The 1,152,000-nt window shown below is 42.6% G+C and overlaps 4 protein-coding genes, 2 non-coding genes and 2 pseudogenes across 24 annotated transcripts; 5 read left to right on the forward strand and 3 right to left on the reverse strand.

The window, feature by feature from the left end:
• The first annotated feature begins 48,862 nt into the window (after positions 1–48,862).
• Positions 48,863–778,614, forward strand: LOC126364640 (tyrosine-protein phosphatase non-receptor type 13-like). Of its 5 annotated transcripts, none has more exons than XM_050008074.1 (11): positions 48,863–49,008; positions 547,857–548,276; positions 736,811–737,019; positions 741,879–742,067; positions 755,009–755,161; positions 757,512–757,681; positions 758,503–758,681; positions 762,005–762,371; positions 766,703–767,051; positions 771,465–771,614; positions 776,787–778,614. In XM_050008074.1, the coding sequence occupies exons 1-11, from the start codon at positions 48,966–48,968 to the stop codon at positions 776,913–776,915; spliced, it is 2,358 nt and encodes a 785-aa protein (XP_049864031.1). In that variant the 5' UTR covers positions 48,863–48,965; the 3' UTR covers positions 776,916–778,614. The 5 variants fall into 5 exon arrangements, with proteins under 5 accessions (XP_049864031.1, XP_049864029.1, XP_049864030.1 ...); XM_050008072.1 differs by lacking the exon at positions 48,863–49,008 and adding an exon at positions 101,435–101,655; XM_050008073.1 differs by lacking the exon at positions 48,863–49,008 and adding an exon at positions 101,435–101,655 and having other exon boundaries at positions 766,706–767,051.
• Trnat-ugu (transfer RNA threonine (anticodon UGU)) lies at positions 271,055–271,128 on the forward strand. The gene has a single exon. It is a non-coding gene; the product is annotated as a tRNA-Thr (tRNA).
• Positions 666,172–666,245, forward strand: Trnat-ugu (transfer RNA threonine (anticodon UGU)). The gene has a single exon. It is a non-coding gene; the product is annotated as a tRNA-Thr (tRNA).
• Positions 723,896–724,030, reverse strand: LOC126291871 (U1 spliceosomal RNA; annotated as a pseudogene).
• A 5,179-nt stretch (positions 778,615–783,793) lies between the features above and the next one.
• Positions 783,794–902,148, reverse strand: LOC126364697 (E3 ubiquitin-protein ligase RAD18-like). 13 transcript variants are annotated; one of them, XM_050008088.1, is made up of 10 exons: positions 901,674–902,139; positions 898,835–898,926; positions 881,744–881,844; positions 881,587–881,665; positions 864,190–864,802; positions 821,201–821,338; positions 800,894–801,017; positions 790,309–790,357; positions 789,466–790,161; positions 783,794–784,446 (listed from the first exon to the last, which is right to left on the reverse strand). In XM_050008088.1, exons 3-10 carry the CDS (start codon positions 881,783–881,785, stop codon positions 784,205–784,207), a joined length of 1,983 nt encoding a protein of 660 aa, XP_049864045.1. In that variant the 5' UTR covers positions 881,786–881,844; positions 898,835–898,926; positions 901,674–902,139; the 3' UTR covers positions 783,794–784,204. The 13 variants fall into 13 exon arrangements, with proteins under 13 accessions (XP_049864045.1, XP_049864044.1, XP_049864043.1 ...); XM_050008087.1 differs by lacking the exons at positions 898,835–898,926; positions 901,674–902,139 and adding an exon at positions 892,756–892,777 and having other exon boundaries at positions 783,797–784,446; XM_050008086.1 differs by lacking the exon at positions 898,835–898,926 and having other exon boundaries at positions 783,952–784,446; positions 901,674–902,148.
• A 45,024-nt stretch (positions 902,149–947,172) lies between these two features.
• On the forward strand, positions 947,173–948,066 carry LOC126268213 (craniofacial development protein 2-like; annotated as a pseudogene).
• Positions 948,067–1,013,376: 65,310 nt separating this feature from the next.
• LOC126364885 (40S ribosomal protein S27) lies at positions 1,013,377–1,018,393 on the reverse strand. Its single transcript, XM_050008094.1, has 4 exons — positions 1,018,288–1,018,393; positions 1,017,499–1,017,607; positions 1,013,602–1,013,712; positions 1,013,377–1,013,524 (listed from the first exon to the last, which is right to left on the reverse strand). Exons 1-4 carry the CDS (start codon positions 1,018,291–1,018,293, stop codon positions 1,013,496–1,013,498), a joined length of 255 nt encoding a protein of 84 aa, XP_049864051.1. The 5' UTR covers positions 1,018,294–1,018,393; the 3' UTR covers positions 1,013,377–1,013,495.
• Positions 1,018,394–1,018,710: 317 nt separating this feature from the next.
• LOC126364849 (chromatin target of PRMT1 protein-like) lies at positions 1,018,711–1,062,086 on the forward strand. 3 transcript variants are annotated; one of them, XM_050008092.1, is made up of 7 exons: positions 1,018,711–1,018,805; positions 1,019,508–1,019,581; positions 1,035,791–1,035,941; positions 1,036,114–1,036,246; positions 1,043,950–1,044,081; positions 1,045,735–1,045,816; positions 1,060,790–1,062,086. In XM_050008092.1, exons 2-7 carry the CDS (start codon positions 1,019,526–1,019,528, stop codon positions 1,061,001–1,061,003), a joined length of 768 nt encoding a protein of 255 aa, XP_049864049.1. In that variant the 5' UTR covers positions 1,018,711–1,018,805; positions 1,019,508–1,019,525; the 3' UTR covers positions 1,061,004–1,062,086. The 3 variants fall into 3 exon arrangements, with proteins under 3 accessions (XP_049864049.1, XP_049864050.1, XP_049864048.1); XM_050008093.1 differs by lacking the exon at positions 1,018,711–1,018,805 and adding an exon at positions 1,019,041–1,019,065; XM_050008091.1 differs by lacking the exon at positions 1,018,711–1,018,805 and adding an exon at positions 1,019,063–1,019,197.
• Positions 1,062,087–1,152,000: the final 89,914 nt, after the last annotated feature.

The raw sequence follows: 1,152,000 nt of genomic DNA on the forward strand, positions 1-1,152,000 counted from the left end.
TCACTCACGGCCGAATTCACCAACGCGATTAAAATTTACCGCATCTTAAAATAATAGTGGCTCTGTAAGTATTTTTCTTTATTACTGAGCAAGAAAAATACAACGCCGGCAGCGGTGGTCTAGCGGTTCAGGCGCTCAGTCCGGAACCGCGGGACTGCTACGGTCGCAGGTTCGAATCCTGCCTCGGGCATGGATGTGTGTGATGTCCTTAGGTTAGTTAGGTTTAAGTAGTTCTAAGTTCTAGGGAACTGATGACCACAGATGTTAAGTCCCATAGTGCTCAGAGCCATTTTTTTGAAGAAAAATACAACGTTCAAAAGTTCTTGACGTTAACTGTCGCCTTTCGATTTAGTTGTCAGTTCCTAGAATCGTTTTCTTATAAAATAAGACTGAAAACCGCGGGCCGCACTAACACATGATTCGAGCCGCATTAAGGTTTGACGATCACTGGTATAGAGCAATAGATCCAATCAGAAATTTGGTCTACTTTGAAGATGCCATTCAAATGGCTCCAAGCACTATGAGACTTAACATCTGAGGTCATCATTCCCCGAGACTTAGAACCACTTAAACCTAACTAACCTAAGGACATCACACCCATCCATGTCCGCGGCAGGATTCGAACCTGTGATCGTAGCAGCAATGCGGTTCCGGACTGGAGCTCTAAACATTCATGGTGGTGTGTGTTTGTTCTATATCGTGTCTCCCTACCACTTTCGTGCAACGACGCTCTGAGCACGTTTTTTAGAGAATTGACTAGTTTGAAACTGGGACCTGTTGCTGGTAAGGAAACGCCAGACCGTACATGACATGTAGAATTCAGAAGAGTTCAGTGAGACTAGCCATGATATAACCAAATACTTAATGATTTCAGCTTCAGCTCGACTGCACTCCCTGTAAAAGAATCTTAATACTAACTAAATGTAGTGGAAGGGGTTCAAGGAATTCCTATTTTTAATTAGCTGGTAAAATAACGTCGAAAAAGCAGTTAAGTTTACCATTGGAAATTTTATTCTACTCACATCGTTTATAAATTGCACTATTGATGAAAGGAAATGTTTTAATACAGGATGGTAAAAACCAACTGCGTTCAACAAAAATGTGAACGAATATTCCCTGAATGGGTTTCCAAGTTATACAATGGATCGAAGGATGACCTATGCCATATCACATCTATAATCTAGGTTTAAATTAAGTTTCACAAAAGAGAAAACTATCAAAATTGTCTACAGTGACCCTCAATTATCTTTAATTACTTATCTAACTTGTCGTAAATTACAGTGGCTGAAGTGGCTTCTCAAAAACTACGTAACAGAAAAATCATCGCGTTTCAGATGTTTACTTCATGTGGCAAATGTGAACACCATGAGCTTTAATTGACGATCGACACTAGTATTACGCAAAAAGGGGGTGTAACAGATGAGACTTCTGCAGTTCTAAGTGAAGCCTTATGCGCTCAAAAATGCGGCATCGCGTGCGTTCATTACCTTGTCGGTGTTTAGGCAGCGTCAGGGCGACAGCGGCCGGCGCAGCTGCCATCCAGCTCGCCGTCTCGGAACTAACCCTCTCCTAACTTCTCCTTACTGCAATTTACCGAAGTAGATTTAAAAGAGCTATCTGGCTGTGTTTTCATCTGACCAATCAGGGTCTCAATGTTAACCTTAAGCTCCGCCTACAAAAATTCTGTCTGTCAATGAGAAACGTTATACTTTTCGTGGGGGGGGGGGGGGGCAATGTTTTTAAAGTTTGCAACGTAACAGAGACGCGAAAAAGTCTCTCGCTAAAACTTGCAGCTGGCGTTGTCCTAGTGGTTAGCTGGCGACGTGGGTGTCCAGTCCGTCCCTTATCGAAGGGCCTTCTAGCTTAACACGGTTCTGCTCTCGGCTTCTGTTCTCATTTCTCCCCTCGGAACTGCGTCGGTCTCACGGTGGTAAGGTGCGACATGCATTTAGGCATTCTTGTGTTAGTCTGTGGTATTCCACTTGCTCACTCGTTACTCGTATTACTTTGGTTAATTTAATGTCACGATTTATTCGGAGCTATGTGACATACTACTGGATTTGCTTATCATGTCAGGATTTTCATGGAAGGTGTTGGATTTGCCTGACACCTTACAAAGCTCCTAGAACCGCTCGGCCACAGCAGCCGACGAAGACGCTTTCCATGCTGTATATGAAGTTTCCACAGCAGCAGAACTATTTTTTAGTTAAGAAAACATCCGACGAGGTCAACCCATCCCGGCAAAAGCAACCACTTTGATACCAACAACTGTGCTGCTTTTGCACTATCCCAATATATCTGTACTGACATTCCATATTATCACTCCAAATTCGTAGCTTGCCCATGTTTTCAGTACAGTAAATGCTTATTGAAACATAGTGTACACTAGATACTGCAGCTTTACTTCCTTGATATGGAGGACAGCATATAGCTGTCCAGAAACTCGGGTTTTTCGGCTGACGTTTGTTTGATGTTTTTTTTCTGATGTTTCGCTAGCACGAGTGGCTGGCACTGTCAAAGCTTCTCCCTCCACTGCTGATAGTGGACTGGAGGCTCAAGCTTTGACAATATCATGCACTCATGCTGGCAAAACGTTAGAAAAATCATCAAACAAACGTCGGCCGAAGAAGCCGAGAGAGGAGCCAATAGTTATTTTGTCAATAAGTGGCCACGAAAGTCGTAACATTCTTGTGTCAGAAAGTAACTTGATACGGAGGCCATTAACTTCCCTTCGGTAGCCTTTACAGGCTAGCACATAAAAAATAATAGGACTGACTTTTAAGTCACCTGAAACGATAATAGTTTACTTTTCACATTAGTGCTAGTATTTAATGGGGAAACTTTTTAGTGATATGCTCAGCAAGTTGCTTATATCAGAAAATTGAAATATTATCTATATTATTTATAATTTCTCGAAACAAAAGTGACGTTGAGGTAAGACACTGGACTGCCACGCCCGGGATTCAATTTCTCATCTGAAGACCTCCGACTTACACTTTTCGCGATTTCTCTAAATTTCTTATTGGAAAACCGGGGTGGTATCATTTGACATGGACAGCCAAGTTTCCTATGCTTCCCAAAACCCAAGCTTTGCTGTGTCTCTGATAACTTTGGCATCGACGGATCGGTAAACCCTGATTTCCTTCTTGTTTCCTAACTTCTTCAAACATTTCTTTTAGCAAATATTACGACAAACTGTAACACGAAGGAAGGAAGTATCTTATATTTAAAAAAAGCTTATATAATAATGACATCATAGTGAAAACAAGTTGTGAACTATGAACAACGACACTTATTGGTTTACAGGCTGCGAGCACATTAATATTCCATAAACAACCTAGCATTTATAGTGTCTATAATAAATTTATTGAGTATATAGTGTGAAGCTATAAACACGAAACGCGAGGAATAGTATCAAAACAACTGTGCTCTGTACGACTAACTTAAGACATTTAGCAAACAATGGATTGTGTTAGGTAACTGTTCTGTTGCCCAAGCGGTTAACACTTAAACTGTCACAAAAATCAAAACTCCCTTCTCGTTAACTTGTAGTCGCTGTTTAGTTAGCGCACAACACAGCGTTCGCAGGACGTCACTGGTGACGTACGGGCAGCTTACGAGCGATAATGGGACTTCGTAGTGCTTCAAAGACGTCGTCATGCTATTTGTTCGCTGTCACATTCAATAGATGCTGGTGTCCTGGACTAAAGAAGCTTTAGACATCCATTTTAATGTTAGCAGATATGCTTTTGGGACACTAATAAAGGAAATGTCGTTTTTCCTCAGTCATACGTGAGTCATTATGCTCAAGGGATTAATGGCAAGTCACTGTCAACTGCGATTCAAATCTCTCCGTTTTCACTTCAGGAGACATAGTTCTCTTGCAGCCGTTTCTCTGGAAAAATTTGGACCTTTGTGTGGTCCTTTTCTCGAGTGCTGGGAGGGAAGAAAAATCTTCATATTAAGATGACAACTGTGCAGTTATAAAAAAAAGAAAAAGAAAACATTATATTTCAACATAATAATGGATAATAGGTTAGATGCCATCCTACAATACAAGCGCTAAATGTTAAAAAGTGCAAAAGCTTGTCAACGAGATGAGTAGCGCCAGTATGTTTCTTTTTCTTATCACTCTGCTTGTTCCAACAGCTCCGTTTCGTTTTTGAGCGCCTAATAACAACGGTGTTAACGGAGATGAGGTTCATTTGATGTAATTATGAGCAACATGTTACTGCACTTAATATTAGCACAAAATAAACTCTCCGCTTGCTCTCACCTTTTTAACACCGCTATACTGCATCGTCTGTTATTTGCTATCTGCAGTATATCACGGGACATTCAAGTTTTTCCCCGTAAACGACTGGTTTACACTCAGTGAATGCAGAGTAATACGGCACCTTATAATGTTGACACTTTTCTGTATTCGCTGACCTAAATGGTGTGCAAATAGAGCGTAGGTTTCTTAATTCTTCAGACTGTTTTTTAGTAGAACGAAACACACAGCGCTTGGTAATTTGTAAATCATACAGTCAAACTGCACATGTATTTAGGCTCCTCTATAATTAAGTATACTATTTTTAAAGCGTGCAAGGCAAACAGCACTGTCTCTGAGTTTTCTCTACTGAAGATGTACTGAGTTATCGAAATGTTGAAATTGACACGTCATACAAAGAATGTTCTGTTGTTTAGCGTGAAAGAGAAATGAATACTGAAAAATTATTATCGGTTGCCAAAATGCACGGAATATTTTAATTAAATTATATAAATGAACGATAAGAGGAGATGAAATATCTTGAGATGTGTTATACATAAGCGACTCAGTTCTACGTTGAACTGTTTGTGTAGAATAATTCTCGGAGTAATTATTTGAGTGAGTGGGTGCATGTCGGGCCCATTTAGACTCCCCTCAGTGAAATAACGCCTCTCTAAAAGTCTGAATAGCTTGGATACACAGAATAGGTGGCTTAGACATAATTTGGGTTTGTTTTCCACATCTGCCTCAGATACAGTTTAAAAATGAAGAAATGTACAACTGGGGGAAGACAAGTCACGGGCAGTTGGTGCAAACGAAATTTTTTCCCGCTCTAAGTGAAGTTGGCGTTTCGGCGGTTGGATGGACATCCTTAGAAAGGAGTGTATGTCGCCGGCGACCACTATCGCCGATTCACAGTGTCAGCAGCCCAGTACGTGGATAATGTCTTGACGTCATAGGGCTAGCGCCAGAGACGGGTTCTGCAAACACGTAGGGGGTAGGCTAGAGAACACCCTCGCCTCAGTTAAGAATGGACACCTTGTGAACAGCCCTTCAGACAGTGCGAAATGTGCAAGTAATTGAGGGTCCGCCTGCAGACTCGGGGATAGGGCTTGGACGCAAAGCACCAGGAATTCGCACAGTAAGTCGTGTGGAAGAAGTCAGCGTGCTTAAAAAAGTGTTTTCTCTACAGTAAGGATGCTGCTTATAAATAACGGGTGTCAATCGATTCTGTAATGAAGCGCAAACGTAAAACTCTCCAGGTCTCAAGCATAGATAGTCGTTACGAAGAAGTAGTGTCTCGCCCCTTTCGCAGAAACTTAGGGATGCAGAAATGCATCGGAACATTGTGCCACCAACATTGGGAACAGTCTTGACAGTGAAAACGTGAGAAAAACGCAGATTCACGCACGACAGAAAAATTCCACCCTTTACTGGCTATCAGTCGTTGGATGGCATTGCAAATTTAGCCCGCCTATGACAACTCCGAGAGAAGCATTAAGTCGAGGAGCCGTGTAGCTTAGGAGAATGAGGAGAAGCGAAGGTACAGTCGGTGAGGCAGCGCAGAAGCAAGAGGACATGTGATCTCTTCCATCCACCGCCTACTTCCCCCTCCCGACACTGTGATATCGCTGCATCGGATTGTTAATTTTGTAAATTTCATGTGACTAGGGCCTCCAATCGGGTAGACCGTTCGCCAGGTGCAAGTCTTCGATTTGACGCCACTTCGGCGACTTGCGCGTCCATCGAGATTAATTGATGATGATTAGGACAACATAACACCCACTCCCTGAGGGGAGAAAATCTCCGACCCAGCCGGGAATCGAACCCGGGCCCTTAGGATTGACAGTCCGTCGCGCTGACCACTCAGCTACTGGGGGCGGACACGGAGAGTGGTGAGGTGATTCATTCCCCCTCATTCTCCTTAGTAACTGACTCCTGTCCACACACAGTCGAATCGGCCTTGAGATAAATACTTCTTCGTGTAAGAAGGTACTGAAATAAATTCAATCATTTCATGTTTTAATCATCTAAACAATCTGTTCCTTTCGCCTGTCCATCCATTAATCTTGTAATCTCTTCCTCTTTGGTTTCAAACAAACCTGTCAGAGGAACATCCGCAATTGAGCTTATACCAGAGGTTGAAAATACCGCAACAACTGTAAGGCTCTTTTATTTAGAACACCACAGGTTTCGGACTCTTATACGCCCATCTTCAGGTGTCATAACTTGGTGCTGTGGCCCCAGAGCGCCGCGTTGGACGAGTACAAGAAGCGGTCTGCTGCCGGCGAGCGATCTGCACACAGCGTCTTGTACTTGTATATGAGACCCCTGATACGGTTAGAAACGACTCTGACATGTGACACGTACACAAGCATCCTGTCTGATCACCTGCACCCATTCAAGTCCATTGTGCATTCCTGTGGACTTGGGCAATTCCAACAGGACAATGCGACACCCCACACGCTCAGAATTGCTACAGAGTGGCTCCAGGAACACTCTTCTGAGTTTGAACACTTTCACTGGCCGCGAAACCCCCCAGACATGAACATTATTGAGCATATCTGCCACGTGCTGTTCAGCACTACTTCAAACATTAGTCGAGTTTTTGCCTCGTCATGTAGCGACACTTCAGCGTGATCGCGGGCGCCCTACACGATATTAGGCAAATGTACCAGTTTCTTTGGCTCTTCAGTGTATATCATTAGCAGTGTGTTACAGTCTTACCATCTTTTTACGATCACTGTTATTACGAAGTGTTACATGGCTTGGAGTGGGATAAGGGGATGGCGGTGGTTTGTGACTCAGGTCCACTGTCCCAGTATCTGTATCTAAGCGGGCAACGGCGCAGTATCTAAAGCCCACTCCCACCCTCTCCCCTTTCCTATTCTCACTGGAGAGGTCCGCTCTTGAAGACCTGGTATTAGGAGGGTCTGGGTTCGAAACCCGTCATGTTTATTTTTCTTAAATTTCCCAGATAGCGCAGCGCGATTCTTATTGTAGACGCTACAATGTTTATAAGCAGTAACTTACGCAGTTATAATACAGTAGTGGGAGGGTGTCCCGACAGCTTGGCAGAGGTTGAGCAGGACATATGTCGCGATGTATGATGCTTACAGCAGGTCGCTGTTGTGAGGAGATGGTCGGTAAGCCACGAGATATTATGCATGCTGGCATATTGATATCAGGAAGAACCCGGAGAATTGAAGTCAAATATTCATAACTTTACTGCTAACCATTAATAGCAATAATTAATTTGTATACAAAATATTTCAAGGGTAGTCCCTCATTCAAGGACCATAGTTGACGCATTATTACAAAGAAGTTAACTTCTAGTTTTGCTAAATACATGACGGGAACAGGGTCACCAGAGATTACAGAAGAAGATTATCAATAACAAAACTGCACATTTGAGCCACTTGTAAAACAGAAAATTATTTCGTTTCTTTCACCTTGCGCTGAAGTAAGAGCTCTTGTGTTTTGCATTACATCTGGGAGGAGAGCAACTGTTTTTGCTCTCATCTCAGGACAGCTTTCGCTGACGTATCGCATGCATTCGACTTCGTTACGCACACCCCTATGGATAAAAAGAAATTGTATTGTATTTTATTCAATCTTTTTCATATTCCATATACATATTTGTACTGGTAACACAACTATACAGTAAAAATCTCAGTTCAGTATCTTTAATACTTTTCGAAATATAAACTTTTACCTAAAATACATAATAACTTTTCTGGTACTATAAAACAGGGTTAAAGGTTGTAAAGTATTAATTTATAATATTGTCTGAGATTATAATCAAGAAGATTCAGTTCACAGAAATTGTTTAACCAAAATTATCCTTGGTCCATTTAACAGCTGCTGATATAGCAACAAGCACTTAAAAATTGCTGTTTACCTATGTTTTGTTGTGTGGGTGTTCTGAGGACACAGAGAGTATATGGTTGACAAACGTAAAATCTGGTTGTTTTATTTAACTAAAACTCTGGAAATGCATGCGTGGGAAAATTGTTGTGCAGTCCTGAATCGTGTGACGTATGTCCAAGTGTGCATGCTTTTGTATAAAAGCAGACAGAATCAAGTAGTAATTCATTTCTGATGATAACCCGTATCTTTTATTTAAATTGAATTTGGGTTTGTAAATATATTTGTTACAAATTGCTGCGTCCAATATAATTGGGTGACTTAGGAATTACTGTGAGAACAGTAGTGCTGGAGCGTATCTGATTGGCTGCCAGCCAATAGGGATGAAGTACAGCAGTTTCCGCGTTTTGTGTCGTGCAAAAGTTCTGCGTCTGCAGGAGTCGTTCGGGAAACGTCTTACTGTGCATACCAATGTGGATCCTCACCACATATATTGTTGTCAATATGAATAACATTTTGCATTCTGTCGGTTCTTTGATCATTTTATAAAGCGACTGTAGTATTAAACTTGTTAGTGAGAGTTTGGACATTTCAGTAGATTTGTTTTTCGAGAAAGTCCCTGAACATTTGGGCGACCGCTTCTTTCTAAGAAGTCCACGGAGAAACTTGATGTAGAATTCACGAGTAGCTGTGGGTCAATGACTTCGGGGAACGCAAAAATTATTCAGACCGGACTGAAAAATTTCTGGCTGCTTTTGTGTGGAGAAAATGTAGTAATTATATCCATTAACTTACATCAGTATATAGTTTGACAATAGATACTGACTTGATAGCCATTTACAACATTTTTGGAGGTAATAAAGCCTAATCAATCGAACTTTAAAAACTATCCATGGAAGTTACTTAGAAATCCAAACGCTCGGTTATTTTACGAACTTTTGAGACGCTGCATCCAAGCTTGAGTTATGTGGCCTTTGTTTCGTAGATATTCAGTCGATATTTCTTGAACGCTGCTTTTGTCAACTGGGCCAGTACCTAACAGCGCAGAGTGAAGGGGCAGACAACAACAAACCGACTGCGGTAGGTGGACAAAACGTTAGAGATAATAACTTAAAACCCACGCCGCCGCACACCTTCGGCAATGTTCAGACCTTCAGTCTCACAGCAGTCTGAGTAGAAGTTCAGTTACATTACGGTGACAATGTGACACGTTGACCAGCTGTAATACTGGGGATGGCTCAAAGCGACTGAAGTCAGCAGTTTGTTACTGATTGTCTAACATTATGTTTGCGCCAATAATTCCCCATAGAGATATCTTTGAATCGTGTGATCTTCATTATGAAGAGAAACGTTTGTTGTTCACTCACGTAACCTCCCACTACGGTACTGTAGTTCTATAAGCTACTGCTCGTAAAACATTGTAATGCCTACTGTGATAGCTCAAATGAGTTGCTTCTGAAATTTAAGAAAACAAAGATGGCGAAGCTCGAACCAGAGGCTTGCGACACCAGAGCTCTCTAGACGGGATGCCAAGAGGTAGGAGGAGGAGCTACGCCAGTAACCGTTTACGAGAGGAACACGGCAAGTGCCATCACCCAATTTCTCAGAAACTTCGCTTAGTGAAAGCTTTGTCAAAAGAACGAACACGGTTGTCGGCTTATCTGTAAATAATCAATCGTTCTTCAGAAAACTACGATCAAAATTATCAAGTTAGTTTATGTGCCTTTTGGCCTGCAATAAGCTCAGCTAGAGCGGTGACACAATGGCTAACGTCTCGGCAACACACTTTTGCGACCGGTTTTCGAAATCCGATTATTGTTTTTACTTTGATTTTTTTTATTTGTCTATCCATGTCTGTAGAAGATGTTTTCTAATGTATGCTGAAATAACGTTGTCCTTATATGTCTACTACATATCTGTCTGCTGAATGAATTTAAAAAAAAAAAAATAAATAAATAAATGAGAAAAATATTTAAAATTGTTTACTATGAAATTTCAGTAGCCTTTCTTGATTTATAATCAGTTTCAAGCACCAGCTTTTGAGAAAAATGATCCGTTGTGCGTGGTTTGCCGCGAAATTACTGCCAACGCGTGACATCTTCAGCACTGTCAACGACGTTTCGTTCCCGAGTGATATTTATACGAAGAACTAACACTGTGATAAAGCTGGCTTTAGGCAGTGCTCGTGCTGTTCGGAATTTCTATGTTTGGAACGTATCAACGATTAGTATCATCCAGAGAATGCACTAAATCTTCCTGAATAATAAACGTAGGAATAAACATAAGAAATTAATACAAGAATTTACACAAGAATGAAATGTAAGAATATGAGGATTTTAAAAGACTTTCACCACTGAAAATACCATACGCACACACATTATATAATAAATATAAGCTAGTTGTGAAACACCGTCGTAATTTACAATTAATATAACGTTTTAGTATAGCTTAACTTATTCAGAAATATTGATCTGGTTACCCTCTATGTACGTGGGTAAGTAAATGAACAAAAAGGAAAACAAAAATAGTTATTGAGTTTAGATCACTGGGCATAAAAGTATGATCTGTGCCACCACTTTTCATGAATTTATAGTGCGCTAAAAAGTATCTACGGTGCGCCAAAAACCTTGACCCTCGCTTTTTCAGAAATAGTCGAATACCTACGGAGAAGCGGAGCCACTTGTTCGCTTATTTTGACTCCTCTTACACTGAGGGAAGTATCTGGAAAATCGGATCATGACACCCATCGTGTTCTCCATATCTAAAAAATTATAGTATATAAACTAAAATTTTTAATTTGTAAGTAAAATCACATAGACAGACCAGAAAAATAAAAAAACTTCCTCTGGGGGTGCCACATTTGCTTTCTTCATGCTGTTTCCATTGTTCTTTTGATTTACCATTTGTGCACCACCTGTATCCCAAAATCGTAACTCAATAAGCTCCATTCCTTACGCATGTGTGAACACATAAAGTCCACGCCTGTCTTTTACTTACATCTCCTAAAGCCTCTTAACCGCCGATCTGTCCTCACCATACATTTAATAATACGACAAATCATGTCAGTACCGACACATTTTTAGGATATCCTCAATATTTGAAACAGTACACATTCGTAGGATAAAGGTTTTAATGTAAAACCCCATCAAACGAACGCTTCATCTGGTTCAAATGGCTCTGAGCACTATGGGACTTAACATCTATGGTCATCAGTCCCCTAGGACTTAGAACTACTTAAACCTAACTAACCTAAGGACATCATACAACACCCAGCCATCACGAGGCAGAGAAAATCCCTGATCCCGCCGGGAATCGAACCCGGGAACCCGGGCGTGGGAAGCGAGAACGCTACCGCACGACCACGAGATGCGGGCGAATGCTTCATCTAAAACAACGAAATCGAATATGATGTCTCTTCAGAACTCGATTCGATAATGACAGTTAATAAAGATCGCGAACTGTAAAAACTCGGCATGTACACGTCATAGTGCTTTCATGGACAGGCATCACAGCCGTAAGCCTAACGTATGTACATTGGACATCACTGCTGTCAGCTCCAGTAGGACATTAAGCGGAATCAGCGGCTACGAGCGTAAATGTGTACCGGACCGGGATTCGAACCCGGAGTCTGCTGTTTACTAGGCAGGTGCGGTAACTACTACCCCATTCGAGACACAGTGTTACCGCACCTGCACGGCCCATCTCGGTACGCCTCGCGGTCGATCCACACTCCGACCGAGCGCCACTTACCCGCAGTCGCTGCCCATTTATACTCCCGTTCGCTACTTGAAGATTCCCATAGGAGGTCGAACGTATTAATGCATTCGCAGTAAACGCATTAACGTCTCCCCACAAAAGGAAAAGCGAATCGATTGATCTGAACAGAGAGTGACAGTCAGTGAATATCTAGAAAACTAAGTACATATTTGTTTTGTAAATATAAACCGCCTATACTTGCTGCACAGTGTTTTGTTTCTCCCAGACGCCTTTCGCCTTTCTTTTTTTTTTACTTTAAGGTATCTTCAGTGCGATTCCATTTTTTTACATGTGTTATTTTTATTCGTGGAGGTATGTACCGTGTACTCAACTAAATGAAGGCAGTTTTGTTTATTGCCATACGCATTTCGCTTCTTTTATTTGGGAAGCATCATCAGTGCCCTGAAATTTATGTTTCCTTTTATACTTACAATAAACGTATTATGTGGTAGATATAGTATGCCGCTATATTACATTTTGTCATCCTGAATGAGATTTTCACTCTGCAGCGGAGTGTACGCTGATATGAAATTTACTGGGAGATTAAAACCGTGTGCCGGACCAAGACTCGAACTCTACCATCTGAGCTACCCAAGCACGACTCACGACCCGTCCTCATAGCTTCAATTTTGCCAGTACCACGACTCCTACTTTCCAAACTTCACAGAAGCTCTTCTGCGAATCTTGCAAAACTAGCACTCCTGAAAGAAAGGACATTGAAGAGACATGGCTTCGCCACTGCCTGGGGAATGTTTCTAGAATGAAATTTTCACTCTGCAGCGGGTTGTAGGCTGATATCCCCGAGGTTGTGGTTAAGCTATGTCTCCGCAATATCCTTTCTTCCAGGAGTGCTAGTTCTGCGAAGTTCGCAGGAGAGCTTCTGTGAATTGTGGAAAGTAGGAAACGAGGTACTGGTAGAATTGAAACTGTGAGGACGGGTCGTGAGTCGTGCTTGGGTAGCTCAGATGGTAGAGCACTTGCTCACGAAAGGCAAAGGTCCCGAGTTCGAGTCTCCGTCCGGCACACAGTTTTAATCTGCCAGGAAGTTTCACATTTTGTCATGTTTTTCTCTTGTTTATTAGGTTAGAATTAACTTTTGTAGCACAAGTTCCGTAATGTGAACTTATCGTTCGGTGTTACTTACATTTTCCAGCGCTGTTAACTCATGTGTGCGGTCTTGGACATGTATTTGTTAGTTTCCATACTCCAGGCGACCAAATTTGCCCAATCTAAATCCTATGGAACGCAAGGGGTGACTATCCGGCACCACCACCGCGAACGCAAATTAGTGGCCAGTTTCCAGAATGAGATTTTCACTTTGCAGCGGAGTGTGCGCTGATAAGAAACTTCCTGGTAGAGCACTTTCCCGCGAAATGCAAAGCTCCCGAGTTCGAGTCTCGGTCCGGCACACAGTTTTAATCTGCCAGGAAATTTCAGTGGCTCGTTATTCACGCAAATTACATGACCCGTGCGCAGGCATCTAACGCCACATACCTCTACCTAGCTACCAATAATCTGTCGGATCCCTGATACGCAGAATCAGTTATGTTTCGTCCCAAAGGCGGACAAACACGCTATTGAGATGTATTCATAATGTTATGGCTCATCAGTGTAGTCTCTTTCATATGTGAGCTCGGCCAAATCCTTACGAAACGATAACGCCTTAGAAGAAGACGTTGCGTAAGAAGAGAGCACGGCAGGTGGGCCGCGCCTCTCCGTGGTGTATCTGGCAGACCGCGTTCTGGGAAGCGCGCCCGCTGCCGAGGCTGCCCACGCAGCAACGCAAACTGTGCCTACCTGGCGGCTCCCCGGCGCCGACAGTCTGCCTCGCCGCGGCCGCAGATAACGCACAGCACTCACTATCTCTCTCGCACACGGCAAGCTGAGCGAACTTCCTGCCGAGATAGCAAGCCGCGCCATTATTGTTTCAGGAGCGGTTCCTTCCTTTGTGCTTGCACTGCGTACGCCAGTTCTGTTTCCGTGGCAGTGTTTGGTTCACTCTCGGCAAGAATAAACTTGCACGGAGGTCACGGCGCTACACGTCGGCGACTATATACTGCTGTGAAATGCTTGACAGAGGGTACTGTTTGCTGTACCACACACGCGGACGAGTCACATTTGTGTAACCACCGCCTATATTCGACGTCAACTTACAATAACCACTCACAGACGGCAGGTGGCAGCACCAGCAGAGGAGGGTATATGAAGCGTGTTGGGGGATGGAGATCGGAATGGCGGGGAGGGGGGGGGGGGGGGGAAGGGCGGACGCGGAAAACAATGCAGTCGTTGTCGTAATTGAGAAAAGGAGCGATTTATCTGACGTCCAACGGCCCTAATCATTGAGTTCTCGGCCAAGGGTGGAAGCATTTCCGAAACAACTAAGTTTGTAAACTGGTCGCGTACCGCCGTGGTTAAAATATACCGTGGATAGCAAAATGGCGTTATCCAGTACAGCACCGAGGCAGTTTCGATGCACCATGCCAGCCTTTGTGGCTGAGTGGTTCTAGGCGCTTCAGTCTGGAACAGCGTTGCTGCGGTCGCAGGTTCGAATGCTGCCTTGGGCATGGATGTGTGTGATGTCCTGAGGTTAGTTAGGTTTAAGTAGTTTCAAGTCTAGGGGACTGATGACCTCAGATGCCCTCGGTTCTCGATTTTTCAGCGGCTGACTCTACTGATCAGAAATTTTCTAAGTCCGAAGTTCGGTTGCAATCCCGTACGCATGCTGTAGCAGCACTAGCAGCACGCTTGTCATGTTTTGATGCACCACGGTCCATAGATGACAAGGAAAAACAACGGCTGCCGACGTGGCCCACTCAAATGGTAGTTCTCCCGTCACAAAATTGCGGAAGTTTTTTTCTCAGCAGTTCTACGGGCGTTTTGCGTGTTGAATACGAATTTCATGTTTGCTGTCTTGTAACAGAAGGGCTTCACAACGACTAAAGAATAAAACTTCAATATTTTTGCACTTTGTTTCATTTTTTCGCTTACACAGGGTGTCACCTAACGTTACCGCTGGATATATTTCGTAAACCACATCAAATACTGACGAACCGATTTCACAGACCGAACGTGAGGAGAAGGGCTAGTGTAATTGGTTAATACAAACCATAAAAAATGCATGGAAGTACGTCTTTTTAACACAAACCTATGGTTTTTTTAAATGGAACGACGTTAGTTTTGTTAGCACATCTGAACATGTAAACAAATACGTAATCAGTGCCGTTTGTTGCATTGTAAAATGTTAATTACATCCGGAGATATTGTAACCTAAAGTTGACGCTTGAAACCTCCGACGTTCAGTTGCATGTTGCAACAAACACGGGCCACGGTCGGAGAGCAGCATCTGCATGGACTTGTTAACGATGACGACCGTGTTTACGAGTGTGGCTGTAGTGCACTGTTGTCGTTGGTCTAGCTGTCGCAGTGTCCACATGTAGCGCTTGCTGCTATTGTTATTCTGCATTTCTCTCCGCACGCAGACCAACTGTAGTACACCGTGTTACCAGACGTCTGTGACAGTGTAGTGTTGTAGGAACTGTGACCACGGCGTATTCGAGCTCTGAAAAGGCGGAATGATACTCATCTATGGCGAGTGTCGACGAAATGCAGCTGAAGCCTGCAGGGTGTATGCAGAACGGTACAAGGACAGAGAGCATCCAACGTGCCGCACATTGCAAAACATCTATCGCCAACTGTATGCAACAGGTCCGTAACAGGCCCGTCACAGGAGAAGCGGGTGCAGTTGGTGTGTTAGCTGCCGTTGCCATGAACCCACACATGAGTACACGGGATATTGCGAGAGCCGGTGGACTTAGTCAAAGTAGTGTCATGCTCATACTGCATCGTCACCGCTTTCACCCGTTTCATGTGCCGCTACATCAACAATTACATGGAGGAGGAGATAAGTCTTTAACGTCCCGTCGACAACGAGGTCATTAGAGACGGAGCCCAAGCTCGGCTGAGGGAAGGATGGGGAAGGAAATCGGCCGTGCCCTTTCAAAGGAACCTTCCCGGCATTTGCCTGAAGCGATTTAGGGAATTCACGGAAAACCTAAATGAGGATGGCCGGAGACGGGATTGAACCGTCGTCCTGCCGAATGCGAGTCCAGTGCGCTAACCACTGCGCCACCTCGTTCAGTGCCCAGCAATTACATGGTGATGACTTTAATCACCGAGTGCAATTCTGTCAATGGGCATTAACAGAGAATGCGTTGCAGTTCTACCTGTTTACCGATGAAGCGGGTTTCACAAACCACGGGGCAGTGAATCTACGGAACATGCATTACTGCTCCGTGGACAATCCTCGCTGGCTCAGACAGGTAGAGCGACAGCGACCGTGGACTGTAAATGTATGGTGCGGAATCATTGGCGACCACCTCATTGGTCCTCACTTAATTGCAGGGGCCCAAACAGCTGCAACATACATCGCGTTTCTACAGAATGATCTGCCAGCGTTGCTTGAAAATGTCCCACTGAAACGCGTCGACGTATACGGTATCAGCATGATGGTGCACCTGCAAATTCCGCAATTAACACTAGGTTGACCCTTGACAGGATGTTCGACGGACGTTTCATAGGACGTGGAGGACGCATAAATTGGCCAGCCCGTTCTACTGATCTTACACCTCTGGACTTCTTTCTGTGGGGTACATTAAAGGAGAATGCGTACCGTGATGTGCCTACAACCCCAGAGGATATGAAACAACGTATTGTGGCAGCCTGCGGTGACATTACACCAGATGTACTGCGGCGTGTACGCCATTCATTACGCCAGAGATTGCAATTGTGTGCAGCAAATGATGGCCACCACATTGAACATCTATTGGCCTGACATGTCGGGACTCACTCTATTCCACTCGGTAATTGAAAACGGAAACCACGTGTGTGCCTGTACCTCACCCCTCATGGTAATGTACATGTGCGTCAGTGAAAAAGACCAATAAAAAGGTGTTAGCATGTGGACGTAATGTGCTATTCCAGTCTCTTCTGTACCTAAGGTCCATCACCGTTCCCTTTGGATCCCTACGTAATTCGGTGCTCTCCGATACACACGATCGAACAGCGGAGGAGTGGTACTCAAGCGTCAACTTTAGGTTACAATATCTCCGGTTGTAATTAACATTTTACAATGCAACAAACGGCACTGTTACGTATTTGTTTATATGTTCAGATGTGCTAACAAAACTAACGGCGTTCCATTAAAAAAAAGGTAGGTTTGTGTCAAAAAACATACTTCCATGCATTTTTTTATGGTTTGTATTAACCAGTTACACTAGCCCCTCTCCTCACGTTCGGTCTTTGGAATCGATTCGTCCGTATTTGATGTGGTTTACGAAATATATCCAGCGCTAATGTTAGGTGACTCACCCTGCATATCGAAAACTATGCGATTTTCGAAGAAGCCCTATGAAAAATTGAAGTAGACAAGATTTCCTATAAAATTCACTAATCGGTTTTGATTTCCTGACAAGCTGCATCGGCGTGAAAACGTGCTGAAAAGTATCGATTTTTGGCGATTCTGTGAAAATGTGAAAAATACAATTTCAAAAATGTACAGAACAGTCCTGCTCGCCTACAGTCACCTAAGCAATCTGTTTGGCATTTGCAAGATACAGCCTGAAGAATCTTATCTGTTTTCGGAGGTTCCAGAGTGGAAAATGGGAGTCAACCTATTTTTTGTTAGCTTCCACCCGAACAGCTCTGGATCCTCGTAGATTTCGACTCACTGCTACACATGACAGGAAACTCTGAGGGTGTGTTATTGAGATGCAGCATCAGTGGAAGTTTCTGCGTTGATGTCTTGTAGGTTAATGTCACGTATAGTTTACGTCAGGTTGAGTCTTGTGTTGTGTGGTTACCACCATAAATGCTGTTATTTACTTTGAATGGCCTGAAGCATCGATGACTGTATTAACATATGACTCGAGATCCGGGTTTTTTGGGAGGCTCTTGTGAAATTTCACTTAACCTTGGCTGAATAACGAGGACGTAGATTCGCAGCCACTCACTGCATGGTGGAAGAGAATGTGATTGGCAACACTCCTATTCATTACTCTCCATGGGTGCTAGACGGGCTGAAGGGATGTACACCTCCCTGGCTTGAGGAAAGATACATTGGGAGCAGTTCGGAGACCAACATTATGACCACAATGTCAACATCTTCCCCCATAATTGCGACGCTCTTGTGGACCGAAGCCAGGAATCCTGCGGTGGGTGTACCTGTCCTGCACGAAACTGTGATAGTAAAGTCAAGGGTCATACTTCAACGTCGGCAACAATTTTTATATAGAAAAAGAAGACGATCTGGACGAGTCCCTCGCATTACCACTGCCAGAATAAGCTGAGAAAACATTACTCATTCAGTTCCAGTTTTTTCACTGGATAACTGCAACAGTTTACTGTTCAGCCTGGACTTGCCACAGTCCCTGCCTCTTTGCCTGCAGCTTCCATTGCCAAAGTGCGAATATTTTGAGGTTTTTTGCGTTTTTAGTTGTGAAATCGACCTCCTAAAAGGCAGAAAATGTGAAACTCGGATTCCGTATCCCCCCCGCCTATCAGGAAATTTTCGATCCAGTGGCAATAGTGATAAGATAGCCGACAGGAGCGTAATTTCCTTATAACGCGTCGGTGTGATAGTTAGTCGAAAGTCTAGAAAGATCTGCTTATTTTATTCCACAGCGGCCATGCTTTGCATATCAGTGGCAATCCCACTAACTGAGACGTAACATCTTTGCTTTGCTTGCAAGCGAAATCGGACTAAGTAACTAAATGGTCTTATACATTAAGCTGAAATCCAAACGAATGTGATTGTTGGTAATTCTCGCACATACAAAGCATTGTCAAAGGAAAAAATCATACTAAATTCCAGAAATAAATATTTACACTTATGGGGGAATCGAATCAGAGCCTTTGGATTTATGCCGCACTCAGTCATCAGTTATGTGGCGTGAAATAAAACGAAAATAGAAGTTGTTGCCGCCAATATCCAGCGCATATTGTCTTAAATGTACTAGTACTCATGTACTATACAAATCTGGGCTGTTTAGCTCACTGAGGAAGCCTTATCCGGCCTAAGAAAGGGCCAGAAGGCTCTTCCCAGGTGAAATAAATGCAGAAATAAATATTCATACAGCAAAATAGGGGTATGTTATTGATGGGAGAGTGCCACGATGCTACCAATAGAACTTATACTGAAGTAAGCAATATTTGAGAGTGAACCCAAAAAGTGAAATCGTGCTGAAGGCAATCTTTTTTCTCAGAGTAATATCGCCAATCACGCTCAACAATGGCCTGGGTATCTAAAAGTTGACAAAGCACCGACTCCACTTGTAACAACAGCTCAGGTGCCCTACACATCGATTCGTGTGCAGAAATCAACAGTTGACAGTGATTCCTACGTTTCAGTGAGTTTGCTAAATGGAGTGAACAACCACGAGAAAAACAGTTTATTTCCGTCGAGTCTATTTCTGTATCACAGAAGGTGGGAAAGGAGTTCTTGGGAGGGCAAACAATACCTCGTCGCGCTTTAATTAGCTTTTATTCTTCAGTCACGATTGCTTACAGTAGGAAACTGCTTCGTCACGACGAGGAGGTCATCTGCTATCTCGAGTCGGCAGCCGAGAGTCGTTTCATTTCTTACCATTAAGTTTGTCATCTGTAGGCACGTAAACAAGCTACTTGTCTCGCGACGCAATAGTCTTCCAAATAAACCACAACTTTTAATTGTTTACAAAAGTATTCTTCGTTACAATTGGTATGTATACTGCAAGTGGGGAGTTTACATCTACTGTCTCTAAAGAAAATACGAAAGTGATGGTTCCACAGTAACCAAGGCGGCATAGTGAAAGATTATTATTGAAAACAGAATTACTAAATGTTCAGTATTTTTACTGTCAAGTATCGCTCCAGACGGAACATTTCTTAGTCAAAGAAGTGCAAAGTCCGGTCTCTACTTGCGTTGAAAAGTTTTCACTGTGTTTATTAATGCGCCATTATTCTCTTAAAACTCTTGAAATCAGCCGTACTAAAACGATTGCAGCTTCTTCCTAGTATTTACAACGAACATCGAACTCAAAATCGGGTGCGTACGTTGTATTCGGAATGAAAGAAGCGATTCATTGTTTGTCCTATCAAAATACAGTATCTGCTGCAGTGACTTCGTAACTGTTTCTATTGGTAATTACATCGAATCGGAGAATTTCCTCCTAACCTATTGTACGCTACAACTATCAGCCTTGACAAGCCCGCAGCGAATATTTTATTTTAGTTTCCGTATGGCCCATACGTTTGTGACAGCCTTTTGACTGGATACCTTATTGAATCACCGAGAACGTGCGTTTCCATCTACAGTGATTCAAACATATATCCGACGACGTTGATATGAGTTTTCGTATTCAGATGAATACCTGACAGATTCTTTCTAAAAAGCCACGGACTACCCGTCTGATTTTATGCAACGCCCCATCCCTGTAGTACAAGCTCAAGTTACAGTCAGTTCCAGGAGAAAGTGTACGCCACAATGTTAAATGTAACGTTCCCCAGTGGCATTTCTGGTAGTGGTCTCGAATCTGTACTCAAGGCGTTTTTGCACATTGCGTAGGTAAACAGTGTGAGAGTTGAATGTTTTGTTGTATTGGTTGCAGTTTTGGCAATTTTCACTTATTTACGGCCAGTTTAAACGCTGTAAAAATGCTTAGTATTCATCAAGAATCCCGTATGAGGTCTGTTAAGAAACGAGCCAAACTGGGTGCTTCAAGAGGATAATGATCCGAAACATAGCAGCCGTGCCGGCCGGGGTTGACCGAGCGGTTCTAGGCGCTACAGTCTGGAACCGCGCGACCGCTACGGTCGCAGGTTCGAATCCTGTCTCGGGCATGGGTGTGTGTGATGTCCTTAGGTTAGTTAGGTTTAAGTAGTTCTAAGTTCTAGGGGACTGATGACCTCAGAAGTGATGTCCCATAGTGCTCAGAGCTATTTGAACCATAGCAGCCGTCTCTGTACAGCGTGGAAACAAGACAATGGAGTGTCCACGATTGATTGGCATGCAGTGTCTCCGGATGCAGATCCGATTGCAAATGTTTGGTCGTATGATAACATGAAGCTTAAAGGAAAGTCAGTATACGCTTTGAAGCAACTGTTATTGTAAAATCAGGACGATATGGAGATCTTTACCGAGGAAGTATGCAAAAAGTCTCATGAAAAGCATGCCAAAAAGGTGCCAACCTATAACCGATAATGGCGGCGATTGGATTCACTTTAGGTAATTGTGCAGTTAGTAATAACATGTAATTTCATGTAAAGATATATTTATAACAGTGTCTTTTATTTCATATAGATAATAGTATACACTTTATTCTGCAACTATCTGTATATGCTAGAGGACTGCTTCGAGACAAACGAGATTTCGAGACTGGAACGCGTGTATAGGATTACTTTTACTGAGCCTGGAGTTCTTGTGTAAGATGCAGATTTAAACGGGTGCGCACATGCCAAGAACACTTGCAGTTTAGCAAGTAGTCTCCGACACGTCTTCAGATGGCGAGTGAATGGATGGATGTAAGTGCACGTCATTTGGCTCCGTTTCGACTGCAACGATTTCGTATTCGCTGCCCACCCATACAGATTTTGATTCTAAGAATCTCTCAAGGGAACCGCTGCGGTGATTTCCTGTAAGAGGAATGGCCTTTGATGTTGTCTTGTCCGTCTTCATTAGCGAATATTTTACAAATTTCAAGAGACATTTAGCTGACTTTATGTCGTTTCCAAGGAAAACCACGAGCGGGTAATGTTATTTCATCCTCCATTAAACGTATTTACAACATGTACAAGATTAACAACGAGTATGACGCGCACTAAACCACTTTCTGATATTTACATGATGGCTATCTTTGTGACGTATTCTTCTTCACTGTAACTTTTGTGCGTAGGTCACTCAAGTCAGTTAATTTGGGGGCTTTTTGAAGCCATTTTAGTAGTCTCATCAGTCTTAGTTGCTGACTTCTTTCTTCTTTTCCCCTAAAAATTTGAGATTAATCGTCAAACCGTTGGCAGCAGTACTCTGCGCCTTCGCGAAGGCCTTTTTTTTACTAATGAGTAAAGATTTGGATGCACTTGTGATATTGATGTGCTTACCTGCCTTTCCATCCTTCAGAGGCGATGCTAGTGCGATGGTGCCTTCTCCTGCAACGCCACATGCCTCTTGGCGGATGCTCGTATTCGAGCCACTGGTTCACAAATACTCCCATAGTTACTGAAGCTTTTGGATTTCAGATGCGCTCCCCTGCATAGGCAGTCAACCGTCATCCAACATTTTGAGGGGAACATGTGCTAGAGCTGAACACATTCATGTACAACAGAGTATTTCTTCGTTTTCCTTATATGCAGGAACAAGGTCACAACCCTGATGCTTATTTCCAAGAACACTGATAAAAAATGGAAATTGACAATTCACAGTCTGTGCTTCAGTAAACAAACTTCTAGCTGATTGAATGATAACAGTTTCGAAGTCGATAACAAGAGAGGCAGAATTCCATCTAAGAACGTTCATTTTAATAGGTAAAAAAATGATATAGTTATCGTTTTTGTTCAGTAGCAAAACAAAGACACATGGAATAACGTTGTTTCCTCGTAAGAACTTGTAAGGTCAGCGTGAAGTACACACATCAAAAAAAGTTTTGCATCACCCAAGTTCCCAGAACTGCTGAAGATAGACATTGCCTGTGAATATTCTATCACAGAGACAGTCCCTTTAACTAATCATAGAAGTCACTAAACCCGGCCAAAGATGTAAACAATCATGCATGATCAACGCATATTAGACGGAGGGGGTCCGACAACCAATCAGTTCCAGTCATTTCACCAGGATGGAGGTACACGACTCGTGTTGTCTGTAATTCAGCCGTGCCTAGACGTTCAATACCGCGGTTCGATCGCGTCCGCATTGTTACTTTGTGCCGGGAAGGGCTCTCAACAAGGAGAGTGTCCAGGCGTCTCGGAGCGAACCAAAGCCATGTTGTTCGGACGTGGAGGAGGTACAGAGAGACAGGAACTGTCGATGGCATGCCTCGCTCAGGCCGTCCACAGGCTACTACTGCAGTGGATGACCGCTACCTACGGATTATGGCTCGGAGAACCCCTGACAGCAACGCCACAATGTTGAATAATGCTTTTCGTGCGGCCACAGGGCGTCGTGTTATGACACAAATTGTGCGCAATAAGCCTCACGATGCGCAACTTCACTCCCGACGTTCATTGCGAGGTCCACCTTTGCAACCACGACACCATGCAGCGCAGCACAGATGTACCCAACAACATGCCAAATGGACCGCTCAGGATTGCCATCGCGTTCTCTTCACCGATGATTGTCGCATATACCTTCAACCAGACAATCGTCGGAGACGTGTTTGGAGGCAACCCGGCCAGGCTGAAAGCCTAGAGACACTGTCGAGCGAGTGCAGCAATGTTAATTGCCCTGCTGTTTAGGTGTGGCATTATGTAGAGCCGACGTACGCAGCTGGTGGCCATGGAAGGCGCCGTAACAGCTGTACGATACGTGAACGCCAACCTCCGACCGATAGTGCAACAATGTCGGGAGCATATTGGAGAGGCATTCGACTTCGTGGACGACAATTCGCTCCCCATCATGCACATCTTGTGAGTGACTTCCTTCAGGATAACGATATCGCTCGTCTAAGTCGCTAGCGTGTCCTCCAGACATGAACCTTATCGAACATGCCTGGGATAAATTGAAAAGGGCTGTTTATGGACAACGTGACCGACAAACCACTCTGAGGGATCTACGCCGAATCGCCGTTGAGGATTGGGACAATCTGGACCAACAGTGCCTTGATGAACTTGTGGATAGTATTCCACGACGAATACAGACATGCGTCAGTGCAAGAGGACGTGCTACTGGATATTACAGGCACCAGTGTATACAGCAATCTGGACCACCACCTCCGAAGAGGTCGCTGTTTGGTGGTACAACATGCTGTGTGTGGTTTTCACGAGCAATAAAAAGGATGGAAACGATATTTACGTTGATCTCTATTCCAGTTTTCTGTACAGGTTCCGGAACCGAGGTGATGAAAAATGTTTTTTTTGTGTGTGTATATTAACAGGAACAGTAAAACGCGAAGAATAACCATTAATCCAGCAGCGACCGAGTAGAGCTGCCCACGAGGCAGGGCAAGAACACGCGGAGAACAGATCTTTATCGATATGATGAGTGCTACAAGATATTGCAGATGGCAGTGGGCGCATTTGTTTTTCCACCACACCGCACTGCAGAATGCAACATATACACGCCTTCAGAACTAATAGAAGTGATTTTGATAATGTGTAAGTGATTTTAAGGTTTTGTTGTACAATTATCGTGTTTAGTTGTAGTTCCTGTTGTGGATCTTTCTGACAAGATTCCATACTACGAATTTTACATATTTAGACAGGTGTAATGAGGTTGCCAGAGAGGCACTCTGGTGTACGCTCAAAAGTATCCGGAAGGAAAAGGGAGGCATTCGGCCGCGGACACGTTTCCTGCTGTAGTATAACGAGCTCGAGACGCTGGGGATTTGCAGCTTGTGTGAAATTGAAAGTGTCACTGCGTTGGATCCACACAACGATTTAAGAACGAGGCAAGTGATGTGGATGCAACAGAATGGTCCACCGGGCCACTGCTCTGCGTCTGTGCGCGAAGCAATGTGAAAACAGCGACGAAATGGAAAATCGCACCAGGCAGCTCTTATCTGCACTTGATGTCATATAATGTACTGTGTGTTACAGCTAGCATCCGTTCTAGACTGGAACGGTGTCGGAAAACCGTTTGTTTAAACACCTGCGGTAAGGTTTCTCTGTCTCTCCGTGTTTTGCTATAAACATTTGTTGGCAACTTTACTTGAGAAGGCTTTATAACTACTCCTTGTAATGTGCTCTGTTGATGGACGTCCACTACAAAGAATCAATGATAAAGTAACACAATAAGCTCATTTTTGATCATGAGAATGCAAAACAGTTACAGAAAATTGTTTTGGTAGCAACTAATAATTTATTGACGGTTAGGTTGACCAGGATTTGCTTTGTAAATATGTAGACTTGCCACACATCAAATGCAATAGGTAAGGTAAATTGAAAGTGTTTCGTCTACTTTCTAGTTTGTTTTATTAATCTCAGACCTTCGTAAAAATCAGACGGTATTATCGTGTTAAGTATATGGAAACTGTAACACTTGGCCGTTCCGTGAATTGAATGTGATAATGCAATGGGCTTTATTACTACAGTGGCCATATGGACTGCTGTCATCCGTTTATAATGCAGTTGATACCCGCAACAGACACTGAAAGATAGGTAAACTTCTGTTCGCCACGTCTTCCTTTGCCCGACTTTCCCCGGCACTACTCAGCCGCTGCTAGAGTACTGGTTATTCTTCATGTTTTACTGTCCGTACTAATGCATACCGATAAGCAAAATATAACACTAGTTTAAAAAATAATTTTGTTTCTAACGGGAAACAAACTGACGTTTTCGTTGACAGTAGACGTCTCAGGAATATGGTGATGATAGCAGTTGTTTTGGGCTGACCCCAGCTACAGATTGCAAAATGAAACCGCAAATATCTGCTGAAGCACCACAAAAATATGTCTGACAACCCGCAGGAGACGACATCTGTATACTGATGCCCATTGTAAATCAATAAAGGATTCTCCATCTTCACAACACTTAGAACACGGTTCACTACTCGCTAGTAAATTATCAACTGTATTACTGGACCCTGGGAGAAAGCAAGTAACCCATCTGCCTGTCAACGACTCGGTGTGCAGCCAGGGCTTTTAGTCTAGGAAGTGATCTTTCCTAGTAGTACGACGCAGGTAGCAGTTAGTTAGACCTGTGTATCCTACTTCTGGAACAGCATGTTCCGAGGTCCACTACAGTACTTACGCTGTGCTCTTCTGCACAACATTAATCCGGACAAGTGTCACAAACTCCAACATTTGTGAGGTAGCAGACAGTGGCAATTTGCAACAGCGTCAATCTACGATGGTAGTTTGTTTTACTAAAATTATACTGAGCCCGGCGTTCGTGTGGTATGCGGTCTTGAATGCAGCCAGGATCATTACTGTCGCCATAGAGTAGCGAGATGCATCTGCGGCCGTCGCAATAGCCCAGGTTTCCAGTGGCAGCGAATTGCATCTGCTGTCATCGCTGTACCCCGTGTTTCCAGCGGCACTCGTCTGGAAACAAGACTCGATCCCATTCGGCTTTCAGCACCTACATTCTACCCATCCACGCTAACTGAAATCACTGGACATTAACTGGCCCAGGAGTATAGGAGTTTGCACCACTTACCTCCGTTACACAGCCTGCACAACGAAGCGAATAAGACTATGCAGGCTGAACGAAAACACCGACAATAATTCAGAGATGTTTCAGGGATATTTTGGTCTTGTGGTCTGCATCGACCCACTACGGAGTAATTGCTTTGAGTTTCACTTCTTACTCCCATTGATGTCTGTATCTTTGAACTGAAGAGATCTTTACAATAGTGCAAATGTGTACGCTATGCGCCGTGTGTCTTGTTTGCAAACAATCTTTCTCTATTTACTCGCGGTACTCCCAACAGCAATGCTTACTTTTGTTCTCGCCCACAAGGTTGTACTGAGTACTGCTCTGTTCTGTCTCGAGTTTGTTTTTCCCAGCTGTGTTAGTTGTACATTAAAAGCGAAACATAGCAGTATCGATACGTGTACTGATGAAGAGTTGGTCAATACGCACCTCGTGTTCGATTTGTGCACTGTACTGTATTGGTACCCTAGCAAAACAGGTTGAACGCATAGTAATGAAGGTTTACGTGTTTCGCCATGGGGTTACTGCATATTCTGTGTTCTGTGTTGCACATAGAATGCACGGTACAAATAAGGCTTTGTCGATGCGTTCGCACGCATCACAGTACTTTACCATCTGAAGAGTGTTGTTTTACTCTGTTGTGTAGCTATCGGTGACAGAGCATTACATGTCTTTTTTCATTTTTTTAGTTATTTTCGCATAAATAAACATAACTCGGGAAACAAAAACAATAAATAATAATCGCAGTATCACTATGTATCTAGCCACTGGCCACTTCTTATAGCAAAACGCGCAGAAAACACCGTAAACAATGTCCGAAATTTTGTCATTGGAGTTCAGGTTCATCCTGTATACGTCCCAAGTTTTAGTCAGGTAGGTTCATGATTTCATTACTCCGTAGGAAGATGCTTTGGCGACTCTACAAGAGGCCGGCCGGTGTGGCCATGCGGCTCTAGGCGCTTCGGTCTGGAACCGCATGACCGCTACGGTCGCAGGTTCGAATCCTGCCTCGGGCATGGATGTGTGTGATGTCCTTAGGTTAATTAGGTTTAAGTCGTTCTAAGTTCTAGGGGACTGATGACCACAGATGTTAAGTCCCATAGCGCTCAGAGTCATTTGAACCATTTGACTCTACAAGATAGAGAAACAATGTGGAAGTTGCCGTTCAGTTTGTAATCTAGAGAAGGGAGGTCTAAAGATATCGTGACGTAATGGAGCCACTGCTTGTTTTAGACAGGAATGTACTGGTTCCAGCGAACGGTAGTTTAAATAACATGCAATCTGCAGCATAACATTTAATACTTCTCAAATTTTTAAATGATTGCACCTGAATTTAAGCTTGCCGTGGTTTCTCTAAACCAATCAGGCGCTCCTCGGATGGCTCCTTTGAGAAGCATGGCCGATGTCCTGCCCTGTCCTTATCCTGTCCGAGGTTTCGCTCCAACTCTAATATCCTCGTTTTCGAATGGACGCCAGAACCTAATCTTCAATCTTTCTTTTAAAGTGTGACAGATTCTCTCTATCTACTACAAAAGGAGCCTCTACTGAGTACTCGACGACGATTTGCTGTCTCACTGTCGTCGACGCACTCTTTAAGTTGTGCGGCGCGCGAGACAAATAAATGCGCGACGTGCCGCTCCGCGGATTTAAGTGGAAACTTTTATTGGCGTACCTGATGTAACTCTCTGTACTACTACAATTATAAAATCAATTTCAATATGGGTGGGTAGCCTTGCTTTGAGCCGCGATGAGGGATTAAAATTGCCACAATTCCTATTCCGCTAATAAATTCCCCGTAATAATCTAACTACTTTTCAGAAAGATCCGAGCACTGAACTGGAACATGAGCACCGTTAACTGTTTGTACGCCTCCTCCACTTCGTCCCTAGCGACTTCCTCCCATAATCATCACCGATACAAAAGAGAATAATAGTTCAAAGGGAAAAAAAGCCCCAGAAAATCACCACATTTAAAGTTTCCAGGAAAACAATTCCAATAAACCTGGTCAAGTCCACTGGCTCTACAACCTAATCTCAGGCATCTCGATACTGAGCACGTGGGCCTTCGTTATATGGCATCACTCTCCTACAAAAAACGTTAATGACTGAATCACAGTTCCATGCCCACCCACGGGAACATACGTGACTTGCGGATTCTTGTAGGATTTTGATACAGTATCTGATCAAAAGTATCCGGACACCTGTTACTGCACGTTAATATGAAATGTGTCCCCCCTTCGCCTTTGTGGCAGCTTAAGCTCTTTTGGGGACGCTTTCAAAAAATGGTTCAAATGGCTCTGAGCATTATGGGACTTAACATCTATGGTCATCAGTCCCCTAGAACTTAGAACTACTTATACCTAACTAACCTAAGGACATCACACACATCCATGCCCGAGGCAGGATTCGAACCTGCGACCGTCGCGGTCGCGCGGTTCCAGACTGTAGCGCCTAGAACCGCTCGGTCACTCTGGCGGGACGCTTTCACCGACGTGCCTGAATAATGCCTGTGGAGGAATCGCAGCCTATTCTTTCTCAAGAGCCGAAACCAGAGCAGGTAGTGATACTCCCTGCAAAATGTCTGGAAGAAAGCAAGGGAGACTAGTCTTCAACGTCCTGTGCATAGGGCGGTCACTGGAGGCTGAGCACGAGCTCGGGTGGGGAAGGTAATCGTCCGTGCCTTTTGCAAAGGAACAATCTCGACATTTGCCAGCTGCGATTTAGGGAAATCACGAGAAACCTCAACCTGGACGGCCGGGCGCGGGTTTGAAAAGTCGTCCTCCCGAATGCGAGTCCAGTGTGCTGAGCGTGTCCAGCGCCACCTCGCTCGGTTTGTTGATATGGAGCGAAATCGCCATCTGGAGCAACACTCGAACTCATCCCAAACATATTCCATTGGGTTCAGGTCGTGATTCTGGGCAGGCCAGTTCATTTCAGGAATGTTATTTTCAACAAACTGCTTCCTCGCAGATGCTGCTTTATGACAGCGTGCCAGCGTGCGTTGTCGTCTTGTTACAAACAACAGAAACAATCGTCGTCTCCGAACTGTTACTCTACTGTACGCAGTGCACGGTTTAGTAAAGTGTGAAGGATTTCACGACCGGATGAGATAGCTGCTGGTAAATCTTTCGGGATGTGAGGTCGTGGTCCAAGAAACTCTTCTGTTCCTGACGTTTCGTCCAGGACTGCTTTGAGCGTCCTCAGAGGCGCTCCTTGCCGACTGACCGGTTGGGCGCCCTAGAGCGACATAAGTAGTATAGGAAAGGGAGCGTGATCAAGGTAACACGTGATGGGCAGAGATAATCCTTGTCAGTGATTAAACTTAACTATCGATTGTCGTCTTGTCAAAGATAACACTGTCTAGCGATTCTTTAAAGCTACTATCCATTTATCGCTAAGTGTCATTGCCTCCTCTTTCCTATTAAAATTATCCTGATACTTATCAATTTCAATGGCTTCTCTACATAGTCGTGGATAATAATTTGACGCTGTAAATATAATGTCTGTTTCAGGAAACTTCACTTCGTGGCTTCCTGACTGAAGAGCATGCTCTGCTACAGCTGATTTCTCTATTTTTCCTAGTCGGCGAAGACTATTGTGCTCTTTTAACAGTGTGTTTACGCTGCTCTCGGTAGTGTGTGTTTATCTTTCACAGATCAGAGTAACCAGCTCTGGTGTCCAGAACAGAACTGACGGGTTCGACCGAAGGCGATGCGGTATAGTACAAACGGTGATTTAAACTTCCCACCTCTTGAATACGAAACCAGTGTTTTAATCCCTCTTCAACGATTCTCATATAGGAATCGTTCACGTATTTTTGTGTGCAGTGTACATTACCGAATTACAGATGCATGAAATTCTGTATCCAAAAAGAAAAAATGGTTCAAATGGCTCTGAGAACTATGGGACTTAACATCTGAGGTCATCAGTCCCCTAGAACTTTGAACTACTTAAACCTAACTAACCTAAGGATATCACACACATCCATGCCCGAGGCAGGATTCAAACCTGCAACCGTAGCGGCCGCGCGGTACCACACTGAAGCGCCTAGAACCGCTCGGCCACACCGGCCAGCGTATCCAAAAAGAAGCGCCAGTGTTGCGAAACAGCAAGAGGAAAGAGAAGATCCGTCGCAGGCGGGCAGGTGAAATGTCCGTTATCCTGTGAGGTCGTCACTTTCGCATTTCACAGCCGGAATTTTGGCTGTTCCAGTTTGCGAACCACAGCAAACAATGCCGTCTGACAAGCGCAGAATTACTTCCTGTAAGAGAAAAGTGTTGCATCTCCCTTCACTGCGGCCAGACTACTTCTCTCAGCGTAGTTAGCAATATTGGACATTGTCCAGTCAATGTCACTGTAGACAATGTGTCTGCAAGTTGCCTGTAATAGTGACCTCTTCTCCCGGTCTTCGACGAGTCTGTGTCGATGTGAAACCGAGAGTACGCCTTTGTGGCAGGTTCGCTTCACGTTATCTCTGTGCTGTATTTCCTTGTTGGAAGGATTAGAGCGTAATCCACTAAGCCTTGTGAAGATAAAGAGTAATACCAGTTATTGTTTCGTAAGCTAATAATAATGGTCGGAATACGTCCATTAGTGCTGTGCTATCAAGCCTTAGGCAGTTTCAGTTCCCGGTCATGTTTTTAGACTTTTCACAAAAGTTCAGAAAGTGAAAACCTGTTTAACTTTGGGTTATTGTTATTTGTATTCTATCATACTTCGTATTTTACGAAATTTTTGTTTTGCCGCGCCGTGAATTATTCATGTCAAAGCGATGACGCAAACTTCATCGTCCTTAAGGCGAATAGTTTTGTTTTCAGAATGGCTGTTTTGAAACATGTAATTTGGATAGGAATATATTTTCTGTACTTGTTCTGCATGGGTTTCTGTTTTCATTTAATACATCAACTACAGTTCCGTTAGATCAGACTGAGTGAGCGTGTAAACTACGCCAGACTACGCTTTGCGATACTGACACCTGAAACTAGGAGCTGTTAAAGAGCTGTGCAGACTGTTACGATCGTTTTTGATGGATCGGAAACTCGAAATCAGTGCAAGTATCCGTAAGTACGCTGTTCGTAGTTCTGGCTCCGCGTGGAGGCTTACTTTTCAGTTAGGGGAAGGCGGGGCAAGATGGGGAAGCTAACTTTAAACCCTTACAAAAGGGACAAAAATAAACAAATTCATCGCTTCCCACGCCCGGGTTCCCGGGTTCGATTCCCGGCGGGGTCTGGGATTTTCTCTGCGTCGTGATGACTGGGTGTTGTGTGCTGTGTTAGGTTGGTTAGGTTTAAGTAGTTCTAAGTTCTAGGGGACTGATGACCATAGCTGTTAAGTCCCATAGCGCTCAGAGCCATTTTTTAAAGAAATTATCATTTGTATACGTAACCATTGAATAACGATAGCATGCAAAGAAACCTGCAAACTTGTTACATTTAGTTAGAAATATCACGATTTGAAACATAAACTACCAATTCTTCGTCTTGCCCCATATGCGGGGTAAGATGGGGAACTAGTATTAATTCATCTCTAAAGCTTAAATAAGGACTGGAATAACGAAATCATGTGACGATAAGGTTTCGAAACATGGTTCTGCTAATTGTAGAATTAGGTATTACGTTTTATTTAGGTCTCTTACATTCACATAGCACACAAGTGTGGACAGCCTCGTCATCATCACTTTCTGTCCCTGCACAAGTGTCGTGGGCACCCCGACGCTGAAACACAGATTTTGGTGGCACGTTGAACTGTCGAACAGACATGAAAGAACCCATATGACCTCCTATAACAGCATTTACAGCGCCTTCCATTGACTCCAATGACCAATCTTGCCTAGACGTTTGTCGCCGATACTTGCGAACCATCTGAAATAAAACACGTGGAACGTACTATTGAGTCAGATCATTCCTGGTAATCTATATTATATAGTAAATACCATATTTCCAATAGTCAGTCGTTAAAGCATAGCAAGAATACTGACTTTGCACGTTTTGTGTATTTTTATTGTCAGCCGCGGCGGTCTCGCGGTTCTAGGCACGCAGCCCGGAACCGCGCGACTGCTACGGTCGCAGGTTGGAATCCTGCCTCGGGCATGGATGTGTGTGATGTCTTTAGGTTAGTTAGGTTTAACTAGTTCTAAGTTCCAGGGGACTGATGACCTAAGATGTTAAGTCCCATAGTGCTCAGAGCCATTTGAACCATTTTTCTTTTTTTTTGTATTTTTATTCACCATATAGCATAAGGCATACTTTGTAGTTAATTAGGAAACGTTGGAATAACGAATACGATTCTAGTTACAGTTGTATTCAACGTATAACGTACATGTTCAAAACCCGCAGCTAGACGATAAGAACGTAATGGTTGGACAAATAGTAGGGGCAAGACGGGAAAGCTCCCCATCTTGCCCCACCCCGTCTTCCCCCTACCATGCTGTCAGGTTATATTACGCCTACATGAACACTAAGTAGTGAACATTGACTACTGACACAGCAGTTTTCTGTTAATAAGACGTACTATTCAGTGCTATATATACAGTCTGGACAAATGTTCACGAAACACATGTTTTAGGACCTCGAAAGGTGTAAAACATTGCAAATCAGTATAACAATTGTACTTACCTCGCAAAGCTCACAGAAACCGCCGCGAAACTAAGGTTCAGCAATGGCAACACACTGGGACCTGTGTACTGATGATGCTGACTTAAATATCCACAGCTGGCAGCACTCTAACTGTAGCTTACAGCCCTTCCCCGTCTTACCTCCCGCCTTCCCCTATATCATTTTGATCACTTTTCATCATTTGTTTACCTTTATTTCGTTTCGTGTAGTGGCCTTTGAAATTTAGCAGTTACCCATTTAGTTCCCCCTTGGGATTATTCATCAATGCTACGGTTGGCTTATAGTGTAATGACCTAACTCCTCGTTTCGATTCGAAGAGCGGTGTCGTCGACAGCCGAGGGCGGCCGACACGTGTTCAGAGATGCTATCATCAAACGGGAGCGAAAATCAATGAGGTGCTCAGCAGACAGAAGCTCTATCTGAAAAGCTCGAGTGCCGCTAGATTAACTGTCACTGCTGGGAAAAATCTTTACGATGCATTAAGAAGATCATGCTCCGGATAGTGCCACGATTCTCCGATGCGTCAGAACCGTCATACGCAATTAGTTCCCAGTGCCGTGGAAGGTGAAACACGGCGTCTGAAAAGACAGAAAAGGTTTTGAGGCCAGGAATGTAAAATATTCAAGAAATTTTCAATTACAGCTAAATTTGCCTCTGACAGCTCACCTTAAGATGAACCTTGTATGTTCCAGGTTGTTATTTTTTCGGGATTAGTGCTGACTGCCATCACCGATCAGCAATGCATGCGAGACCCATGTCCACTGAAAATGGCAGCTCAGCAATTGACAGCAGGCTACGTACCCCCGAAAAAATAGTATCTAACATCGATCAGATGTACATCAAGAATAGCAGACCAGTCAACTGTGTGGTTTTGCAAGCTTATCGGTCGTACAGAACGAGCTTCTGCCTTTCGATAAGCTTTAGTTTAAAACGATGAGTTCATAGCCTGTATCAATGCTATTCACGTAGGGAGATGCATTTTTATCACTTCATTGACCACTTGCTTGTTCCACGACGAACTGCGGACTTTTCTGTCAAGGAGTGCCTTCCGGGCGCAGAACATAGCTTAGTCTTTTCAAGTTGATATTTAAGAACGCTGTGGACTTCCAGGGAACCCTAAGTTATTGTACAACGCTTACTGGTCTCACTATCGCAGCAACATGCAATCTTCTCATTAGCCAATGGAGCAGGTCGATCTACGGTGAGAGCATCTTATAAGCTTTCACCTTCCTGGAACCCTCGAAACCGACTTAATTTGTCAGTTTGAAGAAATCAGTTAAGGTTAAGATTTCAGTGCTCTGCAGGAAAAAAACGTAATTGAAAATGTAGGTTCAACTTAGTCGCAGAAATGTAAGTAAATAAATCGGCCGTGGTATTGCCTGAGTAATTCTAAGTCGTCGCTGTGGCATTCGCCTGGAATGACTCAGAAAGCAGTGGAAAACCTGAATCAGGACGACCAGATGGGGATTTTAGAACCACCCCTGCTGAGTACTGACTTGTTGTCTCAGCCTACTAGCCACTTTTCTCGGCCCAGAGACATTTCCTCGAAGGACGATGCGACGGTATTGCCCTTTTTGTTCTACGTATAAAACACTATGCAACTCTGAAATTCACAGAAGGTGAACTTTTATCGTTCGCTAATATACACCGATCAGTCAAAACATTATGACCACTTACCTAATAGGCGGTATGTGCACCTTTTGCATGGATAAGGCAGCGAAGCTTCGTTGTATGGAAGAAATGAGGCTTTGGTAGTTCACTGAAGGGAGTTGGCACCACATCTGTATACATAAATTAACTAATTCGCGTACGTTCCAGGGAGTAGGGCGACGAGCTCTCATGTCACATTCGATCACATCCGAGATATGTTGTATGGGGTTCTGCTCTGGCGAATTAGGAAGCCAGCACATCAGTTAGAACTCCCCACTGTGTTCTTAGAACCACTTCATCACGCTTCTCGACATATGACACGGCGCATTGTCTTATTGAAAAATGCCACTGCCGTCGGGAAACATGATCTTCATGAAGGGGTGTACGTGGTGTGCAACCGGTCTGTGATGCTCCTTGGCCGTCAAGCTGCCATGCTCGAGCTCCACTGGATCCATGGCTGACCACGTATGGTTCAAATGGCTCTAAGCACTATGGGATCTAACATCGAAGGTCGTCAGTCCCCTAGAACTTAGAACTACTTAAGCCTAACTAACCTAAGGACATCACATACATCCATGCCCTAGGCAGGAGTCGAACCTGCGACCGTAGCAGCAGCGCGGTTCCGGACTGAAGCGCCTAGAAACTCTTGGCCACAGAGACCGGCTTAATGACCACGTAAATGTTCCCCAGAGTGTAATGGAGCCGTCCCTAGCTTATCTCCGTCCCGCACTACAGCTGTTCCCCTGGAAGATGACGGATTCGCGCCCTCCCATGAAGAAGGTATCGGAATTCATCAGACCACGCAATATTCTGCCACTGCGCCAACGTCCAGTGTGACGGCCACGTGCCCATTTCAGTCGTAGTTGCCGACCTCGTGGTGTTAACATCGGCACATGCATGGGTCGTCGGCTGCGGAGGCCCATCGTAAGGAGTGTCTGATGCACAGTGTGTTCAAATACACTTGTACTCTGCTCATCTACATCTACTAGACACTCCACAAGCCACCGTACGATGCGTGGCGCAAGGTAGTCTGTCGCAATACTTGTCATTTCCTTTCCTGTTCCACTCACGAATAGAGCGAGGGAAAATCGACTGTCTACATGCCTCCACATTAGCCCTCTTCCTCGTGGTCGTCGCGCGCAGTGTATGTTGGCGGCAGTACAATCTTTGGCAGTCAGCTTCAAATGGCGGTTCTTAAAAGTCTGATGTTAGCTCCGTCGCCTGTCCTGTTTTACCAGTCTGCTCAGCCTAAGTCGTTCGACATCTGTAATTAAGGTTGGCCGCCCAATCACACGACGACTGAGCGTGGTTTCACCTCGGTTTCGCCTCGCGTTGAGGCACTCACCACAGCGCTCTTCGAATACCCGCTAAGACGTGCAACTTCCGAAGTTCTCGTACCGAGCCTACGGGCCACCACAATCTGCCCTCGGGCAAACTCATATAGATCGTGCGCCTTCCCCGTTCTACACAAAGGCAGCAAGCTCACTGATACTGCATGCACTGTGTGTGTGTGTGTGTGTGTGTGTGTGTGTGTGACTAGCAGACGTTCCCTGCCAGGTGCCGCTGCTATCGTCTGCTATCGATAGTAGGTCGGTGGTCGTAATGTTCTAGCTGTTCAGTGCTTAATTGTAAAAAGAAAATAACCATTATACTTTTATAATATCTGTAGATGTAGTCAAATAACATAGTTGATTTAAAAGAGTTATTGATAACTGTCTGATCTGCAAACTGTCCGCATAACTGGAAAAAAACTGTATAAAAATTACTCGATGTTTACTGAGATCAACGTGCCGTTAGAGATCATCACCACTTGTCTCTCTTAATAAAATTTTATTTTATCTGTAGAGCAATCGCACACGTTACCGTTAATCGATAATTCTGGAGGTACCAGGGATAAAATACATGGACCGAAAAGTTATTTACAATTTGTACAGAAACCAGACTGCAATTACAAAGAGTCGAAGGACCTGAAAAGGAAGCAGTGATTAAGAATACAATGAAACAGAGTTGTACACTATCACCGATGTTATTCAGTCTGTACGTAGAACACGCAGTAAAGGAAGCCAAGGAATAACTTAGAGGGGCAGTTGTAGATCAGCGAGAAGAAACGAAGACTTTGAGATTTCCATATGACATTGTAATTCTGTCACTTGACGAAGAGTGAACCTGAGTATCCTGACGTTAGAAGATGAGCATCAAGAAAATAAAAATGGCTCTGAGCACTATGGGACTTAACATCGATGGTCATCAGTCCCCTAGAACTTAGAACTACTTAAACCTAACTAACCTAAGGACATCACACAACACCCAGTCATCACGAGGCAGAGAAAATCCCTGACCCCGCCGGGAATCGAACCCGGGAACCCGGGCGCGGGAACGCTACCGCACGACCACGAGCTGCGGACATCAAGAAAATAACAGTGACGGAATGTAATCAAATCGAATTAGATTATGCTGAAGGAATTCGATTAGGAAACGAAATGCTAATGGAACTAGATCAGTTCTGCTATTCGGGTAGCAAAATAAACTATGATGGCCGAAGTAGAGAGGATACAAAACAGAGACCGTCTTAGCACGAAAGGTATTTCTGAAAAACGGAAATTTGTTAACATATAACACAAATCATAGTTTCACGAAGTGTTTTCTGAAGATACTTGTCAGCAAAGTAGCCTTGTACGGATGTGGACTACAAGGAATTCAGACAAGGAGAGAACAGAAGCTTTTGAAATGTGGCGCTACAGAAGAATGCTGAAGATTAGATAAGTAGATCACATAACTAATGCGGAGGTACTGAACAGACCTGGGAGAAAATAAATGTGTGGAATATCACAACAAAAAGAAGGGAATAACAATAACGATAGTCAACATTCAGTAACCCCTGAATTAACATAAAAATTATAACAACTAACGCCGCGTAGGTGTATGAAGGTGCTTTATTCGAAACTACCGGTTTCACGACAGTACAAACATATCTACAGGCCTATAACAGTTCTATTTCCTTAACGTAATGGACGATTGCGGAGTCTCAGCTTTCGGGAAGCTATTCACGTAAAGAGTCAGACCACAATGGTGGGCTGTCATTATAAAATTGAGTACGCCCAAAAGACGCTTTTCAAAGTGTAAAAACCATGACTGTTGAATAAGCCAGGCTGGATAACACCCCGTGGGATATATTATAAGATCCGGTAGACACCACCTGTATAAAACCAATGAAGTGAAACTTAAAATCCCTTGTAATGTGCGCACTTCCGCCGCATTACTAACCGGCGGATGTGTTATAACAATACAGTGTGTACTGCTAGACTCCTCGGATAGGCGGGAGCTGTGGTTGCTCGACCCACTCTCCCACGCGTTTTTGAGTCATCAGTCTTCTTACTGGTTTGATGCGGCCCGCAAAGAATTCTTCTCCTGCGCCAACCTCTTCATTCCAGAGTAGCACTTGCAACCTACGTCCTGAATTATTTGCTGGATGTATTCCAGACTCTGTCTTCCTCTAAAGTTTTTGCCCTCTACAGCAGCCTCTACTACCATGGAAGTCATTCCCTGATGTCTTAATAGGTATCCTATCATCCTGTCCCTTCTTCTTGTCAAGGTTTTCCAAATTTTCCTTTCTCATTCCTTACCTTATCAGTCCACCTAATTTTCAACATTAATCTGTAGCACCACGTCTCAACTGCTTCGATTCTCTTCTGTTTCGGTTTTCCCATAGTCCATGTTTCACTACCATACAATGCTGTACTCCAAACGTACATTCCCAGAATATTCTTCCTCAAATTAAGGCCTATGCTTGATACTAGCAGACTTGTCTTGGCCAGGAATGTCCTTTTTGCCAGTGATAGTCTGCTTTTGATGCCCTCCTTGTTCCGTCCGACATTCGTTATTTTGCTGTCTAGGTAGCAGAATTCCTTAACTTTATCTGCTTCGTGACCATCAATACTGGTGTTAAGTTTCTCGCTGTTCTCAATTCTGCTACTTCTCATTACTTCCACTTTTCTTCCATTTACTCTGAATCCATATTCGGTACTCATTAGACTGTTCATTCCATTCAACAGATTCTGCAATTCTTCTTCTCTTTCACTAAGGATGGCAATGCCATCAGCAAATCGTGTCATTGATATTCTTTCACCTTGAATTTTAATCCTACTCCTGAACCTTTCTTTTATTTCCATCATCGCTTCTTCGATATATAGGCTGAACAGCAGGGTTGAAAGACTGCATCCCTCTCTTACACCCTTTTTAATCCGAGCACTTCGTTCTTGATTCAAAAATGGCTCTGAGCACTATGGGACTCAACTGCTGTGGTTATCAGTCCCCTAGAACTTAGAACTACTTAAACCTAACTAACCTAAGGACATCACACACATCCATGCCCAAGGCATGATTCGAACCTGCGACCGTAGCAGTCGCACAGTTCCGGACTGCGCGCCTAGAACCGCGAGACCACCGCGGCCGGCTCGTTCTTGGTAGTCCAGTCTTATTAGTACCTCTTCGTTCTTGTGCATATTGTATGTATGTACCTCTTCCTATAATTTACCCCTATTTTTCTCAGAATATCGAACATCTTGCACCATTATCCAGGTCGACAAATATTATGAACGTGTCTTGATTATTCTTTAGTCTTGCCTCCATTATCAAACGCGACGTTAGAATCGCCTCTCTGGTACCTTTATCTTTCCTAAAGCCGAACTGATCGTCATCTAACACATCCCCAATTTTCTTTTCCATTCTTCCGTATATTATTCTTGTTAGCAACTTGACTAAATGAGCGCTTAAGCTTATTGTGCGATAATTCTCGAACTTGTCAGCTCTTGCAGTCTTCAACTATGTGGATGACATTTTTTCCGAAAATCAGATGGTATGTCGCCAGACTCATACATTCTACACACCAATGTCAATAGTCGTTTTGTTGCAACTTCCCCCAATGATTCTGGAAATTCTGATGGAAAGTAGTCCATCTCTTCTGAGTCATTTTGTTCCCACTTCCCCTAATAATTTTAGAAATTCTGATGGAATGTTGTCTGTCCCTCATTTGTTCTTAAGTCCTCCAAAGTTATTTTAAATTCTGATTCTATTACTGGATCTCCCATCTCTTCTAAATCGATTCCTATTTCTTCTTCTAACACATCAGACAAATCTTTCCCCTCATTTAACGGTGGAATCCCCGATGCACTCTTGATGTTAACACCCTTGCTTTTAATTTCAGTGAAGGCAGCTTTGACTTCCCTATATGCTGAGTCAGTCCTTCCAACAGCCATTTCTTTTTCGATGTCTTCACAGTTTTCATGCAGCCATTCGTCGTAGCTTCCTTACACCTCCTGTTTATTTAATTTCTCAGTGACTTGTATTTCTGTATCCTGAATTTCCCCTGAACACTTTTGTACTCCCTTCTTTCATCGATCAACTGAAGTATTTCTTCTGTTACCCACGGTTTCTTCACAGTCACCTTCTTTGTACCTATGTTTTTCTTTCCAACTTTTCTGATTGCCATTTTAGAGATGTCCATTTCTCTTCAATGTACTGCCTACAGAGCTATTCCTTACTGCTGTATCTGTAGTCTTATAGAACTTCAAGCGTATCTCGTCATTCCTTAGTACTTCTGTATCCCACTTCTTTGCGTATTGATTGTTCCTGACTAATCTCTTGAACTTCAGCCTACTCTTCATCACTACCACATTGTGATCTGAGTGCATATCTGCTCCTGGGTACGTTTTACAATCCAGTATATGATTTCTGAATCTCTGTCCGTCCATGATGTAATACGAAATCTTCCCGTATCACCCGGCCTTTTCCAAGTATATCTCCTCCTGTTGTGGTTGTTAAACGGAAATTTGTTACAGAACTCAGTTAGTCTTTCTCCTCTCCCATTCCTACTCGAAAGCCCATATTCTCCTGTAGTCATTTCTTTTGCTCCTTACTATACAACTGCTCTCCAGTCCCTTATGAGTATTAGACTTTCATTTCCTTTTATGTACTGTGTTAACCTTACAATACCCCCGTATACTTTCTCTTTCTCTTTATATTCAGCAAGCGACGTCGGCATGTATACCTGAACTATACTTGTCGGTATTGATTTGCTGTCGATTCTGATAAGAACAACCCCATCACTGAACTGTTTATAGTAACTCCCTCTCTGCCCTACCTTCCTATTCATAACGAATCCTACTCCCGTTATACCATTTTCTGCAGCTGTTGATATTACCCGATACTCATCTGACCAGAAATCGTTGTATTCTTTCCATTTCACTTCAATGACCGCTACTATATCTTGATTGAGCCTTTGCATTTCCCTTTTCAGATTTTCTAGCTTCACTAACACGTTCATGCTGCTGACATTCCACGCCTCGTCTCGTAGAACGTTATTCTTTCGTTGGTTATTCAATTTCTTCCACATGGTCACCTTCCCATTGGCAGTCCCCTCCTAGAGATCCGAATGGGGGACTATTTCGAATCTTTTGCCAACGAAGAGATCATCATGACACTTTTTCAATTACAGGCACTGTGTCCTGTGGATACACGTTATGTGTCTTTAATGAAGTGGTTCCCATTGCCTTCTACATTCTCAAACCGTTGATCATTACTGACTTTTCCGCCTTTAGGGGCAGCTTCCCACACTAAGGACGAAAAAGTGCCCTGAACCTTTGTCCGCTCCTCCGACCTCTTTGACGAGTCCGTTGGCAGAATGAGCGTGACTTCTTATGCGGAAAGCTTTCGCCCGCCAGTGCTGATTATTAATGAAAATGTAAGCTGTGACGAATTTCAAAGCAGGGACCGAGAACGTTTCGATTACCAATCAAAGACGCTACTCCTAGACCGCGGATGCAGGACACATTCAGGTTCCCAAAATTATTTAATGACACATGAAGATTAAACTGTATGCTTCGAAACAGATCGTACAGTAAATTAAGAAAATTTCTGGTAACTGAAGTTGATTGTTTATTCTATTCGACGTTCACTTGATCAAATATTTTGATACCTATAAATCTTCTTCGTTTACGTGTAAATCTGGATGTGGTGTTTTCGTGTGATCTTTTCCCGACTGAGATGGAGGTGTATTTCTGTTTTACCGTTGTGGTAGTTATCGACGGAAGTTGCTAGGAGTCAGTGCATGAACTGTTAGAGGTGTGTATATTCCAGTTCAGTGGTCAGCCCTCGGAATCTTTCTGACAGTAGTTGGATTGCTACAGGGCTTTTAATTACTGACTGGAGTAGTGAATAATTCAACCCCGTCTTGCGGATCGAAGCGAGGGTGGCGTCTCTTATTTAATGTGGCTCGACGGTATAGCCGAGTTAACAGTTACTCCGTGTCTGCCATTAAATCTCTGGAAGAATGCTTCTCGTAATTTGTATCTAGATCACTGCACATCGCTATGTCTTCGTGGGTTCTCACCGCAGGCGCGAATGTTTCCGCGCGTGACGTCACAGAAGCTCCGAGAAGTGGACGGAAGAAGAGTTTCAACATTCAAAATGGACACAGATCGACATCGTCTTATTGCCGAAACATTGTAGTGATGAAGTCGCAGTCGATGCTCCCAGTCACGGAATTATGGGCGTACCTGCACTAATACACGTCATCGTCTCCAAGCGTTTGGATTTCTTCCTCATAGAAATCAGCTATTCTGTGTCAGACCATTCAGCTATTCAGGATACCCACAGCAGCATATTGTGCAAACTAAGAGAACTGCAGGCGCTAAGACACTGCTTTCCAACCACGAGTATTCCGTTTCGACTCGAACGAGGTTTACTTACAATGACTTAAATCGACAATATTTCTTGGTCATTCCCACAGATATGACAAATTTACACTGGTTTTGTCTTTTTACAGTTCTACATTAGCAAAAGATTGTGAAAAATGTTAAGAGTCCATCTTCTGCAAACAGCTTCTTAATAACAACCCAAATAATGTTAAGTAGAATAAGGGAAGTCTACCTAATTCCAAGAACATATTATGTATGAGAAATTGTAACAGTTTACTCAATACGAGAGGGTGCTGGAAAATAATGCCTCCGAATTTTTTACGTGAAAATTCTTAAAGCAATGTAGATAAAACAAACGTTATCAGCATTGTACATCTTCACCCTTCATGTATACATATTTATTTCTCGACGTAGACTGGCGAGAAACACATTAACCCAACGAGTGACCATTTTGCTGATACTGTCACTGCGGAATGTTTGAGTTTGTTGATAGAGCCACCTCACCTCTGACCCCACCGCATCATCACTATGAATGTGAAGTCCTTGAAGGTGCTCTTTAAGTTTTGGAAACAGGTGAAAATCGGATGTAGCGAAGTCGGGATTGTACGAAGAATTATTCACGTCAGTGTATCCAAGGCGTCTGATTGTTGAAGATGTCGCAGCGCTAGTGTGTGGTCAGGCAGTGTCATGTAAAAGGAAAGGGTGCTCTGTGTGTGGACGAACTGTTAGAACTCGAAACTCGATAACAGCACCCTGTTCCTCACGCACCGACATACAGTGAGGTGACAAAAGTCGTTGATATCTGCTAACATCGTGTCGGACCACCTTTTGCATGGTGTAGTGCAGCAATCAACAAGGCCTGAACTCAACAAGTCGATGGAAGTCCCCTGCAGGAATGTTGAGCGATGCTGCCTATACAGCTGTCCATAATTGCGAATGTTTTGCAGGTGCAGGATGTTTTGCACGAACTGAATCCTCGACTACGTCCCATAAATTTTCGATGGGATTCATATCGAGCGATATGGGTGGCCAAATCATTCGCTCTAATTTTCCAGAATTTTCACGTCAAGAATAATTCCCCAGTGACAAGGCGTAGTTGTCTGGGCAAATGAAGTTCATGAATGCATGCAAATGGTCTCCAGGTAGTCGAACATAACCATCTCCAGTCAATGATCGGTTCAGTTGGACCACGGGACTCAGTCCATTCCATGTAAACACAGCCCATTAAGGAGCCACCTCCAGGTTGCACAGTGCCTTGTGGACAACTTGGGTCCATGGCGTCGTTGGGTCTGCGCCACACTCGAAACCTACCATGGGCTCTTACCAAGTGAAATCGGGACTCATGTGACAAGGCCACGGTTTTCCAGTCATCTGTGGTCCAACCGACGTTGTCATGAGCCTAGGAGAGGCGCTGCAGGCGATGTTGTGCTGTTGGCAAAGGAACTCCCGTCGGTCCTCTCCTGCCATAGCCCATTAACGCCAAATTTCGCAGCACTGTCCTAACGGTTACGTTCGGCTTATGTCCTACACTGATTTCTGCGGTTATTTCACTCACAAAGGGAGGCCGCCAATTGTGAAATTCAGATTCGATTCATACTGCCCATAATAAAAGATCATGGCCAGAGGTGTAATGTGGCAAAGCACCAAGATGCACTTCTCAGCCGTTGTCGAGAAAATCGACAGTTAAAAGAAACCGTTGCGGTGAAATACTCTCTACGATTAATAGTTATCTACAGCGTCGTGGCGCAGCGGTAAGCGCATGGGTTCATAATCCGAACGTCGCCGGATCGAATCTCGCGCCATGCAATTTTTTTATTATTAGTATATATATATATATATATATATATATATATATATATATATATATATATATATACAATTAACGAATTGCATATGCATGTTGGTGAGGCCGGATCGCTCTCCAATTGTACCGCCTCCATTTTTCCGTTTTTTTAACAGGGTGTACCAAAGCTCTCCCGTCCGCACTGATTTTCGACGATGTTATAAGTTGCGCTAGGGACCGCATCTGCCTTCTTTAGAAGTTACCAGGCAACTACGCTGTTATGCGCCAGCTCGTTTCGGCCCATTCATCATCTGTCCTTCAAATGTAACCAGCGAGTAACAGAGTTTATATTTCATACCTGCCACAGCAAATTTGTGTTCGTGGGGTCTCTAGTCTAATTCGAACGTTTGACTTACGCTATACGTATTCGTTTCGGAATATCGTTACCACGTCTTCCGTTAACTATACGTGGTTAACATTATGAATAGAATTAATAAAATTTGTGAAATACAACTTTGTTTGCGGAAAACATAATGATGTTCGAAGTCGCCAGTTTTTCCACGCCAAACCACTTTCAACAACTTATTATATGCATAATTGTTGCAACTGATTGCCGGGAATTGAATTACAAAAAACAAATACTAAAAAAAAGGTTGACTGGGGCGAGATTCGATCCGGCGACCTTCGGATTACGAACCCCAGCGCTTACCGCTGCGCCACGTCGCTGCAGAAAAATATTAATCGGAGAGAGTATTTCACCGCAAGGGTTTCTTTTAACTGTCGATTTTCTCGACAACGGCTGAGAAGTGCATCTTGGTGCTTTGCCACGTTACACCTCTGGCCATGAGCTTTTATTATGCGCAATATGAATCGAATCTGAATTTCACAATTGGCGGCCTCCCCCTGTCAGTGTTGCTTGTATGTTAGCACTAGCAACTCTGCGCAAACGCCGCTGCTCTCAGTCGCTAAATGATGGCTGTCGGTATGAAATTACAATGAAATGAGTACCCCTAGCTGCATACAGGCGTTGATATAAGTCAACTGGGACAGCTGAAAAATGTGTGCCGCGACCGGGACTCGAACCTGGGATTTCCTGCTTACATGGCAGACGCTCTATCCATCTGAGCCACTGAGGACACAGAGGATAGTGCGACTGCAGGGACTTATCTCTGACACACCTCCCGTCAGGCCGTGAGGCCCACATTCCCAACTTATTGTCCAGCACTGTATTCATAGTGTCCCTGCCCATTATACTCATTACTCGCGTTTTTTTTTATTTTTTTTTTATTTTTTTTTTTTTTTTTTTTTTTTTTTTGCCGATTTCCGTAAGAGTTAGGGCACTTTTGCGCATCCGCACAGAAGAATATGGTCAAATGGCCCTTGAGCTTTAACTATATATGTATACACTCCTGGAAATGGAAAAAAGAACACATTGACTCCGGTGTGTCAGACCCACCATACTTGCTCCGGACACTGCGAGAGGGCTGTACAAGTAATGATCACACGCACGGCACAGCGGAAACACCAGGAACCGCGGTGTTGGCCGTCGAATGGCGCTAGCTGCGCAGCATTTGTCCACCGCCGCCGTCAGTGTCAGCCAGTTTGCCGTGGCATACGGAGCTCCATCGCAGTCTTTAACACTGGTAGCATGCCGCGACAGCATGGACGTGAACCGTATGTGCAGTTGACGGACTTTGAGCGAGGGCGTATAGTGGGCATGCGTGAGGCCGGGTGGACGTACCGCCGAATTGCTCAACACGTGGGGCAGTACATCGATGTTGTCGCCAATGGTCGGCGGAAGGTGCACGTGCCCGTCGACCTGGGACCGGACCGCAGCGACGCACGGATGCACGCCAAGACCGTAGGATCCTACGCAGTGCCATAGGGGACCGCACCGCCACTTCCCAGCAAATTAGGGACACTGTTGCTCCTGGGGTATCGGTGAGGACCATTCGCAAAGGTCTCCATGAAGCTGGGCTACGGTCCCGCACACCGTTAGGCCGTCTTCCGCTCACGCCCCAAAATCATGCAGCCCGCCTCCAGTGGTGTCGCGACAGGCGTGAATGGAGGGACGAATGGAGATGTGTCGTCTTCAGCGATGAGAGTCGCTGCTGCCTTGGTGCCAATGATGGTCGTATGCGTGTTTGGCGCCGTGCAGGTGAGCGCTACAATCAGGACTGCATATGACCGAGGCACACAGGGCCAACACCCGGCATCATGGTGTGGGGAGCGATCTCCTACACTGGCCGTACACCTCTGGTGATCGTCGAGGGGACACTGAATAGTGCACGGTACATCCAAACCGTCATCGAATTCATCGTTCTACCATTCCTAGACCAGCAAGGGAACTTGCTGTTCCAACAGGACAATGCACGTCCGCATGTATCCCGTGCCACCCAACGTGCTCTAGAAGTTGTAAGTCAACGACCCTGGCCAGCAAGATCTCCGGATCTGTCCCCCATTGAGCATGTTTGGGACTGGATGAAGCGTCGTCTCACGCGGTCTGCACGTCCAGCACGAACGCTGGTCCAACTGAGGCGCCAGGTGGAAATGGCATGGCAAGCCATTCCACAGGATTACATCCAGCATCTTTACGATCGTCTCCATGGGAGAATAGCAGCCTGCATTGCTGCGAAAGGTGGATATACACTGTACTAGTTGCTACGGTCGCAGGTTCGAATCCTGCCTCGGGCATGGATGTGTGTGATGTCCTTAGGTTAGTTAGGTTTAAGTAGTTCTAAGTTCTAGGGGACTAATGACCACAGCAGTTGAGTCCCATAGTGCTCAGATCCATTTGAACCATTTGAACTGTACTAGTGCCGACATTGTGCATGCTGTGTTGCCTGTGTCTATGTGCCTGTGGTTCTGTCAGTGTGATCATGTGATGTATCTGACCCCAGGAATGTGTCAATAAAGTTTCCCCTTCCTGGGACAATGAATTCACGGTGTTCTTATTTCAATTTCCAGGAGTATATATATATATATATATATATGGCTGTCGGTCACTGCGTTGTCCGTGGTGAAAGGTAACGCCTGAAATTTCACATTTTCGGCACATTCTTGGCACTGTGGATCTCTCAATAATAGCTTCCCTAATGATTTCCGAAATGGAATGCCCTATGCGTCTAGCTCCAACTACCATTCTACTTTCAAAGTCTTTTAATTTCCGTCGTGCGGTCACAATTAACTCGGAAACCTTTTCACACAAACTACCAAAGTACAAATGATAGATCTGCCAGTGCACTGCCGTTTTATACCTTGTATATGCGATACCATCGCAAGTTTCGTATGTGCAAATCGCTATCCGATGACTTTTGTCACCTCAGTGTAGTTACGTTACAAACCGTCATGTAACACGCTACAATTCGGAGACATCAGGCGGCGAAGGGCTGCAAATATATAGACATGCAGAATAAAGATGTAGAGTGTTAGTAACGCTCGTTTTATTAAAGAAAAGAAGGTTTAAGAGTTTTCACATACAAAAATACGGAGGTATTACTTTTCAGCACGCCTTAATTGTACTAGTACTATTTTATAACCATGATCAGACTAATATGAAGTCTGCACGAGGAACCAATTCGCGGTGCCGCTTATTATCTAGTGGTACTGATACCGACTTCTCAGATACCTCTTTATAATAACACAGCGGCCCTGTGCACTTGCTCCACATCCGGAGTTGGAATTGGTCTGACGTTGCTTAATATATTACCGAAACCGGTAGCCATCATTTGAATTGAAATGTATTGACTGGTAATTTTTATTTTTATAAGGTACATTCGTGTACAGTCCAGCCTCGACAAAGATAAATATAAGTTTATTTCAGTAGCTGGCATATTGCAGACTGACCCCGTGTTAGCTCATTAGGTAAAAAATAGGTAACGGGGCGCTGTTTGATCGTCCTCTCCGTTTCGATGCGACATTTCTGAATGTTAAGTGATCAACAGCAGAGTGCCGAGTTCTGGCTTCAAAATGGTTCAAATGGCTCTGAGCACTATGGGACTTAGCATCTAAAGTCATCAGTCCCCTAAAACTTAGAACTACTTAAACCTAAGTAACCTAAGAACATCACACAAATCCATGCCCGAGGCAGGATTCGAACCTGCGACCCTAGCGGTCGCGCGGTTCCAGATTGAAGCGCTTAGAACCGCTTGGCCGCAATGGCCGGCGTTCTGGCTTTAGTGAATGAGTGAGCATCCCTTGTTGTGATTTGTCGAGACAGTCTCTTACATTTTGAAATTTTCCTACCGTCCTTTGTATTTGCCAGAGTCCGCAGCTCGTGGTCTCGTGGTAGCGTTCTCGCTTCACGAGCACGGGGTCCCGGGATCGATTCCCGGCGGGTTCAGGGATTTTCACCTGCCTCGAGATGACTGGGTGTTGTTGTGTCGTCTTCATCATCATCGTCATTCATCCCCATTACTGTCGGAGGAAGGCAACGGCAAACCGCCTCCTCTAGGACCTTGCCTAGTACAGCGGTGCGGGTCTCCCGCATCGTCTCCTCCGCTCTGTCAAGGAGTATGGGACTTCATTGTATTTACCAGAGCTCGCTCTTGTTTCTTCTGATAAATATTACTTCAGGCACAGTGCAGAATCCAGCACGATCGCTGGAAAGCGCCGCAGGAGTGCGCAAATTAGGTACTTAAACAATATCACCCTTTCATATTCAACTGCAGCTGTGATTCGCAATCTGAAGAGACGGTGCCAGATTGCAACGCGCGCGAGATAAAAACAGATGAAGAAGCTGCCCGTGGTCTCAGGAGTAAATAGCGGAGATGCAGTGCTCCAAAGTCCACCGTTTTTAATCACCTAAAGTGATAGCGGAAACCGATAATCGTAACCGTACAGCTGTTGCGAAACCGAGACAGCGTGGCAGTCAGTTCTGCGAAGACAACACACGTGGCGGCGCCGGTGGTGCCCAGCAGGCAGAGGCGAGCGCTGTGAGAGGACTGCCTGCCGCTTCGTGGCCCTTCTGCGGCCCGGCGTGCCTCCAGCAGCCGGAACTAATGCCGTTTCGGAATGGAGATCAAGAAAGCAGGGGCCGTGTCTCCTGAAGAGGAAGGTACGTTGACTCAAAAAAGCCTGCGAGGTTCTGTGCCGCTGCCGTCGGCAGCAGTAGCCGAGATCCCAGCCACGTGACCACCGTCAACAAACAAACTACAGGCTGCTGCCATAGCATCTGGCATCAAGCGGTCAAAGGCCGCCGTCACATTCGTACTGACATCGGGGGTTCCACCGACGACCGACGTCGGCCAAAGACCGTCGACCCTCTGAAAGCAGTATGCCAGTACGTGTTCTTCTGTGACAAGGAGAGAACACAGAAAGGTGGTAGAGGGGTCCAAATAGGCGAACATATGTATCGGCTTACGTAGATATTCGATAGTTTCTGAGAAACCGATGGTCAAAGTTTTCGAGGTACTTTATGTGCCTTTTACTCGGTAAATAGTCCAGCAGAAACGGTAGCAAGGTGGCTAGCGTCGCGGCTTCACGCTTTAGCGCCCTGTGTTCGAAACCCGATTATTATCTTTATTTTTTATTTATCTATCCATGTCCTTAGAACGTTACTACACCAATGTTTTGCAATGTATATTGGAATAATTTCAATGTATTTTGAAATAATTTTGTCATAAGATTTCACACACTTTTGAACATTTTTGAACAATACTCGAAATCATCCTGAAAAATAAAGAGAAGAATGAAATATAAGAATCAAGAATGGATGTAAGTGTAAAGTAGAAGAATATGAGAATTTAAAAAAAACTGTAATCCCTGAAAATGCCATACGCATATAGAATATAATAAATGTAAGAAACCCAGTTGTAATTTTACAAATAATACAACGCCACTTGTACCCCTTAACTCGATAAGAAACATTCGTGTAGTAACCTTCTACGGACATGTGTAAATAAGTGAAAAAATAAAATAAAAAACAACAATCGAATTTCGAAAAGGAACGCGAAATTGGGAAACCACGACGCTAGCCACTAAGCCACCATTTGGGCTGAACTTAAAGTTCGCTAAAAGGCATGTTAATTACGTCGAAAACTTCGACGGTCGTTTTCTCTGAAACGATCGAGTATCTACGGATAAGCTGAGACACGTGTTCGCATAATTTGGTTCCACTTCCACTTTGAGAAGTTTCTGGGAAATGGCGTTATGGCACTTGGCATGTTCTCCTTGCCACTACAAAAGAAGCCAGTACCAGAAGGTACAGACTTGGGTCGACGGTCGGCGGAATCCAAATCAGTTTGTTTATATCGGTGGAATCGGGTGACGTTCCCACACGTAGAACACGGATTGTAGAACTTGTAAGCTTAATGCAAGAAAGAAGGAGTATGTGGCATCCGGAGGATGAAAAATGTCATAATAGGCACATGCCTCGGAATCTAGGATCGCAGATCGCTACGTTATGAGAAACTACAGGTTTCAACAAGCTAATAATTTAATAATAATTAATTTTACGTTACTTTGTTATATGTTGTGCATGTTCTGTTTTTGTCTAGCTATTTCATCCTCTTCTCTATATTTAATATAGCACGTCATCTGCAATACAGAAAAATCCATGCCGCAAAATTTAGACATAAATTATAATCTCAAAAAATTGCATATTCAAATTATAAGGGTGCCATATATCAATTTTGACTATTAGGTACAGTAGCGGCTCTTTTCGGATTATGATAGATGGGCATTAACTATCTATGAAGTGTTATTACTGTTTATTGGTGTCTCTACAAGGTGTACCAGAAACATTGTGACAAACTTCTAGGAAAAATGGAGCACTTCATGAGGACTGAGAATTGCGTAGCATACCATGGCTGCAAACGTCATAGGTAAGTGGTAGCAGATATCGAAGACAGGAAAGGAAGCAAGAGAGCGTTTCATTTGAAACGTTTATTGGAGACACATAGTGTACGACGTAAATACTGTTCTAATGTTACAACACATGCTCGAAGGCTGTACTATCAGACGCAACACATTCCTGACACGGTGGAGTACTGAGTGCCGGACACTCACGAACATACCGGGAGTTTCTTTGATCCAAGCAGCTGGACAAACGATACTTGCGATGTGGATCATTTCAGACTGCACAGGATCTCGATACAAGAAAGATTTCACAGCTGCTTACAGAAACAAATCAACCAAGGCTCGATAAATCCTGTAAGCGTGGAGGACAGGGAACTGGTCCACCACGCACAATTCATAGATAACTAGAGGCGTATGACGACATTTGTGACCATGAGTTGCTATGCAAGTCTCGATCCTTTTAAGGTGTCCCATCTGTCCTAGAAACCTGTCGCAACATTTCTGAGACAGTAGCCTCGCGATTATTTTGTGTGGGGTGGTATGTAAATGTGGAGAACGTGTTTCCACTTTTCAATCCTTTAGGTGTTCACACTATTTTATTCTAAATTTTATGTTTCTCTTGCACACATAGACATAACGGGTGGTGGTGGGTAGTGTTTAACGTCCCGTCGACAACGAGGTCATTAGAGACGGAGCTCAAGTTCGGATTAGGGAAGGATTGGGAAGGAAGTCGGCCGTGCCCTTTCAAAGGAACCATCCCGGCATTTGCCTGAAACGATTTAGGGAAAACACTGAAAACCTAAATCAGGATGCCCTGAGACGGTATTGAACCGTCGTCCTCCCGAATGCGAGTCCAGTGTGCTAACCACTGCGCCACCTCGCTCGGTAGCCATAACGCTTTAGGGTAACTGACGTATGACTGTTTTGTTGAATTTATATGAAGTTCTTTTAATACCAATACCTTCAATGCAGCTGTTGCTGTTATACTGCCAAAAACTGGCGTAGGAGATCGGACGCGCTATGACCAGCCCGTTTGCCGATGTGACCTCTGACGCCGGCGTCTGGCAACCGTTGTCAGTGCCGCAGCCTTAGGGCAGCGGCGAAGCCTGGTAGTGGGCAGCTCTCGGGTTCGAGTGTCGCCATCGGAATGTGCGTAGATTTAAAATGGACCATTACTTTTTGTTTCGTGCATAGCAGTACAAATAAATAACTAATTTAAATGCATCGGCTGTATCGTAAGAACCGCGAATATAACTGTGCTGGACGTGTAGCTCTAGAAAATATTATTTGTGTGAGTTAAAATATACGAAAGTTGGAGTCAGACCTCAAATATCTTAGCCAGCGGAATGTGTGATGTCCGAAGGGTAATAAAATTAAAACATAAAATAAAAGTACTTTCATCTTTTATTGTATTAAAAACACGGGTTGCTCCGTATGAGCAACGTAAAGTTCCATTTGCTTGTTAAAAAACAGTCTTCGTGCCTATGGTCGTCCGGTAGCGTTCTCGCTTCCCACGCCCGGGTTCCCGGGTTCGATTCCCGGCGGGGTCAGGGATTTTCTCTGCCTCGTGATGGCTGGGTGTTGTCTGATGTCCTTAGGTTAGTTAGGTTTAAGTAGTTCTAAGTTCGAGGGGACTGATGACCATAGATGTTAAGTCCCATAGTGCTCAGAGCCATTTGAACCATTTTTTTTTTTTTTTTTTAAATCTTCGTGCCTGATAATGTGCGAAGATGCCACTTCGCATTGCTGAGCTTTGGTGTAAGATTTTCCTTAAAAAATAAAATAAATAAATCAACATCATTACAGTGCAAAATTGAATTGTGCAGTGTCAGAGGCATTTTGGTATTGTTTATTTCCATTATTAACGTAATTGTTCATATCAAATGGCTCTGAGCACTATGGGACTCAACTGCTGTGGTCATCAGTCCCCTAGAACTAAGAACTACTTAAACCTAACTAACCTAAGGACATCACACACATCCATGCCTAAGGCAGGATTCGAACCTGCGACCGTAGCAGTCGCACGGTTCCGGACTGCGCGCCTAGAACCGCGAAACCACCGCGCCGGCCAACGTAATTGTTCACTGTAGAGAATGTATTGCATAACACGTACTTTCTAACTGCCTTTTGTAAGTCAGTTTGTTGTGGTAATTTATTTGTTGTTGTTGTGGAAGATTATGGAGTTGTTTTCGGCTAATCATAGCCAGTATGCGCTTAACGTAAGCGAAAGAGGCAAATAAGAGGGAAAGACTGGTGTCGGCGTCTCGTCCACAGCGATACCATTATGGGTGGAGGTCGAAATAACATTGGACAAAGAACTGTAGTCTTCATAATAAGCCTGGTAGGTCTTAACCAAATTTTCCTGAGATCGAAAAAGTTGAAAACATATTTTCTCCAATCTTGTAAGTGTCTACGAACTGCCGCCCAACGCGTGTTTTCTTTTAGAATCAAGTTCTTTGGCTTGTCGTCCGCTTTGGAAACATAACGAGATCCTCATCAGCCTGTAATACTGAATCTTATCTGCAGCAATATAAGTCGAACTTCTGTTTACAGAGTCATCTACTGAGCTCAGTTTATGACAAGCGATATCATTTCCAATGAAGCCATCAATTAGCTGGGACAGTTAAGTGCCCAAAAGATATGAATGTTGCAAAGAAATACAAGCAGTTTGTACAGCTTGTGTACCGGCTGGTTATAATTAAAGTGCAGGTACTCACGGAGCTCAGAGTGAGCTGTAATTATCATATGGCAGCGAAATTTGTTAGACATGCTAATGCGTCAATGCGGAACCGATTTACGCTGGAAAAACAATCAGTTCCAATTGTGGCCAACAGTTGCAAACCTGGCGTTGTAGACATGGCGATATGACATCCATGCAGATATTTAACAAGCCATAACGTGAGTGAACAATATGACTGTAGCGAAGAGACGCCCTGCGCCGTTATTCAAACACTTTTAAGTGAGCGGCGGCAGTTTAGAATTGCATTGAGAGAGTATCGTCCACTGAAAGATCAAACGGTTCAAATGGCTCTGAGCACTAAGGGACTTAACATCTGAGGTCATCAGTCCCCTAGACTTAGAACTACTTAAACCTAACTAAATTACGGACATCACACACATCCATGCCCGAGACATGATTCGAACCTGCGACCGTAGCAGCAGCGAGGCTCCGGATTGAAGCGCCTAGAACCGCTCGGCCTCAGCGACCGGCCACTGAAAGATCCGAGGAGCTTGGTGTGACACCTGGAAGAGGAAAGCGTCCTATCACTGGGGAAGTTATTATCTTATTCTGATGATTCCTATGAAAGACACATGATAACTGACACGCAGTTTTGGTCAAATTCTCTAAATTTATAATTCAGTCACATCACGACCGACAACGAAGGCATCTCGTGATGTAGATGGAGATAACAGTAGCGCAATCATGCAAAACGCCAGATATTATTCATAAATATGTAACAAACAAGGTTTATTTCAACGAAGGAAGTTAATGTGTACAATCCTATTTTAAAACAAGTTAATTCTAGAAATAATTTTAAAATCAAGTGTACTGCAGAAGGGGAACATGTTCAACACCTACAAAGTCATCCCCCTCTTTTTGTTGGTGTCATACTTAACTTTTCCATGTATGTAATAAGCCTCATCAAGAAACCAGAAATACATGTAAAGAGACAAACTGCATAAAAGCAGTGTTATTTAGTCTTTTTGTCTCGGCTGTGAAAGTAGGAAATGTCGTCGTGTTGCCTTTCTGCAGTGAGCAGTTCATTTCTGCCCATGGCTCTTAGGCTCCGCATTGTAGAGAGCATACTTACTAGCCATTTTTTGGTTTGGCCAATGCTTCCACCTCTTTAAAGTCGCCTGTACTACAATCTTAGCAACAACAGTGTCGCTACTTGTATTCCACTGTGGGAGGTTGTAACAATGTAAAATTGTACTGAAATGCAGGAAAATCTGCAGCGAATTGACGCATGGTGCAGGGAATGTCAATTGAATCTCAATGTAGACAAGTATAATGTGCTGCGAATACAAATAAAGAAAGATCCCTTGTCATTTAGCTACAATATAACAGTTCAGCAACTGGAAGCAGTTAATTCCATAAATTATCTGGGAGTACGTATTACGAGTGATTTAAAATGGAATGATCATATAAAGTTGATCGTCGGTAAAGCAGATGCCAGACTGAGATTCATTGGAAGAATACTAAGGAAATCCAGTCCGAAAACAAAGGAAGTAGGTTACAGTAAGCTTGTTCGCCCACTGCTTGAATACTGCTCAGCAGTGTGGGATCCGTACCAGATAGGATTGATAGAAAAGATAGAGAAGATCCAACGGAGAGCTGCGCGCTTCGTTACTGGATCATTTAGTAATCGCGAAAGCGTAACGGAGATGATAGATAAACTCCAGTGAAAGACTCTGCAGGAGAGATGCTTGGCAGCTCGGTACGGGCTTTTGTTGAAGTTTCGAGAATATACCTTCACCGAGGAGTCAAGCATTATATTGCTCCCTCCTACGTATATATCGCGAAGAGACCATGAGGATAAAATCGGTGAGATTAGAGCCCACACAGAGGCATACCGACAATCCCTCTTGCCACGAACAATACGAGACTGGAATAGAAGGGACAACCGATACAGGTACTCAAGATACCCTCCGCCACACACCGTCAGGTGGCTTGCGGAGTATAGATGTAGATGTAGATGTAGATGTAGACGAGGTTGGTGTTGCTGTAAGTGACCATGCAAGGAGTGCCCCAGGTAGTGCTATTGCTCGTGCACTATCTCGAGAATTGTCAGTCTCATGTTCAACAGTACGGAAATGTTTGTTGTCTATTTTACACTGGGATCTGTACCAGATCCAGATGGTGCAGTAACTGAAACCTCATAATCCACAACAAAGTTCTGAAATTGCTTTTCGGTTTCTGGCACGGACCGAAGTTGATGACATGTGGCCGAGCAACAATCTGTGGAGTAACGAGGCACATTTTATGCTATAGGGCGCAGTAAATACGTAGAAATACCTAATTTGGGGTACTGTTAAACGACGTGTTCTACACGAAGAGCCACTGCACAGTTGTCCCGTTCCTAATCCACTGTATATGGAAACATTTCTACTATACGTCTTACATTCCACTTACAACGTTAGATTTGCACTAAGTTACGCTGCCATATGATAATTACAGACCACAATCGACTTCTGTGGGTAACTCTCTCTCCCCGTCCGAACAGCCCTTGGAAGGCCCAACGGCACCGAGCAGCCGCCGTGTCATCCTGAGCCCACAGGCGTCACTTGATGCGGACATGGAAGGGCATGTGGTCAGCACACTGCTCTCCCGACCGTATGTAAGTTTACGAGACCGGAGCCGCTACTTCTCAGTCAAATAGCCCCTCAGTTTGCCTCACAACGGCTGAGTGCAGCCCGCTTACCAACAGCGTTCGACAGACCGAATGGTTACCCATCCAAGTGCTAGCCCAGCCCGACAGCGCTTAACTTCGGTGATCTGACGGAAACCGGTGCTAGCACTGCGGCAAGGCCGTTGGTACTTCTGTAGGTAACTGCACTTTAATTATAGCCATCCGGTGTATATCTTATTTAATCGGAAGTATGAATTAAATGACTTTCCACACGCCTTAGCTGCGCCTACTTTATGGATTAAGGTTATTTTTACCCTTGTTTTGTTTCTGACTGCTGAGATGGTCTTCAGTGTTAAGAAAGACTAGGTTCGATGAAAAAAAAAAAAAACCATCCTCATCATTAGATACGATCGACAACAATCAGAGGGGACTAGATATTATCTCCCCTCTTAATGTATTTATATAGTCTCCCTTTTTAAAAGCGTATTGCTTTATCTGTATTCGCTACGCTTTGGTGAAAAAGTACTCAATCGTACACACATTCGTCGTACGTACCAAATCTGGTTATGGAGTGCAACAGCTGGCGTCAAACTACGAATAGTAAAATTTTGGATTATTTGAAACTTTATCGTCTTTCAAGAAAATTTGCATTTTTTCTGTTTATCAGGTTTTTTTTCAGCTGCAGCGTCTATATTATCGACATTAGGTTCTCTATAATTCTGTAACGTGATTATCAGATCAAGTATTCTATAAAAAGTGTTTTTGGAAATTTGTGGTATGGCTTATGGGACCAAACTGCTGACGTCATCGGTCCCTAAGCTTACACACTACTTAATCTAATTTAAACTAACTTACGCTAAGGACGACACACACAATCATGCTCAAGGGAGAACTCGAACCTCCGACGGGGTGAGCCACGAGGACCGTGACAAGACGTCCGAAACCTCGCGATAAGAAAATGGTTCTCACAGAATAAAATGAAGATGTAAGATACTTTATTTCCGCAGAAAACCTGGTTTTCTATAGAGTTGCACTGATTTACATACAAATTTAAATATGTCCTCCGTCTACCATTTTGAGAAAGGGCTCTACCAGTCCGTAATAGTGATTTGTCCTCCGTCTATTATTATGAGAAAGATCTCTATCAGTCCGTAGTAGTTCACAGAGTCGAGAAACTCTTGTCAACATCCATGCTCGTCACAACAGTGGCTGACGACACTAAGATGTTCATCAGTGAGAATCAGCACTTCTCTCGTATATGGCGTCAACTGTGTTTCCCAAATTACATTTGTTAGTGCTTGTGGCCAAACGTGCTTAAGAGGCTAAAAATAATCAAATCCCATGCTTTACCTGAGAATCTGATAGTTATTCGATTTCTGAATGCACAAAACGTGACAGAAACTGTCATTAAGCATTTTTGATCTCTGCTTAGGGGACTGGCGATATTTTTAAATTCAGGACTTGATGCCGATTGCGATGATCAGGGTCGCTGTCTGTCAAACGACAGTGAGAAAATACTGTAGAAGAAAGAATTGATGCAGTTGTTACAAAAAACATTAGTTTTCAGTCACAACCCTGTTTCTCGAAAAACAGCAAACAATTCCGCAGGAAACAGATATAGGAGCCACACTTGCCTATGGAACGAACAGCACGTCACGGGTTGAGGGCACTGGCAGTGATTGCTCATTGACCGAGAGAAAGGAAAGTCTGCTGCGAGAAGCCACGTCGCGCATAGGCTCAGCCACTATCACCACCGTTAGCCTGCCGTTACCATCTCGAACTTCGCCACAAGTGTCCAAATTCATCATAATTTAGCGAAGACTTCACATAAAGTACACTGTTCCTGCGTAACGACCTCCGTTAACACGATATCGTACTTTAACTTCCACCAAGCCATTTCGCTGTCTACACTTTTATCGTATTTATCCACTTCAAAATTCTCGTTATTGTGCCTTAGATTTAGAGAAAGCTTTTGATAATGTTGAGTGGAATACTCTCTTTCAAATTCTGAAGGTGGCAGGGGTAAAATACAGGGAGCGAGAGCCTATTTACAATTTGTACAGAAACCAGATGGCAGTTAAAAGAGTCGAGGGGCATGAAAAGGATGCAGTGGTTGGGAAGGGAGTGAGACAGGGTTGTAGCCTATCACCGATGTTATTCAATCTGTATATTGAGCAAACAGTGAAGGAAACAAAACAAAAATTCGGAGTAGGTATTAAAATCCATGGAGAAGAAATAAAACTTTGAGGTTCGCCGATGACATTGTCATTCTGTCAGAGACAGCAAAGGACTTGGAAGAGCAGTTGAACGGAATGGACAGTGTCATGAAAGGAGGGTATAAGATGAACATCAACAAAAGCAAAACGAGAATCACGGAATGTAGTCGAATTAAATCGGGTGACGCTGAGAGAATTAGATTAGGAAATGAGACACTTAAAGTAGTAAAGAGAAAATAACTGATGATGGTCGAAGTAGAGAGGATATAAAATGTAGACTGGCAACGGAAAGGAAAGCGTTTCTGAAGAAGAGAAATTTGTTAACATCAAGTATAGATTTAAGTGTCAGAAAGTCGTTTCTGAAAGTACTTGTATTGAGTGTAGCCATGTATGGAAGTGAAACATGGACGATAAATAGTTTGTACGAGAAGAGAATAGAAGCTTTCGAAATGTGGTGCTACAGAAGAATGATGAAGATTAGATGGGTAGATCACATAACTAATGAGGAGGTATTGAACAGGATTGGGGAGAAGGGAAGTTTGTGGCACAACTTGACTAGAAGAAGGGATCGGTTGATAGGACACGTTCTGAGGCATCAAGGCATCACCAATTTAGTATTGGAGGGCAGCGCGGAGGGTAAGAATCGTCGAGGGAGACCAAGAGATGAATACACTAAACAGATTCAGAAGGATGTAGGTTGCAGTAGGTACTGGGAGATGAAGAAGGTTGCACAGGATAGAGTAGCATGGAGAGCTGCATCAAACCAGTCTCAGGAGTGCCTTACCCTGTTTCGTCAGACAGAAACTTCTTTAAAAATTGTATCTCTTGTTCTCGTAGCCTTTATTCCGCTCGGCGTTTTTGATATTTATAAGAACAGTAAGATACGATCTTCGTTTTGAAAAAGAGGTCTATTAGTTTCGAGATTTCACATGACTAGTTGTCACAGGTGATAAATTTTTATAACTGTTTAAAACACAGCGCAACAGGTATCTTTCTAGGTTTGTTTTGAAAAGGAAAGAATGAAACTTACCTGCATGTACTGGGAGGTTATTGCTACCTACATTCTTTCCATGCATAGCATCTGCACGTGCTTGCGTATGGTGCTCGCAGTATGTGCGTTGCATGCCTTTGTATTGTGCACTCAGGTTATACCCATAGAGTAAATATCTCTGGAGTGAGCATTCACATGCGCAGAACAGATTTTGTGTTGTCAACATACATTGCCGGCCTGGTCACGTGATCTCGGGACGTCTTGTGTCACCACATCCGTAGTACAGACGGATTCTTTTCGTACGTATCGTGGATTATTTATATATGTTGCGCAGACATTTTAACAGTATCCATTTGATACCGGGAATAAACCAGCTAAGCCGGCCGTAGTGGCCGAGCGGTTCTAGGCGCTACGGTCGCATGTTCGAATCCTGCCTCGGGCATGTATGTGTGTGATGTCCTTAGGTTAGTTATATTTAAGTATTTGTAAGTTCTAGGGACTGATGACCTCTGAAGTTGAGTCCCATAGTGCTCAGAGCCATTTGAACCATAAACCAGCTACGTAACTTTTAAGGGCAAGTGATATTACATTCTGCTTCTTTGCGATAGGTGTCACAGTACGCCAGTACTTTTGCGAGTGTCCGAAAAACACAGAATTTGCCACACATTAGCGATTATATCCCTGCTAATACGTCCTTTTTTTCTTGCATTTCTGCGTATTTATTTTCTCGTTTTTGCGACCTAAAGCACAATTTTTCTTACTGGTGGAACTTTGAGGTATTTATTCAACGCATTTTAAGTACTTGATTCCAGTTTATTAAATAAATAGTAGTCTGAGTAATCTATATACATAATCGACAAGTCACTGATAAATGCATGGAGGATAGTATTTACTGAAACAACTAACCATTCCCTTTCCTGTTCCACTAGCAAATTTACGAGAGGAAGCGACTGTTTGTAAGCTTTTGTACGAGCCATAATATCTGTTATGTAGTCATAAAATCGTAGAAAAATAGGTCTGCATAATCAAGCCTTCATTATAAGTGTGTCTCTTACTAATATGATAACTATAATTAGAGCTACATGGAATGTACCCATGAAAAGTTACTATCCCTCCGTTCACATATTTTTCTTTGCATCCGTAGCAACAGCAGTAATTCACTCTCGCTATTGCACTATCAACAAACGGTGAAACACAACAAAAACTCTTGATATTATAAACTTCAAACGCTGCAAAAAGCACACACGCACAGCGAAGTCCCGAAAACACGTGACAATCCTGGTTTAATGTTGATAACATGCGCAGAATGCAATGCTCACTCATGAGATATTTACTCTATGGTTATACCTGCGTGGCTACGGACTGACGTCATGTCATCCTGCCCTGTCTAATGGCGGCGCCTACTCAGACATTACAGGTCGTGGGCACTTGGGACAGGTTACAACGGCGTTCTAGTTGTTGTTGCTGCTGATGCTAATAACGACGAAATACTGCCTGTTTTGTCTAAAAGAAGATTCGGTGCAAAACTGCTATACCAACGATTTTTAAATAGATTTTGTACAGGCTGCTACCAGTCACAATTCTTTGCTACATTGCTTAAATAATTTTAACATTGCAGCGTGTTTCGAGACTCGCCTCACCATCACACAAAAATGAATACGGATATATCTATATACGTCACTGGAAAACATTCATTATGTTTTCCAGGCTACTGTGTATGCCAACCAACATCCAACCAATGGAGATTAATCCCTGTGGGTAAAATAACAAAATCTATCTCACGCTGTCAATAATTCTGGCCACACTCAATGCTTATATGTCTCGTTTATACATCTTGCCACAGCTACGTGACTCCCACGCTGCTACGGACAATTAATATGTGTACCATCTAAGGATGAATCGCTAGGTGGTTCGAAAACATTGAAGAACAAAACCAAAAGCGACTGGCTGTAGTAGTTTCAAGAAACTTTTTTATTACAGTCGCAGTGCTACTCATCCATAATGGATATATATCGATGATTCAGCTGCCCCTACTGCTGGGTTTTACGCAACCCACAATGTCCAAATTTTTTTTTTTTTTTTTTTTTTTTGCAAAATTTTCATATTATCTTGCTCGCTATACGCAAACTATTAAACCTACAGAAGAAAATGGAACAAGACATTTTTGTAGCAAATTTAATGTAGTTAGTAGGTCGCGTTTTCGCTATAGGCTATAGTTTTCGCATTATTCAAGAAAAACGTACAAAAGTGACCCTCAAACTTTTTTCTAACAGCTCGAAAACCGTGGCCTCCAGTGACAACGGACCAAATGGTTCAAATGGCTCTGAGCACTATGCGACTTAACTTCTGAAGTCATCAGTCACCTAGAACTCAGAAATAATTAAACTTAACTAACCTAAGGACATCGCACACATCCATGCCCGAGGCAGGATTCGAACCTGCGACCGTAGCGGTCGCTCGGTTCCAGACTGTAGCGCCTAGGCAACAGATCCCAGTATAAAATTTAATTAATAGATTTCTACAAAAACTTTCTGTTCATTGTTTCCGTAGGACTAAGAACTAGAAAACAAAGAATTGTGACTAATAGCAGTCTGTATGAAACATGTTTCTATACTTAAAGAAACAGTCACGGGGGAATAACAGCCAATATGGGCAGAATTTGTTATCAACGATATGTTTTTATCAGTCCTTTAAATCAGATAGTGATGTGTGTAAAGCTGCTCGACGTGTAGTTAATAGAGCAATAAGCAATATATATGCAGAGAAATGTTCTGGCGTCCACCATTGACTTCACGGTGCGCAAAACACAGATCCCTGCGTCACAGCTGAACATTTGTATCTTTAACAGCTTGCGGGAGAGCGCTCCAAGCTATTATCGTGTGAGTGCAGGTTTTTATTTTTACACATGTGTTTGCTCCCCACGTACACCGTTTTAACCGATGTTTCATTCTGATGAACAGTGTTTCCCCCCCACCGCAGATTGTTTTCAGCTGATAAAAAGCGTCCACAAATGCGTCATAACTCTTGAACGAACCAAGATAACGGAACGCTGTGTAGCAAGCACGCATACTCGTCGTGATACCATGATTTAGGGTCTATAACATTCTTTAATGTGTCCTAAGCTGCCTGACCGTTTGAGTTTCTTCTTTAAATTTTCGCAGTTCGTGACAATAGAGATGTATGATAGGATAAGACTTCTCGAAGGCCGTTGACGTATGTTTCATACGCTGATTAACGCAAGACTCTGAGCGCTGGGATAACTTAGCTTGTTAACGAGGTAATGTTCCTGCCGCACTACGAGCTTTGCCACGACGTGAGGCAATCAACAAGTAATGCAACACTTTTTTTCTGAAAGCAGGTTGGTTTTAGTCAGGATTCCAATACACAGTACTAGCCTCCACTCTTTTGTCTACAAAACCTTATAATCTCCGTTCAATGAGGTGGCTTTACGCCACTTTACTTGGGGTGGGAGGGGGGAAGGGGGCACGTGGTGAGGGGGCCTGTATGGCGAAATGGTAGCACGCTACTGGTTGACGTCGGAGCCAACATCTTACTGCATCAGTAACTTCCTCATCGTCCACGTACTGCTTCTCACGGAGTGAAATCTTCATTGGACCAAACAGATGAGTCTCAACGTGCGAGATCCAGGATGTTGGGTGGGTGAGGAAGAACAATGCGGTGACGTGTGGAAGCTCCTATCGGCAGACTTGTAGGAGGCCTTGCGTTGTCATGGAGAAGGAGACGTTTGTATGCATTTTTTGAGGAGACGAACGCGCTGAAGTAGCTTCCTCAATTTCTCGAGAATGCCAGCATATATTCCGTGGTTTGCCGTTGCATCATGAAGGAGGACATCGAACAGAGTAACTCCTTCAGACCCCAAGATGACTGTCTCCTTGACTTTGCCAGCTAAGGGAGAGCCTTTGAACTTTTTCTTCGGAAGAGATGTGGCGTGGCGCCACTCCATAGATTTCCAAGTGATGAAACCATGTTTCATTGCCTGTTACGATTTTCGACAAAAAAAATTGTCACGATCAGCCTCTAAATGCACAAGAAATTCCACACAGGTGATCCTTAGTTGCTCTTTATGGCCTTCTGTGAGGCGACGAGGAAAGCAGCGGGCACACACTTTGAGTTCACAAACAGGAGGACGAGTGTGTCAGAACTACCAACAGAGACGTCCAGCTGTGCACCGAGATGTTTGATTGCGATCCGTCCATCACCTCGAATGGGAGCGTCCGCACTCTCCAATATTGCAGAAGTCACAGCTGTGTGCCGCCAGTCGACACGCGAAAGATCGGACAGGTTTGCGCGACCTTGTTGCGATGAAGAAAGACGCCTCGCCCAAGGACTCATCGTGGTTTTGTTCACTGACGATCTCCGTAGACGCTCAGAAAGCGCGTATGACTGTCAGCGATACTCTGATTTTCCACCATAAGAAACTCACTGACAACTCTTTACTTGAAACGTACCTGCGTTACAGCCGTCGTTTTGAAGACTACGTATAGCGCCAACACCTATCGGAACTTCATGAAACTGTAGGGGCTGAAGCGGGAACATTTCACGATGTCCCAGAACAAATTGCGCATGTTTTTCAATCGAAATCGGCCGAGGAAGAAAAATGTGACTGAACACCCCTCATTTTATGTAAATCACATCGTAAACTCAAATAACTTACGGGACTTAACAGCTATGGTCATCAGTCCCCTAGAACGTAGTAAACCAAACTAACATAAGGACATCACACAACACCCAGTCATCACGAGGCAGAGAAAATCCCTGACCCTTTTTTTTGTAACCATACGTATTTATTTAAATATATTAACAACGATACACTAAAAAAAGACATTTTATTCTATTAACCTATTTTATTCCTAGTGTTGGTTAATATTACTGTCATTTTATATGTTTTCGTTTTTATATTTTCCTTTTTCGTTTTTCTCTTATTGTTGTACCTTAAGCCTACTCATTTTTTTGGAAGAAACTTTTTTTTATATATACTACAGAATATACCTAAATTGAAGAAGAGAGAAAATTTTGTCATATTACATAACAGAAGCAGAAAGGAGAGTATGAGTAATCAATAGAATTTTATAGGCACAAAGTAAAGGAAATCATTTAAAAATATCTAATAATAAGAATGAGTAGTTGGCGCTTTCCACTAAGTAATGCTTCTTTTCTAGTCAGTATAGTACAAATAATGGAAGAAAAGTTAAAAAACTGATTTCACTAAGAAGAAACACTTTAAACTACTATACTTCACTATCTGATGCGAGAAGAGAAAGCACTTTATCTTTTGTGTTGCACTTACTCACTATCACTGCACACGTTATTCTTGTGGTGAGTGTGGTGAGGTGGCTGGTAGGGGCGCTGAGGGTTGCAGGCTGGGAAGGACTCTGGCGATTGCTGTCTGCAGTGGAATCTGCAGGAAGTTTTTGAAGTTCTCGCGGTAGCGCCTGTGCTGCTGGGCCGTCTTGTTCTCCTCCCAGAGGTCCGTCAGGGAGGCCAGCTGGTCGGTCTGCCTCCACGCTACGATGGCGTGTGCCGTCATGGCGGGGATCCAGAGAGTCGCCAGTCGCTTGTGCCGTGGAAATGCGTTGCAGTCTGGGGCGGTGATTGCTTCCACTGTGATGCTTCCCGGCGCCGTTCTGTTGATGTGGGCCACCATCTGCTGGCACGCTTTCCAGATGTTGATGGCATTCCCTTACGTGAATCGGTGTTCGAGGGTGTCGGTCATGCCACATACGTCACACTTGTCACTTGCGACGTGTTTTATCTCCGCCAGTCTTTCTTTGGTTGGTTGGTTCCGTTCTGTTAATTATTTTGTACCATGTCTCCTTCGCATGTTTAGGCAACACGTTTTCCGAGACGTTCCCCCATATTTGTTTCCAATTGTATTGCGGTAGTTTGTGTTCACTTTTGTTTTTTGCCGGCTTCCCCCTGAGGACCCAGTATATTCTCTTGGCTGTTCTGGGGCTGGGGTTCGACACGGTGTCCAGAGCGTAACTTTTGTTGGCGTAGTGCAGCCTGACGTGTCGCATTCTGAAGGGAGAGAACCCGGGCGTGGGAAGCAAGAACGCTACCGCACGACAACGAGCTGCGGACAGTTCACAAATACAACAGACGTACATATTAAAATCACATTGACACCTTTGGCGAGCGTCGCACACACCTGCGGCCGAACGTGTTACCTACCCAACAGTGAGCTGGATACGCAACTTATTTATGGGCGTTTGTACTACTGATAAAATCGTTGTAATACAGATAAGTGTTTTGAATAGTTCACTAAAGAATAAAAATAATTCCAATTTCTAAAAATTCAAAAATTTAAGAGCGGGATTGTGACTAAAATGCACACTGACAGGCATAAAAAATTATCCATCAGAAAGGAGAGGACGAAACGAAGTGAAACTTGGCGTTTTTGAGGGGTAATGCAGTATAATTTCAATGATTAAAAAAGTCAAATTACATGTACCGTAGATTTGGCAATATGAACACACGGCTGGTAAATTGTCAACGGGATGTTACTCCCTCTCATGCGTCCAAGGATACAATGACTTGTTTGAGAATAGTATCATGCAGCCGTTCTATTCCATCTTTAGGCTACCTGTCGGAAAACTGTATTTGTTAGTTGTTGAATGGAGATACAACATCGTTGTTGCAGGTATTCTGCACAAACTGGTTCACAGATGTTGGCCACTGATGGAATCGTGTATAGGATTTGTGTTAACCCCGTCAGCGTCAGTTAAGACCTGAAGATCGTGTACTGAAGCACCGAAACTGGTAACTACATAATAAATAACATCGTGAGGACAGGTGTAGTTGTTACATTTTATTACATAGGAAGTTGTAACTTTCCCTCGATATCCAGGATTTTAGTAACGGGACTGTGTTGGCGTCCAATGTTTGTCACGAATGTTTTATTGGGGACATTCTGGGGTATCTTGCTGGCCAAGGAAGTAACCCAAAATTATGGAAGCAGTTCATAGGAACACCTAATGTGCGTGAATCAGTGTTAGTTCGATAAAAGATGGTGCCAAGATTCTGTCTTTGAGAGGTAACACTTGATGACACAGATGTCTCTGACGTAGTGTTGCGCCGTCAGAGCTCCCTGTGTCAATATCAAAGGTAACTTGAAGCCAAACTCGATGGTTTCCCACATGTTAACATTAGTAGTGAAAATCTGTGGTACTCGGAACATGCAAGAATGCACCGTCTCACCTCGGCAGCACTATCCTCTCAGTGAGAACTGAGATCCATCGCAGAAAATGATGTAACGCCACTCGCAGCAGTCTGTGCATCCGGCTACGGCAGGCACCACCCCAAAAGCAACCATTTTTGACTTGGTGTTACCAGCAGAATACGCATGGCACGGTGTTCCAGCAGTCTAGCAGTTGTTCGTCTCCGACGAATGATGGTGACTTAGGGTGTTGAAGTTACTCCATTACCTGTACCCACATGGCAGACAGAAAAGTATTCGCGTAAGCCATGTTTCACATACAATACATCGATCCTTCCTTGGTTTTATCAGACTTCTCTGTCACAACCTCGACAATGACTGCGGCTTCCAAGCTCCCGTCCAGACCAGCGTTCAGTCACTACAGCTGAATGGTTGACAAGAGTGCATATTGCATGATCGACCAGCTGGTCAATGTTCCTCTCGGAATCGATTTTGTACAAGTAACGTAGTCTCGCACTACATTGTGCCATTCTCTGCAGTTTTTCGCAGTTCTTAGAAAACACCTGACACTGCTCACGACCTTTTTATGTACAGTAATAGCTGATAACACGATGAAAACAGTAATTCACTCTGCATATCATAGATAAATGCAATAAATCATTTACATGCTCTTCGAAGGTATGAAGTGGTACGAAATTACAAAAAATGGTTCAAACGGCCCTGAGCACTATGGGACTCAACTGCTGTGGTCATCAGTCCCCTAGAACTTAGAACTACTTAAACCTAACTAACCTAAGGACATCACACACATCCATGCCCGAGGCAGGACTCGAACATGCGACCGTAGCAGTCGCACGGTTCCGGACTGCGCGCCCAGAACCGCGAGAGCACCGCGGCCGGCTACGAAATTACAAATAACTTAAATATGAGCCTATCTGTTTCAGGTACTTAACACTATTTTTTTTTTTTGATAAACGGTGTATGCACACATAGGTAGTAATTCATTATTTTTATAGGGAAAGGGAGTCAAATGACATGGATTAGCAGTTACAAAGGTTGTCGATGTCTGCCGCCGAACAATACGGCACACCAGGTCGGACAAGAATTCAAATTTTGGCCGACCATCCTGGGTTAGTTTTCTCGTAGACGAACTCGTACAGTCCTGGAAAATGTCGATATAATTCTTTTACTTAGGCTACAGCCCATTTTTTTCAGTACCGTTGTACAAATGAGGTATCGCTTCGCTTTAGATGAACCTTCCTTCGGTTTTCGGGGAAACCCGGATCCAATTTGCCTGCCTTAAGATAAACTCATTAATGCTGTTCCGTTGCCATTTCATGACAGCCTGTGTTAGACACAACCTCCTTTCAAAACTCCGCAGAAGTTCTTCTGCACACATAAAGTATTTCGGAGCCTAGACAGAAATGGTTTGGTCGAGCACTGAATTCCCTTCAGCCTATACTCAAAAGCAGAGTGAAATTAATTTTGGAATAAACAGGAGGCTGTGGCGAGGGCGTGTTCCAGCATATACTTCTGCTGCTGTGTTTTCATCCAGCAAGGTATACTATTACGGAGTTCGAAGAGCAGAAAAAATACTGGATTAGAAACGTTCTCAGACAGCTCAGTTGGTGAAACAGTCGTCTGTGAAAGCTAAGTACTGTTGTCAGGCCTAGTATGGTATATAAGTGGCTTGAACAGCGCCAGATGTTGAGTGATCACTGTGAAGGGCACAGAGATGTCACTTACTCGTGTGAGACAGCGTTATCAGCACCTGATAGAAGTTTGAAAGCGGCGCAATATCGGACTGTATTGAAACGTGAGGGCAGACACACTCACCGTCAAGATTCCAGTCGGCGACGTCCAACCATCATAACGGAGGGACGCCATATTGCGCACCAAACACACCGTAACACTTTGCACCTGCGTCTGCCATCTGAGAACAAGTAATTGACTCGCCACAACATCTCGCACCGTTGGTGTAGTAGCAGCAGGTCTAGAAAATTACCGTTCCATGTGTAGGCTGTCGTTAACACCACAACACAAACGGCATCGTTTCCAGTGGTGCCTCGACCGGGAAGCATTGACTGCTGATTAATAGCGTCGCATTGTGTTAATCAATGAATCGATGTGCTACACTACCTTGTATGACAATCGTCGGCCACCTTGGCGACGACCAGGGAGAAGCGCCATTATTCCAGTGCGTTTGACGTGCGTACCCCTGGTGTCGTGGCGTGGGAAGCCGTCCTTTATGACTTCAGGTCTCGGCTGGTAGTAACTAAGGGAAATCTGAAAAGGCAATGATAAGTCGCGGAAGTCCCGCTTTCTCACATGTTACCTTTCATGCGACAGTGTGTGATGCAGCTTTAAAATACCATAATGCTCTTCTACACATAGTACATGTCTCTGTGAACTATCTGCGTGGTACTGAGGTGCTCCTGTGGACAGCAAGATCTCCAGCTGGCTCCATGATAAACGCGCGCGATTAGCCGAGCGGTCTGGGGCGCTGCAGTCATGGACTGTGCGGTTGGTCCCGGCGGAGGTTCGAGTCCTCCCTCGGGCATGGGTGTGTGTGTTTGTTCTTAGGATAATTTAGGTTACGTAGTGTGTAAGCTTAGGGACTCATGACCTTAGCAGTTAAGTCCCATAAGATTTCACACACATTTGACCTCCATTATAAACAATATGGACCTACTCAGACGTCAGTGTCAGTGTGGAGAATATCACAGATTAGTTACAACAGCTGTGGTCCAGCTTACCACAGGGGACAATCCAACGGCTTCATGACACATTTCTCAACCGAACTAGTACATACATCCAAAAATGTCTCTAAGCACTATGGGACTTAACATCTGAGGTCGTCAGTCCCCTACACTTAGAGCTGAATCTAACTAACCTAAGGACATCACACACATCCATGACCGAGGCAGGATTCGAACCTGCGACCGCAGCAGCAGCTCGGTTCCGGACTACATACATGCAGGCCACAGGAATTGCCATCTCACCTTGGTAAGTGGACCCACATAAAAAGTTTTTGTGAATTCGACAACATTTTGTAATCCTTGAAATACAGTCACATACCACCTCAACCCATCTGAGCGCTGTAAGTTTCATTGCATTTCCTCCTCTCCATCTGAGTGTTTTTTTTTTCAGCCAGTAAACATACATTCTGCTTCTGACGTTGTTTGGCTGAATGGCAAGGATGTTAAAATCCTGGTGGGTAGCCACTCAAGGGGTGGGGAAGGGGAGTGGTAGGAAAGGAGTCGTGGACCGCGTGTGGCTGAGATGAGTTTTCAAGATTGTTGATTAGAGCAATTCGGTAGTCAGTGAGTGGTCAATAAAGGTGGCAGAAAGCTTTGAGAGAGCTTGTATATGCGTTCTCGTGCGCATCCGTGGATTTCGACTTGTGAATTTGGCGTGTGTTACACTTTACTGACTGCGCACATGCTTGATAAGAGGAGCCAGCATGGCAGAAGGTGGAGGCTTTACCTAGCCGGAGGTAGTTTGCCACAGGGTATTTATTAGTGCGCCGGCCGCGGTGGCCGTGCGGTTCTAGGCTCTCCAGTCCGGAGCCGCGCTGCTGCTACGGTCGCAGGTTCGAATCCTGCCTCGGGCATGGGTGTGTGTGATGTCCTTAGGTTAGTTAGGTTTAAGTAGTTCTAAGTTCTAGGGGACTGATGACCACAGCAGTTGAGTCCCATGGTGCGCAGAGCCATTTGAACCATTATTTATTAGTGCCTTGCAAGTCGAAGCGTGCCTGCCAACCCCTCCTTATTTTGGTCTAATATTGTAGTAGTGGTGAGGAATAATCTAGCTCCGTCAGTAAACATTTCCAGGTACATCTGATGAGCAACACGTCGCGTAATGTGTATCGCACGCCGAACTGTGCTAAGAGTGCGTGGTTCTCTCCGCGATCGCGAGTGAATTTACGCAACGCTCCGAACACGGACAAAATGAACGTCTCGTGATGAATAAGCAACGAACTGTGTCTCGATTCTGTTGTGAAGGCATGTTTATGGATTCGCGTTGCTCGTTGTCAAGCATCTGTCAACATTGAAAGTAGTCCCGGCTTGTGTAGTGAGCCGCTGATTGGATGGGTATTGCAACGTGTAGGCGTTCGACAAAAATATGTAAACACCGCGAGAAGTGCATACTAGATCAGAAATGTATATTACAGCCAAGCCTTCAAGTTGTGCTGTTGTATTTCACCACGAGTGGCGCCTGTGCAATGTCCTAAATAATGCTGCAAGTGTCAGTTGCCAGAGCAGTGCTCTGTGTAGTTACAAGTATTATGCCGGAGCTAAGCGGATTCGAATGTGGGAAAATTGTTGGTGCTCGTACAGTGGGAGTTTCAGTAATCAAGCCAGCTATAGTGTTTGGTGTTACAAGAGGCCCCGTATCGTAGATTAATGCCGCATACAAGGAAAGCGGAAAAACATCGTCCGCTACGTCACAACGCCAATGAAAATATGTGCTGAGTGATCGTGACAGACGATAATTGAAGAGTGTTGTGAAGAAAAATCAGAGGACAACCGCTACAAAGATCACAGCAGAAGCGAATGTCTCACTAGCGAGCTCTGTTCAGAAAAACAAAAAACAAAAATCAGGAAGGGAGCAGCATAAGCAGGCAATTGGAGGGTGAGCTGAAATTACAAAACCACTCAACAGCAATGCAAATGCCTGTATCAGGAAAACGTGGTGCTGAAGCTATAAAATCTGTGCTACGGAGAAATGAAAGACCGTCCTTTTGTCGTACGAGTCTTGTTGCATATTGTTTCCAACTTTTGGCCAAGTGTACGTCCAAAGAATGAAACCTGGTGGAGGTTTGGTGACGATTTGGGTAGCCATAACGTGGTATTCCGTGGGCGCCACGGTTACTCTGCAAGGTTGCATTACTGCCACGGATTATGTGGCCATTTTTGCTAATCAGCTTCATCCCATGGTGCAATATATGTTTCCCAATGGTGGTACTGTGTACCATCGTCCAGGATTGGTTTTGTGAGCACGAGGATGGATTGTCACATTTTCTCTGGCCTCCACAGTCACCAGATCTCAATATTCTTGAGCCTTTGTGGTCTGATTTTAAGAGAAGAGTGATTGACCACTATCCATCTCCATCGTCGTAACCTGAACTTGCCACAATTTTGCAAGAAGAACGGTATGAGAGTTCCTTGAAAACCATACAAGACCTGTATTTATCCATTACAAGACAAGTGGATGCTGTTTTGAATGCCAGCTGGATTCCTACACTCTATTAGGCATGGTAGTGTATGGTGCTTTTGGTGTTTCCATATTTTTGTAAGCCTCATATAGCCTCAGCCCCTGTCGCCTACTCTGTGGTGGTGTGTGGCGGCCTATACGACCCTGGGCCGCAGGTGCGCGTGCGGGCGGTCTGCACACAGCCCCCCCCCCCCCCTCCTTCCCTACCGCTTCCGGAGGAGCTGCTCTGTAAACACACGGCTCATGTCTACAGAGCTGCTCGCCTTGCCAGTTGATGCCCGGCAATTCCTCGTACTGCCTCACTAACGTCCCGATTTCTCCAGGGCCTAAAACATATTTCCAAACGCACAAGAGAAAGAAAGGAACGAGACTCATGACGTCACTAAGAAGGGAAACTCACCATCATACCCCCCTCAGATTCAGTGGTCAGCTGGCCCATTGGATATCCCGTCAAAAACTGAACACAAATCAAGCATGAAAACAGGAAGAAGGTGCACTGAACTATGGAAAAAAATCAAAATAGAAACATTGAACGATCCAAGTTTAACAACTAAAACATCGGGGAACACGGAAGAGCCATGGCGTTGTGATTACGTGGGCACTGGGGTAGACTGCAAAGTGGACGAGCTGGGTTCAAACCTACCTTGTGTATTTCTTTTTTCACAAAATTATGAAGTATCCGTTTGGTCATTGACAAGTTTACTCTCTTTCAGTAATCCTGGCTGTTGTCATACTATACATAGTTTAGAGAATATGAATCATGTGGTAAGAATACATTATCGTCGCAAGTAAATGTGATGATTAGTGAGGGTAAGCGAGATACCACACAGGTGTCTCACTGAAAGGAAATCAACAAATAAATGGGTGTGAACTATATTACAATGAAGGATATCAAGAGTCAAAACTTCCAAACGGAACGCAACTTTACAAATACTAAAAACATGTGTTTTGACACAGTACGGAGAAACTGTGTGATTGTGAAACTGCTTCACTCATTTGTTGCAGTTGATGTGACAAACTATTATGTTTTCATCATTTCCTTAGGAGTGATCACATTCACATTCATACGAACACCTAAATCAAGCAAGGAGGCACATCTCACTCACCCAACCCGGCAAACAAATTGGGCGCTTCGGTAGGAGATTCATATCATAAGGCACACGTACTGTCACCAATGCCATATATGACTCACCAGGCGTGTTTTCCTAATGGGGATTCGGTTGACTTGTCACCTTGTTATCAAACGTTTGCAGTTCTTGTTCAAAAGCCACTCCGCAACCTCTGCTACTTGTGTAGAACAAATACGAGGTACGTACAGGGTGACAAGTAGTGGACTTTATGAAATAAAATCGTCATAACATGTGAACTGTTAGCGTTAGCACGTTCAAACTGCACGTTTGGTCGCGGAGCATGATGGGGATTAGTTTGTGCATGCATGGTTTAATTTACCGACGAAGCCTGCTTTCATTTGGATGGGTTGGTTAACAAGCAAAATTGTACATTCTCAGCTGCCTTTTTCAACGAGTCAACCAATTTTAAATCAAAGCACTTGACTTCCTCTACCTTCTTTTGCTGCACATCAGCTAAACTAATCTCTACTTCTGAGTAACTGCATCCCTGCGCAATATTGCTATCTATAGTACTGTCGTCGGTGTTTACTGTTAGTAGCAAATCAATATAGCTAATGCGTTCCTTGGCCTCATTATTAATGCTACCCCCCTTCATCCATCATCTCCTCCTCTTCAAAACTTTGCAAAATCGAATCTATCTCTTCTACCGAAACTTTAGCTCTCAGATTGCCTTTATTTCATCTTCGTCCCTATCAGATTCAAACCCATTAATTTCTTCCTATCTATTACCTATAACGTTGTGTTTCTCTCCCCCTTGACCCATTTTTCTAAACTGTCCAAAATGCTGTCAGCTATACAATGAGAGTGGTTTAGCATACCACTGATACTGCCTGTTCCCATTTCATCATCCTTGTTATCGGTTTGCTTTTGTTATTGGCTGTGTTACTGTTTCCGCCTTGTGGATTCCAGTTTTTTCGTAGACGGAAGTTATTTTGCCACGGTCTGTCGTGTACATTTGATACAGAATCAAATAGGGTAGCATCTGGCTCTCCGTCTTGTCTCAACGGCACAGTATTTACATTTCTGCTTTCGGCGTAAAATTGTTGCGAAGGAGTGATGATTGTCTACCCTCTCTTCCTCTACCACGGACTTGATTACGATAATTAAACCTTGTATTCTAAACCTCCGTACTTCTAACATTGGGGGCTGAGATTCCGCATTTCGCGATCGAGAAGTCTCTTCACTGTCAACAGGCGACTGTGTGGCGCGCAGTGCTCAGTCATGGAATAATCGGTGGGATATTCCTTGATGGCACGGTGACTGCCGAACGGTACGTGAAGGTTTTGGAAGATGATTTCATACCCATTATCCAAAGTGACCCTGATTTCGACAAGATGTTGTTCATGCAAGACGGAGCTCGACCCCATCGACGCAGGAGAGTGTTTGATGTCCTGGAGGAGCTCTTTGGGGGCCGCATTCTGGTTCTGGAGTACCCAGAGGCCACTGGCATGGCCCTCGATGGGCCGCCATGTTCTCCAGATCTGAACACATGCGACTCCTTTTTGCGGGACTATGTTAAAGACTAGGTGTACGGCAATAACCCCAAAACCAGTTCTGAGCTGAAAAAAGCCATTCAGGAGGTCATCGACAGCATCGATGTTCCGACACTTCAGCGGGTCATGCAGAATTTTCCTATTCGTCTGCGCCACATCGTCGCCAATGATGGCAGAGTTATCGAACATGTCATAACGTAAATTCGGATACCTGTAGTGACGTTTACATGCTGAATAAAATGTCTGCACGCCTGTACGTCTAGAGGTCCTTTCCTCACACCTCGCTGTTGCAAACGGAAGTTACACCACGACATAGACACAAATTTGAACATAACAAGACCAAAAAAAAAAAGGAGGAGGGAGATTTAAACACAACTCGCCCCCTTTGCAGTCCAACACCGTGACCGCTTTAACCACGATGCCGTGTTTTTTCTAACTCGCTCTGTGTTGTACTTGTGCTTTGACAGTTCCCTGTTTCTATTTCGCTTTTTTTTACAGTCCAGTACAAATTTTTCCTGTTTTCATGCTTGATCTGTGTTCAGTTTTTGAAGGGCTGTCCACTGGGCCATCTTACCACTAAATCTAAGGGGGGTTGGGGGGGGGGGGGAGGTGGGGCTGCAATGGGGAGTTTCCCTTGTAAGAAACTATTCGTTGTGGCGAATTAGTTACATTCTGTTATTCAACCTTCAGGTGAATCCATGCATTGTTCAAATGGTTCAAATGGCTCTGAGCACCATGGGACTTAACTTCTGAGGTCATCGGTCCCCTAAAACTTAGAACTACTTAAACCTAACCAACCTAAGGACATCACACACATCCATGCCCGAGGCAGGATTCGAACCTGCGACCGTAGAGGTCGCGCGGTTCCAGACTGTAGCTCTTAGAACCGCTCGGCCACCACGGCCGGCCCATGCATTGTGAATGTAGTCACATAAAATGATGTACTTCATTACTGCCAGCAGTAAAAAGGATGTCCAAAGAATTCATTACTGGCGTTGTGACTATTAATGAATTACACGCCTCTTCTATTGCACAACGACAGGTGTCAACAATGAACGTAGGATGGTCACAGCTGCCACTATAGACTAAAGTCACACTTTACATGCAGTAGATGAAGAATCAGTAAAGGAAGCCCATGGCTTTAATACAAATAGAAAAATTATGTAGAGACAATTTTAAAACTAAGAATTCTACGTTCAGTCTAATAAACTAAAATTGGAAACAGAAAAGCTCTTACAGAACCGTGCACAGTAGACGCAGGGGGACATTTACGGAATATTCAGTCGGAACGTGGAAGAACATAGACATATTAAAAACTTCAGTACACAGTACTGACGTTCCACAATAATATTTATTTAAAGTTCGTTATGAATCGGCTTTGGGAAACCGAATGCCTGTTCAAAACGAACTGTTAAATACATATTACTGTCGAACATTATACTGTGTATTCAAGTTTCTGATAGGAAGCAGTGTGACTGTATAAACAAAGAAACCTAAACCTACCGAAAAATTATAGAAGAAGCAGTACTGTAAACACAGCACTTAAACTACAGAGATAAAACATCAACAATTACTAATACATTTCTCTTACAAGGCCTAAACGGTTTTGAAACAGGCTGTTCGTGTAACGGCATCACTGCACAGGATGAACATTAATAAAATCGACAAACTGCAGGGATGGATTTCAGACTCGAAACGGAGGAAAAAAAGTCCTATGAACATGTGTCTGGAAATGCATCGTTGCCACAGTAGGTGGCGCTGAGGAATGACAGTTCCTCGGACCACGTGCTTTGTGTTCCTTGTGTGCTGCAGGCCATATGATTGACGCAGTGTATTGTAAGCAGCAGAATAGTCCGGTATTCAATTTGGGAACAAGCCGAGATAGCGTCTGTATACGGTCAAGTAGATGGGAACGGTCGAGAGGCAGCACAGCTATGCCAAAAAACACATGACATTTCAAGCGCTTTTTGGGCGTTTGTCTGGTCATGTATCCTTTCCGACAGACGAACGTGCAGGGAGCCGGCGGACTTTGCCAACACCATATTTGGAGGACCGGGTTCTACATGATATTGAGACGAACCCTAGCACAAGCTCCAGAGACAACTATCCCGCCAACATGGTGTAAGCAAAAGTACGATTATGTGTATTCTGCATGACAACCGCTGCTATACCCATCACCTGCAATCCCATGGAGACCACTCTGAACATCTCTTGTGACGTGAATGCGATGCAGCTCTGTATTCTGTTCCGGGACAATTTGTTATGGTCACACGCACACCGTCCTTTTCTGGACACAAATTCATACACTCTTCTTTCCTCCATTTCTAGTCAGGAATCCGTCCCTGCAGTTTATCGATTGTATTAATGTTCGTGATGTATATTAAGACTACAGTTCTAACGATGTAATGTTGTTACTGCAATTCTTGTATAACTAATTCATTTCACCATTTTTTAATGTTTGTTCTGAGGCTTAGGGATTGCCTATTAATGTTTGTGACCATGTAAATGTGATTTTTTCCCTTTTTATTTGTGTAGCGGTTTTATTTTTGTATATTTTAATCTGACTGCAAGGGTAGTGTCAGAGAAAGAATCTGCGGCGTGCAATACGTATCTAGTCTTAAGCACTGGCTTCCATACTCTTTATATTAAAATGTGTCTCGATCTCTCTTCTAAGCTTGAAATAATGGTTTCTAGAGCGTGCTAATAATGTGCTCTGCTGTACCTGCATCTTGGCTGGTTGGGTGCGTCGCTCCTTTCATGATGTCATTGCAATTTTCGATGCAGTAATTTTTGTGACAAGGTGGTTAAATCAAAGAAGAAACCCACATAAGTCCTTTCTTTCCAGTTTTAAATTATTATTGTTCAGGTTGCTTCTCGTCGCCGACTGCCAACATACAACGCTAGTACCGATAGCACAGCCTTGATCAATCATGTTAGACACTTCTTTGAACATTGTTATACCACTTGAACTTGTTTCGTTATTTTACTTGGAGTCATCTCGTCTTTCTTGCACCCTCGACATCCCATCACAAATGATAATTTTATCAGTACTTCAGATGTACTCCCACGAATTCCATACCCATCTTTGTCCTCTGTTGTGGTCTGACTCTACTGGCCTGGCATTCCTACAGTCCGGTGCCTCTAACATACCTGTGCTGCACGTTACACTTTGTCATCACGTGAACAGCACCGTCTGAGCAGCGCAAAACACTGTGTACAATTACCTCTCTTCTTTCTTTGTTTTTAACAATCCAACATTACATCAAACGAGCATTGAGTACTGAGGCGAATTGAAATATTCATTTACATGTAAAGAATTTAAAATTGCTACGCATTAATAAAAATCTAAGCTGACTTCTGAGGTATTGGCTAAATGCCTATCACATAGATATTCATTACACAAGGGCCTTAGATCACTTATCTTCATAGGAAATTATTAGAATATCATAAGAATAGAAAAGAGGCCATTAAACTGAACTAAACTAAACTAAGTTCTGTCCGAACAAGCCATTAAGGTCCAACGGCACCGACCGGCCGTCGTGTCATCCTCAGCCCACAGGCATCACTGGATTAGGATGTGGAGGGGCATGTGGTCATCACACCGCACTCCCGGCCGTTGTCAGTTTTCGTGAACGGAGTCGCTACTTCTCAATCAAATAGCCTCAGCCTCACAAGGGCTGAGTGCACCCCGCTTGCTAACAGCGTTGGACAGACCGGATGGTTACCCAACCAAGTGTTAGCCCTGCCCGACAGCGTTTAACTTCGGTGATCTGAAACGGACTCGTGTTACCACTACGGCAAGGCCGTTGGCAACAGAGGCCATTATAAGGTTATAATGAGAATAGAAAATTATTATAACAGACCAGTACAATTTAAGAAATAATACAAGAGTTAATTCATTAACACATGACAACTTTGAACATAACTACTCAGTTATACTATCTCCAGTAAATAATTATACAAATAAAATGCTGGTAGCTTGCAGGTGAATAAATAATACTAGAAAAGGCGAATGTTGAACTATTCGTGCATAATCTATAAATTTTCTTAGAAGTGAAAAGGGAAGTTGCGGCATCTATTATACGACACTATAAGAGGAATATTGATAAACAAACCAATGTGAGGGATAAAAACAAAATTAGGTAAAGAAATGACTACTTCAGTACCGACGCACGGAAGCGCGTCAAGAACAATGAGTAAGCAATACAGATAAAGAATAAAGCCAACACAGTTAAATTTTTAAGAATAACTAAAGATCGTAATTTGAAAGATCAAATAACTGATGGGTCGCATTAGAGTTTTGTATTGGTTCCTTGACGTATGTATAACACTGTCCCAGAATGTTCCCAAAGAAACCAAAGTGTCTCGTTCATCTCGCCTATTACTTGTTTTATGCGTCCGCGTCTCGTAGTATTATCATTAGTTTACTTTCCAAGTTTGAGACACACTCTAGAAGTCCATCACTAATGCATGAGTATTGTTGTGTTGGATTCTTTCTCATCACTAATCCATTAAGCCAGTGAAACCGAAGTTTTACGCGAATAAGCTAATGCATTACATCGAAGCTCTATAGAAATATTTACTGTGAAAAACAGTCTTAATCACGATTTATTTATCAAGGTGACCGGTTTCGATCACTACTGTGGTCATCTTCAGACCATTGAGTAGGAACCTCTTTCTGTTGAAGAATCACTAGTGATGGTGATAGTGATTCTTCAACAAAAAGAGGTTCCTACTCAATGGTCTGAAGATGACCACAGTAGTGATCGAAACCGGTCACCTTGATAAATAAATCGTGATCAAGACTGTTTTTAATAGTAAATATTTGTAAGACATTGATCACTGACACTCCCATAATGTATTCAAAAGTAATCCATTGAAATAAGAGAGAAATACTCACTGTTGTCTAACACAGCAACGGGTACACATAAACATGACGCAGATATTTGGATATCTTTCCATATTGACTGGTGCTGGAATGATACTATGTCCAATAATCTTTGTTACTTCTATTTGAATTCACGTGAAAGTCACTGCTGTGTTGCTGGAAAGCGCAAACGTGCAGTGTACGGATGAAAAGATGAAATGAGCTCAGCAAAGCTACAGCATTAAAAATTCTAAAGTTCACTGTTGAGAACCTTATTCAGCAACAGCACTGCCGAAGAATCATGTGGTTCTTATCTCCAAATATGTGAAAGCGAATGTAATTAAATCTTACTGAGCTGAGACTTTCAAGCTAAGCAAGATATATCACAGTTTGCTTCTGACGACCAGGTGCCTCATGAAAATCATTTGTCTTGTCAGCTGTTTGTACCGCTGTAATTTTTCAGATGAAGTTAACAACTGCTTCCCGCAACAGTTATTTCCACATTATGCATTAATGCTACTGGTGGTTCTCTAATTAATCACTATTAAATGTGATCACCGACCGCATTTTGTAATTGGGCGTTCCCAGCAGTGATTTCCCTGATTGGTAAATTGTTTTGTGATTAAAACGGCAGCGGGGTCAATTGATTTCACCAAGTGTTGCGTTCAACGCTCCGCTGAGTTCATGAGAGGGAACGCACGTGTGGCCTAGGCTGCCCGTTACCAACGCAATCCACTGCAAATCGGAATGCTTTTATTTCTTTAGCTGTGTGATTGTGTGACGCAGTCTGTCTTTTCATTTTGTGTTCGACAGCTGTCTGCTGCAAAGCTGTTAAATTGTGAAACTAGCACTCATTCGAGATGCAGTGGACGTGGTAAAATTGCACCATTATCACGCTCTCTAAATTCCTCCGCTGTAAATGTTGATTCTCAGTTTCAAAGTAAAATAAGAAATTATTTTTAAAGATTAATTTCACCTCATTATAAAAGCATGTTCGTTACGATTAACCTACGAACTGCGGCGTTAATTACGGTTCTTCCACTACTGTGTTGACGCAGTCTGGTAATCTAAGCAAAATTTTCCATAGCAGTGTTCCATAACTGCAAATCTGCTTCAAAAATGAGATACTCGGCCATACACTTATTTTTGGCAAATAGGATAAAGCAAATCCTAATACATTAAAATTTACAGATATTATTTACATGCTCATAAAAAACAAAATAAGACTTGGTTCACAACGTTACACCAAATCTCAAACTAACTACAATTTTTTTAAAAAAATTATGTGACACTTGGCCATTTCACTTGCATATCTGGGTCAGATGGCCAGACATGGAAAGGGTATATGGCCAGCTGACAAATAAAAAACAAAAAAGAAATTGTATTAAAAAACAGTATCCAATTATGTTAAAACGTTTTCCTTGAACTATTTGGTTTATGTGGCAAAAAATGATCCTTTAGCCATTGGAAACAGATCTCATCATTTACGCAGACAGATTTTCTTGAAATTCCTGTTTTACTACACGACAACATGCTGTCCACCCACTCTTCTTCTTCATGACAACATAAGGACGAGGAACATCCCTTCAGCATTGCAGTATGCCAGCACGGTAATAGTTTCTCCCTTTTCGGACGGTGTAACTACAGTAACTACCTTCGATCCTTTCTTGGCCGTGTAAGGCACCTGCTCGGACGTGTAACAGAAGTCCCTTCTCATATACATTAAATATACTTCCCGCTTTTGCAAGGAAGTCGTTCTCTTCAATCAGGCTAAAAAGTAGAACAAGATATTCCTTGATCTCATTACGACTGATTCCCTGTACTCTCGCATGGGATACACCTTCAAATTTCCGCACGTATAAATCAGGATGTCTACTCAAGAAAAGCTGTAAGCAAGTATTTCCCGCTTTTTCTTTTTCAACTTTCAATTTATGTTTCGGGTGAAGCTGCACTGCAAAATCATAAGCTAAACTCTGTAGGCTGTCTCTTGTGAAATGAAACCTGTGGGATTACACATATTTAATGACAAACAAGTCGTTCCTCATTCTCTAGACACCAACGGAAGTCTGGATTCATTGTAGTTTTTTGAATCACAACTGGCTTTAATTTTTCACTCTAGAATTTTCCTGGCAATATTGAACTCTGTACAAGCTTTTTGAGTGAATAACTATCATTTTTTTACTTTATTAGTAGCAATCTGAAGGTTTTCTCCTCTCCATATGCCTCTAGTACTGTCAATCTTGTTTAACGTACATAGTTGGCATCTGTAAAAAGAAATAAATTCCGGTCGAAACTATCTCAAGGAGCCTACCGCTGGTAGCCGAGCGGTTCTAGGCGCTTCAGTCTGGAACCGCGCGACCGCTACGGTCGCAGGTTCGAATCCTGCCTTGGGCATGGATGTGTGTGATATCCTTAGGTTAGTTAGGTTTAAGTAGTTCTACGTTCTAGGGGACTGATGACCTGAGATGTTAAGTCCCATAGTGCTCAGAGCCATTTGAACCATTTATCTCAAGGATGTATGGCCATCTCTCCCAGCCAGCAGGGAGAGATGGCCTTCGCGCGTCATCAAATATGGTAAAACGAGAAGACAGGGATACACAACATGCAGCTAGACCGACACAGCCCTGAAATGTAAGTTTCCATAATTACTCACAGACTAACATACGTAAAAATGAAAAAGTACTGATATCATATGATGGCATAATAAAAATTAAAAACATGAAAAATGCTTAGTTTTTGTTGAAATAAAGAGTCAGAGATGCATCATCTCGCCGCTCGCACCTACACTCGCTATCGACTGACGACAGCGCTATAAAGAGGGCTAGCTGGAGAACTACAGCCGTTGACATGTCTCCTATATGGCCATCTGTCCCTGTTTTAGCCTGTATGTGACTTCTTATAAAGAAAAATCAACCGCTTGGTATCATATGTAGAGATTTTTGTAGCCAATCTAATAGTAAAGAGCCAGCTAGCAAATCTCCCTCGTAGCAAACACATTATTTCTGTCAGTCTGTGACAAATAATGTGAGAGTGTTACACAAATGTTAAGAAATACATCAAGTATTTGGAAAGCTCTGAGATTCGTCTATCGGCGTAGAAACCACCAATGTTCTTTGGCCCCCTATGTGTCTACCCCATGGAGAAGGTGCGGATGAAAGTGTGGAAATAACTCGCACAGAGGCACAGAAGCTTTCACTCATCCCACGCTCCATCCGCGAATGGAAGAGCATTAATGTATGACTCAGTAAAAGTATCTTCTCCCACGCAGTTTACAGCGTACTTTGCTACTTACTGTTGATAGCATTTCCAAATCGGATAACCATTCCTGACTCATTGTAGTATGTAACTATTTCTGTTAAATATTTTTAGTGTGGAAAGGAACGCTTAGGTTTTGCAATAACTGAGAGTTTTCTTAGATATGCCAGGAAGACATTAATGAAGGTTCTTTCTAGCGGTCTGTACTGGAAGTGAAAAGGATAAGATTATGTATTGCTACAGTTTCTACGTTGTATTTCTTACTCTTAAGAATAATATTTCTCAGAGCCTTAAGAACATCAATGAATCTTTAAGTTTGTACATGGTTTCTAACGTGCTAATGCAACGAATTGGGTTTGGTGTCTTTAGCGTCACCTTGGATGTATTGACGGATCAAGTTTTTAAATCCTACCTTCGTAGCATCCTCTCTGCTGTTTGAAGTACACAGATCTTTCTTAATTAACCTCTTAGCCTCTACAGCGTTTTAAGGACAAATTTAAATTGTAACGTGATTATTTTGTACGCACCACTGCATACGTCACTTACAATGAATCCCTCGTCATAGACTTGGCCGAAACACTTACTCACATCTAGTGCCTTTCGTTCTATGTATTCAATGAACTGACGTTCGTATCACAGAGCAGACTGATCTTTGACCTAGGTAAAAGAGATAAGTGAGTCGCATATCTTTACATCAGAATGATTTCTAAGACAATCTTTTGTTATTTTAACATAGGGAAAAACTTTTCTTGACTAAATGACTTTATAAAATTTTCCACTTTTCCTTCCCATTTAAATTTTTATTAATTTTTTCAATTTTATTTCTTTCGCCTCAGTCTAATTACGCTCTTACTAATGTCGCTGGATACTTTCGCTAATTCTGCGGTGATTATTTTCCGCGTACAGCAGCATATCGCAACGTGACTCAATTCCCAACAATACAAGGCATCTCTGCAGAGGCCCACGCCGTTGCTTAGAATCAGTTTGAGACGAGGCGACAGGCGAGCAACATGAATGTTTGCGACCACATTCGGCAAAATCCCAAGGAAACCGTGAAATGCAGGAAGATCACGAAGCAACGACAGCAGTGAGAAGGTAATCCATTAACATACATCTGAGTTACGCCAATCCGTGGCAACCAAAGCATAGCCCTCAAAACAAGTCGGTGAACATAAAACATGGATTGTAAGGGTCAATTGTAGTGTCCGACTCCATTCGTCAGCTTTGACCAATGACGTTATGTGTGGTTTTATTTTGTTTGTGCCGCAGATTGGTGTTAATGAACGGTAAATTATTTCTCTGGATCTCCTCGTTACGCGCGTGTATTAAAAATTCAATGTAGATTGTTTTGTTTTCATATCGTAATTTGTTTTCGGCATCTTTTGTTAATGAAAGTATTCCTGATTTATGAGATCATGATTTCTCGTGCAATTGTTTTTCGTTATTGATGAGTCAGTTGTATTTACAGCGAAGATTCTCCTTCAGAAAATGACTGACCGTAGATCAACTATAAGATTTTTGCAATCATTGGTTTTTTTTGTAGAATTTTGCAAGCACAGTGTTTGTGGAAATTATATGCTGTTGACTAAGGCTCCATTATCGCGAACTTCCGACTAATGAATGTGGAGATGCAGAGAAAATAATATATGGATATCGATACGCAGGGAGGCGTGGTTCGAAAGATCGAGGCTGAATTTAGAAGTAATAGTCATGTTAACCATGTTAACCTACTATTTTTGCTATCAAATGGCTCTGAGCACTATGCGACGGAACTTCTCAGGTCATCAGTCCCCTAGAACTTAGAACTACTGAAACCTAACTAACCTAAGGACATCACACACATCCACGCCCGAGGCAGGCGGTCGCGCGGTTCCAGACTGTAGCGCCTAGAACCGCTCGGCCACCCCGGCCAGCTTTTGCTATCAATATTCCTGCAAACCTGTCATGCACGATGCAGGGGTTTCGTGTGCCACTTTAGCTGACTGGATTTGACTTTGTAGAGAAGTCTACGGCGAATTTATAAACTATAGGGGAGCATTGGCGCGTGGGGGCGGTGGGGGTTGGGGAGGGTCTCAGGGGTTGCAGTTGAAGTAGACGAGTCACATTTTGGAAAGAGAAAGTACGAAACGGGCATGAGGGTGTTGGGCTTTGGGGATTTGGAGTAGTAGTTTCTGGAGGGGATTGTGCTGATGTTGTATTTAGGGTCGTAACAAATCATATACGGGAAGTGTTGGCATCTGTAATAGAAGAATATGTTGAAGAAGGTTCCTTAGTCATGTCGGAAGGGTTTGCTTCGTACAAGGGATTGGGTGAAAGGGGTTATCATCATTTGGTCGTGAATCACAATATTCAGTTTAAAGATTACAAGACGGGGGCATGTACCAGTACTATCGGGGGGTATTGGGGAGCTGTAAAAACGAAGGATTTCTGTGCTGCAAGGCCATTAAGATGAATACTATTGGAGGAAGGGTATTCCTAAAGGTTTTTTGTATTTGTTGCATTTATGAAAATAGACAGCAAAATGTACAAGCCTCTTTTTGTTAGTTAGGTGTTGGAGGGTCTGATACTTTTTTCTAGTTTTACTTTGCGTTTTTTTACGTTACTGTACTGCGCGATTGCCACTTTTTTGCTTCCTCTGGGGGAGGTTTTTCTGTCGTTTTAATATTTTTCGATCACAATGGTGGGCCTAGGAGGGTTTTTGTGTCTCTGGCGGTGGGTTTATGTGATTGACTCGTGGTATCAAATTTTTGTAATTTTGCGTCTGGGCCGGCCGCGTTGGTCTCGCGGTTCTAGGCGCGCAGTCCGGAACCGTGAGACTGCTACGGTCGCAGGTTCGAATCCTGCCTCGGGCATGGCTGTGTGTGATGTTCTTAGGTTAGTTAGGTTTAAGTAGTTCTAAGTTATAGGGGACTGATGACCACAACAGTTGAGTCCCATAGTGCTCAGAGCCTTTTTTTTTTTTTTTCTTTTTCTTTTTTTTTTTTTTTTTTTGCGTCTGGTAGAGGGCGGGAGGTAGGGAGCTACTGATTTTGGTGGTACCTCTTTCCTGCCTGGCAGTTTGTGTTTCTTATTAATTTGTTCATTAGTTATTCTGGCCGGGCGCGGTGGCCCAGCGGTTCTAGGTGCTTCAGTGTGGAACAGAGCGACTGCTACGGTCGCAGGTTCGAATCCTGCCTCGGGCATTGATGTGTGTGATGTCCTTAGGTTAGTTATGTTTAAGTAGTTCTAAGTTCTAGGGGGCTGATGACCTCAGATGTTAAGTCCCATAGTGCTCAGAGCCATGTGAACCATTCTTTTCATTAGTTATTCTGGATTTTGCGTATTTTGTGTTATGTCTTTATTTTGTTGTTCTTGTCAGGCTCGATCTTTCATTCCTTTGGAAGTTAATATGTGGTAAGTTCCTTTTCATGTAGCCACTGTTATGTTTTCCTTTTCGATGTTTGTACTATACTTCTGTTAATTTTACTTTCATTCCTGATGTATCAATTTTACTGAGTGTTATTTTGGAGCTACTGTAGCTGATGTCACTTTCGTGTAGTATAGTTCTCGGTTCCAAGGTTTGGTCATTTTTACGTTTTATTTTTTTTAGGATGCAGTAATGTGTGTAAAGATTTTCAATTTTTTGAAAGTCTAGTCGTATTCCTTAGTTCACTAACAAGATCGTTTTTTAAACACGTTTCTTTTATGTTATAAGAATTTTGCACTTGTAATTGCTCTTTACACTACCCCGAAACAACAATATTGCATTCGGCAACTAGAAATGACCTCCGCTTGTATTGTACTTTATTGTATGGAACTGGTGAACTAGAAACGACGGAGAGGCTTCGTCCCCGCCGTAGCCCTCAGTGGTTCAGAACCCCACAACAGGCCACAGCGGTCCACTCACCCCACCGCCGCCCCACACTGAACCTAGGGTTATTGTGCGGTTCGGCCCCTAGTGGATCCCCCGGAAACGTCTCACACCAGACGAGTGTAGCCCCATTGTTCGCGTGGTAGAGGAATTATTGTGGACGCGTACGTGGAGAAAGTGTTCGCGCAGCAATCGCCGACATAGTGTAACTGAGGCAGAATAAGGAGAACCAGCCCGCATTCGCCAAGGCAGATGGAAAACCGCCTTAAAAACCATCCTCAGACTGGCCGGCACATCGGACCTCGACATTAATCCGCCGCCTGGAAATCAGTGCGATAGACCGCACGGCTAATCGGGCGAGCTCCTATATAGGTTACTTCTTGTTACCGATTCCAAATTGCCGCCCACAGTGGCCGAGCGGTTCTAGGCGCTACAGTCTGGAACCGCGTGACCGCTACGGTCGCAGGTTCGAATCCTGCCTCGGGCATGGATGTGTGTGATGTCCTTAGGTTAGTTATGTTTAAGTAGTTCTAAGTTCTATGGGACTGATGACCTCAGAAGTTAAGTCCCATAATGCTCAGAGCCATTTGAACCATTTGAACCGATTCCAAATATTCGGGGGTTCATTACTTACATCGCTTTTGCAGTACATGTGGACTATCTCCACTCGTAATTCCTCTGTGAAGTTTTGCGAAAACGTTAGTAATATTGGAACTGGTAACTAGAATTGACCTATATATAAGGTCAATTCTAGTTACCAATTCCATCTATTCAAAAGTTCATTACTTGGATCTTTATTTTTCCAATAGTTATCTCAAACGTAATAACATTCTTGCGCTCGTAATTGCTCTCTGAATTACCGCGAAACAGCTACAAGCATTGGAATCGGTAACTATAATTGACCTCTTATATTGGTCAATTCTAGTTACGGATTCAAATATTTGTTAATTTTTAATGGATTTCCGTTACTTGAGTTCCTGCGTAGTTTAGGATTTATGGAGTTCGTTTCTCCATATTTTATGTTAGTAACTCTTATTCCTTATAATTCGCTTTATTTTTCAGTTGTTCTGTTTTAACTTATTTTGTCCTCGACCAAAACTCCAAATATCCTGCGCTTCTTTCGTTTAAATGAACTCGTTTACATGTAATTAGTGCGTAAATAGTACTCGCGTTAAATGTATTATTTTATCGCATGCTATATTCGTTTATTTACAAGTATGATTCGTTCCCTTCGTAGACTGCCGATATTTAGCATCTTTGCTTTACGTATGACGTCATTGGTCAAAGCCGAAGGGTGAAATCAGACACTACAATTTATTCGATTGTCAACGACGTTTGTATTTAAGGAATATGGAGATCTTCGACATAGCAGTTATATTCCGGCTAAATCGATGTTGCAAACCAGTTTTTCAGACTGTTTGTTAATGTTTGTCTGTGGTAGTTTGTGTTGGGGGAGGACGAGCTTTGTAAATCATGTAATTGCAGGAAATTTGGAATACTACGAGTTTCTGCGCCAAGTGATCACAAAATTCCCTCGCACAATTCTTCTTCGACAAGTCGAATGTGTCACCGCGGTATCTTGAACCACGGTTTACCATGCATATGTCGTAATAAATTACACATTTTGAAAGAATTTCTAACGATTATAGATGAATTTAAATCATTGAGCTGTATTTTTGTCATAAATCGTAAGTCCCTCAAAACCGAAATAAAATGCGACTTGAAATCGTTGTTTCTGCCTAAGGCTGGCGGGAGCAGCTGTTTCGACAGCAGTAGGAAGACTGTATATGACTTAGGACTGTTATTCACTTGTTTATGTACGCTGCCGATCAAAGGTGTCAATATTGTGTGTAAAGAGTATCGTCACTGAACATATCAATAAATTTAAACTATTTACAATTCAATAACATATAACATTTCTATGATCTTTAATTCCGCGTTTTACGTACGCTGTAACGTATTACTATGTTTACGACGTTTCTCATCGAGCCATATACGATAACTCGCATTTTTAGCTGCTTGTCTCACACAAATAATGATAAAAATTCAGAAATTCAGGTTCGCCATCAGCCCAAGCCCTTCCTAAACATTTAGAGGAAAACGGAGCTGGAAAATTATTAGTTTAATTACTTTAATAATTTAATTACAAGTATGAAAATTTCTTTAAGTAGCCAGATAAATAGCACTCCATGTCGTACATGAAGCAAGTTGATTAATTCAGGATTGGAAATCGGAGTAAGGCGGTAAGATCGACACCAAAGAATTTATCTTTCACGTAGATTATTTATTGTAATTAAATATTTGGTTGAATATCGTAACTACACATAACTGGTGCCTGACTAGAAATATTTAAGAAAGAATTAATGAGAATGAAACAGAGCACAATTTAACAACAGCAAGAAGATACAGAAGACGGAGGTGGGAGACAATTATACTATCATCTCTTTGCATTAATACCAAAAAATATCTCAGTGAGATTTGCATTACGATTCTACGCATGCACTATTCTGGACAGAAGTTTAACCAACCCACGAGGCTGTGCGATAATTATTTAACATACTAACTGCATCTGTTGCTTGCAAACGGCCGAACTAGAGCACGTGGTGCATTACGGATCAAACTGTTGTGCTGCTTTGTAGAAAGCGCACAAAAGAACAGGTATTCTTGCAGAAATTATAGCTCATTAAGCAAGCAAACTGTTAAAATAAAGCCTATTGTGGTGCCGTGGTGGACCAGAAGGGTCATTGATTACCAAACAGGTGGCACAAAATCGACACACAAAGACAAAAGCAACTTCCACAAAATATAAGATTAAAAACATTAAAAATCATACTCGCTTCACACGCTTCAGTTAAGCTGAAGTTCTTAAGTATTTCACCAGTTGAACATAACGAAGTCCTAACTCAACCTGATTCCTATCACCTGAAACCCCCCTTAAGAGCTACGATCCGTACTCAGCGTTCACCGAACAGTGCCGCTTCCTCTTTCTAGATTAGCTAGCTCCCCGTTCAGCGGAAGCTACCAGAGGGTTAGCCCTCTGTCACCAACCTCACACACAAAAACAGCCTTCGACTAAGATGGTAAACCTCTCTGTTTAGGTATTGGGAAGGTAAGTTGGTCATCCTGTGCTCCCCTTCGAACGAGAAGCAACATCGTCTGCTCCCAGCAGAGGATGACCAACTCAGCGTTTCCCACAAAACAAAACCGAAACCCCACATTAAAACACACATATAATAATCAATTGGTCTTATTTCAGTGCTCAGTCTTTCTGGAAGAGTTCATGAATTGAGCTAAAACCAGGTAGTAAAGTGAATAAGTTGTAACGAATTCGACAAGCGTCTAATGAAACGACTTCACAGAGACGTTTCAACGCTTTCATTCACAAGTAGATGGCGACCTCTGCTGTCTCCTCTTGGCTAAATATATCATACATCTTTATGTCGGAGTAACTTTCAAAACATCTCTGATTATTTTAGTATAGGGAGAGACTTCACTTGACTGGGCGGTTTCACTAATTTATCCGTTTTAATGTTTTCGCTGTTTTCTTTTTTTCGGACGCCAGATGCTTCTCATCCTCTTGGGCCCATAGGCAAAACCTGGGTGGTCCTTCCAGCCGTGGTGTTTGCGACCTTTTTGTAGATGCTGCATGTATCTTGGGACCTCCAACCAACCAGTTTTGCACCGAGGGGTTTTCCACACACAGGAGCCCCCCCCCCCCCCCCCCCCCTCCTGCCGCCCCCCTCCTAGTGCCTTTCACAAGCAGTGAATCTGTTGTTTTCCCCGACAGTCAGGCAGTGTCCTCGTCTACAACCGTTGTTTCGTAGTTTCGTGGGCCTACGATACTTGGTTCTACACAATGTGAGCATGGAAATGATTACAGCAACGAAAGGGAAGCCGTGTCTTCTCAAGAACTGTCATCGCTACCGATGTGAAAGATGAAGTTTTAGATTTCATCGGAAATACGCCAGATTATGTGAACTCGAAGATGACTTTGTATAAAGAAAGAAGGGATACTATTTGGACGACCCAGAACCCTGGCATTAGTTTGGAAATTCAGCTGAACGCAGACAATTTGCAACTAACGGAAGGTAACCTTTTTTTTTTTTTAATGATTGATGGTGGCTCTGTTTCTGACAAAATAATCCTGGTGTTCGGTTGTGAAGAAATGGAGAAAATCATATGTGAAAATGGAACTGTGCTTATGGATGGGATATTTGGCAGCTGTTCCAAACAATTCAGACAACTGTATAACACACACGTTGACAACGGAGGCGCAGAAGAAGAGACGATAGGATTTCCTATGTCATTTGCTGTGCTCTCAGATAAGCGTCAAAATAAATGTCGGTTGAAAAATAAGATGCCTGGGTGGTCACCGAAAACAATAGTGCTGCATTTTGAAATGGCTGCAATTAAAGATATGAAAACAGTAGCCTCCAAGACATCTCTTTCCGGTTACACTTTTCACTTAAAATGACTAGAAGAAAATTCAAGAGTTGGGATTAATACAGAAATACAGGGGGATGGAGAAGAATTTCGAATTTTTTGCCCCGTGTGTGCTGCAGTGGCACATCATTCACCAAATAGTGTTGATGAAGCGTGGTTTTCCAGCTGGAGTGGCCGAGCGGTTCTAGGCGCTACAGTCTGGAACCACGCGCCCGCTACGGTCGCACGTTCGAATCCTGCCTCGGGCATGGATGTGTGTGATGTCCTTAGGTAAGTTACGTTTAAGTAGTTCTAAGTTCTAAGGGACTGATGACGTCAGAAGTCAAGTCTCATAGTGCTCAGAGCCATTTAAATCATTTTTCAAGCGTGTTTTGTAGTGATGGATGAATGTCCGGTGGAGAAAGGACTATGATATTCTCAGACTATATGGTCGAGCAGTTGTTCGAGTACCCTAGTATACCAGTTGCACGTGGAATGTTTTTAACCAGCGGCAGAGGGTTCACGAATGCTGTTGAAGGCTGCCGTAGGAAACTAAACTCCTCAAAAAAAATCAGAAACACCCGAATGTATGTTTTCTGACAAATAAGCAGATGGGGGAAGCAGCAAATGCTGTATTTGAAATTAAAACAAACAAAACGTTTCATTGGCCTGCCCCTTCGAGAAAGAGGTAAATGGTACCCAGATATTGGCAAAAGGTTAAAGGCCATTATAAGAACGTATAATGACTCTGGGGATTTAAGATGTTTTTTTTAATCTTTGGCTTACTTAAAAAGCACTGAGTGGGAAATTAAAATTCGTAGAATAAGACATGAAGCTTAATCATTTGCTGTAGCAATGATGTAGAAAGAACAGAAGTTAAAAATAAGAAATGAAAAATAAAATTGGAAGATAAAAAATATTTAACAATGCGTATACACTATGTGCACAGCCAGTCGTACGCCTAGATAAAATGTGAAGGGATGTTCTTACTAGAAAACGGTTGGCAGAGGCTATCCCACTGCTCCGGCTTCCTTTGCCGGTCGGAAAACCTACGGCTAATATATTTGTTCTCTGAAACACGACGTTGACGTCACGAGGTGCAAAGCCTACGGTCGGAAACCCCACGACACCAGACACTGCCCCAACTCACCCGGCCAGGTTACGACCCTGCGAGTTTAGCCTGTACTGATTGTTTCTGAATCATCCAGTTTTTCGAAACTTCACGTAGTCCTTTGCCTTTAGGCGATATGTATCGATCGTCGGCGTAGCTTTTCCCTCGCACAGTCAGCCGCGACAGTAATGTTTTCGCAATGTCAACAACTACGAAGACAGCCGAAAGGAGGCATAAGAGAAAAAATGTTCTTGACTGAGCGATGAGTGGATTCGTACGGACGAATCTGTGGCATCTATAGCAAAAGCAGGCAGTTAATATTCTATTTGTGGTACGAACAGTGTGATGAAGTTAGGCTTCTTTTCTGCCGCGTGGAGTGGCCGCGTGGTTTGAGGCGCCATATCACGGATTGCGTGGCCTCTCCCGCCGGAGATTCAAATGGCTCTGAGCACTATGGGACTCAACATCTGAGGTCATCAGTCCCCTAGAACTTAGAACTACTTAAACCTAACCAACCTAAGGACATCACACACATACGTGCCCGAGGCAGGATTCGAACCTGCGACCTGAAGAGTCTAGAACCGCTCGGCCACACCGGCTGGCCCCGCCGCAGGTTCGAGTCCTTCCTCGGGCATGGGTGTGAGTGTGGTTCTTAGCATAAGTTATTTTAAGTAGTGTGTAAGTCTAGGGACCGATGACCGCAGCAGTTTGGTTCCTTAGGAATTCACACGCATTTGGACATCTTCTTTTCTAGTACGGTATTGCACTGTCAGACAAAAGAACAATATTCCTCCGTGAGGTAGTCAAAATTGGAGCTTTACCTCTCAGCAATAAAGAAAATTTCAGTGTCAATAAAAGAAATTAAGTGTGCGCCAATTGGGTCCGTGCCGTAGAGCTTTCGTGAAAGCTTTGGGATAAAATAACAACAAGTGTTTGTAACTACCATTCTATTTAATACGGTGGCTACATGGAGTAATACAATGGTTACGGGACAAATGAAACATGAGTTTATCGTATGTACCAAGGATGTGTAGGCTGCTGAAGTCGAACAAGTGTGTCAAAGGATGTTTAACGGTCCACATAGCATCTTCGTCGATTAGGTCAGCACGATCAGCAGTGGCTTATTTCATAAAACAGCCAGAACAGAAGCAGATCGCAGGCGGACATAGCATGAGACTCAGTGGGCTCAATATAATATCGTTCGAGCCAGCTACGTAATTGCTTCTTTTGACGTGACCGCTGGTCGATCGAACGTTATTCTCTGCCGTGGCGTCATCGTTCGATTGCAGGCGCATGCTCATGATAGTTCTGGATTAGCTTTCTGTAAAGTTATAAATTGATGTAGCTGGAAACGCGTTTAGCTGGGACATTGATCCTGTAGGGATTGCGAAGCATTACTAGGGCCAAAGCGAGACAACAAAAATATTCGCCGGAGTACACGGTCCAGTTGCGGCTGCGCGGTTCTTTCCGTCCCTTTTACGACGGACCTGCACCTACCTGTGAACATTGTCTCAGCAGATCATCAGTAGGAAGGCCGAGCAAAACCTACTGTACTTCGACGTCTACCAGGCTTGCAATTGAAGTCACTAATCCACGTTTCGGGAGAAAGTTTTCACATGAAATGAAAGGTTGGAAATTTTGTCCTCAATTAATATATTCTGAAACTAAGGTGAACAAGTATCACTGCCAAGCCCGTGCTAGTCTGAACACAGTCACTCACAATCCCGTTCACTCACGTTAGCAAGTTTATGGTGTTGCATTTCCCGAAAACCTAATAGCTACAAAAATACTGATTGTTTTTGATTGATAACGCTCGCCAAATATTAAGCATGTCGGTACCAAATGCAGTCACAGTTTTTAGCCACCCACCTGCTCAATATCCTACGCGGAATATATGTATTTTCTCGTCACAATATTCACTTAAAAATCCCGAAATTTCTACACGCCCATAGGAATAATTATGCCGTCACTTTACCTCAATTTAGATGTATGTAACACTGCTAGATCCGGCAACTTATCATTTCCATCGGAACTAATACTACAACACACGTCCGAACTGTTTCATGGCTAGGCTCCGACTCCGACTCTAGAACACTCTAAGTCTTCTTTTCCAGCACAGAAAGGCGCGCGAAGAATATTGCTTTACCATTGGTCAGTTTACTCAACAGCCAATAGCAAAACAACACTTTCCCGTGTCAGTCCGCGCTTTTCATCAATAACCAATCGCAAAATAGTAAACCTCACGACTGCTCTTTTTACCGACGTAATTATCTAATATACTGAAGTTTTGCTTATGGTAAAGTTATTTACTATCGTTATTTATACCTGAATTAACTTTCCCTCTACCATAAGCTTATTTTCCAAATCTATTCCTCAAAAATCCCCTTTGTCCACATCCATACTTCTTCGAAATGTTCCCACACTAAATCCCACTACATATCTCGTTATCTTCATATTAACCTTAAAACACACTCGCGCATCATTCATACTGCTAAAACACATTTATAACATTTTACATACACAAAAAGATATAATCACACTTTATGAAAATACTGGAACAGTTTATGGAAAACATTCTATTACTTTAGCGCACTCTAGTGGGCACAATCGAAAGCAAAATCACAGTCCCCCTATCCAACATTGTCCTCTATCGGCTGATAAATAAACTACGTGCGCGTCCAATCTCGCCCCTGTCCATATTGGGCAGGGGAATGAAATCACAATAAAGGAAAAAAAAAAAAAAACAATCTCGCGTCACCATCTGTCACTGTCCAGCTCTGAGACACATCTCCCACTTGACCGCCTCCAAGGCAGGATCGTTATAAGGCGCTACGCCTCACAGTCACATCAATGCGACCACCGCCTATGTTCGACGTCACTGTATAATTACCACTCACAGACGGCAGATGGCAGCACTGCGTGTTGGTGAGGGCGCGAGAAAACAGTGCACGCGACGTAATGCGGAAATGGCGCGATTCATCTGCCGTCCACAAGGAGATGATCTTTCGCCTTCGGGACAAGGGTGGAAATATTTCAGAAACGACTAAGTTTGCAAACTGTTAGCGTTCCGCCGTGTCAAACATACCGTGTGTGGCAAAATGGCGCTATCCAAAACTGGCGCTGAGGCAACGGTGGTGGACCACAGGCCATAGATGACAGTGACGAGTAACGGCTGCGGCAATGTGTGCGGGCAAATAGACGCGCAACAGTTGACGAACGGATCAACCAAGGAATACCAACATTGTCTCCTCAACGACCGTTCAGCGAAAATTGCTGCGCGTGGGCCTCCGCAGAAGGACCTGGTTCATGCACCCATGCCGACTGCTGTTCACCGGCGACGAGGGCTGGAATTTGCACGCCGATACCGCAATTGGACATCCAGTGAGTGGCGACAGATGTCCTTTCCAGATGAATCACGTTTTATGCTTCGTTGGAGAGATGTTCGGCCTTGCAGCAATCTTCAGAGGGGTACAGGCTGGAGGAGGGAGCGTTCCTGTGGCATCCTTTGTGTAATCTCGTCATTCTGGGATGCACAATGGACCAACACAAGCATGCATCTATCTGTAAGAACCGTGTTCACCTCTACTTTGCAGTTTATTTTCCCTAGGCACGATGTCAGCCAACAACAGAATAATGCAACGTGTCACAGAGCGTGGATCGCAGAGCACCAGGATGAGTTTATCGCTCACGTGGCCACCAAACTTCCCGGAATGTGTGATACCATCTCGGTCTGTCTGTACCCGCCACGGGCCCTCAGTCGAGAAACCTAGTGAAGCTGGAGTCGGCGTGGCTCCACACCCCTGTCGGTACCTTCCAGAAGCCCGCCCAGTTAGCCGATCGATCTAACGCATGGCTTTTCGGGGTGGGAAGGACCACCTGGTTCCCGGCACGAATCTGCCCGGCGGAATGGTGTCGAGGTCTGGTGAGCCGGCCAGTCTGTGCATGGTTTTAGGCGGTTTTCCATCTGCCTCGTCGAAAGGGGGCTGGTTCCCCTTATTCCGCATCAGCTACACTATGTCGGAAATTGCTGCACAAACAAGTTCGCCGGCCGCTGTGGTCTAGCGGTTCTAGGCGCGCAGTCCGGAACCGCGCGACTGCTACGGTCGCAGGTTCGAATCCTGCCCCGGGCATGGATGTGTGTGGTGTCCTTAGGTTAGTTAGGTTTAATTAGTTCTAAGTTCTAGGTGACTGATGTCCTCAGATGTTAAGTCGCATAGTGCTCAGAGCCATTTGAACCATTTGAGCCAAACAAGTTCTCCCCGTATGCGTACACGATCATTACTCTACCACGCAAACATAGGGGTTACACTCGTCTGGTGTGAGACGTTCCCTGGGGGTCCACCGGGGGCCGAACCGCATAATAATCCTGGGTTCGGTGTGGGGCGACGGAGGGGTGAAGTGGACTGCGGTAGTCGTCATTGGGCTGTGTACCACTGCGGCTGCGTCAGGGACGGAGCCTCTCCGTCGTTTCTAGGTCCCCGGTTAACATATAATACAATACCTTCCAGAACCTCATTCGACTCACTTCAGCCCGTCCACTCTGCAATAGGTGGTTATTCAGGCTTCTGACAGATGCTCACATTAATGTGCGTGGACCATGTATGAGTGAAAAACGGTATTAAAGTAAAAATTATAAGATAATCAAAGATATCGTCTCATGTGATTCGTAAAAATGACCGGAATTATAATAAATGTAAGTAAGAGAACAGGTCGCTTCGAAAGAAATCGTAAAAGCCTTAAAAACCCAGTGCTGAGCGAATGTGAAAACTGTGGCAGTGTAGAAAGGAAAATGACTTGCTCTGTGCGTTTATGGAAAGTACCAAGTTGGAAGTGTCTAAGCAGTGTCAGTTCGAAAAGGTTGACGATCAACGCGCGAAAGTACCGAATCCACAGCACATGCAAGTATTCGCACGTCTTTCGCAAATTTATCTACGATAATCTCCTATCCAGTACTAGGAGTTTCAGTTGTTAAGACAGCCATTCAGGATAAAATAGCTTCATTGATCACCAGGGCAGAGGAAACAGCTTCTGGATTTTTCCCAGCCTCTTGAAGTAGTCTTTCACAAGATAGTAGAGTACTCTCTTTGTTGCTTTCGCTTTGTGTTATTTCAATTTTTGCAGAAGGTATTGTTATGTCGTCATGAGAAACTGTCTTGAGACTTTAGGGAGATGTTTTGAACGCCAGGACACGACGTAAGCAGAGAGCCGGACTCTGGTACATATTTTCGCCATAGTCAAGTGTTTCCTGACTTTAGCCTCTCCATTTTCTTTGTTCCTCTCAGATAAACTAACTCGCCAATGTTTTACCCATCGTACTACCGGTTAGTGAGGAGCGGTCCGCACTTGCTCATCGCCATAGCTTTTTACTTACACGTGCTGGACACCCAATAGGACCAAAATCAGTAAACTACCTAAGCACAAGCCGCGTCTCCATTAGTAACAAATGCCATACGAGTTTATGTTATTTACTGTAAATATGTTTGTAAGTGCTATGTGAAGTTTTAGCTTTGTTGATAACTATACGATTCTATCTTTATCCATTGTGTATAATTTAATTAAAAACAACTTAAATAACGCTTTAGGTGGATTGTAAAACCTAGGACTCACAAACTAAAAATGTTAGAGACGGCATTATGATTATTACTGTTTGTCAATAGCACATCTGTCTAGTCGGCCGTGGTGGCCGAGCGTTTCTAGGCGCTTCAGTCCGGAACCGCGCTGCAGCTATGGTCGCCGGTTCGAATCCTGCCTCGGGCATGGATGTGTGTGATGTCCTTAGGTTAGTTAGGTTTAGGTAGTTCTAAGTCTAGGGGCCTGATGACCTCAGTTGTTATGTCCAATAGTGCTCAGAGCCATTTGAACCATTTTTAAACACCTGTCTAAACTAACAAGGCGTTGATTCAGTGAGACAATAAGAGCTAAAATGTTCGATACTGTGCATAGAACAACGATTGACCAGTCTCTAGTGATCTCCCTAGGTAATCCTTGTTCTTATGCACGGTTCTGGGAGTCGAGGGAGCACTCACAGCACTGCGCACCCATGAGTTTAAATAAATAAACTCTAATGACCTTTTTGTCTGGAGATTCCGAAGAGCGGGTTCAACTATCTAACTGGAAAGCTGTTCTTTCAATGGTTCCTTTCATACGCGAAATGCGAGTGTTGCTTATACATGTTGTGTAAGTAGCCGCGATGAGCGTGTGTGGAGTTTCGGTGTAGTGTTTGTGTTGTTGATGACGCCGGGGAAGAAGAGAGAGCGTGAGATACAGAACGGTACATAGTACACTTCTGGCGAATGACTCAAGGCGGACCGCTGAGGTTAAGGTTCCTATCAGACGGCGGACCTCATCAACAGCGTTACAGGCCGTCATTCCATGAGACGCTGCGAAATGCTTGGGGGGTCGAAAGCTGCGCCGAATGTGGTGGCATGCAGGTAAGACACTGCACCCACATTTGATACTACGTCGGTACAAGTACTCGCTCCTTTTCCCTATTTTCACTCTTCAAAAGATCCGTACCTGAAAAGCTGCACAGGTCACACCAACACCCAAGACAGGATATAGGAGTAATCTGCTGAATTACAGACTCATATCACTAAAGTCGATTTGCATGAAGATTTTGGAACATATACGTCATTAGGACATTTGAATTACTTCGAAGAGAACGATTTCAGGACGAATTCACAAAATATCGTTCTTGTTAAACATAACTAGCTCCCTTTTCTCGCCCGCATCTCGTGGTCTTGCGGTAGCTTTCTCGCTTCTCACGCCCGGGTTCCCGGGTACGATTCCCGGCGGGGTCAGGGATTTTCTTTGCCTCGTGATGGTTGGGTGTTGTGTGATATCCTTAGGTTAGTTAGGTTTAAGTAGTTCTCAGTTCTAGGGGACTGATGACCATAGATGTTAAGTCCCATAGTGCTCCGAGCCATTTGAACCATCTCTTTTCTCACGAAATAAGATATCAAAATAGATTCTATAGTTTTAGATTTCCAGAAGGCTTTCGACAACGTTTCTCACAAGCGTCTTCCAATCAAATCCCGTACCTCAGTTGTGTGATTATAGTTGTGACTTCCTGTCGGAAAAATCACAGTTCGTAGTAACTGACGGAAGGTAGTCGAGTAAATTAGAAGTAATATCTGGCGTTCCCCAAGGAAGACATCGGAGACAATTCGGAGACAATTCGAGTAGCCCTCTTAGATCGTATGTAGATGATGCAGTCATTTACCGTATTGTACAGTCATCAGATGATCACAACCAATTGCAAAATGATTTATACAAGATGTGAAAAGTGGCAATTGACACTAAAGAATGAGAAGTGTGAATTCATCCACGTTGGTACTAGAAGAAATCCACTAAATTTCAGTTACACGATAAATCACACAAATGTAAAGGCTGTAATTTCAACTACATACTTAGGGATTACAATTACTAACAACTTGTATCTAAAGTTGGAACCATCGCATAGATATGTTGTGGGCAAAGCAAACCAAAGACTGCGATTTATTAGCAGAACACTAAGAAAGTGCAACAGTTCCACAAGAGACTGCCTACGTTGCGCTTGTTCATCCTCTTCTACAATAATGCTGTGCTGTATGGGATCCATATCAGGTGGGACTGACGGATGACATTGAAGAAGTTCGAAAGACAGCTCCTTTCGTATAAACGTGAAAGGGGAGAAAGTGTCACGAATATGATAGGTGAGAACGCAATCATTAAAATAAGGGTACTTTTCGTTGCGGAAGTATTGTGTTGGCGCCTACGTACATAGGCACGCCATTCGGGTGTAGAACGGTAGAGAAATAACTTTACGGTGGTTCGATAAATCCTCTGCCAGGCACTTAATCGTGCATTGCAAAGTAATTAGAAAGCATCGCTCCTGCGAAACGCAACTCGCCCTTTTTTCACATGATATATTGCGAACCATGGATGAAGGGTATCAGACGGATGCCATATTCCTAGACTTCCGGAAAGCGTTCGACTCGGTGCCCCACTACAGACTCCTAACTAAGGTACGAGCATATGGGATTGGTTCCCAAGTATGTGAGTGGCTCGAAGACTTCTTAAGTAATAGAACCCAGTACGTTGTCCTCGATGGTAAGTGTTCATCGGAGATGAGGGTATCATCTGGAGTGCCCTACGGAAGTGTGGTAGATCCGCTGTTGTTTTCTATCTACATAAATGATCTTTTGGATAGGCTGGGTAGCAAATTGCGGCTGTTTGCTGATAAGGCTGTGGTGTACGGGAAGGTGTAGTCGTTGAGTGACTGTAGTAGGATACAAGGTAACTTGGACAGGATTTGTGATTAGTGTAAAGAATGGCAGCTAACTCTAAATATAGATAAATGTAAATTAATGCAGATGAATAGGAGAAAGAACCCCGTAATGTCTGAATACTCCATTAGTAATGTAGCGCTTGACACAGTCACGTCGACTAAATATTTGGGCGTAACATTGCAGAGCGGTGTGAATGAGACAAGCATGTAATGGCAGTTGTGGGGAAGGCAGATAGTCGCCTTCGGTTCACCGGTAGAATTTTGGAAAGATGTGGTTCATCTGTAAAGGAGACAGCTTATAAAACACTAATACGACCTATTCTCGAGTACTGCTCGAGCGTTTGGGGTCCCTGTCAGGTCGGATTGAGGAAGGACATAGAAGCAATTCAGAGGCGGGCTGCTAGATTTGTTACTGGTAGGTTTGATCATTACGCGAGTGTTACGAAAATGCTTCAGGAACTCGGGTGGGAGTCTCTAGAGGAGAGGAGGCGTTCTTTTCGTGAATCGCTACTAAGAGCTATTTAGAGAACCGGCATTTGAGGCTGGCTGCAGTACAATTTCACTGCCGCCAACTTACATTTCGCGGAAAAACTACAAAGATAAGATAAGAGAGATAGGGCTCGTACAGAGACATATAGGCAGTCATTTTTCCCTCGTTCATTTTGGGAGTGGAACAGGGAGAGAAGATGCTAGTTGTGGTACGAGGTACCCTCCGCCACGCACCGTATGGTGGATTGCGGAGTATGTATGTAGATGTAGAGAAGGACACAGTCGATGTAGTTCCCCAGTCCGTGCTCCGCCTCTAATTACTTCGTCGTCGACGGAACGCTAAATTCTTTCTTTATTTTTACTACTCCCCACCTTTCCAGTCAGATATTGACCACCAGTACTCCAATTGGCTAGCCCAGAGAAGAGCATCAACCTAGAAGCTTGCGTTTACCTCAGCTACAGAGCCCTGTGTTCAGTAGAGTTGGCAGCTGAATGTGTCAGCCCGTTCGCCATCACAAGGGCTAATTGAAGGACACGAAACTTCGAGGCGCTACGCATCCTGGAGATGAGCTCGTAATATTGATAACGGAGTTAACGGGGTGGCGATGTGCGGTGGGGAGTCGGCAGGTAGAGGAACATAGGCGCGCGAGCACGACCTGGCGGAAGTAGCGGCGCTGGACCAGAAGAGCGGCTGCAGAGTCTGAGGCTGAGGCTGGTCTGGCGGCGTGCCGGGCCGGGACAGGACTGGCCGCGGAGTGGGGGAGGGGGGGGAGGGGGGGCCGCGTGGCGGGAGAAGGGCCGCCGCCTGGCTGCTGCACTCGGCCGTGGCTGGACGCCGCGCGGCTCTGTGCCACTTCAGTCGGCCGCCGGCCGCGCCATCCGTAGTGCGCGTGTGTTCCGTGTAACCGTCTGTGCGAGTGCCGCTCCAGTGTTCCGCAGCGAGCGAGCTGACGCCTCGCGTGTGTTTGTGTGTGCTGCTTGCCGAGGAGTCGCGGCCATGCTGGTGCAGTCGCCGCGGTGGACCGACCACAGCCTGGGGCCCAAGGCGCCGCCCGCGCACGCCAACGGTACGTTCTGCATCAGTGCCAGGGGACGCCGACAACAGGTGCCGGCAGCCAGTGTGACTGCCGGAGCGATGTGCTCGACAAATGACGGTGCGCCCAACAGGTGTCGTGTTGAGACGCGTTCAATTGACGATAAATTCTAGGGCTGGCAGCAGAGCTTCGTCTTCATACTGAAGTAGCGTTTCAATGATTTTGTAGTCTAGTCAGTTATCTTCGCCTGGAGATAACTGGTAGGAAACTCGTTGAAATGTTGATCAACCGAAAAGATTTCCTAGGCGTCGTGTTTTCACCTCACTTACAGTCCATTATTACATCTCTTAGGAATTATTTTCTGGGTCTTTTTTATCGATATGTTAGCATTACTTAAGTCCATTAGTCGAGCGACACGGTATGGTATAAAATGGCCTTATCGTTTCTTTCTGTTATTATTACACGAAGCTCAAATAAACCTTGCACTCCCTAGCGTCTCTTACATACATTAAGAACTGCAGTATGCAATGCACAGCTGTAACGCTGCATTTATGCGACCACACAAATACGTTTATGAGGTTAAATGGAAAGAATGGTACGTATCTTCAGCTAATATTAACGATGTAACAATGTTCAGTTGGTAACTGTTGTGCCAATTATGCAAATGCATAGCTGAGATGGTTTCCAGACCCCGATGATAGTCTGGTTCTCTAGATGTTCTAGGCGCTTCAGTCTGGAACCACGCAACCGCTACGGTCGCAGGTTCGAATCTTTCCTCGGGCATGGATGTGTGTGATGTCCTTAGGTTAGTTAGGTGTAAGTAGTTGTAAGTTCTAGGGGACTGATGACCTCAGCAGTTAAGTCCCACAGTGCTCAGAACCATTTTTTATAGTCTGATTCTAGATCGAAATCCATCCTATGTCACATAACTCAGTTCTTTACATTCATTGAAGCTGTGTAATACCACCTTCATAAAACATCACTCGCACAGTTTATAAACAATCTAGAACTTCGCGTTCTCTCGCCAAAAGTGATTCCATTTCGCTCCGAACAGTGAAAACTTTAGTAAAGGAAACGACGTGGACTATTGTCAGTAACGCAGGCATTGTAACGACTATGCCTCATTCTTTGGTCGTAATGGGTTCCCAATGTGATTAAACTAACTCATATATATTTTATAATATACAACAGCGTAACAATATCTAACCCATATATCGTTGTTGCTATTAACACCATATATCGACGTGCGGCAGTGTAGGATTTAGTTGTCCTCCTCGTTATTTGTAACATTGTTTACTTAGTTGACAAAAAATGTACTGGATCAACAACACACATTTTCACTTTCGCTTCATAGACAGTGCGAGAGTCCAGAACAGAATTTTGAATTTGAACTGATTATTTTCCTGGGCAAGCAACAAAGACTTTTCATAACTGATCAGCTACGATCTATCTTCAGGTGACAGTCTTACACTTCTATCTACGTCTACATGACTACTCTGCAATTCACATTTAAGTGCTTGGCCGAGGGTTCATCGAACCACAATCATACTATCTCTCTACTATTCCACTCCCGAACAGCGCGCGGGGAAAACGAACACCTAAACCTTTCTGTTCGAGCTCTGATTTCTCTTATTTTATTTTGATGATCATTCCTACCTATGTAGGTTGGGCTCAACAAAATATTTTCGCATTCGGAAGAGAAAGTTGGTGACTGAAATTTCGTAAAAAGGTCGCACCGCGACGAAAAACGTCTTTGCTGTAATGACTTCCATCCCAACTCGTGTATCATATGTGCCACACTCTCTCCCCTATTACGTGATAATACAAAACGAGCTGCCCTTTTTTGCACCCTTTCGATGTCCTCCGTCAATCCCACCTGGTAAGGATCCCACACCGCGCAGCAACGATCTAACAGAGGACGAACGAGTGTAGTGTAAGCTGTCTCTTTAGTGGACTTGTTGCATCTTCTAAGTGTCCTGCCAATGAAATGCAACCTTTGGCTCGCCTTCCCCACAATATTATCTATGTGGTCCTTCCAACTGAAGTTGTTCGTAATTTTAACACCCAGGTACTTAGTTGAATTGACAGCCTTGAGAATTTTACTATCGAGTAATCGAATTCCAACGGATTTTTTTTGGAACTCATGTGGATCATCTCACACTTTTCGTTATTTAGCGTCAACTGCCACCTGACACACCATACAGCAATCTTTTCTAAATCGCTTTGCAACTGATACTGGTCTTCGGATGACCTTACTAGACGGTAAATTACAGCATCATCTGCGAACAATCTAAGAGAACTGCTCAGAACTTGTAGCTCATGAACACAATTCTCAGGAACACAAATGTGTTACACGCTCTAAAATGTATAGCGACGTTGGGTTCACGAGGGACGAGCCGAAACAACAACGTCACCTAAAGATGGAGCAAAGCAGCCAACAGTTCGTAACCATACATTTTAGTGACTGGTTGCAAGGCTTTTTTTCTTTCTTACGCAGTTTGGCGTATAGTCAGCAAAACAGCCTGCTTAGATCGAAACTTCATTTCCTGTAAGAAATGTGGCTCCCAGCAGTTGCTAAACACTCGTGCCATAGGGGAAAGGTAAAATGGAAGACACGGAAAGAAGAATATAGGAAACACTAATACACAATCTCACTGATTTATCAGGAAAATTCATTCTTGTAGAACCCTGAATCTCCATTTTCGCTTTCTCGTTGTAACATCTTGTTGGATACTTTAACTTGCTGAATACGTAGCTGTAAATTATGAAAGTTCAGGAGCACCTAATACGCAAACATCTGTTCTTTTTTAATGTTCGAATACGTTTCAACGCCTTTATGCTATCATCAGTGGGTACTTTTAATTGGTTCTTATTTTCTGGAATGTTAGGTTCTGCAAAGCTTTCTTTATATTATAACATTTTTCGTTGTTACCTTCGTTGAATCTGACATCAGCTACATGCTCATCTGTTATAGGAATACAGAAAAAGAGTACATCTTTTTGGCGAATTACACTCGCTACTTAAAATTTATAACGTTAAAAAAAAGACGATGTTTATGTAGCCTTACTCTCCTGAAAACGGATGCTGCTCTTTAGACTTCTACATATCAAATACCTCAGTTCTATTGAGAAAAAAATATTTATGTTGTACTATACTTTCTTCTGCCGGTCCCAAGCAATTTTATAAATCATACAACAGTTTCTAAACATCTAAGAATGTCGTCTACTGTAATACGTAAGAAACACAGAATGTGATTCTGAAGAGCTATTTCATCATTTCAGGGACCTGCATTAGCTGTCGACGTTGAGCGACTGTAGTGTTAGACTCTGAGGCGAGTGAGAGCTTAAACTTTCGTCGAATCTGGGAAGGTCGGGGCAAGGTAGCGGCAGTGTCTTGTAACGAACCGTCCCACCGTTCGGTTGACAACCAAAATGACTGCTGTCGGACGGACGTTTAGGCCCCGCTCCTTTTGCGCTCGGATCGTCGGTCATAAAAGTGCGTCCGCCAGGACGCTGAAATTGCACCTGTAACCACGGCTTTAGGTCTTTCGCTGCATTTCGACAGGAGGTGAGGTGGTGCTCAGAATAGTTCATCACTGACAGATTCTGGACTGTCTTGAAGTTGTCTTACCAACATTTGAGTAATTCATACTTTCCGCGGCGAAGTCCATATTTCACAAATATCCTAACGCTTATCTGTTCGCCGACATGTCGTTATGTAACCCAGCCTAATCGTAAAACGAAGTGGCCTTGATACGCTATCATCGGTGTCCGAGAGCCCAATTGAAATGAGACAGAGCCCGTCTTCTTTCATAAAGTCTATTGTTCGGATGAAACTGATGAGTGTTAATGCAGTTTTTTGTTGTCATGGATGAGTCTGAGAACGAAAGAGGAACCTGGTGTCAGGACTGGCTTACTCAACTTTAATGGCTACGAGGACGACTCTTATCTTATTGCCTGTTCACCAAGAGTTATGGCGGAAATCGGTGACGGGATTAGCTGTTTAAATAGGTGTATGAAAAAAATGGGTCTGAGCACTATGGGACTTAACATCTGTGGTCATCAGTCCCCTAGAACTTAGAACTACTTAAACCTAAGTAACCTAAGGACATCACACACATCCATGCCCGAGGCGCCATTCGAACCTGCGACCGTAGCGGTAGCGCGGTTCCAGACTGAAGCGCCTAGAACCGCTCGGCCACTCCAGTCGGCTAGGTGTATGACTTACGATAGATATTCACTTGTTTGTGGTCGCTACCAATCTTAGGCTTCAGTACTATGTGCAAAGAGAATCTTCGCTGAACATATGAGCATTTTTAAACGTCAATCACATACAGTACCACGTTTCTGTAATGCTTAACTCCATATGTTACGATTGTTTTGTTTACGATTATGTAGACGTGTTGGACACATTGTCAGCTGCCAATTGCGGTTGAGTAAGTTGGCTGTGCCAAAAAAGCTGTCAGCGCCGGCCGATACCACCCGAAACAGCTACTCCCGCCTATCACCACACCGTAACTCTTTCTTTGAGTAAACAGAAGTGCCTCCAACTTACGAACGAATCAGCGATGTTAAAATGCCGTCACTCCGTGAGCCATTGCGGTAAGATTTAGTATTTAATCCATAATATTGGCACACGGGTGTGAAGAACGTTTCACTGTAAATGGCTCGGTGTGTCTTAGTTTATGTAACATTCATTATCACGCCAATGTGTTACGTTCTTTTTTCTTTGCAATTCAGAAACTGATGTCGCTGTCCCATTCGTATTTTTTGCCCAAAAAAACTGCGAAATTATTCTTTCCACAAGCATAGTTTCTGAATAAATGTCAGTTCACAAGGGACATCATGGAAACGCTGGAAAATCAAAGTATTCGACAAGGCTCATTAGACGGTGCCAGTCACACAGATCGCCAATGGAACTGAACAGAACGGACCCTTCCCCATTAAGAGTTCTCGGGAATAAAGTTTTGAGGTTGGTGTTATTGATTGCATCGTCTGCCACAATTGCAAGGTAGGCAGTTTTCGTCGCGTTCACCCATGTGATACAGTAAATGAAATGACAGAGTTTCAGAGACTTTACTGGTCTCGTACTGATATGATTTTATGTATATAGACTAAAGCGACGAGTTAACATTTGTGGCAGCACAATGCGCGCTTGTGTGAACCGCTGTGCCAAAGTGGCTTAGTGGTTAACGCACCTGCCTTCGAAGCAGGAATCCGGAGTTAGATTTCCGACCTTGGTACAAATTTTCACTCGCCGCTCCAGTTTATATACATAAAATTTTATTTGTATGAGACTAGTAAATTCTTTAAAATTGCCATTTCATTTGTATAAGTACCTGCGCCTGCGTTTCAGGTTGGATCCCCTTACGTTCGATGCTGAGATGCTATTCCAGAACATGGAGAGCCTCGGCAATTCTGTTCGTATTCAAGGGGGAATTTAAAGTAGACTGGGACAGAGTGAGAATTTGGATCGAGGAGGGAGTCGTTCCAGGGTAATCCGTGCAGTTACGTGAATCAATGGACCAAGGTGGCTTAGTGGCTAACGGATTTTTCTAGTAGGCAAGAGACGCGAGTTCAGTTCCCAGCCATGGTACAAATTTTCACTCACCGCTTCAATCTGTACGCATAAAAAGTGAATTTTATACTTTGGTGCCTCATAATTCTTTTTTTTTTTTCTACCTTTACGTTTCCGCGATTCATTGCGCAGGTTGTTGGGCTTTCCTACCAGTTTCTCCCTTTAAAAAGCTGAAGTATATGAAAGCAGAAAAACTATTGCACAATACGTGGTCAAAGAAAAGTCCGTAGTCTGTATCAATAAGAACATAATTTACTGAATAAGCAAGTTAGGCAGTATGATATGAAGTATCCCAGAACATAACTATTTTTCGTTTCATAAACAGTTTGATAGCTTATGCCTGAGTTTCCGATCTTCCGACAGCATGACGACTCTGTCGTCAGCGAGCGAGGTGGCGTCAACGTCAGCGCACTGGCCTCGCTTTCGGAGGACGGCGGTTCAAATCCACTTCCGGCGATCGTGATTTAGCTTTCTGTGATTCCCCTAAATCGTTACAGGCATGTGCCGGGATGGTTCCTTTTAAAGGGCGTGGAAGATTTCCTTCCCCATCCTTGACACAATCAGACCTTTAGCTCCGTCTCTACTGACCCTCGTCGTCCTTCTTTCCTTCCTTCCTTCCGACTCTAGCGATCAGCTGCACATGATCCAGAAAATAATATTATTATAAAACCTCCACCGAATGATGTGCCTGCAATGGCTCGAAAACTAGTTAATGGTACAGTATATCGTACCAAATTCAAAAAGCCACTAGATGGATATTATAGCTACATAAACCGCCAAGATCACAGATGAAACTGGTTTTTTTTAATGAAAGTTTTTTTTTTTTTCAAAAATGAAAAGCAAATTCTATCGAAGCAGAAAAGTAGTTTTGACGTTATTTCACAATTTTAAACAAAACAAGACGTAGAAATAAATTATAAATGCTCTTCGTGCTGTCTATCTTCCTAATGCTTCGTGTGTATGTATACATTTTCTAGTACAAATAGATATTGTTTTGAAAAGTTTGGACGACGATTTCCCTATTTCAACGCCCGGCGGTGCCGTAAATTTACCGTACGATGTTTCCCAATACATACGTTTTGAATTGGGCATTGGCCGTGAATAAATTTTACTATCATTACGGGTCTCTTGCTATATTCAGACAGCCGTAAGACAAACATAACCTCACTACCGTTTCGGTACCGGGTGAGCAACGAGATGTTACGTCAGAGTTCCGTCTAGTGTAGGTGTGGGAAAACTGACTGGTTAAAGCCGAGATCGATATATTAGTTCCGAGTAATCAGTGTTTTACGGTATTTATTTGGTCTCTGTTATAACAGGTTGTTTTTATTTTTTTACTAATAATTGGATAAAAATCGAAATAAAAATGATCCATAGCACCAGTGCTGAAATGCTTCGTTTGTTTATAGATCTTTTTTAAAATAACAGTAATTTTTATTCGTAAAATTTTCATTGTTTTGAAATACTGCGTTATTATTGAAAATGGGGGAAAAGTGATCATTGCTGTTTGAGTAACACCGACAGAAACGAGCAGCAAACACATGGCATAGGAATCGATACAGAATTGCTGAGACAAATGGCTCTGAGCACTAAGGGACTCAACATCTGAGGTCATCAGTCTCCTAGACTTAGAACTAATTAAACATAACTAACCTAAGGACATCACACACATCTATGCCCAAAGATGGATTCTAACCTACGACTGCTGCAGCGCGGTTCCAGACTGAAGCGGCTAGAACCGCTCGGCCACAGCGGCCAGCATTGCTGAGACAATAATGAATATTTTACCATATGGCACTGTCTAATGGATGATATGCGAGTACAGGCAGTGTGTGAGACTTGTCTCCATCTGCTCTATGCAGTGGTTTCATGCTGTCATCGCCCGATGTTAGTTGTATTCCGGAATGGCACCATCCATAGTCTGGAAGTATTTTACTAAATGTGCTACTAGTCAAGTACAACGCTCCGTTTACTTTAAAAGACTAAGAACAAAAGGAGCAACAACAAACTTGCGACATAATAGAAGGAGAAAGCTCAGAACGCACAGTTTAGAATAAAAATTGAAATTAGCTGATCTGTTGCCTGGGTCAACGTACTGAAACTTAAACTATTTGTAGCCCTTGAAAACTGACAAATTGACGCAAAAATATATCTTCAGCCACAGTTCTGTCCTTTAGCATTTATTGTTCCTAATGCGCAAATGATGGTATGAACCTCGATTACAGGATGATTTTTTAGAAGAGTTTCAAAAAATTAGAATCCATAGGACAACAATCATGATTTTTTGCAGTATTCAACAACTTATCACTTTTAGTGAAAAGCAGCGAACGGTGGATGAACTAGGTCTTCTTTTATTTGCCTATTTAACTGAGTATTTTCAATTTATGTATACTGAAACTGAAGGAGTCAAAATTTTCCAATCTTCGTATGATTTCTACGTGTATTACACAATATAATAGGAATGAAAAACAGAAATTTGGTTATTTCAGAAACTGGCATTTTGAGCGGTTTTAACACTCAGCTTAAACTGGCGTTATAATGAATATAATAATTTTTCAACGACAGTTTCACCTGAGCGTTGAAACACACACACACACTGAATAGCCAAAGTTAATAGTACACCTGCCTAATATCATGTAGGGTCCATACGAGCACCCAGAAGCGGCCGGCCGCGGTGGTCTCGCGGTTCTAGGCGCGCAGTCCGGAACCGTGCGACTGCTACGGTCGCAAGTTCGAATCCTGCCTCGGGCATGGATGTGTGTGATGTCCTTAGGTTAGTTAGGTTTAAGTAGTTCTAAGTTCTAGGGGACTAATGACCAAAGCAGTTGAGTCCCATAGTGCTCAGAGCCATTTGAACCATTTGAACCCAGAAGTGCCGCAACACGATGTGGCATATACTGAAGTAGTGCTGGAGGGAACTGACACCATGAATTCTGCAGGGCTGTCCATACATCCGTAAGAATACGACAGGTGGCGATTTCTTCTGAGCAGCACATTGCAAGGCATCCCATATATGCACAATAATGTTCATGTCTGGAGAGTCTGGTGGGAGGCGGAAGTGTTTAAACTCAGAAGATTGTTCCTAGAGCCACTCTAGAAATTCTGGACGTGTGGGGTGTCGCACTGTCCTGCTGGAATTGTCCAAGTCCGTCGGAATGCACAATGGACATTAATGGATGCAGGTGGTCAGACAGGATGCTTACGAACGTGTCACCTGTCAGCGTCGTATCTAGACGTATCATTCCACCTGCACACGCCCCATACCATTACAGAGCCTCCACCAGTTTGAACAGTCCTCTGCTGGCATGCAAAGTCCATGGATTAATGAGGTTGTCTCCATACCCGTACACGTCCATCTGCTCGATAGAATTAGAAACAAGACTAGTCCGACTAGCCAACATGTTTCCAGTCACCAACAGTCCAATGTCGGTGTTGACGAGCCCAGGCGAGGCGTAAAGCTTTTGTCTCGTGGAGTCATCCAGGGTACGCTAGTGGGCTTTGGTCTCCGAAAGCCCAAAACGACAATAATTTGTTGAATCCTTCGCGCGCTGACACTTGTTGATCGTTCTGCATTGAAATGTGCAGCAATTTGCGGAAGGGCTGCACTTCCGTCACTTTGAACGATTCACTTGAGTCGTCGTTGATCCCGTTCTTGCAGTATCTTTTTCCGGCCGCGGCGATGTCGGAGATTTGATTTTTTTTTCCGAATTCCTGATGTTCACGGCTCTCTCGTGAAATGGTCTTACGGGGAAATCCCCACTTCGTTGCTACCTCGGAGATATGGTGACCCATCGCTCTTGCGCCGACTACAACACCACGTTCAGACTCACTTAAATCTTGATAAGCTGTCATTGCACCAGCATTAACCGATCTAACAACTGCGCCTTTTTTTAAACAAAGGATGAGGCCCCTCCACGCTCACACCAACGTGGTGACCAAACGAAAACTTCTACTGTCACCTCCGTATAACAAGTTAGTTTTTGAATCAGGAGTCACAGGATGCGGGCTGTGATGTTATCCATGCGTCTGGGTAAGATTACTCATTAACATGGTCCATCAGGAGATAGAAAGTGGACGAAAGTGATCGAAGGGTAGTGGTTGTAAGGGCAGAGGAAAAAAGTGCAAAGGCAAGCGCCAAGGGAAAAAAAACCTCTGCGACAGTAGGACGGGTAGTAAGGGCAGTAGCGGCTTGCTATCTGCGACAGTGCATGCAAGGTGTGATTATGTTAGTGCGAGGTATCGTGCATCGTTACCTTTGTCGTTGCTCGAGCTCGTTGCGGGGCTTGCTGCAGTTGCTACGTCCCTGCAACAGTTAAAGGTCGTTGTACATTAGAGGGCGATCGGTCATAGATCGGCTCACAGACAGTGTAGGGGGTGTGTGTGGTTGGTTTGCGTGCTGTGTACAGTACGGTTTCCCTCCAGTTGCCTGTTTTTCGGCTGGTCGAACATCTGGGGTTACCAGTAGTAGCTATGTTGCAGGGGCTCGCCAGTACTGTCGTGTTAGCGTGCTATGGTCCATAGATGTTTCGTTCCTAGCCAGTAGTGTTTTTGGTCTGTTATGCTTCCATCTATGGTTGTGTACAACTGCGCCAGACACTTGTTGCTTATATAGGCGTTGCCGACTGCAGCGCCGTATTCTACCAGTTTACACATATCTGTATTTGAATACGCATACCAGTTTCCTTGGCGCTTCAGTGTATATCCGAAAACCGGTTGTTTCAGCGATAACAACCATCGCTAGCCTAGTGTGGCCACACCACCGTACGACAGTGCCGCTCCGCTACGCTTTCCGTCGGTCTGTTGAGGTGCAGTGTGAATGGTGCTGAATTGCTGTCGCGCGTCGAGTGCTGTTTGGGCAGCCGGCGAGTGGCTGCTGCGCGGCGCGGGCCCGTCTATTCGGGGAACAGGAAGTCCCGGCTTCGGCGCACAGGGGAGCCGCGTCCTCACTCAACAAGCGGGGCCGCTTCCTCCCGCACCTGCGCTGTCGCATTGCCGTCTGAACGACCCAGCCCTCACGTCAACACGTAACCTTCCGCAAAAGGGCTCAGTAAGGGAACACCGATGTCCCGTTTCGTGTTTGTCAAAATAGTTCTTTACATGCTCCGTAGATCATTTGAACGGTACCTTCTATCGCGATGGATGTGGAATGAGTCAGTTTACAGGATGTATGTATCTACATTTACAGCTACATGCATACTCCGCAATCCACCATACGGTGCGTAGTGGAGGGTACCTCGTACCACAACTAGCATCTTCTCTCCCCGTTCCTTTCCCAAACAGAACGAAGGAAAAATGATTGCCTATATGCCTCTGTACGAGCCCTAATCTCTCTTATCTTTGTGGTCTTTCCGCGAAATATAAATTGGCAGCAGGAAAATCGTACTGCAGTCAGCCTCAAATGCTGGTTCTCTAAATTTCCTCAGTAGCGATTCACGAAAAGAACACCACCTTTCCTCCACAGATTCCCACCCGAGTTCCTGAAGCTTTTCCGTAACACTCACGTGATGATCAAACCTAGCAGTAACAAATCTAGCAGCCCGCCTCTGAATTGCTTCTATGTCCTCCCTCAATCCGACCTGATAGGGATCCCAAACGCTCGAGCAGTACTCAAGAATAGGTCGTATTAGTGTTTTATAAGCGGTCTCCGTTACAGATGAACCATATCTTCCCAAAATTCTACCGATGAACCGAAGACGACTATCCGCCTTCCCCACAACTGCCATTACATGCTTGTCCCACTTCATATCGCTCTGCAATGTTACGCCCAAATATTTAATCGACGTGACTGTGTCAAGCGCTACACTACTAATGGAGTATTCAGACATTACGGGATTCTTTTTCCTATTCATCTGCATTAATTTACATTTATCTATACTTAGATTTAGCTGCCGTTCTTTACACAAATAACAAATCCTGTCCAAGTCATCTTGTATCTTCCTACAGTCACTCAACGATGACACCTTCCCGTATGCCACAGCATCATCAGCAAACAGCCGCACATTGCTATCCACCCTATCCAAAAGATCATTTATGTAGATAGAAAACAACAGCGGACCTACCACACTTCCCTGGGGCACTCCAGATGATACCCACACTTCATAAGCGTGAACGTTACTTTTTAGTCTTGTTACACTTCAAAACTATTGTTTTACGGGCTGCCAGTTTTTAAGTAAAAGCTTGCACATGGAACAGAGGGATATGTCCAAGAGAAATGGTTTGGGGTTGGATCTGTAATTTGTTTTGGTATCAGTCAAACGTTTTGTATTATTGGGCAATCTGTGAAAAAAAAAGTTGTTGTTACATATTGAACTCCTTTCTAAGCCAATGAAAGTTTTAATTATGGAAAATAAAGATCGTTTTTAGTGCGCTGTACGTCAGTCGGTAAAAATATAACACTTAAACGGTCACAGTGTCTGTCTGTCTGACTGACTGACTGTTCAAAACACTTTTTCTCAGGAACGGGTGGACGTATCAAGTTGGTCACATTTTGAGGTCTACGGTTACTTCGCCATGTAAAGAAGTGAAGCATCTAAGTCAGTGCTATCAAAGGATGTCGCCATTTATCGCACATAATTTGATACTCCCAAACTCACTCATCAAAACCTAGAGGGTACTTCCTCTGGACGTAGAACCATGAAATTTGACAAGAAGAAAGGTTTCGCAGTATAAATAAAGGAAGAAAATCAGAAAATGTTAATTTATATCACACAAAAAAATATTTAAAATTTGTTATCCAACTTCAGACTTGAAATTGAAAGATTCGTGAATATAATGGAATCCGTGGGACCGATATCTTGCCAGTATCAATGTCGATGACAGGCAAAAGTCGTAGAGATCCTAGATTCCTGGAGTCGACAAACTGTCAATATACATAATTAAGCTTGTACGGAAGCTTAATTGCGTGAGTTCTAATCGAAACTGGCCAATTTTTTCATGTAATATTGTAGGTATGGATATTATTATTATTATTGTCAAATTGTGGTGGATTATTTATTACGAATTTCGTTTGCGAGTGTAAGTATTGTGATGGTGCAGCTTTATCTAGTACCTCTGGGAGAGGTACTAAATAAAGACCGTGGGTGAACACCACATATTATTATTCTTACTGTTCTCTTCTGTGCGATCAATTGGGATACCCCCCCCCCCCCCCCCCCGAGAATTATTTCATAACACATTATTGAGTGGAAATGGCAGGACATTGATTCGTTTGTTTCAAAGACTAGCAGTCATACGAACAGCAAAAGCAGCTGACCTTAATTGATTGAGCAGCCCATTAATATGCTTCTTCCAGTTAAAGTTTTCTTCAGTTCGTGCACCCAAAACAACCTATCGGCCGCTTCCGAACAGTTCAGTACTGACACACAAAAATTTTGTTTTGCGTTTTTGTTGCCATGGGCATATCTTCAGTTGTCTACTGTATAGCGGCTAGTTTTAATTTTCAAATCTGCAACTACAAGGGTCACCCAGAATGTAGCCTTCATAATTTTCAGTGGTTAACGGACGATAAATACTTTTTAATGTTGTTGACCAATTTGTCTGAAATCGTCCATCATGATGTTACATAAAGATCAGACAAGCTTTGCTGACCTCTACATGTTCAGTGGTACTTTAGTATGAATCGAAATGTTCAAATAGTTGATCACGTATCTGAGTAGCATTTAACAACGTAATTAACAAAATGTTGCTTTTTATTCGAAGCTCTCTCTTCCCTCCCTGGTGTCCTCTGCGGTCTTCAGGCGGCGGAAGCTCGGAGCAGCTAATTGTCCAGAACCATCGTTACAACTCTCCGAAGTGTTGTTTGCAAGCTACAAATGCGCTGCGTGAGAAACGGCAGGCGAAAACACGAAACTGACAGATTCGACGCGACTTCTGGAGCTAAGATTTTCTACACGACTGCAGTACGTCTTGCGAAGAAATGCGGGCGGTAATCCTAACAACTCGCCAGTGACGTTGCAAGAAACAAACCGAGCTTCCAGTCACGCTGGCAAGACCTGTCATTTCGCCTGAGAGATTCCGAGTCTTACGACAGCTCGTGTGCCGGGCTCTTTCTCCTGATGTAGGTCTGCCATCCAAAGGGATTGTACCAGCTGAGCGCAACTGACCGCGCATGTCGGCGCTAAGCCAGCAGACTCACTACGCGCTGTTGCAAAAAGATTCGCCCGATTTCATAAGACTGGTATCTTTCTTCTGCTTCAACGGAGATAAAAACTTAGGATGCATTTTAATTTTCGCATCGACACTGTAAGTTTACCTCGACGCCGTTTGTAAGTAAACGGTAGGGCTATCTCTAGTGTAACTCGCTCGCTAGCTCACTCATTACCCAGCGTACGCCGAATCGAGAACATGTCAAAAATTTCATTTTTCAAGTGGACGGAGCACCAACGCAGTGTAAGCTGGATATAACAGCTTTCCTTAGTAATGAATTGCATCAAAGATGGATTTACCGTAAGAGGCGCACGGATTTCGCATTGCACCATTGACCTCCAATGTCACCTGATCTGGCGGTTTGCATTTGTTTTTAAAGAATACGTGAAAGACTCCTCCTATGTGGCTGCCCTTCCTACAGTATTGGGTAAACTTGACGCCTCTCAGAAAATGTAGTATATTATGCAGTAGTTCCAGACATTCTCGAAAAAGTATCGATCGAGAGTAGTAGAGAGCGTACTGGACATTCGCGAAACATAAATGAAAACTTGGTCCCAAACGAAAGTGAAAATAGTGCCACTAGCCTGGAACTGCATGCGTTTACAAGGTACAGCGCAGTAAAATCGGATAGTTCTTTCGAAAAAAAAATCTCTGTAATCCTAATTCATCCACAGCTTTTTTCTTTTTTTCATTTATGTAGATAGTATCGTCCAGTGAAATAAGATGAATTTTCCTGAACCACTTGGCATTTTGCGGGGCGCGATGAATACTTTCGGTGGTCTGGACTTTGAGGATGAAGCATTCATGCATACTATTGAAATGTGAAGCGCAGAACAGTTCTTTTACAGCTCTGCGGTTACAACTTCCGGTAGCCTTAAAGTAGCCTAATACGTGCTCTTGGTAGACCCTTCTTCTTTCTTCTGTGTATTTACGCTCTTCTTCATGCTGCCCGGGAACCTTAGGCTACGCCGAGCGGTTCTAGACGCTACAGTCTGGAACCGCGCTACCGCTACGGTCGCAGGTTCGATTCCTGCCTCGGGCATGGATGTTTGTGATAACCTTAGGTTAGTTAGGTTTAAGTAGTTCTTAGTTCTAGTGGACTGATGACCTCAGAAGTTAAGTCCCATAGTGCTCAGAGCCTTTTTGAACCTTAGGCTAAGATAAGCGAGTGTATTCCGTGTTTCTATAATTACGAAAAGACGTCTGTTATTTGAAAACATATTAATAAAATTTGTATCTACACTCGAAAATGAATTTGTCCTCTGTGTAGCTGTAGTTTGGCTCTGAGCACTATTGGACTTAACATCTGTGGTCATCAGTCCCCTAGAACTTAGAACTACTTAAATCTAACTAACCTAAGGACATCACACACATCTATGCCCGAGGCAGGATTCGAACCTGCGACCGTAGCAGTCGCGCGGTTCCGGACTGCGCGCCTAGAACCGCTAGACCACCGCGGCCGGCAGCTGTAGTTTCGTGGTAGTACAAAAACGGTATTTTGCGATTTTCCCTTGAGAAATCAGACGATACCTCTACCGGTGAAGTGTTACTTGTTTAGACAACGATGTCAGTTATTTTGGAAATAATCTCAAGGTAGTCGTAAATTAAATTTCACGTGAAAGCAGTCAGCAGTACCCAGTCGCTTTTTGACGAGATTGCGGCCTTATTCAAAGATTGGTAAATTGCTCCAAATATACACAGGTGTAAGGGAGGAAGGAAGGAAGGAAGGAAGTTAGTTTATGGTGTAACATGCCGTCGGCGAAGGGAACATTAGATACGGAGCCCAATCGCGGATTGGGAAAAGTTGGGGAAGGAAATGAGCCGTGTCCTTTCGGAGGAACAAGCGCCGGGAAACCAAATCCAGACAGCTAAACAAAAGTGTTCACACAACACAATAAAAAAAGTTGTGAGAGCTGTTAAATGAAGTATTAATAATAACTTCCGACGACAGATAACTGCGCCATTTAAATATTTGTAAGCAGTAATCCGTAGGAATAAACATGGAACATTCTGCAGGGGTGTTTGTAACTGAAGTAAGCAAGATGGTTTTCTTCACTGTTAAGATTGTCATTGTCAGTTTGTTACTGAAAGAAATTTGCTATTTAAACTGTAGTACGATCCGTACTGTACCATTGCTTGCATCTGTTTGCAGTACACGTGCAACTACACTGGCAGGAGACGTGGAAAAGGCACACGGCAGCACTGCTGGGATATCTAACGCGAATGCGCAGTGTTTCATTCACGGGAAATCGCCACAGACATGTCGAAACATTTGTAATGGTGGAAACTAGAAGGAAGGCGTCTATTGTCTAAAGGAAAAGAGCTTACGAAATTGCATAAGCCAATTTCAGGAAGTAATTTAAGAATGCTCTTCAGTTCCCTACATAAATTTCTTGTAGGATCTGAAGATTCTACTGCGCTAGTAGCTGTCTGCGCTGCTCCGTATTAACTATCATGCTTCACATGTGTAACAGTGAAGAACACCCGCTGCCAAGCGCCTGCAGTGATTTACAGCATACAGAATAGAAGATAGTCCCATCCGAACGGTCCTGTACTTTTAGTGTAGTTCAGTAGTGCCGTTTGGCACGGGCGCTGTGGATGTGGTTGGAAAGTGTGCCGTTGTTCCAGCGGTCAGGGTCCGTTACAGAGACGGCTATTTCAATTCCGGACACTCTGCTGCCTCCCAAGGCTCAAGTGTGGCAACCTTGTAACGAGAAACCCCTCAACTCTTCTCTAAGACTTTCGCATTTGCGCCGCGCTGTATTAGCCGAGCGGTCTGGGGCGCTACAGTTATGGACTGAGCGGCTGGTCCCGGTGGAGGTTCGAGTCCTCCCTCGGGCAAGGGTGTTTGTGTTTGTCGTTAGGATAATTTAGGTTAAGTAGTGTGTAACCTTAGGGACTGATGACCTTAGCTGTTAAGTCCCATAAGATTTCACACACATTGGAACATTTTTCTTTTTTTTCCGAATTTTCGAAGGAATCCTCACATTGAGGTCAGTTCTTGCAGTTACTGCAGGAAGATGAACTTTCAAAAAGCATTTAGTGGGAAGCAAAACTGGCATATACAAGAGGAAATGAGAATATGCATTGACTTTGGAACACTGTAGTTTGAGGGACGTGTATATCTATTGGTTTAGACTCCTCCAAGGCCATAGAAATCTTACTAGGTGTGCTGGGCCGTGGGTATGACACTGGGGAACAGATTTAAACTACTTTCAGCCTGGCCAGTGTCCTAATTTTCAAGGGGGCGCTAAATCGTTGTAGGTCAATGCATGAAGATTTCACCCATTATGCCCTTGTTAATTGTCCATATGAGCTAGTGCTGTTCCAGGAATCTTTCTAGATCTCCGTTTCATTTTAAGCTCTAAAATTGAATTGAACATCAGTTGAGGTGCCGAGGTACATTTTGTTCTACACCTCGCTGAAAGCAGGGGCTGCCCAGACGCTACCGTTTACTCCAGTGGTTCCGATCTCATCTGAGATACCTGACCGCCATCAGATACTGACGCCACGAACAGGGTTTAGTCCAAACTTTAGAAGGTTTTCTTTTTCGAACACTGATTTTTATAATAAGGAAAGTTGGGCTGTATTGAGCTAATGTTCAAACAAGTGTCGAATTTTTCGCTGTACTATTAGAACTACTGACGGCCTTGGGAGAGCCAGTCATGACAAAACTCTACCAGCTGGTGAGCAAGATGTATGAGACAGGCCAAATACCCTCAGACTTCAAGAAGAATATAATAATTCCAATCCCAAAGAAAGCTGGTGCTGACAGATGTGAAAATTACCGAACTATCAGTCTAATAAGTCACAGCTGCAAAATACTAACGCGAATTCTTTACAGACGAATGGAAAAACTGATAGATGCGGACCTCGGGGAGGATCAGTTTGGATTCCGTCGAAATGTTGGAACACGTGAGGCAATACTGACCTTACGACTTATCTTAGAAGAAAGATTAAGAAAAGGCAAACCTACGTTTCTAGCATTTGTAGACTTAGAGAAAGCTTTTGACAATGTTGACTGGAATACTCTTTTTCAAATTCTAAAGGTGGCAGGGGTGAAATACAGGGAGCGAAAGGCTATTTATAATTTGTACAGAAACCAGATGGCAGTAATAAGAGTCGAGGGGCATGAAAGGGAAGCAGTGGTTGGGAAAGGAGTGAGACAGGGTTGTAGCCTCTCCCCGATGTTATTCAATCTGTATATTGAGCAAGCAGTAAAGGAAACAAAAGAAAAATTTGGAGTAGGTATTAAAATTCATGGAGACGAAGTAAAAACTTTGAGGTTCGCCGATGACATTGTAATTCTGTCACAGACGGCAAAGGACTTGGAAGAGCAGTTGAACGGAATGGACAGTGTCTTGAAAGGAGGATATAAGATGAACATCAACAAAAGCAAAACGAGGATAATGCAATGTAGTCCAATTAAATCGGGTGATGCTGAGGGAATTAGATTAGGAAATGAGACACTTAAAGTAGTAAAGGAGTTTTGCTATTTAGGAAGTAAAATAACTGATGATGGTCGAAGTAGAGAGGATATAAAATGTAGACTGGCAATGGCAAGGAAAGCGTTTCTGAAGAAGAGAAGTTTGTTAACATCGAATATAGATTTATGTATCAGGAAGTCGTTTCTGAAAGTATTTGTTTGGAGTGTAGCCATGTATGGAAGTGAAACATGGACGATAACTAGTTTGGACAAGAAGAGAATAGAAGCTTTCGAAATGTGGTGCTACAGAAGAATACTGAAGATAAGGTGGATAGATCACGTAACTAATGAGGAGGTATTGAATAGGATGGGGGAGAAGAGAAGTTTGTGGCATAACTTGACTAGAAGAAGGGATCGGTTGGTAGGACATGTTTTGAGGCATCAAGGGATCACAAATTTAGCATTGGAGGGCAGTGTGGAGGGTAAAAATCGTAGAGGGAGACCGAGAGATGAGTACACTAAGCAGATTCAGAAGGATGTAGGTTGCAGTAGGTACTGGGAGATGAAGAAGCTTGCACAGGATAGAGTAGCATGGAGAGCTGCATCAAACCAGTCTCAGGACTGAAGACCACAACAACAACAACTATTAAACCAAGAAATAATGAGTCAATGAGACAACAGGCTGTGTTCATTTGAAATAACGTTTTGTTACATCTACTTTGGCCAATAGTCCCCGTAATTCATGCTCCACGTTCATTCCTTCGTTTCTGTTCCCGTTTCTATCGCAGTTTAAAATATATTTTGAAGCCACGAGTCTTGGACGTCGTATTTCTGTCACAGTGGTGAGGTCAAGCTGTATATCCACATAGAATTAGTGATATAGTAGTTCTGGACCCATGGCCTGCAATGAAAGTTCACTGTCTACAATGAAGGTGGATGATTATTACATAACCTGCTTCCTCTGTTTCAATCCTTTAACTTACAACTACTTCTTCTTCTTCTCCCCGCATTACCCTCAAAAATCTTTTTTAAGTTAGGTCCGCACGCTGGACTTTTTGTAAAAGCATCATTACTAGACTGACTGTCTTCTTACGAACGCGTAGAAGCTGGAATACTTCAGTCCGCTACTCTTTTATGTCCATCCACTGCCAATCTTGGAAACAGATCCATAATAGTATATAAATAGCCCCTTGTTGGAAATACCTCCAATTGCCTATTTCGCTCAAAACTGAACATAACTTTCACCTTATCATTCGCCAGCCGCGGTGGTCTCGCGGTTAAGGCGCTCAGTCCGGAACCGCGTGACTGGTACGGTCGCAGGTTCAAATCCTGCCTCGGGCATGGATGTGTGTGATGTCCTTAGGTTAGTTAGGTTTAAGTAGTTCTACGTTCTAGGGCACTGATGACCACAGATGTTAAGTCCCATAGTGCTCAGAACCATTTGAACCTTATCATTCGTAAGCGTAAACAACAATGTGCTTGAACTTATCGTATAAGGAGAGTTACAACCAAACGAGATGGCGCAGTGGTAAAATATTGGGCTCGCATTCGGAAGGACAGCGGTTCAAATCCCTGTCCAACCATCCAGATACAGACTGTTGAGGCAAGACATAATGACCTCCTCCTTACTAGCGCTTTTATGGACTACTGCAACGCAGTACAGAAGCGATTCTGGGTGGCTTTGGTTCGACAAGTCCTTGGTAGGTTTTTAGAGCATTGTCGAAGCATGTGTCTACACACCGGTCAAGCAGTTCCCGTAAATTACGGGCCGTTGGTTAACGAGCGCGGGGCTTGTTCCCTCCAGCGTTCGGGATGTGTTCCATCAGGTTCAGATCAGGCTGTTTCAGTTGTCAAGAAACCAACGTGAGTTTATTATCAAGTTTCCAGAACCGTTGTCGGAAGATAACTCACTCACCGTTTGCAATGGCCATGCGAGTTATCCGTTTCGACCAGTGAGTCAGCAGCGAAACCAGATAAGTAGCTGCTCCTTATGAGTCCTGTGGAGATAGCTTCAGAATGTCAAACTGTGCAAACAGGCGTGAGATAACGGCCCGGCTAAATCAGCCGACTGCCTTACGAAGGCTTTGAAAACGCGAAACACAAGTGCTCACTTTCCCTGTGTTACTCGTGAAACCTTAATGTGAGTGAGATTCTCATCCTCGTTGTCAGTAATTGTTAGTACTCTGGAGGAAGTAGTTAAGAAGGAAACAACGTCTTTCGCACGTCATTGGGCGAGCACTGCTGTGGATGCGGTGTTCTGGGAACCGAAATGAGAGGAGCTACCGTAGATCTCAGCGGCTTCTCCATTGACGTGTGGCTCGTATCCCATGGGAAGACGCGCCAGATTACTTGCCCATCTGCTCGTGGGAATCCGGCAACTGAGAAATTGAAAGTGGGTCGCGGATGTTCACAGGATAAGTGGATTTCTTCCCCGTGTACTGCTGTTTCTACGTGTTAATATGTAGGTTGTATGGTTGCCAAGCATCCGTCAGACCCTCCAAGTGCTGCGCCGGTAGAGCATGTACGACTCTGGCAACCGTTCATTCATAATATTTATTTATCGATATCATTAGCAAAGAAACTTGGCAGATAGTGCTCGAATCGACTATTCCATTGCAGTGATGAACTTTGAACGCGGCGTGTCATGTTGTCAATCTTTGCGTACCATCCTAAGCGTGCTAGTATACCATTTGATAATCAAACGCTCTTGGAGTATAAGGCATATACACTCTTCCCCTCTTTCTAGATGTTGTCGTGCCACTGCTTCGTTTTGGATATTTTTCAACAGTTTATAGTAGAAGAAAAAGAAATTTTTCATGCATGGATCTCTAAGAACTCATACACACCTAAATACTTTCCTGGATGAAAACATTCTGCTAGGGTCAAGCAAAAAGGAAGCAAAATGTTACGTAGAACTTACACAGAAACCAGATTGCAGTTACAAGAGACGAAGGATAGGAAAGGGCCACATTAGTTAAGAGGAGAGCGAGACAGATTCGTAGCTTATTTCCTATGTTACTCAAGCTGTACATCGAGCAAACTGTGAACGGAACCAAAAAGAAATTTTGAAAGGGAATTATAGTTCAGGGAGAAAAAATAAAAGCTTCTAGCTCTGCAGATGGTAAGACTTGGAAGATCATTTGAACATCAGAGGTAGTTTCTTTAAACGAAGTTGTAATATGAACATCAACAAAAGTAAAACGCTCGTAATGGAATGTAGTCGAATTAAATCAGGCGATAGTGAAGGAATTAGATTAGGAAACGAGACGTTGGACACAATAGATAAATTTTATTATTTGTGAAGCAAATTAAGTTACTATGGCGGAATTTGAAAGGATATTAAATACTGACTGGCAATCATAAGAAAAGCATTTCCGAAAAAAGGAATTTTGTTACCATCAAATATAGATTTAAATGATAGAAAATCTTTTCAAAAGGTGTTTGCTACGAGTATAGCCGTGTACGAAAGTGAAACGTGAACGATAAGCAGTTCAGGCAAGCAGGGAATGGAAGCTTTTGAAATGTGATGTGATCTGGGAAAATGCAGACGGTTAGATGGGTAGATAGCATGATTAATGAGTAAGTACAGAATCGAATTGGGCAGAAAATAAATTTAAGACACAACTTGACTAAAATACGGGATCGGTTGATACGACACATCTCGAGATGTCAAGGAATCGTCAATTTGCTGATGAAGGGAAGAGCGGGGGAGCAGAAACTGCAGAAGGAGACAAAGGCTTGACTACAGTTAGTAGATTCAGATGGATGTACTCACGCTTGCTTGCACGAGAGGGACTACCTTGGAAAGCTCTATCAAAGCAGTTTTCGAACTGAAAGCGACGGCAAAAACAAGAACAACATTTTGCCTCATTGGCTCTCACTGCTTGGATTATAATATCCTTTATTTTCCATTCACTGCCGCGTAGGAACTAGCAATGACAAAATATTCTAGTGGTCAAAGCAAACTTCATAACAGATTTTCTTGATAAAAATTTAGACGTTAAACATGTGAGAAGTGAAACGACATGCAAAGTGTCGTCGAAAAAAAATGGTTCAAATGGCTCTCAGCACTATGGGACTTAACGTCTGAGGTCATCAGTCCCCTAGAACTTAGAACTACTTAAACCTAACTAACCTAAGGACATCACACACATCCATGCCCGAGGCAGGATTCGTCCTGCGACCGTAGCAGTCGCGCGGTTTCGGACTGGGCGCCTAGAACCGCGAGACCACCGCGGCCGGCCAAAGTGTCGTCAAAACATATAAAACAATCGAGACTGAATTTGCAGTGAAAATATATTCGTACAGTCGTATGAGACAACTGAGTACCAAATGAAGTAAAAAAAAATATTTTTTCCACACAGCCGACTTCTTCACTACTAAAAATGGTTATTTAATTAAAATTACCTAATAAGTTTGTGATATTATTCACATAAGGTGTAGGCTCTTGCTCTGTCGAGGTGCTGTAAACTTCTAATCACTCTTTGTCTTCATATATCTGGACGCTCTTACGGACGAATACGCGTCAGGCAGATCTCATTGTGGCACGAATCCGAAGCGAAATTGTAAAATAAATATCAATAAGAAGCAAAAGGACAAAATACACAACAACTAGTAAATCCGCGATTCTGTACAAAATGGAACTCCCTTGTATGAAACATCTTCAAACTTCTGATTGCTTTACGTATGAGTAAATGTGTAAAATATTTGTCGTTAATCATGTGAGCGAGAAAATGGTTAGAAAAGATTTGAAAATATGTTTGAAGGTTGTTGTAAGTCGCTGATTGCTCTCATAAACAAACACTGGATAAGTATAGTACAATTCTGCAAGTACATTCAGTGGTATATGTCTACACAGTGTGCAAAATGTTTTACGAATCTAGTTAGTAGTAAAGGAGTGAGAAATTGTAAAGTCATTCCTGATGAAGCAGTTTTTCTGCGTGAACAGCAGAATGTAATGAGATATACTTTTTTTCCTTTCGTAATTTTGTGGTGGGTACCGGTGAGAAGAACTTTCATAAAGATCTAAAACCGTGTGTAAAGTTTTTTGCAATTCACTAAGTCCTCTAATTCTTAGATGGTGGGTGAATGTAGTGGTATTTCTGTTTCGTGCGCAGTGCCATCTTAAGGTACATACAGTGTTTATGTCTATAATATTCTCTTACCGCTTAAAACCTTGAATATAAGATTGTACCTCATAAAGAGTAGATTATTTCAACATTTCAAATTTTTAAATGTGGTCTGCAACTACGCAGAATATAGAAAACAAAATGTCGTTGCCCATGAAAATTGTTAGATAGGCACCCTGCAAATGGGGTAGTGCACTATGGACGTTGAACGGGATTAGCCATTTAGTAATAGACACTGAAGAGTCAAAGAAACTAGTACACATGCCTAATATCATGAAGGGCCCCCACCAGCACGCAGAAGTGCCGCAACACGACGTGGCATGCACTCGACTAATGTCTGAAGTAGTGCTGGAGAGAACTGACACCATGAATCCTACAAGGCTGTCCGTAAATCCGTAAGAGTACGAGGGAGTGGAGATCTCTTCTGAACAGCATGTTGCAAGGCATCCCAGATACGCTCACTAATTTTCATGTCTGGGCAGTTTGGCGGCCAGTGGAAGTGTTTAAACTCAGAAGAGTGCCCCTGGAGCCGCTCTCTGGCAATTCTGAACGTATAGGGTGTCGCATTATCCTGCTGGAATTACCCAAGTCCGTCGGAATGCACAATCAACATTAATGGATGCAAGTGAGCAGACAGGATGCCTACGTACTTGCCATCTACATCTACATTTATACTCCGCAAGCCACCCAACGGTGTGTAGCGGAGGGCACTTTACGTGCCAGTGTCATTACCTCCCTTTTCTGTTCCAGTCGCGTATGGTTCGCGGGAAGAACGACTGTCTGAAAGCCTCCGTGCGCGCTCGAATCTCTCTAATTTTTCATTCGTGATCTCCTCGGGAGGTATAAGTAGGGGGAAGCAATATATTCGATACCTCATCTCGAAACCTGGCGAGCAAGCTACACCGCGATGCAGAGCGCCTCTCTTGCAGAGTCTGCCACTTGAGTTTGCTAAACGTCTCCGTAACGCTATCGCGGTTACCAAATAGCCCTGTGACGAAACGCGCCGCTCTTCTTTGGATCTTCTGTATCTCCTCCGTCAACCCGATCTGGTACGGATCCCACACTGATGAGCAATACTCAAGTATAGGTCGAACGAGTGTTTTGTAGGCCACCTCATTTGTTGATGGACTACATTTTCTAAGGACTCTCCCAATGAATCTCAACCTGGTACCCGCCTTACCAACAATTAATTTTATATGACCATTCCATTTCATATCGTTCCGCACGCATACTCCCAGATATTTTACAGAAGTAACTGCTACCAGTGTTTGTTTCGCTATCATATAATCATACAATAAAGGTTCAAATGGCTCTGAGGACTATGGGACTTAACATCTATGGTCATCAGTTCCCTAGAACTTAGAACTACTTAAACCTAACTAACCTAAGGACATAACACAACACCCAGTCATCACGAGGCAGAGAAAATCCCTGACCCGCCGGGAATCGAACCCGGGAACCCGGGCGCGGGAAGCGAGAACACTACCGCACTACTGCGGACATACATACAATAAAGGATCCTTCTTTCTATGTATTCGCAATACATTACATTTATCTATGTTAAGGGCCACTTGCCACTCCCTGCACCAAGTGCCTATCCGCTGCAGATCTTTCTCCATTTCGCTACAATTTTCTAATGCTGCAACTTCTCTGTATACTACAGCATCATCCGCGAAAAGCGGCATGGAACTTCCGACACTATAAACTAGGTCATGTATATATATTGTGAAAAGCAATGGTCCCATAACATTCCCCTGTGGCACGCCAGCGGTTACTTTAACGTCTATAGACGTCTCTCCATTGATAACAACATGCTGTGTTCTGTTTGCTAAAAACTCTTCAATCCAGCCACACAGCTGGTCTGACATTCCATAGGCTCTTACTTTGTTTATCAGGCGACAGTGCGGAACTGTATTGAACGCCTTCCGGAAGTCAAGGAAAATAGCGTCTATCTGGAAGCCTGTATCTAATATTTTCTGGGTCTCATGAACAAATAAAGCTAGTTTGGTCTCACACGATCGCTGTTTCCGGAATTCATGTTGATTCCTATAGAGTAGATTCTGGGTTTCCAATAACGACATGCTACTCGAGCAAAAAACATGTTCTAAAATTCTACAACAGATCGACGTCAGAGATATAGGTCTATAGTTTTGCGCATCTGCTCGACGACCCTTCTTGAAGACTGGGTCTACCTGTGCTCTTTTCCGATCATTTGTAACCTTCCGTTCCTCTAGACACTTGCGGTACACGGCTGTTAGAAGGGCGGCAAGTTCTTTCGCGTACTCTGTGTAGAATCGAATTGGTATCCCGTCAGGTCCAGTGGTCTTTCGTCTGTTGAGTGATTCCAGTTGCTTTGTCAAGAGCCGTATCTAGACGTATCAGGGGTCTCATATCACTCCAACTGCATACGCCCCACACCATTCCAGAGCCTCCACCAGCTTGCACAGTGCCTTGCTGACACGTAGGGTCCATGGATTCATGAGGCTGTCTCCATACCCGTACACGTCCATCCCCTCGATAAATTCGAAACGAGGCTCGTCCGTCGGTGTTGACGGGCCCAGGCGAGGCGCAAAGCTTCGTGTCGTACCGCCATCAAGGGTACACGAGTGGGCCGTCGGCTCCGATAGCCCATATCGATGATGTTTCGTTGAATGGTTCGCACGCTGAGTTTTGTTGACGGTCCAGCATTGAAATCTGCAGCAATTTGCGGAAGGGTTGCACTTCTGTCAAGTTGGAAGATTCTCTTCAGTCGTCGTTTATCCCATTCTTGCAGGATCTTTTTGCGGCCGCAGCGATGAGGATCTTTTTGCGGCCGCAGCGATGACGGAGATGCCTGATATTCACAATACACTCGTGAAATGCTCGTACGGGAAAATCCCCGCTTCATCGCTACCTCAGACATGCTGTGTCCCATCGCTCGTGCGCCGACTGTAAAATCACGTTCAAACTCACTTAGATAACTTCCCACTGTAGCATCAGTAACCGATCTAAATGCGCCAGACACTTGTCTTATTTGAGCGTTGTCGACCGCAGCGCCGTACTCTGCCTGTCTGTATATCTCTGTATTTGAATACGCACGCCTATGCCAGTTTCTTTGTCGCTTCAATGTATATAAGCGAGCGCCGCGAAAATAAGTTTACTTTCGGCGTTAGCACACGACGACGACGACGACGCCCCACCATCAACGTCAACGTCCCAGCTTCTTCCCGAAACACTGACTTAGACATCCGGCTGACGGCCTGCACAAATGCTATCATTTGGACTGCATCGGGTAATGTTTTAACATTTCGTTCCATCCTGTTACGTTCGATCAAGTGTGAACAGCCCTATAAACGAGTCCACGACGGTAAGAAACACAGGAGTTTAGCCCTATGTTACGATTTAGATGGACTTTTAGCAATGTTTACCCTGTAGTTGCCACAGCAGCAAAACATCTTTTTATAGCGTTAAGATACGGTTGCTCTATCTGCGATGCACGGACTAGACCAGCACGATGAAAGTATTCGGCCGTTGCTATGAGAAAGGAACCAACCCGACTTTCGCTCCTAGTGCTCCAGGGACAACATTACAAGCCAAAATCTAAATCGATGGATGGATATCAGAAATTATCTTCTCGTGAGTATCGTGCTCAGAAAAAGCGAGACAGAAATTTGCGTTCGATTACCTTGATTTGGGGTTTCTCGTCATCCTACGCGCCTATGTAAATGCGGTACGGCTATGCTTCCCTCTCCACCTTCGTTTTCCCCATGAGTTTATTGACATTACTAACGACGAAAAACTATAAAAGGATTATGAGAATATTTTGATGTTTTTGGTGTGTACGTGACTGTGCTGGTAATATATTAGAAGATGACCAAAAACAAGTAGTGATTTTTATGTAAAGATTTACTTCTTTATTCAAACCCTAATTAGTTTAACGTATTTGTGCTACATATATCATGCAACGTGACGAGGATTTCAGAATTAAAAACCTGAATACACGTAAGGAGGCATTTAGCATTAAATTATCATGGCTGCTAGGACAAGCAGTAACAAGTGGACCATGAATTTGGTCTATCTGACTAATTGATTCGGTAGCACAAACAAACGTAGCTTCAACGACAAATTAATTATTCCTCACTCAGTGCAGAAGGAGACGACACCGTCATAAAAATGCAGAATGTGAATTCAACCATCAGAAGAGCGTTGCATATTTCTGAATCCCATTAAAGCTTTCATGAACTAAACCTTTGTAAAATAATGGCCGTAGGATTTCAATTTTCTGTCGTTGCATGGTTTATCATGATGATACATTACCCAACTGTGTTATATTAGAGTACTTTCCATGTAAATGTACGCTTCTTCGCTCTTGACTTGGTGCCCTTCCACTCCTCTTCCTTCCAGATCCAGTTTCACTTGAGTGATCCACCGTTTCCTGTGCCGGCCTTCAGGTGCTTGTCTTCAAGTTCGTTTTCAAGCCATTTTTCGCTCTTCTTTGATTCGCCCGTTTTACATGTCGAAAAGCATTTCAGCCATGATAATCGTATGGTTGGTTCGCTTGTGTTTCTTTACAGATTATTTCGTATTTTTTATTTTCTTAATTTTTGGATCATTGACTTCAGGAAGTTCATTTCTGAAGTCAGGAGACTACTGCTGTTGATGGTACAGGTTTCAAGCCAATACACGGTGCAGATATTTCTGTTGGTGATTGAGGGCGGTATACTGAATAACATTACAGCAACGTTTACGTCACTAGCAGCAAATAATTATAGTCATCACAAGTCGTGTATTTTTAGGTTGGTCAGTACATACAAGAATATTTGGCAAGAACAAGCCAGTAATGTTTATTTTCCCCTGGGTAACAGATCAGGTGTTGATGTGTGGACTCGTGGACACAAAACTGTTAGCCTGACAGGAGTAGTACACTTAGTGGTGCATTACTACTGTGCAGAAAATATTAGGCCGTAAAGTTTGTGACGTGTTTGTAGGAAGACTGTTCGATGCACAGAAGAAACAACCAACACACTGGTGTTTGTATATATTAAGGCAGCAAATTAAAAAAAAATCGCTTATACCTGTTACACCCTGAACAGTAAAATACCGGGTGATCAAAAAGTCAGTATCAATTTGAAAACTGAATAAACCACGGAATAATGTAGATAAAGAGGTACAAATTGACACACATGCTTGGAATGACATGGGGTATTATTAGAACCAAAACAATGCAAAATTTCAAAAAAAGTTCGACAGATGGCGTTTCTTCTGATCAGAAAAGCAATAATTAGCATAACAAAATTAAGACAAAGCAAAGATGATGTTCTGTGCGGGAAATGCTCAATATGTCCACCATCATTCCTCAACAATAGCTGTAGTCGAGGAATAATGTTGTGAACAGCACTGTGAAGCATGTCCGGAGTTATGGTGAGGCATTGGCGTCGGATGTTGTCTTTCAGCATCCCTAGAGATGTCGGTCGGTCACGATACACTTGCGACTTCAGGTAACCCCAAAGCTAATAATCATCGCACGCACTGAGGTCTGGGGACCTGGGAGACCAAGCATGACGAAAGTGGCGGCTGAGCACACGATCATCACCAAACGACGCGCGCAAGAGATCTTTCACGCGTCTAGCACTATGGGGTGGTTCTAATAAAACCCCATGTCATTGCAAGCATGTGTGTCAGTTTTTACCTCTCCATCTACATTATTCCGTGGTTTATTAAGTTTTCAAATTTATACTGACTTTTTGATCACCCGGTATATTAGTTCTTAAAGGTCGAACCATAGGATCAGTTGAGGAAGGATAGAGAAATGAAATGACCGTATTTTTTTTCTTTCTTTCTTTCTTTTTAGCAACCCCTGGGCATTTGCCTTAACGCAACCACAGAAATCATAGATAGGAATGGCAGGACTGAGATCTCAATCTTTGCCCCCCGAATAATAAACTAGATACGACTCTCGTGTTTGTGTGTGTGTGTGTGTGTGTGTGTGTGTGAGAGAGAGAGAGAGAGAGAGAGAGAGAGAGAGAGAGAGAGAGAGAGAGAGAAACGTTCTGGAAATTTGGAGGAATAGGTACATGATCTTTGGCTGTGACTTGGCACAGCCATCGATTCGTACTACTTCCACAGCGCACCTGCGATTCACTCCTGACCACAGACAAAGATACGTTACACTGTGTCTTGACACGTCTGGCCGCCACGGCTGTGCGGGGGATACCGGAAGGCGTGGGCGGCGGCCATCCATCAGAAGCCTCCCTTCCTCCTCCCTCCCCACCCCCATTTCGGTGTGGGCGGGGTCCTAACAACTTCCGACGCTGCGACGGAGCTGTCGGCTGGCTTTGGCCGCCCGCGCCCTGTGCAGCCAGAGGCGGCTCACTTGCTGGCTGATGGGCTGGCGACGGACGCGCTGCAAAGCAGCGCCACGCCCCTCTTCCGCCAGCTGCCTATCATTAGCCCTGCGATGGCGCTGCTGCCTGTGGCACGCTTTTCAAAGGAATCGCTGATAACAGGCCGGCTCGCGTATGGATCACTGTGCGCTCGCGTTGTCGTTAATGTAATGGAAAATGTGCCGTAATCTCTCCATTTACCACCATACAGTCAGGGATGCAGTGCTTAAGGAAACTCGTACGTCGGAAAGTTCGTTAAACTGCTTTTCATTGATTTCGAATATTAACTCTTTATTTGATACTTTTTTAAAGTTGGAGAAAATAAATTATTATTTTTACCCATCATAACGCTTCTTGGATCACAAATTTACCATTGGAGGGCAGCGTGGAGGGTAAAAATCGTAGAGGGAGACCAAGAGATGAATACAGTAAGCAGATTCAGAAGGATGTAGGTTGCAGTAGGTACTGGGAGATGAAGAAGCTTGCACAAGATAGAGTAGCATGGAGAACTGCATCAAACCAGTCTCAGGACTGAAGACCACAACAACAACAACGCTTCTCGGATGAAAATAAGTATTCACATCAATTTATTTTAATATATCATATCTCTCGTAAGCAATTAAGTCCATCCGCTGTACAAAATAATCCTTTACTTTTTACATAAAAAATGAAATAAAATGAGCGTTAGGCATCATTGGCCGGGAGGCCCCATACGGGGCAGGTCCGGCCGCCTTGGTGCAGGTCTCACTACATTCGACGCCACATTGGGAGACCTGCGCGCCGGATGGGGATGGAATGATGATGATGATGACAACACAACACCCAGTCCCTGAGCGGAGAAAATCTCCGACCCAGCCGAAAATCGAACCCGGGCCCCTTCATATGGCAGTCCGTCGCGCTGACCATTCAGCTATGTAAATCACTGTAAACGTACCTGTTTTATGTTTTGTAAAAGTAAGTTTCTTCGGGCATTTGGATTGCTCCGGCGCAACTGCAATATTTCTGCATCTGATGAAAACAAATTGACGACACTCCCCTTTATCAATAGGCTGTGCCATTTTCTTTTAGCTCTTCTATCCACATGCTGCTGCAAACAAGATGAAAAATCAGTAACTTTCTTTTTTCGAGGCGATAGTCAAAACTCCGTAACTACCACTCCGAAATATAAAGTTGTTCTGCTAAGCAAAAAATGGTACACATGGCTCTGAGCACTATGGGAATTAACATCGGAGGTCATCAGTCCCTTAGAACTTAGAACTACTTAAACCTAACCAATCTAAGAACATCATACACATCCATGCCCGAGGCGGTTCGAGACGGAAGCGCCTAGAACCGCTCGGCCATACAGGCCGGCTTCTGCTAAGCAGCGACGGAAGAAGCAATTGAAATTTTCAATGATTATTGCGATTATTAACATGCCGTTTTCTCGAGTTCGATTATCATCATAGGTCATACCAACCTTCCGTGACCTTCAAAAGTCTAGTATTTGATGACTGAGAACATGCCGTTTTCGTTGTAAAATAGGGTTCCTCCTTAAAAAAGGAAAGCACCCCTGGCATATCATTTTCGGTCAGATCATTGTGAAGGCTCCATCCATTTGACACTATCTTTTCTTGAGAGCACATGCTTAGTGTCGAGTGGATATCTGAGCTTGAGGTCTTAAGCAGTTTTCAGTGATACAGAATTTCCTATGCTTCCGGGAGTATGGGCTTCTCGTTAACTGTATTATAAATTCTGGAATGTCTTCTGCACATTGCAGACTCAAGAATGAAACAGAAGAAAGCTAGAATTGAACACCGTTCGGTGTTTATGCTGAATAACTGAAACAGTGTTGGAAGGGTAGAAAATTTTAGTGACTGGACAGAATTACAAAGGGTCTGCCGTAGGGTTTAATTTTGGGTCTACTCCTATTCCTTATACATGTGAATAATCTTCCTTTTAACGTTCAACAATTTACTTACTTACTTACTTACTTACTTACTTACTCTGTTGGCCACACGAACCGCAGGCCTCACCACTCATTCTCTTCCAGCGTCCTCAGTCCATATATTCTTCTTCAGACCGCCCCAGCGTACTCATGTCTTCTCTGACCCGATCAATCCATCGGAGTTGTGGTCTTTTGTCTCTAATATCTTCCTCCACTACCTGCCTGTTGATCTGGCTCTCTCGACGCATTACGTGTCCATACCACTTCAGTCTTTTTTCTTTGTTCACTGACACAACGTCCATCGACTTTTATAGCTCCTGCAATTAACAGTTCTTTCTTTTCCTCCATTCATCTCCATCCTTCACTGGCCCAAAAATCTGTCTGAGGATAGCATTCTCAAATGTCAGGAGTTTTATTTCCCTCTTTCGGATGATGGTCCAGGTCTCTGCTCCATATAAGACTACAGGTTGTATTATTGTCTTGTAGATCTTGGCCTTTGAGGATCTCGCTAGAAGCGGGACTCTAACAGCTTTCCCAGAGCAAACCTTGACCTGTTTCTGCTTGTATTCGTGCGGTAATTTCCTGCTCTGTCCCGTTCCTTTCGTTGAGTATAGCTCCAAAATATTTAAAGTCTTTTACCCTTTCAAAGACTTTGTCCTCCACCTTCAGGAGTCTGTCATCATTTTCTCTGCTAACTACGAGGTATTTTGTCTTATCCATTTTCAACTTCAGGCCTGCCCTCATTGCCCCTTCCATTAATGTTCTTGTCATCTGAATCAGGTCTTACTCTTTCTCTGCTATTAAAACTACATCATCCGCATAGGCCAGAGTGTTGATCCTTCTCTCCAGCTGTATTCCTATCACTAGGCTTGCTACCTTTCTCATGGCTCTCTCCAGTACCAGGTTAAACAGGAGAGGCAGTCTCCTTGTCGCACTCCATTCCTCAGCTTTAACTTCTTTGATATGTATACTTTCACCATGCATGTTGTCACCTGGGTAAATATCTGTGTCAGTTTTATGAGTTTTGTGGGAACTTGAGTCCTTTCTAGTTCTTGCCATATTGCTTGTCTATTCACACTATCATATGCTTTTTGGAAATCCACAAAAAGGTAGTAAACATTTTTGCGGAATTCTCAGCTCTTTGCTAGCACTTGCCATATTGTAAGTGTCTTGTAATTGTGCCTGTCTGCTATTTGGCGTGTCTCCTTTAGGGTAAGCAGCAATCTGTCTTTTCCCACATTGTTGAAATGCCTTCTTGGCGTTACAAATGTGTGTTTATGAAATGACTTTGTATCCTATTATTTTCTGCTATGTGAACTGTCTTTTTCACTGTCATCTTTATCTTCAGTAGGTACATGGAATGAAACCAGAGTTAGGTTTTAGAATTTTCCTTTTATTCTTATCCAGCATATTCTTTCATTAACAGCCTTGAAGTCCATGACATTTCCCCTTACACTGTTGGTTACTGCAAAGCCTACCCCAAACTGATATTTATCTTCTTTGTTTCCACTGTAGAAGGAGCTATACCACTTTTCTTAATGCATTCCTTCTCCAGGCCATCTCATTTCTTGCAGTGCCACTGTGTCTAACCTGAACCCAGTCAGTTCAACAAAGAGAATGTTACTTTTTGCAGACGATACTAGCAATATAACACATCTGTTTGGAGAGAAGGCAACGAACGGATCGTTAACGGTGTTTTTCACAGAATCGTTAAGTGTTTCTCTGAAAATACTCTCCCACAATTTTGAAAAAAAAAAAAGCACATAGTATACTTAGCGCTCGGCAACAAATAGTCATACCAGCAACTGATGTATCACATAAATAGGAGCCAATAAAAAGGGTAGGCTGTTCCAGATTTTTCGGACTATATATTGATGATCACTTGGACTGGAATATAGATGTTACTCAGCTTCTCCGTCAATTAAAGTTAGCTACTTTTGTTCTTCGATAATTGCTAGTCTTGGAAACAAACGAATTAACCTCTTAACATATTTTGCATGTTACCACCAAGTAATGTCTTGTGGAATAATTTTCTGGGGCGAGTCACCACTTATAAAGAAAGTACTGACTACACAAAAGTGAGCAGTAAGAGTAATTTGTGGCGTTCACCCACGGACGTCATGTAGATACCTCTTCAAGGAGCAGGCATTTTTCACTGCGCCGTAATAATGCTTATTCACTAATGAAATTCGTCATAAATAGTCTATCGCAATTTGAAAATGCCAGTGATGCGCATACCTACAAAAATAGAGGGAAAAATGACCTTCATTTCCACGCGGGATTAGCCGAGCGGTCTAAGGCGCTGCAGTCATGGACTGTGAGTCTGGGCCCGGCGGAAATTCAAGTCTTCCCTCGGGCGTGTGTGTGTGTGTGTGTGTGTGTGTGTGTGTGTGTGTGTGTGTGTGTGTGAGGGGGGGGGGTGAGTGTGTGAGTGTGTGGGTGGGTGGGTGTGTTTTTGTCCTTAGGATAATTTAGGTTAAGTAGTGTGTAAGCTTAGGGACTGATGACCTTTGCAATTACCCATCATTAAAGCTGTATGTGGTTGAGAAAGGAGTGAATGATGCAGCAACCCAATAGCGTAAGATGAGTGACAGGTATCAAAGCATGTTCTAAATTTAATCAAAACAAAATTTCTCTTTAACAATTCCTTCTGCTCCATAGACTAATTTCTATTTAAAAACTAGAAGCCTATCAAAAAAACGCTTCTTCTTAACTGTTGTTGTTTGAGTAGAACTAAAAAAGAATGTTGAAGTGGCTCTGAGCACTACGGGACTTAACATCTATGATCATCAGTCCCCTAGAACTTAGAACTACTTAAACCTAACTAACCCAAGGACATCACACAACACCCAGTCATCACGAGGCAGAGAAAATCCCTGACCCCGCCGGGAATCGAACCCGGGCGTGGGAAGCGAGGACGCTACCGCACGACCAAGAGCTGCGGACAAAAAAGAATGTCATTGATATTAAAGCTAATCATGTATACATATCCTGTATCATGTATCATTTCGATAAGACAATCGTGGTCTATGGAACATGTAACTAACTAACGTCTTAGTCATTACGGATGGACTGCTGACTCAGTAGAAGGAAAAATCAATTACAGAAACAATCACTGCCTTCTTCTCAAGTGATTTATGGAGGACACTGAAAACCTAAGTTACTGTGATTGAATGGCGATTTGAACTTTGCTCTTCCTTTATAGGAGTGCAGAGGCTCGCCCTTCACACCGTTCCGCTCTACTATATCTGTTGCCGTCTGAATACTGTCATGTAACAACTGAAATATGTAACCCAAGTAGGTTTCACTCATAATATAAGCTTGAAAGACTATAATGTAATTTCTTGTTGAAACCAATCGTACAGCCTGTGTGTGCATTAATTAACAGTGTCAGTACATAACAAAAGGTTTGCTTAGAAACCACAGAGTATAACCATACGTTTAAAGTTGACTGACAATGTTGCTATAAGATGTGAAACGAACGAAATTTGAAATAGTGTAGTATATGTTTAGTTCTACCATCTCGATAATTGATTGTTACCTAATTTGAGAAGATAGTTCATTTCAGAAAACGGCGGAATTATTGACTGTTCCGATCCACTGAAGAGAGAACTTTCTTGAAAAATAGAATGACGAATAAGATCTTCAGCCGAGTTTGGAAATAAGAATAAAGCATGTCACGGTGATTCGGCTGTTTCTCAAGAGCGAGCAAGTGAAAATGTTGACGCAATCACCGCTAGCCGAAGCAGCCTGACATAAGACTTCACTATCCCCATGCGTCATCTTTTTCATTCTTTATGCAACACACTGTGCACTGAAATCACAGTCGGGATTCCTCAGTCAGAGAACTTGTTCTGCTGTGGTTGTGCAAAAGGCTGGCTTTGTTGGTTAGGCGACGTGGGCTAACCCAGAAAACACTTAACTAGGTGACTGTGGTCTGGGCATCAGGTCCAACGACCAGTTTTTATGTGATCATGTTTCGCTTCAGTTGATCAGGTAGCCGGGAGACTGGCCACAAGAGAAGGGGTGAGGGTCAGAAACATTAAGGCGGTGGCTCAAAAACTTTCTTAGAGGGGCACTTCTGTTAACCGCACCTCACCTACCAATCCGCATTTATTTATTGAAATTAAACGTAGATGAAGGAATTCGTTTGTTTACACCTTCCACTCTCTCTCTCTCTCTCTCTCTCTCTCTCTCTCTCTCTCTCTGAAACTAGAGGGGACATTAGAATGTAAACAATAAAACTCACTGGAAAACTGGTTCGCAGATTGATAGATATATTGCGAAAAGACTACAGGCTATCAATAACCTCAATAGAGCTCATTCTGTGTACTTACTTCTATAACAAAGAAAAAACGATCATGTCTTGGCGCGTCACCTGACTCAAGTGTCAGCTTAGGACATATGCAATCGGACATTTCATCAGGGACGAAGTAATTCTTGTTTTCAAATCGACGAGAATACGTGGAAGTCAGTTCAGCAAGTGTTCTTTATGTACTGCGCAATAATTGTACAAACCCACAACGACACACGACAGTGGCGGAGCAACGTCCGGCAAGCACAAACGTGCGACGAGGGCGTGAGTCTGGTGTAAACTACGAGCGACAAGCGAGCTGTTAGTAAACAGGTTGCAGATCGCGGCGAGGCGGATGGTTGTGCGTTTCTGCTCGTGGGCATTGTTGTGCAGGCAGACACGGAACTATAATGTTTACCAACTACACCACTCACAGTGCACACCCTATGAAACTCCGTAGGAGAACGCCTCTTTGTTTCATTAGTCTGATATAATAAATTCAGACGAGAGTCCCCAACAGACCACTAATTATACGAAAAGTATATGCTTAACATGAGCACATACCTTACATACATTGCACGTCATTGTCGATGTATAGAATATGCAATAGGAATACAAAAGCTAAATATGCTCCACACAGACATTCCAGTTTCGCTACCCTATTCAAATACTTTTTTTCACTTTTTAGTGGTGCCCTTCTTATAGAAATTTTCAGACATGAAATACGCGTTTTCTTTTTGTTAATTCGCTGGAGATTTTTGTTGAACGCCACCCTAACATGTTCCCACTTCATGCACAGAGTGGTCAGAAACACCCTGGAAAGCTTGTAACGCTGTTGCAGGGTAGGCTTCAAAAAATGGCTCTGAGCACTATGGCACTCAATATCTGAGTTCATCACTCCCCTAGAACTAAGCACTACTTAAACCTAACTAACCTAAGGACATCACACACATCCATGCCCAAGGTAAGATTCTAACCTGCAACCGTAGCGCAGGTTAGGCTATGCTGAGAAATAATTATTAAGACAAAGAATTCGACACGTTCGCCGTTTCCAAATTAATTTGCATTTAAGTTAGCCGATCAGGCCGTACGCACACAGAAAATCCAATCGGCCTGCCAGAGACAGTGTCACCAAAAGCGTTCTTCATTTGGATTCCTAAACCTGAACAGCAGAGCGATGCAAAATCTGGGCAAGGGGCGGCAGTAAGGATCGAACCCGAGCCAAAGAATGAGTAGTCTCGTGTGCTATCATCTGCGCAACTGACGCACTATTTGCATCTGATGGGCCGCTTGAATTTGCGCCAATAACCACCTGTTTGGCTAACTTCGATGCTAATTAACCCCGAACGGTGTAACGTACCAGTTTTTTTTTCTTTAAACAATTATTTCATTGGACAATCTACTCTGCCACACCCTTGAAAGTTAGACTGTTTCTAACGCCAATGTACGAGTATATAATTATATACGCTATGAGAGTCAAATAGTGGGCGAAAGTTTTTGAAAATAAATCATTATTAAAGAACTATTAAAGCAGTTTTAAAACTACATCTTTGAAAATCGGCAAGAAAAAAAATTGTGTTTTTTGGAAGTTCAAACACTAAGGAGGTGAACTAGGGATGAAAGATTTTAGGGAAACATTTCGTTGTACTAAAACATTTTTTAATCGAAATCTGTGGAAACTGGTATTTGACTTCTAAAGAAATGTGCTTTAGAAGTTGAAAGTTTCTATGGAAATATTAGTACAAGAACTCATAAGGCAGGATAAATAAAGACCTCAGACACCAGCTACCGGAATCTCTATTCGCCAGAAGTACATTCTGAAAAGATCATGCTTTTTTGGCCTTAATTAGAGTTACAAGCGAAGATGATGTTGCATTTTATGGACAACATAAAAAGTCGAGTAAAAGAAAAAAAAATATAAAAGTCTGTGTAGACCAGACAGTCTACGCGAGCAAAGCAGTGCACTCTAAGCCAGTTGATAATAAATCTGCTCGAAGACTGTTCAATCTTACACCATCTGTTCTCTTACGATCCGACTGAGATAGCTACTGAAATGGTCTCCCACTCTTTCGTTGAGCCCTCTGTGGACTAGAGGGTAGAGGTATATAAAGGTGACCTCCACTGGTAAACACGCAACAAAAGTAGATCCGAGAGATGAGCCAGGGCTCCGCGGTGCGGTGTGGCGCGCAGATGGATTCCTAGGAACGTCAAGAATGCCTCATTGTTAGCCACAGGTCGCGTCTGTCTGCGGCCGAGCCTGCTTGTTTATTCCGGGGCCCGGCGGGACAAACGGTTATTTACACATGAATTTCAGATGAGGGCGAGGCTTATTCATGCCGGATAATAAAGCACTTGCGATGCGGCCGCGGCGGGCGGGGGCGGTCGGCTGGCCGCGCCGCTGTCGGCACGCCGCTCACGTCCAGGAGGGGACAAAAAGGGACGCACAGTGTCCGGGGACCGGCGGGCTGCGGAAGGCCTGTCCAACCGAAGCCGCAGAAATACACTGCAACCAGCGTCTTATGCACGGCGTAGCGTAATTAATTGCGGAAACTGAGACCGGTGAAAGTACATGGGAGGTCTAATAGGAGCAAAAATCTCCCACCAGAGGTAGTGAAACGTCCCCTTTTGAAAATTTATGAATTACTGTGCTGATAAACCTCTTACATTATTTGATTTTTAAACAGCTGAGCAGAACTGAGCGTACTCAGACATTTCGCTCTTTACCTATTCTGATCAGCACTAAACTCACATACAATATTTTTAGCTCAACGCAATCTGACTTTCAATAATCTCTACAAATGAATGGCCCTGACTAACAATAACCTATATCTTTCATGAATCACTTACCTCACAAAAATCTTCGTTACTCGAACTACTGCAGTACAGCGAGCGCCAATACTGCCAGCTAAATAAAAGATTCCAACTACTGAAGGCACTATCTAGTGATAGGCATACTTAGCAAATGAAAGATTTTGATAGAGAACAAACAATGTATTTACCTCAATAGTATTCATATATATATATATATATATATATATATATATATATATATATATATATATATATGTTGTTGTTGTCTTCAGTCCTGAGACTGGTTTGATCTAGCTCTCCATGCTACTCTATCCTGTGCAAGCTGCTTCATCTCCCAGTACCTACTGCAACCTACATCCTTCTGAATCTGCTTAGTGTACTCATCTCTCGGTCTCCCTCTACGATTTTTACCCTCCACGCTGCCCTCCAATGCTAAATTTGTGATCCCTTGATGCCTCAAAACATGTCCTACCAACCGATCCCTTCTTCTAATCAAGTTGTGCCACAAACTTCTCTTCTCCCCAATCCTATTCAATACCTCCTCATTAGTTACGTGCTCTATCCACCTTATCTTCAGTATTCTTCTGTAGCACCACATTTCGAAAGCTTCTATTCTCTTCTTGTCCAAACTAGTTATCGTCCATGTTTCACTTCCATACATGGCTACACTCCAAACACATACTTTCAGAAACGACTTCCTGATACATAAATCTATATTCGATGTTAACAAATTTCTCTTCTTCAGAAACGCTTTCCTTGCCATTGCCAGTCTACATTTTATATCCTCTCTACTTCGACCATCATCAGTTATTTTACTTCCTAAATAGCAAAACTCCTTTACTACTTTAAGTGTCTCATTTCCTAATCTAATTCCCTCAGCATCACCCGATTTAATTTGACTACATTCCATTATCCTCGTTTTGCTTTTGTTAATGTTCATCTTATATCCTCCTTTCAAGACACTGTCCATTCCGTTCAACTGCACTTCCAAGTCCTTTGCCGTCTCTGACAGAATTACAATGTCATCGGCGAACCTCAAAGTTTTTACTTCGTCTCCATGAATTTTAATACCTACTCCAAATTTTTCTTTTGTTTCCTTTACTGCTTGCTCAATATACAGATTGAATAACATCGGGGAGAGGCTACAACCCTGTCTCACTCCTTTCCCAACCACTGCTTCCCTTTCATGCCCCTCGACTCTTATGACTGCCATCTGGTTTCTGTACAAATTATAAATAGCCTTTCGCTCCCTGTATCTTACCCCTGCCACCTTTAGAATTTGAAAAAGAGTATTCCAGTCAACATTGTCAAAAGCTTTCTCTAAGTCTACAAATGCTAGAAACGTAGGTTTGCCTTTTCTTAATCTTTCTTCTAAGATAAGTCGTAAGGTCAGTATTGCCTCACGTGTCCCAACATTTCGACGGAATCCAAACTGATCCTCCCCGAGGTCCGCATCTACCAGTTTTTCCATTTGTCTGTAAAGAATTCGCGTTAGTATTTTGCAGCCGTGGCTTATTAAACTGATAGTTCGGTAATTTTCACATCTGTCAGCACCTGCTTTCTTTGGGATTGGAATTATTATATTCTTCTTGAAGTCTGAGGGTATTTCGCCTGTCTCATACATCTTGCTCACCAGCTGGTAGAATTTTGTCAGGACTGGTTGTCCCAAGGCTGTCAGTAGTTCTAATGGAATGTTGTCTACTCCGGGGGCCTTGTTTCGACTCAGGTCTTTCAGTGCTCTGTCAAACTCTTCACGCAGTATCGTATCTCCCATTTCGTCTTCATCTACATCCTCTTCCATTTGCATAATATTGTCCTCAAGTACATCGCCCTTGTATAAACCTTCTATATACTCCTTCCACCTTTCTGCCTTCCCTTCTTTGCTTAGAACTGGGCTGCCATCTGAGCTCTTGATATTCATACACGTGGTTCTCTTCTCTCCAAAGGTCTCTTTAATTTTCCTGTAGGCAGTATCTATCTTACCCCTAGTGAGATAAGCTTCTACATCCTTACATTTGTCCTCTAGCCATCCCTGTTCAGCCATTTTGCACTTCCTGTCGATCTCATTTTTGAGACGTTTGTATTCCTTTTTGCCTGCTTCATTTACTGCATTTTTATATTTTCTCCTTTCATCAATTAAATTCAATATTTCTTCTGTTACCCAAGGATTTCTAGCAGCCCTCGTCTTTGTACCTACTTTATCCTCTGCTGCCTTCACTACTACATCCCTCAGAGCTACCCATTCTTCTTCTACTGTATTTCTTTCCCCTATTCCTGTCAATTGTTCCCTTATGCTCTCCCTGAAACTCTGTACAACCTCTGGTTCTTTCAGTTTATCCAGGTCCCATCTCCTTAATTTCCCACATTTTTGCAGTTTCTTCAGTTTTAATCTACAGGTCATAACCAATAGATTGTGGTCGGAGTCCACATCTGCCCCTGGAAATGTCTTACAACTTAAAACCTGGTTCCTAAATCTCTGTCTTACCATTATATAATCTATCTGATACCTTTTGGTATCTCCAGGGCTCTTCCACGTATACAACCTTCTTTCATGATTCTTAAACCAAGTGTTAGCTATGATTAAGTTGTGCTCTGTGCAATATTCTACTAGGCGGCTTCCTCTTTCATTTCTTAGCCCCAATCCATATTCACCTACTATGTTTCCTTCTCTCCCTTTTCCTACACTCGAATTCCAGTCACCCATTACTATTAAATTTTCGTCTCCCTTCACTATCTGAATAATTTCTTTTATATATATATATATATATATATATATATATATATATATATATATATATATATATATATATATATATAAGTTCATGACATCCATCTTTACAAATTTACTCTTTCTGATGGACACGCGTCCAGATCGTCCGCTCTCAAAACTCCGCCATCTCTCTCACTACATCCACCACTGCTGGCGGCTCACCTCCAACTGCGCAACGCTTGCGCTGTTCACATCCAACTACCCAACACTACAATAGCGAATATTACAACAATGCCAACCAGCCACAGACTGCACACAGGACAGTCACTGATTTTTATACAGAGCGCTACGTGGCGTTACCAATATAAAAACCTTAACAGCCTACTTACAATAGGTCCGCAAGCGACTTTTGCGAGATAAATTCGAATACGTGGTTGCGAACGGCCACTGACTCTAGTATGTAATGTTGCCCTGCAGAATGAATTTTAACTCTTGTGGAGTGTGAGCTGATACGGAAATTCCTGGCAGATTAAAACTGTGTGCCGGACGGAGATCCGAACTCGGAACCTTTGCCTTTGACGAGAAAGTCCTCTACCGACTAAGCTACCCAAGGTCTTAGTCAAAATTCATTCCGAAAGCATCGCCATGTCTCCTCAGTATCCTTTATTCCAGGGGTGCTAGTCCTGCAAGTTCCGCAGGAGAACTTCTGTGAAGTCTGGAGAGTGCGAGACGAGGTTTTGGCGGTGTGAGCACGGGGCGTGAGTCGTGCTAGGGTAGCTCAGTTGGTAGAGCACTTGCGCCCGAAAGGCAAAGATGCCGAGTTCGAGTCTCTGCCCGGCACACAGTCTTAATCTGCTAGGGAATTTAATGTTGTGTCCTGGTTGGTACAAAAGTATATGAAATCTCACAACTTTTTCGATCAATTCCCCAATTAAACGAGCTCACATTTCAGCGACAGAATATTTCAGCAAAAATACTATCTAGCATGTTACATTTTACTATTTGCTATACAGGGAATTAGATAAAAATACGGAAACACTGCGAGAAATACATGCTTAAGCGTAAACGCAGATGCTAGCCAAGCGCCGGCCGAAGTGGCCGTGCGGTTCTAGGCGCTACAGTCTGGAACCAAGCGACCGCTACGGTCGTAGGTTCGAATCCTACCTCGGGCATGGATATGTGTGATGTCCTTAGGTTGGTTAGGTTTAATTAGTTCTAAGTTCTAGGCGACTGATGACCTCAGAAGTTAAGTCCCATAGTGCTCAGAGCCGAGCTAGCCAAGCCTGCAGGCTGTGCTGTTCTATTTCAGCATGAAGAGAAATGTACTCAGTACGTAGCAAGTGTCTGTCGTGATCAGGGCAGCGAGTGCATTTTGTAGGAGTTAAGTGAATTGTATTGTGGACATATTCTGGTGGTCGTATTGTAAGTGCTTCCGTAACCAAGGTAGCCGAAGTGTTTGGTGTTTCAAGAGACGCCGTGGCGAAGATTTATACTGGATACGGTGAAATCGGAAAAACGGCATTCGGCAAGTCACAACGGGGACGAAAGTGTCTACTGAGCGATCGTGTCAGACGCCTGTTGAAAAGGATTGTGACGATAAGCAAGAGGACGGCATTTACAAAAGTCATTGCATATCTTAATGTCGCACTCGCGCACCGTGTGAGCACCGTAAGAGCACGAAGGTAGGTTCAGAAGGAGGGAATTTGCAGGGCGAGCTGCAATTCCAGAACCACTCATCAGTGATTTAAATACCTGTTACCAGGGAAACGTTATACGGAACCCATAAAAACTTGATTATGGAGCAGTGGAAGAAACTAGTTTGGTCAGATAACTTTGTTTCAGACAGCCTCCAACTTTTTTGGCGAGTTTACGTCCCAAGAGTGAAATATGGCGAGGGTTCGGTGGTTATTTTGGCAGACATATCATGGTGTTCCAAGGCCCCAATGATTACTCTGCACTTTAGCATTATTGCCAATGATTATGCGACTATTTTGGCTGATCAGTTCGATCCATGGTTCAATCTTAGTTTCCCATTTGTAACGCAGAATACTAAGAAGACAGGACCCCTGTTCACACAGCCCACATAGTGCAGGATTGGTTTTGTGAACGCGAGGATGAATTCACCCATCTCCCTTGGCCACCACAGTTACCATATCTTAATATCATTGATCCTTTGTCGTCCGCTGTGAAGAGAAGGGTGCATGATCGCTATTCATCTGCATCATCTTTTTCTGAGCTTGACACTTTTTTCGCGGAAATAATAGTATAACATTTCCATTAAAACCATACAGGACCTGTATTCATCCATTCCGAGGCGACTGTTTTGAATGCCAAAGGCTTTCATGCAGCCATTAGGCGTGATAATGTGTTTGCTTTTTATTATAAATTAACAACGGCCTCAGTTGCAATGTTTACCTTGATTTACCTAGGTATCAGTTGGGATAATCCAACCTTCTTCAGAATAAAAGGAACTACGATTTGTCCATAATGGACGACGTCAAAAACTAAAAACTATAATACTGTAATACATCGTCATATTGCAATAACTTATGTGGTAAACAACCTCGGACCCACTTCGCGACCGCAGTACGGCAGCAACGGATGAGTACAACATCCCAACTGAAACCTAGGTAAATCTAGTTAAACAATGCAACTGAGGCTGTTGTTAGTTTAAAATTAATATTTATACAGTTTCGACAGGGCCGCGAAATGCTGAAAATATTAAAATTCCTGCCTGCCGAAGTGTTTGTTTTTAGTCTTCCCATATTTTTGTCCAAAACTTGTACCCTCATACTCCTAGAGAGAGATTAACCACGTGTCGTTCTTTCATTTGGATGCAATGCTGCACTCATCTCGCCACAAGTTCTTTCAGATACTCCCATACCAGCTTTTAAATCTTGACAGGACTGTGCACCTGATTATCCACTTCTTCAAACTCGTCAGTGGGAGTACTATACACATCACAACTCAGATGCCTCCAGACAGAAAAATCAGAGGATTGAGATCATGCGAGCCTGAAGGTCAAGGTATGTCCCTTGCTCAACCTAACTTATCCATGATGCATAACATTGGCCCGTTGCAAGTTTTACACCAGCAACAAAACTACCGCTGTCCCATCATGCATGTTACACGTTCCACGAGCCAGGGGCGAAATTCTATCCTGGCTAGATGGTAACCCAATCCCAAATATGACATTTCAAATACATCATTACTACCTAGGATAATAATTCGTACTGAAATCAGTGGCATCCCATAACCACACGTTCGTATTGTTTACTGGAACGTTTTTGCTTCACTGTCTTATGCTGCCGTCCTCGTCAATTTTCACTATTAAGTATGATACACCTAGTATATTACCAAGGTTAGCTAACAGTGACGAATTTAATTGAAGCGGGGGGAGGGGGAGCGTAGTTTGAATCCTCCACGACTATCAAGACCGATACCTATCATCTACCATTCTAGGTCATGAACCGCCTGAATGTTCTTGACTGGACAACATCTTTCGCTCACAACAGTCTGAGTACCAGCTCCTCTTTCAGCTTGTACAGCTGCTACCTCTATCGCAATCTCCGTTTTATACTCGAAGCTGGTTTACAAGCAGTACAGAAACCAAACAGCATTTATGTCAGTTATAGGAAATGAAAGGGTAGTTGAGAAGAGAATGAGGCAATGCCGCAGCCGATATTTTTACATAGAACAAGCAAAGGAAACCGAAAACAAAATTAGAAAGGGAAATAAATAAAAACAGCAAGGTTTGTCGATGACTTTGCAATCCTGTAAGGGACGACAAAGGGAGAGCAGTTGAACGGAATGGATTATGTCTTAAGTGGTTATTAGCTGAACATCAACAAAATTAAAACAACGGTAATGTAAAGTAGCCGAATTAAATCAGGTGATGCAGAGGGAATCAGATTAGGAAATGATAGACTAATAGTAATGGAAGAGGTCTGCTATTTTGGCAGAAAAATAATGGAGCATGACAGTAATTAACGGGACATAAAATGCAGACTGGAAGTAGCAAGAAAAGCTTTCGTTACAAAAAAAATTCATTAACATCGAATATAAATCTGTTAGGAAGTCGGTTTTGAAAATAGATGAGTAGTTCAAATAACTAATGAGAAGGTACTGATTCGCCTTGAGGAGAGAAACTATGATATCACTTCAAACGGAAAGGAGCTACGTTTGTAGGGTACATCTTGAGACGTAAAGGAAAATTTTTCTTCTTAGTGGAGTACGTATGGAGAGAGACAAAAAATTGTAGAGGGAGATCAAGGTTTGGCTACAGTTAACAGATTCACACAGATATAGGTTTGAGGCGTTATGCAGCTACAAAGACAGCTGCACAGGCTAGACTAGCGTGGAGAGCTGCATCAATAGTTGTTCGGACTGAAAATCACAGTAACATCATTGCAGTCATTGACCTCTAGAATTCTTCTCATTTATAGTTTTCTTCATTACATCATTAACAGGTCCTCCGTACGCTAACGTCACAGTTCATGATCAAACAACCGTTGCACTCATGTTATATTGAACCATGCACTCAAAATATATAGCGCTCGCTTTGCACATGATGTCTGTAAGGATGATTTCGACTGCGATTCATGCTGTAACCGAAGAACTTGGATATATAGTAGAGGCTGGATGGACGGATAAACCGAGGATAAGAAAGCGCGCCTGGTAACCTCATTCAGTGACGATGCAGCTTCAGAAATATGAGGAACAAATTTAACCTTTCGGACTATTTTCCTTGGAGTATCTGGCGATTATAATTACGAAACCCAAGAGGGTTCGTACAAAGACTTCTTCGGTAGGTATACGCAGCGTGTGAAGTAGTTCACAGTGCATTACTTTCAACAAATACCTAACTAGGTGGTACAAAGATATTAGAGACAAGCGTTGCGAAAATTACCGGTGCTTTTGTTAGTCCCTAAATGACAGTGCCTTTTTCTTCAGAAATCTATTGTTTCTTTCTTGCTGCGGAAGGTAACTCGTTTCCTTTCATTTTAGTTTCATGTTTACGATTGCGATTCTTTGCGTTAAAGAAAACTGTATGAGTTCACACTGAATATCGTAGGTGTCAATCAGTACGTATGTCGTGGCCAGCCTTAACACACAAAGATTTTTGAGAAGTAAAAGCAGTGATTATGAGAAGTGATAATACACAAGCTGCAAGTATTTTGCTGGCATACATTATAGTCTTAACTTTATCGCCCATTGAGATAGTGAAACCACTTGTGTACTTAATGGGACTGTTGCCTTCTTAAGGACATTCGAGATCTTACGAAGAGTGATGTAACTGTCATTAATGTTTCCACTAAAGCTTTTCGAAAGAACTCATGAGAAAATTGCTGGACTTGACGACCAAGGCTAGCGCAGTTTTACGTCCACTGACACAACTTGCAACGGGGTTCAAACGCCACTGTCCTCATATGTAGCGCGCTTACCGGCTATTTTTACTGGGTTTTGCTGCAAATACAACAGTAGCTACATAATTGTTCATCTATTCAGTACAGCTCTCCCATGAACATATTTGCTTTAGTATTTCCCGTAAATAATTTTTTTTTGTTTTTAAGCAGCGTTTTCGCACCACACATTGCCGTTTAATTGTCGAAAACCTTGCTGAAACATCTCAAGCCGCTTGTCAAGTATTTCAGTCTTTGACGTCTCCCCTGCAAAATTAACGATTCCTAAAATCTTTCAACAGTATGTCCTGAGAGCGATTACGTTACTTAATCTGTGTATTGGACTTTGATTTCATTCATACTAAATGCGTTACTTTTGCACATAAAGGCTACGTTTAATTTTTTGTAGTCTCTTACTGAACAGAGAAAAAAGTTTCTTCCCTCTCCTAGAGTCGCGAGATACAGCATTTTTACGCACTGTAGTCACATCCAGAAGGATGAAAGTTCAAACCTCCGATCGACTATCCTGATTTACGCTTCCCACGGGGAAAACCATATAAAGTGCTGATCGATAGTACCGAAATTCTGGTCATTGTGCTTATAATAAAAACAGAAGATGGCTCGAGGACGAGTAAATTGAGAAGGGCAGCAGAAAATCTGCTCGGCTAAGGCCTCCGGACAACAGTTTGGGTTCCAATCAAGATCACTGGGAGCTATGATACGCACAACACAGTGAATACATGAATAATTCATAATAATAAAAGCATACTTATATATTCTGTGTATACTGATTTTGAAATATTTATTTCTGTTGTATTATGATGACAAAGCTTACATGATTGTAAGACGATACGTGGGTGAATTACAGATTAATAAAGAATGCCTTTTGCAGAAGAGGTTGTGGCCTTAGGTATAAAACAATTACAAAATGGTAAATCCTTAGGACTGGATAACATGACGAAAGTCATGAGATAGCTATATGGACGTATACAGTTGGCGGTAGTATCGGGAACACAAAGTATAAAAGGGAAGTTCATGGGCGGAGCTGAGGTGATTCATTTGAAAAGGTGTGCTACGTGATTATGGCCGCGCGACGGGAATTAAGACTTTGAACGCGGAATGGTAGTTGTAGATACACATGGGACATTCCATTTCGGAAATAGTTAGGAAATTCAATATTCCGAGATCCACAGTGTCAATAGTAAGCCGGGAATACCAAATTTCAGGCATTACCTCTCACCATGGAAAACGCAGTAACCTATGAACTTCACCGAGAACTGCGGCGTTTGCATACAATTGTCAGTACTAACAGACAAACAACACTGCAGAAATCAATGTGGAACGTATGACGAACGTATCAGTTAAGACAGTACGGCTATGGCAGCAGACGACCGACGCGAGTGCCTATGGCAACAGCACGACATCGCCTGTAGCGCCTCTCTTATGCTCCTGGCGATATCGCTTGGACCCTAGATGACTGGAAAACCTTTGCTTCATTAGATGAGTCTCGATTTTTGTTGGTAAGATTGTAGGGTTCGAGTGTGGCGCAGACCCCACGAAGCCATGCACCCAGATTGTTCACAGGACACTGCGCAAATTGTTCAAATGGCTCAGAGCACTATGGGACTCAACATCTGACGTCATCAGTCCCCTAGGATTTAGAACCACTAAAACCTAACAAACCTAAGGACGTCACACACATCCATGACCGAGGCAGGATTCGAACCTGCGACCACCGTAGCAACCGTGCGGTTCCGTATCAAGCGCCTAGAATCGCTCGGCCACCGCGGCCGGCTGCAAGATGGTGGTGGCTCCGTATTGGTGTGGGTTGTGTTATATGGAATGGAGTGGGTCCTCTGGTCCAACTGAACCGAGTATTGACTGGAAGTGGTTACGTTAGACTACTTAGACACTATTTGCAGCCATCCATGGACTTCATGTTCCCAAACAACTATGGAATTTTTATAGCCAACAGTGCGCCATGGTACCGGGTCAGGATTGTCCGTGATTAGTTTGAAGAACGTTTTGCACAATTAGAGCAAATGATTTGGCCACCCAGATCGCCCGACATGAACCCTATCGAACGTTTATGGGGCATAATCGAGAGGTCACTTCGTGCGCTATATCATGCACCGTGAACACTTTCGCAGTTATGGATAGCTCTAGAGGCAGGCGCTTCCAACGACTTGTTGACTCCGTGTCACGTCGAGTTGCTGCACTACGCTAGGCAAAAGGAGGTCTGGCACGATCTTACGAGGTACACAAAATTCCGATTCCTCCTTAATGAAAAGGAAATTAAAATGAACAAGCATATGCAAGTAATGTTATCTATGGGGAGAATGTGAATGCGAATGTTCTGTACGAAACTCTTCACGTGCAACCATTATCACATTCTCGCAGGCATAACATACTGGTCGTTAGTAGCCGCAGCAGCAGTGAGGGGTAGATTTAATGCGACAGAACACTTGAGGTCTCCACCATGCTGCATCGACTGGGGGGCCCAAATATCAGCACACGTGCTAGGCATTTAACTCGAGACACCTCAGACAAATACACAGTATTTACACGAAATACGTTAGACGTAATACAAAACTCTGTAACCACAGATGTAATTAAACAGGGTAGCAGTAAACGCACGTCGCATTCCCCTGTTAGCAGATGCCGTCGTGCCGATGGAAAACAAACTGAATGTAGCGGTGGGCATTCTCCTCACGGATACACGAGTAATTTTGTTGGTCCATTGTGCCTTCCAGAATGACCTGGTCTCCCAGGGAATGCCACGAAAACATTCCTCAAGCCATAACGCTCTCTCCTCCCGCCTTGACCCTCCCGACGATTGTTGGCGTGCAAATTTCAGCCTTCGTCACCGACTAACAGCACCATGGCGGCACGAGGACAGTTTACAAACTCAGCCGTATCGGAAATGGTTCCATCTTTGGCCCCAAGGCCAATGACCATGCGTTTCTCGACGTCAAATAAACCATTCCGTTTCTGCATTACGACGTCGACTGCAATGTTTCTCCCTCCACTACCTCCGCCCCACGCCTCCCGCCAACGGCCCGTTGTATATCCTCTACACCGCTAGTGTTGCCACCTGTCATTTGTGAGTGGTTATTGCACTTAGACGCCGAACAGAGGCGGTGGTCGCGTTAATGCGACTGGGCTGTGTATAAAGCCAAGAGGTATATATCACTAGACACTGTTGATGATCGGTTACGATGGAAACAGACAAATCAAGCGCCTCCCAACCTAAATTCATTTTAGGTGAAATTAAATAAATTAAGAGGATCTGCAAGGTTTCGCACCCTGTGACCACTTACACCCAGACATAGACAGCAGTACATATATTTCAATGGTTACCTTGCATCACTCAAGGGAGAAACTGTTTCCTGCAGCTGACCACGGCTGCTTCCTTTCCTATCCGTCACCAAATGCGGTAGTGCCCCATCTTCTGCTGCCAACGAGACATTGTAACTCTAACTTTCCTTGCGATGTTTTCTGCTGTAGCGGACGAAAAACTAGTGACGAAAGATGCTTTGTAGGTCAGTGGTTATGAGTTTGAGTACCTGCGTTTCTGTCGCAATTCGTGGCACTTAGCAGCGATGCCATGTTGGCTATTGAAATGGTAGCTTCAAATTATACACAAAATACACCGATGAGCGAAAACATTATGACCACCTGGTTAATAGCTTGTTTGTCCATCTTCGGAACGAAATAGATCACTTACTCTGTGTATGAGGGATCCGAAAGTTTGTTGTTCGCTTTGTAGAGGTGTGTATCATTAGACGTCCGCTCACAGGTCACGTAATTCGCGTAAATAACGCACCGCTGATTTGCGTACGCCTTGATCGCACCCGATAGCGACCCTAAAGGGCCCCATTGGATTTAAATCAGGTGCATTTGGTCACCAGGATATCAACGGGAGTTCATTATAATTCTACTCCAGATCACTGTAGGGAAAGATGACATCACCGCCGCGGAAATCATCAAGCATGAAGGGACGTGCATGGTTCGTAGCTGTCAGCATGTCTTCGATTACAACCACAGGTGCCATGCAAGCGAAGGAGAATGTCTCCCACAGCATAATACTGCTCCCACCAGCCTGCATCCGTGGCGCGCTGCACGTTTCGATCTGCCGTTGGCCTCGATAACGGCGGTTGTGGAGATGACCATCGGCCTAGTGTAGCAAAAATATGCTTCACCCGAAGAGCCGACACGTTTACATTGATCGACTGTCGAATCCCGATTGTCCCGTGTCCTCTGCAATTGTAATTGACGATGTCGTTGCTCAATAAGTAAAAACGTAGGGGAGCTCTGCTGCGGAACTCCATGTTCAACAATGAGCGGTGGGCTCCGAAACATGTGTGTACACCAGCATTATGCTCTTTCGGCAGAGATGCCACATATCATCACCTATCCTATTTTACAGAGCAGACAAGCCTCCGAAGACTATCCCCTATGAAGAGTCGTCCAACCATTTAGCTCCTAGTGGTAGTTTCACTGTCCTTCGACCTCTTTCACTAGATGCTCACGACAGTAGCACGTAAACATTCGACCAGCTTCGCAGTTTCCAATACAGTCGTTCACAGGCTCCGTGTAATAATAATCTGGCCTTTGCCAAAGTCGCCTATCTCAATGGATTTCCCCATCTGCAGCTCATATCTTTTCTAGGGTGATTCCCCATCCGTGTTTGCTCCGCTTACCTACTTTGGTTACCCCTTCAGTTGCCCGCAGTACCACCAGGCGGCAGTGAGCATCGCGGTGGGTAGTGGTCATAATGTTCTGGCTGATCAGTGTATTATTGACGACACATTTCGAATCTTGTGCTGGAAAGATGAAAGCAACGTGATCGATCACCGGTAATGGCCACACCTCCCACCTCACCGTTCGCCCTACTCACACTCCCACCCCGCCGCTTCATCGACCACCTCTCTCTCTCTCTCTCTCTCTCTCTCTCTCTCTCTCTCTCTCTCTCTCTCTCTCCCCTCTTTCTTTCTTTCTGTCTCTGTCTCCCACTGTAGCGCGGGCTGGTGATGAATGAAGATTTGCCGTCTGTCAGGGCAGCCGCCGTATGGAGGGAAAGTCCCCGTGATGAATCTGACAGGATGAAACGCGGCCCTTGTTGGCTGCTGAGCTTGAAAAATGATCATCATGCTCTGATACCAACAGCAGCGTCATATTACAGCCCAGTTGTACACTTCAGTCCATCTTCTTTTAAAGCGTCCACGCTCTTCCGTCCAGATGACATCACTCGGGTGAAATGACGATATTACTTGTACGCGCAAGTAAATACAATGCAACGTGAAAATAGATAAAATTGTTAAAGTTCCAGCATTCTGTTGACAATGCTTTATTAAGGAGCTTGCACATATTTGTTATATAGACTTTTTAATCATTTCATTGCGTGAAATTCGGGTGATACAGATGACATAGATCCCAATCGATTCATTTTTCAAATTATCGTTTGTCGCCTTCTTTTACAAACATCCATATAGTACAGTGAAGTGCATTGAATACCACTGATTCTAATGTTCTTGAATTTTGAATGTAGACTGCCTATTCATATATTATTTAAAATATTTAGTACTGGATTAGATATGTTCTATCACGGAACGCCTATAGCGGCAGATCGTGTCTTTTTTGGCTCTGCCACGAAAAGAAGGGCAAAAAAAATTCCTTAGACATTTAAGGTATGCGAAGTTCCTTCGAAGACCAAGTGCGAAGCTACGTCGTTTCATCAGATGCAGATAGGCATAATAAATAGAAGATGTTAGCTTTGAAAATAAAGTGTTTTCATTGTGAAATCAGTAAACTGACATGTCAGTGAAATTCGGTTAGCTGTTATTAATATAAATTTATTTTTCAAGATTCCTCACACAGTGATTTAAAAATTAAACAGTCCGACATCGTTTCTGATATCCTTAGACTGACACTGGGTAGCTGTTAATTAGTTCGCAAACTGATATCAATCACACAAGTTTCATTCGTAGTTCTCATTAAATTGATATGCAAATATTTAAAAAACTCATTGCGAATGGTGATAATTCTTATAGCTGCTATATTGCATTAGGAATTGAATCTGTGACGTAATAAATTCAAATAAAAATTTATTTGTCCAGTGTGCAAAGCTACAGTAACTGACGACTTGTCTGTGAGAATTTAATTCTATATTTTGTCGCTCTGCTATGCAGTAATTCCACTGTTTTTCATTTAACAATATCCTTAGCTCTTATAAATCCTTTGAACAATTCCAACTTGTGTAAGATCGGCATATCAAGCAGTGTTGCTTTTGTGTGTTCTTATGTAAGGATATATGACAAAACCACATTATGAGTAGCACAGATTAACATAAAGTTCAAAAGACAAAATGAAGATAATTACTTTCGAATAAAAGTGGAGAAAAAATGCCTCTGCTCCACGCCAAAATAAACGTAGATAAATTCAGAAAAACAGAAACATACCAATTCAGACACTCGCAGAAAAATTGGTAGTAGTCACATGCTAATCTACAAACAATAATGAGCTATTCAACGTTCAGTAAGCAGCTAAATCACTAAGAGATATATGAGAAACTAATCGTTACTGTACACTTATTCTCAGCATACGAGCACGCATTGTGAAAATAAAAATGAGACGCGTGGTCCGATAAAAAGATTCGTTGTTTACACTATCATTCCACTAGATGACAAAAAAATCTAAGATATTAGTTTGTTTCACAAGAGTGTATACAGCTATTTGCCTTACCCTGTTTAATATGCAGCAACAATTACTGCAGTAATGCTATAAGACGCTTATCGAAGAATTCGCTAGGATCTGTTATTGACTGTCACTTTTTCATATGCGACCTCTCTCCTAGAGTTACAATAATTCCGCTGTAGATTATCTGTTTATAGAAAGTATTAAGATTAATCCATGCAGGTCTCGTACCTCATCTGAAATCCATTTGCCGTTTACAATTACAATGGAGACACGCCAACTGTACAATTATCTCAATGAAGTCTGCATTTACCACCTTCACCCCAAGATTTTCATTTCTGACTATTCAGGTTTAACGTTTCTTGCTATTAATCAATGTTAAAAAACTATTTGTTTGGATGCCATAAATTAAAAAGCAGGCGTCTTTTGCGTCACTGTCTATTTCAAGAATACCCCTTACTATCGACGGCGCAAAAGAGAAAGATTACCCTGACATTTCATGATTTGCCACGTGTTCAAATGGTTCAAATGGCTCTGAGTACTATGGGACTTAACATCGTTGGTCATCAGTCCCCTAGAACTTAGGACTACTTAAACCTAACTAACCTAAGGACGTCCCACAACACCCAGTCATCACGAGGCAGAGAAAACTCCTGACGCCCGCCGGGAATCGAACCCAGGAACCCGCGCTTGCCACGTGTTCCCAGATACACAAACGCTGGTTGGGTTTTCTTGAGTATACAGAAATGTTGCACGCAACGTCGATAAGTTTATACTAGGACGGCAAAATATTGCTCGCTTGTGTGTAGTAGACGCCATTTTTCTGTTCATAAACAACTGTCACTGCAGTTTCTAAAAATTATTGACGTAGGACATGCATTGGACTGTACGTGAATTACGTTTACAATCTGTAACTATGTATAAGTTTCAAACATGTTGATATATTAAAACTGTAACCAGGCCAGAGGTCGAACGCCGACCACTGGAGAAGGTTCATTGACATGACCGTACAACGTTTCTTGTCTGTTCAGACTCGTTTAGGCACTGCAAGCACTTCACCAAATGTATCCAGTAGACCAACTGATTCAGCGCATCCGTGACTCCTTACAGCAGCTCCAGCACGGCGGGACGGAGCCTGGCCACAACGGTACACAAGGAAACGACGTGGCCGACAAAGCCGCCAAGGAAGCATGTCGGGATGGTGCTGTCCATCAAGTCCTATCCCGTTGTACGCCATCATCTTATTTTCTGACAGACGCATCATGCGTCAGTGGGAGACTGAATGGTTGCAGGTAACCGAAAACAAACTGCGGTCGCTGAAATCGACCACAAAGGCATGGCGGACTTCATGTCAGTCTCACGGCCGGAAGGTGGTTCTGCTTACCAGGCTTCACATCGGACATAGTCCTTTAACACATGACTTCCTCCTCCGGCGGCTGGATCCACCACTCTGAAGTTTGTGACGGGCCACTTCCAGTTCAGCACTTTGCTGCAACGTGTGTCCTATATATGGTCCTCAGTCTCGCTGGAGATCTGTCCACCATCCTCGCTGATACTGATTCTAGGGTGGTGAAAGATTGTGAACTGTCAGGCCTCATCCTTTAATTGGTGGGAAATGGAGGCGGACCTTAACACATTATAAACTGCTGCGCATGTAGGGACAGCCTTAGTCCCCACCCATGATATCAGGAAGCTGGCTTTTTTGTCAGGGCGCTAATGACCACGATGTCGAGCAACCTCACCTCAAATCATCATAATCATCATCATCGACTACGCTGCAGAAGTTTCGTTGAGAAGCTCTTACACGTCCTCTACATAGTTTTGATTTTTCCCTATGCGATTTTCGTTTTTTGGAGCCTCTAAGGTGTAGATTTGTGGTTGTCGATCTCCTTGAACGGAGAAGTCCACACCTGGGTGCAATCGTGGCTGAATTGGCCTACGACCATTCACCGTCCAAATGGGAACGATTAAATGATGGCTCTTTGAATGATTCGAAATCGATGATGCTGGGAAAGCTGAAATTATTCATAGTGAAATATATGTTATTAAATGGGCTGCATAGAGGCTAATGTGCCTAACTAGCGACCATATCTATGAAGATAGTTACGAAGGAATAAAAAGATCCATCGCTAGATATTTCCCATCACCATCAACCATCTGGAACCCTCCCCTGGACTTCCCCACGTGTCACAGTCTTCACCGACAAGCATCCTTGCTGCTCCTGCATGTCATTTATCCAGCTTCTATAAGGCTGTCATGGCGGTCTTCTCTTACTTTGGTGGAATCCAAGAAAGAAATTCCTTCGTCCGTCTGCCATCCATTCGCCAGTCTGTACGTCCTTCCCATGTCCCTTTCGTGACAGTCGTAACTGAATCTTCCACTCAGTTTGTTCTCTGATCCGTTGGTTTGTTTTCTTGTGTTTCCCACAGTTTTCCCAATATTTATCTCTACGTTGCTCGCTGAGAAACTATCAATTTTTAAATGTTTTTTTGCGTAAAATGTCCATTTACCACAGCCATAATTAATAGTTGGTCAAAATGAGATTTTCACTCTGCAGTGGAGTGTGCGCTGATATGAAACTTCCTGGAAGATTAAAACTGTGTGCCAGACCGAGACTCGAACTCGGGACCTTTGCCTTTCGCGGGCATGTGCTCCACCAACTGAGCTATCCAAGCACGACTCACGCCCCGTCCTCACAGCTTTGGCTCTGAGCACTGTGGGACTGAGTCCTCACAGCTTTACTGGCAGAAGTAAAGCTGTGAGGACGGGGCGTGAGTCGTGCTTGGGTAGCTCAGTTGGTGGAGCACTTGCCCGCGAAAGGCAAAGGTCCCGAGTTCGAGTCTCGGTCCGGCACACAGTTTTGATCTGCCAGGAAGTTACAATAATTGGTCAATATCAAACTTTGTTTCAGGCACATTGAAAGCTAAATTTAGAAAACACGCTTTAGTTTACCAGAAGCCCTACAGGCTAGCTGCACTGTTCTGCTCACACAGTCGTATTCTCCAACAAGCTCAAAAACAGAAACTCACCAGTTGTCGTTGCTAATACGTGGTTAATTACGACACTTTTGTTTCTGATTCATTGGCTATGCAATAAATTATTTTAATCGTATTGTAATTAATGTCTAGACCTACTTGCACTATTAAGTTCGTCTAGTCGCTGTCGACTTTCACGTCACAGAAACGACTGTGGTTGGCGTGGTTCCATTAATACGTGTCGGTGATTCATTTCCCCAACTTAAGTAGGTTTGCTGGGAATAGCTTTAGTTATATGGGATCTCCTATCTCACTTTTAAATTTTCCACAATCTTGGGGATGTACAGAAAGTAAGTTACACATGTCTTCCCCACGGTAAGACCATTGCGTAACAATAGTGGCGCATTGTCAGGAAAGAGTACACGTTCCCGGTGTCCTGCAGATCAGTTCTATTGAAGTACGGATAACAGATGCACCACAGTGCGCGAGTGAGAGGGTCTGGTAACTGGATATGCACTCCAGAGTTGAAGTACATGAGACAGTAAGATTCTTGTGGATAACACGTCTAAATTACACACAGGATCACCGTGAAATTCTAGTGGTGTATGGACCAATGCTGTGTCGCGTCCAGTCTTAGTAAAATGGTGCCAACAGTTCGGCCAAGGCCTCACAGACGTAGCTCATGCTGGTGGGGAAGGCACGCTATCCACGTCGACCATAGACGATAGCGTCCAGCCATTAGGGGAACTAATTCGACGCAATCGCAGATTTTCCGACGGTGAGCATGTAGACATAGTCGTTCTCGAATGCTTCGTGACCAAGGAGCGGGTTTATATGGGTGAGGAACTGAACGATTAGTAGACCGTTCAGATCGTTGTTTGTACTCGGCGACTGTGTTGAAGACTAGTGTAATGTATCTGTGTCAGTTTGAAGTGCAGTTCAACATTCAATAAAAGTACTTGGCCTGCTATTATACTGTGTACCTTATACTTTTTGATGTTCCGTCGTACTAAATAACCTAAGTTGAATCAGTTCCTTGTTTTTTCAAGGGCCGTTTGTACATAGTGTATTGGAACAGAGGTGAAAGTTCTCACAGAATCAACGGGTCACAGGAAAAGTCGAAATCCTTACTAACGACGAAACAGCAGTGGTAGTGTTATTAAGAAGTACGATGCAATGTTCCTTCAGACATGAATGCATCGTACTTCTTAATAACACTGCCACTGCGGTAATATACGTAAACCTACGAGTGCAGGTTGTCACACGTCGACGACGACCTATGGTTGTTTCTGCCTGGCCGTGATTCGTGTACGGATAGCCGAAGCGGTTAAGGCGACCGCTCACGTAAATTGGGAATCTGGGGTGTAGTTCCGGACCGGCACAAATTTTCACTGTCGCAGTTCCAATATACAACCGATGGTAGCTCATATTCGCAACTGCCAACACATTCCTGTAATTCATATTCATTAGTCATTTCTACAACTTCCTTCGCGACCTGCAGGTACTCTGTTGCGCAGCATCCGCTTCTACAGCCAGCTTGTACCTCTGCTTCATAAAAAATCCAGTATTTTCGATTTGCCCTTAAGAAACGAGGTGCGATATTTCCTGTCGTCGAAATTGAATCTCTACCTTGAGGCGATATTCCAATTACGATCTCGTTGATATTTATCGCAACACGGTACCAATGAACATCAAAGCGATGAGCCAGAAGCACTGGGGCTAGTGATCTGGGCAAGAGCTGGAGATGGCGATAGTCGGCTTATGTATGACGCGGCTCCTTTAATTAATCATGCCGAGCAGCTAATGGAGTGCGGTGCAACAAATCACGAACGGAGGGCGGAATTTTCTGAGGCCCCCGGCTCCGTGGCGCCTCGCCAGGAAACAAGGGCGGCCGGAAGTCGATCGTAATCTGTCGGCGGAGGCGGGCTACCTGCCGGAGCGGAGAAAGTGCGGGCGAACGCACCGGTAGCGGCCGGCTGCTCTGCGCACGCGTCGTAGTGCGAGCGCGCGCTCCTCTGGGAAAGGCCGAGCCTCGGCTGCGCGCTTGTTTGCGGGTCCAGCCGCAGCTCCGTGGCCGGCTTCCCACACCGGCCGGCTCGTGGGAGCGCCTATGTGCACTGCGACTCGTGTTCCTAATGACTGCCACCACATTCGCTCCCTTCATCTACTCGCGTTAAACACCACATACACTGCACTACGTATTATTATTTTCCTGTCACGGACAAGTATTCTGAGGTGAAAAAGTCGTGGGATACCTCCTAAATATCGTGTCGGACCTCCTTAGGCAACAACTCGACATTGCATGGACTCCACGAGTCGGTGGAATTCCCGTGCAGAAATATTGTGCTGTACTGCCTCTATAGCTGTCCGTAATTGCGAAAATGTTTTCGGCGCTGGATCTCTTGACCATGCTCCATGTCGGGCGATCTAGGTGGTCAAATCATTTGCTGGAATTATCCAGAATGTTCTTCAAATCAATCGCGAACAGTTATGGTCCGGTGACATGGCACATCGTCACCCACAAAAATTTCATCGTTGTTTGGGAACATGAAGTCCATGAATGGCTGCGAATGGTCTCAAAGCAGCCGAACATCCAGAGCAATCAGTCTATTCCGTGTAAATACAGCCGACACCATTATGAACCCACCCCGAGCTTGCAAAGTGCCTTATTGGTAACTTTGGTATATGGCTTCGCGGGGTATGTGCCACACTCGAACCCTACCAACTGAAGTCGGGACTCATCTGACCAGCTCACGATTTTCTAGTAGTGTCGGGGCTGCAAGCGATGTCGTGCTGTTAGCAAATTGCACTCACGTCGATCGTGTGCTGCCATAGCCCATTAACACCAAATTACTTCCAATAACACTGCATTCTCTGAGGTGACATATGTTATACATATTCTTTCCAGTCCTACTTCCGTTGGATTACTCTTTTATTTAAGGGCTGTACCCCCAATTCTTTTCCTTACTTCGGATTTTGTATTTCCTTGTGCAGTCTTTTACTGATCTAAGAAACTTCATTTCTAATCTTAGGGGGACATCGGTTAATTAACGTGGGATCAAACTGGGAGGAGTGTGGTGGGGAGGGAAGGTGAGGGGGCGGAGGGATGTTGAAAATCTCACCATATCTCATTTAAAGTGGTGTAAGGGCAGTGGAAACCTTGCGTCAACTGTTCAGTCAGAGAATTACGTTATTATAACGGATAATATGTTACTTTATGCAATTAATCACGTGCATAGATAATATTTAAGTGCCCACCGTTCTCGTAGGCCTCTCTGAACTGAACTGAAAGCTTTACAAGTGTGGATATATGGGATTCCCCGATTTGAAACAAGTGCTGCGTAAGTGTTCTCTACCGCACCGGTCGTAGTTACTGGAACGGGAATAAAGCCGTTGTTGTTGCGTTGAACATGAATTTGTTTGAAAATTTTACAATGTGTGTGTCAAGTGGCATGCGGACAAGTCGAAACACATGTGGCTAATACTGCTTTCGTGGTCTCTCTCTCTCTCTCTCTCTCTCTCTCTCTCTCTCTCTCTCTCTCTGTGTGTGTGTGTGTGTGTGTGTGTGTGTGTGTGTGTGTGTGTGTGTGTGTGTGAAACTACTCAGTGTTGGCTAGTTTAAAATAAAGTACTTTTAATCACGCGTTAAAAGCACTGTATAATAAGCTTTGTAAATAAAACATCGTCCTTTTTTAAAAAAAAAGTGTTCAAATCAATGTTTGAAGCAAATATGAAAATACTCATTTTTACCCGACTACAGGTTAGACTTCACGTGGGGGAGTCCACAGCTCGTGGTCGTGCGGTAGCGTTCTCGCTTCCCGCGCCCGGGATCCCGGGTTCGATTCCCGGCGGGGTCAGGGATTTTCTCTGCCTCGTCATGACTGGGTGTTGTGTGATGTCCTTAGGTTAGTTAGGTTTAAGTAGTTCTAAGTTCTAGGGGACTGATGACCATAGCTGTTAAGTCCCACAGTGCTCAGAGGCATTTGAACCAATTTTTTGAACGTGGGGGAGGAGGGCAGGTGACCATATTGTAAACAAACGCCCTCATGTATTTGATGAACGTCACCAGAAGGTCTTTTGATCGCAATGGCTAGCTCTATGCTGTGTACAGTGCCAAAGCGTTATAAAATTTAAATTAACCCTTTAATATTGTTATCGTGACATATATATTGATAAGGGTTAATGGTCTTATTTATATCTCTCTTTTCCTGAAAATTAATGTCACATCGTACATATTGAAAATGGAACACCTGTTATTACCTTACTGCTGATTATCTTAGTTCTTATGCGGTATTTTGATAGAGAGGCGACTGTTTTCTGTTATTGATATCTTCAGTCTATAATTTAGGAGAAGTAAAACTTCACAGAATGATTATTAGCAACACAGAGCACCATCAAAGACATTTAATCATTCCTCCAATTTAGCTATTATCAGTGGTGCCACCACACTACTAGAAAACTACTTGTCGCTCCGACTACTCTGTTTATCGTTTCCGATTCTCTGCCTATAGCGGTCCGCCTTCAGCCGAGGCAAACTTTGTAATGGTATCTAGTGTTGTCATTGTTACGGTGTGAGCTGAGCCATACGCACTAATTACAAAGTTTATTGTATTTCAAATTATCTTCTATACAGTGTGGGCAAATTTTATGCAAGATTCAGTGCATTCAAATTAATACAGTTCCTCGCAGATCATCCGTTCTGTTCCATGTAGATGGATAATATATGGACTGAACTGGGTAGGACTGCAGAATGCAAAAAGAAAGTCACGACGAAAGATAAAAGACGAATAGAATGTTTCTTTGTGTACAAAATGAGAGCACTTGATTAGAATAGTACAAGTGTGATATCGGCTTTTGTCAAGGCAAACTACACTGAAGAGCCAAAGAAACTGGCACCCGGCCTAATATCGTTTAGGGCCCCCGCAAGAACGCCGAAGTGCCGCAAAACTAATGTCTGAAGTAGTGCTGGGGAGAACTGACACCATGAATCCTGCAGAACTGTCCGTAAATCGGTAAGAGTACAAGAGGTGGAGATCTCTTCTGAACAGCATGTTACAAGGCATCCCAGACAGGCACACTAACTACGGTGTTCACGTCTGGGGAGTTTGGTGGCCAGCGGAAGTGTTTAAGCTGAGAAGAGTATTCCTGGAGCCACTCTGTAGCAATTCTAGACACGTGGCGTGTCGCACTGTCCTGTTGCAGTTACGAAAGTCCGTCGGAATCCACAATGGACATGAGAGTATACAGATGATCAGATAGGATGCTTACGTACGTGTCACCTGTGAGTCGTATCCAGACGTATCAGAGGTCCCATATCACTCCCATTGCACGTGTCCTACACCATTATAGAGCCTCCGCCTGCTTGAACAGTCCCCTGCTGACATGCAGGGTCCGTGGATTCGTGAAGTTGTCTCCATACCCGTACACATCAACCCGCTCGATACAATTTGAAACGAGATTCGTCCGACCAGCGACATGTTAAGAGTCATGAACAGTCCAGTGTCGGTGTTGACGGGCCCAGGCGAGGCGTAAAGCTCTGTGTCGTGCATTCATTAAGGGTACACTAGTTGGTCTTCGGCTCTGAAAGCCCATATCGATGATGTTTCGTTGAATGGTTTGCACGCTGACTTTTGTTGATGGCCCAGCATTGAAATCTGTAGCCGTTTGCGCAAGTGTTGCACTTCTGTCACGTTGAAAGGTTCTCTCCAGTCGTCGTTCGTCCCGTTCTTGAAGACCTCTTTCCAGCCGCAGCTGTGTTGGAGATTTCATGTTTTACTAGATTCCTGATATTCACGGTACACTCGTGCAGTTGTCGTGCGGGAATATCCCCACTTCACTGCTACCTCAAATATGCTATGTCCCATTGCTCGTGTGCCGACTGTAACACCACATTCGATCTCACTTGAATCTAGTTAAAGTGCCATTGTAGCAGCAGTAACCGATCTAACAACTGCGTCAGACATTTGTTATCTAGGCGTTGCCGACCACAGCGCCGTATTCTGCATGTTTACATCTCTCTGTACTTAAATACGCATGCCTGTATCAATTTCTTTGCCGTTTCAGAGTATTTCTAATGTGCAGCGCGTCTTTATCATTGTTTTAACAAATTAATATTGTTTAAAGTGTCACATTTTAGGTACAGTTAATTATCTAAGAGGACGTATTTTCACTTACGGCTTTGGCTGAAATACCTTAATTGCTTAAAAATGCTCTTTGAAGCACGTATTGAGAAGAGAGTTGAAAAGCGCTCTCGTGTCAGGCTTGGTGGGGATTGGTGCGTGGAAACCGTCTCCAACAAATCAGATCACTGCCAATATGATGTCGTTCTGGCATTCAGTAAATCCTAATAGTGTCGTGTATAACTTATAAAAAGGAAATCAGTAGCGAAAACTTGAGTCACGCGATGAGAAATGATGAAGTAAATATAGCTAAAATGACTAATAGGAAAAGATTCGAACCGTTTCAAGCAGTTAAAACTAGAAATGTCTATTATGCGGCACCAGAACCATCTTTTATTAGGTCATTATGAACAAAGGTTCCCCCGTCTCAAGCGCCCCACTAGTTTTAATTCGAGCGCTAGAACTCGATACTGGTTCAAATGGCTCTGAGCACTGTGGGACTTAACTTCTGAGGTCATCAGTCCCCTAGAACTTAGAACTGCTTAAACCTAACTAACCTAAGGACATCACATACATCCATGCCCGAGGCATGATTCGAAAATGGTTCAAATGGCTCTGAGCACTATGGGACTCAACATCTTAGGTCATAAGTCCCCTAGAACTTAGAACTACGTAAACCTAACTAACCTAAGGACATCACACACACCCATGCCCGAGGCAGGATTCGAACCTGCGACCGCAGCAGTCCCGCGGTTCGAGACTGCAGCGCCAGAACCGCACGGCCACCGCGGCCGGCGGCATGATTCGAACCTGCGACCATAGCGGTCACGCGGTTCCAGACCGTAGTGCCTAGAATCTCTCGGCCACCTCATCCGGCTAGTCGATACTGGATTGACAAAAGAAATGTGTAAATTCAACAGAATTATGCACCGTTGAGTCACATTAATGTTACCAACTGTAAAAAGCCTGAATTACCAACTTCTGCAGTGCAGACCGCTGCGAGGCGGGCAGGAAGATGTTCGATAAGGTTTCGGAAGGTATCGACGGGGATGTGGGGGCCGTGCCGCTCTAGTGCCGTGGCCAGCTGTGCTAGGTTTTTTTTTCGGCTGAAGATTCATGGCGCAAAAATCCCGTACAGGCGAGCCCACAGATTCTTGATTGTATTTAAATATGGGGAGTTTGGTGGGCAAGGAAGTATGGCAAACTCACTCTGGTGCTAGCTGTGTGACACGTTGAAGTGTCCTGCTGCCTTGACGCACTGTGCCTCCTAAAATGACGAGATCACCCAGTGAATGCTACGAAAACATTCCCCAGATCATAACGCTCCCTCCTCGGGCTGCACCCTTCGGACGGTTGTTGCGGGGTGTTTGCATTCAGACGTTTCACGCAGTACACGCCATCGCCCAACTGTCGTGTGAAAAGACCACCTGTCGCCACTCAGTGATTGTCGAGTACTGGCGTACAATTTCCTGCCTTCGTCGTCGATGAACAACAGTGAGGAAAGGTACGTGAACCAGGCACCTGCTGAGGTCCATGCGCAGCAACCTTGGCTGAACGGTCGTTGAGGAGACACTGCTGGTGGCCCGTTGGTTCATCTGGACGATCAGCTGCTGAACAGTTCCACGCCTATTCGCCCTTACACATCTTTGCAGCCGTTGTTCAACCTGTCACCTATGGCCCGTGACGTAACACAGTCGTCCCGGTGACGATTTTTAATTGCGCTATTTTGCCATGCTCAGTATACTTTAACCACGGTGGCATGTGGACAGTTCATAAACATGGCCGTTTCGAAACTTCTTTCATTCTTGGCTCGAAAGACAATGATCATACCCCTTTGGACGTAATATAAATAGCTTCGTTTCCGCATTATGAGAACGACTGTCTCCCGAGTCCTCCCAGTTAGCACTGCTAGTGCTGCCATCTACATCTACATGGTTACTCTGTAATTCACACTCAAGTGCCTGGCAGAGGGATTGTCGAATCATTTTCATACTACTTCTCTACCACTCCACTCTCGAATGACGAGTGGGAAAAAGGAACACCTAAATCTTTCCGTTCGAGCTCTGATTTCTCTTATTTTATTATGATGATCATTTCTCCCTACGTAGGTGGGTGTCAACATAATATTTTCGCATTCGGAAGAGAAAGTTGGTGGATTGAAATTTCGTAAATACATCTCGCCGCAAAGAAAACCGCCTTTGTTTCAGTGACTGCGACCCCTAATGCGCGATAACACGAAACAAACTGCCCTTATTTGCACTTTTTCGATGCCCTCCGTCAATCCTACCTGGTAAGGATCCCACACCGTGCAGCAACATTCCAGCAGAGGACGGACAAGTGTAATGAAGTCTATCTCTTTAGTGGGTTTGTCGCATCTTTTAAGTGTTCTGCCAACAAAGCGCAGTCTTTGTTTCGCCTTCCCCACAATATTATCTATGTGGTCTTTCCAATTTAACTTGCTCGTAATTGTAATTCCTAGGTATTTAGTCAAATTGACAACCCTTAGATTTGTGCGATTTATCGTATACCCAAAATTTATCGTGTTTCTTTTAGTACTCATGTGGATGACCTCTTACTTTTCTTTGTTTAGTGCCAATTGCCACATTTCGCACCATACAGAAATTCTCTCAAGATCATTTTGTAGTTGTAATTGATCATCTGATGATTTTACAAGACGGTAAATTACAGCGTCGTCTGCAAACAATCTAAGGGGGCTGCTCAGATTATCACCTCGATCATTTATGTAAATCAGGAACAGCAGGGGGCCTATGAGTAGAGGTCTGCGCGGATAAGAAAAGTGCAATCCGCAACCGCATCCTCAAGCTCCTTACCGGCATCCACAGATATTTAAGTTGTGAATGAGTAATTAATAGTAAGAGACAGCAGTACTTAGAATTATCGTTTGTAATGACATAGTTGTTGTTAGGGTACCATTTCTGCTACAACGTAATTACTTTTGACTTCTTAAATCACAGGAAATGCTCTATACCTACTCTAAAGCAGAACATTCCAAACAGGAAAGCATTGGCGCTCCGGAGCACGCACAATAGCGGTTCGGGTCTCGTGAGATTCGAAACGCTATTTAAAAAAAAAAAAAAAAATTCAATGTAATAGTAATAAATGATGAAAATACGTGTATAGAAACAATTATATTTCGCTGCTCTTGTGCCAAGCAGCTGAAAATGACGATGGTTTTAAACTGTTACTAGCTCATTGCATCATTTACCGACAGTTTTTTTGTACTCACTGCTTGGATCTGTCAAATTCTGAAGCCATTCATGTCAGCTGATGATTACATTATAGCTTACGCATTCAGTCCTCGTCATTTCCAGTTGAAAATATTTACAGTATTAGGCCTGCACTGGAAAACTGCCAGCAATAATTGACGTTGTCTGGAAGAAATAACTCGTCTTCCGAAGAGTGACAATAAAATCAGTGGTTGCCGGCCATGGTGGTCTCACGGTTCTAGGCGCGCAGTCCGGAACCGTGCGGCTGCTACGGTCGCAGGTTCGAATCCTGCTTCGGGCATGGATGTGTGCGATGTCCTTAGGTTAGTTAGGTTTAAGTAGTTCTAAGTTCTAGGGAACTAATGACCACAGCAGGAGTCCCATAGTGCTCAGAGCCATTTGAACCAAAATCAATGGTTATAGAAATTAGGAGTGGTTGGATGACGTAGCAGTTCCTTAGCACTCACTGCACCGTACTTGGCCCACACATCAATAAGAAACTGTGCCGCCTCGAGAAACCCAGATCCACACGCAACTTCGAATGGTAAAATGTCTTTGCTGACAAGACTGATAAGTTTTTCTGTCGCAGCTGTCTTCAAATTGGCGGAACTTCAGGAACTTTCACGTCTCTCTGGGCATTTAAGTAAGTAATTATGCTACTTTGTCTAGCCTCACATGAATGTTTTAGTAAATTTGAAGTTCCACTTTTGTGTCCCGTGTAGGAAATACCTTTTTTACATGCAAGACAAGCCACTATGCCTTTTATCTTTTCGTTGACATCAAATACATCAAATACGTATGCGAATTTTTTCCAAATTGGCGATTTCAATTTGTTTTCTCTCACTGATGTAAAATCACCTTTTTTCACCTTACACGAAATTGTATCCATCGATATGGTGTTCATTTGAAGAAAGAACTCCCACTGATATTTGCTACGATGCACGTTGTCACTCGGTCACTGCAAAGCGCTAACTGAAGGCAGCGGAAAATTGCAACGGGCACCTTTCTGGTGGACAGTGGGCAGGTTTGCCACCCAGAGAGCACTTCACAGACCACACGAAAGACACGGTCGCGGAAACGGATTAGGCGCAGGACTCTTGGGTACAGCTACGTCGGTCGTAGCCAGGGGCTGAGGACAACAGGGCCCTGCAAGATTCCAAGAATGTCAACAGACTTGAAGTTTTGAACTAACATTGCAAGATACGAACTGGGCAGATGCCTTGCTCATTATCTGCAGATGACCCGCGGATATCCGCGCCGGTCGCGATTTCATCCGCCAAGTAACAAATACCGCGGATATCCGCATCCGCGCAGACCTCTACCTATGACACTATCGTGCGGAACGCCAGATATCAATTCTGTTCTACTCGATGATTTACCGTCTATCACTACGAACCGTGATCACTTTGAGAGGAAATCACGAATCCAGTCACACAACTGAGACTATACTCCATATGCACGCAATTTGATTAATAGTCGCTTGTGACGAACGGCATCAAAAGCCTTCTGGAAATCTATAAAGTGATTATTGCACGTTGACGTCAAACAAAGATCGTGGTTACATTAATGTGGCTGGACCGTGTGTCATAGTTTGAGACAGACAAGAAATTAATTTCGGCTTTAAGAAAATCGCACTCGCTTAATTTTCTTTCTGAACCATTTTATTCTAAATAAGCGGCCTAAATGGATACTGACCTTTATGCGTACCAGCGTCCCAATACAAGATTCGATACAATATATGGTACTAATAGCAATGAATAAAACTATTTCGATACCTCGATCCTAACAGAACAAACGTATCGATGCCGACGGTACCTCAAGATATTGCTTTATGTATCTGTAAGCTTTTCTTTAACACAAAAGTAATCATTTAAAATTACGAACAAAAACTGATGGCAAACTCGTGCTATACACACAAGCCATTGTTACAAGCAAAATAATCGTCGTAGTGAAAAGTGATGAGGTTCATAGGCGACCTCAACTCTTCTAATGCAGTTGAGGAAGAACAGTGTTGTATATACATGAAAGTAATCCGATAAAGCTAGTGATATCAAGTGCCTAACAAGACTGACATTCGGGTCTATCGTAGTTTTAGTTGGCTTTCAGCCATTACCTTTATTCTAGAATTTACCTCCCCGTATCATTTCATCTACGAACCGTTTCAAACCTTGTACCGGCGATCAATCGTCCGCACAGCGCGTGGAAATTTGTTCGGCGAAGAAAACCGGTGGGAGGGAAATGGGAATCGAGGACCGTGCTTCTGCAGAACGCGGGCTCCTGGTTCCACGTCACACAGCGAGATCACGCCGATCCATCTGCTGGCCGACAGCCGCCAAATAGTGTCTGCACCATCACCCAGCCGTCCCTCGGGACCCATTTTACTCGTCTCTCCACCATTTTCGTCGAAAGGTTACTGGACGGACAAGACTACGTTTTGAGCATTATTCTGTAATACGCTTCGTATTATCAGCTGGCAGCATTCATCAGGCCTGTTCCCACATGTATTCCCCCTTTTTTTGCATATGTGTATAATTAATTTAAAATACTCCTTTATCTATCTTACATATCAAATCGATCGTCCGCAACTTATTCTCCTACGTGATTTGGAGATTGCAATCTTTGGCTTGTTTATAATGTGTAAATCCTGTATTCGTATCTGTGGCTAAGTGTGTTCAGCGATGATTACGAAAAACAAGATATATGTTTCCAACAGTGCCTCATAAAAGTAATATACATCTAGAGAAAGTTTTAACTTGTGAAATTGTGAAAAACAAGAACAACAATGGTTTCAAAAATACCTCCTAAACGAGATATATATACCTGCAGAAAGATTTATCTGTAAGTAACACCTCAAAACGTAAATTCAACTGTAAATATTTCGTGTAACTGTACCACATGTAGTGATTATTTGCTCTTATACGTTAAACATAAATTATGCTGTAAATATTTCGTATTACTGTACCACATGTAGCGATTATTTGTTCTCGTTTCTGTCTAGCCACAGATACTCAACCACCCACACAATGGGTACAAAAAAGCACTGAATGTATATACCATCTGATGATGAGTTGCTAGGCAGCTCGAAACCGGTCATGGTTAAATAAAATACATCTACATAAAAGGCGACTGGTTGCAGTAATTTCTGAAAACCTTTTCACACCACAGTCGCAGTGTTCCACATCCACAATGGATAAAAGTCTTAAGGTATGCGTTTTAGAGCCCACGTGTACGTGACATTTTTGTTTCGAGTGATCATTTCCATCATATCCCTGAATATTGACCATCACTTCTGAAACACCCTGTATTTTGCTGGGCGCATGTTAGTGAAGACGGAAAAGTTCGTCTCGGAGCGCATCTGCACAGTACTGAGAGAGGATACTGGGGCCATCCCGAGAACGGCATCGTCAAGCAGGTAACTGCTGGCAGCCACGAAGCTACACAGTAGATCACGGTCGGTGACCCAGCGGCCTCTTTCACTTTGTATACCAAACGGTATCACAGAGAGGGTCGGGGCGAGCCCTGGACACGATAACATCTAGTCGACGACCGACTCTGGTCGTTTCCAGTCGGGAGCTCCGTTTTGTCTGTCTCGAATGTTGTCCTGCTATTCTCGATATTTTGCTGGTTATGGAGTCTGGAACTCCCCAGACACAGTGTGTGGAGACTATGTGAGTTGCCATTACAAAGATGATCGGAGAAATTTTTTGCAGTGTTTTGAAGCGAGCCGAATGGAAAGGACGTGGGTTTCTGACAGGAAATTGTTCGACAGCTTTAATTGGCAGTAACATGCAACCCGAGATGGCCGGATCCTAGGAACAAATTTCCATGTTTCCGATTTGCTGACCAGTTAAGCCCTTATGCTCACTGGCTGTTTTCTGGTAGATGTAGAGGATAGGAGAAGGAATTTTTGTGGCAGTCATGGGAATATTTTTTTCTCACGTTAGACTTTTAGTTTTTGGATTTCGGCCATGTGCCTAGTCACAGACAGTGTTGGATCTATTTTTGATGCGACTGTGACGTCTCATCCGCGTCTGTTTTCTCGTGAAGATAACGAGTAGTTGTCCATACAGCCAGCGCACTCCAGCCAATAGTATCTGCAGTTCACCGCCTTTCTGGCTCGGCGATCGGCGCCACTCTCTCCGGCTTCGATCACTCCAGATCCGGTAGACTGGCATTTGCAATGTATTTCTGCCCTTTCAGGGCCTGTGCCAAACAACAAGAAGCATGGTTTAACGTCTGACCGTAACTTCAGACAGTGTTTTGGTGCCCAACTCTTATAGTCGAGATGTCACGCAACTCCTTCTCGCTAAAACAGTTAACCATTGTTAATACTGTTCCCGCCCTCGGCTTCAACATTCACGTCTTAGTTGTCGCATTACGCCATCAGCTGTAAGTTTACGGCACGTCAGATAAGTCCGCGAACTTCTTATATTTCAAATCCGTTCCTTTCTTTATGTACTCTGCTGGTATTCATGCAGTCTGTACGCTATTTTACATCAAGGTTGAGCTCAAGGATTATATACCCAGAAATTATTTACTATCAGCATCTTAATCAAATTTCCCACTATGATACTGGTGGTGGCCCTTGCACTGTAATTACTCAAGCATACGTTTGTCTAAGCAGATAAAATCTGTAATCATTAAAATTCAATGGGTTTCATGAGTTTTCTTCCTGTTCGAAATTCTTGAATAAAATTCATCTATTTTCCAAATGAAACGGAATGAATTTCGTAATAAATAAGATTCTCGATTATTAAACGTCCGAATTCTCCAGCCATAAATGCCCTGGCTAACCCTATCACCATCCTGACATATTCTGTATATTTCTATTCGATAATATCGTACGGGATACTTTCCCGGGTAAGTCAACACTTAAAAAGTAAATATTGATCGCACAAAATCGAGCAATAGGAATAAAAGTGTTCAACCACGGATGTCGTGTAGGCACCTCTTCAAGAAACCAGCCATTTTAACTGCGCCGTCACAATACATATTTTCGCTAGTGGAATTCGTCATAAATAATCCATCACAATTTGAGAAGAACAATGACGCACCTACCTACAACACTAGAAGGAAAAATGACCTTTATTACCCACTGTTAAATTGGTTCAAATGGCTCTAAGCATTATGGGATTTAACATCTGAGGTCATCAGTCCCCTAGAACTTAGAACTACTTAAACCTAACTAACCTAAGGACATGCCACACATCCATGCCCAAGGCAGGATTCGAAACAGCGACGGTAGCAACAGCGCGGTTCCGGACTGAAGCGCCTGGAACCGCTCGGCCATAGAGGCCGGCGCCCCACTGTTAATGCTGTCAGTGGCTCAGATAGGAGTTCAATACGCAGCAAAGAAAAGTTTGGATCATTTTACCAATAATACAAAAATCTGTGACAAGTATCGAAGCAAAGTTTAAATCTAATGGAATATCAGTTCTCCTGAACAACTCCTTCTATTACATTGACGAGTTTCTACTTAAAAGCTGATAGCCAGTATAAAAAAAAAAAAAAAAAAAAAAAAAAAAAAAAAAAAAAAAAATTTAAGTGTAGTTGAATGAGTAGGAGTAAAATGATAATGATATATTCATTAATGTTAACACTAATCATGTATGCATATTCTGTAAACTGAGTCCTTCCCAATCATTTCAATGAAAGAAGCGTTGAAATTGTATGTGGAACATGTAAGTAACTAACGGTGCAAAGTGCAAGATACTTAGCGTTTCCTATGCGTTACAATTGAAACTTTTCATATGTCCTCTTGTTCCATGGGGTAATTTTGTCATTATTCATGTTCTGGGACAGCAAATCTGCAAGTCTTGAGCATTTGCATACCGTTCGAGAATTCGTTGAAGCGATACTTGCACTCTACCTCCACCGACTTCTGGTATTATTCTGACGTTTAATAATACAGTAAATCAAACTGGGATTCGTTTCAGAAACACTCCAGTTAAGAGTGGCCAACAGTGAACGGTGGTTCAGACGTCCTCCCAGCACTAAAGCAAGTTGTAACATTACATATTAAAACAAGTCGCCAGCCTAATTAGGCATTCTTGTGTCAAGCAAAATGATAAAGCGAAAGGCAGTGCTAGGGCTAACCTTGACACAAACACTAAAATCCTTCCTTATACCTGTTCACACTACGACACAGTCATCTGACCACGTAGATGTATGCGCTACTGACAGGCAAATGACCAATGAGATAGTCAACAGTAACATACGCCTCTCAACAACACGTACCTTAAATGAACTAGGTGTAACAGTTTATAAAACCAATTACCGACACCAAGAAACTAGTAGCAATACTGAACATGGAAAAGCTTGAAATGATTCAGAATTTAAATCAGGGGGTCTGTTAATGATCATAATTTGTAACTTCATTGCTTAGTACAGAGTATCTAGGCCCGTACATTAACCAACTTGTATTGGAACAGATAACACAGTGAATAGCTCTTTCTTAAATTTGTTTTGAAGCAGCTAAAAAGAATGAAAATCTAACTCTACGTAAGTAATTTGCTTTGTTCAGTTTTCCACCAAATAGTTGATTGCAAGATCCGCTAAGGATATTGTTCCAAAACTATTCTATCCCTCCCCCACCCCCGCCATTCCCAGGGCAACCGTTCTCCTAGAGTACACCAAACTGCTACAATATAAAGCCAACACTTCCCCCCCTTCCTCCCACCCTCCTCGTATCAACGTTCTATAGTATGGTGAAAACAACCACACAAGGCATCAATCATGCAAAAATTTGACATAATTTATTAGCAGTTAAACATCACTAGTGAGCGAACTGCCAATATCCGAAGCCGCGTAATTCTTCTAAAGCGCTTGAGGAAAATGGCAGGTGTTTTCTTTGAAATGGACGTGGCCAATTTCCATTCCGATTCTTCCCTCGTCCGACCTCTGTCTCTGATTTCGTGGACGATGGGGCGTTTAACCCTACTGTTCCACATTACCAAGAGGAGGATGTCACGCACTGACTGTCGATCCACAGTTTGGCTCTCATGCCGTATATCATGGTTGGCCTTTCTTGCAGTCACCGTGCTGCGTTTTTCAAAGCATAGAGAAACTGTCATATACAGTGAAATAGCATTGATGCAGGCTAATTGGCAAGAGTCTCTGTCTGAGCTATAGGAATGGTTTCTAAAATAGTTATGACACTTTCACTAGCAATACAGCCCATCAGTTAATGTAATAGTTAAATAAAAACTAGATAACCTCTTTGTGTGTGCACAGCATATTTAATTTAAAAGCAAATAATGCAGTGATATCACAATAATGAACAATATGATCAAACAAATTAAAGTTACAGTGTATACATTCAATGCCTTGGAATCAACTATTTGGTGGAAAATTGAACAAAGGAAATTACTTACGTAGAGATGAAAATTATTCATAAAAAATTTCAGAATAAAGTGCTTAGCTTTACGTTTCATAAACAAGTAGACTGTACTCTGTACAGATCAGAACTTGTCATCTGCAACTCCAAAATTATTTCTGTTTGTTTATGTTTGAAATTACTGTTTAAAAGTAGCCGGATTCTTTTGTATTTTCTAATTACAAGCATATCGTGAAAATAATACTAGTCCACGAAAAACAAATTAACAACTCGCAAGTTATCGAAGTAACGTCAAATTTACTTTCGAAAGAATCATCCGGATGTTCGCCCTAAGCGAATTAGGGGAACCAAGAGAGACGAAAATTTGGATGACCGGACGAATAAATGATTGACCCCCTCTCCTCTATCTGTCTAGAGTCTTGTCGCTGTTCCTCCTCTCTCATATTGAAATGTATATTAAAGCATATGGGCCACATCAACTAGTCATAAATACGGTGCTGCTATCCACTCCAGTTTGCGATGGAAATGAGGAAAGAAAATGGAATAAAATCGACAGATGTAAAGTTAATTTCAGGAGTATCCCAAGAAAGTGTAATGGAAAAGTTACTGATACCATCTAGTGGAAAACGTCGGAAGCTCCATTACGCGGTTCGCAGGTGATCCGGTTATCAGTAAGAAGGCAGCAACGTCAGAAGACTTTAACGATTTAAAAATCTTAAACATGACTGCGATCCAGCAACTGTACAAATTTGAAGAGGTTGTAAAAATCTGCCCACCAGCTGCAAACCAAAGGTTTGATCAAGGGCTAAATAAATCTTTGGTTTGCAACTGGTTGGCTGGTTTTTGCAACCTCTTCACGTTAACGATTTGCAGCAGGACATCAATAAGACTAATGAATGTTGCAGGGATTGGCGGCAGTTGACCGTGTATTGAGCACACACTGGAAAAGAAATCCAGTACTACACAACAGCTCTGCTAATGACAAATTGCTGGAAACAGTGTCTGACTTAACATGCCTAGGCACAACCATCCGGAGCGATGTAAGAGGAATGATGACATAAAACAAATAGTAAGAAAGCAGATGCCAGCCTGAGATGTACAGGAGACGGAACTGTGTCTCATCCGCAAAAGAAATGGCTCACAAAACACATGTTCCACCAATTCTTGAGCACTGATCATCAGAGTCATTTATCAGGTAGGATTAATAGAAGAGACTGAGAAGATTAAACGGAGAGCGGCAAGAAACCTCGCGAGATACACTCCTGGAAATGGAAAAAAGAACACATTGACACCGGTGTGTCAGACCCACCATACTTGCTCCGGACACTGCGAGAGGGCTGTACAAGCAATGATCACACGCACGGCACAGCGGACACACCGCGAACCGCGGTGTTGGCCGTCGAATGGCGCTAGCTGCGCAACATTTGGGCACCGCCGCCGTCGTCAGTGTCAGCCAGTTTGCCGTGGCATACGGAGCTCCATCGCAGTCTTTAACACTGGTAGCATGCCGCGACAGCGTGGACGTGAACCGTATGTGCAGTTGACGGACTTTGAGCGAGGACGCATAGTGTGCATGCGGGAGGCCGGGTGGACGTACCGCCGAATTGCTCAACACGTGGGGCGTGAGGTCTCCACAGTACATCGATGTTGTCGCCAGTGGTCGGCGGAAGGTGCACGTGCCCGTCGACCTGGGACCGTACCGCAGCGACGCACGGATGCACGCCAAGACCGTAGGATCCTACACAGTGCCGTAGGGGACCGAACCCCCACTTCCCAGCAAATTAGGGACACTGTTGCTCCTGGGGTATCGGCGAGGACCATTCGCAACCGTCTCCATGAAGATGAGCTACGGTCCCGCACACCGTTAGGCCGTCTTCCGATCACGCCCCAACATCGTGCAGCCCGCCTCCAGTGGTGTCGCGAAAGGCGTGAATGGAGGGACGAATGGAGACGTGTCGTCTTCAGCGATGAGAGTCGCTTCTGCCTTGGTGCCAATGATGGTCGTATGCGTGTTTGGCGCCGTGCAGGTGAGCGCCACAACCAGGACTGCATACGACCGAGGCACACAGGGCCAACACCCGGCATCATGGTGTGGGGAGCGATCTCCTACACTGGCCGTACACCTCTGGTGATCGTCGAGGGGACACTGAATAGTGCACGGTACATCCAAACCGTCATCGAACCCATCGTTCTACCATTCCTAGACCGGCAAGGGAACTTGCTGTTCCAACAGGACAATGCACGTCCGCATGTATCCCGTGCCACCCAACATGCTCTAGAAGGTGTAAGTCAACTACCCTGGCCAGCAAGATCTCCGGATCTGTCCCCCATTGAGCATGTTTGGGACTGGATGAAGCGTCGTCTCACGCGGTCTGCACGTCCAGCACGAACGCTGGTCCAACTGAGGCGCCATGTGGAAATGGCATGGCAAGCCGTTCCACAGGACTACATCCAGCATCTCTACGGTCGTCTCCATGGGAGAATAGCAGCCTGCATTGCTGCGAAAGGTGGATATATACTGTACTAGTGCCGACATTGTGCATGCTCTGTTGCCTGTGTCTATGTGCCTGTGGTTCTGTCAGTGTGATCATGTGATGTATCTGACCCCAGGAATGTGTCAATAAAGTTCCCCCTTCCTGGGTCAATGAATTCACGGTGTTCTTATTTCAATTTCCAGGAGTGTAGTTAAGTCGGCGTTTGGGCGTTAGAGAGATACAACAAAGTGCAGTTGCACGCACTACAGGGCAGGCGTTGTGCCGCTGGGAAAGGTTTACTTTTGAAATTCCGAGAGAGTAAGTTACAGTAAAGGTCGGACAACATGTTACATCCTCCCACATACGTCTCGCAAAATGACCACAACGAGAAAATGTGAGAAATTATAGCTAATGCGGAGGTTCACGACACCTTCGCGAATGGATCAGTCGGTGGTATAAGACGTAATCTCCGCCACACGCAGTAAGATAGATTGCGGAGAATTGATGTAGATGTAGTTGCGGTAAATCTATTCGTCAGAGTCCTACAGCTGTTTCCATCCCTCTAATGAATATCACATCAGTGTTACTGTGATCTACAGCCGCAGCACGCGAATACTGTACGTTTAGTTACAAAGTTGTGATATGCACCACACGAAATTATTGTGCTGGAGTTTCCAGAAATCTGTATATAGGTCGGTTCGTGGAAGGTAGATGAACATATTACCCTTTTTTTTTTAACAAACATGCTGCTTAAAATGCTGCTAGGTGGTATCAGTAACTTTTCTATTACACTTTCTTGGGATACTCCTGAAATTAACTTTACATCTGTCGATTTTATTCCATTTTCTTTCCTCATTTCCATCGCAAACTGGAGTGGATAGCAGCACCGTATTTATGAATAGTTGATGTGGCCCATATGCTTTAACAGTATTTAAGTGCATTCGACTGTTTCTTTGTTCCGTGCAAAATGTCTTGTGCAGATACAGCCCTTGTGTTCTTCAGGAATTTCTACCTGCCTCACTTCCGCTGTGTTTGTGTTCCTCAGGTATTTCTACCTGTCTCACTTCCGCGGTGGGTCGGAATCCCTCAGCTTTGCAACCTTCACGGATATAACGGCAGAGAGTCGTTGGCACTTGAGGAATTCGAGCAGTGCCGTTGAGGTCTGCAGAGTGCAGCTGATTGTCGGGCTCATTCGTGAACACTTTGTATGCATCACATAAAGTAGCAGTCTGTGTCTGCGAAAATTTCCACTTCAGCTGTGCAAATTATAGTAGTGAAGGACCGTGATAACCGCTCAATTTTTAAAAATATTCGGCATCCTCTAAATGTACATTCTCAGGAGAAGAGCGCTAACACGTCAACAGGCGCTCTAAGTGACAAAGTGAGCACATACAGGGTGTTACGAAAAGGTACGACCAAACTTTCAGGAAACATTCCTCACGCACAAAGAAAGAAAATATGTTATGTGGACATGTGTCCGGAAACGCATACTTTCCATGTTAGAGCTCATTTTATTACTTCTCTTCAAATCACATTAATCATGGAATGGAAACACATAGCAACAGAACGTACCAGCGTGACTTCAAACACTTTGTTACAGGAAATGTTCAAAATGTCCTACGTTAGCGAGGATACATGCATCCACCCTCCGTCGCATGGAATCCCTGATGCGCTGATGCAGCCCTGGAGAATGGCGTATTGTATCACAGCCGTCCACAATACGAGCACGAAGAGTCTCTACATTTGGTACCGGAGTTGCGGAGACAAGAGCTTTCAAATGTCCCCATAAATGAAAGTCAAGAGGGTTGAGGTCAGGAGAGCGTGGAGGCCATGGAATTGTTCCGCCTCTACCAAACCATCGGTCACCGAATCTGTTGTTCAGAAGCGTACGAACACTTCGACTGAAATGTGCAGGAGCTCCATCGCGCATGAACCACATGTTGTGTCGTACTTGTAAAGGAACATGTTCTAGCAGCACAGGTAGAGTATCCCGTATGAAATCATGATAACGTGCTCCATTTAGCGTAGGTGGGCGAAACTAAAATGAGCTCAAACATGGAAATTAAGCGTTTCCGGACACATGTCCACATAACATATTTTCTTTATTTGTGTGTGAGGAAAGTTTCCTGGAAGTTTGGCCGTAGTTTTTTGTAACACCCTCCTTAACGACAACGTAACTACAGACTGTATTAGCTCTGCCATCTATATAGAGATGGCTCATACGACAGAAAAATCAGCGTTAAAAACAAAATTAAGGTGCCCAGTAAGTCCTTTGCTTGAACGATGGCTTGGAAAACTCTTTTGGAAACAGGTTTTTACGCACTTCTTAGGAAACGAATGCCCTGCACACGAGTGTGGTAAGATAGAACTGCAGGTGATAGATACATCGTATGTATTACGTCATACACAGTAGACGTAAACAACGTTTTCATACGTGCTGCCTCTAGTAAGTTGATTTTATTTTCTGCTTCACGGTCGACTTCACACGATCTTCGTCGAAGATATTACTACTAATTAGCGAAGACTACTTGTGAGTAAAGCCGTGTGGCGTCCGTGAGCCGCACATGTTGCTTGTTGAACTACGTGTCTCCATCCTACACTCAATCCTATGCTGAACGTGTCGTCGTATAATACCTCTGCATACTTTTCCAATAGGACCCTACGTCCTGTTAATACCTATACACTTAATTTCAGTGAAGACGTCTACCTTTCTATCTTGTCACTTTGATCATTAAAACTTAGTGACAGTGAAAAATAAGTGATCTGTATTAGCTGCTACTTTTGCTAAATGTATTCTCGGGTAAATGTCTAAGCATATTCATCTCTCTACAAATTTAAGCTGAGAACAGTGTTTCTCTCTTTATGTGTTGTCTCGGCGTCGTCTGTTCTAGGACTGAATGCGTGCCGTGAGGATACACGTTTTTTATTTATATGTTGTATTTTAATATGTGCGGCCATTCGCTGGTGTTAGCGGAGAGAAATAAAAAAGCGAGAGACGCAAATGATGGTGTGATAGTCGTTTATGCGACCTCTGTACATAAAACCAATGTCTTGCCTTCCCAAAGAAGACCTGATTCATTGACAGCAGTCTACTCAGTATCGCCGCACATTTGTCGCCCGTCTGGCTCTGGCGTTGATCGTCTTGGGAACAACGTAGTTTTCCTTAACGAGCAGCGGCAGAGAGGAGGCGGTGAGCACAGCCTCGCGTTTCGCCACAGGTCGCCGTTATACCCTGACGCACCTGTTGGCGGTGCATTCTGGAAGCAGGTAGAGAGAGAGTGGCTAACGGGAATGCGAGGGCGTTGCTTTAGTGAATCACCGCACTGCCTTTCAGGGGCGTTACAAAAGGGACGGGCGTCTGAGACCTGGGGAGACTTGCTATTGTCCAGCCAGCAGGTATCCCTAACGTGACTATTTGCCTTTAGGCATAGAGTAATATATCTTTGTGCTTTAGATGCAACATTTTGGAAGCTCAAGTTTCCCGTAGTCCGACAAGAGTCACGAACAGTAACCACTTCCTCCCACGTACATATCAAGAGTGATCACAGCGAGAAAATCAGTAAAATTAGAGATCGTTCGAAGGCTTACCGACTGCCATTCTTCCCACGACTGTTCATGAATTTATCAGGAAAAATACCTCCGACGAACTCCGTAGTAAGATGACTTGCAGAGTATACAGATGTGTATGTAGCTTACCAGTTTTACTTTCTTTGCAGGAGTACTTGCAGTTACATGAGGAAGTATCAATAACTTTCTATAGAAATTCTTCCAATCCATATGTGGCATACAGCAAACCAGTGCTTAACAGTATTGGTTTAAAACGGTCTTGGTTGCAATTTTAGTTTTTTTAATTTTTCAACTACTCGTTTCACCTTATTTAAGCATCTTCAGGTTATCTTAATTTGGTATTTCTTAGAAGGATCCTTTAGTCAGTGTAGCCAAAGGGCATCGTCGAATATATCAGGCCATATCGCCTTCATTAAACTCAGTACATACTTTTCTAGATGGACGTGAGTGACACCAAGACCTGCATAACGCGGTGCTATTCACAGGTCTTGGTGTCACTCGTGTCCATCTAGAAAAGTTTGTACTGAGTTTAGTGAAGGCGATGTTAGCCTAATATATTCGACTATGCCTTTTAGCTACACTGACTAAAGGATCCTTCTAAGAAATAACAAATTAAGATAACCTGAAGATGCCTAAGTAAGGCGAAAGGCGTAGTTGAAAAATAAAAAATACTAAAATTGCAACCAAGACTGTTTTTAACTAATTCTGATAACTTTCTAGGACTGTATCAGCTAATTGGATTCCGAAGAGGCTCTGCCATGCTCACGAAAGATGTCTCTTCTTGAACCTGGAAGGTATACGTCACCTGGTTAATATTAAAATCTGTAGTTAACGACCATGCGCTGTTAAAAGAAAGTGGATAAATTCCACTTTATGCACTGCCCGCACATATGTAATATTTCCGAATAAGCAAGTCTACATGACTATGAGAGAGTGGCATATCCACCCTAATTCTAGACGTTCATGGAAAAAAAGGGTTGGTCAGATTGCTGTATTTCGATTGAGGAAATTGTTTAACGTTGTCACTATGCCACAGTTATCAGCAGCTATAGTTCAGTTGGACGAGTGCAGGGAGAATATATGCCAATGCTTATTTCATGATGCAACCGTACTCCAAGAGGAGCGTGTCTGATAAGTAGCGAAAACGTCTGGTTCCCGAATTCGAACCCAGCCATTGCCTAAATTTTAGATAAAGCATTGTCATCCACATTCTGCCAACAGCTTTATCAAAGGAGGTCGGAGAAGCGGACAGATTTTGAGGGCTACCTGTTGCCCTTAGGGTGGGGAAACTCCCTCTAGAAGGCGGAAGAACCAGCAATGATCAATAGCTTGAGGATCCTGGAGCCAATGAAACCACTGTTTTAAATACGCACAATGTTTACCCATAGGAGTTGTGACCTGAAACTGAAGAAAAAAAAATCATGGTTCATCATTGGAAAAAGATTCCGAATTAGTTCCATATTCGGTTCTCCTGGATGGTACTGCCAATAGGAAGGTGACTTCAAGAAAAAGATTAAACAGACGAAAGGATAACGTTATACGAGCCGGAGCATGGAATGTCTGCACTTTGAACGTCATATGGAAGCTAGAAAATATAAAACCAGAAAACCAAAGCTCAAGCTAGAGCTATTAGGAGTCATTGAAATTAAGCGGAAAAAATGACTGATTGTCAGGTGAACACAGATAATACTAGTACAGAAAGTAGCAGAAAATTGTTAAAAGGGAGTATTTTTTGTTACAAACAGGAAGGTATGTTGAAGAATGATTTGCTGTGAACAGTTGAGTGATACCATTGTCATCAGAATCGAAAGCAATCCAACGCTAACGAAGATAGTTGAGGTATACATGCCGACGTCACAAGCAGAAGAAGAAGAGATAGAAGAACCACATGAGGACAGAATGATTAATTCAGAATGTTCAGAGGTATGATAATCTAATAATCATGGAGGACTGCAGCGTGGTAGTATAGGAGATAATCAAAATGGCTCTGAGCACTATGGGACTTAACTTCTAAGGTCATCAGTCCCCTAGAACTTACAACTACTTAATCCTAACTAACCTAAGGACATCACACACATCCATGCCCGAGGCAAGATTCGAACCTGCGACCGTAGCAGTCGCGCGGTTCCAGACTGTAGCGCCTAGAACTTCTCGGCCATCCTGGCCGGCTGGGAGATAATCAACCAAGAGTTACGGAAGAATATGGACTTGGTAGTAACAGTGAGAAAGGAGGAGGACTAATTGAATTCGGTCTTCAATTTCAGTTAGGAAGAACACGGTTCAAAAATCGTAAGAGGAGGAACTGTGCTTGGAAAGTGCCAAACACGTAGGGAGATTCTAGCTGGATGTCAATATGCTCAGAAAGAGATTCCGAAATTAGATATTGTATAATAAGATGTACCGAGGCTCAAGTATAGACCACAATTTAGTAACGATGTAGTATAGATTGAAGTTTGTGGAAAGAAGCACTGAGCAATTACATGATGCGTTTGAAGTTTCTAAGGTTGAAGATCCTGCGATAAAGAATACGACATACAGTAGGCAGCTCATTTCAAGAGGAATGAACGTGTCTGAAAAGGATAATCACAGTAGTTGGACTGGCAAACATAGGCATAAGGACGGTAACTGCGTAGAATCCGTGTGCAACAGAAGAAATACTTCAGCTGATCGACGAAAAAAGGAACTAGCAAAATGTCGAGAAAAAGGCAGAAGAGTAAGTCGCCTAGGAGTAAAATAAATTAGATGCGCAGGGAGTTCAAGGCAAAATAACTACAGGAAAATGTGAAGAAAAAAAAAAGAAAATTTCTTTGGAAGGAGTGTTTCAGCATATAGAGAAGTAAGTGAATACGAGCTTCGCTGGAATAAAAAAGACAGGAGGCAACATTGAATACAATGTGAGTTCCACTTTTTAACGCAGAGGAGAGTGTGGATGGAGGAAAAGAGTACATTGAAGGCATCTACGAGGGATGGACTTGCTTGATGACATGACAGAAGAACAAACAATAACTTGGAGTCGATATGGAAGACACAGGCGATGCAGCATCTTACTTTAACACAGCTTTGGAAGACAAGCGATCGAATAAGGGGAAGCGACAACCGACGTGTGTTCAAATAATTTAGCAGAATCTAGGAGACTGGATATTTACCACCACACTTTCGAAAAAATGTCATCTACACAATGATGATGATAGCAAGGGCAGATAAGCGCGAGAACTATCACACAATCAGCTTAACATGTCTTGGATCCGAGTTTCTGACAAGAATAATATATTTGAGGATATGTTTGACGACGATCAGTTTGGCTTTAGGAAAGAGGCAGTTCTGCTATGCACTTGGTGCTGGAAGAATACTTAAGAAAAACCAAGCCACGTGTATAGAGTTGATCGATCTAGAAAAAGCGTTCACCACTGTGTAATAGCGAAATATGTTCGAAATTGTGAGAAGGATAAGCGTAAGGTGGACGTGAAGAGGGGCAATGACAATATTTTCAAGAATGAAGAGGGAAAGTTAGACTGGTAGACGAAGAACATTAAAAATTATGTAAGACAGCGTTGGAGACTTTCGCCCCGACTGTTCAGTCTATACATGTAAGAAACGTGATCGAAACGAAAGGAAGCTTTAAGAGTGAGATTAAAATTCAGAGCGCAAGGATATAAATGACAAGATTCGGAAATGATACTGGCATCCTCGGTGAAAGTGAGAAATAAGTTCAGGGCCAGCCGTTGTGGCCGAGTGGTTCTAGGCGCTTCAGTCCAGAACCGCGCTGCAGCTACGGTCGCAGGCGCGAATCCTGCCTCGGGCATGGATGTGTGTGATGTCCTTAGGTTAGTTAAGTTTAAGTAGTTTTAAGTTGTAGGGGACTGATGACCTCAGATGTTAAGTCTCATGGTGCTCAGAGCCATTTGAAAAAGTTCAGGACCTGTTGAATGGAACAGAGGGAGCTGTAGAGCTTGAAAACTGTAGAGGGAGACAAAGAAAGAATACATCCAACAGCGTACCCTACGAGAACATCGATGCAATTAATTACTACTTTAAGGTGAAAAGATTGGCCCTAAAGTGGAATTCGTGGCGGGCCACATCAAACCAGTCAGACGACTAGTGACTCAAAAACAATTTAAAGGTAACATTCCGGTATTTCCTGTTCCCAGTATTTGATTGCGGGAAAAGGCAGTCTGAATGGCCGGGCGGAGATCTGAACCATCGATACTCCCTAATGGAAATCCAGTGTTTTAAGCACTGCACGAGACAGTCTGAGGCGGAACATTGCTCATCCTCCGTTAACAGTGTGTCTTGCTAGACTGTAAGCACGAACGACAGAATTGAACACCCCTTCATTTAATTACCTGAAGAAATATAACAGCAGTCACTTCTTGTATAGCTTTTTCCAATGCTACGGTCGCAGGTTCGAATCCTGCCTCGGGCGTGGATGTGTGTGATGTCCTTAGGTTAGTTAGGTTTAAGTAGTTTTAAATTCTAGGGGACTGGTGACCACAGTAGTTAAGCATGTAGGTAAATAGCGTTTTTGTCTATTAACGTACATATATTAACTTCGACATTTGGGATTTAGGAGATAATATGCCGGACAAATAGTAAACAACTGTACATTGCTGCTCGAGAAGAGACAAATGGGAAAAAACATGAACCCTATGAACCCTGGCATGCTACATGAAATACGATTTGCTTCTCTGTCTAAAGTGAGAATTCTTATATTGAATTTTTCAACCTCAAGTCAAATAAACAGTACTGAAAAATACAATAAAAGAATTCCATCACGAAACAGTTATCCCATTAATGCAGCGTATAGTCCGATTAAAATTACTGGATTGTTGACACTTTATAGTTTGTAGCTGGTTTCCTTCAATCAGAGAGTGTCACGCCCACACCGTTCGCCGTTGCCAAACTGCCACAACCATTAGATCACTTTCAGTTCCATGTCCTGTTTTCGTTCTTCATGTGTTTGGATACCGAATTTGGGTTTGGCCCTTGTGTTTCGTATTTTATCATATAGTATTTCATCTCACACACACACACACACACACACACAAATATATATATATATATATATATATATATATATATATATATATATATATATTACTACTAAATACGGGGAAGTGGCACAAGTTGCCCACTTCAAATACCTAGGAGAGGTGATCCAACCGTCAGGACTGAACACAATAGCAATAAAGATAGAATCTCCAGATTACAAAAGGCATATAAGCTCACTTGGAATCACTACTAGAAGAAATCTATTTCTGTCAATGCGAAACTAAGACATTACAACACAGTAGTCCTACCAGAGGCACTTTATGTTGCAGAAACTATAGTGATTTATGGAAATACAAAGATCAGAGACAATGAAAATCAGGAAAGAAAAATTCTGAGGAAAATATATGGACCAGTGTTTCAGGAATGAATTTGGATGAAGAGGCCAACGAGAGAGAGATTTACAAAGACATAGAAACATTAACAGACACCATTAGAAAGAGAAAGATGAAATTTTATGTACATATCAGCAGGATGAATAAAAGCAAGGTCACAAGACAAATCTTTTGAGATAGTAAACAAGAGCAAAAACAAGACAAAGTGGATTACTGAAGCAGAAGAAGACATTAAAGAACTGGGGACCACATAAGACAATGTAAACAATAGAGAACAGTTTAGAAACATCATACAGAAACACACACTTAAACAAGAACATACGGAGAATAAAACGGGAAAAAGATGGTCGGAAGAACGCAAGAGGGAACACAGTGAACGTATGAAGAGAATTTGGGAAGAACGAAGAAAGAAGAAGAAATCATGACTACTCAAGTTCAATGGCTCCCTCAAAAGGAAATAATCGCTAACGAAATACATTTCATACACAGCGCTAACCAAACACTACTTGATCCTTCCGCACGAGACGCGATTCAGCGTCATGAACACAGTTATTACAATTACAGAGATCGGCTTACTTTAGATAAGCTTCGCATGACATTGCATGAAGCCAAATTTTTGAAGGCCGTCAACTAATCTGGAACCCCAGAGTATTTTGCAGAATAATGGTGTAACATATAAACGTGACAATTAGAAAACTGAAGGTTCGCCTTTCGTAAAAAGCAGCGATTTTTTAAATTTCTTTTGAAGCTATTTAAGACTATGATAATCAATTTTATTCAGTTACTTGGTTTAAATGTTTTGTTTTATTTCTAATATTTTGTCCCTTTTTTCATCATGCCATTGACTTTCTTATTTGCTCTTAATTTTCTTCCTGTCATTCTTCTTTCATATTGATAATGCGGCATTCCGTGCAGCCAGTGTGAGGATGGTTTCAGTAGCCAGTCACAGTGAGAAATTATAGTTTGCTTCTACTGCTAAAACTGAAAATTTTCTGCGGAAGATGGCTATACAAACAAGCATATTACGAAATTTTTCAGTCTTGAGTATGTTCGTAGAGGTAGGCCTTAAACGCCGTGAACAAAGCGATCGTAATTTCACTTCTGCCGCAGACTATTGATCGCCGTTTTCTCAAAGTTGTGGTTATGTCAGGACATTAGCTTAAATTCAGGGCAACAAAACCCGTCGTCTGCCGCAGTTCGGTCATTGGTCGTTTAATCAGCTGTCGACAGAGCATCTCCCAGAATTCGTGAAGTGATCCGCCATGTTTTTGTCGCCAGTAACCGAACGGTAGCCGACAATTGATGTGGCAACACTGTAGCGTCAAGTGACAGACGTTAACTATCAAGCAATTTTAATTAAGTTAACTCTAGTCTTCATAAAGCAATAGCATTTAATTCCTGCAACAATATTGCCGTTACATACCGTGGCTTTAATGTAAAGGCAGTACAGATAATTCTGTTTATATTCATGGTCTACGAGGTTGATTTTTCCGTGCGTAGCATACAATTAACTTAGAAACAGTACCAAGTTACGTACGGAAAGCTAGAAGAAAATTTTAGAGAGATTTATTGTAATTATCTGCTTAACCGGTTCACATGTCGAATAACGTGTAGACAGCCGCAGCTTTGACTGGAAGCGTCGTCGCGCTAATTGTGTGTACGCATTAAATCACACAGTGGGACCGGGGCTCGAGAAAAGAGCGGCGCTTGCCTACGTGTTGGCTACAACCCAAAGGCGTGCCTTCTAAACGAGGCATTGAGGAATGTCAGGCTGGAAGACCACTCGGTATGTGTCTAAATGTGATGCTTAATGCCCACTATATATAATGTAATGCTATTCTTCCCCAACTTACACGTGGCCATATAATGTTGTAAACAGCTTTTTCTCAAGAAATCAATCACACCTCACTTCACTCAAACTGCAGATTTAATTATCATTCCGAACAAAGAAAGGACTTTCTACTGTTACGTAAGTATTGTCAAAAGTGCGAAGGATGTGTGTTCTCAAAGTATCATAGAAGCTAACCTTTCTCATTTCAGTTAGATTGGAAATTAAAAAAAAAAATACAGAAGGTTTATTGGTCGTGCAAAATGTAGCCAGATAACCGAGGTTACTTTTCTTTCCAAGATGTGTCGCCAGCGGCGTACTTCTTGACTATATCTGTACTTTTCATTTATTCTCTTCAAGCAACATAATAGGCTAATTAATAACAGTAAATAAGCATGTAATAATTACTTTGATATTACCCTCCCTGTTGATGAGGGAAATGAAAGGGTGGAAAGTGCTAGAACACATACAGCAAACCACAAATGGAAAGAAGAAAATAGACGTGGAATATCCAAGACATAAATTATTCATATTTCCCTGTACCATTTCGGTCGAATACCAAACTGATCGCTTTGATAAGACCATGGCTGACCCTTCGCTCTGTAACTTACACTATGTGATCAAAAGTCTCCGGACACCCCCGAAAACATACGTTTTTCATATTAGGTGCATTGTGCTGCCACCTACTGCCAGGTACTCCATATCAGCGAGCTCAGAAGTCATTAGACATCCTGAGAGATCACAAGGGTCGTCTCGCGGAACTCACAGACTTCGAACGTGGTCAGGTGATTGGATGCCACTTGTGTCATACGTCTGTACGCGAGATTTCCACACTCTTAAACATCCCTAGGTCCACTATTTCCAGTGTCATCGTGAAGTGGAAACATGAAGGGACACGTACGGCACAAGAGCGTACAGGGCGACCTCGCCTGTTGACTGACAGAGACAGCCAACAGTTGAAGAGGGTCGTAATGTGCAATAGGCAGACATCTATCCAGACTATCACACAGGAATTCCAAACTGCATCAGGATCCACTGCAACTACAATGACAGTTAGGCGGGAGGTGAGAAAACTTGGATTTCATGTTCGAGCGGCAGCTCATAAGCCACACATCACGGTAAATGACAAACGACGCTTCGCTTGGTGTAAGGAGCGTAAACATTGGACGATTCAACATTGGAAACACGTTGTGTGGAGCGACGAATCACGGTACACAATGTGGCAATCCGATGGCATGGTGTGGGTATGGCGAATGCAAGGTGAACGTCATCTGCCACCGTGTGTAGTGCCAACAGTATAATTCGTAGGCGATGGTATTATGGTGTGGTCGTGTTTCTCATGGAGGGGGCTTGCACCACTTGCTGTTTTGCTTGGCACTATCACAGGACATACCTTCGTTGATGTTTTAAGCACCTTCTTGCTTCCCACTGTTGACGAACAAGTCGGGGATGGCGATTACATCTTCCAACACGATCGAGTACCTGTTCATAATGCACGGCCTGTGACTGAGTGTTCTAGGCGCTCAGTCCGGAATCGCGCGACCGCTACGGTCGCAGGTTCGAATCCTGCCTCGGGCATGGATGTGTGTGATGTCCTTAGGTTAGTTAGGTTTAAGTAGTTCTAAGTTCCAGGCGACTGATGACCTTAGAAGTTTAGTCGCGTAGTACTCAGAGCCATTTGTGACTGAGTAGTTAGACGACAACAACATCCCTGTAATGGACTGGCGTGCACAGAGTCCTGACCTGAATCCTATAGAACACTTTTGGGATGTTTTGGAACGCCGACTTCGTGCCAGGCCTCACCGACCTACGTCGATTCCTCTCCTCAGTGCAGCACTCCGTGAAGAATGGGCTGTCATTCCCCAAGAAACCTTCCATCACCTGATTGAACGTATGTCTGCGAGAGTGGATGCTGTCATCAAGGCTAAGGGTGCGCAGACACCATATTGAATTCCATCATTGCCGATGGAAGGCGCCACGAACTTTTAACTCATTTTCAGCCAGGTGTCCTGATGCTTTTGATCACATAGCGTGAGTACTGCTTGATGAAACCTTCCCTCCCGCCCCTCCTTACATGCTCGGCTACAAACGAACTGAACAAAGTAGTGTACATATCAATATATTAAGAGAAGCTCTAGGACGTTCGGAACGTTAACAATCTGATTTTCGAAGCAGTTTAATTTGTTTTTGTTTGCAATGCACCTCTCAAAAAATAAATTGATGGCAAGTAATTTGTTATACAAAACTAATTATTTTTTCTTTCTTTTCAGGTGAGTGGAGTTTGTGATAACTGGAACAAAAATAACAGGGTGAGTGAGAACTGTAAACAGACCTGACCATTTGAAACCTGAATGCCATAATTCGTACTGGTTCATGTTCGTGAAACATACTGAAATGTTAGATAATATCTTCTATGTATTCGTCATAAGTGTATCGATTGTATAGCTTTTACTTGTGTGTGACTGTAATGAGTTTAGTTTCTGCGGTATTGTTGGTGATAATGAAGTAAAAGGTAGAGGTGGGATGAAACCCGCTGGTGGTGCCTACACTTAGCATGTTCTTACCGAATACCAACAAGTGGCCGCCTAACTTAACTCGAAGACCAGCTTATGTCTTCACATTCACAGTAGACTGCAGACACCTTGGTGATGGAACCGAGGTCCATAACGCGTAGTCCGGTGACCAGAAATCGTACTCCACTTCTACCTTTTACTACCTAATACTTATGAAATTTCTTCCATCACCAATATTGCAAGTGACTACCTCCAAGACAAGATGATCAGGATTTAACGTCGCATAGATGAATAAGTCACTAGAGATGGAATATAACGTCAGCTAGGGGAATAATGTCGAAATGTACAAATTTAAATGGCATCAGCATGTTGTTAGAATACCAGAAGAAGGTTGCTACCCAAGTTGCCCCAACGTCAACTTTTAGGAAGTCTAAATCGTAAATGTGATTTAGTCGTTGTATGAGGATATACCCAATACTCCCAATATTTCTTATGGATCATTGTAATGACCTATCCGTGTTCTCCTGCCTGCATAATACAGAAATTATTCTTACAGTGTAGGTGCCTATAGTTTCTCACTGTTGAGCGAGTGTGTAATAATTTCACTCTCTTACCCTCAGCAAAAGAAGTAGATGCGACGCGTCATGCCCAGATTTAATTTGTACAACAGAAGTTTGAACTCTTAACATGGCTATTTCTAATATGATGATTCACGAATCACATGCAATTTATTCGTAGAGTGTAAAATACAGTCTTTCCTGTAGGTGGTATTTGCATGGCCAAACATATATTTTTTTTTTCCTCCATACGGAATGCCTCATTTGCTTTTATATTCCAGTGGAAGTATATCCCATCCCCGAAGACACACTTTTTCAAAACCATATCACTATAGCATAAGAGTATTCGTGGACAATATGTTTAGTGGAGGACCATAAAGGACTCGAGAATAAATGAAAAGGGGAGTTAAAGGTCTTCCTGGTGCAGACGTGATTTGGTTGACGGCGATTTACGTAACATTTTGTCGACCAAGTAGCTTGTATTAATTCTGCCTTACGCAGCACAGGTGATTAGACATGTGGAGCAGGAAAATAATCGTTCAACGGAAATGCTGTTAGGGAGGCTCCCAGTCCTGATTCAAGAATAGGGAGAACTAATTAGTAATTCCAGTTGTTCTAATGTTCGTTGCTCACTGGGTTTGGGAGCACATTATAATCCCATAAATTTTAATTTAGAATCTCATTATTTCCTATGATATTTTGAGTCTTTTTCTTATATTACAGAGCTAGGTATTTGTGAAAAATGAATTGTGTTCCAGATCTCATTCTGAATAAATGTCCTCATCGTAATATTGAAAAGGTTAACAGATAGAACCAGAATTAGTCACTCCCACGTCTTTGTTTCGATTACGTCGTAAAAAGGACAATTAACACAGGCTGTCGCGCCAGTGGCACGTCAACTCAGACGAAGTTATGTGATCTCAACTCGCATGGCTGTCTGCAACTGGTTGCAATCAATAACAGAAATTAATAAAGAACGAACAGCAAACAAGAAGAATAACAACTGATATCAATAATGTCAACGAAACAAAATATGGAGGAAGTGGCCAAGGCTATGTATCCGGGGTTGGGGAAATGAGCTTGGGAATCACGTGATCAACAGTGGATGATGACTTCAGCCGTCAAAATGTTGTTCCCGAGAAACATTCAGAGTGCAGTGACGTGACGTGACGCAATAGTCAGAGTAAGCCACCATCTGCAATGCATTGTGGAATGTTTTGACGTGTCGTGACGTGATATGGCGGCCTTAATATAATACATAGTACTATGCAGTCTCTCGATGTATTGCTGAGTGCCCATATCTAATAGTCGTTGACACACACACACACACACACACACACACACACACACACACACACACACACACTTATTTCCGTAGCATCTTCGCTATTTATGTCCCAGTAGATTCAAGTATGGATTATAATCTGTGCCCGCTCAAACAACATATATTTGCTTATTCGTAAGGCTGTGTTCAGAACATTTAGTTAACCTAATATATTTGTGATTAGATCGTAATCGTCTTTTCCGGACCAACACTTCTGTATTATAATTTTATTCGGAGACGCCATCGTAGGTGAGTATTCAGTTAGTTTTAGTTTGTCTTTTGGCTTAACGTTGGGCTCTACCAAAACTACGATTCGGCAGTTGAGGTACAGTAGATGAATAACGTAGTAAATGGTAGCGTATGGAATGAAAGATGTTTTTTGTGTGTTTGTTTTGCGCATAATTAGAACTGCATATCGTTCCGTGTTAGTCCACTGAGAAGTTTATATCCTTTCAAAATACCAATTGAATATTGCGGGTAGTAAAAATTAGTTCAACGTGTAACGTCTGCGCTTTTATGTAACAAAACCAACTACTCTCGCTGCTAGTAGAGTTTAAATGCGGAAATACAAAACATCTGTTTAATTATTGTTGTTCTTTTGTACTCAGTGTGACGTTCTCCTTCATGATAAAAGATAAGAGTTCCCTGTCGCTGTTGATAAATGCGAAAGTTGTCAAAAAAATGGTTCGAATGGCTCTGAGCACTATGGGACTCAACTGCTGTGGTCATTAGTCCCCTAGAACTTAGAACTACTTAAACCTAACTAACCTAAGGACATCACACACATCCATGCCCGTGGCAGGATTCGAACCTCGAAAGTTGTCTACGAATAACACAAAGTCTCAAACAGCACAACAGAAACATATTTTATATAAGCTCGATGAAGCACTGAAGCGATGTTTGATACGTTTTTCTTTTGTATTATCCTAATTTTACCATTTATTTATATATTTTTGAGGAAATTGCGCTTTCTAGCGCTATGTGATAAACCTGCACTGTTTTGTTCTTTTTTCATTTTTACAACAAAATCCCTCTGTTTGAAGTAACAGATCAACAGTTTTTCAATAAAAATATAATTAAACATCGATAATTTCAGTTTGATATTACTATAGTTAATCTTTTTAGTAACAGATAGGAAGACAACTACGTAGAATAAAAATTTTCCTGACCCTTCATATACCGGCATGCAGTTTTTAGAAGGTTCACTGCTTCCAGTTTCTACGGGAGCCTAGAAAATGACCGATCGCATACTCAAACGAAGCTATCGAAATGTGGTGACGATGATACGTATGTAACACACCTAAGGTACATGTCGTGCTTTTAGGAAAACTACCGAAGTCTACGCTTGCTTACGATAGTTTACGGTAGCCTACAGTAGTTTTACAACTCTACCTTTGGCGTTACGTACACACGCGTTAGCTATTCTCACAATGATGGCGTCTTTTGCTGATTATGACGCTGTGAAACCAGATCCGTGGCAGTGGATTAAGGTGGAGGCGGTATCGTTTGACTTGCGCAGCAGGACTGCTGGTCTGACGAATTCCAGATAAGCACAGGATGCGGCCCCTTGCCGAGATCGGGCCCGGATACGGAAAGACAGCAGGGCTGCTGCATTCCACGCCTGCCGGGCGTGTGTTGTGCTCCACATAGGCGCCGCCGGACGGAGCGCGCCTGCGCAGTGTCACTGGCGGCTGCAACAGCAACATCTCGTTCGCCGGCCCCTCTAGAGGCTGCCTGCACACAGATGAGGGGGGAACGTGGTAGACACTTGTTGCCAGGCAGAACCAGGGTGCGACCCAGCGGGCTGAACAACGCACCGTCTGTATAACACATAAAGAAAATGAATGCTCCAAAACTAGCTGCAATGAGGTAATATATTTTTAATATTTTACACGACAGGCCTCTTTAGGTTTATTGCCATTTACGAGTTACGTCTGGTTGGAGGCGACGACCATATTCCATCGATAGTAATTTTTTTCTGTCATTTCTTGGTAAGTATAACACTTCTTGATGTTACGAAACATAAAATACGCTCTTTTGTCAGATATTCTGACAGTTCCTGTTTGACACTTACTGCGATAATATACGTCAAACTTGGACTGTCAGACTCGGACTGTCGGGCTGTCGGATTTGAACTGTCGGATTTGAACTGTCGGATTTGAACTGTCGGATTTGAACTGTCGGATTTGAACAGAAGAAGAAACAGCAGTGTGGTCACAGTATTGCTTTGAAAATACATCTAAATATGGAAATAAGAATCAAAAGCAGCGATTTCTGTGATACTATGCAGGTTAGATAGTGTTACAAAACTTTAGGGTAGAATTGTAGGGACCAATGATAGAAAATAAATATTTTAGGCGGTACGAAGTCTTAAGTGAGTAACTAACATGAGGGGTGTGTTGTCGTGTCTTTAGTTTCCTCCGAGTGGATCAAAATGGGAGCCAAACGCTAAATCCAGTAATGAGGTGGCTCGTCCAACTCGAAGTCCTGGTGCTGGAAAACAAGCTGGAAATTCTTTGCAAATAAGGGAACTCGGTGGGATAACCGACGTATACGTCTGATGAAATAACTGAGATGAAACACGAGGTAGGGTAAGACCACTGTCGAACCCTAAGAGGCACCAACACATTGAATGTAAGTTGGGCGATCGTGCATGTACCGTGTGCAGCTAAGTGCAGTCCCGTCCCAAGGGCAGAATAATTCAGGTCCAGCGTCTGAGGCAACTGTCGGAGGAATCTCTCTAGAAGCACCCGCGGCCGTGCTTATATAGGCTCGTCTGATGCAATCCCCCGCGATCTCGCGCGTCTCCCGTGTCCTGTCGTCCTTCCAGAACATTCTGTCGTAGCTGGCCACGTAGCTCCAGCGTCCCTTGCCACAAAAAGGCCACCTCTGCTGCTTCCCAGCGCCCTGGCTGAGGTTAGGTTGCTTTCCTGCATGTTAGGTTTAAGTAGTTCTAAGTTCTAGGGGACTGATGACCTCGGATGTTAAGTCCCATAGTGCTCAGAGCCATTTGAACCATTTTATAAAATACACTGCAGATCAGCTGATGGTATTCTTTCTATTTTTAGCAAACGAAGAACACGTTTTGCGACATCGTCTCCTGCAGGCTCTTCGAATTTGCGCACTAGACAACTAACTGGCTAAATGCAATGCTAAATAACTTAGAACGGCGGGACATATGAAATTTTTTTCTTAACAGTTATTTGGCAGCACAACGTCCCCTGCAACACCTTTACAAGGTTTTCAAATTGTTTCGGACCACCCTGTATTAAGGACTTCTAAATACATAGTTACAAGTCAGGGTTTCTAATAGACAGTTTCGAATACTTGCGTTGGATGTGTAAGAGATTTAAATTGGTTTCTGTGTTAGTGCTATGGTGGTGGTTAGTGTTTAACGTCCCGTCGACAACGAGGTCATTAGAGACGGAGCGCAAGCTCGGGTTAGGGAAGGATTGGGAAGGAAATCGGCCGTGTCCTTTCAAAGGAACCATCCCGGCATTTGCCTGAAACGATGTAGGGAAATCACGGGAAACCTAAATCAGGATAGCCGGAGACGGGATTGAACCGTCGTCCTCCCGAATGCGAGTCCAGTGTGCTAACCACTGCGCCACCTCGCTTGGTGTTAGTGCTATAGACACTTTCGAGTAGACGGTAGTCTCTGAGGGCATGTTACTCTTTAAACATAGTGGTGCACATTAATTCTCGTATCTTGCAGACATATTCCGCCTATTTTTTTTAACTTTTTATAGGTGTTTTCTGTCGACACCAGGCTCTTTGACTTCATGGGTCTGGTAAGACACCGATAAAAAGCGAAGAAAACAGCCGAATAACAGCCCTCAGAAATTAAGAACCTTCAACATCGCAGCGCGTCAGCAATCGTTGGTTAATATATTAAAAAACTAAAAACCCGCCTCGATTGTGAAAAAAGCACCTATTGTTAACCTAGGTTTCGGCGTAGATAACTACACCTTCTTCAGAACAACAATAAAACCCACAAGTGCCTAAGAAGACCTTTGTCAATGATTAAAAGAACATCATAGCTATACATTTATAAACGAAAAGAAGAAAAAAAGGAAAACACAAACAGTACATATGTACAAAGTCAGAACCACTACTGTACTTGCTGCATCTGACACCTCGGCTGGTACGAATTTAAGAACCTTCAACATTGCAGCGCGTCAGCAATCGTTGGTTAATATATTAAAAAATTAAAAACCTGCCTCGATTGCGAAAAAAGCTGCAGTTCATGGCGGGTCATGGCCCATCGAACATAGGCCGGTGTGAGGTGGAGCGTCCACCATCAAGTTAAATAGTGGTTTTGACTTTGTACATATGTACTGTATGTGTTTTCCTTTTTTTTCGTTTATAAATGTATAGCTATGGTGTTCTTTTAATCATTGACAAAGGTCTTCTTAGGTACTTGTGGGTTTTATTTTTGTTCTGAGGAAGTGTAGTTATCTACGCTGGCACCTAGGTTGACACTAGGTGCTTTTATCGCAATAGAGGCGAGTTTTTAGTTTTTTTAATATGCCCTCAGAAATATTAAAGGATGCTGCATAGAAACAGAGAAACATTTCTACAAGAATAAAAAAATGCTTCAAATGGCTCTGAGCACTATGGAACTTAACATCTTAGGTCATCAGTCCCCTAGAACTAAGAACTACTTAAACCTAATTAACCTATGGACAGGACACACATCCATGCTCGAGGCAGGATTCGAACCTGCGACCGTCACAGCAGCGCGGTTCCGGACTGAAGCGCCTATAACCGCTGGGCCATATCGGCCGGTGATTAACTGCATTCTTTAATTGATTAAGAGAGCGGAATTAGCCGAACGGTCTGAGGCGCTGCAGTCATGGACTGTGCGGCTGGTTCGGCGGAGGTTCGAGTCCTCCCTCGGGCATGGGTGTGTGCGTGTTTGTCCTTAGGATAATTTAGTAGTGTGTGACTGATGACCTTAGTAGTTAAGTCCCATAAGATTTCACACACACAATTGATTAAGAGGGAGTGAAGTTTGAGTGTGCTTGCTGAGGCAGTTGTTGGTCGCCGCCGCTGAGCCTGGCCCCCTGCCTCAGTGACCTGGTAGGGGCGGCGCGACGGTTCCGCGCCATGGGACCCGCCCGCTGACTGGCGCAGGGGAAGCACACGCTGCCGCCGTCGGCGCCCAGCCGTATCGTATCGACTTTGAAGTGAATAATGGCGAGCCCGCCGCGGAAGTAAACCGAGCCAGTCGGCGCGCGACGCAATGGGAAATCGATACGTACAGCCGGATCCACTTTTCCGCAAGGCAAGCTTTCCGAGCAGACGCCCGCTGACGCCACCGCCGAGGACGCTGATGGCCGATGCGAAGCTTTTTCTGCTAGTAGTCCGGAGGGCGAAACAACGACTTGGCGAAGAAGCGACGGGGTATGAGGAGGAACTGTGAAACGACGTTAGGGAGGTGGGCTGAGGAACTTCGCTCTGTCTTGGCGCTTGTCCTGTTGCATCATCTGGCCCTGGCTCTGGTGTTTTATGGGTACTAGAACTAGCAATCGCTCCCATTCATTTACAGTCAACGAGGAGCGTATATGAATAAATTGAGACCGCCACCGTAACTTCAGTACCTATACACTACTTTTGCTACACCAAGAAGAAATGCAGGTGATAAACGGGTATTCATTGGACAAATATATTATACTAGAACTGGCATGTGATTACATTTTCACGGAGTTTGGGTGCATAGATCCTGAGAAATCAGTACCCAGAACAACTACCCCTGGCAGTAATAACGGCCTGGGCATTGAGTGAAACAGAGCTTGGATGGCGTGTACAGGTACAACTGCCCGTGCAGCTTCAACACAATACCACAGTTCATCAAGAGCAGTGACTGCCGTATTGTGACGAGCCAGTTGCTCGGCCACCATTGGCCAGACGTTTTTAGTTGGTGAGAGATCTGGAGAATGTGCTGGCCAGGGCAGCAGTCGAACATTTTCTGTATGCAGAAAGGCCCGTACAGGACCTACACTATGCGGTCGTGCGTTATCCTGCTGAAATGTAGGGTTTCGCAGGGATCGAATGAAGGGTAGAGCCATGGCTCGTACACATCTGAAATGTAACGTCAACTGTTCAAAGTGCGGCCGGCCGGTGTGACCGAGCGTTTCTAGGCGCTTCAGTCTGGAACCGCGAGACCGCTACGGTCGCAGGTTCGAATCCTGCCTCAGGCATGGATGTGTGTGATGTCCTTACGTTAGTTAGGTTTAAGTACTTTTCTAGGGGATTGATGACCTCAGCAGTTATGTCCCATAGTGCTCAGACCCATTTGAACCATTTGTTCAAAGTGCCGTCAATGCGAACAAGAGGTGACCGAGACGTGTAACCAATGGCACCCCATACCATCACGCCTGGTGATACGCCAGTATGGCGATGAAGAATACTCACTTCCAATGTGCGTTCGCCGCAAAGTTGACAAACACGGATGCGACCGTCATGATACTGTAACCAGAACCTGGATTCATACGAAAAAATGACGTTTTACCATTCGTGCACCCAGGTTCGTCGTTTAGTAAAACATCGCAGGCGCTCCTGTCTGTGATGCAGCGTTAAGGGTAACCGCAGCCATGGTCTCCAAGCTGATGGTCCAAGCTGCTGCAAACGTCGTCGAACTGTTCGTGCTGATGGTTGTTGTCTTGCAAACGTCCCCATCTGTTGACTCAGGGATAGAGACGTGGCTGGACGATTCGTTACAGCCATGCGGATAAGACGCCTGTCATCTCGGCTGCTAGTGATACGAGGCCGTTGGAATCCAGCACGGCGTTCCGTATTACCCTCCTGAACCCACCGATTCCATATTCTGCTAACAGTCATTGAATCTCGACCAACGCGAGCAGCAATGTCGCGATACGATAAACCGCAATCGCGATAGGCTGCAATCCGACCTTTATCAAAGTTGGAAACGTAATGGTACGCATTTCTCCTCCTTACACGAGGCATCACAACAACGTTTCACCAGGCAACACCGGTCAACTGCTGTTTGTCTATAAGAGATCGGTTGGAAACTGTGCTCATGTAAGCACGTTGTAGGTGTCGCCACCGGCGCCAACCTTGTGTGAGTGCTCTGTAAAGCTAATCATTTGCATATCACAGCATCTTCTTCCTGTCGGTTAAATTTTGCGTCTGTAGCACGTCATCTTCGTGGTGTAGCAATTTTAATGGCCAGTCAAAGACGCATCATTTACATCCATAAGTCAACCGCTCCCATGAACCATGGATCTCGCCGTCATTGTGAAACATGCGTGCCTCAGCGATACAGGCAGACGTACCATAGCTGCAACCACAACGGAGGGGTATCTATTGAGGGGTCAAACAAACGTGTGGTTTCAGTAGTTGCAGGGGTAACACTCTGGATGTTTGACTGATCTGGCCTTGTAACATCAACGAAAAGGGCCTTGCTGTGCTGGTACTGTCAACGGCTGAGAGTAGGGGGAAACTAAAGCCGTAATTTTTTGCCGAGGACCTGCATGCTGTAGTTTGCTGATGAGAATGCCATTCTGTCAGAGACAGCAAAGGACTTGCACAGGATAGAGTAGCGTGGAGAGTTGCATCAAACTAGTCTTTAGACCGAAGATAGCAACAACAACAACAACAACAACAACGACAATTCATTAGTGAGTAAAGTCTAGCATGATTCTCCTTTCGTGTCCTATTCGTTCTTATGATGTACAATAAAAGTTTAACATTAGCCTCACGCGTTCCACTTAATTTATGTTCGAATTACCTTCAGTTGTCAGATACACATGATTCGAGTTGTTATACAGTATACGCTAGATACAAGTCGAATCATTTGCCGGGAAGTTTCAGGTCAGAGCACACTCAGCTGCAGAGCGAAAAATCTCATTTTGGAAGCATCCCCTCAAGCTGTGGCTATGCCATGTCTCCTCTTCCAAAACTGCTTCTCCCGCAAGTTTTGCAGGAGAACTTCTCTGAAGTTTGGAAGGTAAGAGACGAGGTACTGGCGGAAATAAAGCTATGAGGACGGGTCGTGCTTAGGTAGCTAAGTCGGTAGGACGCTTGCCCGCGAAAGGCAAAGGTCCCGAGTTCGAGTCTCGATCCGAAAGACAGTTTTAATCTGCCAGGAAGTTTCAATTGGAAACAATTTAAAAAAATTTCTACACATAGAACTGACGACTAGTCTTTGTTTTTAGGTTGCAACCAACTTATGCCAAAGATCTTCCCGGACTTTAAATGTACTCGTAATAAACTACACGATCATTATTATACAAATGAACTAATGATTGATTTAGAGATGTAATGACACATCTCTCCCGAACTAAATTATTCCATTTGGCTGCATAGTGTACAGTTTCTTTACTTTTTATCGGTATGTATATATTTCTTTTATCCAGTACATTTGGCAGCCTACGTGGATCTTAATCTGTGCCGCTAAACTCACTTCCTGGGTTCGGTGTGGGGCGGCGGTGGGGTGAGTGGACTGCTGTAGCCTGTTGTGGGGTTGTGAACCAGGGCTAAGGCGGGGACGAAGCCTCTCCGTCGTTTCTAGGTTCCCAGTTCCATACAATACATTGCAATAATCAATCTGAATCTATAGTCTAACACAATCAAACTCGGCCAATGTCGGTAATGATTACACCTGTGTCAGGTTGTTGTAGCTGATGTATTCGGCGCTATGTTGGCACCTGAGAAACAGTTTTGACACCATCTCTATCAGTAAGTGACACAGACTGCCTCCTTTTAAAGTGCCCGAAAGTGTAGACATTTCGCTCTTAAATATGTCGACAGTAAAAGCAGCCGAAAAGCGCTAAATAAAAACATTTTACCTCTATGAATTCTTTCTCTGCAGAAGTCCGTACAGTTCTGCAAATAAACACACTTTTTCTTTTATTATAAATCCAGTCACGAAACGAAAATGTTTATTAATAATCCGTAATTAACAAAGATTTGTGGTCCCTTACTATGTTTATAGTAAAATTAGAAAGTCCTGGATCGCTGGAAAATCTTACTGCGACTATGACGCAGCTCATGGACCATTTGCCTTGTTGGACGTGCATTCAGATATCGTATACGCACCTGTTATGAAAACAGACTCAATCCCAATAGGGGGAGATTCGTTTGACCATTAGAATTGCTATGGTCGCAGGTTCGAATCCTGCCTCGGGCATGGGTGTGTGTGATGTCCTTAGTTTAGTTAGGTTTAAGTAGTTCCAAGTCTAGGGGACTGATGACCTCATATGTTAAGTCTCATAGTGCTTAGAGCCATTTGAACCTTTTTTTTTTACCATTAGAGTGTGTGTTCTTTCACCGAATGTCACACATCAGATTACTGTCGGAGCTACGAAGTTTCTCAAATCTTGCTACAAGAAACTCATGACATGCTAGATTTAAAAAGTAAAGTTTATCTCGAAATGAGATGGATATCCGGGATATGTTAATAACTTTCTTCTATAGACGAGCCACACAGTTGCACATCTTTTTGGGATTCATACTAGGTTGTATTAATAGAAGAGATAGAGCAAATCCAACGTCGAGAGGCGCGACTCGCCAAGGGATTGTTTAGTAAGCGCGACATCGTTACGGAGATGCTCAAAAAACTTCAATGGAAGACGCTACAGGAGAGGCTTTGTGCATCACGGGGTGGTTGCTACTAAATTTTCCAGAGAGTAAGAGCACTTTTCAAGAAGGGTTGGACAAATATATTACATCCTCTCACAGACGTTTTGTGAAATGACCACCACAAGAAAATGGCAAAATAAGAGTTCGTTCCGAGGTTTAGCTTCAAACCTTGCTACACAGTATTAATGAATGGGAGAGGGAAGGGGAGAAATGATAATGGCAGTAGTACTAGAAGTAACTTCCGCCATACACCGCAATACAGGTGGCGAGGTATAGATGAAAATGTAGAAAATGACCTCGTCAGGCCTTCATCATTTGAAAATTTTATTGAAACTTTTGGTAATTGTTTGATTGTGATTGAATTAGTACATAAATTAATGCGACATTTACGTTCTCTTGAAGAATTTGCTGTTATATTGTCAGATACATCTTCACCTTTGTGCTTATAAAAAGTTATACATGTTTGTTTCAAATTTCGTATGTCAATAGTTCTGCATAAAGAGTCAATTATTCTTTTTCTTCTCCGGAAGAGTCTTGTGGCTGTACATTATGACTCTGAAATGAAATTTCATAATGTTTAGTCACAGCGAACGTAGGGAGAACAATGTGTCAGTTTTACTTATTGCCTTACACTGAAGAGCCAAAGAAAGTGGTACACCTGCCTAATATCGTGGAGGGCCCCCGCGTGCACGCAGAAGTACCGCAGCACGACGTGGCATGGCCTCGACTAATGTCTGAAGAAGTGCTGACACCATGAATCCTGCACGGCTGTCCATAAATCAGTAAGCGTACGAGAGATGGAGATCTCTTCTGAACAACACGTCCCAAGGCATGCCAAATATGCTCAGTAATGTTCACGTCTGGGGAGTTTGGTTGCCAGAGGAAGTGTTTAAACTCAGAAGAGTGTTCGTGGAGACACTCTGTAGCAATTCGGGACGTGTGGAGTCTCTCATTGTCCTGCTGGGATTGCCGAAGTCCTTCGGAATGCACAATGGACATGAGTGGATGCAGGTGATCAGAAAGCATGCTTACGTACATATCACCTGTCAGAGTCGTATCTAGGACGTATCAGGGGTCCCAAATCACTCCAACTGCACACGACCCACACTATTACAGAGCCTCCACTAGTGTGACAGTCCCTTCCTGACAAAAAGGGTCCATGGATTCAATAGGTTCTCTTAATATTCATAAACGTTCATCCACTCGATGCAGTTCGAAACGAGACTCGTCCCACCGGGCAACATGTTTCCAGCCATCAACAGTCCAGTGTCGGTGTTGATGCGCCCAGGAGAGCCGTAAAGCTGTGTGTAGTGTAGTCATCAAGGGTACAGGAGTGGGCCTTCGGCTCCGAAAGCTCACACCAGTGATGTTCTATTGAATGGTTCGCACGCTGACTCTTCTTGATGGCCCAGCATTGAAATCTGTAGCAACTTGTGGATAGGGTGTACTTCTGTTACCTTGAACGATTCCCTTCAGTAGTCGTTAGTCACGTTCTAGCAGGATCTTTTTCCGGCCGCAGCGATGTCGGAAATTTTATGTTTTACCGGATTCCTGATATTCACGGCACACTCGTGAAACAATTGTACGGGAAAATCTCCACTTCATCTCTACCTCAGAGATGCTGTGTCCCATCGCTCGTGCGCCGACTATAACACCACGTTCAAACTCGCTTAAATCTTGGTGACCTGCCGTTGTAGCAGCAGTAAACGATTTAACAACTGCGCCAGACACCTGTTGTCTTATTTAAGCGTTGCCGACCGCAGCGCCGTATTCTGCATGTTTACATACCTCTGTATTTGAATACGGCATGTCCATGCCAGTTTCTTTGGCAATGCAGTGTATTTTAGTATTTGACCTCTCCTACTTGACGTTTTGCTCTGTGAGAAAATGTCGCCTGGTTGCTTTACTGGCGCCGCCTGGCGAGCCGCATTGGTGATCTCCTGGTTTATGAAAGCAGTCAATATTTACATACTGGTACACAGTGAACCCAGCGACAGTATGACACAAACTAGGGCAGACAATACCAATAAATAACGAGAGAAGTGACTACAGTACACACAAAGAATGACGGAGGACAGCTCTATGTGCCTTATACCGCGAGATATCCTCAGACGAAATGATTATTCAGTGGTTAGCGTCGCGATTTCTTGATTTTGCGCTCTGTTGCGATTATTATTTCCATTGTCTCCATTTATCTACCAGTGTCCGTAGAAAGTTACTACACGATTGTTTCTTATCAAATTATGGGATTCAAGGGTGTTATATTAATTGTAAAATCACAAATGGATTACACAAGAAGTGTCACACATTTATTCTATAATATACGTGAATATGGTGTGTTGAAGGGTTACAATCTTTTGAAATTCTCATTTTCTGATATTTCATTCTCATATCAAATTATATATTAATTTTTATATTTCATTTATATGTTTATTGTTCAAGAAGATTTGCTGCATTCCCATGGATAGTACCAGTCAGTCAGTCACGATTGTCCAAGATAACACCGGCAACAGCGAAGTTTGCAGAAGCTATATGGCTAAGGGCTGTTGATATGTACTGAAATGCTCCTTCAAAAAAATGGCTCTGAGCACTATGGGACTCAACATCTGAGGTCATAAGTCCCCTAGAACTTAGAACTACTTAAACCTAACTAACCTAAGGACATCACACACATCCATGCCCGAGGTAGGATTCGAACCTGCGACCGTATCGGACGCGCGGTTCCAGACTGAAGCGCCTAGAACCGCTCGGCCACACCGGCCGCCAAATGCTCCTTCATCTCCCGGGTCATAGAGACGTAGCTTTTCTCATGGGCCGTAATTTGCTCCGACATCCTCGCCAGGCCGGCTTGGCTTTTCGCGTCTGATGATATCTTAACTAATGAAACGTCAAATCCTAATTCTCCTTGCTTGAAATGCTGTTACAAGTATGCAGTAAACGATGATGTTTCATTGCTTTTGGATGTATCACATTGTCAAAATTAGAGTAATACTCTTCTCTCACATCATAAGGTCTCCATAATTAGCCTGCACCCGCAACGTGTATATCCAGTGCATTTGTGACCGATGAAGAGCATTTTTAGGTCACAATGTGTCATGGATTTTGCCTACCAACAAAAATTCTTTTATTGTCTTCCATAAATTCTAGAAATGACATCGTCTAAGATCTCCAGCTGGTGTTCAATTTATTCTTAATAGTGCGACCACTGTCCAGCACAGAGTCTTGTTAACCACAAGTGTTACATAAACGTACATACGTAAAGAAAACACAAGGTCAAACATACAACATTTATAAATACCGTTTAGTCATACGGAGGTAGAATGTATGGAGCGTCAGTTACAGACAACTGTCCAAGGACAGGTACTCATGTGGTCCCGCTGCATCGTATATGTCATCTAAGAACGTTGTATATTACGGTGTGAGACCAAGACGATGCTCTGTTTGATTATATTGCTTATTACTAAGGGCCTACATCAGCAAGGATTACCATCTTGAAGTTATACCAGGTAGTTTGGATATCCATATGACATCGATGTCTTAGTTGCTGTCACGCTGTTGTGTAAGTGTGTTCCTTTGATTTTGTTGGAGCTGTAGTAAATGTTAAGCTTTTGCTGGAGCCGTTATTTGTGTATCTCTTGAATGATGAAAGTTATGACATAATGACGTTTCGTGACAGCTGTATTCACATCGCTGACTCGACAGTCAACACAGCTGTCACGAAACGTCACTACGAAATAACTTTTCATAATTCGACAACTACAAAATTAACTGCTCCAGCAATAGCTTAACATCTACTACAGCTCCAGCAACATCAGAGGAGCAAACTTAAACAACAGTATGAAAGCAACTGAGACACAGATGTCAAACGGATATGAAGACTACCTGGTATAACCTGAAATGACAATCGCGCCGAAATAAGCCTATAGCAATAAACAATATATCCAAACACAGCAGCGTCTTGGTCCCATGAAATAATGTATCATATGCAAAGATTCCTTGATTAGTTGTCTGTAACTGACACTCCATGCATATACCATTGCATGATTAAACATTATAGACATAATTCAAAAGCCAAGATCGCTTAAATACTGTTTACTAGATAATCGGATTCAACATACTAAAAGTGCCATCATCGGATCTGAAAGTAGATTATCATTGATATACCCTTTGGATATAACGATACATGAGGCAGACCATCTCATGTATCGTTATATCCAAATCGCTTATAAATGTTGAACTACATTCAGATCCAATGATGACACCTTTAGTGTGTTGAAACCGGTTATCCAGTAAACAGTATTTAAGTGATCTTGGCTTTTCAATTATTTCTACAACAGAGTGATTGCCTCACTATGCACTATGTGTTCACTGCAAAACTAAACAGCATATATACCTGTTATATTTTTGACATTGTGTTTTTTAATTGTAGATGTATATGTATGTATGTAACTCTTGCTGTTAATAAAAAGTCTGTGCTGAATAATGATCTACGACCGAAATTGGTTGCACAATAAATGATAAATTGAACAGCAGCTTTACGTGTTACATCATGCGATATCTACAACTTGCTAATCAGCTGTTGCCTCAAAAGACAGTACTCTCATGCTCTGCTCGGACGAAATGTGTAACATATTGCATTTACATTTTTTATCCACGTCCACCGAACATAGAACAGAAAGTTTGGGGCGAATTATTTGTTACGTAACTTTCTGTTAGATATCACTGCAACAAAATCATTCTCAATGCTCACGTAGCACTAAGATTACAGCTGCCAATATCCAGCACGAATGCTTTTGAACGTGTGGTGATCATGCTGAATTAGCCAACGTGGAGTACTGTGTAAAATCAGTACCAAATTATCTGGCCTTGTAAATCTATTAGCAGAGAACACAAATTCAACAGGAGTTCAACAAGATACAGTTTATCAGCCAGTAACCCACTCACGACTATAAGATCTCGATTACGATAACGGTCTGTGCGTTAATGATGTTTGAAGGTTAGAAGTAATATTACTTATTAACAACCCACCGAGGACGATGTCTTTAGAAGCAGAACACAAGGTTAGATACGACAAGGATGAGGAATGATAGGTGACGAGTCCTTCTCAAAGGAGACATGCTGAAAGAGTTTTTTTTCTGTAAAGGTTCTGTTATCCTAAGCATTTTGGTGTTTTTGGCCTCCGGTACACCTGCTCCTTTGTGTACTTGTCACGCTGGACCACAGGTATTTTATTTGTTTGGTGGCACTGTGAATGATTTTACTTCCCACTATAATAATCCACTTGTATATTACCCAACATAACTGCTTCCCTGTTTTTGTTTATGAGTGCAATATGTCTGGGCACTTTGTAAATCTCTGTGTTATTGTGACAACGGAGCGTATATTCAGTAGTGAGCGACTCAAACACACGGCCTTTAACGTTCGTCTGGTGGTGGCAGAAGCTGGGAACAGCAGCCCGATTTCCCACCTTGATCAGAAGCTGCCACAGAGCCCTCAGTGAAAGGAAACAGGAGGGGGGGGGGGGGCTGTGATTCCGCAACTGCGAGGAGGTACCTGTTGCTTTCGAGGTTCTAAAAGGCCTCTATTCAAGTGCCATACTGCCAGAGACAATTAAAGTACCATTCATCTGAAAGTAATCTACTTATTCGTGGCTGACTCGCGTGGATCGTATGACGGTGTAAATGCGATTGTGAGATATGCCGGTCCCAGATCAGCACTACGTTACTCTGTTTCTATCAAAGTAATGTTTAGTATATCTCATGCCTAAATATGATTTCCTAGGCGTTCTTAATCATACCGGTCTGATCACAAATTTAATCTCACCTACTCCCTTTGGGAAGACGTGCAGTCCAATTTTTGCTGCACAGGGTTTATATCGTGGTTTTTTTTCACCAGTGGCAAACATGTAATAATACATTCTCTAGTCCATAATGATCTGTATGTGGACGATTAATTTCCAATAAAAAACTCTCCCTAAAATACAACTTTCATTTTCTCTTGACCACAACATTACTCTTTTATGAAGAAACTTGTTAACTATGAGTCATAGCACTTACACATGAATTTCTAATAATTTTAAGCTCATTATGCTATTTATTTTCATATCATGTTGATGGTCATATTTATGAGCTAAACTTAAGTTAAATAAAATGTTCACAAAATACCGCAAGCAGTACACGACGGTAAAATTAACGGGTCGCAATGATGGCTTACACGGAATCCTTGTTTATTTCTCAGTTAACCTACTGTATTTTACAGTCTATGCGTTCCGCAAAAGACGACAAGCCATAATACTCCGACAACAGTGGAGCAGTCTTTGCGAAAAATTGATTTTAGATAATTATCGTAATGTTGTTCTATTGTTCCACACATACTTTCCTACGTGCGGAAGAACAAGGAATAAGAAGAGTATTACTTATCGAGCGACGGAGTGTATTGACTAAGCCACGGGACCTGCATTCAGGAAGTGTGAGGTTCAAAATGTAGATCGTTTCCCTGAATTTCTTAAGGCAAGTGGTGGTATGATTTCTTGGACACAACCGATTTGCTTACCGGTCTATGTCCCGCCGACGAGAAGTTAAATCCTGATATTCCTTAGCAGCGCATTACTAGACAGAATAGCAATACACACATTGTTGTTTGTGAAAACTATAATACCAAGGAAGAGGCAAGTGATTACAATGAAATTTATTCCACAGTTTAAGGACTTGACTATACGCAAGTGCTTGGAATAACAGAGCTGTGCACGCAGTGTCACCGTGAAAATACTGTACGGTATGAAGCTGTGACGTGCTGCAATCAGTGTTTCTGGACGTCATGGCTCAGAATCAGAGGGGGCTTGGATACGCGAGGTGTGTGAGGAAAATAATGAGACTGACAACACTGAGAGCAATCTCACAACGCTGTGTTCTACTTGTGTGGGCCGGTGTGTTCAACTCTTCAAGATGTTGTGCCCCAGTTTCAGCTCCGTACAGCCATTACGTGATTTTCGACAGTGTCATCAGTGAAGATGTGTTTTTTTGCGTGTTACAAAGAATAGTGGAATTCAGAGCAACATTATAAAATAAAGTTTTTTGTTAAACTTGGGGAATCCAAAGATGTGACCTTTCAAAAGTTGAAACAGGCACATGTGAAACATTCCTTATCAAGAGCACAAGTTTTCGGCTGGCAGATATCATTTTTGGAAGGCCGAGAACACATTGAAGATGAACCTCACTCATAGAGACCTTCAACTTCAAAAACCAAAGTAAACGTCCAAAACGGGCGTGCTTTTACGAGATCAGATCGACGTTTAACAATAAGGATGACGGGTGCCTCTTAAACGCTTTCAGCGTACAAGCTAAGGAAAAGGGTAAAAATAATCAGACCGGACATGGTACACAAGTGGATACTGCATCACGACAACGCCCCATGTAACACGGCCACTTCCGTTGTGGAATTTTTTTACTTCAAAAGACATTAATGTTGACGCACAGCCCCTATTCATCTGATCCGAGTCCTTGCGACTATTTTCTTTTCCCGCAATTGAAAAATCTCTTAAAATGATGTCATTTTGGGAGTCTGGAGAACGTTCGAAAGCATATTACCGACGTGTTAATGATCTGACCAGCAGAAGCCTCTCAGCGCTGCTTCCAAGACTGGGAACAACGACTTCACCAATGTATAGCTGGCGAAGGTAATTACTTTGAAGGGGACAATATAAAATCTTCGATAGATAAACAGTCAGTCTCATCACTTTTCTTGCTCACCTCGTAAGGCTGCAGAACACACTGCCGCGCGGTTTGCACGCGCGTCTACAAAAGCAACGGCAGCGGTTGCAGCAGGACCACGACGAACACGCAGTCGTCCGGCCATACCACACAAATGTTCGATAGGCGACAGTTCGGGCTGACGCTCATACAAGTGAAGCTGTGTTAGCCGTTGTTCTTCGAACACGACTTGCACGTTCTTCGCCATGTGTGTCCGGGCATTGTTCTGCTGAAATACGGCATTAGGAACTGCTTCTAGCAGGGCAGTGTCTCCGACTCAAAAGCATAATTGATACAGAGCTGTTGTTAAAGCTTTCCTCGGTACGTTGGAGACGCATAGTATGTTACAGCTACACTACTGGCCATTAAAATTGCTACACCAAGAAGAAATGCAGATGATAAACGGGTATTCATTGGACAAATATATTATACTAGAACTGACAAGTGATTAAATTTTCACGCAATTTTGGTGCATAGATCCTGAGAAATCAGTACCCAGAACAACCACCTCTGGCCGTAATAACGGCCTAGATACACCTGGGCAAACAGAGCTTGGATGGCGTGTACAGGTACAGCTGCCCATGTAGCTTCAACACCATGCCACAGTTCATCAAGAGTAGTGACTGGCGTATTGTGAAGAGCCAGTTGCTCGGCCACCATTGACCAGACGTTTTCAATTGGTGAGAAATCTGGGGAATGTGCTGGCAAGGGCAGCAGTCGAACATTTTCCGTATCCAGAAAGGCCCGTACAGGACCTGCAACATGCGGTCGTGCATTATCCTGCTGAAATGTAGGGTTTCGCAGGGATCGATTGAAGGGTAGAGCCACAGGTCGTAACACATCTGAAATGTAGCGTCCACTGTTCAAAGTGCCGTCAATGCGAACAAGAGGTGACCGAGACGTCTAACCAATGGCACCCCATACCATCACGCCTGGTGATACGCCAGTATGGCGATGACGAATACACGCTTCCATTGTGCGTTCACCGCGATGTCGCCAAACACGGATGCTACCATCATGATGCTGTAAACATAATCTGGATTCATCCGAAAAAATGACGTTTTGCTATTCATGCACCAAGGTTCGTCGTTGAGTACACCATCGCAGGCGCTCCTGTCTGTGATGCAGCGTTAAGGGTAACCGCAGCCATGGTCTCCGAGCTGATAGTCTATGCTGCTGCAAACCTCGCCGAACTGTTCGTGCATATGGTTGTTGTCTTGCAAACGTCCCCATCTGTTGACTAGGGGATCGAGACGTGGCTGCACGATCCGTTACAGCCATGCGGATAAGATGCCTGTCATCTCGACGGCTAGTGATACGAGGCCGTTGGGATCCAGCACGGCGTTCCGTATGAACCTCCTGAACCCAACGATTCCATATTCTGCTAACAGTCATTGGATCTCGACCAACGCGAGCAGCAATGTCGCGATACGATAAACCGCAATCGCGATAGGCTACAATCCGACCTTTATCAAAGTCGGAAACGGGATGGTATGCATTTCTCCTCCTTACACGAGGCATCACAACAACGTTTCACCAGGCAACGCCGGTCAACTGCTGTTTGTGCATGAGAAATCGGTACTCGCCCATCACTGAAGGACAAGTTGAAGTGGGTTTGACGCTGACGAGGCATACCGGCAATTGTTTGCACATTTCCACTTCGTTTGACTGCTCTGCAGCAACTGGGCATAGCGTAACACCGGCCTGTCCAGTCAAAGACTGCGCTGCTGGGCCGAAGTTCACGCCGTCTCCCTGCAATCTTAATCGCGTGTTATGGTACCACTGTTTACGCACATCTTCTGATTTTGAAGTGATTCAGACCATTCCTTCTAGGTGTTGCAGTTTCCTTAAACAATAGTGTATAAATTAAATCAGACATTTTGTACACAAAATATTTTTTTATTTTTTTTCTTTACACAATATTCGTTCATACTCTTATCTAAATTAAGTTACGTGAGCAGTGTGAGGGACTTATAATTCACTACAGATCATATACTTCCTTGTTTTTTCGACATCCACAGAAGTTGTCAAGAGGTGAAATTGGTGATAGTGGCTGTTATGAAACCATAGAAACTGATTATTTCCAGCATGTCATTTTCCTTTTCCAACTCAAATGTTTAATTATTCAGAGCAGAATATCGAACTGCTAAGAGTCATAATGATGTCTTATCCAAGCCTTCAAAATATCTCACTACGATCTTTTAAGACCTTTGACTGATATTGTATTGAGCGTACGGGTATGGGAATGGCTGCTTCCAGCTGCAGTTCCGGTTAATCAACTTAAATTTCTTGCATTTTACTTACATCTTTTAAACCGAATACCGCAAAAAGATTCCAACAGAGCAGTGCAGTTCCTCTATCCTTTCGTGTCATAATGTTGCTTCGTCGCAGACGTTCCACTGTAATAAAAAATAATAAAATATACTGAAAAAACCTTCTACTGCATCATGTTTCCGAGAGATTTAATTGAGCCATGGAAGTCACATGTTCTCTGAACAAACTACCTGTTACGGCACGTGACGTACTCATAAACGTAGACATCGTATTTTTCAAGTGCGACACAACGAGAAGCAGCGAATGAGCTGCATACAACGGCAAGCTGCTGATTTCCAACGACACTAAAAGAGAAGTCTATAACAGCAGGAAGAAGTAAGTGAATAAAATCACTGTGTAACAACAAGTTAGAATATACTTCCGCCGCTTACCCAAGCACCACACACACACAAACATAAGCAAACGCGTGCATATCATTGCCGGATGTTCCGCTGATACGAAAGCAGGCTGACCTTGTGTCTCGTACGATAGTGTAGTGGTAGCGTAAGAGGTAGTTCCGTTTCTCTGCTCCAGAAGTAGAAATAAACTTGCAACGAAAACAACATGCGGCTGGAGTACATGTCGTCCGTGTCCACCGGTTCCGTTACTTCAACAGAGAGGGATGTATCAGTGCAATAAGAAATGGGGGAAGGGGGAGGGGGGGAATCGTTAGCATGGGAACCAAAATTAAGAACATGGCGTCCATGTGCTGGACACAGCTAGCGAACTTCAACAGAAAACTGTGGAGACAGAATTTTAATTTTCACTTGGATGTGACCTCACTGCATATATGTTTTTCGAAGAGGAGTTTCTTCTAGGACTGTAACGGAGAGCCCAATATTCTGTGCCAGAACGTACTCTGAATTAAACAGTGATGAACTATGCTAAACAAAATGGTTATGTACATAGCAACCATCTGTGACAACCTAGGAAAAAGTGTTGACTGCACAGAAGCAAGCACCGAAAATTACACTATAAGTAGCCTGTTAATATGTTAGCAGCGCGAAAGACTGCATTAATAACTCTGGCAGCACTGTGCGTCCTCTGTAAGAGACTCTGTGGCTGGTCGGACAAGCAAATGGAGGTGAACAGCCAGCAGTGATGGAAGTTGGGAGTGAGTAGTCAGCAGTGGTGGAAGGTGGTGGAGGTTAATAATTAGCAGTGTTGGAGGTTTGCAGTATTAGTGCGAGTGCACTATCTGAATGTATATCCGTCATGGAAATTTATTACTGATGATTATATAATTTTTTTGAACTGGTTGTCACTTGATTAAGGTAACATCTGCTAAATATAGTTTGCTCTGTAACAAAATCTTTCCTTTGCTAACCACATGCCTATTAGTAAAAAATGATTCAAATTACTCTGAGCACTATGGGACTTAACTTCTGAGGTCATCAGTCCCCTAGAACTTAGAACTACTTAAACCTAACTAACCTAAAGACATCACACACATCCATGCCCGAGGCAGGATTCAAACCTGCGACCATAGCGGTCGCGCGGTTCCAGACTGTAGGGCCTAGAACCGCTCGATCACACCGGCCGGCGCCTATTAGCAGTTAGAGCCTTCAGTAGCTACAATCTCTTATTTAGCTGGCAGTATTGGCACTTGTATCGCTGTAGTTCGTGTCTTGAAGATTTTCTGTGAGGTAAGTGACTTACGATATTTATGGGTTATTGTTAAGATTTCTTCTAATTCAGGGCCATTCTTTTGTACTAATTCTTTGAAGTCAGGTTATCATTATTGAGCAGTCAGACTGCGTTGTGCTAGGATATTGTGGGTCATTAATGAGTAGAATAAATCTGAGCTGTATTAGTCAGGGCAACTTCTGTAGGTCAGAAATGGAATGAGAAAGACAAGCAAAGTGGCACTTGCATTCAGTTTCACTCAGCGGTTTAAGCAAAAATATAATTAAGAAGTTTCAATATTATGTTTACCCAATCACTGTCTAGGGAGCTCTTTAAGGAGTTACATATTGGCACTGCACCTTCACAATATACACATTCGCTAAAGATATTCTAATTATGTATTGACACTAAAAGCGAAATATTTATTTATTTATCCGTAGAACTCCCTGCCTGCTGCAAGACTTCTAATCGACGTCATTTCATCTGCTTGCGTGTCAATAAACAGCCACTTCCATCTCCCTACTCACCAAATGACAAAGCTCATTCATAGATTAAATTTTCGATGGTTAATACTTTGACCTCACAATAGATAGTTAAAGAAAATAACAAACCAGCGTAGACAGCATAAAATAAGCTAATCATGTTATTATAGTCTATCATCAGCAAAGTGTAGAAATTAACAAGCGATAGTTTTGTTTCAGGCCTAACTTTTCAGAAAATACATGCCACATAATATTGAGAAATCGTGACTGACTGCAGATGACAAACCGGAGCAACATATCAGCAGTACTGCGAATGTCAGACAGCCTCACAAACACCGATATATTACAGTAAAGTACTATTTCATGGTCCACATCTCGTGGTCGTGCGGTAGCGTTCTTGCTTCCCACGCCCGGGTTCCCGGGTTCGATTCCCGGCGGAGTCAGGGATTTTCTCTGCCTCGTGATGGCTGGGTGTTGTGTGTTGTCCTTAGGTTAGTTAGGTTTAAGTAGTTCTAAGTTCTAGGGGACTGATGACCATAGATGTTAAGTCTCATAGTGCTCAGAGCCATTTCAACCATTTTTTTACTATTTCATGTTAATAATGTTAGGAATGTAAATACCATAATATCATAACTGTGTATATAATAGAGCAACATTTCTTTGTGTGTTACATTATAAAAGAAATGAGCCCACTGACGATAGTGATACTGCACCTAAACACATGTTCGTCGTAAACAATGAGAAAACGCTCTTGCTCAAGGCTGAACCGTATTTACGTAGTTACGTACTCCTGAGTATTTGTTTGACGGCGCTGTTTTATCCAGATGTGCATATCCACGACTTCCCCTCATGTTGTTGTTGTTGTTGTTGTTGTTGTTGTGGTCTTCAGTCCAGAGACTGGTTTGATGCAGCTCTCCATTTTACTCTATCCTGTGCGAGCTTTTTCATCTCCCAGTACTTACTGCAACCTACATCCTTCTGAATCTGCTTAGCGTATACATCTCTTGGTCTCCCTCTACGATTTTTACCCTCCATGCTGCCCTCCAATGCTAAATTTGGGATCCCTTGATGCCTCAGAACATATCCAACCAGCCGGTCCCTTCTTCTTGTCAAGTTGTGCTACAAACTCCTCTTCTCCCCAATTCTATTCAATACCTCCTCATTAGGTATATGATCTACCCACCAAATCTTCAGCATTCTTCTGTAGCACTACATTTGGAAAGCTTATATTCTCTTCTTGACCAAACTATTTATCTTCCATGTTTCACTTCCATACATGGCTACACTCCATACAATTACTTTCAGAAACGACTTTCTGACACTTAAATCTATACTTAATGTTAACAAATTTCTCTTCTTCAGTAACGCTTTCCTTGCCAGTGCCAGTCTACATTTTATATTCTCTCTACTTCGACTATCATCAGTTATTTTGCTCCCTAAATAGCAAAACTCCTTTACTACTGTAAATGTCCCATTTCCTATATAAATCCCTCAGCATCACCCGACTTAATTCGACTACATTCCATTATCCTCGTTTTGCTTTTGTTGATGTTCATCTTATATCCTCCTTTCAAGACACTGTCCATTCCGTTCAACTGCTCTTCCAAGTCCTTTTCTGTCTTTGACAGAATTACAATGTCTAATGTTATTTTAGTGTTAGGTTACCGATGAAAAAAATCTTTACCTAATGTATGTGCTTTTCTCGCTTGCATCTCACGGTCAGTAAAAACATGAGAATTATAAGATGCGTGACGTCAGAGTTGCCACTAAAAAAATATTAGAAACGAATACACTGATAGAAGATACGTGGCGCATGCGTTTTGTCATCCTCTCCACGATGCCTACTGCCGCATACTGACGCCGCACTTCTTTACTGAGGCAACTTATTTTTATGTGGTAGCCTGTGACGTCATAGTTACAGCATCAATCGAAACAAACGTTAATTAGATTTATATTTTGCATAGTGATTTTAGCGACCTTACCAATTGCAAATTTATTCAATATACGCAATACTACAAATCGCCCCGCTGACGATGTCAGAAATATATTATGTTAAATTAAGCAGAATGCTATTTTTTTTTTTACATGCTTCAGTCCATCACAATAAAAACGACAGAACGTCATAGAATGGACGGAAAAAGATCCTCCAAGAATGGGACCAATGACGATTGAAAAGAATCGTTCACCCTGACAGAAGTGCAACCCTTCTGCAAATTGCTGTAGATGTCAAGGCTGGGCCATCAAGTGTCAGCGTGCGAACTATTCAACGAATCATCATCAATATGGGCTTTCGGAGCCGTAGGCCAACTCGTGTACCGATGATGACTGCACGAGACAAAGCTTTACTCCTAGCCTGGGCCCGTCAACACCGACGCTGGACTATCGATGACTGGAAACATGTTGCCTGGTCGCACGAGTCTCGTTTCAAATCGTTTCGAGCTGATGGACGTGTACGGGTATGAATACAACCTCATGAATCCATGGATCCTGCATGTCAGCGGGGGACACTTCAAGATAGTGAGGGCTCTGTAATGGTGTGAGGCGTGTGCAGTTGGAGTGATATGGCACCTCTGATATCTCTGGATAAGATGCTGACAGGTGACACATACGTAAGCATCCTGCCTGATCACCTACAACCATTCATATCTATTGTGAATTCCGGCGGACTTGGGCAATTCCAGCAGGACAATGCAGCACCCCACTCGTTCAGAACTGCTACTGAGTATCTGCAGGAACACTTTCTGAGCTTACACACTTCCGCTGGCCATCAAACTCCCCAGACATGAGCTTTATTGGGCGTATCTGGGATGCCTTGCAACATGCTGTTCAGAAGAGATCTCCACCACGTCGTACTCTTACGCGTTTATGGACAGTCGTGCAGGTTTCATAGTGTCAATTCCCTCCAGCAGTACTTCAGACATTAGTCGAGTTCATGCCACGTCGTGTTGCGTAACTTCTGCATTATCGCGGGGGCCCTACGCGATTTTAGACAGCTGTACCAGTTTCTTTGGCTCTTCGGTGTATTAGTGAAACAAATGACTGCTAGTCTTCACAAGACTGCCATCGAACACTCACAGAAGACTGAGTTCCCTGCATCAGGCGTCGCCTACAAAACATGTGGCTAATTTTCTAAGGACACAAGATTCGTATTATCGTATACTTCGACCTATGCTGGTTATCACGATTATGATAAACGCTGTATAGATATTGTCCTGCACGGTTTGGGAAATTTAGGGATCGCTAGAGAACTCAGGACTGTCACAGCACGTCGTGGGCGGCTTCCATTCAGCAGAAGGGAGTAGCGGCTGCTGCGGACAGAGGAAAGTGGCGGAGGAGCGAGGCTGGAGGGGCGGTGTTATCGCGACTCGGCTGATAGCGAGCAGACACCTGCCTGCCGCGTTGCGGCGCGCCAGTTCGGTGAACGCCTTCCTCGGCGACAGGCTGCCAGGACAGCAAGTAGAGAGGCGGCGGCCGGGCCGAGATAGCAGCCCGCTGCGACCAGAGCGTCGTGTCTCGGGCCAGCGCGCCGCTCTCTGGGAACGCGGCCACGCAGCGCCGTGCAGCGCGGTGCTCGGCAAACCTCTGACGGAGCTGCCGCCGCCGTATCCGTCACTGGGCGTGGGCAGCGGCCAGCTGCACAGACCGCAGGCGACTCACACCGAAACGTCCCTTTCGCCCGCGAGCCGAGTTCCACTTGTAGTCTCTGCCAAGAGTCACACGTTCTTTTTTAGCTTGCGGCGCTCGATGCAAATTTCATGATTTAGTGTATAACGCTGCTGCTCCACTTGTTACACCGGCACGCAGTTCAACCTAGTGACGACAAGGTTTATTTCTGTCCCAAGGCAGCCACGTATAACACTACTGTGGTAGTAAATATGCCAAATATGACCTAAACTTGCAGTAAATGTTACCTCTGAGAGGAGTTTAGAAAATTGATGGAGTCTACCTAACGGAAAGACTGGTATCGAACCTTAACTTCGTAATAATAGCTGTAGGTAGACTGCACAAAGAAATCATCTTACAAGAAGTAACAGCACTGATTACTGTTAATTGAAATATTTATACAGTCGCCAGGCTAATCACGCATAATAATGTAAAACATTATTTATAAAGAACCTATTTTTAATAATTCAAAACGAATTTTCATTAAATATTGTTCTGTGAAGTGCAGTGAACACACCCAAATGGACAAATTACGCAGTGAGTAGCAGCAGTTGTCACTTTACTAGTAAAGCAGTTACAAGATTTGCAAATAAGCGCTTTCTCTTACATAATTTAATCATCATAAGATGAACATCGACAAAAGCAAAATGAGAATTGTGATGTCCGGAATTAAAAAAAAAAAAGGGTGAATAAAGGTGAAGGGAAGTGGTTCTATTTTTACTGGAATGAACTTATTGATGGACATCACAAAAATTTATTTTACCTATCGAAGAAGACAACACAACACATATAAAAGAAATCATCACACTAACATTAACCACAGAATGATCGTTTCACAAGACACTTTCTAGCTCGACTGACTCTTAAGACTGAACTAGACTCGACTGACTCTTAAGACTGAACAAGACTCGACTGACTCTACTCTCTCTCTGGGCCACAGCCTCTTCACGTCCCTCTGGACCAGAGATTAGCACGCCGATTATTTAATTAATCGTACAGCCGCTGGGCGCGCGCTTGGCGCGTCATTTAAATGGGGTTAAACGCACACCGCGAGAGGCGTGGGCTAGCGGTGTCTTACAGGTATCGCCACAGAATAATGGAATGTAGTCGAATTAAGTAGGGTGATGCTGCTGGAGCTAGATTAGCAAATGAGACGCTTAACGTAGTAAATGAGTATTGCTATTTGGGGAGCAAAATAACTGATGATGGTCAAAGTAGAGAGGATATAAAATGTAGACTGGCAATGGGAAGAAAAGCGTTTCTGGAGAAGAGAAATTTGTTAACATCGAGTATAGATTTAAGTGTCAGGAAGTCATTTCTGAAAGTATTTGTATGGAGTGTAGCATGTATGGAAGTGAATCATGGACGATAAATAGTTTGGACAAGAAGAGAATAGAAGCTTTCGAAATGTGGTGCTACAGAAGAATGCTGAAGGTTAGATGGGTAGATCACATAACTAATGAGGAAGTATTGAATCGGATTGGGGAGAAGAGAAGTTTGTGGCACAACTTGACCAGAAGAAGGGATCGGTTGGTAGGACATGTTCTGAGGCATCAAGGGGTCACCAATTTAGTATTGGAGGACAGCGTGGAGGGTAAAAATCGTAGAGAGAGACCAAGAGATGAATACACTAAGCAGATACAGAAGGATGTAGGTTGCAGTAGATACTGGGAGATGATGAACCTTGCACTGAAATGTTTTGAAACAGGAAAAGACTTAGTGTCTCACGTGGTGAGGAATTGTGTGCTAAGAACTTGATGCCATTTAGTAGTAATTAGGCTTTCTAAATTTAGAGCAAATATTGATTGAAATAGGAAAAAAAATTGGCCCAGTGGGTATTAAAAAAAAAAAAACACCTTCTGGTCGTATGGAACGTAGCGCGAAGGAAGCTTAGTATGGAGCTGCTTCTATAAAATAGGTACTTCTCATATTAACATAATATGAAAAACAAACTTTGTGTCGGATAAAATACATTTGGAGAATTTTGTATGAACTATTTTGGCCACGTAGAATGAATTCACCGAACCCGCAGTACACATCCTGGAAAAAGTAATTAAACTGGTGTAACTGCGGTCTTAGTTGGATGGAACACGCTGAGGTTGCAGAAAATCGTTCTAAGATGCAAAGGATTTCGAGTTTGAGATGGCTCTGCTTACTAAAGAAAACATTTTTAGAGGTTCTCTCTCGTTCGACGAAAGATCCGTACCAAAAAACTGGAAAGCTGCAGAGGTCACACCAATATTCAAGGAAGGTAGTAGGAGTAATCCACTTCATTACAGGCCCGTACGTTAACGTCGATATGCAGCAGGATTTTGGAACATATATTGTGTTCGAACATTATGAATTACCTCGAAGAAAACGTGTGAAACACAACTAGCTCTTTATTCCCATGAAGTGTTGAGTGCTTGCCGGCCGCGGTGGTCTCCGCGGTTCTAGGCGCGCAGTCCGGAACCGTGCGACTGCTATGGTCGCAGGTTCGAATCCTGCCTCGGGCATGGATGTGTGTGATGTCCATAGGTTAGTTAGGTTTAAGTAGTTCTAAGTTCTAGGGGACTAATGACCACAGCAGTTGAGTCCCATAGTGCTCAGCCATTTTTTTTAATTATTTTTAGTGCATCTGACAAGGGATTTCAGATCGATTCCGTATTTCTGGATTTCCGGAAGGCTTTTGACACTGAACCACACAAGCGGCTTGTAGTTAAATTGCGTTTTTATGGATTATCGTCTCAGTTATATGACTGGATTTGTGATTTCCTGTCAGTTCGTAGTAATTGATGGGAAGTCTTCGAGTAAAATAGAAGTGGTTTCTGGCGTTCCTTAAGGTAGTGTTATAGGTGCTCGGCTGTTTCTTATCTATATAAACGACTTGGGAGACGATCTGAGCAGCCGTCTTAGGTTGTTTGCAGATGACGCTGTCGTTTATCGACTAATAAAGTCATCAGAAGTTCAAAACAAATTGCAAAACGATTTAGAAAACATATCTGAATGGTGCCAAAATTGTGAGTTGACAAATAACGAAAAGTGTGAGGTCATGCACATGAGTGCTAAAACAATTCGTTAAACTTCGGTTTCACAATAAATCAGTCAAATCTAAAGGACGTAAATTCAACTAAACACCTAGGAGTTAACATTACGAACAACTTATGGTTCAACTGGCTCTGAGCACTATGGGACTTAACATCAGAGGCCATCAGTCCCCTAGAACTTAGAACTACTTAAATGTAACTAACCTAAGGACATTACACACATCCATGCCCGAGGCAGGATTCGTACCTGCGACCGTAGCGGTCACGCGGTTCCAGACTGAAGCGCTAGAACCGCTCGGCAACTTAAATTGGAAGGGGGTGGCTAACAATCAAATACATAGGAATTATAATTATGAACAACTTAAATTGGAAGGAACGCATAGAAAAAAAACTGCGTTTCATTGGCAGGACACTTAGAAAATGTAACAGATCTACCAAGGAGACTGCCTACACTACGCTTGTCCGTCCTCTTATAGAACACAGCTGCTCGGTGTGAGATCCTTACCAGATAAGACTGACGGAGTACATCGAAAAAGTTCAAAGAAGGGCAGCACGTTTTGTATTATCGTGAAATATGGGAGAGAGTGTCACAGAAATGATACAGGATTTTGGATGGACATAATTAAAAGAAAGGCGTTTTTCGTTGCGACGGAATCTTCTCACGAAATTCCAATCAGCAACTTTCTCCTCCGATTGCGAAAATATTTTGTTGACACCGACTTACATAGGGAGGAACGATCACAAAGATAAAATAAGGGAAATCAGAGCTTTTACAGAAAGATATAGGTGTTCATTCCTTCCGTGCGCTGTACGAGCCTGGAATAATAGAGAATTGTGAAGGTGGTTCGATGAACCCTCTGTCAGGCACTTTAATGTGATTTGCAGAGTACCGATGTAGATGTAGATATATCTGTAACTTTGAAGCCAATCTCGCCCCCCAGATGTGGAAACGGAAACGAATCCTGATATAAGAACTCTGCAGTGAGTGAAGTCAGTAGGTGGAAGTTTGTCTACACTATTGTTCGTTAGAAGTTAGCTCAAAATGTACGTGGTCTCTGAAGCAGGATCAAAAGAACTTCTTAAGCAGGTGAGGGCTTCGGTTTTTTCCCCTCCTATAAACGCGGTTCATGTACATGGAAAGAAAGCGAAAGTGGTGTTTCACTAAAATCGAGTCTTTCAAAGTAATTAGAGACATTTCTTTTCACGTCAATGTAAATCAACGTAATATACAGGAAGTAGCTCAATTAATAAAAAAGTGTGCGTCAAATGAAGGTGAGGTACTCATATACCTCATTTCGTCGATGTTTACAAATTGTCACTTATTCTTTTTCCTTTGCTCATTAATGAGAGCGCTGAAATGCTAACGGATGGGAAGAGACTCTGTGTCATTGGTAATCAAACACCGGTCCATTGTGTTTGCTTGGCAATCAATTTTAGTAATAAGAGCGGAGACGGACTGGGTCCATCTCTCGCTGAAAATAGTGAGGAGGTACACATGTCAACAGTGGGGCAGGAACAGAGACACGTGCGAAGTCTGCTAGGGATGAGCGAAAGCAGAAGTGAAGCGTTTATGAAGGAGTTGCCGGTGCTGATGATATACAACTGAAGACGCTAACAAAATTTGTCTATGGTGCTGTTGATATATGCAGGTATATTTATGAGTAACTAGTCTCATGTAATATCAAATAAAATAAAAAAGCGTACTGTTATTTGTATTTTTCTTTCTTTACATCCTTGTGAAGAAAATGTCGTGTAACATAAATTACCTTGTCTCACTGTCTAAATAGTTTTAAACATGGCGGTAGTGTATTATTGGTGATGCAAAGTCGTGGTCTTCAGGTTACTGGCGATCTAACTCAATGTTCTTCTAAGGAACGCCAACTGAGCATCCCGAACGCACAAATTTGATATCAGAAGAAATAAAATCCCTGAAAAATTGGACTCCTGCAACATACACATCTTCGGATACATACTAATATGAAAACTTCCTAACTTGACAAGGAAACGTGGTCATTCGCCTCAAGCCGCCATTATCTACTTCAAATATTTTAAAGACTTTGTCAAGTGATGCTGTACAAATTAAATATTAACTTCGTGTCATAGTTCCTCATTTTCATAAACGGCATCAAAAAATCTTGAGTTTAGACAGCGTGAATAAAGAACTCTTGGTACGGTCGCGCTAATGAGACACATACAGGAGCTTGCAAGTTAAATGAGTTACTGAATAACACAACTATTTCTCAATGTAATCAGATATCTGCTATTCTGCAACGTTGCATTCCTCCGTTGAGAAGATGTATTGCCACTTGTCTTCCGCTTACGTATTGCTCTTTTCAGAACCCGAGATAGACATTTCTCTTCTTTTATTCATTAAAGGCGTGATAAATGTAGTCCGCATCTGTATTACAGTGTTTCCTGCTGCTTTTTTTCCATCCGAATACATCTACAGTCCTCCTTTTGTCTGCTTCATATGCTGTATACATCCACACACAGTGCAGATAACATCTTGCAGTAGGGGTGTGCAGTAAATGCTCATTACGCTCATTACTTCCAAGACGAAAAATGAAAAAGGTGATAGAAGCTGAGGAGAACCACTGAATTTTGCATCTTTTTTCAGCGGATCGTACAAATGAGTGCATTCTAGCTCTACGCGAAAAACGAGCTGATGACTAAGGCGCTGGGCTCTCATTCTGAAGGGGCGGTGTTTAAATCCTGACTCAGTCACAGATTTTGTTCTTTCATTGCTTCCATACATCACTAAACGTGAATGCCAGGATGGTTCTTTTGGAAATGTCAGGGCCCGTCCTCTGCCTCGTACTCGTTCATTTCAAGCTTGTGTTCTTCCTGTAATAAGCTTGTCGGCGACGGACTCCTTTTTGGCCTCTGTGGACGACGTAGCGAACCAGTTATCACTTGATACAAGACCCCAAAATACCTAAATCGAATCTCATCTGTGGTAGCAATCGTCACCCATTATCTAGTGGTTTTGATGGAATTTCCATTCAGCTTTCATTGAGGACTATGGATGCTACCACTGCAGTGGTTGGAGGAAAAAAGATGAGAGATGTCTGTATTAAGGTCCTAATCGCCACCACATACCTTTATTGAACTTCAGAACTGGAGAGCGTTCTTCCTCACAGGAGAATAACACACTGTTGATTCAGATCGCAACGTTCAGAGACAGCCATCCAGATCAGTGCTTGTCAAATTTATTTGCTCAAGAGCCAATGCTGACATTGTGGGCTGGCATCTCGGGCCGCCTATGTACCGATTGGTAACGTACACAAATCAGTATGTAATCAGCCCCCACTGCACTAGCTATACAAAGAGTTTGACCAGTTGCCCATGGGCCACCAAATGCTCATCGTTAAAAGTCTGTACCATTCGGAACACGTCGCATTGACTGTTCTGTTTCATTTTGCAGACACTCTCAGCGACTACAAAGCTGTGACACTGTAATTGTCTGACGAAGAGTTGTTGGATTGTCTGTGTGAGCTGATGATTCATTGGTTAATATCAGTAATTACACTTACATTTAAATGAATTGGACAATATGAAACACGATCTTAAAAGTTTACTAAAGTGTCTTAGTGTCATTTTTCTTCTGCTCATCGCCTTGCATTACAACAGCCTTAATTTAATTTCATATTCCTTGCTACAAAAATGTACCATATTCGAACGTTTGAAGATCGTCCGTATAATGTGCATCCACAAATCCATGCAACTTCCGTGTGAAATTTGTACCATATTTACTGGTAGGTACGAGTCGCGCATGCCTGTAAGTTGTGTTCCCACTTTAATAGCCCCTAAACCTGCAGTGGCCACGTTACTTACCCCTCTTCCCCTGTGGTGAGCAACCAGCCTTATTTAGCTACGGCCGAATTCATCAGCTTCATTTAAAATTAAGCACATTTTAAAATATTAGTGTATCTGTAAGTATTTTTGATTTGATTGTTACTAAGCGGGAAAACCCCACTATTAAGGAGCTCTTAACGTTAATTGACGTTTTTGGATGCTGCTGTTAGTTACTAGCAAGACATACGGCTGAGACCCGTGGGCCGCGCTAATGCTTGACTTGGGCCGCAAGCAGCCACTGGCCGCAGTTTGGCGACCATTGGTCCACACTATCAAGCACAGGTAACACGTAGGTAGATAGCAGCGTACCACCTCAAGGGATTGCTACGAATGACTGTACAACATAGCACAGTGGTTAAGACACGACTCGTTTTCGGACAGAGTAGGGTACAATTCCTTGAACTCCTTTTATGATTTATATTTTACACGCTTTCTAGAAATCATTTCAGTCGGTTAACTTGACTGGTTCTTCAGTTGGTTCCCATCCTTATTCAATGATCATACACGTCGTCTTTGATGAACTCAGTGTTGACGGTATGATAAATTCCACTGTCTTAGAAACTTATACATTACTATCGCACCAGTGGTTTTATAGGCCGCTATCGGTGTGGGCAATGTGCGACCTAATTTGTTGGTTTAACCTATCATAATCGTCACGCAGAATTAATACTTAAAACTTTTAAGTGAATAGAAAAGTCAGTGAATAATAAGAAACGGTCAGTATTTAGGCATATGACTAGAACACTCATTTGACCTAGCGAGTTGGCGGAGTGGTTAGCACACTGAACTCACATTCGGGAACACGATGGTTCAAACCAGCGTACGGCCATCCTGATTTAGGCTTGCCGTGAATCCCTCAATCGCTTCAGGCACAAGCCGGGATGGATCCTTCCAAAGGGCAAGGCCGATTTCCTTGCCCATCTTTCACTAGTCCGAGCTTATGCTCCATCTGTAATGACCTTGCCGTTGACGGGACATGAAACACTAATCTCTTCCTACTCCAGTAACGCCCATTCGAAGCAAAAAAGTTCATTCGGAAAGTCCTATTGTGAATGGTTGCCGACATAAAATGCATTTAATATGCGATTGTTTCTGGGCTAGTGGCGCGCACGTATGTGTCTCAAACACCCCTCATTGACGTTCTGTTTTAGCGCAATCTATCTCCTTGCTTCCAGCGTCTTTCCTCGAATGTCTTTCTGCCATGAACCTAGCGCCTTGAATAGGCAGTTGTCGATGGTGTGTTGTGGGCGAAGGAGTGCGAGGGACTGAAAGTTTATTAGAGAGAAGCATCAGTCAACTGTGTACACGTCGTAGCTAAAAGTTCACACATCTGCAATAATGAAGAATATACAGATATGGTGTAAGTTTACGGCTTATGCTATGGTAGCGCTCCTTCTGCTGTCGAACAATACCGTCGGCGCTTTCAGATACGCCAAATTCCTGATAGTAGAGTGTTTACCAGAGTTTTCAGCACACTGCGTGAAACGTGTTCTTTCAAGTTCCCGTTTTTCTTCTGAACGTGTAGTTCAACAGTCTGCGCTGGAACAGAAAAAACATTGTTAAAAGGGTGGTGTAGTACTACTACCAGCTCACGCCCATTTTCTGCACGTCTCAATGTCCCACGGACATGTGTATGGCGAACATTACTTCCGGAAAACTTATACCCATTTCTAAAAATCGCATCCCTACCCACCATATTGGCGACAATGCCACACCACTTTATTTTTGTCACTCGTTAACGACAATCGTCATTTGGTTCAGTTAATTCACTGATGAAGCCACGTTTACACGGTATGGAAGCAACAACACACGTAATAATCGTAGATTGTGTCAGGAAAGTCCACACGCTGCAGTGGAAACCAGTTTCCAAGTTCATTTTAGAGCAAAATTTTGGTGCGGCGGGACCGGTAACATGATAGTCCAGTCACTTTAGAAGAGTGAATGATAGGGCAGAATTACTTTTTTTTTTCGTTTGGTGAACATCTTGAGGTCGTTCCTCTACTCGCACAGACTGCAATGTTCTTCCGGCACGACGGATCCCTTCCACATTTCACCTTCCATGTGAAGGGCCATCTCTACCGTAATTACCTTGTCACTGCACTGGTCGTGGTAGTACAATTAACTTGTCACCATGATCGCCAGACCTATGCCATTATATTTTTGTTTATGGGGTTGAATGAAGTCTGAGGTATACAAACGAAATGTGTGTACGTGAGATGAACTACTTGGTTGCATTATGGACGCCGCTCTCTCAGTAGGGAAGGTGCAAAGTTACTCAGACGAGCAACACAACGTGTTCTCCCAAGAGGCCAAAAATCGATTGAAGCTGATGGTTGAATATTTGGACATTTATTGTGAACTCTGCAACAGCTATAACATGTCATGTAGGATCATGCTTAGTGGTGATTGTTTTAAAAATATGTATTTTTCAATTGATACATGTTGCGACACTTACTAACTGTTGCACATGTCTACATGTGTTAACCCAACAGTGTATTGAACCACACAGAAAATAAATAACTATCTATAGTAAATGTATTTTATCTCGGAAACCATTCGGAATAGAGCATAATCCACATAAAGCTTTTGCTTCAAATGATAGTTCCTGTCCTGAATATTTACGATTCCTCCTGCGACAGCCTGTTTAGAAACAAGTAAAAATCTCAGTATATCTTCTAGGTGTAATGATGTTGAAAAAATAGGTTTTAATTTAAACTAAATGAATGATTATTGAATAATACTAACACTTGTAATTTATAGCCAGCGGGGGTGGCCGAGCGGTTCTAGGCGCTACAGTCTGGAACTGCGCGACCGCTACGGTCGCAGGTTTGAATCCTGCCTCGGGCATGGATGTGTGTGATGTCCTTAGGTTGGTTAGGTTTAAGTAGTTCTAAGTCTAGGAGACTGATGACCTCAGATGTTAAGTCCCATAGTGCTCAGAGCCATTTGAACCATTTTTGTGTTTACAGTGGCCTCACATAAACTGATGATTCGAATAAAAACAATTAAACAACAGTTCATGTATAATGTGTGAATGGAGCATCGAACATAGAGGCTAGTGTGAACAAAATTCAGTGAACTGCGCGTTAATTTACGAAAATCAACAGCAGACACTCAAATTATCAATCACGACGTAAGTTCACTATCCTAACTATCCACTGCGATTGCTTGCATTAAGCCCATCATACAAAAGTATCAATATTAACTGCAGCAAACAATCCACTGCCACTGCATGCATTAATCCCATCATACAAAAGTATCAATATTAACTGCAGCAAACAATTACGGTTCACAGCTGCCTCAAAACTCGTATAGGAAGTTAATGTTTGTGTAGTCACTCAACAATCTGTCACCGAAAACGCTGTCAAATATTCTAAGTCTAGTCGAAAGTTCATGAACGTAACTCACATTCACAAAACTATTCCAAGTCCAATGGAAAGTTGAAAAGCCGGCCGCGGTGGTCTCGCGGTTAAGGCGCTCATTCCGGAACCGCGTGACTGCTGCGGTCGCAGGTTCGAATCCTGCCTCGGGCATGGATGTGTGTGATGTCCTTAGGATAGTTAGGTTTAAGTAGTTCTAAGTTCTAGGGGACTGATGACCACAGATGTTAAGTCCCATAGAGCTCAGAGCCATTTGAACCATTTTTTGGAAAGTTGAAATGAGCTGCTCGGGGGAACACAATGGTAAGCGCCATCGCCGTGTATTTTGCGGTAGATGGCTAATGACACCACCTGTGGGATGCACAATGCAATAAACTGACTAGTAGTTCCAAATTCACTCAACAGATGTCAGGGCCGAGCTTAATGTAAGCGCCCCTGTCCGTCTGTTGCGGAAACATTATGGTAAGTGACAGAGAGAATGGCGGCAAGTAAAAACATCTCCGAGATTATGGTAACAGTGTACATGGCAGAAGACGAAAAATATACTTCCAATGATACTAATATCTTCGACAGGGATCCAGAATACATTCCTAACGATTCAGATGACTCAGAGGTATGTTATTTTGTAAATATACTGTCTTTAGTACGTTTCACGAACATAATGGTAAGTGCATGTACATACCATTATGTTCCTGAAGTGCGTTAATTTTGAGGTTATTTTAGAATGGCTACATTTTTTTGGCTAAGTGGTGTATGAATGCGCATTTCCCATTTATATTGTTAAATGTAATAATAATAATGGTAACGGTAATAGTAGTTTTCGTTGTTATAAAGGTTAATAGCGAATCAGATCATATTGCCCAAAACAACGAAAGTGTATCGCTGTGCAGAAACCATTCAGGAACAGACACAGAGGTCGTCTCGGAAAAGGTGCTGCTGTGTACAAAATAAGAACTGGAACATGGTACTGTTTTTGAAATGTCTAATTTCAACTGGTAGATTTCGTGTGATTGAACACCACTTCCCCGTGAGCGGGCACACAATGTTGCCATCCGATAGAGATTTCGCGACAATTGAAAATTACGTTCGCCGACAAGTACAAGATGTGTACAGACCAGATCAGTGGTGCGAGAGCATCAAGAAGTCGGCTAAGAAGAATCCATTGCTTGTATATAATATGAAAAGAGAGGATTTCTATCAAATACGATACTCTACAGAAGCGTTTGTCTTCAGAAAGAAGACAGTTGATGGTCGAAATGCCAACCTAAGGAAAGTATGTAAGTGGAAGGTGACCTCCGAATATCCATCATCTTTATTCATCAGCGAGACATTTTGTCATGACATCAGCTTCAGGAAACGTGGAAGGTAAGGACCAGTTCCTACGCTTCGACTTAAATACAATGGGCCAAGGCTTATTGGAAATAAGAAAGTTGCTGACGTCCTGTCGCTCCTAAATTACATACCTCCTGTTCACCATGGATTTATCCTGTCACTAAAGTCAACAGTTTTGGATGAAAAAGACATTAGTAATGAGAATGATGAATGATTTTGCAGTTTCAGTAAAGCGTTGAACACTTACTATAAAATTTAATATGTAATGTTCTATCACTATGTGTTGTTAATGGTGTACGGTAATGTAATAATTTTTGTATATTTCATTTGTTTTAGACAGTTCTGAGTTTCATTTATGTCTGTATAGTAGAAGATAGGTGTTATAATCACTACAGAATAAAGGGACTGTTCAAAAGAAGTTATTCAGATTTGCAGATCAATTGAAACTTTAGATGCGCTGTATCTCGGATCTGTGATTTTGGCGCTTACCATTTTGTTCCCCCGAGCAGCTCAAATATGTAACTTGCCCTCACAATCTACTCGAAATCCAATGAGAAGTTAAATATTTAATTCACGCTCACAAAATATTAAAGAAATTAGAGAATGTAACTGACGCGGGTGCATTAGTTAAGGATCTGTGAAAATGATGCTACCTTCATATTACTTGTAATTCTGGAAGTGTTACAGTATTGACTCATTATCGTATAAACTTTGAAATAAACTATTCTATAATTCTTTAGACACAAGTATGATTTGAAAGATTAATTTGTTGTGGTGTTTACTGACATTGTCAACTTTTATTTCACTCTTCATGTGATCAAATTGCTTCAGTACTTGTTATTAGTGTTATCTAGTGTAGTTAAAACAGTAGCAATTTTAATAATATTTACGCTAAACTTGTGCTTGAAGATGCAGTAATCCAGTCTCCAAGCCGCAATGTTTCTGGTGTAATTGGTTTTTCTGTATCATGTTTGTAGGGCGTGTGTCGTATTTTTGTTGAAAATATCATATTCACCTTTCATTTTAACCACCTTAGCCATCACTGAGTCGTCTCCTCCCTTCAGCCAAGCGCGCACGCTCGGATCTCAGGGAAAACCCACATCCGCCTTTCAGCCCCCAGCTTGCCTGCATTCCTTGCTCGGACAGCAGCCCACCGCCAGGTGTCGACACACTCACCACTGTCTCCCGCTTCGCGAGACGGCTTCTTGTAATGTCACAACATCCTGACTTACGTTCTCAACAAACACAAAAATTTGAGAATCGTATCTGTTAACTGTGAGTTACATGTCCGTATCTTAATTTTCAAACTAGAAAGCAGTGAAATTAAAACATTATCAGGCGCAAGTCTGTATCTGTATTACTTCTGAAAATATAATGCAGTGACATGCCTGAAATGAACTAGCCTGCTCAGAGTCCCTATGTAAACCCAGTGGGACATCAGTGGGATATGTTAGAACGTCGATTTCGTTCCAGATCCCAGCATCCGACATCACAACCTTTCCTGGGATCGGCTCTGCAGGACGAATTGGCCGTCATTCCTCCACCTACATTTAGACCCCACAATGAAAATGTCTCCAGCAGACTTCAAGCCGTCATAAAGACGAAGAGTGGACACGTCCTATATTAGTGTCCACTAATAGATGTCCAGATACTTTCGATTAGATAGTGCGATAGTGAAGAGCGTTGCTATTATTTTAATGACATTTCCTAAATCTGGTTTGTAATTGCATACTCGTCCGTTACTTATTATTAAAAAATAGATTCGAGATGTAATGGAAACTGTGTTACTGTTTCAGTGCTATCTGCGCGTGATGTCTGACACATTCCTCGCTATTATTCTTTTCGGCGTCATTACTTGGTAATGACGACAGCATTAACACGTCCATCCACACTTTCTGCTGTAGTAGTGCGATGTACACTTTTCTCTCTTCCAGTGAACTGTAACTTCAATTGAGATAGTAAGTAGGTTAATGATCAGCTACTTAGCACATGAGGAATATTTGGATAGTGTAGTCTGCAAGATTTCGTGGACGCTGTCATTGAAGGCCAGATCATCTTATGAATAAGTTAAAGAGGAATATGAAGCAGCCTAATCACTAAAAAGGTCTTACCATCGTAACAAAATAATTTATCTTTTATAGGTCAGTATCTTTTTGAAAGTGGCCTAACGGCCTAATAAAGAAATGAGGCTGAAATGCCGATTTTTCTTTCTCATAATGATATTGTCGGATAAAATAACAGGGATATTACATAGTTTCTGGTGTATCTCGACACTGCTCTGCTATCACGTGTAATACTTTCTCAGTAAAACAGCCGGAGTAGTGCACCCGAACAAACCTATGCCTAGCGAAAATATGTACGTGCGTCATGTCTCTAGATCAACGATAATACTCTGAGAAGTCAGGGAAATACTGTGTAGGGACATTAAAGACTGAACTGCCTCATTAATAAGTGGTATCTTGAAATTCGCAAAAAGCTGTTCTCTTGGTGATGAATTTATTTCTGTCAGTAACATCGATCAGTTATCATCTAGCGGACAAAACCTAAAATAATGACTTGTAACTAAGTAAATGTTGTAATGGAGACACTTCTGCTACTATACAAATACTTACACTGCAGTACGGTGCTCTGGTTGTTTTTACATGACCAGACAGGCTGAATCTCTGAGTCCAGTAACGTGGTTTTTCTTCTAATCATGACTCAGTTGTAGTCATTATTAAATTTCATGGTAACGTCGTTGTTCGCCAGGAACTATGGTATGTGAAGAAGTCAGATGTGTGTGTGGAATGTTCTTTTCTTTCTCTTTCTGACACAGCTTTATTGTTGTTTAGCAATATTTAAACAATTAAATCAGGGTAGGCGAAATTGGTGATGACGTAGACTATTTACGAGACCCTGACTGTCCCCTGTCTGTTTCTTTTTTAAATTATTTATTCGTAGTTTGCCGGTAACGTAAAATACTGACGTCATGACATCGGTTAAATAAGTTTAGTACATCGACGAATTCTGTGTGATGACAGGGAGATTATTTAAAACGGATACGTCCACATGGGGAAACATAAACAGCGAGCGCCTCCTCACAGTCTTAACTACAGCTTCTCCTTGCTGTTGTAAAAAACCATCGCTTACACTAAAAGAAAATACACTAATTAAATATTCATAGCCATTACAATACAGATCTTCCAGTCATTGTGCTCAACAAACAATGTATGTGTTAAACGTCAGAACCGGACGACGACTACAGCTGTTGCGTAATCATATTCTGGTGTGTGACGTCACATATGCGCAAACAGATGTAGAACAGTACTTTGACAATTTTTTTTTTTCCTTTATGCATTCCTCTCTAGTCTAAGTCTGAAGGTATCAACATAGACTCTAATTTGAGTAACGTTTGGCATGTGTTGTCACAGAAGGAAAGAAAATGAAGCGACTCATACGATGAGTAGCTTCTTCACAAAATCCGAGAGGAAAGGAATATAATGGAAAATACTGGCTGCAAAATGGGACAGCAGGACAAGACAGATGACGTTAAAGACTTCAGCGAATAAATTCCATGTCACTGGGGGAACTTGAATTGAAATTCTGAGATGAAGTTGATAAAGGAGAGGAAGGCGTCGCTGCACCCATTGAAACAAATGTCTCAAAACAAAAAGACAATGAAGCCGTTTTTAATGTATTCGATTGGTACATAGGTTCGTAATGCTTTGTCCTTAAGTTTAATAATAAACACAACACATACACGTAGCAAAGACTTTAGTCATCAGTAATATATTCTCTTCCACTATTTACAAGTGTGCCAACGCTGGGATAACTTTTCGATTCCGCGACTCTAGAAATCACGTGCTTTTGAAGCGAAGAACTCGCCGAGCCATTTTCATGGCTCTGAGCACTATGGGCTTAACATCTGAGGTCATCTAGAACTTAGAAGCACTTAAACCAAACTCACCTAAGGACATCACACACATACATGCTCGAGGCAGGATTCGAACCTGCGATCGTAGCTGTCGCGCGGTTCCAGACTGAAGCACCTAGAACCGCTCGGCAGCGCATTTTCACATCTGGAAAGGAAGTTCCTTCAAATTGTTCGACAGAGAGCGGTAAAGCTGAAAATCTGAGGGCTCAAGATAAGGTGAGTAAGGTGGATATGGGATGACTTCCCAATCCAACTCCTGCACAGTGTTTTCTGTCAGTCTGAAACGTCCCATTAGAAAAATTTATGAATTACTGTGCTGATAAACCTCTTACGTTATTTGATTATCAAACACCTGAGCAGAACTGAACGTGCTCAGACATTTCTCACTTATTATGTTCATCACTAAATTGACACACATTGGCGGCCGCGGTGGTCTAGCGGTTCTAGGCGCGCCGTCGGGAACCGCGCGACTGCTACGGTCCCAGGTTCGAATCCTGCCTCGGGCATGGATGTGTGTGGTGTCCTTAGGTTAGTTAGGTTTAATTAGTTCTAAGTTCTAGGCGACTGATGACCTCAAATGTTAAGTCGCATAGTGCTCAGAGCCATTTGAACCAGCCGGCCGCGGTGGTCTCGCGGTTCTAGGCGCGCAGTCCGGAACCGTGCGACTGCTACGGTCGCAGGTTCGAATCCTGCCTCGGGCATGGATGTGTGTGATGTCCTTAGGTTAGTTAGGTTTAAGTAGTTCTACGTTCTAGGGGACTGATAACCACAGCAGTTGAGTCCCATAGTGCTCAGAGCCCTTTGCTCCATTTGAACCATTTTTTTTTGACACACATTTTTTTTTGAGCAACGCAATCTGACTTTAAATAATCCCTAAAAAAGAATGGTCCTGTCTAACATTAACCTATACCTTTCACAAATCACTTACCTCATAAAAATCTTCGTTACTCGAACTACTGCAATACAGCGAGCGCCTCTACTGCCAGCTAAATAAAAGATTCTAACTACTGAAGTGACTAACTACTGATAGGCATAGTTAGCAAATGAGAGATTTTGATAAAGAACAAACTATGTATTTACCTTAATAGTGTTCAAAAGTCATAATATATACAGCAGTTCATGACATCCAGTCTTGCAAATATACTGTCTCTGATGGACACACCTCCAGATCATTCGCTCTCAAAACTCCGCCATCTCTCTCCCCACATCCACCAGTGCTGGCGGCTCACCTCCAACTGCGCAATGCTACCTTGTGACATTAGTGAATCTGCACGTTCAGACCTTCGGCGTTTGATGAAGATTGTTTAAACGTATTACGTATCACGTAAGTGTGCTCGAGAACTGGCACATGTGAGGAGCTGTAATCATTCCATCATTGTGTGACATCTGCATGGAATGGGGAAGATTAAAAAATCGGGCGAATTGGTACCACATGCTGCAAGCAAAAATCACAGGGCGCCCGGGTTCCCGGGTTCAATTACCGGCGGGATCAGGGATTTTCTCTGCCTCGTGATGACTGGGTGTTGTGTGATGTCCTTAGGTTAGTTAGGTTTAAGTAGTACTAAGTTCTAGGGGACTGATGGCCTCAGAAGTTAAATCCCATAGTGCTCAGAGCCATTTTTCCACTTGGCCTTGCACTTCCTTGCGTCCGCAGCTCCACTCACTATCTCCAAATGACGACATGACAATATGTAAACTCCAACTGCAACAGTGAACTATTAATAAAAATGACAATCGATAAACAAACACACAGCAACATTAAGGCTAACATGCAACACAAAAATGCCACGAATCTGTGCACCAACGTAGTAATCTGTTGTAAAGACTGATCTATAAGCGTTATGAGACATCCAATTGAGATTTAAAGGTGACAGTTAGGTCTAATAATTTTTGTTATTACACGTATCCTAGGTATGTCGATGAGTGTTTATCTCCACCACATTCACGACGTCGTAGGTCAAGAGAGATGGGTGGTATCGCAAAGTTCAAAATACTCACGATCTTCCAGGTTTGCGGCTAAATCGCAATAATGAAACAGCCTCGGAGACTAATAGCGCAGAATCACACTGCAAACCTGCGTTTTCCTCACTGTGGCACACACTCTCGGACGCCGTACCCTTGACATGATTTGAAAGCGGATGTAACCGACGTGCGACGCCATGTCACCCGTCTGTTCTACTTCCGTGCCGCCGGTGCCGCTTCTCGGCTGCGGTTTAGCGGCGACGTGAAGACAGACGCCAAGTCAGACCACTGGACGGGTCTTGCTGCGGCGTCTGAAAGCCGAGACCTGCGCGCCAGTGCGGCCAACATTCCGGCGCCCCGTCAGCCCGTGAACTCGCCGCTTATTCGTGAGCCCTCGCCGTAACTAATGCAGCGGTGGCGGCGCTTAATGCACTGCCCTGGAACGGCGCCGCACCCGCGCTAGGCGACGCTCACTCTAGCTGGGAGCTCGTCCCACGTCCCAGCCGTGCAAAACGCACTGTCACGGCCCGTGCACAATCTCCGTAAATTTCTTCTGCCTCTTAAGACCACGTCATGTCTGCAACTATACTGATGAGGCAAACATGACGACCACCCGCTTAATAGCCTGGTGGCCAGCTTTGGAACGCAATAAAGTTGCATTTCTGGTTAGCATGGATTCGACAAGTGCTTGATAGATTTCCGGAAGTATCTGGCTTCAGACATCTACGCACAGGTCACACCTTAACATAAGGCAAATCTGATCGCCAAAACATCGTGAGTTCACCATCAAGTTCCACAAACCATTGTACCACGACTCTGGCCCTTCGGCACGGGTAGTTAGCCTGTAGAAAGATGACATAGCTGTCGGCGATGACAGCAACCATGAAGGGATGCCTGTGGTACCCAGTAAAGTTAAAGTAGTCTACAGCTGTCATGATCATTTAGATTTCTACCACAGGTTCCATGGAATGGTTCCATGGTGAATGTCCGCTGCAGCATAAATTGCCCCACCATAGCGCGGAGCATGTTTCGGTCAGCGTTTCGCCTGGGTCACGGCGTATCTGGTTCAAAATGGTTCAAATGGCTCTGAGCACTATGGGACATAACTTCTGAGGTCATCAGTCCCCTACAACTTAGAACTACTTAAAAGTAACTGACCTAAAGACACCACACACATCCATGCTCGAGGCAGGATTCGAGCCTGCGACAGCGTATCTGGACGTGACCATCCACCTGGTGTAGAAGAAACGTTATTCATCCGACCAGGCGAAACGATTTCATTCATCAGCGGTCCAGTCTCGATGATCTTGTGCCAACTGCAATCGTAATTGACGATGTCGTTGGGTCAACATGGAAACACGTAGGTGTCATCCGTTGTGGAGTCGCAAATCACCAAAATGCGATGAACGGTGAGGTTCGAAACAGTTGGGCCTGCATCACCAATGTATGTCGTCAGATATTACACAGATTGTGCCTCCTGTTCTGCTGTACAGAGGTTGTAAACCTCCGATCTCCCTGTTCTATTATGAGACGTGGACTCTCAACACTTTTTCGCCTATTTGTGGTTTCACTGTTGTTTAACAGCCTACCGTACATGCTCGCGAGAGGAGGACTTGAACAGCATGTCAGCTGCGCCATTACCGAGATGATCGTTCCCAGGCACCGGGTCACAGCGTTCAGCCCCTTGTCCAAATCGCTGATGTCGATAGATTTCTCCATTTGCAGCCGTATCGTCACTCGAGTGATTCCTCATTCCACTCTGTTTCGCTTATATAGTTTCCATACTGCGTCACGAGTCTTCAACGCCATCAGTTTTCAGTCTCATGGTGGACAGTGGTCATAATGTTTTGGTTCACTGTGTACACCTACAGTCTGCGAGTTACTGCGAAGTGTGTGGCAGACAGTACTTTTTATTGTAAAGTGTATTAAGCTGTCACTTGGTGGCGTGGTTAAATACCGGGATGCAAATCCAAAGGTCAAGAATTTTTATACACATGTAGCTGGTATCTGTCCTTTCGGACATGTCGGAAAGAACAGATACCATCTTCATATATGTAATTAAGGCTCAGCGGCCATTTGATCATCATCTTCTGTGCGGATGCACAAACAGTGACCGAACTCTTACGGGAATCGGCAAAAAGCCGCGAGTAATGAGTATAATGGGCAGGGACACTCTGAATAATGTGTGGGACAACGTGGGTCTCACGGGAGGCATGTCAGAGATAAGTCCCTGCAGTCGCATTATCCTCTGTGTCCTCGGTGGCTCACACGGACAGAGTGTCTGCCATGTAAGCAGGAGATCCTGGGTTCGAGTCCCGGTCGGGGCACACATTTTCAACTGTCCCCGTTAACTTATGTCAACGCCTATATGCAGCTAGGGGTATTCATTTCATTGTAATTTAATTCTGGGATTTTTATCCGTCGCTTACCAAATCTTTCACCTCTGTATATGTTTGTTAATGAGAAAAATGCCGAACTGGGTCGTGATCCGAACGGAGTCTACATTAAATTGTAGTTCCCTCTGTGACTAGGTGAGTCACTCAGTTCAGAGGGTGGATGAAAACTACGATGTGCCCCTCCAGTAGCACCACGCCTAGTAACATACTGTGGAGTTCAAACAAAGTATCTAGTTGTTGACAACTTTACCTTGTATTTACGCTTCTTTCCGTTGCACCGATGCATTCACGGACAGTGCGTTGTAAGAACGGCCCACGTACACCTCTGTGCGAAATGTTATTTGCCTAGTTCTGTTTGCACCAACACTACAGTGTAGACGTGAATGAGGCTGAAGAGTATTCGTGCTTTCTGTTCTGAAACATAATTCCTCAAATTTTCTAAGCAGACTGTCGCGAAATATGACTTTTCCTTCGGGCGTGTGCCAGTTAAGATTTTTCAGCAGCCCTGTTTCTCTCGTCAGTCGAACTTTCATGAGCCCATTTCCACTGTTGCTTGAATATTCTCTATGTCAGACGTAACAGAAGTCCAGACATATGAGTAGCATTCAGATATTGGACGTATTAGTGTCCAGCGTACAATCTCTTTTGTAGACAATCTGCAGTTTCCAGTTACACCACTCATTAGTCATAGGCTGCCATTCTGTTTGCGTAAAACTGAGCGTATGGTGTCATTTCACTTCTTGTCTCTGTAGGCTGTTACAGCCACTGTGTTATGACATGACTGACTAATTGTGGCGTACGATTCCTGGAGTCAACTGATACCACAGTTTTACGTCTCGTGAGCTGCACAACCCTGAACTGAGAGCAAGTTACCAGGTTTTACAACAGACAGATGTTTTGTCGATGTTTTTCTTTCCCCGTACATAACTCTTATCATCTGCAAAAGTCTTAGTTTGACGGTAATATTATCTGCTAAGTCATAAATATACAATATCTATTACTCTCCCCTGCAGCGCACAAGACATTACGACAGTGTATTTACGCGGTTCGCCACCAGGACATCGTGCTCCGTCCTGACAGTCGAGAAGTTGCCAAGCTGGTTGCAAATCACACAGGAAAATATTTTCGTTAGAAGGCGTCTATACGGCGCCGAATCAAAAGCTTTGTGTGTGTGAAGAAATACTGAATCCACATGATTTGCTCTACTCGTGGCGTGGAGCGTATCGTATGTCATCAGGACTAGTTGGATTTTTCTAAAATTCCAGGTATGGTTATTGTTTTAACTCAGAAGTTATTCTAGGATTCTGCAACAAATAGGCGTGTGTGACATGGAACGACTGTTCTCTCGATCAGTTCTATTTCCGTCTTGGTAGACGATTGTGACCTCTGCTGTTTTCCATTCGTGTTGAAGCGATGTGCGGTAAGTTGTGATCATTAGTGGAGGTTGTTCACTATCTACAGAACGTGATAGTGATTCCATGGTCCTGATCTAAAGTACTTCAGTGTTAACTACGGGTGCCTTTATACAGCTGCTTTTATCGGGAACGATCCAAATCGCAGTTCCTCCAACTTTTTACCGACTGAATTAAACCACGTTCTGAGCTAGCTGGTCAGCTAAACCTCGTTAATCAGTTAAACCTCAGTATGGTATTAATGGGCTGAAACAATTAAAAGAAAGAAACTAAACTTCGCAGTCGGAATCAGAGGTCTGCGCGATGGAGACCGGTCGGTGTGTCATCCTGTGCCAATGGCGTCATTCCAATGCGATATGGGGGAGCATGTGGTCAACACACAGCTCTTAAGTCCGTTGTCGGCCTTCGGGACTTTAAAGCCGCATCTTCTCCTTGAAGCAGTCCCTCACCTGGCATCACGAGACTGAGTGCAGCCCTTTCCAGTCCTCCAATCATGCAGGACCGGGAACTGAACCAGGTTCCTCCGCACAGCAGTCCGAGGTGCTGACCAAGTAAATACGGAGGTGGACTCGAGCTAAAAAGAACAGTAGTTTAATATTTGAGAATTATATATAATGTTAAAAAACAGTAATCCTTGTGTGAAAATTTATCAGTGCTGCACTGATAAATGTTTACAAACAATACAATGATGAAACATTTGCGATAGAGATATACAGATGGCGCCGGTATCGCGTACACAAGGTATTAAAGGGCGGTGCATTGGCGGAACTGTCATTTGTGTTCCGGTAATTATCGTGAAGAGGTTTCCGATATGATTATGGCCTCACTACGGGAATTAACAGACTTTAAAAGCGGAATGGTAGTTGGAGCTAGACGCATGGAACAGCCCATTTGGGAAATCGCTATAGAATTCATTATTCCTAAATCCACAGTGTCAAGAGTGTGTCGAAAATACCAAATTTCAGGTTTTACATGCCAGCACGGACAACGCAGTGTCCGACGGCCTTCACTTAACGACCGGGAGCACCGGCGTTTGCTTAGAATTATTAATGCTAACAGATAAGCAATACAGCGTGAAATAACTGCAGAAATTAATGTGTGAAGTCCGGCGAACCTACCCGTCAGGACAGTGAGGCGAAATTTGGCGTTAACGGGCCATGGCAGCAGACGACCGACGCGAGTGCCTTTGCTAGCAGCACGACGTCGCCTGCAGCGCCTCTCCTGGCCTCGCGACTGTATCAGTTGGACCCTAGACGGCTGGAAAATTGTGGGATGGTGAGATGGCTTCCGGTTTCGATTGATAAGCGCTGGTGGTAGGGTTAGAGGGTGGCGGAGATCCGACGAAACAATGAGCCTAAGTTGTGAACAAGGTAAGCTTGATGGTGGCTCCATGATGGTGTGGGCTGAGTTTACATGGAATGGACTGGAAATGGTTGTGTTCGGCTACTTGGAGACCATTTTCAGTCGTTCATGAACTCCTTGTTCCCAAACAACTATGGAATTTTGATGAATGATAGAGCGCATTGTCACCAAGTCACACTCGTTAGCGATTGGTTTGAAGAACATTCTGGATAATTCTAGCGATTGATAAGCCACCCAGATCGCCCTACATGAATCCCATCGAACATTTACTGGAGATAATGTAGAGGTTAGTTCGTGCCCAAAATCGTGCAACGCCAACACTTTCGCAATTATGGACGTCCACAGAGGAAGCAGGGCTCAATGTTTCTGCATGCGACTTCCAGTGACATCTTGAGTCCATGCTACATCGAATTGCTGCATTACGCCGGACAAAAGGAGATGCGATGTGATATATCGAGGTATCCTATGACTTTTGTCACTTCATTGTAGACTGTGAGGTGCGACAATAAAGTAATGAGACTGATTTTCTTTGCAAGATGTGGCAACCCTGCAGGCTTGCGTAGGCACAATATCTTTGACCTTAGTCTATAAGCTACTTCTAGTCCAAGCAGAACATCCATTCAGCTGCTCAGTCGTGAGTTTTGGTGTAGTAAGTTAACAAGTGTTTGTGTCTCTCGTCACGGAAATGGAACAGCATAATGTTGCGCAACGGCATACCATTTCATTTTGCTTTAAATTGGGTGCCATCACTGGTGATGAAAATTGGTTTTTCCAGTTCGATCCAGAAACAAAACGCCAAAGTTCACAATGGTGCTCAAAGGGATCACCCAGACCAAAAAAAACCTCATATGTCAAATTCAAAAGTAAAATGCATGCTTGTGTGCTTCTTTGATTCCAAGGGAAGTGATCATAAAGAGTGGGTGCCTCCTCGACAAACAGTTAACCAATATTAATACAAAGAAATTTTAGAAACGTAAAAGAGTTCTTCGTGTCGGTGCCAACATTGCTGATAACTGGTTTCTGCATCACGATAATGCACCATCCCATACTGCTCTGTCAGTAAAGCAATTTTTAACCTCTAAACAAATTTCAGTACTATCAAAGCCACCTCATTCACCAGATAACGCTCTGTGCGACTTTATTCTATTTTCAAGAGTCAAAACGGCGGTCAAGGGACAAAATTTTCAAACAACACAAGATTTCCAAAAAGCTGTGACGAGGGTCTTGGAGGATATTAGAGAAGGTGAGTTCCAGAAATGTTACCATGAACGACAGAACCACTGGAAAAAGTGTGTGCAATCAGAAGGAGACTACTTTGAAGGAGACAACACTAAACTTGACTAAAACGGTAAGCAACATTTTTTTTCACATCAATCTCATTATTTTATTGTCGCACCTCGTACATTAACTGCTCTGGCAGAAGTCGTCTCTATAAAATCCTGCCATGGACCGGGAGGTTTCACACACTGTGGATAATCCGCCCTTAATTTAATAATTTGGGCACTTAGTCATTGTAAATTAATACATCAGTTTAAATTAGCATGAAATTAGTGAGTATCCGAGATTTCTCAGAATATCTTTCATCTTATTTTTACCAACCATCAGCAAACTAGACACTGTGATATTATTTACCTTAAGGATCTCACGTAGTTTAGAGTACCTTTTTTCGCGTCCTTGAAATATGTGAGACACTGCTGACCTTGGCTGCAGAGCGAAGTTGCCCCGCCACCACTGCGGGCCTGGCCTTGGCTCTGCTAGACCTGAGCTGTTATGGATGCATGGACAGGGCTCTGCAATTGCCGGCTCGCCCTTAGGTGTCAGACAGCGGGGCCGGCTGATGATCTTACGCAGCCAATATCGCGCCGACCGGCCAGGCACCTCGCCTGATTTCCCCAGGGCGCGCACGCAGCGCGGCTGGGCGGCTGCGCTCTGGCGGTTTTTAAACTCGATCCAGCCGACGAACGCTACCGCAGGTCTGGCGTTGTCCGACTCACTCCAGGATCAGATGGTGAAAAAGTGGCGAGTCAGAAGTTTGTCTTCGAGAAACCTGAAAATCCAAAATTATTATTGCAAACTTGCAACTTCAGGGTGTTATTAAAAGGTATGCCCAAACTTTCAGGTAACGTTTCTCACATGCAGAGGAAGAAAAATTGCAATATGGACGTGTCCGGAAACGCTTTATTTCCATGTTGGAGCACATTTTCTACTTTTCTTCACAATCACATTAATCGTGGGGAACACAACAGAGTGCAACAAGTTGTGCTTTCTAATTCAAACAATATTGAGAGGAGAAAACATTTTTGGGGCACAGGTGAAATTGAGTCCCACAGGCTTCAGTTTTGGGTCCACTCCTATGTTTTGTTGTGGGCCTTTGTGAATTCTAACGAAATTTTTCAGTCACGTTATCAACAATGATTTTACGTCAACGTATGAGCCGATATTGTTAGGGTTTCATGTTCTTCCGCACAATCTCAACTTAGAAACTTATCATGCTTTCTTAAAGAAACATTATTCTGCAACATGTGTCTTTGAGTGGATAAAAAAGTGCGTCATAATCCTCTTTTCAGTGTTTCTGTTCGTAACATGTAAAGATCAGATTCCGTGAGACATGCAGGTAGAGATCCACGATCTCCGAACCTAAACCCACTATACTTTTATATGAGGGGCCATTGAAAAGTTCTTGTGTACTATGGAAGCCCAGTATAAATCTACAGTCTCTTTGTGCCCGTAGTGTGGTAGGCTGTGAAGCAATACGCAGTTCTCCAGTGATGCATCACCGCATCAGGGATTCAGGCAAGTTGATAGTTTTATCCTTGCGAATGGTGGGTACTTTTAACATTTCATTTAGGAACGTGTTTCTTACTATTTATTTTCCACTATTAATGTCTTGAAGAGTTGCAGAAACTGAGTTCTGACGTGCAAATAAATCTTCTCCAGGCCCATGTCCATATAACACATTTTCATCCTCTGTGTGAGGAACATTTCCTGAAAGTTTAGTCATACCTTTTTGTTACTCCCTGTATTTGTCAATCTGGGACCTGTGAAAGAATATTTGGAAAATCAGAAATGAGGATAAAACAGGCAGTCATCCCGGAAGAATTCATCCGAATAGAAGGTGAGTAAGAGCATTCACAGATTAGACGCCTGCTGCGAACGTGATCCTAGATTTACTTGTGTATGTTACTCATCCGACATCGTATTGAAAGTACATCTACATACATATTCTGCACTGTGAAGCGCATGGCTGAGTTAGTTAGAATTGTAGTATAAATTAGAGTTTCATCGTGTTCCAATCGCTTAAGGACCGTGGAAACATTGACTAAATAGACAATGCATGTGTTCGCTGTAATTAGTATAATTTTGTCTTCCCGGCCATTACGGGAAAGGTACGGATAAAGTATGTTTCTACAATCGTCACTTAATTCTGGTTGTTAAATCGTTTTGTGAATAGGCTTTCGAGGATACTTAGTGTCTGTTGGTTCAGATTCTTCAGCATTTCCGTGAAGCTCTTCCGTTAGTGAAACAAACTTGCGACTATTTCCGCTGTGCTTCTTTGAATACGTTCAGAAAAACCTATTAATCCTCGTTGAGCAATATTCTAAGACTAGCACGCCCCAACACCTTTCTCGGCCAGCTCAGCTTGATTTGATCGCTTCAAGCGTCGTTCACAATATTAAGGATAGGAGAGGCAGCTGCAGCAGATGAAGCTGGAACCGAGGAATTTAAAAAGAGGTTTAAAGAAATTGTGAAAGAAAAGGGCTATGCTGCGAAGCAGTTTTTCAACCTTGCTGAAACGGGCTTATTTGGAAACGAATGCGTAGCGGTGCGTTCCTTTCTATTGAAGTAAGAAACAGCACCAAGATTTAAGGCTGCCAAGGAGTGATGCATTGTTTTTTTCGGAGGAAATATTGGAGGAAATTGCAAAAGAAAGCCGTGTACGATCCACCACTCTCAAAATCCTAGGGCACTAAAGGGTTGCGATAATAGTGGGATGGAGTGGAGTGCTGTGCCCAGTGACTACTTTTATAATGAACTGAATAAAGAATTGAAGGCTACTGTAGGAGCGAAAAAAATATAATCTCCTCCTTGATGTTTTCAGCCGCCCACTTTCCATAACTGATTCTGCCACTGAGCGCTACACCTATCCTGCAACCCACGGACCAGAGAGTTTTTCCTACATTCAAGACATACTATCTGCATAAAACTTTCTCAAATATCATAGAAGAATGTGATCTAAATGCCGAACTTACCGTCAGTAATTTTTGCCGACAGTTCAGTTTTAAGATGGCGACTGATTGTATTAGAGACGCATGGATTGTTATCACTCTAAAATGTGTGAATGGTGTATGGAGAAAATTGTGACCCGATGCTGTGTCAGGTTTAGAAGGTGGAGTAATCTTACAGCTGCCGCGAGAAAAATTGCGGGTATGGCGTATCAGATTGGGTTTACTGATACCAACGAAGAGAATGTCTATGACCTCCTAAACTCTCATTACGAGGGTCTGAGCAAGAAATGTTTTGCATGTAAGAAAATCTGTTACGAAAACTAAACTGATACAGCGCCATCAGGGTTTTCTTATGAAGTGATCCAGAGGCCATTTAGATTGTAGATGGACCTAATGAAAATGATTTTAGCATATTACTGTATGTTTCAGCGTTAAATTTTTAAAGTACTAATTTTTCATTAAAATTCGTTTGAGAAAGATGATAATGGCTGTTTTAAACTTAATATGTAACTGAGAACTAACCTCGCATTTTACATATAAAACGGCTCTTGATTAATGCAAATTCGGTATTCGAGGCAATTTCGCGGAACGTAGCTATCTCGTATAACGAAATTTACTTGAACGGAGATATCTGTATGTGCCGACTGATTCCAGTTGTGACTCACTGATATTGTAGTTACGGGATACTATGTTCCTGCTTTTTTGTGAAGTGCAGACGATATGGGGAACTCCCTTCGTCAGAAACTGACATTGGTTGTGAAGGACAGCCCCTGTAAATCTAGATATAACTGAACTGTTACGACGAGACAGACTCGGATTACCGAGAACAAATAACAACGCTCAAGCCTGGAGGCCTGCACATACTGACACATATACAGAGTGGTCAGAAAAAGTGTGTAAAGCTTGCAGGGTAGGTTGTGCTAGTAAATAATTGTCAAGAAAAGATTCTATAAGTTATTAAGTTACGAGTTAATTAGCACTGACATTGATCAGTCAGGCCGTTGCATGCGGAATTTCAAGCGACCCGCCAGAGAAAGTACCGCCAAAGGTGTCCTTCATTTTGTTTCCTAACAAGACAGCGATACAAAAATTGGACATGGGACGGTAGTAAGGAACGAGTCCGAGCGAAAGGCTAAGCAGTCTTGTGCGATGTCGCCTACGCTATGAGAACAACTGACTAGTCGTATATGGCAGGCCGCTTGAATTTGCTCGCGAAACGGCCAGATTGGCCATCTTCAATGCAAGTAAACTCGGAAACGGCGCAACGAATCCATTTTTTGTTAACAATTATTTCTCAGAATAAACTGCCCTGCTACACCCTTATCTACATCTACATCATACTTCGCAAGCCACCTAATGGTGATCCCCCTTCTCTCCTCCTACCCCGCTCCACTCGCCAATGGTGTGGTGGAAGAACGATTGCCGATAAGCCTCTGTATTAGCTGTAATTTCTCAAATTTTCTCGGCGTGGTCATTTCAAGAGATTTATGTAGCAGGAAGTAATATGTTGTCTGACTCTTCTCGGAAGCCGCTCTCTCAATATGTTAGTAGAAAACCTACCTATTATGCACAACGCCTCTCTTGTAAGACCTGCCAATGGAGTTTGTTGAGCACCTTGGTAACGGTCTCGCGCTGACTAAACGACCCCGTGACGAAACGCGCCACTGTTCGTTGGATCTCCTCTGTCCCTTATATCAGTCCTACCTGGTAGGTATACCTTACTGATGATGAACAGTACTCAGTAACAGGTCGAACAAGCACCTTATAAGCCACATCCTTCGTGGGTGACTTACACTTTCTTAAGATTCTTCCTTATAAATCTCTGTCTGGCATCTACTTTTCCTACTGTGTGTTTTATGCGGTCATTCCTCTTAGGCTTGCTCTCGACAGCTACTCCTAGATATTTTACGGTACACACTGTTCCCAATAGTTTCTCATCAATTGTGTAGATGTGCGGTAGTGGATTCCTTTTCCTATGTATGCACAATATATTACATTTATTTACGTTCAGGGTCAGGGCCAGAGGCTGCAACATTCATAAATTCTCTGCAGGTCATTCTGCAACTCGATACTGTCTTCTGGCGCGGCTACCTGTTTATAAACAAACACGTCATCTGCGAACAGTCTGAAAGGGCATCTGACGCTTTCTTTTTGATCATTTATGTACGTTGTACACAATAGCGTCACTATCACACTTCCTGGAGTGATCTGGAAATTGCGTTTACATCTGTAAATTTTGTTACGTGTGTTGAGTTTCCTTTGCTAGGAAGTCTTCAGTCCAGTCGCAAATCTGTTCCGATACTAGGTAAGCTCGCACTTTTTTTACAAAAAAAAAAAAAAAAAAAAAAAAAAAAAGTGCGGGACGGTGTCAAACACCTTTCTCATGGCAAGGATAACGACATCTGACTGAGCGCCGTCGCCTACAGCGCCGTGGATCTCATGGCGGAAAAGAGCGAGCCGAGTTCCGCAAGATCTCTCTTCGTGGAATTCGTGTTAATTTTTGTAGGGGAGAGTTTCCTTCACCAGAAACGTCATAATTCTTTGGCACAAAATATGTTCCACGATTCTACAACAGATTGATGTGACGGATATACTTCTATAATTGTGTGCATCTGTCCTGCGGCCCATTTTGGAAAGTGGAATGATGTGCGCTTTTTTCCATACCTTCGTTGCTCCAGCGATCTACGATAAACTACTGCTAGAAGGAGAATAAGTTCTTACGCATAACCTTTATAGAATCTTAGAGGTCTCTCATTTGGTCCTGATGCTTTCCCACTGCTAAGCGATTGTAGTTGAATTTCTGTTCCACAACTTGTTACCTCAATATCTGCCATTTTCACGTTCGTACTATGATTGAAAGAAGGGGCTGTGTTACGAACTTCCGCAGTGAAACAGTTTCGGAAGACCTAATTCAGTATTCCGGCCTTCTCTCTGTTATCTTCCGTTTCCGAGCCAGTATGTCTCTGACTGAATGGATGGATGATTCCGATCCGCTTACCTATTTTCTCGGATCCATTGACAAAATTTTACTTTCAAAGTCGTAGAACGTTTCTCTCATTGCTCCCCTTATGCTCGTTTTCGTATCGTTCAGCTTTTGTTTATCTGCTAGGTTTCGATTTCTCTTGAATCAGAAATGAAGCTCTCTTTGTTTACAGAGCATTTTTCTAAAACGCCTGTTAAACCACGGCGGGTCTTTCCCACCCCTTAAAATCTTGCTCGGAAAATACTAGCCTAACGCATATTGATCGTTGCTTTTGAATTTTTTTCCATTTCTGTTCAAACTCTTTGTCCTCATTACTGAATATTTCATGCTGACTGCTCCGATAATTAGCAATTTGCCTCTCATCATTCTTGTTAAGCAAAAATATCTTGCTACCTTTCTTAGCATTCCTTGTAAAACTGGTAATCATAGTTGCTATAGCAGCTTTATGATCACTAATACCTACGTTAATTGATTCGATAAATTCAGGTCTGTTTGTTGCTAGAAGATGTAAAACTTAAAAAGAACTGTTTAATACATAGGCGAGCAGGAACGTGCTACGATTATTTATCGTACATTGAAAACAACCAGTGAAAAATCGCAACATATGCTAAATATACAGAAACATTTAGCAATATGCTGAAAGTAATGACCACTTCCTGAATACAAGACGAAGGACAAGAAGTAGTGTGTTTAGTGTTGACCATGCGAAGTGTTAACCCTGGTGACAGAGAGATAAAGAACTACAAAATGTAGTACACAAGCTGTGCTTACTTTTATTTTGCTAATGGATTTTGCTAACACTCTTTATCATTCTCGGGCCGTAAAAGGCATATTTATCTTTGGAGTCTACAACTGCAATAACTAATCAAAATTTTGAAATAATTTTGGTAAAATTTGTGACATCACAATCTTGTATTTCCGTCTCCCAATGAAAACTATCAACCCTTGGGCTGTTCCAACCGTGTTTATACTTTTCTTTGAAAGACAAGCACATGGTGTGACATCACAAGTTATACTAAAATGAGGTATTTATTGATATTGATTAAGTATTTTAATTGTGAAATAAACAGTTAAATAGTTCTTACTTGGCGTGAGAACGGCCAGAGTGAGACCGAAATCGACTAATAAAATAAAAATAAATAAAGCTGCGTGTAGTATGATGCAGTTCCTAAACTTTATTACAGATATTAAGTATCGCCTACAGGAAATATTTCGTGTTGACGTAATAGTACCCTCTTGTATCATCAACTAGTGTGTATTGATTAAATTAAAATTTCCAAACCGAGAAGTAAACCAGTTGAGAATTAAGATGTCGTTCGTTTATAGTCATCTCAAATTAGTGTTCACGCGTAGATCTTCAGCCTATGGGTGTATGTGATTACTGCTTTATGTTCGTGGCACCTCAGACCTTAAAAATAATTGCATACCACTCACATAAATATCGACTATTTAAAACGTACATGACCGTTAATATAGTCTAAGAGAACGCTACCAAGTGCTCTAAGAAACCGAATAAAATACACCAATAGGTGATAGAATGTCAAGGAAAAGTAGCGCTAGTGCTACAACATTTATTTCATACCTATCGCAGAAAAGTATACAAGAGTTTTTACCGTACAGTACCAATAGACATTTATCGATGAACATTGCATTTAACAGCGTTAAGGAGAGACATTTCCCACAGAAAACGGACGCGCAATGAATTACAGAAGTACGTAATTTTCTGCAAGGCCAATAAACAGAAGCGTTGCTCAATTTGCGTCTGATATATTTACATGTTACGAAATAAACGCAATTAAATCTGGTTTCATTCGTATATAACTGCAACTATCTGTAGATTAGAATCTATATTTCTTTAAAATATGAACTAGATTTAGCGCAGAAATATAGTGTATATTTTGGCAGTTACACTAGCTACATTTCAACAGAACTTTGTGGTACGGATGTGAAAACAGCGCTATGGGAGAACTTAAAAGAAAGAAGAGTACCGACAGAGAAAGAAGTAAAAAAACCGCAGACGAATTTGAGCATCAAGTCGTACTCTAGATGAATCACGTTGAAATGACCACGCAGCCCAGAAACGTCGACTAGTTGTCTATTACGTGATCGCTCAATACTAGTTTTGTATTGTTCTAATCACCGCCACCGTTCTGGTCGCAGAATGTTACTACAGATGCGCTGGCAGCGCGGGCTGGATTTATGGGGGCCCTGCCTGTAGTGAATCACGTGACGCCGCCTATACAAGTACACGGATGATTAATTGACCGTCCGCGTGCGTCTGAAGCCACGGCCACTAATCTCCGGCAAACACTGCACGCGTGTTCTGACGGCAAATACGCCGTAATGACTGCATTGTGCACAGTTTAAGGTTGAACACTTGCGCAAAATCCTTTTGTTCATTCTTTTCGCACTACACGAAGTAGTCTACCGGCTAAATGCCGTAACGTCTCCATAACGTCCTGATCTTGCAATTGCTTGTGTGGGCTAAGTGTTACTGTAATTAATTAACTGGCACGTTAAATTACATTTCAGCCGTTTAAGTTCACTAATGGTAACAGTTGCTACCTTTCGAATAAGTCGTTTGCAATGTAGCTAGTAATTGTAATAGAAAATATACACTCCTGGAAATTGAAATAAGAACACCGTGAATTCATTGTCCCAGGAAGGGGAAACTTTATTGACAAATAACTGGGACCCCTTGCCGGTCTAGGAATGGTAGAACGATGGGTTCGATGACGGTTTGGATGTACCGTGCACTATTCAGTGTCCCCTCGACGATCACCAGAGGTGTACGGCCAGTGTAGGAGATCGCTCCCCACACCATGATGCCGGGTGTTGGCCCTGTATGCCTCGGTAGTATGCAGTCCTGATTGTGGCGCTCACCTGCACGGCGCCAAACACGCATACGACTATCATTGGCACGAAGGCAGAAGCGACTCTCATCGCTGAAGACGACACGTCTCCATTCGTCCCTCCATTCACGCCTGTCGCGACACCACTGGAGGCGGGCTGCACGATGTTGGGGCGTGAGCGGAAGACGGCCTAACGGTGTGCGGGACCGTAGCCCAGCTTCATGGAGACGGTTGCGAATGGTCCTCGCCGATACCCCAGGAGCAACAGTGTCCCTAATTTGCTGGGAAGTAGCGGTGCGGTCCCCTACGGCACTGCGTAGGATCTTATGGTCTTGGCGTGCATCCGTGCGTCGCTGCGGTCCGGTCCCAGGTCGACGGGCACGTGCACCTTCCGCCGACCACTGGCAACAACATCGATGTACTGTGGAGACCTCGCGCCCCACGTGTTGAGCAGTTCGGCGGTACGTCCACCCGGCCTCCCAATGCCCACTATATGCCCTCGCTCAAAGTCCGTCAACTGCACATACGGTTCACGTCAACGCTGTCGCGGCATGCTACCAGTGTTAAAGACTGCGATGGAGCTCCGTATGCCACGGCAAACTGGCTGACACTGACGGCGGCGGTGCCCAAATGCTGCGCAGCTAGCGCCATTCGACGGCCAACACCGCGGTTCCTGGTGTGTCCACTGTGCCGTGCGTGTGATCATTGCTTGTACAGCCCTCTCGCAGTGTCCGGAGCAAGTATGGTGGGTCTGACACACCGGTGTCAATGTGTTCTTTTTTCCATTTCCAGAAGTGTAATTCACTAGCGCCTTAATCTTCCCCATACTATTTGTAACGCAGCCTCGATTGCGAATACGTATGAAAAAACCTGTACTTTTGCGGAAACACCGGCAACTCTTTCCCACTTTTGTCGAACCAGACAATTACAAGACCAGCAAGTGCCCCCTTTGGAACAGTAACCGAAGGTAGCCGTCTTATACTGAGCCAACAATCTGTACCAGGCATGGGTAACGTTCGGTAGTCCGCGGGCGCAGTTCAACTTTAAAGTATTGATATTCGATGTAATTGAACATCGCCTCACTTCAAATCTTTATCGAAGATTTATCGAATAAAAAATCCATATTTCGGAATACCGTAGACAAAAATATGGTTTTAGAATTCAGTGTATAGCTTACGATTTAACGTGTTATTTAAAACTGTGTATAGTTTTGTTTATAGATTTAACAATAAAGAGAAATGTTTTAAGAAAAAATAAACAAAGTTATACTCAGCGTATGAAATAATAGAAAAATACTCAAAATACGGATAATACAATCGATCCAAGGGTTGGGATATCGGACAACAATTTATCGTTATACTGATGTATCTGAATCAGGTACGTGATATTTTAAATCGATATTTATCCCGCTTATATATCGATAACACCGATATTTTATGGCAGTATAATCCTGCACAGTTGGGAGATAATCAATTTACAATGAGGAGGAAGTATCTCATCCTAGTTTTAGTCTGTACCAGATAGCTAGCAAATAAGATGAAAGGACTTCAGTTCCAGTAGGAGGACAATTTTCAGAAGTTGGTGAAGTAGATTAAAAGTTGAACATGCCAACAAATTAATTTTTTAAGTTCTGTAGAACATAAGTTTCATATTACGGACACGTTGGGAAACGTCTTCTTACTGGAGTGTCTGGTTCTACCACGACTCGTGTAAGTTCGTGGAAGTAGCGCGTTCTGTGAATACTTACCGAAGACCCTCCTCTGATTCTTTTCCTTTACGTGAACCACCGAGTCTTTCCTGATTCGTATCACAGCTCTGCACAACCGTAATATCGGCTAACTGTGATTGACACGAATCCCACAAGTCGGCTTCACAGCTTGCAGTTTTTTTTCTGCGCATCATTCGTTTACGGAGTGCAACACTGGCAAAGAACAGCTCGGATAATAGTTCTATACGCCACCTACTTTGTTGTTAGTTCATACCCGCTACCTTTCTAACACATTATTCCAGTCTGCAGCATATTTTTCCTGAAACTTGTTTTCTTTCACAGATAGCAACGTGACCATTTTATGTTAGGTCTAATCGTAACTTTCGTGTATATGAAATGAAACAGAGGCATAACTATAATAAGTCACTTTTGGTTATATTTCCGTTATCTTATTGCTTCTATCATCAGGCGATTTATTTTAAGTACCGTCTCGTAGATGGTTCTTACGTAGCTTTTATAGCGCACCATATGGCATCGTCTATCCGTGCTTTTCTTAATTGTGGCAGGCCAGGGTGGCCCGGGGGTTGTAGGCGCTTCAGTCCGGAACCGCGCGGCTTCTACGGTCGCAGGTTCAAATCCTGCCTCGGGCATGGATGTGTGTGATGTCCTTAGGTTAGTTAGGCTTAAGTAGTTCTACGTTTTAGGGGACTGATAACCTCAGATGTTGAGTCCCATAGTGCTCAGAGCTATTTTTTTCTTAATTGTGTTTACGTTACTCACATCAGTTTTCATGAACTGACATCAGTAGGAAATCTGAACAGTAGTATTTACGTTACAGACCACAGATATTGCAGAAGTACTAATTCGATCATTATTGTTTGTGGATTTCAGCTGATACGTCGTAGGATCGCGTGCTGAACGACGGGGAGCGATTAAGACGTGGGTACGTTAGTGCGTAGGAGGAGGTGCAAGTCCCATTTTAATTACGCAGCAATTTACTACAGAGTAACTGTTACTTAGGAGAGATACATATTGGCGACTTTTGAACTATTTAAAATATTCGCTTATCGGCGAAGGATATTTACTGCACTATCTTGGGTACTCGCGGAAAACTGGCATTTTGAAATTTTGGTTTATTTTCTAGGAAAATGTTAAGATCTGTCTGTCTTCATGATTATGAATAAAACTGTGTGTCTAGTAGTTACTGTTTTTAACATATTTTTACAGCACAACCAACTATTAAGCCTTAGTTAATAGAGAACCACTAGGGTCATTTTTCTAAACTTCACTGGCATTCTGCAGATTCTCCGTAATCTTCAAACTATCGAATGTTTGTATGGCCGCTACAAACTGGGAGATGTCTTGTCTTGTGAGTAATTACATCTATGATAACCAGATACGACTATGTGTCTGCCAAGTGCTCTTCGACGTAGGTGCTGAAAGTCGGGATGTTCCTTGTGATGCTGATATACAAATTGCGCAAAAAGAGGCTACCAGCTGCCTTTGGACCTAATTTAGGCCGGCCAGAGTGACCGAGCGGTTCTAGGCGCTACAGTCTGGAACCGCGCGATTGCTACGGTCGCAGGTTCGAATCCTGCCTCGGGCACAGATGTGTGTGATGTCCTTAGGTTAGTTAGGTTTAAGTAGTTCTAAGTTCTAGGGGACTGATGACCTCGGAAGTTAAGTCCCACAGTGCTCAGAGCCATTTGAACCATTTTGAACCAATGTAGACATGTCCCATTTATACACTTACTTTGATGCAACACTTGATAATTACAATGTCTCTGTACCGACTAAGATGCGTAAGAGCTGTCCGCGTACTCGAGGAACGCCAGCAACAGCGCGTTTGCTCACAGTGCTGAAGCGCGTAGCGAGATTTTGCATTGTGTTAGCGGACGGACGTTACACCCTTCCGCCTGGGCGCGCCCAACTCATCCAATCTGCACGGGCCGCTCGCCCTCTAGCTGCCGCTCCACAGCACCAAAACAGCAACTGCGGAGAAGGTTGTTTGCCGTCACAGCAGTTGATGGTCGGTATGTTCTACGACAAGTCGAATCGACACACACACACACACACACACACACACACACACAGAGAGAGAGAGAGAGAGAGAGAGAGAGAGAGAGAGAGAGACGTTAAATTGGCAACGGTGTCAGAACGGATGAACAGTGCTGGTGTGACGTGTTTCTTTCCAAATTGTTAAGTCAGGGAAAGTGGATTGCAAGGAGGGTTGGTTCAAATGGTTCAAATGGCTGTGAGCACTGTGGGACCCAACAACTGTGGTCATCAGTCACCTGGAACTTAGAACTACTTAAACCTAACTAACCTAAGGACATCACACACATCCATGCCCGAGGCAGGATTCGAACCTGCGACCGTAGCAGTCGCACGGTTCCGGACTGCGCGCCTAGAACCGCGAGACCACCGCGGCCGGCCCAAGGAGGGTGTATAGCCCTTACAATAAATGAGAGCATGTCCCAATACAAAGGGTAACAGGAACATCACTTTCTTCCTGCTTGAAGTATTAGACACAAGAACACTGACAAAAAAATCTCAGCACCAACAAAAAATTACTGTACAGTAATTAAACATCGGAAACACATTTGTCTAGCTAATATATGTAAGTGATTAACATTGCAAGATCGCAGGTTAATGTAAGCTCGAGATGAACCTTTGCAAACACGAAATTCTGGTACGTTAATAACCGGTGTAGCCGTCAGGATGTTGAATGCAAGCATGCAGTCGTGCATGCATTGCGGTGTTACAGGTGCCGGATGTAAGTTTATGGGATAGAGCTGCGTGGAACTTCCTGGCAGATTAAAACTGTGTGCCAGACCGAGACTCTAATAGCGACCTTTGCCTTTCTCGGGGGAAGTGCTCTACCATCTGAGCTACCCAAGCACGACTCAAGCCCCGTCCTCACAGCTTTACTTCTGCCAGTACCTCGTCTCCTACCTGCCAAACTTTACAGATGCTCTCCTGCGAACCTTGCTGAAATGCAAGGTTTTGAAATCTGCTTTCTCTTTCTTACCAGTTACTGTTAACTGTGACTTCAGTCATTATCCTCTGCCATCATCCCTCCTATTTCTGAAGGTAGTAAACTCTACGTCAAATGTGTTAAACTAAGTAATAATAATGTTATACCTAATACCTTCATTGATTTAGATAAAGCTTCTGATAATGTTTTGAGACGCTGTCAGAGAATGCCATAAAGGTACAGACAGAAGAGAAACACAGAGACTGTATAGAAAATAGGTAGTTGTCATAAGATGTGGAGCCGGCCGCGGTGGTCTCGCGGTTCTAGGCGCGCAATCCGGAACCGTGCGACTGCTAAGGTCGCAGGTTCGAATCCTGCCTCGGGCATGGATGTGTGTGATGTCCTTAGGTTAGTTAGGTTTAAGTAGTTCTCAGTTCTAGGGGACTGATGACCACAGCAGTTGAGTCCCATAGTGCTCAGAGCCATTTGAATCATTTTTAAGATGTGCAGAACATAAAGAAGCAGCTGTTGTTAAGAATATGTTCGACAGGGTTGCTCACTTTCTCCACGCTTTTTCACTGGATACACTCGGAGATCAGTGCGTCAGAGAGAAACTAAGAGCTATAGAAGGAATTATAATCGATTGCAAGAAAATAGACTTCCTAAGATTTGCTAATGAAGCCGCAGTGCTAAGCGAAACAATTGAGAACAATGCTGGTCCAGATGGAAACCACACCCAGAGCTTCCTGTAACACGAACATTGTTGTTCGTGGTAAACAATGAGAAAACGCTCTTGCTCAAGGCTGAACCGTATTTACGAAGTTACGTACTCCTGAGTATTTGTTTGACGGCGCCGTTTTACCCAGATGTGCATATCCACGACTTCCCTTCATGTTGCTGCTGTTGTGGTCTTCAGTCCTGAGACTGGTTTGATGGTGCTCTCCATGCTACTCTATCCTGTGCAAGCTTCTTCATCTCCCAGTACCTACTGCAACCTACATCCTTCTGAATCTGCTTAGTGTATTCATCTCTTGGTCTCCCTCTACGATTTTTACCCTCCATGCTGCCCTCCAATACTAAATTGGTGATCCCTTGATGCCTCAGAACATGTCCTACCAACCAATCCCTTCTTCTAGTCATGTTGTGCCACAATCTTCTCTTCTCCCCACCCTATTCAATACCTACTCATTAGTTATGTGATCTATCCATCTAATCTTCAGCATTCTTCAGTAGCACGCACGAAAATTAATCCACAACCAGCTGATACTTCACACACAGGACTTCATAAAGATATTTGTTTGGAGTGTACTGCTTTAGGAAAGTGAATCACGGACACTCTGAAAAGCAGAAAAACTGGAAATAATAGCCTTAGAGATGCTGAAGTTATCCTGGGTAGAGTTGGTGCCAAATAGACAGGTGCTCCAAAAAGTCGAGGAAGAGAAACAGCGTCTTTGGAAGCTCATCCAAGAAAGAAGGAAAACATGGGTCGGTCGTCTGAACCGACAGGCGACAGTTCCGGTGCTGACTCTGACATCCACTCGATAGTACAGATGGCGAATACTGTCCTGGAATACGCTATTGAAACCCTGTTAGAACAGTTCGCGTGGACCTGTAAGCATTGATTGTTCAGTCGCACGATTGACTTCTCGTCCAATCATTTCCCACATGTGCTCGATTGGATACAGGTCTGGAGATCGTGCTGGCCAGGGAAGTTGCTGCACATCTTGCTGAGCACGTAGAGTTTCACAGGCAGTGTGGGGGCGAGTATTATCCTGTTAGAACTACGAATAATCTTCCTGTTGCAAGAACGGCAATAGGACAGGTCTGGCATCATTCTGCACGTAACAAGCGCTGGTTAGCATCCTCTCCAGAAACACCAAACGTGACGAGAGTTGTACTAAATTAGAATTATATTAATACCTTCAGCTGTTAACGGGCGTTGATATATATCAATAAAGACAGGTGAAAATGTGTCCCGCAACCGGGGCTCGAACCCGGGATCTCCTGCTTACATGGCAGACGCTCTATCCATCTGAGCCAGCGAGGGCACAGAGGATAGTGTGACTGCAGGGACTATCTCGTGCGCGCCTCCCGCGCGACACACATTCTCACCTTGTATGTCCACACACTACATTCGTAGTGTCCCTACCCAACACACTCATTACTCGCGGCGCGTTGCCGATTCCCGTAAGAGTTCGGGCACTAATTGTGCATTCGCACAGAAGAAGAAGATGGTCAAGTGGACGGTGAGTCTTAACTATATATATATATACACTAAGATGGTATCTGTTCTTTTGGACATGCATCCCATTACGTTTGTCGCCTCAGTGTAATGGCTGGTTAATGGTGTATCTTGTCCAAGATGTGTTAACATTCAAATTGGAAGTTAACGCTGCCATGTGACGTGGTCATGAGGTGTTTGTCATCCCATGCTGATGACAACTTATATTGTTCTCTCCGGGCGACACCTTCCACGTAAGGTCTGAAATTTCACGACACGCCATGGAACTTTTAGGACTTCTCTGTACATTTACAGTACATGTAAACACCAAACCCGTAAGAGTTCGGGTAAATATGTGTGCAACCGCACAGAAGGAGGAGGTTATGTCCGGTATTGCCAGAACTATATAGTTATATGGAAATTTTGTCTGTCCTTTCGGACATGTTCTTCTTCTGTGTATATCCACACATTTACCCGAACTCTTACGGGACTTTGTAAGAATGTCTTCCACGAGTAAGGAGTGTGTTGGGGTGGGACACTACGAATGTTGAGTGTGGCCATTCAAGATGAGAATGTGGGTCTTGCGGGAGGCGTGCGCGAGATAGTCCCTGTAATCACGCTACCCTCTGTGCCCTCGGTGGCTCAGATGGATAGTGTGTCTGCCATGTAAGCAAGAGATCCCGGGTTCGAGTCCCGCTCGGGGTACACACTTTCACCTGTCCCCGTTGATACATATCAACGCCCGTTAGCAAAATGGTTCAAATGGCTCTGAGCACTATGCGACTTAACAACTGTGGGCATCAGTCCCCTAGAACGTAGAACTACTTAAACCTAACTAACCTAAGGACATCATACACATCCATGCCCGAGGCAGGATTCGAACCTGCGACCGTAGCGGTCACGCGGTTCCAGACTGAAGCGCCTAGAATCGCACGACCAGCCCGTTAGCAGCTGAAGGTATTAATATATGCGCGGATGGCCATCACTTGCGTGCAGCAAAATTTGCTTTCATTGCTGAAGACCACGGCGCGCCATTCCATTTTCCGAGTGATCCTCTAACGGCACCAACCGAGCCGTACATGTCGATGCTGTGGCCTGAGTGGAATATAGACTAGAGTTGTGCACGCCCATAGTCCCACTGCTAATAACGAGTACGTAACAGTTCGTGTTGACACGTCTGGGTTAACATGCCCTCTTATCTATGCCGTGGTAACTGTACTATCTGCCACTGCTGCCATTAAAATACGACCGCCGTGGCGGTCGTCTGTGCTGATTCGACGTGCAGAACCTCATCTACGGGTGTGAGAATGACCGCGCGACCACTGATGCCAGCAGCACAACTGCTGCTGCACGTCCAACTTGGGTGGCAATTCCCCGAAAGGACCACCCCACCACTCGGAAGGCCCTATCAAACTCGCTCGTTTGGCTATAGGAAGCACGAGCGCGTCTCAGTGGGATGCTTGCGTGCTTGCTTCACACATTGAGCCTTCTGGCTTTGAGCAAATCAACGTCTTGCTCCCAAGTGTACCAATTTCTTTCCAGCAGCGTACATAAGTGATCCACAAATACGAGCAGAAATTGAGAAACATGGTAAAAATGTTCCGTAGTTTTTTTTTATATATACATAATTTCTGGTCGGATGTAAGAGAGAGCATGTAGACCCTAATGTGGTCAAGCTGAATAAAAAATGAAAAAGTTTTCTCAAACGTATTTTCATTTCTGCCCTTCCCTGTATGATATGACCCCAAATGAAAGTATTCCTACATTTTCGGCTGAAAAAGATATTGTATTACTTTCTGTTGGAGTAGTAGTCACAGGCGCCAGAACACAGTTCGTAATGGATAGAATTTCTTGTACTCATTTTCAAATTATTTTCGCTCTCGGCGTCCCAGCATGTATAAAGAAGTTGGCGTATGGAAATTTTGATAATTTTTGTGCTTCAATGACTTTTCTCCTCCATTGCCTGTTGCCAGCCAGCATCACTCGGTAGTGCGATAAGCGAAAACAGATCACACGCTGTACGAAGCTTCGGTAAATTTTTCCGCGGCTCCTTCCTCTGAAGTGTGTGCCGGCGATAAGGGAGAGTGATGGCTGTAGTTTTCCTGGTGGGAGGCTGGCCGTGTTCCGGGAACCAGAGCCGTCCTTGGCTGCAGCGCCATCAACCACGCGCGCGGCGGCCGGCGGCCAGGTAAACACGTTGCACAACCTGCGGCCGCAGACACCACCCCGCTGACGTCACTGTCCTGGGGCGAGGTGCCGGGGGCGCGGCGGGCGCAGCTCCCAGGGCGGCTCGAGTGCACTTCGCGCTGCTTTTTGCAGTCGTGACGTCACTAGTGGGCTTTCGGCTTACGACTTTTGCGAGAACGTGTGAACAGCCCCTGTGTGTACGGCGTGCATTTCGGTTATTCATTTACTTAGTAGCGTGTATGCTGCATATCCTCTTTCAGAGAAATGGCGCAATGAAAACGTATCGCAAACAATTCACCCGTATCATCGAATGTCAGTTAATAACTCATCAACGATACAAGCCTTCATGAAATGTTGCGAAAAACAAGACCTGAGACAACAGTCGTCTGATGAAACCTTAGCACAATGTTGCGAGCGGATCTAGGTTTGCAACTCGCTTCACGCAGTTTATTTCATCTTAGCGTTTACGTTATACATAAATGACCTTGTGGATAACATCGGAAGTTCACTGAGGCTTTTTGCGGATGATGCTGTGGTATATCGAGAGGCTGTAACAATGGAAAACTGAAATGCAGGAGGATCTGCAACGAATTGACGCATGGTGCAGGGAATGGCTATTGAATCTCAATGTAAACAAGTGTAATGTGCTGCGAATACGTAGAAAGAAAGATCCTTTATCATTTAGCTACAGTATAGCAGGTCAGCAACTGGAAGCAGTTAATTCCATAAATTATCTGGCAGAAGGCATTAGGAGTGATTTAAAATAGAATGAGCACATAAAGTTGATCGTTGGTAAAGCAGATGCCAGACTGAGATTCATTCGAATTATCCTACGAAATGCAATCCGAAACAAAGGAAGTAGGTTACAGTACACTTGTTCGCCCACTGCTTGAATATTGCTCACTAGTGTGGGATCCGTACGAGATAGGGTTGATAGAAGAGATAGAGAAGATCCAACGGAGAGCAGCGCGCTTCGTTACAGGATCAGTTATCAGTTAGTAATCGCGAAAGCGTTACGGAGATGATAGATGAACTCCGGTGGAAGACTTTGCAGGAGAGACGCTCAGTAGCTCGGTACGGGCTTTTGTTGAAGTTTCGAGAACATACCTTCACCGAGGAGTCAAGCAGTAAATTGCTCCCTCCTACGCACATCTCGCTTAGAGACCATGAGGATAAAATCAGAGAGATTAGAGCCCACACAGAGGCATACGGACAATCTTTCTTTCCACGAACAATACGAGACTGGAGTAGAAGGGAGAACCGACAGAGGTACTCAAAGTACCCTCCGCCACAAACCGTCAGGTGGATTGCGGAGTATGGATGTAGATGTAGAAACGTAGTCTGGGACTTTGTTATGAATTTATGTTCCGATTTAACATTTCCGCCAGATTAGAGAACGAAGAATAAAATATACATCTGGGCGTTTATTTCCGAAAATATAGTGACCTCCAAGTACGTGGTAAGGCAGGAACGTAAGAGGACAGCTTAAATTGCTGTGAGTGAAGCGATGGGCTATAACATTTAGATTCCTTCATGACACAAATATTTCGCACGTTGCGCAACCACAAACACATTCCTGTAAAGAGTTCTCGCTACAACTGTGGGATTCTCCTCTCACTAACACATCATAAACATCAACGCGGCGCTGTACCGATCGACAAAACGATAAACACGTCTCTGGTCGCCTTCACGGCGTCACTACGTTACGATTACGTCAGTTCCTCAAAAAGTAGTTTGAAACGTACTCTATCCTCCAAGGGCGGCCTGCCTCTTTCCCAAGGGGCGCTCCACTATGCTATTGTCCTACATTCGCCAATCTGTCTTCGATTTGAGTCAGGACGTCAAAGCAATTCTCACGGTCAGCTATTTCAACATTTGTACATTAGAAATCTTTTATCGCGATTATGTCAACTCGTTACCAACTCTTCCCAGTTGCTTTGAGTATGTCTAGAAGCTTTGAATACCGTGTCACATAATAGAAAAATGAAGAATCGTAATTACACCACCGACCATCAAAATAGGATCTCCATGTAGGTGGCTTGCAACAGACGTATAATTAGTATGACATGTAATCCATGCTAGAGCACGCAAATGGTTCGGATATCAGCACAGACGCATGTGCGAGGTAGGATTAGCACCATCTACTTTGTGTACAGAAGGTACTGCTGATGCTGATGGCAGAACCCAGAGTTGCCAGTCGTTACACAGAGAAATAATGTAAAATTTATCATTCAGAAATCTCATACGAATTTTGTTTGTTCGTGAGAGCATTGTGTTGTCCGTCTTACTATAATATATAAAAGGCTGTGTCCCGACAGGACTCACTCCCTGCCTTATCATCGCCCAGCCCAAACCATGTGCAATAGAAACTCGAGTATTGCAGAGTGTGTTCATCTAACACAGTACATGTGGTTTAAGAAGGGATTTTTCCAAATTTCACCCCTAAGGGCGTGAAACAGGGGCTGAAAAGGTTTTTGAAAATATGGCTCTGTTAAGGGAGTAAGGAGACTGGTATTTGGTTTCTCGATCGGAAATAAAGAAATACTTATTTCAACATTTTTGGAAATTTAATCCCTTTGGGTGTGAAATAGTGGGTGGATTTTTTAATAAATCATTATTAACGATCTACTGCAGTATTTTTAAAGTTAAATATATGAAAATTAGTATTTGACTTCTCGGTTACGAACAAAAAAATAGAGACAAAGCGATTCACTGACTTATCAACGTCCAGCCCAAACCGCTAAGGACAGAAACTTGAAATTTGGAGAGGGTGTGAATCTTATACTGTAAGCATCGTTTAAGGAAGGATTGTTCGAAATTCCTCTCCTAAGGGGGTGAAAAAATTGGTTCAAATGGCTATGAGAAGTATGGAACTTAACTTGTGAGGTCATCAGTCCCCTAGAACTTAGAAGTACTTAAACCTAACTAACCTAAGGACATCACAAAAATCCATGCCCGAGACAAGATTCGAACCTGCGACCGTAGCGGTCTAAGGGGGTGAAATAGTGATGAAAGGCATTTTGAAAAAACGACACTATCAAGGCAGTTGTGAGTCTAGGATAACGAAAATTCGTATTCGCTTTCTCAGTCAGAAATTAAAAAATACGTGTTTCACATTTTTAGAAATTCAAACCAATAAGGAGGTAAAATAGTGGGTGAAAGTTTGTTGGCAATAAATCATTATTAAAGAACTAATAAAGAGTTTTTAAAGTTACATCTACGAAAATTGTTATTTGACTTCTCGGTTGGACATAAAAAATAGTTTCTTCAATGTTTTTGGAAATTCAGCCGCTAACAAGGTGAAATAGCGGATCAAAATTTCAAGAAAATATTCCGTTATACTAAAAAAATTTTAAAGCCCAATCTATGAAAATTCGTGTTTCGTTTCTGGGTTAGATATAATGAATTATATACTAGGGGATGAAAGTTTCTATGTAAATATCACCAGGAAAACGCAAAAGGCATGATTAACAAAAACCTTTGACTCTAGCACCAGAATAGCTTTTTGGTCAGTACATTCGCGAAAGACAATGCTTCTATTGAAGTAGAAAGTTTAGAAGGTGTTGCAATTTGTGAACTACATTAACTTCTTTATAAGAAAAACAAAAGAAAAAGCAAAAAATCTATCAGACCATACAATCTACGCGAGCAAAGCAGCAGGCGCTAAACTAATCGTGTAATAAGGAGAAACATCTACTGGCACATGTCGAAATTTGACAGCGACAGGATCATGACATGGATGTGTTTAATTGTTCCGCGTTTTCGTTGCATGCTTCGATCGAGATACCACGACTGTCGAGCGAATATGGTATCAGCGGGTTCAAGAGGGCCATACTGAGCTTCAAGCAGGATGTCAAAGTCCGCACACCAATACTGCCCGAGAGGAAAGAAAATAAATAAATAAATAAATATTGTACAATGCCGTAACCTAGCGCAATCGTGTGGGGTGTCCTTCGGATACGTAACTCGATCACGTCTGTGTCGCACTTCTGGTACTTAGGGCAGTAACAGTTACATTTCTGAAGAGTTGAGACTCCTGTGTGCGCCCTATCTTCGAGTTCTCTGTGACTGTCTTTCAACAAGATAACGCAAGACCGGAAGTCTTGTAGCCAAAATGTTCTCCGGATGACCTAGCCACTGAAAACATCTGATTATGGGCTGATTAGAGACCGGCACACCGGCGCTCGCCAGCAACTACGACTGATGAACTGTGGCACAAAGTCGAAGCAACATGGTATAACGTATCCGAATCAGTCATCCAAGCTAACTTGTGTTAGAGCCTTTGTTGCTGCCAGAGGTGGCACAGCGGCGCAGTACATTTCCTACCACGTACACCTTCAAATCGCCTACAAATTAATCCATGTATTTTCTACTGCGCTCCATGAGCACAATTATTAAAATTTCCGTATTGCTGTCTTCCTTGATGTAGTTACGGTGACCAGTAGTCTGTGTTCAACAATTGCTCAATTATGTGCGATTTCTGTGACACGCAAACGGTGGCAAGCTATAACAACTGATCATAAGATCTTGTTTGTCATGTGTATTGGCTGTTCATGTCAAATAAATACAACCTCTCTCAAGCTCCCGTTCCCAATGTTACCATCTCCCTCAGCACCCAATTCCTTTACGAATTACTTACGGACTCGCATAATGCAGCATTTGAGAAGTGACTGAATCACTTTTTGATTTTCATTGCAGTAACTTCGTCACAGCTACTCTTCTTTTACAGTTTGGCAGAGAAAGTAAAAATTCAAATTTTATTCTCTCATTAATTTTCACTTTTGATTCTTCTTCGGTATCTTTTTGTCCTTCTCTTTCAAAGTGATTCGTCCCCTTCTTACATGTATTTGCTGTAGTCTCATCGATCATTTGCCTTGCTGGTTTCATTTATTTTCTTCAGGTATAATGCTACTACAGCTAGTAGCGTAAATTCTGTCTTTCCATTGTTGTTGTTGTTGTTATTGTCACTTGTTTGTTAGTCACATTGAATTTTTTAGGTAGAATTTAATTTTTTTTTCAAAACCTCTTTCTTCCGTGTTTTTCACCGTTTCTTAACCAATTTTCGTTTTATATTACTCCGGGGACGTGTGATTCGTAACTGGTGTTCCAAAGATTATACGCGATTTCTTATACCTTCACTAGTGTTCATTACTTCTAAATTTCTCTTGGTTTATTTTAACTTCAAGGAAGTCATCGGAACAGTTTTTTGATCAGTTTGTAGTTACCCATCCTGCAGTTAAGTCCACAAAGTTTTTATTATCCAAGGTCTATGAATTTATTTGCTAGGGTTTAGAGGACTGTCTTTTTTCCTTTTCGTCTATTTATTGTTGTTATTAGTATTATCAGTATCATTTAATTCCTGTTTCACGCAGGTACAACAATTTTAGTTCTGATTCATGGATCAATACATTCAAGAAATTCAACATACAAATTTACAGAATTACATTCCGTACTTAATGCAGAAAAAAGGAAAAAACTTGTAAAAATACAATGTAGTGACTGTGTTACAGGCAGAACGATAATTAAACTACCAGCAAAAACATTACTAAGCACACAAGTGCTTAACAGTAAAGGTATTTGACCTTATTAAGGACTTGTTCCGCTGTCTCACAAGGAACTGTGGACAGTCTGCCAGAAGCTAAAAAGCGCAGACTTGCAGATGAACATTGTGAGGCTTCAACGCTCGTCACAGAGACACAATCTAGAAGCGCTTCACAGTTGAGTATGCATAGCTACTGTCGTTGTCATTCTTCTTCGCTAACTTTGGTACTAATAGTCCGATAAATGTATAGGATGTCCATAAAAGAATGTCCCAGTTTCAATGGTTATTTAACCCATTAAATTAGGTTGTTTACAACAAAGCATACATCAAACTGAGGATAAACTAACTTAGCTTTTTTTTATACATGTTTAATATGCGTATCTGTAGTTACACGGCATACATCCAATCTAAAATTCAGATCTTCCCATAGTTGGCTAGCAAGTCCGGAGTAATGGAAGCAATGGTCTCTATTAAATCATTAGGCACCGGCGGATCGTAGGCACGAACCTTTAAAAGCGCCAAATGAAAAAAAACAAAAAAAACGCATGTCGTGGGGCCAGTGGAAGAAAAGCTCTGTCGTAGTGGCCATTAGAAGCAGTCCAGCCGTCAAGGACTTCGACGTTCAGCCACTCTCGTACATAAAGATGCCAATGGGGAAGGATCCCGACTTGTTGCCAGATACAGTTTTCAGGTTCACCTTCTAACTAAGAAAATAACTACACTTGCACCACGTACTACAGATAAGCCACCTCTGTTATGGTAGCCACAGCAACAAAAAAAAAAGGCCATACATTTGAAGTCTGGATGCTGCGAAGAAAACTTCTAATTTTCAGGAATCTCTTTGATATTGCAGAGGTTCATTAGATTGTCCTGACTCCCAAATACGAACATTATGGATATTTACCTTCCCATGTAGATGAAAAGTTGCCTCATCAGTGGACACCACACGATCAAGAAAGTCTTCTTTCTGCTGCGACCCTTGACTTGCATCGTGGTCATCAACAGGTAGCTTAAAAGCATATACCAACAGTGGCCGGCACGGACGCATGAGTAAACGTTTTCTTAAAACGTTCCACACTGTCATCGTTGGCAAGTGAAGTCCGAGACTTGGCTTGTGACCGGAATTCTGCAGACTACGAAGGTTAGATGCCCTGGCACGTCCCAAGCTTTTCCCTTTAGACACACATCCGGCCGTTTCAAATTGTTCGTATCATCCTCATCGGATGTTTTTGCCACATGGGGGGGGGGGGGGGGGGGGAGAGGTCACCATTAAACTTTAAACGACGCGCACGTTCAACTGAAGTTACACATTCACTCTTAGCAAGTTGCATAACACAAAACTCTTCACGTTCAGGTGTCGCCGTTTTTCGTGAGTGGTATATTTAGCGCTGCAAGCGAGAAAACAACAAAGGAGTTCTCGTGAATACGCTTATGTATATCTGTTTGAATTACCTTTTAATTTTGTTCTGGAACCAACACGTAACAACTTTTACAGTTGATGCTACCAGAAATTTTTAACTGGAAAATTCTTCTATGGGCACCCTGTATTTTAGTTTCGTTGTGGCTTAGCATATCTAGTATTATATTTTTATGTTTGTAGAGTTTGTGGAGCTCTCGTTAAATTAAATGTAAGTATATAAGAGCGGACGCACTGAAACAGAAAAGCGGTTGCACTATCCTCGGTTATGTGTCTGTGTAGGATAACTTGTTTCTTTCTTACTTACTGTTCTTCGATTTTGTTTTATTCAATTTAAATATACGCGTGCTGAGTTCAAATGAAAATTTTAAATGCCATGTAAAATAGGGATAAATGAAAATCACAGTGTGACAAGATTCTACATTCTGTTAGTCAAAGACTTGAAGACGAGAATATTAGACGTTAGAGTACAAATAAACAATCTAGCAGCGTTTCTTGCATGTCGAAAGCATAAGCTACAACATGATTCAAATTTTCACTTTAACCGATGTGTCCTTTATTAATGAAAAATTCTCGGATAGCGAGGCTACAGGGGCGTATCATCCGATATATGCCAAAAATGAGTTGACGGTATATTCACCAACTATAATCTGAACAAAAAATGTAGATTCAGCCTTACTTCCACATTCGAAACCGGCCGGTATGGCCGAGCGGTTCTAGCCTACGGTCGCAGGTTCGAATCCTGCCTCGGGCATGGATGTGTGTGATGTCCTTAGGTTAGTTAGCTTTAAGTAGTTCTAAGTTCTAGGGGACTGATGACCTCAGATATTAAGTACCATAGTTCTCTGAGCCATTTTTTTCACATTCGATAATGAGATCTGATAATGGATCTAGGATGATACTTTCAAAAATTGTTTTCTTGTGTACCTTTCAAATAAACTTTTTTGACCCTGGTTCATGTAGGCTAATGGCTTTTTTTTTCTTTTTTCTTTCAGGTGAGTGGAACATGTCGTATATTGCACGCTGATTCTCTGGTACGTGATCGGACAAATAGAATTAAAAAGTAGACGATCGTGGTACTAAACAGTAGTAAATTTACTTTTTATGTGATAACTTAAAAGCAGTGACAGTAGGCAACATTTGTGTCAGAACATCAATCTGCGCAGGTGAAAATATTTCACAATTACTTTAATGTATAATCTGGTACAACTGATCCAATGTCCAACTCGATGTGGCATTTGTCCCAAACAAATACCCGTTAAAAAAAAAAAAAAAACTGCATTTCACTCTGTTCACTTGAGCGGAACAATCACCCCCCACCCAGTATTCTAAAATAAACCTGTCTTCTAATGAAACACACAACACGTGGCAAATATGTTCTCATTTTCTCAGTCCAATGTCCCTGATACCTCACTTTACAAGCTATGAATAATCGATCTGTCACAGAGCGGAACCAGCTCAGTTATAAATAGCCCGCATAACGAACTAAACGCTCGCACCTGAATAATACTCTCACATTTCCATTTGTTATTGTCGCTGCAAATGAAAACTTCAGAAACGAAAGGGAAAATCCAAGCTTAAAGTCAGCTATCACTTAATGTACGTCACTGACAACACGACGTGCAACTTCTGTTTTAACATTATCAGTTTTTCGCAAATACTGCGAAGGTCTGAATTATTCTTCCTATAACATACGTTTCGAAGTTCACATGATCTTCATGATCTTTAAGCGCGGGCAGTGAAATGGTACTGATTTATGTTACGTAATACGGAAAATATATCCAATAAACATAGTCATTTTATCCTAGTTTTTTCTTGCTAGAAGTTTTGTTGTGAGGTGCAGTTACACACTGACACTTACCGTCGTTGCTGTGACCAAGTGAGAGACCGCAGTGATAAGACACTGGATTCGCATTTGGGAGGCCCGTCGTTTAAAACCTCGTACGGCGATCCATTTCTCGTGAATTCCCCAAATCATTTGACGGGACACGGACGATTCTTTCTTTATATTGGTTGGTCATAACTTCATAGCGTTCTTTTCATAAATTTAATAAACACAGCAGATAAACACAATAGAGACTTTATTCATCAATTATACACCCCCTTCCCTATTTTTTGGTTCCGCGACTGTAGAAGTCATGTGGTTTTGAACCGAAGAACTCGTCGAGGCATGTTCGGAGCACATTTTCATCCGGAAAGGAAGTTCCTTGAACGTTGTTCGACAGAGAACGGAAGAAAAATTAAACCCTGAGAGAGCAATATCAGGTTAATAAGGTGGGTGCGCCACGACTTCCCAACCCAACTACTGTATAGCGCTTATTGTCAGCCTAGCAAAATCCGAACGGGTGTTATAGTGGAGTAGCATAGCTTCACGCTGTTTTCCTGGTCGCTGTTCGGGGACTGCTTCTGCAAGACGTCTGAGTTGTTGACAAACGTCATCAGTTGTGGTTACACCTCGGGAAACCAAATAGTAGTGCAGCGCACTGTCGCTTTTCCACCAGATGCATAACAACATCTTTTGTGTATACACACAGATCTTTGTACGGGAAGTTGCTGATTTGTCTGGGCTCAGCCATTCCTTTCTTTGCCTTATGTTCGGATAAAGACACTATTTATCGTCACCAGGATGATTTTTGTGATTTTGGCTTAGAGCATGCTCTATTCATACACTCGAATTTTGAGCTTTCTCCAATCTAGGCAAATGTCGCGCGATGGTGGAATGATACGGTTCACCATATTTGCCAGTTCTCGAGTACATTGACGTGGATTATTGAGGATTAATGCGTTTAAACGATTTCAAGCAAACTGTTAAGGTCTTCCTGAACGTGCAGATTCCCTAATGTCGAAACCATCCTCCTTGAAACGGGAAAACCATTTAATTGCCGTGCTCTGTCCAGTGGCATTATCCCCATACACGGTGCAAATGTTTCTGGTTGCATCTGCAGGTGTCACCCCATCGGCTGAAGTAAAAAAGATGAATATGTCGGAGGTGTTCCAATTTCTCCATTTTCTAGCATCCACAGCTCTACTCACTATCTTCAAATGGAAATGGAAATGTCGTGTGGCTAGAGCCTTCCGTCGGGTAGACCGTTCGCCTGGTGCAAGTCTTTCGAGTTGACGCCGCTTCGGCGACTTGCGTGTCAATGGGGTTGAAATGGTGATAATAAGGGCAACACAACACTCAGTGGGGGACTGATGACCTTAGCTGTTTAGTCCCCCTTAAACATCCCAACAACCACCACCACAACACTCAGTCCCTGAGCGGAGAAAATCTCCGACCCACCCTGGAATCGAACCCGGGGAGTTAGGTATGGCATTTCGTCGCGCTGACCACTTTTTTTTGCGATTTTGTTCCTCGTTGATCGTTGGATTTCGTCGTTGCGAACATCACATGACATCCGTTGAAGTTCGTTTGTTGATCCTTCCATACACTCAGTTTTTTTTATTACAGAGGCCAACCAGCTCTCTGACCGAACACGCTAAGCTACCGTGCCGGCGCACTCAGCTACTAGGGGCGGACTCTATCTCCAAATGAGAATATACACTATGTAAACTCAGACAGCAACAGTGAGCTACAATTAAAAAATCACAATCGATAAATAAACCCATGGCATCCGGAATACCAACATCCAAAACAAAAACGCTACCAACAGACGCACCAACCTTAATACTTCCCCCATCCTAGCTTGTGCTCTGTCACTAACGGCCCTATCGCGTTTGGCGCTCTAGCCCCTAATGTTCCCTCCTACGTGACTGTACCGGTGTAATCTTAATTAATTGTGAACTATTCCAAATGAACTTTAGGCACTTACATATCTTAATGTTTGTGAATACTGAAACATTATGAAGTAACACAAAAATATTTTAAACCTGAGGGCCTTAAAAAGCAGTGATATATAAAGCATTTGAATTAGAGAGATGTAGCTTGCGTGTGAGGTAAATGGAACTGTCTGAGTGATCGTGTTTGGTGTTTACATGTACTGTAAATGTACAGAGAAGTCCTAAAAGTTCCATGGCGTGTCGTGAAATTTCAGACCTTACGTGGAAGGTGTCGCCCGGAGAGGACAATATAAGTTGTCATCAGCATGGGATGACAAACACCTCATGACCACGTCACATGGCAGCGTTAACTTCCAATTTGAATGTTAACACATCTTGGACAAGATGCACCATTAACAGCCATTACACTGAGGCGACAAACGTAATGGGATGCATGTCCAAAAGAACGGATACCATCTTAGTGTATATATATAGTTAAGACTCACCGTCCACTTGACCATCTTCTTCTTCTGTGCGAATGCACAAATAGTGCCCGAACTCTTGCGGGAATCGGCAACGCGCCGCGAGTAATGAGTATATTGGGCGGGGGCACTACGAATGTAGTGCGGGACAATACGTTGAGAATGTGGGTTTCGCGGGAGGCGTGCCAGAGATAAATCCCTGCAGTCACGCTATCCTCTGTGTCCTCGGTGGCTCAGATGGATAGAGCGTCTGCCATGTAAGCAGGAGATCCCGGGTTCGAGTCCCGGTCGGGGCACACATTTTCATCTGTATGTCAACGCCTGTAAGCAGCTAAGGGTGTTCATTTCGTTGTAATTTCATTCTAACGTGCTGCATAGTCACCGATGGTATCTTTTCTTCGTGGTCATGGCAAACCTTTCCCCATTTTTGTGCAGAAGTTGCTATAGGTTGGTCCGATCTCAAGTTCGAGCACTTGCATACCATCTTAGTATATATATAGAAATGAAGTGTGTGGAGTGGAAAGTCGAAGAACAAGGAGAAAAAGGTCGCGAAGGCAGACGCTTAGTTTCAAAGATGCTAACTGAATGGCATAAAGCTCTTCGTTTAGCCAGAGCAATGAATTTCCTCCTGAGCTGCTATGTCGAAGAGTAGTGATTTTTAACTCAAATTGCTACTCGATTGCTCACGTTACACCAGAATCGAAGTATCAGTCCTTGGATTTGAGATCCCCCAAGAAACGTAAGTTCCAACAAACAATTGCAACCCGAAAAATCATGTACACTGTGTTTTGGGATAAACAGGGGTATTGCTTGTCGACTGTTGCGTCGAGTTAGCACAATCGATGCAAATAGTATTGTAATATCTCTTTAAAAAACTGCGGTGAGCAGTAGTATGTTCAGCTGCAAGACAGTGACTGTGTCCCCATGTGGTTCGACGCAGTCAAAACCTCGTTGCGTCGTATGACTGGGAACAATGCGATCACCCTCCGTATAGCTCTGACCTAACGCGTAGCGACTGTCGTTTGTTCTTGGACTTGAAGGAGCCTTGCCGTTCAGCGCTACAAGGAAGCAAACGATGAGAAAGCACCAGTAAATCACTGATTCAAAAATCAGGCGGCAGATTTCTAAGTATGGATTGCAGAACCTGGTCATACGATTTGATAAGTGCCTTAAGGGAGTAGTCCTCTTTGAAAGCATGAAACATGTGGTTTTGCTGATTTTTTTAATCTAAAATGAAAAAGTAATACTAAATCTGATGATAGACTTCTGTCCCTTACACGTTTGTCTGTAATGAATTATTTTTGCGCTCACATCGGGGCACGCTATAATCGCTGCACCAGGTGGAAGGACCCCTGGCAACCGTAGCATTGGCCGTCGGTGGAGTTTTCGAAGCCCTCCTATTGCATCTTTAAAGAAATAATTTCGTGTGAGCCGTTTTCAATATATTTGTCTATTAGCATAATACAATAACTGAAAAATATGTTCTTATAGAATGGTGACGCTTTGAAGAATATGTCAATTTTAATCGTCCAAACTTTTGAGACGGAAGTCAGCACCGAAAATAGACTTTTCAGAATGGTAGCATGAAACTCCGATCAAAATTGCATGTACCTTTCTGAAGTTATTTCCTCTCCAGTTTTGAAAGTACGGTTTCGAGAAAAGTTCGTTTGAAGTTTTGGATTTCATTTGATGTGCTCGAGTTAAACCTATCTCAAGTTAGCGAACCATGGTCATACGACAATCTTTCCAGATCCGAAAGGTCATTCTGCATCTTCTTCGTGGTCGTGGCAACCCTTTCCCCATTTTTCTGCAGAAGTTGCGACAGGTTGGTCCGATCTCAAGTTTGAGCATTTTCATAATTTTCGAAATATCTGTTAGACCGTCGTTGCAATTATACGGCGGCACAATGGCCGCGAAGTCGATTATTTTTTTGCCGCTGTGAACGGTTTTCAGTCACTTTTTTTACAAATTGCTTTGTAACTCGACAACGAGTTTCTGGCAAACTTGAAATGACGACTACAAATAAAGTATACATCCTAGTAAGCATTTTGTGCCAAAAAATCTATTTTTTTTAATTTTCAAGCAGGTCTACGTTCTTAATATATAAATTATGTTGAGAAGGAGATTAAGTCCTGGGCTTTGTGTGAAAATATATAATGTTAGCTTTGTGTTTTAAAAAAAAAACAATAGTTAGTATACAAAATTCGCCAGTTCGAATCCTGCCTCGGGCATGGATGTGTGTGATGTCCTTAGATTAGTTAGCTTTAAGTAGTTCTAAGTTGTAGGGGACTGATGACCTCAGAAGTTAAATCCCATAGTGCTCAGAGCCATTTGAACCATTTTTTGAACAAAATTCGGATGTGTGTTATTTTCCCACTTAGGCGCGTCGTTCACCTTGTGTGGAGCCATATGAGAACATTTATCGGAAAAATTTATCACACAGTGAGTAATAATGGTGTACTCGTACGTGGAGACAGTGTTTTGTGCAGCAATCGCCGATATAGTGTAACTGAGGACGAATAAGGGGAACCAGCCCGCATTCGCCGAGGCAGATGGAAAACCGCTTGAAAACCATCCATAGGCTGGCCGGCCGGCACTCCGGACCTCGACACAGGTCCGCCGGGTGAATTCGTGCCGCGACCGGCACGCCTTCCCGCTCGGAAAGCAGCGCGTTACACCGCGCCGCTAGCCCGGCGGGCCAATGTTGAATTACTAATAGTGCGATACAACTTTACAATAGTTCTCCACATGACGTAAAAATTATTTCATCTTTCACACTTTTTAGTGAAACCCTAAGGTCATTCGTACTTGATCACTGTTCCTACAACACTTAACATACAAAACTTATAAGAAGAAAGGGCAAAATATCTTACTGCAAGTAGTGCAAACTGTCCTGGAGATAAAACCAATCCAACAAACTCACTCCTCAAAAGAACACACTTATATTTACATAAAATCTAATATTATAGTATATACTTATATTGAATTAATAAGAAAGTTTTAGAACCCATTAAAACGCGAAGGTCAGTGAAAAAGACATACTTGTAATACGATGCGAACCACCAACACGTCGCTTTGTCTTACGAATCTGTGGCGCTATTCACTGCGCTAAACAGACCACGAGTTTCTAATGACTATACCTAGTCTCTTAGAGCTCCTGAAAGCTTCAGTTGTAGCTATATTAGTAACTGAAATGTAATTATGACAAATTATACCGAAATCATCGATCTGCCGTTGCCTTCAAACGGCTTACTCTCATAATACGCAAGTTACAATAATTCTTTAACCACGAACAAGACGTTTCTCGTCATTTTATTACAACGAACTGTACAATAAATGACGGGTTTTCGAGACACCACCAATGTTTAGGTGTTTAGAAACGGCGTATATAACATGGGCTTCGATAGAAAGCGAATATGGCGCCTCATGACTCTGTACTGAAGGGAGACAGAGTGCATGTGATGTAGGTGGCGTTCCACCATCTGATCAGTCAACGTTCAAACGCATGTTCAGAATATCTGGCATGCTGCACATTGCTTTGCATGTTTAGAAAGACTCCTCAAAAAATGGTTCAAATGGCTCTGAGCACTATGGGACTAGACAGCTGGGGTCATCAGTCCCCTAGACTTAGAACTACTTAAACCTAACTAACCTAAGGACATCACACACATCCATCCCCGAGGCAGGATTTGAACCTGCGACCGTAGCAGCAGCGCGGTTCCGGACTGAAGCGTCTAGAACCGCTTGGCCACAACGGACGGCTTTAGAAAGACTTCAACGTGCTATTCCACGCTGCGACATCAGAAACTCGGCACGCTCAAAAGGTCGACGTTCAAATTGATGGTCCGTGTGCCGACGGCTTAAGAGACGAATCACTGATCTTTCAGAAAAAATGATTTTAATGGCCGCGTGGCACCGATAAGTTGACGAATGCGCCCTTTGTACGGTGCGCTTGGTCGGTAGCAGGGTCACCCAGTGAGAGCAGCAGCAGTGACCTCTGCGGCGCGACGTGACACTGACAGCAGCGGGCGCCGGCGCTGTCTGACTGCCTGCCTGCGGACCGCGGGAACAGGTTGCAGGCCTGCAGCCGCTGGCGCTGCACCGCTACCCGCTACCTGCCGCCCGCTGGCGGAATTTTTAAGCGAAACCTGCTCTGCTGCCCGAGTTTACTGTTACCGAGGCACCGGCCGAGGGCGGCGCCTGTGCGATCAGGCCACGCTAACCGTGTGCTTTCTAATGCTTTTACGTAAGGCCCTGTGTGAGGCTACTATGTTTCCTAAACAGAGAATCCGCACTAAAAGTAGCGCCATTACATCTACATCTACTTCTATCTTCCGCAAACCACATTGCGTTTTGTAGCTGAGGTTATTCGATGTGCCAGTGTCACTTCTCCCTTTCCTGTTCCCATCGCATGTGGTTCAGGGGCAAGACGATCTTTGGTAAGCCTCCGTGTGAGCTCGAATCTCTCAGATTTTATCTCCTCGGTCTTTTTGCGAGATACTCTTAGGAGGAACATACTCTGTCCGAACTTTTTAAGAGTAAACCACACCGCGATGCAGAACACCTCTTACAGTGTCTGCCAATTGAGTTGGCTAAGCACCTCCGTGACACTTTCATACTTGCTAAATGAACACGTAAAGAAACGCGCTGCTCTTCTTTGGATCTTCTCTATTTCCTCAGCCAGTCTTATCTGGTACCGATCCCGGTCTGACGAGCAGTATTGAAGTATTTCTCCAACGGGTGTTTTGTAAGATACCTACATTTCCTGAGCGTCGTCCCAATGAATGTCTGACATGTGCCCCCTCCCCGCCTCTACAGTTAACTTATGTCGTCGTACCACTACAAATGGCTCCGTATATACACTACTGAATATTTTATCCATGTAACTGCTTCTGCAATCGTGTAATTACACAATATGCGTCTTCCTTCCTACTTCGGAGCAAAACGTTGCATTCGCTAACGTTGCGGGTCAACTGCCACTCACTGCACCAATGATTTGTACCTCATGTCCAGAACTATTGCAAAGTTGTATCGCACTGTTAGTAATGTAACATTAAACCGCCCAGCTAGCCGCTCGGTCTAACACGCTGCTTCCTGAGCGGGAAACCTTTTTTACCGCCCGGGGATTCCGATGTGCCGGCCGGTCTGTGGATGGTTTTCAGGCGGTTTCTATCTGCCTCGGCGAATACTGGCAGGTTCCCCTTATTCCGCCTCAGTTAAACTATGTCGGCGATTGCTGCGCAAACACTATCTCCACGTGTGCATATATGCGCACACCATTATTACTCACAGTGTGATAAATTTTTCCGACAGATGTTTTCATATAGCTCCACACGCGCCTATCCTTCGGAGGTTTTCCTACTGTTTGGAGGTTTTCCTACATTTCGCTGTAATTTTCCAGTGTTGCGACTTTTCTCTATAGAACTACACCATCCACGAAAACCTTCATGGAACTTACGACGTTATCCACTAGGTCAGGTACATATATCGTGAAAAATAATGGTCCTGTTACACTCCCTTGGGATACGCCCGAAGTTATTGTACGTCTGAACCCTTCTGTCAGTTGCCGGCCGCGGTGATCTCGCGGTTCTAGGCGCGCAGTCCGGAACCGTGCGACTGCTACGGTCGCAGGTTCGAATCCTGCCTCGGGCACGGATGTGTGTGATGTCCTTAGGTTAGTTAGGTTTAAGTAGTTCTAAGTTCTAGGGGGCTAATGACCACAGCAGTTGAGACCCATAGTGCTCAGAGCCATTTTTTTGAACCTTCTGTCAGTTGATAATGACATATTGTGTTCTGTTTGCTAGAAAATCTTCAATCCAATCACACACATATGTAGTGTAATATTCCGTACTATCGTATTTTGTTCACTAGGCGATAGTGCGGAACTGTGTCGAATGCCTTCCAGAAGTCGAGGAACACAGCATCATCCTGGGCGCCGGTCTCTCCTGATTTCTGGGTCTGTTGGACGAACAAGACGAGCTGAGTGGCGCAAGATCGTCGCTTTTTGAACCACTGTTGACTCCTACAGAGGATACTTTGCCTCCAGAAATGTTGAGCGTACAACGAATTCGGAAGCTGACAGAAAACCATAAGAACTTTTCGTCTTACCTTAAATCAGTAAACGGATCGACACTCTGTGACCATGAAACATATTCCAAAATTCTACAACTGCTCGAGGTCAGGGATATTGGCCTTAGTTTTGTGCGTCTGTTCGATGACCGTTTTTGAAAACGGAATGATCTGCACTTTTCCACAATCAATAGGAACGCCTCGATCCTCCAGAGACCTACGATACACAGCTGCTAGAAAAGGAGGCAAGTTCTTTCGCATCTTCTATCTAGAATCTTATTGGCATCTCGTCAGATCCAGTGGCCTTTCTTCTGCTAAGTAATTTCAGTTGCTTTCTGTCGCACCGTCGCTTATTTCAATATGTCTTTTTAACATCCGTGTGACCATTTAAAGGAGGGACTACAGTGTTATCTTCCTGAGTGAAACAATTGTGGAAAGAAACGTTTAGTATGTACGACATCCTCCGTTTCGGTGTCTGGGCAGATAACTTCGATCCGTTTACCAAAAGTTGTTACGATTTTCTGTCAGGTCGGCATATAGAATTGTAGTTTAGATTTCTTTGAATCCTCAATCCATGGTTTCCCTTACATTAGTTTTGGCCTCGTTTTTATTTGCCTGTGTGGCTTTGGTTGCATTTAAATGTGCAGTAAAGCTCTCTTTGCTTTTTAGCAGCTTTCTAACACGGTTGTCGTACGACGGGAGGTCTTTTTTATCCTTCACAACTTCACTCAGCGCATACCAGTCTAAGACGTTCTGTACAACACTCTTAAACTTTGTCCACTGATGTTCAACACTGTCGACGCTGGAGACGAAATTTTCATGTCCGCTTCTCAGCTATTCTGAAATCTGTTTCTCGTCGGCGCCTTTGAGCAGGTATATCTTCCGGTCTTTCTTTATATTCTTAACAAGTTTGTTTGCGTGGCCAACATCCGCAGCAAGCATAGAAATATTTCTTCTGTAAATAAAATCCGCCTTTCCTTGCTCCAATGTATTTTATTTCCCCGGACGCGGTTAGTCTTTTACTTTAAGGCATCTTCAATGGGATCTAGAACGTGATATTTGTAGGTTATAAAACAGTTATGTTTCGTTTTTTACGTATAAGTGATTACTTACAGATTTTTGCGTCTGCTTGTAACCTACTAATATCATGAATCAAAACAAAGCTGTATAATTCTAGATCCCACAGAAGACGCCTTGAAGTAAAAGACGAAACGAATCTGGGAGAAATAAAATAAGTTGCAGCAAGACAAGGCGGTTTTTGTTTACAAAACTTCATATTCTTATTTACAAACATATTCAGTGATTCTGTAACGGTCTTACGATAGCCAACTTCCTATTATATGTTAATTGAGTTGGAAATTTCGGGACTGTTGGTGACCAGGAGTTCTGTTATTTTAATCAGTTGGTTCTCTGATTAGCTGCTGAAGGAGATTTTCGGATTTAGAACAGTTTCACAGCTGTCCTTATTACACGCGTTAATAACTTGAGTCTCCCAGTCCGCAGCTAGTAAGTTGAAATCTCCACCTAATACTGTACTGTAACCGACCAGCAAAGTTACTCGAAATAGTCCCTAAGTTCCCTCTCAAATTTTCTGCCACTGCTGCTTATGCGGCACGGAATCTATAAAAACATCCGATGACTATGTTACATTCTCATTTAACAGTTATTTACATCCAAATTATTTCCCATTTGGAAACTATGATAACCTCACCAGATGTTATAGTATTTTTTGCGGATATAAACATGTTTCCACCAACGGCGTTCAACGAATCTATATAAAATGCATTTCATTTAGAATTTCATTGCTATTAAAATCTGGTTTCAGCCACGTTTCTGTCCCTAGTACTATGTGGACGTTGTTAACATTTATAAGCAAGACCCACTGAGGGACCTTACCACAGACGCTCCCTCACTTAACTAGTACATCAGCAATGCAGATCTCCAAGTAATTGGTTGAAATATCTAAGTAAGAAAGTTAACTATGCCTTAACAAATCTTCCTATTTCATAGTTAAATATTTATTACCAGCTGCACAGGTTTGCTGAGGAGAGTACATCTGGAATTGATTACACACTTCATTTAATTTGCAAGTTCTTGCGAATGTTGAAAGTTATAGAATTGTTTATAGGTGCTTTTCAGCAAAGAGGAGATTAAAATATGCTCTTTATCGTTGTTGGAAGCCGTATATTGGCGATCCTTTGGCCTGGAAAGTAATTCGTTGGTATAATGCGAGCTACCTTAAGAAAGAAGTAGGGAAAAATCAATTGTATTTTTACAGTAATACGAGTATTGGTAAATCGTCATTATAATTGGTAGAAGTGATGTGTGTTTGCCCGTACCTTTCTCGACCTGCCCGCTATTTCCGGAAGAGACTCCATCACTCACCTAATGTTATAACTCCAAATTACAAGCAATATTATCCTCTGCGTTTTCTCGGAATTTTTAGGAAGATCGACCCTTGTCCCAACAAATGAGGCGTCCCGTGTTGGCTCAGACGTATTTCAGCTGCGGATAACATCTCAAACATGTTATTTAGGTATAAGGGGACAGCGTAGAGGTAAGTATCCAATTTCGCCTTCAGTGACTACACACATAGCCCGCTAACTGCCATACAGTGCCTGGCACAGGGTACCTTCTACCAGTGCTGTTCCCTTTTTCGTTCCACTCGCGAACTGAGCAAGGAAGAAACGGCTGTCAATATGGTTCCGTAGGAGCCCTAATTTCCTTTATCTTGTCTTCCGATCCTTCGGAAAAATGTTCGTTGATGGCAGTAGAATGGTTTCGCAGTATGTCGGTGTTTTTGTAAACTTTCTAAATAATGTTTCGCGAAAAGTACGTCTTACTCCCTCTAGGGATACACCCTTGAGTTCAAGAAGCTATTCCAAGACAGTTGCAATTTGATCGAACTCGCCCGTAAAATATCTAGCAACGCGCCTCTGAACTGCTCTAGGTCTTCCTTTAATCTGATCTCATAAAAGTCCCAAATACTCCAGCAGTACTCGGGGAAGGGTATTACTCTTTCATAGAATTCTACCAATAAATCAAAGTCAACCTTCCGCCATCCCTGCCACCGACCTTACATGCCGGTTCCGTTTTAGGTCGCCTTGAAGCGTTACGACTAGATATTTAATTGACGTCACTGTGTAAAGGGCATACACTAATATTGTATTCGAACATCACACAATTGTTTTTCCCAATCATCTGCGAATCTCCAGTTTAGGAGATACACTGAGGTGGAAAAAAAATCATGGCATAGCGATATGCACATATACAGATGGCTATAGCATCGGGTACACAAGACATAAAACATCAGTGTATTGGCGGAGCTGTCATTCGTATTCATGTGATCGAAATGAGTAGGTTTCCGATTGATTTGGCCACACGACAGGATTTAGCAGACTTTGATCGCGAAATAGTAGTTTGAGCTAGATACATGGGTCATTCCATTTCGGAAATTAAATATACCTACAGTATCAAGAGTGTGCCGAGAATACCAAATTTCAGCCATTGCATCTCGCCACTAACAACAAAGTGGCCGACGGCCTTCACTTAACGAGAGAGAGCAGCACCATTTTCGTAGTGTTGTCAGTGGTAACAGAAAAGCAACACTGCGTGAAATAACAGCAGAAATCAATGTGGTACGTACGACGAACGTATCCGTTACGACAGTGCGGCGAAATTTGGTGTTAATGGGGTCTGGCCGCAGGCGACCGAAGCTAGTGCCTCTGCTAGCAGCACGACATCGCCTGCAGCGCTTCTCCTGTACTAGACGACTGAGTGCCGCTTTTAGTTGGTAAGAGCTGAGGGTGGGGCTCGAATGTGGTGCAGATCTCACGAATCCATGGACCCAGGTTGTCAAGAAGGGACTGTGCAAACAGGTGGTGGCTCCATAACTGAGTGGCCTGTGTTTACATTCAATGGACTGAGTCCTCTGCTTTACGTGAACCGATCATTGAGTGAAAATAATTCTGTTCGGCTATTTGGATACCGTTCGCAGCCATTAATGGATATCACGTTCTCAAACAACGATGGAATTTTTATGAATGACAATGCTCCATGTAACTGGACCAGAAATAGTCGCAGTTATTTATAAGAAAATTCTGAACAATTCGAGCGAATGATTTGGTCACCCGGAGAAACAATCGAGAGGCCTGTTCGTGCACAAAATTCTGTCTGGCAACACTCGCAATTATGGACGGCTATAGAGGCAACATGGCTGAATATTTCTGCTGGAATCTTCAAACGACTTGTTGAGTCCACGCTGTGTCGAATTGCTGTACTACACCATGAGACAGGAGGCGCAATATGGTATTAAGAGGTATCCTATGACTTTTGTCCATCCACCGAAGGCTACTTGGATCAACACATTGCTGTGCTAAGCTTGCTCCCTTGGGAGGTGGTATGCCTTTGCCTTCCTTCGATGGAATCATCCATTTATAGGGGGACCTACAGGTTAACGTGGACTCTCAAACGTTCACAAATCCAACACTTTTTGCGTGTAAAAAATTGCCAGACGTGAAACAAATGATAGCACTGGCGAGGAATAGCATCCAATTTATTGGAAGTATGTTCAAGGTGTAACGTCCCCTTGGAAAAATTAATGAATTACTATGCAGATAAACCTCTAACAGCTGAGCAGAACTGAACGTACTCAGACATTTCGCTCTTTACCTATTCTGATCAACACTAAACTGACACACAATATTTTTAGCGCAACGCAATCTGACTTTCAATAATCCCTACAAAAGAATGGCCCTGACTAACATTAAGCTATACCTTTCATGAATTCTTACCTCACAAAAATCTTCGTTACTCGAACTACTGCAATACAGCGAGCGCCACTACTGCCAGCTAAATAAAAGATTCAGGCTACTGAAGGCACTAACTACTGATAGGCAAAGTTAGCAAATGAAAGATATTGATAGAGAACAAGCAATGTATTTACCTTAATAGTGTTCAAAAGTCATTATATATATAATCAGTTCATGGCATCCAGTCTTACAAATTTACTGTCTCTGTCCAGATCATCCGCTCTCAAAACTCCGCCATCTCACTCCCCACATCCACCACTGATGGCGGCTCACCTACAACTGCGCAACGCTACGCTCTGTTAACAGCCAACAGCCCAACACTACAATAGCAAACAACAATGCAAACCAGCCACAGACTGCACACAGCACAGCCAGTGATTTTCATTCACAGCCCTACGTGGCGTTACCAATATAAAAACCTAAGCAGCCTACTTACAAAGGATGTACTACAATGAGCAGTTTCAGATGGACGTAGGTTGTCTTGTTTGTGCAGCGGTTAAGAGGCTTGTACAGGATACACTAGCATGGAGAGCTACGTCAAGTAGTCTTCGGACTGAAGACCAAAACGACGACAGCAACAACACTGCTTTTCCACAAGTTATATGCAAAACACCACCTTAGCTACTGTTAATGAATATTTCCATTTTCCACCACCAGTTACGTTCATTGAATATCATCAAGTGTCCAGTGTCTAGGACTTTGCAGAGCACCTGGTAAACATGAAAACCATTTCGTGCAGTATGTGCTTTTTGCCAAGTATCATGATAGAGTTGTAACAATTACAAGTAGTAATGAGTAAGAGTTAAGCCGAAGTAATCCGGCTATACATCGTACCTGTTCAGAAACATGTGACAAACAACACTGTTAGTGTAATAGTGTTAGGTCAAGATTTTTCGTTTCACAGTTTTCTTATCTGTTTTTTTCGTCAAATTAAATAATTTAATTAAAGTATCAAAAAATTGGGAATTCGGTGAAATATGTGGACAGAATAAAGAAAAAATTAACCTACATTTACAGTTGTGGATTCTGTTGGTTGGAATTCTTGGGAAATATTCAACCATGGACAAACAATTTCCATATCGTGGGAGAGTGATCATGAAAGCGTACAAGTGTTACACAAATAAATGATCATGTCTATAAAAAAAAGGCAGTAATTTGTTACACAAGTTGCTATTAGTCCTATGGCAAATAATTTGAAGCACCAAGGCACTAAAACACGTTTCGCTTACCTCTTTCGATACTGTATTGCAGCAACCTGCACTGTCTTCTACCTAAAACGTTTATGTCTGTTGCCAAATGACCACATGCGCCAGGTAACTTGATCCAAGAATAGAAAAGCGAAGAAATTATACTTATTGTGTAGCGAAGAAAATCTTAGAAAAAGAGAGCTCCACAATTTCCCATAACAAAAATGTTTATTGGGAGTACCCACAACTGAGTAGCCAATATCCAAGATACATTACATTGTACCACCACATCAGACTTTCGCATGATACGACGTTCCATTTAGCACGCACAAAAGCATAGTAATGGCGTGATGTGTGAGTGGCTATCACCGTAACCACAACTATATAACGCCAGGAAATGTCAGTGTCAGCTTCCACTGCCACGGCTGACTGTGTTGCTGCATCTACGATAGACAGAGGCATCTACGGTTCATGTCGGAGGGTGGGTTTCGGAGCAGTATACAGAACAAGAACGAAAATTTATATAAGCCATGCGGCTTGGGATTTCATTGACAATCCCCGTGCAAGGAATCGCGAGTACTCCCAACCGTTGCACAGCAGAGTTTCAGAAACCACCACTGTGCCCTTACTTCATCACAAACGTCTCCATTCATCATTGTGGCAAGACAGCACAGTCCTCACCGTTCACGGCCTTTTCTCAGTTGAGTGGCGTCTTCCTTGGCCTACATGTTCACCAGCCATGTTGCCCTCTAGTCGAGCATGGCGTGCAGCCACTTGGCAACTGTATCGACTGAGTCTCCTGGCGTTCTGTACCAGCAGTGTGCTGATTTTTGGCGAAGCGGTTAGGCGGGGAACTCTCTCGGACGCATACCGAGTGCCCCTATGATACGATGTCACTCCTCCGCGAAGAAAAGGGAAAACGGTTGGGCTGTAGACTCCGTACACGACGAACCGGAGCACAATCTCAGTTTGATCAAGGATAGGAAGGAAATCGGCCCTACCCGTTCAGAGGCAACATATCGGAATCCGACTTAAGAGATTTAGGAGCTCACGGATTTCTGAATCTGTATGGTGAAAGGGGATTTGAACCGCTTACTACATGCGGGCACGAGCAATGTTTCACAGACCCTTCAACACATCGAAAATGTAGTTTTCAACAAATAATAGTAGACAGTAAGAGGAGTATTTTTGTATAGTCAATACTCAAATGCGAACAACTACACTCTTCAGGAAAATAGAAAGATGCAAACTTCGTGGCAGATTAAAAGTGTGTGCCGGGTCGAGACTCGAACTTGGGACCTTTGCCTTTCGCGGGCAAGTGCTCTACCACTTTTTCCACCACTGAGCTACCCAAGCACCACCCACGACCAGTCCTCGCAGCTTCAATTCCTCACAGAAGCTTTTCTGGTAGAGCACGTGCCCGTGAAAGACAAAGCTCCCGAGTTCGAGTCTCGGTGCGGCACACAGTTTTAATCTGCCAGGAAGTTCCATTTCAGCGCACACTCCGCTGCAGAGTGAAAATCTCATTGTAGAAAGATGCAGTTTTTTTAGCGACAATAGGGTTTTGAAAACAAAATTGCAGAGATTCTACGACTATCAATTTCGAGAAAAAGAAATGAGGTTGTGTCTTCTCCGAATAGTGGCATTGCCATCATAGCACATTTTCTTCGCAACTGCGGAAATAATACCGAGATCGGTGCCTCGGCGAGCATATGTCCGTCATGCTGTTCCTCTATTGATTAAGTCAAGAGTATCTGACACACAGCAAAATACCCCCTCATTTGCGTAATACCATCTCATTTTGATATCGGATACCGCTTCCGATGTTTCAGAAGTATCAGTGTTACTTGGCAGAAGCTATGAGAATAACGTCGCACGATTTCCAAGGACTTAATTTTTAAGCAAGTCTCACACGCTTACAACGCTAGCAACTTTTTGACAAGTCTTCCGAGCAGTAAAGATTAATCTCTCATATCATCTTTTCTTTGCAAATGTTTTCACCTCAGCATACCAGTTAAGCACTGCATCTTCAGTATTTCCTTCTTCTGTCTCAACTCGTGATTAAATACGGAAAATCAGATCAAACGGACTAATTAAAGAAATTATTCTGGTGGTGCCTTCAGTTACGCAGGGACCCGCTGAAAATCTTCATATTTGATTCATTTTCAGAAGGATTTGTGGACTGACAGTCTTCTTGTGATTCATATACGTTTTTCATCAATTTCCAAAGGATGTGAGACAAAAGCTGCAATTATTCCTGCAGTAACAGAGGGGACAGTCCACCTTCATCCCATTGAGCCGGCAACCCGTCTATACGAACGTATATAAATATATACGAACATCACATTCGAGAAGATGGTAAACAGTTATATAATAATAATAATAATAATAATAATAATAATAATAATAATAACAAAAGTAGAAGAATGAGTGGAGTTTGTTTAAATCATACTAGTGTGTTTCACAGCGTCACTTGCACTTCTTAACACAAATTTCGACGGCATATATATTTATGAACAATGAAATACAAAGTAAAATGACATGTTTTTTTTATATATCGCAGTACTGAGAATTATTCGTAAAACCAGGTCCTTATGCTGCAGGACATTCGCGTCTCTCTCAGCAGACGCTCTGTACGCACTAAGTCTCCCCTGACAAGTAGCGTCACTTTTAATCCCGAGAGTGGCATAGCATAACATAACATCACATAACATCACATCTAAATCTATTGCTTGAACAGAATATTATTTCGGTCACAAAACTTCGGGCGTGTCCTAATGAGTTTGGCCTTCAGCAAACAGCTTGCATCACACAACGCGCTTATTTCGTCTTAACTGCATTGTAGACACACGCATGTAAAGTAACGTAGCCGTTATTGTTGGTCTAAGATATTAACTCTGCGGTGATCTGACTGGTATGGCCAAATCGCGATTGTCCCGGCAATTTCCGAATTAGTGCATGGTATTGACAACGATAAAGAAATATTGATCCAACTACAGTATTCTATTTATTAATCCCCCCCCCCCCCACAAATCTGAATAACAGGCTAAACACTAAAATGCAAACAGAGGTGTGTTTGTCTTGCGACGCAAGTGCTATGTGCGTCGTTACGAGTGAACTAACACGGGTATTCAGGCTGCGTACAACGGTAACGGTAGGAGCCGTTCGTCTGATTCTGGCTTGTGGCGTATCGGTTTTAGCCGAATATAACAACCCTGGAAGGAATCCGAGAAAACGAGTTAATCGTGGCGCTGTTTAGATCTTTTGACTGGTGCTGTGTCAGTAGCATTTGCAGTGCACAAACTCAGAACGAAACCTAGTGAACTTAGATAATGTATCGACTGACGAATTCAGGTACTGTTGTTGCTCGTCAGTATTGTGACTGGCTGTTGCAACCTGCGTGTGTTACTGATCCTGAACTTGCACTTGCTTCATTTTTCTGATGAAACGTGGCTGCGTTTATCGACGTACGTGAACTTACAGATAAACCGATACTGAAGTTCTCAAAATACTCATCAGCTACATCAAGTGCCTCTTCAATTTGCACGACGCGAATACATGAATGTAGTGTTAGGTTCGTGCAACGCGAATTATTCTTCCCATCTTTTCCCTCTAAAGCATAACATTAATAAATATCTTGTAATTTTTCCCTCACGTTATGCTATAACACCAAGAATGAAGCGTATCTAAAGAACAGCAGTAAACATGTAAATAAAGAGTGAAAACAGTCATTGAGAGCGATATTATTAGTAAAGAGAGCATAACTTGGCGGGTAGACGCATTATTGTTCGATAATACGATTAGCATCTGTCACTGGAATTGTGACAACCGTAAAATATGTAGGAGTTTATGTTGGAGTGACTTACTGTGCAAACGGCAACGGCCCCGTAAAGCCAATTGTAGGAAAAGCAGATACCAGGCTGAAATTTTTTGGGAGAATACGCTCAAGAAGACGACAGCTTATAAAACCCTTCTTCGTCCGAGTCTAAAGTACTTCTGCCAAGGATTCGTATACGTTCCAGAAAGAGTGAGTTAACGTATTGCTTCCTCCTGCCTACATCGCGCTAAATGACTCGGACGATATATTCAGAAAAATTTGAGTCCCTACAGAGATTGAGCAGCCGACTTTCTTCCCTGCGCTGTTCTCAGATGGAACAGGAAAGGACTACACAGTAAGTTGGCTCGCTATGTGTGGTTGTATATGTAGGTGTAGCCAACTGATATTACAAAAAGGGACGTAACGTTTTTTTGTCTTTGCCCTTCTATCATGTCATTACCAGGGACTCGAAGAAGGGGGGGAAAAAACACAGAATATTGGCCTGCAAACAGGAACACTGTTAGATGTACCTAATGGCTTCAAACTAAATTAGGTAGGTGATCCCATAAAATGCGTTCCTAAGTAAGTTGTGTGTGTGGTTACCGATGTGACACACAATAATTCTCACTAAATTATTGAATGTTTACATTGTCACTTTACTCTTTGTAGCCTTTCATAACTGGCTACAGTAAATGAGGCGAGTCCAGAAAACTAAGGAAAGAAGACATTGTTGTGAAAGATCAGTGATGTGAGAACTGTAGATAAAGCTACATCGACAGGATTTTCCGAGACTTGAGTCGGTCGCGTATTGCTAAACCGTTAAAAGTCCGTTAATGCGACAGGAAAGGCTTATGGAAGGTTGTGAAGCAAATAGAAGAGAGCGCCTTGCTTCTGCGTCTCGTTGTTTCTGAATTCATGTCGTGTAGCCTCGCAGCCAATGTGCTACTCGCCTGGCACTCTCTCTGGCGTGTGGAGTTTCACCCGAAAGATCAAACGCATACATGGATGTCTAGGGTGTAAATTTTTCATCAAAGTACAGCGAACTAAGAGGAAGCTCTGCAACGAGATGTACTACTGTGATACGGTAACTCTCAGAACAATATGTCACATTTGTCATTCCGAAGAGCGTTCCGCATTCGGATCGGAAGTGAAGCAACCCAAAACGGAAGATCTATATGAATACCTGTGCGTAAAGTTGACCATCAACTGAATGTACCTCTCCGTGTAAATTCGCAGTTTTAACTACACAAATGAATTACTTTTTGAACTTGAAGTTAATTCACAGTTCATACTTTCTTTCCCAATCACTGAGTCTACTTTTCCAAATATGACAACACTTGCGTCCGTCCCGAATCACAGTAGCCAAATCCACACTTGGTTCAATTACCAAAATGTCCCAAATCCCTTCGTTCCCGATAGTGACTTTGCTTTTAAATCATCCGCAATCGTAGATTCTCCTGCGATTGTAAATTCATAGTCGAGGCTTCAGGTTAATTTTTTCGCTGCTGGGATAAACTTTTTTTGGAAACACTCTGCGGCTTACGTTAGCGTAATCTATCCGTGTTATGAGAACAGTTATCAACTGGGGAAGTGAAAAGAGATTTTAGTTCTGTGTATGGATCACCGGGGACATTACCGTTCATGTATTGTAATTCTCTCGTGTCTTCCAAGTTGTGCACTATCATGTTTTGTTACGCTTGCTTCGGGTAAGTTTCCATTTTACGCCATATTTTAATTTAAATTATCGTGTAGTTTGAACTAGAGTACTACTTAAGTGCGAGGGGCCATACCCCAGATAAGAATAGCTGGGAGTACTGGACGTATACAAAGAAGGATAACATGAATGGTCACATGTTGTTTGTTCCTCGGAGCAGCGTCACGGAGATACTGAAAAATCTGAAGTGTCAGACGCTTGAAGAGAGCCGCCAACTGTCCCGCGAAATACTACTTAAAGTTTCAACAATCAGCTTTACGTTCGGAATCGTGGAATAGGATACAGACCCTACGTAGCGCGAAGACAAGAAGTATTACACTAATAATTGTAGCGTACGCAAAGGCATTTAAGTTGGCATTCTTCCTGCGCTCCTTCGGGAATGGAACAGAACGAAACCCTAATGGTTGGAGCAATGGGAAATACCTTCTGCCATGCACTTCACAGTGCTTTGCAGAGCGCAGACGTAGATGCCTAAAAAAAAAAAAACTATAATGAAATGGGGAAAATTTAAGACAGTTACATTTTCCTCAAAGGGCTAACTGATGACATTCTTATCAGATCGACGGCTCGTATCAGAAATAAGTTTTGGATGCGCGTTGCAATGGCCGTGGTCTGCCTTCGCGATTAAGCAGTCATCATGTCTGCCTGTACCTGCAGACAGGTTGCCTCGGCAACCGAGGAGGAGATGGCTCAGCGGCGTGACAACAGCTGAAGTGCCGGTTCGGGTTTCGAAAACCATAATTACAGACAAGGAAAGCGGCGTGTTTACTGCATGCTTCTGACGTACTGCAGCTGACATTCCCTTTTATTTATGACTAAGGAGGTCTGGATAAAACCGTTTCTAAACTAAGTGCTCTATACTGATAAGCCAAAACCTTATGACCACTGTCCACCGCTACGTTGGATGCCGCTGGATGACGTTGCGGGCACGTGATGTGGTAACAAAAATATGCAAGGGGAGCAGACACGGACGGGGGATCGGCCTAGCGAAGATGCGGGCTGCAAATGAAAAAAAAAGTCCGTTGAGATACGCGACCTTGACAAAGGGCGGATTATTATTACGCAAGGCCTGTGAACGAATGTCTCGAGAACGGCGAAGCAGGTTGAACGTTCACATGCTACTGTCTTGAACATCTTTGGAAAGAGGTAGAAGGACAGTGAAACTACCACTAGACGCTAAATGGTTGAACGATCGAAACTCTTCATAGGACGTGGAGTTAAGCGGCTTATCTGTTCGGTAAAGTAGGACAGATGCTAATCTGTGAAATCTCTACCAAAAGAGCGCAATGCTGGTGCATCACAAGCGTTTCGTAGCACATCGTGTGTCGTATATCGTTAAACATGGAGCTTCGCAACAGGCGACCCCAACGTGTTCACATGTCGACCCAACGACATCGTTAACTACGGTTGTAATGGGCACGGGACCGTCGGGATTGGACCATCGATCAAGAGAAACGTGTTCGGCTCTTCGAGTGAATCACATTTTTGCTACACTAGGTTGCTGGTCGCCTCCATAAACGTCGTCATCGAGGTGAAGAGCGGCTCGAAAAGTGCAGCGCGCCAAATTTCTTGGCTCTTACAATCACAAGAAACAACGACCAACATGAATTCTCCATCTAAAGAAAACCCACATCCACAAGCACTGTTATCCACAACTCATTCAACCACCCGACAGTGCATAAATATGCTAGTTTCACACATATGCTTCACAGGATAAACAGAACACCTCTTAAACCAGAAAACTACAAACAGGAACTAAATATAATTAAACAAGACTACAAAACCTACATCATAAACAAACTCAACAACAAGGTAAAACTGAAACATGCTGTACACACAGACAACACAGCAGACCCTACCACTTTATGAAAAAGAGACAGATGGTACACACTAACATACGATAGCAAAATATCATATAGAATTGGAAACATCTTGAAAAAGCAAGGGATTCCAATAACATTCAGAACAAACAATACAGTTAAGAAAAAACTAAGACCAATCAGTAAAACCTCAGACAAATGCAGCAACGCTGGAATATATCAACTCACTTGCAACTCCTGTGAGGCCCAATACATAGGACAAACAAGTAGAAACTTCCGAACGAGGTATACAGAGCACATGAGAACTCTAAAGAGTGACAGCACACATTCAACTTTTGCAGAACATCTAATGAACAAAAACCAGAACCCCACAAATATCGAAAACGATCTACACATGCTGAAAAACAGCAACAGTCTATACCTAGAACTAACAACAGAAGAAAATTACTTTATACAAAAGCATATAGTCGAAGAGAAAAATGTAGTAAACGAAAACACAACACTTTGCAACAACACACTCTTTGCCGCTCTGAGAGGACTGACCAAGGACATAGAACAGAAAGCACACGCAAAAGAACCACTTCCCCATCACACACAGAGACATAACTAAGGAACAGAAGTCGTCGCAATTCGCGCTACAGTTTGCATAGCCTTCTCGCAACATGCGATACACCTCTCACGACACACACAAACAGCAAGATCGCGTAATATTCTTGATCATAAACAAAGTGCGAAAGTTTTTGTTTTTCTGTGTATAGAATCAGTTACATACCATCCAATAAAACGTCACCTTTTAGTATTTTGTTTGCTAACAGCCACTCACACAGTTGCAGATGACATGATGTTCGCTGAGGAAAAACGGCAACAGAAAAAAGCACAGAAAATATGTCGCAAACAGCGACAATAATTCTCAGAAAAATGCTATAACATACAATAAATAAGGTAGTATGAGAGTATCCATAGAAAACTAATTTCAAAAACTGAATAGTAAAAAATGTAATAATTTGTCATTTTGTTTGTATAACTATGCTATTTTCTGCATGTTTTACATTTTTAAAAATCCACTGATGATGGTGATATTTGTCGCCGAAACTAGTCTGGGAAAATAAAAAAGTAAATAAGTAACAAGTTGTTTTGCATGAAAGCGGTCTCAATTTCTGATATTGTTGTTTTTCTATGCAAACACGGACCAAATGGAAGAGTTTCCAAGATAAAGTTATAAGTGAATATAAACACGTCATTAATTCGGAGAGAAACTAGCCCAGCATTTACCTGAAGTGGTTTTAGAATACTAGAGAAAATGTTAATGAAGATAGCTATACAGATCATGGGCCCCTATCCTCCATAGCCTGTAGTCACTATGGTAACAACTACACTACCTCATCTGGTTTACCTAACGTAGAATTATCATATGTTTATGGATGTCCATCCTATTGCATGGAAGAGGAACTTCAGTTGATATATATGAGACAAAGTACCATCACAGCTGCATCTTGAGAACGTCTTTATTCTCTCACACGACTAGTTTCGGCGTCACAGTAGCGCCATCTTCAGGCCGCAGTTACTGCAGTCCTTGTTACTAGTACACGTGGGCTAGCTTTCCTCAGGAGTCCCTACTCGACACGTGCCTTTGTCTTCGGAGACAACACTTGGTCGAGTAGAGATTTTAGGACCACGAACACGCTTACACGCCTCTGTTCCAAAGCTACGGCCTTAGGGAGGGTAGTGGGTACTATTTCTTGCCGAGAGAAGAGAGGCAGCAGTAGAGACTGCCTGCCATCAACGGCCCGGCGCTGGAATGGCCTCGTGCCTCGCCTCCTCGCCGGCAGTGGCAGTGAAAACACTGCGCGCGCCCCCGAGAGCCACTCGCCGAATGGCTGCGCATTCTCCGTCTCGGCGCGGCCCGGCCGCCACGTCTCATTCTGACGACCGCAAGTTGCGCACTCCGCAGCCGGGTCGCCACAGTGCGTTAACAAAAAGCTGCACTCCACACTGCTCAGTTGGGCGGCAGCTGCACCCCTAGCAGCGACTTGTACAGCGTTAATAATGAGAATGTGGGGGTCCTCCGTAACGAATATTGTAGGCAGTGTCCTGAATATAAGGCATCCCAAAAAAACCACGAAGCACCCAGAAGACATCGTCGGGTATCAATGTAACTTCGTATGGGTACACACCGTCACCTGCTACGTTAATGATTAGAGTTGCAATTCTCTGCGACAGGTAGAGCGAACGCCACACTGCATTGGTGTTGTTCGCTTTTAGTGCTGTTACCACGAATGGTAGGATACGTAAGAGGCATGGACAGCGCCAACTGTCAGATATTGTGTAATCACTGTGAAGGACACCGAGATGCCACATTGTTGTTGTTGTGGTCTTCAGTCCTGAGACTGGTTTGATGCAGCTCTCCATGCTGCCCTATCCTGTGCAAGCTTCTTCATCTCCCAGTACTTGCTGCAACCTACATCCTCCTGACTCTGCTTACTGTATTCATCTCTTGGTCTCCCTGTACGATTTTTACCCTTCACGCCGCCCTCCAATACTAAATTGGTGATCTGTTGATGTCTCAGAACATGTCCTACCAAGCGATCCCTTCTTCTTTTCAAGTTGTGCCACAAACTCCTCTTCTCCCCGATTCTATTCAATACTTCCTCATTAGTTATGTGATCTACCCAGCTAATCTTCAGCATTCTTCTGTAGCACCACATTTCGAAAGCTTCTACTCTCTCCTTGTCCAAACTATTTATCGTCCACGTTTCACTTCCATACATGCCTATACTCCATACAAATACTTTCAGAAACGATTTCCTGACACTTAATTCTATACTCGATGTTAACAAATTTCTCTTCTTCATAAACGCTTTCCTTGCCATTGCCAGTCTACATTTTATATCCTCTCTACTTCGACCATCATCAGTTATTTTGCTCCCCAAATGGCAAAACTCCTTTACTACTTCAAGTGTCTCATTTCCTAATCTAATTCCCTCAGCATCACCCGACTTAATTCGACTTCATTCCATTATTATCGTTTTGCTTTTTTGATTTTCATATTATATCCTCCTTCGAAGACACTGTCCATTCCATTCAACTGCTCTTCCAAGTCCTTTGCTGTCTCTGACAGAATTACGATGTCATCGGCGAACCTCAAAGTTTTTATTTCTTCTCCATGGATTTTAATACCTACTCCGAATTTTTCTTTTGTTTCCTTTACAGCTTGCTCAATATACAGATTGAATAACATCGAGGAGAGGCTACAACCCTGTCACATACCCTTCCCAACCACTGCTTCTCTTTCATGCCCCTTGACTCTAAACTGCCATCTGGTTTCTGTGCGAATTGTAAATAGCCTTTCACTCCCCGTATTTTACCCCTGCCACCTTTAGAATTTGAAAGAGAGTTTTCCAGTCGACATTGTCAAAAGCTTTCTCTAAGTCTACAACTGCTAGAAACGTAGGTTTGCCTTTCCCAATCTATTTTCTGAGATAAGTCGTAAGTCAATATTACCTCACGTGTTCCAATATTTCTACGAAATCCAAACTGATCTTCCCCGAGGTCGGCTTCTACCAGTTTTTCCATTCGTCTGTAAAGAATTCGTGTTAGTATTTTGCAGCTGTGACTTATTAAACTGATAGTTCGGTAATTTTCAAATCTTTCAACACCTGCTTTCTTTGGGATTGTAAAGATTGTATTCTTCTTGAAGTCTGAGGGTATTTCGCCTGTCTCATACATCTTGCTCACCATATGGTAGAGATGCCACGTATCCATGTCAAAAACCGTTATCGCACGTGACAGAGTCTCCATTTGGCAGGATGGTCAAACTGTGTAATTCCAGGTTTGTGGGCCTTCGCATATGACAGTAGCTCGATGTTGGACTATTAGGAACACGAGGACAGGCACACCCGTATGAAAGTTCCGGTCGACTTCTTCTCACCACCACAAAGTGCACCAAGCACAAAAAAAAATGGTTCAAATGGCTCTGAGCACTATGGGACTCAACTGCTAAGGTCATAAGTCCCCTAGAACTTAGAACTACTTAAACCTAACTAACCTAAGGACATCACACACATCCATGCCCGAGGCAGGATTCGAACCTGCGACCGTAGCGGTCGCGCGGTTCCAGACTGTAGCGCCAGAACCGCTCGGCCACCAGCGGCCGGCGCACCAAGCACATCTTAACTCCTTCGCATCTGCACTTGCGATCCGAGAACCAGTAATGGACTCCTTGCAACATTCTGTACCAATGGTCGGAAACTAGCAACAGCCGGACTACGGAAATATCTCCTGCTTTGGCTGCTGTTAACATCACAAAACAAGTGGCTGTCTCTGGTGTGACAGGGAAGCATGAACTGCTGATGAATCACGTCACATTGTGTTCAACGATGAATCGCGATTCTGCACTACTGCTGATGACCACTGACGGCTACCTGAAGAGAAATCCCATCCTTCCAATGTTTTGGAGAACCACAGAACTTCTGGCATCATGATGTGGTATCATTTCAGGTCAAAGCTGATACTAACTGGCGGAACTCTTGACGGCTCAATGGTACGTCACGGATGTCCTGATTTCTCGTGTTTTACCTCTGGTGCGGTAGTATTGTGCCGCCATTTCTCCAGAGCAGAATGCCCCTCCACACATGGCACGTGTATCTTTGAACTACGTGCGTGCTGCTGAAGAACTGCCGTGGCCATGAAGATACCCAGATCGGTCCCCGACAGAATATGGATGGAACCAGCTCGGATGTCAATCGAACCAGACCCGTTATCTAGTGTATCCAGGACCAGTTACAACAGCTGTGGGCCAGCGTTTCTTAAGAGAGGATGCAACGACTTTATGAGGCCCTTCCCAACCGAATAATGCATCCTGTCAAGTTCTTTGTAGTGTGGAACGATCGCATAAATGCAGCCGTGGGGAAACGAAATGCTAAGCCCAATTTATTGGAAGATTCCTAAGGAGGTATGACTGATGCACGAAAGATGCCGCATACTAACGGCCTCATTCGATCAGTTGTCACAGCTCGTTGTCTAGTAGTTAGTGTCGCTGCCTCTAGATCAGGGGGTGCCTAATTCGTTTGCCTGCCCGGATCAGAGATTTTCTTCTCTCAGGGGCTGGGCGTTGTATGGTCCAAACCACTTCATCTCATCTTCATCGGTGCGCAAGTCGCCGAAGTGATATCAACATGCACAAGGAGGCCGAAAAACCCAAAACCAGGTCTCCCAGCCAGTAATGGAATATCGTTATTTCATTTCAGTCGAGAAGTTCATGCGTTAAGGTATGGAGAAACGGTATTAGAAAAGAGTTTTTTTTAAAAAAAATACTCCGTTTCGTGGCGTTGAGTTCTTGCATCATAATATCTCGCGTTTGCAGCAGCATAGTAATTTCAAATTTCAGAAATACGTGCGTGCTGTTTCCTTGCCAGCAATCTATTTGTTGTTTGTTTTTGGTATTTTTGCTGTCGCATTTAATGTACAGGGTGGGGGAGTAGTTCCCGTAGCCCCTAGTATCGAAAGCTGATTGATTTTACTTGTTTTGCCGCAAGTACTTACACATGTATTAAGCGTCAAATATATCGCTGGGTTCCCCGTAATGCTGTAAACACATTCCATATGGCCCCATGTTCTTCTTGACATATTTTTAGCACGTCTGGTGTTATAATACGCCGGCCGGAGTCGGCGAGCGGTTCTAGGCGCTTCAGTCTGGAACCGCGCGACCGCTACGACCGCAGGTTCGAATCCTGCCTCGGGCATGGATGTGTGTGATGTCCTTAGGCTAGTTAGATTTAAGTAGTTCTAATTTCTAGGGGATTGGTGACCTCAGAAGTTAAGTCCCATAGTGCTCAGAGCCATTTGAACGTTTTTTATATATATATATATATATATATAATAAGTCCTCAACGGCATCGTGCATTTCTCCATTTGTACCACAACGACGTGTAGATACATGCCCCTTAATGACTCCCCATAACGAATTGTGAGGTGCTGGGCTGTGAAGACTTCTCGATGGCCTTTTCAAGGGAGCTGGTGTTGCTGATTAACCACGACCAATCGAATATTCATTTAGGAACTCGTGCACTGCAACACCTTAGTGAGGAAGCGCCCAATCTTACTACAAACATATGCTTTCTGTTAGGCCACTTTCCTCAAGCTGATGTATTAACCATGTTTGTAACAGGTGTAGCTAATTTGCGCCAGTGATACTCCCTTCGAAAAGCAAGGGTCAATAAGGTGTTGGTGATGTCATCGCTACCCATACAATTATCCGAGGCGGGTTCCTTTCTAATTCGACTGGGTAATGAGGTTCCTGTTTGGCCCAAAAGACAATATTTCTACCACGTTAGGTGCGATAAATGGCACATTCATCTGGAAACATAACCTTGACACGGTTTACTGCATTTGGAAATTGGATTAACAAAGCACAGCGTGCTAAAACGTGCTCATTCCTGATTGTATCCGATAAATCGTTTACGAATTTTTCATGTGATCTTTCATTGTTGTTACCGGGTTTACCGAATTGCGAAGCTCGTTTACGTATAGAGTTCATAGGAGATTGTTCAATCGAAGCAGTGACTCTGGTACATGTTTTTTCTCGTGTTTTCTTCCTTCCCCTCCGCGGCCTGTCTTTCACACTGCCAAAAGCAAAAGCTCGTCTTTCTCAATGCAGAAGTGTTGCATTTCGGGCTGCAACCTTATTAAACCTTTTCTGGACGCTCCCATAATGTGTTATTGTCTGCCCTGATTGTTGTTGTTCGTAACACTTGTTACTAAGAGCTCCTCAGTAGTGTATCTACGACGGCTCACAGCTGCCATGACTATAAATTAAAATTCGACTGCGACTGCGAAAAAACCGGCCGGTGGAGCCGAGCGGTTCTAGGCGCTTCAGTTTGAACCCGCGCGACCGCTACGGTCGCAGGTTCGAATCCTAACTTGGGCATGGATGTGTGTGATTTCCTTAGGTTAGTTAGGTTTAAGTAGTTCTAAGTTCTAGGGGACTGATGACCTCAGATGTTAAGTCGCATAGCGCTCAGAGCCATTGTTGACTGCGAAATCATGTAAACACGAATTCCAACAATTGATGAGAATTAATATAGGTATCGAAGTACATTGTACCATTTGTTACTAAACAGAATTTACAGTGGCACGGGAAACTCTTGCCCATCCTTTACAGTAGTTCGGCAGTTGTTGATGAACTTCAGCGTAGAGAATAGAAACAGAGATCCCATATCCAGTGTGGGTAACGCTGAAATGGCAAAGCAGAGCTCCCACACCCATGCAGAGCTACACGGAACGTGCGCACACCGTGCACGACCGGCAGAACAGTAGACAATTAGCTGTTGTTATTAAGTGATTCATCACGGGAGTTGAATTATCAAAGGATTTTCCCGCCGAGCGTTGTAACTGTCACCTATCTATCGGTCGTGTAGTAGGCAATTTATCTGCCCGATAATTAGCCGAGTGATTTGAGCTAATTGTCCAACTGCGTCTCGTCTCGTCCTCCTTGCAGCCGCTTTGTGAGCCCGACAGTGTTACACGGTCTAGCGGAGCTCGGCGCACAGTGTAATAATTCGTGCTCGCGGAGCCAATCCGCCGCTCGCCGGGCGGTCGGGGCGGATCTGCGGCGACACCGCGCTTTCGTCAGGCGGCGATCGGCGGTGATGGAGGGCGTCGTTAGCGTCGCGGCCGTCGCTGCAGGCCGCGTAATTACTTGGCCGCGATTACAGCGTGCGGAATATTAATAGCGCCAGCCCCCGGCTCAGTTGTTGCGGGCTGCACACAGACCTTCAGGACGCGGCGGCGGCCGGCAGTCCACGGAGCCGCTCTGTCAGCGATTAGGACCGCCAGGACTTCCGCGGCAGCATCCTCACGCAAACCCCGGTTAATTTTCGATCAAAATGCAACGCTTCTACCGTTAACAACACTTTGACCGGAATCTCTTGTTTCCTAAATACTGGATGATACAGAAAACTGTTCTGCCACAAAGAAAAAGGAATAGCTTAATAGTGGCTACAGCAGCCGATGTCAGCTGATAGACAAACTCAACAAATTTAGAAGTAATTTGCGGAGTACCCCAAAAGAGTGTTGCCGAGCCGCTCCTAACTAGTGTCAAAATATACAGGGTGGTCCATTGATCGTGACCGGGCCTAATATCTCACGCAATAAGCGTCAAACGAAAAAACTACAACGAACGAAACTTGTCTAGCTTGAAGGGGGAAACCAGATGGCGCTATGGTTTGCCCGCTAGATGGCGCTGCCATAGGTCAAACGGATATCAATTGCGTTTTTAAAAATAGGAACCCCCATTTTTCATTATATATTCGTGTAATATGTAAAAAAATACGAATGTTTTAGTTGGACCACATTTTTCGCTTTGTGATAGATGGCGCTGTAATAGTCACAAACATGTGGCTCACAAGCTTAGACGAACAGTTGGTAACAGATAGGTTTTTAAATTAAAATACATAACGTGGGTACGTTTATTTCGGGTGTTCCAATGTGATACATGTTCCTTTGTGAATTTATCATTTCTGAGAACGCATGTTGTTACAGCGTGATTACCTGTAAATACCAAATCAATGCAATAAATGATCAAAATGCTGTCCGTCAACCTCAATGGATTTGGCAATACGTGTAATGACATTCCTCTCAACAGCGAGTAGTTCGCCTTCCGTAATGTTCGCACATGCACTGACAATACGCTGACGCATGTTGTCAGGCGCTGTCGGTGGTTCACGATAGCAAATATCCTTCAACTTTCCCCACAGAAAGAAATCCAGGGACGTCAGATCCGGTGAACGTGCGGGCCATGGTATGGTGCTTCGACGACCAATCCACCTGTCATGAAATGCCGGCTACGATGGCCGAGCGGTTCTAGGCGCTACAGTCTGGAACCGCGCGCCCGCTACGGTCGCAGGTTCGAATCCTGCCTTGGGCATGGATGTGTATGATGTCCTTAGGTTAGTAAGGTTTAAGTAGTTCTAGGGGACTCATGACATTAGAAGTTAAGTCCCATAGGGCTCAGAGCCATTTGAACCGTTTTTTGTCATGAAATATGCTATTCAATAACGCTTCAACCGCACGCGAGCTATGTGCCGGACATACATCATGTTGGAAGTGCATCACCATTCTGTCATGCAGTGAAACATCTTGTAGTAACATAGGTAGAATATTACGTAGGAAATCGGCTTACATTGCTCCATTTATATTGCCATAGATAAAATGGGGGCCATTTATCTTTCCTCCCATAATGCCGCACCATACATTAACCCGCCAAGATTGTTGATGTTCCACTTGTCGCAGCCATCGTGGATTTTCCGTTGCCCAATAGTGCATATTATGCCGGTTTATGTTACCGCTCTTAGTGAATTACGCTTCGTCGCTAAATAGAACGCGTGCAAAAAATCTGTCATCGTCCCGTAATTTCTCTTGTGCCCCATGGCAGAACTGTACACGACGTTCAAAGTCGTCGCTATGCAATTCCTGCTGCATAGAAATGTGGTACGGGTGCAATCGATGTAGATGTAGCATTCTCAACACCGAAGTTTTTCAGATTCCCGATTCTCGCGTAATTTGTCTGCTACTGATGTGCGGCGACAGCAGCTAAAACACCTACTTGGGCATCATCACTTGTTGCAGATCGTGGTTGACGTTTCACATGCTGCTGAACACTTCCTGTTCCCTTAAATAACGTAACTATCCGGCGAACTGTCCGAACACATGGATGATGTCGTCCAGGATACCGAGCAGCAAACATAGCGTATGCACGTTGGGCATTTTGACCACAATAGCCGTAGATCAACACGATATCGAGATTCTACTTTCGCAGGCATACGTTCCATGAGGTGCCAGGAGGAATGGCAGCCCATTCTTCACGGAGTGCTGCACTGAGGAGAAGTACCGATGTCGGTCGGTGAGGACTGGCACGAAGTCGGGTTCCAAAACATCTCAAGGTGTTCTATAGGATTCAGGTCAGGACTCTGTGCAGGTCAGTCCATTACAGGGATGTAATTGTCGTGTAACCACTCCACCACATGCCGTGCATTATGAACAGGTGCTCGATCATCTTGAAAGATGCAATTGCCATCCCCGAATTTCTCGTCAACAGCGGGAGGCAAGAAGATGTTTAAAACATCAATGTAGGCCTGTGCTTTGATAGTGCCAGGCAAAACAACAAGGGATGCCAGCCCCCTCCATGAAAAAGACGACCACACCATAACACCACCGCCTCCGAATTTTACTGTTGGCACTACACACGCTGGCAGATGACGTTCTCTGGGCATTCGCCCTACCCACACCCTGCCATCGGATTGCCACATTGTGTACCCCGATTCATCACTCCACAAAATGTTTTTTCACTGTTCAATCGTCCAATGTTTACGCTACCTTACACCAAGCGAGGCATCGTTTGGCATTTTCCGGCGTCATGTGAGGCTTATGAGCAGCCGCTCGACCATGAAATCCAAGTTTTCTCACCTCCCGCCTAACTGTCACAGTACTTGCAGTGGGTCCTGATGCAGTTTGTAATTCCTGTGTCATGGTCTGGATACGTGTCTGCCTATTACGCATTGCGACCCTCTTCAACTGTCGGCGGTCTCTGTCAGTCATCAGACAAGGTCAGTCTGTACGCTTTTGAGCTGTACGTGTTCCTTCACATTTCCACTTCACTATCACCTGAATCCTACAGAACATACGTGGGATGCATTAGGAAGGTGTTTCGCATCCCGTGAGACTCTACCAATGACACTTCCAGATATCCGCATCGCTCTTGCTGAAGAATAGAATCGACTGCCAAGACAGCTCTTGAACCATCTTGTAGAGAGCATGCCGGGTCGCCGTGCAACATGTGTGGCTGTTGGGGTTAACCGTATTCCCTATTAAGAGCTTCTGTTGTTGTGGAAGAGATTTCCCAGTTGTGTTATTTTCTTACAAATGTATCTTAGCTGTGAGAACTTTTCTAACACCACGTTTCTGGCACTGTTGTTGCCGAATGTCTTTTTTTTTTTTAACCTGTAGCTTGTTCAGTATTCCTTCTGGTATCCTAATACGGCAGTATTATGCTTAACATTTGGACACTAGTGTATTTATGATTTATATCAGTAATCTAATGAATTCGACGTACGAGCCGCCAAAGTGTCGTCAAACAGAAATACAGCATTACTAGTGTTCAGGTTGACACTGTCACATCGATTAAATATCTAGGCGTAGCATCGCGACGCGATATAAAATGGAACGAACACTTAAGGACGGTAGTAGGGAAGGCGAATGATCGACTTCCGTTTAATGGAACGTTTTCAGAAAATTGTAGCTCGTATGTGATGGGACTTTTTCAGAAATATGTAGCTCGTATGTAAAGGAGACCGTGTATAGAACATTAGTGTGACCCATTCTTGAATACTGCTGGAGTGTTACTGGTGTCCGTCATGTCGGAATAAAAGAAGACATCGAAGTAATTCAAATGCGAGCGGCTAATTTTTGTGAGCGGTAGGTTCGAGCAATAACTCAAGTCAGTATCCCTGGAGGGAACGCGATGTCTTGTCGCAGAACAGTATTGAGGAAATTTAGAGAACTGGAATTTGAAATTGACTGCAGCACGATTATATTGTCGCCAAAATACATTTCTCGTAAGGATCGCAAAGATAAGAGAAATTAGGTTCAAAAATGGCTCTGAGCACTATGGGACTTACCTTCTGAGGTCATCAGCCCCCTAGAACTTAGAACTACTTATGCCTAACTAACCTAAGGACATCACACACATCCATGCCCGAGGCAGGATTCGAACCTGCGACCGTAGCGGTCGTGCGGTGCCAGACTGAAGCGCCTAGAACCGCTCGGCACCGCCGGCTGGCGCACAACAACCTTTAGGGGAAGATAAAGAAGTAATTACAAAATTGCGCGTGCTCATATTGCAGTAAAAGCACTAGTTCACACATCGAAAAATCACTCCTAAATGCGTTATAACACACTAAATGCGCCCTTGATAATGGTAATTATTTCTGGAAACGCGCCGTGTTGACAGTAAGCAAAAGGAAAATTATGACTGGCATCGGAAAATGTTATTTTATTACGAACAAAGCCAACTGACATTCACCTGTTGCTTCTGTCTCTGGATCTCCTGTCGACGTTTGCATAACAGTTTTCCTGACGAGGCAGAATTCAACAGGAAATACGTCAATATGTGATTAATAACGCCGCAACACTTCCGCAAATGAAACCATAGTTTCTTACTGTCTCAGCTCGTATCCAATCAATTTTAATGGATAAAAACTAAATTTTGTGTGTCACTATAACAGATGAGTCCGCCGCGATAGCTGAGTGGTCAGCGCGGTGGCCTATCACGCCAAGGGGCCCGTCTTCGATTCCCGGCTGAGTCGGTAATTTTCTCCGCTGAGGGACTGGGTGTTGTGTTGTCCTCATTATCATTTCATCATCGTCAGTGGAAGGCAACGGGAAACCACCACTGGAATCACTTCTCTAGACGCTCATGAGGTGGACCTCTCTGACGAGGCCGGCCGAAGTGGCTGAGCGGTTCTGGGCGCTACAGTCGCGAACTGTGTTACCGCTACGGTCGCAGGTTTGAATCCTACCTCGGGTATGGATGTGTGTGATGTCCTTAGGTTAGTTAGGTTCAAGTAGTTCTAAGCTCTAGGGGACTGATGACCTCAGAAGTTAAGTCCTATAGTGCTCAGAGCCATTATTGAACCTCTATGACGAGGCTTCCCCCATGACAAGACCTGCCGTAAGACAGAACACAAAGTTTATAACGGTTGAATTTTCGAATGACGGTACTCGTTTTAAGTGAAGATCCACTAAGCTTGAAATGAGCATCTGAGGCCTGTTGAGTGAATGAGTAGCGTGCAGTAACTGCATTGCCCTGATCACGACTGGAGAGACAGCGTACTCAGCTGCATTGCGAATGAGGCAGGTTCACTTTTACCTCCATTACTGTGGAGGCTCCGTACACAGCGATCTCCTGCGGCCGAAACAGTACCGAGAAACAGGTTTGCGAAGAAAGCACAATGGAAATTACGATGTCGCTGCAAAACGCTTGTCTGAGCAGTTATTATTTGTGTAGAACGGTGCAGTGAGAGACCTTGGCCCCGAGTCAAAGTACGAGAGTGGCGAAGCGGGAGCTAATTGGAGGCGGAGGTGTGAGCGGCCGAGGCTGAGGGCCAAGAGCGGCGCCTGCGGCAGGTGTCTGCTGGCCCTGGCGCGGCCGGCAGCTCCAAGGCTGCCGCTGCGGCTCGCCGCCGCCCCCTCCACCCGAGCATTGGGGCCCTGCCAGCAGCATCTGCAGGAGCCAACACGCGCAGGGGGCAACGCATTCCGCCTCTCCCGAGTCACTGTCGCGCGGCCCCAAGGCTGTGACGCGTTAAGCTGCTATTACACGCAACATTGTTTCTTACCAGGCCTGCAAAATGTCTTTGTCGGACGTACAGTCGTGGAAGTAATTATTCATACAGTAGGTGTTGACAAACTACGATGGTGTGTTGGGATAGTAAATCACCCATAGCGCCGATACGAATGAGTACGATGATGTAGCGTCAGATAATAATGTTCTTGCTATTCTAAATCTACATCTACATCTATACTCCGCAAGCCACCTGACGGTATGTGGCGGAGGATACCCTGAGTACGTCTATCGGTTCTCCCTTCTATTCCAGTCTCGTATTGTTCGTGGAAAGAAGGATTGTCGGTATGCTTCTGTGTGGGCTCTAATCTCTCTGATTTCATCCTCATGGTCTCTTCGCGAGATATACGTAGGAGGGGGCAATATACTGCTTGACTCTTCAATGAAGGTATGTTCTCGAAACTTTAACAAAAGCCCGTACCGAGCTACTGAGCGTCTCTCCTGCAGAGTCTTCCACTGAGGTTTATCTATCACCTCCGTAACGCTTTCGAGATTACTAAATGATCTTGTAACGAAGCGCGCTGCTCTCCGTTGGATCTTCTCTATCTCTTTTATCAACCCTATTTGGTACGGATCCCACACGGTTGAGCAGTATTCAAGCAGTGGGTGAACAAGCGTACTGTAACCTACTTCCTTTGTTTTCGTATCGCATTTCCTTAGGATTCTTCCAATGAATCTCAGTCTGGCATCTGTTTTACCGACGATCAACTTTACATGATCATTCCATTTTAAAGCCGGCCGAAGTGGCCGTGCGGTTCTAGGCGCTGCAGTCTGGAACCGCGAGACCGCTACGGTCGCAGGTTCGAATCCTGCCTCGGTCATAGATGTGTGTGATGTCCTTAGGTTAGTTAGGCATAAGTAGTTCTAAGTTCTAGGGGCCTAATGACCTGAGACGTTGAGTCCCATAGTGCTCAGAGCCATTTTTTTCCATTTTAAATCACTCCTAATGCGTACTCTCAGATAATTTATGGAATTAACTGCTTCCAGTTGTTGACCTGCTATTTTGCAGCTAAATGATAAGGGAACTATCTTTCTATGTATTCGCAGCACATTACACTTGTCTACATTGAGATTCAATTGCCATTCCCTGCACCATGCGCCAATTCGCTGCAGATCCTCCTGCATTTCAGTACAATTTTCCATTGTTACAACCTCTCGATACACCACAGCATCATCTGCAAAAAGCCTCAGTGAACTTCCGATGCCATCCACAAGGTCTTTTATGTATATTGTGAATGAAGCTTCCCGTATGCCATGAATCTATTCTGGGAAAATAAAATATGTTACACTCCGCACGGTCTACGACAGGGCAAAATGTATTCATACAGCGGACTACTTTCAACCAAACGGCTGACGCAGCCCCGCAGTGCATGCCACACTTGTGTAGTCGTGTGTCGGCCGTGAAGCAACAGCACGTCGGACGTGAGTACCGTGGAACAGCAGAATGGGTAGCAAGGGGAAGGAATCGACCATTGAGGAACGAAACATCGTTGTCGCCCAATATCTTCAACACAAATTGCGAACACCATAGGACGACGCCGAGCGACTGTGCAGTCTATCATTAAGCGATTATAAGGACAGACATGTAGTAACAAACAGTGAACAACACGGTCGTCCACAGAAGCTTACAAGAGAGACCAGAATGCTACTAAGAATCATCAAGAAAAACACGAAAACTATTCGCATATGTACATGACCACTTCCGAAAGGACATCATTCCAAGGGCAGTTCGTACCATTCTCAATCGTTCGGGCTACAGAGCCACGGCCCCGAGACGAAAGCCCTACGTCAGCAAAAAGAACAGCAAGTGGCGGATGGAATTCGCGAAACAGCATGTATCCAAAACAGCAGTCTTCTGGGATACTGTATTGTTTAGTGATGAAAGCAAAATTAATATCGTCACAATGGTGGTAGGATCTTGGTCTGGAGAAGACCGAATACAGACCTCGACCGAAACAACACTCAACCGACGGTGAAGCACGGAGGTGGTGGAGTGATGGTATGGGGCTGTATGTCAGCCTCCGGTGTCGGAAAATTAGTGTTTGTGGAAGATACCCTGGACAGATTTGTGTATATGAACATTCTCAAACAGAACTTACAACAGAGTGTTCACGCCTTGGGTCTTCCTAGAAATAATTACTTCCAACAGCACAATGATCCCAAACATACGGGACAAATTGTCCGGCTGTGGTGACTCTATAACAGTCCACACGCTCTTAAAACACCAGCTCAGAGTCCGAACCTGAATCCCATCGAACACTTCTGGAGTGAGCTGGAAACACGAGTGAGAAAACACGACATCCGTAGTAAGGCCTCTTTGAAAGAGGCTCTCCTTCGAAAATGGGAAGGTATCACGTCGGAAACTAAAAGAAAATTGGTCCATTCCATGCCACGAAGGTTGCGAGAAGTAATACATCGGAAGGGTATGAATACGAAATATTAAACATGTACCGGCTTTGTTAGAAGTGTCATCTTCTGTTGGTGTATGAATACTTAATTCCCAGCGCATTAGAGAACTTGGCAGACGTTTTTGTATTTTGCCTTGTTCATTCTCGTTCTATATACCAGCATAGCTGCATTGGCGACTGGCCAATTTGTATAGTGCGTATCTAATTAGTGTTTTTGGTTTCATATTGTGAATGAAAGCAGTTTACTTTTGCACGCTCTAGTGTATGAATACTTATTTCCATTACTGTAAGTGGTGACACTCGCAAGGTATCCTGTAGACTCTAGGTGTTCTGAGACTTGCTGCATCTTTAACTGGTCTCAGTAATCGACGGATTTTCGTTGGAGACCTGAAGATCGATCTGATCTTATGTCGTTTCAGAAGGCGGCTTATCGTGCCCGACACGGAGCCATAGAATAGCAAGAAAGCGAGTTTCTTTTCCGGCTTCTCGTAGGTGATCTTGTTGTGAGTCTTGCATGAAATCACTTCATTTATGTGATGGAAGTTCCTGAAGACCTTTCATAGGTGGCTCAGCTCATGAGGCAGGTTATCAGCCTGCGTAATTTTAATTACTTAACACGGTTGGAATCCCTAGAACTTGTTATTCAAGTACAATTTATCTCTACTGTTAGCAGAGATATCTATTTATGTTGTACGTCAGTGCTACTGGTGTTCAACACAGCAACGAGTTTGCTGATGGAGCCCCTATTTAAATCAAATTTTTTATAGTTTGCATATCGCATGTTCTAGAGGCGCTCCTCTGTCTCATAGTGTGACAGTTCAGATACTATCGCCTTGTCCACACCACTAGGAGGCAACACGATTAATGTCCTCTGCTACACAAAGTACGACAGAACATATACAAACATTTGCGTCATATTTTTTGGCATTTAGAAATAGAAAGATGGAAAAAATAATGTGAGTTTTAAAGCTTTCCCGGCAGATTGCGTATTCAAACAAATTTAGAGCATGCAGCCGGTAGTCGTTTAATTCATTGCACGATATTTCGGCTGGGCACCTGCCAATCAAATGGTTCAAATCGCTCTGAGCACTATGGGACTTAACATCTGAGGTCATCAGTCCCCTAGAACTTAGAACTACTTAAACCTAACTTACCGATGGACATCACACACATCCATGCCCGAGGCAGGATTCGAACCTGCGACCGTAGCGGTCGCGCGGTTCCAGACTGAAGCGCCTAGAACCGCCCGGCCACAGCGGCCGGCTCCTGCCAATCACCTTCAGCCGAGTATTCTATGGCTCACGTGAACATGAAGGGCAGGTGCCCAGTCGAAATATCGTCCAATGAATTAAACGAGTACCGACTGGGAGCTCCAAATTTGTTGGAACAGCAACAGTGTTTCCTTGCGTCTGTACCAACACAGCCACGATAGCAATTTTGTGTCTGCAGCGTGGTGCAAAGATTAAACATGTTTCAAACTGAGTGTAAATGTGCCTTTAGGCTTTTCAGTTGATCTACTACGAGTGTGGAAATATTTTGATTAGTCCCACCTCCGAAGGGAGAAACGAGCTGGCATCGGACTATAGGAAGACTTCCTTCAGCTACGATCGCGTAAGAAACTAAAGTGCAGCCTGATTGTGCTTGGGATAACACTAATTTATTTACTTCAAAATCAGCCATAGAAGCTAGTAACGTTTTTGGGATAAAATATGACGCACGATAACTTAATCTGATAATCTTCAAACAATGAAAAACACGTCCAACTGTATCGCAGTAATTCACTCTGGTTATACTGACAAATTTTAAAGTTAATGCATTCCAGAAAAGCCACGGAGGATTCAACATTCCTGTTCCAAATATTTCCCTCACTGCAGTATTAAGCACTTTACAATCAAACTTCGCGCCCGTATTTCTGATCACAGCTCTTTCACTATATGTTCGCTCAACCGAGTCTGCCCCAATACTGCGCTCGTACGCTCGCTATAAACTCGCATTGTCGTCGTCGTGGCTCGGCAGTGACCCGTCCGTCGAAGGGGAAAAAAAAGCGAGTGACCGCAGAAAATTCTAGAAACTTCAAGCTCGCCAGCTAGCGCCTGCTGCTAGGTTGTCCACTGGCAAAGAGGTCGATCGAAGGTATCCTTACAGCACGGAAACATTGTTCGTTTTTCCCTCGTTATATTCGACTGTGGAAGGGTAGAGAGATAGTCTGAAAGCCGTGCAATGAACTGACTGCAATCAAACGTGTTCAAATAATTTAAGAGTGACGAGGTCGAACACCGCTGATATTTCGACAGGAGCAGACCCTGCCGTTTTCAAGGCAAAATTGCAGCAAGTAAGTGCTGTGGAAGGGAATTTAAAACCTCGGTTTGCAGAGGAACTCGGGAAGGACCACACACACACACACACACACACACACACACACACACACACACACACACATTGTAAACACTAGCGCAGTCACAAACTAAAGATGACCGACGTCAGAAGTTATCAATAGTGACATTAATAATCCCTTTTTTGACAAGGGAAAAAGCAGGATTCCATGCAGAATTTAAGCATAAACCACCATCTCTATTTATAAGGTTGCTTGCTAATTTATTTTGAACTGCTTCCTTAATAACACTTGTAAGACGTGTATATTTCTATTGTCTGTTGTCAGACCACAATTTATGAAAGATGTTTAAATGTTTATATGTGTGAGAGATATTATGGGACTTAACTGCTAAGGTCATCAGTCCCTAAGCTTACACGCTACTTAACCTAAATAATCCTAAGGACAAACACACACACCCATGCCCGAGGGAGGACTCGAACCTCCGCCGGGACCAGCCGCACAGTCCATGACTGCAGCGCCTTACACTGCTCGGCTTTATCCCGCGCGGCAAAGATGTTTATATTTTATTAATAGGATTAAGTAGGAATAATTAATATTTGTCATGTTGCAAATAATTGTGGTTGCAGGGAATGTCTGCACCAAAGTATTCTTGGCAGGAGAGACCGCACATTGATGAAATTTTAAAAAGGGCGGGAGAGAACGCGAGTGGATACATTTTAAGAAAAGAGCGCATTGATACATTTTGTAATGGTAGCAGGGATTGTCTGCACCAGAAAGCATTATTGGGGGGAGAAACGGCATTTTAGCGTTCGTAGGAAGTCAGAAGTAAGCGGGAAGTGAAGCGAGTCGGTAGCAGGTCTGAAGCGAGAGGTTGAGAGGAGCGGTGTGTCTACCAGCCACCAGCTATGATTTGCAAGAGATTATAAACGGATGTAGAGAGACATCAGCTAACCATTATCATAAGACGAACTAATATTATTGATTTTTTTTTCTTTTGAAAAACGCAAGACTACTGAAGGTATGTTTGTGCAATGCTTGTTGTAAGATTATTGTAAAAAGTAAGTCCCATTTGAACGTTTGTAAAATCATTTCATTAAGAATATAATTAATTTTTGCCAGCAATATTGCTTTACTGATTATAATCCATCCCAAAAACCATCAACGTAAAACTTTGCAAAATTTTATTCTTGTCAAGGAAAAAATTTGACTATGAATTACGTAACGTCAGCTTTGCTGTTAAAGAATAATAAGCTTTGGTAATAAATACAGCCACTTATTATGACAGCCCACCAGCAGCTAATAGAGTGTAGTAAAACAGAGTAAGTATATTCATGTAGCAGTTAGATGGCGATCCAGTAACAATAAAAAAGGTAAGGAAGAGTTTTGGGTTATTGCAGGTAAAGACTGAGGGCCACAACGGCGATACATTCTGTGTTTCGTCGAAATAATCAGCAAATCACTTTTAATAAGCAGCATTTAAATTTGTATGCGAAGATTGAGAAAGAGAATTGATTTCGAAGGGAAGATTTCCTTTGTTATTATTGAGCAAGAGATAGAAATCCTAAGGGAAGGTTCCATTGGTTATTGTAGAATGGAAGGTTGCGTAACAAAAGAGATATAGAGGAGACGGGAAGGTTTCACACTATCCCAGTAATTTCAAGTGCTTGCTAGAATCTCTGTGTTGTTACATTCCATAGGGTGACCGTTGTCAAGACAATGTTCTTCAACAGCCGATTTGCAGGGCTGTTGTAGATGTGTGAACCGCTTATGCTCATTACACCATTCCTGCACGATCCTGGTAGCCTGACCAATATACGACACGTCACAACTGTAAGTGAGAATTGCGGAGTAATGGTGTAGATGCAGATCACAGCGCGAGCTTGCTAACGTAACTGGTACGCATTTTCGCAAGATTGATTACGGAGAGCGGATCGCGAGGGCCGCTGTTTACCGCGACCAGCGAGGCGAGCGCATGCGCAGCCGCCGGCGCGGGCTGATGAATGGCGACGTCTTCCGCTGCCGCCGCGGCCTTTGAGAAGCACCGCCCGGCGACTGTGCTGCGTGCTCGCCTCGCCGCAGCGTGTGCCGACTACGTAACAGCGCACCGCAGCCACTGTCCGGCCGGTGCGTCAGCCTTCCGAGCCACGCGTAGCGCAGGATCGCTCCTTAGCCGCCTCTCGTTTGCCTCTTCTGCGGGGATGGTTTAGGTATAAATGCCGTGATTTGACCCCTTGAAACGCCTAGGAAGCACACGGAGGGAGGGTACCCTTTCCGTAGGAGTGTCTCTTCGTAGTCCATTGAGTCGGAAGAACAACACAAATCTAGATGCTAGATTCACAGCGCTTCAGTCTCGAACCGCGCGACCACTGCAGGTTCGAATCCTGCCTCGCGCATGGATCTGTGTGATGTCCTTAGGTTAGTTACGTAGTTCTAAGTTCTAGGGAACTGATGACCTCAGATGTTAAGTCCCATAGTGCTCAGAGCCATTTTTTTGCTACATTGACATTTTTGTAATTCATGCGCAAAGGAAGCGAGTTACAAAACACCCGTTGAATAAATTATGTAGTTTTTTTTCCTTGCTCTAAGAAACTTACCAAGTAGGATTAAGGGCAGACGCAGAGAAAGCACACAACAGCTGCATCCTTCGTCAACCGTTTGTTTAGTCAGCTTGAGAGCTTAACAGAAATACTCAACAAACTCTGATGTAGTAGAATACAGTGAATGTTCTGTGGACAACGTACAGCCTTACCCTCAAAATTTTGAGAGCTCACGTCCCAATTTGAGCCAAGAAATACAACGGAGAGATGTATTATCAGGTGTCACACAAGGATCAGTGTTGGGTCCAGTACTTCTCTCATATGTTAATGAGATCTACATCTACCTAATACTCCGCAAGTCACCTAATGGTGTGTGACGAAGGGTGCTTCCCGTACCACTATCTGATCCCTCCATTCCTGTTCCACTCGTACATAGCGCGTGGGAAGAATTATTGTCGGTAAGCCTCTGTATTGGCTCTGTATTGGCTCTAATTCCTCGAATTTTCTCCTAGTAGTCAATACGCGAGAGGTATGTGAGTGGAAGTACTATGTTGTGTGACTCCTCCTGAAAAGTGCTGTCCCCAAATTTCAACAGTAAATCTCTCCGTGATGCACAACACCGCTCTTGCAACACCTCTCTTCCACACTGACGATCTTCAACTATGCAAGCCCAAAATACCTGTGCACAGCCATACAGCATGAAAACGCTGACTTCTTTGCCTTATCAAAAGCGTGAACGGAACACAAATTTCAAACTTGACCCGTCTAAAACGCAAGCAATTTTAGTGGTTCACAAAAGACTTGTTACTCGTCAGTTCAAAGAATCTCTTCCATCCTTACGACAAACACTACAGAAATATCTTTTCTCCTTCTCCAAAGAACTTAGTGATAATTTTGGATTGTGACTTAGACTGGACTAAACACACAAATGCAGTCCGTAAGAAGGTATAAGCATCACGTAAGTCACCGCACAATATAAAAAAGGTATCATGTCCCGAGCGTAAAAAGAAACTCGTAGGATCATTAATACTTCCCACAGCTCATTATGGTGATCCTATTCATCAACGACTTTCGTTTGGGGACTCATATCGGCTGGCATTGAGTGCTTGTGTGCGACACACTGGTTATGTTCGCTATTCCGAGCATTTCACCACTGCTTCCAAATGACCATGGCTACGTCCCGATAAGCTGCTGCTGCTGGTTGTAGGTTTAAGGAGACTGAGTATCTAAGGTCACCAGTCCCCTACTCAGTTCCCAGGGCGGAATCAGTCTGTCTGTGTGCGTCTAGAGTAGATTCTATGTGCATGCTAAGAACGTTTTCGAAATGTTTGCGTAAAGTGTATGTGAGGCGGATCATTGATACCTGCCCGGTATTCACCTAGTAGGATGTGGCAAACCTCCTAAAAGCCACATCCAGGCTGGCCACGTCGTTGCCGGACGGATTCGAACAGGGACCGGCGTACCACCACATCCTGAAAGCGAGTACTTTAACGCGCATGGCTATCCTAATTGGGTCAGGCTAAATAAACAATAAACAATTAAATAAATCAAATTAGATAAGAAACCCTCGCTTCAATTTAGATCCCGTGTTACTGAGCAATACCGAGTCTTGCCTCCCGCGCACCATCCACAAACGGAAAAGAAGTGACTGATGCACGCCGAACTCTCGTCAGCCATACATAGTACCCTGGCTCGCGAAGTAAACGCCATTACCAGACTGTCGTACTCGGCGCAAAACTACTGATATGCTGTAAGATCCTGACTTGCGTTGCAAAAGAAAATGCTATAATCCCGCGTGTACTATGAGGGCGGAAGTGTAAACCGAAATCGTGTTCCCTTTTCTCCTAACGGGTTCCATTTCAGGAAGAACAACGGAATTAATGTCACCCAATTTCTACAGCAGAAGTACCGAATGCCAAGTGATTCGGAAAATGGCTTTGTAATTGCGCAAGGTCGAATGTTATACTATTAAGAAGCTGATGATTTCTTTCCAAACATATTTACGCATTAATGCTCGCGGCACTCTACATCCTCTTGCATCAACAAGTCATCCAATTGTAAACTAATGGTATAGCTACAATAAGAAGAAAATAGTCTCTGTTTCAGTTGAATCATTGTAGTTAGTGACGTCGATATCTGTATACATATAAAAGAGGGCAGCAGAACAAGGAGACAAGTATGTGCTCTGCTAAGAGCTTCGCTTTACTTCGAATCTGCAGCCAAGCGAGTTGTTGCCTACCCTCTGCCAGACGGTTAGAGGATCCAACTATCGTTACGTCACTTGTCTTTTTCAATAAAATATTTGGGGTTTTGTGAGAGCGTTGTAGTCTAAAACTTTGCTGTCATGCACCAAGAATAAATTTCTTGAAACACACGTAGGTCCGCGATCGTATTGGTGGCTTTATTTCATAGCTACATTTTGTTTTAGGGGCAACTTCATATATAACACCGAGCCCTTCGCTTCGTTTAATCTTAAATGTTTGAGTTTTCTTCGAAGGAGAGAGGGGGCGGGAGGGGATGTGGTGCCCAGGTGTTTTCCGACATGTTAATATGAGATGGCGATTAAGGTGCAGTCTCCAGTTCATAAGTGGGGAGTGCTGCAGTCACCACAGACGCCTACTGCAGCGGCTCTGTAGATTTAGCAGGCACCAAGTTAACTTTTTGAAAAACTGACATGAAGACAAATAAGTATTTAGTTGTCTTGACACTGGACAATCAACTCAGAAATTCCCGATCTTTCGGTTCGTATAATGTTTACTTAAATTGCCGCTGGTAGCATGGTTAAATGGCTCTGAGCACTATGGGACTTAACATCTGAGGTCATCATTCCCCTAGAACTTAGAACTAATTAAACCTAACTAACCTAAGGACATCACACACATCCATGCCCGAGGCAGGATTCGAACCTGCGACCGTAGCGCTCTCTCGGTTCCCGACTGAAGCGCCTAGAACCTCTGGTCCACTCAGGCCGGCTGCTGGCAGCATATTCTGAGGCTCTGTGCGATGCAGACTGATGGGAGAAAGCATCGCATGTCATTGCAAACATGGATGTTTCAAGTTCAGAACAAATTAAAAGTATCGAGAGAGGTGGCGCAGTGGCTAGCACACTGGGCTCGTATTCGGGAGGACGACGGTTCAATCCCACGTCCGGCCATCCTGATTTAGGTTTTCCGTGATTTCCCTAAATCGCGCCAGGCAAATATCGGGATGGTTCCTTTGAAAGGGCACGGCGGGCTTCCTTCCTCGTCCTTCCCTAATCCGATGAGACCGATGACCTGGCTGTCTGGTCTCCTCCCCCAAACAATCCAATCCAAATTAAAAGTACAGAATGGAGCGCGATATTGAAAACGAAGTTGTCGTGTCTCTATTCTGTCTGTTGAATGCTAGTTATTGCTGATCAGCTCATGGAGGCAATAAATTTTATAGGTTCAGCAGGTGAATAAGACAGCCAACAAGTTGCAATTTTATTCATCTGCTGTCCTATTCACTTGCTATTCTGTAAGTGTTGGTGAAGTGCAGCCATCTTCTGAATATTTTGTGGGTTTGAATATTATGAACGGGCCGGCCGGAGTGGTCGAGCGCTACTAGGCGCTACAGTCTGGAACCGCGCGACCGCTACGGTCGTAGGTTCGAATCCTGCCTCGGGCATGTATGTGTGTGATGTCCTTAGGTTAGTTAGGTTTAAGTAGTTCTAAGTTCTAGGGGACTGATGACCTGAGAAGTTTAGTCCCATAGTGCTCAGAGCCATTTGAGCCATTATGAACGGATCAAGGCAAAGTTGATATTAATTTACCGAAACAACGTTGAATGAGTAAATGTAGCGAAATAACAGAAAAATAAGATGGCTATAAAAAAAACAGACAGTGCAAAATAATTGGTGTAATGGACGCACTGAACGCTTTCCGTATGGTAAGTTCAGAACTAACTTTGTCGTTGCCACAGTAACCAGCAAGACAGAAGGATCACCAATTCCATGAAGCATAATAGACGATATCGGTGTAAAAACGACAAACTTGATTATAAAAATGATATATACATGACGATTAACAATCACACTTGTGGTGATGGTGGCGTTATTCACGACAATGGCCCTCCTTTCGGATGACTGAGTATGCAGTGATAGCACTCCAGTGAAGCCGTGTACTGTCGTTAGTACACACAGTCACTGCAGCAGCTGCGCTGTTTGCCCTCTGCAACGAGGTGTACGCACGTTCACAAATGGCGGCACGCCACGCCACAGCACGGTTGCAGCGGCGCTTGTTACTCCGGAATCTGGCGGAGAGCCGCCCGCGTCGCCGGCCGCTGTATAAGGGGAGCCGGCGCTCGCCGACCCAGCACGTGACCGGCGTCCCAGCCGGTGAGCTCTCATTTTCATGGAGATGGCCTGCCGTCGCTCATTATACACCGCCGCTTACCGTAAACGTCATCCGCTACTCCAGGAGCCGGGTGCCTACTCTCGGGTACCGTGTCCTCGTTTACCCAGTACGTTCTGTACGGCCACTGCGCGGGAAACACAGCTGCTGTGAGAAAAGACGACTAATCGGAAAATACGCATCTTCTAGCGTTCTCTTTGCTATTTTGCTGCGACTGTATTACGGTTCCCAGAATGAGATTTTCACTCTGCAGCGGAGTGTGCGCTGATATGAAACTTGCTGGCAGATTAAAACTGTGTGACGGACTCGAGACTCGAACTCGGGACCTTTGCCTTTCGCGGGCAAGTGCTCTACCAACTGAGCTACCCAAGCACGACTCACGCCCCGTCCTCACAGCTTTACTTCTGCCAGTACCTCGTCTCCTACCTTCCAAACTTTACAGAAGCTCTCCTGCGAACCTTGCAGAACTAGCACTCCTGAAAGAAAGGATATTGCGGAGACATGGCTTAGCCACAGCCTGAGGGATGTTTCCAGAATGAGATTTTCACTCTGCAGCGAAGTGTGCGCTGATGTGAAACTTCCTGGCAGATTAAAATTGTGTGCCGGACCGAGACTCGAACTCGGGACCTTTGCCTTTCGCGGGCAAGTGCTCTACCAACTGAGCTACCCAAGTAAGACTCACGCCTCGTCCTCACAGCTTTTGTGATAACATTCATTGCACCACCAGGATCCTGAGAAACTACTGACTCGACTTGAGGCCTTCATGAGAGACCATTCCTGTAAGATTCTTCAGTGAAAAGTAAATTCGTTGTAGAAAGTCTTGGATGCTCCCAGTGCTGCAAATAAATTAATATTTACCTTGTTCGATTACATTGGAATGATCGTTACCAACGATCGTGATGTAATCAAGGACAGAAAGAAGGTCAGCATCGGTCTAGATTTCAGGTGACGCTGCAGTTATCACAGTGCGTTATAATTAACCATTTGGACTGAACGTAATTACACTGCAGACCCAAAGAAACTGATACACGCAGAACTACCGCAGCACGACGTGACATAGGCTCGACTAATGCCTGAAATAGTGCTGGAGGGAGTTGACACCATGAATCCTGAAGGGCTGTCTATAAATCCGTAAGAGTACGAGGGGGTGGAGATCTCTTCTGAACATCACGTTGAAAAGCATCCCAGATATGCTCAATAATGTTCATATTTGGGGAGTTTGATGGCCAGGGGAAGTGTTTAAACTCAGAAGAGTGTTCCTGGATCCATTCTGTAGGAATTACGGACATGTGGGGTGTCACCTTGTCCTGCTGGAATTCACCAAGTCCGTCGGAATGCGCATTGGACATGAGTGGATGCAGGTGATAGGACAGGATGCCTAAGTACGTCTCAGAGTCGTATCTAGACGTATCAAGGATCCCATATCTCTCCAACTGCACACTCATTACACTATTAGAAAATGGTTCTCTGAGCACTATGGGACTTAACATCTGAGGTCACCAGTCCCCTAGACTTAGAACTATTTAAACCTAACCAACCTAAGGACATCACACACTTCCATGCGCGAGGCAGACTATTACACCAGCTTGAACAATCAGCTGCTGACATACAGGGTCCATGCATTCATGATGTTGTCTCCGTATCCGTAAACGTCCATCCACTCAATACAATTTGAAACGTGACTCGTCCGACCAGACAACATGTTTCCAGTCATGAACAGTCCATTGTCGGTGTTGACGGTCCAAGGCGAGACGTAAAGCTTCGTGTCGTGCAGTCATCAAGCGTACACGAGTGGGCCTTCGGCTCCGATGGCTTATATCGATGTTGTTTCGTTGAAGGGTTCGCACGCTGACACTTGTTGATGGCCCAGCATTGATATATGCAGCAATTTGCGGAAGTATTGCACTTCTGTCACACTGAACGATTTTCTTCAGTCGTCGTTTGTGAGACGTCCTTGCAGGATTTTTTTTCCGGCCGCAGCGATATCGGAGATTTTATGTTTTACCAGATTCCTGGTATTCACGGTACACTCGTGAAATGGCCGTACGGGAAAATCTCCACTTTATCGCTACCTCGGAGATACTGTGTCCCATCGCTCATGCGCCGACTATAAACCATGTTCAAACTCACTTAAATCTCGATAACCTGCCATTCTAACAGCAGTAACCGATCCAACAACTGCGACCGACACATGTTATCTTATAAAGGCTTTGCCGACCGCAGCGCCCTATTCTGCCTGTTAACATATCTATGTCAATACCAGTTTCTTTGACGCTTCAGGGTACAACTATCCACATTCCAGTCTAGCTCAGACATGTACGAGCATGAATTCAACTGCCTAATTAGAATGGAATATGTTTCGTTATAATTACGTTCAGCCTATATGGCTACTTACAACAGACTGGTAATAGCTGCACTGCCAGTTGAAATCTAGAACTACAATGAAATCAAAAAGAACTGCATCACAAACATTGTTGTCTTACATTATAAGTATTCACTACCTGTTTCGATCATGGACTAACTCCACAGTGGAAAAGTACATACTGTAACAGCGTCTATGGCATACATGCTGTTTAACCAGGAAAGTACACACACCATTGCTGATTTGTATTTTCTGAAGTTTTCAAGTCAGGAACGGCGTATACTGTCCTGGTTAAACAGCGAGTATGCAATGTGAAGTTATTACAACAGATATTTTTCCGTTGAAAGGTAGTCCATGATCGAAAACGGTAGTGAATAAATGTATTGTAAGACAGGAGCACAGTGTGTGTCAAGCAATTCTCCAAATACGAGGGCTATTCAGAAAGTAAGGTCCGATCAGTCGTGCAATGAAAATCTCTGCGAGAATCAAAATTTTTTTTATTTGCTACTTTCAGCGACTTCCCTTTGTAGTCGCCGCTCCGACTTAGACATTTGTCATAACGTTTAACCAACTTTCCAATACCATCATCATGGAAGGCAGCCTCCTGTGCTTTCTGAATGTTTTCTAAGTTGGACTGCAGCTTGTTGTCCGTTCCAAAATGTTGTCTTCGTAGCCATCGGTTCATGTGAGCAGAGATGAAACTCAGGGGGAGCCAATTACAGGCTGTGCTGTGGGTGATGAAACACTTCCCTCTGAAAACGCTGCAAAAGCATCTTCATTGCCCTCGCAGTGTGGCCGAGAATAGTCGAGGAGAAGGAAACGCATGACAGTAATGTTATGTGGGCTGCTTGACATCAGGCGAAACCTCTCACCAGGACCTTATACATGGTGGGAGAAATTATTTTATAGGCATCTTTACGTACTCAGTGTGCGCTCAGAACTGAGAAGAGCGGCGTGACGCGTTCGACAGGCACGGTAGAGACACTGCCCAACACATCTGTGTAAAGTTCCATTGGATTTTCTCTGTAGTTTTCATTTCGCGCCCGATCGGACCATACTTTCCGAACATCCCTCGTATAACAATGCTGTTGACAGTTACCGGAAACATTTTCCCCAGTAAAAAAGTGCAAATGACATTATGAACGATGCTGACGTTCTTTCTGTCCTAAATTTATATTTTATTTCAATATGGTCTCTCCACATTTCACTCTCGTGTACTTAAATAGGTTTCGAAGAATTCTTTTGGCACTAGTGTGATACCATTCAGAGAAACGACAGAAAATTTAAATCACATAAAAAGGGGAAGGACCTTAACCAACTTTCTCAAAAATATGACTCTAATCACTGTGACATCTCGCTAAGTAATATGAGAGTACGAGGCATTCCTGGTTACTGAAGAACAGTAGCTGTCCCAAGACGATTTCCATCATTGCTGTTACAAATGTCACTCACAGCTCTAAAAAGACCTGTCCCATTACTGCGCAAAGACGACGAATCCGTTTCTATGTTAGTCAAATGTACGTCAACTAATCTGTCGAAGATTTAAGTCACTTTCAGTCTGAACTAGTACAACTCTTACATGTAACATGACACATGTTGATGCAACTGGAAAACACCGTAGGTTCGGATGGTGGATTCGGAAGACGAGTGCCAGATACCGTCATCGTAATGGCGAACGCTAGTAACTATCTAGCGATGTCAAACATATTACTAGAATACAAAAATTCTTTCAATTTATTTATTCGGATATTTAGTTATACATTTATTTCAACTGGCAGATTTGGGCCTTCAGGCCGTCTCTTACATCTAGCCAAAAATCCTCAGTAAGTACACATTACAATATGTGTAGTACATGAGCAGTAAACAATAATAATAATAATAATAATAATAATTACTGTAATCATTAGAGTAGTAATAGTAAATGATTAGATCATAATAATACTAGTAGGTATAAGAATGAACGTGCTGTAGTTCAGAAATGTCAGTCTTATTAAGATGATGTTAAGTACTTTCCTCGTTACGTTTTTGTCGAATGTGAGTAATGGCATATAACAGAAACATATGTTAGCAGTACAGAAGGAATGAATTCGGATAAGATGTTGACTGATCCAGGCAAGTCCAAGAAGTAATAGGGTAAAATTAGCAGCTGAGGCGGAGGAAAGAACACTAATGGATAGGGACTGTGCTGGCAGTGTGGCAGACGAAGTAGTTCGCCGTTGGAATACACACCGACGACAACAGGTAAAATTTTAGCCTCCCATTGAACGCAGAAATCGAGGAGCAGATGGACAAAGATTTAGTGTTTGAATAGGTACGGCTAAGTCGCTGTACGCATCCGATCTTGTATTGCTTCCTATTACAGTAAACACCGTTTCAAACATTTCTCTAGTCAATAGTATTTTGTTTTCTACTTGCATGACATTTTGTTCCTCACTCATACTCCATAATATTTGTTTCATAAGCAAATGAAACCTATACATTAATTCTTTCACTAAGACAGTTTCTTTCTTCTTCCCCATCATTATAATTACTCTTGAAATTTAATATTTAACATGCAACGCTTTTATGTTTCAACCTGCTGTTATTTCCTTTCTCGCGAGCGTGGGAGCGGATATATATAATGTGTGTGTGTGTGTGTGTGTGTGTGTGTGTGTGTGTGTGTGTGTGGCGCAGTGCAGCGCAGGTTGGGGGAGTTTCATTTCGGCGGCGGTCAGGCTCTGCCTCAAATGGCCTTACATAAAGGAGGGAGATGGAGCGAGGCAGCGCCAGATGGTAATGAGGAGCATAAACTTTGCTCGAATGCATGCTAATGAAACGTGTAAACTGTGCTCCAACAAAAAAGCCACAAGTTAACGAAGAAGTATGCTTATGTAAATAACGTCACATGCACTTGTAAGGTGGCACGTCAAAGACGAAGTTGGGGCAAGCTCGGTTTTCTCACGGTTAATGCTCCGGCACAGCTAAAAGCCTCATTAATAATGCAAGCCAGCATTTTTTAAAATTTTTGTCACACAGTTACTAGGAAATAACTATTCTAGAATCAATTTGTATGCTGATCAACGTTATAAATTGATTTTGAAAATTACTTTCATTTTGTTCTATCGCATCCGGATATTTCACAAAAGTTCATATTATATTTATTGATTCCAGTAACTGAAGCGCAAATATTAAAATAAAATTTAAGCCAGGTTTACACTCTTAAAATAGTATTATTTTTTAGGCATATGTTGAAAATACAAGCTGTTGTCTTAACAGCATCTTGAGTACTCTGTTACATTTAATTTTCAAACTTTCTCGTTTTTTATTCCTTCCCAGAATCTGCATCTTTAATGTCCCGCTTCGAACATCCAACAATAGTCAACCACCATACTTGCATTCCATTTTCCCTGAAATCTCTTCTCCATTTTGCTAACGTCCTAGTGGAAACGTTATCCTTGCTATTCACTGTAATGTCTCAGGCTGTCATGGAAGTAGCCGCACGTGAGTGAATGAAGTGGGCTTTTACACTCATGCTACAACTGAACTCCTAGAAACTTTACAACACGTTTTTGACAGTTTTCTTGTAATCTGTATGTTTTTCATTCCTTAAAAAGTTTTAAGTAACAGTCCTGATGGCATGCCATGCACCTCTCTAACAACCATTGTATTCTAAAATTCGTGATCCTTAATCAGTTCGTGAAGCTGAGGACAAGCAAATATTATAGCTTTCAGTTTTTCTTGGCTGATCAAGGGAATTCTTATAGAACCGTATTTAAAGCAGGTTCCGTCGCGTGGTAGGACACCTACAAACTGCTACATCAATTTGATATGTTCTGGTGGAAGCAATGTTTTTTTGTAGTCTAGTAAGCTGTCACTGTAAGATGTTTTCAGTGCCAGGCGAAAAAATATCTCCGATGTAGCAAAAACTTTACACTCCAGGTAACTCATAACATAAAAGCAGGGCTTTTTCGTGTATCCTGAGTGCTGTCCTAAAAGAAAACTACAAAAAAAAAAGATGAAATAGACTTCATTCCGTTATGAAAAAACTTTAGGTGATAACAGAAAACTATGTACCGTTTAAGAGGCATAAGCAAGCTAATGAGAACATTTAATTATTTTCAGTCATGTGTTATCACGCAGATTGTTGTAATCTTTCGACTGACTGCACGATGTCTCCTCCGAATCCCTGTAACAGGATTGAGAAGCATCCAGCAAAATGCGCGCCATTAGGACAATCAGACACCCTTGAAAATTATTTGTTTCCATTCTTAGAGATTATAATGAGCTGTGATGTTAAATGGCCCTTCATACGCAAATTTGGATCTGCCAGTAAAATGTAAAGCACTCATTAACCCTAATCCTCCACACTACATTACTAGCAATGAATTGTCTTAATGGAGGGGTCTGGCCCTTGACGTGGGAGCATCTCACAGCTTAAGCTATGGGCTACTTTGCAACGAAGGAGAGAAAAGAGATGTCAACATCATGACAGACGGCTCACAGCTGCATATAGGACATGCACAGTGTTTCTATTAACGCATTTGCTTTGAGCGACTCTCCAGTTTCGTAACCGTGACTACATCTCGATCGGTGTTGCTTTGCAAACATCATTATTGACAGGTAAAAGTTCCCGTCTTACAAATAATTCTGTGACTACTACGAGCTTTACACCAATGTCTTTGGAGAACGAAAACCGAAATTTCACCAACTTCGTCGAAACAAAGTGTTCACTGAAACGATCGGCTGTTTCTTATAATGAGAGCTTATTCATATGTTAGCTTAGGATTCAAGAGCGCTCGTTCTGATATACTATTGGAATCGAGAGGCTGTAATTACGTGGTAAATTAGAGGTTATTGAACGTCACTTCTGAGTACTAATATCGTTATTCATGCCATACGAGATACATTTTGTTTAAGTATGGCAGAATCAGATTCTAGTCTCGTGGGACGTTCGTGCAGCTTCAGTTTAACCGACAATTTAAAGTCACACTTGCTATTATTCAACGAGACTGATTTTTGACATTTCAAACAAATTTTTCAGACACCTCTGAAAGTCACAATGTATTGTTAACTTGCTTAAAGCATCTTGCAACGTGTTTCGAGGTATAGCTTCATCATCAGGCAAAAGTTTATGGAATACTCGAACATCTTCGCTTGTTACTATGAAGCACTGTAAGGTCATACTCTATCATTTTAGAAGTTTTTGTATTGCCGTTTTTACCCAATGATGACATTACACTTCGAAACATGTTGCAAATTAAATAACTGAATCGAGTTGTCAAAAAATTGTGGCTGGTCGCAGTCTCTGTAAAACCTGTATTAAAGTCTTGACGTTAACGGAGCGTTAATTTTGCAGTTTCCCAGACTCCTCCTACTACTTCTCCTATTCCTCCTCCTCCCAGTCTCTCCCCCCCCCTCCCCCCACACACACCCCTTATGCTGTAACCCTACGCACCACGTCACTTTTGAGAACCACATTCTTGGAGAAACTGACGCTAAACTTTTTATGATGAGCTCACTCACGTACAACCGATCTGGATAATAAATTAAGAAAAAAAATCATTCGAAACATATACAGCCCGAATTACGTTATTTTGCAACGAAATCCCGTGACTATCATTGTGTCATCATAGCAGTTTCAAATCGATCTACAGGCGGCTATTTTGTGCCAGTCGTGTGTTTCGAAATCCTGCCTCCTTCACTTAGTGTTATATTCAAATGGCTCAAATGGCTCTGAGCACTATGGGACTCAACTTCTAAGGTCATTAGTCCTCTAGAACTTAGAACTGCTTAAACCTAACTAAGCTAAGGACATCACACATACCCATGCCCGGGCAGGATTCGAACTTGCGACCGTAGCGGTCTCGCGGTTCCAGACTGCAGCGCCTAGAACCGCACGGCCACTTCGGCCGGCAGTGTTATATACTTTTGGAGCTGTTGCCTCTACCAAATTCAACATTCCTGTTTTGTATTGCTGAATGTCTATGATAGACTAAAAATATGTTGAATACCATGGAAACCTATCTTAAACGTGGTTAATAATGTTTTAATTACTCGGTCGTTAAATGTTATTTGAGTCATATTTGTTTCCTTCATTGACAGGGATAATATAGGTGGCCGTTTCTTTTATTTTTACTCTTTCGTATTACAGACCGATTGCAACACTAAGAAACCATTGTAGTTACCAAAAGTCCGAAAAGAGAAGCGCAGTCGACTCCCATATTGTAGTAAGAATTCACTTACGTCATAATGAAATGAGATCGACCCAGCTCGAAACATTGAATCGTAGGCGCTTTTCCCACGTCAGTGCTGGAAAATTCCAAGACAATCACATAAATCCTTCTCAAATACGTAAAAAGGCAAGCTCACCCCTCTTGATTTCGATACGTGGTGGACCTTATGTTTCCCACCACGTCAAATTTATGGTGTGAGCTGTAGAAACACTTTCAAACACACAAATCGTTTCCTGTTGTACTTGTACGCTCACTATTTCTTAAAGAAAGGGAATAATCGCTAAACTCACCTTAATTACTGAAATACGGGAACACGTCCATGAGTTTTTAGAGGGGCTGCCAACTACTTTTCTTGACTAAAACATGCACTTTGATTACTAAGGAGTCCCGCCTATCAGTGCACTGTCTTTGTGATGTGATTTTGCCACGTCCCCAAAAGACCCACCTGAGGCTGTCATAATTTCTACATTGAATTCAAAACGCTTCCATCACATATTTAGATGCATTAGTAGATACAGTCTGGTAAACATGGTCCATGTAAAAATAATAGATTTTTTAGCTACTTCAGTTGTATCAGTTACTAAAGAAAGTTTTTGGACAGGAAAATATTTTCGATGAAAGATGATTTATTTTCCTTTCGCAGACGCATCTTTTTTTCCCACCTCGTTGATCAAGAAAACTAACGTAGGATATGTCAGTTATTATTTTGTTCTTAACAATGTAATTAATAAGAAGAAACCATTTTGCCTTCCAGAAAATCCTCGTCATTATATTCGCCGTGCCATTTCACGATGGATCACCAGTATCTACCCATTGTTTTGATTACTATATAATTTCTGGCCTGAAGTGGTTATCCACGAAAGAATTACTACCACGTTCGAAATCCAATTACGTATTTCGTAATTGTTGGCCGGCTGCTGTGGCCGAGCGGTTCTAGGCGTTTCAGTCTGGAACCGCGCGACCGCTACGATCGCAGGTTCGAATCCTGCTTCGGGCATGGATGTGTGTGATGTCCTTAGCGTAGTTAGGTTTAAGTAGTTCTAAGTTCTAGGTGACTGATGGCCACAGATGTTAAGTCCCGTAGTACTCAGAGCCATTTTTTTCGTAATTGTTGAAAATGAAGGCGCATAGCCATCATAAACTTCTGTCGACCATAGTATAGTCACCAAATATTACTTGTGGCTGCTGAACATATCCTCTATTGTCTCCACTGGAAAGAAAGCAGCCGATGTGATACTTATTAAGTCGTCAGAGCGGAAGCCTCAGTTGCCCTATCTGGTATCCTCGTGTCTGGTTTGGCCGTAGCCTCTCCTACTGGTAGTTAATTGAAACAGTAAGACATGCTGTAATGTAATTTTATTTATTGAGTAGTTTCGATGCTAGTCATCTTCTGGTCGATCTATTGGCACATCTTGATAGAAAAAACTGTACGGGGACTACATAATTGACGAGATCTAGAAACGTATTTTGATAGAAAAACTCAAACTGTCCGCCGTAGATAGCTAACGGTAGCTGATATTGTAAATTCTTTGTAGCTCACGATAATTTATTTATCATAGATTGTCTTGTTTAGACATGGTTTTGTACACTGATCTTACGAAACAGTGTGTGTATAATCTTTTGGGAAATAATGGGCTACATGTAATTTTTATATTTTGTGGTAAATAATGTAGAGATCCTGAATCAAAATGGAGTGAAAAGAAATTAACACAAGAGATCGATTGCTAACTCATTCTCAGGGTTCTTTTTTATAATTCATCATTCAGTTAGATGTTTGTACTGCCGAATATTCATGATCTCGGAAGTTAGTACACTATTATATCTTTGGTTAACATCCTTGGCTTCTGGAGTGTCAGCAGATGTAGAATTCGGTCTGGGCCACATGGGTACTTTTGGGAGATGCCAAACAGTGTATACACATGTATCGTGACTTTGCAGTGATGTACATGGCTGATTGCTAAAGTTTTTCATCTTCATTGCCTTAATGGACTACGCTAGCTGTATACACACATTCAAATATTCGTCCAGAGAGAGAATTTATTTGCTATATTTTGAAGCTTCATGATTTCCATATGTATGTTCATTACGGTAAGGTTTATACAATTACGGATACTGACAATGGCTGGCCTTAGCGAGGAAATTTCAGCTGATTACGTACGTTTTGCTATATTTCCATAGTTATCAAAAGAACTGCTCTGTTCGCTCACTGGATAAGTATCTTGCAACAGGAACACTTAATTCAGCTCTCTATCAACATTGACACAATTGGAGTTTGGAAAAGGGATTTAGACCATTGCTTGTAATCGAAATCTCAAGTTTTATTCCAAAGAGTCTGTATCGTTCCATTTTTGTGTCCTCCTGAAACGACCAAGCTGTCGCCACCTTAACGCAATGTGTTTCCATTCCCACAAACGTATTACTCTCTTCAATTTGACATCGTCAACACCTGCAGTTCCCTGACAGCGTATAACTCGTTGAGTTTACGTTTCCTGGTGGTCGGACCGCCTCACTTGCCTGTCCTCCAGCCCCTCCATCCAGGGCCAAGCACAAGATTAATTCTCGTATCCGGGGCTCAGACTTCTCACGTGGCTGAAGTTTCCAATCGTAACGCTTTTCAGTTGGGCACTTCATGTAGTATTTTATTTCTCCTACTACTAGTCATGCTTGGATCCTGAGCCCACGAGTGCTGGTCCAGTCTGGTACTGAAACTGGTATTCATATTCAGATCTTTACTATTCGCCTTTTTTTATTTTTAACGTAGTCTCAAAATTTCCACGGCCTCTTTGGACAATAGTTGTGCTTCCTGTTAGAGTTTCCACTGCTGGCGAATCATAAGTCCATCATAAAGGCCCTGATTATCGGCGAAGCATAAGTCCATCATAAAGGCCCTGATTATCTATAGCGGGAAGGACTTAGGACATACTGAGACCATCACATAGCACAACCTCAGAATACTCAGATCGGCACTTTCACCTGGGCAACCACTTCCCGATAGTCCCAGTGAAGTTCCAACTTCACCTCTCGAGTTTGCGTTTCGGGCTTCAGACAGTGTTGACTAAATCTGGAAATTTCACCTTGACCTCGTACTCTCTGCAAAGGAGGAAACAATCACATTTTCGGAAAACTGTCATCCACGGACCAGTATAGCGTAGAGAATGTCATTGGCTCACTCAGCCGCTTGTTGCCTTCACCGTGCTATGTTTATCGTCCTGTCACCAGTTATGTAACTTTCATGTAAATGTCGGTAATTTCGCACATTATTTTGAACAAATGAAAGCATAAATTATGCGAAGCCAGCGGTGCGTTTCAGCGAGATAGGCGCACATAAATCTGGCGGTGATTAAACCGGTCGCGGGTGCGACAGCCACTGTGGCGGGGCGGATACGCGCGGCGTGCCCCGTTTCGGGAACTGACGACGTGTGGCGTAATGAAGTCCACATAAACGTGTGCGTGGGCGTGTGTTTACTCTGCAGGCAAGTGTCACAGGAATAAAGGCAACTTTGCATAATGTACAGCACAAATGCTCTGTGTGTTCAGTAGTGGGGAGAGCGCCAGAGCAACTCCACCCTCGAAAAGGAAAGGGAAATTGGGTCTCATTTGGACAAGGGCTCAGAGAATAAGTCGAAAAAACAGAAAAGTGCTGTCCCTGCATACAGACTGTGTACGCTGCTCATGTTTTATGATTAAATCTTTGCGCTGCAAGAACGCAGAGCAATGTTATTTATGTACAACTGGCAGATTACCGTCGTCAAAACACTGTCTTTGGTCTCTGTTTCTTAGTGTCAGACTGTAGCGTACGTGCTTTGGCGGAATTAATTCGGTCAATACAGATTCCAGGTGACAAAAGTCACGGGGATTGAGATAAAGACATGTGTAGAAGGCGGTAGTGTCGCGTACACAAGGTACAGAAGGACAGTGCATTGACGGCAGCTATCAGTTGTACTCAGGTGATTCATGTGAAAAGACCGAGCGAGGTGGCGCAGTGGTTAGAACACTGGACTCGCATTCGGGAGGACGACGGTTCAATCCCGCGTCCGGCCATCCTGTTTAGGTTTTTCGTGATTTCCCTAAATCGCTCCAGGCAAATGCCGGGATGGTTCCTTTGAAACGGGACGGCCGACTTCCTTCCTCGTCCTTCCCTAATCCGATGAGACCGATGATACTTAGGGGATTCAGTATTACGAGATCCACAGTGACAAGAGCGTGCCGGGAATTTAAAAAAAAATCAGCATTACTTCTCACCATTGAAAAGACAGTTGTCAACGGACTTCACTTAACGACCGAGAGCACCTGTGTTTGCGTAAAGCTGCCAGTGCTAACAGAAAAGCAACACTGCGTGAAACAACCGCAGAAATAAATGTGGATCGTACGACGAACGTATCCGTTAGGACAGTACGACGAAATTTGTCGTTAATGGGCTATGACTCTAGGCGACCGACGCGAATGCCTTTGCTAACAGCACGACATAGCCTGCGGCAGCTCTCTGGGCTCGTGACCATATCTATTGGACTCTAGACGACTGAAAAACCTCCGCCTGGTAAGATGAGTTCCGATTTCAGTTTTTAAGTGGTAAGAAGTGGGGTGAGCGTGATAACGTGGCGACGGAAGTAGGGGGGAGGTGATGGACTAATAGCAACAGCAGGTCCTGCTAGGAAGTGCCAACAAATAGTGAAGTGACAGTAGTGGATAGGAGGGCGGCAGAACTAATGGGATTATTACATGCTAACATCAGTGGCGGCTCGCAGCTACCTATTCAGTTATCTCGGGAACAGCTTGTTTGCGAACCAATGTTTATTGAAACGTTATGGCTTCTACTATCGTATTCCTTCACCCGTTCCAGTTTTCGCTATGAATTATGATATACCCTGCATAATATACTCATCAGTACAGCTTAAAGGCTGTATCTGTAAAATGTGAAAAACACACCGTTTTCTCCGTTCGTTAGAGCCAAAGAAGATTATCGTCCGCGGCGTCAGACGCTCTGGCTGTTCCGCGTGGCACTTTTCGAGACGACATGACTTTTCCGTTACGACATTTGTTCGAGACTGTCAGAGACAGTGCTCTCGGCCGTCTTTTCTTCCTCTTAGTAAATTAAACGTTTCCTGAGGCCAGTCAGCACGTTCTTGACGATGTGTTTGCTGTCGGTGTGAGAACCGTTTGCGATACACGCGTTCCTGTCATGGCTGTTTGCTCTATATAACTTTTTACTGTGCCCATGTGGCATTCTTCTCTCGGCCATAAGTTTTGTTCACAATAAACACAGTTCTGCTATACACTGTCTGATCAAAAGTAAACGGACACCCTTACATAATGCGAAATTAACCACTATATGGCAAGAGAGGGGGGACCCGCCACTGTAAAAAGAGGCGGGGACGTGTTATCTGTGGAAAAGCACTAACACCAGAATTGGTCAGTGAGGAAAGGTCAGCGACTTCGAAGCGGACTAATCACTAGATGTCGCCAGAGTGACAGATCCTTCAGGGACATTTTAGCCCTTCTAAAGCTCCCCGAGTGAACCGTTGGTGGTGTGATTGCAGCAGGCCAATCAATTTCAGGAATGGTATTCTCCATAGGCCATTGTCTCATAAATGTTCCTTTATGACAATCTGCATTGTCATGTTAATACGAAAACCATATACTCAGAACTGCTCCTCTACTGTAGCCGTACATATCCCTGTAAAACGTGTTCATATCATTTCGCTTTCAGCGTTTTCTTAAGCGCAGTAAAGACACCATAGACTAATCACAAAATACACTGCCATTCTGTAACACCACGCCCTCCGTACTTTACTATTTGCAATATAAATGAGGTCAGGTAACTGTCTCTGGGCATTCGCAAAACCCAAACGTTCCATCAGATTCCCACAGGGTAGAGCGGGATTCATGACCCCAAATCACTTTTTCCAGTCACCCACTGTCCAGTGGCGACAGGCAGATCAGTTGTACTGACGGACAGGGTGGTTGTACAAAATCCCTTAAATTCAGTGAGTTCTACAGAGCTACCAGAATTCCTGCTATCACAGTGACTGCGCGTAGAGAGTTAAAAGGAATGGGGTACAGTGGATGAGAAACTCCTCGTAAGCCACACCTTTTTGTAGCCAGTGCTAAACGGCGGTTGATATGGTGTGAAGAGCTTCGCTGCTGGACAGTGGATGACTGGAAACATTTGATGTGGGATGATGAATCACGCTGTACACTGTCTGAATCCGATGGAAGGTTCGGGTTTGGCGCATGCGTGTAGAACGTTACCTGACACCATTTATAGAATCAACAGTAAAGAAAGGAGGAGGTGGTATTACGGCGTAGCAGTGTATTTCGTGATTAGTCTGTGCCACCCTTACTGCGCTGAAAAAAACGCTAAACGCTAAATGCGAAATGACGTGAAAATATTTTACAGCAATGTGTACTGCTACAGTAGAGGAGCAGATCCCAGTCGACGATTGTTCGTATCAGCTTGACACTGCAGACTATCACAAAGCAGCATTTGTGAGACAATGGTGTGCGGAGAATATCATTCCTGAAATTGATTGCTCTGCCCAGAATCCCAATCTGAAACGAATAGAACGCGTTTGGGATGAGTTAGACAGTCGACATCGCTCCAGACGCTAGCATCCAACATCACCACATTTACTGGTTTCGGCTCCTGAGGAAAAATGGTTTGCCACATTTCCACAGATATTCAAATACCTCATTGAAAGAGTTCTCAGCATGCTTCATGCCGTCGTCAAGACGAAGAGAGAACACATTCTGTGTTATTTCCCACTAATAGGGTAATCAATTTGGATTCCATAGAAATGTTGGAACACGCTTGGCAATACTGACTCGACGACATATCTTAGAAGCTAGGATAAGGAAAGGCAAACCTACGTTTCTAACATTTGTAGACTTAGAAAAAGCTTTTGTCAATGTTCACTGGAATACTCTTTCAAATTCTGAAGGTAGCAGGGATCCAATACCGGGAGCGAAAGGTTATTTACAATTTGTACAGAAACCAGATAGCAGTTATAAGAGTCGGGGGGCACGAAAGGGAAGCAGTGGTTGGCAAGGGAGTGAGACAGGCGTGTAGCCTATCCTCGATGTTACTTAATCTGTATACCGAGCAAGCAGTAAAGGAAACAAAAGAAAAATTCGGAGTAGGAATTAAAATCCATAGAGAAGAAATAAAAACTTTGAGCTTATCGGAAGACATTGTAATTCTGTTAGAGACAGCAAAGGACCTGGAAGAGCAGTTGAACGGAATGGACAGTGTCTTGAAAGGCGGATATAAGATGAACATGAACAAAAGCAAAACGAGGATAATGGAATGTAGTCTGATTAAATCAGGTGATGCTGAGGGAATTAGATTAGGAAATGAGATACTTAAAGAAGAAAAAAATTTTGCTATTTTGGAAGTAAAATAGCTGATGACTGTCGAAGTAGGGAGGATATAAATTGTAGACTGGCTATGGCAAGGAAAGCATTTCTGAAGAAGAAAAATTTATCATCGAGTGTAGATTTAAGTGTCAGGAAGTCTTTTCTGAAAGTATTTGTATGGAGTGTAGCCATGTATGGAAGTGAAACATGAACGATAAACAATGTAGACGATAAGAGAATAGAAGCTTTCGAAATGTGGTGCTACAGAAGATCAGATGGGTAGATCACGTAACTAATGAGGAGGGACTGAATAGAATTGGGGAGTAGAGGAATTTGTGACATAACTAGACTAGAAGAAGGGATCGGTCGGTAGGACACGTTCTGAGGCATCAAGGGATCACCAATTTAGTATTGGATGGAAGCGTTTAGTTATTCAGAGATGAAGCCTACGAACTGATGACCTCTGCAATTGGGTCCCATAGGAACTTAGCACAAAAAAATTATTGGGCAGTAGCTTTTGTGGATCATTTCTGCTGCCCATCTTGGAAACGAGTGGGACCTGTGCTTATTTTTTGTAAATCTTGAGATGTCATACAGCATTGGCACCAGACAATATGCTTGTAATAGGCCGCAGTGAAATGGAGATTCATGGTTAGAAAGCGAAAAGCACTGGTTCCAGGTAACATACTTGCGCTACGCAGTAGTGAATGAGAGAAAGCTGGCGAGAAATGTATGGGGGGAGAGAGGTTAGTGTAGGGCGTGGCAGTGGTTTGGAGTAGACTGATCGAGCTCGCCAGGGGCCAAGTTCATTGGCAGGCTCTACTGCAGTCAGCCGCTCTTGACAAGGACGACCAACCGCTGGGCTGCAGGAGGAGAGAGCGCAGCGGCACCGCAGTAGCTGCGCAGCATAAGGTCGGCTAAAGGGGGGGAGGGGTGGGTAAAGGGAAAGGAGGGTAAATGGAAAATGGAAGGGGCGGAATCTGTCGCGGCTCACCTGCCGCTTTACGGCTTACTGGCCCTCCACTTATTCAGTCACTTCCATCCATATACCCGCGATACAGAACCGTTGCACACTACCGGTCCCGCACAAAAACAAACTGTAGTGTACGGTTCTTCATCAGGTTCTAGTCATGTTCTTCGTCATGTACACTGAGGTGACAAAAGTCATGGGCACTGCTGTGTGCACATATACAAATGGCGGTAGTCTCGCGTACACAAGGTACAAAAGGGCACTGCATTGAGAGCTATCATTTGTACTCAGGTAACTCATGTGAAAAGGCTTCCGACCTGATTATGGCCGCACGACGGGAATTAACAGGCTTTGAACGCGGACACTTAGTTGGAGCTAGACGCATGGGACATTCCATTTCGGAAATTTTATTTATTTATTTATTTACAGGTCAAGTTCCGCAGGACCAAATTGAGGAGCAAATCTCAAAAGTCATGGAACGTGTCAGTACATGAAATTACAACATAAAAGTAATAACAGATAAAAATAAATGTTCATTCATCCTAAAAAGTCAGTCCATAAGTTTAAATAAACACAATCAACAGTACAATAGGAATCAGCTTAATTTTTCAAGGATCTCCTCGACAGAATAGAAGGAGTGACCCATGAGGAAACTCTTCAGTTGCTATTTGAAAGCGCGTGGATTACTGCTAAGATTTTAGAATTCGACTGGTAGATTATTAAAAACAGATGCAGGTTTGGTTTTTGCCGATTATTAACCAAGTGAAAGCTGCTCGTTCTTGGGAACAAGATAATATTGTTAACAAGATATGACAGTAACGATTATATACACTCCTGGAAATGGAAAAAAGAACACATTGACACCGGTGTGTGAGACCCACCATACTTGCTCCGGACACTGCGAGAGGGCTGTACAAGCAATGATCACACGCACGGCACAGCGGACACACCAGGAACCGCGGTGTTGGCCGTCGAATGGCGCTAGCTGCCCAGGATTTGTGCACCGCCGCCGTCAGTGTCAGCCAGTTTGCCGTTGCATACGGAGCTCCATCGCAGTCTTTAACACTGGTAGCATGCCGCGACAGCGTGGACGTGAACCGTATGTGCAGTTGACGGACTTTGAGCGAGGGCGTATAGTGGGCATGCGGGAGGCCGGGTGGACGTACCGCCGAATTGCTCTCAACACGTGGGGCGTGAGGTCTCCACAGTACATCGATGTTGTCGCCAGTGGTCGGCGGAAGGTGCACGTGTCCGTCGACCTGGGACCGGACCGCAGCGACGCACGGATACACGCCAAGACCGTAGGATCCTACGCAGTGCCGTAGGGGACCGCACCGCCACTTCCCAGCAAATTAGGGACACTGTTGCTCCTGGGGTATCGGCGAGGACCATTCGCAACCGTCTCCATGAAGCTGGGCTACGGTCCCGCACACCATTAGGCCGTCTTCCGCTCACGCCCCAACATCGTGCAGCCCGCCTCCAGTGGTGTCGCGACAGACGTGAATGGAGGGACGAATGGAGACGTGTCGTCTTCAGCGATGAGAGTCGCTTCTGCCTTGGTGCCAATGATGGTCGTATGCGTGTTTGGCGCCGTGCAGGTGAGCGCCACAATCAGGACTGCATACGACCGAGGCACACGGGCCAACACCCGGCATCATGGTGTGGGGAGCGATCTCCTACACTGGCCGTACACTTCTGGTGATCGTCGAGGGGACACTGAATAGTGCACGGTACATCCAAACCATCATCGAACCCATCGTTCTACCATTCCTAGAACGGCAAGGGAACTTGCTGTTCCAACAGGACAATGCACGTCCGCATGTATCCCGTGCCACCCAACGTGCTCTAGAATGTGTAAGTCAACTACCCTGGCCACCAAGATCTCCGGATCTGTCCCCCATTGAGCATGTTTGGGACTGGATGAAGCGTCGTCTCACGCGGTCTGCACGTCCAGCACGAACGCTGGTCCAATTGAGGCGCCAGGTGGAAATGGCATGGCAAGCCGTTCCACAGGAGTACATCCAGCATCTCTACGATCGTCTCCATGGGAGAATAGCAGCCTGCATTACTGCGAAAGGTGGATATACACTGTACTAGTGCCGACATTGTGCATGCTCTGTTGCCTGTGTCTATGTGCCTGTGGTTCTGTCAGTGTGATCATGTGATGTATCTGACCCCAGGAATGTGTCAATAAAGTTTCCCCTTCCTGGGACAATGAATTCACGGTGTTTTTATTTCAATTTCCAGGAGTGTATATTGAGAAGCCAATGTCAAAATACCCAGACTCGTGAACAGGGGTCGACAAGAGCTTCCTGAACTTACACCACTTATTGCCCGAACCGCCCGTTTCTGACTCAAAAATATCTTTTTAAAATGGGAAGAGTTACCCCAAATTATATCACACGACATCAGGGAATGAAAATAAGCAAAGTATACTAACTTTCGTGTCTAACGATCACTCACTTCTGATACCGTTCGAATAGTAAAAATGGCAGTATTAAGTCTTTGAACAAGATGCTGAACGTGGGCTTTCCACAACAGCTTACTATCTCTCTGAACACCTAGAAATTTTAACTGTTCAGTTTCACTTATCATATGCCCATTCTGTGAAATTAAAATGTCAGGTTTTGTTGAATTGTGTGTTGGGAACTGTAGAAACTGAGTCTTACTGTGATATAGTGTTAGTTTATTTTCTACAAGCCATGAACTTAGGTCATGTACTGCACTATTTGAAACCAAGCCAATGTTGCACACAACATCCTTTAGCAGAAAACTAGTGTCATCAGCAAACAGAAATATTTTAGAGGTCCCCCTAATACTAGGGAATTCAATATTCCGAGAGCCACAGTCATAAGTGTTCGCTGAGAACAAAAAAAATTACAGACATTACTTCTCACAATGGAAAACACAGTTGCCAACAGCCTTCACTTAACGACCGAGAGCATCGGTGTTTGCGTAGAATTATCAGTGCTAACAGGCAAGCAATACCGAGTGAAATAACCGCAGAAATCAATATAGGACGCACGACGAACGTATCCATTAAGACAGAGCGGCCATATTTGGCGTTAATGGTCTATGGTAACAGACGAATGAGGTGAGTGCCTTTGCACACAGCACGACGCCTCCTGCAGCTTGACCTTATCGGTTGGACCCTAGACGACTGGGGAACCGCGGCCTGGTCAGATGAGTGCCTATTTCAGTTAGTGAGAGCTAATGATAGGGTTCGAGTGTGGCGCAAACCCCACGAAGCCATGGTCGCAAGTTGTCAACAAGGCTCTGTGCAAACTGGTGGTGGCTCCATGATGGTGTGAGCTGTGTTGGCATGGAATGGACTGGTCCCTCTGATCCAACTGCACCGCTCATTGATTGGTAATGAATATGTTCGGCTACTTGGTGACCATTTGCAGCCATTCATGGACTTCATATTTCCAAACAACTATGGAATTTTCATTCATGACAATGCGCCATGTCACTACATCACAGTTGTTCGCTAAAGGTTTGAAGAACATTCTCGACAATTCGAGCGAATGATTTGGCTACCCTGATCTCCCGACATGAATCCCATCGAATATTTATGAGGCATAATCGAGAGGTCAGTTCGTGGACAAAATCCTGCACCGGCAACACTTTCGCAATTATGGACGGATACAGAGTGAGCCTGGCTCAGTATTTCTGCAGGGGGCTCCAACGCGACTTCTTGGCTCCACGCCACATCGAGTTGCTGCATTACGACGGGCAAAAGGAGATCCGACACAGTAGTAGGAGGTGTGCTATGACTTTTGTCAGTTCAGTGTATTTCCCATAGTCCAGAGACCGCACTGTACACTGAACGTCTCTTGGAGACGATCTAGAACACGTACAATTTCTTCACCGGATTCGTTGATTGCCAAGTAAGTACACTTCATTCCAATAAAGCAAGAAAACTCACATAAATTACTGTACTTCATGATGTTACTCCGTTTGTCCAAAAAAGCTGCGAGACTGATTTTACGCCTGGCATATAAATGACGTCAGTGCAGAAACTACTTTCGCAACTTGAACTAACAACAGTCAACAGCAGATGTGCGCACGACCAATCAGTTGTAAAAAGTCAGTGTTAAGTAGTGGAAGTGCGACCGTAGTGCGTCAACGTTGTTGTCACAAAATCACAAAGGATCAAAGAACTGAACATCTCTAAATCGCTGCGCGGGATTAGCCGAGCGGTCTCAGGCGCTGCAGTCGTGGACAGTGCGGCTGGTCCCTCCCTCGGGCATGGGTGTGTGTGTTTGTCCTTAGTATAATTTAGGTTAAGTAGTGTGTAAGCTTATGGACTGATGACCTTAGCAGTTAAGTCCCATAAGATTTCACACACATTTGAACATCTCTAAATCAAACGTCGAGACATATTCCAGAATGTTTTGAAGAAGACAAACGTATGTGCAAAGTATGTCGCACACACCTCGACTCCAGTACAAAAACAACGACACGTGGATGTCTGCAGCAGCTTGACGGAAATGTAAAACGCTGATAATTCCTTTCTGGAAAAAATCATAGCTTGTAACGAGATTTTGTTATCAATACGAACGTACAAGACTATGACAAAGTGCAAAATAGGACTCTGATGCTTCGGCAAGACAGAAGAAGATGCGAATGTGAAGTTAGAGGTGAACAGCACTCCAAAGAAAGGCTTCCCTGACAATGCCCTAAGATTGTGTGAACATTCGGTGTGTTATACTCAAGTGAGAGGAAAGTGTGTAGAACACCTGAAGCACTAAAACCATCACCTTAACGTTTCTCTCTTTTTTGTTAATAAAGTCTCGAAACTTTCTGGTATGCCGGGGTAAGTGTCGAATTTGATAACGTGTACCCAAAATGTGGAACGCACGATGGGAATAACTCGTCTTGACACATCTCATGATGGGTGTCCTTGACACGTGCCATAGTGGATGGATCTTGAATGCCCATTGGTACACTAGTTTTCAGCTCTAGTCCACAGTTATTTAGACCAATCCTTCATTGGTTACTCAACCAACTTTATTTTTGTAATCTGTACCTAATGTGGAACTGAGATTGAATAGAGTATGTTATAATTTTGTCTGCAACATCGAGTAAATGTATGGCGTGTATTCAATCCTACATGAAAATCCATCCAGGAAGTTTACATGCGGCATTATACATTAATTACTGTGACTGTCATGGAGTGCGTCCTTCTGCTGCTGTTTGTGAGAGCGCTGCACCTGGGACAATTACTTGGCGCAGCGCCTGCCATCGGTTGCACGCTACTGGAGACGTTTTGCTGCCACGTAGACGACCTCTCCTTGCGTAACCAGAAGCGATCACGTAATGTGCCCTTACTGAACTTCGTTTCCAGGAAGCGCATGGCGTAACGCATATATTACAAACGCACTTGTCCGTTGTTCGTCAAGAATATGTATTTATATGTACAGTCACTAAGATCGTGACACGATGCAGAATATCTTGCATTTCTTAACCCAGATCAAGCCTTTAGCCCAGTGTCTTCCACGTCATATTCGCCTCTGCGTTTCTGCTGACAAAAAGGTTACGTTTCATGTTTGCATACTGGTGACTATTTATGCTGCCTGTCTGTATCATGGCCGGCCGCGGCGACCGAGCGATTCTAGGCGCATCAGTCCGGAACCGCGCGACTGCTACGGTCGCAGGTTCGAATCCTGCCTCGGGCATGGATGTGTGTGATGTCCTTAGGTTCGTTAGGTTTAAGTAGTTCTAAGTTCTAGAGGACTGATGACCTCAGATGTTAAGTCCCATAGTACTCGGAGCCATTTAAACCATTTTGTCTGTATCATGGATACACAAGGAACTTCACTGTATACGTCGATACGTGGACGGTAAAGTAGATGCGTTAACAGACTATTATGCAGACATTTTTCTATGCTATAGAAACGACATATTTTACGATCAGCTACCACACCGCGCCTTTGCAATGGCGGTCTTTCCATTGGCGCAAACGAGACACCTGTAAAGTTTTTGTGTTGATTATACCAATGTCCACATTTCGTTAGTTTTATGTTTGCCCGCCTACGTTGGCGGCTGGCTAGCGTAGTGGCTTGTGTGCATGCACTTTGAGCAAATTTTGCTGAAATGGGCTGTTACCGCAGCCGGCACTTTTTGTGATATTGTATCACTCGTTACTTTTTTTCAGTTTCATTAGCATACTTCGCATCAGCCTCTTGAAAATGGCATAAAAACTAAAATCAGCCAAAAGCGAAAAATAAATATTAATTACTGTCGAAGGTGCGAAATTTTGTCATTACACAAACTTTGTACAACTGTGTTACTTTCCTGAACAGTTTACATATTCCAGAATGAGTTTTTCGTTCTGCGGCAGTGTGTGCGCTGATATAAAAATTCCTGGCAGATTAAAATTGTGTCCAGGATCGGAACTCGAAATCGCGACCTTCGCCTTCACGGGCAATTTCAAAAATGGTTCAAATGGCTCTGAGCACTATGGGACTTAACATCTTTGGTCATCAGTCCCCTAGAACTTAGAACTACTTAAACCTAACTAACCTAAGGACATCACACACATCCACGCCCGAGGCAGGATTCGAACCTGCGACCGTAGCAGTCGCGCGGTTCCGGACTGCGCGCCTAGAACCGCGAGACCACCGCGGCCGGCTCCACATCTTATGACAACTACCTATTTTCTATACAGTCTCTGTGTTTCTCTTCTGTGCCCTACCAGCTTGACACCACTTACCCGAAAAGGCAAAGGCTTAGAGTTCGAGTACCGGTCTGGCACAAAGGTTTAATCTGTCAGGGAGTTTCAGGTCACACACGCTTCTCATAGTTAAACAGGCTGCCAGCCTCAATTGTTTTAGGTCTCAGTTGTCGAAGTACCGAGCAGGAAAAATGATTTCCTAGCACAGTCGTTCACTGCTGCGACAGTATCTATTTTTATCCTTGGAGTTCCTAGTAAATTATGAATCGTAAGATCGTTTTGAACGCTGTATTGTTTTACTGCTATGGTGCTATTGACGGTGACATGCAAACTGTTAATTTACTTTGACCCGAGAATCCGAGCGAAGCTGAACCCTCAATTTTCACACTACTGCCACGAATGAAGTTAATTTAAAATTTACTTTATTCCTGGCAATGGTGTGAGAATCCTGGGATCAGTCGGTGACTGAACATTAAGTATGCATGGAATACTAAAAGTTAAACTACTCACAACCCGAAGATTGTTTTTAATCCAGACTGCCTTCTTGCGCTCCGACGTTCTCAGCATTTTAGTATACTTCAGTTTTTCGTTTTGTAAAAAATAATATATGGTCTCATAAAATTTTTAAGTCATTTTAAATAGATTTAGAAAGCCGAGATGAAGAAAATCAAATATGCCCTACAAGAACTAAAAACGGCTGTGGCACAAGACAAATAAAACGATCGCACCAGGAGGTGACTCACTACTAATCTGGCAATGTAATAAATCTACATTACCCGGTACTAATGAGAACTATTCATGAAACTTCCAGACGGATTAAAACTGTGTGCAGGACCAAGACATTAACTCGGGACTTTCGGCTTTCGCTCTAGCGACTGTGAGGATGAGGCGTGACTTGTGCTTCAAAAAAATGGTTCAAATGGCTCTGAGCACTATGGGACTCAACTGCTGTGGTCATTAGTCCCCTAGAACTTAGAACTACTTAAACCTAACTAACCTAAGGACATCACACACATCCATGCCCAAGGCAGGATTCGAACCTGCGACCGTAGCAGTCGCACGGTTCCGGACTGCGCGCCTAGAACCGCGAGACCACCGCGGCCGGCTGACTTGTGCTTCGGTAGCTCAGCTGGTAGATCACCTGTCCGCGAAAGGCAAAGTTCCAGAGTTCGATTCTTGATCCGGCAGTTTTAATCTGCCAGGAAATTGAATATCAGTGCACGCTCCACTGTAGAGTGAAAATTCATTCTTGATAATCATTGATGTTGCTGCATTAGCGTGTCTGTTCTGTCCAATAGCACAAAAAAAAAAATTTTGAAGTTACTATTCGCATGAATCGTTCTCCAAAGACAATATTTCCGTATTCGTTTATAAGAAAATAGATTTTCTTCCAGCATTATTGGTTTTCGCAAGCGTGATTCACTTATTATAAAAAAAAAATGTTCAAATGTGTGTGGTATCTTATGGGGCTTAACTGCTAAGGTCATCAGTCCCTAAGCTTACACACTACTTAACCTAAATTATCCTAAGGACAAACACACACATACACATGCCCGAGGGAGGACTCGAACGTCCGCCGAGACCAGCCGTACAGTCCATGACTGCAGCGCCCGAGACCGCTCGGCTAATCCCGCGCGGCACATTTTATATAAAACACATTTTTAGTGAGGTTCTGGAACAGTTCACAATTTTTTTTCTCATAGTAATCACAGATTTAAATCAGTTCCTAGTCTAAATTTCTTACACTAATGAAACGATGCTCACAGTTATTTTTTTAGCTGTCCTGCCGTTTCTACGGTTCCTCTCTTGTGGTCACAGGCTGAAAGACAAATTCTCACATACTCGGCTCAAAATGTTCAGTCTTACAGCTTCTCCGCACCTTGTTCGGCTTCTACAGTAAGATTTGAATACTTCAAAACCCATTCATCTATGTAAACATGTAGCCTATCACCCCTTTACACTATCAACACAGCTTTTATAGCCACATCCAAAGTTTTGCACCCCCCCCCCCCCTCCTTCATCCATATAATGGCAGTCTATTGCTGACACACACACACACACACACACACACACACACACACACACACACGAGAGAGAGAGAGAGAGAGAGAGAGAGAGAGAGAGAGAAAACTGCAAACGACAATTCAACGCAAGATGCTGATTACATCAACAAAATAAAGAAATCACACTTATTGCCTTAAACGTCTGTAGTTATTGCTGGATCAGTATAAAATGTGCACATCATAATGTTTATTCGACACGAATATGTTCTACATTCTTTTTTTCCTTCTAAGTATACTGGAAGTCCAGTGTTGAGGTTTCGGTTACACGAAAGAAAGCACAAAAATCGTCAGTACAGGAATAGACTAAGGTAAATGCAGTTTAATGTATTTAAAAAGTTTACGTTAAATGTTTTAAATCTATAATAAATAATGGAAAAACTAAAACTATTTACTATGCAATAAACGCTGACGATATTTTTGTATAGAGGAAATTGTAAATTAGTGATTCAAATGGCTCTGAGCACTATGGGGCTTAACATCTCAGGTCATCAGTCCCCTAGAACTTAGAACTACTTAAACCTAACTAACCTAAGGACATCAGCCCGCCCGGTTGGCCGTGCGGTCTAACGCACGGCTTTCCAGGCGGGAAGGAGCACCTGGTCCCCGGCACGAATCCGCCCAGCGCATTTGTGTCGAGGTCCGGTGAACCAGGCAGTCTGGGGATGGTTTTTAGGCGGTTTTCCGTCTGCCTCGGCGAATGCGGGCTGGTTCCCCTTACTCGGCCTCAGCTACACTAGATCGGCGATTGCTGCGCAAACAAATTCTCCACGTACGCGTACACCACCATTACTCTAACAAGCAAACATAGGGGTTACACTCGTCTGGTGTGAGACGTTCCCTGAGGGTGGGGGGGGGGGGGGGACGTCGGGGGCCGAACCTCACAATTACCCTGGGTTCGATGTGGGGCGGCGGAGGGGTGAAGTGGACTGCGGTAGTCGTCGTGGGGCTGTGGACCGCTGCTGCTGCGGCGGGGACGGAGCCTCTCCAACGTTTCTAGGTCCCCGGTTAACATACAACACAACACAACACAATACAACTTAAGGACATCACACACATAAATGCCCGAGGCAGGATTCGAACCTGCGACCTTAGTGGTCGCGTGGTTCCAGACTGAAGCGCCTAAACCGCTCGGGCACACCTGCCGGCGGAAATTAGTGGTCTGGTCTTATGGGACCAAACTGCTGAGGTCATCTGCCCCTAAGCCTACACACTATTTAATCTAACTGACTTACTCTAAGGACGACACACACAGCCATGCCCAAGGGAGGACTCGAACCTCCGACGGGGACAGCCGCGCGGACCGTGACAAGACGCCACAGACCGCGCGGTTACCCAGTGCGGCTATTGCCCAGTACCCTGCTCACTACCGATATTGCAACAACGAAAAAGCATTCTGTTTACAAACGAATATTTATATACTTACTGTTGGAAAAAGACCAATTGCCAATACTTCCAAAATAGCATTTGCATATTTCTCTCTCGATTGAATGCTGCAGTTTAGATCTGCAGGATGAAAAATGAAACTGCTGTAAGCCAGCAGTTTACATCTAACTGGTAGACTACATTTCGGTTTTAAAAACTCCACCATCTGCAATACTGTATGTATTTCCGTGTCTTGTTCTTTGGCCGAACATCTTTCGTCATCAGACGGCCGGAGTGGCCGAGCGGTTCAAGGCGCTACAGTCTGGAACGGCGCGACCGTTACGTGAAGTGAAATTTGCGACTTTGACTGTTTTCCCGATATACTGAAAGGGATGGGAATCATCCAGCGCAGCACCGTTTCAGTTAGTTAAGCTATTTATAAAAAGGTAGGAAACCAACTACGATATGAGGGCGCATCTCGGGCGCACATACTGCACATTTTCTCTCGGAAATTTTCGCATTCATATGACCTGTACCAGTTCGCGATGTAGAGAATTGTATTTACGTAAAGCGCGCCAGCCGCGGTGGTCTCTCGGTTCTAGGCACGCAGTCCGGAACCGTGCGACTGCTACGGTCGCAGGCTCGAATCCTCCCTCGGGCATGGGTGTTTGTGATGTCCTTAGGTTAGTTAGGTTTAAGTAGTTCTAACTTCTACAGGACTGATGACCTCAGATGTTAAGTCCCATAGTGCTCAGAGCCATTTGAACCAATAAGGTGACTATCTCAACACGTCTCAAGAGAGAGTACGCTTCTCGCTTGGTAATAGTGGAGGCCGTGACAAGACAAAGCATCCAGAATAATCTCTGCCCGGTGGCTCGCCTACCAGGTGAGGGGCGACTCGGGTTTTCCGTGGCGTGTAGCCGGCCTGTGGCAGGGTCGTTTAAGAATTGTTTACGGTCCTCCATTACACGGCGAAGAATCGTGGCTGGGGGTGAGATTAGGTGCGGAGAGCCAGGCGTGTCGCGCCCTCGCGGACACGCTGCCTCACCGGCGGCTGGGACCGCGCCTGGTGGCGCCGTGCCAATTGCAGCGCCCTGCTCTACACTTCCATTCCGTTCCCTCCCCGCACTCTCATTTGCGATCCTGTAGCGGCGCGGTGCTGCTGCAGCGGCGGAGGCGGTGAGTCGGGACAGAGAGGGGCGGCAGCAGGGGCAGGGCACACAATCGGATGCGGACCCGGCCGCGCGCTCTGTCGGCTCGCGACAGCCTCCAGCGTGCCTGTGCGACCTCTGCACAGGACGCCAAAGGGGCGCGATTGCCCCGTTCGCCGCTGCAATCACGCTGTCAGGGGCGCGTCACGCAGAGGGGCGGCAGGACTGCCACATGCGATCACTCGCAGCGGTTACCGTAGCGGACCACACCGCACTGCGAGATCCCGCTAGACGGAAAACAGCGTTACACTCACGTTCAGGGTCTCCTAAAAATATCTTACCCATGTTTCCAGATGTGGTAGGATGCACCAAAACAAGCAAAGAACGTCCAGTGATAATTGCTTTTAAAATGCATATCTGTACAGCACAAGAGAACAGAAAAGAGCTCCGTATACTCGCGAGGCCCGTAAGAAAGGCAGGCCGCAGCGCATACGTCAGAGGACGTGTCGCTGCAGGTCTTAAGAGTGCCTACACCCGTCTGCGGCGGGCCATTAATATTGCCACACCAAGAAGAAATGCAGATGATAAACGGGTATTCATCGGACAAATATATTGTACTAGAACTGATATTCCATAACATTTTCGCCGGCCGGTGTGGCCGTGCGGTTCTAGGCCCTTCAGTCTGGAACCGCGCGACCGTTACGGTCGCAGGTTCGAATCCTGCCTCGGGCATGGGTGTGTGTGATGTCCTTAGGTTAGTTAGGTTTAAGTAGTTCTAAGATCTAGAGGACTGATGACCTCAGATGTTAAGTCCCATAGTGCTCAGAGCCATTTGAACCATTACATTTTCACGCAATTTGGGTGCATAGATCCTGAGAAATCAGTACCGAGAACGACCACCTCTGGCCGTAATAACGGCCTTGGTACGCCATTGAGTCAAACAGAGCTTGGATGGCGTGTACATCTACATCTACATGACTACTCTGCAAATCACATTTAAGTGCTTGGCAGAGGGTTCATCGAACCACAATCATACTATCTCTCTACTATTCCACTCCCGAAGAGCGAAGGGAAAAACGAACACCTAAACCGTTCTGTTCGAGCTCTGATTTCTCTTATTTTATTTTGATGATCATTCCTACCTATGTAGGTTGGGCTCAACAAAATATTTTCGCATTCGGAAGAGAAAGTTCGTGACTCAAATTTCGTAAAAAGGTCTCGCCGCGACGAAAAACATCTATGCTGTAATGACTTCCATCCCAACTCGAGCTGCCCTTTTTTGCACCCTTTCGATGTCCTCCGTCAATCCCACCTGGTAAGGATCCCACACCGCGCAGCAATATTCTAACAGAGGACGAACGAGTGTAGTGTAAGCTGTCTCTTTAGTGGACTTGTTGCATCTTCTAAGTGTCCTGCCAATGAAACGCAACCTTTGGCTCGCCTTCCCCACAATATTATCTATGTGGTCCTTCCAACTGAAGTTGTTCGTAATTTTAACACCCAGGTACTTAGTTGAATTGACAGCCTTGAGAATTGTACTATTTATCGAGTAATCGAATTCCAACGGATTTCTTTTGGAACTCATGTGGATCATCTCACACTTTTCGTTATTTAGCGTCAGCTGCCACCTGACACACCATACAGCAATCTTTTCTAAATCGCTTTGCAACTGATACTGGTCTTCGGATGACCTTACTAGACGGTAAATTACAGCATCATGTGCGAACAGTCTAAGAGAACTGCTCAGATTGTCACCCAGGTCATTTATATAGATCAGGAACAGTAGAGGTCCCAGGACGCTTCCCTGGGGAACACCTGATATCACTTCAGTTTTACTCGATGATTTGCCGTCTATTACTACGAACTGCGACCTTCCTGACAGGTACAGCTGCCCATTCAGCTTCAACACGATACCACAGATCATCAAGAGTACTGACTGGCGTATTGTGACGATCCAGTTGCTCGGCCACCATTGACCAGACGTTTTCAATTGGTGAGAGATCTGGAGAATGTGCTGGCCAGGGCAGCAGTCTAACATTTTCTGTATCCAGAAAGGCCTGCACAAGACCTGCAACATGCGGTCGTGCGTTATCCTGCTGAAATGTAGAGTTTCGCCGGGATCGAATGAAGGGTAGAGCCACGGGTCGTAACACATCTGGAATGTAACGTCCACTGTTCACAGTGCCGTCAGTGTGAACAAGAGGTGACCGAGACGTGTAACCAATGGCACCCCATACCATCACCACGCCGGGTGATCCCCCAGTATGGCGATGACGAATACACGCTTCCAATGTGCGTTCACCGCGAAGTCGCTAAGCACGGATGTGACCATCATGATGCTGTAAATAGAACCTGGATTCATCTGAAAAAATGACGTTTTGCCATTCGTGCACCCAGGTTCGTCGTTGACTACACCATCGCTTGCGTTTCTGTCTGTGATGCAGCGTCAAGGGCAACCGCTCCTGTCTGCGATGCAGCGTCAGGGGTAACCGCAGCCATGGTCTCCGAGCTGAAAGTCCATGCTGCTGCAAACTTCGTCGAACTGTTCGTGCAGATGGTCGTTGTCTTGCAAACGTCCCCATACGTTGACTCAGGGATGGAGACGTGGCTGCACGACCCGTTACAGCCAAGCGGATAAGCTGCCTGTCATCTCGACTGCTAGTGATACGAGGACGTTCGGATCCAGCACGGCGTTCCGTATTACCCGCCTGAACCCACCGATTCCGTATTCTGCTAACAGTCATTGGATCTCGACCAAGGCGAGCAACTATGTCGCGATAAGATAAACCGCAATCGCGTTAGGCTACAATCCGACCTTTATCAAAGTCGGAAACGTGATGGTACGCATTTCTCCTCCTTACACGAGGCATAACAACAACGTTTCACCAGGCAACGCCGGTCAACTGCTGCTTGTGTATGAGAAATCGGTTGGAAACTTTTCTCATGTCAGCACGTTGTATGTGTCGCCACCGGCGCCAACATTGTGTGAATGCTCTGAAAAGCTAATCATTTGCATATCACAGCATCATCTTCCTGTCGGTTAAATTTCGCGTCTGTAGCACGTCATCTTCGTGGTGCTGCAATTTTAATGGCCAGTAGTGTATGTTTTCCAATAGAACGAAGTGCTTTACGTTCAAATGGCTCTGAGCACTATGGGACTCAACTGCTGTGGTCATCAGTCCTGTAGAAGTTAGAACTACTTAAACCTAACTAACCTAAGGACATCACACACATCCATGCCCGAGGCAGGATTCGAACCTACGACCGTAGCAGTCGCACGGTTCCGGACTGCGTGCCTAGAACCGCGAGACCACCGCGGCCGGCGCGCTTTACGTAAATACAATTCTCTACATCGCGAACTGGTACAGGTCATATGAATGCGAAAATTTCCGAGAGAAAATGTGCAGTATGTGCGCCCGAGATGCGCCCTCATATCGTAGTTGGTTTCCTACCTTTTTATAAATAGCTTAACTAACTGAAACGGCGCTGCGCTGGATGATTTCCATCCCTTTCAGTATATCGGGAAAACAGTCAAAGTCGCAAATTTCACTTTCACTTTTACTTATTTGATGATTTGGTTCGGTTTGGGACCCAGTTTCAGATCATCCACATAGTCAAAATGGTATTTCCCAAAATATAAGAACCATGTCAAGATAACAAACATATATGTAAAAAAACAAAGTCCACTTTTTTACACGTATATGTCGACATGGTTCTTATATTTTGTAAAACACCATTTTGACTATCTGGATGATCTGAAAATGGGTCCCGACCCAAATCTATCTATGAAATAAATCAAAGTGAAGTTTGCAACTTTGAATGTTTTCCCTGCAGTATGATATCATACTGGAAGTTCGTTTGATCCTTGTATTGTATATTTGTTTGAAATACGCAGAATAGAAAAGTATTAAACTAAAAGTACTGAAGCAACCAGAGGAAATGGAGTGCTCTACCGTTCATCGGATGAGCGTCGTTGTTCAATACATGCCACTATCTTCCGAGTTTATATTAAAATTGACGCAATCAAAATCTAAACTTCCTATAAACCGAGATTTCATACAACTAAATAAACGAAGAAAATAAATTAACTTATTCCCTGTTTTTCCTGAATTTCAACGCGGCATGTAGGCATGAAATAAGATTACACAGTTTAAATTTGCTTAAGTGCTCAGTATGACACACATAAGTTTTCCGCAATTACTTAGAGCAATAAATCTTGGACCTTGTAACTGTTAACATCGGACAAACAGCGTTATAAGTAAAACGTGAGATAATAAGCTGTAATGAATTATTAGAAAATTATGCGTCAGTTGACAGATGATATGATACTCAGTAAAGCCTCCACTCAGATATCAGCAGAAGCTGTTAATCGTAAAGATAGTGGAATCGTTGTCAGCTTGGTACAATGACTTGAGAGACACGCAAGCACTTTAGTTGAAGAGAGCGCATAAATTACATTCGAAAGTCTGTTAATATCAACAAGTACACTGAGACAAAAATATGTTGTTCTTGACGAGCCTTAGGTTATGTGTGAACACATTCATCCAAAAGCGACCGTAACACGTCCTTGTTCAAACATTGCCGCCCGCTTTCTGTCGGGACACACACACCTTGTTTGTGTGTCAAGACGCGCAACGCCAGACAGGGGGAAAACAAGAGCAAGGTCGGAGTCGTACGCTTCCTGCGTGGTCTCCGTAATAAAACAGGAAGCAAGCCGGGTTCGCACTGTGCAACTTCCTCCCATCACCTTGGCCCGGATTCGAGAAGCACGAAGTCAGCTCGCCGTGCAGTGCAAGATGAGTCAGCGGATCGGCTGACTGTTGGCCGGGAAATCCAGTACAGCTGTGCCAATGGGCTCTTGTATCTCAATAAGCAAGGCTGACACTAGCGCATTAATTAAATTATTTACATAACGCATTTACAGTTCCTCCGTGCTGTTCTGGGCTTAAATTAGTTGTCTGTCGTCGCTGTTACTGGTAATTCAGTCATTAACACAGAGGTTGTTTTGAGTAACATACTTGAGATATGGTCTTTTTTGAGTGGGTAACACTTTGCTGTCCTACAACTGGACAACCGACTATTCCATCGCACCGTACGCCAGGTGACTGTCACATTAATCGCTAAAAAAGTCTAGTATCAACCAGGCACTGAACCTCGGACCTGGAAATTTGTTATTCGACACTGGCTCATACCGCAACCGATCCTCTTCTGTATAGGGATAAAAGTAACTCAAAATATTTTTGTAGCACAGAATGTATGAGTATGATATGCAGTTTCTCTTCTGTATATTTATAAATTGAGGTAGCTTGCTCGCGTCCGTCCATATATGAACGCTAGTCTCAAGAACTGCTGTAGATATTTTGATTCGGTTTTGACCAATAGATACACTGATTCACGAGGAAGGTTTTTGTATACATACACACACATTTCTTGTAAACTGTCTGAATTATAATGACTTAAAGTTAAGTTGTGAAAACGATGCCCTTGCCACCTAGCGAACAGCCGCTATAACTTGAGAGGGGGGGGATACGTCTCACAACGCAGCACGTGCGATCTAATTCGCATCTGGTATGGCGGACTAGCGGCCGAGCATGTGGTTGGAAACCGAAAGATTGTAGGAGCGAATTCCAGCTGAGGCACTTTTTTCACTCTGCTTTTTAACCTTCCATTAATTTCAGACAGCCAATTACCGCTCCCTTCAGGTTAGCAGTCACAATTCTCTTTTAATTCACTGCAAATTCTTTGTACAACAGTAGTGAGTTACTCAACTTTGAAGTATCGTAATAAAAATAACCAATAACGAAAAGACAACCACCTCATTAAACGGCTGTAATGTGAGACTTGTAATTTGAAATAATCAAATATTAAAAAAAAAAAAAAAAGGAAACACTTTCTATGCAATGATTCAACAACAGCTGCATAGTGAGAAACGCACAAATCCAAAATATGTGGTGTTTTATTTTTACGTTACAAATAAAACGTTTTCCGAAAAACTACTTCATCAAATTGGCTTCGTTTTCATAGCGCACGTTCTTTTAGGCGTACAATAAATGACTGACCTTCAGGTTTCTGCCTTCCTTGAATCAAATCTAGATTATTTGAAAGAATTGTGGTAGTGAGCGTCAGTAATGCATCACGATGCGTACTGAGCTTCACAAGAGCTAGGTGTGTACATACTAGCTGGCCGGTGTGGCCGAGCGGTTCTAGGCGCTTCAGTCTGGAACCGCGCGGTCGCTACGGTCGCAGGTTCGAATCCTGCCTCGGGCATGGGTGTGTGTAATGTCCTTAGGTTAGTTAGGTTTAAGTAATTCGAAGTTCTAGGGGACTGATGACCTCAGATGTTAAGTCCCATAGTGCTCAGAGCCATTTGAACCATCTGATTTGTGTACATCCTACGGGTTTCTTCTTGATTTCTTTTTTCTTTTCTTTGTGTCACCCCTGCCAGCTCCCCATAAAAACACACACACACACACACACACACACACACACACACACTCGTATATACATTCATACATATTCTGTTTCCCCTGCCAGACAGTATTTACGTTGGTGTTTTAGAGCTTTCCTGTCTTCCTCTGTTTACATGGTCTTCTATGAAAGTGATGATAGTTACTTAACATTGTTCTCTGAAATTTATCCAGAACTGTACCGAAACGTACCGTAAAACAGAATACGCTACGGCACACAAGTGGTCTGGCCGTATATGCTTAAATGCTTACCCCGGGCCGGATAGCTGTTCTTCTATAAAGTACTCAGCTGCATTAAGTGAGTGTCCTTTAACGGTATTAACAGCAAACGCAAAGCCCATTCTTGAAACTGACGGTCGTATTAGAAGTAGGATCTGCCAGTGAAATTACTAGAATTAGTATGTTTAGTTTTCTTACTAACTGACGTTCTGCAGCATCATTTGAAATGAGAACCCAGGATCTGTAACTCGAGACCGAATATTTGATTATGCCAACTAATTCTGTAACTTGGTTATACGGATTGTGGGTCGAGTTATCAGCCAAGACTTACCATTTAACTCATAGTACACTTCAACCAATCAAAGTACGCTGCTGAAAAGAAAGTGACACAGTTCGTAATCATCAAAGGCATACTATACCACATGCACTCATATTACTTTGGTTTCATTCCTGCACTGCAAAGTAGAGATAAAAAAAAAGGAATGGAATAATCGAAAACTCGAAGTTTTACTCTTGGCTAGCCGAGAAGAATATTCGAACGCCTAAACGGAAAATACTGCTTGGACAGTAGTGGATTGGTTGTGCTGGTGTTCTTCTGTGTCCATAACTACCACTAGATATCGAGATATCGGATCAGTAGACTTCTTCTTCTACGAATGTGTCAATAACGTAGCTTATAAGACTTCAGTCGACATTCGCGTGGGCCTCCAGCATGGGTAGTTGTGCTTAAATTTCCTAGAATGAAACAGCCGTCCCTGATCACCTCTGTAGAATCTGTCTTGACCACGGACATCGATATCTTTATTAGTTCCTTTACAGAAACAGTTCCGAACACTAACAGAACAGATACTGGACAGTGCTGTGATTAAAGCTACGTGCTTTTCCATGAGGTTGTTATACTCATTTCTCATGCCTGTTGTTAAGCGAGTCGTACTGACCTTGCCTTACTCACAGAGTGTAATGAATAGATTTTTTATGTTTAATATCAGAATCCATATGGGATCCAATTATTAGCAACTCAGTAGGCAACCATAGGTGCACAATGTCCGATCATTCAGCAAGCGCCCCTGCATATGCAATTTAGAAACTGGACAAAATCAGGTAAAATACGAAAGAATAATTATAAACTGGAATGGCAAATAAATAACGTTCCCTTTCGTTTGCCTTTAGAATTCAGTGTGTCTAGTTGACACCTGAACGTGCCGTAAACGACCAACAGCAAAATGGTTCAAAAATGGTTCAAATGGCTTTGAGCACGATGGGACTTAATTGCTGAGGTCATCACTCTCCTAGAACTACTTAAACCTAACTAACCTAAGGACATCACACACATCCATGCCCGAGGCAGGATTCGAACCTGCGACCGTAGCAGCCGCGCGGTTCCGGACTGAGCGCCTAGAACCGCTAGACCACCGCGGCCGGCCAGCAAAATGGTTGATCAGCGCTGTCTTCAGTAAGACATCTGGGAAAAACGGTAGCAGCGAATGCACCAACCCGACACGAAAGTGAAGGGGGAAAATTAGTAGCAGGTCAACGAGCACTCCGCAGTGACAACGTCTATGTAGCGGGCTCTCGTGATTAGTGTGTTGATGGCGGAGGTGCTGGGAGAATGACACAGTTTGCCATAAAATGACGTATCTAGATTTTGAATCTATTTTTAATTACTCTATAAGTCGTTGCACACTCGTGACACAGTCATTATCCCAGTGACGCGCTGAGCAGTCGAGGATGACGAAAAAGAAACTATAATGGTTTAGTGTGGACATGTACGAAATTAGACGGAACAGAAAGTTACCTTTACCCGGCCACACAAAGCCTAACGAAAGGAATAGCACAACTACAGAAAATGTTTTTCTAGCATAATAAACGAAATCACAAATCAAAATCCATCCACCTTCATGATTAAACTACCAGTACTGCCAAGAAATTTTCGATCTCGAAGTACGAATCCCCTGCATCTTAAGTGCCTGTGAGCCTTACAACTCCTGTCCGTAGCCACTGTGATTGCCAACACATCCAGTCTGGGTAGGGGGACATCGACATTGTGCTAGCACTACACAGTCTTGTTGTGCTAACATCAACTAACGGAGAAAATAAACCTGTTGTTTCAAACATGGTGTCCAAAGGAAGACTAGCGACCAGTTCCACATTGAGTTAGTAACGTCATCTATTTCTGAACCATAAGGTATCTGAAAGGCTTAACAATAATGATTGCGTGTTTGTTGTCGATTGAGTTTTTAAGGAAGGAATCAATCGTAATCGTTGGTCGTTTAATTGCAAAAAATTCTAGTAAACAGGGGTATGTTGTATGGACCAAAACAAGGAAAAATTGTTTAGTAAACACGGTTTATAATGTACATATCTTATGAGCTATGAGCACTTGTTCAATAGAAGAGGTGTGTTTCACAGGAGCGAAGAAGAATGAGTGCTCATAGCATCCGAGGTCTGCATTTTAGGGCTTATGTTTACTAGACCTTTTTGCTTCGAGTAATCGTTACTGACTTATCCCTGAATACTGTCCGTTTCTCCTGGGACACTAGAGTTTGTTAAAATTGCATCACCAAGGAGAATACAAGTGACTTATAAATGTACTTTGCTTTGCTCTTCAAGCTAGCTGCCGGAAAACACATAAATAAATAGGATTTTAAAGTTTCACAATATCTCTCACCTTGCGAATCCAGTATCATGTATAACCTTCATGATCTTTAACTTCTGTGACATGAAATCAAAGAGGAACCGGGGAATTTCTCTCACGCGGTATGTACCTGAATCCACAAATTAATAGTGACTGCTGAAAATCGAGCAAGTTGTCGACCAATCACATTCCAGGCAAGATCGATGGTTGACCTGTCAGAGAAACTTCCAATTGACAGGAGCTATTGATACGCTGCGTTTTTCGATGAAAGCTTGCAAGTACGTGGGGCATATACGTGCTGAACGGGGCATATACCTGCTGAAATGTGGTCGTCTAAAAGAGGAATGTGCAACCTCCATGACTTAGCGGTTGCATCTAGAATGCTCTCAATAGGGCTGAGATTGCTAGTTGTATCTGGCGTCAACCCAAACCATGGAACGTGACGTTTGTCCACTATACCACTTTACAATGCAGAATATCATATTTCATTCACTACGGTAGTATCCAAGATTTGTGCGGCCGTCGCTGTAGGGCAAGTTGAAACAGGACTCGCCTGTAAACATTCCGTTTTGCCACTCAGCTGCGGCGTTCAGATACCTATTCTAGTCTGAAGCATTTATACCGATACAATAACGCTGTGGCACTATATTCCGTAGCAGACGGGCTCGAATCGTCGACGCAGATGGCTTCACATCAAGTGCTCCAGCGTCCAGCTTATATTGCGGACGGAGCAGCACGGTCTGATATCGTCATGCAGATCGGATTCTGCGTATCATGTGATGTGATTATGTTTTGTGTTCAACGTCCATTAGTAATTGCGTTGCATCCGTAAATTTGTCACTGTCATATCAACTTTTTTTTTGGTAAGAGGTGGAGCCCCTCCAAGCCTACACCGGCACGATGGCTAACACAAAAGGTCTACTGCCATCTCTTCAAAAGGGTTAGTTTTCGCTAGAATTAGGTGGTCTCGCAGGATGTGGGTACTGCGGTGTTTGGGTACGTCTGGTTAAGGTTAACCATTAATATGCGCTCATCTGGAGATAGATTGGGTCGAAAGATGAACTAAGAACAGCGGTTTGAAGGGCAGAGATGAAAAGTGTCAAGGCAAGAGGCAAGGGAAAAACACCTTGCGCTAGTTGGGTCGTGTCGTAAGAGCAGTAGCGGTTTTCTTGCTGCCTGCGACAGGTCATGCAAGGGTAGGCTTTGTTGGTAATGGGTATCATACAGATTGAACAAGATGGGGACCCAGGATGCTTCTGTCAGGTACTTCAGCTTGGATACCATGTTGTGTCGATTGTTTGCCCTGCACGTCAGTGTTAAAACATTTGTTCGTGAGGTATGAGTGTATGAGACGTACGAGTCCGTCCGGGAAACCAGCTTAGCTTAGTTTGCGTATAAGGCCGTCGTGCCAGAGACTGTCGGAAGCTTTTTCAATGTCCAGGGACACGACCACTGTGGCTTTGTTAGCGTTGTAGCCGTATGTTACATGTTCGACTACGCAGAAGAGTTGTGTTGTCGAGTAGTGATTCCTAAAGCCGAATTACTCCGGTCTCAGAATGTTGTTGGCGATGCAATGCCTAGTGATGCGTTTAAGTATTACCTTCGCAACAATCTTGCTGAGCGAGCACAGCTGACTGATGGGTCGGTAATTATGTAGGAGGGAGTGGTCTTTCCCTGGCTTCTTGAACATCAGGGAAGTGTTGGTGCTATGTGTGCAAGGTATTCTACTGCTCTATCCGTGAACTCCTGGAGGACACGGTTTTCAATGCCGTCAGGCCCAGAAGCTTACCTAGGATTGCTATGCTTCATATCCCAAGTAATTTCGTCTGTACTAGTGCGTCTGGTTTCGTCGCGCGAGAGCTGGGTTACAAGTCGTGTAATCTTCTGGTCCATTTTCAAGTGTGAATACTGAATGTGAAGGAGCCAGATTCGGCACGAAAGACACTGCAAGTGTTATAGCCATAAGCTCTGCCTCCTTCTTCGCGGAGTCAGCTGGGCCATCTGGTACATGTAGAGTGGAAATGTAATGTTTCTCCCTGGCCAAGTGTCTGGCTAGCTTCTTCACGCCAGGACGTGTGGTATCTTGCCCTGCGATTTTCTGCCCCCATTGTTCGTTTCGGAATATATGTATTTTGTCCCGTATTATACCCTGGAGTGTGTTGACGTGCAGTTTATAGAATGGGCGCCTGGTACGTTGCCAGTATCTCTCGAGGCGGTTCCTCATTGAAATAAGGCCCAGGATTTCCTAGGGCAGGGCCGTGAATCATGCCCTGTATGTCTATATGACAACCGAAAAGTTATAGTGTGACAATTCCATTTCTCGAAGATCACTCAGTCTATCCCTTTCTAACTCTTCCATACTCCGATACTTCACCGTTCGATGCAATGGCTTTTGCTTTTGCAGTTCGTTTGGCTGCTCTTCACAGTCAGCTTGACGTAACACTGATCATTTTAGTCCAAAAAGATATTACTGGGCCTTCTTTACATGACGTCTTAGTACTTTAACCGCTTGTTGTTATCATATTACGATGCGCATCATCTGAGTTTGGATTCGTTCGAGCAATTGCGTTGGTTTTTCTATTAAACGTAATTGTAGGAAAGCGGTGCACTCATGCTTACTGGTTTGGATAACGCAAAGTCGCATCTCTCTTGCATGGGGAAGCTCAAGACGTTCATCCGTCCCTTAAACTTCCTGTATGGACTGATCATTAGTGCAACAATTAACTGACCCACAGCGTTGAAAAATCTTATTAGCCCCTTATCCTTGGATAATAATGGTCGTTGCACTGCATTTACAGTTTGCAGAAGAATCATCCACCGCTATATAGAGAATCGCATGTAACAATGCAAAATATCATCCTCAGTGTTTGCGGTCACTCCCGTCAGCTTATCGTGTGCTCACATTACGCCATACATAGACATTCTTCTCAATCGTAAAGCTTTCTGAGCACAATACAAAGGCGACTTCAAGGGAACGGCCTAGATACAATTTCCGATAAACTCTCGAATTCTGTGTGAACATGGATACAGCTTATCGATGTGTCACGGACACCATGTAGGTCCGCTTCCTGCTATTTCTTCGTTGCATGCTCAAAGCCATTGTGCAACTATAGGTACTGGGCATTCTAACGTCGTCAGGCTTGCCACCAGATGATCATTTCGGTTGCGTCTATTCTGTCGTCAGGGAACGACGTGAATACAAGGTAATCGGGGCGAGTGACTGGAGTTACGGGGACGGACCACGAAATGCCGTAGGAAGCTCGGACCGTTACTGGACTTCCGTTTAGCCCTCTTTGTCTCGAGGTGGGGTGTTGCCCCTACAGAATCTGTCATCATTTACATTTACGGGTATTTGTAATTTACAACGAGGAAGGAAGGTTGTTGTGGTATGTCCCAATGACATTGTCATCATTACAGGCGTAGCCCTAGTTCAATTACATGAAACTGCACATGTTTAAGGAACTAGAAGTTGAATTCTTTTCTTCATCGTGAAAAGAAACACACGTAAATTAAGATGGAGAGATGTTAATTTGTGTTCAGATTGTTCCGAGTAGGGCGAAGTTTTTTAAGCACAGCGCTGACTCGGTTGATTTTTTTTCATAGCGGATGTAGTGGTTCAAATGTCTAGCAAATCAGTGGCAAGAAATATTGATCATGACCCTCTGACTTATGTATATGGGTGCACAGCAGTGTACGTGTATTCAAAACAAAAGTATCAAATCAGACTTGTGTCTCGTCAAAGGTGAACTATGTTGTCAACCTTCTTAGCTCAAAAAAATGTGTACTGTCCAGGGCATAGCCACACAAAGGAGTCTACGAAACTCGGCCCAGTAACCGCAGAAGGTCCAGCCAGAGTTTTTATCCTCCGCGAGCACACCTGTGCCAGCGGAGGGAGGGGACCGCCCATTGGCATTTCCGCCAAGTCGATCCGCAGGTATTCGCAGCGCAGCGATTGCGACACTGCCGCCGGCATATGTGCTCGGCCGCAACCCTTACATCATCCACCGTCACTTCACCTTTTCTGAGTTCAGCAGCTGTAGGCAGTGTTGCCACGACAATAATTGCTTCACCGATGCATCTGATTCCTTACAGTACCTTTTACCTCTACACTAATCAGAGTACTATATCTTTAGTTCCTAGTTCAGCAGTGGACCTCACTCTCTGCCAAAATGTCGATGTCTTTGTAAACTTTTCGATCTATTACCAGCAAGTATGAGACCCAGTGTTGATCCCTGGTGCCGCTAAGAATTTCCGCTTGATAGGAGGTCGCTGGCGGTTTCCATTCAACCTCGAGGGAACATTTTTGAAACTACTTGGAGAAACGTGGCTCTCCGGATCCTCATACGAATGGCTGCCCTACTTCTCTGTCTGGCAGACCAAGTGCGGAAATCGTTTACTATTATATATAACTGAACAATATTGATGTGAGAGACAGTGATGGTTCTGGTAATGGTGGTAAATAACATTGTAGCCTCTCCGAACTTTTAGATCTGTCGTAAGGCAGTAGCCATGCTGAGAACTTACCAGTGACCTGTCTGGTGCTTGTTATGCGGTAAACTGCACGTTCTCTAAATATCAAAGACATTTTAATGCATGTTCACACTGACACAGAACGCGCAGGTGAACAGAATCTTTCACGAAGTGAGATGGGGCTACGTTCGAGCTGGTTCGTGTATCAGGTGTATATACGACGTGTTCCGAAGAATATTTCGTCCAGTCAGACAATGCACCGTTAGTCTCGTCCCACTGCGGCTTATCTCCTTTAAGTACCAGATGTTTGGTTTTAATCAGTAAAAAACTCTCCAGTCGTCCAGATTGTCCTGAAATATCTTGGAAAACTCTGGATACACATACTGGTATTATTTTCCTAGGGCGTTTCTCTTTCCTGGGGAACGATCCGTTGGCAGTTGACTGAATTTGAATTCTGTAGATGCATGCGTGGGTTGCGTGAACTCCGTACCGTGTATATTCGTGTTTCTGTATGAGCCAAGGACGTTGTGCTAGCAAGATATTCAGCTAGATTAGTTTGGAAATGGCCTAAAACCAGCCCTGGGCTGCCCGCTGAACTAGACCTTTGATTCCTAATCCGATGGACGTCTCAGCTCCCTGCCTATGCTTTTAGCTCGCTGCAGGATAAGCTTCACGAGCAGGTCTTCTAGGAACATGGCCTAGTCTATTAAATACACTGCCGAAACTCGAAAATGTTGCATCGCGAGGCGCCAGATCGACATTTATCAAACTCTCCGGTGATGCTCATCACATAACAGATATTAAATGATGAACGTTTGCCGGCCGCTGTGGTCTAGCGGTTCTAGGCGCGCAGTCCGGAACCGCGTGACTGCTACGGTCGCAGGTTCGAATCCTGCCTCGGGCATGGATGTGTGTGATGTCCTTAGGTTAGTTAGGTTTAAGTAGTTCTAAGTTATAGGGGACTGATGACCACAGATGTTAAGTCCCATAGTGCTCAGAGCCGTTTGAACCATTTATGAACGTTTCCCTACACTCGAAACTGATGTTCTCCATCAACATCAGTATGAGAATTCACCCCAAAGGGCACGAATATACTTTTGTATTCGTTGTGGCATGTAAGCAGTAGCTTCTGAATGTCATCTCGAGGGATTTCTTGTCATGCGTAAAACACATTCTCTGTCAGTTCATGAAGGTTGCTGCTTAGAGGTTGATGTGAAAGCCTACATTTTCTCATTGCATACCAGACTTGCTATACGGGTGATACATAAAGAGACTGAGTACGCCAGCCAATGGTTCGTACACTCATCAAGGCGTCTGTGGTGTGAACGGTAATGTGAGGTCTTGCATTATTCTACTTGTATGTGCAACTTGGTGCCCCAGCCATGAAGTGTATAACAAATAGGTTTACCATTTTTTAGATATAGAGAGGAATATCCAGCCTCCCCTCAGCAGTTATCAAATCTGCTCTCTTGTCATATCCAATAACTCCCCACACCGTGGCTTCGGGACATGGAGAGGTATTGCCGTGGAGAACTGCTGCTTCCGCTGATATTTCACGAGGCTGTCTAAAGACGCAGTGGCCTCTATCCGACCTCCACAACCGTAAGGGAGACTCATCGCTGAACACCACAGAATGCGGTATTTGACTGGTTTCCGGAAATCGTCTGAGATGGTTAATTAAGTTGTTTTATGCTCATAACATGCCTTCTTTCCTCCTGAATTTGAGTCACATGATGCCTGTGACGTCACTGGCTAGCTTGCTGCTCCTACTGCCGTAAAGCCCGTTTACAGTTATGTCTTTTTTTCGGAATTGTGTAAATTCGTGCATAAAAGCTCCTGAAAAATTGTTTTGAATGTTCCAAAGAAAGCGTTTATGTGGCTACATTGTACTTGCAAAATTCCACCGTGTCGATGCACAAGTTCCCTAACATAATTGAAACTGTCTTGTACTCTGAAGTTAACATTAACTCGCCTTCGAGATATGCTTGCCCACAGTTTGCAAGGAAGGACAGCGTTATTCGACGAAATTAAACTCGCAGTAAAAACTAGGAAGATTTACGGTCGCTATACCCGATAAAGGCATCATTTGGTAATGAAGTTAGTAGAACAGTGAGTGGTCTGTAATTTTTATAAGTAGTTATTCTAGGTCACTGATTCAGATCTGGTCCAGAGGAGTACTTTAACTTATTTGTAAACGACCCAACAGTCCTCTGGTATGAAAACCAAATCGCAATTTCAAAACTTCACAACACCAATCAGGAACATGGTGGTGTTGAATTATCCTTGCCGTTTACTTGCGCTTACATTTGCAATCGCTGCTTACACACGTCACCTTCGAGATGATTTCTGGTTAATGTGATCAGACACTTTTTATTTTGATGCAAACAACCTTTTTTTCGTCTTCGTAATGGCCATCTAGGATCGTTGTTGTCTAAACTTTCCATATCTTACATAAAGATAAACTGAGTCTGAAATAGACACTGATGTTAGTTGCCACCCACAAACATCATAGCCGTAACGTCTGTGTTACATGCATGGTGTGCATGCTTTGTATCTCTCTGCATACAAAACCTCATCGTCCAATACCTTGTTGTACTGTGGGTGTGTGGTGGTATCTTCATCACTTGCAACGCTTTCCAAAAAGTGAATTGCATGTACGCAAATTTAATGTATTTACCATCAGTTGTCCAGTTCTCTGACCAAAATCAGTACGAAGCTATAAACAATACATCCCACCATCGAAACAGTTGCCACGATGATTTATTGCTAACGCTACTTTCGTATCTCCTGTAACACTTCTAAAATATTTACGCACTCGCTGGGATACAAACCTAAAACCTTCAGTTCCGCAGTCAGACGCGTTGTTCTTTGCGCCACAGAGGCTGAAGACAGTTGTAGCAATGTTGGGTTTCCTTGTATACGAGGAAATCGGCACTAAGGTTTGCCAAGAATTTTACTGTGCTTTGGGTCATAGTTCACGACTAATAGACGACAATCTAGATATAAGATTCGGAGCCACTTGTCACACGATCTACAATTCCTTGGTTTGGAATAATTTTAATGATGTCGCAGTGAACATGGAAAAGAACGTCCGTCCTTGCACACGTCGCCGCTCTAATTGGATGGTGCATAAACACATCAATTTTCAGAAGGTTTCCACTATCAGTGTTCAACAAACTTACTTTCTATTATTAGAAAATATTAAACTTGTAAATGCGTTTCCCATCAGTAAATAGCTAAACTGTTTTCAGAAAAGTACGAAAAACCTAGCAACTTCGGCTAACACTCCAACAACACGTTACTCCTACCGTGTCACATCACCAGAGCGTCAGTCAATAACAGAGAGTTTTCGATCACGTGGCCAAATCTTGGAATTTAATTCCATAAAAATAACAGACATTTTGTGAGAATACTGAGCGAACACGCTATTGAAATGTTACAATAATTCGGAATAACAGTAATTGAAACCATATTTCACTCAGTGTCCCAGCTGACTCTGACTGTACATCATGTAAGTCTCCGTTGTTTGTGGTATTTGGTGTTAGCGGTAAATATTGTCTGGGAACTCTAGATATCAAACCAGCTTCAAATAATCTGTTCCCAAAGATCCGTTGTTACACTCCGCTTATAATCTTTGCCCGGATAGCAGCCGTTGTCATCCGTCTGCTCGTTAGATTGAGTCGAATAGTCTTACGATGTTATCGTGGTGCAGTTCTCCTGAAAGAACCTGTGATGACTCTTGTTGCCACACTGAACAGAATGACCTCCCCCATGCTAGTCAACATGGATTTCGAAAACACAGATCATGTGAAACCTAGCTCGCACTTTCCTCACATGACGTCCTGAAAGCTATGGACCAAGGCAAAGCAGATACAGTATTTCTCGATTTCCGAAAAGTATTTCACCCCGTGTCAAAGCAACACTTATCATCAAAAGTACGATCTACGGGGTATCAGACTAAACTTGAGACTGGAATGAGGATTTCTTGCTAGGGAGAACACAGCATGTTATCTAGGATGGGGACTCATCGATAGCTGTAAAAATAACTTCTGGCGTACCCCAGGGAAGTGCATTGGGTCTCTTGGGTCCCTTGCTTCTCGTATTGTATATTAATGATCTTCCGTACAATATTAACAGTAACCTCAGACTTTCGCATGGTAATGGAGTTATTTACAATGAAGTATAATCTGAACAAAGCTGGACTACTATTCAGTCATACCTTGATAACGTTTCAAAGTGGTACAAGATTGGAAACTGGCTTTAAATGTTCTTCAATGTAAAATTATGCACTTCACAAAATGAAAAAAAGTTGTTTATTTATCGTATGACATGCCAGCAAGATATATACAAAAATAGTCATTACAATGCAAAGGGATACAGATACAAATATGTTGAAATAATGAACTAGTGAATAAAATATTTTTTACAAATGCAAGGGGTCAATGTGATATGATACACAGAAATATAACACGTATCGCGTGAGACTAGAAGCTATTGGTTACACATCGATGTCCAGGTCTTGGACCCACTTCATAGCTCGAGGTGTGGCCTTTATGAAGTTTTCTTCTGATCCACTGAATTTCCTAGTAGGACACGCTTTCGTGATGTGAACCAGAGTTTGCTCAGGTGCTCCACAGTCACAGGTTGGGTTATCTCCGATTCCCCATTCATAGAGCGTGGCTTTCCGTCTAGCGTGGCCACTTCAGATACGGTTGAGTTTAACCCAGTCTTTCCTACCAAAGCCGAACCCTTTGTGCCTTTGAGGGGTCAGTTATAAGGTGACAATTACTGACAGAGTTCTTCCATTCCTTTTTCCAAGCGTCTGTAAGATTGAAGGTATCTTCTCTTCTTATGTAGCTGTTATTCCATATCGGGTTTCGTGACTTCAATCGGTGATTTGGTAAATTTTGAATAGGTAGGCATTTTGCATCGTTTGTTGGTGTTAATTTTTCCCATTCTTTAATAGATTTTTTTCTGTCTTAGTTTTGGCGGTGCTACGTTGGCGATGGCGGAGAGTCGTGGTATTGGTGTGGATCTTAATGTCCCAGCGATAATACGCTGCACGTCTATCATTTTGCTATGATGACTTCTCTGCCAGGCAGGAGCACAGTATTCTGCAGTGGTGCTGACTGTTGATGTTGCTGCTGTTCATAGGAAAAAAAAAATCCCACCGTGTCCTTTGAATATCGTGTCAGTAATTCACAGTTGAAATCTGTAAACTCATGCAAATGCCTTAGCGTAAAATTTAGTAGGGATATCAAATGAAACGATCTCATAGGCTCAGTCGAGTCGTGGGTGAAGCAGGTAGCAGACTTCAGTTTATTCGTAGAATGCTGGGGTAAGGCAATTGGTCTACAAAAGAGATTGCTTTCAAACCAGTCGTGCAACCCATCGTAGAATATTGCTCAAGTGTGTGGGACCCGTACCAAATAGTAATAGGAGGGGATATTGAATGTGCAGCCCGAATGGCAGCATGAATGGTCACAGGTTTGTTTGATCCGTGGGATAATGTCAGAGATGATGAAAGAACTGAACTGGCAGCCTCCTTAAGATAGACAAAAGCTATCTCGAGAATGCCTGTTAACGAACTTCCAAGAAACGGCTTCAAATGAGGCTCTAGGAGTATACTACAACCCCTACATATCGGTCTCATACGGATCGTGAGGGCAAGATTAGAGTGATCGCAGCGCTGCATACATGAATGGGACGGGAAAAGCCCTAATAACTAGTGTAATGGGACGCACCGTCTGCAATGCACTTCACAATGGTTCGCAGAGTATAGATATAGATGTAGCTGCTGTCACGTGACCACGTCGTCTGTTTGCAATCAGTAAGCTGCGACCAACTGTCTGTGATCTGCCACTACGACGTTCTCATGTCCCTCACCCCGAAGACTCCCCGATCTCAGAGTTAGATAGATGGCGATATGCTGGCACGTGCACTTCTTCTGGGCGTGGTATGTTACGATCCGCAGCTGAAAAGTTCCAATAATGTTACACACACCCAATGGCCATCAAGTACTCACACCATTCTTCATATGTATGAAATGATATTTTTCTGTGTTGAAAGTACTGAAAATAACTGCACATAACAATGAGATTTTAATCGACATACCCCACAAAGATGAAACAGTGGATTATCAATTTAGTAGTGTAAGCTCAAGGTTTTCATGGTATTTCCGTCAGTGCATTTATTATTCGCTGTTAGCTGTCAGGAAATGGGAAGCGCCCTAACACTATTTGGTCAAAGAATTGCACAGCATCAGAGACGTGGTAAAGAATGAGTGAGGACTCGCCTGATGGTGGCTGTAGCACCGCGTAAACGGTACTCGTGTTACCGTCCTAATGAACAAGCGGTCCTGCTCGCCTGGAGGTTGTTTCGCCGCCGGACCCGCCCATTCTTCTCCCCGGACGCGGACGGAGCAACCTCCGAAACAAAGGGGACGCTGCCGTCGAACTGCGCAAATACTCCGGGGGGCGGTACTAAATTGGATGACGGCCGCTAAATCCGATTCGCATTTCGCCGCTTCAGTTAATTAGGGCTGTGCTATAAATAGGTTCTTCTCCAAGACGCACTTTCGGTGGAAATTCGCAGAAGACGACTTGCTGAGTCACTGCCAAGTTGTACTGGCGGCGGCGACGGCGGCGGCGGTACACACGTATGTTTCTGCAGCAGCTGAGTTCGAGAGGGCTGCGGGGAGGGAGGGAGGGAGGGAGAGAGAGAGAGAGAGAGAGAGAGAGAGAGAGAGAGAGAGAGAGAACTTGTTGACATGTTATTTGTCTTATGTTTGGCAGCTGGTTCACCTGCTAAGGCGGTAAGAACCGCTCGGGGGCGATACTCGTTTAGATAGACAAGAGAATACTCAAGCACTGGTCAGACTGTGGGGTTAGAAGTGTCAACTAGTGTCTTTACACTGTTTCTATTTTCTCTTTCCATTGTCTCCTTAGTGGAATATTGATAGCAAGACAATATATTTTCTTTATTTTGAGGCAGTAACTTATTTTCAATGCATATTTTATGCACTGTTCATCACGGTAGTGATAACTCCAAACTAAGCCATCAGTAGCTTTCGAGTGGGCCGTGAAATATTACGATGAACTTTTTAGGGCTTCGTAGCTGCGTATTAATTTGTTAAGGCCCTTTTTTCTCAGGAGCAACTGGAGGCATCAGGTTGGAATTTATGCCACATCTAACGTCTTCGGTCCCTTAGCGGTGTAAAAAGATTTAAGACTAGAAGGAAACGCAGACAAAAGATTGGGCCGTCTGTTAAAGCCGCTTTTCTGTGGAAGTATCAAGCAGAAATTTACGTATGTCGATTATTTAGGGATACGGTTCTTTGGCGCTGTAAAAATTTGAGCTTCTAAGTAAACGTCGTCAAAAGATATGGCCATTTATATCACATAATGTCCGTATGTAACCTAAGAGATAAATCACTGAGGGCAGTGTTCATTGTCTAAAAGGCGTCCGGAAGTAGTGAGTACACGCGAAATCGCAGAGTGCAAGCGGCACGTATGATCGTTTGAGGTATACACATAACCGTAGTCAACTGTTTGTATCTGATGATTAAAGATGTATGCCATAGAGATTTTCAGAGCTATTAGGAGCTTAGTTCCGTTGGAGCGTAGTTTATTGGCACCTCCGAGTGACATACAACACCAAAATGAATGGCTGAGTGTGAGTGATGAAAACGTACTTTCGACGTGAATTCCTCGCAAAAGAAGGAAAGTTACTGAAATAACTACGAAATTGGGTAGATGTTAGCAAACAGTAAGGATATTGTACGAAATGTGACGTTCTGGATTACGCAAACTGTAAAGAAGTAGCTGTGGTACCCGGGAAATGTAGAAAGAAAAAAGTCGGAAATCAAAATTGGCAGCTACTCGGCAAATGCCTCAGACTTGATGTTACAAGAGAAACGTTTGGCAACTTTAGAAGTATGTAGGAAACAAACCAGAAATGTACATTTAGGAAGGATAATGGTATGGCCACCTATTTATAGGGTGTTGGCTCACGTTTAAAGAGCAGCGATTGTATGTGGCAGTTTTGACAAGTCCTCCAAAGCTTCCAGAGGTATTTGCCACCTGATATCGTCCCGCATGTGTCCCTTCGGTTTCGCCTGCCGCGGTGGTCTCGCGGTTCTAGGCGCGCAGTCCGGAACCGTGCGACCGCTACGGTCGCAGGTTCGAATCCTGCCTCGGGCATGGATGTGTGTTATGTCCTTAGGTTAGTTAGGTTTAAGTAGTTCTAAGTTCTAGGGGACTAATGAACACAGTAGTTGAGTCCCATAGTGCTCAGAGCCATTTGAACCATTTGAACCTTCGGTTTCAGATAAGGATAATATGGTGGGCAGGACGTGAATGTGATTCACTATTAACCTCGTTAGACAACTTCAGCACGACTCTGGCATGTAATACCGATAGGATCCTGCTGGAAGACACCATCGTCGCACGAGAAGACATCAGGGCAAGAAGGGCTGCTGGCGGTCCGCAATAATGTTCACGTAGTCCATAGTTGTCATGGTGCCTTCGATTACTACCTCATATCCCATGGAAGTCCAACTAAACGTCGCCCCTAGCATCACACTGCCCCTACTGGGTTGCGACCTTGGTGCAGTGCATGTTTCGCGCAACTGTTGGCCTGGATGACTCGGTATCAGGACACGACCAGGGTGTAGAAGAAACGTGATTCATGTTATCAGCCGACACGTTTCCACTGACCCACGGTCCTGTCTCGTTGGTCCGGTGCACCGTGCAGTAGTAATTGGCGATCTAGTTGGATCAGTATGGGAACGCCTCGGTTGAGGAGCTCCGTGTTCAACAATGTGCGCTGAACCTCGTGCTCCGGAGCACTTTTGTCTGTACCGGCGTTGTACTCCGACGTCAGTCCAGCCATACCTCGACGCCTACCCTGCTTTGTAGAGCACGGAAGCCTCCACCCTCTGCGTTCTGTGATAAGGCGTGGACGCCTTCAACACCGTGTCGGCTAATAGCAGTTCCACCGCCCTTCAACCACTCTCCATGGACGGTCACGGCAGTCGCACGCCAACAGCCGACCAGTTCCGCCGTTTCCGAGATGCTAGATCCCAGGCGCCGAGTCACAACAATCGACCCTTTGTCACAGACATATCAGTGGATTTTCCTATTTGCTGTCGTCGCTAGAATGATTCACCATTCGCCTTTTCTCCGCTTATATACTTTCCTCAGCGCAGCACGTGCGCTTAACGCCATAAGGCGGCATTCAGTTTTGCGATGGGCAGTGGTCATAATGTTTTGCCCCTTCAGCATGTATCAGTTAATGTGTAATATGGCTAGAAATGCGCTCTATCAAAACTACGGTTCGATAGTTTCGGTACACTACATAAATGACATAGTAAATGGCAGGATTACCGGTAGTATGGATAGAATTAGTTGGGAAGGGAACATAAATCAAAGTGCAAGACAGAAACTGGGAACCGACGGCTGCTCTCTCTCTCTCTCCCTCCCTCCCTCCCTCCCTCCCTCCCTCCCTCCCCCCTCCCCCCCCGTTCTTCTTAACATAATTAGAACAACACATATTTCACTGTTAGTCCATTGTCTATTTTATATTCTTGCATTTTATGAGTAGTAAAAAATTAGTTGATCGCGTAACTTCTGCGCTTTCATGTAACTAAGCAATTACTTTTTATGCAAGTACAGTTTACATGCACAAACAAAAAATAATTGAATATAATCATTGTTGTTACTTTGTACTCTACAGAACATTCTTCATAATGACCAAAGGCAAGATGTTCCTTTTATTATTGACAAATACCACAATTCGTTATACATAACAGAAGCATGTTTAAACTGTAATTGCATCAAAAGTAGTTGCTTGGTTACATGAAAGCGCTGAAGTTACGCGATCAATTAATTTTTTACTACTCATAAAATGCAAGAATATAAAATAGACAATGGACTAAGAGTGAATTATGTGAAAAAGTTCGACGAAGTATTGAAGCGATGTTTGACATATTTTTGTTGTGGTTTTTTTATTTTAACTTTCAGTCGAGGAGTTTCCGTTTTCTAACACTATATGAGGAATCTGTATTGTTTTCTTTCAACATGGTTCAAATGGCTCTGAGCACTATGGGACTTAACTTCTCAGGTCATCAGTCCCCTAGAACTTGGAACTACTTAAACCTAACTAACCCAAGGACATCACGCACATCCATGCGCGAGGCAGGATTCGAACCTGCGACCGTAGCGGTCGCGCGGTTCCAGACTGTAGCGCCTAGAACCGCTCGGCCACTCCAGCCGGCTGTTTTCGTTATTTTTTTACTACAAAATCCCTCTGTATCATGTTACAAATCAAAAATTTTGAAATAAAACCTGATTAAAACATTGAAAATTTTCATGTAAATATGTTTACTTTTAAGTAACAGACAGGAGGATGAGCATGTGGAACAAAAATGTTTCGTAAGTTACATGGTCCTTTGTATACCCTCATTCATTTTCTAGGTAGTTCACTGCTTCTGGTTCGTAGGGGACTTTACTAAGACACCGATCGCATATGTAAAGAAAGCGATCGTCATGAGGCAACTCCCGGTACGTATGCAGCACACCTAATGAGCACGTAACAAGGGTACGATCTTAATTGACCAAAGCTTCTTCAAAAACTCGTAGTCTAAACCTACTTATGACACTCTACGGCTGCTTACAGTAGTTTCACAACTCTTCATATGGCACAGTGAATAACATAGGAAAAATTTTAAAAGTATACCCAAATTTCTTTGAACGTTGATATATTCCAATAGCTAAATCAGAAACACAGATAGTTGATAACGACAATAATGCCAGCTGAAGTGGATAACATCGTTCGAGGTGTAAACAAATGAAAGGCGCTCTGGACGCTTTATATACTTTCTACTGACGGGGACAATACACCAAAACGGGTAAGGCTGTAATTCTATTTCATATTAAGGAACCAGACAAGACAAAAAAAAGAAACAAAGGCGTATCAGCATCCACTCCGTAATATAAGATATTCACTTCAATTATCACCAACCATGTATTTTTTATGAGTTAAAGGAACAAACTGACTTAAGCAGTTCATAGAAATGGAACATTTGCAAGTTGTAGAATAAACAGTAGAATGGAGCAAGAACTGTGAATTCTCACTCCGTCTAGGATTCATAGATTTTTAGGAAGCTAGAAAAATATAGTTCATTGATATCGGTGAAGTTGCTGGACGATTTTCCTGAAGAGCGACAGAACAAACAATTATTTCTGTTCATGAAAATAAAAGGTCTTGTATTCGATGGAATTTAGCCGAGCATTAAGCCATTGTTAAATTGAGTTTCGTTCGCAGTAACGGGAACATTAATATTTAAAGATCATGATGGACGAATGGCTTGGTTTACTTTTAGAACACCAGATCGCACCTTACGTATTTTTGACATTGTTGCGCCTTGTATATGAAGCTGCCTCTATAAACTGCTTTAGTGTACGCTGCACGCAAGTTGACAGTTTTGTAAGTTTTTTAAGTATACTTACAAGTGTGGCAACTGAAAATGCTCCAAGTCCATTTGACATACATATCTGGATTAGAGATATTGATTTACGATTTGGATGTTGTCAACAAGATCTAATTTTTTTAGGTCATAGTTTTATTTTATCTTCATGTGTGGGTCCACAGCCTGTACGATAAGACCATTTTAAATATCCATCTCATGATGTGTTTTATTTCATCATATATAACATTATATCACAGGCCGGGTTCGGCCTTGACCGTGTTCAAATGCTGTTACATATGACATGTGTATCACCGACCCAAGTGCATTTGAAAATGGCCGTAGGCCGAAATCGGTCAGCAATGTAATGTAGTACATGGTAAACTAAAGCTTGTCTTGTATAAAGAATTTTCCATTATTTTGGGCTCTGATTACACATCTGCTGTAAGATGCTTGATTAAAGGTTTTGTTTTCATTGCACATGATACGATGTTTTCCAGGATAAGATTAAATGTTTATCGGTTCTCGAAACTCGTAGAGAACAAAGAGATTAAATTATAAAACCCGGAGGACGACCGTGTTCGTCTTAATTTCTGATCGAAATGCCATACCGGCCTCGTACTTCAGAAACATTTTAACTGTGGGTATTTGGGGAAACATTGTGTACTGTATACATCGAAATAGTCTGCAATCAGTTGCATAAAAGAAATTTTATTTCTTCAACCGGTTTCAGACCCTTAGTGGCCTTCTTCAGAAGGTTAGAGCCATTGCATTATTTACGAGTGTCACCAATAAAATAATACGATGGTTATAGCCTTCTGTAGAAGGGGAAAAAGGTGCCAGAAACCTTTTAAGAAAATAAATTGCATCTATGCAACTGGTTGCTAATTATTCCGATATACACCACTGCAGTCGCTGAAGATGGATAAAATACTAAAATACTGTGTATTATGTTAACTAATCAAGAAACATTTGTTGGATGTGAGCCTGCTTTCGGTTCTCGGGAAGTCCGCTCCAGTAATAAGAAAGAAATAGTTTCGAGAGTCATTAGTGAGTTACTATCGTACGTTTTTCATTTCAAAGTTAAAAGCTGCCTTTCATAAGATGATTAAAGCTACTCTGAAAATGAGATTTTCTCGGCTGCTTCCTACCATACTCTGTGCCATGTAATTATTTTACCCTCGCTGGCTTATTTGGTAATTATTTTAACAGCATTGACACTTATGATTGATTGTTCCGAATGAACTCCCATTCAACCAACAAACACGGTGGCATAAACATGCTCATTTTCCTTCAAATTCAGGTTACGCTGAAGCGAAATTTTATTCTGCTTCTATTTATGAAGTGAGCTTCTCTTCTCCCTTGCCTGTAGTGGTAATTTCCCTCGTGTCTTATTGTCGCCGTACAGCGACAAAAGAAAATTCTGCTTACCTCTCAATTTGTGAAAAGTTTCGCTAATTTGCTATGTGCAGGAGCTAAATGAAATGGGCGTGGTGTAAGAATTTTAGAAACACAAAACGGGACAGGACGAAAGCTCTCTAAAAATGTTCTACTTACTAGATGTCTTACATGAGCTACTACAGTATATCTCTAACTTTTTTGAAAATGTACGCATGTGAGATTAGTAAAGACTGGCGAAAAAGTAGCCAGCAATAGAACTGGATATTTTTTTTAAATTGCTGACATGTAGTAATTGGAGCACATAATTGTTCAGAGCGCATGGTTTTGTATTTCCTTCAATGTTGTGGCATGTAATATCTGTCCCAGGCAAAAACAGATGTTGTTTCCGTATATGCTCCAGATTGTATTAGGCCACAATGAAGCGTTAGAAAGTTGGTCGAGCTCCCCTCAGAGAAAAATTCATGGAAAGATAAATATTTAATGCTCTGTACGGCAGATGAGATTTTAATTTTTGAGCGACCCCTAATGCCCAGGTGCTTTTGCCAACACAAATGAATTTACTCAAAGATAACAAGCTAACGTATATTTTAAAGTGAAGTCTCGCAGTCCACGACGCAAAAGACATGTAATCGCTGCGTATAGTTCAGAATTGTGTCCACGTAAACTATCCGAAAGTGTAGATATTGCGGAACGTGTTTGATGACTTGGGAATCATGCTTTAAAATATGGATATGCAGACTGTTTGCAGCATTTAGATATGTCAGCTCGCAGTACGTACGACTTGGTGTAACGCGCTAGTTTTACAAGGATAGAGTATCTTTTTTTCGTGTTCTTCTTCCTTTACACATACTTTGCCACATATTTCCATCTTTCGTATCTTTCTTCCTTTCAGCTGTTTGTCTTTTACAGCCTTCGGAATACTTGCGCTCTTAAATTTCTGTTTTGAGTGCTTGCGTAAGAGATCTCAACTGTCTGAGCAATCCGATCCTGCCAGAGACTCCAGCTTTCAAGGTAACATCCAAAGACTCGTATATGAGATGTGAAACCTCAAAACCGCAGTCGTCGCCAGAATTAGGACCTAGGCCCCGAATAACAGTATCACGAAACAGCGGTGCAAACAAGTACAGCTGGTACGTGCGTGAAATACAGCACTATATATGGAACAAGTGTCATCAACTTGTGGTTGTTTGTCCCATCGTAATTCCACGTAATGGTTCTGTCGACTGTTGACCCCAATATATTGTTTGTAATGACGGCTGCCACTCTTAGGCAATAACCGAACGATTCCTTTCGCGAAGGACAGTATGCGAAAATAGGTTGTGACAATGCTCTGTCAGTGAGAGAGCAATGATGGACAGTTATTATGACCACCTGGCACTTTCCACAGAAAATATTCTGGGTACCTAGCTACAAAATTGTAACTGGGAAGAATTAGAAGGTTGCAGAATGTAATTTAGAACAGAAATTGAATGAAATGCCCTACAAATCAGAACGGGTCGTTAAGCAACAAAGTGTATCCCAGAAAATCAAAAATTTGTGGCGGAGGATAAGCCATTGGGCTACAGTTTTGAGACGTTTCAACACCCTCTTTACGCATCAGGCTCTTTTCTGAAAGATTTTTGACATTTTTTGAAGCCCGAAGAAACAAATTCTTTTCCGTTCTTAGGTAGCTCAATCGTATAACTTAGCTTTATCAAAATTTACAAGCAGCCAAAGTCTTGCAGACAAAGGAAAATTTACCTAATCCAAAATGATCGCACGGATACATTCAACGAATTTGAAAGCAAAGTTCCGTCTACTTTCGGTCTTATTTTAAGACAGTAAACGAATCAAAGCCATCTTCCCAGGTACTCAGTCAGTATAACGCCATCGAAACGGGGGATGACAGAAGATCAAAACGCTAAATTCTTTACTACAAAGCTGATTCACTGATGACGATTGTCCTGCGATTTCTCCACTTCTTCGTCGAAGGAACACCAAAACTGTAAATACCGCAAAGCATGACGCTCAAAAATGGCTCTAAGCACTGTGGGACTTAACATCTGTGGTCATCAGTCCCCTAGAACTTACAACTACTTAAACCTAACTAACCTAAGGACATCACACACATCCATGCCCGAGGCAGGATTCGAACCTGCGACCATAGCAGTCGCGCGGTTTCAGACTGAGCGCCTTAACCGCGAGACCACCGCGGCCGGCAAAGCATGACGCTATTTATATATCGTCAGAAGAAGACCGTGATCGGTACAATAGTTACAATTTCTTTTAATTTTCCTACACGGTCATAAGCGTTGCGACCCTCCGGTGCAACAACTACATCTGAATATGGTCGTTTGAGACGGTCGAAGACGGCCATTTAAAAATATACCTTTAATTGTGTCGGAAAATTAAAAAAAAAGGAAATTTAGTGAAATGGAAGTAAACGTGATATAGAAACTCACCTAAAATCGTTCAACAGAGGAAAATCGACTAATGGGACCCTTATGTCGTTCTACATAAACTATGGGAAAGAACTTCCGCATCTTCTAGCGGCAGTCTATTTCTTGTCGCAGGAAAAATGAAGCGTTCCAAATGATTGCAACAAAGGGCAGATCATTCTCGTTTTCAAGTAGGACTGCAGAACGGATGCACACAACTGTAGTGCTGTATGCAATCGACCTGCTACAAAATTATGGGACATGTTTCATGTCCTTCTTTATGCAACCGAAAATCTCCTCTGTAGGAATCAACATGAACTCATCCTTAAAACCATCTTGCCCTGTTCGTCCACGAGACCCAGAAGGCAGAAAAACTGGAGCGCAGGTTGGTATCGTGTTCCTTATCTTCAGACAGGTGTTCGAGACATTTCCAGCTGTCGTCACTGAAATAAATATGCGTGTACGGAATATCAGACTTGTAACTTTTCCTCCCCCCATGAACCATGGACCTTGCCGTTGGTGGGGAGGCTTGCGTGCCTCAGCGATACAGATGGCCGTACCGTAGGTGCAACCACAACGGAGGGGTATCTGTTGAGAGGCCAGACAAACGTGTGGTTCCTGAAGAGGGGCAGCAGCCTTTTCAGTAGTTGCAGGGGCAACAGTCTGGATGATTGACTGATCTGGCCTTGCAACATAAACCAAAACAGCCTTGCTGTGCTGGTACTGCGAACGGCTGAAAGCAAGGGGAAACTACAGCCGTAATTTTTCCCGAGGACATGCAGCTTTACTGTATGATTAAATGATGATGGCATCCTCTTGGGTAAAATATTCCGGAGGTAAAATAGTCCCCCATTCGGATCTCCGGGCGGGGACTACTCAGGAGGATGTCGTTATCAGGAGAAAGAAATCTGGCATTCTACGGATCGGAGCGTGGAATGTCAGATCCCTTAATCGGGCAGGTAGGTTAGAAAATTTAAAAAGGGAAATGGATAGGTTAAAGTTAGATATAGTGGGAATTAGTGAGGTTCGGTGGCAGGAGGAACAAGACTTCTGGTCAGGTGACTACAGGGTTATAAACACAAAATCAAATAGGGGTAATGCAGGAGTAGGTTTAATAATGAATAGGAAAATAGGAATGCGGGTAAGCTACTACAAACAGCGTAGTGAACGCATTATTGTGGCCAAGATAGATACGAAGCCCACACCTACTACAGTAGTACAAGTTTATATGCCAACTAGCTCTGCAGATGATGAAGAAATTGAAGAAATGTACGAGGAAATAAAAGAAATTATTCAGATAGTGAAGGGAGACGAAAATTTAATAGTCATGGGTGACTGGAATTCGAGTGTAGGAAAAGGGAGAGAAGGAAACGTAGTAGGTGAATATGGATTGGGGCTAAGAAATGAAAGAGGGAGCCGCCTGGTAGAATTTTGCACAGAGCACAACTTAATCATAGCTAACACTTGGTTTAAGAATCATGAAAGAAGGTTGTATACATGGAAGAAGCCTGGAGAGACTAAAAGGTATCAGATAGATTATATAATGGTAAGACAGAGATTTAGGAACCAGGTTTTAAATTGTAAGACCTTTCCAGGGGCAGATGTGGACTCTGACCACAATCTATTGGTTATGACCTGTAGATTAAAACTGAAGAAACTGCAAAAATGTGGGAAATTAAGGAGATGGGACCTGGATAAACTGAAAGAACCAGAGGTTGTACAGAGTTTCAGAGAGAGCATAAGGGAACAATTGACAGGAATAGGGGAAAGAAATACAGTAGAAGAAGAATGGGTAGCTCTGAGGGATGTAGTAGTGAAGGCAGCAGAGGATAAAGTAGGTACAAAGACGAGGGCTGCTAGAAATCCTTGGGTAACAGAAGAAATATTGAATTTAATTGATGAAAGGAGAAAATATAAAAATTCAGTAAATGAAGCAGGCAAAAAGGAATACAGACGTCTCAAAAATGAGATCGACAGGAAGTGCAAAATGGCGAAACAGGGATGGCTAGAGGACAAATGTAAGGATGTAGAAGCTTATCTCACTAGGGGTAAGATAGATACTGCCTACAGGAAAATTAAAGAGACCTTTGGAGAGAAGAGAACCACGTGTATGAATATCAAGAGCTCAGATGGCAGCCCAGTTCTAAGCAAAGAAGGGAAGGCAGAAAGGTGGAAGGAGTATATAGAAGGCTTATACAAGGGCGATGTACTTGAGGACAATATTATGGAAATAGAAGAGGATGTAGATGAAGACGAAATGGGAGATACGATACTGCGTGAAGAGTTTGACAGAGCACTGAAAGACCTGAGTCGAAACAAGGCCCCCGGAGTAGACAACATTCCATTAGAACTACTGACGGCCTTGGGAGAGCCAGTCATGACAAAACTCTACCAGCTGGTGAGCAAGATGTATGAGACAGGCGAAATACCCTCAGACTTCAAGAAGAATATAATAATTCCAATCCCAAAGAAAGCAGGTGCTGACAGATGTGAAAATTACCGAACTATCAGTTTAATAAGCCACGGCTGCAAAATACTAACGCGAATTCTTTACAGACGAATGGAAAAACTGGTAGATGCAGACCTCGGGGAGGATCAGTTTGGATTCCGTCGAAATGTTGGAACACGTGAGGCAATACTAACCTTACGACTTATCTTAGAAGAAAGATTAAGAAAAGGCAAACCTACGTTTCTAGCATTTGTAGACTTAGAGAAAGCTTTTGACAATGTTGACTGGAATACTCTTTTTCAAATTCTATAGGTGGCAGGGGTAAAATACAGGGAGCGAAAGTCTATTTATAATTTGTACAGAAACCAGATGGCAGTAATAAGAGTCGTGGGGCATGAAAGGGAAGCAGTGGTTGGGAAAGGAGTGAGACAGGGTTGTAGCCTCTCCCCGATGTTATTCAATCTGTATATTGAGCAAGCAGTAAAGGAAACAAAAGAAAAATTCGGAGTAGGTATTAAAATTCATGGAGACGAAGTAAAAACTTTGAGGTTCGCCGATGACATTGTAATTCTGTCAGAGACGGCAAAGGACTTGGAAGAGCAGTTGAACGGAATGAACAGTGTCTTGAAAGGAGGATATAAGATGAACATTAACAAAAGCAAAACGAGGATAATGGAATGTAGTCAAATTAAATCGGGTGATGCTAAGGGAATTAGATTAGGAAATGAGACACTTAAAGTAGTAAAGGAGTTTTGCTATTTAGGAAGTAAAATAACTGATGATGGTCGAAGTAGAGAGGATACAAAATGTAGACTGGCAATGGCAAGGAAAGCGTTTCTGAAGAAGAGAAATTTGTTAACATCGAATATAGATTTATGTATCAGGAAGTCGTTTCTGAAAGTATTTGTTTGGAGTGTAGCCATGTATGGAAGTGAAACATGGACGATAACTAGTTTGGACAAGAAGAGAATAGAAGCTTTCGAAATGTGGTGCTACAGAAGAATACTGAAGATAAGGTGGATAGATCACGTAACTAATGAGGAGGTATTGAATAGGATTGGGGAGAAGAGAAGTTTGTGGCACAACTTGACTAGAAGAAGGGATCGGTTGGTAGGACATGTTTTGAGGCATCAAGGGATCACAAATTTAGCATTGGAGGGCAGCGTGGAGGGTAAAAATCGTAGAGGGAAACCGAGAGATGAGTACACTAAGCAGATTCAGAAGGATGTAGGTTGCAGTAGGTACTGGGAGATGAAGCAGCTTGCACAGGATAGAGTAGCATGGAGAGCTGCATCAAACCAGTCTCAGGACTGAAGACAACAACAACAAACTGGACTTTGTAGGTAAGTGGTCAGTGTGCCCGACTGCTATGCGGAGGACCTAGACACCATTGCGAGGAATTTTGCCTGGGAATTTGCCTGGATCGGGGAACTGGGACAGGGTGCATTCAGTTTCGTGATCCCAGTCGAGCAGCTACTTGAATGAGAAGCATCAGCTAGAAGGTTTGGAAAGCCGGCAAACGGCCTGGAAAGCGGTCTTCTGACCCAATGTCCAACCATATCGCATCCGAATGTCGCCATTGGCAAAGGATGACCGGCGCTCGCTCGATTCACAACCTGCGCCAAGCGCGGAGCTTCGCATTCTCTTGGTTTAATTATATTGAAGAGTTCCTTGCAAATGGAACAGAACTTGTTATTCTTCATGTAGGGATATCTTCACACATAAAAATAGTTTCAGGGAATACCCCTAAGGACTATTGAAGTCCATTACTCATCAAACTGATAACGTCAGAAGCTCAGTGAGACTATTTGCGGACAATGCTATTGTATATAGAAAAGTAGCAACGATTTTTAAAAAAATGTGGTGCAATGCAGGAGGGCCTACAGAGAATCTACGCTTGACACGGGGACTGTCAATTGGACTCAATGAAAGGCAGTGTATTACGTATAAACAGATTAAAAGACCCCTTACTGTTCATTACACGATTGCCGAACATTCACTACAAACGTTTGTATCCATCAAATTGTGCGGAGTATGCGCACGGAACGATTTTAAGTGGAACGTACGTAGCGACTCAAAGTGCAATGCCCAAATAAAATTAATCGTCCGGAAGTCAGATACGAGACTGAAGAATCCTAACACTGTGTAGGCAGCTCACGACTGTGGTAGCTTACAAAGGCCTCGTTCGACCAACATTTAAGCCTCTGTTCTCAGTCCAGTATTCTTGCCAGGCAGGACTCATTGTGGAAATAGAGACGTTATGGTGTTATGTTCCGCTTCATTATGTAAACAGCTCATCTTTTTCTTGTCCAGACATGAATCAGCAAAGTTTTCACCATCATTGGGTCATTTTTTATTCGGGTTTGGAAAATAGAAAATGTTTTTGATCTTGATTAGGTTCTTGAAACGAAAATTAGATCTAGAAAATTTTATGTCTTTTGTTATCATCGCCTTGTGCTCTATGAGATTAGATTCTGAGAGACTTTCTTGCAGCTTGTCATCTGCAACTAAGGTGATTTATTGTGAAGATAATTGGAGAGTTAGCAGGTCAGTTCATCTTTAGCCACAATTTCTTTGCGCGAAAATATTTCACGGGAGCGACGTAGCTCCTCTTGTAGGTCCTTTTAAAATAACGGGAAAACAAGAAGTTGTATTAAAAATATCCTCCCTCTATCGAATTTTGCTTTCATTAATTTTATCCATTGACACATGTAAGAGATCTATGGTTGGAAAACTCTTTGTGTCGAGTGAAGAGGTTGTGACATTTATAAGTGGATATTTTGTGGATTATCCACAAATCCACAATTGTACTTCAGGGATGCGTCCTGCATATTGTAGAATGTTGGAATAAAGAGTTTAACCTCAGTTGAGAGACCGTCGAAATAAAAGCAGCTTTTTACCTTAAAAAGTACAGTTCATCGCTAGGGCGAGTAATCTTCTCTCTTATAATGTGCGTCCAGTAAAAATAAAGTACTAAAGATGTTCATAAACATATATTAGATTGGTGCATAAGTTCGTAGTGTTTTTGTTTAGCATATTAGTAATCTGTTTGCTGTTGGTTTATTTATCGAGTGTCATTTTTATTTGTAGTTCACTGTTACTATTTGAGTTTAAATATTGTCATTTGGAGATAGTGAGTGGAGCTGTGACGAAGTGCCGAGTAGAGAAATTGGGACATTTCCGACCTATCCTTCTGTTCGAGTTCAATAGAGGGATAACAGCAGCGGAAGCAACCAGAAACATTTGCGCCATGTATAGGGATGATGTCACTGGACAGAGAACGGCAAAAAAAAGTGATCATTCCACCATAGTGCGACATTTGCATGCAATGGCGAAGGCTCAAAAGTCGGTTGTATGGATATCGCATGCTCTAAGCCAAAATCACAAAAATCAGTAGATGGCCGTATGTGGATTTATTCTTACTCGTCAGCACCTACCATTACCATATTTTACAGTTACTGGTGACGAGAAATGGTGCCCTTATGCTCAAGCAAGGAAAAGAATGGAATATTTGAACCCAAATAAAGCAGCAACTCTCTATACAAGATGTGCGCGCGTCCACAAAAGGCAATCTTACGCATCTGGTGGAACAGAGACGGTGTGTTGTACTACGAATTGCTTACCCGATGTGCAGCCATCGCTGCTGACACTCACAGACAACAAATGGGACGTCCTGCAGCAGCAATCGAAGAACAACGACCAGGAAGACTGCGTGAAGTGGTGTTACTCTACGATAACACGAAAAGCAGTTTATTTCGCATGTTTTCATACGCTTATGTCGTATAGTATTATTTTTTGGGGTAATTCTTCTCATTCAAAAAGGGTATTTTTGGCTCAAAAACGGGCTGTTCGAGCTATATGTGGTGTAAGTTCGAGAACGTCTTGTCGACCCCTATTCAATAGTCTGGGAATTCTGACATTGCCCTCACAGTATATATTTTCTTTAATGGCGTTTGTTGTTTGCAGTATTAGCCTATTACCAAGAGTTAGCAGCTTTCACTCAGTTAATGTTGCTGTTGTTGTTGTGGTCTTCAGTCCTGAGACTGGTTTGATGCAGCTCTCCATGCTACTCTATCCTGTGCAAGCTTCTTCATCTCCCAGTGCTTACTGCAACCTACATCCTTCTGAATCTGCTTAGTGTATTCATCTCTTGGTCTCCCTCTACGATTTTTACCCTCCACGCTGCCCTCCAATGCTAAATTTGTGATCCCTTGATGCCTCAAAACATGTCCTACCAACCGGTCCCTTCTTTTTGTCAAGTTGTGCCACAAACTCCTCTTCTCCCCATTTCTATTCAATACCTCCTCATTAGTTATGTGATCTACCCATCTAATCTTCAGCATTCTTCTGTAGCACCACATTTCGAAAACTTCTATTCTCTTCTTGTCCAAACTATTTATCATCCATGTTTCACTTCCATACATGGCTACACTCCATACAAATACTTTCAGAAACGACTTGCTGACATTTAAATCTAAACTCGATGTTAACAAATTTCTCTTCTTCAGAAACGCTTTCCGTATCATTGCCAGTCTACATTTTATATCCTCTCCACTTCGACCATCATCAGTTATTTTACTCCCTAAATAGCAAAACTCCTTTACTACTTTAAGTGTCTCATTTCCTAATCTAATTCCCTCAGCATCACCCGATTTAATTTGACTACATTCCATTATCCTCGTTTTACTTTTGTTGATATTCATCTTATATCCTCCTTTCAAGACACTGTCCATTCCGTTCAACTGCTCTTCCAAGTCCTTTGCTGTCTCTGACAGAATTACAATGTCATCGGCGAACCTCAAAGTTTTTATTTCTTCTCCATGAATTTTAATACCTACTCCGAATTTTTCTTTTGTTTCCTTTACTGCTTTCTCAATATACAGATTGAATAACATCGGGGAGAGGCTACAACCCTGTCTCACTCCCTTCCCAACCACTGCTTTCCTTTCATGCCCCTCGACTCTTGTAACTGCCATCTGGTTTCTGTACAAATTGTAAATAGCCTTTCGCTCCCTGTATTTTACCCCTGCCACCTTTAAAATTTGAAAGAGAGTATTCCAGTTAACATTGTCAAAAGCTTTCTCTAAGTCTACAAATGCTAGAAACGTAGGTTTGCCTTTTCTTAATCTTTCTTCTAAGATAAGTCGTAAGGTTAGTATTGCCTCACGTGTTCCAAGATTTCTGCGGAATCCAAACTGATCTTCCCCATGGTCCGCTTCTACCAGTTTTTCCAGTCGTCTGTAAAGAATTCGCGTTAGTATTTTTCAGCCGTGGCTTATTAAACTGATTGTTCGGTAAATTTTCACATCGATCAGCACCAGTTTTCTTTGGGATTGGAATTATTATATTCTTCTTGAAGTCCGAGGGTATTTCGCCTGTCTCATACATCTTGCTCACCAGATGGTAGAGTTTTGTCATGACTGGCTCTCCCAAGGCCGTCAGTAGTTCTAATGGAATGTTGTCTACTCCGGGGCCTTGTTTCGACTCAGGTCTTTCAGTGTCCTGTCAAACTCTTCAAGCAGTATCGTATCTCCCATTTCGTCTTCATCTACATCCTCTTCTATTTCCATAATATTGTCCTCAAGTACATCGCCCTTGTATAAGCCTTCTATATACTCCTTCCACCTTTCTGCTTTCTCTTCTTTGCTTAGAACTGCGTTTCCATCTGAGCTCTTGATATTCATACAAGTGGTTCTCGTATCTCCAAAGGTCTCTTTAATTTTCCTGTAGGCAGTGTCTATCTTACCCCTAGTGAGATAAGCCTCTACATCCTTACATTTGTCCTCTAGCCATCCCTGCTTAGCCATTTTGCACTTCCTGTCGATCTCATTTTTGAGACGTTTGTATTCCTTTTTGCCTGCTTCATTTACTGCATTTTTATATTTTCTCCTTTCATCAATTAAATTCAATATTTCTTCTGATACCCAAGGATTTCTATTAGCCCTCGTCTTTTTACCTACTTGATCTTCTGCTGCCTTTACTACTTCATCCCTCAGAGCTACCCATTCTTCTTCTACTGTATTTCTTTCCTCCATTCCTGTCAATTGTTCCTTTATGCTCTCCCTGAAACACTCTACAACCTCCGGTTCTTTCAGTTTATCCAGGTCCCATCTCCTTAAATTAGCACCTTCTTGTAGTTTCTTCAGTTTTAATCTACAGTTCATAACCAATAGATTGTGGTCAGAGTCCACATCTGCCCCTGGAAATGTCTTACAATTTAAAACCTGATTTCCTAAATCTCTGTCTTACCATTATATAATCTATCTGATATCTTTTAGTATCTCCAGGATTCTTCCAGTTAATACTAGGCAGAAGTCCAATCTTCATTTGGAATGCACTTCCTTGACTCTTGTGAGAAAGGAGTGCAGTATTCTGCTGCATCCATTTGCAGTAAGCTACCACAAGAACTCAAAAATCTTAGCAGTAGTCCAAACTCTTTTACGTTTAAACTGAAGAATTTCCTCATGGCTCCCTCCTTCTATTCTGTCGAGGATCTCCTGGAAGATCTAAAAAATTAAGCAAATTCCAGTGTTACATTGTTGATTTTCTTTATTTAAACTTACTTGTCACCTGAATATGTTTTTTATATTTCATTTTATCTGTTTCTAATATCGTGTTATAATTTCGTGTATTGACTCTTTCCATTACCATGGAGACTTCTCCTTAATTTGGTCCCACGGAACAATAAATAAATAACTCCCGCCCGCGTTCTGTTAGACTGACAAAAAACGCTATACAGGAAATTTCTCTCCCATCCTATTTACCTGATCATGCGCCCATAAATTTTCACCTTTTCGGCTGTCTGTCAAGCAACCTTCAAGGAACTTCCCTTTGTGGATGAAAATGCGCTCCGAACATGGCTCGACGAGTTCCTCGCCTCAAAACCACGTGACTTCTACAGTGGCGGAATCGAAAAGTACCTCCAGCATTGGCAGTCTGTTGTAAATAATGGAGAAGAATATATTATTGATGACCAAAGTATCTGTTATGCGTGTCCGTCGTGTTTATTAAGGGGAGATTTACTATCTTTGGCCCGAAAAAAGCATGTTCCTTGATCATTTTTTCCTCGGGATGTGTTATAGATATCAACTTCAAATTTGGTCAAAATGTTTATTGATATTTCCTCTAAAAACTCGATTTTTTTCGACCGGAAATGTCGAAGATCAAAGGCGGAAGTGCCGTCGGAACGAAACAAAATTTCGATATAGACCTACACGCGCGGTATGTCCCAGGTCAGCCGGCTCGTCTGAAATCAAAATTTACTTGAAGTTAGTGAAATATACAAGATTCTTTAGGAGTTGTATCTCGCTTAAGTTATTTGGACCATAGAAAACAAAATGGCGGCCATTTGAAAAAAAATAGGGTTTTTCCATCGACTTTTCGACTTCGTCGGCCAATTAAAAATACTTATAATTGATGGATCGGAATAAAAGTGGTGCAACTTCCAGAAAATTCAGTTAGATTCGACGGAAACAAAGAATCATGCCAATCGGTTCAGTAGATTTGAAGTTATCATACCGCGCGATAAAAAAAAAAATCATTTCGAGAAAAACGCGTTTGAAGTTTTGGCTACATATAAATGCAATATTATGCAACGTACGTTCAATCTGCTATTCCGGGTCCATAAACTAGTCCTTCCTCTTCCTCATATAGGGCGTTCTGCTCGATCTGAGCCATCCTTCGCTGCTCCAGAGCCGTTCGTACGGCCGGTGACAGCGGTTTTCGGCAGCTTGAATCCGGTAGGCGTCCGAATGCTTGGCGAACTGCGTCGAATAGAGTCCCAGGGTGACGACCAACGTTGTCATGGTTTTCAGAATTGTTGAATACCTTTCGTTGAAGCTGCTCACCGCCAGGAAAGTCGCAATCTCCACAGTCTTCGCACCAGAATGCAAATGCTTGGGGACTAACTTCCAAACACACACGTTCAAACTTTCCTTTAAATTTTGGCCGTGCGGTTCTTGGCGCTACAGTCTGTAGCCGAGCAACCGCTACGGTCGCAGGTTCGAATCCTGCCTCGGACAAGAATGTGTGTGATGTCCTTAGGTTAGTTAAGTTTAATTAGTTCTGAGTTCTAGGTGTCTCATGAAAAAAAATGGTTCAAATGGCTCTGAGCACTATGGGACTTAACTTCTGAGGTCCTCAATCCCCTAGAACTTAGAACTACTTAAACCTAACTAATCCAAGGACATCACACACATCCATGCCCGAGGCAGGATTCGAACCTGCGACCGTAGTAGTCGCACGGTTCCAGACTGTAGCGCCTAGAACCGGCCGGCCGACTAATGACCTCAGAAGTTAAGTCGCATAGTGCTCAGAACCATTTGGGCCTTTGAATTTTGTGTGTTTCCTCCCAAGCACCGTCACAATAACTCGTCCTCCGAAAGAAAAAAACTGGTACGTGAAAAAGACCGATTTCAGGCGGGTGCGTTTTTTTTGTTCTACCGCGAATAACATTTACGTTCCGCATTCGGAAACACCGTTTCAGGGATGGATTCTAAACACTTTTATGGCTCCAAAATTGCAATTAAAAAAAAGGTTTTTTGAACCAAAAGATTGTAAATCTCTCCTTAAACTTACGGAAAAACAATGCGAACTTTTGCACCAATCCAATGGCTGCTGCGTGTGCAGCGCTGCACGTGCCGGTGATGGAAAGGTCGAGAGAGTGCTGGTGTGTGCACGTAGAGTGCAGTACCCCAGCGCGAGCCGCGGCCGCTCCCGATCGCTCATCCGGGTGGACACGGTGGCCGGCGTGTCGTCACGTCCTGTCCCCTCACGTGACGTCACGTGCCCGCTGCACGGCAGGAGAGCGGCGCGGCGTTCCCGCGGGAGCTGCCGACGCGCCAGTCGGCGCTGCACGTGTCCGTCCTCCGACGTGCTGCACGCGTCAGCACTCGGCGCCGCTGCTGACACACTACCGTAGACACCGAGGGCGTGCAGCAGCCGGGCGCCGTAACTGAACTGTGCTGCTTGCTGCCGGCTTGTCACAGGCTACACTATGTGATCAAAAGTATCCGGACACCTGGCTGAAATGAGTTAAAATTTCGTGGCGCCCTCCATCGGTAATGCTGGAATTGAATACGGTGTTCGCCCCCCCCCCCCCCCTCCCTTACCCTTGATGACAGCTTCCAATCTCGCAGGCATACGTTCAATCAGGTGCCGGAAGATTTCTCGGGGAATGGCAGCCCATCCTTCACGGAGTGGTGTACTGAGGAGAGGTACCGATGTCGGTCCGTGAGGCCTGGCACGAAGTCAGCGTCCAAAACATCCCGAAGGTGTTCTATAGGATTCAGGTATGGACTCTGTGCAGGCTAGTCCATTACAGTGATGTTATTGTTGTGTAACAACTCCGCCACAGGCCGTCCATTATGAACAGCTACACGATCGTGTTGAAAGATGCTATCGCCAACCCCGAATTGCTCTTCGGCATAGGGAAGCAAGAAGGTGCTTAAAACATCAATGTGTGCCCGTGCTGTGATAGTGCCACGCAAAATAACAAGGGTTGCAAACCCCCTCCAAGAAAATCATGACCACACCGTCTCCGAATTTTACTGTTGGCACTACACGCGATGGCAGATGGTGTTCACCGGCCATTCGCTATACCCACAACCTGCCATCGGATCGCCACATTGTGTACCGTGTTTCGTTACTCCACACAACGTTTTTCCACTGTTCAATTGTCCAATGTTTACGCTCCTTCAACCAAGCGAGGCGTCGTTTGTCATTTACTGGCGTGATGTGTCACTTATAAGCTACCGCTCGAGCATGAAATCCAAGTTTTCTCACCTCCCGCCTAATTGTCATTATACTTGCAGTGGATCCTGATGCAGTTTGGAATTCCTGTCCGATGGTCTGGATAGATGTCTGCCTATTACACATTACGACCCTCTCCAACTGTCGGCGATCTCTGTCAGTCAACAAACGAGGTCGGCCTGTAAGCTTTTGTGCTATACGTGTCCGATCACGTTTCCGCTTCACTGTCAAATCGGAAACAGTGGACCTAGGGATATTTAGGAGTGTGGAAATCGCGCGTACAGACGTATGACGGAAGTGACACCCCATCACCTGAACACGTTCAAAGTCCGTGAGTTCCGCGGAGTGCCCCATTCTGCTCTCTCACGATGTCTAATAACTACTGAGATCGCTCGTATGGAATACCTGGCAGTAGGTGGCATCAAAATGTACCTAATATGAAAAACGTATCTTTTTTGCGGTGTCCAGCTACTTTTGATCACATTGTGGAATATTGTTTCCCACACACACGTCTACATCCATACCCTATAAATCACTTTGAATGGCACCGCAGAGGGTACTGACTAATCTATCACTGTTCGGGCTTCTTTCCATTCCATTCACGTATGCAGTGCGGGAGAAACAACTCTTTATGATCCTCTGTGCTTCTGTAATCAATCAAATCTTGTCCTCTCGATCCTTTACGGGAGCGAACATAGAACGTTGTTGTATACTTCTACCAGGGGCTTTCAGTAAGTAATGCAACACATTTTTTTCTGAAAGCATGTTAGTTTCCTACAGGATTCCAGTGCAATATATTATTCGGCACTCTTTTGGTTACAAAACACTATTTTCAACATAATCTCCGTTCAATGGGACGGCCTTACCTCACCTTGCTGGGAGGGCTTGTACGCTCGCACGGCATCACTCTACTGGTCAACGCCGGAGTCGATAGAGACGTGCATTTGAGTGGCGGGGTGTCGGATTGTTATACATCGATCACCTCGAAAGAGTGTGTCCACACGTTGCAACATCGCAGTAGCAACAGATGTGTGTGGCCGGCTAGCACGCGGGACATGGGTCAGGTTTACGTGACCTTGTTGCGATGATGACAGACTGTCGCCCAACGGCTCACCGTGCTTTTTTCGCTGCCAGTTCTTCATTGACATTCTACAAGTTCCTTTGAATATGTGCGATACTCCTAGTTTTTCACCAAAAGAAACAGTGACAGCCCTCTGCTTGCAAAGCATCTCCATTACAGACACCATTTTGATAGCTACGTATAGCGCCACCACCTATCGGAACATCAAGTAACTATAGGCACTAAAATGGGAATATTCCACAATGTCCCACAACAAATCCTCCATTCTTTCAACCGAAACTGTCCTAGAGAAACAGTGTTGCATTACTTATTGAACGCCCCTCCCTGGCCGGCCAGTGTGGCCGAGCGGTTCTAGGCGCTACAGTCTGGAACCGCGTGACCGCTACGGTCGCAGGTTCGAATCCTGCCTTGGGCATGTATGTGTGTGATGTCTTTAGGTTAGTTAGGTTTAAGTAGTTCTAAGTTCTAGGGGACTGATGACCTCAGATGTTAAGTCCCACAGTGCTCAGAGCCACTTTTGAGTCCCTCCCTGCTTTATCATTATTGGTGGTTCTTGAAACTTCGTAAAGAGCCTTTCTCGTGATTTCATGTATGTTCCAGCTCACATTCCTCGGATCTCTGTGGCTCTCTCCCACAGGTTAAAAAAACGGTGTCAATTTCTGCTTCCTATCTCTGTATACGTGCAATATCCTCTATTGGTCCTATTTATTCGGATGTAACACACTTGTGCAATAGCCTTTTCCAGGCTGGGTCAGGCGAGTGTTTTGCATATAATTTCTTTTATACACTGACTGAATTTCTGTAGTATTCTACCAGTTAACTGAAATCGGCCACCTGCTTTACCAACGACTGAGCCTGTGTGATCGTCCTATTTCATATCCCTATAAATTGGCACACACAGTTATATGTGCGAATTGACCGATACCAAGTGTGACTTGTTGATTAGTAATTATAAGATACTACTTTTTTTCGTTTTGTGAAATGGGCAATTGCAGATTTATGGATGTCTGAAACAAGCTGCCAGTCCTTGCACCACTTTGAAATCTAATCAAGATCCGACTGAATATGTCTCGAGACCTTTTCAGAACGTAATTCATTATACATAACCGCATCATCTAAGAAAAATTATAGGTTGTTATTAATCATGTTTGCAACGTCATCAATATACAACATGAACAGCAAGCATTCCAACACACTAACCTGACGTTAGTCGATGATTCTCCATTCAAAGTAACATACTGCGTCCTCCCTACCAAGAAATCCTCAATCCAGTCTCAAAGTCCGCTTGTCACGTCTTACAATGCTACCTCGGATAATAAGCGATGGTATGGTAGTGAGTGAAATGCATTTAAGAAGTCGAGAAATACTGTCTGACTTCCTTTATACATGGCTTTATGATGTCAAATGAAAAAAGCGGGAGCTGGTTTCACAAGATCGATGTTTTCGGAATCCATACAGACTGACAAAGTACAGGCGATCATCTTCGAGATATCTCGTTACCCAGATTCTACAACAAATGGATGTTAAGGATACTGGACGGTTGTTTTGTGAATCACTTCTGCTACACTTGTTGTAGACCGATGTGATCTGTGCTTTCTTACATCTACTAGGCACGGATTCGAGGGATCTACAGTATATTATGATTAAAAGAGGGGTTATCTCAGTCGCAAATTCGTTGTAGAATCTGATAGGGATTCCATGTGACCCTAGAGATTTGTTCAATTTTAGCGATTTCTATTGTTTCTCATCACCCCTGACATTACTATCCATATCACTCATTTCTACAGTGGGGTGAGGATTACATTGGGACACGATAATATTCTGCTATGGTAGTCGTTGAAGACTTCACCCATTGCCCTCTTGACAGGCAAACGTGTTTTATTCAGCATCTCCCTCTCTATAGCACAATGTTTTCTGTTGCACCTATTATGCATTAGAGCCTGTTCGTTGAAATGTTTCTTCACAGTGACTGTATACCATGGGGAGTCCTCCCCATAATCATCTACTAGATTCATCTCAATCAAGTGCGTGGTCAGCTATTCTTCGAAATCTAAGCCACAGCTCTTCTACATGCTCCTCTCCAAAATTAATTGTTTTAAGTTCCTCATTGAAATACAACATTATTGCCTCCTTGTCTAGCTTGCTCAATATGTAAATATTTCTACTTGTTTTAGTTGCCCTTTGTGTGTTGGCAATCAATGTTGCCACAATTTCCTCATGGTCAATCTATCTAGTACCAATGAAGACATCCTCAAATACGTCAGATCTGTTTGTTCCTATTAGACCCATTATATTTACATAATGAATGGGCTTCAGAACAATATGTTAGTAATGTTTTTTAGGACATCTTGACATACACAACACTTACAAAACTTCAGATTCCCCACTTGATTGTTGTATGATTAAAGTTTCCTCCAGAGATGTCTATATGACTGGGTATTTACGTGATAGTGAACTGACGTCCCTTCTAAAGTTTTCGGTTACGGTTGAAGATGAGTCTGGTGATCGACAGAATGATCAGATTCTAATTTAATTACCCACCTTTGATACTTAGTCTCGTGTAGACAGTCTCACATGCAGTTTAAATTTCTATCTCGGTGGATTTGAGATTCTTGTCTACTTCGACACTTATCATTTACCATTGCCCTATCTTCTTCATATACATTTAGAGTTTTTTTCCAAATACCTCAGAGCTATCAATTTCGGATTCTAACCAGTTTTCTGTACCTAGTATTGTGTGAATTCCGCTACTTACTAGGGAGCGCTTCAAGCTCTCGTACTTTGTTGGAAATGCTACAACAGTTCATCACTCATATTTTAACACTCCCGCCTCAAGGAGCAATTTCTTTCAGTGTCATGTTGATACTTCCGGGTGCTTTACAGCTATAATTAAATGGACTGGATGGTGACCAGCCTCCTGTAAAACAATCTTTTTTGCGTCCTCCACACAGTCAGCTACCTGGGTAGCATCCTCTGGTGGGTAGTATAACTTTTTTTTTTTTTTTTTGAGTCATCAGTCTTCTGACTGGTTTGATGCCGCCCTTCACGAATTCCTCTCCTATGCCAATTTCTTCATCTCAGAGTAGCACTTGCAAACTACGTCCTCAATTGTTTGCTGAATGTATTCCAATACTGTCTTCTAAATCCATGTGTCCAACCATTACACCATAGCGAACACATGCAACTTTCAACAACAATGGTGTTCGTATTAGCATCTCCTTAAGGCTTTTGCCATCAATGTATCATTAACTGTCATCTCTACACATAAAAGGCAATGTCTTGACTGCCTGTCTCATGATGGCCCAGTAGAAGCCGCTAAGGATAGAATCTTGAAATCTGGAGAGGGTGTTGATCTTATACTGAAGGAGTCGCTTACGAAGGGAGGAGGTGTAAAAAGGGGATGTAAGGTTTTTGAAAACCCGTGGCTATTAAGGAAATTTTGCAAGCAGAACTGCGAAAATTTGTATTTTTACTGTACACTGTTTGCTCAATGTGTGGATTTACATGTGAGCAATGAGTGTAACAGGATAAAAATTGGATTAAATAAAAGCAAAAAATACTTCGCTGACCATGCGGTCAAGACAGCGAAGCAGCTGTCGCTATGCTAGTTGAATTGAAACAAATCGTACCAAGTGTTACGTGTGTGTATGTGTGCGTGTGTGTGTGTGTGTGTGAGAGAGAGAGAGAGGGAGAGAGAGAGAGAGAGAGGGGGGGAGAGAGAGAGAGAGAGAGAGAGAGAGAGAGAGAGAGAGAGAGAGAGAGAGAGAGAAATCTTCATGCACCACTTTCTTCAAGTGGTATACTGTCACAACACTTAAATAATATTACGAAACCTATTAAATACGACGAAATCCAATAAAGCGTCTCCGGAGTTTTTCATCTGTCGACTGCTATCGAGTGTGGTTGTCGCGTTGAGTGACACGTCATTTTGACGTCACTTCACAGTAGACCGAGCGCGTCATTAGCTTCTCCCGGCAGAAGTCAGTTGTCTTCGGGCAGCCAGCTCGAGCATATTATTGCCAGCTAGGAGAAGCCACCGTCTGCTCACCGCTACTGCCGATGGACTCCGCTTTTGACTTCGTTCCGCTCCGCCGGACTCTGGGGGATTCGTCACCTCGCCAGCTGTACTGCCGCGGTGATTTGGCTGTCAAGCAGTGCTCCACCACAGGTGATTGACTCCGAAACATTTCCTCTGGATATTTGCGCTAGTGTGGCCTAGCTCATGTGGAACATAAATGAAACTCGCTCACATTATTATCAAGTCTCACTGATTGCATCCTGCGATAGGCGTTGAACATTTGTAGCTCCAAGGGTGAGTGTCTCATACTTTGTTGAAATTTTTGTGGACTTCAATTTTCTTTCGGATACAGGGATACGATTTAGGATTCGTTAATAGTTCATGACATACACATACTGCAACTACCATAGTGTTTGTTTGCTGTTATAGCTTACAGCATACAGAGAGAAGGCGCAGGAAGGTGTGAAGAAGTAATGTGACGTGTCACTAATTAATAAACACATCTTCGGCGAGCAGCACCTGAACTAATAAAAAAATGGAAAGTTGACCTGCCAGTAGCTTGTTTCATTTGGTCGGGGTATAGGTGCAATTTCTCCACCAAATGCTAGTAAACATCCCACTGAAAAATGATGTTAGTTTACAGTTCTTGAACTATTATCACCTCAACAAAGGTTTATGGCAGATCACTAGAGAAGAAAACTCCCCGTGGGCGCTTAAGGAGAACGTCGGATCTTATCATTCCACCACTCTATCATAAATGCAACAAATGACTCCCAATCTCTTTCGACCTCTCTCCGACAGCGGAACAAAAGTTTTGCAAGTTACGGGAAAACGATTGGTATTTTACGGAACGACTGACTTCGTATTTTTTCCCATTTACCAATGCGGCAAATGAGTTTTGGATTTTAAAAAGGAACGATGTACTTTTTCTAATACGTTTCGATAACAGTTGAAATTAAGAGTAAACTGACAAAAGTTTTATCAGTCCAAGCAATGAAATGTCTCCTAAAAATAAAACAGGAAATGCTCTGAAAGTGAAGGCATCGGTCATCGGTTTGAACCTATATTTACGTGGCACTGGGTCTGAAACTGCTATGTGGGGCCGGCCGCCTACTTCACATTTAGTATATTTGTGGAATACTACTGTTCGAAATCTATCATTGCAGATATGAACAATGTAGGTACCTGCTGTTCTAGCTGCATTTGTAGCACGATACCTTATTAGATAGGGGGGACCATAATTAAAGACATGGACCTATCTGCGTATAATTTTAAATAGTTTTTCACAGACTCTTTGGAAAATCCTGTAAACAAAACAGGCAGTTAAACACTAAGATACCCAAAACAAAGTTTGTACGATTCTCATACAGACGACGTGACTTTTCATGTCATCCCAGATACACAAGATGAGACGGCGACTGGAAGCAATCCGGTCACGCGAATAAAATGTTTGTCAAATCGAAGATGAGTTAGTCCCTATCATTTGAGGAACCGGAAAGAAGGATAATGACAAGAAATGGAGTTGTATTACAATTTACTAATTGTGAGAGCTATCTAATCCCATCAAAACGTACAGTTTTTTTTCTTTCCATACAGGCTCTTTCACTATCTCGATGCTAAAACAAATTTAGAATATTACCCGAGCAGCAAATTACTTACACGTATTCGTATATCATTTACCGCAAGCATTTTTCAGTATCTTGAAATGTTTACAAATATTAACGCCCAGATAATAATTTCATATTGGAAGACTAATAAAATTAAATGCTGCTGTTACAGGGAGATGATCTCACCCAGCAGGAGATAACCCTGAAATGTAGATTGCACTTAGCAAATGCAGCAACCCCAAATACAGACTATAGTATCTACCGTTCGCAACAGTGACATTACTTAGTTTGAAGGGAAAGAAATTTTTTTTCTAGATGTGAAAAATAAGTCTGTCAACCATTATTATTAGTATCTTGCAACACTTCATCATATAGCCATAGAACTGTTGAAAATCAAAATGGCTCAAACTGCATTGCGTGTGAGTTAGTATTTTTTTCTTTGTAATTACATCTAAATATTTCAATGTTTTTAACAACCTATTTTCTTACAGTAAAGTTGTCATCAACCCGATGTCTTTTTATATTTTTCAACTTCACAGTGCTTTACTAGGAATGGTCGTGTTGGAGGGGGTAATAAAGTTTAAAGACTCATCTTTAAATGACGACTCTAGGAATAAACCAAAGCCCTTACGTTTCGCTCACATAGGGATAGCGAGAACAAGATTAGAATAATTACAGCACGCATAGAGGCATTCAATCACTCATTCTTCGAGCGCTCCTTATGTGAATATAACGGGAAGAATCCCTAATAACTGGGGCAGTGGCACGTACCTTCTGCTATGCACCTCACGATGGTTTTCAGAGTACAGTTGCAGATGTAGATGTCCTAAGCTTAACCAGCCAGTTACAGGGGCACCTACACGTTGAAGTATACTCTGAACCACGGTGATACTCGAAATGTTTCACATCAGCAAACATTGTCAGAGGTGAAAAAAGTGATAGGCCTAATCGACCGATAAAAACACCTACAGGGAATCGAACCAGAGACGTTTGGATCCGTAATCTCGCACTTCACGACTAAGCCACCGATTCACATCCACTTTCTTTGAGACGATAATGTGAAGGGCTGGAAGGAAAGTGAGGCGCGTCAGGAGAATAAAGGAGTTATGATCGTCGAAGGCATTACTATCATTGAAATGTCATTGCTACTTTGTCCATTGCAATACAATTAGGAATCGTAGACAGGTGGATTTCCAAATATTTAATTTTTGGTTATTTGTTGACGTTTCATCAGAACCTGCCATCATTTGTATAGTAGTATTTCAGTACTATTTTTACGCCTCCACCGTAAAGTTGTTTCCCTCCACAGTCTACAGCAAGAAAACGATATATATTTTTGTACTCTTTGGGCATTCAGTTTTCTTTTTCGCTACGGAGACGAAGTCAATGCCAGAGAGAGATCGGTGTGCTTTCATCGGCTCATTGTACTATACGCTTTTCCGTCGAGCTGCGACCTACGTAATTGGCCTCCATTACAAGAGGCATAATTATCTCAGTGATACTGCCAAAAGAGATTCCAAAGTCAGACTTATTTAGTATTGTGTACGAGTGCATGTCTGGGACTCCGATGATTTACGTATTCAAAATACAAGGTAAAAGAAATTCTTCTTTCATTATATTTCTTTGTGAGCTAATCAATTCAGAGTTTTATATTCCCACTTTCACGTTCTCCGTAACAGCTGAAGCAATGAGTTGTTATTCTCATATTTCAAATTTCTCTCTATGCATAGAGGCTACACGGTAGAGAATAAATAAATGCCAGAAGAGATAACTATTCATTTTTCATAAATTCCACTGTTTCACTTTTTTCTTTTTTTTTAAGTATGAGAAGCTGTATGTAAGCCGTTTCACACACATTGTATGACAGCAGCAGAATAAATTCTTGCGCAATTTGTTATTATAAAATGTTTTCTAAGAGGAAAATAATTACAATTACATTATATGTACGATAAAATAAAATAAAATTGAATGGAATAAAGGGCTTGTATGCCGCGCAGGCTATTTTCATGTAGGGGTGTGTGTGTGTGTGTGTGTGTGTGTGTGTGTGTGTGTGTGTGTGTGTTTGTCGCCATCAGTATCTGTGACGAATTTAAACCCGTCTGCAACTGAAGAGAGAACCTGAAGCGCCCATCTATGAACTTTCCGTTTATTTTTATTCTAAAGACATTCATAATTTTCTAGCCTGGAAGAACAGAAACAGAAGGCCTCGGCCCGTGATGTCCTTAAAAGTTTAGGCGAACTTACGAACATACACTGTTGCATTTGCCTCACTATGTTCCTGCATTTGGTCAGTTGCAATGGATGTTTCTAAACACTCCTCCAATGACGCAGTTGCATTGAAGATTTCGTTATTACACGTTCCTCCCATCACTCCCCCTCCCCTTTTCTCTCTCTCTCTCTCTCTCTCTCTCTCTCTCTCTCTCACACACACACACACACACACACACACACACACACACACACACTCCCCCCACCCCACCCCACCCCACCCCACCCCCCCCCCCCCCCATCCTTCCCCCGTTGTAAGTGGTGCTCGTGAAGAACGTCACTTATCATTTGCGTTGAGAACCACTATTTCCTCTAATTTTCAAATAACAATAATTTGTTCCTTGGCAAAAAGTCAAACGATTTATCTATACGCCTAATATGGAAATTCTGCATGTACGATAAGCGTCGTCGGTTATAAATTACACAAATTACGAGAACCGCACACTGAAATACTAGAAGATAACGGCGTGCACCCTATTTGGTTCCCTCCATTTCTTACGGTATTCAGCTGCTAAGCAGGATTGTAGCACAGTTCACGTAAGGCAAATTGCCCAATCAGAGCGGAACAGACGGTCCGAGGCCAGAAATAGCCCTCCGTTCTGTTCGTAGCTCCACTTCCGTGTGGCAGTGGAACAACTGCGAAACCTTAGCCTCCTCAGAGTTTCTCCTACGCAAGCGTTTGATTACTCAGCTCCGTTTTACGCAACTCGTATTGCGTTGCGTCTCGTCACAGCCTCGTGTTGCACGGACGCAGTGGGTGGGCGAATTTCTCCACCTCCGGACCCCCAGTTCAAGAACAACACGACGCTGAGGTGGCTCGGGAGACAAGATGAAGGGCCAGAGGGCCAGTAACTGTTCTCTCTCTCTCTCTCTCTCTCTCTCTCTCTCTCTCTCTCTCTCTCTGTGTGTGTGTGTGTGTGTGTGTGTGTGTGTGTGTGACACCATAATCAGTTGTGAAGAATATATTCCTATGACTGGCAGTCAAAACGTTATAGCACTCTAGCATTCGTGTACATTTCTGTTCTTACAACTGTACAGGCCATGCTACCGTATGGTCTGTGGCACAGGCTACAAAGGTACCAATCATCCCGTACCCTCCCCCTCCGTCACCTTTCCATCACTGACGTTGTGAGAAGGTGGAGAAGAAGGGCTGTCGCTGAAGAATATCTGCAACTTTACTTCGATAGCCATTAGGTGATGTGTGATTATCATCATCATCCATTAAAGTTCTCCAATTGCCTAGTCTGTTCAGGTATACTTCTTCTCTCTTAGTGTTGCTCAACTTCTCGTCCTTCAAGATCCTGTTTCATCCGCCGATTTCTAAGGAAGTGGACGGGAGGAGTCTTCTAGCACCACTGCTTTAAAGTTCTTTTCCAAGCAATTTTCTCGCTATTCTTGTTTAATCCTATTCTGTAACGAACTCAGCATACTGGCCTTGACTGCCCATTCAGGAAAGTCCGGTCGGCGTGTCGTTCTCTGTCAATATTGTCTTTCGGATGCTTTACGAAAGGGTGTAGTTTTAGCACACTACCTTCCCGGCCGTTATTAGCACTTAGCTGCTATTTTGTCACTCAAGCAGCAGCTCAGTTGGCATCACGAGCCCTTTGAACAAGCAAAAATTTGTGACAGCGTTGGGAGTTGAACTCTGGTTTCCAGACTCTCTGGACACTTAGCTCCGGTCCACATCATTTCAACCTTTATGTCTTTATGATTTCTCACACCAGTTGCTTCGCTTGTTTCTTGACTGGTCTTTTGTTCCCTTTTTTGGAGCATTTACCTCAGGAACTTCATTTCTGGAACTGAAGTATACTGCTTTCTCTCTACTTTTCGTGGTACAGGTTTCAATTTTAGGCACAGTTACTGAAGAAAAATAGAGGGATATCTTGGCTCTTAAGGGGATATGGTTATGCCTTAGGGAAGTCTTAACTTAATGGCAAAAGTCTACTTCTTTCCGAACTCTGTTAGTGATTGCCGCGAAAGGTTTTGCGTCACGAGTTACGATACTACCATGCTACTGCAAGTGGCCTACGTTTTCTAACTTCTCTCCATCTCACTTGTAATCCTTTTCTGTGACTGACATTACAATTTTGTTTGGATTAGTTTTAGACCATATCGCTTCAATATAGGTGGTTTAGCTTGCAATTTATATTGCACTACGTCTACTGTGGTTCCCAACACATCAGCATATCACCTGCAACGGCAGATGAGCTGAATTTCTCGTGAGAGCTTTGTTTCACTCTCCTCATTACTTCATCCACCACAGTGATGAACAGATGCGACGAGAGTGTGTTGGATTCCTTTGCTTGCAGTGAAACACTCAGAATAACCATCGCTTATAAGAACGCCGCTCTGGCAGTGGTTGTACAACGTTTTTACTTTACCGATAAGAGACTCTGGTACAATCCTCCTTCCCATAATTTATCTTCTGGATAGCTATAATAATTTGATATTCTTTCCTTTCCCTCAGTACTCGTATTTTTACAATTGTCATTCTATCAGCAGAAATGAGACCTGTTTGTTGTTGTTGTTGTTCTGTTACTTCTAAACACATTCTGTTCTTACTCAAGCTGTGGCTCAATGGTGGTTTTTAAACGGCGTTCAGTGATTTTTTTTCATCATAAAATTAAGTCGGTGAGACAGGAGTGTGTCATTCCTTAGTTGCCACATGTCCAACTGTTTCCTTTTTTGAAGAGTGGTACAACAGTGCTTTTTTCCAGTCTAATTGTATTTTCCTTTCTTTCGAAATGGTGTTTATAATTCTGTATAGTCAGATGAGACGTATGTGAAACGAAATGTGTATCTTGAGTCGTCTTGATCCGCTTCTTGAGTTTTCAGAGACAGCCTTTCTGTGTTGTTCAGTGGCTTTCTTGTAACTTCTTCCGGTAGAAATTAATGAGCACTTCTGTGACACCCTCGCGCAAAGGAACCTTTGGCGAATCATGTTCACTATATATTCTGTTCTCTATGTCTCCTGTTAATCTAACTTCATACGATTTAGCTTCAGATGCCACATAAGGTCTCCTATTAATCTACACTTTTTGTCAAGTTGTACCATAAATTTCTCTCCTCCTCGATCAGATTTAGTACATTTTCGATACTTACTCCTCGATTTACCGTTCTGATCTTCAGCGTACTTCTGCAGCACCATATTTAAAAGGATTCCATTTACTTCTTGTCTGCAACATTTTAGTCCACGTTCCACTTCCATATAACAATACATTCTAGTCAAATACCTTCAGAAACGGCTTATTAACACTTAAATTTATATTACACGTCAGCATAAGTCTGTTAAGTCTGCAATATCCATCCTATTTATTTTTTCCGTCAATATTTAGTTCTCTGCCCAAATTGTTTGTGTTCGTTTCATCATCAGATTCCCTCAGGACCACCTGGCTTAATTAGAGTGCACACTATTACCCTCGTTTTTCTTTTATTTATTAAGTTCTGTTCAACCAGTCATCCAGATCCTTTCTTTCCAAATTTCTTTTTGTTTTCTTTTATTTCTTGCTCTGTGGACAGATTTAAGAACACGGGGAGTAGCCTACGATCCTGCCTCACTCCCTTCTCAGTTATGATCGTTAAATTTCAAAATGTGTGTGAAATCTTATGGGACTTAACTGCTAAGGTCATCAGTCCCGAAGCTTAGACACTACTTAACCCAAATTATCCTAAGGTCACACACACACACACACACACACACACACACACACACACACACACCCATACCCGAGGGAGGACTCGAACCTCCGCCGGGACCAGCCGCCGTTAAATTTTGAATACTGGTATAGTTCCCTAAGACCAATGCTCTCACTGCGGATCTGACCCTTTAAGTACGGAAAAGACATCTAGAGACAGCAATTTCTTGTACTCTATCACATCTGCAAGAGAGAACGTGTCACGGATTCTGTGTTAGAACGGTGCCATTTATAAGCTACTACAGGAAAAAAAAATGGTTCAAATGGCTCTGAGCACTATGGGACTTAACATCTAGGGTCATCAGTCCCCTATAATTTAGAACTACTTAAACCTAACTAACCTAAGGACATTACACATATCCATGCCCGAGGCAGGATTCGAACCTGCGACCGTAGCTGTCGCGCGGTTCCTAGACTGTAGCGCTATCGGATTTCCACAGGGAATAGTGTGGTTTGTCACTCCAAATCACCCCTTTCCATTGATCGTCTGTGCAGTGACACTGCTCTTTCACTCAGCGCTGAGCACATAAATGTGTGGCTTATGAGGAGCTGCTCGACCATTTTGCCCCATTCTTTTTAACTTCCTTCGCACAGTAGTTGCGCTATGTGGACTGGTGGTAGTACCATGGAACTCGCCAGTTTTTCCCTGCGTTGATATTTTAAGCCACGTTCCGCAATGTTGGAAGGTTATTGTTCGTCTGTACATGAGGTCTGGCTGGTCTTGGTTTAGCTATGGTTGTTCCATGGCGTTTACAGTCACATCACCAGCAGCCAACTTGGGTAGTTTTAGAAGGTTTGGAATGTCCTTGACGGATTTGTTAGTCCGATAATATCCAATGATTAGCCCACTTTGGAAGTCAATGAACTTTCCTGACCGACCTTTTGTTGTTATTGCTTCTCCAGTGATAACACTGCACGCTCCGCCTCCTTATGCCTCTCGTGACATCGAATGCTCAACTGCGCGCTCGCTAGGGGTGCCCGGATACTTTTGTTCAGTTAGTATATTACAGTAGCAAGGGGAAAATAGTTTTGTTATTTTTTTGAATTAACTGAAATTGTAACAACAATATGCGAAGTATTATTATGATCAGACTGGTGGAATCGCAACTTCTGTTGGTGAGTCTAGTCCTATTAAAAATTTAGTAGGATTGAGCGTGTAGCGTATTATTTGCTTGGCAGGTACGACGCAGTAACGGCGCTGTTATTAGCAGTCATGTTAAAGACAGCCCGTCCCCAGTGTCCACACGTCGAGTGAGCAGCGTGTTTAGAACCGCAGCCGGGCTGCAGGCCGTTTCGGGGAGCGCTGGCGCGTGCTTCCGGCACTCTCGCGTGCTCGCCCTGCCCGTGCACTGTGCAGTGCGCCCGCCGCGCGTCTCGTCAGGTTCCTCTTTTGTACACACCGAGCACTAGCATGGCATTTCAGGTCAGCAACGTGTAAGGTACTCCAGCAACAACACACTGGGATCTGCAAGATGACGATGCGAAAATTCTGACATGGGCGATGCGACACGAACTAATATTCTCGTGTGGCAATCGACGTCGGTAACACCACATGGAAACTTCCGTAAACTGCGAAAAAATTATAATAATAACGATGACTTGAGGAAACACAAAGCAACTGAGCCTCACTGTAATATATTTTATTATCGCAATATTACTGCACAAAACTAAAACATTCAAACCTGCGTCGTCGAAATCGGTAGGCAGCAAATAACCAACTCTAAAACAGAATAATGAGAACGTTCTAGGTAGGCTACACTCAAACGGAGAAGGCTAACTGATAAAAAAAATTCGTGCTTCTGTTGTTCATAGACTGTGACAGTAATTCACGGTCCCGAGTCGGGCGTCCCAAAGGCTCAGTGAAGCTCGGCCAATGTCAAAGTGTCAAGTCAGTGCGACATTACTCTTCGATTTCACAACTGGCGATCCTTGCGCCAGAAATAGTAACAACCGTAAAATATCTAGGAAAGTATGTCCGTAATGGCATCACGTGGAGCGACCGACCACATGAAATCAGTGCTAGGAAAGAACGATGAGCCGGCCGCTGTGGTAGAGCGGTTCTAGACGCTTCAGTCCGGAACCGCGTTGCTGCTACGGTCGCAGGTTCGAATCGTGCCTCGGGCATGAATGTGTGTGATGTCCTTAGGTTAGTTAGGTTTAAGTAGTTCTAAGTCTAGGGACTGATGACCTCAGATGTTAAGTCCCATAGTGATCAGAGCCATTTGGATTTTGCAAGAACGATGGGCTGTATTGAAACTTGCGATTGCGGACGTGGATTTTGACCAGTGGAGTAATGATACATACGCAAAAGGAGATAGACCCGAACAGTGACAATATTTTTGGAATGTTGGTCTTGGTGACAGATTGATGTGTAGTGTGGGCCCGAACTAACGTCCGTTAATACGAAAACTACGTGAGGCAAATACGTCTCTCTTGCCAGCAAGAGACCGTTCAGGCGGGTGACAGCAGTACTGTGTTGTGGAGGATCTTTCTACTGGTTAAAATGCACTCCGCGATACGTCAGCCATCGTCTCCTCACCGGAGAATGATACCGAAAAGAACTGTTCGACTATGTGCAATTGTTTTTGCTCCAAACACACTATCAAATGGTGCAAATGGCTCTGAGCATTATGGAACATAGCCGCGCGGGATTAGCCGAGCGGTCTCAGGCGCTGCCTCCGGCATGGGTGTGTGTGTTTGACCTTAGGATAATTTGGGTTAAGTAGTGTGTAAGGTTCGGAACTGATGACCTTAGCAGTTAAGTCCCATAAGATTTCACACACATTTGAACATTTTTTGAACTATGGGACTTAACATATGCGGCCATCAGTCCCCTAGAACTACTTAAACCTAACTAACCTAAGGACATCACACACATCCATGCCCGAGTTAGGATTCGAACCTGCGACCGTAGCGGTCGAATGGCTCTGAGCACTATGGGACTTAACATCTGTTGTCATCAGTCCCCTAGAACTTAGAACTACTTAAACCTAATTAACCTAAGGACTTCACACACATCCATGCCCGAGGCAGGATTCGAACCTGCGACCGTAGCGGTCGCGCTGTTCCGGACTGAGCTCCTAGAACCGCTCGGCCACACCGGCCGGCAGCACACTATCAGTTAACTTGTATCTTCAGTGGGAGTAACCATCTCTCTCACCAAGAAAAGTTACCGCGCGAGTAAAAATTCTAACAGTGAGACAAATATGGTTCCAAATCACAGTTAAATGCGCAAACAAGCAGAAAACACTGAAACTTATGACAAACTGTATACCCTGTGGCACTGTTAACACAAAACACTGGCTAGCTTTATGTGAAGCTGGAAAAAACATTGTCTGATATAGAAAGCTATAGCGGCCAGACCACATGCTCGGAACTCAATGTATCAGCGTACACATACTCACTGCCGTCGGCTATAAATTTGATCAGAGCTGCAATTCTCGGTGAGAAGTGAAATGGCCAATACAATGCATTATCGTTTTTCGTGTTTGGTGTAGTTAACGGGCACGGTAGGGTATAAAAGAGGTTTGAACCAAGTCACATGTTGAGTGCTCACCCTGAAGAACGCGGAAATGCCTCTTGCTCGAATGAGACAGCGATATCAGCTCCTGAAAGTCTGAAAGGGGCCTGATTGTGGGTCTTCTATTCGCCCGGCTGGGCGAACCGCACAGTAGCCCGATTTGTGAAGCATTCAGATATGGTAGTGGCCAGATGCTGGAGTGCATCGGAACGTGACAGCAGACATACTCGTTATTAAAGTTGTGATCGACAAATCGTGACCACCACAACGGGGGATCGCCGTATTGCGCAACAAGTAGGTCGTAACCCATTTACATCTGCATCTGCATCTGCCATCCGAGGACAAGTAATGGGCTCCCTGCAGCGTTTTGTGTCAGCTCGCACCACGCCATTGGTAGGAGATCAGCAGCAGCAGCCAGTCTAGAGGATTACCGGCCCCTGCGTGGGCTGCTGTTAACACAACACAAGCGGCTGCATTTGAACTGGTCCCATGAGCGGAAAGCATGGACTGCTCTTGAATGCCATCTCATTGTGTTCAGTTACGAATTGGGATTCTGCACTACCCACGACGACCAGCATCGGCGAGTATAGCGGCGACTTAGCGTTCTCACTCTTCCATTGTTTTGGAGAGCACAGCAGCGTTATTCCTGGCGTCATGGTGTTGCGAGCCATGAGTGTGCCTTCAGGTAGTGGTGACTGAGGGAACTCCGACGGGACAACGGTATCTCAGAGCATCCTGCGTCCTCATGTGTTACCTCTCATTTGACAATACCTTCGTGCCACTTTTCAACAACACAGTACTCGTCCGCATATAGTACATGTCTCTACGAACTGTTTTCGTATTGTTGAGGTGCTGCTGCGGCAAGCTAGATCCCCACATCTGCCCAAATACAATATGTGTGGAACCGGTTCGGACGTCAACTGTGTCCCAGACCCTGTATGCAGGATATCAAGGCTCAGTTACAACACTCGTGGGCCAGATTGTAGCAGGAAAGGATACGAAGTCTTCATGACAGACTTTGCAACTGAATCAACGCATATATCCACACATACTGATAAATGGGCTCACACTGGCTCGTTCATTGCAAATTCTATTAGATTCTCTGGTAATGGCATCACGGGCACGTGTTATTTACACTACTGGCTATTAAAATTGCTAGACCAAGAAGAAATGCAGATGATAAACGGGCATTCATTGGACAAATATATTATACTAGAACTGACATGTGATTACATTTTCACGCAATTTGGGTGCATAGATCCTGAGAAATCAGTACCCAGAATAACCACCTCTGGCCGTAATAACGGCCTTGATACGCCTGGGCATTGAGTCAAACAGAGCTTGGATGGCGTGTACAGGTACAGCTGCCCATGCAGCTTCAACACAATACCACAGTTCATCAAGATTAGTGACTGGCGTATTGTGACGAGCCAGTTGTTCGGCCACCATTGATCACACGCTTTCAATCGTGAGAGATCTGGAGAATGTGCTGGCCAGGGCAGCAGTCTAACATTTTCTGTATCCAGAAAGGCCTGCACAAGACCCGCAACATGCAGTCGTGCGTTATCCTGCTGAAATGTAGGGTTTCGCAGGGATCGAATGAAGGGTAGAGCCACGGGTCGTAACACATCTGAAATGTAACGTCCACTGTGTAACCAATGGCACCCCATACCATCACGCCGGGTGATACGCCAGTATGGCGATGACGAATAGCACTTCTAATGTGCGTTCACTGCAAAGTCGACAAACACGGATGCGACCATCATGATGCTGTAAACAGAACCTGGATTCATCCGGAAAAATGACGTTTTGCCATTCGTACACCCAGGTTCGTCGTTGAGTGCTCCATGACAGGCGCTCCTGACTGTGATGCCGTGTCAAGGGTAACCGCAGCCATGGTCTCCGAGCTGATAGTCCATGCTGCTGTAAACGTCGTCGAACTGTTCTGCAGATGGTTATTGTCTTGGAAGCGTCCCCATCTCTTGACTCAGGATAGAGACGTGGCTGCACGATCCGTTATAGCCATGCGGATAAGATGCCTCTCATCTCGACTGCTAGTGATACGAGGCCGTTGGGATCCAGCACGAAGTTCCGTATTACCCTCCTGAACCCACCGATTCCATATTCTGCTAACAGTCATTGGATCTCGATCAACGCGAGCAGCAATGTCACGATACGATAAACCCCAGTCGCGATAGGCTGCAATCCGACCTTTATCAGAGTCGGAAACGTGATGGTACGCATTTGTCATTCTTACACGAGGCATCACAACACCGTTTCACCAGGCAACGCCGGTCAACTGCTGTTCGTGTATGAGAAATCGGTTGGAAACTTTCCTCATATCAGCACGTTGTAGGTGTCTCCCCCGCTCCAACCTAGTGTTGTGTGAATTCTCTGAAAAGCTAGTCATTTGCATTTCACAGCATCTTCTTCCTGTCGGTTAAATTTCGCGTCTGTAGTACGTCATCTTCGTGGTGTAGCAATTTTAATGGCCAGTAGTGAAGTTTCCTCCACTTCTGAATGCTCCAACTTTTTTTCAGGCAGTATAAATTAGCGACCAATTGAAGGTAGTACATAATGTGCTAAAACATTCATGAGTGAAATACTTACTAGAGTGTTGCACTAGGCAAATGGATACAAATTCCTCCATCTTAACATTCAAAATTACATAGTGAACTTTCACATTAACATCTGTAGTTACACAAGTCATATATTTGTCGATATTGAACATTTTTTCAGGCTAAGGTTCTCAGTAGATACCCAGCGTCTGCCTCTGAAGGTCGATCCCCGTTAGCTTCATTCTGCAGTCTCCCCAATGAACTCAGCTCATGCAGCCTTGCTAGCTTCCTCGCAATATAGCCCGCAGCCCAGAGGAACTTTTCCTACACTGTTACTGAGGAGCAGATTATAGTCAACATGAAAAACTAATTTTATAAAGTTGCTACAGCAGCCAAGGTGCCTGCTGCACGAAGTCTGTAATGCACAAGCTAGTATAGAGGGAGTGCGGAATTTCTAGATTCTGCGTAAATTTAGCTGTGAACTATATGAGAATCCACAGAGCAAAACATGGAACACGGTCAGGCTAACCTGCAGTAATAGACATGTGCAGTTTTTTTCGCAACACGTTACTGAATCACTTAAGTAAGAGGAGAATGGCCGAGCGGTCCTAGGCGCTACAGTCTGGAATCGCGCGAACGCTACGGTGGCAGTTTCAAATCCTGCCTCGAACGTGGATATGTGTGATGTCTTTAGGTTCGTTAGGTTTAAGTAGCTCTAAGTTTTGACTTGTAGTGTACGAGGACTACCGTCAAACAAAAGTGGTAGTTAGTGTTTAATTGTTAGGTAATTGAGGTATAATTATGTAACTTCTCTCTCCACTTGCTATAATATTGGATTGTACGCTGTCACTACCTCCCCTTTCTTTTTCTCTGGCACGACAGGCTGGATCTTCAGTCCTTTTTGCAGAATAGTAACGGAGTGTCCTTTAAAGCTCCCTACTATCCCCATGTCTCACAGCATTGTCCAAATTCATACTTCGGCTGTATGGCGTACTCGACTTGTCAGTGTCGCTGACTGTGACGAGTGCTTTTAGGGTGTGACGTCTTCTTTTGTTTGCCTTGTTGCTAATGGAGATGGTAGACGGATGGGGCTGGAAGCGGAGCCTGCCCCCTGTCCCTCTTGAGAAAGACGGAGGGATCCGCCGAGCTGCACGTCAGTTGCCAGCAGACCATCAACAGTGCCGCATGCCGTTGCTCCGTCACGTTGTAGTAGTACCGTGTCGGAAAAAGGGAGACAGACAAGACACGAAAACCAATAAGTCTTCCAGACTGTTCTCGGTGATGTACAAGGTATCCACTAAAATTCCTACGAACCCTGTGGAATAAACACTAGCCTCTGATCAGGCAAAGCGACAAACTCGCTTCAAAAGTGCATAAAACGTTAGGGACTATTTACGAGCCGAGGATACAATCAGTAGGAATTACAAACTTATTTGAGATTTACATAATGCGACAAAGCGTTCGACCCACCTGTCAGTTTCAACAATATTTGTGCTGACACACTTGGAGAAACAAGATATTTACTCAACCTACGTTAGTATAAGGAAGAAGACATTTGTGTGAAACAGCTTGCACTAAACTTCATCAGGATAGTGGAAAAATCCAGGATTTCGGCAAGGAAATTCTGTGTCACGAAACTTATTGACACTATTTCGCGTTTTCAACCTGCAAAAACTAAAAATAAATGCTTGTTAATGGAACATACCTAAACTAGCCCACTACCGTTTTCTTCAAGACACTGTGCTGCTTACCTCTAATGCAGATTAAACTAGTAAAAACAACGAAACAACGTACTAGAGCAAGTCTGAAAGTAGGTCTCAAAATCAGTTTCAATAAGAGTAAAATTATTTGTGACCAACACGTCTAAATATGAAAATAAAGTGGTAAAAATTAAAAATGAAGTCATAGAAACCGTTCATGAACGTTGGTATTTAGGTCATGGAAGATGATAACGGGACGGAGAGTGGAGAAGTAGTAAGAAGTGGTTCTGACAAACTACGTATGGCTATCTGAACTAAACTTCCGATGAGTACGGAAAGCAAGTTTACAATCAGTGCTAATTACCAGATTTGGCTGGCTCTGAGCACTATGGGACTTAACTTCTGAGGTCATCAGTCCCCTAGAACTTAGAACTACTTAAACCTAACTAACCTAAGGACATCACACACATCCATGCACGAGGCAGGATGCGAACCTTCGACCGTAGTAATGCAGTTCCAGACTGTAGCGCCTAGAACCGCTCGGCTACACCGGCAGGCCCAGATTTGGAACTTGGGTGTGAAACAAAGATTTTTAACTCGGAAGCCGTTCAAAAATTGAGTTTGTCTCAAAGAGAAAAGGAAAAATGCAAACTTAAAATTACTGGCAGAGACGAGAAAGCAAAATAATGAAGGACGGAATAGACCGGGGTGTTAGGCTCAACTATGGACGTAATGGAAGAAGAAAAGATAAAGCACATTCTTTTCTGAATTCTGAAAGGGATAAGACGCTACGACGGCGACTTAACTGAAGGTTGTGTATGATATTAGGAAATATCTCGGATCACCTTGCGTGCAAGTAACTGAAAACTATAATGTATGGAAAAGTCTAGAGGAAACCTTTATACACTCCTGGAAATTGAAATAAGAACACCATGAATTCATTGTCCCAGGAAGGGGAAACTTTATTGACACATTCCTGGGGTCAGATATATCACATGATCACACTGACAGAACCACAGGCACATAGACACAGGCAACCTTCTAGAGCACGTTGGGTGGCACGGGATACATGCGGACGTGCATTGTCCTGTTGGAACAGCAAGTTCCCTTGCCGGTCTAGAAATGGTAGAACGATGGGTTCGATGACGGTTTGGATGTACCTTGCACTATTCAGTGTCCCCTCGACGATCACCAGAGGTGTGCGGCCAGTGTAGGAGATCGCTCCCCACACCATGATGCCGGGTGTTGGCCCTGTGTGCCTCGGGCTATGCAGTCCTGATTGTGGCGCTCACCTGCACGGCGCCAAACACGCATACGACCATCATTGGCACCAAGGCAGAAGCGACTCTCATCGCTGAAGACGACACATCTCCATTCGTCCCTCCATTCACGCCTGTCCCGACACCACAGGAAGCGGGCTGCACGATGTTGGGGCGTGAGCGGAAGACGGCCTAACGGTGTGCGGGACCGTAGCCCAGCTTCATGGAGACGGTTGCGAATGGTCCTCGCCGATACCCCAGGAGCAACAGTGTCCCTAATTTGCTGGGAAGTGGCGGTGCGGTCCCCTACGGCACTGCGTAGGATCCTACGGTCTTGGCGTGCATCCGTGCGTTGCTGCGGTCCGGTCCCAGGTCGATGGGCACGTGCACCTTCCGCCGACCACTGGCGACAACATCGATGTACTGTGGAGACCTCACGCCCCAGCAATTCGGCGGTACGTCCACCCGGCCTCCCGCATGCCCACTATACGCTCTCACTCAAAGTCCGTCAACTGCACATACGGATCACGCCCACGCTGTCGCGGCATGCTACCAGCGTTAAAGACTGCGATGGAGCTCCGTATGCCACGGCAAACTGGCTGACACTGACGGCGGCGGTGCACAAATGCTGCGCAGCTAGCGCCATTAGACGGCCAACACCGCGGTTCCTGGTGTGTCCGCTGTGCCGTGCGTGTGATCATTGCTTGTACAGCCCTCTCGCAGTGTCCGGAGCAAGTATGGTGGGTCTGACACACCGGTGTCAATGTGTTCTTTTTTCCATTTCCAGGAGCGTATGAAGGTGATTTCGTACGACTGACGATGATGATTCTTTATGGAAGTGAGTGAATATTTAATGAAGTGTTTTGTTGCCGACGATGCTACTGAGCACGTAGCTTTACATATGCGAACACAAACGTACTTCATCTAGTCGTGAGCTCTGCCACTCTTTTAAGTCAGAAACGTAATTAATAAATGTTGTTTATAATGATTGGTTGCTGTAACCAATCATAATATACTTTATTTCCTACAGTCTCGAGCTTTCAAACATTATTCACTACAGGCACTGCTAAATGTACTGACCTTAAACGGCTCTGAGCACTATAGAACTTAACTTCTGAGATCATCAGTCGCCTAGAACGTAGAACTACTTGAACCTAACTAACCTAAGGACATCAAACACATCCATGCCCGAGGCAGGATTCGAACCTGCGACAGTAGCGGTTGCGCGGTTCCGGACTGAAGCGCCTAGAACCGCTTGGCCACATCGGCCGGCGTCTACTGACCTTATTTCGAAATGCATCAACCACGTCAGATTACTAGAACTCAAATAGTACCCTTATTGGCGCACTTCGTGCACAGAATGATCCGTATCCCAGGATATGCACCGATGCCTGCTGGCTTATGTGTTTACGAAAATACAGACATTACACGGAGAGAGGCCCGAACACGAACAAGAATTTAGACTTTCAGCGAAGCCGCCTTGCATTTTCGGTCCCTTGTTCAGATACCCATACATCCTTAGTGTTTCAACAACTGCAGAGAATTCTGGCGTGAATTAATCCTGTTGAATATTAAATATCTATGAGCAAAGCCCTCTTGTATTTTCTTGCGGCAACACACACATACAGCTACGTGAATATCACTACGTGATGTTAAGATACATATTGCGTTAATCGCACAGGTATACATGCCACAATCCAGGGCAGGTCACTGCGCGCCAAACTTCACGGGTGCAGCGAAGGCCCAGCCTGCCGCTCAGATTTGCTCGGACGTTCTCGGAAACACACGGAACAGCGCGACGTTTCATTTCGCATTGCGATGCGGCATTTTTCGATCGGTACAACTCGCTGGGCTTGGCAGAACCGCGCTGTCAGCGCTATTGAACTTTCGCTATTTGTTCCTGGTGTGAATGACGTTCGCGGGCCCGGTGGCTGTCTGCACAAAAAGCAGCAGTCCGACGATCTATCTTTGCAGTTCTTTAAAATGAATGAGAATTCAATTCACATAAGCGGCAGGTACGAAATATTTGCTGTGTCTAATGACATGACAATACCTTGCAGAAAGAATTTAAAGATTTAGTTGACAATTAAAGAGCAAAAAATGACCACAATAGAGAAACACGATTCTTTGTACAGTACATCAACAAGCACTTTGTGCTAAGTTTGCAGACGTGGAGCACGTGAAGAAATTGGTGGTACGAATAGTAAAATTCTGGAGCTGGACGCTTGAACATCCGGAGTGGAGTGCAGACTTTGCATTTTTTTAGTGGACAGCCCACAGTGAGACATTGCAAGGTAATTTCTGTCTCATTTGACGGGGAGGCATCTAAGAAGAAATTCGCGTTGTAGAAGAGACACACTCTCACAAAGACAGTGCAGTTGCATAAGCTCGCTAGCGTTAAAGAAAAAGTGAGATTTGAAGAATTCGTCGTTGCCTTGAAAGAATTACAGGGATACTTTTTATAAAGATTTTGAGGATAATATCAATCTTGCACTGTTTCCGAGCTGTTTTCGAGACCGTTTCTCATTTCAGTTGAAAGTCCACTATGCATGTGCAGTTTTAACTGAACTGACCTGTAAAGTAATTCTGGTTTTAGCGACAATTCTTTGTATTTTGACTGTCCGAGATATCTACATTCCTTTCTTCAGGTAGAGTTTCCAGGTCTCCATACAGAGATTGCAAAAGAGCTACAATATTTCTTTCGACATATTTGTGTGAAAGACCTTTCCGCGATTATGAAACTAAACAAGTCACGATGACGCGGCAACGTAAATGCGAAACATTGTGAAATCGTCTGCGTCTATCCGTATGCCTTCACTTCGTACCAGACAAATTATGTCTGCAGCGCGCCAAAAACACACTGGTGTCCAAAATTAAAGCAACAAACTGCTGTTTTCCCCTCCAGTGTCTAATTCAGGATATAATCATACAAACTGTCAACAGATGTCGTTACGATTGTGTTCTGCAAGGAAGATGGCGTTTCGATCAACGGACAACCACGCCCGCAATGACGTCAGGGCACCTTTCAAGGGAGATAGTGTTCGCAGGGTATCCTACATCTACAATCGGTGTGTTCAGTCACAGAGGGTGCAGTATGGAACAGAGAAGACGCCTACAGACACTCTGCTGCAGAGTGCCTTATGAAGAATGGAAGCAAGAGGGTCGCAATCTGATGTGGTCCGGTGCCTTAATGTGAATCGTTCTGTTGTTCCTCGGATGAGGCGACCGTTTATAGAGACTGAACTGTATCCTGGAGATCAGGATACGGCCGACCACGCGTGACATCAGAAAGAGTGGACCGTTGTTTGGCTGCAAGGGCACGACGGTATCGCCTTACTACCGCACTGCAACTGGCATCTGAACTCGCAGCATCCGCTGGACGTATTGTATCGAGGCAAATGGTGAGCAGAAGGCTTCAGCAGAGTGGCCTTTATTGTTGTAGACTTGCTGTCTCTTTACCTCTGGCGTGTCTTCAGAGAAGGGAGCGTCTAGAGTGGAGCCGTCAACATGCCACCTGGACGGTGCGCCAATGTTCTTTTCGCAGATGGTTCCCGATTTGGACTGGAGAGTGATTCTCGACGGATTCACATCTGGAGGGCACCTGGAACCCTGTTTCGAGACCCAAAAATGGTGGAAAGAGAAAGGTGTCGAGGAGGATCTCTAATGGTGTGGGCAGAGGTTATGTTGACCATTCTAACTACTTCATGAAATTGTACTGATCGATCAGCAAGATTTAACTGCTGTCAGGTACCGTGAGGAGATCTTCGGATCTCATGCGCGGCTGTTGCGAGATGCTGTGCGCCCAGACTTCGTACTGATGGACGATGATGCTCGACGTCATAGAGCACGGGTGGTTAATTCTGTTGTTGCTAAAGGGAGATACTGTCCGCATGGCGTGGTGTGCTCGCTTTCCCGATTTGAAACCCCGTGGCCATGTCTGGGATGCACTAGGGAGACGGGCTGCATCACGTCAGCATCCAGCAACCAGTCTTCACGTTTTGTGAGCAGCTCTGCGGGAAGGGTGGGTGTTATTGCCTAACATGAGATTGATGACATCATGTGCAGCATGTCTCGTCGTTGTCAGGCCTGTACTGGTGCCAGAGGTGATCACACCCCAAACTGAGCACTTTAACCAGTTGTCTGAATGTGTATCCAAATCCGTTAAGTGGGAAAAAACTAACATTTTTGTCTACCGTTAGGCATGTTGCAGTTGATTATCTTCCGTATTCTTCACATTGTTTCTACTTTACTGTCACCCGTTTATATTGTTTTGTGGCAAAATAAACGCAGCTTTGCAAAATTTCCGTTTGTTGCTTTAATTTTGGACACCAGTGTAATTAAATAACGCTGACATTTTGTTTTGTCTGTGACCTATGTTGTTGCGATACGTGCAATATAAAACCAAGTAGTATGCAGTGTGGCTACACAGCCATTTAAAAGCGGTGCGTTCGTAGTTTTCCGCTCTTCCTCCTCCTCGCGTTTAGATAGCACAGCGCAGCAGTGAGGGAAATGTGAAACTACCTGACAGTTTCGGGCACTCGGGCCCGGGCGCGGTCCGCGAGCCGAAGTCTTGGCCGCCCCTGCCATAATCCAAAAACTGTGTATTACCAAGCAAAATTTTTACCCACTCTCCGATAGAAAAAAAGAAAGCACTGACTATGGCGAAAATTCACCGAAACACGTATAGGTATTCAAGTAGAAACTCCTGTTCGTTCAAGGCAGAATTTTGTTTCCATAATTATATATATAACGAAATTCCAAAATGCAGCTACTCGTTTTAACAGCCAGTGATCATCATCAAACTGTCTACAGATAAATAAGGACAGACAATCATTTTGTAATCTATAAAACCTGCCAAATAAAATTATTCTTAAATATACTTGCTGTAAGCATTGTAGTTTCATCATAGCATAGGTAGTTAGCTGGTCGATTTTATAAATTCTATAATGACACTTGTGGGGTCGTTTCTGTTTTATAGACAATGTGGTGATGACTGCAGGCTGCTTGAGACCGTCAACTGAATCTTGAAATACTTCTTTATTGTTGTAGAAAAATAAAAGAATAAACAATCAGTTATTTATCCTCCACTGTAAATGACATTTTACCAGAAAAATCCTAGACTTATAACAATTCTTAAACCGCAGCGAATTGCACGTCCGATAAATCCCTTTTTATGCATAGTGTCGGTTAATAGCCGCCTTAAAAGTCGAAATTACGAGTGCGTGCTGAAAAGCGAAGCCTTCGAATTTTTTATGTGAAAATGCGTACAATTTTTAAATACAGCAAACGTTATTAACGTTCTACATCTTTATTCTTCATATCGACTTACTTGCAGCCCTCAGTCGCTAGAGGGCTCCGGTTAATAACGTGTAACATGGCGGGGTGTAACGTAACTACGATGTCAGTTGAAACCGGTTCGCCACCTGAATCTACACCTATATTCTGCGAACCATCGTGAAGTGCCTGGCAGAGGGTACGTATTATTGTACCAGTTATTAAGGTTTCGCCACTCACGTGAGGAGCGTGGGAAGAATGACTGAGTATTTCTGTGCGTGCTGTAATTATTCTAATCTTGTCCTTGAAAACGACCTTTTGTCCGGGATCTAAATAGCACGAACTAAAAGATACATACTGTCAAGTGCGCTGTAAACAACACTTTACCGTTTTTAGACTCCAGGTGACCGTAAAAGGATGGAATACAGGCTTTGATATTTACCGAAAGGCAACCATGGTAGATCTCGTTATACACAGGCAGTCATAGCACCCAATGAAATGTAAACCCGCGGCTTTCCGAGCCATGTTAAACCGTGTGTTTGTACTGCCCCTTACTAGTGAAGCTCATATGCCTGAATATGAGGTAATACATTATATGCCTTGTCAAAACGGTTATCAGCCAGAGTTTGTTGACGAAATTAATAGAAGCATATTGAAAAATAAATATCTTCCTTCTCATAGCGGATCACAGGCAAGTTTTATGACTCTTAGACCTGCGGATTAGACAATGGAAAGCTCTTTATTTTATACAATACCATATCTGGATGCAGTATCCGAAAAAAATTGGTAGATTTTTGAGACCTAAAAACTTCAATCCAGTGCATTTTACTTCTTCGGATCTAGGTAAAAACCTCAGGCACAAGGTAAAAGCCTTGTTAAATAAGTAGAAAGAAGCAATAATGCAATGATTGACCTAAGAAATAGGACATTTCGAATAAGATTTCAGGAACACCTTAACTTAAATAATCCCGCATTAACAGCGCACTTACGCGAAGAGAGGCACAGAATCACAAAACCTTCCGAAAACGTAAACATGCTTCATAAAAAAGAAAAAATGTCATATTTGGAATATATTAGAGGAATAAGAAATTTTTGTACATAAAAAGAGCCGGCCACGTTGGTCTCGCGGTTCTAGGCGCGCAGTCCGGAACCGTGCGACTGCTACGCTCGCAGGTTCGAATCCTGCCTCGGGCATGGATGTGTGTGATGTCCTTAGATTCGTTTGGTTTAAGTAGTTCTAAGTTCTAGGGGACTGATAACCACAGCAGTTGAGTCCCATAGTGCTCAGAGCCATTTGAACCATTTTTTACATAAAAAGAAAATACAGTGTTCACATTGAATAGTCATTTAGAATTAAAGCACCGTAGCAGTCTGGCTAATTTTTGATTGTTTATACTACTACATATTAGTACGTAATAAAGTTCTGTATTATTATTCAGTGCTCCTTGTTATGAGTGTATGACATCATACTGTCCACAGCGATAGCTTCCGTTCCCCCTGCCACCTAGTTTCTCTCTGTCGCTCATGTGGAACGCTTTTACTTTACCCAACACCGGGCTGCCCTGCTGTCACATCGATTAACCACTGCCACCGATACAATCCGCATATTAATTTGCATAGTGTCACGACTAATCATGGTAGCAGTGACAGTCTTTCCTCGCGAATTCGACCTTTTAAAGAACTTTTAGCGTTTTCTCATTATAATATTTATCTTTTCTTTTATATGCCTATAAAATTTAAAACATGGCTCTGTAACCGCAAGTTTCACCTATCAGCAGTTTTTCCTAAATGAATGGAGCACGTCTTCATTATTCTTCAATCGCCACAGTATTGACAATATTCACTGGATAGTAAATTTTGACTAGGAGCGATTGATATGCCTCTGATCTTTTGCCGCTGCGAGTATATTTTAGAAATTCCTTTATTAATTTGAATATCCACAAGATGTGGTGCTTTTTAGCATGTAGATTGCACTTGATGAGGCGGCTTATACCGTAAAGTCTGTTGTTTCAATGACCAACAAATGTATGAACTGTTAGGGGAATTCTGTTTACCATCATCTGAAAGAGGTCAGGTCTACTTGTTGCCACTAGATCCAATATATTTCATCGCAAGTGGGTTTCCGAATTATCTGTTCTAGGTAGTTTTCTGAGAAGATAATTTAGTAATGTTTCACAGGATGTCTTATCTCGGCCACTACTAACAAAACAGAAACTTTTCCAATTGACTGTTGGATGATTAAAGTCTTCAGTGATGATTACAGTATGAATGGGAACTTACGTGCAAGTGGGACTGAGGTTTTTCTCTGAAGTTTTCAGTACATCAGGAGATGCATCTGGTGGGTGATAAAAGGATCCTATTAACGTTTTATGCACACCCCTGTACAGAGTCTTGCCCAAACAATCTCACAGGCAGCTTCAATTTCTATCTCGGTCGACTTGAGTTTGTCTACGGTGAGAATTACATCACCCCCATTCCTCATTTGCCTATCCTTTCGAGGAGGAGGAGGAGATTAGTGGTTAACGTCCCGTCGACAACGAGGTCATTAGAGACGGAGGGCAAGCTCGGGTGAGGCAAGGATGGGAAAGGAAATCGGCCGTGCCCTTTCAAAGGAACCATCCCGGCATTTGCCTGAAGCGATTTAGGGAAATCACGGAAAACCTAAATCAGGATGGCCGGAGACGGGATTGAACCGTTGTCCTCCCGAATGCGAGTCCAGTGTGCTGACCACTGCGCCACCTCGCTCGGGTATCCTTTCGATATACACTCCAATTTTCCTCAGAAATCTCAGTGCTATCAATTTCAAGTTTCAGCCAGCTTTTTGTACTTAGCACTATGTGAGATTCGCTGCTTTTCAGGAGCGCTTCAAACTCCGGTAGTTTGTTGCGAATGCTTCAGCAGTTAACCATAGGGATATTAATGCCCTCAACTGTGGGAGGTATTTCTTTCGATCTTACTTCCGGGTTTCCTACAGCTGTCGCTATCTGAACTGGATGAAGAGTCGTCTAATCTTAAAAAGACCTTGCGTGCATCCCACGCACAGTCAACTACCTGAGAAGCAGTCTCTGATGTGAAGTGCACACCTGACACATTTAGCGGGACCCCACAGTTCTCAACCCTATAGCGCAAGTCCAGGAACTCACAGCCTAGCTTGTCACAGAACCTTCGAAGTCTCTGGTTCAGTCCAAAGGCGACGATCAGTTCTGGGGACAATGCTGCAAACCTTCTCTGCCAGGCCCTGGACCGACACAAATATGACCTCGGAGTCCAGACGAGAGGCATCATTTTTCCCAACGTACGCCATAATTTGCAGTTGGTTGCACACTGTTCCCTCAATAGCTGCGGTAATAGCCTCCTCAACGTATTGGATGAGGCCCCTCCAGGCATTCACACTGAGTTCGCCTGGTGTCCAGCCGGCCGCTGTGGCCGAGCGGTTCTAGGAACTTCAGTCCGGGACCGCGCTCTGCTACGGTCGCTGGTTCGAATCCTGCCTCGGGCATGGATGTGTGTGGCGTCCTTAGCTTAGTTAGGTGTAAGTAGTTCTAAGTCTAGGGGACTGATGCCATCAGATGTTAAGTGCCATAGTGCTCAAAGCCACCAGGACCATTTGAACCTGGTGTCCTTTCCTGCCGCCTTGTTGCCATTTCCCTGAGCAGTACCGTCATTCGCCGTACGTTTGAGCTGCCGGAAGTTAATAGGCCCATACCCTTCTGACTTGTGGAGTCTTAGAAGATTGTCCGTTAAAGCCCGTTTAGCTTTATTGAGCCAGTTCTGAGTATGTTCATTGAAATAAGATACATGAATATCAGGCAGTGAAAACACAATTTCTAAACGCCAATTCTCACTCGTCGAGCATGGTATACATCGCAGCAAAAAAGCCGAACGTTTTATTCGTGTTTTAAGTGAGATCGAAGAACAGTACTGCGATACGAACACTTCACCAGGCCTCACCAATATGGCGGAGCCAGGCTTTACTTTCTCGGTGTAAGGGCACATCACTGTCTTCTAACCTCCTGGAGAAAAACAGCATGCTGTAATTGAGTTTCGAACCTGAAGAGTTCGTCCACACGCAGCCTCTTCTTCAGCATGCCATCCGATTTTCATCTGTTTGCAAAACTTAGAACTCAATACTTTACTTTGATAGCGATGAAGCAGTGGTGAGGCTGTTTGTGGCTCCGTCAACGAAGTCAGACATTCTACAGTGACAGTATCAACAAACTGGTCTGTCGTTGGGAGGAATGTGCCAGAGTGACTCATGTTGACAAGTAAATATATAGATACGAAGGACAAAGACGCAGAATGTTAATTAAGTTTGTTTTATTTTTAAAAAAACCTTAATTTTGATCACATAAATATTCCGTGGCATTACTTTTCAACACGCATTCATATAAACGAAGTTGTGAACCTCGATACTCATAAATATCACTGTAAAACTAGAACAGAAACGGGCCTTCCCTTTACCGTCCCAGAACGAAACGTTAGATTCTGTACGCCGCTCTCCCTAGTCGGTGTAAGATTGAGAGTAGGTTCGTCGATGGAGAAATATAAATACTCCACAGTCACTGTAGCCTTAACCCCGTTCTGTCAGGCGCAGAATCTCAAAGATCCTGATGCAACATGAACAATCGTCCATTCTTAGCAATATGTGCCGTGACTGTGGCGCCGCGCCGTACATATCTCAGAACAAGGCCACAGGCGAACCAACACGCTGAATCAGAGCTACAGATACACTGCATGTCTCGAGAGCAGGTTTCTACCTCCACTTAAAGTTTTCGCAATAGGGATTTAGTAATACACAAAGATCAATCGAATTCTAATCCTGTGGTGATCCTGTTGCCATCCCACTTTTCTTTATAATTAGAGTGTTATTGGAGAAATTTATTATTATTTGGAAATATTAAGTTTCAATCATGCCCGCGCTAAGCATTTCTTGAGAGAAAATAACCCAGTATTTGACTTTCTATACAATCAATTGTAAAAACATATTTCATCGCCGTGTTGATATTTCTTATTATGTGATGACCTAATAATAAAATCGAGCGATGGAGCTACAAAAGATCACTGGTGAGTAATTACCATTTTTATCTGTAATTCATTCCGGCTGCATTACAATTAACGTTCGACAGATTGAAGCAGTATGCCGTACAGGAACTCAACATACAAGTCACTCTGGTGTTGCTATTTCCTAACAGGAAATCTCCAAATGTATGAAAGTTCATGCCAGATTCAAATTATATGCTTTACTTGGATTCGAACCCGAAACCTTGCCTTGAATTGATTCGCGACCCTCCCTCACATCATCAGTTACCCCAGCGCCGCTCAATATTATTTGTCACAAAATATCCATTATAGAAACGTCTGTGTACTTCGTGTGACAATTGCAGGGCTCTCATTACTGTTCTGATACTGATTAATATTAACGAGAAATGTGAAATCGTCAAAGGGTGGTAAAAAATCATGGCAAGTCAGACTGATAGTAAAAAAATAAAGTTTGAAACCAGTACGTAGCTAATAATGAGCTCTGGTATATTAGCACTTAATGTGATGATCAGTAACTGTGCACTGCTAACCTCACCTCCCCATCTGAAGCTATTGCTGACGATAAGTATTCTATCAGGGTAACTGAGGATCTGCTGCTACAGAATCTAGCGGCGCTATGTTGTAGACTTTTAGCACTTCGGTACGTGCAGCATTAGGTATCACCGTTTTTAAGCAACGTTGCTTGGAACTAAGCTCGGAAATATAGCCGAATTCAAATCACATGTTGCCAATCCAAGAAGATTAGCAGTGTTTCGTGGTCTTAAATATTGCATGAAGCATAAAGCTAGTGGCCGGCCGGGGTGGCCAAGCGGTTCTAGGCGCTACAGACTGGAACGGTCGCAGGTTCGAATCCTGCCTCGGGTATGGATGTGTGTGATGTCCTTAGGTTAGTTAGGTTTAAGTAGTGCTAAGTTCTAGGGGAGTGATGACCTCAGCAATTAAGTCCCATAATGCTCAGGGCCATTTGAACCATAAAGCTAGTACACAAGAGTTTCTCGCTCAGCTATATTCAGCTTCTGTGGCATTAAGTCAGTTAACGTGTGCAGCAACAAACTCGAATCCTCTTTTCACGCCACATCGTAAAGCTGTTTTTCCACACTTAAAGCCCCCGTCCGCTGCTCCATATGAGAAACTAATCTGCTTCGTTCTGTACATTCTGTTTAAATGCGTTGAAGTGTAGTAGCGCAGATCTCATTTCACACGACGAGGAAATTCGGTAGAAATAAAAAGAGAAAATAAACTGGCGTACAGACTCTGGGACTAAGAGCCCGATATTTAGGAAGCTGGCCATTTATTTTCATTTAGCGTGATGGCGTGTCGTATCAGCTGAGCGACAAGCAGAGCAAAAACGGTATAACTCGCGACGTCGGAACCACTCTGAACAAAACAGCGGTAGGCGATAAGTCTATCAGAAAATGCCGTGTCACAGCGGCCTCGCATAGCGGCGCCCAGTTTTGGTGCACACGCTCCATCTACATCCTACCCCGCGCCGGGAACCGTCGCCTATTTCGCGAAATATCTGCCTGACTCCCAACACGGCAGTTTACGGGCTAGCCTTTACCGTCACAACTGTCACAAGCTAACCTCGTAGCTATGCAAATTTGTACAGAAAACACGGGAAATGCTTGACTTCCCGCGTAGTACTGTGTACGCTCTGATTTATCTTTCTTTCACAGTCGTCTATGAAATAATCAGCACTATTATTAGCTAGTTGGCCTGTTTTCTAACCACGATGGAACAAACACAGAATTTCCCTAGTCCATTTTTCATCAATTTATGTCGTTCTATCCAATCCCATTTCTCTCCCGATTTTATACTGACCACTACGAAATTGTCAATTCCCATTTTTTTCTTTTTTTCCTTTCTCCCTCTCTCTCTTCGCTGTGTAATTGCCATTCTGTCATTTCTCGCCATGCAATATGTTTCTCTTCATTGCCGGTTAGACAATTCTCAGCTTTTTGATCCTTTTGTATTCAAGGCCCATAACACTGGGCCGGCCGCAGTGATCTCGCGGTTCTAGGCGCGCAGTCCGGAAACGTACGACTGCTACGGTCGCAGGTTCGAATCCTGCCTCGGGCAAGGATGTGTGTGATTTCCTTAGGTTAGTTAGGTTTCAGTAGTGCTACGTTCAAGGGGACTGATGACCACATATGTTAAGTCCCATATTCCTCAGAGCCATTTGAACCAGAACACTGGTTATATACTTCAAGAACACTATCAATATACTTTTTAACACGCAACTCGATTTACACAAATGAAACAATAAACACATGACTACAAGCAGAGCTAGAAATGAATAAAACAGCGCTGTGTACGTTGGTGTGCAGAACTTAAGGACGATAGACCTTTTGCATGATGTGTCACTGCCAAGTAACACAGCTCAAAGGAACTTGGAACATACATGGAAAGAACTGCTACGCTGTAGTACAGAAGGTAACTGAAAGGAATACGCAAAGAGACGTACAGAAAGGACACTTTTCTTCAAATACAATAATTACGCTCATGTCACGGCGATTCGGGGTGGTACCCTGGATATTACAAAAGACGGAACGTGGTTCTTCTCTGAATATCCCGTCCTTCCAAGAGTCTTCCGCTGCGCATTTCCATGCGGTCGCGCATTGTCATCCACAAAAAATAACTCGGGACCGAATGCACCACTGAAAAGACACCGGGAAGGAGCACATTGTCATCATAACGGTAAGCGGTGAGTGTACCTTGTTCAAATATTTGGAGGTCAGTACGCCCATGCAACATTATGCCTCCCAGCATTGTAACAGCTAGACCACCAACACGATCATATTCGACGATGCTGGACGTATTTTCATGTGATGAGGGACGGGAACACGTGATTACCCGGGAACGCCCGCCCGGTTAGCCGTGTGGTCTAACGCACGGCTTTCCGGATTGGGAAGGAGCGACTGGTCCCCGGCACGAATCCACCCGGCGAGGTCCGGTGAGCCGGTCAGTCTGTGGGTGGTTTTAGGCGGTTTTCCACCTACCTCGGCGAATGCGGGCTGGTTCCCCTTACTCCGCCTCAACTACATTATGTCGGCGATTGCTGCGCAAACTAGTTCTCCACGATCACCATTACTCTACCACGTAAACATAGAGGCTACATTCGTCTGGTGAGAGACTTCCCGGGGGGGGGGGGGGGGGGGGGGGTCCACCAGGCGCCGAACCGCACAATAACCCTGAAAGAGTGGTTCGTTGTGGGGCGGCGGAAGGGTGAAGTGGACTGCGGTAGCCGTCGTGGAGTTGTGGATCACTGCGGCTGCGGCGGTGACGGAGCCTCTCCGTCGTTTCTAGGCCCCCGGTTAACATATAATTTATACAATAAAATACAAGACCCGGGAACACTGTCGAACTTGAAGTTTTGGTGGTCCAGGTATTACGGTGTAGGAAGGCATAAGTTTGCACAGTTTTTTTTCCCCTCAGTCCGAAGACTGGTTTGATGCAGCTCTCCATTCTACTATATCTTGTGCGAACTTCTTAATCTCCAAATAACAACTTGACATGCATCTTTCTGAATCTGCTTATTGTATTCATCTCTACGTTTTTGCCACCCACACTTCCTTCCAATACTAAACTGGTGATTCCTCGATGTCTCAGAACGTGTGCTATCAACCGATTCCTTCTTTTAGTCAAGCAGTGCCACAAATTCCTTGTCCCCCCCAATTCTATTTAGTACCTCCTCATTACTTAGGCTATCTACCCATCTAATCTTCTGCATTTTTCTGTAGCACCAGAATCTTTCATTCCCTTCCTGTTCAAACTACTTATCGTCCATGTTCCACTTCCATACATGGCTACACTCCACGCAAATACATTCAGAAAAGACCTCCTACCCTTTAAATTTATACTCGATGTTAAAAAGATTCCGTTCTTCCGAAACGCTTTCTTGCGATTGCTAGTTTATATTTTATATCCTGTCTGCTTCGCTCACCATTAGTTATTTTGCTGCCAAAATAGCAAAATTCATCGACTACTTTAAGTGTGTCGTTCCCTAATCTAATTCCGTCAGCATCACCTAATTTAATTCGACAACTTTCCATTGTCCTCGTCTTACTTTTGTTCATATTCCTCTTATATCCTCCTTTCAAAGCACTGTCCATTCCGTTCAAGTGCTTTGCTGTTTCTAACAGAATTAAAATGACATCCACAGACCTCAAAGCTTTTATTTCTTCTCCCTGAACTTTAGTCTCTACACCAAATTTTTCTTTGGTTTCCTTCACTACTTACTCAATGCATAGGTAGAATAACAACCCTGTCTCACTCCCTTTTCAATCTGTTCTTTCCGTTGATGCCCCTCGATTCTTATAACTGCCGTCTTCTTTCTGTACAAGTTGTAAATACCGTTTCGCTCCGTGTATTTTGCCACTGCTATGTTCAGAATTTAAAAGAATGTATTCCAGTCAACATTGTCAAAAGCTTTCTCTATGTCCACAAACGCTACAAATGTGGGTTTTCGTGCCCTTAACCTCGTAGGGTCAGTATTGCCTCGCGTATTCCTACATTTCTCTGGAATCCAAACTGATCATCCCCGAGGTTAGCTTCCACCAGTTTCTTCGTGGGCGTACTGACCTCCAAATTCTTGAACATGGCACACTCACTGGTCAACGCTGTTGTGTCACTGTACTCGTTTCCCATGTGCCTCTTTATCAGTGCTGCATTCGGCCACAACTTCATTTTCATGGGTGACAATGTGCGACTGCATCGACGTGCGCAGATGGAGGAGCACCTGGGACGAGAGGATATTCGGCGAATGGACTGTCCTGGCCAGTAAACAGATTCAGAAAGATGTAGGTCGCAGCAGTCATTTGGAGATGAAGAATCTCTCATGAGATAGAGTAGCGTGGAGGGCTGCATCAAACCAGTTTTCAGACTTAAAACCACAACCACCACCCCTATGCTACGTTATGCCTCCCTACACCATAATACCTGGACCACCAAAACTTCAAGTTCGACTGTTTTCCCAGGTGCATTGCACGTTCCCATCCCTCGCCACATAAAGGTACGTCCAGCGTTATCGGACATGATTGTTTTGGTGGTCTAGGTTTTATGGTGGGGGGGGGGGGGGGGGGTATAATGTTGTAAGGGAGTACTGACCTCAAAGTTGTTGGACAAGGTACACTCACCGCTGAGTGTTATTAAGACACTGTGCTCCTTGCCTGTTGCATCTTTTCAGTGGTGCATTCGGTCCCGACTTCTTCTTTATGGATGGCACGACGTGACCCCATCGAACTGCGCAGTGAAGGACTCTTGGAATTAGAGGATATTCGGAGAATGAGCTGGCCTGCCGAGACGTGTGGGATGCTTTGAGGAGGCGTATTTCAGCGCCTCCACCTCCACCAGCAACCTCCCAGCAGTTCTTAACCGCGCTGGTGAAGAAATGGAACGCCCTACCACAATAACTCCTTTCCCACCTTGTGGCCAATAAGGGAGCACGTTGCACAGCACGCATTGCTGTCCATGGTGATCACACTCCCTATTAAAAACCATGCTTTACTTTCCGTGGTGTCCATGAGATCATAGTAAATTACGGTGACTGCAGTATAATAACTGCCTTTGAATAAAAGTGTCATTTCTGTTCGTCTAATTTCGCAATTCCTTCAGTTACCATCTGTACTATATTGTGGCGTTCTTTATAAGCGTGTTCCAACTTCCATCAAGCTGCGCACTTGGCAGTGACACATCAGACTAAAGTTACTTTCGTCCTTAAGGGGAGTTGTAAAGCCCTACTCTGACAATGTTAAATTTAGTGACTTGGCTTCCCTGTATTTCAGAAACCACTGTAGCCATTGACATGAAACTTTTAGGACATTAAACTGTATGTTCTCAGTCTACTGAACTTCAGTAATTGCATTTCAGCCACTGCTTTCGGAAATACAATTTTTTAATTCCACGGTTAAAATCTTGTGAAATTTTTTGTACGTTATCCTAAATAATTTTAATTATTCATAACATAATGTTCTTCTTTTAGTTCTGTACACTTTATTTTTAGTCACTCAGAAGCACCCTACACCATACTGTACATCATCCTCTTGATCTTTTTACAAGTATTTTCTTCTTTATGGACTCCTTAGTGGCCAACTGTGCTGCATACTCTGCTTTATCAGTGCGAACCTTGTCCAGCCGTTCAAGTTCTCTGATGCAGTTTGCTCCAGGATTAATTCCCATATGATGTAGCACTTCCACCCTACCAATGTTGCCATCATTAAAAGCAATAACAGCATCACTGACTCCCCACTTTAGTGGCTGGCTCTGAGCACTATGGGACTTAACATCTGTGGTCATCAGTCCCCTAGAACTTAGAACTACTTAAACCTAACTAACCTAAGGACATCACACACTTCCATGCCCGAAGCAGGATTCGAACCTGCGACCGTAGCGGTCACGCGGTTCCAGACTGAAGCGCCTAGAACCGCACGGCCACACCGGCCGGCCCCCACTTTAGTGTCTTCATTTTAACAAAAACATTATTTGGTAAGCAAATCCACCTAAGATTATTGAACGACTCATTGGGATTTTGAGTCTGACCATGCAGACACTTCTTCAGTAATTCGGAATTTGCCAGGTCTTGGTAAATACGTTTCATGACATCCATGACTGTTGCTGGGATGGAATGTTTATGGCTGTATGAACTGTTTGAGGACTGGGTAATTGCACGATGAATCAGGTCCAGGAGGGCAAAGGTGGTGTACTGGTTTTTCATGAGTTGACAGTCTGCTTCATTTTCAACAAATCCTCAATATTATTTCTAATCACCATCCCATAATAATGCTGTAATTCATCAATCATTTTGACTGTCAGCCTGCCTCTTATGGTTTTACCATCAGAAAGTTTGTCTCTCAGATTTTGTTTCAGCTTCCTCAATCTGGTGCCCATCCTCTTCCGGATGAGACCTTTATAACACAAAAATCCACAGCATTCTCCATAAAAAAATTGCCGATTTTATTAGATCTTGAAGTAATGCACATAAAAATTTTAACATTTTCAACCAATGCAGATTATATTTAAACAATAAAAAAATTTACTTCCCATGTGAGTTTAGAAGTGAGATGTATTCGGAAAAATGCAAATTTTATAATGAGATAAAGATCCGAAAATGTGGAAAAAAAAATCCGTTCTGACTCCCCTTAAGTTTTGAATAACGTTGTGCATCCTGAAATAAGTCAATCCCTAAACTGCATAATTAGATCCCACTGATAAAATAACAGCTGGAAACGAAGTAATATTTTCCTTTCCATAACTGTTTAATATTTTTATGATGTATCGACTACAGCGGATTCATTAGAACCAAGGCACACACATCGATTTTCAGAAGCGTACAATACCGAATCGGTTGTTAGTTTTTTTTCTTTGATTAGAGTGCTTATATTCTCACTCATACTGACATCTAAACGATGCCAGTTATTTCAGTGGCTGGAAGGTTCCCAGCAGAAACATCGGAAGGGCAACTAGAGACGGTATCTCGACCATCATTATCGCTTACAATTGTTAGATGCGTCTGTGTGGGCTTCGCAATTATAGGATCCGTACAGTTCGTGAAAAAGGCGACTCTTTTTTGTGAAAGTTCTTTGACGAGTTGCTACATCCAGGGTTTTACGCTCGCACATTGTCGTTGCTGCGCTACGAACGCTGTATGACGGAGCTCAGCGATGTTGTGTCCCCCTGCGGATGTCTGCTCCCGGAAGTGTGGGGAGGGGGGAAGGAAAGTAGTAGCGCTTTCTTCTCAGTTATCTTCCAGACAGGTGAGACCCGAGCTCAAAGTTGTACTTAATTGGTAGCAATATAAATGTATACAATTCGACTGATCTTTTATACGCCTTTGTTTTCTTAAATTTCATGTTGTATCCTTGGCTATGAGTCACTGAGAGCTTTCCTAACAGTTTGCGACAAGTGACGTACGTTGGTGATGATTGTCATATGGATTGTTGAAAGCCACGGTACCATATCTCTGGCCACTAGACTAATAACGAGAGTTTATTTGTCTTTTTCGTAAAATAACCGAAATCTGCGTCGGGTCGTGTGATCCATTATCCTTCTTGCTTCGTGCTTTTTCATAAACATACCGATGTTGACGAAACACCATTCACGTTAAGTAGAAAGCATATCTTCACGTGCTATGGGAGAGTCTTTTGTTTCCTAATGTGAAATTGCTTGACATGCGTTCTCTTAATAGCTTACTGATAATCCTTTCTCGTAACATGAATTCAGGCAGATCAGGGTGTGTTTATAGTTGAATCGTCCAGGAATACTATCCAAATCGGATATGTGTCACATTTCACAACGTCATTCGCTCTGAGATGGAAGTTCACGTCCAGCGCATACAGGTGGAGGGATGTGAACTTTCATTGTAGCATATTCTAGTCTAATTCAGTTTCTTAGTGATCATATGTACAAGAATACTGGAGTAAACAATAAAAATGTTAACCGAATGTCTTTTTAGATTCAGCTCCATTGATTTAGGTTATAAATATGTCTTATTTCTGAGCCATGAAAGAGCAAATACGTTTCAAGTCAATGTACTGTAGTCATACCGTGGATTTCTTGTTGAATGGACAAGAGCCATTTCGTGTTTTTAGAAAAAATAAGGGTAAAGTCCTGCATGAAGCAAAAGTATGAAGAGCAGTAGGAAAATTTTAAAATTCATTCTGGATCTTCCAAAAATCTAGCGTCTCTGTCATAGTGGCAATATAATTGAAATACACATGCTTTAATTACAAAAAAAGATTAATAGTTTTTGCCCATAATTGTATGAGGAGTAATTGTAGGTTCGATATATGGATGGATACAGTTTCATTGGTAATTCATGTGTAACACACATTATTAAGAAATAGAAGGATAAAGTGTAAAAATATGGTACTCCGGATAATGAATTTATAAACAGCGTACGAAAATGAAATTCACTATTTTATGGACTGATGTAGGAGTCTCTCCTACACACCACAATTACATTATTGACTTATTCAAGTATAATGGTAAATATTTTTATCCGTGTTCTCCCTCTGACCATAGTGAGAATGGTAAAGTATATCTGAAAAGAGCCCGCAAACCTCATAATTATTTCCCATCCACCGTTTGGAGTTTTGATACGTGGAACGTGTCTTCCACGACCAACAGGAGCAGGCATGTCAGTTGCTTCTTCTTTGTTCAATTTGGAATTAACATTTCACAATAAAACGTCTTTTCCACTTGCATCTTGTAATCTGTCTATTGGAGCCACATTACTTCTTGATTCTTTTTCTTGCTACATCATCTTCGAATATGAATTTGCTGTGACTGATTCCACATTGAAAGCAATTTTTAGTGAGCGGTCCATACTGTGAAATTTGTGATGTATTTCCAGTCGTCTTTCTCTACATATCAGACTATTAGATTCCTTAGAACATGTGCTAATTCTTTGGATGTAACAAGTTTCCCTCTTCAGGGTATAGTTGCCTGTCCTGATTCATGGAGTCTTTTCCTAGTAACTTTTTTATAACAGCTGAGAACTGTTTTCCACCGCCGTTCCGTTTGTTTGTAACTTATCTGAGGCGCATAAAAAGGCGCCGTGGCGTGAATGATGACTTCCACTTTGCCGAACCATTACTGCGCATAGTAACAAAACCACACATGACTCGGTGCTGTTTCCAGTTACACCCATTTTATGCCTTTCCCGATCAACTGTATTCCAAATTTTTATCACTGTAGCAAACAGGCGTAACTGGAGGCACGTTTATCTGTTTGGTATGTCCTGTCACTTCCACAGAAAGCAGAAATGTCAGGATTGACAATGTGTCATCCACTCAGCTGGCCATCTTGTCTGACACTTAGTCATCTGTGGTATTCACACCAGAGGGGTTCTTGTAGTGCTACATTTGTTCGCCTGTGGCAGCACCGTATCGATATGAGCCTGCAGACGAAGTAAGGCAGTTAGTCAGTTGTTCGCCAAGAGTCTTACCTGCCAGTTCTATTGCATATCTCAAAATAAGGCGCGGAGGTGTTTGTCACCTATAACACTGAGCATTTCTTTTAAAGTAAGTCATCTGAAATAAATAACTTTCGTTTCCTGCAGACTCCAACAATTTGTGTGCTCCTATGTTGCACTAATAGTGGTGGAAATTTTTATTTCATTTCGTTTGAGATGATTGTTGCAATTGATCGTGCTAGTCTCAGCACGACAATAGACTACTTATAGTTTGTTCAATAATATCATACATTTGTTAATAGCTGATTCTTATGTTGCAGGTATGTACACTCGAGGTGGATACTATATCACGGACTGTGACAAGCTAGTGAGTATATACCGCCAGTTTTATAAATTATTATTGGTGTTTTATAGGACTGTAGTAGCCTAACAGTCTAACACTGTAATTATCTACTTTTAACGCTGTTGGTCATATACGACATCGTAATTTTTTGTGTCTTTCTAGATTTCTGTACTGTGCTCAACATTTGTATTCGTTTTTCATTTAATATAAAACTTTTTTCAATATCTTTCATTTTAATACAACTAAGTGTGTGAAAATAAAAATTATCGATACGAACTTTAAGCAACATATATCTCACCACTGTTTTCAGTTATCTAAAGCCATGCATGAACAATCCATGTGTCATGGCATAGTCAACCTGATCAACACGCACACAGTTCTAAAATAAAATACAATAATTTCATTTACTTTTAAGTAGACATCCAGTTACAGACGCGTCTACTACAACATGCTAGAACGCTTCGTGCCGAAAACCATCTCAGAATACATCCTATTAGTGAATTTTGGTCACTAGTCATCATCGACTAACCACTAGAGGCATTGAACAGAACGTCTGCAAATTTCGGTTTCGGTTATTTCGTTCTATCTCAACTAGAGTTTGTCTGCATAGTTTTTAATTTGACTGTATAATTAATTAATTCACCAGCACGTGAAGGTCTGTGATATGCGGTGTCCATCGCATTCACACTGTTTAGAGAACTCTCGAGTGTATTTGCGCCAAAATTTAAATTTTCGCAAGCGATATGCGACAGTTTCATTATAATACTGCTAAGTTACTGCGTACTGGAAACCTGATGCGTTAACCACTAAAAAGTTGCTGTACGAGGCGTTAAGTCTGCTACACAGTTTTAAGCGTGTTCTAGATATAAGCACCAAAACGGACTTTGGAAAGACTTTTCTTGTTAAACAGTGCCAAACTAAAGCCAGCAATGTTGTTTCCGTATTTTTCATTTTAACGGTTCGTTTTAAGGAACTATCAGAGACACTCTTTATTAACTTGTGATCAACAGAATCTTTATTAGATTCGCTGACGGAAACCCGCGCAATATGCCGCAGTATCGACGATCTTCACAAATTAAATAACGAAACAGATGTACTGAAATTCCCCATTGTCATTAAAATCGCTAGTATCAAACTCATTATGTTCGAATGCGAATACCACGCGAGTGCACCACATTTATGCCCCCCCCCCCCCCCTCCCCATTTCTCCCACCGTGCTCCAGTAGAATGTGGTCAAATTACAAACATTCATCTGCTCTAATAGCGAATAATTGGTGTGCGGAACAGAACACCATTTTCTCTTCAGAAAATTAAAGCTAAAGTTATATGGGTATCACATTAGTCTCTAACAGATCTGACATGTGAAAACTTGACGTTAAGACGAGGCTGTTTTTAAATGTCTGAATGGTGAAGTTGAGATTAAATCGTAGAATGCTGCGTCAAGAACACTCTACTGTGAAAAATTTTGGACGACGAAGAAAGTGCTAGCGCAAGGAATAATTACTTTCTTTCCCTGAGGATGCTCGTAATAGCTTCCTTAGATACTCCAGTGAAGTGTGGCGGACGGAGGGAGATTCGATTCTTGGATATCATCACAATGTGGATAGACACAGATAATGTGGTCGATCACGTCAGAATGCCACGAGTGGAGGAGAGCCTTCACACTGACGGTCGGTATTCATAGAAGAAAACAAAGCAGCCGAAGATTAAAAATAAGAAGAATCGCCGTTTATCTCCAAGAGGAATGTTTGAATTAACGAGAGCGTTTTTATAAATTTTGCAGTACTAGAATGTTAAAAAGAAACAATAGAATAAATATTGCTATCCATCGGCAGCCTTGTCTTGAAGAAAACGGAAAATTATGCCTCGAACAATGGTATGACGTTGTAAAAAATCCTGAATTAATACAACGGGGACAGAAGGATACGAATTATGGGACAATGCTTAACATTTACCTCATCATGGCTTCTCTTAGTGAGTGAAGTGATTTCCTAATGGTTACTTTCTGCGCTTTATCCTATCAGGGCAGTTCACAGGCCATGATGACGTCACCTAAAAATGTGAACGGCATACATCAAGCTGTATTAAAAGTAAATTAAGCTTGCATAGCTAATCAAGAACTTGCATAGCCAGTGAACTATGGTAGCTCTTAACCGTTAAGCCGTCCTCTCAGGGGACGTGAGAATGCACGTAGATATTGTGTTCGTGACGTCACAGCGTGAATTTCAACGTTCCACTACAATGCGGGGTGTGAAACGAAGAATTTGGCCTGTCAGATTTTTGACCCGTCCAGCAGAACGTGGCCCTTGAGGTACGGTATCGTTTTTACACCACAAGCGGAATTTAGGAATCGCCATATTGTATTGAATTATACGTTGTATTTCGTGGGTTTCCTTTATCATAGACTATGTAGTACGAATATAAGTTGTTTCAAAGCATCAGCAAATTGAGTACTTCACTAGAACAGTTAAGGACTTTCTGTGTTTGATGTTTTTTAGTGTTATAACTTAAGTTACGACAGTACACCGTTTCAATTCTACGGCACAATTATCAAAAGCGCGTCGTTTTGGTACAATGTGTCATAGTTAAATATCAAATAATAGCATTTGTAGACACAACCTGTAGACAGTCTATGCCATAATACGGAAGCCTGGTTGCCATGTTGAAGCCTTACTGTACTTGATAGAGTCCTGAGATCTGAAAAGAAAGGTATCAGTTTCGGGTCCACCTCTTCCCAGTTTTGTCACCTTTTGTTTTCTACAAAATTCTGGAACTTCCTTATTAATTCAATAAAAGTATAATCTGCAATAGTCGATGTTACACATTATAAATAAATTAAATTATTTTCTACATTCCTAGTGCGAAGGCAAACGATTGAAATGTTTCCGCTCTGGCTTTAAATCTTAACGTGACTGCCAGTCTGTGTCAGAAAGAAAACCCAAGTTACCCACTGAAAGTTTTTGCCATTATGAGACTTCGTATAAAATATAGTCTCTATACCTATCCCTTTATTTTATGGATTGCTTCATGTTTATATCCTGCCGATAAATATATTTCTCAGTGATGGTGAGCAGCTTTGAAATAAATCTCCTGTTCCATTCAAATAAAATAACGAAACGAATCTTGGTGTTGAAATCTGTGTGTTGAAGTGCGTTACTTTAGTGTCGCGGTTGTGAGTGCAACATCGAGAAAACGGATATTATGCATGCGCAGACTGACATTAGACACTACACCTTAAATGTATTCCATTTAAAACAGAAAATCAGATGAAGATTCAATTGAGTTAACGGATAACGTCTATTAGTGTGCTTCTCAGATCGTTGTACAGCGTTATGTAGTGTTCCTATATCAGCATTTCGTTGTTCAAACCACTGACGAGTCCAGAATCTTCTTCGCGATTTCTCCGCTCTTCATCGCCAGTTAACGGAGCTATTTTACGCGCATCCATTTCCGTAAGGAAACTGTGATTTACGTGCCAGGTGCAGCCGGGGAACTGGCAGCGGAGAGCCCTGATGTCGCAAATCACGACGAGGAGCACGTTTCGTGAGATGTAGAGGGTCGTTTCAGAGCGTGAAGCAACTACGACTGATACTAACTCTGGCATGCTTTGCGGTGAAACACACGTCCTGTGTATAGTTATCCTCCTGGGAAATGTCTTCATGTGAATATCTAATGTATCACAAGCACAGAGCAACCGTAAGTCTAGATAATCATGTGCAACGATCACGACTGCAAAAGGACACACGAAATATGTGCAGATAGCAGCCTTTCTTTTTTTTAAAAAAAAAAGAAAGGGAAGTCAGTTAGAAATAACTGATGGTATCTATCCAAAGTAGTACGTGAGGTATCTTACACTTGTGAATCAGAGACATGATAAAAAATGTTTCTTTGCCCCGACGGCGATCTGTGGTTTCATCGTCCAGTTGATCAGGGATTGGAACTCTGCATCCTGTTCATACCAAGTTTTCACCTGACACTTCACGTTATTGTCAACCAGGAAAAGCTCTTCGTGTGTAAAAATACGCCCATCTGTAGTCTCTCATAGTTCACAACAGGCAGAGGTGAACAGTTCTCACTAGGATAACGCCCAGTAAATCACAATAATAATCGATCCAAGAGCCCGACTGATGCGTGATTAACTCTTTTGAAATGAAACAATGCTGAGACACAGGTTTCAAGCGGAAGAGTAAATTTAGATACGTCGTAATTCCTAAGGTATCCATATGCATCTCGATGTCTGCTTCGTAAAATGCTCCACTTTGATTGCGCTACCGGTGAATGTTGGTTGAGAAGATAATGTGAACAACCGTCTAACGTTACGTCTTTAGTCCATTATTAACGATGCTGTTAGCAGTGATAGATTGAGGCAGGCTATTAATTACCTTTCACGAAAGAGGATTTATCAACTCGAGTATCTCATTAGGAAGGGACAACATACACGTTGTAGTCAGAGCGGGTGTAATTTATATCCCTCCAGCAAGCAGACGCTAAATCACTGTTGCAAGCACGTTGGTAACAACGCTTACCTATACTTAACTGCCGTGCGTATTGCTATTTTCGCCTTTCTCACAATGCCTTTCATCACATAATAGGGACCTCTGCATAAGACACCTCCCCCCCCCCCCCCCCCAACACGGTCCCTTCCGACACACACACACACACACACACACACACACACACACACACACTTTGTTTTAAATTTTTCGTCACTCCCCGGTGAATGGGGCTGTCCGCTAACAGTTTGCCACCGTACAGTAAAGAAATTGTTCCATGGACGTTCACTGTGTTAAACTCAACAGCTATGAACCGAATGTGATGGTATCTGGGAGCTACCGTAGTGCTATCGTTTCCACGGGCAATTGCGTAAAGACCGGAAACTAAAATAAAATGATTTCCATAAATTAACGAAAAATCATAAAACTTGGGGAACCGTTAATCAGTTTGGACAAAAATTTAATGTGTTTTTACAACAGCAGTACTCCATAAAATTACTGAATACAAATTAGGGGTACAGTCCTCTTCCATCAATCACATGCAACAGACAAGTGTTTGTTTGGGGGTACGGCCGCAGTTACTGCTACGAGACTGAGAGATTACAGCTTGAATTGAAAACTCAGCGATGTCGCTTCGAAGCGTCATTTACTGGACGAATTCTGTTAACAGAACACATACAGATGAAACTCTGACAGATGTGGCTTGGTGATAAAATGTCGATTCTTGAATTGTTCACTGATGGGCTTAGCTACAGAACGAAGCCTCGAGCCTATAATATAAGGTGGTCCAAGAAAAACAGTACGTTTTCAGTTGGCCACCGTGCTAAGATGCAGATGTGCTCGCGCCATCTACCGTATCTAAACGGACCTACATGCCATTCAGTTCACTGTCGAACGATGCGAACTGAGGCACTGCACTGCAGGAGTTGTGACGAGTCTGAGCGTTATGGCTGTCCAACGAGCAATGCGCCATGGTAGAGACCATCATTTCCACGCTCCACACAGAAGGTGGCTAAAACAATGGCGTGACGCGAGTTCTGTAGTCCATGAGAAACACAAGGCGCCTGAAATGAAATGACAGTTCAAACGCCGGGAAATATCCGGTGAGTTCGTGCAGCTCTGAACTGAAGCCCACAGTGATCTGTCTTCGCCATTCCAGAACAGTGCCAATCCCTCACGGGTCTTTGATAAGCATTGTCATACAAGATTTAAAATTTCTTCGTCATGAGCTTCTACGGAGGCATATAGACAGTAGTTTTTCCTCGCTCTTTCTGCAAGTACAACAGGAATGGAAATGACTAGCAGTGGTACAAGGTATCCTCCGACATGCACCTCACATATGTAAATGGAAATAGCATTGCTTGCACAAAGACGAACAGTAAGAGTAACAAGTGGTATTTACCCTTAGTCATCATGAAGGTATCTCTTCAAGGAGATAGGCATTTTAACTGCACCGTCACGATACAAGTATTCGCTAATGAAATTCGCCATTAATAATCAATCACAATTTGAGAAAAATACTAACGTCAGTACCGACAACACTGGGGGAAAAGTGGCCTTTATTATCCGTTATTAAGGCTATCAGTGACACACAAAGGAATTTAATATCCAACAAATTTTTTATCATTTGCTCAATATCATAAAATGTCTGACAGGTAGCAAACCAAGTTTTAACTCTCAACCTGAAAACATTTCTCATGGGCAGCTCCTTCTGTTCAGAGGATAAATTTATATTTAAAAACTGGTAGCCTTAAAAAAAACCTAGTTTTTATGGTTCCGTACCTCAGTCGGTAAAAACGGAACCCTGATAGGTTCGCTTCGTTGTTTGTCCGTCTCTCGGTCCGACTATTAAGAAGCCTTTCTCTCCAGAACGGGTAGACGTATAAAGTTGAAATTCGTCAGATATTGACGCTTATGGTTCCTCGATCGTGTAAAACATTGAAGCTTCCAAGTCAATACAGTCAAGAGATACGGCCTTTTACGCCACGTATTTTAATACTCGCAACCTCATTCGTCAGAACATAGAGTATTTTTCGTTGGCTTCGAATCTTGAAGTTTGTCAAAAAGGAAGGTTTCATAGTACAGCCGAAGGCAAAATTCCAAAAATCTGTAAATTCGTAATTCTATCACACAAAAAAATTTGTCATTTTTTAAATCTGAATCTGTCTGGTGATCTGTGTGTTAAGATCCATTTTGCTTAGGAACGGGTGGACTTTCCAAGTTGAAATTGATGTTACCATGCTAAAGTCGATAGGCGCTTACCAGTGGAACACGTGCATGCTCTAAGTCGGTACAACCAAAAGCTACGGCCATTTCGGTCACATTTTTATATTCGCAGACTCACTCACCGAAGTCTATAGGCCTAAAATCACGAAATTTGGTAAGAAACAAGGATTCGAAGTACGAGAAAAGAAGAAAAATCCGAAAATTTTTAATCTCTTATTATAACATACGAAAAACTACTTCTTTTGTCAGTTATCTGATGTGAAACTTTAAATTAAAACAATCGGTAGTTCTGCACACATGCTGAAACGGTCGCAGTGCTAAAAGTCAAACATCAGGCAGTTAATGATTCTTTCGTTCATATGACGCATTTCGGAATTCATCCGTCATCAGATATGAAGGAGTAAGTACTGCATGTAGATATGGCGTGTCAAGTTGTATATGAAACAAACATTCGCAGACGAGTCTGCGCCATATCTACGTGCAGGTACCGCTCCTGGATAAAGAATCTGATGATGGACAAATTCCGAAACGCGTCATATGAGCAATAAAGTAATTCCTTGACTGATGTTAGACTTTTACCATTGCGATCCAGTCAGCCTCACTGGAGAATTACCGTTTATTAAATGGTGGTCGTCTGTGTGCTGCATGACTTTGTCACGTTTGTTTCACTGGAATTAAAAAAACAAAAATAAAAAATCTTGGAATGTCTAGGACTGATATCTTGCCAGTATCAATGTCGAAAACTTGCAAAAATAGTCCAGATTTCCAATCCCGGAATTGAAGGACTGTCTATACAGGGTGAACGATAATAAAATCGACAAACTGCAGGAACGGATTTCCCACAAAAAATGTTTGGAAAAGTTCCTAGGAACGCGTGCGCGGAAATGCGTCATGGCCATGGTAGATGGGGCTGAGAAGACACAGATCAATGACCACGTAACGTGTGTTCCTTGTGTGTTGCAGGTTGTGTGATTGACGCAGGGTACTGTAAGCAGTGAAATGGTCCAGTATTCATGTCGGGAACAAGCAGAGGTGGAGGCGTGGTCGAGCGGCTGGAAATGGTCAAGAGGCAGCTCGGCTACGCAAAACAAGTACTTTCGTAGACGCCAACCGCATCATACAAACATTTAAATCCCGATCTGAGCGTTTCTGTGGTTATGGGTCCTTTCGCACAGCCAAATGTACAGGGAGCTTGCGGGCAGTGCTTACAAAAGTTTTGGAGGACCGGGTTCCACAGGATACTATGAGAAACTCTAATACAAGCTCCAGGCAAGTGGCGCCAACATGGTGCAAGCCAAAATACGGTTGTGTGTATCGTGCATGACAGCCGCTACTAACGCTGTCGCCTGCAATCCCGTGCTGGCCATTTTGAACATCTGTTGTGACGAGGATGTGACGGAGCTCTGTACTGTACTGTTCGTTGTCGTTGCATGCACACCGTCCATTTCCGGACACGTTTTCAGAGGGCGTTTATTCCTCCATTTCCAGTCAGGAATCCGTCTCTGTAGATCGTCGGATTTATCCATGTTCACCTTGTGTGCATAATTAATTTTGTATAGAACCCTCAGTGCGGGAGTCGTACTTGCCCTTTTTAAATGTAGTTTCATGAGCGTATGGCTAAAAAATATGTCAACATTAGACACTAATCACCTATACATGTCATTTAAACTGACTTGTTACACATCATTTCGTTGATGGATGTCTTTCAAATGACCTATGTAACCTGCAAGTAAATAAACTACTGGCCATTAAAATTGCTACACCAAGAAGAAATGCAGACGACAAACGGGTATTCAGTGAACAAGTATATTATACTATAACTGACATATGATTACATTTTCACGCAATTTTGGTGCATAGATACTGAGAAATCATTACCCAGAACAAACACCTCTGGCCGTAATAACGGCCTTGATACGCCAGCTTGGATGGCGTGTACAGGTACACCTGCCCATGCAGCTTCAACACGATACCAACAGTTCATCAAGAGTAGTGTCTGGCGTAATGTGACGAGCCAGTTGCTAGGCAGCATTGACCAGATGTTTCAGTTGGTGAGAGATCTGGAGAATGTGCTGGCCAGGGCAGCAGTCAAACATTTTCTGTATCCAGAAAGGCCCGTACAGGACCTGCAACATGCATTATCTTGCTGAAATGTAGGGTTTCGCAGGGATCGAATGAAGGATACAGCCACGGATCGTAACACATCTGAAATGTAACGTCAATTGTTCCAAGTGCCGTCAATGCGAGCAAGAGGTCACCGAGACGTATAACCAGTGGCAACCCATACCATCACGCCAGGTGATGCGCCAGTATGGCGATGACGAATACACGCTTCCAATGTGCGTTCCCCGCAATGTCGCCAAACATGGATGCGATCATCATGATGCTGTAAACAGAACCTGGATTCATCCGAAAAAATGATGTTTTGCTGTTCGTGCACCCAGGTTCGTCGTAGAGTACACCATCGCATGCGTTCCTGTCTGATGCAGCGTCAAGGGCAACCGCAGCCATGTTCTCCGAGCTGATAGTCCCTGCTGCTGCAAACGTCGAACTGTTCGTGCCGACCGGAGTGGCCGAGCGGTTCTAGGCGCTACAGTCTGGAACCGCGCGACCGCTACGGTCGCAGGTTCGAATCCTGCCTGTGGCATGGATGTGTGTGATGTCCTTAGGTTAGTTAGGTTTAAGTAGATCTAAGTTCTAGGGGACTTAGAAGTTAAGTCGCATAGTGCTCAGAGCCATTTGAACCATTTTTTTGAACTGTTCGTGCAGATGGTTGTTGTCTTGGAAACAACCCCATCCGTTGAGTCAGGGAACGAGATGTGGCTGCACGATCCGTTACAGCCATGCAGATAAGATGCCTATCATCTCGACTGCTAGTGATAAGAGACCGCTTGGATCCAGCACGGCTTTCCGTATTACCATCCTGAACGCACCGATTCCATATTCTGCTAACAGTCATTGGATCTCGACCAACGTGAGCAGCAATGTCGCGATACGATAAACCGCAATCGCGATAGGCTACAATCCGACCTTTATCAAAGTCGGAAACGTGATGGTATGCATTTATCCTCCTTACACGAGGCATCACAACAACGTTTCAACAGGCAACGCCGGTCAACTGCTGTTCGCGTATAAAAATCGGTTGGAATCTTTCCTGACGTCAACACGTTGTAGATGTCGCCACTGGCGCTAACCTTGTGTGAATGCTCTGAAAAGCTAATGATTTGCATATCACAGCATCTTCTTCCTGTCGGTTAAATTTCGCGTCTGTAGCACGTCATCTTCGCGGTGTAGCAATTTTTATGGCCAGTAGTGTAAATGGCTACATACTGCTCCGGTGTTCTTATCACGGGCAACAGTAGCGGCATATTCCTCGACACTTCGCCTCCACCACAATTAGTTGCTGGAGGGTATTCATCCACCTCCCTCTATATTGGCACATTTTGGCCATGCTTGCAGTTCAGATGCGCTAAAGTGAGAGCAAGACGAGGCTACCTCTTCTGTAGACGGAGCGTTAACGAGGCGAGCCCTGCTAGCGCAACTCTTGCGTGATTGCTGCCGACCGACGGGCGTTAAGCACGCAGTACGCGCATCCCAGCTCCCGAGCCGAAAGGACTAATGAAACTCTGCCAGACTTGGCCCCGTTCGCCCTCCGCTGGCACCAAGTAATATTGTTCTGGCATCGGAGAATTCGCCGCTATCTGCGAGATCTAATGGCAGGCCTTAATTAAGTTTCTGGTTTGCATGGGAGCGGACCCGTGTCGCTGGCGTGGTGTGGTTAGAGGGGAGTCGGGGGGTTGCGGCGCAGCGCTCGTTATGGCCATTATCGCAGATAAATACTGCCACGGGATGATGACTTTGGCGCACTTCGTACGTCCCGCAGCTGAAGCCAGGCTACTGGAGCCGTGGCTGGGTGCTAAACCTAATGGACGAGCGTATTACCGGCGAAAACAAGAGCGTAGCCATTACTTGGGTAATTCCGTGTAGAAGGCTCTCTTATACGAATAGTTACATTTCATCGTCTCGTTTCTGAGACATCACGGACCAAATCAGAACGGCCGATTATATATTCCTGAGAATTAAAATGTCCATAAATTCAAAATCCTCGCAGTAAGTGTAAACGTTCAGGATGTTTATGAATTACTTATGAGACATCCCCTTAGAAAAATTAATGAATTACTGTGGTGATAAGCCTCTTAAGTTATTTGATTTTCAAACAGCTGAGCAGAACTGGACGTACTCAGACATTTCGCTCTTTACTTATTCTGATCAACACTAAACTGACACACAATATTTCTACCGCAACGCAGTCTGACTCAGTAATCCCTACCAAAGAAGGACCGTGACTAACAATAACCTACACCTTTAATGAATCACTTATCTCACAAAAATCGTCGTTACTCGAACTACTGCAATACAGCGAGCACCAATACTGGCAGCTAAATAAAAGATTCTGACTGTTGAAGGCATTAACTACGGATAAGCGTCCTTAGCAAATGGAAGATTTTGATAGGGAACGGATAATGTATTTACCTTAATAGTGTTCGAAAGTCTACGTCCAGTCTTACAAATTTACTTTCTAATGTACACACGTCCAGATCATCTGCTCTCAAAATTCTGCCGTCTCTCTCCCCACATCCAACAATGCTGGCGGCTCACTCCCAACTGCGGAACGCTACGCGCTGTTCATATTCATTGCCCAACACTACAATAGCAAATATTCCAACAATGCAAACCAGCCACAGACTGCACACAGCAGTCAGTGATTTTCATACAGAGCGCTACGTGGCGTTACCAACATAGAAACCTAAACAGCCTACTTACACTTATACATAAGTCACCTGTAACTGTGGAAGAGATAAATAACCTACAGAAATGTTTGGTGCAGCACGGAATGCAGTGTACCTTAAGAGCTTTATTTGAAAATGTTCAATGAGGCTACCACTTGTAATAAGGCAAGTGTCCCATGTGTAATCAATTTCCTGCCAAAACCTATAACGCAAGTCTTTACGTATGGTGGCAACCTGCTTGTATTATCCGTTGTCACAGCTCGTTGACGTTTCCCGGAAACGGAGGAACAAACACTCGGTCTTTAACGTAACTCCTTACACAGAAGACGATTGGTGTTGAATCAGGTGATCGTGCTGCGTCAGAGACTATTAGCTGACGTTGACCTGGCGTCCTATGTGATACACAGCTAGCTTCAGTGAGGTGATTGTACCTGTTAATTACAGTTTGTCTTTGAAGTGGCGCTCTGCAATATTTAGTCCTGAACTGTATCAGTGGATTTGGATTTATGAAACCATAAACAACACTGGGCACGCTCTGCACATTCGTATGACTCTAAGATGACTTTTGGAATAACACATGCCGCCTAGGGGGAACGTCGGGAACTGAGTATTGGGTGGGAATAAAACTTGAAGATATGCTGCGTCCAGTATTGTATCAAACATTTCTGTAAGTTATTTACTTTTCTCACAATTAAACATTACTTTTGTACTGTATACCTAATTTATAAACACTCTGCGTTATGGTTTGTTATAACCTAAGTAACAAGACAAGAAATTGCCATTAGTCAGAGCAAATGATTTACAGTGCTTGAATGCAGTAATTCAGAGCTCCTTAATTACGTGGAGGTATGTGCCGTCTATGCAACTAAATGAAGGCAGTTTGTTTGTTGCCATACGCGTTTCGCTTCATTTATTTGGGAAGCATCATCAGTGGCCTGAAATACATGTTTCTTTTTATATATACAATAAGCGTATTATCTGCTAGATATAATAAGTTGATATATTACATTTTGTCGGGTTTTTTAGGTTAGAAGCAACTTTCGTAGCACAAGTTCCGTAAAATGATGTATCTTTCGTTTTACTTACGATTTCCAGCACTGCTAACACATATATGTGTTTCTGGAGATGTATTTGCTGGTCTTCATGCTCCAGTTAGCCGAATCAGGTGTTGTTTAGCCACTTGTCACATCACATTTCACTTTCACTGCCATTTGGCGATCAACATGTGTGTTTGCAGTGTGTAGTGTTGCCAACTGTTGTTATGTGTTTGTCTTTTGTTTCTGTTGTGTTTTGTGGTTTTCATTTGTTGTATGTCTGTGTGTGCAATCCTTTCTTTTATAATTTTTTTTATTTTTTATTTATTATTATTTTTTTCCTTCTGTGGGTTCATGTGTTTGTCTGTGAGTATGTGTGTGTGTATGGGGGGGGGGGGGGGGGTTAGGAGGGAGAGAGAGAGAGAAGAGGGGAAAGATATTCATTAATTATTTATCCTGGTTGCACTTCAGTTTGTTATTGTTTTGGTGGCTAGCATGATCAGCGAGTTATTGTTTATGTGGATTTGGTCATTGAGTACCTTCTTTTCCATTGCAATGGCTCTTTGTATGTGGAAGTTTTCTTGCAATATCAGGAGGTTTTTGTTGTGATTATTCACTCTGATAACTGTCATGTCACATTCCATGTTGGATGGTTCATGTCCATGTTTTATCAGGTGTTCGGCAAAGGTAGAATGACTGTTCTCATATTTCCAACTTCTTATATGTTCTTTATACCTAGTTTTAAAGTTCCTGCTTGTCATCCCCAGATATACTGCTTTACATTCTTGGCACTCTAGCTGGTATATACCTGCTCCTTGGTATTTGTCTGGTTTTTCTGTTGTTTGTAAATGTGATTGGCGTGTGTTTCTTGTTCTGTAAGCTATTTGTAATCCCTGTTTCTTTAATATATTTGCTATCTTGTGTGTTGTTTTGTGTTTGTATGTGAGAGTATACCATTTTTTTCTGTTATTCATGTCATGAGTGTTATTGTTTTGTGTTTCTGTGTGTGCTGTAGTGTTTGTGGGGTTCTGTAATCTCTGCTTGATTTCATTTTTCTTTAGTTTGTTTTAATTTTTTCATTGAGTTTTTGTACTATATGGGTGCTGTAACCATTGTTAGTGGCTATCAGTTGTATTGTTTGTAACTCTTTTTCATAATTTTCTTTGCTGAGTGGGATGTTATTTAGCCTGTGTAACATGTGTCGTAGGGCCGCTAATTTTTGATTTAGTGGGTGGTTGGATGAAGCATGTATGATTATGTCTGTGGCTGTATGCTTTCTGAAGATGTCAAATGTGTGTTTATTGTTCTCTCTCTTTATTGTTATATCCATGAAATGTATTTGCTTTTGTGTTTCTTTTTCTATGGTAAATTGAATATTTTTATGTATGTTGTTTATATCTGTATGAAGTTTATCAATTTTCTCTGTTGGTTCATCTACCATACAGATTATGTCATCTACTTATCTGTACCAGTAAACAATTTTGTATCCTTTCTTTCTGATGACTGTATCGAAGATTGTGTTTTCTATGTAGTTGATGAATATGTTTGCTAGTGTTCCTGAAATTGGGGATCCCATTGGGAGCCCATCTTCTTGTAAGTAAAATTCCTTTTCAAATTTGAAGTAATTTTGGGATGTGATTACTTTGAGGGTTTTTGTTATTTCATTAATATTGTCTACAGGTAGTTTGTTGTGTGTTAGTAAGTTTTCTTCAATTAGTTTTATTGTGTCTGCAGTGGGTATTGAGGTGTACATGTTCTCTATGTCAAAAGAGATGAGTGATGCTGTTTGTGGGATGTGTAAGTCTTTTATATGTGTTAAGAGTTCATTTGTGTTTTTCACTGTTCTGCTGTTTTTCATTTCATAGTGTTGCATTATGATTTTGTTCATGTGTTTTGCCACATGGTATGATGGTGCCTTCATGAAATTAATAACAGGCCTCAATGGAATGTGGGGTTTGTGGACCTTGGGTTGGCTTCTGAGTGTTGATGCTTTTGGGTTCTTCTGTGTGATATGTTGTTTTTGTTTATCTGTAAGTATGTGTCTGATCTCTCTGAGGTTGTTTTTTATGTATGTCTGGAAGCGTGCTGTTGGATCAGATTTTAGTTTTGAGATATTGTTAGAAGAGATGAAATCCACAGTTTTTTCTATATATTGTTCATTATTGATCAGTACTGTGCTGTTCCCTTTGTCAGCTCTTGTGACTATGATGTTGTTAGCTTGCAGTTTTTCTTTTAATTTCTTAGTGGTATTTTTTTTGTGTTTGAAGTTTACTGTTTTGCTCTTTCTTTGACATGGTGATTATGTTATTTATTTCTTTCTTCACTAGTTCTCGTGTTAGTCCAATATTTATAGTGTTATTTTTATTTTTCTCTTCCTGTGCCAGGATGCTTTCTGTTTCTACAATCAAATTTTCTATGTAGTGGTTATCTATTTTTGTGCTGATGTGTTTGAGTCCTTTCTCTATAGCTGTGTTTCTTTCTCAGTTAATTCTGTGTCTGTGAGATTTAATTACATTTGCATATCATCATTCAAGAAACAGTACTGTTAACTGCATCCGACATCGATTTTGCGTTTAAATGCAAAAGCGCTCACAGCCACAGCACGATGTTATTGCCTGTTACCTGTCTCTGCATGTTGGACATTAGTTATGGACGCAGTGTTTTAGTTGATGGAAATGGACAGCATGTCACAAGACGAATTTTTTTACTGATAACGAAATCGTTACTCATTTGGTAGCATCGTTTGAATCTGGGGATCTACTTTAGAGAATGATAGACAGCTGCCAGACACTGCACCGATCGTAATTCCTCTGCAGCTCTTCCTGCATTTCGCTACATAGTTCTGGTGTTGCAACCTCAACACGAACAACAGCATCGTCCGCAAACAATATAACGACCCTTCCGACGCTCCAGTTATGCAGTATTTCATTCTTTTGCACTTACGTGGAATTTACACCTTTTTAAAACTTGTTTTACGTACGAGGTAGTGTTATCGTGTACATTTTCAGTACAATGAATCTAAAAAATTGGCATCTCGCGGGAACAGTATGTGCACATTCAAGTAGGTCCTCTGCCCGAAGTCTGGAAAATCGGAAAAGTCAGTTACGCGGGGTTGATTCTTCCGTGACCCTATGTGCGTGCAGTTGGTCAGAGCGAGTGAGCGAGGCGTTAAAGCGTACTTAAAACCACCTGTTGACATAACTTTAGAAATTTTAAAAGCAGACATCCACGGAAGTCAGGTCCTGACAAAATATCAGCCTGGTGCCACAATTAACACTCGCTATTCTAATAGGGAAAAACGTAATTGCACGCTCTATGAAATATAAAAATGCAATAGCTTTTGAGCGCAGAGTTAATGAGTCATAACTGTAGTCTGACGATTCAATAAAATACGTGAGAGTAACATTACGCGGTGAGATATTACAGTATGAACACTTGCGTTGGTCTGAGTGGACTCGTACAGGGGTGTACTTTACCATGCCTAATACGCTGCCGAAAACCTTCGCATTCAAAACAACGTCTAGTCGTCTCCAAGTGGATAAGTATTGGTACAGTGAGGTTTTCAAGAGAATCTTACACCAATCTTCCGGCAAAACAGATATGATGTCTATGGTGGACAGCGCAGATGCGACAATTCATTCCCATACTCACAAAACCAATCATGGATGATGCGAGCTGTGTCAAGAGGGGCGCTTTCGTCTTGGAACGCAGCATCACCGTCGTGGAACAAACATTATACCTTGGGATGGAAGTGATGAGCCACAAAAGATCACGTAATCTTTGGCAGTAATGCAACTTTGGAGAGTACCCTTGGGCCGTATGGAACACCACGATTTAGCCGCGCAAATCATCACTGAACCATCCGCCATTCTTCCCTCTAGGCAGCAAGCAGTCTGGATCATACACCTGGGCCACGTATACCAGACGTAAACTCAGCCACAAGTTGGAAACAGTGTGAAACAAGACTCATTCGACGAAATGATACTCTTCCATTGATCAGTAGTGCAATTTCTAGGACTTAGGAACCACGTTTTCCTCTTACAGCCATTTGCAATAATGATTTATGGTGTTGTAACTCCAGCTCGCTCCACATTTTACAACTTATGAAGCTCCCTGCGTGATGTTTTAGTGCTGACGGGGTTCGCGAGAGCGACATTCGCTTCTGAAGCTACTTTTGCAGATTTCGTCCTTTTGTTTTTCCTCACCGTCCGCTTCAGTGTCCGACGGCCACGATCACACAACTTCCTTCTGCGTTGTGACTTAGCAGTGCCTCTTGGAACTACAAACGTTTCGGCTTCCTCTGTTACAGAATTTCCCACCGTACGAGCACCAATTTTCCCACGTTCGAATTCACTTAGCACTGACTTAATGCACTCTCAACTACATTAGACTTATTGAGGGCATTGCAGGGGTGCCGTCCGTGGTCAAATACAACAGCGCCAACTGCAGGCTCCCGAGATGTTTTCCTATTTTTGTCCAACACCTGTAATTACAGTGCAGAGAAAGAGGTTCCAAGAGACGCAAATGGGCACTGGGGAACTTAATAATGTGGGTTTCACAGTGTTACAGAATTCCGGCGGCGAACACTGGACATAGAGTGCTTAAGAAAACGAAATTTGTCGCGAGCTCGCAGCCCAGCTTAAAATACTTTTATGGCGGCCCTTTTGGAAGTATTGCAGTACCGGACGTCTCTGTGTGTAAATCAGTCCGAGGTTTTTCCAGTTCGGAAAGCTGAAAGGGATTCCACTGTTTCGTACACGCTTTGGCGTGCCATTTAGAGCGGTAAAGATATTCAAAGGCTGTAGTAATATTAAGGGCAGGTAAGCTGGGCCGGCCCGCGGTGTTCAGGGACCGATACGCCTTCATATGAAATGCTCGTCACGAGTGACTGAGGTGGAAATTCCGCCGAGTCATAAATGTTGGCCAGATCGTCCGAAAGTTACATTAAATTGCAATGTAATGCGCGTGACCAGGACGGTGAGACGAAGTTGGGAAGAGACCACACTAGCGGCCAATAGGAAGCAAACTAAAATAAGTAGTGGCGGTAATGCAAAGTAAGCTGGTCTTGGGCGCCGAGGAAAGGTGAAGAGCTCTGCCTACAGAACGCAGCTTGAAAAGTTCGTGTGTTTTGATTTCTGTGCGGTAAGTGGCCGTGTAGTGCACATGTTACCAATTTTTAATTATTAGCGAGTTCAGTTCACGTTGGCGAGTGAGACTACAGGAGAAGAGTTTTGCTACACAGTGTGAAATTAGCAGTGTGATGAATAATGCGTGAAATTCAAGGGATAATTACGGTATGCTTTTCGTGAATGTGGCTGCCAGCGACAGTTTGCTGAGATAACTAGAGTAACTACAAAAATGGCTCTGAGCACTATGGGACTTAACATCTATGGTCATCAGTCCCCTCGAACTTAGAACTACTCAAACCTAACTAACCTAAGGACATCACACAACACCCAGTCATCACGAAGTAACTACAACAAAGGCTTTTTTTTACTGAATAAACTACTGAATTTCGAAGACAGCTTAAGAAGACAATCAAACCTGCGACAGGTATTTACGTAACGATACTTCTACTGATAATCGACAATATGGCTTTTCCTTGTTCTTCACTGCAGAATTTGTTTGGTCATTCCGCATGGGATAGCGATACGCACATACACAAGTGACGGTAGTATTGCGTACACAAGATATGAAAGGGCAGCACATTGACGGAGCTGTCATTTGTATTCAGGTGACTCATCTGTAAAAGTTTCCAACGTGATTAAGGCCGCACGACAGGAATTAACAACTCTGAACGCGGAATCGTGGTTGGAGCTTGACGCATGTGACGTTGCAGTTCGGAAATCGTTAGGGAATTCAATACTGCGACCTCTACAGTGTCAAGAGTGTGTCGCGAGTACCAAATTTCAGGCATTACGTACCAGGGATAACGCAGTGGCCGCCGGCCTTCACTTAACGAGCGAGAGCCGGTGTTTGCATAGAGTTGTCACGGCTTACAGATGAGCAACACTGCCTAAAATAATCGCAGAAATCAGTGTTGGACGCACGACGAACGTATTCGATAGGTCAGTACGGCGAAATTTGGCGTTAATGGGCTGTGGCAGCAGACGATAGATGTGAGTCCCTTTGCTAACAGCACGACATTGCATGCAGCGCCTTTCCTGGGCTTGTGATTATTTCGAATGGAACCCAGACGAGATTGTAAGGCCTGATGATATGGTTCAAGTGAGTGCCACAGACTCCACGAAGCAGTGGATTCTTAATTGTCAACAAGGCACTGCGCAAGCTGCTGCTCGTGTGGGCTGTGTTTACAAGGAATGGACTAGGTCCTCTGGTCCAACTGAACCAGTCATCGATTGTGGTTATGTTCGGTTACATCGAGACCTACACTACTGGCTATTAAAATTGCTACACCAAGAAGAAATGCAGATGATAAACGAGTATTCATTGGACAAATATATTATATTAGAACTGACATGTTATTACATTTTCACGCAATTTTGGTGCATAGACCCTGAGAAATCAGTACTCAGAACAACCACCTCTCGCCGTAATAACGGCCTTGATACGTCAAACAGAGCTTGGATGGCCTGTACAGGTATAGCTGCCCATGCAGCTTCAACACGATACCACAGTTTATCAAGAGTAGTGACTGGCGAATTGTGACGAGCCAGTTACTCGGCCACCATTGACCAAACGTTTTCAGTTGGCGAGAGATCTGGAGAATGTGCTGGCCAGGGCAGCAGTCGAACATTTTCTGGTTACAGAAAAGCCCGTACACGACTTGCAACATGCGGTCTTGTACTATCCTGCTGAAAAGTAGGGTTTCGCAGGCATCGAATGAAGGATAGAGCCACGGGTCGTAACACATCTGAAATGTAACGTCCACTGTTCAAAGTGCCGTCAATGCGAACAAGAGGTGACAGAGACGTGTAACCAATGGCACCCCATACCATCACGCCGGGTGATACGCCAGTATGGCGATGACGATTACGCGCTTCCAATGTGCGTTCACCGCGATGTCGCCAAACACGGATGCGACCATCATGATGCTGTAAACAGAACATATTCTATTAGAACTGACATGTGATTACATTTTCACGTAATTTGGGTGCATAGATCCTGAGAAATCAGTACCCAGAACAACCACCTCTGGCCGTAATAACGGCCTTGATATGCCTCGGCATTCTGCCATTCGTGCAACCAGGTTCGTCGTTGAGTACACCATCGCAGGCGCTCCTGTCTGTGATGCAGCGTCAGTGGTAACCACAGCCATGGTCTCCGACCTGTCATCCAGATCACCCGACATGAATCCCGCAGAATAGTTACGGGACATAGTCGACAGATCAGTTCGCGCACAAAATCCTGCACCGGCAACACTTCCGCAATATAGACGGCTGCAGAGGCAGCGTGACTCTGTATTTCTGCAGGGGACTTTCAGCGACTTGTTGAGTCCATTCACGTTGAGTTGGGGCACTACGCCGGACAAAAGGAGACCTGACATCATAGTGGAAGGTATCCCATGTCTTTTGCCATTTCTGAGCCATTTTTGGAGCGACGTCACAGAAACTGAGAGTTTCGTTTTACTATATTCTAACTACGAGGGCAATGTTCTATGCACCCGTTTTTATTAGACATTCATTTTGCGGAGCCAATTGCCAGTCAGTGGCAGCTGCAGTAAGCAATTATTTTGCTTGACGTTTCATGAATTTCACAGACACCGTACGTTATTACGTATCTATTAGTAATAAATCGACCGAAACAGTCACAAAGGACTGCTTATACCACCTACTTCGTTCCTCTATATTTTTATTGTAACCTGAAGTTGTTCCCTAAGGCATACGTCATACCTTCTAAAAAATCAGCGTCAGACAGCCTGTCTAATTAAATATTGAAGAGCCGTATCATACTTATTAAAATGCAGTATTTACTGGTATCAAAAGGCCTCCCGGAAGCAAAAGAACTTGCCATCCATATCACCTCCTTCGTTTATAGCAGGACGGGAACGAACAAAGCTAAAACTTACTGGCAGATTAAAACTGTGTGCCGGACCGAGACTCGAACTCGGGACCTTTGCCTTTCGCGGGCAAGTGCTCTACCAACTGAGCTACCCAAGCACGACTCACGCCCCGGCCTCACAGCTCGAGTCTCGGTTCGGCACACAGTTTTAATCAGCCAGGAAGTTTCATACCAGCACACACTCCGCTGCAGAGTGAATATCTCATTCTGGCAACGAACAAAGCTAACTGTGCATGATCGTCACTCAAATTCGTGCTGGTTTCGAAATTGAAAGTGCTATGTTACATCGGTAATATCACATTTTATCGAAAGTTATTGAGTGACTGCAGATTACATTGACTGTAAAATTTCGTCGTTTTCACATTTACCGTAATGTATAAAATAATTGAATACTTTGGCACACACGTACTGGAAAAACCTGTTCACGATTTTCTCTGATCAGTTTCACGCTGAACGTTCGATTTCAAGATGCTGGTAGTAACATGACAAATTCTTCCCTTTGTCTTTCTCATTTATTACTGTTATTAGCAATTATTTTATTATTGGATACACAGTTTGTCTTCATGGGTCATCGAAAGATACTGAGACGTGTTCTTACAATGAAAAGTGTCTGATCACCGTGCTATTATTCTCACTATTCTTGCTAGTATCCCTGTTGGTACATTTGAGTCTGTAAAGCAAAGCAGACGCGTTACGAAGATTATGCCTATTCTCCAAGGAGCAGCCGATAAGCGTATTGTCCCCTATTTATAGTGCTTACGTCTAGAATGACATAAACAGAAATTGAATTGTACCTATATAAGTTTAGCAGAGCGCTTAATACTATAGCTGAAAGTATATCCTTCTGCATAGTTATCTTGTACTGTCCCCAAACTGTTCTGACGACTATATTTTTATGCTACATTCAGTTCCTTTTCCTCGACGAATCGGTGTATGAAAATCGTCATATTCTACAAAAAATTACTCTTTTCAGCATATGTACTCGTTTAACCATTGAATATTATTCATAGTTTTAGTCTCTTTGCTGAATAATATTTGGAGGATTCCAAAGCCATCTAGAAACTAATTGTTACAACGTCTACTTACAACGAAATGGATTTCCTACCGAAATTTGCGACTAGAAAGAGTGAGAATTCATGCAGATGTTCGGTAGATGTTCGAAAGAAAACTCATTGGACAACAGATATACCAGCGTCACCTGACTCTCATTCGTACTCACTCTTCGGGGAAGTAATACGTCATTGTTGAAAAGATGTTAACAGCTTCACGGAATAGGTAATAACTTTTTATGTGGGCAATTTCTTTGCGTTTTCTTCGCTTTACATGATTCGCTATTATGCCAAGTCGCTTCAAATGAAGATGGCTTACGTAGGTTTTATGGCCGCTTTAGTTCGTTGCTGCAGCACGATATTCCATATAAGAGAGAGAGAGACGTCTCAAATGGAAACCAAGCTCTTTGTAGTACTCTCCTGGAGAGAAATGCCAGGACACAGTTTGTAGTCGTACGTTTGTGTTAGGCTATGCCACTGAACGCTGTCATAAACGATAACCCAAAAAATACTGTGCACGCGATTACCGCGCAAGACGTGGGGCAGTATAGAGCCAATTTCCGCTGGGCACTGATTGCCGTAACACTGAAGCGATACCAGGTAGAATTATTAGAGCAGATAGGAAAATACAAGCAAGGACGGCACCTTAGGTCACGGATTTGTTTAGCAAGCGCGATAGCATCGCTCCAGTCGCAGACGCTACAAGAGACGCATTGTGCATCACGAGATAGTTCACTGTTGAAATTCCGAAAGCGTACGTTCGTAGAAGAATCTTACAACATAATAATTCCTACCGCATATACAGAGTGATCCAGAACTCTACCTACAAACTTTCAGATGTGTTAGGATGGATAAAACCAAACAAAAAGATCTAATAAAATCGGGTCTAAAATGGATACCGTAAGAGATATGAACCCGCGTTCATCTTCGATACTGCATAACACATTTCTTGTACCGCACGAGTGCTCGCATGTAAGCATTTTAGAACCCATATGTACTAGTCTTTTTTTTATTTATTTGGTCCAAAATACCACCGCCGAAAGTTGTTTCCGGTGTTATGGTTTTATGTGGCCATAAAAATAATGATAAAATACAGTTATTCATACTCACACTTTAGGCTTAGTGATAGTCAACCTTCACTTGCACCATTCGCGATGTGGTAAAAGGAAAAGGTATGGGGGAGATAAAGATCCTGTAAGTAACCTCCACCTGCTGATTATGAATGTAGCCTTGGATGAAACATGGTCTAGCCTACTTCGTTACGCAATGCTGTGTAAGTGGCATGCAACTATTTCCTTAGATAGTGGTCCATGAACTAATCTGCTTTCAGAGTTCTCTTTACTAAAAGTAGAATAGATACTCATAGGGGTCGGTTATATTCGTCATTACAGCTGCAGGCTTTAGTGAATTCTTTATATCACAATAAGCAGAGTGGTAAAGACGTGGAAATACAACTATTTAGGGTGATGTTTTTAATATTGGACAATTTATAGATGGTTTATTTCATCGATGTTTAAATTTTTATGTGGAAATCGTTCTTTCTTTGAAGTCCAACATGTAGCTGTATATAGAATATATAGAATCTGTTAACTAAATTAATTCTGCATTCGAAGTATAGGCGGTAAGACTTACTGTATGCGCTAGACACAAACAATGATCCCATGGATCGATGCGATTCTGCTGTTTTTTTATGTCGTGTGCCACACACTATCCATTATCTTCCTTGTTCTATAATTCTTACTCACACACACATTGGTTCGTTTCCCCTATAAGGTTCCTCTCTGTCTCCTCCATCCTTCCCTCCCTCCCTTTGTTACTGTAACTGAAGACAAAACTAAATTGTAAAAAATTTAATGATTTTTGTACAGGATCCCTCCTTAAACCGTTAGGCAGGAGTCCCTAATATGCAACAGAATAATGGGTTTATCCATTTTCTATTAAGCAATACCGTTTGTCTATAGTTTTATTTTGACGCCTTTGTCAATTTTAAGCACCTTACTCTTTTATTAAACGTTCTATGTGTTACTCAGAAACTACAGTTTGTTTAATTACTGGTATTTTCATATATAGTCACTCCAATAAGGATATTCCGCGTGTATTTGTCACGTTGTGGGACTGCCAAGAGATAATCGAAGGAATTATCTCTGCGAAACTAGCGTAATCTACTGCTATTATGGGAGTTGGCTAAAACTCATTTTAATGTGGTTGTGATCCATGGGCCATGATGTAGGCAAAATTGGTGATATAAGACCACACTTCTCTCTAAACTTAAAACGTTCTGCCGATATTTGTAGTAGATATTTATTGTTTTCAATTCGCTTTTTTTCTGTAGGACAGATCGTCTTAGATTACAATTTACTTCCGCCCGACGTGTACAAACATAGAAAAGTTACTGTTTTCATTTCGTTTTTTTTTCCTAATCTTCCAGATGTAAAACTTATATTTTCATTTTATGTTAGCTATCCCACATTCGATTTATTGTGTAACGATACATGTTCAGTGAGTGCTCGGCCAATGATGAAATGCATGGCCACAACCGAGCGAGGCAGGAACTGAATCACCTCGCACTTTACTCCTCTAAATACGTTGTGACACCGGTGACCCATTTATTTCTTATACAGCCCCAAATCACTCATTGGATGTCCAATTCGTCGTGAAATACGACACAAATTCAAAGAATAATATCGACAGAAAATTGTGAGCTGCATTTTGCAGCCTTATTATTTTATTTTTGGCAGTCCCTTAGTAACAAAACTATTTTTTTTGTCTCTATGGGACTTTCATTGAAGTTACAACTGCACAAACTAAAGCACCGCACAGTCATAAACTAATACTGTAGCCCTGTCTTGAAAAAGAATCAAGTATGTCTTTGTTGCTCAGAACTACTGCTAAAAGAACATTGTGCATGAATACTTCCACTATACGAGCAAGTAAAGGTGATGTAAATACAGGAAACAGAATAAGTATACGCACGTTCTCTCATTTTCCAAGAAGTCAGATCTTCCACATTTCTGAATCAGTTCGCGTAACACGCAGAAGAACGAACTCCTCATCCATTGCTGAGGGAAATGAGTGGAGTGTGTGCAATGATGCTCTCATGGCATGCACCCACGCCTCTTTGTTGTGTAAAAACAATGTGCTCTCCCCTTCGCCCCTTACCATCACCCCCACCCCTCCCCCACCCTCGCGTATCCCATGCAAGTAGTGGGCGCAACAGGGTATTGCTCCCTGCAGCCGAAAGAGTGTGAGTGAAGATCTGTTGCTTGACTTCCTCTGGGCCGTTGAAGAAAAAAAAAAAAGTCTTTCAAAGCTGTCAACGACAACACCCGTAGCAACGTCAGCAACGCTGCACTTCGTCTTTCCAGCAAGGGGAAAATACACTCTTGTCAGCAGGTCTACAGCAACTGATGACAGAGGGATCGCAGAAATAACAGAGTGAATAGGACGAGGCGAAGAGCATGCAGGAGGAGAATAGTCTTGACGAGAGTTGCTATTAACTGGAATTAACATAAAAAGTTCTTTTGCGGGCTCACCCAAAATAGGTGTTTTGCACAGAGGGACGAAAGCATTCCAAACCATTATGCAAATAAAATGTAATACTACTACATATATATGTGTTATGGTTGGACTCTAATGTGTCGTCGATAGCGACTTCATTCAGGGTAACTACACAAGAAAAGGGAAAGGATTCGACTGTAAGTTTGTTGAACGACCAATACCGACATTCGTGAGTAATTGTTTAGCGAAACGTAAGCATATAAACCTACTTTCTTTCCGAATACGGATCTGTTAATGTACCACTGTAGTGAGCGTCGCGTTTAATAGTCGTTGGGGCACATGCCACTGGAGATACGGGTGACTCAAGCTTGTGGCTCGTGAGAGAGAGAGAGAGAGAGAGAGAGAGAGAGAGAGAGAGAGAGAGTACGGGAGCTCGCGCTGACATCCATCAGAATGCAGCAGCATTTGATGAGTTCCAAGGAAGGAAAGTAATGTGACATTCCGGCACTCGATGACAGGAATTTACGAAATCTACAGCCAGCGTCCATGAATCACTTCAAATTCCATTGCGTCCGCCACACCCGTCCAGCCCACTCGCCCTCTTACAATGGGAGCGCACCCAGTCTTCGTCACCGATTTAGTCCAAATTTATGGTTCGTGCAGTATTTGGCTAAAATTGGATCTCGGGAGGCACGAGCCATTTCTATTCACGAACCGTACAGGCAGCAGTTGGCCCAGCGGAGAGGGTACAGGACCGTAATACGAACGTCGTGTATTCCAGTCCCTGCTGCGTGCAAACTTTTTTTTTTACTTTTTTTCCCCTGCAGATACACGGGACAACATTGAGGTGACAAAAATCATGGGATACCTCTTAATGTCGGATCGGATCTCCTTCTGCCCGACGTAGAGCAGCTACGCGACGTGGCATAGGCTCAAAAAGTCTGCCTCTGTAGCCGCGCATGAATGCGATACTGTTGCCCGTGCAGGATTTTGTGCACGAACTGACCTCTCCATTATGTTCCACAAATGTTCGATGGGATTCACGCTGGGCAATGTGCGTGGCCAAATCATTCGCTGGGGTTGTCCACAATGTTACCCAAACCATTCGCGAACAATTGTGGCTCGGTGACATGGCGCATTGTCATTCATAATAATTCCATCGTTGTTTGGGAACTAGAAGTCTACGAATGGCTGCAAATGCTCTCCAAGTACCTGAAATAACAGAGGACCCAGTCCTTTCTATGTAAACACAGCCCGTACCATAAGGAGCCTCCACTAGCTTGCGCAGTGCGTTCTTGACTACATGGATACGTGTTCTCAGCGCCACTCTCGAACCCTACCATCAGCTCTTACCAACTAAAATCGGATCTGATCAGACCAGGTCATGGTTTTCGGTCGTCTACGGTACAAGCGCCCAGGTGAAGCACTCGAGGCGATATTAGCCAAAGGCATTCGCGTAGATCATCTGCTGCTATAGCCCATTAATGCCTAATATCACCGCAGTGCCGTAACGGATACGTACGTCGTACGTCACACATTGAGTACTGCGGTTTCACGCAGTGCTGCTTGTCTGTTAGCACTGGAAGTTCACGCAAACACCGCTGCTCTCGGTCGTTAAGTGAAGGCCGTCGGCCACTGCGTTGTCCTTGGTGAGAGGTAATGCCTGAAATTTGGTATTCGCGGCACACTTTTGACGCCGTGGATCTCGAAATATTGAATTACCTTAGGAATCCCGAAACGGAATGTCCCATGCTGGAAGCAGGCTGTTTAGGTTTTTATATTGGTATCGCCACGTGGCGCTCTGTATGAAAATCACTGGCTGTCCTGTGTGCAGTCTGTGGCTAGTTTGCATTGTTGTCTGCCATTGTAGTGTTGGGCAGCTGGATGTTAACAGCGCATAGCGTTGCGCAGTTGGAGGTGAGCCGCCAGCGGTGGTGGATGTGGGGAGAGAGATGGCGGAGTTTTGAAATTTTGTAAGACTGGATGTCATCAACTGCTATATACGTTATGACTTTTGAACACTATTGAAGTAAATACATTGTTTGTTCTCTATCAAAATCTTTCATTTGCTAACTATGCCTATCAGTAGTTGGTGCCTACAGTAGTTTGAATCTTTTATTTAACTGGCAGTAGTGGCGCTCGCTGTATTGCAGTAGTTCGAGTAACGAAGATTTTTGTGAGGTAAGTGATTTATGAAACGCATAGGTTAATTTTGTCAGGGTCATTCTCTTGTACGGATTACTGGAAGTCAGATTGCGTTGCGCTAAAAAAATATTGTGTGTCAGTTTAAGCACAGTCTTGTATAATTTTTCTAAGGGGACGTTTCAACTGCCATTCCTCGGCCGAAGTCTGTTAATTCCCGTCTTGAGGCCATAATCATGTATGAAACCTTTCCACATGAATCAACTGAGTGCAATGACAATTCTGCCAATGCACTGCCCTTTTATACCTTCTGTACGCGATACTATGGCCATCTGTATATGTGCAAATCTCTATCCCATGGTTTTGTCACCTTCCTGTAATGCTCAGGGAATAATGCCTTTGTTAATATATACATAGAAGGAAAAACAAAAGGGAAATTTGAACATGCGAACGAATTTCCAAGAAGGGATTGTAAGGCATACACAAGATTTTCGCGTATAAAGTTAAATACTTTTAACATCGCGCAGTTGATGTTTGCACACGCTGCGGTAATATTCACCGAAAAAACAGGGGAAGCACTAGCATGCTCGTTATACTCGTAAACGCAGCATTTTTACAATTACACGGTTGTTTCAAACATTTGATTCAAAAACGAACCTCGTTTATATTCATAAAACGTCCTTTCTCATCGCACAGTTTGACAGAAAAACACGCGTAACACGTCATTTCATCAAATATTGACGAGGACAGCTGGTGATGTTGAAAAGAGTTTATTTTGATGCAGTCTTCTCGGGATGTGATCTCTTTTTTTCCCGACTTTTTTATTTTTTTTATTAATAGAGGTGGAGCCCCTCCACGCCCACACGGGCATGATGGCCAACTCAATAGATCTACTGCCATCTCTGTATAAGGGTTAGTTTTCACTAAAGTGAGGTGTCACAGGATGTGGGTACTGCGATGTTTGCGTACGTCTGGTTAAGGTTAACCATTAATACGCGCTGGAGATAGATTGGGTCGAAGTCGAACGAAGAAGGGTAGCGGTTTGAAGGGCAGAGAAAAAAAAAGTGCCAAGGCAAGAGCCAAGGGAAGAAAACCTGTGCGATAGTCGGGTCTGGTGGGAAGAGCAGTATCGGATGTCTTGCTGCCTGCGATAGGTCGTTCAAGGGTAGGCTTCGTTAGTAGTGGGTATCATGCATGTCGATACCTTTGACGTTGTGCGGTTGTGTTGCTCGGAGGCTGGCGCTGGGTGCCGGTGTAGAGCTATCGTTCAGCGTCAGCAATGTGCAACAGTTAGGTTTATTATCGTTTTTGCGTCCGATAGGTCATATATCGATGCACAGTGAAAGGTAATGTTGGCGGTTTGTTTGTGCGTCAGTGGGCGAGCTCGTCGGTGTCCCCGCTGTGGCATGTTGGTCGGCTCTAGTAGCAGCTGGTAATTACCAGTCAGTGTTGCCGACGTTTGTCGCTTGTTTGTGTGTGTGTGTGTTGTTTACCATAGGTGGCTATCCCCTAGCTAGTAGTGTCTTTGGCCGCTTGTGCTTCCACCTATGGTTGAACAACCCGACGAGATAATAGGAGTTTTTAAGCTTTTTGATGAAATTCTTTAGGTGATCATACAATTGGGCCTTGTAGGGTTATAGTAACGGAGTGCATTTGACGGGGGGTATACATTTGAATAATTCACGATGCTATTCCTCTTCCATTTTGAAAATCTCGTGACCTATTTGTAAATTTGTTTGCTATCCCCAAGAGTCAATGAATAAAAGAAATTTGTTGTCCTCCACATAAGGTCATCATATCAAACACAATACATTGAGCATTATTTAGGTTTATTCGCGTAAAAATTGAAAATAGAAAGAAATTTTCCGCTTTGCGACTCGATCCTACCAGTCTCGGATTACCGTTCTGTATTCTCTCCATAGCGCCAACCACCACCTTGAAACTACTGTAACATTGAGAGGTTACTATGAGCGGACGATCTGCACGTGTGTCCGTCAGAAAATGGAAATATATATATAATGACTTTTAAACACTATTAAGGTAAATACATTGTTTGGTCTCTATCAAAATCTTTCATTTGTTAGCTATGCCTATCATTAGTTAGTGTCTTCAGTAGTTATAACCTTTTATTTAGCTGGCAGTATTAGCGCTCGCTGTATTGCAGTAGTTCGAGTAACGAAGATTTTTGTGAGATAAGCGATTCATGAAATTTATAGGTTATTGTTAGTCAGGGCCATTCTTTTGTAGGGATTATTGAAAGTCAGATTGCGTTGCGCTAAAAATATTGTCAGTTTAATGATGATCAGAATAAGTAAAGAGAGAACTGTCTGAGTGCGTTCAGTTTCGCTCAGCCGTTTGAAAATCAGCACTGTCATTCTTGACATACAAAGGGGAAGTTTTAGTGTGTGGCGCAGACCCGGCGAAGCTATATATTAGGTTGTCGACAAGGCACTGTGCAAGCTAGTAGTGGCTCCATAGTGGTACGAGCTATTTTTGCTTCTAATGGACTGGAGCCTCGGTTATGTTCGGCTAGATGCACAGCATTTACAGCCATTTGTTGACTCATGTTCCCAAACAACGGTTCTAGGCGCTCAATCCGGAACCGCGTGACAGCTACGGTCACAGGTTCGAATCCTGCCTTGGACATGGATGTGTGTGATGTCCTTAGGTTATTTAGGTTTAAGTAGTTCTACGTTCTAGGGGACTGATGACCAAAGATGTTAAGTCCTATAGTGCTCAGAGCCATTTGAACCCAAACAACAACGGAATTTTGTGGATGACAATGCGCCATGTCACCAGGTGACAATTATTCGCGATTGTTTTGAAGAACATTCTGGATAATTGGAGGCAGTCATTTGGCCATCTTCATCGCCCAACGTGAGATATAATGGAGAGGTCAGTTCGTGCACGAAATCCTGCACCGCAAACACTTCCGCAATTATGGACGGATATACAGCCTCAGTATTCCTGCAGAGGACTTCCAACGACTTGTTGAGTCCATGCCACGTCGAGTTGCTGCCCTATGCCGGGCAAAAGGAGATCCTACCCGATATTGTAAGGTATCCCATGACTTTTGTCATGTCAGTGTGTAAGGGAAAAACATTAACTTTCGTAGTGGTAATGCCCCTGAGCGTCTAAGCGCATTGGCAGCAGGTAAAATGAATAGATACACTACGTACTAGTATTTTGGCAGCCTGTGACTTCCACGTGTTTGCAGTTACGTGGAAAGCATTTTGATTTCAGGGAAGAAGCGATTGGACAGCCAGAGATGGGTGTTTAGCACCTATGGATATTTCTCATTGGAGTGTCGTTGGGCAAATTGCATTGACCCTAAATGGCGTTAAATAAGAAACTAAGTATCTTTTTGGGAGGCCTAGAGCTTTTTACTCCTATCTGCGAATGAAAGAGGCGCTGCGTGTTGTCGGTCGCCGCCGCAGCCCAGACCGTATTGCCGTAATTAGCGGCCGCCTCGGCCAGTAATTGCAGTTTATTGTTTCGTAATTTGCGCAGCCACTGCAAACCGCGCTGTGCCATGTCTGTGTTCTCGCCCCTACCAGACACCTGGCGCGATACTTCCTTCTGCATTCGTAGTACACTCGCATTGTGAAGAAGACGAGGTGGACTGCGGACTTAGCGAGGACACAGTTCTCAGTAAATGATGCGCCGCTCCAGGTATACGAAGAGTCGTAGCTGTGATGTACGCTGGTGTGCTAAATTTAACAATGAAAGTTACTTCCTCATGAAGTGTCTCTGCAAAGTAACGTAGGCAGATACTTGTACCATAAGTAGACAGAACTGCTACAGTATAGTAAGGGAGGTAACTGAAAAGAAATACGTAATAAGACGAAAAGAAACGACACTTTTATTGAAACGCAATAATTACACCTAAGTCACCGCGAGTTGTAAAGGACTCCTGGGAATGCAGTAGGAGGATAATGTTTCTTAATAGGACGTGTGACCACCACGGACAGAGCCAAAAGGCTGGTACTGAGTTTCTTTTGCAGGGCGTTCCGTTCCTCCAGCAGCGAGGCTGACTACTGCTTGATGGCCATTGGTGCATGAGGACGTGCTGCAGTACGGCTCCTCAACGCATGTCACATGTGCTCTATGGAATTTAAGTCATGGGAACGGTCATGTCATCCCATTCGCCAAATTTCTTTTCGTCCCAAAAGGTCATCCATTCCTCCATCTGTCCGATGCGGTCGCGCACTGTCATCTATAAAAATGAAATCGGGGCCGAATGCACCTCTGAAAAGATGAACATGCGGAAGGAATACAGTGTCACATTAGTATTGAGCGGGAAGCCCTCCGTGTTCAAAGACAAGGAGGTCAGTATCATCAAGCAACGTTCTGCCTCCAAATACAGTAACACCTGGGACACCAAAACGATCATGTTCGACGATACTCCCACCTCCCTTCATATTATTGTACGTCCAGAATAACTACTCAGATTGAATCGTCTCTCATCCGAGAACAGCGCGCGACCCCAGTCCTACTTGGTACAGTCCCTATGCTTTTGGCACCATCGCGAGCGCCCCCGCCGATGTATGGGTGTCAATGGTACACGAGGTACTTACTGGTCCACAGGCAGAGAGACCACACCCATGCACCCGCCCTGCGAAACTGTGCAGCGTGAGGTTACGTGGCTTGCACTCATGTTAAATGTGGCTGCAATTGCACCCGCTGTTTGACGTGGGACCCTTCTCGCCTCTTTCACAACGTAGCCGTCATACTCTGCTGTTGATCTCAGTGGTCGACCACCTTCTCTCCTTCGGGCAGTAGTGCGTGTGGTTCGCGACGCTCCCTGTGCATGTCAAACAACGCTGTGAGCAATACCAAACTCCTGTGATGCACTCGTCACACTTAGTCCTTCTTCCAGTTTCGTGATGATTCTTCCGCGTGTGAACTTGTCCAAATATTTTCTCCAGGCCGTGTTCTAATGAAGAACACCATCACAGGGCACCGTAACTGCTCGCTGATTGACATAGTGTTTTTTCCCGTTCCTTCAGCTCCCTCAAGTTGCAGGGCCAGCTCCACTTGCCGAACGAGGTGACACAGTTCGCACTGGACTCGCATTCTGGAGGACGACCGTTCAAGCCCGCGTCCGACCATCCTGATCTAGGTTTCCCGCGAATACGCTAAATCGCTTCAGGTAAATGCCAGGTTGGTTTCTTTGAAACGACACGGCCGAATTCCTTCTCTACCCTTCCCTAACCCGATGGAACTGAAGAGTTCGCTGTTTAGTCCCCTCCTCCCAAATCAACCAACCAACCAACCAGCTCCATTTGGCGCTGTAGTTAGGCTGATCTCATTCCACGTGACTTCCAGCTCTGTTTGCAAGACTGGGACACCTCTGGCAACATGCTCCCACACTTTTATTCATTTCCACCTACTGGTGAATATGTTTTGCCACTGTATGTATCTCGCCATTAAATTTCGCAGAGCAGTATATATACCTTCCCGGGACGAACGTTTCTCTCTGTCTCATGGACTACCGCATACTGAACAGGACACGACGACGATTACTTATGTATCTCCAAAATTGCGTCGTTGCTTGATACTACAACTTCGTATTTGCTGTGCATGAAAATGCAAACGCTCGAATTTCTAAATTGCCTATCTGTCTTGTTAACCGCTAGTAGGCTATTATCTGGCAATAGAGCACCCATGATCCCGGTGTTTGCCGATTAAAATTAATTAATTACCTATTATCTTCCAGCATGAGTATCATAATAGCAGAACTAACGACACAGTCCGGGGAAACGAACAATACTTTTCAAAGTTGCGAAAAAGAAGACTTACCGTAAGTCTCACACCCAGTTGTATATCTGTCTCTTCTCAGCGATCACAGGCCCTGTAGACCACGCGCTGCACCAACGATCTGCTTCCACCGCCTTCTATCTCTCGCAGCCTCTCTCCACCCTGTGCAAATTCCCAATGCTGCGATGTCCTTCTCTATGTCATCTTCCCACCTTGTACGGATTCGGCCCAGTGGTCTTGTTGCCTGGAGAGTTCCTTCAAACGCTTTCTTGGTGATTCTGTTGTTTTCAATTCTAGCCACGTGTCCAGCCCACTGCTGCTTCCCACTTTTTAGTTTCTGGATGATAGTGGGTTGCTTCATTAACTGATAAATTTCATTGTTCTTTCGAATTCTCCATGTACAATTTTTAAACACAGGTCCCCAGGTTTTTCTCATTATTTTTCTTTCGAAAACATTCAGTTTTTCATTCTTTGTAAGCGTCAAACTTTCTGAACCGTCCAGTACTATGGGGCAGATGATAGTGTTGTATATATCTGTTCAAACTATATCTTCGAAGCAAGTGTTCAAAATGCATAACTGTGCTTGGTTCGCTCAAACTACACTGCTCGCCATAAAAACTTGCAACGTAATAAAGGAGACAGTCCGTGAACTTCAGTTTGCCATTAAGTGTACCACATACAAAAGCAGGTAGGACATATACCATGTACATTCCGTACATAAAGAAAGTTCATGCGCCGAGTGTATTATTCAGAAATCGTATCTGAATGTTGCTTTTTTGTGAGCTGATAGTCATACCTCGTATGAAAAGGAGCAGAAGTGTCTACCAGCACTTGTCCGATCAAACAGTAGCAGTAGCCTAAAGAGAGTGCGGCTCATCGTTCCGCGATATCACTGCTCGCGTTTTAGAGATCCCACGGTTGCCATGCGAGTATGGAATCGGCGGATTCAGGAGGGCTCAAAGCTGCGTATACCAACGACTCCACTTGACTAGCGCCCGAGAGGACAGATTCATTGTTCGCTCGGTTTGATTATGGCATGAAAAGGATCCGCATGGACAGTTGAACGACGTCTGGAGCATCATGTACTGTCAACACCGCATCCGTTGTTGCGGCTTCCCTTGATGTGGCAGTCGACAGTGATGCCCCCGTCGACAACACTTGACTCAGGATTGGCACGGCTATTTTTTCCAGACGAGTCCTAATTCTGCATGTAGCAATACGATGGACGTACTCTCGTGTGAGGCCTCAAGGAATTCGAACGCTACCAGGTTGCATTCATCATCGTCATAGAGATCCAGCACCCGGCTCTCTGATTCACATAGGTAATTTGGACAGCAGCGATAACACTTCTGCCATGTTACTGCCGTTGACCGAGCCATATCTTCGAGGTCTCTGTGACTTTATCTTGCACAAGATGTTGAAAGATGGCATTTACTTGTGCTGTCCTGACCTGTGGAACAGAGGGTGCCTCGCTGCGACCTTGGCCAGCAAGTTCCCTAGAGCTCTCATCCACTGAGAACATATGGCGATGGATTATCGAGAGACCTGCGCACCACCACATACCAGCCACTACGACCGATGAACTCTGGAACAGAGGTGGATCAGCATGGAATGCCGTTCGCGTACCCGTTGTCAAATGTAAGTTCGACTCTATTCTCTGCCGCGCGGGAGTAGCCGAGCGGTCTTCGGCGCTGCAGTCATGGACTGTGCGGCTGGTCCCGGCAGAGGTTAGAGTCCTGCCTCGGGCATCGGTGTGTGTGTGTGTGTGTGTGTGTTTGTTTCTCCTTAGGATAATTTAGGTTAATTAGTGTGTAAGTTTAGAGACTGATGACCTTAGCAGATAAGTCCCAAAGATTTCACACACATTTCAACATTTTTCGACTCTATTCCCAGCCGGATGAGAACCATTGTTGCTACCAGAGGTGGCAGGTATGCGTATTAAATTTCACGCTCTCCACACGCCGAAGTCGCTTTCAAATTTATTCATGTATTCTTTCTACTATATCGTGTATGCACAAGAAGTTAAATTTTGTTATATGTTCCCCTTCCTGTTGTTGCAAATTTAATGGCCAGCAGGGTAGAATAGACCAGTGACGATATTCAGTTGCGGTTGCAGCACAAGCAGCTAAGTTGTGCGAATAGCAATGTGTGCTGTGTATACTAAGATCCTGTAATTGTGGACGGCAGACTATGTCAACATCAAATGAATCTTTAACGTGTCACTAGAGAAGAGTTCACTAAAATTTCATCAGCTATCCTGGAGATTAACTTTGAGGGCTTTCTTTCCAGATTCGGTAGTGAATGTTATTTCAGACTGTGTGCAACCGCAGTCAGAGTTCCACATTTTGAATGAAATAATCTGCACTGGTTGTAAAAGACTTTTAATAAGTCACGACCGGTTTCGAGTCGATTGACGACGCATCCTCAGGTGACCTGTTCAAAATTATTACGGAATTTTTTTTACAAATAATTCCTAACAATTGTCCGAAGACTAAAGAAACAATGAAAACTAGTAGTACATAACAATACTACGAGAGCATTCACAGAAATTCTTTTCAACAAGTCATAGTGGAAAGGTAACTGCCTAAGAGCCACTCCCCATGATTCACGTCAATTTATAAACAAATATCGCGCTTAAAGCGGTAGTCCGTAGTTAAAATGAAGGGGACAGCAGAACCTATAGAGATGAAACACTGACAAATATCATATGGGACAGAGTTACATACAAGTAGCGCACCTAGACCATTTCAATGTATGTACGCATTATACGGGAAGAGTCCTACCGTGCCACGAGCAGGAAGGTGGTTGAGCGGCAGCAGGTGAGGCAGAACTGAACTCTTTGCAGTGCGGAATATCTTCATAGGTGGAGTCAGAGGCAACTGAAACTAAACCGTCAATATAGAAGACGTGAAGGCTGTGGAGAGGCTGTAATGTGATAACCTACGTAAAAAAAAAGTATGTAACACAGTATAGAAAGGACTAAGTCCCGTTTATCCAGGTTTTATTTCTACCCCTTAATTTTAACTTCGGGCTATCGCTTTTAGCGCGCTATTGTTTATAACTTGCTGTTAATGATGGAGGGTGACACTAAGGCAGTTACCTCTGAGCACTATGGGACTCAACTGCTGTCGTCATCAGTCCCCTAGAACTTAGAACTACTTAAACCTAACTAACCTAAGGACATCACACACATCCATGCCCGAGGCAGGATTCGAATCTGCGACCGTAGCAGTCGCACGGTTCCGGACTGCGCGCCTAGAACCGCGAGACCACCGCGGCCAGCTAAGGTAGTTACCTTACGGCTAAGAACCGCGAGACCACCGCGGCCAGCTAAGGCAGTTACCTTACGGCTAAACATCTATGAATATTCTTCAAATATTGTTGTATAATAATACTATTCAGTATTCCTTTATTCTTCATACCACTGTTAAGAAGTCTTTTTAAAAACGTTTTTCCTTAATAATCTTGTACAGTTCACCTGACAATGCGTCTTCAACTAATGCGAAACCGGTCGTGTCTTTTAATAAAAGTATTTTTCAGCCAGTGCGGATCATTTCATTCAAATCGGTAGTAAATCCTTCATTATAATCTCGAGTTACGCTCCTTGTCATAAATACGTACCAATTTACGTGAATAACATCTCTAAAAACAGGATTCGAATCATAAGTGAAATTTCTGTTGAAGGAAACAAACATACGTCGATTGATAACTCCTCAGTGGTACTGCCAGCTCATCGTGACTGGCAGTAATTTTCGGAGCGTGCCTCGTAGTCACCAACACGGACACAGGATGCACTGGCCTGTGAAGTGAGTCATTCACTCGGCAGCCCAGAGAGTGGGGCGCAATGGCGACGACAGCACACGCCGCTGAAATGTGACGGGCAACCTCCGCTTCGTGCCTACACTCGCGACGCAGGTGCTTAAATGAAGCAAAGCTCCGCTGTAAAGTTACGTACTGGTTTCAGAATAAGCATGTAACCAGTCTGTTTTCGAAGAATTTCGTCCACCCATTTTTCTGGATTTTACATTCAGTAGATTACGTTTCTATATTGGAACGTACAATTTTGGGAGTTCCATTTACTACAGGGGGACGAAACGAAATATATCTTGCCCCAATTTCTCAGATATGAGCAAGCACCCAAAAGTTACCGAATGAAACACATTTTTTACGAATGTATGATCTAAGTATTTCATAAGCACAATACCTCATTTCGATTGTTTTCTCCAGAATGCTCGTATTTTACTTCAAAGCCACGCAAATTAAAAAATGTTTAAATGTGTATGCAATCTTATGGGACTTAACTGCTAAGGTCATCAGTCCCTAAGCTTACACAATAATTAACCTAAATTATCCTAAGGACAAAACACACACACACACACACACACACACACACACACACACACACACACACACACACACACACACGTCCGAGGGAGGACTCGAACCTCCGCCGGGACCAGCCGCACAGTTCATGACTGCAGCGCCCTAGACCGCTCGGCTAATTGCGCCCCACGCAAATTAATTGACATATAACATATCATTTACGTAGTTTTTACACTACTAACAGCTCTCTGGGGAGGACAACAGCTCAGAGACATTATGGTTCAAATGGCTCTGAGCACTATGGGACTTAACTTCTGATGTCATCAGTCCCCTAGAACTTAGAACTACTTAAACCTAACTAACCTAAGGACATCACACACATCCATGCCCGAGGCAGGATTCGAACCTGCGACCGTAGCGATCGCGCGGTTCCAGACTGTAGAGAGACATTATGAATAACAGTAATAAAACTGAATAATAATTCAAATTGTCGTAAAAATAACAATCAAAAAGTCAAGAATGATGTGTTTCCAAAAGCAGTATAGCTGTATGAAGATGCTTTATTCGCAACTAGCAGTTTCACATGGGTGTAGACGTATCTTAAGGTTTACAATGGTTATCCGTAGATGTCCATCTGCTTTATGGAAACTTAAGCATTATGAACCTGAAGGTGCGTCTACACTGACATGAAACCGATAGTTGTGAATAAAGCACCTTCATACAGCTGTACGGCTTTTGGAAGCACTTCATTATCCTGTCTTTTTAATTCTTATTTTTATGATAATTTGAAGGGTTGAGTGTTTCATCGTTATTTTTGCAGAGACTTCATTTTTTACGTCAGAACTACGGTTAGTTTTTTTTTTCATTACTGAGGAAAGATGTAGGCAAAGTACGTTACTCTTGTTATACATGTTAAGGTGGTTTTGAGAAATAGATTAAGAATGTGTAAGGTGACCAGCACTACTATTATCCTATCTCGGAGGCCACAAATTAGATAAAAATCTAATTTCGCTTCTGAAAACAGAACATCATTTATCAACAATAACAAGTTTTCAAACTTTTAGGCAAGGATTCGAAAACTTGTGAAAATATTAAATAACAGAATCAATGTCTTGGCCACATACACTCCTGGAAATTGAAATAAGAACACCGTGAATTCATTGTCCCAGGAAGGGGAAACTTTATTGACACATTCCTGGGGTCAGATACATCACATGATCACACTGACAGAACCACAGGCACATAGACACAGGCAACACAGCATGCACAATGTCGGCACTAGTACAGTGTATATCCACCTTTCGCAGCAATGCAGGCTGCTATTCTCCCATGGAGACGATCGTAGAGATGCTGGATGTAGTCCTGTGGAACGGCTTGCCATGCCATTTCACCTGGTGCCTCAGTTGGACCAGCGTTCGTGCTGGACGTGCAGATCGCATGAGACGACGCTTCATCCAGTCCCAAACATGCTCAATGGGGGACAGATCCGGAGATCTTGCTGGCCAGGGTAGTTGACTTACACCTTCTAGAGCACGTTGGGTGGCACGGGATACATGCCGACGTGTATTGTCCTGTTGGAACAGCAAGTTCCCTTGCCGGTCTAGGAATGGTAGAACGATGGGTTCGATGACGGTTTGGATGTACCGTGCACTATTCAGTGTCCCCAGAGGTGTACGGCCAGTGTAGGAGATCGCTCCCCACACCATGATGCCGGGTGTTGGCCCTGTGTGCCTCGGTCGTATGCAGTCCTGATTGTGGCGCTCACCTGCACGGCGCCAAACACGCATACGACCATCATTGGCACCAAGGCAGAAGTGACTCTCATCGCTGAAGACGACACGTCTCCATTCGTCCCTCCATTCACGCCTGTCGCGACACCACTGGAGGCGGGCTGCACGATGTTGGGGCGTGAGCGGAAGACGCCCTAACGGTGTGCGGGACCGTAGCCCAGCTTCATGGAGACGATTGCGAATGGTCCTCGCCGATACCCCAGGAGCAACAGTGTCCCTAATTTGCTGGGAAGTGGCGGTGCGGTCCCCTACGGCACTGCGTAGGATCCTACGGTCTTGGCGTGCATCCGTGAGTCGCTGCGGTCCGGTCCCAGGTCGACGGGCACGTGCACCTTCCGCCGACGACTGGCGACAACATCGATGTACTGTGGAGACCTCACGTCCCACGTGTTGAGCAATTCGGCGGTACGTCCACCCGGCCTCCCGCATGCCCACTATACGCCCTCGCTCAAAGTCCGTCAACTGCACATACGGTTCACGTCCACGCTGTCGCGGCATGCTACCAGTGTTAAAGACTGCAATGGAGCTCCGTATGCCACGGCAAACTGGCTGACACTGACGGCGGCGGTGCACAAATGCTGAGCAGCTAGCGCCATTCGACGGCCAACACCGCGGTTCCTGGTGTGTCCGCTGTGCCGTGCGTGTGATCATTGCTTGTACAGCCCTCTCGCAGTGTCCGGAGCAAGTATGGTGGGTCTGACACACCGGTGTCAATGTGTTCTTTTTTCCATTTCCAGGAGTGTATTACCTTATTAAAATTCATGCCCAGTTTTTTGCCGCGCGGGATTACTCGAGCGGTCTAGGGCGCAGCAGTCATGGACTGTGCGGCTGATCCCGGCGGAGGTTCGAGTCCTCCCTCGGGTATGGGCGTGTGTGTTTCTCCTTAGAATTATTTACGTTAAGTTGTGTGTAAGCTTAGGGGCTGTTGACCTTGGCAGTTAAGTCCCATAAGATTTCACACACACATGCCCAGTTTCTGATTTCCACATATCATCAGATCCATCGAGTACAGCGGTGACACATGGGCGCACAGTCAATACCAATGTATTGGGTTCTGAAGTATTCTGTAGAATACCGAGTAATACTTAAACGTACTTGTGTAGTGGCAAAAAATTCATTTGCTTCACCGAAGGCTGCGCAAGCGGTACAGCTTCACACTGGCGTTGTTGAAATTAAGCGGTAATTTTGCTCCGAAGCTTTCGTATAATTCTTGTTAGCACATAATTTTTGGGTCGCCCATGGTCAGCAAGCTTTCTTAATACTTTCTCATTCACTGTCCGCTTTTCTGGCAGCTTGAGCACTACGATTTGAAAGCACAGCTTTAACAGCCATCATCTGAGATTCTCCATCTGTGTCTTACACACGTACACTCTCAGTCCTCGGCTGAGCGCTCGAATTCCTGCCCATTGTGCTGTGCCCGGCGCGGGGTTCTGGGGAGCAGTGGCCCATTGTTCCGGCTCCACGAGGTTGCGGCGCCGTCATTCCCTTTCTAGCCGAACACGCGCCGCGCATTGAGACACGCGTCACGACGCGGAACAACGGAAAACGCATATCAAGCACGGTGACAATGCCAGCTGCTCCCCCTGCGCCTTGCCGCCTCTTTCAGCACAGCCACCGGCTTCCGGCTCCGGCACCGGCTACAGCGCTGGCCGTGGTACCGTAAAGAAGACCGGACCCACGTTGTCGTGGCACTCGGACCGAGGGTTGTACGAAGTTTAGTCATAAAGAGGTACTTACAACCTGGAAAGAATGACTTTCCGCAATTATTTTCATGGTGGGATAAAATGTTCTAGGATTCCCAACCACTACAAATAGTTAAAATACCACGGCATTCGACCAAGCACCCCTGACCATTGGCAAGTGGAGTGACTGCACAAGGGGCTGTTGGTACGCCCTTATATATTCTACCCACCTGCTGTGACTTCACTAGTGCTCACGGCATCGCCGTATCATACTCGAGGTCCAAGACAAAGGCAGGCTTGGCGTGTACGTCACAGCATGTGACACTGCAGACCTGAACGAGTGCCAGCATCTCTCTCTGGTGTATGGCGAGTAACTAGTTCAGATGAGTTTAATACTCTTGACTTCAAGTTTAATTCACCCAAGTTCTCGATAGCAAATGACGAAGTTAAGACCTTCAGTGGGTACCTTTTCATTGAAATATTGATTTCTCATGGGCCCTGCACGTAGAGGAGTGTTAGAGAAGTGTGGCGGACAAGCCGACTAGTGTGACGTCACCAGTTCGTTGCAGGGCTCGTATTTCTCGAGGGCTCCATCCATACGGTGACTTCGCATCCGCTACGTCAGCTCTAACCCCATGATCACTGGATCCCTCGCAGCGCTGAGCTGCAGGTCGCCACCTCGACTGAGTGTGTTATCGGCAATTTTTATTTCGGTGTATTCTTTAATTACACAATTCCAGAAGACTACCGTGCGATCTATGGCAGAGGTTTCGTCAAATTTGATTCGGTGACCGATCTCTACTTGCACGGCATCAGCCACCACCACACGGCACAGAAGATAACTATGTTACTAAAATTGGTACATCGTGTAAGACTGATACAAGACGCCGATAACCTGCCCCATTGGCTAAGTCACCTATGCGAGGTCTTCAAAAGCGACGGCTACAACTTTCACCAAATAAAATATGAAGTGATCTCAAGCAGGAATCACAATCAGATCATATCGACAAGGAATGTGAGGAAAAAACTTGCCTCTTTCCTGTTCTGTGCCTTCGTCTCGGGCAAGATTAGCCGCCTGCTGAAAAGACTGTCAGATCGAACTTCAGACAGGTCTCAGAACACCTGGGGATTACAAGATGCCTTGCGAGTGTGGTCAGTGCGCAGTGTAGAACAACACTGGAACGACCGTGAGACGTTTTACCGTCTGCGTTACCTGGGAAAATCAGTTTCAGCTGGGTATGCTCTGGGAAACGGTCACCGGATCAGATTTGACGAAATTTGTGGTGGCTGACTCTAACGGCTTCTGGAACTGTGTAATTCAAGAAAATATCGGAAAAAATGACCAATAACAGCGTTAATGGAGACGGCGGCTGTAACTCAGAGTGATGTGGGATCCATTGATCGCTGATCGCGAGGTTGAAGGGGTCCTACGAACGCGAAGTCCACTATGCCCATATATAGCGATGCCTTGAGCATTATTGACGTCACAGCCGTCAGCTAGTGTGTATAAGGTCGTACCAGTGATCCCTTATGGACGACATATTCCACTCGAATATTTCGTGCATAACGGACGGCATTATGACAGCTGCGATTGTTGATCAATACAAATAAAAGTTTCTGCATCAGTCAGTTTCTTATTTTGCCACTATGCGTTTCGATGGTTCACGCCATCACCTTCTGGTGGAGAATTGTTTATTTTCGTGGCTTGTGGTGGTGAAAAGTACAAACGTATTTCCATAATCGCACACCAATGTTAGTGTAGGTTATTTTGCCTCTTTTGAGAGCCGACAGAGATCGAAAAGATCTGCATACTGTTGCCTAAAGTATGTCCTCTCCACTACACATAGCATTTACACTGAAACGAAAACCCAGCCGTCATCGAGCAAGTTGCTGCTGAGTGCTTTTTGGGAGTACAATCGTTCGCTAGAATGAGATTGTGCTCGTAAAGGATAAATCTTCACAGTAGCACATTACTGAAGTCTCCTGAGAGATTACAAGGAGGCTTTCAAGACGAAGGGTCGCGGGAAGCTGCCCGAGGGGTTATTTTTACTCCACTGCACCGCACCAGTTCATTCTTCACAGCCAGCCGGAGTGGCCGAGCGGTTCTAGGCGCTACAGTCTGGAACCCCGCGACCGCTACGGTCGCAGGCTCGAATCCTGCCTCGGGCATGGATGTGTGTGATGTCCTTAGCTTAGTTAGGTTTAAGTAGTTCTAAGTTCTAGGGAACTGATGACCACAGCAGACAAGTCCCATAGTGCTCAGAGCCATTTTTGAACCATTCTTCAGGGACATGGTCACACGTGATGCTTCTGTGCTACCACATTTTTCCTCCTCCCCTCCCTGACACAATCTACTGGTATAGCACCCAGTAACTATATCCTTTTCCGTCGGATGAAGTAATTGTTGTATGATAAACATTTCAAGAACGACAAGAAAGAGGAACGTTTCTTTGTAAGCCAGACGCAGACTTCCCCATCTAAAATCTCCGGCAGTTCAGCAGTAGTTTGCACTAATGTGTCACACTGGAGCGTGAAAGCGTAGAGAACTAAGAGCATCACAGAGGTTCACGGCTATATATTTCTCACCCCCCTCCCTTTTCGAGGTGTAATTAAAACTTTCTGACTACCGTTCGCAGTATCGAATGGTGCTCTTGGCCGCAATGAAAGATACCTGCGTTTTAAGCGCATTATCGTAACGCCATCCAGCTAATTTTAAGCCGTCAAAATGACAAAATCTAAAGAAAGTGATCCATGTATGATCCAGCATGATTTTCTTTCTTAGCCGTAGGAATACAGTACTTTTTGGTCGCGCAGCAGCTGAGACGCCAAGAGGTATTCTGTCAATTCCGATTATCAGAGAAGATAAGCGTGACTCGTGTTTTGAAACGTTTGTTGCCGATGTGCTCAGTAAATATCATCTCACAATAAAAGTAAATAAACAGGAACGGCTACAAAAATCATTATTGTCCTGAAGGACGGCTCTCCCCTAAAATGGATGAACGCAGGAAAAGTCCAACAGAAGGAGAAGAATTGTTAATAAACTATTTGCCTTTGAGATTGAGTGTTCCAGATATTTGTTATAGGCGTTTTACTTTGTAAAGAAGCTGCCTTTTTAGTGCTGTAATGTTGGCAGTTATTACGCCAGACGCGGTTCGCCTATTATGTGAAATGGTTTTCTGAAACGGTACGAATTTATTTACGTTAATGAATGTTCTGTGGAAAGACCAAGTAAAATAAGTTGTCATTTCTTGTATGCAATATGTCATGCTGAGAACTATTTTGAATTTGTAGATAATACACTCCTGGAAATTGAAATAAGAACACCGTGAATTCATTGTCCCAGGAAGGAGAAACTTTATTGACACATTCCTGGGTTCAGATACATCACATGATCACACTGACAGAACCACAGGCACATAGACACAGGCAACAGAGCATGCACAACGTCGGCACTAGTACAGGGTATATCCACCTTTCGCAGCAATGCACGCTGCTATTCTCCCATGGAGACGATCGTAGAGATGCTGGATGTAGTCCTGTGGAACGGCTTGCCATGCCATTTCCACCTGGCGCCTCAATTGGACCAGCGTTCGTGCTGGACGTGCAGACCGCGTGAGACGACGCTTCATCCAGTCCCAAACATGCTCAATGGGGGACAGATTCGGAGATCTTGCTGGCCAGGGTAGTTGACTTACACCTTCTAGAGCACGTTGGGTGGGACGGGATACATGCGGACGTGCATTGTCCTGTTGGAACAGCAAGTTCCCTTGCCGGTCTAGGAATGGTAGAACGATGGGTTCGATGACGGTTTGGATGTACCGTGCACTATTCAGTGTCCCCTCGACGATCACCAGAGGTGTACGGCCAGTGTAGGAGATCGCTCCCCACACCATTATGCCGGGTGTTGGCCCTATGTGCCTCGGTCGTATGCAGTCCTGATTGTGGCGCTCACCTGCACGGCGCCAAACACGCATACGACCATCATTGGCACCAAGGCAGAAGCGACTCTCATCGCTGAAGACGACACGTCTCCATTCGTCCCTCCATTCACGCCTGTCGCGACACCACTGGAGGCGAGCTGCACGATGTTGGGGCGTGAGCGGAAGACGCCCTAACGGTGTGCGGGACCGTAGCCCAGCTTCATGGAGACGGTTGCGAATGGTCCTCGCCGATACCCCAGGAGCAACAGTGTCCCTAATTTGCTGGGAAGTGGCGGTGCGGTCCCCTACGGCACTGCGTAGGATCCTACGGTCTTGGCGTGAATCCGTGCGTCGCTGCGGTCCGGTCCCAGGTCGACGGGGACGTGCACCTTCCGCCGACCACTGGCGACAACAGCGATGTACTGTGGAGACCTCACGCCCCACGTGTTGAGCAATTCGGCGGTACGTCCACCCGGCCTCCCGCATGCCCACTATACGCCCTCGCTCAAAGTCCGTCAACTGCACATACGGTTCACGTCCACGCTGTCGCGGCATGCTACCAGTGTTAAAGACTGCGATGGAGCTCCGTATGCCACGGCAAACTGGCTGACACTGACGGCGGCGGTGCACAAATGCTGCGCAGCTAGCGCCATTTGACAGCCAACACCGCGGTTCCGGGTGTGTCCGCTGTGCCGTGCGTGTGATCATTGCTTGTACAGCCCTCTCGCAGTGTCCGGAGCAAGTATGGTGGGTCTGACACACCGGTGTCAATGTGTTCTTTTTTCCATTTCCAGGAGTGTATGTGTAATACCAAACCTGTATGCAATTTCAGAACACACATGGCATGTAATGCAAGACGAAAATGCGATTTTGAAACTGTTGTGGCCGCCAGCGACTGCTTTTAGAATCTGATTAAGTTTGTGAGGATCTACTTCTCACTTCGCAAAGTTTATCAGTTGCACGTAAGTGTGTTCGCAGTGATTTCCCACACATACACTATTACATCAAAAGAATCCGGACACCTATTAGTGAACATTAATATGCGGTACGTCCACTCTTCGCCACTGTGACTGCTTGAAATCTGCTGGAGACACTTTCAGTTACCTTTCTGAATGTCCGTGGAGGAATAGGAGCCCATAATTCGTCGGGAGCCGAAACCAGACTAGGCAGGCGTGTGGGGCGCTGGGGTCCGGAGCGAAGTTGACGGTCTAAGTCAGCCAGAGATGTTCCTTTGGGTTCATGTCGGGAGTCTGGGTACGGCAGTCCACTTCAGGTATGTGATTGTTCATAAACCGTTGCTGCATTATGACACGGTATAGTATCGTGCTGAAACAATAAATTGCCGGCTCCGAACCGTCCCTCTACTGTGCACAGTACACAGTGCTGTAAAATGTGTTAATATCCTTTATCCCCTATAGTTTCATGAAGTTATGATAGGTGGCGGCGCTATACATGGCCTTCAAAATGGCGCCTGCAACGAAGGTACGTTCCAAGCAGAGAGCTCAGTGAGTTTCTTTCGGCGGAAAACCACAGCATGGCAGGTATTCATAGGTGCTTGAAAAAGTTCGCGGAGACCTGGCAGTGAACAAAAGCAGGATGAGTTGTTGGGCGAGGCATTTGTAATCATCGCAACTAAGTCGCACAAATCTGTCAGATCTCGCGCGTGCCGGCCGGTCGCATGCAGCTGTGTGGACGCGCGGACACTGTCATTCGAGGTGATCAACGGATCACAGGCAACTCGTTGCACTATTGTACGTCTCTGTTGGTAGTGCTGACATACTCGTCCACCAGCTGAGGTACCCAGATGTGTGCCCGCTGGTATCCTCGCCGTGTACCAGACAATACAGCGCAACGTGGAACCATCTGCGCGGAATTGGTTGCACGTTACAAGGCTGATCGTGATAACTTTTTTGTCGAAACATGGATTCATAACTTTTAACAGGAAAACAAAACCGAAATCCATGGTGTGGCGCCATACCACCTCTCCTCCGAAGAAAATTTTTAAAACGACAGCCTCAGCCGGTAAAGTCATGGCGACGATCTTCTAGGACGATGAGGGACTATTCTGTTTGATGTCCTCCATTATGGTGCAGTGATCAAGTCGGAACTACACTGTGGTACTCCCAGTAAATTGAAGAAATGACTTCAGCGTGTTAGTTCCCACAAAAATGTAAACGAACTTCTTCTCCATGACAACACGAGGCCTGCGCACCCAAGAGGAGATCGAAGAACAACATTAGACTGTTCTTCTTCATCATCCACCTTACAGCCTGAATGTCACATCTTTCGACTTCCATCAGTTTGGATCAATGAAGAATGCACTCTACGGGGAGCAGTATATGGATAATGGGGAGGTATTGTATTGTGTGTTAACGGGGGGCTATAAACGACGGAGAGGCTCCGTCCGCGCCGCAGCCGCAGTGGTCCACAACCCCACGACGACTACCGCAGTCCACTTCACTCTCCGCCGCCCCACACCGAACCACTCTTTCAGGGTTATTGTGCGGTTCGACCCCCAGTGGACCCCCGCCCCTTCTCCCCCTCACACCAGAGGAGTGTAACCCTTATGTTTGCGTGGTAGAGTAATGGTGGTATACGCGCACGTGAAGAACTTGTTTGCGCAGCAATCGCCGACATAGTGTAGCTGAGGTGGAATAAGGGGAACCAGCCTGCATTCGTCGAGGCAGATGGAAAACCGCCTAAAAGCCATCCACAGACTGGCCGATTCACCGGACCTCGACACAAGTCCGCCGGACGGATTCGTGCCAGGGACCTGGCGCTCCTTCCCAATCCGGAAAGCCGTGAATTAGACCGCACGGCTAACTGGGCGAGCATGGGGAGGTTATTGATGCAGCAAGACGTTGCCTCCGTCAACCACTAGAGGAGTACCATGCGGGCGCATTGAGCGTCCCAGTAAAGTGGTATAAGCCCATCACATTGAAGGAAGACAATGTTCAAAAATAGAGTTTTACAGCCAAAACAGTGGTGAATAATATGGTGTATCGAAATACTGAATGAAACGAACCTGCTTTCAGAAAAAAATGTTTCATTGCATATCGAACGCCCCTCATATTTATATACTTGTTCAATCAGTACACAATTATACTTCAACTTGCTGCCTTAAACTGCTGTTAGTTGATACGGAAAATGGCGAGTTGCACCGTGGTTCGGAATCCACGTTAAACTGTAAGACCCTATACAACCTGATGGACTAGGCAGATGACAGGTCGGAAGAAGCTAACGGCATACCTCCTCAAACAGGACCACCCCTAGTAAAGCACTACGGTGTTTAAAACAAGTGTCGCGCTGATGACTCATTTCTCATTTTTATCGCACGATAATAAATCAGGGGCCGATGTGGATCGTGTTGATAAGCGATTTTGGTTGCGACACACAAACTTAGAGCTCCCAGACGGAAATCCTTAAAAAAATTCCGGACCTCCAAGGTTTCTAACTCTGTGACCACTTATCACAGACAGAGCTTCAATCCAGAGAACGATGAAGTTGGGCCTGACTCTTGGTGATCTCCAGAGCACAACTTCTCTGATGTGCTCCTAAAGCGAAACTGGTCCATAGCATGCCTCGTAGCGAAAAATAAAACTCTGATTATCAATGTTCGACCTTAGGACATCCTGCCTGGCCCTATAACAAAATAGCGTTGAGGATATTGGTCTGTAATTCTGCCCATGCGTTCCCGTATAATTAAATGAAGCTAGGTTTCACAGTGTTTAAGAAACTTACCTATCATTCGGAATGAGGGAGAAATGAATCCCCGTACAGCAATACAGATTTAGATACCCATTGACTTCCATACGGCAGTGAAGGCGAAAACTGCGATGGTTCTTCTAAAAAACACACAGCCGATTTTTTTTTCTCAACGTTGTCTTGCCTGACCTTGTATTTTGTCAATAGCGACGTTACCGTCGGTGGGATGTTAAGACTCCTATTTTTCCTTGCTATAAACAGGAGTGATCTAAACAGCTTTTCAGGCACGAGAAACTGTTCGTTATGTGCGAGGTTCTCGATAAATGCGAACTGGAAGAACGGTTTATGTCAAGGCACTTTTGACGTGAAACTTCTTCACGGTCTCTCAAGACCTTTATTTATAACAGTTGTAACCACGTTTACTACCGGGAGTCGTTATGTCAGTGTCACGCGTTTCTAAGTTTGGGTTTGGGAGGAGAGGGTGGTTAGAGCTACAGTTATCTAAGACAGCTATGGAAGTCGTGTCTGTGCTGCCTCGTTTGCGGAACTGCCTATTTCAGTAAGTAGTCACGTGGTAGCAGCTACCGAATGCTTTGTGTGCTCCACTGTACTCTGTGTCGTGCGTAGCTCGTTGTTTCTTACAGGGTGTTTCAAAAATGACCGGTATATTTGAAACGGCAATAAAAACTAAACGAGCAGCAATAGAAATACACTGTTTCTTGCAATATGCTTGGGACAACAGTACATTTTCAGGCGGACAAACTTTCGAAATTACAGTAGTTACAATTTTCAACAACAGATGGCGCAGCAAGTGATGTGAAAGATATAGAAGACAACGCAGTCTGTGGGTGCGCCATTCTGTACGTCGTCTTTCTGCTGTAAGCGTGTGTTGTTCACAACGTGCAAGTGTGCTGTGGACTACATGGTTTATTCCTTAGAACAGAGGATTTTTCTGGTGTTGGAATTCCACCGCCTAGAACACAGTGTTGTTGTAACAAGACGAAGTTTTCAACGGAGGTTTAATGTAACCAAAGGACCGAAAAGCGATACAATAAAGTATCTGTTTGAAAAAATTTCAACGGACTGGGAACGTGACGGATGAACGAGCTGGAAAGGTAGGGCGACCGCGTACGGCAACCACAGAGGGCAACGTGCAGCTAGTGCAGCAGGTGATCCAACAGCGGCCTCGGCTTTCCGTTCGCCGTGTTGCAGCTGCGGTCCAAATGACGCCAACGTCCACGTATCGTCTCATGCGCCAGAGTTTACACCTCTATCCATACAAAATTCAAACGCGGCAACCCCTCAGCGACGCTACCATTGCTGCACGAGAGACATTCGCTAACGATATAGTGCACAGGATTGATGACGGCGATATGCATGTGGGCAGCATTTGGTTTACTGACGAAGCTTATTTTTACCTGGACGGCTTCGTCAATAAACAGAACTGGCGCATATGGGGAACCGAAACGGCCAATGTTGCAGTCCCATCGTCCCTGCATCCTCAAAAAGTACTGGTCTGGGCCGCCATGTCTTCCAAAGGAATCATTGGCCCATTTTTCAGATCCGAAACGATTACTGCATCACGCTATGTGGACATTCTTCGTGAATTTGTGGCGGTACAAACTGCCTTAGACGACACTGCAAACACCTCGTGGTTTATGCAAGATGGTGCCCGGCCACATCACACGGCCGACGTCTTTAATTCCCTGACTGAATATTTCGATGATCGTGTGATTGCTTTGGGCTATCCGAAACATACAGGAGGTGGCGTGGATTGGCCTCCCTATTCGCCAGACATGAACCCCTGTGACTTCTTTCTGTGGGGACACTTGAGAGCCCAGGTGTACCGCCAGAATCCAGAAACAATTGAACAGCTGAAGCAGTACATCGCATCTGCATCTGAAGCCATTCCGCCAGACAAAGGTTTCGGGTAATTTCATTCAGAGACTATGCCATATTATTGCTACGCATGGTGGATATGTGGAAAATATCGTACTATAGAGTTTCCCAGACCGCAGCGCCATCTGTTGTTGACAATTGTAACTACTGTAATTTAGAAAGTTTGTCTGCCTGTGTTCTGTTGTCCCAAGCATATTGCAACAAACGGTGTACTTCTATCGCTACTCGTTTAGTTTGTATTGCCGTTTCAAATATATCGGTCATTTTTGAAACACCCTCTATATTGAAATGACTGACGATATTAACGCTGATCCGCCACGAGATTCGAGTACGACTCCCACGATACCACAAAACATTAGCGATCCCTACGACCAAGCGTCAGTTCTGCTTTCGCAGAAGCACAAATAACGAGTGCAGACTGCCAGCCCTGCGAGAGGGTGGCGGGGTTTACTGAAACTGTGTTTTGTTTGCGCTCGCAGCCGACTGCTGCGTGAAGTATTCGCAGTATAGGGATGGTGAGTCCTAATGCCAGTCTCTGATGGTTGAACCCATTTATCCAGGCATTTACAGAGGGCCTGCAGTTTAATATGGACTGTGCAACTTGCAACGTGTGAGTTTCCACAGCAAAGCGTCATTATTAGAGGTGAAAGAAACGATGAGTGATAGAAGGCCTGCTAGGACTGATTCTGAATGGAACCTGGGATCTTTCGCTACACTGTAAGCAAAATATAAACTATCAGGTTTCTAGTTTTAGGCAGAGAATGAAGCAGCGCCGACAGGTAGACCGATGCTCTACGAGATGATGTGCCCACAGATTTTAAGTAACTAGAATTAGCTATTACGTCACATGCTCGTACAGCGTAACGCGCAGGGCGCTGGATTGTGAGACAGGAAGATGAGTCCGCCTCGAATCGAATCCGCGCATCGGAGTAACGACCATGGGCAGCACCTCTCTATAGGGGGCGCTGCCATGGGCCAGTATACGGGCCAGCCTGAGTGTGCTTCTTGGATAGTTTCCCTCGCTTATTTTGGCAAATGCTAGGTTGGCCCCAAATTCCGCCTTAGAGAATACGACAGATGAACAGTTATAATACGACAACAAAATGAGTAAAGTTATACGACTTCCCTCCCACTATACTGAGGTGAGAATGGTCATGCGAAATCGATATGCTCATATACAGATGACGGCAGTATCTCGCACACAAGGTATAAAAGACCAGTGCACTGGCGGAGCTGTTGCTTGTAATCGGGTTGTTCACGTGAATTGATTTCCGACGTCTATTGCTTGAAAAGAACAAGGCCGATTTACTTCCCCAGCCCTTAAAAAGCAATCAGAGTTTGTGCTCCGTCTCTAATGACTTCTTTGTCGACGTGACGTTATATCCTAATCTTTCTTACTTTCTTATTTCCTTCCTTACTCGTTATAATTATAAAAGAATAGTTCATACTTCTGGAGATTGCTTCCCGCGTCATTCCTCAAACATCTTTGACAAGGTCCCAAGCTCCAATATGAACTTCGAGATATCGCTGTAATCCACCTGCGCTACTTTAGAACAGCATGCAGAGTGAGTAACTGGTTAACTAGCAGTGGACAACAAAAATACGTGCAAAAGTAGCGGCCATGGCAGCCGCTTCCGCACAGTCCGGCAAGCGTAGCGGCGTATGCCTGTGTCGCCGGTATCTGTGCCAGTGTCAGCGGACGGCTCGGCGCCACCGCCTCTTCCGCTGCATTCGCGACGCCGAGTCCGCTGTGGACACATTGGGAACGCGCGCTGCTCCCATGTCGCTCGCATAACGACTAGCTATTTCTGCTTCTTTTCCTGTCTAGAACGGGGTCCACTCATGAGGATTTGACAAATTTTATTAATTAACTGTTATTTAACTCTGTGGTCCGAGACAATAAGCGGCAAGGTAACATTCACGGAGGTGAGAAAAGTCATGGGATACCACCTAATACCCTGTCGAACAGCCTTTCGTCCGGCAGAGTGCAGCTACGAGACCTAGCATGGACTCTACAAATTTTTGGAAGTCCTCTTACAAATATTCAGCCACGATTCCTCTATAGCCGTCCGTAATTGCGAAACATTGACGGTGCTGAGTTTTGTGCACGAACTGACCTCTCGATTACATCCTACAAATGTTCCATGGAATTCATGGTGGCGATCTGGGTGACCAGATCATTATCAGGAATGTTGTTCAGACTGATTGCAAATAACTGTGCCCGGTAACATGGTGCATTGTCATCCATAAAAATTCCATCGTTTTTTGGAAATATTAATGAATGGCTGCAAATGGTCTTCAAGTAGTCGAACATAACAGAGGACACAGTCCATTCCATGTAAACACAGCGGACACTATTATGCAACCACCACCAGCTTGCACAGTGCCTTCTTGGCAACTTGGGTCCATGGCTTCATGGGGTCTGCCCCACACTAGAACCCCACCACCAGACCGTATCAACTGAAATATGGACTCATCTGACTAGTCACGGTTTTTCAATCATCTGACGTCCAAGCGATATGGTCACGAGCCCAGGAGAGGTGCTGCAGTTGATGTCGTCCTGTTAGCAAAGGCACTCGCGTCGGTCATGTGCTGCCATATCCCACTAATTCGTAATTTCGCCACACTGCCCTAACGGAAACGTTCCTCGTACATCATACACTGATTTCTGAGGTTATTTCACGCCGTGTTGCTTGTCTGTTAGCACTGACAACTCTACGCAAACACCGCTACTCTCGGCCGTTAGGTGACGGTCGCCTGCCACTGCGTTGTCCGAGCTGAGAGGTAGTGTCTGAAATTTGGTATTCTCGGCACACTCCTGACACTGTGGACCTCGGAATATTCAGTTCTCTAACGATTTCCATAATGGAATATTCAACGTGTCTAGCTCCAAGCACCATTCCGCGTTCAAAGTCTGTTAATTCCCGCCGTGCGGCCATAATCACGTCGGAAATCAATTCACGTGAACAACCCGAGTACAAGCAACAGCTCCGCCAGTGCACTGGTCTTTTATACCTTGTGTGCACGATACTGCCGTCATCTGTATATGAGCATATCGATTTCGCATGACCATTCTCACCTCAGTATAGTGGGAGGGAAGTCGTATAACTTTACTCATTTTGTTGTATTATAACTGTTTATCTGTCGTATTCTCTAAGGCGGAATTTGGGGCCAACCTAGCATTTGCCAAAACAAGCGAGGGAAACTATCCAAGAGTTAGAGAAATCACAGGACGTAGAAATCTGAATGGCTAGAGGTGCAGTTGAGCCGTCGTCTCGCCAATTTCGTTTAGTGATCGTGAAGATGTTGGTTATGAAAACATCCGCGAGTGGTTAAATGGCAATGCCTTGAACTGTGATTTCAGCAGCTAAGAGTCGTAGATGAAATGAAAAGTTTTCGGCAGAGAGAGAGTGATTATCACGCACACCGAGGCACTTAAATTCATTGATCTCTTGTGAGAGCAGCAGCACAAAATTCATTGGACCGTGCCGATATTTTGACTCTTCGAAAATGAGATGTGACAGAGATATCCAACATTGGATTGGGCAGGGCGGTGTGGCTATCCAGAAATTAGTTTAAAGGTTAAAATTCGTTTCTACAAATTCTTCTTGGAACCAATAACAAGCTATGGGAGAGAGTATCGGGAACTCAGAAAAATAAAGGGACTTAGAGTTTTAGTAATGGACCTTTTGATAAGAACTTGTACTATATCCTGACTTGATCACTTAAGAAATCGGGAAGAGGATGAGGAAGAATAGAGAGATCGAAGAATTTGGGGACATATGCGGGATGCGGCGACAGCTTTAGGAGCCCCGCAACAAGGTACACAATGAGGACCTCCATCAAGGAAACAGTGTAAGAAATACAGAAACAGAAAAAAAATGGACGATTATTTCCCGAAAGTGATATCAAATTAGTGTATTTTAAATGCAATTTTGTAAATAATTTCTCATTTTCCGGTGATTAATGCGTAAGTAATTCAGTTGGATTTCAGCTGTTCTACGTAGCATATTTTGTAAATACAGAAGGCCTAAATAGTTTTGTGCAAAACAGTACGTATTTTAGTTTGTCCATGTTTATCGAGTATGTGTGCAGTCTCAGGTCGGTATTAAACCGCATATGAAAATTTATCATACACAGTTTCGATAAGCAGTTCATGAAGGCATTCTAAGTGACCACAGATACTCAGCTGTTTCTATTCTACAATTTTGGAAACTGCAGTAGATGCTCCAAATCCATTCAAACTGCTTCGATATGTACAGTATGCCACTAACATATGATCTAGACTGCAGAGATATCAGGTACACGTAGAGACAAGAGTGAGATTTCCATTGCACCAATAAGGTCAGTTTTACGAAATGTTTTGTCACTGGGGAGCTGACAGACGACGCAGAAACGGGAAAGCGACTGCTTGTATTCACCGTCGGCGTCGCAGGGCACAATATCAGCAAGTAGAGTCAGTTATAGAAGGGTGTAATCATTTCTCCCCACGAAATGGATCTGCCATATTGCGTCACCTCAGTTTCCAAATAACATTCTGTTACGGCAGTGTTCGCGCTTGCAATCAGGAAATTAGCTGGCTGGTCAAAGGCCATGCCAAATGCGATGAAAGAATTGCCTGACCTCCTTATACCTGTCACTGGTGTACGATATCAGGTAAGCAGCTAATTTAAACTTATTGGAGGAAGAATGGCAATCCACAACAAACTCCAGCAAGTTAAGAGTGATTAAAGAGAGCCAATGACTCGTCGAGGACCTCCCAAAACGGCCTATCGGAAATAATCCGTAGAGTTATGCAGCCTATGAATTGGTCGCACCAGGTGCCCGCGTGATAATATCTTAGTGAGCGGATCCAAGCCAGTATGAACGAAGTGCTCTCTTGGTAGTGATCCACATACTCACGGAAAGCGCCGCTTTGACGAAATATTCTGCATTATCAATCTGCAGCGGCCGCTCAGCCCGTCCTTCCACATCACAGACACACCTAAACAAAATGCCACTGTACTGTTATTAGAAAACCAGTCATTTTGTTCATTGGACCTGCTTCGCTTTGCGCCACCATATCTAATTTCCTTGAACGGAAAATAGTTATTTCTTTTCCTTTCCGTCAGAGATAACTGTTTGTCATTCCACAGTCGAAGGGACCGATGAGCAAAAGGTTCTGTAAAATAACAATAACAATAACCATAAAAGAGGATTCTGTACAGCGACAAGTGATTACCGTTCATCCCGTACGATACTGCACGGTGTGGCCCATATACAGTCTGTGTTGCTGTAACGGACTATAAAGTTTCGTCCACAGTGCTGGCTCCACGTTGGAGTGCGACCCAGGGCGTACTGGTCCGCGTCGACGTCGTATGCTGCAGCCTTGACAATTGGCAAGCATGCCATTTGCGTCGATTTTGAAAGTCCAGAAGCAGCGAACGCCTTAGGGTAGAACAGGCCCGCGAACGCCATCGATGCCATGGTGAATGGAAAAGTATACTGATTTCGTTCGAATGATGCTAGAACTACTATTACAGAGGCGACCGCATACACTACCTTGCCGACCTTATTCTGGCGGCCTATATTGTTCAGCATCATATCCGACAAACACCAAAAGCGACTGTATGAACTGCTATTGGATACATCATGCAGCCACCATCTCTCCTCACAGAAAGTCATCATAGCGTAAATTACTGCAAGAGAGAAGTTTTACGGTTCAAGGTACTGCCCACTTATAGGTACCTCAACATGCCATATTTCAGCAATATCTGACCATATGTGACACAAAATTAGCAAGATTTTTCGTACAGCCGAGGTCACCATAGCCTCTGTGGTATGCTTGTCCATCTCATACATTCCCTCAGTAGGTCTGTGAAACTGTTGGCTGGTTTCTTATTCGTCACAGTCCTCTAATAAACGTTGTTGGTGTCTCATCGATTTGCGTACAAACCATGTGTAAGAATATTGGATTGATTTTGTGCTACGTACTTTAGAACCTCTTATTTCAGTGCGAATGAGCTTCATAGTATACTTGATTCCTAAGAGGAGAACACTTACAGCTCCGTAATACTAGCCGGTCGCTGTGGTCGAGAGGTTCTAGACGCTTCAGATCGGAACCGCGCGGCTGCTACGGTCGCAGGTTCGAATCCTGTCTCGGGTGTGGATGTGCCTGATGTCCTTAGGTTAGTTAGGTTTAAGCACTTCTAAGTTCTAGGGGACTGATGATCTCAGATGTTTAGTCTCATAGTGCTCAGAACCATTTGAACCATTTTTGTAATACTAATCATTTGTGTATTGTCATTTTAAATACACACGTAAACGTAAGTTTAATGAAACAGGGCTTCAGAAACTTTGTAGAATTTTTGAATATCATCTAGACCACTTATGAATGTCAATATATTTTTTATGTACGACTGCAATTTTGAGCGTTTTTTTTTTTTTCAATCATACATATCGAATGCTGTGGCTGACGTTACCAATGTGAAAAGCGAAGAAAGTCGGCCAGGTCCCATTTCGGACTATAGATACCTCTATATCGACGAAAGGACAACATTAAGATCTGAAATTTGTTAGTTTATTGCTTTTGAAAACCAGCCATCAGAAATCATGTATTTTCTTTCACCGACAATAGTAGATTGTGTATCGAGTTGCAGTCGATTTTGTTCGTTTGTAGTATTGTTTACGTCTGCCAAGACATTTGATATGGCAACAGTCGAAATTCTAACAGCAAATAATGGGTATATTGACAGCCATGAACAGTAGCCGGGCGGTGTGGCCGAGCAGTTCTAGGCGCTACAGTCTTGAACCGCGCGACCGCTACGGTCGCAGGTTGAATCCTGCCTCGTGCATGGATGTGTGTGATGTCCTTAGGTTAGTTAGGTTAGTTAGGTTAGTTAGGTTTAAGTAGTTCTAAGTTCTAGGGGACTGATGACCTCAGCACTTAAGTGCCATAGTGCTCAGAGCCATTTGCACCATAAACAGTATGTATTACATTAAAAAAAAGAACATATACAATGTGGTGCACACCGTTACGTTTTTGTTCCCTATGATGTAGGGTAAATAAAAAGGTAAAATTAAGTACTAATGTTAGCAAATACGTGCAGTTTAATCTTCCCACAGTTTGCAAGGTCTGCAGTTCCGAGATTGATAGCTAGCTCCGTTCACTATTTCTTCTTCACTTAGCGTCACAGTTCTCATAACATCCCACGTACGTAATGCCAGAAATATAAGTGACACGCGTATTTCATTGTCAGACTGAAATGTTTATACCACATAACCACTCCACAATCTCGCGCATACGTGGAAGAGCAATTACATGAATTTAACTAAAGCTTTTTAACAAGGAGCTAAGAGCAATGATTTGTAAACAAATCGTCAAACTTCATTACCGCTATCTCTGTTCATTTTCGTTCTTCTTCTTCTTTTTCTTCGCAGATACGATGTGGTATCTGCCATTTCACTTATCAGGCTGGTATGAAAGACAAATATCCGTTTGTCAACAAAGAAATGGCTCTGAGCACTATGGGACTCAACTGCTGTGGTCATCAGTCCCCTAGAACTTAGAACTACTTAAACCTAACTAACCTAAGGACATCACACACATCCATGCCCGAGGCAGGATTCGAACCTGCGACCGTGGCAGTCGCACGGTTCCGGACTGCGCGCCTAGAACCGCGGCCGGCGTCAACAAAGAACTACAGAGGTATTTCTTTCATCAGCACTGTGGGTAAAATCTTCTCAAGTATTGTTGAAAGGAAAGTGCGAGTATTAGTTGAGGACCAATTGGATGAAAATCAGTGTGGGTCTAGGCCTCTTAGAGGTTGTCAGGACCAGATCTTTAGCTTACGGCAAAGTGTTATGAGTGGAACAGGGAATTGTATCTATGCTTTATAGATCTAGAAAAGGCATATGACCGGGTTCCTAGGAGGAAGTTATTGTCGGTTCTACGAGATTATGGAATAGGAGACAAACTTTTGCAAGCAATTAAAGGTCTTTACATGGATAGTCAGGCAACAGTTAGAGTTGACTGTAAATTGAGTTCATGGTTCAGAGTAGTTTCAGGGGTAAGACAAGGCTGCAACCTGTCTCCACTATTGTTCATATTATTTATGGATCATATGTTGAAAACAATAGACTGGCTGGGTGAGATTAAGATATGTGAACACAAAATAAGCAGTCTTGCACATGCGGATGACTTAGTTGTGATGGCAGATTCGATTGAAAGTTTGCAAAGTAATATTTCAGAGCTAGATCAGAAATGTAAGGACTATGGTATGAAGATTAGCATCTCCAAAACGAAAGTAATGTCAGTGGGAAAGAAATATAAACGGATTGAGTGCCAAATAGGAGGAACAAAGTTAGAACAGGTGGACGGTTTCAAGTACTTAGGATGCATATTCTCACAGGATGGCAAGATATTGAAAGAACTGGAAGTGAGGTGTAGCAAAGCCAATGCAGTGAGCGCTCAGCTACGATCTACTCTCTTCTGCAAGAAGGAAGTCAGTACCAAGACTAAGTTATCTGTGCACCGTTCAATCTTTCGACCAACTTTGTTGTATGGGAGCGAAAGCTGGGTGGATTCAGGTTACCTTATCAACAAGGTTGAGGTTACGGATATGAAAGTAGCTAGGATGATTGCAGGTACTAGTAGATGGGAACAGTGGCAGGAGGGTGTCCACAATGAGGAAATCAAAGAAAAACTGGGAATGAACTCTATAGATGTAGCAGTCAGGGCGAACAGGCTTAGATGGTGGGGTCATGTTACACGCATGGGAGAAGCAAGGTTACCCAAGAGACTCATGGGTTCAGCAGTAGAGGGTAGGAGGAGTCGGGGCAGACCAAGGAGAAGGTACCTGGATTCGGTTAAGAATGATTTTGAAGTAATAGGTTTAACATCAGAAGAGGCACCAATGTTAGCACTGAATAGCGGAACATGGAGGAATTTTATAAGGGGGCTATACTCCAGACTGAACGCTGAAAGGCATAATCAGTCTTAAATGATTATGATGATGATGATGATGAACAAAGAAGAGTGTGTTGTGACGTGGCTACGGCGGTGAACGACGCTACGTTCATGTTTGTAGCGTTGGGAAAGCCTGTGACGCAAAATCTGTGCCGGCCTGCCAACTCTTTTTTATCTAATCAAGCTGCGAAATGGAAACAATCAGATCGTGCCAGTTTTGAAACGCATTTTGAGGCATAGTCGTTTGCTTGCTGTACAGATGAGAGGCACTGCTAGGGTGCTAGCACCGGGGTTCTGCAATGACAGGTGAGCGGACATGCACTGCCTTTTGCTCACGTTTCTTGGCAAAAATGACTGCACTGGCTACTCAAAGGTTTTGCGAACCCTACAACATTAGAGGTTTCTTTATGAAACGTGTTACATAGTTATAATAATCATCACTGCACTCGTCGAAACACACAGAAATACTGTCTTACAAAACTGGCAACAGCTTTAGGCGTGTCTTAAGGTAACAGAAAATCAGAAATAGTCGATAAGCGTTTTAAGACATATCTAATCGATGAGTGAGTCAAGACTAGTATAATCTGTACAGTCCAAAGATCCGTAATTCGCATCCTGAAAATATGATGCCTTTTAAACATGCATTTTTAACATATGAAGGGATTTTTCATGACACAATACTTTCATGCAACCTCTTGACTACGTTCTGTACGAATAAAAGGAAATTGTGAACTAGCCTGTTGTCGTGTAAAGTCTTTATCCACACAGAAATACGCATAAATTTTGTATGATATTAAGGACTTCAAACAATCAGTATGTTTTACACAAGATATTTCACTGTTTTATCAGTAATTAAATTATCGTACTCATTTACATCATTTATTATCATCGGACAAATTCGTTTTGATATGTAATAGGTATTTCACTGTTTTATCAGTAATCAAATAATCGCAATCATGTACTTCATTTATTATCTTCGGTGAGATTCATTTTGATATTTAACAGTACGCCTTCAAATCAGAACAATGCGGAACTTGCAGAAAGGAACACATTAAAAGTAGAGGCAGAAGAAGAATTTGAGCTTTCGATAGTCAGAGAATGCGTCTCAAGTGACAAGCATATTTTCCATTGGAGACCTAAGCATATCTCCTTCCCAAAGTGATCAGCTAATAATCGCTAAACAGAGTGCTCGGTAATGAATTACGTGTGTTTTGGCGTTATTTTCCACATCTGCTGTTGAAACTATACCCTCTGCTCTAAAATTTCTTCTCAGCAAAGAAAACAACTTTTAGATTTATCCTACACTTTAGCTGGGTGGCATCGTGGTAGATGACCATTCGTTCAGCGGGAATTCTAGAGGCAATCCTTATCGTGTAGCAGGCAGTTTCCATTACATCGAAATTTCGACTCTTCTGAGGACACTATAGTAGTCCGCAAAATTACGTACAATTAATAGGACCATTTAATGTTAGATCAAGTGAGTAACGATAAGTTAAAAAGGTATTTTAATTTTCAATTTGTTTCCTTAAGAATTACAGCTGGCAGGTACTATTTACTGTATATTATGCTGAAAGTCAGGAAGATTTAAACAAAACAAAACAAAAATGCTGGAAAGAAGATATATGGCAATATTGCAGGTCGCAGGTTTCTTGTTTTGAAGTCAGTATAGCAAGAGAAACTGATTTCTTACTTAGGATTCATCACGCTGAATCCAGTTAGCAGTGATGTCCTGAACTCTGCAGAACTTATAGTTACCTCTCCCTTTTGTCATATAGCACTACAGGTATCAGTAAAGTTTAGTTAGTCGTTACGAGACAATTATAAATACATTCTTGATTACATTCAAAATGACACACCTCTCAGTGAGAAAACAACAGTGAAGGCGATCATTAGAATGAGAAATGCCTTATGCTAAAAGCATACTTAGGAGGTGAAAGCTGATTACAACTCTGGGCTCACATTCGGGAGGGCGGAATTTGAATTGTCCATCAAGACTTCCCTAAATAGATTAATGCAAATGTCGGGATGGTTCCTTCGGAAACTACACGATTGTGTTCCTACCCCACTCCGAGTACGTACTCCGTCTCTAATGACCTTATTGTCGATGGAGCGTATAAAGCGTATCTTTTCTTCCTTTCTTTAGAGCACTGGACACTCTTACAAACGTTGCCCGCTACGTTTATTATAATACATTTCTAACATGACTTTTTGCTGTCAACAGTAAGTCATGCCGAAACACAATGGTAACCTAATTTTGACCATTGTTGTCGGTGTAGTCGCCGTGATGCAGAAGGTAATGAATAAAGGAAAGAAGGAAGCTTATGATTAACCTTTGAGTTGATATCTAGGTCTTGAATGCTTGGTGCTCCGCAGCCTTAGACGTTTTTAAAGGACGTCTTCTAAACGCCATGCGCTGCACTGGAAATGTTTATTTGCGAATTCGGTGTTCAGGTGCATAACCCATCGTCATTGGCATCTGATGCACGGGAACTAACAGCTGTATGTACATCATTTTCCACAACACGATGACTGTATGTATAATAACAGAAATATAAGTCTACATACATAATGTATCTCTGTAGCAATCACACGTCAGTTACAAATTCTTTGATGTTCACCTCGGTATGCATTTAGAAATCAAACAGCCATGTGTATACCTACAACAAAATCACAATCATGTCCGTGTTAATAAGACAGGATATGAAATCCGGCTTACGACGATAAACTAGGCCTCAAATTCGCTTCAGGACAGAGAACAAAGTAATTCACGTGTTATAAAAAATGTTCGTAAGAGCCAAAGTTATCACATGTATATAAATATAATGTATATGATGTATGTAAAGTAACATGTAGTAAATGTGATAAAATTTATGTTAGCGAAACGGGGGAAAACTTCAAAACGAGATTCAGAGAACATACTAACGTTAGTGAAGGTTATCCCTGAGCATTCAGTGCTCGTTTAAGAGAATAAGACAATAGCCATCCTGCTAATGACATTAATAAAATCGTCACCACTCTTAATAAAGCAGAAAAAGGCAGATTATTGAATATTCTAGGATAAATTGAAATATACACCCATACGACGAAGCATCCGGACAACGTACTCAACGAACAAATAGAATTATAAAATAAGATGTACATAAAAAATTCAACAGTGTTTTAACCTTATGATTTCCACTTGGAGTGTCTCCATGTCCTGCATGCCACAATTGTCTAATTTGACGCAATATGTTGGGTTATTTTGCAATTTTGTACGTTTCGTATATTCTGCCTTCATATACCAATTGCCCAGAAGCTGTATTTTACATATGTGAATGAATTCACAGATATATCTAGACATGACCATAGAAATAACAAAGGAGAGGTAATATAGCCTCCGATTTGTTTCATGTTTACATGCTGACAGTTATGTCAGACATGATAAAGAATTGACACTGCCTGAGATTTGACAACAGTAACATATGCGACAACCTGTTAACTATGTGACAGAATAGATTTTATATCTTATCGCATTAACATGGACATGAATGTAATGGGTATGTTGTTTGATTTCTTGATGCACATAAAGCTGAACGTCCAAACACGCACACCCCAACGTCCTGACAAGCATGTCATTTCTGTAGAGTCACTTAATGTAAGTAGACTTAAATTTCTGTTATTATATATACATCTTTCATGCTGTGGAGGCGGTCGATGTGGCCGAGCGGTTCTAGGCGCTTCAACCCGGAACCGCGCTGCTGCTACGTTCGCAGGTTCGAATCCTGCCTCGGGCATGGATGTCTGTGACGTCCTTAGGTTATTTACGTTTAAGTGGTTCTAAGTCTAGGTGAGTGATGACCTTTGATGTTAAGTTTCATAGTGCTTAGAGCCATTTGAACAATTTTTTATCATGTTGTGGAAATTGATTAACATACAGTCGTTTGTTGCTGTGTGTCTTATGCCTTTGACGATGGGGTTATACTCCCGAATACTGATTTCGCAAATACGCATTTCAAGCTCAGTTCGTGGTGTTAGGAAGACAAAAGATGAGTTATAGAGAGGGCGGAAAACATAAATAAGAACGGGCTGACTGGGGTTTGACCACCCCGACCCCTCGCCGGGCCATAACAAAGTGAACTGTGCGCCATAAGGGTCTTTGGCCTCCTGCTCACTTACGTACAGCGTCTAACAGGCACTAAAAATAACTTTAAAAACGATGTAATCTCACATCTTCGTGGCATCTTGGTCACCTACATAGCAAGATTTCATGCGAGTATGGTCTTATTCTCCAACGTCAACAATTAAACTATGGCCTTAGGAAAACTAATTCGTGGCCGCACTTAAAATATTTGTTTCATGTATTGGTTTGGAGCCAAATGCCGTGCCTAACGTGGAACAAGCATCATCGTACAACATACTAGACTTCATCCTCTCGATTTGACATGCTGTGGAAGGCCAGGTGTTTTGATATCTATTCTGAAAGTCTACGCCATGGTAATTTCGCAGTAGTTTATTCCTGAAAATGTCATGGACGTATAACATATTGCAACATCCAATTGATGAGACCCGTAAGTTTTTGGGTGTACATATAGATGAGAATTTTAATTGGAAAATTCATATTTTGGATCTCCTAAAGCGACTAGGTTCAGCAACTTTCGGGATCAGAATAATTGTCAATTTTGAGGATATAGAAATTAGTAAGCTAACGTACTTTGCATACTTCCACTCTCTAATGTCATACGGAATAATATTTTGGGATGACTCAACATTTAGGCAAGAAGTATTCACTGCTCAAAAGAAAGTGGTTAGAATAATGTGTGGGGTTCAGAGTCACACATCTTGTAGGCATCTTTTAAAAGATTGGGAATTCTTACAACAGCTTCACAATACATCTGCTCACTAATGAAATTTGTTCTCAACAACATGGAACAGTTTAAAAACAACAGTGACATTCATGATTGTAATACCATAAAAAAGAAAAACATACACTATCCTTTGCACAACCTGTCTTTGGCAATGAAAGGGGTAAAATATGCTGCTGTAAAAATTTTCCACAAATTACCGGATGAAATAAGGTGTCTGGCTGACAGCAGTAATAGCTTCAAAAATAAATTGAAATCATATCTCCTTGACAACTTCTTCTATACCGTAGATGAATTCTTGAATAGGAATAAATAAATCTATAAATATAGTATATCCATTTTGTGCCATTTAAGGGAATGGGGTAAATAATAGAAATATTAATCTTTAACTCCGTGTATGAATATTAAGAGCTCAGATGGAAACAGAGTTCTAAGCAAAGAAGGGATAGCAGAAAGGTAGGAGTGTATAGAGGGTCTATACAGGGGCGATGTACTTGAGGACAATAGTAAGGAAATGGAAGAGGATGTAGATGAAGATGAAATGGGAGATACGATACTGCGTGAAGAGTTTGACAGAGCACTGAAAGACCTGAGTCGAAAAAAGGCCCCGGGTGTAGACAACATTCCATTAGAACTACTGACAGCCTTGGGAGAGCCAGTCCTGACAAAACTCTACCATCTGGTGAGCAAGATGTACGAGACAGGCGAAATACCCTCAGAGTTCAAGAAGAATATAATAATTCCAATCCCAAAGGAAGCAGGTGCTGACAGATGTGAAAATTACCGAACTATCAGTTTAATAAGTCACAGCTGCAAAATACTAACGCGAATTCTTTACAGACGAATGGAAAAACTAGTAGAAGCCGACCTCGGGGAAGATCAGTTTGGATTCCGCAGAAATATTGGAACACGTGAGGCAATACTGACCCTACGACTTATCTTAGAAGCTAGATTAAGGAAAGGCAAACCTACGTTTCTAGCATTTGTAGACTTAGAGAAAGATTTTGACAATGTTGACTGGAATAAGCTCTTTCAAATTCTGAAGGTGGCAGTGGTAAAATACAGGGAGCGAAAGGTTATTTACAATTTGTACAGAAACCAGATGGCAGTTACGAGCCGAGTGGTATGAAAGGGAAGCAGTGGTTGGGAAGGGAGTGAGACAGGGTTGTAGCCTGTCCCCGATGTTATTCAATCCGTATATTGAGCAAGCAGAGAATGAAACAAAAGAAAAATTCGGAGTAGGTATTGAAATCCATGGAGAAGAAATAAAAACTTTGACGTTCGCCGATGACATTGAAATTCTGCCAGAGATAGCAAAGGACAGAGCAGTTGAACGGACTGGATAGTGTCTTGAAAGGAGGATATAAGATGAACATCAACAAAAGCAAAACGAGGATAATGGAATGTAGTTGAATTAAGTCGGGTGATGCTGAGGGTATTAGATTAGGAAATGAGACACTTAAGCTAGTAAAGGAGTTTTGCTATTTGGGGAGCAAAATAACTGATGATGGACGAAGTAGAGAGGATATAAAATGTAGATTGGCAATGGCAAGGAAAGCGTTTCTGAAGAAGAGAAATTTGTTAACATCGAGTATAGATTTAAGTGTCAGGAAGTCATTTCTGAAAGTATTTGTATGGAGTGTAGCTATGTATGGAAGTGAAACATGGACGATAAATAGTTTGGACAAGAAGAGAATAGAAGCTTTCGAAATGTGATGCTATAGAAAAATGCTGAAGATTAGATGGGTAGATCGCATAACTAATGAGGAAGTATTGAATAGGATTGGGGAGAAGAGAAGTTTGTGGCACAATTTGACCAGAAGAAGGGATCGGTTGGTAGGACATGTTCTGAGGCATCAAGGGATCACCAATTTAGTATTGGAGGGCAACGTGGAGGGTAAAAAGCGTAGAGGGAGACCAAGACATGAATACACTAAACAGATTCAGATGGGTGTAGGTTGCAGTAGGTACTGGGAGATGAAGCAGCTTGCACAGGATAGAGTAGCATGGAGAGCTGCATCAAACCAGTCTCAGGACTGAAGACCACAACAACAGCAACAACAACTCTGTATTGTTATATATTTAAAAATGTTGTTTCATATGTGCATTTCTTGTGCACTTGACAGGTTCTACGCCATAACGGCTACAGTACCGTGAGATTGATCAATGGTACACGGAACCAACTAACTAAGAAAAAGATCTTAAAATTGTGTTGGTGAGATTAGAATATGTGAAACCTGCAGTGTAATTCGGGTTTCACGTTAAACTGCCGATTCTTTCTCGGTAAATTGGTTCACAGACTGAAAGAAGACACGACTATCCTGTATCTACCAACGCAGGCCTGCGGACCTTCAACTAAAGTCTTGTGGATGATGACGATGTCGGACACTTTACTCGTAATACTGATATGCGTTTGCATGGCCTGGATGCTTACGCGGAGAGCAGGAGGCTACCCTCGCCTCCTCTCAGTCTTCGAGTGCAGGAAGACGAAGAGCGCTGTCGCCGTGTGACGCACGCCGGCAGCCGCCATTGACGAGGCGGCCGGAACGGCTGTGCTGCAGTGCTGCGGCCCTCTTCTGCAGTGTCGCGGTGGGCGGACGGATGGAATTGATTACATTTGCGGCTTCAGTGCAGAGCTCTTAAAGGCGAAGCGGCCACTCTGCTGCCGCCGGTCGCTTTCTCGCCTCGTCTCCACTGGCACGTTTGCGAATGATGCATTCTGCTTCACTACAATCGTCGTACTCTCGGAAAGTCGCTAGGTTTCTAAACATACAACATTGCTTATTCAAAACGTCCCGCCAATATACTGAAGGCAGCCGTTTACAAAAAGAGAGAACAGTTTTGCGTTTGCGTAAGAACAACATCGTTGACAGAGGAATCCTAAGAAATGAAGGGGCTGTAACATCGTAGATTAAGGGTCGACCTGCGACAGCAATCGCACAACTTGCGTACAGGCCGCTAGAAGCATCCGCGAGCGCTAAGAGTGCACTGCCGTCGCAGGCGCGCGTGTTGCGTACGGGCCGCGAGCCCAACGTATATAAGTGCCGACGGCGTTCGGCCAGCTCTCATTTTGTTGGCATCTCATTTTTGCCTATTATCTTATTTGCTTAGCTCTTATTCGTTTATGGCTCATGTTATTGGGCTCCCTTTCAGCCATTCTGATTGTTTTAATTTACTACCAATTGTGAAGTGCTCATTTTGGCATTTCACTTTTGCATATTTCTCATTTTGCTAATAATATGCTCCTTAGCTTTTTACAGTTGAATTGATTAACATAGTCTCATGTACTGTTTTTTCATTTCAGCCTGTTCATATTTTGATGTTCTTTAAATACTGTAATAATTATCGGAAGCATTTCTTCCCTTAAACCTGTGTAAAGTATTCTCGATGTAGGATTTGTTCTGTGACACAGGTGTAAGGTTTTGAATATAAATTATATACGAAACTGTGCTTTAAACGGAATTTATTTTTTCAGTTTGTACTACATCAGAAGACAATTTTGTGCTATGAGGGAGAAATTTGACGGGCGAACCCATGGAAATTGTCTTAAGTGTGTGACACTGAAAGACGTGACACTGTAGACACCGAAAAATTATATATATAAAATTATACGTCACAGGGCTTAATTTCCTCCTGACTCTAAAGTTTATCCTTTGTGATTACACTCCTGGAAATTGAAATAAGAACACCGTGAATTCGTTGTCCCAGGAAGGGGCAACTTTATTGACACATTCCTGGGGTCAGATTCATCACATGATCACACTGACAGAACCACAGACAGAAATAAGAACACCGTGAATTCGTTGTCCCAGGAAGGGGCAACTTTATTGACACATTCCTGGGGTCAGATTCATCACATGATCACACTGACAGAACCACAGACACATAGACACAGGCAACAGAGCATGCACAATTTCGGCACTAGTACAGTGTATATCCACCTTTTGCAGCAATGCAGGCAGCTATTCTCCCATGGAGACGATCGTAGAGATGCTGGGTGTAGTCCTGTGGAACGGCTTGCCATGCCATTTCCACCTGGCGCCTCAGTTGGACCAGCGTTCGTGCTGGACGTGCAGACCGCGTGAGACGACGCTTCATCCAGTCCCAAACATACTCAATGGGGGACAGATCCGGAGATCTTGCTGGCCAGGGTAGTTGACTTACACCTTCTAGAGCACGTTGGGTGGCACGGGATACATGCGGACATGCATTGTCCTGTTGGAACAGCAAGTTCCCTTGCCGGTCTAGGAATGGTAGAACGATGGGTTCGATGACGGTTTGGATGTACCGTGCACTATTCAGTGTCCCCTCGACGATCACCAGAGGTGTACGGCCAGTGTAGGAGATCGCTCCCCACACCATGATGCCGGGTGTTGGCCCTGTGTGCCTCGGTCGTATGCAGTCCTGATTGTGGCGCTCACCTGCACGGCGCCAAACACGCATACGACCATCATTGGCACCAAGGCGGAAGCGACTCTCATCGCTGAAGACGACACGTCTCCATTCGTCCCTCCATTCACGCCTGTCGCGACACCACTGGAGGCGGGGTGCACGATGTTGGGGCGTGAGCGGAAGACGGCCTAACGGTGTGCGGGACCGTAGTCCAGCTTCATGGAGACGGTTGTGAATGGTCCTCGTCGATACCCCAGGAGCAACAGTGTCCCTAATTTGCTGGGAAGTGGCGGTGCGGTCCCCTACGGCACTGCGTAGGATCCTACGGTCTTGGCGTGCATCCGTGCGTCGCTGCGGTCCGGTCCCAAGTCGACGGGCACGTGCACCTTCCGCCGACCACTGGCGACAACATCGATGTACTGTGGAGACCTAACGCCCCACGTGTTGAGCAATTCGGCGGTACGTCCACCCGGCCTCCCGCATGCCCACTATACGCCCTCGCTCAAAGTCCGTCAACTGCACATACGGTTCACGTCCATGCTGTCGCAGCATGCTACCAGTGTTAAAGACTTCGATGGAGCTCCGTATGCCACGGCAAACTGGCTGACACTGACGGCGGCGGTGCACAAATGCTGCGCAGCTAGCGCCATTCGACGGCCAACACCGCGGTTCCTGGTGTGTCCGCTGTGCCGTGCGTGTGATCATTGCTTGTACAGCCCTCTCGCAGTGTCCGGAGCAAGTATGGTGGGTCTGACACACCGGTGTCAATGTGTTCTTTTTTCTATTTCCAGGAGTGTATTTGACCATTACTGTAATTTTGTTCTCCATTATATTTCCCAAATTCATTGACAACAAGTTACATCCTCCATATTCGTATACGAATGTAACATTTCGAAACATCACGACTGACGTACTTTTGATTGGTCAGTACGTCATTTGCCTGTATTCTGAAGTGGCGGAGCGATACTCAAATCTCAGGCATAGTGTGCTACTCGTAGTTCCCAGTACAGTGACCGCGCCTCCGCGTCCAGCAATCAGGTATTGAAATCATTGTTTCATCCAATCACTCATGTCCTGAAAATTTTCTGCCCAAGCTCCCACTGTGCAGTCTTGTATGATCTATTTGCGTCTATCGGCATACTGAAATCCCTTCTTCTACTACTCTCTTAATACACTACTGGCCATTAAAATTGCTACACCACGAATATTACATGCTACAAACGCGAAATTTAACCGACAGCAAGAATATGCTGTGATATGTAAATGATTAGCTTTTCAGAGCATTCACACAAGGCTTATGCCGGTCCCGACACCTACAACGTGCTGACATGAGGAAAGTTTCCAACCGATTTCTAATACACAAACTGCAGTTGACCGGCGTTGCCTGGTGAAACGTCGTCGTGATGCCTCGTGTAAGGAGAAGAAATGCATACCATCACGTTTCCGACTTTGATAAAGGTCGGATTGTAGCCTATCGCGATTGCGGTTTATCAAATGGTTCAAATGGCTCTGAGTACTATGGGACTCAACTGCTGTGGTCATTAGTCCCCTAGAACTTCGAACTACTTAAACCTAACTAACCTAAGGACATCACACACATCCATTCCCGAGGCAGGATTCGAACTTGCGACCGGAGCAGTCGCGCGGTTCCAGACTGTAGCGCCTAGAACCGCTCGTCCACCCCGACCGGCTAGTAAGCCTTATAATTTAAACTAAAAGCATATCATATATCAACAGATTCTTAATCGTACATTCTGTGTCACTGTGCAGTGATAAATAGTTACTTTATAGTCGAACAAGTTTTAATGATTTAATTAGTGTTCAGAACACTTAGAGCATGTTTTTTCCTTGTGGTAGGAGTTATATGCATCATTTGTCTCCTTTCCACTGATGGGTACCTAATAAGTATGTCGCCTTATTTCCAAACATAAGTCTCTATCATAGCTGCATGCACTGTGCGTGACGATATTTCACGGCGTGAATAATACATGTCTCCGATACATATATTTTTGCCCACTTTAAAAGCGCCCAGAGGCTGTCCTTCGCCTTTTGTCGTTCCTTTAGTATTTCTAAATCGCCTGACAGCTTCTCACCAACCGAGTTTGTATTCATTCTAGCTATACTTTCCGCAATGTTGCTAAGTTTTCTTACTCAAAATGTTGATTTACAAGCATAAATCTATTACTGTTGCTCACTCTCCTCGCTATTTATTTGGAAAAAAACAATAAAAAGATTAAATTTGTGTGAGTCTGACTTTGATAAAGGAACAAAAATTTCAGAGGCAAAATAATCAGTACTTTTACTGCAGTGCGTGTCCATATGTCGCACGTTGTATACTTCTTCAGGTGGGTGGGAAAAAAGCATATTTTGCCTTCTAACTGGAGTTGTTTGCTATGAGTTGCTGTCGATGAGTGAACCACGACACAACTTGTCCGTCGTCTTACGATCTGCGAACCAAGACAGTTGAAGGTTGCGTCAAGTACAGTTTGGAAACACGGCACCCACTTGAGAAGTACACAAACTGTCTTACCCACAGCCAAAAGCTATGCCTGTTGTCCATTTATAGGCTCGACGACTCTTTTCGCTGCTATCGTTTACTCACTTCGAGAACTTCAGTACCACTCGAAAATTTCACCAGATAGATTCAGTCATTTACAAAACAAATATTACAATAAAGTTTGTTTATGCCGGCCGCTGGTGGCCGAGCGGTTCTGGCGCTACAGTCTGGAACCGCGCGACCGCTACGGTCGAAGGTTAGAATCTTGGCTCGGGCATGGCTGTGTCTGTTGTCCTCAGGTTAGTTAGGTTTAAGTAGTTCTAAGTTCTAGGGGCCCTATGACCTCAGCAGTTGAGTCCCATAGTGCTCAGAGCCATTTGAATCAAAGTTTGTTTATTTGAGGTATTATTTGCTTCGTATACGTCTGAGATACTTTAACAGTCTCAGCAAGAAACCTTATAAAAAGATAAACACAGCTGCACATATTAGCACGAATAAAAAGCGCTTTCTAATGCCGCAATCGGCACGCTTCTAAAACTTTCAATGTAAGAGTTTTAATGAAAGAGATGCGCTGGAGAGATGACCGTGGTATACAAGCGTAACTCAGAATCAGCAAAAGTAAACTAGCTGTCGGTGTCGTGCGCTCAGTCCAACTAGACAACGTCGGGAGAAACCAATGTCTGACAATACTCGCCAATTCCTGCAATACAGTCGCTTAAATAAGTTACAAATATTAAGTAGCAATGGCTGTTGATACCTGCGACGACAGTTTAGAGAGTATAGTACCAAAAGCTCTCAGTAAGAAAACGCACCATGTACTTTGTTACACACTGTACGTTCGCACTTACGGGAAAGACACGAAGTCGTTCTCCAAAATAGTGGAAATACTTAAATGTTTCAGAAGGGAGAAGATTAGTCTCTTCGAACCATCGATAGCTTCAAGTGTAATCCGAGTTTACTACTTCAGGACAGGTGCAAAATGAATGTCGCTGTTATGGGAGTGTTGAGAGTTAAGGACATCACACTGTCACTTCACTTTCTCACCTGGTAGAGTGCCCATATTCGTGGCGACGAAAATAAAACTTGGACAAAAATTGTTTGCACCTGACACGAAATAACAGGAAAACTACTCCTCGCAGAAGATCCGGAAGTGGTCACAGTTGACGGTTTCTAACAATCTCACTGCTGTTATTATTAAATTGTCGCAAATTTCGAAAACTCTTGCCGTGTCGATTTTATTTGGTCCTTCCTTTCTTGATCTGCCTCTCGGAATAGACCACAGAGAAGGGCTCTGGGATGAAATGCTAGAGTCCTGGCCCTTTGTTTGGATCTCTTTATTTTAGATCGTTTCGTCACAGTTCTGTTCGGCTGCACTAGGTAATTTACCATTCGTAGGTGGCAGGGCTCTGGCAGCATTACGATGAGAACAGAAGAGCTATATTTACCAGAAAACTGCATTAAACGTTTATTTTCTTCAGTTTAAAGACTTTATCAAGATTTATACTTGTCCGAAAGAACAAACACCACATCCATATACACACATAGTTCTGGCAATAACAGCCATGACCTTCTTCTTCTGTGCGGATGCACACATATTCCCCGAACTCTTACGGGACTTGATAAGAATGTCTCCCACGAGTAATGAGTGTGTTGGGGTGGGACACTACGAATGTAGTGTGTGGACATTCAAGGTGAGAATGTGAGTCTCGCGGGAGGCGTGCGCGAGATAGTCCCTGCAGTCGCGCTATCCTCTGTGCCCTCGGGGGCTCAGATGGATAGAGCGTATGCCATGTAAGCAGGAGATCCCGGTCTCCAGTTCCGATCGAGGCACACATTTTCACCTGTCCCCGTTGATATATATCAACGCTCGTCAACAGCTGAAGGTATTAAGTTAATTCTAATTTATCAAGATTTTCCCGTTACACACACAGATGAATCTAAGCAGAAGAATATACTTCGGTCCCGGTCTTTTTAAGTAAGCACAGAGCCATGTAACAGGCAGAGTGTCATTGGGACGTTTTCCGAAACAATTGGAGCATATCAGTACACTAAGAGACAAAAAAAATGCACCATGAAGAAATTTTCCGAATGGAACGGAATCTCACTGACTGAAATAGATTGGTCTTCATTGATAAGTCCCGCTCTGAACTGAGCCCTGATGACCAGTGCAGACGTGTCTAGAGACGCCCCAGACAGCAGTGGTATACGAACCTAACTGTCTCCCGCCATACGGCCCGACAACCAGGACACCATTTCATATCATAGCAGGACGCCTTTGGTTGTCATAAACAGCACCCTTACAACAGAGCGGTACGTTGACTATATTCTACGTCCCATTTTGTTGCCCTTCAAGGCAAGCTAATACCCACCTGCACACGCGAGAGTTTTTACTGCTTGTCTTCGTGTTTGTCAAACCCTACCTTGGCCAGCACGGTATCCAGATCTCTCCCCAATTGACTACGCTTGGAGCATTACGGGATCTCCAACCAGCTCGGGATGTTGACGATATAACGTGCCAACTGAAAAGAATTTGGCACGATATCCCTCAGGACGACATCCAGCAAGTCTATTAACACTTTCTCTTCAATAAATCGTCCATTTTTTAAACTATAATCATTGTTCGTTTTCGCATGTACGTCACATCTACCTAATTTGGCGACATTTGAATACATTGAAGAGCCAAAAAAACTGGTACACCTGCCGAATATCACGTAGGCTCCAGCGAGCACGCAGAAGTGCCGCAACACTACGTGGCATGGACTAAACTAATGTCTGAAATAGTGTTGGAGCGAATTGACACCATGAACCTACAGGGCGGTCAATAAATCGATAAGATGGTTCAAATGGCTGTGAACACTATGCGACTTAACTTCTGAGGTCATCAGTCGCCTAGAACTTAGAACTGCTTAAACCTAACTAACCTGAGGACATCACACACATCCATAAGAGTACGAGGGGATGGAGATCTCTTCTGAACAGCACGTTGCAAGACATTCCAGATATTCTCAATAATGTTCACGTCTGGGGGAGTTTAGTGGCCAGCGAAAGTGTTTAAACTCAGAAGAATGTTCCTGGAGCCACCCTGTAGCAATTCTGGACGTTTGGGGTGCCGCATTCTCCTGCTGGAATTGCCCAAGTCCGTCGGGATGCACAATGGACATGAATGGATGCATGTGATCAGACAGGATTCTTACGTTCGTGTCACCTGTCAGTCGTATCTAAACGTATCAGGGGCTCCATATCACTCCAACTGCACACGCCCCATACCATTACAGAGCCTCCACCAGCTTGAACAGTCCCCTGCTGACCTCTAGGGTCCATAGTTTCATGAAGTTGTCTCCATGAAACGAGACTCATCCGACCAGGCAACATGTTTCCAGTCAACAACAGTTCAATGTCGGTGTTGACGGGCACAGACGAGGTGTAAAGCCTTGTCCAGTCATCAACGGTACACGAGTGGGCCTTCGGCTCCGAAAGCCCATATCGATGACATTTCGTTGAATGGTTCGCTCTCTGACTCTTTATGGCCCAGCATTGAAACCTGGAGCAATTTGCACACTGAACGGCTCTCTTCAGTCGTCGTTGGTCCTCTTCTTGCAGGATCTTTTTGCGGCCGCAGTGATGTCGGAGAGTTGATGTTTTACCAGATTCCCGATTTTCAAGGTACACTTGTGAAATGGCGACACAGGATAATCCTCACTTCATCGCTGCCTCGGAGATGCTGTGCCCGATCGCTCGTGCGCCGACTATTGCACCACGTTCAAACTCACTTAAATCTTGATAACCTGTCAATGGAGCAGCAGTAACAAGTACCCCAGACACTTGTTATTTTAAAACAGGCGTAGTGCTCAGAGCCATTATAAAACATGCGTTGCCGACCGCAGCGCCGTATTCTGTGTTTACATATCTCTGTATTTAATATGCGCGACTGTAGAAGTGTCTTTGACGGTTCACTGTAATTCCTTAGTGGTGCGTCGTATTGTTTGTCTTAAAATGTACATACAAACCACATATCTCTGGCGACGTGACCAGAGATTCTGAAGAAACCTGCTCTCTCAAGAGAGAGAACAGTCACTTTTCAAAACTACGAGTTGTGTATGTTGATATCCAGTAAAGGCGCTGATAACCGTGCTGTTGAGAAGCCCAAATCCAACATCGGTTAATCAATCGGTCAAATGAAATCATGTTTAAGTTTTAAAAAAAATGGTTCAAATGGCTCTCAGCACTATGGGACTTAACATCTATGGTCATCAGTCCCCTAGAACTTAGAACTACTTAAACCTAACTAACCTAAGGACAACACACAACACCCAGCCATCACGAGGCAGAGAAAATCCCTGACCCCGCCGGGAATCGAACCCGGGCGCGGGAAGCGAGAACGCTACCGCACGACCACGAGATGCGGGCATGTTTAAGTTATCGCTCGGAAATTGTCACAGAGATTTCGGAGGTTGCATCAAATATTTTAGAAGAATGTCGAAACGATTCCTACTGCAAGGACTCATCCTGGTCGAACTAAATGGCCTCAGCAAAGTCCTCCATGTTGAGGGAAGTTTAATTTTCTTTTTACGCTCAGTGAGCGTGTAGCACGTCCGAGCGGAGAGACAAAGTGTTTGTAGGTTAGACTGGCGAGAGCGGCAGGCGGGGCAGCGCAACACGAATAGTTTGTTGTGCGCGGCGCGTCCACACAGCTGGTTCGTTAAGGCAAGCAAACATCGTTTTCTGCAGCGGCTTCCCATATCAGGGCCGTTCTGCGTGCGGTCGCCTCCAAGTGGGGCGCAGCAGCCTGACGGACGTGTCTGCGCACGGGCTACATTAACGGCTTCTGCGCCACAACGGCCAAGTTCGCAGACTATGGTTTCATTTGGAATACAGCAATGCACTCATACTGCGCGGGACAAAGCGAGCAGGAAAGCGATGTTTTGGGTAAAAAGTAGCAACGAAAGAATCAAGATAAGCAAAATTGAGGAGAAACAGTAAAAGAAGTGAAAGAATTCTGCTGCTTAGGAAGTCAGATTATAGAATACAGCAATGGATACATCAGAAGCAGAATGGCGTGAGGGAACAAATCTTTCTCCGACATGAGAATTTTACTGGTATCGAATGATGACACAGAACTGAAGAAGATATCTCTCAATCGGTAGTATAATGTTGTGGAATTAAATCAGGCGATGTTGAGGGAATCTGATTAGTGAGATCATAAAAGTACTAGACGAGTTTTGTTACTGGGGCATCAAAATAACTGACGATGACCGAAGTAGAGTGTATATAAAATTCAAAACGGCAGTATCAACAAAATCATTCCTGAGAGAGAGAAATTCGTTAACAATGAGTCAAGTCGAACAAGAAGAGAGCAGAAACTTTTGTTATCTGGCACCACAAGAGAATGCCGAAGAGCAGATGAGTTGACTGGATAACTAATGAGGAGTTACTAGACCTAAGTGATGAGAAAAGAAATTTAAGGGACAATTGGAGAGACGTCTTGGTCCAGGGGGACATAACGAAAGAATACTACATGGAGGAACTATATGCCTCGGAACCTCCTCAGATTTCTCTAACAGAGCAGTTTGAAATTAGATTGCCAGCGATGGTTACTGTTGAAACGTCCCCTTAGAAAAATGTATGAATGATTGTGCTTATAAACCCCTTACTTTATTTGATTTTCAAACAGCTTAGCGAAACTGAACGTGCGCAGACATTCCTCTCTTTACTTATTCAGATCATCAATAAACTGACACACAATATTTTTAGCGCAACGCAGTCTCACTTTCAATAATCCCTATAAAAGAATGGCCCTGACTAACAATAACCTATACCTCGCATGAATTACGTACCTCACAAAACTCTTCGTTACTCGAACTACTGCAATACAGCGAACGCCAATACTGACAGCTAAATAAAAAATTCTAACTACTGAAGTCACTAACTACTGATAGGCATAGTTAGCAAATGAAAGATTTTGATAGAGAACAAGCAATATATTTACCTTAATAGTGTTTAAAAGTCATAATTTATATATCAGTTCATGACATCCAGTCTTACAAATTTGCTGTCTCTGATGAACACACGTCCAGATCATCCGCTCTCAAAACTCCGCCATCTCTCTCCCCACATCCACCACTGCTGGCGGCTCACCTCCAACTGCACAACGCTACGCGCTGTTCACATTCAACTGCCCAACACTAAAATAGCGAATATTACAACAATGCCAACTAGCCACAGACTGCACACAGCACAGCCAGTGATTTTCATACAGAGCGCTACGTGGCGTTACCAATATAAAGACCTAAAAGCCTACTTACACTGTATTGCATTTTAGTTCAGTTATTTGCGATTTTCGTTACATTTTTGACCCATTTCTCCAATAGATTTCAGAAAACTGGACAATATAATCACTATTAATCAGTTTCTTATTTCTGAACACCACTTAAGGACACAAAATATATGTACCGTTGAGAGCGCTTGCCATTAGAGATACACATGGCAAATTAAACCAAGCGTGGATTGCATGACTGCTGCTTGACGGCTCCTAGGACATTCCTTATTTCTTTTATACGACCAGATTGGTAATTATGATTTTCACTTTATTCAGCCTTACATAGTTGATTACTTCAGTTTGTTACCTCCTCCAAAAATGGTTCAAACGGCTCTGAGCACTATGGGACTCAACTACTGTGGTCATTAGTCCCCTAGAACTTAGAACTACTTAAACCTAACTAACCTAAGGACATCACACACATCCATGCTCGAGGCAGGATTCGAACCTGCGACCCTAGCAGTCGCACGATTCCGGACTGCGCGCCTAGAACCGCGAGACCATCGCGGCCGGCTTACCTCCTCCTGTAGACCGCCAATGCACCAGACAAAGAGCTGTTACCGTCAAGCCCTTTGGTGTGAAAGGACGCGGGTTCGATTCACGGTGCCTCCCCAGGCCCGTTTTTTTTAGGTAGGGAGGTCTGGGGCAACTCGGCCATGGTGAGGCCATACGAGTAGATGCTTCAATAGAGAAGCAGTGGCATCATCAGGATTCATTTACTGGCGACAACGGCTGGAGAGATAGGCGACATGCTGGAACACGTGTCCCACGAAGATAGATCGCTTCTCGTGACGTGAGCGTCTTTGCTAACAGTACGAAATCGTCTGAAGCGCCTCACCTGGCCATATCGATTGGACGCTAGACTATTGGAAAACCGTGTCCAGGTCAGATATGTCCGGATTTCAGCTGGTAAGAGCTGATGGTAGGGTTCGTGTGGCGTATACCCCGCGAAGCCATGGACCCAAGTTGTCGACAAGGCAGTGTTCAAGCTGCTGGTGGCTGATTAATGGTGTGGGCTGTGTTTACATGGAACATTGAGTGGAAATTGACCTGGAGAATATTTTCGGCTATTCATGGACTTCATGTTCCAAACAACGCTGGAATTTTTGTGTGTGACAACGCGCCATGTCACTGACCCACAATTGTTCGCGATTGGTTTCAAGAACATTCTGGATCTTTCGACCGAATTATTTGACCACTCAGAATCCAACATTTATGGGACATTCTCGAGGGATCAGTTAGTGCACCTCCTGCACCGACAACACTTTCGCAGTTATGGAGACTATAGGGGCGGCGTAGCTGAATATTTCTGCAAGGGACTTCCAACGACATGCTGAGCCCATGGCGCGTCGAAGTGCTGCATTATGCCGGGCAAAGGGAGGTCCGACACGATATTAGGAGGTACCCTATGACTTTTGCCACCGTAGTGTGTGACTGACTGCAGTTGTCACTCGTTATTCCCGTGTGAACAAATTTTTGCATTTTCTGAAGTGCGCCACTTAACATTTCTCTGGATTAAGAGTGCCATTTACAAACTAGACTTCTTTTCCTTCCTCTTGTACGAATTACTCAGACTTGTGACGATATTCATCTCTGTAGACGAAGTGAGGGAAGAAAACTATTCCAAACTGCAATGCTGGACCCCAAATTCCGGGATATAAAATATTGGTGGACCGCGTACAGCAGCGTGCCTTCGCCAGCGGTAATATTGATCAGCATTAAGCGTAATCCCATATCCCGAGGTAAACGAATTTCCGGCGGCGGCTTCGGCGCTCGCCGGCCGTAGATTGGCGCCGAGTAATGGCTGGGCGCCGTCCATTAGCGGCCGAAGCGTCCAGCCGAGGCAGGCGGGCGCAAAAACACTGGGGGGAGGAGGCAAGTCACTCCAGCGGCGCTGTGAACACCGTGCTGTACGTCTCTGAATCCTGCAACAAACGAATCCCTGCTCACTTGCTCTTGCGTCAAAACTTAATTTAAAAGTCGCGTAATTTAACTGTGCCAGCTGAGGGCGTAACTTACACTAAAGAATGACCTGTTTTTCCATATTTGTACAAGAGATGGTAATGGTCGAAACTAGATATAAAGTCCCATAAACATGTTAGGCTGCAAATACTTTTGAGGTATGCCGATTCTCCCCCTTAATGGACACCTGTCAGTTGACAATCGCGAGGTGTTCGGTGTCCTTACTACTCATCGTTACACACCTTCAGCCCACCCCCCTCAAATTACCTGCGCTGCTGGAGATCATTACCACTGCAGAAAAACAACATATGCACAGTGGGGCACCAACCCACTTTCCAATATCAGCGATGTGTGCCTAATGTTATGCACCTATGTACAACTACCCTTCTTGTAAAACAGGAATGGCCTTTACAACACGTTTTTATTAAGTCGCTTCGTTGTTCCTGCTTGTTCAGCACAAATTTTGCAACTGATCCTAAACTAACTTCCCAATGAGTTAAAGACTTAAAATTTTAAACATAGCTCAGAACTGAATGACAATGCGAATATTAAATAGGTTTCTTGATGTGTTTGGTAGGGGTGGGGTTGTGGATGGAAAAGGTTGGTAATGCCTGGCATCTCGGCTGCCCCACAGATCTGGCGTGTTGTGCAGGTAGTAGTAATGGAAAGTTTCCCAGGCTGAGCGATAGTGGGCAGGCACAGCTGAGCAGGGAGAGTGCAAGAGGAGATGAGTAGAGAGGGGAGAAGGAGATGTGTGCAACATATGTCATGTGTATAGAGGTGAAGCTGAGGGTAAAAGGGTTTTCAAATTGGACTAAAAAATACAAAATAACTTCTCCTAGCCCCATAAAGATTTCTAACTCGATGCGCACAGTCCTGAAAGGCTGTGCTTGTGCGTTTATTGTAGTCGTGACAATACTTACAAGATTTATAGCGAAAAGGTTAGGCTTAGTTATGAGGTGAACTATTCATGGATCAATTTTGGATTACACGTATCGTACGTTTTTCTTAAAAATCTTGCAAGTACTGCCGTAGGTACTAAAAATTCACAGCCACTTAAAAAATCACAAGCACTTATTTTCAGATCTCTGTATGGTGTTAGGAATCTGTATTCAGCTAGAATAAATTTTCAGTCCAGTTTAAAAACATGTTATATTAACAATTTACTTTTACTTTAATAATTATATTTTCAATCGTTTGCAATGCTTAATAGCTCCAGCGTCCTGTGATAAAATATTCTTAGGAAGTGGTACAACCTCTTTTGCATAGTCTGTATAGAATTGCACAGGTAGCTCATTCTGTCCAGTTGTCGTTCCTCTGCAGAGCGAAGTCAGTTGATTTTCTAAGCCGCTATCACATATCTAAATACCTGTCACTTCAACGTACGTCCGACCATTGAAAGCAGGTAGCGACAAGAGCTTCTCCTGAGGAGGAGGGGAACGGAACGGACTCCCTTAGGCTCGAGATAAGGCCTTTGGTTAGATGGTAGTGGCCCCGACCTGAAACCTTGAATTTGACTGCTGAGAGCTATGCTGACCACTGTGCTCCACTTAGTACCGCCCTTTGACGCTTTAGGCAGAGCGTCAGGTCCAAAGTCCTACGTAACAACAGCATCAAGAACTTACAGATGTAAAACACTAAATTCCTTGTTTCCATAAATCCATAACTGTCCAACATTTGTGAGTTACAGGGTTTGGCAACGACGACTATTGACACGTGAGACAAGAAGCGTCCGGAAAAGAACTACTCGAAGCAAAGCTCAAATGGTTCAAATGGCTCTGAGCACTATGGGAGTTAACATCTGAGGTCATCAGTCCCCCAGAACTTAGAACTTCTTAAACCTAACTGACCTAAGAACATCACACCCATCCATGCCCGAGGCAGGATTCGAATCTGCGACCGTAGCGGTCGCGCGGTTCCAGACTGAGGCGCCTAGAACCGCTCGGCCACAGAGGCCGGCAGCAAAGCTCACAAATCAAAAAATCCTTAGAACAATGGGCGAACAAACATCGCTGCTACGAATAGCATGGAAAAAATCAACAAATTGACCATCTCTACCTACGCAATAGTATTCTAGTTAATGTAATGGAAATGATGATCAAGGCAAGATATTACGAAATATACAGATAAGGTATGATGTAGGAGCAGGTTCTTATCAAAAGGAAACAAAGAATAATAATCGAGAAGAACTGCTGACAACCAATCCTCCAATAGAGAACTAGGAAACGATTCTATGGCGGACCAAGGCGCCTTCCTCAAAAGCTACGAGGGATGGTCTAAGATACTCTCGCTTCATGGACTCGAACCTAAGAAAGAGGACTAGGAGAGTCAGCTATACGTTGAGGTAAAAAGAAAAGAAAAGAAAGAGGAAACGTGGACGGTCAATGTGGCCGAGCGGTTCTAGGCGCTTCAGTCTGGAACCTCCGACCGCTACGGTCGCATGTTCGAATCCTTCCTAGGGCATGAATGGGAGTGATGTCCTTAGGTTAGTTAAGTTTAAGTAGTTTTAAGTTCTAGGGGAATGATGACCTCAGATGTTAAGTCCCATAGTGTTCAGAGCCATTTGAATAGGAAACCTGGATGGAGAACAATAATGCACTTTCTAGCAGTCACTTGTGGAAAACCCCATAATAATTCGACCAGTTACAGCAGCTCGTGGTTCAAAATGGTTCAAATGGCTCTGAGCACCATGGGACTTAACTATGGCCATCAGTCCCCTAGAACTTAGAACTACTCAAACCTAACTAACCTACACAACACCCAGTCATCACGAGGCAGAGAAAATCCCTGACCCCGCTGGGAATCGAACCCGGGCACCCGGGCGCAGGAAGAGAGAACGCTACCGCACGACCACGAGCTGCGGATTAGTAACTTATTATCAGTGCGTTGCGCTCTTCTGCTCTGCTTCGTTAGCAACAAAATATCTGACAGTGTAGAAGCACTGGGTTGGTATCCTGCTCGCTTACGTGCAGCAAGCCTTTTCCACTGGAGGACGTGAATAGGGTAGCGAGGTGAGGCTGAAGCCCACTCTTCGCAAGGGGCAGCATTTCCCAGGGCCGGTGAACCTGCGTACGTGCTCGCGCGGGCACGCCTGCGTTTGTGTGTGTGTGTGTGTGTGTGTGTGTGTGTGTGTGTGTGTGTGAGAGAGAGAGAGAGAGAGAGAGAGAGAGAGCGCGAGAGCGGGTCCCTCCCTTTCGTTCCGGGCAACTCTATTACGGAGGCGGCCGGCTGCATATGCGGACCGCGCCGCGCCGTCCCTGGCGCGGCGCAGTCGGTGTTTTATTAGCCCCCCGGTCCGCAGCTGGTGAATTTTATAGCGCAATGTTTCCTCAGCCCGGGAGCGAGTGCCAGGGCGGCACTCTGCCGCGCTCCGGCCCAAGAGGCGATCCGGCTGCTACGTGTGCTGCGGCGACGTGAGCCCTGAGCTACGAGCCGTCCGTCAGACTGAGCTGCTGCGGAATCTGTTCCTTCTCGAAATGTGTCAGCAGACTACCGAAAAAAAGCCTGCTATATCAAATGTCCTCTCTGAGGATTTTATGCAGCTCTTTAAAGCTACCGATATCAGTGAACAACTACACCGGTGATAGTTTTCGTTTAACTTGCTACGTCGAATTCGAATAAAAGCCCTAGCTTTCGAAGTGTCCCCTTTCATCATCGTCAGGGATTGACTCTGAGCGTTCTGAGCACTATGGGACTTAACTTCCGAGATCATCGGTTCCCTATAACTTAGAATTACTTAAATCTAACTAACCTAAGGACATCACACACATCCATGCCCGAGGCAGGATTCGAACCTGCGACAGTAGCGGTCGCGCGGTTCCAGAGTGTAGCGCCTAGAACCGCTCGGCCACCCCGCCCGGCGGAAGTTAACAGAAAACTTTCCATCCAAGGACTCCATCGTGAAAAGACTTCGAGAGAAGATGGCTCAGAGAGATCCATAATTGACGACACCATAAATCTGTCAACAGTGCTGAGTCTGTAAGAAGAGACAGGGGAATAGTGAACTGGTATACACTGAGCAATTTTAGAAACATTTACAAATCTGAAGGCAGCAGTAGTAGAAGCTGAGTACTTTGTTTGTACGGTCTTCTGATGGGATGCTTACGTTGGTTCTACATACAGTATGCGAAAGAAACTTGCTCCTCTTTTAGCGGCAGTCTATTATAGGTCATGTAGAAATGAAGCGTTTTAAATGCTTGGAAAAATCAGCAGGTTATTCTCTTTTTCAAAAAGGATTGTCGAATGGATGCACAAAGGTACAGGTTTGTATCACTGATTTCAATGTGTTACAGAATTTTGGAAAATGTTTCATGCTCCTCTTTCCGTAACCGAAAAATCTTCTCTGTACGAATCAACATGCATTCCGTAAAGAACGGTCCTGTTTAAATCATCTCCACATATTCGTCCATGAGACCCAGAAGGCAGTAGATACGGGAGCCGAAACTGATGCCGTGTTCCTTGACTTCTGACACGTATTCGACACAGCACACTTCCAGCTGTCATCATTGTACAGAATACGAGTCTAAGGAGTATTAAACTATGTAAATGGATTGGGTCTGCTTCCGTGGGTAAGTGTTCAATATGTCGCACTGCCATTTGGAGGGCTCGGGTTCGATACTGCAAACGCCTTTAACATGGTTGGTGGTTGTTTGGGGAAAGAGACCAGACAGCGAAGACATCGGTCTCATCGGGTTAGGGAAGGACGGGGAAGGAAGTCGGCCGTGCCCTTTCAAAGAAATCATCCCGGCATTTGCCTGGAGCGATTTAGGGATATCCAGGATGGCCGGACGCGGGATCGAACCGTCGTCCTCCCAAATGCGAGTCCAGTGTCTTCCTTTAACATGGCGGGAGAACTGGAAAGAGGTGTATGCAGCCTCGTGGTCCCACTTGCGGAGCTACTCGATCGAGAAATAACGGCTTCAAGGTTTGGGAAACTAATAAGGGCCCAGTGAGCAGTGTGCTGACCCCACGCACCTCCACACTGCACCCGGATGACGCCATATGGCAGAGGCTGACACGGCGGCCGGTCGGTACGTCCTGCCCGATCAGGGTCAGTACACGGAGCTCTGCTGGCAGGTCTCCCGAACACCTATACATGCAACCAGCTGTACCACAACTCACTTGCGTCACAGACAACAACATTGGTACCTGTTTCATTTTTCACTATTATTCTTGATCTAAAACTTTCTGTCGGCTGCTGTACTGCGTCTTTCAGGTACAAGTGGAACAATATTGGTGATGGAAGGCTTTACGCAGGTCTGCAATTGCCGTGAAAGTATCTTTTAGTTGAATCTTCCGGTCGTTGATGGGCCTATTTGCATTGAACGTGGGTGAATTCAACAAGCAATAAGGGAAAATTTACCACTGATCACTCGCAGTCTCCGTTGACGAAATACACTGATGAACGACGAAATCGGTGTACCTACGCGGAGCCAAAACCATCAGCTAAAATGCGGGACCGCACGCGACAACAGCAGGGAGATGTAAATGGACAGAAAGGGACGTCGCACTAGCGCCATTGCACAGAGCGTTCGCTTGCCCGCACTACGTGGTGTAGGAGGCTAGCAGCAGGGTGCAGGGATGGATGCTAGTGGCTCGGCTCGACGTCCTACTCGATCGGATTACCAGCAGTTGGGCGCGTTTCAATGGGTTTCGCATTGTCAGCATGCACGCAGCCGGATGTTCGGGCCGCCGCGTAGCGGTCATACCGGTCGTGTAGCCATCCCTGCAGCAGCATGTTGCAGGCGTGGGCGCAGGGGCGTTACACGCAACGCAGATCAAGTACCCTCACCCACGCTCATTACAGAGAGGGAGAGAGAGAGAGAGAGAGAGAGAGAGAGAGAGAGAGAGAGAGAGAGAGAGAGAGAGAGCTGGAATCGCCGGTGCACAGCAGCAGATCGTGCCGCGTCGTACAGACGCGCCGGACACCGCGTGACGCGCAATGCAATTTCAGGGCTGCAAACGAACCTCTCGTCGCCATCGTGATTGGAGAATGCAACGTTGCCACTGCCATTGTTGCAGACAAAGGCAGCGCTGTAAGCATCTTAGCCAGACACGTGCGTCTCAGTGCCCGGTTCGATACAAGTAACTTTCATTAGAGCTACAGAGTAAACTTTCATACTGGAAACAATTTGCAGGTTGCGCTCGAATCGTTCTCCCGCCATTTCCTTTCTATCTTGAGGTCTAACTGAAAGAAAATATATTACCCGACCACAATATTACTGCATTTGGTCTCCCGTGGCCGTTACCGGAAACACGCGGTCACGTTACGGTAAACAAGTATAGTGGTGACTAAAGATAAAGGCGTCGCACTGTGAATGATTTCAAGACAGTTGGGTTCAGAAATGGTTGAAATGGTTCTGAGCACTATGGGACTTAACATCTGAGGTCATCATTCCCCCTAGAACTTAGAACTACTTAAACCTAACTGACCTAAGGACATCACACACATCCATGCCCGAGGCAGGATTCGAACCTGCAACCGTAGCGGTCGCGCGGCTCCAGACTGAAGCGCCTAGAACCGCTCGGCCATACTGGCCGGCCAAGACAGTTGGGCATATGGTATCAAGTGGTTCAGCGTGTCCTCGTGAAATATGACGATAAAACGACGCGAACGTCCTCACTCACAGGTGCAATAGTATTGTGGTCGACTGATTCCACAGTGCTCTCGTCAAATTTTCAGCTAAGGAGAGCGGATTAAGCGTTGATGCCCGTCCTGAGGTGAGCAAGTATGCCTCAGTCGGCGTATCAGCATTTGAAAGGCAAGCACCAGGAATTGAGGTAGTGCCCTACACACTATTTTAGCTGTCAGGACTTTTCGTAAAGCATAATTACACTGCTCTGAAAAACCTAAGGTCGAGCTAGCTTAAGCAATATAACATATTAATTATTCGTTGAAAATGAATGAAAGTGCGGGAGCATGTTACCGGAGGTTTCCCACTCGTTCACAGAAAGTCTGATGTCATTCGGCGTGAAATTAGCGTGTCTATAAGACATTTGAAGAAACAGGAAAAGATAGTGTGTGTCAAAGTACTTTTGTTGCACTACGTTCGTGCTCTTCATTACATGACCCGGAGATAGCATCTGGATGAGTTCACATGAGGAAGAATCGTCGGGAAACTGGAAGGATCATGAAGCGTAAGGAGTGTAGCCCAGGAGTTTGATATTGCCAACAGCACGATTTTTTTCGCGTGCTTGGGGAGCGTTCCGAACCACAGAAACTACTGCCCGATGGAGAGGGCGTGGTCGTCTACTATCAGCTACAGCAACAATTGATAGCTGCATTGTGCAGCGGGCAAGAAGGGTGCCACGTCATTCGGCGAGTGCACGTGCAACCACATGTAACAGCACTGGAAGGCACGCAATGTCACACTGCACGGCGGCACAGCTGAGTGCTTGGTGGTGATCTCTTTGCCTGACGACCAGTCCCTTAACATCCGCATGCCTGAGGCACAGTTAGGGATGGTGCCGAGAGCATAGGGACTGGACCAAAGAGAACTGGGGTCCCGTGCTATTCTGTGATGACAGCAGATGCAGTACGAGTAGTGATCTCTGACGTACCCGCATACGGCGAGCGGTGAGAAATTTTAATACACAACTTGTCTTTGAATAAATGTGTCCGTCTCGTTGGGCATTTCTTTGTTACCTACTGTACTATATTGCAGTGCTTCGTTCTGTGCGTGGTCCAAGCTTCATCGAGTTACGTTACTCGACAGTTACGCTTGATGACAAACTTATTTTCGTCCTTCCTTATTGCACGCTAGCGTGCTTTGGTGGTCATTACTTACGACAGCCGATCATTACTTGTTTACTTCGATCATGACGAAAGGCTCTGCAGTGCACTTCCTGTCATTTCACACAAACGTGTACCCACCACTATTATACTAATCTATAATTCACTAATCTATAATGCACATCACAGTTGCTAGAACACACTAAAAGATGAGAACACCATTCATAGCCTCCAGTCACCTGACTTGTCACAGATCAAATACATTTGGCACCTATAAGGATGGCTTTTGCTTTGTTGTAGTTGACAAGTGCCGATTCTGAAATTTTACGCATATCTTTTCCGGAATACTTTTCCTCGCGCGCGCGCACACGCACACACACACACACACACACACACACACACACACACACACACAGAATCTGTGGCTCGGCGAAACGCCTTGGAGAACAGTATTTCGTAGTTAAACACAGTCTAATGATAAGATGGTTGCAGAAGGGAAACTCCATATTTCTACAACCTTTCCGTTATTCACCTGAGCAGAACATTGCTAAGGAAAGGAAGCTACTGTACCAAAGAGGAGCCTGCGTGAAACGACCAAATATATTAACGTTTGCGTCTATGGCTTCCGATATATTAACTTGTGGAAATGTAACAGAAAATGTGTGAGTTGAAAGTTAAGATCAGACTAGCTATTTTCTTTATATAATAATCTAAATGTTCATCTCCCGTAGATGGGTGTGAAAACATCCGAAACCGATAAAGCGTAATGATCTAAGTTTGGTGACATAAACTGGCTGCTGTAGTTCCTTCCACAGCGACACTTCATTCATTGTGCAATAAACCGATATCATCCCCTTCTCCAATTTACGTAGAACTCATCGTTTATTCATTACTCCAAGCAGCCAAATACATACTGCAAATTTTTGAATGCTTTCTTGTAGCCAGTTCGTCAAAGCAAATATTGTGACACACGTTGCACGCTAGGAGCTGCGGACTTATCTAACAGGTAATCATAGAAATGTCATTCTATAAGTTTTTAATCTAGAGTCATACGAGTCCGAATCGTCTCTCTCTCTCTCTCTCTCTCTATGCGAGCGCGCGCGCGCGCGCGCGTGTGTGTGTGTGTGTGTGTGTGTGTGTGTGTGTGTGTTTGTGACCTCCGGAACGAGAAAACGTTAGAGCTCATTTGCATGGGTGTGTTCGTAGATCAGTTTAATATTTTCTGTTTGTGTCGTGTGCACAGCTGTTAGCAATAGACCAGTTATTTGCTTTACGTAATTACCAACACGTGCAGCTGTTACACTGAATTTGTCTACATTTTTATGGAAATGACCAGGGAAAGCGGCTGACATCGAATGCCGGCGTCGTGTATTCCTCTCCATTGTCATGAAAGGCGATCCCGAGGTTAATGTCCACATCTGACGGGCAGATTAAAATCAATATTATCTTTTTCGTCATTGTGTGAGCCACTATGGAGAAATTTGTGGTCCAGTACAGGGCTATGTCGCACAGCGTTCTTTTTGCGATCTGTAAGCAGTCGTTTGTGTAGCTCTACATGCCAAATATTGCCGATGAAACTTTATTCGATCACCATGAATAGACCCTGCCTCTTGAGCGTACAACATGGCGAACGTCAGCAAACTCGCTTGCGAAGAAATAGCTTTGGATAGTTGGAAAATAAGAAACCAATAAGGGGGGGGGGGGGGGGGGGGGGAGGATGCAGGGGCAGTGATAAGTTTGTCTAAAGGATAGGTGCAGGCTCAGAGATGCTGAAAAAGTCAGTTGCCAGTTGTCTGAAGGGAGATCGAATACGCTGAAGCGCCAAAGAAATTGGTATAGGCATGCGTATTCAAATACAGGAATACGTAAACAGGCAGCATACGGCGCTGCGGTCGGCAGCGCCTATATAAGACAAGTGTCTGGCGCGGTTGTTAGGTCCGTTAGTGCTGCTACAATGGCAGGTTATCAAGATTTAAGTGAATGTGAACGTGGTGTCATAAAAGGCGCACGAGCGACGTGACAAAGCATCTCAGAGCTTGCGATGAAGTGGGGATTTTCCTGTGCGACAATTACACGAGTGTACCGTGAAATCAGGAATCCGGTAAAACATCAAACCTCCGACATCGCTGCTGCCGGAAAAATATCCTACAAGGACGGGACCAACGACAACTGGAGAGAATCGTTCACCGTGACAGAAGTGCAACCCTTCCGCAAATTGCTTCAGATTTCAATGCTCGGCTATCAACAAGTGTCAGCGTGCGAATCATTCAACGAAACATCATCGATATGGGCTTTCGGAACCGGAGTCTCATTCATGTGCCCTTCATGTTTGCACTCCAAAAAAGCTTTACGCCTCGCCTGGGTCTGTCAACACCCACATTGGACTGTTGATGACTGGAAACATGTTACCTGGTCGGACGAGTCTCATTTCAAATTGTATCGAGCGGATGGACATGTACAGGTATGGAGACAACCTCATTAGTCCATGGACGCTGCATGTCAGTAGAGAACTGTTCAAGATGGTGGAGGCTCTGTAGTGTTATGGGGCGTGTGCAGTTGGAGTGATGTGGGACCCCTGATACGTCTAGATACGACTCTGACAGATGACACGTACGTAAGCATCCTGTCTGAACACCTACATCCATTTATGTCCATTGTGCATTCCGGCGGACTTGGGCAATTCCAGCAGGACAGTGCGACACCCCACATGTCCAGAATTTCTAAAAATTAACTCCAGGAACACTCTTATGAGTTGAAACACTTCCACTGGCCACCCCACTCTCCATACAGGTGTGCCCCGGGCACTGTAATAGGTCCGCTGATTTTTACGATTTACATAAACGATCTGGCGATGCTGTAGTCTACAGGAAAGTAGTATCACACGAAAGCTGTGAACAAATCAATGAGGATTTGCAGAAAATAAATGCGTGGTGTAATGACTGGCAGTTATCTCTCGGTATTAGTAAGTGTAACCTACTGCGAATAACAAGGCAAAAATCCCCATTAATGTACGAGTACAAAATAAATGCTCAGTCTTTGGAAGCGGTAACAACCGTCAAGTATCTGGATGTGACTATTCGAAATTATCTCAAATGGAATGATCAGATTACACAAGTAACTGGCAAGGCGAACTCTAGATTGCGGTTTATTGGTAGAATACTGAAGCGAAGCAGTCCTTCAACAAAGGAAATAGCTTACAATACGTTAGTTCGTCCAGTCTTGGATTCTTGTTCTTCTGTATGGGACCCTTACCAGTTGGGTCTGATTCAAGAGATTGAGAAGGTCCAAAGAAGAGCGGCAAGATTCGTGACTGGTACATTTAGCCATCGCGAGAGCGTTACAAATGTCATAGACAGTTTGAAGTGGGGCACATTTGCAGATGAATGACGCGCTAAACGGAAGGGGCTGCTCACTAAATTCCGAAATCCGATTTTCGCCGAGAATGTAGAGCAAATATTATTACCACCAACTATCAAATCGCGCAATGATCACGATTCAAAGGTAAGGGAAATTAGAGCTCGTACTGAGGCGTTCAGACAGTAATTTTTTCCCTCCCGCGATCCGCGAGTGGAACAGTGGTGGAAGAGGGGGGGGGGGGGGGGGGGGGAATAGGACTGGCGCGAATTGTACCCTCCGCCACACACCGCTTGGTGGCTAACGGAGTATATGTGTAGATGTAGACTCATGAACAGTATTGAGCATATCTTGGGTGATTTGCAACTTGCTATTCAGAAGGGATCTCCACCTCCTCATACTCTTACGGATTCATGGACAGCCCTGCAGGATTCGTGGTGTCAACTCCTTCCAGCACTACTTCAGACATTAGTCGAGTCCATGCCACGTCGTGTTGCGGCACTTCTGCATGTTCGCGGGGCCCCTACACGATATTATACGGGTGTACCAGTTTCTTTGGCTCTTCAGTGTATATCCTCATTCCGTTTCTACACCGTTCACCGCTTCTGCTTTTTAGAGGAATCTAGCAAGGCAATGATGGCATAGGTGAAGAACGCGCTCGTTATGAGGTAACGGCTGATGGCCGTGTAACACACCTAAAGTCGTTGGCACACGGACCTTGCTGTCGAACGTTGAGCGTGCCGAGTTTCTGACGTCATAGCGTGGAATAGCACGTTCGGGAGTCTTCCCGAACGTGCAGAGCAATATTTAGCATGTCATATATCCTGAGCACGCGTCTGAGCGTTGACCAATCAGATTCACAACGCCACCTACGTCACACGCACAGCACCCTTCAGCACAGAACTGTGAGGCGTCATTTTGGCATTCAGTTCAATCCTACACGTATATATGTCGTTTCTGAGCACCAGCAAATTGAGAATCATTCGAAAACCTGTTGTTAACTGCATGATTCGTTGCAATAAAATAATGCGAGACATCATATTCGTGGCAAAAGAATTATTGTAAGTTGCGTATTACGAGAGTATGCCATTTAAAGGTAGCGACACACAGAGGATCCACGAAAAACACATTGTTCTTGGTACAATTTGTTACAATTAAATTTCAGTTAATAACATAGCTACGATTACAGCTTTTAGCAAGTGGTAAGATCCTATAACAGGGTGCTGTAGGAATTGTTTTCACTGTAGCGTAGTGAGTAGCGTTGATGTTTGAAGACCGATTGTTCGAATCTCGCTGAATCTAAGTATTTTTTTCATAATATTCGTGTATATAATAGGTTCTGGTGCTTTATTGTTAGTTTAATGTAAGTATATACTACAATATTTGATGTTATGTGAATATAAGTTCACCTCTTTTGAGGAGTAAGTTTGTTTGATTGGCTTAGTGTACAGGACAGCTTGCGCTAGTTGTGTAAATATATTTTGTTCCTTTTTCTTTTGATTTTCGTGATTTACATGTTGTAAAGTTTCTGCTACTGGGTAGGAACAGTGATCATGTAACAATTTACTAAAATATGTGGAGAAATATTGCAAATTTGTGTCGCAATGTTTGTAATGGAACTTCTATACGCCTGTGTCCTTATTGATTGGACGTGGTACTTTAGTTTTGTCTTAAAACTTTACATCGATAATGAAGTTTTTATTTGTGTATATTATATATAGAACAACGTGACTAGGGTATGAACAATGGAGGAAATGCGCGTATTAATAGAGATAACGTGGGAATTTTACGCAGCCTGTTGAGTAAACAGTGTGGTTTACGAACTAGAAACATCCCACAATTGCCGCTGGAGAGCGTTGCGATTGCGTATACCACGTTGGGGCCCACGTACCGTATGCACAAATCGCATCATCCCTGAGCGTTCAGCAGCACGTTGAACTTGGCACGCACAACGTTAACGTTCGACAGCACGGTATGTGTGTCGACGGCTTAACGTACATGTAACGCGAGTACGACCATAACTGACCAAAGCTGCTAGGAAACCCACCGTGGACTGCGCTTAGTTATGATAGTCTACAGAAGCCTACTGTAGTTTGACAACTGTAGTAAGTGGTCAACCTGTGACCACAAGGCCAAGGTGAGTGTTTGGCGTGTTGTTGATGTGGATTCGGATCTTTGCGCGGGAGGTGGACTGGGCGGAGCCGCTCCGAGGTGCAAAGCACCGCCGCCTCGGGTCAAGGCCGGCTGCCCAGTGAAAGCACGCCGTGGTGGCCGAGGCGGCGGCGGCGGGCCGGTTTGCGTAACGCCGGCTGTCCTGTCCTGTCGTGTCTTAGGCTATTTATAGCCGCTCACAGCCCCCTGGTGTGGCGGTCGGCTGGAAGTCAATCAGGCCAGCGCCGATCATCCCCTCTCTTCAATTGTCTACTGTGCAATGACCAATGAGGCGGTTGATCGCACGAAACTACTCATTGCACCTACAAGCTAGGGATGGCGGTTCTCGGTAACTGGACTGTAAAAATCGTTCAAAAACAGCGTTTTCTAAAATAACCGATTGCCGTTTTTTATTTCTATTATTCCCTATAATAAATGTAGAAATTAAACAAAGACTGAAAAATTCTGACTCCCTCACTTTCAAGATACACAGAATCAAAATGTTAAATTAAATAGGTAACTAAAAGAAAATTTTGTCATTCCACCGTTCACTGCTCTTCTCGAAAAGTGATAAATGATCGAGTGATATAAAAAATCACAAGTATTCTCCTATTGATTCTAATTTTTTGAAAGTCTGTTAAAAATCATGTTGTAATCGGAGATCATACCATTATTTGGAAATTTACGAGTAATCAGAGCTAAAGCGTGAATACTGAGGTTGAAAAACTATTTTTCGTGTTAACTTTTTCGTTTTCGGGGCTCAAACAGACTCATGTTTGTAGACACAGGCACTAGATCAGCTACTCTATGTTTTTATTGTAACTAAGAGTGAACTGTTTGGAGCATTGTACTTCACTGATACCACACTTTGTAAAATACTTGCAGACTGGGCATGGTGCCATTCTGTAATACTATTGATGTCTCCCGATAACAGTGAGAAACTGTCACAGAAACTATATGCGGCAAGTCCTGCACATTGCCTACTATCTAAGATGCCACTCCACATGGTAACAGGTACATCACTGTCCCAGAAATGTTGTATCAGTTCTTACGCAATGTCTTTGTTGCTCGTTTCCGTGGATATTGCTATTAAAATAGCATTCATTGCTTTTTCCATTTCCTATAACAACGCAGTATCTCAAAGCGATACAACTTTTAGGAATAAAATTACTCTTCTTTAAAAAGGTTTGTTTAAAAACGAGAACTTGTAGCACTAACGCTACGGGTAACTGAAACTTTGGTTTTTCCCCGGTTATTGGTAAAAAATAAAAACATTTGTCATAACTGATTCAAAAAATTACCGTAAAATACTGTTTACTTAGAACTAAAATAACGGTATCGGTTTTATCCGGTCGGTTTTTCCCATACCTACTACAAGCCCAACTGACAAACATTTTGGTCTTGCCCGTCTGCTATAGTTGTAATTTGGATTGCAAAACTGCCCTAGACTACCATAAGTAAGCATATATTACGGAAGTTTCCAGACTAACTAAGGTCGTACCTATTTGTTCGGTGTATTGCATTCTTTCCTCTCTGCGGCTTAAGTCTTACTTCCTACATATTGTCAAATTTGCCTTCCCAAATGGGAGAGTACTCTTCCTTAATCTTGTATACGTTCCTGACATTTATAAAACTTTTAGCAGTAGTACTATCACACTACTGCGAGTCTTCGTTATTATTGTATTTCTTATATTATGTTTGGAAGGAAGGGACGTTAGAAATTTACAACTCATCAATGTTAAGTAAACTAGTGTAATAATATTAGTTTTCTTAGATCGTGAAAGACTCGGCCTTGCCTTTTTAAAGAACCATGCCAATATTTCCCTGAAATGACTCAGTCAAAGCAGAGAAACGCTGTTCCAGGGACGTCGGACGGGCATCTGAACACCGATCCACGTTCATACGACTGTGTTGCTTCAGCCAGCACTTGCCCGCCTTTTGTCCGTCTACAATTCTAGCCTCTCTGAAAATTACCTATGGCATATGTGGTGTTATATATGACGCTTGTGACTTTAAGTATTCGTAAACTCAACTCAGTTGCAGGCGCGTAACTTCCCGCTTTAATCACTCTTCTCTAGCGCGCATACCCATAGCATAGTGCGAGACCAGCGCTGATCGAAGCATACCATAGGCACAACCCACAGCAGGACATCGTTCACAAGCTACCAGACGCGTGCATCTTGCCACATTTACGCGTCAGCGCCCGACTGAGGCCGACCGCTCCGATTTGTGGCCCACGCCACGGATAGCCGAACTCAACTGTACCGGCAACAGAGCGCGGGAGCCGCGATGCGCCGTCAAGGGCCCCGGCTTGTCGGGTACCCGCCGAGCCCGGTTGTCAACGGGGAAACACGCAGCGCTGGGAAGGCGGGACTGCTTTCTGAATAGTCTGCACTCCTTCGGATGTGCTAAGAGCAGAGCGCTCTTGATCGTTTTCAAAGAAAAATAACGCGCAATGTAAAATGATGGATGTTACACAAAGAAAGTACTTACTGTAACGTGGAAGTAATTGAATTCAAAGAAAATGGTTTAATAGCCCTAATGCTTTTATAACGCTTTACATTTCACTTGTACCACATCAAAGGGGCTGGTGAAGTTTTTGCACAACGGGTAGGTCTAGTATGAAATATTAAAGTATTTTACACTTTTCTGTTAATCTAGAAGTTTTCATTATGGAACGACTGGCACAACCCTTCCTCTGAATTCGTTGGGGATGATCTGCCTGCTTTGCAAGTGACATAGCTTTGAAATCAGGAACCACAGAAGGTAAAGACAGTTTCAAACTATTTTCATTGTGAAGTTTGTTTCCGGATTTATTTTTTATATCCGTATAAGAAACAAAAACCTTTTCGGACTGATACGTGGAGGGGACAGATAAAAATACTGTTACCGCTTCATTTGATTGCGTTGGAAACTCCGTCTTTAAGCTTAACCAGAAACATCCCGTTGACAGAGATTTATTTTCTGTAACTTAGTCACTGGAAGTTCCCAATAGCTCCTCGTTTCAATTTACACTTCATGTGGATTCCAAAATTATTGTATTTTCCAAGCAATCGCGAATCCATTTATTATTACTAGACGAGCAGGGAAATAGTGTTAGAAATTGTTCCACATCCCTTCAAATGTTTCTTAAGTTTATTCTTGACTGTTTCGTCCGAAGTAAGATGAATTTCTTTTAGGAAATCGTGAAGGGCATCGAAGCACCCCAATTTGATTGGGATTTAGACAGATTTCCTAAACTGCAAGACTTTTAATGAAGGGTGCATACGGTCTTGCACATAGCACAGGTTTGTGTTTGGAATTTGAAATAATAAATTTCAGCTGTTGATTTTTTAACAAAATTTCTGTGAAATAAGCTACAGTCGGAAGGCAGACTTTGCCTAGGGAAAGATGTACCTGTTGAGAAAAGATAAACGTCACACAAAACGAGAAAATTTTTGCTTTGTTATAACCATATTACATCCGTGATAGCAAATAAAAACTTTTAAATACTTAGGTTAGTATTAAAAAAAGTTCTCTAATTAGTAGAATGGTAAGATCACCATTAATAAAATTAACTACTTTCACTGCATCGTAAGGTACAGAGGCTTTTCATATGCGCCTAAAAATAAGTTGATTTAATAATTAGAAGCAACTGTGGAATTTGAGTAACCATCCTGTTGCTGATGTTACAGCCATCAGTTATTTTAATATAAGACCGGGGGTCTGATTTTTCATTTCACTTATTGCATATTGAAAGACCTGCGGCCTATTTTAAAAATCAGGTCGTACGTTTTACTTTGCTGCATCTTACAATACTTCGTTCCATATTTCAAAATTTTTTTCCTTGAGCAATAAAACAAGAGTAACAGTAATGAGTTGGTACTGGAATAAAATGAACATAAACTGAGGAAAAGGACACAAGAACATTTTAAAAATTTTAAGGAAAAAGCTGGCTGTTCCAGGTGGGAGGGCCTCGAAACAGTTTCGAGCTAGTCGCAGATGGAGCAGCAGTTTGCTTAGATCTAAGTACAAATGATATTAATACCTTGAAACTTCCTGGCAGATTAAAACTGTGTGCCCGACCGAGACTCGAACTCGGGACCTTTGCCTTTCGCGGGCAAGTGCTCTACCAACTGAGCTACCGAAGCACGACTCACGCCCGGTACTCACAGCTTTACTTCTGCCAGTATCCGTCTCCTACCTTCCAACCGGGCGTGAGTCGTGCTTCGGTAGCTCAGTTGGTAGAGCACTTGCCCGCGAAAGGCAAAGGTCCCGAGTTCGAGTCTCGGTCGGGCACACAGTTTTAATCTGCCAGGAAGTTTCATATCAGCGCACACTCCGCTGCAGAGTGAAAATCTCATTCTGATATTAATACCTTATTTAATTTTTTCATTAAATATAATAAATTAGTGCACAGTTCTAATATTAAATTTACTGTTGATTAATGGCAACGTCATAGACTTTCGTGCGGGAGGGGAGGCTCGGAGGTTCGTCGAGCCTCGCTTCCGCAGGAAGTTTCACACTCACTGTATTTCTGTAACGTACGTCGTTATGAAGTTAAACTCCGCAATTATTTACATGTTACGTAATTATAGCTACAATCCTCACACATATCACACATTTTTATACATTTTCTATCGTTGGATAATGTTCAATATACACTTTTTTATTATTTTTCTTATTTTTTATACACGGTAGGTGTCGGTAAATACTGTACGAAGTAAAAAAACTGCCTGTAAACGGTCCACAGAGATATCGTTTCGCGCCCGCAACAGTGCAGTGCCTGGCGGGAGGGCGACATGAGGATGTGCCGAGCCCCACGGGCGCCCGGCTTCATTCTGGTTCCGGCGGGCCGGACCGGCTGACCGGGCAGCGCGAGTCGAAACTCGCCCGGCGGTCGAGGCTGCGGTCCCGGGCAGGCGGCGCAGGCTCGGTGCACGTCTCTGCAAGCTGCCACAACAAAGTACGGACGGTACAAATCCCCGTAGAACTTAGGCGATTACTGGTAAAAATGGCGCGCCCGGAGGTCCTACGACGGAAGCACCGAGAGGGGAAGCGCAGTGGTTACTACATTGGAATAGCATCCGGGAGGACAAGGGTTCAAATCCCCATTTGGTCATTTCCGTAATTTTCCTACGGCGCTGCAGGCAAATGCCGGGATGGTTCCTTTGGAAAGGGACACGGCCTGTTTCCTCCCCTTTCTTTTCGTAACCCGTGCCTGGGTCTGCCTCTGATAACCATGTTGTCCTAGGGACGTAAAACACTAAACCTTCCTTCCTTCCTTCCAAGACGGAAGTTATGTAGCTAGAGAGCGGCGCTCCTGGCGAGCAGGCAACCTGCGAAGCAGCCGACGCACGAGCAGCTCAGTTCAGTTCAGCTCAGCTCGGCTGGGCTCGGCTCTCACGCTGCATTCGGTATTCATAGGCCCGGAGCGGCTGACACGCCTCCTGAAAACGGTCGCCCCAGTCGATGCGTAGTCCTGGGGTACCTGGCGGCTAGTGTGTACCCGCCTGACGTATCTCGGCTATAGGGGCTTCAAGATGAAGAAGACAACCGCCTCAAAAGTTACTATTGAGCTTTAACAAAGTGTCAGTGAAAACAAATGCGCAACAGTAAGGGTAGAACTGAAGCAGTTTGAGAGGTACAACACAACAAAACCTAGACTACCAACAATTAGGAGGGGAGTTCAATACGTAATGCAATTCTGGTTGAAAAAATTTAGAAGTTGTTGTGGGACATCGTAGCAAATTCCCGCTTTATTCCTAATAGTTTCATAAAGTTCCGATAGGTAGCGGCGCTATACGTATCCTTCAAAATGGCGACTGTAGTCAATTTACGTTCCAAGCAGTTAGATGTCACTGAGTTTCTTTTGTCGGAAAACCAGAGTATCGGAGATATTCTTAGGCGCTTGCAAAACGCCTACTGTGACCTGACACTGAACAAAAGCATGGTGAGACGTTGGGCCATGTGTTTGTCATCATCGAAACAAGGTCGCGCAAACATGTCTGATCTCCCGCGTGCCGGCCTGTCGGACACGCTTTGATTCGAGGCGATCGACGGATCACAAACAACTCGCTGTTCAATTGGACATCTCTGTTGGTAGTGCTGACACACTCGTCCACAAGTAGGGGCACCTAATAGTAGTGTCTGCCCGCTTGGTTCCTCGCCGCCTAACGGAAGCTCGTAAACAGCAATGAAGGACCATCTCTGCGGAACTGCTTGCGCCTTACGAGGCTGATGGTGACAATTTTATGTCGAACATCGTCACAGGCAACGAAACATGGGTTCCTCACTTCGAACAGGGAACAAAACGGCAATCTATGGAGTGGCTCCTCGCTACCTCACCTCAGAAGAACAGCGCAAAGCCGCACCCTCAGCCGTCTAATTCATGGTAACGGTGTTCTGGGACTCAGGATGGTTTATTCTGTTTGGTGTCGTCTCTCATTGTGCAACAGTCGCCGCGCGACGTAGCCGCGCGGTTTGAGGCGCCACGTCACGGATTGCGCGGCCACTCCCGCCGGAGGTTCGAGTCCTCATTCGGGCATGTGTGTGTGTGTGTGTGTGTGTGTGTGTGTGTGTGTGTGTGTGTGTGTGTGTGTGTGTGTGTTGTTCTTAGCATAAGTTAAAGTAGTGTGTAAGCCGATGACCTCAGCTGTTTGGTCCCTTAAGATTTCACACACATTTGAATATTTGGGCAGCAATCAAGTCTGAAGTGTATTGTGCTACTCCCAGGAAACTTAAGAAACGACTTCAGCGTGGCGTGTTCGTCACCAAAAAAGACAAATGAACTCCTTTTCCGTGAGAACGCAAGGCGTCTTAAAAGTCCGCACACCGAAGAGGAGCTCACAAAGCTTCATTGAACTGTTCTTCCTCATCTACCCTACAGCCTGGATCTCGCATCCACGAAGTTCCGTTTGCTTGGTCCCATGAAGGATGCACTCTGCTGGAGGCAGTACGTGGATGATGAGAAGGTTACGGATGCAGAAGATTGTTGGCTGCGACGTCGACCAATGTATATTGCGTCTTAGATTGGTAACATGAAGGCATACAGGCCTTCCCAGTAAGGTGCCGTTAGTCCGTGCACTGAACGGCGATTATGTTGAAAAATAGGATTTTGTATCCAAAAGAGTGGATAATACTATGGGGTATTGGAATCGTGAATGAAACCACACTGTCTACAGAAAAAAATTTGTTGCATTATTTACTGAACGCTTCTCGTAAAAATACTCTGACAGAAATGAGTGGTGTTAGACCACGAACACTCTGACCGAACGCCACCAAACAGTTACTGCAATATTGACAAGCTTGTGGGACGTGTTGATTTAAATTTCATCCTTAAGCAAGCTTAGTTTCACTACAGAAAGGAAGTCACTCCTGCTGATGAAATACGGTGTGAGTGCAAGATGTCTGTTGGGTGTATAATGGCACTGAAACTTTTCAAGTGGGAACTTTTGAGGTGGAGATCGCAATATGGCATACCCAGAGGACGTGCACCTGCATCCAATCGCCGTCCTTGGACTTCGAGAAAGCTCGAATTATTGGAATGGTTGGTATGGGGACCTTTTACCGTCAGATGGCACAGGCAGTTGACTGTAATGCAATGGCTGGAGAACGAGTGGTGACGGAATGGACCAGGGGGAACAGTGTGGCAAGAAGAGCGATCATAGGTCCTTTTATGAAGACCACACGAAGTAAGAGCGTAGGATTGTTCGACTGGTCCTGACGTGTAGTCGGATGACAGCTTGAGGCTACAGGCAGTATGTCACCACCGACCGTGGGCAACAGATTACCGCTAGTTCGATTGAGATCTCGAGTTGCCATGCTTCGTTTACCTACGACTTTGTACGACAATCAACAGAAACTTGCATGGTGTAGAACCAGAGCCAACTACGACGTAGAGTGGATTCCTGCAGTGTTCAGAGATGAGTCTCGCTTCTGTTTGTGGCGGTCATATCGACCATAACGTGTCCGTAAATGATACGATAAAATGCCACAGGGAGCTACGGTTCCCGAGACCTGCACGTCTCCATCTCTAGGAGCTACTGGATGTGACAAAAGACTGAATTGGTAATTAGTGAAGACATGCTTAATGCTCGCCAGTATGTGGCAAGAAGAGTACATCGTATTGCCGTGCCCTTCACGGTGAAGATGCCAAATGGCTTATTGCATAAAGATATTACACGATGCCACACTAGAGTTCATAGGTTAGAGTAATGTAGGCATCCGTGATTGGAATACCCCATTCTCTGATTTGTTACTCACAGAGAGTGTCTGGGATGCTATTGGAAGACGTATACTTTCATGTTAACCTCCAGAAGGCAATATTCATAGCTGACGCAGGACGTGTTTCAGGCACGGGAAGAAATTCAACAAAACGACATTCGGGGGCTGTTTGCTTCCATGCCACAACGAATACAAGTGTGTGTTCCTTCTCATTGGGGGGGGGGGGGGGGGTCACAGCTTATATTGATACTGATGATGGAGCTCAGTTCCGAGTGAAATGAAAGTTTAATTATTTAATACCCGTTGTATGACGAACATCACAAAGTTTGATAAACCTCGGACTGGGGCATAGTGTTGTAACAGATTTATTTTCGTCAGTGAATTTAGTGTGGTTGGTGGTATCGGCTATGAGCGCAGAAGGTTTCAGAGGAAGCCAAGAAGCTATTTTTCTCAAATGCGTAGAGTTTCTACATTAGTTTGTGCAGCCACATTGTAGTCTTCCTTTGTCATACTGAAATTGAAGGTGGCCGGTAAGGTCCGGTAATTCTGTGAGACCTTAATAACTTTTCGCGGCGAATTGAATGTTCAAATAACTTACTTGTTTGCTGCCGGGTGACGTCGTCGAACACCGCCGATATTTCGATAGGAGCGCCTGTCGAAATATCGGCGGTGTTCGACGACGTCACCCGGCAGCAAACAAGTAAGTTATTTGAACATCCGGAAATACTGTTTAACTATGTTGTCACCTGTATGGATCCTAAATGGGGGAATCCATTTAAAATCACGATGAGACTTCTCACACATATGGACAGGACCATGATGTGGTTGATTGGGGTATGAAGGAAATAAAACGTCTTTTATGGTCCCAAAAATCGCCAGATTTGGATATCAAACTATTATAATAAAAACCAGTTGTAAATCTTGGCCTCTTCTCTTTCTCCAGCTGTCGCTTCCTTCCCTCCCTGGACATAAATAGTATCTTAGCTCCAGAGAATTTCCTGTCACCATTACCATGTCAGACTTCTTGCAAGGATACATCGGGACGGCGCGGCTACAGACAATTACTTACAGTTTAACTTGATTTAGTTACATTCTTCAGCATGAATGAATGTTAAGGCAGAAAGCAAGGAATGTGGAGTTAAATTAAAACAAAAAACGTAACACCACATGATCCTCTCCACCCAAACCTCTTCTACTTCACCGCTGTTGTAGACTCAGTCTGGTGTGGAAGTGTGTCGTGTCGTGTAGTGCAGAGCAGAGAGACGACGGCCCGGTATACTAACCAGGAACAGGCCGACATGGTCTTTGCGTGCGAATATAACTGTAAAATTTAGTTGCCACTGGTTGATGAGGTGGGTTTTACTCGAATTTGCGAACATTTAGATACCCGGAGAAGCCTTTATTGCAGTACGAACACTTTACTACTGGTTGCGTGACTAGGGCCTCCTGTCGGGTAGACCGTTCGCCGGGTGCAAGTCTTTCGATTTGACGCCACGTCGGCGACATTCGCATCGATGGGGATGAAATGATGATGATCAGGAAAACACAACACCCAGTCTCTAAGCGGAGAAAATCTCCGACCCAGCCGGGAATCGAACCCGAGCCCTTAGGATTGACATTCTGACGCGCTGACCACGTTTTTGATTCTTTGTTGATCTCATTTTGTTCTATTTTGTTCGTTGTATATATGATCAGGGCGGACGTCTCATGACAGCCGTTCAGGTTATTCGTTAAACCGTTCACTCAGTTTTTTTTATTACAGAGGGTAGCTACACCATCTTACCGAAAACGCTGAGCTACCGTGCCGACTGCCGACATCACTCAGCTACTGGGGGGGAGGGGGGGGGGGGGACTTGCGACAGGTTAAGAAGTAATGCTTCCTGTGATATCAGGAGAACTCGCTTACTCATTCTCTTGACAATTAGGTTACGACTAGTTGTAACAACTGGTGGCAACTTTTGGGTATAAAAGAGGAAGGATCAATAAGAACACCATCGAGTGAGAAACAGACCAATTATTCCGTAGCTACAGTTAAGATTGGCTGAAAGGCTTGAGCTGTTCGAAAAAGTTAGTGTATTGCTCTGAATTTGAAAAGTCAACTAGTCAATCGCAGACCTTCGTCGATCGAGGAAAGCAAATTCGGTGGAACCGTGACGCCATACTCTTGACTGCGTTATGGGGTCCCGTATACTGAAGACGCTCGCAGCCGTAAAAGCACGGAACGGAGTTATTTACGTAATTTCGCGCAGTTATGAATAAGGAGATATGGGCCGTTATAAATTATCTAACTATGACCGTCTGCAGCACAGTATAACGAGAAAGAGAAACATTTTCGTAGTTCAGTCCAGAAAAAAGATACTTTTGTAATGTAGTGATACATATACATTTAAAAGTTTAATAGGTAGTAATCAAAGACGTTTCTTCAACACTTCCTTAGCCATCCTCACAAGTCTTGCAACAAAAACACAATATAAAAGAGGGACGTGGTACTAGTTCAAAGGGTGAATATAAATTATCAGAAGCCAGGGAGTAAACTTACAGGATCAGTATCACACCCATTTTAAGCCAGTTACCTTAAACAATTGCAAAAACCATAGAATATCTATTAGTGCAGTTTTAAAACAATTTACAGTAAATGGAAGAAACAGAGGCTATAGAATTAAGTTTCTGGCATGGAAGGAAGCGAGTTGCCAAGATATTGTCAATAATAGTATAGCTACTGAGTAATTTAGAGCTCCAATGAAGGTAGTCTCCATCTACTCAGGTGGGAAACAGTCAGGCATCAGCAACAACTTAAGCTTTATGATCGAAGGCCATTAACATCTGTTTCCAATGAGTTTAGAAATAGTAACCTCTGTATTTTAATGCCACTCATAGTACTATTGCACATTATACTTGCTTCTGTAAGAAGAAAGTAATTTGAGAGACTGATTCAGTTGCGAAAGATGAAGGTGAAAGATAGTGTGTGTTTAGTAGTATCCAAAATAGCAGCGACACACTTTGAAGTAACACCTGTCCACGCTCAGAATAGAGTCCGAATACTTTTTTCACCCGAGTTGCTGTACCTTGAAGAACGGCGACCTGGACTTACTGTTGCTGAGACTGGAACCGATGAGTTACATTCATCCTCTCCACTACTAGTGTGATAGAGGAATCAGATCCGAGAGCGTAAAAAGCAAGGCATTCAGCGAACTTCCTGCATACCAGCCAACAGTACATGCTGAAGAAATAATCCGCAGGAACGTGCGCCGGTACCAAAGTACCCTTTCCTCTTCAGCAGCATATTGAAACTGTGTCACTGATAGGAAGTAAAGTAGTTGGACCGTTGATGAGTCGTTCCAATTGAAAATTTGAGACAGATCGATATTTGGTCATATTTCTTGCTTATCGTGAACATCGCCTTAACCAGTGGTCATCTGAGCACACTTCGTATAAAATCAACTGTAGAGTTATTCCTCTGCTTACTCTCAAACACTATAACCAGTGGTTCTTATTGTGCATGTGTGAACAGCGCAGCACTGGGAAAATATATTTGGTGGCAGTCAGGCTCTAGTTTTGACACAATGATGTTGATATGCATTGCCGGCCAGGGTGGCCGAGCGGTTCTAGGCGCTTCAGTCTGGAACCGTGCGACCGCTACGGTCGCAGGTTCGAATCCTGCCTCGGTCATGGATGTGTGTGATGTCCTTAGGTTAGTCAGGTTTAAGTAGTTCTAAGTTCTAGGGGACTGGTGACCGTAGAAGTTAAGTCCCATAGTGCTCAGAGCGATTTCAACCATTTTTTTGATATGCATAAAACCACTGAAACAAAGTAAGTCAGGCCACAATCTTATTCATCTATCATCACAAATTTTCAATCGTCATGGCAGATTAATAATATTGTGGAAACTGTGTTGGTCATCTTTTAATTATTTGCCATAAGGTTTCTATCAGTATGAGAACCGTTGTCTCCAAAGACAAAGATTCGGGTTACTGTCTCGTCCAGTCACACAGAGGTTGTCTGATGGGATGTTTCAGATCAATGAGCAGTTCACTGCAGCATGTGCTTTATTCTGTATGAAGCTGTTTACTATTGATCTTTTATCTTTTCCTCTTCAGATTTCTTGTTTACGATGGGCTAGTCTGGGTAGGAGCTGAGAGTTCTTCGATTAACAAGAAACACTGTAAATAAAACAGTTATGAATTCCTTACTTATAATGATTTATTTTTAATAAAAGGAAAACTATCTTTTCTTACATAAGAATATTTTAACCGCAATTTAACGTGTCATGAGAGACTTTCAACATAAGAAATTCAAGTAAAATTCAACAAATGTATTTGAAGATTGTGGGAATCCGAAAAAAACGACTGAAATTTTTAGATTCTATGTTAGCTACTAGCATTGTACTTGAAAGCAAGGATGGGGATTTGTAGGCATAAAAAGTCATAAAATGAATTTTAGTCATAACTTGAAGTTCTCAAAATCTCTGGACTATAACCCAAAAAGGATTCTGTTGTTCAATTTTTTTTCTTGCGTTCAAATATTTCAAATTTTCGTTGGCTTTAAGTATCAAAGAAGCATACTTGTTGATCAAAAATATCTAGACATCTATTAATTGGGGAATGTCCATTCATTTCCCTTATGATAGCTTCAACTCTGCTGGGGATGCTTTCAGTGCATTGTCTGAATGTCTTTGGAGGAACAGCAGACCATTTTTCCACAAGTGCTGAAACCAGCATAGGTGGTGGTGATTTTGGATGCTGGGTCTGGAGTGAAGTCGATGTTTTAACTCATCCTAAAAGTGTTCCATCTGGTTAGTAGTAGGATAAAGGCGGCATCAGCATGTTTTGTTAACCTATCAATCAAAAGAGAACAATAGGTTAGCCCCTGTGTGCATACCTGCCCCTGATGGGGCAACCTGCACAAACAAAACGTGCTAATGCTGCCCTTGTCCTACTACTCTGGTTTAAGTTGGGACTGTTCACAAGCCAGTGCATTACAGAAATGTGTCCACAGACTACTGTATCACAGATGCTGCGTGATGATAGGGTGCATTGTCATGCTGATAGAATCCATCATCGTCTCCAAAAGGTTCCTCTACCATATACAGTACACAATGGTCTAAAATATATTCATATCCAACGGCATTTGGGGTTTTCTTAAGCACAATAAGGGGACCACACACTAGCTACGAAAAACACCATCACACTGCAACATTACTTCCTCTGGCACTACACATGTTGGCAGGTAACGTTCTCCAGGCATTCACCAAACCCTTCCATCAGGCATAAGGTATAGTATGATTCATCCCCCCAAATTACTCATTTCTAGTTATCCAGTGTCTAGAGGCATCGCTTTTTAGACCACCTCAAGCGTCACTTGGCATTAGCTACAAAAATTTGTGGCTTATGAGTTGTTTGACCCTTGTACCCCATTCTTCTTAACTCCCTATGAACATCATTGTGACAGCTGGAGTGCTGGGAGTACTTTGGAACTCAAGAGTGATTCCTTGTGCTTATTTCATGCAATTTTTTACAACCATCCTCCACAATGCTCTATGGTCCCTGACTGTCAGCACATAAGATCTGCCTGGTTTTGGATTATCTGTGACTGTTCCTTCACTTTTCTGCTCCACAATCATATCACCAGAAGTCTATTTTAGGAGCTTTAGAAGGATTGAAAAATCACTGATGAATTTTTTCTCAGGTGACATCCAATAACTAGCCCACATTCTGCCATTTACTGATCCAGCCTGCTATTACTGTTCCTCTATGGACAACACAGTAACCTTTTTCAAGTCCACCCCCTCCTCATGTTCTCTCTCTCTCTCTCTCTCTCTCTCTCTCTCTCTCTCTCTCTCTCTCTCTCTCTCTCTGTGTGTCACGACAGCCGCGGTTTGCTGTCGTTTCTGATGAGCGTAACGCTTTCATTGAATTTTCTCAGTAATTGAGTCACTTCCCTACTTTCCTCTTCGTGACAAATCTTACTTCCATTAAATTATTTTCTGTTGCTGTTGATATTACTCTGTATTCGTCTGACCATAGATCCTTATCTTTTCCCACTTCACTTCGGCGATGTACACTTTACCTAGACTGAGCCTTTGCATTTCCCTTTTTATAGTTTCTTGCTTCATTATCATATTCAGGCTTGCGTCATTCCTCGATCAGATTAGTAGCGTGTTACCCTTTCGTTGATTAGTTAAATATTTTACTTGCCGTTGGCATTCTCAGCCCAGTGATCCAAATACGCAGTTAATCAGAAATATTGTTGCCCATGGAGATATCACCATAAGCTTTTTTTTCCATTTTAGGCCACATGTCATGTAGAAAACGTTAGGTGTCTTTAATGTTGTGGTTTCAGTTGCCTTCTGTATCCGCATGCCATTTGTTCATTGCCGATTCTTTCGTCTTTTAGAAACAATTTCCTACCCCTCTGTCCGCTCTTCTGTGCACTTTGACAAATGTGTTGGAAGCTAGAAGGTGACTCATTATAACAGAAATCATTATGTATATTTGCTGACGGTTTTTATTTGGACTTTAGAGAGTGGCTGGGATCGAACGCGAGATTCAGCGCATTTCATTAGTGGACAAAGACACTATCCCTCATCCGTGACCAAAGTTAACGTCGCCACGGGAGTTAGAGCCGTTGTTGATCTGAGAGGTGACAGTTCTATGCTCTAATTTCGCAGCCGGTATACCGGCAAATAAACTACAAATTTAATCATGTGTTTTTCCTAGTATGCTTCATGTGCACAACTAGAAAAAGGTCGATATTTGCTATTATTTCTGGTGTTGCAGTTTTTACAACAAAGTTACATGGTAAGGTCATACTTGGGAGCTAATTAAGAGAAAGAGAATACTGGATGTATCTTATCTTGTCGAAGCGTAAATCGGTATCACCATGTGCGTGCCTATTGGACCGAGCTTATTTAATAAACTTGAAAGTTTACGATCTGGACTATCGTCTCTACTAGAGTTATAATAATATAACATTTCCTACAAAGAGTATGGTGCGATCTATGCAATACGGGAAATTCAGGAAGTGTTCATTGTGAAACTTCCTGGCAGATTAAAACTGTGTGCCCGACCGAGACTCGAACTCGGGACCTTTGCCTTTCGCGGGCAAGTGCTCTACCAACTGAGCTACCGAAGCACGACTCACGCCCGGTACTCACAGCTTTACTTCTGCCAGTATCCGTCTCCTACCTTCCAAACTTTACAGAAGCTCTTCTGCGAAACATGCAGAACTAGCACTCCTGAAAGAAAGGATACTGTGGAGACATGGCTTAGCCACAGCCAGGGGGATGTTTCCAGAATGAGATTATCACTCTGCAGCGGAAGGTAGGAGACGGATACTGGCAGAAGTGAAGCTGCGAGTACCGGGCGTGAGTCGTGCTTCGGTAGCTCAGTTGTTAGAGCACTTGCCCGCGAAAGGCAAAGGTCCCGAGTTCGAGTCTCGTTCGGGCACACAGTTTTAATCTGCCAGGAAGTTTCATATCAGCGCACACTCCGCTGCAGAGTGATAATCTCATTCTGGAAGTGTTCATTGTGTTTGTGGGCGTATGTTTCACGAAGAAATGGACGAGTAGCCTAGACTTAGCTTACATATTGGTTATAAACTCCCATTCTTGTCGAAAATGACTGCAAGGAATATTTTGCTTTCGGTATGATCATCAGTAACAGTACAGAAAGAAGCGTGCTGCTGTGAAGATACTCGCGAGCAGCTTATCTTAACGCACAGTTAAAATCTTAAGCCCGTTACTGCTTTTTGTTTTAGGGATTTTTCTTTTTCTTACACAGTGTTACAATCTTGGGTGTGGGTAGGGAATCCGTAATAACTCTTGGCGACTTGGCTGGTTTCCCGGATTAGTGAGCGGCGCGTGGGGTTGCAGATTCTCCTGGCGGCGAATGGCGTGCAGGGACGCGGAAAGCGCTAAGAGGTGCGGGAAATCGATGGATGACTGTTCGTGGCGCGCTTTTCGCGCTCGCTGTTCTCCGACCGGCGGCGGCGCGGGATTGCATTCGGTATTCATGGCGGCCCCAGAGCTGTGTGTGCAGGCGGGGGTCGCATTAAGGGAGTCGGTGTCAGCGTCAGCGTCATCGGCTTCAGCTCCCGGGGACCACTTGGGGCCGACATCCGGCCCGACGACTGCTCCGGCATCCTGCCAGCGACACGGCGGCTGCGTCTGCTATACTCCGCTTCATCGTCTGAGCGCGCAGCGGCCTGGATGCAAACACATAGCCTACGAACCAAAGCACGAATTCCCTGTCTTCACAATGGATCGCGAGCTAACGACACCATTGACACTGACACCACGTTAGCAAAGAGATGTCAAAAGAAACATTTATGAATTGACTTAAAGACTGTTAGTTAACCTTCTCCTGATACATATAGTGATCCTTACCTAGCACTGTAGTGGACATCACGAAAATAGGCAAGTAAATGTCATCTCACTATCTTACAGTATTGCCAGTAAGTAATTTCAGAAGTTAGTAAAAACTTCGAAAAAGTAATACATTAATAATTTCTAGTTCAAATATGATGCAGTACTTCCCAAAAGATAGTTATTGCCACTCGTTACGAGAAAAAATGAAAGTATTTTTTGTTAATTCAAAAGTCTCCACCAGGAACAACCTACTGAGAAAACTGGCCGGATCACAGGTGCGGCAGCCAACCTGAAACCATCCGAACTTCTGCACTGGTATTATGCTACTACGTTGCAGAGTATGCTTGTCCTGTTTGGCGTAAGTCAACACATGCCAGGCACCTGGATATTGCCCTATACGACACATGCATAATTATAACAGGCTGCTTGAAGTAAACTACTGTCGAATGGCTCTACAACCTTGCAGGAATTGCACCACCTGCTGTTAGAAGAGAATTAGCACCAAACAGAGAAAGAATGAAATTGGAGCAGGAAAGAACACATCGCATGCATGGGCAACAACCCTACCCACAACGAATAATTCAAGGAAAAGTTTCCTCAGAACTTGGCTGAAACTAACTACAACTGATGAAGAAGCGAGGCTGCAACTATGGAGGGCTGAGACATTCCATCCTCCTGGTTGGAAAATATTTTCAGAATATTTATCCCCTGGTAATGATGGGAATCGGCCAATCTGGAAGTCCTTCAATATGCTGAGTTCAGGAGTGGGCAGATCACGTGTTAACCAGGCAAAATGGGGATACGTTGAAGTAAACAAAACCCAATGTGACTGCGGGCAAGAACAGACTGTTCAACATACGCTTCTGTGCCGCTGTGTCCATCTACCTGCTAAAAACGTTCTTAAGTGCATTTCCATACGTGGTCGCCGGGTTCTGATCATTTTTTGGATACCCAGAACAGCATGGGCTTAGTGCACCTACCCGTTAGGCAGAGGCCTTACATTAGACCAAGTAGCTAGCTAGACGTCTATGTTCAGCGAACGAGGCAGGTTTGGCGAGGTTTATCCGAAGAAAATAAATTACTTCAATTTTTTTATTTTCATTTATTTATTTATGAGGCTTTTTCCCCTGCTGACTGGAACTGTTATCCTGCCTTGTTTTCGCTGGAGACGGTGAGCGGAAGTTGCTCAGCATCAGCTGGAGGCGGTGTATGAACTGTTTGCGGTGCTCATTTTCCAGTCCAGTCGTGGAATCTCGGAATCTTTCTGGAAGCAGTTAGATTGCTACGTGGATATTTATTGTTGAAAATTTTAACCCTGATTTGCGGGTCGTAAATAGGCTGTCGACCCGTATTTAGGTTGCTTTTGTAAGTGTTGCTCGACCCAGTAGTAAAATTGTCGTAATAGATCTCTAAAGCGAGATCTCGCTTATTTGCCTCGAGCACCACCCGTCTTTAATAGTAAGAGGATTCTGGCTGCGGAACCTGTGGGATTTTCCTCGATGCCACGGAAGCTTCAAGAACGAAGGAGAAGGACCTTGCAGGACACGGGGCAAAAGATTCACTGAAAATTCAAAGGAGGTGTTACATTCAGCAATAAAATTGACATGAAATGTCGAAAAGTTTAAGAAGAAGCTTGGATGGAAGCAAGATTCCATGATAAATGCAATATTGAAACAGGATAATGTAGATAGCGCACGAATGCTGGTAAAACGTCTCTTTAAGGAGCGCAGAACGAGGAGTATGGTGCTCAGAGATTAAATGGTAATAGAGCGAAGGAAGTAGAAAATAAGGCTAGAACATTGAAATAATGTTTGGAGTAACTCTATAGTTCGGCGGCAAAAATAAGGCCAATTGAAAACTGGCCCCGTACCTCTGAATTCCAAAAAAGTTTGTACGAACTCGAAAGGAACAAAAGTCCGGATATTTATGAAAAGCGTAATTCTGATGGACTGTGAGGCAAAGAGCGGAGCAAGAAGAGAGAGCTCTTGAGTGAAATTTATGCTATTGAAGAAGCCAAGAGTGGAGAGGTGTCAAAATTACCACACAGTTAGTGTAACTTCACATGCATCAAAGTACCTACAAGAGAACTTTATCAAAAATGGATGGAATAAGGAAGACCACAAATGAATAAGTTCGGTTTTAGGAGAAACAGACAATTCGAGAAGCAATATTATTACGACACTTAACAAAGGCGTATATGGGCAAAACTAGAAAGCATACGTTCCCTTCATAGATTTGAAGAAAGCTTTTGATGATGTGAAACAAAATGGTTTTACCTATTACACAATGTGGTTACAACTGAGATAAAAGGATAGTTTATACTCTTTACGTGAAGTAGACCGGAATAGTCAGTACCAGCAGCACGAAAGTATAGAACAATGTTTTGGCCGAGCGGTTCTAGGGGCTACAGTCTATGCTAGTCATGTGCATGTAGTACAATACATGTCACTAAAGTCTGTCACATGCTGTCTGCATAACGCTGTAGTTTTAATCAGACAGTGTATCAACAAATAATCGTCTGGGACAAGCAGATCCAGAGCTTATCTGGGAGACACTTTTAATGCCATTTATTTCGGATTTTATTAAAGGACTATACTGCTTATGCTCATACACAAAAAAAGATTGATTCGTGTGAGCCGGCCGGGGTGGCTGAGCGGTTCTAGGCGCTACAGTTTGGAACCGCGCGACCGCTACGGCCGCAGGTTCGAATCCTGCCTGGGGCATGGATGTGTGTGATGTCAAAAATGGCTCTGAGCACTATGGGATTCAACATCTTAGGTCATCAGTCCCCTAGAACTTAGAGCTACTTAAACCTAACTAATCTAAGGACATCACACAACACCCAGCCATCGCGAGGCAGAGAAAATCCCTGACCCCGCCGGGAATCGAACCCGGGAACCCGGGCGTGGGAAGTGAGAACGCTACCGCACGACCACGAGATGCGGGCTGTGTGTGATGTCCATAGGTTAGTTAGGTTTAAGTAGTTCTAAGGTCTAGGGGGTAATGACCTCACAAGTTAAGTCCCATAGTGCTCAGAGCCATTTTTGAATCGTGTGAATGTCAAATACACTCCTGGAAATGGAAAAAAGAACACATTGACACCGGTGTGTCAGACCCACCATACTTGCTCCGGACACTGCGAGAGGTCTGTACAAGCAATGATCACACGCACGGCACAGCGGACACACCAGGAACCGCGGGGTTGGCCGTCGAATGGCGCTAGCTGCGCAGCATTTGTGCACCGCCGCCGTCAGTGTCAGCCAGTTTGCCGTGGCATACGGAGCTCCATCGCAGTCTTTAACACTGGTAGCATGCCGCGACAGCGTGGACGTGAACCGTATGTGCAGTTGACGGACTTTGAGCGAGGGCGTATAGTGGGCATGCGGGAGGCCGGGTGGACGTACCGCCGAATTGCTCAACACGTGGGGCGCGAGGTCTCTACAGTACATCGATGTTGTCACCAGTGGTCGGCGGAAGTTGCACGTGCCCGTCGACCTGGGACCGGACCGCAGCGACGCACGGATGCACGCCAAGACCGTAGGATCCTACGCAGTGCCGTAGAGGACCGAACCGCCACTTCCCACCAAATTAGGGACACTGTTGCTCCTGGGGTATCGGCGAGGACCATTCGCAACCGTCTCCATGAAGCTGGGCTACGATCCCGCACACCGTTAGGCCGTCTTCCGCTCACGCCCCAACATCGTGCAGCCCGCCTCCAGTGGTGTCGCGACAGGTGTGAATGGAGGGACGAATGGAGACGTGTCGTCTTCAGCGATGAGAGTCGCTTCTGCCTTGGTGCCAATGATGGTCGTATGCGTGTTTGGCGCCGTGCAGGTGAGCGCCACAATCAGGACTGCATACGACCGAGGCACACAGGGCCAACACCCGGCATCATGGTGTGGGGAGCGATCTCCTACACTGGCCGTACACCTCCGGTGATCGTCGAGGGGACACTGAATAGTTCACGGTACATCCAAACCGTCATCGAACCCATCGTTCTACCATTCCTAGACCAGCAAGGGAACTTGATGTTCCAACAGGACAATGCACGTCCGCATGTACCCCGTGCCACCCAACGTGCTCTAGAAGGTGTAAGTCAACTACCCTGGCCAGCAAGATCTCCGGATCTGTCCCCCATTGAGCATGTTTGGGACTGGATGAAGCGTCGTCTCACGCAGTCTGCACGTCCAGCACGAACGCTGATCCAACTGAGGCACCAGGTGGAAATGCCATGGCAAGCCGTTCCATAGGACTACATCCAGCATCTCTACGATCGTCTCCATGGGAGAATAGCAGCCTGCATTGCTGCGAAAGGTGGATATACACTGTACTAGTGCCGACATTGTGCATGCTCTGTTGCCTGTGTCTATGTGCCTGTGGTTCTGTCAGTGTGATCATGTAATGTATCTGACCCCAGGAATGTGTCAATAAAGTTTCCCCTTCCTGGGACAATGAATTCACGGTGTTCTTATTTCAATTTCCAAGAGTGTATAACAACCGGTTGCTTCCTCACGGAATGAGCAACTATGTGTTTGCATAGCAGCACGCTGGGGTTCCCACTTTGTTGTGTTCGCCTCTGTCAAAACGAATGAAAGTTGGCCGTAGCAGCGGCCGCTAGTCTTGCACAGCGAGAGCAGCGCCGGGGTTAAAGTTGGGCTGTTGGGGCGACGACTCCGCGAGTCTGCCGCCAACTTTGCGTGGTGCAAGCGAGGTTCGCAATTCCGTACATGTCAAGCGGCTTCCGTAAGAAAATCTGAAATTCAGCGTTTTCTCCTCGCGATGGGTACGGGGGTGAGGATGGCGCGATCTCGTGAGAGCACGGCAGGGCGGCTAAGATGGATGGCCGAAGCCGGGTGGCGGCCGATATCCCGCAAGAAGGCGCTTGCCATCAGCCCGGCGTCTGTTCGTGTGGAGTCCCTGCTCTGCCCGAGCGGAGGGTTAAAGCGGTAGGCGCACCCTTCTCTCTTCGAGGTCTCTCTCTGGAAGCAGCTCATTAAGGGGCGCCAACTTATCCCCAAGTCAATTAGCTGGACAAGAAAGGACAACTCTTTTTACCGTGCTGAAGGGAGAGAGATGCTTAGTCTCTTCCTCGCTGTATTAACGGAAACACTTGATGCCTCAGCCATTACGGCTGCGTCAGGATCGCTAATGATGCAGGAGCTAAGCTCCAGTGGGGAAAAGTTATCGGCGGACACAGGCAGTCGACAATTATTCCCTCTGCGAAATTCGGAGTTTCTTTAAAGTTGTTCTGGATAGATAAACAGAGAATGTTGTTACTTCCTGAATCTAATAGGAGACCATTTGCCAAATAATGATTAATTCTCCGATTTTATTACCATGGCACTCATATTCCATACATATCACAGAAACAGTTGTACGTATATATGTACGTTTGTTTGTATGTGTGTGCGTTCCGTATATCCTTCTAAATCACTGTATCGACTTCAACAAAACTTGGTACACATATCACTTATTGTCTGGAAATCATCGCTGTGGGGTAAGGAACCACCTACGTATCAAAGGGGGTGGAGTTTTGGTTGAAAAAGCTGTGTAACCCACATGGCATGAAAGCCTGTACTTCAGTCATCCACTATTTGAGAATGTGAACAATTATACACTTGCAACAAACTTTGCACATAATTTCCATCTATTAAGAAATTTTTTTCCTTGCCAATGACGCTCACAAAGTAATAAAAGGAAAGAAGTTTATCGATTAATACGTTTTCGCTGTTCATGCGATAAAACTGCTTCACGAAACATTACGTTTTAATTTTTTTCTTCTTTACTGAAGACTATGTTCGTGACACATTTTGCAGACAGTATTCACATGCACCACTGTATAAACCAGAAGAATTATGTCATTGTTCGACACATAGTTCAGCAGATATGTTGTCATAAACACTGAGATACGTGAGATACTGACGCATCATGCAAGACGTTTGAATTTATTACTCCTTTGCTATTAAACCTATTAGCATCAACGAGGCACTTACTGCCGGCCGCGGTGGCCGCGCGGTTCTGGCGCTGCAGTCCGGAACCGCGGGGCTGCTACGGTCGCAGGTTCGAATCCTGCCTCGGGCATGGGTGTGTGTGTTGTCCTTAGGTTAGTTAGGTTTAAGTAGTTTTACGTTCTAGGGGACTTATGACCTAAGATGTCGAGTCACATAGTGCTCAGAGCCATTTGAACCCATTTTTGAGGCACTTACTTTTACACATTGACGACAGAACTTGAAGAACAAAACACTCTTGGTTATAATTTTCTTTACGCTAATTTCTTTAAAAAACTTGCGGAAATGTCATCCACATTTCATGTAACGGTATTGTTTCCCCCCTCTTCAAACTAAAATTCGTTCTCATTGTTTTTCGTATGTGCAGCTTCATTTGCTTCCCCGATCGGGGCGTTCTGGCTTTTTATTTGTAGTTACAATAGTGCTATCATCTGCAAAGGATTTGTTCCCCTATGCGTAACATTTCTGAAAAGTCTTTGACACATTTTAAGAACAATAATGGCGTACACCATAATTACTCTACCACGCAAACATTTGTGCTATTACATTCGTCTGTTACGAGACTTTCCCTGGGAGGGAGGCGGGGGGTGGGGGGTGTCCACTGGGGGACCGAACCGCACAACAACACTGGGTTCGGTGTGGGGCGGCGGTGGGGTGAGTGGACTGCTGTGGCCTGTTGTGGGGTTGTGAACCACTGAGGGCTACGGCGGGACAAAGCCTCTCCGTCGTTCCTAGGTCCCTGGTTCAATACACACACACACACACACACACTACTTCAGTAGAATTTAATGGTCATAATAAAAACCCTTGGATAGATTTGGAAATACGTCTGTCGGTCATGATTAGCTGTCAGTGGATAAAAAAGAATAGAAAAGAGTTCGTTAAAGACTATATAAAAACACGCAACGTAATGATAAAACGAATGAAATGATCGCTAAAAGTACATGTTGCAGGTGTCGACTCATTGCTCCTGTTGCATTGTGAACAAACGTATTGGCAACAGTAGGCAAACGTCATGGTTTTATAGGTGGAGTGAAAACTATACTTCTGTTAACAAATATAGTTCCCAAATAATTACTTTTGATTCTACTCTATGATGCTTGATTACTACTCATACGCAATAATTACCCTGTTTAATGCATCATCAAGTGCTGTACCCATAGTATCCTGTCACCTACTGCCCACTATACGTATGCTGATATTTAAAAATTATTTTAAATTTGTATAAAAGTCTTTAAAAATCGCGTCAACCATACTCTCTCGAATTGGATATTTCTTCCGTAAATGTAGGCGTATGACTAGGCAAAACAGATAAAATATTGGCTTCTACAAGGTGACAATTATTGAAGTATATCAAAAAACGCAAAATTACTTACAAATTACGGCTTTCACACACATTATTCAACGTGTAAAGCCTATTCGGATTTAGGTTAGGACACGTTGGATATGCCTGCCGTCATTGGTGATGATGTGACGCAGACGAATAGCGAAATGCTGCATGACATGAAGTGTCGGAACATTGATGCTGTCGATGACCTCCTGAATGGCTGTTTTCAGCTCAGCAATGGTTCTGGTGTTATTGCTGTACACCTGGTCTTCAATATAGCCCCACAAAAAGGAGTCGCATGTGTTCCGATCCGGAGAACATGGCGGCCCATCGACGAGCATGCCAGTGGCCTCTGGGTACCCCAGAGCCAGAATGCGGGCCTCAGAGTGCTCCTGCAGGACATCAGACACACTCTCGCTTTGGTGGCGTCCAGCTCCGTCTTGCATGAACCACATCTTGTCGAAATCAGGGTCACTTTGGATAATAGGGATGAAGTCATCTTCCATAACCTTCACATACCGTTCGGTAGTCAGCGTGCCATTAAGGAATATCGCACCGATTATTCCGTGAGTGGACATTGCACACCATACAATCACCCGTTAAAGCTGAGGGAGACTTCTCACTCGCGAAATGCGGATTCTCAGGCCCCCCAATGCGCACGTTTTGCTTATTGACGAACGCATCCAAATGAAAGTGTGCTTCATCGCTAAATCAAATCATATTTACATCAAAGTACTGTCCGTCACCTCTGTGTACAATAGTGTTAGCGAAACACAATCGTTGTTCCGTGTCCCTGGAGCTTAATGGCTGATGAGTTTGAATTCTGCATTGGGAAGAGATACAGGTCTGAAACAATAATTCGTCGCAGTGTCTCTCGTTTGATTCACACTTGTTGTGCAGCTCGTCTGATCGATTTCCTGGAGCTGGTTTGCAACACAGTTCGTGTCTTCTCGCTTTGAGGCTTTTTAATCCTTTTTGTACGATCGACATTGCAAACGCTTGGCATTGCGAACACTACCCGTTCTCTCAAACTTGCGAAACAAATTCTTGATTGTTATCACACTTGGACCGATTGTCTTCAGCTTCAACTCGGTCGCAACTTTTTCCGAGCCGCAGTTGGGCTGTTACTGCTCGCATAGTAGGCCTTCACAAGCGCTATACGCTCAAGCATGCTGTACCGTGACATTTTCACGTGCAAGTGACCGACGACAGCAGCAAGGCACGTGCAGATGTGCATACTAAGTCCACTCATGCTCCGCGGCCAACTGTGCAATTTGAACGTTCAAACACAAACAGTTCAGAAGTTATGACGATTTTATTTCATATAGTTCAATAAAAATGGTTCAAATGGCTCTGAGCACTATGGGACTCAACTTCTGTGCTCATCAGTCGCCTAGAACTTAGAACTAGTTAAACCTAACTAACCTAAGAACATCACACACATCCATGCTCGAGGCAGGATTCGAACCTGCGACCGTAGCAGTCGCACGGTTCCGGACTGCGCGCCTAGAACTATAGTTCAATAATTGTCACTCTCTGTATTGGCCTATCGCTATGTTTTCAACGCGACGGGAACGTTACGTCACCGTTTCAACATGAGCATTTACATATAATGTTATTCTTCTTTTTTTAATTACGTAGTTACAAGGCAAATCTTATAGATTTTCCAACAAATTCATTGTCCCTGTTTTTTATTTGTTGACAGATGAGCAAACCGGTAACACCGTTGTGACTTGTTGCGGTTGTCGTCATAAGGAATAACATATGCCTGTGCGGTGGAACTCCTGACAGAGGTAGTTGCTTCGAAGTCTGGACCTGTAAGAAATTTTCACCATCAGGATTTTGCCGACAAACTTTGCGTCAGAATCGTGGAAAAAATTCGAACGTCTCCGAACCCTATAATGGTGACAAGGGGAGATGACACTCTTAATGACGATCCTTTTGTCGGATGGGGACTACGGGAGTCCACTTGATACAACTAGACAGGTGGCGACTTTGTTCCCATACCGAGCTTCATCCTCTCCTCCCTCTCATCATCATACAGCACAAACATGACATCACATTATTCGCACACATCCATTGCAATTATCTTCACTCAACAGGTATATGTAACAAACGGATATCACATGTCGCGAATCAACGACTACGTAAAAAAAAACGTAGGCCAGTCAAGGGACCGCCATATTTGAAGCCAATTGAAAACTTAGCCGCCATATTTTGAAACGCCATGTTGAGCGATATAGTCGTCTGCTAGCTCAGAATCATACAGTTTTGTTCGCCATATAGTAACATTAGCTACTGTCAGTCGGAATTTTTTCTTTATTTATTGCCCTCCCGACATGTTTCCGGAAATAATTCCCAAATATACAGAGCGTTTTTCGTCTTCAGTGGCATCTCAAACGAGATGTTTGGGATCTGCGAGCTGCCACATTATTCAGGTACTTTGATGTAAACAAACGTATTTGTGTCATTACCAATGTATCCTATCCTATAGATACTGGAGAATTTCAGTTTAACTCCTACTTACAGTTATGACATCCTTGATTTCGATAACGTATAGCGGGATTCGCTGTAGGGCAGTTCTGTCTTACGTATCTACCAAAGAAATGTATTTATATAGGTCGCTAGTATTTATGGAGAAAGCAGACCATAGTAGTTCAAATGGCTCTGAGAGCACTATGGGACTTAACTTCTGAGGTCATCAGTCCCTAACTAACCAAAGGACATCACACACATCCATGCCCGAGGCAGGATTCGAACCTGCGACCGTAGTGGGCGCGCGGGTCCAGACTGTAGCGCCTAGAACTGCTCGGCCACCCCGGCCGGCAGACTATAGTAGTCGTTAAATAAATAGTTTGATATATGACTAGAAGGCTCAATTATCGATGCTGTTCAGGACAATTCCAGATTTATGGGCTAGAGGTTTCTGTTGAAGATTCACAAATGGTTCAAATGGCTTAAAGCACTACTGGACTTAACATCTGAGGTCATAAGTCCCATATACTTAGAACTACTTAAACCTAACTAACCTAACGACATCACACACATCCATGTCCGAGGCAGGATTCGAACCTGCGACCGTAGCAGCTGCGAGATTCCGGACTGAAGCGCCTAGAACCACTCGGTCACAACGACCGGCAAAGATTCACATTTTTTGTGTGGCTTTCAGCAGTTCTAATGGAAGATAGGGCTTTCATGTTTCATCTTATATTGCGTAGGATTTTTGCTTCTCAGAAATAAACATTTACCAGAAGACCCGAGGCTGCCACTTGTTTCCCAGTTTGTTGGTTACCGATAGTTGTCAGCTTCTTGCTTTTAGAAGAATTTTATACAAAAAGTAAAGACTAACTTAGAATTTATATACATGCGTAGTTCACATGCCTATTGTAGTTATCGTTTAACAGGTATTTTATTCCGGACAGACGTGTACTGTGGACACACTGAAACAAACTAAGTGCAGTAGAGAATTATATATTAATAAAGTCGTCTGGCAGATATATATGACCATGAAGATCCAGAAAATACTATGTAGAAAATTGGCAAAAACCACAGTTATGTATAAGAAATGTTACATGTGAAAACGTGGTAGTACCTAGCTAAAGAGCGACATTCCTACCGAATCAGTACTAAGATTAATAGAATCGTACGTTGACATACACTATACATGAGATTTTCACTCTGCAGCGGAGTGTGGGCTAATATGAAACTTCCTGGCAGATTAAAACTGTGTGCCTGACCGAGACTCGGACTCGGGACGTCATTCTGGAAATATCCTCCAGGCTGTGGCTAAGCCATGTCTCCGCAATATCGTTTCTTTCATGAGTGCTAGTTCTGCAAGGTACGCAGGAGAGCTTATGTAAAGTTTGGAAGGTAGGAGATGAGGTACTGGCAGAAGTAAAGCTGTGAGGACGGGGCGTGAGTCGTGCTTGGGTAGCTCAGTTGGTAGAGGACTTGCCCGCGAAAGGCTAAGGTCCCGAGTTCGAGTCTCGGTCCGGCACACAGTTTTAATCTGCCAGTAAGTTTCATACACTATATATGTTTTACGATCAACCGAAATACTTTTAATTTACATTTCGATGACAGAAACACGTGATTTGCAGCATCTGTCCAGTTGAAATATTCGGTTCACTTGAAATTATAAAATACGACAGCCTGTGTTACTCCTTACTGCCACCAGAGCGCTGTAATGCATAGATAGCCTCTCTGTTGATTACATGTGTCTTTGAAGCGGATGAAAGATGCCACTGTGCGCGAAGGAAGACAAGCCTTTCCTATTAGCTCTTCTATCGGGTCTCAGCCGATCATGGCATGCGGCTTTATTTACTTAAAGCAATACTGGACCGCATACAGCACGGACGAGCTGTGTTAGGTTTAAGCTGTACGCTTGTTCTGCAGCGGGAGCCTGAGTGAGTGGTGGTGTGTTGCAGGTTGCGGCGGGTGCGATGTAGGCGGCGGCGAGGCGATGGGATCGAGCGCGAGCCGGCAGCCGGCGGGCCTGGCGGGGCGGCGCGCGCACTCCTCGGGCTCCCTGCCGCGCACCGCGGCCGCCGCCACCGCCGCCGGAGCCGCCTCCGCCGCGGGGCCCGCCCCCGGCGCCAGGGGCCGCAGCTGCGGGGGCGGTGGGGGCGGCCGTAGCGGCAAGCTCTGCAAGGACCGCGCCGCGCTCTGCGGCTCCTTGCCCAACCACCTCGACTGCAACGACGCCAGCAACGGGCTCGACCAGGGCTACGGCTCCGAGCGGTCGCCCGACGACGAGGAAGATGACGACGACGAGGAGGAGGAGGAAGAGGAGGAGGAGGGCGAGCAGGCCACCTGCCACTGCGCCACCTACCCGTTCCTCAACACCGGTGAGTGCGCCTCCCCATCACACACTAAAGCGAAAGACGACCCTCACCACTAGCGGTTCTGTCACCGGCTTTCATTCACATCTGCTTCTGTACTCCGTAAGCCACCTTTTGGTAAGTAGCAGAGGATACTTTGTGTACCACTGTCATTTGTTCCTTGTCCTGTTAGTCGCCAATGGTGTGCGGAAAGAACAATTGTTGGTACGCCTCCGTATGAGCACGAGTCTGGCTAATTCATCAAATGTATTCGGAGTTGCAATTATGGATAGCCAGAAGCTGTATAATGTATGACAATGAAAATTTGTGCCGGACCTGGACTCGGACCCGTATTTCCCGCTTATCGCAAGCGGTCGCCATACCATTTCGTTACCCGAGCACTACTCGTGGCCAAACCCAACGTCGTCAACCACGCATCTACAACTTGTACTCGTAAATCCATTATGTATATTCCTGTGCAGGAGAGAAATTTTATTCGTAATGTGCTTGCCCGGTGTGGGCGGATAAACACGATATTGCAGAGCCAAAAAACCAAGCCACTGCAATACCCTCATCTCTCTCTAATACTGTACTCATATTATACGACGGTCACTCCAAAAGAAATGCACACTATTTTTTTAAATCCATCTTTTATTCTACAAAAAATGGTTCAAATGGCTCTGAGCACTATGGGACTCAACTGCTGTGGTCATTAGTCCCCTAGAACTTAGAACTACTTAAACCTAACCAACCTAAGGCAATCACACACATCCATGCCTGAGGCAGGATTCGAACCTGCGACCGTAGCAGTCGCACGGTTCCGGACTGCGCGCCTAGAACCGCGAGACCACCGCGGCCGGCTTTATTCTACATGTTTGAAAGTTTTGCAGCGTGTAGATACATCCTTTAGGAACAATATTTTCACTACTCCACATAATTTCCATCCCTCTCAACTGCCTTACGCCATCTTGGAACCAGCGCCTGTATACACGCACTGTAAAATTCTGGACCAACCTGTTGGAGCCACTGTTTGGCAGCGTGCACAAGGGAGTCGTCATCTTCTAACCTTGTTCCACGAAGAGAGTCTTTCAGTTTCCCAAAGAGATGATAGTCACATGGAGCCAGGTCAGGACTGTAAGGCGGGTGTTTCACTGTTGTCCATCCGAGTTTTGTGTTCGCTTCCATGGTTTTTTGACTGACATGTGACCGTGCATTGTCGTGCAACAGCAAAACATCCTGCTATTGCCGATGTGGTCGAACACGACTCAGTCGAGCTTGAAGCTGCTTCAGTGTCATCACATATGCATCAGAATTTATGGTGGTTCCACTTGGCACGACGGCCACAAGCAAAGTCCTGCGGAATCGAAAAACGCGGTAGCCATAACTTTTCCAGCAAAAGGTGTGGTTTTGAATTTTTTTTCTTGGGTGAATTTGCGTGATGCCACTTCATTGATTGCCTCTTCGTCTCTGGTGAAAAATGATGGAGTCCTGTTTCATCACCTGTCACACTTCTTCCAAGAAATTCATATCCACCATTCTCGTACTGTTCCAAAAGTTCGCTGCATACCGATTTTCTTCTTTCTTTGTGAGCCAATGTCAACATCCTGGGAACCCACCTGACACAAACCTTTTTTTTATCGCCAACACTTTCAGTATTCTGCAAACACTTCCTTCCCCTGTCCCAACGTAACATGACAATTCGTTGACTGTGATGCGTCTGTCAGCAGTCACCAATTCGTTAACTCTCTGCGCATTGTCTGGAATGTGTGCAGTACGAGGCCTGCCGCTGCGAGGGCAATCCTCAATATAGCCGTGCCCGCTTTCATCATGTAACCTGCTTGCCCACCGACTAACTGTACTACGATCGACAGCAGCATCTCCATACACCTTCTTCAACCTCTTGTGGATGTTTCCCACTGTCTCGTTTTCACAGCACAGGAACTCTATGACAGCACGTTGCTTCTGACGAACGTAAAATGTAGCAGCCATCTTGAAGATATGCTGTGACGGCGCCACTCACGGGAACCGGTTGAGTTAAACTAAGTTTGAAAACAAGCGGTAAGGATGTATCTTACACACTGTAAAACTTTTCACACATGCATAATGAAAACTGTATTTTTACAAAATTAGTGTGCATTTTTTTTGGAGTGACCCTCCTAGATGAAGAACAAATTACATTGGTCAGCTACTGACAGTAGCTAGTACTGTTATGTATTTTTCGGTGTCCATTAATTATCCCGATAGAATGGGTCTTTACACTATGATTTTATATACGCTACGGGGCTGTTTCCGAAAAAACGGTAGCGTAACGTACTTCACAACTCATTCTGCTGTAATACAACCCGACATCATCTTCCCACCGTCTGCAAAATTCGTTAGCGTAAGCTGCTATATGCAGTGTGATCCTCAGCTCACTTTAATCTGTGCGAAGCCTCGGCGGCGCCTAAGCAATTTTCAACTTTCCACGCTGCACCAACTTCCACGAAGATGGGAAACCTTGCACTTGCAGGAGCAGCCGCAAACGGGAAAAAGCTAGGCCCGCCGTTCCTATGCGTTAATTGATGTTGCAGCGATCTGCGTAGCGCTTTTGAGTTCTCGGAACAGCAGCAGAAGCGTGACAGCTGCCTGCAACTGCGTGAAACGCGATTTACTGATTAACTTCCGCGTCTCGCTTTCTCCCAGTCGTCTGTTAAAATTAACTGCGGCGCCGAACAAAAGGCAGAGGAAATTACGCTACAGCCTCATTATGAAGCAGCGCGCTTTGTTTAACATTCCGCGAGGCGTACATGGACGCACGTGGCGAGAATGCAGTTAGCGCAGGTGCTGAACTGAATGGGAGAATGAAACGCGGAATAAAAGTTCATTCAGGGAGCGCGTCGGCGGGGAGGTGCAAAGGAATTAGGTGTACACAACACATCTGTTCCACTAGAAATTCTGTTCACATTATTGTGCATAGCACGTCACCTGTTGAACGGAACAGAAAGATTCTCCCTACGCATTCAGTTATGATGCCGCTAACAAATCCTCGTACCGGAACAGGCACACCAAAAGAATTTCCATCACACTTTCCTGCTGCTGTTTAGAAACTAATGCACAGCAGAAATACTCTAGAGTGATATTTGAAAGAAAAAAATAGGTAAAGCTAGTGCAAATAGGTCATGTATACATTTTCATTCGTCGCTTCGGACTGCATATAAACGTCACAGATATTTGAAACTTGAAAAGTTATGTTGAACCACACAGTTTCATTTGATTAAAAAAAGGTATCGAATATTTTGACAGGTGGTAGTAACCATCAAAGCCTGATATGGACTGTAAAATACATATCTGAGGAACTGTGAACACTTGTTCAGTATAAGATACGTGGTAGTCATTAGCGAAGATGAACAAGTGTTCATACCCCTTAAGTAGCCCATGTTTGCTGCACTTTTTTCCTTGTTTGGTGGTTATTACCTTTTGTCAAAATATTCAAAATATTTTTAACAGTCTGTGCACGGTTTTGTCGCAAAATACTGAATACTGATCAGTTATTTAATATATCGTGACTAATTAGGATTTCCTATTTTTCATGAACAGTATCTCAACAATTAAACTAAAAGCCCAAAATTACTGGCCGGTTTCTCCTGATATCATTTGTATCGCTGCATTTTCATTTGTTATATACCAATCACGTTTGATTTCATTTTAACAAATGTAACTCAGTAGTTCGATAGTGGATCTTCAACTACCAGCAGTGAAAGTTCTTACCAGTTTTGAATGCGTAAGAATCGCGTAAGTATGATATTAAAGACTCCGATCTGGTATTCAAATTTATGACACCTTTAGTGTTTTTCTCTTTTTTTTCTCTATTCATAACAACATTTCTCTCTGACATTCGTTTATCTATGTGTGTTTCATTCTTCGTAAATTCACGGTATCTAACGTCCTCAGTTTAGACAGAGTTTTTGGTATCTCAGCAATTGTGTCGTTGGGATAATTCGTTAATCGGATGAGGGCAAAAATAAACAACGTGAAACACTCATTCCATGTGCATCAACCACCTTTCAGAGAGATTGCTTTGCGTATCACATAAAGATTGAAGCCTATGTAAAGAACTTCCTTAAAAGGACAGATCAGAAGTGAATAGGCATACAACATTTCTTCACCTTATGTCCTCACATTAACTGAAAGGTGTCAGAGCTCTTTTCAGTGTTTCGTGCAGTGTGCTACTCGGCGGAGGGGCTAGACTTTGTTGGTCGTGATCCAGACGGGTACGTTATGTCCTGTGACAACCTTGCTGCTGTTAGATAGGAAGAGGTTACATACTGGCAACGGGTTGCACCCCCTCCGTAACCCTCTCTTCATCGACCGTGACGAATTGCACATTATTCTGGATTAAGCTCAACCATTACGGATGTTTAACCACACGTAAGCGTTAATTCAAATGCTCAGAGAAGTGACTGCAGCTTTATGTATTTACACTACGCTAGAGTCCGTTGCCTGTGCTGATTAGTTACACCTCAGACAAATGTGCGATCTGTCGAAGATTTGGAATTCCTCTATTCCAACACACACAATTTTCATCTGCGTCTATACTACGCAAAGCACCTTACGGAGAGTGGCGAAGGGTACTCCTGATACATCTATCTTCTCGCAACTTCCCTGATCCATTCGCGAACGGTGGGTGGGGAAAACGACTGTTAATAAACCTCCGAATGAGTTTATCTTCTCGTCGTAGACATTTCACGAGAAATATGCGACAGGAAGCAATATGTCGACCGACTCTTCCTAAAATGTACGTTCACAGGATTTCAAGCCGTGCGGGGTGGTCGCGCGGTCTTAGTCACATTGCCACAGTTCGCGCGGCTCCCCCCTGTCAGAGGTTCGGGTCCTCCCGTGTGTGTGTGTGTGTGTGTGTGTGTGTGTGTGTGTGTGTGTGTGTATTGTCCTTAGCGTAAGTTAGTTTAAGTTACAAAAGTAGTGTATAAGGCTAGGGACGGACGACCTCAGCAGTTTGGTCCCATAAGAACTTACCACCACACCGTCGCCGGAATTTCAACAACACACCTCTCCAAGAGAGAGAACGTCTCTCGTGCACACTATGCCACTAATCTTGATAAACATCTCCGTAACACTCACGAACTTACTAAACGATTCCTTTGCGAAACGCGGCGCTCTTCGTTGGATCTTCTCTCTAGTAATCCAATCTGGCAGGGTCATAGACTGACGAGCAGTACCCAACGATCGGTCGAACAAGTGTTTTGCGAACCATTTCTTTAGTTACATTTCCTTAACATTCTTCCAGTGAATATACAATTAGGTTTATGTGGTCTTTGGACGTTTGATCATCCGGGCTGCTACCGCTGGATATTTTACTGTCGTTTTTTGGCCTACAGCATACCCAAGCAGCAAGAAATCTCTTAGGAGTTTACGCCTGATACCTTGGATTTACTCACGTTCAGCATCAATTATCAGTCCCTACACTAATCTTCGTTTCTGCGCAGGTCTTACAGCATTTTGCTACAGTCGTCTCACTTCAGGACTGACTGCTCAGACTTTCACAAATGTATGATGATGCAGTATTTGGACGCTTCATAACAAGATTATCAGTAATAAAAAATGAAAGTTAACGGAAAATCAAAATGCTGGCAATGGCCAAAGTGCAGAGAGACGGCGCCGCCCACTTGTGCCGTCACTGTTCTGGAATTTATATTAAATATCATAGTCGAATGCTATTGTTAGAGGAAAAATATTCCCGAATGGAATTACAAAGCTTTTTTCTTTTGACAGGACTCTACAAATTATTTTTCCTATTGCCCTTATTATCGTTGTTAGCTGTTCCACAAACTTTTCCAACTATGCTTATGCTTCAGGTTGAATCCTTCATTAATAGGACTCTCTTATGAGAGAAGAAGTCAGACCAGATCAAAAACTGCAATAATTTAGAACACAAAAATTGCTGCAAAACAATGGACACTTTGGGAAACAAAAGAAAAAACGAAATTTGGTTTATCATATTATAGATCGTGGATATGTAGACCTCGAATCTCCTGATAGAAGTGGTACTGAAGAAAAATCGACAAGTAGTCGCTTTTATCTTATAAAATTTACTACACGAGTCTGTGCTCCGTCTCAAATTTTATTGCATGAGAAATTAAAGCTTAGTCTTCCTGCCATTAGTGCTCACTGGCAGATGATACAGGAGTTTCTACCATTAGCAGAAACACGAAAGATTTTTTTTCCACTCATGCACCAGTTTCCAGATGCCTGTTCACCCACGTCACTCAACTGTGTTCCACAACCAACAGTTGAGAATGTTTGCGCACCACCCAGAACTGGGTCGACTAGCTGGGATCTGACTCGATACTCTGCTGTACGACCTCCAGCGGCGTCCTTTAGTCTCTGTCCCTAGATCTCCCTCTCGACGCCCCCTATGGTCTGTACCCTGGCCCGTGATATGGCTGCACCTCTTTTGTGGCACCAAGAAGGACGCTGATCCGACCCTTCTCCGACACCTGCTTCGTTCGATCCTCCACAATTATTTTAATTCGGCATGTATCGAAAGTCAACGACACTATCGGTTACGCTTTTGCATATGCAAGGGGACATTACAAGCACCCTCTGCCGAGTGCTTGCAGTATATACACCGCAGAGTTAGTTGCCATTCTTAGCTTTGCGGTACGTCAAATTCCTCGCCACGACGAGCTTCCTGATCTGTAGCGATTCCATGAGTTACTTAAAAGCCATATCCCTGTGCTATCCCAAAAATCTTCCCGCCAAAGTACAGAACCTACTGGTTGACCGCTACAACTCTAGAAAGATAGTGACGTTCATCTGGACACCGAGCCGTATAGGGATTACAGGAAATGAACTCGCCGATCGTGTAGCTGAAACGCAACTATAGAAATCAACTTGACGTCGGAATACGAGGCACCGACATTATTCTGAACTTCTGGTAATTGGAATGGCAGGCTACTGCGACCCAAAACGGTGTGGCGTACGTCTTTCCAGGCCTCTCTGAAAGATGCCATTGTGTTGTGCCAGCTACGCATCCGCCACACGAGACTCGCCCACGAATTCCTTCTGCTTCGGGAGGAACCTCCTCTCTGCATCTGCGGTAGTCTACCGACGATAGCGCATGTTCTTGTTGTTGAGTGCGAACTGCTGGGCGATCTGCGGCAAGCAAGGGGATGGTAGGGGGGGGGGGAGGGTGAGAGCATCCCCCTGCGGCTGGTACCCCCCCCCCCCCCCCCCATACAACCACTTGTTACTTTTTCTCTTCTCTACCCTTGTGGCACAACTTGACTAGAAGAAGGGATCGGTTAGTAGGACATGTTTTGAGGCATCAAGGGATCACCAATTTAGTATTGGAGGGCAGCGTGGAGGGTAAAAATCGTAGAGGGAGACCAAGAGATGAATACACTAAGCAGATACAGAAGGATGTAGGTTGCAGAAGGTACTGGGAGATGAAGCAGCTTGCACAGGATAGAGTAGAATGGAGAGCTGCATCAAACCAGTCTCAGGACTGTAGACAACAACAACACCCTTGTTGTGTATTAGGCCGTCTTGTGCTGCCTGGAGTATCTCAATTTCCTTTTACCTATCGTGTTAAAACTACTGTCACGCCCTTTTTCAAACTCTTTTTGACTTCATGGCATAGTTGGAGTAGTGAAGTCCCCAGTTTTTCGCTTCTTACGTTTTTAAGTGTTTCTCTCACGAGATGGAGGGACTGATGATCCAGTAGTTTAATCCCTTTGAACACACAAGCATCGTCATGCACCAGTTTCCACCCGAAGAAGACGCAGTACTCACGCAATAGGCACAACTACACTGAGCGCCAATGAAACTGTTATAGCCATGCGTATTCAAGTAAAGAGATATGTAAACAGGCAGAGTATGGAGCGTCGGTCGGTAACGACTATATGAGACAAGTGTCTGGCGCAGTTGTTAGGTCGGTCACTGATGCTACACTAGCAGGTTATCAAAATTTAAGTGAGTTTGAACGTAGTGTTATAGTCGGTGAACGAGCGAAGGGACACAGCATCCCCGAGGTAGCATGAAGTAGGCATTTCCATGTCACGAGTGTACCGTGAATATCAGGCATCTGGTAAAACATCAAATCCCCGACATCGATGCGGCCGGAAAGATATCCTGCAAGAATGGAACCAATGACGACTGAAGAGAATCGATCAACGTGTCACAAGTGCAAACCTTCCTCAAATTTCTGCAGATTTCAGTGCTGAGCGATCAACAAGTGCCAGTGCGTGAAACATTCAACGAAACATCATCGACACGGGTGTTCGGAGCCGAAGGCCCACTCGTGTGCTCTTGATGACTGCACGACACAAAGCTTTACGCTTCACCTAGGCCCGTCAGAACCAACATTGGACTGTTGATGACTGGAAACATGTTGCCTGGTCGGACGAGTCTCGTTTCAAATTGTATCGAGCGGATGGACATTTACGGGTATGGAGATAACCTCATGAATCCATGGGCCGTGCATGTCAGCAGGGGACTGTTCAAGCTGGTGAATGCTCTGTAATGGTGTGGGGCGTGTGCAGTTGGAGTGATATAGGACCGCTGGTACGTCTAGATACGACTCTGACAAATGACATGTACGTAAGCATCCTATCTGATCACATACATCCATATATATCCATAGCGCATTCCGACGGACTTTGACAATTACAGCAGGACAGTGCGGCACACCACACGTCCAGAATTGCTACAGAGTGGCTCCAGGAACACTCTTCTGTGTTGAAACACTTCAGCTGGCCACCAAACTCCCCAGACATGAACATTATTGAGCATATCTTGGATGCCTTGCAACATGCTGTTGAGAAGAGACTTCCACCCCCTCGTACTGTTACGGATTTATGGACAGTCCTGCAGGATTCTTGTTGTCAATTCCCTCCAACACTACTTCAAACACTTGCGGCACTTCCACGTGCTCGTGGGGGCCCTACACGATATCAGGCAGCTGTACAACTTTCTTTGGCTCTTCAGTGTACTACCGCTTCGCAAACTGCCACGCCACGCCCCGTATGTACTGTGCAGCGGACAGTGTGTGTGTCGGACAAGGTCGGCAAATGACGGCGCTGCAGCGCAGCTGACGCTGAGGTTCCGGCTTCGAAAGTGAAAGCCCTGCGGTGCTGACAGACCGGCTGGACACCGCCGTAACCTTTAAGCTACCCAGGAAATGCTAGGCCCTCCAGGTGAAGGGAGCACGGCGCGCGCCGCTCCTTAACACTCAGCTAGGCGCTCCTCTAGTTGCTCTTCCAGGTTCGTCGGACTTCTCACCGTGTTCTCATAACATTGCTCCGACCCTTGTTATTTACTTATGTGGTCTTCGGACATAACCCACCCCTTGTCATGTACGAATTAAGAGATATTCAGCAGAGATAGGCGGAAAAGGTAAAAATTAAGGGGATGGGATCTTTATGAATTAAAAGAGCCAGAGATTGTTCAGACGTTCAGAGGCAGCGTTAGGCTACGACTGGCTGAAACAGAGGAAAAGAGTAGAAGGCTACTGGGAAGCTTTGAATATTTGATATAGTGAAAGCAGAGGAGAATCAGATAAGTAAAAGGAATTGTTGCTTAACACGAGAGACATGAAATTTGATTGAAAAAAGAAGAAAATGAAGCAGCTGCCAGACGACTGAATTATTACATTGACAGAAAATGCAAAATGACTAAGCAGGAATGGCTAGGTGACAAACCAAAGGTTTTAGAAGCTTGCATAACTACGGGAAAGGTATATGCTGCATATAGAAAACTAAAGAGACCTTTGGGGGACAGAGAAGTAGCTATATGGATTTCAAGAGCTCAGATGGTAAGGCAGTACTAAGCAAATAAGGGAATGTTGGAAGGTATACTTACGAAAGGTCTATACAAAAGAAATTATCTTGTAGAAAGGGAAGGGGAAGTAGATGGGAGATATGATACCACAGTTCTAAAAGTAAAAGGGCATGAAATGGAAGCAGTGATTGAGAAAGGAGTAAAGACAGTATTGTAACCTACCCCTGATGTTAATCAGTATGTATATTGACTGAACACTAATGTGAACCAAAAAGAAATTTGGGAAGGGGGTTAAAGCTCCGGGAGAAGAAATTAAAGCTTTGGGAACTGCCGATAACATTGTACTTCTGTCCGAAGTGGCAAAGGTCTCTGAAGGGCAGTTAAACGGTATCGACATTGCCTTGAAAAGAAGTAATAAGATGAACGTTTACAAACTAATAACAAGGGTAATTGAAAGTAACCGAATTAATAGAGACGACGTTGAGGGTATTATACTAGTAAATGTGACACTGAAAGAAGTCGAAGAGTTTTGCTTTTGGGTGATGGTCGAAGAAGAGAGGATAAAATATGCAGAGTGGCAGTAGCAAAAACAGTATTTCTGGAAAAGAGGGATTTGTTAAAATCTAACATAAATGTATGTTTTATAAAAATTAGCCTTGTACAGAAATGGAACATGGACGATAAGCAGTGCAGACAATAAGATAGGAGAAGCTTTGAAAATGTAGTGCTAAGGAAGAATGGAGAACATTAAATGTAACTAATGAGGAGGTGCTGAATCGAACTGGGGGAAAGAGATACCTGGCTAAACTTGAGTAAAATATGGGGTCGGTTGATAGGACACATTCTATGGCGTCAAGAGATCGTCAACTTGGTAATGGAAGAAGTGTGGGGGCGGCGGGAGGGGGGGGGGGTGGGAGACCAAGGCATGAATGTAGTAAGCAGGTTCAAACGTATGTCGGTTGCAGTAGTTATTCAGAGAAAAAGAGTCTCGCACAGAAGAGACTGGCGTGGAGATATGCAGTAAACCATTCTTCGAACTGAACACCTCAACAGGACCAGGCCGTTCGAGAAAACTAAGATATCATAATAGTGTGGGCTGCAGGTGGAACATGCCTGATGGCTAAAGGTTGGAACTGGACAAGAGTCTTGAAGAAGTAGACAAATTATGCCATCTTGGAAATAGAGTAGATAGAGAAAGAAAGCACAAGAAAGACCTAAGAGCAAGAAATGCGTATGGTAAATGAATCTTCACATATTATTTCCGATCTTCACTTCTTGGAATCATGAAAATATTAACTATTAATTTTTAATACCTTTGTGGAGGACCTCGCATCCATTGTTGTTCATCGTCGATTGCCATGCAGATACCATGTGAAAAACATTTTATAATTCGAATTGATCTTCTGTCAAGTTTACTAGAAGGTAAACGACACTATCATCTGCAAACGGTCTACCAAATTGTCTCCTAGATCCTTTATAAAAATTAAAAACAGCAGATGGCATCTACACATATCTACTCCGTTTCTAATGACATCGATGCTGAGGAGATGTTAAGTCCCAAGCTAACATCGCTTTTCTAATAATCTCACAAGTCACTTTCGACTAGTTCACAAATTTTGTGTAAATTTCTCGCCATTAATACTCAGCAGACGACTGTACACAGCAAAGCAGAGACTACTTCGTACCAATATTAGAGACTTCCCGTTACTGAAAATTTGATTCTATTTTTGGCAAAATTCATTTATTTTATATACTTTTTAAAATCCTCGTCTTGTGTGTTGTTTCTGTTACACTTGCACCACAATTTACCAGAAGCCTCTGTACAAATTGGAGTCTTCCATTCGCCTTCCGTGCTACTAATTCGAGTTGCTACCTAGTATTAATGCCAGACATTCGAATTATCAGTCCGGCTTTAAAAGTGTATCACTAATCATCTACTAGATACAGTCGAGTTCTGTGTCTTTGTTATAGACTATATCTTGGATTTATCAACATTTAAAGACAGCTGCCATTTCTTGCAGCAACTTGAAATACTGTCTTAAGGCACTGTGCAGTTTCTTTCAAAAATGGTTCAAATGGCTCTGAGCACTATGGGACTCAACTGCTGTGGTCATTAGTCCCCTAGAACTTAGAACTACTTAAACCTAACTAACCTAAGAACATCACACACATCCATGCCCGAGGCAAGATTCGAACCTGCGACCGTAGCAGTCGTACGGTTCCGGACTTCGCGTCTAGAACCGCGAGACCACCGCGGCCGGCGCAGTTTCTTTCCTGCAGACAATATCACCGTTAGCGAACAATCTTCTGGTGCTCCAGATCCTATCTAATAAATCGTTTACGTATATTTATAACAACAGATGTCTTACTACGCCTGTTTGGGGCACATCCGATGCTATTTCCGTTTCTATTGAACATTCACGGCGCAGTATGACTCCAAGGTTTTGTCAGTCGCACATTTTTCAAGCCAGTCATAAATTTGGAAAGATACTCGGTCCTGGTGATATGACGCTCATCATTCGACATTGTGGTTAAGTATGGAACGCTTTGAGTAGACGGAACGTACTTTTTCATTTGCATCTACTACTAGACATAGTCTGCGAAGAGAAAGAGGTGTGTTTCAAACGAGTTATTTTTTCCTGTATCCATGCTGCGTGAGGCTTCTTATCGCTCCAGAAATGCTGTTATTTTCGATGTTAGAAGCAGCTCTAGGATACTGCAACAGACGGATCTCAGTGCATTACAAGAGTACATCACATTCTACGACTGTGTACATGTCAGATCACACGATCACATAACACAATTTGTAGTAAGGAAGTGTCTGAAGAATTGTTCGTCCACCGTTTATATAGTACGTAACGTATATGAGTAAAATACGTATTGTGTACTTTGATATTTCTGTTAACAAGTGCGATGAACTCGAAGCCTAGCGTATGTAACTAGTTTAAACTTGGAAAAGCGACTACGATAATTTTGTTGGGATTTAAAACTGAAAAATAAAATCCCATTTTATTTTTAACTCCGCTGCTTCATTGCAGTGAGATAACGTGTTGGGCCATAAACAACGCTCTAAAAAGGACGTAGATAAATTTTTAGTACCCGCGCAGATAAATTCTTTATGGAAATTTATCGCCGTGGAAAAAGTTGTGATGGTGGCGGAAACATAACTTTACACAATGTTAAATTGTTTGGTGAATCATCTATATGAAAGAGAGAGAGAGAGAGAGCGAGAGAGAGAGAGAGAGAGAGAGAGAGAGCTAGCTAACTGTCATCTTCACTGTTGGAAAATGCTAGAGTAAATCCTACTGTTGAAGTTTCTCAGAAATTTATTTATTACTCCACAGCATTACATTATCACTTTTTAAACTAATTTCGTGTTTATTGAGTGGTTCTATGGCTCAGTCGTAATCTGCCAGACTATAGATCCAAAGGTCTCGAATTCGATCCCCGGTCACACCTAAAGTACTTATCTGTTACTAATCAGTTCTTTAACACCTGGTAATGTTTCTAATGTGAAAAATGCCGAGTTGCACCCTGACCCAGAGTACACGCTTAAGTCTGTTTCCTGGAAAAATTTTGGAAATATGTGGTAAGTTTCTATGGGACCAAACTACACTACTGGCCATTAAAATTGCTACACTACGAAGATGACGTACTATAGACGCGAATTTTAACCGACAGGAAGAAGTGCTGTGATATACAAATGATTAGCTTTTCAGAGCATTCACACAAAGTTGGCGCCGGTGGCGAAACTTACAACGTGCTGACATGAGGAAAGTTTCCAACCGATTTCTCATACACAAACAGCAGTTGCCCGGCGTTGCCTGGTGAAACGTTGTTGTGATGCCTCGTGTAAGGAGGAGAAATGCGTACCATCACGTTCCGACTTTGATAAAGGTCGGATTGTAGCCTAACGCGATTGCGGTTTATTGTGTCGCGACATTGCTGCTCGCGTTGATCGAGATCCAATGACTGTTAGAAGAATATGGAATCGGTGGGTTCAGGAGGGTAATACGGAACGCCGTGCTGGATCCCAACGGCCTCGTATCACCAGCAGGCGAGATGACAGGCATCTTATCCGCATGGCTGTAACGGATCGTGCAGCCACGTCTCGATCACTGCGTCAACAGATGGGGATGTGTCTTGGACAACAACCATCTGCACGAACAGTACGACGACGTTTGCAGCAGCATGGACTATCAGCTCGGAGACCATGGCTGCGGTTACCCTTGACGCTGCATCACAGGCAGGAGCGCCTGCGATGGTGTACTCAACGACGAACTTGAGTGCACGAATGACAAAACTTCATTTTTTCGGATGAATCCAGGTTCTGTTTACAGCATCATGATGGTTGCATCCGCGTTTGGCGACATCGCAGTGGATGCACATTGGAAGCGTGTATTCGTCTTCGCCATACTGGCGTATCACCCGGCGTGATGGTATGGGGACCATTGGTTACACGTCTCGGTCACCTCTTGTTCACATTGACGGCACTTTGAACAGTGGACGTTACTTTTCAGGTGCGTTACGACCCATGGCTCTACCCTTCATTCGATCCCTGGGAACCCCTACATTTCAGCAGGATAATGCACGACCGCATGTTGCAGGTCCTGCACGGGCCTTTCTGGTTACAGAAACTGTTCGACTGCTGCCCTGGCTAGCACATTCACCAGATGTCTCAATATTTGAAAACGTCTGGTCAATGGTGGCCGAGCAACTGACTCGTCACAATACGCCAGACACTACTCTTCATGAACTGTGGTATCGTGTTGAAGCTGCATGGGCAACTGTGTTTGTTCTGGGTACTGATTTCTCGGAATCTATAGACCCAAACTGCGTGAAAATGTAATCAATGAATACCCGTTTATCATCTACATTTCTTCTTTGTGCAGCAATTTTAATGGCCAGTAGTGTACTATGGTCATCTGTCCCTAGGCTTACAGACTACTTAATCTAACTTAAAGGTAACTTACGCTAATTTGCTTTATAGGGTTGGCTGTGTGAGGTTTCGCATTGTCATGCAACAAGCACACTTCTTTAGTTAACTTCACCTTCTTTCGTTGTGTATCGTACCCTGTAGGTTTTTTTCTAAGGGTTTCGTAGACTCTCTCAGCTTTAAACTGTTTCCCTCGGGGCAAAAAAAAAAAATCCTAAGGAGACTCTCTTTACGGTTCCAAAAGGAAAAGACCATGACTTAGAGGATCCAATCAACTGTTTTGATTTTTTTTCCACTTATGTTCAGGTGGGATGTTGCCACTGCATTGGCTGTCTTTCCGTCTCAGGGTTGTAGCGGACCACTACGTTTCGTCGCCAGCCACAACACAGTCAAGAAATTATTCACTCTTAAGTTTCTAAGTGCTTAGGAAATTCCCATGAAGACGCGATTCTGTTGATTTTGTGCTCATTTGAGGCTGTTTTCGTACCCCCCTGGCGCACAATTTCCAAAAACAAGTGTTTCAGTAATGGTGTTAAGCAGACGAGATCTGGAGATTCCTGGAAACATTGCGTTCTTCTCGTCCAAAGGCAACTAACAGTCACCATCAATCATTTGTTTGAATCTTGCTCAATATCTCATCAGTCGCCATTGAAGGACTCCAATTCCTTTGTTCATTATAAACATGCATTCTGCAAGCTTGTACATATTAGCACGACTTATCACACTATCCTCACAAACAATTTTGTTTTCGTTAAAAATCTGTAACGGTTCCTTTTTCTTTACAAGAAGAAACCTGATTACGCTCCTCTCTTCGCACTTGGTGCGATTAGATACAGAGTCGCCCATTTCAATACGCGACTGCAACGGGAGGTTTCAGGCAACTGAGAGAAATGGACGTGCTTTCTACTGCCAATACTTTGGCCGTGAACGTAATGCTGTCAACTTTGTCGAAAACATTCCCTTTTAGAGTCAGAGGTTCAGTACTCTTACTTTCTGGACATGCCTCCGAGGCTCCAAGCAAAGAATTTCAGGAAAGCACAATCTACGGCTTGAATTTTCGTGGTATTCATCGTTCCATTATAAGACCTGATCTTCAGCCACGACCGCATACGAAATGAGAAAGGCTGGCCAAGACAGGAAGCATCTGACGAATAATTCCTAATACGGCGAATTTCGTAATCCAGTTAATTAATTATTGTGTGTGTGTGTGTGTGTGTGTGTGTGTGTGTGTGTGTGTGTGTGTGTGTTACAATAAGGAACTGATGTGCGACTATAAGAAAGCAAGAGAATCAAGGTAAGCCGTTACTGACAAACCCCAACGCTGAAGTAGTCAGCTAAGAAATGGATGTCAATACCAATAATGTCAATGTGATGCATATATTCATGGTATAGGTTTAAACAACCGAACTGTTTTTCCAACATAGTGTAAAGCGCTTTGCAACCATTAAAAATGAGACTCTTGAATTTTGATTGATAATTGTTTAAAATGATCAGCAATAAAGAAAGAATCACTTAAATGTAAAGTTGATTCTTGAGAGATAAGTCGAAAGTAAGCAGTGTAAAGACTCTGGACTCTAACCGGGGGGGGGAGGGGGAGGGGGGGGGGGAAGTTCGAGGTTCAAACCTCATCCGACCACCCTCGCGTAAGTTTCTTGTAGATTGTTAATCATTACTGTTTAAGGCCACATTCCTTGCTTCTCAAAGGTCATGCGTAATTGATTTTCCAAAAGAAAGCCACTGACAAATCCTACGTCATCTCATTACATTCAAATAAAACAGTTACTTATTCCATGTAAGCTTCCCTACATTTAGCCCCTATTACCTACACAAGATTTTATATCAGAGATTTAAGGTTTGAAAATATCACCGTATGACAAAATTTTTCACAAAAGGTTTTCATCCGGGGACCCATCGTCGCTGCCCATGTCACAAAAATGCAACTTCGCTGCCCCAGGGTCGTTTCCAAGGTACTCAGTATAGCGGTACAAGTTGTTGTAAACATGTCTCACTTTGACATCTCGTGGAAGTCGGGTTTTCTGCCGGATATCAGCGTCTTCCAAACACGATATTTCGACGTCATTACTTGACGTCTTCATCAGGTGTGACCTGAGACTGGTCACACCTGATGAAAACGTTAAGTAATGACGTTGAAATATCGTGTTTGGAAGACGCTGATAATCGGCAGAAAATTCGACTTCCACGAGATGTCATCAAATCGCCAGGAAAGTCTAAGAAATTACATGTCTCACTTTCCTTTTCTAGACCGATGAAGGATGTACGTGTGACAAACGTGACTTTAACTGGTAGTAACGTGAAGACCATCTACTGTGCCCGGGTTTGACGGAATTTATGTGCAGATATGAGAAAGACAAAGGCAGGCACAGCGCAAAAAACGACGGCGAAAGTGTAATTTGTACTGGCCAGTGAGGGGTCACTTGAACTTTGCTGTCGTGCTTTGGGGGTGCTGTGGACTCCAAGGGAAAAAGGGCCTGACGACAGTGGTCGAGCACTGAAGAAAATTGAAGGTTGTTATATAGATTCTATGCTATGCTATCTCGACTTAAGTACGAACTTAAGCAAGCATTGAAGCATCACATATGAACATGTTGTCTGAACAGCTTTGTTAATTACCAGTTGTTGAAAGTTGAGAACTTACTTGAATATAGAAGAATTACGGAAAGTGTATTTTGTGATTTCTTCGTTAGTCGTTTAAATGTAAGAGCTCTGTCGTAGCCCTCGGCGCTCTGCAGTCGGAAAAGAAGTCAGCAGTCAAATACGTGGCGCTGTATAGCAGGACAACAGCATCAAGAGAAAACAAGGAGGAGACTGGGAAATTCGGAGAAGATAACTGTTGTCACAGGGAACGAGCAAAGACTTGGCATCTCGCAGTATATCGATCATTTAATATCAGCCCACAACAAGAAAAATACCTCATCAGGCGGTGACCATCCGGCGAGATAGCCTTACTTTATACCGATTTCACGCTCTGTTTCGCGCGATAAGAGCTTCCACAACCACGTTCCACAGCAATTGCTGTCTTACGATGTTCTGGCCTTTCTGGTCAAAGTTAATATGATAAAAGGGAGGAGTGAAATACAAAGTTCAATTGTACCCACAGTTTCTCTTTGCAGTGTTTTCTTTTTGTGTTGAACGACCAATCAAATAGATGGTCGGTGCAGAAAAGCAGTGCACAGTACAGGCAGTCTCCCGCAGTGGGCCGTTCAGATGAGATTGCAGGTACACGGCCGTTTAATCCTCACAAAGCTTCAGGAACTTTTGTGGAAAAGAGGGGCCCTCGATATGGGCCGGCCACGGCCGCGGAGCCTTATATCTCGTTATTAATGCGTCCGCTCCGGGGAAAAGGCAAACATCCGCTCTCAAAGCGCAACATTAAAAATACAGGGCGCCATCTGAGACGGAACGAAATGAATTTCATTGCCGTATCTCCTCTGTGCACGAAGGGCAGAACTGGGGTGTGTTTAATAATGCCGCTTCAGGTTTCACTGAGGGCGCAGTGGTTTTCTAGCATGTCTTCGATATGAAAAGTATGCCTCGGAAATGAAATTTCTCGTCTATTGCCCACTCTCTGTAGTGCGAACGTAGCCTGTTAATTTTCAGGCTTGTGTTATTAATGTGAAAAGTCTCAAGAGCACTACAGTAACGATTTTCAACAAATAAATTTGTAAGATATCAAATGATGATCTTTCCCATCAAAATTAAATACCCCGAGACTTTCAGCGAACCTTTTCATGCTCCATCTTAACATTCTCTTCTGCCTTGGCGTGCAAGAAAGCACGCTTATCTGTAAACCAGTGGAGCGTTGGTTGAATTCAGGGCTCCTACACATCTGCTCCAGCCCTTAACCTTTTGTTTTGCCCGAGCGAGGTGGCGCAGCGGTTAGCACACTGGACTCGCATTCTGGAGGAGGACGGTTCAATCCCGCGTCCGGCCATCCTGATTTAGGTTTTCCGTGATTTCCTTAAATCGCTCCAGGCAAATACCGGGAAGGTTCCTTTGAAAGGGCACGGCTGACTTCCTTCCCCGTCCTACCTTAATCTGGTGAGGCCGATGACCTCGCTGTTTGGTCTCCTCCCCCAAACAACCCAAACCCAACCATTTTGCTTTGTACAGTTTCTGCACCTTGCAGTTTTGTAATGCGATTTACGACTTTTTCTTGCTTCTCTATTTCAATTGTAACTGCCAAAGGAAAATCGAGCGCCAGAAAATGCGATGTACCAACCACAGTGCGTTAAAGCCTTTGCTTGCCTGTAACAAACGTACGAATGGGTTATGAAACTGACGGCCCCTGGTGGCCGAGCGGTTCTAGGCGCTACAGTATGGAACCGCGTTACCGCTACGGTCGCAGGTTCGAATCCTGCCTCGGGCATGAATGTGTGTGATGTCCTTAGGTAGTTAGGTTTAAGTAGTTCTAAGCTGTAGGGGACTGATGACCTCAGTAGTTGAGTCCCCTAGTGCTCAGAGCCATTTGTACCAATTGATTATAAAACTAAGTTAAACACTATCATGGCAGGCCAGGTAACTATTGTTGAACGCTGGTCTACACTCCAAAGCGACTCAGATACGTGACACTATTTTTGAACATATTCACCAAGTCTCTGTTAACAACAACCGGAACGTTCTACCGATCACTCAGTTCCTCGACGATAGGAATCTTTGGTACGAAGCCATTCTAGAACTTCTGTGAGAGTGTCTCCATCGTTCAAAAGTCTCTTTCCTCCCAGATGTTCGTTCTGCTAGCCGAGAAGACAGAAATCGCACGATACATGATCTAGACTTCATGATCAGTATCATCCACATCTGTGCTGTGTCGTTGACACCATTTCGCTACAGCTGCACGCGGCGTTACAGCTGGTCCACTTACTACCAAAATCTGTTTAAAATTCAGACGTTTTGCCCTCGGTACTCGTACTACTGCTCCATTTCAGTCACTCACTGTGATGCACCTGTCTTCGGGACTTCAGCAGAGCCGGCCGCGGTGGCCGTGCGGTTCTGGTGCTGCAGTCCGGAACCGCGGGACTGCTACGGTCGCAGGTTCGAATCCTGCCTCGGGCATGGATGTTTGTGATGTCCTTAGGTTAGTTAGGTTTAAGTAGTTCTAAGTTCTATGGGACTTATGACCTAAGATGTTGAGTCCCATAGTGCTCAGAGCCATTTGAACCATTTGAACTTCAGCAGAATGTGCATGCAGGAACCTGTCAACGTGTAATCTCTTCTGACAATGCTCTCCTCTTGTTGCGCAATGGTCTTAACGTGGAACAGCACGTGGAACTTACTTTCCGCACCCCCGACGATATAACTTCCTTTTGAGTGCTTTCCGGCAGCCATTCCGAGCTCACGTTAGTTCCGAAAGGAACACCTTGTGGCAAGTAGTACTTCTGGAAGGCGTTATCGTAGTATTCCAGTACGGATATTCTCGAAGTACCCCTAAACTCACATCAGTGAATATTTTGCGAATAGCCTACGAAGTGCGAACAAATCTTCCTTTTTTTTCATTTCTTCCACCTCTTTTAATTCCACCCACCATATTTACATATTGCGCACTAAACTTTTCATCTCTACCTTGCGTAGTTCAAATGGTTCAAATGGCTCTGAGCACTATGGGACTCAACTGCTGTGGTCATCAGTCCCCTAGAACTTAGAACTACTTAAACCTAACTAACCTAAGGACGTCACGCACATCCATGCCCGAAGCAGGATTCGAACCTGCGACCGTAGCAGTCGCACGGTTCCGGACTGCGCGCCTTGCGTAGTCAGTGCACATACACTCCTGGAAATGGAAAAAAGAACACATTGACACCGGTGTGTCAGACCCACCATACTTGCTCCGGACACTGCGAGAGGGCTGTACAAGCAATGATCACACGCACGGCACAGCGGACACACCAGGAACCGCGGTGTTGGCCGTCGAATGGCGCTAGCTGCGCAGCATTTGTGCACGGCCGCCGTCAGTGTCAGCCAGTTTGCCGTGGCATACGGAGCTCCATCGCAGTCTTTAACACTGGTAGCATGCCGCGACAGCGTGGACGTGAACCGTATGTGCAGTTGACGAACTTTGAGCGAGGGCGTATAGTTGGCATGCGGGAGGCCGGGTGGACGTACCGCCGAATTGCTCAACACGTGGGGGGTGAGGTCTCCACAGTACATCGATGTTGTCGCCAGTGGTCGGCGGAAGGTGCACGTGCCCGTCGGCCTGGGACCGAACCACAGCGACGCACGGATGCACGCCAAGACCGTAGGATCCTACGCAGTGCCGTAGGGGACCGCACTGCCACTTCCCAGCAAATTAGGGACACTGTTGCTCCTGGGGTATCGGCGAGGACCATTCGCAACCGTCTCCATGAAGCTGGGCTACGGTCCCGCACACCGTTAGGCCATCTTCCGCTCACGCCCCAACATCGTGCAGCCCGCCTCCAGTGATGTCGCGACAGGCGTGAATGGAGGGACGAATGGAGACGTGTCGTCTTCAGCGATGAGAGTCGCTTCTGCCTTGGTGCCAATGATGGTCGTATGCGTGTTTGGCACCGTGCAGGTGAGCGCCACAATCAGGACTGCATACGACCGAGGCACACAGGGCCAACACCGTGCATCATGGTGTGGGGAGCGATCTCCTACACTGGCCGTACACCTCTGGTGATCGTCGAGGGGACATTGAATAGTGCACGCTACATCCAAACCGTCATCGAACCCATCGTTCTACCATTCCTAGACCGGCAAGGGAACTTGCTGTTGCAACAGGACAATGCACGTCCGCATGTATCCCGTGCCACCCTACGTGCTCTAGAAGGTGTAAGTCAACTACCCTGGCCAGCAAGATCTCCGGATCTGTCCCCCATTGAGCATGTTTGGGACTGGATGAAGCGTCGTCTCACGCGGTCTGCACGTCCAGCACGAACGCTGGTCCAACTGAGGCGCCAGGTGGAAATGGCATGGCAAGCCGTTCCACAGGACTACATCCAGCATCTCTACGATCGTCTCCATGGGAGAATAGCAGCCTGCATTGCTGTGAAAGGTGGATATACACTGTACTAGTGCCGACATTGTGCATGCTCTGTTGCCTATGTCTATGTGCCTGTGGTTCTGTCAGTGTGATCATGTGATGTATCTGACCCCAGGAATGTGTCAATAAAGTTTCCCCTTCCTGGGACGATGAATTGACGGTGTTCTTATTTCAATTTCCAGGAGTGTATTTTGAAATCTGTCAAGTCGCACAAATGTGTACCCGTCCACTATTTTTTGAGTTACTCAGACGCGTCAGCACATGTCTCTCAAATACGTTCATTTAGCCGCTGCAGGTTTCGAAAAAATCGTGTTTCTTTTCTTGTTCTTTCCCTTTTAACTTTACTTTAATGTCTTTCTCTTGCATCATCTTTGAATAGTTTCCAAATTCTCCTTCCACGTTTTAGTTCCATACGTACCGTATCAGAAGCTTCTTCCTCAGTTCCATATCAGAGTTTGCTATTGTCAAAGAGAGCTATCTTCGCCTGTATCAGTCTGTTAATAGCATCAACATTTGTTGTATCTTGCTTTCTTTCAGCACGAAATTCCTTCATATTTTGTGCACTCTCTTCACTTTTGATGTTGAGCAAGTCATTAGTCCCCTTTCTAGTATTCTTCTTCGCCTATAACTGAAATTCTGGTCCAATTATCCGTTCCCTTCATTCAACAGCTTGCCTATAAAACTTAATTACTTCGGCTGGAAGTGTCATATCCAATCCGTACCATTATATTTATTTCGCTTTTCTTCAATTCTGTTTCAGCCCCATCAGTGCATTTGCAACATACAAGTCAAACAGTAGCGATACGCTGCAACCATGTCTTATCAGGATCTTAAAATGGAAAAGGAAGGAGGACAAGATAGTATTGTTTACCCCAACTTGGTTTTGTAGCTGCTGTAAATCATTCGACTAAATGTGACCTTCTTTTCTTACTATTCTGAACCTCGTACCTTTGCTTACAATGTATGCTTTTTCTGGGTCCATAAATGTTATGATGGTTTACTGGTCTATCAGTAACCCTCAATATTACAACTGCGACGTCAAAATATTTACAATTGCATCTTTACTTTTGTCTCTCAATTGAACTAGTTTTTACTCAATAATCTTCGGTTTCTCTTTCTGTACTTCCGCACACCTTTCTATTCATTATATACAGGAAGGACACATGGCACAAACTTCAGTACATTAGGTATGTATGCCGTCGGATCTACTTATATACCATAACGACAATCATTGTACTCGAAATTCTGTTATGTTTCACGTGTTTTGGATGCCATTCTAAGTAATCTACTTTCTCTACCTTCCACTGTTTGAGTAATCCTGGAGGTAGTTCGTTGACAACAACTGACATGTTCGGCCTCAAGTCGTATCTGTATTATTGGATGCACCATCTCTTTCCTTTCAAACTACTTCTCCTGTGTCCTCCTCTCCCCTTGCAGTCTATGTGCTCTTTCTCCCACATTCAAAATGTAACACCTTGACTTCCACGAAATTATTTTTAATTTTCTTTTGCCTGTTCTCAATTCTCACGACAATCATTTCATTCTCACCATAAATTCCAAGGGTAATGGGTTTTATGAGGTCTGACTGACAAGCGTTGCACAAAGTTTATCTTAGTGAACAGTTTGTAGCGTCTTAGTGAACAGTTTGTAGCGCCCTTATGTTGGCACACTTCGTAGCTGTCATTACTCAACGCCTGACACCCGTCGTTACTTTTTGTCAACATGTCTTAAACGAGTCTAGAGCTCTGCGGTCTGCTGTGAACTAAAAGGAAACCGCTCAATCAAGAAGACAGCCGTGGACAAACACAATGACGTAACAAACCCACTGACGAAAAGTCCATAGCTGCCGTAGCTATTCAGGATTTTGGGATTGAAAGTTTTGTAACGGGTAAACAGAAGGCGAAATGTCAACAGAAGCAGCTTAACAACTCTTTATACACACACTGTCAATGGTGGACGATGTTGAAACTGTGGAGACGAGAAATATAAAACAGTAATGCAATCAGTGAAACAGTGCCTGGCACTTAAATCTGCGACATCGCATTATTGAAGCTGTGAATTCAACAACGAGAGACGGCTGCTTCTTGTGTGGCAGGAAATGAGCCAACGTTTTGATATTTGTCGTGTAACACGTGGTGCTCACATTGAATGCATAACAATTTGAACTTTTCTCTTTCCAGAAACGATAACAATTTGAACTTTTCTCTTTCCAGAAACGTTGGAACTGTGTTTCTATCTTTTCTTAGTTTGTAAGGATAAATATTTGAAATCTGTTCCTTCTTTTTGAATAGCCTTGTATTATATCAACATGGGAATTTATGTCTGCGAAAGTAGTTTGTATCTAGACTGTTCGAATTTACTCTGAAGATAAAGAGCTACCTAAACTTTTCTGTTACAAAGATCTCCCGCATTCCCTGCTACTTGAAATGAAATCAGGCTGCTTCAGCTCTCAGTAGGAGTAATCACTGACAGATTTACATTTATGGTGCAGATGGTTACCAGAAAAAATTACGAAGGCGTTGCTTACAAAAAATGAATGGAATTACAGCTGGGAATTTGTGAGCGAAAACGAAAACTGCGTGGGAACGGAATTAATCTACTTCGCACTGAAAAAGGCAAAAGAGACGCACTCGAAAAGCTCGAAGTTTTTGAATACCCAATCGGTATTCTTCGCCCACTTCTGTTCCTTTTCACAGTTCGCTGCGGAAGCTCGATTGGAGGACTTCTATAGAGCGCGCCGCTGCCTGTCTTATCAACGACATCCAGACGAGAGTGGGCCGAAGGACTTCACAGCGGTTTCACAGTGGCTAGAGATTTATATGGTAATCACTTCAGAGATCAGACCCGCAGAGAATAATGAAAACGTCTCACTGGATTGGCACGGACATCACTTCGCCACTTAACTAAGAACACTTTTTCTGCTCGACGAATGAACTTCATATCTAATGCGGTCTTAAACTTTTTTCCAACAAATATGCAATGATCAATGAAGATTTAAGTTCATATTCAATACTGGAACTGACAGTTTTTGTAGTGTTCTAAAGATTTGGAGATATTACTAGAAGTTTCGTAAATGAGACATAAATCTTTGTTAAATGGTTTGTCAGTGGAATAGACAATAATATTTTATTGATAACACTGTGGTCATCCACTTACATGTGGAAACCAGCTAGAAATCCCTTTCAGACTGGCTTAAACGTTCACACGGATTCTCCTTGGTATCACAGGTACGCCTAAATATGCCTCGTTAGTCTGCACGTATATACGCGTCACGTAAGAATTATTCCCTTATTCTCCCACTTTGAGGTGACAGTATCAATCTCAGCAGTCTATTATCGTATCGTCCTTCGATTTATTAGAATGTTTTCCTTCCCAGCGCTGACGTAGGTTCAAATCAGTCACATTACGAATTGTATTTATAAACTGAACCGGTAAATAAATGTTAAAAATAGCAACCGTTTTGCTCAGTCACGCTGCGTACGGCTTTTTTCGGGAAAAATATATTTTAAGCAAGTTATTAGTTCCGAAATGAATTGTGGATCTCAATATTTGGAGTCCGTTGGATAGTGGGGAAAACGAAATCAACATGTTTGTGGGTAGTTAGTGTTTCATTTCATAAACGATATGACTGGTACATTGTACTTACAAGCGATACACCAAAGCTATAAAAGGTAGTAAATGTATTCAAATTGAACCGGCAATGAAAGAGTCGAAAACTATACAGCCTTCGAAGGGTCCTGGTTTATTTTTCCATTGTTGACCTCCTACGCAACTCATTTATGAACTGTTTAGTAACATGAAACGTGTATCCCGGGGTCTCTGATAAGAGCGAGATGGGACAGAGGTTAATCAGGACAGGGGATTCGTGTTCTACACGAGCTAGAAGTGAATGCCGTGACAGACGTTTAAAAATGCCATGGCCGATTTCTTCTCCCATTTATGTCCATTTTGACCTAGTGCTTTTTTTTTATAATGACCTCAACATCAACGGGATAGAGAACTCTTTAGAGAAGTTGCCTGGTATGACTGAGGTCTTTTTTTCTTTATTTCCATTTTTTTAAGATTTCGACTCAAGGGTTGTTGCACTCATCTACATACAGAATTTGGTACGACTAACACAGCAGTAAAATATGGACGAAATATTTATCACGTGGCAAAGTACAAATGAATCTTCAAGTATTTGTTTGCAAGTTGACTAGTTCACAGCGAGTTTAAAAAAAATTACTTGCGACTAATTAATCAACCGCGAGCTTCTTTTTATAAGAAAAACATATTATTAATCATGTGCAGAATGTTGTAAGAGTCTACATACACGGATGTATGATTGAAATATGCTTATAGTATTGTTCGTAGACATCATAGTTTTACATACAGATGTCTTAACGGTACCAACTTGGGATGTTTATGCTTCTATTGGTCATTGATGTGGTATGTGGGTGGTTAGTTTGTGTGTTGGCAGAGTACGATAGATTGGAGTAAAAGGTTTTTAAATATGGAGTGAATCTCTTCTGAAATGATTTTAGTGTGCAAGTAATTATGAGCAGTTGAGTTTATGATAAACTACGAAATATATGAGAATACTCGCAGTCTTGGACAGGTTAGATTCTGTTTATGTGTTAGGCACAGCATATTCCTGTATGATCAGACGTACAGCATTGCTAATTTTATAATTCACGTACAAGGAAAGAGATTGTTTTTCCTGTTCAGGGATGATCTTCCGTTCATTAAGAGATATAACATAGTTAACACAGTTTGTTGTATTCGCTATTTCTGTTACCCACTTTCTTAAACGTAAGGCGTCTTCCAAATAAACTCCTACATATTTAACGTAGGTTAGTTCTTACAAAGAAGAAAACAGCAACCAGCCACTATTAATACTGCTATTTATTTAGGTAAATAGCGCCGTTACCGGTTTCGAACTGGCAAGTTCATCATCAGACGGCTCTTCACATGATTTTTCAAGATACACTTTACATTATCGTCCGTTTTCGATTTTTATTATTCCACTGTGGCAAAGTATTTTTGGTGTGTTGTCGCCCAAAGGTAGAAAACAGTGTTAGAAGCGCCCTGTATGAAAATAACTAACCTCTAAACGATGAAATATAGCATAAATAAATATGTGAGGTTAAGTGGTTATGGTACTTACATCGAAAAATTCCGCGCGATTTTGTTGCAAAGTTGTATTTTTCGAATGTTCCAAAATATATCCATATCCAGCACTCATGTAATTTGTACATCACCATATTGTGCAAAGCAACACACACACACACACACACACACACACACACACACACACACACACACACACCAAAAAGAATTTGCCACATGTGAAGTTATCAGAAAGATTGCAGATTTAGAAATACAACAGTGTCAGAGACGTTCTCTCTGAGACATCACAATATACAGATTGCTTTGATTTCACGGAATGACCTTTTTTTAAGAATAGCATAATATAATGAAAATTAAAACACAACGATAAATACAAGGAGCAACATAGAGGTGAGATAAAATGATTTTTTTTTTAGAGGAATCAACGTAGCATTACAAGTATTTATATTACAAAGAATACCATATTCAGTGAGCATTAATTACAAATAAATTGGGAATATGTGGTGGCCAGTTGTATGAATGTTACTTATGTGGTATTGTGTAAATACAGTGCAATGCACAGGTGACAAGATATACATGAGATACATGAATAATGTGACAGTAGTAATTTTATTAATGTAGTATGGCACGTCACTTTTATTTTTAAATCAATTTTACAACTGCAGTTATGTGTGATTTGGTGAACCCAGCCCTGGGATATTTTTCTTGAAGAACAGGAGAGTTGTATGTAAATATTGTGCCGCGCGGGATTAGCCGAGCGGTCTAAGGCGCTGCAGTCATGGACTGTGCAGCTGTTCCCGGCGGAGGTTCGAGTCTTCCCTCGGGTGTAGGTCTGTGTGTGTTTGTCCTTAGGATAATTTAGGTTCAGAAGTTTGTAAGCTTAAGGACCTCAGCAGTTAAATCCCATAAGATTTCACACACATTTGAACATTTTTTTGTACATATTGTCTTTCCGTCATACAAAAAGTTACTTGATTTTTGTTTACTTTTATTTTGACCTGAAATTCTGTGAAACCTATTTGACACACCAGGGTAGCCGAGAGCTTCCTGGACTCGGATAGGCTCGCCGGCCCCGGATCGAATCCGCCCGGCGAATTAACGACGAGGGCCGGTGTGCCGACCAGCCTGGATGTGGTTCTTAAGTGGTTTTCCACAATCCGCTAGGTAAACACCGGGCTGGTCCCCGTGTTCCGCCTCAGTTACACGGCTCGCAGACATCTGCACAATTCGCACTATTCCACGGATTACACTCGACGCAGACAGTTGGGGTACACTCAGTCCATCCCGGGGGGGAGGAGGGGGGGGGGGGGTACAGCGTCGCGACAGGAAGAGCATCCCGACACCCCTTAACCATTAACATGACAAATCCGATTAACGATGGCTGACACTGCGGGACAAGGCTCAAGCGATATAATAGAATTCTGTGAAACCTATTGAAAAGAATGCTAGGGTTTTTCAGTGTTCCCAGCCTATAAAAACAGAACCCTTATGGGATCTCTTTGTCGTCGATCTGTCTGCCGCACTGTTAAGAACCCTTTTTCTCAGGAACAGGATTTGAACTCAAATCTGTGTTTCGTATCAAGGTCTTTGGCCCTTGGCGGTGTAAAACTTTTTACGTTTGCAAATGAATTCAATTAAAAGATACGGCCAAATATGTCACATTTTGACACTCGAAACTCTCAGCAATACCCATAGGCTGCTTCTCCTTGACCTACAATCATGAAGTTTAACAAGAAGCAAGGTTTCAGATTATAAGTGAAGGAAAATCCTAATATTGTCCAATTATATCGCACGAAAAAAATATTTTCTGGTCATTTTTATCCATTCTCATCTGCATCTGTTAATCTGTTAAGACCCCTGTTTCACTGGAACCGGTTAACTTATTAAGTTCGGATTTATGTCGCATATTAAGGTAGATGGTCCCTTTTGCTTTTTACAAAATTCGACGCTTTGTACTAAATCATTTATACTATATATAAATGATTTAGTAGAAAGCGTCGGATGCTCTTTAAGACTATTCGCAGATGATGCAGTTGTCTATACAAAAATAGAAACGGCAGAGGATAGTAAGAATTTACAGAACGACTTACAGAGAATTGATGGTTGGTGCAGGCTCTGGCTGTTGACCCTGAATATAAATAAATGTAACATATTTTTCACACATAGGAAAAGAAATCCACTGCTGTACAGCTACACTATTAATTACAAACAGCTGGAGACAACGTATGCAGTAAAATATCTAGGAGTAACTATCCAGAGCGACCTTAAGTGGAATAACCACATAAAACAGATAGTGGGAGAAGCAGACACCAGTCTCAGATTCATCGGAAGAATCTTAAGGAAATGTAACTCATCCACGAAAGAAGTGGCTTATAAGGGGCTTGTTCGCCCGTTTCTTTATTATTGTTCATCTATCTGAGATCCATATCAGGTAGGACTGATAGAGGAGATGGAGAAGACCCAACGAAGAGCGGCGCGTACCGTCACGGGATCGTTTAGCTGACGAGAGAGCGTTACGGAGATGCTAAACAAACTCCACTGGCAGGCGTTACAAGGGAGGCGTTGTGCATCACATAGAGATTTACTATTCAAATTTGGGGGCAACACTTTCAGGAGGAGTCGTCGGACAGCATATTAGTTCCCCACACACACATCTCGCGTATTCATCGTGAGGAGGAAACTCGAGAAATTAGAGGCAATACAGACGCTTACCGACAATCATTTTTTCCACGCACTATTCGCGATTGGGATTGGAGGGATCAGATAGGTATCTAAAGTACCCTCCGCCACACACCATTAGGTGGCTTGCAGTGTATGATATAGATGTTGAATTCTTTCCACCGTGCTATCGGAAATGCGAGGTCGACCTGGACTCTTACCTTTGCGCAATCACCCTGCCTCTTCATATAGGCGATACCAACGACGAATGTTTATGGGTGCAGGCAGATCAATGTCAAAACGCCGACGAAAAGCACGCTGGACCGAAATCAAAACTCACTCTTAGCAAATTGCAGCACACAAAACGTATTCTGTTGAGCGGACACCATCTTATTTTTGACTGACTGCAAACTGAGAAGACGTGTTCCTGATACCTAACGGCGATTTTCTGTAGGTGTAGTCCACGCCCATTCCAACAACACACATTTACTTCCCGGCACGTCCCATATTTCGTAAGCATTACCGGCCAAAGCGAGGTCATTCTTTTTGAAACAGCTTGTACGTTAAACAATGTCAGTCACCAAAGGAAGGCATGTCGTAGTCAGTAGTAGGCTTATACTCGCTCTTTTTCTGTCATTGGCGTCGATTTTGAATTGTTGGTAGCGTAAATATCTGCGTGTGTACAGCGTCAGAGAAGAAAATCCTTGTGCCTGTTAGTAGTTCAAAATGTTTTTGTTGTGTTGGCAGAAGAGCCAACACCGTGTTACTAGAGGCGGCCGAAATGCACGCGTTTTAGCGCACGCAGGCTGGCGTGAGGAGGGTAGAACTATACTGACGTGAGGTCTGGAAGATGACAAGGAATTAGAATTCAGAAAGCGGGCGTAATTAGTTTGATAGTTAACTTTAATCCATTAATGATGAACGTCGCTCTTGACGGTACATGATTCACAATATTATCTGTTCAGAATACATTCGTAGTAACTGAATATGGCGCCTTGCTAGGTCGAAGCAAATGACGTAGCTGAAGGCTATGCTAAACTGTCGTCTGTGCAAATGAGAGCGTATGAAGTCAGTGAACCATTGCGAGCACAATCGGCTGTACAACTGGGGCGAGTGCTAGGGAGTCTCTCTAGACTAGACCTGCCGTGTGGCGGCGCTCGGTCTGCAATCATTGATAGTGGCGACACGCGGGCCCGACGTATACTAACGGACCGCGGCCTATTTAAAGGTTACCACCTAGCAAGAGTGATGTCTGGCGGTGACACCACACTTTTAATGTCTGACCTCCGTATGTATAGAATTTCAACGGCTCTGAGCACTATGGGACTTAACATCTGAGGTCATCAGTCCCCTAGAACTTAGAACTACTTAAACCTAACCAACCTAAGGTCGTCACAAACATCCAAGCCCGAAGCAGGATTCGAACCTGCGACCGTAGCAGTCGCGCGGTTCCGGACTGAGCGCCTAGAACCGCTAGACCACCCCGGCCAGCATCCGTATGTGTCTGTGCGCATTAAAGATGTAACGCTTACTCGGTTTTGAGAAGAACCAAGCTGAAATTACATCCTAGTGATGTGTAAAAACTTAAGTTGACTTCAATGTAGAATGATCTGGGTGAATTTCATATTAAGTAAATCACAAGTTGGGAACTATCCCTGGAAATGTCTCTAGGAGCTCGTGTTTTACGGCTGCCCCAGTTCGCCGGGGCGCTGTTTACGTGGCTGGTAATCTCTGCCATAAGGCACGGTACCACAGCGCGCCAGTCCGTTATCTGAGCACGACTGAATACTGAGGTGGGGGGGGGGGGGGGCGGCTGATGCCAGATAGGGCACTAGCGGGCGCGGCGCGGCGCTACGCGACCAGCATTTGCACACAAAGCCGCAGCCGCCACAATATCCGGGCTCGGGCTTGCCACGGCGCCCAGTGGATGTGTTATTCGACTTGTCTGTGCTGTACTTGACTCCCCTAGCTCTCTCGCCCGTAGCGGCTGCTCCACTAAGCGAACCTCTCGTCAGCGAGGAAAGTGACAGTGGCGAACACTCTTTCGTGCCTGACGCGACTGTCTATGGTACAGCCTACAACTGCAAACCCGGCCTCGACAACTACTCACTCAGATCGCTCGTTCTCTCATCCAAGCGGGAGTAGGAACTTCGGATGCATCAGTCAGAGAGCCCTCCAGGATTCCGTCCTGGGTCTTAATTCATACTGCAGAAATCACGAAGCGACGTACTGCAGTGATACAAGGGGAGGGGGGCTGTTATAGTGAAGATCAAGACCCCCACAGAAAATAACACTTTAGTAGAAGCGATTATATTGTCGAATACATTAACTTACATATTCCACATCTAACACTTGGATAATTAAGTACAAAGGGCGTTCAGCAAGTAACGCAATACTTTTTTTTCCTGAAATCAGGTTGGTTTTATTCAGGATTTCAATACATCACTTCCCACTGTTTTGGCCACTGACACTATTTTTCCACACAATCTCCGTTCAATGTGACGGCCGTACGCCACCTTACTGGGACAGCCTGTTTGCCCCCCATGGTACCACTCTACTGGTCGACGACGCAGCCAACGTCTTGGGACATCGATAACCTCCCAATCATCCACGTACTGTTTCCTGCGGAGCGCATCCTTCGTTTTACCAAATGGAACTCTGAAGGTGCGAGATCTGTGTTGTTGAATGAGTGAGGAAGAACAGTCCAGTGAAGTCTTGTAGGCTCCTCTCTGGTGCGCAGACTAGCGTGTCAGCACTGCCAACAGAGACATCCAATTGAGCAGCGAGGTGTTTGATGGTGATCCATTGATCACGTCGAATGAGACTGTCCGGTCGTTCCAGCAATGCAGGAGCCACAGCTGTGTTCGGCCGGCCGGCACGCAGGAGGAGGACAGGTTTGCGCGACCTTGCTGAGATGATGACAGACGCCTCGCCCGACGACTCACCATGCTTTTGTTCACTGCCAGGTCTCCGTAGACACCCTGCAAGCGCCTAAGAATATCTGCGATGCTCTGGTTTTCCACCAGAAGGAACTCAATGACAACTTTCTGCTTGGAACGTGCCTCTGTTAGAGACGCCATTTTGAAGGTTACGGATAATGCCACCACCTGTTGGAACTTTATGGAGCTATAGGGGCTGAAGCGGGATCGTTCCACAATGCCACATCTCTTCAACCGAAATAAGCTGAGAAAAAATTTTTGCGTTACTTATTGAACGCCCCTCGTAGCATGGAAACTGAAGTTTCTTTAAGATTCCAGGGAATTCTAGGAATTGCAAACTGTGCTAAACGTACGATACTTCCCAGTTGCTTGCGTGGAGGCTAGCAAAGGTGGATGGGATGCAGCATGGTCGGTAAAATTTCATCCAGGTTAATGCGCCAACACCTAATTCGACAAGGTAGATGAGTCGAAAAGTAGAAGCAGCAAACCATATGAAGATGAATAAGGGAAGACTTAAAGGAGAGTAGGGGTAGGGGAAGGAATATAGACTTCCCAACCGTAGTGGGAACCATTTAAAGAAACAACATTTCTCTTGTGTACACGCTCACATAGCCGTAGTTCGTAGCCCAGTGTTCATGATGGTAGTCCGTAGTGAAATACTGATAATACTGGGTCCACATTTCGACTTATATCGTGTATGTTGTGACAGTGCCAAAGTTATAAGAGAGTGTTGCTGTTATGGAGGGTGGTCACAAACAGTTTAAAAAGTATGTAAGGGTGTTGCAAAGTAGGCTGTACTGAGAAAAAATTGGATACGTTGCTCCGTTTCCGAATTAACTAGCATTGTAGTTAGCAAATAGGCCGTTGTTTGTACAAATTCAAGCGGCCTACCAGATATAGTTAGCGTTTGCATAGCGTTGATGACAGCGCACGAGACTGCTCAGGTTTTGGCTCGTGTTCGATACTTACTACTGTCCCGTCTCCAATTGTATCGCTCTCGTGTTCGTATTTAGAAAACCAATCGAAGCACACATTTGGCGGCACCGTCTCTTGCTGGCCGCTTAAATATGCGTTAGCAACGACCTGACTTGCTAACTTCAATACTAATTAACGCTGAAACGGAGCAGGGTATCGATTTTTGTTAACAGTTATTTCGCAGAACCGACTACCATGAAACACCCTTACAAGCTTTTCAGACTTGCTGACCACCCCGTAGTTCTTAAATCACTTGCATGACACAACGTTCTTCTCAAATTTTCGTAAGTGGGCCTTTCAAATGCTATATTTTTCTCAATTATAATTTCTTGGACGGTATGATATAGTGACGTAAGAAGCTCTGATGTATACAAATTTATTATTATTATTAATATTTCACTAAAACATTTAATATATTTGTTAGTGTTATAAAAATCGAGGGCATTTATTGTATGCTATAACTGAGCGTGTAATTTAGACAATTTTAGGGAGATAGTAACAAACGGTGACCCACCTCTCCGCCCCCCCCCCTTCTCTCTTCCCCCCCTCATTCAGAAAGACCATATGTCATACCGACAGTTATTTCTAACTGAAACCTTTCTAGCATGTTGCAATCAGGGTACACCAATAATAGCTGTATATATACACCCGATGAAATTCAGCGGCTGCAGCTGGGCATGAAACTCACATCGGACGAATTTTCAGTGCTTATCTTCGTGGCGGAAGAGCCGAGGAACGCAACCGCGTTCGAATTGTCAGGATGTCGCCACCGCCCTTGCGGGAAATTTGATTCCTTGGTGGTCGATGGCGGAATATCCTCGAGACGCTGCCAGCATCGGAAGAGAGATTGGAGGCGCACGTGGCTACTGCAATATAGCAGCCAAACCGCGCTGGTGTGGAAATACGTTAGTTTTCAGACTGAATTGTTGGGACAGAACCATTCCTATCCTGTTCACTCGATATACATTGCTGTAAAAAATACTGTGAATGCTCTAATGGTTTTTGCTTAATTTCTAGTCTTGAAATACTATTCTATTCTATGACCTATTTATTTAGAACATAGCAACTGCAGTAGAATCACACAAGTGGGGGATATACAGGGCGATTGTAATTAAATTTAAACTTTTAAAACACTGTAGGAATAACATCAGTGATCAGAATGATGTCAAATTGCAACGGAATATTATCGGAGAAGGTGGAAAACGTATGGCAGAAGAAAAAAATTGATCAATAGATGGCGCTGTAGGAGTCATAATACGTAAATGAAAACACCTGCCAATCACACGACCCACGGCCGGCCGTTGTGGCCGAGCGGTTCTAGGCGCGAAGACGGAACCGCGCGACTCCTACGGTCGCAGGTTCGAATCCTGCCTCTGGACATGGATGTGTGTGATGTCCTTAGGTTAGTTAGGATGAAGTAGTTCTACGTTCTAGGGGCCTGATGACCTCAGATGTTAAGTCCCATAGTGCTCAGAGCCATTTGAACACGACCCACTGAAGTTGGTATAAACGCACGGGGTATGCGGCTTTTTCTCCTTTCGCCTCTGCGACGTTCGCCATGACTGTCTCAATGCAGGATCGCACTCTGCTTGTAAAGCTTTATTACAAGAAGCTCTGCAGAAGTTCCGGACATTGAAGGGTTTTAAAAAAGGCGTTTGTCCGATGACTGGTCTGGAGAAATGATTCGGAAATTCGAAGACTGGTTCTTTTGGTGTGCAACCTGGTAGAGGGAGGAAACGAATTGATTCGACATCAGTGGAAGCAGTGGCCACAGCAATGCAGGAGGAGACGAGTGGTGGTGTGCAAACGTGTGGTGCACGGAGAATTGCCCGAACATTGGACATACTCGCCAGCACGGTGCGTAAAATCCTACGAAACATCGTTCTTTGTAACCATTCAAAATTATCCATGTGCACGAGTTGCTTTCCTGTCGACCTGCCAGCAAGAGAGACTTTTGCTTTAGAATTTCTTGCTAGCATGGTGGTGGACAATTATTGGCCGTGGAAGATTTTGTGGACAGACGAAGCCAACTTCCATCTGACAAGATACGTCAATACACAGAATTGTCGAATATGGGCAACGAAAAATCCACACGCAAATCAACCAGTATCACTCCATCCTGAAACGGTCACTGTGTGGTGCTGGTTTACGGTATCATTTGGCCGTAGTTTTTCTAAGAGACAGGTGTTTCCGGTCCTGTTACCTACACCGTCACTGGTAAGCGCTATGAGTGTCTTTTGCGCAAGTACGTTATTCCAACTCTAACAGCGTGGATGGGATCATTTTTATGCAAGATGGCGCACCTCCGCACATTGCAAATCCAATTAAGCAGCTGCTAAAGCGCCATTTCGGAAATGCTAGAATTATCAGCCGCCACTTTCCTACAGCCTGGCCGTCCCGATCATCTGATCTTAATCCGTGTGACTTCTGGCTGTGGAACTATCTGAAAGATGTGTTCAGTGTTCCGATTCCAAACGCAGCTGCATTGAAGGCACGCATTACGCAACACATTCTAAACATGATCGAGGAAACACTTGGATCAGTTGTGTAACATGCTGATTCTTGATTTCATTTTGTTGCAGGAAACGGTGGACAGCACACTGAACATGTTTTGCGCTAGTCACACGGAAATTAATAATCCGATTTGATTTTGATTGATGCTTTTTTATGCGGTTTTTGACTTCAGGACAGTTAAAAACCGATTTTTCCCATCCGATGTGATATGACCTTGCCGTGGTATAGATGGGCTTACGTAAATAACAGTATCACACCCGTACACCCATGCACACTGAGTAGTTCAGTTTGTTTAACGTCAAGCGTACACCTTAGGCATTGTTGTAGGATTGTCATTTGTAGTCGACAACTATTAAATTATGATGCTTACAGCGCCATCTACTGCTACATTTTATAACTATTTATTTTTCTTCTGCCATGCGTTTTCCCCCTTCCCCAGTAATATTCCATTGCAATTTTACGCCATTCTGACCAGTGGTGTTATTTCTACAGCGATTTGAAAGTTTAACTTTAATTATAATCACCCTGTATTTTGAAGTGTTTTTTTATCAAGTTTCAGGCCTGTCGTATATTTCATGTGGTGCTGTAGAGAATCCACGATAGTTTATACCACGTGTTGTCCAAAAGATCGATGATGAAAATGTTAATAACCTATGGAACACGTGTGCTGTATTTCGGGAGAGATAATGAAATAGACTACCATTCGTTCACGGCCAAAGGCAGCACAACGCTCACGGACTGGGGAAGACAGCGGATCTATTACAGTTGTGGTCAAATTACCTGGTGCTGGAGAGGCCTGCCGATTCCTTTCGCCCCCTTTCAATTGCGCCTCAGTGTGTGTGTTTGACAGTGCCATCTAACGCACACTTTACGGAAATCGTCAAAATGTATCCAAAGTAAGAAAAAGAAGCTTGGATACAACGCGCTGTTTAAAAAAAAAAAGTTTCAAGTGGCTCTGAGCACTATGGGACATAACTTCGGAGGTCATCAGTCGTCTAGAACTTAGAACTAATTAAACCTAACTAACCTAAGGACATCACACACATCCATACCCGACGCAGGATTCGAACCTGCGACCGTTGCGGACGCTCGGTTCCAGATTGTAGCGCCTAGAACCGCACGGCCACACCGGGCGGCGTTGTTTTAAGCAAACGCCTTTAGCAAGCAGACAGTTGTTTAGTATGTTACACAGTAAAGAGACGTATTTAGCACCAATATCTCATCTAAACGTCCATGAAACTCTCAACAAGTAGTAACAATTACGTTAGCTTATGCCAGTGCATTTTAGCAATAGATACACAAACTTCTCACGCCTTTACTACATTGTATTGAATCGTGTAAACTTTATCAAAATCTTTTGTAGTAATGTCTGAGTTATCGACACTATTAATGTGGCAGGCATGGTACCACATTCTGGAGGACGACGGTTCAAATCCGCGTCAGGTAATCCTGATACGGGTTTCCGTGCTTACCAAAAATCACTCCAGCCAAACGCTAGGATGGTTGCTTTGAAAGCGCACAGACAATTTCCTCCCCCATCATTGAATCATTCCGATCTTGTGCTCCGTCTGTAACGACCTCGCCGGCCGGGGTGGCCGAGCGGCTCTAGGCGCTACAGTCTGGAACCGCGCGACCGCTACGGGCGCAGGTTCGAATCCTGCCTCGGGCACGGGCACGTGTGTGTGTGTGTGTGTGTGTGTGTGTGTGTGTGTGTGTGTGTGTGTGTGTGTGGTGATCTTAGGTTAGTTAGGTTTAAGTAGTTCTAAGTTCTAGGGGACTGATGACCTCCGAAGTTAAGTCCCATAGTGCTCAGAGCCATTTGAACCATTTATTTTTTAAAAGCGCGTTGTATCCAAGCTTCTTTTTGTTACTTTGGATACATTTTGACGATTTCCGTAACGTGTGCGTTAGAAGGCACTGTCAAACACACACATTGCGGTGTGGGCGTTTCAAAAGATGGCGGAAGATGACGATTGGTTGAGTAACGTGTTGTGGACCGACGAAGCTCATTTCACGCTCCGAGGGTCTGTCAACGCTCACAACTGCAGAATTTGGGCTACCGAAAAACCTAGAACTGTCGTGGAAACTCCATTGCACGACGAGAAAGTCTCGGTATGGGTTGGATGTACCATATGTACCGTTATCGGGCCGTTTTTCTTCGAGGAAATGCGTGATTCTGGTTTTGTAACTGCTACCGTGACGAGTGAGAGGTACGTCGATATGTTACAGAATCGCATCATCCCCAGCCTGGCTGATAAACACCTGCTGCAACGTACGATGTTTATGCAGGATGGCGCTCCACCCCATATTGCTAGACGCGTGAAAGATCTCTTGCGCGCGTCGTTTGGTGATGATCGTGTGCTCCGCCGCCACTTTAGTCATGCTTGGCCTCCCAGGTCCCAAGACCTCAGTCCGTGCGATTAATGACTTTGAAGTTACCTGAGGTCGCAAGTGTATCGTGATCGACCGACATCTCTAGGGATGCTGAAAGATAACATCCGACGCCAACTCCGGACATGCTTTGCAATGCTGTTCACAACATTATTCCTCGACTACAGCTATTGTAGACGAACGATGGTGGACATATTGAGCATTTCCTATAAAGAACATCATCTTTGCTTTGTCTTACTTTGTTATCCTAATTAGTGCTATTCTGATCAGATGAAGCGCCATCTGTCGGACATTTTTTGAACTTTTGTATTTTTTTGTCCTAATAAAACCCCATGTCATTCCAAGCATGGTGTGAATTTGTACCTCTCTATCTACATTATTCCGTGATTTATTTAGTTTTCAAATTTATACTGACTTTTTGATCACCCGGTAGATTAATGACGCGTCAGAGCTTGATAGAGAGATAGGGATTCGAGAATGAACGTTCATCGTCTCTGTTGGTCCCATTTCGTTGTAAGCAGGGGACGTGAAAATGGTGGGGAGTCACTTAGGCTCGATTAGTTGAGCCTCCTACAAGACTAAATGGGTGAGCTCTGCAGAAACCTCATCGTAACACATCTGATACATGGACTTAATCGTCATTTAAAAGTGCAGCTTTAAGACTAGCTACTACCAGTTTGAAAAATATCATTCCATATTCACAGTTCTAAAAACGTTGACTTATTATTTCTATCAGTGTGGAAAATGTGGACAACATTCCATGATAATTTAAATCAGAATATGTATTATTTAAAAATGTGTTAATTTTTTTCCTTTTGTGCGGCCATAACTATGAGCCGTACCTCTTCCTGGCATTGGTGAAACGTTCGGAAGACTAAATCCATGCGGTTCTAAACATCGTCCCCGTGCATATGTAATCTGAACATCAGTGGTTCTAAATATATTGTAAAAATATCGATATCCATTTAGAAAGCATGGTGGAGATCGGCAGTATTTCTCCTGTTTAGACGCTTGTAACACCAAGAGCAGTCGTGTGAACGGACCAGCATACTCTGTTGGTATTCTGCAGCAAAGAGTATGTTAATTCCTTCTTCCATCTACACTAGTCTGTAATGCAAATTATGGTAGCTCTTATTAATATTATCCAAGTTATGAATACAAAGTATGGCTGAAAAGTCAATTGTTCCATTCACTCAGCAGCCAACACAGATCAAAGCAACGATACAAATCCACATATTTCGAGTGATGCGCTACCATCGTAATCTGACTGAGTTAAAAATCGTCAGTCAGATGCCTTTATTGTACGCCTGCTACTTTCCATGATTAAGTTAGGCTGATTGACGATTTAAACAACACAAGAGTCAGATACGAGAGGTTGACTCTTGAAACGTGTAGCTGTTTGTCTTTGTTTGCTGCTTGTTGAATAGAGGTAACGATATTACTTGCTGAAATATTTTGGGCTTAGAAGTCCGCTTATATCACATATCAATCGCTGTCTGACCTTCAAGAAGCTCCGCCACGAAGTCTACAAATCTTAACAGATGATTTTCGTCTGCTCTCACGTTATCAGAACTATCCAAATATACCAACGAGCCAGTAAAACACTTAAGTTCATTAAAGTTCATGAACAAACATAATACAAAAAACTAGCTATACCTAAACTCGAAATTATTTCAGTGGTATAATAGTTGCAGAAACACACAATATTATTTGTACATCCTGTAAATAGCTTGATTACTAGGAAGCGGTAGTAAACTGCTCTGCTCCTAATTAAAATGAGCGTATCGAAAGTTACTTTCGGTCTGCACAATTCTCCTGAAATACTGAGCTCTCCAACAGCGTTTGCAGGAACGCCGACGTAAATTGAAGCAAATTACTCTTTCCAGTGTCGAAATCGAATTTACGTAAACCACGCTCTGTCTCCCTGTAGTTTGTTCCTTCCTTCCTTCCTTCCTTCCTTCCTTTTCTTTTTGTACGCCTGACGTAACGTGATTTCCTTTGTTAATTTGCCTTCGCAATTACTCGCTAGTACAACCGCAGGAGCGTTGGCCGTCGGAGTTTGTGCCGCAGGTTCAGCAATAACAAACTACTTCACCTCCTACAGAAATACATCCCCTCGCGCACAAGTTAACTGCTGTAGCTAAAAAGCGCGAGATGAAGAGCACACTACGTGTCTGTGTGTGTAGCCTCTCTAATAAACACTTCAAAAAATCCTCTTCAGGACGGCGGAACCAGAGGGAAAGAGAGCAAAACAAAAAAAGGAAGTATGAGGAAACTCGGCGAGTCCTCTCACCGCCAAGCTCGTAAGCTCATTACGTGCCACGAACGCCAACTAAAATTCGCTCTCTTCTTATGTAGAAAAATTCTTTTCCTCATCTATTCACTTACTGGTTAATGAGACACTCGCAGTTTTGTTTTCAAGAATGTGTGCTAACGCTGCAATCGTACCATTGCACTGAAATACTTTTCGAAAGTATGAAAGAAATGAAATTTCAACATGATTAAGCCTGTTTCCGTATAGTCACCTATTCATACACGTGAACGTATGAGACATTTATGTGACTATCATGTTTTAGCTCGTTTATTTTTATAAATTTGAACAGTGCTCAGGATTGTGTACGGTTTCTTCTCTTATTGGGTAGCATCCAGGTAGAAGACTGTTCTGATCTGTAGAATCATCTGGAAGTACCGGCCAAATGAAAAATATTTGTTTTGTGGGTATTTCCTACGCGCTTTTTTGGTAGGACTAACAATGAAATAGCCTTAAGTGGTGTATTTTGTTACGTCTGAGTCGTTATTTCTAATAATAGTGAATACGCATGACATCGATATATCGATGGTAGGCAACGAACCCTCGTAATTCCAGAAACCGGTATCTCCTTTATGTAACAGAGATTTGAAAGTGCATGGATTTCACTAGTCTGCCAATAAGTAGGCTTCTAGCATAATGTTACAAATGTAGCAACGTCCTTCATCAGTTTATATTACTATTTAAGAAACGGTTTTTGCTTCCCCTGCAAATTTCAACAAAATTGATTTACGTCGTTTTCATTGCTTACCATCGATTTACACTAAAGAGCCAAAGAAAGTGGTATCGTGTAACGCCCTTGCGAGCACGCAGAAGTGCCGCAGTACGACGTGTCATGCTCTCCAATAGTGTCTGAAGTAGTGCTGGAGGTAACTGTCACTATGGATTCTGCAAGACTGTCCATAAATCCGCAAGTGTTCTAGGGCCTGGAGATCTCTTCTGAACAGCACTTTGCAAGGCATCCCTGATATGCTTAATACTGTTCATGTCTTGGGAGCTTAGTGGCCAGGGGAAGTGTTTTAAGTCAGTGTTCCTGGAGCCACTCTGTAGCAATTCTGGACGAATGGGGTGTCGCATTGTCCTGCTGGAATTGCTCAAGTCCGTCCGAATGCACAATAGACATAAATGGATGCAAGTGATCAGACAGGATGCTTAAGTATGTGTCACCTGTCAGAGTCGTATCTATACGTATCAGGAGTCCCATATCACACCAACTGCACACGCCTCACACCATTACTGAGCCTCCATCAGCTTGAACAGCCCCTGCTCACATATAGGGCCCAAGGATTCACGAGTTTGTCTCCAAAACCGTACACGTCCTCCCGCTTGAAACGAGACTCGTCCGACCAGGCAACATGTTTCCAGTCATCAACAGTCCAATGTCTGTGTTGAAGGCCCAGACGAGTCCTGAAGATTTGTGTCGTGCAGTCATCAAGGAGACACGAGTGGGCCTTCGGCTCCGAAAGCCCATATCGATGATGTTCCGTTGAATGGTTTGCGCGTTGACACTTTTTGATGGTCCAGCATTGAAATCTGCAGCAATTTTTGGAAGGGTTGCACTTCTGACATGTTGAACGATTCTCTTCCGTATTTGTTGGTGCCATTCTTGCATGATCTTTTTCCGGTTGCAGCGATGTCTGAGATTTGATGTTTTATCATATTCCTGATATTCGCAGTACGCTCGTGAAATGGTCGTACGGGAAAATGCACGTGTGACCACTACCTCGGAGATATGTCCCATCGCTCGTGTGGAGACTGTAACACCACGTTCAAACTGAATTAAATCTTGATAATCTGTCATTGCAGCAGCAGCAGCAGTAACCGATCTAACAACTGCGCCAGACACTTGTCTTATATAGGCGTTGTAGACCGCAGCGCCGTATTCTGCCTCTTTACATATCTCTGTATTTGAATACGCATGCCTATACGAGTTTCTTTGGCGCTTGTGTGCCTTATCCCCCGTAATCGCGGATAAGAACGTACGTACTCACATTAACCGCAGTATCAAAAGCAGTTTGACGAATAATGATTTTTAAATTGTAATCTTAATCCAGTGCGTGAATCGTGCAATAAATCAGCTTCGACTTTTAGTAAGTACCGCCAAATTAGATATTCATAGCCAATACTGCAATGTTTCTTAGTAATGGCACATTCTTGCGTAAATTTTATAGAACAGTAATGATCTGTTTTCACTTTAAATAAGAACTCTAACCTGTCTCAGCCGCCAGTCACAAAAACGCAGAACTAAGATTACAAATCAATCAAAGAATAGGCAGTAAGAAATGTATTTAATATAACACAAATGACAGTGGTAACATATGATATGTTTGTTAAGACAAGCAGTTGAACGATACAACTTTGATGCAACTTTTTCGATTTATGTTAAACCATAGAGATTCTTTAAACTGTTCTAAGAAAGATAGAAAGAAAATTTAAGCTATGGTCGTACATAGTAACACAGATGAAAATTTATTTCGTGATGATTTGGGTGATGAAATTTGTGCGATCGAAGCGTGGATCGTATTCCGCAGGTATTAAAATTCCTAACTAGCATCCGCAGACTTGAGGAATTCCTCTGGCTCTGCACCAGCTTCGCTAAATGCGACAAATGAAGAGACGATTCGTCAGCAATCTACAACTCTATGATTCTAGAAATGTGATGTAGCTTATAGCATTTCCCACAAATCTTTCAATGCATTTTGCGTTAGGTATTTCTTAACTTCATAAAATGCTTACAGAAAAACGCAACTACTTCAATAACAACGCCACGTATTAGGACGACAGATACTCAAATAACTATTCCTAGATGTGCGAAAAAATCCGTTCTATAAACCATAAATGACACAGCGAGGACCACACTTAGGTTTTGGTATACAACATTTTAAACACGAAGTTGTTAAAGAATACGTATACGAATTGTTTAGCTACGTGCGAATTCCAAATGGACGTCACACAGCCTCTGCACGAAAGGAAAGAGCGCCACCGCTGACTACAGGTTGTGTTAGAGATAGACTGTTATTCACTGAGATTAATAAAGGATTTCACATCGCATTTTCTAACATAAGCCGCTATTTAGAAGTTCTCTTTCTTTTAAGGTGATCTGGCACACGTTTTTGTATTGTTATATTCTTCAATTTATAAATTTGTTATAAAGCACTTTTGTTATTCATTCGAAAAAGTACTGTATCTCTATTTGCGGTTCTAGGCGCTTCACTCTGGAACCGCGCAACCGATACGGTCGCAGGTTCGAATCCTGCCTCGGGCATGGATGTGTGTTATGTCCTTAGGTTAGTTAGGTTTAGGTAGTTCTAAGTTCTAGGGGACTGATGACCTCAGAAGTTAAGTCCCATAGTGCTCAGAGCCATTTGAACCATTTTTTGAATCTCTGTTTGTGAAAAATAAGTAAAAACATTATACGCTCATAAACACATTTTCGATTATTCGATTGTGCCAAATTATTCGTTTTCTTCAGAATTCTACGACGGAAGCTATGAACTGGACTATATTTGGCTGACGCATAAAATCGTATCGAATCTTCACTGTTTGAATCTTGTTATTCGTGGCACGATAAAGGTATCTAGACTCATGAGGGATCATATTTGAATGTATTAATCCATTGTCTAAGACTAAATCCGTTATTCACCTGGTTTGTGTGGGTGTTATTGAGTAGAGGAAGAGACAAAGCCGACAGGCATGGAAACACCTCCCAACCGAACTACGAGAGACCTTAGAAAAGTTGCACATTATTAGGGCAGGCCAGGTAAATTTTATTGAGTTCTGCACTACCCTTCATAGGGACATAGATACATGAAGCTACTTTCCTGTACAATCACCAACGATCCGTAAACAACGGTAGTATTGTTCTACCAGTCGTTCAATTCCTCGACAGTAGAAGTCCGCTCCTTGGTGATGGATCCATTCCAGAACAGCTGTTTTAGGGTCATCATCGTTGGAATATCTCTTTCCCCCAGATGTTCTTTCACCTTCAAGGAAATATGGACATAGAGTGCTGCAAGATCTGGATTGTACGGCGAATCAGCATCACACACGTCTGTGCTGCCTTTGTCAGATGGTTGGCAACATTTCACGATGACTCAGACCGACATTGCAGTTGTTCCGTAACAAAAGAATTTCACGTTGATTCTGTGTTCGATTTAGACGTTTTGCTCACAATAATCGTGCTGTTTCGCGTACATTAACTTTGGAGTACATTTCGAGTTGCCACGCCGTTCCAATCCCACAGTCTGCTGTACGAGTGCAGGAAACCCGGAACACGTACTCTCTTCTGACAATGCGCCGCTCTTGCAGTGCAGTAATCTTGGTATGGGGCGACAGGCCTAACTTAATTTCCGAAGCTCCTATGTACGAGATAATACTTTCACTTACATCAGCAGAGAGCGGGTGAACCTTGTCCTGCAATAAGACTTGAGAAATTTGCCGACTCGGTCTTCATTAATGTAAGGCCCATATTTCTGACCTCCTGATAATTAATCGATTCAGCAGTGGTCCTTGGATTTGTAGAGATAACGTTGTAGAGCGTAGGGCCATCATTCTCACAAAGGCATGTACGAAAGAACACCCGCTGAAGTGGGGATTATTTCCTGTTTCCTCATACTTGTTGAGGTAAAGGCTCCTCACAAAAAACGGTACTTCACACGAATGGCTGTCGTCACTCATGAGATGACTTGTAAAGCAGTGGCTTATTAAGCAATGACTATTACAACTTGTAATTTGCTTAAAAGCAGCCGGCCGCGGTGGTCTAGTGGTTCTGGGAGCTCAGTCCGGAACCGCGCGACTGCTACGGTCGCAGGTTCGAATCCTGCCTCGGACATGGATGTGTGTGATGTCCTTAGGTTAGTTAGGTTTAAGTAGTTCTAAGTTCTAGGGGACTGATGACTACAGATGTTAAGTCCCATAGTGCTCAGAGCCATTATTTGCTTAAAAGCAGCTAACGCTATCACAGATGACACATGCCCTGTTACAGTTAGTAGTTTTACACTAAAATTTGAAACTAACCCCTTCAATGAATGAAGGATGCATCTAGCTAATCAAACCCAGATTTAAAAATTGTGGCAAAGGAGTTAGAGCTAGTCTGCTAGGTCGCGCGAAATCTTCGACGTCTGTATAACTGTGTCCGTGGGAGTCCGGCAGCTGCTTCTGCGGAATCGCGGCAACCGTCTCTCTTAAATAAAGAGCCAGGACGGACTTTGCGAATCTCATGAAGAGTCTTCTTGCCCCTCTGGAGAATTTTAATATTTAATACTGCCGAGCGTTCCTCGCGCCGAACAGCAGATGCAAGTCCGGCAAACTCGGCTTTAAATAGATTAGCAGCTAGGCTGCGGATGATACGACTCGGTGAGAAAGGCAAACTTGGGTATATAGCTCTGCACCGACACGTTTCGCACCAGCTCCGCTCCGCCCCGCTGATTACGTATTTAGCACAGTCGGACACAGTCCGGCGCCTGGCCCTTTCTCCCGCGCGCACGTTTTATTAACGCCATTAATCTCGCTTTAAATGCGATGGTAAATTTTCATCTTGGCGCTCCGGGCAACTTGTGCGCGGCACCGAAGAGACAGAGACAGAGACAGAGAGAGAGAGAGAGAGAGAGAGAGAGAGAGGGAGAGGGAGAGAGACAGAGAGAGAGAGAAAATCGCCAGCCGGCGGGTGAAAGGCTACGCATTACCACCCGCACTGCGGCTCGCCCGACAGCTGCCAATTAAAGTATTCCGCACGCATTATCGTCAGGACTTAAAATGACTGCTAGAATTAACATAAACCGCCCACGGCGCGAACGAGAACGTGTCAGGGAGAAACAGTGCGCGAATACTCCGACAAGTTTTTGCTCTACGAAACATTTCGGCGCAAAATGGAAGTAGAGTCTGCTGATGTTCCAAGCAGCACATTTGTTTACTGTACCATTGCATGAGCCCTCACAGCTTTACAGACACGGCTTGTTTGGCATTAAAACAAGGAAGGATAAATTATTGTAAATATTAAATATTTATTTCGTAAAATAATAGTTTCTGATGTCACTGAGCAACAGTCACACAATAATTTTTAGATGAACGCACCGCTATTTGACTGCATTGTTGTTTAATTACGACCTAGGTTTCGGCCTTTTACGCCATTTCTAAGTGACTTGAGTTTATGTCAATATATATTGCAGGACATCAAGCTCAAAGTTAGCAGCTAGTGGTCTGGTGGCTAGCATTGCTGCCTCTGGATCACGGGATCCCAGGTTCGATTCCCTGCCGTGTTGGGGATTTTCTCTGTCTGGGGACTGGATGTTTGTGGTGTTCTCTTCATTTCACCACCTCTACCACCACCACTCGTGACAGTGGCTAGAATTGGCCTGTGCAAGAATTGGGACTTCGTACGAGTGCTGATGACTCAGCAGTTGAGCGCCCCACAAACCAATAATAATAATCATCAAGCTCAAATTGGCCATAAATTAAAAAAATATTGGCACGCCACAAAATGCCAGATGTAAAATAACCATCTTGTCAAGAAGATCAGTATAGAATCACGGATTCCGCAAGAGTTGCAAGTATTATTTTTATTAGTGACCACTTTTGAACTTTATCCTTCATTCTCAAACCATTACGTACATTAAAAGATAAAACGTTATAGACAAAACATGAAAGGCAACATTTCCAAACATTTTTGCACGTACATTACAGGAGTTTGAAATACCAGCATTTGTAATGTTTCAATGTACATAATACATTTGTTTTTACGTCAGATCAATATAATATTGTCTTGACACATCCAAAATTCTACAGGCGTCTGTAGTTGTTTATAAATAAGAATTTGACAGTACCTTCAGCTGTTTGTTGTGTGTCAGTCTGCTCGGTGCTTCATAATAAACTAAAGATGCCTGTCAGATTTTTATATATATAAACAAGTAAAAACTCCTACCGAATTTTGGATGTATCAAGACAATCATAACACAGTAAATTAACATTTGTTATACCGACTTGCTGATCCTGATTCCAAAACAATGTTTCAGTTAAGTAAATATTTCTTTTTATATTAAAAAGGAAAACGTATCGCTAATTTCATTGTTTTAGTCTTTCAGATTTTCAGTTTCTCTTTTCGTTTTCCGTGTTTTCTTTAATCTGCTAGTATTCGTGGGCTTCATTTCCGCAGTACCAAGTCACAGCCGGCCGCTGTGGCCGAGCGGTTCTAGGCGCTTCAGTCCGGAAGCGCGCTGCTGTTACGGTCGCAGCTTCGAATCCTTCCTCGGGCATGGGTGTGTGTGATGTCCTTTGGATAGTTGGTATTAAGTAATTCTAAGTCTAGGGGCTGATGACCTCAGATGTTAAGTCCCATAGTGCTTTAGAGCCATTTAAACCAAGTTACCCTCTTCTTGCTCTTTTACCGACTATGAGGCATTGTCTTAAATTTTTCTTTGAAACTTACAAAGTATCGAGTTTTACTATGTTCGCGTGATACAGTTGGGAAGAGAGAAGTGAAAGCTTCCCATGTAGTAGTGAGTTCCAGGTGAGTCTCCAGGATCACTATTGTAGCAGTAGAAGGGGCCATAACCGGACCTAGATACTTCGCTTGTTTATAGACCAGGCGCAATAATGCACAATTGATGTGCCAGAGGACAAGGATACTTATCATCCAACAGCATATGGAGATTAGAAACACAAGAATTAATTACACTTTTAGAATGCGAAAGAAGAGAATTTCGCTACAGCAACGAAAGTTTTAACTGGTGTGATCAACGTCTCCCATATAAAAGTCCACGTGGCAATGTTCCCTTTGTCTCGAAGTATTAAATAATAGCCAGGATGTTGACGCTGTAGTAATTACTAAAACAATAGCCATATCATTCTTTTCCTTTGTTAAAACATATCACCTGTTTAATAACAGATTTTGTAAAGTGTACCAGTAATGAATTTAACTAACCAGAGTCCAGAATAAGAAAACTTTTAAGGAAATAAAACTATCACATACTTCAATTACATTCAAATAGCTGGTGCCTCTAAAGCTCATATTTGCTGTTGATTCCAGATGCCACACTCAAGTATAGTTTTTATCTTTATTAGATGTAATTTATATAAATTAGCTTGTCATTCTCAGGCTGGATAGTGTAATAAAGTCACCACTGTATAAAATAAGTAACCAAAGTGAATTTGACAAAATGCTCAGAATACAAAGTAGCTATCCATTGTAGGGTTGAAAACGTGCATGCTACTCGCTTTTGAGAACCACGTCCATTAAATTACTTACTACTTACTGTAAATCATTTCTATAATGTGTAGATGCTACAATTTACCTCAAGGTTTAAATGGCAAGTTGCAATTTCGTGCTGTTTTATGTGGCTATAGAGCTATTTCACTGGTAAAATAATGTGTCAGATGTTTTATGACATCCTCAAAAAGATTCTCTGAGCTATGCATTTACTCACCTCGGGAGAGGAAATAAACTATGCGCTCAAAAATAGTTTATCCCTCGGAATTAATAATCTCGAAATTAAAAGCCTAGTTTTAGGCCACGATAACTACACACCATGTCCTACCATGAATATCGAGGTAGCCAGTTGTTGTCGTTGGTGCAGTAAGAATGCTCTTCCTTTAAAATTAGCGTATTATGGAGGCAGATGTTATTACACACAAAAATTTACGTTATGACGTTTTCCTTTTAATGGAACCACTATTTGCTACATACAGAATTTCTGGAGGAAGTTACGTTGATACTCTCCAAACTGTCACTTAGCAAACCATTTCCATGTACTGTAGCATTTATCAGTGTTTCCAGTATTCTCCATGTATATTCGTTTTACGTCTTTTTTCATTATATGTAATGTTTAAAGACCATTTTTCGTCATGAATTTGATGGCGTGTATCCGTAGTCTGAGTGGTTTCGGCAGATTTTACTTGTTGATGCCTATTAAAATATCTACCAGTTGTGTCTTGTCTACCTTGAAAGCTTTACAGGTATAACAGTAGTATTACTTGGCTGTGTGTCTGTGTTGTCTAAGAGTATATCAGAGTTTGCTTCCCGTTAAGAAAGCAATGTTCATTTGTGTGATTATAATATTGTGAATTTTTAGGAGGGGCGTTCAGATTGTGTTTCTTTCCTGAATTACTTGTAGAGGATTTGTTTATATTCTTTTTCTGTCTGAGATTGTCATCAATGCCATATTCTTGATGCTGCAGTATTTGTTTGACGGTGTCAAGTTCCCCGTTGTACTCATTTTTATTTTATGGCATATTACTGTTGCTTTTGATTAGTATACTATATGCAAAATGTTAGTGTAGAATCGGGTAACCAGAGGAACTAAATCCTGTGGGTGATGGTACCTGTTGTTGCTTTCCTATGGAAATAGAGAGTATGTTTGGTTTTCTCTTGGTCAAGCGCAGTAAATTAAAACAACTGTTCTTTCAATACTCTATAGTAAATTTCATGCTTTCTCTTGTTTATTAGACTTATAAAGAATGTTCACAAAACCGTCAGTGTCAATATTTTTCAGAAACTGAATGCTTGTTATTCCTCTTGTTGATAGTTTGTCACTAAGTTTCTAGATTCTTAATAATACTGATATTTTCACGTCTAAAATATCCATATGCCTCCAAGCAATTCGGATGGGAAAATTTCTTTGCATGCGCGTAAGATATTACGGATTTCTACGTAACGTGCCTGTATGAATGATGAGTAATGAAATCCAGTTTAAGGCGTGTCCTGATATACGACTTTGTTCATAATAGTTCATGCATTCAAGGTGCCTACATGTACACCCAGCTTTACTAGCACTTACAAAGAAAAGAGTTTAGAGACATTAAAGACTGGCTGTGTTTTATCAGGGTGGAAATACTGTAAGAGGCGCCCTAACCTTCCACAAAAGTCACGCAAAGAAGTATCAGACTATAATCACACTACCACAACTCAGTTATGAGATCCACAAGTAAATGAATGGAGCAAATAAATTAAAACCACGAAAATACTCCTCATATTACTTTCAAATTGCAAACTACATGACTATCTCCTGATGAATGAACAAAAATGGAGGCAAGACATTGGCCGAACTGTACACGTTTCTCAAGACAGCTACAAATTGTAGGTTTGGTATGGAGACACACAAAACGATGCAAATATCAGAATACTACATCTTATGTTTAGATCATAATGGTATATTTTTCCTTCTTTAAGTCTTACGTAGTTCATGGTGTGCAGTCAGAATGGGAGTTAATCCATTGTCATAGCGGTAAGCTGCAATAGCCTTCATAGGCGGCATTTGTGCTTGAACAGAAGTCGTTAGCGACCAAAGTAAATAGAGACTGAGAAAACTGAAGCATCAGTTACAAAAATAATATCAGCCTATCCTCGCATCAGGGAATTCAAAACTGAAAACAATCATAGACTTTTAGGAAAATTTTAGAAATTTATGGTAAGTTTCTGTGGGACCAAACAGCTGAGGCCATCTGTACCTAGGCCTACACACTACTTAATCTAACTTACACAACCTTACGCTAAAGACAATACCCACAGCCATGACCGAGGGAGGACTCTAACCTCCGGCGGGGGGAGGCACGCGGTATGGAAAGGCGCCCCAGACCGAGCGGCTACCCCCAAGCGGAAAACTTTAAAGAGGCTATTCCTACATACATACTCACTTCGTAATATACAAGTATCAATGTAACATTTTTGTATGCATCAGCTGTACTGACATCTTGGGATGTAGGGTGTTCTGCAGGGTATCAGTGTTGTCCATGAACAGTATTTTGACAATGTGACTCGTTATCCCTGAGCCATATGCAATTAGTCACGTTGTCGAAATACAGTGCACGGATAACACTGATATCCGGCAGAACGCCCCACACCTCAAGATGCCAACAAATCGCTGGGTAAGCGTGAAGAATTAAATGAGATGTAGTGCTAACAGCATATTGTGCTGATTGCTTGGTATGTACGCCAAGAGGCAGTGAAATTCTCTAAAATCATAAGATGATGTTATTTCTAGTGTTATATATTTTGCTATTCACATACATTTAATCAAATGTAACAGTAATGGTGATAATGTCTGGCAATGTTTGCCGACAAGTTAAAGAATGCAATCTATAACAATAGACTGCGTGCTCTCGGCAGTTCTGCTTTGCCGTTTTTTGTACGACTTGGAAAGAGAGAAAAATTAATGGATGATCGCTGATGCGTCTTTTCTCGATTGTGTTCAGGAGACGTAAGGTTTAATTACACGAAGATGGTTTCGTGACTGACCTTTGACCCGAATTACCTTCACTCAATCAGAATCTTCGATGAAAATACTTGAGGGACCTATTTGAATAATTAAAAAAGGGAAATGAATGCAAAACAGTGAAATTTTGTAAAAAGTTATCAGATTGGAAATTGAACACAATGTCCTCCCGTATACAATCGAGATACTGCTATGAAGAGCGAACCTGCAACAAAGCTTACATACACTGAAAAATCATGGTGAGTTTAAAGAAAACAATAAGCAGATTTTCTGTAAAGTGAACCATCAATATATTCTCAAAGAACAAAGGCGTTAAACTAATAGACATTAACAAATGTACAATCAATACAAAACTTACATTTTTATGTTTCTCTCATACATGGAGAAGTTCAACAATCGCTGCTTTTGTCTGTTCGAGATTTCTTACAAATTAACTGTTCTGGCGTGCGCGTAAGTTATTTTAGCGTCACACGGTTTACCGCTGCGTTTTTACTGGGTGATTTACATGATTTTTGACACTAAATAACTTGTAGCTGTGCTACAAACCACGTCTTAACAAATCGGGGACCAAACGTAAAAAGGTAATGAAGTCTTTAGAACATTTCTTAACAAATGATGGATTTTTCTTTCAAATGTTTCGCAGCTTATTGCTATCGAGCGCTGTGGCAATCATTTAAATATCTGCGCCCAGTATGTCATAGTGTTTATTTGAAATATTTTAACGCTGGACGCGCGTCTTGGTGTAGGCGCACATTATAAAGCATTTCGTCTCATTACACATGCGCTGTGATGCTTAATATCTTTACGAACTACAGCCCGATGGCTGTTCCTTTCTTGTATGACGAATATCTCATTTGCAAAGTATCTGAAATCCAATAATATTACATAGTAGAATACTCATAATTTTAGATAACATTGTTGGGTAACAGTGATGTGTCAGTTCAGTAAAACAAGTAAAAAATAGTCTCAGTCGCACAGTCATTTATTAGAAGTATGACCGATTTCGGCCTTTAATAGTAGGCCATCTTCAGATAATGCACCATCCGGCCGATGACGACGACGTGTGAAACAGCTGTGCGATCGAGACTATTTTGTTTTTTACTAATTTTATTAGAATAAGGTCAGGCGAGGTGCATTATTTCCGAGTGAACCCGCAAGCTGCTGCTGTAAATGGGGCCGCGGTATTGGTGGTATTACACTGACGGATATAGAAAATGTTCACCACGAACACCTTGGCCGAATGTTACCAAACAGTCACTTTAGCATTTCCGACCCTGTGGGACGTTTTTATTAAAATTTCATCCTTACGCGAATTTATTTTCAGTAGAGGTACAGATGAAAAAGGATGTGGGTATCTGACGGCTACTTGCTGAGTTTTAGACTACTGTAACTTTTAAGGTTGAGATCGCAACAGAGCAGGCCAGAGAACGTGCACGTACCATCATATCGATATCTTAGGGACGATAAGAAAGATCGAATCGCTGGTGGGAGGGACAGGGTGGCTCAAAAGTCTGTTAACATTTGAAAGTCCAACACTTTGCGGAATAATTTAGGCACAGAGGTAAAAATTGATACAGATGCTTGAAACGGCCTCCGGTTTTACTGAAACAAAAAAGGAATGTTTAAAATGACTAACAGATGGATACAAAAGCAATAATTATTATAACAATTGATTCAGGTTTTTTTCCGTCAGAAACTGCATGCTGCATGACCGTATTAATGAAATCCAAGATAGAAGGAAGGGCAGCATCGGTCGTAAATTTTTAACAAAGTAATTGCAAATCGATTTCAGCTACTATGTAGCTATCTTCAGTGCTTATATGTCCAAGTCAGGCTGACTGATCGTAAATAAAATCGCTCATGGTACCACATTGCCACAGCAGTTAATAAATGATTAAACTGTTTAATTGTAACGGCAGTGTGGTACCATTTGCGATTTTATTTAGAAAGAGTCAGCACGTCTTGGATATATATACACTGAAGATAGCCAGACAGTAACCGAAATCGATCTGCAATAAAGATTAAAAATTTTCGATCTGTACCACTCTTCCTCCTATCTTGGATTACAACTGAAGACGTCCTTTATAACATATGCTCAACATGTCGGCCGTAATTCACGAACAATACCTGTAGTCAAGGGACAATGTGAACAGCACTGTACAGCATATCAATAGTGTGGTGAGAAGTTGTCGGCAGATGTTATCTTTTAACATCCCTATTGAGGTTGGGTGATCGCGGTAGAGTTGCGACTCCAAGTAACCTCGCAACCAATAATCACACGGATTCCGGACCTGGGAGGTCAGGCATGACGGACGTGGCGGTTCAGCACGCGACCCTCCCCAAGCCGTGAGCGCAAGAGAGCAATAAGAGGTGGAGTGCTATCCTGCATAAAAGTCGTTGCTTCCAGCCAGTGTTTATCAGGCAGGCTAGGGACGGTCATACACCCTCTCTCACTGCAGCTCAATTTATACACGATTCCCATGCGGCGTCACTGACGTGATGCTGTCAGCACCATCTGTTGGCTAATTTTTGCTCTCGTTTTTAGTTTCAGTAAAATCCTCGTGTCATGTCCGGCATGTGTGACAATTTTTACCTTTCCACCTACATTAGTCAGCGAATTAGTGCATTTTCAAATGTTAACGAGCTTCTGGGTCACTCTGTAGGAGCATCGTAGCTACATATCACACGGACAGTTGGCTGTAGAGCAATGGCTGCGGAAGGAGGGGCAGCGAGATGACTCAGTACAACAGTGTGGCAAGAAGACTGACCATACGTCCTCCGGAAGCACTACTCCGCGGAAAGCTCGTGGGATTTTTCGACTGGCTCTGACGAGCAAACGAATCTGAGCAGATGTTAAAGGCAGTTTGTCACCACGTACCGTCGAAAAGGATCACTGGAAGCAAGTATGAGATGTCTATTTGTCAGTACGTTGTTTACCGCTGACACCATACCACAAACAACAGAGTTGCATGGTGCAGAGCCAAAGTAAACTGGGACAATAAGTGGCATTCTGTATTGTGCAGCAATGAGTCTCGCTTCTCTTGGTGGTTGATAGGTCGACACTCATTGTCTGTAGACGACCTGGTGAAAAATCCATGCCAAATGATTACGAGAGTTATTTGTGCCTGTCGAATCACACTTCATAATAATGTTGCCGTCGTACATAATTCCCGAACGGAACTGAGTAATATCATTTACTACTTGTTGTGTGTCCATCATCAGAGTGGTGCTTCAAGGCACAACACTTTTCATCTCCGTCAGCGCCTGCTATGGTGGTCATGCAGCTGCATCTAAAAACACGCACAAAACCCAGTTTACAGAGTTTTCTGGAGTCTCGATACCGGCAAAAATCTGGCGTCCTAGCGAGTTGTCCAGTTTGGCTGTATGGTGCAGTCGGCCCTTGTTGTAGGTGGTGCGCCTAAAATGAAGATCTTATGTAAGAAAGTGAACAGTGGATAAACGCAAAAAAGGTTGGCGCCTTAAAAGAATAGAAGCAAAATACTAGCCATTTCATTTAGCGACCACTCTCTTCTGTCTCGTTGACAGACTGGCCTCGGCGGACAGCTTCGGGCGCCTTTTTATTAGCAAAACTCAAAACGCGCTGCTTCACTCAAGTCGTCCGCTCTTACTGCAATTTGGGTTTCATGTTCCTAGTCATTCCTCGATATGGCATACAGTCTAGGAGTAAATATCCTTGATCTTAATAACAACAGCAGTTGCTACGAAACGTCTTGCAATCTGCTCCACAACTTGGTCGCAGCTGAGATTCTCCTTGTTTTCCGCCACGGTAAAAACCCGCGCCCTTCTTTCTTGTTCGGCTACCGCCGGAATCCAAATAAACCACGCGCGCTCTTCCCTGTTGGCAGCAACTTTCGCTGTTCCACAGTTTCAGCATGGAATTACGGAGAGCGCACCTATTTTTAGAAATCAGAACTTTGTCCCGTGTGGAGGAAACACTGCGCACTATCGTTCAAGAAACGGACGTAGCCTTCCTATAGAATTAGGAGGAGAACAGCTTGCACTGATACACACACACACACACACACACACACACACAATAAAATAACTCATGTCTTGGCGTCATCGAACTGTTCCTGACAATAAAAGACAGACAAATTTGAGTCACTTACTGTATTCATTTTACTTGGTAACGAGTTCTACATTTGAGACGCCTCTCCCAGTAAACGAGAAGTATGTTTAGAGGTTTGCTCTGCTATATCTCCACACATCCTCACTAGTAAATATTTCACGAACAAAAGACTGCGGTGATAGGGGTATTCGTGGATGTATATGCAAAAAAAATTACTTTTTGGTTAAAAGTTATATGGGATCACAAATAATAATTATTTTTAAGTAGCTGTTACTATGTATTTGGGACGGAATGCCACTGCGTTGACTTCAGTGTCCAGTGTCCAGGTGGTGGTAGATGCTTTGTTGACATCTGCAAGAACTCACGATAGTGACATGCCGTTCTCCCTAGTTTTCTTTACAATTATATGTACATCTTTCCTTCGTCATAATAAGATCTACCTTATTTTGAGTCATTCCTATTTCGTTTGCAGTAACGGATATCACTTATGTAATTACTGAAAACTGCAAAACGCTGTCTGAACGGTCGTCCACGGAACACCATCCGTTGGAATCTTCGCTCCCTAGTTCTACTGTGGTTTTTGTGTCGCTTACCACACAAATAATGTTCGGTATAAAATTAGAGGATTTATCAACGTTCCTCTCAAATATAGTTACAAGTACTCAGTGCAACGTTCATTACAATGAGAAGTGTAGCACGTTCACATTATCAATATTGTGCTTAATAGATTTCAAGTGAACTACGCTGAGTGAAAAAAACTCGTGGAATACAACCTAATATCGTGTGTGATCTCCCTTTGCCCACAACGACGCGACATGGAAGTTGGAAGTCCCCTGCAGAAATATTGGATTGTCCTGCCTCTATAGCCTTCCATAATTGGAAGAGTGTTGCCAGTGCACGATTTTGTCCACAAATTCACCTCTCTATTATGTCCTATAAATTTCTAGGGAAATCATGATGGGCAATCTGGGTGTCTGGATCATTCGCTAGTATGGTCCACAATGTTTTTCAAGCTAATAGCGAACAAGTGTGACCCAGTGACGTGTTGCAATGTCGTCCATAAAACTTCCTTCGTTGTCTGGGAACATGAAATTCATGGATGGCTCCAAATGGTCTCCAAGTAGCCGAACATAACCATTTCCAGTCAACGATAGGACCAGAGGATCCAGTTCAAATGGCTCTGAGCAATATGGGACTTAACTACTGAGGTCATCAGTCCCCTAGACTTAGAACTACTTAAGCCTAACTAACCTAAGGACATTACACACATCCATGCCCGAGGCAGGATTCGAACCTGCGACTGTAGCGGTCGCGCGGTTCCAGACTGCAGCGCCTGGAACCACTCGGCTACCCCGGCCGGCAGAGGATCCAGTCCATTCCACTTACACCACTATGGAGCCACCACCAGATCGTACAGTGCCTTGTTGTCATCTTGGGTCCAGTGCTTTATGGGGTCTGCGCCACACTCCAACCCTACCATTAACTCCTACCAACTGAAATCGAAACTCATCTGACCAGGCCACGGTTTTCCAGTCGTCTAGGGAACAACAGATGTAGTCAGTAGCCTAGGAGCAGCGTTGTAGGCGATGTCTTGGTGTAAGCAAAGGCAGTCCCAACGGTCGTCTGCTGTCACAACCTATTAACGCCAAATTTCGTAGCACTGTCCTAACAGACACGTTTGGCGTACGTCCGACATTGATTTCTGTGGTTATTTCATGCAGTGTTACCTGTCTGTTAGCACTGACAGCTCTGCGCAAACGCCGCTGGTCTCGGTACTTAAGTGAAGGCCGTCGGCTTCTGCGTTGTCCGTGGCGAGAGACCAAACCTGAAAATTGATATTCTCGGCACACTATTGACGCTTTAGATCTCGGACTTTTGAATTCCCTAACGATTTCCGAAATGGGACGCCCCCTGCATCTAGCTCCAACTACCACTCCACGTTCAAAATCTGTTAGTTCCCGTCGAGCCGCCGCAATCACGCCTGAAACCTTTCACATAAATCTCCATCAACGAACTGCCCTTTTATATATTGTGTACGCAATACTACCGCCGTCTGTATGTGTGCCTATCGCTATCCCATGACTAGCTTTACACAGTATCTAGTATGGGTCAACTTGTGACTCGAGTCCATTTCAATTAAACAATGCTGCGGAAATGCTCAACAGCAAATTTCACAAAATCCGTTTCATTAATTGCGACAGAAAGTTAAAACTCACGGAACTTATCCAGAACGTGACCAATTGTGTTACTCTAATATGTGCTCTTGATCAGCTTCTACGTTCTTGGTCAGTGGCATATAAATTAGGAATTCTACTTCGGAACCGGAAATTGGGTGAGAGCCAGTTCAGTCCTCAGAGCTCATGCGTACCAAACGGACTAAACTGATGTACAGTATTTTAATATCGGTGGATGCAGATGCGGAAAAAGACTTGCCAATGGAGCTACAGATAAAGCACTTATGGATTCGAAACTTACTTCTCATATTCGCGCACAGCTGACTGTTATTGTTCAGCCAAGCAGCATCGAAATTATCCTCTGACATAAATGGCTATTAGAATAAAACAGTTATTCACATTGTGGCTCGTAGGCATCCATTGCAAGGTAGTTGTCAGTATAACCGTGGAAAGGACTGAGCGCATTATGAACAGCGAGCCTAGTACGGAACTGGAGAAATGACGGCTGTTTTCTTTGTTCAGGGACAAGAATACCAGCACCTGGTTTTGTCATATACTAGTAATTGAGAGCCATTGTCTTTGTGATAGTAGCTAACAAAAGCGGCGCACACCTCAGACGTATCATTGACTGCAAGCACACATTCATTAACGTTCCTTTTTTTTCCTACGATGCTAGGCAAAGAAGAGCTCTCTACTCTACTTGACAATGGAATAATGTGAAGAGAGTGAAAGCGCTTTGCATACACATGACCAGGGAGACGTACATGCAGAGATACGAGAATCCAGATGAGAATTCTCTGGTCTTGTAGATGCTAGTAAACGAAATGGAGTGTAGTATTACATTATGGTAAACTATGTATATATCCATTTTGGAAAGTAATTTCAAGTTGAAAAGAGTTTTTCAGTCCGTTATTAACATCATCAAAGTGAGAAGACACTTAGAACAAACACTGCCAAGATACACACAGAAAAGACTGAAGGGCTATTATTTGTAACACTACCAAACACATGTTGAAATGCAGTGACAATATACGTTTTATGTCGACAAGAAATGAGGGTGCAAATTTTTTAGAAGAATGTAATGTGAGAATAGAACGAAACGTACTTAATACGTTATAACAATAGTGGAATGATGATGATCGTTAATTTTGAAAAGTTCCAAATCTTGTCAGGCGGCCGCGAGCTGGCATTGCTGGACAAGATAGCCAAAGTTCATCTGATTGTATCATTCTGAAACTTCCGAATATTTTAATGCCTAAGAAAGGGCTTTGATTTCGTATCCGTGAAACTGAAAGTATGGAAGAACAGAGAGAACGAAACTGTGCAGAAATATTTGTTTAAAGTTATTTGTACAGTGCATAAAACGGACTTTTCTTAGAACTTTCTTTGTATGCCAATGTTGAATGATTGCTAGAATAGTATGCGTGCCAAATATATCGCGGTATAGGTCGGCTCCCCATGTCAGTACCTCATTGACCTTCGACTCACAGTCAAGAGACGTGTTGCCTGTTTTGGTACTTTCGACTTTCATTCATTCCTGTTTGACAAGATGTTTGATATACACCAAGCTTGCCAGAGCAAGGCATTTAGTACGACTTTTTTTAAACTTGGTCTGTAAAGATCGTACCAAACAGAAGTGGCCGGCCGCGCTGGTCTCGCGGTTCTAGGCGCTCAGTCCGGAACCGCGAGACTGCTACGGTCGCAGGTTCGAATCCTGCCTCGGGTATGGATGTATGTGTTGCCCTTACGTTAGTTAGGTTTAAGTAGTTCTAAGTTCTAGGGGACTGATGACCACAGATGTTTAGTCCCATAGTGCTCAGAGCCACTTGAACCATTTTTTTAAAACAGAAGTGGATCCATCGTAAGTAATTGTCATATCTGAACATTGTATGGCAGATCTTCGTTGTTCCTTTAACTGTGCGTTAGTCAGTGTGGTATTATTGTCTTTCTTCTGAATTCCGACTTCATCCACTACATTAAGGGTTTGATTATTCACAAACCATTTGGAGCAATAGATCGTTACTATGCTACACACAATTTCTTTTTCCCGAAACAGCAAATCAAGGTTTTTCAGTATCGGCTCTTTGACACCTTTCATTGTAACAGACAACAGATACTAGAAATATTCTTAAGTTTAACATGTTCTGTTGGAATTTGATATTTTATTAGCTATTAGCCCGTTACTAAACGTCTAAAACACATGCAAATAAGATTCAACGATTAAACATAAGTGGTCCCATAAGCGTATTGCAAACGAAGTTCAAACTATATTCTCACTGTTTAATTTTTCTGTCTGTACCAACAAACTCTTAGGGTTATGGTAACTTTTTACTATTGAAATGTTACACAAGTCTTATGCGTAGGGAGCTCTACACTAAAGTGTACATTTTTATAACGAGATATACTTTTATCGCTTAATGTCTACATGTTTCGCAGCGGATTTGGAAACACTTTGTGACGTTGTCGCCTATACAGACTGAACATTAACAAAACCGACTAACTGCAGAGCGATTCCTGATTGGAAATGGTGGGAAAAAGTGCCTATAAACATATGGCCGGAAATGGACGGTGTGCGTCCAACGACAACAAATCGTTCCGGAACACAGACAAAGCTGCATCGCATCTGCATCATAACTGGGGTTCAAAGTGGCCCCCATGGGACTGCAGGTGATAGCGATAGTATCGGTTGTCATGCAGGAGGCATATAATCGTACTTTGGCTGACACTATGTTGGCAGCCCACTCGCCATGAGCTTGTACTTGGCTTCGTCTCAGTATCCTACAGACTCTGGTCCTCCACAGCCCACCGCGTCCCTGCATATTCGTCTGTCTGAAAGGACCCGAGATCACACAAACGCCCAAAAACAGCTTGAAATGTTGTGTTATGTGGTTGGGGTGTGTGTGTGGGGGGGGGGGGGGGGTACATTTATGGTACATCCGTGCTGCATCTCGATGGTTTCCATCTACCTGGCAGTAGACAAACACCATCTCATCTTGTTTCCGAATCATTCTGTTCCTTACAGTACGCTGCATCAATCTCTCAGCCTCTAACATACGAGGAATACACGGCACGTGTTAGAAAAACTGTGATACGTCAGCTACATCTACCGTGGCAACGATGCATTTCCGGAGATACGTTCACACGACTTTTCCCCTCCATTTCCCGTCGCGAGTTCGTCCCTGCAGTGCGTCGGTTTTATTCATGTTCACCCTGCACACATCATGCAATATACATTAGTGTTCAAAGGCGTACTTAATGTGGTAATATGAAAAATCGGTGAATGAGATTAGAGGCAGTTGCTACCAGAGCAAGAGTACGACATTTCACCTATTTGACACATGTAAACCTATGGTCCCTGCAATCTTCAAACAGTACGCATCAATCTGGCGACACCGAAACATTCCTCAATAGAGACGGTTTTCTTATAAAGTACAGACGTATTATCTCTGGCGTTTGTGAGAGCTGTTGGGTGGAACACTCCAAAAGGAAGAAAATAGGCCCTGTGTCATAGAATATGAAAATGTCTCCCAAAAGGATGCCAAGGTCAGGCAGAGGTCCCCAAAATGTAGCACGCGCCCAGAGGTGTTGTATCTAACTTGTCACAGGTAGTACGAGGGTCGGTCAAAAAGTAATGCCTCCCATTTTTTTTCTACTTAAAAAAATTAAGTTAAGTGAAAAATTTGAATTTGGCGCGATTCCTCAAACCTTCTTCTGCAATCCACTGCAGTAGTAACTTTCTGTGTCAACAGGTGGCAGCACAGCAGAAGTTTGTAAGATGGCCGACATCGATGTTCGTTTGAGACAGCGTTGTGTGATTGAATTCTTGAATGCAGAAGGTGAAACGCCCATACGCATTCATGAAAGACTGAAGAAGGTGTATGGTGTTGTGACAGTGGATGTCAGCACTGTTAGACGATGGGTTCGTCGTTGTAAGGAAGCTGAAGGGCAAACACCGTTGACTGACGAATAGCGGTGCGGCAGGCCGGTGAGTGCAGTGACTCCACACAACATTCAGCAAGTTGATGACATCATTCGTGGTGACCGTCGTGTGACTGCAGATGAAGTGTGTCGCATTATTTCTCTAAGTAAAGGCAGTGTGATCACGATTATTAAACAATTGGGGTACTCAAAAGTTTGTGCACGGTGGGTTCCAAGAGTGTTAACCGATCAGAATAAAGAGGCAAGGAAAACAATAGCCTCCCAACACTTGCAGCGCTTCCGTTTGGAGAGAGATGAGTTTCTGAAAAAAATTGTGACCAGGGACGAAACATGGGTGCATTTTTTTGAACCCGAATCGAAGAGGCAGTCAATGGAGTGGCGTCACACAAGCTCGCCGAGGAAGAAAAAATTCAAAACTGTGCGATCGGCAGGGAAAGTTATGGCAACAGTTTTCTGGGATACAGAGGGTGTGATTCTGGTTGATTTTTTGGAGCAGGGATGCACAATAAATTCTGTTCGATACGTCACAACCCTCAAAAAACTTAAAGCACGTCTTCAGCGAGTTCGCCCAACAAAATCAATGGCAGATGTTCTTCTTTTGCATGACAATGCAAGACCACACACCAGTCGTCACACCTCTGACGAGATTGTCAAAATTGGATGGGAAGTTTTGCCTCATCCCCCATACAGCCCTGACCTGGCACCATCAGACTTCCATTTGTTCGGGCCACTAAAAGAAGCTCATAGTGGGATTCATTTTGAAGATGAGGAGGCCATCAAAACATCCGTGCGTCAATGGCTTAGGAAGCAGAGCTGTGATTTTTACCGTGCTGGGATACATGCCCTTGTTCAAAGATGGACCAAAACTGTAGAGATGGGCGGAGATTACATTGAAAAATGACAAAATGATCCTCAATGTTGTGGTTTTCAACCTATGTAATTGCATTTAAATTTCCTGACAATTAAACGTAGAAAAAAAAATAGGAGGCATTACTTTTTGACTGACCCTCGTATGTTCAGTGTCAACCCATACCAAACATATCGAGGGTATCAACCTTTCAAGGAGAACCTTCTGTATCACAGAAAGTGAGGCATTAGGCAGTTGTCTACCAGTCATCAGATCTCGCAGCAGCATCTTGGTCACAAAACAAGTCTGCGGCTATTTGCATTCTGGTCTGTGTGTCCCGCACATCCTTAAAGAGCCTTGAAGCTGCATAAGCTAGAGTGAGAGTTACACGGTCGTGGAGTCATGAGTCAATACCACAGTGTCCTCTACTCCAGCCCACAGGATGAAACCAGTATGACCATGAAGACGGCGTTGTGAGGGCAGGTGTAAACATCGTCACTGGCAGTATATCATGTCGCCGTGCAGCTTATGTATTTGCGAAAGGTGAGCAAGCCCCATGCTGATGGTCACCACCTCTCACAGGCTCATATTTCTCTGTGTCCGTGTGACCAGCCATAGCCCACTGTGTCTCATGTCTGTTTATAGTCTACTTCATTGTTTTAGTGGTATTTTTGTTTCGTTTGGTTTTGGTTTGGTTTTTTATGCTTCTGCATACATGTACACACGTTTTTTTGGCCCAGGAAAGCTAACAATTGTTGCACGAAATGATAACTGGAAGCAAGGTGGTTACTGTTGTGTACCGTTAAGGAAGATACATAATTTCCCTTTTCCGAAATTGAAATAATTCTATGTTGTAAAATAATGATATTTCCTAAGAATTGTGGCTGTTTTATTGTATAAATGTTTATTACGCACAGTTGCAATCAATTTGCTTTTGATTTACGCCATTGAAAACAGAGTTACCTGTTTATAATTCATGCATACAATTTCAGATGGTTTTCATCCCATCACTAAACCAACGTACCATGTGTTTTGGTGTGCATGCCGTCTGACAACGTACGTGTGATTTCGAACTAGTCACGGAGATTCTTCAATAACGTAAATCGAAAAGCAAAATTTTGGTTGCTTGCTGCTGTACGCTAAATGCATTCTGCGCTTTAAACATATATCTCATGGTGTTGCTATTTGGCAGTAAATCGTAAATTTACGTATAATGTGAAGGAAACCACTTGTACGTGTAAGGTCGAGTTTACCAAAAACACGAAAAAGCAAGTGAAAGGGCGAATTACTTCTGCTATTTCGGTCACATCTAGGAATATTTTAAAAGCATGTAAAATGATGCTTACTCATAGCAACGATTATGTTTCCATGTGACTGTAACTGAGCTATTAATAATTAATCAATATCTTCGGTATACTGTTTTATGACAACAAACTTAAAACACTGAATAAATCAAAATTTCAGTGTCCAACCTGTTACATAATATTTTGTGTGTCAACCCTACCTACAGTTATTTTTTCATTGACAATGGTTTCCTAAAAATGTCATACAATAGAGGGTTAACATGTCATATTGAGCACACTAGCAGTAATTATTACGTCGTGAATACTTGGCTATTTCCTTTTAGTACAGCGAAAGAAGAATTCTGTGGTTTATTTCTTAAGAGATGCTAGGACGTCACCGAAAAAGAAGTTGTGAAGGGATGACTGCCGATATGAACGATAAATAATGAGCCTCTCAGAATTAATAGACCATCGTCTGTCTGATCTGAATCTTGATCATGGAGCTGTGCCGCACATTTTATGTGGTTGGGAGTACCTCAGAATGCCAGGGACTGAAAGACACAAAATTTCGTTTTACGTTATCTTCACGCATCCCATGTAACAATTTACCACATTAAAAAAGCGACGGCAGGAGGGAAATTGCGCTATAAGCAGTTTTGAATTATCCTGCAGTCATTCGGCGGTGATAGTTTTTTCTAGACGATCATCATCGAGCACTACTAGAAATGTTCTCTTTTTCTCACACAGTTTATGTACGTGAAGACTAAGAGTGACAGATTACTTTGGTAGACACAGCATACGTTCTTTTTTTCCCGCTTATAGCAGTCATCGAGACGGAAACTGCATGCGTAGTGTTAAATAGTCTTCGATTCAGTCACATACAGTACAACTCACACTGTTGTCGAGAAAAGGTACCGAACCTTAAAACATTCCACAATGGATTTCAAATGGCGGCACGCACACAAACTGTCAAGGGATGGGAACTGAACTTTATGGAACGGATCGTCACCGTCAAGAATAATGAGAAAGAATGTTTTGTCGCTTACGGAGGATGGTGGCACCGTCAACTAACCAACATCTCGAGTTAACCTGTCCTCGCCGCAGTCACGACTAATGGAATTTCTGATTTTGCTTCTTCGAACTCTATTTCGTTGCTTGATTTGTTTTTCTGACACGCTGAGAAGGTTGTGTGAAGAATGACATTTTCCCTAACAGTGTTCTCCCACAAAAGAGGCCAAAAATCTGAAAGCGAAAGATGGTTTAGACTTTACAATACTCGGGCAAAGAAAAACCCTAGAGTATGTACAAATAAGAATATAAACCAATAAAGACGTTGTTTAATGAAGTACGTTTCGGTAGTCTAAAAGCCGGCTCTATTGAGGAAGAAAATGTTTTTTTAATGTCATTTGGTAATCATAAGGACATCAAAATGCGAAGTATAGAGTAAAAGAGTGTTATCTACTGCCTTATAAATATTCTCATGTAATATTTTGTTGCCATAGTGTCCGTAATGGCCGTACAATTATTGATGATGATGATTTGTGGGGCGCTCAACTGCGCGGTTATCAGCGCCCCTACAAATTCCAACCTTTGATAAGCCCAATTTCGACACTTTCTGGAATGATGATGAAATGATGAGGACAACACAGTCTTCTCGAGGCAGGTGAAAATCCCTGACCCCGCCGGGAATCGAACCCGGGACCTCGTGCTCGGGAAGCGAGAACGCGACCGTTAGACCACGACCTGCGGACTACAATTATTGAGGTTATTTTAATTCCACCTTTGCAACTGCAAGACGGAGATGACGAACCCTCAATAACAGCGACACGGATTCGTGCTATATGTTTATCGACAAATTTTTATGCTCTGAAATGTCTGAAAGCCACGTTTACCATTCTTTCAACTTCCGGCAGTGTAGAAAATTAACTTAGATCAGGAGCATGTATTCTGCTTTGGTCAATAATATGCCGTATTACCACTAGTTGCTCTTAAATCCTGATACTACGTCCGGCTTTTGCCGGACGTGTGATTCCTCGTAACCCGTCTTTCACCGTTCAGTGGTGGGCTGAGCGACGGGAAGTTAAGTTGGCGTCCCGTCTAGTGTGAACGCAACACCAACTGACGGTACCGTTCCCTTCTGTAATGGCACGTTAACGTCCATTGTGTATCGTCATTAACTGGAGTGACAGTATTTCTGTCCGAGTGAGCAGTGTAATAGTGGTCAACAGCATGGGGTCAGAAATTGCTTCCAAGTTCAGATTGCTAACTCTACGGTTGTCACTATCTAACGAAACTTGTGCAGACCGAAGAAAGACTGAGTCGAGTACGAAAATATAGCTCATACCAATTACGAGGCAACTGAAGATGTCGGAGTTCGTGTACGTTGGGCATTTGCGAATCTTTCCGAGCTAATTGTCGCTGCGACTGTCCGTGAAAGCGGGTGTGGACGGTACGAACAAAGGTATTCCGCCGGTCGAACGTTGCAGCGCGGTATTTTTGAAGCGCACGGGCTGAGTGGCCCGAATGAGTGGCTTGAGCTGAGAGGCGCTCTCGACGCGTGAGAGCCACGCGGGGTCCCAGGCTGACTGCACGGGTCGTTACGCTGAGAGCCAGAGAGAGGCACGACGCCTACAGCCGCTGTCAAGCCAGGCCACAGCGCTCGTGACAGGCGCGTCTGCCCTCGAGGCTCCGATAGTGCCAGCAAAAATACGATCTCTGCTCTCTCCCGCTCTGTGTACCAACCCAAGGGAATAAGCGGATGCGGCGTCCGAGGAAGTGTATCTTCCAAATCAGGTGGCTCAGTTTGCTCTTCCTCCTACACGCTATATCCTCGCTCTTGAGCTACAGGGTCTTAGGTTCGGCGGGAATAAGATTGGCTGGAAGTGACAGACAATGCCATTGGTAAAATCATCTACTCGGTCGTGGCGTACCTGCTCCCGATCACTGAGGCGACAGGAGACGGATAGGGGACAGTCCGATGGCGTATAGCTCCCTGATACGTCGGCAGGATGCTCCAGTGCGCACAGATTACAGTGCACTACATTTTAAAAGGAGGTACTTGATATTCATACAAGAGGGCAGAGTTTACTAGCTGATCCTTCCTCTATTGTAGCTGACAATGACACAAATATACCACGTGAGTTCAATAAATAATGCAACACTTTTTTCTCACGCAGTTTCAGTTGAAAAAATACGCAATTTGATGCGGAACATCGAGGAATATTTCCACTTCAGACCCAATAGTTTCATGAAGTTCCGATAGGTGACGACACTATACGCAGCCTTCAAAATGGCGTCTGTAACTGAGGTACACTGCAAGCAGAGAGCTATTGTTGAGTTTCTTTTGGCGGAAAAAGAGAGCATCGCAGATATTCATAGGCTCATGCGGGATGGCTGCGGAGACATGGCAGTGAACAAAATCACGGTGAGTCGTGCTGCGAGGTGTCTGTCATTATGAAAATAAGGTCTCGCTAAGCTATTCTATCTCCCGCGTGCCGACCGGCCACACACAGCTGTGACACGTGTAATGTTGCAACGTGTGGACACTCTCATTCGAGATTATCGACGGATCACAGACTCCTCGCTGCTCAACTGGTCTCGCAAAAGCTACGCGCCCGGGGGGGGAGTTCACAACACTTCGTTCGACTGTTGTTCCTCATCTAGCTTACAACTCGAAACTCGCACCTTCCGCCTTGCACCTGTGTGGCTCAAAGCTTGATGCACCCCGCGGGAAGCAGTACGTGGATGATGGGGAGGTTATTGATGGACAAGACCTTGGATCCGACGTGGACCAGTAGAGTGGTACCACGCGGGCACACAGGCCGTCCAAGTAATGTGGCGTAATGCTGTCGCATTGGACAGAGATTGTGTTGAAAAATAGAGTTTTATACCCAAAATAATATGGTGTATTAGAATCCGGAATAAAACTAACCTGGTTTCAGAAAAAAAGTGCTGCATTAATTATTGAATGCCCCTCGTAGTAACACATTTAAGAGTTTTTGAGATGCCTAGCATGCTCCCTAAAATTTTTGGAAGAATGTTTTAATCTGTTGTCAGGGTTGCAGTTAATCATGATTTTTGTAAGTGTTCAGTCAGCCAAACTTTATCGGTTTTTTTAATTTTAATCCTAATCACAGTTGTCTTTGTAATAGCACATATTTTATTTTAACTAGACTAAGCGGCCAAGGGAGATTTTTCAGTGTTACTAAAAATTAATGTGTGCTGCAGAAAGTAAAATATAAGTTACGGGGCGCCGCTGCTAATAAAACGATCGGTGACCAGAGTTGATGACGGATAGGATCATACAGCCGATAGCCGGGTGAGAATCAGGCAGCCGATAAAGAGACAGTATCACCGCCGGGGCAGATTCAAATCATGAGAAACGTCAAAAAGCAAGTTTTGTTCCGATTTTTACATACTTTGTAATGTAGCGTAACGCTCAAAGCAGGATATTGCAACTATTCTTGAATGTAATGATTCACCTCGAAGGCTAGTTAGAGATTCTAGGTGGCTCCCGACTGTATATATTATGGGGAATATTGTGGTGTTGATTTTAATTTCTACTGAAAGTGATTTGTAGTTTAACTCTGATATTTTACTCCGCTGAATTTTAGTGATGTCCTACGACTCGATTGGAAAGTTGGGTTAAGTAGAGTCGGTCTGCATGAAGAATTGGAGGCATATTTTTTTCGCAAATGACACTTCATTACTCTATGCAAGTGAGTTATTCTGAGAAGTAATGTTACTTGCTCAAGATCCATAATACTCACGTTCGCCTCGCCAGTTTCCGAAAAGTCGGGCTAAGTTATTAATTCAGGGTTGTATTACTGTCAGGAGATGGCAAGCGTTACGGGGATTATTATTCAGGCCCAATATTGGTGTGTGGCATCTGCCGAGGTAGCCAATATTTACTCGGTGCCCCTGGGTTCGTACGGGACAACCGATCGACCAACTACGTTCTTCCCAGTGTAACAAGCGCGTAAAGGTATACACTGTGTGTGTGTGTGTGTGTGTGTGTGTGTGTGTGTGTGTGTGTGTGTGTGTGTGTGTGTGCAGTGGTTAGTGGCGAAACTATTTCTGAGGTAACCCGAACGTCGCCCATAGCCAGGCCTCTGAACTATATGAACGGAAAAACGTCTTTGCCGGTCGTATTATGCTGTCACCGATCAACGGTTAGCACACTAGTCTCGTGGTTCAGATCTGTCAGCCCAACCGGCCTTAGGTTTTCGTGGCTTCCATAATTCGTGTATGGAAAACACCAGAATGGTTACTTTGACGACGACACGACCTATTTCTCTTCCCATGATCCTTAGATTAGACCTTTTGCTTCGTCTCTACTGACCTCGTCGTCGACGAGACATTAACCACTAGCCTTTCTTCCTTTCGTAAAGGGTCTCCTGTTGTTGTGGTCTTCAGTCCTGAGACTGGTTTGATGCAGCTCTCCATACTACTCTATCCTGTGCAAGCTTCTTCATCTCCCAGTACCTAGTGCAACTTACATCCATCTGAATCTGCTTAGTGTATTCATCTCTTGATCTCCCTCTACGATTTTTACCCTCCAAACTGCCCTCCAATACTAAATTGGTGATCCCTTGATGCCTCAGAACATGTCCTACCAACCCATCCCATCTTCTGGTCAAGTGGTGCCACAAACTTCTCTTCTCCCCAATCCTATTCAATACCTCCTCATTAGTTATGTGATCTACCCATCTAATCTTCAGCATTCTTCTGTAGCACCACATTTCGAAAGCTTCTATTCTCTTCTTGTCCAAACTATTTATCGTCCATGTTTCACTTCCATACCAATACTTTCAGAAATGACTTCCTGACACTTAAATCTATACTCGATGTTAACAAATTTCTCTTCTTCAGAAACGCTTTCCTTGCCACTGCCAGTCTACATTTTATATCCTCTCTACTTCGACCATCATCAGTTATTTTGCTCCCCAAATAGCAAAACTCCTTTACTACTTTAAGTGTCTCATTTCTTAATCTAATTCCTCAGCAGCACCCGACTTAATTCGACTACATTCCATTATCCTCGTTTTGCTTTTGTTGTTCATCATCTTATATCCTCCTTTCAAGACACTATCCATTCCATTCAACTGCTCTTCCAAGTCCTTTGATGTCTCTGACAGAATCACGATGTCATCGGCGAACCTCAAAGTTTTTATTTCTTCTCCATGGATTTTAATGCCTACCCCGAATTTTTCTTCTGTGTCCTTTACTGCTTGCTCTATATAGAGATTGAATAACATCGGGGAGAGACTACAACCCCGTCTCACTCCCTTCCCAACCACTGGTTCCCTTACATGTCCCTCGACTCTTACAACTGCCATCTGGTTTCTGTACAAATTGTAAATAGCCTTTCGCTCCCTGTATTTTACCCCTGCCACCTTTAAAATTTGGAAGAGAGTATTCCAGTCAACATTGTCAAAAGCTTTCTCTAAGTCAACGAATGCTAGAAACGTAGGTTTGCCTTTCCTTGAGTCTCCTGTGGAACGTAACTAAAGCACTTCAGCCTCCACTTTCTCAAAAATGGTTCAAATGGCTCTGAACACTATGGGACTTAACATCTGTGGTCATCAGTCCCCTAGAACGTAGAACTACTTAAACCTGACTAACCTAAGGGCATCACACACATCCATGCCCGAGGCAGGATTCGAACCTGCGGCCGTAGCAGTCGCGCGGTTTCGGACTGAAGCGCCTAGAACCGCTCGGCCACTGCAGCCGGCAAACTATTTTTACTCCTTTACGCTTTACACTTTGCGCGTCATGGCTATCATTATGTGTTTATTAAAGTGTGCTGGTTCGATAGCGTAACCCATGCTCTACATAATTCTCAATTTCTTCTCGTTCCAGTTCATAAAGTGTATTTTCTCGAACGTATGAACAAAAAAGTGGGTTTCATATAAATAAAAAATCTGCCTTTTATGCAACGGGATGCTTTAGTTCGACTGTCTCTTAGAGCGGACTCCAACCAACACAGCCCGAACTGCCCTAGCGACCCAGAGAGCAGATCGCTTAGCGCTAGACTTCTGGATCAATAGCGGTTTTTGCGCCGTGTAATGTAGGCGAGGTGGAGCTGTTAAATCCGACCTGCGCCAAGGCAAGAAGGCACGAACACCAACCGTACAGCGCTAATGGGGCTCCTAACAACGCGGGAAGAGGGAGGGGGAGGAAACACGGCAGGGGGGGTGGAGGGATTGCGCCAGCTGCGTTCACGTAACGGCGGCGCTGGGCCTCTGTTGCCGATCCCTCCCAACCCTTCTGTACCTACGGGCAAATGGAATCCCTTAAACGTGGAATGCATTTATCACCGCAATTTCTTCTGATTTTAGTTTCGTCGTTCTAACCTGCGGTGGCTGCTCCTTATGTAACTGTCTATCCCGGCGTAGCTGTGCTACATGGGCTATACTGTATAACACTGTACAGGTGCATGTTGATTCCCCGTGACCGCCGATCTTCGGTACACATAGTGGGAATAAATGAAGTGTTTTCCATTAATACAGTACGCTCGTGGAACACGAGTTCTAATTACGCGTCTTGGCGATGTACGTTTGACAAGTTCGGCAGACAACAAACTTAGTGTTGCAAGTACATTGCCGTCTCTATTACTTGTGAGGTGCCGGCCGCGGTGGTCCAGCGGGTCTAGGCGCTCAGTCCGGAACTGCGCGACTGCTACGGTCGCAGGTTCGAATCCTGCCTCGGGCATGGATGTGTGTGATGTCCTTAGATTAGTTCGGTTTAAGTAGTTCTACGTTCTAGGGGACTGATGACCAAAGATGTTAAGTCCCATAGTGCTCAGAGCCATTTGAATTTGAACATTTTTATTTACACTGTGATAGCAACCTCACCAAGCGTTAATAAGGTGCACTATTGAATACTATATCCAATGACTATCGTTTCTATTGATGTGTGACATTTTTACGAAATGGAGCATATATAGCGCTATAAACTACGGAAATAACAGAAAGGAGACACAACCTTTGTCATTCTTTAGACTGACCAGAGATCCGAGTTGCACCCGAGGTCTAGGGATAGCATCTTTGATTAGTAATCAAAACGTCCCCGGTCCCGGGTTCGAATCACGACACCGCTTAAATTCTGAATAACAATCAGCATTGGCGGGCGATGACTTCCGTCAAAAGAAGTCACCTCCATTCTGCCAACGGCTTTGTCAAAGACGGCGGAGGGGCGGACAGAGGTTCAGGGTACTCTCTTGCCCATTGGGGTGAGAAGCTTCTCCAGAAGGCGGAAGATCAGCGATGATCAACAGCTTTGGAATGCAGAACGCAATGGAAGCCGCTGCATTAAAAACACATAATGTGTATCTACAGGACATGTGGCCTTAATCGAAACAGTGTCACGTGACGGTGGATCAGTATCAAACTCTCCATCGGCAAAAGGTTCCGGGGCAGTCGCTCATTTGGATCTCCAAGGGGAGGTGACCATGTGGAAAAGATCAAATAACCAACGAAAGGAAAATGTTCAACGAGTCGGAGCATGAAATGTCAGAAGTTTGAATGTGGTAGGGAATTATATGATGGCTGATGACTTTGCTATCCTCAGTGGAAGTGAAGAAGAGTTAAAAGATCTGCAGAATGGAATGAACAGCCGAATAAGTCATAGCACAGACTGAGGGTAAATGGAAGAAAGACGAAGGTAATGAGAAGCAGTAGAAATGAGGACAGCGAGAAACTTAACATCAGGATTAATGGTCACGAAGTAGATGAAGTTAAGGAATTCAACTGACTGGGCAGCAAAATAACCAATCACGGACGCAGAAAGGATGGTGTCAGCAGCAGTCTAGCACTGGCAGAAAGGGCTTTCGTGGCCAAGAGAAGTCTAATTACTCAAATTAAGGTCCATACTTAATAGTAGTAATTTCTGTGAAATTACGTTTCGAGCACGCCATTGTTTGGTAGTGCAACGTGGACTGAGGAAAAACCAGAACTGAACAGATTCGAAGCATTTAAGATGTGGTGCCACAGACGAATGTTGAAAATTGGATGCACTAATAAGGCAAGGAATGAGGTGGTTCTTCGCAGAATCGGACAGGAAAGTAATATATGGGAAACACTGAGGAGGAGGAGGACAGGATGATAGGACATCTTTTAAGACATCAGGAAAGAGCGTTCATAGTACTAGAGGGAGCTGTTGAAGGTAAAAACTATAGAGGAAGACAGAAATTGGAATACACGCAGCAAATAACTGAGCACTTTGGTTGGAAATGCTACTCTGAGGTGATGAGAAGAGAGTGGCACAGGAGAGGATATCGTGGCGGACCGCTTCAAACTAGTCAGAAGACTGATTACCCAAAAAATGTCCATAATGATACGAAACATTACATTACAGGTATGGTACGATTCTAGTGTAACCTACACGCTAATTAAGTTTAGAACGAAATGTGTAGGAAACAGTAAAAGGCACGACCTTTTGCTGAAAGACTTCGCATCCCTAAAAAATAACGTCAAGTTTTGTTTGCTATACTTCCAAATTAGTTTATGAACGCCATCGCATCAGCCGCTGAATAGAGAACTACCACATGGTAAGAAGACGTCAAAAGCTACAAAACTATATACACAGACTAATCAATTTGCCCAGTTAATGCTACATTAGAAAGGGTGACATTCAATCCGCTAATGAGAGACGGTTTAACGCAAGTATATCCTGAAGATGCAATAATTATATTGAATAAAATTATTCATGTGTTGGAAAACCTAAAGAAGTGTAAGAGTGTTCAAATGATCAGATTCTGTTCAGGGTTATTACGTGAAAAAATGATATTTAATAAGAATAGACACTCAAAGGAGTACCACAGGATGAAAAAAAGGACAATTTTTTTAAAAATATTGGGTCGAGAGTGTTAAAAACAGAGGCTTTTGATCTGTTGTTATCGCAGTTCCGGATGTCATTGAAGGAAAGACGAAGAGAAGAGTGAAAATATTTCTTCGCGAATCTAAGAGGGTTGGAACTTAAATAGTTGCGACTATTCATCCACAACCGGTACAAAAGAGTTACATGTTTGCACTTGTTACTGTCCTTCAAAGTTGTCACCAGCGTTGTGTATAACCCGTTGCCAGTGGTGTGGAAGGCGTAGTATACCGTTAGCAGAGCCCGTTCTGTTGATGGTGCGAATGGAGCCTTCTAAAGTTATGGTGATTCTCGTGTACGAAAGCGTCACCTGCGACCAGCTTTGCGAAAGAAGCGGCGACACTTTCTGCGCAACACACCCATCATTTTGCACGACAATGCGCGGGCGCATACACCGCAAGCTGTGGCTGCTGTGTTCGGTCGATGGGACTGGGAAGTACTATACCATCCACCATAGCACCCCCCCCCCCCCCGGACTTTAGTGACTTTGATTTAATTCCGAAGATGATGGAACCATTTCGTGGCACGCACTTCAGAACTGTTCCAGAGATCCGACAGGCAGTAGAGCGCTCCATTCGCACCATCAACAGAAGAGGCTCTGCTAACGGTATGCTACGCCTTCCACATCGCTTGCAACGGGTTCTACACAACGCTGGTGACTACTTTGAGGACAGTAACAGGTGCAAACATGTAACTCCTTTGTACCGGTTGTAAATAAATAGTTGCCACTATTTAAGTTCCAACCCTCGTATTTTATTTATGAATTTTTGCTCTGTTTACATTTATTTTTCGATCATTCATGTCTCTTCATATTTTACTAACGCTACCAACGCTGTAATATGGTAACTATTTAGTGAATTTAGTAGAAAAAGAATTGAAAACGAGTATTAATTTTACGGTGCAAGCGACGTTAGAAGATGGTCGGGTTTCTCGCTGCTTGGGACGTTAGTGTATCGCTAGGTCGGTAAATTTTTTTACAAAAAATTGCTCTGAGCACTATGGGACTAAACTTCTGAGGTCATCAGTCCCCTAGAACTTAGAACTACTTAAACCTAACTAACCTAAGGACATCACACACATCCATGCCCGAGGCAGGATTCGAACCTGCGACCGTAGCGGTCGCTCGGCTCCATACTGTAGCGCCTAGAACCGCACGGCCACTCCGGCCGGCTCTTTCCCTTTAAGAGGCCGTTCCTGATTGAATTTTCTGTAGAATAAGGGCTAAAAGACGTTGCTCTTGTTGGCGTAGAATACTAGCCGAAACGAATAAAAGTCTAACGGCCTATTTGCGAGCCAGATATGAAGTACGCTTCTCATTGGTAGTTTCCTACAGTCATGAGCGAGTAGGAGACTGTATGGGTGCGCTAGATTATTTAGGCCGGCGCGCCAACCGGTCTGCTTTGGCCGACGAGAGGCACTCCGCGGCCATACATATTGAGATGAGGCGCAGGCGATCTGTATTCTGGTCGGTACGTGGGAACTGGCGTGCCAGAGCGACACGCTAGCTGCTTGCTGCGGTCAATGCAGTGCTGTCTGGGGGGAAGTTGCGAGGAGTGCCCAGCTACCAACACAAAGTACCACCGTTGTTGTCACCGCCACAACCTCGTCCCGCTGTTGTGTTTGTCTGCGTACACAGTAGCACTAGTACGTTAAAAAGTTTCCAGTAGTTCGGCATCACGAGCAAACCTTTCGACTAGATGCCACTTCGTTATATCGCTTCCCATCGTCGATACTTTTCCATTTCAGAATTTCTTCATTTTCTCTTACGTGGTTGAATCAGCCCTCTTGTACCGCTTACCGCCGCAACTGGGCAGTGTAGTAGCAGCTCCAGGAAGTAAAGAGATCAGAATTATTCCAGTTGCTGAACGTCCTGGAGTACAGGTGCTGGGCGGCGGATTTTGATTCCGATGGGTAACAGCAATACTTCTAACACTGATACAGGAAGCACTACCTAACACGCAGAAACGTTTGCAGGAACCTTGTCAGAATGTTTAGGGATGTGTGGGTTTGAAGACACAAACAGGAGAACTGAAGATCAGTGAATTTGGCAATTTCACAATTTATTTGTAATTTCAGGTTAATATATAAGTCCAACAGGAATCAAGGCCCAGGGTTTGTGTCAAGAGCAGTAGAGAATTTGTTCACGTCAACAATAACAACCAGAGATGTAAATGTCGTGTGACTAGGACCTCCCGAAGGGTAGACCGTTTGCGGGTGCAAGTCTTTCGATTTGATGCCACTTCGGCGACTTGCGCGTCGACGGGGATGAAATAATGATGATTAGGACAACTCAACACTCAGTCCCTGAGCGGAGAAAATCTCCGACCCAGCTGGGAATCAAACATTGGCCCTTCGGATTGACATCGTCGCGCTGACCTCTGAGCTACGGCGGGTGGACACAACAAGAGATAAGCAGATGTTACTAACACTATACCACTTCTTGATCTTAATTTGAGTTACTCTCAACATTTTGTGTGTTCGCGTACATTGCACGTCAGTGGCAACCAGCCTCCGTAGCCGAAGTTGCTAATGCGCATTTATCCGGCGGCCCTCAACTCGTAGGAAAGTCTTTTCCAATCCTGCTGATGGATGACATTTTCACTGCCAGTATCTACATTACACACGAATTCAGCACACTCCCTTACACTGAGGTCGCAAGAGTCATTGGACACCTGTAAATATCTCACCTCCTTTTGCCCAGCAGTAACTGACGTGGCGTGGACTCAAAAAGTCATGGGCAGTCCCCTGCAGAAATACTGAGCCATGCTGCCTCTATAGCCGTCCATAATTACGAAAGCATTGCCGGTGCAGGATTTTGTGCACGAACTGGCTTCTCGAGTATGTCCCGAAAATGTTCGATGGTATTCATGTTGGGCGATCTGGGTGCTCAAATCATTCGCTCAAATTATCCAGAATGTTCCTCAAATCAGTCGCGAACAACTGTGGCCTGATGACACGGTGCACTGTCATCGATAAAAATGTCATCGTTGTTTGGGAACATGAGGTTCATGAATGGCTGCAAATGGTTCAGTTGGGAAAGGGGACCCAGTCCACTCCATGTAAACACAGCCAGCTATGGAACCACCACCAACTGGCACAGTGTCTTGTTGAGAACCTGGGTGCATGGCTTCCTGGGGTCTCTGCAATACTCTAACACTACCATCAGATCTTACCAACGCAAATCGGAACTCGTCTGATTAGGCCACGTCCTCTAGGGTCCAATCGATATGGTCACGAGTCACGTAGAGGCACACTGTTCTAACAAACACGTTCTTCGTACCTCCCACATTGATTTCTGCCGTTATATCACGAAGTGTTTCTCGTCTGTTAGCACAAACAGCTCTACGCAAACGCCATTGCTCTCGGTCGTTAAGTGAAGACCTTCAGCCAATGCATCGTCTATGGAGAGGTAATGCCTGAAATGTGGTATTCTTGGTGTGCTCTTGATTCCGTAATGGAATGTAGCTCTAACTACCACTGCGCGTTCAGAGTCTGTTAATGCCCGTCGTGCGGTCACAATCATATCGTAAACATTTCCACATGTGTCATCTGAGTACAAATGACAGCTCCGCCAACGCACTGCCGTTTTATACCTTGTCTACGCAATTCTGTCGTTATGTGTGCTTGTGCATATCGCTGTCCCATGACTTTGTCACCTCAGTGTACATTCAACAAATACACATACGACAGCACTCTCACATATACACAAGGAAAGGGACCAATGTGCGCTGAGGGAGAACACAAGCTCGGTGGCTAAACCCACCCCTTGGGATATCTCTGTCAACAACTCTCTACAACATTTATATTTACGTCAGTGACAAGTTGAGACACTGTCAAGTGAATATGAATGGCTCAGTTATCATAAGCATGTACCATAAAACACATTTGTCCAGTATTTAGTTCTGTTATGACGCAGCGTAGATCGACGCAACCCATCTTTTGGTGAAGAGTGATAAAGTCTTCTCCCAGTAAAAGTATACTCTGCCGTGAGGAAAAGTTATGCTAACAAACACTGACATAAATTCGTAGTAGATTCAGGTTTTGCTATACTTTGCCACCATATAAAAGTCTGAAGAACGCACAATTTACCTATTGCACAATAGAAACAGAGCGTATCATACATGATCTGAATTAGTAACTTATATGGCACAGAGTGTCGAAATGTAGAGTCGTATAGCATTGTGGTGGGAGACCATGTGTGGCAGGTGTAGCTCCCCAGAGGCCTGCTGGAAGGAGCATCGCGTGTGTGATGCAGCTTGGCCCATTACGATACAAACTTAAACCAAGACTCATCCCATGTGCTGATGAAAATGACAGTCCATTTGAAACCGTTATAGCCACAATAATGGTTTCACTTCATGTGACTGTGAGAAGTCTTATGGTTGACAACGTATTGTCGCAGCGTTGCTACCCTCTCCTTAACATGAACTAATCTGAAATGATATTCTTTCTACGCACACACAATCGCACCTCCCCGCGAGGTATTTGAGCGGTGTCTTACGTATATGTACAAAGTATAGATGGCTGTTGATGAGGGTGATGGGTAAAGTGTTCTGTATAGGCTATTTTGTTGATGACGAGAGACGGTGTGATTCGGTGCCAGCGCACTGCCTGTCGCTCCCGGGGAGCACAGAATGGATCGCCGAGCTTGATGTCCATACCGAAGAACGCGTGACGACCAGCAGTGCCACATGTCCTCACTCACACGCTCAGCGGAGAGATGTAGAATTTAATCCATGACACTGGGGCGAAGTTTTCTGATCAGGGATTTTGCGCCAACACCTCCCCACCCATCCCATTTCGTCCACCTCTTCTTCAATTTTGGCTCTAAGCACTTATAGACCCTTAGTTACCGTGAATAGCTGAGAAGGTGTTACAATTTGTGAAGAACATAAAAATTCGATTAGATAAAAAAAAAAAAAAAAAAGAAATGTCTGAGGACCAGACAGTCTACACGAGTGAAGCAGCGGGCGCCAAGCGGAGTGGTAGTTGAAGCTATAGTGCGCGTCATTTACGACAGCGGCCGAGTTTAGGTTCGTTCTGCGCATCTGACGGTACAAAACACAATCAGCAAATTAACAGAGAACGACGTTGGCAGAGCTCGACTGCAGTGCAGAGCACAGACGAGTGACTTCAGTTTTAGAAACGTTCAGTCATATATAAAGTAATTGAACAAAAGCAATGTCTTGATAGTGGACTTTCTTTTATAGAAAATTTGGAAAAGCATTCTTTTTATCAATTGCTTCATATTCTACTAATTAATTAAACCAAACAAGCTTAATCGATGTGTCCAGTAGGTGGTGAGAACTGGAGCGCACAATATTTGTAAGAACTTCAAATGGTTCAAATGGCTCTGAGCACTATGGGACTTAACTACTGAGGTCATCAGTCCCCTAGACTTCGAACTACTGAAACCTAACTAACCTAAGGACAACACACACATCCATGCCGGAGGCAGGACTCGAACCTGCGACCGTAGCAGCAGCCCGGTACTGGACTGAAGCGCCCAAAACCGCTCGGCCACAGTGGCCGGGCCACCTCCTCTTACACGATCAAATACTGGTGACGAAAATTTCTAGTTAGACCCGTCGTCCTCCCGAATGTGAGTCCAGATTCTTGTCACTTTGTCACCTTGCCCCGTACCAGGATTCGGATCGGCTACGTCTGAACCAAGTGCTACTGCACAGATGTACCTTAGCGTCCACGGCTGCGGATGCGGGTTTCTTGCCTTCTCAGTTACAAATGACAAAAATGCGTGTTCACTGTTTTTGAAAATTCAACCCCCAAGGGGGTGAATTAGGGCCGGACTGATCCACTTATCATTGCCCAACATAAATCTCTAAGGAGATAAAGTTGAAATTTGGAGAGGATGTTGATCTTATACTGTGGTCATCCTTTAAGAAGGGGTAGTTCGAAATTCCACTCCTAAGAGGGTGAAGTAGTGGATGATAAGCATTTTGAAAATATGTCGTCATTGAGGCTGTTTTGAATGTAGACCTTAGAAAAATGGTATTTGATATCTCAGTCAAGTATTAAAAAAATACGTGCTTCAGAATTTTTTGAAATTCAACCACTAAGGGAATAAAATAGTGGGTAATAGCTTTTTTTTAAGTAGTCATTATTAAAGAATTACTAAAGCATTTTTGAAGCACGTCTATGAAAACTGGTATTTGATTTTTTGGGTGGAAATAAAAACAAATACGTGTTTCACTGTTTTTGCAATTCATATCCTAAGGAGGTGAAATGGAGGATGAAAATTTTTAAGAAAATATTTCGTTATAACAAAAAAAAATTAAAGCTAAATCTTTGAAATCTGGTATTTCATTTCTCGGTTAGTTATAAAGAAATAGGTGTTAGGGGATGAAAGTTTCTGCGGAAATATTTACACAAGAACTCAAAAGGTAGGACTAACGAAGACCTCGACTCCAGCTGTCAGAATCGCTTTTCGATGAGAAGCACATTCAGAAAAGTCCTTAACCAGCGTGAGAATTTTAGAAGGCGTTGCAATTTGTGAACAACACAAAAATTCGGTGAGAGAAAAACAAAATCTGTGTAGACAGTACAGATTACGCGAGCAAAGCAGCGGGCGCTTAGCTAGTATTATATAAACGTGGGTTGTGTATCGTGATACTTACCGTCATAGTTACGTGATACAAAAATAGCTGACGCAGTGACGCAGAGAACAGCTGACCATTCCGTGCTCCCTGGGAGAGTCTCGTGGTTGTTCTGCGTGCGCCGGCGGATCCGTAGCGTGCCCGAGGTCGTCCCGTGTGAATGGACTCATCAGTCACTAGCAGGCCCGGTTGTCGGCGCTACGCGGGCTGCGTGCTCCGCGCACTGCCGCAAACCAGACCACAGCAGGCTGTCTGGCGCACTCGTGCGACCGCGGCGGCCACTCCTTTGGAAGTGCAGCGCTCTCCTAGTCCGCCATAACGAGCCATATGCATTTCGCGTCTTCTTTCGGGCATAGTTGAATCCCTCTCCATCCAGCAGCGTGTCGGTCCTGCAATCGTCTACACAACATAGACGTACTCACCTTTAACGTCTGCGTGTTCCGTTACGATCCCAGAAAGCAGCGTGACTCATTTCTCCTTCTCATCGTCAGTAAATCTAATGGTATTACCAGTAGGATGTTGCTGCTGCTCGCGAAGCAATTTTCCGCCATCAGTTCCCGTGCCTGGACTGCGAGGTTACTGCGCGCGCTACTTTGAAGTGAAACGTGTGCGTACCTAGTCACGTGACAAACTATTGCGACAAACTATTGCGACAAACTATTGCGACAAAGAGCTTCTGTAAAGTTTGGAAGGTAAGAGACGAGATACTGGCAGAAGTAAAGATGTGAGTACTGGGCGTGAGTCGTGCTTCGGTAGCTCAGATGGTAGAGCACTTGCCCGCGAAAGGTAAAGGTCCCGAGTTCGAGTCTCGGTCGGTCACACAGTTTTAATCTGTCAGGAAGTTTCATAATGTGACAATGATTAACACACTGATAGAAGTATTGACTCCTTGCTCCACAATCCGTCGACGAAAGCATTATTTCGATTCCTTGAAGCGTACCACAACTGACCATGAGGACTAAAATTCTTTTTATAGTGTAGGCAAAATCTTCTAGGGCAACTGTTCCCAACCCATGGGCCGTCGGCAGCGTTTCGCTGGGCCTGATCGTTGACCGAGAGTCGAAGAAAACATAGAAATTATCGTGAGCTTGAAGGCTCCGCTCATCAGTCAGTACAGAATGAAATGCTTGGCAGTACAGGCTTTTTTTTAATGTTGAAAAAGGCCAGTATCATGTTACTAGGTAGCTGGAACTGTACACCCCTACAGAACGTGCAACAGGGCTTGCACGCATCCTTGGTTGGCTGGTCGTGGCGCAAACACACAACGTGCCATAACCCGATCGTAATTTGTAGAGTTAATAGTTTCGCGAACGCAGTTGTTCACAAGAACGACTTGCTTGCATTTTGCTCATTTAATATCCTGGCACAAGAAGGTAGGAAGGGTGTTTGGTATTTTACGTCCCGTCCACGGTTGAGATTGTTACTACTGGAGGGAAGGAAGCACCCATGCCGGCATTTGCGTGGAGTGACCTGGGTGACCGCAGAAAACAGATATCTGGGTGGCCGACCCGAGAGCTAAATCTGGGTCTTTTTGAGTGCCACTTGAGGACGTTAGCTAGTAACTTACTTCGCTCAGTCCCAGTGAAGATATTGCTGAATTACTGTTCACTAAGACATTAGAGCGGCTTTCGGACAAACTATCTTTGAGAATGAGTCTTTCTGAGCTATACTTTTTACCAAATGGAATAACATGAATACATCGATTGTAGACAGCGATTTGAGGCTGGAATTATCAAGCTTTAATTCCGATATTGATTCTCTCGTGGATGAAAAACAATGTCAAAAATCCCATTGATTTCTTCCTGACACTGACCACTCGGTTCTGAGTTTTCATCTAGCTCTGAGAGGTAAGGGAATATAATGAAAATCTTTTCTGTATAGTTGGTTGGTTGGTTGATTGGGGTTGAAGGGACCAAACAGCAAGGTCATCAGTCCCTTGTTACAAAGACGGTCAGTTCCGACAGAGGGACAGCTCAGAAGAGTCAAAAACGATAAAGGTAAAAGGTAAAAGGCTAAAAAAAAAAGTGCAGTTGTGTCGTCAATGATAAAAACACAAGGAGGGAAGTCAGTAAATGGGCAAACTCAAGAGAGGAAATATCCCACCTGTGAAGCAGTACAAGCAAGACCACATGCTATTTAAAAGCGTTCAACCGCCAGAGTATAAAAGGGCGGATTGTAAAAGGGATTAAACAAACCTAAAAGGCGATAAAAACAGTAAAAGGGAAAAAAGAAGGAACATGGCCAGGGAGGGGAGTCAGGAATCTCCAAGCACAGCCTACAGTGGGAGACATCCCAACCCTCACCGCCCTGCCCCTACTGCAGAGGGAGATGAAAATCCTTAAAACTGAGAATAAAAACCACTTTCACGGAGGAAACTGAGAACCAGTTCAACCATCCGGGAATCGTCTGCTAATATTAAGGGTAAAGTGCAGGGAAGTCTGTACTTAGTACGCAGAGCTAAAAGAAGGGGGCATTCCACCAAAATGTGGGCCACTGACTGGAAAGCTCCACAACCACAAAGTGGGGGTGGCTCACCACGCAAAAGAAAACCATGGGTCAGCCTGGTATGGCCGATGCGAAGACGACAGAGGGTGGTTGAGTCCTTTCGCGAGAGGCGTAAGGAAGAACGCCATGGGACAGGTGTCACCTTAATCACACGAAGTTTATTAGACAAGGAGGTAGCCTCCCAGGATGTGGCCCATGATTGCGCAAAGTGGGATTTGAGATGAAGCCGTAAATCCGCCACAGGAGGGGTGACAGGGAATGGGGGGTAAGTGACTGCTCCCCCAGCCAAACGATCAGCAAGCTCATTTCCTTGGATGCCCACATGGCCAGGGACCCAAAGGAAGCTAACAGAACAAGCAGCATGGTGGAGATCAGCGAGATGGTCATGGATGGAGGAGACCAAGGGATGACGGGAGAAACACTGGTCAAGTGCCTGAAGGCCACTCATTGAGTCTGTACATAACAAAACGCGATTGAGCTTGGACTGTTTAATAAAGGCCAGGGCCCGGGAGACCGCCATCAATTCCGCAGTGAACACCCCACATGCATTTGGCAGGAGATGATTTTCCATGCCTACAGAGGAGGTGAAGGCATAGCCCACACGATCAGCAGATTTAGAGCCATCAGTGTAAAAAACAACAGCATCCCGAAACTCAGATAAAATGCGGCGGAAAAAACAACGGAACACCATCGGGGGAATGGAATCTTTCGGACCTCGGCAGAGATCCATCCTAACTCGGGGCCGAGGAACTAACCAAGGAGGTGTGTTGGGGAGGGAACGTGGGATACAGGAAAAGGAAGGAAGCTGAAAATCACGGCGAAGAGACGCTAGGCGGAGCCCAACCGGTAAACCCGCCCGAGGGCGGGAGTCAGGTGGGCGACTTCCTTGGGCAGGGAACACGATAGAATAGGAAGGATGAGTGGGAAAGGAACGGACAGCGATTGCATACGAAACCAAAAGCTGGGAGCGCCGAACGGAAAGGGGGGGGATCCCAGCCTCAACCAGGAGACTATCTACAGGGCTAGTCGGGAAGGCACCGATGGCCAAACGGATACCACGATGGTGGACCGGATCCAAGAGGTGCAATGTAGAAGGGGCAGCTGAACCGTAAACTTGACAACCATAGTCCAAGCGAGACAACACTAAGGCCCGATAAAGGTGGAGGAGAGTGGAACGGTCAGCACCCCAAGAGGTGTGGGCAAGGAAGCGAAGGACGTTTAGTTTACGGAAACATCCTATCTTCAGGCGTCTGATATGAGGCAGCCAAGTGAGCTTGTTGTCGAAAAGAAGGCCAAGGAAACGAAACTGTGGGACCACAGGTAATCGTTGTGCATTGAGATAGAGCTCTGGATTGGGGTGGACTGTCACACGGCGACAAAAGTGGACCACTCGCGATTTTAAAGGAGAAAACTGAAATCCGTGTGAGATGGTCCATGCAGAGGCACGCCGTATAGCACCCTGGAGCTGACGCTCTGCAGCGGCCATCGAAGAGGAACTAACCCAAATGCAGAAATCATCCACATACAGAGCAGGAGTGACCAAAGGACCGACGGAGGCCACAAGTCCATCTATAGCAATGAGGAACAGAAGTACACTCAATACGGAACCCTGAGGGATGCCATTCTCCTGGATTCGCGGAGAACTTAAAACTGTACCAACCCTAACCCTAAACGAACGATGAAACAAGAACTGGCGGATAAAAATCGGGAGTGGGCCCCGAAGACCCCACTCATGAAGTGTAAGTAAGATATGATGGCGCCAAGCCGTATCATAGGCCTTGCGAAGGTCGAAAAATACAGCAACCAAATGGCGGCGCTGGGAAAAGGCCTGCCGAACTGCGGATTCCAAGCGAAGTAAATGATCGATCGGAGACCGTCCCTCTCGGAAGCCACACTGGTAAGGGGACAACAGACGCCGAGATTCGAGGACCCAAGTGAGCCGACGGGCTACCATCCGTTCAAGTAATTTACAAACAACGTTCGTCAGACTAATTGGCCGATAGCTGTCGACGAACAGGGGGTTCTTACCGGGCTTAATGACGGGAACCACGATGCTATCCCTCCATTGAGAAGGGAAGTCACCCTGGAGCCAAATACGGTTAAATACCCGGAGAAGATGTCGCTGTTGTGGAGCACTGAGATGTTGAAGCAGTTGGTTATGAATGAAGTCTGGGCCAGGGGCCGTATCATGAGAAGAGGAGAGTGCGGAAAGAAGTTCCCATTCAGTAAAAGCGTCGTTGTATGATTCTGACTGGCTGGGGGTAAAACATAAGGCGGAAGCTTCGGCCCGCTGTTTCTGGGGAAGGAAAGCAGCCGGATAGGAGGCTGATGCCGACGCTGTTGCAAAATGGGTCGCAAGGTGTTCCGCGAGAATCAACGGGTCCGTGCAAAGGCCATCCGGGAGGTGAAGACCCGGGAGGGTAGACTGCCGATGGCAACCTTGGAGAGAGCGAAGTGTAGCCCATACCCGCGACAGAGGGACAGCAGAACCGAGGGAAGAAACAAAGCGTTCCCAACACATCCGTTTGCTCCGTTTGATTAAGTAACGGGCCCTTGCGCGAAGGCGTTTAAAGGTAATAAGATTGGCAACGGATGGATGCCTCTTAAGGTGTTGCAAAGCTCGACGGCGATCACGGATGGCAACGGCAATGTCCGAACTCCACCAAGGGACCTGCCGGCGGCGAAATGGTCCAGATGAGCGCGGGATAGCAAGGCTAGCAGCGTGAACAATCGCGTCAGACATGTCACGTATGACATCATCAATACCATCCGACAATGAGGGAGAAAAAACGACCTGTGCAGTATACAGAGGCCAATTGGCACGTTGGAAGGACCAACGAGGTGATCTGTCCATGGGGGAGCGGGAAGGGAGCGAGAGAATCAACGGGAAGTGGTCACTATCGCAAAGGTCGTCGTGCGGTGACCATTTTAGGGAAGGGAGGAGGGAGGGAGAAGAGAGAGAAAGATCAATGGCAGAAAAGCTACCATGACCGGCACTGAAATGGGTAGGGGAGCCATCGTTAAGAAGGCACAAGTCGTGGTCGGTAATAAACTGGTCAATGAGATGACCCCGACTAGATGGAAATGCACTGCCCCACAAGGGATGATGTGCATTAAAATCGCCAAGTATAAGGAAGGGAGGAGGAAGTTGCTGAAGGAGGGCACTTAAGGAGGCAGGTGTAGGAGTTCTGTCAGGAGGGAGATACAGATTGCAAATTGTGACTCCAGAGTCCAGGTGGATCCTAACAGCAACTGCTTCCAATGTAGTTTGGAGAGGAATCCACGTGCTGGCGATGTCCGTTCGGACCAACGTGCAAACTCCGCCAGACGCCCGTAGGGGGCCGACCCGATTTCGACAGAAAGCACGGAAGCCACGGAGGGTTGGTGAGTGACCACCAGTAAAATGAGTTTCTTGTAGAACCACACAAGCCGCAGAGTAAAACGAAAGAAGGGATTGCAACTCCGGTAGGTGACGGTAATAGCCATTACAGTTCCATTGGATAGCCAAAGAACGATGAGTCAATTGGGGGGTGAACAGGCTAATGTCAGTCATGCCGGTGGGTCACCACCCGTCACCGACAAGGAGGGGGCGACATCCATGAATAACAGGTCAGAGTTAGGTTGTGAAGATGGGGACGAGACCTCTGGCGATACCAGAGACTCCTTGTCCCGGGACTTGTGCTTCTTCTTTCTTTCTGTTTGGGATCGTGGAGGGCTGTGCAACAAAATGGAGCCAGCCACAGCAAGATCGGGAACAGAAAGAGAGCGGGCGATCTGAGGGCCCGCAGACCGTGGTTCTCGTGGTGGCCGCATGGCAGCAGACCTTTGGCCTGGAAGGTGCCGGGAAGGGGGATCCCGCGAGGGGCGCCCATGACCGGCAGACGCCGAAGAAGCAGGACACTTCTCCAGCCGGGGAGAGGAAGCGGTGCCCGTGGGGGATGGTGTGGGAACCGCAGGGGGAGGGGGGAGGAAAGGGGTTCGGGACTGGGGTAAGGAATGAGGAGGAGGGGGTGAAGATACTGCTGAAGCATAACTAGTTGTCAGGGTCACTGGATGAAGGCGTGTATACTTTTTACGGGCCTCGGTATAGGTGAGACGATCAAGAGTCTTATACTCCTGTATCTTTTTCTCTTTCTGATACACTGGGCAATCCAGTGACCGTGAAGAATGATTTCCACGACAATTTACGCACACAGGAGGGGGAACACAGGAACTTCCCTCATGGAACGGATGTCCACAGTCACCACAGAGGGGGGCCTGCGAACAGCGCGAAGACATGTGGCCAAAACGCAAACACTTGAAACATCGCATAGGTGGTGGGATGTATGGCTTCACGTCACACCGATAGACCATAATCTTGACCTTCTCAGGGAGGGTGTCCCCTTCAAAGGCCAAGATAAATGCACCAGTGTCAACGCGGTTGTCCTTCGGACCCCTCTGAACCCGCCGAACAAAGTGAACCCCCCGCCGGCTTAGATTGTCCCGAAGTTCCTCATCAGATTGAAGGAGGAGGTCTCTATGGAAAATTACACCTTGCACCATGTTCAAGGACTGGTGTGGGGTAATTGACACAGGAATCGTACCAAGATGGGTACAGGCACGGAGAGCTGCAGACTGGGTAGCTGAAGCGGTTTTAATCAACAGCGACCCAGACCGCATCTTGCTGATAGAGTCCACCTCGCCAAACTTGTCTTCGATGTGTTCAACAAAAAACATAGGTTTCGTATGAGTAAAAGTATCCCCATCAGTTCTGGCGCAAACCAGATAGCGAGGGAAAGGTTTCGCCCCCAGCCGACGAGCCTGGCCCTCCTCCCAGGGGGTAGCCACGGAAGGGAAGGCGGAAGGGGCAGAGGAAGCAGCACGTGAAGAATCTTTTCCAGTCAAAGAGACGGCCGGAGAACGGCCAGAGTTGTGGACTCTTATGCGTTTCATGAGCATAGTGTCCGCCCTGATACCACCCACTCCGATCAGGGGCTCTCCTCATGGGCGCCACCCAGCCACAGCAAGGGCCGTCTGGCACGGCGGCCATTGCTGGGAGTTCCGATGCTCCAGGACGACAAGCAACCACTCCTAGGCTTACATGAGGAGGTCACAGCTCAGGTATCAGACGTGTGATCCCTGTGTTTTCAGGGGGCTCAACCAAAAGGGTACATAGCGACCCCACCACACGGGCTGGCTACCGTGCTGGCTATGGACCCTAGCGTCAAACAACGACGTAAAGGAAACGATGGAATCAATGATGATGGCACACGCCGGAGACACTAGGTAAGGTGCTCTTCCCCAAATGGCTCACACTACGGAAGAAAATTTAGTGATGGAGGTCAAACCCCAGAGGGGACCAGAGAATACCAAAAGGATTAAGGAATTACAGAACAAGGCCGAATTGCAAGGTCAACAGAACCAGGAGAATAGCAGGGCCAACATAAGGAGGGACACCATAAGTAGGGACACCAAGAGAGGGAGAGGAGAGGTCGGAGGGAAGGATGAAGGACAGGAAAGGAGGGGAAGGGAAAGGAAATGCAGCCCGGAAAAAGAAGGAAGGCTGCAATAGCTCGGGGCCCCGTGCTCGCCACGCACGTACTCACGAAAGAACCGCGAGCCCCCTGGGGGGCTTTTCTGTATAAAAAAAAAAAAAAAAAAAAAATGAATATTTTGGAGTCCTCCTTGTCCACAGAATTCTACTCATGTGGTTAGTAACTCCGGCTAGCCGTAGCCGCGCGGTCTCAGGCGCCTTGTCACGGTCCGGAGGTTCGAGTCCTACCGACATATGGGCCTCTAAGATTTTCTTACAGACTAGGTAGTCCGCCCAGGGTAAAAACGTTGGGAATCTTGTGGCGTTCACGGTTAGGTGAACGCTGTCAAAGACCACTGTCGCGTTCACTTACAAAAGGCAGTTTTCTAGCCCTTACGCTGAAGAAGTGGGGTTATGGGCTAACATTCCTCAGGCAACTATTGGCGGGCCATCGTCGTTGGATAGAAGATAAACAGGCAAAACGAGGTAGGGGGGAATATTTAGCAAAATATTGTTGTCATACCGGAGAGGTGGCGTCCTCGACGTAGTTTGTATTCTTCGCGTACCCCAGCTGCGCTTTTACTTCTTTGATGGCAGGAAGCCACGAAGCCGGAAGCCTACAGTCGCCTTCTCTATTGAAGTTACATTCATTTTCTTGTATATCTCAATCGCTTCTCGGACTTTTCTTCCATAAATATTGGTTTCGTTGGCCATACGTAAGCTGTGGAAATAAATGTCTTTGTCGCAGTTCTCCTGATATCCCGCCGTTGCAGATTTCACGGTTCATTTTAACCGCGTGTGGTCTTCATGTTCCTTAAATACACTCCTGGAAATTAAAATAAGAACACCGTGAATTCATTGTCCCAGGAAGGGGAAACTTTATTGACACATTCCTGGGGTCAGATACATCACATGATCACACTGACAGAACCACAGGCACATAGACACAGGCAACAGAGCATGCACAATGTCGGCACTAGTACAGTGTATATCCACCTTTCGCAGCAATGCAGGCTGCTATTCTCCCATGGAGACGATCGTAGAGATGCTGGATGTAGTCCTGTGGAACTTCTTGTCATGCCATTTCCACCTGGCGCCTCAGTTGGACCAGCGTTCATGCTGGACGTGCAGACCGCGTGAGACGACGCTTCATCCAGTCCCAAACATGCTCAATGGGGGACAGATCCGGAGATCTTGCTGGCCAGGGTAGTTTACTTACACCTTCTAGAGCACGTTGGGTGGCACGGGATACATGCGGACGTGCATTGTCCTGTTGGAACAGCAAGTTCCCTTGCCGGTCTAGGAATGGTAGAACGATGGGTTCGATGACGGTTTGGATGTACCGTGCACTATTCAGTGTCCCCTCGACGATCACCAGAGGTGTACGGCCAGTGTAGGAGATCGCTCCCCACACCATGATGCCGGGTGTTGGCCCTGTGTGCCTCGGTCGTATGCAGTCCTGATTGTGGCGCTCACCTGCACGGCGCCAAACACGCATACGACCATCATTGGCACCAAGGCAGAAGCGACTCTCATCGCTGAAGACGACACGTCTCCATTCGTCCCTCCATTCACGCCTGTCGCGACACCACTGGAGGCGGGCTGCACGATGTTGGGGTGTGAGCGGAAGACGGCCTAACGGTGTGCGGGACCGTAGCCCAGCTTCATGGAGACGGTAGCGAATGGTCCTCGCCGATACCCCAGGAGCAACAGTGTCCCTAATTTGCTGGGAAGTGGCGGTGCGGTCCCCTACGGCACTGCGAAGGATCCTACGGTCTTGGCGTGCATCCGTGCGTCGCTGCGGTCCAGTCCCAGGTCGACGGGCACGTGCACCTTCCGCCGACCGCTGGCGACAACATCGATGTACTGTGGAGACCTCACGCCCCACGTGTTGAGCAATTCGGCGGTACGTCCACCCGGCCTCCCGCATGCCCACTATATGCCCTCGCTCAAAGTCCGTCAACTGCACATACGGTTCACGTCCACGCTGTCGCGGCATGCTACCAATGTTAAAGACTGCGATGGAGCTCCGTATGCCACGGCAAACTGGCTGACACTGACGGCGGCGGTGCACAAATGCTGCGCAGCTAGCGCCATTCGACGGCCAACACCGCGGTTCCTGGTGTGTCCGCTGTGCCGTGCGTGTGATCATTGCTTGTACAGCCCTCTCGCAGTGTCCGGAGCAAGTATGGTGGGTCTGACACACCAGTGTCAATGTGTTCTTTCTTCCATTTCCAGGAGTGTACATTCTCTTACACTCGTTCCATTTCCGCCCATGTTCACTCTGTCACAGCCATAAGTCATTTCATACACTCTCAAAGTAAGAGGTAATTAGTTGCGCCCGTTCTGCGTCGAAAAAATTTCATTCCAGCTAAAAAAAATTGGCATGTATGTGATACCTGCATACAATTCTACTCATGTGGTTAGTAACTCCGGCTAACCGTAGCCGCGCGGTCTCAGGCGCCTTGTCACGGTCCGGACGATCGAGTCATCCCTCGGGCGTGGGTGTGTGTGTTGTCCTTAGCGTAAGTTAGTTTAAGTTGGATTAAGTAGTGTGAAAGCTTAGGGACCGACGACCTCGGCAGTTTGGTCCCATACGACCTTACCACAAATTTTCAATGAGCGCTAACCTAACAGTGAAGAGGCGGTTCGTCGTCCATCCTGTTAGCACAATTAAAATATCGTTTCAAAACGTTGTCTCATTACTGAGTATTTATAAATTAGTTACACAAAGTAACCTTCAGTTGCGGAAAGGTAAATAAGTTACTGAAATGTTTGATACCGCACTGACTCCAGAATATGTTCAACTTTAATTCCCGCCTAAGACTATTACTTCCAGACGAGATATTCCAACTATCATGATGGAGTGGTATAATGCTGCAGAGCGTGCACAGTGTTTACTATCATTTCATGAATACATATTCGCCCCGGCCAGAGTGGCCGAGCGGTTCTAGGCGCTACAGTCCGAAAGCGCGTGCCCGCTACGGTCGCAGCTTCGAATCCTGCCTCGGGCATGGATGTGTGTGACGTCCTTAGGTTAGTTAGATTTAAGTAGTTCTAAGTTCTAGGGGACTGATGACCTCAGAAGTTGAGACCTTAGTGCTCAGAGCCATTTGAACGAAATCCGCTGCTGCAGTTCAGAGACAAGTCAAGACTAAATATCCGAAGCCACAACCTCAGAGACAAACTGTTATTGATTGATACAATCGTTCCACGGATACTGGCTGTGTATCACGTAGGGCTCCGGGTCACGGTCGGCCAGCAGTCTCCGACGCAGCAACTGTAACTTGCATATCGTACCTGGACATCCTGGAACATTATCTAATGCCTCAGTTAAAACAGGATATAGGCAGGGAATTGATTTTCCAGCAAGGCGGCGGACCACCACATGATCTTTGTGAAGTTGTCGCATATCTCGGTGGGAATGTGCCAGCCGAGTGTGTGACGTATAATATTATATATATATATATATATATATATATATATATATATATATATATATATATACAGGGTGATTCAGAAATGCATGTAAATATTTTAAGGGTGTATTTATGAGGTAAATATAAGACAAAAATGTTCTATAAATGTTTTTCCATAAACGTTTAATTCCAGAGTTATCGTTAAAATACGAAAGTCATGTCCGTATCAAAACGACGTCAGTGCAAGCAGCAGGATGCCATATTCTGGTACGTAATGCACATACGTATCTCCCAACAGTTGATTCGAAACTGCATGAATAGTGTTTGTTTGTGTTTGCAATTGCTGTTTACTCCTACTGTACAGAAGATGGCGCTGATGTTGTTGGTAACGGAAACGTACTTCCTGTCGTTCATTCATCGTCGGAAGGCTACAGGTTTCGTGCACATGATGTACTCAAACAGTGAGTATGCTGATATGCACCTTCTGTATGGTGCAGCAGATGGAAACGCACTTGCAGCAAGACGAAGGTACAGTGAGCTGTTTCCAAGACGACGGTTACCAAGTCATCAGACGTTTGTATCTGTGGACAGACGTATGCGGGAGTATGGCATTCGTCCTGGGCCACATTCAGGTCGACCACTTGAGCATGCAGTGAACGTCGAGGAACATGTTTTGGACCTCGTAGACCAAGATCCAGCCATCAGTACGAGACAAATTAGTGCAGCTGTACGACTTCCACAATCTACTGTATGGCGGCTGCTTCGGAGACAACAGTTGCATCCATTTCACCTGCACAAAGTGCACGAATTGACACCTGCAGACTATCCTCGCCGTCAGCAATTCTGCCAGTGGTTACAAGAGCGTCATTTGAATGATCCAATGTTCATTCGGCGGATATTATTCACAGATGAGGCCATGTTTACTCGTGCGGGTGTAATCAATTCGCATAATATGCACCAGTGGGCTGTCGAGAATCCTGGCGCGAGAATTGTGCGTGGATATCAACATCAATTCTCCATAAACATTTGGTGTGGTATTGTGGGGAATGACTTACTCGGACCTCATGTTCTACCTCCAAGGCTGACTGGGCACGCTTACCGCGAATTTTTGGAGGGGGAATTGCCTGGATTGTTACAGGATGTCCCTCTTGCAACACGAGCCACCTTGTGGTTTATGCACGATGGTGCTCCTGCCCATTAGAGCCGCAACGTAAGGGCGTACCTCAATGATGCGTATCCACATCGATGGATAGGTCGCGGAGGACCAATTGCTTGGCCAGCCAGATCACCTGACCTGAACCCTTTAGACTTTTATTTATGGGGCCGACTAAAGACATTGGTGTATTCTTCTGCAGCACCGAACAGAGAAGTGCTACAACAAAGAATTGAAGGTGGTTGTGAAATTATTCGTGGAGAGTTGAACGGACTGTGTAATGTGCAGAGATCATTGCGGCGACGAGCACGGGTCTGTCTGCAAGTTCAGGGACAGCATTTTGAACATGCATTGCATTAAGATTTGTGCAAATACAGTACAGTACAGTCTGTAAATTCTTCACGTATTTTCCTTAGTTATTTTGCATTGATTTAGTTCAATCAACAGGAACTAAAGTAATACAGTATTCGCGAGGAATTGTTTCAGTTTGTTACGTCACGTTTATTTACCAGTTTGCGTTTTTAGTCCAAATGCACTGTAATTAAACTGTGAACTCTGGGAAGTAAATACTTTACGTTGTATTGAATGTATTATCATGTTTTGTTCATAACTCTGTAATAAGCCAAGTATAGCAAAAATTGTATAGAACATTTTTGTCTTATATTTACCTCACAAATACACCCTTGAAATATTTACATGCATTTTTGAATCATTCGGTGCCTACAGTGTCACGTCCTTGAGTGTCACACAACATTTTATTTTTAAAGGGGATCACTTAAGTCTATTCCCGTGGCTTCGCCCCTGGAAATTCTCCCTCATATCACAAAATTGTCGTCTGATATAGTACAAACTAAAAAAATAAATTCCTTTTAAAGCACAGTTTCATATATAATTTATATTCAAAACCTTACACACCTGTGTCACAGAACAAATCCTACATCGAGAATACTTTACACAAGTTTAAGGGAAGAAATGCTTCCGATAATTATTACAGTATTTAAAGAACATCAAAATATGAACAGACTGAAATGAAAATACATGAGACTATGTTAATCAATTCAACTGTAAAAAGCTAAGGAGCATATTATTAGCAAAATGAGAAATATGCAAAAGTGAAATGCCAAATGAGCAATTCTCAATTGGGAGTAAATTTAAACAATCAGAATGGCTGAAAGAGAGCACAATAACATGAACCGTAAACGATAAGAGCTAAGCAAATAAGATAATAGGCAAAAATGAGATGCCAACAAAATGAGAGCTGGCCGAACTCCGTCGGTACTTATAAACGGTTGCTCTCGTGGCGGCACCACGCAGCCCTTATGCAACACGCGCGCCTGCGACCGCAATGCACTCTTAGCGCTCGCGGCGGCGTCTAGCGGCCTGTACGCAAGTTGTGCGATTGCTGTCGCAGGTCGACCCTTAATCTATGATGTTACAAGTGCTGGAATAATATCCTGGCCACCACGATTACCTGACTTAACCACAATGGACTTCTATATATGTGTGTGTGTGTGTGTGGGGGGGGGGGGGGGGTACGTTAAAGGCAAAATGTTAGTTCCTCCACTTCCGTAAATGTCGGCGAGGTGCGACAACGGATAACATGACCAACTGCCGCCATACAGAAAGACTTGCTTCATAGGATTTACCAGGAAACTGATTACAGATGGGACATGTATCGTGCTACAAAAGGTAGCCACATGGACCATTTATAAAGAAAACTTTAAGATATACTGCATTGCCGTAGCAAACATTTCTTAAGTTACTCAACTTTTCATCATTAAAGTTTACTTTATGTAACTAATTTACAAATATCCTGTATATCACTGGTTGATTTCTTTATGGTGGTTTGCCTCAAAGGAAAACTTCATTACAGTCGAAAATCACGGATAACCTCCACATCAATCAATCGCTGTCCTCATGCGAAGGAGGATAGAACGGCATCGTTGTTCGTGCGGATGGTGGGTGGACAGCAGATTCAGTGATGAAAAGTGTGGGGCCTATACGTCGTCATCCATAGTGATGAAGGAGAAGGAGGAGGGGGAGGGGGAGGGGGAGTACGGAGCTGGCCGAACGGCCGCAGACGCGAGCGCCGTAACCCGCTGCCCCAGCCGCATCGCTATGTAAGTGACGTCCTATTTGGACGGCCGCAGCAGTGATGCCCGCCGGCAGCCGTCCCGGCGGCAGGTTATTGAATTTGATGGCCCGTAAAGGGCGGTCGCGCCGGAGGAAGACCAGCACTGTGCTGCGGACCGCAAGCTGCAGCCTGGTGAGTGTCCAAGAAAACTGGCCGCAGCTCACGGTAGCGGCGGAACAAACGCCTCGTTTTTACCAACCGATTGGCATGTCGATTGTTTCTTTGTTTAGTCGATTTTTTTCGGTCGAATGAAACAACCGTATGAAATTAGTCTCTGCGGCCACGTCTGATATTTGAACGCTTTCCACTCTCTCCTTGAGAATGAGTAGTTTCACTCGATGTGATGCAGTTAACTGACCCAAGTCTCTGACATTCACATCTATATATATATAACAAAATTGTAGCTGACCAATGTCTGTACATAGGAAATACTTAAGAAAACTTAATGAGTGATTTTTATAATACTAATAACAGCCAAAAAATTATTTTTAGAATTTTTGTTTGTCTGTCTGTCTGTTCGTGTGTTTGTCCGCGCGTCACTCAAAAACTACTGCACGAAATTGGATGCGGTTTTCACAGTTGTATTATGGTCTAACTCAACAACTAGTATGTGTTTCATCTTGATACGCCGCCTAGAATCCGAGTTATCAACACATAGAGAGTGTTTTCTTCAACTAGATCAGCACGGCGAAATCTGAACCCTCAGGAGATACAGGGAAACTGTCTTAGGAAGCTTTAAGTGCTTTTCTGCGAAAACAGCTTTGCTATAGTCAATTCTTGCTCAAGACTGAGTTGTCCATGAAAATGAGTAACATCGGCAATGTTTTTTTTATGTGGGTCGATTCCGTTTTGTGTAAGGATCGTTTTATTATATTGGAAGAAAAAATAGGGGCACCAAGTTTTATATAACTAAATGAACCAGGATAGAATTGATAGAAACCGTAATAAGTAGATTTTGGAACGTTTCACGATGATGATGATGACGACGACGACGACATCTTGTCACGGTTCGCGCAGTTGCCCCCCGTCGGAGGTTCGAGTCGTTTTCCGCACGCGCGCGCGTGTGTGCGTGTTGCCTTAGCGTAAGTTAAGTTACATTAAGTTGTGTGTAAGACTAGGAACCAATTACCTCTGCAGTTTGGTTCCAGTAGAACCTTACCACAAATTTACAAAAAATAATAATGTTAATAATGTTAATAGTTTAATCCCGTTATCCATAGACGTTGGCCCGCACCTCGTGGTCGTGCGGTAGCGTTCTCGCTTCCCGCGCCCATGTTCCCGGGTTCGATTCCCGACGAGGTCAGGGATTTTCTCTGCCTCGTGATGGCTGGGTGTTGTGTGTTGTCCTTAGGTTAGTTTTGGTTTAAGTAGTTCTAAGTTCTAGGGGACTGATGACCATAGATGTTAAGTCCCATAGTGCTCAGAGCCTTTTGAACCATCCATAGACGTTCTTGAATCAGTGTGACTAATATCATCGGTAAGTTTGTCGAGTACTAATAATGCCTTGCCCGCGATTACGTCCGCGTGGATCTCGAAGTTGTATGAATTTTGAAAAATCCTGACTTATTATCGGTGAGAACAACGGATATAAAAAAAAACCGAAGGTGAAGTCGTCAAACGGACGCAACGGTAAATAACTGATGCCGTTGCAAGCACAGATTCTTTAATTATCGTAATTTCTTAAATACAACGCTAGGCTGTTCCCTTACCCAGTTCTATTGGTATTTCATATTTCAAATATCTGGAACTGTGCTTACAAACGCATCAGTTCTTTGCCGTTCCTCCTTTTTCACAACTTCACCTTCAGTTTATCATACTCGTATCTCTCACTGATAATAAGCCCCATGATTTTTCAAAATCAGATGTAAGCAGGCTAAGTTGCGGAAAAAAGGTAATCTGTTACGTGAATGTGTTCACTCAGTCTCTGCGTTTCAGTGATTTCACTTACGTGCTCTTTCAGACTATCCGGTTATACATGAACCTCGACTAGAGTTGCCAACATTTCTACAAACAAATAACATATCTTATTGCGAGAAGACGTGAACAAAAAGCATATTTGTAAAATGACGGCCATTTTATATGTTTCGCATTAAGGAACATTCAGCAGTCCATTGCTGGATACTGTACGAGTTTGTGAACGGGAATAGATTCGCTGAGAGCCACTTCACACAAGCGGAAAGTTACTACTTCTATTAACCCCCCTCCTCCTCCACCCTCGCTCCAGCAATTATCCTGACTCGCAGAACAGAGCGCATGCCGCACTGCGTTGCCACGAGAGCAGCCGACAGGAGAAAGTAGTCAACGCATGCTGATTGGCGGCTGCAGCCAGTGGACAATACGCGCTACCACTCGGCTGCCGTTGCTGCCCTTGACGGCAGCGCAGCAGGTGATGTAGCACGTCACTCACAGCGGTCCAGGCGGGTGCAGAAGCGGGCAGTATCAATCAGACTGCTTACTGTGATGGTTCGAGAGAGGCTTAATTATAAAACTGAGGTACCGATAGGGTATCTCAGAAAGAATGACCTCATTTCAGAACTCCATATTTATTGATAAAAACATAAACATGGGATCAGTTGCAAAATACTCACACTATGCTATTACATAATCTCTACGTGTCCACCAGCACAGCACGAGCAACATCCAGACGATGGCTAAAGTTTTCATAAACTTTACACAGTGTATCTGCTTTTACAGAAGTTATGGCGGCTGTTATTCTGTTCTCCACTTTCTAATCACGAGGTAAAGAGGAGATGAACACATTTTTTCTCATATCCTCACAAGAAAAATTCTCATAGTGTCGGGTCCGGCGATCTTGGAGGCCAAGAATGCAGGGCAGAATCTCGGGGTCCTGTGCGCCCTATCCAGGGTTGGGACAGAGTTTCGTTGAGAACCTGACGTATATTATTGTGCCAGTATGGTAGAGCTCCATTTTGTTGAAAAATCCAGTTCTGCAGCATTTGAAGATAGCTCATTCCAGTCACTGTGAAGATGCGAAAGTACACTTTTTCGTAAGGCATTGCACCTCTTTCGTGCTCAGTGATATCATGAGGGTTTTTCAGTACTCAAACACCCGTTACGACACGAAATGTTACTTCATCCCTGAAAATTTACAATGGTAAAAATTTATCGTCTTCCATGTCTTCTAGTAGAGCATTTCTGAAGACAACCCGTTTACTTTTATCACCAGCCCAGAGAGCATGCATTAGTTGTAGTCTGTCTGGTTTATAAACCAAAAGACGCCTTAACACTCGCCAGTGTTTTAAGGCATTGCCATTTCTGTGCTTGCACGGCGAATAGGCTTCGTGGACACTGCTCAAACGTTTGCCGAATTACTTCCACCCCGTCTTCAGAAGTGCGGGGTCGACCTGAACTCTTACCTTTGCACAAGCATCCTGTCTCTTAAAACTAGCAATACCAGTGACGAATTTTTCCTTCGGGTGCAAGACGATACGTGCAAAAACGCCGACGAAAAGCACGCTGGACCGAAATCATTGGCTCATTCTTTGCAAACTGAATCACACAAAACGTCTTCTGTTGACTGATTGCAAAATGAGAAGACGCACTGACCGACGTTTAACGGCAATTTTCTGAAACTTTGGACCACGCTCATTCAACCAGCAAAAATTTCCTTGCCGACACGTCTTATGCTTCTTAATGATTGCCGTCCAAAATCAGGTCATTCATTTTGAAATACCCTGTACTACTCCACGCCTCTGGAACATTATCGGTTACTTTTCAAAGGCTGTAAAATGTAAACAGGCTTATGATCGGTACGTACGTAGCCAGTAATGCAATTTTCTGCGCCATATATTTACCATCCACACAAAAAATGGCTAAAAAATTGTTTAAGGGCTGGATTCAAACGATTTTTAATTGATGAATATCATCACACGTTCTCATAAAATCAGTCGCTAAGATTACGTATTTCCTTTTTTTCTGCCGCTTCTTTTGTGCTCAACTTTCTACCCCAAATGATATATCAGCTTTTTTAGTTGGAACAACTCGATCTGCAGAAATGTATTAATCAGTTTTAAATGAGGAAATTAACAAGTCTGTTCAGTACATAAGTAAATGAATGTGCATAATTCTTATTTCGACTTTGGCACACTCCTCTCTTCGAGCAGGGATACTCTCAGGCAGTATGCTTACCTGGGTTGTATACCATTGCTTTAGTTCAACCGATGAAAGTGTTACTGATTCGTGTCACTCAGAAGAATGAACGGACATCTCATTCAGCTAAAACACTAAAAACTGGTCAGTCAATATGCAGATTATGTCGGCTACTTTCATTCGGTTGATCCCACAGGCTTGCATCGCCCGAAAGAAATGAGTGAATAATACACTGAAAAACCAGAGGAACTAGTATACCTGCCTAACATCGGGTAGGGCCCCCGCGAGCACGCAGAAGTGCCGCAACACCACGTGACATGACTACTAATGTCTGAAGTAGAGCTGAAGGGAACTGACACCGTGAATCCTGCAGGGCTGCCCATAAAACCGTAAGAGTACGAGGGATGGAGAACAGCACTTTGCGAGGCATCCCAGATATGCTAAACAATGTTCATGTCTGGGGAGTTTGGTAGCCAGCGGAAGTGTTTAAGCTCAGAAGTGTGTTCCTGGAGTATCTCAGTAGCAATTCTGGACGTGTAGAGTGGCGCATTGTCCTGCTGGAATTAACTGCTCAAGTCTGTCGGAATGCACAATGGGCATGAATCGATACAGGTGATTAGACAGAATGCTTATGTATGTGTCATCTGTCAGAGTTGTATCTAGACGTATCAGGGGTCCCAATTGCACACGCCCCACGCCTTGACAGAGCCTCCACCCGCTTTAACTGCCCCCTGCTGACATGCCAGGGTCCATGGATTCGTGAGGTTGTGTCTATACCCGTACTTGTCCACCCTCTCGATACAATCTGAAACGACATTCGTCCGACCAGGCAACACGTTTCCAGTCATCAACAGTCCAATGTCTGTGTTGACGGGTCCAGTTAAGGCGTAAAGCTTTGTGTCGTGCAGTCATCAAGGATACAGAGTGGGTCTTCGGCTCCGGAGACCCATATCGATGATGTTCCATTGAATGTTTCGCACGCTGACACTTGTTGATGGCCCTGCATTGAAATCTGCAGCATTTTGCGGAAGGATGGCACATTTTGCGGAAGGATTGCACTTCTGTCACGTTGAACGACCCTCTTCAGTCGTCGTTGGTTTCGTTCTTGCTGGATATTTTCCCGGGTCCTGCGATGTCGGCGATTTCATGTTCTACCGGATTCCTTATACTCACGGTACGCTCGTGAAGTGGTCGTACGGGAAAATCCTCAGTTCATCGCTACTTCGGAGATGCTGTGTCCCATCGCTCGTGCGCAGACCATAACAACGCGTTCAAACTCACTTAAATCTTGATAACCTGCCATTGTAGCAGCAATAACAGTTCTAACAACTGCACCAGATACTTGTTTTATACAGGCGTTTCCGACCGCAGTGCCGTATTCTGCTTGTTTACATATCTCTGTATTCGGATACGTATGCCTATGCTAGTTTCTTTGGCGCTTCAGTGTAATTCCACGGATACACGAAACTACAACCAGTTGATTCGACTTTCATTCAACTGCCCGCGTAGACTGGTTTCACTAAAAGGAATGAATAATACAATCTTATACGTAAGACTACATCCGAATAAGACGATTGTTTCCCAACAGCAGACTGAATCGATTGTTTTCATTCTGTTGCTCCGGACAAGCGACGCTTACTGCTGGGCGCCGTCGAAATTGGAGGTCTGACGGTTAGTACCGCCAGAACACCTTCGAAAAATTGTCACGTTTCATTCGTCCCGTTACTTTGCAGAGGCAGATACGGCCATATGTGTAGTCAGTCTGCAAACCGAAGAGCGAGTAAGCGAGTAGTCACTCTTTCTACCCAACTACGTGGTAAGGAGCAGCTACACGCTGTTTCGCAACGTTTTCAGCAGAGTGGTTTACTTATGTCGAAGCTGAATGTAGTTTCCAGAAATAAGCTCCATGTCTTATCGCGAGGAATAGGCACGTTCAAGCGCAAAGTGGTACGCACACGATTTCATTATTTCGTATAAGCATAACAAGCAATAATAGAAAAAAGTTCTCGGTCAGATCGATGGCTTGCTGTTAGTGTGGCAAATTGTAACTGACAAAGACGAGAAGACGAAGAAGAAAGAAAACAAAGTAAAGATGAAAATGTGACCGATAGAGTCCAAGTTGTATATACTACGACGGAAAGTAAATTTCGAATTTGGAGATAACTTACTGTATTGAAGAGAGTTTTCAGCATCTTATCTAGGGAGGAGGAAGAATGACAAACGCTTAATTTAACTGTCTTGTGAAAGATCTACATAAATGTGCTGAGAGTTAACTGTCTCTCCACACTGTGAACAAAGCAAGTTAGTTCCAACTGCGTGGAAGCTTAGTAACTGGTTAGTTTAGTTTAAGTCATATTATGTTCCGTAGATTATTTTCCCGATTATTTTATCGATATGATGTGGAACAAGTCAGATATATATATATATATATATATATATATATATATATATATATATAGTGCTAATAATATTACTTAAATTTTTATTTCTACCCATACAACTACATTTAGAGGTAAAATTTTTTGGTTTTTTTTACCACTTCTGAAACAGAAATTCGTCCATGGAATAGGAGGAGTTGTCCAAAAGAAATGATTTTAAGCTAGATTTGAAACTTGACGTGCTACCTCCCAGGCACTTTATGTTGTTGGGCAAATGATAAAAGATTTTTGTTGCTGAATAATGTACTCCTTTTTGAACAACTGGCAGCTTCAATAACGGATAGGAAAGATAATTTTTTCCTCTAGTGTTGTACATATGAACATCACTGTTCTTCGCGAATTGAGATGGATTATTTGTAACGAATTCATTAGCGAATATATGTACTCTGATAGTGCTGTTGAAACACCTAACTTCTTGAAAATGTGCCTACATGACGTCCTTGGGTGAACACCACTAATTATTTTCACTCTTTTTTGTGCAATCAATACTTTGTGTCTAAGTGTTGAGATACCCCAGAAAACTATTCCATTAGACATTTTTGAGTGGAAATATACAAAGTACGTTAGGAGGCTGATCTGTTTGTTACCAAAACTAGTGATAATACGAAGAGCGAAAGAAGCTGAACTTAAATGTTTGAGAAGCTCAGTAATATGTTTCTTCCAGTTCGAGTTATCAATGTGAACACCCGAAATTTGGAGAAATCTACCCTGTTAACAGAGCCTTGTTCACAGTCTACATCAATTGTCAGTATGGCTCTATTCGGTGTGAAGAACTGGACACAATGAGTTTTTTCCGAATTAAGTGAGAGTCCATTTTCTGAGAACCACGTAATAATTCTTTGAAAGACATCCTTAACAATATCTTCAGCTGCTTTTTCTGGAATGGGATTTATTATAACACCCGTGTCATCTGCAAAAAGTTAAGTGATGGACTTATTCGACAGAAAAGAAAAACTCTTAAGATATCTTGTTTTCCTACGATACCGTTTTTAAAAGCGTAATGAGTATGGAAGTGGGTGTTAACAGCTTGCTACTTCGACTATTACGACAAAACTAACAGTACAGAAAGATATCGATTTACACTCCTGGAAATTGAAATAAGAACACCGTGAATTCATTGTCCCAGGAAGGCGAAACTTTATTGACACATTCCTGGGGTCAGATACATCACATGATCACACTGACAGAACCACAGACACATAGACACAGGCAACAGAGCATGCACCATGTCGGCACTAGTACAGTGTATATCCACCTTTCGCAGCAGTGCAGGCTGCTATTCTCCCATGGAGTCGATCGTAGAGATGCTGGATGTAGTCCTGTGGAACGGCTTGCCATGCCATTTCCACCTGGCGCCGCAGTTGGACCAGCGTACGTGCTGGACGTGCAGACCGCGTGAGACGACGCTTCATCCAGTCCCAAACATGCTCAATGGGGGACAGATCCGGAGATCTTGCTGGCCAGGGTAGTTGACTTACACCTTCTAGAGCACGTTGGGTGGCACGGGATACATGCGGACGTGCATTGTCCTGTTGGAACAGCAAGTTCCCTTGCCGGTCTAGGAATGGTAGAACGATGGGTTCGATGACGGTTTGGATGTACCGTGCACTATTCAGTGTCCCCTCGACGATCACCAGAGGTGCACGGCCAGTGTAGGAGATCGCTCCCCACACCATGATGCCGGGTGTTGGCCCTGTGTGCCTCGGACGTATGCTGTCCTGATTGTGGCGCCCACCTGCACGGCGCCAAACACGCATACGACCATCATTGGCACCAAGGCAGAAGCGACTCTCATCGCTAAAGACGACACGTCTCCATTCGTCCCTCCATTCACGCCTGTCGCGACACCACTGGAGGCGGGCTGCACGATGTTGGGGCGTGAGCGGAAGACGGCCTAACGGTGTGCGGGACCGTAGCCCAGCTTCATGGAGACGGTTGCGAATGGTCCTCGCCGATACCCCAGGAGCAACAGTGTCCCTAATTTGCTGTGAAGTGGCGGTGCGGTCCCCTACGGCACTGCGTAGGATCCTACGGTCTTGGCGTGCATCCGTGCGTCGCTGCGGTCCGGTCCCAGGTCGACGGGCACGTGCACCTTCCGCCGACCACTGGCGACAACATCGATGTACTGTGGAGACCTCGCGCCCCACGTGTTGAGCAATTCGGCGGTACGTCCACCCGGCCTCCCGCATGCCCACTATACGCCCTCGCTCAAAGTCCGTCAACTGCACATACGGTTCACGTCCACGCTGTCGCGGCATGCTACCAGTGTTAAAGACTGCGATGGAGCTCCGTATGCCACGGCAAACTGGCTGACACTGACGGCGGCGGTGCACAAATGCTGCGCAGCTAGTGCCATTCGACGGCCAACACCGCGGTTCCTGGTGTGTCCGCTGTGCCGTGCGTGTGATCATTGATTGTACAGCCCTCTCGCTGTGTCCGGAGCAAGTATGGTGGGTTTGACACACCGCTGTCAATGTGTTCTTTTTTCCATTTCCAGGAGTGTGTACACATGTTACGTGCACGCACACGCTGAGTCGATGCCGGCAGGCCGACAGTTCGCAGGGCTGTCGGCAGACAGCTGCGCAGTCTTCCATTGATTGTCATGCCTTCTCCTTTATGTTCAGCACTCAACATTTTATCTCTAACCAAAAGCCGCTCTATCATCTAGAACGAACTTCAGAAACACTTCTGTGAAACATCTCGTGTTTCAGTTTCGGGGCTTAAAAATTAGATCTTTATTCTTCTGCTGCCTTAACTTCAGATCATAAATTAAGAAAAGTGTGTCATGGGCGCTGTAACATCAAAGGCACGTATGTTGGAGAAGGCAGAAGTCAGTTTCACACTCACCTCTGACGAAGAGCGTGATATCGCTATAAAAATTAATTGCACGGGCACGGACACCCACACCCAATGTCATGAGGAGTAGAGTAACAACAAGCAGTAACATTTCTTGCTACCATGTCGTGTCTATAAAATAAGGTGGGCGATAGCATTTTGAACGACTGTCGTGAATGTACGACCTCGTGTAAGTGTCCAGATAAATATGTTACAAAATGTGTCTTCTTTGATGTTTACTGTCGTCAGCACATACAACAGTGAAACTGATTTTTTTATTTTAGTTTATGACAGTCAACGCAATCATTTCCAGACCATAATTCCTTATCTGAACCAGCTACATTAACCTCTATCGACCATCGTTGTATCATCACGCGAACGCCTTGTAGTGGGTACCTTGTAAACTCAGCCTGTAACATACGCTACACGCGAAACCGTCAAAATATGCGGGCTCGTCTCATAAGGTGGCAATGCATGCGCTGTTTCGAATGAATGGACGTTTGTTTTACGTCGGGCGGATCTGTCTCGTATTCGCAGATAACGTCTATTCATCATATTTGCTGCCACACATCACCAGTCGTTCCTTGGTATGCATCGTCTATTCTAAACGTGCAGCGGACTGCGTTCAACATTCGTGGTTTTCACGTTCACGTTTATTTTGTGCAGTCTCCAATGTGGAACTAGGGAGAAAGATAAGTGTTTGAATGATACCTTTCGAAAACTACGCTCAAATTTCAGAGAAGAAAAAGTGATTCCATGTGCAGAGATCGACTGCCTATCACTATCGGCATTCCGAGGGTTTCTGTGTGAAGAAAACAAATGGCCGAAATGTAATACACATGTATTAATTTTTTTGTAGCAGCTACATATTTCATTGTTAACAATGCAATATAGCTGCTTTGCCTGTTTCCTTATGCTTTTCTCCTTGTACTATGGCGGTGGAACATGAAGATGCAAGATGAAAAAACAAATGGTGTTACGAGGGGAGAGACAATGAGGAGTGTCTAACAAGTAATGGGAGGAGAAACATTGTGATTGACGCCGATAGAAACACGGAACTAGTCATTAGTTTGTAAATCAGTTCCTGATACCAGTAGTAGAACTGCCAAATATGTGCGACATGCAAGCTTGAGTAGCAAAAACGCAAGCAGCAGCAGAAGTGCCGACAAGAAGAATGGGAGCTTAATGATGGTCAGTGTCTCCAGGAAGAAGCTTGTGTGCCTATCTCTTTACGTCTCCAAATATTACGTAGATTTATACCAATATTTTGATGACAATTCTGTAGAACCTCAAAATGTAGTGTACCGTAATGACTCAGTCAGGTCAAAACCCATGCAGGTTGAACACCGTTTTGAATGTTGCCATTTGATTAAAATGTTTCCTTGCGTGTAGCAATAGCAGTTACAAACATTTCGTTAGTAAGGTGCACCAGCTTCATGCAATGGAAATGCTCGGAGAACACAACATACTGGCCTACAAGATGGCTCAAATGGCTCTGAGCACTATGGGACTTAACTGCTGAGGTCATCAGTCCCCTAGAACCTAACTAACCTAAGGACATCACACACATCCATGCCCGAGGCAGGATTCGAACCTGCCACCGTAGAGGTCGCGCGGTTCCGGACTGTAGCGCTTAGAACCGCTCCAGGCCTACAAGAAACAATTTTTTTTTTGTGCCTAGGATTTTAGAACCGGTTTTGGATCTATCTTGGGAACTGAATCTAATTATGAAATTAGTTTTTCTCTCTATCTGTTCCACATTTTTAGTTCAATGTTTTTTGTTTTGTTTTACCATGCAGCTCTACACGAAATGTGCAATTGTAACTCCATTTCGTGCAGCTCTAAATCACGTATGCGAGGATCGTTCCCGTGTTGTTTAACAGAAGTATACTCTATAATATTTGATGTTACGTAAATAGCAGTGCGCGATCGATCTCTCTCTCTCTCTCTCTCTCTCTCTCTCTCTCTCTCTCTCTCTCTCTCCCCCTCTGTGTGTTCATAGTCACTGAAGTTTTATTTATATTTACTACAGACAGAACAAGCTGACTAACATATTGAAAAGGTAGGAAACGATCATTTTAATACGAGGACTGTTCGGAAAGTAAGGAACCGTAGCTCGAGAAATGGAAACCACAGTGAAAATCAAAATTGTTTTATTAGCGACACTTAGCTACTTATCTCCATAGTCTCCGATCTGACAGACGTTTGTCGTAGCGTTGTACCAAGTTTCCAATACCCTCGTTATAGAAGGCAGCCGCCAGTGCTTTTCGCCAATTCTCTAAGCTGGCCTACAGCTCGTTGTCTGTGCCAAAATATTGTCTTCATAGCCAGCGGTTCATGTGAGCAGAGATGAAACTCAGAGGGAGTCAATTACGGGCTGTATTATGGGTAATCAATCATTTCCAATTGAAAAATATCCAGGGGCATCATTAATCCTGCAGAATGCGGCTGAGAATTGTCTTTAAGAACAAAACGCACAACAGTTATATAATGTTCGTTGCATAGCTTCAGGCGAAATTTCTCACCAGGTCCTCATACTTGGTGGGAGACACTATTGTTCTAGGTATCTTTTGTGCTCCCTGTGTGCTCTGAACTAAAAAGAACGACGTGACGCGATCGACGAGCATACTAAAGACACTGTCCAACACACCTGTGCAAACCTTCATCGGATTTTCACTGTGGTTTCCATTTCGCGACCGATCGTTCCTTACTTTCCGGATAACCCTCGGAGATCTGAAGTAGGAATTTTACACTCGTCCATTTCTAAAACAAACGGGGTGATTAGTGAGCCAGATACAGCCGACAACTGTCTCTGAAGCGCGCTGCGAGCATGTACACCGCGTTTAGAAACGCGTGCCGTGTGCACAAGTCGCATCGTTTCTGAGCGTGCAGCAGCACGCTCGACAAGGCTCGCTCAAAGTTGACGTTCGAATGTATCGTCCGTGTGCCGACGGGTTCACCATTGACACGCTAGGATTAAAACCTGGTTCTTTAAGAATGCAAGCACAGCGCTAAACCACCCCGTGCGAACAACACTAAGATAATTCACGTTTTAAATAAAAGACCACATAGGAAGAAAGCACCGATGTTTCGCACAAGTTCCTGGGATAGGCCCTACACGTCACTGCCCCAGACCAACTCCCACTCTTCCTCTCTCTCTCTCTCTCTCTCTCTCTCTCTCTCTCTCTCTCTCTCTCTCTGTGCGCGCGCGAATGTGTGTGTGTGTGTGTGTGTGTGTGTGTGTGTGTGTGTGTGTGTGTGTACTCCTAGATGAAGGGTAACGTCGCCTCAGACTCAGAAATGGCTCGTTCCGCAGGCAGGACGCGTTTTCAGTGGCCCAGAAGCGGAATCAATAAGCACCCCCCCCCCCCTACACACACACACACACACACACACACACACACACACACACACCGCAGTAAATAACGCGCTGCTGCGGTATTACATGGTTCCGGCGGCCGGGCAGCACGGCCTCGCATGAATACATTCATACGGCGCTCCCCCATGCTAACGCGGAGAAATAAGATTCATGTCGGGGCGTGTATATCCACTCTAGGCACCCGGGCAGCTACCGCTGCCTCCGCTGCTATATTCTGCGAGGAAGTGTAACGCAGTTATGATTTTGTTGCGTGAATTATGGGTACTAAACACTTGTGAAAAATGCGGGGAACATATTCGGAATGGGATAAAAAACAATTCCTGAAATAAATGATAAGATTCAGTGCTCGTGTCGTTAACTTTACCCATGCAGTGTTTCAATTTTAATTTAGAAGGAAAAAATATTTCACTTTTGGAAGGAAACGTAAATATTCCGCTGATATTTATCAGCCATGACGAGCGTAATAATGGCATAGCGTAAATTACGCTGCGTAAGGTAGTTGGGGTCGTTGCAATGTCATGCTTTGCAATATAATAGAAGCGACTCGACGACCCATCCATGCATTCCGCTAGCAAAGAATTTTCACGATGCGTTTCGGTGGCTGTACTCCAACATGTAACTTGCTTATATGTAACAAAAAGACACGGATTCCGATAAGAATGCAAAGGATAACAACACAGTGTGGTAGTTGATCAAAAGAGTTATGATAGCACAGCTGGAAGGATGGATATTGCATACAAGTGACTTAGTCATAGCCTATAGGGCCATTTCAGAATTAAATGTTCTAGTGGCTATGGCTAAGCCGTTTTCCCCAATAATATTTCCTCCATGATCACTCGTCCCGCAAGATATACAGCAAAATACCTTGAAATTTGGAAGTGAGGAGGTTGGTAGTGGCGGAAGTGATGCTGTGAGCAAGGGTCGTAAGTCATACTCAGATAGTTCACAAGGTAAGATCATTCTCCGCTTAAGCCCAGGCCTCGGATTCTAGTAATGGGAACCTCAATAAATGGAACTCTTTACAGTTACTTGTATTTTCCATTAATTAATATATATACTGGGTGATCAAAAAGTCAGTATAAATTTGAAAACTTAATAAACCACGGAATAATATAGATAGAGAGGTAAAAATTGACACACATGCTTGGAATGACATGGGGTTTTATTAGAACCAAAAAAAAAAGTATTGCTAGACGTGTTAAAGATCTCTTGCGCGCGTTGTTTGGTGGTGATCGTGTGCTGAGCCGCCACTTTCGCCATGCTTGGCCTCCCAGGTCCCCAGACCTCAGTCCGTGCGATTATTGGCTTTGGGATTACCTGAAGTCTCAAGTGTATCGTGATCGACCGACATCTCAAGGGATGCTGAAAGACAACACCCGAAGCCAATGCGTCACCACAACACCGAACATGCTTTACAGTGCTGTTCACGACATTATTCCTCGACTATGGTGCTATTGTTGAGGAATGATGGTGGACATATTGAGCATTTCCTGTAAAGAACATCATCTTTCGTTTGTCTTACTTTGTTATCCTAATTAGTGCTATTCTGATCAGATGAAGCTCCATCTGTCGGACATTTTTTGAACGTTTGTATTGTTTTGGTTCTAATAAGACCCTATGTCATTCCAAGCATATGTGTCATTTTGTACCTCTCTATCTACATTATTCTGTTTTCCAATTTATACCGGCTTTCTCTCTCTCTCTCTCTCTCTATATATATATATATATATATATATATATATATATATATATATATATATATATATATATATAATATATATAGAGAGAGAGAGAGAGAGAGAGAGAGAGAAATTACTGACTGACTGGCACACTCACTCACCTTCGCCCAGGCCAAACGGCTATGGATAGAAACTTGAAATTTGGAGATACGTATCTTATACTGTAGGCGTCGTATAATAAGGGATTATATTCCAGTCCTGAGGGGGTGAAATAGGGGATGAAGAGTTGTTTTTTTGATGTCGTTATTAAGGCAATTTTGAAGCTAGACCAACGAAAATTGGTATTTGGTTTCTTGGTGAAAAGTAAAGAAATACGTGTTTCAGCGGTTTTTTTTTTTTTAACTTAAACCATTAAGGAGGTAAAATATTGGGTGAAAATTTACAATGAAATGTTTTAAAGCTAAATTTATGGAAACTTATTTCACTTCTTGCTTAGATATAAAGAAATGTTTCTTAGGAATGGAAGTCGCTATGGAAATCTTTCTTAAAGAACGCAAAAGACATGGCAAACTTTGTACTCCAGACGCCAATATCATTCTTTGATCAGAAGTACATTCAGAAAAGACCAAACTTATAGACCCTTAGTTACCGTGAATAGCTGAGAAGGTGTTACAATTTGTGAAGAACATAAAAATTCGATTAGATAAAAACAAAACAAAAAAAGAAATTTCTGAAGACCAGACAGTCTACACGAGCGAAGCAGCGGGCGCCAAGTGGAATGGTAGTTGAAGCTATAGTGCACGTCATTTACGATGACGGCCGAGTTCAGGTTCGTTCTGCACATCTGACGTTACAAAACACAATCAGCAAATGAACAGAGAACGACGTTGGCAGAGCTCGACTGCAGTGCAGAGCACAGACGAGTGACTTCAGTTTTAGAAACGTTCAGTCATATATAAAGTAATTGCTTTTGTTCAATGTCTTGTTAGCGGACTTTCTTTTATAGAAAATTTGGAAAAGCATTCTTTTTATCAATTGCTTCATGTTCTACTAATTAATTAAACCAAACAAGCTTCATAGGTGTGTCCAGTAGGTGGTGAAAACTGGAGCGCACAATATTCGTAAGAACTTCAAATGGTTCAAATGGCTCTGAGCACTATGGGACTTAACTGCTGAGGTCATCAGTCCCCTAGAACTTAGAACTACTTAAACCTAACTAACCTAAGGACATCACACACATCCATGCCAGAGACAGGATTCGAACCTGCCACCATGGCGGTCACGCGATTCCAGACTGAAGCGCCTAGAACCGCTCGGCCACAACGGCCGTAGATTAGGCCGCGGCCATTAGAGTGTAGCAGGATTACGGCTTGTGGGTGGCCGCGCCTAATGGCAGCGACAAGCAGCAGACGGGAAAGAGCGGCGAGGTTTGGGCGGGGCGAGCACATCATTACGGGCTCTGCCGTGGCGTGGCGAGGCCCGCGCAACAGGCGCACAGCCGCGGCCACAGCCATCGCCGGCTGCAGTCCGCAGGCCCGCCTGCGCTGCCCGCTATTTGATGGCCCGGCGTCGCGGCGCCAAATTAAATTCCTGGCCGCCGCTCCGGGCGCCGGCCGCAGAGCTCGCGTTTCCATTACAGGCTGGCGGCCGCTGTGTCCTCAAGCTCCTCGGCCACGTCTCCAGTCGCCACTGCGCTCGGCGTCGCCTGGACGTCGTTACATTTGCGTTTGTGTGATCAAAATCCTATGGTTACTCTACTGAAGCCGACCTATGTAACGCTGAGCTGTGCATCTCATGGTTGAAGTGACAGGCCTGCCGGGGTGACCGAGCTGTTCTAGGCGCTACAGTCTGGAACCGCGCGACCGCTACCGTCGCAGGTTCGAATCCTGCCTCGGGGATGGATGTGTGTGATGTCCTTAGGTTAGTTAGGTTTAAGTAGTTCTAAGCTCTAGGGGATTGATGATCTAAGAAGTTTAGTCCCATAGTGCTCAGAGCCATTTTTTTTTTTTAAATTAACAGTTGGTGTTAAGAGTCGTGGGATAGCTAAATGCACATGTCGGTGAAGGTGTCGGTGGTATTGCTCACACAAGGTGTAAAACGGCAGTGCATACGTCAGGAGCTATCATTTGTATTCAGGTGATTCATGTGAAAGGGTTTACGACGTGATGATGGCTGCATGAGGGGAATTAACAGACTTTGGACGCGGTATGGTAGTTGAAGCTAGACGCGTGGGACATTCCATTCCGCCAATGGTTAGGGAATTCAATATTTCGAGATCGACAGTGTCAAGAGTGTGCCGAGAATACCACATTTCAGGCATTGCCTCTCATCACGGACAACGCACTGGCAAACAGCCTTCATATACAGAATGAGATTTTCACTCTGCAGCGGAGTGTGCGCCAATATGAAACTTCCTGGCAGATTAAAACTATGTGCCGGACCGAGACTCGAACTCAGGACCTTTGCCTTCGCGGGCAGGAGCAAAGCTGTGAGAACGGGGCGTGAGTCGTGGTTGTGTAGCTCAGTTGGTAGAGCAATTTCTCGCGAAAGGCAAAGGTCCCGAGTTCGAGTCTCGGTCCGGCACACAGTTTTAATCTGCCAGGAAGTTTCAGCCTTCACTTAAATGACCGAGACCAGCGGTATTTGCTTACAGACAGTGCTAACAGACAAGTCACACTTTGTGAAATAACCGCACAAATCAATGTGGGCGTACGACGAATGCACCCTTTGGGACATTGCGGCAAAACGTGGCGTTAACGGACTATGGCAGCAGATAACCAGTTCGAGTGCCTTTGCTAACACTACGGCGCCTCTCCTTGGCTCGTGACGATATCGTACGGACACTACACGACTGTAAAACCGTGGCCTCGTCAGATGAGTACCAATTTCAGTTGGTAAGAGCTGACAGTAGGGTTCCAGTGTGGCGCAGACCCCCCTAACTCATGGACCCCAGTTGTCAATTAGCCACTGTGCAAGCTGGTGGTGGCTCCATAATGGTGTGGGCTGCGTGTACATGGAGTCCAAGGCCAAGTGAACCGATCTTTCTACATTCGCTGCCATTATTTTTTGAACTTCGTCTTCCCAAACAACGATGTAATTTTTATGAATGACAATGCGACATGTCGTCGAGTCACAATTCTTACATATAGGTTTGTAGAACATTCTGGGCAGTCCCATTGATTGGTTTGGGCACCTAGATCGCCCGACATGAATCCCATCGAACGTTTATGGCACATAATCCGAAAGCCAGTTCGTCCACAAAATCCTGCGCCGGCTACACTCTAGCAGCTACGGACGGTTACATTGGCAGCATCGATCAGTACTTCTGCAGGGGACTTTCAACGACTTGTTGAGTTCAAGCCACGTCGAGTAGCTGCACTTTGCCGGTCGAAACTAGGTCCGATACGATATTAGTAGGTATCCCATGACTTTTGTCACCTGAGAGAGAGAGAGAGAGAGAGAGAGAGAGAGAGAGAGAGAGAGAGAGAGTGTGTGTGTGTGTGCGCGCGCCTATAACAGTGTATGCAGTGCGACACCCATGTGTGATTCCTGCTGTTTATTCGAGTAACTTTAGACACTGACCGTGTCATGAGCAGTTTTATTTGAAATGTAAACTAACGTGTTTTAATGTGCTTTAAGCTGGCACAGTGACGAAGACGCGCATAAGGGTTGCATTTTGTCATATTACATACTGATTTCACATCTGTGAAAGCTGTGTCCTTCACCATCAGGTTCATAAGCAACAATTATTAGGGATACCATTAGATGGACGTCCCTTCGCTTGATTGTGTGAAACATAAGATATGTGACTACCGTTTGTCATTGAAATGGATGCAGATTGAAAACGCGTAAGGGGATAAAATTAGCTAAGATCGCAAAAGCATAAGATAAAGTGTTCCCTTTAATAACAAAACCGCGCGGGGAAGCCGCTCGGTTTATGGGCTCTTGTCACGGTTCGCGCAGCTCCCCCCCGTCGGAGGTTCGAGTCCTCCCTCGGGTGTGTGTGTGTGTGTGTGTGTGTGTGTGTGTGTGTGTGTGTGTGTGTGATGACCTCAGCAGTTTGGTCCCATAGTCATTACCACAAATTTCTAAATTTTCAATTTAATGACAAAAACAGCCGACACAGGACAATGACTTCTCTAACAAAAAAAAAACTAACGCTATTTTATGTAGTTTCAAATCTGCAGGACGGAACAGCCAGAAAATATGACAACAGATTTATTGTGAAGTATCTGTGTACAAAATATATTTTATAATAATTTCGTGAACAATCGGCACTATTTGGCTGGACAGTAAAATTCAAAGGCTAAATAAAAAAATACGTAGAGTGTGCTGTGCGTATTGCGAGGAAACTGTTGCACCTGTTTTGTACCGCAGTAGTACCTGTTGTTGTGGTCTTCAGTCCAGAGACTGGTTTGATGCAGCTCTCCATGCTACTCTATCCTGTGCAAGCTGCTTCATCTCCCAGTACCTACTGCAACCTACATCCTTCTGAATCTGCTTAGTGTAGTCATCTCTTTGTCTCCCTCTACGATTTTTACCCTCCACGCTGCCTTCCAATACGAAATTGTTGATGCCTCAGAAAATGTCCTACCAACCGATCCCTTCTTCTGGTTAAGTTGTGCCACAAACTTCTCTTCTCCCCAATCCGATTCAATACTTCCTCATTAGTTATGTGATCTACCCATCTAATCTTCAACATTCTTCTGTAGCACCACATTTCAAAAGCTTCTATTCTCTTCTTGTCCAAACTATTTATCGTCCATGATCCACTTCCATACATGGCTACACTCCATACAAATACTTTCAGAAATTTCTTCCTGACACTTAAATCTATACTCGATGTTAACAAATTTCTCTTTTTCAGAAACGCTGTCCTTGCCATTGCCAGTCTACATTTTATATCCTCTCTACTTCGACCTTCATCAGTTATTTTGCTCCCCAAAAAGCAAAACTCCTTTACTACTTTAAGTGTCTCATTTCCTAATCTAATTCCCTCAGCATCACCCGACTTAATTCGACTACATCCCATTATCCTCGTTTTGCTTTTGTTGATGGTCATCTTATATCCTCCTTTCAAGACGCTATCCATTCCGTTCAACTGCTCTTCCAAGTCCTTTGCTGTCTGACAGAATTACGATGTCATCGGCGAACCTCAAAGTTTTTATTTCTTCTCCATGGACTTTAATACCTACTCCGAATTTTTCCTTTTGTTTCCTCCACTGCTTGCTCAATATACGGATTGAATAACATCGGGGAGAGACTACACCCCTGTCTCACTCCCTTCCCAACCACTGCTTCCCTTTCATGTCCCTCGACTCTCATAACTGCCATCTGGTTTCTGTACAAATTGTAAATAGCCTTTCGCTCCCTGTATTTTACCGCTGCCACCTTCAGAATTTGAAAGAGAGTATTCCAGTTAACATTAATACCTAAGGTTCGGTTAATCTGCATCAGCGTGAAAAAACGCCCGTGGCAGAATAATTGATTATCAGGGCCGTATGTATCACACTGAAAGTTTCTTCCAACTTCCTGCTCATAAAATCGCTGAATAACCCTCTACAGGCCTGTTGCATACCCAATTGCATTTTCAGTTCTTTTTGTTGACCAACTTTTCCCCCTTCGCGCGCATTCTGTTGCGCTAACGTGCCTGGGTGAGCTGCCACTTACTCGAAGAGGAGAAAGGTAGCAGTTGGCACTGACAGTGATAATGCATAACCAAGGTTACTGATGTCGGGCACAAGGCTTGATGGTAGTTTTTCATCTTCAGTAACGTGGCATTAAAATCGAAGGCCTCTGTATAAGGCAGCCATGCATCAAACTTTCAGCTTTCACATCAAGCGCAGTCGTCAGCAGGGAACGTGGCGGCGCACAGTTTAAAAGTCTCTGGGCTCTCATTTTGGAGTGTAAGGTTCACTTCTCCGTCCGACTAACCAGATCTAGATTATCCGTGGTTCTTTAAATCGCTCAAGGTAAGCGCTTGGCGGGTTCCCTTGAAAGGACACGCCCAATTTTCTCACCCTTCCTTTCCCAGTCTGAGTTTGTGTTTCGTCTCTAATGAGCGCTTCATCGACAAACGATGAAGTCTATCTCCCTTCCTTTAACAATCTTGGATGTTTCTTCTGTAGCCGGCCGGTGTGGCCGAGCGGTTCTAGGCGCTACAGTCTGGAATCGCGAGACCGCCGACGGTTGCAGGTTCGAATCCTGCCTCGGGCATGGATGTGTGTGATGTCCTTAGGTTAGTTAGGTTTAAGTAGTTCTAAGTTATAGGGGACTGATGACCTCAGAAGTTTGATCCCATAGTGCTCAGATCCATTTTTCTTCTATATGTTAAGCATGACAGAATTTCTCTTTCGTTATCCCCTCATTTAGCGCTGTATGCAGAGCTTTATATTCCGAGACAGGGAGGTAAGCCAGCTATGAGTAGAAAGCACAGATAATATTAACATCAGGTGTATACCAACATGCCTATGTATGATTTTTAGCAAAGCTTGCTACGATTCACCCTCTTTGCAGAGTGACTAGCACGGAGAAGACTGCTAAATCACTTATGAGCACTGTGTCCTCTGACACGGATGCAAGAAGGAAACCATAACACATAATGAAGGCGAAGAGGAATGCTTCGTTTGTAAATTTTTCTCGTAGATTTGTTACATGCCTTGCAGTTTAATTAGAGATATCTTCCCGGTAGCCTATGTAAATCGTTTAATGCTGATGATGTCGGTGACTAGCATTAACGCGGACTTCATAAGAAATTAAAGCAGGCGAATCACGCTATTCCGGCAGCTTCCTGTGGGATAACTGTTCGTGTCACAAGGCGAGAATAGTTCTACAGAGGTTTAAACAGTGTACCAGTGAACTCATTTTGATTACTTGGCCACCGAATTCGCGTGATCTGAACGCGATGGAACATATCTGGGGCACCATCGGGCTTAGCTCCAGCTGGTAATCAGAGATTTGCGTGATCTTTGTGTAGGCCTCTGGTGTCACGTACTGCCATAAACGTACCGACGACTTTTCGCATCAACACCACGCAGAATCGCTGCTGGATTGGATTTCAAAACGTTATTCGGCAGTTGGTTCAAATGGCTCTGAGCACTATGGGACTCAACTGCTTTGGTCATTAGTCCCCTAGAACTTAGAACTACTTAAACCTAACTAACCTAAGGACATCACACACATCCATGCCCGAGGCAGGATTCGAACCTGCGACCGTAGCAGTCGCACGGTTCCGGACTGCGCGCCTAGAACCACGAGACCACCGCGGCCGGCGGCAGTTGGTCATTTGGTTTTGGTTCTACCTTTAAATGTAGAGCGAGCTGCTCCAGTTCTGACCCCAATATAAAGCGGGGGTCTTTTCAGTGAAATATCAGGCGAGCTGCAGTGGCGAATATTTTGCTAGTGATTCGCGGTTCTAGTACGACACTTACAACTAACGAAAACCTCTTGATAACCTTGGTCGGAACAGTGTAATGGGATTTTTTAAACCTAATAGTATGTGAAAGTACTGGGTGGTTATAATTAAATTGATGGTGAATACGGTATCAGAACTTTCGGACATTGGTGATCTTGCAGCTTTCGAAGAATGAAATTACAATGAAATCCTGAAATCCAGACCAATAGCTGCTTACAGGCGTTGATAAATGTCAACGGGGACAGTTGAAAATGTGTGCCCCGTCCGGGACTTGCTCCTGCTTACATTCGACTTTTTTTTGCATTTGTTCGTTCCTGCTCGTTGTATTTGGTATGAGCAGACGTTACATGACATCCATCGAGGTTCATTGTTGATTGTTTCACTCAGATTTTTTTTTTTATTACAGAGGCCAGCCAGCTCTGACCGAACACGCTGAGCTACCGTGGCAGCGTCTGAGCCATCGAGTACACAGAGGATAGTGCGACTGTATGGACGTATCTCTGTCACGCTCCCCGTGAGACCCACATTTCCATCTTACTGTCCACACACTACATTTGTAGATTGAATGCCGCTAGTAATGAGTTATAGTGGGCCGGGGCACTACAAATGTAGTGTGTGGACAGTAAGATGGAAATGTGGGTCTCACGGGGAGCGTGACGAGATACGTCCCTGCAATCGCACTATCCTCTGTGTCCTTGATGGCTCAGTCGGATAGAGCGTCTGCCTTGTAAGCAGGAAATCCCGGGTCCGAGTCCCGGTTGGGGCACACATTTTCAACTGTCCCCGTTGATATTTGTCAACGCCTGTAAGCAGCTAATGGTCTGGATCTCATTGTAATTTCATGAATTGATGGTGTTCCAAATGCTGCACTGCGGGCTGTATATGTCACAGGACGCTGAAACATGGTAGGTGTGGTCATTAATCAATGTGCTCGCGTAGTAAGGTGGAAAAAATAATAGCTCCACTTTCTTCCACCAGATGAAACTATAGTGCTGTAAGCAGTCAGAATGTTATGTGGATGCAGGAGAAGGAGAGGAACGATCAAACACATGACATCGGTGTGTTGAATATGGTCTCCCCCATCTTGCATGTGAAAATAGTGGTATGGACACAGTGGCCCTCCTGCGAAGCTGGTATCACGTGTTGCACAGTGAAGTCCTTATAATGTACAGAAGTCACTGTAGATCTAACAGGCCCGCGAAGTGTCATCTCCTTGAAGAAAAAAATGGACCGAGAATGAAGGAGCATGTAAAACCACACCACACAGTCATGTAAGTTGAGTGCAGTGTTCCTGCATTACATGTGGCGGGGTAGAATCAATCACATATGCGACATATCTGTGGATTCACGGCACCGTGCAGAGTAAAATGTGCCTCGACCAGCCAAAGAATATTCCCCGAGCACATGTCACCCACTTCCACGCGTGCCAAAAAAACGAAGGGCTAAATCACATAGTGGTGCACATTCTGAATCTTGCATGGATAATAATGTGAAATGCACCGCAAAATGATTTAAACTGGTGACGAGGGGACAGAATTTCTGTGACATCTCGAGCAGTGGCGGCAGAATTTGAGGGATATACTGCACGGTCGGATACAGTTATAGCAACTTCAATAACTGCCCTGGGAATGGGCCGCCTCTCTCCCCCTGCTGCACCATCTAAATAACCCGTTTCTTCAAATGACATGGGTCTTCGTTCCAGTTATTTCTATTGCCGGTATGCCCACAATGCGCGCTGCTACTGCTGCCATCCTGGTAAAACAACTTTGCCAGCAGTGCTCGTTCCTACTTCTCAGTAGCCATTGCGTTTTGTATGGAAAACTTCGAACTACGTAAACCTTTAAACCAACAGTCACTTTACAAAAAATTCGCGCGTCACCATGCGGCAAACACCTTATTGACGTAAAAACAAGAATTTTTTCTGTTTACAGCGCCATATTTTCACCTGGTGGCCGAAAGTGGAACTATTTTCTCCAGAATGCTCCGCTAGCGCACCCATTAATGAACACACCTACGATGTTACAGCATCCTGCGATGTATACGGCTCGCACTGAAGCACTCTCAACACCCTCAGTTTAATTGTAACCACCCAGCATATTTGCTTATGCGCATGCAGAAGAAGTCGACGTTCATTGTAGGCGATGCGATCGACGACGACGACGACGACGACATCTGTTAATGGCGCCACTGTCTCCAAAATGTCAGTCACTTTTAAGTACTGTTGCTTCTTACCTACATTTCTTGTAGTATGACTCCTCAAAATGTGATAGTTCCAAATTCATGATGCGGTTGACATGGTTCCAGTCATTTTGGAAGTTTCTGCTCGAAAACAGGTACGTAAACACACTTTCGCCTTTAATAGAAACAAGGCGTAGGCGCTGCGTGCACGCGCGAGCGCACCACGTGACCACCTTGCTCGCTCTGGCGGCCGTTTTAATAAACTGTCCGTACGGCGCGATTAAGTGAGGCGGGGTGCGGGAGCACAGGCTGAGTGCGCACCTGCGTTCAGCTCTGGCCACGGTTGCGCGCTCTGCGCTGTCAAGCGGTTATGCTAATAAGCGCCGGCGTATCTGAATAATATATCCCGCTAATTCCGCAACCGCGCTGTGGCAGCGGCGGCACCAGCAGTGCGGCAATCGTTTCGCGCCAATACGTCATCCGCTGCGGACCGTTAGCCGCTGAATTCGCGGCCGCGTAATTGCTGCACAACAGGGAGTGTGAGCGTGCATATACGCAGGCATACGGCAGCGCAATTGCACACCCAATCTCTAACGCAACGCAAAAAGACACGCCTTCCCTCCTCCCTCTCCCCCCGCCCCCCTTTCTACCAGCCCCATTCACTGTAACTTGTCCCTATCACACTATACACAGGGAAGAGCTGACACCGAACACATCAGTTTCGTGATAGAAGCGAGAAGTGATTTCAGTTCTCGTGCTGTATGGCGAATTGACGTGAATGCTTCGAATTATAGGGGTCGTCTCTGCTTTTCAGTACAGAAAGTATTCCGTTCTATTTGTGGAACTGAACAGGAGATATAGCTTTACAGATGTATGGGAGGGAGGGGGGGGGGGGGGGAGGGAGAGGTGTAGAGAGAGAGAGAGAGAGAGAGAGAGAGAGAGAGAGAGAGAGAGAGAGAGAGAGAGAGAGAGAGAGAGAGAGAACGAACAGATTGGCAGCGATTTCCTCAGAACATATCACACAATAGTCATTTGTGCAGTGGTATATTCCCCATACCTAAAATGCGTCCAAGTAAACTGTAGTGATTATCTGTGTTATTACGCAACATTACGAAACTGAATTTAATGAAGCGCAATTGGTGACCACTTACGAAAAGTCAGAGAGGGGGATGCTTACAAACTTTCTACTTTCTTTTGTAATCAATACTTTAATAAATGACAAGGTAATGTTAATCAGAACACAAGGAGAAGTTGTGATCTAAATAATAATAGATTTATTCATTCTCATCACAAGACAAAAAATGGCTAAAGAAATGTCACGCAAACATTTTCATTTGACAAACACTTTCACTAATATGGGGTCTATGGTGGACAAAGTGATCAGCTGGGGATCGACACACGACACTAACCAGAACACTAATCACTTTATCTGACTTCATACACGTGAATAGGGGGTATGGCCTAAAAACTACGCTACAGTGAAGCATCTTTACTTTCTTTCTTATCTTTCGCTTGTGCCGTTTTCCCCGCGGATACACAGGGTCGGCATGGTTAATAGGATGTAGCAATGTTAGTTGAAGGGGTGGCCGGACGCCCTTTCTGCTGCCACCTTGTAGCCCCCTCCCCTCCGTCCGGGAAGGAATTAGTGTACCCGAACTGGCTGCGACTAACGTAACCATGGAATAGTGCGAAAGTGTCCAGATGTCTGCGAGCCGTGTAACTGAGGCGGGACGTGGGGGGCCAGCTGGGTATTCACTTTGGGGGATGTGTAAAACCGCCTAAAAACCACATCCAGGCTGGCGGCACACCGGCCCTCGTCGTTAATCCGCCAAGCGGATTCGATCACGGGCCGGCGCGCCTACCCGAGTCCAGGAAGGAGCGCGTTAGCGCGCTCGGCTAACCTGGCGGGTAGTCAAACATCTCTACTATTCCAAAAAGGAAAATATGGTTCGAAAGAACAGGGTGCTTAGAAACATATTGGAGCCCTACGCCATAGCGCAAATATTTTACCCTTCTCCTTGTGAGAGCTGCACACCACACTGTGTTCGGTGACTGAAGTCATGGACGGCAGCAATCTGTTATTGTTGGCGCGCGCCCAAAAAATGCAAGTTCGCGTTCAGCTAATTCGGAACGCAGGTTCTTCCCTATGAGCCTCTGAAACCCGATGTTTCTGTGCAGGTGGACCTGTTTGCTGGTCTGCCAAACCAATTTGCCTCCGTCTCACGACTATGCGTGACAGAATATGTCAAATGTTTAGATGGCCGACTCAAGACAAATAAGTACACCCACGCACCACTAGTTGCGTGCATGATACTAAAAGTAGTACCTCTGATGTTTCAAAAGGTGAATGGCACAGGTTCTAAGTGGCTCACTAGCAAAGGACACCGTCTCACCATTTAGGTAGAGACCTGCAGTTCTTAACGAGCGGAGTGCCAGTGCAAGAGTGGTCACTTTTCTCTGTCCGCTTTCCTCGCCAGCTCGGTAGCAAAGCACATTTACATCTTAGACTACTCCCATTTTAGCACAAGCCAATAACGAGCTGGAGCACCACATTCGAAGATTGGAGACTGCCCCCTTGCTCTGCTTACACAGATTTGACCAATCAGAGACTTCAAAGTTAATTGAGAGAAAAGAAAAAAAGATTCAGCTTCGCGGCCTCTTTCCCAAGTGGTTATGCCATGTCTTTTTTAACAACAAGACCAGAATGGAGCCACAGCCCCCCATAAACCGTTTATCATCTCCCCTGTTCTATCTACTTCCAACTTTCCAAAGAACGGTCATAAACTCACTAAAAGCCTCGTGCCTTCACAAATATGTTTTGTATCAGAGTCTGGATGTCTGGGCGCCAGTGACCTGTCCCGCGGAAGATTCGCAGAAAGCTCACAGTTGTCTCTTATGCTTCCTACCTAACAAGAGCCCTTCCTCTGCCTCGTTGCCAATCTTCACTGCTTTGCCCATTGGAGCAGTGTCTCCTTGGTGCTAGTTAACCTACCTGAACGCGGACCGCAGCCGACTGGCGCCATCCAACCTGTCCGCACAATGAGGCCGCGGAATTCGGCTGTCCGGAAATGTTTTCACGTAAGTTCCGCAGAAAAATACGCTCCTCTCGGCCCTCAGTCGCCGTACGCTTTTACTGCAGTCGTTGAAATCCGACCCTATTCCTTTCAGCGCAGGTAAAGCTTACTAATATTCCTTCACTAGAGCATACAAGCTAGAGTCGTAACTGCTGCCCACCATTTCATCACGATGTATGAAGTCATTTCATAATAAAGATCATCTTCCTGAAGAATAGCATGCGGCATGACACCGAATCAGAAGTGAGACTGCCCTGCAATCTCTCATGCTGCTTGTGAAATCCATATCGGACATCATGTTAATTGTAAACTGTATTCTATGCCATCCTTCATGCACAATGTAAACATAAGTTAACATTTATGATAGTGATGACTAACTGAAAGCCAGCCGCGGTGGTCTAGCGGTTCTAGACGCTCAGTCCGGAACCGCGAGACTGCTACGGTCGCAGGCTCGAATCCTGCCTCGGGCATGGATGTGTGCGATGCCCTTAGGTCAGTTAGGTTGAAGTAGTTCTAAGTTCTAGGGGACTGATGACCACAGATGTTAAGTCCCATAGTGCTCAGAGCCATTTGAACCATTTTTGAACTAACTGAAACCCTCAGCTGCCGTAGACATTGGCCCATCCACTCATTACTCGCGCACGCTTTGGCGATTCTCGTAAGAGTTTGGGCAACCTGTGCGCATTCGCACAGACGAAGGTCAATGGCTGGGCAGCCTTTAACTATATGTATGAAGACAGTAGCTGTTCTCGAAAGGACAGAATACTGTTGATGACGGTGCAGCTTTTCCCTGGAATAAATGATGACTAACTGAAACCATCAGCTGCCGACAGGTGGTGTTGATATACCTCGATGTGGACAGCTGAAAATGTGTGCCCCGACCGGGACTCGAACCCGGGATCTGTCTATAAGGTATATTACATATGTAGAGCAGGGTGTATTAAATATAAAACAGTGACGTATGTAGGAGCAGTCTCTGGACAGTGTGTGCCAGATAATGAGAGTGAGTTGACATGCAGAAACTTCAGCGCAGTTGGTAGCTTTGTGGGTTATAAGTAGCGACGAGAAAAGTAGCAGGTTCGCACCCACCTCCTTGTAATTTTGTTTTTTCGCCTTTTGTTTTCTCAAAGATTCTGGGTCGGTCTTAATCATTTAGAGAGAAGAATTATTTTAAAAGTCAATTTTGTTTCTTATAAATAATGTATTTGCTGCAATTGTTGTTGCAAATCCCAACGATTGAAAGTTTTCTCAGAGACCAGAAATCTTAATATGACTGCCAGTCTACGTCTTAAAGTAAACATCCATTACACACAGGAAATTTTTGCTACTATGAAAAGTTCTGTAAAAAGTATATACCTATCTCTGGGTTTACGGGCTGTCTCATGTTTGTTACGTGGTTTACATGGCTCTAAGCACTATGTGACTTAACATCTGAGGTCATCAGTCCCCTAGAACTTAGGACTACTTAAACCTAACTAACCTAAGGACATGACACACATCCACGCCCGAGGCAGGATTCGAACCTACGACCGTAGCGGTCGCGCGGTTCCAGAGTGAAGCGCCTAGAACCGCTCGGCCACACAGGCCGGCGCATGTTTGTATCTTCCCGGTAAATACCTTTTTCAGTGATGGTGAGTAGCTTCGAAAAAATCTCCTCTTCCATTCTAATGAAATTATGAAACGAATCTCGATCTTGAAACATATGTGATCAAGTACGTTGTTTCAGTCTGTTGGTAGTCAGTACAGTGTCGAGTGTACTGATATTATGCATGCCCAAACTGGCCTTAGACACTACTTTTCTGTCTTTTGAAACAGAAAATTGGATGAAAATTCAATTGAGTTAACGAATGACTTTTACTAGTATGTATCTCAGATCTTTGTACAGCGTTATGTACTGTTACTCTACAAGGAATCTGCTGTTCAGGCCCCAGGCAAGTCCAAAATCATCTTCGCGATTTCCTCCGCTCTTCTTCGATAATTGCTAATGCAGCTATTTTACGCGGATCATCTTCATAAAGAAACTGTATGGTTGGAGAGCCAAATAAGATTGACAACGGCCAATGGAGAGCGCTGTGGGCGCAAATCACGGTAACCATGTCTTCCCGTGGGCCGACGGTACTGTTTCTCGTGAGAGTGGATGTCGCGACCGCTTCCGCGTTCACGTTCACGTTAACGTTAACGTTAGCTGCCTCGTCCCATGTGAGGATGGCTTAAGGCTGAAGGTGAAGCAGTGGTCGCTCGGCTGAGCAACTTGTTGCGGTACAAGTGTCATTGACTCCTGGAGTACAGTTCGATTTTTATTGACACATATTGGTGTACGGAAATGGACTGCAGGATCAGGTAATAAATCGCCGTCTGCTCGGCCGTGTAGTTGCTTTACTTTTAGAGACCGCAGCTTCTGGCGCGGGCCGGTAAAAGACGCCAGCAGGCTCTCGCGAGGCTCCGCTTCCAGATAAGCGTGCCTTGCTGCAGCATGGCGTGGCCACGGCTCTTCCGGGCCCGCCAGCCTCGTTTGGCACTGCGCTGCGGCCGGCGCCCTGACTGCGTGCACAGTGGCTATAAATAAAGGCGGCCGGCCGCGGGAACCCCCACCCCTGTGGCTGCCGGCCTGACTAATTCGCCAGGCTGCGCGCCGTCTAAAGCCTTAGAGCCACTTCTCGGAAGTTTGCGTCGAGTGCTTCACAAACACATCTGCCTTATTTCCCTTCTTCGGCCCGAGCATCTGGCTTCCTACTTCTTGAGTACCTCCACATTCTTCGGGCGTGATTAACATCTGACTCTAGCAATAAACAGATAGCAGCTAATATAAACTCTTGTTTTTCCTAGACGAATGTATGGCGAGCAGGCTGAAGATATACAAAACTAGGAACACTCAAAATACCATCGCCTGCTATAATAGAGTCGAAGAAGTTTTTTCTTCCTCCGCTGTCCTCTCCCCTCCCCCCCCCCCCCCCACCCTCTCGCCCCGATAGTTTCTCTGAATCATTGCTCATTTTAATTTCTATTCACACCCGTGAGGAAATAAGTTTCAAGAAAAATCCTGCACAAAAGCATTAAATGCTGTTTTTGCGACTGCATTAATAGAGGCAAATCATTATGAGTTATTTTTAACCCACTGCTGCATGGTCTTATTCCAAAATTCTACACGTACACGCAGTCTTCAGCTTTTATGCATCCATATATACCTTAATTTTTTCCTCGTGTTGCCTACGAATCTTCCATTAGCTCATTGTACAGATCGTTTCTTTTCACTAAGTATACAGAAAAATAAGTTTTCGTGCATTAGGTCTTAGGTCGTGCAGCATGTCCAGCCAGTTTTCAGTTGCCATGGCTCCTTCACCTGCTGTCTTATACCTTACGCATTTCTTTTTCTTTTTTTTTTCTTTTTCTCCTCTGTTCTCGGTATTCCAATCGTACCTCTTTCCATTTCCTGCTGGACAAGTTTTCTCACTGCTATAGGCTAAAAATGGTAAACACTGCAGTTATTAACTTCCCATTTCAAGCAAAATACTAATTCATTTGTAAATAAGGCACCAAATTTCCCAAACGAACAATGAAATTTTATTTACCTTTGTGCTTATTTTTAGTTCTATCCCCACGTAGTCTCTGGTTGACGTAAGTGCACGAGTTAGTGGATTGTTTAAACAACGATGTCAACATTTGACTCTCTTCCTTTCAGTATCCTGCTTGCAGATAATTTTCAATCATGTTTTCTTGTTTGTTCTTTTAGCTTCATCATTATTTGTTGAAGCTTCTCAAAGAAAGCAAAACAATGCCGTCGTCAAGTCCAAGTTGATTCAGATAAGATGCTTTATTCATAAACCATGCTTACCTCAACCCATTTAATAAAGTACCTCTCCCAAAGCAATAGCTTCTTTTTCTTTTTAGCAGCGATTTTAATCTCTTTTCGGACTTTCACTTTTTTTATGGAATATAACATCACACCAACTAAAGTGCATAGTTATTCCGTGACGCCACCCCGTCTTTGAATCCAAGTCATTTAATTTACATTTTATTCATTTTTAGCAGGTTTCGTTGACCGTATGAGTCAAACATATTTGGTTTTGAAACCAATCACTATATAGTCCACAGGACGCTGCTCATAATATATTTTTTTAAATAAAAATGTAAAGGATGAGTAAAAATAAATTCAGGGTCTAAAGAAGAATCTTAGATATCACAACGAAAGGCTGAAGTACTACTCTCCTGTGCGGAATAAAAGAAATGAGCACAGAAATATTTTTCAAAATCGTATGACATTCAGTTTACTTCTGAAATACGACCTTACTTTACTGGTATTAGTTTAAGAGGACATGTTTGGTCACTTGGCGAGTCAGCACAAAGCGTATGTTGGCTGTCACAAGATAGCCCTGTCCAACCAGCAAGCCATTTAAGAACACCTCTGCTACGGAAACGGGAAGGCTGAGGAAAACTTGTCGTTAGCACCTTTGCAGATATCTGTAATTCAGGCTCAATTCCAAACAGTTTGACAGACACCGTCTTTTCGACATGCCACACGACTTTCCGATTTAATGTAGTGACGTGTGAGACGTTCTTATTTCATCTCATGACAAAGACGTTAGCAATTGTAGGGTCGGTGTTTTCCCTATTTCTGTACCAACCCGTGGACTCTTTGTTCAGTCCATGGAATTTATTATTTACATCTAGCTGCACAGTTCCTGTGAATTTTCTCCGTGGGATTGCATTACTCGTTGTGGTGTGCATTTGCATTGTTTTAACAACAATGGCTGAAGAGCTCTGCCACTGTTGCTGTTATGACGATTAGGCGAAAAGCAGTTCAGCCCGTCACAGTTTCGCGAAATAAGGCAGTTATTCACTCGTAATTGATTTCAGGTCTAATCATACCTGCAGATGTCGGCATACCCTTGACCAGATTAGGTATTGTTTCTCGTAAAGGAAGTCAATCTATCACACATGTCAGCATAATAAAAAAAGGCATTCTGTCTTAAAGAAGACAGAAAAATACGGTTTTCTATGTTAGAGAAGAAATTTACAGCATGTTAAAAAAGTGTGATATTTTGAAATATGGTAATAAAAAGCGTCACAAAAAATAAAGCCAGTAAGCGTGAATACAGAAACACATACCTTCTGAGAAATGAACATTTGTTCATAGGAGGAATGCAGTGCTGCTCGGTAAGCAAACCGCTCTGGTGTCAATCTGTACCATAACACCCAAGATACATATTAATCTGAACATAAGAAGGCTGCAGGCAGTTGCGTGGTTCGAATTGTGATGGCGCCGTAGATTGCATCAACTAAATATGACACACCGTCTTCTATCTCACGCGTGTGGACTGTTTACAGTTTGGATGCTAGAGAGCGCTGGACAAATAGGCCGAACAGCTAAGCGATGATACTCTGCAATATGACTATTTTTTAGCGTAGAGTGCACGGGCTCGCAAGCTGTTTCCATTTGCTGAACCATGAAAATAATTTCTGTAACGTCATTTGTTGAGTACGCTTCCAATGCTAAGAAGTTGTGGTAAAGAGGAAAGAAAATATACAAATGTACTGATGTAAAAACCAAAATGAAGCCATGTGAGACCTTAACTTATCCCGGCGAATTGAATGTTCGAATAACTTACGGGTTTACTGCCGGGTGACGACGTCAACCGCCGCAGATATTTCGACAGGTGCACACCCTGCCATTCTCAAGGCACAAATGCAAGGAGAAAGAAAGGTGCAAAGGGAATTTAATACCTCGGTTCACAGAGGAGAAACAAGGGAGACACCATACAGAGAACAAGTGTTAACACAAACAAAGATACCCAACGTCAGAAATACCGATAGTGACTATTACTCAACAGGTGAGGTAGCACTAATTCTGTCCCTCTGGTTTTTGATGAGAGACAGAACCGGATTCCAAGCAGCATTTAAACAATATCCACCATCTCTGTTTATAAGGTTGCTTGATAGTTTGATTTCAACAGCTTCCTTAATAACACTATCCCAATAGCTGGACGTGCAAGCCAGAATCTCCCTGTCTCCTCTGCGAATCGAGGTATTTAGTTTCCTTGCACATTTCTTCCTCCTTGCATTTGCGCCTTGAGAATGGCAGGGTGTGCTCCTGTCGAAATATCGGCGGTGGTCGACGATGTCACCCGGCAACAAACCCGTAAGTTATTCGAACAAAGTGAAGCCATTTGTGTAAGTACGTAAGACTCCACGCTTTGTACCCAGAGTTTTAGTAACTCTCCACAAAACACATATGAACCCTTTTGGAAATACAGTCCAACATAATTCGAACCATACAACTGGCTTTAGACCACTTAATGCTCAGACTCATGGATACCTTGAGTACTGTGGTACAAAAAGATATCGAAACACTTTACTGATACTATTGACCGAAATCAGTGCAACAATTCTGGCCACGGCCGCATCGAGACGTCTTTTAGCCCCTCCTATCAACAAGTATTCGTATCCCAGAAAGTACAAGTTTCCAGACGCATTTTTACTGGACTTTTTTCTCCCGTTTCGATGAGTGCTACCACCTCTCAAGATATTCTATACCTTTTTCTAACATCCTTTACAATGGAGATTAATAACGTCGGCCACTGAAAATGTTCTATGTCCGAAAAAGTTGCGGCAAAGTAAATAGTTCATTCGACGAAATCGTGATTGGTCGTACTTTTTTTCCTCGTGATTGCGCAGTTTACGCTAAGGCCTACGTGACCACCAGGCGGCGAGCATGGTCATAGTCGCAGACGCAGAGCTCCGGGAAACGCTCCAGCGTCACTCGGTGTTTCCTGGCAGGACGCGTTTCTTTTGAGTGACAGGAAGAAGATCGAAGCGCCGCTGCGCTTGGCGCGTAGTTACCAACACGGCGCCCTGCTCCCAAGACGCGATGCGGCGCGCCTCCCTGCTGTGGAGCCGTCGCGTTCTGGACCGCGACAAGTTCGCCCTGACACGTGAGTGCGAGTGGCCAACGGCCGAATTTTTCTGTCCGGCTCGTTCTTTCTTTCTTTCTTTCTTTCTTTCCTTCCTTCCTCCGCGGTCGATGGTAACATATGGAACGTTTAATGGGTCGTGCTGCTCCTATTGTCTTACAAGGTGAGGCCACGATGTTTGGTACGCGGATTTACTGCAAACTTCGTACACTCTTAGTACTCCATTAGGACAACAAAATGTGTAAGCAATAGCGCGTACTTCTCAAGCGTTATTGAGAAAATCGCGAGATAATTTCGATCGCCAAATATCTCAGATATACAGGGTGTTAGAAAAAGGTACGGCCAAACTTTCAGGAAACGCTCCTCACACAAATAAAGAAAAGACGTTATATCGACATGTGTCCGGAAAAGCTTAATTTCCATGTTAGAGCTCATTTCAGTTTCGTCCACCTACGCTCAGTGGAGCACGTTCTCATGATTTCATACGGCATACTCTACCTGTGCTGCTAGAACATGTGCTTTTACAAGTACGACACAACATGTGGTTCATGCACGAAGCTCCTGCACATTTCAGTCGAAGTGTTCGTACGCTTCTCAACAGCAGATTCGGTGACCGATGGATTGGTAGAGGCGGACCAATTCCATGGCCTCCACGCTCTCTTTACCTCAACCCTCTTGACTTTCATTTATGGGGCCATTTGAAAGCTCTTGTCTACGCAACCCCGGTACCAAATGTAGAGACTCTTCGTGCTCGTATTGTGGACGGATGTGATACAATACGCCATTCTCCAGGGCTGCGTCAGCGCATCAGGGATTCCATGCGACGGAGGGTGGATGCATGTATCCTCGCTAACGGAGGACATTTTGAACATTTCCTGTAACAAAGTGTTTCCATTCCGTGATTAATGTGATTGAAGAGAAGTAATAAAATGAGCTCTAACATGGAAAGTAAGCGTTTCCGGACACATGTCCACATAACATTTTCTTTCTTTGCGTGTGAGGAATGTTTCCTGAAAGTTTGGCCGTACCTTTTTGTAACACCGTGTATATACTTGTGCGTGGCCGTTTCTACCAGGAAGAGCCGGCAGGCGAGTGGTTAGCGTTCAAGCCCCGTGATCACTGGGTCGAGTGCCGCTCGTTTTTTTTTTTAAATTTCTAACAGTCATTTTCTATACTATTTATATTACACTTGATGTAATGGGAAAAATACGTGTAATCGGATGAACTTGTTACAATGTTATTTGTCAGTCTACAAATTTTTATTATCACAAATAATGTAATATTCATAACTACCGACTAGTAAACGACCACACGCATAAAGTCATACTGAAATTGTATGCTTGTCCGTGTCTTCAAAATTGTTCGTATTTAATCGAAAGAATACGAGAAATTGTCTGTCTTGAAGACGCTATGAAAATACACTCGATACTGCATGACCAATGATCAGCGCCGATATTTAACGAAATGCTGCGTTATGCTTGGTTTACTTCCAAATTATCGGCTGAAAAAGAGGTTTTTGAACATGTTAAAGAGGTTTGTTTTTCCACGGAAAACCTCAAAAGACTTTGCGTGTGCGGAAACATAGCATTTATTCAATGCTGCTGGTGCCGTTTAACTTCGTTTTTCATGTTTTTACGAAAAAATACCATCCCGCAATTTGAAATCGTAATGTCGAAAGCGACGATTAATTGTACATCTTTCGAAAGCCGTCTGTGCCGCTCTGAGGTAACAAGTTGTTTCGGGCTCCTTCCAGGTATAAGGGACGTCTCAAAACACGGAAAAGCATACATTTTCAGTATCACTTTATGCGTTTGGCCGTTTACTAGTCGGTAGTTGTGAAAATTATATTATTCGTGATAATAAAAATTTGTAGACTGCCAAATAACATTGTAAATTTAATAAAAGTTCATCCGATTACACGTATTTTTCCCATTACATCAAATGTAATACAAATAATAAAGAAAATGACTGTGTTAGAAATTGAAAAAACTGACGAGCGGGACTCGATCCAGCGACCCAGCGATTACGGGGCTTGAACTCTAACCACTCGCCTGCCGGCGCTTCCTGGTAGAAACGGCCACGCTCAAGTATATATATCTGAGATATTTGACGATAGAATTTATCTTGCGATTTTCTCAATAACGCTTGAGAAGTGCTCGCTATTGCTTACACATTTTGTTGTCCTAATGGAGTACTACGAGTGTACGAAGTTTGCAGTTAATCCGCGTTCGAAACGTCGTGGCCTCCCTTTGTTAGTCTTTAGCATGCGATACAATTGATGTCACACGCAATACCAAACGTGTCCGCTAAATGCGCTTATTGACGATCAACGTGAAATTTATTTCGTGCACACATATGAATGAAAAAATATATTGCAATGCAAACGCCTTTACTGTTGTGCGCAAAAGGCAGTTCATATCTGTAGATTGTATCTACAATGAAAATATTCCTTTAAAAGTACACAGAAATACGAACAGGTTCTCATTTGAATGACCATTTGGAAAAGTTCGCCTTTGAATGATTTTCAAAAGAATATTGCTTTTCCAGAATAATTTACATCTTCTTGTGTAGCGCCTCCTATAATATATCGTATTATATGTTTGTAACAGTTTTGTATTTGGTATCATGGATAAAAACTATCAATTGGCAACTGTAACAATGATATTACTTTTCAGTGTTTTACCGAAAGTTGTGATTTCTTTGTTGCTTCAGTTATTTGAACTATTTCACAGTACCATAACAGAATTCAAATGATGTAACAATGGCATTAAGCATCATTACAAAGATTCTTTTAGGTAAATTTTTACACTTAAATATATAAACCATAATCATCTTCTAAACAATCCCAAGCAATTTTCTTTACCTCCGTGTAGAGCAGCGTGGTATGTCTTCAAAAGATGGCCGGCCGGGGTGGCCGAGCGGTTCTAGGAATACAATCTGGAACCGCGCGACCGCTACGTCAAAGGTTCGAATCCTGCCTTGGGAATGGATGTGTGTGATGTCCTTAGGTTAGTTACGTTTAAGTAGTTCTAATTCTAGGGGACTGATGACCTGAGATGTTAAGTCCCATAGTGCTCAGAGCCATTTGAACCATTTTCTTCAATGATGCACGTATACCTTCACCCGCTCTCGCCAGTCTTCTCTGAAAATAGTTTACAGTAAGCCATCAGCATCTTTCTTCTTGTTATCTGAGACTGCATGGCTGAGATGTACTTCACCTCGTAGTTAAGAAAAGAATTTCATGATGGTCTATCCGTGTTCAGCAGACTTCCGCTCTTGTGCATCCTGCTGAGACTTTTAGACTTTAGTTGCCTTCAAATCAGTGTGTTTCCCATTCCTTCGTATTTGTAAATGAAAATGCATTTCTCTTATATGACCTAGATTTTGTAGGTCTTGAAATAAGAATTTCGAGTCTATCACTCACCAAAGTTTCTTACTTCACCCACTGACTCGCAGACCTCGTTACTCTACCGAAAACGCTGTCAGCAGTTAAGTAACTTTCTCCTCGTAGTAGCCTAATAATTATTAATATTAGTACTATGCAGTATCATCACGAGTTAGCACGGAAGCACTAACTGATGCTGACGGCTGCTCATACCTTCACAGGTATGGAAATCAGGTGACTACAACCATCATCTCGTATTGGCCGTAATGCACTATTTCTTTTTTGCACGAGATATACGAGTATGTGCTGAGCTTCGTGTTTGTTATGACCCACGTATTTTCACAGGCTTGTATCATGGGACATGTTCGAATTCTCTTAAATAGCGTGATGTATACATTTCTGCTTTTTCTATGGGTACTATTCCATATAGTATCTTTTCTCTTTTTTAATTGTGGACATGTTCGCCTTTACGTGTCAAGTCCTCAATCTGTAAGATGCGAAATCACAGTCGCTCTTGTTTCTTAATTGATTGAAAATGTGTTCATATTTATGTTCCGTGGGGTTTATTATTTCATGTATAGACAGACAAAATTAGTTCCATACCCGATGTTAAGTTTAGTAGTAGGACAGCAATCAGACACAGCTTTCCTAACTAGATCCTAGTGGACATGCTTCACCAGTGGCTTCCCCAGGTACTTCAGTCAATCAAATATATTACTATCCTGCATGACTTTATAAATGCTCGTTCACTTTGGTGTTGTGTTCATGACGCCCTTATACTCAAGTGTGGAATTGCCTATTCGACCAAACGGCCGCTGAGATTAACGGTGGACGGATAACAAACAATGATGTCACAAGCCCTTCATTCGCGGCAAGACTTTGATGTTCCGTCTGGTATAGCAGCCTTTCTCCTGAACTACCTGCTAAAATTCTGGGGACGACTGTCGTATTCTAGAGACGTTATGCTTCTACTGAACTTAATATTCGCAAGATTTACCTGCCTTGATCCTCTGCCCAGCAGATGAGAGACGATACATCTCATTATTAACATCAGGGACGTGGAAGACACAGGGTTTGTACCTCGCTGTCGAATGTCAGAGGGAGTAATTAGTTCTAAACCCGACAGGGGTATCAGTAGATTTTATGAAGGTTGACGAAAGAGCGTTCAGTATTTACTGATTAGAAAGTTACACAGAGATGGTTTGGCTTCACATTTTTCCATATATTCTAACCATCGGAAACCAATGCGTTCAGTTGCAATTTGTTCTTGTTACATGTACATCTACATTATTACTCTGCAATTCACAATTAACTGCCCAGCAGAGGGTTCACAAAACTACCTTCAAGCTACTCCTCTATCGTTCCGCTCTCTAAGAGCGCGCGGGGAAAAATGAACACTTAAATCTTCCCATGCGAGCTCTAATTTCTCTTATTTTATTATTCTGATCATTTCTCCCTACGTAGTTGGTCGCCAGGAAAATATTTTCGCAATCGGAGGAGAAAGTTCGTGATTGAAATTTGACGAGAAGATCCAGCCGTAACGAAAAAGCTTTATTTTAATGATTATTATCATCCCAATTCACGTATCATATCCGTGGCACTCCTCCCTGTTTTACGATAGTACAAAACGAATTGCCCTTCTTTGAACTTTTCCGATGTCCTCATTCAACCCCTTCTGATCCCACCCCGCACAGCAATACTCCAGAAGACGGCGGACGAACGTGGTGTAAGCAGTCTCTTCAATAGACCTGTTGCATTTTCGAAGTGTTCTGCCAATAAATCGCAGACTTTGGTTTGCCTTGCCCATGACATTATCTACGTGATCGCTCCAGTTTGTTATTCATAATTGTAATCCCTGTGTTTTGTTGAATTTATAGCCTTTAGATATGTGTGATTTATAGTGTAATCTAAATTTGTCGGATTCCTTTTAGTACTCATGTGGATGACTTCACACTTTCCATTATCTAGAGTCAGTTGCTACTTATCGCACCATACAGATAGCCTGTCTTGTCTAGATAATTATGCATTTCGTTTTGATCATCTAATGATTTTACAGGACGGTAGATGAAAGCGTTATTTGCAAACAATCTAAGAGGGCTGCTCAGATTGTCCCTCAAATCGTTTGTGTGGATCAAGAACAGCAGAGGGCCTATAACACTTCCTTGGCAACGCCAGATATTACTTCCGTTTTACTCGATAACTTTCCTTCAGTTGCTACGAACTGTGACCTTTCTGAAAGGAAATCACAAATCCAGTCACACAACTGTGACGATACTGCATACGCGCGCAATTTGACTAGAAGTAGCTTGCGAGGAAATCTGAAAATATGGAATCAATTTGACGTTTCCTGTCGACACAACTAATAAAGAGCTAGTTGTTTCACAATAATGATGTTTTCTGAATCCATGCAGATTGTTTGTCAGTAAATCTGTTTTCTTCGACGTAATTAATCATGTTTGAACAAAATATAATTATATTCCAAAATCCTACTGCAAATCAACGTTAGTGATATGAGTCTGTAATCAACGGATTAGTCCTATTTCCTTTCAAGGATATTGGTGTTACTTGGGCAACTTTCGAGTCTTTGAGTACGGATTTTATACGGGCGAGCGGTTGTATATGATTGCTAAGTTTGCAGCTATTGTGTCCGCATACTCTGAGAGGAACGTGACAATCTGGACCGGAGACCTTGCTTGTTATTTAGTGTTTTAAGCTGCTTCGCTACACCGAGGATATCTGCTTCTAAGTTACTCATGTTGGCACTTGATTTGAATTGTGGAATATCTACTTCTTTGCGAAGGAATTGAATTACTCTGCTTTAGTGGCACTGTCATCAGTAACATCACCAATGTTACCGCACAGTGAAAGTATTGATTGCGTCTTGCTGGTGGTGTAATTTACATTCGAAATAACTCTGGATTCTCTCTTTACAACACAGGACAAAACTCAGTACCTTCTCAACATACCTCAATGTCTCGCCGCTTCTATTGATACCCATCAGTCAGTAGACGTCAATTTCCAATAACTGCTGTGGCTATGTACATGTTCCGTAATTTGCCTCTATCCATATGCTAGAATTTTCTCCCGGCTGTAGCTCAGCTCAACTGTCAGATCATACCACTAACAACTAACAGTCCCAGTAACTAATCAATACGGGGCTCATTCTTTTTCTTTTAATTTTGGATAGTCCCTTTTGCACCTGTCGAATGGTGTGGGACATGATCCCTTTAAGCGTGCCGTGGGCGCTCTAATAACTTGCTAAAAACCAGAAAATTATTTCCCCATCCGTCTTTTAAGCAGTTCTCCGTGACCTATGGGCGGTGGCTTCATGACTTAACCTTTTGTCGCAATGCCTGTTATGTGTTGTCTGTGATTCAACAACCCACTTCTTATTTCCCACGAGTAAATGCTATTGGCAGCCATCTGATACTGAAATTTTAATCAGTTACCTCTATATAGATCGCCACCGCACTATTATTTGTTACCCACCGTAGCTTGGATCTACATTGCTGACTATTAAGACACCAACACCAAGAAGGACAGCAAATAACGGCTTCCCGGTCTCTGTTCAAAATTAATGCTATGGGTCCGGGTGGTGCCGAAAGTAGCAAAATTGACTTGCCGTATAAAAGAGCAGGGCCCCAGATCGCGTCCTCCGTACCTATATCTATTGACATTGCTGACGAGTTTTCTTTGTACCATGTTTACGTGCACACACTGCCGAAAAAAATTAGTACACTGGGAATGACAACGTTGATTTTCATCCGATGACGGCATATCCCACCTGAAGGATAGTAACTGTACTAATAATGGTTTCAACGTTGTCCGCCAACAGATAGCATAATGCCATACCTACCCTTGAATAGTGAATACTCACGGGCAGAAGGCTCAGTGTTATGCAAACGCGTGAAACAGGCAAGCAGGTAGCCATACCACTGAGACTAACTCGTGCTTCCAACAGCTAATTGAACGAGTCTGAATGGGGTGAAATTGTGGCCTTCGGACGATTGTCACATAATTTGGACGTGCTGCGGCAGTTACGCAACGGTGCTGGTAGCAGTGGTCCCGTGAACATTCTCACACCTGTAGACGAGGTTCCGGAGGTCCGCGCAACACACACCCGCCAGGATCGTCGTACTGACAGGGTAGCAGTTACAGGTCGTACAGTTGCCACAACACAGATAAGATGGCTTGTGAGCCCTGGCGGGTCAGCACGAACTGTTGCCAACCGGTTATTAGCCCTGGGACTACGGGCACGCATACCCCAGCCAGTCTCCCATTCACGCCACAGCATGGAAGAGCACGGCTCGACTGGTGACTTCACAGGATCACTTGAAATATGGAATGGCGACGTGCGGTCTTTAGCGAGGAAGAGATTCTGCCTGCACGTAAGTGATGGTCGTTTGCGCATACAACGTCGACTTGGTGAGTGTTGTCTCAGAGTGCATTATTCCAAGACACACTGTCCCGAACCCTGGACTTATCGTCTGGGGTGCCATAATCTACAGCTCTAGTTCACCTTTGATGTTTCTGGGGGGGAGGGGGACGCTAACCAGCGAACAGTACGCGCGTAATGTTATTAGACCCGTTATTTTGCCGTTCTTGTAACAGGAAGGTTATGTGATGTTCCAACAGGATATTGCTCGCCCACGTCCTTGAAACCAAACGTGCTCTGCAAGACGTTCAGCAACTTTCCTGTCCAGCACGCTCTCAGTCCATCACGTTTGGGATATGATGGAATGAGAAGTAATTCTTGCCACTCGTCAATCATCTCATGTAACTACGTGAACAGGTCGAACAGGCGTAGAATAACGTACCCCAGGACAGTATTCACCATCTGTGCGATCAACTGGATGCCAGTCGGAACCTTCTCTGCCGCCCGTGGGGGTTACACAAGTACTATCATGGGTGTTTCAGCATGAGTCGATAGCGGGTACCTCAGAACCGCTTGTCTCTTGGTCTGTAAGTGTACTCATGTCATGCACTCAATATGCAATGTTGCAACAACAAATCTTGAATGAACTGGAAACCTCTAAACGAGCTCAGATGGAAACCCAGTTCTAAGCAAAGAAGGGAAATTAGAAAGGTGGAAGGAGTACATAGAGGGTCTATACAAGGGCGATGTACTTGAGGACAATGTTATGGAAATGGAAGAGGATGTAGATGAAGATGAAATGGGAGATATTATACTGCGTGAAGAGTTTGACAGAGCACTGAAATACCTAAGTCGAAACAAGGCCCCGGGAGTAGACAACATTCCATTGGAACTACTGACAGCCTTGGGAGAGCCAGTCCTGAGAAAATTCTACCATCTGGTGAGCAAGATGTATGAGACAGGTGAAATACCCTCACACTTCAAGAAGAATATAATAATTCCAACCCCAAAGAAAGCAGGTGTTGACAGATGTGAAACTTACCGAACTATCAGTTTAATAAGTCACAGCTGCAAAATACTAACGCGAATTCTTTACAGACGAATGGAAAACCCGGTAGAAGCTGACCTCGGGGAAGATCAGTTTGGTTCCGTAGAAATGTTGGAACACGTGAGGCAATACTGACCTTACGAGTTACCTTAGAAGAAAGATCAAGGAAAGGCAAACCTACGTTTCTAGCACTTGTAGACTTAGAGAAAGCTTTTGACAATGTTGACTGGAATACTCTCTTTCAAATTCTGAAGGTGGCAGGGGTAAAATACAGGGAGCGAAATGCTATTTACAATTTGTACAGAAACCAGATGGCAATTATAAAAGTCGAGGGACATGAAAGAAGCAGTGGTTGGGAAGGGAGTAAGACAGGGTTGTAGCCTGTACTCGATGTTATTCAATCTGTATATTGAGCAAGCAGTGAAGGAAACAAAAGAAAAATTCGGAGTAGGTATTAAAATCCATGGAGAAGAAATAAAAACTTTGAGGTTCGCCGATGACATTGAAATTCTGCCAGAGATAGCAAAGGACAGAGCAGTTGAACGGACTGGATAGTGTCTTGAAAGGAGGATATAAGATGAACATCAACAAAAGCAAAACGAGGATAATGGAATGTAGTCGAATTAAGTCGGGTGATGCTGAGGGAATTAGATTAGGAAGTGAGACACTTGAAGCAGTAAAGTAGTTTTGCTATTTGGGGAGCAAAATAACTGATGATGACGATCGAAGTAGAGAGGGTATAAAATGTAGACTGGCAATGGCAAGGAAAGCGTTTCTGAAGAAGAGAAATTTGTTAACATCGAGTATAGATTTAAGTGTCAGGAAGTCATTTCTGAAAGTATTTGTATGGAGTGTAGCCATGTATGTAAGTGAATCATGGACGATACATAGTTTGGATAAGAAGCTTTCGAAATGTGGTTCTACAGAAGAATGCTGAAGATTAGATGGGTAGATCACGTAACTAATGAGGAGGTATTGAATAGAATTCGAAGAAGAGGAGTTTGTGCCACAACTTGACTACAAGAAGGGATTGGTTGGTAGGACATGTTCTGAGGCATCAAGGGATGACCAATTTAGTATTGGAGGGCAGCGTGGAGGGTAAAAATCGTAGAGAGAGACCAAGAGATGAAGACACTAAGCAGATTCAGAAGGATGTAGGCTGCAGTACGTATTGGGAGATGAGGAAGCTTGCACAGGATAGAGTAGCTGTCGTAGGACTTAAGACCACCACCACAATAACAACAACAACAACAAACGTGTGTGTTTAATTTTTTCCCGGCAGTGTATTTTAAAACACGTGCTGTTTGGTGTACTGAGAAATGCACACCTTTTGTCATTTTTCTCAACATGGATTATTGAATATTCTACCCGGAGGTTTTACATCGATCTACAGCATGGCATGAATGTAGCTGAAAACTGAGGTGAAAGTTGGAATCAGTTAACAACCAGTGTTCTGTATGGTAGCAGAGCAATATTAAGAGCACATAGATGCCACACAATCTAGCAACATAGCAGATGTTGACAATTTTGTGCGAGCTCTATACGTCAAGCTTCAAGCACGATAGTAGTACGATAAAACAATGTTGTAGCACTTCCTGTCTGAGCTCATCTCGCGAACAGTGGACTGCACGTGAAATTCAAAAGGGATTAGGGGAGGGGGGGAGGGGCGGAGAGGTAGCAGCGAAGCAGTCGCTGACCGCTGCAGAGACAACAGCCGCCGCTATCTGCTCTGGCCAGTAGGTGGCTTCTTGTGTCCGTGTACAAAAAGCGGCCGTGAAACTAGCAAAGGCGAGCGAGCTCACCACTTCTATCCGCGTATCTGCACGCGACATCCATAATCGCATTAAAACAACGCGAAAGGAAATATTTACAAGCGCAGATCCAGAGTAGCGTGGCTTAAACACGACTCGAGTTAAGCTGCTTTCTTACGTATGTACGTCGCTGTTTCATTGCATTCGGTACAGCGCGCGGGAACTGGGACTCCAGAAAGAGATCGTAATGCAGAATTATTGCCTAATCCTTAAGTTTGCTAGGAAATTGTAGCTTGCATTTCGGGGGTGCCATTGCACAGTGTGCTACAAAACTTTGAGCGACCACTCATTATTACTCGGGGGGGGGGGGGGGGGGGGGGTATTGATTCGAGCGCAAGGCAATCTAGTCCTTAGCGCGCATTCTAATATATGGAACGAGTGCAACAAATACTATCACAATTCAACAAGAGTTAAAGTGTGACAGTTCCCTAAAACACACACACACAGCTCGCGGACGCATTTGAGAGTACTAAATCCGTGTCCGCTATTAGTCTTTTAAATCGAAAATTTTGGAACTAATTCAGTGGGAAGAGCCGCGCAGGATTAGAGTCCTCCCTCGGGCATGGGTGTGTATGTTTGTCCTTAGGATAGTTTAGGTTAAGTGGTGTGTAAGCTTAGGCACTGATGACCTTAGCAGTTAAGTCCCATAGGATTTCACACACATTTGAACTTTTTTTTTTTCAGTGGAAAGATCTAAAATATCACGACAGGTAAATTTGGCTGACATATCGCTGGACTAGAAAACAACCAATAAACCCAATATAAAAGGGCATAAAACTTAGGGTTTGGAGATGGTGAGGCTACTGTCGGCTGTTGTGTTGCTGAGACAGCTAAAACGCGACGTGCCTATGTCAGATGAATTGCAGATTGGGTGCCATCGAGCTTTTGTGGAGCGTCAAGTTACAGCTATGGCATGGGCCCACTGATCAACCTTGTCGGTCCCTTAGCGTGACTGCTGACAGCCTAACTTAGAGTGAGGATTTCTTCCTCTGAAATCGTACCTAACAGCCTATGATCGAAATAGTTTTTTAATGAAGAAAGCACTACGCTCCTTTAGTTTCCTTCCGTGCTGATACCACTGTGATCTCACTGGGGTCTCTGAACATTCTTGATAGTCAGTGGCATAACATAACGACATATCCACTGAAGTCTAGACACAATTCAAGCACCTGATGTGAAATTCGTAATTGTTCTTATGTTGCACGACCTCCTTTAACGCTCTTAAAAATGTCCCCCTGAAGTCAGGGGCCACATACAATTAATCCAGATGTGTGAGTTGGTAGTGGCTACCACTTGCATTAATCAGCACGAAAAGTTTTGAACATTTTATTTGCAAAATGTCAGGAGAACGTTTTAAGCATTTGGAAGTATTATAAAAGACTGAGTCAAGTAATTTGAAACAGGACATCCACAGTCATCAATTCTCCAATGACAAACAGCAGATAAGGAGCAGAAATTTACGTTACTCATCGACACCTCGAAAATGTTTCGCAGAAAATTTCACAAAGTACATTTCACTAACTACTACAGAATGTTATAACCTGCAGAACGTATCTAGAATATGGGAGTCAATGCAAAATGAGATCATGATCGGCCTCTGCGTTGTTTTCCTTCGAAATATAAATTGTCAGGTACGATTGTAGAATGTTAGAAAACGGGTACAAATGTTTTCTCAGTAAAAGACCTTAGTCATAAATAAGGAACATAAATTTGTTTTGCAACTGTTGACAGATACAGAAAGAAATGAATGAATGTAAATTTTAGACGAATGACATTGAAGAACGTCCAACCGTTAAATCGCAGGAAGGCTTCAAAGCCGAGTGCGGACTTAAGCAGAAGAAAATTAGGACCAGGCAGAAGACCATCGTAAAGAGCTGCGGCGTACCGAACGGGTTGAAGTGCTTCACAAAATCTTGATGTCTGTGGGTGCGGGTAAGGGCCTTGCGGAAGCAGTGCGACGGTATTTCTCATACCCACCCAGGCCCCTACTTCTTTTCTTGCGAATTTATATTGCGAGGTAATACCCCAAAAGTACTATGTGCAAATTAAATGGTTTCCAAGTCACGTCCTTAGAGGTGTCCATTTTTATTACCACTTTTTTTTATTACATCGCTGTCTTTTCGATTCAAACTTTCAATTGAGTTTAAGTTAAGCTAACTTTCCGATGAGCTAGAGAGTTGGAATTTTAAACATAGTTCCGAACTGGAAGATAATGCAATATTAACTTGCTTTCTTGTCTGGTGCGTGGAGGAGGGTACTTTCTGTATTACGGCCATTTGCCCATCTTGTTCCTGCAGCGTATGCTTCCCGGGAAGAATGATTGCTGGTAAGCCTTTGTGTGAACTCTAATAGCTGTGATCCCTTGAAATCATACAGGCCCTGTATTCATCTATTCCGGGACAAGCGGAATATATTTAGGACGGCGCAATACATTTGTTCAGTGATGTGAAGAGAAACTGAAATAAACATTAAATTAAAAAATGGTTCAAATGGCGCTGAGCACTATGGGACTTCTGACCTCATCAGTCCCCTAGAACTTAGGTAGGCTAGGTTTAAGTAGTTCTAAGGACATCACACACATACATGCCCGAGGCAGGATTCGAACCTGCGACCGTAGCGGTCGCGCGGTTCCAGACTGTAGCGCTTCGAGCCGCTCGGCTACTCCTGCCGGCCATTAAATTAAATTTTTGTTGTAATTTCATAAACCTTTTGGAAATTGGTTGAAAAATTTAGACGCCATAAAAAAATTCAAAAATAATTGTTTAGTTAAAAATGAATTTGTAATAAACTGTTTCAATTTCGGACTAAAAAGTGTAAAATGATTGCTCCTATCTCCATACAGATTCCTAACGCTGCATAGAGTATCCCGAAAATTTGTGATTAGAAACTTTTAATTGCTATGAAAATGCTTGTAAGATTTAAAACGAAAAACATGAGGTGCATGCAATACACATCTGGTGCATGAGTAATTCAACTCATTCATTTGTCTATTGCATACTCCCCACTTCTCCGTTTTATAAGTATTTTCATAGCTTCTAAAAATTCACGTTCACGAAGTTTCGGTGCTATCGCTATGGGATTAGGAATATGTATGAGGCTAGGAGAAATTATTTTTTACTTTTAAGTCCTGTTCATAAATATTGTAAATTAAAGAATTAATTTTCATTTAAATAATTATTGATTTTGCACTCATCCATTTATGGGCACTGTCAGTGAAATTAAATACGATCCCAAAACTCAGACAGAGAGCAATTGTTTCTAGCTCCCTATTCAAGCAAGAAATTACCGTCAAAGGAAACGGTACCGCGAAGGAATACTGCGAGCAAATATTGACGTTGTCGCCGCTAGTTTCTCCAGAGGAGCTGCTGCCACATTTAGGAGGTGGTCTGCAGCGTGGAGCTTCATGGAGTTTAGAAGCACAGACGATTACGAGGAAAATACATTAGCGTGCTCGGTAAGAGAAGTGCTGCTCCTCTGGCGGGAAGCGGCACACGCTTCACGGTCGCCGGTCGGGAGACAGGGAGAGCAGGGTGGGGGAACTTGTGTGCGGTGCAGGCGGGCGACCTCGCAGCGCAGAGCACCGCACGCCGACAGCGCTAAGAGGATTCCGTGCCATTCCAGCACGCCGCGCCGCGCCACCTCTGGCGCCTGTGTGCTCTACCCGACTGACAGGCAGGGCTGGATAGTGCTGCCGCGAGGTTCCCTTGTCAGATAGGTCGCAGGCATGACGGGAAATCCCTCGCCGTTAATTACATATTAAGTGGCAAAGGGAGACTGGTTAGAAACCCAATGATATCTCTGAAATTACAGTATCTTCAGCACTGTACCGATATTCTGACGATCCATCAAACATCCATATCCAAGAAAGCACACTAGAGAAGAGAGATGGGATGAAAATGGGAGAAAAATTTCTCCGAAGAGCATTGTGTCGCGACTGTTGCCGTAGGACTGTCTAAGACTATACGTGGAAAACGCTGTTGTAATGTGTTATAATGTGTAGAGAAAAACGGCAGCCACAGGAATTTTTTGCGTGTGCCGGAAAGATTGATCATCATAAATGCTTTCCAACTAGCCGGCCGCAGTGGCAAAGCGGTTCTAGGCGCTTCAGTCCGGAACCACGCGACTGCTACAGTCGCAGGCTCGAATCCTATCTCGGGCATGGATTGTGCGATGTCCTTAGGTTAGTTAGGTTTAAGTAGTTCTAAGTTCTAGGGGGCTGATGACCTCAGATGTTAAGTCCCATAGTGCTCAGAGCCAGTTGAACCATTTTTGCTTTCCAACTGACACACGCTTACAAACTGGTGTCAACTCTAACACAAAAAAAAATGTCACATCACGAAGGAATTATCCGAATGGGACGAAAATTGGTAGAAGTCATGGACCTACACAGACAAACAAATGATTACAATTTGAAAAAAAAATTGATGATTTATTCAAGAGAAATTGTTTCACAAACTGAGCAAATCAGCAACGCATTGGTCCACGTCTACCCACTTAACGTAAGCAGTTATTCGGCTTGGCACAGTTGTTGAATGTCCTCCCGAGGACTATTCTGCCAAATTCTGTCCAATTGGTGCGTTAGATCGTCAGAATACCGAGCTGGTTGGAGGGCTCTGCCTATAATGTTCCAAAAGTTGTCAACTGGGAAGAGATCCGACGACCTTGGCAAGCTAGGTTTTGGCAACCACGAAGACAAGCAGTAGAAATTCTCGCCATGGGGGGGAGGGGGGTTGGCATTTGTTGTCCAGGATGGCTTACCATGAAGGGATAAAAAGTGAGCTTAGAATATCGTGTACGTACGTCTTTGTTGTGAGGGTGCCGTGAATGACCACTAAAGGGATCCTGCTATGAAAAGAAATGGGTATCCCACCGCTATCTGGCACGTTTCCAGATACGTCTTCGGCCTGTAATCCCACTGAGCGAACTAGATTTATCTCCATTGATGAATCCCGGTTCGAATTAAGCCCTGGTGCCCAGCGAAGACGTCTCTCGAGACGCCCGAAACAGCTGTGGGATTCAAAGCTGACCGTCGCCCGACTTAACGTCAGAGAATCAGGAATGGTGGTCTGTGGTGCCATTTGTTTTCATAGCAGGACTCCTTTGGTTGTCTACCATCTGACGCACCCTAGCAACAAAGCGGTGCGTTAATAATAGTCTACGCCAGGTTTTGTTGCCCTTCAATGCAAGCCATCCTGGACTTACATTTGTGCGAGATAATGCCCGCCCGCGCCTTGCGAGAGTTTCTACTGCAAGTCTCCGTGCTTGCTAAACCCTACCTTATCCAACAGGGTTGCCAGATCTCTCCCCAATTGAGAAAGTTTGCAGCAGTATGGGTAGGGCTTTCAACCACCTCGGCATTTTCACGACATAACGCGCCAATTGGACAGACTATAGCACGATATCCCTCAGGAGGACGTCAAACAACTCTACCAATAATTCCCAAGCCGAACAACTGATTGCATTAGGGTCAGATGCGGACCAATCCTTTCTTAACTTGCTTAATTTCTGAAGCTCTTTCTCTTGAGTAAATCGTTTTGCCTGTACATGTAAATCATATCTACCGATTTCCGTCCCATTCGGATAAATCCTTCGCTGTGCGTCTTTTTTTTTCGTATCTTAGAGTGTATTTCGTGGCCTTCTTTATAAACTGAGATGTGTAGGCGGGGGAATGGCGCCAATCCATTGCGTCAAAAAATTAACTCATACGTGAAGCAAAAATTCTAGGATATCTTATCAGTTCTGTGGGTGTAAGTGGTAAGATGTTTCAATGTCAAGCCCAGATGCCACAATTAGGTGATCTGATGTCCTCACGTGCTGCTGAATGAGAAGCCGCCTACTAACAGTACATAAAGTGAGAGCAAACCGAAGGAAAACGAAGCTATTGAAAGCCAGAGTAAAGGAAATTGGTGAACATGGCACCAAGTCGTTGAAACAGGCAAATAGGACATTACTTGCCAAAAGAAATCTACTAGAATTAGACAACTCTTTAGAAAGGGATTTCCCAGAAACTACATGCAGAGCACAGCATTGTATGAAAGTGTTTGATGGCCTGTGGACAAACGGAAAAAGAAGATAATTGAAGCGGCGTAACTTCGAATAAAACAGTCGAGCTTTCGCTAGCCGTTTCCGCCATCGTCATCAGGAGCTAAAATTACTGACTGCCGGTGCTGTCACTGTGTTCTGCTATATCAAGAGCATGCTGAAAAGAAATGCTTCCCAATTTATGTGAAAACTCTTGAAGATATTTAAATAAAACAAATGTTATTAATATTCTATATTATATTTTCGTGTCTACATCTTTTCAGTCCACTGCCGCTAGAGGGCTCCGAATTGTAGGGTGTAACATGCATGTGTGTAACGTAACTATGTTGGTGCGTGAAAAAGGCGTGCTGCAATCTAGTTTCGAATTCAAAGAATTCGTCTGCACATGGACCATCCTCTCCTGGAGCATGAAAATGTGAGATCACACACAAAAGAGCGCTGCGACTTCTGCAAAAGTCCGACGCCTTGTATTCACTGTCATCTATCATCCTCCATACGGTCTAAACTTTGTCCATCCGGTTATCGACTGTTTCCAAAGATTTGAAGAGCACCTTCGAAGACTTCACTTTGATAGCGATGAAGCTGTTCTTACTCCATCAACAAACATTCTACAGTGACGGCATCAACAAACTTCTCTCGTTGGGCGAAATGTGTTCGTCAGCAAGGTGACTAGATGAGAAATAGACATATAGACAAGAAGACTAAAGATGTAGAATGTTAATAACGTCTGTTTTATTTAAAAAGCTAAACAGCTTTCACATAAAAAAATTCAGAGGCATTGTTTTTCAGCAATCCCTCATTGATACAACAGCAGCATCTGGAACCACCTAGAGAGGGAGGAAAGCTGGGCAGCTCACAGTGGCTCCGACCAACGTCACCTAAGCGATGGTGTTGCTCCGACCCCACCGCGGGACAGTGTGACGTCAGGTGGAGCGAGGCGGTACCAACAAAACATACAGGCCTTGCAACGAACTTGTGACGTCACACTAGTCGGCTTGTACGCCACACTTCGCGAACGGTCAACTATGTCAGGCCAACAGGAAATTAATATGTAAATGAAAAAGTACCCACTAAAGACCTTAACGGCGTCGTGTGCTGTCGAGAATTTGCATGCATTTAAACGCGCATTCAAAATTTATTAAACTCGTTTGAAATAATTACCCGCTCCCAGAGGAGACGGCTGCTGGCACTCAAGCCCTTCAGTGTCACGTGCTGTGACCTACGCTCCACGGCCTGCCTTTATCGTAGGCCTCGCAACGAGGGGTCAGCGCCAGGCTTGAAACTGCCTCTCCCGCCTCCTTACAACTACAAAGCGTCTGCTTTTACTTTCGCTCTATGTCCAAAGCCCGCCCCCCCCCCCCATGCACTACTAAGTACGTACCCTTGGTTTTTGTTGAAATACTAGCTGTTTATTCTAATTTCGGCTGCTGCTTTTGTAACAGGAACCCATTATTATTACCATTTATTTCTTTCCTTCCTCAGACTTTATGTCTGGTTAAAAATGGAAAGTGACGCGGACCTTGATCAAGCGTGACTTCCTTTTAACTGTACGGTATATGTTACATTGCATTTAGGAACTTTCGGGTAACTGAACATGTATCAATAATTACAGATTTCTGTAGTTGTATATATACGTTTGGATGTAGCTGTATTGCGTTGATGTACTGGTGGATATTGTGTGGTATGACTCCTGTAGTTGATAGTATAATTGGTATAGTGTCAACTTTATCCTGATGCCACATGTCCTTGACTTCCTCAGCCAGTTGGATGTATTTTTCAGTTTTTTCTCCTGTTTTCTTCTGTATATTTGTTGTATTGGGGATGGATTGTTGTTGTTGTTGGGATGTTTAAGGGGGACTAAACAGCTAAGGTCATCAGTCCCCCATTCCAAAAAACCGGCGAAACAAAATTTACGGAACAGGTAAAACCCCAAGGGGGGAGGAGACGCCCCTCCCCCCAGTCACTGAAAGAACACCAATGTGTCAGCGAACACTAGAGACAAGAAGAGTACAGACGAACACTGGACAGAAAGAAACGGAAGAAAATAAGAGGGTCGGAGACTGGTTGACTGACCATGGGTACAAAAATTGGGAAAGAGTCAACCATCCGAATACACACATTAAAATCTGGAACCAATGAGACACTCGAGGACAAGATACACAGAAAGGGAAAGGGACAGGTCCCCCCTAAATGGAACCATAAAAAGGAAAAATTTAAAACGTCGTCAGCCATGGAGGCATCGTCGCATAAAACCAAAGGCAACGTGCCCGGGAGATTAAAAGTCTGCCGGAGGATGCGCAGGCGGGGACACTCCAACAAAATGTGGGCGACCGTCAACCGGGACCCACACTGACACAGGGGGGGATCCTCCTGACGCAAAAGATGTCCGTGCGTCAGGTAGGTATGGCCGATGCGGAGCCGACACAGGATGACAGAGTCCCTGCGAGAAGCCCGCAGGGAGGACTGCCACACATCGGTCGTCTCCTTGACAGCCCGCAGTTTATTCGGAGAAGTCAGGCTACGCCACTCGTCACGCCACATCTGAAGCACCTTACGGCGCAACGCCAGCTGCAAATCACGAGCCGGGAGGCCGATCGCCAAAGTGGGGGCGTCGACCGCCCCTTTGGCCAGCCTGTCGACACGTTCATTCCCCGGGATGCCAACGTGACCTGGCGTCCAAACAAAGACCACCGAACGACCAGAGCGGGTAATGGCAAAAACAGACTCCTGAATAAAGGATACCAGAGGACAAGAGGTATAGCAGCGGTCGATAGCCTGGAGGCTGCTCAGGGAGTCACTGCAGATGACGATGGACGTACCTGAGCAGGAACGCATATGCTCAAGAGCGCGCAATATGGCCACCAGCTCTGCAGTAAAAATACTGCAGCCAGCCGGCAAGGAGCGCTGTTCAACATGGGCAGCGTGGGCAAAAGCGTAGGCAGGACGACCATCCACCAGGGAACCATCAGTGTAGACAGGCTCACAGCCTGAAAACGAGGCGACGAGCGCAAGAAAACGGTGACGGAGGGCCACATGCGGAACCGAGTCCTTGGGTTCCCGTGCCAAGTCCAGGCGGACGGACGGACGGGTCATACACCAGGGAGGCGTGGGTGCACAGGCCCGGAAGGGCGGCAGAAGAGGGAACGACCCCAGTTCCGACAGCAGGGACTGGACACGGACAGCAATGGAAAGCCCAGACCTAGGTCGCCGGTCGGGCAGAGGGAGGACCCTGGCAGGGAAAAGCAGGCGATGATTGGGATGGCCCGGTGAGCAATGCACATGGACAGCATAGTCGGCGAGCAGTCGGTGGCGGCGAATCCGCAGCGGGGGAACCCCGGCCTCCACCAGCAGACTATCCACGGGGCTCGTACGGAAAGCACCAGTTGCAAGCCGAACCCCACAGTGGTGTATGGGGTCCAACAACGTCAACACTGAGGGCGATGCAGACCCATAGGCCAGGCTCCCATAATCAAGCCTGGACTGCACAAGGGCTCTGTATAATCGCAACAGCGTGCTACGATCTGCACCCCAAGACGCATGGCTCAGGCAGCGGAGGGCGTTGAGGTGCTGCCAGCACTTTTGCTTCAGCTGAGTAATATGAGGAACCCATGTGAGCCGGGCATCAAAGACGAGTCCTAAGAAGCGGCTAGTGTCCACCACTTCAAGTAGGTGACCGTCGAGGTAAAGTTCCGGATGAGGGTGGACCGTCCGACGCCTGCAGAAGTGCATAACTCGAGTCTTGGCCGCAGAGAACTGAAATCCATGAGTCAGAGCCCATGATGCCGCCTTGCGAACGGCTGCTTGCAGCCTGCGTTCGGCGACTCCCGTAGTCGTTGAGCTAAATGAGATGCAGAAGTCGTCGGCATACAAAGAAGGAGACACCGACGACCCCACAGCTGCAGCCAGACCATTAATGGCCACTAGAAATAAGGAAACGCTCAATACCGAGCCCTGCGGGACCCCATTTTCCTGTATATAAGATGAACTAGAGGCGGCACCGACTTGCACCCGGAAAGAGCGGCGCAATAAAAAGTTTTGAAGAAAAGCTGGAAGCTGACCACGAAGACCCCACTCGCGCAACGTAGCAAGGATGTGATGCCTCCATGTTGTGTCATATGCCTTCCGCAGATCAAAAAATACAGCAACGAGATGCTGACGGCGGGAAAAGGCCGTACGGATAGCAGATTCCAGCCGCACCAAATTGTCCGCAGCAGACCGGCCCTGACGGAAGCCACCCTGGGATGGAGCGAGGAGACCGCGCGACTCAAGGACCCAACACAAACGCTGCCCCACCATACGTTCGAGCAATTTGCACAAAACGTTGGTTAGTGTAATGGGGCGATAGCCGTCCACCGCCAGAGGGTCCGCACCGGGCTTCAAGATGGGAACGATAACACCCTCTCGCCATTGCGACGGGAACACGCCCTCGCTCCAAATGCGGTTAAAGATGGTGAGGATGTGTCTCTGGCAGTCCCTGGAGAGATGCTTCAGCATCTGCGCGTGGATGCAGTCCGGTCCTGGCGCTGTATCAGGGCAATTGGCGAGGGCAGCGAGGAATTCCCTCTCGCTGAAAGGAGCATTGTATTTTTCAGAACGACGTGTGTGGAACGATAACGGCGTCCGCTCGGCGCGCTCCTTTAGAGAGCGAAAGGCAGGAGGGTAAGTTGCAGTCGCAGAGCTCGTAGCAAAGTGCGTGGCAAGGTGGTCAGCAATGGTGGCAGCGTCCGTGCAGACAGCGCCGTCCAGGGAGATTCCAGGGACACCCATAGGGGCCTGGTATCCATAAATCCGCCGGATGCGGGACCACACGAGCGACGGGGAGACACGGGAGCCCAAGGATGAAATGTACCTCTCCCAGCATTCCTGCTTACGCCGTGCAATAAGACGACGGGCCAAGGCACGGAGCTTCTTAAAGGCGATGAGGGTCTCCAGAGACGGGTGCCGCTTATGACGCTGGAGAGCCCGCCTACGGTCGCGAATAGCCTCAGCAATCTCCGGCGACCACCAGGGGACAGACTTCCTCCGAGGGAGTCCAGAAGAGCGAGGGATGGCAATCTCGGCCGCAGAAATAATTGACGAGGTCAAGACACGGACCACCTCGTCAATGTCACCCTGTGGGAGAGAAGTAATGGTGGCAGCGGAAGTAAAAGCCGGCCAGTCAGCCCTGTTGAGAGCCCAGCGGGGCAGGCGCCCAGAAGAATGACACTGGGGCAGTGACAAATAGATGGGAAAATGGTCACTACCACACAGGTCAGGATGCACTCTCCAGTGAAGGGATGGGAGAAGTCCGGGGCTGCAAAGAGAGAGATCGATGGCCGAGAACGAGCCATGGGCCACACTGAAATGCGTGGGAGCACCGGTGTTCAAGAGGCTAAGGTCGAGCTGAGCCAACACATGCTCCACAGCGCGACCACGGTCATCGGAGACAGTCCCACCCCATAGAGGGTTGTGGGCATTGAAATCGCCCAGAAGCAGCAATGGCGGCGGGAGTTGAGCCAGCAGCGCAGCCAAGACATGTCGGGGGAGTTGCCCATACGGAGGAATGTAAACAGAGCAAACAGTAATAGCCGGCGAGAGCTCAATCCTGACAGCGACTGCCTCTAAAGGCGTCAGAAGGGGTACTGGTGAGCTACAGACAGAGTGGTGAACAAAGAGGCAAACTCCACCTGAAGCTCGTTGACAGTCAGCGCGGTTCTTATAGTATCCCCGATAACCGCGAAGGGCAGGGGTCTGCATTGCTGGAAACCAAGTTTCCTGAAGAGCAATGCACAGAACAGGGGAAACACTCAAAAGCATCCGGAGCTCAGGCAGGTGGCGGAAATAACCGCCGCAATTCCACTGGAGAATGGAAGCAGGAAGGGACTGGGAGGGCGTTAAGTCCACTAAGAGACAGACGGCGCCGCAGAGTCAACGGCCGCCACCGAGCGAGAGTCAGCTGTGTCCATAGGAGAGGTCCCCGAGGGTTCCGTGAGGGCGAGATCCGCGGCAGAGGCGAGGATCTCCACCGCATCCCCAGAGCCAGAGCTATTGACAGCAGGCGGTACTGAAACTGCCGGAGCGTCCTTCTTCTTGGACACGTTCCGGTCCTTCTTCTCGCGTCTGTCCTTTGGCTTAGAGGGCTGGGAGAGTTTCTCTAAAGGAGCGTCGGAGGCTGACGACGACGCAGAAGCCCTACGACCAGCAGGTGGATGAACCTTCAGCCACTGGCTGACATCCGGCGGGGTAGCAGAAGAACCGGAAGAAGGGAGGGCCCCGAGGGACCCCTTCCGCGAGAGAGGAGCCGGCAGAGACGACGCCGGCAGAGAAGGGGGAGGGGGAGGGGGAGGTATCGAGCCCCCTGGTTTTGGAGCAGATGTCACTCCTGAAGCATGTGCGGGGGGAGTGACAGAAGGGGGTTTGCCCCCAACTGCTAAGGGGGCAACAGAGGAAGGCTTGCCCCCAGACACAAGGGGGGCAGACAGAGATGGACGGCCCCGAGGGCCAACTGAAGGCGGCACAGAGGAGGCGACAACTGCCACCCGCGAGGGCGACGATAACGTAGCTGCAGCATAAGAAGTTTGAAGAGGGACAGGATGCAACCTTTCAAATTTCAGTTTTGCCTCGCGATAAGTAAGCCGGTCCAGGGTCTTAAATTCCATAATCTTCCGCTCCTTATGAAGAACGGGGCAGTCCGGCGAGCATGGAGAGTGGTGTTCCCCACAGTTGACACAGACAGGCGGAGGCGCACATGGAGAATCGGGATGGGAGGGGCGTCCGCAATCTCGACATGTGGCACTGGATGGGCAACGGGAGGACATATGCCCAAACTTCCAGCACTGGAAGCACCGCATCGGGGGAGGGACGTATGGCTTGACGTCACAACGGTAAACCATTACCTTCACCTTCTCAGGCAATACAGCACCCTCGAAGGCCAAGATAAAGGCACCGGTGGCCACCCTGTTGGTCTTGGGTCCTCTGTGCACACGACGGACAAAATGCACGCCACGTCGTTCCAAGTCAGCTCTCAGCTCGTCATCGGACTGTAACAAGAGGTCGCGATGGTAAATAATCCCCTGGACCATATTTAAGCTACTGTGGGGAGTGACGGTAACAGGGACGTCTCCCAGCTTATCACACAAGAGCAACGCCCGTGACTGGGCTGGGGAGGCCGTCTTGAGGAGGATGGACCCATTCCTCATTTTAGACAAACCCGCCACTTCCCCAAACTTATCCTCCAGGTGTTCCACAAAAAACATAGGCTTTGTCGAAAGAAAGGAGTCACCATCACTTCTGCTGCAGACAAGGTATTGTGGTACATAAGGCTCCTGCTTGGCACTAGATCTGCGTCCCTCCCATGGCGCAGCCAACGAGGGAAACGACTGAGGATCATATTGTGCAGCATCGAATTCAATTTTGCCTCGCTTAGAGACGCTGGTGGCAGTGCGACCACCAGCTTGCTGAGATTTATTGCGCTTCATTGCGCCACATCCGCCCAGATGCCACCTACTCCGAACGAGGGCTCTCCCCAAGGGCGCCACCCAGCCAAAGCAACGGGTACCTGGCCGATATCCCATTGCCCGGAGTCCCCGTGCCCCAGACAAGATGGGCACATACTCCTTGGCATGCATGGGGAGGAAACAGCTCTGGCATCTGTAGTGCGATCCCTGCGTGGTCAGGGGGCTACCACCAAGAGGGTACATGACGACCCCACCACAACGGACTGGCTACCGTGCTGGATTTTAGGTGTTGAAAGGGTCCACAATTGCCGTGGGCGCTAAGAAGGGGATTGCGCACAAGACGAGGAGGCAACCCAGAAGACATGGGGTGTAAATCCCTCCACACGACAATAGATAGCATGCAATATGGAGGTGCACGATGGACCAATAGAAAAACACCACGTAAGGCGTCCTTCCCCAAATGGCACGCACTAACAACGGAAATTTTGAAAATGGCAGGTCAAACCCAAGTGGGGACCATCACATAAGGCCGAAACTTTGAAGACTCCTTTTAGTCGCCTCTTACGACAGGCAGGAATACCGCGGGCCTATTCGTACCCCCGAACCCGCAGGGGGGTATTGGGGATGGATATTTCGATTAGTTGTGTTAATTTCTTTTTATTGGTGTTACATGGTGTTTTATCTGTTATAATGGTTCTGTTCCAGTATAATTTGTATTCATCATTCTCCAGTACATTTTGTGGTGCATACTTGTATGTGGGAACGTGTTTTATTAGTTTATGTTGTACGGCAAGTTGTTACATTATTTTTGCTACATTGTCATGTCTTCTGGTGTATTCTGTATTTGCTAGTATTGTACATCCGTTTGTGATGTGATATACTGTTTCTATTTGTTGTTTGCGAAGTCTGCATTTATCTGTTGTGGTATTGGGATCTACAATAATATGCTTGCTGTAATATCTGGTGTTTATTGTTTGATCCTGTTTTGCAATCATGAATCCTTCCGTCTCACTGTATATATTGCCTTTTCTTAGCCATGTGTTGGATGCGTCTTGATCGATGTGTGGCTGTTAGATGATACGGGTGCTTGCCATGTAGTGTTTTCTTTTTCCAGTTTACTTTCTTCTTATCTGTTGATATGTAATCTAAAGGGTTGTAGAAGTGGTTATGAAATTGCAGTGGTGTAGCCGATTTATTATAATTATTTTAAGCCAAAACTCTCCCGATTTCTCTAGTTTCCTTTGTTTAATACGTCGCGGAGTGCCCTGCACAGCGCTCAGTAACAGTGCGAGAAGTTTGTCCTGTTACCAAGTTCACAGGGGACGCCAGACTCCGCAGGAATCCGAAGGCCTATGTTGTATTTAATGAAAAGTAATGAATGTTGCAGAGTCCAAAACGAATATTAAGAGATGCCGATGGCACAGCCATGGAGTCCCCACTGTCTCCGGCCGTCGCGAACGTTTTCGTGGTGCACATTACGGAGCAAGCTCTGAGATATTGGCTCGATCTATCCTCCTATGTTACTTTGCCGACACCTCCATGATTATGACCTCATGGTGAAAATGCTCTGCAGCAGTTCGTCGACCACATGAACGATGTCCATCCCAACATTAAATTTACTGTCGAGGAGGAGAGGGATGACAAGCTTCCGTTTTTTGATGTTTTAGTTGAGCCGAAGGCAGGAGGCCGGCTTGGTCGTTCAGTGTACAGGAAATCCACCCACACTGACCGGTACTTGAACGCCAAACGTTTTCACCACCCTGTACATAAGAAAACAGTCCTGAACACTTTAGTACGCAAGGCAAAGATTATTTCTGACGACGACAATCTAGAGTTTGAATGTCAGCGTTTGTCTTCAGGGAGAATGGTTACAGCAAGGGAGAAATTGCAGAAGTATTCAGAGGTCACCGACGAAACGCGCTTCGTGAATCGGCGGAAGAGGTCAAGTCGGCTGCATTCCTACCATACTGGGGAGCAACGGCTACCGAGATAAGTTGTGTGCTGAAGAGACATGAACTGAGACAAGTGTTCTGGTCCACTGCCAAGACAAGAGAGATGTTGCGCCCCGTTAAATACAACATAGTTCTTAGAGTTCCTGGCGTGTACGATGCCCGCCGAAAATGTGGTTCAAAATGGCTCTGAGCACTATGGGACTTCTGAGGTCATCAGTCCCCTAGAACTTAGAACTACTTAAACCTAACTAACCTAAGGACATCACACACATCCATGCCCGAGGGGGAATTCGAACCTGCGACTGTAGCGCCTAGAACCGCACGGTCACACAGACAGGCCTACTTGCACTGCTTCTGAGCATTGTGTAGAACACTCACGACATATTAAACGAAGGAAACTAGATAAGTCAGTCGTGGCAGACCATTGCTTAGAAAACGGACATAAAATACAATTTCAAAAGACGAGAGGTCGGGCTAAAACATCATATTGGGATTTTGTCACAAAAGAAGTGGCTGAAATTAGAATAAATAGCAACAGTTTTAGCAGAGACGAGATACACACCTATTAGGTATGGGGGACGGGCTTTTAACATCGAACGAAAGCAGACACAGAGGCTTGACGCTAGCAGGGAGGCTGGAGCCAGTTTCAAACATAATGTTGGCCGCCTCGCGCTGAAGTACACGATAAATACTGTCCCCGCAACGAACTTGTGGCGTCACACTAGTCGGCTAGCCCGCCGTACTTTTACCCACTATAGATCTTAACTTTGCCGTGTGCCATCGAGAGCTTGCACGCGTTTAAACGCGGAGTTAGTAAGTGTTAAACGCTTCTGTAATTGTTACTCGTTCCCCACCGGAGACGGCTGCTGGCACTCTTAAGACCTGCAGTGTCACTTGCTGTGACGTACGTTCTGCGGCTTGCCTTCCTCATGGACATCGCCTCGCGTCACGTGACGTCACTCGGTGCCGCGGCAGGATAGAGCCGCTACGAGCTGCGCAACTAGCCTTCCGCACATGCTTCACTTCGGTTCTCTTCGAGGTCTACGAGAAAGACAGGCCGCAGCTCGTGCGTCACGAAGGTAGTCCTGAACTTGCTCGCTCAGCTCAGCAGCTGAGTGTGTAAGTACTAACGAAAATTGCATCTTCCACTGAAATCTGCTGATTAACAGTACTACGGCAAAATTTAATTTAAGATCAGTACTCAATATAATTGGTATATCTGCTTGTTTATAGCATTTAATCTCTCCTGCTTAACAGTACTCATTACATGCTGGAAGTGGTGCCTTATGGAACTGAATCATTTTAGCATGATTTTATTTTATTGTACGCCAGTACAGCCGTAACTAATTCTAAGTAGGCCCATGGTCTTCCCATCATTACAGGACTAATAACAGTAGGATTCCATAATAGCGGATTCTAGAAGAAGGTTCAGTTTTTGTTTGTACGGACACGCCTAGTTAAGAGTTAACAGGTGTAGAAACGTAGTTTGTCTGCTGGTTTGAGCGAGCGAGCGCAGGACTACTTTCGTGACGTACTCGCCGCGGCCTGTCTTCTCGTAGGCCTCGGGTCCCCTCATCTATATAAGCAGAACACCGTGCCAACCCCAACAATCATTGAATTCAACTCCTGATGACGACGGCGGAAACAGCTACCGAAGTGATGTGACGTGTAAACCCGGAAGATTTTATTGAAGCACGCCAATGTGAACGACTCCGAGAGCAGAATTGAAGTGTGAGACGTGGTTCTACTCAAGGATGCAAAAAACAAAACAAAATTAGTCTAAGAGGACATGTTTGGTCACTTGGCGAGTTATCAGAGAGCGTATGTTGGCGGTCACCGAAGACAACGTCTCTGCTACGGAAACGAGAAGGCTGAGGAAAACTTGTCGATAGCACATTTGCAGATCAAAAAATGGTTCAAATTGCTCTGAGCACTATGCGACTTAACTTCTGAGGTCACCAGTCGCCTGGAACTTAGAACTAATTAAACCTAACTAACCTAAGGACAGCACACACATCCATGCTCGAGGCAGGATTGGAACCTGCGACCGTATCAGTCGCTCGGTTCCAGATTGGAGCGCCTAGAACCGCACGGCCGGCGTATGCAAAAAGTTAAGAGGACTGATAAGGTAAAAAATAAGGAGTAAAGCAAGGTGCAGAAAACACTAACTGGAAGAAGGGGTGTGATGACATGACACACATGAAGACATCAGGGAATAACTTCCATTCTAGAGGGAGCTGTAGAGAATAGAAGTTATAGGGGAAGAAAACATTTGAATATATATGACAAATTATTTGGAACTTTCGCATGTATGTGCTACTCTGAAATGAAGAGCTAGGTATAGGATAAGAAATCGTGAAGGGGCGCATCAAATCTGTAGGAACATTGGCGATAAAGAAAATGTGGGATATGCTGTTGACATGTAAGTCACATGTTCATGTCACCGGAGTGTTTCATCCTTGCCTGTAAGCGAGATTTCCTGAAGGACGAGCCGGCAATCCTACAAGTTGAAACTCATTCCAACGAGATCGCTATCAGGAACCAAAAACGCTAATTGTAGAAGTGTAAAAATACTGCTAACGGGCGCCCTACACGCAGCTCAGCTCCGCCGCTCTGTTTTTGAGTGCGCTACGTAAACTAGAATTTTCCTTCGCGGCGAGTAAGAAAAAAGCTGGCACCAAGTCGTTATAAGAGCGCAAGACTGGCGGAATGGAAGCCTGGCGGCTGCTGCTTTTCGGAAAGGCGGGCTAAGCCGGGATTACGGGCCGCCCCCAACCGGGGCGCCCTGTTTCCCTCTCAACGCTTCCCTCATCCCATGTCGGGATCAAAACACCCGGTTTGCCGCCTCCAAACCGCCTTCTACCTGTGACGTCTAGTGCTCGTCTGCTCGCTGCTTGAGATTGCGCCGACACCGTTGACTTATCGTTGGCAACAGTAGGTCACTGTGGATGATGTACGACGATCTTTCCTAATCTGTGCATTCTGTTAATCACCGTCATAATGGCCGCGTCCGTGGTTTAACCTCTAGCGTTGCTGAATGTTGACACAGGGTTACGAGTTCGATTTCCGATGTTTTCTGTGATTGAAAGTTCTAGAGTAGGTTCCCCTGATGTGCACGGGACTCTAAGCAGCTTGTTAAATAAATAAGCAGAGGTAACAAGCTGCCGAAATGTTGTAAAATCTAAATGCTTGCTCATGGGTGAGAATCATATTTATTTATTTACCTCCGTATTTATGCCACGCCTGATGATCTGTATTACATGAAATAGAGAATGGGAAGGCATGAGTGGGAATTCGTGACTTTCAGCTAGGAAAACTGATATAGCGGTAATGAGTTGTGGAAGCGCCGACTGTTTTCATTTATTATTTTTTAACGATTAATTCTTGTTTTCATTTAGAGAGACTTCATTTCTTGCTAACAAGACGACGAGAAAATTAATTTCACTTAGTCGGCACGCTTCCCATAGCCGGCACGACGCTTGTCAAGTGCAGGAAGTGTAATCAGGAGTGAATATTTGTGTGAATTTAAAGAAATTTTTTCAAGTAGTGAATCGAAACGTGGAAACTGGACAGGAATTCGGCTAAACAAACGGATTCGTAACGCAAGCTGCGTTGTATTAAAGGGCGCAGATAGATGCAAAAACACAAAAAGACAAATTTGTAAAATGGGTTGCAGCTGTGTACAATTTTTGAAAACGTGTCTAATGTCAGTTTAATATGGGAAGGGTAAGTCGCTGATAGGAACATTGCAGTAATTATACCTTATTTTCTGTATTCAACTCAAATAATTGGGTGGCTTACGAAATTGTTATTCGTCGTAGAGCTGTGACATTCAAAATATAGCCGTTTTTGCGCCTTAAAATAATACATTCAAAATATAGTGAATGGAAAGAACGACTTTTTAGCTACAGTATTTATTTATTTTTTATTTATTTAAACATGATCAGATTAGGGCCATCAGGCCCTCTCTTACATCGGACTAGTGTTCCACACATGCAGCATTTCACACAGAGTTACACCATGACCATAGTTTAAATGAGAATATTAGCTTACTCTAGTGACAAATGAATAAAGAGTAGTGACAGACCTAATAAAGTAAATGCGGCAGTATTTTTACAACAGGTGCTATACATACAGATTATGATAAAAGCAATAATAATAACAGTAAAAAATCAAATAATAATGACAAACATGAGAAGGATTGGCAATAGTAATGAAGGTTTGTGCAGATGTGTGTAAAGTAGATGTTTACTAGTTTAGCGTGTTTTGGGGAATGGAGATTTAAGGAGGGGGAAGAGGGAAGTAATGAGGTGAAGTGCATTCATGTACAGAGAAAGGAATTACTATTGCTTTAGTAGATACGTCATTAACTGTTTTTTGAAGCTGGACATGCTTTTAAGTTCTCTAACATAACGAGGGAGGTTATTCCAGAGTCGCGTTCCCGCTACTGTAAAGCACTTGGAGAAGGTGACTGAGCGATGCAGTGGAACGGAGAGGATTTTATTATAATGGGAACGTCTGTTTCTGTCATGTTGTTCCGACATGAGCGTTAGGGACGAGGAGAGATATGAGGGACAGTTTACATTTATAAGGCAGTAGATGAGACAGAGTGTATGGAAATCTCTGAGTTTGTCTCCACGCAGCCAGGACAATTTTGTATATGCTGGTGAAATGTGATCAAAAAGTCGAACGTCACAAATATATCGGACGCAGGCATTCATGACCAGTTCTAGACGTCGAGAATTTTCCTGAGAGAGGCCTTGTAGGATAATATCGCTGTAGTCAATGATTGGGAGTATAAGCGTTTGTATTAATTTCTTTTTCAGATCGAAAGGGAAGAGTTTTTTATATTTTTGTAGGACATGAAGGGATGCTGATGCTTTTTTGCACACTGCAGTTACGTGCTCTGTCCAATTTAGATTTTCATCTATTATTACTCCCAAACTCTTTGCTGAGGGAGAGAAGTTAGTATTTGTTCCATTTAGGATAAGAGGTGGTACGGATTCCCGATGTTTTGGGCTAATGAGCTTAGAGTGACCAACAAGTACCGCTTGGGTTTTAGATGGGTTTAGTTTTAGACCTATGTCCTGTGCCCATTTTGACAGTGCATCGAGGTCAGTATTGAAATTTTCAATAGCTTTCTTGAGATTGCTTGGTTTCGCACTTAGATACAACTGAAGGTCATCAGCATACATATGGTATTTGCAATAGGTCAGAACCGATGACATCGTTGACATACAGAGAGAAGAGTATGGGACCTAATACTGAGCCTTGGGGAACGCCTGACACTACCTGCCGCCATTGTGTTTTTATATTCCCAGACAGGACACGTTGCTGACGAGACGTCATGTATGAGCGAAACCATTGCACTGCACTTGGTGAGAAATTTAGACCGCAAAGTTTGGCTAGTAAGATGTCGGAGTCGACAGTATCAAATGCTTTGCTGAAATCTAAGCAAAAGATAGTCGCTTCTTGTCTGTCCATGGCAAGTTTCAGGTCATCTGTCACCTTTATCAGAGCAGATGTTGTGCTTCGATGTTTACGGAAACCTGATTGGTATTCGTCTAATAGGTTGTTAGTGAGGTAGATGGTGAGCTGGTCATGAACTACATATTCTAAGGCCTTTGATAGTGTAGGAAGAAGGCAGATGGGGCGGTAGTCAGAGGGTGCTGTGGCTATGTCCTTTTTAGGCAGTGGCTTAATTTGTCCCAGTTTCCAGGCCTCAGGGAAAACACTTGTGATTAATGAATTGTTGAAAATGTCTGTTATAGAAGGCAGTAGTTGATCAATTATAAGTTTTACCATCTGGACAGTGATACCATCATGTCCAGTAGATGCTGATCTAATCCGCATTATGGCACTGAAGACGGTCAAAATCCCGAAATGCGTCTTGTTAAAGTGAATATAAAAAAAAAGTCTGTTATGCTAATGCAACTGCTTTAACGTATATCCACGGTTCTCATTAATCATCGCTAACATTTATGAGGTCATTCGATTTTAATTCGATTGGACAAAACAGTAAATTTTTGAAGTTGATGCCTCTTATGCCGACTTACTAGTGACTTACCTCTGTTGGTGTACTCGTTAACGTTATATAACACTAGCTGACTAAAATGACGTTGTCAGGTGCTTATTTATTCCAGTTTACATAGGGAAGGAAATAAAATCTGTCGACAGTTCATTTTTTATTATTTTTACAAATACGCCCTTCACATACCCTCGCCCATCCCTAAGGATGTTAGAGATGTCTCACTCAAAAAGGCAGTACACATGACGGCAGGTAGCGTTTTACAGGCATTCGCCAAATCTAAACCCTTCCATCGCATTGCCACAGGATATAGCGTGCTGCATGACTCCAAATGACTCGTTTCTAGTCATCCACTGTCCTGTGGCGTCGCTGTATACTCAACGTCAGACGTCGCTTAGCATTGACCACAGAAACCAACGGTTTATGAGGAGCCGCTCGACCATTCACACATTCAGTATGCTAGTTGGACTGCTAGAAGCATTTGTGCTGATTTCAGGCGACTTGTTACGATCATCCTTCTCAATGCAGGACTTTACCTGTCCGTCAGTCCATTAGGCCCGCCTGGTCTTTGGCTAGTTGGGGTTGTTCCTTCGCGTTTCTATTTCACAATTACACCACCAACAGTCGACTTGAGCAGCTTTACAAGGGTTGAAGTGTTCTTGATGGATTTGTTGCTCAAGTGATATCCAGTGACTAAGCCACGTTCGAAGCCACCGAGATCTCGTGGTCGACCCAGTTTACTGTCACTGCTTCTCTGCTGACAACACAATACTATCTGCCTGCTTTGATAATGGTAGCTCCTCTTCTCGCGGTATCTAGTGGTCAATTTTTCATTACGCAGTGATAGACGAATACTTTTGATTATGTAGAGTGTGTGTGTGTGTGTGTGTGTGTGTGTGTGTGTGTGTGTGTACACACCTACTTTGGCTGAAATTAATGCAAGTGTGCCAGGGTTACTGTCTACATTTCATCGCATGCAACTCCATCTCGCCTAACGTCTAGGAGTTAAATGTTACCTATACCGTCACCAGTCAGCCCAACAACACCGAAAACTGTGGGTTCGACAAAAATATAATTCATTGCCGCTGACTAAAAAGGAAGCAGAGTGATTGAGACAGGACTCACGAAGCCGACGGCTGTCGGCGAGAGGAGGCGGCACATGCGAACTATAAGCTGGGACTGCTTCCCGCCTGTTCGCACCGCCACCGCCAGACAATGCGGTTTTCGCCGCGAGAATCGGCGGCCCCTGCTTTCCGCCTGGCTGGCTGGTATTCGCGTGCTAGCGGGCAAGGACTGCCTGCTGCTGCTGTCGCACGATTCCTTAGTATGGCACAGCCCGCTGCTTCCCACTGTTCTCCTGCTAGCGGAGTGGGAAAGATCTCAGAGCAGTCAATATGGTTGATATGTATACTGGTATTAAATTTCAACGGACACCAGCGTCTGGCGGTCTGAGCTAAAAATTACTGTATGTTTCGCAGCTGTGTCAAAGCCAGAAGGTGTCCTCTTATTTGATAATATGTACAGAATAATTTGATGGCAGCATTTCAGATACGAGCGCTTTTTACTTTTTTTTCTCCAGCCGCCGGTCGGTCGTGAAATTCCACGGTAAAAATCCGATGAAGCTTTGCACAGATGTGCTGCGCAGCGACTACTACTCCCGTCCCGTCGCACTTTCTAGTTCCAAGCGCAGAGTACTAAAGACATGCAAGCGTGTCCGAAGGAATACTGCGCCGTACTTCTTAATAACAAAGGGACTGTCATTACCAGTCCCTCGAATCTCAATAAATATGTCCTCCCTGTTCGGGAACATATGCAACGTACGAGTGCAGGTTGTGACACACGGACGACGATAAAAGTCTGGGTGGGTATGGCCGTAATTCGCGCACGGATAACCGAAGCGATGAAGGCGACTGCTCGCGGGAAGCGGGAAGTCCGGATTAGAGTCCCGTTCCGGCCCAAATTTTCCTTGTCGTTGCATCCGATGATATTTCATATTCGCAACTGCGGATACATTTCCTGTCGCATGTAAAGATGTCTAGACCAGTAGTGTCTCCCGCCAAGTGCATGCTGAGGGGTTCAACCTGATTTCACGGAGCCAAGCATCTGAACTGTCCATGCGTGTCCGTCCGTCTTCATGTCAATGTTCAACAGCAACAATGACACTTCTACAGCGTCTTCGATGTGAAGTGTTTGATCACCAACCGTACAGCGCAGACTTGGCTCCCTCTGATATCCATCCCTTTGCTCACATGAACCACTGGCTTTCGGCACAGGCAGGCGACCTGCAGACCAGCGTACGAAGTTGGCGCGAAGGACAGGCGGCTGTCTTCTGTGAGAGGGTGTTGGGAAGTTGGAACCACGCCACGACAAATGAATCAAGTCGGAGTGGCGACTATGTAGAGAATTAGCTGGAAGGTGTTGCTAAATGTGGCAAATAAAACATTTGTTTTTCACTGTGGTTTCCATTTCGCGACCGATCAGAGGGTGAATAAAAAGAAAAAAGCCTTTGTAGATTGTGTCACTCAAGAATGTTAATAACGAAGTGATCATGTGAAGTGAATGAGAACGTATTAAAGTTCAAAAATGGCTCTGAGCACTATGGGACTCAACTGCTGAGGTCATAAGTCCCCTAGAACTTAGAAATACTTAAATCTAACTAACCTAAGGACAACACACACATCCATGCCCGAGGCAGGATTCGAACCTGCGACCGTAGCGGTCGCGCGGTTCCAGACTGTAGCGCCAGAACCGCAAGCCACCAGCGGCCGGCGTATTAAAGTGCTAGTTACGACGTCCATAGAAAACCGTTATCCGATAATGTGGTTGAATTTAGAGAGTAATCTCCACTCCAACGTCCATCTTACGGTGTGTGGCAGAGTGTACTTCCTGCAACATTGTCACTTCGCTCTTTTCCAGTCGCGGATGGTGCGTAGGAAGAACGATTTTTAGTAAGCTTCCGTGTGAGCTCAAACCTCTCTAACTTAACCTTCATGTAGGTGGTATGTTGCCTGACTTTTCTTGGAAACACGCTCTCGGAATTTTAACGGTAAACCATTCCGTGACGCATAACGCCTCTCTTGTAGCGCCTGCTAGTGAAGTTTAACGACCATTTCTGTGACGTTCTCGCGCCCAATAAACGAAGCCTTAGATAAACGTTCTGATCTTCTTTAGACTGTTTCCTTTTTCAGGCCTACCTCTACAGCTCTGGTGTAAGGAGAGTTTTACAGGTTAACTCCATGATGGTTGTGTTAGACGTCCTGACAGTTTTTGCAATGATCTGCCGTCAGCCTTTCCGACGATTATTTTTATGTGGACATTCCACTGGAAATTCCTCTGTACACATAGACCCTAAACGTATTCCCACATCTGTAATGGATCGTGTAACCAAACAGTTTCCGTCCAATTTATGCAGTGCCTGTATTTGATAGTGTTCGATGCCGTGTTGCTTCGGAGATGCATGCATACGAGAAAACTAAATTTCTCCGAGTGCGGGAATCGCATAATTCTGCGAGCAATATTGGTAGCAGATACTTGAACGTATGGAAATTTGGGTCTCTCCATAAAGCGTTCTGGACTTCTCTTAACAGGTAGGTTAAAGATAGGCAAACCTACTTTTGTAGCATTTGTATACAGAGAAAGCTTTTGAAAATGTTTACTGTTACAAGAATCGAGATGGCATCCAACGGTTCAAAAAATGGTTCAAATGACTGAGCCCTATGGGACTTAACATCTGAGGTCATCAGTCCCCTAGACTTAAAACTACTTAAACCTAACTAACCTAAGGACATCACACACATCCATGCCCGAGGCAGGATTCGAACCTGCGACCGTAGCAGCAGCAGCGCGTTTTCGGACTGAAGACCAATTTAGTATTGGAGGTTAGTGTGGTGGCCAAAAATCGTAGAGGAAGACCAAGAGATGAATATAATAAGGAGATTCAGAAGAACGTGAGTTGCAGTAGTTATTCGGAGATTATGAGGATTGCACATGACAGAAGTTGGAGAGTTCCTTCGAATCAGTCTTCGAACTGGGGACCACAGCACAACGTTACAACTGCTGATGTTGAGGATTCACTGTAAATCCCCGCATCTAGCGTCGATCTGCTAAAGGTCGTCCTACATCTCCCAACAATTTTCAAACGTGGCGACTACTCTGTATACAATGGCACCATTCGCGAACAGTCTTATGGATTTTATGGATTTTGAGACGTTATCCACTCAGTAATTTATTTTTTATTCTGAGTTCAATAATGGTCTTATAATGCGCTCTTTAATTACGGTCAAATCTACTATTTCGTCTGATCATTTCTCTCCCTTAAGCACTGTGTAAGGCTCCCACATCATAACACTAAGGAAAGATAGTTGAACATTAGTTTTCCTTTACTATTGGTTACTTTTAGCACCTGCGTGCAATTTATAAAAGTGCTAGGTATGCGAAATCTGAGGACACTCCATTTGACATCCAGTTTTTATGCAAGCTTTCGGATCGTCTTTGCCATGAAATGTATAACCAAATACGTTATGTCAATATCAACTACAGATGTCTGAGCGATGCAACCAGAAAGCGTCGACCATTTAATACAATAGCGCTTGCTTCTTTTCGAATCATCTATTATGATTCTGCACATTAAAACTGTCTAGTTGATGTTCTAGCAATACCTAACAAATACAGGATAACGTCAAAAAACCATATAGAAACACTGAATTCTGGAGCAAAATGTGTATTCCGACAAGGTGATTTATACAGGGTAGATATTTGAAGTGAAAACGTATTCTGGTCCAACCCCAATAATTTCTTAAATGAACATATGAACTTGCTCGTTTTGGCGAAGTATTGACGAATGTCTTTTAGAACTTCCCTGCAACTAATTGCACAGTCTAAATGTTATTGTATTTTTATTCAAGGGGCCATTTGAAAGAATCTTTCTATTCTGAATTGATATACACCTTCAAAAATTGGTACTGACGAATCTAGCAATATTTCCAAACATCCCAGGGTAAGATATCCATTTGTATATAATGAGACCAGAATCATTTAACATATGAAACAGTATAATAGCAGATGTCAAGTCCACGAAGAGAGAAAAAGTCATAACAGTGATATACAGTGTAAAGAATTTTCAAACAGAACGATGCAATGGACTGAAGGTGTAGATCTTTAAACCCTACAACCAAAATAAGGTAATTAGAGAAAGGAGCAAATTTCGACCTCTGTTCGTACAGACCATTTTGTTTATTTTAGCGATTCTAGTCCGATGTTGACATTGGTCTCACAGAGAATCAGTATATGGACATTACGTTCACTTTAGAAAATTGTTTAAAGATTGTAGACATACTTTCCACGCAATGAATGTATGAACACCATTCAAAACCATTTACGTCAGCCTCTTGTTACTACCGGCTATTTTTTAGAGACAGGCGTAAGCACACTGAACTGTTTCAGTATGCTACAACGCAATTTCGATCCCTGTGCTTCGGAAAGGTACGCATCATTACAAATTTTTGCGTCAGTCCAGTGAATAAATTTTCAGTATGTGTTAATGAAATACGAAACAAGCAAACTCGAAAACATAAGTCACTATGTATCTGCGATCAAATCTATTAGATACTCTTTAACGGTAGTCTTATTTGGGTCTCGTTTCGCAAGTGATAAATTTTTAGCAGATACAGGATTTAGCCATTACAGTAAGTTTGCGAATAAGGAAAAAAAAGACCAGATTGTTTCTTCATTGGTAATTAATAGTACAGATATCGGACAAAATTTCAATTTTGTATCAATTCGGGAACACCTCGATTTTAGTTTGAAAAATTATGAACTCTAGCACTGTAAGACCGTTCTTTTAGTGTTTCTGTCTTCGAAATATAGCAAAATAAGGTTTTAAAAACACAAAATAGGAATTCACAAACATAATTCGTTAGCTAAATTGATATTAACCGTTGCACAATACTATCTTTCCCGGTAGTTCATTACATCCATGACGCAGAACCGCGCGTAAAGATGAAGATAAACAGGCTATGGCGCTGCGGCGGCAGGTATCATTTTACAGCGACGAACTCCATCTAGAGAAGCAATCACAGGCGGTAATACGCCAAGCAGCGTAGTGCTTTTGTGTTCCCCGGCAGCTCTTTCCGCCACCGAGGAGGGAGCGGCTGTTGGCGGCGAAACACTCGAGCAGCCGCTTTTCATACTCTATGAGTGGTCGCAGGAAGCTACAACAAAGGACCGCCAACGTTAATCGGACAATGGTCGGCCGTCAGCGCCGAAATAAACCGACTTTCGGGAGCCGCCGAATAATAGCGCACCAGCGACTGCGAAATTCATCGGTCACGAGCGCGCACGGCCGCTTTCTGACCGAGTGGTGGAGCGAGGAATCGGACAGAGTTATTAATGCTCGTGTGGTTATGAAAATTTTACCAATGTACGGGCGTTTAATGTTCTTTATACCAGAACTTGTGATAAAACAACAAAACAAAGCCATTAATTGCTCTCTCACTAACACCTCGCTACGTTTGCCAACATAATTGGAGGCTTAACAAGCGGCAGGTTTTCTAAATTTCCCACCAATTCTCTCCAATAACTGAATAAGCTTACCGACTGTATCTTAGGTCGTCATAATGTGCAAAAAATGTATTGGGAATCAGATCCCACTGACATTCTCCTTTTAGATGGATCATACACAAACATCAGCGAAATAACTTCCATGTGGATAGTAGGCCGTCTCTAACGCGATAGACGTAAAACCTCAAAACTAACTTCCAAATCAAACAAGAGCTTCAAGGAGGAACTTGGCGCTTTGCTGCGTCCCTGTGGAAGTAGGTACTGCCATGTAGTTCTCACGTGTACTTCTTAAGCGTGTACCTGCGGATTTCGATTTCAGCTAAGCGAATTCCAGCTTTCACTTCTGTAAAAGAAGGTTATCAGTCCGGTATATGTGTCCCGAAAACTTTTGTTGGAATTTGGGATTTAATTTTTCTGAACTGATATTTTGCAAAATATTTTCGTATCTGCTGGAAATCTTTTTGCGTAAACTAACAGCTTGAAAACAACTTTCCTGCATGCAGACCACATAGCAGCAAATATTATACCGTTACCAGCGACCCGCAGAACAAAGTAAATGAGTTTATATTCGTGTGGCTCCAATGTACAATCCTGTTTTCGTTTCAAATTCTGCCTTGTAATTCGTAGAGAGAGCATATGGCCTCATGTGAACGGTGTAAACCTTGCAGTTCATGTGTGGTAAGAAACTGTTGGGACCGTCCTTAGAAAGTGCGTCAAGTACTCTGTCACAGCCTGCACTAGTTGCAGCCCCAAATGTCACACCAGGCATAAATACAGTTATGATGATGTAAGTAGTTATTAGCTGGTGAAAGATTCATTACTTATGAGGACAATTGAAGATGACTACCAACTCGTTTACAGAAATTACTTCTTCTGGCAGGAAGGAAAGAAGGAAGATTGGGTTTAACGTCCTTTCGATATCGAGGTCATAGAGACGGAGAAAAAGCTCTGATTATGTCAAGGATGGGGAAGGAAATCGGCCGTGCCCTTTCAAAGGAACCATCCTAGCGTTTGCCTCGAGCCATTAGGGGAAATCGCAGAAGACCTAAATCTGGATGGCCGGATGCAGGTTTTTACCGTTTTCTTCCCGATTGCATATCCAGTGTGCTAACGACTGCGCCACCTCGCTCGACTTTCTTCTGACAGAGTGGCCTAGATGTGCATTTGTGTAGAGTGATACTCCAGTCTCCGTGTGCCATTTCTCTGGATTACTTCAGTCCCGGTGAATGCCGCGGGAACTCTTTCAAAAAGCCTAAGAGCTATATGACATCATACTCACCATTATCCCTCCCTATCGTCTTCCGTCTCTAATGACGTCGTCGACGACGAGACGTTAAACTCCACTCGTTTACTCGTCTTTAACGCCCTACATGTTATTAATGACCTAAATCTCGTTCGATGACCAGTGGTCTCTGCTATTGTAACAGTCTACTGATGCTGAGGCCTTTAATTAGATTCCCGGTGACTACTTCGGATTTTTCTGTGGTGATGAGGCCAAATACGCGGTCCTCTCAGCCTATTGAGACCAAACTAGGAGCTGCCACAGTAGAAAAACAGCGACACAGGAACGGAAGCTGGAAACATTTTGACTGTTCGTCAGATAATACACTGGCTGACAAAAAAGGTAAAGTGCGCACAAGATGTGGTTAGATATCAATATAACTTTGTACACACACCATCGGCGGCTACGTAAATGATACGGTCTGCAATTCTATACGAAGGGTAGAACAGCCACCAGGGTATATTAGCGTTATTTGTGTTTTGTTACAAGGGCTGGTAGTGTATATAAGAAGCGTGAACAGCGTCACATTTTGATTGATTAGAGTGAAGGACACGGAGATGTCGTGTATTCGTAAGAGACAGTATCATGAGCACCCGACAGAGATTGAAAGGGGCGTCATTGTGGGTGTCCATTTGGCCGGCTCCTCGAATCGTGAAATATCTAGATTTGTGGGGCATTCAGATATGACAGTGGCCCGATGTTGATTTCATGGGAACAAGAGGGCAAGCATTCTCTTCAAGATTCCGGTTGACCATGAAGTAGTGGACGTAACCCCTTCACATATGTGACTGCCATCCGAGGATAAGTAATTGGCTCCTTGCAACGTTCTGTGTCAGAGCACCACTGCCCAGAGACTAGCAGCAGCTGGACTTACTGTCAGTATGTGTAGTCTGCCGTTAACACAACACATATGGCTGCATTTGGAGTCGTGCTATGACCAGGTAGCACGGAACGGCGTCACACTGTGTTCAGTGCTGAATCGTGGTTTTGCACTACGTCGGATAACCATCTTCGGCGACTATGGCGGCTGCCTCAGGAGAAGTTCTACTCCTCCAGCGCTTTGGAGAGGAACAGCAGTGTTACCTCTAGGGCCATGGAGTATTGAGACGCCGGGTATGACGTCAGGTCATGGTTGGTAATGATTGAGTTAACGCTGACGGCCTCGTCATGTGGCATACTACAATATCGTTGTGATATTTTTCAATAGGACAATACTCGTCAGGATATGGCCCGTGTCTATGAATTATATTTGTCGTGTTGAGATACTTGTGTGTCCAGCAAGATCCCCAGCTCTGTACCCGATAGAACATGTGTGGGACCAACTCGGCCATCAACTGTGTCCCAGTTCCAGCATACAGGACATCAAGGACCAGTTACAAGAGTTGGTCAGCTTGGTTCAGGAGAGCATACAAAGACTTTATGACACCCCTTCCAACTGGATCAGTTCATGCATCCAGCTAAAGGGGGGTAGGCTGTCATACTGATAATTGGGATCATAAACCAATTTCTCTGTCTCCGCTGCCATAGTAACCATTTTGGTTTATTGCAATTTTTGGCTTTAACAGCTGCTTTCTCAACACAACGTAAGTCTGTAAGTATACAGATATTATAATTATGTATTAAACAATTCTGATGCTTCATAGTGATAATATATGTGTGTAACATTTTGTTGAGACTTCTTTGTTGGCGATGCTGAGATGACACCGAACTGTAACAAAAGCCGCGGAACTTTGAAAGAAGCTACAGGCTTCCATCGCGCCATGGGAACCATCTCGTTGGCTCAGCAGTCTCTTTCAGAGGAAGGACAGCGGTTTGTTTTTCCGTCCACTGCAGAACAACACTCAAGAGCTCGGCTCCTTCGCGAAGTGTGCCGAGGACATCCCCGCAGTGTTATTCATCTCGTGTAACGAACTGCGGTGGAGTCAGCACTAAATCTCCGGGAGCGCCCTGTTGCATCTTGCAGGGACCACCCAGATTTACTGCCCAACTCTCGGAAACAATTCTTCTGCCGTGAAATGAGTTTACAGCAGTGGACACAGCCGCATGGGTATCTACTGTCGCCCGCTGTTCCCCATAAATGTAAGCTTTCATCTTGTCAACTAAAAACTTGGAAAATTCTTTTTAAGAAGTACTGTGGTATTGTCTCCGTATTTCACTGTACTTTTAGCTTACATCTGCGTCTTTAGACACGGGAGGAAGTTGCTGCAGAATTTTTTTCTGTGAAGGTGGCTCGAGGTTCCGGCTGTAACTACCCACAGACGTTAAGGAATAGACGTAAGCTCAATCTACAGCGTTACAGGACACCCCCAGTATCTCGTGAACCAGAGGTTGCACGGTCGAATCCCATTTCAATCATGAGTCCGGGTTTCAAATATGCAGTTAATCTTGTACAGTGTCCAAATATATTAATGTGTAGGATTAATTCACAGCATGCAGTGCTTCGAAATATTTTGTATGAAGTTTCTCAACACGATCCAATGTAGTAGAGGTAAAAAACCCGTAATATCTCGTAAACTGAGGGTAGTGTTAGAGGCTAGAAATTTGGTCTGCATATACATCCTGCATCATTAGTTGTAGAACTACGTATCGGAAAACTTCATATTTTTGTTTTTTACAGGTTTTTAGCTTTTATTTATACCTACTTTACAAACAAGATGAAATACTGAATAATGAAATGAGTGCCACGTTAATACAGTTGGAAAATTTTATCACTTGCAGAGAGACCAACTGTAACGCAAAGTAAAAATGACTATCTGGTAAAAAAGTGAAATGTGAGCCCCGATGCTGTATTTTTGTCCATCACAAGCCGGTAGTGCCTCAGTATGAAATTTATCTTACATCTTTCCGTTTTTTATGGCATTTCTAACTCGGTTTTTCAACGTGAACAAAAATATGTCACGGAAGATATAGATTAACTATATTTCTACATGTTAAGTAAACTGTGAATGCCTAATACATGAGTCTTAATTCTGCGAAAATTTAAATTTTGTACAAAAAGAGAATATTATTGCATGAACCTAGTCTGTATCAGCGATCCTCGCATTTCGTGTCATAAAATCTTAGATTCACAAAACCTTTCTAACATCAAAGTGGAAAAAAATTAAAATCGAATTTAAGAACTGATTTTCGTTAAAAAGGTTTAAGTAATAAACAGTGATTTACTCAGTTTTATGAATCCAGACTGATATTCTTACAAATATGCTAAGTTATGTCCAATAGAGTTCGTTGTAGACACTGTGACTGTTATAAATGAAATCAATTGACGGTGGTTTGTGTTTAACGTCCCGTCGACAACGAGGTCATTAGAGACGGAGCGCAAGCTGGGGTTAGGGAAGGATTGGGAAGGAAATCGGCCGTGCCCTTTTAAAGGAACCATCCCGGCATTTGCCTGAAACGATTTAGGGAAATCACGGAAAACCTAAATCGGGATGGCTGGAGACGGGATTGAACCGTCGTCCTCCCAAATGCGAGTCTAGTGTGCTAACCACTGCGCCACCTCGCTCGGTGAAATCAGTTGACATTAGTTCTATAATGGTAACACGACATCAAAAGTTTGTAAACTATTGTGGTGTATTACGAAGCCAACTGAACCGAAACAATCCCAAAACGTCCCCAGATTTAAGAGAGGCCTTCAACAAGACCTATCTCATTTTGTTTCTGGGTTCTGAAATACGAGTGAACTGTACAACCGCAGAAACCGAATTTCATGTTACGTGAGGGTCGTTTAGGTTTTATTCCGATTGATTCTGGCGCATTTGGTATCATTAGCTAACAAATTTGCTTTTGAAAGGTACGGCAATATAACCAGATTTCCTCACATTTTGTGGTTAAGAATTCCAATTTTGATATTGTCAATTTATGTTGTCCATCGAGCCTGACGTTGATAAAGACAATTATTATGATGTGCTTGTTGCTAGCGCAGAAGCGAATGAAGGCGGAAAACTGTTGCTTTTGCTGAGCATTAAAAATTAAGTCATACAATACGAGATACAGTGCGCACACGTTTCGTACCACTGGTACTCAGAATTTTAGCGCCTGTAATTTTGGAACTACTGAAGTCCAAAGGTACCCAGCAGTGATTACCATGTACAGCAAGAGCACACGATTTGATAGAACTCGTGTTCAGTGCGGTTTATCGCCAGGGAAACAGAGAGCGCAGCAAATAGACTTGCCGAGCGGTCAGACTGCGCGTCTGTACCGATTTCCGTGTCCTGTTCATTCTGGGGACAGTTTCGCTGATTTCTAATTAGCACACTAACAAAGAAGTCTGTACACTTTCCAATGAAGTTTAAACGCAACGAGTTACAGCGAAATAAAGAACGGTATTTACATTTTCCTTTACGCAGTTTAAAAGTGCATTCGTTTTAGAATAAACTTATATAACAGCGGAGTGCATACTGCTTTGAAACTTATTCACAAATTAAAAACGTGTGGCTGTCGGAGTTTCTGACCAGAATCCGTTGGCGGTATGCTATTAATTGCACTCTTTACAAGACGTACCGCTAACGAAATAGTTGAGCAGCTCTGATAGGAATACTCCTTAAGTGAGTACGGCACCAAAATCTGCATACATACTCTGCAAACCACTGAAGTGCTTGGCAGAGCTTACTTAGCATAGGACCACGTTATGGTCTCTTCCAGTTCCGAGCGCGGCAAGATTTACTGCATAAATGCCTCTTTGCGGCCTTTACGTGAGCGGTACGTAAGAGCTTGAAGAATATCTTCAAGTCTCCCATTTCAGGTGTTTCATTTCTTTGACGCTCTCCATTGAGTAAAACAAAATCTGACAATTTGGGTACATTTTGCTAGTCCCATAACATCGAGTGCCACATACTTGAGAAATATTATAAAATGGGACGCATAAGTGATTTTTAAGCTGCCTCCTTTTTCCCAAATAACCGAAGTCTGCCACCTGCCTTGCTACGAATGAGCCTGTGTGATTATTCCATTTCATATCCCTAAAAATTGTTACAGCCAGGTACTTGTACGAGTGAAACTATTGTAACTGAATTATTGATATTGTAGTCATAGGATACTACATTTTTTTGTGAAATGCATTTTGTGAAATGTACATTTAATAAAAATTCACAATCATAGTACTTCTCTGAAATTTTATCCAGATCTGACTGAATATTACTACAGCTTCTTTCAGACAGAACTTCACTATAAATAACAGCATCATCTACGGAAAGTCTGGGGTTACTATTGTCTGCAAGCTCAATAACATTTAACATGTACAACATAAATCGCAACACATTTCCCTGGGGGCACGCCTAAACTTACATCCACATCTATCGAGGACTCTCCATCTAAGGTAACATCTACCGATAAATCCTTAATCCAGTCACAAATATCGTATGGTGACTCACATAATCGTAGTTTTGTTAATTATCTTTGGTGTGGTGCCGAGTCAAATGCTTTTCGGAAGTCAAGAAGCAGTCCATCCATCTGATTGCCATGGTCAATGACTTTGAAGACGTCGCATGAGAAAAGTGCATGTTGAGTTTCACCTGAACGATGTTGGCACAGCGGAGGTCATTCTCTTCGAGATGACAAATTGTGTTTGAGTCAGGATATGTTCTAGGATTCTACAACAGTTGGACGTGACATAGGTCGGTAGGTTTGTGGGTCACTTCTGCTGCAATTGTTGTCTATGGTCAGATGAACAGGGAACTTCGAGCATGATGTGAGAGATCACAGATGTATTTGACCGGGAGAGTAACAAAGATGCTGAAAAATTTCAACTCAAAGACGCTCGCAGAAAGACGCCTCTTACTTTGCGAAAGCATCCTCTGAAAATGGCAGTCATACCTACGAGTAGTCGCCTATGCACTACTGGTAAAGAGAGAGTGAAGGTGAAAGTACAACAGCAGCTCTCGCAGGGGTACACAAGGAATCATTCTTCCTTATCCCTCCTTCAGTGCAATGGAAAGAACAGAGCATGCCCAGGTTCTGCGTTAGGGGGGAGGGGGGGCAATTCATGTTAGTTTCGTGGAGAATAAGGAAAAAGTTTTGAGATTTTGTGACATGGTTCTCGGTACACTTGCTACTTGTCAGCATCAGTTAAATATTGTGGCTTTCTTCAAACTGGCAAGGAACTAATTACGTATGAGTTTAGCGGACAGAATGCGAGTTCGGTTTGAAAAAACTTTTTAATACAGATTTTTTTCGGGGGCAGGAGGAGGAGGAGGAGGGAGAGGGTTTGATGAATGCATTGTAGACGGAACAATAGAAAGAACCCTCAACCATAGTGTTCATACGGTCTTTCAGAGTAACTGTAGGTGTAATTTGCCTTTCCCAGGCAATGGCTCACCAACTGAGCGCAGTAAGTAGGAAAGGGAGTTAAAAATTATGCACTCGAGTTACCCACATTAGGGGTAATCGCAGGGTCAGCCCAGCCGCAGTGCAATGGAAGAGCCTCGTCCTGGAGGAACCGCCTTCCTGATCACGGTATCCCCTGGTCAGCGAAAGCTCGGGACCCGCGTGTCACACTGTTTTCACCTGTTTAACCTGTCGGGAAGTTTAGCCTACTGTGAACCGGAAACATTTCCACCTGTGATGGAGGCACTGTTGGCAGGAGTTTGAACAGACAGGTGTCTTCTTCAGTGTCTCATTCACAGTGCCTTGGGTGTCCTGCTCACCACAGAAGCGTTCCCATCCCAAGACACCCTTTTTTTTTGGGAAAGGAAAAATCTGCAGGAGCGACACACAGACATCACAAACCGAAGGGAGGAGCAACATGTGGACCTCTCCGCCCACCAACTATACCTTCCTTAATGCGTCGAAACAACTTTTCAACTTTGCCATTCGTTTTTAAAATTTATTTTTATTGCTAACTAAACTATCAGTAGCGTAATAAATTTGTAGAACTGCTGCTACTACCCAAATTGCTCCCACTGCCAATAAACACTACTTAGTAGTAATCAGTTTATTAAGAGGAAAAGCATAATTTATGTACAAGTTGATTCAGTTGCCACTACCTAATCCTGTGCAATCCTAAAGCTTTCGTACACCACGAGCAAGATTTTCATATTCTCCCCATCACTATGCACAAACTGCTAGTCCTACAAAAAAAATGAACAGGTACTTAATGAAATTAAATTTTATACTGGGATACGTTGTCACTAGTTCTCCAGTTTTCCAAGAAAACCGTACAATGGTGACCTTCAAAAGCGTTTTTCTTTAATACCTCGATAACCGTGGCCTCCAGCGAAAAGGTATCCTAGCGTAAAAATTTAACTACATTAAATTTTCTACAAACAGGTCCTGTTCATAGGAGGAACCATCTCGCCGTTTGCTTGAAATAGTTTAGGAAAACCATGAAAACTTAAAACAGAATCGCCATCTTTTGCTTTTCACTGAACTATATTTTAATATCCACTGGTAGATTTTGCCTTTCGCTGCGCGTATTCAAACACTTCTCTGCAATCCGAGGAAACAACGGAAAAGCTAATAACATTTATTGACAGGAATAAGAGATGTTCATATACAAAGGACTTTCTATCGGATTGTCCCTGGCGTAGTCTTAATTAAATGTGAAGCACAGAGTAGTCCAATAACTGAGTTAGTCCGCGTAAGAGCTTCACGTTAACGCCCTCGGTTCTCTTCTCGTTGACAGTCCGCTTCAGTAAAACGGCGACGTAATGAACCTAAAAGAGAAAATCTTTCTCCAAATAAAAGACGTCTCTGATCTCACTGACTAACTTCCCTCTTTACACAGTTACACTCGCTCAAAGTTCACACAGCTCTCTTGTCCGTAAGTCACTGACGCTCTCCCAACTTCATCGACCGGATACTCAATCTGCTCTTAACGCCTCAGGCTTTACTACCACCGAACAACAGTTTCCTCTAGATCCTGAAGCTATATTCCTTTCAGTAGCCTTTTGGAGTGTTACGGTACGTTTACACGGATTATAGGAGTTTCATACTGCTAACAGTATGGCCCAACAGTGTTTTACGACAACACTGCCCCTCACACGAATTGCAGCCACTGTTGGCCGGCAGTGTTTGCGCCAATATACTGCCGTACCAAAAGGGTTAACCCGGGCCACACAATACTGCCGCTAAATGGGCGAAAGCGAACTAGTGGAAGTTGTTGTGCTGTCTCCCGTCTTTTTCTTCGACGCCTTCGTGGTGCGCGTATCTCGTAGCAGTGTCTCGCTTCTTGCGATTTCTTGTTGAATTGTATCTTTGAGACATGATGCTACGCAGATATCCTGCCAAAGCAGACGCCACAAGAGTAGCATAGTTAAGGATCTTCATTCATGGTTCTCAGTTAACATTTTGTGAAGTTCTAGCCCGGTAGTTGATGGATAATCGTACATGTTAAGAGAAACCGCACTATTTTTACGTGATGGTCTGGCTTTATCACAGTTTTATGTTCATGCTAATATTCTCTACCTTTCGCTAAAATGTTCATTCTTATGTTATTTGAATACAGCTATCATTCGCATCAGGTTTTTTAGGTTTTCAACAGAACAATCCAATCCAAAGATCGATGATTCGAAAGCAATCGATATTACTCAGACAAATGACTGTAGCGCTGTAGCTCATACGATAGCGCGATTATTCTTTATAAAAGAATCTTTGTTTATTAAATTCACAGCCTATCTTAGTGGAAAACACTTCCCTTGCTGTTCTTTATGAAATCCATCCACGTTACTTGAGCACGTAACTGAGTTTAGTCTCCATGTACACAAATTAAGGACACTAGCTACACACTTTGTAAATTAAATCTTGGAATTTATTATGTCAATATATTTCTGACAACACGAAATCGTACGTTAATGACCACACGAGCTGACGAACACCTAGAAACAAAACGAACGACAAACAGAGAATGAAATAAGACTCCAGCCTATTTATAATATTAGAAAAACAAAAAATTGTACATATTTTAGCTTCTGTAACTTATACTCTCTTAGCTATTTTAATTACTCTCTATTAAATAATATTTAATAAGATTATTTAAATCATTAATTCATGATAATGTTCATCTACTTTTCTTTAGTTAATTGCTTAAGGCTGACTTAGAGTGGTTTCACGAACGAAATTATGTGTATATACACAACTCTTCGGTACAGTGGTGGGTTCTTAGACTGTTTCTGGAGTAGGCCGAGTAGAGACTACAACACACACAAAATATTAGCTCACGTTATTATAACCGAAACAAGATTAAATACTTAACTTTGTAATAATCCATTGTCACAGGACTGTCATGTGTATTGGATATTATGAACGCTAACTTATCACTTGACACGGTACAAGATAAAAGTCTTCCCTCAAAGTACGATTGACAGTAAACTTCACTGCATGGCTCTCTCTCGCGCACTGCTGGCTCTGTAGTGAGACGATGCTGTCGGCTGCGGCAACGACTGTAGACTGGACTGAGAGGCAGTCCGCTCTGACTTAAGCAAGCCTGCTTCAGCGGTGTCGTACGGAACTATTCTGCACGTGTCTACGCCGACCTCTGTTATTCGGCGTTGCGTCTGGCAACGACCGTGCTAACTTGGGGTTCCGTCGCGAGGTATCAACCTTGCATTGCTACCTAGGTCTTCGGACGACACCACGGAAGTGAATGCGGCTATCTTGCTTTTGCATTTCACAAGCAAAAAGTTAGCAAAAAATAGAACCTTGGCTTTGCTGGGTGCTTTTTTTCTTTAGTAAGCGAATTGCTTCCAAAACTTGAATCCTTTCAGATCCTGTGGCTACAGTTGTGTACATTATCTTTTAACGTGTCTTAGGTGTAACAAAAATATTTTTCTCCATTGGAAACCTCATAGAAAAATTGGTGAATGTTCAGTCTTTCCATCAAGCACAAGTGCTGCCAGCTGTTGCGTATCACGATAAAAATATCAACAACTGAACGTAGCAGCCGGCAGTAGTTTGTGACCGCCAGAATACACGGAAGTGGGTGGTTAGTTAATAGTCCAGTGTATAACTGAATGTTATTGTTGTTATTTTGCGTGATGGTGATGTTCAGTTTATTTATTACGACGGTTAATATTTCAAAATTAGTTATTTTGGTAAATAAAAAAAGGCAAGTGTACAAAGCATAATTTTGCAAACGGGTGCATGTTTTTGTACAAATCATGCATTTAAAATCATAAAAAAAATTGCCTAAGAGCAATACACCATAAGGAAAAATTTTCCTTCGTACACAAAAAATTTAGATCTGAAAAGATTAAATCGTGAATGTGGTGCATCTATTTATTTTATTTATGCATTTATTTTACCTGGCAAGATTAGGGCCTTCAGGCCCTCTCTTACACCTAACCAGGCATACTCAGATTGAACGAGTTACAGTTTCTACATAACATTCAGGACATATAACGTATTATGCTGTATTGATCTTAAAGAAAAATACAGAGATTATAAAAGTAGTACAATGATAATTATAACAATAAAAAATAATTATAACAATCAAGAATAATAATGATAATAACAATAATAATAATAACAACAATAGTGACTATGTATATGAAAGTAAACATACTTTTCTTTTGTGAATGTCAGTTCCATTGTTAGTTGGGAATTTTCTCGTTATATTCTTGCAGCTTGTGAGTTATTCTCATCGAGCAGAGACATAAGACGATAGAATGGGGTGAAAGAGATATATAAGAGGTAGAGAGGTTAGAGGAAGAAAAATAGAATGGTAAAATTCGAAGCTGTGATGGAGAGGAGAAAGAAAGAGATGGGAGGGGCACAACAATGGTGGCTATACCGTCCCTAATATGTAAGTTTTGAGTTCCCTCTTGAATGTTGAGTAGTTCTGGATAAGACACAGATCACAGGGGAGTGCGTTCCATAGTCGTATGGCTGAGATGGAGAATGACACGGAGAAAGATTTTGTGTTATGTAAAGGTACAGCCAAGATGCTAGACGTATCCGATCTGGTATTGCGATTGTGGAATGATGATAGGTGAATTGATGTAGAAAGCATGCCTGTTCCAGAGTTTGTCCAGAATTTATAAACATGATTTTGAGTACATCGTAAAACCAATTTTTCCGAGAATTTGTAAGACCAGTACCACCATGAAATGCTGTACTTCACTTACTACGACATTGACGATCATCCTCCTGTTTTTGGCTGCTGCTGATTCAGACAGTAGTTTGCTGTACTTCTAAAATGCACTTCTCACCAATACGCCTCTTAGAACGAGACGTTTGATATACTTCTACTTTGGTTCCAGGGCTCAAGGAATTTGTTTAGAGCCCACCGCGATGGGCGAACGGTTCTAGGCGCTTCAGTCTGGAACCGCGCGACTGCTACGGTCGCAGGTTCGAATCCTGCCTCGGGCATGGATGTGTGTGATGTCCTTAGGTTAGTTAGGTGTACGTAGTTCTAAGTTCTAGGGGACTGCTGACCTCAGATGTTAAGTCCCATAGTGCTCAGAGCCATTTGAACCAATTTTTTTAGATACGGTTCAAATAATAATCAAGTGATTACGTTCATATTTTATTATTGTTCATAATACAATGAGATAAACACGATACTGTATGACCGAGTTAAGGGACGTGGATAGTAATGTGCACAAAGACTGTAATTGGAACAAGACCCGATGGCAAGTTGCTGTCCATGAAAACGGAAACACAGATTACGAAGTTTACAACAAAATTTAGGAGTCTTAAAAGCAGAGCAGAATACGATGTGGCTCATTGCTGCAGATATTCTAATACTGCAGAAGCAGCGAGAAAGGCCTTGAGGATTGCGGTCTTTGTATACATTGCACTGAGATGACAAAAGTCATGGGATAGCGAAATCGACATACACAGACGGCGGTAGTATCGCGTACACAAGGTATAAAAGGGCAGTGCATTGGCGGAGCTGTCATTTGAACTCAGGTGATTTACATGAAAAGGTGTTCGACGTGACGTGGTTGTACGATGGGAATTAGCGGAATTTAAACGCGGAATCGTAGGTGGAGCAAGACGCATGGGACATTTCATGTCGGAAATCGTTAAGGGAATTGAATATCCCGCGATCCACAGTGTCAAGAGTGTGGGAGAATACCAAATCCCATACATTACCTCTCACCACGGACAGTTCAGTGGCCGACGGCCTTCGCTTAGCGACGGAGAGTAGCGGCGTTTGCATAGAATTTCCACTGCTAAGTGCTGACCGCAAAGAGCGCTGCGTGAAATAACCGCAGAAATCAGCGTGGGGCGTGCGACGAACATAACCGTTAGGACAGTGCGGCGAAATTTGGAGTTAATGGGCTGTGGCAGGAGAAGAACGACGCGAGTGCCTTTCTTAACAGCACGATATAACCTACAGCGCCTCTCATGGGCTCGTCATCATAGCGGTTGGACCATAGACAACTGGAAAACCGTGGCCTGGTCAGATGGGTCCCGATTTCAGTTGGTAAGAGCAAATTGTAGTGTCAGAATGTGGCGCACAACCCAGGAAGCCATTGGCCTAAGTTGTTAAAAAAGCAATATGCAAACTGGCAATGGCTCCGTAATGGTGTGGGCTGTGTTTACGTGGAATGGACTAGGCTCTCTGGCCCAACTGACCTGATCATTGACCCATTTCAACCATTCATAGACTTTATGTTTCCAAACAACGATGGAATTTCATGCATCAAGTCAACGGGCCACAAATATTTGCGACTGGTTTGAAAAACATTGTGGACAATTCGAGCGAATGATTTGCCCACTCCGATCGCCCGACGTGAATCCTATCGAACATTTATGGGATGTAGCGGGAAATCAGTTCATGCACATATTTCTGCACGTGTAACAACTGCGCATTTAAGGACGGCTATTGTGTCAGCATGGCTCAATATTCCTGCAGGGGACTTCCAACGGCATGTTGAGTCCATGCCACGGTGATATACTGCACTACGCAGGACAAAAGGAGGTCTGACGCTATATTAGGAGGTACACATGGATTTTGTCACCTCACTTTATTTCCTATTTCCATTAATCCGGTCGCAGATATATCGCATTTATGAAATCCAAGGTTATATCGTTTGTCCTATTTTTACAATCCTGTAGACAGCAAACAAATAGTGTGTCTCTAAGTCTGTGCGACACTTTTCGAATTGAAGCGAAATAATATTGTCAGATGTGTCATTATGTGACTTGACACTGCATCGTGTCTGCGGCTTGTGGTCTTGTGACGAGCATTGCTGCCTCTGGATCAGGGGTCCCGGGTTCGATTTCCGGCTGGTTTGGCGATTTCCTCTGCCCACTGACTGGGTGTTTGTCTTGTCTTCATAATATCATCATCATTCGTGACAGTGGCTAGATTGGACTGTGTAAAGATATTGGACTGTGTAAAGAAATTGGGACTTTGTGCAGGCACTGATGACTGTGCAGCTGAGCGCCCCACAAACGAAACCATCATCATCATCATCATCACCACCACCACACTGCAGCGTTGTTAGCGAGGTAAAGGAAGCGAGAGAGAGAGTGAGACTCTACATCTACACACATGCTCCGCAAGCCACCGTAGGATGCGTGACGAAGGGCACGTTGTACCACTACTAATCATTTCCCTTCCTGTTCAATTAGAAAGTGGAGCGAGGGAAAAAGACTATAATATGCTTTCCTTAAGCGAAACGTATGTTGGCGGTAGTAGGACCGTTCTGTATTCAGCTTCAGATGCTGGTTCTCTAAGTTTTCTGAATAGTTTTTTTTTTTTCCAAAAGACGGTCGCCTTCCCTGCAGGGAGTCCCATTTTAGTTCCCGAAGCACCTTCGTAACGCTGGCGTATTGATCGGATCTACCGCTAGCAAATCTAGCAGCCTGCCTTTGAATACCTTCGATGCCTTCCTTTATTCCGACCTTGTGGGGATCCGAGACACCTGATTAATACTGAAGAATGGATCGCACTAGCGTTCTATATGCAGTCTCCTTCATAGTTTAACCACACTTTCCTAAAACTCTCCCAATAAGCCGATGTCGACCATTGGCCTTCCCAAGTACAATCCTTACATGCTCGTTCCATTTCATATCGCTTTGCAACGTTACGGCTGCATATTTAATCGGCCTGACTGTGTCAAATAGCATACTACTAATGGTACATCTAATCAGAATATTACAGGATTCTTTTTCCTACTCATCACATTGAGGGGAAGTTGCTATCCATCACACCAACTAGAAATTTTGTCTAAGTCGTCTTGTATCCTCCAACACTCACTCAACGACTATACTTTCCCGTACACTACAGCAAAATCAGCAAACAGTTGCAGATTGCTGCTTATCGTAGACGTCAGACCATACATGTACTTAGGGAATAGCAGTGGTCTTACCACACTTATCTTAGGCACACCTGACGATATCCCTGTCTCCAGTGAACAGTCGCCGTATTGGGTCCCATTAGTCAAAAAGTCTTAGAATTCTTCACACATCTGGATGCTTAAGGCTTATGTCTCGTACCTTTCTTAACAATCTGCAGTTGAGAACCGTGTCAAATGCTTTTCGGAAATCTATGAATATGGAATCTGCCTTTTGCCTTAGTCCTCAGTTCGCAGGATATCAAGAGAAAAATGGCAAACTAAGTTTTGCACAAGCGATGCGTTTTAAAACCGTGCTGATTTCTGGACAGAAGCTTTCCTGTCTCAAGGAACTTTTACATTCGAACTGAGAATATGTTCAAGAATTCTGCAGCAAACCGCCGTTAAGGATATTGATCTGTAACTTTGCGGGTCAGTTCTTTTACGCTTCTTATATATAGGAGTCGCCTGCGCTTTTTTACCAGTTGCTTAGGACTCTGCGATGCGCGAGAGGTTCGCGATAAATGCAAGCTAAATTTGGGCCAATGCAGTAGAATACTCTTTGTAAAACCGAACTGGAATTCATTTCGAACGTAGCGACTTTTTTCAACTCTTTCATTTGTTTCTCTACACCAAAGATGCTTATTACAATTTCCTCCATACGGCAGTTGGTTCGGTGCTCAAACGACGATATATTTGTACGACCATCCTGTGTAAACAACTTCTTAAAACATGGAGGCATTTATAGACAATCACAAAGGTACATATGGCATGCCCATACGAAATTTTCTCTACTACTAGAGGGCACCCAGTAAACCCCCAGTTCTTTGAAGAATCGAACTTCCATGAGTAAAACAGCTTCAAAGGTCTGGTAACTTTATAAATAAGTTAAACGATGGACGTTTGTAAGCTATAAAAAGTTTAGGAATTGTTTGTAGTTTTTGTAAGTCGCTAAGTGTTCTCACCGTTAAACACTGGATGAGTATAATCTGGATAATCTGCGGCCTGTTTTAAGCAAAAGCTAGTTTCTCACGCATCTCAATGTTTACGACGTTATACCTCATGAACGGTCTGTTGTACGGTGGTATAATTTTGCAGTTACATTCATTGATGTATGTGGATACCGTCAGCAAATTGTGTTGTGAATACACTTACGAGAAAGACACGGCAATTGCTATAGCCCGATTTCCCAGAAACTTCGCTCAGGGGAAGAGGAGTAAAAATAAACCAACACTTGTTTCGGCTTATATGTAAATACTCTACCGTTTCTAAGAAAACGACGGTCAAAATTTTCAACGTAATTTAGATGTCTTTTAGCCGTCGATAAGCTCATCTCAACCGGTGGGACAATGACTAGCGTCGCGGCCTCTCACTTTTGCGTCCCGAGTTCGAAATCCGATTACTGATTGTATTTATTTTTCATTTATCTACCATGGACGTAGAAGATTACTACACGAATGTTTCTTATCGAGATAGGGGGTAAAAAAGGGGTTAGAGAATAAGCGTCATATATTTATTAATTTATTATATATGTGGGTATAGTGTATTTAGCCTTTGTCATCATTTTAAATTCTCATGCTGTTGTATTTCATTCGTATACAAATTCTTAGTTCTTACATTATATTCTTACTTTTATCCACTTTTGTGCGTTCTCTTGGATGAGATCGATCGCAGAAACAATCGAAACAGATAAATTCAGAACACCACGAGCATCGCTCGAAGGCAGCTTTGCCACAGCGACATTTCTTCGTGTGAATCTCATTCGGCAAAGAAACATCGTTAACATTGCTGAAGATTTCATGTGTTGGAATTAATTTCGCAGAAAAAACCATGCATAACGGACCACTTTTCCGAAAACTGGCGCTTGCAATTGACTACGAATCAAGAGCGCTAAGGGGTTCTCAAAGAAAATAATTCCAAATATTTTTTCATTTATTTGTTGTTTCTGTAATTCGTTCACCAGACATACCGTTAGTATACGAATAAGGGCAGCGGTTTTTCAATATACATTGGAAAACATTCATGTAGTAATCTTCCATGAACATGGAAGATAAACGAAAAATATTGATTCTTCCTGACTAGTCTGTTAAACTTCAGCCTAGTCTTCATCATTACCAAATTGTGATCTCAGTCTATATCTACCCCTGGTCACGCCTTACAATCCAGTATCTGATCTCAGAATTTATACCTGATCAAGATGGAATCTACCTGAACTCTTCCTGTACCTACCGGCCTTTCCCAAGTATACCTCCTCCTCTTGTGAATCTTGATTAGTGTAAGCGCTATTTCTGCCTTAAATTTACTGAAGAACTGAAATAACCTTTTTCCTCTCTCATTCCTTGTACCAAGGCCATATTCTAGTTTGTGTATTTTGGGCTCCGTGACATACATCGCCTTAAGGCATATACACAATTTGTAATCGTAATATTTGTGTTACTGTGTTAAACTTTGAACTTAAAATAACAGACTGAAGAGCCAAAGAAATTGGTACACATGCCTAATATAGTGTAGGGTCTCCGTGAGCACGCAGAAGTGCCGCAATACGATGTGGCATGGACTCGACTAATGTCTGAAGTAGTGCTGGAGAGAATTGACACCGTGAATCCTGCAGGGCTGTCCATAAATCCGTAAGAGTACGGGGGGTGAGAGAGGGGGGGGGGTGGAGATCTCTTCTGAACAACACATTCCAAAGCAACCCAGATATGCTCAATAATGTTTATTTCTGGGGAGTTTGGTGATCAGCGGAAGTGTTTAAACTCAGGAGTGTGTTCCTAGAGCCACTCTGTAACAACTCTTAAGTGAGAGGTGTCGCATTGTCCTCCTGGAATTGCCCATGTCTGTCGGAATGCGCAATGGTCTTGAATGAATGCAGGTGATCAGACACTACTTGTGTGTCACCTGTCAGAGTCGTATCTAGATGTCAGGGGTCCCATATCGCTCGAACTGCACACGCCCCACACCATTACAGAGCCTTCACTAGCTTGAACAGCCCCCTGCTGATATGGAGGGCCCAATGGATTCATGAGGCTGTCTCCATACCCGTATACGCCCGTTCGCTCAATATAATTTGAAACGAGACTCATCCGACAAGGCAGCATGTTTCCAGTCATCAATTGTCCAATGTCGGTGTTGACGGGCCCAGGCGAGGTGTAAAGCTTTATGTAGTGCGGTCATCAAAGGTACACGATTCGGCCTACGGCTCCGAAAGCCCATATCGATGATGTTTCACTAAATGGTTCGCACGCCGACACTTGTTAATGGGCCAGCATTGAAATCTGCAGCAATTTGCGGAATGGTTGCACATTTGTCACGTTGCACGATTCCCTTTAGTAGTCGTTGGTCTAGTTCTTGCAGGATCTTTTTCCGGCCGCAGCGATGTCGGAGATTTGATGTTTTACAGGATTCCTGATATTCACGTTTGACTCGTGAAATGATCGTACGGAAAATCCCCACTTCACCGCTACCTTGGAGATGCTATGTCCCATCGCTCGTGTGCCGACTAGAACACCACGTTCAAACTCACTTAAGTCTTGATAACCTGCCATTGTAGCAGCAGTAACCGATCTGACAACTGCGCGAGATACTTGTTGTCTCGTATAGGCGTTGCCGACCGCAGCACCGTATTCTGCCTGTTTACACATCTCTGTATTTGAATACGCATGCCTATAACAGTTTCTTTGGAGCTTCAGTGTAGGTCTCAGTGAGTAGATTACGACAGCAATTTAAATTCAGTCAGTAACTATACGAAACATTGAAAACCATATTTTTGTTGGGCTTGGAGCCGTTATACAGACAACCAGCTACTGCGCTTGGGAGAAAGTGCCCCGAGTTAGCCATTCAGTGATGTACCGGGTGAACAAAAATTCAGTATAAATTTGAAAACTGAATAAATGACGGAATAATGTATACAGAGAGGTACAAATTGACACAGATGCCTCGAATGACACGGGGTTTTATTAGAACCAAAAAAAGGTTCAAAAAATGTCCGACAGATGGCGCTTCATCTGGTCAGAATAGCAATAATTAGCGTAACAAAGTTAGACAAAGCAAAGATGATGTTCTTTACAGGAAATGCTCAACATGTCCACTATCATTCCTCAACAATAACTGTAGTCGAGAAATAATGTTGTGAACAGCACTGTAAAGCATGTCCGGAGTTATGGTGAGGCATTGGCATCGGATGTTGTCTTTCAGCATCCCTAGAGATGTCGGTCGATCACGATACACTTGCGACTTCAGGTAACCCCAAAGCCAAAAATCGCACGGACTGAGGTCTGGGGACCTGGGAGGCCAAGCATGACGAAAGTGGCGGCTGAGCACACAATCATCACCAAACGACGTGCGCAAGAGATCCTCATGCGTCTAGCAATGTGGGGTGGAGCGCCATGCTGCACAAACATCGTACGTACGTTCCAGCAGGTGTTTATCAACCAGGCTGGGGATGATGCGATTCTGTAACATATCGGCATAGCTCTCACCCGTCACGGTAGCGGTTACAAAACCAGAATCACGCATTCCTTGAAGAAAGAAGGCCCGATAACGGTAGATGTGGTAGATCCAACCCATACCGTGACTTTCTCGTCGTGCAATGGAGTTTCCACGACAGTTCTAGGATTTTCGGTAGCCCAGATTCTGCAGTTGTGGGCGTTGACAGACCCTCGGAGGGTGAATGAGCTTCGTCGGTCCACAACACGTTACTCAACCAATCGTCATCTTCCGTCATCTTTTGAAACGCCTACACCGCACTCTCATTACAGCTCCTTTTATACACGATTGTCATGCGCAGTCACTGACGGTTTGCTGTCCAGTGCCATCTGTCGGACATTTTGTGAACTGTTTTTGGTTCTAGTGAAACCCCATGTCATTCCAAGCATGTGTGTCAATTTTTACCCCTCTATCTACATTATTCCGTGGTTTATTAACTTTTCAAATTTATACTGACTTTTTGGTCAGCCGGTAAGTAGCGGCAAAAACTGTGTCCATCGGCAGTACTGGCGACCGCAGCTGAGGCCCGCGTGGCGCTGTGTTGCAGACTCTGCGTTCGAGGTGCAGCTGGTGAAGGGTAGCCGCGGCCTGGGGCTGAGCGTGTGCGGCGGCGCCGACTCGGCGGAGCGCTGGCCCGGCTTGGTGCGCGTCAAGCGGCTGTTCCCGCAGCAGCCCGCCTGGCTGTGCGGCCGCCTCCAGCCGGGGGACATCCTGCTCGCCGCCAACGGCGTCTCCCTCGTCGGACTCACCGACTACGTAAGTGCCCTCGGACACCTGTACTTCACATTCCACAGATCAATAGAGAGGACATACTCAGCCGCGTGCAACATATCATTAAGCAAAAATAGTTTATTGCCGCAAAAAAATATCATGGATCTCAGCACCTCATTTATACAGGGTGTCCCAGCTATCTTGTCCACCCAAAATATCTCTGGAACAATAACAGCTATTGGAAAACGACTTTCACCGGTATCAGTGTAGGGCTGGGGCCCATGAATGTACATACAGTATTTGGAAACATTCTAAAACGAAAGCATATGTGTTTTTTAACACAAACTTATGTTTTTTTAAATGGACCTCTTACATTTTTTTCTTCAGCCATCCATAGCATGACAAAGCACATACACAATGGCGTTGATTGCATTGCAATATTCCCATTACATCCCGAGATATTAAGACGCGAAGGTGACACTTGAAACACCCGACATGCGCTACTAGCGCACGTCCTGAGGCTCAGGCGTGAACCCCATGCTGCCCGTAATCGCGATGTGATTCATATGCATAATCACACTTCCATACTTATCAAGAGGTCCGAAACGAATAATACGGTCTGCTGTCATCCTGCATTAACGTCGTACATTCCAGCAGTTATTTATTCCATAGGCTAGGGGTGACGCGGTTCTGTAACATATCTGTGTACCGCAACATTAGTCACAAAGTTAACTTCGCTTATCGTTAATCCGTTACTAAAAAGGTAATGCCGTTCAACGTTAAGATTTTACTTTACTGTAGATCTAGTGCAAGTGACAGTTAATTATTCACTCGTAATAGTAAAATTCATGTTGATGGTTTTAGTGAAACGAGCAAGTGGACTCAAAATTTTACCGTTGCTTCGGACCTCTTGATAAGTATGGAGGTGAGATTACACATGCCAATCACATCGCGATTACGGGCAGCATGGGGTTCACGCCTGAGCCTCAGGACGTGCGCTAGCAGCGCATGCTGGGTGTTTCAAGCGTCAACTTCGCGACTCAATATCTCGGGATGTAATGGGAATATTGCAATGCAATCAACGCCATTGTGTATGTGGTTTGTCATGCTATGGATTGCTGAAGAAAAAATATAGGAGGTACATTTAAAAAAAAAACATAAGTTTGTGTTAAAAAACACATGCTTTAGTTTTAGAATGTTTCCAAATATGTACATTCATGGGCCCCAGCCCTACATTGATACCGGTGAAAGTCGTTTTCCTATAGCTGTTATTGTTCCAGAGATATTTTGGGTGGACAAGATAGCTGGGACACCCTGTATTCTAGTCAAGTGACTTATGTCAGTAAACACTACTACTTCAGTTTAATCATTTCCGCAAACTACAGTTTGTGTTGGGAGTTGTTTACTGTGCGGGAATCCGCTTTCGTATGCAGTGTAAACATGAACTGTGTTGAATCTGTTCTAAATACTAAAATAAAAGGAAAGCTGTGAGAACGGGTCGTGAGTCGTGCTTGGGTGGCTTAGTCGGCGTAGCACTTGCCCGCGAAAGGCACAGGTCCCGAGATCGAGTCACGGTCCGGGACACAGCTTAAATCTGGCAGGAAGTTTCGTAGCAGTGCACACTTCGCTGCAGAGTGAAAATATCATTTTCGGAACAGAGTAGAAAATTACCACGAAAAGTTAGCAGCAAAGGAACTAGGGCCTTCGAGAACAGATTGAGAGAGTGACGAAATCTACTACAAGTGAATATTTAGCAAGGAAGTGTGCAGTTAGCACAATTTATTGTTGTGGGTGCACAGTAAGAATATCTTATTTTCAGCCCGGAAGTAAATTCGTGAATTAATACATCTGTTGGCCGGCCGGAGTGGCCGAGCGGTTCTAGGCGCTACAGTCTGCAACCGCGCGACCGCTACGGTCGCAGGTTCGAATCCTGCGTCGGACACGGATGTGTGTGATGTCCTTAGGTTAGTTAGATTTAAGTAGTTCTAAGTTCTAGGGGACTGATAACCTCAGAAGTTAACTCCCATAGTGCTCAGAGCCATTTGAACCAATACATCTGTTGGGGACGTTGTACATTTGTCTGAAAAAAAAAAAACAAACGGAAAAGCCCGAAAACTCCCACTTACACAAAAATGCGAAACGGAGAGATGTGAAAGCTTACGTATTATTTCGTTATTGCCTTATACTGTACTTAATGACGTACAAAACAACAAAATTCTACAAAACAATTCTTTCTTTTGTCAGATAAGTAATGCATCTTATTATAATACTAATAATTATTGTTACTATTATTATTATTATTATTATTATTATTATTTTATTATTATTATTATTATTATTATTATTATTATTATTATTACTACTATTACTATAATTACTGTTGTTGTTATTATTGGCAGTAGCTGTAGTTATATAAACTTGTTGATAAGCATAACTGTTGTACAGCAGATGCCATTAATTTCATTCTGTGAACAGACAGAATGTATGCTCACCAGCCGCCACTGGTGCTTAATGCAGTTCCTCCGTGCCGACCTCCCGACAAAACTTAATCTGGCATGTCGCCGACTCTAGATAGCTTACGGCCATTTGGCAACTGGCACAGTGGTTTCACCAGAAGGCAAATACGAATCATCAGTACACATGCATTGATGCAGTACCTCAAAAACACAGTAACAGCTTCTTTAATTAGACGAGGTGACAAAAGTCGTGGGATACCTCCTAATATCGCGTCGGATCTCTTTTCCTCGGCGTAATGCAGCAGCTCGTCGATTTGGCATGGACTCAACAAGCCGTTGGAAGTCCTGTGCAGAAATACTGAGTCATGCTGCCACTATAATCGTCCATAACTGCGAAAGTGTTGCTGGTACAAGATTTTGTACACGAACTCATCTGTCGATTATGTCAAATGAATGAAACTTCCTGGGACATTAAAACTGTGTGCCGGAGCTAGACTCGAACTCGGGACCTTTGCCTTTCGCGGGCAAGTGCTCTACCAACTGAGCTACCCAAGCACGACTCACGCCCCGTCCTCACAGCTTTACTTCTGCCACTACCTCGTCTCCTACCTTCCAAACTTTACAGAAGCTCTCCCAGAGTTCGAGTCTCGGTCCGGCACACAGTTTTAATATGTCAGGAAGTTTCATATCAGCGCACACTCCGCTTCAGAGTGAAAATCTCATTCTGGCATGTCCCATGAATGTTCGATAGGATTCATGTCGGGTGATCTGGGTGGCCAAGTAATTCGCTCGAATTTTCCATAATGTTCTTCAAACCAATCGCAAACAATTGTGGCCATGCGACATGACATAGTTCTTTGGAAACACGAAGACCATTAATTGCTGCAATTGGTCTCCAAGTAGCCGAACATAACCATTTCCAGTCAATGATCGGTTCAGTTAGACCAGAAGACCCAGTCCATTCCATGTAAACACGGCCCATATCATTATGGAGCCACCCTTGTTGACAACTTTCGTAGCAAGTGCGTCACACTCGAAACCTACCATCAGCTTTTACCGACTGAAATCGGGACTAATCTGACCAGGCCATCGCCGGCCGGGGTGGCCGAGAATTTTTGTGTAAGTGGGAGTTTTCGGGTTTTTCCATTTCTTTTCAGACAAATGTACAACGTCTCCAACAGATGTATTGGTTCAAATGGCTCTGAGCACTATGGGAGTTAACTTCTGAGGTTATCAGTCCCCTAGAACTTAGAACTACTTAAATCTAACTAACCTAAGGACATCACACACATCCGTGTCCGACGCAGGATTCGAATCTGTGACCGTAGCGGTCGCGCGGTTGCAGACTGTAGCGCCTAGAACCGCTCGGCCACTCCGGCCGGCCAACAGATGTATTAATTCACGAATTTACTTCCGGGCTGAAAATAAGATATTCTTACTGTGCACCCACAACAATAAATTGTGCTAAGTGCACACTTCCTTGCTAAATGTTCACTTGTAGTAGATTTCGTCACTCTCTCAATCTGTTCTCGAAGGCCCTAGTTCCTTTGCTGCTAACTTTTCGTGGTAATTTTCTACTCTGTTCCGAAAATGAGATTTTCACTCTGCAGCGAAGTGTGCACTGCTACGAAACTTCCTGCCAGATTTAAGCTGTGTCCCGGACCGTGACTCGATCTCGGGACCTGTGCCTTTCGCGGGCAAGTGCTACAGTCTGAAACCGCGCGACCTCTAGGGTCGCAGGTTCAAATCCTGCCTCGGGCATGGATGTGTGTAATGTCCTTGGGCTAGTTAGGTTTAAATAGTTCTAAGTTCTAGGGGACTGATGACATCAGAAGTTGAGTCCCATAGTGCTTAGAGCCATTTTTTTTGACCAGGCCATCCCTTCCAATCCCTAGATCCCAACCGATATGTTCACAAGCCTAAGAGAGGTGCTAAAGGCGATGTCGCTTTGTTAGCAAAGGCACTCGCTTCAGTCGTCTACTGCCCACAGCCCATTAACACCAAATTTCGTCGCACTGTCCTAACGGATACGTTCGTCGTACGTACCACATTGATTTGCGCTGTTATTTCACGCAGGTTGTTGCTTGCTTGTTAGCGCTAACAACACTACGCAAACGCCGTCGGCCATTGCGTCGCCCGTGGTGAGAGGTAATGCCTTAAATTTGGTATTCTCGGCACACTCTTGACACTGTGGATAGCAGTGTATTGAATTCCCTAACGATTTCCGAAATGGGATGTCCAATGCGTCTAGCCCAAAGTAAGATACCGCATCCAAAGTCTGTCAACTCCGGTCATGCGGCCATCACGCATATTTGCATGTACGTGCATATCCTTCACCTCAGTGTATAATGTACAGTAGTATATGTTCAGGAAATATTGACTGCGCCACTTCTTTGGCTGTGTCGGTGGGAGACAGATGAGCGGCAAGAGTTTGATTCCGTGTTCCAGCAAGCACTGGAGGTGCTGCGGCGGACGCCAAGCCGCGTGTCGCTGCGCGTGGTGCGGCCTCCGGGTAGCCTGGTGCCAGCGCCGCCTCCGGCGCCCGGCCAGCCGCCACCGCCCCCGCGCCGCGACGCCCACCTCTCCCAGCAGCAACTGCTGCCGCCGCCGCCCTCGCATGCCGACGATAGTTCCAGGGTAAGCACCGGCAAAATACAACTACTATAACGCCACGCCCCCCCATGAACCACAGACCTTGCCATTGGTGGGGAGGCTTGCGTGCCTCAACGATACAGATAGCCGTACCGTAGGTGCAACCACAATGGATGGGTATCTGTTGAGAGGCCAGACAAGCGTGTGGTTCCTGAAGAGGGGCAGCGGCCTTTTCAGTAGTTGCAGGGGCAACAGTCTGGATGCTTGACTGATCTGGCCTTGTAACACTAACCAAAACGGCCTTGCTGTGCTGGTACTGTGAACGGCTGAAAGCAAGGGCAAACTACGACCGTAATTTTTCCCGAGGGCATGCAGCTTTACTGTATGATTAAATGATGATGACGTCCTCTTGGGTAAAATATTCCGGAGGTAAAATAGTCCCCCATTCGGATCTCCGGGCGGGGACTGCTCAAGAGGACATCGTTATCAGGAGAAAGAAAACTGGCATTCTAATGATCGGAGCGTGGAGTGTCAGATCCCTTAATCGGGCAGGTAGGTTAGAAAACTTAAAGAGAGAAATGGATAGGTTAAAGTTAGATATAGTGGGAATTAGTGAAATTCGGTGGCAGGAGGAACAAGACTTCTGGTCAGGTGAATACAGGTTTAAAAATACAAAATCAAATAGGGGTAATGCAGGAGTTGGTTTAATAGTGAATAGGAAAATAGGAATGCGGGTAAGCTACTACAAACAGCATAGTGAACGCCTTAATGTGGCCAAGATAGACACGAAGCCCACACCTACTACAGTAGTACAAGTTTATATGCCAACTAGCTCTGCAGATGACGAAGAAATTGAAGAAATGTATGATGAGATAAAAGAAATTATTCAGATAGTGAAGGGAGACGAAAATTTAATTGTCATGGGTGTTTGGAATTCGGTAGTAGGAAAAGGAAGAGAAGGAAACGTAGTAGGTGAATGTGGACTGGGGGTAAGAAATGAAAGAGGAAGCTGCCTAGTAGAATTTTGCACAGAGCATAGCTAACAATTGCTTCAAGAATCATAAAAGAAGGTTGTATACATGGATACATGGAAGAAACCTGGAGATATTGACAGGTTTAAGATAGATTATATAATGGTAACACAGAGATTTCAGCACCAGGTTTTAAATTATAAGACATTTTCAGGGGCAGATGTGGATTCTGACCACAATGTATTGGTTATGAACTGTAGATTAAAACTGAAGAAGCTGCAAAAAGCTGGCAATATAAGGAGATGGGACCTGGTTAAACTGAAAGAACCAGAGGTTGTACAAGAGTTTCAGGGAGAGCATAAGGGAAGAATTGACAGGAATGGGGGAAAGAAATACAGTAGAAGAAGAATGGGTAGCTTTGAGGGATGAAGTAGTAAAGGCAGCAGAGGATCAAGTAGGTAAAAAGACGAGGGCTAGTAGAAATCCTTGGGTAACAGAAGAAATATTGAATTTATTTGCTGAAAGGAGAAAATATAAAAATGCAGTAAATGAATCAGGCAGAAAGGAATACAAATGTCTCAACAATGTTATTGACAGGAAGTGCAAAATGGCTAAGCAGGGATGACTGGAGGACAAATGTGAAGATGTAGAGGCTTATCTCACTAGGGGTAAGATAGATACTGCTTACAGGAAAATTAAAGAGACCTTTGGAGATAAGAGAACCACTTGTATGAATATCAACAGCTCAGATGGAAACCCAAATCTAAGCAAAGAAGGGAAAGCAGGAAGGTGGAAGGAGTATATAGAGGGTCTAGACTAGGGCGATGTACTTGAGGGCAATATTATGGAAATGGAAGAGGATGTAGAGGATTATGAAATGGGAGATATGATACTGCGTGAGGAGTCTGATAGAGCACTGAAAGACCTAAGTCGAAACAAGGCCCCAGGAGTAGACAACATTCCATTAGAACTACTGACAGCCTTGGGAGATCCAGCCCTGACAAATCTCTACCATCTGGTGAGCAAAATGTATGAGACAGGCAAAATACCCTCAGACTTCAAGAAGAATATAATAACTCCAATCCCAAAGAAATCAGGTGTTGACAGATGTGAAACTTACTGAACTATCAGTTTAATAAGTCATGGCTGCAAAATATTAATGCGAATTCTTTACAGACGAATGGAAAAATTGTTAGAAGCTGACCTCGGGGAAGATGAGTTTGGATTCGTAGAAATGTTGGAACACTTGAGGCAATACCTTTCTAGCATTTGTAGACTTAGAGAAAGCTTTTGACAATGTTGACTGGAATACTCTCTTCCCAATTCTGAGGGTGGCAGGGGTAAAATACAGGGAGTGAAAGGCTATTTACAGTTTGTACAGAAACCAGATGGCAGTTATAAGAGTCAAGGGACATGAAAGAGAAGCAGTGGCTGGGAAGGGAGAGAGATGGGTGTAGCCTCTCCCCAATGTTATTCAATGTGTATATTGATCAAGCAGTAAAGGAAACAAACGAAAAATTGGGAGTAGGCATTAAAATCCATGGAGAAGAAATAAAAACTTTGAGGTTCACCGATGACATTGTCATTCTGTCAGAGACAGCAAAGGACTTGGAAGATCAGTTGAATGGAATTGACAGTGTCTTGAAAGGAGTATATAAGATGAACATCAACAAAAGTAAAATGAGGATAATGGAATGTAGTCAAATTAAATCGGGTGATTCTGAGGGAATTAGATTAGGAAATGAGACACTTAAAGTAGTAAAGGAGTTGTGCTATTTAGGGAGCAAAATAACTGATGATGGTCAAAGTAGAGAGGATATAAAATGTAGACCGGCAATGGCAAGGAAAGCGTTCCTAAAGAAGAAGAATTTGTTAACATCGAGTATAGATTTAAGTGTCAGAAAGTCATTTCTGAAAGTATTTGTATGAAGTGTAGCCATGTATGGAGGTGAAACATGGACAAAAATAGTTTGGACAAGAAGAGAATAGAAGCTTTTGAAATGTGGTGTTACAGAAGAATGTTGAAGATTAGATGGGTAGATCACATAACTAATGAGGAGGTATTGAATAGCATTGGGGAGAAGAGGAGTTTGTGGCACACCTTGTCTAGAAGAAGGGAGCAGTTGGTAGGACATGTTCTGAGACATCAAGGGATCACCAATTCAGTATTGGAGGGCAGCGTGGAGGGTAAAAATCGTAGAGGGAGACCAGGAGATGAATACACTTGGCAGATTCAGAAGGATGTAGGCTACAGTACGTACTGGTAGATGAAGCAGCCTGCACAGCTTAGAGTAGCATGGAGAGCTGCATCAAGCCAGTCTCAGGACTGACCACCACCACAACAACAACAACAACATAACGCCATGGGTGGCTATCTGTCCTATCCTCGTCAAACTATGAACAGGACCAACAACGACTGAAAATAATCGTTCAGTGTGACAGAAATGCAACCCTTCCACAATTTGCTGCAGATTTCAATGCTCAGCCATCAGCAAATGTCAGTGTGTTAACCATTCTACGAAACATTATCAATATGGGCTTTTGGAAGAGAACGCCCTCTCGTGTACTCCTGATGACTGCACAACACAAAGCTTTACGCTTCACCTGGGCCTGTCAACACTGACATTTGACTGTTGATGACTGGAAATATGTTGCCTGGTCGGACGAGTCTCATTTCAAATTGTATTGAATGGATGGAAGTGTATGTGTATGGAGACAACCTCATGAATCCATGGTCCCTGCATGTCATCATGGGACTGTTGAAGCTGGTGGAGCCTCTGTAATGGTGTGAAGCGTGTGCAGTTGGAGTGATATGGGACCCCTGATACGTGTAGATACGATTCTGACAGGTGACATGTACGTAAGCATCCTGTCTGATCACCTGCATCCGTTCATGTCCATTTTGCATTCTGACGGACTTGGGGAGTTGCAGCAGGACAATGTGACACCCCACACACCAGAATTGCTACAAAGTGACTCCAGGAACACTATTCTGAGTTTAAACACTTCCCCTGGCCACCAAACTCCCCAGACACGAACATTATTGAGTATATCTGGGATGCCTTGCAACGTGCTGTTAACAAGAGATCTCCACCCCCTCATACTCTTACGCATTTATGGACAGTCCTGCAGGATTCATGGTGTCAGTTACCTCCGGCACTCTTCAGACATTAGTTGAGTCCACGCCACGTCATGTTGCAGCGCTTCTGCATGTTCGGGTTAGCCCCTACACGATATTAGGTAGGTGTACCAATTTCTTTGGCTCTTCAATGAATATGAATAGCTTAGTGTCGGCTGCTTCGCTTGCATGGACTGTCTTGCATGGTCTGCACAGGAATTTTTCCTTTTTGTTTGGTTGAATTTTTATGTTCTTCACAAACTGCAACACCTAAACTTTTTACACTAATTAAGGTCATAAAAGCATGGTCCTCTCCGAAAGTACTTTCGACCAAAAAGCTATTCTGCTACCTGGAGTCAAAGGTTTTCGTTGATCAGACCTTTTTCGTTTTGGTGATATTTCCACAAAATCGTTCATCTCCTAACCAAGAAATAAAACAACAACTTTCAGAGGTTTAGCTTTAAAATTTTTTAACACAACAAAACATTTGCTTAAATACTGTCACCCCTACTTCACCCCATTGGGGGTTGAATTTCCAAAACTAGTAAAGCACATATTTTATTATTTCTAACAGAGAAGCCAAACACAAATTTTCATATATTTAGCTTTGAAAGTGCTTTCATAATGAACTAAAGTCATAAAGTTGTTCATCTTCTGTTTCACTGCCTTGGGATGTGGATTTTCCAAAAAAACCCTAATTCTATGTTTTTTTTTTATTTCTGAAGATCTGCTACCTTGTTTCATAGATTATCTTTAAAAAACCTTTAGTAGTTCTTTAATAATTTATTTTCAAAAACTTTCATATACTATTTTACTACCTTATTGGCTGAATTTTCAAAAATGCTGAAGCATGAATTTTTATTCATTTCTGAATGAGAAAGCAAAAGCCAATCTTCATAGTTTGAGCATCAAAGTTTCCTTAGTAGCAACATATTTTCAAGTATCCTTTCATCCTCTGTTTCACCCCCTTCATAGTGGAATTTTTAACAGTCCTTTGTTAAATGATGCCTACAGTAGATCGACACCTACTCCAAAGTTCAGATTTTTATCCTTAGCAGTCTGGGCTGGACAATGATGAGTCAGTGAGTGAGAAGAGTCAGTCAAGACATTGTCTTTTACGAGCAGGACGAATCACCTAAAACTTGCACCATAAATATTGCGGAAATGGAAAGCGTTATTGATGTGTGGTTTTCACAGAATGGATTGTTAGCCAATCAACAAATTGTAATAATACCTAGAAAGTGTATTTTTGTGCAAACATAAATTTTTAATGATTTAATACCTATTGACATTAACAAACTAAAAGTAGGGTAAATAAGAATATCAGTTGTGTTTGTTGGACGATTCTACTGAGAGTCGTTTACGACATATTGTCTTTTGGAAAGTTCCATCACTGACACTTGTACAATACCTGTGGCAGCACATAATAAAAAATAACACAAATGCATACACTAGTTATGTGGATTCTGACCCGTAACGAGACAGCTGACCACCAAAAGTTGTGTTCAAAATGACCACCAGCAGTGGCAATATGCACTTCCAGTCTCAAATGGAATGGCTGTTGCACACATGCTAGCATTTCAGCAGAGATGTCCAATCAGGCTGCAGTAATATAGCATTGCATATTATCGGCTGTAGTTGGTATGTCCTTGTAGACAATGTCTTTCAGCATTTCCCCACAGAAAAAAGTCTACAGGCATCAAGTCAGGGGAATGGGCAGGCCAAGGTACAGGTACTCTGTGTCCCATCCAATGATTTGTAAAAATTTCATGAAGATATGCTGCAGTACTTTGTGCACTATGCGCTGGACAACAAAATGCTGACACCACAGGTTCCTCCTGGTCTGCCGAGGAACATCTTCTAGCATCCTTGGAAGACGGTTTGTTAAGAGGCTGTGATACTTATAAGCATTCAAACAAGGTTTATGATCATTTGGAGTATCCTGCCTTAATGCACATACACAGAAATTAACACGATTCTCACAATTGCTTCCATGCAACTCTTCATGGAGAGAAATGTGGTAGAGAATGGATAATGCAAAGGACACTTGCCTGACAAACGCTTCATCCTCGTGCGGCCTGGAATGATTTAGGGAAATCACAGAAAACTTAAATCAGAATAGCTGGACGCAGGATTAAACTGTCGTCCTTCCGAATACGAGTCCAGTGTGATAGGCACTGTGACACCTCGCTTGGTCACTGCATTCTTGCTATGCTCTCCATACACCATGATAATGTCTGCTTTTTCTGCACTGGTAAGACCCATCATTGACTACCTACCTACTGATTGGACTGTCACACACTGCCTGACTAATAAGACACAGTACACTCAAGGAACACACACACACACACTGTAAGCAAACATAACAACACCATGCCTAGCAACAAGGCAGGGTGAATAAACATAGAAATGTTAGTTTGGAAAATCTTCAAAATACGATATCTCGTAAATAACCCTCACTGGAATCCTGCAACAAACACCACTGATATTCTAACTTACCCTACTTTTATTTGGTTAATGTCAGTAGGCATTGTTCCATTTATAGAGTGTAAGTTTGCACAAAAATACACTCTGAGCCCCTGATTGCAAATCAAAACAAGTTCTGTGAAAACTGCACATCAATAGCACTTCCCATTTCTGCAATATTCACTTTTAAAGTTTTAGGTGATTCACCACATATTTTCATTGTTCTTAACTGTAATACCACCACATCCAGTATCCTTATAAAAGCCATCTATGAATTATTAAAACTACTACTACTAATACTACTAATACTACTACTACAACTACCAGTACCACTACCACCATCACTACCACCACCAACTGCGGGACTACATATACATCTCACACCTTATATCCGCTGCAACACAGACAACACAAAGTCACAAAATTGCACTCCAAAAAAATTGTAAATAGGCAACTGCAAGTGACAGCAGCTTGTACCAAAGAATGAAGATTAATGTTGAATCTCTGCAGCAGGCCACATCATAGAAAATTTTGTGATAACTAACTCACAAAACTACCATTTTGGATCAGTGTTCTAATGAAAAGCATTCAGAATTTATTATTTAAATTCTGTAAAATTTTGCTATGAAATTTAAAACTTAGTAAATTGATGCTATCAAAAATGTAAAGAATTGAAATCGTTAACATATTCAACGTGATTTATTAACATCACTATAAACAACTATTTTTTAAAAAAAATTTGATATTCTTGCTATGCAGGAATTAGTGTGGTAGCTCATTCTACTTATATAAATAAAAATGTAAACATTCATTTGTTCAAAGCAGTAAATCTCCGAAAGTTCTTAAGCGATTGCTTTCAAAGTCTGAAACAATGTTGCATTCGCATACGATAGTAGTGCTTCAGTATGTACATACTGGAATGCCAGTTTATACTTTATAAAACCATATGTAACGTGTGAAGGGGGAACGTTGTTACCAAAAATCTTGAAAAGTTCTTTACCAATTTACTTCAAATTTTTACACGTTACTCTGATAAATGTTGGATGGACATGGGCTATGTATTCTTAATTATATGTAATATATAAATGTGATCATAATATATAACAGAGAAACATTTTTAGGAAACATATTGAATTATTCTTGGCAAGTTTACTTCATATTTTTACATGACACTCGAGTGTATACCTGTCCTTTCTTCCCCCTAAGGTAAGTCTTTCCGCTCCCGAGATTGGAATGACTCCTTACCTTCTCCCTTAAAACCCACATCCTTTCGTCTTTCCCTTTCCTTCCCTCTATCCTGATGAAGCAACCGTTAGTTGCAAAAGCTTGAATTTTGTGTGTATGTTTGTGTTTGTTTGTGTGTCTATCGACCTACCAGCGCTTTTGTTTGGTAAGTCACATCATCTTTGTTTTTAGATATAATAACATTCATGTAGACATAGGTTGTATATTTTTTTAAACAACAATATAAGCACATATACGTTTTCAGTTAGAATGACTGAGAGAAAGAAAATTCTGTGTTTTGCTCTGGTGTGAATTTGAGCAGTTCTAAGTACTGCCAACTGAAGTGCCATGCGTTGGACCTGGAATTTGGAATGAGCAAATATGTTGTTTCGAGAGATGAATGCTGACTAAATTCATATCAGCAGCCCACTGAAGAACCAACCAAATACACCCATGTGAAATATTTGCATCTATGTCTTTTATGGAGGCCCACTCAGCAGTATCGAAATGATCATTTTTTATTTGTATTTTGTGGTGTGGGCCCGTAGGCTGCAGTACAACCAGCCAGCATGTAAACGCTGCCCTCTTACAGGTTGAGCACAACATCCGATAAAACAATGAGAGCTGGACTTTGCTCCTCCCAAATGCCTCAAGCAATGTGAAGCCTACAACTTGAGTCAGTGAAGGAAGATATCATGGTAGTGGTGTTGCCAGATTTCAGCTGTAAACTTCAAATGGATGCAGGCAAAACCAATAGCCATCTATACAACTCCAACAACACAAAGTCTTTATCACAGAGACATTTACAAAATTGTGTTACGTAATTTGTTGAGGGAAGTTTGGTGCTACCAACCGCTCCCTTCTTTTTGTCAAGTTGTGCCACAAACTCCTCTTCTCCCCAATTCTAAACAATACCTCCTCATTAGTTATGTGATCTACCCATCTAATCTTCAGCATTCTTCTGTAGCACCACATTTCGAAAGCTTCTATTCTCTTCTTGTCCAAACTAGTTATTGTCCATGTTTCACTTCATTACATGACTACACTCCATACAAATACTTTCAGAAACGACTTCCTGACATTTAAATCTATACTCGATGTTAACAAATTTCTCTTCTTCAGAAACGCTTTCCTTGCCATTGCCAGTCTACATTTTATATCCTCTCTACTTTGACCATCATCAGTTACTATACTTCCTAAATAGCAAAACTCCTTTACTACTTTAAGTGTCTCATTTCCTAATCTAATTCCCTCAGCATCACCCGATTTAATTTGACTACATTCCATTATCCTCGTTTTGCTTTTGTTGATGTTCATCTTATATCCTCCTTTCAAGACATTGTCCATTCCGTTCAACTGCTCTTCCAAGTCCTTTGCTGTCTCTGACAGAATTACAATGTCATCGGCAAACCTCAAAGTTTTTATTTCTTCTCTGTGAATTTTAATACCTACTCCAAATTTTTCTTTTGCTTCCTTTACTGCTTGCTCAATATACAGATTGAATAACATCGGTGAGAGGCTACAACCCTGTCTCACTCCCTTCCCAACCACTGCTTCCCTTTCATGTCCCTCGACTCTTATAACTGCCATCTGGTTTCTGTACAAATTGTAAATAGCCTTACGCTCCCTGTATGTTACCCCTGCCACCTTTATAATTTGAAAGAGAGTATTCCAGTCAACATTGTCAAAAGCTTTCTCTAAGTCTACAAATGCTAGAAACGTAGGTTTGCCTTTCCTTAATCTTTCTTCTAAGATAAGTCGTAAGGTTAGTATTGCCTCACCTGTTCCAACATTTCTGCGGAATCCAAACTGATCTTCCCCAAGGTCCGGTTCTACCAGTTTTTCCATTCGTTTGTAAAGAATTCGCGTTAGTATTTTGCAGCTGTGACTTATTAAACTGATAGTTCGGTAATTTTCACATCTGTCAACACCTGCTTTCTTTGGGATTGGAATTATTATATTCTTCTTGAAGTCTGAGGGTATTTCACCTGTCTCATAAATCTTGCTCACCAGATGGTAGAGTTTTGTCATGACTGGCTCTCCCAAGGCCGTCAGTAGTTCTAATGGAATGTTGTCTACTCCCGGGGCCTTGTTTCGACTCAGGTCATTCAGTGCTCTGTCAAACTCTTCCCGCAGTATCGTATCTCCCATTTCATCTTCATCTGCATCGTCTTCCATTTCTAGTACATCGCCCTTGTATAAACCTTCTATATACTCCTTCCACTTTTCCGCCTTCCCTTCTTTGCTTGGAACTGGGTTTCCATCTGAGCTCTTGATATTCATACAAGTGGCTCTCTTTTCTCCAAAGGTCTCTTTAATTTTCCTGTAGGCAGTATCTATCTTACTCCTAGTGAGATAAGCTTCTACATCCTTACATTTGTCCTCTAGCCATCCCTGCTTAGCCATTTTGCACTTCCTGTCGATCTCATTTTTGAGACGTTTGTATTCCTTTTTGCCTGCTTTATTTACTGCATTTTTATATTTTCTCATTCCATCAATTAAATTCAATATTTCTTCTGTTACCCAAGGATTTCTATTAGCCCTCGTCTTTTTACCTTCTTTATCTTCTGCTGCCTTCACTACTTCATCCCTCAGAGCTACCCATTCTTCTTCTACTGTATTTCTTTCCTCCATTCCTGTCAATTGTTCCCTTATGCTCTCCCTGAAACTCTCTACAATCTCTGGTTCTTTCAGTTTATCCAGGTCCCATCTCCTTAAATTAGCACCTTTTTGTAGTTTCTTCAGTTTTAATCTACAGTTCATAACCAATAGATTGTGGTCAGAGTCCACATATGCCCCTGGAAATGTCTTACAATTTAAAACCTGATTCCTAAATCTCTGTCTTACCATTATATAGTCTATCTGATACCTTTTAGTATCTCCAGGATTCTTCCATGTATTCAACCTTCTTTTATGATTCTTGAACCAAGTATTAGCTATGATTAAGTTATGCTCTGTGCAAAATTCTACCAGACGGCTTCCTCTTTCATTTCTTCCCCCCAATCCATATTCACCTACTATGTTTCCTTCTCTCTCTTTTCCTACTGACGAATTCCAGTCACCCATGACTATTAAATTTTCGTCTCCCTTCACTACCTGAATAATTTCTTTTATCTCATCATAGATTTCCTCAATTTCTTCATCATCTGCAGAGCTAGTTGGCATATAAACTTGTACTACTGTAGTAGGCGTGGGCTTTGTGTCTATCTTGGCCACAATAATGCATTCACTATGGTCTTTGTAGTAGCTTACCCGCACTCCTATTTTTTTATTCACCATTAAACCTACTCCTGCATTACCCCTATTTGATTTTGTATTTATAAACCTGTATTCACCTGACCAGAAGTCTTGTTCCTCCTGCCACCAAACTTCACTAATTCCCACTATATCTAACTTTAACCTATCCATTTCCCTTTTTAAATTTTCTAACCTACCTGCCCGATTAAGGGATCTGACATTCCACGCTCCGGTCCGTAGAATGCCAGTTTTCTTTCTCCTGATAACGACGTCCTCTTGGGTAGTCCCCGCCCGGGGATCTGAATGGGGGACTATTTTACCTCCGGAATAGTTTACCCAAGAGGATGACTTCATCATTTAATCATACAGTAAAGCTGCATGCCCTTGGGAAAGATTACGGCTGTAGTTTCCCGTTGCTTTCAGCCGTTCGCAGTACCAGCACAGCAAGGCCGTTTTGGTTAATGTTACAAGGCCAGATCAGTCAAGCATCCAGACTGTTGCCCCTGCAACTACTGAAAAGGCTGCTGCCCCTCTTCAGGAACCACACGTTTGTCTGGCCTCTCAACAGATACCCCTTCGTTGTGGTTGCACCTACGGTACGGCCATCTGTATCGCTGAGGCACGCAAGCCTCCCCACCAACGACAAGGTCCATGGTTCATGGGGAAGGGGGGGGGGGGGGGGGGGTGTCGACACTTTAGAGTATAGAATATTACCACATATGGTTTACAGGATCTATGAGACTGATTTTTTTGAAACTATGAATTTTATTCTTTTTGTACATCAGGGTAAATATGTACAAAATATTTCCCAGTCATCAGATAAACATCAAGAAAGGTATTGTTTTTCATCTTTGTAGCAGTTCTGGAAGGATCCCGGTGGAAAACCTTCAGCTCGCCAGTGAATGACATTCTGCACTACACTACTGCACTATATAATCCATTAACAGAATTTAACATTGGATTTCCCCCATTGACTGCATACTTTTTTATGATATGGGTGTAACTGCTACTCAGTATGTAATCTCCACCTTCATCTTCACTCTGCACATTGTATTCACTCAGGTGTGTAACTTCAGGAAACCTGATGATTGCTTATTGATGAACTTTCTCCCACAGGATCAACCACTATCCCTACATATTCTGCTACGTGGACAATTCTCAGTTTAGTACAATGGACAGTTTTCTGACACTACAATGAACCTTTTCTTGAGTTTTCCAATTTACTGTTTGGCTTACCAGCCTTGCTGAACCATATATCTGACAGTTCCTGTAAGAAGTTCTGTTCCATTTTTGACAACCAGCAGTTAACTGTAAACAGCAGCTAAGTCCACTGTGGACACATCACAGATAATTGTGTAACTTTTTTTCAAAGTAGTATCACCAACAATGTGGTAGACAGTCATTTGTTCTGTAGCAGAAGCACTTTCCAAAAATGTGCTTTACTTACATTGTTCATACAAGGCCTCACATCTCATGAAATGTTTTTCCTATCACTAGTTCCTTATTTCAAAATGTTCTCTTATGATGCTTTAATGTTTGCACAGTTCTGACCCTAAGGATTTAGGACACCTTGTCTGACAGAAAATTACCAAGAAAGCTGAAATCTGTGCAATTTAATTTCTGTCCAACAGGACGATTTGCCATAAGTTAATGCACTTTGTGGCTTAAGAGTATAGGAAGGTAATACTATCAATGTATATTGTTTTTATATGGTGATGAAGATCAGTGTGCAAGTCTTTTACAAAATACTGCCCACTTACATCAGGAACTCCAATGAAACAACAGTCTGAGTCTTCCAATGAAATACATTAATTTCTTGTGGCTCCAAGGTTGTTTTACTAAACATGTCTTTCAAATAAATATCTAATGGGTCAGTTGCATGCTAACAGCTATCATTACAAAAAGTGTGAGGTCACAAAGTTTCTGTGAAATACATTCACTGATTTGGTTGGATGTTTTGAATGTTGCAGGAATTTGATATTGTGCTGACCAAGGTGAACCGCAGCCTGGGTTTCACTCTGCGCAAGGAGGACGAAAGTGTTCTGGGCCACTATGTCAGAGCATTAGTTCGTGAACCTGCACTCTCAGATGGGCGTATTCGGCCTGGTGACAAGATAGTTGCGGTCAGTCTTTATTCTTTACACTAGCAACTGTAGGCATATCTGTATGTAAATTTTCAGCCAAAACTTTGAAAGTCTGGTTACATAAAGCAGACCAAATGATATCTGGATTATTTGTAATCTCACTATTTAAATTCTGAATGCTGTTTTTCTTTTGGACACAGTGTCTGAGATCTCCACCACCACATCTCTCTCTCTCTCTCTCTCTCTCTCTCTCTCTCTCTCACACACACACACACACACACACACACACACACACACACACACACACACACACACACAGAGAGAGAGAGAGAGAGAGAGAGAGAGAGAGAGAGAGAGAGAGAGAGAGAGAGAGAGAGAATTTATTATTCTTGATGATTTCATTGTAAACTGATATCTTTGTATTGAAAAATGTGTAAAATATGTGATACACAATCACTTACCTATAGAGGATTGGTGTGTCATACACAGAAACGTGCAATAGAAAACAGTTCTAGTAAGAGTACACACAAACACAGGCACACAGATACCCAAATGCACTAGCTTATGGTAGCAGTGAGAGCAGTTGCCTGTGTAGATGGATGAGAGGAGGGGATGGGGAAGGATGCACGAGGTGAGGAGAGGGTAGCAGGATAGTGTGAGGCAGGTCATCTGCCAAATGATGCAGAGGCTGCACAGTAAAATGAAAGGAGTTCTGAGGGTAAAGCATATAAGGTGGGAGAGGGGGAGAGGGAGGGAGAGAGAGAGAGAGAGAGAGAGAGAGAGAGAGAGAGAGAGAGAGAGAGAGAGAGAGAGTGCTCACATAGGGGGCAGTGTAGGGAGGAAATAAGTTTAGGCCAGGGGGACTGAGAGTCTGTAGGTTATGCTGCAGAGGCGATAGGCACCTGTACAGTTAAGAGAAACTTGTGCTGGAACAGAGTATCCAAATGCCCCATATAGTGAAGCAGCTGTTGAAGTCATTAGTGTTGTAGTGCGCAGCATGTTCAGCAATGGATGATCAAGTTTGTGGTTTGCCACAGTTTGGCACAGTAGTGTAAAATTATGAGGGCAGAGACTGGCTGGCCTGGAACTAGCTTTAGGAGGTGAAATTTCAGAACTGCCAATAGAAACATTAAAAGTAGGGAAAAAAACTATTCCTAACTTTTGGAAGTTTTCGGTAATTTGTCACTGAAGAAAAAGAGATAGGATTGACAAGGAGTGGAAGGTCACTCCAGCAACAGGCTCAGAGGGACACACTCATTGTGAGGATGATGGGAGAGAGAGATGAAAAGGGAGTTGTCAGAGTATGAAGTCGAAGACAGTACATTGGTAATCACTGTGTCAGCTTCAGTCCAGAGATGACAGAAGAAAAGTATGAGAAGTGAAGATGGATTGAGAGGCAGATAAACAAGGAGTGTAATGAATGGCGCAATTAATAACTAAAGAAAAAGCAGAAAAGGACATGAGAAAAAATAAGAAAGAGAGAATCGTCAAGATAAAGATAGATAGGGAAAAAAGAAAAAATAGGGACCCCAAGACTGACAATTCTTCTATAGCCATTTAAGCATTCAGTCAGTTTAGTGGTAGTCGTTTCTATATAAAATGTCATGCAGTGAACACATTTTAGTTGGTAAACAATGTGTGTGGTTTCATATGTTGCTCTGCCTTTGATATTGTTGGCTTTACTAGTGGTGTGATTGGATTATGTCATAATGGGGGGATGCATGGGCTAAGTTTAACAGGGCATCAGTTGCTGTGGTGGGATCCTTAGGGATAAATAATGGCCTGGGAATATCATAAGGTTTGACAAAAATCAAGCAATAGAAACTCCAGGTAGGAATATCAACAACTTACCATGAAGGCACGTCAAGTTGCAACAGGCATGATTAAAAGCCACTCATGTACAGCTTTTGGCCACAGCCTTCATCAGCGTGCGTGCGTGCATTCGCATGCGCCCACACACACACACACACACACACACACACACACACACACACACACACACACACGCGCACGCACACGTCTTTTAAAGCTATGCATTCTTTGTATTTGAGGGAAAGATGCTCTGTCTCCAATGAGGTTCAGATATCAGGAGTCATGTTTCAGTTGGGTGACTATCCCAGCTGCACATTAATACATAATATACAAATTCATTGTTATTTGGCATCATCATTTAATGTAAGTATTTTGCAGAGTTTGGTGAAATAACATGCTGCAGGCAATCTCCACACTATGAAAGCCAGCAGACATCATTTTTTACAGAGAGTCAATGTCCCTTACTGCTAGAAACAACTGTATTCTTTTTCTTTGATCTTACTTTATCTATCTACAGTGTTATGGCTATGGAGATGTAAAATGACACAAAAACAAGCTGTACAATTTCCCATTTCAGGTAAACGATGTGGATATATCTCCAATGAGTCATGAAGAAGCAGTAATGTTCCTGCGACAGTGTGGCGATGTTGTCAAATTACGTTTGTATCGTGATGAGAGCCAGACTCCAGTATCTGCTCTTTCACCAACTGAGGAGGAGAAGCCATTTAAACCAAAGCCTCTCTTAAGGTTAGAATTGTACAATGAAATTTAACAACTGAAAGAAGTCAGCACCATTGAAATGAATGTCTATGATGTGAATTTAGCACCACATAAAATACTTGATACATTTTTCCTGCCATCATATTCATTTTTTTTATTAATCTCAACATATATTTTTATCTTTTCATGTATATGATATTAAATTAATCTTCATGAATGCACAAAAATACTGGCCAGTATGTGTCAGAATATTCATAATTTCCAGTGATTCACAATATATGTTAAGTAATGAAACAGTACTCCTGAAAATAAAACTGATTTTCACAGTCTAAATTTGAACATAATAGCACAGTCACTAAAACTATGAGAGTATATTTAGAATGACTGCAGAATGGAAGAGCTTTGATCTGTTCTAGTATAGTGAAATTATTGGTCTTTATTATACTGTACTCCAATTCATATCAGTGCTTTGTACTTTTTTATCTGGGTGAGCACCAGGATATCCAGATCATTGATAAATTGAAGGGCAGCCACAGGATAATGTTCCTCTTGGTGTACAAGGATTTAACACTTAGAGTATAAAACACATGCACTAAAGGGTGGAACTGAAGGGGATAATATTTTACTTATCTTATTCTAGAGCAAATGCAATAGTTTTCTGTTTGGTTTCATTATTATTATCTGCATGTTCGATGGTCTCACAAATACTGAATATCCTATAAAGACAACAAGAATTGTTTGAAAATTGTATAAAATAATTGATGGTAAGATACATAGGAAAATTCACTTCATTAATAAATGTCATTTGCTACTTTTTATAGCAACATGTAACTAACATTTTATTTCAGGAAAGAAGCAAGAGACATGCTTACAGACTTAGCAGTACGAAAGATGTCACCTGGCGAATCAACCTACAGTGGTAGCAGGCTGCGCCGAGTGTCAGCTGATTCTTCTCCCTGCTCTTCACCACGCAGGCGTCATCTCACAAGATCTTCTCCTTCAGAAAACAAAGCTGCAACACTTGAAAGTAAGTATACAAAAAGAAATGAGAAAAAATTAAAAAGTTCTTATACATAAGTAGAGAAGACATAAAATGTAGACTGGAAATGGCAAGGAAAACGTTTCTGAAGAAGAGAAGTTTGTTAACATCGAGTATAGATTTGAGTGTCAGGAAGTCGTTTCTGAAAGTATTTGTATGGAGTGTAGCCATGTATGGAAGTGAAACATTGACGATAAATAGTTTGGACAAGAAGAGAATAGTAGCTTTCAAAATGTGGTGCTACAGAAGAATGCTGAAGATTAGATGGGTAGATCACATAACTAATGATGAAGTATTGAATAGAACTGGGGAGAAGAGGAGTTTGTGGCACAACTTGACAAAAAGAAGGGACTGGTTGGTAGGACATGTTCTGAGGCATCAAGGGATCACAAATTTAGCATTGGAGGGCAGCGTGGAGGGTAAAAATCGTAGAGGGAGACCAAGAGATGAATACACTAAGAAGATTCAGAAGGATGTGGGTTGCAGTAAGTACTGGGAGATGAAGAAGCTGGCACCGGATAGGGCAGCATGGAGAGCTGCATCAAACCAGCCTCAGGACTGAATTTCACAACAACAACATGCATAAATTTTTATTAACTGTTGATTTTAGTTTTGCATTGTCATTCATTAACACTCTCACTGGATCACTTCTATTGTAATGTGATTTAGTTCCTCTCCTTGTGTTAAACAACATTCAAGTATAATTTCTCTGTTATCTTAGAGGACTTTCAAGAGGTAAATAAATGTATAGTTATTTTTTATGGTGCATTTTCAAATTTGTCCTGCCAAACAGTATGTAGTTTGACACTCTCTCACAGTCTTGACTAATATGGAGTTCAGGCAAATGTGCTGATTTAGGTTGCCAGCTGCTTCCCTCAGCTGATTCAGATGAATCCAAGGTGTTTTTTTTTTATTAACAAGGCCACTGCTGAATTCCTTTCCCATCATTGTTCAACTGAGATTCTTCCAGCAACACTGAAGTAGATAAAACTACCAACAGAAAAACTGTATAATTTTTTGCCATTATGCTACATTTAATATAGAAATAGTCCTTCACCAGTAAATCTCGTCCCCAATTCTTAAAAGACTAGAACTACCATGTCAGATCCTTCTGTGCACTTCATAAAACAAAAAAAATGTTGGGACTATATGACTGTAAAATCAATGAGACACAGTTGGATCACCCGACTTACACAAATATCTGAGTGTAAAACTTTGGGGAGATGTGAAATGGAATGATCACATGGGCAAATCAGTTAGCAGATTTAACTTCATAGGTAAAAAATTGGGAAACTAGCAATTGATCTACAAAGGAGATTGCTTACAAATCACTAGTGCAACCCATTTTAGAGTATTGCTCAAGTGTGTGGAATCTGTACCAAATAGGACTAACATGTCATATTGACTGTATACAGAGAAGGGCAGCAAAAAAGGTCACACTTTTCCTTGGCCTGCGGCAGAGGGCCAAAGAGATGCTGAAGAAACTAAACTGGCTTTAAATATTGACTCTAGGAATGCACTTGAACTCCATATGTATCACTGCACATGGATCATGGGGACAAGGTCAGATTAATTACAGCACATACAAAGCCATATAAACAATCTTTTTTCCTGCACTACATATGTGAATGGAACACAAAGAAACCCTAATAACTATTACAATGGGAAGTACTTTCTGCTGTGCACTTCACAGTGATTCATAGAATATAGATGTAGATGTATAAAACAACAGATCTTCCAAAGTAAGTGTTGTACAATGATACAATTTTCCATTGTATTCAGTAGTATATGTGGATACCATCTGCAAATATTGTGAATAGAATGTACCATCTGCAGATGTTGTGAACAGAATGTGCCTGACGCTGTTGTTTTACTGCATGAACAGTGAAAATACAGTAGGCTATAAACGTTCTTCCTTTCATCATTTTGTGGGAAGGGGGGCGGGGGGGGGGTGAGGAGAATGTTGGGGAAAAATTGTTTGAGAGGTTTGAAATTAAGTGTAAAGCTTGTTCAGAAGACACTAAGTGCTCTCATTCTAATGTACTGGATGAATATATTCTGGTTAACTTGTGTGCCATGATTTATGTTGCCTAAAGACATATAAACCATTCCTAACTGTAATTAATGACATATTGTGCTAAAATTTTAACACATGGTTGTAGCTCTTAACAAGTAGGTTATGACAGCATTTTAAAGTTTTAAATTCAGTCAGTAATTTTATGACATATTGAAAATCAAATTATTGTTGCACCAGGGAACTGTTAGATAAGCAACTGAACTGGGACTGTGCCACAAGTTAGCTGTTTAGTAATACAGAAATTTCAGTTTAAGCACACTTTATAATACTTGCACTGTATTTCTTTCTCCTCATTCTGCATACCAGGACAAAGTGTTTAGTGTTAAACATATGCCAGAAGACTAATTCATTGTTGTTTGTAATGATCACGATATGCATGTCTTGGAGATAATGACGCCCAGTTCTGCATTCCAGTACCATAAAAGATTAGAGCAAAAAATAGATGTTGTAAATAGTCCATAAGTTTTTGTTATATTTCCAGAGGAACATTGTGAATTTATGTTACATCAGTAGCACAGTATCACAGTCCCACTTTTATTTTCACTCTGTTTGTGAATACCTCTCATTCTAACACCTATTTGTGTCTCTTGGAAAACCCCTCTCATTTCTGTCCATATGTGGGTGTATATGACATACTTTAGACCACTTTTATCTTGTAAAATTTTCTTCACGTGGGTGATTAGTGCAAAATTTAATACAGAAAAGTGTATATAGCAGAAAGGGTGCTCCACACACCCAGTCCAATGCATACTGCTATATGTTCTTTGTAGTAAAAAAGATCAATCATTTTCTGGTACTTTTTAGAAATAGTAATCATCATCATCATTTAAAACTGATTATGCATTTCAGCGTTCAGTCTGGAGCATAGCCCCCTTATAAAATTCCTCCATGATCCCCTATTAAGTGCTAACATTGGTGCCTCTTCTGATGTTAAACCTATTACTTCAAAATCATTCTTAACCGAATCCACGTACCTTCTCCTTGGTCTGCCCCCTACCCTCTACTGCTGAAGCCATGAGTGTCTTGGGTAACCTTGCTCCTCCCATGCGTGTAACATGACCCCACACCACTTAAGCCTGTTCGCCTTGACTGCTACATCTATAGAGTTCATTCCCAGTTTTTCTTTGATTTCTTCATTTTTAAAAGTGTACGATAAATAACAAAAAATTGTTGCTTATTCTCTAATGTGAAAATCAGATGAATATGCAAACTCATACTCTTCAATGCCCATCAGGAATGCCAGCTGGTCAAAAATACATGGTATCGAGTCAGAGTCAGACGAGTACTTCAGACTCATCTGAGGAGCACTCACAAAACAACAGCAACACACTGACATGTTCGAGCAGTGCTGATGCTGATGCTGACTCCACACGGGCCAGAGGCCATGCCAGCAGCTTTTCATCAACAGCAGGAAGTGTGGGAGAGCCTGTCAAGCCCCTGAGGCCAAATTTCCTCGATCTCTGTGGAGCAGTGGGCAGCCTGACCCCACAGACGCGGAAACCGCGTCTGGTGTTTGGGAGCAGTGGGGAGGCTGAATGGGAAGAGGATGAGGGGGACCCACCTCCTGAGCCTGCACCTGGAAGTCCCTGCCCTAGGTACAGGTAAGGTCTCCCGTAAACCTACACACTTTTCTATACATACTCATTCTTCACTCTTGAATTCTACCTACGGTCTGAAATATAGTGTAGGAGAGGGAGGAAGACATTTTTGAGTAAAAGATGTTCATAAGAGCATGTTTATGACATATTTTGTGAGACAGGTAAATTTGCAATAACACAGGTTACATAACTTTATTTTTGTATCACAGTGCGATTTTTATATAATCCAATGTTTTCTGCTGTAACTGATGGACTGTGTGTCAATTTATGCTACCTAATATAACAATGAAAACAATCAATTACTGACAAAATTATTAAATTGGATAGTTAAATATCTACTCACCAAGTGGCAACAACACACACATAAATGACTGTTGTAATTGGCAAGCTTTCGGAGCCAGTGGCTCCTTCTTCAGACAGAAGGGGTGAAGAGGAAGGAAGAAAGATGAAGGGGAGAAGGACTGGAGAGATCTGGGAAAAGGAGAAGATTTTGGGAAAGTCATCCAGAACTGTGGGTCAGGGGACACTTACCGCACGGGATAAGAAAAAAAAAGACTGATTGCTGGGGACTGCATCAGACAAGATTTGAAAACCTGAGAGCTTAAAAGTGGAAGACAAGGTAATATGCAGACAGAGATTACTACTAAAACATCGTGCATGAGTTAATAAGCATGAGAAGCAAAGTGCATTGTACATAACAGAGGTGAGAGGGGGCAATGAAAAATTGACGGGAAAGACAATGAAGGTTGTAGAAAAATAAAGTAGAGGGAAGCAAAGGATAGTTAAGTGAAGAAATATTGAGACAGAAGAAATGGTGGGCTCTTTTACATTTTCAGGTACGAAAATCTCTTGCTCTTACTTGGCTAATCTGTGACCTATATGCATCAGCAAATTTCCACTCTACCAGGTTTCTCTCTTTCTACAAATTCCTGCAGTTATCTGCCCCTCATGTTTCCTTGAATGGTAGCATGTGCCAAGCCAACTTCAAACTGCAACAACATGCCAGATTTCACCTCAAAAAGCTGTCCCATCTTATCCTAAACTACCTGAACAGTGGTATTTCCCTTCCTGTCCCTCTGCAGCTCCCAAAACAGCCATACTATCAGCCACACCATCAACCACCACTCCTCTCCTACAAACTGAGCTTGGCCAATCTCCTTAACATCACACAGCCTTCACCTCTGCCTCCCAGACCAAGAATAACCCATAATCCCAAGAACCAATCACAACAGTACAATGTGCCACACTTTCAGACCTAAATCTGCATCTGATCACCCTGCTTTATTGAAGGACCTACTTTCCTTCACACATAATATCCATTGGAAATATCACTTTACAACCCAATCCCAAAACCTTTCCAACAGCAAACCTCACATTGAACCCTGAGTTGAACAGTTCAGACCATGATCTCTACTTGATACACCACCACTATGTCAAAATCATCCATTACAAGCCTTCCTCACACCCAGCATTGCTTCACACCCCTTCCTCAGGTCCCTACAGTATGACCCTAACCTGTCCTGTGCAGAATTTCAGGCTCTATGTTCCCGAAAAGCTGAAGACTCCATCATTATTCTCCCAGCAGATAAAGGATCTACCATTGTAGTACTTAACAGAAAGGAGTATGTTAGTGAAGGTCTACAGCAGCTGTCTCACACTTCTACATACAGTGTCTGCAGTCAACATCCCATTCCTGTGATTCAAACTAACCTGCAGTCGCTTCTTAAAATCTCAGGCCCCTCACAAGGACTAACACCTCAATCCATAGAACTTCTCACTCCACACTAACCATGCACCCTCACCTTTTACCTTCATCCTAAGATCCACAAACCCAATCATCCTGGCCGCCCTATAGGTGCTGGAATCAAAGCACCCACTGAACATATATCTGCCGTAGTTGATCAACACCTACAACCCATAGTACAAAGACTCCCCTGCAAAGATACCAACCATTTCCTGGATCATCTGAAATCCATGCCGTCCCACTCCCACCACACACCTTGCTTGTCACCATTGATGCCACCTCTCTCTATACCAACATCCCCCACATACATGGTCTGTTGGCTTCTGAACATTTTCTTAGCCAGCACTCACCTGATTCAAAACCTATGACATCAATCCTACTCACCTTAATCAACTCACCAAAAGCCAGCTACCCACTTCTGTCCACATTAAACCTACCACAAAGAAAAGTACTTACATTTTGACAGTTGCCATCCACCCCATGTCAAACATTGCATCCCACACAGCCTTGGCATCCAAGGTAGACTCTTTACAGCAATACACTAACATTCTCACCTCAGCCCTCACTGCACGTAATTATCCCACTAGCTCAGTTAAAAATCAGATTTCTGGGGCCATCACATCCAATCCTGGAACTGCTAATTCCTCCACAAAACAGCTTCAGAGCATACCATTGGTGGTTCAATATTATCCTGGTCTGGAATGTCTTAATCAGCTACTTCAACAGGGCCATGACTTCCTAAAATCATGTCCTGAAATGAGATCCATTCTGCCCAAAATTTTGCCCACCACACTTAGAATAGCTTTCCATCTTCCTCCCAATCTCCACAATATTCTTGTCATGTCCTATGCTCCTTCTCCATCCATCTCCCTACCCTATGGCTCCGACCCCTGTGACCGTCCCTGCTGCAAGATTTGCCCTATGCACCATCCTACCACCACCTACAACAGCCCTATCAAAGAGAGAGCCACCTACAAAACGACACGTCATATACCAGCTATTATGTAAACACTGTTCGGTCTTCTACATTGGTATATCTGCCACCAAATTATCAATTAGCATGAATGGGCATAGGCAGAGGGTGAATACTGCCAAATCACAATATCCTGTTGCAGAGAATGCTCTACAACATGACATTGGCACCTGTTTCACCACACAGACACCAGTTTTTCAGAACTCCACAGGTGGGAACTAGCACTACAACATGTCCTTGATTCTTGCCACCCACCTGGCCTTAATTTACGTAAATTTCTTCTGTCTTAGGATTTCTTCACTGTAGCTACTCTTCACTTCACTCCGTTTAAGCTTTCTACGCCTTTCATTGCGTTCCCGTCTATTTTTCACCACCCCCCTCCCACCTCTGTTACGTACAATGCACATAGCTTTGCACTCTTATTAACTCGTGCATGATGTTTAAGCAGTAATCTCTGTCTGCATATTACCTTGTCTTCCACCTTTAAGCTCTCAGGTTTCCAAATCTCGTCTGATGCAGTCCCCAACAATCAGTCTTTCTTTCTCATCCCATACGGTAAGTCTCCCCTGACCCACAGTTCTGGGTGACTTTCCAAAAATCTAACCCTTTCCCTAGACCTCTCCAGTCCTTTTCCTTCACCCTTCTTCCTTCCCCTTAAACCCTTCTGCCTGATGAAAGTGCCACTGTCTCCGTAAGCTTAACAATTACAACAGTCTTTTATGTGTATGTTCTGCCATTGCTTGTTGTGTAGATTTTTTTTTATCTATACAATTTAATTTATACCATCTGTATTGGTGTGCTGAGTAGACGGCTTCAAGCAGTATATAATGACAGAAGCCAAAAGTATGTTCTTCTCCAAATAAGTTTGTGTTATTGACATGCAAAAGCAATCATGCAAACATGAAATGACAGCCTAAGTCTACTTTACCATCATGCAGTGAATTCTTTCATTTAATGTTGGATGCAATGTGGATCACAGGAATATTTCTCAATTTCTCATGTTGAGCTGTCAATCTGAACAGCAAATTCATTTCTGTGGGCTCCTTGTGAAACTATGGCGGATGTGTTCAACCTCTGTGTCAGACACGGCCGGGTGATTTGTCTTTACAAAAACAGCCTGTTTCTCAGAATTGTTCATGCCATCATCTAATGCTCTGTGCTGTAGGAGGATCCACACCACACCATACCTAGTACAAAAGTCACGCTGAACAGTTATTACTGGCCCGCAGTGCACAAAACATAGAATACAAAATGCTTTCCGTTTTCCCGACACCATTTTCACTAAAACTGAAATGAACTCTCACTGCTGCTACATAGCAGGAACCATGTAATACTCGTGAGTTTGCTCTTTCCAACAATACATTGTTCATGCACATATCTCACATAACACAATAGTCACAATTTTTTTTAATTGGATGATTCTTTTTGATACACCCTGCAGTTATTTCCTTCGTTCTTCACTCCTCCACTCCACCTCAAAACACACTGCACTTACCCACTTTCCACTTTCAAACTGACTTTCCACTTATGAAGATACTGAAACCAAATAGGGTAAAATATATATGACATGATCTTACAGCAAGGCCTCTATTGGTATTTTCAAATTTTGTGTTTTAGTAGCAGTTGCTGCAGCAGTAGTGGTGGCGGTGAAATAATGCCACTAGCCACTGACTCTGTTGAGCCCATGAGCATGCCACCACTCTCATCTACATCAAGCACAAGTACTGCATTCAGTTACCGTAATCCAGCATACCAGTCTGCAGTCGATGCTACAGGGCATCGCAATCAGTCGGATCGTGCAGGTACTGGTACTTCAGGGGCAGGTGCTGGGGGACTGCTGAAATGGAAGGGAGTGGTTTTCACACCGGAAGATGGCAATGGTCCCACAGATGGATTGCACTGTCTACCAGAAGCAGAAAGGGCACCAGACACTCACCTTCCAGCTGATTATGAACCAGGCGATCAGGTATGGCCATTCAGTTACTCACCATCAAAAGCATTACATGCTGTAGGATATACATCATCAGTAAACCATGTGCGGCTACTCATCAACAGGGTGTTCATCTGTACAATTCTGTTAAAATAAGCCCTTTAATAAGCATTAGCATATTGACTTTGGCAGTCACTACTTTTTCCACTTTCAGTGCTCTCTCCCTTTAAAAAAAAACTGCCACTTATTAAACCTCTATCATATACTTATTGGACACTATGAGATCCATCTGGTGTGAGAAGCCATTTAGTAAAGGATTTCAAATACGTGTTGACAATGTCACACTTTGCAGTCGCAATGCTGACAATCAAGGGTTGGACACATAATGAGACTTTTAACATTTATATTTCATCAAAATATTTTCAGAATCAGTAATTATATTTAATAAGATCAGCAAGGTGATTTTCATGGTACCAAAATCCACATCCTTATACTATGTGCTAGAGATGGAGGCAGTAATGTTTAACATAAAACTGCGGTACTTAACTTCAGCCGCAAGATGTGTTGTTCTAGCGTTTGATTAATTACTGAGACACTAATCTCCCAGTTTTCACTTCAATGTGCAAGGAAAAAAGATACAATCAGTTCGTTATAACTAGCCCCACATGGCTGCTGCCACCAACATATTTACATTTGCTCAACAATTAGCTCACAATCTTTCATTGTTACAAAATTCATCACAGTTAGTTCTATTACTTTACAATTTTTTGAAATTTACAGTGTTGCTTTTTTATAATTTCTTTCACCTTGAAACACTTGATTTTTGCTCACATTATTTTAATTGCAAATATACTCCTCATGTTTGCAACAGATCGTACTGTGTAAATCCCACAATATTTCATTGATGCAACTGCTTGACATCTTCAGGAGGAGGAGGAGGAGGAGGTGGTGGTGGTGGTGGTGGTGGTGGTGGTGGTTGCTACTGTTACTGTTGCAAGATGCAACTGATGATGATTGGATGGCAGCATCAAAATTCATCTGGCCAGGAGCTGGCAATACGCATACATGGAAAGAGGCTAGCAGTTGGAGGACAGCAGTGCTCCTAGTGCCCCCCTACTGGCAGCTGCAGAAAGTCCTTCTGTACATGTGCTGTGGCAATCATAGTGCTGCTAGACACTCTTGTGGTTAAAAACTGAATTAAGGCTCCGCAGTTTGTTGCATTGGGTCGTGAAACAGAAGTTCTTACTTTCCCTGTTTTGATTTAATGGCAGCCAGTGCTGGATTCCAGGTGGCGCGTAATTGAAAACCTGCATCCCAGTTGATAAGATTGTCCACTGTATGGATATTTGTGGCCTCCCAGAAGATGATGCTGGGGATAAAATTTCAGTCTTTTAGAAAAACGTGTGATGCCCTATGTCTAGGCAATGCTCCACTACAGCTGACATATCAGGTTGCCCCATGCACGTGTGACAACGTTCTTGCATGATTTGGCATGTCTGCCCTATATAAGGTTTTCCACATTGGCATTGGTTCCTATAAACACCATGTTTCCTAAGGCCAAGGTCATCTTTGACCAAGCACAATAAAATCCTCCATTTTGCTGGTCACTGAAAAACACACTTGTTGTCATGCCTTTTGAGGGTTCTTTCATTCTTGAAGACGTGCCATCATTGCAAGAATGCTGTTGCAGCCCTGGTGTATCTGTCTACTGGGATAGCCATTTTGTTGACGTACCACTCTTAGGTGCTGTAGCTCACCAGGTATACTGTCGGCATCTGAGACTATATGTGTTCTATGCTCCAAAGAGTGTACCACATGACTGTGTTGCCCAGGGTGATGACAACATGTGGCCTTTAAATATAGCTCCATGTGAGCTGATTTGCGATAGGCACTAGGTCCCAGTGTACATCGGCTTTTCTTTGGACCATGACATCCAGGAATGGTAAAATGCCATCTTTTTCCACTTCCACTGTGAACTGTAAATTCGGATGGAATGAGTTCTGATGCCAGAGAAACACAGGTACTGTCTCTATTCTGTGGGGGCACATCACAAATGTATCGTCTACATACTGCCAGAAGCAGGAAGGTTTGTGACTTGCGGACTGAGTGCTTTTTCCTCAGAAACTACTATGATGAACTTTGCCACCTTGGGAGACAGAGGAATTCCCATACCAACACCATCCACTTGTTGATAATACTGGTCATTGAAAAATATATTAAAAACAAAGATTCCAAGACTTACCAAGCGGGAAAGCTCCGGTAGATAGGCACAATAAATAAAACACACAAACACAGACACACAGAATTTCGAGCTTTCGCAACCGGCGGCTGCTTCGTCAGGAAAGAGGGAAGGAAAAGGAAAGATGAAAGGATGTGGGTTTTAAGGGAGAGGGTAAGGAGTCATTCCAATCCCGGGAGCGGAAAGACTTACCTTAGGGGGAAAAAAGGATAGGTATATACTCGCGCGCGCGCGCACACACACACACACACACACACACACACACACACACACACACACACACACACACATACTGGTCATTGAATAAGAAATAAGTTGAGGAAAGCACATGTTTAAACAATGTCACAATGTCTTTTTCAGACTAACTGCTGATAAGCTCTAACAAGCCCTGCAGAGGTATTTTCATAAATAATGACACAGCATCGAAGCAAGCCACAAGTTGTTGTTATGCTGCATAACACAGAAGAGTCTTGCACTCTTTGGGTTATAGAGCACACATGGTCTCAGACACAGTCTATCTGGTGAGCTATAACACCTAAGAACAGGATGGCTATACCTATAGACAGGTACACCATGCATTCCATTCTAAGCAAGGATGTAAATGCAGATACAGACAAACCTATTACATTGGTGTTCTTGCCCTATTTTGGCAACATGTCCTCAAGAATAGAAAGAATTCTCAAAAGGCATGACATTAAGTGTGTTTTTTCACCACTGCAAAATGGAGGAATATATTGTGCTCGGTCAAAGACGACCTTGGCCCTAGTAAATGTGGTGTGTATAAGACCCCATGCCAATGTGGAAAATCTTATATTGGGCAACCATGCTGAACCATGTAAGGACACTGCATCACACATGCCTGTGGCAACCTGATAAAGTCAGCGGTAGCAGAGTATTGCCTGGTCACGGGGCATCGTATGTTTTGCGAAAAGACTGAAATTTTACCCCCAGTGTCATCTCTCTGGGGTTGTGTTGTTAAAGAGGCCACACATATCCGTACAGCAGACAATCTTATCAACATGGATGAAGGTGTTCAATTATTTGCCAACCCGAATCCAGCACTGGCTGCCGTTAAACCAAAACAGGGAAAAGAAGAACTTCAGATTCATGACCTGACACAACACACTGCTGATTTTTAATTCAGCTCTTAACGACAGGACTGTCTGGCAGCACAGTCATTGCCCACAGCGCACACGCAGAAGGCCTTTCTGTGGCTCCCACTGCGAGCATCTTCCTGCCACGAGCATTGCCTGCTATTGGCCTGATAAATTTTGACATTGCCATGCGCTTATCATCAGTCCCGTCTTGTTGCTGTTACACTAACAACTACCACCACCTAAAGATGTTGAGCAGTTGCATCGATGAAAAGTTGTGGGATTTATGCAATACAATCCAGTGGCAAACCCGAGAAGTGTATTTGCAACAGATCTGCCGGTAAAGTCTGAAAAGCCACATGAATTTAATTATTTAACATGGAGCTAAATTTGTAATCAATTTTAGTTCTTATAAAAGACTTAAGCCTTTTGTAAAGTTTTGTGATACTCTCAATCCAACTTCTGGAATGAATTTTCTTTCTTTCCAGCACATGTATGGCTACCTTTCTTTTCAAACACTGATATTGAAAAGACAACCATTCATCAATTTGAGTACTCATATGAACAACACAAGTTAACACCTTATTTGCATCCCCAATATCTTTTCTGTTCAAGCTGTTGGTTTTACTCCTTTCAGGATTTTCAATTATCTGATTGTTCTATGTGTATATGCTGAGTTTCTCATGACAATTTATTTAAATCCTAAAAGCTACAGCTTCAGCAGCATTCTTCAGTTGGTATGAGAGTGAGTACTGTTCCACATTTTTCTTCTATTGACCAATGGCAGACAGGCCTTCTTCTCTCTTGCTAACATTCATCTTGGGCATTGTTCTGCTTGATCTTTCACTCAGCTCTTATGGCTGCTCACAAAATAGTTAAATTTTACAACTAGGAATGTACTCTGCATGATTCTGACATAGGTTCTGAGTGTCATAGTCACCAGTGTATTAAAATAGCTTACGCAACTCTTTTTGATTAATTATAGAAAACGTTGTTCTATCATTTAAAGCATGAAAAATAAAAAAAACATCAGATTTCATTCCACCATGTGTTCACTTCTCATCAATATGTGTATTTTAAAATCCGAACTCTTTTGATTTTCTACTACATTTTCAGATATTCATGGTAGAGCTAACTCGCGGCTGGAACAGCAGATTGGGATTCAGTCTACAAGGCAATGGGCAACATACCTACATAAGTGCAATTTATGCTGACAGTGTAGCAGCCAAGGATGGTCGCCTGCAGGCTGGTGATCGAGTTCTAATGGTAAGGTTCTGCAACCACGTCTTGAGAATTAGCTGCTGTTTTACTAGTAGTCTCCATTTGTCCTATCACACCACCTCCCATTTGAGATGATGCAATGGTTAAGACACTGATGAACTCTCATTCAGGAGAAATGGTGTTCAAATCCCCATCCAGATTTAGGTTTTCCTGGTTGCTAGAATAGTTTTTTTGAAAAGGACAGGGGAATCTTCCTTTCCCATCAGAGCTTGTGCTGCATCTCTAATGACTGCATCATTGAAAGCACTTGTAATACTACTCATCATACTTCTTTCTTCCTTTAAACTGCTCCTTCTCCTGCACGACATGCAATTACCCCAACCGACAACTTGAAGAGATGTCTCAGCCACATATTATTCTTGAAATTGTCATTTATATGCACATCTACTGCTCAACAATTCCTCCATAAGATGTATTCCACCCAAAATTTTCTGTTTCTGTACTAAGTAATAAAGAATTAAATAGTAACATAAAATTAATTAACACAAGGGAAACAAAATAAATCAGTGGCATACCAGTTTGAACAGAAAAGAATACTTGAAAATAAAACTGAGATAAACAGTGGCAAAGACATCTAAGGGCTGACATAGTTTAAACTGTTAAATGCAGAAAATAAATCAAATTGAAGAGTGAATAATGTAATCAGGTGTCTGAAAATAATGTTGTGCAACTATTATTCAGCACTGATAGCATTCTTCACAAAGTAGAGGGAATGTTCATACCTGTGGCATCTGAAGCATTCTAAAGAAAGCAAAGAAAAAAGAAAGACAATGCAAACAGAGACCACAGAATTCATCAAAAACTGAAGATGTACCGGTATCTGGGCTCCACAAAGATCTTTGAAACAACATTCAACCCAGAGTAAAAATTTCTCATCAACAGCACTGACGGACAGTTGAAACACAATTCCATTTTCCATCCTGGTTGTGATAATATCACTGTCATTAGTACTAGTATCTGCAAACAGTCAAAAATCAGCTGATTAAAGACAGTAATTTTATTACAGCCAGGTAGAAAAGCAAGGCAAGGAAAGTGTTTCTGAAGAAGAGAAATTTGTTAACATCGAGTATTGATTTGAGTGTCAGGAAGTCATTTCTGAAAGTATTTGTGTGGAGTGAAACATGGACGATAAATAGCTTGGACAAGAAGAGAATAGAAGCTTTTGAAATGTGGTGCTACAGAAGAATGCTGAAGATTAGATGGGTAGATCACATAACTAATGAGGAGGTATTGAATAGGACTGGGGAGAAGAGAAGTTTGTGGCACAACTTGACTAGAAGAAGGGATCAATTGGTAGGACATGTTCTGAGGCATCAAGAGATCACCAATTTAGCATTGGAGGGCAGCGTGGAGGGTAAAAATCGTAGAGGGAGACCAAGAGATGAATACACCAAGCAGATTCAGAAGGATGTAGGTTGCAGTAGGTACTGGGAGATGAAGAAGCTTGTACAGGATATAGTAGTATGGAGAGCTGCATCAAACCAGTCTCAGGACTGAAGACCACAACAACAACAGCAACAGGTAGAAAAATGAAAACATCCTTCAATTAATTTATGGCTGTGGCACTCAATAAAAAAACAAACCTTACAGATAGTGTTTGAACCTTGAAACCAACCCGACACCCTTAAAGCAAATATTTGTAGCATGACACTACTGCTCATACAAGGTTTAATATCACAACTGAGATCCACCTGTGCAGAAAAGTAACTGAAGAGAATTGAATGAGTAAAAAAATCTAGTGGTGACAGGCACATGTGACAGACTGTACAAAATTGCATAGAAGCACCATGAGTTTTAAATGGGACTGAATGCAGCTATTATTTTGAGGACATCTGCTTTGGCCTCAATAAGTAAAACATGCCAGCACTACAATGATGGTTCAATATATATTGAGCAACATTGGCATTATTATGATCAGCAGTCCCAGCAGGTACAAACTGCTACTTCAGGAAATACAGATACAATTTCATGTCAGGCAAATCGTAAGAAAAAAAGATAATAAAAGTTTGAAACTAAAATCACCATCAAATACATTTGGTATACATTTTTTGCACTTACAAGTTTCTACATCAAATGGAAGGTATGTCACTGACAATATTATGAAATTATAAATTGCTACACACCATATAGTGGAGATATTGGGTCGCAACAAAAGGACTACATGGAAAGTAAGCTTTCACCCAGATGGCTTTCTTCTGAAACAAACACACACACACACACACACACACACACACACACACACACACACACACACACAGTCACTGGCTCCTGCAGTCAGAGACAGTGGTCATGTGCTGAGCTGCATTTGCTGTGAATGTGTGTGTGTGTCAGAAGAAAGTCTACTGGCTGAAAGCTTACGTGTCGAGTAGTCTTTTTGCTGTGCATGTCTGTGACCCAACTTCTCTGCTATATGATGAGTAGCAATTTCATAATATTGTCATTATTCCATCCCAGAAGGTATGCCATTAATGCTCCTTGACCTTGCATGTTACTCATATTTTTTTTAAAAGAAATAATTTGCTTTTGCAAGTGCAGCAATATCCGATTTGCAGAAGCAATATAATCAAACATTATCCCAAAAACGAATTTCACAAACCTCTCTAGAAACTGATTAGAGTCCCACAAAGTTACTGGTAGCCACAGCAGATCCTTACAACTGACACAGTGGCCTGGCCTGGTGGTGAAACATCCATCACTATGTGTGTGGCAGCTGGAGTCTCAGTTGGTTCCTCACCTAACATTTTGAGGCTTTTGTCAGGGTAATCTCCATTTCACCTTTTAGTGTCCTGCAACTAAATAGCTTTTTAGTGGATGCACTTATTTTTCTGCTCATGTGGTAATGCATAATGTCAACCCAACATGTAAATATGTCTGCTTGTGTCTGTATATGTATGGATGGATATGTGTGTGTGTGTGTGTGTGTGTGTGTGTGTGTGTGCGCGTGCGAGTATATACCTATCCTTTTTCCCCCTAAGGTAAGTCTTTCCGCTTCCGGGATTGGAATGACTCCTTACCCTCTCCCTTAAAACCCACATCCTTTCATCTTTCCTTTTCCTTCCCTCTTTCCTGACGAAGCAACCGCCGGTTGCGAAAGCTCGTAATTTTGTGTGTTATTTTATTGTGCCTGTCTACCGGCGCTTTCCCGCTTGGTAAGCCTTGGAATCTTTGTTTTTAATATATTTTTCCTGTGTTGAAGTTTCTTTCTATTTTATTTACAACATGCATAAGGGCAAGATGAAAAAAGTTCTCTGCTTGGCAGTTTAAGATAAAAACTGCCCTCACTTCTTGACCTTGTCTTTCTTTGGTCGGTGCACTTTTTTGGTGTTTTGCAGCAGTATAAACTTATGAAATGCAACAGAGTTCAACACTGAAAACTTTGCAGAGTACTCAAGCTCAGCTGCCACACTTCTGTTCATTGAACCCAAAGTGTTTTCTAGTGTCTTTTTTTGGGGGGGGGGGGGAGGGGGGGGGGTAGGAGAACAAGGGGAAGTCAAAACGTGTCAAATCTGCTGAACAGAGTTCGCATTCATATTTCAGATCCATCATTTTCCCCATTACTGGAGTAACGTGCGGGTAGGTACACTGTCCTGACAAAAAAAAATTTCCACTATTGCAGTCACAATCTCTTCTTACTATTTTTCCCACTCCACTGATTCAAAAACCTCGCAAGGCATTTACCAGTTACTGCTCATCTTTTGCAAGGAAATTGGAGACAAAGACTCCTTGATGAAATGGATTTTGCCTTTTTCGATGTTGTCACAGGCTGCAATTTCTGTTTTGTTTCTTGCATAAGTGATGGAGCAAAGTATCATTCACAATACACACCAAATCCATTGGATCTTTTCCTCTTTTAATTGTCCAAAACTGCACAGAGATTTGTTTTTACTTTTGCATAACATTCAACAAATCAAATGTGGCACTTCTCTGACACAAAGCTTTCTCATTGTTGAGTCTTCATGTAAAATATAACTACTTTTCCAGGAAGGACTGTACCGACATTATGATTCAGATGCCTGAGGTTTTATATATATATATATATATATATATATATATATATATATATATTAAAAACAAAGATTCCAAGACTTACCAAGCGGGAAAGCGCCGGCAGACAGGCACATGAACAAAACACACACACAGAATTACGAGCTTTCGCAACTGGCAGTTGCTTCGTCAGGAAGGAAGGAAGGAGAGGGAAAAATGAATCCTCTCCTTCCTTCCTTCCTGACGAAGCAACTGCCAGTTGCGAAAGCTCGTAATTCTGTGTGTGTGTTTGTGTGTTTTGTTCATGTGCCTGTCTGCCGGCGCTTTCCCGCTTGGTAAGTCTTGGAATCTTTATATGTGTGTGTGTGTGTGTGTGTGTGTGTTTTGTTGGGCCTTGTTGGCTGAAAGCTCACTTTCCAGCAGCATTTTTGTTGTGCATATCTGCAACTCAGTATCTCTGCTATATGGTGGGTAGCATCTATCCTTTTCATAATATTGTCATAACTACTTTTCCTTCTGAAATGCATTTAGCTTCAGCTTTTTCATATAGTTTTAATAGCCAATTGTCTAATACCATATTATAACCACTTTCTCAGTAGTTACAATTTTTGAGACATTCTTCATGTGGACAACTTTCAAGAGGAGCGGGGGGGGGGGGGGGGGGGGGGGGGGTGGGTCACGTTTGAATCTAGCTACCTACCAGTTGAGTGTTGAAAATGTTTAGTAGCTTTGGATGAAATTACAATGATGATAAATAATTCAAAATGAAGAATTTAATGACAGCATGGTATTACAATTTATTTGTTTGAATAAAATACACAAAATGCTATAGAATGATATTTAAAAACTATCTGCTCTGGAGATATTGTTGCCACTTGGCTTGTATTACTGCTCAGCATTTACCAATGTGACAAAAAATAAAATTTCACTGTTAAGAATTGCAACTCAATGTCAGGATGAGGATTTTTCACATTGTCACTGTGATAAAGATCTGTTTTATGCAATTGCTGGTTTTATCTGCTTGTTCCTCCCACTGCCCCCTCCCCCCCCCCCCCCTCTCTCTCTCTCTCTCTCTCTCTCTCTCTCTCTCTCTCTCACTCACTCACTCACTCACTCACTCACTCTCTCTCTCAAAAGTAATATGTATTAACATAACTTATGTGTTATTTTCAGGTTAATGATGAAAATGTTGAGACTATGAGTACAGCAGATGTAATTGACCTTCTGAGAAAAATACGCGGGACAATTGGCATTACAGTTCTAAGGAAACATAAACAAGAACTTACAACACCTACCACGTGACTTACAAAAGCTTAAAAAGAAAAGCTATAGTTATTGTTCTGCTTACCAAGGATATTTTACATAACATCTGTTAAGCATCTGTGTTAAATTTTATCTTGCAAACAAAGATGTTATTTTTAAAATGTACAGTCACTGTATTTAATTATACCTTGGCTTTCAGTAAAAGTTATTTGCAAGAATAAATACCCTCTAAAAAGAAGGGGCAATTATTTTGAACATCTCACATAAAAACATGTACTTCCAGATGCAACACTAAATTGAAAGGCTATGAACATATCTTTATTTTCAGTACAGAGATTGCCCTTTTCCTACAGAGTGTGCATGACTTGTAGCACTCAAAATGAACTAATTGCTATGCAATCATGCAAAGAAAAGGCAATAAATTTACTTGCCATTTTCTAAAATCTGAAATGTTGGCTGGGTTTTTGAGAAGAGAGCAAATTCTTTTAAATATGCTTGCATTCCAGTAAAATGGTCTGAAACCAATATATATGGGAAGAGAAACAAAGTACTATTATTGAATAGTAAAATTTATTTATTCCAATTCAAACTCTGGCTGAAGCACACTCGATCATTTCAAATAATCAGATCCTACATATCCAGTTCCTCCAAGCAGGAGGAGTTGCTTCAAGGGAGAGGAGCAATGGAAATGCAAATCTTTTAATGACTGTTCACAGTTATTTTTATTTTTCAGTAGTTAAAGATTTTCTACAACTAAGCATTTTCAGAATTATAAAAGTGAATGAAAATACAGGATTTCAGACCCTTGATCATTACAGTTATTCACTGTACCAACTTAGCTCACATCTCAGCCAGAAATTTTATGATCATTGAAATAGAATTTATCAAACGAACATTTACATTTCTCTCATTGTGACACAATCTTTCTGTAGTGACAATTACGTCAATTAAAATGATAGCATCAAGGTGGTACTCTCCTACAGTGTATTTCACAAGAAATAAAATCAGTTTCTTACACTTTGCTGTCTGATACTAAATATATCATCCAGTGTAGTAATAGTAAATATATGTGGAATCTGTTGACCATGACTGGCAACTATAGCAGGCCAAAAAACTGTAACTCAGCCAACTGTGTTTAGATGTTAGCAGTATGTGTATCAACCTTTCCATCAGAAATTATAAGCTGAGCATTTAAATAAGTGTACTTTCAATGGTGAAATTACAGTCAGTCTGTGGAGAAGCAATCTTGTAACATACTGTTACCATTAGTGTTTACTATAGTGTTAAATTATTTAGTTAATACGGTGATTTAATGACGCCTTCAATGTCATATGACTGTTGCAGAGAAATATATTTCATAGAAAAAAATTGAGCTGTTTCATAAGTTATTTTTTCTGACTTCTATAAATGTGTAAAATATGCAATATTTTATTGTGTTACGTTACCCCATTCAGATGAAGATGATATGAATGTGTATTGTCCACCTTATTATGACTGAACAGCTTACACAGAGTTTAAGTCAGTGCTTGTAATATATAAATGTTCATTATTTTTCTAAAGCACTTAAGTATTTTAAATATGTGTACAGATAAATATTTTGTAGTTCAGTGGTTGCAAGCTATTTTGTGCTTCCATTTAGTGTGAAGTAAATATCTACTCAGGCACTAGTTCTGTATTACCAAAGATAATTTTTAGTGTAACTGTCAAATGTAAATATAATAAGAATGTTGCACTGAAATCTTGTTCTGCAAGGTCTTCAAAATTTTTAAAATCCTCTACTTCATGTACAATATTAAGCAAATATGAAAACTTCCTAAAATTGTGAGGGTAAGTCATCAAATAACTAGAATTTTAATATAACTATTAAGGAGATTTATGCGCAATGTAAGACAGAGGGGTGAGGTTGTCCTACTATGACAGTCACCCAATTGGCTGCAATGAGCTGCTAATGAGAGAGTCAGTCCATATTTGTGCAATCTTCTACTGTGTTTCCGACAGGGATGCATTCTGCCACTACTGATGAACATACACAGCTTCCTTTATGTAAAACATCCTGCCGATAATAGATGCTGCGATACAGGATAAAAAATTGCATCTTTACAATCTTTCTCAATGGTGAAATAAAGATCCGAGTAATTATGTGACTGCACAGTAGTGTACACAACATGGTGTGCCACTGATAACAAAGTGAGGCACTGAAACAGTATACTGATCAGTGAATCAATGCTGACAAGCACTTAATTGTTGACAAAATTTTCACAGACTTAAAAAAACCATAAAACTGCAAAACCTCATTATCCATGATGTCCTTGGCTATAAGAAAGCATGGAACATATGGGTACCAAGGTGACTATATATACGTGTGACAGATGTCACAAGAGAATTGGACTTTTACATGTGTGAAGTCTGGCTGTCATTCTTTTGTTATGCCAGGGCCTCTGTACTTGTATACTTCTAGAAGAGGGATCCAAATATGAGTAGGGCCCACACAGTGATATGTTGGAAAGGCACTTGACCGGCATACGCCTAAAAAGCTGAGTAGTTTACTCGCAAGTAGTGCTGCTGCCCCATGACCGACTTTGCAAACTAAGGATATAATACGTGATTAGCACAGGAAGAACGTTTGAGAGATGAGAATTTTACAGGTGACAATGATGCGACAGAAGCAGTGGAAACTTGTCTACAGGTGGACGAAGTACCTGCAAAGCAGGAAGGCTACATCAGGAAATAAAAGCAACAATTGTTTTGTTAAGCACTTCTGCAAAAAAAGTAAAGTTATTTAATGGCTTAACCTCATATCTCTAAACAGTTTCAGCAAGCAGAATTTTGTCACAAAATATATAACACCTATGTTGTTACAAGGTGTGACATGCATGCGAGCAGTTTCAAGACAACTTGTTCCCATCTCACAAAGACAATAGGAATGGGATGGCACAGATGGGTCATTAATATCATTGTAAATAAAGTAACTGAGTCTGCAAATTTCAGTTTATAATTATTTTGCACTACTTTCAGTTAGTGTTAACACCTACATAAAAATCTATGCGTGAACCATTCACACAATAGTGGGTTGTAATGTCACTGTGCACAACAGCAAATATAATTTTTTACTTTTTCACATTCCATGATTTGCCGTAAGTGTCCCTCTTCATCTAATAAGTCACACTGTATGTTCTCTCTCTCTCTCTCTCTCTCTCTCTCTCTCTCTCACACACACACACACACACACAAACACACACACAAACACACACACACACACACACACACACGACAACTCCTCACATTTATTTCTATGTGCAAGCTGATATCAGGAACTGCTGTAGGGATTTTGATCCAATTTTCACTAATAGATACATTGATTCACAAGCAAGATTTCAGTATGCAGTTTTTAAATATTCCTCACAAATCACCTGAATTGCAAAGAGTTAAAGTTAAGCTGCTAAAATGATACCATAGCCACCATATCGCAGGACAGCAGCAATACTGTGAGGCAGCAAACATTGTAACCACATTCGCATCTGGTGTGATGGTCTAGAGGTAAAGTGCTTGGCCGGAAGCCAAAAGGTTGTAGGATCAAATACTGTAGGGATCACTTTTTTCACTCTACCTTTTAACCTAGTATTTACCTATCAATGAAGTAGAGATTCAGTAGACACAAAACATGGCTTGGATTCCGCGTTATACTGCATCTCCCTTTCCCCAGTTGGATAACTGGTTAGCGACATGCAAGTTCAACAAGCACGAGCCAAAGCCTGTTGTTTTCTACTACACAGTGGTTCAACAAAATTAAAAGGTCACTTTTTCAAACTCTGTAGTTGCCCCCATTCTGACAGATAAGTTTGAAATTTGGCTCACATGTGCCTACAGCCCTCCTCTCTAATACTGTAAAAGTGTGGCATCCTGCAGTATCATCCTCGGGATCAGTGACATTCAAACAGCAAGGAGCAAAATAAAAAGAAAGAAAGCCACAACTAAGAACTTCATGTGAGCTGCAATGTAGGTTAATGATATCACACTGGCACCATTTTACCACCATTCTGCCCAACACCGCCATCGATGTGTCACACAATGGGAAGGTCGTCATACCCTCTTTTACCAAGATTTCACTAATTCTTTTGACAACTTTGCAATGATGGTTAGAATTATAATGCCCAGCACTGAAATATCGCAGTTTCCTTGTGAGGAGCTGAGGAAAACAGTTCAGATGCACAGCTGCTCAGAATTGACATCAAAAGACCTCAGGAAGTGGCATAAAAGGTGTCAATAAAACCACCCCTTCCAGGCTTTGATTCCTACACATTTCATGGCTGAAAATGACAGCAATGCGATGGCAAACAGGACGATCTTCTTGACAACATCTGGCACTGAATGACTGCAACTCCACTGAATGTGACATGACCACTTTGGAGTGTAGTGTGACCACAATTTTTATGTAAGTACACAGGTTGGAACCACTAGGAATCTTTAAAAACCATTTGATGAATTTGAACATAATCAAAAGCATAAAAGATTTTTTTATGATTTTTCATCCTTCCTTTTTCGCCCCCTCTTGAGGCATGACCACGGGGAGGGGGCTGGGGCAGGGCAGTTGCAACATTAATTTGTGCTATGTTCGTGAATAAAATGGTGAAGTTTCTGATAGGTACATTTTTAATGTGCTCAACAAAGGTGTGTGGACAGCAACAAGGATGTTACTTAACTGCTTTGCTGTTTTATTCACACCCACATGTTAATGTTGTGCACACACAGTGCCGCCCCCTCCCCCCATGATAATGCCACAAGAATGCACGAAAAGGAAGGATGGGAAAACCATAAAAAAAACCTTTATTTTTCTGGCCACATTCAAATTTGGACCCTTGTGGCTACACTGTGTATACAGGAGCTCTACACTTCAAAGGGATTAGATCATGTTCAATGATGTTGCAGCCACACGATGTCCTTACAGCAGGGTGAAATGTCAAGAGTGTCTAATATTACCACGAATGTCATTCTATTGATCATTACACAGCAAACTGTCATTTTTGACCGCAAAATGTGTGGGAATCAAAGGTCCAAGGGAAGGGGTTGTTTCATTGAAGCCCTGTGTGCCACTGCTTGAAGCCTTTTCATATTTATTCTGAGTGGTTGTCTGTCTGAAAAGATTTCTTCAGCGATCCATAAGAAACCTGCATGATTTCAACGCTGGGTGTCGTCATTCTAACCTCCATGACAGAAGCGTCAAAGAAGGGGTGAAATGTCCGCGGTAGCACTGGGCAGAATTGTGGTAAAATTTGGTGCCAATGTGAAACCATTAATGCACATTAAAGCTCAAATGAACATCTGAGCTGTGGCCTTTTTCTCGCATGAGTCAACACCTCGGTGTCTGAAGCGCCGCCAAGCCAATGAGTAATGTTGTATGGTGCCACACTTTTACACTGTTACAGAGGGAGGATGAAGATACCTTTGAGGTAAATTTCTAACTTATGCACAGAGTAAAAGACAGTACGAGATGCAACTTTTCTTCACTTATATAAAGAAAGGTTTGCAGCAGCACAACAGATGACTCAACTTATAGCTTTCTGCTCTCTTGAGTCAAATGTAGATATGAACATGATTCTCTGCCTGGGGGGGAACATATTATATTATTTGTTTGGACGCTTTCAAATTATACAGAAGACTGGTAACTGTATTTCCAGTGGAGAGAAACAGATTTATGCCTTTTAAAGATCAGACATCAGCACAATCTTCTTGAATGGAATTCAGAAATTTCTTGCATATGAATATGTAAGATTTCAAGGTACTTCTACAGATGGCGGAAGGATACATTTTGAAACATGACAATTTGAGACTGCCAATTTTGGCTTCGTTCACATTACCAGTCACAATTTGCACTCTGAATTCACTGCAAATTCTTAGAATGATGGACAGTGAGTTAATCAACTTTGAAGTATTGTAATAAGTATAATGAATAACAAAAAGATAACCAATTCACTATCAGGCTGCAGTGTGACGCTAAGAATTTGAAACAAAGTAATATTTTTAACCAATTGTTTCCCCAGCAATCATTTCCAAACAACTGCAGAAAAAAAAACACTGAATCAAAAATATGTGATGTGTCATTTTTTAAGGTTCAAGCAAAACGTTTTCTGAAAAAGTACTTCAGCAACTTTGCTTTATTTACATACACTATGTTCTTTAAGCAGCACAGCAGATGACTCAACTTTCAGTTTTCTGCTTTCCTTGAATCTGACCTGGATATGGATGCAATTCTTTGCATGGTACAGTGAAGAAATCTGCCATAAAGAGTCTACAACATAGAACCATAGCAACGAGTCAACAACGTATCACAGTGCATACTATGATTCACAAAATGAGTGATGTAACACAAGCTAAACATGTACATCATGTGGATCTTTTGTATTTTTTTTTTCCTTTTATTTGTGACACCTCAGCCAGATGCATATTGAATCACTCATACACCCACAATTCACACAGAATATTTCACTGGTTGCAAACGTATTGACTCCCATTGTGATGTGCTCCCATTATTGCCACAAGATGTCACTCTGCTTACAATGCGGAAGTTATGATATTCACTTACTTAATGTTGTTCTCTGAATTTTACTTGGGCCCCCAACAAAATATGCCATGTCAATCAAATCATCTGTCCACAGGTACTTAATGCTACACGTGTCAGTAGTTTAATCTATTAACATAATAAATCTGTTAATTGCGGCCAATTTCCTGCCAACCAATGTATAAACTGACATCAATGATTGAATTCCTTTTGTTGATTGTCTAAATTGTACGTTTTGACATGATAATGTCTAATGTACCTAAGAGTTATGAGCCACTGGAATATTACAAGAAAGAAAAAGACTACAAACAACAGAATGTTAATGCCTAAGTTTTTATAAAGTGAAGCAAACAAATCCACAGAAAAGAGAGAGCATACATTTATTATATCAACAATCCAATCCGGCTGTACACAATTTTCTCTCGACCGCCCCCCCCCCTTCCCCTCCTGAAAAATTATCTGTAATTGACAATAAGAATGTGAAAAAGGCCAGTTCACAATTTAAGGTAAAATCAAAAACTGGTAAAGTACGCTTTAAAATCTTTTATAAACTGAATTCATTTATTACAAATTACAAAAAGTTTTCTTTACTATAGTTTTATTACAAATCTGTGATGTGCTAACTGAGAAAAATATAGTATTTTTTCTGTAATATACATAATCTGTACAAAACAATATTTACAGTTCTTTAAAAGCATCACTAATGCTTATCTACATGCATTGATATACTTTATGGAGTGATTAGCACGTGTTGTGGCAATTTCGTTCACTGTCACCGCTTGCTTCTTTTTCTAAGTACTCTATCAAAGTTCTCTTGTTCTGCAGCATGCAAATTTCGTCTCTTGCTTTTTCTTTGATGAACATAAGGAACATATTCCTCAGATGATGGGTGGAGTGGAGACCCTCCCAAATCTATCTCCTTAGATGGTGCATCCTTTACATCTACATTATTAGAAACAATTTCTTGAGGGAACTGACATGGTGTTTCCCTTTGTTCTGGAATACTGGTGCCACCTGAAAATAGAAGTGTGTTTTAAGGGAACCTAAAAAATATATAAATTTCTTTTTCCTTTGCATAGTAAAAATAGGATAAAGCATGTGAACTACACATCAAGATCATATTTGCATTCACTACAGTTTTACAATCAAAGTTCCAAAAATTATAAGCTAACACTGCATAAACTATAGAGAATGTGTGTATGGGAAAAGGAGGGGGGAAGAGATTGTTTTCATACAAGAACTACTTTAAAAAAAAAATTAGAAACAAAAGTGCATGGAAGACATAAATCTCAAATATCTCTACCACATTTCTACATAAAAAGAACATGCACATAAAAGTTTTTAGTAATGATTTATGAACTACCACTTAATTTGGTTAGGAATAAAAATGTGACAGAGGTGAATATTGACTGTTATGAGCCTACATTATTAACTGAAAGCACTATGGTGAGATGACTGTCTATTTTTGTTACACTAATTGTTTGAAAAACAAAGAGGTTTTTTTCCTACTGTGTGATTTTTGGTCAGGTTTCCAGAAAACAAAAAACACACACATAGACATCTGAATAATATCAACTGCAAGAAGACTGTCATGACATATTTTAATTTTGTCAGTTGTTAAAGCAACATCATAGGTGTCTAAGTCAATAATAAAAATTTCTGTGCTGCAATCTCTCACAATTTCATAAATTACTTTCCTTAATATGGAATATCTGCTCAGGCCAGAACAGGTCAAACACAATTTTTGTCAGAGCTTGCAACATCACCTCTTCTGTGTGAAAATGAACAATATTCTTCTTAAATTTCTTCCAATGAGTCCTGCTACACAACCAGCACAATATTTACACCAATCACAGACCCAACCCTATGTCCTCCAAATTAATAATTCTCCCTGCACCAATCATCTGCCCTTTCCAACAGCCAATCTGTTACCAAATTAAGGCTGGAAAAAACACTGAAAGAAAGCTGTGTAGGCATGGCAGGCACACAGTTGTCTGCTCTGATGAACAGCTACTGGTAAATACTTATTGAAACCAAAACAGGCCACCCATTTGAAGAATGCGGTACTCTTGTGGTACTCTTAGCGTCCAATTTAGATCTGATGATTTAGCCCATTAAGAACAACATGCTGAATTTTGTCGGTGAACCAAGTTAGGCAAGATCACTATTTGCAGAATCTATGTTTATTTCTACAGAGGAAATTTTTGATCCTAAGAAAGATCACAACCTGGCAGCACAATTTTTCAATCACTTAAAACACTTTGTTCCTCCAATAGCTTCTTCTAGGAGAGGAGAAAGTTCCGTCACATAATCTGTGAAGAACAGTATATGCATCTCATCAGATACAGTCACTTTTCCTCTGCCACGTGATTTAAGCTTACATACTTCCAGCATTCTGTGGTGCTTGATAAGAGAAATCATATTAGCTTTCTGCACTGAAACAATTTCGCAAGACTTTACATAAGTACCCCCCCCCCCCCCCCCCCCCCTCACTTTGCTCTGCAAAATCTGACTTTTGAATTAATAGAATGTTCTTGCAGTGCTCTTTTTTATGTTCATTTCAGGTTAGTTCAGCTTTTGTTTGCAATAAGGCTTTGAGTTCATATAAATCTGAGCTGAAACTCATTCTACTTATGCAGTAACTCTCTAACAGTGTTACAGAAACACCAATCATTCCCATCTGCCACAATCTTGCTCGCTTCTTCATCCCCGGAGACAAAGGTTTGATTATGTCTGCTCTGATAAACTGCAATCTTTTTCTTGCCATAACCGTCAAGCAAAAATATTTTCCTGTAGTAAAAAATACATTATGCCTACTGAATCCCACCTTTAGGAATTGATAAGTCTGTGTCTGTTAGTTACTAAGAAGTGTAACTTGTTGCTGTGACAAATTGCTTCTGTACCTAAAGGTGTTCCGAATAATCTTGCTTCAGTCCATAAGACTCTGCAGGAGAGACGCTCAGTAGCTCGGTACGGGCTTCTGTTAAAGTTTCGAGAACATACCTTCACCGAAGAGTCAAACAGTATATTGCTCCCTCCTACGTATATCTCGCGAAGAGATCATGAGGATAAAATCAGAGAGATTAGAGCCCACACAGAAACATACCGACAATCCTTCTTTCCACGAAAATACGAGACTGGAATAGAAGGGAGAACCGATAGAGGTACTCAGGGTACCCTCCGCCACACACCGTCAGGTGGCTTGCGGAATATGGATGTAGATGTAGATCCTTAGAACCTATGTTAATATGGGGCTCTCCCTATTACCATACTACAAACATTTTGCAACTACAGCTCCTGAGGCATGTGGTCTATAAAAGCTTTCAATTAGCATGCTTACCTTCTGTAAGAATACTTCATATTATGAATCTGTAATAACCTCACTACATAGGATCAAATACTTTACAGTAATAAATACACCTCCACCTTTGGTGACTAACCTACATAGTATTTACCGTATTTACTCGAATCTAAGCCGCACCTGTAAAATGAAACTCGAAATAAAGGGGGAAAAAAAAATCCGAATCTAAGCTGCACCTGAAATTTGAGACTCCAAATTCAATGGGAGAGAAAAGTTTTAGGCCTCACCTCCAAATCGAAACAAAGTTAGTCCATTGTAATAGGAGACACAATTTAGGTCGAATGAATGACGATACCGCTACAGTAGTTTGGTTTGAGTCGTAAGCTTAGCAGTTAAGCTTTACCAGGTAGCCATTGCTATGCGTCAGGCGCTCCGTCCATATTTATACGAGTAATCTTCCTTTTTTCACGTGCTTCGTCTGGTTTGAATTGATTGCTTATTTTTCTTTGATCTGGTAAGTGCCGTATTCTTTGTTGTAGGTGTTTACGTCACTCTAAGCTGAAAATGTGTTACTGTACTGTGTCATGCATTATTGTTGGTCGCAGTCTGATAGTGCGTGTTTAAGGCCTGTCTCCGCTCGGGGCATGGCTTGCTTTTGTGCGCACTACCGCCGCTTAAAAAAAAAAAAAGAGGACTCGTCTCATTAACGAAACAATGGCAAGAGACTGCTATTTGTTATTACTTACACAGCTGCTTTCTTTGATAATGATCAACAAGAAACAAATAATAGACTGCGTATGATAGAACATGTTCTGAATGAGAGTTAGGCGAAAATTTTTCTCCGTTTGAAAATCTTCGCGGCCGCTTCTCTAGTACATCAAATTCTGCACAGAAATTAGTCATCTTATATTTAAAAATCTAGACAGTTGCCGTGCTTCATTTCTGACTGTATCACTATTAGGCATCCGTTTGAAAATCTTCGCGGCCGCTTCTCTAGTACATCAAATTCTGCACAGAAATTAGTCATCTTATATTTAAAAATCTAGACAGTTGCCGTGCTTCATTTCTGACTGTATCACTATTAGGCATAATAGTAATATGAATGTAAACATGACACGATATGTATATTCTTCCGCGTTTGCTGGTGTCTCACTCTAGTTTCGTAGTTTATTATGCATACAGGATTTAAATGTGATAGCAGCAAACATGAAAGAATACATGGCAAAATGTTTATATTCGTATTATTCTTATGGTGAGGAGAATAATGCATGTGATTCACATTTCATCAGGTTCCTATTAGCAACCATCTCTTCTCACAGGTAGGAAAAAATTCAGATTGTAGAGTTTGCCACATTGACAAATATCCCAGTCTTTTCAGCCGGATTTTCGTACTACATTGAAATCCTGCTACATTCGAAGATGAACAATACGGAATTTGTATTTACTTCGTTGGATAATGTATGAAAATGCAGTGGTCGAAACTCGGGTCGGAGAAAAAAATCTCGTCTTCCACCTTTTTTTGAAATTTATTTACTGACGCAGAGGTTTGGGGGCCAGTATTTATCTTTGTGCCTACAAAGCATGCCTGTGTAGCGCTACATATATTCGACGGCAGAAGTTAGTTGTGGCAGCACCTACCAACATTTTTCAGAACTTCCGCTTGCTTTGCACTCAATTCTAAGCCGCAGGCGGTTTTTTGGATTACAAAGAGCGGAAAAAAAGTGCGGCTTAGATTCGAGTAAATATGGTATTCCAATCATAATTTAACATTTTGTTGTGGTTCATTTCTCGTTTCAGGCAACTAAACACACTTGTATTTGCAATGTGAATGTTGTCAGATGTAGGAGATATAAATAGAAAAAACTTGCATATTCTGCTACTTTCATTCTATTATCTCATTATGGATCATATTCTGGAGTAACTCCTCAAACTGAGACAAGGTTTTTAGAGTGCAAAAGCATGTATAACAAGACTCCTTTGTGGTGTAAATTCACGAATGGATGATCATGATCAGTTCTGGATATTAAGATGCAACCCAAATCATGAGCTTTGCTTCCAACCTGCCTTGTAATGAATTCAGCCAGCTGTCCACAGGAACTGGAGATCACTCTAAACCCAGATGGCAGATATTCTTATTGGCAACATGAGCTATTATTTACAGTTGGCTGCATCCAGTGTCTTCAATAGCCAGTAGCAGAGTCCACTTTACTACCCTGCCCCCTTTCCCACTCCCACTTCGGAATTCTGAGTGATGACCACATCTACTCCCCTAACATACGTAACAGTGGAAAGTCCAGGATAGAAAAACAACATTGTTATGGAAAGGATATATTGCTACTCACCATATAAAGGAGACACTGAGTCACAGACATTCATACAATGAAAATACTGTTGTACAATTAAGCTTTAAACCGAAAGACCTTTTTCCAAAGTAGAAAACGTCCACACAAGTTGTGCTTATGTGAAAGTATGTCCACTTTCGACTTTTGAAGAATGCCATTTGGATAAAAGCTAAAATGTAAAACTGTCTTTTCATTGTGCCTGTCTGTGACTCAACATGTCCTCTAAAATATTTCTGTCTCTGAACTTTTGTTCTGTTCTTGAAAATCGTAAATCGTAATGCACATTTGTATTTTATTTATGATAGCAAAACTACTATAAATGAACATAAATCTATACCTAGGAAATGTTACAGTTGTTTCATTGTGGCAACGATAACTACAGTCACTTACCTTCATCATATTCTAACAAGCTGATACTTTTCTCACTCTCAGCATCACTGGCATTACCATTTCTCAGAGTGCAGCTCTCTTGAATTTCCTCTGCAAACATTTCTGGTGATGCTTGAACTTCTGAATAATCACTTCTAACTCTTTTTAGTGATGATCGTGATGCAAACACAGGTGAGGCTTGTACATTTGCTGTATTACTGTCATTCCCACTATCTTTTTTATCACTGTTTCTCACATATTGCGGTGGTGTTTTTACAGTTGATGAGTAAGGTGATCCACTGACAGGCACATTGTCACCAACCAAATTACACATATTTTTGGCAGCATGATCAGCTGAATGGCTTGCTTGATTCATCAAAGATGTAGAAGGAAAATTCCAGTTAACTTGGACACCCTCTTCAGGATTGTCATCATCATCATCTGAGTATTGAAGCATCCTAGAGCACTTCTTGGCACTATTCTTTATGTCCACTTCATTTGTTATACTTGAGGTACTGCTACTCTCGCCATCATTACTAGGAAGAATGTTTTGACCACTCTCCATTCTCTTGAAATTGTTACCAAAACTGTCCTGATCACCATCCTCCAATACTTTCACAGTGTTAGAACTGGATGCAAGCTGTGCTGGCTTTTCTTGTTGCAGTCGCTGCTTTGCCATCTGTATTAAGTTTTCAAAACTTGATTTGTTCTTTTTCACTGTGTAACAGAAACATAAAACATAAATAAGAAGCAACTTTAAATATAAACAATTTATTACATGGTAATAAAGTATTGAAGCTTGACAATTACTGTAATTATAAAACAAAATTACAAGAATTATTATTTTTTGTAAAAAGTACTTACAATATTCTCTGCGTATATCATCAGATTTCTCGCTATTTTTTGGAAACGTCTGGAATGCAGGATATGTATAAATTATTGTGATGAATTATAAAATGGAATCTGGAAACATATTCTTAGGATAGTAGTTTAAATAGATATTAAATTATACAACAAAAGTTACATGTTACAGAATAGACTTCGACTACTGAATAGTGATATGTTACAAAAGTAGATACAGAAATATATAAACAGCTTATCTCAACATAAAATAATTATAGTAGTAGGTCACACATTAGCAGACAATTCAGAATGCAAACTTATATCCTCCTCCTTCATGACAACAGTTACCACACAGATGCTCTGGAGATTTGCCTTAATTTCTTCCTAGTGCTGAGTTTTTTCTTTTCATGAGATTTAACAGGGCAACAGCCATTGTAGCTATTCTAAGTATGCTACAAATAGGAGCCAATTTAATCTTAATAATTTTAGCTAGTAGTTTTTACCTTTCACTTTCAGGGTGTGCTGGCACAATCATAGTGCAGTATAATACCTGGTACTCAGCTAGATTAACAATCCCATTTCCCAACACAATATCCTGTCAAACTGTCTAATCACATCCTCTGTCAGTCATGGCAGGAAAACAACAGAAATCTCATGCCATAATAATATATATGGTATGGTACTTAACACAAGCCTTATTTTTAACTTCTGTGTCAGAAAGAAAAAAAAAAAAAAATCCAAACATATGTTCATATATAGCCAGTTGCTAATGACTATGCAGAACACATAATGACCATCTGTAAGATTCAAATAAATGTCTGAGAGACTGAAAATTTACCCCAACTAGTCAAATGTTATTTACATCCATTCCTCAGACACAAATTTTAAGAGCTAACTGAATACGAAGATATTTTATTCGTGGGGTATAAGTGACATCAGCAAAGTAACTATGGTGGCAGCTAGAACTAACAACTGCAAACATCATATGTGCATTCTTAAGTAGGACAGCAGTAGTACATCAACAATTTTGTATCACAAATCCTGAAGGAAGAACAAACTAAACATCTCTAAATCAAATGTTCACAACACTCTCCAGAATATTTTGAAGAAGACAAAAGTGTGTCCAAAACACCCTGATTCCCGAACAGTAATGATGTGTGGATGACTGCCCCAACTCAATTGCAATGAAAAATACAGACAATTCTTGTCGAAAAAATCAAAATGTTATGTGAAATTTTTACAACAGTCCAAAGAAAGACTTTTCTGCTGTTTCTGTATAATGATTCTGTGCATTGTACTTAGGTGAAAGGGAGACTATGTAGAACAGAGGTGGTCAATCCATCAATCACAATCAACCAGTCGATTGCTATGGTTGTAAGAGCCGATCTTTCAAAACCTTTGCCTGAAATCTGTTTAAACGAGCTGTTTTTGTAAATTACCAGTTTGTTTACAATGAGTGTTTTACATGACATTTGGGGGTGCTAAATTGGAAAACTGTCTCCATCTCTTTCGTCTCCAACTGCATTCCACTGTCATTAACAAACTTCAACTTGATGCATTCTGCAGTGATGGGAGGGGTGGGAGCGGAACATGCTCTACTTCCAGTAGGCAATACAAAACTCTGTTTTTGAGTTTCCAAAAAACAACAATGAGCACAATGGAGATAATTATTGATCAGTTAAATACTTAATGTTATCCAAACTGAGACTGCTGTTTGCACTGACATGTCAAATAACCACCTCATCACTTATTTATGAAACAATCGTGATCAAAATAGCAGAACAGTGCACACTTCAGTGACAATGCAGTCAGCACTGGCGAATACACTCCTGGAAATGGAAAAAAAAAAAACACATTAATACCGGTGTGTCAGACCCACCATACTTGCTCTGGACACTGCGAGAGGGCTGTACAAGCAATGATCACACGCACGGCACAGCGGACACACCAGGAACCGCGGTGTTGGCTGTCGAATGGCGCTAGCTGCGCAGCATTTGTGCACCGCCGCCGTCAGTGTCAGCCAGTTTGCCGTGGCATACGGAGCTCCATCGCAGTCTTTAACACTGGTAGCATGCCGCGACAGTGTGGACGTGAACCGTATGTGCAGTTGACGGACTTTGAGCGAGAGCATATAGTGGGCATGCGGGAGGCCGGGTGGACGTACCGCCGAATTGCTCAACACGTGGGGTGTGAGGTCTCTACAGTACATCGATGTTGTCGCCAGTGGTCGGCGGAAGGTGAACCTGCCCGTCGACCTGGGACCGGACCGCAGCGACGCACGGATGCACGCCAAGACCGTAGGATCCTACGCAGTGCCGTAGGGGACCGCACCGCCACTTCCCAGCAAATTAGGGACACCGTTGCTCCTGGGGTATCGGCGAGGACCATTCGCAACCGTTTCCATGAAGCTGGGCTACGGTTCCGCACACCGTTAGGCCGTCTTCCACTCACACCCCAAATCTTGCAGTCCGCCTCCAGTGATGTCGCGACAGGCGTGAATGGAGGGACGAATGGAGACATGTCGTCTTCAGCGATGAGAGTCGCTTCTGCCTTGGTGCCAATGATGGTCGTATGCGTGTTTGGCGCCGTGCAGGTGAGCGCCACAATCAGGACTGCATACGACCGAGGCACACAGGCCAACACCCGGCATCATGGTGTGGGGAGCGATCTCCTACACTGGCCGTACACCTCTGGTGATCGTCGAGGGGACACTGAATAGTGCACGGTACATCCAAACCGTCATCGAACCAATCGTTCTACCATTCCTAGACCGGCAAGGGAACTTGCTGTTCCAACAGGACAATGCACGTCCGCATGTATCCCGTGCCACCCAACGTGCTCTAGAAGGTGTAAGTCAACTACCCTGGCCAGCAAGATCTCCGGATCTGTCCCCCATTGAGCATGTTTGGGACTGGATGAAGCGTCGTCTCACGCGGTCTGCACGTCCAGCACTAACGCTGGTCCAACTGAGGCATCAGGTGGAAATGGCATGGCAAGCCGTTCCACAGGACTACATCCAGCATCTCTACGATCGTCTCCATGGGAGAATAGCAGCCTGCATTACTGCGAAAGGTGGATATACACTGTACTAGTGCCGACATTGTGCATGCTCTGTTGCCTGTGTCTATGTGCCTGTGGTTCTGTCAGTGTGATCATGTGATGTATCTGACCCCAGGAATGTGTCAATAAAGTTTCCCCTTCCTGGGACAAAGAATTCACGGTGTTCTTATTTCAATTTCCAGGAGTGTAGTATGCTCTACAATTGGCAATGACATCTTCGAACCCTACAGCACAAGGTCTCCTGACCATTGCTGAGAACTACAGATAAGAACTAGGGAGTCCCAACGCCATGTTATACTTCTCATTTAGCAACATGTTTGTGAAAAATGAGTGCAGCTAAACACAGGAAAACATACCACTTCCATGCTGAGTAGAAGAACAGTTTTTCATTACAATGCATAAAGATAGGTCCGTATGTCTGATATGTAATGCTACTTTAGTCATACCAAAATGGAAATACTGAACACCATTTTAGTAACTTATCACCAGGGACAGCTCAGCCCAAGACAAGAACAACCAACAGCATTTCACAGCATTCAGGTCAGGTCACGCGATGTCCTTCACTTGTTACTTTGGAGGTTCCATGATTGATATCAGCATATTTTGTTGTTTCTGTATTATAACTTGCGTGTTGCGACAGTAAGCCATTTCAAGGCAATGGTGCACTGAAGATTTATCAGAAACGTCACTCCTGGTGTGATTTTTTCTTGCCCCTCCCCATCTTTTCTCCCATCGAGTCCTCATCCTTCACTTTCAGACAAGTCAACCTTTGCCACAATGTCACTCACAAATGACGACGTATTTTCACATATCACACTTACTTCTATGTTTTTTTTCGCAGGAGTAAGTCTTTAACACCACACCCAAATATGAAGCACCAGTCAGTGAAACAGAAGTAAAACGTTATCAATGTACTACATTTTGAGTTATAATTCCAAAATAAATTATGCACGCTATTACTAAAATCTGTCCACTTTTTCTCGTGGCCTGAGCAGAGGGTAGCATGAGGCAAGAGACCGCTAACAACCCATACACCTGAATACAGCATCATTGGTGGTACTGTCATCACCTCTGCTGTACAAAGTGGAGGTCCTAGGACAGTGAGTCACTTACATATAAATACTTTATTTGTTTTAAAAAAGTTTATAAATTGCCAGTGCTCATTTGATGTGTCCACAGTAATAAAGGAAAATGACAGTTCTGAAAGCACTTTCATTTACTGCGGCAAAACGTAAGTTATATTTTAAACCAAGTTGGAAAGCAAACAGTGTGAAATGCAATGAAGATGGGTAAACAATTTATGTAGTTCACTTTCTTCAGCTTCAAAATAAGGTTTGATACATTTCATCCATACCATAATATTAATATCTACTGATTATGGCTTCAACATCAAGAAAGAAAAAGGTGAATGAGAGAAATTTAAAAGAAATTATAGACAAAGCAGAAAAAATTAATGCAGAGGAGCATGACAATGAGAAGAGCAATGTAAATGGTATTAATGGCAGATCCAGAGGTGGGCTGGCAGGGAAACAATGCACTACATCGTTCCACAGCTAAATGCCCCCTTAATCACAATGTCTGGATTCAAAATACTAGTGCATGTGACAGGCAGTGCATATTTTGCTTAGTCTTTATTTATTTATTGCAAAGTGTTTTTCTCAGTGATAATGTTATACATATTTAACAAACTGTTATGCTATTATATGCTGACATTTATCTTTAATTCTCTACTACTGACCTCAGTAATGCTTTGCAATTACCCAATGTCTATGGGAGTTGGGTGTATGTCCTAATCTTTTTCTCTCCCCCCCCCCCCCCTTTCTGTGCATATCTCCACCACCCACCTCTCTCTCTCTGTTCATCTCCTCCTCCTCCCCCTCTTTCTGTCCATCACCTCTTCCACACTTCCTGTCCATCTCCTCCTCCCCAACTCTCCCTCCTCCCCCATGTTCTGCCTATCTTCTCCTCCCCCTCCCCCATCTGTCCACATCCTCCTTCCTCCTTCCTCCTTCCTGCTCCCTCTCCCTCTCCATCCACATCCTCTTCCTCCCTCCTCTTAACTTAATCCTTGCTCATAGTTGCTACCAATGAAACTCTGATTGGGAATTGAAGTTGCTTCAAAATAACACACAAATCAGTTCGGATCACTGGTGTTCAGGGTATGAGCACCCTCTCCTGCTGTTGATCTGTGGGGGTAGTACCTTCAATGACGGCAGTTTGCATAGTTTTAATCTGCAAAGGGGTAGGATTATAAAGTTTTGAACAATTTATATTCCGTAGAAATCACAAGCTGATAAGCTGTAAATACAACTTTCATGTTTTCTGTTAAAAACAACTGCAAGGAAGAAAACAAAACAGGACATGGTTGGGCGTGCAATTTTTATATATAAGGAGAAAGAGTATACATGGGGAAAAGCAATTTGTTTCAAGGCTTAAATGCCCTACTTTTGTAGTAAAAACTGACTGTGAGAAAGACAATGAAAAAGCACGTTTTCATAGCACAGCATTTTCTATCTCGCAGTCAGTTTTACCAGAAAGCCAATACATTATTGTTTAAAAATATACATCACCTAACACGTAAAAATATGAAGTAAATTGGTCATTAACTCTTCAAGATTTTGGGTAAGAACTTTAAACAATGTTTGTCTTTATATAACAGCACTTATTATAGTGACGCGTACAAATTTGAAGTAAGTTGGTTAAGAACTTTTTGTGAATTTTGCTAACAACATTAAATAAATGACTTGCATTTATATAGTAGTACAGATTATAAAGTTTTTTGCTTCTGTATGGGCTTTCAAGCTGACGGTTTGGAAGCACTGTAACAAATACAGAGTGAAGAAACAATGTTGCACTTGGTGGTTGGCATACAATTTCTCAATCCCATTCAACACAAAATTGTATCTAACAAAACCTAATCTCGCCAATAGGTTTAATAAAAATGTAATCTAAAAACACGGCTCTGGAACTGTGTGCAGCACGACCAAGAACAAGTAGCGTGAACTCTGCACTGTGGCGGAGCTTCTTGTTTTCATACATTTGTTTTCAAAATGCGCCTGATCTGATTTTCCTAGTTTAATCTTTGTCTTGTATCTTTGCTAGATGAACTTTTGTCTTGAATGTGGATGAGAAATCGCATACCAACCTCCAAGTGTGGCATTTTTTCTTCACCCTATTTGCCTATATTAAACGAGGTCTGAACGACGAACGGGAGTTGGTGCACAGGCAATTTGTGCAAATTGATCGGTTCTTTTTGCAAAAGATTTTAAGTGGGCTGAAATTAACGCTGAGCTAAAAGCACAACTTGTTAGTGCACACTTCAGATTTTAGGTGCAAAAACAAGCGAAAAACATTTTTCTGAGAGGTTTTTGAACCACATAACTTGTACGAATTTGTTCAAGTCTTGTACAAAGATAGAGAAATAGATGAAATCAAAAATATTTTTTTTTTATCCAGTAATCTTTATCTGTTGTTGCACAATGATGAGTTTAAGTTGAGCTAAATGTAGCAAGTAAAATTCGTTCTTAAGTGAACTGAATGAGTCAGGGTGTATACGTGGACAAGGAAAAAAAATTCCCGGATTTCCCGGTTAAAAATACACTTTCTCCGGGATGAAAACACACTTTTTCCATGTTATTAAGTACCAGTATATTTCCCCTCGGAACTGTAAAAATTATCAGTCCTTTGAATGGTTATGCTTTTATACACAGGCGTAGAATTTCCCGGCACTTTAGAAAACGTAACCCAGGGAAAAAGGAAGAAAACTCCTTTTAGAAAGATTTTTGATGTGCAGCAACATGTACGCTGCATATTTTCGTATTACGAAAGTAGAAATTCAAATTCCACCAAACACCGCTTGTTACTTTCCAAACCATTGTAATCGAGATTGTGATGCGCTTTTGTAAGCCAGTCATAGCAGATGTCACGTGATCCTGCCAGCCGATGACAGCGAATGTTCAGACCACAGGACACGTGTCACATGATGTAGTCAGCTAATAGCAACATTACTGTTAAATAGCGCGGATACACAAACAGGAAAAGTTAATGTTTTAGATTAATATACATAGTGTTGCTACAAGAAAAGCAAAGCTTTCACATATAATATTGGTCTCTAAGGTTAATAAGCTGCAAGAGAAGCTAAGCTTTCACATATAATGTTGATATTTTTTGAGCGTGTTACACTTTAAGATACATCACACAAATGTGCAAGTAACATTTTTAGCCGAGTCCAGTGATTTGTCCTCAGAGTTTTCCACAGATAAATTAGCTACCACAGAGAAGAGCGAGGTTCCCATAGCACTACATCATTTTGCTCATAATAATGACATGAATGTCTGATCTGGGCTCGAAATACTTCTAAATGTCTCGTCACCAAACGCGCTGTGATTTAAGAAATTCATCGTACATTCTCACACATAGTTCAACTTGCGTAAAAGGAAGTTTACTTTGAAAGTAACGCTTTAAACCACCATTCACAATATTTTCCCGCGACCTGTTAGAAATAGGTTCGTTTCAGAAGTCGTCAGATAACAGGTGCCACCGTGCTTTGGCAGCTGCTGCGACTCAGGAGGCCGGTATGTTCATACAGATGAGAAGGAGATAAAGGGAATGTATGATGACATAAAAGAAATTATTCAGACAGTGAAGGGAGACGAAAGTTTAATGGTAATGTGGGACTGGAATTCGATAGTAGGAAAAGGAAGAGAAGAAAAAGTAGTAGGTGAATATGGACTGGGAGAAAGGGATGGAAGAGAACGCCACCTGGTGGAATTCTGCACAGAGCATAATTTAATCATAGCTCACACTTGGTTTGAGAATCATGAAAGGAGGTCTTGTATGTGGAAGAGACCTGGAGACCCGGAAGGTTTCAGACTGATTATATAATGGTAAGACACGAGATTTCGGAACCAGGTTTGAAATTGTAAGACATTTCCAGGGGCAGATGTGGACTCTGACCACAATTTAATTGTTACGAACTGTGGATTAAAACTGAAGAAACTGCAAAAAGGTAGTAATTTAAGGAGCTGGGACTTGGATAAACTGAAAGAACCAGAGGTTCTAGAGAGTTCAGATGGAGCATTAGGGAACGGCTGACAAGAACAGGAAAAAGAATACAGTAGAAGAACAATGGGTAGAGAGATATTGAATTTAACTGTTGAAAGATGAAAATATAAAAATGCAGTAAATCAAACACACAGAAAGGAATATAAATGTCTCAAAAATGAGATCGACAGGAACTGCAAAATGGCTAAGCAGGGACGGCTAGAAGACAAATGTAAGGATGTAGAAGCATATATCACTAGCAGTAAGATAGATACTGTCTACAGGAAATCAAAGAGACCTTTGAAGAAAAGAGAACCACCTGTGTGAATATCATGAGCTCAGATGGAAAACCAGTCTTAAGGAAAGAAGGGAGAGCAGAAAGGTTTAAGGAAAGAAGGGAGAGCAGAAAGGTGGAATGAGTATGTAGAAGGTCCACACAAGGGAGATGTACTTGAGGGCAATATTATAGTAATGGAAGTGGACATAGATGAAGATGGAATGGGAAACATGATACTGCATCTAGAATTTGACAGGGCACTTAAAGACCTAAGTCGAACGAAGCCCTGGGACTAGACAACATTCTATTAGAATTACTGGTAGCCTTGAATGAGTCAGCCATGACAAAACTCTTCATTTGACGAGCAAGATGTAGGGGACAAGGAAATACCTTCAGCCTTCAAGAAGAATATAATAATTCCAATTCCAAAGAAAGCAGGGGCTGACAAGTTTGAAAATTACCAAACTATCAGTTTAATATGTTACAGCTGCCAAATACTAACACAAATCCTTTACAGAAAATGGAAAAACTGGTAGAACCCGACCTCAAGGAAAGTGTTTGGAATTCAGATAAATGTAGGAACATGCGAAGCAATACTAACCCTATGACTTTTCATAGAAGATAGGTTAAGGAAAGGCAAACCTACATTTATATCATTTGTAGACTAAAAGAAAGCTTTTGACAATGACAATGTTGACTGAAAAACTCTCTTTCAAGTTCTAATGGTGGCAGCAGTAAAATACAAGTTGTACAGAAACCAGATGGCAGTTATAAGAGTCAAGGGACGTGAAAAGGAAGAAGTGCTTGAGAAGGGACTGAAACAGAGTTGTAGCCTGTCCCCGATGTTATTCAATCTGTATACTGAGCACACAGTAAAGGAAACAAGAGAAAAATTTGGATATCTTCTACAAAGTGTTTCATACAAAAACATGACCTGTGGACAGCTAATTTACAGAAATTAAATATGGAACACTTTCCTCAAATACAGTCAGACCTGTTGGATCAACAAGCACATTTGGATCAAGAAGCAAGTATACAGCCAACCTGACAGCACTGAAGATAGTATGCAGACTGATTTTCAGATTTCTGGGCAAAGGCACTTGGTCTAGCTTTCACTGCTTAACCTTTCCAAAACGTGGAAGGGGAAGATATTTCAAGTAAAATGAGTACTCTTTCCTCTTGTAATGGGAGTGAACATGAAGAGGAAATAATTTGATTTCAAAATGACATTTCCTTAAACTCAGAATACAATGAAAGTAACCTTTTGAAATTAGTGGGTGTAAAAACATAACCTAACATTTTGAAAGAGGTAGCACATATTTTATAGTTTTTTGGATCAGCGTACCTATGAAGGCAGCGTTTTCAATTATGAAAATAGTGAAATCTAAGTGTAGAAATAAACTGACTGATCCTCATCTTTCGAACCATGTAAGGCTGACTCTGACAAATTACTCACCAGACCATAACAAACTTGCCATAGATATGCAAAGCCGAGTACCTCACTTAACTTTTTTCAATATTTATGATGGTGTATATTTTAATTCTTTTCAAATGTGTAATATCATGAAAACTGACTAGTATGCTTACAACATTTGATAGTGAGAAAGTTACCTTTTATGTATTTTGTGTAATTAAAATGGTTAATTTTGGCTATAGTGTTGTTTTGTACTTAAACCTTTATGAATTTTCAAGTCAACAGATCTCTAAATGGACTAAATTGCATGTAGTAGAGTTGAACCTTCAAAAGGGTGACCACCCCTGATGCAGAACAACTGAAGCACTGACACTGCCATCTGACCCTCTCTACTTTAACCCAGTCTCAAAACTTTCAGGATTGACGAGGTATGGTTTAGAGTTTGGACATACATGTACAGGCCCACCAGGGCTTTCGGCATTTCCTCGATATTTGCACTTCTGGACTTGTATTAATTTTCTACACATCATTTTAAACAGGAACAACTTACCATATTTAATTACGTGGAGGTACAGAGTGCATGACTTCTCCTAATGCAAATAAGTGATTGTGATGAACAAAGACAATCTTGTCAGGGTTGAGCTACTACAACTTCAACATTAAAGGAAAAGTGTGTCACACAATATAACAGGAAAATGCTCGAAGTTGTCACAGGAATTTAATAACAGTGCTAAATTTGACATTGACAATTCAATCTCCAAACGAAAAAAAGAAAGAAAAGATGAAACAGCAAACAGTAAGTTGAAACTTACAAGTATCTTTTGTGGAGCTGGTATTTTCTTTTCCTCCTGTTCCTCTTGTTCTAATTGTCTTACGATATCTGCCACTGGCCGTGGTTTCAGCGAATCACACTCAGTATTATACAACAGGATGAACCTATAACATAAGTATTTTTAAGAAAAAAAACCCTTAAGTATGATACTGTTGATCAAGAATTTTATCACACATAAACAATTTGAAACTAACACAACAAAAAATATGTCCACAACAAGATATCAGTGTACAAGATACATTAACCTCACTGTCTATGCACATTTAACATGAAAAAAAGTGATGCTGGATATTTAAAACAACCTCTTCAAATACAAAGCAACAAATTAGCACATTTTTGACAGATACCTCTACATTCTATACATAAAAAAGGTCCAGAATAAAATGAGCAGTTTTCTACAAACATCTTTACATCTGAACTTGAACATTCATATAAAATATTGTCCCTAACTTAATCAGTCCATCACTAAAGCAAAGCTTCTCAATCATTTATAAACTAAGTCTTCACAGCATTCCAAGAAGTTTTAACCTCTTTGCAAACTGAACCATTACATAAACGTTCCAGAAAACTTCCCTAGACAATTTTTCTGTGAATACTGCTTATGTATTAAAAATTTAATAGTTACAATAATTTTGTGCCAGCAAGACAAACAAAACTATTGTCATGGTCTAAAGCTTTCCTTCCTAGTGTATTAAAAGTCTGAATCTGTGTTGTTCAATTTGTCAAGTTTTACAACTTGTTTAGATGACAAATTATATTCAGGTGTTAATTCCTGTACTTACTTTTTACACAGTTCATGTATTTCCATGAACATTAAATGTATATTTGGAGAAGATTACTGATAATGCACAATGAAATAAAATATTTTCATTTCTTAGTCAGTATGACATCATCTGCTGGGACAGAAGGGTAATCCACTTTCCTTGTGTGAGGCAAACTGTAACTGTCAGAAGTGATGGAATGATACAAACTGCCAAAATTAGGAAAAAATGTAGGCAGAGTTGCTCATTGTCATCATTAATACTCAATCTATGTATAAAAGAGACAAGAAGGAATCAAAAAGAGATGTTTATCATAGTCAGAAAATGAGCAAGAAATGGTTTGCTAATGACACAGCAGCAGTCACCATAAATGAACACAAACTGAATCAGGTGCTTCATGAAATGCAACATATGCTAGGTGATAGCTAATACACACATAAACAAAAAGAAAACTAAGTTAACAGTATGCACAGAAGGTGGATATGCTGGATTCCTAAATGTTAACCTCTTTATGAGGTGGATGGATTTTGCCATCTCAAAAGTAGATGAAGACAGAAGACATGAGAAAAGCTTTGCAGTAAAGGCTTTCTATAAAAAGATACAACAATTAACATACCAAATATACAGCAGGAGTACAGAAAAAAAATCATTGAGAGACATGTCTGGAACACAACTCTGTATGGGTGCAAAAAATGAACAATGAGTAAGGCAACAATGAAACTGTTAAAAAGCTGGCATGTGGTCTAGATGAAGACTGAGAAACATCGGATGGATTGACTAAGAAGATAATGACAATGACCTCCAACGAGTCAACAAGAAACAATACCTAATAAAAAGTTAATGAAATGAAGAGAGAGAATGTTGGGAACATATTATGGGATGTGTGTACATTCATATATACAGCAGATATAAGGCAGTCTGTCAATGGTGTGGGATGCAGCAACTGTGCTGAAGTGATAAGAATCATGGGCATATCATCATCCATTGTATATGGTGTCTTTCAGCATTTCCCCACAGAAAAAAGCCTACAGGCGTCAAATCACGGGAATGGGCTGGCCAAGGTACAGGCCCTTTGTGTTGGATCCAACAATTTGCAAACAATTCGCGAAGACATACTGTAGTACTCTGTGAACTGTGGGCTGGACAACCATCATGTTGGTCCCACAGGTTCCTTCTAGTCAACAGAGGACCATCAACTAGCATACGTGGAGGCTGCAATACTTCACTGAGTTCAGTGTTCTGTCTATAAAAATGAGCCTATAAGCTGATGGTCCACTATCCCACACCACACATTTACACTCCATGGATGCTGACCTTTCAATCTCACAGTGCCAATGGGGATTGTCAACAGGCCAATAGTACATGTTTCAGAGGTTTACTTGGCCATCATTGGTAGATGTGGCTTCAATCATTAAAAAAGATACATGATACATCTGGAGCAGCCTGTCTCAATGCCCATACACAGAAGTTAACACAATTCTCGTAACTGTTTCCATGCAGCTCTTGATGGAAGAGATGTGGTAGGGATGGAGCCAATGTCAATGACGAACGTGTAGGACACTTGCCTGACTCATGCCCCTCCTTTGTTCGATTGTGCAGGAGCTAACATGCAGACCACTGCAACAGCAGTAAGAACATTAATTTCCCTCTCCTCTGTCATCACTTGTTTCCTTCTGCTACACTGTCTGGGTGTTGCACTAAAACTTCCACATAATTGGTTGAAGAGGTTGATGAATAACTGCCGAGATAGTTGACATCTATTGGGATATTTTGCCACATACACAATACAAGAACAAACTGCATTATTCCCACACTCTCCATACATCATAAGCATGTCAGCTTTCTTTGCATCAGTAAAACCCATCATTCACCTAAGACTTACTGCTTTGACTGTGAAACACTGGCTGTCACGTTGCAGTACAATCAAGAAAAACGCAATCACACTGTAAGCAAACATTACAACATCGTATCTAGCAACTACGCAGGTTGAATGGCACAAAAAAGTGTCGGTGTGTAAACTTTTCAAAATATGATAGCTCATAAATGACGCACTAGAATCCTGCAACAAACACCACTGGCATTCTAATTTGCCCTACTTTTAGTTTGTTAATGTCAATATGCATTATTCAAATATTAAAAAAAGAAAAGAGTATCTTCGCACAAAAATACACTTTCTAAGTATTCTTACAATCTGTTTATTGGCTAACAATACAAGCCCCTGACTATAATCCATTGTGTGAAAACCACGCATCAATAGCTCTTACTATCTCCACAATATCTGTGGTACAAGTTTTAGGTCATTCACCCTGCATATTGGTATGAAACTGGTAAATAACACAGCCTAAAATTTCTCAACAGCGATATGTATACACAATAAAAAGGTACTCATCTGATCTAGAACAGACTAAATGTTTAGAAATCAAAGTAATAAGATTATTTTCTTGTGGCTTACTTTGTATTGGGTCTTTAGAAACAAATAAACAAAAAAATCACCTAGTGTGATGTGAAGCATAAATGATTTCTTTAAGTTTCAGCAATCGAAATCAATGGAATGCGTGACAAACTCAGGAAATCTGCCTAATCAAAAGGGCATCATGTGGTAACAGAACAGGAACTGTGGAGAGTCACTGGAGGAAATGCCCTGCCCTGCTCATCACTACTGATGCCACCTCCCTTTACACCAACTTCTCTAATGCCCATGGCCCTATCACTATTGAACACTCCTTTTCCCAACACTGTTGGATTCCAAATCTACAACCTCTTTCCTAGTCACTATGACCAGCTATATCCTCACCCACAATTACTTCTCCTTTGAATGCATCACCAACAAACAAATCCGGGGTATGGCAATGGGCCAATCTATTCATGGGTCATCTTGAGGAATCCCTTGAAACCGCAAAGAATCCAAAACCCCTCACCCGGTTCAGATTAATTGAGGACAACTTCATGATCTGAATCAAGGAGAGGACACACTATCCACATTCCTCCAGAACCTCAACACATTCTCCCCCATTCGATTCACCTGGTCCTCCTCAACCCAACAAGCCACCTCCTCAATGCTGAACCCAATCTCAGAGATGGCATTTTTGTAATGAGACTACTGATTTATCAACAACACAGCTGGAACTGGCTAATCTCTCCTCCTATGCAATTACAGTGGCACATGAGGTCATGACATATGACTACAATCTCTCTCTAAATCAAATAGGTACAGCTATATTTTATCACCAATTACAAAGCTGTGTGCTAATTTTAACTGTGTGGACCAGTCGATATAAAATCAATCAGGGATCTACTAAGAGAATTCCAAATACTTGGTGCTTCTTGGGACGACAATGTTATGCGCAACTACAAACCATCTCAACATGAAGACTCATGTGATGTTTTATAGGTTGATCTAGGATCCATCTCCAAATGTATTAGTGGTATGCTTTGATTTTACCTTTCGGTTATTATGTGTGTTACATTACCAGGCAATTGACAACTTCCATACACATAAACACACACTGCAGTAAATCCAAAGACCTGCAGTATCAACCAAACATTAAAATCTCCTATGTAGCACACACTACTGCTCAGCCCACGTCCGACAAGAAGTTGCGCAGTTTTCAACCATTCTGCACATTTCTCTCCTTTAACTTCCAGCACCCAATAACATTTATTCTTCGATTGGCCACCTACACACCAGTTAGCAATAGATGGTGATAACTGCTCTCCATCAGACTGTGCTGATCAAATTCTTCATTGCAGCTGAAATGCTAGTAATGTTTTGCAACAGTCGTATAGCTGTGAATGCTTTTTTCAGCTTGCTAGCGCACTCTGTACACAAATATGTCTTTACAAACAGGTGAGAGGGATTATTTACTGTGTTTCTAGCGTTTTCACAATGCAAATCTGAAAGCATGACTCCTATTGTTGACATTCCGAAGACACAAGAATGGACTGCAGACACGTGTGGTGTGTTAAGAGAACTGAATAGTGAACTGTAAACAAAAGTATCAAAGCTGAGCAAATATTTTTTGGAAGCATCAAAATCACAGGGTCGACATGATTGAAATTGGTTACAACAATTGTAGGAGGTGTGGTAAATGAATAAAGAGACTGTTGACATCAATGTGATTTATTGTGAACAAAGTTGTAACAAACGTTTATCCTCTTCAGCATACGCCCCTCCCCTATCTATGCAGCACTGCATGAGTGACTTATACTGTTTAAAAGCAATGCTGCAGGTCATTCTTTATGACCCACTTCAAAACTTCGGCCTTTTTTGCTTTTACCTCTTCAACAGACTGAATTTGTGTTCCTTTCAATGCAATTTTCACTTTTGGGAACGGACAAAAGACACAGGGAGCTAGATTTGGTGAATAATGATGTTTGAGCAAAGGAATGCACTTGTCTGCTAAAATCTGTTTCACAGATACAGCATTGTGGGCTGGCGAGGTGTCCTGATGCAAAATCCACTTGTTATTCTTCCACAAATCCTGTTACTCTTCCTTACGCTTTCACTCAGCTTGATTAGGACTTCAGTGTAGTATTTTTGATTAATGGTTTGATCCTTAGGCATTCCTTCATTCCTTCAGGCATAACACCCGAGACCGAAAAAATGATCTGCATTATCTTCAGTTTTGACTTGCTTTTTGTTCCATTCTTGGCAACATGGGAGTCTTCCAGAGCATCAACTCCACTTAGTTTCTGGGTCATACTTGATGGCTCTGAGCACTATGGGGCGTAACTTCTGAGGTCATCAGTCCCCTAGAACTTAGAACTACTGAAAACTAACTAACCTAAGGACATCACAAACAACCACGCCCGAGGCAGGATTCGAACCTGCGACCGTAGCGGTCACGTGACTCCAGACTGTAGCGCCTAGAGCCACTCGGCCACTACGGCCGGCGGTCATACTTGAAGATCGACATTTCATCACATGTGAGGGAATGTGTGAGTAAGTTCAGTTCTTTGTTGAATCATTCTATGATATCACAGCAAATATTCTTCCAATGGTCTTTTTGTTCCAGAGAGGTTTTTCATAACCAGTTTTGAACATACTTATGTCGTGTTTAATTCATCACACATAATCTGTCTTACTGTCACTTTCTTCCAAGTTCACTACATCTGCGACCACCTGAATGCTTAGGCATTGGTTGTTCCACACAATTTCATAAATTTATTGAATGTTTGCTTCGGTTCTTGAACTCACACATTAACCAGGACACTCATCATACTCCAGTTTTTCCTAACCTTCTGAAAATCATTTGTGCCATTGAAAAACTCAAGTGCATGATGTACCATTATCACCAAACATCTCGTTTAAAATATGAAAACCATTCTGATGGAATCTTTTTCAAATTCGTGAGAAATACGGGGTTACTGGACTATATTTTTAAATTCATCATGTTAGCAACACTACCACAGAACAAAGTCATGTGCAACCAAGGTTCAAATACAAACTAAAGCAGGCAGAAAGACAAAATGACCTGTAGCTGCTCTTGAAGATTCAAGGTCAACTGCACTCCAACCAACCTCTCCCCATGCAGCTGTGCGACAGAGGTACACAGACATGTTGTTTAATTGACACACCTTATATAATAAAATGCACTGCAGCCAAATGAAATGGACTGCTGTTCGCTTAATAAAGTGGACAGTGCCTCTCTGCCCCTCTGTTGGCCATGCGTAAGCAAATTTCATCCCTTCAACATATCTCTGTCTGCATGGGATCACCTTCTGAAGTGATATATACTCAGTCATTATACAGTGAGACATGTTTCTTGCTTTACCAGTTAACTGCTCGAAAGTGAATGATACGTGAAGATACCTATTTCACACAATATATGTAAAATACCAACACTGAAGCAAGAAATGGAGAGTCCAGGTTGTAGTATCAACAATATTATGAGAAGTATAGAGCACTACTCATCGAAAAGATAACATGTTCAGTTGCAGACAGGCACAACAAAAGGACTGTTACACATTGAGCTTTGGCCAAAGCCATCGTCAGGAAAGAAAACACACACACAAAAATCATTATCTCCGACCACTACTGCCAATACTGCAATTGTTGCATTGAACAAAAGCGGCAATCTGGAGTGAGGTGGGGAAGAGGGAGGGTAACAGGTTACAGGTGCAGGGGGACAGATTGGTGGACGTGTTGGCAAAGAGCAGTGCACCTTGGGGATGTGGAGACAGGGACTAGGAGGAGGAGGAGAATGAGGAGGAGGAGAATGAGGAGGAGGAGTAAGAGTAGGAGGAGGTAGAACAGAGGGGGCAACAACTGCTTGGTGGAGAGTGTGGGGACAGTTGGTTACCGTAGGTTGAGGCTAGATAAATTTCAGAAGCAGAGAACATGTTGTAAGGATAATTCCCATCTGCACAGTTCAGAAAAGCTAGTGGTGCAAGGAAGGATCCAAATGGCCAGGAATGTGAGGTAGCCATTGAAATCAATCATATTATAACAATATCATAAATTGAGTCCACCTTGATGCTAAACACTGACGATGGTGATATTTGTCGCAAAAACTAGTTTCAGTGACAAATATCACCGTCATTAGTGGCTTTTTTTAAAATCTAAAACCTGCAGAAAATAGCATAGTTATACAAACACAGCAGACATTATTACATTTTTACTGTTCGTTTTCTGAAATATAGTTTTCTATTTTCTATGGATACTTTCATACTACCTTATTTATTGTATGTTATGGCATGTTTTTACAAATTATTCTTGCTGTTTGCAGCATGTTTTCTGTGCTTTTTTCTGTTGCCGTAGTCCCCCCCCCCCCTCTCAGCGTACATAATGTCATCTGCAACTGTGTAAGCAGCTGTTAATAAACAAATACTAAAAGGTGAACTTAGTATGTCAGCAATTCACTTGGGGTTGCAGTAGTGTTGCGGAATACAGTTTTGATGTCCACTGGGCTGTTAATTAATTATTCGTGTACTCACGTTCGTTTGACGGCATGTAGCTGATTCTGTACACAGAAAAACAAAAAATTTCGCACTTTGTTTATGATCAAGAAACATTACACCACCTTACTGTTTGCGTGCGTCGTGACACGAGTATTGCATGTTGCGAGAAGGCTATGAAAACTGTAGTGGGAATTACGACGACTTCTGTTCCTTGTTTATGTCTCTGTGTGTGATGGAGAAGTGGTTCGTGTGTGTGTGTGTGTGTGTGTGTGTGTGTGTGTGTGTGTGTGTGTGAGCACACACGCGCGCGCGCATGTGCATTTGTGTGCTTTCTCTTCTGTGTCCTTGGTCAGTTCATTCATAGCAGTAAAGAGTGTGTCGTTGCAAAGTGTTGTGTTTTCGTTTATTATATTTTTCCCTTCCACTATAGCCTTTTGTACGTAGTAATTTTCTTCTATTGTTAGTTGTCGGTAAAGACTGTCACTATTTTTCAGAATGTGTAGATAGTTTTCGATATTAGTGGGGTTATGGTTTTTGATGGGGCACCATGGGTAGCCCCTCTTGTTACAAATAGAAGTTATTGCTGAAAGTGAAGTAGTTTTTTTTCTGTGATTATCAAAAGAATGGATGAGATTACATTTATTTGTGTGCCTGGGAATTTCTTGCATGTTTACAGTTTCTTTTGTGGGCATGTTTGTGTACATGAATGTAATGTCAAAAGATACCAATTTTGCTGTTGGGGGATGTTGACACTCTTAATTTTCTTTATTACATCTCCGGTGTCTTTGGGGCTTCTTTTGTTTGTGTATGTGTATGTTTTCTGAAGGAATGTGTGCATGTGTCTCCCTAGTAAGTAAGGTGGTGCTTATATGAAGTCCACCACTGGCGTGACTAGGATGAGAGGTTTGTGGACCTTTGGCAGGCTTCTTAAGAGTGGAGCTTTAGGGTTCTTTTGTGTCATTCTTTTTGACTGGTTCTGTGTCAAGGTGTATGTGATGTTTTTTAAGAGTGCCTTCACATTTCTTTGTGTTGGGTCACTGGTTGTGTGTGTGTGTCTCAGTTTTAGAGCAGTTTTTGTTCACGAGTTTATTTAATTTCTGTTACTGTTTCTGTCATTTCTTTTACATTATTGACTGTGAGATGATTTATTCTTTCCATTATGCCATACAGTACTGAGGAGCTGGAGATTTGCTTCGCTAATTCTAGGTGTAATTCGTATAAGCTGACATTGGGGAGCAAATTTCATATTTCAGCCAAGCTCTTTCAGCTGTTCATTAAGCACGCTGTGCTGCAGGTGACATGCTGTTTACATTAATTTCAATCTAATTAGGAATGATGTTGGCTGAGCAGATTTTGTTGTATTTGAGGTTCGTGTTTGTTTGATGTAGTTTCACTGTCGTTTTTTTAAGTTTGTTGAAGAGCTTTACTGGTGTAGAAACAATAATTTTATCTTGGAACTCTTCCATTTGGAGCGTGTTTGCAAAGAAGAAACATCTGAAATTGAGTCCACCTTTATGCAAAACACCTTGTTATTTGTTTACTTATTGATTTTCCCAAAGCAGTTTCGGCGGGAAATATCACCATCATCAGTGGGTTTTTTAAAATCAAAAACATGCAGAAAACACAATAACACATTATTACCATTTTACTGTTTGATTTTTGAAAGCGGGAATAATTCATAAAAACACGCCATAACATACAATAAATATGGTAGTAGGAAAGTATCCACAGAAAACTATATTTCAAAAAATGAACAGTAAAAACGTAATAATGTTTTACTGTGTTTGTATAACTATGCTATTTTCTGCATGTTTTAGATTTGGAAATCAATAAATAAAAAGAAATCCCACTGATGATGGTGATATTTGTCGCTGAAACTAGCTTGGGAAAATAAATAAGTACACAAATAAGAAGGTGTTTTGCATGAAGGTGGACTCAATTTCTGATATTGTTTTTCTATGCAAACGTGGACCAAATGGAAGAGTTCCAAGATAAAGTTATTCAATCATACTACGTTCTGTTGCATGTTGTGCCACATGTGGTCCACCTTACTATTAGACAAAATTTGGCAGTGGCCATTGATCCTGGTGGGTAGTTGGTTGGTAGTCATACCAAAATAAAAAGCTGTGCAATGACTGCAGCAGAGCTGATGTATGATGTGACTGCTTTCTCACATGGCCTGAACTCTGATGGTGTAGGATAAGCCTGTGATAGGACTGGAATAGGAAGTGCTTGGTGGGTGGACTGACAGGACTCACACCTGGGTCTTTCACGGGGATATGATCCTTGTGGTAAGGGGTTGAGATTAGGAGTGGTGTAGTGGTAGACTACATTGCTGTTGAGGTTGGGTGGATGATGAAACACCACTTTAGGAGGGATGGGAAGGATCTTGGGTAGAATGTCCTTCATTTCAGTGCATGGCAATAGATACTCACAGCCCTGACAAAAAATGTGGCTCAGTTGTTCCAATATGGGGTAGTATTATATGACAAAGGGAGCACTCCTTTGTAGCTGGGTCTTGGGGGTGGTGGGAGGATTACGTGGTGTGTGAGGATATGGCACAGGAAATATGTTTGTGAACTAGTTCTAGGTAACTGTGTGTGTCTGTAAAAGCCTTTTTGAGATCTTCAGCTTGTTGTTGTTGTTGTTGTCTTCAGTCCTGAGACTGGTTTGATGCAGCTCTCCATGCTACTCTATCCTGTGCAATCTGCTTCATCTCCCAGTACCTACTGCAACCTACATCCTTCTGAATCTGCTTACTGTATTCATCTCTTGGTCTCCCTCTACGATTTTTACCCTCCACACTGCCCTCCAATGCTAAATTTGTGATCCCTTGATGCCTCAAAACATGTCCTACCAACCGATCCCTTCTTCTAGTCAAGTTGAGCCACAAACTTCTCTTCTCCCCAATCCTATTCAATACCTCCTCATTAGTTACGTGATCTACCCATCTAATCTTCAGCATTCTTCTGTAGCACCACATTTCGAAAGCTTCTATTCTCTTCTTGTCCAAACTAGTTATCGTCCATGTTTCACTTCCATACATGGCTACACTCCAAACAAATACTTTCATAAACGACTTCCTGATACATAAATCTATATTCGATGTTAACAAATTTCTCTTCTTGAGAAACGCTTTCCTTGCCATTGCCAGTCTACATTTTATATCCTCTCTACTTCGACCATCATCAGTTATTTTACTTCCTAAATAGCAAAACTCCTTTACTACTTTAAGTGTCTCATTTCCTAATCTAATTCCCTCAGCATCACCCGATTTAATTTGACTACATTCCATTATCCTCGTTTTGCTTTTGTTGATGTTCATCTTATATCCTCCTTTCAAGACACTGTCCATTCCGTTCAACTGCTCTTCCAAGTCCTTTGCCGTCTCTGACAGAATTACAATGTCATCGGCGAACCTCAAAGTTTTTATTTCTTCTCCATTAATTTTAATACCTACTCCAAATTTTTCTTTTGTTTCCTTTACTGCTTGCTCAATATACAGATTGAATAACAGCGGGGAGAGGCTACAACCCTGTCTCACTCCTTTCCCAACCACTGCTTCCCTTTCATGCCCCTCGACTCTTATGACTGCCATCTGGTTTCTGTACAAATTGTAAATAGCCTTTCGCTCCCTGTATTTTACCCCTGCCACCTTCAGAATTTGAAAGAGAGTATTCCAGTCAACATTGTCAAAAGCTTTCTCTAAGTCTACAAATGCTAGAAACGTAGGTTTGCCTTTTCTTAATCTTTCTTCTAAGATAAGTCGTAAGGTCAGTATTGCCTCACGTGTTCCAACATTTCGACGGAACCCAAACTGATCCTCCCCGAGGTCCGCATCTACCAGTTTTTCCATTCGTCTGTAAAGAATTCGCGTTAGTATTTTGCAGCTGTGACTTATTAAACTGATAGTTCGGTAATTTTCACATCTGTCAGCACCTGCTTTCTTTGGGATTGAAATTATTATATTCTTCTTGAAGTCTGAGGGTATTTCACCTGTCTCATACATCTTGCTCACCAGATGGTAGAGTTTTGTCATGACTGGCTCTCCCAAGGCCGTCAGTAGTTCTAATGGAATGTTGTCTACTCCGGGGGCCTTGTTTCGACTCAGGTCTTTCAGTGCTCTGTCAAACTCTTCACGCAGTATCGTATCTCCCATTTCGTCTTCATCTACATCCTCTTCCATTTCCATAATATTGTCCTCAAGTACATCGCCCTTGTATAAACCTTCTATATACTCCTTCCACCTTTCTGCCTTCCCTTCTTTGCTTAGAACTGGATTGCCATCTGAGCTCTTGATATTCATACACGTGGTTCTCTTCTCTCCAAAGGTCTCTTTAATTTTCCTGTAGGCAGTATCTATCTTACCCCTAGTGAGATGAGCTTCTACATCCTTACATTTGTCCTCTAGCCATCCCTGCTTAGCCATTTTGCACTTCCTGTCGATCTCATTTTTGAGATGTTTGTATTGCTTTTTGCCTGCTTCATTTACTGCATTTTTATATTTTCTCCTTTCATCAATTAAATTCAATATTTCTTCTGTTACCCACGGATTTCTAACAACCCTCGTCTTTTTACCTACTTTATCCTCTGCTGCCTTCACTACTTCATCCCTCAGAGCTACCCATTCTTCTTCTACTGTATTTCTTTCCCCCATTGCTGCCAATTGTTCCCTTATGCTCTCCTTGAAACTCTGTACAACCTCTGGTTCTTTCAGCTTATCCAGATCCCATGTCCTTAAATTCCCACCTTTTTGCAGTTTCTTCAGTTTTAACCTACAGGTCATAACCAATAGATTGTGGTCAGAGTCCACATCTGCCCCTGGAAATGTCCTACAATTTAAAACCTGATTCCTAAATCTCTGTCTTACCATTATATAATCTATCTGATACCTTTTAGTATCTCCAGGATTCTTCCATGTATACAACCTTCTTTTATGATTCTTGAACCAAGTGTTAGCTATGATTAAGTTACGTTCTGTGCAAAATTCTACCAGACGGCTTCCTCTTTCATTTCTTAGCCCCAATCCATAATCACCTACTATGTTTCCTTCTCTCCCTTGTCCTACAGACGAATTCCAGTCACCCATGACTATTAAATTTTCGTCTCCCTTCACTACCTGAATAATTTCTTTTATCTCATCATACATTTCATCAATTTCTTCATCATCTGCAGAGCTAGTTGGCATATAAACTTGTACTACTGTAGTAGGTGTGGGCTTCGTATCTATCTTGGCCACAATAATGCGTTCACTATGCTGTTTGTAGTAGCTTACCCGCATTCCTATTTTCCTATTCATTATTAAACCTACTCCTGCATTACCCCTATTTGATTTTGTGTTTATAACCCTGTAGTCACCTGACCAGAAGTCTTGTTCCTCCTGCCACCGAACTTCACTAATTCCCACTATATCTAACTTTAACCTATCCATTTCCCTTTTTAAATTTTCTAACCTACCTGCCCGATTAAGGGATCTGACATTCCACGCTCCGATCCGTAGAATGCCAGTTTTCTTTCTCCTGATAACGACGTCCTCCTGAGTAGTCCCCGCCCGGAGATCCGAATGGGGGACTATTTTACCTCCGGAATATTTTACCCAAGAGGACGTCATCATCATTTAATCATACAGTAAAGCTGCATGTCCTCGGGATAAATTACGGCTGTAGTTTCCCCTTGCTTTCAGCCGTTCGCAGTACCAGCACAGCTAGGCCGTTTTGGTTAATGTTGCAAGGCCAGATCAGTCTATCATCCAGACTGTTGCCCCTGCAACTACTGAAAAGGCTGCTGCCCCTCTTCAGGAACCACACGTTTGTCTGGCCTCTCAACAGATACCCCTCCGTTGTGGTTGCACCTACGGTACGGCCATCTGTATCGCTGAGCCACGCAAGCCTCCCCACCAACGGCAAGGTCCATGGTTCATGGGGGGGATCTTCAGCTTACAGTAAGGCATATATGCCATCTGCAGCTGGTCATTCTGCGTAGGGGGGATTTCTTGCTGTCAGAATGCAGGAACTGTTGGTGGTTGATAGCTTTGATGTGGGGAGAGGTGTGGATGGAGCAATCAGAGAGGAGGAGGTTATAATAAAATGGCCTTCCCCAAAAGTCATAGGAAATGTCTGATACTACACTTTTTGAATACATCCAGGTGGTTGTCTGACGGTTTGGTGCTTCCTAGGACATCATAGAGATTCACATATAAGTGTCTGACTCAATTTGCTAGAAATCTGAATATTTTGGGAAGACTTGAAAAATGTTTTTGGAGGGACGTATATTGTCATCATTATCAAGAGATTGTTGTCATTAACAAAATTACGTACAAATGCTGGATTGAATGTATAATAAAGAAATTGAAGGGATAAATATTTGGCGGAAAATATTAAAACGCTGTGGAAGTGTTGGCGTAGGTGGAAGGCGCCTCTAATTACTATAACTTTGTGCTAACGAGTTAACACAAAGAACCCAATTATCTTGAGAAACGGCTTGAAAGTTATTACCAAACGATGTATTTTCATTTGATATTTACTTTTATGTCTTCCTCTGTAATTAATATTCTTTGTAATTACATTTCTAATTAACTCTCCAATTGTTTACATCTCACAGTTTTCTAATTTACAGAATTTGAGGCCTTATTCGTACGTTCCATGTATTTAATCGGATAAAGCATGGGCTCTCTACTATCATTACATGTTAGGAACCAAAACCAAACTATAATTAATTACATAACTAAAATAATGCTTGAGACATTATTGTAATTAAAGTTCAGATTGATTTTCATATTTGGAACTACAGGTGATACTATAAAAAATACGTCAATTAATATTGTAATTTTTTCCTTATTCGGCTGTAACTTCAGTTTCTCTACATTTTGCAAATTTTAATTGTAACATTGAAACTGTACAAAATTAATAATGGAGTATTTTGGAAATGTTCGTTAAAATTCATATGTGTAGCAATGCAGTGAGACTGTGTGGAAGCAGTTTTTGTTGTTGAGTCTGTTTGAAAGTCAACCTGTGAAGTCAGTTTGTCAGAGAGATCAGTGATGTCTGTGAAGTGCTTTGTTTAAATGTGTCGAGAATGCAGCTCTGTTATCAATAAATAATGAGAAGTCGCAAATTTATGTTCTTTCATCAAATTGAACTCCAGGAAAAAAATTAAGCAATTTTAAGTAACAATCAAGAAGAAAGTAGCATTTTTATAAGGTCAACATCCAAGAAGGTGGCACGCTGGGTTGAGGAGGATCAGCTGTAATGGATGGGAGACAGGTGTTGAGGTTATGAAGAAATGATGATATGGTGCCTTGGCCTCAAGCCCAGATCATGAAACTATCATCAATGAACCTGAAAGAGACCAGTGGTTTGGGGTTTTGAGAGGCTAGGAAGGATTCCTCTAGATGCCTATAAACAGACTGGGATAGGAGGGTATCATGCAGGTTTCCATGGCTGTACAGCTGACGAGTTTGTACACCTCCTTTTCAAAGGAGAAGTAGTAGTGCAGATCTACTACTTCTCTTTTGAAGGCAATGTATACAAACCTTATTTTTGACAACTGCCACCCTTTCCACACCGAAACATCTCTTCCATACAACCTAGTCCACTTGGGGACTGAGTTATCCGCAGTGACAAGAAATCCCTTGCCCAGACTTGCTGAAGGTATCACTAAGGCCTTTCGAGACAGGCACTATCTCCCAGACATAGTCTGCAAACAGATTTCCTGTTTCATATCCCATACACCCTCCAATCCTCTCCCATCCCCTTCATCAGCACCCCAGACTGGAACAACTGAACCACATCCCTTGTCAAGGCTTTGGTTATCTATCGTCACGTCTTCAAATGAGGAATATTCTACCCATGATCTTTCCACCTCACCTAAAGCTGTTTTCTGTTGCCCATCCAATCTCCACATCATCCTAGCCTATCCCTATGCCACTCCCAATCCCATCCCCTTGCCACAGGGATCATATTGCTGTGCATGACAATAGTGCAAGACCTGCACAATCCACCCACCAAGCACTTCCTGTTCCATTCCTGTCACAGGCTTATCCCACCCCATCTGAGGTCAGGCCACCTGTAGAAGTACCCACATCAACTCTGCTTCAATCATTGTACAGCTCTTTATATACTGGTATGAATACCAATCTGCTGTTCAGCAAGATGAATGGCCACTGTCAAACTGCGACCAATAGCAAAGTGGACCACCCTGTGACACAACATGCAGCAGAACATAATATGCTTGATTTCAATGGCTGTTTCACAACCTGGGCCATTTGGATCCTCCCCTCCACCACCAACTTTTCCGAACTGCACAGATGGGAATTGTCCTTACAACGCATTCTTTACTCCTGAAATCATCACAGCCTCAACCTCGGTAACCTACTGTCCCCACACTCTCCAACAAACAGTTTCTGCAGCCTCTGTCCAACCTCCTCCTTCCAACTCGCATCCCATTAACCTCATGGTGCACTGCTCTCTGCCAACATGGCCAGCATTCTTTTCTCCTCCTCTGCTCCTCTCCTTTTCTGCTCCCTGTTTTGCCCACCTTCCCTTCCCCACAGCCTCTTGTCAGTGTGCTTGGAAGCTTTGTCCTGCTACCAGATCTAGTTGCTGTTTTTATTCAATGTAACAGTTGCAGTCTCTCCATAGCAACAGGGGATAATGATGGTGTTGCATGAGATGTGCTTACTTGTGTGAATGTGTGTATTTTCTTTTCTGAATAAGGCTTTGGCTCAATGTGTAACAGGCTTTTCATTGTAGCTGTTTACAACTCAATGTGTCATCTTTACAGCATGTAGCACCCTATCCTCCCCATATCATGGTTCACAACACTAAGAAGGATACAAGTGACTGAAGTGAAATGTTTACCTCAGATTCTGTACATAACTTTTATGTGATGTGTATTTTGAGAATTCAGTATGGTGTGAAACATCAATGTATGGTAATCATAGTACGACAAGGTCCAGAATCATACAGCAAGTGGGTACTTTCCTGAAAAATCACACACCATGCAGCATGTATGCAAGACTATAGAGAATCAATAGTGGTTGAGAAACCTGAAAAATAAGTTGCTAATGAAGCATATTGTAGACATGTTCAATAGACTAAAAGTCAGAGAAAGGGGCTGGACAGGGAAGCAGTGTCACCTGTCAGTTTTAGAAGGCTTGCTTGTTTCTTCTCATGTATTGCTGAGTACTGTCTAATTGAAATATTGCATTTGAAGCTGCCTGAAAGTTGCTAAGTACCTCTGGTTCCTAGATGATCTTGATACTGGTCTACAGAATGTTCTTAATATGTGTAAACCAAGATCTATAGTATTCAGCAGAATCCCAAACCACTAGGTTTGGCATTTGTCTCCTATGCCACATTATACTACACAGTCTGACCTCAACACATCCATATGCACATCCAGTTGCTGGGTTCTTTTACCCCTTTTGCAACTTTCTCTGTATTTTTCTCCAAATTTATTCCTTACCTGACAGAAAATAAGTCTAATAAGACAATGGACAATCCAGGATGGAATATAACAATAAGTCTAAAAGTTCAGTCTTTTTTGGGCTGTTATCTGTTAAACTACAACTGCCCTGCCCCCCCCCCCCCCCCCACACACACACCACATCCTTTAAGAACACTTTTCACCAGTTTGCAATTACTTACGTTTTTTAAAGCTTTTTTGATTTTGCACTACGACAATTTGACATAACTTTCATCATATGTCCATCATCATTATGCATATCATATGCCATCATATTCATATTCACTACACAGGGGAATCACCTAAAACTTGCACTGCAAATAGTGTTCAAATTGGAAGTAATACTGATGTGTGGTATTCACAGAAAGGATTAGTAGTCCAGAGCAAATCAACAGACTGTAATAATGATTAGAAAGTGTGTTTTTTGTGCAAACACACACTTTTTTTAAAGAGAACAATGCATATTACCATTCACAAAGTAAAAGTACAGTAAATTAGAATATCAGTGGTGTTTGTTGCAAGATTCTAGCGAGAGTCATTTATGAGATAGCGTATTTTGAAAAGTTCCCACACTGACACTTTTAAATGCCTGTGATAGCACTCACTAAAAACAGCATAAATGCATACACTAGTTATGTGGATTCTGACCAGTAGTGAAACAACTGACCATCAAAGGTCGTGTTCAACATGACCATCGACAGCAGCAATACACCCTTCTAGTCTAGTACGGAACAACTGCTATGCACAGGCAAGCATTCAGCAGAGATGTCTGACCAGGTTGCAGTAATATGTCATTGTATATCTTCAGGAGTAGTTGGTGTGTCCTTGTAGTCAGTGTCTTTCAGCATTCCCCCTTAAAAAAAGTCCACAGTCATCAAATCCCGGGAACAGGCTGTCCACAGTACATATTCTTTGCACTCAATCCAACAATCTGAAAACAATTAGTGAAGATTGCTGTAGTACTTTGTGCACTGTAGGCTGGGCAGCCATCATGTTGGTACCACAGGTTCCTCCTAGTCAGCAGAGGAACATCTTCTAGCATCCGTGGAAGATGGTATATTAGGAGGCTACGATACTTGTGCAGGTTCAGAGTTCCATCTATGAAGAATGGGACTAAGAGCTGATGCTCCACTATCCCACATCACATGTTTACACGGCATGGATGCTGACATTCCACCTGACAAAGCCAATGGAGATTGTCAACAGACAACAGCACATATTCTGGTGGTTTACTTGGCCATAACTGGTAAATGTGGCTTCATCACTAAATAAAATATATGATACATCTGGAGTACCCTGCCTTAATGTCCACGTACAGAAGTTAACACAATTTTCATAATCATTTTCATGCAGCTCTTGATGGAGAGAAATGAAACTTACGTCAACGGTCATCTTGGGTATTAATCACCGCTTCAGCTGTACTTAGTCCTTTATTATTGGACCACTAAAGTTTCATGGCACTAAAAACCACATCTTCAGGTGAACATATGACTAAAACATCAGAGTGGAAAAGCTCGAAATCTTTTTACTCAATATGCATTGTCTGTCAGAAAAAAACACCATTAACATGCAGTATGTAATAGAATAAAACAGCAGGATTCCAATATAGTGGATGAGTCTGCTTCTCCGATGTATAAAGAGCAACAGCCAGGGGACACGGCCATGTGCTCTGCCATACATGTCAATAGAGAACGCATAAGACCTTTGCCTGACTCATACCACTCCTTTGTGTGATTGCACAGGAGCCAAATGTGTGGATATACTGCAACAGCAGCAAGAACATTAATTTCCCTCTCTTCTGCTGTCACTAGTTTCCTTCTGTTACACTGTCTCATTGTTACACTACCATTTTCACATAACTGGTTGAAAATGTCGATAAACAACTGCTGAAATGGTTGATGTCTATTGGGATGTCTTGCCACATACAGTGCACACAAACGAACTGCACTCTTCCTACTCTCTCCATATACCATGAGCATCTCGGCTTATTCTGCACTGGCAATCCCATTGTCCACTCACTACCTCCTGCATGCTCCGTGACACACTGATTACCCAGTCGAAGTGCACTCAAGGTACACAGAAGCACAATGTAAGCAAACGTAACAACATTGTACCTAGAACTACACAGGTTGAATGGCACAAACAAGTGTCGGTGTGTAAACTTTGCAAAATGCAGTATCTTGTAAATGACTCACACTAGAATCTTGCAAGAAACACAGCTGACATTCTAATTTATCCTCCTTGTAATTTATTAATTTCAATAGGCATTGTTAAACATTTAAAAAGGTGTACTTTTGCCCAAAAAATACACCTTCTAAGTATTATTACAATCTGTTCACTGGCTAACTGTACGAGCCTGACAACAAATCCTTTCGGCAAAAACCACACTTCAGTAGCACTTTCCATTTTCCCAATATTTGCAGTTCTCGTTTTAGGTGATTCACCTTGTATAGTTAAAGTGACCCTATGCATACATGCACTTAAATTAATAAAATTTTCATGAAAAAGGGGAAAAAATGGAGCAATGTGATGTGCCATATCACATATGGTATACACAACATATTTCTGGATCACAAATATGAAAATCAATAGAACACTGTTCACAGAGCTTTTCATGCCGCACATGAAAAGCTGAGTAGCACACAACATTCCATCTCAGATCTGTGGTAAAGTTAAAATCAGTAAAAGAACAGATATCTGAACAGTTACATAAGGCCACAACTTTCTATTTCTGACCAGTACTTAGAACAAGTATTTTTGCCCCCCAAGTGTGATTTCAAAATCTGTGCCTAGAGCCACAACCAGTGACAATTAATTTTATAAATCTGACTATTGAGGCTTAACTCAATGGGTGTTCAGTTTCAGTGAAGACATACATGCAGTCATTAAGTTCTGCATGCACCAAATACAGTACAAATTAGCACAGAATACTAAGGATAGTTGTGAGCCAAGACCTAAACACATTCACCACTGCTCTGATTTCTGGTATAAACGCAGCAATGCACAGAAATAATCTCTAGTCATAAAAGATACCTATAGGTAACCACCTGGTTCCTACGCAAAATATCAAGGTAAGAAGTCAACATCATCACACTGCAATCCATATATCTCATGGAATAGTTATCAGCTTATTCAGTATATCAAAAAGTAACTTCACTCACCTTTCAAATCTTTTAATAAGTGTTTCTCGACTTCCAGTATAATTTAATCCATGCTCTTTCAATTTCTTTTTCAAGTCAGCCTGCTTCAATAAACTGAATACTGGTTTTTTCAGTAGCTTCCGAGTTTCATGTTGTTCTCTGTAATAATATTTGTCACTGTAAACCTTAAGAAAACTGTTTTATCAACAATAAGTGAAGCATCAAAACATCAATCAACTGATCACTTAAATGAAGATCCAGTCATATTAAAATCTGTATACTAGCTAGATAAAATTGCTAGAAAAGTAATGTAGCTATTTACACTTAACGAAGAAGCTATGTTGTTTCATATATTCTACATCTACACCTACACAGATACTCCACAAGCCACTGTACACTGTATGGTGATGGGTACCATGTACCACTACTAGTCATTTCCTTTCCTGTTCCACTCACAAATAGGTGGAGGGAAAAATGACTGTCTATTGCCTCTATGAGGGTCCTAATTTCTTGTATCTTATCTTTGTGGTCCTTATGTGCAATGGATGTTGGCAGCAGTAGAATTGCTAGGCAGTCAACTTCAAATACCGGTTCTCTAAATTTTCACCATAATGTTTCTTGAAAAAGAACATTGCCTTCCCTCCAGGGATTCCTATAAGAATTCCTGAAGCATCTCCATAATATGTGTTGTTCACACCTACCTGTAACAGATCTTCCAGCATGCCACTGAATTGCTTTGATGTCTCCCTTCAATCCGACCTGGTATGGCTCCCAAACACTCGAAGAGTACTTAAGAATAGGTTGCACCAGTGTCCCGTATGTGGTCTCCTTTCAGGAGAACCACTCTTTCCTAAAATTCTCCAAATAAACTGAAGTCAACCATACACCTTCCCTACCGCAGTTCTCACGCACTCATTCTATTTCATATCACTTTGCAACATTATGCCAAGATATTTAAATGTTTTGACTGTCAAGCAGGACACTAGCAATACTGTATCCAAACATTATTGGTTCGTTCTTCCTACTCATCCGCATCAACTTACATTTTTCCATATTTAAAGCTAGCTGCCAGCCATTCATCACAGAAACTGGAAACTTTGTCTAAGTCATCTTGTATCTCTCTACAATCATTCAACTTCAACAGCTTACCGTGCACCACAGAATCATCAGTAATCAACCACAGATTGCTTCCCACCCTGTCTGCAAAATCATTTATGTATACAGAGAACAACAGCAGTCCTATCAAACTTCCCTAGGGCACTCCTGACAATACCCTTGTCTCTCATGAACACTCATTATTGAAGACAACATACTGGGATCTATTATTTAAGAAGTCTTTCAGCTACTCATATATCTTCATTAACAGCCTGTAATGGGACACTGTCAAATGCTTTTTCCAGAAATCTAGAAATATGGAATGTGCCTGTTGCTCTTCATCCATAGTTTGCAGTGTATCATGTGAGAAAAGGGCAAGCTGAATTTCACACAAGCGATGTTTTCTGAAACCATGCGCATTCATGGACATACGCTTCTCAGTCTCAAGAAAGTTTACTATTTCAAACTGAGAACATGTTCAAGGATTCCTCAGCAAACTAAAGTTAGGAATATTGGTCTATAATTTTCGGGGTCCATTCTTTTACCCTTATTATATACTGGAGTCACTTGCACTTTTTTCCAGTCACTTGGGACTTTGTGCTGGGCGAGAGATTCACGGTAAATGCAGGCTAGGTGAGGAGGCCAATGCCGCACAGTACTCTTTGTAAAACCGAATTGGGATTCCACCTGGATCTGATGATTTACTTGTTTTCATATCTTTCAGTTGTTTCTCTATGCCACAGAAGAACAACCCTGAAACAAAACTGTTATAATAATGTTCCCTGAATCATTACCAATTACCTGACACCAGTTACAATCGGCATCACTCATGGAATTTCAGGCATTTTACCACTGTCTGTGGTACATTGCAAATAGTCTGAGTGAACCTAATAAAATATAACCTTACTGTCTGAATTCCATTAACAGTATCCTTTCATTCAGAGCCATAACATAAAACCTCATATTAGCTATAATCATTAAATGCTTTACACATTTCTATGAAGAACGCAACTGTAAAAATATAATTATATATCTAATTATTACTAGTTCTGATGTTCATTTAGAAAATGATCAAATGTCAGTCATGTTTCTACAGCAGATTCGATGAATATTAGTTCACAAAATGAATCATGACGCAACCTTCCAACATGTGTGCCAATTCCGTAACATCTTCCCAGCAATTTCAGCAGAACAGTTATTGTGTGCTGGAAGGAAGGAGGGGAGATTAGGATTTAAAATTCCACCAATGAGGAAGTAATTACAGACAGACCACAATCCACAGTTGAAGAAAAAAATCAGTTGTGTCTTGTTCAAAGTAATGTAACTAGCATACCTTATGCAATTTGCAGAAGCCACAGAAAACCAAAATATTGTTAGTTACACAAGGATTTAAACTGAATCCTCGCAAATGTAATACCACGGTGCCACCTTTCTTGATTTAGCGACAAGAATGCAGAATATTGGTAGGTTCATTACTAACAGCAAAAAACAAAAAAAATATGTTTTCTGCTGTGTGGTTTCAGTTGCCGGAGACTGCAATTGGTAGCAACTTTCTTTCTCATAATATTGTTACAGTCCGCGGGCATTTTTATATCTGCTTGATCACTACCTGCTTTCCTTCTCATCCTCCACTGGCCATAAAAATTTTATTATCAAATATACATTGCACAGACAGCAAAAACAGGTGCATTTAAATTACCATATTTACCAGACTACAAGACAACCCTGAATATAAGATGAGACACCCCCCCCCCCCCTGCCCACCCACCCTTTTTTCCTTGAAGAGGCTTCTTCAGAAATTTTTATTGTTAACATGTTCCGATTAATCAAAACCACAAACTGTTTTACTGATGTAAAGCAATCTGCAGTATCACTATTTCTTAATCAGCATCACTGGTATCATTTTAGTTTATAAGACTATTGCCACTTCTTTCTTCCTGCTACTCCTCTCACATTATGTCACATTCTGAGTTGTGAATCCTTTAAGTACAGATTCACTACAGATTCCCCTGCACGCCGTAAGGATCCACTGCCCCAGCCCAGATGTTGAGGGGTTTCATTTAGTTACCCTCCTGAAGTGCGGACATGAGCTCCTTCAAGAGCCTTAAAAGGTCTGTTCACAACACCATACATTACTTGAAGCTGTGAAGTCACACTACCAGGAATTATTACCAGGTCTGTGTTGTACTTTGGTACTGTCACATCAAAACCACTCAAGTCCAATTGTGAAAGAAGGCTCATCATCATTGATGTACAACACCTAGAACTAAAAGAATGTTTATTATCAACACCAACATACAGCTGAAACAGAAATTACCTCCAGACTGCTGGCATTCACATATTGATCAAATAATCCATAATACATGAGGTTCATTCAAATGAAACCTGGTCAGTGCGTCTACGTTTGCCTTACACGTAAGGTAGCACCACGTAACTGCGGGTGTGGTGGCGCCATATAGTGGTAGAGAGACTGACACCTGCATACCATTTGATGTTGCATAGCGCCAGTGTGGTTTCAAATCGAAGAGAAGGTGGTCACACAAGTTATCACCCACTACCAAACATGAAGGCAATTAAGCAGGACCAACGAGGAGTGATTCGATTTTTGGCGGCAGAGGAAGTTTGAGGCCATGAAATGTATCAATGGATGAAGGCTGTGGACAGTGAGCACAGTCTTAGTCATTCAAGTGCAGGGAAATGGCTCTAACAATTCTTGAGGGGCGTGAATCACTGGAAGGTGATGCTCGTCCTGGACAGGCTCATCGTGTCATCACACTGGAAATGGGTGCGGAAGTGAATGCTTTAGTCTTGGACAACCGCAGAATCACTGTGGATGAGATTCATTAGTGTCTGGACCTCTAAAACAAGCTATTTGCAGATATCGATTTGCAACGGGGGAAGTGTGTGACTGGGTTCAGGCCTGAATCCGACAGCAGCTTACTAGCTTCTTCAAGGATGGAATCAACCAGCTAGTGTCGCAATGGGATAAACGTGCCAACAGTTTTGGTGACTATTTTTGGATATGTGTACTAGTATAACTTCATTTTTGAGTTAATAAAATCGTTACCATTACTTTACACTAATGACCAGGTTCCATTTGAATGCCCCTCATGCAAACGTTACAAACAGAAGATACTTCAAGAACCTTCCAGACTTGATAATGAACAAATAATAGCTGGTCATCAGATTTGAACTGGTAACCTGCAGCACACCAGCGAGTGATGCTAACCACTACACCACACTGAATGCACCACAGCTTATGGTACTGTTCCCTCTCCTGGGGAAACGGCGACCTGCTGTTTCTGATATTCTCACTGGAACTAGATCATGTCAATGATCATCTGTAGGACACTACTAGCTGAGCTTCACATTTTAGTAATGTTTGTACATCCTCTTCACTATGATAAGCATCAAATGTAGTTCCGCCTGTCAAAGCATCACAATCATCAAGTGGGTCTTCAGATTCCTTGAACTTCGCATCATTCATCTGCATGTCTGAACTGCACTAGGGCTTCATATGGACATCTCTGTGCTTTTGTCTTCTTGATAAGGGTGGTCATAATCCTCGACTTCACATGAGACATCTGACATGTGAATTAGGATACAACACAGCCCAAGTCAGCATTTATGTAACTTTTCTGATAATCCCACTTTCCACATAGGTGAAAAAATTTTTACCAATAATTCCGAGCTGTACCTTGCTGCCCGGCACTTGGTTTTATAGTGCTCTCGGTCCTTTTCCTAGGCATCCACGGTCCACATGAAAGCCAGCTGTCCTGGTGATGATGTGTTTCACGTAATCCAGAGCATTATCTCATTGAAAATGGAATAGCGTTTCCATTGTCATTTCAGACTCGTGACTGTGGAGCAGAAAGAATCGTGTGAAGCCTGTACTGTCTTGTTTCATTGTATTGTATGCAAATATCACAACAGATAGTACTGTATCAAAATACACTCCTGGAAATGGAAAAAAGAACACATTGACACCGGTGTGTCAGACCCACCATACTTGCTCCGGACACTGCGAGAGGGCTGTACAAGCAATGATCACACGCACGGCACAGCGGACACACCAGGAACCGCAGTGCTAGCTGCGCAGCATTTGTGCACCGCCGCCGTCAGTGTCAGCCAGTTTGCCATGGCATACGGAGCTCCATCGCAGTCTTTAACACTGGTAGCATGCCGCGACAGCGTGGACGTGAACCGTATGTGCAGTTGACAGACTTTGAGCGAGGGCGTATAGTGGGCATGCGGGAGGCTGGGTGGATGTACCGCCGAATTGCTCAACACGTGGGGCGTGAGGTCTCCACAGTACATCGATGTTGTCGCCAGTGGTCGGCGGAAGGTGCACGTGCCCGTCGACCTGGGACCGGACCGCAGCGACGCACGGATGCACGCCAAGACCGTAGGATCCTACGCAGTGCCATAGGGGACCGCACCGCCACTTCCCAGCAAATTAGGGACACCGTTGCTCCTGGGGTATCGGCGAGGACCATTCGCAACCGTCTCCATGAAGCTGGGCTACGGTCCCGCACACCTTTAGGCCGTCTTCTGCACACGCCCCAACATCGTGCAGCCCGCCTCCAGTGGTGTCGCGACAGGCGTGAATGGAGAGATGAATGGAGACGTGTCGTCTTCAGCGATAAGAGTCGCTTCTGCCTTGGTGCCAATGATGGTCGTATGCGTGTTTGGCGCCGTGCAGGTGAGCGCCACAATCAGGACTGCATACGACCGAGGCACACAGGGCCAACACCCGGCATCATGGTGTGGGGAGCGATCTCCTACACTGGCCGTACACCTCTGGTGATCGTCGAGGGGACACTGAATAGTGCACGGTACATCCAAACCGTCATCGAACCCATCGTTCTACCTTTCCTAGACCGGCAAGGGAACTTGCTGTTCCAACAGGACAATGCACGTCCGCATGTATCCCGTGCCACCCAACGTGCTCTAGAAGGTGTAAGTCAACTACCCTGGCCAGCAAGATCTCCGGATCTGTCCCCCATTGAGCATGTTTGGGACTGGATGAAGCATCGTCTCACGGGGTCTGCACGTCCAGCACGAACGCTGGTCCAACTGAGGCGCCAGGTGGAAATGGCATGGCAAGCCGTTCCACATGACTACATCCAGCATCTCTATGATCGTCTCCATGGGAGAATAGCATCCTGCATTGCTGCGAAAGGTGGATATACACTGTACTAGTGCCGACATTGTGCATGCTCTGTTGCCTGTGTCTATGTGCCTGTGGTTCTGGCAGTGTGATCATGTGATGTGTCTGTCCCCAGGAATGTGTCAATAAAGTTTCCCCTTCCTGGGACAATGAATTCACGGTGTTCTTATTTCAATTTCCAGGAGTGTATCTCTGTTTGAAATTAATGTAGGTTGAGAGCATATCTGTCAGAGCCTTATTAACGAATTCCTTGAGGCCATTTGTCTATGGATGGTGCGTAGTTGTCATCCTGTGGGTGAAGTCGCAACGTGAATGTGTGTCTGATCCTGAAAAACTTTTCAGACATCGTCACACAGGGTGCTCCGTGCTTCAAAATTATGTCTTCTACAAGGAACTTTTCAATTCCCGGGGTTTCAGCTTTGGTGATAGTATAGCAAGTGAGACAGTCAGTGTTGGCTATTATTCATTGATTCCCTTTATTGAACTTCGGGAAAACCCGGCAGAAGTCAATGCAAACACAGTGGAATGGGCTGCTGCAGGCAGGATTGGTAGTACATGCCCTGGAGGCACATGCCCACATTGTCGATATTCCTTACAGTGGCTTACATAACATCTAATGGACTGGTAGAGATCTGCCCAGTGATACCTGCATCTGATTCTGTCTACAATTTTCACAAAACACAAGTGACCAGATGTTGTGGTGTCATGGAAATACTTCAGGACAGCTGGCAATAGATGGTCAAGTATGATGAGCAAACATTTCCACTCTATTGAACCATAATTCTCATATCAATGCTCCATTCAATTCTCCTTTGGTTGGTTCCTCATTCTTTAAGGATTCTATGCATTTCAGCAGTACTGAATATTTCCTATAGCAGCAACTTCATTTAATACAGTGATGCCTGAGGTTTCATCCATGTTGCTGTATTCTGCTAAAGGATTCCTTGAAAGGCAGTTGGTATCCTTGTGCTTGCATCAACTTTTGTATACCACTGCAACATCAATGCCCATCACACAAGTCAAACCAATGATTCCTTCTGGTTAGGTCAGCCAACATAGAGAATGGTGGTCATCACAAAGGTGAATGATATACAAAATAAATACAGCTGGAACTTGTTGATGGCCTAGACAAATGTGAGGCATTCTTTCTCCATTGTACAGCACTTTTTCTCTGACTTGAGAGTACTCTGAAAGCATAAACCAGCGCCTTCCTGAATTTGCATCAGAAATGTCCTCATCCCAAAACCGCTGGGAGATGATATTAACCCCTTCTTTAAGGACAAGGATCTTTCTTGTGCCTCGTTCTAGGAAAATTTGTCATCTCCCTGCAGTAGTTCTTGCAAGGGATGTGCCTTGGTAAAAAAGTCCTTTATCAATTGCTGACTGTACAAGTAGACTCTCACATCGTGAATGTGCCGAGGAGTCAGAACATCTGTGCTGCTCTAATTTTCTCTGAACTGGGAAGAGGGTCCATTACCATCCGTGGATTCAGACAGAAGCCTACAGTCTAAACTTACTTCAATGCGAATGTAAAGCAGCACAGATAATCTTCAAATGTCTTCAAAAAATGAAATTGTCATCCAGGTAGCAAAGACACATCTAGACAAGTCAGTTTAAGGTGTCGAAGCACGTTGTTCATCACATATTTGATGGTGTCTGGAGTGTTAAATAGTCCAAATGGCATAACTTTGAACTCTAGAGGCCATCTGGAGTTGTGAAAGCCTTTTTACCGTCAGTCTCACCAACAACGATTTGTCAGTAGCCTGTTTGCATGTCAGCAGTGGAGAAATACTCAGCAATGGACAGACATCTTTCTTCATGAGTTTGTTCAGTCTTTGGAAGTCAATGCAGAAATGTAATCTGCCATCCTCTTCCTTCACAGTGACCACAGGACAGGATCAATGACACTGAAAGTTCAATGATATCATTTTGCAGTATCTTCTCCACTTCCTCCTGGATTACCCGTTGTTCAGCTGGCGACACTCTTCATGAGCGTTGACTAATTGTTAGATAATCCCCAGTGTTGATACTCTGTTTTATCATGGGCTGCTTGGAATGTCTTCTTCAGCAATCCAAATTTCAAGGCATCTGAAAATTAACATACAATGGGTATCACATGCCAATGTTGCTGCTCGGTCTGGTGAAATCGTATTGGCAGTTCGACAGCAGCTTTGTACCCTGCAGATCACGATTTTTTGTCAATGATAATACTCATTGCTATTAGTAATCCAAAGTACTCCTTCATCTTCGACAATGCTTATGATCGTGGCTGGCATGTATATTTTTTTTGTGTGCCGAGTAGTTTTATGCAGTTGACAAAAGCTTCACAGTTTAGCTGAACATATTGATTGACAGATGGAACTTGTCTCAAAGATGATGGGATAACAACATCTTCAACAGTAACCAACCACATACAGCAATCTTTGTTATGTGTGCTTGTTGAATAGCTTTGTAATCCTGGATTTCTGACAGAGTCTATGATTGCTTGTGATGTCTGCAAGAAGTCCCATCTAAGAATAACATTATGACCACATTCTGCCAAAATGACAAATTCGAAGAGCCGTATTCTGCCATTGATAGTTACTTTTGCCATAACTGTTCCTGTTGTCTGAACATATCTCGCATTCGCGACCTTCAGCACAATTTCTTTCATATCACAAAATGATTTGACATTACAGAAGAAGAAGAAGAAGAAGAAGCCTAAGTCAACTAGCACTCAGACTCGTTGGTCACTGATGACATTTCATATAATCTTGGCACCAATTGTCCATTGAGGATTTTCATATGTGCTGATTTCATCCCTGTATGCGGTCACCTTGCTCATCTTTTCTGAATTCAGTGGTTAGGTGAGCTGCTGGTGCTTCTGTACAATAACTGGGAATGGCTATGGCATGTTGGGGAGTCACTTTGTCCAGGATATGATGTGGAGCTTCTGCCAATGTTGACTATAATCATCCAAAGTTCTGTTTTGTTTTTGTTTCAGGCCACAAAAACAACTAGGGCCATACAAGTCCATATAAGAACACAAAGAGGAGTTAGAAATGACTAAACATTAATTTCAATGGTCAGAAGAGAAGACAGCTAAAAACAGGGATGTGGAGAAGTGTCTATAAAATACACTATAAATAAATGGAGGTGCTGAACTAAAAATTACATGTTAGGACAGATAAAAAGTAAAATGCGGTCAACGGTCCGCGCATCATTCACTAAAATGGCCGATAACTCAGATGGCAAACACAAATGAGAATGTGACCTTCACAGGAGGTTCGCCCATACGACAGGAAGGAGAGTGGAACTATTACAAGAACTAGTGGATGAAATCCAGCTAGCTTTTTTGCTATCCCAAAGAAGACGACGACACAGTGCATGCAACTGTTTATACTTAATGCAGTTTGCCATCGAAGGATGATGATTAAAGAAGCAGAGAGCATGTTTCCATGTGTGAAATGTGTTGATGCAAAGACTGGGGCATGGCACGGTAAAGAGAAAGTGCGAGGAATGGAACGTTCTGGGGCGGTAAGGGTAATGTTTGTACGATATTCTACTTAATCATCACAAATGGGGAAATGTTGTTCGTCAAAGGTCGCCAGGGAGGAGTAAAGACTCCAGGCAACATTAGTAAGATGCCATTTGGGTGCGCAACTAGGTGGGGCAGGAAGAGAGTGCATGTGGGCACTAAGGAGGCATCTCTTTTTTCATCACCCAATGGACTGCAATGATTCCTGATCAGAGAGGTACATTTGGATTTCTGCCTCGGTCAGACCATTCAGCAGCCTAGTGTAAATAACACTACAGGAAGAATTCAGCGTTTTATGGGCCTCAACACAAACAGGATAGCCATGGAAGAGTGAAGCTGCAAGCAGTTGTTGTGCTGAAGAGTCAGAAGTATGCTGAAGAGTCAGAAGTAGACTCCAAAAGCAAAGAGCTATTGCATAAACAAGAGTAGAATTTAACAGGACCAGCAATTGCATCAACACCTTTCTAAATAATAAATGGGATACAATGCGAAGGACTGACTATCTTCAGTATGCGAAACCACATGGAACCATGATGCAGCTGGGAGGGTCTTTGAATCGTTAGCCTCATTCTGCTTATGTTTCTTAGACACTGACTGTGAAAATGATTGCCTCATTGCAAGAAATTTCTCCATAATTGCCATACTCTCCGACGGCATGCTCCTTCCAACTGGTGCCCCCTTCAAAAGGGGGTGCACCCACCTTGGGTGATTATTCACACCTCAGGTCACACCACCCGAACCCCTGACAAAGGGAGGGTTGGGTTGGGTTGGGTTGGGTTGGGTTGTTGTGGGGGAGGAGACCAGAGAGCAAGGTCATCGGTCTCATCAGATTAGGGAAGGCCGGGGAAAGAAGTCGGCCGTGCCCTTTCAAAGGAACCATCCTTTCATTTGCGTAAAGCGATTTAGGGAATGACGGAAAACCTAAATCAAGATGGCTGGATGCAGGATTGAATCGTCGTCCTCCCAAATGCGAGTGCAGTGTGCTAACTCCTGCACCACCTCACTCGGTTGACAGAGGGTCCAATCGGCAATTTGGGAAAGTAGCTGCTCAAGCAATCACCCTTCCCTGGGCCTGGCCTGTACCAGAGGGTACATGTGAACCGTATCTGGCAACCCGGGGCTGGGAATTATGCATTACCCAGTCATCTGTTATGCATTAGATGCATGGGCTGGCCTTCAGGAGCGCACAGGGAGGAAGAAGAAAAAAGAGGGACCTCAAATGCCGAAGTGGAGGAAGGATAGGAGAAGGTGAACACTGATAGAAAAAAAGGAACGATAAACAATGGAGAGGCTGTTTTGATGTTGGCCACTGAAAAAGCAGAACACATTTCCAAAAACATTCCAGACATGTTCCCCAAGAGAGGAGGAAATAGAATAGTAGGAGAATAGGCCTGCAGCTTGGAAGGGAAAACTATGCTGCAAAGGCTGGGGCCCCATAGTAAACAAGCACAAACCCACCAAAGAGCGGCGAGCCCACTGGTGGGGGGTGAGGGGTCATCTGCAGTTGATTGGCATGAATGTGGTGGTGGTGATGGTGGTGGTTAGTGTTTAACGTCCCGTCGACAACGAGGTCATTAGAGACGGAGTGCAAGCTCGGGTTAGGAAAGGATTGGGAAGGAAATCGGCCGTGCCCTTTCAAAGGAACCACCCCGGCATTTGCCTTAAACGATTTAGGGAAATCACGGAAAACCTAAATCAGGATGGTTGGAGACGGGATTGAACCGTCGTCCTTCCGAATGCGAGTCCAGTGTGCTAACCACTGCGCCACCTCGCTCGGTGATTGGCATGAATAGAATGCTGTGATGACTTACGTATAGCAGTGTAGTAGTCATCACTTGTCTTCTTTCTCTACAGTAGCACACAAAATATCAAGAGCATCCACATGAAAACAGACCAAATGACTGTTCTTATACAGGGCATTTTGCTCGGTGAAGAAATTATTTGTACCCGCACTCGTTGTATGCTGGGTTGTAGTGGCATAAATCCAAGTTCATTAATTTATTTTTTCATAACGTACTTGAATCAAGGTGAAAATTGTTGTCATCAAACAATACATCTCTTCATCAACATCCTCTGTTACTTCATTACGATGGGATCAACTTGCATTGCCACTGTCTTATGTACTCAGACTGACATTCCTAGATGCCATATACTGCTACAATACTGCTACATCTCTTCTCTTACTATATGGCGTATGAGAGAAATGAGGATGTTCTGGTCTTCCACAACTGCCATAGGAAACACATTAGTGAGTTGATCATACCTCTTTCACATGACTCTTTTTTTCTGTTTCATTCCGTCAATGTGCCGGCATCACATGGTGAATTCTCCTGTTGTGAAATCTTTTCATAGAAGAGCTTGGTATATGTCTTATCCAAATCATTTCATCAAATGTGAAATTTTGTCAGCTTCTGTTACATTCAGAGTCACATTGTTATAAACAGCCAAAATATTCCATACATATTGTTGTGTCATTTTGTCATGATTTTGGGCCCTGTCCTTAACTGACTTGGCCCCCTCATGAACCATGGAACTTGCCACTGATGGGCAGGCTTGCATGACTCAGCAATACAGATAGCCATATCGTAGGTGCAACCACAACGGACAGGTATCTGTTGAGAGGCCAGTCAAACATATGGTTCCAGAAGAGGGGCATCAGCCTTTTCAGTAATTGCAGGGCCAATATTCTTGATGATTGACTGATTTGGCCTTGTAATGTCAAGCAAAATGGCCCTGATGTGCTGGTACTGTGAACGGCTGAAAGCATGAGGAAACTACAGCCGTAATTTTCCCCGAGGGCATGCAGCTTTACTGTATGGTTAAAAGATGATGGTGTTCTCTTGGGTAAAATATCTTGGAGGCAAAATAGATCCCCATTCGGATCTCCAGGTGGGGACTACTCTGGAGGATGTCGTTATCAGCAGAAACAAAACTGGTGTTCTACAGATCAAAGCATGCAATGTCAGATCCCTTAACCAGGCAGGTACGTTAGAAAGTTTAGAAAGGGAAATGGACACGTTAAAGTCAGATACAGTGGGAATTAGTGAAGTTTGGTGGCGGAGGGGAACAAGACTTCTGGACAGGTGAATACAGAGTTATAAATACAAAATGAATATGAGTAATGTAGTAGTAGGTTTAATAATGAATAAAAAATATGAACGCGGATAAGTTACTACGAATAGCACAGTGAATGCATTATTGTAGCCAAGATAGACACGAAGCCCATACCTGCTACAGTATTACAAGTTTCTATGTTAACTAACTCCGCATATGAAGAAGAGATTGAAGACATGTATGATGCGATAAGTGAAATTATTCAGACAGAGTAGGGAGACAAAAATTTAATAGTATGGTATTTAAATTACCATATTTACCAGACTACAAGACACAGGGGCAGATATGGACTCTGACCGCAGTTTATTGATTATCAACTGTAGATTAAAACTGAAGAAATTGCAAAAAGGTAGGAATTTAAGGAGCTGGGACTTGGGTAAACTGAAAGAACCAGAAGTTCTAGAGAGTTTCAGAGGGAGCATTAGGGAACAACTGATAAGAATGGGAAAAAGAATACAGTATAAGAACAATGGGTAGCTTTGAGAGATGGAATACTGAAGGCAGCAGAGGATAAAGTAGATAAAAAGATGAAGGCTAGTAGAAACACTTAGGTAACAGAAGAAATGTTGAATTTAACTGACGAAAGAAGAAAATATAAAAATGCAGTAAGTGAAGCACGCGAAAAGGAATACAAATGCCTCAAAAATGAAATCGACAGGAACTGCATAATGGCTAAGCAGGGATGGCTAAAGCATAAGTATATAGAAGCATATATCATGAGTGGTAAGACAGATACTGTCTACAGGAAATTAAAGAGACCTTTGAAGAAAAGAGAACCACCTGTATGAATATCAAGAGTTCAGATGGCAAACCAGTCCTAAGCAAAGAAGGGAGAGCAGAAAGGTGGAAGGAGTATATAGAAGGTCCACACAAGGGAAATGTACTTGAGGGCAGTATTATGGAAATGGAAGTGGAAATAGATAAAGATTGAGAGGGAATGGAAGATATGATACTGTGTCAAGAATTTGACAGGGCACTGAAAGACCTGAGTCGAAACGAGGCCCCGGGAGTAGACAACATTCCATTAGAACTACTGGTAGCCTTGGGTGAGCCAGACATGACAAAACTCTTCCACCTGAGAGCAAGATGTATGTGACAAGTGAAATACCTTCAGCCTTCAAGAAGAATATAATAATTCCAATTCCAAAGAAAGCAGGGGTTGACAAGTGTGAAAATTACCGAACTATTAGTTTATTAAAAACAAAGATTCCAAGACTTACCAAGCGGGAAAGCGCCGGCAGACAGGCACATGAACAAAACACACAAACACACACACAGAATTACGAGCTTTCGCAACTGGCAGTTGCTTCGTCAGGAAAGAGGGAAGGAGAGGGAAAAATGAAAGGATGTAGGTTTTAAGGGAGAGGGTAAGGAGTCATTCCAATCCCGGGAGCGGAAAGACTTCCCTTAGGGGAAAAAAAGGACAGGTGTACACTTGCACACACACACACACACACACACACACACACACACACATATATCCACCCGCACATACACAGACACAAGCAGACATATTAAAAGGCAAAGAGTTAAGGGCAGAGATGTCAGTCGAGGCGGAAGTACAGAGGCAAAGAAGTTGTTGAAAGACAGGTGAGGTATGAGCGGCGGCAACTTGAAATTAGCGGAGGTTGAGGCCTGGCGGATATCGAGAAGAGAGGATATACTGAAGGGCGAGTTCCCATCTCCGGAGTTCGGATAGGTTGGTGTTGGTGGGAAGTATCCAGATAACTCGGACGGTGTAACACTGTGCCAAGATGTGCTGGCCGTGCATCAAGGCATGTTTAGCCACAGGGTGATCCTCATTACCAACAAACACTGTCTGCCTGTGTCCATTCATGCGAATGGACAGTTTGTTGCTGGTCATTCCCACATAGAAAGCATCACAGTGCAGGCAGGTCAGTTGGTAAATCACGTGGGTGCTTTCACATGTGGCTCTCCCTTTGATCGTGTACACCTTCCGGGTTACAGGACTGGAGTAGGTGGTGGTGGGAGAGTGCATAGGACAGGTTTTACACCGGGGGCGGTTGCAAGGGTAGGAGCCAGAGGGTAGGGGAGGTGGTTTGGGGATTTCATAGGGATGAACCACTCTCCTTCCCTCTTTCCTGACGAAGCAACTGCCAGTTGCAAAAGCTCGTAATTCTGTGTGTGTGTTTGTGTGTTTTGTTCATGTGCCTGTCTGCCGGCGCTTTCCCGCTTGGTAAGTCTTGGAATCTTTGTTTTTAATATATTTTTCCCATGTGGAAGTTTCTTTCTGTTTTATTTACATCGTCATTAATTTGAACCCAACAATTACGTTTGTTATTGTCTCTGTTGCATTTCGAAATCTTCTCTATCGTCTTACTTTCTCTTTTCGTTTGTACAAGAAGTTCCACTTTGTATTCATCTTCCATTTTTCCGTAATCTACCATACATTTTATCCTGCCTAATTATACTCAATAATACGTAATTTACTTCCAAACCATAACCTAAAATTTTCAACGCTTTCAACATAACCGCTGCTATAAAATCCATTGTTCCAAGTTTACAAACATTTCGTGTAAACTCGTGAATACTATTTCACAGCTTCAGTTCCTTTCACCCATTACACAACCATCTCAGTTTTTTTTTTTTTTTCCAACAACTTTCGTTTTATTTCCATTCCCATTTTTCCCACAAAACCGATCATTTTTTAGCAGCTTCCCACAGGTTTACATGTTATTATTTCTTCATCAAACAATTGTTAGCCTCATTATCATAACCTGCCAGTACATAACCAGTCCTTTGAATACATTTACACACATATTCTTCAAGATTTTATTCGAAATTTTTTTTCGAATTTTATTTTTTCGCAAATTATTTTTTCGAAACTTTTTTCGAAAAAATTTTTTTTGTTGAAATTTTCTTGAATTTCTCGAAATTTTCTTGAATTTCCCCACCCTTTAACGTGATCTGGAGACAACATAACTACCCAACCTTTGCACCCATTGTTGTTCACCAACCTAAGTTCAGCACATGATCAACATAGCTCATCTCAAACCAACACTTTTTCGACTTTTTTCACACCTTTATCTCTCCCTATATAAATCTCTCTTTACTTTCACTTTAACCTCATATTACCCTTTCCACCTACTAATACCATGTCAACCTCACAACATCCCTACAACGACCCCATTAAATTTTATTTACATTCCCTCCGCAAACATGCCTTCACCCTAGCCAGATTACGCTCCCATATTTTATTTACTCAGGCTTGTCTGACATTTGGCATTACTCCCAAAGGCCTCACACTTAAAGTTCCCATCTCTGGCTGCAATCCTTCTTTCCATCAGTCCTTATACCAGTTCCAAACAGCACAATCCATAGCCCTCACCCGCCTAATCCTTCAGCTATACATCGACTCGGCCAATGAACACACCCGTCAACTCCTATCCCAAATCAAAGTCCTCTATCTTTCCTCTCCCACATCCACACCGGCTGTACATAGCATCCTCCTACAGGCCAACCGCAAATTAGAACAACATGCCACCCTCCACCTCAAAAAACTATCCAATCTCCTGGTTTCCCACCTCCGGAAAGGCAACTCACTCACCCTCCACAACCTTTCCAACAAACCTCAACCTCCTCTCATTGCACACAGACCCAGTCTCTCCCATCTACTCAATCTCCCACTTCCAGCTCCAGTCCCCCCAACACCTCAGAATTCTAGTCAACACAATCTGGAACCACAACACCCCAATTCAGTAGTTAACCTTTCCTCCAAACCCCTCTCCCAATCCGAAACCTCTGTCCTATCCAAAGGCCTCACCTTCAGCCCCACTCCCAGGTTCAACCAAACTGCCCTTGTCAAGGATTTACTGTCCTACACTCGTAGTCTCTGCTGGAAATATCACTTTGCCACGAAGAAAAACAATCCTGATCCCACTCCCCAAGACACTATCCAAATTGAACCCTGCCTGCAACAGTTCCGTCCTCCATCACAGCGGGACCCACCTCCTCTTCCTCAAAATCACCCTCTCCAAACCTTCCAGGAATTTCTCACTTCCAGCCTTGCCTCTCAATCTTTCTTGAAAAACCTTAATCCTACTCCCAACATCACCACAGCCGAATCCCAGGCTATCCGTGATCTGAAAGCTGACCGATCCATCATCATTCTTCCGGCTGACAAGGGTTCCACGACTGTGGTACTTGATCGTCGAGAGTATGTGGCTGAGGGACTGCGTCAGCTTTCAGACAACTCTACATACAAAGTTTGCCGAAGTAATCCCATTCCTGATGTCCAGGCGGAGCTTCAAGGAATCCTCAGAACCTTAGGCCCCCTACAAAACCTTTCACCTGACTCCATCAAACTCCTCACCCCACCGTCACCTCGCACTCCTACCTTCTACCTACTTCCTAAAATTCACAAACCCAAACATCCTGGCCGACCCATTGTAGCTGGTTACCAAGCCCCCACAGAACGTATCTCTGCCTACGTAGATCAACACCTTCAACCCATTACATGCAGTCTCCCATCCTTCATCAAAGACACCAACCACTTTCTCGAACGCCTGGAATCCGTACCCAGTCTGTTACCCCCAGAAACCATCCTGGTAACCATTGATGCCACTTCCCTATACACAAATATCCCGCACGTCCAGGGCCTCGCTGCAATGGAGCACTTCCTTTCATGCCGATCACCTGCCACCCTACCTAAAACCTCTTTCCTCGTCACCTTAGCCAGCTTCATCCTGACCCACAACTTCTTCACTTTTGAAGGCCAGACATACCAACAATTAAAGGGAACAGCCATGGGTACCAGGATGGCCCCCTCGTATGCCAACCTATTTATGGGTCGCTTAGAGGAAGCCTTCTTGGTTACCCAAGCCTGCCAACCCAAAGTTTGGTACAGATTTATTGATGACATCTTCATGATCTGGACTCACAGTGAAGAACAACTCCAGAATTTCCTCTCCAACCTCAACTCCTTTGGTTCCATCAGATTCACCTGGTCCTACTCCAAATCCCATGCCACTTTCCTAGATGTTGACCTCCATCTGTCCAATGGCCAGCTGCACACATCCGTCCACATCAAACCCACCAACAAGCAACAGTACCTCCATTATGACAGCTGTCACCCATTCCATATCAAACGGTCCCTTCCTTACAGCCTAGGCCTTCGTGGCAAACGAATCTGCTCCAGTCCTGAATCCCTCGACCATTACACCAACAACCTGAAAACAGCTTTCGCATCCCGCAACTACCCTCCCAACCTGGTACAGAAGCAGATAACCAGAGCCACTTCCTCATCCCCTCAAACCCAGAACCTCTCACAGAAGAACCCCAAAAGTGCCCCACTTGTAACAGAATACTTCCCGGGACTGGATCAGACCTTGAATGTGGCTCTCCAGCAGGGATACGACTTCCTAAAATCCTGCCCCGAAATGAGATCCATCCTTCATGAAATACTCCCCACTCCACCAAGAGTGTCTTTCCGCCGTCCACCTAACCTTCGTAACCTCTTGGTTCATCCCTATGAAATCCCCATACCACCTCCCCTACCCTCTGGCTCCTACCCTTGCAACCGCCCCCGGTGTAAAACCTGTCCTATGCACCCTCCCACCACCACCTACTCCAGTCCTGTAACCCGGAAGGTGTACACGATCAAAGGGAGAGCCACATGTGAAAGCACCCACGTGATTTACCAACTGACCTGCCTGCACTGTGATGCTTTCTATGTGGGAATGACCAGCAACAAACTGTCCATTCGCATGAATGGACACAGGCAGACAGTGTTTGTTGGTAATGAGGATCACCCTGTGGCTAAACATGCCTTGATGCACGGCCAGCACATCTTGGCACAGTGTTACACCGTCCGAGTTATCTGGATACTTCCCACCAACACCAACCTATCCGAACTCCGGAGATGGGAACTCGCCCTTCAGTATATCCTCTCTTCTCGATATCCGCCAGGCCTCAACCTCCGCTAATTTCAAGTTGCCGCCGCTCATACATCACCTGTCTTTCAACAACTTCTTTGCCTCTGTACTTCCGCCTCGACTGACATCTCTGCCCTTAACTCTTTGCCTTTTAATATGTCTGCTTGTGTCTGTGTATGTGCGGGTGGATATGTGTGTGTGTGTGTGTGTGTGTGTGTGTGTGTGTGTGTGTGTGTGTGTGTGTGTGCGCAAGTGTACACCTGTCCTTTTTTTCCCCTAAGGGAAGTCTTTCCGCTCCCGGGATTGGAATGACTCCTTACCCTCTCCCTTAAAACCCACATCCTTTCATTTTTCCCTCTCCTTCCCTCTTTCCTGACGAAGCAACTGCCAGTTGCGAAAGCTCGTAATTCTGTGTGTGTGTGTGTGTGTGTGTTTTGTTCATGTGCCTGTCTGCCGGCGCTTTCCCGCTTGGTAAGTCTTGGAATCTTTGTTTTTAATATATTTTTCCCATGTGGAAGTTTCTTTCTGTTTTATTTACATCGTCATTAATTTGAACTATTAGTTTAATAAGACACGGCTGCCAAATACTAACACAAATCCTTTACAGATGAATGGAAAAACTGGTAGAACCCGACCTCAGGGAAGATCAGTTTGGAGTCCAGAGAAACGCAGGAACATGCGAAGCAATACTGACCCTACAATTTTCATAGAAGATAGGTTAAGGAAAGGCAAACCTGTGTTTATATCATTTGTAGACTTAAAGAAAGCTTTTGACAATGACAATGTTGACTGCAAACACTCTTTCAATTTCTGAAAGTGGCAGGGGTAAAATACAATTTGTACAGAAACCAGATGGCAGTTATAAGAGTCGCCAGCCATGAAAGGGAAGCAGTGCTTGAGAAGGGATTGAGACAGGGTTGTAGCCTGTCCCCGATGTTCGTTCTGTATATTGAGCAAGCAGTAAAGGAAACAAGAGAAAAATTTGGAGTAGGGATTAAAGTCCAGAGACAAGAAATAAAAACTTGAGGTTTGCTGATGGCATTGTAATTCAGTCAGAGACAGCAAAGGATTTGGAAGAGCAGTTGAACGAAATGGACAATGTCTTGAAAGGAGGATATAAGATGAATATTAAGGAAAGAAAAACAAAGATAATGGTGTGTGGTCTAATTAAATCAAGTGATGCTGAGGGAGTTAGATTAGGAAATGAGTAGATTAGTTAGGTTATTTGGGAAGCAAAATGACTGACTGTGACCAATATAGGGAAGATATATAATGCAGACTGACAATGGCAAGAAAATCATTTCTGAAGCAGTGAAATTTGTTAATATAGAGTACAGATTTAAGTGTCAGGAAGTACTTTCTGAAAGTATTTGTATGGAGTGTAGGTATAAATGGAAGTGAAACATGGAAGATTAACAGTTTAGACAAGAAGAGAATAGAAGCTTTTGGAAGGTGGTGCTACAGAAGAATGCTGAATACTTGATGGGTAGATCACACAACTAATGAGGTGGTACTGAACAGAATTGGGGAGAAGAAGAATTTGTGACACAATCTGACTAGAAGAAAGGATTGGTTGGTAGGTCACGTTCTCAGGCATCAAGGGATTATCACTTTAGTACTGGAGGGAAGCACGGAGGGTAAAAATCGTAGAGGGAGATAAAGAGATGCATACACTAAGCACATTCAGATGGATGTAAGGTGCAATAGTTGCTTGGAGATGAAGAGGCTTGCACAGAATAGAGTGGCATGGAGAGCTGCATCAAACCATTCTCTGGACTGAAAACCACAACTACTAACTGACTTTTTGTTGAATGTCACTAAATGGTTTTCTTCAATTTGACCTGGAATTTGTCCAATTAGTGAAGCTTCTCTTCACTGTTTTCGAACCTCAGCTGGACTGTTCCATCCAAGTAAAAGTACAGGTTTGCCAAACAGTTCATGTCAGCCTACCTGTTGTATTTGGTAACTCAGTTAAATCCTTCCAGCCATTTCAATGGGTCCTGACCAGCATCTCTGGAAAACACTGATGAATGCCTGACAAGCAGCTGACTTATTAATGGCTTGAAAACCATTAGCCTCCTGAATATACTGATTGGGCAAACAATGTACTGTTTAGATTCTAGTTCCTGTCCGTGTAGGCAACTACTTCTACGTTACTATTATATGTGTTCCTTTAGACATGTCTGATAGAACAAGACATCACACTTGCAATAGTAATAGTTAGCTCTTGATGGCATTTCATGATCTCTTCAATGAGGGTGCACCCCAGGTCTGACCTCTTGTGTGAATCATGTTAGATGCTGTGAGCAATGAGGAAAATGGACAGAGGGATACTACAGCAGTAGTATGCAATAAGTTAGGATTTGGGTTGGGCAGAAAGCATGCTTGGATAGCCAAAGCGATTATGGTGACTGTTCACATAAAGTGGGAAATCCAGGAAAGCAATATCACCATATGAAGGCTGGCAGCAGCATTATGATCCCTAATGAGAGGGGTTGGGGGTGAGATGTTACATAGATTTAGAATTTTTGACTGCTATGTCCATGCAAGCACACAGCATGATAATACCTAAAATGTGTAAAGCTATGTACACTGTTCTGAAGAATGATTCCGTTAGGTAAAGTACATCACTTATGTAGTAGTGGTATATCAATTGTGTTAGGTTGGTTATAATATTTTTACATTTTTAGATATGTTTGAAACTCCATATATTCTAATAAACTATAGGAGGGGCCAATGAAGTATCTTTTACTGTCCTCCTAAGTATCTGGCGATTTTCAGTTCTCTGCTTGAAGTCTACCAGCAACCTCCATTTATTTCTCTTAAATTTTCAACACATGAATGACAACTGTATTTCAATAAAATTCAGCAATGAACTCTCTATAACAATGACATGTTTCAGTTACTTTAGAATTTAGCGAGCAAGCAAAGACAAGAAACACTCTGATGAACAAACAGTTAGCTCAAACAACATTTTGCACATCATATTACCGCAATTTCCCGTCCATACATTGGTGCTTTAGATTTATGTTTCTCAATACGGTCACTGAATCCATTGCCACTCACTAAAATTTAGTATTATTGCATCACTGAATGTTGTCATCTCAGTTCCCTGATGCTGAAATGTCAGAAGTCCGACCACTTCAGCCTAACAAAGCACATCATTCTTAGTTGTCAACTTTGAAAATCAATAGTGCTGAGGAGCAGTATCAGGTTTATTGCTGTCGTTGAACCCATGTTCATATTTTGTGCTGCAGTTCAGATATTCTGTGGGGACATATTAACCCTAGAATACTACTGATAGTCAATTTAACCAACAACTCAATAACCTACCCCCCCCCCCCCCCTCTTATTGCGGCTGGGAGGGGCACATCATCTTCACAGCCGTGTCTGGGGGGGGGGGGGGGGGGGGGTCTAGTTGGTTCCATGATTCTGCTGGCAGAAGTGACATATACCACTCTCCAATCAGGTAAACCACGTTTCGTCCCAAAGTTACAGGGTTGAATCAACGAAGGTACAGGTGTGCATGTAAATGCTGATTCATCGAAACGGGCAATGTGTGAAATTCACAATCAAAACTGACTTTTCAATTAAATGAAGGTTTAGCATTAAGCAACCAATTTGCTATAGGCATCTAATTCGATGTTTGTTGAAAAGAACATTTTGGTTTCAAGCAGGTTGTGATACCTATTCCATAACATTCATTTTCTTTTTAGGTTCTGACAATTTTCCCAAAACCAAGAGTTTTGGAAGCAATGGAATCAGTTCTTGACATACTACATGATGATTCTTATGAAGAATGCAACATCAAGAAAGAATACACCATTTCTGATGACACTATCGACTTCACATCAAACTGGGATGAAGAAACACTGAACACAAAGATGGCCCAAATTGAGAAGGAAGTGTTTGTTGGCAAAAACAAGAAGGCAAAACAGTCAAATATTCACCCCAGAAATACTGGCCCAAAAAATCTGCAGAACACAAGTAACAACGAAGAAGTGTTCCACAGAACCTTCCCAGTTGTCAGTCACAACATCGTTCTGTGAAGACAACTTACAATATGTCTTTAAGTCATCTGAAGGCGAGCTAATGTCTAAGACAGGAATATGCTGGAAAACAAAAAGTCTGTGTGAAACCACTGGTGAAACATCACCAATGAGCATAGTCCATATTCACCAAGGACTGACTGCTTTCACTGGATATACATGAGACATTCTAAAATGTTTTGAGATATTTTTCTGTGATGACATTCTCAACAAAAAGTTACTTAGCACAAATGCTGAAATCGCTGAGCAAGGCACAGAGTATGAACTCACCAGTTAGACATCGGAAAGCAACAAAAGTGAGCTGAAAGCTACTCTGGGGCTGCTTATACTCAACACAGGCCTGAAGACAAATCATCTTCCAATCCACATTCTTTTCAATGAGAGTAGATGTGATGCCCAGTTTTCGGCTACAATTTCCCAGGCTCAATTTGACTGTATCATAAACTGCCTCTGATTTGACATCAGAACTTCATGAGATTGCAATGATAAGCTACCTCCAGTGAGAAAGGTTTTGGATATGTTGCGATAGAACTGTCAGCAGCACTGTAAACCTGGTGCCTAAGTCATTATTCATGAGGTACTAGTTGGATTCCGTGATCAGGTCATATACAAGATGTACATTCCCAACAAGTCACACAAATATGAAATGAAAATCATAATGATGTACGAAGTGGGACAAAATACATGATACAAGCAGGGCCATATTTGAGGAAGGGTACGACTCTGGCTGGAACACATGCAGCAGATTTTTTTGTGGGATAACTCACTCAATGTATCAAAGGCTTGAATCAAAATTTAACCTTGGACAATTGGTTCATGTCCATTCCACTTCTCAAGAAGGTGAAGTGTGACTACAAGCTCACCACCCTGGGAAAAATTTGGTTGACTAAGAGGGAACATTCAGTTGAATTCGTCGACATAAATTGTGTAAACCAGCATACAATTACATCCTTCATCATTTACCGTGGTTACCTGATGAGACAAAATCTGGCGTTGACACATTCGACCAGATGTGCCACGCTGCAAATGCCGGCAGAAAAATAAACCAGTGGCAAATCTTTCATTTGTACAATGTGATAAATATTGCCACAATAAATGCCTACACCATTTATATGCATTATTTCCACGGGGCCCATGATGTGGAATGGAGTGAAAAGAATCTGTCTTGGCTGGATTTTGTGTTCTCACTCACAGATGCTTTGTCGAAGGAATGGCTCAGAAATTATATTGCAGGGCAACATCAGAATGTGAAGCAGAGAATAGAAAATATGTTGAAGATACAAACACCTTTGAACAGTGTCCAAAACAAAAGGAAGAAGAATGCCATCTCTCCTCCAGCAATTCCCAACACAGACCAAGGAGCCGCATCCCACATCCAGCCCTCTCAGTCTAAAAAACACCACATTTGCAGAGAGCGCAGCTATAAGCTGAGGAGGATGATGAAAAGCAACCATGTAGTGTGTTATGGACCTGCAAACTGGGAACATCATGAGATTCTGTGCAATACATGCCATCAGCAACGCTCATGCAGGCTGAAGAAATTCACATTGTGGGGATGAGTTACCTCTCCCCGAGAGCATTTTTCCTTCGAAGTCAATTTCATACAATTCCTCAATGCAACATTTATAGTCAAGAGTCCATTTGCGATGTGTAGCCATATGCTTTAGTCAAGTACAGCCATGATTTATTTTTTGTATCTTTTTGAGATACTGTATTCATTTTTATTTTAGCTATTCTGATTATTTCGTTAGGTATATGTGCTTCTTGTGTTTCCACATTTTTTGTCAAGTTACTTTTGATACTACCAAAGACACACATTTATAATCTGTGGCTGGACATTATGGTCTTGGTGAGAGAAATGACCGAGGCAGGTACTTACTAGATTTCTGTTCGAGTTGACTATCTGTAACACTATGTACCACCTTCACCCAAGACGACTGTACACTTGCATATCACCTGGTGATAGGCTTAGAAACTTCATCCTAGTGTGAGGATGTTGGAACGCTTCAGTAATGGACTGTAAGACCTTTCTTGGAGCCGACTGTGGAAGTGCTCACAGTCTGCTGTCCAAACCACCAAGAAGGGCAGAGAAAGACAACTACAACTCACAAACAAGGAAGGTCTTCAGCAATTCAGTGAGTTTGTAAGACCTAGATTCCATAACATCAGCCTTAATAAAGATGCACCAGCATCAAAAACATGGGACCAAATGACAGAGGTCATTTCCTCGCACTTCTGACATCAGAATGACCACAAGGTGCAAAGCATCCTTAGATATTACAACTCACACAACAACTAACAGAAGAGAGAAATAATCTGAAGAAAAATTGTATCCACAACACACAGGATCAAGACTGATTATAAGATCCTTTGCACAGAAATACAATGGTATTTCAGAGAGGACAAATCACACTTCATTAAGGGTATCTGTGATGAAACAGAGCAACATCATAATCACAATCACGTACGCGATCTCTTCAGAAACTCAAAAGCATCACCAGTGAATTTAATCCTTGTGCTTGGGTGGTAGATGATGGGAATGGCAACCCTACAGGACACAAGGAAGAAGCTGTTGCTTGATGCAAACAGTGCAGTGAAAGGCTATATTCTGGGATTAACAACTAACAACAGTATGGAAAGTGAAGTATTTGATAAACTTAAATTGGAAGCTACAATCTTGCCCAGCAAAACAGAGAATGCATTACTACATGCACTCAAAGCGTACAAGAATATGGGAAACAAGGGAATGACCAGAAGACTGATCAAAGTCTCTCTTCACCCCACTACACAAGAAACGGTTGATCAGGAACTGCTCCAACTACTGAAACATTGCTCTCATATCCCACGCAAGTGAAATTTTGCTCTACAGCCTGAGTCAGCATTTGAACCCATACATTCAGCCTCACTTATCCACAGAATAAGCAGGTTCTGTTTAAGGAAATGGAACTCGTGAACAGATACTCAACATATGACAAATAATTAAGAAATAGCAAGAGTTGTGTGTTCCTGTCTTCATTTGCTTCCTTGATTGTAAGAAAGCCTTTGACTGTGTTGTCTGGGGCAAGTTGTGACAGGTGCTTGCAGAGGTTGATGTCCCATAATTTGACAGCACTGATCAGAAGTCTGTACAATAACCACCTCGTATCTGTGAAGACAAGTGCTGGCATGTCTATTTTCTTCAGTGTCAGACGGTGTTGCGCTCTATACACCCCCCCCCCCCCCAACCGTGCAACATCTACATCTATGCAGACACACATCATTAGAAATACTCTTGATCACTGGACTAAGGCATCTCAATTGGTGATAGAACTACACTACTGGCCATTAAAATTGCTACACCACGAAGATGACGTGCTACAGACGCAAAATTCAACCGACAGGAAGAAGATGCTGTAATATACAAGTGATTAGCTTTTCAGAGCATTCACACAAGGTAGGCGCTGGTGGCGACACCTACAACCTGCTGACGTGAGAAAAGTTCCCAACCGATTTCTCATACACAAACAGCAGTTCACCGGCGTTGCCTGGTGAAACGTTGTTGTGATGCCTCGTGTAAGGAGGAGAAATGCATACCATCATGTTTCTGACTTTGATAAAGGTCGGATTGTAGCCTATCGCGATTGCGGTTTGTCGTATAGCGACATTGCTGCTCACATTGGTCGAGGTCCAATAAATGTTAGCAGAATATGGAATCAGTGGGTTCAGGAGGGTAATACGGAACACCATGCTGGACCCCAACGGCCTATCACTAGCAGTCGAGATGACAGGCATCTTATCCACATGGCTGTAACGGATCATGCAGCCACGTCTTGATCCCTGAGTCAACAGATGGGGACGTTTGCAAGACAACAACCATCTGCACAAACAGTTCGACGATGTTTCCAGCAGCATGGACTATCAGATCGGAGACCATGGCTGCGGTTACCCTTGACACTGCATCACAGACAGGAGCGCCTGCGATGGTGTACTCAACGACAAACCTGGTTGCACGAGTGGCAAAACATCATTTTTTCAGATAAATCCAGGTTTTGTTTACAGCATCATGATGGTCCCATCTGTATTTGGCGACATCGCGGTGAACGCACATTGGAAGCGTGTATTCGTCATCGCCATACTGGCGTATATGGAGTGCCATTGGTTACACATCTCGGTCACCTCTTGTTCGGATTGACATCACTTTGAACAGTGGACATTACTTTTCAGATGTGCTACGACCTATGGCTCTACCCTTCATTCAATCCCTGCAAAACCCTACATTTCAGCAGGATAATGCACGACCGCATGTTGCCGGTCCTGTACGGGCCTCTCTGGATACAGAAATTGTTCGACTGCTGCCCTGGCCAGCACATTCTCCAGATCTCTCACCAACTGAAAACGTCTGGTCAATGGTGGCCGAGCAACTGGCTCGTCACAATACACGTCACTACTCTTGATGAACTGTAGTATCGTGTTGAAGCTCCATGTGCAGCTGTACCTATACACGCCATCCAAGCTTTGTTTGACTAAATGTCCAAGCATATCAAGGCCGTTATTACGGCCAGTGGTGGTTATTCTGGGTACTGATTTCTCAGGATCTATGCACCCAAATTGCCTGAAAATGTAATCACATGTCATTTCTAGTATAATATATTTGTCCAATGAGTACCCGTTTATCATCTGCATTTCTTCTTGGTGTAGCAATTTTAATGGCCAGTAGTGTATTAACAACCTCCAATTTTCTGATGACACCATGATTTTAGTCAGCAGTGGTGACAAACTTGCTCAGTTATTAGCAAAAGTAAAGGACATTAGTCTGTCACATGGATTGGACCTCAGCCTTAGCAAGTCTAAACTCACGATAATTGAAGCGTAAAAGTTCAACTCCCAGGTCGATTAAAGGAATTGGAAGTCATGTATTCCTTAACCTGTCTTGGGTCAACAATCTGTGATACAGGAAGCTATGAGGATGAGGTATGAAGACATATTATGCTAGGGTGAGTCACTATGAAGAAGTTCACCAAGATCTGGCAGAACACAGCAATAAGGAATACCACAAATGTTTGGTTTGTTGAAACACTCATGTTTTCAAGTTTTTCACCTTCTTTTATGTTTGGGAAACATGGACCTTGAAAGCCAGAGACAAACAGTGCATTGATGCATTTGGCCTTTGGTGCTGGAGCAGGATGCTGTGCGTAAATTGGACTGAAAGAACAAATGTGTCCATTATTGAGAAACTCAATATCTCCAAGCACCTTTCTTTTCTTGTCAATCAAAAAATTCTCCAGTTCATTGGTCATATTTTGAGAAGTGATGGAAAAAACCTGGAGAAAATAACATGGAAGGGAAGATTGAGGGCAAGAGAGTGAGAGGAAGAGCGATAACAGGTGGATTGACCAAATCAGGAAGATCTTGGGTCTACCTCTTCAGTAGGTTCTAAGAGAGGTTGGTAACGATTCGGGATGGGGATGCTTGGCTCATGGGGTCATGAAGCTCAGCAATGAGCAGAACGACTTGTGATGTGATGACTTTTGATTCATTATATAAACTGATGTAGTATTTTTTTTTTCTTTGGTTGTTTCTGTAAATGGTCTTGCTGCAGTGGTAACACCAGTTCCAGTCAGATTACCAAAGTTAAGTGCTGCCAGGCTGGGCTGGCACTTGGATGGATGACTACTGGGTCTGCCAAGTACTGTCAGCAAGCAGGGTGCACTCTGTCCTTATGAGGCAAACTGTGGAGCTACATGATTGAGAAGTACCGGTTCCAGTCTCATAAATTGACATATGGCCGGGAGAGCAGTGAGTTGACCACATGCCTCACCATATCTGCATCCACAACGCTTGTGTGCCGAGGATGACACGACAGCTGGTCGGTACCGTTGGGTCTTCATGACCTGCTCGGGCCGAGTTTACTTTTAGTTTTTGTTGTTTCTGTAACTACTGTTTGTATTCAATGCTCCTGGCATGCAATCACTCAAATTATTGTGAAAGAGTTGATGCAGTTTTTCTTCTGAGTACTTATTCCATATTGTTCCCAGTGGGTGAAAAACATATCAACACCGTTTTGTTTGCGAACCTATGTGGTGTGAATTTTTGCAATTTATTGCAATGAAAAGACCATGTAAACCTCAAAACATATTTTTCTTTAACTTCCCTACATTAAAGGGTTTATAATTCTATCGCTGTTTCACTTTTAATCATTTTCCTGGCCAAACCTATCTGTGGTAGTCGAATTTATGAAGGTACTGGCATGAAAGGTTTCAAAATTGGTATAGTATTCTAGGCTTAATGTTAGCATTAAATTGTCTCCTGTACAAACATGTATTACTGTTCAGCAGTTGTCTACCTTTAAAATCAGTTCAATGCTGACTACATTTGGATTCAGGAAAATTGCAAGAGTGGTAGATATTCATAAAACAAGACACACGGGATGCATCTCCATGGTTGACAAAATGGTGAAATTTGCTTCCTGTTTGCCCCACATCTATCCTAGTGCTTAGCCAGTCTGGTCACACTGCTTCCCTTCTCACCTTTCTGAAATCGCCAACTAAAATACATGTGTGACCTCAACAACCAAAGCTTCATCTGTGAATGTAAAACAACCTCTCTGTTAGGTTATTACACAAAGTAAAAACATTACCCTCAACAGCCAAAGCTTAATCTGTGGGTGCAAGATGACCCTGCATTTTTAATGATGAATTTGGGGAAAATCTTGATCTTATAGAAGTAAATGTGGTATTTTCATTGCAGGTGCAGGAAAGAGAAACAGGACAGAAAACCTGGCACAATGAAGCTTTCGACTGTACTGTAAGTCAATGATGAAATAATCTCAGACCATCAGTAAAGTCATGCCATTGTGTTGTTGCAATGTTTTGACAAGTTTCTTACTCACCATCTTCACGTGAAGTGTCAGATTCATGACCAGTTTGTTCCTTCATAGTCTCTGGACAGCAGACTCCTCTGCCAAGGGCCTGACAGGCAGGCCAATCGCATACCTCCATAAGAGATATGGTTACATGGTTGGGGGACCTACAGCCAGGAGTTGCATTTCAATAAAATCAGACAGCTGAGTCTTGGCTATGGAAGGAAACTATGGAAGTTGCCTGGTAAATTTGTCAGACTAGCTGATTTGGTTTAACTTTGTTTATGCATGGTTGTCAGCTTGGTTGGTAAATATATCTGTAGAAAACTACTTAGTCGAGTATTTTAGAAAAATGATTTCCCCATGTAGATATTAAATGGATGAGCTGCTGCCCCCAGACCATCTCAGCTAGGATTTGCATCCCGGCATTGAACAGATCTGAACATTAATGGTTATGTTCATTAGCAGTGAACCTATTTGTCAGTATTTCTATTTCTTTAGGTTTCGTATCAAGGCTAAATGAAAAGATGACACTTGGTTACTGCTTATATGCAAGATCATTACAGAACACCATGCAAACAATTTTGGAACATATATTAATACTTTTTATTATTTTCGACTAGTTTCAATCTTAAATCATCAGATAGCTGACGTATAACAGCACATGATTTAGGAACAAGAATGTAGTGGTATAAGGAAATAAATATATTTGTAACACACACAAAAAAATGTAGATGCAAATATTATCAACAAACATTCCTCCAATCATATGTCAGAATATTCATGGGCATTTAGGAAAATTTTTTGTATTAAAAATGTGTTAACATTCTTGGATCACCACATTCACGAGTCTAAGTAATGAGCTTACAATAATTCCATTTTAGGTCAGCATGATAATTTAATTGTTTGTTGTTGTGGTCTTCAGTCCTGAGACTGGTTTGATGCAGCTCTCCATGCTACTCTATCCTGTGCAAGCTTCTTCATCTCCCAGTACCTACTGCAACCTACATCCTTCTGAACCTGCTTAGTGTACTCATCTCTCGGTCTCCCTCTACGATTTTTACCCTCCACACTGCCCTCCAATGCTAAATTTGTGATCCCTTGATGCCTCAAAACATGTCCTACCAACCGATCCCTTCTTCTAGTCAAGTTGTGCCACAAACTTCTCTTATCCCCAATCCTATTCAATACCTCCTCATTAGTCACGTGATCTATCCACCTTATCTTCAGTATTCTTCTGTAGCACCACATTTCGAAAGCTTCTATTCTCTTCTTGTCCAAACTAGTTATCGTCCATGTTTCACTTCCATACATGGCTACACTCCAAACAAATACTTTCAGAAACGACTTCCTGATACATAAATCTATATTCGATGTTAACAAATTTCTCTTCTCCTTGCCATTGCCAGTCTACATTTTATATCCTCTCTACTTTGACCATCATCAGTTATTTTACTTCCTAAATAGCAAAACTCCTTTACTAGCTTAAGTGTCTCATTTCCTAATCTAATTCCCTCAGCATCACCCGATTTAATTTGACTACATTCCATTATCCTCGTTTTGCTTTTGTTGATGTTCATCTTATATACTTCTCTCAAGACACTGTCCATTCCATTCAACTGCTCTTCCAAGTCCTTTGCCGTCTCTGACAGAATTACAATGTCATCGGCGAACCTCAAAGTTTTTACTTCGTCTCCATGAATTTTAATACCTACTCCAAATTTTTCTTTTGTTTCCTTTACTGCTTGCTCAATATACAGATTGAATAACATCGGGGAGAGGCTACAACCCTGTCTCACTCCTTTCCCAACCACTGCTTCCCTTTCATGCCCCTCGACTCTTATGACTGCCATCTGGTTTCTGTACAAATTGTAAATAGCCTTTCGCTCCCTGTATTTTACCCCTGCCACCTTTAGAATTTGAAAAAGAGTATTCCAGTCAACATTGTCAAAAGCTTTCTCGAAGTCTACAAATGCTAGAAACGTAGGTTTGCCTTTTCTTAATCTTTCTTCTAAGATAAGTCGTAAGGTCAGTATTGCCTCACGTGTTCCAACATTTCGACGGAATCCAAACTGATCCTCCCCGAGGTCCGCTTCTACTAGTTTTTCCATTCGTCTGTAAAGAATTCGCGTTAGTATTTTGCAGCTGTGACTTATTAAACTGATAGTTCGGTAATTTTCACATCTGTCAGCACCTGCTTTCTTTGGGATTGGAATTATTATATTCTTCTTGAAGTCTGAGGGTATTTCGCCTGTCTCATACAGCTTGCTCACCAGCTGGTAGAGTTTTGTCATGACTGGCTCTCCCAAGGCCGTCAGTAGTTCTAATGGAATGTTGTCTACTCCGGGGACCTTGTTTCGACTCATGTCTTTCAACGCTCTGTCAAACTCTTCACGCAGTATCGTATCTCCCATTTCGTCTTCATCTACATCCTCTTCCATTTCCATAATATTGTCCTCAAGTACATCACCCTTGTATAAACCTTCTATATACTCCTTCCACCTTTCTGCCTTCCCTTCTTTGCTTAGAACTGGGTTGCCATCTGAGCTCTTGATATTCATACACGTGGTTCTCTTATCTCCAAAGGTCTCTTTAATTTCCCTGTAGGCAGTATCTATCTTACCCCTAGTGAGATAAGCCTCTACATCCTTACATTTGTCCTCTAGCCATCCCTGCTTAGCCATTTTGCACTTCTTATCGATCTCATTTTTGAGACGTTTGTATTCCTTTTTGCCTGCTTCATTTACTGCATTTTTATATTTTCTCCTTTCATCAATTAAATTCAATATTTCTTCTGTTACCCAAGGATTTCTAGCAGCCCTCGTCTTTTTACCTACTTTATCCTCTGCTGCCTTCACTACTTCATCCCTCAGAGCTACCCATTCTTCTTCTACTGTATTTCTTTCCCCTATTCCTGTCAATTGTTCCCTTATGCTCTCCCTGAAACTCTGTACAACCTCTGGTTCTTTCAGTTTATCCAGGTCCCATCTCCTTAATTTCCCACATTTTTGCAGTTTCTTCAGTTTTAATCTACAGGTCATAACCAATAGATTGTGGTCAGAGTCCACATCTGCCCCTGGAAATGTCTTACAACTTAAAACCTGGTTCCTAAATCTCTGTCTTACCATTATATAATCTATCTGATACCTTTTAGTATCTCCAGGGTTCTTCCACGTATACAACCTTCTTTTATGTTTCTTGAACCAAGTGGTGTTGTGCTCTGTACAAAATTCTACCAAGCGGCTTCCTCTTTCATTTCTTAGCCCCAATCCATATTCACCTACTATGTTTCCCTCTCTCCCTTTTCCTACACTCGAATTCCAGTCACCCATTACTATTAAATTTTCGTCTCCCTTCACTATCTGAATAATTTCTTTTATTTCATCGTACATTTCTTCAATTTCTTCGTCATCTGCAGAGCTAGTTGGCATATAAACTTGTACTACTGTAGTAGGTGTGGGCTTCGAATCTATCTTGGCCACAATAATGCGTTCACTATGCTGTTTGTAGTAGCTTACCCGCATTCCTATTTTCCTATTCATTATTAAACATACTCCTGCATTACCCCTATTTGATTTTGTGTTTATAACCCTGTAGTCACCTGACCAGAAGTCTTGTTCCTCCTGCCACCGAACTTCACTAATTCCCACTATATCTAACTGTAACCTATCCATTTCCCTTTTTAAATTTTCTAACCTACCTGCCAGATTAAGGGATCTGACATTCCACGCTCCGATCCGTAGAACGCCAGTTTTCTTTCTGCTGATAACGACATCCTCCTGAGTAGTCCCCACCCGGAGATCCGAATGGGGGACTATTTTACCTCCGGAATATTTTACCCAAGAGGATGCCATCATCATTTAATCATACAGTAAAGCTGCATGTCCTCGGGAAAAATTACGGCTGTAGTTTCCCCTTGCTTTCAGCCGTTCGCAGTACCAGCACAGCAAGGCCGTTTTGGTTAATGTTGCGAGGCCAGATCAGTCAATCATCCAGATTGTTGCCCCTGCAACTACTGAAAAGGCTGCTGCCCCTCTTCAGGAACCACACGTTTGTCTGGCCTCTCAACAGATACCCCTCCGTTGTGGTTGCACCTACGGTACGGCCATCTGTATCGCTGAGGCACGCAAGCCTCCCCACCAACGGCAAGGTCCATGGTTCATGGGGGGGATAATTTAATTAAACAATGGAAAATCCAGGGTGGACTGTAACAATATAATGAAAAGGATAGGTGCTATTCACCACACGACGAAGATGCTAACTCACAGATGGGCACAACAAAAAAAAAGACTGTTGTAAAGTTAGCTTTCGGCCAACAAGGCCTTTCTCAAAAATAGACAAAACACACACACACACACACACACACACACACACACACACAGATACAACTCTCACACACATGACCACAGTCTCTGGCAGCCGGAGCCAGACTTCAAGCAGCAGCATGTTATGGCAGAGGCAACTCGATGGGAGTAAGGAGGAGGTTGGGGTGGGGAGGGAGAGGGATAGCAGAGTAGGGGCAAGGGACTGTACAGTTCTGCTGGGAACATGGAGGGATGACGTGGAGAGTAAGGCAACTAGGTGCAGTTGGGAGGTTAGGTAGAAGGTGGGGGAGAGAGGTGGGGTTCCAGAATGGAGAGAGGTAAAAAGACTGGGTGTGTTGGTGGAATAGAGGGCTGTGTAGTGCTGAAACAGGAACAAGGGTAAGGACAATGTCTAACAAAGGTTGAGGCCAGGAGGGTTACAGGACCATAGGATACATTGCAGGGAGAGTTCCCACCTGCACCATTCAGAAAAGCTGGTGTTGGTGGGAAAGATCCAGATGGCACAGGCTGTGAAGCAGTGATTGAAATGATGTGTGGGGCAGCTTGTTCAACAACAGGGTGGTCCAGTTGTTTCTTGGCCACACATGGTCAGAGGCCATTCATACTGACAGACAATTTGTTGGTTGTCATGCCCATGTAGAATGGAGCACAGTGATTGCAGCTTAGCTTGTAGATCACATGCCTGCTTTTGCAGGTAGGGATAGGTGACGTTTGTGACCAGACTGGAGTAGGCGGTGGTGGGAAGATGTGTGGGACAGGTCTTGCATCTAGGTCTACTACACGTATATGAGGCATGAGGCAAAGTGTTGGGAGCAGAAGTTGTGGAGGGATGGACGAGGATGATGTAGATTCGGTGGGCAGCAGAATACCACTGTGGGAGGAGTGAGAAGAATAGTAGGAAGGGCATTTCTTATTTCAGGGCATGATGAGAGGTAATGGCCTCAACATTTGTTAGTCATTGTCCTTACCCATCTACCCCTTCCTTGTTCCCATTCCAGCACTACACAGCCCTCTCCATGAACACATCTAGTCTTTTTACTTCTCCACTACCCTCCCCCTCTCTCTTGCCCTCTGCCTAACCTCCTGATGCATCTAGCTGCCCTAGCCTCCACCTCGTCCCAGCATGCTCCTAGCAGTAATTTATCGACCCCCACCCCCACTTTGCTATCCCTCCCCCTCCCCACCCCAGCCTCCTCCTAATCCACACCCAGTTGCCTCTGCCATAATGCACTGCTGCTCACAGTCTGACTCCAGCTGCCAGAGACTGTGGTCGTGTGTGTGTGTGTGTGTGTGTGTGTGTGTGTGTGTGTGTGTGTTGTCTACTTCTGACAAAGGCCTTGTTGGTTGAAAGCTAACTTTACGACAGTCTTTTTGTTGTGACTTCTGCAACTCCATATTTCCACAATATGATGATTTAATTAGCTACAGCCGGCCGGTGTGGCCGAGCGGTTCTAGGCGCTTCAGTCTGGAACCGCGTGACCAGTATGGTCGCAGGTTCGAATTCTGCCTCGGGCATCGATGTGTGTGATGTCCTTAGGTTAGTTAGGTTTAAGTAGTTCTAAGTTCTAGGGGACTGATGACCTAAGATGTTAAATCCCGTAGTGCTCAGAGCCATTTGAACCATTTAAATTAGCTACATCTTAACACCAACTAGTTCTCCTTTGCGAGGAAGGTATACAAAAAAATCCTAAATTGTTGCACAGCCATGGGCTCCTGCGTGGCATCCCTCTATGCCAACCTGTTTATGGACTGTCTGCAGGAAACTTTCCCAGCCTCCCAAAACTCCAAACCCTAATCTGATTCATGTTCATTGACAGTATCTTCACGATCTGGACTCATGACCAGGACACCCTATCCTCATTCCTTCACAACCTTTTTCTTCCATCCAATTCACTTGGTCCTTCTCAACCAAGCATGCCAAAACCGATATTTACAAAACACATGCACAATGAGAAGATGGCAGATGAGGTAGAATACATTTGGAAACAGAAGGAGTACCTCTATTTCCATCTATATCTATACTCTGTGAACCAGTGTGAAGTGCATAGTAGAGAGTATGTCCCACTGTATGAGTTATAAGGGCTTTTTCCCATTCCATTCACTTACGGGGATTGATTGTTTAAATGCCTCTGTGCATGCTGTGATTAAACTAATCTTTTAATCACAACCCCTACGAGGGCAATGAGTAGGGGGTTGTAGTATTTTGCTAGAGTGGTCATTTAAAGCCGGTTGTTGAAACTTTGTAGTATTCCTCAGCATAGTTTCAGTCTCTCTTCAAGAGTCTGTCAGTTCAGTTCTTTTAACATCTCCATGACACACTCACACAAAGTCAAACAAACCTGTGACCATCCACGCTCCCTTCTCTGTATACATTCAATATCCCCCGTTAGTCCTATATGGTTGTTGTTGTGGTCTTCAGTCCTGAGACTGGTTTGATGCAGCTCTCCATGCTACTCTATCCAGTGCAAGCTTCTTCATCTCCCAGTACCTACTGCAACCTACATCCTTCTGAAACTGCTTGGTGTATTCATCTCTTGGTCTCCCTCTACGATTTTTACCCTCCACGCTGCCCTCCAATACTAAATTGGTGATCCCTTGATGCCTCAAAACATGTCCTACCAACCGATCCCTCCTTCTGGTCAAGTTGTGCCACAAACTTCTCTTCTCCCCAATTCTATTCAATACTTCATTAGTTATGCGATCTACCCATCTAATCTTCAGCATTCTTCTGTAGCACCACATTTCGAAAGCTTCTATTCTCTTCTTGTCCAAACTATTTATCGTCCATGTTTCACTTCCATACATGGCTACACTCCATACAAATACTTTCAGAAAAGACTTCCCGACACTTAAATCTATACTCGATGTTAACAAATTTCTCTTCTTCAAAAATGCTTTCCTTGCCATTGCCAATCTATATTTTATATCCTCTCTACTTCGACCATCATCAGTTATTTTGCTCCCCAAATAGCAAAACTCCTTTACTACTTTAAGTGTCTCATTTCCTAATCTAATACCCTCAGCATCACCCGACTTAATTCAACTACATTCCATTATCCTCGTTTTGCTTTTGTTGATGTTCATCTTATATACTCCTCTCAAGACACTGTCCATTCCATTCAGCTGCTCTTCCAAGTCCATTGCTGTCTCTAACAGAATTACAATGTCATCGGCGAACCTCAAAGTTTTTATTTCTTCTCCATGAATTTTAATACCTACTCCGAATTTTTCTTTTGTTTCCTTTACTGCTTGCTCAATATACAGATTGAATAACATCGGTGAGAGGCTACAACCCTGTCTCACTCCCTTCCCAACCACTGCTTCCCTTTCATGTCCCTCGACTCTTATAACTGCCATCTGGTTTCTGTACAAATTGTAAATAGCCTTTCGTTCCCTGTATTTTACCCCTGCCACCTTTAGAATTTGAAAAAGAGTATTCCAGTCAACATTGTCAAAAGCTTTCTCGAAGTCTACAAATGCTAGAAACGTAGGTTTGCTTTTCCTTAATCTTTCTTCTAAGATAAGTCGTAAGGTCAGTATTGCCTCACGTGTTCCAACATTTCTACGGAATCCAAACTGATCCTCCCCAAGGTCCGCTTCTACTAGTTTTTCCATACGTCTGTAAAGAATTCGTGTTAGTATTTTGCAGCTGTGGCTTATTAAACTGATAGTTCGGTAATTTTCACATCTGTCAACACCTGCTTTCTTTGGGATTGGAATTATTATATTCTTCTTGAAGTCTGAGGGTATTTCGCCAGTTTCATACATCTTGCTCACCAGATGGTAGAGTTTTGTCAGGACTGGCTCTCCCAAGGCCATCAGTAGTTCTAATGGAATGTTGTCTACTCCGGGGACCTTGTTTCGAATCAGGTCTTTCAGTGCTCTGTCAAACTCTTCACGCAGAACCGTATCTCCCATTTCATCCTCATCTACATCCTCTTCCATTTCCATAATAATGTCCTCAAGTACATCGCCCTTGTATAGACCCTCTATATACTCCTTCCACCTTTCTGCCTTCCCTTCTTTGCTTAGAACTGGGTTTCCATCTGAGCTCTTGATGTTCATACAAGTGGTTCTCTTATCTCCAAAGGTCTCTTTAATTTTCCTGTAGGCAGTATCTATCTTACCCCTAGTGAGATAAGCCTCTACATCCTTACATTTGTCCTCTAGTCATCCCTGCTTAGCCATTTTGCACTTCCTATCGATCTCATTTTTGAGACGTTTGTATTCCTTTTTTCCTGCTTCATTTATTGCATTTTTATATTTTCTCCTTTCATCAATCAAATTCAATATTTCTTCTGTTACCCAAAGATTTCTAATAGCCCTCATCATTTTACCTACTTGATCCTCTGCTGCCTTCACTACTTCATCCCTCAAAGCTACCCATTCTTCTTCTACTGTATTTCTTTCCCCCATTCCTGTCAATTGTTCACTTATGCTCTCCCTGAAACTCTGTACAACCTCTGGTTCTTTCAGTTTATCCAGGTCCCATCTCCTTAAATTCCCACCTTTTTGCAGTTTCTTCAGTTTTAATCTACAGGTCATAACCAATAGATTGTGGTCAGAGTCCACATCTGCCCCTGGAAATGTCTTACAACTTAAAACCTGGTTCCTAAATCTCTGTCTTACCATTATATAATCTATCTGATACCTTTTAGTATCTCCAGGGTTCTTCCATGTGTACAACCTTCTTTTATGTTTCTTGAACCAAGTGTTAGCTATGATTAAGTGTGCTCTGTACAAAATTCTACCAAGCGGCTTCCTCTTTAATTTCTTAGCCCCAATCCATATCCACCTACTACATTTCCTTCTCTGCCTTTTCCTACACTCGAATTCCAGTCACTCATGACTATTAAATTTTCATCTCCCTTCACTATCTGAATAATTTCTTTTATTTCATCATACATTTCTTCAATTTCTTCGTCATCTGCAGAGCTAGTTGGCATATAAACTTGTACTACTGTAGTAGGTGTGGGCTTCGTATTTATCTTGGCCACAATAATGCGTTCACTATGCTGTTTGTAGTAGCTTACCCGCATTCCTATTTTCCTATTCACTATTAAACAAACTCCTGCATTACCCCTATTTGATTTTGCATTTGTAACCCTGTAGTCACCTGACCAAAAGTCTTATTCCTCCTGCCACCGAACTTCACTAATTCCCACTATATCTAACTTTAACCTATCCATTTCCCTTTTTAAATTTTCTAACCTACCTGCCCGATTAAGGGACCTGACATTCCCCACTCCGATCCGTAGAGTAGAACATCAGTTTTCTTTCTCCTGATAACGACATCCTCTTGAGTAGTCCCCGCCCGGAGATACGAATGGGGGACTATTTTACCTCCGGAATATTTTATCCAAGAGGACACCATCATCATTTAATCATACAGTAAAGCTGCATGTCCTCGGGAAAAATTACGGCCGTACTTTTCCCTTGCTTTCAGCCGTTCGCAGTACCAGCACAGCAAGGCCGTTTTGGTTATTGTTACAAGGCCAGATCAGTCAATCCAGGCGGTTGCCCTTGCAACTACTGAAAAGGCTGCTGCCCCTCTTCAGGAACCACACGTTTGTCTGGCCTCTCAACAGATACCCCTCCATTGTGGCTGCACCTACGGTACGGCTATCTGCATCACAGAGACACGCAAGCCTCCCCACCAGCAGGACCCAAGGTCCATGGTTCATGGTCCATGGTTCCATACCTATATGGTATGGATGCAATACACTTGAGCAATATCTCCTTTGTAGACTATTTGTGTTTCCCTAGTATTCTGCCAATAAACGTAAGTGTTCTACCTGCTTTATCCACAACTGATCTTATGTTATCTTTCCACTTAACATCTTTACTAAGTGTTACACCCAGATATTTGTATGAGTTTACCAATTTCAACTGTGACCTGCGTATATTATATTCATAGGTTGCCGTTTTTTCTGTGAAGTGCACAGTTTTATATTTCTGAGCATTTAAAGTTAGTTGGCAATCTTTGACGACTCTGAAATATTATCAAGACCTTTTGTGGCTTAATACAGATTACTTCATTGAAGATACCTGCATAATCTGCAAAAAATCTGAGGTTATTACTAATTTCTTCTGGAAGGTCATTAATATACAACACAAACAGCAAGAGACCCAACACACTTCCCTTGGGTACACCCAAATGTTATTCTACAATTGTCGATGATCATGTAATATTGTGTCAAACGCTTTTTAGAATTTGATAAATGGCTTCCAGAACATCATGTGAGAAAAGTCTGAGTTGCGTTTTACATGCTCAATATTTTTGAAATTCATTCTGGCTGGCATAGACGAGGTTATTGTATTTGAGATACCTCATTATATTTGAGCTCGGAACATGTTCTAAGATTTTACAGCACACGGATGTCTAGGATCTGGATGGTAGTTATGTGGATTGTTTCTTCTACCCTTCTTGTGTACATGTGTGACTTGTGTTGCTTTCCAATTGATACCACATTTTTGTTTAGGGGATCTACAATAGATTATAGTTAAAAGAGGGGCTAACTCAGCTGCAAATTGGATACAGAATCTGACTGATTTTCCATCAGGCCCTGAGGCTTTGTTCTATTTTAACAATTTCACTGTTTCTTAACCCCTGTAACACTAATATCTATTTCACTCATTTGCAGTGGTATGAGGATTAAACTGGCGCAGTACTTCTGCGTTTTTGTTTATAAAGAAACATATGAAAACAAGAGATACGTATTTTGTGTCTTGTCCATAAGTGACTGGGCATTATCCATGGTGTCACTAACAGCCTTTACACAAGACCAGAATTCATTTAGATCTTTCGACAACTGCTATGGTAGTCACAGAAGGCTTCACACATTGCACTCTCTACAGCCAGCTGTTTTTCATTCAGCTTCTGTCTGTCTATAGCCCTATGCTTTGTTTTATATCTATGGAGGGTCCCTCCCATCATGAACTGTTCTGCTGGGTACATATCTATCCAGTGCATAGTCAAATATTCTTTTAATCTTACACCAAAGTTCTACAAGCTCCTGAGCTGAGCTGAAGGATTCAAGTTGCTCACGAAGGTATGACACTATTGCTCCTTTGCTGATCATATAAATATTTCTACTCATTTTAGTGCCCTTTTTACTTAGGCATTCACTGCTGCTATGACAGCCTCATGGCCACTGTACCATTTCCGGTGTGGATGTCCTCAAAGAGGACCAGTCTATTTGTTGCCATTAGATCTAGTAATTTCAATCATGGGTGAGGTTTGGAATATCTATTCCAGGTAATTTACCGAAAAGATATTTAGTAATGTTTCACAGGATTACTTGTCACTTCCACTGAACTGAAGTTTTCTCAAATGTTTCAGTTACATTAGGAGGTAAGTCTGGTGGTCAATAGGAGGATCCAATTATAATTTTATGGTCACACGATCTTGCATGTAGTTTCAATTTCCATCTTGGTGGATTTGAGTTTCCTGTCTACTGTGACAAAACACCATATCCATTTCACTATCCTTTCAGCACACCCTTAAATTTTCCCCAAATATCTCACTACTGTCAGCTTAGAAAGTTTTCACCATCTTTCTGTACGTAGTATTATGTGAGCTTCAATGCTTTTTTTGAATGCTTCAAATGACAGTACTTCATTGTGAATGCTTCAGTAGTTACCCAATATGATTTTAATATTATCACCTGTAGGAGGCATTTCTCCAGATCTTACACTAATACTTCTGGGTTTCCTAAAGCTATAGTTATCTGGATCGAATGGAGAGTCGTCTAATCTTAAAAAAACTTTGTGTTCTCCATACACAGAAGGCAGCTACCTGGGTAGCTGCCTCTGATGTGTAGAGCACTATTGACCACTTAGAGAGACCCTAGAACTCTCAATCCAATGCCTCAGTCTTGGAAGTCACTGCCTAGCCTCTCAGAGAACTTTCATAGTCTCTGGTTCAAGCCCTCCACTTGACTCAGAATGAGGGACCATGATCTGTCTTCGGAACAGTACTGCAGACTGTGAGCTTCACTGAAATTCCAAGACCAAGTCTGATGTTTTCAACCTTCTCCGATATGCCACAATCAGTTGGTTGCACACTGATTCCTCGATGGCTGCTGGAAGAGCCTCATTAACATGCTGAATGAGGCTCACAGGCATACAAACTGAGTGCACCTGCTGTTCTTTCCTATCTCTTGCTGCCATTGTGCCATATATTTGAACTGCCGATGATTAATAGACTCCTACCCATTTGCTTTTGCTACCCCTCGACACGAGACAAAAGTTTCCCAACAAGGGAGGTGAAGTCTCACTGGCTCAGTTTCAGTGGAAGACAGCACCTTGAACTTGTTGGGTAGGTGGAGATAGGTGGGTAGGTGGAGATGGATGCAACATCCTGTGTTCTCCCTGATCCCTGTCTTCCTTATACAGGATGCCTAAACCTACAATTGACATACCACTCACAGTCAAGTGGATGAGTGATGATGGGTCCCATATTCCCTGTAGGAGAGACAGTATCTGCAGATGAGGATAGTACTTGAGACACCTTTGATCTCTGGTACACAACTCTCTGCAGCCCTCCCAACATACCCATCCACAACAGCTTCGAATCACTTACAGTAGTCAGTACAGTTTTCAGCGACTTATGAATTTACCCTCTAGTAATAATATATAAACCAACTTTATTGCAAAATGGACTGTGTGTAGTCTACAGGACTCATTCTGGTGGAAACTACAGAAGGCAGCTGCAATGAACATCTGGAGAACAGTTTGTTTCTCTGATACCATATTTTGTGATAACTTGTTCAAGTCATTTATCATTACATCATAACATGTAAAAATGAGCAAGTCAATAAATAACAACAATAAATAATAATAATAATAATAATAATAATAATAATAATAATAATAATGTTACTAAATCTCAAATTGTTTTCCTGGGAAACAACAGCAGAAAAATTCTTGCTAAATAATCCAAGTTCTCCTTAACGAGTTTTGAGGACATGCAACAATAAAATTGTATTTATGAAAGAAATCATTACCTGATCTTCACTTGGTCTTCTTCTCGCTTCAAGCAGTTATCCAAATGGAAATTTATATTCTTTTCTGGGATGTCAACATTGCATACTGGACAAGTAACTTTTTTTAAGGCTGGCTCTATATTTTGTACACTTTTCTTGGGGCTGGTAAACATGGCTGGTATTTTAATGGATGATTTTGAAGTTGATGGTCTCCCTACAGCCAGCTGAGAGGGAAAGATGATTTTTTGTGGAGTTACAACATTTCTTAGGTCATTATCTGATATTTCTTTCACAGTTGGGTTTGATATAATTTCTCTGTTAAACAGTTCACAGTTACGTTTCTCTTCAGATATTATTGTTGCTTCCCGCTCACTTGGAATACATTTTATTTGCTGCTTAGTATTTGCAGGCTTATCATCTGCAGCGTCTGCTGAACTAAATGGCGCTTCATTCAGTGTCAATCTGTTATGCTTATGTAGCAGCATTGGCAAGAGTGTACCTTTAAACCCAACATACAAAGTGACAATGTCATCCAATATTCTATTGCTTCGAAGATGAGACTCGAATGTTTCCTTCATACATGTTGGACATTCTGTTCTGTACCCAAGAGATTTTCTGATGCATAATGAACAATCTGGAACAGAATGCACACATGTGGGCAATTGTTCTATTGTAAAATAATTTCTGCAAAAATAACAAATAATCCAAAACATTTCCAGAATGCCATGAAGTTTCAATGCAAAACATATTGTATCAGTAACTAAGGGATGAAACACTGATGTCTAGGAAACCTGATGGTATGACATGACCAGGACAGTCAGGAAACTACAGAGGCAAATGAAAAGATGAACTATGTTAGTGATAAATGAGCAACTTACCTTGCATAACAATGGATTTAAGTAAAGATGTAACAGAAGAAGCAATGCCAGGAGCTTTCAAAGGTAAGGTACTATCATTTAAGGCCTAAGGAAAGAGAGATAATTGTTGAAAATTCTAAAAGGTGGAACAGATAAAGACCGATCAGTTGTAGACTTGCCAAACTAATTAACATTTATAATATTTAATGCATGTGAATACATTTTTGCAGTTAATAACAAATATAAGGAATAAATGCGCCAGCTACAGAAATACAAATACAGTGCATTACAATTTCTCTTATTCCCACAAAATATTTTGTACTGTATCACAACTTGACTGGCTGCAGTTACCTTCAAAGGCACTTATTCGAAAACAATTAATACTTTCCCCTTAAATGCTACAATCAAGAAAAAGAAAAAAAAAGTATGCTCATTGTGTCAATAAGCATGGCAAGATCACTGCCTTGGATTTTAGATATTACTTTGAGGCAAACCAACTGTTACTGCCAGGTACTATGCAAAGTGTGCTAGTGACAGCAACTCATGACTGTGAGTGGGATTCTGCAGACAGCAAGTCCATGTAGCGAGCACTGCATAAAAGTGGCAGTTATATTGCATGCATAGCTGCAGTCGGAGCTGCATGGGAGTGACCAATTACTAGTTATGACTTTAACTTACACTGACAATCGTAGAACTGCATGACCTCTAAACAGTAGTCGCAAGAGCCTCACATCTGGAACAGTGACGATGTGCCCAGAACTGTGAGGGTTTCTCTCCCAGCACTTTGTGAAATTTGGTATGACCATGCCCATACATCTGATTGTCCACCATAGATCTTTCATCTCATCAATCTAATATTAACTGGTGGTGTGTAACACCCTTTTTTTCCAGTAAAAGAAGCGCACACATTCGCCAAGAACATTCCTCTCTAAAATCATTCATATAATCTTGAGTAATGTTTAGTTTGTTGATATATGCTAAGCTCTATACCATCTCAAATTATCATTTTGCCGCACGCCTTCAACAGTCATAACCACTTTCTCCTATCTTCGACTCGACACAAGAAAATGTGTGCTCAGAGCCCATATGTGTAATCTGTCAAGAGATACAACAGTGCCTAAGGGCCATCTTAGAATGGTGACTGCTTGGCAAAAAACTTTCCCATCCCATCTCAAGGGCATTCACCATTGCACAAAGACTGTATATCAGTTGTGTGTTCACATCATGGCAAAAACTTTTAGTCAGACCATTCCCATAAAAGTTATTGTATAAGTATATTGTTATCTAGCTGTTACAAGTTTAACTCTGATTTACAGCTGAGTGAGATTTGCCAAAGTTTTGAGACTTTAAGTAAGTTGCTTATTATTGTCTTCAGATCAAGAGACTCTGTAATAAACACATTCTTCTTTTATAATTACTGGTGAAGGATGGGCTGTTCCTTCCAGTGTGCAAGTACAGTGAATAGACTGGAAGAAATTATGAATATTTGCTCATTTCACCGCCAAATGCCTCAACAAAAATGCTCAAATGTATGTGAATTCCCAAGGCACCAAACTGCTGAGGTCATTGGTCCCTAGACTTACACACTACTTAAACTAACTTATGCTAAGATCAGCCATGCCCGAGGGAGGACTTGAACCTCCGGCAGAGGGGGCCTCACAATCCGTGACATAGTGCCTCTAACCGTGCGGCCACTCCGTGCAGCAATGCCTCAACACGAGTTTGCTCAAAGCATTATGTACCGTAAATGATTCCTACGCAGAGCTCAGAAAGTAGCCTCTATTTCAATTTACTTGAGCTCCATTAGGTCTATATTTGATAAATTGTGCATTGAATATGCACAGCATCCTTTCTCCTTCCCTGCCTTTTCCTACTATTGTATTCCACATCCCCCATCAAAATTATTTTTTTGTCTCCCTTAACATTCTGAACAATTTCTTTAATCTCATGGTATATTTCTTCAAAAATAGAGTAGAGCTGAATGCCCTTGGAAAAGTTATGGATGTAGTTTCCCCTTGTTTTCAGCCATTCACCATACAAGTGCAACAAGGTCATATTGGCTGATTCTATATTGTTACCAGACAGTTCTCTCTCTCATAGAGGCCTTCAATATACTCTTTCCAGCTATCTGCTCTCTCCTCTGCACTTAGTGGTAGAATTCCCATTGTACTCTTAATGCTGGTGCCCTGGCTTTCAGTTTCACTGAAGGTTGTTTTAACTTTTCTATGCGCTGAAACAGTCCTTCTGATGACTATTTCTCTCCTGATTTCTTCACATTTTTCCTGCAGCAATTTCACCTTGGCTTCCTTGCATTTCATCTTTATTTCATTCCTCAGTACACACACTGCTGTATTGCTGTCTTTCCCTGAAAATTTTTGTAGTTTCTTCTTTCGTTGATCATCTAGTGTCAATCATTTTAATGGCCTTCATCTAGCCTGTGTTTCATGATCATTACTTTTTCTTTGTGCCTAGGGTGCCTAAGTTGCTAATTCTGATGGTGGAAATTTAAGAAAGCTCAGAAGTGTAGTTATTGACAACCTTACTGAATACAAATACAGGCACTATACAAACAATACAAAGTATTTCCTCTTAAGCGATATTACCATGATAAAGACTAATGAAGACATATTGGCAGCTTTTTGAGAATATCTGGAAATGTAAGTGTTTAGGAGAATGAATAAGGTCTTCCCTCTGGGACAGGCCTGTATAGGAAAATGAATACTATATCGCCAATGTGAATACTGCCTTGCCTACCACTGCCATGGGTAGGATTACAGCATTTTCAATAAGAATGCTATACTAAGGAACAAGTGCTGTTACGCATGATGAACAATGAAATATAGAACATTAAAAAAAAAGGCTCTGTCTACTTAGAGGGAACAAGCAGGTACTTCAGCTCATTAAGATTGTATAAGACAACAAAACTACTGACCTAAAACTACACAACTGACATATTTGGTTAACTCACAAAAAATCAAATTAGTGCACCTGACCACTTCGTTACTAATGTCCACAACAGATTTATATTCTTCAAATCAGCCAAAAGCATTAAAAAAGTTCACTATTAGTACATTAAAATAGTAAAGTCCCTCAAGCAATGAACATGGGACACTGGATGGTACTGTTCTGAGCAGTTTAAAGCATTTTCAACATCGAAATGAATCTCATAGTGCTATTTGTGAATGCTTCTGATATAATTAAATGGCTTGCTGTTGACTGATCTATGTATTGATCTGTAGTGCCTTGATGCACACCAAGAAGCTCTAACTTCTGGGATAGGATTTTAAAGGAGTTATGACAGTTCCTTTTTTGCTGGTTTCTGAAGAGATGTAATATTTTCTTTTTTATTTCTGGTAAAATTGAGTAAGTAGATCACTATAAATTCAATGGAACTTCAATTTTACATTCTCCAATTTTACGTTTTTTGTGATTCTACACCATAAATTCAAACCCCATGTGAAAAACCCATATGATTAATGCTAAAATTTCCCTGGTTTTACATTTCTTGCTAGTAAGATTTACCTCTATTCTAAGTTCTTACTCGACGTCTCACTTGAATTCGTCCCTTTATCTTCCTATTGACATTTGATGTGACTGAACAAGTTATAAGTGGCTCAAAAGACAGATGGTTTGCACCACAGGTGGTGGCGAAATTAGGGAAACATTTTACACAGTTGCAGAGAGGGCTGATGAGAGGAAATGCTGACGTAATCCACAATCGGTGTTGCCAACACAACTTGCAACATTTAGCTTCAATTTACAATTATGGTACAACTACAGCTACATTGCAGTAGTAATGGAAAAACAAAACAGTTGATGCGAAGTGTTCCAGACCGAGCCAATATGTGACGAAGGGGCCCAGCCACCACCTTTTCTTGTGCCACATACAAGTAAGTCTCATCTTTTTGCATGTATTTCTGATAAACTGTACTCAGCAACAATATCAATCACCAAACTTTTAAATTCAAATACTGAATATGCTCAGTCATAATAGAGGGAATGTCACCCATTTCCGCCTAGTGAACTCTTATTGGTTGGCAAACTGTTAAGTCACCCAGTGGCCAGTGCAGCCACCACAACCCACTAACATTCGTAAAATGAGCTCTTCTACTGTATGTCTGGAGTGGGGGAGATGGTGTTCAGTGATGGGAGTGCAGATAGGGTTGAAAGAATTTTGTGAAATGCAGATGATGTACAATGACAGAGACGTCACATGGAAATAGAACAGGAGTTTTGTGACAGCACATTTTAAAGACTTTCGTGTTCAACTCTGACATGATAACAGTTGCAACAATTACACACACTACTCGTGTATATACTTCGCACAACAGGTCATAAAAGATTGGCAGCAGTGATAGAGGGCATGAAGTGAAACGGTAGCACCTCTGCTTTCTTTCAAACTTATATTTTACACAGTGTATAGAAACTGACTGAGCCGACTTCCAATAAGCTTTTAACGTTTCTCTCATCAAGCGTAAAATAAAGCTTTAACGGAGGTGAGCATTTGAAACCTGCCACATAAGAAAAGTATGAAACAATAACAGCAATGGTGACAAAGTATGTCACAAAGAAAATGTCCACTTTTATGCTTATAGTTTAACCACTTCGATGCTGTGATGGTTTTGGTTTAATTCAACGTGTTTATATATATATATATATATATATATATATATATATATATATATATATAATTGTTGGGTTCAAATTAATGACAATGTAAATAAAACAGAAAGAAACTTCCACATGGGAAAAATATATTAAAAACAAAGATTCCAAGACTTACCAAGCAGGAAAGCGCCGGCAGACAGGCACATGAACAAAACACACAAACACATACACAGAATTACGAGCTTTCGCAACTGGCAGTTGCTTCGTCAGGAAAGAGGGAAGGAGAGGGAAAAATGAAAGGATGTGGGTTTTAAGGGAGAGGGTAAGGAGTCATTCCAATCCCGGGAGCGGAAAGACTTCCCTTAGGGGAAAAAAGGGACAGGTGTACACTCGCACACACACACACATATCCATCCGCACATACACAGACACAAGCAGACATATTTAAAGGCAAAGAGTTAAGGGCAGAGATGTCAGTCGAGGCGGAAGTACAGAGGCAAAGAAGTTGTTGAAAGACAGGTGAGGTATGAGCGGCGGCAACTTGAAATTAGCGGAGGTTGAGGCCTGACGGATATCGAGAAGAGAGGATATACTGAAGGGCGAGTTCCCATCTCCGGAGTTCGGATAGGTTGGTGTTGGTGGGAAGTATCCAGATAACTCGGACGGTGTAACACGGCCAGCACATCTTGGCACAGTGTTATACCGTCCGAGTTATCTGGATACTTCCCACCAACACCAACCTATCCGAACTCCGGAGATGGGAACTCGCCCTTCAGTATATCCTCTCTTCTCGATATCCGCCAGGCCTCAACCTCCGCTAATTTCAAGTTGCCGCCGCTCATACCTCACCTGTCTTTCAACAACTTCTTTGCCTCTGTACTTCCGCCTCGACTGACATCTCTGCCCTTAACTCTTTGCCTTTAAATATGTCTGCTTGTGTCTGTGTATGTGCGGATGGATATGTGTGTGTGTGTGTGTGTGTGTGTGTGTGTGTGCGTGCGAGTGTACACCTGTCCTTTTTTTCCCCTAAGGGAAGTCTTTCCGCTCCCGGGATTGGAATGACTCCTTACCCTCTCCCTTAAAACCCACATCCTTTCATTTTTCCCTCTCCTTCCCTCTTTCCTGACGAAGCAACTGCCAGTTGCGAAAGCTCGTAATTCTGTGTGTGTGTTTGTGTGTTTTGTTCATGTGCCTGTCTGCCGGCGCTTTCCCGCTTGGTATATATATATATATATATATATATATATATATATATATATATATATATATATATATATATATTAAAAACATTTTTTAATATATTTTTCCCATGTGGAAGTTTCTTTCTATTATATATATAAAGTTGATGTGACTTACCAAACAAAGGCACTGGCAGGTCAATAGATACACAAACACACACACACAAAATTCAAGCTTTCGCTTGTGATTTACCAACTGACCTGCCTACACTGTGAAGCTTTCTATGTGGGAATGACCAGCAACAAACTGTCCATTCGCATGAATGGACACAGGCAGACAGTGTTTGTTGGTAATGAGGATCACCCTGTTGCTAAACATGCCTTGGTGCACGGCCAGCTCATCTTGGCACAGTGTTACACCGTCCGGGTTATCTGGATGCTTCCCACTAACATCAACCTGTCAGAACTCCGGAGATGGGAACTTGCCCTTCAGTATATCCTCTCTTCTCGTTATCTACCAGGCCTTAACCTACGCTAATTTCAAGTTGCAACCACTCATACCTCACCTGTCTTTCAACAACATCTTTGCCTGTGTACTTCCGCCTCGACTGACATCACTGCCCAAACTCTTTGCCTTTACAAATGTCTGCTTGTGTCTGTGTATGTGCGGATGGATGTGTGTGTGTTAGAGAGTGTATACCTGTCCCTTTTCCCCCTTAAGGTAAGTCTTTCCGCTCCCGGGATTGGAATGAACCCTTACCCTCTCCCTTAAAACCCACATCCTTTCGTCTTTCCCTCTCCTTCCCTCTTTCCTGAAGATGCAAATGTCGGTTGCGAAAGCAGAAATTTTGTGAGTGTGTGTTTTATTTATTCTGCCTGTCTACCGGCACTTTCCCACTTCGTATATATTTCTAAGACTTACCAAGCGGGAAAGCGCCGGCAGACAGGCACAATGACCAAACCCACACACAGAATTACTAGCTTTCGCAACCGATGGTTGCTTCTTCAGGAAGGAGAGGGAAAGACGAAAGGATGTGGGTTTTAAGGGAGAGGGTAAGGAGTCATTCCAATCCCGGGAGCGGAAAGATTTCCCTTAGGGGGAAAAAAAGGACAGGTGTACACTCGCGCGCGCACACACACACACACACACACGCACACATATCCATCCGCACATACACAGACAGAAGCAGACATATTTAGGCAAAGAGTAAGGGCAGAGGTGTCAGTCGAGGCGGAAGTACAGAGGCAAAGAAGTTGTTGAAAGACAGGTGATGTATGAGCGGCAGCAACTTGAAATTAGCGGAGGTTGAGGCCTGGCGGATATCGAGAAGAGAGGATATACTAAAGGGCGAGTTCCCATCTCCGGAGTTCGGATAGGTTGGTGTTGGTGGGAAGTATCCAGATAACTCGGGACGGTGTAACACTGTGCCAAGATGTGACGGCCGTGCACCAAGGCATGTTTAGCAACAGGGTGATCCTCATTACCAACAAACACTGTCCGCCTGTGTCCATTCATGCGAATGGACAGTTTGTTGCTGGTCATTCCCACATAGAAAGCGTCACAGTGCAGGCAGGTCAGTTGGTAAATCACGTGGGTGCTTTCACACGTGGCTCTCCCTTTGATCGTGTACACCTTTCGGGTTACAGGACTGGAGTAGGTGGTGGTGGGAGGGTGCATAGGACAGGTTTTACACCGTGGGCGGTTGCAAGGGTAGGAGCCAGAGGGTAGGGAAGGTGGTTTGGGGATTTCATAGGGATGAACCAAGAGGTTACGAAGGTTAGGTGGACGGCGGAAAGACACTCTTGGTGGAGTGGGGAGGATTTCATGAAGGATGGATCTCATTTCGGGGCAGGATTTTAGGAAGTCGTATCCCTGCTGGAGAGCCACATTCAAGGTCTGATCCAGTCCCGGGAAGTATTCTGTCACAAGTGGGGTACTTTTGGGGTTCTTCTGTGAGAGGTTCTGGGTTTGAGGGGATGAGGAAGTGGCTCTGGTTATCTGCTTCTGTACCAGGTCGGGAGGGTAGTTGCGGGATGCGAAAGCTGTTTTCAGGTTGTTGGTGTAATGGTCGAGGGATTCAGGACTGGAGCAGATTCGTTTGCCACAAAGGCCTAGGCTGTAGGGAAGGGACCATTTGATATGGAATGGGTGGCAGCTGTCATAATGGAGGTACTGTTGCTTGTTGGTGGGTTTGATGTGGACGGATGTGTGAAGCTGGCCATTAGACAGATGGAGGTCAACGTCTAGGAAAGTGGCATGGGAACTGGAGTAGGACCAGGTGAATCTGATGGAACCAAAAAAGTTGAGGTTGGAGAGGAAATTCTGGAGTTGTTCTTCACTGTGAGTCCAGATCATGAAGATGTCATCAATAAATCTGTACCAAACTTTGGGTTGGCAGGCTTGGGTAACCAAGAAGGCTTCCTCTAAGCGACCCATAAATAGGTTGGCATACGAGGGGGCCATCCTGGTACCCATGGCTGTTCCCTTTAATTGTTGGTATGTCTGGCCTTCAAAAGTGAAGAAGTTGTGGGTCAGGATGAAGCTGGCTAAGGTGACGAGGAAAGAGGTTTTAGGTAGGGTGGCAGGTGATCGGCGTGAAAGGAAGTGCTCCATTGCAGCGAGGCCCTGGACGTGCGGGATATTCGTGTATAGGGAAGTGGCATCAATGGTTACAAGGATGGTTTCCGGAGGTAACAGACTGGGTACGGATTCCAGGCGTTCGAGAAAGTGGTTGGTGTCTTTGATGAAGGATGGGAGACTGCATGTAATGGGCTGAAGGTGTTGATCTACGTAGGCAGAGATACGTTCTGTGGGGGCTTGGTAACCAGCTACAATGGGACGGCCAGGATGTTTGGGTTTGTGAATTTTAGGAAGTAGGTAGAAGGTAGGAATGCGAGGTGACGGTGGGGTCAGGAGTTTGATGGAGTCAGGTGAAAGGTTTTGTAGGGGGCCTAAGGTTCTGAGGATTCCTTGAAGCTCCGCCTGGACATCAGGAATGGGATTACCTTGGCAAACTTTGTATGTAGAGTTGTCTGAAAGCTGACGCAGTCCCTCAGCCACATACTCCCGACGATCAAGTACCACGGTCGTGGAACCCTTGTCAGCCGGAAGAATGATGATGGATCGGTCAGCTTTCAGATCACGGATAGCCTGGGCTTCGGCTGTGGTGATGTTGGGAGGAGGATTAAGGTTTTTCAAGAATGATTGAGAGGCAAGACTGGAAGTGAGAAATTCCTGGAAGGTTTGGAGAGGGCGATTTTGAGGAAGAGGAGGTGGGTCCCGCTGTGATGGAGGACGGAACTGTTGCAGGCAGGGTTTAATTTGGATAGTGTCTTGGGGAGTTGAATCATTAGGAGTGGGATCAGGATTATTTTTCTTCGTGGCAAAGTGATATTTCCAGCAGAGACTACGAGTGTAGGACAGTAAATCTTTGACAAGGGCAGTTTGGTTGAACCTGGGAGTGGGGCTGAAGGTGACGCCTTTGGATAGGACAGAGGTTTCGGATTGGGAGAGGGGTTTGGAGGAAAGGTTAACTACTGAATTGGGGTGTTGTGGTTCCAGATTGTGTTGACTAGAATTCTGAGGTGTTGGGGGGACTGGAGCTGGAAGTGGGAGATTGAGTAGATGGGAGAGACTGGGTCTGTGTGCAATGAGAGGAGGTTGAGGTTTGTTGGAAAGGTTGTGGAGGGTGAGTGAGTTGCCTTTCCGGAGGTGGGAAACCAGGAGATTGGATAGTTTTTTGAGGTGGAGCGTGGCATGCTGTTCTAATTTGCGGTTGGCCTGTAGGAGGATGCTATGTACAGCCGGTGTGGATGTGGGAGAGGAAAGATAGAGGACTTTGATTTGGGATAGGAGCTGACGGGTGTGTTCATTGGCCGAGTCGATGTATAGGTGAAGGATTAGACGGGTGAGGGCTATGGATTGTGCTGTTTGGAACTGGTATAAGGACTTATGGAAAGAAGGATTGCAGCCAGAGATGGGAACTTTAAGTGTGAGGCCGTTGGGAGTAATGCCAAATGTCAGACAAGCCTGAGTAAATAAAATATGGGAGCGTAATCTGGCTAGAGTGAAGGCATGTTTGCGGAGGGAATGTTAATAAAATTTAATGGGGTCGTTGTAGGGATGTTGTGAGGTTGACATGGTATTGAAGGTGGAAAGGGTAATATGAGGTTAAAGTGAAAGTAAATAGAAATTTATATAGGGAGAGATAAAGGTGTGAAAAAAGTCGAAAAAGTGTTGGTTTGAGATGAGCTATGTTGATCCTGTGCTGAACTTAGGTTGGTGAACAACAATGGGTGCAAAGGTTAGGTAGTTTGTTGTCTCCAGATCACGTTAAAGGGTGGCGAAATTCAAGAAAAATTCGAAAAACATTTTTCGAAAAAAGTTTCGAAAGAAAGAAAAAGAAAGTTTCGAAAGAAAAAAGGTTTCGAAAGGAAAAAAAAGTTTCGAAAAAATAAATTCCGAAAAAATTTTTCGAGTAAAATCTCGACAAATATGTGTGTAAATGTATACAAAGGACTGGTTGTGGACTGGCAGGTTATAAGAATGAGGCTAACAATTATTTGATGAAGAAATAATACCGTGTAAACCTGTGGGAAGCTACTAAAAAATGATCGGTTATGCGGGAAAAACGGGAATGGAAATAAAACGAAAGTTGTTGGAAATAACTGAGATGGTTGTTGGGTGAAAGGAACTGAAGCTGTGAAATAGTATTCACGAGTTTACACGAAATGTTTGTGAACTTGGAACAGTGGATTTTATAGCAGCGTTTATGTTGAAAGCGTAAAAAAAATTTTAGGTTATTGTTTGGAAGTAAATTACGTATTATTGAGTATAATTAGGCAGGATAAAATGTAGGGTAGAGTCGGAAAACGGGAAGATGAATACAAAATGAAACAACTTGTACAAACGAGAAGAGAAAGTAAGATGACAGAGAAGATTTCGAAATGTAACAGAGACAGTAACAAACGTAATTGTTGGGTTCAAATTAATGATGATGTAAATAAAATAGAAAGAAACTTCCACATGGGAAAAATATATTAAAAACAAAGATTCTAAGACTTGCCAAGCAGGAAAGTGACGGCAGACAGGCACAATGAACAAAACACACAAACACACACACAGAATTACTAGCTTTCGCAACCGATGGTTGCTTCTTCAGGAAGGAGAGGGAAAGACGAAAGGATGTGGGTTTTAAGGGAGAGGGTAAGGAGTCATTCCAATCCCGGGAGCGAAAAGACTTCCCTTAGGGGGAAAAAAAGGACAGGTGTACACTCGCGCACACACACACACGCACACATATCCATCCGCACATACACAGACAGAAGCAGACATATTTAGGCAAAGAGTAAGGGCAGAGGTGTCAGTCGAGGCGGAAGTACAGAGGCAAAGAAGTTGTTGAAAGACAGGTGATGTATGAGCGGCGGCAACTTGAAATTAGCGGAGGTTGAGGCCTGGCGGATATTGAGAAGAGAGGATATACTGAAGGGGCGAGTTCCCATCTCTGGAGTTCGGATAGGTTGGTGTTGGTGGGAAGTATCCAGATAACTCGGACGGTATAACACTGTGCCAAGATGTGCTGGCTGTGCACCAAGGCATGTTTAGCCACAGGGTGATCCTCATTACCAACAAACACTGTCTGCCTGTGTCCATTCATGCGAATGGACAGTTTGTTGCTGGTCATTCCCACATAGAAAGCGTCACAGTGCAGGCAGGTCAGTTGGTAAATCACGTGGGTGCTTTCACACGTGGCTCTCCCTTTGATCGTGTACACCTTTCGGGTTACAGGACTGGAGTAGGTGGTGGTGGGAGGGTGCATAGGACAGGTTTTACACCGGGGGCAGTTGCAAGGGTAGGAGCCAGAGGGTAGGGAAGGTGGTTTGGGGATTTCATAGGGATGAACCAAGAGGTTACGAAGGTTAGGTGGACGGCGGAAAGACACTCTTGGTGGAGTGGGGAGGATTTCATGAAGGATGGATCTCATTTCGGGGCAGGATTTTAGGAAGTCGTATCCCTGCTGGAGAGCCACATTCAAGGTCTGATCCAGTCCCGGGAAGTATTCTGTCACAAGTGGGCTACATTTGGGGTTCTTCTGTGAGAGGTTCTGGGCTTGAGGGGATGAGGAAGTGGCTCTGGTTATCTGGTTCTGTACCAGGTCGGGAGGGTAGTTGCGGGATGCGAAAGCTGTTTTCAGGTTGTTGGTGTAATGGTCGAGGGATTCAGGACTGGAGCAGATTCGTTTGCCACGAAGGCCTAGGCTGTAGGGAAGGGACCATTTGATATGGAATGGGTGGCAGCTGTCATAATGGAGGTACTGTTGCTTGTTGGTGGGTTTGATGTGGACGGATGTGTGAAACTGGCCATTGGACAGATGGAGGTCAACGTCTAGGAAAGTGACATGGGATCTGGAGTAGGACCAGGTGAATCTGATGGAACCAAAGGAGTTGAGGTTAGAAAGGAAATTCTGGAGTTCTTCTTCACTGTGAGTCCAGATCATGAAGATGTCATCAATAAATCTGTACCAAACTTTGGGTTGGCAGGCTTGGGTAACCAAGAAGGCTTCCTCTAAGCGACCCATAAATAGGTTGGCATCCTGGTACCCATGGCTGTTCCCTTTAATTGTCGGTATGTCTGGCCTTCAAAAGTGAAGAAGTTGTGGGTCAGGATGAAGCTGGCTAAGGTGACGAGGAAAGAGGTTTTAGGTAGGGTGGCAGGTGATCGGCGTGAAAGGAAGTGCTCCATTGCAGCGAGGCCCTGGACGTGCGGGATATTCTTGTATAGGGAAGTGGCATCAATGGTTACAAGGATGGTTTCCGGAGGTAACAGACTGGGTACGGATTCCAGGCGTTCGAGAAAGTGGTTGGTGTCTTTGATGAAGGATGGGAGACTGCATGTAATGGGTTGAAGTTGTTGATCTACGTAGGCAGAGATACGTTCTGTGGGGGCTTGGTAACCAGCTACAATGGGACGGCTAGGATGTTTGGGTTTGTGAATTTTAGGAAGTAGGTAGAAGGTAGGAATGCGAGGTGTCGGTGGGGTCAGGAGTTTGATGGAGTCAGGTGAAAGGTTTTGTAGGGGGCCTAAGGTTCTGAGGATTCCTTGAAGCTCCGCCTGGACATCAGGAATGGGATTACTTCGGCAAACTTTGTATGTAGAGTTGTCTGAAAGCTGACGCAGTCCCTCAGCCACATACTCCCGACGATCAAGTACCACGGTCGTGGAACCCTTGTCAGCCGGAAGAATGATGATGGATCGGTCAGCTTTCAGATCACGGATAGCCTGGGCTTCGGCTGTGGTGATGTTGGGAGGAGGATTAAGGTTTTTCAAGAATGATTGAGAGGCAAGACTGGAAGTGAGAAATTCCTGGAAGGTTTGGAGAGGGCGATTTTGAGGAAGAGGAGGTGGGTCCCGCTGTGATGGATGACGGAAGTGTTGCAGGAAGGGTTCAATTTGGATAGTGTCTTGGGGAGTTGAATCATTAGGAGTGGGATCAGGATTAGTTTTCTTCGTGGCAAAGTGATATTTCCAGCAGAGACTACGAGTGTAGGACAGTAAATCTTTGACAAGGGCAGTTTGGTTGAACCTGGGAGTGGGGCTGAAGGTGACGCCTTTGGATAGGACAGAGGTTTCGGATTGGGAGAGGGGTTTGGAGGAAAGGTTAACTACTGAATTGGGGTGTTGTGGTTCCAGATTGTGTTGACTAGAATTCTGAGGTGTTGGGGGGACTGGAGCTGGAAGTGGGAGATTGAGTAGATGGAAGAGACTGGGTCTGTGTGCAATGAGAGGAGGTTGAGGTTTGTTGGAAAGGTTGTGGAGGGTGAGTGAGTTGCCTTTCCGGAGGTCTGTTACCCCCGGAAACCATCCTTGTAACCATTGATGCCACTTCCCTATACACGAATATCCCGCACGTCCAGGGCCTCGCTGCAATGGAGCACTTCCTTTCACGTCGATCACCTGCCACCCTACCTAAAACCTCTTTCCTCGTCACCTCAGCCAGCTTCATCCTGACCCACAACTTCTTCACTTTTGAAGGCCAGACATACCAACAATTAAAGGGAACAGCCATGGGTACCAGGATGGCCCCCTCGTATGCCAACCTATTTATGGGTCACTTAGAGGAAGCCTTCTTGGTTACCCAAGCCTGCCAACCCAAAGTTTGGTACAGATTTATTGATGACATCTTCATGATCTGGACTCACAGTGAAGAACAACTCCAGAATTTCCTCTCCAACCTCAACTCCTTTGGTTCCATCAGATTCACCTGGTCCTACTCCAGATCCCATGCCACTTTCCTAGACGGTGACCTCCATCTGTCCAATGGCCAGCTTCACACATCCGTCCACATCAAACCCACCAACAAGCAACAGTACCTCCATTATGACAGCTGCCACCCATTCCATATCAAATGGTCCCTTCCCTACAGCCTAGGCCTTCGTGGCAAACGAATCTGCTCCAGTCCTGAATCCCTCGACCATTACACCAACAACCTGAAAACAGCTTTCGCATCCCGCAACTACCCTCCCGACCTGGTACAGAACCAGATAACCAGAGCCACTTCCTCATCCCCTCAAGCCCAGAACCTCTCACAGAAGAACCCCAAATGTAGCCCACTTGTGACAGAATACTTCCCAGGACTGGATCAGACCTTGAATGTGGCTCTCCAGCAGGGATACGACTTCCTAAAATCCTGCCCCGAAATGAGATCCATCCTTCATGAAATCCTCCCCACTCCACCAAGAGTGTCTTTCCGCCGTCCACCTAACCTTCGTAACCTCTTGGTTCATCCCTATGAAATCCCCAAACCACCTTCCCTACCCTCTGGCTCCTACCCTTGCAACCGCCCCCGGTGTAAAACCTGTCCTATGTACCCTCCCACCACCACCTACTCCAGTCCTGTAACCCGGAAGGTGTACACGATCAAAGGGAGAGCCACGTGTGAAAGCACCCACGTGATTTACCAACTGACCTGCCTGCACTGTGACGCTTTCTATGTGGGAATGACCAGCAACAAACTGTCCATTCGCATGAATGGACACAGGCGGACAGTGTTTGTTGGTAATGAGGATCACCCTGTTGCTAAACATGCCTTGGTGCACGGCCGTCACATCTTGGCACAGTGTTACACCGTCCGAGTTATCTGGATACTTCCCACCAACACCAACCTATCCGAACTCCGGAGATGGGAACTCGCCCTTCAGTATATCCTCTCTTCTCGATATTAGCCAGGCCTCAACCTCCGCTAATTTCAAGTTGCCGCCGCTCATACATCACCTGTCTTTCAACAACTTCTTTGCCTCTGTACTTCCGCCTCGACTGACACCTCTGCCCTTACTCTTTGCCTAAATATGTCTGCCTCTGTCTGTGTATGTGCGGATGGATATGTGTGTGTGTGTGTGTGTGTGTGTGTGTGTGTGTGTGTGTGTGTGCGCGAGTGTACACCTGTCCTTTTTTTGCCCCTAAGGGAAGTCTTTCCGCTCCCGGGATTGGAATGACTCCTTACCCTCTCCCTTAAAACCCACATCCTTTCGTCTTTCCCTCTCCTTCCTGAAGAAGCAACCATCGGTTGCGAAAGCTAGTAATTCTGTGTGTGTGTTTTGTTCATTGTGCCTGTCTGCCGGCGCTTTCCCGCTTGGTAAGTCTTAGAATCTTTGTTTTTAATATATTTTTCCCATGTGGAAGTTTCTTTCTATTGAGTACAAAGGACGATCCCTCAAAAATGTGTGTGTTGAATTTATAATTTGTAGTCATAAATTATCAGAAAACAGCTCGATTACCTTGTACCCACACACCAACTTCAATTTTTTGTGAGCTTTTACTTGCTGTTTCACATCTGTGATCTTTTTAAGAACTGATGAAATTCATTAGCACAAATTATTGTAAAACATTGTATTTTACATTTAATTTCCTTCACTTAGACAGATTTTATACAAATTATTGTAGAGCATTGTGATTTTTATTCATATATGCCAATTATATGTATTTTTGTTCATATTTTGGTGGGTTTAAACATTTTCCTCAAATCTGATGTTTCCTCAATTTTGCATTTTTTAAAGTCTGGACAGCATGAAAAAATAAAATAGGATTTTCACAGTAATGTTAAACATCTTGTCAGATGTGGAATTAACAACTGTCAATTAAATCAAAGTTTCAATTGAAGAGCAATTTTATCTCAAGAAATTACTATTTACTTCTATAAAATGTGACATTATGCAATCAAGGTCTGCACTAAATGTGTCACCTGTATCCCTAAATGAGGTAAACTGGAGCCAACAAGTTTAAGTACTCATTTTATGAGTGATTTATAGATTTTTTTGAACTGAAGTTACTTCTCTGCTTTATAAATCACCATTAACATGGAACCAGTGGATGGTTAGAAAGCTTTACTGCCAACAGAGATAAAAAAGTGGGTGGTAGATATAAAAGGTGAACCACTATTGGATTAGTCTATTTCAGGATTCATTTATAAATATAATTCAATTTTTCAAGTTAATTTAAATCTGTTAATGTAAATGTTGTACTCTCCGAAAATGAAACCTGTAATAATGAAAAGAATAAGTATTTGGAGGGGGGGGGGGGGGGGGGGACAAGATGAAGATGACATTCACAAATCATAAACAACAAGATACTCTTTTCAATTATAACAAAAATATTCTTTCAGACACCATGCAACAGAAATATTAACTGCTACTTCCTCTGATTATTATTGTTAATACATAAATTATTATATCACGTGTAACACTACAACACTAAAATCACTATAACAACCCATACTTACAGTTGTGAGAACACCCCGTCATCAATGCTGTACTGAAATATTCATAGCATATTCCACACCGAAGGAGCCTGTCTAGCTGCTGAAATTACCATGCCATGTATATTAGCAACAAGAAGCAAACCAAAGCAAATCCAGGAATTATTTACAATGTATTTACCTCTAGTCCAGGCAATTCAACAGGCCATTTAGCAGCTGCCATTCTGTGAGTTACTTTCCTCTGTTATCATAAATGCGGTGAGCATAAGACAAGTCACAGTTCTGAAGCACACGTGAAAAAGGACAATATTAGGGAACATTATCAATGTTAAGTTTTAAGCAAAGACATACAATCTCCTACATGAAATAATTCAATATGTGACCACAGTAATGGTACTGAATTTTGATTGGAATGTATATAACAATTCAACCATAGTAATTACATATCAAACAATGTGCTGCTGGCTATTATCTAGATCAGGACCAGTGGCAGTTACATGTTGTTTCTCTACCAATCATAGGTTGGCAACGTATCAGTTTAATGTTGCCACTGGTGTGATAATTTCATGCAAACCAATGAGAGGTGAGGAAAGAGGCAATGAATTTCTAACAGTGAAATAGAAATCATTCTCTTCTTTGCTATTGTCACAATTATTTGACTGTTTTCTACAATATGTTATGAATGAGGTTGTGGTTAAGTTGTAGTGTCACACTTTGGCTGCGAGCTGGTGAAGCCAATGAATGTGAAAGCTAAAAATCTGATTTCGGTGGTAGTCTAATTTGTAACTTAGCGCTAAGCCTAGGTTAGGTTGGAATTCGACAGTTTTACGCGCAAAAATTAAATCAATAGTATTTCTGGTCACATCCCCCCTCCCCCTGGAATATTTTACAAATAACAAGGCAGTGGTTTGATTGGGAGCTAACATCATAATAGCACATCTTGGTTATCAAAATTTGCCCATTTCTTCTGAAGGTGTTACCAGACACAAGCACTGTTAGTAAAACATGCTAATTCTAAGAGACTTTCATGACAGAACCCAGTCAACACAATACAAACCATGCTGTGTTATTAAAAATCATGAGTTCTGCAGTTGTGTTGGTCCAAAGATGATCACTGTACTTGTTTACGTTTACCACATAAGGAAAATATAAAGGGACAAATGCAATAATTGGTAGCAGTCTTCCTATTTAAATACCAAGAAACATAGCAAACTTAATTTCCAAACCAACATACATATGTAGTAGTAGTAGTAGTAGTAGTAGTAGTTAAATGTATATTTTGCCCACCATCAAGACATTAACACTATAATGTTCACCGACGGACTATCTAAGCCTTCGTATATGAGGGATCTAGCACATCCTCTGCCAATGTGGTAAAACATTCACTGTCTTACTATGGACAATCACAAAACAAAGACAGTCTTCCTCTTTCTGGGACTCTGTGATTGAAGAGGCCATTAAAATTAAGCTCAAAAATGGTCTAATTAGCAAAGATAGTGTCCTACAATTGAGTCAGGTGTGGAATCTTGCATCGTAGTGGTCTGTACTCGATGGCGATAATGCAGAGACTGGAATGAACAGTTTGCAGTTGGGGATCGCCACGCCTACGACCACCCAATGTGGCAGCTGCACAGACAATGTCAGTAGCAGAGTGATGGAGGGGGTAAAGACCAACACCTACAGGAGAGGAGCAGAGTAGCAGTCATCAGCAACTGCCTGAAGATGGTTACAAGTATGTTTGAGAAAATATCATGGAGAACTTACAATGTGTCCCAGACGGACACTCAAGAAATCTACAAGTTGTAAATATGCCAAGCAAACATCATATAGAAAAAGTTGTTGTTGTGTTGTAATAGTACTATTGGTGTTTATAGAAGTCCAGTGGAGGGAAGTTGGACCTGCAGTTGTACTAATAAATAAGCTCACTTCACAAAATATTTGTCATCCCTCTTAAAAGAGAACACTTATCACTTTGGAGCATTGCAGATGGCAAAGCACTGGTGCCAGGTGGTCATGTGACTTCATCATGGCCATGAAGTGGTACATGTGTACCAGATTATCATATGGAATAAGCACAATACAATGGGTTGACAAGGAGATGTCACATAAGGGCAGAAGGATCACTCCAAGTCAAATGACCCAATAATTCTATGATTTGTAACACCTCCCTCTCTCTCTCTCTCTCTCTCTCTCTCTCTCTCTGTGTGTGTGTGTGTGTGTGTGTGTGTGTGTGTGTGTGTGTGTGTGTGTGTGTGTGTAGCTTTTGATTTGGAATTTTCTTCATACATCGAGAGAGGCACATACTGAACAGAAAAACAATTAATTAAGTAGTTAAAGTTACAAAAAATACTAATGTATGTCATTTTCCGACTACAGGAAAAATTACAAGGGCATTGAAACATTTGTATCACATTTCTCCAACCTCCTGTGAATCTAGTTTTGGTCTTACTCCCCAAGGTTTAGAATTTGACACAACAATTTGTGAAGTAAGTGTGATAACTGCATGCAAGGGATGGCCTAAGGATATGACTGTGTACCAAAACCAGTAGCCGGACAACAATATAAGTTAACTGTGACTGAAGACACAAACGTATACTTTTTCAGTACTGTATAACATACTGTCATACAAGTAATGTCAGGAATAGGTAATTATCAAGGTTGTTGACTTTCTAATAAAATAATATTAATGGGTTTTCTATGAATGGACACACAAATAAATTGCAGATTAAAAACTACTTCTTACTGTGAGGGGAAAAAAAGTGCCATTTCCAGTAAGTTCATCCAGGCCTGACATCCAGTGCCTCAGACACAGCGGTATTAAATTAGCATATTTAAATACCAATTACTGTAGGCAGACAAATTATTTGTGAAAAAATTATTTCATTTTATTAATTCAGTAATTTTTGAAAGACCAATATATTGGATTTATTTGTGAATCTAACCACCTACTCACAGTAGTAAGAAAGTATTTTGTGTGCCTGCAGTAGCTTGCCCAAAACCTGTACAGACATGAAAGCAATGTAACAATCACTGACATTCAACAGTTAGATCATTTGCTCTTTGTCTTTCTTAAAGACAGGTCATATTTTCTGGTGGTCAAGCCATTTATCATTCAATTTGTAATGAGGTATGCTTTTAAATGAAATAGTGCTCAGTTAATTACAATGGAAAATATAGATACATATAATGTAAGAAAATTACTTACAACATCAAGTCATTTGGTGCCCTAAACTCCAGTAAAAACTCTTCAAAAATTTTCAGCGATGAATGAAGACCAACAAGATTTGGCATTGCAATGATCCAGAAGATGATCAAGGAAGAACTATAAGTGCTAGAAGAATCTATGTAAAACACAGCAAAAAACTGTGTACAACATGTCATATGATTTGTGAGCAAAAAACTAAAATCAGTGAAGGAAATGAAAGTTATGCAGGTAAGTGAGAGGTGACATTTCATGTGGCAGTACTAAAAAGTCAACATACTGAGAATGCAAATAAAACTTTGAAAGATTTGCGTTGCTTTCCCTTAAAACTTCAATCCATTCCACATTGCAGTAAGGCCTTATATGACAAACAGAAGCTAGAAATAGTGGAGCAGATTACAGTCTCAAAATTTCTGAAAGTAGAGATGATGAAACTGTTAAGAAACCCAAAGATTCTGATGGAATAATATTGTTAATAAAAATGGTTTGTGTAAAATGACCTTGTTTTAAATGTGAGAACCCAAACGTTAATATTGCTTTTTCTAAACTTTGTTCATTAAGACCAAAGTGGTGTATTTTAACTGACACCGCAGGCACTCATCGGTATGTCTCTGTGGTACCACCAAAATGTAAAACTGCTTTTGGATACAGAACACTCTGAAGAAACATGTAAAGAACTTATAGAATTTCCTGTATGTAACTCAGAAAACTACGACTGTCCCAGTGATGACAAACTGTCAGACTGTTAGTATGTAAAATTAGCTTACCGAAGTTGCTGATAAAGAAATAGAGTACATCCAGTGAGTTAACAAAAACCATAAGACAGAACTGTTAAAGAAATCTGTAACTGTTATTGAATACTTTGTAACAAAATTAAAGGCACTTAACCAGCAGTTGTTTATTTATTTATTTACAACTAAGTGTCACGTGAGATCCCTGAAAAAAATTGAAAGAAAATCTAACCTCTGAAAAAGCAATTCTGTTAATGGACTTTCCTGAAAAGTACAGTTTTGTAATTCAGAATGAAATCCCGAGTTACTACTGGACATGAAGCAGCTGTACAATCCATCTTGTTTGTGTTTATGTGATAAACATGGAAAACAAATTGGTAATAGTAAACCATTACTTTACAAGTATTGATATGGATCATGATGTAGGATTTATAAAAGCTGCTCAGAAAGAAGTGGTTGGCTGAACATTAAATATAAAAATATAATAATGGCGTGTGACGAGGGCCTCCTGTCGGGTAGACCGCCCGTCTGGTGCAAGTCTTTCGATTTGACGTTACATCGGCAACTTGTGCGTCGATGGGGATGAAATGATGATGATTAGGATAACACAACACCCAGTCCCTGTGTGGAGACAATATCCGACCCATCCGGGAATCGAGCCTGGGCCCGTAGGATTGACAGGATGTCGCACTGACCACTCAGCTACCAGGTGCGGACAATATAAAAATAGGAGAAAGCTTTAAATACTCGTGTGAACACAAAAATGTTTTTGCTACTGATGCTGAAGATTCCTTTTCTAGTGACTAGCCATGGTATGTCTATGTGTAATGGATTAGAAGGAATTGTAAAATGTGTATTGAGGATGATGTACAAATAACAACTGCATCTGGCATTTACAATAACTGCAAGGCTAATATTTGGTGTGACGCATAAAACATTTAGGAACATATATCAACCAAGACAAACTGGAAAGACCACATAGCTGATCTCTCACAGAGACTGAGTTCTGCATGTTTTGCTCTGAGAATGATTTCTTATGTTCACTCCTCAGGTGGTGCTAGAATGGATTATTTTGGTTACTGCCAGCCCCTTGCAGCTTATGGAATAGTTTTCTGGGGTAAATTTAATACCTGATTAAATGAAATTTTTGCATTACAGGAAGGGTTATCAGAATCTTGTCACATAGTTTGGCTAGGGATCGATGCAAGCCCCTATTCAAAAATTTGTGTTTGCTTACTGTACCCTCCTTGTACATATCCAAATGTGTGTTTATGACAAGACTTGGAGACCTGCTAACCAACTCTGATTGCAAACTGTGGGTCCCTCCAGATGGAATACAATAGAACAACCTGCATTCAAGGACATGTGAGGTGCTTTGGTGTCATTCTTTATAAATCAGCTGCCAACATAAATAAAGAGGCTGGAGATGGCTTTTAGATCAGAGTTAAAACCATTTCCTTTTGCAAAGTGTTTCTTATTCAATTAGAAGGACTATTGGGTTATTTTGATTATTTCCTTGCAAAGAATGTTTCTGCTTTCTTTTTTTCTATTTCAGTTACAGTGTGGTACACATTGGCTAAGAAGGAATTTGGTGTTTATGTTATTGTGATGGTTATAGTGTCGGCATCTTTTCATGTGCTTGCGCTTTAAACTTTTAAGCAGAGATAAATAATGTGCTTATGCGATTACTTTTTTAAGGGTTGTTTTAAATCTGAGATTCATGATTTACCTATGTAATTGACTGACTTATTGTGCTTTTTGTACTTTTCTGCAGTATTATGTATTTTGTTCACATATTTTCACATTTTCAGTAGTGTTGTTATTCTCAAAATTTCTTTTCCATTTATTTATTATTGTGCATGTCACACATACAATGCAGATATTGTGGTTTATGATTCCCCTTCCCCTAGTGAGTGAAGTGGCTACTCCATTCTTAATGCAGTTGACTCTCACATTCAGGAGAATGGGGTTTATTCTCCCTCCAGTCATCCCGACTTGCGTTTTCCATGGTTTCTCCTTGGCACTACGATGAATGCTGGGATGGTTTTGATTATGCCATGGCCTATTTCCTGCCTTATCCTCACATTGTCTTATCCCATTCTGCTAATGTTTTATATGTAAATAATATTTATGTAATGCTCCTGATATGTCCAATACTATTGTACTAAATAGTATATTGATAAATAAATAAATAATTTTTCCCCTTCTTAGTAAAAATCAACATAGGATTCTTATGCAAGAATCTCAAGAAGAGATTTTTGGCAATGAAGACAATACATGATGCCCAGGAATGTTCACAATTACAAACCATTTTACTGTTATTGATTAGAAGTTAAAAAGAGTAACTTGTTATAAAAAGCCATCCTCGATTTTTTTGTTCAATTAAAAACCTCATAATGGAAAAGCACCACTCATCCCTAAGAAAAATCTTTTGGAGCAGTACATGATGACAGTTGATACTTTGTCTTCATCAAGAATGTATGTGATGTAGAAGGAGATCCTAATCTTCTTTTTATTCACCCATCTGGACCAGCAGCACTCTTTTGTCCTAAAAAGGAAAACTCTTGTTTTGTACCTCTTTATATACTTTGGTGTAACTGGATCAAGCACATTAGGAAGAATATATTATTTTTTAATGAAACAATATGAAGTTAACCGCTAATCTAATTTGTCACAGTGGATGAAAAGTAAAAGTGCTATTAAAACTTTCCCTTGAGAGATCCATGGACCTTGACTGCTGAACATCCACATTTTTAACTTTAAACTTTTGCCTACCCTTAAATAAAGTTAATATTAGTATTGAAAATATTCTAGTTAAAATTATAACTTTTGGCTTTGTACTTTCATTATTTTATCAAAACATGTGACACATTTACTAAAGCTTTTCAGTCTACATAATGTCTTTTTAATGACCTTTGGAACAATGACATGAAATACCTTTGTATGCAAATGAAAAGCCCCAGTCTATCAAACCCTATGCTTTTTTAAAACCATATTCAAAAATATTTTGCACATTTAAGGCATCATCTTTTAGGTCATAACAATTTAAATTAATTACCAATATTCCCGTACCAATATTGAGTGTAGTTATTTTAATATCTTTTCCTAGAAACATACACCCTTTTTGTATCACCTGGAAAAATATAACAGTGATGGGTTACAAATAATTTTTCTCTTTCCCTCTCTAAAGTAATGCAATCCAAATGGGAAGCTTCAACCACACCATTTATGTATGCTTTTTGAAAACTTTACCACTTTTTCCTCAAAAACTATAAGAAATATAGAGAAGAAATTTTAAACTAGTTATTACTATAGCAAAAGTAACAAGTAAAAAACGTTTCTAAAAATCTGATGCAGTGGGTGTCAGGCCTGGATAAACTTAGATGGAATTATCCCTTTTTCATTATGGTAAAAAGATTTTTGATTTCCAATTTGTGTGTACATTCATAGGGAAAATCCATAAATATTTTTATTTTACTAGATAACCTACAATCTTGGGAATTATTTAAGAAAAAAGTTAGTTTACCAACAGGTTGGATAAATGTTATATAAGCATTTTTCAACATCCCTGTTATTTTTCCAGGAACTGGACATACAATAATGTCTCTTGTAATTATCTTTGCAGCTTTACTGCTTCAACAATTACATTTCTTTCAGTTATATGCCTCTTTAATTTCTGAAAGAACATTTCGAAATCAAAAACTTCATAAAGTTTAGTCTGAGAAAGAAATGGCAGAAGTTGTTGTAAGTATAAACAAATGTTCATGGCTTCTTGGAACTCGAGAGAGGAACTATTCTGTTTGCCCTTGACCACATCACAAATAAAGGTGCCAAGGTGTTTATGTGACCACCTCACGAATAAGGTTGCCAATGTGTTTGTGCATCAACATGTCTACAGAAATGTAACACAGTGTAAGAGCAGCAGGCATTCAAGGATCTAAACCAAAGACTGGAGACATGTCACACTTTGTCAATGGCAAAAGGTTTCTAAGGTGACAGGAATTGCTCCTGTCCTTGGATGAGAGTTAATCTCAACCAGTTTCTTAGCAAACATTGCTACTGATATTTGGAATTGGGAACCTAATTTTAAAAGGTCCCTGCTCACAGCAGTACATAAAGCTGCAAGTCTTCAGATGGCCAAACATCACAAAAACTGGTCAGCAGCTGACTGGAAGCAAGTCTGAATAGAGTAGCCCGTGCAAGATATAATTCTCTAGTGCTATGGAAACATACTGTACTACAGGCCAAGTGACCAAGAGGATTACATGTTTACTTCAGCATTCTCAGTGACCAAGTATGAACCTTTTTTTCTATATACCCATGAAGAGTCTGCCGTGAGCACTACTGTCTTTTGTGATGCCAACAGCTATATTAAGGGAACTGTATGCACACATTCCTTGTTTAACAAACTTTCGGGCACAATACCTCAACAGGCCTGCTAAATCACCTGATATTAATTAAAATCACGTCTTGGGCTCTCTGGAACATTATAATCAACATCCTCACTATTTTGTGGCTTTATGGGATGTAATCATCTACAGCTGGTTTCAGCTCAATATAATTGCACGCAGCCTACTTGTAGATTCTCTTTCTTGCCAAATTGAGGCCATTATCAAGACTACAGGTGGTGTTACATGGTACGAGAGTGGTTTGAAAAGTTATCAGAATCGCCACAAGAGGTGATTAGTAATGGTGCAATACAGAAAAACAATGATATTCAGTGCACTGTGACCTGTAAACACGTGCCACGTGAGTGCTCTTAGAGGAGAGTTGTGGGGGTGACGTGGCACTGCTGTTGTTCCCGTGTAGTGATTTGTGAAGACAGAAAAATCAAGATTTGAGCAGTGATTAAGTACTTTGTACAGAAAGGTATGAAAGCAAAGGACATTCATGCTGATTTCCAGAATACACTGGGAGACTCTGCTCCTTCGTATTCAACTGTTGCCAAAAGGACTAATGAATTTAAATATTCTAGGGAGGGCTTAGATGATGATCCACACAGTGATCGGCTATGATGTATCACTACTCCAGAAATCATTGTATAAGTGCACAAAATGGTCATGGAGGATCACCAATTGAAAGTGCGTGAAATTGCTACACTTGCCAGATGTCACCTGAAAGGAGTCACCTTTTAACTGAAGAATTATAAATGAAAAAATTATCTGAAAGATGGGTGCCACCATTAAGACAATGTACGCTTGCACACACGTATCATCACCATGGCAAAATTACACAAACTAGGGTATGAATTGTTGCCTCTCCCACCTTATTCACCCGATATGGCCATCAGACTGCCATCTCTTTCCAAAACTGAAAATTTTTCTTGGTGGATGAAGATTCACTTCAAACGAAGAATTGATAGCGGAGTAGACAACTATTTTGCAGGCCTGGAGGAAACTCATTTCCGAAGTGGGACCAAGCCACTAGAACATCGTTGGACCAAGTGCATTAACCTACAAGGACACTACATTGAAAAATAAAAAAAAGTTTCAGTGATGTAATTAGGGCCTAGTTTTTTTTCCCCCTATTCAGTTCCGAGAACTTTTCAAACCACCCTCGTATCTGTCATGTCTCTTGGGTATGACTAATTTTTTGTCCAGTATTTTTAGTAATGGTGTAATACAGAAAAACAATAAAAGTTGATGTATGTTATGACACAACGTGTTCAAATTTTCATTGTAATTGTATAATTTAAACAACTAGTTAGGAAGCTGAATTTTCAGTTTGTGAGGACTGCATTCCCAATCACACCAATGGAGGTAACTTTATGGTTGAATCTACACATCCCTCTGTTTTCAAATACAAACAAGGAGAAATTGGTTGCACACCCATAGACTCATGTAGCCTACAACTAGTATTCCGAAAAATTACATTTTCATATGTGTGAAAATGACTTGGACTGACTATTCTCATTAACCGTACAAGAGCTGTATGCGTACAATGTAAACTAACCTGTGTTTTGCATTAATTAACATTTATTCAAAGGTATTCATTTGTTACAAATCAAAACATTTAGAGAATAAAGTCAGGAGACATATCAACGCAACATGCTTGACCACAAGACAGAAGCATTTTCACAATATCAAGAAATTTTCTGTAATTCTTATATCAGACCGTGTGCCACGTTCTTGATTCAATAATTAATAATATGATTTGGCAAAATGACTTAACTCTTATGTGAACGTTCCCAAGTTCCAGTTTCACAGTAAAAGGCAACTTTTTAACAAGTTTTTAGCAGTAATATGAAAATAAATTCTTAATGTTATAAACTATTTTTGCAGGAAATTAACACAAATTTTTCTTATACCTCAAATGGTGACGTACATCGAAATTTACAGACTCAAACTATGTCAAGGATTAGGACCAAAAACAATTCCCTCCTGTGCCATTATCAAAGAAAAGCGATATGAATTGATGGTACATACTGTACGTGTTCAGTTATTCTTTTGACGTATCCTTTGTTCATGTCCTCAAATCTTAAGAAGCACTGATGTCTGTCAATACTAGTCTAGTACGGGGTATGTATTAAATTTTATGTACTGTCAGTTAATAAATTTCATTCCACGTGTACGTAACGGATCACACCGCAATCATTGTTCTGGTTAAAACAATAAATCAAAATATGAATACTTTTTAAATTGTACTACCAACACGTGAGTCTCACAAAAAACTAATCATATCCTGAAACTCTGAAACACACAGCATTTCACGACAAAGTTGCAGTGCACCTACAAAACTCGTTGACGTAAACTCCTATACAGGATCAACAAACCATTTAGTTTCAATGATGTGTCCCCTATCTTTCTTTTAAAAAAAAAAAAAATACTTCGCTATCTCTTTATGAATTTCATAACAAAATATATGCTGTAACTGACACTTTATATATTGTCCCAGACAGCTTTCTCAACACGAACATTAGATTTACGTACACGATCACCAGAGCAATAAAGCTCTTAACTACGTTGGTCCAACGACGAACAGGTTCTGTTTACAATTCACACAAAACACAACACCCCAAAGAACGATAACACTTTCAATCTACCATTCCCGCCTTCGCTTATTTTGTGTTGGTACGTAGCTCACTGACTACTACAAATCAGTGTTGCCAGCCAAATATAAGTTATTTCCACTATAAGCGTACTCAAATTCCGCTACATTACGCTACAATGTCAAATATTATTTATAATATCGCCTACACAAATAACTGGCGATATATGGGCTGCATAAAGAATTTGAACTATAAACAAATGTATTCCATACCCTTCAAGCTATGCTAACTGCAAGCACGACAAGTAATGAACTTGGAGATAGAGGACCATTCACAGAGTCACTGTTAACATAATAAATGTAGTTTGATGCAGCAAGTACTTTTCTCTTTTTATATAATTTGAACTTGTGAAGGCATAAGGAATTCCTTCTCGAGGGGTTTGTTAGATTTGTGTGTGAAATGTTTTTATGTCAATAAAATGGAAACGAAATTCATGATCCTGTAAACATATCAATATTTTGGTCATCTTGTGGTACTTGAATTCAATTCTAGGCTATTCGGAGATAACAAGGAGTTTTTTTATCACCCTTAACAATCTAGGGTCATATACATTTAAATTGTCTAACTACTCATTTTTAGAGAGGAAAGAAAATTTTATAAAATTCTAATTCTAATTAACTTTCTACTTCCTGAATGACGATATATATTGTACGTATTTTATTCAACACAATATTTTATTGTTTTTAGCTGACAGCATGAATTAGCTTTGTAAAATGCAATCATTAACAAAATTATTTATTATTAGAATTATTTGTATTTGAAGATTATAATGACTGTGTAAGCCACACAACTGAGCGGTTCGAAGACAATTTCAATTGTCTCATGTGTTTACTAATCCTGCCATTGTACCTGATCGCCAGACGATTCCAATAGCAGTTCATATTTGTTAGAGGGCTAATACATACAATTACCAAACTTAAGGGTATGTCGCATCATAACTGGATACGCAGTACAACAATGCTGCCTTTGAATGGAGAGGCTTGATTCCAAATCGCTGACAGCACAGGGTTTTGGTTGTGTGAATCATGAAATTCTTCTAGATAAGCTTAAGTATTGCGGTATGAGTGGGACAGTGCACAATTGATTTAATTCACACTTTACTGGAAGAATGCAGAAGGCTGAAATTAACAGTACAGATAGTCTACAAAAACCAGCAGAGTAGTCTAACTGGGGAGGTATCAAGAATCGTGTCCCACAGGGTTCAGTCTTTGGTCCTTTAAGGTTCATAATATATATTAACGACTTGCCACTCTATATTCAAGAAGATGCAAAGTTATTTCTTTTTGCTGATAATACAAGTATAATAATCACACCCAAGAAGCAAGATTCAGCTGAGGAAATTGCAAATAATGTCTTTCAGAAAATTATTGAGTGGTTCTCTGCAAATGGACTTTCAATAAATTTTCAGAAAACTCAGTTTGTACAATTCTATACAGTAAATCGAATAATGTCATTGATAAATATAGACTATGAACAGAAGTCTATTGCTAAGATAGAATACCCTAAATTTCTGGGTGTTTGCATTGATGAGAAATTGAATTGGAAGAAACACATTGATGGTCTGCTGAAACAGTTAGGTTCAGCTACTTATGCTATTACGGTTATTGCAAATTTTAGTGATAAACATATCAGTAAATTATCCTACTATGCCTATTTTTAATCACTACTTTCATATGTCATCATATTTTGTGGCAATTCGTCAGTAAGAGAGAAAGTATTCATTTCACATAAGCGTGTAATCAGAATAATAGCTGGAGTCCACCCAAGATCACCTTGCAGACATTTATTTAAGGAACTCGGGATATTCACAGTACCTTCGCAATACATATATTCACATATGAAATTTGTCATTAAGAACCCATCCCAATTCAAAAATAACAGCGAAGTGCATAGCTACAACACTAGAAGAAAGGATGATATTCACTATTCTGGATTAAATCTCACTTTGGCATTGAAAGGGCTGACCTATGCTGGCACAAAAATCTTTGGTCATTTGCCAAATAGTATTAAAAGTCAGACAGATAGCCAACCGACATTTTAAAGCAAATTAAAAAGAATTTCTGAATGACAGCCCCTTCTACTCAATAGATAAATTCTTAGATATGAAGTAGTAACTGTAAAAAATCAATTAATTAATTAATTAATTAATTTGTGTAAAGAAAACTTATGTTAAAGTGACATGTTCCACATCATTACGAAATGTCGTATTCATGATGTATGGAACAAGGATTAATGCATGTGTGTACCAGAAGGCGTTACACTATAGCGATTCTTAAGTGTGCCTGTAGAACCAAGACCGCTTTTTATTCAGGGTGAAGGTAACATAGTCGCTGTGATGTTTTTAATAGTGTGTTTTTGCTGGCTGCGGTGGCTGAGAGGTTATAGGCGCTTCAGTCCAGAACCGCGCAACCACTATGGTTGCAGGTTCGAATCCTGCCTTGGGCATGGATGTGTGTGATGCCCTTAGGTTAGTTAGGTTCAAGTAGTTCTAAGTTGTAGGGGACTGATGACCTCAGAAGTTTAGTCCCATAGTGCTCAGAGCCATTTCAACCATTTGAATAGTGTGTTTTGAATAGTGTGGTCCTTAAGCGTAATGTATGTTGTCAGCAGTAGAATTCTTCTGTGGTCAGCTTCAAATGTCGGTTTTCAATAGCATACCTCGAAATGAACATCGTCTTTCCTACACGGATTCCCATTTGGACTACATGGTGAGTGTAATCCGATTACTGAAAAAAGAAAATTACTCACCATGCGAAGTGACTCTCATGACAATTTAATTAATTGTCTTATCAATTTGATATCAGTGACTAGCCGCCTGGATAGTGTAGATAATGGCTAGGGCACCACAGATATGATTCTTCACTTGGTGTTCTTTTTTTTCATTGCAGCTATATCTTTGTATGATATTTCACTTGTTCAGCTATACAGGTAGGGACAACCATCGTAATAAAATCAGATGTGTTACCGAATTTATAAACTGATATGTAGTATAAAAGTTACATTTACAACTTCTCTGTGCTGTTACCTTGATAGACGTCGTATGTGGCCAGACATTTGGCTAGCTTAAGAGAGAGATCGAAAGTGAGGAGGTGTACTGTGACAGTGGTAGATCTTAGAACTCCATCAAGAGCCGAAAATGAATTTAATGTTCTAATCTTGTGATACAAGGCGCGACAGATAAGAAAAAATATTTCTCTATCTGATGAAAGTATACCATAGTCCTGTACAGGATTTTCACAACAAATAATGGTACTTTAGCGATGTGGTAACGTGTGTGTTGTGCGATTTCTCCAATCTTCGAAAATAACTCGTTTAAACAGGAGCAATGTACATATTGTGCAAGAAACTCCACGTGTATAGTGAACAACATCGTTGCCTCACGTTGGGTAAAGTGGTTGTTTTAAAACTGGGTGGCGGAATTACGAGGGTCGGTCAAAAAGTAATGCCTCCCATTTTTTTTCTACTTAAAAAAATTAAGTTAAGTGAACAATTTGAATTTGGCGCCATTCCTCAAACCTTCTTCTGCAATCCACTGCAGTAGTAACTTTCTGTGTCAACAGGTGGCAGCACAGCAGAAGTTTGTAAGATGGCCGACATCGATGTTCGTTTGAGACAGCGTTGTGTGATTGAATTCTTGAATGCAGAAGGTGAAACGCCCATACGCATTCATGAAAGACTGAAGAAGGTGAATGGTGTTGTGACAGTGGATGTCAGCACTGTTAGACGATGGGTTCGTTGTTGTAAGGAAGCTGAAGGGCAAACACCGTTGACTGACGAAAAGCGGAGCGGCAGGCCGGTGAGTGCAGTGACTCCACACAACATTCAGCAAGTTGATGACATCATTCGTGGTGACCGTCGGGTGACTGCAGATGAAGTGTGTCGCATTATTTCTCTTAGTAAAGGCAGTGTGATCACGATTATTAACCAATTGGGGTACTCAAAAGTTTGTGCACGGTGGGTTCCAAGAATGTTAACCGATCAGAATAAAGAGGCAAGGAAAACAATAGCCTCCCAACACTTGCAGCGCTTCCGTTTGCAGGGAGATGAGTTTCTGAAGAAAATTGTGACCGGGGACGAAACATGGGTGCATTTTTTTGAACCCGAATCAAAGAGGCAGTCAATGGAGTGGCGTCACACAAGCTCGCCGAGGAAGAAAAAATTCAAAACTGTGCGATCGGCAGGGAAAGTTATGGCAACAGTTTTCTGGGATACAGAGGGTGTGATTCTGGTTGATTTTTTGGAGCAGGGATGCACAATAAATTCTGTTCAATACGTCACAACCCTCAAAAAACTTAAAGCACGTCTTCAGCGAGTTCGCCCAACAAAATCAATGGCAGATGTTCTTCTTTTGCATGACAATGCAAGACCACACACCAGTCGTCACACCTCTGACGAGATTGTCAAAATTGGATGGGAAGTTTTGCCTCATCCCCCATACAGCCCTGACCTGGCACCATCAGACTTCCATCTGTTCGGGCCACTAAAAGAAGCTCATTGTGGGATTCATTTTGAAGATGAGGAGGCCGTCAAAACATCCGTGCGTCAATGGCTTAGGAAGCAGAGCTGTGATTTTTACCGTGCTGGGATACATGCCCTTGTTCAAAGATGGACCAAAACTGTAGAGATGGGCGGAGATTACATTGAAAAATGACAAAATGATCCTCAATGTTGTGGTTTTCAACCTATGTAATTGCATTTAAATTTCCTGACAATTAAACGTAGATAAAAATAGGAGGCATTACTTTTTGACTGACCCTCGTATTTAGTATACATCCAAGCTGCTGCTGCTTGTTTCCCATCGCACTGCAGCTGCCTGCAAGAGAGGTCATAAGGAGTCGGCAACCGAAGTAACGGATTAGCTCAGCCTTTGACATGTACAAAGAATGCGCCTACTTGTCTGATCTTGCCCACGACGGCGAGGGCTGGCAAAGGGACCAGTGTGCTGGGTGAGTGCATCAGAAGCGGATGAGTGAGGGAAGATTGAAAATGATGGCCATTTACACTGGACATATTGATAACATCCGAATTCCTACCACTCCAATCATCCCTGGATGCCATCCATGGCTGCGTGTGGTGCACTCTGGCGTACACGCACGTCCAAAACTGCTGCTACAGCCACGGATGTAGTTTCTTTGGTCGCTGAAGGTTGGTGCCAGGAGCGTTTCAGGGGTTTGACGCGCTGTGTGTGGACGTCTGGAAGGCTAGTAATCGAGATATGCTAGTGTTTTCAGCTGTCTTCGACATCTAGCCATGACAGCTTACTGCTACGAACTGGATCGTAGTTTAACTGTGTCGTGTTTAGCTGCTGTCAATACAACACAGTGGACTCTTTCTTGCAGCGATAGTTGCTGTTTCTATTCTAGCACACAACAGAACCTTCCTCTCTACTTCCCAATGTAGCGGAGGGAATCACTTCAGAAAGTCTACAGTACTTTAAAAAATCCAGTTGCTACGTCAAATTCCCGATTAATCGCTTTATTGTTTCTGATAATTGTTTTGTGTACACTCATGCATTTGGATGTGTCTCTCTCTCCCAGCCAGCTCAGTCGATCCTTGCATATCAAGGTGAGCCCAACAGGAAAATATTTCAACAAAAGACACCTTCAATCTGTCAAGTGTAATTACATAATTAAGACATGCACTTGCTGGATGTGAGGTTTTCCCGCCAAATAAAAGTGAGATCCAGCCCCTACAAATTGATATTTATAAATAAACAGTATATCCTATGCTATATAAGTGAATTTCTTTCCATGAGATCCCTTCTCCTCAGTATAGATAGTAGCTTATAGCCCTTGGCGGTATCCATTCTCAGTCAGGAACTTGCCTTGGAAAGAATGCGTTTCACATGCATCAGTATTCCACAGGGGTTTACTGGATAAATGCTGTTTTGTTTGCAGTTCTAAATATATCAGCATTGTCACCACCAGGCAATTTGATGGGAATATGAGTGCAGTCAATAACGCCTAAAACGCTATGAAAATGCACTGTTTGATAAAAATCACAACGGGTGTTTCTACGGTTTTCACCCATTGGCATTTTCATAAATTCATTTTTCAATGTGGCAATTCACCTCTGTAAGCTATTGTTGCATCTACTTTAAATAGATCACCAATAACTCAAAGGTTCCTGTGGCTCAAAATCTTAACGTTAACAGCAACAGGCACATTGGAGTTAGTGGCTAGTTTCAATTGGTTGGTTTAATCAGATAGTCTCTAAGCCTTAGTTCCAACTGATCTACAGTTCTTTTTTCAAAAACGAAACCTTAGCTTAAATGACTTGTCATTTAATTACAAGAATGTGTTCATCTTTTCACGGAACGTGCTGGGAGCTCTCTAGATCTCACCGTCACTGTCCTCAGTGGATGCATCTGAATACTCAGGTATCTGTAAAGTAAACGAAAGGAAACAATCAATTTATATCATGTAGTGTTGTTGCACACAGAATTTTGTCAAACAGTGGCCCAGAATGCTCGTTAGAAGGGACAGTGTATGTTATGGTTTCAATGGTATGGAATGGCATGGTAAGGTTATAATTATCTTTACGGACAATACAATTTCTTTTATTTTGTTTGGTATTGTCCGTTGCGTTTTGGTCTGGGCAGACGTCACATGACATCCATGCAAGCTGATGATTGATTCCTGTACTCAGTTTTTATTGCAGAAAACAAGCAGCCCTCTGACCAGACACACTGTGCTACTGTGCCAACATCTTTTTGTGTGAAATGTGTGTTTATATTCTCTTATTTCAGCAGGGTAAGCTGAAAATACACACATATTAGAAAGTAGTTCTTTATGAATAATTTGTAGCTTATGGCACTAAATCAGTGAAATTTGGCAATTTTTACATTATTTCAGTATCATCCATGCCTTTCGATAATTAAAGAGTGGCTAGAGCGTAAAAATGTTGTAATTATTTTGTTAATTAAGTAGAAAAATAATTAAAGCAAACTTTAGTCTTAGAGCTGCTTCATCGCTGCTGTCAGATGGTAACAGTTTTGACAGCAATGAGTGTAGTGACTGTATATGCTAGACTGCTATGGTCTTTTCAGTGTACAATGCTCTCGAAAACAGTAGCTTACACGCATGTCTCCTACATCTGACATCATTGTCACTGCAAATACAGACTTATTTAGGCCCTTCAGCAATTCTGTGAGATGCCCTTCCCAACTGAATTTATTGTCAAGTTGTAATCCCAAAAATTTATAACTGTCAACCGCTTCAATCTGTGTGTCTTCAAATATTTTACACATGCCAGAACGAGATCTCTTACAATTTCTGATCTGTATATAGTAGGTCTTTTCAAAGTTTGATGACAGTAAATTAGCTTTAAACCATTTATTAATGTCAGTACTTGAGTTGCTACTTATTGCAATGTTTGTATGAACTGCAAACAAAACAAACATAGCATCTGGCAATGTAACAGACGAAAGGTCATTAATGTACACAAGAAAAAGCAATGGTCCCAAGATAGAACCTAGAGGGGCACCACATGTAATTAATTTCCAATCAGGTGAAGACTGGCTGCTTACTACACCGCTATTTTGTTTCCTGTTAGTTAGATAAGACTCAAACCATTTCATAGCACTGCCAGTAAACCATAATATTCTAATTTACTAAAGAGAATTCTGCGATAGACACAGTCAAAGGCTTTTGGCAGGTCACAGAAAATGCCAGTAGTTTCTAATTTGTTATTTAATGAATTAAGTACATTCTCACTATATGTGTAAATAACTTTTTCTGTACTGGAACCTTTAAGGATCGAAACTATGATTTGGACAATATATTATTTGTAGTCTGGTGAATAAGGAGTTTCTGAACACAACCTTTTCAAGTATTTTTGAAAAAGCTGGCAAAAGTGGAATTGCTGGATAGTTTGATGGTAACTCCTTATTCCCCTTTTTGTAATGAAGTTTAACTTTAGTATATTTTAGCCAGTCTGTAAATGTTCTGAGATTGATTACACAAACAACTTAAGATAGAACTCAACTCACATAAGCACTCATTGATTAACTTTGATAACATTTTAGCATAACCCCTAAAATACTCAGATTTTAAGGATTTTATGATGGATTTCCTTGGCTTTTTTTTTTTTACTGTGAGAGGTGAAACAGAGATTCCAGAATTCTTACGAAGATGATAAAGTTTTCTGAAGGTGCTCTGCGTATACTTACTACTATAAAGGACTCATTATGAAATACTACTTCTGCTGCAGAAGCTTCTAAGTGCTGTTCTGAGAAAAATTTTTAATATCAGTAATCTTGACATCAAAACAGTTTCTGACAAATGAGGTAACTCCTACAGGTGTACTGGCATATAGTATATACATCTATCACGTGAAGATAGCTTACTGCGAATATCCTCAACGTCAAACTAGGCTAGTCATGTGTTTGGGACGACACAACTAGGCTAAAATTTGTGGAATTTATGATAAATTGAATAAAACACATATTCACCTTGTTTCCTTGTTTTATAGACACTTTTTCCAGTCTGAGTTTGAGCAACATTTATGGTGCAGTATTGTGGTTGTAAATGGTTGTATGTGAAACGAGGACCAATTACTTTTCATAGGTATATACAAGAAATGTATAATTGTAAATGTAATATTGATTTGAGGCACTTTATCTCTTGAAAGATAGAGACACAGTGTTACAAAGTCTCGTATTTCATAGATAATTTCTGGCATTTTATGACACATATTTATGAACCAAGTGCTTAGTAAACTTGTCAGTAAACAGCCAGTCAGTGTATATATATTGGTGCTATGTTTATATACAGATAAAATTTATACATGACAATCTGATTAATTTCCTGCTGTGTAGGCAGGTTGTAAAACCCTTGTGTGTATCAAAGTATTCTGCAAAATATTTCTGCTTCAGACAGTTTCCTACTTAGTATCATTGTAATACAGTCATTACAACAGGTTTGACAATATAATCAACTGTTGCTGGCTGTCACTTCTTTTATTAATCCTCAATTCGAGGATTGACCATATATTTTTTTGTGCATAATGTATGGTTTTAATTGTCTGATAAGATGGTAAAAATATATTATTAATCTTTTATTTGCCTATAAGGATCAATAAAGAGAAATTGAAAACAGTAATGGGTAAACAGGTGGAGCAAATCACTTACCATGTTTACTGAACAATTTCATAGTTCTAAATGCATTGTTTTTTCGTGACGCTTTGGTGTCATCTTTGATACTTTGGCGCCATCTATTGTATCATTGTAACATAATTAATTCGAACAGATATTCGACAGTATAAATAGGCACAACAGAAAGCGTAAAAAGACATCGTTGTCTGGCAGTTCATATCCCATTCTCGAAAAAATGCACAAAAACTGGAATCAGAGCTATGACATTGTGCCGAAAAAGCAGGATACTATTTCCCTTCACGTCTTTAAGCCAACTTCAGTTCCTGGTATCAAAATTTTAACATGTTTGTAAAACACGTATACAAAGTTTCACAGTAATTCTGAAGGTGAGCTCTCTGCATCATCGAAATAATAACACTCAAAATAAGCTAAGCACTGTAAGGACTAAAATGCTGTGCTCAAAATCACGTGACTTGAGAAGCAAACATTGTGGACAGAATTTACCTTCTGTGCATCACTCCATAGATGATTATACTTTATAGCTACATATGCCTTTATTTTCATATACATTACGAGAGGTACTAAGGCTGTGCTTCTTTCAAAGATATATCTTAGCTGAAGCAGCTGGGTAAGGATATATTGGTTTTTATCAACCTCATATTTGGTGTGTTTTATATTACAACCACATAATAACTCATGCCATCATATGAGTAAAAAAAGAGTACACACTATAGGTAGATTTTCAGAGCAAAAGACCATTCTCTGAGGAAGTTCTCATTTTTGTATGAATAAGCATATTCTTTTTTATTTGCTACCTCCCATCCTTCTTGGGAACATTCTCAGTGTGCATTGATGGCATGGCTGGCACAGAACGTACACATAAAGTTACATTTCATTCAGCTCATTCAAACAGGCAAACTATTCGGTGCACATATATGAAATGGCATCAGTGTGTTATGGATGAGTTGCACTTCGTTTCGGTTTTACTTTTATGTGCAGCAACAAATTATTAAGACGATTATGGACAGTTTACGAAAATACGTTTTCTTGAGATGTTACCAAATTTTCGACATGCATGAAAGTTTTTTGTTATTGAAGTTAGGTGAAGACAAGTGACTTTTTATCTATTCCAAACTGGAACTCTATCAGAGTTTCACAGTTTCCTAACATGAGATAATTTTGTTTAAATACGACACATAATTCTCTGATCTTCCATCAAGTACACAAGTTTTCACCTATGTGGTTGGTTACAAGAAACAGATCACTATGTTTGTAATAAACCAGTTTTTAATTTTTGAGATCCTCCTACTTATTTGGAACATAAAAAAACCATAAGATTTATGCTGTGAGAATACATGATGATGAACATCTTGAAATATAAGTTGGTGTATACAGTCTGAAAACTTGGGTCTGCTAAATAGCCACAAAAATGCTTTAATTTTCAGTTTGTTTGAAAGATACCCCACTCTACTTCCATGATTTTCTGGAAGGAAGCTCGTCAGACAAGTATTGTTTTTATCATTAGACTCCTGTAAACATCTACAGTTTCTCTCTTCAGTATTTCTTTGGGCTATGTGTATCATTTTTTTGCTTTCAAAGCAACATAAATTCTACTATTACTACAAAAAAATGGTAAAACTGAATCTCAGCAAAACTTACTCAGCTCGGAGTATGCTGCAGGGCTCTACATCTACATCTGCATGTACATTTATACTCCGCAAGCCACCCAACGGTGTGTGGCGGAGGGCACTTTATGTGCCACTGTCATTACCCTCCTTTCCTGTTCCAGTCACGTATGGTTCGCGGGAAGAACGACTGTCTGAAAGCATCTGTGCGCGCTCTAATCTCTCTAATTTTACATTCGTGATCTCCTCAGGAGGTATAAGTAGGGGGAAGCAATATATTCGATACCTCATTCCGAAACGCACCCTCTCGAAACCTGGGGAGCAAGCTACACCGCGATGCAGAGCGCCTCTCTTGCAGAGTCTGTCACATGAGTTTGTTAAACATCTCCACAACGCTATCATGGTTACCAAATAACCCTGTGACGAAACGCGCCGCTCTTCTCTATCTCCTCCGTCAACCCGATCTGGTACGGATCCCACACTGATGAGCAATACTCAAGTATAGGTCGAACGAGTGTTTTGTAAGCCACCTCCTTTGTTGATGGACTACATTTTCTAAGGACTCTCCCAATGAATCTCAACCTGGTACCCGCCTTACCAACAATTAATTTTATATGATCATTCCACTTCAAATCGTTTCGCACGCATACGCCCAGATATTTTATAGAAGTAACTGCTACCAGTGTTTGTTCCGCTATCATATAATCATACAATAAAGGATCCTTCTTTGTATGTATTCGCAATACATTACATTTGTCTATGTTAACGGTCAGTTGCCACTCCCTGCACCAAGTGCCTATCCGCTGCAGATCTTCCTGCATTTCGCTACAATTTTCTAATGCTGCAACTTCTCTGTATACTACAGCATCATCCGCAAAAAGCCGCATGGAACTTCCGACACTATCTACTGGGTCATTTATATATATTGTGAAAAGCAATGGTCCCATAACACTCCCCTGTGGCACGCCAGAGGTTACTTTAATGTCTGTAGACGTCTCTCCATTGATAACAACATGTTGTGTTCTGTTTGCTAAAAACTCTTCAATCCAGCCACACAGCTGGTCTGATATTCCGTAGGCTCATATTTTGTTTATCAGGTGACAGTGCGGAATTGTATCGAATGCCTTCCGGAAGTCAAGGAAAATAGCATCTACCTGGGAGCCTGTATCTAATATTTTCTGGTCATCATGAACAAATAAAGCGAGTTGGGTCTCACACAATCGCTGTTTCCGGAATCCATGTTGATTCCTACAGAGTAGATTCTGGGTTTCCAAAAACGACATGATACGCGAGCAAAAGACATGTTCTAAAATTCTACAACAGATCGACGTCAGAGAAATAGGTCTATAGTTTTGAGCACCTGCACGACGACCCTTTTTGAAGACTGGGACTACCTGTGCTCTTTTCCAATCATTTGGAACCTTCCGTTCCTCTAGAGACTTGCGGTACACGGCTGTTAGAAGGGGGGCAAGTTCTTTCACGTACTCTGTGTAGAATCGAATTGGTATCCTGTCAGGTGCAGTGGACTTCCCTCTTTTGAGTGATTCCAGTTACTTTTCTATTCCTTGGACACTTATTTCGATGTCAGCTATTTTTTCGTTTGTGCGACGATTCAGAGAAGGAACTGCAGTGCGGTCTTACTCTGTGAAACAGCTTTGGAAAAAGGTGTTTAGTATTTCAGCTTTACGCTTGTCATCCTCTGTTTCAATGCCATCATCATCCCAGAGTGTCTGGATATGCTGTTTCGAGCCACTTACTGATTTAACGTAAGACCAAAACTTCGTAGGATTTTCTGTCAAGTCGGTACATAGAATTTTACTTTCGAATTCACTGAACGCTTCACGCATACCCTCCTTACGCTTTGACATCGTTTAGCTTCTGTTTGTCTGAGAGGTTTTGTCTGCGTTTAAACTTGGAGTGAACCTCTCTTTGCTTTCGAAGTAGTTTCCTAACTTTGTTGTTGTACCACGGTGGGTTTTTCCCGTCCCTCAGAGTTTTTTTCGGCGCGTACCTGTCTAAAACGCATTTTACGATTGCTTTGAACTTTTTCCATAAACACACAACATTGTTAGTGTCGGAACAGAAAAATTCGTTTTGATCTGTTAGATAGTCTGAAATCTGCCTTCTATTACTCTTGCTAAACAGATAAACCTTCCTCCCTTTTTATATTCCTATTAACTTCCATATTCAGGGATGCTGCAACGGCCTTATGATCACTGATTCCCTGTTCTGCACATACAGAGTCGAAAAGTTTGGGTCTGTTTGTTATCAGTAGGTCCAAGATGTTATCTCCATGAGTTGGTTCTCTGTTTAATTGCTCGAGGTAATTTTCGGATAGTTCACTCAGTATAATGTCACTCGATGCTCTGTCCCTTCCACCCGTCCTAAACATCTGAGTGTCTCAGTCTATATCTGGTAAATTGAAATCTCCACCTAAGACTATAACATGCTGAGAAAATTTATGTGAAATGTATTCCAAATTTTCTCTCAGTTGTTCTGCCACTAATCCTGCCGAGTCGGGAGGTCGGTAAAAGGAGCCAATTATTAACCTAGCTCGGTTGTTGAGTGTAACCTCCACCCATAATAATTCACAGGAACTATCAACTTCTACTTCACTATAGGATAAACTACTTCTAACAGCGACGATCACTCCACCACACCGTCTGTACCTTTGTAAAAATTTCGGCAGAATTTATCTCTGGCTTCAGCCAGCTTTCTGTACCTATAACGATTTCAGCTTCGGTGCTTTATATCAGCACTTGAAGTTCCGGTACTTTACCATCGCAGCTTCGACAGTTTACAATTACAATATCGATTGCTGCTTGGTCCTCGCATTTCCTGACTTTGCCCCGCACCCGTTGAGGCTGTTGCCCTTTTATGTACTTGCCCGAGACCATCTAACCTAAAAGCCACCCAGCCCACGCCACACAACCCCTGCTACCCGTTAAGCTGCTTGTTGCGTGTAGTGGACTCCTGACCTGTCCAGCGGACCCGAAACCCCACCACCCTATGACGCAAGTTGAGGAATCTGCAGCCCACATGGTCGCAGAACCGTCTCAGCCTCTGATTCAGACCTTCCACTCGGCTCTGTACCAAAGGTCCACAGTCAGTTCTGCCGACGATGCTGCAGATGGTGAGCTCTGCTTGCATCCCACTAGCGAGACTGGCAGTCTTCACCAATTCAGATAGCCGCCGCAAGCCAGAGAGGATTTCCTCTGATCCATAGCGACACATATCATTGGTGCTGACATGAGCGACCACCTGCAGATGGGTGCACTCTGTACCCTTCATGGCATCCGGAAGAACCCTTTCCACATCTGGAATGACTCCCCCCGGTATGCACACAGAGTGCACATAGGTTTTCTTCCCCCATGTTGCTGCCATATCCCTAAGGGGCCCCATTATGCGCCTGACGTTGGAGCTCCCAACTACCAGTAAGCCCACCCTCTGCGACCGCATGGATCTTGCAGACTGAGGGGCAACCTCTGGAACAGGACAAGCAGCCATGTCAGGCTGAAGATCAGTATCAGCCTGAGACAGAGCCTGAAACCGGTTCTTCAGACAAACTGGAGAGGCCTTCCGTTCAGCACTCCGGAACGTTTTTCGCCCCCTGCCACACCTTGAGACGACCTCCCACTCTACCACAGGTGAGGAATCAGCAGCCTCAATGTGGGCAGTATTCCGGGCAACCACAGTCGTAGTCCAATTGGGGGATGTGTGGGATGAGCTGGCTGTCCCTGACAAATCCCCATCCAAACCCCCACAGTGATGCCCATTGGCAACAGCCTCAAGCTGTGTGACCGAAGCCAACACTGCCTGAAGCTGGGAGTGAAGGGATGCCAACTCAGCCTGCATCCGAACACAGCAGTTGCAGTCCCTATCCATGCTTAAAACTGTTGTGCAAAGAACGTCTGAACTAATCTACAGAGAGCGAAAACAAATCGACACAAAATTTAAACGGTTATTAAAATACAAGGTTGCCTAGTAAATGCAGTAATGCTGCTACTTGTGCACTGCTGACACACTACTCGGCGGCGGAAGGAGACTACGCGATTTTACACTATTCCGGTACTAAAACACGGTGTTACAACTCTCAAATACTATAATACGCCCGAAATGTATGAATTAAACAATGCAAGTACCAAAAACACGCAAGGAAATTAAGAATTAAACTACGTAACAAATGAGTGAGCTAGGAGTATACGACTTGCTGCTGCAGCTGCTTATCCAACGGCGGCAGGGAGCACACTCACTTCTAAAAATGTAGAGTGTTCCCCATTTGGGTGTTTCATATGAAACTGGAGGATGTTCTTGTTTTGGACAACTTCCCCCGCCTTTTTTACTCACGCTTCCTTCCTTTATTAATGCAAACCTGAGAAGTTTTCCGAAATTTCGAGTATAAAGTATAGTTTCCATATTAAGTTAAATCCACACTGTCCATCATGGCACTGTCGCATCACGGCACTATCCATCATGTCATAGCATGTCAAGTCAATTCAAACCATGTGAACTCAACCCGCACTCCTGTGCTCAGATATTCTTTTCACAGCAATTACGATCTTCACAAGATGGGTTTCAATTTTTTTATGTGTAAAGTGCACAACCACAATGTGGTAACTTGTATAAGTGGGTGGTGAAGGTTTGCAGCTTGCAGCGATAGCTTGCATATTAGAGAAAGGTGACACACTATACAATGAGTTTGAGGATGAGGAATTGGCATTTTACGTTGTGGAAAGTCGAAGCATGAGTTTTTTCATTTGTTACTTCAAAATGCACCCAGAACATCAATAAGGAACACAGCGTTGCGAGCTGCCATCACATCCCATGAAAATTTGGTTTGTTTTAAGGTTAACTTTACTTGCTAGTCCAGTGCATATTTTTCTGCAATAGTCATGTCTACCTCAATAACTTTCCCTTCAAAATACGTAGGTTTATTTACATGTTGTATTTGGCTTTTAATAATTCAAGTTCCTTATTTGTACTGGGGTTAGGTAGTGGAACCACATAAATATGGACCACTTGATGCTTCCAAAACTGTTTCACACACAATTCAGAGGGGTACTTAACAATAAATAGGCTTGTCACAAATATGTATTTAAAAACATATCTTGCAGTGTCTGAAAGCTCCAGTGCATTTATTTACGAAATACTACAAATGCACTGCAATATACAAATAAATCTCATCCACTAATCAGTATGATTCTACCCACAGTATTATTTTCACTTCATGTTACAGTCACACTGCAATTTATTTCATTGTAAAATATTAAATATGGTTCCAATATCTATAAAAATCCACTTTATATATGTAGTACAGGGCAAGTAATTTAGTACAATCATGTCGTACAATTCAGATTTCTGTCGTCATTGCTTCAATTACTCTATCAACATTTACTATAAATTTTAAGAAAAGAACTAACGAAACGAAACAATTTATAGCAAATAAGGAACAACAGATAACTGATATCAACCACAAAAAACAGTGAATGTATGATGGCAGCTTTCAAAACTTTCCTGCAGAGGATCCTTGATGGTGCTGTGACGTGTCATGATGGGATGGCCGGTGTGAAGGCCGCCATTTAAAATGCACTGCAGAATGTTTTATTAGGATGGGATGCGAAGAGGCGCCACAGCCTGTGTGAATTGTCCTTCATTCATATGACCTCATGTCTTCTGGATGTGTCTGTCTGCACACTGGTAAAGTCACATGTGATGTCATGATGAGGTGTACATGCTGTATCGAAGACGACAGAGGCTGTTTATCGACTTTTGTGATCATTCGAAATGCTAACTGTGGTAGCCGGTTTTTCAGACAAATTAAAAGAGTGGCTCGCTATATCTTCAACTGGTATATTCACTGCAATTTGGGAAGTGTGAAACCACCCAATCTTTTGGAAAAAAATGACCTCACAATATGTCATCTAATTGACAAACTGCTTATTTGCTTCTGTCTCGGGTTCTTCGGCCGACGTTCGTGTGATGATTTTGCTGACGTTTCGCCAGCACGAGTGGCTGGCATTGTCAAAGCTTCACCCTCCATTGCCGGAGGTGAACTGGAGCCGGGCTCGCGGCCGCAGACTATATGTACCTTGCGCGCCAACGTCCGAGGGCTTCTCCGCGGTCATTTCCGCGGTCATTTCCGGTGCGTTTCTCCTCTTGCTACCTGCTACGGTCGTTCTCTGCAGTACGGGAAGCCAGGAGCCGTTTACCTTAAGGCTTTCTTCTTTCTTGTTGAAGCTGTTCCCGTGTTTGTGTATTTCTACAGCTTCTCTGTACAAGCGGGTGTGATAGTGCTTCTCTACAGCCAGAACTTCCGTGTCGGTGAATTTTATTACATGTACCTGGTCGGTCTCACTCAGTGCGTGTTCTGCCACGGCCGATTTTTCCACCTGTCCCAACCTGCAATGTCGCTTATGTTCTTTGATCCTGGTGTTGATTGATCTTCCAGTCATTCCGACATAAACTTTCCCGCATGTGCATGGTAAGCGGTATATTCCTGACATTGCAAGTGGGTCCCTTTTATCCTTTGCCGATCTAAGACATTCTTTGATCTTCCTTGTCGGTTTGAAAATTGTCTTTACGCCGTGCTTGTGTAATATACGGCCGATTCTGTCCGTTACTCTGGGAATGTATGGCAGAAAGGCCGTACCCGACATTTCTTTTTCTGGTTTCTTACTTCGCCGGTGGTTTGGCTCTGTTACACTTCTAATATCATTTGTGGAGTACCCATTGCTCCTCAGAACACTTTCCAGGTGTTGCATTTCGCGTTTAAGGTGCTGCGGCTCACATATTCGTGCTGCTCGCGTTACGAGCGTCTGAATCATGCCTCTTTTCTGGCTCGGGTGGTGGTTTGACAGTTTGTGCAGATATCGGTCCGTGTGCGTCGGTTTTCGGTACACGCTATGTCCCAGGTTTTGGCCATCCCTTGTGACCAGCACATCTAGAAATGGTAGTTTTTTGTCCTTTTCCACTTCCATGGTAAATTTTATGTTGGCGTGGAGGTTGTTCAAGTGTCTTAGGAAGTCACCGAGCTGTTCTTCACCATGGCTCCACACGACGAAAGTATCATCGACGTACCTGTACCACACCTTAGGTTTACAAGTCGCCGAGTCCAGTGCCTGTGCTTCGAAATGTTCCATGAAGAAGTTGGCCACCACTGGACTAAGAGGACTACCCATGGCAACGCCTTCCAGCTGTTCGTAGAAATTGCCATTCCACGTGAAATAGCTCGTGGTGAGACAGGCATGGAATGGCAATTTCTACGAACAGCTGGAAGGCGTTGCCATGGGTAGTCCTCTTAGTCCAGTGGTGGCCAACTTCTTCATGGAACATTTCGAAGCACAGGCACTGGACTCGGCGACTTGTAAACCTAAGGTGTGGTACAGGTACGTCGATGATACTTTCGTCGTGTGGAGCCATGGTGAAGAACAGCTCGGTGACTTCCTAAGACACTTGAACAACCTCCACGCCAACATAAAATTTACCATGGAAGTGGAAAAGGACAAAAAACTACCATTTCTAGATGTGCTGGTCACAAGGGATGGCCAAAACCTGGGACATAGCGTGTACCGAAAACCGACGCACACGGACCGATATCTGCACAAACTGTCAAACCACCACCCGAGCCAGAAAAGAGGCATGATTCAGACGCTCGTAACGCGAGCAGCACGAATATGTGAGCCGCAGCACCTTAAACGCGAAATGCAACACCTGGAAAGTGTTCTGAGGAGCAATGGGTACTCCACAAATGATATTAGAAGTGTAACAGAGCCAAACCACCGGCGAAGTAAGAAACCAGAAAAAGAAATGTCGGGTACGGCCTTTCTGCCATACATTCCCAGAGTAACGGACAGAATCGGCCGTATATTACACAAGCACGGCGTAAAGACAATTTTCAAACCGACAAGGAAGATCAAAGAATGTCTTAGATCGGCAAAGGATAAAAGGGACCCACTTGCAATGTCAGGAATATACCGCTTACCATGCACATGCGGGAAAGTTTATGTCGGAATGACTGGAAGATCAATCAACACCAGGATCAAAGAACATAAGCGACATTGCAGGTTGGGACAGGTGGAAAAATCGGCCGTGGCAGAACACGCACTGAGTGAGACCGACCAGGTACATGTAATAAAATTCACCGACACGGAAGTTCTGGCTGTAGAGAAGCACTATCACACCCGCTTGTACAGAGAAGCTGTAGAAATACACAAACACGGGAACAGCTTCAACAAGAAAGAAGAAAGCCTTAAGGTAAACGGCTCCTGGCTTCCCGTACTGCAGAGAACGACCGTAGCAGGTAGCAAGAGGAGAAACGCACCGGAAATGACCGCGGAAATGACCGCGGAGAAGCCCTCGGACGTTGGCGCGCAAGGTACATATAGTCTGCGGCCGCGAGCCCGGCTCCAGTTCACCTCCGGCAATGGAGGGTGAAGCTTTGACAATGCCAGCCACTCGTGCTGGCGAAACGTCAGCAAAATCATCACACGAACGTCGGCCGAAGAACCCGAGACAGAAGCAAATAAGCAGTTTGTCAACAAGTGGCCACGAAAGTCTTAACAATTTTGTCATCTAATTGATAAAACTGGCAGGTTTGGAAGCAATGTTAAGGCCCATTCATATGCAATGATCTGTCTGCAAAAATGTCTGTGCACATCACTTCTGCACAGACACATAGTTGCATGTGAACAGGGGCTTTGTGCAGTTTTGATATTTAAGCAAATCTAGAAGTTGGAGTTGGAGGTTTGAACAATTACTCAAATCTATGTGTTTCAATCATTCCACACGGACAAGTTGGAGAGTTTGGACAGGAGATCACAGAAAGCCTGACGCCAAAACATGTTGAGTAAGCCCTTTGTTCAGTCAAGTGTTTCTCATCTGTGTGTGCAGAGTGAATTTGTGAGTTTTAAAATGGCAGATATGCGTCAGTGTTCTAGATAGTTCACTGCCGAATTTATCGAAGTGTATAGGAGTCATACAATTCTTTTACACAGGAATTACGAGCAGTTGACCCATCGGCAAAGAAGGAAACGGAACAGAATAAAACAAATCTCTGTGGACTGTTCATCACCAAAAGTTAAGCAAAGTAACGAAATCTTTCTCATCTGTTGTCGGAGGATTGCTATAGTTCAGTTCTTTTATCTTGGCGGTTCGCGAATGCCTGCCCAGACGCGGGAGATTGCTGTGTTGCAAGTTGTACACACCAAGAGAAGCAGCGCCATAGTATAGTTCGCAAACTTACGTTTAGGGGGGAGCACGCAGTTTATGAAGTAAAGCCACCACGGTGCATTAACCCTTTCGCCTCTGCAGAGACGTGCTCCCCGCATTCGGCGATGTGCGCGATTTTGTCATCATTGCACTGTTCGCCTGTGCAGACACGCATGATGTTTCGACTGCTTTGATACACTTTATCATTCGATTCCACAAAAACTATTTGGCCCATAAAGTTGATTTTTACACATCTTCTTGACTGATACTCCCCCCCCCCCCCCCTGACATAAATAACTTAATTTTGTTTCGATGTTCAACGCAGTTATTGTGCAGCATTCGATGTAGTAAACCATTGCACGAAATTTTGAAGAGTTTGCAGAGGTATAAGTCCATAGCGTATACTTTCCATTTGGTCGATTTTAGTTGCTATTAGAAATTAAAAAAAAAATTACATTCAAACGAATAAAATTCAAGAGGTAAGACACTTCGATATTGTTTTTAAATAAAGAAAATTTTAAGTACCGAACAAGGTTTGAACTCACAAGCTTCCACTTAGGAGCATTACACTTCAACCATTACGCTAACATAACTCATCCTTTGCTGTATCTCTCGGAGGACTGTAAAATATCACGCAAAATACCGACAAACACTGCTGGTATGATTTTGAATTACTCATGTTTTGTCGAAGTACAATAGGAAATAAACAATTACCGCTGTTCTTTATTGCGCAAAAGCGGTTAGTGAGAATGATACAAACATCTTTCCTTGCTATCGCCTGAATTAGAAAGCTTATTGCTTGTTTGGTTTAATTAATTAATAGAATACGAAGCAACTGGTATAAAGAATGCTTTTTCCAAACTTTCTATAAAAGAAAGTCTGCTATCAAGACATTGCTTTTGTTCAATCACTTTATTTATGACTGAACATTTCTAAAACTGCCCTACAGTCGAGCTCTGGCAATGTCGTTCTCTGTTCATTGGTTGACTGTGTTTTGTGACGTCAGATGCGCAGAACGAACATAAATGACGAGCACATTAGCATACTTTTACTCAGTGCTGTCCTATGTCATAATCTAATGCGATTTGTGAGAGTGTAGCAAAATAAAGAAGATCCTATTTGTTCTGTGGGGGTCGAAATGTTACGTACGGTAATATCGAACCCAACATTAAGTATTCGCTCGTTTATAATGAATTTACTTTATTTTGATCATGTCGGTACAAACACATCCACTCGAATACAGAGTTCGGAACACACTGTAGTCAACAGTTTTCAAAGAAGTTCGTTCTCAAAGATGAGGCAGTCGGCTCTTGCAGTCGATAAACGCCACGGAGCCCACGCCGGTAGTGTGGAGAACGGTAAGGATGACGAGAGGCGTGTGTGCACCCGGCCGGCTGTTGGCGCAGGTGCGCGTGACAGATCGTGTCGTGGCAGGCGCTAGCGCGACGCGCGATCAGACCGTTTATCGATGTCTTGGCAAGCGCAACCAGCGGTTGGGAAGGAGGCGCGGAAGGCGTCCACAGGTTGACCATGCCATGCTGCTGATGGCACGGTGGAAACAGAAGGCGGCGGCGTGTCGGTGGGGCGAAAATCGTCGTGCCGAGGCCGTGCGGCGCAACGGGGTTTTGATTCGATCAAAGGCGCGGAGTGTGTCGAAGTTGCGATGCGATGTATTGCCAAAGTATTTACCAGCGAGCGCCGCGGTAAGTGCGACGTGTCCGGCAACAGTTTGATATTGGCCGTATGACATAAAGGAGCAAGCATGCTGTGGCTTAACAGATGCCGGATGTGCAACACCCGCGGTAATGACGTTGTTATAGAGTCGTTTGATATCGCAGCAGGGGAGAAAACAGCAAGCTGCACATGACTGACCTTGGAGGCAGATAGATGACTTCAGTGTTGACGGAAGTGTCACCTCAGAGTCCGTGGATGGTGAGTGTGTTACAGCAGTAGATGGCAGGATGTTCCGAGCGGAGTTGACAGTGACGGTGTTTTGATGTGCGAAACAGCCGTGATCGAAGGTTGGCGGCGTGGCCGTGAGCCCTGTGCATGAGGCATGGCGACGGCTAGAGTCGGTGGAAGGCGGACGTGGTCGGCGAAACCGTGGTCGGAGCAGGAAGGAGATGAGACGTAATGTGAACGCGAAGAAGTCGAAACGGCGGATGAACTACTGGTCCGTGGCAGAGAGGAGAGACAGTTCGATGGAACTGGAGCTGCGTGTGTGCTGTCGCTGTTAGCGCTGCGGTCGAGTCATAAGGCTGCAAGCTGCTGGCGCGAAACTGCTGCACGGTCGTGTGTCGGAGTGAAAAGATGCTCACTCGTCGAAGCTGAAACTGCAGATACAGTGTGTTAACTGTAAGATGGCAGAGTTGTGAGGGGAGTGCGGGGAGAGGAGGAAGCAAGCATTGTCTGGCGAGGGGAGTGGAGCCGTTGGTGGGAGGGGGCGGGGACAAGGCAAGCCTACCAGTTGCAGTGCTGCCACTACATATTGCGCGTCATGCTTACACGAAAGCAGACGAAAGGCTTGGAAGTAAAACTCGCTTCAAATGTTGTTCGTAAACGAAACTGAAATTGTCATGTACATTAAAATATATATATAAATGAATGTATGCATGTTTGTCTACTATGCGCTCACAAACCATTCATCCGATATATTTGCGAGCATCGCTACGAAATCTGGTTTCCTTCTAACCATAGGCCTACCGGTAGGGGTTGTTGGAGACTCCCGAGATGGGCCAGCAACTGCCTCTTCACTCATTTTGATAATGTTTAGCACACCTGCACAATAGAAGCACGCAGAACAGTACAGCGCAAGACAATAACGAAGCAGACGACAATGGCTATCTTGTACAACATAGTCAGCTACGTAATGTTGGCAGCAGTCCAAACTGCGTGCCTACCGAAGGCTGCCGACGTTTACCGACTTCTACCGATTCAGGACTAGGGAGAGGTCTGCCATCCAAAAGTTTACACACTGTATGTTGGTCGTACATTGCGAAGGTAGTGAAGAGGGCGGCAAAGCAAGCGGCACTGGAATGCGGCTGGTTCTGCCGTGGTACAGAAAAGAAGTGTCTGGAACTACCAAGGAAAGGTGGCAGCGGCGTAAATAAGTTGCTTCTATCACATCAGTAACTTAGAATTTCCACTTGAGGTGGCGTGATGGTGACAGTTGTGACATCAGGGACATAGATCCATATAGCATGACCGTCAGTGTATTAGTTGTAGCTGGTAGTAACGGCGAAGGATCGTCAGCAGTCGGAGGCGGAACAATGACAGGAGCATCTCGTTGCATGTCGTGCTCGGTCGGTCGGTGTTGGCTGCAGCATGTATAACTCATCTTGTACCAACAAGTTGTATGTCGCAATTTGCTCATGAAGCTGTTGCAGTTGTTCAGGCGAAAATGTATGTCGTGAAGCAGTCTGCTGTGTATCACTGAGTAAGATGGGGTCGAAATCAGAATCTGTCTCTATCAAAGGGTAATCTGGCGCACAAGACAAGGTCGGCGGCACAGTACTGACGTAACAGTTCGAGTAGAAGAGATCGTGTGTGCGATCGCGAATGTGAAACTCAGTACTCGGCGGCGGCGGAGTGAGAAGACATTTACTGCTCTTTGAAGCATTGATACGACTGAAATCGTCTTCTGGGATGGGTGAACAAGTTGCGGGAGCAATCGAGTAGTGAACGGCCGGGCGGTAAGAGTGCATAGTGTCGGCGAGTTGTTGACAAGGTGCGGGTGCGGTAGCCGTGGCGGGATCGTATGCCTCACAGCTGTTTGTTTAGACAGGGTCGAGGTCAGTGAGCCAGCAGACGGCGGCCGTGACGTCGCTGTCGGCAGCGGTCGAGCAGAGTCGGTGCGGCTCGGATACTGCTTAGAGGGAGGCGTGGCACGCGCAGTGTTGCACTGAGAAAAAGCCGCCGGCCGCGGTGGTCTAGCGGTTCTAGGCGCTCAGTCCGGAACCGCGCGACTGCTACAGTCGCAGGTTCGAATCCTGCCTCGGGCATGGATGTGTGTGATGTCCTTAGGTTAGTTAGGTTTAAGTAGTTCTAAGTTCTGGGGGACTGATGACCTCAGATGTTAAGTCCCATAGTGCTCAGAGCCATTTGAACCATTTTTGAGAAAAAGCCGGCATTGTCGTCGGTGTAATTGATGTATTGTCGTTGATCGGTAGGATGTCCTTGATGAAATTGTTCCTGTGAATTCGATCGGGCAAGCGATTTAGCCGTAGTTCGGAGTTCGTCCGAACTGGGATTTGCAACATAGTCCCCGTTTGTTGCAGTCCATTGTTTGGCATGATTGGCCGGTATCGAAGCACTGCACAAAGTCAATTCATTACACAAAAGCAAGTCAAAATAGTCCTAATTAATCGGCGAAGGAGTACTGCGCTGTACGGAAGTGAAATTACCGACGCGTTGACCGGGTTTCGACGGACGATGTGTGCGCCTCAGTCGCATTGTCGATGTGTGAGAAGGTGACGAAAGTTACCAAAAAGCACGATTCACACAAGAGTCGGGAATTTACACACTAATTACACTTCCTGTACACTGCATCCAGATGCTGCGCGATGCGAAGTTGATGGACATAGAAATCCGACAAAGGGTTGCTGCGTTGTTTGTCCATGGCGATGTTCCAGTAACATTTGTGGCCTCGTAAGCGGCGTTCGTGAGCGTCGGGGTCACCAGCGTGAGGGTCGAGATATTATGTGCGGAAGTTCGGTGGCAGGAGGAACAAGACTTCTGGTCAGGTGAATACACTAAGCAGATTCAGAAGGATGTAGGTTGCAGTAGGTACTGGGAGATGAAGAAGCTTGCACAGGGTAGAGTAACATGGAGAGCTGCATCAAACCAGTCTCAGGACTGAAGACACAACAACAACAACAACAATATCGAACCCTACATTAAGTATTCGCTCGTTTATAATGAATTCACTTTATTTTGATGATGTCTTAACAAACACATCCGCTAGAATACAGAGTTCGAAACACACTGTAATCAACAGTTTTCAAAGAAGTTCGTTCTCAAAGATGAGGCGGTCGACTCTTACAGTCGATAACCACCACAGTTCTAACACAGTCTAATATAACAGTTGCGACACTTGGCCTCGAATTTTTTGCCTTCAGCGCCAGCAGCGCCCCAAGCGGCCGGTAGGTTGAACTGTGAGCTTGGCGCGATCGTGAAAGCGAATAGTGATTGTTTATTTTGATTTATACAGTGGTTTTTACCATCGGGAGCGTTTGTAGCGCAATAAATTGCAGCATCAACAGGAAGAAGACACCACAGGATCCTCAGAGGAAAATACCATCATGTTACTAAACTGTATCGTCAGGATTCACTCGCAAACTGTATGTGTATAAATGATAACTGTTTCGTTTTAGGAGCAGAAAATGGTTAGTTAATAGCAGACGAGAAGACCTTATGAAGAAAGACCCAGTTTACCTGTATAATAATATGAGGTTTTGTTCGCTACATTTCGAACAAAATCAGTTCATGAACGCAGACAATAACAAACTCGTGTGGAATGCAGTACCCACACAGTCTGACATTCTAAATAAGCCACCTCAGCTGATGACGAAGAGGAAACTGCCACAAAGATTCTACAGTCAATCTAAAGCTGTAAAACAGTCCTATGACACAGAAGCAGCCAGTTCAACTCTAAATGTATCAGTGCCAGATTCGTGTGAATCATCAACATAGACCTGCTTTGACGATGAAGTGGTTAGATTAAGTGCAGCTGTTTGTGTCTTACAAAAGCGTGTGAAGTGTCAGAATGTGCAGATCGCTAGACTTCGAGCGAAACTATTATGGGACAAGGAAAATGCCTACAGACAGGTTGTTTGAAAATTATTCAAATATTTGGTTTTTCGTGAAATGTAATGTAATCAGCTCATTATAATGTTTTCAGTATATTTCTCCCACTATTTGGCAGTTGCTTGTTCCACTTAGAATAATATAAAGATGAAGGTTGTACTTGTGGTGACAGGCGACAATGACAAACACAGTAGGCCTACAGAACGATAAACTAGCTGCCGATCGCTTTTGCATGTAGAGGTACATGTGTGTTTCTTACATGTCAATCTGTGTGTTTATATTATTTTGATATCAACATGGTAAGCTGCAATTCTGTCCAATGTCACAAGTGTTTCTTCACGAATGTGTTGTAGCTTGCCACTCTGTTCATGGTTTTTGTCCATACTTGCGCTTATTTTAGAATCATTTTTAGAAACATATATGCCTTCTGATATTACACAAACTCTTGGAGGCAAGAAGATAACTCGAATAATTCGGAAATTACGTAGGAAATGGATGCAAACAAACATTATGCTTACGACGTGTCTGACCTCCACCTTACCTGCCGCTTGGAGCTCACAGCAATGAGTGTCGCGACTGTTATGTTAGACTGTGGTTCAAAGGAAAATGACAGTCAGAATATTGTTCTAGCTCATAATGGAAGATGTTGGAACAGTACCTCCTGCCTCATAGCTATTGCTACTCCTCTTTTATTTCCTGATATATTATGTGCTTCATAAAAAAGAGTAACTGTAAAAATATGAATTCTAACTTGTGAGAACTGAGGTACAGTAGTTTACTTGCCTTTATGAAATCATCCTTTAGGACAGCGTAAATAGTTTATGTGTTGGATATGGTTTCACTGAATGCTTGTTTAGATATTGCAGAACAAACTCTAAATCTTTGTGGCTCCAATTGGCAGGGACCTTAATGTCACCATCAGTCTCTCATGTGGAGAAACTGCTCTCCTTTTATAATTTTTTTCCTATTATACAAGGAATTATTAGCGTAAAAAATAATTATACGTTTCTAAATCCATCCTGAAATATTTACGGCAGTCACATAGTTCGTCTTGCAGCTCATGAAGTAAAAATTATGAGCGAAAACTGCCTTTGCTTGAGCAGCCTCTGCAGAGACCATTTTGTTCTGTCTTTCTGTTTCTGACATTTTGTTTGCTTTTTGTTTTTTACAACACAACTTGTGAACACAGACAGTAATACAATTTCCTACATTTCTGAATAGATGAAATGAACTTTGAGGTTACAGTACAGAAGTGCAGTCGCTTGCCACTGAAATTTGTTTTCGACACCAACAGATGGCAGCAGAACAATAGATCGAAACTTGTCTCATGTGAACATACGACATTTGCATCTATCTATAGAATGCACAGACATTTGCACAAATATCTGCTCAGACAAATTGTTACATGTAGATGGGCTTTATCTGTGGCACAGTCTCTCTCTCTCTCTCTCTCTCTCTCTCTCTCTCTCTCCTCACTCTCATTGTCATCTGACACAATTACTTTCAATGTGTTTTAAAATTTGCAACAATGCTTACATGGTGATGAATACTGCATTGCAGTATTCTGTACCTGTTAAGTTTCGAGTAAATTGAGGTGAAGATGTTAAACTACCTAGGAAAAATTATCTATATGATGCTATGCCCTTCTATGTCTAAGAGCAGCACATCATGTTTCGTGTGTAAAGACAGACTAGCTTGTTTGCATACATTGTCATTAGTCATGCCATAAATTTTGAGACTGTGATGAATAATGTTAACATTTTAATGATATAAAAAACCATTTGTAAATATTGTCAGCTGAGTACATTCACTACAAACAGGCATTTGAGAAAAAAGGTTTAGGTCACCTATTTTCAGCAAAAACGATATACTATCGTCTACCGTTCACAAATAACATTGTGAGATAATTTTTTTCCAAACGTTAGCAAGTTCACAAATCCAAAGAAAATAAAGACATCAATATAATTTCTAAGACTTTCCCGGCGATTTGTTGACATCTCGTAAAATCGGGTGTACTGCCCAACACGATATTTCGACGTCGTATCTCGACGTGTTCATCAGGTGTTCCCTGAGACTGGTTGGCGAGCTGACCTCGTTCCATACTTATGCCTGGGCGCCCGATAGGCGCGATCCTAGCACTATCATGGCTCTGCTGAAGCTCCTTATGGAGTGCTGAGAACACTCGTGCACCGAGCCAAAACACTCTCTGACCCAGACAGCCTGACAGCGAAATTAGAACATCTACAAAGAGTGTTCACAGACAATGGATACTCCACCAGGGACATCCGCAAAGCGCTCTGTCCCACCAGACGACCTGAGGCAACAGAAGAGGAGCAGGAAGAAGAGACCAGGAACGTAGCCTTTCTATCATATGTGGGGCCTATATCTGCCAAGATCAGCAGAATCCTGAAGAAACACAATACCAAGAGTGTGTTCTGCCCACCTAACAAGATCAGGACGCTCCTTGGAACTGTCAAGGATGATTTGGGGTAAGGAAACCTGGTGTCTACCATATACCATGTGAATGCGGGATGGCTTACATCGGTCAAACTACAAGAACAGTTGAAATAAGATGTAAAGAACACCAGAGACACACCAGGTTACGACAGGTAACTAAATCTGCAATAGCAGAACATTGCCTTGACCTTGAGCACACCATGGAGTATGACAAAACTAGTATCCTGGCTCAGACCCCCCGATTCTGGGCTAGTTTCATTAGTGAATCGATTGAAATCAAGATGACGGAGAACTTGATCAACCGAGAAGCAGGATATCAGCTTAGTACTGCGTGGAATCCTGCTTTGGAACTACTACAGAAACAACGGAAGAAAGTTCCATCCTCCAGGAATGAACTACAGACGTCCAAGGGTATAAGTAACGGAACAGAAAGGCATACGCAACACCAGGCGGCAGCAAGCTCCTTGGAGGATGGCCATCATAATATGCAACTCCAACAACAGCCGGATGCCACAGGAAGCGCACCTCATAGGCGCATACCGGGTTCAGAAGGCCAGGACAATGGCTCGGCCACGAGAGAAACTCGCCGCGGTCGCGGACAGCATAAGGAGCTTCAGCAGAGCCATGATAGTGCTAGGATCGCGCCTATCGGGCGCGGACCCAATAGGGAACGCCTTGGGACGTCCGCTACCTCAGAAGAGAGCCACAACGGGCGTCGACCGAAGAGGAAACGCCTAGAGACTGATACCACCGACAGAAATGGCCACAGCGGGCGCGGACGGCATAGGGAGCACCACACACCGCCCAGGCATAACTATGGGACGAGGTCAGCTCGCCAACCAGTCTCAGGAACACCTGATGAAGACGCCGAATTACGACGTCGAAATATCGTGGTGGGAAGACGCGGACCATCGGCAATACACCCGATTTTACGAGATGTCAAGACATCAATAGCTTTCAAAATTGCAGTGAATCAGTTTAATTCATCTGCAAAAAAGCTACCGCAGTTTAGCATCTCGAACAATCACAGAAATCGATAAACAGTCTCTGTCACTTGTGTTACAGTGTGTATACGTCATTAATACTCCTAGAGCTTCACACATGACTTTACCAGTGTGCAACAGACACACCCGCGCCTACTTTGCTACTATATAAGTCAATTTATTCTGGCTGTCACATCATATTACATCAAAACATCCCACGATGAGTTTCAAATGGTGGCATTCACACTGTCCATCATTGGATCCTCTCGTTACGTCAGTGTTTCTTGGAAAGAAGGTTTTGACGTTGTCCTCGTCTCGTAACATCGGAAATTCGTCACAGTTACCCGTGTTACAGTAGTGGATTAAGTGCTTTTGTCTCTTCTTAAGTTTTTTTTTCATTTGATTTGTTTTGGCAGCAAAGTGCAAAAATTCCATGATGACTTGGATATTTTTCCATTGATTTTTCTTCCATGATTGGGATCTGATATATAAAAGCGAAAAATTATATAGGTCTTACAATAACAGATCAGAACTAACACCTACACAGCATATAAAATAAAGAACAAATGTTGATGACACAGTTAACATTAGACAATATTTTAAGTTTAAAAGTCAGCTCTAATGAAAGATCAAAATACAGTTGTGTATGACATTGTTGGATACTTGAGAAAAGAAAAACATAACGGATGCAATCAATTTGTTGTTGGGTTACGTAAAGCAGATTCACACACACAATTTATGTGACACCACAGCCAGTGGCTTTCTGCAGTGGCACCGTGAGCTAACATGTACACATGACGCCACAAATTCCGTGTAGTTGCACAGCTTTAAAACATTGCGTCAAATGGAATCATATGGGCGGGGATTAATGTTATAGTGCAGGTTGTGGCGTTAGAGCAGTGAAGAGACATGAATACAAGAAACACAAATCTTGGATCCAAAATTAGATTTCACACAGGGTTAAGTCACACACACACGACACTCTCTCTCTCTCACACACACACACACACACACACACACACACACTGCTAAAGAAAATTAAACATCGGTTACTGTTCTTGTAATTCTCTGTCGTATTGTGCTGTCAGCTTGTTTTGGAATTGGAAGACTGTAACTCTGATCATTATGAGCAGGTGTACTGGGCACCAAATGAATGAAATTCCCCTATAAGATTCTAATAGTAATTTTACTGCATAAAAACAGATATTATTAGGATATGTCTGTATAACCAGACCTTATAAAAACTGCGAATTGACCAGCCAGAATTTAACATATTCGGCTCCTCTTAATGTTCTGAGCAGTGTGGAAGTGGCGGCCGAGTTACCACTGGTTGCTGCAAGGAATGCTGAAGTTCGTGTGTTATCCACTCTATGAAATTTTAAGTCATTGACTTTAAAAGAAAACAAGCACAAGTGAACTAAGAGAAAGATGTCAATTCGCGCAGCACACAGTACTGAACATAGTCGATCGGTGGATCTGGTGGTCGCCACAGTAGCTTTGTTTCCTTGAAAAGCTTTCGAGGCTGCAGTTTGAACCAATAGAGCGTTAAGTCTCATCTTTCTTCGGCGGTTCCCTAGGACGTTGGGGGAGGCCACCTACTCAGGTCCATGGCAGGCCGCCATAGTGGAACATGGATGGTTACCTTTCTCAAAGAAATCTTGGAGAAAATGGGAAGTGAGCACTTGCATGTAAGTAGGTGCAATATGAATTTTCTGGATAACTCCGTGGACTTGTTCTTGTCGATTGCGTTACTCGTCGTAGTGTGCATTTCCATTGTTTTAACTACAATGGCTGAAGAGCTTTGTCACTGTTGCTGTCATCACGATTAGGCGAAAAGCAGTCCATCCCATCACAGTTTCGTCAAATAAACTAGTTATTTAGTCATAATTGACTTCGGGTCTAATCATATCTGCAGATATTGGCATACTCTTTGCCAAATGCCGGCCTGTGTGGCGAGCGGTTCTAGGCGCTACAGCCTGGAACCGTGCGACCGCTACGGTCACATGTTCGAATCCTGCCTCGGGCATGGATGTGTGTGATGTCCTTAGTTTAGTTAGGTTTAAGTAGTTCTAAGTTCTAGGGCACTGATGACCTCAGAAGTTAAGTCCCATAGTGCTCAGAGACATTTGAACCATTTTTGAAATATCCAAGAGTCGACACCGTGTACTGCATCGATATGATCTTTGATCATCGCCTGTTGAAGACCGACTGACAGAGAATTTGATTGTTGCCGGGTTGCCCGCTTGTTTGTAGTTCACGTGTTTTACCGTTTCCAGAACGCACCCACAGCAGTTGAACGAAATCTGACATCATATTACAAATAAGGAAACCTTCGTGTTCCTGTCAGTGCTATATATGCGACAAGTGTTTTGCTTGGAAAATAAGTATAAAACCTCACCAACAATAAAGAAGCAACAGAAGAGGTTGTATGATGTGTACATTTGAAGCTGAGTCAAAAACTTGTTGGATTGATCATTTGCAAGCCACTCATCTTATACGTGTGAAATCTGAAGGTATGGAGTACTCAAGTGAAGGTGAATTTTTGAAGTGGAAAGACGAAATTGAACACACTACACAATCCAGATTCGTCAAACACCAAGGCATTAAGTTAGTTAATGATTGCTCAATCTGTAACATGTTTGCCATCATTCAGGTCAGTCTCTTACCAAAGGTGAAGGTATAAGACATCTCAAAATGGCAGGTGGTAACAGAATCGATGGAAAGTTCCCAGTAGAGATGAAAATCCTCTATAAGAAAGAAAAATGCCTTTCTAATTCTGTTTGCACTCGTGTTTGACACGATCTAGCCTTGAATCTGGCACCACAAGAGCATAGCTGCAGACATTGTTGTAGGAATCCCGATTCCCACCGTTCTTAACAAAATGTAATCAACAGTGCAGGATTCAAATTCAGAGAGAGTACATCTCACAACATTGCAGGACTTGCATAACATTGCAACTTCTTTTAATTTGGCTTCAAAGTCAGTGGGACATCAAAATGATTCCATCAGCATCAAAGCTTGTGTACAAGAAGTTATGAAAAGTGATACACCGTGTGTATAATTTTATAAGCCTCAAGAAACAATCAATGGCCAGCACCCAGAATTGAGAAGCAAGGATTTCATGTTAGTAATAATGAACACTGCACAAGGTGAATTATAGGCAAAATATGGAAATGATTATATTTGTGTTGATGGGACTGATGGTCCAAACGGCTATGATTTTAAACTTACTGCAAAACTAGTACTGGGTGATATGAGACAACGATTTCTATGCACTTTCCTCAATTATAACAGAAATGACAATGATGTGTTAAATATATTTCGTTTAACTGCTGTGGGTGTGCTCTGGAAATATGCTGTCTATTTGTTTCCACAAATTTCACACTTAAAAGCACTCATTTTAAATGTTTTAATTACACAAACTGCTAAGAAGTTGGTGGCAGTCGCTCTATTTCTGAGCAGAACAGGAAAGGAAGTGACAAGTAGTGGTGCAGGGTACCCTCCGCCATGGACCATATAGTGGCTTGCAAAGTACTTATGTAGATGTAGAACATTTTACCTGGAAAAAGTCAGGGAATTTCAGGAAGTTTATAAAATCCCAAGGAATTCTGCATTTTAATGTAGCATTGAAATTGAATTTTATTGAGTTTAATAAAAAACACATTTTGAAATACATAATATATGAAATTGTGTTACTTATATGAATATTTTTCCATATAAATGAGTGACATTTAAAAATTAATTAAACTACTGTTTAACCCTGGTATATAGTACAGCTGAGAGAAAGGAAAAGTCATTGTATCTGCCCGTGGCCCCCACCCCTACCTTCCTCTCTTACTATTACTTTGTCAGCAGCGTATTGATGCATTCATTCTCGTCACACTTGGAATGCTCTGGAATTATTATTTTTCTTCAAAGTATCCACCCTGGAAGTAGCTTAGCATTACTAAATTCTTAACATTGCGGTTGTGTGTTATTTTCTTCGCACTGTTGAGGTGCACTGATAAATTGGAGTACATTTGCAGGAGTTGCACTATTCTGCAATGTAATTTGAAATACAGCATATGGAATAATGTTCTCCTTTAGATTTATTAAGGCTGTTGTGACAGTCCAAAAGAAATCATCATTTGTTCTCTGCAGTAGTCTACATCTGTGAGGTTCTTCTCACTAATATATGGAACTAAAACTATGTATGTGATCCCTGTGAGATCTTAGAGCTTGTAGCGTATGTATTTCAGTGGAAAAGAATGAATGTTAATGTGATAACTCAAGTCTCATGTTTTAATCAATGGTATTTGCAGATCCTATTCCCAATGAACTATATTTTTGATGCTCAGTATTTTGATTTGATTTACACAATGCCCATGTGATGTCATATTCCAATCCTAATTTATTGCATTTTGCCAGCCAACATACGGCATAATTTAATGTACATAGTACATTCTTTCTTTTATTTTTTGTGTTAACCTGATATTTTGTTGTTTTGTGTGACTTTTATTAAGCTAAGCAAATACTGTTTTTCAGTTGTAGATAATTTTAGCCATGAGTGTTGTAATCTATTTCAACCACACTATTATCTGTGTTTCAGTAACTTAAGTACTTGGCTCCCTGAAACAGTAATCATACTAAATTGTCTTATTTGTTTCAAAGCTTTTGAGAAATATTTAAATTTTGTATGCAGGGGGGAAATGTTTTTGTTTTCTTGAAGTGTTCAGAGTTTAATATTTCATTTAGTAAGCACTGAAAGCCAGTTGATTGCCTGTTTTGAACTACAGATATCTGACAATAGGTCACTGAACTTGTTCCCACATTTGTTTTACTCTGATGTCAGTAATAGTTATAAGAATTTTACTGAGTCAGTAAAAGTATATCCTTACATAATTTGTTTCTTATTCAGTACCTTGCCCATTTTACATATTAAAATTACCCATTGGAAATATGAAGGGGTGCCATTGAAAGCTCATCACTTAATAAGTATTTGTTAATGAAATGGTCATCCTAGGAATATTACATAGTGATGTACACCTTACAGATGGTGCGCCATTGCTTCTCGATAAAAGTACACAATGCACAGTCCCAGCTCTTACCCATCACAAAAATCTGACAGTTTTATAATGTACTGCCTATATCCTCCTCAGTACCTGTGGCTGCCTGAGTTGTGAACTAGTGTTGACAACTGTCAGTGCTATCTCATGATGTCCATGCTGTACATAGTTCTTAATGTGTAGTTCTACACTGAACATCCAAGATCATTTCATCACAAGGAGTCTTTCTGGCTAATCAAAAATGCACAACAGTGCAAAAGGACTCTCAAAATTGAAATCAGACAACGGATAATAGAGGATGGAATAACACTTATATTAAGAAAAGGATACATTGATACCGTACAGATGAGCTGTTGAGTCCCAAACAGGCATAACAAAAATACTGCTATATATGTGATTTTTCAGCCAAAGGGCCTCCTCCTTATGTAGAAAACACACATACACGCAAGCAAGCACAACTCTCTCACAAATAAGCACTACATCTGGCCATGAACAAGGCCTTTTGGCCAAAAGCGTTCACATGTATAGCAGTCTTTTTGTTGTGCCTGTGTGCGACTCAGTATCTCCTCTGTGTGGTGAGTTGAAATCTAACCTTTTCAAAATTAAAGTATTGGACCTTACACAGCAAGCAGTTTATAATATTTGAAAGTCTCATTGAGATATGTGCAAATTTGTAGAATAATTTCCATCTTCATGCTTAACTGGTCATATAACTGTGTATTATTTGGGGGTTGTGAACAGTGAAATTAAACTACTGTGAAAGGCAACTGTCCACTGTTGGCTATATTATTTACACTAGTCAGTGGCAGAATCCACAACTCATTTTTCAGCCAGTGTAGCAAAGCAGTACATCAACACCGAGGACAAACAACCAAAGAAATAAAGCAGGCAGAACCGCTACAAACTGTTTCCAGCCCCCTCTGTCATGTCACCTCACAATTCACTTCCCCTCACTCACACTATATGCCATTGCATCCACTGGTCTTTTTTTTTTTTTTCTGCTTCTCTCCTTTCTGTTCCCCGTCTTCTCCCTCCCCCACAGCCTCCTGATGCCGCGCCTGTCAGCTCTATCCTGCCCTATATAGTTCCTGCATGCCCCGCCAGAAGGGTCGATTCCTGTTCCTTCCCCATCCTGCACTGGGTTATTGCTTCTGTTAAAACATGTTTCTGTTGCAGTATGGCTGGAGGTAGCAGTAGTGTATATCAGGTGTTTACCTTGTGTGAATGTGTGTGCATTTGTCCTTCCTAAAAGGAAGGCCAAAAGTGTATATGCAACAGAACATATCTTTACAAAGAGTATCAATCTATCCTTTTCATAGTATTATTGCCTCCCCGTTGTTAGATATTTATTTGAAACATTGATGGAAGATCACAATTGTGAACTGGCCAGGAGCTGAATGCAGGTACTTGGTTATCTAGAGCAGTGCACTCACCAGTAAGGATACTTCAATCTTCCATTAATGTTTGAAAAACAGCTCACACTCAGCAGCAGAGTGAATGATTTTGCCTGACACAGGACAAGTGGAACAAAAAATGCGAGTACACAAGGGGTATGAAGTGTGAGGTGAGAGGAAACAAAACATCATCTGAAAAGTGATCTTCTGAGGGAATATATACAAGAAAGAAACACATGCACATAGTTTTCCAATAATTCAGTTTAGTTATATGTAGTTGACTGAAGAAAGTCCAATCTACCTTGTTAGTTTTCATGGAGAATCTGTCAATGCTGAAACTTCAGCTTGCTATTCTCATAGTAATATATTTATAATTGAAATGAATTATTACATTATGGATCCTGTGACAACATAAACAAAACTGGATGTACATTATAAAATTACACAAATGCGGACATGTATTATTACATTGTTGTGAGAAAGAGCCCTTGTGGATACATGTGGTAATAGTGAGTAATGTAATGGCTCTCTGATTTTGTTTTGCATAAAAAATTGTAATAGTGGAAAATATTTTTATTTGGATTAGTGTGAAGTGGGTGGTAGCGTCCATGAGAGCAAAGGTTGACATGGCTCTGAGCACTATGGGACTTAACTTCTGAGGTCATCAGTCCCCTAGAACTTAGAACTACTTAAACCTAACTAACCCAATGACATCACACACATCCATCCCCGAGGCAGGATTCGAACCTGCGACCGTACCGGTCGTGTAGTTCCAGACTGTAGCGCCTAGAACTGCTCGGCCACCCCGGCCGGCAAAGGTTGACACTCAGCTGAACTAACCTAATATAGATAAAATAGGTTGGTGGAGAGAGGAAGGGTTATTTGTTTGATTCTGAGAGAACATGATGAACAATCGTACATTAATGGATCATCCTTGTAAACAACATAAAAGGAAAACATTTTCAACTTAAACCTCTCTGATTTGCTACAATGATCCTGGTAAGAGATGAAAATTACCAATTTGTAGAGATACGTGACGACTCTGTGGGAGGTTACAGGTTTGCAAATTAAGAAACAATGAAATTTACACATATATGTCTCAAGTTAAAGGACTGCATTGTAATTCTAGTACAGGTGCAGCAATGGAAATTTTTTATTGGAAAATAAATTAATAGAGCTTTACATTATTAGATTACATGACCGCACTCCCAATAGCTACTACTTTCCCTCCCTACTCCAGGCTGTTGCTGGACAGTAGTTAAGGAATGAGATTTTCACTCTGCAGCGGAGTGTGCGCTGATATGAAACTTCCTGGCAGATTAAAACTGTGTGTCCGACCGAGACTCGAACTCGGGACCTTTGCACGAAAGACAAAGGTCCCGAGTTCGAGTCTTGGTCGGGCACACTGTTTTAATCTGCTAGGAAGTTTCAGTAGTTACGGTGTCCTGGGGTGCAGTGGAACCTTTGTTAATATCAGTGTGTTGTCACTTGGTGACGTCCATAGAATGATATGCAAGTCTGTATATCTGCTGCTTACAATTTTGTCTGCATGGTGCATATATCCACATGAAATAATTATTTTTTTAATACTGAAAACTGTTCATATGGTTGCCATGTTGTATTTATTCATCCAGGGATCGTCTTACAATGGTATAGGATTTCTCATTCTCTCTCTCTCTCTCTCTCTCTCTCTCTCTCTCTTTAATGATCATTCAAGAGTGCAAAACAAGTATTTTCAAATGTGAGCATTACTTAAGTATTCAGAATGAGATTTTCACTCTGCAGCAGAGTGTGTGCTGCCAGGAAGTTTCATTAATTAAGTATCCTTGCTTTTCCACCAAGTTGGAAGACAGATATTGCAAAAATGAACACTTTCTGATTTGGTTTCACCTGTGACAGAATTTCTACAGAAATTGTAGGTGAAAATGACAGCACCTGAACTTACACCAGATTCTTTAAACACAAGCACTCAGTATTTAGGTGAATAGCTTAGGAAGAAATAGATCTCAGTGTGATGAAAAGCAAAAACTGAAAACTGTAACGTCAATGCTTGAGGCATATTTATGTAACACAATCAGAGACATAATAATGAGAACATCTTAGAGAATGTACATCAGCATACTAGCTGAGAGGTAACTTTCAGAATTCAGACAATATGTGTGACAAAATACAAATTTTGGCTGAAGTTCTGCAGGGGAACCAAATCACTGTATTCGTGCCAGTGCAACCCAAACTTTCTGTGTATGTGATTCACACAGTTTTACATTTTTCTCAAAGTTTTAAGGGTGGAAAAAGAATTAAGCAATGCAATCAAGAATGTTGGTTTTGGGCATAAAAAACTATGTAGTACTTTCATGCCTTTCCATTCTGCTAATATGTTTCTTACATCCACATCCCAATTATTAAGTTCAGATTACATTCAGTATTCATTCCATAGACCCATGAGATAATTCTCATTGGTGTAGAACAAGTCAGAAAGTATGAAACAAAAAACCAAACCTTTGAATACTCACTTCCCTGATCATTTATCAGGAGGTTGTCAAACTGTGTGAATACATTACAGTAAACTGGAAATGCTAATATTTAAAGAATTAATACACTGTCAAAATGTAACGCAGATATGCACTTTCAACAAAATTATCATACACTAGATACCTAATCTTGACTTTTGTGACCAACTGCTGTCAAAACTGAACAGACATTAAAGTAGGATAAGATGGGTTGGAATGACACTGACAAAATTATATACAAATGTTTAACAACATACAGCTCTAAATCTCTCAAACACTAAAGAAGAACTCAAAGTAATCGTGTCTGCAATAAGCAAGCAATCACAAGAGTTCACAAGTAAAAATTGACCCATTACACATGCAAATACTAATGAAGTGTACCACATATATAAATGTCTGACTGCTTGCATTACGCACATCTACATTGTCACACTTTTATATTCTTTAATTTCGATGAGGTAATCAGAAACAAATCAAGACATCGATTTAGGCTTGTTTATGCACAGCATTGACTTTAGACAATCAAGATAAGAGACTTCATCCTTGGCGTTACTACCAATAAATATTTCCCAACAAATTTCTTACACTAAGTGAATTGATGGAAATTGGCGCTCACTGCAGTTAACAAATTTCCATTTTTTTGATATACTGCACACAAAAGCCAATAAGTAAAAAAAGACAGTATGGATAACAATTTTATTTTTGTTTTTTATTCATGATTTTTTCAACTCTTATACACTCCTGGAAATTGAAATAAGAACACCGTGAATTCATTGTCCCAGGAAGAGGAAACTTTATTGACACATTCATGGGGTCAGATACATCACATGATCACACTGACAGAATCACAGGCACATAGACACAGGCAAGAGAGCATGCACAATGTCGGCACTAGTACAGTGTATATCCACCTTTCGCAGTAATGCAGGCTGCTATTCTCCCATGGAGACGATCGTAGAGATGCTGGATGTAGTCCTGTGGAACGGCTTGCCATGCCATTTCCACCTGGCACCTCAGTTGGACCAGCGTTCGTGCTGGACGTGCAGACCGCGTGAGACGACGCTTCATCCAGTCCCAAACATGCTCAATGGGGGACAGATCCGGACATCTTGCTGGCCAGGGTAGTTGACTTACACCTTCTAGAGCACGTTGGTGTACGGCCAGTGTAGGAGATCGCTCCCCACACCATGATGCCAGGTGTTGGCCCTGTGTGCCTTGGTCGTATGCAGTCCTGATTGTGGCGCTCACCTGCACAGCGCCAAACACGCATACGACCATCATTGGCACCAAGGCAGAAGCGACTCTCATCGCTGAAGACGACACGTCTCCATTCGTCCCTCCATTCACGCCTGTCGCAACACCACTGGAGGCAGGCTGCACGATGTTGGGGCGTGAGCCGAAGACGGCCTAACGGTGTGTGGGACCGTAGCCCAGCTTCATGGAGACGGTTGTGAATGGTCCTCGCCGATACCCCAGGAGCAACAGTGTCCCTAATTTGCTGGGAAGTGGCAGTGAGGTCCCCTACGGCATTGTGTAGGATGCTACGGTCTTGGCGTGCATCCGTGCGTCGCTGCGGTCCGGTCCCAGGTCGACGGGCACGTGCACCTTCCACCGACCACTGGCGACAACATTGATGTACTGTGGAGACCTCACACCCCACGTGTTGAGCAATTCGGCGGTACGTCCACCCGGCATCCCGCATGCCCACTATACGCCCTCGCTCAAAGTCCGTCAACTGCACATACGGTTCACGTCCACGCTGTCGCGGCATGCTACCAGTGTTAAAGACTGCGATGGAGCTCCGTATGCCACGGCAAACTGGCTGACGCTGACGGCAGCGGTGCACAAATGCTGCGCAGCTAGCGCCATTCGACGGCCAACACCGCGGTTCCTGGTGTGTCCGCTGTGCCGTGCGTGTGAGCATTGCTTGTACAGCCCTCTCGCAGTGTCCGGAGCAAGTATGGTGGGTCTGACACACCGGTGTCAATGTGTTCTTTTTTCCATTTCCAGGAATGTATTAAATATACATATTTCTATTTCTTTAATAATAAGCTCTTTTAACAATGGTACCAGTAAAACTGATTTTTGTATTACCACAGTCACTACTTACTGATTTTCTCCTTTGTTTTTATGATTGCCATATCTGTGATACTAACAACTTTGATGTGGGAACATGCAGCAGACTATTGGCGGGACTTATCAGATGGATAGGTGTGGAGGGGGCGGTTAATGGGCGGGACTTGTGCAATGTCCGGAGCTGTCACTAACATTACGTTATATTTTTAACAATATTAACAGCACCAGTACATGGGCAGTAAGTGCGGTTTAATTATCAGTCAGATGGTCAACATCTGCCTCCTACTTCCTGCCTATGTGACAGCCTGGTGTGCTGGAGACATCTGGAAACTTGCACTTGATATGTCCGATCACTCATGTCATTGCAGACATAGCAGGGTGTGGGTCAGAAAATATTGTGTCTCCCGGCACAAGTGTTGCTGGCAGAGGTGCATAGGGGGCATGGCCGTTGATGGTTGTTGTGCAGGTGCCAGTGCCATTGACCTACGTAACTGTTCATTTGTTGAAATGTCAATCAGAGTGGGTTTAGGTTGCTCAACTGAAACAGTCTCATTCGTATTGCTCTTTTGGAGTATGAAAGTGTTTGGCTCTCTTGATGTCACATCATATGGTTGAGATATAGAGAAGTGAGAGGTGTGAATACAGCATCATCATGCAGCCAGACATCTGATAATGCATTGAACTTTTTGAAAATGAACTGGGGGTATTGTCCACGGCATTGGGAGTTTTGTGTGCATGGTTCTCAAATGTCCAAACCTAGTTTTTGGAGAACAGCTGGGTTGTTGGCTATAATATCACCAGGTACTTGCACATGTCTTCAGAACAATGATGCACTGGAGAACACAACAAATTTTCTTTTACAGTTCTTTTGAGCTCAAGCAGGGGCTGTGGTAATATATCAATCCAAGATTCATTGTGAAACATGAGAATAGATTGAAGTGAGCTCTGCATGCACTTGATTGTGCTGTTACTAGCTGGGTGGTAACTCATGGTATGAATATCATGGCTGCCACAAAGGTTAAGTAACTCTTGGTCTGCGCCTATGACTTGGCTGATGATGTCAACACTAACAAACTTTCAAGTCAGCATGAAGTATGACATAAATGTAACAAAATCTTCTGTTCACTATACATGTTGAAGCAGCTTGTAATCTTAGGCTTAACTAAGCAAGCTAGTCATCTGTCTAGAACTGGTGTGAGGTGGGATGGATTTGTTAGTGAGGCTGTGTGGCTTGGGGGCCAGGAGCACATCATGGCTGTATGGGCTGCAGCAACTGGTACAGGCCAGCCAAGTGCAGAATTTTGATGATGGACGGTTGCTTAAGAGAACAGACAATGCTTGAAGATATGGCAGAGTGTCAGATAAGCTGAAAGATAGCTTCTTACAGCTCTTTGAGAGTCTATAATAATTTACAGTCAAATATTAATGCAAATCTGAATTCATAAACAATTCCAGAAGAAAGGCACATGTCCAATGACACAACAATACCTCAGTATCTTTAAAACTACAGAAAGTACCACACAGTGAACAAACATTTTCACAATGAACATCTGAATTAACAACTTTTAACCCTTAGTCGCAGTATGTGAAAAATAAGTAAAATCGTAATAATTTTCACAAAAGTTGCTTTTGTTAGTCTCGTAAATGAAGAATACAAGAAAAATTTTTAAAAAATAAGAAAAGGTTAGTTCTGAAACTGCATATTGTCCCATTGGTTTCAGACTGAAACCACCAATAAAACCAGTACCACTAATTGAAATTTATGTAAAAAAATTTCCAATACAAAAACAAATCACCAACAACCGCTAGCAAGAAGAGGGCGCCAACTGTTCCTTCGAAAGATGTGGGTTGCCGATTAGAAGCAGAAAGAGCCATAGAAGTTTGTCACACAACTGGATGTTTCTGCTTTGCACTAGCATTGGTGGTTCAAGTGAATGCCACTGGTGCTTCTGAAAAGAATTAATGAAATGGTGGTTACAGGCAGAAATGAATGGTACTCAAAAGGTTAAATGCTACATGCTATTTCAACATATGATATCTCTGATGACAGCTTTGCACTGTAGCTATAATCTCTGAGAACTATGTATCTGTATCTGTTTTATTTCTTGATTAATTATGTCTTTTTACTACATAATTGTTTCTCAGAACACTGTATTTTCCACATTTACACAGCAAATGAACACAGCATCAGTATTTCATATTTTACCATACTTGGGTATTTATTTAATGAATAGATTACCATTTTGCGAGTAACTTTATGCAAAAGTTGATTGTATGTGCTATTAAAAAACTGTTATCAATTGCGTGTGTTAGTGGACAAAACAATTGAAAAGAGAACCAAAAGATGCTTCTGCCTAGAAGGCATAAATAATTGTTTAAGCAAAATTTAATGACAGTTTATTGCCGTTTAATGTGAGTGCACTTGTGCAAGAATACTAGCTTATTTATTTATGAAAATGTCTTTATTTGTAATTATTGTGAGTGATCTGAGTGTGACCGAATATTTATAACTGTCTTTATTTAAGTATTATTATAATATGTTAGTTTAGTCTGGGAAGTGATCATGATAAGTCAAATCATGTTTGTAGAAGAGTGATGTATTTTTGGTGATGATGGCCTCCAGCCAGTGGAAAAGCAGATAGTAGTGGAACACTATGAGAGTCAAGTGAAGACTGGGACTTTTTAGTGAAAAGCCCAAGGGAGTGATTCTGGACACTTTTCGTCAAGTGCTGGAAAAAGGCAGATCTGCCTGTGGTAATTCATGTGAACAGTTGTATAGGTGATTCATTCTGGGTGGTGAATGGCTGCTAAATACTCTAACATTTGAAGGAACTCTAAATCACAAGAGATGTGAATGTGCTCTAGTGTACGACTAACTGTTCCTGCTTGTATTGTGGAACTGAGCATAGACAGAGTATGGGTTACTGTTCTTTGTATCACAGTTTCAATTTGTGAATCATCATGTTGAGCTGATGAATATTCCACGTATTGTGGTCACAAAATGGACTTAGTTTTCATCTATCTTTGATGACTATTTAGTTTGGGGATTTTGCTACCATTCTGATAACATTCTCAATGTAACTTTACCACATTTGATCAGGATTTTTTGTCTGTATTTTAACTGAAAATCACAGAAGCTCTTCCCATTGATTTCAGATGTTCTTTCTTGAAAAAACATTATTCATCATAATTCTCTGTTATCTACATCAATAGAACCCATGTTATTAAATTATTCATTTAACTTTTATCTAGTATATCTGGTATTTTATCAACTCGCTATTCTACCCAATGTACAGACTATTTGACTTCAGGATCACATTTGTTATTTGCAGCAATTTAGCTGCAGAACATGAAAGCAGACATGTGTGGCTTGAGCCCAAGTATACATCGAGCTATTCTTTTTTAAACAGAGTCGTGCATAGCCCAAATACCTAAAACTGTGACTAATCACAGGTAAACAAGCAACTGGTTTGTTCATATGGGATACTGTTTGGAAGAGCAACTACTCAAGTAGCAACCATTAGATACCGTTGCAAGATATTGGTTGCTACCATAAACTTATGGCTCGTATAGATGTTGGATCTGAGCACAAGTGCCATAGAAAAACACTTATCTCTGGACCAGAATCTATCAGGAATCTGCATCTATAATTTCTGTCTGTAAGAAAGAGCTGATTAGATTATCTTAGCGCTGTGACTATCACATTGCTGCACTGAGTACTATGATTGTTTTTGTTGTTGGGGAGGGGTTTATCTGGACATCGAATTTGGCCACCCACTAACACTTGTCATTCCTGTTTGAGTAATTGCATGGCACTGTATATTGTCTTGAACTGTGTCCAAACTTTTTGTTGAACCAGCACCAAATTGTCTTTCTATGTGAAGCACTTGCACTACCTTCAAAATTTTGTTCCTTATACCCATGAGTTTTGTTTGTAGGTACTGATGCATGTGTGAACTGCCATCGATGTACACAGCGTGAGCTGTCTGCTGGTGGTGACTGTGGCATCTTTCTCATGAAGTCACTCGGTCCTGCACCGGTACCATCTACAGGGATTGTCATAAGTGTCTGAGGCCAGGAGCATCATTGTGTAGCACGTACATTCTGTTGCCGCTCTCTGAAGATAAAGAAATTTGGTCATGAAGATCCACTGATGACTCAAGGTATATTTTTTTGGAAGTTTGTAAAGCTGTGTTAGATGTGTTATGCCACAGGATAGTATCCCCAGAGGACACTAAAAATTCATCCAAGCCCTACCTTGGCAGCTCCCTAAAGCTGAACAATATGTGTCAATGACCAGTAGACTATTAGGTAGGGGGAATCTGAGTGAGTTATGGCAAACACAGAAGCTATCACAGCATGGGGAAATGACAAGTGCCCAGGTCTGCAAGTGAAGCATAATGACTTCTTGGAACCTGAGAGATGCTGTAACACACACATAAAAAAATGTTTTACATCACCTCAGTTCCCACATTCTGGAATAGAGGTCATCATAATCATCATTTCCGCCCTTTTTATTGCTCATGAAAGCCACACTTTGCATGTTGTACCACCATACAGCGAGACCTTCAGAGGTGGTGGTCCAGATTTCTGTACACACTGGTACCTCTAATACCCAGTAGCACGTCCTCTTGCATTGACACATGTCTTTATTTGTCGTGGCATACTATCCACAAGTTCACCAAGGCACTGTTGGTCCAGATTGTCCCACTCCTCAATGGTGATTTGGCTTAGATCCTTCGGAGTGGTTGGTGGGTCAAGTTGTCCATAAACAGCCCTTTCCAATCTATCCCAGGCCTGTTTGATAGGGTTCATGTCTGGAGAACACGCTGGCCACTCTAGTCACATGATTTCATTATCCTGAAGGAAGTCATTTACAAGATGCGTGCAATGCAGGCATGAATTGTCCTTCATGAGGATGAATGCCTTGCCACGGTGCTGCCAATTAGGTTTGCACTAATGGTCGGAGGATGGCATTCACATATTGTGCAGCCATTACGGTGCCTTCCATGACCACCAGCAGTGTATGTTAGCCCCACATAATGCCACCCCAAAACAGCAGAGAACCTCCACCTTGCTGCACTCGCTGGACAGTGTGTCTAAGGCATTCAGCCGGGCCAGGTTGCTTCCAAACATGTCTCCGACGATTGTCTGGTTGAAGGCACATGTGACACTCATTGGTGAAGAGAATGTGATGCCAATCCTGAGCGGTCCATTTGGCATGTTGTTGGACCCATGGTGTCGTGGTTGCAAAGATGGACAGGGTTTAGGAGACTGAACTTTCAAACATATGAAGTAAAGCAGAATGTGAAGGCCAATAGAGCGATGCTGTGTGAGAATAGGGTTCTGGATGTATATCTAAGAGGTATTTCTGCTGATATGTCAAGGAATATCAGAATGGAGAACCCAAGTGACTTACCTGCTGTGATTACGATTACTGCACAATTGGAGGAGATCTACATTGCTACACAAAGACAGAGTGATTGTGATGTTTTTTCTTCTGAAGTGAAGTGTTTTAGATGTGGGTGCACTGGCCACATCAGGAAACAATGCCATCAACCTGAATGTCATGGGTGTGAGGAGATGGCCCATAAAGTGTGTGATTGTCATAAGAAAGCACAGGACAAGCAGTGTCTTAAAAATCAGTTGTTAAACAGGAATGGAATTGCTTCACCCATCAGAAAGCATTCCCAGCAGAACATTAGACTGCAGAAACAAAATGTTGGTTGCTTGGCAAATGAAGTGGTAGAGAACATAAATTTATGGTGGACACAGGGGCTCATGTACCAGTAATCAATCTGGATCTCTCAGGGAGAAAGAAACTATGGTCTCCATGGTATAGGCTAGCAGAGTAGGCTATAATAATGATGTGAAGTCATTGGAGATAATTCTGTTCTGTTTTATAGGAAATAAGTGTTTTTGAGAGCATGTACAAGTATTTCCATGTCATATTGAGGGGTACTGTGCAGTCCTGGGGCTTGACTTTATTGCTAAACGTCACACAAAAATTGACCCTTTGCAGCATACAGTTGAACTTGGAGGGACATTTTTTCTGTTAAGTGCAACAGTTACAAGTGTTACACTCACGAGGTTCACTGATCATGAAGGTCGTACCCGATAAACTATGGAGACAAGCACTCAAGATCAATTCATGTGATACAGTGCCACGAGGTACGGCAAAGTTGATATGGGTGAGAGTAGATACAGACCTACCTATGGATTTATTATGTGTTTTAGAGCCATTGAAAACTAATGATGAATTTGTAAGTCAGACTATTTCATACGCAAAAGTACAGTATGCTTCAGTGATGTGGCAGGTGATTTTATTGTTCCAGTCAGTCTTGATAATTTTGGCAGGGATGAAGAGAGTCTGTCAAATGGTTTACTAATTGTTAATTTGCTTGTTTTGTAGAACAATGACATGGATAGGACAAGTGAGGACCTCTGCCACAAGCAAACCATCAATCCATCTGCATTATGTGAGCAAATGAAACATTTACAAGAAAATGATAGAGACGCAATGAAAGTTTTTTTACTGCAGTTCACAGATTTGTTTAGGCCAAGTGGTCATAAGAAGCAATGTCCCTCATGCACCACAGAATACCAGCACGAATAATGCTCCATTGTACAAGAATGCATATTGAATTCTACAATGAATGCAACTGATAATGGAAAAATTTATTGACCAGCAGCTATCTGATGGTATTATTGAGTATAGTGATAGTCACTAGGAGGTACCTGTAATTTTGATCCCAAAAAATCACCCGATGGCACTAAACAACACAGGTTTTGCTGTGACTACCAGTACTTCAATGCACCAATGATCACCAATGCATATCCAATGAAAAAACATAATAGAGATGCTCATCAGCTTGGGTCAGTGGAACTACTTCTCCACAATGGATTTAAAGAGCAGATATCATCAAATAGCAGCAGCACTAGAGGAATGATCAAGGGCAGCTTTTTCTGTTACCGGGGTTCACTTCCAGTATTGCTGAATGCCATTCAGGCTCGAGACTGCACTCACCATCTTTCAGAGCTTATTGGATCAATATCAAAACAATGCTTGATCTATCTGAATGACATAACAGTATTTTCAAAGGACATGGAAGACCATGTACAACAGCAGGAGAAGGTATTCAGAAGACAGAACAGCACGACTAATGCTAAGCATCAATAAATGTCATTTTGCAGCAGTGGAAGGTGTGAGACCAGATCCATGCTTAGTCTCAGCGGTAAAGAATTTTTTGCCACTAAAGTCAGTAATTATTATTGTCAATTCATAAAAGACTACTGAAATTACTAGATCTTTAAACCATTTGTTAAGGAAAGGAGCAAAATTTGAATTGTCTGCTAAAGGTCAGAAGGTGTTCAATACTTTAAAACAAGTGCTGACATCGAACCCAGTTTACACATTCCTCAATTTCAAAAAAGAATTTTTTCTTTTTTTGTGATCCAGGTAATACAGCTCTGGGGGTCATCCTGGGACACAATACAGATGGTAAAGAGCATCCTGTAGTGTACACATCCCGACAGTTGAACGAAGCAGAGCAAAATTATTCCGTGACTGAGAATGAGTTGATAGCTATGGTATTACATACTTCTGATGTTATTTATATGGCCAAAAGTTTAAGGTAGTGATGGAGCACACTGCATTCAAATGCTTGTTAAGACTGAAGGATACATGCAGCAGATTACCAAGATGGGCACTCTGTGTGAGTGAATTTGGTTAGAGGCAATATACAAACCAGGGAAAAGGCATTATAATGCAGACAGTTTGAGTAGAAAAATTGCAGTTCTACAAGGGACACTGCTGAATGGTGAAAAGCTCAAGCTGCTTATGCTGACCGTCAACAATTCAAGTTGCAACATTAGTTCGTGACAGTCAACAGCTTGCTGTGCAGAACGACAAAATGTGGGTTACGAATGATAGTACCTGCAGCTTTCTGGAACAAAGTCCTGGCACAAGCACATGACTATAAGTTGTCATGCAATGGTGGGCAAAGAGCAACTGAAAGACAAACTGCCCAAAAATTTTGGTGGAGAGCTGTAAAAGGAGATGTTGATCAATATGTCAGGAACTGTTATTGTGCACAACAAGCTGATCTTAGTCATTGATTGATTCCATTAAAACATATACTGGAAGCATCTAAATTGTTTGAAATGCTTGGGATGAACATTTTAGATCCATTTAGTAAAACAACAGCAGGAACTGCTCACATATGGCATTCCGGACATGCTAATTACAGACTAGGGAACCAATTTCATGTCCAATGTTCTGCAGCAATTGTGTTGGTTGCTCCAAATGCTTAAGCAGTGAACAAGCCCCTTCCACCCTCAAGCCAATGGGAGAAATTAGAGAGCTCATAACATGATTTCAGAGATGTTGAGCTATTAATTTACAGTAGTGATGAAAATTGTGACGTTTGTCTAAATTTTGTAACTTCTGGCATACAGTTCTAATGCACATACAGATACTAGTCTAACACCATATGAAGGTTGCCCAGAAAGTAAACCACCACGTTTTTTTCTTCAACAATTCTTTATTGAACATAATGAGAATTACACACACAAAAGAATGGTGTTTTATCTAGACACCCTATTTTTCCACATAAACTCCATCCTGTTCTATGGCCTTCCTCCAGCACAAAACAAGGGCATGTATGTCCTGTTGGTATCAATCCTTGTCCTGATGACAGAGCCAGTGCTTCACTGTGTGAATCACCTCATCATCATCCTCAAAATGTCACCCACAAATGGCATCCTGCAATGGCCCAAAGAAGTCGGAAGTCCGAGGAGGCTTGGCCAGGATGGGGTAACACTATCCAACCCTGTTTTGCGGTGTGTTCAGCAGTCCTCAGACTTGCGCATCCACATTTCCTCTGTTGAATGACAGATCCAGTGCCAAATGCTGAGTCATAATTTGTGTGTCCTCGCAAATGACGATATCAGCTTGTTGCAACATTTCAGGTGTGATAGCCACAGATGGTCTCCCGACTGTTGCAAATCGTGGGGCTCTACCAAACCATCTTCTGATGACCTCACCCTATGTGCCCAGTGACTAACTGTACTTCTGTTGACAGCAGATGCTCCGTAGACATTGCACAAGCATTCGTGAATATCTCCACAGTTTTTTTCTCTGCAGTGATAAATTCAATGACGACACATTGCTTGTAATCTAGATCATCTACAGACGCCATTTTGGAACTGTTCTGCAGCTATGCCATCCGTCAGAAGTGATGGAAACTTGGTGTGGTCACTCAGGAGACTTCAAATAATACATACATTACATTTTGCATTAGTAGCATTGTTTTCAGCTAAGAAAAAAAATGTGGTTCATTACTTTCTGGGCAACCCTCGTATATGAAAGAAAAATGTCTTCACCTTTCCAAGTGATTAAGCTAAAGGTTGGATTCCAACATCAAATCAGTAAAATAATTTGGTTCAAAATTGTGAGATGTGTGGCAACAAGTAAAGCACATAAATACAAAAGCCTTAGAGTGACAAGAGCAGATAGGACAAAGTGTAGGGAAGTTAACACAATACAAGTTTGGGCAATGGATATTGGTAATGAACCCATGTACAGCAAAAGGCAAAACAAAGAAATTCCTGACCCAATACCACGGACAATAACAAAACAATGTCACTTGCCAATGTTAAAATACAGATGCCAATGAAGGCTTAAATTATTCGCTTCGGATGTATTCAGCTTTTTAAGGGAGCTATTGATCCATTGCCACAGATACAAGCAGCATCTGATGAACAGTATGTGAAACTTCGTCGATTGAAGAGAAAACAGACGGCTAATGACCAGAGTACTTCCTTAGACAACGTCAGTAGATAAGATTTGAAATTGTTGTTTGCCTACACTATGTGATCAGAAGTATACGGACGCCTGGCTGATATTGTCTTAGAAGTTTGTGGTGCCCTCCATTGGTAATGCTTTGATGACATCTTCCACTCTATCAGGCATATGTTCAGTTAGGTGCTGGAAGGTTTCTTGGGGAATGGTAGCCCATTTTTCACGGAGTGCTGCACTGAGCAGAGAGATTGATGTCAGTCGGTGAGGTCTGGCACAAAGTCAGCATTCAAAACATCCCAAAGGTGTTCTATAGGATTCATGTCAGGACTCTGTGCAGATCAGTCCATTACAGGGATGTTATTGTCATGTAACCACAGGCCATGCATTATGAACAGGTGCTCGATTGTGTTGAAAGATGAAATCACCATCACCAAATTGCTCTTCAACAGTGGGAAGCAAGAATGTGCTTAAAACATCAATGTATGCCTGTGTTGTGATAGTGCCATACAAAACAACAAGGGGTGAAAGCCCCATCCATGAAAAACATGACTACGCCATAACACCACTGCCTTCAAAGTTTGCTGTTGGGACTACAAATGCTGGCGGATGACGTTCACCGGGCATTCACCATACCCACACCCTGCCATCAGATAGCCACATTATGTACCGTGATTCGTCACCCTACACAACATTTTTACACTGTTCAGTCATCCAATTTTTATGCTCCTTACGCCAAGTGAGGTGTCGTTTGGCATTTACTGGCATGATGTGTGGCTTATAAGCAGTGAATCCTGATGCATTTTGGAATTCCTGTATGACGGTCTGGATAGATGTGTGTCTATTACGCATTATGACCCTCTTTGTCTGTTGGGGGTCTCTGTCAGTCAACAGATGAGGTGGGCCTGTACACTTTTGTTCCTCCACATTTCCACTTCACTTTCAGATCAGAAACAGTGGACCTAGGGATGTTAAGGAATGTGGAAATCTCATGTACAAACGTATGACACAAGTGACACCCAATCACCTGACCATGCTTAAACCCGTGAGTTCTGCTGAGTACCCCATTCTGCTCTCTCATGATGTTCAATGACTACTGAGGTTGCTGATATGGAGTACCTGGCAGTAGGTGGCAGCACAATGCACCTAATATGAAAAAATGTGTTTTGGGGGGTGTCCAGATGCTTTTGATCACATAGTGTATATTGCACTTTGTTTGTTCTCTTGTAGATGACAAGATTTGAGATTGTTATTTGCCTATATTGCACTTCGTTTGCTCTTGTGGATGATAAGCTGCTATTTGGAAGTACTAAAGATCGTGTAAGTGACTGAGTGGTGAAAAGTGCTGAGTCAAACTGTCTGCTCTGCTCCATTGTTATTGTGGCAGGGCAGCCAAAATAGGAAATCCTTAGACTGACAAATACTTTTGCAGTGGTCTTAGCAGTGATGTTCCTGATCAATATAGTCTTAACTCAGCATGTCAATCTTCTGTTTGCTGCATGGATGTATGATAACCATTTGAAACAAGGAGGGATCCAGTGAGGTCCAACTGGAACTTAGGGATAGAATAACAGCTGTGTTGTGATTGTGCATGCTATCCTATTTTAGAGCACTGGCAGGCAGTACATGCTTGTGTTCAAGATTTACAGTTTTTCTTGACATTTGGCCATATGAAGCAGTCTGTGACAAGTTTCATTGTAGGTTAAATTCCAGGGAAAATGGCTCACCTAATGGTGATTAGTGCTACTGGATGCAGGCAGTTTTTTGAGACCTCACGTAGTACTTGAATCGAAGAGCCAGGAACATCATGATATTTAATGCACAATCCCTTTCTGTTGTCATCCAAGAGTCCACATAACTGTATGTTCCAAAACTATGCTGTTGCAAGTTTGTCAAAATCAGTACCCTATGAGAGAGCATTGATCCATGAAGGGAAATTGGTGATGACATTGTCTGCACCGAGATGTCAGATGTCTGTTGTAAATTGCATGATATGGTCCAAATAGTGGGAACACCATGGGAAAAAATCTTTTGCTGGGTTGCAAATAGAATTTGAAAGCGAGTTGCAATCCATAAAGACTGTCAAATGTCTGTCCTCAGTATTGTCTTTAACATACAATATTGCTTCATACACTGCTAACAGTTCAATGTAATTGGCTAACCACTTATGCTTGGGGAGTCTATCAACTTTTTGGAAAAGAAACACTGTGACATTTGTATGCCTGCTATTGACTGTTAGAGAACAGTGCCAATTACAATAATGTTCGCATCTGAGGTGATTGTCAGATAAAGAAGTCATTCATTTTTCCAGATGCTTGTTGCATCTGCAGGGTACATTTAATATTGTTTTTTCCTGAGGTGTCCTTCCCTGATAATGCATTTTTAAGAGGTGTCTGGATGGTAGCTGTGTTAGACAGATGTTTATATTAATTGTGCTGAGAAATTGGCACAATTAATAAAAAGTATGTGGCTGCAGTAAGTGACAAATGAGTGTGGCACATTATGCTGTAGTACGAACTACATCATGGCAAACCAAATAGCTAAGGAAAGAAACATGAGACTGTCTCAGCTGACACTTATTGTCATTGATGATGACACCAAGTTTGTGTAAAACATAAAAAACTAGTTTGAGAAGCTCATCGTGTTCTTTTTGGGAAGCAGAGAAGACTAAAATATCATCCAAATAGGTGTAGCAAAGGAAAATTTGAAAAGAATGTTATCTATGAATCTTTGCCTAGCTGGCACTGCATTTTTAAGTCCATACAGCATATAAAGGAATTCATAAAGTCTGAGGGGGGGGGGGGGGGGGGGGTGGAATGACAGCACACTGTCTAAACTGCATGCATGAATTTGGTAGGGTTGCACAGGCATCCGAAGAACGATGCATTTGACTAATCTGTGCCAGTGCTGGTAAAGCTGTTGCAGGCTGCTGCCAGCTTTCTGACATCTGCTGACCCATACATGATGGGATAGTCTGAATGATGAGACTGTTCTCGAGTGAGATGTTCCAAGTATGTACATGCTGTGCTGAACTCGTCTTTAGATGGACGAATTTTGTCGATATAGTGGCATTTTCTTTGCATAGGTGAAGGATTTCCTTCTGCACATCAAAATATTGCTGAGTAATTCATTGCAATTCCAGCGCTGATGACAGGCAGTCTCATAGTACCTGCTGATAGTGTTTGTATGTGTTGACAGAATTGGCAGTCTGTGAGCTGGAGGACATAGGTTTTGGTTGCGTGGAGGACAGTGGGGTGCCAAAGATTACAGTCACAGAATGTCTATTGCTATGCTTAAAGTTCCATGTGCCAAACTGGGTGAGAGATAAAAATGTCTTAAAAAGTCAGCCGCCAGTACTGTTTAATTAGCATCAGTGATGAGAAAAATTGCCAGGAGAATGTGTCTTCTAAGCTGAAGTCCAGGGTTAGAGATGTGGTTGCATATTCTGCATAATCTTAAATGCAGAAAATGTTTTTCCTTTCCTGGTAGCTCACATGGGATGATGATCACCTCAGACCCAATGTCAAATAGAAAAATTGACTGCAAATGTGACCCAGAATGTACAGTCTTCCACATGAGGACAGAGTGCAGTGAGATTAGCTCACATGTTGAGGCAGTGGGTCACTTCATAAGGTGCAATGATTGAGAGCATCTACTGAAGATCCTTCTTCTTATTTGGGTAGTTGCATTGTGCCATGCAGTTGCAATCTTTAACACCATAATGTGCATGAAAAAATAAGAGGTGTGGCAACGTCTTTTTCTCAGCAGGTGGTGTATTGTTGGCAGGCAGCTGTCTCTTTGGGTGACTGAAGATCACTGCTCAGGCGAATTGGAGTGACATCGTCCTTGGCAGTGTCCATGTATGTGTGGTATTGTTTGGCCCTCTGCTGTCATGCATCATTGCCTATTCCCTGAGTGGCATAGAGTTGGTAATTGTTGTTGATTGAATTAATGCACTGACGATGTTGTAACACATTGAGAAATCTGTCCACTACAATTAATCTTCTTTCCAAAGATTCATACTTATGTGAGATCATTGCTAATCGTAACTGAACAGGTTAATTTTAGAACGAACTGTATCTGCAAGATATTGTCTGGAAGGAGTGCTGCATTGATTAAATGTTGGAGACATCTCCAGAATTGAGAAAGCATTTTGGTGCCTAAACCTGCATTGCTGTTCTTGTGTTCAGGCATGACACTGAATGAGTAGTCTTCACTACATTATATTTGTAGTTATTTGGGTGTGATAATGTAACATCGAGCCCAGGAAATGACCTGTGACCTGGGGGGTGTCTCTGCAGACGCCATGAGACTCTGGCATAAAATGGGGGTGATACACGATTACAAGAACTCAGCAAGAGAGTTCTCACGGCCTGTGTCACCTCAATTTTCCAACTTCCTACCTACAAGTGGTGCCCCTGTTAAGCCGAGCAACTCAGAGGAAGGTTGGGTAACCAACCCCAGTGGGAAACTGAGTTGGTGAGCAGATAAGAGTTGGAAGGCAACAGGAAACCACCACTGAACTGTCCCAAGAAAACCCCATGGCTTCGCTCAGCTCAGAATGTTGCGGAATTTCAAGTTCTCCGATCGGATCTCTGGGGGGAACCGGGTTGAGAGGAGCTTCACGAAGAGTAAGATGGTGCAAAGAGAAGCACTGCATAGGAACATGGAATGTAAGATCCATGTATCAAGGAAAAATAGATATAGTGAAAAGAGAAATGGAGAAAATTAATATCGACATATTGGGAATAAGTGAAATGAGGTGGACTGGCATGGGTAGAATTTGCTTCGGATGCCCATATGGTGTATTATTCTGGGCACGATAACAACAGAAGTAATGGAGTACCCTTCATAGTTAGTGATAAAGTGAGAAAAGCTGTAATGGGATGCAAATATAAAAATGATAGAATGATGTCCATCAGACTTCAAGGTCAGCCCCTCAACGTCACAGTAATTCAAGTTTATGCACCAAAAACTGATGCTGAAAAGGAAATTATTGACCAGTTCTATGGAGATTTACAAGAATTACTAATGTCAGCACCAAAAAAGGATATTGTCTTCATAGTTGGAGATTGGAATGTGAAAGTGGGAAATCAAGCTGTAGAAGGCATAACAGGGAAATATGGTCTTGGTACAACAAATGAAGCAGGACAGAGACTCCTAGAATTCTGCCAAGAAAATTCATTGATAATTACTAATACACTGTTTCAACTACCAAAACGTCGCTTTTATACCTGGACTTCACCAGATGGCCAACAATAAAACCAAATTGATTTCATACTTTGTAATCAGAGGTGGGAGAGCATGGTTCAGTCAGCTACAAGACCTGGAGCTGACTGCAGCTCAGATCATGAGCTCTTGTTTGCAAAATTTCAGCTGAAACTTCAGAATGTAGCAAAAAGTATCCCAACTTGCAGATTTGACCTTAACTCTATACCCTCCGACTACAGTGTAGAGGTGCAAAACAGATTTAATGTATTACAGCTGGAGGACAAAAGCTCACAAGAGATGTGGACAGAAGTAGCTAATACTGTCAAGGAGGCTGCAGAGAAACACATTCCCAAGAAAAGGAACAGCAAGAAGGCTAGATGGCTATCAGTTGAGGCACTGCAAGTTGCAGAAGAATGAAGGAAAGCAAAAATCAAGGGAGATAGATCAGCTATGTTTGAATTAAATAAAGATTTTCAGAAATTAGCTAGAAGAGATAAAAATATATTCTTTAATGAACAGTGCAAGGAAGTTGAAGAGAGTAACGGAATGGGGAAGGCAAGAGATCTTTATAAGAAAATTAGAGAAATTAAAGGAAAATTCCAGGCAAAAATTGGAATGATAAAAGATAGAAACGGGAAAAATCTGAGTGAAGCAGAGGATGTTAAGGAAAGATGGACAGAATATGTAGAAGACCTATACGAGAAAGAACTGCATAATGACAGGGCTCCTACTGCTGATGTTAATGTTAATTTAGAACTAGAGCCAGATATTTTGGAGAGTGAAATCCAGTGGGCCGTTGAAAATATGGCTGATAACAAAACCAGTGGACATGATGAAATACCGGCAGAATTGTTTAAAGTCACTGGAAAGGATGCAGTGAAAGTGCTGCACTCAATATGTCAAAATATATGGATCATGCAGCAGTGGCCATAAGACTGGAAAAGATCAGTATTCATCCCCATTCCAAAGAAGAGAAGATCTAAAGAATGCTCAGATTACTGAACAATCGCACTTATCTCACATGCTAGCAAAGTCATGTTGAAAATCTTACAAAATAGACTTCGCCAATATCTAGATTGAGAGCTACCAGAAGAACAAGCTGGATTTAGGAAAGGAAGAGGAAATAGAGATCAAATTGCTAACATTCGGTGGATTGTGGAAAAAGCAAGAGAATTCCAGAGAGATGTGTACCTCTGCTTTATTGACTACACCAAAGCCTTTGACTGCGTCGATCACAACAAATTGTGGAACATACTGAAAAATGTGGGTGTACCAGATCACCTCATTCATCTGATACAGAGTTTATACCTTGACCAAGAAGCCACGGTGAGAACTATGTATGGAACAACGAAATGGATAAAGATTCATAAAGAGGACTGGCAAGGCTGCATACTGTCACCATACTTATTCAATCTGTATGCAGAACATGTTATGAGGAATGCAAGGCTAGATGAAGGAGAAACAGGAATTAAAATAGCTGGAATAAATGTAAACAACCTCAGGTATGCGGATGATACGTTCCTGTTGGCAGAAAGTTAAGAAAAATTGAGAACACTCTTGCTGAAGGTGAAAGACAAAAGTGAAAAGGCCGGTCTTAGGCTGAATGTGAAGAAAACGAAAATTATGGCAACTACACCTACCAATTCGTGGGATATAGCAGGAGAAACCATGGAGGCAGTGACCACATTCAGTTATCTCGGTTCCCAGATCTCTGCTGATGGCGACTGCAGCCATGAAATCCGGAGACACCTGTTGCTCGGTAGACAGACGATGTCAAACCTTGACAAGGTTATAAGGTCCAGAGATATAACGCTAGCAACAAAGATCCATATTGTGGGGGCTATGGTCTTTCCAGTTGTGATGTATGGATGTGAGACCTGGACCATTAGAAAGGCTGAACGGCGAAGAATTGACTCCTTCGAATTGTGGTGTTGGAGGAAACTTCTTAGAGTTCCATGGACTGCAAAGAGAACCAATAGATCAATATTGGAGCAAATAAAACCAGATTTCTCCCTGGAAGGTTTAATGTTAAAACAAAAGCTGACCTACTTTGGACTCACAATGCGAAGGCATGCCTCGTTAGAAAAAACACTAATGCTGGGGAAGATTGAAGGAACTAGAAGAAGAGGACATTAGAGGATGAGATGGATCGATGGCATCACAGAAGCAATGTGTTCCAACCTGGAAGGTCTACGGGAGAAAGTGCAGGACAGGAAAAAGTGGCGTGATTTGGCTAATGGGGTCACGAAGAGTCGGAACCGACTAAATGAATAGAGAGAGAGAATGTAGCATCACTTATGAGGTTGGTTTGTTCACTGAGCTGGCACAGTATGGTGATGAACTTGGAGCTATCATTGCAAATGACAAACCTTTGGAGAATGCATTTGGTGGTAACGAGCCACATGTCTGGTTGTTCTGGACAGAAAGATGGCAGTTGGGTGTAAATTAAGGCATGCAGGATAGCCATTAAAATTCTGGTGCTCATGTAGCACTGTAATTGGTTAGAGAGCAACAACTGACGGGCTCTCGTGTAAAGAACATGGCGTGGAAGGAAAACCCAGGAAGATGTCTGTGTATGGCCTGGCTGGATGGGCTATGTATGGCAATGTGAGCGTGTTCGGTTAAACTGCAGGGAATGTGGGAGGTGTAACATAATCAGGCAATATCAGTCCTTATCTGTCCACAGTAATTTGTTGAGAAGTGTTGTGTTTCTTTGTGGAAGAGCTGCATTTGTTGCCAAAGTCATCCAGAAAGTCAGTAACTGGTACACATTGTTCAGGTACATGGATATTGTTATTGATACCACTAATATTGCACAATAAAATGTCACTTTCACCTTTAATGGAAGGCAAAAGTTGCTGCTGCTGATAGGAAGCACTGAAATCAGTCCCTTATAAGTCACTGTCTAGTATTTGCTTGTCTCTGAATTAAGATTGTACGATGACTCCATTGTTGTTGAAAACAAAATGAGACAATGAACATAGAACAATCTCTAGCTGATAGCATTGTTCAGTGAGGGGCCACCAGTGTGAGATAGATGTAGGTGAGGATGCTCCAGGTTAAAAATGAAGATCCCAAATACTATGAATCTACACTTTATTACGAAGTGGAAATACATCTGAGAACCATAGAAGCTCTAAGTGGGCTAGTTCAAAAATGGTTGCTCTTCGTAAATTTTTGTTACGTTGCTGAGAAGAGAAACATTCCCAAATACCTAAATTTCCTTTCTTGTGGAAAAATATCCATATATTTATTTATTCATTGTGCACAGACTCTAGCTGATAATGTTATTTTATAATATAGGATGCATCATAAAATTGTAAAGATGTACGAAAACAGATCAGTGCCTGTGTTCTGACTATGTTTAGCATGTTACATTACATAAAGAGTTAAATACAATGATATACAATAAATGTACAATAACAAAAACAGGCGAACATTTTACAGGCACATATGAGGTTATTACATATTTTCTGTCACAATATAACATCTAATATTTAATTTGGTATTTAATATTCACTAATATTGTATATACATATCTCTGTGAAACCCGCTGATAAACTATAAGCAAAAAAAATTAATTTCATGTCTTCCTTAATTGATTTCAGTACCTTGTTAAAAACATTTTGCCTGCTTCATCTGGAGCACTCATTGGTGATTTGAGATTTCATTATCTTGGCTAATAATTGTCCTTACTTCTTGTTGTGTGGTCATGTATCTCATTATTTAGGAGTTGTTTAAAGAAGCTTAACAATGCTTTTTATTAATATTGCTGATGCATATATTGCTTTATGCCCATTAAAACAAATTTTGAAAAAAATAGATGTTTCTGAAAATCAGATTTATAGACAAACTACCAGTCTCATAGGAATGAATTTAAACCAAGTCACAACATCCTATACCTTAAAGTATAATGTACCCACTTTATGTTATGAAATATGATTTAATATGTAAGATTATATTTATTATTAGAGTTAACCTGCCAGGTTAGCAGAGAGCATTTATGTGCGGCCCCGGATTGTATCTGCTCAGCAGATTAATGACAAGGGCCAGTGTGCCAGCCTGCCTGGATGTGGTTTTTAGGTGGTTTCCCACATCCCACTAGGCAAATACTGGGCTGGTCCCCGTGTCCCGCCTCAGTTACATGACTCGCAGACATTTGAAGCACATTTATACTCTTTCATGAATTACACTAGCTGCAGACAGCTGGGGTAGACTGATTCCATCCGGGGATGGGGGGGGGGGGGGGGGGGGGAATGGGGTGGAGGCAGAAAGGGCATTCAGCCACCCCTTCAAATTAACCATGCCAAATCTGATTGCAACCATTCCGACTCTGCAAAAACTGTTCCACACACACACACACACACACACACACAGAGGACCTATTCCAACACTTCATGGTCCTCATTACCATAATTTTCATTAAGCACACTCTGAGACTCGAGGTTCAGATAAAACTGCCCTTATACCTACAATTATGGAGCATTACTACTATGTGCATGATACATGACGTAGACAGTGAGTTATGTTGTGTTCCCTTGATAACTTCTTAAAGTGTCAAGCATTCTTAAATTTGCCATAAATCAGTCATTTAATAGATTACTGATTCAGTTAAATATAAGTTTTTCTAGTGCACTTCTTGATTACCCAGACAAATTATTTGGCCACATCACAAATAAACATCACACATAAATACAACTGGAGCTTTTTCGTAGTTGGTATTTGTTATGTTTCATAATCAAATGTGTTACTAGCATCCTCAGTTGAACCAAAAGTCCTTACTATGTTTTCCTAATAATATTACTATTAATAACATGGGACTCTACTCTTTGTACACAGTATCCATAAAATTTTAGAAACTATTGCCGGTAATCATTTAAGTTTACACATATACACTGCAAACTACTGTGAAGCACACCAATAATAATGTATATTTTGTTAAGGTTTAATAATAGCACACTTAAGTCTTCTACAGAAAAATGTTTTGAGCTGGCGATACACCACTTCAGTTAAGGAACTATGGTATTTATATGAGAATAACTCCCAAGTTTTTGAGGAAACATAACAACAGCCAGTAGGTTCTACTTCATCTACATCTACATGACTACTCTGCAATTCACATTTAAGTGCTTGGCAGAAGGTTCATCGAACCACAATCATACTATCTCTCTACTATTCCACTCCCGAACAGCGAGCGGGAAAAACGAACACCTATACCTTTCTGTTCGAGCTCTGATTTCTCTTATTTTATTTTGATGATCATTCCTACCTATGTAGGTTGGGCTCAACAAAATATTTTCGCATTCGGAAGAGAAAGTTGGTGACTGAAATTTCGTAAAAAGGTCTCGCAGCGACGAAAAATGTCTATGCTGTAATGACTTCCATCCCAACTCGTGTATCATATCTGCCACACTCTCTCCCCTATAACGCGATAATACAAAACGAGCTGCCCTTTTTTGCACCCTTTCGATGTCCTCCGTCAATCCCACCTGGTAAGGATCCCACACCGCGCAGCAATATTCTAACAGAGGATGAACGAGTGTAGTGTAAGCTGTCTCCTTAGTGGACTTGTTGCATCTTCTAAGTGTCCTGCCAATGAAACGCAACCTTTGGCTCGCCTTCCCGACAATATTATCTACGTGGTCCTTCCAACTGAAGTTGTTCGTAATTTTAACACCCAGGTACTTAGTTGAATTGACAGCCTTGAGAATTGTACTATTTATCGAGTAATCGAATTCCAACGGATTTCTTTTGGAACTCATGTGGATCATCTCACACTTTTCGTTATTTAGTGTCAACTGCCACCTGACACACCATACAGCAATCTTTTCTAAATCGCTTTGCAGCTGATACTGGTCTTCGGATGACCTTACTAGACAGTAAATTACAGCATCATCTGTGAACAGTCTAAGAGAACTGCTCAGATTGTCACCCAGGTCATTTATATAGATCAGGAACAGTAGAGGTCTCAGGACGCTTCCCTGGGGAACACCTGATTTGCCGTCTATTACTACGAACTGCGACCTTCCTGACAGGAAATCACGAATCCAGTCGCACAACTGAGACGATACCCCATAGCTCCGCAGCTTGATTAGAAGTCGCTTGTGAGGAACGGTGTCAAAAGCTTTCTGGAAATCTAGAAATACGGAATCAACTTGAGATCCCCTGTCGATAGCGGCCATTACTTCGTGCGAATAAAGAGCTAGCTGCGTTGCACAAGAGCGATGTTTTCTGAAGCCATGCTGATTACGTGTCAATAGATCGTTCCCTTCGAGGTGATTCATAAAGTTTGAATACAGTATATGCTCCAAAACCCTACTGCAAACTGACGTCAATGATATAGGTCTGTAGTTAAATGGATTACTCCTACTACCCTTCTTGAACACTGGTGCGACCTGCGCAATTTTCCAATCTGTAGGTACAGATCTATCGGTGAGCGAGCGGTTGTATATGAGTGCTAAGTAGGGAGCTATAGTATCAGCGTAATCTGAAAGGAACCTAATCGGTATACAATCTGGACCTGAAGACTTGCCCGTATCAAGCGGTTTGAGTTGCTTCGCAACCCCTAAGGTATCTACTTCTAAGAAACTCATGCTAGCAGATGTTCGTGTTTCAAATTCTGGAATATTCCATTCGTCTTCCCTGGTGAAGGAATTTCGGAAAACTGCGTTCAATAACTCTGCTTTAGCGGCACAGTCGTCGATAACAGTACCATCGGCACTGCGCAGCGAAGGTATTGACTGCGTCTTGCCGCTTGTGTACTTTACATACGACCAGAATTTCTTCGGATTTTCTACCAAATTTCGAGACAATGTTTCGTTGTGGAACCTATTAAAGGCATCTCGCATCGAAGTACGTGCCAAATTTCGCGCGTCTGTAAATTTTAGCCCATCTTCAGGATTTCGCGTTCTTCTGAACTTCGCATGCTTTTTCTGTTGCCTCTGCAACAGTGTTCGGACCTTTTTTGTGTACCACGGGGGATCCGTTCCATCTCTTACCAATTTATGAGGTATGAATATCTCAATTGCTGTTGCTACTATATCTTTGAATTTGAGCCACATCTTGTCTACATTCGCATAGTCAGTTCGGAAGGAATGGAAATTGTCTTTTAGGAAGGCTTCTAGTGGCACTTTATCCGCTTTTTTAAATAAAATTATTTTGCGTTTGTTTCTGATGGATTTGGAAGAAATGGTATTGAGCCTAGCTACAATGACCTTGTGATCACTAATCCCTGTATCAGTCATGATGCTCTCTATCAGCTCTGGATTGTTTGTGGCCAAGAGGTCAAGTGTGTTTTCGCAACCATTTACAATTCGCGTGGGTTCGTGGACTAACTGCTCGAAATAATTTTCGGAGAATGCATTTAGGACAATCTCGGAAGACGTTTTCTGCCTACCACCGGTTTTGAACAAGTATTTTTGCCAACATACCGAGGGTAGGTTGAAGTCCCCACCAACTATAACCGTATGAGTGGGGTATTTATTTGTCACGAGACTCAAACTTTCTCTGAACTGTTCCGCAACTGTATCATCGGAGTCTGGGGGTCGGTAGAAGGAGCCAATTATTAACTTAATTCGGCTGTTAAGTATAACCTCCACCCACACCAATTCGCACGGAGTATCTACTTCGACTTCACTACAAGATAAACCACTACTGACAGACACAAACACTCCACCACCAATTCTGCCTAATCTATCTTTCCTGAACACCGTCTGAGACTTCGTAAAAATTTCTGCAGAACTTATTTCAGGCTTTAGCCAGCTTTCTGTACCTATAACGATATCAGCTTCTGTGCTTTCTATTAGCGCTTGAAGCTCAGGGACTTTTCCAGCGCAACTACAACAATTTACAACTATAATTCCGACTGTTCCTTGATCCAAGCATGTCCTGTAATTGCCAAGCACCCTTTGACATTGCAGCCCATCCTGCACTTTCCCGAGGCCTTCTAACCTAAAAAACCGCCCAGTCCACGCCACACAGCCTCCGCTACCCATGTAGCCGCCAGCTGAGTGTAGTGAACTCCTGACCTATTCAGCGGAACCCGAAACCCCACCACCCTATGGCGCAAGTCAAGGAATCTGCAGCCAATACGGTCGCAAAACTGTCTGAGCCTCTGATTCAGACCCTCCACCCGGCTCTGCACCAAAGGTCCGCAGTCGGTTGTGTCAACGATGCTGCAGATGGTGAGCTCTGCCTTCATCTCGTAAGCAAGACCTGCAGCCTTCACCAAATCAGATAGCCGCTGGAATCCAGAGAGAATTTCCTCAGATCCAAAGCGACACACGTCATTAGTGCCGACATGTGCCACCACCTGCAGCTGGCTGCACCCTGTGCTCTTCATGGCATCCGGAAGGACCCTTTCCACATCAGGAATGACTCCTCCCGGAATGCACATGGAGTGCACACTGGATTTCTTCCCCTCCTTAGTCGCCGTATCCCTAAGGGGCCCCATTACGCGCCTAACATTGGAGCTCCCAACTACCAGTAAGCCCACCCTCTGCGATTGCCCGGACCTTGAAGGCTGAGAATGATCCTCTGAAACAGGGCAGGCAGCTGCATCTGGTTCAGCCAGAGACAGTGCCTGAAAGCGGTTTGTCAGACGCACCGGGGAGGCTTTCTGATCAGCCTCCGGGGACGCCTTTCGCTGCCTGCCACGCCTTGGAACGACCTCCCAATCAACCACAGGCGAGGGCTCAGCCCCACTGCGGGCAGCAACCGGGGCAACCACAGCGTCAGACCGATCTGGGGACAGACGGGACGAGGTTGACATCCCCGTGATACCCGAGTCCGGCTCCCCACAGTGGTGCCCATTGGCAACAGCCTCAAGCTGTGCGACCGAAGTCAGTGCCGATTGCAGCTGTGAGCGAAGGGATGCCAAGTCAGCCCTCATCCGAACACAGCAATCGCAGTCCCTGTCCATTCTAATCGATGTTTAACAACAGTTACCAAAACACGAGGTTTCACAAGTCTGGCTCTAAAGAAAATTCCCTTGCATCAAGACTAGTTGGAACCTATGAAGCAAGTGAATGTTAACCCTCATTTACAACTCCAGAGGAATAATGGGGTCATTTGTTGAAATATCATGTATAAGCTGAGAGCACAGTACTAAGCCAAATTCACTAATACACAAAGATGTAACTATCCTCAGTAATACATTTAAGAAAACATATATAATACAATTAGAAGCAGTAACACATTAAAAATTATCTTATTGATTCTCAGTATTATGAACTGTGCCACAGTTTGTTAAGTTTTTATGAAATCAAATATAACAACTAAAAACAATGTTTGAAACTTATAAATCTCCAAATGATAGAAATAAGTAAACGTAAAACACGGGAAAACTGAATTATGTGGGCACTTGGTCAGTTAAAACAGGTATAATGAAATACAAGTAAAGCAATTTCATTCTTTAGAGCATGAATATATCACTCAGAAGACTATCTTTTTCATAGTCCATTTATATCCATAATTTTGGAGAAATATAGAGGAGCAGATTAAGAAATGGACATGGGGTTCAAGCAATGACATACCAATACTTGCATAGAAAAAGTGAGTGGTGGTGGTGGTGGTGGTGGTGGTGGTGGTGGTGGGGGGGGGGGGGGGGGGGGATGAACTCTTGACCAAATTACAAATTTAGTTGTTGCCTGATCTGCTGAGTATTGCACTGGACAGTCATCCCTAAAGTGCCCTTGTATTTCTGTAGCACAGCCCTTGCATACAGCACATTTGAAGTGAGCTGATATACACAAGTTCATTGCAGATAAAATCAAATCATCATTATCATTGGTTTTGAAATCATTGCTGCATTGTATTTGACTTATTTGTTGATGATAATACTGGTAAGAATCAATCCATGTTTTTGGAAGGTCTCAAATCCCATAATTAATAAATTTCTGTAACAGAATTTCATGATCAATTTCATAAAACAAACTTAACTTAGGCCAAGGAATACATCAAAAATATGTTTATTATCTACTGCAGTCAGAATTCCATTTAACAAAGCAAAAAATAGCTGACTGGATTGACCTGCCGCCCTGAATCAATGTTGTGAATTAATTATTATCAATTTTTTATTTAGTAAGTTGTTAGTCTCCTAAGAAACAGATCTGCAGCTCACGGCGCAATGGTTAACAAAACTGCCTCTAAATCACAGGGACCTAGGTTTGATTTCTGGCTGCGTCAGAGACTGTTTTCGTTCAGAGGTTTGGTGTTTGTATTGTCCTAATCATTTCATCCCATCTTCGTCACAAACACTTGTGGTGACACTGTCAGTGACAGTGGCTGCCACAGAGATGAAACTTTCTGATTTGTGACAGGAGCCTGTTGTGGAATTACTGAGGTACTATGACAGAGTGTGTTTTACGCTTGCTGTGAACTTGGACATGTATTTGTCCTGTCAGTTACAAAATAAAGTGCTTGTTATATGTAACTGTGTCATTGCTACACATTATTGTTATCCCATCTCAGAGTAAAATCTACATTAGTGGCCTGTGATGACCACTTATGGGTCATTGGAATGCTTCTACATTCCCACTATCAAACTGCACATCAACAGTGAGCCATCTTGCTACTGTTGAGCACCAAGATTGCTACAACAAGACAGTGACTTTTGTACAGACGTGTTTAGTGCTTTGCAGCAAAATACTCAGCAACCGATGCTTTTCAAGTAGGAAAATGATCACACTCAGTGCAGTTGTCACCAATGCTGACAATGCTACCTATAGTATCAATGTCCCTACAGACAATCTACTGGGTGATTTCATTCCAGACTTTACTTTGTGTGCATATCATTCCACTACTGTGCAACAACTTTTTGGTCTTGCACATTCTCGAATGTTCAATGATGCCACAGGGGATAGTGACCTTCAGCTGATGCCAACAAACATTCACACAACTGGCAACCATGGCTTGTGAGTTGATATTCCTGTACTGTATTGGCTGTGCTAGGTCCACACACAGTTTGACGGTGCAGCGTGCAACAGGTGGCCTCTGTGTGTTTACCTAAATAAGAAGCATGATCTGCAATAGGTGCACAGGATCACAGTGATAATTCAAGTCATCTCACATTGAAAGAGATCAACACAACATCTTACACGTTGTCTTTTCAGCACAGTGGTAGATTCTATTATCTACATATCGAGTATGTAGATAATATTTTCTCTTTTCTCGTCATCTCACATTGAAAGAGATCGACACGAAATCTTACACGTCGTCTTTTCAGCACAGTGGTAGATATATCGCATATGTAGATAATATTTTCTCTTTTGTCATCATCTTGGGTTCGGACATGACTATATCACCCCCCCCCCCCTCCCCCCCTCCTGACATTTTGGCCTGAGCTCCCAGAGTTGGTGGTCATGTGTGTATGAGGTGTGCTTCCTTTGTGTGTATGAATGGTGGTTATCTCTCTTTTGCTGATGAAGGCTGTGACCAGTACCTTCATGTAAGTGTCTATTAATTGTTCCTATCTACAACTTAACATGTCTTCTTTATGGTAAGAAGCAATCTAGCTAAGGAACACTCAGACAGACATAGGCTATATATCTTTTAATATAAGCATCTATGTAAAATATAAAGTGGAAATGTTTATGACGAATATCTAGTATTTTTACATGACACTCCAGAGAACGTTCTGATGGATAATGGCTGTATATTTTATAAATGTGTATAATATATATTTAATGTAGAAGGGGGAAACAATGTTAGTAAAACTATCAAAACATGCTAGAGCAATTTACTTCAGATTTTTACATGATAGTGTAATAAATATTCGGATGGATATAGGCTGTATACTTTTTTAATTGATAATGTACAGGTTTTCTGTTAAAACTGGCTGTGAAGAAGAAAGTGTTGTGCTGTGAAAAAATGCAGTTGTTTCTTGCAGTCAGGAGGGCATGTAAACCATTAGAAAAATTGCTTCTCCAAATGATCTTCTTTCCCTTATATACAGGTATATCTCAAACAAAAATTTTGTACATGATAATGTGCTGTTTTGTTTTCTTCCTTGCTGTTGGTTATACAGAAAGCAGGAAAGTTGTATTTATGGGTTACTGGCATATGATTAGAATACTACTACAGAATCTGGATCATCCAAAACTTTTTGATCCAACTCATTCACAGATTAAAATTATGCAAAATACTGTGACTGTCATCACCAATCCAGCAGCTGGAAAGTTCTCTCTCATACCCTGTATATCAATGGTCCCAACCGATTTACTCACTCATTTTAAGCAACCTCAATTCCTAATCGCTGTTTTGTTTGCAATAACATGGCTCAAGGGTAGAGAGATGGATAAGAGTATTGGGGAGGGTTTGGGGGGAGGGGGGGGGGGGGGGGGGTTGGAGCAAATGGACATAGTGAGGGGGAGGAGAAAATGGGCAGAGAGAAAGGGGACAAGAGAAAGGAGTTTAGGATGTATATCAAATTCCTGTACGTATTTTGCAATTTCAAGGCATTGCCAAGTTTCTAGTATTTAAAGCAGACAGGATTTGTGCTTTGTTTGAGTATTCATATTGTTTTGGAAATTTCTTCCCCTACTGTGATCCACTTGTTTGAATTTCATACAGAATTTAATACCAGTAATTGCTTGGCAAAAGCTATTAAAAAAAAAAAAAAAAAAAAAAAAAGATGTATGTGGCAATAAATTTATCAGACTTGTCATTTGTTCTGCTTGAGCTGTAAACATCAGTGCAGTTTTGAGAACAAAAGCAATTTACATTTTAATATCTGAGCTTAATGACATCAGCTCTGGTTTTCTAGAATAGCTATTGTCAGAATTTTAGCTAAATCAGTGTTTACAACTTGCACCTTGAAGATACATTTGTCTGTATTTACAAAAACCTGGTCAACGTGTGATGGTGCTAACCTGGTGTAAACCTCATCTTCTCAGTTCTGCCTTCAGATTATTGTTTTGGTACTGCACAGTGTTAAACAGTAATGATTTTTTTCATTCCTGTTTAACACCATGGATTTTAGATTCACTTATTTCACACATATGTTAAACATGAATTGACTTATTGGGATAATGGCTGAGATCTCAGTGGGTGACCCAGGAGATGACAATTTAACAGGTGGGAGGTAGGTGCAGGCTGAGCATATGGAAGGTCATTCGCTGCTTCGCAATAGTTAGTAATCCTTTATTTAACAAGGTATACTTAAAAAAGACATCAGTAACATACAAATAAATGGTAACTATCAGATTAATTTCAGGACAGCGAACCAAAATGGTCGAAGTTACAACATTTTTTTCTTTTTCAGTAAAATAAAATAACAAGTTTAACATTCAAAAATACAGCTTGAGAGCCCTTTAGGCATCCATAAGATTTCAACCAGGCAAATACAACTTTACTAAAATCTCAAAAAAGAGCAATTTGGGAACCACTCATTAGATATTAAACTTCAAACAAGGAAGGTGGCCCTTACTTAGAAAATTTTACAAGTTCAGTATTACCATTAAAATTTTGGAGCTAGCAATTAAGCAATGTTTCAAACAGGAAGGTAACAATATTCACAATTTTACAAGTTCAGCATTTGACAATATTTTAAAATTTACACGTCAAGGATTACAATAAAGATTTGGAACGCCATTTGGGCACTAACAATTTTGAAAGAGAAGATAACAATGAGTTTAAAATTTACTGCAATTCACAATTAAGAATTGAAAGATCTTCAAGTCAAGCAGCAATATAAGACAAGGTCGGGCTGACAGAGGCCGGGCTTGGCTAGGATGACTTAGGGTAACGGAAACCTCAATTTAAGCTTAAGTCTGAATGCCTCATGATTAAGAACTTAACTTATAGAGAGATGTCATGTTAAGTGAGGAGGCTGCATGGCCTCAGTGGTTACTGCAAGACAGGAGGCAGAATGCCATTCATCACACACATACATAGCCGACATGGACTAGGCCATACCCGGTGAATTGGCAGGTAGTGGATAACATTCCATACCCAATGACTGCATAATTAAAACAAGTGTGATTAACCAGTTAATTGTTTAACAGTGATGACCAAACACAGGAATTAATTTGATTAAATGTCACATTGTTAACAAGACCCCCCCCCCCCTCTGTCCTCCCCCCAAAAAACCAATTCACTTATGTAAACTTAAAAATAACAAGAGATGCTTAAGTGCTAATAACTAAGCACGAGATCACAGTAACAATAATATATACAACAGCAAAAGAATAAATTCCTTCTTTTAAGAGAAGTGTTTGGTCCCGAAGAAGCTTACCACAAATTTCCAAATTTGAGAGAAGTGCTGGATCTCACTAAGACCTTCCAAAATGAGTGCAGAAAACAAGCCACCATTTATTGGGCCACTGGCGTTTGCTTGTCACAACCAAACCCAATGTTACAATTCTTGCACAAGTCGGGCAAGCAAGAACTTGCCACCTGAATGGTCAGGCTCGATATTCGACCTCAGTGGTCACTAGTACCGGGTGATCAAAAAGTCAGTATAAATTTGAAAACTGAATAAATCACGGAATAATGTAGATAGAGAGGTACAAATTGACACACATGCTTGGAATGACAAGGGGTTTTATTATAACCAAAAAAAAATACAAAAGTTCAAAAAATGTCCAGCAGATGGTGCTTCATCTGATCAGAATAGCAATAATTAGCATAACAAAGTAAGACGAAGAAAAGATGATGTTCTTTACAGGAAATGCTCAATATGTCGACCATCATTCCCCAACAATAGCTGTAGTTGAGGAATAATGTTGTGAACAGCACTGTAAAGCATGTCCGGAGTTATGGTGAGGCATTGGCGTCGGATGTTGTCTTTCAGACATCCCTAGAGATGTCGGTCGATCACGATACACTTGCGACTTCAGGTAACCCAAAAGCCAATAATCGCACAGACTGAGGTCTGGGGACCCAGGAGGCCAAGCATGACGCAAGTGGCGGCTTAGCACATGATCATCACCAAACAATGCGTGCATGAGATCTTTCACGCGTCTAGCAATTTTTTTTTTTTTTTTTTTTTGTTCTAATAAAACCCCATGTCATTCCAAGCATGTGTGTCAATTTTTATCTCTCTATCTACATTATTCTGGGGTTTATTAAGTTTTCAAATTTATACTGACTTTTTGATCACCCGGTATATGCCCCAGAGCATATTACAAACAAATTAATTTGACACTCTTTCAATAATGATAAGATCACCAAAACACTGAACAAATTACAATCAAAGGTAAATATCATTTAAATACACTCAAATACATCATGCAGAAGGGGAGTTCACACAGAGAGGGGGAGGGCAAATTTAGTAGCTTGAGTACAGAGTGCTGTAGAACTGTGGGCAAACCAGCCTAACAGGAGCAAGTCCAGCACCGGAGAACAGGTGCCAAAACCCACAAACAAAAGTAGCTTACCCAAAAATAATGTAGCACTGGTGGTTACTAGAGATCACAATGCCCACATCAGCAGACAGTTACTCACAAACCCAGATAGTGAATGGGGTGCAACAGTGTAGAGCTGTCCAACACTCCACACCAACATGGCCCCATACAAGTAGCTGCCCCCTTGAACCAGCGACTGCTGATCAGGCCTCATAATCACATGCTCTCCATTCATCACCAATTCCTCTCTCTTACTGCCCCACCATCCATTAACTACCTCTAACCTCCTCTCCAAAGAGCCAACTACAAGAAGACTGAAGCGCCACCCAGTGGCATGACAGGAAAACAGAGTGCACCTGTAAGCAACAATATAACAGCTCAGAAAATGAGCCAACATTGCTCAATGATCAGTTTCTTAACTCTGCTTATTGCATAGAACAACAACCAGGCTAATCCACATATTCAGCAACAGTTCCAATGACAATTCCTGTCATCAAACTTTTCATCCCAAAAATCACAGCTTATGTAACACAATTAATATGTTCGCTGTGGCTGACACTTATAAGCATTTCTGTGATCAACACACCAGTGCGACTGATGCTTATAAGCATTTCCGCAATCAACACACCAGTGTGGCCAACATTTATAAACATTTCCACGATCAGCAAGCCAGTGCGGGTAACATTTATAAGTGGCATGTTCGCTGGCTGTGTACTCAGTTTAGTTTGTGCAGCTGTGCACTCATGTTAGTACAAACAAACAACAAAATATCATGTAACGTTCTCCTGTCTGCAGTTGTGTGTTTTTGTCTTTAGTCATCTGTGTTGTACGTTGTTTTCAATGGTGGCAAATCAACTGACACCGGGGCCTTCTAACCTGAAAAAGAGTAGGAAGAGTGAACAGTATATTGACCATGAGTTACTGAGTGTGTTGGGGGATAGTGATGTTGAATTCAGAACGGATGAACCAGAGGAAAGTGGCTGGAATTTAGAGATGCAGAAACATATCATAGTGATGACAATGTGGTAGCATAACTATCGAAAATATGTTTTGTGACAATTCGTAATTGCATGATACAGATGACGATGATGAAGAAATCGCTGACGATAAAGTACCTGCGCTCGCAGAAGTATGCAAATCAGGTGCGACTTGGTATGAAGAACCACACAGGATACAGTATCATCTGTTTATAAAAGCAGAATGTTTGCAGATAAATCCTGCTGGCAATACACCAATGGGTTTCTTTAGGCTACTGGTTACAGATGACATACTGCAGCTCGTAGTTGATGAAGCGAACGGCAACACACGCAATATATTTGTGAGCAAAAATATGAAAGAGGGCTCTAGGATTAGTAATTGGAAACCTGTAAGTATAGGAAAAATACTAGTATTCCTGGGTATTTCATTACATATGAGTAATGTCAAATATGCCTGATTACAAGACTACTGGAAGAAAGACGCACTGTTCGAAAATGAGGAATAGCGATGAGTATCGGCAGAGACAGATATTTGCTCATCTTATGCTCACTGCACTTTTGCGTAAAATCCCAAGTCAGAAGACCCAAAACCAGATGACTGACTATATAAGGTATGCCCTATATCGAATTATTTTAACAACAGAATGTGGCAGGTGTATTACCCAGGTAGGGATCTATCTTTAGATGAATCAATGATTCTTTGAAGGGGACAATTGTCATTTAGACAATATATAAAGAGCAAAAGGAATAAATATGGCATCAAATTGTACATGCTAAATAATCCAGACGGTTTTGTAAATATATGTGCTATGTACATGAGGATGCTTGGTGATATGTGGGGGGGGGGGGGGGGGGAGGAGGGCATGCTGAAAAGATAGTATTACATTTGTTGGAAGAGAAGCTGCATGTTGGCCATCACATTTACAGGGACAATTTTTACAACAGCTTTGATTTAGCTAAAACCCTGCTGAATGCAAAAACACATTGCACCAGAACACTAAGGGTAGGGGGACTGATGACCTTAGCTATTTAGTCCCCCTTAAACATCCTAACAACCACCACTAAGGGTAAATAGGAGAAATACCCTTAAAAATGTGGTATGTGCAAAACTGGGGAAAGGAGACACAATTGCACAGTATTTGGATGGTGTAATGAGCAGCAAATGGAAGGGTAGATGAGAGGTCTCCTATATTTCCATGGAATATGCTAATACAATGGGACGTGTGCCAAATGCATGCCAGCTAATGGTCTTGAAACCACTGCCAGTCATCAAATATAATAGTTGTTTGTCTGGGACTGACAGACAGGACCATACGTTGTCATATTATTTATGTGAATGAAAGATTATCCACTGGCCAAAGAAACAGTTCTTCCATGTAGCTGACATGCTAATGTTCAATGCACATTACCTATGTAATAAATACTCAGGGCATAAAATAATGTTGTATGATTATAGAATACAAATAATAGAGGGAGTACTTCCACTATGGATGTTACAAAAGGGGTGCATAACAAATATCATAAAGACAGACATGTTGTGCAAAAGTGGGACACAACTGAAGGCAAGAAGCAAGTTATGAGGAAACGATGTCAATGTACAACATGTGCAGAATGGAGCAAGCATACGGATACACCATATGAGTACATAACATGTCCAAACAAACATGGATACTGTTTGAACTGTTGCACAATTACACATCCATAATGTAATGGGATGTCTTATCTTCAGAGGAAGATCTGTTCATGTTTGATTGGTAAAGTGTTTGTATTTGTTTTATTTGATAGCCAAGTAAAATGTTGTTACGTTGATTGCTCAGAACATGAGGTTTCTGTACAGTATGTGAACTTATTTGTGGTTTGCTATAAAAACGTCACCTCTACACATTGAAAACTTATTTGTTATATGGGATTGGGTTCCCATAGCACACATTGTAGATGAGTCCTGTTTCTTTTCCTCCATTTGATAAATCTTTTGGTGCTTCCAGACTCTAATTCTTTCTCAATGGAGCAAATTTACTGCTAGTTTGAATTGCATTTTCTTTCCAGTTTGCAGTAAAATCAATAAATCAGATGCATTGTTAGAATTGTTTGCAATAAATGCATATGACGCTTGTAAGTGTCAGACAGCATGCAGCATTTATCACATGATCAGCATACAGCTAAAGCATACTTGTGTTTCTATATCCAGCACCACCTCTTGTGCAGACGTTATATTTGCTGTCAATATTACGTATGTGCACAACATGAACTTACAGGTTTCGCAGGGATATGATTTCAGCTCTCAGCTCATGTACACTTACAAGCATCTGCCTAGAGCATTAGTGGCCCACACTGGCGACCACAGCAAACATGTTAATTAAGCACAGTTTGTTATTGATATCACTATATGTATTCACTACAGCACAAATCAAAAACACGTTAGCAAAGTGCAGTCTTGTGAACAAAGTCTGTGTTCACAAGCACCAAAGAAACTTACACAGATGTATCATGAGAAATGTTTTAAGCAACAGAGATGGAGTGGGCAAGTGGATTATTGCACATGTGATGGTTAACAGACATTCATACATTTCACTGCATAACTCAATCCAAAGGAGCACAAACTTGGATTGTCAGGTCAAGAGGGTATTTCTTAGACACCAACTTCACTACTTAACTGATGGTACTGGTATAGATGGTGGTGGTGGTTGTTGGGATGTTTAAGGGGGACTAAACAGCTAAGGTCATCAGTCCCCCTGGTATAGATGTATTAGTGAGCTTTCACATATGTTAGTTGTGTACAAGCTCAGCCAGGGTTCTTTACATATGTAGATGTTGGTTATAATCTAACTTTATGTGGACTGAGGATTTGTGGTTTGGAAGGGGTCTTTATAAATTGGTACATAGATATTTTGGAATTCTGGAAACTACTTTTTTTTTGGATAAACTGTACGGTTGAATTAACTAGAGTGGATGAGCTAAAAATTCAGGCAATAAACTGGTATACATAAGAAGTAGGTAGGTGAAAAGGGCTGCAGAACTATTTTGTGTGTCTATGCTTGGTATTACCTAAATACAAGTTCAGCTGTGACATTTGAAATTATGATAATTTATGCTGATTCCTAGTTACTGGCTTAACTGAATAATGATGGGTCCAGAAAAATTAGGACAACGTAAGTATAGTGGTAAATTTCAGAAATGAACATCTGTAAATGCACAACAGGCAACAATGATTTTGGATGTGCCCAAATCTTAATTCCTGTAGTAATTATCTTTTAAGTCAATTAGTTTTTGCTGGAATTTAAGTAAATGTTACTCTAAAGTTTAGAGTCTTAACTTTCTAAGGGCAGGTATCAGTATTTCCAAAACTATTGATTAACTCAGTCAAAATCTATCATTACATCCCATTATGATAATTTCTGTTACTATAGGAGTATAATAATAGCAGGTGGGACAGGTCTAGCTTGCTTTGCTTCAAATGGTTGTTGCTGAAGTACTAATTATATGAGCCATATTAGTTAAAGGCGATCTTATATTTTATGGATTCAGTAAATCTTTGATTTAATATTTAAATTTATTGTGTGTACAGAAATCAACTTTGAAGTCTCCACATATGAAAATATTTTTCTTAAGAGTGTTGAAATTTTTTAACGGATCTCCCACAGCCACATACACAAATACATGAGAAACATCTTTATCATCATCTGGTGACCTTATACAAAGATGGTCACTTTATTTTGTTTTGGCAGTTCTGCTACTGAGAGTTCTTTGTCTCTTTCTGTGGATAAGCTGGAAAATTTTAATACATTGTTGAATTCTACATTTTCTCAGACATATATACAGCTACTATCGTGCCTGAGAATTTATTTGCAAAATTTGCTCATAATTTGAACTAGGGAGGTGTATCAGTTCTAACATGCCTTTATTCAACCAAGATTTAATAAAACATTTACCAAGATTTCTGTTTCATTCAGGAAGTAATTTAAAGTCTGAAGTAGAGGATATACTTTTTCTTGCTTCATCATGTACCTTCCTTTTAAATCTAGCATTGTTTATAGTAACTGAGATATCACAGAAAGTCAGGAATAATCAAAGAAGCTGATGAGGCTGGACCACCAGCCAGGGGCCGTCAACAGCAATTTCACCAAGTGTGCATAGGAGCTCAACAAGAGGAAATCAGACACTGGGGTGGCACATCAGAGTAACAGAGTTCAAATAAGCAATCCAAGATTGAAAATGTAAGGCATCACACTATCTGAGACCAAAACAATGGCATGCAGTGAGAACAATATGAATGCACAGCAAATATACAATTGAAAACAGAGGCATGGTGCTGTTAACTTTATAGTAGGCCCTTGAGCACAGGTGGCTGGCAAGAGGGGCATGGCTTTGCAGCTAGTGCTGCATTGGTGACATCAGTGCTCACAGATGAAGCAGTGCACTCAAAACCCCTCAGTCGTAAGGTGCCATCCCTGGGTGATAACCACTGTAGCTACCATCCATATGTCTCTCAGTCCATATGAGCATGCCCACACTGTTGTGCCTAGTGGGAACTGCCAGCTGTGCTGGGTCTGGGATTCCCTGGGCTGTAGCACTAGGAGGTGGAGGAGGGTATGTGGCTACCACCCATGGAGAAGCCCTGCTGGTGTATGGTCATGGACAGGAGTTGTCCTGCCATGCACTCAGGAACATTTTGAGTGCCACAGTGGTGGTGGTGGTTTCCACTGCTTTTAATATTTGCTGTTTACATATCTGCACCAGACATTAGGCTTTGCCATTAGAGTTTGATGAAATTGTGGACTAAAGAGGTGTTTGATCCTGTTTGAATTGGGGCCCATTGTCTGACACAGTGGTTTCCTTCTACTGAAGAGATTGTGGACGAGCATGTTAATTGACATTTGTTGTGGCAGACACCATGCTGACCATGTATGCGTAGCCTAGAAAAGGGCCCCACAAAATTGAAATCAATGCAATCTCAGGGCCGATGGGATGGGGGCCAGGGGGCAAAAAATCAGGACAGAACTGTCTGATAGCAAGTGGAACAGCTGGGCACTGTGGCATCCACATACTTGTTCAACCCTAGCCAGTAGGAATGCTACTCCATGAAGGCTTTCATCTGTTACATAAAATATCTGCAGAAGAGGAGTTGTAAAACCTGAGGCTGCAGGGTGGTCAGGATGATGAGACAGTATCTGTCTCAGCATCAAGCAGGAGAACATTGGTAATGATTGACAGATATGGAAGTGATGAGCCCAGGCATGAAACTTCATGGACCACCTACGGAGTACGTTGTGCGTGATGCATCATAGGATAGGGTCATGGCACCTGTCTGCAGTGATTTGAGCAGCCATGAGGAGAAATAACCTCCCCCCCCCCCCCCCCCCCTCATGACCCATAGACCTTGCCGTTGGTGGGGAGGCTTGCGTGCCTCAGCAATACAGATGGCCATAGGTGCAACCACAACGAAGGGGTATCTGTTGAGAGGCCAGACAAATGTGTGGTTCCTGAAGAGGGGCAGTAGCCTTTTCAGTAGTTGCAGGGGCAACAGTAAGGATGATTGACTGAACCTTGTAACATTAACCAAAATGGCCTTGCTGTGCTGGTACTGCGAACGGCTAAAGCAAGGGGAAACTACAGCTGCAATTTTTCCCAAGGGCATGCAGCTTTACTGTATGGTTAAATGATGATGGCATCCTCTTTGGTAAAATATTCCGAAGGTAAAATAGTCCCCCATTTGGATCTCCGGGCAGGAACTGCTCAAGAGGACATCGTTATCAGGAGAAAGAAAACTGGCATTCTGCGGATCGGAGTGTGGAATGTCAATTCCCTTAATTGGGCAGGTAGATTAGAAAACTTAAAAAGGGAAATGGATAGGTTAAAGTTAGATATAGTGGGAATTGGTGAAGTTTGGTGGCAGGAGGAACAAGACTTTCGGTCAGGTGAATACAGGGTTATAAATACAAAATCAAATAGGGGTAATGCAGGAGTAGCTTTAATAATGAATAGGAAAATAGGAGTGCGGGTAAGCTACTACAAACAGCATAGTGAACACATTATTGTGGCCAAGATAGACACAAAGCCCACACCTATGACAATAGTACAAGTTTATATGCCCACTAGCTCTGCAGATGATAAAGAAATTGATGAAATGTATGATGAGATAAAAGAAATTAATCAGTTAGTGAAGGGAGACGAAAATTTAATGGTCATAGGTGACTGGAATTGGAGAGTAGGAAAAGGGAGAGAAGGAAACATAGGTGAATATAGATTGGGGGAAAGAAATGAAAGAGGAAGCCGTCTGGTAGAATTTTGCACAGAGCATAACTTAATCATAGCTAACACTTGGTTCAAGTATCATAAAAGAAGCTTGTACACATGGAAGAATCCTGGAAATACTAGAAGGTATCATATAGATTATATAATCATAAGACAGAGATTTAGGAATCAGGTATTAAATTGTAAGTCATTTCCATGGGCAGATGTGGACTCTGACCACAATCTATTGGTTATTAGCTGTAGATTAAAACTGAAGAGACTGGACATGGGATCTGGACGAACTGATTAAACCAGAGGTTGTACAGAGTTTCAGGGAGAGCATAAGGGATCAATTGTCACAAATGAGAGAAAGAAATGCAGTAGAAGAAGAATGGGTAACTCTGAGGGATGAAGTAGTGAAGGCAGCAGAGGATCAAGTAGGTAAAAAGACGAGGGCTAGTAGAAATCCTTGGGTAACAGAAGAAATATTGAATTTAATTGATGAAAGGAGAAAATATAAAAATGCAGTAAATGAAGCAGGCAAAAAGGAATACAAACGTCTCAAAAATGAGATTGACAGGAAGTGCAAAATGGCTAAGCAGGGATGGCTAGAGGACAAATGTAAGGATGTAGAGGCTAGACAACATTCCATTAGAACTACTGATGGCCTTGGGAGATCCAGTCATGACAAAACTCTACCATCTGGGAGCAAGATGTATGAGACATGTGAAATACCCTCAGACTTTGAGAAGAATATAATAATTCCAATCCCAAAGAAAGCAGGTGTTGACAGATGTGAAAATTACCGAACAATCAGTTTAATACGCCACAGCTGCAAAATACTAACGCGAATTCTTTACAGACAAATGGAAAAACTAGTAGAAACCAACCGTGGGGAAGATCAGTTTGGATTCCGTAGAAATATTGGAACACGTGAGGCAATACTGACCTTGCGACTTATCTTAGAAGAAAGATTAAGAAAAGGCAAACCTACATTTCTAGCATTTGTAGACTTAGAGAAAGCTTTTGACAATGTTGACTGGACTACTCTCTTTCAAATTCTAAAGGTGGCAGGGGTGAAATACAGTGAGCGAAAAGCTATTTACCATTTGTACAGAAAACAGATGGTAGTTATAAGAGGCGAGGGGTATGAAAGGGAAGTAGTGGTTGGGAAGGGAGTGAGACAGGGTTGTAGCCTCTCCCTGATCTGTATATTGAGCAAACAGTAAAGGAAACAGAAGAAAAATTTGGAGTAGGTATAATAAATAAAAACTTTGAGGTTCGTCGATGACATTGTAATTCTGTCAGAGGCAGCAAAGGACTTGGAACAGAAGTTGAATGGAATGAACAGCATTTTGAAAGGAGGATATAAGATGAACATCAACAGAAGCAAAACGAGGATAATGGAATGTAGTAGAATTAAGTCTGGTGGTGCTGAGGGAATTAGATTAGGAAATGAGACACTTAAAGTAGTAAAGGAGTTTTGCTATTTGGGGAGCAAAATAACTGATGATCGTTGAAGTAGAGAGGATATAAAATGTAGACTGGCAATGGCAAGAAAACGGTTTCTGAAGAAGAGAAATTTGTTAACATCAAGTATAGATTTAAGTGTCAGGAAGTCGTTTCTGAAAGTATTTGTATGGAGTGTAGCCATGTATGGAAGTGAAACATGGACAATAAATAGTTTAGACAAGAAGAGAATAGAAGCTTTTGAAATGTGGTGCTACAGAAGAATGCTGAAGATTATATGGGTAGATCACATAACTAATGAGGAGGTATTGAATAGAATTGAGGAGAAGAGGAGTTTGTGGCAGAACTTTAGACAATAAGAAGGGACCGTTTGGTAGGACATGTTCTGAGGCATCAAGGGATCACAAATTTAGCATTGGAGGGCAGTGTGGAGGGTAAAAATCATAGAGGGAGACCAAGAAATGAATACACTAAGCAGATTCAGAAGGACGAATGTTGCAGTAAGTACTGGGAGATGAAGAAGCTTGCACAGGATAGAGTAGCATGGAGAGCTGCATCAAACCAGTCTCAGGACTGAAGACTACAACAACAACAACAACAACAACGTAAGTGACGAAGGAAGATGGTAAATTTCTATCAAGGGCGACGGAAAACTTGAATATCGGAGAAATATGTCATTTTTAAGAATTGTACAACGGCGCTTCAGGGTCATAAGACCATTCGTAGGAAAACCTACACCTCGAGTATGACATTTTGCTTGCAACCGTAAGTGAGTAGTTAAGTTCAACCGTTGCGTACATGTACACATCGGCTGTGATCTTGATGTTAGTCAAGAATGCCTTTAAGGCAACAAAGACATCATCATCAAGAAAGATGTCATTGAGTTTGAATGAGGTTGTGTGACAGAACTATGAGAAGCTGGATGTTTCTTCTGTGACACTGCAGAAAGTCTTGGCAGGAATGTAGCCACTCTACATGATTGCTGGCAGCGGAGGACACGAAAATGTACAGTCACAAGATGACTGGGCTCCACACAGCCATGTGGCATTAGTGAGAGGGAAGACCATCATGTTTTTGCACAACATACTGTATCTGCAGCAGCAATATGAGCAGCAGTTGGCACCACAGTAACACAACAAACTGTTACAAATTGGTTACTTAGGGAAAGCACCGAGCCAGATGCCCTGTGCATGCATTCCACTGACCACAAACCACCACCATTTGCAATTTCAGTGATGTCAAGTGCTTATTGGAGGGCAAGGTGCAGGTCTTTTGTGTTTTCTCATGAAAATTGGTTCAGCCTCGGTGCCAGTGATGGCCGTGTGTTGGTTAGGAGGGTGTTGGTTAGTAGGAGGTCAGTTGAGGGCCTGCAACGAACCTGTCTGCATGTAAGACACATTGGATGTACATCTGAAGTTATGGTTTGGGGTGCAATTTTGTATGACAGCAAGAGCACTCTGTGGCTATCCCACGCACCCTGACTGTAAATTTGTACATCAGTCTGGTGATTCAACCTGTTGTGGTGCTATTCGTGAGCAGCATTCCAGGGGTGTTTTCCAGCAGGATAACACTTGCCCACACAGTACTGTTGTAACTCAACATGCTGTACTGAGTGTTGATTGATACCTTTGCCTGATAAATCACCAGATCTGTCTCCAATGGAGCACATATGGGACATTATCAGATGACAACTCCAGTGTCATCCACATCCAGCATTAATGGTCCATGTATTGACAAACCAAGTGTAAGACACATTGAATTTCGTACCACAAACTGATATCTGACACCTGTACAACACAATGCTTGCATGTTTGCATGCTTGCACTCAACATTCTGATGGTTATACCAGTTATTAATTCATTGACTGCCATGATGAAATTTGGACCATGCTATGCCACATTAAATGTAAATGTCATGTGGCTATGGCCTCCCACCAGGTAGACCATTCACTGGGTGTAAGTCTTTCGATCTGATGCCACTTCGGTGACTTGTACATTGATGGGGATGAAATGAAGATGATTAGGATGACACAACACCCAGTTCCTGAGTGGAGAAAATCTCTGACCCAGCCGGGAATTGAACCCGGGCTCTTAGGATTGACATTCTGCTGCACTGACCACTTAGCTACCAGGGGCAGACTATGCCACAATGAAATCATGACTATTACTTCTGAAGCCAGTTTTGAATTTTTGAAACAGATGTCCGTGTAGAATTACATTACTTGATAAAATGTCAATTTATTACTGATCTGGACTGATAAAAGGCATGAGCCATATATGGCTCACATGGCCCAACATCAACATTTTAATACAATTATAATCTGTGGTCACATGAGCCACATGTGGCTCACATGATTTAAAACCACAATAGGTACAAAAAATCATTGTTCAAGAATTGATTCAAACACTTAGTTTTTACTTGGTCTGACAGTAATGTTCATGAATAAAGATCTTAGAATATTGTACTTCTTCAGCACAGCATTGTGAATGTCACTAAAACACTCATCACACGTAAAACTGTCACATTTATTGCATTTAGTGTGCACACTCTTCACTTTCTTAGCAGCATCATTTCTTTCTTCCGTTCTTCGCAAGCACTTATAACAGCCCAAACATCTTCTTCGACTGCTCTGCTTTGGTCACTCTACTGTCACAAGGCGATGGCAGTAATCTTCATGGAATGGTTGTGTGTTGCTTGTGGTTATGGGTCTTTGGCATTCAATAGCAGCAGAGTCAAGTGCTGCCTGAAAGGAATTATTTGTATGCCAGACTTGGATCCTTGTTTCCCAACTTGTACAGCACTTGAACATTTACAACAGATGTTCAAAAAAGCTTTCAAAAACGACATTTCTGTACCATTTAACTGTACGCTGAGCTCACCTGATTGGATACATCAATAAATAACTTGGTGGCATTGTAGTCTACGACTGCTTTGGGTTCCAAAACTTCCACACCATGTTTACATTTTACTGGCACCATATTATCGTTATGTTTGGTAGAAATAATTAAAGCATCCGATTTATCCTTCCATTTGATTATGGAGGTTTTTGTTTTGCTATGTGAACATGCTGTTTGCCCTTTTTTCAGTTTTGCAGATATTACAGTTTGTGGGTTATCTTTTCTGTTCCTCCTAAGAGTGCCAACAAGGTGGGTAGAGGTGTACATTAATTCTGTAGCCAATAATACACTACTGTACCAATTGTCACAATACAGTATCCTCCCATTGTGCAACAAAGAGTCCAGTGACTCCATAACTACTTTTTGTGGAACACAATTTTTATTTATTATTTATTTATTTCGTGTTCCGGTGATCCATGTTGTGAATACATCACAGGATGTGGAACGTGTCAGTTTTACAAACTTTTAATGGTATTTTGTAAGTATTGCTATTATTCATATTAAAATTATATGGCTTAGATTAACATTACAAATTAAAATCACAAAAAATAAATGTTACAAAGTTAAGTATTACAGACTCTATACACGTACATACAGAAAATTTACTACTGAAAACTTAAGATGTTTACAAGTAATAGATATACAGGATGACAAAAGAAGAGTGGGAAATGTATCTGAGACTTATCCGTACAGGTACTAGGGTACTATTCATCGTGGATCAGGAACTCTTCTATAGTATAAAATGACCCTTGCAATAGGAACTGGCTTAAGCTTTTCTTAAACGTGAACTCATCATCTACTAAACACTTAATTTGTGAAGGGAGGGCATTAAAAATCTTACAACCACTGAAGTGGACCCCCTTCTGTGTACCTTACTCAGGTTTGCATGCTCATAGTGGATATAATCTTTTCTTCTAATATCATGATTATGATAAACACTATTAGGTTTGAAGAGGGGCTTTTTTTTCCTTATGAAACACATCAAGGAGAATATATATTGTGCAATGGATGTGAAGATTTGAAGTTCTTTAAAAAGATTTCTGCATGTGGCTCTAGGGTGGGCTCCACTCATGATTCTTATAGCTCTTTTCTGTGCAGATAGCACTTTCCTAGCAAGTGGCTGATTTCCCCAGAATATGATCCCATATGCCATAATGGCATGAAAATAACCATAATAAGCTGATTTACTGGTTTCCGTATTTCTGTAACAGCAGATAATGCGTAAAGCATAAGTTGCCGAATTCAGCCTTTTGCAGAGATCCAAGATGTGGTTTGACCAGTTTAGTTTGCTATCTATATGTAAGCCAAGGTACTTTGTACTATCGACCTTAGCTATCTGCATGTCACCTAGTTTTTGTTCTTGATCATCTTCTTTAGAGACTGTCTGAAACTGGACAATAGTTTGTTTTACTGTGATTAATAGAAAGACCATTTACATTAAACCAGTTCACAATATCACTAAAAACCTTATTAGCTGTCACCTCAAGTTCATCCACTGAGTTATTAACCAGTAGCGTAGTGTCATCAGCAAAGATGGTGAATTTACAAAAATCTGTGCATAGAGGAAGATCATTAATAAAAATAATAAAAAGTAGGGGGGCCCAGAATGGAGCCTTGAGGCACTCCACAGGGGATTGTTCCCCATTCCGATGATGCTGATGCACCTTCTTGACTATCCAGTACAACTTTCTGTTTTCTGTTGGAAAGATAAGAATGGAGCCACTTCCCTGCTGCCCCACTTATGCCTAGATATGAAGCTTTATGCAAAAGTATTTGGTGACTGACGCAGTCAAACGCTTTTGAGAGGTCACAAAATATTCCAACTGCCTTCATCTTTTTGTTAATGGACTCCAAAACATTGGCAGCAAATGCAAATATTGCATCTTCTGTTGATAACCCCTTCTGAAATCTGATGATCTTATATTCAATGAGGTGATTAACAATCCTGGCATGCATTAGTTTCTCTAAAACCTTAGAAAAACTCATCAGTAGTGAGATTGGCCGATAGTTAGCAGTATCTGCCTTATCTCCCTTTTTATACAGAGGTTTCACAACTGCATACTTAAGTCTTTCGGGCACTATTCCTTGCTTAAGTGACGCATCAAAAATGTGGCAAAGGATTCTACTTAAGTGGCCGCAGCAGTATTTTAATATTTTGCTAGATATGTTGTCAACTCCAGTGGAGTTTTTACTTTTCAGGGATCTAATTATTCTTTCAATTTCTGGAATAGTGACTGTTGTTATTTTGATTTGTGGTACTGTGCCAGGTACGCTGGCTTGCAGAAAACTAATGGCTTGATTTATGGAGCCTTGCGATCCAATTTGTTCTGTTACTGTTAAAAAATGTTTGTTGAACATATCAGCAACTGTTTTTGGATCACTAACAATATGATCCTGATTTTTTATTTGAATATTTTCACTGTGAACTGCACTTTTCCCCGTTTCCTTCTTTACAAAATTCCAAATAGTTTTTACTTTATTGTTCGAGTTATCAATTTCTGCCTTTAAGAACATGTTCTTTGATGCCTGTATGGTTTTGTTAAGAATTTTACTGTACAATTTGTAATGCTTAATCTTATGTGAATCATCTGATGTCTTGGCTCCTGCATAAAGCTCCCTTTTTTGTTCTACAGGAAATTTTGATGCCCTTAGTAACCCAAGGCCTGTGATCTGATTTATACAGATTTTCTCTAATTAACTTTTTAGGAAATGTTTCTTCAAAAATACTTGTAATCTCGTTGATAAATATATTAAATTTGGAGTTTACATCAATAGCAGCATACACAGAAGACCAGTCCATGTGCTGTAGTTTATGTTTAAAGTTTTCCATGTTGTGTAAACACCTGTAGTTGCTTCTTTCCCAGCATAGACTTTGAAGTTCCAGGTATAGCCAGGTGGAAGGCAAAGTTTGAAGACTTTTACCCCATACCTATGCCTTATGTTGGGTACATAGTTCCAAAATGATGGACGTCTTCTGAATGGGATAATAGTCTCATCAGTACAAATTTCCTTTTGAGGACAAATCGTGTCCTTGAATTTTGGTACTGTCAGGTCTAAGAGAGGTTGGACTTTGTGGAGTCTATCCCCTTCAAGTGTAGTTTAATTCTTAGAAATATGAAATAATCTGAGGAGTATTTCAAACCAATTATGTGACATAATGGAGCTAACCTTGTTAGAGTAAAGTATCGACTTGCTCCAATAGAAAGCTAAATTTGGCAATTTTATCAAGCCCATCCATATTATAATGCCACAAAAACATTTTATCTCTGCTGTATTTGTTTCTTTTCATTCCATTAGCCCGATATTGTGACTGAGTTGTTGAGAAGCAATTTTTTGTTTTGCATATCGATTTGTTTCAGCCACAGAAAACTCAAACCTGTCATTATCAATGAAATGAAAAGATGCTTCCTCTGGTGAAAAATTGCTCAACATATACAAAACATCTTTTGATAAAGCATGGGGAAAACATGTAGGAAATATCTTTGACTCCTCAGTAGCATCTGCCCATATTAGATCTATGACTTTGGTAAGATTTCCATCTGGTGTTTCAGTGGCATCGTTTTCGGAATTACAGCCATCATGTATAGCACTGACATCCACATCATTTTGCAACAATGGATGTTTTAAATAATTATGGTCTGTAGAGCAGGAAGGGTCTTGTGGGCCTAATGTATCTTGTGAAGAGTTACACTAAAAAGTATTATCTGGATTAGGCATATCACAAATATTCAATTCCTCAAAGTCACTATCTTCATCATCACTTTCAATAAACTTCTGCTGCTTTGTTCAGTCTCTAACACAATGTTCATTATCAGGCTCATAATCAGGGTTGCTGTCTGTGTTATCAGAAATGTCACTTTCACAACTTGATAAGCTATATTGCATAGCCGCATTCACTAGCTGTTGAAGTTCTTCAAAAGGTTGTTTTCTTTTGGCCATAATAATAAACTAGGAAACTAATCAAATACACAAATGAAACCTCAACTAGCACACAAGACAATCAGCAAAACTAACAAAAGACTACTATAGCTGAGTCGTTGTTAAGCATATCTCTGATGGCTTCAGTTACGTATCACCAACTGCAAAAATATTGAGTGCTATGAACATGAGAGTGTTCAGTGGAGCCACTGCTTTTAAACTCATAGTTGAAATGAAGCCTTTGAACACAACTCTGCATGTGAGCCAGTTGTGACTCACATGGCCCACAGTACAATGTATACGTGAACCACATATAACTCACATGACAGTCAATATGTTAATGTACCAACATTTCACATTTTCAGTGGCTTCTCTCACATTTATATTACCCTGTGATCTTGCATCGTTGCTCACTTGAACACATTACCTAGACAAATGTACTCCTGAAATTTCATTACTTTACATTAATTATTTTATATTGGTGCAAATTTTTTTCCATCAGTTTGTGAGTTTGTCTTCACTATGAAGCTGATATCTTTTGGTTCTTCTGTGGGTGATATTTAGAGAACTAATCATGACTTCTCCTTGGTGCATTGACTGCTAATGGTTCTGGTATGAAGGCTCCTAGCAACACTGTTTGCTTTGGCTTTACTACCTTTTGATCTCATTGTAACTGCTCCGTCTTGACTTCTACTTGCATTATATTTTCTTTTCTTGGACCAATCTTCCAATCAGGTCATGGCTGATGTCTCTTTTATACCATGACACCTGGCCTCTTATTCTGATCTCAGTTAACTAATTACTCCAATGTGTTGTCTATTGTCTTCAGAATCATTTTCTGTGTGTGCTTCTCATGAGGCTCCACATCTCTGGTTCAGGCGCTAAGGGAACTCCTTGTCCTTGTGTTTCCATTACCCATTCCCCATAGTCTGTTGTCTCTGGCTTTCTAAGAAAAATTCTCCCAACAGGCTATCATTTAGTATATCAAGGTCATTTCCTATCACTTGGAATTTCTGCCTTATTGTCAAGTGCTTCACAAAATATAGCTGTAATTCTACTGTACCTGAAGTATTTATGTATTATTGAATTATGCCTTTTAGTCACAGTACTTTATCTTCATTAATTTTCTATTTCCCACTTTAACAGGCAACCTGCACCCCTGTACCTGGAAGCCACAGTTCCTTATTGAACCTTCCTTCTATTATCATTACTAATCCATTCCCATTCATGTAGTATAATGTCTGGATTTTTTACCATGCTAACATGGAAAGAATTGACTACTTGGCTTTCCATGATCCCAGTTTCCCAACTTCTTTTTTCTCTGTCAGTTTTGAAGATTAGCTTTTAATTGCTCTTGAAAAGCTTATAGTTACTACAGTAAAAGCACTGAGGCAATTTACAGTCCATCTCTCTATGCCCACATGTTGACATTTCTTGCACTTTGCTTGAGCAGTATAGCAACAGTGGAGAGGGCAGAAGCTGAGACAGCCCAAGGTCACACTCTAATTACACCCTCACTCCTCCCCCACACCTATGGCATAAACTCCCTATCTCTCCTATGTTCACCCACTTCTCCAACCCATCATCCAGTCCAGCATTGTGTAAATAGCTCAACTGTGTGAAGGTCTAAGTCAGAAGGTTCTGTGTTCGAGTACTGTAATGTTATTCCCTATTCAATGAAAAATATTATGGACACATGGTTGGTGTGGTTAGAGGTAGTTCACCATTGCCTGTCATGGTGAACCTACACGTGGAACACTTAGAACAGCCTACACGTGGAACACTTAGAAGCAAAGGCATTAGAATCTGTACATGGACGACACATTTGTGGTGTGCTCACAGGAGCGGAAAAATTTGAAGAGTTCCCTAAACATGGTAACTTTATCCATTCACAACTTGAAAAAGATTGCCAGCTATCTTTCCTCAATGTATTAGCTAACTGAAGAACAGATGGATACCTGGGACATCAGTGTATATAGAAGACCTATGCACACTGACTTCTATCTCCACAGCTCAAGCCATCATCATCTGTCATAAAGAAATTCATTGCTAAAAACTCTGGCCTAGAGAGCACAGAGCTCAAACACTTTCAGACAAGGAGAACCTCACTGAAGAATTATGTTATCTACAAACATTGTTTAGAAGGAATGGGTACTCAGGGCATCAAACTGAATGGGCATGGCAGTTAAAATCAAGAAAATCTGAGAAAGAGGCTGAGACTGAGACCCAGGAAGATAAGCCAAAAATCGCTTGTCTACCTTATGATGGCCCAATATCTGGAAAGATTGGTAGACTCCTTTGGAAACATGGCATCCAGTGTATTTTCCTCCATTTAACTAAGTTACAAAATATTCTTTGTAATGTTAAAAATGGTCTAGGTCTCCATAAGTTGAGTGTTTATCACATTCCATGTAAATATGCCATGTCTTACATGGGGTAGAGAGGAGAGATGTAAGGACCATCAGTGACACACTCAACTAAAACAACCAACCAAATCATCTGTCACTGAGCATTGAATCGAATATAATGACAAATGAAATATGGTACCAATTTCACGGCACAAATGCCAATTTTCTGGGACAGCATAATTAAAGAGTCTGTTGCAATTAAGGCATTAGAAACTCTAAATAAACCTAGATGGAGTTTTCAATCTAAACGAGGTTTGGGGTCCAGCACTGAATGTATTAAGATCTTGCTGACCATCACATTGACAAGAGCTAGAAAATGCTGAGAAAATTTGCATTTCATGGAATATCAGTGTGAGCTCTAAAAAATAAAAGAGCATCAAGGGATGTAGCAGGTGTTTGGAGTTGAATTCAGCTGGTGCAAGAGCAGCAATATTTCACTGCCTGGTTTGGAGTGCAGACAGCAAGTACACAGTAAAACTTGCAGCACCAGAAGAAGACAGCTGGGTTAGCTGTTGAAATATTGTGCATAAAATGGAAACAACTACTTGGCAGAACACCAAGCAGCACGTCATTAAGCAACAGTGCTGAGAAAACTGGAGAAATCACCAAATGTAAAGTTATGGGATAACAGTATACATCCAATCTAATTTCATATTTCATAATAGTTAATAACATTTTGCAATTGGTTTTACGCACCTGATCACTTTATAAGTTGGGAAATGACAGTATAAACTGAAAACAACCTAACAGGGCTGTTCAGATTGTCATCTAAATCATTTATGTATATCAGGAATAGCAGAGGACTTATAACAATTCCTTGTGGAACGCCATATATTACTCTGTTTGGTATTGGTGTGATTTCTGCAACTTTCCAGTTTTTGGGTACAGATCATTAGATGTGCAAGCGGTTGTACATCACTGTCACATATGGAGCTATTGCCTAAGCATACTCTGAAAGGAACCTGACTGGTATGCAATCTGGACCAAAAGCCTTGCCTTTATTAAGCATCAAGATTATTTACTTCTAAGTTACTCATGTTGGCAGTTGCTCTAGATTCGCATTCTGGAATATCTGACTTGTGCTCTTTGGTTAATGATTTTCAGAAAACCGTGTTTGGTAACTCTGCTTTAATGCCATTGTCATCAGTGACAACCATTGTTACAGCGTAGTGGAGGTACTGATTGCATCTTGCTGCTGGTGTAATTTAAAAGCATCTCACATTGAAGTTCGAGCTAAATTTTGAGTTTCTATTTCGCCGATGACATTGTAATTCTGCCAGAGACAGCAAAGGACTTGGAAGAGCAATTGAACGGAATGGACAGTGTCTTGAAAGGAGGATATAAGATGAACATCAACAAAAGCAAAACAAGGATAATGGAATGTAGTCAAATTAAATCGGGTGATGCTGAGGGAATTAGATTAGCAAATGAGACACTTAAAGTAGTAAAGGAGTTTTGCTATTTAGGAAATAAAATAACTGATGATGGTCGAAGTAGAGAGGATATAAAATGTAGACTGGCAATGGCAAGGAAAGTATTTCTGAAGAAGAGAAATTTGTTAACATCGAATATAGATTTATGTATCAGGAAGTCGTTTCTGAAAGTATTTGTTTTGAGTGTAGCCATGTATGGAAGTGAAACATGGACGATAACTAGTTTGGACAAGAAGAGAATAGAAGCTTTCGAAATGTGGTGCTACAGAAGAATGCTGAAGATAAGGTGGATAGATCACGTAACTAATGAGGAGGTATTGAATAGGATTGGGGAGAAGAGAAGTTTGTGGCACAACTTGACTAGAAGAAGGGATCGGTTGGTAGGACATGTTTTGAGGCATCAAGGGATCACAAATTTAGCATTGGAGGGCAGCGTGGAGGGTAAAAATCGTAGAGGGAGACCAAGAGATGAATACACCAAGCAGATTCAGAAGGATGTAGGTTGCAGTAGGTACTGGGAGATGAAGAAGCTTGCACAGGATAGAGTAGCATGGAGAGCTGCATCAAACCAGTCTCAGGACTGAAAACAACAACAACAACAATAGAATTTTTCCAACCTTGTGGATTTTGCGTTCTTTGAAATTTGGCATGCTGTTTTTGTTGCTTCGGCAAGAGTGTTCTGACCCGTTTAGTGTACCAGTGGGGATCAGTGCCATTGCTTATTAATTTATATGATACATAGCTCTCTATTTCCAGTGATACAATTTCTTTGAATTCAAACCATATCTGGTCTATGCTTACATAGATCGGAAGGAGTGGAGACTGTCTCTTAGATAGGAGCCTAGCGAATTTTTATCTCCTTCTTTTTTTTAAGTAGATGTACTTTGCATTTATTTTTGGTGAGTTCAGTCCCACTACAACTGCCTTGTGGACACTAATCCCTTCAACCATCATGACACTCTCTATTTGTTCAAGACTATTTGTTGCTAATAGGTCAAATATGTTTTGCAACAATTCGCATTCAGTACAATTTCAGACAACATTATGTGCCTCTGCTTGCTTACACATGTACTTTTCCCAAAGTATCAAGGGCAGCCTGAAGTCATCACCAATCTAAATTGTGTGAGTGGGGTACACATTTGAAGTGAAACTTGAGCTTTCTTTTAACACTGTAGCAACTGCATCATCTGAGTCAGGGGGTCAGTAAAATGAACCAATTGTTTATTTATTCTGGTTGTCAAGTATAACCTCTACCCATATTAACTTACAGGAATTATCTACCTCAATTTTGCTACAAGATAAACTACTTCTGACTTCAATAAACATTCCACAACTGACTATATTTAATCTGTCCTTTCTGAACACGATTAGGTCTTTTGAAAAAAAAATCAGCCGAACTTATTTAGGGCTTTAGCAAATTTTCTGTACGTATAATGATTTGAGCTTCAGAGCTTTCTATTAGTGCTGCGAGCTCTGGTTCTTTCCCAACACAGCTGCAGCAATTTTTCAACCACAATATCAGTTTTTCCTATCTCTACCTTCCTGTGTTTGCACTGTGCCCTTTTAGGATGACACCCTTTCTGTAGTTTCCCCGAGACCCTAATTGCACAGTCCCTTCCACATAGCCCCCATGAACCATGTAACCATTTCCAGTGTGCAGTGGACTTCAGATCTATTAAGTGGAACCCAGAAACTCACCGCCAATGGCCTTGCCGCACTGGTAACACCGCTACCTGTCAGATCACCGAAGTTAAGCACTGTCAAGCTGGGCTAGCACTCAGATGGGTGACCGTACTGCTGTTGGCACTCAGCCCTTGTGAGGAAACTTGAGGTGCTACTTGATTGCTCTGGTTTAGGAAACTGACATACGGGCAGGACAGCAGAGTGCTGACCACATGCCCCTCCATATCCACATCCAGTGATGCCTATGGGCTGAGGATGATATGGTGGCCAGTCAGAACCATTGGGCCTTCATGGCCTGTTCAGGAGGAGTATTTTTCCTTCAGAAACCCACCACTCGATGGTGCAAGTCGAGGAATCTGCAGCTTACACAGTCGCAGAATCATCTAAGTCTCTGATTCAGACTCTCCACTCGGCTCTGTGCCAAAGGACGACAGTCAGTTCTGGCATTGATGCTCTAGATGGTGAGATCCACCTTCATTTCACAAACTAAGCTGGCAGTCCTTACCATTTCAGTTAGCTGACCGAAACCAGAGAAAATCTCTTCTGATCCAAAGCAACACCCATAGTTGGTACCAACATGAGCCACCACTGGCAACTGGCTGCACCCTGTCCTCTTCATAGCATCCAGACGGACCCTTTCCACATCTGGAATAACTCCACTTGGTATGCACAAGGAGTGCACACTGGACTCCTTTCCTCCGTGTGCAGCCATATCCCTAAGGGCTCCCATTACATGCCAAACGTTGGAGCTCCCAGCTACTAGCAAACCCACCCTCTGTGAAGGCCCATATGTTCTTGCCAGCTGAGAGGCTTCCTCTGGAACAGAGGGAGCATCTGCATCTGGTCCAGGAAAATCAGAAATCATCAGCCATGGATAGCACCTGAAACCTGTTCATCAGACGAACAGGAGCAGCCTTCTGATTGGCCCCACAGAAGGTATTTTGCTGCCGCTTTGTGACGGTAACCAACACATCCTAAAACTGTGAGCGGAGGGTCACCAACTCAGCTTGCATCTGTACACAGCAATCACAGTGCCTATCCAAACTAAAGACAGTGAAAGATATATATACTAGACTGTTAACAAATGTGGAACTGTGCTTGATAAATAAACACACATGAAATTAATGACTTTAAGCTAAAGACATTCAAACACGCAAGAAATTACAAAAATAAACTAGTACTTACACAGATAACTGAAAATAAGTCACTCCTGTTTGAAGCTCATAGAAATATGTGACAAGCAGTGTACTCACCTTATTAGTACAAGGAACATGAGGTGCAGTGTCACTGATGGTCTAACTGCCACTAGTGCGTCAGGCAAGTCCTCAATGAATGGAAAGATGTCATTCGGTGCACATATTTCAGAAAATAGTTCCTCCCCGTTTATATTCATGTTGAAACAATCTACAAGTTTAGTTATGTTATCCATTTAAGGAGTTCTTCAAGGTTTAACTGAGAGCTAAGCTTGAAAATTGAATTTGCACTAAAGTCAAACTATTTTTCTAGATATTCCAGAATCCTTTTGCTTGCTCATATTGCAGAAATTTTTTCATCTCATGTAATACCTAGAATCTGAAGAAATTATTTCTTTGCCTATTAATAATTTCTGAATGCAACTTCAGAATTATGGAATATATTTTAGTTGTCTGCATACAATCACTTTCCACTTATTTTATGGCTGTATTAAAGAAATGCATAATATTGTGGACAAAATAAATGTAAATCTCTGAGAGTGTTACTTCATCATCCACTTCATTGTTGTTTTCATGGGCTACAAACATCCAGTTGGCATTACGTTTTTCACCATAGCTTAGAAACCAGGGATTCAACAACAGCTAGTTCTGGAGCAGTCTATCTACAGCAGAAAAAAAGAGTAGTGTGGAGTACTCTAACTGCAGGAACTCAAAAAGGTTCTTCGCACTTGAACAAAATTCATTAAATACCTCAACCACTAACGACTTAACATCATATGGCAGTAGTTTTGGTCCATATTTTGCAGTATTGTGCAGAATATTCATGTGAAAATTTCCTGCAATAAGATGTGGTGCTCCAAACAGTACTTTCACCTGCATGAAAACAGACTGATTTCTCCCATAATTGAAGCAACAGCTGTCTGCACCATAAGCAACTAGTTGTGATCATGAAAGACCAATGTTAATGATGCTCTCTTTAAGCTTCTTGGGAAGCTGATGTTTCGCCAGCATCTTTGTAAATATCGGTAACAGCTAAAGTCATTCCCATTTCTTGGTTGAAGTACCAGATAGCAACTTCCTTTATTAGAAGCATCACATGCAATCAAGAATGGAGTTGTACCAATTTTTTTCAGAATTTGTTGCAGACAATGGGGAGCCAATACACTCTCTACTATAGCTTCAGCTCTAGTCTGTCCACAGTGAATTTTGGATGATAGTTTTGAATCTTGAAACAACAACTGATATAGGAGAGCATTTCCACAGTCTTGTGAAAGACAAGTTGCTGACACTTGCTCTTCCTGATTAGTTCGCACTGGCAAAGAAATACCTTTGAAAAGTGTGGTATCATAACACATCTTGCACCTTATCAATATGAGTCTTGCTGCTGGCATGATGCTTTACTGCTTTCACTGCACTGTAAATCTTACAGGGCATGTTTTACAGTATCCTGTATATTCATCTTGTTTCGAAAGCCACCCCGAAAAGTTTGTTTCCTGAAGCCGTTTATCCTTGAAATTACACTCATGCCGCACCAATATACTTCACTACATCAAACAGTCACGCACAACAATGAATATTCTTCGCTCATTCATTTGTTCGAGAGTGGTATTCCTTTTAAAATATGTAGGTCTATATTGCAAGCACTGATAAGAAAACGAAAATGCGACATTGTTGCAGCTTGTTCTGTTTGTTGTTTTTTTGGTGCTATGTAATATAACTGTGCAGAAGAACAAATATATGTCAACTGTTATTGTAACTCTACTTTATTGTTCACCTGGAAGTGACATGCAACTGCCATAAAAAAATACAAGGTATTATTTGTCTGTCATTCCCAGTTCGTTGCTACTGGAATGGTCTTCAAATGGCTTGTCGACAGTGGAAAGCAATGAAAACTGCAGTGTAATGAAAGTACAAAGCCTCTTTGACCTTTTTGACATAGCTTGTCACACCATCTTATATTAAAATACGTTAGAATTTGTTGCAACAAATCCACAATACTCCCAACTTGTGACACAATCTGATATAAAATATTGAAACCAAAGAATAATCAAACTGATATATTTAACTGACTCCATTTTCATTATTTGGCTTCTGTAAAAAAATGAAATTAGTAAATATGAATTTAGCCTAATTTAAGGGGGCCGAAAAACTGGATACCACAGTTTTTATTTAAAAACCGGACTGTCCATCTAAAACCAGATGGTTGATAGCAACAAGTTTACTTATCCTTTTCGTTTCCAATAAAAGTTCCTATTCTCAATGTACATGACTTTCCTTTAATTAGTTGAGAGTGGAGAGTGTTTTAAATATGGAAGAAAGAATAATGCTTGCATTTACCATGTGTTGTACAACCACGCATGCAATTTAGTGGCTGTCTAATAGCCCTGTAAGACAAACTATAGGGCCTTGTACTAAAATTGCATAGTCAATTACATAGAAATCCTTCTGTTAAGGACCAGAATGTATGCATGAAATAGTAGATTATAAAAGCGAAGATAACGTAGTTAAAACTGCATTGGTATCTGAAGATATTCAAAGTGTGAAACTTTGAATGTATGAAGCCATAAGATCTTACTATAAAAGTATATCAAAAAATTCATTAAAGTATAGAAGAACAGTTCTAGAACAATAGATATATAAATAATGACATAAAGATCATAAAATTATGTAAGTTGGATTATGTTGAGGATCTATAACTGCATGAAGTGTCATTAAATGTTTTGAATTTAAAAAAAAGAAAAAAAAAACATTGGAAGTATGAGGGCTATCCACAAAGTACATTACGTTTTCGTTTGTGTCCGTTAGGGGCGAGGCTAGTAGGGCCATCTCGGTGTCATGGCATTCCGCTGCTCAGTCGGCATCCTGCCGTGCTAGTGAGAGGTTTGTGCTGTACTCCGTTGAGTTACTGTGACAGTTTGAAACGTCAGCGTTAATTGAAAATTCCGCAAAGTGTGAAGTGCGTGCTGTAATAAGGTTTCTGACTGCAAAAAACTGTACACCGATAGAAATCTATCGGCAGCTTTGTGAAATGTATGGGGACAACATAATCACTGAAGGTGGAGTGCATCAATGGGTCATAAAATTTAAAAATGGCCGAACTAACGTTCACGACAAACAGCGAAGTGGAAGACCCAGCATAGTGACTGACGAACTTCTTGAAAAAGTCGATGCCGCGGTCCGTGAAAACCATAATTTCACAATAACGGAAATCTCTATGAGTTTTCCACAAATTTCACGAAGTTTGTTGCATGAAATCATTACCGAAAAGCTTGGTTACCACAAGTTTTGTGTAAGATGGGTACCAAAAATCTTGACAGAGATTCACAAAAATCAGCGAATGGCTGCAGTGTTAACATTTTTGGACGCTTATGAGAAAGATGGCGACTCATTACTCGATCGCATCGTTGCTGGTGATGAAACATGGGTTAAGCATGTGAACTGCAAGACAAAATTGCAGTCAATGCAGTGGGGGCACACAAATTCCCCCCAAAAACCCAAGAAATTCCTGCAGACAATGTCGACAAGGAAGGTGATGGCGACTGTCTTTTGGGACAGAAAAGGTGTGATTTTTGTTGATTTCCTGGAAAGAGGCACTACAATAAACTCTCAAAGGTATTGCCAAAATCTGCACAACCTCAGAAGAGCAATACAAAACAAGCGCAGGGGAAAGTTGGCCTCAAAGATCTTGCTGATTCACGACAATGCCTGGGCCCACACGGCTAATGCCATTTGTGAAGTTCTCGAATCTTTTAAGTGGGAGTTGTTTCCTCATCCGCCGTACAGTCTCGACATGGCACTGAGCGACTTCCACTTATTCCCAGCAATGAAGAAGTGGTTGGCTATGCAGCATTTTGATGATGACGCACAGCTTCAAGAAGAGGTAACCATGTGGTTGAAGGCACAGGAGGCCGAATTTTACGACGAAGGAATTTCCAAGCTCGTCCATCGCTATGATAAGTGCCTTAATATAAATGGCAACTATGTAGAAAAGTAGTATTTAAGAGTGGCTTTCATCTGCATATACACTCCTGGAAATTGAAATAAGAACACCGTGAATTCATTGTCCCAGAAGGGGAAACTTTATTGACACATTCCTGGGGTCAGATACATCACATGATCACACTGACAGAACCACAGGCACATAGACACAGGCAACAGAGCATGCACAATGTCGGCACTAGTACAGTGTATATCCACCTTTCGCAGCAATGCAGGCTGCTATTCTCCCATGGAGACGATCGTAGAGATGCTGGATGTAGTCCTGTGGAACGGCTTGCCATGCCATTTCCACCTGGCGCCTCAGTTGGACCAGCGTTCGTGCTGGACGTGCAGACCGCATGAGACGACGCTTCATCCAGTCCCAAACATGCTCAATGGGGGACAGATCCGGAGATCTTGCTGGCCAGGGTAGTTGACTTACACCTTCTAGAGCACGTTGGGTGGCACGTGATACATGCGGACGTGCATTGTCCTGTTGGAACAGCAAGTTCCCTTGCCGGTCTAGGAATGGTAGAAAGATGGGTTCGATGACGGTTTGGATGTACCGTGCACTATTCAGTGTCCCCTCGACGATCACCAGAGGTGTACAGACGAATGGAAAAACTAGTAGAAGCCGACCTCGGGGAAGATTAGTTTGGATTCCGTAGAAATACTGGAATAAATGTTCAAAGTGAATGCTCGCCAAAATTTGATGTTAATACTCATCAAACGCTATGCTAGTAATGGTTGAAAGTCTGTCCTGTGGCGACATGTGAAAACATGACATACGCAAACTGAGAATAAATCACTGGATTCATTCCATTATTAACCCTTTACCCCAATGTGAACTCATTGTTAAGTGCATATCGAGTTACGTAATACGGCATCCAAGGATGTTCCTTGCACAAACGCGACACGGCTTCTGACATAGAGTGCACGCTGGTACGAAGCTAGAAGAGAAATGGGACCTTGCTCTAGGTCGGATGCTCTTATTTCTATAGCCGCAGTGCGGACCGCCAAAGGCACAGCCGACAACATTTGCCTTACTGACTATCTGCTGGACTAGCAAAACACCACTTTGAGTAACCAAATAATTAATTGCTTCATTCGCTGAAGGCCAATGAAGCTCTCGATTTAATTGTGCAATCAGCACACAGGTGAGTATCTATAATAAAATTCTAATGTGGCTAGGTTAAATACTTTTAGTGAGAAAATTAGTTTAGTTGTACTGCACGCAATAGAATGATCTCTGAACCTGCCCTTTGGAGAGACACTACAGCTATAGTTTTATAGCTACCTTTTTGAAACTTCTCACATCTTTGTTATCATAGCGTATCTCCATTCTACCTAAATCTAAACATCCTAGCTTTATGTAATCACTTACTTAATCTTTCTTGCTTACACACTCTTAGGGCACAAAAACAGAAAATCATGAATTTCAACCAAAATATTACTTTGCGAGATCCAACATGCTGTTTCCATTAAAATTACAATGGAAAAGGAATCCGAATATAAATTTGGAAGTTTCTAGCTCCTTCCTGTTGCGCCAATGATTTTTATGTAAAATGTCCAAATTTCGAAAAACTGTTAAAGTTACCAAACTGAAACTTAACACATTATCATTTTATCATCACTCCTGACATGCTATTAACTTTTCAGATTATTTACTTTATTTTTAAAGTATTGCACAACATTCGTGATGTCATAGCTACTTACAGCAGACTAGTCTGGCACACAATGGAAAGCATATGAATTCTATACGGCGTGAGTAGGCTTCTTCCCTACGCCCTGAGGTGCTGCTGGAGCGGCAGGCACCCGAATGCCCTCCTGCGAATTTGCAGGAGTGTTCGTAGGGGTTCGAACCACTTCTGCTGCACAGAGGCCTTGGGCAAGGACTGCACACAGCTGCCTCAAGGTCTATTCCTTCTCTACAGCCATGGCGGCTGCGAAGGCAACCCTCTCTGCCGCCATGATGGCTATGAGGGCTGATGTGGCTTCCTTCACGACTGTGCTCATGTCGAAGCTGGTGCTCTTCTCAGGGACGCGGGCTGCATCCAGAACATCCACCTCCGGGTTGTTGCCCCACTCTTGGTGGGGGGAGCTGCTTCTGTTCTGTCCCTCTGCTGGGCCGGGCTGGTCTGCGCCAGTCGTCATCTCTGATGTCGTCGTCTCCTTGCTTGGTCGGCAGACTCAGTGAGTCCCACAGTAGGTTTCTTCTGCGCATTCTTCTTTCCCGTGCTGTGGGGCACGGAACACGACAGTTTGCTGGTGTTATGAAAACAACACACGACAATTTGGTTTTTGCGGCACCAAGAGCACAGAACTTCTTCTGGAACTCTCCTCAGCCGAGAAAACATATTGCGCAGTGGCAGCTATGTGCACAACTCACTGGCTCAGGCCCAAGTCTTCTTGTCACTCCCTATTTATACATCCAATGTTCTGCTGTTATAAGTCTATATGTTAACATTTTAAGGGAAAAAAATTACTTTTAGAGCAAGAACTTATGATTTCATTCTTTCAAAGGTTCACATGTTGAATATCTTAGGATACTAATACAGTTTTAGTTTTTTTTTAATTTCTACTATTATAATTCACTACTGTATCCCCTTTTACAGTTTCATACACCCATTCTGGTATCTTAACAGAAGGATTTTTACGCTCTTGTTAAACCCATACTACCCCTGCCACTATCTGTCCACCCCTCCCTTTTTCCTTGTCTTGCTTTCTTTGCCTGATCTCAATCCCCCTTCCCTCCATTTTACAATTTCATTATTTCATCCCTCTTAATTTTATATACCCATTGTTCTACATTGTTGTATGTACGTATGTTAACCGGGGACCTAGAAACAATGGAGAGGCTCCGTCCTTGCCGCAGCCGCAGTGGTCCACAACGCCATGACGACTACCGCAGTCCACTTCACCCCTCCGCCACCCCACACTGAACCCAAGATTATTGTGCAGTTCAGCCCCTGGTGGGCCCCCAGCGAACGTCTCACACCAGACGAATGTAACCCCTATGTTTCTGTGGTAGAGGAATGGTGGCATACTTGAACGTGGAGAACTTGTGTGTGTGCAGCAATTGCCGACATAGTGTAACTGAGGCGGAATAAGGGGAACCAGCCAGTATTTGCCGAGGCAGATGGAAAACCCTAAAAACTGTCCACAGACTGGCCGGTTCACTGGACCTCGACACAAATGCGCTGGGCAGATTCATGTTGAGGACCAGGCGCTCCTTCCCGCCAGGAAAGCCATGCGTTAGACTGCACCCCCACCACTCCCATCCTGCTTCCTTTCCCCTCCCGCAATCAGTCTCACTCCATTTCCTCTTCCCTCTTCCCCCCCACATATACCTATTCAAAACACTGACCATAGTAACAAAACACAGTACTCCATGATGTGATTCTGAATAGACAAGATAAGCCACTGATGCATCTACTTACATACATTCTATGTTTATGCACAATTCTCGCCTTTTTCACGTGTAAAATATTAGATGGTACATATTTAATTTTACTTTGTTCTAGATCTAAAGATGATCCCGAGTGATTGAAACATGTAATGGAATTAAAAATGTGCAACCGAAACGGAACAATATATGAGAATTATCGTGAATAAACTGCATCATTCTAGGAAATAGTTAATTTGGCACAATAGCTCCAAACTAATGGTCAGATCGATTTGGGGCATTTCCTCTGTGGCAATCAGTATTTTACAGCGCACAGCATGATATGTGTGTACTGAATTTTTTGTCGCAGGTCTAATGGCAACGCAGATGATCATCTACACTCCTGGAAATTGAAATAAGAACACCGTGAATTCATTGTCCCAGGAAGGGGAAACTTTATTGACACATTCCTGGGGTCAGATACATCATATGATCACACTGACAGAACCACAGGCACATAGACACAAGCAACAGAGCATGCACAATATCGGCACTAGTACAGTGTATATCCACCTTTCGCAGCAATGCAGGCTGCTATTCTCCCATGGAGACGATCATAGAGATGCAGGATGTAGTCCTGTGGAACGGCTTGCCATGCCATTTCCACCTGGCGCCTCAGTTGGACCAGCGTTTGTGCTGGACGTGCAGACCGCGTGAGACGACGCTTCATCCAGTCCCAAACATGCTCAATGGGGGACAGATCCGGAGATCTTGCTGGCCAGGGTAGTTGACTTACACCTTCTAGAGCACGTTGGGTGGCACGGGATACATGCGGACGTGCATTGTCCTGTTGGAACAGCAAGTTCCCTTGCCGGTCTAGGAATGGTAGAACGATGGGTTCGATGACGGTTTGGATGTACCGTGCACTATTCAGTGTCCCCTCGACGATCACCAGAGGTGTACCGCCAGTGTAGGAGATCTCTCCCCACACCATGATGGCGGGTGTTGGCCCTGTGTGCCTCGGTCGTATGCAGTCCTGATTGTGGCGCTCACCTGCACGGCGCCAAACACGCATATGACCATCATTGGCAGCAAGGCAGAAGCGACTCTCATCGCTGAAGACGAGACGTCTCCATTCGTCCCTCCATTCACGCCTGTCGCCACACCACTGGAGGCGGGCTGCACGATGTTGGGGCCTGAGTGGAAGACGACCTAACGGTGTGCGGGACCGTAGCCCAGCTTCATGGAGACGGTTGCGAATGGTCCTCGCCGATACCCCAGGAGCAACAGTGTCCCTAATTTGCTGGGAAGTGGCGGTGCGGTCTCCTACGGCACTGCGTAGGATCCTACGGTCTTGGCGTGCATCCGTGCATCGCTGCGGTCCGGTCCCAGGTCGACGGGCACGTGCACCTTCCGCCGACCACTGGCAACAACATCGATGTACTGTGGAGACCTCGCGCCCCACGTGTTGAGCAGTTCGGCGGTACGTCCACCCGGCCTCCCGCATGCCCACTATATGCCCTTGCTCAAAGTCCGTCAACTGCACATACGGTTCACGTCCATGCTGTCGCGGCATGCTACCAGTGTTAAAGACTGCGATGGAGCTCCGTATGCCACGGCAAACTGGCTGACACTGACGGCGGCGGTACACAAATGCTGCGCAGCTAGCGCCATTCGACGGCCAACACCGCGGTTCCTGGTGTGTCCGCTGTGCCGTGCGTGTGATCATTGCTTGTACAGCCCTCTCGCAGTGTCCGGAGCAAGTATGGTGGGTCTGACACACCGGTGTCAATGTGTTCTTTTTTCCATTTCCAGGAGTGTATGTTAACAAATGTTGTCTGAATCTGTGTCACAAAGTGACTCATAACTTATATTGTATTTCGGCAGATACTTTGTAAAGATAGGACCGATTTCCTTCCCTGTCCTTTTCTTATGAAAGCTTTGGCACATTCTCTAATGAACTCTCTGCTGGTGAAACATTAAACACCCAATCCTCCTTCCCATAAGGATGGATGGTTTCTGTTATTAAAAAAAAGGAACAAAAGTTAAATCGTCGAACAGTCCACAGGTTTACTGCCGGTCCATAGTGGCCACCAGGTACAATATTTCGGTGATCAGACATGTCGCCATCATCAGGTGCGCTGACAAACCAAGCTCTTGAGGGTGGGCGGCTGTATTAAATCCCCTACCCTCGCGAGGCGTTCTCTCCGCAGTCAGCGGCTGACCATCAGTGGTCGCTGAAAAGCTGGCGTCGGCGTCTGTGATGGCATTGGTGTAATTGCCTCATCCACCCTAGTCGCCCATTTGTTTCCTTTGCTGAGTGTCTTTTTAATTTGACTCAGTGCTGCTTCCCATGCCTTGCTGAGGTTGTAGCCACAATCTCGGTTGATGAGTCCATTACTGGTACAAATTTTGATAGCCTCTCTAACGATGCTGTCTCAGTATTTAGATGTCTGTGTCAAGCCACTGGTATGTTAGTAGTTCATTTCATGATTTTTCGACAAACAGTGCCGACTTGTTGGGGTACCCAAGTCGAGTGTGCCTCTGATGTTCTCGGCAACGATCTTTGATGGTGCGCACTGTCTGTCCTATGTAAGTCCTCCCGCATTGACACAGGATCTGGTATATGCCGGCCTTCTGCAAACTGAGATTGTCTTTGACACTTCCCAATAATGCTCGTGTTTTATTTGGTGGGCAAAAGACAGTTCCTACTCGGTGTTTCCTCAATATTCGTCCTATTTTCCATGATAGTGTGTCAGTATATTGTATATTGGCAGTGGCTATCTTTTTCTCTGCGACTTCTTCCATCTCCACATGCTGTACTGTCGGGGTGGAGTGGAGAGAACATCTGATCTGCCATTCTGAGTACACGTTTTTCCGGAATACAGTTTTAAGGTGTTCCAGCTCTTGGGGCAGACTCTCTGCATCAGAGATGGTGTGCGCCCTGTGCACCAGTGTTTTCAGCACCCCATTCCTCTGTGCTAGGTGGTGGCAGCTATCTTCATGCAGATACAGATTGGTGTGCATTTTCTTCCTGTATACCCCATGGCCCAGAGTGCCATCCGCTCTTCTTTTGACCATGACGTCCAGGAATGGTAATCTTCCTTCTGCTTCAGTCTCCATAGTGAATTTTATGTTCAGATGTATGGAATTCAGGTTTATAAGGAAGTCTTGGAACTTGTCCCTTCCATGGGGCTAGATCGTGAATGTGTCATCCACATAACATAGAAAACAAGTAGGTTTCCATTTGGATGACGCCAAAGCTTCCTCCTCGAAGTACTCCATATAGAAATTTGTGTCCACAGGCGAGAGTGGGCTCCCCATTGTGACTCCTCCTGTTTTTTTTTTTTTTTGTTTTTTTTTTTTCATAGTATTTTCCATTAAAGAGAAAATACTTGGAGATCAGAACGTGCTTGAAAAGGTCAGTTGTCTTCTTGTCAAATTTCTGTGCGATAAGCTCAACTGACTCTCGAAGAGGCACCCTGGTGAATATGAAATGTTGTCAGAACTCACCAGGATATTTGAGTCTATCAGCATGAAGTTGTTGAGACGTTTTACGAAATCCACAGAATTACTAACATGATGAGGGCATTTACCCACATAAGGGCTTAGTAATTCTGCCAGGTATTTGGCCAGCAAATATGTAGGTTCCCTAATGTTGCTGATGGACCGTGGAGAGAACGCCTCACGAGGGGAGAGGATTTAATATGGCCGCCTGTCCTCAGGAGCTCAGTTCGTCAGCGCACCTGACGATGGCGACATGTCTGATCGCCGAAATATTGTGCCCGTTGGACACTATGGACCGGCAGTACACATGTGGACTGTTTGAGCAAGAAATACGCCGGGAGAAACTGAAGAATCACAAAATTTAAATAAATAAAACGCAAAAAAATATCACCAATTATATTTTATTATTAATGGAGAAAGCACAGATTTGTAAAAGGATGAAGTATAAAAGAGAGACGGCATGGAGCATCAGTAATATGGACTTCTTACAGACAAAGTTTTTGAAAAGTTAAGTGCAACAAGAGCATAGGAAACTATGAATTCAAGGGTCAGAAACTATGACCTTCCCTTTGTCTGCCTCTGTAGATAGTATCGCTATGTACACTTTCATGTATAGAGAAACAAGTATTGCTCCTACTGCTGCCCCCCTCCCCCATATTTTTGTATATTTCATGCAGTCCTCTTAGGTAGGAGAGTGAGCTGTTGAGAACTTGTTGAAGATTCTTGGGTAATGACTAATTATTAATTATTCTGTTTATGCAGTTTACTTTTGTGACAGGTAGTGCCAGGAGAATGTTGGTGTTCTTGTAGCTTCCAGCCAGGAATCTTTATTTTAAGCATATTATTGGGGTCAGCTCTGTTCACCTCAATGGCAGGGGAAGCCTAAAGCCCTGGCCGGTGTTGCATGCAGCCTTGCATAAATGCAGTGGTGGCAAACTACCACCATTACCACACAGATTGATAGATGGTGGGTGCTAGAGCAGTGGCATATGTCTAAAATTGCTGTGCCACCATTCAGTGTTACTCCAAGAGATGGCTATAATGGACATGAATTGCATGGCTATCAGCACCTTGGCAGGTCAGACCACTTTCATTGCAGCTTACCAAACACCTTGAGACCTGCTAACAAATGCCTTGATGCGCTGCTGTTGATACGACGCAATATGTTCATTGGTGGTGATGTCAGTGCTGAGCAATTGGTGTGGAAGTTCGAGTCACAAACATCGCTGATTGCCAACTGCTACGAGTGGCCAGCAAATGAGGCGAGATGTTATTTGCAAACATGATGCCAACACCAGTGTCTTCACAGCGAGGCATGCTGATTAAGTAATTCGTAGCATTGCAGAAGATGAGGTACATCAAATTTGCAACATTTCAAGGTACATTTGTAAGTGTTGACAATCTATTTGACTTTAAAATCAGATATACCCATGTTGACTTTCACATGCCATGGTGCACACCAGCTTCTGCAAACTTTGAGGGACCAACTACATCCATGTGCTCACAACTGCACTCCATGTTCTATACCTCAGCTTGCAAACTTAATGTAGGAAAATATTGTCATCTTGTATGTGTTACTTTCTACTCCCATACAATAATCATGCCAGTCTTGCAACATACATACTTTCATATAACAGTATTTGCAACTCTGATGAAATCATGCTATCAATGAAGATGATATGGATGTGGAGAATCTGTCTAGTCACCTTACATGTTGTTTCAAAGTGCTCAACAGCTAAAACATCTGCTGAGTTTGGATGCCAATCAAGATGTTTAAAATGTCTGAGATTTTCTTTGAAGCTCTCCTGCACACAACACCCATCATGACTCTGTTTTTCCCATCTTCAAAGACTCTTTTAAGTATTTAGAAAACAGCAATATTGATGGATACACATATCCTGCCAAAAGATAGTGTTGTCAGAAACTGATTATGCATTCATTTGCAGAAACCAAAGTTCAAAGTAGCTGCAATGTAAACTTTTCATGAATTATGTGATCACAGTCACTACAGCTACACTATAATGGGAGTAAAATGAAGAAGACCCCTAAAAAGTTGTGGTGTGAAAAGATGTGAATGTAAACTTCAGTTGGTATAAGTAATGTGTAACAGCACAAGTTTTCTTTCCGCTGTTTTAACCCAAAGCAATCATTGTATCTTAACTTCTTCACCACAGAGTAGTTAGCTAGCTCATAACATTATTGTGCTAATTAAACGAATGTAAGACAAAATCCACAGATTGTCTGAATATTCTCTCTCTTCTTTAAATGAAACTTGGGAACTATCTGAGACTGACGAACAATACTACAGAATTTTTAGTGTGAATTGTGTGTGAATTAGGGTTTCTCACTACTCCCCTGATGGTCCCAGTCTGACGTCTACAGGTATGTTCACTATGGCCAGGTTTAAATGGTTGTTCCACTTTAACTCACTCTGGACAAATGACTAAACACTTTATAACTGATGACCTATCGTGAAGTCAAAAGATATCAGATATAATTATCTACTTATGTTTGTTAATGAACTGTTATGAAAGGGATGGATTGCTACTCATTGTAATGACCACACGCACTCTCTCTCTCTCTCTCTATCTCTCTCTCTCTCTCTCTCTCTGCCCCCCCCCCCCTACACCTCCCACCCTTTCTGTTTTGAAGAAGGCTTCAGATGTAACAGTCTTTTCATTGTGCCTATTTGCAACTGAGGTGAGTAGCAATCTACGTTTTTCCTAATATTATTGATATTCTGGAGTTTCCATTGTTTTATAAAAGCTTAGAGTCAGTTGGCATTCTTTGCGCTAAGCACTTACTAGCTTCAAATCTTTCTGCCTTTACTAACTATACATCATACCTAAACACAATTATGTCATCTGTGAATGGCTGAGAGAGCCACAGGCGTTATCTATTATGTTATTTCTGCGAACTGTCCACCTCTGTAGTTGTGATCACTGTGTATAACGGCTGTGCACAGGACCCAGGTTATTCCTGGTATGGCCACCGATTTTTCGTTGGTGGAAGGACTGAAAGGTGTCTACTCTACAATTTGGTGCCAATCAAGGAGGTAATAGTAGTGCCAAGGTCTGGAGAGCTGACCGGTCATTTCGATCCCCCTCCCCGAGCAATACTGCATCTGAATGATGTCACATCTGAACTATGGCTAGCTCAGGTTAAGTTTTTAAATTTAAAAGGAAACAGATTGCACTCTGGCATTCATGGATGTGCTCTTTATTCTGAAGTCCAGTTGTTAAGAAGAAACTATCTTCAAATACAATACCACAAGCACAGCAAAATAAAAATTAGTTTCTTTGAAACCGGTTCTTCTTTTCATTAAAAAAATTGATTTGTTTGGTTTCATTCTCTACTAACATTCTCATCTTTCACTCTAAGAATGCTGAATTTTGGTAATCATTTGAAGTAATGGGCTCACTGGCTTTATTTTGATCATTTACTTTAAACTCAATGTTAATGTATGTTCATCTTAAACTGTACTAGTGATAACAGATTCAATGTCCGTGAATTAGTTACTGCGTGTGAATGAAGTTAAAATTAAAATCATGCTCAAGACTAATGTCAATCTTAAACAGAGTTTTAACTTTTCCAGTATAGCGGTGCAAAATGCTTCAAGTCCTAAATTCATAGACTGGATAAGTAGTTAGAAACAAGGATTTAAATTAGTGAACTAAAGCATGAATGAAAAATGAAGCATTTTCAGGACAGCATTTTATTTTCAAGAACCCTTAGTTAAGCCAACACAATCTTTCCAATAATTATTGGTGACAGGGAGTTTCTTTAGATAAATGCAAGCTACCTAGAAAAATCGTGTTACCACTGCCAATCTCAACCTTTACATGAGGACTCCACAGTGTATGGTAAATTGTACCCAGTACCATTTTCCTCCCTAACACTTTCGTGGATGGTAAGTGAGAAGACAGACAGTTGATGCAATTTGTCTGCACATTTAATGTTGTTGTAGTCGTCAGTCCAGACTGGTTTGATTTAGCTCTCCACGCTACCCTATCCTGTGCAAGCCTCATCATCTCCAGGTAACTACTGCAAACTACACCCTTCTGCATCTGCTTAGTGTATTCATCTCTTGGTCTCCCTCTATGATTTTTACCCTCCACACTTCCCTCCAGTATTAAATTGGTGATCCCTTGATGTCTCAATGTGTCCTAACAACTGATCTCTTCTTGAAGTCAAGTTGTGCCACAAATTCCTCTTCTCCCTATTCGATTCAGTACCTCCTCATTAGTTATGTGATTTACCCATCTAATTGTCAGCATTCTTCTGTAGTGCCACATTTCAAAGACTTCTATTCTCTTCTTGTCTAAACTATTTATCGTCCATGTTTCACTTCCATACATGGCTACACTCTGTACAAATACTTTCAGAAAAGACTTCCTGACACTTAAATCTATAATCGATGTCGACAAATTTCTCTTCTGCAGAAACGCTTTCCTTGCCATCGCCAGTCTACATTTTATATCTGCTCTACTTTGGCCACCATCAGTTATTTTGCTCCCCAAATAGCATAACTCATCTACTACTTTAAGTTTCTCATTTCCTAATCTAATTCCCTCAGTATCACCTGATTTGTCTACATTCCATTATCCTAGTTTTGCTTTTGTTGATGTTCATCTTATATCCTTCTTACAAGACATTGTCCATTCTGTTCAACTGCTCTTCCAGGTCCTTTGCTGTCTCTGACAGAATTACAATGTCATTGGCAAACCTAAAATTGTTTATTTCTTCTCTGTGGATTTTAATTCCTGGTCCCAATTTTGCTTTTGTTTCCATTACTGCTTGGTCAACATACAGATTTAATAACATCATAGATAGGCTACAATCCTTTCTCATTTCCTTCTCAACCACTACTTCCCTTTTCATGCCCCTCCACACTTGTAACTACCATCTTGTTTCTGCACAAATTGTAAATAGCCTTTTGCTCCCTGTATTTGACCCCTGCCACCTTCGGAATTTGAAAGAGAGTATTCCAGTCAACATTATCTAAAGCTTTCTCTCTGTCTACAAATGCTAAAAATGTGGGTTTGTGTCTCCTTATTCTATCTTCTAAGATGAGTCATAAGTCGGTACTGCATCCTGTGTTCCTACATTTCTACGGAATCCAAACTGGTCTTCTTCGAGGTCGGCTTCTACCAGATTTTCCATTCGTTTGCAAAGAATTCATGTTAGTCCTTTACAGCCGTGACTTATGAAACTGATAGCTCGCTCAGTAATTTTCACACCTGTCAATATTTGCTTCCTTTGGGATTGGAATTATTATATTCTTCTTGAAGTCTGAGTATTTCGCCTGTCTCATACATCTTGCTCACCAGGTGGATGAGTTTTGTCATGGCTGGCTCTCCCACGGCTATTAGAAGTTCTAATGGAATGTTGTCTACTCCTGGGGCCTTGTTTCGACTTAGGTCTTTCAGTGTTCTGTCAAATTCTTGACACAGTATCATATCTCCTATTTCATCTTCATCTATGTCCTCTTCTATTTCCACAATATTGCCCTCAAGTACATCGCTCTTGTATAGACCCTCTATATACTCCTTCCACATTTCTGCTTTCCCTTCTTTGCTTAGGACTGGTTTTCCATCTGAGCTCTTGATACGCATACAGGTGGTTCTCTTTTTGCCAAAAGTCTCTTTAATTTTCCAGAAGGCAGTATATATCATACCCCTAGTGATACATACTTCTACATCCGTACATTTGTCCTCTAGCCATTCCTGATTGGCCATTTTGCACTTCGCGTTGATCTCATTTTTGATATATTTGTATTCTTTTCCATCTGCTACATTTCCTGCATTTTTATATTTTCTTCTTTCATCAGTTAAATTCAATATCTCTTCTGTTACCCAAGGGTTTCTACTAGCCTTCGTATTTTTACCTACTTGATCCTCTGCTGCCTTTACTATTTCATCTCTCAAAGCTACCCTTCTTCTTCTTCTACTGTATTTCTTTCCCTCGTAAATGTCAGTCATTTCCTAATGCTCTTTCTGAAACTCTCTACAACCTTTGGGTCTTTCAGTTTATCCAGGTCCCATCTTCTTAAATTCCCACCTGCTTGTAGTTTCTTCTGTTTTAATCTCAATTTCATAACCAATAGATTGAGGTCAGACTCCACCTCTGCCCCAGGAATTGTCCTACAATTTAAAACCTGGTTCCTAAATCTATGCCTTACCATTACATAATCTATCTGAAATCTGCCAGTGTCTCCATGCCTCTTACATGTATACAACCTTCTTTAATGATTCTTAAACCAAGTGTTAGCTATGATTAAGTTATGCTCTGTGCAAAATTCTACCAGGCGGCTTCTTCTTTCATTCCTAACCGCCATTCCATATTCACCTACTACTTTCGCTTCTGTTCCTTTTCCTACAGTTGAATTTCAGTCTCCCATGACTAGTAAATTTTCATCTCCTGTCACTATCTGAATAGTTTCTTTTATTCCATCATACATTTCTTCAATCTCTTCGTCATCTGTGGACCTAGTTGGCATGTAACTTGTACTACTGTGGTAGGCGTGAAATTTGTGTCTATCTTGGCTACAACAATGTGTTCACTAAGCTGTTCATGGTAGCTTGTCCGCACTCCTATTTGATTTTGTATTTATAGCCCTGTATACACCTGGCCAGAAGTCTTGTTCCTCCTCCCACTGAACTTCATTAATTCCCACTATAACTTTAACCTATACATTTCCCTTAGTAAACTATTAAATTTATTTTTTACATTTTTTTTTACAATTATTTCATTTAATACAAAATATAATAATCACTTCATCAGATCCTGTGCCTCTATGGAAGAGATTAAGCTGTATTTCGATTCTGCACTCGTTTTTTGTGCGACTCAATCTCTCATACATGCAAATGTTTAATGTAGGAACTGAATTGTCATCTTCGGGGAAGCTATTTTGGAAGGCTTTCATCTAATTTTCTTTTTAAGTGTCATTATCATCAACAAGCATCTGGGCAAATTAATTAGTTTCAGTGACAGTTTACGTACTCAACAGGTGGGACGTTTCTTTCAAAGTTAACACTGCTCACATGGTTGACCTTGTGCTTAGTTTTTTCAGCATTTGTTTTTCAATCCCCCTTTTGGAGTAGCTTACTAATGTTATTAACGTGTTAAGTGCCTCATGGCCACCTCTGGCCGCAGCGGAAGCGCATGCTGGCAATGAAACATACGTCACTAGGTATGCGGCAATTAATGAAACATACGTCACTAGGTATGCGGCAATTACTGTCTACAATAAAAAACTACAATAGTTTTCAATTTGTCTGAGACCCTCCACATTCTCCTACTCTGGGCTATGACTGCTACTAACTGTTCTCCTAATCACACTTTTAAAGGTGATATATTTTTCTACCTTAACACTTCATTCAACATCAATAATGTTACAAACTTATTTTTTTAGGAGGTCCAAAACCTTAATGTGGTTAAGAACAAAAGCATGGTCCAAACAGGCTGTAATATTTTATTGTTCGTGCTATTAGTTAACTGCACCTGTTGGCAATTACCTCATTTACCACACGCCTCAAGCTCCACATCAGATTTGACTGAATAGTCAGAGTTGCATAAAAGCAAAAAAATGGTTCAAATGGCTCTGAGCACTATGGGACTTAACATCTGCGGTCATCAGTCCCCTAGAACTTAGAACTACTTAAACCTAACTAACCTAAGGACATCAAACACATATCCATGCCAAAGGCAGGATTCGAACCTGAGACCGTAGCAGTCGCGCAGTTCCAGACTGAAGCGCCTAGAACCGCTCGGCCGACACGTAAAAACACACATCGCTTGCATGTGCAAGTGTAGCACCAGTACAAGCCAATCCTTAAAATGACAAACAGTCTAAAGTTTGCTAAGAGCATTGAGAGATTTACTACAGCCCATTTGAACAATGTTTTAGTTATAATCACCTGTATCACTAGTATACAATCCAAGAACTTTTTCATTACATTTTTCCAGTCTTTCCCCGATAATTCTGCCATATTTAATGTGGATTGATGATAGAATAGACCTATTTCAGGTCTGGTTTGGCATTTACCTTCAAAATTTTCTCACATATTACAGAGTTGTTTAGGGCAACGAATACACCAACAACATGGGTCCAACATATTCTTTCAGTACATATTCATCTCTGAGTTAATGTTTCATTTTAATTTATTTCAAAATATTTTGCAAACTTTATAACCATTTGTGAACAGTATCTCAACCTTTTCACAGTTAGTCAATTTTAAGTTCTTTCCTAACCTGCAAAGATGTTCGTGCCTCATAAGAATTACATAATCCTTCGCATACACCACCTAACTGCCGTTCCAGTATAGGGACCAGTCCCTCTGAATGAGCACACCAGTTGTTCTACTGCCCCAGCAAGTGCTTCCACAACAGTATTTAGTGCAACCCTACTATTTTCTATTAACACATTGCCGTCCGACACCACAGTGATGTGCGAGAAATAGTGGTCAATAACCGGTGACATCACAGTGGTGTCGTGTGCATAGTATAGCATCTACATCTACATCTACATCTATACTCCGCAAGCCACCTGACGGTGTGTGGCGGAGGATACCCTGAGTACCTCTATCGGTTCTCCCTTCTATTCCAGTCTCGTATTGTACGTGGAAAGAAGGATTGTCGGTATGCTTCTGTGTGGGCTCTAAATCTCTCTGATTTTATCCTCATGGTCTCTTCGTGAGATATACTTAGGAGGGAGCAATATACTGCTTGACTCTTTGGTGAAGGTATGTTCTCGGAACTTTAACAAAAGCCCGTACTGAGCTACTGAGCGTCTCTCCTGCAGAGTCTTCCACTGGAATTTACCTATCATCTCCGTAACGCTTTCGCGATTACTAAATGATCCTGTAACGAAGCACGCTGCTCTCCGTTGGATCTTCTCTATCTCTTCTATCAACCCTATCTGGTGCGGATCCCACACTGCTGAGCAGTATTCAAGCAGTGGGCGAACAAGCGTACTGTAACCTACTTCCTTTGTTTTCGGATTGCATTTCCTTAGGATTCTTCCAATGAATCTCAGTCTGGCATCTGCTTTACCGACGATCAACTTAATATGATCATTCCATTTTAAATAACTCCGAATGCGTACTCCCAGATAATTTATCGAATTAACTGCTTCCAGTTGCTGACCTGCTATTTTGTAGCTAAATGATAAGGGACCTATCTTTCTATGTATTCGCATCACATTACACTTGCCTACATTGAGATTCAATTGCCATTCCGTGCACCATGCGTCAATTCGCTGCAGATCCTCCTGCATCTCAGTACAATTCTCCATTGTTGCAACCTCTCGATACACCACAGCATCATCTGCAAAAAGCCTCAGTGAACTTCCGATGTCATCCACCAGGTCATTTATGTATATTGTGAATAGCAATGGTCCTATGACACTCCCCTGCGACACACCTGAAATCACTCTTACTTCGGAAGACTTCTCTCCATTGAGAATGACATGCTGCGTTCTGTTATCTAGGAACTCCTCAATCCAATCACACAATTGATCTGATAGTCCGTATGCTCTTACTTTGTTCATTAAACGACTGTGGGGAACTGTGTCAAACGCCTTGCGGAAGTCAAGAAACACGGCATCTACCTGTGAACCCGTGTCTAAGGCCCTCTGAGTCTCGTGGACGAATAGCGCGATCTGGGTTTCACACGACCGTCTTTTTCGAAACCCATGCTGATTCCTACAGAGTAGATTTCTAGTCTCCAGGAAAGACATTATACTCTAACATAATACGTGTTCCAAAATTCTACAACTGATCGACGTTAGAGATATAGGTCTATAGTTCTGCACATCTGTTTGACGTCCCTTCTTGAAAACGGGGATGACCTGTGCCATTTTCCAATCCTTTGGAACGCTTCGCTCTTCTAGAGACCTACGGTACACCGCTGCGACAAGGGGGGGCAAGTTCCTTCGCGTACTCTGTGTAAAATCGAACTGGTATCCCATCAGGACCATCGGCCTTTCCTCTTTTGAGCGATTTTAATTGTTTCTCTATCCCTCTGTCGTCTATTTCGACATCTACCATTTTGTCAACTGTGCGACAATCTAGAGAAGGAAGCACAGTGCAGTTTTCCTCTGTGAAACGGCTTTGGAAGAAGACATTTAGTATTTCGGCCTTTAGTCTGTCATACTCAGTTTCAGTACCATTTTGGTCACAGAGTGTCTGGACATTTTGTTTTGATCCACCTACCGCTTTGACATAGGACCAAAATTTCTTAGTCACAGTCACAGTGGCCAGTGACAGCGCTTTAGTATCTTTTATGTTCTGTTGGCATTTTGTTTAGGTAACAATAAGTTACACAAGTCAACAAGGTTTTTTTTTTCCATCATGGCAGACTAAAGAGACGATACAATTACTTACAATGAATGCGCGGACGTCATGTCTGACATTCCGGATAACTTGGCCGATTGGGAAGAAGACATTGGACATAAAAAAAAAATGAAAGTGAAGCAGAATTGTTGGAAAAGAGTGAAATATGTCCAAGAAGAATTCGGCGAACTCTACACTTGCCAACTGATTTGGATGAATCATACAAAGAAGACAGACTGAGGAACAATAATAAATTTGAAGGATCTCCGGATCCACACATATTTCCCAAAGATACACAGTGTCGTGTATTTCCCTGAACTTGGGAAACCGTTTGGGCTTGCTATCCTTGTGGGAATAGTAAGATTACTGCTCAACGAATCCGTTGACAGACACACCGATATTGCGCAAAACGATGCCCCGCAACCGATTCAGACAAATATTATCATTTTTACATTTTCCAACAACAACAATAAACCGGCTAATGCCGACTGGCTTTTCAAAGTGCAATTCGTAATTTATTATTTTTCCAAAAAGTTTAAAGAAATGTTTAATCGAAGTCAAAACATCAACTGATGAAGGAATGATACCGAGGTGTGGATAATTAAATTTTGAAGTTTACAATCTGTCGAAAATTACAAAATAGGACATACTCATTCGGATGCTACTTGATTTGAGCACGGGATACATTTCCTCATTCAAGATATATTCTGTCGCTGGACAACCTTTAGCAAAAACGGTGATGGATCTATTGACACCTTCTTATGGAAAGTGGCATCTCCTCTACATGGATAATAAGTGTAGAACTTGCAGAGAAGATACTGGAAAAGAAAATCCGAGTTTGTGGAACAATACGGCAAAATGGAGGACTTCCGGAAAAATTAAAGAGCGTAAAAGTCAATGTGTTCGAAGCTTGTCATCAACGGAAAGGTGACAAGCGGCCGGCGACAAGCCTAGCAATCCGAATTAGCACTGACGGCGCCAAGCGAATAAATTTGTACGAGAAGCGCTGACGGCGAAGTGTTTATAGTACAGACCAAGGGATCTGCATATCCCCAACAGAATCTTAGGTCAATACTCCAAGCTGTGCTTTCATTACTTGAGCAAGGCTTCACCATTCTAAATGGAAGTGAGGATGGCTGTGAACCCAACAGTCATCTGACATGAGTGAAGCAGCCAGCTGCACCCATACATAGTATTCAATAGGTTCCAGGATTTGGAGGCTGTCTCATAAGAGTTCAGGAATGGACTACAGAATTTGCAGTCTGCAGTGTACCACAACATAGCCTGTGATTTCATGCAGTGGCAATCAAATGCCAGGAAAATGAGATCCTTGGCATTTAAGTTAGCAAATTTACAGAAATTAACCAATATTTACAAATATGTACAAATGTTACATGAAAAGAAATTCTTCTCTCAATGCGTTCAGAAGCCACACTATGTACTGGCAAGAAGAATTTTGGGCAGAGCTGGATATAGTAGTTTAACTCTTATCTGAAAGAATCTGAGAAAGGTAAAATTCTGGAGAATCTGCTGTAATTTCTGCATTTTCATACACACTTAGTAACTTTCAGCCACAGGAAGCATTGTGTGTTTAACTCAATTTGGTGAAGAACCAAGCTGGGGTAAAAGTTTTACTTCCCTTCTTGTTTTGCCATCTGCCTCCTTGAAATTAAATTTTTCATGTCTGACAAATTACCATTAACATATATGATTATAATCTGCATTTTCATAAAAGAGAAAGGTTGGCCCTCAGTTTTAGTGAAAATAACACCAGATCTAATTTTGTGCTTAGTTTTATGTATGTAATTGATTTTATAATTCATTTCAGCAATTCCTAGTTCACATCTCATTACAGATTGAATTCAGTTATTGTTTTGTAACTTAAATTCAATTGTTGACTTATAAAAAAATATAAATTCTGCACTAATTGTAAACATTTGGAGGAACAACTAATAGTATTCTTAAAGGATCTATTTGGCTCTATTCAAAAACATGTTAGAAAAGCCATCTCTTAATTCCAAAGTAATTTCCAGTTTCATCAGAAAGTATAGTTTGTGTAACTATATTTGTTACTTTTGTGATTTAAACAAATAAATAACACCAATAGATAATTTGTTTAAGCAATGACAGTGTCTGTTCAATTTGAGTGGCTATGGGGTTAGGGTTTTACTGCTTGTAAATGTTCAACAGTAAACTATTGTAGCAGTATGTGGACGTTTGCCTGAGACTTATCGAAAGTTAAACAATAATTAACTGTCTATATCTGGATGGAGAGGGTTTTAAGGGCGCACAACAGCAAGGTCTTCAGCGCCCGCTCAGTAACAGAGACGGGTGTCAAGAAAAGACTTGGAACAGTAAGATATCTGGAGAGGGGGTGGGGGTTGTGAACAGTGAAAGGCAAATGTGCACCTATTTGTTACATCATTTAAAATAGTCAGTGTTGAACCTCCACTCCTCATCACAATGCAGTACATTGAAACCGAGGACAACCAACGAAGAAATAAAGAAGGTGAACATCAATTTCTTCAAGTGGTATACTGAAGAGTAGTATCTCCCAGTCTGAATCCATTAACATATTGCTGGTAGAAAATTTTTCTGGTTACAGACTGACATAATGATGTGAAGGCAATCCAAGGTAGTTTGTGCAAAGAAAATTTATAGTACTGTGTGCAGAACTAGAGAAATTTTTTGGAATGCCTATGCACAGTAAGTAATCAGTTAAGATTAAGAAACACTTAGACCTCTTGGAGAACTGCACACCATATCAGGATGCAAACCAGGAATCTTAAGGGCAATGCTCTTAATGGCTGAGCTATTGTTAAAATCCTGTTACTTCTGCTCCTTCCACAAACTCCATTTCTACCAAGATGTCTTCTGCTGTTCAAATGTCTAAGAAGCTCTCCTGCTCACCTTGTTAGACTAGCACTCCTGAGTAGATTGTGAGATGTGCCTGGATAGGCCAGTAAGAGTATTCTGGCAAAAGGCAAGATTCCATGTTGGCACCCTAGTCCAACACAAGGTTTTAATTTGTTACGAGGTTTCAAAAACAGTGTGTACTGTGCTATACCGTATAATCAATTCTGAAACCTGGTATTTGCACTTATAATGCCAAGACTTACAACTCACAAATAACCTACAAAATACTATGATTAATAGTGCAACATACTGTGTAATCAATACTAACAATGCAGCAGTCAAATTAGGGAATAAACAATAACTACAACACAAGCACATATCTGCTGTTCCCTAAAAAATCTATGAACATTACTTATTGCAGAAAGTGCAAATGGAAAAAATATCCTTACTGCATTGTAGTTGCTGCCCCACAAAAGTTATCATGCTCGTTCTTTGTACAAAGGAATTCCCAAGTATTAACCACAAACTTTTCTCTGCCATTCATGGCATTTTTTGGAAAATTATGAGCTAGTCAGGAGAGCGAGAAATGACACTATTTCCATAAATTATCTAGAATCAAGGAAAGAAATATGTAACTTCACTTCAAGATACATGAAAATTAGTCATGTATTGTAAAATGACTCATTGCAAATGTATAAAACATCTTTCTTTTCAAATGTGATGCAGCAAATTTTTAGTTAACAGTACAAGATAAACAATGGCTGTATATCATACCACAGCACAGTTTTGCACACCCCTCCCCAATCCTAAGCAGTAGTTCACAGTTAATTCACTAAATTGACCAACAGATTGATTAATTGAGGGGGAGTTATGGGACTAAATGGCAAGCTCATCAGTCCCACAATCCTGAAACACACTAGGTTAAATCTGACAAAAGCACAGGAAGTATTGTTAAATTCTTGAGCAGATTTAATTAAATCTTGTTAATTCATACTTTGATCATCCTACATCTCTCAAGGTTCCTTGATGTGAGCGATAAAACAGGATGAACGAGCGAAGGCAAGCATAAACCATTTGCTGCACTGCTTATGGCAAACTAGAATTACTGCTTCCCACATTAAATTTAGCAATGTACAGTGCTCCATTAAAAGGATTAGTCTTAAGTAACAGAACACTCAAGTGAGTTACAAGGAAACTGTATCTAAGGCACTACAATTTAAATATTGCACCTGCAGTTCCCATTACATAAAAGATTTCCAGTTTGAAATTTCTAATGTTGCTTCCTTAACGTTCATGGTCACAACAAAACATTTGCATGGCATATACAAGGTTAAGAAAAAAATCCGATTTTTCTCAGCTTCCTCATGCGAAAATACACTATCATGGAGGAAAATACATGTTTCGTGTCATGTGGCCATATAATTTCCCCTGGAGCCATAAAACTTAAAATCCTTTGAATGGTAATGGTTTTATACACTGGTGGTTAATGTCCCACCACTTCAGTAAACAGACCCCCAGAGGGGGGGTGGAGGGGGGGAGAGGGCTATTTGGAAAGTGATGCACGCCAACGTGTACACTGCATATTTTCATATATTACTAAAGAACATATGAACTCCACCGAATATCTCAAGGTATCTTCCGAAACACTAAAATCTAGATTGGGATGAAATGCACTTTTTGTCGACCAATATAGTTGGTGTTGTGGGTTTCACCAGCCTATAATTAGAGAGTAACGTGATGTAGTCCGCCATAGCAACATCACTTAGTGTGAACACACAAATGGGAAAAGTTGATTTAAATTAATATCCACAAAGAAATCTAAGGTTTCAAATATATTTGTTGGTAAAATTTTTTTTTGCTATTTTCCCAGAGGGTGTGGCTAAGCACAATTTTAATAGCTTAGCTTACATTGCAGCTGCTGAATATCTTTGACAAGCGCAGTTATAAACTTCACTACTATGCACTGAATATTTCGTGGCTTACCTGGTTGAATAAATGTTCTGGCAAGTCCTTTGGCTTTCCCACAGAAAAGTTAATTATGTGGGAAATTGTTCAAGAAATCAAGTCACAGTTTTGAGGGATAATTATACTTTTTACAATCTTTACTGTATATCTGTGATCTAAAACAGAACTAAAATAAATGTGAAAAGCTACCCTTTAAGCTTCACTTTTTTAGTGTGTTTTCATTAACCTTTAAAGATACATCCAACACTTGTGCCAGTAAATTTCTGAATAATGGCATGAACGACTGGTCTTCTGGGCCCGAAATTTTTCTAAGTGGCTGGTCCTCAAAGTGTTGAGATTTGATGAGAGGCAAACGCTCTACAATTTAAGACATTTATCACACCTCACGATTCATATTGTGTAAATGGAAATTTCTGAAGTTACGTTTCTCAAATCACCGTTCGCAATATTTTCCCATGACTTATTACAAATGTAAACAGCACTTGGGTGTGCATTTTGTTTTCTTACTGTAAATAGCACATTTTCTGTGTGCCTGAAGCAGAAGGCTTGAGTAACATTCTTTGTCAGAATATCAGTTCTGACCAGTCAAAATTGCAAAACTAACTGAAAACCAAAACAATGAAAAACTCCCACAATTCTGAAAATACCCAGGTTTTTCTCAAATTTCCTGGTATGTATATATCTTGATTTGGATTTAGCTTATTTGTTACACTTTGAAGAGCCAATTAGAGGCTAGGAACCTGATTTTCATAAAACATTTAATACCAGAAGTTGGAACATGAGCAATTATCAAGACAATTTTCACGAGATCTTTGCAACAGTTGATTCCTCTTTCAGTTTCATTCTTAAGCCAACTACATCCACAACACTGGCAGATACGAAAAGATCTTAATTACACAAACGATATAACTTTAACCCTACAACTTTTGGATCTTAAAACATTACCACTGAATTGTAGTATAAGATCAAGTACAGAACAAAATTTCGTTGTAGCTATAGAAAGAAAACACTTCCCAGCTGATCAAAACAACCCACAGGTTTTGTAAACAAATTAGACATTTCAAGTACTACTTTTGATTTAGTCTTCTTGAAATTTAAGCAATTACCCGCAGGGTAAATTGCTGCCATTTTCTAGTGTTAATTATCAATATGCCAGGCTTCAGAACTCAATTTCTTAACAATGTCAGTGCCTGGTGCAGAAATGAAACTATATCAGAGCTTTAGGCAAATTATGAATAATGTTCCCATCATATATAAATGGAAAAGGAATCAATTCACATTCAACAGCACGTTAGCAGCAAACTATGATTTATTTCTTGCAAATAATCGTTGCATTCTGTGCTCTCAACTTAAGGCATTTGAAAGTTACAGTATTTCACTTAATACAGCACCCTCTAGTTTTCCACTTTATATCCTTACATTAACAAGAAGTTATGTATCTGAAACTCTGTACAGGTGTACTTGAGTGCTGCATTGCTAACATAAAAATGTTGTCTAGTAAATCTTTAATGAAACAGCTAAAATGAGCCCAGTTGCATTCCTGACAGTTTCCAAGGGCAACAAAATTTGATGTTCAGAATTTCATGCATTTACTAACCACATTTAAAATGCTGTCAATATATACATTAAGAAATATAACACCAAGTTTACGGTTTAAAATAGTAAGTACTTAAGTTAGAAACCAATTTCTCCTCATTCCAAAGACTGTACAAGAGAAGACATTGGATAAGGCTTTAACAATGAAGCAAAATCTCTCATGCAATGTACCAGTTAGAGAATTATTTTTTACATGAAACACGAGTAGAAATTATGCCACAAGTGTGTGTGTGTTTCAATGTAGGCCTTACTGGCCGAAAGCTTTATTTGTAACAGTCTTTATGTTGCGCCTATCTGTCACGCAGTGTCTCCGCTATATATATGGAAATAAAGCAAATAGCATGATAAAACCTACCCAAGAAAGATATATCCCACCAATTAAACACGATTCTTCAGGAATTCGGGTTAGCACCTGTCGTATAATCACAATCTTTCATTGAAAACAAAATAGGTCCTTTGATTAGCCTTTATTAAAAGAAATTCACACAATCCATGAAATATCCAACATTTGTACACAACATCACACTCTGGAAAAGTGAAAGAGGCTGCATTTGAAGTATCCTCTTCAGCCTTAGTGTTGTTTTCTTCTAAACGAACAACCTGAAAGAGAAAAAAGTGTATTCAGCAACATAAGATTCACAATTAAAAACAAAATTTGCAGTCAGAACTATACATACCTTCTGTTAACCTCGCCTTTCCTCCTGTGGGTTGACACAGTATTGTCGAACAGCCAGCACAGACTACAACACTCTGCGCATGACTAAATACTGTCGTGATCTTGAAACATCCTGTGGAAAATTATTTGAAGTTAAACTGAGGTAATTTCTTACGTACAGTTTACACGATCAAAATGTGAATGCTAAATATATATTACAACTACTGAATCATCAAATTAGACCAAGCATTTACAGAGAGTATATGCCAGAAAAAAAGGATTTCCCAGGTAAAAATACGCTAAACCCCAGTGAAAGCACATTAATTCCATGTTAAATGACAACATACCTTCTCAAAGAGCTGTAAAACTTACCAGCCAATGGCAGCAGATATTCAGGGCATACCAGGTATAAAAGTATGAAATGCAGATTTACAACAACAGACATATCAATGCAATGTGCCACAAAAATTTTGTTGTGCCATCAACAAGTGTCAGATGCGCACAAATGATAAATTGGGAAAGTGTGTGCATAGCGTTGTGTTCAATATGTCTAAACTTATACCAAACAAAGAGCATTTGCAGGCAGCATTAATTTTTTTCATTACAAAAAACTGCTGCCAAATCATACCAATTACTTTGGAGCTTATGGTGAACAGGCTCTATCACTAGGTGTGTGAACAATGGCTTTGGCATTTCAAAAATGGTGACCCCAATGTAGCACTCAAGGAACATTGAAAACCACAAAAAAAAAGGATGAAGATGTGGAATTGAAATCTTCGTTGAACAAAATAGTTGCAATCACAAAAACAACTCACCGAGCAACTGGCCATTAGTCAGCAAATTGTTTGCAATTGGCTAAGAGAGATGGGAAAGATTCAGAAGACCAGTAGATGGGTACCACAAGAGAGGTTTTTGAAGGACAGGCAAATGCCCAAAATATGAGACGAATGTGTAACAAATGATGGAGCATACGTTGAATAAAGCACTATCATTCTTCTGAATTCAACATATTACTTAGGAAAAAATAATATTTTCTACTTGTATACCCAATAGTGGCAACAAATAGCGTTAACTCACAAATAGAAAAGTCAATGGTTTGAACAAACATATAGAGTAGCTAGCTTCCACATATGATATTGGTTGCCATAACCCCCCCCCCCCCCCACTACAGCGTGTGGTTAGGCAGGATCCTACGTGCAGCAGTTTAATATTTCCAAAAAGCACAATTATAAATTTCACTGCTGTACATTTCGTTGGCTACCTGGCTGAACACAATTCGTTTAACACTTCAACTTTTCCACCGAAAAGGGACTTATGAAATTTCTCAAAAACTCATTGCACTTTTTTGAAGGTCAATTATATATATCATTGTTATTGCACAAGTTGTAATCTATGAAAGAACTAGAATAAATATGAAACCCCAACCTTGAAACAGCCTTTTTAGTGGGCGTTACCATTTAAGGTATATTAAACACATGTGCCAGTAAAATTTTATATAATAGCATAAACAGCTGACCTTTTGGCACTGAAATTCTTCTAAGGGGCAGTGTTAAGTTTTGAAAGAGTAATGCTCAGATTTAAGAAACTCTGAGCACATTCTCACATGTGACATAATTCACCTTGCACAAGAGGAAATTTACTTTGAAAAGAACACTTCAACCCACCATTTACAATTTTTTCCTGCAACCTACTAGAAAGGAAAACCATTGTCACCATCATTGAAATGAGACCCACAAGAAAGATACATCAAAAGCAGTATGTTGTTACAAAGTATTACAAGGTCTTTGACACACACTGCTGTCAAGACATTGTATGCACTGCATTTTTTTGTTTTATTTATGTTTTTATTGCTGCAGTATTATTGTGCAGTAGTGCACTAAAGTAAAATATTTTTGCTACAGTATCAGTTGTTACCAGTCAAAATTACAAACATTTAACTCAAAACTATATAATGAAACTTTCCATCCTTGTTCTTTTGCAACACCAGCAGGAAAAAAAACCATCTATAATACTATAGCTTTCCAAGAAACCAGCACCACCAAAACTAACAAAGTACAAATGTGAGATGTCAGATTTAAAAATATGCTTCAAAACAAATTCTGGAGGCACTCAATGATCCCAATATTGGGTTTTATTTTCTGGTAAAACTCCCAGCAAAGTGATCTTTTATATGACCCAATGAGACTAAGGGATAATTTTCATTTATCTTAATCCTCATTCTGGAAAATCTATGTAACTGACATAAGCACAATTACTAAACTCCGTAATGATTACACTAAATATTATAAACGGATTAGATGACCAGTCTGAAGTGCAAGACTCATGGCAGGTTGTACAACTAAATTAGAGCTTTTGATAATGCCAAGGGGTAGCATTACCACTTAGCCACAATAATTGTGCCACTAAGCAGAGTATCGAAGTTAGCTTTTTCTACTGCATTAACTACTTAAGTTTTACTGAAAAGCTTTATTTTTCAGTGTAACTAGAAAATAATTCAAGGACAACAACCACACTAACTAGTGTATGATGCATCAAACCATTGCACAATGGAACAATATTCACAATGTTGTGCAACATTTATGCAAGCATGAACACACAACATACACTATATAAAATTATCAGCAGTTCAATGCCACAAGACAAAGCAGTGTTAAGCTTATCTGTTAAGAATTTTGGGACTTTAAAAATCTTCATCCATAACAATGCTTAATATGTTTAAACAAGAAGAAACAATCCAATGCGGCAATAAGTGACATATTTCAACTGAGTTTTAAATGTCATTGCCAAAAGTTTGCGTTAACGTTATTTTCCAAATGCTACCTCCAACATATTGCTTTTTCTTCACTTTTCTCATGCCAACAGTTGACATGCAACACTACTTAAATTAGTTGTGTAAAGACTCAAGTTAATCATTTCTTTACAGGTATGTAAAGATCAGTTAACCCTCATTCCACATCAGCTGTTGACACAGCAAATACAGACATTGTCAATTATATAATCCAGTATTATAATTTGATCAAAATAATGGGTCCTTGTTATGTATTAGACCCCCTGATATCTTAATTGTGGAAACAGACTTATCTGAAGTGCATGCAGAGTTCCAGGTGAATTTGGTTGTCAGCTGAAGACAAAAAATTTGAAAGCAGAAAATCTGGTTGTGGAACCAAGTTGGCCAGTAACAAAGACATGTTTTGATCCTGGAAGATCAGCTTAGTCAGTTACACTGTATGGCTGCAGCACCATTAGTTGTGCATTTCAATCGTGGATACGTTCACACATTTCCAGTCATTGTTTCCTTTAGCAAATAATGACAACCTTACTAACTTGTGTGTACACCTTTACAACTGACTACAAATTCCGTCACAAAATAAAAAAAAAGGCCACAAACACAAATCACTAACGTGACTAAGCATTAACTGAAACTGGCAATCCCAGCACACAAAAATTGTGGCAATTATTTCCAGAACAAAAGGTGGGACAAAGCTAGCTCTCCATTTGGTAGTTGCCGTGGTACCTATCTTAAATAGAGGTCACATTACTTTAGAATTACCCAACAGTGAACAGTGATCAATCCACAATATATAAAACTTCTAATCTCTTACCAACTACTTCATAAGTTACAAGAAGAAAAAAATTGACTTTTTTTGGACGAATTCAGATTAGCTTATAACTTTGAATACAGCTCAAAAATCTATGCAACATATGTTAACAGTAAGTAACTAGTAATAAATGATTACCTCAATCTAGCAGCAATCCAATTATGTTCTACACTTAGGACTATTAGTCAACTAGGAACCAAGCTCTTAAATGTTTTAGAAGTAACTTCACGCTACTAACATACAAAACCTTTAGCCACACGTAAAGTTACAATCATCTATTATCTTGATCCCCTACATAATCGCACTTTACGTATACTAACCTGGGCATTTTACATCCATGAAGTAAGAATTAGGATGTTGCACAAGTCTTTTCAATTTGTGTTTCCTCTTCTCCTCCGTTGGTGACGGATGCAGCAAATCCTTGGCAAGCTGAAACAGCAATAATAGCAGTGAAGAATCTTTAACTTCATTTATTGGGCATGTAACACACAAGCATTTGCAACGTAACATATTATTAAGAGTACTAAGTTTTAAAAAACGTACAAATCTCTGTCATCTGAGAAAACTTATCTATCGCTATCAAAAGCTCTAAACACTATCTACAACGCTCGCCCGAGGTGAACTTTCACAATGATGCGCAATATCCCTATCAACTGCACTTTATAGGTCTGTAGCCAGCGCTTTATGCAAATCAAGAATTAAATTTTTTTCCGAAATTAATTTTGATATTCCTTTATTCATACCGTCGTCAAACGCGGATAACACGGTCAACTGTCAAGACATAACAGATACCGCCGAAACAAATTAAGACAGCGCAAACCAAATTTCATAGAGTAATCGCAAGAACTTCTTTCATTCAATTATTGTAACATGAAACGAATATATCACTTTCATAATATCCTTAACGTTTACACACATTCACAATGGAGTCTAGGAATCGCCATGTGGCTGCCACACGTGAGCACAAACACATACACCCCCGATGTACTGAAAATTACGGATTTCCGCAGCTAATACTGACACAATTATTTATTGTTAAACGCACGCACACATTAATACACATATCACCTTAAATATTCACCAACATAAACATATAAACATATACTCACAGGCATGTTGCCTGGCACGCAGATGACCGGAAAAAGGAGTAGACACAGTGCTTCTGTATATATCAAACAAGTGCCAACTATGAGCGCGTTCACAGATAATACAACTTGGTATCACACAAGTTGTGAACTGTGTCTTGTAAATGACAATTCTTATTAATATACAAAAAACAAATATTAAATTCTGAAGTAATTAATACTATAAATATATGTGAGGAATATCCTCTATCAGAAATAGTCATGATATATTGCACATGATCATTAGCAAATTAGTTCAAATGATTTTTTCTATGTATCATTATTTTATATTTTAATCTTTAATATTAATTAATAATAAGGAATGGTTTAGTTCATGGGTACATTGTTTATTATAATTTGTTTTAGAACTAAATGTGTGGTATGTTGGTACCATTGTGGATTGTCATATACCAACGTATACAAATGAGAAGTAACCATTTTAACTTTTCGTCAATGTTTGTCGTTGTTTTTATTGGTGTTTTGAATTCATATTTTTAAATTCGGTGAGTGTTATAATTTGTGAAAAGTAACTGCCGGTTGATCACTTAGATAAAACAGATATGGTTACAAAAAGTCGACACATTTGTGAAACATGATATGAGAAACTTGTGTGTGAAGTATTTGGATTTCCAGAAACTAATTGCATTATGCAGCAATTTGCTTTCATTGTGGTATTAATTTTTTGAAGGGCGCGGTATTTCGGCAGCATTTAATGTAGGGAAATCAGTTTTGACCGTGATAGCGAAACAGTGTTTTTTCTGTGGTAAGTGTCGTGTTAAATGTAAGATGGTGGCAGCATCGAGGATTTCGTCACTAGCTATTTATGGCTTTCTCCAGTTTTATTCGTAACTTGTTTTGGTGAAGCATATTTTCATTTAATTGAATGATGTTTCATGTAAGATAATGAGATTTATACCCAGTTACTATTATTCGACAGCGTTTCGCATTACGATACACTGTGACTGTTGTATTTTTATAGCACGACTTAAATAATACATCGGTTTTACTGTGCACTATGCTTCTGGAATAGTCTTGTCGTTGCACTTTCACCCTAAGAATTGCCGCAGGTTTTTCATTTGTGATCCGGTTTTGGTGCTAGGGGCAATTAAGAAGGGATTGGGCCTTTGAATTTGGCAGATATAATTTGTAGTGTACAGTCGTTTGAATAACAGTGAATTAACTTCAGAATATTTACTTTGTTCCAGGTGACAAGCAACTCGATCATGTCACTCAAGAAGATGGTGTTGCAAAAGAGCACAACTATGTCTTTGAATGAACGGTGAGAGCAATATTTGCACTCTGTATTGTGCGCACACACACACACACACACACACACACACACTCTATTAGGTTTGCATACTAGTCCCTTTAAGTATAATTCAAGCAATGCTTTACTTTATTTAATAAGGATGTAGTAATTATTATCTTTTAAACATTCATAATATTTGCTAAAGAGGAAAAATTGCCTAATGTTTATTACCAAGATCTGTCATAGTGTATGGTGGTTAGGGCTGTGTAATGGCATTCCCCATGCATTTTTCTTAGTTTATATACAATATGTGTGGTTAATATGCACATTAATACTGGCCAGAAATTTGCCTATTCTGACTTTGCATTGCATTTTAAGTATGTGTGTATATTGACTGTGACAGATGCATACTGAAACTAGGAACCACTGAAACAGTTGGAAAGCAGGGATCACATTTTGGGGTCAATAGAGGCATTCAATCCCACCTTTCGACTTTGACCTGTGATGTAAGGGTGTTGTGTTGTGTGATGTCATGACGGCGCGGAGTTTGGTTTGTGAGTGTGGCGTGTTTGTAGATGTCGTCTTGTTGCGGTTGGTGGTGTCCTGTGGTGGTGTATTGGGTTCATTTGGATGTCGGTGCTGGAAGTGTGTGTTTATCGGTCGTGACTGTTATAGAAGAATGGAAATTAGTTTCAGTGAGTTAAGAATTAAGTTTCTGTTGTGTTTGATACTGCGGTGTCGTTTGATATTATTGGTATGCTGTTTGTTGTGCAGTAACTTGTTTAATTCAATTTGTGGCTTCTTTTGTTAGGTGTGGATATGACTTCTAAGTTAAAAGTGCACGTTTGCGGGCTGAAATGGGGGACAACGTGTTGTCTGTCATTAAGTTTCTGCAATTTTTTGGGCTATGCAGGCAGAACGTAGGTGTTGGGGGTTAGTGTGTAGTGCCGGAACATTTTTATGGTAGGTCCATTGTTCACGTTTTATGATGTTCGGTGGGGTTTTTATGTGTTGTTGGGTCAGTGTTATTTACTGCATGTATTGGTGGTTGATGTTTTGGTATTGGCACTAGTGGTTGATGTATGTATCTTAGGGGGAAGTACTCAGTTTCAATTTTTTTCGTATCGTCAGTTGTAATTGAGCTGCGTAGGTCATGGGAATTGAGCAATTGCAAATTGTCGTCGTAGCTATATGTGTTTTGGGGTTGACAGAAGTGTCCGATCCCACGCGTCGGCTTTGACCCGTGACGTAAGGGTGTTGTGGTGTGTGATGTCAGGACGGCGCGGAGTTTGGTTTGTGAGTGTGGCGTGTTTGTAGATGTCGTTGTGTTGTGGGTTTGTTGTGCCCTCTGGTTGTATGTTCAGGGTTTTCGTTGGTGTGGTGTAATGGGCTCAGTTTGCTCTTGCTCATTATCCAGTATTGTTAGAGTGTGTTTGTGGTGGAATTCGTTTCAGTGAGTTAACGGTTTTGTGGTTTTGTGTGAAGGTTAATTTAGTGTTGTTCGTTGTACATAGTATGGTTGTGCGTGTGTGCCACCATAGTTTGTGGTATCGTAACTTTTCTGTGGTAAGTTTTGTTTTGTTTTCAGTGTATGTGTTGTGTGTTGGGGTCTAGGGAAGTGTTTTATTGAAATGTGTGGCTGTGAAGGTTGGTATTGGTATCAGGAGATGTTTTTAAGTCTCATAGGTCAAGGAAGGTTAAAGAAAGGCAAACGTACATTTCTAGCATTTGTAGACTTAGAGAAAGCTTTTGACAATGTTGAATGGAATACTTTCTTTCAAATTCTAAAGGTGGCAGGGGTAAAATACAGGGAGCGAAAGGCTATTTACAATTTGTACAGAAACCAGATGGCAGTTATAAGAGTCGAGGGACATGAAAGGGAAGCAGTGGTTGGGAAGGGAGTGAGACAGGGCTGCAGTCTCTCTCCGATGTTATTCAATCTGTATATTCAGCAAGCAGTAAAGGAAACAAAAGAAAAATTTGGAGTAGGTATTAAAATCCATGGAGAAGAACTAAAAACTTTGAGGTTCGCCGATGACATTGTAATTCTGTCAGAGACAGCAAAGGACTTGGAAGAGCAGTTGAATGGAATGGATAGCATCTTGAAAGGAGGATATAAGATGAGCATCAACAAAAGCAAAACGAGGATAATCGAATGTAGTCGAATAAAGTCGGGTGATGCTGAGGGAATTAGATTAGGAAATGAGACACTTCAAGTAGTAAAGGATTTTTGCTATTTGGGGAGCAAAATAACTGACGATGGTCGAAGTAGAGAGGATATAAAATGTAGACTGGTAATGGCAAGGAAAGCGTTTCTGAAGAAGAGAAATTTGTTAACATCAAGTACAGATTTAAGTGTCAGGAAGTCGTTTCTGAAAGTATTTGTATGGAGTGTAGCCGTGTATGGAAGTGAAACATGGATGATAAATAGTTTGGACAAGAAGAGAATAGAAGCTTTTGAAATGTGGTGCTACAGAAGAATGCTGAAGATTAGATGGATGGATCACATAACTAATGAGAAGGTATTGAATAGAATTGGGGGGAAGAGGAGTTTGTGGCACAACTTGACTAGAAGAAGGGATCAGTTGGTAGGACATTTTCTGAGGCATCAAGGGATCACCAATTTAGTATTGGAGGGCAGCGTGGAGGGTAAAAATCGTAGAGGGAGACCAAGAGATGAATACACTAAGCAGATTCAAAAGGATGTAGGTTGCAGTAGGTACTGGGCGATGAAGAGTAGCATGGAGAGCTGCATCAAACCAGTCTCAGGACTGAAGACCGCAACAACAACAACAGGTCTATGTAAGTTTTCGATCCCAATGTGTGGCGGTGTAGGTTGGTATCGGAAGATGTTTTTGAGCTTTATAGGCGAAGGGAATTGTTCGATCCCAATTTATGGTACCGGGAGCTGCTGTAGAGCTATATAGGTCAAGGGAAGTGTTTGTTTCCAGATGATATTGTGTTTAGTGGTATTTGTGCAGTTTTGTGATGTCAGTTTTTTTCGTCGTTTTTTGTGGGGGTGGGTGTCTAAATTTGTTTATATTTAGTTTGTCCCCACCCAAAAACCTCCCATTTCCCGCACTTGTCCTGTTAGTGCCATTATTCTTTTTGTGGAGTGTGTGTGTGTGTGTGTGTGTGTGTGTGTGTGTGTGTGTGTGTGTGTTTTGATGTATTTTTGTCCTCTTAATGTGTACGTAACGACTTTATATGCGCCATATCAGTTTATGGTCGTTTCCGATATATTTGTGACGGGTGGGGTCAGACGCTTCCATATTTCCGTGTTTTGATAGCGTGAGCTGTTGTTAATCTGTATAGGTCAAGGGAAGTGTCCGATTCCAATTTTTGTTGTTTTAGGTGTTGCTTTTGTGGTATCTATAGTTGTGGTGTGATTATAACTCTTTTTTTGAAGTAGTGAAAGAACTGGAAGCGAGGTGTAGCAAAGCTAATGCAGTGAGCGCTCAGCTATGATCTACTCTCTTCTGCAAGAAGGAAGTCAGTACCAAGACTAAGTTATCTGTGCACCGTTCAATCTTTCAACCAACTTTGTTGTATGGGAGCAAAAGCTGGGGGGATTCAGGTTACATTATCAACAAGGTTGAGGTTAAGGATATGAAAGTAGCTAGGATGATTGCAGGTACTAGCAGATGGGAACAATGGCAGGAGGGTGTCCACAATGAGGAAATCAAAGAAAAACTGGGAATGAACTCTATAGATGTAGCAGTCAGGATGAACAGGCTTAGATGGTAGGGTCATGTTGCACGCATGGGAGAAGCAAGGTTACCCAAAAGACTCATGGGTTGAGCAGTAGAGGGTAGGAGGAGTCGGGGCAGACCAAGGAGAAGGTACTTGGATTTGGTTAAGAATGATTTTGAAGTAATAGGTTTAACATCAGAAGCGGCACCAATGTTAGCACTGAATAGGGGATCATGGAGGAATTTCATAAGGGGGCTATGCACCAGACTGAACGCTGAAAGGCATAATCAGTCTTAGATGATGATGATGATGATGATGGTGAGTAGTAGTTGGTTTTTAATTTGTGATATTGGCAATTGCGGTTGAGCTATGTAGTTGAAGGGAAGTGACAAATTCCTATCGATATTGTAAGTGTAGCGGAACTTGGGAATGTTGTGGTGTTTTTATGTCGTTGTCTCGTGTGGTTTGGCATTGTGGTGTGTGTGTGTGTATTTGTTTGTATTTAGTTTGGCCCCACCAAAAAACCTCCAGTTTCCCATGCTGGTCCTGTTTGTTTGGTTATATTTTTGGAGAGAGATGTGTGTGTTGGTTTTATATGTATTTTCGTGTTTGTTGTTGTTTATGTAATGCCATCATAGGCTCTATATTGGAGACATTGAGAATGGTCGTTACCGCCATATTGGTGATGTCGTGGGTCAAAGCAGACGGCTGGAATCGGAAGCTTCTGTACTCCAACCTTTTTTTTTAAATGGTGTGTATTACATTTGTTGCAACTATTGCAAACAGATGAACATAGACTGGCAAGAACGAAGATTCTGATACTACCTTTTGTCTTTGATCCATGATGTCATTGGGGTGGCAGACACCCTTCAGTTATATACAACATTCTGACCATGACTTCAGTTGTTACACATAGAAACATACACAAATGGTATAAAAGGTATATAATTTCAGAAATAACATGACAGCTGCGGGAATCGAGGGGAGTTGGGTGGGGAGAGACTACATATACAAACATCGTAATAATGAATACATACCAGAACAAATACTAACACAAAATTCAAGCATACAAAATCCTCAGTAGTCAAAAAACATGTTTTAGAAATTTTACATCATCTATACAGCTCAAACGAAGTCTGTGACATCGTGAACCCATACATAGCTCCAAAACTCGGTACCTTAAATTTTATTCAACTTACATGGCTCAGTCATGAGCAACATACTACTGTGCCACAAAACCACACACACAGTTCAACAAATCTAGTATCTAGAATGTCACTTCACCTAAATAGCTAGTGGAGTCCACAGTACTACAAAATCACAATTCTCCCATTTACTGACATTGAAAACCGAAAAGCACGGTACATACCAATCCTAATCCAAATTATTTACCAACAACTAACACCGCAACCCAAAAATTCATTAAAGAAATTGATTTAGCATCTTTGCAGAGATGTTGGACTATTCGGCGGCACAGTTCGGTGTGGGATGTTTGCGTTTACACTGTGAGCGATTCACTCGATTTCTTGGGTGCAGTTTGTGGGAATAATGCTGGAAGAGATTTTCGTGGCCTGTTGGCGAGTTATTTTGATGTTGGCAGCTGTGGTATGTTGTTTGTGACTGAAGATTTGATTTATTTATTTATTTATTTTTTTAAAGTTATGGCTATAACAACAAAGCTCACGAGTAAGTCCATTCGTGCAACATTTAGGGATGACATGTTAACCAGGACTAAATGTGTAAAGTTGTTTTGTATAATTGTCAAGTATGTTTGTGGACAAGGTATGAGATTGATCAAAGTTGCTGCATATCAGACTAGCGACCAATATTCAACTGGTTTTTCTCAAATTAAATACTATTTTCGTTTTAAAAAACACGTAAATTTTATTAGTACAATGTCCATTGAACTGTTCACTCATGGGTGTATACTCTTTTTCCTGTGTAATCCTCAGAAAGTTAGACGCACTTCTTGAATTCGGAAAGAAGGCTATCATTCTTTTGGGGGAGGGGGGGGGTTCAAAAATTTCTGACTACTGTTCACACGATTTTCCTTGTGAAATTCTGTCAACATTTTAGTCACTCAATAAGCGCGCACCTTCGTTTACTTCAGTTTTTTTTGTTAAAATGGTTTGGATTATTAATCTGCTGATTTCTTAAAACAAAAGTGCCGGGTCTTTAACTGCCAAGATGGTGGTCTTCACGATGTTTAGTCTTAGTTTTCTAAAAAAAAAAAGTAATTAATTGAAGACCTTCCGTGTCTTGCGCACTGGTTCTACCACTTGAGAACTCGGCACACCACTTCCTAACGTTATGCTGTATTTCAACTGAGTGGTCCTTTTAAGAAAGAAAATAACTATGCACACTTCATCTCTGGTAGTGGATTGTTCATCTCTAACAGTGGACACACCCGAACTGAATAAACTACTGAGCCAAAGACTGCAGGTTGAGGAAGGGAATCCTACTCTGCGACCTTCTTTTGCTAACTAGTAAAAAATTTCATCCATACTGCTGCAAATGACAAACGGTCTTTAATTCTTGGACAATCCTCAAAAGTGGTGTTGCCAGTGGGACAACGTAGAACGTTCTGACTAGAAGGGTTCCTCGTCTGAGAAGTCTGGTTGGCTAACTGAGAGATTGTGTTTATGACATTTTTACTATTGCTACTGTTTTGTATTGGCTGACTTTGGTTGGTATGTACACTTCATGGTTTTATTTTTTATTGTAGTCTGTAAGTGTTTTAGTTACATAATGTGTCTAAGCAGGTGCTTTGTACTACAAACTTAGGTTGACCCATATGGGTTTCTGGATATGTTATAGATCAATCTGATACCACAACCAAGACTTAAAGAGAAAGGGGTGGGACACACCGTTACATTCGAATACAAGCCTTGCTTTGTGTGTCACATTTGTTTTTGTTGCTGATTAAATTTTTGGACATGTTTTGTCTTGGCTTACACTGGGACATGTCAAATGTACTGACTTACGGTATACAACAGATTCTATCAGTGAGTTTTGTGTCAAGTTTGATGTGACCCATAGGAGGGTTGTATAGGGTTGTCCGTGTTACCTACTTAAGTAGATGACTTATGTTGAAATAAATATTGATTAATTCACATGAAAATTGAAATTTTGATTACAGTGACATACTGATCAGTAACATAGCATCTTGTGATTAGCATGGTGCTAGTTAGGGATATTCTAGTCACTTTTGAAGGGACATGAATTTGGAGGTACACTCTACCTTCAGTGGATGACTCGTGTAGTAAGAAACTTACAGGATGAACTTAGCCTCTTTTATCCTCTTTCAGTTAATACTAATTGCATGATAGTAGTGGTAAATTAAGTATCATGGACCATTTGGCACTGAATGGACATTGGCATTATATTACAGTAACAGAACCACAATAAAATTGATTATGTAATGATATGTAAAGTACAATACAGTTGTTGCTTTAAGTGTTGTAAAATGGTATCATTAGAAGAGAGAATTAAACAAATCAATCTGAAGATAATAGGAAAGTTCTTATAGAATATAAATATTTTTGGATTACAGGAGACCAGTCTGAAAAGTAAGAAGCAGAAAAATTGTGTTGTTGATAGGCACACACAACAGAAAGAACACATGCTAACTTTCTGAATTATTCTTTGATGAGATATGAAAAACTTCCTAGAGTGTGTGCGTGTGCGCGTCCATATCATGTTGACAACTCAATGCTTCTGCTTTTTGGTGAGTGGTCTCCTTTAATCCAAAGGCAGTTACAAATCAATGTAAAGGATACCCTTAGGTTTCACTAGCTTTAAATTGCTTCACAGTAAGGGACTGAAGGGTAAGTACACTAAGTACAGTTTCCCTACATGGGGAAACTGTAGCTTACTAGATAAAGTGACCTGATTAGACTGTCCTCATTCAGAATGTTATGGTCACACTCACACCATCATTTCAAGTAATGGTTGAACAATTACAGTAGTTGCCATATGCAGTGCATGACATACCATGAATGTCAATGCTCATTGTTGATGAGGTCCTTTAATTCTTGCAATGTTGTCTAAAGCACTCTCTCTACCATTTTTGTGTGCTACAGTGTTTTCAAGATTTCACAGCAATTGCTGGTCTATTGGGTTTGTGGTCTGCAAGTGCCTGACACTGTTTTAATTGCTCATTCTATTTACTTTCTGTAGAACCTTGCAGATGCTAAGTCATTGCAATAAAATGCAGCATTGATGTCAATATTCATAGCTGCTTTGACCCGATGCAGTTTGTGTCAGCTGTGTCAAGATTTTGTTTGACAATGATCTGCATTACATTCGATCTATCACAGTTTGTCTCAAATTGCACTGGGAATATTTCATCAAATATGGCTTTGTCTGTAATATGCTACTGTTTGCATCAGTCAGTGACATGTTTTGAAATATTTACTGCCATTCAATAGCAATAGATAAGTCGGGTTTGACTGTATCACAACTTTGTTTTGCAAGTTGAAAGCAAGGTAGGAATATGTTGTTTACTTGCTGTATATCTCAATGATCATTGTACTGTGATCTGCAAGCATTGATTCGACCATTCTAGTCTTGTAGTTAAACTACTTAAATTTATGGTTGTGTTGCTTTGCTATAATGGTCCATAGCTGCTTAGTAGTTTCATGAAGGCTCTTTGCCACTATTCTCGCCAAGATACGTGTTGTAATCACTACATATAGCAATTATTTGCTTTCAGACACATTTTGTTAGGGTGTTTCATCATGTGTGCCCACTGGCTGATAGTGGCATGCGTGTGTGCCCAGCCAAGCAGTGACATGCAAATGGCTCGCATGCGGACAGTCGGGCAGCCGCTGCAAATGAGTTGCATATGAATAGTTAACACCATGCATATCACAAAACCGGGTAGTAAGAAGACCATGAGCAAGAAGATACACTGTAGTGAGATGTGTTCAACAGAAATATTCAGTTCAACTGAAAAATACTGATATTTTATTGGGTTTCTGAAACAGGAATCTTTTTGTCATTACAAGAGTCAAAATATTGATAGTGAGGCTCCTTGCTGCTGCAGTACGCAGAACGATCTTCGGTGCTGGGTCATGGAGCTGGGATCTTTCTGCAGTTTTTAACAACAATTTTTTGAGCTAAACATTTATGTAATTTTATGTGCTTCCTGTGAAGTTTCAGAAACTCTTTTGCATGAATGTCATGATACTGTCTTAACAAATTCGTTATGTTGTAAGTACTGTCATTGAGCAGAATGCAGTTTTGCAAATGAGTCAGTTCTAATTGCATTTCTGAAGGCACAGTATGTGGTGCAGTGGAAAATGATGTGCTAAACGAAATGTTATTTTTTTTCTTTTCCTTTTTTCCTTTTTTTCTTTTAAGGCTGTGCAGGTCCTTAAACCTTGTGTCAAATGACTTCAGAGTTAAACAGTATTTTGTTGATAAGCTGCGAAACAAGAGGGGTGAAGGTAATCATAGCGATGAAAAGCTTTTGAAAGGTTTCCTGTAGCAAATCGCCGTTCAAATGGACTGAGTTTGACTAACAAATACTTTGGTTTTCTCATACATGTTAAGAGTAAACAAGATACTTTCCTTGAAGTGACAGACTTGAGTGTGCTGTAATATCAAGGAGAAAAGTCAGTTCCCTGTTCATTTGTTGTCACTAAGTGCTGTCTGCATTGCTAGTGCACAGAATTACTGCATTTATCGAACTTTGTCTGTTAAGTGAACAAAATAGTACATTGAGTACTGTATATTCAGTTTCAGTTGCTAGGGTAGTGAGCAAAGACGTGTATCCAACATAAGTAAATAAAGAGGATTTGCTATTGTAATGTAATGTGTGAGAAATTAAAGACTCAGAGATGTCACTGGATACTTGGTGTTTTGATTTCACAATTGCAGTGGCAGCTTTGTAGTGTGGTAAGCTACAGTCTGTAGGTTGCAGGGAAATATATATTTCCAAATTCTTTGAAAAATGTTGTTGCCTACTCACATTACCCACTGGGAGGCTAGAGCTAACACCTTGCTGTAATGACACAGGAAAATATTATGCCAACAGCTAAAATGTGAATTATTCTTTGTTAATGGCTTTTCAGTTCACCTAATTGGTAAATAAACCTCGTGCTGCGCTTCTTTCTGAAAACAAAACTATAGTTGATCCCACTTCAATGCAATGGGATTCTGATTCACTATAGTTTACTTACATCACCAACAAAACTCTCTTTTACTGATTTTTCTTTAAGCTAAAGGCTGTAACTCAAGTTTTACGGGAAAAGAAACTGTTTTCAGTCAAATTAATGAAATGAAAGTAAAGTTTACTTGGATTCTATTTTATCATTCCACTTAATTAGGATTCATTCGTTATTTGCATTTTCCCACAATTTCTTCAATGCTCAGTGCTCTCTCCTTAAAACTTGTCAACAAAACCTTGTCACAAGAGACATCACATTTTATTTCTTTGTCCAAGAGAACAAGAGCGTTCTGAAGAATAAGAAATTAATGTATTGCCATTTCCAAGATAATTATTGTTTTTTATAGTTAAATCTATGCTGCAGATTTTTTAAAATTCATTGGCGCTGCTGAGTTTTTCTCAGTCGCCCTAAGATGTCACTCGACAGCTGATGTACTCTCTATTGAGTCCTTCTTAATCCCAACAGATGGTAAGTCTCACCTCTCTCAGGTCATTTCTCTCCCTCTCTCCATTGTTTGTGACCTGAAAAGAAAATAAAACCCATTTTTACTACTGCTTTCTTTTTACCTACGTAATTTAACTTGTATTCCATTTTTGTCCTACAAGAAATCATGTGCATTTAACTGGGTAAAAAAAAAGGAAAAAGAAAGCAAAACTGGTGAACAAAATTTGCCTGAAAGTGTTTATGCAAAAAGCGATCCCCGAAAGCACCTCCTGTTTCATTTCTGTATATAGGATGGTTTTCTAATGAACTGCAAAAAAATATGTGGAGAACTATGCTCTACTAAACCCTTATACTGCATAATGATGTGTGTCACTGTATACTGCTTCCAGATAGCAAAAATACCTGTAACTGATGATGATTGACATCGTGATACCTTACGGAATTCACACATTCTACAGTGACCTTCAGGTTGTTGCTATATTGTGCACTTCCTGTGCAGAGGGCTTTCTGATGGATAAAACAATATATATTTGATATGTATTTCGCAAATTTATCTTGATTTTTGCTTTCATACAACACACAAAACCTTGCCGACTGTCAGCTATCTGAGGTGCTCAACCTGTCACAGAACAGGTTGTGTCCCATGGGAAACATATTTTCAACAGATTCAAACGCCATTCCAAACATTTTACGACATGTGGTTATGTAGTCCAAAGGTATAACATCTAATAGCTCCTGGAAAACCTGTAGTTCTGAATCAATAGCCCACACAAATATAGCAAGCTGCATGTAGTCTGTTACAGTGGTATTTTCCTTAAGTGTTAATAAATAAGCTCTGGAAGCATGAGCTTCCTTCTTCAGCTGGTTTTCCAGATCCTTACACGTGTCTTGGGTGTGCTGTCTGTTGTGATCTCCCCTCTGCCAAAACCGTTTAAAAATATTCTCTCTGTTTTCTAGGATTAACTTGTTATGACATTTCAGTCAGCGTAGGTTGGAATGACAGCCAGGCTTTGTTAATATTATTAGCTACAAGCAACACTAGATGACAGTGCTCCTAACTCCATAGCAAGGAAAATAAACATCATGCACTTGTAAACAGTAAAGTTTCCCTGTACAAACTTCGGAACTATGGTTATGACTTGAATTGTGTTGCCATTCTCCCAGGAAAACAACATAACATAAAATAACTTAGCACCAGTGAATAAGTTCCTTCGGTGACTTATGATATTCCGAAGATTGCTATTGCTGCTTAACTTATGGTGCTAGAGATACAATTAACATACAGGAGAAGAATAGTGAAGTAACAATTCTAGTGAATATCATCTCAGTTTGGCCATTTTTGGGCTTATGATGTCAATAGGTGGAGTTGTCAGTATTTCTCAAACAGATAAACATTAAATTTTTTGAAATGTTTAGATGACACTTTTCATTTGAAGCTCTCAACAGTGAAGAATTTATCAACAACATCCACGATGAATTTTGCTTTGTTGGTTAATCTGCTTTGACCCATGGCTTCATATTTCAGGTAAATAGCATAGTTTACATGAGTTACTAAGACAACCATAGAGAACTTTTAATAACAATTGTATCACATCCTTCAAGATGGCGACAACGGTAGAAGTCATTAGTCTCAAATAACCATAAAAAACGTGTGAAATATTTCAATTACCCAATGAAATGCAATCTATTGGACAACTGTGGGAAATGGGGGATTTTTGGGTGGGGATAAAGTAAAACAAAGGAGAATAAAACTAACGTCTTTGCAAAGCAACTATATAATCCAAAAATCATGTACATGAATTCTTTGAGGATGAACCAATCAAAGGAAAAAGGAAAAACATACAATTGGAATTGAGTATTTTACTTGACCTCTATAGTTTAAACAAAGACAGTGATACGGGACATGTCCCCACAGAACAATAACAGAATCTGAGAATAGCGCACACAGATTTCTGTAGAATAAACCAAACAGAAGAATCTTAAAAACTCACAATAGGCAATCAAATATTTCACTTGACGTATGTATCTCAAAGGAAGACAGATATACCAGACATGCCCTTGCAAAACATCATCATATTAAAAAAAAAAGGCACAGATGAATTTATATAGAATACACCGAATAAAAAAAAAAATGCAAAATACACACAGTTGGAATAATATATTTTGGTTGAGGTAGAAAGAAAACAGTGAAACCAAACACACCACACACATCCATAAAAAACAGTACCACAATTTTAACTAGACCTATATAGCTGAAATGCAGACATCAACCCCCCCACCCCCTCCCCTCATTTTCCTCCTCTCATGAGCCCTCCAAATTTTGCTTCATAAATTCATAATTTAAAATTTATAAGTAACATTCACTTGTATTGATAGTATAATTGCTGGTATGAATTATTCCAACATAGGTTTCAGACAGTGGTATGCAGGAAATAAAAATTGGTTGATTTGGAAAAAAAGGGGGGGGGGTACTAATTTCCATGTTTGATGCAAATCATGTTGGTCACTACGAAACATTTTCTCTGACATTATGCAAGCAAATGTATACTTCAGAGTATGGAACAAGTTCTTGCAAAATTAGTAACAATCACAGCTTCAGGTTTGGAGTTCCATTGGTGCCATAATTATTCAAGTATGTGTCATATAATAAGGGAAAGATTTGTTTATTGACTGTAGTACAAACTTTCTCAATAATCATTTTTTGGGGAAAAGAACATCCATAATGAACAACAGCTTTCCTCATATATCCAGAAACAAACCAAAGCAAGCAAAAATTTGCCTAGCAAGACAGGCCAGTGTCAAAAGAAGACAGTAATTACTAATAAAAATTGGAACTAACATTGAAACTTCCTGGCAGATTAAAACTGTATCCTGGACCGGGACTCGAACTCGGCACCTTTGCCTGGGCAAGTGCTCTAAGAACTGAGCTACCCAAGCTCAACTCACAACCCATTCTCACAGCTTCAGTTCTGCCAGTACCTTGCTTCCTATCTTCCAAACTTCACAGAAGCTTTTCTGAAACCTTGCAGAACTAGCACTCCTGGAAGAAAGGGTATTGCGGAGACATGGCTTAGCCACAGCTTGGCAGATATTTCCAGAATGAGATTTTCACTCTGCTGCAGAGTGTGTGCTGATATGAAACTTCAAAACCTTGCAGAAGAGCTTCTGAGAAGTTTGAAAAGTAGGAATCGGAAGTACTGGCAGAAATGGAGCTGTGAGGACAGTTTTTGAGTCGTGCTTGGATAGCTTAGTTGGTAGAGCACTTGCCCGCGAAAGGCAAAGGTTCTGAGTTCGAGTCTTGATCTGGCACACAGTTTTAATCTGCCAGAAAGTTTCATATCAGCAGTGCACACTCTACTGCAGAGTGAAAATCTTATTCTGAAAGTAACATTATAAGACAGAAATGGGGAAGAAAGTTTTCAAACTCCTGAGTCTTAAGGTAAATACAAGCACTGTGAGAAAGATCTTGGCAACTTACGAACTTCAATGTTAGAATTGGAGTGTATATTCATGATCAGATGAATTACCCAGCACCTTAGTAGAAGCTTGCAACTTTTGTGACTCGTAATAGTATGGCTTAAGACACTGTAAAGTGTTGTGGACCCACCCTGCTCTATGACCGTTAACCCACAACTCAGAACTACCTGAAATCTTAATCAAAGTCATACATATCTATCTCAGTATGGGCTCTTGGACTCAAACAAATTGTGTGTAGTGACATAGGGACCACACAAGCTCATCATGTTCTTAGTGTTTCACAGTCCATTTCTTGCACGGTTCAAGAATGATAAGGTGGTGCATTCTCATACACTATGTATATGTTGTCTGTGTTATGCTTTTGGTGAACAGTGTGAGAATACCTTCACTAACTGCCCTGAACAGTTCCCTGACGGCAAGGAAGATGCCTTGCTTCTTGTGGCTTGTGACATTCCTGTACCATTCTGTCAGGGTGTACTAATGTGCACTGATACTCATTGGTCTGACCAACCCTTTTTCCATTCTTTGCGTGTCCAATCAGATGTTTCTTACATTAAAGTACTTAAGCACACTCTTTATGCGGTGATATTGGAGAACCTTGGTGACACCATGACCTTGGAGGTGCTATGCTTCGGACACCCTCGATTTAGCTGAAATCTGCATTCAAATGCATGGATGTCACATGCCTTGTTCGTTTTGCAGTGAGCTATTGTGTAGATTGTCAGTGCAAGATCTCGCAAGATCCCACTCATGTGAAATGCCAAGCCATCCCATCCCTCAAGTGTGCTCAAAGACAACAGCAGTTTGTTAATTCAGTTGAGCATGAATGTATATGCAATGTGTGTTCTGCTCTGGAAGTGTTAAATTTTGTCTGTTTATTTGCTAAATTAGTTGTTTGGTCTCTGCGCACACACACATTCTATTTTTCTTCAATAGCTTAATTTCCTTTATCCAGGTGTGTGCTGTAAGTGAAATTCATTTGACAAAAATGTATCTTAAGTTTTAATTGGCCTTAGATACAGATATTTACTTCATCACATTCAGTGATTTCATGTGCATTTTTGAAAAAATATAAAGGAATTTTTTTTGCATATATGTTTATATAGAGTTCTATAGTGTTCTCAGAAAATACTTTAAAACAGACGGTGTTATGTTATCAATAAAAACAATTAAAATGTCTGTTTTTCATTGCAGTTTCAGTACTGTGTTCCCTATTTATGTAGAGGCAATATGGGAATGGAAGATGTTATTCCAAAACACTTGAGATACCATACTTTTTCTAGGCACTTTATGAATTTTTTCGAATGCTGCAGTTGTTACAGACAGCTTTTCAGAGACCTTTTATGTACTACATTGTGAAGCAAAAGATGAGATATGATGCGATGCCAGACTTGTTGTAATAAATTGGCTGCCAGTCAAAAGCTACTGCTAAATGAACTGAAGCACTGTCTAACAATGAAGGTGGTGAATATGTAAAGCTGTGCCTGCTGTAAAAATTATATCCAGTGGTGATAAGATTAGCCAAAGGTACTTCAACAGGAAAAGAAAAGAAAAGTGCAATGGATTCTATTAGTGGAAACAAAGCCACCTTCCAAGAAAATAAATGGAAGCAATTTCATAAAAGTTGAGGTCGTTAACACTTTTCTGTGTACATTTACGTCAGCTCGCAGCAAAAAAGAAAGAAACAGTACAGTAATGCTGGTGTGCCAAATATACAATGGTGGAAAGTTCAAAATATGAAAGGTGACTTTGTATAACAAGACTGCTGTAACTTTAAGCATTGATGTATTGTACTGTATGTTGTTCTGATATTTAAATAAAGTGTTTTGACAGTGCAATTCAGTTCAGATCAGCCATCCTTGAAAAAAGGAAGGTCTGATTTCAGCATATTACTGGCCATGTGTATTGGAAAATGAGGATAATATTAATATTTACCAAGCAGATTTTTGATTGAAATGGCCATATCCAATCTGCTCAATCATGTATTTCCAATTTTGTAATAAAGCACTCATGCAGAAGCAGGAGTGAAGTATGGGCAAAGGCATAATTGCTTTAGAAAGTGGGATTTGTGAACAGGATCCTAATTTTTTTTCCATAATTGTCACTTTTTCTCTTTAGCTGTGAACTGCGTATAAGGATATTAACTTAAGTTTTCAGTTAGTCATTAAATATCCAGTTTTCATCGCTGTTAACAAAATGAAACAAAGACTGCCCTTACACAATGTTAAGACTCTAAGCAAAATTGAAAGGGTCACCGAAATAAGGCTCTGAAACAAACTGGCAGCAGTTTTTATCATTATTGGGGCATCAGCAGCTTATGTCAAGAAAGTGATAAAGCAGTGTGAACTAACATAAAAAGGCACTTTGGATGCATTTAAATGGCTGAATTTAACACACAGAGCACACAGTAAGCCCCATTTATTTAGATGTGGGTCCTTTCTTAATGGCACAGCTTTACATACCTGAGGAGAAACCGAGAGAATGCAATTCGAAATATTCGAGAAAATGCAGTGCTTCAGCACCAAGCATCGGTGAAGAATCGCAGACTTGTGCAGCAGATGGAACGTCGTCCAGCTGTTGTGGCAGCTCTTAAATTGAAAAAGGTAGGAAAAAACTTTTATTTTATAGCATAATCCTTCTCTGTTGCCAGTTAATGTGGTTTCAAAATCTTGGCCTATTTTCAGTTATCATTTTATTTTTACTGTCTGGAATTAATCTAACAAATGACCAATGTGTTTACGTGAAGTCTTACAAATGTTTACATAAATTTTACAGAGGAGCATGCGGCAACGTCTTGGTCAGCGCTTGGGAAACACCAGCATTAAGGATCGATTGACATTAAATGTATCATATCGTGGAGGTCGTATGAGGGCAAGAAGTCGTTCCCGTGGAATGCCAAGAGGAAGAGGTAATTAATGTTTTGTGTGTTGGTCCACATTTGGAACACTATATTTTACACGTTCTTCAACTTGGTACTGCATGTGGCATGTGCTGAAAGTAAATGCAAGTGATTCTACCTATTCATTCCTCCAGTTCCTGCAATCTCTGCAAGAAGTGTCAAGTTACACTGCACATGTGCTACTAGTTCATTGAATGACACCTTCAATTGAGGTGTTATTGCTGTGCTCCTCAGTCCAGAAACTGGTTTCATGCAGCTCTTCATGCTACTCTGTCCCATGCAACCCTCTTCATCTCTGCATAACTACTGCAACCTACATCCTTCTGAATCTGCTTAGTGTATTCATCTCTTGGTTTCCCTCTATGATTTTATCATCCACACCTCCCTCCAATACTAAATTGGTCCCTTGATGCCTCAGAATGTGTCCTACCAATCAGTCCCTTCCTGTAATCAAGTTGTGCCACAGATTCCTCTTCTCCCTAGTTCTTTCAGTACCTCCTCATTAATTTCATGATCTACATATCAAATCTTCAGCATTATTCTGTAGCACCACATTTCAAAAGCTTCTATTCTCTTCTTGCCTAAACTGTTTATCGTCCATGTTTCACTTCCTTACATTGGTGCACTTCATATGAATACTTTCAGAAAAGACATCCTGACACTTAAATCTTTACTCAGTTTAACAAATTTCTCTTCTTCAGAAACACTTTCCTTCCCATAGCCAGTCTACATTATATATCCTATCTATTTCAACCATCGCCAGTTATTTTGCTCCCCAAATAGCAAAACTCATTTACTACTTCAAGTGTCTCATTTCATATTGTGATTTCCTCCACATCACCTGATTTAATTTGCCTACTTTCCATTCCCCCCCATGAACCATGGACCTTGCCGTTGGTGGGGAGGCTTGCGTGCCTCAGCCATACAGATGGGTGTAGGTGCAACCACAACAGAGGGGTATCTGTTGAGAGGCCAGACAAACGTGTGGTTCCTGAAGAGGGGCAGCAGCCTTTTTAGTTGTTGCAGGGGCAACAGTCTGGATGACTGACTGATCTGGCCTTGCAACATTAACCAAAACGGCCTTGCTGTGCTGGTACTGCGAATGGCTGAAAGCAAGAGGAAACTACAGCCATAATTTCTCCCGAGGACATGCAGCTTTACTGTATGATTAAATGATGATGACGTCCTCTTGGGTAAAATATTCCGGAGGTAAAATAGTCCCTCATTCGGATCTCCGGGCGGGGACTACTCAAGAGGATGTCGTTATCAGGAGAAAGAAAACTGACGTTCTATGGATCGGAGCGTGGAATGTCGGATCCCTTAATCGGGCAGGTAGGTTAGAAAATTTAAAAAGGGAAATGGATAGGTTAAAGTTAGATATAGTGGGAATTAGTGAAGTTCGATGGCAGGAGGAACAAGACTTTTGGTCAGGTGAATATAGGGTTATAAACACAAAATCAAATAGAGGTAATGCAGGAGTAGGTTTAATAATGAATAGGAAAATAGGAATGCGGGTAAGCTATTACAAACAGCATAGTGAACGCATTATTGTGGCCAAGATAGATACGAAGCCCACACCTACTACAGTAGTTCAAGTTTATATGCCAACTAGCTTTGCAGATGACGAAGAAATTGAAGTAATGTACGATGAAATAAAAGAAATTATTCAGATAGTGAAGAGAGACGAAAATTTAATAGTAATGGGTGACTGGAATTCGAGTGTAGGAAAAGGGAGAGAAGGAAACATAGTAGGTGAATATGGATTGGGGCTAAGAAATGAAAGAGAAAGCCGCCTAGTAGAATTTTGCACAGAGCACAACTTAATCATAGCTAACACTTGGTTTAAGAATCATGAAAGAAGGTTGTATACGTGGAAGAACCCTGGAGATACTAAAAGGTATCAGATAGATTATATAATGGTAAGACAGAGATTTAGGAAGCAGGTTTTAAGTTGTAAGACATTTCCAGGGGCAGATGTGGACTCTGACCACAATCTATTGGTTATGACCTGTAGATTAAAACTGAAGAAACTGCAAAAAGGTGGGAATTTAAGGAGATGGGACCTGGATAAACTGAAAGAACCAGAGGTTGTACAGAGATTCAGGGAGAGCATAAGGGAACAATTGACAGGAATGGGGGAAAGAAATACAGTGGAAGAAGAATGGGAGCTTTGAGGGTTGAAGTTGTGAAGGCAGCAGAGGACCTAGTAGGTAAAAAGACGAGGGCTGCTAGAAATCCTTGGGTAACAGAAGAAATATTGAATTTAATTGATGAAAGGAGAAAATATAAAAATGCAGTAAATGAAGCAGGCAAAAAGGAATACAAACGTCTAAAAAATGAGATAGACAGGAAGTGCAAAATGGCTAAGCAGGGATGGCTAGAGGACAAATGTAAGGATGTAGAAGCTTATCTCACTACGGGTAAGATAGATACTGCCTACAGGAAAATTAAAGAGACCTTTGGAGAGAAGAGAACCACGTGTATGAATATTAAAAGCTCAGATGGCAACCCAGTTCTAAGCAAAGAAGGAAAGGCAGAAAGGTGGAAGGAGTATATAGAAGGTTTATACAAGGGCGATGTACTTGAGGACAATATTATGGAAATGGAAGAGGATGTAGATGAAGACGAAATGGGAGATACGATACTGCGTGAAGAGTTTGACAGAGCACTGAAAGACCTGATTCGAAACAAGGTCCCCGGAGTAGACAACATTCCATTAGAACTACTGACGGCCTTGGGAGAGCCAGTCATGACAAATCTCTACCAGCTGGTGAGCAAGATGTATGAGACATGCGAAATACCCTCAGACTTCAAGAAGAATATAATAATTCCAATCCCAAAGAAAACAGGTGCTGACAGATGTGAAAATTACCGAACTATCAGTTTAATAAGTCACAGCTGCAAAATACTAACGCGAATTCTTTACAGACGAATGGAAAAACTGGTAGATGTGGACCTCGGGGAGGATCAGTTTGGATTCCGTAGAAATGTTGGATCACGTGAGGCAATACTGACCTTATGACATATCTTAGAAGAAAGATTAAGAAAAGGCAAACCTATGTTTGTAGCATTTGTAGACTTAGAGAAAGCTTTTGACAATGTTGACTGGAATACTCTCTTTCAAATTCTGAAGGTGGCAGGGGTAAAATACAGGGAGCACAAGGCTATTTACAATTTGTACAGAAACCAGATGGCAGTTATTAGAGTTGAGGAACATGGAAGGGAAGCAGTGGTTGGGAAGGGAGTAAGACTGGGTTATAGCCTCTCACCGATGTTATTCAATCTGTATATTGAGCAAACAGTAACGGAAACAAAAGAAAAATTTGGAGTAGGTATTAAAATTCATGGAGAAGAAGTAAAAACTTTGAGGTTCGCCGATGACATTGTAATTCTGTCAGAGACGGCAAAGGACTTCGAGGAGCAGTTGAACGGAATGGACAGTGTCTTGAAAGGAGGATTTAAGATGAACATCAACAGAAGCAAAACGAGGATAATGGAATGTAGTCAAATTAAATGTGGTGATGCTGAGGGAATTAGATTAGGAAATGAGACACTTAAAGTAGTAAAGGAGTTTTGCTATTTAGGAAGTAAAATAACTGATGATGGTCGAAGTAGAGAGGATATAAAATGTAGACTGGCAATGGCAAGGAACGCGTTTCTGAAGAAGAGAAATTTGTTAACATCGAATATAGATTTATGTGTCAGGAAGCCGTTTCTGAAAGTATTTGTTTGGAGTGTAGCCATGTATGGAAGTGAAACATGGACGATAACTAGTTTGGACAAGAAGAGAATAGAAGCTTTCGAAATGTGGTGCTACAGAAGAATTCTGAAGATAAGGTGGATAGATCACGTAACTAATGAGGAGGTATGGAATAGGATTGGGGAGAAGAGAAGTTTGTGGCACAACTTGACTAGAAGAAGGGATCGGTTGGTAGGACATGTTTTGAGGCATCAAGGAATCACAAATTTAGCATTGGAGGGCAGCATGGAGGGTAAAAATCGTAGAGGGAGACCGAGAGATGAGTACACTAAGTAGATTCTGAAGGATGTAGGTTGCAGTAGGTACTGGGAGATGAAGAAGCTTGCACAGGATAGAGTAGCATGGAGAGCTGCATCAAACCAGTCTCAGGACTGAAAACAACTACTTTCCATTATCCTCATTTTGCTTTTGTTGACGTTCATCTTATATCCTCCTTCCAAGACACTGTCCATTCCAATCAGCTACTCTCCCAAGTCCTTTACTCTGTAACAGAATTACAATATCACTGGCACACCTCTTCTTTTCCATGGATTTTAATTCCTTCTCCAAATTTTTCTTTTGTTTCCTTCATAGCTTGCTCAGTATACATATTGAATTACGTTGGGGATATGCTACAACACTGTCTCAACTTCCTTCTGAGTCACTGCTTCCCTTTTACGCCCCTTGACTCTTATAACTACCATTTGGTTTGCATACAAGTTGTAAATAGCTTTTTGCTCCCTGTATTTTACACCTACCACCTTCGTAATTTGAAAGAGAGTTTCCAGTCAACATTTTCAAAAGCTTTTTCCAAGTCTACAAATGCTAGAAACATAGGTTTGCCTTTCCTTAACCTATCTTCTAAGATAAGTCTTGCGGGTTTCAATATTTCTACTGAATGCAAACTGATATTCTCAGGGGTCGGCTTGTACCAGTTTTTCCATTTGTTTGTAAAGAATTCGTGTTTGTATTTTGCAATCATGACTTACTAAATTGATACTTAGGTAAGTTTCACACCTGTCAACATCTGCTTTATTAGGGATTGGAATTATTACATTCTCCTTGAAGTCTGACAGTATTTCGCCTGTTTCATACCTCTTGCTCACCAGATTGAAGAGTTTTGTCATGGCTGGCTCTCCCAAGGCTATCAGTAGTTCTAATGGAATGTTGTCTATTTCCAGGGCCTTGTTTCCACTTAGGTCTTTCAGTGCTCTGTCAAATTCTTCATGCAGTATCATATCTCCCATTTCATCTTCCTCTACATTCTCTTCCATTTTCATCATATTGCCCTCAGGTATATCGCCCTTGTATAGACCCCACCCCCCTCACTACATACTCCTTCCCCCTTCCTGCTTTCCTTTCTTTGCTTAGGACTGGTTTTCCATCTGAGCTCTTGATATTCATACAGTTGGTGGTTCTCTTTTCTCCAAAACTCTCTTTCATTTTCCTGTAGGCAGTATCTATAATACCTGTAGTGACACGTGCTTCTGGATCCTTAGATTTGTCTTCTAGCCATCCTTGCATAGCCATATTTCACTTCCTGTCATTCTCATATTTGAGGCGTTTGTATTCCCTTTCGCCTGCTTCATTTACTGCATTTTTATATTTTCTTCTTTCATCAGTTAAATTCAGTATCTGTTCTGTAACCCAAGGATTTCTAGTACCTCTCATCTTTTTACCTACTTGATCCTCTGCTGCCTTCACTATTTCATCTCTCAAAGCTTCCCATTCTTCTTCTACTTACAAGACAGGTGCACTAGCCACTAAGCCATCTTGGCACAGCGGTTTGCACAACTGCATTGATTACCTTGGCACGCGTCCCTCCTCGATACAGATTCTCACTCTCGTCCCAGTCTACTTTAAATTCCCACTTATACATGAACAGAACTGCCGAAGCTCACCATGTTCTGGAATAATATCTCAGCATCGATCATAAATGGGGATCCAGACTGCAATCCAGGTGCAGGTACATACACACATTAAATTACGCAATTTTAGAGACTTTACTGTCTCATACAGATGTTATTTTGTGTGTAAAGGGAAATATCAAGTAGGCTGGGGTGGCAGTGAGAATTTAATCCATGCAGTTGTGTGAACTGCTGTGCCATCATGGCTTAATTGTTAGTACACCTACCTAATAAGCAGGAGAACTGGGCTCGATTCCTGGCCTAGTACAAATTTTCACTTTCTGTTTGTCTATAAGCATAAAAAAGTTACAACAATTAATTGATTGTACGTGGTAACCACTCGCCCTCATGAAGCATCCAAACATCATACGAAACAAACCTATGTGCATTGTGTTTTACAAACATGTACATTTAATATTACATGCAGGTGGTGTCAAATCACTTCTACAACCTCCTTACACAAGCCCACATTGTGCTGTTGAAAGAGCACAACTCTGAGCATTCTAGTGAATGGTAAAACTACCACAGTCTTGATTGACACATTGACATGAGCTTGCTTGTTCTCAGAAGTACCACCAACATATGTACCACAGAACCGGTCTCAACCTTGTCCTCATCCTCAAGCATAGCCATATTCACCCAAAGCAGACCCATTACCTTTATATAGAACACATTCTAGGTGTTAATTGCACCTCCCAGCAAGATTTTTTAATGACACTCTGCTCCTCGTAGGGGGGGGGGGGGGGGGGGGTGCTGACGTGGCAAGCAACCTTGTCATTTACTGTCGGCTGCTGTGTTGGCATAAGCTGTAAAGGAGATCGTGCTCCAGCCGCCAGAGGTGCTGATTTGGTTTGTTCTCTGTGTATAGTGCAGGATGATAGTTTCTTGGCAATGATAGGCAATCTTGTCAAACTCTTCTCTGACACTAAATAGTCTCAAATATTATCAAGTATATCTTCTGTGTTTATTAGTTAATAAATGTTATTTGTTCCTGGCACACCAGAGTTCATATTTTGTACAATTGGCTGATTATCTGGAACACACAACTATAGTTGTTTGGACAGCTAACACCTAGTTACACAAACTACCTCTTGTGGCTCTTTGGTTATTGTCCCATACTTTCTTAGGATTTCCATGATAATCTTTTCCCCACTTTCAAACACCCGTAGCTAATCTGTACATCATTTTGCGCTTTCCTCTTTTTCTCCATTTCCTCACATTTAACTTGTTTTTAGCTTTTCTTCTTGATAGTTTCGTGAGCTTTACTAGTTGTTCTGTATTATCCGATTGTAGTTAGAAATCATGTCAGCTCGTGGGTATGTTGCAGCATTCTTCAGGTTGTTTCTGTATCCTTCCTCAAAAAATAAATAAATAAACCTCTCTCCATTCAAACTAGAAACATATGTATATCGCCTTCTTCTGTTGTTCTCAAACAAGGTATTGCCAACAGCTCATAAGACCTTTCACCTTTTTGTCATTCCTTGTGCCTAGTCCAAATTGTTTTGCTATATCCCCTTTGATTCCTGGAAACATCTCAGGGTTCCAATCCCCATAACAATAATACAGGCATTTCTCTTCTGTCTCATCTTTATGCTGATCGGTTGCAAGTATGTCTGTACAAGTAACACATTCATTTTTTTCCCTGTGGTCTTTCCATCGTCAATATTGTCTACATATTCTACCTTGTTTCACTTGTAGAGTATTGTTTCTAAATCTGTAATGTGAGGGCAGACTTGAGTTTGTGCTTATTATGTAATTTAAATCTCAAAATGTACTTTAATCTATCAATTTTCAGTTAAGACGTCATGAAATTTAGTTGTATATTTGAGTCTACAGCTTGGTAATGAAAACCAGTTCAAAATTTATCCAATTAAAACAAAGATTTGAAATAGTTTAAAGATTGAATTAAATTGATCCAAAATCTCCAGTTAAAAATTAATAGTGGAGGAGATGATAATTAATATTCTCTATGTTAAAATACTATTTACTTTTATTATTTAGCTAGGCACAATAAAAAAAATATTGCCCACCAATGAATTTATACATGGAAATTCTTGTTTTAACAGGTCGTGGACAATTATCTGGTAACAGAGGTGGTCAGCTGGATAACTTCAGATACAGACAGCCACAAACACAAGGACAGGGCCAAAGCTCACTTTATAGAAGTCCTTCAAGACGTCCATTCAAAAGAGGACGTGGTATGTCACATTGAAAATCAGGCAATGTAATATATTAGTGTAAGAAAGTGTGGTGACATTGCAGAGAAAATGGGCATAAGTGATTTTGTTATGTGAATCTATTTCTCAAAACACGACTCCACTTGTTGCTTAAAGTTCAATAGATTTTACAGCAGTTTTAGAGAAATGATACAAGCTTCGTAGAAGAATTTTGAGCCCAGAAGAGCAGATACTTATGTCCTTATTTAAAATTTTACTTGCACATTTGTGTGACGTACCTTAAAGTGTATCACATACAAGAAAAGACCAATATTAGTTATGAAAGCTTAGCTTTTCTTGTAGCTACAGTATGTATATTAAACCATTAACTTTTGCTATTACTGTGTTTGCACTACTTAACAGTGACGTTGCAATTGGCTGACTACATCACGTGTCCATACTCCAAATATCTGCTGTCATTGGCTGGTGAGATCATATGACATGAGCTCTGATTGGCTTACAAAATTGCATTGCAATGTCAATTTCAAAGCTTTGGAAGCCTATATGCTATGTTTGATGGAGTTCAAACTTATACTTTTGTAATATGAAAATACGCAGCATATTGTAAAACAAAAAAAAATTCACTGTACATGTCGCTGCACATAGGGATTGAAACTCATTCCATTGTGGCCTAGATAATGGAAGGATGTTGGTGTCAGTAGAACCCATGTTGTACTTGAGATGAATGAGTTATGGTCATTTTTCCATTTTTTGTCTCCTTAACAAGTAGCTCTTTGTGAAATAGGAATGACTGTGGTAACAGACTATACGTATGCAAAACATATTTGGACACAATTGTAGTATTTGCTGGTTGTTTTAATGCCATTGCCATTAACATCACTGCAGAGGGAAGAAGAATGTTTTACATATCACTTTTCTTAAGATTGATACCTATGCCGCCGCTGCCTCCACCACCACAACCACAACCACCATCACCACTCCTGCTGGTGCTGTTACTATCTTTTGTATTACATTACATAGGCATTTATCATAAATTTCCATTATTTTTCCCATGCTGCTTACCTCGGGTTTAAATGATTACATTTGAATTGTGAATTTCGTACGAACAGTTTTTTATCATCTTGTCACTTTGTTTCATTATGACAATAATTCTTTTATCCTCTTTTGTGTCATCATTTCTGGTTCTTTCTTTTCAACTTTGAAGATTTTGAATAATATCCTTTACTATTGAGACTACATGCACCATTCACAACTTTTATTCACTATAACTGAATGTCCTTCCTGTTTTCTCTCTCTTGTGTTTTGTCTTTGAGAAAGGCTCAAAGTAAGATGTTGATTGATTAGTGTTACAGAGCTGTCACTTGTGATCTCTGATTTCAGAGAAGACTTCAATTTGTTTAATGTAGCTAGCAGTTCCATGACATTTTGATTCTTATATAATTTTAGTGGTATTGCCTTTTGTGATAGGTCTTATTGTTCAGATTCTGAAACTGTTGTATGTTTATGTATAGGAAAATAATTTGGATTTAATGCCGGTATATACTTTCATGATGATACACAACTTGAGAAGTAAGAGTAATCCATACACCATCAATACTGTATGCAGCAGTGAAGGCTAAGTTGTATTAATCAGTACATTTTACAGTATGTCTTACATAGTATGTTTGTCCTTAGGTGGTACACCTATCAGAGGAAATCGGGGAGGAAGATACATCCAACGAGGTGGTCAACAAGGTCGAGGTGGTGGTTCATTCAGGTTTGTGCTGTTCATCTCCGTCTCTCCCTCCGTCCCTCTCCGTCTCTCCCTCCGTCCCTCTCCGTCTCTCCCTCCGTCCCTCTCCGTCTCTCCCTCCGTCCCTCTCCGTCTCTCCCTCTCCCTCTATCCCTCTCCGTCTCTCCCTCTCCCTCTATCCCTCTCCGTCTCTCCCTCTCCCTCTATCCCTCTCCGTCTCTCCCTCTCCCTCTATCCCTCTCCGTCTCTCCCTCTCCCTCTATCCCTCTCCGTCTCTCCCTCTCCCTCTATCCCTCTCCGTCTCTCCCTCTCCCTCTATCCCTCTCCGTCTCTCCCTCTCCCTCTATCCCTCTCCGTCTCTCCCTCTCCCTCTATCCCTCTCCGTCTCTCCCTCTCCCTCTATCCCTCTTCCTCTCCTTCCCTCTGCTCCCTCCATACTAAATTCCTTTCATTCTTCTGCAGTAGAGTGTGCACTCTATAGCTTATAACATGTGAAAAGCAAAATTCTGAGTTTGAGTTGGCAAACAGTTTTAATAGGTCAGGATGTTTAAACTTCTTTACTTATTGACTGGCATTCACAATTTGAAGTTTGTGTGATATGGATTTGTTATCTAATTACAAATTACATTCGGATCTTGTATGTGGCTAGTCAGTTCCATTGTAGAGCAACAATGTGTAGGTGGTGCAACAACAGCTGTTATGTAGACAGCATAGTATTTGAAGTAAATAAGCAGTATTAACATTTTGCTTTTACTTATTGTGATTGCCAGTCTTTTGATTGGTTTGATTAATCTTTTCCACTTTTGATAAAACACATTTACTTGAGCTGCTCACAACCGGTTTAGATCTTTGAATGGTCAGAAACTCATCCACTGATCCACATACTGGTATTGACACTTTGTCTGGGTGATCTGCTTTGCATTATTGGTTCAGATCTGCAAGTACTTTAGTGGCTGCTGACTTCTGTACCTAAATTTTGATAAGATGCCTTTCACAGCTCAGATTGTAAACTATTGAAGCACCATTTTATTGTGTGCAGCACTGATGCTGATGCCTGTGAACTCTCCTTTCCTTCAATGATGTGTAATATTTAGTGGTGCATTTAAGAATGTGTTTTTTCTAAATCTGAAGAAAGACGAAAGACTTTGTGTGAGAGCTTAATCTAGTTTTAAATATACTTCTAATCCTTCTGTGGATAGTGTTGCGAATCTCCAGCATGGATTGTAAAATTGTTTTGTGTGCATCTAGTGCCAATTTAGGAAACTAACCCAAGCCTCACAGGTGCAACAAAGTGCGTAGAAAGTACCTCTGGTACTAGATGCTGAGTTGCTGGCTACACTGCAGACTTTTTGTGACCTCTTTTAGATGAGTGCTGAGAAATTTGTAGAATGGGAATTTTGCGTAGTTTCACATTAGGAAGATGAAAAAACAGCCTCGCAAACTAAAGCAAGTTTGTATTCAGCAAAACAAACTTTGCATATCATTCAAGGTCAAAGTTACATGACAGTTTATGTATGGTGGATATGTTTATCATTGTGAGGATACTGACACACACACACAGATTATTTTGCATTGTCACGATTTCAGCATAAACATTCTTATTCCTTGGCCTGTTTTTTCTGTTCAGTGTTATTTTCTGGGATGGTACATTTACTGCGGTATTTAACATTGGGTTTCGGGTTATCAATAGATTTTACAGCCTTACTAAATTTTTGAAGAAATAAGCTGCTGTGCAGAGGATGTAAGGCAACTATTGAAGATTTACCTTACGGGAGTGTTGATGGGTTCAGCAACTTTGACAGTCGCAGTGATGGTGAGCCTATAGTAAAAGCAAATGTGTTACTTGGCTAAACCAGTTCTGGAAATGATTTGTGAAAAGAAAATGGAAACTGTTGAGATGTCACATTTTTCTGTGAGTACCCCAGCAAAACCTTTGCATATGTTAATAAGCTGTGAAACTAAAACCATCAAAGCAACTGTTCTACTGAAATTGAAGAAGAAACTGCCTGAGCAACCCTTGAGTTTGAAACTGTCCAGTATTGAGTGATCCCATGAAATGAAGTGTTTGTGTGGCATTGGTGCCCGGGATTCCCCTCTGGGCAAGTTATGCTGCTGAGTTGCAAGTCTTTTCAGTCGATGCCACATTGAGTGATTTGCGTGTCGATGATGATGAAATTATGAAGAGGAAAATTCAACATCCAGATCCCGAATGGAGAAAATCTCCACCCCACCTGGCAATCGAACCCAGGCCTGCTGCATCACAGCCAATGGGTGGACAGTGATGCATCGTCTTTGTGACGTAAGAAGATCTCTACAAAAGAGGGGTAGACCAAGCAGTAAAATTCATTAGCAACTAGAGGTAAGAAAGGAAAACTGTCTCAGAGGTGTTGTCCCACCATAATACAGACACAGTGGCTCTGCTAACCACTGATCTGGAATGCTGGAGGAAATCGATGGAAGTATCCTGGATGTCGTGGGTATACATTCATTTTTTGCATAAAAATGTGACCTGTACCCCTGTTTAAGCAAATACAAGAACCACTACACAAATTTCCAACAGTAACTGGAAAATTTCTCTTAGTGCTCTTACTGTTGGCTCAAAATTCAAACGCAATTTTATCGTAACAGATAGTGTTCATTATATATGTCCATGAAAATGTTAGAATGATCATAGAGAGAATGAATGTGAGTTGATTTTAGTAAACATCTTGCAAACAAAGATTGTGTGGCATTGCAAGTGATATTGCATGTAAGCAGCATTTTTTTAAACTAGCAAGATAGGAATTTATTCCCTACTTTTCCCTTTCTGTGAATCACTTGAACACTTCAAAAATAATTTCTTACAAAAAAAAAATCACGCATTTAATGCTCAATTGCTTAGTGTTACCCCGTGGCAACAAATCTTAAGTCTGCAGATAGTGTTAACAGAAGCACTTGTATATGTGTGGTATTGCCATGTGGCACCACACAGTCTGGCTGTGTGGAGCTAGACTGTGTTTAGTGCTGTTATGTTGCAGAACAGCCAAAAATCGATAATCTTTATTGAAGGTTGAATGGACGTAAATGGACATGGCAGCTGCTAGAGTGACTTATTTCTGTCATTTAGATCACATCTAAAGAAATTATGTTTGTACAGTATGCAAAATGATGCTTATGTTTTCATATTTCTGGAGTTGAAGGATAAACAATTAATCAGTATTTCTGGTTTGTTGCCATATGGCAACACTGTGATCTCGCTGCTTTGAATATACCTTTTTCGTACGTGTGCAAATTCAGTATAATTATGTTCATTACTTTTATATTGTTGGTGTAACATCTATTACAGCTTCATGTGTGTATGGTGGCAGGTATTCTGTAGCAGTTAGGAAAATTACTGAAGAAGGTGACAATTTGGAATTGAATAACACTGACAGCGAAGAAGTATTTGCAGATGATTGAGGGGATGAGATCGCTGGACCTGATATTGGAAATTCCAATATAGTTGTGCCTGAGACTGATCATGACAGTGTAGAAGAACAAAAAGTATAGGTACAAAACAAGATGAAAACAATGTATAACAAGGAAATATCATTGTTGCCACAGAAGAAAAGTATGCTCTGAAGTCAAATAAAAAGTCAAAACTTTCATGATGTTGGAAAAAATGTCAGGAAGAACTATCCATGCCATAATGGACTGGTATACATGATACACCTCATATATGACATTACGATGTTCAAGAGAGTATGTTAATACATTGCTTAGAAATGAAATATTGGCCATTATTATTAAGGAGTCAGGCAGGCTTTATGTTCAAAAATCCTTAATGAACAGGGTGCACCATTCAAAGGATGTCACTGGATGAAAAAGAGTACACTATATGATGTGAATTGACGGGGACCAAAGAAATCCACATTTTGCGATAAATATGAAATAGATGCCAATTCTGCCTTAAAATGTGAAAACACAGAATTACCTAATAGACGCTATTTTCTGGCAAATTATCAGAGATACTTTGAAATGGCTTTATTTTCTGCATTTTAATGTCAGAAACAGAACCAGTTTCCGGTTTCTGGTATTGTATATCATCTGGCAAATCCCAATTTGGAAAGATAATGTGTGTAAAAACTTGTTTGCAAAATAAAAACCGAATGAACTCAACGTCGTATCAGTGTGCTTGATTTCCTGGTGCTGTGCCAGTTGTCAGTTGAATGATCTATTTAAGATATGCGCTGCATAATGCAACATAGTGCTCAGCCGTGGGACCTAGCATTTTATAACAAAGAAAGACATTCGTTTCAACTGAAGTTCAAAAGTTGGTATAATGTGGACACTTTTAATGTAGAAAATTAGGTGACGGATGTTTGGAACTGTGGTTGTGTTTAATACTGCTAAGAGGTTGGGTCTTAACTACCTCGTTAACAATACTCTGCCAACCTTAACAAGCAATTGTGTGGTAGCCATTTCCAAATGCTTCATGTTGTTTGTTGCTTATTGTTTTCTTGTCTTATTTTGCAGTGAGTGAAATGACTCATCTTGGTCCATCATGGATTTTGGTTATGAGCCGTACAATTCCAGAAGAGATCAGTGATCCCTGTTACAATATATCAGTTCTGTTTTCACATAACACAGGTGTGGACTGCTGCCCTGTGAGAGGAAGGCGTAGCTTGTTTCCACACACTGCTCCTCTCCACACTTGTGGCCAAAATTCTAGTTCGTTTATACTCGTGGCCGGCTGCCACTATGTAGTGTCTGCACTTTGACTATAGCGATTGGAAAACAAAATCTGTCATGTTTTTCAACGTGCCAAATTTCTTCCCCTTAAATTCCAAAAGAGTTGCTTTCATTCTACTTCTACGCTTAGTGCATTTCACTTCTGTTTGTAGCATTGTTAAACATGGGATGCATGCCTATAAATGCCCATGAAAGGTAGAAATTAATGTTCTGCAGATTTTGTAATCATTGAATTGGGTGGGGAAAGACAAATAATGTCAAGAATCGCCTTAAATTGGCGACACATTCAGCTCACTGGCAGGAAAATGCTGCTGCTTTTTAGTGGAACAATCATTTGTTGAAAGCTTAAATACAGCCAGACGAAGAAAATGACGGCCATATCAGAAAAAAAAAGCTGTTGAACTTTTTGCAGATTATTTTCTCTCATGTAGTGTGACAACTTTTTAAATTTGTGTATCTAAAATATACATTTATTTTTAAGGTAGGTGTGAATTTTGACAAAAATAGATGTTACATTTCTTGGTCCCTATGAATGGCTTAGTGTGCATCTTTGAACTGTATACTGGCAGGAGTATCCAAAATTAACTTTTTTTCTGGCATAGATGCTAGTGTAAAGTGCTGAGACTTGCTAGCATTATGCCACAACAAAAAACTGTCAACTATTTTTTGAAAACTGGTTCTTTAGTTGATATTTGCAAAGGAACTAGCAAAAGTAGGAACCTATTGTTTGATCCAACTGTCTAAAGGGAGGTGTGCTTGACTGTGTCAGCGAAATGAAGAGGTCCACAAAGGTTGCAGAAAATAAAGACGAAGTAAAGTTCCATAAGAAATATACACTGTTCTGCTATAAAATGGCATGAGAAGGAATTTGTAACACAACTTAGTAATTTTGTAGCGGAAAACTCAGTGACTGAAGTAGAAAGATATGACAAGAAGTTAAAGAAAGCAGTCAGAGTAGCTGATTCCAGAGTGTTTGTACAATATATTCTGTTCATGGGAGGTATATCCTGTGGATTCAGTGATAGGCTTATACAGGATCAACACACATTCCAAAAGAAAATGTATTACAGAATATTTTTCCATGTATTTGATTGGATAGTAGCTATCTGTGGTACTGAACTGTTACCCCAGAACTCTACACCAGTTGCAAGTTGCCTGTATAACAGCTTTCAGGGACAATAAAAATTTGATTTTCAATATTTCACATAATTATTGACTGTTTAAAATGCTATCATAAATACTCATTAACAGCTAGAATCTTATGTTGAAAGTTTAACACAATAAGGCAAATATTACAGTGTGTTTGTTTGTCTCGAGGCAGCCTAAGTGACTACATGCAAGTAGCCAGACTATATTCATCCCTTTTTGAGAATGAGAGTACTTAATGGCTTCCAACAAACTTTGCACTTAATTTCAAATATTTGCACAACTTTTTCACTGATGCATGTGGCCCCACCCCTCTACACACACACACACACACACACACACACACACACACACACACACACACACACACACACAACATTATTGCTGCTCAAGTTGTCGAACTTGAGCATCAGGCATAATATTTAAATGACATGCAGTTCAGTAAATATGACTTCATAAATATTTAGCTCTGTGAAAAGCTAGCTTTTCATTAAAATCGTGTTCAAATTACCCAGCCTATGAAACTTCCTGGCAGATTAAAACTGTGTGCCCGACCGAGACTCGAACTCGGGACCTTTGCCTTTTGCGGGCAAGTGCTCTATCATCTGAGCTACCGAAGCACGATTCACGCCCGATACTCACAGCTTTACTTCTGCCAGTATCCGTCTCCTACCTTCCAAACTTTACAGAAGCTCTCCTGCAACTTTACAGAAGCTCTCCATGGCTAAGCCATGTCTTCACAATATCCTTTCTTTCAGGAGTGCTAGTTCTGCAAGGTTCGCAGGAGAGCTTCTGTAAAGTTTGGAAGGTAGGAGACGGATACTGGCAGAAGTAAAGCTGTGAGTATCGGGCATGAGTCGTGCTTCGGTAGCTCAGATGGTAGAGCACTTGCCCGCGAAAGGCAAAGGTCCCGAGTTCGAGTCTCGGTCGGGCACACAGTTTTAATCTGCCAGGAAGTTTCATATCAGCCCATACACCGCTGCAGAGTGAAAATCTCATTCTACCCAGACTATATTCATCCATGAGTCCTCTCTTGTACTTAAGAATTTGTGTACTTGCGCTCACCTTTCTATACTAGTTCAGTGCACTTGTGTCCGCCAGAAGACTCGAGTGACGAGTTTTCAGTTACGTGGGCAACAGCTGAGACTGATAAGTTGAGCCTCCATGCTTACAGAGACGGTGAGTTTGGAGATGATGTGACAGGTCCTGCTGGCAAGTTTAAAGCAAGGATATAAAGCTCATTTCTGATCTCTAAGCGAAATCTCTACTCTGAAGTCCAGCACCCAAGTGTCACACACAAAGGTTATTTCTCCCTGAGAGGTCTCCAAAGTTTTCAGTTGATATTTCATAGGACTGTGATTGATTGAAGAGATTTCGGGATTGCACATGACTGTTATAAACCCCACACCATAATATTTCAGCTGGAAACCTGCCAGTCATCTTCAGGTGAGCCATCGATAACTGATGATGATGATCTCTACTCCGCATACTACATAGCACTGATGGTATTATTGTGCATGTTTGAGTCACGGTGACAGAAGGGCAACACCAGTGATGTAAGAACTCCATTATCGTATCTTTTCCGTGGGGGCCACACTATGAAAGCACCTCCAAAAAGAACTGCTGACTCAAGTGCTCTTACCTCAAAATCCTCCATAGAAAGGTTAGCCACACTGAAGCTGTCAGTCTGTTCAGAATATTCTTGGTTAAACATAAAACAGGTTGAGGAAAGAGTGTGCCAAACAAAACAGCGATGGCCAGCTGAAACTGTTTGCCAGTTAAGTGTCAAGGAATCAGCGAGAGGTACTTTTTGTAAAACTCATTAAAAGGTCCAAACTACTTAGGTGGAGAGCCCCCAGTCAGCTGATAAAATCAGCTGACTTCTGTATATGATGTTGACATTTACCAACCAATGCTCTCATCAAGAAAGCAAGATGTTTGGTTAAGTCATGTGTGGGCATGTCAATATTATTCACTATAGGCCATAAAGGAAGACCTCTTTTGTGCACTTTAGAAAGAAAGTACAGTCTTGCTGGTACGCTGCCATGTGATCTTAACCGCTTGATGATTTCTAGAGGTAACTAGGCAGAATTCAGAAGAGAGCACTTCTTCTGTTGCACTCGTGCTGTAGGGTTGTGATCAGTCTTTTGGTACATAGTATCACTAAGTAGGCCAGACATCTTCTCCAAATACAAACTATGAGATAACAAAACAGTTGAGTTACTTTTATCAACTATATTAAATTTCAGCCTTCAGTTGCATAAGCAAAGAAACATTGCCTAGGTTTTGGCTATAATAATGTAGTTTTCTTCAGAAACATCACAATATAAAATTAAAACATGCCAGATATTGGCCTTGTCAAACATCAAAAGTTAGTACTACAGTACGTAGTCATAAGACTGCGTCTATTCTACTAATGTTTTGCCGATAGACGGGCCGGGGGCGCTGAGACGTAACTGGGCGCCATGGGCAGCAACGCAACGAGCTCAGCTGGTGGTCATGCGCATGCACGTGCAGAGTAATACAGACTTAAAACAAGAAAATGTTAACTGTGTTTATTATGGAAACTAGTTTATTACAATAGTTCAGACAGTTAATGACATTAAAATCATAAGTCGCTGAATTTACCATTCAATAGAAGGTATGAGACATAACAAATGTACTGTATATAAGTAAGAATAAACATTAATTGATAACATTATTTGTTGCAACAGTTAAAAATGTTACTGGGAAATAAACCATAATAACTGAAGTTATAGTTCCATGAGAGGGCAAATGGCATCATATAGCATAAAGAAACTTTTTAATAAGAAAAGGCCATAAGTTAATGTTATCGGTGCATGAAATATGCGGAACTTAGCTAAGAATTAATGCCTGTAAATGATAATAAGGACAATTGTCTCATGCAGCTTAGCGGTTAGATATACAAATATGTAATCAGCAATTAATACATAAGAAAATCGGTGGGCTGTATATCATAGCCAGCTACTGACAGAGGTAGAAGATCATATAAAGTAATGGATTTATCGGCTAATAGGTGCTTGCAACGCCACAAAACATTATAAATCAGTATAGCCAGTGGAGTCATATGCAAACTTTATGAAACCTAGGTAAAGTTTCTTTGCTTATGCAACTGGAGGCTGAAATTTAATATAATTACATTTTACAGTTGCTGACTCTGCTCCACCATGCTAAAAATATTCAAATTTGTACATGCCCAGGCGACTAAAGCAGCTTATAAGTATATGGACATTTTGTACAAAATTCTTAAAATAGGTATGGCAATCTCTCATATTAATCAGTGCAAGCAGTTAAATGTTACTCCCAACTTTGTAAATGGTTATATCAGTAAGCTCTGTAATAAGTCACCGAATTTGAAAAAGAATCTGGTATGTCAGATTTTAAACAGTTGCATTTCTGATTTATATGCTAAGAAAGATAGCCTTAATGAAATAGCCCATGGGCTTCACCTTGAGCTTTCTGGAACAGTGAAGAATTCTTTCAACTACCAAATGGATTCATTTTGGGCACAGGCTACCCTATGGTTAGTTAACTGAAAAGAAGGAAATTGTTAAGAGACATGACAAAAAGACTTGCCAATTGTCAAATCGTGTTAACACCTGTAGCGTGCAGAGCTCTTGTAATAATTCTAAGAACGCTCCTCAATGAGAGAGTAATCAATAAGACAGATATTAATTTTACTGTTTCTGAAAATGAACAATTGTGTTAAGGTTTCAGGTTTAACATAGAACCTAAGGTTAGCAATCTTCATGTTATAGAAAATTAATTGTTGATCTTAAAGTGGGCCTTGATTGTATTAAAACCGCCAAAAATGTTCAAACTAGAATAGCTTACGATGCTTGCAAAATTATCGAAAAAGAATGTTCTACTATACAAACAGTTTCAAATGTACGTCAAATTTTAAAGAGCATTAATCATAAATTGAAGAATAGTGATGCCCTAATATCAAAAGCTCAAAAGGGCAACTCTTTAATTATTATTAGTTAAACTGAATACGTGGAGAAAACTGAAAAAAAAAACTTTTCGAGGACAATTGTGCCAGTTGAGTTAGAATCCACATCTACGTTGCTAAAAGAGATTGCACTAGGACTCCATAGCACTAAAAAATTAATCGGTGAATTTCGTAAAAAGGCTTATAAATATGTACCATAAACCACCAGTTTTGAGGAGTCAATTTAAAGTTCATAATATTCTTCACCCCATCTGTGCCGTTGTGGATGGTACCAACAATGTGTATTATAAATTAGCCATGTTCTTATATCATAAAATAAAAAAGAATATTGTGTTAAATGAAAGTTACACTGTTAAAAACTCGGTGAAAATTTTAACATGTTCTGTTTTGTCTAAACTTGTGTCTTTCGATATCACAAGTTTATACGCAAATGTCCCAGTAGATGAAACTTCGGCTATATTAGAAGCCAATTTTTGTTTTCACAAAAAATTATCTATTATTGAAATAGACAATTAATTACCCTTTTACGCACCATTCTTAAGTACAACAATTTCTTATTTAATGACAGACTGTATTCACAACCATTTGGTCTAGCCATGGGCAGCCTTTTCGCAGGTATTTTGTCAGAATTTTTTAAAATTCTGTGGAGCACACTTTTTTTCAAAATTACCCTGATTTAGCAAACAGGATAATTTTTTATGCTTGATACATAGGTGATTTACTTTTTTTAATTGAAGGCACCCACGTTCACATAGATCAGATTTTCACTGTGTTTAACAACCTCCACAATAAAATAAGCTTGACCCAAGAAACTGAAACAGCTAATAGACCTTTGAATTATCTTGACCTAACTTTGGCAGTAGCTGACCACAAAATAAGTTTTGACATTTTCCATAAATATACTTTCTCCGATAATATTATTCCTGCTGATTCCACACACTCCAAAGCCCACAAAATGGCTTTTTTTCCACTCAAGTATACACCAAGCACTATCTATTCCGCTTTCTTCAGATTGTTTACAGAATGGATTAAAGACACTTGAATATATTGCCCAAAATAATGGTTACAACCCAAATATCGTGAAACAGATCTATGACAAGAAAATGCATAAAACATTACAACCTTCTCTACACTGGATACCGCTTATAAAGATCACTAAATTAATTTAATTTCTATCCCGTTTATAGGCAAAGCCTCTTAAAAAGTAGGAAGAGTCGGGGCTTTAAAGTGGCGTATTCCACTAATTGTCACGATCAGGTGCTTACAAAGTTGTCCTTAGCGATTGCCCCAGTTATTACATAGGTGAGACAGGAAGAGCTTTATTGGCTAGATACAAAGAGCATTTACCCACAAAAAGTGGAGATGGCACCCTTGGCTCGACATTTGCAGAACATCTAACCCAAATGGCCCATACCCCCAACCCACTTACAAACACATAGCTCTTAAACTAAGAAGCTAAAGGATGCAGGCTAGATACACTCAAAGAAATGCAAATTTTCAAACACCTCTTTTATGATAGAGACAACTTGTTTAATGACCAATTTCAGTTGAAAAATAAGAACTACTTGGAAGGATTTCAGCCCTTGCTTTGTCTACCACGATGATTCAGGACTCTCTGTCGTCCAATGCCAGTGCCCTCTTATCTCTATGTTTACATACGCATTTCGCATAGTCATTGTTATTTTCTTTAAGACTTTTTCGTAACTGATACACGTCAAATGGCGTATCTCTAATTATGAGCTTTGTAAAGTTTGCATGCACATGACTTCCTATAACTGCCTTTATAACAACTTGTGGTGTGGTACGTTCCTATGTACTACTTATTAACTCGTTAAATCTAATACTGTATACTTCTTATTACCCATGGCAATACCTTACTGCAGCATACAAACTTTTTGTTCTTATTAGTAGCTTTGGGTATTCCCCAATTATACACCGCATATTTAATACACTAACCTATATTCAACTTATGTTCAATGCTGTTTCACAATTTTTTACTCATCAAATGGTGTGTATTTATATTTAGAGCTTTATAGTTTTCATATAACTCGACTGGCTATACTGTCTTTATAATGTTTTGTGGCGTTGCACGCACCTATTATCCGATAAATCACATTACTTTATGTGATCATCTACCTACATCAGTAGCTGGCTATGACATACAGCCTACTGGCTTTCTTAGGTATTAATTGCTGATCATATATTTGTATATCTAACCGCTATGCTGTACGAGACAATTGTCCTCATTATTATTTGCAGACATTTATTCTTATCTAAGTTCAGGCACTGATAACATTAACTTATAGCCTTTTCTTATTAAAAGGTTCCTTTATGGTATATAATGACATTTGCCTCTCATAGAAATTTAACTTCAGATATTAGTACTCCGCACGCGCATGTGCGCGGCCACCAGCTGAGCTCGTTGTGTCGCTGCCCGCGGCGCCCAGTTATGATTCAGCACCCGCGGCCCATCAGTCTGGTCCGTTTGTGTGGCCTATCGGCAAAACATTAGTAGAAGTGACGCAGTCTTAAGACTATGTACTGTAGAACTAACTTTTTAAGTTTGACAAGGCCAATATCTGGCATGTTTTAATTTTATATTGTGACATTTCTGAAGAAGGCTACGTTATTATAGCCGAAACCTAGCTAAAGAGCACTTGAATCAGTGGTTCTTAAATCAACTGTCTTTTTAAAGGTATATGGATGATACTTTCATAGTGTGGCCCTGTGGAGAAGATAAGTTAATGGAAGTCTTACGTCATCTTAACTCCATTCCTGAGAACATTTCTCGCATTCCTGAATGTTTTGGTTAGATGGAAGAGTGTCAGCTGTCTGGGACATTCTGTTTCTTGTACGTCCACTCATACTGATTTATACTTGCACTCTTAAAGTTGCCATCATCCATCCCAAACCATAAGTGTGCATTAAACCCTTGTACGCAAGGTTCATACAGTATTGGATGCAGAAAGAGCTTGCACATTTAACAACAATGTTTAGAGACAATGGACATTTGACACAGCAAATTAACAGGGATTTCTCAGCTAAAACCATGAATCAGGGAGTGTATAAACAAGAGAATACGCTAACAAAGTCTCCAGCTTTTCTTCAAAATAGCAATAATCCTTATTAATTTTTAGGTTCAGTTATTCCTCCCTGCCATCTAAGATTTCAGAGCTGCTGGGATCAATTGTGGATAACTTGTTATTGCAGAAGACAGAAATTTACAAAATACCTTGCCAGTGTAGTGGCCTATTGTAGGACAAACAACATGCACCGTGAAAGAATGTTACATGAAACAAACATTGCACTTGCCTTCTGCAACCCAGCAAATTGCAATTGTGGAACATTGTATCTCCAATGGATATTCCGTGCTTTATGACAAAACATTAATTTTGTCCACAGAGTCATGTTTTTGGGACTTCATTATAAAAGAAACCGTTGACATACACATTGTGGAAAATCTAATGAACCATGTCAGTGGGTACCAGGTGATTAATACATGTAATCCCATAATCTCCGAGATTTGCTCCAGATGAAGACACCAGAATACTGAGATGACTTTGGTGAGTGGCAGCACTGAAGACTGCTGATCCCCACACTTCCGCCAGTGAGGGCACTGCTGCTGGGCAATGTCTTTCTGTCACTTCCACCCTGACACAAGTGAGGCAATAATATCAGCTCGCTATATATACGGGAGAGCAGAGAACACTTTTGACAGTCTTTGATGGATCACCTGAAGATGACTGGTAGGTGTCCAGTTGAATTATCTTGAGTAAAGTTGACGACAATAAAGTGCAGTCCAAAACCTTTTCGAACATATAATTCACTGGGAAATTTTTAAATTTCTCAGGTATTTGATTGACAAGCTGAGGTTCCTCTTCTTGCTGGTTGAATTATTGTTCAGTAACTTTCATAACTATTGATTTATGCCCACTTTGTCTCATGCTACAGTGACCCATACACTTGCCAAGATAATTATTCTTGGTAAATGTTCCTATTTTATGGCAAGTTTCATTTACTCTAATATCTGCAACTGTCCCATTTATCGGTTCTGTCATCAAAAAGTTTTTGTTGCTGTGAGGATGTCTGTGTGCCTGTAGCTGTCATAAATGAGGACTAGACATATATTTGACCCATCCGCTCTAACAATTACATTTACAGATCCACATATGTAATGAGTTTTGTGGACTGGCTCCAGAGACCTAGTGGCTATGACCCTGCTTGTCTGTCCTAATTGATATGGATTTATACATTTACCATGTGTAAATAATATCGACTGTATGCTGAAATTAATCTTGCAGTGTAATTTCCTGCTTCGTACTGGAAGAACTGTGAATTTACTGTTTTGAAAGAAACTGTTCTATTTTGTAGATACATGTTTTTTCCTGAGAAAGAATACTAAGATTTCTTCATTTGCTAGTTGTCTTGTCACGTCTTCACAGGTGGAAACAGTAATGGTATGATTTTTCGAGATTTCGTTGTGAAATTGATGATCTGACTTGAGTTTGCAGGCATATTAATGCCTTTATTTTACCACGACATTCAGACAGGTTTCCCAGTTGTAATCTTGGTTGTGTTGAATAAAGATCTCAGTTGCTGTCTGTTTGTCTCCAGCCAAACTGTGAACTGGACACGGCATAAAGCAAACTTTTATGATGCACTTTACGTTGTGGTACTGACAACGGTGTTCAGTGGAAGCCTGTCCCCAAGGTCTTAACCATGGATGTGATTTCCAACAAGTTCTTAGAAACCTGTGATCTGTCATTCAACTTCTCTTTTTTTTATTGGATCTGGAAGACAGTTTTTGTTGTGTAAGGTAGAGTGCAGTTTGTCCGTTTCACAGTCTGGAGCCCAGTGAGTGAACATTGGAGATACACACTCAGATAACTGTAAAAGAACAGTTAGGGAATTTATCAGAATATCTTGGAAAAATAAAGACTTAGCCACAAACTCAAAATTATGGATATGATGTAGCATTGTTAGAACTTCAAAGCTGAAACTGGTAGTAGTGTTTAATTAAAATAATCTTTTTAAATAGTGCTGTGTAGGATAAAATATGCATTCTGACACAAAGATTGATATGCTATTTCTATGCTTCTTTGTTATTTTATTTTCATTTGTATTTTGTATCCTGTGCTTTCCTAAAAGAGTCCAATTTTTCTGTGCAGACGTGGAGGTCGTGGTGGAGGTCGAGGGGGTGCAAGAGGCAGAGGCCGTGGTGGCAGGGGTCGTGGAGGTCGTGGGCGGCAAAATAGACCTCTGCCTTCAAAGGAAGAACTTGACATGCAACTTGATCAATATATGGCAAATACAAAGTCACATCTGGACCGAGAGCTAGAGAGTTACATGAACCAAGCCAGTACCTCTGAATCATGGGATTGAAGCTTCATGTCAGTCCATCTCTGATTTGCCATTTGAAATTTGCTTTAATTTATGGTTTGTTTATGTCTTGGACTTCGAACTCTTTCGCTGTAAAGTTTTAAATGTTCATAAGCACATTTTTCTGTGTTTAAGGACTCCCAGTGTAAAAGTATTGTACATTAGGATATGTAAGAAAGAAACAGACTGTGGGATAGCAAATTGCTCCCAAATATTTATAGTAACTTTTTACAAAATGTGTAATAATGGTTGTAACATGATGCTAAAGGAGATGCTTCTGTAGATTGTTTCACTGGATTCATAAATTTGTCACTCTTTTAAAAGTAATACTTGTGAGGCTGCAATGATGTTTTAATGTGCATTGAACTAATATTCACTTATACAGATAAGTGTAATGCTAGAAATATAAACTCACTGTGTTTGTTGAACATGTCATGACTTAAAAGCATTCTTGCTTTGACTGACTCTTAATAGATTTCTGTTAGAGAATGAATGCCATTTTATGAAAAATAGTGATGATAAAAGTGGACTTTCGTGCGTTGTATTTCTAAAAGGAATTGATACAGTAGAATATGGTTTTGTTTTGTGTTAAGTCATCTTGCCCATGTATTGTAGTTGTTTGAAAGAAAGGAAGGGTGGGAGAGAGAGGAAAGAGAGAGAGAGAGAGAGAGAGAGAGAGAGAGAGAGAGAGAGAGAACGAACCTTAGTATTCACCAAAAATAGGAAAGAAATGTGGTACATAACTCAGTTATGATAGTTGCTTGTAGAATATTGCACAGAATGCCAACTTTTGATTTTGAGTTGCCATTCAGTTCACTTTTAAGTTCTTGTCAGAGGAATTATGTTAATATTATCATTAATTTATAATTTTGTACAGCTGTTAAAATGTCCATTTACTAGTTCCTGTGGATGATAATTGAAGTGTGTGTTGCAACTATTTCAGAGTAGCGTGTGTACACTTGTTTATTGCTTTGAGCTTATGACGCTATCAAATTGTTTCTATAATGTTGCTTTGTTTAAAGAGAATTTAAAGATAGCTGCTGAATGTAGCTGCAGAAAAAAATAAATTATTTGAATTTTGGTAAATGGACTTTTTTTTATTAATTCTAGTTCATGTGATGCAGAATAGGCAGCAGTTGGAACATTCTTACACAGACCACTCAATTTTGTTTATTTAAAATGAATAATAGGTGGAATATTTCATGAATGTAGCCCAAGGATGGATCATAGATCCTTATCAAATAAATAAATGTGGCTCTTTATTGCATTTTTATTATAATTTTGTTCTGCAGCAAATTATTTTTGAACACAGTGAATGTACATTGTCTGATGTGCATGTAAAATGGAATGGACTGTTTGCTCATTTGGTTGAGATCAGATAGTAACCAAGCTCTACATAAAGTTCATATGTCCCATAAATATTCTGAATTATAGAGTTTATTTCAGTCAGAATTCATAGTAAAAATAAAGAAAAAATGGCTAGTTCACACATTTGTGCCAATCTTTCCCTTTCAAAATGTCACTAACAATTAGGACTGATGTGAGCACAGTAATGAATATCAACCAAACTATTACTGTTTTAAGACAGTGGACTCACCTTTGGAAGCAAGTAGATTCAAATCATCATGTAGTAGTCTGGATTTATATTTTCTGGGATGTTCCCAAATTTGAAATATGATGGTTCCTTCAGAAAGCAGTGTCTGATTTCCTACTCAATTATTACCCAACCCAGGCTAGTGCTCAATCTCTACAACCACATTGATGGGTTATAAAAACTTATTGTTACTGCTTTTCACATGACCAGTCTGCTAAATGAAGTGCAGTAAATAGTATAAAGAGAAATGGAATGTATTTATGACAATTTTTTAAAACCAGTATCATAATTGAGAGAACACTTTGGGCAACGGGGGGAAATTGTCACTTGCTTTCTCGTGCAAATTCATCATTGGAAACAGGAAAGAGCTTTCTGACATGAATAAATGCCACAGGGTAGAGTTCCATTAGCTATGCAAAACAGCACTGGAAGAACTGGGCCAGGGACTTCTAAATTACTGTTGTATGTCTTATTGTACGGACCCGAAAAAAAAATTCACAAATTATGATAAAAGCAAATTCCAGCACAATTTGTGAAATTACATAATAAATGCTGTTTGCTCACGAGTAGTATCCAGATTAACTTTATTTTTCAGAAATAGTTTCTAATAGCTTTATTTTGTGCAAGGGGGGGGGGGGGGGGGGGAATTAATGATACCTGTGCGCAAATGCAGCAGTTTGTTCTTGTGCTCGTAAGTTAAGCTTGGTGCAAATTCAATGGGGTGTGGCTGAATTGTTTCTATGAGATAAGCACCATGTTTGACAATGTAGTACTCAGCCATGGGACATGGCAACAAAGAAATGTGCATGTGCAGCAAGGCGTCCATACAGATAGTTCAGTTTGGTTATTATTCTTCTGCCTTGTTTGTGCTATCTGTATTTCACAGAGTTGTCAAATAAGGGTTGCGTGGCTGTGAATGCCCCTGAAAGGTTCAGAAATATATTATTCAGGGTTTATATGCTACTGATACTAAACATGTTGTGTAGATTTTGCAAATGTCAAATTGGGTGACAAAAGAGAGAGGGTATTGAAAAATACATTAAAACCGAGAAGCACTGTGTTCACTAGCAAGAAAATGCCAATGGTTTTGAACACATCCATCAGGTGCTGAGAGCTTAAGCAGTGCTAAAAGAATAAAAAAAGGCAAATAAAATTCCAGGAAAAGCACAGTTGAAGTATTAGCAAAAACCAACATTCCACAGAAAAAGTTGGAAATCAAGCCATACAGTTGTGGATTGCTGAATTCTCTAATGAAGGTTTACCATGTGTGTGAAATATTTCCCAGGCAAGTTATTTGATACTGAAACTTCAGATTATCATTTATGTTAAAATAATAGGAAAACCAGTCCTAGGTTTGATGCACTAGCACTTGTGTGTAGAATATGAGATTTTTGTTGGCAAGAATATCATATTATTGCACTCCTTAAGTATTGAATGGAAGTGCAGACACTTAAGTCTTCCGTGCACTGTTTGTATCAGCACTCTTTCTTAAAATATAGAAGAGTGTGGCTTGGTAGTTTAAATAAGCTGCCACAAAAATGAGAAGAGCAGAAACCAATTGCGTACAATGGTAGCATACAGCATAAATTACATTTTCTATGTTGCTTTTCATGTTTTTTTATCCAATACTTGTCACATGATGCAGTATGTTTGCCAAGTAACATTTATGAAGTAATGTAGAAAGATTTTACCACAGTAGACAAGAAAATGTGCATTATGGACATGCAGTTTGCATGCCTGACCCTTACTTTTTTTAAAAAGTAGTGGTTTGGTTCCCCACTTATTAAAAAATTACCTACTACCAGTTGTGATTTTTTAAAAATTTCTCTTAGGGGAAATGTGTTTTGGTAAATAAGTCATCTCATAAAGTGTTTTTTTTTATAACTGTTACTTTTTAAATGTGATGAATTTGTGAGTTGCCACTTTGACCATGGTAAGTTGACGGAATGGTAGAAGGTGTGTCCAGCCTCTGCATTTAAGGGATATTACATCATGATCCACCATGAATGAAATAGATCTAACACAGCCATTCTTGTAATGATTGCTTTGTGTTGTACAAACAGGATGTCACAAACAAGCCTAGTGTGAGGAAAGGTGTCCCTGTGGTCCTGTAGCATAATAAGGTACCTCGGTGATCATTTTATTTCTGAGTAAATATATGATGTCAGTATAGCTCTACATGTGTGATTCTCTGTTTGTGTACATAGTGCTTTGGTTGATAAACGTTCACATTTGATTTGATCACATCTTTTGTTTTATTTCAACATGCTAGTAATAAGAAACTGGCAGTAATCAGTGAGATAGTCTTATCAAAATGTATAAGCATTGAGTTAATTCTTACTTTTGAGGAGGAGATATTGCCTTCTTGATTACTGTGTCACTTGAGTGTATTCCGTCCTTTGTAGACAACAGCTTGTCGAAACAAGCCACATCCATTCTCAAGAACAGCCTCAATTCTTTTATTAATAGGGAATATATGCCCCTGCCTTCATCCCTTCTTCCCAGCCAGAATCAAACCCATCAATGTCTGATTTTTCGTCATTGTAATCCTGCTCTAATAAGTGTTGCAGAGACAACCAGTATGATAGCTCGTAAAACAACTTCGCACTCCATGTGCAAAATGCTGTACACAGGTAAGTTTGAATAAATATCTTCTTGTGCAAAGAAGTGTCATAATATAAAATGAACGTTTGAGCCCAAAATTCAGAACAATAATAACACAGATCCTTAATAGCTACATAAGAGGACAACAGTTACTTAATAAATATGAGGTTGGTGCATAAGTTCGTAGTTTTTTGTTTTGCATCATGGTATTTTGGTTGATGTGGGTGTATTTATCAATTATCATTTTTTATTTGTAATTCACTGTTGCTGTTTGAGTTTACATATTGTCATTTTTTCATTTGGAGAGAGTGAGTGGAGCTGTGGACACTAGAAAATGGTGTGCCAAGTGGAGAACTCTTTAACACTTCAGACATATTTTTCAGTAGAGGGATGACAGCAGTGGAGACCGCCAAAACATTTGTGCCATGTATAGATTGGGCAGAACACAGCAAAAATGTGGTTTTCTCTTTTTAAGGAGGATTGTTTTGACGTTAGTGACTCCACATTCAGGAGGACCTTTGGGTTTGATGACATTCGGGTTTGATGAAGATCATAGAAATGTATTAATCCAGAATGATCCCTGACAAATGTGAACTGTGGTCATTCTGCAATCATGCAACATTTGCATGCAATGGGGAAGCTTCAGTAATTGGGTGCGTAGGTGCAGCATGTTCTGAGCCAAAACCACAAAACTGCATTTCTGCTTGCTCATAATCACTTGGCTTGTGAACAACACCGACCATTCCTATACTGCATTATTACTGATGAAGAGCAACGGTTGAGCCCAAACAAAGCAGCAGCTCCCCATACAAAGACCTGTGCACATCCACAAAAGATAATGTTATGTATCTGGTGGAACAGTGATGGTGGTACTCTACAAATTACTTCCTTGAGATGTAATCATCACAGCTGACATTTATTGTAAATGGCTGAGACGTCTCGCAGACACAATCAAAGAACGGTAACCAGGAAGACTGAAGTGGTGCTACTTCACGATAATGCCCATTCGCATTCTGCAATACTGACAAGAAACATACAGAGGTTGGGGTAGGAAGCCATTTCACACCCACCTTATTCACCTGGTCTTTCTACATCAGATTTTTATCTTCTACACTCTCGAACAAACAACCTTCAAGAAATTCCTTTTCAGATGAAAATGCGCACAAAACATGACTTGACAAGATCTTCACCTCAAAACCATGTGATTTCTACAGTGACAAAATCGAAAAGTTGCTCCAGAATTGTCAGACTGTTGTAAATAGTGAAGGAGAATATATTATTGATGACTAAGTCTCTGTTATGGGTACCTGTTGTGTTTGTTAAATATATGGAAAAAATGCTACAAACTTGGGCACCGACTCAATAGGAACATTGAGCACTCAGAGATTTTTTTAATCTGAATCAGCAAATTCACAAGAAAGCGGACATATCCCATCAATTTTGCATGTTATTGCCATATGGTACATGTGTACAGATTTACCAGTTTGTAATTCAAAATGTGTAAGCTTGGGGTGCTGGTGCAACAGTGCACACCAAGCTCTGTAGAGGGAAAGTGTGGCCAACTTGCCATTGACGGTTATTTTGGATCTTTCATATCACTGATTCTACATTGACCGTTACAACATATTTAGCTTTTTCAATTAAAAAAGTGACTTAAGTGCATCACATATTGATACGGAGGGCACAAGATTCACACTGAATGTCTCGAGTGTTCAGCAGCAAAAAGTAGAAGCATAATATGTCAACAAGTTATATTTCATCATGCTAACCTTTATTAACAGTGACAGCAATAGATTTTGTAGTTCCTATGGCAGCAGCAAGCTCAAATGTTTAATGTTGCAGTACAGCTGGGTTTCCAGTCAAATTAAAGTGATGCCCCAGCAAGTGGCTTGACGACTGCTGCAACAGTGATACTGTGTGCTGCTTTTTTCTGGACACTCCTGTCAAAATTGTGCTTGCAAATTTTTCAGTATGTCATCAGCTGAGAAAGTCACTGGTGTTCTCATTCATATTATGACATTAGAATTGAGCCAAGAATCTAATAAGAAGAAGACAAAACATAAATCTTGGCTTAATTTTATATGTGGTGTCTGTCCTTTCACACATGTCTGAAAGAACGGATATCACTTTGATCCTACAAACATCACAAATCAATAGACAAGTGAGTGAGTGAGTGAGTGACATTTAGCTGCATACTGGATATTGATTTATACCAATGGGGAAAATTGAGCAGGAGACTTGGTTTGGAATCTCGGTCCGGCACAAATTTTCAGCTTCCCACATTTGTGTAAATCAGTGCCTACTACACATCTAAATGTCATTCATTCCTTCTTGATAAATTTTGGATTTGGAAATGGATTTTATGCAGAAAAACCACAGTGACATCAAAACCACGTAAAACAAAGTAGTATTCTTAAATGAAATCTATTCTTGAACCAATTTCGGATTATAAATGGAATTTGAAATACTTTTTGAGCAGTATATTGAGCTCTATTAAAAAATCGGTGAAACAGTTGGTGACACTGTGATACACTCATGTTCAGAAGAAATGGAACACCTTGAATGACTTAAGATAGAATGTTCATATTAACAGGATATGTACATTAGTATATTCTGCAGAAATGATTGGCATTTCAGTCAGCTTGCTTCACCATGTGTCCTGTTCCCTAGTAAGCATAGGGTCTGCCGTGACCCCTGATACCTTGTTCCATGCGTGGTGGCATCGACGCATGTAAGGTGTGACTGCTGTCCTCTGGTCTAGTCATCCATGCTGCATTCAACTGGTTCCAGAGTTCAACTGTGGTGACTGGCATAGAGTAACAGCACTGCAACTGTTGTTTCATCATAGCCCACACATTTTTGACTGGGGAGACAAGTGTGGTGATCTGGTGGGCCAGGGCAAAAGGCTGACATCCTGTGACACCAAGAAGGCCCATGTTCACGCAGCAACATGTGGCCGTCCATTGTCTTGGTGAAACATGGCACCTGGAGTATTGTGCAGAGAGGGTACGGCTCCGAGTCATAGGATGTCATTCACATCGGTCACACCGGTCACTGTGCTCTGGACACGCACCAACTGTGATTTGGTGCTGTATATCCTACGTGAAAGCAACCACTGTAATGTTGCTCCCCATATCTGCGGCGAAACATAATTCGGCCATCATTTTCGAGCAAACAGAACCTGAATTCATTTGAAGACACTACCCAGTGCCATTTCTGTCCCCAGTGACGTTGTTCCGTACACCATTGCCATGTAACATTTTTCTACACATTCGTCAAAGGTATGCAACGAAGCGGACAGTGCGCACATAACTCATGCTGTCATAAATGGTGACAGTCAGGCACCCTGAAAGTGTATGATGTGTTACACTGTTCAACATTTACGTCAGAGCCAAGGTGAAAGCAGATCTGCCCAGCAATGCTGTTTGGAGGAAGTGTTGATCTTCTTCGGAGCAGTGTGGGTAGTGTGACCTAACCCATCTCATCTTGTTCTACCACCGTCCATGAACCATTCTGCACACACCCGTTGCACTGCCAAAATGCTTCATTCCACACGAGCAGCAATTTCCTGGATGGATGCACATTCGCTCATGCTAGTAATGCACCTTCTTCCAAGCTCACAGATCTGATGGTACGGTTCACGCACGCATCTGTTGGGAACCATGAACATCTACTCACACTGATCCATTACCTATGGGTTATAGCAACGAGAGCTGCGGGCATATTTTATGGGGAGGTGGTGCTGCGCCACACTATTGATGTTGACCCTGAACCCGCTGGCTGACATGGTTCAAATGCTAATTAGTTCTGCAGAACATACTAAATGTACGTGTCCTGTGAATATGAACATCCTATCTCTAGTCGTTTGAGATATTCAGTTTTTTCTGAGCATGAGTGTACTTGACATCTAGTGATTACCTGTTATCTCTCCAATATCTATATGATGTCCTCAGAACTACAATTTCAGTGTTTGTATGTGGTGTTTTGGATTCTGTTTAAAATGTCCTTGAAGAACTATACCCTGCCAAGTAGTAAGGAACATCCTAATAATGTAGTAGACATTGTTAGTAGCGTAAAAACTTAATTTACGTAGTGCAATACAGTGACACATCCACATTCAGTTATAAATCTCTCTATGCTCCCCTGCAATGCATGTTTCTGTGTGTGACCAGCTGTGGCTGAGTGCACTACAGGGCACAGCTGAATCGTTTTTCGGAGTTGTGTGTGATGCTAATGCTGTAGGCTGATAAGGAAGGACACGGCAGGTGCCTGGTGTGCCCATACCTAGACACAGGTCATACATCAGATGGCGGAGTGGGAGATGCCTAAGTGGTCATCTGCCCTGCAGCAGAATCTCTCTCGTCATGGGGCAGTGGTGTATGCGGCAGTTGTGAGAGGACCCTCATGCAGGTGACGGTGAGAAAGCCATCTGTTGAAAGTGAGATGATGTGGAAGTGTAGCGAATGTCACCAGGGACAGGGTATGTGCGGTTGAGGCACTGAATGTGTGCGATGTCACATGGGCGTGTGTTGTCATTGCAGGCTGTGAGGCAGAGATTGTTATGAGCTAGCTTGACATTGATGTCTGGAATGAAGTCGCTATGGTCTAGGCAAATGGCGATGGGCTGTGATGTGTTGCAGGTTTACCATCTGTGTATCAGTTAGCGACTGATAGCCGTCATCATTGTGCATGCTGTCATGGTCGATATTGTCATTGAGAACTTAGCTGATTTCAAGTGGTTAATCAAGAAAATTGTTAGTTTGTCATTAATCTGAAAGTTGAACACATGGATGTCCTGTTAAAGTCTTTCAAGGGTGCTGGCTGGACTGTGTCATCCCGTAGTATGGAGTTCAAATTTGGAGTGCTTTATGTACGAAGACTGTGGGTGTTGAGAAGGAAGCAGGAGGTGCTATGTGGGTTTGACAGATGTGGTCCTTCACTCGTTACACTAAGGCAGGTTGATCTGTCTATTCATGGCCTTGTGTGGGTGGGACGAACTTAGCAGGGATAATAATTGATTTGCCATTCAGTATCTCAGCGAGGGACACCTGCAGGTCTTCCATGAAGGCTATTCTGACATTGGGTAGTATCCAAGGTAGCGCTTCAGCTCACTATCTGCCATGATCCTAAAGGGGTGGTTTGAGAGGCTGGTGTCACCATTTGACTTTTCCGTTGTTCTGAAGGTGATATGCTGTCATGGTCTGTATGGGTACTGAGGACCCTGCAGTCACCGCAGATGTGTAGAGACCTGTCTTTTTTTTTAATACTAATTTGATTGGTGGTGCCCATGGGCTGTCAGACGTGTGAAAAATGCCTGTTCGTAAGATTTTGTCAGTTGTGGCCTTAGCAGAGCATGTGTTAGCTATGGCCCGGCGGCACACATTGTGATGTACAGGCGGCCTGCTGCTTGTTGTAATTCAATGCACTGTGCCGTTATGTATAGCACATGATTGTGTTTTTGTTGTGGGTAGCGTATAGAGGAAAGTGGAGTGTGTGTCCAAGACAGAGCGTGCAGTACTAATGTTAATATTTCTCTGTGTGTTGAGTGTCATTGACCATACTACAGCTGAGAGGATGGGTAGTGCGTTATGTTAGTCAATGTGGGCAGGGTTGTTGTGCTTCCTTGCATTCATTGGTGTGGCAGGCCCGCAAAATGGCCTTGAGGTGCTAGTGCGAGTGCATCTGATTTTTGCTCAATGCGTTGTAGAAGAGACATGCTCTCAGCATAGAGTGTGTTAAAGGCTGTGTGGCAGTCAGTATAGAGCTAGTGTATTGTGCATAGTTCCTGTGTCATCATGGTACACTCCTCAGTTGTGTCAACATAAGCAGGGTCGTCGTCATTCTGTCCAGGTGGACAGTTTGCTGCATCGTGGAGGGATGTGACTGTCGGGGCAAAGAGCCCTGAGATCCAGTGTTCTGTACTGTGGTGTAGGAGTGGGGTGAGAGGGAGAAGTGATAGAGGAAGTCGATTCCAAGTACTGACTCTGTAACGATGGAGACATAAAAGCCCCTTGTGAATTGATGTTGGGGGACAGTTGTAGGATGGGTCTGTAGACTGTGAACTGGCTATGTTTGGCCAGGAAGGCATGTGCATGAGTCACCCATAGTGGCTGTCATCTCTGTCTGGGCCGATGCATTGGGGGCAGCCTACATTTGAAGCGTAGGAATCTGCAGGGAGAGTGGCAGTTGCATACAGGTTTGCCAAACTGGACATGATACTTGCAGCAATGTCAAGGTGGTGACGATCGAGTTAGTGTTGGCCGCTGCATAAGTGGTGCCATGCACAGCATCCTGATCTGTGATGTCACTGTTGGGTGTCCTCGGCTCCGCTCAGGACAGTCTGGGGCGGGGAGCAAGCAGCCAAATGGTATGCTCTGCAATGGTGCTGTGCCTTTGTAGTTTATACAAGACATGTTTTTTAAGTAAGTACCATTTTGAAATTAAAAAAAGATGTGCTAAGATATCTCAATAATTTTATTTTTTCATGAAAGCCTGTACCTTAATCTACACACTGACACCATCACAGTCTGATTTTTCCTTGTTTACATTGTATACTGAGTGTTTAAGATGCCTCTGATAATCGAGAGTCCCGCTGACTGTGAAGTATGGGCTGTTATAAGATTTCTTTGTGCTAAAGGCCTAAAAGTGATTGATATTCATTGTGAGATTGTGCAGTTTACAGAGAAGAAACATTATGGGTGATGGAATGGTAAGAAAGTGGGTGAGAGCATTTGAAGATGGCCGCACAAATGTGCATGATGAACAATGGAGTAGGTGTCCTTTGGTTGTTAATGAAAGTTTGGTGCAGGAAGTGAACAATAAGGTGAGAGAAAACAGACGCTTTACGATTTCCTCCTTGTGGGATGGCTTTCCTAATGTTTCTCGTAGTGTTTTGTATGGCATTGTGACCGAGAACTTGAATTAACGAAAATTGTGCGCACGTTGGGTACTGAAAATGTTGACGGATGTGCTCAAAATCAAACTTTTAGACAATGCATTGACTTTCCTTGAGCGGTACCACAATGACAGTGATGATTTCTGAAGCCAAATTGTTATGGACGATGAAACGTGGGTGGCCCACGTCACCCCATCATCAAAGCAACAGTCCATGGAAGTTGAGCAAGGGCATCGTTTTGCTGCAAGACAATGGCCGTCTGCATGTGGTGAATCAGACCAAAGATCTCATGACATCTTTTTCATGGGAAACTCTAGATCATCCTCTGTACAGCCCCAATCTTATGCCCAGTGACTACCATCTGTTCCTGCACTTGAAGAAACACCTGGGTGGTCAGCATCTTCAAGACGATGACGAAGTCAAAACAGTGGTGATGCAGTGGTTAAAAAGTCAGACGGCAGACTGTGTCTGTAGGAGTAGGTGGGCAGGCAGCTGTTCAATACTGTAATGCAACGCACGTGATGTGTTGGCTTGCGTTACTGGTCACCATCGGAACCAAATTTTGCTTGTTGATTTGGTGCACACTGTTGTGTACTCACTGTAGAGTCTTGTTCAAAGTCCAGTAGCAAGTTACCTGTTGTCTGGCATTGTCGTGGCATAACAGGCAATATGTTGACTGGTAACATTCCACACACAGTTAAGGTACACTGTGTTTTATTACAGGTCAGTGTTCCACACAATGGTTGTGCCTTTGGTTCTCTTCCCATGCATTGTTCCACGTAGCTGGTAGAGCTGTATTGACAATGAAAGATAACCACATTGTTAATATGCAATAAGACGGTTCATTCAATGGCTCATACAGATGTTTCATGGAGTACATGAGATTGCCACTGAAAAATATTCCCTGTCAGGTAGTAAGGATGTCCTAACAAGGTAGTTGACACAATTAGATGCATGGGAGTTTTATTTACCAAATGGAATGCAATGACACATCCACACTCAGTCATGACACTGAACACACTGTAGTTTTTGCTCTATACAGAGGTTGAACTCCCTTCGCAGGTCTCAGCATCATTGCATGTTGCTATCGATATCCCCAGACACTGAAGATGCATTTGAAAACTAATATTTTCATTAGCACCCCATATTAGTTAAATATGATAAAATATTGAAGTCTACACAAAATTTTGAAGTTGTGCTTTGTGCAAGTGCACTGAATGATACTGTAGCTTACTTTGTTTCCTTTATTTTAAGCTACAGTCAGTCTGAAATTATACTGCTACCAGGACCTTATTACTTCCTTTCTCAAATCCATTGGACAAGTGTTTAAGATCATTAAAATTGCCAGCTCTAGAAACTGAATATAATGCCAATATTCCAGTAATTTTCACCATTTGTAAAATTAAGTGAGTTGCAGTGAAACTACAAATCACCTTCCACTAATTACCCAGTATTATTTGCTTAATGTAATAAATTAAGTACTACACAGAGACATATGTATATCCTTGATCTTGATGTATTAGTGTCAATGGATTAATTTCCTTCTTCTTTTACATGAAACAAATGAAGTTCCTTAGAGTCCAACTTACTTCGTACTCCTCCTCCTGTCTAGATGAATATAAGAATGCCATATTTTTGCCTTTAATCTAATTATGAACAATAGTAATGATATCATATATTCCAAGACTTACCAAGCAGGAAATAATTTAATTATGAACAATAGTAATGATATCTTATATTCCAAGACTTACCAAGCGGGAAAGCGCTGGTAGACAGGCACAATAAAATAACACACAAACACACACACACAAAATTTCTAGCTTTTGCAACCAACGGTTGCTTCTTCAGGAAAGAGGGAAGGAGAGGGAAAGACAAAAGGATGTGGGTTTTAAGGGAGAGGGTAAGGATTCATTCCAATCCCAGGAGTGGAAAGACTTACCTTAGGGGGAAAAAAAGGATAGGTATATACTCGCGCGCGCGCGCGCACACACACACACACACACACACACACACACACACACACACATATCCATCCATACATATACAGACACAAGCAGACATATTTACAGGCAAAGAGTTTGGGCAGAGATGTCAGTCGAGGTGGAAGTGCAGAGGCAAAGATGATGTTGAATGACAGGTGAGGTATGAGTGGCGGCAACTTGAAATTAGCGGAGATTGAGGCCTGGTGGATAACGAGAAGAGAGCATATATAGAAGGGCAAGTTCCCTTCTCCGGAGTTCGGATAGGTTGGTGTTGGTGGGAAGTATCCAGATAACCCGGACGGTGAACACTGTGCCAAGATGTGCTGGCCGTGCACCAAGGCATGTTTAGCCACAGGGTGATCCTCATTACCAACAAACACTGTCTGCCTGTGTCCATTCATACGAATGGACAGTTTGTTGCTGGTCATCCCCACATAGAAAGCGTCCCCCTAAGGTAAGTCTTTCCACTCCCGGGATTGGAATGACTCCTTACCCTCTCCCTTAAAACCCACATCCTTCCATCTTTCCCTCTCCTTCCCTCTTTCCTGAAGAAGCAACCGTTGGTTGCGAAAGCTAGAAATTTTGTATATATATATATATATATATATATATATATATATATATATATATATGACTGCTCAACCTACAAAAGCAGGTAAGAATGATCTACATCTACATCTACATCCATACTCCGCAAGCCACCTGACGGTGTGTGGCGGAGGGTACCCTGAGTACCTCTATCGGTTCTCCCTTCTATTCCAGTCTCGTATTGTACGTGGAAAGAAGGATTGTCGTTATGTTTCTGTGTGGGCTCTAATCTCTCTGATTTTATCCTCATGGTCTCTTCGTGAGATATACGTAGGAGGGAGCAATATACTGCTTGACTCTTCGGTGAAGGTATGTTCTCGAAACTTTAACAAAAGCCCATACCGAGCTACTGAGCGTCTCTCCTGCAGAGTCTTCCACTGGAGTTTATCTATCATCTCCGTAACACTTTCGCAATTAGTAAATGATCCTGTAACAAAGCGCGCTGCTCTCCGTTGGATCTTCTCTATCTCTTCTATCAACCCTACCTGGTGCGGATCCCACACTGCTGAGCAGTATTCAAGCATTGGGCGAACAAGCGTACCGTAACCTACTTCCTTTGTTGTCGGATTGCATTTCCTTAGGATTCTTCCAATGAATCTCAGTCTGGCATCTGCTTTACTGACGATCAACTTTATATGATCATTCCATTTTAAATCACTCCTAATGAGTACTCCCAGATAATTTATGGAATTAACTGCTTCCAGTTGCTGACCTGCTATTTTGTAGCTAAATGATAAGGGACCTATCTTTCTATGTATTCGCATCACATTACACTTGTCTACATTGAGATTCAATTGCCATTCCGTGCACCATGCGTCAATTCGCTGCAGATCCTCCTGCATTTCAGTACAATTTTCCATTGTTGCAACCTCTCGATACACCACAGCATCATCTGCAAAAAGCCTCAGTGAACTTCCGATGTCATCCACCAGGTCATTTATGTATACATGCTGCGTTCTGTTATCTAGGAACTCCTCAATCCAATCACACAATTGATCTGATAGTCCGTATGCTCTTACTTTGTTCATTAAACGACTGTGGGGAACTGTGTCAAACGCCTTGCGGAAGTCAAGAAACACAGCATCTACCTGTGAACCCGTGTCTAAGGCCCTCTGAGTCTCGTGGACGAATAGCACGACCTCAGTTTCACACGACCGTCTTTTTCGAAACCCATGCTGATTCCTACAGAGTAGATTTCTAGTCTCCAGAAAAGACATTATACTCGAACATAATACGTGTTCCAAAATTCAACAACTGATCGACGTTAGAGATATAGGTCTATAGTTCTGCACATCTGTTCGACGTCCCTTCTTGAAAACGGGGATAACCTGTGCCCTTTTCCAATCCTTTGGAACACTTCGCTCTTCTAGAGACCTACGGTACACCGCTGCAAGAAGGGGGGTAAGTTCCTTCGCGTACTCTGTGTAAAATCGAACTGCTATCCCATCAGGACCAGCGGCCTTTCCTCTTTTGAGCGATTTTAATTGTTTCTCTATCCCTCTGTCGTCTACTTCGATATCTACCATTTTGTCAACTGTGCGACAATCTAGAGAAGGAAGCACAGTGCAGTCTTCCTCTGTGAAACAGCTTTGGAAGAAGACATTTAGTAATTTGGTCTTTAGTCTGTCATCCTCTGTTTCAGTACCATTTTGGTCACAGAGTGTCTGGACATTTTGTTTTGATCCACCTACCGCTTTGACATAGGACCAAAATTTCTTAGGATTTTCTGCCAAGTCAGTACATAGAACTTTACTTTCGAATTCATTGAAAGCCTCTCGCACAGCCCTTCTCACACTGCATTTCGCTTTGCGTAATTTTTGTTTGTCTGCAAGGCTTTGGCTATGTTTATGTTTGCTGTGAAGTTCCCTTTGCTTCCGCAGCAGTTTTCTAACTCGGTTGTTGTACCAAGGTGGCTCTTTCCCATCTCTTACGATCTTGCTTGGCACATACTCATCTAACGCATATTGTACCATGGTTTTGAACTTTGTCCACTGATCCTCAACACTATCTGCACTTGAGACAAAACTTTTGTGTTGAGCCGTCAGGTACTCTGTAATCTGCTTTTTGTCACTTTTGCTAAACAAAAACATCTTCCTACCTTTTTTAATATTTCTATTTATGGCTGAAATCATCGATGCAGTAACCGCTTTATGATCGCTGATTCCCTGTTCTGCATTAACTGATTCAAATAGTTCGGGTCTGTTTGTCACCAGAAGGTCTAATATGTTATCGCCACGAGTCGGTTTTCTGTTTAACTGCTCAAGGTAGTTTTCAGATAAAGCACTTAAAAATATTTCACTGGATTCTTTGTCCCTGCGACCCGTTATGAACGTTTGAGTCTCCCAGTCTATATCCGGCAAATTAAAATCTCCACCCAGAACTATAACATGGTGGGAAAATCTACTCGAAATATTTTCCAAATTATTCTTCAGGTGCTGAGCCACAACAGCTGCTGAGCCTGGGGGCCTATAGAGACATCCAATTACCATGTCTGAGCCTGCTTTAACCGTGACCTTCACCCAAATCATTTCACAATTCGAATCTCCGTCAATTTCCTTCGATACTATTGCACTTCTTATCTCTATAAACACGCCTCCCCCTTCACTGTCCAGCCTATCTCTGCAGTATACATTCCAATCCGAGTTTAGGATTTCATTACTGTTTACGTCTGGTTTCAGCCAACTTTCTGTTCCTAGTACTATATGGGCGTTGTGACCGTCTATTAATGAGAGCAGTTCTGGGACCTTTCTATAGACGCTCCTGCAGTTTACTATTAGCACATTAATATTGTTATTCCTTGTTGCATTTTGCCTACCTACTCCTGCCTTGCCGCGTCTCAGGAGGCGTCTTGTTGGGCCTAGGGAGGGAATTCTCTAACCTAAAAAAACCCCATGTGCACTCCACACGTACTCCGCTACCCTCGTAGCCGCTTCCGACGTCTAGTGCACGCCTGACCTATTCAGGGGGACCCTACATTTCTCCACCCGATAGCGGAGGTCGAGAAATTTGCACCCCAGCTCTCCGCAGAATCGTCTGAGCCTCTGGTTTAAGCCTTCCACTCGGCTCCAAACCAGAGGACCGCGATCGGTTCTGGGAACGATACTACAAATAGTTAGCTCTGATTCCACCCCGCGAGCGAGGCTTTCCGCCTTCACCAACTCCGCCAACCGCCTGTACGAACTGAGGATGACCTCTGAACCCAGACGGCAGGAGTCATTGGTGCCGACATGAGCAATAATTTGCAGTCTGGTGCACCCAGTGCTCTCTATCGCCGCCGGTAGGGCCTCCTCCACATCTCGGATGAGACCCCCCGGCAAGCAGACAGAGTGAACACTGGCCTTCTTCCCCGACCTTTCTGCTATTTCCCTAAGGGGGATATTGTCTATTACAATAGCTTATATATAGGGTGGGTTCAATTGCAGTCAGTACTCATTAAAAAGGTTTGCATATCACAGTAGAATTAACAAATTTATAGTAACAACTTCTAGCAATAGTAGGTAATTTTACGTATAAGATGACTGAATTTGTGTTGCAAGACCGCATAATGACGCAGCACTCTTTTACTCTTCAGTCTGGTGCAGATTGACGTCCCAGCCTGTCCAATGTAGCAAGATTAACACTCCCAGAATACAATCTTATAAACCCCCTTTTTGTGATGACGGGTTGTTTTTTTTCATAGAACAAGCAACTACCTGTTGTCTGGAGGAAATAGAAAAGCACAGAGAAATCCTTTGCCTTCAAAATATTACTTATCCTGTTTTACATTCTCCCTGTAAAAGCTAATCTGCACCATTTCTTTTCTGGCTGCCTCTCGACATCCTACAGCCTATAAACATGCAGCATTCCAACACATGCTCCACTGTCTCCTTTCTACCCCCATGTCTCAAGAACACTTTGACCAGGAACCTAATAATACAAAAACAATAGCCACAAATGATGAATTGGATCCCAACATCGTTGAAAAAGTTCTAAATAAAAAGATGAAGAAGCAAGCCGGGTCCCTACTGTCCCTAAGAGCAACACAGACAAACTGGAAGAGAAATGGTGCAGATTAGCTTATGTAGGGAGAATGTTAACCAAGATAAGTAATATTTTGAAGACAAAGGGTTTCTGTGTGTTTTTTTATGTCATTCAGACAACAGGTAGTTGCTTATTCAGTGCAAAAGACAAACAACCAGTCACCACAAAAAATGGTGTTTATAAGATCGTAAGCCAGGAGTGTCCATCTTCCAACATTGCATAGACTCGGAGATCGATCTGGATCAGGCTTAAAGAACATCGTAGAAGCTGGAGACTGAAGAAGCCTGGTTCAGGCTTTGTGGAACATTGCCACAAATACATAATATATGTACAAGTCTTACATGCAGAGGAAAAGGGGGCAAAACTCAGACAGTTAGAAATTCTAAAAATTAAAATATGGGTGTGTATACCCCACACTTATTATTAAATGTGCAAACTAATTATTCACCTCTTTTAGATGATATCACAACTCCTAATAGAAGTAAAACTTCGGAGTGCAATACATCAGTAGAATAAAAAGTTCTAGGCTTATGCATAGCTTTATTCCTAGGTATGTTTAAGCATGTTAGTGTAATTGCTGATTTGTGTAATTCCATATGTAATTTGTCAAAAAATGGTCATTGAAGTAACTTTGCATTACGCCAAGCATTGATACATTAAGAAGTTGAGATGTTTACCTTTGCCTTATCATCAAGCTCATATTTGCTTTATCATCTTTGGAATCAGTAATGTACTTGAAAATGGACTTATAACTTGAAACCTAAGTTGTGCAGTAACCATAATAAAATTTGTGAAACAAGGCAAGAAACAGTGTTTATTTAGTTGATGTGACAAAGACTATTTTGAGTGGCTTTCTAGCAAAGATAAGTTGTTAAATGAATGTGTGGATTCTGAACTGCCACACGTAGTTTAGAAATCATTGTGTCAAGGTGGTAGTCTGGGAGAAGTTGTTAATGCAGAGTTAAAACAGTTAAAGATTTGCCACAGTGGTGAGAGAATGTCACATCACGAGTTCAAGAGGTTCAGCAAGAGTTTGTGAAGGTTAAGCAACGTGTCAATAGTTTGTTGTCCACTATTGTCAGAGCAGATGGAAATAGTAGTCCTGTGACTTGTGAGCAAGAGAACGGTAAGAACGGAATCACAATGGCACGTTGCTTGACTGTGTGTTGTATGGTGTGGGGCCAGTGAAACAAAAGCTTGCTTAAATGTCAGCAGTTTCAGTATTTATTCACGAGGGGAAAAAAGTACACATCCTGTTATGTTTTAAAAATTTATTACCTAGATCATCGACTAATAAACAATGATAGGTTTTTGACCATTGTCAAGATTATGTTCAATTTGAGTGGGCATTTTTAGTATATTATTGGTCTGGATCTGTGCAGGGAAGACTTAAGAAGGAAGTATTCATTCCAGAGCCCTTTAACAGCAAACAGAGTAGTCTCTGCAAGTTTTTTGAAAAATGTATAAACAAGACCAGATATTAGAATAAGCTTATCTGTAACTGGGACATTCTCAGAATTTTAAAGACCAAATTGCCAATGGATCTCTGGGATAAATTAGTACAAGTATAAATTAGTACAAGTACCAGAAACTGACCTTGACCACATTATGTTGGTCTTGGATTTTCTTGATCTCATAAAGAGGATTTGAGAGTGGACAATAAGTGTGTTGCACAATCTTCTCTGCCTTGGGTGGCCCAAAAGACAGTGGGATACATTACATAATGCAACAGGGACCACCTCTCGTGCAAAATTCATGGAACATTAATCATGGACTATGTGAATTTAATAAAAGAAAATGAGGTGATGAGTGACATTCTCTGAAATATTATGGAAACGGGAATGGTCATTGGCAAAAGTACTTTAATAACCAGAATAGCAATAACAGCAACAAAAAGAACAAATGGACTTCACCCATGGAAAGTCATGACCAACAACAGACCCATAACCAAATTCTCAGTGGCCACACAACTCTTTTATGGGTACTTGTGTGCTGCGCACACGGTGTGACTAAGCAAGCTGGGATCTCTTTACTTCCTCTCTTATATCTGCCTCCTTAAATTCATTTTATTTTCAGTTTTGCTTAATTAACATTAACATGCATGAATATCATCTGCATTTCCATAAAACAGAAAGGTTGGCCCTCAGTCTTAAGGAAGATAGCACCAGGTCTAATTTTGTGCTTAGTTTTGTGTATGTAATTAATTTCATAATTTATTTTGATCATTCCCAGTTAATATCTTTTGCTACAGATCACTATAGGGTGAAATCAGTAATTGTTTTGTGACTTAGATTCTATTGTTGACTTATAAACAAATATAAATTCTGTACTAATTATTAACATTTGGAAGAAGGACTACTAGGTTTCTTAAAGTATTTAATTGGCTCTATCCGAAAACATATTAGCAAAGCCAGCCCTTAATTAATTCCAAAATAATTACCAGGTTTGTCAAAAAGTGTTGTTTGTTTAACTATATCTGTTCATTTCATTATTTAAACAAATAATTTGGCTTAAGCTTTGTGGTAGAAAGGACTGTTAAAAAGAAAGAATTTTTTGATGTCTTCAGTTAATTGAATGAGCTATGTTTTAATTGTAATGTCTGTAATTTAAATATCATACAGTGTGTAGCTTCCGTGCCTATTATTGTTGGGATATATAAAGTACTGATTTTTATTTCCGAGACAGTCAGTCCATGACTGATTTTGACGTGAAACATGTATTGGCTAGATTAACAACAATGAATCAACTTAACAGTGGAGTAAGTGTAACACAAATAGGTTGTGTGTTAGAACAATTAATGATGATGTCACTTTTTAATTTATTTGAAAAGTAGTGTCACACATACTGTATTATTCTGCGAGAACAATGAACTGTGTGGTTAGGTTTTTACTGGTCTTAGATGTTCAACAGCAAACTATTGTAGCAGTATGCAGATGTTGCCTGCAACCTATTAATGAGGCTTATCAACATTTACCAATAATGAACTGGCCATATAATTGTGTAATACTGGGGGGTTGTGAACAGTGAAAATAAAGAACTGTGAAAAACAATTGTGCGACTGTCAGCTACATCATTCACAATAGACAGTGTTGAACTTCCACCCTCTTCCCCCCCCCTCCCCCCCCCCCCCATTTTTCAGTCAGTGTAACAATGCAGTACATCGACACCGAAGACTATCAACGAAGAAATACAGGAGGTAAACATCACAATGGGACCACAAGCTTTTGCCCTCTTTCTTCTTTCCTGGGCTCCATTCCCTTTCCCATATCCAATCCCACCCATCCTAACTCATCTTCCCCTCCTGTCCACCTCCCTTCTCCCTTGTTGTTTCCCTTGATGACAACCTGTCTGTTCCCTCAGTTCCACTATTCTCTTTTACTCTTCTACTCTTCTGTCTCATGTTTGCAATCTCCCTTTCTTTTGGCTTTTTCTGCTCCCTCTTGGGGTTTGACCTCCCTTTCTAAATTGTTTCCATAGTGTGAGCCATTTGTGGGAGAACTCCCTCCTTAGCACCTCTAGCATGGGTTCCTCTGCCCCCCTCTCCTTCTCTGTTTTCTTCCCCACCATCCCACCATAGCTCCTCTCCCCCAACTCCCAGGTCAACAGAATGGTAGCCAGTGTGTGTGATGAGCCTGTTATGTACCCATCTGGCTGAGCGCCCTGATGACACAGGGATCATTGGTACTTGAGCTGTCACCACCTCATGTTAGCCTAGGATTGGTTGCTCATGTTTTTGGGGCATTGAAACTTCTGGCAATGACCGCCACACCAGGCAGCCCTTGCTGTGGCTGGGTGGTGCTCATGGCCTGAGCCTCTGATCGGAATTGATGGTACCAGGGTGGACACACTGCACATGAAGTGTGCTAAGCTCTTCTCTTTCTTTCTGCTTCTCTGTGGCCATCTCATCACAAAGGAGCAGTTGTCTGCCTCCTCCTACTCTTGCGTCCTCAGCCTTCCCCCCGGCTACCACTCGGAGGAGGGCCATGCCTGCTGGCTTGGGGCAAAATCCTTTCCTTCTTACTTGCTTTGTTCAAGGACAGGCAGGGAGACTTTTGCCACTACTAAACTGATCTTTTTGTTGAGCATGTAGAAGTAGACTCACTCAGTAAGGTGCAATGTGGTTCCCTATTGATTAAAACCTCTTCTGCCTGTCAGTCGGCCTCTCTTTGTGCCTGTGAGCATTTAGAAGACATTCTGGTGAGCATCACTCCTCACCAGACCTTGAATATGTCCCAGGGCATTACCTATCTTCCATAGGAATCACCTCCTTCAATCTGATGAGGAACTAAGGGTTAATTTATCATGGCACAGCATTCATTTCGTCTAGCAAATCCACAGGGGTCCTCAGGACAATCACATTAATTCAGCAGCACTTTCATTTTGAGGAGGGTACCCTCCCAGAAAAGTTTAATGTTATACTTTATTGTTGTGAAGTGCAGCCCGATATCCCACCTCTCATGTACCGTTTCTGGTGTCTCCATTTTGGTCTAGTGTCTTCCAATGTGATGCGAATCCTTTTTGCAGCAACTGTGGCCACTCTCTCCATGTGGGAAGTCATTGCATTCCAATTTAATTTAATGAACAGAGGTTTACAGTGTTCTGATTTGCTGGAATCAGTAATTATTCTTAATACTTTCTTCTGCAAAAGTACAATGTCATTCAAGTGACATCTATTACCCCACAATAAAATTCCATATGATATAATGCTTTAGAAGAAAGAAAAATATGCTGATCTTACAGAGTTATCTGGAACATGTCTTTTTAAATTTTTAATTAGATAAATAACTCTTGAGAGTCTCCTCAATATATTTTTGATGTGTGCTTCTCAGGTCAATTTGCTGTCAATTTGTTGTCTCCTGTGAGCTTCTGTAAAGTTTGGAAGGTAGGAGACGAGGTACTGGCAGAAGTTAAGCTTTGAGTACGGTGTGTGAGTCGTGCTTGGGTAGCTCAATTGGTAAAGCACTTGCCTGCGAAAGTCAAAGGTCCCGAGTTCGAGTCTCGACCAGGCACACAGTTTTAATCTGTCAGGAAGTTTCATATCAACCCTTACTCTGCTGCAGAATGAAAGTCTCATTCTGGAAACAAAACATTTATTTACACACAATAAGTTAATTATACAGTCAACAAATTATATGACAAATCATAGAAATCAATACTAGCTAAAGGTTTGAAATTTTTCACTATTTTCAGGTTAGTATTTCGACACATTTCTGTGAAAGTGAAAGTGCTCAGGAAAGGCTTTTCTAAGCAGTTATCCATGATACTAAGTACAGTTTCAGGAGGTTTGTTTATTGAACTACTAATTTCTTCAATGGGTTGGATACAAAATTTATTAAATTCTTCTTGGGTTATGGCAATATCGTCTTTTTGCTTGATGTGGTCAGTAGAATACACTTCAGTAGATACACTTCTGATTTACCATTTTTATACAGGCCAGAATATAGCATAACAATATTTTTCAGTTGCGCTACCTGGATGCTAGTGTAACATTTGTGAAGGTAATGGGGAAAATGCTAGGTGCAATAATTAAGCCTTCGATGTTCGTAATATTAGCAATCTCATGCCAAACTCAAATTTGAACCCTCATAAGTTACATGGTGGGTTTCTGAATATAGCACTTCCCACCAAAAATGCGTACCAGAAACAGCAAACACAGTGTATTTCACCAAGTAATGCCTGTGTTCACTTTTCTTAGCACAACCTCTTGCCCCCATAAAAATATCTCATAGCCGTTGTCGCAGTTGGTTTGTTCTCCATTGGCCACACACTTCAGTGTCCACGAAGTAAAGAGTACATAATGGAATGGCAAATGGGAAAGAATTCAATGCAATTAAACATGAAGTTACAGAATATTGGTATGCTACTTGATTTTTATTTCTATCTATAGAATCATAAAATTAAGATAAAAGATTGTGAGAGCCAGTCTGCTATCAATGCTTATGGAATAGTTCCTGGACACTTGTTATTTGTAGAACACCACAACACTCACAACAAAATGCTTCACATGAACTCACAGTTCATTCGAGATCACACATAAAAGCTTTCAAAGCCATTTTTAATGATTCAGTTAGCTTTTACTTGACATTGCTCTTGATACATCAAAGTATATATTGTCTCCCTGTAAACTGCTCGTAGAATCATAGTAAGCTACCTTAACAATTTGGTGTCTGCCCTCTCAGTGTGCACCAGTTATTGGTCAGTAGTTTTAACCAATGATTATGAACATAACTGAAATCTGTCTTTAGTTTTTATGTATGTGTTGAAATTCTTGAAATTATTATTAACAAGCTGCCAGTGTAAGTAACATCAGAAGCATAGTTGGAGGTGTATATTAATATTCAAATAGTAAATATAATGATAAAAGTTATGATCCTTTGCACAAAGCCTAGCAGATGAATCTCTGCTGTCTGTATAGGTTCCAGCATGATACATCCCTCTGTTCTCATGATTTAAGACTATCTGTCACCTGGTGCTGTCTTAACAGCAACACGAATCTTCCTGCACTAAATGTTAAAACATAGCAATAAAAATAGAATGAAATGTCAGTGAAGCTGTGGCATAAATGAACAACAACCATGGTTCTCCAGCAGCAAGGTTTAAATAAGTGACAAGATTGTAGGTTTTACCTACAAGGTTTTTCTATTACACAGCTTTCATAATATCTCATTTGCAGAGCTTCAGAAACTTTTGAAAGCTGTTTAAGAGGTCTCACATGGCATTCTCATTTTAAATTGTTTTTTAGCCATATTCCTTGAACTTTAGATTCAGTAGGGTAACTGATTTCAGTAATATACACGGTGTTACAAAATGGTACGACCAAACTTTCAGGAAACATTCCTCACACACAAATAAAGAAAAGATGTTATGTGGACATGTGTCCGGAAACTCTTACTTTCCATGTTAGAGCTCATTTTATTACTTCTCATCAAATCACATTAATCATGGAATGGGAACACACAGCAACAGCATGTACCAGCGTGACTTCAAACAATTTGTTACAGGAAATGTTCAAAATGTCCTCCGTTAGCGAGGATACATGCATCCACCCTCCGTCGCATGGAATCCCTGATGCGCTGATGCAGCCCTGGAGAATGGCGTATTGTATCACAGCCATCCAAAATACGAGCACAAAGAGTCTCTACATTTGGTACCGGGGTTGCGTAGACAAGAGCTCTCAAATGCCCCCATAAATGAAAGTCAAGAGGATTGAGGTTAGGAGATCGTGGGGGCCATGGAATTGGTCCTCCTCTACCAATCCATCGGTCACCGAATCTGTTGTTGAGAAGCGTACAAACACTTCGACAGAAATGTGCAGGAGCTCCATCGTGCATGAACCACATGTTGTGTCGTACTTGTAAAGGCACATGTTCTAGCAGAACAGGTAGAGTATCCTGTATGAAATCATGATAACATGCTCCATTGAGCATTGGTGGACGAAACTAATATGAGCTCTAACATGGAAACTAAGCGTTTCCGGACACATGTCCACATAATATCTTTTCTTTATTTGTGTGTGAGGAATGTTTCCTGAAAGTTTAGCCGTACCTTTTTGTAACACCCTGTATTTTCAAGACATGGTATTGTAATAAATTCTTGTAAATGTGGAAAAGAGTGGAAATTCATAAACATTCTTGCTTGACAACTAACATATTTCATTTGCATATCTTGACTACATTTAATCTATATGTACTCTTTTGCCATGTACAGGTCACTGTACATAGGTTCTGAACCTCCTGTGAATATGGTGCTACATATGTATTAAGTATGAGTAGGAATGAAAGTAGGAAAAAAAATGTTTACAACATAGCATTTCTGATTTCTGACGTTTGCCTTCATGATGTGCATCATACTTTTCTACACAACATAGTAGATCATGAATGGAAATAGAAACAGCAGTTATTTCACAATAGGTCAGTGTTGTGTACCTCTACTGTTCAAAAACTGTGCACAGACCCAAAGACTGTAATTTTGCAGATGTAATATATGAGCTGTTTCTTCCCTGCCATTAGGTCATACTGTAAACTTGTGGAAATTAGATTTTTGTTTTCCTTTATATAGAAGCAAATGGGAAAGTAAAGGCAGTCACAAAATTTTGAACATCCTCATGGACAGAAACTCATATGCCATCACTTACACAGTTCACTTCAAAGCTCCATCAGTACAATTACTTTCACATTTGGCACGTGATGTAATACCAGATACCTCAGTAACTGTAAAACTTCCATGTGTTTGCATTAAATTGCAATCACCACAACACTGTAGAACTCACACACAGCAAGCATCACACTGAAGATGTCACAATACAGCTAGAAAGCACACTTAACAATGGGAATTGTTTGTTCTAATGTGTCTTGCACAAAATAAAAATTATGAGTATTGGGTTTGATGAAACCATTAATTTTTGTCAGTGTAAGCTTATTTGATAATGAATAAAAGGAAATCGTAAAATCAGACCTAAACCAACTTTACTGCCCAAAGTAACTTCTGTAGTAACTGAAACTGTTATGATAATTTAGGATTATTGTGTCTTGTTGTGTATTATATGTTTTTTCTCCTACAAATTGCTTCTGATCAGGTAATTCATCGGTGAAGCTGTAGATGAGAGAAAGATAAACATCCTTTGTGGTGAAACTACTGACAAATGGGACATTGTGTTTTCATTGTATTGTTTCACATGACAGATGTAGAAGAAATATGAAATTTCCAGAATCAGCAAATGCATTAAACTGTTCTTGAATAATACTAGACACACTACACAAACACAAGGTACCATAGGATATGTTTGTGCTCCATATAGTCTGTTTACAAAGACATGAATGAAGGCTCCTAATTCTGGATTCACAGAAATCAGTCAATTTCAGTTGGCTCATGCTTTGTGTTTGGCCTTTGGCAGCCTCAACAATCCAATACAGAACCTTCCAAATGTAGCCATCATGAAATGATTGTTGTGCTGCGCTGTGAAGTGTTGCAAATACATCTCATGATGAGTGATCTAGTGGTTCCTGGGCCATCACAAGCATTGCCAGATACTCATTCCACTATTCAAAGAAGGATAAGGGGTAGTAATTTATGGAGGGGACTTAGAAAGGAGAGAAAAATAAAGAGTTGCTCCAGCATATCTTTCAGCTCATTAGATGAACAGTAACATACTCAGATTAGATTAGGTGTACTTTTCATTCCAATTGATCTACAGTGAGGAGATCCCCTGGGATGTGGATCATGTCTGAAAAAGTAAGAACAGATATGCTAATGTATCTCTCACAGATACAGATCCCAAGTTAATTTGCCCTTTTGGACGTGTGATTGGAGTTAATCATATCTAAATTTAAAATAATATAAAACTTGTCAGCAAATATTAAATGTTCAATACATTTAGGTGCATATGATAATTCTTAGGCCATTGCAGCCACACATCACAAATAAAAAAATTTAAAAAAAACCATTTTATATCATTTTTTTTACAATTATTGCATTAGTGCACAAAATTTGTACAGAAGTCAGAGTGCACACAATATTGACTTTATGTGGTATTATTAATAACACATGTGCAACAGTCAGATCTGATAAGAAATTCATCAGTGGAGCTGAAGGAGTTAGCCACCAATAAATCCTTTAAACTCTTCTCAAACTGAACTTTATTATTAGCTAACACTTTAAGTGGTTCCAATTGTGTACATTAACTTTAAGTGTAATAGCTGCAATAGAAATATTTTTCTTCAATGCAAATACCACACACACATCTGTGAATGTTCAATTTGTTCATCATACACAAGTGCTTCCACCTGTTGAGCATCTCTATAAAAACACCAAAAAGTGAATATAGCAGTGTGTAGCAACTTGTGGCTACAAAAATTCTTGAGAGTTGTAGGTTAGTTGCATCTCACTGTATAACTAAATATTGTTATTGCTTTTTCACATGATAATTATTGAACTACCAGTGTACTTATCACAACAGAGAATATTTCAAAATGAGTTATTTTAGTTCATAAAAAGAAGCCAAGTGTACAAAGTGTATATTGTAAATGGGTAAATATATTTGTATAAATCTTGCATCTAAAATCCTAAAAAATAAGTCACCTAACAGGTTTTAGAGGGTAAAGAAATGACTTACTTCCTTTATAAAGAATTCAGGTCTGAAAAGATTAAACTTTTTATTGCTGCTGGCATATTATTGAAAATATGTATTGCTGTATAGGCAACAGCTGAAACTTTATCTTTCGAATAGCTCTTTCTATTTTTTCCAGGAATTTTTTGACTGTATTTAATAACTAACACAATGTGTTTAATTTCAGCAGTCCTATAAAAACTGACTATGTAGCACTGGCATATCAGTTGATGACAGAATGCTTTTTATGTGTATTAGAATGTAGGACTTATAATTTGTTTGTAGTACTTTGTTTGTATTAGTGTTGTTTAAATACTTGAACCTCATGTATCTGTTTATATATGATTTAGTTTGTAAACACCATGACCATTTAGATATGGTTATTACTGTAATAATCTGATATGTTCTACAGCCTCACATCAAGGATCTATGGAACACAAAAATAAATAAATAAATAATGAATAAAACTTTTCTGAACCAAGGAAAGTGACTTTGAATCTTTGTGAAAGTTATTATTCTTTCTATAGTCTGTCGGCAAACTGAAGAGTGAGTGAGCAGAGTCCCCACTCTGCCAACCCAACTACATCACAAGGCGCTTCTACAGGCTGTTTCACAACGTACTACTGCCCCTGCTGCGGCACACACTTTAAATCTGTGGTGGCGCCGTGTACAGATACGTCACAGCTGCGTTTATTTTTAGACAAATGCATTAACATCATAAGGAATACAAAAAGTGATAGCTTCTTTCGAAACACAACATTATAGAGTAAATAATATTAACATAAGAACGGAAGTCAGGATTCTACTACAAACATAGGACCGAATGGCTGTTCATGTGAATGAATGTTCCTCTATTGCTATTCATAAAATGAGTCCCATATAATGCAATCAATATGTAGAATTTTGGCTTGTTCCTACTTTGTGTTTCTACTAAAAGGTAGAAGTTTTCTTTGAAGGACTGCATTCAAATGGAGTGAGGTGACGCAGTGGCTAGCACAATGGACTCGCATTCGGGAGGATGATGGTTCAATCCCATGTCCGGCCATCCTGATTTAGGTTTTCCGTGATTTCCCTAAATCGCTCCAGGCAAATGCCAGGATGGTTCCTGTGAAAAGGCATGGCCGACTTCCTTCCCCGTCCCACGGCCAACTTCCTTCCTCGTCCTTTCCTAATCCGATGAGACCGATGACCTCACTGTCTGGTCTCCTCACCCAAACAAACCAACTGCATTGAAACTTAACAATTCTTGCAACATGAAGAGTGTTTAAAAAGTAAGCAGAAATTTATAATTTTGTGTGTTGTATTAGTCTGATTTGCACTACTTCATCACTGTCTTCGTAAACATGTCTCAAAGTATGTGTACAATGTTATGCATATTGGGTATTTACTCTGTTGTCAGCTGTCGAAAAGGTTACATGTGTTGTGGTAGCATCAATGAATATTTGTTTTGTACAAAAATAGATTAGAGAACCTGCATTAAATTTTGTTATAAGAATGGAATAAAGTGCATGAAATTTTTAGAAATGTTAAATATTGCTTTTGGTACACCTGGTATGAGTAAACCAAGGGTATAAAAGTGGTACAAACATTTCAAAGCAGTCTTTAAAGGACAGGGTTTTACAAGCATGGATGAGATTAAACATGCACAGTTAAGAGACCTATAAACTATCCTGAAGAAACAGTTCGTAAATTGTTTTGGGAATTGGAAAAAGCACTGGCATAAGTGTACAGTATGTAATGAGGAATATTTTGAAGAGGATAACATTGCTGTAGATTAACAAATAAAGTTCTTACCAAAAAATAAAAATTAATATGTGAATGTACCTCATAGGTCAAGCTTTTTGCTTAGAAATCCAGAATCAGTGTACATGTTTTGAAGAAAATCTCAGCAGTGTTTGCAATAGCTATCGGGCACATGTTTTAAGCAATTTATCTTAGAATCAGGTGAATAGTGACCAAGATAGAGATTTAGTCTTCCTTAAGCATCAAAAGCTTTACATGATTTTGAAACTGTCTGTAACGATGGTTTTCTTCCAAAATTATTAGTTTTACTTTGTGGCGATCCCAGTAAACCATGCGCCTTATTTTCACATTCCTTCCTTATGTGTTCTATTGCGTGATGCTGACGTTAGCATAAATTGCCGCCCTTTGATTGGAACTAGTAATATTATTATAGTTATAGTTCTTTTTGGGTCGCCTCTTTAATACACATTGTAATAACATTAGACACGACTGAACGCTCGTTACTCTGCAAATACCTCCTCTTTTTCGTATTCTACACATTTTCTTGCAAGACTTACCAAGCGGGAAAGTGCCAGTAGATAGGTACAATAAATAAAACACACAAACACACACACAGAATTTCTAGCTTTCGCAACTGACAGTTGCTTCTTCAGGAAAGAGGAAAGGAGAGGGAAAGACGAAAGGATGTGGGTTTTAAGGGAGAGGGTAAGGAGTCATTCCAATTCCGGGAGCGGAAAGACTTCCCTCAGGGGGAAAAAAGGACAGGTGTACACTCGCACACACACACATATCCATCCGCACATACACAGACACAAGCAGACATTTTCTGGTGCAGCTCATGAAGCCAAGCTAAAGTTTTCTGAGCTCAGAAACATGCAATATGAATTATTTCTTGTATGAAGACAAGAACATCATGCAGACATTTCTACTTGTGTCTGTGTATGTGCGGATGGATATGTGTGTGTGTGTGTGCGAGTCCTTTTTTTCCCCTAAGGGAAGTCTTTCCACTTCCGGGATTGGAATGACTCCTTACCCTCTCCCTTAAAACCCACATCCTTTCGTCTTTCCTTCTCCTTCCCTCTTTCCTGAAGAAACAACCGTCAGTTGCGAAAGCTAGAAATTCTGTGTGTGTGTTTGTGTGTTTTATTTATTCTGTGTGTGTGTTTTATATATAATGACAAATTTCATTAAGGAGTAAATACATTTGGAAGCAGTAGTTAGTATCCCCAGTTCCTTAAACATCCCTTTGCATGATGTTCTTGTCGTCATACAAGAAATAATTCATATTGCATGTTTCTGAGCTCAGAAAACTTTAGCTTGGCTTCATGAGCTGCACCAGAAAATAATCCCTCATGACGTTATGGAATGAAAGTATGCTAGCTTTTTTATTTTTATGTCACCTATGTCTGACAGCATCTGCATAGCAAACAAAGATTTGTTTAGGCACTTTAAGAGTCCTGTTGTATGCTTCTCATATTTAAATTTGTTATCAAGCTGTAATCCCAAGAACTTAACAGTGTCAACTCCTTCTATCTGCTTGTTGTCATATTTGAGGTCTATATTAGCAGGAAACCTTTTACAAGTTCTGAAGTGCATACAGTATGTTTTTTCAAGGTTTAGTGACAGGAATTGGCTAGGAACCATTTATTAACCTCCATGAAAATTTCATTAACCAACCTTTCTAGGCTATACTTGATTTATTATTTATTCCAATGTTTGTATCATCTGTGAACAAACCAAACTTGTCATCTTCAGCTCTGTGAGAATAATTCAGAATTTTTGCAGAGGTAATCCTAAAAAATCACCAGAAACCCATGGTAAAAGAGGTAAATTTGAATTCCAATTTTCCAATTTCATAGTGCTTCGAAACTACCTTTCCCCTTTCTGAATTACTTTAAAATAGTAATATTGTTTGTGTCTGTAAAAGGAACATTATTTATTTTAGGAATTCCTGGCACTGTTTCCCTTACAAGGAGAGATCCTCAGTGGTGGGCCTGACTTTCTGAAACGACATATGCAGTTGTGTTTGTTAGGTTTTCAGGTATTACATCATACTGTGCGATCATTTATCCTGATGGACCCTCTTCAGTGAGTAATCATCAGAAGACAGTTTTCTGTGATCCATTAGATGATGAAAGCTATGATAATGACATTGTTATTTAAAACCTCACTGCAGCATACTGGATAACATTGGTTTGCTGCAGAATACTTGAACATATGCTCAGTTTGAAATGATAAAGTTCCTTGAAAGGGAAAAGCTTCTGTCCACAAATCAGCACAGCTTTAGAAAGCATAGCTTGTGTGAAACTCAGCTTGCCCTTTTCTCATGTGTGAACCTATGAATAATCCCGGATAAAGGCCACAGTCAGATCCCATATTCCTAGATTTCTGTACAGCATTTCACATGATGCCACAATTCCAACTATAAGGTACAGGCATATGGAATAGGGTTCCAGGTATATGAATGGCTCAAAGACTTCTTAAGTAACAGAACCCAGCCTATTGTCCTCGATGGTGAATGTTCATTAGAGACAAGAGTATCGTCAGGACTGCCCCAGGGAAGAGTGACAAGAGAGCTGTTATTTTCTGTATACATATGTGATCTGATGGACAGAGTAAGCAGCAGTCTGCAACTGTTTGCTGCTGATGCTGTGGTGTATGGTAAGGTGTCATCATTGAGGGACTGTAGAAGGATACTAGGTGGCATAGAAAAAATTTCTAGATGGTGTGATGAATGGCAGCTAGCTCTAAGTGTAGAAAAATGTAAGTTACCGCAGATGAATAGAGGAAACAAATCCATAATGTTTGAATACAACAAACTTCCAACTCAGCTAAAAGAAATAAAAACATTATCTACATCCAAGGAAGCAATATTAAAATTCTTAATGATCAACTGCTATTATAGTGTAAATGAATATCTGCAGTAACCTTGTAGCAAGTAAGTACATTCATTTACTATATGTTAATAGTACCATAAATAAAATGCTTGCCATAGCCTCAATGTTAATTTTTCTGAACAAAAGTGTTAAATCAATTATTTACTTGTAATGTTTTTTATGTTAAAGATCCTTCTCATACTTTTATATTATTACAGTAATCAAAGTTCTATTGCCCAAACTGTTGTATTATGTAGGTAACTGTACGCCCTTATCTTATTTTTTGTTATATTATGTTCTTTGACGAAATCCATACAATGTACATTGTCTCTGGATGAATAAACTACTACTACTACTACTATTACTATTATTAGTAATGTGCTGCTTGACATGGACACATTGATTAAATATTGAAGCATAATATAGCAAAGATGAACCACACTTCCCTAAAATTCTCCCAATAAACTGAAGCTGATAATTTGCCTTCCCTATTTCATTCCTTCAGAGAATTTTAGGTAAGCGTGCTTCATCTGTAAATGAGACTTCATATAGGATTTTAGTTTAACCCATTGTTGAGTACTATTTGAGAGTTAGGGATCTATGCCAGGTCAGATTAAAGGCACAAAACTATTACAGATATGCTTTGGAAACTCAGATGGGAATCAATGGAGAAAAGGTGACATTCTTTTTGATGAACACTATCTGAAAAATTTGGAGAACCGGCATTTGAGACTGTATTGTATTGTATTTTAACCGGGGACCTAGAAGCGACGGAGAGGCTCCGTCTCCGTCGCAGCCGCAGTGGTCCACAACCCCATGATGACTACTGCAGTCCACTTCACCCGTCCGCCATCCCTCACAGAACCCAGGGTTATTGTTCGGTTCAGCCCCCAGTGGACACCCCAGGGAACGTCTCACACCAGACGAGTGTAGCCCCTATGTTTGTGTGGTAGAGTAATGGTGGTGTATGCGTATGTGGAGAACTTGTTTGCACAGCAATCGCCAACATACTGTAACTGAGGCAGAATAAGGCAGATGGAAAACCACCTAAAAACCATCCACAGGCTGGCCGGTTCACCGGACCTCGACACAAATCTGCTGGGTGGATTCGTTCTGGTGACCACTCCGAGATTTGAGATTGACAGGCAAACAATTCAAAATTAGGGCTCATGCGGAGGCACATAGACAGTCATTTTTACATCACTTTGTTTGTGAATGGGACAGAAAAGGAAGTAACTATTAGTGGTACAGTGTACCCTTTGCCATTCACTATATGGTGACTTGTGGAATACATATGTAGATGTAGAACTTTAATAGACAGTAATCAGATTGCTGAGAAATGTTGACGGAAGGCTGATGTTGTCAGTGTTATGGGATAGGGAAACCTCTTCTAAAAGACTTATTATTGGAAGTGTTAGATTGAGGAATGGGTTTGTCAGGGAAACTCGGATAAAATTCTTGGTGAAATTGCTAAAGGTGACAGATGAAGTCTGCAAACATTGAAAGTTGGTTTGTGAAATGTGATGATTCCAAATCTTTCACCAAAGCCACTAATTGTGATGGAAAAATGCACCATATGATAACTGTAGATAGATGAAACACCCACATGGTATGATACCAAAGCAAGGATGTTGCAGCATTTGCAAAATAGGTGTGCTGCTTGCAATAACAGGATGAGGAAGCAGGCTTTAATTCAGAAACATAGACCTTCTAAAAAGACATATGTAGTTAACAAAGCAGCTGATGAGAAAGGCAATACAGTTGTCCACTTGCCACTGTATAACTGTAATTTAAGTAGTGCTCTGGAATTGATACAGGCAAAAATGAAAATGATGTTATGGAGCACAATATTTCAGAGGACACGTCCAATCATAATCTGTTTGAGACTGCCTGTGAATCGCTTCTGTTAGTAATTGCTGATGTCTAGGAAGGGAACTGCAGGAAGGTTCAACAACCAGTAGAGGTACAATGATGTCATCAAACTTGCAATAGACAAACTCATTATTGATACTGCTGAATCAGACAGTAGTGGCAATAAGAAGGAATTATGCACAGGTGAGGAATACAATGAGACTAATTGTGAATGATTTATATGTACCTACAAGTCAGCAATATACATATGTTAATAAATCTTCAAAATTTTATTCATTGTCTGTGAGAAATGTTATGGAAATAGTAGAAAAGTGTAATACTTAGCAATTGACAGAGGTTATGGTGTCCTGTAGATGGCACTGCCAGCATTGCCTGGGCAATAAATTGATAAATGAGCACAAACCCAATGCCAGTACTGAGTGACGTAAATGCAGCTTGTTGTCCAAAGTACTGGCCCTCACCCCTCAGCAGCATGTGCTAGCTCAGTGGATAGAGTTTGTTTCCTCTGCTCCACATAGTCTGTATCATTACAGTTGCTGTGATCTATATAACTTGTGAAAACTTGCTTGCTGTAGCTATTCAGATCCAAAATGACTCAACCCCCAAATAGTTGTTAGAAACTCACTATACATTGTAAATAAGTCTGGTAACACTGCATGTTTTGTTTACTTAAAGCAAATGTTCACAGTCCTGAGATATTCAGTGTCCAGACCAACACTATTCAAGATGAGCACAAGCCCATCCAACACACAGTGAAATTATCCTAAGCATTGAAAATTGCAAATACATTCAGAGTCAACACTGAATAATCTGACTTAGGGGTCCACCTCAATATGAAATTATTTGAAGTCCAGACCAGCTCTGCTCACGATAAATACAAGTTCATCCAGCACTCGACAAAATTATCCTAAGTGTTGACAGAAGCAAAAATATTTAAGTCCCTGCAGCTACCGATGCAAAAATCTTCTGTGCCTGCAAATTTATGTGGCTAAATCACTGCCCAGTGAAACACAGATCCTGCCCCTCCAACTGCATCCAGACAGATGTGCAAAGCAAAGACAGTGAACTCTTTATATCATTTCTGCAAATTTATGCATTCAGCAGGTAAGTGATTCCAGATGTTGGAAATACAACTATTGATACATGCGTGCTATCTTAAAACCAGAGATGGAAGTGGAAATGCCAATTAAAAATTATGCAGGGTGAACATTAATAAAACCAACAAATTGCAGGGGCAGATTTCTGACTGTAAATGGAGGAAAAAGGGTTTTATGAACATGTGTCCAGAAACGCATCGTTGACACGTTAGATGGCACTAATGAATGAAAGCTCCTCTGACCACATGTTTTGTGTTCCTTGTGTTGCAGGCTGTGTGATTGATGGAGTGTACTGTAAGCAGCAGAATGGTCTGCTATTCATGTTGGGAACAAACTGTGATGGTGTTTGTGTACAGCCAAGCAGATGGAAACAGCTGAGAGGCAGAATCTGGTCCTCCAAATCTGGTGTATGCACACTCTGCTGCCTCCCTGTATTTTGTCTGTCTGAAAGGACCCAAGACCATACAAACATCCAAAACGGGCTTGAAATCTTGTGTGATGTGGCTGGAGTCTGTGAGCCATGCCGCCTCTCGACATTTCCATCTCTTGGCCATTCATTGCCACAATCTTGGCTTGTTCCCAACATGAATACAGGACAATTCTGCTGCTTACCGTATGCTACATTAATCAAACAGGCTGCAACACACAGGGAACACATGGCATGTGGTCAGAGGGACTTTCATTTATCAGTAGCATCTACTGTGGTGATGATGCTCTTCTAGACACATGTTCATAGGACCTTTCTTCCTCCATTTCCAGTCAGGGATCCATCCCCGAAGTTTGTCAGCTTTATTATGGTTCAGTCTGTGTACAACAATAAGTTCTCAGTTCAATAATTTACCCACAATGTTAATTAGAGTGAGTGCACATTTAAAATGATGAGAATGATATTCAGCTTAGTTAAATGTTCATCAAACATTTACAATAAGCACATATATGGCTTATTTGTTCCATAAGAAATGATCTGCTCTTTACATTGCTGCTATCCAAACTGATGTATCTTTAATGGAATTTGGGCAAAACTATTATAAATTCTAACACTTCAATTAAAATTAGTAATTATGCATAGAGGACTTACTATTTAAATGTTGTTTATGATGTGAGACTATGTTTACCAACACATACTGCTTTGCTGGTCATGTAAGTGTTTTACATTATCAATTACACTGAATTTAACAAAACAAGTGATTCAGTCAACTTCATTCATTAATTAAGTATGTTAATTACATATCAGTGGCTCACTTGCTGTGTCTTGATGAGCAGTTTTGTGTACCAGGTCGATCTCTTTTACAGATAAACTATTACAATTGTTATTAAAGATATTCTGAAGATTTATTGCAGATAGCTTCTTGGGTAAATAAGCAATTAAGTATACCATTTGCACAGTCAGTCAGATCTCTTTATTGTCTGTAGTGTTACAAGACTCCTTACTTTTTCTTCATCTTCTTGTGAACAGACTATACATGAAACTTTAAAGGTCAGTATTGGCAATCATATGATCCATGAGCATTAGTGGGTACATAAGCTCAGTTTGGCTGACAAGTGCTAGATAACAGATATTTCTGATTTAAACAAAGTTTCGACAATGGTGAAGTCAGCATTCCTAATCACCAGGACACATAAATACAAGTACATTAAATTTTTGTATTATTGTGTATAAAAGAGAGCAAGAGTGTCTCAATGGCAGAGACAAAAGGTTTGTCAGAGCTGGAAGCAGGATGGATATTGTTGTAAAAGGTTGAGCACTCAATAGCAGATAATAAGGAGCTGCATGGACAGTCAACAGATAACAACATACAATTAACATTGCCTCAGATACAGCACCATGAGATGGATCTAGCTTCCACAGGATTTATCATTTGAAGATGTGTGGTCATTCTTAGAGTACCCTTTAAAACAGCAGCAGTGGTGGGTGGTTGGGCTCGTAGTCAGTTGTGTGTAGCAAAATTGTGACTAGTGGGAGATAAAAAATATATGTGAGGTGTGCAGAGGCACTGAAGAATGCAGCAAGTTTTGGGCAGTTGGAGAAAGGGCTTTTGGAAAGGTATAAAAAACAGAAAAGTGTGAGGTATTTTCAGGATCAGTTATTGTGAAGAAGCATGTGTAAAATTTAGTGGATAGGACAAGGAAATGCAATGAACACATGTACAAGTCAGGGCCGAGTGATGCTGCAATTGGAGTTTTGTTGCGAGAAGCTGAGCAATGGGAACTCTATGCTTTTCTGAGGAAATTGCTATTAGATGCATCAAAAAAAGGTGCATGCAGGTGCACCAAAGGATCTGTATTCTGCTATTAGGTTAGCAATGGAATACAAAGAAATTGACATATCAACAGTGATTTGACATAGATGTGGGATATTTTCCGCAAACATTAAACATTACAGGTGTTGACAGAAGGGGCATTTACAGAGGCAGTGTCACCAGTCACAGGGAAATAGAAATAATGGAAGGTATCAGAAACAGAAATGGACACAGGGGTGGATGAGGAGGTGGTAAAGAACTGTTAAACTCAAGAAGGAACCTGGAGTCCATCTAAAGGCATTCCTGTTAAAATTAGATGTGAGTACACATGCAGAGGTGGAGTGTCCTGTGTCCAACAAGAACTTGTACTATGTACCTCTTACCAGTCTCTAAGTTGATTAAGGAACTCCAGTTTCTTCTGAGGACCTCTAAGTACCACAGAAAAATTCATGAAAGGGCTCATTGACATAGACTAAACAATCATGCAGTTGCTAAGGAAAGGTATGAAACTGCTATGAACAGAAGAGTGTCAGGACGTATTTGAAGAATTAAAGAGAGTTTTGACATGAAGCCCAATCCTAATGTTTCCAGACTTTTGTAAGAAGTTTATCCTGTTATGAAACACATCTAATCGTGCTTTGGGATACATTTTAAATCAGGAGATTTACAATGAAGAGCATCCATAATCTGTCTACTGAGACAGTTAAGTGCAGCAGAGAAGGAGATGTTGAGCCACATTTATGGTGTCACATATTTTAGGAGTTATCTTTACAGAAAAAAAATAAAAAATAAAAAAAAGAAAAAAATAAAAAAAAAATCAGGTAATGATTGACCACATTGCTTTGAAGTGGTTAGTGGGACTGAAGGAACCATTTAGCAGGTTGACAAGATGGGCCCTGAGACTTAACAAATTCAACTACTAACTGGTACACAAGCCAGTGAAGAAGTGTGGGAATGAGATTTATTTATTTATTTATTTTATCCATCTTTCAGCATTAACATGCAATCGATGTCGTCAGAAGAGTTACAGCTATTTGTACATTATGTTTTACATACCAAAATATTACATAGTAAAAATATAGCAATATTGTAAACTATTAGCTTACAACAGCCTCTACACCTAGATCTATACATAACAGTAAGCCATAATTTATCAGCATTAACATGCAATCAATGTTGTCAGATGCATTACGTAAGAAGATAGCAGTTTTGAAAGTTGTGGGTCATGGTTTTGTGGAGTGGCAGGCAGCACAGAGCACTGACAATGACTGTAAACAGTACATGATGTGATCACAGTTTCGCACATGTGATGGACTGTTGTGCAAGGCAACAAGACTATGACCATGGGTAGTAGTGCCAGTGAAGTTTAAAGAGGAGATTTTAAAGGAAACACACAATCATATGCTATCCAGTGATGGAGGATGCAGGGCAAGAAACCAGAGAGTGGTCAAGGGATACTGGTGAAGTGGAAGGAGAGCAGAAGTGGACCAATATGAGATGATTTACACACAGTGTGATCAAAGAGCTGACTTGAATCAAAAGAAACTATCTTCATACATCCTCTAGTACAACTGATTCCTTTTTAATGTGGAAGATTGTTCAGTTTCCACTCTGGGTACTTTTTTGTGCCTTCAGGCACATCACAGCAATACCACCTGGGGAAATGACTACACAGTTTGATTACACCACACAGTTTTCTTAATTCTGTTGTGCTTGGACTATGATTGTGTTGCATACAGATCATCAGTAGTATGCACCTTGGACTCCATATGTTGCACTGGGTTAAGGTTAGCAATGGCAATGTTCCAAACATGCCCCATTAACAGCAGATGAGTGGAGATGGGCATCCCATCACTAGGGGTCAGTTGTCTGATACCAACAGCTGCTTGTCAAGTAGGACTAACAATGTGCTATATTGCTTATTATCTATGGTAACCAACACTAACAAGAGGTGACAGTAAAATTAGCTCAGAGATGCTAAACAAGTACGAGCGATATCCCATATTTTAGGTAATGAAATTCATCTATAACATCCCCAGGACTGCATAACTAGGTATCATAATCAGACACCTCCTTTTCTGGTCCATGCTGCAGTACCTAACAAAACTCAGTCCAAGCCACGTACAGGCAGTTGCTTGTTTCAGTAATTAACACCCTGCTCTCATAGGAAGCTAGACAAACAGGTCCAGGAAAAATGAACAATGAAAGAGTCGTTTGTGTGTTTATGAATAACAACATGCACAAACAAGGACCTTTAATGAGCACAGACACCATTTTTATGGTAAAGTTAGTATGTATAATATGAATCTTGAAATACATGAGGAATAAGGAATACACAAAGCTCCTGTTCTGTGAGTTTGGGATTGCAGTAAAGCACTGGACTGATGTTAAGCCATGGAGTATCCTAGCACCATAAATCCAGGACCTACTGGATGAGCCTCACAACTCATGTGAGTACCATAGATAATGAACAAAAGACCATGAAAAACACCACAAAGCAAATGTTAAATTAAAAAATTACCAATAAGTATATTTAAACTTAGAAATGGAGTTGTATGATTAATTGAGGGGGAGGGGGAGGAGGGGGGCTGGGAGGATGGAGAAATTGACACAAAATGCATTTAAATGATCTTCATTTTTATTAATCCATGACTGATTTTGAGGTTTCTACTCTCATCCAGAGGTATACATGTTCACAATTAAGATATGCAATAAACCAGTGGAATATATAATAAAATTAAATTACATGTTATGTATGCACTACGTTTATTGATCTTGAGGGAGAAGTTCGGGTCGCTTACACCAAACAATACTCCCATTTTGCAATAGTTCATTTATTTACCTCTTTACACAAGCAAGGCTTACACAGAACTGAGATGGCGGCACTGCACAAAGATGGTGTTTAGCTTAGTTCAAAGACAATACTCAGATCTATTCTGGTATCAACCTCATTAGCGCCAGATAGCCCTCCCCCCCCCCCCCATGCCCCCACCTCTCCCGCAGTACGGAGTACTCTTGAGAGGCTGGATGGGGGGGGGGGGGGGGGGTAACTATGACGTTGGCTCGAAAGCATCGTCGGGAAGCTGTATCGGTAGGTGTCGTGAAGGAAGGTTCTGCCACCAAACCTGGAAGTCGTTGAAGCGTGCCGGGCGTCGTACTGGGCATGCTGGTCGTGCGGCGACAGGGAGGCCGGCGGGTTGCAGGTGGAACGGAGTGACAATGATGATATCTCTGATGGGTGTGAAAAACACACGAAGCATGTCCAGATCAACATCAGGCGAGAGGGGAACACATTTCAGCAGGTGGCAGGGAATGGCAGAGGTTGTGTCACCGTATGAAGGGAAACACAAGATGAACAGTGTGTCATTGCGCACCAGTATGTCATGAATTATGTCCGGGGGGGACAGGCACAAACACCTCAAGTGAGGGCACATTCAACATAAGGGGGGGGGGGGGGGTTACATGAGAAACCTCGACAGAGCGAGTCAGGTGACTGGGGAGAGGTAAAAGGGACCGGAGAAGGGCCCGGCGGCGAGGGCGTGATCATAGGTAAGCTCGACTTGGGGAGCATGTGATCACTCAACGGAGAGTGTGAGACCGGAGTAGAGGGTGAGGTCAGAGAAGGGCTTGACAATTGCAGCTGGAAGTCACTCGACTGAGCGTGTAAGTCTGACGTGGATGGAGTGGCCAGAGTGTCTTGAGCCATGACAGTGAGTGGTGTGGTCATGGCCTGAATGGAGGTAGAAGCGGGCTCGACATGAGCAGGCTTAAGTCTGTTGAAAGAGACTGTAAAAGCTGAATCTTTTATCTGGCTGAGCACCGGAGTACTCATTATGGGCCGGTGCATGGAGGTTGGAGGGGAGCATGGACAGTGTCATCTCGGAGCATGACGTACTCGCAATTGTCCAGAGATTTCGGGGACGGAGGGATGTGGAGGTTCTTGAAGGTGTGTCTGATGCGGTCCATGAAGGAAGGTAAGTCAGACTGAGGGAGAGTAGCAGAATGGCTCACAAGTTCGCCAGGGAGAACAGTGTTCTGGCCGTATACGAACTCGGCTATTGTGCCTTTGAGGTCTTCTTTACAGATCGCACGAATTCCGAGTAGCACAAGGGGAAGGGCCTCCGTCCATAGAGAGTCGTGGCATTGGAGAGCTGCCTTGGAAGTGCGGTGCCAGCGCTCAACTAGCCCGTTACTTTGCGGGTGATATGCTATGGTATGGATGCACCAGATGCGGCAAATGTTACAAATCTTGTTGAACAGAGCTGACTCAAATTGTCTGCCCTGGTCAGTCATGATGATAGCTGGACATCCAAAACATGATACCCATGACTCTATGAAAGCTCGAGCAATAGTTTCTGCCGTGATATTGGGGGGGGGGACAGCCTCGACCCAGCGAGTTGTTCAGTCGATAGAGAACATAACAAAAGCCGTTGGGGGAGGGAGGGGGAGGGGGGGGTGAGAGGGCCGACAATGTCAATATGAATATGCTGGAAATGCGCAGGAGGGATCAAAAAGGCACCGAGGTGGAGTGAAGTGTGCTTGTGTACTTTGCAGCGTTGATACGCAATGCTGGAGCGTGCCAATTGCTGGCTGTTCTTGTTGTCATTTCTCCACACAAAAGCTCCACTACAAGGTGGGTGGACACACAAACACTGGGGTGGGCTAAATTATGCAGTGCATTGAAGACAGCTCGACAGAGCGTGGTTGGGATGAGGGGGCATAACATGCCCGTACTGTCGTCGCACCAGATCTCACCAGAAATTCCAGGGAAGGTGGTGCGGATGAAGTGTAGTGGAGAGGTAGAGTCTGAAATCAGGTTTTGTGTGTCCTCGTCGGTGGGTTGGAGGTTAGGCAGTTCAGAGAGGTCTAACAGCGAATGGACAGCGTCGACTCGTGAAAGGAAATTAGCAACTACATTGTCAGCACCCTTTATGTGTCTGACATCGGTGGTGAACTGAGATATGAAGTCCATTTATCCGAAGCAGTGGGAAGGTGGGTCAGCTGGCAGGTTTGTAATGGCCGCAGCCAGGGGTTTGTGTTCTGTTAAAACATAGAAAGGGCGTCCCTCAACGTCAGTCTTAAAATGCTTGATCGCTTCGTACACCGCGAGCAACTCTCTGTCAAACCCGGAATATTTCTGTTGTGCATTGGTGAGCTTGTGTGAAAAGAATTGCAGAGGCAAAGTTTGGCCGTCGACTGCCTCTCTAAGGACAGCACCAATGGTAGTATCGCTCGCATCTGTGGTTGGGTGAGCTCAGTAGAGCTCATGAAGCGTTAGTGAGTCCATTGTCCGAGGGCGCGACCTGAGGCAGCACGGTGGCGGGCAAAACGCTTGATGCGAGTGCACTGTTTGCATTGTCAGTGGTGGTCGCATGGTGGCACGCAGGAGACAAAGTTGCATTGTTTGAGGTGCTGGCCGAAAGGGGTGGGGCAGGAGCTGTCAGTTCGGGAACACGTGACACTCGCCGCGCATGCACACTTGTGTCCGGCCGAGTGTCAAACACTACCATGTTAGGAGGGTGTGGCCCTGTGGAACTGTCAGTACACCTTATGGCAGTCTTGATAACACAGTTGCAAGGGGCAGAGGGAGGTAAACACACAGAAGCTCTATTGCTGGGAATGCAAGCAAATTCAGTGCACTTACTGACCTTGCTTTGTCCTTGCTGTAGTGTCTGTAATTCCTTTGCTGCATTGGAGAGCTGGAGCTGTGTTTCATGGAGCCAGAGGGAGAGCTCAAAATTTTCCTTGTGTAGGTGAGAGACGTTTTCAAGCTCGACAAGGCACTTATGCGTGGTTTCTTGTAACATTGTCGACAGAGACAAGCATGTATAGATGAGATGAGCCTGGACCGTTGTGTGACGGGGTGGGTTGCTCGACGGAGCACAGGGGAAGTGAGTCTTGGACAGATGATGAAACACAGTGTTTCGCACTAGGTCCAGTGAAAGTTTGTAGTGGCATGTATAGATGAGATGAGCCCGGACCGTTGTGTGACGGGGTGGGTTGCTCGACGGAGCACAGGGGAAGTGAGTCTTGGACAGATGATGAAACACAGTGTTTCGCACTAGGTCCAGTGAAAGTTTGTGGTGTCGCAAGAAGTCAATGCCTATTATAGGTTCGTCAGTTTCGCTCACTAAATAAGTCCACTTGAGTTTGCAGTTTGCGGAGAGTGAGACAGCGTGTGAGGTTGAACGCGAGCATTGTAGTTTAGTTGAATTCAGGGCTTGTAGTGAAGTATGATGAGGGCAGATGTTCGACGACGCTAAGGAAGTGAGCAGCAGTGAAACATCGGCGCCTCTGTCCACTAGTAAAAGGTATCCCGACGAAATGTCTTTAATGTAAAGTCGTCCACAATTATCCTGTCATTCCCGGACAGAATGTAGTTCCCCTGGGGGGGGGGGGGGGGGTGCCTGTCATGTTGTGCACAGGAGGCATTTGGGAAGTAGCAGGGTGGCCTGCAGTTCTGTGCCACCTCACCAAACCATGTGTGGAAGTAACAATATGGGTGGTGCAGTTGCATTTCCTGCGGAACGTTCGTTGCCAGTGGCGGTGGCCGAGATTCGGTGGTCGCAGCAGGCTCAGTTGCAGGAGGGGGCGTGACCGTGGTCAGAGCCAGTGACATCCCAGTAGCTTGTTTACTGCTTTCCGGAGTGAGCGGAATGGTCAGCACAGTGCGGCCCCGGCCCCGGCCCCGGCCGGCCGCAGGACTATGAGCCTGAACCTGAGACTTGTCAGGTAGGCAGTGCCTGGCGAAATAGAGCAGTGATGCATCGTGTAGCTTGTCAGCAATTGTCACTGTTTGCTCGACAGGTTCGGGAGGCCTCTGAGCCAGAGCAAAGCGGATGTGAGTTTATCTGACCAGATGGTGATGAGAGTTGTGTCAGAGAGTAGATCGGTGCTGACCAGGGCGCGTAGCTGTCTCCAGAGTTGGGAAGGTTTGTTGTTGCCTAGTTGGTTGACGTGGAGCACTTGCCGTATTGCTGCCTCAGTTGAGCGTGCAAGCCGATGTAGAACTGTCTCTTTGGCTAGAGTGTACTGGGTAGATGAGTCCAGGGCATCGACCAGGTCAGCAATCAAGTCTTCCTGGTCGTACAGGTGGGTGATGAGGCACAGAAACCTGGCTGACTCGTCGAGTTTGTAATGGTTGAACAATTCGTCCACAATTTTTAACCAGGTTATTGCTCTGTCGGGATTAAATGGCGGCAGCGTCGGTAAGTGTTGTAGAATGTGCGGAAGAACAGGTTGAGTTGAATTCGTCGGGGCACTGCCTGAAACAAGCTGTTGTTGCTGTAGTATTCCAGGAGAGTGTGCTTCCCGGGGATGTGGCAACGAGCTGGTTGGGTGGCAGCGTGAAGGTGACGCCTTGTGGTTGAGCACAATCCATCATGACGCCGAAGGCTGACGCGGGTGAGACACTGTAATGTGTTGATTGTGGTTGCGGAAGATCAACACATTGTAGTAGTGGTTGGATTGACATGTCATGGAAGATCGATGCGGATGAGACACCAGGATGTGCAGAGAATGGTAGCAGAAGCTCAACTGGTGCTGGCTGTCCAGAAGCACACTGTGGAAAATGATGTTGAACATCGGATGGAATGTGTGAATGTTCACTGTTCATAGTCATTCCACTCAAAACTGTGGATAAGGTGGATGTCGTGACACAAAACACTGAGGCATAGCAGTGGTACCGAGATGGAGGTCAGGCACAGATAACAACTTATTGTTCATGTTGCAGGCGGAGGTATTGAAGCAGGAAGGCATGTGCTGATGCTTAACTGAGGCAGGCATGGGCATGGTCGAATGCTGAGGAGGTTGACCTGTGAACAAAGCAGTTCCAGCCACGAGGCAGGAATCCGCGTGGAACTGCACAGATTGCGGTGTGGCAAATCGTTGTCCTGACGGTGGTAGGTTGTCCATCGAAGCATTTGCAGAAATCAGCATTGGTCCCACACTGCACGGAGATCCGTAAGAGGTAACTGCACCATCGATGAGGGAGGGCACATGTGTGGGAACAAAGGCGTTAGATAGCTGGAGTCATGCACACTCCTAACCTCACTTATTGTTGCAGGCTTGAAAACGTCCAGAAAAATCGGCGTAATTGTCGAGTAAGAGGCATCGTGTTGCAGTCCTGGCGGGTGTACATCACCCGCAACACAATGCATGTCGATCACAAAATCCGGCGTTAGGCATTGGGCCGAAGTCTTTGTTCGAATGCTGTGTCGAAGTAATACACACAAACATAACTGATGTAGAGGCCACGAACACAATAAAACGGCGGAAACGGAAGACATTACAACTCAGGGTCACCAGTGAGGGGAAAGATTGGGTCGGTTACACCAAACAATACTCACATTTTGCAATAGTTCATTTATTACACCAGTCAGGCTTACAAAGAACTAACATGGTGGTTTCACTCAAAGATAATCTTAGTTTACTTCACAGACGATACTCAGATCGATGCTGGTGTCGACGTCATCGGCGACAGGGAGGCTGGCAGTTTGCTGGTGGAATGGACCAATGACAATGATGTCTCCGGTGGGGGTGGCGAACGCACAAAGCATGTCCAGGTTGACGTCGGGCGAGAGGGGAACACATTTCACCAGGTGGCAGGGAATGGTGGAGGTTGTGTCATGAGCTCTGGATGAAGCGAAATACGTGACGAACAGTGTGTCATCGCGAAGTATTATAGAGATGTCGTGGATTATGTCCAGGAGGACAGGCACAAACACCTTGAGCAAGGGCACATTCAAGATGGGGGGCGTGAGAAAACTCGACAGGGCGAGGCAGGTGATGGGGGAGAGATCAAAGGGACCGGCGAAGGGCCTGGCGGTGAGGGCGTGATTGTAGGTAAGCTCAACCTGAGGAGCATGTGATCACTCAACAGAGCATTTGAGACTGGAGTAGAGGGCAAGGTTGGAGAAGAGCTCGATGATTGGAGCAGGAAGTCATTCAACCGAGTATGTAAGTTCAATGTGGAGGGAGTGGTCGGAGTGTCGTGAGCCACGACAGTGAGTGGTGTGCTCATGGCCTGAATGGGGGTAGAAGCAGGGTCGACATGAGCAGGCTTAAGTCTGTTGAGAGAGACTGTAGCAGCTGAATCTTTTATTTGGCTGAGTGCCGGAGATCTCGTTACGGGCTGGTATATGGAGGTTGGAGGGGAGCATAGTCAGTGTCATCTCAGAGTATGGCGTATTCACAATTGTCCAGAGATTTCAGGACTTGAACCTTAGGGCGGGAATGGCTAGTGGGCAGAGGGATGTGGAGGTTGTTGAAGTGGCGTCTGACGCGGTCCACGAAGGAAGATAAGTCAGACTGAGGGAGAGAAGCAGAAGGGCTCACAAGTTCGCCAGGGAGAACAATGTTCTGGCCATATATGAACTCAGCTATTGTGGCTTTGAGGTCTTCCTTATAGATCGCACGAATGCCAAGTAGCTCAAGGGGAAGGGCTCCGTCCATAGAAAGTCGTGGCATCAAAGAGCCGCCTTGAAAGTGCGGTGCCAGCGCTCGACTAGCCCGTTACTTTGTGGGTGATATGCTATGGTATGGATGCGCCGGATGCTGCAAATGTTACCAATCTTGTTGAACAGGGCCAACTCAAATTGTCTGCCCTGGTTCGTCGTGATGATAGCTGGGCATCCGAAACGCGATACCCATGACTCGACGAAAGCTCAAGCAATGATAATGGGGAGGGGGACAGTCTCAACCCAGCAAGTTGTTCAGTTGATAGACGAGAGAACATAACAAAAGCTGTCAGAAGGTTGTGTGTTCGTATAACGTCGGGGTCACCAGTGAGGGAGTAGTTTGGGTCGGTTACACCAGACAATACTCCCATTTTGCAATAGTTCATTTATTCCCCTTTTTACACAAGCAAGGCTTACACAGAACTGACATGGTGGCACTGCACAAAGATAATGTTTAGCTTAGTTCAAAGACTATACTCAAATCAATTCTGGTGTCAACCTCATTGGCGCCACAACCTCTTCCAGTCATCAACTAATCTATCTAGAAATTAGAATATGTAACTATTGTATTTTTGTTATATTTTATAATTATGAGATATGCCAATAGATACAATTAGTGCAGTGATCTCATGTAACTTTTAAATAATAAAAAGTGTCTGGATACAAAGTTGTCAGGCATTTTGAAGATTTACCATACATTTCTCTTTTTCATATAGCTGATTTACAATATGAAGTGAAGCTTAAGTAGTGCATTAATACTGAGACCAAGACACATGGCTTCATCAGGAGACTGAAAGTTTTGCTTACTACTCTTTGACAGAATAATGAATAAAGTTTCAATTCACACAGTAATGGTCTTTTGTTTCAGGCATAAGTAATTGTCAAAAAGTAAAATTACTGTCTAAGGAAAAGCTGTTATGTTTCTTTTCATTTGGTGTAGTAAAATTTGCTCTGCAGATTACATTTGGCTTTGCTTGACTATCAAGGTGTTGTGCTATTATTTATCTGAATGTCAATGTGCAGAAATAGGTTCCATGTAAAGATACACTGTACATAAACAAGAAAGTGATATGAAAAAAGAATAGTTACCATGTAAATACACAAAAAATTCTGAGAAGTGCAGTCAATTGCTATTCTCAGACCTATGAACACACGGAGAAGAAACAAGAAGGTACTTGGGAAAACAAATAAACCATAAGTATAATTTAATTTAAAAAAGAAAACTGTCTTAATTCTATAAAGGACATTTTTTGCTTTATGGTTAATGCTAATTGAAAAGAAAATGTTACTAATTAACAATGAAATCATAGAATCAGTTGGTGTATTTTTGTACAGACCAGTTGAAGACAATGACTGGATGGACAGCAAATAGCTTGGAGTAAGTATTGTAAACGAAACAGAATTTTTTAAACTAAACTTCCAATGTGTATGAAACAGAAAGTTTACAATTAATGTGTATGACCAGTAGGACTTGATTTTCTAATGAGAAAACTGTTAAAAACTGAGGGTTGTGAAGCAATTGGCACTTACTTGTTGGGAATCCCTATAACATGCAGGAAGACAGAAAATCAATAAGGAACTGACTGAAGTTGAAGACATAATTAAGACTATAATGAAAATGAAAGAAAGGTGGAAAAGACATGTAGTCGTACAAATGACCAGGAGACAAAGAAGTTCATTGCTAGATTCCAAGAGATGACATAGACCCGTGTATCATTTGGCAACACTTTTTGTCTGTGTCCATATAAATGTGATAGTTATGGAAGAACTAAATGTAACATAAATTAATCCACTTATGGTGCCATACCTGCACATCTGTCTTTCAAATTTTTGTAGCATCTTCCAGATGTCTGTTATGTTATCATCCAGTTTTGGAGGCAGCCGAGGCATAATGGCACTTTCATCCACTTATGCTCACATTCTTATTATTGTTACTATAACTTCTTTGTTTTACCAGAAGCAGAATTAAAAGGATGAAAAAATAAGCATCACACCTATGTCAAACATGAAGGTGATAGTGAAAAGTTCTGAGTCATCCATGATAAAAACTATATACTTTATTTTAAAGTGCAAACGAATACGAACTAAATAGGCCAACAAAATAATCTCTGTATCATTAACTACAAAACAATATAGTTTTTACTTTAGCCTCTTGAAAGTACACATGCTTTACCTTCGGAACACTTGCACAAGCTCTTGGCATTCTGGAGACAAGAGTTTGTAGTGTTTTTGTATATACTGCAATCCATCACATTTGTAATACATTCCACAGATCTTCAACATTGAATGACCCTGGTTTTTGACCTCCCTGTGAAGTTCATCCTGTAACAGTTCATTGGGATTTGTCAGGTGACTGATGTGGCTTTATCCTACTCTTCAGTTCCTCATATTTCCCTTTTCTGTTGACATACACTCTGCAGAACACCCCCCCGCCCCCGCCCCCCAACGTCACCCTCCCCCCCCCCCCCCCCCCATCAATAAGTCACTTGCCTGATAGATGGAGCAGCATTTTAGATCAGTATCCTGTGATGTCCTTCCTTCTTTAGTGTTCTATTAACTCTCACTATATCATTGAATTTATCACATGCAAAACATCTCCCCACATCATTGAATTTATCACCTGCAAAACATCTCCACACATGACCACCCCTCCACCATGCTTCACCATTGATGTCATTTACTGGCTCTTCATACATTCTCCACGAACTTGATGGGCAAACATTAAATGATGGCTTCCAAATAATTGGAAACTTACAAGGGAGCCTCCCCATCGCACTCCCCCCCCCCCCCCCCCCCCCTCAGATTTAGTTATAAGTTGGCACAGTGGATAGGCCTTGAAAAACTGAACACAGATCAATCGAGAAAACAGGAAGAAGTTGTGTGGAACTATGAAAAAAATAAGCAAAATATACAAACTGAGTAGTACATGCGCAAGATAGGCAACATCAAGGATAGTGTGAGTTCAGGAGCGCCGTGGTCCTGTGGTTAGCGTGAGCAGCTGCGGAACGAGAGGTCCTTGGTTCAAGTCATCCCTCAAGTGAAAAGTTTATTTTCTTTATTTTCACAAAGTTATGATCTGTCCGTTAGTTCATTGACATCTCTGTTCACTGTAATAAATTTAGTGTCTGTGTTTTGCGACCGCACCGCAAAACCGTGCGATTAGTAGACGAAAGGACGTGCCTCTCCAATGTGAACTGACAACATTTGATCGCAAGGTCATAGGTCAATCGATTCCTCCACAGGAAAACACGTCTGACATATTCTATACAACACTGGTGATGGCATGTGCGTCACATGAAGTTATATGTTTTCAACCCACCTAACCTGTACACTTGGCGAATAGGTAAAAAGATTCTTCTACCTTGCCTGATTTAGGTTTTCTTGTGGATGTGATAATCACTCCCAAAAAAGTGATGAAAACATAAGAGTTTGTCATATAAACTGAAAATAAAAAATTAAACTTTTCACTCAAGGGAAGACTTGAACAAAGGACCTCTCGTTCCACGCCTGCTTACGCTAACCACAAGGCCACGGTGCTCCTGAGCTCACATTGTCCTTGAAGTTGCCTATCTTGCACATGAACTACTCAGTTTGTATATTTTGCTTATTTTTTTCATAGTTCCACACAACTTCTTCCTGTTTTCTTGGTTGATCTGTGTTCAGTTTTTCAAGGCCTATCCACTGTGCCAACTTATAACTAAATCTGGGGGGGGGGGGGGGGGTGGGGGGGGGGGGGAGGGGTGTGCGATGGGGAGGTTCCTTTGTTAGATTTGCCCATGAATAAACCTTGGACCATTGTTACATGCTCCAGTTTTTATGTTGCTGTGCCAAATGAAATCTTTTCGCCTTATTTTGTTTGTGTAATAAAGGCTTTTTGGCTGCTGTTCACCAATTTAAGCCTTGTTCATGCAAATGGCATTGCACTGTTGAGACAGAGATGAAGCTGCCCACATGGGTGTATGTATGAGCAAGTTAGTATCTTCTTGGGTAAACTAAATGTAATTAGTCACTAGATCGCGTGTTTTAGGAAAGGTAAATCCACAATGGATGCAATGAACTCCCTTGTAAAATTAGTCCTAGATGTGTTCGAGGCTAGGGACTATGTCCAGGCTATGACCTGAGCAGAGCCTTTGACTGTGTAGAGCATGACACTGTGCTGAATAAGCTAGTTTACTATGGTTTTGATGACAACATTATAAATATGTTCACATCTTCTCTAGAGAACCATCAACAAGTTGTGTGCATTGGTAGGGAGAAATCAAATTTGGTTAATGTTAGTTACGGAGTGCCTCAAGGGTTGGTGCATGGACCTTTACTGTTTATTATAATGATTAATGACCTGCCCTTATTCATAAATTCTCACACAATATTGTATGCTGATGACACAACTTTCCTACATAAAAGCTCTGATCTAGGTACACTGAAAACACTGACCGAAAATACCCTTGCTCAGTCCTCATTATGGTTCAAAGCTAATGGCTTCTTGCTAAATGAAAACAAAACCCAGACACTTAACTTTAGCCTCAAAGAGATTCCTAACTACCAAGAATTAGGAGCTGTTAAATTTTTAGGTGTTACTATTGACAATAAATTGACATGGGAACCACACATTAAAAATATATTGGCTAGGCTTTCAAGAGTTATTTATCTAATTAGAAATTTAAAAAGGCATGTTCTTAATGACTATGTGAGATCAGCATATTTTGTCTTCTTCCAAAGCATCATCTCTTATGGAATCTTATTGTGGGGTAGTAGCTGTCATGTAAATGACATTTTACTTTTACAGAAGAAAATAATATGAATAATAAGGGATTCTGATAAAACAGAACATTGTAAACCTCTGTTTATTAAATTGCAGTGTCTTTTAGTAGTAAACTTATTCATCTACAATGTTTTATTGTACATTAGAAACAATGTCTCTAATTTTGTGTTGAGAAGTGATATCATAGCCATAATACTAGAAACAGAACATCTGTAGACATGCCATATCATAGATTATCAAAATTACAGTACTGCTACCTAGTTCTTGGACTAAGGATGTTTAATAGATTAAGTGCTGACTTTAAAGAACTGTTTGTAAATATTTTTAAAGCTAAATTATACAAGCTACTAGTGAATAATCTGTTTTACACCATTGATGAATTTTTTGAAGGTGAAAATACTGTATTCTAATGTGTACCTATTTTATGTAAACCAATTTACATCGATATAGTAGCTTATGTAGAAATATATACTCTTGACTTTTTCTGTTGCTAAATGACAATAAAATTATTATTATTATTATTATTATTATTATTATAGTATTTACTTCCTCATGAATGTCATATGCAGTACAGGTCTCCCAACATTTACTCTGCACACAGATGAACTGATTTTCTCTTTATGATGTTACTCAGGGTCTTCCATATCATGGAATGCCTGCTTTGGCACCAGTTTCTTGAACCGCTGCAATGCATACATCACTTTTGTTACTATTGTTCTATTAGAATAGGCTTTTTTATGCAGAGTTACAATTATAGCATGTTTTTCAATTCTAATTGCTGCTACTGTTCCATGTACACAGTGTACTGTAAACTAATGTAGACTGATTGCTACACTGACAGCTGAAGGAATGAGAACTATTCAAATTGAATCATCTTAGGCAAAGGCATATCAGTATTATTGTAGATACTCATCAGTGCCTCTCTACAACCAACCAGCCAGATACACAAAGTCCTTTGCATGTATATACTTGTATATTATCAGAATAAGGATGTGATAGATTATTCAGAATGAAATCCATATTTAACTACAAATCCATGGTTGTGATAGGTGACCAAAAACTTTTCACTGGTAGTGCACATTTCAACAATAAATCTTCATGATTACGATGAGGAATCTAGATGACAAGAACTTTATCCTTCCCACATAGATGTTAGCTTGCATATATTTCAACAATAAATCTTCTTTATCATAATCATGGAGAATCTAGATAATAAGAAATATATCCAAATTCATTAGTGGTTCTACAAACTATTTTCAAGTGATACTTAGTGTAGAAACTACACCGTAGATAGATTCAAAAATACAAGATTTCAAGTCCTGAAATCAAAATCACAAGAAATTTTGTATATTTATTTATAATAATGATAATATACACTTGTTGATGAGTATTTGCAAAGTAATGTGGAAAATATGAATCTTTTGTATTCACAGTATATTAATGTAATATTTTACCAATCAGTGACTTTTTTCCCCCCATCAGTCTTCTGACTGGTTTAATGTGGCCTGGAATGAATTCCTGTCCTACACTAACCTTTTCATCTTGGAGGTGATGTCATCAATTATGTCTTCCTTACTTCACTGATTCTGCAGGGACCTCCTCAATGTTTACCTTATCAGTATACCTAATTTTCAGTACTCTTTATAGCACCACATGTGAAATGCTTTGATTATCTTCTGCTCTGGTTTTACTACAGGCCATGATTCACTACGATACAACTCTGTGCCCCAAGTGTACATTCTCAGAAATTTCTTCCTCAATTTAAGTCCTAGGTTTGATAATAATAGACTTCTGTTGGCCGAGTATGCCCTTTTTGCCTGCACTAGTCTGCTTCTTATGTCCTCCTTGTTCATCTCTCATGGATTATTTGACTTCCAAAGTAGCAGAATTCCTTAACTTCATCTATTTCCTAATTGACAATGATTCTAAGTGTCTCGCTATTCTGATTTCTCATACTTCTCTTTTGTCTTTCTTTGGTTTTCTCTCAGTCCATATTCATTAGGCTGTTTGTTCATGTCATTCAACAGGTCCTGTAATTCTTCTTTGCCTTCACTGAGGATAGCAATATGATCAGTGAATCTTATCATTGATATCTTTTCATCCTGAATTTCAGTCCCAGTCTTAAACCTTTCTTTCATTTCTGTCATTATTCTTTCAAGATATAGATTGAGCATTAAGGGGGAGAGACTGCATCACTGTTTTACACTCTTTTCAATCTAAGCACTTCGTTCTTGTCTTCCAGTGCTATTGTTCCCTCAAGGTTCTTGTACATATGGTAAATTACTTGTCTCGCCCTATAGCTCACTCCTATTTTCCTCAGAATTTTGAACATCTTGCACCATTTTACATTGCTGAACACTTTTTCCAGATTGACAGTCCTATAAACACTTCTGGATTTTTCTTCAGAACTGCTTCCATTAACAAGTGCAACTTCAGGACTGCCTCCCTGGTGCCTTTACCTTTCCTAAATCCAAACTGATCGCCATCTAACATATCTTAAGTTTTCCTTTCCATTCTTAGATATTTTATTCTTGTCAGCAACTCTGATGCATGAGCTGTTAAGCAGATTGTGCAATAGTTGTAGCACTTAACAGCACTTGGTGTCTTCGGAATTGTGTGGATGGTGTTTTTCCAAAGTCTGATGGTATGTTGCCAGTCTCATAAATTCTACATGTCATCTTGAACAGGCATTTGGTTGCCACTTCCCTCAATTATTTTAGAAATTCTAATGGAATGTTATTACACCATCTTCCTTATTTGATCTTCAGTCTTCCACGGACCTTTTAAATTCTGACTAAAATACTGGATCTCTTATCTCTTCCATATTGCCTCCCAAATTCTTCTTCTATCATGTCATCAGACAATTTCTCCCTGTCATAGAGACCTTCAGTGTACTCTTTTCACCAACCTGCTTTCTTCTCTGCATTTAACATTAGAGTTCCCACTGCAGTCGTAATGTTGCCATCCTTGCATTTAGATTCATGGAATGTTGTTTTAACTTGAGTCAGTCGTTCCAACAAACATTTGTTTTTCTATTTCTGCACATTTTTACTGCTGAAATTTCCCCTTGGCTTCCTTTCACATCATATTTATGTCATTCCGAAGTGATTTACATTGCTGTATTCCCGTCTGTCCCAGAAAATCTTTGTACTAGCTTCTTTCATTAATCAATTGTAGTTTTTCTTCAGTTATCTAAGGTTTCTTTGTAGTTACTTCCCTAATATCAAATAACCTGCCTCTGTGTCAGAGGTTACTAAAACATGCTTGCATGGTGGTGCTTGACACAGGAGTAAGCCAAATCCTGGTGGTGGAAAAAATTTTCACTGCTGCTATTTTGCTGGCAAGGGGCGAAGAAGTGGTGGTGTAAGGTTCCTGAGCACCAGACTTTGTAGCAATGTCCTGGTTTAAATACAAAACCTTTCCACAATGTTTCATGAAGTAAGGGCACATGAGTCTGTTAATGGTGATCCATCTGTAAAATGGGGACAATGAGCTTGGTGGCTCCCTTGCTGCCATTCGCGAGGAGTAGGCTATGTGCTGGCACCAGGTTTGATGGTCTCATTCTCTCATCATCATCCAACATGTACATTACACTGCACCCCACAAACAAACAAACAAACAAACAAACACACACACACACACACACACACACACACACACACACACACACACACACACACACACACACACGGTATTACAAGTATTGTAATGGAGCATGTTACAAAAAAATAAACAATACAAAAAGCTCCTCTTAAGTCTACCACCTGCTTTATCCACAACTGAACCTATGTGATCATTCCATTTCATATTCCTACAGAGTGCTGCACCCAGGTATTTGTATGAGTTGGTAAATTCCAGCAGTGGCTCATTGATATTATAGTCATAGAACACTATATTTTTCCATGTTGTGAACTTCACAGTTTTACATTTCTGAACATTTAAAGAAAGTTGCCAATCTTTGAAGTCTTCTCAAGAGCTGACTGAATATTTATGTAGCTTCTTTCAGATAGTACTTCATTACAGACTACTGCATCACCTTCAAAAAGCCTGACTTTACTATTAATATTGTCTGTAAGGTAATTAATGCACAACATGAGCAGCAAGGGTGCCAGCACACTTCCCTGGTGTACATGCAAAGTTGTTTCTACATCTGATGATAACACTCCATCCTAGGTAACGTGCTGTGTCCTCCCTACCAAAAACTCCTCAATCCAGACACAAATTCATTTGATACCCCATATGATTGAACTTTTGACAATAAGCATAGACATAGTACTGAGTCAAATGCTTTTCTGAAATCAATAAATTCTGCATCTGCCTGACTGCCATGATCACAGAATGTCATGTGAGGAAAGTGCAAGTTGGTTTCCACATGTTTGATGTTTTTGGATCCCGTGCTGGTAGGCGTTGAAGAGCTCATTCTGTTCAAGACATCTGCTATATTCAACTAGGTATATTTTCTAAGATCCTATAGCTAACTGATGTCGAGGATATTGGACAGTAATTTTGTGGATCACTTCTACTATGCTTCGTGTAGACGGGTGTGACCTGTGTCTGTTTCCAAGAACTGGGCATGTGTTTTTGTTCAAGGGATCTATGATAGATTACAGTTAGAAGAAGTGCTAAATCAGCTGCAAATTCAGTATAGTACCTGACAGGGCCCTGGGGCTTTGTTCAGATTTAATGATTTCAGTTGTTTCTCAACACCACTGACACTAATATTTATTTCATTCATCTTTATAGTGGTATGAGGATTAAACTGGACAATTCTCCGAGTTTTCCTTTGTAAAGGAGCATTTGAAAATGGAGTTAAGCATTTCAGACATTGCTCTACTATGCTCAATTTCAGTTCCTGTCTTATTCACTAGGGACTGGCACTAGCTTTAGTGCCACTAACAGCCTTTACATACAACCTGAATTTCTTTGGTTTCTGTGAAAGATCATTTGACAATATTTTGCTACAATAGTCACTGAAGGCATCACACATTGCTCTCTTGACAGCCAAACATGTTTCATTCACTGTGTCATAGTCACTGAAACCACTTCCAATGTGGACAATCTTAAAAAGGTCAGGTTTGTTAGTTGCCATTAGATCCAATATGATTCCATCCAATATGTATCTGTTCTAGGTAGATTTCAGAGAAGGCATTTAGAACTGTTTCACAGAATGTCTTACCACTGCCACCTACAAAACTTATTTTCTCAGTTAATTGTTGAATGATTAAAGTCTTCGCCCATGATTAGAGTATGGTTGGGGAACTTATGTGCAAGTGAACTGAGGTTTTCTCTAAAGCTTATGATTATCTCAGGAGATGAGGCTGGTGGGTGATAATCGCATAGTATCCAAATGTCTGTCAGTTTTATTTAGTTACAGTGACTCTGTATGTGTGTGTGTGTGTGTGTGTGTGTGTGTGTGTGTGTGTGTGTGTGTGTGTGTGTGTGTGTGTTACTCTCTCACAACATTAACCAATGTACCATTAGAACTACAGTCTTCCACACCATGTACATGCGTATAAAAACATATGCATATAGAAAACACTAAAAAAACCATGATTCTTCAACATACGTCAGAATGTGTTAAGATCACAGGGTAATCATAGTCATCACAAGTGTGACTGATGTAGGAAAACACAAAAAATTAATGCTTTTTAACAATAATGCTTTGTTTCTCACAGTGTGTATTAGCAGTGTATAAAAATATACAATAAAATAATAGTATTTATTACAATTCACCAGAAATAGGTACTGTACATGTTTCGAGGATGAATCGACCCACAATACATCTATGGCAGTGTCTGAAGGTGGATTCATGAGCAGTAGGTCCAGAGTAGTGTTGGTGGAGCCCCCTTTGAGAAACTGATGAAAACACATAAAGAAAAATAGCCCAATTGCTCTAGTTGTTTACAGCTGTACAAGCAAATTTAGAATACATGACTAGAAGTGACATCATGATCACATGAGCAGGAGGGTTGGCATCTTGGATCTTTAAAGATCAAGATAAAGGTAACTTTCAAAGTAGTTTGCTCTGTAACATAGTGAATGAGTCAGGGTGTTCAGGAGGCATAGTTGTGAGAATGTATCTGTGGTGAGTCAAACTGTTTCTTTTGTATGGTATTTGTAGCCTACACAAAATGGAGATACTACCAAATACATCTTCTGGATCAGCTTTGTTATGCAGTTCAATGTGTGTTGAGTGGGAGACTAGGTTAGCTCACCTTAGATATAGAATATACAGTTCAAGGCTAGCATCTTCCAGAGGTTGGTCTTTAGTTATTAAGCAGCATTTTGAAAAATTAAGTGAAGCTGGATTCAGAGATAAAACCACATGTTTCCATTGTGGTAGAGGGTTGAAATATGAGGATTAAATGAACAACTCATGGGCTGAATATGCTGTGTAATTTTCCAAGTGCTTGATTGTGCTTCTTGGGAAGGGTAAGGATTTTTCTGTCAGCATATAGATGTAAAAATTACTGCAAAGAGTGCAGCTAATATTAAATCTTCACCAAATCTTCTGAAAGCAGCATCAGAACACAATGTGACTGTGAGAGCTTGCCCGCATAAAATCTGCTCCTGGGAAGATATGAGAGCACTATTCTTTCCATGCAGACATTGCTGCTTGCATTAAATGTGGTCCTTCCCTTTCCTCATGTGCTGTGTCTCAGTGTCCGGTGTGTCCTTTTGTAGCTGTAGCAAGAGCTTTTTGATGTAAGCAGTGAGGCTGTAAGAAATACTATTATTTTATGGTGTATTTTTTATACACTGTTAATACACTCTGCAAAAAATAAAGCATTATTGTTAAAATGCATTAATTTCTTGTGTTTTCCAACATCAGTCACATTTAATTCTGCTCTTAATATGATCGCTTTACACTGTGATCTTAGGACATCCTGTCCTGTGTTGAAGAATCTTTTTTGTGTCAAGACATAGAACTGACAGACAATACCCCTGTTCTGTCAACACATGCAGCCTTACGAGGGGTTAAAAATCATCATTTCGTCCCTCTGCATAGTACTATTATTAAGACCTGTCCTACACAGTTCCAAATGATACAGTAACAAGTGCTTTGTGGCATGTACATCCTAAAAAGCTAGTAGCAACTAGATGACTAGATTCTGTATTGGGTGCACAGCATAGAGAAATAGAAAATCTGGCTCTGTCGCCACACAAAACCATCCATAACATATAAGTTACAGAGTGCTGCCTACAGCCATGTGTCTTACCACTTTAGTAAAAAGCATTACACACAGCAGATATAATTGGAAATGGCAGTAGATGGTGCTTGGTTTCTTAATATGTGCACAATATGTTGAATGGAAGGATGATGTCACAATCAGCACTTTAATTGGGGAGGTCTGTGCATTCTAGAGACATTGTACCATTTCCCACAGTCAGGAGAAAGAGGCATATTTAAAGAAATGGGTATGGAGGCAGCAGCAACATAAGAAATCCATCTAAAGCGTAACTAGTTCACACTGTAATGTACTATCAGCCTGTACTATTTCAATGAATGGATATTTTCTTCATAAGCAAATTACATCTCAAAATCAGGAGAGAGTCTTTAACCCATAGAAGACTGTGGGACTATTTGTCATAAGCAAACTAAATTTCAAAAATTGTTATGGGACTTAAGTGCATGGACATGGTGTGGAAGACTGTAGTTTTAATGGTACATTGGTTAATGCTGTGAGGGAGTAGCGCACCCACACACACACACACACACACACACAGTGTCACTGTACTTAAGTATAATGGACAGACATTTAGAAACTATGCAACATGGTTTCACAGATAAATGTTTCATTGATCTTACAATGATTGAGTGACAGAAATCACAACCAGCAGAACTCCATCTCAATGCTACCACTATCCTAAGCTAGACGGTGTCACAGATGTATTCACACTCCACTGTGATACATACCTCTTCCTGCAAACCATGTATGTTCATGACACGTTGGTGCTATAGAAATACACTCTATAATTACACTCTAAGTCTTAATTTTAACTTAGCAGCAGCAAACACAATGAGTACTGATGCACTAACATTGCCACTGTCAAAGAATGAAACATCAAGATAGAATGTGCTACACTTAGCCGTCAACTACCCCTTAATATTTGTCAGTTTGCCTTTCTCCCACTCTATTTGAATGAGCCCCCTCCTTTATACCTCACTATATGGTCTCAATTTCCATTATAACTTTGAGTTTATTGTCAGCTGCTACCCTGACATTAACACACATAGACCTGTTTGTGGTTAAGTGATAAAATACTTTTGAACAGTAGCATCGATTCGACAGCTCAGTACTACATAGCCACTGTCTACCAAACATGTGAGTCCACATGGCTGATCTGTGAGGCAAAAACATCATATGGATGCTGCTAAGTTCAAATATGTTGGCATACTCCATTCGAATATGTAATGGAAAAAAGTATCTGGGAAAGATGATGTATATTAGTGTGTAATTGTAAGGGTGGATAGGATATGTATGGAAGTATATAGAAAATCATTTTTACTTGATTAGTATGTGACAGTGGAAGGAAGGGTAATGGATAATACTAGTGTGACGTACTTCCACCATGCACCGTACAGTGGCTTGCGACGTATTTGTTTTAGCTGTAGGATGTTCGCAGGTGATGGAGTTTTCGGGCAAACAGGTGGGGTGACCTGTGGTGGGACTGGCAGTTGACCTGAACATAACAAAACCTATTGCACATTAATAGGACTAGAAATCCCATACCCCATTATTGGAAGCATTAACTGCAGTAAAATGCTGAGCAGTAAACATCTGGGGAAAAAGAGCTCTGCCCACTGCTCTAGCTGAAATACAGTATCATGCTCAGTCCATTCTCAAGTATCAAGTGAGAGGGGGAATGAACAATACTGTGATTGTACACTGAAGCTTTCACTTATTCTTACAGTAGCTCTGAACTGTGCATGGTTGTGTGAAGCAGCACTGTAACTGAATCAATGGACATTGTATGCTGAAAGCTCTGTGACACTGTTATAATTGCATAATGCCCGTACATCCCATTTGAAAAAAGACTATGTATTTCTCATAAAATGCCACTTATTTAATGAAGACCATTATGCCATTGTAAATCTAGCATAGTGAACAGAGGAATATAATGAAGGAGACATATCTGTTGGCAATCATTTGATATTGATGATTATGCTTCTGAATTTCTTTGTGCAGTCCTTATACCTGCTGTAGCAATCATAGAGGAGAACAGGGTGTATACAGAGGCATACAGACAATCATTTTACTTGATCATTACAATTGTGAGTGGAATAGAAATGAAGGAATCAGTAAAACTGCTATGATATAGTACACACCATGCACTGTACAGTGGTTTGTAGAATATGTATTCAGATGTAGACTCAGGAGTCTGTCTATAGCAGATATTCAACACTGGTGGGCTATAATGATTTGCACAGGACTGAGGACTGTTCGGCATTAGATCTGAGTATAGGAAAATATGAACACTGAATTTAAAACAGCCAAAGAGACTTGTGACTTTTCTCTTATGTCATTGGCTACAAATTGCTAGAAGCGGTACCAGTCACGAAAAATATCTGAATGTGAGCATCCACATCATGGTGAATTTCACCTTGAATGTTGGTGTGCTATTTTATTTCTCATTGTGATAAATCTCTACACAGCCAGTTATTGGTAGAGGGCTGTACAGGTTTCTAACTAATGGAAATGTTGTGGTGTGACTGGATTTTGAGAGTATTAGTAGGGCTCTGCGACCTGCTGGGGACATCTTCAGCCAGCCTTACTCATCAAAATCAGGTAGATGCAAATGCCATACATCAGAAGATTTGTGAGAATATGGGGGTAAGCAGTATTCTGATAAAAGGGAGGTTGAGCGGTGATCTCTTTACTGCTAATCATAACTTTTGTGAGCAAACATACGTATTACTCACTTCCAAACACATTTCATAAAATGACTGTAACATGCCCCGTCCTCACAGCTTTACTTCTGCCAGTATCTCATCTCCTACCTTCCAAACTTTACAGAAGCTCTCCTGCAAACCTTGCAGAACTAGCACTCCTGAAAGAAAGGAAGTTTCATATCAGCACTCACTCCACTGCAGAGTGGAAATCTCATTCTGGAAACATCCCCCAGGCTGTGGCTAAGCCATGTCTCCACAATATCCTTTCTTTCAGGAGTGCTAGTTTTGCAAGGTTTGCAGGAGAGCTTCTGTAAAGTTTGGAAGGTAGGAGGCGAGGTACTGGCAGAAGTAAAGCTGTGAGTACGAGGCGTGAATGGTGCTTGGGTAGCTCAGATGGTAGAGCACTTGCCCATGAAAGGCAAAGGCCCCGAGTTCGAGTCTCAGTCCGGCACACAGTTTTAATCTGCCAGGAAGTTTCATATCAGCGTACACCCTGCTGCAGAGTGAAAATCTCATTCTGGTTCCTTCTTTTGTTTTCTCGATATATAGAAGACAACTTCCTTCCGTGAGATATGGGTGCCTATAAACTGACTGACATCTTAATAGGTAGACTAAATTTGCATTGTTGACTCATAGATAAAGTCCAGTGAATAAATTATGGTGTTGCTTTGAAGCACAAAAATTTTAATCGGCTTGCAGGCATTCTTTATTCGTGCCCAAAAAAAGAAAAGAAAAAAAAAAAATGAAACCAAAGAGCAAGTGAATGTACCAACAAGCAACAAAAGCAGGTTATAATGCATATTTATTACATTTTAAGTCTATTAAATGATGATTATGTAATAAATGATTCTGGACAAAGAGCCTGAAGCAGCATATAGCATCAAACTAAACAGACAGGTTTTTTGATAACTTGTGGAGAAAAAATGTTAAAGATTGCCAATGCAGGGTTACTTGTAATTTAGCACTTGCTTTCAACTGTTATGTTATGAAATATGATTATCTTACTTCAGCTATTATTATCAATCCTGTGCTAAGGTGCAGTGGAATCATAAAATGCAAAGCATTTTGTGAGTGACTGAGAAGGCTGGATGGATAGTACACATTCTACCGTGACTTTTACCTGTCTGTAAATGGATGGACTGACTTCTTAATAGGCAGACTAAATTTACATTGTTGACTCATGGATAAAATATGGTGAATAAATTAATGGAAACACTCCGCAGCACAAAAATTCTCACCGACAGAAAGGCATTCTTCTGCTCATGATTCACAAATGGTCCTAATTGCAGATGAAGAAGAAACAAACATGCTTGGATCACAGTCTGTCAGCATGATAGAAAATAAATACTAGAATTGTCAAATCGTAAATGAATGCAAATTTTCTTAAAACATTTGGAGTCACATGCCTCTGGAAACATATACAAACTTTGTGCCTTGTATGAATGATGTTGTATTCAGTGTAAATAGTATACCAATATGCTAATATTGTATATGTTTTGTGTTACTGCAATGAAATTGGCAGTAGAGGGGACTTAACAAAGCCTCCTGTACATGTCTTGCTATTGAGAAAAAATGTGTCAGCATTATGAAGTATTCATAAAGACTCACTAATGGAACTAGGAGACTCATTACATTAAAATATTCTTAGAATGTATGTGTGTATTTAAAACTGAGGGCTGTACAGCAGCAACCTGCGAAGGCAGAGGCATGAAATATGTGAGGACTGGACCTGCAGTCTTGTGGCAAAAGTGTCCAGATTTTTAAATTTTTTTTTATTTTTTTTATCACACTACAAGCATCTAGGAGGAATAGAAATTCGCATATGCAGTCTGCTTGAATATATAAGGCCAATGAAAAGGAGGTGAATTACTGGCTTTTTAACTGAGATAGATTCATCGCATGTAGAAGCTGGCTGTAGCGCTGGAAACATTGCTTCTCTTCCTCCTTGGCATTAGGCTGGTAAGTGAGATGGGGGGAGACAGAGAGCCCCACTGTCATTCAGGACAGTGCAGACCTGTACTCTTATGTTTATCCATGTGTGCTGCCCAGCGAGCATCAGAGCTAGCCAGCCGCAACACTGCAGTGGAGATAACTCTAGTTGGCAGCTGTAGCAATAGTGGGGCAGGCAGATGCACTTTGATTTCTTTGCGAGAGATTCTCTCACATATTTTCAGTTTAAAAAAAACACACAATTCTTCTGATGAGTTTGGTTTACCCGAAATATAGGTCTGATACACATTTCTTGTTGTGATGTGTCTTCCTGAAAAAGTGGCTATTTGCACATAATATAGACAAAATTTTTAAGAACTATAAACAATGTCATATGCTGATGTGCTCAAAGGGCATGTGCTGTGGTGTTAGCTGTTACACACTTTAAGATCTGTATTAAAGTGTGTCTTCTTGAAAAAGTAGGCATTTGTGGAATACTCGGAGAAAATAGACAAAAAATTAACAATTTGCCTAAAAATTATAAATAACGTCAGATATTGGGAGTGGTAGTTATTTTAAAGCCCTATATTTGACATGTATTTTCTGAACATTGATAAAATAGTGGTGAAGCCCATCATCTTAAAAAAGATTGATAAAATTATTCATGAAACACATATTTACATTTGTCTTCTTAAAAAGTGGGGGAAACAGATAAAATAGCACCATAATATGCATCTTCCTAAGGAATTGGTAAAATTAGCCACAAAACTATAAACAGTGTCACGTGTTGTAGAAAAGAGCATTTGGGGCTGAACATTCGTGATACCTAGGCTAATATTGCTGGGTGCTGTACAGTGCTGGAAGTTTGCAATATAACCTGGATTTACTGGTGCTGGTGCTGCTGCAGAAGCTCCAATCACATCCACATTAAGAATGCTAGTCTAGGGATGCTGGGAGGACAGTAAGGAGGGATGGGGGGCAGTGGTGGAGGCACGACCAATGGGAGCACAGTGCTGGCATGAAGACATCAATTTTTTTAGTGTAAAGTTATCACTTGAACACCTGCATAAACATGAAAGAAGGCCACCATATTGCCCATAAATTAAAATAATTATTATGACAGTTATGTCCATTTATTATGTCATAGATCAACAAAACATGTGGCCAAGTGTGCAATTTGTTTACATAATGGAGATAGGGCAACTGGGCAGTTTTATTACATAAGGATAACAGTGGGCCCTTTGTTGTGAAGCGGCTGCACACCCATCGCTGTTGTCATATTCTGAGATCTCGTCATTAAAGAAGAAAATGTTTCCTGCATAAAAACATAAGGTACGGAAAATATTGATCATGAATGTAGATGGAGATTACATAAGGATCATTCCACGTCAATGGGGCCAATATTAAAAAGCGTCCCCATTCAAGCATCTCCAGATCTATAGGAGCTTTTAAAGAGAAGTTGCTCATCTTTGCATCACATACAAAACTGCAAATGTACCAAGTTTTCTAGACTTTTTAAAAGTTCTAGCAAACATTTGGTCATTTGCTTTAAGATACATAGACAAAATTTTATGCTGAATCACACCATGGTAAAAATCAGGAACTGAACCACACCTAAACATAGATAAGAGCCTCTAAATCGGCTAAAAAATTCGTCACGCTATTCTGAGAGACAGGGTTTGACTGACCACTGCTACTTTTCATATGAACCAATTGCACCAAAACTTCAGAGGATTATTTCTACCTATGATGTCTACATACGGATCAAATTTAATTAACACTGGATGTCTAGGTGAAAAGATAAGCAATTGCAAATTTGGCCAAAATTTTCTACATGCAAATTTTAGGATATTTTTGAGGGGGCAATATCTCAACTGTATCTTGTTAAATTCTTTTTTTCTTGCTACAGCTGGAAAAAGCATGCTTTAAGCTTTCAAAGCTATATTGTTTAATTCTTGGATCTTGCATTTGTTTGAGTAAGAATACATATCAAAAGTAGGGAAAATGGACTGTCAATAAACAATAGAAATTAATGCAATTTGATGTTGTAAATCAAATAATTTGTAATTGTAGTGACCTTTAATAGTATAAGATTTGCCTGTAGTTTGGGTAAAGTAACTATGCTAATAAGAAGTGTTTTTACATTATTTTACAGTATAGAATGTAAATATAATAAAACCTCAGAAAATGCTATGAAAATTAAAAAATCTATAAGACCATAATGGAATGCTATGTTGTCGAATGTTTCAACCCTACAGTGCATGGTGGTGCATATGTGCATTGGCACCCAGTTTCCATCAGCATCATAAAGCAGCAAATGTTTTTTAAGGCTCTATCCTCACAACAATGATACACTGTTGAATCAGCACTTTCAGTTGTTGCTTGCATTATTGGCAATTTTCACAGTGGCAGTCTTCTATGCGGTGTAATCTTTGGTGTTGACATTTTACTATCTTAGTGTTGAGAACTAAATGTTTCAATAATCAATAATCATTGTTGTAGCTGAAGGTAATCACTAAAACAATATTTCTGATAGCCTAATTTGTATATTTTGTATACAAACAAGACTGACTCTGCTATGCTTTAAACCAGGATACTCATGAGCTTTCAAACTTGCTTGTTGTAGGTTAAGAAACTATTGTATAAAGTGAACCAAGAGGCCTTGGCCCCCTGCTATATTTGTGAATCAGTTGGAGCTGATTATCACAAGTAATCACCATTCTATTATGGATAAAGTCAACTACAATCAGTTAAGAAAATATCACTAAAGGACAAGGAGCATCTATGACATAGGTCTGGGCTTGATTTTACAGAAGATACCAAAATTTGTTCATATCATAACACCTTGTTGATGACAAAATTTCAATTCCTGCTGAAGACTTGCTGCAACCCATTTGGTAAAGAAAAACAAGTAACTGAGAAGGCTTTAAAACCATTAACCATTGTAATATCTGATAGGTTGAAGTTACTGACTTATGAAGTTTTTAAACCTGCTCAGAAAATTTGTACCAAATGTAGACATGAAGTGCCCCAAAATACTTTCCCACCAGGATAAGCCAGAATCACCATCCACTGAAGACATGGATGTTGTTGATGCTTGCTTTACCACTGATACTTCAGTGCTTCAATGGATCAGCAAAAGGGATCCAATGGGATATATATAGTGCAAAGTTCTGAAAGCCCAAGGCACTATTACTGATGAAATTGCCACAGCTGCTTGTGTGAGCCAAGTAGATATTGCTCAAACCCAGATGGAAGGGTGCAAAAAATGTAAAGATATAGACATCTTAATTGAAGAACTTAAGACTAAGCTTCAAACTTCAAGCAATGGCAGTTAAGTTCAAATTGCAACCCTTAGCCAAATAGCTGGACTATTGGTGAAGGGAAAAAAAAAAGAACGGCTAAAGAGTTTTCTGTTTCAATAAAACGGTAAGGAAAATAGTGAAGAATGCTAGGAAACTAAAGATGGAAGATGGGATATTGACAACACCTGCAAACCAAAATGGGAAAAAGCTCAGTGATTGAAGTAAAACAGAAGGTCCTCACTTTTTTTGAAGATAATGACTTTTCTAATTTATGCCCATGCGAAAAGGATGTGTTGCAGCAAAAATAATGGGAAAAAGATTCACAAGCATAAATGCCTACTCCTTTGTATCCTGAAAAAAATGTTCGTTGCTTACTGTAAGCAATATGAAAAACCAACTGAGCTTCTCAGAATTTTGTGAGCTCAGGATGAAATGGTGTACTATGTTTTGTGCTAATGTACATGTAACTCATCAAAATCTCAAATTAATGTGGGCTTCAGCAACATCCATCCAAGATGACTACAAGGATTTGGTGAAAAAAACTGTACACAGTTTGGTTCGAAAGAATCTATGCTGCAATATTATGAGGAATGTTCAGGAAAAATGCAACTAGAGGCTTTTCTTGAAGACACTTTAAGAGACTATGACCCTGAAGAAACAATGGAATACAAACAATGGGTTCATACTGACAGAGATACATTGGAGACATGCCAAAACTGTTTAAAATTTCATGGAGTCACAGATTTTGGAAATTACTGGTTTAAGAAGACACCACTTTGTGTCAAAACACCGAAGTTTATACCTGAAGCAGTGAAAAAGAAATATTGCAGAAAATGAATTAATTATATTGATGGATTTTCCTGAGAGTTATTCATTTGTTGTTCAAGATGCTGTGCAAGGATTTCATTCGAAAATAGTCAGGCCACAATACACCAATTTGTTGTCTATTTTGGTAGCAAAAAACATCAGAGTATTAGCATTTGTATGATCAGAGACTGTCTCCATCATGATACCATTGCTGTCCATACCTTTCAAATAAAGTTAATAGCATAGTTAAAGACAAATAGTGAAAACATTAAGAACATTTAGTACTTTAGTGATGGTTCAGATGCTTAGTATAAGAATTTGAAAAATTTCATCAATTTATGTCTGCATGACAAGGATTTTGGTATCACTGCTGAATAGAATTTTTTTGGAACAAGCCAAGGTAAATCACTTTGTGATGGAAGTGAGGGAACAGCAAAAAGACTATACTGCCTGTGCTAGTCTGGAGAGGCTCATAGATAACCAAATATTGACTTATGATTTGTTCAAATTCTGTAATGGTAGTATTCCAAACATAAAGTTTTTTTATGTACCAAAAGAAGTAATTGAAAAAAATCAGCCTGATCAAGAAACAAGGTTTTCCATAGGACATACAATACCTGGAACAAGATCAAATTATCAGTTTACGCCAGTTAACTGTAATCAGCTCAGAGTAAGCAGCATTCACAGTTAATGCCTTCAAAGTAAATGAAGAAATTCCAACAATCTCAATTGCAAGTTTATAACCAGGGCAGTATGTTGCGTGTATGTACAACAATTTTTGGTTGGTTGTAAATTTGTGTGAAGTTTCACATGAAAAACGAAATGTCCTTATCAGCTTTATGCACACACATGGTTCTGCCTGTTCCTTCCACTGGCCAACTACTAAACACACCTCCTGGATTCTTGGGTGACATATTTTCATGACTTTTGAAGCACCATCAACATCATCATCAGGAAGACAACATTTGAAAACTGTTTAGTCAAAAGTGGAACTGATTCTTTAGTATTTTCGTTTTGCAACTTTGCTGTGTTTTGTATTATACTTGTTTTTATGTTAATTTAATGTTTGAAACTGATTCATGTACTTCAATTAAAAAATAATAGGACTTAACGAGCAAAATATTTCACTTTTCAATCTTTTCAAAGTGCTGCAATAATAAGTTTTGAAATATATTCTACTCATAAGAATGCAAGTTCCAGAAATTAAACAGCATGGCTTTGAAAGCTTAAAGCATGCCCTTTCCAGCTGTGGCAAGAAAAAAAGAATTTAACAAAACACAGTTGTGATATTGGCCCCACCAAAAATTTAATCCATTTGTAAACATCATAGGTAGGAATAATCCTCTGAAGTTTTTGTGTGACTGATTCATACGAAAAGTAGCAGTTTTCAGTAAAAGCTTGAATCTCAGAATAGCATAACGAATTTTTTAACCACTTTGGATGCTTGTATCTATGTTTAAGTGTGGCTATATCCCTAATTTTTGCCATGGCGTGATTGAACATCAAAAGTTGTCTATGTATATTAAAGCAAATGACCAAATGTTTGCTAGAACTTTTAAAAAAGCCCAGCAAACTTCACACATTTTCACCTTCATATGTGATGCAAAGACAAGTAGCTTCTTTTTAAAAGCCCCTAAAAATTCAACCACTGAAGATACTGTCCTGAAATTTGGTATAGAACCATCAAAGACCATATAGAACCTCCACACCAAATTTCATTAGATTTGGAGATGTTTGAGTGGGGACCCCCTGGTCTCCTTCACGTAGAATGACCCATAAGTCAGACTCCAACTTCGCTGAATATGTGCTGAAATAAGGACACAGATACCATGCCCACACAGAAGTACTACATGCAGCCAACAAAGGAAGAAAACTAAGCCTGTTAGAAGCACTTGAGGTAAACAAACGTTTAGTTCAAAATCTCCAGCTGGTTCTAAATGATCAATTACAGCTGAACACACCCCACTTTTAAGCTTCACATGATGTAGTCAACCAGTCAAATACCCACAAATCGCCACAACGTCCCATACTGCTACACAAAATTAAAACACAATAGAATTGTGCTGTTCATCCCTACAGTTGTGTCATCTGCTGCACTGTTGGAATTAGGCCGCACAGGAGGGAGCTAGGAGAAATGTTACCTTTGCTTGCAAGATGGCCTCTTGCAAACCATGACTCATGATCCTGACTGACACTCTACATGTAATAAACTGATGAACCAAAACATTATGATCACTTTGAAACAAAGGTGACCTCCTTTAGGTTAATATAATGAATATTGTTTTAGCAACTTGATGCTAATTAGAATAACAACCTAGCCTTCTTCTCATCACAGATCAATTATTTCAGCAGCACACATACACTGATTTTCACTGAGAATAAGAGCCAGCCAAAATTTCACTTCTACAATGTAATATCAAACAAAACCTCGAGAACAGTAAGTGGTGGTCTAACAGTGGTGCATAATGTTGCTACAACACAGACTTAACTTTGGATGGTGGCTACGTGAAGTCCAGCTGCACATTCTATTCTCAACCTTTTAAACCTATCTGTCCTTATTTGTGATGCAGTTGTTTTTACTCTGTGCTCCCATATGTGCACCTTATCGAACCTTCCATGAATACAACAACATGCTGAAAGGAGTCAGTACACCATTAAAGAAAGCACAAACTAATCTGGTAAAATCAAATATATTATTGAAGTCCTCTGTCCTTCAGTTAAGCTGGTGTACGTATGATTTAGCATTTATGCAAAGCTGACAGTAGCACTCATCAGAATTCAGGGAGCTTGCGGGACTGAAATTAATTCTGGGTGACAAAGCAATTTCATCCTATCGAACTAGCTACTCAAACTTTGCTGCTCTGCCATGCGGGACTAAGATGAATCGCCAGAGTAGTTTTGGAACCTGCTGGCCCATGATTTCTCCAAGGCACAAAATACTCTAAACTCATGGTCACTATTAAATGGCGTCAGAAACAATCAATAGCAACACTGAACCAGTACACAACTAGGGAGTTAGCATTGTCCACCTTATGACGTTTGTTTGAGTGATGGTGTATGACGTGCTATAAGCTTTGTTCAATTAATGTATCTCCATCTACATCTGTAGAGATTTTCACCAGCAAAAATATATATAGTTTGAAACACCAATTAAAATCACTGTCTATATGGCTGTGCATATTCAGGCCTAATACACATCGAATGAACAAATACAAAGCTTATGATGTGCCTAAGGTGGATTGCCATCAGGCATAGGTTTGACCTCAGTGCAGCTCCTCCACGCAATGGTCTCCGACTCCTACTTATAACTTTCTTGACTTCTGTGACGTCAGAAAAGCCACTTTAACAATTATTTTCCTAGCAAAAATATCCTGTCCTACACATGTTCCTCCAGTGGAAACTCTTCTGGAACACTCTCTAGAATTCACTGACAGAAAAAAAAATCGCAAAAAAATGTAGTATAATGAAACTTTGGGGATTCATTTGTCTAGGTAACATATTTCAGTGACTGAACTGCAAGATCACAAGTTAATGTAAGCACAAGATACGTATTGCAAATGTGGAATGCTTGCACATTAATAACCAGTGTAGCCGCCAGGATGTTGAATGCAAGCAAGCATATGTGCATGGTTTGTGGTGTATAGGACCGAATGACAGTTTGTGAGATGGAGTTCCATGCCTGTAGCACTGGGTCGGTCAATACAGTAATGGTTAATGATGTTTGTGGATGATGCTGAAGTTGTCAACCAATGATGTACCATGTGTGGTAGACTGAAGAGAGATCTGATGATTGAGAAGGCCAAGGCAACATGTTGACACCCTGTAGAGCATATTCGGTTACAACAGTGGTATGTGGCCGAACGTTATCCTGTTGGAAAATACCCCCTGGAATGGCGTTCATGAATAGCAGCTCAACAATTCGAGTCACCAGATTAACGTACAAACAGATTTGTAGTCAGGGTGTGTGGGGTAGCCACGATAGTCCTCCTGTTGTCATACGATACTGCACCCCAGACAATAGCTCCAATGTGTCTAGCATGCAGACAGGTTGGTTGCAGGTCCTCAACTGGCTTCCTTTTAACAAACACTCGTCCATCACTGGCACCGAGGCAGTCCAGCTTTCATCAGAAAACACAACACATCTTCAGGCTGCCATTCAATAAGCTCTCGCTTGACACCACTGAAGTCACAAATGGCGGTGGATTGGGGTCAGTGGAATGCACGCTACAGTGAACCTGGCTGGGAGCTGCCCTTGAAACAAACGATCTGTAATAGTTCGATGTGTCGCTGAGGTGCCAACTGCTGCTCAGACTGCTACTGCAGATGTACGATATTCCAGAGCCATAAGCCAAACATGATTGTCTTGCCTCTCGGTAGTGCCATGTGGCCGTCTGGAGCCCTGTTGTCTTGCGGTCCTAAATTCTCGTGACCACCCCTGCTAGCAGTCATCTACAGTAGTTACATCCCTGCCAAGTCTTTCTGCAATATCGCATCCAGCTTCTCGTAACCCTATTACACGATCTAGTTCAAACACAGTGAGGTGTTGATAATGGCGTCTATGAAACTTCCTGGCAGATTAAAACTGTGTGCCCGACCGAGACTCGAACTCGGGAACTTTGCCTTTCGCGGGCAAGTGCTCTATCATCTGAGCTACCGAAGCACGACTCACGCCCGGTACTCACAGCTTTACTTGGTAGGAGACGACATACTGGCAGAAGTACAGCTGTGAGTACCGGGCGTGAGTTGTGCTTCGGTGGCTCAGATGGTAGAGCACTTGCCCACGAAAGGCAAAGGTCCCGAGTTCGAATCTCGGTTGAGCACACAGTTTTAATCTGCCAGGAAGTTTCATATCAGAGCACACTCCGCTGCAGAGTGAAAATGTTATTCTGGAAATGGCGCCTATGTCGTTATACGGCATTCTTGACTAACACCAGCTCACCACGTCCAGTCTGGAACGTAACTAACGCTCACGTCTGTTACAGAATGTATTTAAAGCTAACCTGATTTGCATCCTCATAGTGGCCCTACTAGCGCCCCTCTTACGCGGCCGTCGCGAAATTGGAACAGATACCATCTTTGAAATGTAGAAACATGCCAAAATTTTCTTTTATGTCGCACAATCCCTTCTTGGTGATACGATTTTTTTCTGTCAGTGTAATTTTCACTTAACTCTTACTCTTACAAAACCTGTTTCTACCCATGATACGGCGCCTCTCTTTAAGGTTGTGCCTTTCATTTTCTTGCGCCGGCATTCCGAAAACTTCCTGTCGACGCGCTCTGTAGCCCCCTATGATAACATGGCGACTTTGGCCGTTCGGCCGCCCCACCGAACGAGTATCCACGCACTGGCACAAATTATGATTTCAGTACGAGACTGAAATTGAAATCTCTCGTGATCTGCAACTCTTCACCAAACAATAACAATCTACAACTCTTACAATAACAATTCTTCACCAAATGCTCTTAAATAAACGACCGCACACACGCACCTGTTCCAATCCCTGTTCTTGTCACTCAGTTCTTATGCTTACAGCAGCAAGGATATCGGGTGTGCGAGGTCAGTGATTGTACGTATCCGTGCCACGTCCCAACTTGTGTAACATAATGTTTGTCCACTTTTGCAACACAATGCAGTAGTGGTTCTATGTAACATGGATTTGATAAGTTCTTGGTAGATTTATGCTATGTGGAACGAAATGTTTATGCACCACTCACACAACTCCTGTAAATTTATAGCCACTGCAGAACTGGCACCCGATAACGTCCCAGATGTGTCCCTTGGATTCACATCACGCAAATTTAGTGTCATGCTCTTCAAACCACTGTAGTACGATTCCGGCATTTTAACGCGGACAGTTAGTTACTCTACGGGTACTGTTCTGTCCCTATTTATTGGGTGTCATATCTAGAGGTCCTAATATCTCGCAATATTACACACTGCTTCCATCTTTCTTTAATACACTATCAATCGACGGCACTGATTTACGTTTTCCCCAAGAAACCTATGCATGCAACAATAGGGCAGTCTGTATTATTTCATTTACCTCTCCCAAATTCTACTAGAGCTATATCGCTGCACTGTTCCTTGTCACCTACCGTGTGGCGTCTGTCTCGTGGTTCAGTGACCTATTGCGTAAAACAATGTACGAGAATTAATTTTGGTTGCATAAGTGTGTTTCTATCACACTCAGTACAGAATGCCTTTTATTTACGACGCTTTATCCAGTCCTCCTAGAGTGCTCAAGGCAGTTCATTATTGAAGAGCACTTACAGTGTGTAGAGTCGGGGTAATCATACACTCCTGGAAATGGAAAAAAGAACACATTGACACCGGTGTGTCAGACCCACCATACTTGCTCCGGACACTGCGAGAGGGCTGTACAAGCAATGATCACACGCACGGCACAGCGGACACACCAGGAACCGCGGTGTTGGCCGTCGAATGGCGCTCGCTGCGCAGCATTTGTGCACCGCCGTCGTCAGTGTCAGCCAGTTTGCCCTAGCATTCGGAGCTCCATCGCAGTCTTTAACACTGGTAGCATGCCGCGACAGCGTGGACGTGAACCGTATGTGCAGTTGACGGACTTTGAGCGAGGGCGTATAGTGGGCATGCGGGAGGCCGGGTGGACGTACCGCCGAATTGCTCAACACGTGGGGCGTGAGGTCTCCACAGTACATCGATGTTGTCGCCAGTGGTCGGCGGAAGATGCACGTGCCCGTCGACCTGGGACCGGACCGCAGCGACGCACGGGTGCACGCCAAGACCGTAGGATCCTACGCAGTGCAGTAGCGGACCGCACCGCCACTTCCCAGCAAATTAGGGACACTGTTGCTCCTGGGGTATCGGCGAGGACCATTCGCAACCGTCTCCATGAAGCTGGGCTACGGTCCCGCACACCGTTAGGCCGTCTTCCGCTCACGCCCCAACATCGTGCAGCCCGCCTCCAGTGGTGTCGCGACAGGCGTGAATGGAGGGACGAATGGAAACGTGTCGTCTTCAGCGATGAGAGTCGTTTCTGCCTTGGTGCCAATGATGGTCGTATGCGTGTTTGGCGCCGTGCAGGTGAGCGCCACAATCAGGACTGCATACGACCGAGGCACACAGGGCCAACACCCGGCATCATGGTGTGGAGAGCGATCTCCTACACTGGCCGTACACCTCTGGTGATCGTCGAGGGGACACTGAATAGTGCACGGTACATCCAAACCGTCATCGAACCCATCGTTCTACCATTCCTAGACTGGCAAGGGAACTTGCTGTTCCAACAGGACAATGCACGTCCGCATGTATCCCGTGCCACCCAACGTTCTCTAGAAGGTGTAAGTCAACTACCCTGGCCAGCAAGATCTCCGGATCTGTCCTCCATTGAGCATGTTTGGGACTGGATGAAGCGTCGTCTCACGCGGTCTGCACGTCCAGCAGGAACGCTGGTCCAACTGAGGCGCCAGGTGGAAATGGCATGGCAAGCCGTTCCACAGGACTACATCCAGCATCTCTACGATCGTCTCCATGGGAGAATAGCAGCCTGCATTGCTGCGAAAGGTGGATATACACTGTACTAGTGCCGACATTGTGCATGCTCTGTTGCCTGTGTCTATGTGCCTGTGGTTCTGTCAGTGTGATCATGTGATGTATCTGACCCCAGGAATGTGTCAATAATGTTTCCCTTTCCTGGGACAATGAATTCACGGTGTTCTTATTTCAATTTCCAGGAGTGTATAATGCAAAAAGCATACATATGGCTTCGTCTGACTTTATTCGTACATAAGTCACACATACAACTGTCAAAAGTTCAACAATTTAATTAACGATTTCGCTACTTGTGGAGAGCCCCAGTACGATCTTTTGAATCCTACACTCGATGTTTTTGGAGGTCCCCTCTCCACTTGGAGATTACCAGTCCACTGTAGGGTGGAGCCATTTGATTCACCCGAATTGTAAAAAAACTATTATAATTTTCATCTGCCTCATATCTAAGAAAACTCAACTCTACTTTCATTTTAGTATTGAAATATTGTTAATGCGTCAGGATTGGCCAGGAGGGGAAAGCAGTAGGCACCCGTTGAGGTGAATAATAAAACATAGTTTAAACGGTATGATGTTTTAATGTCGTAAAAGGAAAGGCATGCCTGGAGAAGCCGCCGAGACTGAATGAGCAGCCGCCCAAGAGAGCAGGTGAGGAGGGCATCTGATCGGTTTGGAAGCTGCCAGCAGACTGAGAGCGAACGGCGCTTCCTCTCCCGGGGCAGCTGGCCGCGGTTCCATCCCCACTTGACTCCACCTTCAAGCCTCCCTATTGGTCGGTCAGGTCGTAAGACGCGCAGTTCGCTAGCGTTACCTCGTCAGCAACACGTGAGTTTAGCTGCTGCTGGTTCAACACGTGAGTTTCAGGGTGGCCCTATCCGGTTCTGGGCAACGTGACTGAGACGCTACAACTTACCGCCAGGCAGAAGGCACTGACGAACATCAAGTGAAAAAATAAAAATAAATCTTTATACTAATAAATCCATTCAGTATCGGTCCCCACTGTACAATATTTACAAGATAGGAGGACCATCTACAATTTTTTGCTTTTCTGTTTTTAGAGACATTTTCACTGATGTTATTCGTGAATTCTACCCTCTGGATGGTTAGGAGATAAACCAACACAATCTGGAGGGCAATGTCTTAACATAGTCCCAGACTGTATCAGGTAGCTAACAATTATTTATCTGTTGTAGGGACTTCAGTTCCAAAAGAAAGATTATTTTCAAATGTCGGTAAAGTGATATCTGCTCAAAGAAGTAGGTAGAATACGAAAACAAATTAATTATTTTAAGTCCTTTAGAAAATAAGCTATGGAACTGATATTTTTTTCATTTATGTTATCTTTATTTTCAGAGTCATTTTTTTCTGTCTAATTTTTCATATGTTGTAATATAACTTCTTTATTTTTTTCCTACGATTTCTCTATTTATATGAAATAATGTATAATAAAATTTGATTTCCCGTATTTTTTTTATTAATTCATAAAACCCACTCCTCATAGGTTTAACAAACACGTGTTATCACAGCCAACCTGAACTCAAAAATAAATTTTTTGCACTGATATATCGAAAAATAGATATTTTTCATTTGATTAATAGCCGTTGTCGGGAATTAGCATTGCAGTATTCGATTATACCGAATATAGCTATATATCTTTTTATATCCTATCCCCAATTCACTGACTCTTAACGTTGATGCGGTCAAAACTTTGAACTGAACTTCGTGCATCTTTGTAAACTTTCGTGGCTAATCGGTTTCACAATACGGTCCTCCTGCATAATTACTGGCTTGTATTTCTTATGGATTTACATGTGGGCTGGAATGTACGTGAGAGTGTGGTACTCTCAGATAGTACTCGCGGAATTGTTTACGCTAGGGGTGAATTTTTGCTGGTAGTTAGTTACTACCTGATAGTTCCTTGCGAGAACTTTCTGTAAGTGCCTGAGCGTCTGGCGAAAGCAGATGTTGAAAGCTTTTAGACGCAGCACTGTGAGAATCGGGGGAAAAAAAGAAACGTAAACGACCGTGTTCGTCTTGGATAAGAGAGCGGATTAGGCAGTGGGATGGTTTTGGAGCATGCAAGAATCTCATTGTAGTGCTTGTGGGCGGCCAATTGACAATCTACATACTATTATACGTAAATCCATTAGTGTTAAAGACAGGTTGCTTGTGACACAAATATTTCTGGCATCAGCTGAGTTTATTCTCTTTAATAATTGGTAAAATAAAAATTACGACTAAAGAACATTATACCAATTTCATCTTGATACCCATACTTGTTCAAAATCGGAACAGAGCGGATATCTGACGTACATTTATTTGAACGTTTTTTGCTTGATCACCCGGTCGGTGTGGCCGAGCGGTTCTAGGCGCTTCAGTGTGGAACCACACGACCACTACGGTCGCAGGTTCGAATCCTGCCTCGGGCATGGTAATGTGTGATGTCCTTAGGTTAGTTAGCTTTACGTATTTCTAAGTTCTAGGGGACTGATGACCTCTGATGTTAAGTCCCAAATGGAGTACTATGGGATTTAACATCTGAGGTCATCAGTCCCCTAGAACTTAGAAATACTTAAACCTAACTAACCTAAGGACATCACACACATCCATGCCCGAGACAGGATTCGAACCTGCGACCGTAGCGGTCGCGCGGTTCCAGAATGCAGCGCCTAGAACTGCTCGGCCACTCGTGCCATCCCCGTTAAGTCCCATAGTGCTCACTCAGAGCCATTTGAACCATTTTTTGAAATGTCAGCTCCTGACGGGATTGAGTTTCTTCTGTTCCCTTCCGCCACTCATCAACAGTAATTAGACATAAAACAAGTTGATTTATCACCTGAAGTCGTGGGATCATTGTGATTTTGATTTTATTGTCAATTTGGAAGTGTGGCCGACCGAATGACCGCCGATACCGCAGGACGCAATATGACTGTGCAGTACTCTCCGAGTTCTCTTAGCCCTCCAAACAATGCTTCAGGTTTTCTCGTCTGAGAGCTACGGCGAGCATCTCTCGAGAAATGGAGGTTACCGTCTACACACGCGGTCTAAACTTCCAGAGCGCGACTCTCTGACTGTCTGAGATCTTGCCCCACTCTCGGATATTGCCAGCGATCTGACTCACAACGCTGTTTACTCGTCATGTATTACTCGCAAAAGCTGACCGAGAGTGAAAAACTCTCTCGTGTATACCAAGCTTAACACTCCACTGGCAACGGTAATTCGTCCTATGAGCGACTTCTAAATGGTTCGTTTGTTACTACTGAAGACGACTTGACCAGGGCAACAACTTTTAATAAAAAAAAACGGTCGAAAAAGAGCATTGTTTCTGATGGTAAAGTCAGAAGTCATCCTGATCGAAAATGACCATGCTGTCAGGAAAGGTATCAAGCATAAAGTGATGCAGGTGGCTACGCAGTGTTGTTCACGTGGTCCACAGGAGTCATGGTGCTTTGATTATCACCACAGATTCCACGGAAGCGCAAGTGAATGTCTTTCGTAGCATATTCCTGCTCCACAGCCTGAGTCCGTGACATGATGCATGTTTCGAGAAGCCGTTCGTCTGTACGATACCGCACCCGGACACTACCACCGACCCGGTATTACAAGAAATGTGATTAATCTAACCAGGCTACTACACTCCTGGAAATGGAAAAAAGAACACATTGATACCGGTGTGTCAGACCCACCATACTTGCTCCGGACACTGCGAGAGGGCTGTACAAGCAATGATCACACGCACGGCACAACAGACACACCAGGAACCGCGGTGTTGGCCGTCGAATGGCGCTAGCTGCGCAGCATTTGTGCACCGCCGCCGTCAGTGTCAGCCAGTTTGCCGTGGCATACGGAGCTCCATCGCAGTCTTTAACACTGGTAGCATGCCGCGACAGCGTGGACGTGAACCGTATGTGCAGTTGACGGACTTTCAGCAAGGGCGTATAGTGGGCATGCGGGAGGCCGGGTGGACGTACCGCCGAATTGCTCAACACGTGGGGCGTGAGGTCTCCACAGTACATCGATGTTGTCGCCAGTGGTCGGCGGAAGGTGAACGTGCCTGTCGACCTGGGACCGGACCGCAGCGACGCACGGATGCATGCCAAGACCATAGGATCCTACGCAGTGCGGTAGGGGACCGCACCACCACTTCCCAGCAAATTAGGGACACTGTTGCTCCTGGGGTATCGGCGAGGACCATTCGCAACCGTCTCCATGAAGCTGGGCTACGGTCCCGCACACCGTTAGGCAGTCTTCCGCTCACGACCCAACATCGTGCAGCCCGCCTCCAGTGGTGTCGCGACAGGCGTGAATGGAGGGACGAATGGAGACGTGTCGTCTTCAGAGATGAGAGTCGTTTCTGCATTGGTGCCAATGATGGTCGTATGCGTGTTTGGCGCCGTGCAGGTGAGCGCCACAATCAGGACTGCATACGACCGAGGCACACAGGGCCAACACCCGGCATCATGGTGTGGGGAGCGATCTCCTACACTGGCCGTACACCTCTGGTGATCGTCGAGGGGACACTGAATAGTGCACGGTACATCCAAACCGTCATCGAACCCATCGTTCTACCATTCCTAGACTGGTAAGGGAACTTGCTGTTCCAACAGGACAATGCACGTCCGCATGTATCCCGTGCCACCCAACGTGCTCTAGAAGGTCTAAGTCAACTACCCTGGTCAGCAAGATCTCCGGATCTGTCCCCCATTGAGCATGTTTGGGACTGGATGAAGCGTCGTCTCACGCGGTCTGCACGTCCAGCACGAACGCTGGTCCAACTGAGGCGCCAGGTGGAAATGGCATGGCAAGCCGTTCCACAGGACTACATCCAGCATCTCTACGATCGTCTCCATGGGAGAATAGCAGCCTGCATTGCTGCGAAAGGTGGATATACACTGTACTAGTGCCGACATTGTGCATGCTCTGTTGCCTGTGTCTATGTGATTGCGGTTCTGTCAGTGTGATCATGTGATGTATCTGACCCCAGGAATGTGTCAATAAAGTTTTCCCTTCCTGGGACAATGAATTCACGGTGTTCTTATTTCAATTTCCAGGAGTGTAGTTTCCATTGACCCACCGTCCAGTCTCGATGATCCCGTGCCCAGTGCAATCGTAATTGACGTTGTCGATGGATCAACACGGGAACATGTAGGGGTCGTATGAGGCGGAGCTGCTTGTTCAGAAGTGTGTGCTGAATAGGCGTGCTACGAAACACTGTGTCGTCAGATCTGCTGCAAATCACCACCCTTTCTGTCCTACAGAGCACGTAGACCTCCGACCTCCACGTTCTGTGGTTGGGCGTGGACGCCGAACACCTTGTCGCCTCCTCGTGGTTTCACCATCCTTCAATCACTTCCCATAGGTGCTCACGACTGTGGCACGCTAACAGCCACGCGGCATCGACATCAGAGATACTCATTTTCAGGAGCCAGGTTATAACAATCTGCGCTTTGTCAGTTTCGCTTACTTCAGTGGATTCCCACATTTGCGGCTCTTGTTACCCACACCCATAACCACTTGTGTTTGCTCCATAAGACCAACAGGTGGAATTCAGCCTCGGGATGGGCAGTGGTCAAAATGTTTTGGATCGCCAGTTTCCACGACCAGTAACGCCCGGTCATCTGAAGCAATGGTTTATTTTTGCTGTAAGTCCTGCTGCCTGCCGTCCGCTGTGGTCGAGCTATTCTAGGCGCTTCAGTTCGGAAACGCGCTGCTGCTACGGTCGCAGGTTCGAATGCTGCCTCGGGCATGGATGTGTGTGATGTCCTTACGTTAGTTAGGTTTAAGGGGATAGGACGTCAAACGGCCCGACTTCGAGAAGGAGAGGCACCACAGGACATTTTAATTTGCACTGTCTATACTTTTACAAATAAATTCATAAAACTTTGTCGGCATGACCAGGAAGGATTCAGATTTACATTCATTGCCGTGGAAGTTCAAAAGCACGAAAAATAATACTTTTTAACTGTGAAATTTCATGATTTTTTTCACTTACTGTTGGCTGCATTTGTTGCTACGGGTACACTTTTCTTCATAAGTAAGAGAGATTCTTTGATGAATTTTGCACAGCTTACGAACCATACTTACAAGTGTATGAAACTCTAGAATTTATTTAATCTATGGAAATATGAATGGGCTGTTACGTTTTAAACTTCGTGCTTAGAGAAAACTCGAATTTTATAGTTAATTATCTCCATTTTCCTTCCTCTGCTATGAGTGTGAATCCTGAATCCTTCCTGGTCATGCTAACAAAGTTTTATGAATTTATTTGTAAAAGTATAGGCAGTGCGAATTAAAAGGTCCTGTGGTGCCTCTCGTGCTCCAAGCGGGCCCCTTTCACGTCCTACCCCCCTTAAGTAGTTGTAAGTCTAGGGGACTGATGACCTCAGATGTTAAGTCCCATAGTGCTTAGAGCCATTTGAACCATCTGACCTGCTGCCTGGAACCAAAAGGACGAACAAATGTTCCTTCTTTCGAACACTGGCACCGAAGGCTCATCCTCATTTCCACAAGCTATTAATACGATCACGCTTAAATACAGTAAATTTCACGAATTATCCTCTTCGAAGGGATTCTGACAAGTTTCTACTGTCACGCGCCTATAATGGCGTTCGAAAGAACAGACAGCTCTTACTATGGTAAAATACAGCCATTGTTGTTGTTGTTGTTGTCCTCAGTTCTGAGACTGGTTTGATGCAGCTCTCCATGCTACTCTATCCTGTGCAAGCTTCTTCTTCTCCCAGTACCTACTGCAACCTACATCCTTCTGAATCGGCTTAGTGTACTCATCTCTCGGTCTCCCTCTACGATTTTTACCCTCCACGCTGCCCTCCAACGCTAAATTTGTAGTCCCTTGATGCCTCAAAACATGTCCTACCAACCGATCCCATCATCTAGTCAAGTTGTGCCACAAACTTCTCTTCTCCCCAGTCCTATTCAATACCTCCTCATTAGTTACGTGATCTATCCACCTTATCTTCAGTATTCTTCTGTAGCACCACATTTCGAAAGCCTTTATTCTCTTCTTGTCCAAACTAGTTATCGTCCATGTTTCACTTCCATACATGGCTACACTCCAAACAAATACTTTCAGAAACGACTTCCTGATACATAAATCTACACTCGTGAAAATTGAAATAAGAACACCGTGAATTCATTGTCCCAGGAAGGGGAAACTTTATTGACACATTCCTGGGGTCAGATACATCACATGATCACACTGACAGAACCACAGGCACATAGACACAGGCAACAGAGCATACACAATGACGGCACTAGTACAGTGTATATCCACCTTTCGCAGCAATGCAGGCTGTTATTCTCCCATGGAGACGATCGTAGAGATGCTGGATGTAGTCCTGTGGAACGGCTTGCCATGCCATTTCCACCTGGCGCCTCAGTTGGACCAGCGTTCGTGCTGGACGTGCAGACCGCGTGAGACGACGCTTCATCCAGTCCCAAACATGCTCAATGGGGGACAGATCCGGAGATCTTGCTGGCCAGGGTAGTTGACTTACACCTTCTAGAGCACGTTGGGTGGCACGGGATACATGCGGACTTGCATTGTCCTGTTGGAACAGCAAGTTCCCTTGCCAGTCTAGGAATGGTAGAACGATGGGTTCGATGACGGTTTGGATGTACCGTGCACTATTCAGTGTCCCCTCGACGATCACCAGAGGTGTACGGCCAGTGTAGGAGATCGCTCTCCACACCATGATGCCGGGTGTTGGCCCTGTGTGCCTCGGTCGTATGTAGTCCTGATTGTGGCGCTCACCTGCACGGCGCCAAACACGCATACGACCATCATTGGCACCAAGGCAGAAGCGACTCTCATCGCTGAAGACGACACGTTTCCATTCGTCCCTCCATTCACGCCTGTCGCGACACCACTGGAGGCGGGCTGCACGATGTTGGGGCGTGAGCGGAAGACGGCCTAACGGTGTGCGGGACCGTAGCCCAGCTTCATGGAGACGGTTGCGAATGGTCCTCGCCGATACCCCAGGAGCAACAGTGTCCCTAATTTGCTGGGAAGTGGCGGTGCGGTCCCCTACTGCACTGCGTAGGATCCTACGGTCTTGGCGTGCACCCGTGCGTCGCTGCGGTCCGGTCCCAGGTCGACGGGCACGTGCATCTTCCGCCGACCACTGGCGACAACATCGATGTACTGTGGAGACCTCACGCCCCACGTGTTGAGCAATTCGGCGGTACGTCCACCCGGCCTCCCGCATGCCCACTATACGCCCTCGCTCAAAGTCCGTCAACTGCACATACGGTTCACGTCCACGCTGTCGCGGCATGCTACCAGTGTTAAAGACTGCGATGGAGCTCCGAATGCTAGGGCAAACTGGCTGACACTGACGACGGCGGTGCACAAATGCTGCGCAGCGAGCGCCATTCGACGGCCAACACCGCGGTTCCTGGTGTGTCCGCTGTGCCGTGCGTGTGATCATTGCTTGTACAGCCCTCTCGCAGTGTCCGGAGCAAGTATGGTGGGTCTGACACACCGGTGTCAATGTGTTCTTTTTTCCATTTCCAGGAGTGTATATTCGATGTTAACAAATTTCTCTTCTTCAGAAACGCTTTCCTTGCCATTGCCAGTCTACATTTTATATCCTCTCTACTTCGGTCATCATCAGTTACTTTACTTCCTAAATAGCAAAACTCCTTTACTACTTTAAGTGTCTCATTTCCTAATCTAATTCCCTCAGCATCACCCGATTTAATTTGACTACATTCTATTATCCTCGTTTTGCTTTTGTTGATGTTCATCTTATATCCTCCTTTCAAAACTCTGTCCCTTCCGTCCAACTGCTCTTCCAGGTCCTTTGCTGTCTCTGACAGAATTACAATGTCATCGGCGAACCTCAAATTTTTTACTTCTTCTCCATGAATTTTAATACCTACTCCGAATTTTTGTTATGTTTCCTTTACTGCTTGCTCAATATACAGATTGAATAACATCGGAGAGAGGCTACAGCCCTGTCTCACTCCTTTCCCAACCACTGCTTCCCATTCATGCCCCCCGACTCTTATGAGTGCCATCTGGTTTCTGTACAAATTGTAAATAGCCTTTCGATCCCTGTATTTTACCCCTGCCACCTTTAGAATTTGAAAGGGAGTATTCCAGTCAACATTATCAAAAGCTTTCTCTAAGTCTACAAATGCTAGAAACGGAGGTTTGTCTTTTCTCAATCTTTCTTCTAAGATAAGTCGTAAGGTCAGTATTGCCTCACGTGTTCCAACATTTCTACGGAATCCAAACTGATCCTCCCCGAGGCCCGCATCTACCAGTTTTTCCATTCGTCTGTAAAGAATTCGCGTTAGTATTTTGCAGCTGTGACTTATTAAACTGATAGTTCGGTAATTTTCACATCTGTCGGCACCTGATTTCTTTGGGATTGGAATTATTATATTCTTCTTGAAGTCTGAGGGTATTTCGCCTGTCTCACACATCTTGCTCACCAGCTGGTAGAGTTTTGTCATGACTGGCTCTCCCAAGGCCGTCAGTAGTTCTAATGGAATGTTGTCTACTCCGGGGGCCTTGTTTCGACTCAGGTCTTTCAGTGCTCTGTCAAACTCTTCACGCAGTATCGAATCTCCCATTTCGTCTTCATCTACATCCTCTTCCATTTCCATAATATTGTCCTCAAGTACATCGCTCTTGTATAAACCTTCTATATACTCCTTCCATTTTTCGGCCTTCCCTTCTTTGCTTAGAACTGGGTTGCCATCTGAGCTCTTGATATTCATACAAGTGGTTCTCTTCTCTCCAAAGGTCTCTTTAATTTTCCTGTAGGCAGTACCTATCTTACCCGTAGTGAGATAAGCTTCTACATCCTTACATTTGTCCTCTAGCCATCCCTGCTTAGCCATTTTGCACTTCCTGTCGATCTCATTTTTGAGACGTTTGTATTCCTTTCTGCCTGCTTCATTTACTGCATTTTTATATTTTCTCCTTTCATCAATTAAATTCAATTTTTCTTCTGTTACCCAAGGATTTCTAGCAGCCCTCGTCTTTTTACCTACTTTATCCTCTGCTACCTTCACTACTTCATCCCTCAGAGCTACCCATTCTTCTTCTACTGTATTTATTTCCCCTATTCCTGTCAATTGTTCCCTTATGCTCTCCCTGAAACTCTGTACAACCTCTGGTTCTTTCAGTTTATCCAGGTCCCATCTCCTTAAATTCCCACCTTTTTGCAGTTTCTTCAGTTTTAATCTACAGTTCATAACCAATAGATTGTGCCCCTGGAAATGTCTTATAATTTAAAACCTGGTTCCTAAATCTCTGTCTTACCATTATATAATCTATCTGATACCTTTAGTATCTCCAGGGTTCTTCCATGTATACAACCTTCTTTCATGATTCTTAAACCAAGTGTTAGCTATGATTAAGTTGTGCTCTGTGCAAAATTCTACCAAGCGGCTTCCTCTTTCATTTCTTAGCCCCAATCCATATTCACCTACTATGTTTCCTTCTCTCCCTTTTCCTACACTCGAATTCCAGTCACCCATGACTATTAAATTTTCGTCTCCCTTCACTATCTGAATAATTTCTTTTATTTAATCGTACATTTCTTCAATTTCTTCGTCATCTGCAGAGCTAGTTGGCATATAAACTTGTACTACTGTAGTAGGCGTGGGCTTCGTATCTATCTTGGCCACAATAATGCGTTCACTATGCTGTTTGTAGTAGCTTACCCGCATTCCTATTTTCCTATTCATTATTAAACCTACTCCTGCATTACCCCTATTTGATTTTGTGTTTATAACCCTGTAGTCACCTGACCAGAAGTCTTGTTCCTCCTGCCACCGAACTTCACTAATTCTCACTATATCTAACTTTAACCTATCCATTTCCCTTTTTAAATTTTCTAACCTACCTATGCAATTAAGGGATCTGACATTCCACGCTCCGATCCGTAGAACGCCAGTTTTCTTTCTCCTGATAACGACGTCCTGTTGAGTAGTCCCCGCCCGGAGATCCGAATTGGGGCTGTTTCACCCCCGGGATATTTTACCCAAGAGGACGCCATCATCATTTAATCATACAGTAAAGCTGCATGCCCTCGGGAAAAATTACGGCTGTAGTTTCCCCTTGCTTTCAGCCGTTCGCAGTACCAGCACAGCAAGGCCGTTTTGGTTAATGCTGCAAGGCCAGATCAGTCAATCATCCAGACTGTTGCCCCTGCAACTACTGAAAAGGCTGCTGCCCCTCTTCAGGAACCACACGTTTGTCTGGCCTCTCAACAGATACCCCTCCGTTGTGGTTGCACCTACGGTACGGCTATCTGTATCGCTGAGGCACGCAAGCCTCCCCACCAACGGCAAGGTCCATGGTTCATGGGGGATACAGCCATTATTAGCTCAAAATCAGTTCCAAGTTGGTAACAGAACGGAAGTCCATCTTAATGTACCAAGTACCGCCCAATAAGCCCTCTGTCACTCACCATAAAAGTATTCGTGCGCATCATCGAGAAAAGGATCCGACACATTATCAGTAACTCCATCAATCAATGTGGATTCGTGAAGGACTGTGGGACGACAGGTGCTATCCGTGCAGCTCGCTTCTTATCGAAAACCACCGTGAGAAGTCAAAACATCTCCACTTTGCCTTTCTTGACTTAAAGAAGGCCTTTGAGCGAGTGCGACACCAGTTAATCTGGCTAGCCCTGTGATAGCATGGAGTATCTGAAGATCTCGTTAGTTGGGTTGGACTGCTCTACCAGAACCCGAAGAGCCGGGTACAGTCAGCTGCCGGACTACCTGACGACTTCCCTTTCCCCGTGGGAGTTCATCAGGGATCTCTTATCTCACCTCTCCTACCTACCACTGTCATGGATACCGTCACAAGAAACGTGCAGAAAACCTCACCCTGGACGTTACTGTATGCTGATGATGTGCTACTGGCCAGTGAAAATCTAAAACTTCAAGTCCAGGTCTGGAATGACCGCCTTGCAGATGTAGGACTACGGCTCAATGTGCTGAAAACATATTACCTTTCCTCAGATTTAAATGATTCTGTAACCATCAGAATCAGTGGTGTTAATCTACCAACAGCAAGGACTGTTAAGTACCTGGGTCGACAACTCCTGCTGATGGAAATCTCAGTGCAGAAATCTCCAATTGTTTTAGGAGTGCGTTTATCAAATCGCGTTCCAGTACTGGAGTACTATGCTACAAGAATATTCCAAACAGGCTCAGATCGAAACTATAGCGATCGGTAATCTGTCCAGCTGCACTGCACAGGGCGGAATGCTGGCCTTCAACAAAGGAAGTAGAGCAAAGACTTGTTGTTATGCAGACGAAAGTGCTTAGGTGGACATCGGGATTAACATTGCATGACCACGTCACAAATAACGAAGTTCGCAGGCTATACGGTGTTGCACCAATACTAGAGAAAATGAGAGACAGCCGCCTAGGTTGGTAGGGGCATGTCGTTAGAGCAGACGAGACAACAGTGGCAAAGACTAGTTTCAATCTAAATGTAAATAGGAAAGGGACAGCAGGACGACCAAGGCAGGGATGGCTTGACACCCTGCATGAAGACCTCAAGATCTCAGGCCTTCACCATAACGAGGCACAAGATAGTAAGAAGTGGCGACAACACGCGGGACAAAAGCTAAGGAAGAAGAAGAAGAAGAAGAAGAGGATTAGCTCAAAATCAGTATTTTTATGCTAATAACTCCATGGTTCCTTCTCAGTCACAGTCTGATGTCTCGAATTGTCTTTACAGACCTTCATCATGGACATATTACGTTCTACATCATGTCTGCAAAGGGGCTCGTTATTTGTCTTTCACTGCTGTACTTCGAAAGTGGAATGGTGCTGAAACATGACCTTTCACTCTCGTACCGTGACGTTACTCTACTTCTTTTAACAGTAAAGTTTATTTCAGTCAAATTCTCATATAAATATTTTAATAGTTATTCCTGTTTAGGCTGACTAGTCGTTGTCAATAGTTCATAACTAACCTGGCCCGATGGTCGTGTCAGAACATGCTAGCAGTCAATATTTCCGTGCTCCTCCTATAAGACAGCATTTTAGGATGCAGCCATCTGCCAACTAGTATTTATGGGCTATTAGTAACGAATAGCCATCCGAAACCGGTATATCCATTAAAAATTTACACAAGCATTTGACTTGATTGCTAAATGTTATGTGCCCGTTGAGACGTTCAACAAATCATATGGCAAATATGAACAAAATATTCAGTAATCTTTCACTGGAATGAAACATACAATTATGGGATGCCATTATAACAACAGGTATGATGTCATTCTGCTGTTTATGGCTGTCAATTTAAATAAGTACCTGGGTGTTAAAATTACGAACTGCAATTGGAAAGACCTCATAGATAATATTGTGGGGAAGGCGAGCCAAAGGTTGCGTTTCATTGGCAGGACACTTAGAAGATGCAACAAGTCCACTAAAGAGACAGCTTACACTACACTCGTTCGTCCTCTGTTAGAATATTGCTGCGCGGTGTGCGATCCATACCAGGTGGGATTGACGGAGGACATCGAAAGGGTGCAAAAAAGGGCAGCTCGTTTTGTATTATCACGTAATAAGGGAGAGAGTGTGGCAGATATTATACACGAGTTGGGATGGAAGTCATTAAAGCAAAGACGTTTTTCGTCGCAGCGAGATCTATTTACGAAATTTCAGTCACCAACTTTCTCTTCCGAATGCGAAAATATTTTGTTGAGCCAAACCTACATAGGTAGGAGTGATCATCAAAATAAAATAAGAAAAATCAGAGCTCGAAAAGAAAGGTTTAGGTTTTCGTTTTTCCCGCGCGCTGTTCGGGAGTGGAATGGTAGAGAGATAGTATGATTGTGGTTCGATGGACCCTCTGCCAAGCACTTAAATGTGAATTGCAGAGTAGTCATGTAGATGTAGAGGGGAGGGGATATTGCGTGACAGAAGGCAACAAACTGTATAGTGTAGACATAAGCAAGAACTCTTACCTCTCAGTTCATTACCATCACGCTCAAACACTTAAATTCCTTGACAATTCTTGTTTAAGATAATGTCCATTCGATAAGCAAATGTTATTAATACGTTCTCCGCCTCCACGAAACTTCAACAGGAACATTCGCCGCTGCACGAGTGTGAATTCCAGAAGTTTTTTCATACTACGTCCCACTGCAATCCAAGAATTAAAATAGGTAATCATAGAGCATACATTTTTTTAAAGTGGTTGAATGCAGAAACTCTTACTAGATAACGCCAGACTTCAGCGACCAGGACGGGAAAATGCAAGAACCATTTACCGTGCCCCAGTACACTTTGATGGGATCCTATTGAGCACCAATACATATACATGAGATTTCAAACAACGCCGTTCGTACGCCACAGTGAGGTTTGATGGTGTCATTACTGGTCGCAATCCATATAAATGGCACGTTGTACTATCCTGTATATAACCGCAAACTATTCACAAGCCACGTTGTTCCTTTTATGGATAGTAATTAAAGCAAGGAAAATGATGCAGCTTTACGTCCGAGGAGCAGGCGAGTGAATTCAAACTAACGTATACAAAACACGGAGTTTCATTCGTGTATTAGAAGTAGTCTGTTACGACAGTACAGCTTTGCGTTTGTTTTCCTAGATGGCAGCTCACATACAGATTACATTGACCTGAATATTTGGCATAGGTCTGTGTACGTTTTGAGAATGCTGGGGACTTAAGATGTTATATCTTTAAATGCGTGAAGTTTGTTACTGGAAGTCATGATCCGAGAATGCGGAGTTGCAGTCTATAACAAGGTTTCAGATTACATATGGCAGCAGTCATTTGCCAGCCGACGCTCATGGTTTACACTGGACGATAGTTGCTGGTTATTTTTATTGCCGTCTTTTTCATTATTTTTATGATTAGTGTTTTCACTTCACTATCACATCGGAAACCGTGGACCTAGGGATGTTTAGGAGTATGGAAATCTCGCGTACAGGCGTGTGTGACAAGTGACACCCAATCACCTGACCACGTTCGAAGTCCGTGAGTTCCGCGTAGCGCCACATTTTGCTCTCTCACGATGTCTAATGACCACTGAGATCACTGATATGGAGTACCTGGCAGTAAACTAAGACAGTAAAACACAAATAATTGTCGCAGTTATTAATTTATGACGTTTCGTTTGCACTCAGTGCATCGATGTATTACAAGTAATTACACTCTAGCCCTTAATCCTAATTACAGAAATCCGAATAAGACTTATTAACATATAATGAGGATATTTTGGCCCTTGCCACCCACAACTTCATAGTCAATTTCGAGGTCACTCACAGTACACATCAGCTAGTATCCTTCCTGGTAGTATAACTGAAATTTGGCAACAATGCAGAATATGTTTGGCAACTCTGTGACATACGAGATACTTCATTGATGGCACAGAACTATCTTAGTAAATTCACTTGATATTATTATGTCATTTCAACTGAATAATGTGAGGATTTTCTCTTGAGATGTTATATAAGGATATAAGATAATGTTTTTGAGTCCACGAAAGTCGTTCCACACGGGAAATACAACTTCTCTCGTCTCTTATGTTGCGATTTATCTGCCATAGCGGCTACTGAGCCAATAAATAAGTCCCCATATCCCGCGGCTCTACGCTGGATCTGAGGTACTGTGCGAGCCTACCAGCTACAAGGTGCTTTCGTTCGCCTTTAGAGACTCGCTGAAAGCCAGGTTTTT

The sequence above is a fragment of the Schistocerca gregaria genome, chromosome 1 (genome assembly GCF_023897955.1).
Source record: "Schistocerca gregaria isolate iqSchGreg1 chromosome 1, iqSchGreg1.2, whole genome shotgun sequence".
NCBI lineage: Eukaryota > Metazoa > Arthropoda > Insecta > Orthoptera > Acrididae > Schistocerca > Schistocerca gregaria.

What these genes read in the sequence shown, in the direction of transcription:
- LOC126364640 (XM_050008072.1), top strand. Translation starts at nt 101,586, where the DNA reads ATGCTGGTGCAGTCGCCGCGGTGGACCGACCACAGCCTGGGGCCCAAG. An exon ending in TCGTCGGACTCACCGACTAC is followed by an intron (nt 737,020 to 741,878) that starts GTAAGTGCCCTC and finishes TCCGTGTTCCAG; the next exon opens with CAAGCACTGGAGGTGCTGCG. An exon ending in AAACCAAAGCCTCTCTTAAG is followed by an intron (nt 757,682 to 758,502) that starts GTTAGAATTGTA and finishes ATTTTATTTCAG; the next exon opens with GAAAGAAGCAAGAGACATGC.
- LOC126364697 (XM_050008088.1), bottom strand. Translation starts at nt 881,785, where the DNA reads ATGGCAGCTGCTAAATGGCCTGTTGAATTGCCTGGACTAGAG. An exon ending in GACGGGGTGTTCTCACAACT is followed by an intron (nt 864,803 to 881,586) that starts GTAAGTATGGGT and finishes ATTCTGTTCCAG; the next exon opens with ATTGTTCATTATGCATCAGA. An exon ending in TGATATACGCAGAGAATATT is followed by an intron (nt 790,162 to 790,308) that starts GTAAGTACTTTT and finishes TCTGTTACACAG; the next exon opens with TGAAAAAGAACAAATCAAGT.
- LOC126364885 (XM_050008094.1), bottom strand. An exon ending in CATGGATGTAAAATGCCCAG is followed by an intron (nt 1,013,713 to 1,017,498) that starts GTTAGTATACGT and finishes AATTTTCCACAG; the next exon opens with GATGTTTCAAGATCACGACA. An exon ending in AAAGGCGAGGTTAACAGAAG is followed by an intron (nt 1,013,525 to 1,013,601) that starts GTATGTATAGTT and finishes TTTCTCTTTCAG; the next exon opens with GTTGTTCGTTTAGAAGAAAA.
- LOC126364849 (XM_050008091.1), top strand. An exon ending in ACTATGTCTTTGAATGAACG is followed by an intron (nt 1,019,582 to 1,035,790) that starts GTGAGAGCAATA and finishes TTAATGGCACAG; the next exon opens with CTTTACATACCTGAGGAGAA. An exon ending in CGAGGTGGTGGTTCATTCAG is followed by an intron (nt 1,045,817 to 1,060,789) that starts GTTTGTGCTGTT and finishes TTTTCTGTGCAG; the next exon opens with ACGTGGAGGTCGTGGTGGAG.